Raw genomic sequence first — 1,153,433 nt, 5'->3', positions numbered from 1 at the left:
GCCATATCTCTGGCCCACAGTCAAGAAGAAAGTTTAGAGAATTTCACTTTGATGTCTGGCCTTGGAATATTTCCTGGTGGTCTGACAAACTCAAGGGCTTCCAACTAGAATTTCAAACCTGAGCAAACATCTGAGCTCCCAATCAACCACTTGGCTCCGTTAGATCCAGGTGAAGAGGCTATCATCTTGTTCCAACCATTCCCCAGGGATTTTCACGAGTTATGGGGTGGATCACGTGGCTTAAAAGGCAGCTCAGGAAAATTGCTGAAGAGACCCCAACACGGGTTCTGGAAAGTGGCTCATGTTACAACATGCTGGTGCCATTTGCTTGGCTAAGAAGCTGTAAGAGGAGACGGCAGATGAGCCTGGAGGCACAGACTTCTCCTCTCTCCTTGTACAGTGCCTCCTTAATTTGGTGAATGTCAACTAATTGGGAAGGCTTGAGGAAGAAACCTACTGTGTAGCCCAGGGAACTCAATTCAATAATTTGTTATAGCCTTTAATGAAAAGGAATCTGAGATAGATAGATAGATAGATAGATAGATAGATAGATATACACATACACACACACAACTGAATCACTGCTACACCAGAAATAAACATAACACTGTAAACTGACTATACTTCAATAAAACAAACTGAGAAGAAAAGAAAAGAAAAGAAACCACATCACTACTTCGAAGCCTGTTCCGAGGTGGGACTGGGTTTAACACACTCTCCCACGGCTGTGTGTTCCCGAGGCCAGCTTCGCAGCTCCCCTGTCATTTTTTTTTAATGCAAATCTCCCTCCCCTGGTGAGACCACTTCCCAGAGTCCTGGAGGTGGTTGTTTCCCAGGCATCAGTGTGGATTTACTAGAAGAACTTGGTTGGGATTCTACTCCAGAAGAATCCCATCTCAGTAATTTACAGGCTTTCTCCTTGCTAATGAAGATATTACTTTATCCCCAAATTACCAAGCAAAGAAAAGAGGAGGGAGAAGTTTTGGGATGGAAGGAGTTGGCTTATTGCTAGTGAACCGTGATGAGAATTGTCATTAAATCTTCAAGCTCAGGAAGACTCCACTCCCTAAAAAAGTGGAATAAAAGACGAAGAAGGCAGCATTTATTCAACAGCAATTGTACCACATAACCCATCAAAGTCAATGCACAAGCAGTCACGGGGAAAGAGCATTCAAAACCACATCCTGAAACCGGCGGCAGTGACCCCAGTGTCAGCCCACTGCCCTACAGTCAGAACGTGCATTTGCAGCAAACCACTGACTCTCGAATGGGAACGCTACGGAGTATTTTCATTTTTATCCTCAGATGAGTTCAACTTTTTCTAGGGCCTGACTCTTGGAGGAAAAAAAAATTTTTTTCTCTTCCTGCTGGTCTCTTGGCAATTTCTTAGGTGTGAGAAGGAGAATAAGAGCTAAAACAAATGCTACTTCTGGGGAAAAGCCACATTCCAGATGAATTTCTGTTGCTTAGTTTATTCCCATGTTTTTCCTTCTCCCTGGGGCATAGAGCGTTTTTTTACCCCACTCTATATGCTGTGTGGAGTCACAACTCAACATAGTGAGACACACACCAAGTCAAGTGTGTGAAACTATTTCTTGAGTTATGCAGTTTTAACCTTCACATTAATACTTGCAGGGGGAAATGGGAGGGTCCCCCTCCCCACAGAGTTAGCTACCTTAGCAGGTTGTTGGAAGGAAATTACATTGATGAAACAGTTAGACAGTGATTAATATGCACCATAACTCATTGCCATATCCCTGTTTCAGCATTCTCCTCGTCACAGTGGGATGTCCAATTACTCACTATCGATCAGCAATTGCATTGCGTGCAATAGAATGGCAGCATCAATTTATTTCATCCTATTGAGTTCCCGCCAATAACAATTGATATTTGGCACATGCTTCGCAGAGACATTTGTCTGCCATCAGGGAGTTGATTAACAGGTTGGCAGTTTGGATGTTTGTGAAAAAGGGAGGAAAAGTGCAAACTGCTTATGAATTCGTTCTCAGACCTGATGTGAAGGAAAAGGCCGTGTTCTCCCCTCCTTGTCTAAATTTAGTCTCTGCGATCAGCTGTTTGCCCCTGCCAACCAGTTCACATTCAACACTGTTCTGCCCTTATTTTTTATTGATAATCATGTGAATAATTAAAGTCCAAGTGCATGAAACCCACATAAATCATCTTCAGGGGGCACATAATGAACCTGGGCTCAGCCATTGCTCACAGCATAAATTAAGGCCAAAATATTCACGGTGTAAACCAAGCATGTCGTTGCCTCCTGCAGAATTCATAGTAACCTGCTTGTCACTCAAAACCTACCACCCTCAGGGGAGTCCGCTAGCAGAGGACCCTTCTCTCCCCAACCATCACAATGACCACTGACTATTTGCCTCTCCTTTGCCTCAACCATTGATGCTACGCAAGCAGACGACATGCTATTTGTTTTGAAAGTCCCACTTGCTTCACTTGGCCAGTCCTGCTGCGGCCCTAGCATTTGCTCTGCGCTTACTTTGAGAAAACCCAAGCAGCCTCATCCAGGGCTATTAACCTCTCTCGCTAATGTCATCAATCACGTGCTTGGCACCTGGGCTTCGCTAGACAAATCTAACAACATCTGCCACGCATTCTGCAACTTTCTTTGGATTCCTCACACTTTATTTTCGCTTTCATCTCCTCTTGCTGGTGAGATGTATGTCTGATCCTGGTCAGATGCCAGGGAGCTGGTAACGTGCCATTCTTCCACAGGGCGGCGTGCCTTGTGAGAAATTGGGCTGGCCACTCACTCGGGGCTGGCAGGTGTACCTGGTGCCAACATCTGATGGCCACTGAAGCTTTTCCCCGGAGAACTTCCTTGATTCAGAGGACACTGGAGTCTGAGAAACTGCTCATATGTGTACATGGGAACAGTTGGCACATTAAAAGCATCTTTGGAAAAAAATCGTTTTATTTAGGCAATAGGTCACAGATTTCCTGCCCAGACCTAGGGAACATCCAAGAGCCCTACTCTTTGGTCATCCACACCCTCTCCTTCATCGCCCCCAGAGGCAAGTCCCATTTTCTTTTTTGTGTCATCATCATTCTTCAGACCAGCATTTGCCTGGCATCACGGGGTCCTACCTGCCACCCTGACTGTGGCTTTCACACACCCAAGATGACACCAAGATGCTTACTCTGATTGAAATGTTCAGGATCCCAAAGATCAATAGCAGAGGCTCCTCTTGGAGGCGTTAATGACTCCCCACCCATTTCCTTACGGCAAACATGTCCTCCAGCCAATATTCCTAGGACTTCTGCATCCACGAGCTTAGAGGAAAAAGCCAAGGTCCTGAAATATCCATCAGGCCTATTATTTTATTAGTCACCTTGTGAAAACTTAAATTTGTCCTCGACCTTTTGTGATGGAAGATGAAGAGCGTGCAGGAGAGAGAGAGGGACTGTTAAATAAAAAATATCTGCTTCCATGAAACTGTCATTAGTAATGAAGAGTGCATTTCAAAGTTCTCCATGAGGCATCCAGGGCTATTTAAATGATCAAGGGAAAGCGCACTCATACCTCAAAGATCTTTTTTTATTATTCGGTAACTTCACTCTTGGCTTACTAAGCCTAATATTTATCTTTTTCAATGAGCCTCATACATTGTGAATCTTTTTTTTTTAAAGAAAAATTCATGTTTATATAGTTTACAAGCTCATTTATCTTCACTACATAAAATTTATTTTTTATGATAAGGCTGTAAAGTAAGGGATCATATTTTAAGGTCCTCCTCATCTTAAAGAATTCTTGAACTGCCAGTGTCTAGGGGAGAGAGAAAAATGAGAGTGCTGATTCAGTCAACGCTGATGCCAGTGTATCTTCATTCTAAAGAGCTCTCAAATATTTAATAAAAAATTTTTTTGTAATAGGCTTAAGTGAAGTAGGCAGCAAGACATGCATCATATGATGCCCATGATAAAGAGACTGTAATTGAGGTGATGGGAGGAGCAGGCACTGCCCTCAAATACACTGATATTACATTTTTTTCCACTTGGATGCCCTCCCCACGCACACTAATCCATGGACCTGAAGGGGAATAATCCACTGACATCCAATTTTCTGCGAGAATTTTTTTTTCCCTTCCTGAATGAGGCAATTTGTTCGTGAAGTAGCCTAAGTATTAACCCTTTCTCAACTAAATGGTCTTCACAAAAGAAAGATTAATTCTGGCATTGGAGATTAAGGTCACTGAATCAAAAAAACCTAGTCAGATGCCCTCAATTTCTAGCCATATCCCCTCTTGTCTAGAAAAATAACAAGGGAAACTGATTTTTTTCCAGTAAAGCAGAAACCAGGAAAGCTCAATATTGAACCTGCAAAAATCTTGCGAATGAAATGGGGCGGCAGCTCCACCAGATTCTGGTTCTAAATGTTTTCTACCTCTGAGACAGAGCTAGAAAAATACACACACACACACACACACACGTATATGCAAACAGTTGGTAATTTAACAAACATTTATATGATGCTCAGTTCAGAGTAAATAAAATATGAGCTCAGGTTGTTCAGAGTATAGTGGGAGAGATGCATGCAAGCAAATTACAGAAAGCGTGGAAATCATCAGGAACAAGAGTATTCAAAAGATCCGAGAAGACAGAGGGCAGGCGTGACTGCAGCAGGGAGCGTTTTTTCCAGGGAGGGCAGGGTTTAGAAGGAGGGATACGGGGAAGGCAAGCCAAGAGACAAGCCGGGATGGTGCTATGAGCAGCCTAAGAGAGCGAAGTCACAGGGTGGTTTGACCTGCTATTACAGGGCATACATAACAGTGACTTATTTTGCAAGCTCTTGCCCCATCTACCCGTGCACGACCTCAGGTCCCTCCACGTTCCCCGCCGCACCCCCACCTCAAGTTTCTCACGGAGTCTCCGGGAGGTACCTCACACGCGCCCACGGAAGAGGTCCAGTTATCATCCGCTCCGCGCGGGCCTCCCTCTGCCAGGCAGCCCTGGGTCCTCTGGTGCTGCTGAGTCCCTCGGCGCAACTGCCAGTTATGCTGAGCCCAACCTAGTAACAGAGCCGCTCCTGAAAGACAGTGTTGTTCCCACAAGATCTCACTTCCACTGCTGCTATGTCCCCTCCCCCCTTCAACTACTCCCCTGTTCTCTAACCTTGGAAGTGTCAGGATTGGTCCCTATAACTGTATCAAAGGCTACAGAGGACATTAAACATACTGTGGACTCTTACAGAATCTGTAGTGAGGCATTATTTCCATTTGCACACGCAGGTCCCTCTGTCTGAAGGCTCCAACATGGGGAACTAGGGACTACCCCATTGTATTCCCAGAATCATCCCCACCCACCCTGACCCAGGCCATGCTTGTACGCCTGGTTTCCACATCTCTCAGGTAGACTTCTCTCTTAAGATGCAATTCAGCCCTGTGCAAACACACACAGGGTAGTTGACTGCGTGCTGGGTTGTCTCAGTCCCTGCGATGGATGTGGTTCAAGCTGAGACACCCTCCCCCATACCCGGTGACCGGTGACATGATTTGGAGAGTTCCTTAAGAAGCCCCATTAAGTCACTACCACTGAGAAGAGAGGTCTTATGTACTAAAACTCTTAGTTACAAGAGGGGGGAAAACTGATCTCAAATGGTTTTTTTTAAACCCAGGAAAGTTCACATCATTGGACAATCAGATGGCTCCACTTCTACAAAACTTGATTCAGCCCTCAGACAATGGGATCAGAACTCAGTTTCTCACCTTCCATTTCTTGGCTCCACCTCCTTGGCTCTGCAATCGGGCTGGTTGGTACCAGGGCAGCTGCCAGCATGTCCCTACGCTATATCATTCTCTGTGTATTACAAGCAGGGAAAAGAGAAGGTAAAAAATTTCTCTGTCCCAGAAGCCCTGGCAAAATATCCCCTTACAGCACATGAACTTGAGCCGTCACGATGGCCAGAGTGACACAGTGGCTTAGGAAACTGCCCTTTGTCCCAGCCCTGGATCTGGGGATAGAGTCCACTCTGCTGGGAAGCACATGATGGAGTGTGGGTAAAGGAGCACTCTCCTAGAGGAAAAATCAGAAAACTGTCTTTTAAAGGGGGGGAGGAGGATAGAAGGTAAGTGACCAAAATTTTAAAATCGATATTACCCCACTATTTGTGTCCCTAAAATATTGTGGTTGCATTGGCACAAAGGTGATTTAACGAGCTGGAGTAGAGTTATTTGCACTGTCGGGAGAGCTTGATGGATGTTAGTCTGCGGGTCTGAGGCTCAGTGAAAGGTGTGGGCAGGAGGAGGGAGGTGGCTTGGGCACAGGCACTCACCTGGGGCTCTGGACACCTGGGAATGGGGAAGGTGGACCACTACCTGGATCAGTCAGACCAGAAACCAAAGAAGAACCAGCCGTGAGTCAACTGAAATGCACAAGATAAAAATAGTAGACTTCAACATAAACATAAAACAAAACATTGCAAAAATATCGGAGACTACATATCTAGTCTCTGGGCTGAGGAGAACTTCCTAACCAAGACTAGAAATTCAGAAGCTAGATAAGAAAGGATAGGCGTATCTGAACATATAAAAATCAAGAGGATTTGTATGCAAAAATCCAATAAATAAAATCGCAGGCAAATATCAGAACCGGAAAAAAAAATTTACCAGATTTAAAACAGTTGGTATCTATAACATATAAGATCTTTTTAACATTGTCAAGAATAAGCCAAACAATACGATAGAAGAGTCAGTAAAAGATACAAATAGACACATCACTGAAGAGCACATCTAAACGGCCAAAAGCATTTTTTTAATGTTCAGTTAACTAGTAGTTACGGGAAGGCAAATTAAAGTAACAATGCTACGCCATTTTATAACCATCAGATGGACAAATTAGTAAGAACCATCACACCAAGTGACGTTGGCTGGTAGGAATGTAATAATTGAGAGAGTGTTCTTACATATAGTGGCAGAAATGTGATGCGTTATAGTTGTTTAGAAGAGCAATTTAGCAATAATTATAAAAACTGGAATTACATTTACTATTCAACTCAGCAATTCCACTCTTGAAAATTTATTTTATAGGAATAAAAGCACCAATACATGAGGATATTTGTGTGTGTCTATGTGAGATCATTGTTCAAAGCAGAAAAAAAAAACTGGAAACAAAATGAATGCCCATCAATAAGAAAACAGCCAAAATTGTATGGAGTATTCACAACATAGAGTATTGTACAGCCATAAAGAGAATGAACCAGAACTATACCAGCTGACTTGGTTTACTTCATGGGCATGTCAGGATGAGGAGGCACTTATAATATATAATATAATGTATAACCTCATTATATATGACAATTATAAAACCTGAACTATATTAATGCAGAGAAAAATATGGAAGAGCACACTTTAGATTGTATTAATTGATTACCTAGAGAAGAAATACCAGGGTATGGAGAGGGGGAAGTAAACAGCTGCCCTGGTTTGCCTGGGACTGGAGGATTTTCCAGAATGTGAGGTTTTCACTGCTAAAATCGGGACAGTCTCAAGTACTCTGGAATGCTTGGTCACCTGAGAGGGGCCAAGGCACAGGATGGCGTGAGAAGGAAAAGGTGAACAAAAAAGGGGGGGAAATGTGATTAAAATCATGTAATCATATATACATTCATGTGAAATTATTTATTCAGGTTGATAGTTGTAAAAAATGAGCTCTAAAAATACTTATTTTCACAATTTTCTGTACAATTTAAGGAAAGATTAAGTCCCACTCACTGACTCCTAGGATCTAGAGGAAGCTGCTCTAAAGATGCAAAGGCTAAAGGCAGCTTAGATTAGGGAGGGTTCATTCAGTAAATGTTCATTAAATATCCAGTCTGCGGAGTAACTTACCTACTGTTGACACAACACATAGAAGGTGGTCAATAAATATGTTGAATGAATAAGCAAATTTCTGGCCATAATTAGAATACATATTTCAGTTGATCACTGAGCAACATGGGTTTAAACTGTACAGGTCCCCCTACAGTTCTACAGGATCCGTGGTTGGTTGAATCCAAGATGTGGAACCATGGATACTGAAGGACGTCTATGGGATTTGAACATCCGTGGCTTTTGGTATACACGGGGCTCCCAGCCTAAGGGTACTGAGGCATGACTGTATTATAACCAGAGCATATTATAACCTGCAGACAGCATGATCTATCTCAACAACAAATGCTCTAGTAGAGGTAAAAACAGAAGCATATGAGAACACAGAAGAGGAGGCACTGACTTAGCCTAGTGATATCATGGAAACTCGACAGAGGAGGACCACTGAGGGTTTGAAGAAACAAGTGAGAGTCTGCAGAATGGAGAAAGTAAAAAGGAAACTCTAGGAAGCACAAACACCGAGTGCAAGGCCAAGAATCATGCAGAAGCAGAGTACCTCTGGGAAAGACTAAGAAGCGTCCTGGGGCCCGTGTGTAGGGGCAGCAGGAGTTGGGGAGGGGAGGGGAGGTGTCAGAGGCCTGCGTACCCTGCCAAGGAGTTTGAATTCACTTTGACGGCACTAGGGAGACAGAAGGAGTCTCCCACCAGGGAAGGGACACAACTGGATTTCATTTTTAGGAAGATAATACGAGCACCAAGATGGCAAATTGACTTTACGTCAAATGCCAGTTCCCACTGGCTGGTTGTGGGGACTTGAAGGACAATGCTAAGAAAGACTGTGCGGTCACCCCTGTCTGGGCTTAGCACTGAAGTGCCATGACTGGTCAGCACTGTCTACTGGGACAAGGGAGAAGGGGAGGCTGACAGATCTGCTGTGTCCTCATGCTGCACCTGCCGGCCCCGGGGAGGAGGAGCCTCCCGGAAGTGAGTGCCGTCGGGAAGAGCAGATTTGACTCATCCTCTCAGGGGATGAGGGACATCACTGACATCACAGAGGTAGAGAGGAGCAATCAGAATCAGAAGGGATTTCAGAGGTGAAACCAGTAGGACCGGCCGAAGGAATGGAGGAATGGACGAGGGCCAGGCACTAAGGGACCCTCTGGCTGACAAGTTTCAGACGAGGATTGCTTTACGATATTGGAACCAAACCCACTTGGCTTCCACACACACACCTCATGAGAGGGCACTGAGGACTCAGCAGTTCCCAGAGCTGCCGGGGCACAGCCGACACGTTTTGCCACCAAGTCACTTTCCGGTGTCTGTGGCCCCGGCTGCTTACCGCAGCAGTCCTGGTGATTTATTCTGCAGGCAGCTCTTGGAAGTTGGAAGTTCCTCCTGGAGCCGAAAACAGGAAGCATCGCCCCTCACCTGGCCGAGGGGCCAGGAAGGAATCCGTGGACTCTGACACCGCTGCGGGGCGAGCTCCCATGATGTCAGCGGTGTTTACCGCCACCCGGCGCTTCCCGTGACACAGGGGCGCAGCTCAGTCTCTTCACCAGCAGAGAGGAAGTGACTAACCAGGAAATCACCCCTCTCCCTCCACCCCCCGCCCCCCAAGCAGAGACGCTTTGGACTTTCACTAAAAATATCAACACCATCTAAAAATAAAGTCCATCAGCTCTGCCCTTGCCCCGGGAAATCCTGACCAAAGCTCGTCTGACGTCACCACCAGCCCGGGTCACGTCGCGTCTCAGAGCCACACCCCAGCTGGCCTCTCAGCTTAAAGTGCATTTTGAAACCAGTCCCCACCTGCCTCCCCATCAAGGAGAGGGAGAAGAACGGCTGACCACGATTGTAGCAAACGAGCGTCTTCCCAGGGGACGAATGGTCTTCCAAAATTCTTCCACGAGCTCACACACCCAAGTGGGTTTGTTTCCTGTCTGGTTGACTTCCTCCGGGCTCATTATGGTTTCAGTGTCGTTTTCCAGAGCAGGAAAGAGAGCAGGAGCAGGGCCTTCGGCAGCCTCGAGTGGACATGCGGCGGCTGACCTGGAGGAGAGAGGGTCTCCGTGAAGCCATTTGTTAGGAAACCACTGACAGGCGCTTGAAGCATTTGGTAGTGGCGCTGTTCCTGCAGCTGGTTCCTGGGGCACTCAGTTTGCCGCAGAGTTTATATCCTGTCTTGTTCTAAGAAGCCGCAGCTGAAAGTTGGAATTTACCTTTAAGGAGGGGAGAGGAGGCTCCTGATAGGCTGGACTGATCTAGAAGCAGAGCTGGGATGCCTGAGCCCCAGTTCAAGAAGGAAGGATGGAGAAATCAGAACGAATTCTTGATTCAGCCCTTAACTCCTACATTCATGGAAGATTCCCGTTAATACGGAGCTGAGTTATTGGCTTTACTTCCCAAAACAAGGAAGCAGGAGGGTCTCAAATAGGACCCTGACTCCAAAGGAAGTAGCATAGCGTAGTGGACAAAGGCTTTGAAGTTAGACTCCTGGGTTTCCGATGCCGTTGTCACCATGTGCAGCTGTGTGGTGTTGAGCTAATTCCTCAGGCTCTGTAAGACTCCTGTTTCCCAGTTATAAAAATGGGAGTTGGCGTGAAGATGAACTGCAATATGAAATGCCCAGTGTCCCATGCATAGCCAGTGCTCCTTGGACATCCCTGCAGGACACACAGTGTGCATGAATGAATGGATCCCGAGTGGTTGGCCGATGGGAAGGGCATGCAAGCTCAGTGATGAAACAAACTGAGACCAGGCAGTGGAAGGCATTCTTTTATTGCCAGTTCTCAGTCTCTGCACCAGAGAGCCCTGGAGGAAGGGGATGGAAACTGTGACACACAAGAGATTTTGGGGAGGGGGGTGGTGCACACATGAGGAGGCCATGCTGGGCTGTTGGATGCCACCTCAGACCTCACTGTTGGCTGGAGCATTCTCTCTGGAAGGACCCCTGGGAAGGCTTCAGCGGTCACTGCAAGCCTGGCCCCCAGCAACTTGGCAGGCAAAGAACTCCAGCCACCTCCAGGGCACAGCAGTAGCAAAGAGGGCTATGGCCAGTGTGACTCCAAAGTGGTGATGGGGAGGGAATTATGGACTATCAGGAGGCACTTTAGGAGACCAGGAGGTGGGCACAGAATGAGGACCGTTGATAGATAGAGAAATAGAGAGATAGATAGACAGACAAATAGAAATGGAAAGACAGTTGACCCTTGAACAGTGTGAGTTAGTGCACCAACCATCCATGCAGTCGAAAAACTGCATATAACATACAGTTGCTCTCCCTATATGCTGTTCCTCCTATCTGGGGTTCTGCATCTGTGGATTCAACCAACCACCAATAGCATAGCATTGTAGTATTTACTACTGGAAAAATTTCCACGTATAACCCATGTCGTTCAAGGATCAACTGTATATACGATATACATATAAGAACAAAAACCTACAATGAACAAGAAGAAAACAAAAGGAAAGAAAGAAAAGGGAAGCACCATGTTAGGTCCCATGAAATATTTGGGGTTGCCTGTGAGCCGCCTCTGGAAAGTCCACGGTTCACTGCCCTTGTCTTCCAAGGCAAGTCAGCACCTCCTGGAACCGAGGAAAGCTCACTGAAGCGGAAGGAGGCACCCAGGAGATGAGAGGGGATGCTCCCAATATTAATTAGAATGTCAGCTCCATGAAAGCAGGGATCTTCATCTCCAGTTCGGTGAGTACGCTGCCTGGTGCATGGTAGCCTGTCAATAATTATATGATGAATGTGTTTGCTGACTCTGCCCTGTTGTTCTCTCAACGTCTTGTTCTGGGTACATCGTGTGGGGCATACATGCGTCACGTTCATATCAGTAAATACAGTGTAGTTGAGGTTTTATTTCAAATGTTAATTGTCATTCCAGATGCTGGTTGTAGCCAACGCCCTTCTTCCTAACAGCTGAGGGAAGCAACCCAGGTCATGGAGAGCAAATTCTGACTCAGAAATTCTAGTGAGGCCCCAAACTGGTGCATATTTTTATTACTTAACATACATCATGGCCCAGGAGTAATTTCAAAGCTGTGCAGACCGTCACAGTCAGGGATTCAGCACTTCCCCTCGGAGCCAACTACACCCCCCTCCCTACCCCCTTCTGCAGATTTGGGGTTTTTTTGGTTTGGGGGTCATGGCAGAGTAGATCCTCTAGGGGGCAGTGTGTGCATACGTTTCAGCCAAGCAAGCACGGCGTTTTATGGTTGCTCAGGTAATTGCCACAGCAACAGGAGATCTGGGGGGTCTGAGAAACAAAACGCACTGTACAAAGTTGTTCTTTAGGGAGAGCAGCATAAAAGCGGCCTGAAAGAAGTGCGCAGTAGAGGAAAATCTGTGACACAGCAGAAAACTGGGGGATGGTCATGTTCAAAGCTCCAACCACCGAACTGCTTAAGGTTCAACACAGGAACTATTTGGCATGCTCCTTAACATTTGCTAAAGCGTTTTTAATATTTTTACTTATTACCTTCTACATTTCATGTTTCTGAAATCCATGCAGAATTGTGTTTCATCCTCTTATCTATTCTGGGTGGCAGTTCAAATTCAATTAAAGTTAACCAGTTTTAATTGAGTAATAATAGTTCATACTGTGTTATTGAAAGCTTATAACGTCCTGAATGTTTTACTGACATGACACGGTTTAATTATTTATATGACATTGTATAAAGCTCCCACATCGCTATGAGATGAGGATTCCTCTCATTTTGGAGAGGGGAAACCGGCTCCCTAAGGTCCCTAGCCTAAAACTTGAGTCCAGAACTCATCCTTATTATAATAATAATAATAATAATAATAATAATAATAATAATAATAATAATAATAATAATAATAATATTTTCCCTTCTATAGCAGTGCCTCTCAAACTTAAATGTGTATACTTATTACCTGCAGATCTTGTTAAAGCACAGATTCTAACTCAGTAGGTCTGGGTGGGGCCCAAGGGGGTGCATTTCTAACAAGCAGCAGGTGATGCCAGTGCTGCTGGTCCTTGCACCACGTTTTCAGTAGCAGAACCTAGAAGAGTGTGTATGTGTATAGGGGGCGGTATAAAGATGTACACGTGGTACAGTCCCTGCCCTCAGGTAAGGGTTCAGGCAAGTACACAAGTAACAATACCGCAAGAGAACGCCTATGTGAAGGGCACAGAGGTACAGACGCAGAACAACTCAATAGATACTAAGTGACGGGCTCCTAGGGTAGGATAATGCAGCCCAAAGCTTTGGGAGGGATGGGCAGGAATGAACGAGACACAGCTTCTACCTGCAAGGCACGTGCAAGCTGGTGGAGGAAGGCCAATGGAGACACAAAACCCCACAGGTTTACAAAACAGGCTCCCAGGAGGGCTGTGGGAGCAGGAAGGAGGGACACAGCGGGGTCAGTGAGAATCTCAAACAATTAGAAAGCAATGTATTTAAGACGTTCAGGAAATGATGGCTCTCAGCTGGCTGCTGCCCTAGAGGAAGGCTTCGTGAAAGAGATGGTGTTGGAGAGATACCATGCAAGACAGATGGAGTTTTGACAGTGGATGGAGAAGGTTATTTCAGGGAGAAAAACCAATGTAAGCTAAAGTTCTGAAATATAATAGTACAAAAAGCTAATTTGGGGACAAGTGCAGAAACCTATTTTCCTATCTGGACGCTGTATAGAAAATTATGCTGGAAGCTATGTTTTCGAGCAGTGATTTTCAATTCATATTAAAAATCAAAGAGTTGAAAAAGATTTTGATGCTGGGGCTCCACTGCCAGAGATTCTGGTTTCATTAGTGGAGCTGGAATTGGTATGTTTTTGAATCTTCATATTTTTAGCCACATGATGTGTGTGAACAGGCAGGTTTGAGAGCCATGACCCTAGAGCAGTGCTTCTCAAAGTGTGACCCCTGGACCAGTAGCATCAGCGCCACTTGGGAACTTGTGAGAAATGTAAATTTCTGAGGTGGAGCCTGGAATCTCTGATTTTAACAACCCCTTCTGGGGATTCTAATGCAAGTCAAAGTTTGAGAACCGGTACTCTAGAGACTTGCCACTCCAAGTGTGGTCCATACCCTTGCTACACGGGCATCGCTGGGAAGCTTTGACAAATGCCAACTCTCAGGCCTCACCCCGTGGCTGATGAGTGAATCAAAAGCGCAGTTTTACAGGATCCGTAGGTGATGGGTATGTAAAGTTTGGGAAGCACTTTGAATTTCTGGGTGAGAAAATCTAAACTTTTTTTTTCATAGAAGTATAGTCAGTTTACGATACTGTGTCAATTTCTGGGGCACAGCATAATGTTTCAGTCATACGTATATATACCTATATTCCTTTTCATATATTCTTTTTCATTATAGGTTACTACAAGATACTGAATAGAGTTCCCTGTGCTGTACAGTAGAAATTTTTTACACTGTTGGTGGGAATGCAGTTTGGTGCAGCCATTATGGAAAATAGTATGGAGATTTCTCAAAAAACTAAAAATAGGCTTACCGTATGATCCTGCAATCCCACTCCCTGGCATATATATGGAGGGAACTCTAATTTGAAAAGATACATGCACCCCAATGTTCACAGCAGCATTATATACAATAGACAAGACATGGAAGCAACCTAAATGTTCATCAACAGATGACTGGACAAAGAAGGTGTGATATATATACACAATGGAATACTACTCAGCCATAAAAAATAGTAAAATAATGCCATGTGCAGCAACATGGATGGACCTGGAGATAATCATTCTAAGTGAAGTAAGCCAGAAAGAGAAAGAAAAATACCATGTGATATCACTTATATGTGGAAACTAAAAAAAAGAAAAAGAAGAAGAAGAAGAAGAAGAGAGGGACAACAAATTAACTTACTTACTTAACAGAAACAGACTCACAAACATAGAAAACAAACTTATGATTACCGGCGGGGAAAGGGGTGAGAAGGGATAAATTGGGAGTTCAAGATGTGCAGATAAATAGATAAATGAGAAATCTAAACTTTTAAAAATAGTAATTGGGAGCAATTGAAGGTTATAGAGTGGTGACATAATTCATTAGGGTTCTAGGAAGAACAATTTAATAATTGTGTGTAAGATGGATTAAATACAACAGATCCTGCACAATATACTTTATTTGATCCTGCCAGATAATCATAGAAAATTCGCTTGTCACTCACACCTCCCCAGACCTTCTTCCCCCTTTGTTCCTTCTTCTTCTTGGCTCCAGCAGAGACTAGTGCACTGGGGTCCTGGGTACAAGCCTGCCTCACTGCTCAGAGCTCCTTTCATGGTGGAATCCTGCCAGCCATTGATCCAACAGTGGGAGTTATCTCAGCAGTGTGACTGCACTCAGGCCCCAATTCCAACTTGTATAATATTTCTGATAATAAGAGAGCCTAAATGAAGCATCCTTTAAAAGGCCTTCACTGTTAATTTGGCACAGGGAAAAAAGCCAGCCCATTATACTACGTTTTCCAGTCATCCTGCTTGTGCTGTATAGACTCTCTGAATAGATGTCTGTAATGAGATTACGCAAAATGGAATTCATTACCTGACTGAAGATTTATTGCTTTTTAACTAGAAATACAAGGCGATACACACTCTGCTCCCAGAGTTGGCTGTATGACTGCTCTGCATCTCCGTTCCAGAGTGGGTACGGGAAGGGATCGCTAAGGAGCACGGGGTCACAAGCCGGAAGGATGGAGTGAACAAATGTGTCTTCATTAGGACAGAAGCGCGGGAGCCCCAGAGCTCTGCGGCTAAGTTCTGCTTCCCCGGTCTCACCATGAGGACTGTAGATGGGCCAGTCATCTCCCCACCAGCATAGCTGGAAAGACTCTAAGGGGCCCTGAAATGCCGAGGTGCTATAAACTAGCGGTGTTCAGTTCTGATGAACATTAAAGGGAGAGTGTAGTTAATCCCTCCACACGTACTGATGGCAGCGTCTTCCCACTGGGCACCTTCGGCTTGGGGCATTACAGGCCCACGTGTTCTGCCCAGCTTCTCCATCAAGGCAAGGGCCTCGAGGTGAGTTGATAGGCTTGGCTTCTCAGCGCTCATTGTAATCTGTATTTACCATCATCATGTGTATTTTAACACACCTCTGGTGCATGGCGCGCCATTGAACGCTGCACAAAATAGGTAAGAGAGACAGGACCGTGGCCTCATTGGCGAAGGGTAGCAGCTGTATCCAGGAGCACCCTGGGAGCGTTCCTCCTTGCACGCTGGTTGATGATGCTCCTTGGTCCCCACGTGGTACCATCTTTGCTTCTTCACACTGTCCTGTGCCACCTCCACTGAACTGGCCGGAACCAAGAGAGGTCATGTCCATGCAGTGGCCTCTTATGACCACTGTAACCACCGCCCATTCTAGTGCCTCTGTCCTCGCCCCCTTCTTCCTCAAGCCCTTCCCTCTGGCACGCAATGTAAAAATACTGCTGATGCTGGCTCTATGTGAGATAATCATCTTAAATAGATGATACTCACATGGATAATAGGATAAAGTAAAGCAGGATGGGCAAATTGATAATTGCAGATTAGAAGGAAACTTAATTAGCAAACCAAACAAAAGCCAAATTTCGGGGGTAATAAGCATGATGTGTTAGCATTGTTAAGAATGAGATACCTTCCCATGTCTTTATCCCTGAAGTTAAAAACCTAAGCAGCCTCCTCGTGTGTGGTAAAAGTGTATCTGAAATGGCATGTTCTATTTGTTTGTTTAAAGATTTCACATTTTAAAAGCAAAAGAAGCCATTATTCCAGATATTTATTTTCCCCGTAGCTTTAGGAACTAACAGGGGGGAAATGTCATCATAGGTTATAATAGTGCCCTGGACAACTGCAGGATGAGCCACCAGCCTGAATTCTTGTTATTATTTTAATTTGTATATAAACCTTGTCAGATAGCCAGGCATATTTTTTTAATGCAAACTAATAGCCATCCTCATCTGATGTTCCTGAGACAAATATGACAATGACAATGTGCTGTTAAAGGCCATGTTTGCACTATCAAAATAATGAGATGGTGGCCCCAGCTGCCTGGTAATTTCAGCTATCTTTTCATCAATTTGGATTGTCACTTGGGCAACACGATAGACAGATCTGGAATTAGCGGTTTCTAAAGCTAGAAAACATCACATTTTCCTCTTTTTGGTGAATGCAAAATGGTACAAGCTTCTTTGTGTCTCATGACCTTGCAATCTAATAGAATGCCTCTAATATCAGACCCTAAGTGCAGACTGGGATGCTGGGACTGGCCCACATGGTACCTTTGCCATGGCTGCAAGCAAAATCGTCAGGTCAATCTTTCCCAAAGAGCTAGAAGCCCATGGATGTGGATTCTGTGACTGTCCAGGGTCATGAATTCTACGGTGCGGTGTTCCTTCTGGGAAAGCTGGCCTGTCTTCTGCCTACTCTTGCAGTTTGAGGTCTCTCAAGATCAGATGGATGCTTTCAGGGCTTCAAGTGAATTTCCAATACTCTAACGCAAAGTCCCGAAACACCGGTCAGCGAGTCCCCACGTGCTCTTGCCTGGGCCAGGGGCTACCAGAGTCATCACTAGGATGTTTCCAAACAGCACATTTAGTTTGAGGAATTACTGACCAAAAGTCCTAACCTTGCTGACTTTGTTATTGTGTGTTGATGTTGCTACATTGTGACACGTCACAGAACAAAACAAAGACTCTTATCTGAAATAATTATTATTCATCCTTTGCTGGGAAAATACTTGCATTGCAGAACTTGACTAAAGGTTGGGAAGTAGGGGGAGTTGAAAGGATTTAACAAACTTTTAAAAGAGAAAACATCTCGTACACTAGCATATATTAAAAGTTTATGAAATCACAAACACACTTTTGCCAGAAGAGTATAGTTGCTAACATGTTCACTCCTTTTTTTTATTATGTAAGCAAATAATGAGTCCTTCCTCGCTACAAAGGAGTCAGAGGTTTACATAAATGTATAGAGCAAAATTTGAAAGGTGCCCTTTATTCCCCCTCCCTTCTTTCTAGATTCTCACATTCTTTCCAAGAAAGCAGATACTTCCTTCCTGCTTTTTTCCTATGATTTTATAATACACATGTACATGTGTACAAATCTTTAAAGGTTAAAAATAAGTGGGATCACACCATCCATACTGTTCTGCAACCTGATTGACCATTAAATATGTGTCAGTACACATAGCACTACCTCATTCTCTTTAACAGCAGCCTAATGTTTCAAATTAAGGGTGAATCATAGTATATTTACACATTATCCTATTAAATATTGTTTATGATTTTATTTTACTTTTCCAGTTTCAAGCTCTGAACATTCTGCACATGGAACCCATGTGCAAGTACACCTTTAGGTTGGGTTTCTAGAGTAGAGCTGCTTTTATAATTTTAATGACTATAGCTACTTCCCTTCCAAAAGAGTTCCTCCACCATAGTGGGATTGCAGAGTCATAAACAGAGTACTCTCCAAATATATTCTCTTAGAGACAGTAGGCTCAGTACCTTGGAAATAAACAGACCTGAGTTGACATCTCAGTCAGTTCTGATACTTAGCTCCCCGGCAAGCTCACTTGTGTATAAAATGAGGATACTATTACTGATCCTTGAGGGCTGTTGGGGGGATAAACGTGATAACATCTAAAAAGCACTTGGCGCATAGTAGGTACCCAATAAGCCATAGTAATTATTAATGAGACTGTGGCCTGAATTCCACAACTTGAGAGAAACACAGCAACTAGCAGTTTCCAGAAACAGAAATGACATCCTGAGAACGAAAAAATTCAGATAAATGTATACACAGAAGCTGCATCTTGTTGGTTTTGAACTTCATCAACATTTCTATCTCCTTCTTACTAAAACCGAGAGAAGCCGCTCATTGTATTAGTTTCTTTAACCTTTGATCTCGATCTGCAATTCAGTCTCCAGAAGTAAACAGAGCACAGACAGCATTCCCAGTTTACTTCTGGATATTTTATATGACAGGGAGGTTTATGCAAGGAGTTATGCTTCGTTAATTCCCTGTTCCCAGGTTAATATTAAGATTAACTGGCATTCCCCGAGCACTTGGTGATGTAGATGTCCAACCTAATTTATCACTCTGGCTTAACGAAGAAAGTTGTCTTTCCCTGTCCCACCTCCCACTGCCTCCTTGGCCAAGATCATCCATAGAGTTGTCTCTTCTTCCACTTCTCCACTTTATAATATGGTGTGATTGCTGGCATCACTTGCCCTTCATATTTTTTATTAATAGGGGGCTTTCTAAGAGAATCAATTTTGGGGGGTAGATAATTAGGTTTAATTATGTATATTTTTAATGGAGGTACTAGGGATTGAACCTAAGACTCATGCAAGGTAAGCATGCACTCTACTACTGAGCTATACCCTTCCCTCAGCCCCTGGAACACTTATTTTAAAATTAATTTACCTCATCTGATTCCTAGCTTTCAGCTGTTGTAGCAAACCTGTGTGTGCACCTGATCACTCAGATTTAGATGGAAATATCTACCCTATCAGCTTAAGGAATGGCTAAGACGGGACTGCTCATTTATTGCCAAGAAATCATTTGGGGCTTATAAATGAGGAATGGTTTCCAAATCTCCATGTCCAATAATATCTGCATTGCCCTAAGCCTTATCTCACCTATTTAATTCTTTCTCTTAGCTGCCAGCTGCCATCCACAAAAGAAGAGCAGAGGCAAATATAAAGGGATAATTATGGGAAGCCTCTTTATTCAAAAAATGGCTTTTCATGATTTTAAAAAGAAAGATATAAATCAAAACCAACCAAAGGCAGCCCCAGCAGCCCTTTGGCAGAGGTGTGTTTTGAAGCCTTGCTAGATGCCTGGAATGGCGTGGTGGAGGGAAGACAGCTTCTCAGTTACAACGGAGTCTCTGGTCCCACTCCACCTGGCCATTTACCAGGGGGGTGACCTGGGGCATGTTACATGGCCTCTGTGAAGTTCACTCATCTCACCAATAAAAATGAGGTTAATTTCAATACCTATCTTGTAAAGTCAAGGTGAAGATTAAATGAGTCTCAAAAATGTAAAGCATTTAGTGCCCCCTACAAAGCCACAAAGCAAGTGTTATAGAAATGTTGGCTATTGGTGTTTGTAGTTAAGAGTCCAGGACCTGAAATAGGCTTCCTGAGTTCATATCCTGGATTCGTCACTTATGACCTGGCTGACCTGGAGCTGCTAAGTCACCCTTTAGAATGTGCTTCTATATTTGTTAAGTGGGAATGATAACAGTATGTCAGGGGATTCTTTTGAGAAGCAATGGATAAGAGTCAGTGTTCGGCATTTAGAAAGTACTCATCAATGTATAATACAGTTCATATTGTTTTTGGTGAACTACATTGCAAGATAGTTATGCTATGTCCATAAAAAATTTGTTCTGGTATGAGTGACTGGGGATTCCTGCACTCTTTCTTCTTGTTTCTTACAAAGGCTGATTTTAAAATATACCTAGGTCTGCAGAAAACTATCTGGAGACATGGCATGCCATTCTTATTAATATGTTGGGATTTTATTGACGAGGCAACATGTAACCGGTGGACCTTGGACCTCAGCCAGAGCCGTCATTACTGCAGTAACAAATGGACCTAATTATAAGGTGGTTTTACCTAAAAGGTCAGCCAAAGCCACGTAACCAGAGGCTGGCATTATGGGAAACTCCTAGTGTATTATATTGCATGTCAGTATTAACACAATTTCTGCTACTGCTGTATGAATGTTACAGTATTTAGAGACCACAGCTTTCTATTCTGTGTGTACAGTCGTGCACACACACATACACACACACACTCATACACACATGCTTTTCCCTGGGGCAACAAGTCCCCCTAAGCCCCATGGTTCTGAAAGCTGGCTGTGTTGCTGGGGGACTCCTATTTTTCAGGCTAGTTGCACAGCTGAAATGAGTCCTTGCTGCTTGTAAGGCTTGTTCCATAATTCCGTTTGGCTGAGGCAGGAGACAAGTACCTCATTTTAATTAGAATTTCAAGCAAACTGCATTATGTTGTTGTGTGTTATTCCAAAAGGATGTACCACATCAAGGACAGCTGTTGATGGAGTAAAGCATCCTGTTATTCTGCTTAAGAAATAAAAATCCTCTCGTTCACTTCACATGCTCTCTCATGACACTGCTCCTTACACATCCCCTGGAACATAAAGATGAGCCCCGAGGCCCTCCAAGACCATCAACTTGCTAAACAAGATGCCAGGTAATAACCACGGTGCCCATGACAATGTGGCATTGTCACATCATTAGCGGGCAAATCACAGGTCTTATCCTGCTCTCTGTGTCTCTGAGGGATTGCTGCAAATCACAGAACCCTCTGAGGGATCCCCTGAGAGAGGTCCTAGCCTGTGTTGAGGAAAACCGGGAGCCCTGCTGCTTTAGACCCACAATTAAGTCCCTGCTGCTCTCCAAACCAATGAGTTCTTCCAAGTCATAATCTAATTTATTTTTCCCATTTTCTAAGTAATGCCAGGGTAAGTGCGTTCATCACTCCAGACTCACTGATTCTAATTCCTAATTCAGACTTGTTTGTTCAGTAGAAGGTAAACAACCCCAAGCTATCACCCACCCCCATTTATTTGGAAAGAGAGAGTTTCAGTGGGAAAAGATAAATAGCATGTCAAACGTGGTTTGGAGGGGCTGTGACTGAATAATTTCTAGTTTCCTTCACCTGTCTCCAGCTGTTGTGGCCCACTGTGACTCTGACGGCTTGTGCTGGCTTGGCTGAGCTGCTATTCAGTCAAATCAGATCAATACTTCTAAGTATTTGTCTGATAGAATAACCTTAGGCCAGTCCAGGAATTCACACATTGAACCACATGGATGAGGATGACTTGTTTCCAGTTATCTGCCCATGAACACAAGCTCAACTGGTTGATATCTGTAATCCTAAAATCCCTTAGAAAATTAAAGGCAGGCCACATTTAGGGGATTGATGGACCCAAAAAGCCCTGGGGATGCATCAATTCAATTCCGCAAACGTTTATTGGGTGCTAGTACATACAAGGAAACATGGGAGAGATAAAGATCAGCAAGATGTAGTCCCAATTCTCCAGTATAATTTAATACCAGGTTATAAACACATCAGTAGTTAATTAATTGTTATTTAGATTTGGCCTTGTTCCAAAGGAAGAACATTTGTAAAAAATACATACAATAAGTCAAAATGAAATAAAATAGTAATGCATGAGATGGGGTTGGGGAAAATTAAGGGTGGGGAAAATTCAAATGAAGATGGAAGTGAAGGAAGTTCAGAGAATATATACCATGAGAAATAATGCTCATCAGTGGTAGGCTGTAAATTTGTCTTGGAGCCTCCTGGAAGCTGACACAAAAGCAGAAACAAAATTGGTTTATTGTATGATTGACAATGTCTATATTGATCTTGCTCAAGAAAAGAAGGGCTCTACCAGGTATGGAGACTATAAGAGATCTTTCTCACACAAAGAGGATTTTGCTTTGTGCTAGTGAGTATCCATGACTTACTTATGGAGAATATAATCATGATTTTCATTGGCTGGGAGCAAGGGTTGTTTGTTGCTTATGACCCCAGCATTCCGTCACCTTCTTCCTTGCTGCAAACACCCAACTCATATAAGCCCCAACGGCTGGATATTGGCTTTCCCAGACTCCTTTGACATGTGACCCCATCATGGCAAATGGGACCCAAAGAGTAGCATGCTGGGAAGCTTCCTGTCTACTGAAAAACACCCAAGTCTGGATATATCTAGCATCGTTCTGGAAAGAGTAAAAATACTATTATAAACATTAATGGGACACATGAAAAAAATACAACAGTGTAAAAAATGGAAACATTTGACTCAAAGTACACACTCATTTCTGAAAGCAATCTACTACAAGATTCAGAAGATAACATTGGGAAATCATCAGGAATCTTTGAAAGAATGCAAGAAGACAGGCCACTATAAGTTAGATGCTTAATGAGACAAAAAGCTGAGATTAAAATTCAGATCAACAGAACTAACAAAGATCCCAAAAGATCTCAAAAGGTAATGGGAGTTCCAGGTAAAGATGGAACTTTAAACTAACATCTCATCCCTCCCTAACCCTTATTAAAGTCATACACATGTATCTTCATATGAGTAGAGAAAATAGAAGAAGAAAAAAAACGGCGAAGTTTTGAAGCTGGAAAACAGACATATAAAAGCTGACTTAACAGATCTGAGAAAGCCAAATTCTAAACTAAGAACCAACCTAGTTTATACCACAGACTCAGTAATCAGTAGCACCAGTACTTCTAGAAGATAGGATGAAGGAGGAAAGGACAAAATATTAGGAGGACTGAGAAAATTAAACAACTAGATCACCAGATTATCATCCCCAACGATGGACACACACACATGCTGCCATTGAATACAAGCTCTTGTCCCCAGCTGAAGCCTGAGGGTTATGTGATAGGGTAAAATGGAGGATCTCTAGGCATGGGGACACCAATGGAGACCCCTAAGGTTCTATACCACAACCAGGAAGGTTAAGTACATATTTACATACTGATCTCTAGTCCCTTTTTCCATTAGCTCCCAAAATGCAGGCCATCATTTTTCAGGAAGGAGATGGATGAGTCTTCTCTAAGGGATGTGGCCATCCCATGGTGCTAAAAGCCCCCAAATACTGACAGTGGAGACAGTAAAAGCTCTTCAGTGACTCACTGAGGTTAAGCTGCACCAAGGCACTTGGAGAACTGCCTATCAGCCCACTATCACTCCCCTCTTAAATATGAGCAAACAGTCAAAATTATCCAAAAGTCCAAAAAAGCAAAAGACAAAGGAGAAAACAAAAGAAAAAAAAGAAGAAATTGGAAGAAAAAGACAACATGCACGGAGAAGAGAACATTAAATAGTATACTATAATTAATATCACCCCAAAGATAAAACAGTTGCATACATAAAACAAGAACAGGATGCTCTGCAAATGGAACACAGAAACAGAAAATGTAAAAATCCTTTGGATAATATATTGTACAGCACAAAGAAGTATAGCCACTATATTAAAAATAATTTTAAATGGAATATAATCTATAAAATATTGAATCAATATATCATACACCTGATACTAATAGAATATTGTGAGTCAGCTATACTTCAGGAAAAGTAGATATTTGGAAAAATGCAATGGAAAATGGAATTCACACGAATAATAGTAAAAATCTGAATCATGTGGTGAAACTTGGAATCAGTCATATGGAAAGTAAACTTGGAAACTTTTCCTGGTTTGCAGGAGCAAAATCACAAGGATTAAAATGACAGGTATAAGATAGATACAGAAGGTATATAATGGAGAGAAAGCACAGGTCATTGGCGTTCTCAGAAAGGAGATCAGTTTAAGTAGAAGAGAAAAATAATAACCAAAGCTAAGAAGAAGAAAGCCTTCCTGAGAGGAAAAAGATCTGTACTTGCAGGTTCAAAGCACCCACTGCATCCAAGCCAAATGGACTTTAAAAGACCCTATCCAGGCACATTCTGGCCAACTTTGGGACTAAGAGAATGAAAGGAAGGTTTTGCAAGGCTCTAAGCCAAAAAGAAAAGAAATGACTGACTACAGAAGAATGAAAATGAGACTAGCCTCAAACATCTTTTCTATAGCTTGAAATACTAGAAGGCAAGGGATTAATTTCAATAGAATTTGAAAGAGAAACAACGCCATCCAAGAACGTTGTACCCAGACAAATTTTATGTGAAAGCAACAGAAGAAAGTACCCTCAAATATGCAATACATCATGAAGTTCTTGAAAAAAATTATCTGAAGATGTGTTTGTACTGCCTGAGAAGGAAAACTACATTTTTAAAGTTTCACAATGTGAAGTTAATTGTACAAAAGGACTGGTGGTAAATATGGAACCATTTAGAATTGAGAAAGATCCAAATTAATTTTTGTAAGTGTGGTTATAAAAGTGGACACCAACTTTCAGACTTATTTTTAAATTAGAAGATATATAATGGTTGGGAGGAAGAAAGAGAGAAAAGGGAAGAGGAGAGAGAGGGCAGAGACAGGGAGAGACAGAAAGCTTTAGTCGTTAATGACATTTAAACATTAATAATGACAGAAATGAGAAGAGAAGAAGGGTGGGAAGTAAAATTGTGCATAAACTTAGTAGTTGTCAGATTTTGCTGTGCATTGGAATCATCTTGGAATCTTTATGAAGCACTAATGCCTGACTTCCTCCCTTAGATATTTCCAGTTAATTGGTATGGGGTGCAACTACAAGCTACTTCCAATGTATGGCAACAATTGGGAACCAGTGGCTTAATTCATTAAATAGGAAAAAGCAAGGATGGCAAAAAGATTTCAGGTTAATTTCCAACTACTGACAATTGGCAATGACTGCCCTGGGGCTTTGTGGAGGTCATATCCAGGCTCAATGGGAAACTGCTCTGATCTGCTTATAACTATCCTCACCAGAAGAGGAGAGAATGACATAGCACATTTGGCATCCCTGGACTGAAGTAGATTTTGAAACTAAAGTAACTATTAGTGGCTTAAATAACAGCATAGATCTCTTCCAAAATATTAGAGATAATGAAAGCAAAGAAAATATTGCCATATAGTAAAAGTCAAGAAAGTTGGGGAGAAGACAGTGGAAAAAAAGACTAAGAAAGTGGGGGAGGAGGAGGAGGAAAGAAAGCACAGTAGGAGAAATCCCAAAATAAGATGGCAAAATATGATCAAATATGTTCACTGAGCCTATAAATGTAGTTGGGAAAATCTCCTTCCTTGACAAGTATATATTTAGATTGTATAAGAAGAGTAGAGACAAAAGACTAGGAATAGGTTTACTGTATGACCCAGGAATCCCACTCCTAGGCATATATCCGAAAGAGCCCTACTTCAAAATGACACCTGCACCCCAATGTTCATAGCAGCACTATTTACAATAGCCAAGACATGAAAACAGCCTAAATGTCCATCAACGGATGACTTGATAAAGAAGATGTGGTATATTTATACAATGGAATACTATTCAGCCATAAAAACTGACAACGTAACACCATTTGCAGCAACATGGATGCTCCTGGAGAATGTCATTCTAAGTGAAGTAAGCCAGAAAGAGAAAGAAAAATACCATATGAGATCACTCATATGTGGAATCTAAAAAAAAAGAAACAACAACAAACAAAGCATAAATACAAAACAGAAATAGACTCATAGACATAGAATACAAACTTTCATCGTCTCTAACAATAAGAATAGCAAATAATGAGATTTATGGAATGTGCCAAAGCAGTATTCAGAGAAAAATTATAGATTTAAATATTTTTGTATAAAGAAGGAAAATGGGAAATAAATGCCCTATAACTGATGTGACTATGAGAAGGCTGTCCCCATTGGAGGGAAGCTGAGGTTGATGTTGGGGGCCATGAAGATTTCACTGTATGAGTTATGCTCTGCCTCTGATGTTCCTTCTTCCAAAGAAAAGTTCTTCAATTCAAATTCCAACCCTAGAGCTGCACTGATATTCCTCTCCGTTTTTCCTGATGATCCTAGCATAGGTGAAAAGTTTAGGATTTATATATGGGCTTTTACTTTGTTTTAAATTAAGCTGAATTAATATATGAGAACTGTAAGAATTAACAAGTTATTGTAGTACCATTTCTAAATCCATAATAGAAACAGCTTCTTTCTGAGCTCATCAACCCTGATACTGGGCATTTCTTTTCTGCTTTACTCCATTTGGGGGAAGAAAAACAGACATAGAAAAATAGGCTCCATCAAATAAATTATCATTTCCCACAAGCCCAACTGCCTTAAAAAAAATCATATCAGGAGCAAGTTAAAATGTATCCTAAAACAAGAAGCTTATTTTAAAAATCTTTAATAAGAAGTAAAATCTAAACCTCCATAGCGTAAAATTCTCGAGATTCCTCTATGCCCACATTGCTTTGCTAAGTACCTGCCTTCTCCAGTGTCACCTTATGCACTGGCCAGAAAGAACTCACCCAGAGCCTGGGCCCAAAAGTGTCTGAACCTGAGCCAAATGGAGATGCCTCACTCTGCATCTGCTCCATGTTTTCAATGACCCTTGCATCACGCTTGCCGAGTCTCCATAAACTAAATCTAAAACCGAGAGAGGCTGCTGTCCTGAGATGCCTACAACTGCTCCCGTTCCACTCCCTCCAGTCAGACCCTTCAGACAGGGACAACAGCATGAATCAGACTCAATGGGTCATGATGACTGGCTAATTCCCCCCACCGCTAGCTCCCTCCTTCTTCCCTGCTGGGAGTTTCCAGCATGCTGTGTAGCCAGGGCCAGGCTACTTACGATAACGCTGATTAGCCAAATTAACCAAGTGCTTTGCTTGTGCACATTTACCTCCCACTGTTTACTCTTTGGCCATTTTAGTGCTTGTAAACACACATATATCAAAGGCAGCAACAGCAACCAGCACTGAGCCTTTGTTATGGTACCATACATTAAAGGACACATATATATATACTTGTATATGCATCAAAAAAAGGCCGACAAGAAACCACATGAAACTGTTGCTAACGGAAACTCTGTCAACAGTGGAAACATTTCCTCCTAGGAGGAAAATGGGGGAGGTGATAGAGGAGAGAAGCTTTGCTGTATTCTTATTATTTGCTTTTTATTTCATTTGTAAGGATTGTTGTGACACAACTCTACACTGTTGGAAATTTCTTTTACAATGAATATGTAGTACTTTTGTAATTAAAAATATTTTTAATGGGGGGTACATACTGGTAGCTGAAATTATTGATGCTCTTAAGAAAAATATTTCTATTATACAGTGTCTATAGAATTTGAGAATTTGACTGGGGTATCTTGTATCATCATGACCAGGGGCAAAGATCAGAGGAAAACAAATAAGCTCTCTCAGGGCTCAGAAGTATACCAAGGAAAGAAATGGGGCAAGATGAGGCTTTGACTAAAGGTAAGAAGATGATGGAGTGGCAAGAGAGAAAGGGGTCCTAAATTGCACCAGTAGCATCAAGAACTAGTTTCCTCTTCTATGTTCTTGTTGCTAGTGTCCAATGACATAACAATTCCACTCACTTTCCTTTTGCTCTTTCCTCTTTTGAATAGTAGGTATCATTGTTCTTTCTGGTTTGTCTTCCTTTCCTCCCTACCATTGTGCATCAACTGTGTTGACATAATTATTTGATTCACTCACTGGTTGAAGAAAAAAGGTGAAGGAATGACAACAGAAGCAGAGAAGCAATGCACATCTCCGGGAGATCATGGCTTTTGAAGGCAGTGGCCGGCCGACATATCCTGTATATATGACGCTCTTGGTATGAACCTGGGTTACTTCTGTTTGGAAAGTGTTTATGAACATCTGGAGAAGCATCTTTAGAACTATGTGTGGCAACAAAAATTTGCTTGCTCTGGGCAACCAATGGGTGAAATAGCAGAACATTTGAGTGTTTCTTTCAAGATAAGTATAAAATTCTAGAAAAGTCATATATCAAAAGTCAAAAGGAACTATATATCTATATCCTTTAAGGGAACTCCTCCCATCTGCAGGGGTGGGGCTCCTCAGCAGTCAGGATGCTACTCTTTCTTATTGTCTTACTGCATTGGCTGGGTCTTCCAGTACAATCTTAAATAGAAGTGGTGGTAGCAGACAAACTTTCGTTATTACCAATAAAAGGCATGTTTTGTTTTTCATCACTAAGAATGGTAATTTGCTCCTTTTTTTTTTCTTGGTAGATGCCTTTTGTCAGATTGAACAAGTTGCCCTTATTCCCAATTTGCTGATTTCATCATGAAGTGGTATTGAATTTTGTCAAGATATTTTTTTTCCGCTTCCATTGAAAGGTTCAAATGAGTTTACCCTCCCTCCCCTTTACTCTGTTAATGGTGACTTGCATTAATAGACTTTCAAATGTTAACCAACCTTGCCTGCTGGGATAATCCCCATTTGGTCATGATATATTTTGCTTTGTATATGTTACTTTTGCCCTATATCAAGAATAAGTCAAAGACACATATTGTAAACCTTAGAGCAACAACTGAAAAAAAGAAATAGAACAAAGAGGCTTAGAGAATAAGACAATAATGGAGATGTAGGTGATTTTTGGAGCAAATTCTCTTCATATCTTTCTCTTCTCTAGTACTCTGTCTTGTAAATCCCAGCTGCCTTAGCCTGTTCAAACTCCAAGCTCTGTCTTTTTAATCTAGCAAGACCACTGCACTCTGCTTGGGTTTCCCTTCTGCAGACCATGATCCAGAAAGTGCCTTCAGATAGAAAGCTAATGTGATTCTTGGGCTCACTTTGTTTGCCTTCTATCATGGATTACAGTCTTGTTTTGCCCATTATCCAATGTCTGAAAATAGTTGTTTACAGTGGGAGGGCAAGCCTGATACTAGTAACTACAATATTGCCAAAAATGAAAATCACAAGATAGGTACTTTTAAAAACATCATCATTCTGCAAGTGTTATTACACAAGTAGGTATTCTTAACACACAAACAGGTAATGTTAGTGTTTCAGGAAGGACTGTGTAACATCAATAATTCAGACTCTTGTAACAAAGGTAATAAAAAGAGCATAAAAATTAACTACCTTTGTCCAGATATTTGAGGCTTAGCTATAAAAGTAGTGTCGGTAAAAATGATGGCTTGATAAGGAAAATTCAACTCAAGATGGGGTAGGTATCCTTTAAAAATCAGTGAAAAGACAAATGTAACTGAGAGAGGGAACACGAGTAAGCCAATTAAACACATACATGCTAATTATGGAGAAACAGTGACAGAGTGGGTGGGTTTTTTTTTTTTTTAAGATAAAAGTAAAACAAAAATTGGCTACTTTGAAGCAAGTTACTGAAGAGAAAAAATGATGATCATTAGTCTTAGAACATTTAGATACAGGCAGAGGGTAGAGCCTCAGACCCTGTGGGAACTTTTCTGGTTTAAGGATTCTATGATTAAAAATAAAAACTTTAAAAGCCATTACATTAATAGGCCTCATTTCCAAACCATAAACTAAAGTATCACCTTATAGACATTCTGTTTATAGTTTTTAAGAAAAGGAAAAGGAACAGTTTTTCCCTCATTTTAAGGTGAATCTATATAATGAGACATGCACGAATCCAGGGATATCAATGCAGACTGGACCAAAGACACTTTTTACAAGATATTACACAAACCACATCATCATTATAAATGCTGCTTTACTTATTTGCATAGTTCCTCATATCATTAATTCTTGACTTTCCTGTATTTGATGAAAAACAAGAAAGTAACTTTCTCCAGAATTTTCTACGCCTTTCATTCATAGTTTTTCTTTTGAAAAGCAACCCCATCTATGAACAGAAGGCTAAGGGAGAGGTGCTCTATCCTTAAGAGAGCAAAGAGTTTAACTAAAGTTTGTTTTACATTTGTGCATTAATTTAATTCTTTCAACATTTTTTTCAGCTAGGTCAGGAAAGACAAATAGATTTTATATTTAATGCTATCTTCTAGTGACTGACAGGTGCTGTCTGGAGCTCTGTACTGAGACTGAAGATGCTTTTCTGGCTCAGCCAGGTTGATTTTCAGTTGCATCCCGCCCTGGGCAAAGACGGAGGAAGCAACCCAAAGGGGCATTGCCGTCTCTACACAAGTCCCCATACTTGGCTTGAGGAATACTGTGGTGTCCTCTCTCTAAGACTGATAAGGAGTCATTCCAGCAATAATGATAACTATGATAATAACGGTGTATCAATCAGGGCTCAGTTTGAAAAACAGAATCAACTCCAGATATTTCAAGTAGGAAGTGCCTGGAGATTTAACAGGGGATTGGGTAATTATCAAGCTGTTGCAAAGGCTGGAGGAAAGAGGACCAGGGAAAGCCATCACCTGATCTCAGCTCTGCAAGGAACTTTCAGAGAGTGAGAAAGTTGCAAGAGTTTTTGAAAAAGGCTGGTGCTGATCATAGCTGCCTACAGCATCAGAGCATGGGAAACTCAGCTCTGGGTAAGGAGTCAGGACTAGGACTCAGGTCTGACTCTCCCTTCACTAGTCTTTCTACAACACAGCCTTGTTCCTCCTCATTCAACTTTTGCCACCATTGTTCTGACATGCATACCCATAATTTTATTGGTTTTTTGCTAGTTGTTTCCTCTTATTTTTAAGTATCAGGTATGCTTTTTACAAAAGGAAAAAGGCTGCCAGTACTGTTAAAAACTTTATGGACCCTTGAAACTCTTACTTCTGGGGCTTCCACGCTACCCCCTAGTAGGGGTTCAAAACAAGCCAAGCCTCCCCAAAAGTGTTGCTTTTGCATAATTATTTTGAGCTAAAGGAAATCAAGACCCTGCAGTTTCCAGAGAAACAACTGGCCCTCCCTTAAAAACCCGGAAGAATTTAAATTAGGGATTTTTCCCCAAAAAAGATCTATTGTCAGAGATAAAATTTTGTCTCAGTGGCACCATCTATTTGGTGAGCAAATATCTAATTACCAAACATCTGCTCTTCTCCTTACTATCCTGTGAATGACCCTCCTGTCCTTGGAAGCCCCAGGTCCCTGTCCCATTCCTTAGCTCAGGATGATATATATACCTCATTTTACCTTTCTGTCTCTGCACCTTTCATGTATGTGGAGTTTCCCACACGTACAAAATTAAATTTGATTTTCTCCTGTTAATCTGTCTGTCCGTTTAAGTCTTAGACCAGCCAGAAAAACCTAGAAGGGTAGACAAAAGTTCTCTTCCTCCCCAACACCCTTTCAAATATATTAACATGCACCTACTTTTTGGGTTAAAAAAATTAATTTTGCTTATGAAATAATTTGGCTACAGACAACTAATTTAATTTGAGATTGGCTAGGATTTCTTGGCAATCACTTTGTGAGAATCTTGCAAAGTGTGAAAAATTTAACTTTCAAATTGTTTTAGGTGTAATGAAATATTTAGGAGTCGTAAACATGACAATAAAGTTGGCCCAATGTTACATTTTGTAGATGTTTAAACATTTATTAAATTCAATTTTGCAGTTTTCTTTTTGGAGCTAATACTTTTTTTTTTTTTTTTTTTCTGGCTCTCAAATGCTCTCTCTAGTACTGAATGGCCAATGGCCCAGGGCCCTGTGTATTCCGATCTGAGCTCTTGCTGCGTCTCTCTCGGTACCACCAGTTCAAGCATAGCTCTTGGAACAGGTGTGAGCCTTCATACACACTAATCCCAATGAATGGAATGACCTCCATTAGCCCCAAACCCTCCCAGCCTGGTACTCACTCTTCAAGGTTTACCTTCTCATCAGGTCTTTCCTAAAGCCTCTCACCACACCGTCTACCTGCCTGTAGAGCTGACCTGTCCCTCGGCTCTCATGGAAACTAAAGTTTGAATGAAAACATTTGTTACTATGTCAGCTTTGCTTCTCAAGAGGGATCATTTCAATTTTGTAAGAGCTTATTCCAGCACAGGTGCTCATGCATGTAGAATTCACTACTAAAATATTGTGCATTAATGTAGATTCATTATGTAGCTTTTAAGCATCTCCCATGTGCAAGACACCAGGAGGGGTATCAACAAAGGATTTAACACCACCCTTTTCTTCTAGTCATCTCTAATTTTTCTTTGGGAGTTTTGACCTATGAGATAAAAATTATGTCATTTTAATTTATTTTTTAATTCTTATTTTTTATTGAAGTGTAGTAGATTTACAATGTTGGCATCAATTGTTCAGCAAAGCAATTCAGTTATACCTATACAAACATACATTTTTTTCAGATTCTTTTCCATTACAGCTCATTACAAGAAACTGAATACAGTTCCCTATGATATACAGTAGGTCCTTGTTGTTTATCTATTTTATATATAGTAATGTAAATCTGTTAATCCCAATCTTTTCTCCCCCTTCCCCCCCATAAACCACAGTTATTTAAAATGATGTCATTTTTAAATTGATTTAGTCACTAGACTCAAAACTCAGTGCTGTAACTATAAACTTTGCCAGTTATTTTCATGTGATTTCTTCTTTTTTTAATTCAGTATCCCAAAACTGTGTTCACAAAAGAAGATGGTATAACAATAATGTATGTGGTAGGTTCCTGAATATCAAAACATGTTCATGTTCATAATTTTATTTGATCCATACAAACAATGTGACAAAAGCAGGGCTGGTAACATCATCCCCACTTTACAGATAAAGAAACGGAGGCTTCAGGAAGCTAATAAGAGGTAGGGTCAGATGTTAGGTCAATATCCAATCATAGTTTCACACTGCAGTAGTTTCATGTAGTTACTCACTAAACATTTTGGCCCGGGTTCCAGAATGTTACATTGAAGGCAGAATGGTTACAAATTAGCAAGGCGGATAATTCAGCAGTGAATGTAAATGAGAGTTATAAGATAAATGACATTTAGTGACATTAATTAAATGATTAAATTAAACCTGATATTTTAATCAGAATTTGTTTGTGTAAAGTGCTAGATAAAATGAAATGTAGTTTAACCTAGTTACTTTTAAGATTCCAGTTACCATAACAACTTCTTGTGATTTCAATTAAAGGTGGTCTTTTCTTTAGATTATTTTTAGAACTTCGGTTACCATAACAACCAGATGCTGTGTATTTGATCAGTTAAATTATTCCCAGAGTTAAAATATGGTGTTCTCTTGAAAACAATCAAAATCTGATAAGTGGTGTGTCAGGAATTAATGCCCAAACGGTGACGCAAACTCAATTTTTCAAGGAGCTCACATGTGAAATAAACGACCAATGAATCTTCCTTTGTGTGCTGGGCTTATGATGTTTCTCAGTTACAGAAATCAAAAAGAGATTCTTTATCAATTGGAGGAAAGTGGAGATGTCAGGTTCTGGGGTAATACGAATTGTCAGAGCTACAAAGAGAAATGATGTAAATGATAAATTCGTTTTCGCTGAGTTTGGGGGCCTTGCAGGAAGTAACGTTACCAGCACGTTGCCCGAGCTGGCCGTGGGGAGAGGAATTAAGCTTTCCACAAGAGATGACAGCTGAAAAGAGCTCTGCCTTTCTGTGTCCATTTCCTCCCCCACCCCTCTTCCATGTCTCAGAATTTTGAAGGGGTCTGCTCCTACCTTAAGGAACTGGTTTCCTGGTATCGAGGACAAGAGGCACCACATACTAACAGGCTGTGCAGTTAGAAGCAGGAGTGAGAGGGCTCAGAAACAGGAGGATGGCAAACCAAGAGGTCAAAAGAGAGCCGGGAAGCGCTAAGCTACAGGGGGAGGCCGACTCACTGAGGAAGGCAGAAGAGAAGGAGGGGCAGGCAGGCTACGAAAAACAGCCTCCTCCGTAGCCACAGGCCCTCGGAAGACATAAATAGGCGTAAGTTAAAAACCCTGATGGCCATCAGCCTCCAATCATGTGGAAATATTCCTGACGTAATGGGCCCAAATGCACAGCAACATAACGTCTGGAAAATTCCCTCGCTCTCGGAATCAAAGTCCTCACCTGTTGGGGGTAAACTGGCCCTTCCAGGCAGATGTCTTGCTTTATTTGATGGGCACCCCTCCACGGTGGAGGTGGTTAAGGACAAGCGGCACATCTGGTTGCCCTGGAGGAAGCAGCCCATTAAGGGACAGATAAAGATGGCCTCGCCCAGGTCCTCGCCCTCTGCCCGTGAAACGCGGGGGAGAGCGTGGCCTTGCGCCCGCAGCCGGCGCAGGAGCGGTAGACAGCGGGTAGGAGTGTCAGCCGTGGATTCCGGGCTTAATTATAGTCCTCCTGCTTAATGAGGTTCCATGAGGAGGAGGGGGGGGGTGTTGGTGTGTGCTCATGTGGCTGGGGGTTATTTAATTAAAAAACAATAAAGCTGCCAGCTGCCGCTGGTTAACAATCTGGAACCCTCCCCGCCTCCCCCGGGGAAGAGCGCGGAGCAGAGGGCTGAGGCCCCTCCAGGCTGCGGTGCGCCGAGGTTCCCCCCGCACGTCACCTCAAGCCACCCCGGCTTCCTTCCCCAGCCCCTTTTGGTTGCCAAAAATATAGCTATCAGGTAGATTTACTGAGCCAAAGTACAGCCAAAAATCCTATCCACCGTCTTTGCTGTGTGCTTGTGGGGAAACAGAAAAGTGCCTCTGGAAAGAGACGCAGGAGAACTGAGAGAAAGGGGTGTGTGTGTGTGTGTGTGTGTGTGTGTGTGTGTGTCCTGTGCTATATTTCAGTTACCGATAAAGATAAAGGACCAACGCCTGCATGTGAATGTCACCTTCAGTGACTCCCGCATCCCCTAACGCCTCTTAACTCTGCTAGCAAGAAAGCAGAACACACCTGCACCGTGAGTTTCCAGGGGGCCACAGCTGTGTACTGGTGAGGTGGGATGGGGTGTCTGACAACATCCTCATTTGCCCCAGAAACGGAAGGATTCCCGTGGCAAATTATTCACTCCCTGGCGTGGCACTTAAACCCAGAGGCCCCACTTGCTAATGAATCCGATTCTTAGCTGACTTCCATGTTTGACTCCCTAGTAAGTGGTAACCATTCTGATTTGCCTGGGACCGTCTGCATTTTAGCGCTGAAAGTCCCATTCTGGGCTACCCCTCAGTCCCGGGCAATCCAGGGCAAGGGTCACTCTGCCTCTAGCATTCTAGGAACCAGCTTACATGATTAGGGTCTCTCTTGGAATTATTTAGCCTTGCTTTTTTGCCAGCCCAGGTGGGCCATGAACCTCACAGGAGTGTAGTCCATCTCGGGATTCTCAGCCTGTGGGTGTGTGTTCTCTGGCCCCACCTAGCATCCTGTGCCAGGTGTTCTCTTCTTCATCTCCTATCATTTGGCTAAAAAGACAGTTTATTCTCTTTCCAGCTTCCAATCATCTAATCTTCCTGCTTAGGAGCCTCACATGTCTCAAAGTCCTATCTTCTCTACAGCGAGACTCTCCTGACTTGCACATGCCCTTTTAAGTCCACCAAGTAGGCTGGCCTGGGATTAAATCATCTTTGTAATTACATTTAATTTGCATTCCTAATATACAATTTGCATGAAAATTGCTTATGCCTCAGTCTGATCTGGCTCTGATCTAATCCATATTTATTTGGGAGTTGAGGCACCATCATAGGAGAAAACTGTGGGCTCCTGGTCAGAAAAGCTGGCTCCAAATCCTGGCCTTGATATTTACATGCTTAGCAGACTTACATCAATCAGTACTGCCGTGTGAAAAATGAAGGTGGTATGATCAGGACCGAATTGCCTTCCCCCAAATTCATATGTCGAAGACCTAACCCCTAACACCTCAGAATATAAACTTTGAAATAGGGTCATTGCAGATGTAATTAGTTAAGATGGGTTCATACTGAAGTAGGGTGGGCCCATAATCCAGTGTGATTGGTGTCATCATAAAAGGGAAATTTGGAGACACACACACACACGGAGAATGCCACTTGCCGATTCATGGAATCACAAGTTGAAAATACCCGAAGGTGGTACTAGAAAGTAATAAGTGAGAGGCCTGGAGCAGATCCTTCCCTTGGAGCCTTCAGAGGGAGCAGAGCCCTGCTGGCACCTTGACCTTGGACGGCTAGCCTCCAGAACAATGAGACGATAGATTTCTGTTGTTTAAGCCACTCAGTTTGTGGAACTTTATTATGGCAACCCTAGCAGACTGACACAGATGGTAACATCTATATCAGAGGATTTTTGTCGAGGATTAAATACATTTGATTATTTGTGTTGAAAGCACTTGGTACATAGGAGTCATTAATGAATAATAGGAAAAATAATACAGAGTGGTGGGTTACCTGAAACTTACACACCTTGCAGTGTCAGAGTTCAAATTCCGTTTCTGGCTCTGTTATAATTTATATGATGACTGCAAATCACTTCTGCCTCTCATCTCTCTGATCCTTATTTCCTCATCATCGAATGGATATAATAGCACAAACTTCATGGGGGAATTTTGATGATTAAATAAATGATTAAATAAAAGACAGTAGGAAAGCACGTTAACCAGCTTTATAACCAACGGCCCCAGGGCTTTTGCCTTTGCAATGCAGAAAGCACGAAATTTTAAGCCTTCCTCTCTCAGCAGTTGCCCCCACCTGTGCCCCCTGAGTCCTCAATCTGAGGCCAAGAGTTGTGGCAGCTGACAGATGAATGAGCCTGAGAGGCTGCCAACCCTTTGTGTGTTGCAGGAAGTTGGAGCTGTAAGGCCTACCCTTTCCTTTCTCCCTCTCTGCCCACCCTCCCACTTGAGGGCAAGTTTCTTGCTTTTTTTCCTGAGGATCAAAAGAGCTATGACTCTGATAGTGAATGGTTTAAACCCCCTTTCTTTTCTTTTCTTTTTTGGAAGAAACAATTTGATAGCTATAATTATTCCTGCAGACCCAACTATTTTCACAGAAATTAAATACGTCTGTGGTAGTACTTCAGTACATCAACGTGTTTGTTACACTATCAAAACCAGGTTTTTGGGGTTTTTTTCCTGCTATGTTGAAGAAATGAACAATTGAGTGCCAGATTGCAGAACTGAGGTTTTCTTTAATATTTACTGCTAGCAGGCACATTTGTTCTCCGGGAAAAAAGCACAGAGTGGGGCTGCTTGTATCCAGTAAAACCCATGGTTGCCATTCATGTACAACCCCTCCCCCAGGATTAAACATTTAATATTGCTAATGAAATGTTAGCTCAAAATGAACATCCAAGGCCTTCAAATATGAATGCCCTTTGACCCAGTCAGTCTTATAGAAATTTAGCCTAAGGAAAGCAATATTCAGGTGTTCAATAATGCAAAGATTTGTGTACCAAGGGTATCAGCATACCTCAGAGATACTGAGGGCTGGGCTCCAGATCTCTGTAACACAGTGAGTCACACAAATTTTTTGGCTTCCCAGTGCGTGTAAGTTACGTTTATACCGTACGGCAGTCTATCCATTGTGCAGTAGCATTACGTCTAAGAAAACATTTTTATGTACTTTATTTGATATACTTTCATTGATAAATTAAGGTATATACCTTAATTGATAAATACTTCATTGCTAAAAAAATGCTAACCCTCGTCTGAGCCTTCAGCATGTTGTTAATCTCTTTGTAATAGCAGCATCAGAGATCACTGATTACAGGTCACCATAACAAATATAATCATGGTGAAAAAGTTTGAAATATTGGAACAGTTATCAAAGTGTGACACAGAGACTGGAAGTAAGCAAATGCTGTTGGGAAAATAGCACCAATAGAGCTGCCTGACCCAGGGCTGCCACAAACTTTCAATGTATAAAAACACACAGTATCTGCGAAGTGCAGTAAAATGAAGAGTGCTTGTATTCAGCAGAGAGTATTTCTAATACATTTTTGAGAGAAATCTTAAATTTCAGTCACTAGGAATTGGTCCAATAAATATGGTTCTTATTAATTATATATCATCTGACCATTAATAATGAAACATAGATTTTTATCTATTGACATGGGAAAACTCTTACATGAGCAAGTTACAAAACAGTATGTAAAATATTATTCAAGTTTTGGGCTAAATGTTTGGATGTATAGGGAGATAGAGTGTATGTGACAGAAGAAAAAGGGCATAGACTAAAATATTAATCATAGTTACTTCTGGGTAGAAATACTATTACTGATTTTTATATTGCTCTTTATGCCTTTCTCTTTTTATTTTTAAAGTGAGTATGCTTTATCTTTATAATCAGAAAGGATTATTAAAGCTTTATTAGCCTAGAAACCTGAAGGGGAATTACTTTAAATCAAAGGAAGCAATAGGGTGTAACATTTCCCAAACCATGTTTCAAAATACATAGTAAGAATTCTTTAAAGCAAGGGTTCCCTAGTGAAATAAGTTTAGAAAACACCTTTCTTGTTCTCTTTCTTTCTCTCAGATTCACAATGCAAATTAGTAGCAGCAGCAGCAGCAAATAATTACCTAAACTCAATTTGATCATAAAACATCATTTTTTCTTGTTTCACCTCTTAATAATATCCCCTGACAGCTTAGTGCCCTGAGAAACACAGTTTGGGTGGGAAATAATGTCAAAACAAGAACCTTTCCTGCGTCTATCTACCAATTTGGAGGGATAGAGGAGTCGTTTGCTGTTTCCATCCCCAGCATACAGTCTCCATGTTCTCAGTTCCCCCAAACAGCCAGATTTGTCTTGTAAAATCGGTCCTTCCCACTGTCTAAGGGCTGTGTGAATTGGGGTCGGGAGTATAAGTCAGTCAAGATGACATCATCTCTCTAACCACGGTGGATTAAGCATGATCAGTAACCCCAGCCTAGTCCATCCAGAGCATGGCATTTCCCTAACCACAGTAAGTGGTACAGGTGAGTGCAGTTGGATCAGAAACTAGGTCATTTGTTGAATAACTGTGGGAAGTATTGTGCTCACAGTACTTGGACATGAAGAAGAACACATAGAGCAGTTGCTGAGGGCAGCCATCCTGTGACCACAAGGAGAGATGCCACGTTAGGGAAAAATGACCAGGAAGCAGAGCTGGAGTCTTGATAGAATTGTATCTGATGTCTATGTACCTGTGGCCAATAAATCTCTTTTCAATTTGGATCCATTTTTCTACTTCCAGCTACAAGTGTTCTGATTCAGGAGACTCAAGAAGAATTTCAAAGAGATAATTAAGAGGAATAAAAAGGAGGCTAATCCAATGCCTTAAAAAACACAGTTCATAGAGACACATTTAATCAGTGCCTCAGTCACCTGTCCAATTCCACAGGCATCCTTTAGATTATGCATCCATTATAGTTTATATTATGCATATATATTCATATTTCCTTAGCTTTAAAGTGTCCCAGAGTAGACATCCACAGTCACCTGGAGACTGGGAAGGTAAGGGATATCAAAGTTTTCTCACTAATCTCTTCCTTACACCCCCTATGTCTGGCCAGAACCCCACATCCTTAGGATGAAACAAGCAATAGTGGCAGTCCAACCAGGATTGGCGACCATCTATCTCTCTGGTATTTTCCCGATACAGTAATGAAAGTGCCAGTGAGTTACAGCATCAGAGCTGTAAGCAACTTGCCATCAATCAGTGTCTCTTCCCATTTTTTCATATTTCTTGCTGCTTTCTGAGCTTTTACTGAATCCATACCATGGGATTTCTGGGAAGTGCCAACAATCTAATAGAAAATGGAAGCTTTTGAACGGACACACTACCCTCCTTGACTTAGGTTTCTCTCCAACAGCTTCCATCTCATTGATTAAGTGACATCTGCCACAAACAGTGTCATTAAATTGTCAGGAAGAACTTCCCCGAGAATTTAATGGGAAAAATCAATGCTGGCATTCCAACCACTTTTTCAACATGATAAAAGTCCTCCTTAAAAAAGGCATCCCTGTTGCACCTGTAAACCATGTCCCAAGAGGCTTGAGAGCCCATCTGCTGATAGAGTGTACAATTTCTATCTACAAATGGACTTTGTGTACACTTAAGAGTGGTTGGATATAAAAGGCTGGTTGAGCCCCATACCCTAGCAAGATCTGTCAAGAAACAACAGACAACAACCTGGATACAAATCACTACTGGTGCAGGGAGAAGTCAGAGAAGTGTAAGGGATGACACATTCTTTATGGACTTCAAGTCAAATTGGGGGTGAAAACTTTGTTACCTTTTTTTTTTTTTTTTTCTCAAAGTTGAGGGCCTTCTTACCATAGCTGTGTGAGACAGGGGCCAGCTGTCCTGAGCAGGTGCTGTATTCTCAAATGCAGACATACACCACTGGCTCCCACCACCAGATAAACCTAAGCTCTGGTTCTCCCTGCTCTATGAACTTGAAATGGAGACAGAGATCTGAATATGATTTGTTAATCACTGGTGGTCACCCCAGATCAGGGTTTTTCAACCTGAGCAGTACTGATATTTCGGACAAGATAATTCTCTGTCGTGGAGGGCTGTCCTGTGCATGGTACTATAGTTAGCAGCATCCCTGATTTCTACCCACTAGAGGCAGCAGCTTCTTCCTTGTTGGGGCAACCAAAAAAACATCTTCAGACATTGCCTAATGTCCCCTGGAGGCAAAATAACCCCTGACTGAGATTCATTGTACTAGATTATTCTTATTGTGGTTGCTCCATCCTCTATCAATTTAGTTAAGCTGGGAGTGAATTCCTCCCCGACTCCCAGAATTCCTCTCCACGTATGTTTCCAGGTTAGCAGTGACTACAAGAGACATTTTGCACGAGATCTGAGAGGTAGTGTGAAGCCTTAGCTGTTTGGTAAAGCTCTGAATTTCAGTGCAGAGTGCCAAGCACTGTGGCACCCTGTGCACATTGTCGCTGATCTGCTGGCTCACCTTGTTGGCACAGGTGGCACCTAGACCCACGGCTCCTCCAGCGCCTGCCAGATCTCCTTTAGCTGAGTCCTGAGTCAAAGAGCACCAGCTTCCTTCGCAGTTGCTAGCCTATCGGAATTATCATGACTTTGGGCTCAACACTAGACATGGAGGCAGCATTCTGCACAAACCGCTTCACCAGCTCCCACCATTGAATACCATCTAATCCCCGTAATAAATTCTTGATTCTGTGCCACTCATAGCAGTTCTGCTTCTCTGACTGAACCCTGACTGATATCACTTACAAGTGGGGGTTTCAGGTTGTAGTGACATTTTAGAGAAGAACTGGGAGAATTCCCAATGTTCATTGTACCCCAGATAATTAGTCTAAGCCAAGCCAGGTGGTTCCATCCCTCTTGCCAGGGATTTGTTCGGGGATGCACAGAACTAAGTCAGTTTAAGCCAATGAGATGTAAGGAGAAGCTTGCTTGGGGTTACTGGGAATAAAAAGTCCATCTATCTTATCCAAGTAGAAATAAACACAAAAGTAGGCTGTATCAGTGGCTGCTGGCAGCTGTCATGTGACCATGTGGGGAACTAGCTTTAGGATAAAGCTGAGACCATTGACAGCAAAGAGAAAAACCAAAAAGAACTTAGGTCTGAAAAATTCTGAGCTGTCGAATCAATAAACCCAGAAGCCTTCCCTGCTTCTGAACGTCCTTTTGTATGAGATAATAAATTTCCCTAGTATTTAAGCCAGTCTGACTGAAATTGTCATATTTTTAATGGGTTCAATCCCCAGTACCTTGTGCATGCTAAGCATGCACTCTACCACTGAGCTATACCCTCCCTCTGAACTGGCATATTCTTAGAGTCGAGTCTGGATTAGACCTTGGATACAAATAAATCCTCATCTCTTACAGAAGATTTGACCTGGTCACCCCAGGGTGAATACCCCATCATTTTTTCACACGTACTCTTCTGTTCCTATTCATCTCAGACCTGGAAGTCTAGACAGCCTTCCTTTGCTGCTTCTACCAATTTCAGTTGCCTCCTCGCTGCCTACTTCTCTCAGCCTCAGATTTCACCTAACACTTTCGATTTAAAGGCAAAAGACAAACAGAACTCAGCAAAAACATTCTCCAGGAAATTTGGGCATGTGCATTCTTGATTCCATCAGGACCAGGATTTACCTGAAAGGTTTGGGTCTTCTCCAACTATGACCCACATCTAGCAGTCCCAGGCCACCTACATCCAGCAGGAAACAGGCACGTATAGAGGCAACAACTTAAAACCCTACCTGGAGTCTCAGCACATTCTGTTCTCTGGGGCTATTCTTGTCCACTGTAAGCTTTTGGACCACTGGTCCCCACCCTTTGGATGCTCAGTCCGTGGGGATAGCAGGATGAAATGAAGAGTCATAGAGGGGCTGCTGTCAGCAAAAGGTGCCTCTGTCTCCAGATGGTGGTGAGAGGGGCCCAGCTGGATTTCATCTCCACTCACCTCTGCTGCCTGGCATCTCTACACCAGGACACAAGTGGCACAGCCCTGAGTGCTGCCATGGTCAGGAACGTTGGAATTCGACCAACTGACGTTTAGAGCTTTGCTGCTTTTACTGGAAATCAGGCATGCCAAGCAACCTCTCAAAGTCTCATTGTCTCATAAATAAACGGAGAATAGGAAACTCTGTCATCACGCGTGGTGCATGGTGGAAACTCCATAAACACTGTTGTCTTTGTCTGCTCCTCCTCCACCTCTTCACTGCTTTAGCTGACCTCTCTGACCCCCAGCCCCTCCTCATGGGTATCCGCCCAGTCCTTCAGCTTAGCTGAATGACCGGTCCTACCTGCAGCTACCCACATTCTGGCAGCTGGAGGGACTCATATTAGGAAAAGCCTGCTGTCCAGGTTCAAGGCAAGCCATGAAAACTTTCTGGTCCTGTAAAAGGAGGGAGGCACACAGCCCCCAGGGCCAGAGTGTCACATTTCTCAGGGAAGACATGGAGTTGTCAGGAGAACTTGCTGAGCGCACCAGTGTTGCCTTCGGCCTTTCACTCATGTCATGCCTGACTCGGGCATCTGAGCCTCATGTTTCAACCCTGGTCACACCGATGATTGTCAAGTTGGCTTACAGACAGTGGCTTGAAAGAGGCATAATATGCACATGGCTGTGATCCAGCAACCTTGAGCTTAATCCCTCTCTACTGTTGATTAACTGTGTGACTTCAGAGAAACCATTTCAGCTCAGTTTCCTCCAGAACCTAATTGGGGGATTATCTCACACCATCTCAGATCCTGTATCATCTGAGGGTGGGGGAGGAATGAGTGCATTACGAAAAGTGCCCTCCTCTGGCTTGTTTTAAGGATTTAGTGTCTTTCCAACCAGATAATCCCTTGAAAGTCTTGGTTTCCTCAAGAGTCAGGTTTGAGCTCCAACCCCCATCACTGAGGTGGAGCCCAATATTTGGTTAACTGAATATCATTATATGCTTTGAACATGGCCCTGCATTTCAAAAAGCCTGTTCCTTATTAAGAAATATATATATACATATGTATAATCATTCAAAAATGCGCTCTAAGAAAAGCAGCTGCCTTAAGAATCTTTCTGTGGAGAAGCCAATTGTTTGGGAATTGGGAAGCATTCTGTCACTTGTGAAAAGCAGCAAAAAAGAGAGAGAAAAAAAAGAGGACACAAGAGAAAGAGAGAGATGAGAGGCACAAATATATTGACAGACGAGAAGAATAAATGTTTTCGTTGTGGGCGTCGCACAGAGGTGTCGCACATACCAAATTATGACATAACTGTTGGAGTAACAGCTGCAGCTGTTGGCTTTGTAAAGTGATCCCACAACACCCCACTCTACTCAGTGCAGCAACGTGCCCAGGTCACTTCACACAATGAGCACAGCCTCATCCCAGGCCACGTGAGCTCTGTGCCAAACGTGGCTGTATCACAGCAGCAGGATCAAGCCGGGAATAATCGCATCCTTAGGAATAAATCCCCTGTGTAACACGCTGAAATCCCTTTTAAACAAAGCAAGCATGTGAATCTGCTGGTGAGCAGGCAAATCCCTTGATGAATTGCCAAGGAAGAGCGCTGGGTAAAAATTCCATATGTTGCTCCCATTTCCATAGGATAAAAACTACTAGATGGAAAAAAGTTGACTTGGGTGAACTTAGGAAGATGCTTTTGGCTTTAGTCATTTATTTATTTGTTCAACGAATATTTCTTGAGCCTGTGTGTGTGCCAGGCACCAGGCTGTGAACCAGAAATACAGAGACGGAGGTAAGCACTGAGCCAATAGCGAAACAAATCATTAATTCACGGCAATTGTGACGACCTCTTTAAGGAAGAAGAACTGGATGCTAGGTGTGTGAATAACACACTGTGATTCCTCTTTGGGAGCAGGCAGAAATGTACAAGCTTGCAATCACTCTAAGCCTACTTTGAACAAGAGGCAGAGAGTTGGTACCCAGAGAACTAGAAGTTCCAGTGAGAATTTTTTAAAACTCATCTTTTAATGTTGTATTTGGTAGCATGGTCCTGTCATTGACTATCCAGAATTTGGCAGTGAAAGTGTCAGAAGTCTCATGGTCTCAAGTCAGGGAGTGGTAAGCACTAATGGTAATTGTACATAAGGGTAAAATCCCCTTGACAAGAAATACTTCCCTCTGTCTGCGTCGGTTCATGTGGCGTCCAAGATCACGGGCTCTGGGACCAGCCTGCCTGGGTTCAAGTCTGTCTCTACTGCTCACTAGCTGTAGATGTCAACTTACTTAAATTCTCTGGGCTACAATTGCCTCATCTGTAAGACAGGAATAACTCTATTACTTCTTTCATAGGGTTGTTGTGAGGATTGGGTAATTAAATACACAAATAGCACCTCGGTCATACTAAATGCTATGTTAGAGTTGCTGTTATTACTATTCCTCATACCTACATCTAAGACCCTCTACTGCAGCTAAATTATTATATCTTCTCCAAATACTTAATTTCTTATTATCCAAGGATATTCAGACTTGGGTTGTTCATTGATCTCAACCCAAAACCTCTGCTTTTTCCAGATGTGAAAATCTCCTGACCCCTATACCACCCTTAATTATTTTCATGCTATTAATCAAAATACGCAGCCAGTTATACAGTCTGCTTCCATCCATGACTAGATATGTTCTCATTTCTCAGGTTTTGTCAGGAAAGATTTTGCTAAAGATGCTGTCTTCTGTATGCGCCGGCAGTCACACAGCAGAGGGGTCAGGGTACCTCCGTAACATTTCCTTGTTTAAGAGTTAATATGAAGTGGAAGTCTCCAGCACCTAATTCCCTAAACCACACACCCTGTACCCCAGCCACATGGCCACCTTCAAGGAGTATAAACAACTAGGAAGAGCCCTGGAGAGGCCAAGTACCATCATACACATCCTTCATCCTTGAAATCACAGCCAGATACAGGAAGTCCAAAAATGAAAGAAAAAGTCTCACTAAGTCCGATTGATAATAAGTTATTTGGCCTTTGACTTCCATTGTTCATGGAGGGGTCAGGACATCTTTGACATCTTGGAAGAAGATTGGCTTTCTTGAGCAGATGATGGAGAAAATTGTGCTGAGTTTTGATCATTCGTGTATTCCCTAGTTCCTCCACACAAGCAGACTGTGAACGAAAACAACTCTAAAGACATGTAAGCACTATGGTTAATTGGGTATGCAGTAAATACAACTTACTCCTGAAGAAACAGTTTGCTGTTTATTCACTGGGGGAAAAAATCCTAGCTTAATACACTGACAGAACATGACTATTGTGGGGCAGGTTGGAGGAAAACCCTGTTCAAAATGTTTTTGAAAGGGCAAATAAAAGCCGTCGGATTCTTTTCTTCCTTTTGTACATCTTCACCTTATTTCCTCGTTTGTTCTTTCCTTTCCCTTTTCCGATTTCCTTTATAGCTTATCCTTCTATAAGTGTTGCAGGAGACTTTTCCCAGAGAGAGTTTTCTGAGGCATGTCAGCTAATTAATTATTTTTCAACATTTTTTCTATACCTGACCTCTGATCTCCTGGCAGCCCTACCAAAATCTTGTTGCCTTCTTTACTCACCCTAGAAAGATTCTGGGAGGAGGTGATTAATTGGCAAATGGGGAAAACGACACTGTCTTGAGACACACAGAGCATATCAAAATCAGTCAGATCCAAGTTCTTGAACCCAATGCTGTTTCCCTTCCATGTACGTACGCCCCGTGGGAACCCGGTACATCTTCTGGCTCAGCTGGAAGCCTCATTTAGGTAAAAGCCAGAGAGAAAAGACTGTTTCACCCCTATGTACTGCGTGTTAAAATCCACCTCTCTTTCATCACTTCTGTTCTTGAGTCCCCAAATCAGAGGCCTGGTACTGCCTGACAGGCATCACTGATCTTTGGCTGAGAAGCCTGGTGATGATTCTTGCCCATCGCTGACGCTGTAAATTAGCTACAACTGGTGTTCAGAAGGCAAGGTTGTGCACCTGCTGCCCTCACTTGGCAATCAGAGACTTGTCTTCCAAAACACGTTACCTTCCCTCTTCCCCTCCCTCCACACTAGATGCACACAAGCTTTGATTTCTGAGGGTCTCTCTGAGGCAGTCTGCTGTTGGATATTTTGCTATCCTGGTTTTCCATTTGATGAAATAATTCAAATGACATAGATGCTACTAAACATGGGGCAGGCTAGAAGATTCCCTTTGCAGGGGTGAAACATACACCTCCGACTCGTCACAAGTCATAGGGAGTAATGCTTTCTCAGGGAAGTGCAGTCCTGCCCATGGTGAGGAGTGATTGTCAGCAACCACCAGCAACTGGCAGAATAAGGATGGTGGGTAGGGCCAACCTTATGTGTGAGTTTCAAGGCTGCATGCGCTGACAATAACAGCTTTACTTTCTGTGATGGGCCTGATACCGTGACCAAAATGCACCACAGTGGATGAGAAACTGGGCTCTTGCTCGCTATGGGCTGAATTCCATCATGACCATGTTTCTTGTACATTCAGTGGTTATTGACTCTATACACCTGCCCAACTAGCCCAAATTACCTTGCTGTGTGTGTGTTTTTTTTTTTAACCTGAATTGCATACCACATTCAGTGTTTCAATAAACTAAGCATAGCCGTTTAAGCTACAAGGGGTCCACGCTTCCAAAATTTTGCTTTTCCTGTCCACCTAGAGCAGGATGTGTCTCATTACGGAGATGTGAAATGGGAATCTTTGCTTTCTTATGAATAATAAATAGAATCATGAAAACTGAAAAGAACATAGCAGGATCTTGCATTTGGAGCTGACATTTAGTTAGCAGAAGTAAAATTATGTTAAAAAAAATCAATATGCTTTGTGAAACTTTCCATATTTTTAATTCACTTGCAACAGATAATTAGCTCATATATTTAAATTAGCCTGCTGAATTTTATTCAGCAATTTTTAAGGAGATCGCATGCTATTTCATTCCAACATCAGTTCAGCCACTAATACAGAACAAAGAGACAGCTCCCCTGCCCCTGCTTAAAGGACTGTTTACGGGCTCCATTTCCAGCCATATGATCTGGATAGTTTTCTCTCAATGCCACACATTTGCCAGTGAGTCTTTAACCTATGTGAGGGAGGGGACTGGAAGATGAGAGGAGGAGGGGCAGAAAGACAAGGGACCAAGGGAGCATCTGAGATCAGGACTTTCACTTGGCTTCACCCTGATTGACTCTGGGTGACTCTGGGTGAGTGTTCATGGGTTTGGTTCTTCCTTCTCAAATGAGAGCACACACGATGGGAGAGCCTCCCCGGGCAGGGATTCTTTCAGGAACAGAGGCATCGGCAGAGAGGAGGCTCAAAGGACGTGGCATTTCCCCTTAAGAACCAAGTTTAAGCCCAAAGTCTCCTATGACTGAAAATATACGACCTCCTGGGGGGACATGGAGGGCAGGGTAAGTTCTCTTTATCATGTTCAATTTGTTTCCCAGAGCATCCCAGGTGGGGAATAGTTAGGTTCACTGGGGACTTGGCCTTGCCTTTCAGTCTTAAGTTTGGTTCTAAGGTTCAGTTACAAATATCATGCAACATCTTATTCATTATTTCAAGGAATCTTCTTTCCTTTTCATTTTTCCCTTTTTCCTTTATCTCTAGTGATTTTCAGATCCCTCTCTCTTCCCATCACTGTTCTTTCCTTCATTTCCAGGCTTCCCCCGTTCCCTAGCACAGACTTTGCTTTCTCACCTTTTGTGTCTGGCCAGTCCTTCAAGAACCATCCCCCATCTCGGAATAGAATGTTCTTGCCGTCACATTTTTAGCAGGCAGGGCACATTGTGACCGCGTCTATATTAAGGGAGAGGGGAGGACAAGACTGTTTACTTTCTCAGAAGGCTAAACATCTCGGCTGGGAGTCCTTGACTGTGTGTGTAAGGACACAGACAGAGAGGACAAAGGCCAGCAGAAAGTGCTTCTGCCACGGCGATTTGCATCTGAGCTCAATTCAGCTCTGCTTTAAACAGTCTCATTTGAATACGCAGTACATTAGCTCTGCTGCTCCTGCTCCGGATCCAATATGGGAAATGCATTCATAGCTCAGTAACCTCTCCCCCACCCACTCCAGACCACTGGGGAAGAGGGTGGGGAGGGGCTCCAGCAACTGCAGAGAAATTGTATGTCAGAAGAATGTCTTTTCATCAACTGCTCTGTATCCCTCAGCTGCACTCCAATAGGAGATTTGCATATTTTCTCTTACTAATGGAAATAAAGACACGATGAAGATTTTGTTTTGTCCATTTAAAAATACTGCTTGGCCCCTTGTGCTTCTAAATATGCAATGGGAGGAAACTGCTTTGTTAGGCTAACGGAAACTGGGAGAGTTTCAGACGACAAGTCTACCATTATCATCCGTGTGAAGGACCGCAGCTAGCAATCGCCTCCAGAATACTTCCTGGCAAAAAATTAATATGTAGATTTATAATATAAGGCTATGTGAATGTAGTCGTGTAAAGGACCACTGATCTGAAGGAAATCAGCCTGCAGAGAGCCCTAAATTATGCAGGAGGCTGAAATGGCATATTATCCAGTCCCTTTCTTTTCAGTGTTCACAGAGATTCAGATATACCTTGTGGTCTTTGTGTATGTCTTATTAACTCCTTGTCTTCTTTCGGCCTGAGAAAACCAAAGATAACTGAAGGATGAGAATGTTTACGCGTGTAAGGAAGGGTGGAGTTGACGAATGTTTGAACCCTCAGAACAGTTCTTTATCTGGCTATACTGTGAAATGTAATAATACTAAGGTAACGATATTGACTTTTTTTTAACAAACATGCCGTAACTTATATATAGCCCAGACTTTTATCAATGCCTTAAAAACAGTCACCATAGGAGGCTGAGTTTTTGTCATTTTATGGTTTTAGTTTTTAATGGTGGTTTTTGTTTTGTTTTAATATCACCCTGGGAATTGTTACTAAAGCCCACTGGCATTTTCTATTGAATATTGCCAATGGAACCAAGTTTTTGTCATTTGAGGCTGAGTTTGATTTTTGCAAATAGTCAGATATTATCTGGAGCCTGAGTAACCGGCGAATGAGCTGTTAAGTGTTAGTTTAAGTAAGATCTTCTTCCATAAGTGTGGCCGTGGCAACACAAAAGGTCTTCTGAGCTTAGTTAAGTGCTGCTGGAAAATGGGAGATATGTGGAAATTCACACTCACTGTGCCTGACAAACCCCCTGCCTTTAATCAAAGAATTGTAGCATTAGAAGAAAACTCAGAGGTTACAAATTTCAAGCCCTTAGTTGAAATAAAAAGGCCACAGTGGTGAAATTTTACTTAAAACAGTGGTTTTTTTTTCTTGACTATATAAGTTAAAGTAATTAAAATTGTGTTTAACTAGTTCTTAAAAACTACAAACATTTGGATGCTGTTTGTGTGTGTGTGTGTGGTCAGTGTGATTGTGTTTGTATTTGTACAACCTACTTCCCAGAGTATCCGATCAGCTCTCTACTAATTTCCTTACTTTGGGACTGTCCTCTTCCTCCACATCTAATTCTTGAAACCACAGAGGTGGGGCCCAGCCATCCATGTTGGGAGGGTGACAGCTGCCCTTGGAGATGGCTGATTGGACCAACAGTAACACCTGATTCAAGGCAGGCCAATCAGATCCTCTCCTCTGGGAATCTGGGATTGGCACTTAGGGGGTCGTTCAACATGGCTGGATCTAGAAGATACAAAGTTGGCAACTTAAGCTTTCCAGGGTGCAGAGAGCCAAGAAAGCTGGTCCAGAGAGAAGGAAAAAGTAATAGAGAAGACGTGAAGAGGAAGGTAAAAATGAGAATAAGGGAAGAACTGCCTGTGTGTCTGAAGCCTCTGGTTCCCAGTCAGAGCCTTCCTGAAGCCTGCTTGTGTTACTGCTGCTTAGGTTCCTTAAGCCAACACTGCATCCTTAAATGATGTGTTTTAAATGTTTATTTTTATTTAAGTTAGATTGCTTTGATTTGTTACTCGCAACCCACTGGATCAGCCGGAACAGATTATGCATCTATCAACTCCCCAGGGGGCACGGAATCCGCCAGCCTCCCTCAGGAACCAGAGTTCTTTTCACGAGGACCTGATGGGAGAAACGGGAATGGGACAACGGCAGGGCCCAGGCCAGGAGACTTGAGTCATCTGCTGACCACAGCTTTCCAAAGGATACCAGGGGTGAGCAGGGCTCCCTGCGAGGTGTGGGAGAGTTGAGGCATCTGGACCGTAGCACACTGACTGCTGACTGTGGGAAAGGAGCAATTTTTAGTGTGACCTGTCTGGTCCTGTGAAAGGTCCTTATCTGACACAGCACCAGGGAAACTGGGAAAAGCAACTAGAACATTGTCATTCTCCCACATTCAGTGCGTTCAGGAACAGCCTGTGCACCGACCCCTCCATTGCCTGGCCTAGAAGATAGAAACCCAAGCTTTTAGAGCAGATGCACAAGGAGTGGCACCCGATCTCCATCTTCACTCATCTTCCAGCTCATCCAGCTTCATGCTTTTTGATGCAGAAACATGAAACTACTGGTGTGCCCCTCCCCGACGGCATACCTCCTGCCCGGATGCGTGTAGTTTCCTCTGCTTGGAGTGCCCAGCACACTCTACCTCCCCCTGCTCCATCCTAGCCTCCACTGCCTCGGCCTAGAAAATTCCTATTCAACTTTTAAAACACTCTGTAACAGTCCATTCTGGATGGCCTTCATGGGCCTTTCTCCAGCCCAGGATAGAATGAATCCCTCCTTTCTACTTCAGTACCTTATGAATATTTCCACCACTGTCCTCTCTCACACTCTATCGTAATGATTTGTTTATGTGTTTTCATGACAGTAACCATGTCTCATTCACTTCTTTTGTTTTAATTGAAGTATAGTTGATTTACAATGTTGTGTCAATTTTTGGTGTATAGCAGAGTGATTCATTCATATGTATATTTTTCGTTATAGGCCATTATAAGATACTGAATATAGTTCCCTGTGCTATACAGTAGGACCTTGTTGTTTATCTATTTTATGTATAGTAGTTAGTATCTAGAAATCATAAACTCCCAATTTATCCCTCCCCATCCCCTGTCCCCCTGGTAACTATAAGTTTGTTTTCTATGTGAGTCTGTCTCTGTTTTGTACATAAGTTCACTTGTGTCTTTTTTTTTTAGATTCCACAAAAAAGTGATATCATGGTATTTTTCTTTCTCTTTCTGGCTTACTTCACTTAGTATGATGGTCTTCAGGTCTATCCATGTTGCTGCAAATGGCATTATTTCATTCTTTTTTATGGCTGAGTAATATTCCATTGTATAAATATACCACCACTTCTTTATCCAGTCATCTGTTGATGGACATTTATTGTTTCCATGTCTTGGCTATTGTAAGTAGTACTGCTATGAACAATGGGGTGCATGTATCTTTTCAAATTAGAGTTTCCTCTGGATATATGCCCAGGAGTGGGATTGCATGATAACTCTATTTTTAGTTTTTTAAGGAATCTCCATACTGTTTTCCATAGTGGCTGCACCAATTTACTTTCCCACCAACAGTGTAGAAGGGTTCCCTTTCCTTCACACCCTCTCCAGCATTTGTTATTTGTGGCATGTCTCATTCATTTTTGAATGTCCAGCAGCTAATAGTTAGTGGGTGCACACTGACTAACCTGTAGCAGCTGCTCTGGTAGTTAACACCGTTTTTGTGTTCAATATATGTGGAAAGCAATGAACTGAAATTGTGTAAAGTCATCTTCTGAGGAGGCTCTAAAGTATTTGTTCTAGAGAACAACCTTACCTTAGTGCAAGTGACTATTGGAACTTTTTGCATTTTTAACTCTGCCACCTGCTGCTTCCCAGGAGATTGAGTAGATGTTCCATACCTGAGAGCTATTAGGAGCTATGTTGCTCAACAGAGATATTTGTATATGAGAAGCTCCCACCAGTCTTGGGGACCATGGCAGTGAATGCAAATGTCAATTATTTCCCCCTGGTTCATATAACTGGAAGAGGTTCTGCACTGGCACCAAAGTCCAAAAACTCTGTGAAGTGGGAACGACTTCTGTTTTCTGCTCAACATTGTATATGTAGCATCTGAATCCAAACAAGGCAGCCAGTAAATATGTGTTAAAAAAAAAAAATAACGGGTGGGAAGAATGGAGGGAGAGGAGAAGGGAGGGAGAAGGAGTAGAAGAAAGGAGGGACTTTATAAGGAACATTTTTAACTACTGGTGAAAAATTAAATTCACCCTCTAAAATGAGCCACGTACAACAAAATCACAGTTAAGTGAAAACATACATAGTAAATGATAAATATTGTAGAGTGCAGTTCCACTGTTTCATATACACCATCCGTTATCAAAGTGTTGGTAAAATTCTTCATTTAAGCAGTAGGGTCAGGCTGTGGTCAAGATCACTGTGTGGTCCTATGTCTCCAAGCCAACTTTCTTCCTTGAAGATCCCACCCTGGCACTGGTGCTTTGGTGTTTATTTCAAAAACCTTTCAGTTAAACTCTGTTTGAATAACTGAACAGTCTGTCTATGAGCTTCAGGCATTCCTCCTCAAGATACAGTTCAGTAATTTGACTTGTGTTGCTGGTTTACTCAGAGTTGTTCTTCCCCCAACCATGTAACACTAGAACAGTGGGAGTCCAACAAAGCTCGAGTTGTAAAAGAGCTCTCTTCTCTGAAAATATCTCGTCTTTGCACAAAAGAAGTTGTCTAGACCTTCCTGGATTTGGAGGACACATGCCTACAAAGAGATATCTCTGAGGCTGAGTGCATCTCTTTTGTGGAAATTCTCTCTCCTCTATAATTATTTCCTATCTCATTTTCAAATCTTCCCTTGGCTTTAGAGCAGTGGTTTAAAGTGATAATGGTTCACTAAAATGTCACCATCAGTCTTTTCCAATTAAGTGTTTTGTGGTAGCTACTATTGCCTTAGATCATAAAATGGAATCATGGAAAGTTCGAACTAAAATTGTTGTGTGGAAGGTAATCTAATATAAAACCCTTGTTTTACAATTGACTTAATACAGTCTTTGCAAAGCCAAGGAACTTGCCTAAAATTATGAATGAAGTCAGTGGCAGAACAAAAAGAAGAATTTCAGTCACCTGTATTTCAGGCCGGTTGTCCTTTCTACCATACTAGGTAGGAACAAGTCAAGGAAGGTTACATGAGAGTGAATGAGGCCAAGGTCAAGTTCTTCTGATGCCTTAGACCGAGGAGACCTGAAGGCAAGGATTGACAGCATTGCAGAGTGGTGAAGAGAAAGATCTTTGAATTCCTATTCGGATTCTCCGTTCCAAGATTTAATAGTTATGTGACCTTGGGGAAAGTGGACCTTTCTGATCCTCAGTGTTCTTATCTATAAAAGGAGCATAATAAGGGTGCCTACACCAGACAGCTGTTGTGCAAACTAAATGATGATGTGAGTAAGCAATTAGCACAATATCTACACGTAGTAAGTACTCAAAATAGCAGAATTGTATCTTATATTGAACTTGGGCTAATTGGCTTCATCATATGTCCTCAATAATTGATAAAGAGAAAGAGAGAAAAGATGTATGTAAGAGTGAGACCTGGGGGGAGCATGAGAAGAGAACTGTGTGTTTGTGGGTCCCCTGGTCAGTCTCAGCTCCTAGATGCCTCTCGTACCATGAGCATCTCCTTGCCCCTCAGGAGATCTTTAAAGAATGTATTTGTTATATGCCATGTTCTTTGGATGTCAGCCAGCTTCATTTGGTATACATATGAAGAGACCCCAGTCTGCTCTGACGTTGGAAGGACAGCTAGATGGGTTAGGCTTGTTCAGAGTTGTAGTCTTCTGGTCTCCAGCATGACTCTCTACGAAATCAAGGAAAGTGTTGGTGAAATGTCATTTTTGCCTTAGGCTTTGACTTGCTGTTCTAATTCTTTCATTGGATACACTGGCACCTTAGATATCATTATCCTGGTATATATCATCATTATCACTGATGGCCTGTCACAAGTCCCTATTGTTGGTCTGGAAATCTCCTCTCTGGGCATTGTTCTCAGAGTTCCTCTCAAAAGATGACACTTACAGAGTCTCTCTGCTTCCCACACTATATGAGCAGAACCATCCCTGAACATCTCGGAGAAGATGCAGTGGGTCTTCCAGAAATCGGCACATACTTAGTGATTAATTCCAGGGTCCTGTGAACCCTTCCCGGGGCCAGGACTAGGGGAAGGCTAATGATGCACAGAATTTAAGGGGGCACAGAAAACCCAACAGAAAATATCTTGATGCAGCATTTTTTAATTATGTAAAAAGATCAATGGTGAACAAAATTTCAAAATGTTAAAGACAGGACTGGTGATTTTTCCTTCTACGTCAGACTCAAAATATCTTGCTCCTGCACTGACCTCACCTTCCTGGGTCCCTTGCACTCCTCAGCACACACACCAAAGATGTGTTGACCCTTAGAGCCTCTTGAGTGACTGTGGAATTACAAAATCAGCTCAATTTAGTCATGTATTCCACAAATTGTATTATTATATGCCAGACACTATTCTGGGTGCCTGATAGCACAGTGAATAACCAGGAAAAAAATCCTTTGCCTCCATGGGGTTTGCATCAAAGTGAGGGAAACAGACAATAAAGAAAGGAATGAAAAAATACATAGTATGTGTCAGGTTCCTTGGAGAAGGAGGATTGAGGATTCTATGGATGCAGCTAGGAATTGAAACCTTAAATAGGATGGTCAGGGAAGGACCCACTGAGAAACCGACAATGAGCGAAGGCCTGAAAGAGTGAGGAAGCAGGTGACGGGGCTGCCTGGGGAGAATCATCCCACGCAGGGGACCGGATAGTGCAAGAGCTCTGGAGATGGTTGTTCTGAGTGAAGCGTGGAGGTCAAAGACAGCAGCTTCCCCGCCAGAGAAACCCCGCCAGGTTTCTTGTAGGTAAACGGTAAAAATCCTTGTCCGGCAGCATTGGCAATAAAGATAGCAAACTCAGTAAGAAAAAGGAAAACTCTAGTTTGGGTGAATGGGTGGATACCTGAAAAAAAAAAAGAGAGAGAGAGTTCTAAAAGAATGAGGGGAAGTTTGGTGGGCAGTCAATACTGTCTGCATTAGGAACTTGTTTTTTTAATAAGAATGTGACATGAAGTAAATTAATAAAAGCAGAGGTATCCACATAGAGGCCAGAGTGCTGACAAAGAAGAAATTTTAAAAAAACTATCTGAATTTAAGGAAAACAGGAACCTCCTCTCACAATTTTGCTCTTCTTGGTACATAGAAAGTGATGCCAAGCCAACAGCCGGAGGCGGAGCAAATAGTACCTGATCTACAATCTTCAATCTCATAACTAAAAACCCACTAATTATTCTAATGGCAAACAGAGCTCTTCCTTGTCCATGTAACATTGGGCCTAAGATCATAGTAGGGAGCAAAGGGTATGGAGTCCAATCTGAATGTCTTGAGGCGTATATTAGCTAGATGGTTACCACTGGGCAAAGCTGTGGTTGCCATTCAAGATTTATTCAGCTGACAAATGCCAAATTCCTAATATGAGGGTGATATGAATTGCAGCAATGGATACTTACTCATTGTTCAGGCATCTTCGTAGGGCAAGGACTGCAACATCCTTCTGACGACTAGGCTTCCTATGACTAGACTTGCTTCTTGTTTTCAATCAAGAAATGCCAAAATGGTTGATAAAGAAACTAATAGCTGAAAATAGCACTGTTATGCACAGATGCTTGGTATTGGATTCTGCTTGGTATAGTTGCTTTATATCATTTAATAATCAAACGTCCAGAATTCCAGATAGGAGGGTCAGTCTACAGCATTATCAAAGATTTTGAAAATATTTAAAGTTTAAAGGACCCTACATTGTTCATTATTGCTCAAAACAATATTGAAATTCTTCTTGAGCAAATCTCTTTCTTGACCAAATCTCTTTCTTGACCTAGGAGATGAAAAAACACTGCTAAGCCTTTTTCTTTGGGTGAACTCGTGGGTCTGTGCTCAGAAGACAGACAGTTATACGTGTGATGACAAACCTTAGATTGCAGAGGCAGCAGAGATGTAATAGAGTGCCTGAACCAGTGCTTTCAGCAGCAACAGAGTGCAACCTTTTTCAAAATAGCTTTTCTTCAAAAACTGTTTGGAAATACATAGATCTTTGGATTTAATTTTCACTTTATATATAATGTCATCTCATGAAATCCTAAACCTTATTTCATCTTACACATAATTTCTACCATGAAATAAAAAGAAAAGAACTCTGCCTGCTTTCATCCCAAGTTTGCTAGACTTAAGAATTATCTCAAAATAACCCATATTACAAATATTCTCTGATGAATAGAAAAGACTATTAGTCAGGATAGACTAAGTTATGATACAGTTATAAATAAAATCTCCATGGCTTACTTCCATGTTTCTTTCTAGTTCATGCCCACTCCAATATGTGTGAGGCAGTCTTCCCTCATCTTGTCAATGCACCATCAGGAACATGATGACCAGAGGTGTCCACAGTCTCCTTGGCAGAAGAAGAGGGAGCTGGAAAATTAGACGGAGTGATTCTACTTACATCCAATGGCCAGAACGCAGTCACATGACCCCAACCTACTAGGGAAGATGGGGAACAAATATACAGGAGCTTATGCCTGGTATAGTGAGCGCCAACAGCCCTGCTTCAGTCTGATCTGATATACGCTCCTTCCTCCCACATGTAGAATCCAGTCACACCCCATCATCACCCCTAAGAGTCAACCTCAAATCTACTGCCTTTAGCTTACAGTCTGGGATCTCTGGGTGACACGTAATAGTCTCTGTCAAGTCTGGATGTGGCTTCTCCTGGTCCAGAGACCAGGGAACTTTAAAAAGACTATCTGTCCCACCTAATGATGGAATAAAGACAGAATCGTCACAATAAATGTTCCTATTTCAAAAAAAGAAAGAAAAAGAGACACAAAGTAACCACCCACCTGGAGTTCTGAAATCCTACCGGCCACATTTTGGAGACCACTACCTGGGTTGAGGGAGGTTCCTGGGTTAGCCCTGATCTGTGCTCCCGAGGGGCTTTTCTCGTTTAGCTTCTTCCCTGACCACACCTGAAAGGGGTGAGCAATATCCTCCTCCAGGCCATAGCCCTCAACGTTTGCTCCAGCTCATGGAAGGCTGAGGACCAAAAGTTGTACAGCTCAAACTGTCAAAGTCTTTTTATACTCCAGTCTCATGGGTTTTTGGGGGGAGAACACCACTCCCTCAAAAATTCAATAGACTTTTTATCCATTTGATTCTAATCAGCTCCGTGTGGTAATAAATACACCCAGAGGCATCTCTTAGTCATCATTTTCATGTTTCCTCTACTTCTTTGTTTTCTTACTTCTGTTCCTATCTGTTGAAACTAAATGGTGGCCATCTTTCAAATTTGGAGAGAAAAGTCACTCTCTTAACCTGATGTGTACTCAATTGCTTTCCATTTTATTGGGTGCTTGCAGCTCAAAACGTTTTTTAAGCTCCACCTCTTACCTTTTAGAATCTAGAAGCAGTAGGCTTTTCCAATCCTAAAATGCCTCAAATTTCTGGACTTGATTTCTCTTTGTAAACTGGTCAGTTCTCTTCTGAGCTCATCTTTCTTTACAGTTATTAACATACTGTTTTCCAACCTTCTCCCCTAGAGGTGCAGCTCAGTAAGCACATGGTCTGTGTCCCAAGTTACTGTAGATAGCAATTTTCCCAAGTGTTCTGCCTCTGCATAACGTGAATGAAGACTTTTCCAGCCTTCAGTATTAATTTCTTCACCATATAGTGACCATTCACTAATTCAATGGCACCTACAGATATGTTGAGTTTTAAGTATGAAAAAACAAAAACAACCCCCCCAACTTTTAGGGATTTAATAAAATAAATACTATTTCCAGCTCCTACAGTGTGTAATGCATGACAGGTAGCCCTCCTTCTTCTTACAGCTGCATCACCTTGACTACCTGGCCTCCAAGGTAACTGGATCTGAGGGATAAAATCACTGGCTGACCACACTAGAAAACTTTAAGGGATGGCCTAGAAATGGCAGACATTATTTAAACTCATCTTCCACTGGCCAGAACCCCATTATAAACTCCAACCCAACTGCAGGGTGAGTTAGGAAATATTGTGGAGCAAACAGATTTGGGGACAGAGCACTCCTTCTCTGTCACCTATATCCCCAAAATACTAAACCCAAAGATACCCACCAAAAAAATGTAAGGTTTGGGCAAGTTACTTTACCATTAATTCTTTGTTTTCATTATAAAATGACCTTAATTTTATTTAATCATAATAGAATTATTGTGAATATTTAATGCCATGACACATAAAGTCCTGGCGTAATACTTGATGGAGAACAGTCTCCCCTAAAAAGGTTTGTAAAAACCCAATAGAATATTTCTCATTTGTTCTAGGTTTTATGCAGAGGGATATCCTATTCTAATTCAGGCCTTAGTATTCTTTATAAAATAACTGCAGGAAGTAGTTTTGACCTTTGGCAGCCATGCAAGTTCCCTTTCAGAAGTCTGTTGATTGCATCTTTAAAATTGAGATTTTGTTCTTTCGTCGGGATTTTGGTATTCCCTCCAGTGTTGCTTTCAAGAGCCCCAGCTCAAGTGTAGATTGGATAAGTGTAGATCCTTCTGAAGGATCTGATGGGAGGTACGGACCAATGGGCTAGAGGAGATGATATTCTCTTCAGATTGGGTACTTGGGACAAGGACAGTCTATTTGGGAGGTGATCTCAGGAAGCAAGGTGAGGGAGAAGGGAACTGAGACAGAAAGGAAGTAAAGGCAATAAAGGGTGTGCTAATGACTGGATCACCACAGTGGATGATGGGGAGTCTTCTTGGGCTTTCCAGGACATCCTGCAGAATACACTTCATACAGGTCCTATGAAGGCTTGGAGAACCTGGATATGTATCCACCAACTCTTGTCTCTCAGTGTTTGGGGTTCATTCCTGGGACGTTGCTCTCCGTACTTCCAGCCTGCCCCCTGCACAAATGATCATGCTCCTCCAGCCAGAGCGCTCCCCAGGCAGCAAGAGGCAAGACCCCCTTGGAAGATCTGGGAACTCTCAGCAGCTGACTTCTGGAGTGAGCCTGGAATAGGAGTGTGACATCAACAGCATGGAGCTTATATTTAAAATAATTCCCCTTGGAATTTCTGAATCACGGGGCCATGTAGCCACCATTCCTTACCAGTATCTCCATTAAAAAAAATTATTGATAACTCTAAAGTGTATCTCAAAATTTTCAAATTACGATTTCCTCACAAGAAATTAAAAGGTTATACATTGGAAAATTTGCTTCTTTCCCAGTCTATTGCCGTCTCATCTCTCTCTGTACTGGATTCTGCCGCATCTTGTTCTACATTTGTTCATCATGGCCACATTCTCCTTCTATGGCAGGAGAGAGTCGAAGGGCTCTGGGCAGCCCAGCTGGTAGCATTCTTGAGGAGTGGAGGGAAATTTTCACTGAAGCCCAAGAGACGGCTACTATCACAGGTAGCAAGCGAAGCTGAAAGCAATGTCATTGTAAACATGAGCCCAATAAACAGAAAGGATGGAGACGGGTGGGTGAGTTACAAAAACCGGAGAAGGCAGAAGCAAGCAGCTACTTTTGAGGTGGAGTCCAGAACCCAGGCATCAGGCAGACCAGAGCGGAGCAAGGGTTGGTTGGGTGTAAGTGGGAAGAAGCAATCGCGTGGGAATGCTTGCTGCCTTCAGTTTCCTTCTAGGAGTCAGGTGGATCACTGCGCATGGGTGAGCCCCTGAGGCTGAAAGTCCAGGATGAGGCAGACGGTAGGAACCCCTCGACTTCTGTACATTTCCTGGACTTTGCCTCCCTCATCTCCTAATCTCAATCACTCCCATTTATCGTTTTTGTTACATTTTAACTCATTTTTGTTGTCTTACTTTTTCAGTGTAAAATGCATCCCTGGGTTAGAGCTCCCTTTTTATTCTGGATTAAAAAGTTATACTCTTCATAACTCCGACAACAACATTTTGGCAGGAAGTTAGCAGGAACATATGGGCCTCGGCATTTTGATGCCCAGACTGGCTTCTGCCAAAACATTTCTTTGCTGTCGTATAGATAGCAGCAATGTTTGGGACTGTTGGGGAATCATCCCACACAGCTCAGGCTGGGGAACGCTGCTGCCTAACAGTCTTTGTGCGTAGCCGAGGGACTTCGCATCCCTGGGTCTGGGAATTTTCAGAGGCAGGAGGGAGGCGGAGTCAGTCAGCATCCACTTCTCAAAGTTGTGTGAGCTCCAGGCTGTGTCCCCTGACTTCAGGCACCCGAAGATGGTGGTAGGATGCCTGGGGTAGGAATGTAGGCGGTATTGGTCAGAATCCAAATCAGAAAACAGAAACCATTTTAGTTTTAAAAGAGAGAATTTAATGCAGGTAACAGAAGAACTAAAATCAATCAAGAGACAGTAAACAACTCAGAGATTAGCTGGAATAGGAAGCCATCAGCACCTTCCAGTGGAGGGGCAACGGGGAAGGTGGCGTCAATGGAGCTCAATGGAATTTGGAACCATGATGAGCTTGTCCAATGGGATCTGGAGCCAGAGGATGGACTCAGTTACTGCCAGACATCTCCTGAGGCTGCCAAGGAGGGGGAAATACCCTGGCTCCCCTGGCCCCCACCCTCCATCTTCTTCTAGTCTTTGCACTAGATGAAACAGAAGGCACTAGACATGGGAGCCTGAGCCGCTGCCCCCTGCCATATAGAACCGAACAAAGGAGAGCTAGGGTGGACCTGAGAGCTAGTGGTACGCGTGGGGTGGCTGGTGAAGGCAGGACAGGTGGGGGGCTCTCCCTCAGGACCCCAGTGGTAATGGGAGCAAACTGGGCTCCCTGACTGTGGGAACCCCCAGCCTAGCACCAGGGAAGCTGCTCACCTTGTTACACCCCTCCTGGGGGCACTGAAAGGTCACTTTTCCTGGGAGATGGTCAGGAAGAGGGGACCTGAGGTCACAGGGCTCAGCGTCTGTCCTGACCTCGGCGGGCAGCTTGGGGCAGGCAAGGCCCAGGCAGGCACTAGACCTCAGCTCCCTGACTCCTCGGGGGCTGCAGGGGGGCCACGCGGGGCTGACTGGACCCTGGCATCCTGCATCAGTCATGTACCCTCCTGGGCCTGCTTAGTCACTGCCTCACTGAGCCTCACGGTCCGGGTCCTGGAGCAGTGCTGGGGATGACAGGAAGTGGACCCAGACAGGGAACAGGGAGCAGCCCTGGGCCAGACTGGGGTGGCCTTGTTTTTGTAAAACAAACATTTAAAATAAAAAAAAAAAGAGGACTGATCTGCAAAAGGGCGGAAGAAATTAGTAGCTGGGATGGAATAAGCCACCCACTCCTGCCCTCTAAGGTGGGAACGCCCAAATCCCCATCAGTTTGTCTTGGGCCAGCTCCATACTCAGGATATCGTCACGTGAAGGAAAATAACAGTCACGTCATTATACCTGAATTCACACCAGCTACCTGATGTGACCCGTCCTATAATCTGATATACTATTATATCCCCATTGAGTACGTGAGAAAACTCAGACGTAGAAAAGTTAAAGATCTGTCCTGGGAAGCAGTGGATCCAGGGTCCGGACACAGGCAGGCCAGCTGCAGAGCCCATTCTCCGCCTGCTCCCTCGCCTCCCCCGCCCCACCTCCTCGGCTCTGCTGCCTCCACCCACTAGCGATCTGGCCCCCATCACTTGTCATTCTCGGAGGGGCCCAAGGCTCACTACGTGGCTTAGAGGTCTGTGAGCCCCTTCTGAGAACCCCCAAAGCAGCTCCTGGGAGGACCCTAGGATGCGGAGACGCTTCTTAGCTTCTCTGTTTCTCCATTGCTTCTTGTTTTCTATGCTGCTTATTCATTCTGCACCCTGATCCTCCAGTGGCAGAGGTACGTGGCGGGGGGTTAGTTTTGTCATTTGCTAACCATAAATCCACCTTATTTTCCTTTTAATTCATGCCTGCAGTTTCTACTCGATATGTACCAGCTATCCCAAGCCCTTGGTATGATGATCTTGGTGCTGTTTTATTTCCAGGCAGCTGGGACCCAAGGGTTAATTGTTATTAAGCTGGCAATGGGAGGCCAGTATGTGACAGAAGACAGTTCTTTGGGCATAAGCTAACACTTTCAGCTTGCAGCTAAGGGACCTCCAAGGCGGGGGGGGGGGAGAGACAAAACAAAACAAAACCCTGAGCCCAGACATTATAGGAGTTGGAGTACTGCCTGCAAAGAGGCCCGATCGACCAGCCAATGCACGGTTCTTCAAAGGCAGGAGGTCTGATGCCAAGAAGTGAGACGATGGTAGAATATCATATGGGAACCATAACAAGATGGTTTATATCATGAAACCAGGCCACTGAGGACTGGAGAGCAGCTGAAATATTATGTTGAGGCATAAGAATCCCTAGACAAAAACCAGACTAGGCAGTCACAGTTGTCGGAGCGTGGAGCTCAGCTCTGGAGAGGGGACTTCAGTCACCCAGTAGTAGGTGCCAACCGAACTATATGAGGCTGGAGATGCTAAAGCCAACTGGGCTAGCCCCCAAGGTGTCTACAGTGTAAGAGGGAAGGACAGAAGTAAACACCTAATCACAGGAAAGCACAATAAATAACATAACAAAAGATGAGGAGGGCGTAAAGGAGAAGCATCCTGATTCCCAGGAAGAAGCAATAACATGCTAGAAATTTCTTAGGTAAGAGAGAGCATGGCTCGCTTAGGAAAATGCAAATGAGAGTCCCAAGAAGTGACATCAGAGAGATGAGTTTGGAGGCTACCTAACCAAATGGGTTTAGAAATCATGTTAAAAGATGTGTTTCCTTTTTCCCAAGGTCAGTGGGATGCTGTCAGAGGGCCTTATGAAGGGAAGGCACATGAGCAAATGTGGCTTTAGGAAGACCATCCTGACACTGTGACAGATGATGGACTGGAGAGGAATCAGGCTAGAGGCAGGAGAGAATTTAAGGGGTTGTTTCAGTAACAGGCAAGAAGTGAAAAAGTTCTGGAACAGTGACAGTGAGAAAAAGTTCTGGACCATTAGCAGTGAGAATGGATAGAAGGGGAATATAAGAGATTATTTAAGACTGTGGGAGTGATCATAACTAGTGACTATTTGAAAGCAGGAGTGCGAGAAAGTTAGGATTACGTCCAACTTTCAGGCTTGAGAACTTTTCAGGTAGTTCACTTTCTAAAGCAGACAACACAGAAGATGGGATCAATCTTGGACAGGTTGGGTTTCAGCTGCTGGGGGATAATTCGGGTAGAGATCCTGCTAAGAAATTAGGAAGAACCATCTAAACTAGTAGTTAAAATCTTGAGAGAACCGTTGGCACTGGTTTGGGCCACTGGAGTGGAGAAATGTCATCACCCAGGAAAGACGTTGGCGAGAAGAATGTTGTGGTTGGTTCTCCGCGGAATCACCAACAACTAAGGAGATGGGAGGAAAAAAACTGAAAAAAGGGCCAGAGTCAAAAGAGGAAAAGTTCAGTGTCACAGGTGTCAAAGGGGAAGATTTTCAAGAAAATTATAGTTAACACTGCCAAAATGCTGCCGACAAGATAAGGGCTGAAGTGTTTCTACAGGTTTTGGCAAATAGATCACTGGTGTTTTCGCATCTTCTCTGGACATTGCCTCATTTCCTCTGAGCTGTGTGGCCTTAAGCAAGTAGTTGAATAATAATCCTACTTCACGGAGTTTTTGTGAAAATTAAATGAAATCTCTGCCCACGCAGGAAGGGCTTGTCTCCCTCTAGAATTTACTTCCTTTAGACATATTTGCAGCCACGGTGCTCCAATATGTTTTAAAAATAGATGACCTTGAAGAAAAGATAGTCTTTGCAACAAATGATGCTGGAGCAACTGGTTAACCACATGTAAAAAAATTTTTTAAAAAGAATTCAGACACAGACCTTTCACACTTCACAAAAATTTTAACTCAAAATGGATCACAGACCTAAATGTAAAATGCAAAACTATAGAACGCCTAGAAGATAGCATAGGAGAAAATTGAGGCAACTTGGGGTATGGTGATGACTTTTTAGATAAAACACCAGGAAGGCACAGTCCATGAAAGAAATAATTGACAAGCTGGACTTCATTAAAATTTAAAACTTCTGCTCTGTAAAAGACACTGTCAAGAGAGTAAGAAGACAAGCCATGGACTGGGAAAAAGTATTTGCAAAAGACAGATGTAATAAAGGACTGTTATCCAAAATATACAAAGAACTCTTAAAACTGAACAATAAGAAAATAAACAACCAGATTTTTTTAATGTGCAAAAGCTTGAATAGACACCTCACCAAAGAAGATACATATGGCAAATAAGCATATCAAAGATGCTTCAACATCGTATGTCATATAAAAATGCAAATTTTAACAACAAGATACCACTACACACCTATTGGAATGGCCAAAATCCAAAACACTGATAATACCAAATGCTGACAAGGATGTGAAGCAACAGGAACTCTCATTAGCTGCTGGTGGGAATTCAAAATAGTACAGCCCTACATTGGAAGACAATTTGGTGGTTTCTTAGAAAACTAAGCTTACTCTTACTGTATGATTTAGCAGTTGTGTTCCTTGATATTTACCCAAGTGAAATAAAAACTTACATCCATAAAAAAGCTACACATGAATGTTTATAGTGTCTTTAATCATCATTGCCAAAACTTGGAAGCCACCAAGACGTTCTCAGTAAGTGAATGGATTAGTAAACTGTGGTACATCCAGACAATGGAATATTATTCAGTACTAAAAAGAAATGAGCAATCAAGCTATAAAACCACATGGAAGAATCTTAAATGTATATTACTAAGTAAAAGAAGCCAGCCTGATAGAACTACATCCTGTATAATTTCAACTGTATGACATTCTGGAAAAGGCAAAACTATGGAGTCAACTAAAAGATCAGCAGTTGCAAGGAGTTGGGGGGAGAGTGAGATGAATAAGCAGAGCACAGAATATTTTGAGGTCAGAGAAATTATTCTGTATGGTACCACAGTGGTGAATGCATGTCGTTATACATTTGTCAAAATCCATAGAATATACAGCAAGAGTGAATGTAAATTCTAGACCATGGCTGATAATGATGTTTAAATGTAGGTTCATCAGCTGTAACAAGTGTACCACTCTGGTGATGGCTGTTGACAGTAGGGAGGATGTGCGTGTGTGAGTAGGGAAGGGCCCGGGGGTATATGGGGATTCTCTGTACTTTCTGCTCAGTTTTCCTGTGACCCTAAAACTTCTCCAAAAAATTATCTATTAAATATACATATACCTTTTAAAATTTAAATTTAATATATTATATATATAAAGCTTTATTAAATTTAATTTTTCATTTCACCCTTAGAAACAATGATCTGTCAAAGTCTTCTATAGTGGAAGTGGAAGTGGAAACATGGCGTATATCACATTTGGGAATATTACTCCAACCTATTTACTGGATGACCCAGCACACCTTTCTCCTAAATTTGGAAAAATATCCAATATTTAACATTAAGTATTATGCTGATAAATCTGATAAAATTGAGACCAAGTCAATGTCTCTCACTATCTCTACTTTTATTTCACATTGGACTTGAGGTCCTTGCCAGTGTTATAAGTCAAAATATATATATATATATATATAAAAGATGTCTTTGCATGTGATATGTTATGTACATAGAGATCAAATGGAATCTACAAAGAAGCTATCAAGACAATTAGTAAAATGACCAAATATGGTCTATAGATTTAATATAATTCTGATCAAAATCCCAGCAACATATACTTATGTACGTTGACAAGCTGATTTTAAAATTTAAATGAAAACACAAAGGATTTAGAACAACCAAGACAATCTTGAAGATGAAGAAATTTGGAGTATTTACAGTGTCAGATTTTAAGACTTCTTATAAAGCAATGTAATTAAGACAGTGTGGTATTTGGATACAGATAAATAAACCTATGAAACAGAACACAAACATCCATCAACAAAAGAATAGATAGCATATTTTGGTGTATCCATATAATGTAATACTATACCACAAGAAAAAAGAGCCAATTACTGAAACATAAAACAACATAGATAAATTTCACGAAAAACATGTCGAGCAAAATAAGCCAATACAAAAGTACATGCACTGTGATTCCACTGAGATGGAGTGAAAAACAGGCCAAGTTAATCTATGAAGACAGAAGTCAGAATACTTGTTATCTTTGGGAGGATGGGATATTGACTGGAAAGGTTATGAGAAAATTCTGGGACAATAGGAATGTCCTTAATATGCACCAATCTGGATCATGATTATCATGATTATATCATGAGATATCTCTCTGTCTCTCTCTCTATCTCTCTCTCTCTGTCTCTCTGTCTCTCTCTCTCTCTCTCTCTCTCTCTCTCTCTATATATATATATATATAGGCATACACTTAAGATTTATACTTTTCACTATATGAAAAACAATGAATTCTAAAATGCTTATTTGTTTCTTCTCAGTAAGAAGTTCAAGTTGCAATAATTCATCTTTTATATTGGAGGGGGTGCCCTGGCACACTCAGACAACTACACCCCTAAAAACATCACCAATGTGGGAGGTCCCTAGATCCTCATAAGATTTTTCTCTCACCGTGTTGTGCACATTTGTTTTGGGGCATTCAGAGTATTTGCCATTTCCTGCTCAACAGGTCTGCTTACCATGACATCATTAATATGTTGGATCAACTTCATATCTTTTGGAATATCAAGACAATCAAGACTAGGAAAGTGTCATAACCCTGGCGCATAACTGTAAACAAATGTGTACTCCTCTCATTCCCAGGAGAATCTGGATTTCTTTTGATCCTCCTTCATGATGGGAATTGAAAAGAATGCATTCACCCGATCAATAGCTGTATTCCAAGTGCTAGAGGCTACTTTGATCTCTTCTAGTAAAGATACCACATTTGGCACAGCAGCTGCAGCTGGGGCTCCCACTCATGTAAGTTTACCACAGTTCACCATCTTCTGCTATGATCCATCTGATTTTTAGGGACCATACAGTGAATCAAAAGAGAATAGGATGAACCACCTCAGCAACCTGTGACTCCTTGAGAGCAGTACTCAGCCCTGCCATTCATCCAGGGTGTGTCATTGCTTTCATTTTAATTTCTTGCAGGGGTAGAGAGGAGCGGTGCAAATTTAAGAGCTTCCTACATTAGCTTTCTATTGCTGCTATAACAAATGATCATAAATTTAGTGCTTAAAATGAAAGAAACTTATTATCTTACGGTTCTGCAGGCCTAAAGTTCAAAATAGGTTTCATGGGGATAAAATCAAGGTATTGGGAGAACTATGTTCATTCAGGAGGGCCTAGGGGAGAATCTCTTTCCTTGGCTTTTTTAGCTTCAAGAGGCTTCCTGCATTCTTTGGCTTGTGACCTCTTCCTCTACCCTCAAAGCCAGCATCATAGCATCTTCAAATCTCAGAATCTGACTTCCTCTTCTGCCACCCTCTTCTATTTATAACTCTTGTGATTTTGTTGGGCCTCCCAGATAATCTAGAATAATTTCTCCAGTTCAAGCTCAGCTGATGAGCAACCTTAGTTCCATCTGCAACCTTAATTGCCCTTTGCCATGTAACTTAACATAGTCACAGGTTCCAGGAAGGAGGACATGGACATCGTTGAGGAGCCACTATTCTGCCTACCATACTTCCACTAATTTCTGCTGTCATAACACCCCACAATCAAGTAATGAATATGAGGGCTTGCTCACCTTCTGGGTAAATTCAACCTAATGATGCATTTAGAGCTGGGAAAATAATCATAGGGTGGTCCACAGATCCATTGTGTTCACTGTGAGGTGGACCTAGAACAGGACTCTGTTTATCACATGACTTCCATAGCTCCTATAGGCATTTCAATTCCCTTGCTCTGTCACTATCACCTATGATCTGGTACCCAGCAGCCCTCAGAAATCAGCTTTCTGTGAATGTACAGTTATCCAGTAGATGACCTTTAGTCCTTTGAAGGTAGTTTGGGAAAATAGCTACTGCTATATGACGTTATACTTCCTGTGACATCACGGCATCTTTTCTCCAAATAAAATAGCCTCCCTTTCAATTAGTGGACTCTGGGTCTGAGAACTGAGGGATTGTGATTTTCCAGGACAGCTTCTGACACCAGCTTTCTGCTGGCCCACTATTAATTTTTCTGGTTGTATAGGTCAAACAACACCATCATCAGCTGCTCAACTGTCTTGCCCCGAGGAATACCTTGATCTGTTAGGTGTCTTCCAACAGATTCCGTGACCCACAGGGCTCCTCATTGTCATTCTAGCCATATACCCATTATGGAAATTATATTTGTCTCGCCTTCTGATGGTTAAATGCTGACACCTGGTCTCTAGGATGCCAGAAGCGTATCCTCTGCAATGATACTAAGTACCCCAGTACTGTAATAACCTTCCATTCCACCCCTGGCTCACAAATGATAACCAACATTAATTTCTCTCATTCCCCACTGCCTAAGTGAAGCGAGTTCTCTGGGTCCCTCTGGAGAACACAGAGAGCTGTTTGTTTTTGTGTTTTGTTTTTTGGTTTTTGTTTTGTAATGAATCTATTCAAACAAGTCCACATCTCTGATTCTTTTGACCTGTTCCTTATTCCTCTGCCAGGACAGTCCTGGCATCTCCAGTTCATGTACTCTAGGCCTCCAGAAAATAGGAGGCTTGAGAATTAAGTTGCAGTAGATAAGGCTTGTCTCCAGAGGCCCTTGCCAGGATGTAAACCTTGCCAGTACTCATGTCAATACACTCTTCCTTACCAAACCTTCTTTTTATCCCCTCTGAGCAGCCTCAAGTTACATTCCAAGCATACTGCCTTGAAATTTGTTGGGATACATAACCTTTGGTGAGTAGTTCCCCTTTTCCTCATAGTGTGGAATTGCGTGAGGGATTGTGATTTTTCCAAGATGTGCTTGACATCAGCTTCCGACTCCCCTACTAATGGCTTTTTTGTTTGTTGTAAGTCAAGCAGCACCATCATCTGCTGCTCAGCTGTCTTGCCCCTGGGAATACCGAGGTCTACTATACACCGTCAAAGGTTCCTGTGAGTCATGGGTCCTCATTATCATTCCAGCTGTATACCTTACTGTGGAAATTACATTCACCTTGTATATGAACAGTGCTTCCAGTTTGCGCTACACTAAGACTTGATGCTGGTTTTTGTTATAGACCAGGGGTTGGCAGACTAGGGCTGGACACTTTAAATTGTAGTAAAATTGTGGAACACAGCCATACCCATTTATTTATGTATTGCCTATGGCTGTGTTCATGCTACAGTGGCATGGTTGGGTAGTAGAAACAGGGACCATGAGGCCTACAAAGCCTAAGGTACTTGCTATCTGACCCTTTAAAAACCAGTTTGCCAATTTTTGGTCTAGATCAGCTCTGCCCAGCAGACCTTTCTGTGATGATGAAAATGTAAGGTCTGCACAGTTCAACATAGTAACCACCAGCCGCATGTGGTCGCTGAGGACTTGTAATGTGACTGAGAAAAAAAATCTTGATTTTATTTCATTTTGATTGGTTTATCATTGCATGAGACTAGTGGCTATTGGATTGGACAACACAACTGCAGAAGCAGTGAGGAAGTCGGGAAAAGGTAGCGATCTTAAGGAGGACAAACACATCTTGAAGTCATCCACCACAGGGAAAGATCTTGCACAGTCTTCAGAAAATGCAAGGTTGCTTTCCTCTAACCGAGGGGAAAGGATCACCTTTGCTGGTCCAGGGAGCAGAGGAATCTGGGGGTTGACAGAACTCAAACACATCCACCCAGAAGTCCTCATCCTAGGTCTCAAGCTGTGAAGCCAGCCTCTTTGTGGTCCCACCACTCTTATGTTTACATTTTGAGCCTGATTATTAGCACAGCCTTCTGGATGCAAGAGATGAAGTCCTCTTTAAACAATGGCACTGAGGCATTCTGGTTTCTGGACCATACCTTGAATTGATAGATTGTTGACCTGAGTTTTTTATTTTCTTCCTTCTTGTGTGTGTTAACAACAGCAACTAATTTCCCAGCCCTCATATCTTTCAAGTATTGCAGTTATTACATAAACCAGTACATCTTCTTCCACACGCTCCCACTCTTATCCACCATAGTTGAAATCTAAGAAACTGTGTTACTTTGCCAGGCCAGAGATGACTGTTGTCCCACTTACGGGGGATTACCCCATCTTTCCCATCAGTTTCCCATTCTGAGTGTCTGCTTCCTATAACTACTCTTGATGTCAACATTCTTAGTCTGGGTTCTCCTAGAAGAAGCCCCTGAGACAAGGATTTGGGCACATGTGGTTCACGGGGACCAATGCTAGGGGGGACGGGTTGGGGAGTGTGAAAGCAAGACGGGAAAGGGTAGGAAACCAGTATATGGTATGTTAATAAACAGATCACTATGAAGGGCACCTGGGGCTCAGTCTTGCTGGGAGCCCTGGAAAACGGCGTGGAACACACCTCAGATTTGTCCTCCGACATTATTGACTGAGGGATTCTCCCTGTGTGTCAATTTTCTGGCACTTCCTGCCTGTCAAGGGCATAGGAAGAGAGAAAAATCTCAAATGGAGAGTTACAGGTGCTTGCCCTCTTCATTTTCAGGAATGGTGAGTGTCGAGGTGATGTGGGCAGGGTACCAACTACATCTGCTACAGCACTGAATACGTTTAAAAAAAAAAATCTGTGAATCCATGATGGTGCTCAAACAAAGAGGGGTGGCCAAAGCAATAAATGGGAAATCAAAGCACAACACACACACACACACACACACACACACACACACACAAAACCTCTTTGATCGCCATTGGAGGTAATCAGTATATAACACGTCATTCTGACAATTGGCAATTAAAGGGGAAAATTAAGCATGGAACCTAAGTTTCCTGTATGAATAGTATTTCAGGGTCATCAGTTAGCCCTGGTCAATGAGGAAAAAGTCTTTAAAGAAAAGTTACCATTTTCATCATTGTTTTGTAAGACTGAAGTAACATGAAGTCATTAATTTGCTTTAACATATTTCGGAATATAAAAGGAGGGTAGATGAAACAAATGAGGGAAATCTTGATAAGTATTGAATAAATGGAGGTTCACTCTACTATGCTTTTTTTAATCTAAGAGAGAGGGAGAGAAAGTCTTTTGCATTTCTTCTCCCTTCCAGCACTATCATTAGCCTCAAGTTGCATACACATTCTTCAAATCCTGATTACCCATTATTAAGATAAACAAAGCACTAGATAATGCACTCGAACTGCAATCGACAGTTTTTTTCCTAAGATGCAAGTTCCAAATCATGATTCCCATTCCTGCTTTGATCACATTATAACCTTAAAGTTTCCCTGATGAACGGAATCACTTACAGGTAGCGAACGCTTGCTATGAAATCATGCGTGTCTGCACATCTCATAGGTTTTGTTGCATGTATTTGAATATGAGGTTCCCATCAGAATGCCTGGCACGTAAGGAAGGTACTAAGTGTTGACACTGTTTCCCACCATCTCCTCCCCTTCCCAAACCCAAGAAGGAAAAGATCCTTTCAAGGTTCTTCCAAATGTAAATATATTACCTGAGAAGGGCACTAAGTTAACTCATTAGCACCTTTTAACACATAAGCAGAGTTTACTTTATCAGATTAACTGTAGAAAACAAGGTCCCCCGAGGCAATGGGACATCGGCTGCATAAATGTCGACAGGGACAAGGTAGTAGGGAAAGTAAATACATAAAATTCGATCTCACATTTGTTTGTGGAAATGCACTTTCTGGGTTGCTTTTGTTATCAATCTCATTTCATCTTCACCGACCTCTATTTAACAGCGAAGCCTCAAGAAGCTTAAAGCATGGAGCCGGATTCAAACAGCTACTAATAGACAGAGCTAGAATTCGAACTTGAATCTTCTGACTTCTGAAGGAAGTGTGGAAGTCCGGAGCCCAGAAGGAGAGCTGTGAGGAACAGGGAAGAGCAGAGTGAGGACATCTCAAAGAAGGAAGAAGAGGTGGGGTATTTGCCCTGTTCACAATGGGACCCCCTTGGGCCTCCCTACTGTAGCTGGGATTTCAGTTTCTGTATGTGCCTCTGTCTTACTTACACAGAATCACACCTGGGCCAGTCCTTTTGGTGCCTGGAATGGCCTAACGTTCAATTCTTGAACACCTTCCTCAGGAGAGTCATGATCGCATTGTTTTCACACCCAGGTCAAAGCCAAGTAAGATCTCCTTTCAAATTTTCTGAAAAACAGTCTTCAAATTATACCTACAGAATATGTTCTGATTCTGGAAAAATCTAATTTCATGTTTCCAATCTTGACTTCATATATGATATTTGATTTTTTTTTTTGAAAAACTATTGATAATTACCCCTATTTTAGTCATTTGAGATCCAGGGCATAGTGAGTTTTAAAAATGCTTACATCCTGCGGAAAACACTTTAAAAAAGGAAAGAGTCATATATTTTGCTGATTTTATAAGTCATATATATTTGTAGCTTTAAAAATTCAATTCTTAGAGAAGTGTACAAATGAGACAGTTTCCCCCATAATCTCATTCTTCAACATGAACCCCAGTTAATAGCTCTATGGCTCTTCTTTCAGACTTTTTATTTTGCAGAGTTTACAAGACACTTTCACATACTTCATCTCACTGAAACTTCACAACAGCAGTATTCAATTATAAATGTGAGATTGGGGAAATTGTTTTCCAGTGAACTTTAATAACCTTCTCACAAAAAGGAGCTACCATGACTGACTACCTTCTATTCACATTTTTGCAAACCCAGGCCAGGATTTATTTGCTGTGACCTTTTCATGTTCAGTTCGTATAGCAAAGAACAGACTGGGCTGTGGAGAACAGAATCAATCCAAAATCTGCTAAGCATTTTGGTTCTATCAGCTTCAGCCTTAGCTAAACAAAAAAACATTTGCATGGGTAACAGATAAAATGGAGCAGTCTTCCAACATACTATCAAGGATGCTTCTTCAAGATCACTGACAAATTAAAATGGGGGACTAGCCAGTCTAACCGTGGTATAAACCTGAGTTCAAATTAGAGTAAATGGTGGTATCTCTTCCCAAATAAGTGGGTAGAGATAGACTTAACACACCAATTACCACTGGAGATAAAGTAACAGCTCTCAAATTAATGGGCTAAAACAAGTTCCCCCAGGCTAACAGCATAGTCTTGGGGTTAGCGCCTTAATTAGTGGGCTCTTTGTTCTAATAGATCTTTTAGACAAGATCTTGAAATCAAGTCTGGGTTGGGGCGGTGGAGGGGTTGGGCGGAGGATATTGGAGAGAGCTTGAAGTCTTAGGAGAAACCGCTTGCTATATTTTTAAACTAGATTAATGGAAAGATAAGAACCTTGATTCTAAAAAGAGGCAAATCAATCTTATCTCTTGATTTAGTTTGTCTATAATGAACTGCTTATTTCGGCCTAGGAAGTGGCTTCAATGAACCCATTATGATGGCCAAGGACTAACCATGATTAAATTTCCCTCCAAGGATAAACAAAAGGAGAGTTAATAATTTTCAGTCTTGCTCCATTTCCAAATCATGAAGAGAAGTGTTTACTAGGTAAATTAGTCTTTTTTAATCATGTTTATAATTGTGGCTTCAACATTTGACGCTTGCACTCTTTAGTCTCAACCTGAAGCTGCAGGAAATGGTGACTGAAGTGGGTTTGATTTCCCCTGAAACAAAGAGGCAGCAACAGTCCCTGAGCTCCCTGGCCTCGGAGCAAAATGCAGAGTGATCTGGAGTACTGTGACCTAGCCTGAAACATTGTAATGGCCCCGGTACTGAGTCACGTCCTCACAAAACAAACATCTGTCTCTCTAACCCTTCCCAGCTTGGGCGGGGCCCCCACCCCAGAGCCGGAGCCGGAGCCGGAGCCGGAGCCGCCTTCCATCAGCGCTGAGGGCTTTGGTGACCAGACTCTGGCAGCCCATCTAAGAAAAAGACATTCGGGGAATTTTAAGTGGTTTGGATCAGCAGTTGTCATGTACAATTGATGTTCATTTATATTTTACTAGCCAAAATCTAATGCTGCCCCAAATTGGGAAAGAAATATTTCAAATACTAATCAGGCCCAATCCTGCTTTAATGTGAAAAATGAGCTGTCCTACCTTTTTTCAATCCTAGTCTCAGAAGAGAGATTTAATATTTCCTGACAGTGCTTTAAATACTTTGCTGTTCAGACTTCAATGAATCCACAATAATTATATCAGTTAAACCAGCTTGGTTTTTCCAAAGCTGTCTCCAGGTTAGGGGACTTTTGAACTCCTTATCATGGCGTTCATTCTTTGATACTAGGTTTAATAGAGGAAGAGCTGATGATACTCAGAGGATCACCATTTAACCCTTTGACCCATTTACCTATTAGCTATTTTTATTTTTTGGTTTTTGTTTTAACCTATCAATTCAGGGCTCTACAATTTCCCAGCCTCCTCCTTTCCAGGCACTTAATTGCACTGAATCTAGGAGCCATATGCTATTCCCAGTGGAGAGTTTCAAGGGAGGCCCAATGGTTTTTAATTCCCAGAAGATCAAGCAATAAAGACTTCAGTAGATTATCATTCAGAACTGACTTAACAGTGAGGATCTAACCAAGCCTTTTATAGGAGCTTTTATTTTGTCATTTTGATAAAGAAGGCTAAAAAATGACCTTTGTTTCACAGATGGGGAAAGCATGAGATGGTTCACCATTGCTTTTTGTGGGGGGGAAATAGTACCAGGTTCTTTAGCTGGAACTCAGTTCCACTCATTCCTCATCACTCCTCAAGAAATCCAACAATTTCATCATAGTTGCGTCTTCAGTCAGTATACTCATTCTTACCGAACCACACTCTCCAGTAAAATGAGAATTTCTCAATGCACTGTATTGGCAATCTCCAACCTTCATCTCCACGAGGGTTGAGCAAACAAAGGAGCACAGTTGAGAATGATTTTCCATCAGAGGAACAGCCAAGGAGCACTAAACACTTACGTACAGCCACAAGGCAAGCGTAGGAGTTGGAAGGCCTCCCCTCTGTGTGCGCAGGGCAGCGGGCCTCGCCTTCTGAAGGTGTCAGGGAATGGTAGGTGGAGACCCTCTTTATTTCCACAGATGACCCCTGAATCTCCCCAGAATCTGTCTTGACTTCTTGGGAAGTGTAATTAATACCGCTACAAACCAGTGATCACATTTGGGAACTCTTTCATTACTTTCCTACAATTTCCTATGTAAAAATAAATTAGAATCTGTAGAGTGGATGCTTATTAATAAAAAAAAGAAATAATCAAAGAGATGAACATAAATGGTTAAGAAATCAGAGCGGGCTTGCACAACACAGACATTGCAGGGTCGAAATTGAGGAGGGATGATAAGGTTTGCTTTGTGCTTCTCACTCCATATTTATGATGTTTCCCCTTAATTTTCTCATAATCAGTGATTTGCTGTTTTACATGTCACCACGTCTTATAAATTCAGACTTTCATTTGATGCTCTGTTTTTTAATCCTATCTTACCCATTGACAATGATGCTCCAGGAGAAATATCAGTAACTAAATCTGCTATTTTTACTCTAAGTGGGAAAATTTTTGATAATATTAACAGGCTAACTTAGAAAAGGTCACTTCTTAGGGCAATGAGTTTGGACTATTTGTAGGATTAATGCCAAATTGGGATGCTATGGTGGTAAGACTTTCAAATTTGGGAGTCAGAGGACACAAAGTCTAGTTCTGATTTGGCCCTTTATTAATTATAGGAGCTTCTTAGTGGAATGTGTGTAATTTAAACTTCCCCTTTTAGTTTATAGGAAGTATATAGCTATGCATATATTGGTTAGCTCAAGCTACACCTGAAGAGTGTCATTTGCTCTAATCAAAATTTCACACCATAGGTGTTGTCAGCTAGTCTTCTAGTAAGAAATCCCACCTTCCAGAGGGACTCCCTAACAAGGATTTAGCAATCTTAGTCTTCCAACACCACCACCAGAGTATTCTTAATTAGCATAATGCATGTTAAAAATCTGTTTTTATTGGTAAAAATTAATTGTCAATTAGCATGGGGGTTGTTAGAAATGGGTTTTAACCAGTGCAAACAGTGATTTTAAAGATTCGTGGATCGTATAAAATATTCTAGAGACTCCCTTCCCAATTGTATAAACAGAATAAGAATCTAGAAAACCCTGTGTCCTGTACCTTAGGGATATCGTTCCTAGATTGTCCTGGGTCCGGCCATTGACTCAGTTCTCAGTCTGCCAGTGGCCTGATGCCTACCATGAGGTTACAGGAACTCTGCGTCTAGAATACGATCATATCTGCCTCAAGTGAACAGTGCCTGCACGGGTGTGGTTAGACTACCTAAAAGCTCAAGAGCTGGAATTGATCAAGCTTACAGGTTACTTTGTATGAGTTGTTTTGTGCCTGCTCCCTAGTAAGTGTTTAACGTGCACCTTTATACACAGACAAATTTGGTCAGAGATTTCTTTCAGTCTAAACTGGTGAAGAGGTTGTGTGGGACATAGTTATGCCTAATTATCTCTAATTATTGGTGATTATTACCACTGTCCACTAAATAATCTTTGCAACATTACCCTTCACTCAGCATTGACGTCTTTTTAGCCCCATGCTAAATATTCTTAATGTCACCCAGGTGCCTGTGGGCAACTAGAGGGTAATAAACTCATAGATCTCCAGACTATCAGTGGGATTCAGTGCACAGGGCTCTCCTGGGCTAGCAGTCCCCTCAGGACCCTATGGTCTGTTCTGACTATTACATGGTCCTTGTCCCCAAATCCCAGAGGCAGTAAAGATTTCTCCACTTCCCCTCAGGGAACAGAAGCCCTGAGGAGTACTGATCAGTACTTCCTGCAGACTAATTTCCTGCGGACTACTTCCATGGGGCCACAATCAACCCCTTTGGTAACCGCCCGTAAGAACAGAGCACAGATACGGATATCCTGTGGCCATATCATAGACAGAGGTGATGACGATGACGACAATGACCATGGTTGTTAATACAGCTTCCACACAGCAAAAAACAATGTCTCCGTGGATTGTTTGGCTGCACTTAAGTAAAACTCAAGGAATTTTAGCTTAAACCACTGTTTTCCTTTTCATATAAGTCGGGCAATCCTAAGCTAGTGCAGGGCTGCCACGATGCTACCAGGGACCCAGAGCCTCCCTTCCTGCTGCAGCATCGTTCATTTGTGGCCTTGGTCCCCGTGCTTTCTGGGTGGCTGCAGCACCTGCAGGCATACAGTGGAGAAGCATAGAGAGCATAGGGCCTTCACAAAATAAGCTTTTGCCTTTTTATTCAGGAAGGAAATCTCTCTCCAGGGAATTCTGCTTACATGACATTGATTGGAACTTTGTCATCCCCTAGCTGCAAGGGAGTTGGGGAAGGGCATAATTTTAGTAGGGCATATCACCATTCTGAAAAAAATAAAATTCTGGTAGGAAGGGAAGGGGAACGGATAGTGACGGGGAACGGATAGTGACAGGCAACTCGTACTGTGTGCCGTTCCTACTCATCACCAGTCACTTTACCATGTACTTTACATACGTACCATCTCTAACATTACCCAGTAATCACGTCCACATAAGGAGACTGAGAATCAAAGGCTTTTGGTAACTTGTCCAAGAAAATGGCAGATCCATGATTTGAATCCAGGTCGACTCAATTCACAATAGTATTAGTTACCATTGGTCAAGTGCTTGCTGTGTGTCATGTTCCTCTAGGTGTTTCATGTGCATTGACTCATTTCCTCCCCCTAGAAGCCCTCCAAAGAAGGTATTTTTATTATCTCTATTTATCAGATGAGGAAACCAAAGCTCAGGGAAGTTAAGTAACTTGCTTAGAGTCACTTTAACCCAGATCTGTGTGAATCCTTAGCTGCTGACCATCCACTATACAGCATCTAAAAAATTCAATCCTTTAAACTGTGAACATTGCCACCATCTTACTAGGATAGTTAAGGCACCAAGCAAACAAGCCAAAGGTAAAATACCAATAAGGCAAGCTAATCAATAGTACAACTTAGAAGGAGTAAATAGAGGAGGAGCCGGAGAATGGAAACTGGGAATTCAAGAAATAGCAAGGAAATGAATAAGGTTCAAGATGGTGTTTAAGCGTGTGCCAGAATACACACTTATTATTTTCCCCTGATACAAAGGGCATCTTTCTCTACAGTGGTGTGTACTCTTGATGAAGTCACAAGGAAACATCTACCACAGAAGACCGATGCTCATTGCCTGCCCAGTAACCATTTTCTATTACGTACTAATGGAACTCCCATTTTACTAAGAGCAACATTAGGCTCGGTTAAAATGATTAACTTCTATAGACTTCCTTGCCTCTGTGGGTTAGCCAATGACGTATAAGTAAGCACCATTTTTGGTTAGGGCTTCCTGAAGAATTATTGTTTATCACTGAAAAGATACAAGTTTGTGCTTGCTTTAGCAGCCCATATACTAAAATTGGAACAATACAGAGAAGATTAGCATGGCCCTTGTGCAAGGATGCCATGCATATTTGTAAAGTGTTCTATATTTTGCACAGTTCCCAGACGTTCTGCTACATCGCTGGCTAATACCAAGGAAACAATGAATCAAAGCACAGCATATGGCATCAGATATTGAAATTGTGATTTTCCTCACCCAAATGAGACAGACAGATAGACACAGAGACAGAGACAGAGAGATGACCTCTATTGGTTCATTCATATACCCTTTATTCACTTCTCTTCTTCCAGTCTGGAATGCAGTTGTGATGTCTGGTGTGGCAGCAGCCATCTTATGAGCATGAAGATTATAGTCTCATGCTAAGGATGACACAGTAGGAAGATGAACAACTGCTTAACTGCCAAGTCCCTGATGGCATTGTAGCACCTCTATACCACCCTAAGCTTGCCTATCTCTGGATTTGTGATGATTTATGAAAAATAAACCTCTATTTAGTTAAACTGCAGTCATTTTATTATTGTTGTTGTTGTTACATGAAGCTGAAAAGAATACCAACTGATAGAGGTGGGCATGCTATTTCCTTTTTCAATCAGCTTTATTCTTTCTTTACTACCAAAGTTATCTCCAGCATAAGGCATATCATTGTCATTGACCAGCTTCAACTGTATAGGGGACCAGGTGTGATGCTGATTAGTCTGGAAGGAGTGATCTTTTGCACTAAAGAAGGCCTCAGGGTAGTAATGGGGCATTATACGAAGAATAGAAGCTTTGGCAAATCTAATCTTCATGACAATGTTTACTCCTCCACTCTGAGCCTCAGCTTCCTTATCTCTAAATTGAAGGCCATACTAATCTAACTTAAATATTTACTGGGAGTTGTGTGAAATGCCTAACTCAAGTGGTCTGTATGTGTTTTTCATTATTATGAAGTCCCCTCTCTCTCACCAATACAAATGGAAGAACTCACCTCACACCCTCCTACTCCTTCCTCAGTGCATCCCTCCGCCTTCTTGTGTTTTGGAAAAGGATCTGCCTGGTTTTCATTTTATCTAGACTTCTTAAGGTTAAAAAAAAAGTTATTGGGGAAAGGAGTAGGAAGAAGAAACAGGTCTATAGCATGTAACCCCAGGCATGGATGACTCTGCTCTCAGGCAGAAGAGAAGCCACGAGAAGAGAGAAGACAAACGTCTCCCCCTTCCTCAGAGCTTGCATTTTCCCCAAGTGAAACAGAGACCCGAGTTTGTGACCATATCTTAAGGGCCACAAAGTATAACTGCATTTTAGTTAGGGTTTTCCTTGAGAGCTGAGTCTTCTGAAATGTGCCCTTGGTATCAAGTCATGATCATCTATACTATATATTTGCACTATGCACATATATACATACCACATACATATTTATATATAACATTAATCTGTTACCATGACAACTATTACAGGACTAACAAATTAAACATTATGACTCCACTTTAATAAGAAAAAAGAAATTCAAATGAAACACCAAGCATTTGTTTAAGCACAAATAGCATTAGTAATTAAATACACAGAGACAATACAAAAAAAACCCACAAATTAATATTTAGAAGCCTTTTCCAGTATGGAAATTGGCTTTGATGTTGTTTCCACTTTTCCTTTGCTTTGCATTATACATCTTTATAAATTAAGTGTGGCATTGGGTTAATAAGAATGGATCTGCTGTGTTGGAGCCCTCACACACCTGAAAGCTCAGCTCCCATTCTAAGTAGTCACACCTTCCGTAGTCAGGGAGAAAGATTTTATGGCTCTTTATATTCATCAAAAAGAGGACTTTTTAAAAAGAAAGCTTAAATGTGAATTTGGTCTTACATCTCCTGTTTCATTCAGACAACATGTAGAACTACCCCTGGGGTTCTGAATATATTAACATCCTTTCACAATTAACCCTAATGGGACAAGTGTAGCATTTTTCCAAGTAGATATATTCAGAGCTGAAAAATACATAGTGTTTAAATAGATCTCATTATATCAGCTACACCAAATCTCTCCTCTTTCTATACAGAGCATTGCGCCTCTTTCCACTGTCATGCAACATTAAAATAGGAAGGCATACACAAGGATGACATGGATTTGACAAAATATTAATGATTTGTACATCACTTTAATGCTTCAAATCTGCAATTCATGTATGCTAATTAGTTCATAATGGGCTGTTGAAGAACAGAACTGTCATCCTGCTGCTTCACAGGTTTCTGGAAGCTCCGATTCAGCACAGACTTGCCCGGTTGGCTGCTGGATTCTGGGCTGTGTAACATGGCAGATCTATGGAAGCATCCCCCCCACCCACCCCAACACAACTGTTTCCTGAATGTGGTGCTTTAATCTATCTGAGTCACGACGGCGTATCTCAAATAAGTGATTCCTGGGTGCCGCAGTACATACCGGGAGCAATAGCATAGCATCACTTTATCTAAATGATTGATTTCTGGATTTAGGCTGTCAGGCTATACCTCAGAGGGCAGCTGTCAGCTTCCTAAATGTATGAAGTTGTATTAGGCAGCGTATTTTGAAAATGTATGTACAACTTTTTTTTTTTTTATATTTACAGATAAAAAGGGATGTAAAACTTGGAGAGAGGAAACAAAGGGGGCTTAAAAGATCAGATACCTCTTCTTACTGTGAAATCATGTCTATCTTCCCCAATGCAAGAAAAGCTGCTAACAGTCCCTTTTTCCTTTGGTCTTTGTGCTGCTGGGGCAGAGACAAAGACTGTCACGACAGCAGGAGAGGGTGAGACTGAACGGCTTCGCAGACCAAAGGGAAACACCAGGGCTTGCTGGGAGCTGCGAGAATTGAAAACAAGTTGCTCTGTTTTTACTGGAGAGAAAACTGATTTTCTCTGATCTCGTGATAGAGGCTGGACCCAGTGTGGTTCTCATATCTCATCTGCCGATCTGTGAACCCAGCTGCTGCGCATGTCCGGAAAGAAGTTTATACAAGGAAAAAAGCATCAAGTTTGTCTTCAGATTTGAAATATTAGTCAGGTTCCTGATTGCTAAGATTTTGTCTTGAAGACTCTAAAATGAAGATGTACTTAATTAAAAATAGTTTTTTCACTGGGAAAATATGAATCAGAGATCATAATGGAAGAACTGAACTAGGCCAAAAAATATTCAGAATGTAGTTGAGCTATGAAGAGATTTTAGATAATTAGGAATAGAACTTTTATAAATATGCAAAACAATGGTATACTGAAAGGGGCTTTTCAGTGTGATTAAATTAATAAGAATTATTCTGTTTAGAGCTTTTGTTAAGGACTGCACATAATCATGGTGGAGGAAAAATTTACTACTCAGAATAGGTGTTTAATAAATGTTGAATGAATGAAGGATGCTCTTCAAATAATGTTGTGGCTTAGGGAACATATAAAATGATATTCCAACCTAGAGGTGCATATGCTTTCCAGTCAGCAAAGGAAACTTCACATTGACAGAAATGACAGTGTTTTATCTACATTAGACATCTGAATAACACATTCTCGGGAAGGAAATTAAACCATGAACTTGAAGCTCCCTCCAGACCTTGGGTTATTCAAATTTGCAGATTTAAAGTTGTGTTTTGGAAAGTATTTAGGAGTGGGATGGCTGGGTCATTTAGTAGATGTATGCTAAGCTTCCTGAGAAACTAACAAACTGTTTTCCAAAGTGGCTGCACCGTCTTATATTCCCACCAACAGTTTATGAGGGGTCCTGTTCCTCCACATCCTCACCAATACTTTATGTGACCAATCTTTTTAACTTTAGACGTTCTAATAGATATGTAATTATCTCTTGCTGTGGTTTTCTTTGCATTTTCTTAGTGACTAATGATGTTCAGCATCTTTTCATGTACTTATTTCCCACCTACAAGTCTTCTTTGGCAAAATGACTGTTCAAATCTTTTGCTAGTATTTTTTTTATTTTATTTATATTTTTAAAATTTGTTTTTCTTTACATATTCTATTTTTTATTTATTTACTTTTTTTAGCTTTTTTTTTTTTTTTTTTTTTTTTTTGGTGTGTGGGGTGATTAGATTTATTTATTTGTTTATTTTTGGAGGCGGTACTGGAGATTGAACCCAGCGCCTTGGGCATGCTAAGCATGCACTCTTCCACTTGAGCTACACCCTCCCCCTTTACTAGTGTTTTACTTGAGGTTTTTGGTTTTGTTTTTATCAAGTTTTGAGAGTTCTTTGTATATTCTGGATATAAGCTTTTATCAGAAATATTAGTTGCAAATATTTTCTCCTAGTCTGAGTCTTCTCTTTTCATTCTCAATAATATTTTTTGAAAAGCAGACATTCTTCATTGGTGAAGTTTTATATATGTGTGTGTGTGTGTGTGTTTTGGTATCATCTTTCACTGATCTGTCTACTAGAAGTTTACTATTTTATTATCTTCTGAAAAAATGGATTTTATCTTTATTAATTTTTACTCATTTTTTTGGCTTTGATTTCATTGATCTCTGCTCTGATCTTCATTATTTTTCTTCATCTGCTCATTACATATTTCATTTGCTTTTCTTTTTCTGCATCTTAAGGTGGATGCTGAAGTCATTGATTTTAGACCAAAGAGAAATGTAAGCATATGTAGATGCAAATATTGTTGTACAAATATTCTATTTATTTCTGATTGTCAAAACCTGGAAACTACTCACGTGCTCATCAACGGGTAAATAAAGACATAAATTTTGCTATATTTATGCTATGGACTACTACTTAGCAATAAAAAGAGAAGAAATATTATTACACAAACTATGTAGATACATGTGGAAGTAATTATGCTGGAGAAAAAGGCCAGAAAAAAAGATGAAACTCCATGTGATTTTATGTATATAAAGTTATAAAAAATGCAAAGTAATCTGTGATACAGGTAGATTAATGGTTGCCCAGGGATGGGCATGGAAGAGCAGTAAAGTGATGCTCAAACCAGGCACTGGGAAGCTTTGACAGTGATGGAAATTGTCGTTAACATCACTGGAATCAGTGCTTCAGGGGTGTACACAAGTTTTAAAACTGATCAAATCGTATATTTTAAATATGTGCAGTTTACTGTATGTCTATTATACATTAACAAAGTTCTTTAAAAATACACCATTATAAAAATCATAATGGCTGCAGGAGTGGAGAAAATAATTACAATACTTATATTTGAGTCATATACAGAATATATTAAGAAAAAATTTTTATAACTCCATAATAAGAGGAGAAATTACCCAATAAACAGTAGGAAAAAGATTTCAACAAGTCTTTTATAAAGAAACACATATGAATGGCCAATAAGCCAAGAAAAGAGGCTCAACACTATTAGTCATCATGGAAATACAAACTAAAGCCACAAGGAGTTATCACAACACCCCATTCGGACAGCTAACATTAAAGAGAGTGATAACGTAAAAACACTGGCAAGGATGCAAAGGAGCTGGAATTTTAATCCATTGCTGGGTGAGTGTAAAATGAAAAAACCACTTTGGAAAATTGACAGTTTTTTTTTTAAGTTAAACTTATATGACCCTTAGTACCCAACAATTTCTCTCCTGGGTGCGTACCCAAGAATTTAAAGCGTATATCTACATAATATATGAATAGTCATAGCAACTTTATTTGAAATAGATCAGACTCCCTCCTCTGCTTTGAGGACTCCAATTACATGTATATTTGATGTTTAAAGTTGCCCCCCCCCCCCAAATAATGCTCTGCTCATTTTATTTTTCAATTAAAAAAAAATTCTGTCTGGGGTTCATTTCGGATAGCTTCTATTGTTATGTCTTCAAGTTCACTGATCTTTTTTGCTCCAGGGTTTAATCTGCTGTATTTTTCATCTCAGATATAATAGTTTTCATATTTAGAAGATAATTCAGGTCTTTTTTATGACTTCTATGTATCTACCATTCAGTGTAATGTTTCCTCTGGCCCCTTGAACTTACAGAATACTGTAATATAATAACTCTTTTAGTATTTTATCTACTAATTCTATTATCTGTATAATTCTTAGATCAGTTTCTGTTGATTGATTTTTGTCTTCATTATGAGTCATACTTGACTACTTCCAAATGTTAATTCAGAATGTTAATTCTGTTCATTTCTGAATGGGTATCAGACACTGAATTTTATCTTTTTGGATGCTGGATATGGTTGTATTTTTATAAATATCCTTGAGCTGTGTTCTGGAATGAAGTTGAGTTACTTAAAAACAGTTCTGTCCTTTCAGAACTTTGCTTTTGAGCTTTGTTATGTGGTATTACAGCAGCCTCTATTCTAGGGTACCTTTGTCTCAATACTGAAGCTAGACCTTCTACCCAATGCCCCATGAATTATAAAGTTTTCCACTCTGCCTCGTGGGAACAAGAACTATTTCTGGCTTTGGGGGACTTCCTGGCACTGTTCTTCTAATCTTTTCAGAGAATTATTTCCCCAGGTCTGGATAGGCTCACAGACCAGCACTGATCAGTACTCAGCTGAAGACTCAAGCAGCACCCTCTACAGATCTCTGCTCTCTCCTCTGACTTGCTCCCCTGAAAACTCTGGCCACACAAACGCCACCAATGTACTCCACCTGGGATCCCACTCTGTACCTCAGACAGAAACCTTCCAGGCAGCAAACCAGGGCAACCATAGGGCTCATTGCATTTATTTCCCACCTCTCAGGGCTCAATGACTTTCACTGTGTATTGTCCAAATCTGAAAAACTATTGTACAATATATTTTGTCCAGTATTTAACTGTTTCAGGAAAGAAGGTAAATCCCTGTCATTTAGACATTGCTGGAAACGGAAATCCCACCTAAGTCTAAGTTTGCCCTGCTACTCAATGATGACTTTCAATGAGTAGGAGTTTTTAATTTTCAGTAAGTACATTTTATCAACTTTTTTTTCATGTGCTAAGGACTATGAAGAATACAATAATAAGTGAGTAGAATACACTTGCTTTTCCAAGAGGCTCTCAATCTTGAAAAGAAGTAGGAAGTTACAAATAATACCTGGGGGAAAAGAAGGCTCAGGTGGTCAGCTGAGAAGAGTAGAGCAGGAAGAGTTAAGTATAGAAATGGCCAATAGCTTCTGGTTTGAGAGGAGAAGAGGGTGTTGTGTTAGGCAGAATAATAACCTCCAGAGATGTCCAAGTCCTCATCATTGAAGCCATGAATGTATTACCTTACATGGCAAAGGGGGTTTTGCAGATATGATTAAATTGAGGATCCTGAGATGGAGAGATGATCTGCGGTCATCTGGGTGTGCCCAGTATAGTCACAAGGGTCCTTATAGGAGAAAGAGGGAGACAAGAGAGTCAGAGAAGAAGATGTGACAATGAGCAGGTGTTGGAATGATGAGATTTCTGGAAGGGACCATGAACCAAGGATCAAGGGCAACTTCTAGAAGCTGAAAAGGGGAAGGAAACAGATTTCCCCCTAGAGTCTCCAGAAGGAAAATAACTCTGGTGAAACCCTGATTTTAATCCAGAGACCCATTTTGGACGTCTGAACTCCAGAACTATAAAGTATAAACTGATGTTATTTTAAGCCAGAATTTTGCACCGATTTATAATGGGAGGAAATTAATGTAGGTCTTGAATAGTAGGACTGCTTTTTGCTCCAGTGGGGGAATAAACTTCTCATATGGAGGGTTCCTCATACAGTGGTGACATGAAGGACCAAATTAAAAATACCTGTCAGCCTCTGTTGCTGGAATAAATATTTGGACTCAGCATGATGGGTAGTTCTTAGGCAGGTTCTTGGAGCAACCCTGGAGTCCTGTGAATCAGAAGGAGTTCCCCACCCTCTCCCCTCATTCCAAAAGGGAACCCACATAAGGACTGAGGGGAAGCAAGGACTTTACAAGATTTGGAATTAGGAATTTTATAGTATTTAGCATTCTAAATGGAACATTCTTCCTCCCTGTATAAAATTTAAGTCTATTCTTCAAATTTCCTACTTATGTTCAGAAACACAAGGCTGAATATCTGTAGCTAGAAGACTAGCTCTATATGACTCTCTTGGCCATATTTCTCTGCAGCTTGATTTTCCTTTTCTTGAAGTAATTTTCTAGTATTTATTCAAAGAAGTTCTTGTCATGATGCCTGAATACTTTGTGCCCATTTGAGGTTGAGACAAAATGCTTCTTTATTAATGAAAATTCCATAATAACCAGCACAAGATGTCCGTATAAAGACTACAAGCAGACACAAGTCTTTTGCCCAGATCATTGCGTTAGAGGGGCAGGAGCCAAGGAGATAGACTGCAGAGAGCAGAGCAGTCTCCTTCCTGTCTCGGGTGGGAACAGAGCCGAGGACACACGGTTGTCATTTTGGATTGTAAAAGTCCTCCCTGCGTGTGGGGATGTGCACAGACAAGCAATGAGCTGAACGTGCACAAGCATTGTATTGGATGAGAACCCTGCTCCTGGCCAAACAGCAAATAGCAGGGTGCATTGTTGAAGCTAATCCGGACTCCCTCGGCTTCCCAATGAGAAATGAATAATGCCCCACAGCCTCATATGTCCCGGCATTGTGCTCTAAGTCCAGGCAAGACTAGCAGGAGACAATGGGCTTAACGATTTTATTGCTCCACTTTTTGGGGGCCGGGGCCGGGGGAACACTTCATAAGGGCCTCCTGAAACAGGCCAAGACAAGATCTCAAAACAGAACAGGTGAGACAAGATGTTCATGAGAGGAATTAGGTTTACAGTGCCCTAAATCTGTTTGGTTATTTTATTTACCAGATGAATAATGCTTTCAAATCAGATTCTGCCTACATAGGATCAAAACAACTGTACAAAAAAAAAATTTAAGATAACCAACTTTTCCTTTCTTGATGACATGACATTAAGGAATTGGTTTGATTGACAATTTTCTCAATTTTTTTTTTGAGTTGATTAAAAGAATTCACTTATTTCACTTACCTGAGAAAGTTTCCATTTAGAAATGGGTTCAGTGTGCAGTTGTATTGTGTGCCTGCTTTAAACATACACACACACACACACACACACACACACACACACCCTTCTTTCATCTCTTCTTTCCCTCTCCTGACCTGGGAGATTCTTATTACAGCAGAGGCTAAAACAATACTAGTATAATTGAGTTGTAATTATTCCATGCTTTTGTGCTATCATGTGGCTCCCAGAATACTTATATCAGGTTCTCCCTTTTTGGAGTTGCCAGTGAAGTGGTACGTAGAGGTTGGGAAGCATGTTTGAAGAAATCTGGCTTGGAGGAATACTGCAGGGGCAAACATCTCCTGGCAGCCTATGGGGCTGAAGGATGCACGTCGAGTCATGTGAATCATGCTGTTTACGAGGCAGGTGAGAACAATTTCAATGTAGGAGGAGTTCAAGGGAGTTTGGTCCTAAGCGTTAGATGATTAGGCAAAGAGAATTCAACGTAGAAAAACTCTATGGACCAGAAGAGTAAACAGTAGAGTCATGGAACAGGTGATTTTTTTAGAACAATTGTGACGTGAGGCTAGAAGGCCCAGTAGAACGGGCCCTGTTTCCTTAATGGCTACAGAACTACAAAAAGACTTTCCCGTCTTAGACTTGGAAATAGAACTGAAAAAAGGAATTCTAAAATCTAAGCCAATTGCATGCAAGTGGCCTCAGTGCTATGACTTTATGCAGCAAATGCATTATTTAGCGCCTATCACGTGTAAGGCACCTGCTGGCGGCCAGAGTTCAGCAGTGGACAAGACAGGCCTGGTCCTCGTCTTCAATGGAGCTTAATATCTGGGGAGGAGATAAATACGGTAGGCCAAAGAATGGCCCCCAAATATATCCTCATCCTAATTGTTGGACCTGGTAAATATGTTCCCTTGCACAGTCAAAAGGACTTTGCGGAGGTGATTAAGTTAAGGTTCTTGAGGTGAAGAAATGAATCGGGATTATCCAGGTGGGCCCAAGGTAATCACAGCGATCCTTGTACAAGGGAGGCAGGGGGACCAGGGTCAAGAGAGATGTGATAACAAAGCACAGTTGGGAGAGAGAGAAGGGGCCACAAACCAAGGAGTGCAGGTGACCCTCAGCAGCTGGAAAAGGCAAGAAATCAGATTTTCCCCTAAAGCTTCCAAAGGAAATGCAGCCCAGCTGACACCTTTGCAGCCCAGGGAAACCCATTTCAGCTTTCTGACCTCCAAAAATGTAAGATAATAAACGTATTATTTCAAGCCACCGTTTGTGGTCATTTGTGACAGCAGCAATAGGAAAATAATACCAAAAAAAAAAAAAAGCAAATAATCACTCTGAACCCTGTTTCACCATCGCCGTGAGGGCGCCACGCAGGGAAAGCACAGGGTGCCCGGGAAAGGATGGCAGAGTTCAGCTCTCAAACGAGCTGGCATCCCTCCACGCCTCCCCCCTGGAGGAGACAGAGGAGGAAGTTGAGCAGGAGAAGAGGGGAGGTGATGTGTTGCAGGCAGAAGGACCTTGGCAAGACCCCAGTGCATGAAGGAGTGTGACGCACTGGAGACTAGGGGAGGGGGCCTGCAGCCTAGTGAGCAAGGGGACAGTGGCAACAGGAGCATCACAGAGGGAGCAATTCTCCAGTGATCTTACACTTTATCCAAAAGGAAGGGTCATAACAAGTAGGTACAAGATCAGAGTCATGTTTTGGAGGCTTACTCTGGCTGCTGTGAGGGGAATGGAAGTGAGGAAGGGAGAGCAAAAGGGGAGATGCCCGGTGAGGACTGTGGCATTGTCGGAGCCCAGGAGGATTACAGGAGTTTAGACCAGCATAGTGATAATGCGGGTGGGAGAGCAGATAGATTTGGGAGAATAGAATCCATCGGACTTAGTGATTGGTTGATTTAATCAACAATTCTTTTTAAAATTGCTAATTAGTGTTCCATCACATGATTGTATCATAATAGGTTTATCAGTTCTCCTGCGGATGACCGCTGGGGATTTGTCCAGTGTTGGGCTATTCTGAATAACATTGCTAGCAGTATTCCTGTACCACCTTTATGATGAACATATAATATGCTTTCTCTTGGGGAAATACCTAAGAGTCCAATTGCTGGGTCCGGGGGGAGGGGTATATTTAACTTTTTAAGAAACTGCCCACACTGTTTCCCAAAGTGATTGAACCATTTCACACTCCCTTTGATGATTGATTGGACTGAGAGGGTGGTGCAAAAAAAAAATCAAGCATGTTCTTTCAAACTGAACGATGTACCAAGCTCTTTAAACAGCTCCCTGTGTTTTGAGTGTGGAGAGAGACACAGAGGTGAAGGTCATTTTCCTGTGAGCACCTTCCCTGAAAGACAGAATCCCTTGGTTCCTTGGGTAGAGGAGGAGGGGAAAAAAAGTTGTTTAAATTGTCACCAAATCATTCTGGGAAGTATTTTAATTGCAGACTGGTGGAGGCCATATTTCACCAAATCAGAGATGGGATCAGAGGCTCAAATTTCAGAAGCTACTTGCTCTTAGTCTCAGACAGGGAAACTGAGGCCCCAAGCTGTTAGGAGATGCTCCTTCTGCCCTTAGTGGAATGGAAGTCTGGTTTTGATCTACACTGTGACACACTCTGTGTGCTCACACTGTCTTTCAGATCTCCCCCACTCCCCTTTTAGCCTCCAAATTTGCAATTTTAGGCAAAGGCCTCTCCCTCTTCATCACTCATCACTCACTGAACAGAATCCTTTCTGTCAATCGTCCCTCAAGTCCTCCCTCCAAAAAAGGAAAGTGTTCCAGAGAAGGGCAGCACCCAAACCTGGATTCTGAGAGCTAAAGACTGTACCAACCAGAAAGGACACTGAGACGAACAGGCTGAAAACAGGACAGGCAGAGCAGGATGTACAGCCACCAGTCTGGAAAGCTAAACTGATCTACATAGTCAAGTAACCAAGGAAGAGCTATGAAAGGATGACCTTCTAGAATGAGAGCTGAATCTATAGAACCCTGAAGCCCAGCAGACTCTGAGTCTCAAGGGAGATTTGAGGAGCCTTTTACAAGAGAGTGATGATCTTACACAGCTTTAGCTTGTAAGAAAACTGGAGAGGCAAGGAAGGATATATTAAAAAATACCTCGGTGGATTATAAATGGATTCTTTTTTTGATTGTTTAGTCTCTTACCTAGGGAGTAAGAATTCCTTGAATTTAGAAGAAGGGGTTCAATGATGGCTCCTCACCCAAAGATATGTCCACCCCAAGCCTCTAGTGTGACTTTATTCTGGAAAGGGGGTCTTTGCAAATGTCAGTAAGTCAAGGACCTCCAGATGAGATCATCCTGGATTATCTGAGGGGCCGTAAATCCTATGACAAGTGCCCTTAGAGGAGAAAGGCAGAAGAGGAGGAGAGGGCCGTGTGAAGACAGAGGCAGAGACTGGGGTCTGCGGCTACAAGTCAGGGAAGACCTGGGGCCACCTGAAGCTGGAAGAAGCAAAGAAGGACCCTCCCTTAGACCCATGAAAGGGAGTTCAGTCCTGCCAACACCTTGATTTCAGACTTCAGACATCCAGAACAGTGAGAGAATGAGTTTCTGTTGACTTTTAGCCACGTGATTTGGGGTTATTTGTTACACAGCCACGGGAAACTAATATAGGGTGGAAAGGAGATTCTTGTTCAGCAAGCCTAAGTTTGGGATGGAAGGAGGCAATGAATATATGAGTGCGGGAAGATGGAACCAAGGATGAGTGGGTGTGAAGTTCCAGCTAAGTCCAGGCAGAGTGAAATCTAAGAGCAGAGGCACTGGGGGAGCAGAAATTGTCTATGTGGCCGGCTTCTCTTATAGGACCACAGCCAGGGCGCCTCAGGACAATTCTCTCATGCTGCTCTTACGTTATCTACCCAGTTTGGAAACAAGATCCAGTTAGAGATTGGGAGGAAACCACTTCCCCCATCTCCTGCAGGTTCCGTAAACACATGCCACGACTTCACTTAGTTCGGGCTTATTACCAGTAAAGCAAGACATGCAATTCCCTTCTTTTAATCATTCTTCTCATTATTTTTCATTTTCTGTTTTAGTCGTCTCATATTTCTCCTCTTCTGTCAACCAGTCCCTTGGTTATGCATTTTTCTTGTCATCCACCTTGGAAAAACAAACTAAACAGCATAATTAGTGTGGCTGGTGTGAAAGATGTGACTTTTCAGGGGTGGAAAAGTCACTATTAATTGTTGATTCATATTGTAAACATCTTCGACTCCCATGAGTGGACTGGGTTTCTGGTCCCCACCAGGCCCTTCATGGGGTCCACAGACTCTGTCAAGAAATGATGACTCAGGTGTGACTCTAGCAGAGTGATCATGGTTAAGACTAGGGTGGCATCACACCAGAGTTTGTGTGTCGAGGAGAGAAGTTCATTCTCAGCTAAAACTCGACCAAACTGGGTGTCTATGTTCAAAATTTTAAACCCAGAATTTTAACTAGGAGGGCATTTCATCCTGCAAAAAATAACAATTCAATCTGAAATATAGTCTCTTTAATCCAGCAGTGCTTGATGTTTGCAGTTGATTTTCCTCTGCAGAGCCTGAGAAAAACCTCCTTCAACCTGGTTCTTAAACATCACCCCTGCCCCCCCAGCATCAGAGGATTAAATTGCTAAATTTTATTCAAGTTTAAAACTGGGTTTAAAATTGGGGAAGTTGTAGAACGGGGTCCTTACAACCCTGAGCTTCAGGTTGTGATGAATCTGCATTTTGAACTGCAAACATGGTCCATCTCACAGACCTGGTCTACATGATAAAACGGCTGTTGTGAGCATCAAAGAACTTCATGCAAGTGCCTGGCATACTGTAACTGCTCATCAAATATGTTCATTTTAACAATACTGGCATGGGTTTACCCCGCCATGCCCTGTGATACACTTCTCCTTTTGATATCATTCATAAATTCTATGGTTTAAGCAGTTCATAAAATCTCGGGGAGGGGTCCCAGCAGCCCTTCCTGGGCTTTCCACCACAGCCCTCATGTCCCTCTTCTTCTTCCTCAAATGGTCTACAACAGAGAAGACAGGACTTGATCAATGTTTAGTCTTGCATCGTTAGCATTCCCGTCTTCCATGGAGAGCCAGCGTCACACGGTGCTTCAAGCCTGGACTACTTTCAAGCCATACTTTCTGGTTTCAAATCCTAGCCTACCACTTACTGGGAGTCTGTTCTTGGAGCTCAGGATGCCAGATGAAATACAGGATGCCCAGTCAAATCTGAATGTCCAATAAACCACAGATGATCCTTTCGTGTAAGTGTGTCCCACACATCACATGAAATATTTGGTTTGTCAGCAAAAATTTGTCAGCATGCAATATATGGGATGTACTTCTACTAAAATATTATCATTTGTTATTCTGAAATTCAAATTTCACCGGGTGTCCGTATTTTTATTTGCTAAATCTGGAAACCCTATCTTGGACAAGTGGCTTGATTTCTCTGAGCCTCAGTTTCCTCATCTGAAAAATGGAGCTAAAAATAGTATTGCCCTCTAAGTATCTGTCTCACAGACTTGTTCTGAAAGATTCCATGAGTTGATATGCGTGAAGTTCTTAGAACAGAGCTTGGCAGATAAGCACTAACAAATAAATACTAATTAAAGAAATAATCCAACCAACCTTTTTTCAAGCTGTCTATACATGCCTCACATAAACAATTGTACCTTGTTCTACAAAAGCAATATTTACAGTCTCTGAGCAAGGCTTAGGGAACGAGGGGCCTGATGCTGTCTTGGGTGCAGTCATTTCAATGGTCTTCCCAGACTCCTTTTTCCTTCCCCACAGTAGTGCCCACGGCTGATTTGGACAATTAGTTACGTCCCCCCCATTCCCATTCCTCTCATTGCCCCAGTGTCACTCCACATGGGAGTCTGCTGGCGAGTGGTAGATAACAGGGCTGGAAGGAGGGAGGTGACCTCAGCTGCCTTCCCATCCCCCTCATCACCACTGCCACTCCTCTCACTGTCTCTCATCAATTTCAGGTCCCATGTCACCCCCTGCTCATCTCATCCTGTTCCCAAACAAACCATAGGAGCATAGGAGGCTCACACTGGATGGTATGCCCACAGGGTCGATGCCTCTGTCTTCTTGTTCAAGGTCTTAGGAAGGGGGCAGGGAGGAGGGGTGAGAGAGGAAGAACTGGGAAGGGGGAAGGGCGAAGGGTGCCTTCTCTGTTCTGAAGATCCTCCCGAGCCACATGTCTTCAAGCCCTATGGTTACTTTTAGTCTTCTTCTCATGACCAGCTCACCACCCTGTTGTGAACCCAGGCCAGGGATTTTCTGAAAAGCCTCCGAGGTCAGACTCAGGAGCCTCAGAAGAACGCCTCTTCGGGCAACTGGGGTCACATGGCCTCAGGGATCAGATCTGTTTTATTCTGTATGTTTTGTTTTTGCTCACGGTGGAGAACTAGAACCTGAGAAAAGACCTGTATCAAGGACAGGAAAGCCAACAGAAAGCCAAAAGACTGCAGAACGAAAAACAAAACCACCCGGCCGGAAAGAGAGGCTGAAACCACTGGAAAAGTGGGAAGGAAAGCCTGTGTGAGCGACAAAGTCCTCAGAGAGAAAAAGGGAAAGGACACCCAGACTCGGGTTCTGAGGAGTTCAAAGCAGCACACGGTTGCATCAGTCCCTCCTCCAACAAGGCGCCAGACCCTCGTGCCACGTTCAGCCTTCACGTCTCAGTCTCTGACCTGCAGGGAGACTCTGCTCGAAGCTGCAAGAGCCTCATTCAGTGGCCTATTGGTAGAGTCTCAGGGTCCCTGCCTTCCGGACCCAGAACCTAAGATCCCACCTGCAACAGTGAGAAGAGCGGCCATGGTGTCCCTGCGCCGCAGAGACAAGGCTGCCCTGGTATTGCAGTGACCCGTCCCTGCTGAATGAACCCCTTACGCCCAGAGGCTCAAAAACAATGTACTCTCCTGCAGTTCTGCAGCTTGTCTGGGCAACTCCCAGTCACGCCAGCTGGGGCACTGGAATGACTGCCGTCATCTGGAGACTCTCCTGGAACTCAGCCGCGGCCGTTGACAGACTTAGTCTCCATCCACTGAGGCCTCTCCACTTGGTGCTCGGGCTGCCTCACGGCATGGCGGTTGGGTGGTCCCCAAGGGACATTCCAACGGGGAAAGTTCCGAAAGGGAGGAGGTAGAAACTTCCAGACCAAGCAACAGCTGGTCCCAGAATTGGCACAGCATCTCTTCCATCATATTCAGCTGGTTAAAGTAGTTAGAGACTCAGCTCAGGGTCAGATGAGAGGCGAGTACACAAAGGTTTGGATACTGACAGGCATGGTCCTTGAGGTCATCAAAATAGCAGTCTGTCACATCTGTTTTGTAGATTCAGTAGCACTTCCAAAACAACACTCTGCCTCACTGAACACGTTTTGTTTTTTTGTTTTTTTGTTTTTTTTGCAGAGTGCTGCTTTCTACCTTTACTTAAGGGTCTCACAATTGAACAGACAGAACAAATACACAGGTACACAAATTCCAGTGGAAGGCATATCATGAAATCTTGCTATTTAAATAAATGAAAATGAAAAGGATTTAGCAGAGGGGAAATTATTCTGAGCGATAGGATTATGGGAAACTTCCATGAAAATTGCTGGGAATGTGCTTTAGAAATTGTAAACCATGATAAAAAATATATAAAATATTACCATTAGTGTTATAAAATCAGTGGCTCTTCAATAACGATACTTAGTAGCTTCTGCTTCCTCTAAGTCTAGTGCACCAACTTGTTCACTTCTCAAAAGCATACTGGTAAAGACTTTGGGCTCTGTTGTTAGCCCACCAAGGTTGAAATCGTAGCTGTGTGACCTTAGGCAAGTTAATTAACCTCTCTGTGCCTCAATGGCACGACATTAATGTGGAGAGAATAATATCTTTCTCATAAGGTTTTTATGATTTAATGTATTTGAGGTGCCTAGAATGGTGCTTGTCACATAAAAAAATGCTCATGTTAACTGTTGTTGGTGATTATAATGAGCTGAATAATGCTTCTCCCCCAAAGATGTCCCCCCTACAGGAATCTGTGACTATGTTAACTTACATGGCAAAAGGGACCTTGCAAAGGTGATTAAGGACCTTGAGATGAGAGAATAGTATCCTGGATTATCCAGGTGGGCTGATGTAAGTTCAAGGATCCTTGTAAGAGGAAGGCAGGAGGGTGAGAGTCTGAGCAGGTGATGTGATGGTAGAAGCAGAGGTCAGAGAGGTGCACAAAGAGTCGGCAACCAAGGAAAGCTGGCAGCCTGTAGAAACTGGAAAAGGCAAGAACAGATTCTCTCCTAGAGCCTCTAGATGGAACATATCCCTGCTGACCTATTTTTGGACTTCAAACCTCCAGAACAATAAAATAATAAATCTATGTTGTTGTCACCCACTAAGGTTTTGGGAATTTGTTACAGCAGCAATAGGAAATTAATGTGATGATGATGATAACGAAGATGATCATCTGAAAGCCAGTGCCTCCTACACACAATCAAGAAACAGAATCTAACCAGTCAGAGAAGTGCATGCTTTCCAGTCCTAGGGGACGGCATCAGGTAGCAGGCTTGATAAACACAGAGTGAGTCTGTGCATTTGATTCAATCAAGCTGTCACAGTTTTTTTTTTTCTTTTTAGATTTTGAAGCCTCTAGTTCAAACTTCAAAACAATGCTAACTACTTTGCATTTATATTTTATGACTTGTCTTTGAACATTTTCATCAATATTTTATCATGAAGTCATGAGTTTTACTTTAATTATATATTTTATAAAGGTTTTCATCTTGCTTAAGTGTGATTTTCTTACATATTGGGACCACTTAGGGTGTATATTCCCCTTTGGGTTACACATCCCTAAGCATATTACAGCAGGGAAAGAGAAGGGTGCAATATTCTGAAATACTAACAACTTACATCTGCATCGCACTTTACAGTTTACACGGTTCTTTCATCAACTTCATCTCACTTTGCCAGTACAACATTCCTGTGAGAGGAAAGCTAGACTTAGGGAGATTGAGAATGAATTACGGAAGTGGCATGGCTATTAGGTAGTAAAGTCAGGTTTTAACACAGGCCTCTTGACTCAAAGAACACATCCGTCTGACATCATCAAAGATTTTCAGGGAAAAAAATTCAGAGATTTATCTATTGAAAAATAAGGCTTCCCATCCCTCCCTACTAATCCCCCACTACTCATTTAGGTTCAGAGGGTCTAAAATGTTCCAGATTTGAAGATACATACATGACATGCAATACGGCTGTCCTGGTAAGTCCAAGTTTGAACACTAGTCCATTAAAGCCTGTGTATTCCCACCACCAAAAGAAAGACTTTGAGGATTATGTGCTGAAAATTTCTCAACACCATCAGTAGCAGACACATTTCTTAGGGACTTGGGGGTGTGAGTGAGGGTTGTGGAGTAAGAGAAGATAATACATTTTCTTGGCTGGCAACCATTCTTTCAGAATCAGTCTAACTTTCATTTCAGTCTAGTAAGCTGAAAGTCTAAAATGTTGAATGAAGAACTTGGCTGTGGACTTCCCATACAGTTCCTAGCCAGGAAATCTGAATTCAGGTCTTAGATCTTTGAATCTGGGGAAAAAAGAGATATTGATTACCGGCGAGAACACGGAGCAATGCTGGAGATGTTTCAAGATTTTGTGCTGCAATCGTTACTAAGCCCATCATTTTATAGCACCTTTGGAAACAATTGCGCAGCTAGAGATTGAACAATAAAGCAATGAAGAGGAGCCTGGAAGAAGCCTAAAAATAAACAAACACACAGACTTGGAGACACTCCCACCAGAAGAATTATCCTTAAATAATGGCAACAGTGAAATCTCATCCCTTCCATGAAGCTTTTCTTTTGACCTTGACCAGATATTACCTTCCAATTATGAAGTTCTATAACACCTAAGTTTGAGCACTTTTAGAGCTGAAATGGGAATCCAAGAAAACATCTAAGGGAAATAATCTAGCCAGCTGGCTGAATACAAGATCAAGATTAATTTTTTAAAAATAGCTTTACTATAAATTACCAAAAACCAACTTGAAAATACAAAATGCACAATAGGAACCAAAGATATAATAACTAGAAGTAAATCTAACAAGAATGTGCAAAACCTAAGTAAGTAAAACTAAAATTCTACTGAAGGAAATAAAGAAGAGTTACATAAATGGAGTTATGTTATGTTCCCGGATGCAAATACTGAACATTTTAAAGACTTCAATTCTTCCCAGATGAATCCTTAAATTCAATGTAATCTCAATCAAAATTCTACTGAATTTTCACAGAACTTGACAAGCTTGTTTTAAAATTCATATGGAAGTGAATATGGACAGAATTAACTAAGGCCTTTAGAAAAAAATAAACAGAGGCATATCTAACAGATTGCAAAACATGCCATAAATCTATAGCTGTTAAAAGAGTGTGATTTTAGCATAGAAATTTATTTTTTAAATCAGGGGAACAATTTAAAAGCATAGAAAAGAGTCATGTATCTATGGGAATTTAGTACATGATAAAGGTGGTATTTAAAATTAATGAGTATAAGTTACAAATGCATCCTGTAGCAAGTAACAGACACCAGAAAAATCGTAGCCTCATCAACAAGGATTTATTCTCCTCACATAAGAAGTAAAGGCTTGGAAGATCCACGTTCCCTTCAGCTTTCTATTCCAGGCTCCCAACCACACGTTCTTACCTTCATGTTTGTTGCTTCATGGGCAACCCTAGCTGCCCATCCTCCAATCTCACATCCCCATTTTAAGCAGGGGTGAAAAAATAAATAAATAAAAGAAACAAGGAATAATGAATGTTTATTGAAAACAGGACTTTTCCGGAAGTCCCAGTGGGCTTCTGCCTCTGTCTCATTGGCTAGAACTCTTGTTGTGCTATCACTTCAGCTTCCAGGATGCCTGGGACATATGGATGTTTAACTGAACACAGACACAGTGAACAAAAAAGTCTGTTTTTCTTTTCCATAAAGAAGAAAAGGAGGCTGGCTGGGTGTATCTACCCCAAAAGGGCCAGTCTCATGGGTCTGAGTCCTGCGCAGTCACACAGGGCTCTGTGCTTGGTTTAATGCTCTGTTATAACCATCTTAAAATTCTTAATAATTTTACCTGTGAACTTCTGTTTTGTAAGTGAAGTCCAACAGGACAATGGCATATGTGCATGAGCCCAGGAGGTAGGTGTGATATGCATGCTCACTGGTCCTGTCACCCTGTTCACGTATAGCATTCACGATGACCCATGAGCAAAGAACCCTAGTGGATCCACGATTCATGGAAGCTCAGTGAGTCTCAAAGCAAGTACAAAGTAAGCACCTTGTATCTGTAACTGAGTAAGGGAGGACAGTAACAGCTCTGAGAGGCATGTTTTCTGTTCAAACCAGAACTTGCTCCAAACAGAAAGAAAGCATCTTTTCTTAGAAGGCATTCTAAGAAACATGAATGATTTAGGAACCTTCTCATACCCTTTCTTATTCATGCTACTTCCCTGCATTAGCCAACTACTTAAGCTGAAAATGATGACATAGAGGAAAGGAAAACAGGGCAACATATAATTCCTTTTCCTTTCTGTTGTTCCTTACTAATTAGTAAGTGGAAGGCATAGAATGTGCATGTATCAAAAAGTGACATACAAAAAGGTGGAATTAGTTTGGTAGTGTTCTCACCACTCCAGTAAGAATAAAATACATATGCATATACAAGCCATGATAGACAAAATGTACAATTTCAGTGATTATGCATACATGTTATGCACAGGGCTGTGAGCATGTCAGGAGAGTTCATATGACTAGAAAAGACCTGAGAAGACCCTAAGTTCTCATCTTTGGATAATGAAATCTCTATTAAATTACTAGTGATCACCAAAGCTAACCAAGTAGAGACTTCAGTGGCCACACATGTCAAGGAATACAAAATTGTTCAGAAAATTTGCTAAACAAACAACAACTACTACAACAAAAAGCAACAATAACAAACTCCAGGAAGGGACAGAATCCAAATTCTAGAATTGGCACATTATAGAATTTAAAATGTCTGGTTTTCAACAGAAAATACGAGATAACAAGAAAGTATAAACCACACACAAAGGAGGAAAAAAACAATCAATAGAACCTGTCCTTGAGGAAACCCAGACATTGGGATTTTAAATCAGCTATTTAAAACATGTTCAAAAAACTAAAGGAAGCCACATTTAAAGAATTAAAGGGAGTCTGAGAATAATGCCTCATCAAATAGAGAACATTGTAAAGAAACAGAAATAATAAGAAAAGAACAGAATAATAAGAAAAGAAAGAATAAATAGAAATACTGGAGTTGAAAAGTAAAATAACTGAAAAAAAATTCACTAAAGGGATTTAACAACAGTTTAGAGCAGGCAGAAGAAGGAATCAGTGAACCTGATAATATAAATTTAGATTATCTAGTCTAAGGAATAGAAGGATAAAAGAATTTAAAAAGAAAAAGAACAGAGTCTGAGACATGTCAACCATACCACCATATGTACAATGAGAGTTTCCAAAAGAAAGGAGACAGAGAAAGGGGCAGAAAGAATATTTGAATAAATAATAGCTGAAAACTTCTCAAATTTGATGAAAAACATTAATCTACATATCCAAGAATTTCAGTGAATTCCAAGTAGTGTAAACTCATGAGTTTATACCTAGACACATCATACTTAAATTGTCTAATGACGAAGGCAAAGAGGGAATTTAAAAGCAATAAGAGAGTAGCAACTCATTACATACAAAAAAAAATCTATAATAAGATTAGCAACCAACTTTTCTTCAGAAGCTATGGAGGCCAGAAAGCAGTGGGCTGATATATTCAGAGTGCTGAAAGAAAAAGGTGTCAATCAAGAAATCTGTATACTGCAAAACTATCCTTTGAAGAAGAAATTAAGACATTGCCAAATAAACAAGAACTGAGACAGTATTAATGTATTTTTTATTTATAAGCACTTTTGTCTCCTATCTAATTTTACTACAGCTGCATAAAACAATAATTATAAATCTGAATTGAAGAGTACACAGTGCAAAAAGATGCAATTTTTATAATAATTACAGGACAAAAAAGTTTTATAGGAACAATATTTCTACATACTGTTAAAATTAAGTTGGTATTAATTTGAACTACACTATTTTAAATAAGATGTTGATTGTAATTCCCAAGGCAATCACCAAGAAAATAATTCAAAAATATATAATAAAATACATAACAAGAGAACTAAAAGATGTACTTAACAAAAAAAGAAGACAGTAGTGGAGTAATAACAGGAGCAAGAAGACATAAGTTATGTAGGAAACAAATAAGACAATGGCAGATGTAAATCCTACCTTTATTAGTCTGCTCAGGCTGCCATCAGAAAATACCACTGCTAGGTGGCTTACATAACAGATACTTATTTTCTCACAGTTCTGGAAACTGGATGTTCAAGATCAAGGTGCTAACAGGGTTGGTTCTGGTGAGGACTCTCCTCTGTTGCAGATGGTCACCTTCTCACTGTGTCCTCACAAGGGCTTTTCTCTGCGAACCTACACACAGCGAACAATCTCTAGTATCCCTTCCTCTTCTTAGAAGGTTATAAGACCTGTTGGGTTAGGGTCCTACTTTTATGACCTCAGTTAACCTTAACTAGCCCCTTTAAGGCCCTTTCTCCAAACAGAGTCACACTGGGGCTTTGGGCTTCTACATATGAACTTTTAAGGGGACAGAATTCAGTCAATAAAACTATCTTAGTAATTATTTTAAATATAAATGGATAAATACTCCAATCAAAAGAAATGAATGGAAGAATGAGTTAAAACATATGACTCAACTATATACTGTCTACAAAAGGCATACTTTAGATTCAAAGACACAGGGTAGGTTGAGAGTAAAACAATGGAAAAAGATATACCTCATAAACAATGATCAAAAGAGAACTGAAATGGCAGAAGATAAAAAGACTTGAAGATAAAACTTGTTACTAGAGACCAAGAAGGACATTTTATAATGATAAAATGGTCAATTCATCAAGAAAATAGAGCATATTTATGGAGCATATATAGGTATTATATATATATATACATTATACATCTATATTATATTATATAATATATATCATATATTATATAAATGTATAATATATAATATAGATAGGTATCATATATGATATCTATATATACACATGATAAATATGTGTGTGTATATATATGTATGTGTGTGTGTATGTGTGTGTGTGTGTATGTATATGTATATATATATAAAATAACAGAGCACCCAAAACACATGAAACAAAAACTGGCAGAATTGAAGAGAGAAATAAGCAATTCAAAAATAATAATGGGAGACTTCAATATACCACTTCCAGTGATGGATACAACAACTAGCCAAAAGATTAATCAGGAAATAGACTTGAGTAACTATAAAACAACTAGATTTAGCAGACACTTGTAGAAAACTCCACTCGATAACAGCAGAATACTCGTTCTTCTCAATTGTACATGGAACATTCTCCAGGACAAACCATATGTTGGGTCATAAAAAAGTCTCAATAAATTTAAAAGGACTGCAATAGTACAAAGCATGTGTTTCCCAATCACAATGGAATGAAATTAGACAACAACAAGGAAATCTGGGAAATTCGCAAAAATGCAGAAATTAAGCAACACATTCCCAATAACAAACAGGTCCAAGAGAAAAACCACAAGAGAAATCAGAAAATACTTGGACACAAATGAAAATGAAAACAAACTTACCAAAATTTATGGGATGCAGCTAACACAGTGGAGAAATTTTGCTCTCTCTGCATTGCTTGAAATTCTTAAGAAACAATTTCTTAGGAAATAATTCTAACTGTCAAGAGTTTGTCGATTTCTCATTTAACAGTTGGTGATCTGGTAGCCTAGGAAGGCTGAACAACTCTCCCACAGTCGCACTGCTAGTCCATGGAGACTCAGGAGAGCCCAGGGACCCCAGGTTCCTGCATTATTTGTGGACCCATCACACATCCCTTCTCCATCACACTTCTGATACCACACTGCTAATACTCAAATAATTCTCTTTGCTTCTACAGACTACAGTTCACTGTGCATTTACTTGAATACACTAGACTGTTAGTTCATTCAACATGAAGACCTCCTTGTGTTTCTCTGGGTGCATCTGCACGGCACTTTGAATAGTAATTACGAAAGCATCTGTTGGGTACCTATTACCTTGTAGGCACTGGGCTAGGCAGTAGAGATAAAAGGTGCACAAGGCACAGTCCTTTCCATTGATGAGGTCAGTCACAGTCTAGTAGGTGCTCAATAAATTATTTGCTGATAAAGTAAATGGATTATGAAGACTCCAACTGGGCAGTCCTGTCTACTTAATAGCACTTGCTAGATTTACTGGAATATATTAAAACATCATATTAAAAAGCTCAGGATGAAGAGCTAACCATATGCCAACTTCTCCGATAATATATTAAAACCACTAGTGACTATCCCAAACTCACATTTTTCAGACCAGAAAGGTCTAAAATAAGGTCTAAGTAAAGCTTTTCCTATCCAGACAGGTGATTTCCACAGACAAATGAGATCATATGCTTCCAAGCAGTAGGCACTTCCTGAACTTTGACAAATAAACTTAAAAGAGATTTTTTAAATATTGACAGCAAGAATAGAAAATGCATCCAAGTTTAGAAGGTAAACTCAATTATGGATGCAGTGTTAACATACTCACATAGAGAAAGAAACCTGTAAGAAATGCATTGCACTGTGGTCTGGACTGTTCAGGTCTAGGTCTTCCTAAAGAGCAGTAGGTCTGGGCCTAGCTCTGTTACCACCAGACTCAGCCACGTGCTGTAGGCGGGACTGTGCCAAGGCTGGGCAACAGTGGATTTCATTCTCTGTGGACTCCAAGTGTCAGGCTGATGCAAAATGTAGCTCTGGGAAGACCCTGCACATTGGCTTTCAGAGGTCACACGGTCTCTTGCTATTTGGTGAATCTTTTTCCCTACGCAAAAAAGGAAAATTCTGTTATCGATCAGCTCAGTTACAAAGGATAAAGGCTGCAAAGGCTGGAAAAGAGTTCATCAGAAAAGGGACCTAGAATCAGTCTTGGTGACCCAGAGGCTAAAGAAACATTTTCATTGCTTCTAAATTGATGGCCCAATGAATTCAGATTTTTTTCAAATCTTAACTTACTATTTAATAATGAATATTTAGTGAATGCTTTAGTCCGTGTTGGATAGTTATGCTGCAGTGAAAAAAAAAAATCTCCAAATGTCTTAGTGGGCTAAAATAACAAAATTTTATTTCTGGTTCTTGCAACATGTCTATCACAAGTTAGCAGAAGCCTCAGCCCATTCTAGTCACTGAGAATTCTAGGCTAATAGAGCTGCCACCCTCTCAAACACCATGCTGGTCACCGTGTCAGTGGAAAAGACTGGTCTGGCAGGTCTTGTTCTGGCAATGACATGATTTTGCCCAAAGTGACACATATTGCCTCCACTGACAACTCATTGGACAGAACTAGTCACGTGCCCCACCTCAACCTCCAGGGGGCAGGAAGGGCAGAGAGCCAGGAATATTTGGTGAATAGCAATGACTTTCACAGATTACAATAATGATACTCAAAGCAGAACAAGAATTCCAGCAGATTTAGTAAATCTCTGCCTAAGGACCATCAAACCCTCATTAATAAATGTTTAAGCTATTATGCGCCAGGCTCTGCATGACTATACTTCAGACATTTGCCCCACTGTTTTGTGATCTGCCCTGTCCTGTCCTGTTCAGCCCATCATTTACCTCCCAGCAGGCAATGTGGAATCATAACTTCTATGTCTCCACTGACTGCAGAACCCACCGTGTAGAGAAGCTGTGACGAAAAAATCAGTTCAACTGAAAATTGCAGGTGGAGTATTTTTTGAACAGGTTCTGCAACAATAGAACATGGGTTTTACTATGATTTGGAGTTGAACATCTGTAAAGACAAGGCTGCAGTCTCACCTGCCCGCAAGGGACAGACAGGTAACACAAAGGCATGGAGAGGCTCTGAGCGGGAGGGCGGAGAGGTGGGGGCTAACCTGAACCCGTGAGAACAAGGCCAATCCAAGGGCGCAGAGGTTCTCATCTGGACTCTTGTGGGGAATTTTGGTTTTGGATTTGCGTCCCCCAAAATCTTTTTTTTTTAAATTACACTCTGTGAACCAAATGAAGCATATCATAAGCAAAATTTCACCCTCAGGCTACCAATTGGCATCCTCTGCTGAACAGGTTCGGGTTCATAACATTCGTCTCACGAGCTGGTTTATCTGCTGTTAGGTTCCACTTCCTGTTAGGAGCATAGGCTCACAGTTTAGGTGCTGCCACTGGGTTAACGATGGAGGGGGCATCAGAAGTCACAGGCTGTGAGTGAGGACGCAGCTAGGTTTGAATTTTACTGCAGAGAGTGCATGAGCTGTACCTTGATGAACTAACAATCCTTCTAGAGAAATAGTACCCTAAGAATTTTAAAATGGACTTTTTAGTAATAGCTAAGATTTCCTTTTAAACACAGGGAGTAGTGAAATATATATTCAAATAAACAGCATCCAGTTATAGGTAACATGTAGCTATTACTAAATTTCATTATTACTAAATTGTGAAAATTTTTTATTTCATCCAATGAGCTTGCTCAAGTTTTAGCCTCCGCTCCAAGCTCCTCCTCAGATTACACGTGCAGGATTGCTTAATGGTTTCAAAACATGGAATATGGAGCCAAATTTGCCGTCATCAGCTGTGTGATCTTAGGTAAGTGGGCATAAGCTTCTTCTCTATGCCCCAATTTCTAATCAGAAAAATGGGGATAATAGTAGTAACTTCCTCTCTTAGTTTCTTAACACTTTCTTACTATTTATTTAACTATGAGAATCTGTGTTGTCACTCTTTACTAGAGTGAAAAGACCTTAATTTTCTTTTCCAGCAAACTCTGTCCTTGACAGCTATTCTTTGATTGTTATACAAAGTCACTCAAAATAAAGGAATGTCTGTACAGGTACAGTAAAATCTTAGCACAATGGTCTTTCTTTGGTTGGGCTTTCATTGCCATTTCACAACCTGGGTCTGGTCCACATTTCTCAGGAAGCCCAAACCCTGCCTCCTTTTCTTAGCTGGAGACTCCTATCCCACACCCACCCTTCTGCAGACACTTTAAAATGCACTTGAACACCATAGACCAATCATTTAGCAAAGTAAACAATAATTTCTTCACAGGGGACTCCTAAGGGATCTGTGGTGTTTTGATAATCTGCCGTCATGGAAACAGCAAATGAAGTGTTTGGGTCATTGGAATGCTTTTAACTCGCGCTTCCTGTGGCAGAGACTACTAATTGCTTCTCAGTAGCTTTTCTCCCCTTCTTTTTAAGAAATTTTTAGCTGAGCCCATTGCTGCCCCACTAAAACATTTCTCTTGCAGCTTAATGTTGCCACGTGAAAGTTTTGGCAGAAGAGATGTCAGCAGGACTGTTGTGAGCCTTCCAGGACTTCTTAAAGGGAGAGTACCAATCTTTTCTTCAAACTTTTCTCTGTCACAACACCTTGAATGTGGATATAATGGCTGGATTCTTACTCCAGCAGCTATTTTACAGTATAAGGCTTAAGACAGCAACTCTCAAAGTGTAGACTGAGGACACACAGAGTCCCCTAAACCCTTGTTTGGGAGGTCCAAATGTTTCAGTTCCCTTTTCCAATCACGTATCTATGTGACGCTTAGAATTTTCTTCATAGACTTCAAGCAAGGCAATAGATTGCAATGGCTTGCATGCAGTAACAAATATTTGATTCAAGTTGTCTTCTATTATGCCAGATATGGATTTAGAAATATGTAAAATAATGTCATTCTTCTCATTATTTTGTTTTGTTTTAGAAAATATCATTAATTTTCAGAAATCTGTGTTATTAATGTTTACATGTAATCAGTTTACTATTGTTATTTTAAATTAAATTACGTGTGTATAAAATTTCTCATTTTAATTTCTAATATGGTAATCCACGTAAAAACGTCTTTTGGGAGGGCCTCAATAATTTTTAAGTGTGTTGAAAGTGTGAAGAGTGCTCAAAGCTTGAAAACTAAAACTAGTCTAGTCCCACATTCCAGGAATGGCAGAGAAATGAGCTATAAAGAGCCTACGTTAATGTCACGTTCCTTTTTTGTGAACAAAAATTAAACTTCTATTATATGTGAGCCACTATCATTGGAAGTGTTTCTGTTATATACAGTCAAACTAATTTTTAACAGATACACTCATGCTTTCTGTTATTTCAATTGAGACTGTGGCTAAGAACACAACAAAGCAATTAAAAGCTCAAGATGTTTCATTAAACACCCTTAGTTTGAGGCGGGAAGCCCTATGAAAAAGACAGTAGGACTCCCAGGTAGGGCTACTACCCTCCTGCCGGCACCATTTGGTTCCCTGGCCCTCCGGCATTATCTCGCTTTTTAAACTCTGAAACGGCTTACTTCTAGGAAAGTGGAACATATCCCTAAGATTCTATTGGTTCCCTGAGCTAGCTCCTGATTGGTCCATTGCCCTCACTCCTGATTGGTCCATTTCTACAAAGCTGTTCCTAATTAGTCACCTTTGTTATATCTTATTTGCATATGATGTTACAAAATGTTGTGAAGTCTAGACTGGTAGCCTATAAAAACCTGTGTAAACCTACAGACAGGGTCCAGAGCTCGGAGTGTTAACTCCTCTGGGCCCACTGGAGTAATAAACCTGAGTTCTCCAACCCTCAGAGTGCTGCTTGGTCTCTCGCCCGGATCCAGGTTGCTGTCACAACTGAGATATAACACTGAGCTGTAACACACTTTGCTGCAACATTTCTGGAGGGCCCAGCGAGATTCCAACCATGCTGGACCCTTGAGCCATGGGGGCAGCAGAGCAACTGCCTGGAGGTCGGGAACTCCAAAAGCGAACAAGGAGGCACACCACCCGACGGTATTCCAGGTCCTCCTTCGTGGAGGTGATTCAGTCCTCTGAGCGGCTATGCCCCAACTGGACTCGGTGGTGGGAGGGACCAACTTACCAAGCAACACGGCCAAACAAGGTAGGAGCCCCAGGAAGCGTCCATATTTAGGTTAGGGTATTCAGGTTCTGTCCAAGTGGACAGAAGTGGAGGCTGATCACCTCCTCCAGGTTCCCCGTCTGATGGTATTCCAAACGGGGAGATCAGGTTAGATTAGGTTAGATTAAGGACACCCTGGGTGATAGGGAGGGGAATGTGCAAATAATCTGTGTGTGTGTGTGAGTGTGTGTGGCCTGAAAAGCATGTGATCAGGTTTGAGTTTGTAGCTCCATGGCATTCTGCTACGGAGTTCAAGTGAGTCCCAACCTGAGGTTCCGTGGTGACCTCATATGGTTCATTGTGGTATCGGCCCCTCGGGGTATCAATTGGAGTCAGTGGCTTATACTGACCCACCAAAGCTAAGAGGCACCATCATCCCCGCAAGGGGAGAGGCCAGGTGGATGCAACGAAAACCCTCCCTTTGTCTCATTTGCCACACCGTCACAGGGTGGCTACACAGGGAGGGAAAGGACATACAACAGCCTATAAGTAAACAACCCCTGTGCCCTTGGGGACTAAAATGAGACTACTTTAAAAAGTCTCAGACACGACCTTGTCACCAGTCCCCTGGAATATCCTGTGGCAATTAATAAACCAGCCTCAATACTACCCATTTGTCTAAAATTAAAACCGCAAGACCTGAGCCAGAATGAGCCACCCCAGGACTGGCCGGAACCCTCTTTTGAGGTCCCCTTTTTGGTCCATTTATTCTGCCACCAGCTGGCCACCCCAGCCTCACATTTTGTCAGTTCAGGCTATTAAAAAACTTTGTGCAGGGACTTCTAGAGCTCATCCAGGCCCAGAAGAGCATCAGCAACACCTGCCTGACATGGAACTCTCATTGGCAGCACTTGCAGCCAAGCAGATAAATGTCAGGCACAGTGAGGCAGCGAGCTTTTTGAGAACTCCACTGTTCTGAGGAGTGGAAAAACACAAGACACTAGGGTCACAGTCCGTGGTGCCAGAAGCAGATCCACACCTATAGGCCATAAAATCTGTCAACTAATAATAATGGGAGGCTCAAAATCAAAGCCGACAATTCTGGACTGCATGATTAAAAATTTCAAAAAGGGTTTGGAAACTATGGGATTAAATTGTCACCAAGGGAGAGCCAGGTGATAAATAAGGGGCACCACTCTTAAAGTTGATGCTCACTTCACATGTTGATGAGAGCATCAAAAGGGGGAAATGAGGTGGGAGGCCCCATGAAAAAGACAACAGGACCTCCAGGCAGGGCCACTACCTCCTGCCAGCACCATTCTGTTCTCTGGCCCTGTGGCATTATCTCGCTTTTTAAACTCTGAAATGGCTTACTTCTAGGAAAGCGGAACTTATTGCTAAGATTCTAATGGTTCCCTGAGCTAACTCCTGATTGGTCCATTTCCCTCACTCCTGATTGGCCCATTTCTACAAAGCTTGTTCCTAATCTGTCACCTTTGTTATACCTTATTTGCATACGATGTTACAAAATGTTGCAAAGTCTAGACTGGTAGCCTATAAAAGCCTGTGTAAACCTACAGACAGTGGCCAGAGCTCGGAATGTTAACTCCTCTGGGCCTGCTGGCATAATAAACCTGAGTTCTCCAACCCTCAGAGCACTGCTTGGTCTCTCACTCAGATCCAGGTTGCTGTCGCAACTGAGCTATAACACTGAGCTGTAGCACTGAGCTGTAAAACACTTTGCTGCAACAGTTGAGAGCACTAATTTAAACAAGACAGTGTGAAGCATGCAATCCTGGCCTTTTTTATACCTGGGATTTCACAAATGTCTAATTGCAGATTTTGCAGAAGTTCTGTATCCAGTTTGTCCTTCCTGTCACCAAACCTAGTTTTAAGGGAACAGAACTGGCTCCAATAGCCTGGCACACGTGTAGCCAGGGTGGAGGCAGGGAGATTCTTCTGTGTCTGAGGACCAGGTCGGTCACAGGGTTGCCCCAGTGCCCTTGGCAGAGGGCCGAGTTGGGTGGAGCAGAGGCCATGCCCCTGGGAAAGCTGCCCTCAGTCTCCAAGGCACCTCCTCTGTGTTTCCTGCCTTCACAAAAGACACGAAGGAAACCCAGCAGCTGGTCCCTGCCAGGAAGTAAAGGATACAGATTCTAGGGCCGTGGGAAAGGGGGACAGGAGGCCAGGGGAGGCGCTTCCATGCTGAACACCAGTCTAAGGAGCATTTCGGAAAAAGAAAAGCAAACGCTTCCTGTGATGTGTAACCCACTTTCTACACCAAAAGGAAGAGCCTCTGGTCTGCTGTATGAAATGCATACAATTCCCTTTTAGAACAGAAGACGCGGCAAGGAGGCTAGACTTCCTGTAATTCACAGGGCTGAAACTCATCATGTCTGAAATTCAATTTGCTGCTAGAATTTAAACCTGGTCTGTGCTGAACACTGAATAGAGGTGAAGCAGAATTTTTCCATATATTTGCAATGCATTTTAAATCATAACTCTCTTGAGAATAATACAGCAAATTTGCTTTGTTTTAAGGCTCACAAATCACTACATAATTCTCCAGTCTAGATTTTCTCGCCTTTTTTTACATTGCTGTGAATCCCTAACCATCCTGTCCACCACTATACCACCAACACCTGTAATAAAATTGTGCTGGGACAGGGCTGAAAATGCCTTCTTAAGGTCAGTTTGTTATCAGCAAAAGGAACTTACATGATCAGCATATGTTTAATGGCTAATTATTTAAACTGTACATTGATAGGAATTAAATATTCAAGTGTAATAGTTTAATTGATTAAGAGAATTTTTTCCTCAGATGATGTAGTAACTCAAAAAGCATATTGGTGAGAATGTGCTTTTACTATTTAAATGACTGATTTCCTGCATAGCTTCCCCGTTAAGAAGCTGCTTTGTTCCTACTGAAATGAAACCTTCACTCAAGGGCTGTGAAATCGCAGAGGTGGCTGTGAAGAGCTCAGCCAGAGAGACCAGCATGTGCAGAGCCCTAAATGGGGAGGGGGGAGGTCCTCATTCTTCTCCAGCTTCTGAGCTGACTCTCAGATGGTGCTGTCTGCTTTGTCAGGTAATATAGGTTGCTTACCTTGCAATCCCCCAGCAGGCCTCCTAGAGTGTCTAAGACTTAGATGGTGGATAGCAGTGACAAACTGTGTGCATGTGTGTGTATGCATGTGTATCCATGTTTTCCTGTGTTGCGCTGTGCTGTATAGTGGACTGGAGAAGCAGGACTCCTATGTTAAACAGTGGTGAGTCGTGCCCTTTGGAAAGAACTTTAAAAAAAAGTGCCAGAGGACTCTCTGAATTGTTAAAGGAGGGATTGGAAAGTTCATAGTAATGATGCTGGCAATCTGAATGAAAATGCACGTTATCTTATAAATGAGGAAACGGAGGCTTAGAGAGCTTCAATGACTTGCCCAAAGCCACACAACTAGTTAGTGGTAGCCAATCCAGCCCAGAGCCTAATTTTCGTGGTTCTTAGCTAGCACTCATTTCCCTCTGCCACACCACTGTAGGGAGCTGGTAAACAGTAAAGCAAAACTGTGAAGGCATTTTGAATATGCTTTCTGTGTCCTTATAGCATTTGTCACCATTTAGTAAAATTATTAGTTAACCTATATTCTCCACTAAATTGTGAGGTCCTTAAAAATCAATAAATACATAGTTATTTATTTGCTTCCCTTGTGCCTAGATCCAGTGCCTTGCACATAGCAGGCACTCAATAATTGAGGAAGAAAATTCCTATTTATTTTGAACTTGTCCTGATCATTCTTACATGAAGCTATGAAGTGGCCATACTGGGAAGATACATTAGTTAGGGTCCAGCCACGGAAACAGAAACTACTCCACATCTCTATAGGGGATAGCTACTATAGGAAATTAGGTACACGGTATGGAGGAGACAAACAGGGAGTGGTGAGATGATGATCAGAGATTATTTACAGAGGAAAACTGGGAGGACGCGGTATTAACAGAAGTGTTTAATGGGAACTAGTATTATGGAGGAAATAGTTGTCTTACAGGAGGTGGGGTCTTTGTGGAGTTGGACTCAAAGCTGGAGACCCCACAAGAAGCAGAGAGAGGGGAGAAATACCCATTTCCCCTCCTGCCACCACTCTCAGTAAAGGGGGCAGGAAAAAGCAGATGGTTCCTGGGAGCTTGGCCCTCTCCTCCAGTGTGTCTGCTGCATCACTGCCCCTGACGTGACAGAGGTCCTTCAAGACCATCCGCTTCGCTTCGTGCTAATGCAGCATTCACCAAGTAGCCCTCAAACCTTAAGCCGAATTCTTTTTGCCATGCTGTTATTTCAACCAAAGGATGGAGAACTTGTTTTTTAATAGCTGGTCCACTAATCCACAAGGAGAAGAAAAAAATCAATCCAAACAGCTAAAAGTTGTTAGTTTAGGAGCTTCTCTTGCTTTTTTGTAAATTAGGAATGAAGGACCTAAAACTTTTTGACTGATACAAAAATAAAGCCTGTATTTCAGCACAACATAGTGTCAAAGAGAGAAGGTGGGTCGGGGCGGGCTCCCAGCAAGGGTCCTGGAGCTGCTTGGATTCTTTTGTAAGTTCCACATGAGGGTCATCTTTTACATCTAGATGTTTCTCCCTCCTTTCTTTAACAACAAGAAATAAATTCTAGCCCAGAGAAAGAGATACCCTGGCCTAGGATTAGGAAAAAGATAAAGAAAGGAAAGGAGGATGATCTAAAGCTCCTTCTTGCAAAGAACCTGCCTCCTGCTGTCTCCAGCAGGCCTGGCCTCGTCCAGAGAAGCCCTCAAAGAACTCCCTTTACGCTCCACTCTCAGATACTTGCACAGTGAAATTTGTTGATGTCAACAGTTGCAACAGAAATTGACAGACACCGACATTTAGGAAAAAATCCTGCAGGCCAGATAAAATTGAGATTAAACCAGAGCAGCTCAGGGGACCAAAGAAGCCCCTACTCCCCGAGTCTGGATGGCAAACACACGACATCGATGTGTATCAGATGTTATCAAGGAATTATTGCTAGTGTTCTTAGGTATGATACAGGCAGTGTGGTTAGCAGGAGGTTCGGCAGTCTTAGGAGACACATGCGGAAGTACATAGGGGTGAAGCTTTAATGATGTTTGCATTTTATTTTCAAGTGATTCAGCAAAAAATGTTATAAGTGTGTGCATATATACACACATATAAACATAGATGGTTAAAAGACACAAGTATGGGAAAATGTTAATAATTATTAAATCTGGGTGATGAGTATAAGGATATTTTCAAAGCTTTTAAGTTTGAATTTTTTCACAATAAAGCTCAGGAAAAATAACTGTTGTCCATTCAGCAAGTATAGTTTCAGTCATCAACTAATAACATGGAAATTTTTTCTTATAAAAACCCCTATTTCTTGAGTTTGGCAAACTTGAACCAGCTAACTATAGTCTAAGTGAGTTAAAGAATTGGCTTTCTAAACCTGGTAAGCTTGAGTGACGAAGGCCTTGACTAGGGTTCACCCTGATGAAACCAGTATTACGAGCCTCCAAAATATCGTGACATTCCAACCACTGTAACATGAATGTCTGTTGTACTGACTTGGATTTAGGGCAGTATTCTCAGCTGTTCCTTTATTCAGCTGGCATTTATGCACTTGCCCTGGGGCCCTAGGACTGGAGAATAGGCACAGTCTACTCTCTAGGAGCTTCTAGACCACAGGGGAGATAAACACAGGAACAAATGTTGGCAGTGAACAGTGACCGGAGCAATGATTCAAGGGGTCACAAGGATAAGGGTGAGGACAAAGGAAGGAGTAGTTGCTTCAGCTGGGGGTCAGTGAAGGACTAGGAGGACAGGATTCAACAAGGAAGTATATCAGTCAGAGAGGATAATGAGGGGATGATTTACAATAGTGTGGTGGGATTATCACAAACCCACATGGATGGTGAAGCCACCAACTGTGGCCTAGAAGGAGCAAGAGGAAGGGGCCCTACCAGGACTCGGTGGAGAAAGCAGTTGTGGTTTGGGCTGAAGGATTCAGCCAACCTGCAGTGACCCAACAGGGAGGGAGACGGAGGAGGAAATCCCTGGATCCTGTCTGGCCCCATCAGCTCTCATCTCCCACCAAGGCCTCCCACTGGCTCAGGCCAGCCAGAAGCCAGGGGACCAGAAATCTTGGTTGTCCCAAAAGTTCAGCCTTCAGAGGTAGAGGGCAGGGTTGGGAAGCTCGGGGCCAAAACAACGTTATTCAGCAAAATGGATGATGCTGGAGAAGGCCTTGAAATAGGGGTAGGAGAAAGGGGGTATAGAGAGATGTCCACTATGGGAAAGCGAAGGCTGAGTTGTACAGCAGGAACAGCAAGGCAGAAGGTAGCCTCACAGGCTCAGGAAGTGCAGGCGTCTCAGAATGAGATTTAACTTGCTTGACCAATGGAAGAAGGGAATTGGTTATAGCCACCTCCTTGTCTCATGAGCTCTCCCTTAGGATCAATCTTGTACCATTTTGGCCTTTTTAAATATGCAAAATAGATGAGTTTAAATTCCTTGAGAACGGTGGCTGGCACCGTGCCCTTCAGAGTTCTTCGGGCCCAGTGGTGTTTGTTGGCTTGTCAGGTGTGTCTGCTTAGTACTTCCCCCTGAATTTTCAGCTTCTTGAAGGCAACCATGAGGTTGGACTTGCCTTGGCACCTTGTAGAGTGCTCTGCATGTTGTAAATAATGATAGATGTCTAGTAAGTGATTTATAGGCAAGGTAAGACCTGCATCCATGTCCTGAGACCAGAGAAACTTAGCTCTTATGAGAATTAACTGTGATTCACTATAGTACTAATAGATCACAGATTAAAAATAAAGGTGTCTTAGATCAGTGATTCCCAATTTGTGTAAGTACGAAGTTCTTCTCTGAGTATAGATTATTTTTACAGAGTCCACATGTACTAATGGATCTAGTGTACACTAAATAATGATAAAATTGCTCTGGGTTAATATATACTTAGAATTTATTAACCAAAGCATCCAAATTCATTCAAAAGTTGTTGTATTATTCAGTATTCATTTAATGCTTGGGATCCATGTGGACCTTGGAAATCTTCACAATAACTCTGTAGTTGAGTCTTCCAACTGTAAGTGACAGATACCTAGCTTTATAGTATAAGCAAAAAGAGAATTAGTAACTGAGACATTTGAGAAGTAGAATGAGTTTTAAAGAAGGCCCTATCTAGGCATTCAAATAATGTCACCATGCCTCCCTCTCCCTCTCCTCATCTATAAACTTTGCTTTCTCCTCTATTGGCTTCATTCTCCAGCTGATTTTCCCTAGTTGGTGGCAAAGATGGCCTCAGGAAGTTCCAGGGATATTTTGTCCTTACAGCCAGTGAGCCAGGAAAAAGAGAGCAGCCTCTTTTTCATGCAGCATCCCTGTCAGTCCCTCAGTGTGGATTTGCATCAACTCTGGTTGTGTTAAATGCCCACTTCATCCAAGGAGGAAGAAACTCAATTTGTCATCCAAGATCACGTGATCATCATGTGAGGGAAAATGGAGGAGGAGGGGTTGTAAATAGGGCTGGGCAATTCAGAGAAGGCCAGAATGCTGAACAGACTAAAAAGGCAGATAGGTGGTACTGCAACCCAGAGGCTGTGAATAATACCCTTTTCTGCTTCTTTTCTCCCTTTTCCTCGTTCATTCATGCAGCATTTTTGAAGATTCACTTTATGGCAGGTATTATAAGAAGAATAACGTTCCAGTAAACCATGAAGTCAGCAGTATCTTATAAGCCCTGTCTTGTTTTTGTTGTTGTTCTTTGAATCTCTTTGCAGAGATTCACATACCTCTCCAAAGATAATGGGAACTCTATTACAATTCTATAGTTTTTTAAAAACTTTTCCCGCCTGTACAATTCATTCAGTCAATAATTTATTGAGCAATTACAATGTGCTAGATAAAATAGTAAGTATGAATACAAAGCCTAAAACGTTTTTCAGGTTTTAGTTGCCAAGATCTAAATTAAGAATTCTTTAAACAGTGAATAACATTACAGCCATTCAAAATAAATGTCCATGTTTATAGCTATCTGTTGATATTAGCACTATTGTGGAGGAGATGATATGATTTTTTTTTTAACCAGAGGGAGAGAGAAAGCAATCTTTATGTCCATTTTTAGTGATTTTTTAAAAAACATTCTAAGTCTTCTATAAAGTATTTAGATTATTTTAAGTCTTGAATAAGCATGCTGTACCTTCATCACAGTAATGGGAAGATTTTAATCCAGGGTTATTTTCAAAAGTGTGAATTACATATTTCGCTTATGAGCTATAGTATTTGAATTTTAATGCCTTAATAAATTTCTTTGAATATATGGAAAAGATTCTACTCTGTTGACCTTTTTAATAGTCTACTTTCTCATTGGCTACCTATCCTAAACTTTTCTTCCATGTTAGTAGAAATTGTTGCAGGAAGAGGAGGAGTGGAAATGCCAGCCAGTCAGAAAGCAGAATATTAAAAAGGTCAGCCTTGCACAGTTTTCTGCCATCATTCATAAACACATTAAACATCCAGTATGTCATCTCAGGACCAAGATTGTAATAAGAGCAGAAAATGGCACAATATTAATTCATCTTCATGACAAATATTGTAATGTGAAAGGAAGTATACAAGCTACAAATATTTGGTTACCATTTTTTAAATATCTTAAATGCTGTATAATGTAATGAGACTAAGTTTACACTTCCTAAAGTCAAATCCTCGCTAAATATCTACTGCCTTTCAAAATTAATGGGGTTCCTTTGGGACTACACTGAAATTAGGCTTAATTCCCAAGAGAGCTACTAGTATTACTAGTAGCTAATAAAAGACATTCGCTATTTTAAAAAAATAAGTAGGAACTTTAGTTTGGCTTATATTTCACTTTCACTGTCATTAACGTATTTGAATATAACTAATCATAATTTTCTCACCGTTTTAAATCATTACTTTGTGACTACCTCTATGTTAACATAGTTCCCAAATAAAGTAGTATTCCTTCATGATTAATTCTGTCATGTGACAGAAGTTGCACTACATAACTAATAAGAACAGAAGTAGGGGCTTGTATATTCAGAGTCTGAGAAAACTCAGGCAGTCAATCAAATCACATCGGCTGGTAAGCGCCCTGTGCATTCAACATAGTTTTCAATCTCTGTCTTTCAGTTCGTGTGTATGTGAGGTAAGAGGGAGGAGAACCAGAATCCTAGCAGGACTCAGAATCCAGCTCCAATTATTTACTGAAAGAACTGATCCGAGTTGTGCACAGGAGTGTGGGAACTAGCGAGATGGAGGCAGCCAGAGACCGGCAACAGCAGAAGTTCATTATTGCCTCTAGCAAGAAGGGCAAGGAGAGAGTGCTGTAGCAGAGCTCTGTGAGAGCCAGAGCTTTGGATGAGGAGCTGGAACCAGGAGCTGGAGCACCAGGGGAGGAAGCCACCGCCAAGACAATGAAGCACAGGCAGGGAGGGGAGAGGGAAGGAATACCACGACCTCTCTCCTCCCACATCCCATTGGCCAAACCCAACCTCACACCAGCTGTCAGGGAAGCCTGGGGGAGAGAGGCGTCAGGGCCAGGCTGTCTGGCTCAGAGCAGAGAAAAGGATGGGCAGGGACACAAATGGACAATAAGCAGCAGAGACGTTAAGGAGGGGAATCTAAGGAAGCTTTGCTGAAGGCAGTATTTGAGGTCCATCATGAAAAGAAGCACAGTGGAGGATGAGAATAGGTGGACGAGAAAATGGAGATGAATGGAGAGAATGAAGGAAAAAGGAATCAAATATAGCTCTCTGGGTCAGACTGGAATGCTGCCGAAGCTATCTCTTTTAGAATATTATTTGAAAAGCTGCCTTAAATGATGTTAAAAATAAATAAATCTGCCAACAACTGTATAGAATATCTCCTGGCACATTCATTTTGAAATGGGAGATGATGCTGAGAGATTGTGAACATCCATCTTTGGTATTTTTTTCTTTCATGAGAGCTTTGGGCATTAAAAGAAAAATTCCCCTGTGAAATCTGCCAGTCTGAGTTCTTTGGTACTCGACCAGTTGTCGAAACAGTGAATGCAGCCAGAGTATTGAGTGACTTGTTAACAGCAGTACCATCACCGCCTGTCTTTTTACCATAGCTTATTTACTGCTAACAAATATCATCTTGCGCTGCTAACGCGTGCCTTTCGCCCACTGGATCCTGGAGTGCTTTATGAACTACAAATGCAGGAGCAGCTGAAATAGAGCTCTCTCTGGGGTAGAATAAGACAGCTGTTAGCCTTGCAGAAATGTTGCACAGCAGCCTGAGTGGAAACCAGGGAAGGGTTCTCAATCTAATTGAAACTGCAAGAAGAATTTAAGTTGATGGACTAATTGTGGAGGTTGGTGTTTATTTAAAAAAAAAAAAAAAAACACAAGGCTTGTTCTTCGCTGGTAGTGAGTGGCACAGTGACTTAGTTCTATTTACTAGATCTCGTGGCTTCCATTTAAGAGATGAGGAACCTGAAGCTGAGAACCACAAACTGTGCTCAAGAGAATTGGATTGTGATGTGTGCCCTTTGAGTTTCCAGTTGCTCGTTCTCTTTAGAGTCACAGAGCAAACAGGCACATCAGCTGGGAAGCAATGATTTAGTACCAACATAAGAGAGAGAGAGATTACACCCAGGGCGTGCACGATTTTGCAGAAACTGGGCTATTCTGGGAAGGTCACCATGTGATCCCAGCTCAATTTGACCCTACACAGTTTATGAACTCAAGCGAGTTCCCAGAGCCAGAGGTGGTATAAATGCAAAACACACTGTTGCCTTTAAGAAACAGCAGATTATGAGTCAATGAAGCTTGAGATGGATTCGTTTGCAGTGGGCTCCTCTTGTCTAACGCTTCCTTCATGCTGGAATGTCACATTAATTGGTTCTTAATTGAACAATGTGCTTCCAATTTTCAAAACCCAGCAGAGTATAAAACAGGAAGTCAGACTCTTGCTCCTTGGAATAGACAGTCATACGGGTAAAGACACAGTTCACAAGGATTAAACTCTCACAGAGGTTGGAAGCTGTCATGCAAACACTTCTCTACTCGTCGCTGTAAGGAATAGCCCTTCAGGTGGTTGATTGCCACATGGAGAGCATTTTAATCCTACTTGTTTGGAGGGACAGCATCCCCTTATCCTTGAGGTGTAAGATGATGACTAAAACCTTCTCAGCTACTTGATTTCTGGAAAACCAAGATCACGGAATGTAGCCATGTGTCGTATCTGGTTAATTACCAGTTCCTCTATAAAGAAACAATTTCCTCTTAATTTATGTATTTAAAATAAGTCATCATTGGCTCGTTTGTGTATTAAAATAAACCATCAGTGGTGGTAACTAGATAAGTCCTAGACATGAGAGTTTTATCTGCAATTAAATTTGGACCGAAAGGTCTCCTTTCCACCTGAAATTAAAAACCTGTTTGTTCATGTTCTCTCTTTGGAAGTGTTCCATGTACAGGCAAGTTTATCTTTCTATCCTGAAGAAATATTATTTTTAAACAGGAGCTGTGTTCTGAATTCATATGGTGTGAAAAATCAGACATAGAACTAAAGTTGGTTTCTTGCAACAAATAAACCTTTGGGAAAAAAACTTGTCAAGTTGCTGTGCTATTTTCCCCCCGATACTGCAGTGCCTGGGGAGAGCACAAGCAGAGTGCCTTAGCTCAGACTTAGGTGTGTGTTTGTTTCCAGGCACATCTGTATCATCCTTGCTCATCTTACAAGTCAGAGGAGGGCTTTTCTATTTGCATTCTCAGACATGGCTCACTCATCGAAGTTGGGCTATTTCTGCCTCTTGCATCAGAAGTAGAAATGACATTCTTTCTCCCACTTGCATCATAAAATATGGTCTTATGTAGCAATTAGTTAGCAACTGATAATGCAATTGATACAGACTTCACTGCTTCTTCCAGGGATGCCCTGGTCCCATGGTTATTATAAACATAGGTTTTAAAAAGGGAAGAAATAGCCCATGAGACAATGCCATTTTAACCACAATCACTCCGATTTTACTGTGGGCGTGGTGACGATATTTTGGATTAGGATGCAGTTAGATCGTGATTTAAAAAAAAAAAACCCAAAACAGTGTATATCACCAACAAATCAAATACAGCTATTGCTTCTCATCAGTGTAGAATCCTTGTGGACTTACATCCTTTAAAAACAGAGTTTGGAATAAAGGTCAATCAAAGGTGCATCTAAGAAACACACCGTGGTCTCAGTGAGTCAACTCTGAGCCTCTCCAGCTGTGAAAGGCCTCTGAGCCTTCATCCTCCATCTTCATGGCGTTTACTGTGCTGACACCCTGATCTCACATCTTCAAGCTGATCAGTCTCATTCACTCACCACCCATTCCTTCTGCTCTAACAAGACTTCCTTAAACTTCACGGGGACCAAGTCTGGCATCAGAGAAGTCAGCATGGCAGCAACACTGCCACAAGAGATAAATGTTTCCCTGGGTACAAACTCAACAATAAGTGCAACATTTGACAAAGAGGAATGCCTTTGGCAGCCCTGTTCATTCTCTTTAAGAAATTGACACCGTAGAGAACAGGAGCAAAGCCCAGATAATGACAGCTACAAAAAGCTTTGGTAAGCGAAGTAATCAGGCCCATGTCAGCCAAGCTCTTCTCTCATGATCTCTTTCCTGAACAGCTGGTAAACTCTGATCAATGAGATATTTTTCAACATCTATGGCAAATCATCAATCAGTGTAAGGTGATGCTCGACAGCAATGATCTAACGGCAATAGCAGACTTGAAAATGGCCCCTAGTTTGAGGAGAGTTGCCTATGGTAGGTTAGAGCTTTCAGGACTCTCTTGTCACCAATTGCTCACCCAGCAGAATTCAGTCTCTATTTTATGCAAGCAGCTATGCTCGACTGATTCCTGCACTACAAAGGTGCTTAAGACACCGGTATCTCTGCTGCTTCTGGGGATGGGGAGAGTCCAGAGACTCCTCTTTGCATGACTTCTCCTCCCTGCCCTCCTACAATGGCTCCACTGGTGAAAAAGAGGTAAATGGGTACAGGCAGAAATTATTGTTGTTTAGTCAAATGATCCTCTCAATCCATCCATTAATTTAGAGATCTTTCGCTTCCAATTCATACACTGACCATGCTCCCTGTTAGCTCTCGTGAGGGACTGTCATCATGAGGGTCCCTGATGAACACGAGGCGTTTGCTGCTAGAGGGAGGCCAAGTCACACACGTGTCCCTGCTTTAGAGGATGATAACTTCCATACAATTGGTATACAGTGTGAAGGTGTTGCAAGGAGGGATGAAGCACTTGCGGCAGAAATTAAAAAGAAGTAAGAGGAAGGGCTTCTTGGAGGCGGTGGCGTCTGAGTGAGGCCTCAAAGGATGTGGAGAATTTACATCTGTAGCAATGGAAAGTAAACAGTGCAAATGGAAAATACCACGGCAGAAAGACTCTTTACTAAGGTGTTTAAGATGTTTTAGCCCGAGGGAGAACGGTCCGGGCGTGCACTGGAAGGTTATTAACAACGGGTTTCTTGCTTTACCATTTATAAAGTTCTTATAAAGTAATCCCCTGTTATTCAGGGGGAATGTTTTCCAAGACCCCACAGTGGATGCCTGAAACCTCGGATAGTACCAAACGCTATACTATGTTTTTTCCTAACATACATACCTTTGGTAAAAATTAATTTATAAATTAGGCACTGTAAGAGAATAACAGCAGTAACTAATAATAAAAATAGAACAATTATAACAACACACTGTAATAAAAGTTATGTCAATGTCCTCTCTCTCTCAAAATATCTTATTGTACAAATTTAGTACTTTCTCCATCTTAACTAAGTCCTTCTCCTGCACTGTGGCTGTAATTTTTGCAGTTTGAGGTGTGACAGCAAAACTAGCGCAAATTTCTTTTTCCTTCTTCACAGTTTTGAGGATAGAAGATTCTTACTGTAGCTCTTAGCAACCTCAGCATACAATTGTTTTTTCTTTCCTTATTCGGTTGAGAATTTCTACCTTTTCAGTTAGAAGAAGCACTTCATGGCTTCTCTTTGGCCTAACCAATGTGCCAGCATCAATGCTCTTGTGCTTTGGGGCCATTATTAGGTAAAACAGGTTACTTAAACACAAGCGCTGCGATACTTAGCGAGGGTAACTGAATCAGCTGCTGAGTGACCAGTGGGCGGGATGCGCTGAGCAGAGGGATGATTCACGTGGACGGCGAGGGACTTCATCAGGCTACTCAGGGCAGCGTGAAATTGAAAACTTATGAATTGTTTATTTCTGGAATTTTTCATGTAATATTTCCAGAATTGCAGAAAGCAAAACCACAGATACAGATGGACCACTGTATACATTCAATCTTAGAGGGGCTGTGGGGTGCAGAGGGAGAGATGGAGAGTCACGAGCCGCAGTGCCTGGGCTCGTGGTCCCACGCTGCCACTTACCGGCCGTGTGACGTTGGACAGAATAGCTCCGTTCCCTCGGCTGTGAAATGGGGATTATTACGTGCCTACCCCAGAGGTCAATGCGGGGATGAAGTGATTTCATTCCCTGGAAACATCTAGAACACAGTCAATGTTCAATAAATATTAATTTTCTAGTCTATGTCTCAGACTACTCTATGAGAGTACATGCTTCGTGGCAGATGAGGAAACAGTGTTTTTCAGGAACCACCCAAGGACCTGGCAGAGTTAGCGGTCACATCACATCGTCTGGCTCTCAAACCCATGACCCCAAAGTGAGAGAACTCTTAAACATGCCTTACCACCACCCCATGCTTTGCACTCCAGGCAGTGGTCCTCAACCAGGAGTGGTTTTGTACACACGCTCCCCCAGGAGACATGTGGCAGTGTCTGGAGATACTTTTGGTTGTCATAATTAGGGGGTTGCTACTGGCCTCTAGTGGGTAGAGGTCAATTATGCTGCTAAACATCTTCCAGTGCACAGGATACCCCCACAACCAGAAACTTTCCAGCCCCAGATTTCAGTAGAGCCCAGGTTGAGGAACCCTGCTGTAGGCTATCTCTTGCAGAGGGAATCATATTTAAATATTTCAACAAGACCCCGTTTTGCATACAATACTATGCTGAAAACCATCAAAGCAAAGGGCAAGTTGTGGAGCCAATGAAAAATCTAGGTGTTGATAGAAATGTTAGGGGTTTTCCTCTCGAATAGAATGCCTATGTTCATAGCGGGGGGTGGGGGTGGGGGCGTCCCTAGCAGTATGGGGTGGGGGAGAATCATGTGAAACCACGATTTACTAAAACAAATCCTGAAAAGCAGTTCAGCTGCTGCAAGAGGCAAACAGCCCGTGCCTTCCGCCTGCTGTCTGCAGTGTTTAAAGCCTGCAGCTTCGCACATACACACCCACAAAAATAAGTTATTTATTTCTACCCAAAGCTCAAGGCTACCTCAACTGTCAAAGGTGCTAGAGAGAAAGTCCCCCTCTTCCTATAGTTAATCATCATTGAACTTGGAAATGTCACTCATTTCATTGACTGTGCTGTGATTATACTTTTTTCTCTTTAAAAGGCTATTAAATCAGGTAGAAAAGACCCATTAATTTTCTATTATAAATAGTCTCATAGGCATTAAATACTTCATTGCTTGAATTAGTTGCTGTAGTTTACGCAGAAGAAATTCTCTGCGATGCTGTGGTTTTATGCCTTCTGTCAGCCACTCTCATCTTCCCCCAGTCCTGGGAACAATAATTCAGCTTCCAAGCACATTAAATGTGCTGTAAATAGTACCTGCCTCCACAGCGCCACCTTGATGGACAGATCGACCTTGTTGCGGTGTCATAAATTTGAAGGCATCTAATAAAAACCACCACGTGCAGCCAGACAATTTTGTTCTGAGACTTACCAGGAAGTTCAGCAAAGCAGCTCACCTTGCCCGTTCTGCTGCCACCCTCACTCCCAACTTTGCTCCTGGAGTCACACCGTTATGGGATGTTAATAACAAGAAGAGCTAGAAAAACAGCATTTGTGTAACACTTTCCAACCTACAAAGCACATTTATGAACATTGTCTTATTTGATCTTTATGACAATACTTAGAGCTTGGAGTGGCAGCTCTTACAAAATGATTCAGTAGATAAGAGAACACGGTACTACCTACTCAAGTCATATAAAAACCTCTTCCAGGGCTTCAGGTGAGCTAAGACGAGGAAGACCTATAGGCAATGTTCTCATGGTAGTGCAGGGTCTTAGCTTGGCCTCCCCCAGCAGCAGAACTTGAGACATGGAACTGAGTTTAAGTGGTCTGGGAGATGATCCTAGGAAGTGCCAAGAAGGGAGTGGTGAGACAAGACAGGAAAAGGTGCTTTATGAGCACGTTACTCAGGCTCAGTCCTACAGGGGAACCTTATATATAGTGTGGAGTGGTCCCCCCATGACGTGGGGAAGCTGGGGCATTGATGCTCCACTTCCCATCCATTATTGCCTGAAGGCTGTTCTTAGGAGGGCAGATGGGATGAACTCTCCGACATTCTGTCCAGGCTGAGAGAAAACTCCCAGAGTTTTAGACCAGCCTGTGGAAGGCTAAGCACACCAGGGAGTGTTTCTGTCTTGAAAATCACCAGTGTCTACTGTGGTAGCACAGTGTCAAACCTACTCAGTGAGAACGTGGAGATGGACCTTAGCTCTCTTTTCTGTGCCATCGTGTCCCTGACTTCCTTGTGACTTGCATCTTTTAATTGTCACAGCCCCTCTCCTCCTTCTGAGGCTTAGTACCTTCAGATGCATTTCTCCCTCGCTGGTAGGACATCTCCCTTCTTCAAAGCTTCTCCTCAGATTGTGGACTTATTCCAAGGCATGTCTGATTGCTAACTTAAAACATCTCCCTTCTTAGGCAGCAAAGCAGATCAAAATCTTAATTAACATTAGGCCCCCAGAAGTAGCTCTAGGTCTGTACATTGTTTGGTTTGACCCACTCATGGCTTTCACATTCTTAGTTACCTGCCACATTTTTTAAAAAATTAAAAGATTTCACCTCAAAACTGGCATTCCCCTTTTCTCCTGAAGCATCAGATGATCTGGCAACATGACTCTTGTGAAGGCAAGACAAGGATCAGCGGGGTGGAGGCTGCGTGTCTAGAGAGGACACATCTTCTTCAGCCGGCCACATCCCTGCCACCCTACACTCAGCATGTTCTCATCCCAGCCACCTGCCTGCTTCTGCAGGCTTTGGAATTGATAACACCTGACCTATAGCACATTGGCAAAGAAGGAGAAGATTCTTAGAGGTTGCTGCTTTTGTTACCCTCTGTCAGCGTCCTTGAAATCACACTATCTAGTATGTAATTACTCTTTGCACTTACCAAGCCTTCTAGCTCTAGAAGAAAGTGAGGGTTTGTTGAGATCTTTGTATGAGGAATGACACACACCATTATATAAATGTACATCTAATTTTCATTAGACTTGTCCTAGGTAGTGCCTGAACTTTAAATCCTATCAAGGAGAAGCGGATCTGCGTTTGAAATAGAAATTGCTAGAAGAAAGAACCAGGAAGACATTTAGATAATTTCATCCGGACGTGAGGAGTCATAGCAAATTCCATCTTTGCATTATCTGTAAGTTGGGAGCCACCTGTTCTTCATGACTGTCTGACGGTCGGAATGAGAGGCTCTGAGTTTAATTAAGTTACACGTGTGGGAGGAACAAGCTTTGCAGCAGCAGTTAGATTATTAATGGACTTCTATATTGAAGTGCTCACATTTTTGAAAGGCTAATTACAATATAATTTTAGTTTTAAAATATTGCTTTGCCAAGGGTGGGAGTTGTATCATGTGTTATTAAGTGGTACCTATTTTTTTTTCCAATCTTGGAGGAAATACTGGTATGGTTATGGTCATCTTTAATATCCAGTTTTTTCCCTTGCTTTTGTACTTGATGCATCTAACTCCTGGAATAGAAATATATACTCCTTGACTGTCAAATATCAAAGAGTGACCCTGGAGTTCTTTGGACTTTTCTGAATTTTCCTAGGAAGAAAGTCAAACTGTAGATTGAGTAAACTACATCTCATGTTTTTCTTTGCTATCTGAGACCCGTGATCTTATCAGCCGTACAATTTCAGTATTTCTCGGGGGAAGACTGAAGTAGCTGTCTGATGAGCTAGTTCTGGAATGGATACTACCATCACCTGGTTACAGCTGCACAAGTAGGGCTCCGGTTGATTGTAATGGGAATCACATGATTTTTAGATGCAAAAGCCTGATTTAGAGCTCTTGTGTTGGAAGCGCTGTTTACCACATATTCCACGTGGAAATCAACATACATCCCTTCTACCAGCATATCCTCCCAGTGAAAATCATGGTCACTCAGTAAAATTCCAGTTTTACCAAATCAGAGAGAATTAACCTACAGAAAGGAACATGAATAGTGAGTAATCAGGACTTTTATATGCACTGGGAAGAGCCTCGGGGAGAAGAGGTGTTTTTCAAGCAGCACCTGTTCAGAGCAGCCTTCCCCTGGGCCAGGGCCAGTCGGCAGCTGTGATTAGCAGAGGTTGACACCAGCATCAAAGCGGCCCCCCAGCTCAGCATCTCCACGTGCCTATCCAGACAAACACTGCAGTAGCTGGCTGAGTACGCTGGAGTGATACAAGGCTCAATTACCTCCCATTAAATTTTGCTGTATTTTTTTTAAGTCATTCTGCCTGAAGGAAGTGCTGGAATTAAGGAGAAAAGCCTTGTGGGCCCTGGAAGATGACCAGCCCCTTAGGCCATTCCTATCACTCTCACTCTCTTGTCTAGAGTCATGTTTTCTCCAGCATGACCAGTCCCTAGCAATGAACCAGGATCCTGCCATTCAATCCTTTGTGCAGGCATTTATACCAAGTCCTATTATCCTGGGAACAGAAGGGTGTCCGTGGAAACCAAAACAACACACAGGATCCTTTTATCTGAGTATCCCAAGGCCAAGCGTGTTCCTGCAGCTTTTGGAGCCTGCAGCAGAAGCCCAGTCCTGCGCTGGCTCTTCCCTCCCCATCTCCAGTGTTTTCTGACTGGTGGAGAGCTGACTTCTTCCTAAACCATCAAGAGCTAGTAGTGGCAAATCTAGCCTCCTGTCTTACCCCAACCAAAGCCTGTCCTAATAATTGCTTACCTATCTTCAGTTCTAACCATGGCTGTGAGCCAGCACCTCGCCTCTGACTTCCTCTTACATGTTATAGTTAATCATGCTAGTGAATCCAGTTCTCTGATCCCTCCAGCTGCAGCTGTTTAACTGCCGAAAGAGGAAGGGAAGAAAACTCCCACCATGTCTACATATCCTGTGAGCAGTAGTAAAAGGGTCAGAAAGAATAAGAAGTGAAAGAAATGCCAAGACTATGTGCACACAAGAATGTCCCCAGACTGGTAAGGATATGGTAAAAGAAGGAAAGGCTCCCTGATCCTGCTCTACTTGGCCTTAAAGTGGTCTAGAGTTGGCCACAGTTAAAGATGAGTCCGTAATCTTGAAAGAGAAGAAAGCCAGATGATCCAGAAGGAGACTGAACTCAGCTATGAACTCTTGTGTACTAGAGGTCATGGCTGGCACTATAGCCGGACGCTCTGGGGGAAGGAGCAAAGATGCTTGATTTACTCAGGTTGAAGTTATAGTCAAGCCAACAAAGTCAGTGATAAAGCAAGTAACGGCCGGGTATTGTGATCTCTTTGGGATTTTATTCGAGTTGTGGAGTTTGGGGATGCAGAAAGAAGAGGGAGAGGTGGTATGTTTTTAAAAGCCTTCTGAGTTCTCATTCTGTCTCAGGCAGGAAGTATTAGCTGGAAGGGGAGCCCAGTTTGTGGGTAATCGAGCCCTCAAGCTCTCTACAACTTTACAGTGTCGGGGACTCTGATGCTTGAGGCTCCTCAGGTAACCTTCAGCGCCTTAGGCTCCTGGGCATCCCGTGATGAGAGCCTCAGGACCCTGAAGGCTCCCAGCCTGCAGTCCACCCTCCCAGGGACGAGTGGTGATGGCTTCTTCCTTGTGTCCTCTTTCTGGTTTGAAATGGGAAACGATTGTTAGACATAATTTCTTCTTCCCCTTCATCATTCCTAACCCACCTCCCTCCCACTTACAGTCTACACCACCTGGGACAACGCAACCTAAGGTAATCAGGTGCATTAATTACCGCAGAGCAAGGGCAGAGGCCTGGATACCTGTTGTGCAAAAGCCTAGGTGCCTGAGGGAGGGTTTCTGTACCTGTTTGCATATGGGAAGAAGGGTATGTTCAACTTTTGACAACAATTTGTCAGTATAATCCTTGCCTTATGTGGACAGCATGGAATCTCTTTTTTTCCCGGGGCTATATTCTGTCACTACGCAGAACACTGAACTGCAAGGTAATGTCCTTCAACCCGCAGAAACCAAGAGGGAGCAGTGGCTGGCCTCCACCTGGCACACCTCTGAATTCGTAGTGAGCCAGGGATCCGGGTAGAAAGATAAGAGCCTTAGCTCCAGGTGCAAAGGTGTGGGTGTTTGGCTGGCTGAGAAAGAACTGAGGTCCAAGAAGGAAAGAGATGAGTATCAGTTAGGTGTCACTGTGCCCTCTGGAAGCACGCCTTCCCAGCAGGTGCCCAGTCTCCTCAGACTCCTCTCAGCGCTCACTCCTGTGCCTGCACTGTCCCCTGAGGAGCGGGCAGGCCCTCCCCTCAGGGAGGGTCAGCCTCGCAGTAGCCCTTTCCTCCCTCCCTCCACCCCCACCATTGTGGCTTCCAAATCATTTCTCTTTCCTCCTTTAAAACCCCAGCTCAGATGAAACTCAAGGCTTGGACTACCCACTTGAGCGGCTCAGCACTCACCACCCTTCCCCCACCTTCGTGAAGGACTTCAGCGTATCCTCAGGCTCTCATCCTGAGGCCGCATTTAGCAGCCCAGTCCACCTGTGTTCAGGCCTCCCGGTCTCCAGCCCTTTGTTCATCTGCTTCAGACCCCTTTTCCCCTGGCTGCGTTCTGATCTATGTTGCCCCTCGTTTCAGATCTCATTCTTGGCCACCCTTGCCTGTCCTTCTAGAGCACTTTCTTTGGAGCCCTCCGTTGCAACAATTCATCAATGCAATGGAAGCCTCCCATCTCTTGAAACCACCTACTTTTAGCTGTCCACATGCCTCGGTCCTGGGCTTCACTCTCCAGTTTATCCAGGTAAATCCCAAGGTCCCTTTGTGAGTCACTCTCTTGCTAACATCCCAAACCTCTGCCCTGCTTGGTCTTGGTCTTACTAGAATGGTAACACTTCGACCACCCCCTGGTTGGACATACATCTGGCCAGCTCAGTGTGACTGGAAAATATTAAACAACTAGACTAACTACTTTCACTTTCGATTTGTAACCGCCCAGTTTTACTCATAAATTACATTCTGTTTCCCCAGGGATTATAGCTCATCTTGGAGACCATTAAACTTTCCCTCCTACTTCCATTTCTCTGCAGTCTTAGCTGATGTCCCTTCTTCAACCACAAACTAAACACCTTCTGATCAAAACATCCTTATCCTGCCATCATCAAACTTACAAACCTGCCGGTTCCCTTCTATCGCAGAGGAAATGGTGTCCTTGCTCAGATGGGGCTCCAATACCCACCTCCTCTCACTTCCACCAGACGTTACTCCTTAGTTATCATCTCTCTTTCCTGCACCATCAAATGGTTTCTCATTCTCTGCTTGATTGCTCAAACACACTTTAGCAGAGGCTATTTATTTAATTTTTGGAAAAGCAAAGCATTCTCATCATTCAAATGTTGAAAAGTACAAAAAGTTTTCCAAAGGAGAGCCTCCCTTTCCCAGTGAGCTCAAATGACCTCATTCTCCTCCCGTGGACAGTCAGCCTTTTCACGTTCTGGTGTATACTTCTTGAAATACTTCATGCGTATGTGTAGCTACATACAAATATGTATGTTCATTTTCTCCTTTTGAAAACAAAGGTGGCATACTACTTGAATTTTTCTGCAGTTATCTTTTTCACTTAACAGTACACGTTAGAGATCATATTCTGAGTTAGTTCACATAGCTTACTCATTCTGTTTTACAGCAGTATATTCCATTGTGTAGATGTATCATAACTTATTTAACCAGTTCTGCATTAAATATCTTTTTTAAAAATGAACAAAAACTGCAGCCTTCTGTGATCTCACATTTCCCCTCCAGTGACCTTCCATTTCTCCAAACTCCTCAGATGAGTTGCTACTCAGATCACACCTAGATCTTTATCTCACATTTATTCTTCACCTAACTTCTGTCTGGCTCCATTCTTTACCAAAATTGTTCTTTTCCAGATTACTAAGTTCAAGGACTATTTCTCTGACTTTGTCTTACTTGAATTCTCAGGAGCAATGTTAATCACTTTCCCCTCTTGTTTCCAACACACCATATACTCTTGGATTTCTTATCTTCCAGTTTCCACCTTTCCTGGACCTTTCTCTACCGACCTTTATTTTTTGAAGTACTTTCAGTCTTCTTGTCTATCTACCCACTGTCCCTGCATGAATTCATTCTGACTTTTGGCTTTAAATTCACGTACTGATGGTCTCCATATTGATAGGGCAAACCCAGACTCCTCTGAACTCCACATCCACCTGCCTGTTTACCAGCTTCCCTTGGAGGTGAAATAGGAATCTCAGCCTAGACTCAACTCAGATCCCCTGGATCCTCTTCCTCTTCCCCAAGCCTGTTCCTCCGTCAGACTTCTCACCACGGTGCACATCAGCGGTCTCCACCATTATTAAGGCCAAAAACCTAGGCTTCATCCTTGATTCGTCTCTTCCAGTTATTCAGTCCATATCCAAGTCCTGTGAGTTTTATCTGCAAATGCATCCAACTTGTCTACTTCTCTCCATCTTCCTATCCCCCTCCACATCAAGCTACCACCCTCTCACTTGGACCATCCCAATAACCTCCTGAGGCCTCTCTCTTCCAGCTCTTGTCCCCTCCAATGGATGCATTTTTCTCAAGGAGCCAAAGAATTCACTTCAAAATATAATGATTATCATGTAGATCAGATTATATCGCTGTACTACTCAAAACGCTTCAATGGCTTTCTTTTGCACTTAGAGCAAAATCCAAATTCCTAGTGATGGCCATTAAGATCCCAGATGAGCAGGCCAGGGTCTCCCTAACTGTTTCTATTCCCCTAATTTCAGCCCTAAGAGCAATGGCCTCCTTTCATTACCTCGACTCACTGTCCCCTCTGCCTGGAATAGTCTTCTGTTCATCTGGACATTACTGGCTCATTTGCACCCTTTAAATCACAGCCCCAATGTCACTGCCTCAGATAAGTCCTCCCTGACCATTTCTTTTCCCCACCCCCGAGCTTTCTCACAGCACCCTGTTTATTGCCTTCACATGAAGCATTACACCCTATCATTAGCTCATGTATTTGTTTACTGCTTTTTTCTGTCTCCCCCGCTAAGACATAAGCTCTAAAAGGCAGGACCCACTGGGCTTCTTTAGTGTCTAGCCCCTGGCACAGTGCCTGGAATTTCCTGGAATCTCAGTAATTCTTTGAAGACAAAATTTTTCCCTAAACTGTAATATTACTAAAAGAATTTTGTCAAGTGTTCTGATTTTTAGTAAAAATCCCATAAATATTATGTATTTTCACCCTACTCATAAAATTTTTTTGTCCTTTTGAAGGTACCAAAGGATTTACGTCTAGGACCAAAAAAACACATTTGGTAGTTGTTCAAAATCTATGGATTTTGCTTCACTTAAAGGCTGATGTTTTTGAAAATCCTAAATTTTACTTGTCCTACAATTTCATACAGAAATTTTAATTTTTAACTTTTCTCAAGTTTAATTATTTTTACTTGATTTGATGAAATAAAGCATTAAATAAAATTCTGTGATGTCATAGGCACATAATTTCTCTGAGAAAGCTCAGAACTTACCAAAACAAAAACAAAAACAAAAAACTTTGGGGGGATTGTCCAGCTGACAGTTTCAAAAGCAACACTGGTAGAAGTGATCCAAATGAGGCAGCATCTTGTCCTCAGATTCGTGTCTATTGTGGTCATGCATTAAGATCTTTAATCTTAGTTGAAGGAAACTATTGCCCCTCCGTGATTGTCATTGGCCAAATCACCACTCCCAACCACTTTTTTTTCCACCCCTTGTCTGTTCCCATAAAATGTGGTGCATTCTCCCCAGAGCTTTCTTAATGCAAAGTCATGCATACATGTTGGAGTTCAAATAAATAAATCTTCTCCTATTCACTGTTTACCATTTATATCACAAAGCTCCCGCTGACCAGCTGGTACCCATGGAGACTCTAAAGGTTCTGGGGCTTGATTTATTTTTCAGTCTCTTGATTCATCTGCATGATGCCACTGTTGTATATTACAGGGGCAGGGCCATCTCCTCTATAAATTATGAAATCAGCTGGGAAGTCTGATTGCCTGTTAGTGAATGTGCGCTCCGTGAACATTAATCTACACACTGGGCTGCAGTCAACAAAGTCCTGGCTTCAGGCCAAGCCACCAGTCCTGGAGCACTTTTGACTGCAAGTCAGGCTCACCAAGTTAGACAGGTGTGGAAGACGGATCGCAGAGCAGCAATCCCAGCTCTGGTTGGATACGGAGGAGGGTGGTGACTTTAGATTGAAGAAACTCCAGAAAGGCTCAGCAGAATAGCTTCAAGTAGACCATGACAACTGAGAAGCAGCAGTGAAGTCCAGCCTTTCTGGCACAGAGGATTCAGAGGTAGAGTGGCTCTGAGACATCACAGAAGAGGGGGGCCAGGATGCAAAACAGCTTGAGGCCCACAAAGATTCAGGATCTGGGAGACAAAATCTAGCTGATTAAGGGCATGTATGCTGTGCACATCAGACCAAGAGGAGTGTGTGTGTGTGTGTGTGTGTGTGTGTGTGTACAGATGCATCTACCAGAAATGAGGCAGCTTCCTTCCAAAGTTACACCATTTGTCAGTGGTGTCATCATTGCTAAAGTCCTCCATAAATCTTAGGACTACATCTTTTAAATTTTCTACAGAAATAATGCATGGCCTTTGCCAAAAAATAAATAAATAACACACACACACATATACAAAATTGTCCTGAAGTGTACAAAGAGTATAATGTCAAATGCAAAGTTGCATATAAAATAGATAAACACAAGGTCCTACTGTGTAGCACAGGGAACTATATTCAATACCTTGTAATAGCCTATAATGAAAAAGAATAAGAAAAAGAATATGTATGTATACGTATAACTGAATCACTATAGAGAACATTATGGAGAGTCCTTAAAAATCTAAATATAGAGTTACTATATGATCCTGCAGTCCCACTCCTGGGCAGATACGTGGAGGGAACTCTAATTTGAAAAGATACATGCTCCCCAATGTTTATAGCAGCACTATTTACAATAGCCAAGATATGGAAGCAACCTAAATGTCCACCAACAGATGACTGGATAAAGAAGATGTGAGATAGATAGATAGATAGATAGATAGATAGATAGATAGATAGATACACACACACAGTGGAACACTACTTAGCCATAAAAAACAATGAAATAATGCCATTTGCAGCAACATGGATGGACATAGAGACCACCATACTAAGTGAAGTAAGTCAGAGAGAGAAAGACAAATATCATATGATATCACTTATATGTGGAATCTAAAAAAAAAATGATACAAATGAACTTACATACAAACAGAAATAGAATCACAGACATAGAAAACAAACTTAGGTTACCAAAGAGGAAAGCAGGGAGGTTGGGGGGAGGGTGCAGAGGGATAAATTAGGAATTTGGGATTAACACATCCACACTGCTATATATAAAATAGATAAACAGCAAGGACCTACTGTATAGCACAGGGAACTATATTCAATATCTTGTAATAACCTATAATGGAAAAGAATCTGAAAAAGAATATATATATATATATATAACTGAATCACTTTGCTGTACACCTGAAACTAACAGAACATTGTAAATTAACTATACTTCAACTTAAAAAGTGTAAAAAATAAAAATTAAAAAAGCAAAAAAAAAATCCCTTAGAGGTACAGCAGGTAGTTAAACCCTATGGAAGTTTTGAGACCCCTTGATTTTAACCTTAAATGTTTAATTCATATGACATTTTAACAAGTCATGAAATGCTTTTTTTCTCATCTTAGTGTAAAAGAAAATTTTCAAGAAAAGGGTAAATCTACTGGTGGATGGCATATGGAGGTCAAGATCTTACATAGATTTTTAGTATTAAGGCAGAACAAATGGACTGCAAGATTACCAAGAAAACAAATTCAGAGCAGTAATTTTGCAAACTGCCAAATTGCTGGCAAGATGAAAGCAGGGTTGCATTTGAGAAATTATGCAGTGTTGTGCGTCTCGGAGAAATGTACAGCACGGAGAAGTATATGTGTTTTCATCTGAAACTCTATTTTTAATATTCATAATGACACCAACTGAAGCAAATCTGACTATATGTAGAACATCCAGTAAATGGTGGATGGTGGCGGTAGGGAGGGGGGAAGTTAAATGGAAACAGAGGCTCTGGTGAACCAAGTATATTTTTGAAATATCAGACACCTTCAGCCTGGATGCTGAAGATCACTAAGCAGGGTGAAAAAGAAATCGAACGTTTGCCCAGAAAAAGTCTGAAATCGCAGCAAAGAGAAAGCTGGATTCTCAGCAGTGTGAAGGAAGGGAATATAGGAAAGAAAATGTCTCTCTGCATATCATAAAAACAGCAAAATTTCCAGCATATGCTGCTATTTTCCTTTTTTATTTTGGCAGACCATTTTTGTGACTTAGTTACGGGTGGGGTTGTTCTCGGATGTATGTTTCAGCCAAGAATGATGAATGCTCAGACTATTTTTCTGACCTTACATGCATTTACTTCTTGGTTTTTGTGTTTTTTTTAATTCCCCATGTGCCTTCTCCTAGTGTTTTCTATCAGATGGGGTTCCCAGGCAGCTCCATGTGGGATCACATCAGAGATGTGTGGAGTAATTCCACTTAGATATAATATTGACCCACTTCTGAAATGTGTTCCCTTATTTCCTATGTTTGTTTTGACATAAACAAGAGAGTGAGCCAATGAGAATTTAAGTAACAGAAGACTGATAAAGAAGCCAACACACACTAGTAAATTTCAGCTCCTACATCCATCACTTTTTTTCTAGACTTTGAGTAAATTACACATAAAGGTTTTTTCATAGTTCAATCAGGATATTAGATATTTGGGTCTATATTATTTTCTGATTTTTTTTCCCACTCACACATTTCTCTATGTTGATAAAGCTCACATATTTATGTTTAATACCTGCTGGATTGTTCCATGTTCTTAACATGCTATTGCTCGTTGAGCTGTTGCCCTTTTGCAGTGCATCTGAGTGATTATTAAATTTTTACTATTATATACAACAATATATTTGTGTAAGATATCATGTATTTATTTCTCTATTAAGTCACTTTTTACATATTTTTCAAAAAATGGAATTCCTGCATGAAAAGGAAGCTAGTTATGATTAGGAAGCTCCTGTAACCTCCTACCAAGTTGTTCTCCAGAAAGCTTCAATTTGCTGTGCCAACAGCCATGGAAAGTATGTCTGTTTTCCCATATCGTTTGTGAAATTGACCTTTCTCACATTTACTAATTTGAGAAGCTCACCAAATGGATTCTCATTTGTGTTTCTCTAATTTCAGAAAACACTGTGACTTTTAATGAAATTATTTATAGAATTTATTTCTTTGTGTGCTAACTCTCTGTTCATCTCTTTTGAACATTTATGAATGTATATGTTTATATGAATTTTCACATATTTTTATAATAGAGACAGTAGAGAAAAGAGGTCGAAAGCATGACTCTGGTGCTAAATTTCTGGATTTGAATTGAGGCTCTGCCACTTACTAGTTAGTAAACTTCAGCATGTTGTTCCACCACTCTGCATCTCAATTTTCTCATCTGTAGAATGGTGATAATAATAGGACCTGTCTCACAGAGATGCTGTGAAGATTAAATGTGTTGTTATATGCAAATGCTTAACACAGTGACTGGCACATAGTAAGTTTATGTAAATGTTCCCTTTTATAAATAAGCTTTTGGTTTTAAGTTTGCAATTTATTTTTCCATTCTGTTACTTTCTTTTTGGTATTTATTCTATGACACTAAATTGAATATGTAAATATACCCAAATATGCCCTTTTATTGCTAGGAAATGTGTTGTTTTATTAAGAAAACTCTTTGATTATTTGGATTTTGTTGACTCTATGGTATTAGAGTATGACTTCAAGTGGAGGTAATAATTAAAATATTTAGCAGTTGACAACATTTAACAATGATTAATCACTGCTTCAGGAGCCAATCAAAAAATTTAACAATAGGAATCAATCAACCAAAACAAGGCATCCACCGATCAGAAAAGATCTTATCAAATCAAAAGTTGGCATAAACCGATAAAAATACACTCTGTGCATCAGTTAACTATTTTCTGCACTACTAGCTAATTGTTCTATTGACGTATATTTAATACCAAATTCTTTCCAAAGCAGGATATTACTTCGGATTTGCAGTACAGCCATTTCTCCTTCCAATAGGGATATTTAAGTGGTTTAATTGTGTTCAAAGCATGTGTTTTACCGTTTACTTCTAGTTACTTAAAACATCTACTATAGCTACTCTCATCAGGACCATACGAATTGCAAAGTAATACCAGAAATAAGCAAAGGTCAGCTTGTTTATGCAGATTTCGAATGAAATATTTAATGTATATCAGCCATTTAAGCCACGTAGTATAGATTTGGAGACGTGTTGTCACAACGTTAAAACCGGATAAAAAGTGAAATAAAATGGGAGCTGCATTTACCAATCTTATTAGCAAAGATTCCAGGACTACATGTTATGTGGACTATATCGTGACTTTGTTTATCACGGTTCCCCCATTCTGTCTCTTCCCTTTCGAACTGTAATTGGTGTGTTTCATCATGTGCACATACTGAGACTTTTGAATATCTCTGTAGGAAATACAGTGCGGGCCATCCTGTTAGAGGGGCATCCCCAGCACACTGAGGGGTGGGCTAATAAAGCCGGCACACGATGGGTGAGCTCAGATACAAGCAAAAGTCACCCGAGGAGATACTGCCTTGGCTAAAAAGGCAGCAAGATCAGGTCTTGACGATGGCTAATCATGGGGTTAACATGTTCTAAGAAAACAGGTGTCAACTTTGTGGAATCCACAATTTGGAAATCCAGAAAATGTGAGGGCCAACATTTCAGAGTTCACGGCCGTCATCGGAGGAGGGGGCATTGGACAGAGTGTGAAAGTGTATAAGAGGCACCCCCAGGAGCAGTGGGGAGTAGGGAGCAAAAACAGGGGGGAAGCCTATGTTTAAACCCCAGCTCTGCCACTTACCAGTGATTTCAGTCAAATTACTCAGCCTCTCTGGGCTGGCTTTCTCCTCTGTAAAATGGAGATGATGATGATAATGCTGACCCCGGGGACAGTGAAGTAAGCTGATAATACATGAAAGCATTTAGAAAACCACCCAGCATATAGGGACTACAGAAGTCGATAATGAGTAGAGACTTTAGAACACACCTAGGACATAGTTAGCACTCAATTATTGTTTGATGCTATTAGTCATAAAGATTATTGTGCTTGGATGACATAGTGACCAAAGCGACCCTCTGACTGTCAAACAACTTCCTATGTAAATTTCCCAAGTGGGACAGGACGTGCTGATCTAAGAAAATGACTGTCCGGTCCAATGAGGTGGTTGGAGCTCTCATGGAAGTTGATCTGGTGTACGTATCATCCTGTTATGCATTTGATTTGTATGACTTTGGCTGAGGAAACAACAAGATCTGCTTTTCAGACCTGCAACCCTGAAAGCTTGACTTTGGACAGAGGTGACTCCATTGAGATGTTATCCCTTTGCATGCTACTGCCTGGGTGACAGGACCATGGCCAGTCACAGTCACATCCTCCAGGAAACTACTCATGAAATGAGACCTGCGGAGCTGGCATGAGAAAGTTCTAGCGGAGCCACAGGAAGGTTAGTTGATTTGTGAGCACACACCCGCCTCAGGCCGACACTTGCAGACTGTCGACAGTCTCAGCAGCACAGTCGCTTTTGACCCTGAGCATCAGATAAACATGCAGAGTGCCATGCAGCCAAACTGCTTTCCCGTTAGTGTCTGTTACTCAAGGAATTGCTTATTCCAGCAAAGATGTGGCATTCACAAACATGCACAGTGCTTTTTGTCCTATTAATAGTATTCAAATAATTAATTGTGTTGTGTCATCCGTTATATTCACTGAGCGGCAATAATTTGACAAGCGTGGTGGTATAAATACCCACCAGGCACCCCATGGGTTGTAGGGAGTCCTGCAAAAGGTCACTGCGTCTGCTGGAGACTTGCTGAAATGGTGAGGAAGGCTTTACAGAAATTTTGCTGGAAACCCCCACTGGGAAGATCTGTTTTCTATGGCCTTATTCATTTAAAATTTAATAATTTTTCAGCATTTATTGCTTTGACAACAAGCTCCCATTAGAAAAGGAAAAAATACAAAGTAAAAATCTTCTCTCTTGCTTCAAACCGTGATAGTTTTATGGAATGGCATTGTTTGAAACCGAATGCCAGGACAGTGATGCTGGAGCTGGGTGAAAGTTACTGGCTGAACTCCAGGGAAAGGACTCAACAGCAATCTCACTCCAGTCCCAGAGACCAGGCTCGTGAATGAGTAATAGAAAGCAAGTTCAGGTGCTGAGGGTGCTATCATGATCCAGAGATGCAGTCCTCATCACGTGTATATAGCATCACATGTTCACCAAGACCTGGCATTCTTCCTGGCCTTCCAAGACAATTAATAAGTCCCTTACTGACTCTCTTTTTCTTTAGGTTAAATACCTATAATTCATTCATCATCCCTCTTAAGAGACGGTTTGTGTTCCATCACCATCTTGACAAGATTTGCCCAGAAGACCCTTTAAGAGGGCCATATCCTCTGTAGGATATATGGTATATATCCCAGAATATACGATATCCCAACTTTAGAAACCAAAGGGGTTACACTCGCCCATCAAAGTTGTCAGCTAACTACATTTCTATGCCAGTCCTGGAGGTCCTCCCAAAAGGAGCCATGTGCTATGACTCAGCTTTGACAAAACAGCCAAAATTCACCATGAACTTGTCATTCTTGGGACAGGGTAAAGTCTTGAGAGCAGTTTTTTGAAAGCTGTCAAAGCACAGATGTTAAACTTAGAGAATAATAAAAGAAAAAAAAGGAGTAATGAAACTGCCAACTCCTCTCTTCTCTCCAAGCTGTATTTAGGCAAAATTCTATTTGTTCTCTTAAGGAAAGAGAAGACTGTCAGATTTAAGGGCCCAAGCAAACAAGAAACAAGGCATGTTAATTGAAAGAATTATTGTAATCGAAGTTTGAGTGCAAAATTACATCCTTCATAATTTTACACTTAAATGAAGTGCATTTCTGCCCATGCTTGTAAAAGACAGAGAATTTTCCTCATGTCTGACACATCAGACACCAATAACCTTGCCATGCAGTAACCAGAGAAGAAGGCTGGATGAGTCTGAAAGCTTTTTTTATTGTAGTGAACACGAGGATGGGAAAAATGCATTGTCACTCCATTATGTGGCCATCTAGGTGTGGGGTAATTGATCAAAAGCCCTGAAAGTGTGTCTGCAGACAACAAAGCATGTAAAAAGAAAAGTTTTGGTTCTAGAAAAGTTATATGCATTTAGCTTTTTATATATTATAAACTTTCATATATTCTGTATTTCAGAATTAAAGCATCGTGATCTAAAAATGTTATAAAATAAACATCAGCTAAATGAATCCAGGCACCACTTGATAAATGTCACTATACTATATGCATTTGTGACACAATACAAAGTAGGGCTTAAAAAATATAAGGCACTGATGCTTAATCATTTTTAACAACTATTTTTGTAAAAGTCCCTGGTAGATGCAATTTACATGTAAAATCTTTCAAATATCAGAACGGATTAATACAATAATGAAGAGAACTCATAAATGAGCCAGGTGGGAGAGGACTGCCAGGAACCTTAAGTCAACTCTGCTCTGCTGATGGCTGCATTACTCATGATAAGCATCATATAGTTGATGTTCTAGTTGGTCCTGGATTATTTCTCTGTAACAATGAATAGCTTTTCTGAGCCACCTCTATGCTTTCCTTCAGTTTCTCCTATGACAAATGGCTTCTTGCAGTTAAAGAATCAAAGTGGTACAGTCATCCAAATGTAACAAAGACGTGCGGTGTCTCTGTGTCAAGCTAAACAGTCTTGAGGTCAGTGTTCCTTAAAGTGGGGTTCCAGACACCTATGCTGGAATCCCCTAAAGAGTGTCTTATTTACAAACAGGATTCCTAAGTCCTGTCCAAGACTTAATGACTCAGACTCTCCCAGTCTGTAGACTGGGACGAGGCCTTTTCAACAAGCTCTCCAGATGATGATCTATATCATAGAGCTATACACCAAAACCTACACACTAAGTCTTGAGAAACAACCCTGTAAGGAATTGCACCAGGTACTTGAACTTAATTAGTCTTGTAGAAATCAGTGGTCCACAGCCCTGAATGTGCAGTAGAACTACTGGGGGAGGCTTAAAGCCACACAACCATAACTGCACTGAATCCCCAAAATACCTAATCTGGCCTGAGGTGATGCCTCATGTGTTATTCTAATCTATAACTAGGACTGAATGTTCATAGCCGCATTATTCCCAACAGCCAAATGTAGGGAACTCAAGTGTCTATCAATAGATAAATGTATAAATAAAATGTGGTAAGTATATATATATATATAATATATATATACACACATAAAATATATATACAATGAAATACTATTCAGCCTTTAAAAGGAATGACATTCTGAAACGTTGCAACATGGATAAACCATTAAAACATTATGCTAAGTAAAATAAGCCAGACACAAAAGCACAATTACTGTCTTCTTCTTCTTACATGAGGTATCTAGAAAAAGCAAATTCAAAGAGATAGAAGGTAGAATAGGGGTGACCAGATGCTGAGAGAAGGGAGAGATGGGTTTAGTGCTTACTGGTTACAGGGTTTCTATTTAAGGTGATAGAAAATATTCAGAATGTGTAGGGGTAATGGTTACTAATAGTGTGAATGTCTTTAATGCCACTGAATTGTGTACTTAAAAATGGTGACAGTTACACTCACAATTGTAATTACAATGATAAACTTCATGTTAGGTCTATTTCACCACAAAAAAAAGTTTAAAAAGGTAAAACACATATATAACTGGCACTGAGAACTTCTGTACATAACAGACACAGGTGAAGCAAACCACTTGCCAAAGAAACTCTTGCACTGGTCACTCCGTCAGTTAAAGCAATTTACCAACTCTTCATTTCCCCTGAAAAAAGGTGAAGTCCTGAGCATGGACTGAAAGGCCTCCAGGACTTGGCCCTGGCTCCCCATCCCATCTTATCTCTCATCCCTACCCCCCATCCTTCGTTCCAGCCATAAATTCAAACTGAATGACATGTAATTGCCTGAATTAACTATTTGGATCCACACATCCGTGCTTTTCCCACTTGCTCTTCTTTTCTGCAAAGCAATCTCCTTGCCAAAGGCTCCTGGTCCAGCTCATTATTGAAGGCCATAGTGTCAACCCTGGCTACACATTAGAATCACCTGGGGAGGCTTTTAAAACTAACCGTGCCTGGGCCTCTCCCTGGACCAATGCAATCAGTCTGTTTCAGAAGTGGGAACATCTGAGTATCGGTAATTTTTTAAAAAATGCTCCCCAGGTGATTCTAATGTGTCCCCTGGTTGGGAACCACTTGTGTACTTGTTCCTCGATGTGTGGCTTGCTGACCAGCAGCCTTGACATCCTCTTGGAGCTTGTTAGAAATGCACAATCTCAGGACTTGTTCTAGACCTACTGTGTGAGCAGGCCAGTCAAGATGACTGTTGTCTTGCTGTCTGTACATCCGCTGCTCAACCAGTTCCTGCTTCATTCACATGACTATCTAATCCTCTTCATTGTAGAGTTTAATTAGTAACCGCCTATGTGCTTGCTCCCTGCCCCAGCTGCTGGTTTCCCTGGTAACTGATGAGCCAACGTGGCATCAATTCTCCCTATAAATGGTAGCCTCCTTCTCCCCCAAGGAGGGAGGTCTGCTGCCCTGTCCTGCCTGCTGCCCTGTCCTGCCTGCTGCCCACGGTGGGGCTGTCACTCCAGGATCTTTGGTTCTGGCAGGTAAGATTCCCCTGTCCTCCAGGCTCTTTCTTTGATCTCAAGGCTGGGCAACTACAAAGCTTGCAGGCCTGCAGGGTGCAGCCCAACACTTACTGATTCAATATTTACATTGTAACAATGTTCATTGGTCATTTATATGCACATTAAAATTTGAGAAGCGGTCTGAAGGCTCATCTCAGGGCTTGAAGAAGCCCACTCCCAGCCACTGTAGCTTTGTTGGCCACAACTGCCTAAAACATACCTCTGCAAGGGCACTTCTCTCACTGTATTAGGATTTTGAGATTTTGTGGTTAAGGATAATATTTTATATTTATATCTTTAGTACCTAGCTGAGCCTCTTTCATAGAAGCTTCTATAAACAATTACTTGAATTAAATTAAAATTTAAAAGCAACAGTTAATCTTCTTAGTTAGAAATCTCAAAGCCAATGATAACACTCTCAAAGTAAATAAGGCAGGACAGTAATAAAAAGAATCCACAAAAACAACCCACTTATTGAGCAAGTGTTATGTGCCAAGACCTTCAAATATGGTATGTTCAGTCCTTACGATAGCCACACAAAATAAGCATTTCCATCTGTTTAGTAGATGGGATAATTGAAGGTCAAAGAAGACAAGAAATTTGGTCTCAGAGCTGTACATGATGGGACTGGGATCTGAATCCAGCTTTGTCTTTCACGGCCCATTTTGCTGAGCTTCTAGCAATGTAAATAAAACAACCTTCATTTCAGGACCTCCTGAGGGTATCTTTATTCCCTGCTTGATTCCTTTCTGACCTGCCACTCCCATCCCTCCCTCTCTACCACTATGACCTCCCCATTGGGTTCCAAGCACTTTCTCCCGTCTCCGTTCTGTCCACCTCTGCCTGCTTTCCTCCCCCTCAATGGCCTTGTCCCCTCAACAGGAATTGAAGTACATTTTAGACTCTTGTTTTAATTTTCAAATGTATTTGCTTTTTCTAAAATTTAATATCAGGTCAATTACATTCCTCAGTAGGTATTTAAGATTTCTGATAAGTCCTCTTCCAATAGGACTTGAAATAGGTTATAGATTAAAATACAGTTCGAAGGTAATTTTAATTGGAAGTAAAGGATTGTATTGTTGCTTCTTTTTGGTTTGATTGTATGCAAATATATACATTATAAGCCTAAATTAAGTTATTTTTTGTTGGGAAGTCAGGCTCCAAGCACCACTCTTGTCCTTCCTTGCCCTTCAACAGGAAAAAAAAAAAAACCCAGTTCTGCTCCACACTTCTTTTGCTTCTACGTGTCAAATACCAGATTGGATGAAAACATTAATTTGAGGAAGTAAATGTTTTATTATTTATCTAAATATCATATATAAATATGTATCTTCACTGAGAACTGTAATAGTTGGACACGATCCAGTTCACAAATATTTTTTCTTTGAAAGAATGTGTTGTTGTTGTTGTTGTTGTTGTTTTTAATAGAACATTTCAAAAACTTCCTAATAAGAAGCAATGGTAACATTAACTTAAGCAAAATGTCAAGACCGAAAAACCCCAAATTTAATATAGAACAGTAATTCCTCTGCTGGAATAAAATTTGAACAGAAAAGAAATAGCAGAGTGATGTATAGCCTGGTATAGCCAAATAAAGATTACCACAATGTTTTATGATGGCATTGTAAAGCCAAATGGGATAAAATCGCTGTAGGGTTGAGCCCCCACAAAATAACAGACCAGCCCTGGCAATTCAACCCCAACAGTAATATATGTGTTGGCTAGTGTACCCTCTTTGGATGTCTTTCCCCTGTATTTCTTGGTGAGAACTATACCCACTGTGAAGAGTTAGCCATCACTGTAGGGTGACCAACTTACGCAGGTGTGTCCAGAACTTCCTCACTTTAAGCTCTTACCTTTGTCCTGAAAACCCCTCAGTCCCAGGCAAACGGTAATGTTTGGTCACCCCACCTGGCGGTCGTGTTGTGCCTGACCACAGTGCCCCTCCCTATTTGCATGTACAGGGGCGGTACTCTGACTCACACTGAGTCAGTCATGTGCTGTCTCCTGGCTAATCGTCCTTTTCTGCTGCAGGTTTGAACTGAGGAGATGTAAACCAGGTCTTGGGCAGCCAGGGCACTGCATGACAGAGCTGGCTATGCCCTCTCCCGAGGCATCCCATCTAAGGCACCATTCACATTCTAGATGTTAGAATTCTATGTGTTCACTTAACACTTTCAGTGGCAAAGAGTCGTGTTACTCCAAAATCAATATAGTATGACAATTTCCTGAGCGATGGAATTAAAGTGTATTCAGGAAGGAAGCCTATTTCTAATTGACACCTAAGTGTCATATGGGCTGGTGGCCACCCTGAAGGCCGTGTGCTTGGTGATATGGTTTAGGGGATCTGAGAAACCCACTCAGTGGAGAGAAGGGAGGACAAAGAAGCCATGAGCATAAGCAAAGACCAGAGCCCATGTGTGTGAAGGCAGGCATCAGTTCTTCTTTCCAATCTTCCACCCTGAGCTTGACTCCTTCTTTAGGAAAATATTCAGGGAACTTTCAACAAAATCCTCCTTTTTATTTAAATCAAATAAGTGGATGCTATAACTCAGAATTAACAAAGCTAAGCCTGTAATTTGCATCCAAAAATTGTAAGTTGCATCCACATGACCATAAAAGAAACATTATCTGACAAAAATTGTTACTTTTATTTATTTTCTGAAATGACCAGAAATTTCAATAAAAATAGTTAATCTTCTTAGCACATTACTCCATGCAGACATCGCCTCTGAAAAAAAAATTTATTAGGGAAATCATAACTGGGAAGAACATCTTGAGTGTACATTGCCAATTACATTTAGCAAATAATAATAAAGACATCTGGGAGTGTAGTATTAATAGTCAAGTACCCTTTGGATCTCTGTAAATAGATATTATTAAATCTTAGTAATCCAACAAATTCTGTATAAGAACTTAGCCTGATGGATAAGGATGTTGTTACTGGCAAAGAGATTAGAAATGAGCATCAAATTTGTTTATCTCTCCCTGTCAGTGATGGGCATATAATGCCATCCTTGAGAGAGCGAAATGAAAGAAGTCTTCAATTAAACCCTTGATAAGAAACTGCAGAATATCCATGCCACTTCATATTCTTTTTATAATTATAAGTCTTGATATTTTCCAAAGCATTTTGTGTGTGCTCAATCACATGTGATATCTAGAGGCTATCACATAAAATGTAATTCAGTGGTGGGATTGCAGGGTTTCTGTTCTATAGTATCACTAATAGTGGCAATACTGTGTATTTCTAGAGGGCTTTACTCTAAAAGCAGTTTAGAGAATTGTCTCGTTGCTCTGCACCTGTGAAAGCGGCAGCGTCAGTGCTTTGCCTAGGATGAAGAAATCTTTCTAATGTATTCTAAAGAAAGTCTCTTCAAATCTTTACTTACCAATATTACACACTCTGTGGCAAAACAAAATGAGCTCTGCATCTCTGGCATAATTGAAAAGCTTGTTTTTAAATGCCATATGTTGCTGGGATTCATGCTGTGTTTTTAATGATTATCACACATGCGAGCAAAATGCTATATTAGTTTTATATTCATATAATTCCTCATTATCACAAATCCAGACAATGAAAGACAGGAATGATATTAGGGTGCCAGAGATGCAAAGAATCTCCAAGTTCTCTAATCTAGCAACTCATCTTTCTAGACCACTGAATTTAAGTCATCGCAGATAAATGGTAGCATTTCCTTTTCGATTTAATAAGTGTTTTATGGAGGTCCACAATGCACCTATACAATGGAGAATAAGTTGAAAAATCCAATTCTGTCCCACTCTTAAGGACTATACAGTAGTTCCTTCAAAGAGGTATAAAATAAATAGAAAATAAATAGTAGTTTATCAATGTTGTACATAGCTTGGAATGACAAGTAGAGGTTCTCAAATTTCAGCATATCATCAGAATCCCCTGGTTGTTTAGTTAAAATACAGATTGCTAGGCCCCCACCTCCCATTTCTGATTTGGTAGATCTGGCATAGGAACCGAGACTTTGCATTTTCAACAAGTTCATAACGCTGACACCGTGGATTCCTGGATTGTACCCTGGGGAACCACTGCAGTAAAATACAGGGACTGAAAATATGGGCTCTGGAGTTCAAGTGCAGAGTTTGAATCCTGACTGCAAAATCTTGAATAAGTTACTTATGCTCATTGCCTCAGTTTATTGACCTGTAAAATGAAAAAAATAACAGCACTTAGCTCAAGTGTTGTTGTGGGAATTAAATGATGTAATGCTTATAAAGCAATAGCACGGTGCCTGGCACATGGTAAGCACACAATACATGTTCATTATTAAATGTTATTTTATGTTAGTAGTTCCATACACCAGTTCTCAGACCAGTACTGGTGTGTGGAAAACAAAAAACATGTGTGTGTGTGTATATATATATAGTATAAAGTTACAAAATGTCTTGGGAACAATTTTCTTTTACCCTAACCTAACATTCTTCCTAATTTTTCATGTTGACATATGTTTATGTCTATGAAAATAATGGTGATAGAAATAGTTTTATTTATTTGAATAATAAAAACTTGTCAATACCATAACTGTTACTCTCCCCCATTAAAATTTGGGGTTGCAACAGAAAGAAATAGAGGGGAGTTAGGATCGGGGGCTTCTCAAAAGGGCTACCATAACTGTGTCATCCCACAAATCTCAGAAGGGAGACGGGGAGCTCCTGTAGGAATGATACCCAGCTGTGACAAGAGTAGCAGTCGTGGGAAGGGCTCAGGAGGTCAGGGTGTGAGGGTGGAGTACACAGAGCACAGTGCTGTCTCTGTTCGACTCACTTGATGTAGCAGAACAGGGAGCTGAGATGTGCCGGGGTGGCCTCCCTGTGGCCTCCCCTAATGGTCAGCATATAGTGCAGGACACCCATCATGTTGTCATAGCAACTTTAAGGCAAACCTATGTCAAGGCCCAAAGCAAGAAGCCAGGGACTAGACCCATGTTCTGACCACTTGACTGATGATCTTTCTAATGGCCAATTCAATAAGGCCGGACTTAAAATGCATTCTCTTCTGCCAGTAAGAATGCAGGTTATCCCCTGGGCTTAGGGAGTGAGCCTGGTGGTGGCAGTCAGATGTTCCTCTCCCTGCCACCCTGATCCACGTTGTCATCAGGCAAAACACTTAAGCCATACAAAACTCTCAAAGATAAAATACAATATTTCCTGGCTATTTTAGTTTAACTGTTTTGGCCCTACCACATTTTTACCGACCTAACCACATTCTCAAGACTTTGGATAAGAAGGAAAAATTCTAAGCAAAGATTTTGAAGAAACATTTTAAGTTCCATTCAAACCTCTTTAGGTAGAGGTCAGGAATGGAAATGAGGGAGATCGTAGGATTCAGGTTAAGAATTAGTGGCATCTTTGGGGTCCACATAATAGATAATGGCTAAGTGTTTTGATGATTCATTGATCTCATTTTGAACATAAAAATGGCTCCCCAAATCAGCCATAGCAGAAGGACCTGCTTCAAGGTAGACAGAGTCTCAGTACCTAAAGGTCATCAAAAAGTATTGTCTTAGGGGAAGAGAGAGAATTTCTGCAAATCAGATATCTGATAAGAGGTTAACATTCAAAAATATATAAGGGACTCATACAACTCAATAGCAAAAAAATAAATAACCCAATTAAAGAAGGGACAAAGGACCTGAATAGACATTTCTCCAGCATATAAATGGCCACAGGTATATGAAAAGGTACCCAACATCACTAATCATCAGGGAAATGAAAGTAAGAACCACAACAGAGATCATCTCACACCTGCCAAGATGGCTACCACTAAAAAATAAAAGATAACAAGTATTAGCGAGGATGTGGAGAAAAGGGATCCTGTTACTCTGTTGGTGGAAATGTAAACTGGCACAGTGATTATTGAAAACAGTGTGAAGGTTCCTAAAAATATTAAAAATAGAACTATCATATGATCTAGCAACCCCACTTCTGGGTATTTATCCTAAGGTATTTAACTGATTTATTTTTGAAATCAGAATCTGAAAGAAATATCTGCACCCCATGTCCATTGCAGCACTACCCAAAATAGCCAGGATACAGAAACAACCTAAATGTCCGTCTACAGATGAACGGGTAAAGAAAATGTAGTGTGTATAGATATGTGTGTGTGTGTGTGTGTACATATACACACACACACATTATATATGTATATGTGGAAATTTATCACGAATGGTCATCAATATTGTCTCCTTTGGACCTTTACTGCCCAGATTCACTGGTGATGCCTGCAGCCTGGCTTATTCTCACACCTCATCTGGCACAGTTGTCATAACTTACAGTAGGTGAACAGTCCCTTATTTTAAATGAATAAACATGGATATACACCAAAAGGAAATAAAATCCAGATCTCAGGGAGGTATTTGCACTGCCATGTTTGTTGCAGCATTATTCATAACAGCCATGACATGAAAACTAAGTGTCTCATGACAAATGAATAGATAAAGAAATTCTGGTATATGTTCACAATGGAGTATTATTCAGCCCTTATAAAGAAGGGAATCCTGCCATTTGCAGCAACATGGGTGGACCTGGAGGACGTCACGCTATGTGAAATTAGCCAGTCACAGAAGGACAGATCCTGAATGATCTCACTTATGCATGGAAACTAAAATAATCAAACTCATAGAAGCAGAGGGTAGAATGGAGATTGCCAGGGGCTGGGGGAATGGGGAAATGGGTAGGTGATGACTGAAGGGTACAAAGTTTCAGTTATATAGGAATAAATAAGTCCTGGAATGCTGCTGCATAGCATGGTGCCTATAGGTAACAATACTATAGTATACTTAATATTTGCTGAGAAAGATCTTATGTTGTGTTCTTACCACAAAAAGAGAAAATAATATCAAAGTACAGGGGTAGGAGGAAAGTCTGAGAGGCAATGGGTATGGCTGTGGCCTTGAAGGTGGTGATGGTTTCGTGGGTGTAAACTTAACCCCAGGCTCAGCAGTTCTATAACTTAAATATGTACAGTGTTTTACCAGTAGATCATACTGCAAAAAAAGGTTTTAGAAGAGATTAAGTGAAAAGCATTGTCTTAGTTTGGGTTTCTCCAAAAGCCAATCCTGAGATGAAGATCCGGGTGTAAGTGTTTATGTGGGAGGTGAGCCCAAGGAAGCGTGGTGAGAGAATGAAGTGAGACCAGGAAGGAGAAGAGCCAGTGAAAGCAGGTGGTGGCCGTGGACAGCAGGGCTCGGTCCTGCCAGAACTGCGTGGACCACTCAGAACTGTCCCCTGAGTTGTTAGAAGTGGGATTGCTGGATCATATAGTAGTTCTATCTTTAACATTTTTAGAAGCCCGGACACTAGCTTGGTTTTTATCCATTGCAGCAGCCTGGAGAATGTGCCTGGCAAACCAGCTCCTCCGGGAGCTAACTGGCTGAGGGTCCAGTGGCCGTGCTTTGAAATCACTGGCCACTTTTGTGCTGAGGCCGCACTTCCCATGGGCTGCCCACCGATGACCATGTGTGATGGAGAAAAGGCAGGCATTTTCCTGAGAGACATGGAACTCCTTTCTTGGAGACTTTGGCTTGAGGACTTTCTGATAGCTTTGCTGAACCTTCCCTAGAATGCACTGCCAAGTAGGATGCATCCACCTAAATTTCTCATCACCAGCTTCCTTCAGGGTCAAACTTGCATCCTGGTCTTACAGCTCTCCCAGCCTTCCTTGGCCCCCTCTCTATTTCCTTTCACACAGCATTTCCCCTGCAGGTCTTTTAAATCCCCTCTTCACATCTGCTTCTCAGAAGACCCAACTGAACACATCCACCACTGCCCAGCCTTCCTTGGGTGAGGACTGCTCCTGGGGGCTCTAATTTCCAGCACTTCCAGTCTACCCCATGCACTGGCTCCACCTGCTCCCAGGACCAGCAGACCCCCTCAGGCAGGGAGATACAGGAAGCCTCCTCCAAGGGGACTGTCAGTTGGTGGCCCCTGGGTGAGCCTATGGGCAAAGCATCCACAGTGACAGTGTTTGCTAGGAGGATTATGGTTTGCTTATCTGCTCACATAGGCAAATAGATTGTTACACTGTATGAATATGACTAGGAGAAGAGGAGGCTTCTAGGCAGTAATATTCCCAGGTCTTTATTGGGAAAAATAATTTCCATAATTAGGGCTACTTTGTTTTTGCTTTCCCAATATATCTAGAGGTTTATTTCATTTTCTTCCCGCTACTTTTCTCATGACTTCCCAATTGGATTGGTTGTTATTGATTAAAATGGGAAATGCCTCACGTTCAGAACATTTGCATCTTCTGGTAACAAATAGATGTAAAAAGATTCCGAAGAGTCGTATATAGCAATGAGTCTTATAGTAGGTGTTTCATAGTGTTGGTTTTCTTCCTACTTAGCCGCCTGTGGATAAAGGACCATATGTACAATTCGGAAGGCGCTGTGGGTCATATTCCTTGTGTGGTCATAAACAGGACCAAAATGACATAATTATATGAAAGCACTGCTGCAAAGTGTAAAGGGCAAGGAGGACTTACTTTGAGGTCTTTGCAACTCATTACTACACTGGTTCCGATGGACCGTGGTCAAGGCAAGTCCTCAGAATCAGGACACCTGTAAAGAGGAGAAACTTCCCAGAACATGGTTAGCATATAATATGTCCTTCCAAATGTATGTTCCACTCTACCAGCTTACTTTAAACACAACTTACAGCTCTTTTAGGATATTCAGACCATAAAAGCCGTTTTTAGCTACGGAGAAAACATTCTGTTCCATATGTTAGACAATGTACCATTTGCTGTAATTCCAGCGTCCCTGAATGGTCTACATTTATTTGTAATTTAATAGAATCCATCTTCTGCCTTTGGGATATTATAGAGCATGTGTACCATTAAAAATATAGTTGATGTATTCTACAGCCTGACTTAGCTGCAAATGTAGAGAAATTATTGACGCTGCGTGATAAAAATGACGAAACGTGAAACCTTAAGAAAAATGAAGAATCTAATTTAAAAGAATGGAAAAGGCAGAGATAAAATCAGGACAGTGACTGATCCAGCACCATGCACCAATACATCTTTTATACTTTCTCTTCTTAAACTGAATAATAGAGGTAGGGCAGAATTTGCATTGGTGTGAATCACTCAGATCAAGAGATAGGAAGAAGGGTATACATATATTATCTGGTCAGTTTTACCAGACACTGTTCAATTGCTCAATGATCCATCTGTCTTTTCTGAGCCAGATTTGAACAAAGGTGACCCTCAGAACTCGTTACAAGATCTTGTTATTTGAAAAACATTTTATTTTGTATTTTCTTAAGACAGCCTCAAAGATTAATGTCTAAAATAAACTCAGCTGTTGAAAAATTTTAAAGATACAATCAGCAAAGTAATTCAACATGCCCCCGATGCTTTTAATGCCAGTGATGAAACTCTAATCTGTAACAAACTTGGAGAAAAGCAACAACAACACTCCTGGGTCTTCGTAACTCCTTATGTACATCTTTCAGCTAACAATTTTAGCTTCAATTTTATCCAAGGCAAATTAAATTAAACTTCACTAGAATTCTGTAGGCATCTTCCTTCTCCGCTAATCATCCCAAGGAGTAGAGTTGGCACAAATTAAAATACTAAAGATGTCTCAGATTTATCGGAACAATGCAAGGCTATTTAAGCAAAAACAAAAGGTGAGTGGGGCCAGGAGGGTTTAACTAAGAGTCAATTCTATTCCAGGCTCTACTATTCATTTGATATTGACCTTCCTTAGCTTCAACCGATTTATTTGTGAAGTGAGAGGGCTGGGAGAGGGGTATAGCCCAGTGGTAGAGTATGGGACTTGCATGCATAAGGCCCTAGGTTCAATCCCTGGTACCTCCACTTAAAAAAATAAATAAGTAAGCCTAATTCCCTCCCCTCTCCCCAAAAACCTACATTAAGGAGAGGTCTTCTCATTTTGTACCTTCTACTTAGCTCCGTCAAATTCTACATCACTAAATAATAGGATCACATTCCATGTCTTATCAGATGATATTTGGGAAGTTACAAAACAAGCAAAAAAGTTAGGATAATAAAGCAAAATGTCAGAGCACAAAGGAGCTAGAAGGAACCAAGGAAATGGCCCAGGAGATCCCCATCTTGTTAAGTAAGAGAAAATAAGGCACAAATGTATGTCCCATGTGACATGAAAAGCCCTACGGAAAAATCTATCTCTGGTCAAATCACGGGGATACTTGAGCTATTTCCTAAGCAACAGATTGATATTTAACTTGTGATCACTGAAGTTTACAGGCAATTGCATTTTCATTTTCATTTGGCTGTGAGAAAGCTCAGCACCAGATTTGTGGCCCATTTCCAGCAAGTTTATAGGGTAAACCCTACTCCTGCCTAATCCTGCTTTCTGACACATCCATGCAATTTTTTACTTATTGCTATCTTGATGTATTGAATGTGAGGCAGATGACCTTAAACAGTCCCTCACCCTGCTCACTCTCTAATTCCCTTTTACTCAAATCACGAAGACGTATATGGATTAGAAAAAGAAATTTTTTAAATGGTGATCAGAGAGAAATTATTTTAGAATAGTGCTACTCATCTTACATGACCCAGATGTTCCTTCATCAAGGGGTTAGATCTTACAAGGACTGTTATTATCTTGCAAGGAGTAAGATCAGAGTGATGCTAATTGTGAAACATTCATTCCTCTTGCAATTAAACAAGTGCGCACATACCCCCAGGTGGTACACAAGATGGCCTATTAGAGTACAGAAGGAAAATACAACGATTTTTATTTTTACATAATTTTTATTTAAGCTCTACTACTGATTTAATATAAAAATGACCATGGCAACACAATTCTGTCCATATGTCAAGACTGGTGTCACAGAAGGATTCATGAGGAATTAGGAGTGAAAAGTGGGATTTCCACAGTGCAGTCTTCATTCTTGTTGCTGTTTATACGAACCTGGCTTATTCACTCACTCTCACAAAAAGGACAACACTTACAATGTACAGAGACTCCTTACATTATTGACAAGGAAAAGACCCAATAGCAGATGAGCCAAAGATATAAACAGACAATTCACAGAACAGAAAAATCCAAATAGCAACAGACGTTAGAAAAGAAGGTCAAACAAAATGAAAGGAGTGTAAACTGAAGTAACGATGAAAAAGCATGCATAGGTTGGCCAAAAAAATAAGTACCGTTAACACCTGGGGCAAAAGAGTATTCTTGTGCGTTGTAAGTGGAAATGAGAACTTTTACAGGCAAGAGGCAGGAAATTATGTATGATTCCACATTCATAAACTAACACCAAAAAAACGCCCCTCTGCCTATGTGGATATATTTAGTACATGTGTGTTTAGATGTATATGAGCATGGAGAGACATATGGAAGGATATATATATTGGATTGGTAATATCAGTCACATTTTGGGGTGAGGAGGTTTAGTGTGGATGGAGTAGGAAGGAGAGGGGGAAGGAGAGTCCAAAAACATGAGGAAAAAAAGATTGCACTAAAAATAACATGTATGACATGAACACATTTTGAATTTTTTGCATAATTTTATATAGAAGAACTTAAAAATAAAGTGGAAAATAAAACTTCTTAAAGCTTTCAGCCAGCACAGTGTATGTCTACTCTAAGGAACTACAGTTGAGGTGTTAGAAACACGGCAACTTCTGCCTTGGTCAGTTCTCCCCAAGTCCCAGACATCTCCCGGGAGAGTGACCATCCCCCATAGGCAAGGGTAGGAGGCTAGACCCTCACCCGTGGTACATATGCATTTTACACAAAGCACTAAGTCCTTCTGAGATCACATTGAGGATATGAATGAACGAAGAAATGCATGAATAGTTCAGGCTACAAGGTTAATTTCTACCAGCTACCACCAACACCAAAACTGGGTTCTAATACACTGAATTACAGTTGTAAAGAGTTCTCGGGTTTTGTAGTCTAACCTCCCACGCAGGGGTAATAGACTGTTCTAGAGCTTTGCTGAATGTTAGCACAGTCTTCCTAGAACTGCCTCCCAGTGGTTCTAATTCTGTCCCACGGAACAAAACGGAACATCCTCTGGCACTTCTGTGCTATAACTCTTCACAGAGTTGAAGACAGCAAGACGATTTGCTTTGGTCTCCCTTTCTCTGGACCAAAGAGCCCCAGATTCTAAAATGATGCTTCCTGAGCTTCCAGATGTAGTTTGATTCTTTTAGAAAACAGCAGGGAAAGAGTGACTCTGTTTCCATGAAAGCAGCCCAAGACCACCCAAACACTGATTTTTTTTTTTAAATCACATTATTAGTTCAATTTGAAGTTGTGATCAATTCCATTTATTTTAAAATAAACTGCTCCCGTATGAGCAATTGAGCTTGTGCAATTGATTTTAAGTATCTAAAAGAGTAACCGTGTGAAGCGTTTCTTAGAATTTTGGCCTAGGATTTTAAATTATTGTGATCACTTCACACACCAATTCTGCTATCTGTTCTATTAGTAGGTACATTGCTCCGTAACAAAATACTCCAAATCTTAACAGCTTAAATCAACACTGAGCATTCTATGGGTCAGAAATTGAGAGCAGCTTCACTGGCTGGTTGGTTCTGACTCATGACCTTTCATGAGGTTGTAGTCATCATGTCGGCCAGAGCTGCAGTCATCTGAAGACCTCACTGAGCTGGAGGATCCAAGTGCAAGTTGGCTTACTTACATGACAAGTAAATTAGCACTAGCTGTTGGCAGGAGTCCTCTTGGGCCAGGTGGGCCTCTCCATGGGGTTGAGAGTCTTCCCACTGGGTGGCTGGCTTCCCCCAGGGTGAGTGAACCAAGAAAAGAAGCAGGAAGGAAGCTGCAGGGCCTTTGATGTGTCTTGGAAGCCACACAGTCACTTCTGCCAAGTCCTCTGGAGAGAATTAGCTCTACCTTTTGAAGGGAAGGGTGTCAAAGAATTGTGGATATATTTGAAACCACCATAGTGATTTATTTGCAAACTGAACAAAAGGAAAAGAGGAGTCAAAAGATTATTAAATGGGCTTGGGTTTAAATCCTGCTTCTGCCACTTACTAGCTCTGTTAAGTCCCTGGGAAAATTATTAACCACTCTGAACCTCTTTCCCCATCCACAAAAGAGAAAGAGATATGGTGCGTACATCATTGGATTATAGTGGCAGTTAAATAAGATGAAATATTTAAAATACTTAGGACAGCATCTGGAATACAGTAGGTGTTCACTAAACTGTTCTATTTCTTCATTCAGTTGATTGATTGAAATGCTGAAAGGACAGAACATTGTGGTTTGAACAAAAGACTATCTTGCCATGTGCCTCATAAGGTCGTTGGTGCAAGAATGTGGTCCCCTATCTCTCTATTGCTAGGGTCCCAGGATAAAGAAATAAGACAGAAACCTGGTAATCAAGAATGGGACACAAGATTAAAGGGGTCAGACAAAAAGATACACATTAAATTTACATCCTGAGTACATTTTGTGGGCACCAAATAATTTGTTTAAATCTTGTGTCCATTACATGTTTTGCTGAAGAACAATTACCTTTGAAAGAGTAGAAAAGTCATCTATGTTCTTTAAACACATTAAAAAGTAGCATAAACAAAGGGATTTTTTTTTTTAGAAATGGCAAATAGTCCATTATCTTTAGCACTCGTTAAGAAACATAAGAGCTATATAATCCCTAAGCTATATGAAACATTTAGTAGAATAAGTTTAGTGTTCTTTTTCTTTCTAGATGAAAAAAAAAATGTAAGCAAGGGTGTCAAATAAAAGAAACTGATATTTGAGCTTAACCGTATCAAAAAGAAAAATCAAAATGTAGGCATCCCCTAATCTGTTTTCCTTGCTTCCCTGCAGTGATTTGCATTTTCAAAGTTCCTTTTGAATGTAAATGAATCCTTACAATATTCCAAGACACAGAATTATTATCTCCACTTTACAGATGGAGAGACTGAGATACCAAGACCAATCTCACCTCAGTTCCTCAAGAAATTAGAGTGTGGAACCCAGTCAGAAATACAGCTTCTGTGCTGCCGTGTTGACGGGGAGGCTGTTACGATGTCAAGCGTTGTAGAATAATTTTGTGTATTCCCAGCCACTTTACAAATAGAAATGACAGTAATAACTCTTGCATGCTTTTCAATATCCAAACTTACAGGCCATTACCTAGCAGTTAAAAAAAAAAAAAAAGAAAAAAAAAAGACTCCGTCACCAGATTTATGAAGGCTTTCTTGAATCTCTGAAAATATAATTTGTATTCCAACCCAGAAGAAAGTGCTCTGATTTTTGTCTATGCAAGACCAATTTTAAGAGGGTCCAAGACTACTCTAGGGGTTTGACTGAGGCCGGCCCACCTTTCCGGTTTTCATATACTGTCTCTTAGTCATTTATGGCTCGGCATTGACTGTGGTAACAGATCATCAGGCACTCGTGACAATACGTGGCAGTTCACAGTTCATGGCAACGGTGTGCTCTGCATGATGGGGTTTCCAGCAGCTCCGTGGTTATGATTATACAACTGTGCATGGGCCAGAGAAAGAAAATAACCCGGCCGATTATATTTCAGTACACCCATTAGTGGATCAGCGTGAGACACCATCAGCAGTGCAGGGATTCTTCAACCTCACAGGCACCCAAGCAGTGTTAAAAGCTTTAACTTTACTAGAAATATAACAAGTAATAAAAACAGACAAGACCTGAACTGGTCTAATGGACCTAGCACAAATGTGGCAGAAGATTAACAGCACTAAATTCTCAGGCGTGGAAACTTCCCCCAGTATTCAGTAAGCAGTTTTTTGAAATTCAGGGCCTTCGGTACAAATCTTTGTGTCAGCATAAATGGGTTCCTAGATGGACAAACTTTCATAGTCACACCGAGTTCATATTCTTCAAAACTGTGTTCAAGTTCTTAACTTAATGCATTTTGCCTTAATGCACTGTTGTAAATCCTTTTCAATCTATTTGTGAACATTTTATCTACTGTTGATGAAAATATTTTCTTTCTCATAGATCATATTTAGATCTAGGCACATCTACCAGGGCCATCCAGAGCATTTGCGTTTTTATTTTATGACAATATACTTGAAATGTATAGAAAGCTATGAAAATAATATAAGAAATTCCATCTCACTCACCACCCAACTAAAGGGTTATATTGTCAATATATTTGAAGCCTTCTGTAAACTCTTCCCAAATGCATTCACCTTTTACTCACTCAGCAACAACGCCTCTGCTGAATTTGGAGTTTATCATTCCTGATGCCCAGCTAATGTATAGATAGTGAACAACTAGTGTATAGATAATATATGTGTGTGTATGTATATATGCAATATTTACTATTATTTTTAAGCTGTATAGAAATGGAATCTCTTAAGTGTACTATAGATGTCTTTTGTAACTTGCTATTTCATTAAACATTATTTTTGTAAGACTCATCTGTATTGATACCTGTGGACCCAGTTCATTCCCTTTCATCACTGTATAAGCGTTCTTTTGTGTAGGGATAACACCACTTGCTTATCCATCCCTCTGTTTTCTGTTAGGCAGCTTGTGATTATCATATAAACTTCAAGCACGTTTTTGTAATTTTCAGTGTGCCCTAAAGCTATTGAAGAAAACAAACACATGAATGTTAGCGGGTTGTGTTTTCTGGTGGCGGACCTTGAACTGCCTGTTTTTGAATGTTTGTGGCTATGCCATGTTTTTTGTCAAGCCTATGATACCTGCCATGATCAGATTTATTATTTTTTGTTATCATGATTATTATTTTGTTCTGAAATAGGTAGTCTATGTGTCTAAGGCAGTGGCATCACCTTATTCTTCTAGGCATTCTTAACATCTAATCTAGTGCCATATTATATCCATAAACATTCCTGAGTGGTCTCCATTTGAGAATAGCATTAATGCTTTATGGACGCATTTCTATTGACCAAGTATAGCTACGGAGAGGAAAGCTTCCTCTCCACAGTGTAAGCCTTCACAAGTACAACAGCCTGAACCGTAAGAGTAGACCAAAGACTAAGGGGAAAGGAATGTCGGTGAGTCACGTGTGTTGCCTGAATCTAGTTTTCTCATTCATCTAATATATCAAACGCTGGCGATTATACTATTTTTCAATACTTTTATATTACAAAAATGGATAATGCTATTGCAATCTGCCTACTCTTAGTTGTTTCAAACTTAAAGCATAGGCTTTTGCAAGTGGCAAGAGAATCATACACATAAAAAATGTACAGAGAATAGTCATGTTTCTAATTCACAATAAATAACTTAAACAAGAGCAATACAATTGATGCATAGCTACATAGCCATAAATGATTGCTGTCCAACAAGTTACTTATTTGAAATAAAATGCATTTTCAATCAATAGGTGAAGTGCACATTATCTTACAATGCCTCCGGGAGGACAAAGAAAAAAATTGAAAGCGAGAATCAGCAGTCCATGGCGTATATGATGATTGCTGCTACCTTACTTTTTTTCCCACATTTTTTAAAAAGGTGATTTATTCTATTTTGTGTCAATTTTCTATTACAAAAGTAATGCGTGATCATTCTGGACAATTTTAACTATTTAAAAAATTACTAACAAAAAAATAAATATTCATTACTAATTTTATTTTTCAAATCTAACCACTGTTAATGTTTTAGTACAATGCATTCTCTTATCTATGCATATATATACATTTTTAATAAAACATGAATATATTATAGAAAATATTCTATGGCCTTTTTCACTAAGCAGTATATCATGCATATTCTTTTGTTGGCATTATTCTCCTTTACCCTCATTTTTTAATAGCTCTATATTATTCCATAATGTGGACAAGCTATCACTTATTTACCAGGCCTCCATTTTTGAACGTTTATTTTCACCCTAAGTTTTTTACCCTCATCAGCAATGTTGTAGTGAGCATCGTTAATGATAAATTTTTGTGTACATCCATGATGCTTCATCTGGGATAAATTCTTAGAAATGTGATAGCTAAGCCAAAAGCTACCCACACATAGAATGTTTCCTTATGTGCCACCAAACTGCTGTCCAAAGAAGTTGTACCAATTTTCACTCTCACCGTCATAGTTTGAGATTGCCCATTTCTTCAAACAATAGTTTTAGTACATTGCCTTAGTGACCTCAAGGCTTCACTTCTCCTGAATCTATACCATTTGCTCTGTGACTTTCCAGTGGCCTCCTACTGTGGCTGGGGCATAATTCCCTGCTCCTAACCTTGATCATGTGCACTTTCTCTAGCCAATGTGATATTAGCAGTAATGATGAATAAGCGTCCTCTAAAGTGCCTGCACTCTTGTGCCTCTGCCATCACTATGAGAAGACATTACCTAGGCTAGTCCACTGGTCTCAGGAAGAGGGTGAGAAACAAGAACAGCAGAACTGCTCTCCAGCCAGCCACAAAGTGTGTGTCTGAGTCCAGCAGAAACCAGAAAATCCACTCAATTGAGCCCGGTCAAGATTAGCCAACACCCAGCTGACCTGAAAACTTGGGAAAAATAATAAATCATTGTTATATTTTGCTTCTGATTTGGGGGATAGTTTGTTATGCAGCAATAGCTAACTGATAGAGTTACCAATGCTACTCTCCCCACAACAGTTAAAATTTGGATAAAACTTTACAGATTACAAAGCCTTTTTATTATATTGCCTTATTCATTATTAACATATAGAAAACCAGCATTCAGAAAGATTCTAATTTGCCCAAATACTCCCAGTGATTCAGTGGCAGAGACAGGGTTCAAACAGAGATCTTATAACCATGCACTTTCCTCTAGTCCAGACGTTTTCTGTGAAGAACCAGGTAGTAATTATTTTAGGTTTTTCAGGTCATAGGGTCTCTTATTGTAACAGCTCAATTCTGCTGTTGTAGCACAGAAGCAGCCATAGACAATACATAAATGAATGAGTCTGGTTGTGTTCCAATAAAACTTTATTTACAAAAACCATCTTGGCCACTCCACAGGGAATGTCTGTGGCTGGCACTTCCACCCCTTGAGTCAATAACTAGCAACTTCCTCATCAGTACTAATGAAGGGGCTGAAAGTTTGGCACCTCATCTTCCAAAGTGCAGACCACCTATCTGAATTACATATATACAACCTAGATTTTATGTATATATATATTTATATATATATATAAAATCTAAATGATATATGTAATATATATAAAATCCAAATGACATATATATACTATGTATAAAATCTAAATTATATATAAATTATATGTATGACTAATGCTAGTATATATCTAAATACTTTATTTATATATATATACTAAATACTATGTAGACACATATGTTATACCAAGATTTCACAGCTTCAGACGTGACAAAGATTTATCTTGTTCAATTTCATTTCAATTTCATTTGAAAACTGAAGTTCCCAGGGAACCACAGTAAAAAAAAAAAAAACTGGTGGTAACATACCTCCGTGAAAGCAATCGCAGGTTGAAGGCCCACTGCTGCAAAGGAGATGACGTTTGGAAAAAAATGTGTAAACGGCTGCTGGTCAATCATGAAAATAGAAAATAACCGAGCAGAATCCATCAAAATAGGTGATGTGTGAAAATGAGAATTTCCCAACTTGGTTCACAAAGGAGCGATTTGAAATGAAAACCCATGAATGCATGAATGAATGAATGAGTGATTGAAGAGGTGCTTAGGGAGCTAATGTCAACCCAACTCGATCTCAGTAAAGGTTAATTGAGACAAGGCAGCTGTCTCATCTGCTGGGGGGTGTAGCCCACATCAAGAGGCTTGGCAGCAGCGATGGTTTGCACAGTTTTAAAGGGATCGGAAGCATTTTCAGTGATCGCTGGTTTTAGAAGAGCTCAGCTACGGGACACACAGTGTAGAAAGGAGCAAGAGGCCACACTGAAGTTCAGGACTGAATCCCAGCTCTACCGTTTACCAGCTGTGCGCCCGGGCAGGGGCGGGGTGGGGGGGTTGTTGAGGCCCCCTTGAGCCTCTATTAAAGAATATGTAAAATGAACATAGTAATAGATGTTGCCTCATAGGACTGTTCTGCAGATTAAATGAGGCAACATGCTTAATGTGCTTAGCACAGTCCCTGGCCATGTGGAAAAAATCCATAAATTATTGGCTTTTTGTTAAGGCCAGAGCTAGGTGCTGAGGATAAACCAAAATCTCTGCCCTGGAGAGACTCAAAGTCTAGCGGGAGACACAGATCCAAAACCAGGCAACTACAATGGTGAGTTGTGCCTTAACAAGAGTATTTATGAGGATTCTGGGGGGAAAACAGAAAGAAATGGCAGTTCTCTCCACTGAGAGTCAGAGGTACTGAGCGTGTGTGAGCGTGAGACAGAGATTATTATGAATGTTGCTGAGTTACAGTTGTAATAAACTACAATCACCCAACTGTAATATCCTTGAGGGTAGGGATTAAAGACTAGCCCTGTACCCAGCATAGCCCTTGGACCCCAATCATGCTTTGATGACTATTTGTTGATTTATAAATTATAATAAAGACAATTTTTACTTTAGCAAAGAAAAAATTCAGTTGTGTGAAGAAGAAAAGCAGTCTGGTTTTTGCTATCCATATGGTCAAGTCCTGTATTTTTGAGGCTCTTCGAGCTTATCTAGTGGTATTGGTAAGAGTTTGAGAATAAGTGAAATATAAGTTTGCATTTCCATTTCAGCCCTAATTTACTGACTGTTAGACCTGAGGTAAGTGATTTGCCCCCTCTGTGTGTAAAATAATGTTTGGTTTAGAAGTTAAGAGCATCATCTCTGCAGCTGGGCTGTCTGGGTCCAAATCCTGACTTTGCTACCTGTTAGCTGCATGATGGTGGACAACTTAGTTTGGGTTCCCCCTGCAAAACCAACCTTTAAATAAGGACTTGGGTGCATGTAGTTTATTTGGAAGGAAATCTCAAGAAGCACAAGTAAGTGAAGGGAAGGAAAGGGACAGGAAGGAAGAAAAAGCACCCCCCATTAAAGTGTGCAAATGGGCAGGTTACTGCTGGGGAACTGGGGCTTAGCTTCCATAAGGTGGCATGAAGAATTAGACTCAGAGTTCTTCCACCAGAGGTGGAGGAAACTGGGACATTCGTGCACCAACTTGTGAATGTCATTAAACATTTTTTTAATTGAAATATATTTGACATAAAACATTGCATAAGTTTAAGGTTACGGCATGTTGATTTGATACATTGATATAGGGTAGTATGATTGTCATTATAGCCACAGTTAGTGTCCTATCACATAATTGTGTCTTTTTGTGTGTGTGTGTGGTGGGAGTAAGATCTAGTCTCTTAGCAAGTCTGATGATTATTGTTGTCCATACTCACTATACTGTGCATTAGGTCTCCAGGGTATATTTGTCTACTTGCTGCAAGTTTGTGCCCTTAAACAGCATTCCTCCTATTCTCCCACCCCCCAGCCTCTGGTAACCACTGTTTTGCTCTGGTGTTTTGCGAGTTTAGCTTTTTCAGATCCCACGTGTGTATTATTATACAGTGTTTCTCTTTCTCTGCCTGATATCTCATTTAGCATAAGATCTTTAAAGTCCATCCACATTGTCACAAATGGCAGGATGTCCTTCTTTCTCATGGCTGAATGATATTCTATGGTATAAATATACCACGTCTTCTTTATTCATTCATTCATCAATGGACACTTAGGTTGCTTCCATATCTTGGCTATTGTGAGTAATGCTGCGACAAACCTAGGAGGGCATTTATCTCTTAGATACCCTGTTTTCATTTTCTCTGGGAATATACCCAAAAGTGGAATTGCTGGATCACATGTTGAACTTCATTGATTGAGAGTTGTCCCTAGGGGAAGGATGAAGTACTCAGCTCTTCCAGGATGCCCTCCTCACAGGCTGAGCCCGCAACCCTGGCTCTGGTGAAAACCCCAAGGCAGAGAGCCTGAGACCATGGGCACGCGAGGCAAGGAGCTGTCTTTACACAGAAAATGTCCATGGCCACTGCAGGTCACGTCGCCACTTCAGGTGAGCCATGGCGACGTAAGCAGGGCATCAACAGTGTGTGATGTACATTCTAAGTTTTTTTCTTTCTTTCTTTCTTTGTCTGTATATTAGAATCCATAAGGGAGATTTTACAAATGACAACCTAAATGCAATGCTTGATCTTTGATTAGATCCAAGATAAAAAATACAGCTAAAAGGACATTATCAGGATGATTGAGGAAATTTAAATATACATGGTCTGCCTATTAGGTAACATGACTACATCACTGTTGAACTTCCTGGATATGAGAATCACATTGCGGCTGCTTAGGAGGTGGTCCTTGTTCTTAGGAGATACGTGCTAAAGTATTTATGAGTGATGTGGAATGATGTTTGCAACTTTCTTTCACTTGTTCCCAGAAAGAAAAAAGAAAATAAGAAACATACGCATACATGCAGATGGAGAGAGGGGAAGAAATTCAAAATGGAAAAATTTGAGCTGGTGAATGTAGGTTAGGGTACACAAATGCTCACTGTACTATTATTTTATGACTTTTGTGTAGTCTTCACATTTTTCAAAATAGAACAGTAAAAATGTGAAGAGTGACTCTGTCCCCTAGAGCAGCGTGAGGATTCACTGAGATTTCCTGTGTAGGGATGTGTAGTGGGGCTAAAAGCAAAGACTTGGTCCAGGCTGCCTGAGCTCCAGCTCTGGCTCTCCCAGTGGGTGACCTTAGGCAAGGGACTTCCTTGGGTGCCTAAGCTTCCCCACCTGCCAACTGGAATTGATAAAAGTACCTTCTTCATGACACTGTTGTGAAGGTCCAACGATACAACATATACACAGGGCTGAGAATTGGTGCCCGGCGTCTGGTAAATATGTAACCAGTGTTAGGTATTAACAGCATCATCACCACGAGTGAGTATATGTCCTAGTTTCCTGTTGCTGCTTCAGAAGGGTCCCAATGTGGGCAATAAATGATATGATCACCCTGCCGTTAACCTGGAGGGCTACTAAATGAAACTACATAAGAACAGTGACACTTTCACAGCTGGTGCTATCAGTTTTCTTCATCTTCCCTCACACCCTCATCCTATCTGTGTCGGGAGCAGGACAGTGTGGCACTAGGTAGCAGGTGGGGAGCCAGTAAGGAGATGAGAGGACAGTGGGGTCCAGTACCAGGCAGGACGAGTAGGGATGGATGCCCAACAAAAGCCGAGAATAAGGGATTCAGCCTTGGAACCACTAGTCCTAGAGGGACTGAGGAGATGCTGGACCACTGGGCAAGCCCCAGGCCTGTGGTAGAGGGGAAAGTTGGGGCTTAGTCATTAGAAATGTGACCAGAAGGTGAGGTTTGATCAAAGGAGAGCAACGCAGATGGTGCAACTGGTGGAAAGCCAGAGCATGACAGGGGTCTGGTTATCGTCGTGTCTATGTTTCCTAGGCTTACATTAGCTCTGCCTGGGGAGGGACCTTGTTCCAGCAGCTGTTGTGGTGCAGTTCAGGGGCAGCATGGTGAAGGAAGGGCACTGACAACGGGAGACCTAGCTTTCAGTCCTAGCTCTGCGACTGACTTGATGAGAGACCTTCGCCAGATGACATTCACTCTCTAAGCCTTGATTTTCTTATCTATAAAAGTGAGGCATCAGGTCCCTGCCAGCCTTCTAACCCTGTAGAGATAGAGTAGTTAAGAGCACAGATTCTAGAATCAGACAGAGCTGATTTCACTCCACAACAACGTGGTAATGGGCGAATCACTCAACCCCTCTAAGCCTTGATTTCCCTTGATTACATAGGGAAAATAATCATACTTATATCTTAGGGATTTCATCAAAATTTAAAAAAGCATCAGCTACGTACCTATGACAGAGACCAGATATAATATTTAGGATTAGGCTCAGCTGCAAATAACTGAAATACCCCCAAATAGCAGTGGTTTTAAAAGGTGGATGTTCATTCTTCTCTGATGTCCAAGAAGTGCCCAGAAGTCAGGGCAGGGGTTGTATGGCATTCCACCATGTCGGCCACTCAGGGACTTTCCGCCTTGTTGGTCACACTGAGTGGCTTTCCTGAGGTTACTCACTGGTCTGAGATGGATGTTGGAGAATGTTATCTTTAATTTGGGCAACCATCAATTAAAAACCAGGAGATTTTATGGAAAAAAGAGAACTAGATCTTAAGAACAATCAGTAGTTTCTGTCACAACCTTCAATAAATGTTAACTGCTATTTGCAACACTACTGTACAATTGTTTGCATTGTATTGTAGTATTTTGTATACATTTCTTATCATTTTTCCAATGATTCTACATGTAAGAATGAAATGGCTCCAGCAGCTCAAATTAAAAGGATTGAAGATAACCACCCAAAAGATTGTTAGAAAAACTGATTTCCATTAGAGCTTTACTTTCACTTCAGTCACTTTTAGGAATTTCAGTATAGAGAAATAAGTGTCACTCTGGCATCTGATTTCATATTCATAACAATGTGCAAAAAATGGATTGTGTCCTAACATGATTGAGAAACTATGGTTTGGTTGATGAACTAAAGATGATATAGAAGAGAAATCAAGCAACCATAAGGCCCTTAAATGTCTGGGAATAGTACATTTATTTTAATAGAACAAAATGGAAATCAATTCCAATTTCAAGTGAAGAATATATATGTGCTGGAATTAAATGCTCTTGAAATGTTTACACTTCATTTTGGCTCTAAAAGGAAGAGAAATATCAAGAAGACTGTGGGATATAAGAACAGTTATATATTAAAAAATAAGGATCCATCCTTCACTGAGGATTTTTTTAATTGGCACGATGCAAGCCAATTAAGACACATGCGCCATAATAAATTAGACGTTAGAAAACTGAGAAATAAACAATAAGAAATACATCAATGTAAAGATAAATGTTTAAAAGATGGAAAATTATGGATGCATCTATTCAGATCCCATCTCTCAAGCTGTTTGACGTTATTTGAAACTTTACATTTGCTCACATGAACATGAAAACCCAAACACAAGATTGGAACTCTGATCGCAGAAGTCTTCAGAGTACAGTGGATCTCTAGACTTTTTACCTTTTAATTTCCTAATCTTTAATCATCACGATATAATTTTTTATTGGGTTCAAGAATTTGTCATCCATCTTCTCTTTTGCATGATCTGGCTAAATACATGCAAGGATGCTTGGGGGAAACCACTCCCTCCTGCACAGTCACCACCCCTCCTGCACATCCACCTGGCAGGGTATTAACACGCCATTCAGGGAGCACAAGGAACACAGGGAAACATCAGCATAATTAAATCATGCCATCAGCCTCTGAAGTGCACTCCCAGCTGTGCGGCTCCACGTGAAGGTGCTTTTAAATACAGATCACCTAGGGGTCTCGTGTGCAAATCGAACTTTTCTTCCCTGCGTTCTGTCAGAAGAGGCAGAACAGGATGTAGCAGTTGAGAGCCAGAGACCCCAGCTATTTCCTCGATTTCAATCATTTTAAGCTCATTTTGCAGAAATACCCAGCTACCATTTATGTCTACAGGATGTTAATATCTGTTTGGAAAGCGGAAAATTCATATAAATTAGTCAAGTAGTGAATCTAATCACCTATTAGGAATCAAACATCTGGTGTCTGCCTTGAGCGAATAGAAGGCATTTTCTTGCTTGACCCCATGCTCCTATAATGGCCCAAATCAACCAAATCTTCCCTCTCCTGGCTCCCTTTACTGGTCAGTTCAAGACAATCTGTACCTGTGCCTCTAGCAGACTTGGATCTTGAGTGCTTTTTGTAAAGATTTCAGATTTCCTTTGGTTTTTAATGGCTTGTATTTTAATGTCAATGGATGGCCTTGCTGCCTTCTCCTCTTTTTTCTTGTCCTTTTACTGATTTGTTTCCTCCCTCTTTTTCACCTCTTGGTTCAGTCCTCACATCTCTGTCTCTGCACACATCCTCTTCTTGTGCTTGGTGTCTTTGGTGATGACTCAAGGTAATTTTCTCTCTTGCATTGTTTTCCCTAATTTCAGGACAAGCTGTTGAAACGTGTGCCCTGTCGCTGGATCCTTCAGCTTTGAGACACGGGCAGCAGTCTCTGCCGTAGGAGCAGATGAGCCATAGGCCCATTTTACGGTAAGGGTAAAAAGTGGCCAGAATGTTTTCAGAGGAACAGGGGGGGCTCTGATGCTTGGGGAGGAAAAGCATCTTCTCAGATCATTTCATTTTCCTCATTCAACACTGGAATGTTGAGTTGTCTGTATTGGCCAAGATTCCAGCAGGAAACAGATAACAAAATTAGCAGGGGTCATTGAAAAGAGTTTGGAGAAGGCACTGTCTACAAAGGTATAGGCATGATTCAGGGGACTCAACAGGAAACAGTGAGGTATGCTGGAACTGGTGAGGAATGGGAAGCCATCACCATCCTAGGCCTAAAGAGGAAGGTGTAGGAGGAGTTACTCAAGTTGAAAAAACCTATATCTGCAGGAGAGGACCACCTGACAGGAGTTGTGCGCTTTGTTCAGAGTCCAAGTCAAACTAGGGTGACTCAAGAGAAAGACGATGAGAAAGTAACTGAAGAAATAAATACCCTGACCTCTTTCTCCACCTCCCTCCAATCCCCTACTGGTCCTCCCATTGGCCAAACCCAACAGGAAGCCATAGGTCAATGAAGCTGATGCAGTCCATAGAGGATAGAAGCATGGAGGACAGTTCTGGAGGGCGAACAGTATATACTGCAATAAGTTAGTTTTTAGAAATTTGACTTGTGTGTGTAGGTCCGTGCAATGACACTGATGATATGAAAATATTTATGAGGATGAGGACAAATACGATGATAGTAGTAGTGTTGGTGACAGTAGTAGTGATGATATCACCTCACTTTAAACTTCCAAAGTGTTTCTATGCACATATCTCAGTGGCCCCAGGAGTAAAGGGACAAACTCTGAAGTGCTTGGATTTGCTTTGTGAATGACCAGGTCTTGGTAAATTGTTGACCTAGTGGTAGGTATGTAACTAGAATACTTTATTCACTTATTTTAATGATAAGTATTGAAAGCCTACTATGTGCCAGGCTCTGTACTAGTTGTTAGAGAAAGAATCCATTTCTCCTTGGAGTATATACTCTATAATTAAGTTTGAATTTGAGAAAATTTCCCTGGTGAAAAGGAGACCTAGCTCAGTAATAGAACCACCCAGAGCTATTGTTCAAACTTGGGGATGAGTATGACATCTGCAAGCATGATAATAGGGGCTCAGTCCGCCTTCCACCTTTGGACTCTAATGGAACCCTACTGGGTTTCCACTTTCTCCTTGTCTTATCTTGTTTAATGTTGAATGCTGGGAAGCATGAAAACACCAAGTTAAAAGCAAATACGGGGGGAAGGGTATAGCTCAGTGACACAGCACATTAAAAAAAGATAAGTAAATAAAAATAATTACCTCCTCCCCCCACCAAAAAAAAAAAAAAAGCAAATACAGCTATTACAATCTAATTTTAATCCCTGGCAAAGGGCAATAGCAGGATTGTTTTGTTTTTCTGTGTTTTCAATTTGTTAAAGACCTACATATCTCTTTGCTGAGGAAGTTGGTGAATTAGAAGGAACATGGGATTTGCAGCCAGATCAGAATTTTGAGACCTGGATCTGCCAGAGACAAGCTCTTGGGCATCAGACAAGTCGTTTTTTTTTCTGAGCCTCTATTTCTTCATCTACAGAATTGGAATAGTAATGTTCAGAGAGCAAGGTTTTATATGGATTAGATGAGTATATGAAAATTTTTGTTGAAACTACAAAGGCATATGCAAATCTTAGTTCTTATTATAAGAATTGGCTGGTGAATTCACTGAAATATTCAAATGATTTGTTGTCAAAAATTTGGATATTGAGAAAGATCCAGGTAATTTTATTTTTTAATCTAGATGTTTGGCATCATGCAGGCATAACCACAAGTGCTTCTATAAAATTTCTGTGCAAATGCATTTCCTTGCAAATGAAGTGAATTCTTCAGATAAAGGATTATTTCTCAGTAAGTTTATTTGAATGTAATTGCTCTTCTTTTCGGACTCAGCTACAACTTCAGCCACAGGCTTCCCCTGTCTGCATCCTGCCCTTTTCATACTGTTAACCTAGAGGGTTTCGGCAGGTTCCTACCCTAAAACCTACTTCCCTGCAGAATCTTCCAGAGGCTGTGGTTTCAGACTAACGAGATGTGAATGTGCAAATTCTGGCTCCGCCACTTTCTAACTATGTGACCTTGAGAAAGTACTTAACCTCTTTGAGCCTCAATTTCCCCATCTGTATTATGGAGGATAGTGCTGGTTATTCTCTGCTTAGCCTTCCACCACAAAGAAATTCCGTATTCCTTTCTGCTCTGCCCTGGGAGTCCAACCCCCTACAGATAACATCAGTGAGACTCACTTGAGCCCAGCCAATGGGATATTAGCATGCAGAAGATAGAGAACTGGAATATTTCTCTTTTTTATTTTTGAATGATGTATATTTGTTTTAAAAGAATTCTTTTTTTTTAAATTGAAGTATATAATTGATTTACAATGTTGTGTTAGTTTCCCATGTACAGCACAGTGATTCAGTTACGTGTGTGTGTGTGTGTGTGTGTGTGTGTGTATGTATATATATATATATATATTCTTTTTCATGCTCTTTTTCATTACAGGTTTTTACAAGTTATTGAATATTGTTCTCTGTGCTATACAGTAAGAACTTGTTGTTTATCTATTTTCTATACAGTAGTTTTTACCTACTAATCCCAAACTCCTGATTTACCCCTCCCCTCTTGTAACTTTGTTTTCTGTGTCTGAGTCCATTTCTGTTTTGTAAATATGTTCATTTGGATCATTTTTCTAGATTCCACATATAAGTGATATCATATGATACTTGTCTTTTTCTGTCTGACTTACTTCACTTAATATGAAAATCTCTAGAACCATCCACATTGCTGCAAATGGCATTATTTCCTTATTTTTTATGGATGAGTAGTATTCCATTGTGTATATATGCAACGTTTTCTTTATCCAGTCATCTGTTGATGGATATTTAGGTTGCTTTCATGTCTTGGCTATTGTAAATAAGACTGCTGTGAACATTGGGGTGCATGGATCTTTTTGGATTAGAGTTCCCACCAGAAATATGCCCAAGAGTAGGATTACTGGATCATATAGTAACTCTATTTTTAGTTTTTTAAGGAATTTTAACACTGTTTGAGAGTTGGAATATTTCTTACTCCTCTCTTGCCTCTCAGTACTGCAGATCTGACAGTGGCCACAGGACTCCGAGACCAGCTTTGGCAATGGCGCTTCCGTCATAGTGCTAGCGATCGCTGGCTCCAATAACACTGTTCCCCCCCTTTCTCCTCTAGACCTACAGCTACTCACCCTTTTGCTAGTGTCTGGTATCCGGGCATCCCTATTGGTTCCCATAACCCTGCACATACCTGTAAACAGTCTCTTCACTAAGTTGTCTTTATGATCCTGCCTCCTCATGCTTTTTGTATCCTGCTGGGATACCTATTGATACAGGAGTTTAATAATAATGCTACATCCTAGGATTCTGGATTGAGGACTAAGCAAATAATATAGGTAAAGACTTAGAACAGGGGCTGAGACACAAGAGCTCAGTAAACATCAGCTGTTATCATCTTGCTCTCCACTTATCCCCGAAGCCTTAGTTTTCTGATCTGCTTTCCATCTCAGCCTAGAAATCAGCCTTCAGCTCCCCTTTATCCCATGCCTACCCCAGTTCGTAGCCCTCCCTGGCCCAGCTTCTGAGACCCCAGCTTTCTAGATTGTCCAGTAGGGAGACTGGACAAGAGCAAACATTCCTAAAAATAACTAATTCACGCTATTAAACAAAATCAATCTAAAAAATTACCCATGCAATTAGAAAATAAATTGAGTGACCATGTCATTAACTCTCATTCATGAATTATAGCTTTAGCATGTGTATGCAGCAGAATAATTTGTGGAGAAATACATGAAAAACTAAGTGTTAACCTCTTAACAGGAGATCCATCCTCAGTAAATCATAGAGGGAGGAACACATTGGGATAATAACACAGACTAGTAATGGTGATAGTAGTAAATTTCAGTTTGTCAGATAAATTGAAGAGGCTCATAAAATACCAATGAAGTCCAGTTTTAAAAATAATTATTAGGCATTTAAGGTTTTTCAGAAATAGATAAACAAATATAAAACTCATTTTGTCAGGGTGTAAAATCTTCCTTCAAACATTAGTAAGGCAGTCTGGGGCATTGTGGAGAAATAGAACCAAAATAACTTTTTAAAAAAGCAAAGAGTCAATGTTTCAGTCAAATTATTTCCAAACCCAAGTTGTATAATTATAGGGATGACTTCCACAGAGATATTCTGGTACTGCACCATCTAGGACTGGTTCAAGAAAACAGAGCCACCCCCAGCTGGGGCAAAGAGGGGCTGGAAGCCTGCAACTGGGGGACTCAAGAGATGGTCACAAACCACCTCCCTGAAGCACTAGCATGGGTGGCACAGTCAGGGCTCTCAGGAGAGTCTAGAAGTCATGAGCATCTAGCCACCAAAGCAGAACCATGACCTACAGTTTAGAATCTTTAAGAAGTCTACAAAGAGCCACATGGAGAGTGCAGCCATGTCTGATCCTCACTGACCCACTAGAATCCAGAACCTCCTGGGGAGGAGGGTCTGGGAAGGGCAGTTCCCAGACTTTGAAGGGAGTGATGGTGGCGTTGATGAGTCAACAGCACACAATCCATCAGAAGTGCTACCAGGCACCATCCTGGGTACTTTAGAACCCTGTCGCATTTAATCCTAACAAGAATCATATGTAGTAGGTAGATGTATTCCCATTTTACAAAACTAAACAGAGAGCCAGAGATACGCAGTAACTTGTTCATGATCATACAAAGAAACCAGATTTATACTCACACTTATCTAGTTTTCTATAACATCCTCCTTCCCTATATAAATAACAAAAGACCATGCTTTTCTTATCTTCAGAACCCAAACTACTATCAAATAGGACGAACATTTTCTATCATAGAAAATTGAATATATGAGAATGATAAGTTGGGTTAGGTTGAATGAGTTTTGCAAATGAATGTCAATAATTTACCAAGTTCTCTTTTTTTTTTTTTTTTTTTTTTTTTTTTCAGATTAGCGCCCACTGTGCTCTCATGCTCTGTAGTGCCTCAGAATGCAAAATAAATCACACTCCCTGGAGCTGACTTAGTACTGAGTCCCAGTAAAATAATACCTCACTTTTCAGCTGCTAGAAGGCTATTTGGTTCTCCCAGCAGAGAAGAGTCATGAATAAAAATTAGTCAAGCAGAAGTCAAGCTTCAGGAAGTCGAAGGCTGGGAATGAGTGAGGGTGTGCTCTTAATCAGAACCAGGACTTCATTTCCACCTGCTCACCCCAAGGCCCAAGCTGGGCCCACTCAAGAACAGGTTCAAACTGGGAATTGCTTCAGAATTTAACTAGTCTTCTAGGACCACGAGTTTCTCAAATAGTAGAAAGCTCCCCAAACAGCTGCAATCCAGACATTCATTCCCGATCTGTCCATTTTCTGTAGGAGGGAGACATGAGGAATAAAAAGGATGCCAATTTCCCCTTGTTCACATAAATATGAGACTGGAAATAAGCAAAAATTAAACACAGACTATAAGCTAGCCAAGAAAGTATATTAATTCAAAGAAAAAAAGAGAAGCTGAAAGACTGAGGGTCCAGGTGACAACAAAGAGAAAATTTTAATGGAAAAAATGAGTAGGAGGGGTGAAGGGTATGAATCATGGTTAGAAGAGCATCTCAGAATCTAAGAGCCTTGAGATGGAACAGTTGTAAATAAAGTGGAGGTCTAGGGTGCAGATGCGAGATTAGGTGTCTGAGGTCAAGTTAAGTTGAAGGCTACCAACAATTAGGAGATTCAGGAACAGTGTTGGCGGTCAATGGACTTTGATGGTGAATAACTGGATCCCATTGTTCCTCATGTTAACTTCACTCTTCCAAGATCCTCTGTTCTCTGGTCGTCCTCCCCACCCCCAATCCTCTCTCCCACTCACCTTGCTAATCCTCAGATTACTGTCAGAGACAACTGTATAACCAGGTTGATGGACTACATTGGAAATGCATAGTTTCTGAACCACACTGAGTCCCTACTCATTCATGCTTAGCAATCTTCAGGTGATCCTAGTTAATTCACATTTTTATTCACAATAGTAGCTCTTTCAAACTCAAAGCCACCTACCACCTACCCTTCCTGCTGCCATCCTGATTCTGAATAGACAACCTCACCTCTAACCTCACAGAAAAAGAGAAGCAGTCAGGCAGGCACTTCCCTAAAATCCTCCCCTTTAATATTCAGACTTATCCATCATTTTATCTGTCCTTACCTGACCATTGTTTGCTTAATCTACCTTCTACCCAACTGCTCTAAAGAATTTGCTTCCTGAATTAGCACTCCAAGCTTGTGTCAACAATACCTGCTTTGCTATTGGATTCTTCACCAAGACCCACAAATATGGTAAGTCGTCTTCACCTTAAAAGCAAACATGCCCTTGCCCATAATCACTTAAGCTGCCACCCTGTCTTTCTCATTAACATTTTATGAAGCCTCACTTTCTTCTTTCCTCACCAACCATTCATTCCTGCACTTCACTGAAACATGCAACAAATATGGATGACAGCTAAAAGCTGGTTTATGTATCTACTGCTTACCTGATACCTACTTTAAAAGACCACTACTTTTTCAGTTATACATAAACATACATATATTCACTGTCGCATTCTTTTTCACCATGCTCTACACTGAAATTGACACAACATTGTAAACTGACTATACCTCAATAAAATAAAATTAAAAAAAAAACAAAAAAGACCACTACTAACTTACTTGCCAAGTTCAGTCCTCACCTTTTTGGTCCCAGTTAGAATTTGTCACTACACCTCTCCTCATTGGAATCCTCTCCTACATTAGCCTTAGAGGTGCTTCCTTCTTCGTGAACTTTTTGTATTTCTCCATCCATTTGTTTACAGATTCCTTGGCGAATCCTCTCTTTCCTCCTTCTCTTTAAATGTTGATTCTCTTCAGGATCCATCTTCAGTCTTCCTTCTTTCTTATGTGTCTTCTCTTACCAGTTACATCAAATTCAGTGAATTCAACTATGCCATGATTCCAAAATCTATATCCAGTGCCCAGATATTATCTTCTTGGTTGCCTACTAAATGTGGCCATCATTTGGCCTGCAACTCAACACATTCAAAACAGTACTCATTAATTCCCCTGTATCAAATCCTTCTCCTTTGTTTATAAAATTTCTCCCCAGAAAAGAGGAGAGGAAGAGTTTGGGTAAAACGAACAACTTAAAAGAGTCTACAGCATGAGGGATGGGAAGGGAGGAGGGGAAAGGGTTAGTAAAACTTAGAGCAACATTTATTGTCTGTTTCTTATATTTCAGGCACTGTGTTAGGTAGTTTTCATAGATAACATATTTATTTATTATCTTTAGTGATTTCACAACAACCATATGACGTGGTGATAAAGGAAAAATAACGGCTCCCTAAAGATGCTCGTGTCTTAATCCCCAGAACCTGTGACTACATTACCTTCCGTGGCAAAATGAACTTTGCAGATGTGATTAAGTCAAGGATTTTGTGACAGGAAGATTATCCCGAATTATCTGAATGAGCTCAACATAATCAGGGTGTCCTTTAGGAGAGGTAGGCAGGAGGTTCAGTCAGTGAAGAGGATGTGAAGATGGAAGTAGAGGTGGAAGTGAGGCAGCCGTGAGCCAAGGAATGTGGACTGCCTCCAGAAGCTGCAAAGGACAAGGGAGGGGTTTTCACCTAGCATCTCCAGAAGGAATTGATTTTAAGAACCATTTCAGACTTCTGACCTTCAGGCTGTAAAATAAGAAATTTGTGTTGTTTTGAGCCAACTAAGTAACCCCATTTGCACATGAGGAAATTGAAGCCCAAGGAATTTAAATAGCTGGTCTAAGATCACATAACTAGTAAGTGGTAGAGCTGGGATTCAAGCTCAGGTATTTTGGCTAGCCACCCGGTGTGCTCAGTTGCAATGCAAGCCCAAAGAGGGCTGTCTAAACTGATCATCCAAACAGGGTGGAGATCCAGATGCAAACACCAAGAGCTAAAGAAGGAGAGATTGGAGAGCAAGGGAAATAAAAGCAGGGTGCAGGGATTCAAGAGTGGTCCTGGGCACCTAGGTGCAGTCAGCACTGCTGCCCAAGACTGACTTCTGCTCACTCAGTGCCTCAGTTCTAGGAGGGCCGGCACTGTTCACAGGATAAGCCAGGGTGGATTTTTGTTTTCCTCTCCATTTTCTCTCCATCCCCACCAACCAGTGTGCAAGCTAGAAACTTTGGATTCCTTTGTTCAAGAATCTTAATGAGCATTTCTTTGTGCTGGGTGATGTGCCCGGTCCTAGAGATACAAAATCATACGTCCCCTTGCCTCCTTGTTACTCTCTCTTTCATAATCGGCATATCTTCCTCTGGCCTCCTGCCGCATTATTGATAACTCTGCTATTGTATAGTTAATCCCCGTTCTTCTACCTGACTGCAGCAAGCAAAGTTAAATGTTAGACTGACTCTCTTTAGGAGCCCAGGGCTTGGGGCCATATCTATATGCTGCTGGCCGAGTGTGTTTGACAATATGCAGAAAGAGCCCTGAAATGCTGATGAAATGTAATAGTCAGCAATTCCACTCCTAAGACTCTCTTCTCTGAAAATAATCAGATTGAGATATGAGTGTAGTCATTTCAATGCTGTGCATGATAGTGTAAAAATTAGAAATCATCTAAATGTTAACATTAGTGGAAGGGGTACCCAAATCTTGGTGAATCCAGAAGATGGCAATCTATGCAGCCACTAAAAAATATAATGTTTTCACATAATGTTTGGTAATATAGGGGAATGTTCATGGTATCTTGTTAAATATAAAAAAGTAGAACCCATAACTATACTAATAGTAGCTTAATAGCGGTTAGCTTTGCGGAACAGAATTATGGGTTACTCTTATTTTCTTACATGTATTTTTACCTATATTTTTAAATTTTTCTATGAACATATATTGCTTTTATGGTCAAGGTAAATAGAACCAATAAATGTTATCTTAAAAAACAGTCGAGGAGTATGTTTATGCTGAATATTCTCTGCCTTTCTAGACTCTTCGTCATCCCTACTCTGTGCCCCAGGAGAAGCCAACCTCCGTGGACTGCATCACTAAGATATTCTTGCCCATGGTTTCAAGTTGAATTTGACCAATAAGAGGCTCTGGCCAAAGACTGGCAAATAGGAGAAGAGAGAGGTTGGGCTAGCCATTCTCCCTGCTCTCCGGCGCGTCGCACATCTTTAGAAGGAAGCACGTTGGGCAGCGGCTGTGCTGCTTCACCTGTGGCCACACACGCCGCCGTGCCGCTCCTTCCCACAGCCCTGGCTCGCTCTCTCGGCTCTGGTAGATGCCCTGTCCTCTTGCATCTTCAGGCCTTGTGCCTCTAGGCTTTGTGCTTGCTAATCTCTCAACACCATCCCTGGTGTTTCCCTTCACTCTGCCCACATCTGCATGTTGTCCCTGCATTAACTCTTTTCAGTTAAAGCTGTGAGGGCACCATCTGTCTCCTGCCAGGCCCCTGACTGGTTTGGTGTTTAAGGTGAGAATACCACAGCTGCAGGAATGCAGAGAGGGTGAAATAAGCAGATGGCTGGTGTGCAAAGAGCAGAGGTAGCTGCACAACGGCAAGATCATTGGGAAAAGCAGTGGAGATCCGGGTCTGGATACAGAGTGATTTGGTTGGAGACTCTTTCAAGAAAAGTGATGGTGTTATCCAAAATTCCAAGTTCAGCTGGGGTAAACAGAACGTTGTGGAAGAAGTTGAGCTTACAGTATCCCAAATATAAACTCTGCTGCTAGATTTGCAACTTTTCGCGGGAAATTTGGAGAGAGTGGGTTGATGGCGCCAGTTCAGATTTCATTTATAAAATTTATGGATGTGGAGGTACATCTGTGGATGCAGCATCCATCACCTTTCTAAAAGATGGACTCAAAGCGCAACACTGCAAAGAGCATCTCGTCACCTCTCTAGTGCTGGGTGACTTTGCTTTAGGAGTCACCCTTAGCCTGTGCTTCTTGTTCCCGCTCAAATTCAGTGACCCCTGCTGTTCTGACCAGATATCTAACCCTTCATCTTAGCCTGGGCCGCTGTTACTTTCTGAACCAGACTCTAACATTCTCCCCTAGTTTTTGGCTTCCCTGCACCCAACTCAGGATTGGCAGCCCTTACCGACTCCTTCCTGCCACTAGGCAGGTTAGACCAGATGACAGACACGCCCCTGCAAGTAGACTTCCTCAAAAGCTGGACTTTGGCCTTAGAGCCCGAGCCCCTGGCAGAGCGATTTGAGCAATAAAAACCTTACATGTGCACAGTATACTTTTTCCAAGGACTTTTGGCTCTATCTCATTTGAGTCTGGATTTTCCCCCAGGATGAAGGTCAGGGGAAAAGAAAGGTAAAGAGGCTGGGAAGCTGCCCCACAGCCAGATTTAACTCCCTTATTGCCCCTAAACTGGCAGTTACGGAGCAGTGTTTTCTTTTGGTCATAAAGTTGTAGGAATTTCCCTTGGGTATGAAACTCCCACCCCCACCTTGTACCCTTTCTCCCCGATTGCCCCTGCAACAGAAGGGCAATATTGCCGGAGGTGATTTCCAGGGATTCTTTCACAAAGTAGGCACTGAAACTGGTTCTTAGCCTGTGTGTCTAGATATAAAGCCTTTTTAATGACCCCAAATAATGAAGTCTTGGGCAACCGACTCACGCCAACTGAATTCACAAAAATTGAAGCACAAATCAAAAAGCAATGCTTTAAATTTTTTTTTTAATCTCATGTCAATTCTCACAACAATCCTAAAAGGTACATAGGTTCTATTATTTATTCCCTTTAAGACAAAGAAACTAAGACACATAAAGGTTGAGTAAGTTGTCCAAGATCCCACAGGTAAGAAATGGCAGAGCCCAAATTCGGCCCGGAAGGCAGCCTGCGTACCACACCCTTAACTGAAGCACCAGGCTTCAAGGGGCCACTTAGACTAGACTTTCACGAAGTCGTGTTTGGATCTCACATTTTCTCCCTGAGGCAAACAGATGGAAATGCAACCTACAGACAAGATTGCTTGGTGAATATTAAGTGCAAACAAATGGGAATTAGATTTTCTTAATGAAGGGTTCTTCAGCTGAGAGTGCTTGAAAGATATTCTTCCCCCACTGAGGAGAGCACCAGCCTACAAGATGCCTGGGATCTTCTGGTGAGGGCACCTCTTTCTTGGTCAGTGGTAGGGACCATCAGGCCAAATTCTCAGCCCCCTCCTCCTTCCCTCCCCCTGCCTCCGAGAGAGTCTTCAGTTAACGCTTTCTTCTCTTGGTATGTTAATGTCATTGTCTTTGCCACAGCTTTAAACATGCTAATTACCAGGCTTTGAGGGCTGCTATTCTCTAATCTCCTGATTGGAATTTAATCCGGAAGCTCATTAGCCAGCCCTTCCTGAGCACTGATTCTCGGTTTGCATTTACTGACTCTGGCCTCATCCTTTTGAGTTGATTTGCTTAGTTTAACTCTAAGTTCTGAGGTACTTTACTATCATTCTTATGTATCTTCAAAACTCCCTCCTTTCCAAAGTTGAATTTTTTTTACCTTCCTTTCTAATGTCGGCAGGAATGTTCCAAGTCAACAGTCATCACAAGTGGCTCCCATTTGGAAATGGACAAGGCATCTAGACCTTTGGTGCATGATTTTATTTTGACTGTTTTGCTCAAAGCTCCATGATATCAACTGTATAGAGTTGGAAGAAGTTTCCTTGGGGATGCTAGGGAGAGGGTGAGGTGATATTAAAACTCCGGGCATTTCTGTCCTGGACAAAACGTAGGAAAAGCACTGTGACTGGTCCTCCCAAGTAATCTTGATTAAGTGGCACATTTTAAAATGGATAACATGTTGATGGGACTGGTAAAACTAAGGCACCCATGACATTGGTGAGAGAATCAAAAACACGTATCAGCCACCACATGTCGGAAGTGACACAGCCTCACAGGAGAAAGATTTATTAAAATTTTTCACCGACAATGGTATGAAAATTTGCACTAATTCCCCTGTTGGCCACAGTCTACTGATCCAATCTTCTCTCCCTACAGTGTAACCTCTAGGAGAGCACAGGTGTGATATATCTTGTTCACCACTGTCTTAGTCTGCTCAGGCTGTTAGAATACCACTGACAATGGGATGGTATGATTACGACTTATAAACAACAGAAACTTATTTCTCCTGGTTCTGGAGGCTGGAAAGTACAAGATCAAGGTGCCAGTAGAGTCTGTATCTGGTAAGAGCCCACTTCCTGATTCATAGATGACCACATTCTTGCTGTGTTCTCACACAGCAGGAGGGGTGGGGAGATCTCTGGGGTTTATTTTATAAGGGCGCTAATCCCATTCATAAGGGCTCCACCCTCATGACCTAATCCCCTCCTAAAGGCTCCAAATACTATCCCATTGGGGATTAGGACTCAACATAGAAACTTGGAGAGGACATTAGGTCTACAGTGCTCTTTGTATCCTCAAACAGAACCTGACCTGTAGTAATCCCTTGAGAAATAGTTACTGAACAACTGAATGGGTGTTTACTCAGTGATTACTCTGGTCTAGCTCATAAAGTTGTAAAGAATCTATTTTTATACACATATTTTGATTATAGTCTTCATGAAATATTGTAAACCTAAGGCAGAGGTGAGAAACTGCCTGGATGAAGTTGAAAGACTAACTGAAGTAGCATCTTATCCTTTAGCCAGAGAGATGGGGAGGAAACTTTTTGTCCTGATGGAACAGAATCTAAAACATATTTTTTAATTAATACAATATGGTTGTACTATGGGGTCAAATGCAAAATTCAAATAATATTTTTAGGTAGAATAGAGACAATAGAGGTGTGTTTTTCTTGCAGTGGCTGCCTTCCTGAGACTCTGGAAGTTCAGACTGAGTCTTCTATGCCTTTAGGAGCCCTGCTCAAAGACCCTCAGGTAATAGAAGTTTTAGCTATTGTATCAAGTCCAATGTGAGCCACCTTGACTGAATTATTATCAACGAAATCTCTTTGGTTTAGGCTCCATTTTCTGCTTGTCTCTCCCCTACCCACACTTTTAAAAAAAATAACGAGACATTTACAGTATATTGTCTCACTTATTTATCCATGCATTTTTATCTTTAAGTTGGTTGGTCAGTCATTACCTGAGCCCTTATTTACGTGCAAATCATCGTATCTGTGAATTTTTAACAAAGTTCTTTTATTACATTATGTCTTGGGTTGGGTTATCTGGAGAACACCCTATGAGATGGAGATCCATATGTAGAAATATTTTGGGGAGTGTACTTACAGTCAATTCTTGTATGGAAGTGAAGGAAGTAGGATTGTGCAGAGAAAAGAATTGCATAGTGATGCTTTTTCTACAGAGGTCTACTATAATTGGGATGACCATTCAGAGTTGACCAGTTTTAAGGAGGGGATCTGGAACTTCTTTAGGCCCTGCCCTCCACCTCTCTCCCCCACCATACATCACTCAGTGAATGTGGGTGTGTGGGCTGCACCATGAATGAGACATGATTTGGGTCAGGGAGGCTCTATGCCATTATGAGAAATTCCTGGATAGCAACTCAGCTGAGAGCCTCAGCAGGAACAATCTCAGCACCAGGAGAATGAGGGCTGAAAGTCCTAAAGAGGGGATCTATGTGATGCATCACAGCCTACACTGTTACCACAGTAGGGTTCAGTGCTCTTCCAAGGAGTTCCTCCTAACATGTTCTTTAAGAATGCATTTGCATTGCCTCTGGGTGTGTTGGCCATATTTACAACCTTCAAATACACTTAATTTATTTGAGACTTCAGATGGACACACCCATCTCTCTATTCTGGAATGCAGAAAAGTCACAGGCCTTGACTCTGTTCTTAGGCTGGATTTTCCCATCCTGATATCCATAGCAACTCCTGAAAACTAGTGTTTGACTTTCCAACTTTCTTTCTTCCGGATTTATTGAAGTATCCATGGACTGCCAGGTTATTCCCATTTATAATGCAGTTCACTCCTAGTATGTCCTGGGTTCCTTCTGACAACAATATATTTTAAAACCCTTGGGTCCATGGCTTGGCCATCATTAACTTATTGTTTATGAACTTATTTCTTCTTTAATGTATTAGTATTTATGTTCTTTGCTACAGATAGTTGTTTGGTTTGGTTTAAAGATTGGCCTCACTCAGAATAATGTAATGACAAAATAATTTGGGTCGAGAGTGGTTGTTACCGTGATAATGCCTGGGGACTGGTACTAACAGGTCAATGAAGGCAGCTCCAGTAGTGCCTTCTCCTTTCTCATGGACCACGGGGGCCTCAAGAATTGAAATGGGCTTTCATTTCTTTCACTAACGAGCAGCCAAATCTCTCTAGTCTCCAGCCTACTTACTAGAAAGGAGCCAGTTTGATTGGCTTTGCTGATCACCAATTACTTTCCCAGGTATAGCTCTTAATATCAGGTTATGTCATGGGTCATCGGTTGGTTTATGGATGGATGTCCTTGAATTAGGGGCTACTCTGGGTCTAATCAGTAGCTGTCCTAGTCCTTTAAAGAGCCTATATTGGGAATACAGCAAAGGAATGTAGAGAAAAAGCTGATGAAGTTTGTTAGAGGTCATGACCAACATACACCGCTCATTGTTTACACCACCATTTGGAGGTATCATGTAACAAAAGTTTATTGTCCATTTGACAGATTGATAGCTCTTTTTATTTGCTGTGAAGTTATCCCTTTTGAGTCTTGTGAGATATGTTGATAACTCCATGTATAACTTATTTAAATTCTTTCTTATATTTATATTCTGGTTATATAAAGAGAAGTTTGAAGATCATTGCAAAAAGGTGTAACTAACATGTCCTAACAAGACTGCACATGCTTAAAGGAAAAATTCTAATTCAATCAAGTTTTCTTGATAGTATTGAAATAAAAATGACTTATTATTCATGTAGACATGTGCTAAAGTATTAATGGATTTCTCAAATCATTTTATGCTTATCACAAATTTAAAGTTGGATACTCTTCAAAGCTTCCATCGTGAATCCATGGATTAGTGTCTAAAATTATATCATATAAATTAAATGAAATATTATCAGATAGCATTGTAGTTAGACATCTTCAGCATTCAAAATTAACAGGATTTTTAGGTTTGCTGCTTATAGTCCTGTGTAATCAAAGCTAAACAAAGCTATTAATTTGGGTTTGATGACTGAGCAAGAGTAGGAATGTTTTTATTTCTTAAATGATGGAAATTAATAGTTACTCCAGCAATCAGGGAAAAGCTTTTACATTTTGCTGTTAAAATGTCGAAGCACTTTCTCTTGAGAAAAGTGTGAATTGAGCCTAGGCTAGGAAAAACGTATTTTCCTAAACATACCAAATTGAATTGAAAATATTATTAGCACCTTTCCTAAATCAAAAATATTTGTGAGGCTTAAAAGCTTTGTTTGTGAATTACTGTAGAAGCCTGCCAGGAAAGACCTTTTGGGCCAGTTGTTACTTTTGCTCCCAGTTATTTCCCTGCCCTTCTCCTTGTAAATGGCTTCCAGCTAGTTTAGCAAACGTGAGGCACTGGTGGGAGCGTGGAGTGCAGGAGAAAGGAATCCCAGGGTCTGGGCGTCTCTGTCTCTCTGTCTCTGTCTCTCCTCTGGCTGTGTTTTCTTGACACAACCCCTTACAGTTCCAGATCTCCTCTGAACAGCCCCTCTCTCTGTGCCCCCAGCTTCTGCCAGGCAGTCAGTCCCTGCTGTGGATTCAACTCCTGCAGAGCAGCCCAGCTTCTGGGTTCTGCTAACACTAACCTCTTCCCTGCATCCAGCCAGTCCTAGAGAAAGAAGCAGCTTCCTGCTGTGGCAAATCTCTAGTTTGCTTTGCATTTCCTGTTTGTGTTTCAGCTCCTCCCATTAGCAGAGTAATTAACTGCTTGTATTGGATTCCATTTGTTTGAGATAAGGGACGAGTCATGTGGCACCCCTCCCCCCTGCTGCCCCAGCACGGGATTAGTAGTAGGGCTGGACTGTAAGCAATTATATAGTTCACTACTTTGGATAAACACAAGTACAGTTTGGGATATTCTACAATTATGTACATATACGATGTTTCACTTAAATATTGTTTTATTCAATTTACTCCAGCAATCATATTTTGGATTCTCCCCCAGCTTTCAGTTACTTTCTACTGTAATTTTTTATACATGAAGATGTCAGAGTAATAACAATCAAATGCTGTTTTATGAATATTACTCCTTTGCTCAAGCACCTAGAGGCTATTTCTTTGATGAAACAGATCCAGATTCCTTAGTCTAGGCTTTGTAGCTCTCCCTCAATTATTTCCCTCAGTCACTTCCTTCTTCCCATATCTTTATAAAGGTTATAACCTTATATCCTATGCTGTGCTCCCATGAAGCCTATCTGTTCCAGTCAAACTATCTTGCCTTCCATTCTTAACATTCAATTTCCTGTCCTCTACCACTGAGTATTCTCTAGGGCAGCAGCATCCATTCTTATCACATCTTTGATATTGATAATATGTTATATATAGAATAAAAATAATAACTGACACACATGTGTCACTTCCCTGGGTCTCTCTCATCTTAAATATTGCCATTCTCCTGGATTCTAGTCTAAGCCCTGTTGTCTTTTCCTTCTAAACTCCTTTTTTTAGACGATCTCCTCCAATCTGATGAGTTCACCTCCAAATCTCTGGCCCCTAAATCTAAATATCTAGTCCCCAGACTCTCTCCTGAGCTTCAAACCTTATATTTCCAGATAATTAAACACTTGTACCTGGCTCCCTTGCAAGCACATCAAACTCAAAATATCCCAAACTGAACTCACTCTTCTTTTCGCACCATGCCCAGTCCTCCTGCAGCCTTTTTAGGATTCTCTCGCTTTAATTAATCATGTCACCTCTTAGCCAGAAACCTGAGCCTTTCCCGACTCCTCCTCCAAAGCTTGCCATCTTTGATCTGTCACACATCCTGACAGATCTCCCCCATCTACCCTTCCTCATCACCAATGTCACCTGAGTCACTGTTGGAGACAATGTCTTCCACCTCATTCCCTGCCTCCCTCTCCTCACTTATTAATGCTCCAACCAAACATTCTTCCCTTTAATTCCCCTAACACACCAATCAGTCTTGTCTCAGGACTATTTGCATTTGCTGTCCCTTTTTCTTGGGATTCTTTGCAAAGTCCTTTTTCCTCTTGTTTATCCAATCTAAACAGATTCTCTCTGACTCCACTGTTCCTTATCACACAGCCTGTTGTTTATACCCTTCCTTACACCTTATCAAAATCTGCAAATATTTCGTTCACTTGGTTAGTCATTTATCATCTGTCTTCCTCACTAGAGTCTAAGCTTTGTGACCACTTTGTGTTCAGCAGATTACAGGTGTTGAGCAAATATTGCTGAATAAAGAAATGAATGATGGAATGAATGAACTAAGTAGGGGCTTTTATCTGTCTCCTAAGTCCCCTGTATTCTTCCAGGCACAAGTCTGATCATGTCACTGTCCTGCTTAATAGCCTCTCATGGCTTTCTATTTTCTGTAATAGTCATCTCAACACCCAGCAACTCTTTCTGAGATTTATCATGGTGGCAAGAATAAGGGTTCAGAATCTAAAGTTTAAATTTGAAACTGCAGGAACAGATAAAACAATGAGCTCCTTATGATCACCTTCTGGCCCAAAGAAAGCCCAAAGCCTTGAGCTAACGTTGGTCATATCTGTTGTCTTACATTTCACTACCAGGCAGACAGGAAGAAAAAAAAAAGCACTGGACTGTGAACTAGAGGGTCTGGGTGCGGAATGTGGCTGGTCATCTGACCTTTCTAGTCCTTAGTTTCCTCATCTATAAAATGAGGAGATTGTACCAATAATCTCCAAGGCCCCTGTCAGCTCCGCATTTCTATGATTCTCATAGACTATTCTGTCCCAGGATTAGTTTTTGGAGGATCAAATTAAAAAAAGAACTTGTAAATTGTGTAATAGAACACAAATCATATTATTTTTCCTATGAGTGTGACACCCTCATTACAAAGCAAATAGTACTTGGACTTCAGGAATTGTTAATGACAATGATGGTGTGTAGCTTCCAAGTATTATTTATTACTTTTTAGAAGTAGTTTCAAGCCCTATGAAAATAAGTGATGTGCAGAAATGCCAATAAATAGAATACAAGTCAGAGGAGGGCAATACATTTTGCCTTCTATGTGCTGGGTGCTTTACGTATGTTAGACCTTAAAATAGGATTATCATCACATTTCATAAAGGAACACAGTGAAGCTTGGCTACGGTGGCATAGATGGTAAGTGATGGAGTACTTTGACACACGGCTCTATCTAGCTCCGCTCTGCTGGTTCTGCCTGCCATCTTTTTATACACTGAAGCATCTGGTGCCAAATTTCAGCTCTTTCTCTACCTCCTGCCAATTACCTACTTCCTGAGGAACACCAACTCACTTCTCAAAGTAAAGTAAAGGGATACAAATGAAGGGCAGACGGAGGCCTTAGGAAAAGTGTGTAGAATTGAAAAGAGAAGCCTTGATTACAACCTCACCTGCATTCAGGGTCTATCCTTGGGTAACTGATCTTGTTTGAGAGCACCCCTGACCATTGCCTATGGCCTCCTTCTTAACTCTGTCACAGAAACCTAGTGGTGGGAGGACCTGGTGCTACTCTGAGTAGGACCTAGTCCTAGTGATCAGCACTCATGGGCCCTAATACACTTCAGACCAGGAGATCACACAATAAAGAAAAACATCTAATGATCAACTTCTAATGAAACATCTTTGGAACAGTTTCCTTGATTTGTGTTGGTTTATTTTATTTTATTTTTTATTTGTTTATTTTTAAAATTTTTGTGGGGGAGGTAATTAGGTTCATTTATTTATTTATTTTTAGAGGAGGTACTGGATATTGAACCCATGCCCTTGTGCATGCTAAGCAGGCACTCTACCACTGAGCTATAACCACCCCCATTTACTTTGTTTTTTAAAGAGGCACTCATTTCATGATTCAGGTCATTTAAAAAAAAACACAAATCAAAGTAGGATATTAATATTGTTAGGGTATAATTTAGTAGGATGGGTGGTCCAGGTGAATCATTGTGGAGACTGATGAGTCTTACTTACAGAACAGGCATAAATAAGAACCTTTCAAAAAGCTGATAGCCCACAATACTCCCTTCAGGGTGTAAAGTATTTATGTTTTAAGGAAACCTATAGAAACACTCAACAAATGAATGCCATAAGGTATTTGGAGACAAACACCTCTTAAGAAAAACTCATTCTTGCCAAGTTAAAAAACAAAAAACAAACCCAAACCCTTTGCTTTTAAATATGGAAGGAAAGAATGAAAAAATCATACCCATTTTTCTCTTTTTTTCTCTTATGCTATCACTCTGGCACCTGCCTTCATAAGGAAGCTAAGAACATAATCTATTATATAATTGCTCTAAGAGTCTTAGAAAAAAGACTATCTTCAATTAATTTTCATGATAAATAGTGCTTATTATAAATAATTCCTTGAAAGATAAAAATATTTTTTTAAGAGTACAAAACAGCAGAATGGATGACAGGTCAACTATGTATTAAAAATTATTCTTTCTTCAATATATACCTAATGGTACCTGTCATTTTAGTTATACGTTCCATAACGCAGAGCAGTTTAATAATACTGGCCAATATTATTGTTCCCTGCATAACACATTTTCACTCGCTACCCCAAAGCGGGCTAAGCTGTTGGACAACAAATGAGAAAATATCACACCACAGACAATATTTACCCATCCAACCAGCAAAACAAGAAAATGGAGCCCAGGCCTAGAATCCTCTAGTGTTACTCAATCAAGGCAAATTACTTATTGTCTTCTGCCCAGGAGGTCCCACGGGGCATGAAATACTGATTTAGGAATTTGCGGGGCATGATTATGTGTTGTAACTATGTTCTTTTATGTCACTTCTTAATATATGATAAACGGTTTCTATACATGCTGTGATGAGGTTGAATAACAAATTAAATCTATTTAATAAACATGAGGGGTAAACGCTAAACTCTTTATAAGTGCTAACTTGGGACATTAAGGTTCACTCTCCGGTGTTCAGGATTGCCCAATGCTTTGTTCATATGCGCGCCTTGCTGTCTAGCTTGTCTGTTCCTTCATCTCACAACCTCACAGCCTCAGCTGCATCCGCAAGTCTTGATTCCGCTCTTTCTGGGAGTGGGATTTGGAGAGCCTGCGTGTTCTTCATGGTTCACTTGGGGCTTCTCAAAGCCAGGAGTTGGGTCAGGGCTCTAAGAATTGGAAAGGGGCTAAAGCTGGTCTAAGAGGATGCTTGTGATGTGAAGAAGAGCAGGAGCTATTCATTATCTGAGCAGAAGAGGAGGAGTCTGGAGCAAGTGTGGGGGGAAAAAAGCCATGAAACATAAGGAATAGTAACATGCAAGGTTATTTCACCAGCTAAAAATCTTTGCTCTGTACCATTCTCCATGTCTATATAATACTCAATACTAAAAGAAGGTCACCTATTAACGCAGTGTGTTAGTATTTACTTGTCTGTTTGCTTTTCTCGTTTGGTACTGCCCACGTACCCGTGTAAGATCAGCACAGCCGTTATTATGAGACTCTGCAGTCAGATTCCCTGGGTTCTAATCCAGCCTCTGCTAGTTCCAGGGAATGTGATCTTAACCTCCTTTGGCTTCAGTTCTCTTGTCTTCAAAAGGAAGATAACAAAAGTATCTCTCTTGTAATATTATTGCAAAGTAAAATAAGATGTAGATACATTATGCATACTTACGTATGTATGTATATATGTACATAAATAGTATCTATCTATCTATCTATCTATCTATCTATCCATCATCTTCACCTAGCACAGTGCCTGGTATTGATCTAAATTAATAATGTTCAGTAGAATGATCACATTCACTGTTGTTTTGTAGTTTCTATTTAACTTCTCTCATCTATAAGCCCTGCATCCCTTACCATCTATAAGACTTTGGAGGGTTAGGAAGCAATCTTACATTTTGTGATGGCTAATTGTTTCTTTGTTATCCCATCTGTTGGGGGTTCATCCTTCTCTTATTCTCAGTCCATATGATTTAGTGGCAGGTGAACCACATCTGGCCAATCAGGGTATGTGACATAAGCTTGGATATGCAAGTCCTCACCAGAAAAAGGCTCACTGATGTCTGAGATGGCTGACTTGAAGGCTGTGTAAACCTGAAACACTGGGGTGGCCATCTTTGCCTCCTTTGGGGAGAACCTGTCTGAGAATGGAGACACACCGACGAACCCAGAGCCAATAGATGGAGAGAGATGGCCCCTGAAGGCATTGTTTGAGTTTCTGATTCAGTCTTGCCTCAAAGCAGTGCTCTTTGGCTCTTCTGATTTTAATAGGAAATAGATCCTGTCTTTAGTTTATTTAAATTTGTTTGTATTGGACTTGCAACCAAATTAATACTAGTCTACATCCTCTTCAAATCAACTTGCATGAGCCTCTTTGATGCCACTGACCTTATATGAGGCCTTGTACATAGAAAACACAATATATTTGTGGCATATATGAATAAATTTAAAAAAATTTAAAACTCTCAAAATCCATGAGCTCATTAATTTAATATCCTGTGCTTTATCAAACTGTCCTAGGCAATTCAAATTCAATTTAAGTACATCTTGATGTAGGAACAAATTCCTTTTTTAAAGAAAGGAATGATGTAGCCTTGAGGAACTTGTTGGATGAACTGGATTGTGAAGAAAACTGTGTGGGGAGACCAGAGATTCAGCGTTGAAAGAATTGAATTCCTTTTAGCATAACTAACTCCGTGGTCAGCTCATTCCCTTAACATCCAGGAGCACCTTCCTTCATGATAAAATGAGAAGAACAATGCTTGCCTTACAGGGTTGTTTTTAGGCTCAAAGGAGCTCACTGATGTGTGAGCTAAGAATGGTAAAGATGTTAATGTTGAATTTTTTCCCCCAAATACGCCGATATCAATTGGTGACGGATACATACCTGCCACAACATGAGCCTAAATGTGTTGAAAAAAATTTTTTTCCTAGTCAAATGTACAACAGGAAGCAAGTTTCAGAAGTATTTATGTGAACATGCACAATCATATCTGGGTCTGGGATGTGACCTTTGGGAGAATAGTGAATGCTCTCGCCTGTAAAAGAAACGGTTCCACTGACGCGTTGTCTCCAAGAATCCCTTCAGTTTTGCCATCTCCGGGCTTCCGAAGGCAATTGCGATGCTGTGTTAAGTTCCCAACAGGTCCTCTGGCCATCCCTGCAGCTCAGTACCTGTGAGCCTTCACGCCTCAGGGTGTTTTTGATGGGCGTGGCGAGAAGCACCTGCTCCCGGGTTCTCCTCGAATCTTGCTCCAATCTCCTGGTTTTAAGGGTGTAGCTCTGCAGTCGCCCAGCTAGTCCCTCGAGTGTGCTGTATGAGATCCGGTTTCAGTCCCCCCGTGGGTAGCTCTGAGGTCCCGTTACAATTCCCTAGAGCCCGGTGTGTGTGCAGGAGGGACAGAGCCAGGGAGAGACCGAGTGAGGGGACGAGTCTCCGGGCTCCGGTTACCGCCCCGCACAGCCCCCGCCCCGCGCCGCCGAGTGTGCGGCGCGACCCGGAGCGCCGCGGCCCCTTTAAGAGCCGGGCCCAGGCCGGCCCGCGGGCCGCGGGAGCCCAGAGCGCGGCGCGCCGCGGAGGAGTTGGGATCCGGCGCAAAAGTTTCCTCCCAACTCCGGCCCCGCGCCCCGCCGCCGCCGCCCACTCCAGCCCGGGGCCTGGGGTCGGCCCCACAGCCGCGGCGGCCAGGGCCAGGGCTAGGGCCAAGGCCGGGCCTGGCCGGCAGTTTCGCTTTGGCGGGCGCGGAGCAGCCGCCTGGGCCGGGCCCGAGCGGGAGCAGGAGCAGGACCTGGAGGAGCAGCCCGGCCGCCGGACCGCCGCGTCCCCGGCCCCCGCCACCTGGGAGGTAGCCCTCCTCGCTGTCGCCCCCTCTCCGATTCCCGGCCGCCGGCGGCCGCCTGCCCGGGGAGAAGGGGCGCTGCTGCGAGTTCCCGGCCCGCAGGGGCGCCGCGGGGGAGAGGCGCCGCGGGTCTCCGTGCCCGCCCGCGCCGGGTGTCCCCCGGCAGTGGGGGCTGCGCCCGCCGGCCCAGACACCTGTTCGGCCGGGCCCGGCGTGGTCGCCGGGGGCCAGGATGAAAGTGACTGTGTGCTTCGGCAGGACCGGTATCGTGGTTCCCTGCAAGGAGGGCCAGCTGCGCGTCCGGGAGCTCACCCAGCAGGCGCTGCAGCGGTACCTGAAGACCCGGGAGAAGGTGGGCGCGGCGCGGGGGGCGCGCGGGCGGGGCGGGAGGAGAGGGCGCGGCTGCGGGAGGGCTGTCCGGGAGCGCTCCGCGGCCACAGCACCTGCCAGGTGCCCCAAGGGCAGGGTGGGACGCTCAGGGGACGCAGAGCACCCTGGCGACTTGATTTGCCACTACCTGTGGCCACAACTTTTGTGTGTTGCTAATATACGTGACCTGGGTGTGTTTGGGCGTTTGCGGGTCTTTCTTCAACAAGGGTGGTGGGAGGAACCACAGCATCGGAACCACAGCATCAGTATCACTTGGGGGCTCCTTAGAAATGCACCATTTGTGTCCCAGTCCGAGCCCAAGGCCTCAGAATCTGCCTTTCAACAAGCTCCCAGGTGATTGGTATGACCCCTGAAGTTTGAGAAGTCCTGCTTTAGGAGTTGTTTGAGGGAGCAGATCTTAAGGGAACGCCTGAAGGTGCTGCTCACCGCAGGTGTGATTTTTTGACCTGCTGAGGCCAGCCCCCAGCTTCTACTCCTCCGCTTAGAAAGTTGATTGGTACAAGTCACAGTCACAGAAGTTATAACTGATGGGGTCCTTGGAATTTCAGTCTTGTGAGCCATCCTCCCTCAGTGACAGGCAGGAGATCAGGTAGAAAGATGCTGTTTGCTTACACCAGTCGGTCTACACTTTGCTGTTTTTACTTTAATCCCACACATGCTGTGAACATTTACTACATGTGTGGGCTGGGTCAGGTCCAGGGCGACTACTGAAATGATGACAAAGATTGTCTCCAGCTCTGTCCCTGAAGTCAAGGACCAGTGAAAATTAAGTGGAGCTCTAAAAGAGTGTGTGTAAGTGAGCAAGACATGTTCAGAAGCCCTAGCTGGACTCTGGAACTCATGTAAGGTGTGTGGGTAACGTGCTGGGTCTTTGTGTCCTCTTCAGTGGAACCTTTAAATGAAGGTGTAGAAGAGCATCTTTATATTTTTCGCATCCTCAAATGGGACATCTTGTTCGCCCAGATCCTCCTCGTAAAGTCGTAAACTCTTGCTTTAGAGGCCAATGGTTCTCTTAGTATTTGTTCTCAAGCTGTGAGAACTGTGGAAGTAGTGTGTTGGCCAATTTAGTGATGGAAAGATGTAATTTCTTTTAATGTCTTACAGGTTATCCAAAAAGTAATTTTGCTTCTTCTAAATATATAATTGAGGCATTTAGGAAAACCTCTGCATCTTCTGTGCCTCCAACAAGAATTGTTATACTATACAGGAAAAATTCTACACTGGGTAAATACATGTGTATGTTGCTTTGAACACTCAAGAGTTGGAGGAGAGCATAGTGAACAGTCTGTTAATATATTAAATATAATCGCCAAAGCTGGACCCTTTACTAATGGAATTGAGGCAGAAAGGGAAAATAATCAAAGTGGCCTAGAAAACTATAGGAGTATCTACCCAACGTTTTTTGTTTTTTTTTCCCCCATTTTTACAACACTATGTACTGTTTATTTTGTGTAATTCAGTTAAAAACAAATTTACACAAGTAACCAGTTGTCCTTTAAGTCATGTTTCACTAACTTTCGAAAGTAAGCCAAGATTAAAAGTAACAACATTATTCAAATTATTAAAGTATATCTCATTGAAGGATTGTTTTACTGAGATAGTAAACTTATTCTTAAATTTTTAAAATAATTATTAAAAATAATTTATCTCTAAAAACTTGTATATTTAGCAGTTTAGTACCTGGAGCTGTCCAAGTAATTGAAGTAAGCTATACACTTAGAAATAACATTCAGGGAACTAACTATACGATAGTTAATGCATTGTAATTTGATCTTAAAAGGTGTTAAAAAGCTATTGATATTCTGGACTGAAAGCATAATTTATAATATCACAGATCCCATAATGTAATTGTATTGATCAGTTTACTATTATTACGAGACATTACATTTTTCTGTGTTTACATTTATATATTAGTGAGTATGACATTTAAAGGTCACCTGCAACTTATAAGTACCCCTTCCTTTCTTTGGCTTTTAAAATCTCAATTTAATAAGTGGCAAGTGATATTTTTCCTCTCCCAAAATATTTCTCTCTCATAATTTTATTTTAAATAGCACTGTAATCATAACAAGGCTTAACTAATATTAAATGATATGCCTAATGGAACTAAAATGTCAAGAAATATTCTGATAAATTCCATGCACTTATCCATTGAATTTCGAAAATAATGGGAAAAGACCAGAAATGTCAAAATTCAATTTGAAAAACAATTTGTTATAAATTTACTTTCTTTAAATCAGTGAAAGACTTAAAAGACGTGTTTCCCTGAACAGCAAGGTTTTAAGTCCTTATTTAGTAGTAATAACACGACCACCAACATGAATTGTGCTTACTCAGTGCAGGCACTGTTGTAGGAGCGTTACATATGTATTAAATGACTTACTCCATGAGGTGGGTACTAATATCTTCATTTTACAGATATGGGAAAAAGAAACACAAAAATGTGACTAGTACATGGTAGAATTGGGATTTGAACCCAGGAACTGTGTCTCCAGATCCTTACTCTCCATCATCAACTAGCAACCTAGTAGGTCCTTATGCATTAGAATTTATCCATCTTATTTTTTTACAGTTTGTGTTAAAAAGATAGCTCCATCTACAAACTGCTACAATAGCCTATCAACCTGAAGACAGCAGTCTGGTTAATCTTGCACAGGGATGGGAACATCCACAAATTCCTCTTGATTTTATCTTTCATGGTATAGGAAGAAGTCAAATTGCAGTGACAAATTTTGCAGGATTTGCAAATCAAGTACGAAATATCTTCTTCAGCCTACTTACAAACTGAAAAATTAGGCAAGATCTCTGAGCTATCCAGGTAGAGACATATAAACAAATTTAGTGGGAACATTAATGAAAATAAGCCTGTCTCTTTTGGGGCCCTGAATAATTTAGATGGGAGAAAGGCCAGTTTCAAGATTGAGGCTGGTGTTTCTACAGTTTGAAGGCTAAGTGAAGCCCAAGGAGGCCATTCTAGATTTTGGGGGCAGCAGCAGAGAAGGAGCCACCTCCAAGTGGGAAGAAACAGAGAAAACTGGTATTTGTGGAATGTGGGGAACCAGCTGAATCAGCATCAGATAAGGCCAGAAGTAGGTAAGATGCTGAAGAAACGGAAGGAGCTTTGGGGAAGGGAGCTTTTAATCATGTCCTGAAACCTGGGACTTGGAGGTTCCTGCGGCCTGCCCCCTCCCTGTCATTGGATGAACTCTACTAGGGAGGTTCATTGACCAAGGGGCAAGAATTATAGGGTTGCTTGTTTTTGGATCCTGGTAGTTTGTCATTGTCCGAGGCTCTAAATCCAATTTAGTTAAGTAGTTAGTGGAGAGAAGATTGTCTTAAGTAGTCAAGGTGGGGATCATTGAGTAATTAGTTAATTTATCATCAGAATTATGTGTCGCAGGTGAGTGGGTAATTGAGCTGTATCCTGCAGGGCTCTCAACCCTGGCTGATCATTAGTTACCTCAAATTTTAACACTTAGCATTTTAAATAATAGGAATGTCTGAGTCTCTTTCTCCAAGATTCTCATTCAGTGGGTTTGGAGCAGAACCTGGGCATAAGGATTTTAGAAAGTACTCTGGATGTTCCACGTGCCCTGCCAGGGTTGAGAACTGCTAAACTAGTCTACTACCACTGATCTTTTAGTATCACTGAACTCGTCTGATTTTTAAACTCTTTTGATGGCAGGTACCATGTCTTAGACATCTCCAGACCATCCTGCTATTAGCAACTATCTTCCTACTCCTACCCTGAATGAATTCTCACAGCAGGTGCTCAAGTAATTTATTAAATTGAAGACTCATTTTATATATAAGTAAATAAGGGAAAGATTTGTTTAGTAATGAAAGTATAAATGAGAGTATATTGTGTGTGTTCAGGATTTGAAATGAATCAGGTAAGACCATTGAGGTCATGGGAGTAGGTATGATGGAATTTTTAAGAAGACTTGCAGATCTCCATGTATGAGGATAGTTTTTTCTTTTTTTACGTCAAGAAACATCTAACTGACTTTCAAAATGAATCTCTTCTATATTCAGATATTTTGAATAATTTGCTTGATATGTTGAGACCAGCTTCCCAGATTAAAACAAAATCAGAGCAACAACTCCATTCCCTGATTGTGAGTTTAATCTAAGAACTCGTGCAGTAACAAGAATCTGGTGTGATATTCTATGGGACTGGCCTGGAGGGGGAGGCTGGAACTCTTGAATGCCTGAATTTTTCAGCTTTTAATGTCTCGTTCCCAGATTTTAAGGTTCCTGTATTCGTAAACTAGGACCACACTGGATTCCCAAAATGCTTTTCAGTTTACTGGGCACTGACTGACTCGCGTGCTTAATTTCCTATTCAGTCGTCTCCTCTCTGGATGCGCGGACTAGCTGCTCCTCCCGGCGTGCGGACAGGACCGACGCTCCGTCAGTGAGGAGCATGCTTCTGACTTGGCTTTGGTTCTGCTGCTTGACTTGCACGAGCAGCCTCTAAGTTTGCAAATGCAGAGCTTGTGTGGCCTGCTATGACCCACAGACGTGTTTTTTCAGTTCTGCTCAGTGTTATATTTTGACTTAGTTGCCATGTTTAAATATTTTGAGATTTCATGCAAAAATCCAGACTTCTGTCTTCTTTCAGGAAAAAAGACTCAGAAACCCTGATAATGCTGGACTTTACTTTCCCACCTAGCAACCATCAGTTGGAGCTGAGGACACCTCTTTCTCTCTGGAAGGAATCATTATGCTCTAGTCTCCATTATTACTTTCCCAATAGATGAATGTAAGTTATTATTCTCCAGTTAAAATGCTCTCAACAAGATTATCCAGACCTTACAGCTAAAAGCCATGGTTACTTTTCTGTCCTTATTTTTAATGTTATACCACCTTTTAAAACTCTCTCTACCCATGAGCTTTCCAGGACTTTTAAACATGTCTCTCTCTTCTGTGTCTTTGCAGGTGCTATTTCTTTGTTTGCTGGAGCCTCAGGGTTCTGGCCTTTCTCCTAATGGGGTCTCATCCATTCCATGGCTTCAGCTACCCTCAAACCTCTAGCCCTGAACTTGGTATAGACTCGAATATCCACTGGCCTCTGGATTTCACCACCTTGGTGTCCCACATAGAGTTGGAGCCCAGCCTGGTCTGTGCACATCTGCTTGTCTCCATGCTCCTGCAGCCTGTTTCTCCATTTCTGGTGCCATCATCCCCTTGGTTGTCTAATCCAGAAACCTGGAAATCCTCATTCCTTGATGACCTCTCCTCCTCCATGTTCCACCACCTGTCTACTTGGTCAGAAAGTTCCTTTAATGTATCCAAGTGATATTTCTTAGATCTGCTTCCTCCTTTTCACCCCAGATCACGTGTTTCTCATTTCTGCTGTGAGGAATTGCAGCAGACCCTTAACCCACCTTCCTGCCTTTACTAGCTCCCAACTCCTCCAACCTATTCTCCGTTGAACACCTTACAGCTGCAAATCTGATCATGTCTGGAGTACTGCTGGGAATAAATAGCTCTCCATTGCTTTTAGGTAAGAACCTAAATTTTATTTACCTGTCCAGTATCTTTATTCCTTTATACCCTTTCAGCTCATACATGCAACGTAGTGTGGGTTCACATTTTCCCCTACCCCAGATAAATCCTGCTCATCTTTTGGGATGAGTCTCCAGTTGCCTCTTCTCTAGGAATTCCCTCCCTTCCTCTCCTCCTCACTGTCACTTAGGGGCCTCATTCTTGGGTTCCTAGAGCTCCCTATGCTGTGCTTTCATTTTGAGAACTATGTCTTACATTGTGCTGTCTGTTATTCAGGGTCTCCTAACTTAAAAGACAGCCCCCGAATGACTGGCTTATGACAGCGGAGACTTCTCTTCTGGGTGGGAGGTTGGGGCTTTGACCCACACAACCCCCTGGCCACTGTTCCCTTTGGCTTTGGAGTTTTCTGCAGATCCTCTGCACTGTGCTAGCTGATGAACAATGCGTGTGTGGAGGATGCCACCGGAGACTTGGGGCCTGGACTGGACGTGGCAGATGTCACTTCTGCCAGCATTCCACTGGTGAGACTGGCCATGTGCAGTGTCTAGACGCAGTGGGCCCAGGAAAGTAGTCCACTTGGATATAGGAGAGCTCCTAGCCAGGCTCTAGCACGCAGTGCAGTCATTTTGTCTCCCCTACTATACTGTGAACTATTCAAGAGCAAAGACGAGTCTTAAGTTATTTTCCTATCCCTGTTTTTAGCACAGTACCTGACATACAGTATATATGCCATAAATGCTTGTTAAATTATATCCAATTTCACATCACTTTCATAAAAATGAGAATGACCTTGAATTCTACACAATGTTGTATAAGTTTGAATCTTTGTATGTGGTATAGTTTTAGAAAGTCTCAATGCAGCATCTCTCTCGATTGTCTTCAAATACCTCATCATATCTGCGTTTGCTCTGGGCAGTAGTTTACTGGTCCTTTATACCTGCCACACTGATTGTCTTAAATAACAGCGCCAAACTCTGATGGGTTGATTCACTTCTCAGATTTTGGAGACTGCTCTGTAGTTCCGGATTTTCAGTGAAAGAACATTGTAATGTTTTTGTTTCGTATTTGAACAATGTTTGATTTTTCAAATGTGTCCTGTTTCTGAATTCCATGTTGATTTTAAAAATGATTCCAGACTGTCTCAATTTGTGTGAATTCCTTATTTTTGAAAGGCACTGTATCTGCATTGCAGGACTGCCAAATTAGGCCTGCGTCCGTCTCTGGGCTCCACCACTCTTCTGATTGCTGGACTCTCTCTCTTTGGGTTGCAGTGAGATGGAATTGCAGGATACGAAGGACGGGACTGTTAAAAAGGTTTCACTCTCAATTTAGTCTCTATCAGATGCTGCCAAGTATCATCCAGATAAATATGCCCTGTACCGTTTCTGTCCTCCGCCTCAAGGTGAAGCTGTTAAACTCAGCAGGTGGTCCTGGGCCCTGGAGGAAGAGCTAGTGGTGTCCACTGGGGGATGGAGGCAGATAACGGAAGAGATGTCTGCAGTTCTTGGCTAAGCCACTGTCAGCAAGACTAGAGAGCCACACTGACAGGAGAAATGATCAGACCCATTTCATAGCTTCATTTGAGGCAGAAATTAAGAATTTATGGGAGTTCCAGTAATATACTATAGCAAGATTCAGAGTGAGTCTTGCCACTATTCTTTCTTTATAGAGACATGAACCCTCGAAAGAGTGATCTCTAAGCAAAGATGGGCATCTGACAAGGGATGTGTAGACATAAAATGCACTCCTTCCTGTTTATACGCAGGTGGCCTGTCCTGGGGAAGGGATGCAGAGAGAGAGTGGGATACCTGACTTAAGAATGATGGGAAATAACTGCCATGTCTTAACCCCATCTGCATCACATGAAAAAGTATGTTGTGCATTCAGTGAGGCCCTAGTCGCTTTGCTGGGTGGCTTATAACAATCTAACAACCCAAATGTCACTTCAATCACATGAGAGAGGATTTACAGAGTGACGCTGGGTCAAGCACTGTGTTTTGTGCTGGGGGTAGAGAATAAAACAAGGCATGGTCGCTGCCCTCATCAGGCTGTAGACTAGCAGGGCAGAGAAAGCAATGTCCATAAGCACAGTGTGGTAGCCGGGCCCCGGAGTGGTGGACAGAGGCAGTGGTTGAATTTGACTGTGGAGCAGGGAGAGATGGGGAAGCCGTGCAGGTGTCACTGGGAGTTATACCTGGACAGGGTTTAGAAGAAAGAATAGACATTTGCCAGGGCCATAAGGGTAGGGAGGGCTGCGGTGGGGGCGGGAGGGTGGGAGAGGAGCAGCCTGCCTCCCATTGAAGATAGACAAGTGTTTTCGGGGGGTGGGGAAGAGAAGAGCATTGTGGACAGTTTCCCAGGGGCTATGGTGGGAGGGAACAGTAGGAATGAGGCTGTAGGGAGGAGGCGGGATCCTAGCCAGGGGGCCTTTGCTGTGACTGTCTGAAGAGCTTGAGGGGTCTCCCGCGTGCTCTGGGCAGGGTGGGTGGCGATGTTGTTTGATGGGCTTTTTTCTGTCCATCGCCCTGGCGGATGGAGACAGAGGGAGCTGAAACTGGAGGAGGACTGGTCCCCGTGCTGGCTGTGGGAGTAGGGGGCCAGAAACATTGAAGCAGGAGAGGAAATGGTCTTAGAGACTTCAGGGGCAAAGAAACCAGTCTTGGGAGTTTACCCTTGATGGCAAGAGAAGCGTGGGTGGAAGTGAGGGAGACGGAGCAGCCTGAGATCCTGTTCAGTAGGCGTCTCAGTGACTTTACCTGTGCTCCAGGTGTTGAAGCCTGGGGGCCCAGAGACAAATGGGATGGAGCCCCAGAGGTCGGGGTGGGGAGAGGCGGCAGGAGAGGTGGGAGACTAAAGGCGGATGCAAGGGTTGTCGGGGAGTGTGTGAGGGCTTGGCCAAGATCATAAATCATGAGTTTGTAAAGGTGCCAGTCTTTTGCATCAGATTTTTGGCTTTGGGTTAGAGCCTTGATTCAAGACTGGGATTGAGGGCAGATGTGGAAAAAATGTGGCATACAGAAATAAAAGTGGTCAGACTAAGTTGATGAAGGTATGAACTATGTTGGTTCTTTCAGACTTTTGTGATGGAGTCGCAGTGGCCGGAGCCCTCTGTTTGCCTCTGCAGACCATCTCCTGACCTTTCTCCAGCCCCCTCTGTGACCTAGTAGGCTGAGCAGTGTGGGCTCTGTTGTTCTCTGGAGTCTCCCATGGAGAGAGGTCCTAACCATCGGAGAGATCCCAGCAGGAGAATGGAGATGGGGCATCCCCCTTCCTGCCAGGTCACTGTGGGTTGGGAGCCCTCCCTTATTCAAGGACTTCCCAGGCAGTCCTCCCTGCGTGCCTCTCTCCACTGGATCGGCATCCACTCCCTCCCAGGCCCTTTGGGTACCAGCTGGTGGCAAGGCCTCACCACTTAGGAGCGCTATCCCTTAATGTTTTACCATAACCTGGTGCAAATCTTTACACATAGTTTCTTTGTTAAACTCGTAAGTGCCTAATTTGAGTGAACCTTCTGTTTCTTGCCAGGACGTGGACTGATAAACACAGCAGTAGTAGGTTTTCCTTTATGACCCAGTCTCCACAGCATGTATATATAAATGAAAGAAGTTTCGGGAGGATACTCACCCTTAGTATAAATGATGCCCTCTTATTTTTTTATTCTGTTGTTTTATTCTTTAAAAAAAAAAAGTAGTTGGGACATAGTAAATTGATTTCACTGACCACTAATGGATTAGGGTCTATAGTTAGAAAGCCACTGGGGCGACCTGATATTTAGGGGACGTTGGATAGGTCATCAGGTCAGATGATACTGGAAATCTCCACAGCTTTAAGATCCCATTGGGTTTTGTTGTTGTTGTTGTTGTTTTGTTTCCTTTTGGATTGAGATAAACTGTGAGGTTAAAGGTAAATTCCTAAAATCAAGTATGCGTCACAAGGATTTAAATTACACTTTATAGATTATATGGCCAAGTACCTTCTATAGATAAGATTTAGATCTTGACACTAGTGAGTGGCCAGCATGTGAGCTCAGAGGCACCTTGGCCCAGAAGTTCAGGTGGCTTGATAAACTTCTGGAGAAACTGAAAGACTTTTACTTGCCATCCCATATTTCTTTCATCATGACATAGTCATAGTATTGGTAACTTCAAATATTAGGTTCTGGATTACTTCCTTTTGTAGCAGAGTTGAGGAAATGCAAGATGGATAAATGATCCTTGTCTGTATTTATAAACACATTTATAGAGATTCAGTGGGTTTGAATTTTGACAGCAGTGTCTGATCAGAGGCATTTTCCCAGAACCTGAAGAAAAACCCCAAACTGCAGTTCAAAAATCTCTAGTAAAAAAAAAAAAAAATTCTTTTTTGGTCGCTGCTACCAAATTTGTGTTTCAGATCTTTCTCCCTTTCCTTCCACTTTTGTCTGTGGATGAGGAGGGCTGCTTGGAAAAGTGACCGTGGGTAGCCCAGAGCCCCTCACCCCATTGCTGGGTTAGTCTCCTAGGATGGCAGGGACAAAGTGCCACAAACTGGGTGACTTTAAACTGCAGAAATATTTTCACAGCTCTGAAGGCTAGAGGTCCAAAATCAGAGTGTTGGCAGGTTCATGCATCCTGGGAGAGGAGCTTCCTTCCCCCTTCCAGCTTCTGATGGACCTAGATGTTCCTTAGTTTGTGGCGGTGTAACTCCCATCTCTGCTGCCATCTTTATGTGGCCGCCCTCTTCCCTCTGAGTCTCTCCTCTTATAAAAACACAAATCATATCAGATTAAGGCACACCCTAAAGACCTTACTTAATGTAATTACGTCTGTAAAGCCCTTGTTTCTAAATAAGGTCACATGCACAGGTACCAAGGGTTAGGACTTCCACATAACTTTTGGGGGCACAGTTCAACTCATAACAATTGCTATTCAGTTTAATGCATTTTTTTCTGCTTTTATAATAAGAGATATTGAGAAAATTCTATTGATTCCCCATTGTCCTATGCACAATTTTATAAATTTTTGCTCCAAAATGATCCAGATAACTTGCTTCTGGTTTTATTCAGAAGTAAAGGTCTTATGGTTTGATACCACTTACTACTACCATCTCCACTTGGACATTTTGATATCTGTGCCCTTATTTCTATCTGCCTCTTCAGCTGACCTTGTTGAGACTCACGTTGGTCCTAAGTTTCGCCTCATCCCATGTCCTTTGTGCTCTGGCTTCACCAGGCATGACTGAAGCCTTGTGGCTTGTATGAACTGAATTCCTGTTCAGCCTGTAATTACATTAGAGTGATTTTGAGCACCTGTCCTGTGCCCTACAGTGCCGTCCTTTCCTTGGGGCTTCATAGTCCAGTTGGAGAGACATGTATACACCCCTGTTTACTCTTAGGGTTTGAAGGACCTGAAAGAGCTTTTTTATGTGGATCAAACCTATCTATTATTTACCATATCAGAAATTAGATTAAAAGAAAAGTTAAAAAATATGTATAATTTAGGATAATGAACCCATAATGAGATCACTTATTGTCATGAAAATAACTGTACGTTTCAAGCAAAAGAAAACTTGAGTGAGAAGTGTGGCACATTTTTCCTTCTCTTTGATGTTTGCTTGTTAGGCAGCTGGATTGTCGAGTGTGCCTGCCTGCTTATTCAGACTGTTGCAGTATGTTATTTTGGTTGAAATATAGGAAGAAAACCCTACCTCGCATAGATATGTAGTTGGAAGGAGGAGCATTTTAAAAGCTTTTTCAGATACTTATAGGTGTGTTTTTGGTGCGCTATGTGCAAATCCAACAAGTGATGGTTTGTTTCTATCTTTCTTCTTTTCTCATACATTTATTACACTGTAGTTTCTGTGGGTCAGGATTCTGGCACCAGTTACCTAGAGTCGTCTTCTTACAACCTCACCAGTTACCGTGGAGATGTCAGCCAGGCTGTGTTCTCAGGAGGCTCGACTGAAAAGAATGTAATTCTGAGCTCGCTCAGATTGTGGGCAGAATTCATTCCTTGCAGCTGTAGGACTGATAGCCCGACCTTTTACAGGCTGTTAGCTGGAGGCCACTCCCAATTCCTAGAGGTCACTTTCCAGAGGTCACTAGCAGTTCCATACCACGTGGACTTTCCCAGACTGACTGATTGCTTATCAAGCCAGCAAGGAGGATCTCTAAAGCATGTTGGCTAGCAAGACAGATTCTTTATTACTTAACAGATCACGGGAATGACATATCAATAAGGATTGATTTCTTAATGATGAGTTGCAACGTGGACTCTGAAATTATACCAACATAATTTTCATACTGTTACATTGTAATTCACTCATTTATGTTGTACTTTGAATAGATCTTCTATCCATGTGCCATATTCTAGCATCATACATTGGTCATTTGGAAAGCATTGGCTCACCAAGTTATACAAATCTCCCAAATGTTGAAACATTTCATTATACAGTTTCAAAAGCCACATACGTTGATATTACCATCAATTTCATCAGAAAGGTGTAAGTCTTGGGAAACTATCAAGCAGACAGTGGTGGATACAGTTTTCTAAAATTTTAATTTTTGCTTTAACATTGGCAACAAATACTGTCATTTGTTTTTCATGAAGTGCCGAGGTTCACATCATTCATTTTTGACATGAAAAATGCCGAAAGCTCAAGTGTAAATAATCGCAGTTTGTCTGTCAGTCATTCTTTCAGATGAAAATAGTACTCCATGACAAAACCCGTTAGTTCAGTTCAACTCGATCACTCACTCATACGAGTGCTTGTCCCTGAGGTGACCATTGTGTATCAGTGTGCAGAAGTGCTTTATGTGTACTTTCTGTTTCTTTACAAGAGTCAAAAAGATGTGAAATCAAGGGTCAAAAATGAAATTTTTGTTGTTTCATCAAGGTCATTCTTAAGTTAGCTTGATCCTTTTTTTAAATGCAAATGAGTGACAGCAAAGAATACAGTGATTTCTAGCAGTTTACTGCCTTGATTCTAACTAAGCAATTTTACCCACCATTGCTTTTGCACCAGGAATGCCAAGTGTCAACATACTTGTTCCAAGTGTAAACCATGAGATTCCAAAAACGTGTTCAACATGTTGACTATTTCAGTGCCATTGTTTATTGCCGAGCATTCACATACAAAAAAATTCTCCAGTCAGTATCAGCACCGAGTAGCCATCTCATCCAGAAGAAACAGCAAGTTCAGTTACATCTGTAGATTAATCCATTTGTGAGGCAAAGGTGAAGTTCTGCAGATGGAATATTAACTCAGTCTCCACATTTGTAGCCCGATGTTTCATTTGAGGAATTCTTGTATCGTTGGAAAGTGGAACTGTCATACTCTTTTTTTTTTTTTTATTCAAACTGATTTATCATCCAGCAGGCATTCTGCAATCTCAGTTGTACAAGACTTTCTTAGTCTGTTAGCATGCACTTCTCCAGCTAATGCAATGCAGTGGCTTCCCCTGTAAGGTGCTCCAGTGGCTTTTTCATTTCTAGTTAGAAAAGCTGTAATGTTTGGCTTTAAAGTACTCATCATACCTGCATTTTAAAATACTCACTTCCTTTTCCTTTAAATTCTTAGTGATTCATTTCAAAATGATGCTACGACTTAACTATTTGAAAGTGTTCTGTTGCATTAGACACAATAATGTAAATTACTAATACCTATTAAAGTCAAAGAAAAGATGATTTTCATGTTTTTATCTATTTACAGTTTTACACCCTCCTCCTTTTTTGGTAGATTTTTCCCTTCCATGAATCAGAGACCTCTAGTTTGTCAGTTTCATCTTTTGAAAAGTATCCTTACATGTCGATAGTCCAGTTGTGGTGGGTGGAGGAAGCAGAGTTTCTAATTCTCCTCTTTTATATGTTGAATTTTTTTATTGTAGCAAAATATATAACAAACTTTACCATTTTCACCATTAAGTGTACAGTTCTGTGGCATTCAGTACTTTCACACTGTTGTGCATCCATCACTACCATCCATCTCCAGAACATTTTCATCTTCTCAACCTGAAACTTCATACCTATTAAATAGTAACTCTCCATTTTCCCCTCTCCTGAGTCCCTGATAATCACCATTCTACTTTCTGTCACCATGAATTTTACTATTCTAGGTACTACACATCAGTGAAATCATACATAGTCCTTTGAGACTGGCTTATTTCATTTAGCATAACGTCTTCAAGATTCATCCACGTTGTAGCATGTGTCAGAATTTCTTTCCTTTTTAGGTTTGAATAATAGTCCATTGTGTGTGTATACCACATTTTATCTGTTGTTTATCCATTCATCCATTGATGGACACTTGGGTTGCTTCCACCTTTGAGATATTATGAATAATGCTCTATGAACATAGGTGTACAAATATCTATTCGAGTACCTGCTTTCACTTCTTTTGAGTGCATATCCAGAAGTGGAATTGCTGGATTATATGGTAGTTTTATGTTTAATTTTTTGGAGGAAACTCCATGCTGTTTTCCGTAGTGGCAGCATCACTTGAGATTCCCACAAGCAATCCCAAGGGTCCCAATTTCTCCGCGTCCATGCCAGTGTTTGTTGTTTTCTCTGTGTGTGTGTGTGTGTGTGTGTGTTTAATATGTGACAGCCACCTTAATGAGCTCAACTGAAGTATCTGATCTCTCCTGTTAAATCAATGATCTATCTTTAAAATATAAAAACATTATACTTTTTAAAAATTTTAGAGTCAAATGTTACATTCTAAATTATAGTTTTATATATTTGAACATTTAGAAATACTTCTGAAAAGATTTGAAATACTACTTTGAATTTGTGAAAGGACAAATAAAATGTGTAATTAACCTTTTGGCTTTGGCCGTGTAAACTTCCTGGAAAGGCCTTGAGACCCCCAAGGATTCACAGACCTCACTCTGAGACCTGTTTGCTGGAGTCTAGCCCTGGGAGACATCTTCACAGTGAGTTTAGGCACTTTTTCCTTAGGTGAGTAACAGCTGTCTCCCTTGGTCTACAAATCTATTTACTGACCAAAAATTTTCTTCCTGTGGTCTATACCTAAGATTTTATTTTGTTTTGTTTTTTAAAAATAACTAAATAATAATAATAATAATAATAAAAATAAAAAAAAATAACAAATCTGTTGTTGAAATTAAGGTGGGGAAGGAAGAATGTATTGTCATTGACTGGGAGCCTGCTTAGGGTCTGGCACAGAAAGTAGGAATAAATTGTACTTTTCTGGTAACAGAAATATTTTAAGTCTGTCCTCAATCTTCTTTAATATTTTTTAAAGATAATTTAAGGAGAATATTCATATCAGCCTTGATGTTTAAAAATTTCTCTGGAGCAGCATTTACAAAACTTGTTTAAAGTATTTAAGATAAGTTGTTAGAACACCAGTTGGCATGTGTGGCATTTACTGCTAGTATGCTTAGAATAGGAAAACAGCACGTCTCCGTGGGTTAGATGATTACAAGAAATGATTGAAATTTGACTAAAAAGTTACAACAAAAGTTAGGTATATTGTTTTGTATTTTATAACCTAAGCGTATCACTATTTACAATGACATTCCAAAAATACCAACATTTACATGGGGATTTTTTGTTTTTTTTTCATGAGCCACCCACTGTACATTGGGAGTGGTTGTGCTGAATTGGACCTTCTCCCGAGGTCAGGGGCAGCTTCACCTTTTTTGCTTTCACTGCACAAATTACATATTTACACTCTTGTAAAAGGAGTTTCTCTAAATATGACAAATTGTCTCCATATATGTAGTTCAGATCTTTTTTTTTTTTTAAACCAAAGGTGGTGATTATTTATCTTTACTTTATAATAGGACATCTTTTGGCTATGATTCAGATGCTGTTTAAAAATCATAATGCCTTTTTTTAAACTGATTCATGGAGAGTAGATTTGTTATAACTGTTTAAATATATAAGCAATAAGTTTATACTGTACAGCACAGGGAACTATATTCAATATCTTGTAACTTATGGTGAAAAATAATATGAAACGAATATATGTATGACTGAAGCATTATGCTGTACACCAGAAATGGACACATTATAAACTGACTATACTTCCGTAAAAATATATACAATCAAAAAATATATTGTATAGAAATATTAGCATATAGGTTGAAATGACAAGAAGCGTAATAATAGAGCAGTGGTCATCAGATGATAGAATCCATGTGATTGCCAATGGAGAACGTGGCCTTGTGTACCTTTGCACAAACTGAACATTCTATGTTCCCGTAGCAAACAGTCTTGGGTGGGGTGCCTGGCATTCTCAGTTACGGCCATGTTGTTTAGGTGGAGAGTTGCATATTAAGACATTTAGAAACTAAAAATTGAGAGAAATTTTAGTTTTCTTTTGTGTTAAGATCATGAGGAATACAGTGTTGAATATTACTTTAAATTGTTCCATGCAGTGATGAAGAAAACTAATTGGGAGTGGGGGGGAGGACACTAGAAGGAAAGTACATTTGGGCAAAAAGTGATGAGATGATGCTTCATGTGGGAGTGCTTCTGTGCACCGTGGGCTACTTGCTGTGGCCTCAAAGGTCAGGACGCTAAGCATCATTATGATGGTGTGAAAAAACCTTCTCCCTGCATGTTTGTCATGATTTTCTGTCTTTGGGCCTGGAATATTGAATTGGAATTTTAAAGTGTGTGATAAAGTTTATCATGGGGTTACAAGGGACTCAGGGTAGCGGTTTGGATGATCCCAGGGCTGGAGGCTTGTCTGATAATCCGTGCTGATGAAATCAAAATCTTGGGCCTCCTTTGAAAAGGCAAAGTCTGGCAGGGGATGGTGTTTTATAGATGAAGACTGTAGTATGTGCAGTGAAGCAGTGCACTCACATCCCAGCGTGAGAGAGAACTTTCTGTACTCTGCGGGAGGCAAACCTTGCCTCCAGAGAGAGTCGGGTAGACTTGATGAATTCATTACTCCCAAGAGGTGGCGTGGTGGGGAAGCGTGAACAATTTGGCTGTGTTTATGACGTAGGGCCAGCCCATACCTTGCCATTAGGGTTGATGTGGGGAAGGTAAACACACTGCTGTGTGCTCCTTCTGTGGTTGGCCTGGCAGAGGACAGTGCGTCGAATGAAGCCTGACAACATCTTTGTCAGCCTGATCAGGATTGTCTCCATCCTGGTAGATTAGGGGCTTGATTTCTGCGGATAGGTGGTTGAGAGCAGTGTGGTTTTAGAACCTTAACATTGAGGATCTCAGTTGCCCGCATAGGAGCTTTATTCCAAAGGCAAATGGGGAAAACAGTGATAATGACACGATAAAGGCAGTCCTTTTAGGTGGACTGACCAAGGGCCCAGCGTACAGGGTGGATCAGAAGCGGGGAAACTGAAGATCAAATAATTAGCTGTTATAACCGAGACACTTTAAATCTGGTTAGTAATAGCTCTGATTTCTGTGTGCCTCATTTCTACTACTTTAGGCAATATTTAGAGTAGAAAATCTGCTAACTTAGACTGACAAAGAGAGTCAAATAGATCCATGTGGGCTTTTGAGAGAAGCACTGCTCTTGGTGTCTGGGGCCCGGGGCAGAGCCTAGCGTAGCTCTTCTGTGAACATGAACTGGCTCTGTCTGTGAGCAAGGCTCTTGACCTCTCAAGACCTCAGACACAGAGCAGCTTACTTCTAAGGCTCCTCCCTGGCAATCATTTTATTTTTTTTTTCAGTGTCAGATTTATTACCTTCAAGTATAGATTTCTAAGTACTCACTTCTCTGTGCTGCCAAAGAGCGGTCTTTTGGGGGGGGGCCTATCTTGATGACGGATGCTGAATAAATGACTCATGTACAATTAACAGTGTACACTCCCATGCAGACGACTTCTGAGCTCTAAGTCTCTCATAATAGTTTTCAGTCCCTTCAGTAGGGTTAAGCCCTTGAAATTTTGTTTGCATCTTTAATTTATTTGGGAAATGAATCTTTCTGAGATGTACATAACTCATCTCCCTAATTAGATTGTAACCTCCTTGAAAGCAAAATGCTTTGTTTTGTTCTTTTGCTTGTTTTCATCCATTATAATGGCTTAAATAGCACTATGCATACAGAAAGCACTTAATAAAGTATGTGAATGAATGAGCAGCTGGAGCATGCATTTTCATCTAAATCAAATTATTGTGCACTCTGACATTTTGAAACACGAATTAATATAGGTTTAGGCCTATGATATTTTATGACTTTCCTGAATGAAATAATGTGTTTGTAATTATTATTGCTGTGGTTGCATGTAAGGATGATGGAAAAGGTCAGTCAGAGGCCAGGAACGGCGCCCACAGGGCACTGCTCTGGGGCTGATCGGTGGGAGTCAGTTGATAGTCGTATCGCTTTTATTCCCTATGTGGAAAGGAAATACCGTCTTCAGGAGGTCAGTCTCTGAGTGCCCTCATGGATCCAGAGCGGTGCCCTACACTTGGGGAGGGGGAAACACAAAAGTCAAGAGTTGAGAAGTGACAGAGCACTTTGTCAGTTTTCTGGCCAGAAAGAGGAGGACACTTTTCTTGACTAGAGATGATTTTTGAGATGAAAGCTTTCCAAGACAGGGGATGCCTGGCTTCTACATTTAGTTTCAATGGGAGACAAAGGCAAGGGGACAAGAAGAGAAGCATGAAGAGGGATGAGAAGGAGGGGCGCACGGTGGCGATGCCAGGAGAGCAGCAGACGTTGCTGGGGGAGGGCAGTGGGAGGAAAGAACCCAGCTGGCAGGGCTGCTTGATCTGGGAGGAAGCTGACCTCTGTCCACAACAGGAGCCCTGGACCTTCCTTATGTTCTAACCCAGGACATTCACTGATGCCATCATGATAAGTCTGACCCAGGGTTCGTGGGAATGAGGCTTTTTGCCCTGTGTTTTAAGATATTGCATCAGACGTCAGTTAAAACAGATAATTAGATATTTAATTTCTTTGTAGGAAGCATTTCTATAAACCCAATAAGTATGTATGTTTTTTCCTCATACCAGCTTAGTTGTTTGATCCTCTGAGGATCTGAGCTAAATAGGGGGGTGTTCCAGGCAGCTGTTTAAATTTTGTAGATAAAAATCATAAAGCTAGTAATTCATTCATATAACCAGTATTCATTGGCTGGCAAACGTGTCAGAAACTTTGCCTGTCGGTGGAGATACTATAAAGATATTATCGAGTTCCTGCTGTCGTGTGGGAAATTAGGGTTCTGTCTGATGGTGCACATCACCTGTAAAGCATCGTGTCTCAGAGAGGACTGCTCTGCCTGGGGAGCTGGAATTTTAGAAGCCCTCCTAAAAGAGATGAAACCTGGGTCTTCACTGCTGCCTGAAATTATTGATTCAGAAATGATCTTTGAATGAAGCCACAGAGACCACGTGTTGACATTGACTGGGACAGCCTACCTGGGCTGGTTGCTGTGCCATTCCATCCTGTCTGCTCTTCCATCCCCAGTCCAGGGTCATTCCTTGCTTCACATATGATACTGAAATGAGATGTAAGAAACACCTTAACATTGACCCAGGTCTCCACACTCTGCCAGCTCCGTACTTTCTGTACCCACACTGGTTTTCACTCGCAGTGTCTTTCCCACCAGATTGTAGGCACCTTTGTGGTCATGATAACGGCGGTGACATTGCTGTCGGCAGTGGTGGTGATGACACCTGTCATCCTTTGAGCATTACTCAGCACCAGACGGTGTGTATGCATTATCTCATCTGACGCCTGCAGCCTCTGGGAGGGGGGCTGCTGTTCTAGCTGACCAAAGATGCCACTGAGACTTAGAGAGGCTTGAGGACTCTCCATCCTGGTTGTCATCACAGAGGAATAGGTGGTCACTTGTCTGTCTGGTGTCTTATTTCTTTCTTTCTTTTTGTGTGTGAATCTGTCCATACAGTTTATATCCTTCCTCCCTGCCACGTGCTCAGTTAGTGCGTGTTTTTGTTTGTGGTGAGTGTGTAATAAGTGACAGATTCTGCTCTGTGAGATTATGCCCCCTGTTTTCTCATTGTTCTGGCTGGCACGCTGTCTGAGTGGTCCCCAGGTGCCCTGGGTGCCAAGGCATTGAAATGCAGGTCACTGTTTGTCCTTCAGCCTTGCTCTTCTGCCTTTTGTGTTGCCATCACTGGCTCTCTTCTTCTCTTTTGTCGGAGAGTCTGTAGCTCAGCACTCTCACTTGGCTTCTGCTCTTGGGTGTCACCGCTTACACGCCTGTTCTGTCACTGTGGCTAATTTCCAGACACTTTCTGCCTCTGCCGACTCCTGCTAAGCCCAGGCTGACTAGTCTTTTTACTCCTCTCCTACTCTCCTCCTTCTCTTACGGAATCTCCAGTGTATTTCAGCATCCACGTGAGGAGGCTGATGAATGGGGCATTTGCTTTGCTTGTGAACCGACCAGACATTTCACGTCGAGAATCCTGCTCTTGGTCTTTCTCCCGAGCCTATCCCTGGGTGGCTGTGGGGGTCCAGGAATACCACTTGGTCCTCCCAAGGTCGTTGCTTGTCTGATGGTTGTGTACAGCTCCCAAGTTGGAGCCGTTCAAGAACGAGGGTACCAGAGAGGATGCGTTACTGTAGTCATAACTGTTGATTAGGAATAAAACAAGTTACCACTCTCCTAAAACTTTTTTCCATTTCTGTGCTGTCTTTTTTAAAAGAAATTATGACCAAGTTCTTTATGAAACCCAGCTAGCAGCTACCTCACACTTTCTTCATAATAAATTTTGCTTGAATATGTGGATTTTGTATTTTAACTCTCTGACAGTGACAGACTTAGTCTTCCCTCCAATGGGCATTTTGCCTGTACCTCTGTCATACCATGCTTAACACTCTTAAGAGGGTAACAATTCCTGGTTTTTACGTAGTGTTCTGAGGTTCAACCCTGGTGTGGCAACACCTCAGTTTGGAGAGGAAAAAGCATGACGTGGTTGTCACTTGTGTGGACTTTGAAGTGAGATTAGTTATTTTCAAATAGAAGCTCTGCTATGTATTATTTGTATGACCTTGGACAACTTATACTCACTGTGCCTCAGTTTCCTCATCTGTAAGATGGGGTTATAGATAGCTGTGAAGGACTACATGTGTTCACGTCTCTAAAGTGCTTAGAGAGTTCTGGACATACACTGACAGCCCACATATGTCTTCAGTACAATGTCCATGCCTCTCAAGTGGACCCTGAGCAGGTCCAGCACTGGGGTTTATTCCGAGTACCAAGCATAAGGCCAACATGCAGTTTCCTCTCAGAGGTTTGCTGACTGTACACCACAGTGTATAAGCACATCGCAAACCTTCTACTAAACCTCATTAGTCCTTTACATTATTTTTTATTGAACAAATTGTTCTTCTGAGCTTGTTTCTACTCTTCAGGTGACTCTGCTTTAGTTTTGGATTTTCATCGACTTGATGGTGACTCGTTTGCTGCTGTTCTTCCTGGCTGTCCTGGGAGCATTAGCCACTAGAAGATTCGCTTTGCAGTTTCACAAGAGCTGGCTGTCCACTAAGTATAACTTACCTAAGACAATAACCTATGTGGCTTCCTTGAAATCTATGTGTTGTTCAGCCTGCATGGTTTCTGAAATTATAAAAATGGGCATTCATTCCCGTGTGTCTCCTAATGCTTTATTTCTAATGCACGTGCTCTTGGGTAACAGGAACAGTGGTGGCAAGCCCTTAAACTAGTTATTGCATTTTGCTTTTTGAATTCTAGACGTGAAACCATTCCCAGGAAAACCTAAGTTATATCATAAAGGACTTAAAACTGTTTAAATAGTTCAGAAAATGTGGTGGGTAGGCTTCTTTTCAGTTCAAGGGAAAATGTAGATTATTGGCCCTCTGAAACCCACTGACGCTAAGTAAGCAGTTTAGATTGGAATCTCCCATTTGTCACCTGTTGGTCCAGATGAGCAGGCTTTCCTGTCTCCCTTTGGTACAGGAGGGACTTAAGTTGGACATGCTCTCGAGTGACGTGGTGCTGGAGTCTGATGGCATCTCCGTTGGAGATGTTCGCCCGTGCTCGCTCTCCTCCCAGCTCTCTGACCATGGTGCTCACCAGTGCTTTTAAGACCCAGGGCTGACTTCAGTGCAGTGTCTGAGACTGAGAATAGGCATGCTCATCTGATTTAAAACCCTCTTCACCCAGTTAGTTCAGCTCGTGGTCTTGGACAATACCTGCCATTTAGTAGAATCAGTCTTTGCTGGCCCCTTCGGTGTAAGGCCCTGTGGAGATGCAGGTCTGTTACTCCTACCCCGTGATTTCTCAGGCAGTCCTGGCCCTTGTCATGGGAGCCTCGATACCTGGGTCTCAGCTCCTCTGTTATTCCTGTATTGTATCTCTCATTTTATAAACCAGGTTATAACCCTTTCTTTCCCTTCTGGGCTCCTCCCTGACCCCCAGTTTCTCTTTTTTTAGGGTCCCTGAAGTTGCACCTAGAGTCTTGCTGTTAATAACTCTGTCCTGAGTTCTTGATTGATTTTGTATACTTGACTTGAATGTTTGACTCTTTAAGTCACACAGTAGCTCGAGGCAGCCTAAAGAGAATAATTGGTAGGGACTTGCCTCCCACCAGCAGCTGGGGTGCTGCTAGCTTTGAAGACAGGGCTACCTTAATCCATGCAGGCCCCCTGGGGCACAGCGTAGATTTGAATGTGCCTCAATGTGATCTAAGGCAAAAGAGGGGAGACGAGGGGACTGGGAATCAGTATCTTAACTTCCTTTTTTCATATAATGCGATGTTTGTTTTGTAAATCAAGGGATACTCTGCATTATTGCAGCACACTTCATTTTTTAATTAAAAATGAAGTGCTAATTCTGCATATCTGAAGTTGATGGTACAGCAGGCCAGTGGTTCTCAGCATGACAGCAACAGGTGTATGTGTGTGTGTGTATGTGTATATATGTATATGCATGCATGCATGTGGGTGGGGGGCTGCATTATATAATGGAATGGTGCTTTTCCACAAGAAGCATGTCTGGTTTCTCCCCGTGCTCATCCATTCAGTTTCCCAGGGGTAGTGGTGGATTTTTAGGAATCACCGGCAGGTTCTTATCCACTTTCCTTTATGGCGTATTTGGGCCACACTCACGGTGGGTCGTAGTCATTGGTCACGGAGCATAATAGCAACAGGAAATATAGCTAATATATATTGATCAATTATGCTGTGCCAGGAACTTTTTCTTAAAATGGGTATTTTTCTCTTGTGCTGAGTTAAGGCACGCTTGACAATTCTAGCATGATAATATTCGAATTTGAAGTATAACTTGACTGTATATGTCTGTATGTTCATATACATATTTATTCAGGCCTTGAATCATCTTTTTTTCTTGGGGTGGGATAAATGAGCTTTGTAAGTTGATCCGAGTGTATTGTTCTTCATTCTACAACAGAAATCAAAGTACTTCCTTTATGTATTCTTAAAACGCAGGCTAGAGCTAACATGTATTTATTAATCCTTACTGTGTGCCAAACTCCATGCAAATGCTTTCGTTGTATCGTTCCATTTAATTCTTGCAAAAGTGAAGATGGCCCTTGAACAACACAGGTTGAAACTGCGCAGGTCCGCTTAACATGCAGATTTCTTTTTCAGTAGTAAACGCTACAGTACTGCATGATCCACGGTTGGTTGACTCTGATATGGAGGAACCATGGGTTTGGAGGGCAGCCTGCGAGTTATATACAGAGTTACATTTATGCGGAGGGTCATCGCCTCTAACCCTTCTTTGTTCAAGGGTCCACTCTACCTCCAGTTTTACCTCTCTAATCGACAGATGTGGAAACTGAGGCATCGAGGATTTAAGGGGCGTGATGCTGGTAACAGCTAGCATTTCATGATTACTCCCTACCTGCCAGACACGTTCTAAACACTTTGCCTTGTTAACCTACTTAATCCTCACAGCACTTTCATGAAGCATTTACTGTTATCATCTCGACTTTATAGGTGAGGGACCTGAGGCCTGGGGGGTAGTTGCCTAGTCCATGGTCACCCAGGCCAGGTCCTGAGCCCAGACTGCTTGGCTCACATTGGACAGAGACCCTGGAAGGGACTGGGGCTCTGAACCTTGGTTTTCTGTCACAGAACATCTCTTCTCAGAGCTACATTGCCTCCAGTTTTTTAAAGGCAATTAAAAATGATGGTTAGCAAGGAGTGGCAATTTGTTTAGATCAGTGGCTCTCAGCTAGGGGTAGTTTTGCCCCTGGGGACATTGTGCAAAGCCTGGAGGCATTTTTGGTTGTCACCACTAGTGAGCGGCTCCTCTTGGCATCTACTCAGTAGAGGCCACAAATGTGGCCCTCACAGCACAGAGAACAGCTCCCCTGCAGCAAAGAATTATCAGCCCTAAATGTCAGTAGTGCTGAGGCTGAGAAACCCTGGTGTAGAATGTTCTGAGTAGTCCCTTTTCTCTCACAGATTCGATTCCTTTTGTTTAAAATTATGCAGAAGATAGTTTTGGGCTGGAGAGTAAATAGAAAAAGGGGTTGGGGCTGATACTAAACTTATAGCAGGGGCGGGGCTTGGCTTGGAGAATATTTAGCTATGAGTTGTGTTCATCTTTATTTTAAATGCTGTGCTTGAGTGGATTCATAGGATCACAAATTCCAGGTAAAGGACCCCTCACCTGCTGGGATGTGGGGGGATGGCATCTTTAAGTCCAGTCATATAACTGGATTTGAGATACTGTCTGGAGCGTATGTCTCTGGGCATCTGGGTGGTAAACACTTCTTTGTACATGTTGTGTGTGTGTGTGTGTGTGTGTGTGTGTGTATAAGAGTGACTTCATGAAAGATGGCTTATGCCAGAATAAGAACACAGCAGGTAAGAGCGTGAGTAATCTTTGTCTCATGAGAAAGATATAAACTAGTTTATTCTAATGATGTAATACTTGGGTGCTTGATTTATCACCCCCATTTCCAATGAGGCAAAACCTTTAAGGACCAAACAGGATATAAAAATTCAAAGTGTGTCTTTGTAGTCTGGCCTTTTCCCCTAAGCAATTAGAGTGTCACTTCTGTTCTCAGAGTTTTCTGTTTGTGGATGCTTCCACGGATCATGGTTAAGACCTCAACACATGAACCCATCAGGGGAAGTTCAGAAGCTTTTGAAGCTTGTTCCCTGAGAGAGGTCCTAATCTGGGAAGACGCGATTCAGTCGGACAGCACAGCGGAGAAGTGTGATAGTCGGGCTTTGCCTCAGGATTGTCATAGCCCTGAGGAGCCGAGTATTCACTTGTGTGCTGAGCAGTGGGGACCCAGGGTAGGAAAGGTTGTGAGGGAGAGGTGGCCTTTGAAACGGATCTTATTTTAAGAGAAACTTACAGGTGTAATCCAGGTAAAGTACCAGTCTCGGCAGATGTGGCGGCCTTTTAAGGGCAGGCTGGGGGAGGGAGAGGAAAGGAAATCATCATCATCACAGCAAGAATACTCACAGCTTCCGTTTATTAAGTCCCAGCTTTGTAAAAGCACTAGTCTAGAGGCTTTGTGCTAAACGCATTGAATCCTCACAGCGCTCTCATGAGGTTGGTTTTGTCCTTCACAGAGAGGAAAACCCTGACCTAGCAGGGCCCAGTGTCCTGGCCGCCGTCACAGGGCTCTCGTGGGCCACACGCAGCCCCTGGGCGGCAGTCCATCCGGTTCAGGCTTGGCGTTCCCTGTGTGCCGGGGGGTGGGGTGAGCAGAGCTGTGCTGCAGTCAGATGAACATGCCTCTGGAAGAAATGCCTGTGACATACCTTTCTGTGCCCTTAAAGAGGAGTAAGTTTGGACTTCATTTAAGGAAACTGGCTCTGTTATATTTGGTCTCATAGACATTCTTGGAAATATTGTGACCTGGAAAATTGGACAAGTGTGATTGGAGTTCATCTGGCCAGAGTGACTGATTTGGGCATCGGATGTGAAAGTGTCAGGACAGGCTAAACAAATGGTAATTGTTACCACAGAGCTCTCCTCCATCAGAGCCAGGATAAGCCAGCCTGGGATCAGTGGCTGTTTGGATTAGCTGTGAGGATGGAAGGATGGTATATTCTGCCCTCCACTGAGGCAGCCCCAGTGTGGGAGTGAGAATTGCCTTTCCTTGCTTGACCATCATAGCTAATATTACTGTGCGCTCATCTGTCTCCTAGATTTTATACCTTTTTATACCTCCCCCCACCCTCTCCACCCTCATGACAAGGAATTGAAGTCTAGGCTTTGGTTAGAAAAGTAACAAGTTAATAGTATATCATAATGTAATTGGTGTTTATTTGTGTTTCCTTGAGTGGCTCTTTTGTGAAGTTACTTTACTGTAAGAGAGGTATCTAATGTGACCTACAGGCTCAAAGAGAATTCAGTTCCATTCCTTCCTGGCTCATTCATTCATCAAACGTTTATAGAAAGCCAGTCCTTGACCTGAACAGGCTCACAGTCTAGACTCTGGAGGAAAACACAGACATGGGAACCAGTCAGTGTGCTGGCAGGTGTGAAAGAGAAGGAAAGGAAGGTGGCCAAAATGTCACAAGCCCCTAGAAGGAGGGGGTCCTGCTGGAGGGAGTAGGGAGGGGCTAGGGGGCAGCTCTTAGTTCTGGGGAGTGTTTTCTCTATTCTGTTTCATCCTCTGTCCTAGACTGATACCCTGCCCTTCTCATCATTGCCCCAGAGGGAGTCTCCCGGGTAACCCAGCAAGATGGCTGCCCCCCTTCATTCTCCCTGAGGGCTCCTCTCTCTCCTTCCCCAAGGCTGACACCCAGGGCTCACTGCCTTCTTCTGAGACTGGTGAGCTTCTGCAGCCTCCCATCTTTCCTTTTTTCTGTCATCTAACCCTAGCCAGTACTGTCACTTGTCACAGAGGTGGACAGAAGCATACAGGATGTTGAACATTCTGTAGTGGAAAATATATAGCAGACAAAGCCAGGTAACTCCGCTCGGGCGGGGGAGCGTTTCTCGTGCGGGGCATCGTCTCAGGTGTGGTGAGCAGGCTGCTGTATACTTTTTTGCTTCCTAGATGTTGTTTTGGACTTGTTTTCTTCAAAATGTGCTCTATGAGTATTGTCCACACCTGACCCTATTAATTTAGAGACTGTAATAAGGATTGTGGTCCTAGGGGACTGAGGGGGGGCTCCATAAGAAAGCTGTGATCTTGTCAAACCTGTAATAACAATTTGTGTGACACACAGAATGAATCCCTTCCGTGGAGAGGAGTTGGAGGAGTAGAAATCACAAATTTGGAAGCAAAGTATCTTTTGTTAAAGTATATTTTCAAATTGTAGTACTCTTGTGGAAGACAGATGACATTTTTATCAGAAGAGTTTCAAATTTAAGCAGACTAGTTAGTCTGCTTTGAAAAGTCCATTTTCTTTGCTAAGTATAAGGTTGCGTATTATAGCTGTGAGTTCCTAATTCTAATAAAATGCAAGCCAGTAGATGTATCCTAGTACATTTCGTCAAACCGTGAACCGTTAAGGGCTTTATACACGGGAAGGCTAACCTATTTTAAACCAATTAGTTTAATTAGGAGACAGATTTGGAGGGACTGAAAATTGCTTCTTGTTCTCTGAGCTCTGCGGTTGTAGGATGGTGTACAACGCATGTCTGTTTTTTCTGAGGTCATCTAATCTCCTAAAAGAGGTTTTAGATACTGAGTTGCATTTATAAGTAAATTATGTCTCATTTTCTACATTCTTTACTTTTTCTTCTGCAGTCATTAAAGCCTTGCTGTGTTCTTGTTATGTGTTGATAAATGCTTTGTAATTATTGTACAATTAAAATGTTGAACTTGAATGGCTATATGGATTTTTTTATTAAAAAAACCCCAACAAACCCTTCTCACTAAAGAAAGGCCAAGTGGTGGGGGAGAACTGGCAGAGAAATATAGGAAACAGGAACTAGGCTGACGGGAGGGGGTGGGGAGGTTCCAGGTCTAACAGCCTCGGCCTTGGGTGTTCACTGGCTTCCAGGTCCTGTGCGAGGGCTCTGTGTGGGCTCACCGTCTCAGTCTCCCTAAGAACTCTGAGATCAACATTATTTCTGTTCCCATTTTAAGGATGCAGAAACTGAAGCACAGAAAGGTTAGTTATCTTGCCCAACGTTACACAGCTACTGTGTTGGAGACTGAATTTGAAACGAGGCAATCTGCTTGCAGCCTACAAAGGTGTTGATGGGAGAACTAAGTTGGAATTGCATCTACCCAAGTTCCAGTCCTACTGGCTGCTTCCCAACTCTGTGATCAGGGGTGAAGATGTCTAACCCACCTGAGACCATTTCCCCATTTGTCAGTGGATGTAGTAATACTTACAGTATAGAGTTGTTGAGAGTTTCAAATAAGGCAATGCATGTAAACAGTTTGGCAGGTAGAAGGAGCTCGGTGAACACTGCCTTCTCTCCTTTCGGTTTCCTATCCTGGGGAAGTGGCGTGGGAGCTGGGTTTGCAGCCTTGACTTACCCTGAATGTCCTGGAGGTCTGAGGCACCGCTGAGATCTCTGAGAGCTCTGTGCAGGTGCTTAACCCCATCTGGAAACTTCCTGTGGTTTCCTTTACTCTTTGGTCATTCCAAAGAGAAGTTTTGTTTTTAGAAATTCATGAGCGCCTGGTTACACTTTGCCAGGCAGAAGACTGCCCTTGCAGTGGTCTGTCCGTGTCTACGTGAACACAGCTGGACAAACGTGCTTTCCCAGCAGAATGAATTCTCCTTGGTATCCATGACTCCTTTGTCTTAAGGGAAGATGCATGTTTACTTCTTTTATCTTTGACTTCTTTCTTTGGGTTACTTTTTCCTTAATTCTAAAGAATGAGGGGAAACAAGTATAAAGGAGAAAAAAAATTCTCTTCTGCCGTCTTAGGGTCTTTGGCTGGGCCTATGAATTAAACTGACGTAAGACAGATGAACAGGGGAAAAAGACACACTTCATTAAATTTTTATATGTACATGGGAGCCCTCACGAGACCTAAAGAAATGACCAGAGCAGGAAGTTTTTATACCTTTTAGACAAACAATAAATTTGTGAAGAATTGATAAGACAAAGGGGTTTGGGCCGGAGGCAGTAAATGTGAAGAAGTGCCCAGGAGGACGGAGTTAGTGCTGCAAGGTTGTTTGTCAGATTTCCCTTGGCCCCTGATTCCCCAACTCTGGTGATAGAATGTCTTCATTTCTCTTGGTACAGGGAGGGCACCTCTACATAGGAGTTTATCTCCTGCTTCCAGAAATAAAAGGAGGGTCAGAGTGCCCTTCTGGCACCTGCTGTTGTCAGGTACCTTTAACTCAAAATAGTGAGCGTGTCAAAGTGGCATGTTTTGGGGTGACATGCTCAGAAGTCCTTCACAAGTTTGAGTGAAAATAGGTTGTAATGTCTACCTTGACTTTTTTGCTTATTATTCTCATTTCCCCCGAGGGTCCTAAGAGTAAGAGGTGATACCCGACCTCAAGGTTTCTCTTCTATAGGATGGGCAGTGTATGCAGATTCATTTATGGATTTGAGACCCAGCCCACCCCCTCTCTGCTCTCCCAGTCCCTGGTCCAGCCACGTCCCTTCCTGTGCTTGGTTGTGGACGGAAGGTTTTTTATACATCTAGAAAGCAGCATTTAACAGGAGCCTCTGCATATCCATGTATATGCCATTTGCTCCCTTAAGGGCAGTTGGGTGTTTACTTGTGCCATGATTCCTGACGTGTGGTCCAAGGACCACCTGCACGAGAATCCCTTGGGGTATTCATTAAAGAAGGAGATTTCTGGCCCACCCCAGATCCCCTGCATCAGAATCACAGTGTCATTATTTGTGGTTTTAAAGTATGCTTTTCATGGGTTGATCACATTTCCCTTTGAGGAAGAGCAGCAATGCAAACTTGTCATTCAATTGTGTTCAGGTCTTGGCGCTCACATTTTAAGGGCTAATTTTCTGTCCTTGGGGCTTGTCACTACCAGTGAAGGCCTGTTTGCCAGAGTTCCAGGGAGCTCACTGGTGAGCAGAGCTGGGAGTGGTCGGAGAGGGCTCCAGGGGGACCAGAAGGTAGGGGAGGTGATGCCTGTGGAGCCAGAAAAGGTTGGAGCCAGGAGTACGTAGTTGATGGAATTAGATTCAAGGCAGAGGTGACTGGTACTCTCAGCAGCTCAGAGGAGTAGAATTTAGCTCTCTGAGAGCAGAGGAGGGAGATGAATTCAACCAGGTAGGAGACAGAAGCAACAGGAGGCTCCAGTGGGAAAAGTGCAGAGATGGGGATATGAGGCCGGACCTTGGCCAAGGGACCTTTTGGAACTAATTAATCTCAAGTCTTTTCCTCAAGGTGTTTACGATGACTTCCCAGTCTAGCTCCTAGGGATTCGTTTGATAATTGAATAATTAGACAGAGTATAGTGCATTGCATGGATTAAGTGTACACATTGCTTACAAGTGAATGGTAAAATGGAAGATAGCTAGTTAAGAGCGCAGTTAAAGTCCTAGGAACAACCCGAGTTAATTTTTGAAAATGTGCTGTTCTTAGTGTAATCCTATAGAATATTCTAGAAAACAACAAAGACAGGTGTACACATTCCATCTTTCTAGGGCAGTAGTTCCCAAGCTTTGCTGTACATTGGAACCACCTGGAGAATGTTTTAAAAAATACTATTCGCTGGTTCCCGCCCCCAGACCTTCTGATTGAATTGATATGGGGTGTGATCTGGACGCTGGGATTTTAGAAGCTTTCCAGTCTTTCATTTTTAAATGAGGGAATTCAAGCCTAGAAAGAGCGTGAATTTTTCCAAGGTCGCATGAGAGCAGAGACAGGATGAGATAAACAAAAGTCTCCTGACTCTTAGCTCAGGGTGCAGGAACCACTCCAGGCCTTACAGAGGGATTTTAAAACAGGGCATTGTCGACAGAGGTGATGCAAGAGTTGAGGAGGCAGACTGGCCATGGTGAGGCACCCCAGGGACCAGCAACAGCAGACAGCAGCTACATCACCCCTAGGATGGAGAGATGATGGAAGCAGGTGGTGTTTCCAGATCCCAGATGCCAGAGCAATCTTAGAAGGAGCTAGAACCACCGTGGTGGGGATGGGGGGCTGCCTGGCAGGAGCCGAGACTAATACAGGGAGCTGGAGATGTACCAGAAGCAGAGAGGGAGAAGGAGAAACATCCTCCCTTCTCTGCTCTCTGACCAACTCTGCTCTCTAGTCTTGCACCAGTATTGCCTGTTGGCCAAACCTGTTGGGAAGTGTTGTTCCCTCCAGAGCAGAAGCAGCAGCGAACCTGAGAACAAACCAGCAGGTGACTATACTGTGGTCTTTCTGAAGTGCAGAGATGCTGTGTTTGAGCAGATCTCTGTTTGGATGATGGTCCCATTAAGAAGGATCTTATGGGACTTTCTCAGTAAATTATAGGTAGAGATAAATTTTATTTTGGAGGAATAACCGTATTGAAGCAGGTGATTTCTTATATGCATTTTCATTAGTGGTGTGATCGAAAGGCTTAATACGGATGTGTACTTTTACATTACTGTCCCCTTTTTCAATTCAGGTCCGTATCTCTTTCCCATTCAGCACATTTACATTTTTACAGCCTTTATAGTTAAAATATATATCGGTTTAAAAAGACCCATTGACAATCTTATCTGCACTAAATCTTAAACATTTGTTCCTTTGAGAACTAGTTACTTTCTAGATGTATCACCAAAGCCAGATGATTCCATAAATATATATGAGATGACAGACTTTGCTTTACTATACCATTTAAAGGCATCTTTAAAGAAAAATGGAATTATAGCACACTGCATTTTATTTGTTCTGCCTGATGGGCCAAGTACTTTGCACCCAGCGGAGCTAAGCCCTGACATCCTGCTGTTCTAACAGTAGCTCCCCTGTAGTGTGCTGCATTCTTTAGACTTGGATAATGAGTCTGATGTCATATAGGGAGCTTTATTAAAATAAATACAATACCATAGTTCCTTTCTAATGGCACTAGGATTAATTCGTTGTAGATGTATACCTGACACTCTTTGAATCAACAGACGTAGCAAAGAGGCTTCAGCTGGTGACACCACAGGCAGCGAGTGGGTTTTCAAAAGTGTGTCCCGACCCTGACATCAGTGTCGGTGTTAGGCATTTCTGCAGGTCATGATCTGAAGACCTGTGTCTCTTTTAACCTACCTCACTGAGCTGCCGTGAGAGCAATTAAAACGGGCTTGCCCCTGTTAAGAGGGTGAAGCTACTTAAACACTGAGGATGCTTTGCCAAGGCTGCCAGCGAGGGAGCTGCAAGAGTCTGGCTTAGAATTGGTTCCTAATTTCTGGCCTTTTGCTTGGATTGTCAACTTACAGATTCCAGTAGTGTGTTCTGACTTTGTTTTTCCTCTGACTTACTCTGTGCTGAATGCAAGCTTTCACTATCAAAAAGAGCATAACGGCCTGGGATGTCCAACTTGCACATGTCTGCTTCCTCCCAACAAGTCCGCGAGGAAGTTTCACCATGGAGGCATTTCGTGGCTCGTCTATTATTTATTTGTTAATTGGACTGTTTTTAGTGATGGGGGATCTTATATTTTAACATAGCCCATGAAATATTAATAGTAATTATTAAATAGAATAAATCTCAAACTTTAAGTATTTTGTAGCATTGTCTAATTTAAAAAATCCATGTGACCAATGCTGATAAATGTGGCATGTTCTTGTGATTTTTTTTTTTCACTGCCATTGTCTATTTTGAACAGAAACTGGGGACAAGGGTATGTAACAGTTTCTTCTCAAGGTGTATAGGGGTGCTGGATAATGGCACAAAACCAGGTCTTCCAGACTGTATTATATAATACAGTGCAATCTAATAATGGAAGGGAAGCATTTAGTTTTAGGAAGCTACTGACTCTTCATGTCTGTAAAACTGTGTGTGTGGGGGGGTGTGTGTGTGTGTGTGTGTGTAAAAACTGGGAGGAATACCGATAGTGCTGTAGAGGATGTGCCAGTAAGACTGAGGACACACAACTTACATGGGAAAGCCAGAAAGCTCATTCTAAGAGAGATGTTTAGAGTGTAAATCTCATCTTTTATAGGATATATGGAAGAAAAAAAGCCATTTTGTGATGGTTAATTCTGCTTATATAATTGCATTATTTAAAACAGAGAGATTCTTTTAAAAAAATTGAATTTTCTATTCTCCACCTACCTTAATTACTTTTAGGGGGCTTTTATTCATTGTAGGCAGTGGATTGTCCACAGATAATGGAATTGTTGGTAGATATGTTCACTTTGGAGCTGTCCTGTAGTCGAAATGTGAAGATATTTGGGCTGCTTATGAGGGTATTTAAATACAAGAAGTAGCTTTTCATGGTTTGGATTGAAAGCAAAGAAAGCCACTTCATTGATTCTCAATTCATTTTGTAAAGCCCCGAATTACTAAAATTAAGTTCATTCAGCTCAAATATAATGAGTCATTTTCTGTTCAGCTTCAAGGGAGAAGAGCAGACCCTGGGTCATCTCATTTGGTTTTTTATTTGCTCACACACCTTTCATAATACTCTGAGGGAGGGGGTGCATTAGAATTATTGTGGTTTTGATTGAAGTAGGAAAAAAACACAGTGTAACAAGTCACGGTATCTGAATTTAGACCTTAAACCAACTGCTTCTCACATGGCTGTGTAGACTTCAGTGAGCTGGGCCTAGATTCTCTTGGTCAGATTTAGATCAGATTTAGAATTCTTTCATGCAGAACAAGCTAAACAGTATGTGGGAGTGACAGGAACCCATTTATCATGCACATAATGAGAGCAAGCTGGCCTGTAATAACACAATGTTTTTTTAATAGTGAGGATGCTAAAACATCTGGAGTAAGCAGGTAACCTGTGCATTTAATTCAAGGACTGAATCATAAGAAGGCACTTTAGGGAAGGCCCTTACCATTATGGAGTGCTGGATTTTTCTACTTTGGTTCTTGTAGAAACTTTCATCCCCCAGTATTTGAAATGCAAATATTTCCACTGGGCTTTTGGTATCTTTTATGGTTTTCAAAGGCACTGCATCATTATATTTGGTAATTTCATTTACTTTGCATAATTGTTCCTAATCTTTATTTTTGAGATTAAATCTTCTTCTAGAATACTTCAGTGAAAGGTTCTTTTCTTTTTATACTTGGAATACATCACTTAAATGGATTCCTGCGTTTACTTTGAAAACAAAGAAATTTAAATAAAAATTCTTTCTCCAAATGAAGAACAGTCCCTGGAGAAAGTTTTTTTTTTTAAACTAGAGTCATAACATCTAAAATTAGAAATTATTATCAGTCCTCCTTCGATGCAGAGGACACAGAGCTGGGGCAACTCTACTTCAGTCTAAAAACCCCCTGTTCCTTCGAAATCCCTCCTAAAATGTGGTTTCCAGATGGCTCGTGGCCTTGGTGTTCTCTCTTAAACTCTTTTGTATGCCACATTGAAAGAAAAAAGCTCAGCAGATATATTAAAATTTTAAAATGTTAAGACCAAGCCTCACTATGAGTGCCTAGGGGAGACCCATGCAAGTGGACCAGTGGAGGCTTCGACAGGACTCTGCCCTCAAGGGGCTGCATACAGTCTTGACGACAGCACGTGTTCATGTGCTACAACTGGGGCGGAATAGAAGAGATCCTGTCATTAGGTCATTTGGTGGCAAAACCCATGTTAAAATATAAACGCAACAAGCAGCGTGCTTGGGAAAGGAGGGGGCGGAGCTGGACCCTGACAGACAGGTGGGGCGCAGAGGCACCAGTGTGGGAGTAGATCCCGGAGCAGATTTGCAAGGAGGCTGATCTGACTGAACGGTATTCATGCTGGAGGGTAGTAGTAATAAGGGGGAAGAGAGGAAATAAGACCAAGAACCAAGAGGCCTCAGATGCCACTCTGGTGACATTGAACTTGACACTGAATTTACTCAGGAGCCAGTGTCGGCTTTCACGAGCTGGTGTGACTGAATGAAGGCAGAGCTTTTATCAGGATTCATCTGTCTGGGGGGTTTAGAATACCCTGCAATGGGAAGGAATGGAAGACCAGATACAGCCGTTGCTCAGGGTTCTAGGCCCTGAGCACATGTTTGATGCAAGTAGCGAGGTCCAGCTGAGGATGGATAGATCAGAAAGGAGAAAATTCAGAAGAATGTGAAGGGTTGTTGGAAGTAACCCGTGACAGAGAATTTGGGCCTTAAATGACCACGATTTCTGATGTAGGTGGTAAAGGAAATGTTGGGGCCATTGACAAAATGAGGGTATCAGGAAGGGAATTACTTTGTTTCATACTTCAGGGGCGAAGTAAAGAAACTGACTAGCTGCGTGCTCTTGGGTCGGTCAACTTGTCTGTATTAGATTCTTCATGGAGAAAATAGGCGTGTGACCCCTCTCATCTTAAGGTTATGGTGAAGACCAAGTGAGAGAGAGGAATGTGACAGTCAAAATAAAACAAACAGACAGAACTTCAAGTTTTTACAAGTGCAAGATCACAAAGTTTAAAGGAAGTGGAGTAATAGGAAAAAATAGGGAAATGGGTCTGATATGAAACATGAGGTGAAGATGTGATTATCTAACTGTTTGGGAATTTATTTGCAAGGACTGGCTAAGGGCCTCCAAAACCATCTTCTGCCCTTTGGCCAAAATCATCTTTCTAAAAACAAATCAGGTCCTTTTTCCTTCTTAAAATGTTTCCTTGTCCATAGCATGAAACTCTGTTCCCTGAGTAAGACCTAAAATCTCTTCACATTGTGGCCCCAAAATACTTAAAAAAAATTATACACTGAACATTATTTAAACACCCACTCACTATATGGCAGGCATTGAGCTGGGTTCTTAAGATACTGAGGTTGGGAGGCATGGCCTCTACCGTCAAGGAGCTCACTATCTAGGTGGGGGGTGCATATTAGTAAGTGGGTGATACAGACCAAGGGAATGGGGGGCTGTAGAAAGAGAAGCAGGGGAACACCTGATGCAGACATCCTCTCTGAGGATAGAAATGAGGCCGATATCAGGGAGGGCTTCCTAGAGGAGGTGCCAAAGCTGAGTTTTTGCATAGGGGTAGGAGTCAGCCAGGGGGAAGAAATGAGGGGTGTGGGTGGAGGAGGGTGTTTGAGGGTGTGCCTAATCTCCTTTGAATCTCATCACCCAGTTACTGTTTCACATAGAACTTTAGTCATGCTTAATTACTGTTAGCCATTTCTTAAATATGGGAAAGAAGTGGGTAATGGTGGGGGAGTGGTCCTGGACCATAGGACGGGGACCGGAGACCGAGACCAGGACTCCTCCAGACAGATATACACGGAGCAACCATATAACTTACTATTCAGACTGAGGTGCTTTGAGGAGTGAGAGAGAGTGCTGTTAGTCATTGTGGCTGGGATACAAGTATAAACTGGGGCTGTCCTGGGTATATCAGGATGCTCGGTTGCTCTAGGCAGAGAACCTTCTGCTGCTGTGGTCACACCATCATAGCAAGCCTGCTCCTGGCTCTGACCCTCTCCCTGTTGGACTGCTTTTTGGAATGAGCCCATGATCCAGTTCTGTAGGAAAGCCTCCTTTATTAGAAGAATGAGGACTGAAGACTGGGTATGGGCATAAGTCCCCTCCTGCTCAGGAGTGGCAGCAGCTGTCACTGGGCTGCGTGGGTGGGTGGTGTTATGGGAAGCCTAGTAGGCAGCAAACCCAACATGGTCCCCTGTTTCAACAGTCAAGATTGGACCCTATGGATGAATTGGGGGTGAGGGGCGGGGACTTGCTTCTTGAGAGTCAGAGCCCTGGTTTCCAGTCTGCTGTGGATTAGCTGCTATCCTGGGTGGTCTCTTCCCCTCCCTGTCTCGTTGGGACTGTGAAGAGGGCAGGAGGAGATGATGACGATGCTGGTCAGGTGGACACTTCACTTACAGATGCTTTGTTCATTCTTGTCGATAAGGGTGCTGATGCTGATGGTCAGTCATTAAGAGCCCTTCCTCGCCTTCTCCTCGGTTTATGGGTGTGAGGTTCAGACTTGCATGGCTGGGGCAGGGAGACGGGAGCTGGAAACATGCCTTGAGAGCATCTCTGTCTTGTGGCTGCTCTAGTATGAATGCAGAAGGCTTTGCTTGTGGCCAGAAGACAACACGGACTGTCTCCAGGAAAATGTAGCTTATAGTTACCAGAACTTCCTTTTAGAAGGACTGTGACTCAGCCTTTTTAATGAACTGTCCAAGTTTGATTGCCCCTGTGTTGAAATACCTCTCATTAAATGAGAATTGGTCAAAATATTTGTCCTTTCATTCATAGGAAGGACTGAATCGCCATTCTTTCCCCTCTGAAACTGAATGACAGTAACAAGGATTTAAATGTGTTTTCAAATAATATATACAGCATAAAATAGGGTTTTGTTTTAAAGATCGGCAGTCAGTATTGTGGTTGTCTTCAGCATTTTTTTATACATTTAATATCTCCATTTGGGGATTCAATAACTTAAATGGGAAAAAACTGCAATTTTAATAATAAGCCCAGGTTGATTGCCTACTTTGTCTTTTGTATTAAAATGAATGTTGCAATTACTATGTATTAATATCCAGTAAAACTACATTCTGTTTTCATTTGGTATGAAAAAGGATTGCTTCCGAGCAAGCGCACACAATTTATCCTGGTAAATAAAATAATTCGAAGTGTGTGTGTATATGTTTATTATGAAGCCATCTTTCAGAATTCACCAAATGGAAAGAGAGGGAAGCTGATTGTCTTTTATTGTGGAGCTGACAGAATGTTTATTAATGGCCATGGATTTGAAATGAGCATCTTACTAAATGGAAGTCTTGGGCCAACCTCTGACCCTTTTGTCTTAAAGGTTTGAGAACAGATAATATGAAAGAATACCAGCTCTTTTCCAGATGGCTGCATGCCTGATGTTCCTTTATGTTTAGCTGTCATTCAAATATGAATGCCCAGTGATTATAAGTGTCTCTTTCTCTTTTCTGGACTGAAATGAAACCTTTTATGCATTGTGTGTTAAAACAGATTAACTGTTTGGCTCATCAGTAGGGAAATGAGAACAATAGCTGCCAGCTCAATGGTAGAGTAAAAGAACGTCCTTTGGGGTTTAGGGGCTAAGGTTCACAAGCAAATGGTGTGTCCAAGTGTCAGGCTTGGGAAAGATGGGTGAGTTAGAAAAATAGTTCTCCTGAATTTTAATTTTATAACTGCATCTGGATGAGGGTGGTAGTATTTTTTTTAGAAGCATGCAGGGTTAAGATTCAATTTCCCATACTTTTACATACACTTTTCAGTTGGTCCATCATTAATTTCTTGGAGTTCTGCTGTGCAAGATGAATTAAAAATGATGTGTTCATATATAATGACATGTGTCTTATCATGCAGGCATAATGCAAAATTACTGTATAATGTTTTCCTACGTTCTAAAACATGCTATATTCTAAAAATGTGCTGAAGTTGTCTTTTTAAATGTACATATATATATACAGACACCACATATATATATTTTCAGATACCTATAGTGGAATAATTTGAATCTCATTTTTTTACACTATTACTAGCAATTTTGTGATCTGAAAACCAAGTAAAGGTGGACGATGATCATTTAGGTGTGGTTGCAGTGCAGACCCGCCTGGAGGGCACTGGTGAAACTGATGACCCCTCAGTGACCTCTGCACTAGAGGCGACGTAGGAGATGGCTGGAGGCCAAGGGTCCAAGGGGACCAACCGCATCCATTGTAGGAAGCTAGACTACTTTGAAAAACGCGTGGCTCCCTTATATTCTCAGCAGTCGAGTAGGAGGATGGCTCTCATTTTCCCTGAAAATCCACAGAATGAGTTAAGTACAATATTTTCATGACCTAGTGTTAGAAAAAGAGCAAGTCTGATCCATTTATTTAACTCTTATTTGAAATGATTATTTTCATGATAAAGGGTGTGCTTCTGTTGTAGTGGTTCTTCTTCATGGGAAAGCCCGCCATGAATATCTGTTGTTTTAAGTAACAGTTGTGTTTCCTTAAACACTCATGATGAAAATAAACTTAAATAAAATCGTTTGCTTTTTCACTTTTGTTAATTTGTCTTCCTGGAATACTTTTGATGTTTTAAAATTTTTATGTGTCCTTTTTTATGACTTATGCCCAGTTTTTTAATAACAGCTTTACTGAGATATAATTTACATAGTATATAATTCACTCATTTAAAATGTAAAATTTAATGACTTTTAGTATTTTCAGAGCTGTGTGTCTATTGTCACAATTCATTTTAGAATATTTTCATTACCCTCCCCCCAGAGAAACCCCATTCCTCTTACCTGTCATCCTCTAAGCCCTCAGCTCCTGGCAACCCCTTGTCCGCTTTCTGTCTCTGTACATGGCCTGTTCTGGGCATTTCATAGGAATGGAGTCATGCAGCCCACTTGTGGGTTTTTTGGTGATTAACTTTCTTTCTCTTGGTGTAATGTTCTCAAGGTTTATCCATGCTATCCTTTTTATGGCTGAATAATATCCTATTAGATAGATGTACTACATTTTGTTTATCCATTCATCTGTTGAGTGACATTTGGATTGCTGTATTTGTATTTCTGGTAATTTATGTGTTTTTCTTTTCTTTTCTTTTCTTTTTTTTTTTTTTTTTGGTCTTTGGATATTTATCTTGCACACGGTGTGGCCTCTATTAGGTTTTAACAGATGGCAAAGCTTTGGATGTTACATATAAGCTGTGGCAATGACTAAAAGAGCACTGTGGAGCCGAGAGCTGCTATCTCAGGTCTTGCACAGAATCCAACAAAATGCCCATGGACAGTGAGAACAGCGAGAATGTAGAGCCCTCGATGTAGCTGGAGGCTCCCCAGCATCCAGCGTACATAGCAGAGCAGTGTGTGCAGGGAGAGGGTGGTGGTGGCGCTGTGCAGATGGGCTACTGTGTCTTGTACTATCCTCCACGGCACCAGATCAGTTGGCATCAATACATGCTTGTGTGTGAACCCTTGTGTACAACACCGCCCCCCCCCCATTTACTGTCTTCAGAATGGCAAATACTCTAATAGTCTGCAGGCTCCAAATTCTCCCAAGGTATTAAAGTTGGAGGGAGGGCACTAATCTAAAACTGTTATATGTATAATGACAATAATCCCAGTGCACTCAGTAGTTTATATGTATTTTTATTTGAGTTCACTTAATTGTTCTAGGTAAGTACTCAGTAGAGCAAGGAGTGATCTCATTTGCCAGAAAATTCAGGAAACAGAACTGACTCAGACTCTCTTGGCCAGCCAGCAAGGAGAAACGGGACCCCCGGTCCTGCAAATGCGGAACTTGTGCTTGTTCTCAAATATCCATCTGCTCCCACACCTCTGCCTTCTGCCTTGATCTCCCTGTCTCCCTTTTGCTAATCATGACCAGCACAATCTACAACTTTAGTGGCGGCATCTGTGTTTTAGTGTGAAAATGTTCTTACTGAAAACTGTCATTAGGGAACTCAATAATAGTGTCTTGACTGCTCTGTCACAAGTGCCAAGATCAGCAGTGACTGGGGCACTCTGGATGTCACAGAGTGGTCCCATCAGTCCAGAACTGTATAGATGAAAGGGTCTAGATTGAGGAGTCAAAGTAAAGCAGATACTGGGTGAACAGGATTTCATGAGGTTATCCTCGTTAATCCATGGGAACGGGATCAAACGCTAAAGCCGGAAGATGCAGGACTCTGCACACCTTACTAACTGAATCATTGGCTTGCTCTTTCACTCACTACCAAGGCTTCCTGTACATTTTAGTAAATGTAGCATCGATTTATAATAGCATTTCTCTAATATGATGAGAAATAGACTGTGTAGAGTCCTTCTCTTTAGGGTTGACCAACACGCATTCTCACAGTAACAGCAGAGAATTACGATGATCATCACTAAGAAGGATGTGAGAGGAATTCAGAGAGGGTGACAGTAGTGGCCACGTGTGGAGAGTTTGCTGTGTTGGGGATAGCAATACACAGATTGAATCCTTACAGCCATCCTTTGAGTAGGTTCTCTTAGCTCCATCTTAACAGGTGAACAGGTGAGAAGTAAGTTAGTTTGCCCAACACCAAACATCTAACCAGTGGGGAGGCAGACCACCTGGGCCCCGGAGCCCCAGGCACAGGTGTAGGTCCCGGTGTTGACCTGCTGCCTGTAGCACTCAATCCCGCATCACCCTTTCCCCATCACCGCTGAGTTCTGTGAACGCGCCTTCATAGCGAAAGTAGTATTTTTCTTTCTTTCTGTTCGATAGATCTGTTGATGGTTATTTTATTCCTTGACCTATGAAAGTAATGCATACTAATTGGAGGAAAAATTCAGAAAGCACTATGGAGAGAAGACAAAAAAAAAAAACCAAAAAAACCACCCTTGAAATCCTGTCATGTAAATAGCACAGAATTAAAGGAAGGAGTCTTCAGCTATGATGCTGTCTGCGAGGTGGTTTGATCGGGTGCCTTTGTGAATCTTCTTTAACCATCACTGTCTATAAGGGCAAAAGTCCAAATGTTGCCTGCAGTGACCTGGCGGGAGAAATGCCTATTCCTTGGGGTCATGAAGCTGTCTTACAGAAAAGGCTCGCTCTAAGAATTTCCTGGAGTTGTTTGCAGGTTTGCTCTTTGTTTCACAGGGTGCTCAGATGCTGCTTCAGAGCAGGAAATCCTGTTTGATCCTTGGGGTACCTGAATTACACCTTAGTGACGTGGAAGTTTCTTTGTTTCTATAGGAAAAGGCACTCAGACTATCTGCCTAAGATGCCGAGAAGGCATCAGCTTCCCTCTGCTGTCTCCAAAGGAGAGCGAAGGCTGGTTTGCCCCACTTCATCCCATGCCCCTCCCCTACTGACAGTTGAAGTTCTTTTTTTGAAACTTTGATGTGGATCCCATGATGAGGCCAAGCACTGAACAGATGAAAAACTGAGATGGAATCTGAGAGTTCTGACAAGGATTTGCATCACTGGGGATAGTGTGTGTAAGCCAGTGGTTAAGGGTTTGGCTCCTGCCCTCACTTCCCCTGGTGCTGGTGAGATTTCTGCCTCTGTAGAATATTGGCGGTGGGGAATGAGGGGGAGTATGGAAGGAAGCAGTTGGGTGAGAATAAAGAAACAGTTTATAGAAGCATATCAAGTATTATGGATGCTTATTAAGAGGTGGGACATTTATATATTTTATCCAATTGAAATGGTCATTTTGTAAGGCCTTTTTATCACTGTGGGACTGAGGAAGCTGTTTCAAACAGTGAAGTGTCTTTGTGTAAAGCGACAGATAAAAATAAGGCATATGTCACAAGTTTCACGTCTTCTTACTTGGTCTTATGTTTTGTAATAATCAGACCCCTGGTTAAAATTGAGACTCAGAATTTTATTTTTAAGAGAAATGGGAGAATGCTGTGCCATTGGGCACAATGTGAATTCTTCAGTGAAACAAAGAAATAGGATTTTATTCATTCTCTCAGCAAACTTTTAAAATTGTGAGCAACTGATTATTCGCAGGTGCTGTGCTGGATGCTGTGAGCAAGACGTGCTCTGCTGTCGTCAGGTTCTCTGACTACTGGGTATAAAGACAATTAAATTAAAACAATACAGTGAGTCTTGTGATGGTGTTTTTTTTTTTTTTTGATAGAGAATGAATCTCATAAATAATTACATTTAGAATTATGAAATCATGGGATAAAGGAATATGATGTCCTCAGTTTTTATTATCGAATAACCAGTTTCCTCTTTTTTTAATTAAAAAAACTTTATTATGAAAAATTTCCAGCTTATACATAGAATAGAGTATGAGCCCCTCACCCCATGTGTCTGTCACCTGGCTCTTCTAAGCATCAGTCGCTGGTCAGTCCAGCCCCGTTTTTTATACTTTTTCTGTCTATTTTGTTCCTACTTATTTGTCCTTTCAAGAGATGCTGAGAATCTTGCAGCAGGGCTTCTTGTGTGATAAGGGAGCTTTATTGAACATTATCTTCCAAGTCACTTCTTGTATCTTTTTTATTTTGCCAATCTGGAAACAGAGAATGCACGACACATGGCTATTTTTTAAGTTCTTTCTTTCTTTCTTTCTTTCTCTCTTTCTTTCTTTCTTTCTTTCTTTCTTTCTTTCTTTCTTTCTTTCTTTCTTTCTTTCTTTCTTTCTTTCTTTCTTCCTTCCTTCCTTCCTTCCTTCCTTCCTTCCTTCCTTCTTTCCTTTTCCTTCCTTCCTTCCTTTCCTTCCTCCCCTTCCTTCCCTTCCTTCCCTTCCTTCCTTCACTTCCTTTTCTTTCCTTTCCTTTCTTTTCCTTCCTTCCTTTTTTTTTTTTTTTTTTTTTTTTTTTTTTAGCAAAAAGACAATAAAATGGTTATTTAACTCCCAGGTTTGAAGCTGAATCCTGCTGCTTGTCAAGGGGCACCTTTTGCTGGCTTTAGAGTTTCAGAGGTTTGTTTGCCTGGTGGAAAAGTATATGGAGTGTTGGTTGCAAAAAACCTGTAGCAGATGCAAAAACATAGAACACCCTTCAAATAATCTTTCAGCCAGGCCAAGCTTAGCAAGAAGAAGAATTGCAGAGCAGTTGTATTTGTGGTTTATATTTATATACGTGTGAAGGTAGCAATTTCAGAATTCTAAGGAATTAAGCTGGCTGGAGAATCGGGCATGGGAAATTGACCTGCCTAATTCATTGGCTCAGTTTTTGTGGTGCTTGTGATCTGTGATGGGGACACTATTCCGTAGCACTGTGTAATGCTTCCACAACTCATTACTGAGAATGGAATAATTTTTCTTACATGGCAGGGGCTAAGGCAGATTTTTTCTGGTAGAGATTTGAACCATTGATAAAGCCTCCCTGATAGTCCCATTGTGGAGGCTGTTTATTTGCTGCTGAGATTTCCTCTGAAAATGCTTTCCTTCTTTCTTTCTTTCTTTTTTCTTTTTTCTTAAAAAAAACCTCATCTCTCCAGGCAAGGTAATGGGAACTGTGAGAAGCCAGCACAAGTCACGTCAGCTTAGCCCTAGAATGTGGCGAGAACGCAGTTGTTTGCGCAGGATTACACGGCTGGCACGGGCGAACGTGCTCTGCAGACTCATTTCAGTTCTTAAACAGCTCAGTTAGCGACGCAGGGGAACGGGTGATGTTGACCCTTTTCTACTCTTGGGTAGACAGTCTTAGGTGGGCCAGGGAGCAGGGAGCTGGGACTGGAACGCGTCTTCTCTGCTGTCTGCATGACTCACTGTCCCAAGGAGAGCATGGCACGTTGTTGGCGCTTGGTATTTGTTTGAATAAATGAGAGGGATGAATAGAAATATTCAGCTTTTTTCCAGATATGCTTTATAAAGCCTTAGTATTAGGAGGAGATCTTTGGAAGAGAGTTCCGTGGACAAATAAGTTGGAAAATGTTAGCCTCTGGTAGACTCACTGAGGGTTTTTTTGTCTTGCGACGAAGAAAAATCATTTTACTTTTGTTTAATCCAGTGTATAAGACCATATGATTGTGGTACCTTCCATAGCATGTCTATTCATGTCACACAGAATTACTGTTATGGATAAGAGCCTGTGGAAATTCAGCTCCAAATGAACAGCTTTCTAGCGTATTTGGCATTTACCAGTTAAGACCACCAAATCAAAAAATTAAGCTCAGATCTTGGCCTCTGCTTTTGTCTTAGTGTCATTCCTTTAGTTCCCATGTTGAAACCTCAACTATCTTCTCTAACTTGAGGATTTAGACTTCACATTTTCTGTCCCTACTTATTTCCTGCGTTATTCTTTTATTTGGGCATTAAAACAAACTTTTTCTTATAAGAAAAATACAAGTTTAAGTTGGAAAATTAAAGAAATATAGATAGGTAAAACAATCTTACTTAAAGTCCCATTAATGGAGATAACTGTGCTTTATTTCTATGTTGTTGTCAATCTCCTTTAGAGCTCAGACTAGAGGTAGATTGCCTGGGTTCAAAAGCCAACTCTTCCACTCACTGGCTGTGTAGCTTTAGATAAGTTATTTAGCCTTCAGCCTTAAAGACCTCATCTCTAATATGGGGATAGTGACAAGGCCCCTATAACGGGGTTGATATGAGGATTAAATGAATTAATATATGTAAAATGCTTAGAACAGTACCTGGCAGAATTTGTATAAGAGCCAAATTAAAGAAATAATGTGTATGCATTATATATGTGCATACACGTGTGCATGTATAATATTACATAGTTTGCACACATCGCAAGTTATTTAAGTAGTACACCATGTTGGATGTTTAGGTCATGATGGATTTTTCACAATGATGAACAGCTCTGTTATGAATACCTGCCCCTCAGATTTTTTTGAGCATCCGTCATTATTTCCTTAGGTTAATTTCTTAAATTGGAACCACTGGATCAGTGGATGTGAATGTTTTTAAGACTTGGGTACAGTCTTCCTACGGAACTTGGTAAGACAGCCAGTCAGTGCTGCTCACAGCTGTGTTTGGGGCACCTATCTTTTTCATTTTTGTCAATTTGGAGGGTAAAACATTTTCTCATTAAAAAAAAAAACAACTCTACTAATGAAGTTAGTTTCTGCCATATGGATGGATTGGCCACTTGTGTTTCTTTTTGTTTGTGGCTATTTACAGTTTGAAAGAAAAAAAAATGGACAAAGGACTTTTTTTTTTCTTTTGTGAGAACCCTTTTTATATTAAGGATTTTCATACCTTATCATTTGTTGTGAATATCCCCTGCATCCTTTCCCCCTTTTCTTAGTCTTTGTACGTATTCTCCCATTTCTTCACTATATTGCCTGGATCCAGACATTTCTACCTTTTTTTTTTTCTAGTCTAGCGTCTAGCATAACTTAAGTGAACATTTATGTAGTACTAGCACTAACACTCTCTGCAGAATATCTTTAAAAAAAAAAAAGGAGTCTACAGAGATGAAATACCAGTTGTTGAAGGGCATAGGACAATTTTTGAATTTTTGTCTAGTGAAGAAATGCCTTTGAAATTCTTTTTTTGTCCTAGAACTGAAGCGATAAGGTTTCAATTTTTTAAAGTAACATCTCATTCATATTTCATGCTTTTGTGATGCTGACCAGTACTTTATTGGCCTCTCTCTACCATTTTATTTGCAAAATGAGTTATATGCAATGTGAGACTCATAATATTAAATGACTTTTATGTAGACTTACTGAGCTAGATGGTTGAATCTCTTTGTCCATTTGTTAAGTTTAAAGTACGTTTTTTTTCCCCTGAATACATCTGTTAATGATGAACTTGAAGCTTTTGTTTGTTACCCCACTGGATAAGAATGCAGTAGAGAGATTTCTTTTCAAGCATTGATCTTTAAGCACATTTCCTGGATATAGACCTTAAGACCTCTATTTTATAATAATGGAAGTAAAATATTTGATGCATTGAATCTTCTCATGCATATAACCTCGTTTTCTACTCCATTTATTTGATAATTGTTTCATCATTTCAAATTCAATTTGTAATAGCAACGAACACTCTTTAATATTTTTCTAATAAGGATTAGTTGGAGAGGTTAATATGGTCAGAAATTTAAAGAAGCCCAGAGTCATCTTAATGAGTGTCAGGTAATTAACCTACATGAATAGATTAAAGAAATCAAGCAGGCACACTGATGGGTTTTCCTTTCAAGTTCAAATTTAGAACATCATCTGTGCAGTGGTTAGGTCTTACACATTAGATGGTGATTGCTATATTGTTTTTTAATATATAAAAAACTTAATAGTGAAGCCTTATTAGAATTATTCATCAAATTTGATTAATTGAAGGATGATTATGATATGTGATAGGAATATTGAATTCTTATATGTAAATTATATATTTTTTAAAATAAATAGGCTCTCCCCAAAATGAATTTGTTCATGAATCAGGAACCAGTGCTTTAGTATGTCAATCTCCCGTTTCAAGAAAAAAATCATAATGAGAAACTGAAGCAGTTTATGGGCGCTTAATTTAGGTCTAAGAAACTTGATGAAGGTGATTGTTGCTGTTATCCTATGAAAGCTATTGTTCAAATTTAGATGAAAATTTATCTGTTCCAGTGGTGACCGTAGGATTAAAAGAAAAGTTCTGGAAGTAATCTTGAAAGCAAGACTTCACCTTCTAAAGTTATTCAAACATGAAATTTATCTTCTTAAAGAATTGAAGAAACTTATGGCAATTTCTCCTTTATTTAGTGAATTATAGTAAACTTCATATAAACGATGTGTTTTTCTGGCCCTACTAAAGGCAGTGTGCAATCTTCTTTTCTTTTCTTTTCTTTTTTCTTTTCTTGTTTCCTTTTCTTGTTTTCTTTTTTTAAGAACTGTGGCAATTTTAGAGCTTGAAGAGGCGAACACCAGAGATTATGAATATTTATCCCTTCATTGAGGGGAGTTATTTCTGGTTGAGGGTAAGTAGCACCTTCTTGGAGAAAGAGACAAAATCTGGGTTTGTATTCCAGCTCTGCACTTGCCTTCAGCCTCAGTATTCTGTTTCATACAGTGAGGACACAGCTTCATCACATGGGCAAGATAAATGAGATATTGCTTGTGAAACACTTTGTACATCTGCTAAATGATATAAATATCAGATGCTTCATTGTTTGCTTTTAGGTGAAACTTTTCTTGTCACTCACTCTTCAGTGTGTCTCCTCCTTGCTAAATGCACTCTTTCATTTAGCTTAATTTTCAGTCTTTTCATTCTCTTTTGCTACAAACTCTGCCCAAGAATTTTCTTAAATAGTAGCACAAAGAAACAGTGAAAATCAGACTTGTATCAAGTTCACGGGATGGTAAGAATGTTATAATTAGTTCTATACACACCATTTCTAATCTGTGACAAGTAACATGTCCATTTAGTTCAGAATGTTGGGTTTCAATCTGGATTGTGGCCAGTTTTTCATTGTCACAGACCGTATGGCCAACTTGCACCTAACAGCATCTCTCTGGTGGGAGTCCTGACTTAAAAAGGAGACTAGGTCAAATCAGGCCATTTGGGACTCATGTGTGAACAGCTCTGTGCTGATTGTTGGTGTGGGTGGGTGAGATGAAAAGATAAAAAACACAGGAAACCTGAAAAAACACATGAAACCCTTAAACTTCATAGCCTGATTAGAAGATGACATTACATAAAAGTCAGAAGTTGATACTAAGTGTCTCTCAACTACTCATTCGGTCATTTGGATTTTATAGATTATGCTCTATTTCCCCAGCTCTCCTGGGGATGCAGGGAGCATCTTTATACTACTTTGCATTGCCATATTGACCAACACAGATGTTTCCTCTTAGCAGATGCTCAATAAATATTTTGAATCAAGCTGTAGAACCAGGATAATTATAAATCCCTCTCTACTTGTAGAAAAACAGTTTGTACACAGGTATTACTGATGCTCAGTTAATAGCATCCTCTGAAATGCTGAGAGCAAATTTACTTCTCTGAATTATATAGCTGTGTGCTCACTTACTTATCTTTTAAAGTGGTCAATAAGTGAGGCTTCTTGCTTAGCACAGGAACAAGAAGTACGGGTGGAATAGTCTTGTAAGTCAGAAAAGTTGAAAATACTGATCTTTATCATATAACCTGAGGCATCTAAGTTAATTTTCTTCTATGCCTTGATAACTCCTATTTTATTAAACTTGCTGTCAGCCTCTTTGAGAATTTGCTTAATTTTTCTGGATCTGACTTTCTAATTGCATACTTTGTATCAGAAAGGCAGTATTTTACCTGTGGTTGAAATGATTTGCGGGTCTTGATTAATTCACCAGCATTACTTCAGGAATCCTCATAAAAAGTATTTCAGTGGTTCTTGTTAATTTCCCTGTTGGGGCAAATTAAGTGCTGAGAAGTAAAGTAATCCACAAAGTCTGAACTGTTTGGATCTCTGAGGACCATCAGGGACAGATAATGAAAACACTGAAAATGTACCCTCCCAACTTCAATATTATTTTTCTTTAGATCAGACCATAGAACATTTTTCACTGTGCTAACAATCATGTGTACCAAAAACGTAGACCCGTAATGCCTGTTAACTACGTCCTGATAGCAACTTTGCTTTATGGACTGCACTTGATACACTCCTGCCACAAGGGCATTTGGCTAATTCCAAAAGGGACTCTGCGCAGAAAGAATGTGAAGCATGCAGTGCACACCAACAGGAGTTTGGAAAAACACTTCCAAGTTCAAGTAGCGCTTCACATTGGTATGAAAGGTCCGTGTTCGTTTTCTGGCTGTTTCCACCGTAGGAGCCATGCCTCACGCCTTGCTAGGATAATTCCACCTGGGCTCAAACAAGTGATTCCATCTGGCTCATCCAGGCTCCTCTGTGGTCAGCCTTTGGGTGATTTCCTTTCATGTGACCCACTGCTACCTGGCTTGTAGTTAGTACCGTTTGCCGGGTGAGTAATACATATTTACTGAAGAGCTCTGGGTCATTTCCATCACACTTGAATGGCATTTGGTGATGAGTCTGAGAAGTCAGCTGCTGGGATGATTACATTTATCATTAATGACCTCATTTTCTAATCTCTGAATATTAACAGTGTTCAGAGAGAATATATTTTTATGGGAAATGGCCTACAGTCTTGTGCCTTTAACATCCTGAGTACTTTTTCTCACCACGGAGAGTTGGACAAGGGCAATTCTTTGCTACAAAAGGGGTGGAGGTTATTTTTGTATAAATTCTTTAAGTATTAATATTTTTAGATTCCATTCTGGAATTCTTTGTATTAGGAAAAAAAAGTTTTAATATTAACTCAGTAAGAGAATATAATCTATGATGTGGCCAGTGGCCTAGTGCAAAAGCTAAGCTTGTTTAAAATTAACGTTTCCCTTTCAAAGCTGTTTGACATCCAGTCTTTCCAAATGATTCTTTAAAAGCAGAAATAAAAATTTACTCCTGAAAGTCATGTGCTTTAAACTGCTTGCTGAAACATGTCCAGAGATGTAAGATTTACATATTTAAAATCATATTTGACCAAAATGAGACATATGCAAGTAATTTTAGATTTTTTGGAAGGGGAGCCATTGTAATGCTTTCTGATCTGTTTCACTCAAGTGTTGCCTGAAGATCATCCCTCCAGCTTTGAGGGAATCAAGCCAAACCTTTCTTTCTCTTCTGAGTGAGTCTCTTCCTAGGAAAGCTTTTTCTTACCCCTCTCCTGCTCACACAGCAGGAAAGTGTTACTGGTTAACTGGCAACCGGCGGCTGGCAATCCCAGCTGCACGTTGGAATCACCTGGGCTCCCCGCCCCGCGATTGGCTTGGGGCGGGGCGTGTTTCCCAGCTTCCTTAGGCGGTCCTTCCGGACGCCGAGTGGAGAGCGCGCGCGGGGCAAGCGGAAACGAGCATGAGCAACGAGGTAAGGTTTTCTCTCCCTCTCTTTGTGGCAAACCAGCCCTTTCGGTTCTGTTTTTACCGCTTTTTATCGCGTAGGTGGTTTTGATTCTCGCTTTCTCAAACTTCAACGTAAAAAGCCCTTGGGGCGGTGGAGCTTGCTAACAACGCCAGTCCTTGGGCCCAGATGCACCAGCTCTGAGCAGTTCGGGGTGAAGTGAGGGCCGGAGCGCGCCCAGCGACTTTGACAGTTGGTGGAACTTGAGGATTCATTTAATAAACGATGTGCTTCCGTTGTCTGTTCCAGCCCGGCAAGCCATTCCAAAAACGTACTGTGTTAGCATGTTTACTTTGTTACATCTCATGGGCTTGTCGGGCAAGAACGAGGCCCAGTTTGGCTGGGGGATGCTTCTGTTCCACACGGGGTCCACTGGGTGGGTTGCTTGGTGGTGAGGCTCAGCTGGTGGCTGTTCTGGAGGGTCCAAGGTGGCTGAATTCCCATTTCTGGCACCTAAGCACAGGTAGCTGGAAGGCTGCTGGGCCCAGCTGGGCCCTCTCCGTGCTCTCTTGGGGCTTTTTGACAAAGCTTCTTAGCAAGGTATTTGTACTTCCTACAAAGGTGATTTAGGGATCCTAATAATTTGCCCTGAGCTTTAGATGATTCTGGAGAGCGAGGCAGGAGCCACAGGGCTTCTAACGACCTGGTGTCAGGAGGCCCAGAGCATCGTTTCTGCCACAGTCTTTCTTGTCAAGCAAGTGCGTAAGAAAGCCGGGGGCAGAGCGGACTTCGTCCAGCTCCCTCTCAATGAGAAGGGCGGCAGAGAACTTGCAGCCAGCTCTTGGCTGCCCTTCTCTCAGAGGCAGAAGGTACGCTGCTGTGACTCCGCTGCGCGTTTCTGGATTACTGATTCACAGTCGCTAGTTACTATCCTAGTTCAGTGGCTCGTTATCTTTCACTTGCTTCGTTTCAGTGATTCCTTTTGGTATCTCTCTACGTACACACTGGTCCTCCTCCTTTGATTCACTTTATTCATGGCGCAGGTCATCTTGAAGCATGATGCTGACCGGGGACCCTCTTCCCTGAAAGTGTAGCTGGGTCTCCCTGCCTGTGTAGAAGGTGGTCTGGAGTCTGTGAGAGGAAGCCTAGTGTAGTGGTTAATGCCGCAGATCCTGGAGTGAGACTGTGGGTCCGAGTCCTGGCTCTCTGACTTCCTCCCTTGGTGACCTTGGGCGATGTTCTCCATTTGCCTGCTCTGTACTTTTCACCTGTGAAACGGGAATGCTTATAGTATCTACCTGAGCGGATGGTTAGGAGAATTGCTGCGTCATGCCCGCAAGTGCGTTGGGATGTGGTGGTGGTGTCTGTTGTTGCTGTTAATATTTTTATGATTCAAGGCCTGTCAGGCTGTGTTGCACCTTGGATTTCCACCCTTATTTCCTGTGACTCTTCGTGTAATCCTGTGACTCTTGTTGTAATCCCCGCTGCAGCCTCACTCAGCTGCCGCCTGTACTGTCTCCATGGTTTCCGTGTTTTCTGTCTTGACCTTGACTCGTGCTTCTGCCTGTCCGTGGAAAGCCGACTTCTCTTGCCCTCTCTTTTAGAAAGTGGTTTGACCGCAGCCTTTAGAGGGCTTTCCATAGATGGAAGCTGGAATCGTACTCATTTCATGACCAAAACGAGCTTATGTTTGGTCCTTCTGTTTTCTCATCTATACTTGAGGGCGATACTGTGCCTTTAATATTGGTTTTTAAAACTGGTCATGGTTCAGGAAAGGTTAGATTATGGTGCAATAACAAACAATTTGAAAACTTCAGTGGCTTCAGTTACATATTTCTGATGATGCTGTCAGCCTCTTGTGGGTCATAAGGAGATTTGCTCATTATATCATTTGGGGTCTTGGCTGCTGGAGGTGCCATCTTTTTAAAATTTATTTATTTGTTGGGCTAATTAGGCTTATTTTTAATGGAGGATGGAACTGAGGATGGAACCCAGGACCTCGTGCGTGCTAGGCATGCACTTTACCACTGAGTTACACCCTCCTCCCCCACCAGGCTCCATCTTAAAACAGGTTTCCGTGATTATAGAAAATCAGGGAAAAAGAGGTGGGAATCCATGTTCTGGCTCTGAAAGCTTCTGCACAGAGAGGCCTGTGTTAATTATGTTCACACTCCTTTGGCCAGTCACATGGCCAAACCCAAGCTCATGTGGGCGGTGAAGTGTGGTTGTATTGTGTTCTCAGAACAGGAGAATCAACAGTTTGTGAACAAGCTCCAATGGCGACCACAGATGATTCCCTGGTCTCATCACCTATTCCCTGAAGATGCTGCTGAGTTAATAGGACCAAACTGCTACCGGAGCCTCACCTGTGTGCATCTCATTAGGTTGTAGCATTCACTTCAGGTGAACTAGAGAGACTCCTTTAGATCTCATTTGGATGCTATCCTGCCTAAGGAACACAAAACAAAAAAAGACATGAAGTAGCAGTTACATTGTGTGTGTGGATTTTTTTAAAGAAATACTAAAACCTCAAATGTTCTCATGTTTTTTACATGTATTTCCCTTTAAAGAAAGCTATTTCTTCCCCTACCCTCCACTTTCATTCTTGCTTTAAAATAAAAGCTACTTAGTAAGACATGAGGATGTTCCAGCGTCCTAGAACAACCATGCGGGGACAGCAAAATAGAATCTTTGGCAGAGCCGCTAGGTTTCTGGGGTTTACCAAATTGGTTTAATAATTTAAAGGGATAATGATCTTGGCGAATTGGAGAGATAGTCCATAAATGTATGATAGCTTTTAGTAGCTCAAAGTTTAAGATAATGATCAAAAGGAAATTGGTGGAAGCAGACTATCACGTATATGAAAGATTGAAGTGATTAAACTCAGCAGTTGGAATGTTTGTTTGATAGTGTAAGCCTTAGGAAGGCTCACCACAGAACTTAGCTTTAAGGATTTCTAAAAATTAGACTCCAGATGGAAGCGCTGGAGCGTTAGGGAATAACCAGCTAGAGAGAAGACTGGCAGGTAAAGGGCCTGGGTCATCACTGACTGGCTGATTGTGTCAGCAGAGTAGGGCTTCTGTAAAACACGTTAAGTTGGCGACATTACATATTTAACTGGGCCTTGTAAGGCCCACAAAGCAGTGCTTGTGTGTATACGTGTCATTTTGTGAGTGATGTGGAAAAAGTATATCAAGGTTCAGAAAAGGAAGTCATAAAAAATCACCTAGTACAGTGGAAGCAGAGGATTTGGGAGCCGGGGGACTGACGGGTGTGGCTCTGACTGGGGAGGTGTTCAGCTGGCCCAAATCGCCAGAGAGCTTCAGTGAAGGGTGTGGCCTCACATTCCTACCAGAGACCTGGTTAAGGGATTTTCTTAGAGGGGGATTAACTCTGAATTGGTTGCTTAGAGTTCTGTTCCTTAGGAGTTTTAGGGTGGCTGCACTAGATGCCTGGAAGAATCTATTAATGTAAATTGTAATCCTATGAAAGCCATGGTGTTTTTAAAGAGCTGGACCCCCTTTGACAACTGGGACTTTGAGCAAGCATCTGCCCAGAAAGAGGCCCTGGTGCGTGCCACGTTGTGCTTCATGTCAAAGGTTTAATGGGACCCTCAGTTGAGAGTCCTAGCAGAAGAGACAAGGGGAAATTTGCAGAATACTTTGTGTCCCCAGCAGCCAGCTACTTGACAGATATCTGTGGTGATAGAGTGGATGTCTTGCTGGTTTTAGATGGGCAGTAAGGGGGAATTTGTTTGTTTTTAATTTTAGGCATTTTAAACAGCACATGCTTGTGGATTTTAAAAATATTTGCTTTAGCACAACACTAAATATTGGAAGGGGCAAGGAAAGTTTACAGCAAAGCACATTTGCTTGGGGAGGTTTCCATGGCTCTCCACTAGCTGTTACATGTTTATATCTCCAAAACTTTCACTCTGGCTTTTTTCCCAGGAAAGAAGTATCTGCCCTTTTCCATTCTTCTACCGTGTGTGTGTGTGTGTGTCTGTCTGTCTGTCTGTCTTCAAGAGGAGGGCACTGGGAGTAAAGCTGTACAGAAGGCTTCTTTGCTCCCAGAATCTCAAGCCGAATGGAATTGCTCTGAATTGGCTGGGTCTCTCTCAGGGTTATGCCTGGAAGGAGACTGAGGGAGGATTAGAGTGTAATGTGTCCTGGGAGCATAAACTCTTATTAGCACAAATAAATCAACTGATTGGCTCAGTAATGCTGGGAGTGCTGGTAACATTCATAGGTCATTGCATGGGGGTGTCAGTCAGCTGGGAAGTATTCAGATTATGATGTCCTGACTTTCACATGCTGCTTATCATGCCCCACCCCCAGCTACATACGTGTACAATGCATGTATGTTTGCATGATTGTGATGCTATTGGGGAGGGTAAAAGGACTTTAATCTTTAATTTACATTTCTCAGATTAATAGGAAATGGTTATCGTGTTAAATTGTGGGTCAGAAACTGGAAACTTATTTAAAATAAAGATTGAGACTGTGTACTTCAATAATCTTTGTCTCCGTGTGCTATGTAAATCCTGTTATGACGGAATTTCAGTTCAGCTAATTCCTTGCTGTATTGCTCTGGAGTTTACAAAACTTTTAAGATATCCTGGTTAAAAGTTACAGCTTTACTCATACTTTTGTTTCTAAAGTTAAATTTGAAGTGTTTGAGATATTTTCCCCAGTTGGCTTTTGGATCTATTTAGAAAGTTTTGACTTTTAAAATTAAGTTTTTGAGAGTATCAAGGTTAAAGCATGATGTATCTGACATCCTTTTTTTTTTTTTTTTAAAGTAAACCCCCAAATATTTTGCAAAATGTTCTGCAATTGGAGAATGGTATTTAGGAAGAATTAAAATTCCGTATTACTGCAGGATGATCAAACCTGGGTTTTTTGTTTGTTTTATTTTGTTTTTCAGTTTAATGTGGCAGATATTGACAAGAATTTCATTAGTTTATCAGCGTATTTCTGGCTGCTTGTTCCTGGGTTCTCTCTGGAATCACTCGGCTACATTGGCCTTCACAGAGGCTGCTCTCCAGAGGTGAACGTCTCTTCCCCTCTGAGCATTTGGAGAATAATACACGGCCAGTTGATCTTGTCTGCTTTACTGCTGCCCAGAAATCTTAAGTATTTATTATTCACATAGCTGTATTTTTATTACACAAAGTTCAATTAATACATGTTTGAAAACCTGTAGAATTTTAAGACCTCAGTGATATTTCATCATTTATGCTGAAAATGGTGGCTCCAACACTGCATTTTCTGCTTTTCTAAACCACTTCCCTGGTGCCACCCCTCCGATGGCAGTCAGAGGGTAGAGCTGCACCTTGCTGGCAGAGTATTTCTGCAACCAGAGCAGGGAGGCCTTCAGAGAGAGCTTTCTTGCCCCAAAGTTGTTTTGTAAACACAAAACAACAAGATTTTTATTCTGACTCCTGTCCTGCTAGGGGAGTGGTTAGCTCAGTGGGAGCCCAAATGCATTAAGAATTAAAGGAAATGGGTTGGGAGACTTTCTTTACTCTGGAACCAGGTAAGAAGTAGCTAGTGTCATTCTGAATGTGCTACAGATGAAGAAATCCTTGTAGCTCTCTTAGGGTACTCGTTTAGAAACATCCTATTAAAATTTGCTACATAGTTAAAGTTGACATTTTGAACCCTGTCTGAGAAAGCGCGAAACCCTTGTCATGAATAATGCTATGTAGAGCAGTAGATTAGGACATCTACCTTTTATCTTGCTTTCAATTCTGATGTGGCATTCCATTGTAGTTAAAGTGTTACTTGGAAAGGCAGAGGTCGTTTGGAGATTGTGTTGTGGCATGTAAATAAAACTAGTATAGTCTGTTTCAGAGTTACACTGCCTTTCCCCTTCTTCCTTCATCCCCATTCAAAGGTTGAGAACTGCAGTTTTTTTGCATGAAAAGCATTATACTATGTATCATAAAATCCAAAGTAAAATGAAGAAAACACTGAAGTGGTCTCCTTTTTAATCTTAATATATACAGAGTTACAGATTAAACTGGAAAAAAGTCTGACGTTATTTTAAAATATGCTGATCTGCTTATTTTAACTTCATCTGCATGTATCACACAAATAAAACTTTAAAATATATGAATGCAAGCTTGCAGGACACAGCAAAAATGAATGTTTCTTTCAAACCTATCAACTTTTAAACCAGAAGTTTCAGGCTTAAAACACTGCAGGTGTTGGACAAGGTTTTGGAGAAATTGCATTTTAGACCATGAGAATTTTCATTTTTACGAATATGTGATATGTCTGATAATCCTTGAAAGATGGGACCTTCTTGGTCTATCTTCTTTATTCTTACAGCGGCACGTGCAGGAAGTATGCACTGTTTGGTAGTGGAAAGTGTGATGCTCACTGTTGGGAGATACTGGGCTGCCCCTGCTCAGCTTTGGTTGGTTGTTGCCTCGGTGGAACACAGGCTGTCCATGGCCATATTTTTGCCTTTAGAAGGAAAGATAGCAATCTGGATCCTATTGCAGTGCAGTTGGTTTTTAAACATAAAACTACAACTCAAATAGCACACGTAGGTCTGCAGGTTGAATCAGTCTGGGGATCCCCAGCTTATGATCCTTGGTGAAATCATTAGACAGGTCGCTCTTCTTTCCATTTATATCTAGTTTAAAACAAGATGGGCAGAATTTATTCACACAAATTACAAATATTTACTTTTCTTAGATTTTTTTAATAGCCTGGTTTGCTTTGCCAACAAAAATTCAAACTCCGAATTTCTTTGCAAGTGTATTTTTTTGGTAAATGTGTCTATAAAGTTAAATGTATATTCCCTTTCTGTTACTTGATACTTGAAATCTTTTAAATTTTATTTCAAACTAATTGAAGCAAGACGTTTAAAACTACATGTAATAGCTTTTTCACAAATACCAGCAATTTCATGTTCCATACCTTCCTACTCCTTAGTGGCAGCCAATTTCAACCTTAAATGCTTCTTCTCATTTCTGAGCAATTTGCCTGAGTAAATATTTTTTGATTTTAAAATTTAGGATGTTTTTGGTTGATACAATGATTTGCATAGTTCTTTTTCATTCCTTCCTCCTAGTTTACATCCCCTAGCCCTCCCTCCCCACCTTCTGTGCTTTAACTTAAAAATTTCGGTGCAGTCAATATGCAGTTTTTACATTAGTATGACTAGGAAATATAGTTCAAAGCTGAGCCACATAACATACTATAATTTAATTTTTTTGCTTATACAAATATTTTGCAGGCTTTGGTAATGGTCTCATTTTTTGTTTAGTGATACTTCTTTAAATACTTGCAAACACCTCTAGTAGACTTCTGAGAGGATTCTTGGGAGCTTTTTTGGTGGGGATTTTTTTTTTTTTTTTTTTTGACATTCATGTCTGTAAATATCTTTATCCTTTACTGATACTTGATTATCAAGATGAGACATTCCAGGTTGAAGTAACTCTCTTAGAATTTAGAAGACTGTTTTATTTTCAGTTTTTAGTGTTAGTGCTGAGAAAGCCTCCTCTTACCTGCCTCGCACCTCCAACCTTCCCATTTTATTCTCAATTCTCTGCAAATTCATGATGTGAACTTGCAGAGAATTTATTGTGCTAGGCATTTTCATCATTTGTTAGAGATTTTAAGTCTATAGGTTTATTTTTCAGTTTGGGGAAACATTTCTTTAAGGCTCTCTTCCCCACCAGCACATACAATTTTTCAGTTATTTGTGGCTCTTTTATTTTGCTGTTTGGACTTTCTGTAGTGTACTACTAAATTATCTTTCACTTATTTTTGCCTTTTTTTTTTGTTGTTGTTGTTCTACTCTGAGTCTTTGAGGTTTATCTTTATGGAATCTTAAATTTCTGCCATTAAAATTTTAACTTCTAAGTTGCTTTGTGACTCTTTATATTAAAGTATGACTTGTTTCATGGATGCAGTATTTGCTCAGTGGCATGAGTTTGGCCAACTATTGTCTGGGATGCTTAGAGTGAGAAGTGAGATAGAGAAAACCTCACCTGTTCATTTTTAATGCAGACTTCCATCTGATTTCCTAGCCTTTACATGTGCTCAGCTGTGTTCAGTGTCTGCAAATTTCACATCCCACGTTCATAGTCTCCATGGCTTTAGTTCTCCATAGAGTAAACCTCTAATTTTCCTCTTAGCTGGGGGAAATGATTGCTGGTGTAGTGTCAGCCAGTTCTCTATTTCCAGTCCTTGCCTCCACCTTTGGGGCATCTGGTGCCTCCGGGTCCTAGATCTTTGGTTTGCTTTTTGTTGGCTTCTATACTGGCTCAGGTATTGGCTGTCTCTGCTTTGTTAAGCCAGGTGTTACCCATCTACCTGCTTTCAGCCTTCCAGATTGTGTTGCCGCCTCTCACTTGTGAGGATTACCACTTCTACTCTTTGTGTGACTTGATATATTTTAAAATTCACTCATTTTCTTTTGGGGGAGGGTGGGGCCATGGGGAGGTTACCAGGAGAAGTGCCTGTGTGTAGCTCACCAGGTTTCTCTCGAAATCACCTCCTTTTGGAGTTTATCTTAGTCTCTTCAGGCTTCTGTAACAATATCATAAACTGGGTTGATTATAAAACAACAAATGTTTGTTTTCACAGTTCGGTAGGCTGGGAAGTTCATGATCACGGTGCTGACACATTCAGTGTCTGGGGAGGACCTGCCTGCTCACTGATGGCCGTCTTCTCACAGTAACCTCACGTGGTGGAAGGAGCTCGGAAGCTCGGTGGGGCCTCTCACAAGAGCACCAGTCACATCCCTGAGGGCCCTACTCAGGACACAAGCACCCCCCAAAGACTCTACCTTCTCATCCCATCATTGGATTTTTAGATTTTAACATAGGAATTTGTGGGAGGGGGACACAGTCATTCAGCAGTGGAGTCCAACTGAAGAAATTTTTGACTCATTTTTGATTTCATGCTATTATAAACCCCTGCTCTTCTTTGAGTGTGTATATCCCTAATATAATCTATAGTCCCCTACTTCATTATTTGACACTTCCTCATTCTTAGATTTTTCTACAGCTTTACAGTGCCTTCATCACTCTTTAGTGTTTCTCACGTGCAAACATCTGAGTAGCACAGTAGGCACTTGTTTCTGATTCGTCATCCTTTTCCCTTGTTTGAGCTCACGCTTTCCCGTTCTTCTTCATTGTATGTAGCTGTCAAGTTGAATAAGCAAGACTCAAGGGAGATAATCAGCCAACAACTGTACTCCTGTTCCCCACTGTCCCTTTACATTTATTCCATGTGGTTGGTGCTTCCCTTGTCTTTGGATGAAATGTGCAGCACATCCCAGGCTCTCTGGTCAACTTGAAATAATCAAATGCTCTCCTGTCAGTAATTGATACAGTTTAATGTATCAAAACTTCGAACTTCTTTCAGAGTTAGTGGTTATGCACTTAGCCCAGCTGAAGTCTGCAGAGGATGTCAGCAGCAAGGGGCGAGGGGACACGGCCGGCCTCTCGTCTCTGACCTCGTGCTCGTGCTTCCGAGTTGCTGACCTCAGGCTCTCTCACTCGCTGCTGGGGGATGAGGGGTGGCTGGGAAGGAGGGCGATGTGGTGGTTCCCACTGCTGCTGCAGCAATCGAGCACAAGCGCCGTGCTTGACAGAGCCGGAGGTCAGGGGACCAGGGCTGCTTTCGTGTCTGGAAGTTGTCGGCTAGACTCGGTTTCCTTGTCTTCTCCAGCTTTTAGAGACTGCTTGTGTGCCCTGGCTCATGGCCCCATCCTCCATTTTCAGAAGCCTCCTCCTGTCACATCACAATCTCTTTGCCTCTCCCCTCCAGCTTTCTCTTCTACTTTTAAAAACTTTCGTGATGACATTGGGCCCACCCGGGTAATTCAGGATACTTTCTCATTTTAAAATCAGCTGACTAGCAGTTTTACTTCTGTCTGCAACCGTGACTCATCTTCAGGGATTAAGAGATCTTTGGGTCGGGGGTCATTATATTCTAGACTAGTATCACTAAATACTCTTGCATCTGTGCTCTCTCAGGTTGGCCAATGTTTAATCTGACTCTTGTGGCCTTCTGCAGGCCATCTCCCCTCAACTCTCTCTGAGAATCATCTGCTTTTCTCTCATTGGTCAGCTTTTTCTTGGCTGCTGAGAATCCAGCAGTTAACACCCCCTCCCTCAATGTATTAACATTGTTCTGCAAAGATCTCCAACTACTAGACCCCTTTTCCTCTGGGCGTGGAGTCATTAAGGGCCATAATCTAAGAGCCGCATGAGCTCACGTGGTAAGCCCCACATGGAGTGGTCTGCGCCTTACTTTGGGTTGTGTCGCCTAGACTTGGGGGGGGGGTCTCCAGTGAAACTGACAGGAATGTACCATTTCAGCATAAGGTTCACATTATATTACATTCAGCCAATACATTAGTGTGCAGTATGTGCTAAATTCTTAAACTTTATCACCTTCAGTCTATTTTTATTTTTACCTTTTTTCTAAACCTTTCACATTTCTCCCTTACAAAAAAATCATCTGTTATATTTCCCCATCTGCAGTCTTTCAGATTTCTAAAATGTTTTTTCTCCTTCCCAAGATTCCTCTTTTGCCAAGTTGCAGTGCTGTCTTAGCATTCCTTCTGGAAGGCTTGTACGGTTAGGGGTTACACTACGGCCAGGGTGAATTCGTACAGATAAATAGTGCCTCCTGCAGAAACCGGCTGTTTTGACCTCACGCTGATTCTTGCAAGCTGCCTTCTAGCCTGTAAGATAGACTCAAATCACAGATGCTAAGACGAGACTTGTTTCTGCCTGGCAACTCTTTTTTTTCCCTTCAAGGCACAGTTCAAATGCCACCTGTTTTCTGGTGCCTTTCCAGGCAGACATTGGTCATATTCTCCTGAAGGGCACAGGCTAGGTCTTCTGAGGGGAACTGGACAAGACCCAGTCTGCAAGCCAGTGTGAACCAAGAAGCAAGCAACCAGCATAAATATTCTTTTGGGATTCTTTAAACCTCATAACTTCACTTTTCCCAAATAGGTATCTTCCAGTGTCCCTGGACAGACAAGGGTATTTCCTCATCCATTGTCTCTTGTCAAACGCATTGTCTGAACTTAAAGCTCTTCTTACTGGGCTGTATTCATGCCCCTGAATTTTCACCTGGGATTACAAACTAGCCTGATGAGGAAGCAGTGTGTCTCGTAGAAGGCTGAGGCATAGAATGCCCATGGATTGTGGGGTCACAGGAGCCTAGATCTGAAACCCAGATCTGCCCCTTGCTTCTGGAAGGACTTCTGACAAATGATTTGGAGCCTCAGTTTCCACATCTATAAAATGATACTTTATTGAGCTGTGAAGACTCATGTAATTGAAGCAATGTGAGTAAAATGCTGTTTAGAGTGCTTGGAACACTGATCAGACTTCAATGGATTTGACCACAAACTGCAAGGATGATGATACTTGGGTCAGGGATCCTGTCTCCAGGAAAATTCCTTTCTCATCAACTTTTTATCATGCAGATGCCTCGGAGTAAGATAAGAAGTGACTAATTTTCTAGTGTGACTTTTTAGAATGTCTCTTGCATTGAAGGCAGTCCTAGGTTCTAGACTGCTGACATGAGACTGGACTCAGGAAATGAGTAACAACAGAAAGGAAAGGGGTGGTGAGACTTGAGCCCCTGTAGTTTTACGTAGGAGTGTCTTGTGTTGTAGTCTGTAGACTTGTATGTCTAACTCCTACCCATTGCTTACTGCCCTTGGGGAATATATTTTTCTTTCTTGTACTTTTGATTTTTTGTTTTTTAAACTTGTGTTCATCTGGTAGTTATGCAACAAATATTTTCCTGAATAAATGTTTCTGTCTTTTCTTCTAGTTGCCTCTACATTAGCTTGTTTTCCTTTCTCGCTGAGATGTTTCCTGCCCTGGATCACCTGGATTTGACGTCTGGCTGTGCCCTCTTTGTTTTTTTAGGGAAGTCTTATTCCTCACCTCCTCCTATTCCCTTTTAAAGGAGGGCCGACTCTTGGTTCTGTGGCTTTTCAGCAGGGTTGCAATGCCGTGACTGGAGAAGGTCAGCATTTGGACATCACTCTGCATTCAAAATGAGCACCTCCAGTGGCTTCATCGCATGACCACCGCTGAGCTCATGTCTTCCAGTTCTCAGTGTGAGCTGAGGGATGGTCGCAGCAGAATTAATTGGCAGGCATTTCATCATCGGCTCTTGGTGGCTGAAAACAGAGCTGTCCTTTTCTGGTCCCCTCATTTCCTCTTTTGAGAAGGACGTAATGTCTGGAGCATGTCTCCAGTATGGCCGTTGTCACCAGTATCACACCCTTATGATTACAGCGTTTCTCACCGTGGGCGAGTGACATGACAAAAACAAGAGCTAAAGGGCATCTCACATGGATGGGACCCAGCCTGTTGGAAGTTGACTCATTGGTAGGGAGAAATAAGCCGACATTCCTGGTTGTAGTAGGGTTGCTTTATTTCCACATTAAGTGCAAGCTACCGTCAGAATGACGTGTGGGCGTTCATTTCTAAAGCCATGTGAACCGATCTTAGTACTGTATCAGGCATGTCCTGCAAAAGCAATCTGGTTTCCTCCAAAAATGTATATACCTTTAGAGACCCTAAACTGCTTATAGATAACAATAAAAGCCACACACACCTGATACCCTACCTTATAAAAATGGTCTAATTTTGTCGTCTTAGGGTGAGTGACTCTACCTGCAGGTCACTGAGCCTGAGACTTAACTGCCGCCTAGCAGGGGAAAACACCACTAAAGACCAATTATTTAACTTTGCAAGTGTCTTTCACATTAGACACAGAAGTTGAACAGCCTTCTACAAATCTCCACCTGTGGCGTGCATGCTACTGCTGAATACCTCGTGAAATGCTGTCGTCAGTGACGCTGCTCAAGCAGCCCTGCCCCTTGGAGGTAACAGATCTGCTGTGGTCATTCAGTGAGGTGTGCTTCTAAGATTAATGTGCAAAGATAACATGCCTTGATTTTTCCATTAGATGAATTTAATGCAGGGATTTTTATGTGAGGATCAGCTTAGTGTACTGTTGTACTTGCCAATGGATTATTCCTGAGATACAGTAGGGTTGTTAAGGGTGATCTTAGATTTTAGGCCCACTTCTCTTTTTACTTAGAGAAGTGTCAGTGGAGAAAAGTGGGGATTAATAAACAAATCTCAGCTTTGCCTCACTGGAGCCACCACCAAAAAGTCACGCCAGCTTTTAGTCCTAGTGTGTCCTCTTTGATTTTAAGAGAGTTCACATGTGTTGACATGACATGGGGACAAATCTAAAACTGAAAATCATGGAGCAGAGAAAGGTAGCTGATTAGATCACAGTGTTTCTGAAATAAGGCCCTTAAACTGCTAGATTAATTAAGTATTCATGAAGCATCTGCTATTCTGCCCTCTTGGTTGCTGGGGGAGGGCACAAAATGGGATGTAATGAAGTCTTCAGGCCTGAAGATCCAGAGGCTGTTTTACCTCCAAACTTTACGTTTTAGTCATTTGTTATAGTTGAAGTATGAATGACTTGACAACATTTTATTTCCAAGAGATGGTATTTTGGAAAGTTTCTGCATATAATCATCTCCCAGATCCCTTCATTTGGCACGTAACAGAAAAATTTCCCAATTTCAGCTCTCATTCTTGGTAAAGATGGCTTATTTGCTTGCTTGTTTAACTCCAAACTTTAAGTAGAATCACCGCGTTTTTAATACTTAAGTGACCAAGAAATACCGTGTAAACCCTACCCTTACTTGTGAGTCTTCTCTGCCCTTTCATGACAGTATCTATCTGTCCTCACTTCCCCCCAATATTAGCTAAAAGACAAAGCATTTCTGGAAGCAGATACACTTGGCAGTTGCTTACAGATTGCCTCCCATGAGTGAAGAGAGTACCAGAAGGAAGCGGTGAGCTCTATTTCATTTGCGCCCACAGCCCGATTTACTTTAAGCCCCTGGACATTCCTGCAAAAGTATCTGCTTGGTTGATTGAACTGTATTTTCACCTTTAAAGGCCTGTAATGCTTACTGAGAATGCTTACTAGCATGCTGAAGGCTTCTAGAACCCTTTCAGTTTCCATAATCCCTCTGGGCCCTTAGCCAGGTGTACTTTCTTCATTTCTGCCTCTTCCCCACCTCCATGCCTCTAGTCCTCTGTCTCAGAATGAATAGCTTAGGAATAGGCAGCTCTGTCATTTTGGCTTCAACTCGTAAGAGAGAAAAAATTGTATTCGTTGACTCTGAGTCAAGTACTTGGAGTAGAGAGAGTCCTTTAATTGGTTAGTAATTCTGATAAAAGGCCAACTTTTTTTTTTTCATTTTTTTTCTTTCACAAAAGCTATGAAGGGCAGGAGGCAAAGAAGTCTGAAAGCCTGGACAGAAAAGAATTTTCCAGCCATAGGTAATAGTTCAGAAATAACTGTTGTCTCAGGATAGTCCAGGTACTGGACTCCAGATGACTTACTGCAGCCGAGTTTTATTTCTTGGTTACTCTGGGTTTTCAGTGTGAGTTGGGAGGGAGCTTGGTTACTCATCATGGTCACTCTGGGACCCAGGCTGACAGCTCCATCTTGACACAGCTTTCCAACCACTGAGCAGGAAAAATACTGTATTGACTCATGTACTAGCTAGCTCTTAAAGGCCACAGTCCAGAAGTGGCATATATCATCGCTTTTCATGATTCATTGGCCAAAGCAATGCACGTTGCTTTCAGAGAGGACAGGCAGTGTGAAGCCATCATGTGCTGGAAAGGAACAGAGCGGGAATATTAGTGAATGGTTCCTGCCTAGGTGGTATGCTGAAATAATGCAGGTGCTATGGAGGACATGAGAAGGTTTTAAAGCCAGATCTGAACTCAGGGGATACCTGCATATGTTGACACTAAAAAGAGGGTGTGAGAACACGAACTATATATTTAGCCCTCTATTGTATGGTAGCTATGCAGGGGTGTTCCAGCTGCGTGCTCCTGACAGTAATGGTGGCTCACTATGGGGAGGGATCTCCATGCTGGTGTGGCTAAAACAGTGGGGCGTGGGGAGAGGAAAATAGGACTTTCTCTAGACTACTCTGAATGTCCTCTCTCCATATTGATACTTACCTACATTTCTAGCAAATTACATAGAGAATGCAGTTCTAATTATTCAGAAATGTAAGCACCTGTGGATTACTGTAGCCTACAGAGAATACTTGGTGTCAGATCTGGACCTCCCCTGGTGCTGTGTTCCTACCTCAGCTATCACACTGGTATGTCTTGGTTATTGCAATACATGGCTTTCCTCCCGTATTGGACCATAGTCATCTTGAGAGTAGAGACTGAATCTGTTATTTTGGGAGGCTTGATGGAGCTAATGTGGTGTCCTATACATAATTGTGAAATTATTCCTTTTGAATGGATTCATTTGAGAAATACGTTGAAGAGAAAAACAGGCTATATTAGTAAGGATAATCTGGGTTACGCTGTGGTAACTAACAACCCGCATACTTGGTGTCTTAACAAAACAGGTTAACTTCTCGTTCACTTAGACTGCTGAGGGCCAAAGGGGCACTCTTGGGTAGCTGTCTTCTGAATGTTGGCCCAGCGTTTCATGGAGCTCAGCATCAACACAGGCTTTCATGGACTTTACAGCAAAGTAAGAAAAGCCTGCAGAAATTAGATGCTTTGGCCCCGAAGTGACATCCTTGAAATGCCTAACTTTATGGTTAGGTTATTTAGAGTAGGTTTTTAAAATTTATGATGGGTTATTTCCTGCAATTTCTGGAAGTAGAGGAATTAGGATACTGCAGAGTGTAAACAGTGTCTCCTATACTGGCATAAAAAGGTTACTGGGTAGCCCTTCCATTGTCTAGGACTTTTTTCATGCAGGGGAAGGCATGCCTCCCATACTGACTTCTTTCCTTTCACTAACTCAGATCCTCACCCCTTTTATTCTTTCTAGCAGTGCACCCATCTACCATCTTACTTCCTGGCTTCTCTTTCTACGACCCTACATTTGTGACACTTCCAAGGATGGCTGGACAGTGGCTCTGGGTTTCCCTTTGACAAACAGCTGGCTCTTATTTGAAACTTTGTAATTCCAAGAGAAACAATGCTATCAACTATGTGAGCTATCAAAGACATTTCCATCACCCGTTAAGTTCTCTCCTGTCCCTTCCCAACTAAGTCCCCCAATCCCATAAAGAACCACTGAACTGAGTATCAAAAACTGGGTCAATTTTACCTGTATTATAATTTTATGTAAGTAGAATCACACATGCATTTGGTCTTTGTCCCAGCATATTTTTGAGACTTCATCCTTGTTCTATGTTTTAGTAGGATGTTTCTTATTACTGAGTAAGTATTACATTGTATGATTACACCATAGTGTGTCCATATATTCTCCTGTCACGTATCTGGGCTGTTTCTAGTTTTCAGCTATGATGAATCAAGTTCCTGTAAACATTATCGTACATGGCTTTTTGCACATATGTTTTCACTTTTCTTTGCTAATACCTACAAGTTTGCTGACCTTATAAAGGTCATTGAGTTGAACTTTTAAAGAAATTACCAACAAGTTTTCTTAAGTGATAGTACCATTTTACACACCCATCAGCAGTGAGTGGGAATTCTTGATGCTTCACATCCTCTGTAATATTTCGTGCTGTCAGTTGTCTTTTAGAAATTTTAGTGGGTGTATTGTGAAATGTCATTAGGGCATGATAACTTTTAGAACCCTTCTGTTTTTATTCCAATTCTTGCTTGCAAGTAATTAATAAATCTTGAAAAGGAGTCTCTGCAATAGTTTTACCTAATAGGTTAAGGAAGAAGATCTTGGATTGCTGTCTTCCACAATAGACAAGGAAAAGATAGAAAGGATAGAAAGCAAGTTTGGGAGCCTCAGGTTTTGTAGTAGTGAGAAATCAAGTAGTTCAGCTCTAAGATGACCCAGGCTGGGACAGATCTGGATTCTTTAGTATTGTTAGTGAATTGCTTTGTGATGCTGATCCTGAAAAACTCTTCTCAGTAGCTGTAGTCCCATCTTCCTCCAATCCTGGTTTGGTTTGCAGAACTTTATGGAAAAATGTACTGACCCTGTCATGTACACTGGCACTGCTGGAGGAGGAAGTACTACTTTGTGAGGTTTAACAGTATACAAAAATCTGTTACTTTTCTACACACTAGTATCGAACTATCAGAAAGAATGCTTTTTTATGATCTTGTTTAAAATTGCATCAAAAAGAATAAAATATCTAGAAATAAACTTAACCTAGGAAGTGAAAGACCTATACTCTGAAAATGGTAAAATATTGAAGGAAATTGAAGATGATACAAAGTAGTGGAAAGATACCTTGTGCTCTTGAATTGGAAGAATTAATATTGTTAAAGTGACCATACTACCTGAAGCAATATAGATTTAATGCAATCTCTGCCAAAATACTCATATTTTTGGCAGAACTAGAACAAATAATCCTAAAATTCATATAGAAGCCCAAAGATCCCAAATTGCCAAAGTGATCTTGAGAAAAAAGAACAAAGCTGCACATATGACCCTTCCAGAATTCAGACTATACTGCAAAACTACAGTAATTAAAACAGCTTGATAATAGCACAAAAGCAGACGTAGAGGTCAGTGGCACAGAATAGAGAGCCCAGAAATAAACCCACACACCTATGGTCAATTAATCTACAACAAAGGAGGCAAGAATATACAAAGGAGAAAAGGCAATCTTTTTAAGTGGTGCTCGGAAAACTGGACAGCTTCATGTAAAAGAATGAGATTAGTATATTTCTTTACACCATATGCAAAAATAAACTCAAAATTTATTAAAGACTTATATGTAGGAAATTAATAGAAGAAAATACAGAGCACTCTTTCACATAAATTGTAACAATATTTTTTTGGCTCTCTCATCTAAGGCAAAGGAAACAAAAGCAAACATAAACAAATGGGAACCTAATTAAACTTCAAAGCTTTTGCACAGCAAAGGAAACCATTGACAAAAAATACTGTATCATTATGCTGTATACCTGAAACTAATGATGTATTCAACTATACTTAAATTTAAAAAGCCTGATAAAAAATGGGCAGAGCATCTGAAAAGATCTTTTTCCAAAGAAGACATACAGATGGCTAACAGGCACATGAAAAGATGCTCAATATCTCTAATCAGAGAAATGCAAATAAAGCCACAGTGAGATATCACCACACACCTATGAGAATGACAAAAACACAACAGATAATGTTGGCAAGGGTGTGCAGAAAAGGGAACCCTAGCATAATTTTGGTGAGAATGTAAATTGGTTATAGCCACTATGGGAAACAATATGGAGGTTCCTCAAAAAATTAAAGTTGGAACTACTATGTGATCTAGCACTACCACTTCTGAGTTTATATCCTAAGAAAACAAAAACACTCATTTAAAAAGATACATGCACCTCAGTGTTCATAGCTGCGTTTATTTATAGTAGCAAGATACGGAAGCAACGTAAGTGTCCATCAACAGATAGATGGATAAAGAAAATGCAATACATATATACAACAGAATATTAGTGATAAAGAAGAATGAAATTGCCATTTGCATAACTTAATGGACCTGGAGGGTATCATGCTTGATGAAATAAGTCAGAGGAAGACAAACATGTTTTCATTTAAATGTGGAATCTAAAAAATAAACGAGTTAATAAATGGAAACGAACTCACAAATACAGAGACTAGTGGTTGCCAGTGGAGAGAGGAGAAGGGGAAGGAGCAAGATAGGGAAAGGGGATTAAGGGGTACAAACTACTGGGTATAAAATAAGATGCAAACTGTAGTATACAGTATAGGGAGTAGAGCCAGTATTGTACAATAACTTAAACTGGAGTATAATCTATGAAAATGTAGAATCACTATGTTGAAGCTAACATACTGTAAATCAGATATACTGCCTTTAAAAAAAGATTTGGTTTAGGAGAACAACTTCTAAAAAATGAAGGACATCTGCTAGTAGGTATAGGTATGTGTCTATATGTGTGCAATTATTTTTTTTGCACTGAGCTGGACACTGAGTAACTTTTACTCCATTCCATATGTGTAGTGTTTGCTCCCACCTACCCTTTCAAACCTCTTGAGAAATATGCTTTAATAAATCCTAGAAACTGACTTCTTGAATGGTATTTCTGCCAAATAATGCAATCTAGTCTCAAATACCCAAATTAATAATCTCCCTGAATTTTGACTGTGCTCAACATATCTTGGGAATGGAGAAGTTGGATAAAAATAGTGTCTCTAACATGTTGACCTGTTTCTCTCCATTTTTAATCTATCATATTGACTTTATGAAATTTCCTGTAAACAAAGCTGTATATTTCACTTCCTAGTTTTATTCTGAAACACGGTAAAACATTCACAGAACTCTTACCTAGTTTTTCCTAAGTAGCTTTATGTGGTCTGTCCTATTATCTGAAATGAAGGCTTTGGGTCAGGGGCAAGAGGAGAGAAACTCAACAGTCAATGTAGGTAAGCCATTATTTAATTTTATTTTGTTAGATGCAGCCTGTATTTATAAAGCGATCAACGAGACCTTGTGTTGGAAAGGCGTCTTTCATTCATGTGGGTGGGTGTCAAATACTTTGGTGTCTGAATGTGTTGATTTGTATAATCATTGTTTTAATCTCATCTCTTGGTATCTTATCAGGGAGAACTGGTTATTTCTGCTCTGACACAGGCCCAGCAATGAAGGGTAAAATTACACCTATAGTTTCAAATATATAGTGACACTTAGTAAGGGAAATATTTAGTGATGGCCGAGGCTGGGACTCTGTGAAATCTGAGGAGGAATCCTCCAGCCTAGGTCCTAATTTGTAACTGGCAAGGCTGGACGTAAGCATGCCTCTCACTTTGCCGTCTTCTAGTACCCTGTGTGTGATGCTCTCTGACTTGAGAGACCTGACCCAGCATCTCTGTCAGTTGAAATCCTGTACGTCCTTCAAAAGCCGCTCAAGCACCACTTCTTCCACAAAGCCAGCATCACTCTGTTGTATCTGAAATGATCTCTCTCCTCCGAACTCCCGTAACACTTAAGTTGTCTCCATATGGCCTTCTTTACTGAGTACTTGTAGCCCCTTAATTTCACAAACGACTGCATAGGACTCTATCCCTTGATTAATCAGAAGTTTTTTGAGATAAAAAATAGCTCACATTTTTTAGTCTTTGTATGTTCTGTTGTTAGGTTAAGTGCTTCACAGGGATTAGTTTATTTAATCATTGTAGGGTTAGGTTAGGATACCATATTTTAATCATTTATATTCTATTATTTATATGGTATACCATGTTACTTACAACGCACGTCGTATTTGTCACATTGACTGTTTTGCCATCTGTAAAATGATACAGTAGAGAGGTCAAGCAATTTGTCCAGGCTGGCACAGCAGTGGCCCGGCCAGTTTCTGAATTCAGACCGTCCAACTCTTTAACCTCAAACATAATACTAGGCTTCATCCTTATGCTCTGCAAAGACTGTTGCATATAGTAGACTGTCAATAAGTGTTTGAATTAGTGGTAGAAATTCTTGATTGTACAACGAGCACTTAGTGGGTAGAAATCTGTAGTTTAAGATAGAAAGATACATAGATTCTCTTGACATTAGCAAATATAGACATCACGGTTTAATATTTCCTACTACATTTCGCTTGCTTTGGCAATCCTTTCTCAGAGATGGTAGACTATAAATTTCACCTTGAGTTCTGAATTACTAGAACTCATATTAGTTATGTATGCTAATAGATAGCTGTATTTTAAATGGTAATTTTATTTTTTAAACAAAAGTCTTTATTTAAAAATAATTCTAGATTTACAGCAAGTTTTGAAGAGAGCATGAGAGGACCTGTATACCATTCAGCTGGTTAATTTCATTGGTAGAATCTTAGTTATCTGTAGTCCAGTATCAAAATTAGGACATTGACATTGGTATAAAGTATGTGTTTAGGTCTATTGTTTTATCACTTGTGTAAATTCATGTTGTCCCTACTACAAGCAGGATATAGAACTGTTCCATTATCACAAAAGTCTCCTTCGTGCTTTCCCTTCCCAGGCACAACCATACCCTGTGCCACCCACCTCCCACTTACCTGTTCCTGTGCAACCAGTCATCTCTTCTCTCTTGCTATAATTTTGCCATTTTAAGAGTGTTGTATAAATGGATTCAGACAGCATGTGACCTTTTAAGATTGGCTGTTTTTTCACTCAACACTATGCCTTTGAAATCTCCCTAAGATGTTGCATGTATCGATTGTTCATTCCTTTCTAGTGCTGTGTAGTATTTCACGGTATGGTTATACCACAGTTCATTGAACCATTTGCCTACTGCGGAAATTTTGGTTGTTTCCAGTTTTTAGTTGTTACACATAAAGCTGATGTGCTCAAAATGGATCAAAGACTTAAACATAATACAAGATACAATAAACCTCCTAGAAGAAAATATAGGCAAAACACAGTCTGACATACATCTCAAAAATGCTCTCCTAGGGCAGTCTACCCAAGAAATATAAATAAAAGCAAGAATAAATAAATGGGACCTAATTAAACTTACAAGCTTCCGCACAGCAAAGGAAACCATAAGTAAAACAAAACGACAACCTACGGAATGTGAGAAAATTTTTGCAAATGAAACCAACAAAGGCTTGATCTCCAGAATATATAAGCTGCTCATACAACTTAATAAGAAAAAAACAAACAACCCAGTCCAAAAATGGGCAGAAGACCTAAACAAGCAATTCTCCAAGGAAGAAATACAAATGATCAATAGGCACATAAAAAAATGCTCAATATCACCAATTATCAGAGAAATGCAAATCAAAACTACAATGAGGTATCACCTCACACCAGTCAGAATGGCCATCATTCAAAAGTCCACAAATGACACATGCTGGAGAGGCTGTGGAGAAAAGGGAACTGGTGGGAATGCAGCCACTGTAGAAAACAGTATGGAGAGTCCTCAAAAGACTAGGAATAGACTTACCATATGACCCAGGAATCCCACTCCTGGGCATATATCCAGAAGGAACCCTACTTCAAAATACCTACACCTCATTGTTCATAGCAGCACTATTTACAATAGCCAAGACATGGAAACAGCCTAAATGTCCATCAACAGTTGACTGGATAAAGAAGATGTGGTATATTTGTACAATGGAATACTATTCACCCATAAAAACTGACAACATAACGCCATTTGCAGCGACATGGATGTTCCTGGAGAATGTCATTCTAAATGAAGAAAGCCAGAAAGAGAAAGAAAAATACCATATGAGATCGCTCATATGTGGAATCTAAAAAAACAAACAAAAAACCATAAATACTAAACAGAAACTGACTCATAGAACACAAACTTGTGGTTGCCAGTGGGACGGGGGGTGGGAAGGGACAGACTGGGATTTCAAAATGTAGAATAGATAAACAAGATTGTACTGTGTCGCACAGGGAAATATATACAGGATCTTGTGGTGGCTCACAGCGAAAGAAAATGTGACAATATATGTACATGTATAACTGAAAAATTGTACTCTACACTGGAATTTGACACAACATTGTAAAATGACTATAACTCAAAAAAATATTTAAAAATAAGATAAGCACCCCCCCCCCAAAAGCTGATGTGGACAATCACATACAGGTTTGTGTGGACAAATGACCCAGTTTTCATTTGGCTCTAATGTCCAGGATGGTCATTGCTCAGCTGTGTGTTAAGAGCGTGCTCAGTTTTTAAACCATCAAACTGTTTCCTAGAGTAGCTTTACAGTTTTCCTCTCCTCCCATCGTGTATGAGAGATCCAGCGTCTCCACATCCTCCCAGCATTTGCTGTTGTCACTAGTGCTTTTCTTAGCAGTTGCAGCAGGTGTGAGTGATACCTCCCTGTGGCCTTGCTTTGCATTTCCCTAGTGACTCCGGATGATACTACACATATTTCCATGTGCTGGTTTGCCTTCAGTGAAATGTCTCTTCATGTCTTTTGCCCACTCTCGAATTGGATTGTTTGTGTTTTACCACTGAGTTTTGAGAGTTCTTTATATGTTCTAGATATGAGATGAGCCCTTTATCAGATACACAATTTGCAGATACTTTCTTCTTGTCTGTAACTTGTCCTTTGGTCCTCATCTTTGCTCATTTTAAGGTAGAGCTGAATCCTTTGCCAGGGCCGTAGTTGTGGACTCGGAAAAAAAAAATGCATGGAATGATGTGGGTTTGTGTGCCCGCTGCTCCTGGACAGCTGTGTCGGAGGAAAGAGTGCCATCTACTGAAGCACAGGGACCAGTTCTCCAGCACAGGAACTCTCAGCAGGGAGGGGCGAGGAACAGGCTCCTTTCGGGTTCTGCTGGAGAGGGCCGGCTACCGTTTGTAGAGAATATGACGATTGCTGTTTAGTAGAAAACCACCACCATCCCCTGCCAGGTTAGGGGATTGTTGTCTGCTTAGTACACCAGGTCTCCTGACAAAGAATCAGCAACAGAGGTAATAAATAAGAGATGACATTGGTGCCAGCTGATTTCAGACATCTCTTGCCTGCATCAGCTTGGTTTGTTCTGAGTAATTAAATTCCTCTGTCTAATTAAAGCAATACATTGCTATTAGTTCTAGCTGTATTTATAACATATGCCTTGAAATGACATTTGTAATAAAGACTTACCTGACCTTTGTAACCTTTGTTTTAAACAGCTTATTTTATAAATTTTTAGCTTTTACTAAATTTGAATACATATTACATGTAAGTTTTTCATGCGTATCTCATAATATAATGAAAATTCTTTACTTTTTGTAGAATTACATGAGGATTTACTGATATTTATAGCTGTATTATCTTTCCATACTGTTTGTAGCAGAGACTATAAATAGGCTTAAAATTACAAAATTTATTGAAAATTGGTACAGTTAGATATTTAGAAAAAGCTATTTTTAATTATGGAGTGGAAAATTCCAGTTTTCTGTATGTCAGAGAAAAGGCAGCTTTAATATTTCTGGCACAAAGACTTGGTAGTCCATTTTCTGGAAAAAAAAAAGTTTGAAAAAAATTTGGCTTTAGTATTATAAAACTAACTTGGTAACTGAACAATTAAGAGCAGAATTCCCATGGAGGGACAGTTTGGGTGAGTTCAGATAAATGGGCAGCAGATTTTTGAGGTGTCTTCCTGTAGCTGGAGGGGAAATGGGCATGTATCGCATGTTTGGCACAGCAGCTGAGTATACTTAGTTATGAATTCCTTGCCATTCTCTTTACTATTGCTCTTTCCATGTGTCTACTGAGAAACAATGTCATTTTGCTTTCATGTTCAAGTTCTCTACCTGTGGCAGATGTTTCTAGGAGAAATGTTTGACATTGCTATTAGAAGCACTCATGAAGTGGGCATAATTATGTTATTTGGATACAGGTAGGAGATGAATATGATTTACAAATTCTTTTTTACATACTAGAAAAACAAACCCAGATGAAAAACAAATCTGTTAGAATTATGGAGCTCTAGAAGAAAACGTAAAAATTTAGAGTAAAGTTCCTGTTTTTCCTTCCCTGTGTTTCTTGGATTTTTAAAAATAATTCTGTTCTCTCAAACTTTTGATAAATCTAATTGAACTTTTCTATAATAGTGAAGTAAAATTTATGTCCCTATTTTGCTATCTAGCTTTCTCCCACTCCCATTTTAGGAAAATCAGATCCCACCCTATCCCACCAACATTTTCTGATGAAACTTTTCAAAAGTAGAGCGAAGTTAAAAGAATTTTACAAGAACGCCAGTAGACCTAACATCTAGAGTCCATCTCTTAATCTGTCATATATTGATGTATTTCAAAGTAAGTTGCACATACTTAGTATGCAAATCACTGAGTTCAATATTTGTATTTTATTTAAATTTACATGATAGAATTCACAAATCCTAAGTATATGTTAGCTGAGATTTGACAAATGTGTACACCTCTGTAACTCAGTTATCAAGATACAGAACATTACCATCACTCCAGAAGGGTCCCTCATGCTCCTTGACAGTCAGTACTCATCTCTCAGAGATTACTTTGCTAATTCTAAAACTTCATAAGAAAGGAATTACACAGTATATACTCTTGGTGTCTAGCTTTGTTCATGGGCATGTCTTTGAAATTCATCCATAATGTCACATGGATCAGTAGTTCTTTTCTATTGATAGGTATTATTTCCTTGTATGACCAAACTATAGTTTACACATCCTCCTTTTTATGGGTACCTGAGATTCTAGACTTTTAATCCTAGGAAATAACATTTTGAAGGCTGTGTAGTAGCATTTTATTTAAAACTATATTGTCTTGAGAAAGACAAGTGTCTTGTCATATCCCTTATATGCAGAATCTAAAAAATACAAACGAGCTTATTTACAAAGCAGAAACAGAATCAGACATAGAAAACAAATTTATGGTTACCAAAGGGGAAAGGTGGGGGAGGGATTAAATGAGTCAGGGAATTAGCAGATATGCACTACTATATATAAAGTAAACAACAAGGACCTACTGTATAGCACAGAGGAACTAGATTCAGTATCTTGTAATAAACTAAAGGAAAATAATCTGAAAAAGAATATATATAAAAAACTGAATCACTTTGCTGTACACCAGAAACTAAAACAACACTGTAAAACAATTTAAAAAACTATACTGTCTCCTATACTGTTTCTTCTACAATTATCTCTTCACTTCAATTTTGGAAACTCTTAAACATTTGCATGTAAATTTTATGATCTGGTCATTTGTGTCTATGCCTAACGTGACTCACTGGAGCAAAACCCTTGGACTTTAATTATTACCCCTTTCTCTGAAGGCTGAAGGATATGGCTTTGTGCTTCTCGCTTCTCCCTACCAACCACTACCTTAGGATCATCTTAGGTAATGCCTTGGCCAAGTCTCTGTAGTGTTGATAGACTTGGGCTTAAATTCCAGTCATTTTTTAAATATAAAAATGTAGTTTCTAGTCTGTGGAACAGTTTCTGTTGGGGCTGTTGGTGGTGATGTTGGTGAACAAGTAGAATTAGCAAATGCATTTGCAAAAATTTAATATACACCATAAGGATGATGCATAAATGCATGAACTCAGGGAGGCCAGGAGAATAGCTTTTGAAAAACTGATTTGGAAGTTTTTTTGCTGATTCTTCTGCAATATTATGAAGAGCCATTTAATCAGCATCCTTAAGTTAACTGTGTATAAGCATATACCAACCATATTCAAAACTGATCAGTGCCTTCATTTTTTGATCATCTGACTCTCAAGGTATGGGAAAGTCGAACTTTCTCATCATTGCATCATATTGTAAACTCATCTTTGTATAACTAAAACTTTCTTTCAAGTGTGCGTGTTTAGACTCCTAAGATCATCTAATAAGTCAGGAGATTGCTTGGCTCACTGTTCTTTAAAACTTCGAATGCGCATTGATAATGTTATCTGTGGATAGGAAATGCATGAAGCACAGTGTCTTAATGCCTTGATTGGACAAACTGGTGTAGAGAAAGAATAATTTTGTGACTGTTTCAAAACTGTTTTCTGTTTGTTTTAAAAGAGAGGGGAGAAAACAGGACATCCTGTGGTGTATACCAGTTGTAGAATATATATGATAAAGGTGTTTAGGTATTTGCCTGACAGTACATTTACTTAGAAGAGCTTGAGGCTGGTAATAATCGGTAAATATCCATAGAGGGTTCCAGCAGGGTGTACGTCCCATTGCCTAAAATTGCTTCAAAAAAGGTCTCATGAAGTTGGATACCCTCCAAAGCTTTTACAGAACAAAAGAGATGATCAAACTTGTAGCTGCTCATAGAGAAAAGAACAGAATAATGACTTTGAAATCCTATAGGAAACTTCAAGTGGAGCGATGATGTCCTTTGAAAAATCTGTGAATAAGAGCAACAACAAAATTAGCTTTCCAAGAATTAGAAGTTTGCCCCCTGCTTACCGTTTTACATTTTTTATAGCTCATGCTCCTGCCAAGTGATTGGCTTTTCTGTTTGCGTGAACTCTTCTTTCTGCCCTTTGTGTTGTTGCCTCTGATTGGAATCCCCCTCGCGCATTTAGTCATCATTCAAAACCTCGTTCAGGGATCACAGCTGCAGTCAAGTCACATGATTGCTCCTCGCCTTCCTTGAGAATTAACTACCAATCAGTTCATTTTTCTACCTCCTCTATATTTGTCACTCTTGAAATAACTCTGATTTTTAATGACTGATTTCCCCAGTAGTAGGATTGCAGTGAGAGTAATGGTGGCAGCGCTAGCCGTGGTAGCAGCTCTGGCAGCAGTAAGACACACCTACGTAGGGTCACTCTGGGCCAGACATTGTTCTGAGCTTTTCACATGAAGTATCTCATTAAAGCTCACCGTGTTTCTGTAATTTAAATTCTATTATGTCTAATTGTGTATTTCATTGTCTGAACGAGTAGTGATTTTAAAACTCTATTTTAGGTTAAGCTAATACCTTATTGATGTTTCTGTCTAAAAAGAACATATTGACTTATCCAGCATTTCTTATAAAATTTTATGCCAAACACTGCAGACGTTTTCTGATCAGGTCAAGAAATACTTCACAAGTAGACTGAAAAAATTCTTGATGTGTATATAGCATTATATATAGTAGGATAACTCCAAAGTTGAGAATGAAATTGTAAATCCAGTGTATGTATGCTCCTAGTCTCTATGCGCCTGAAATAAGGAATCCTGCCGCTCTGCTTACTTTCAGTGCTTTGAAACAACTTAAACTGTTGAGCTTGTGATGCGTGTAGATGATATAAACGAGGCCCCATCTATCTAGTACTCTCATGTTAATAGTGTTGTAGTCACTCTGACCCAAACTGGTTTTTGTTCACACCTTAGGCACCATTAGCAGCTGCGCTTGTAAGGACATGCAGTAACAGGGCAGGGGTAGTGGGGTTTGTGTGGGGGTAACTATGACGGAAGGATGTTGTAGGGGGTGTGAAGGTTGCTTTGAAAAGGTGTTGAAGTTTATGATTATGGAACTTGGAAATTTTGGAAACACGTGAAATGATTTGAGTGGTTAAGTTTCATAGAAAAGAAGGTAATAGACAGATGTTGGTGGAAGATTTGTGTTTCCCAACATCTTTTTTATTGAAGTATAGTCAATTTACAGTGTTTTGTTAATTTCTGGTGTACAGCATAGTGATTCACTTACACATACGTATATTCCTCTTTATATTCTTTTCCATTATGGGCTATTACAGGGTATTGATTATAGTTCCCTGTGCTCCACAGTAAGACCTTGTTTATCTGTTTTATGTAGTAGTTAACATCTGCAGATTCTAACATTTTCTTTATCTTGCCTCATTCTGCATAAAAATATCTTGGTTTTGGTAAAACAAATAGATTGCTTTATAATGTGTTCTCTGTTAATGTTAATACTTCAAAATATTAATATTTTTGTTCAGAAAAATATGAGGTTTTTCCTTTTGGAGATACGATTGATCACATCAGAAACGAAACCCCTCAGTACAAGAGGGTTTATTTCTACTAAGTTTAGAAGAAAGGATAAATAGGTATTTATTATAGCTGGAGGAAATTTTAATAAAATATTTTATGGTAAATCTCAAACCTGCAGAAAGGTCGACAGGAGGACAGCATAGTCACTGCAGTGTCTTCCTGGTACAGCCACAGTCACTCCCTGGCTTTGTGTGAATGTGAATCCTGTGCCCAGCATCCTTTGACTTATTTTCAAGCAAATCTCAGAAGTTCCATTTCATTCTAAATATTTGTCTGTATCTCTGAAAGATGAGGATTCTTTAAAAATATCACTGCATCATTATTACCAAACCTAAAATTTAACAGTTTAATATCATAGGTCAAGGTTTAAATTTCACTGGTTGTCTCTTCTGTAATTTTCTTGAATCACGATTCAGACAAGGCCCACACATTGCATTTGATTCATGTCTCAAGTCTCTGCCTCTTTAGAGTCCTCCTTTCCCCTCTTTGTTCTAGCAACTTATTTGTGGAAGGAACAGGATTACTTGTTCTTTTGTTCTCTGTAGTTTGTGTTTTGCTGATTTCATTCCATGGTGGTGTTCAACATGTTTTTTGGTCTCTCTATTTCTTTAAGTTGGTATTCAGATATAGAACTGTGGATTTTTGTGGGGGAGGGGAGGACTATTATCACAGTCATTTGGTGTCTTTCAGGAGTCCCATCATGTAGCTACTTCTCTTTGTTCATGGCTGGATAATTTGCTAGAGCTATTGTTTCTTTATGGGTTTGCAAAATGGTAATATTCCATTCTTTCTTCACTTGTTAGCTGGAATAGTACTAAAGAAATTGTCATCAACTATTTACACACCCTGAGGGGCAGGTGAAAGGTTGTAGAGGAAAGACAGATTTAATGCTCAATTCTTCTGCCTTCTTACTAGTTTTCAGAAAAAATGGTTCTGTAGAATCTTCAGAAGTGACTAGGCACCTTCTAAACATGTATATGTATATATACATACATACATATATGTATATATTAACATTATTATTGTGAACACATGGATATAAACCTGTTTGGTGGGTTTAAAAATGATCGTTCTCTTTGCTCAAGTTTCCTCATCTTTTAGCCGTTGGGAACGTCTTCAAGTTGACAGTCTTTGAAGGCTTGCTTGCTCTCTGCCATGACAAAATCTTCCAGCCTCAGCTTTTCCTCCCCCAGACTAGGATCAGCTGTTCTCCATGCAGCCCTGGTTTTTCAGTGGGAAGTTGTACTTTGGGAACCATGATTTGAGTGCTAGAAGTGATTATTGCTACTTGGTCATTGTGTCTAGGTTTTTCCCAGTGGGTAGAGTTAAAAAAAATAGACATATGTACCTCAAGTTTATACTGATGCTTCTAACAAATTTAGGAATATATGGTTTTAATCTTTATATAATTTAACAATATGGTTTAATAATACGTAATAATCCTAAATTATATGGTATTGCTTTTGTTTTGGCATCTCTTTTCTCTAACATAACTTGCTTCCTAAAGAATTAACATGACTTGTTTGCAAATGTTACCTGTTCTTTAAGAGAGGTGGAACACTGATTCATAAGTTTTGAAGCCACGTATGTTGGGAACAAGCTTCAAGTTCACTCTCAGTGTGGGGCAGACATCTGGGCAGTGTTCCATGTGTCACATCACCACAGGGAGGTGTTAAAGACAGGTTACCAGAGAGAATGATGCAAGAGATACAGGACTGAGGTCTGGATCTGCCAGTTTACCTGTCACTTGTCTCCTTGTCTTACAAAATGGGCTTACCTCCGAAGCCTTTTATGGAAGATAATATATGTGAAAATCTTGTGTAAATTATTCATGTATCATAATAGAAATTGTTTCTCAGCTTATTAAAAATGAGGTTTTGAACTACTGGACTTCTGGTGAGCTTTGTTGTCAAGATTTGTTTGTTCTTGCAGGGCATATTTTTCTTAAGTTGCTGGCATAGCCTTCCTAATTATCTTTAACTGATCCCCATCTCTGTAGTTAAATGTATGTTTGTAGGCTGCTTTTGACGTGAATATTTGATGGGTTAAATATTTGACTTAAATATTAAATATTTTTGTTTAAATTACAATGCCATGAAGTGAGTGTAGAAAAGAGGATGAAAATAGAGGGGAGTTTCACATCAAAGCGTGTTCCTTGTTTTCGGTAATTCCTCATTTCTCTTACCCAGTGTCATGGAGTACCATAGACCACAGAGGTGTACCCCTGTGTGTATAAATAACCTTTCCCTGAGGAGACCTTCAGAGTGTTGGCGTCACACTGTGGAAACAAATGGCAAGTACAGGTCAGGGGCGTCAGCTGGAGACAAGAGTTGCGTGTTTGATGCTAAGCTCATCATATGGCTCATGGGTCTTTCTTAGCTAAATAAGACTTTAAAGTCAGGTTTTTCTGTGTGTGGGTTTTTTTTTTTTTTTTTAAGATTATTGTTTCTGAATTCTCAAATAATAGAGTTCTTTCCTATCTTGGTGCCATGTTTAGCCACTTGAGACCTAGTAGGGAAGTGGCCAGCAGGCCACACCAACTATGCTGGTGCTTCCTGGGTCCTGCCTTCAGGTCCCACATGTCAGTGATAACGTTCAAAAACTCACTCTGTATTGTTGGACAACTGCATTCTGCTCATCTTAACAATTTTAGCCAAACTTTGCAGTTGGCAATGACCTTCTCTCTAGAGTCTGAGCTTGTAAAACCCATTTACAGTATCTCCATATAGACATTCATAACATTTATTTGCATTTTACCAACAATTATATTTCTATATGGAGTTAAAATTGTTGCTTAAATACTTAAATATTTCTAGTATGAAATAACCATATTACAAAACTTTGGAAAATAAAGGAAGTAGATAATTCTGTTAACTTTTTCATGCTGAGTGTTACTAATGTGTTTTTTCTCCTAATGGTCTCTTCTGTTAATTCTGTACACAGTTCTGGAGTACATTTTTGTGTTTTTTTAGACTCATGCTCCAGTAAACTTACGATGACAGAAAAATTTTGTATGTCCTTTCATAGGAATTACAATTAACACTGAAAGACAAGTTTTAATAATTTTTGAAGATAGATTTATTAAAGTTTTATAGAGTATCCAACTACAGTATTCCTGGCCTATTGTTAACCATTCATTATATTTTCTTCCAGATTTACTATACCTCTCGCTTTAATATAACTGTCAGTTTAGAGAATGCATAAGGTCTAAGATATATACATAACATGTTTAACTGTTCCCCTATTAGACATTTACTAACTTACAATATTTTTAGTGTTGTAAACACAGGGTGAACATTTTTGTGGACATACGTTTCTCATATTTTAGATTATTTCTTTAGAATCCCAGAAATAAAATAACTAGGTTACAGTAATATTTTTATAACTCTGGATTTACGTTCCTGGATAGCTTTCTATGAGGGTTGTAACAGTTGATATTTCTAGCAAATTGGTTAGTTTTCTCTTTTGTATGGTTTTTCTCCTCCCTCTTGCCCCTCATCATACACATCGGTCATTTCTTTTTTCAAGGTTTAATGTTTCCTTTAAGCTTCAAAACAGTTCCCGTCTCTGCTTTGGAAAACCCCAGGGTTCTTGGACAGGAGAAAGGCCATATTACTGCAGTGGGGCCAAGCAGATGGGTGTGGAAGAGATATGGGTCTTGGAAGATCCTAAAAGGGAGAGGTGGTGGTTGTGAGAGTGGCAGAGTAAAACTGAGTTTGATTTTCCAGTTTTTTTGTGACATTATTCATGATACAAAGCTGCCTCTAAGCTGTAAACGTTTCAAAGCCCTATGTTAAAGAATAAACCTGTGGCTAGGTTTTTTTTTTTTTTTAAGATGGTCAAGTTAGATCCTTAGCCATCAAGCTGTGCTTTTTCTTATAGACAGATTGGAAAAGCACCAAGCAGTGGTCTCTAAACCCATAAAAATGACTTGTAAACTTTACTGAAGATGTTGTAGTCAGGTTGCACGGTTAGGAACCTAATGGATGTCAGGGATGTCCAACTAGACAAGTCTGTCGTTCCCCAGAACATCACTAAAGAACGGGCATTGCTGAGCAACCCTGCAAGTTTATTAACATGTCATTGATAACATAACTCTATACAGCAGTCGTGAGGCACGCCAATGTCTGAACGAATGTGGTCCTGTGTAGGTAAAGGACTGGAGGGCTGGGATCTAGCCCCGCAGTGTCGTGAATTGATTTTCACACACTGAGTATTACTGCTCACTATATATTTAAACTGGCTGGAGTGAAGTGTAATTTTGTTATCAAGAACAAACTGGACTTTGAAAGTGATATTTTTGTCAGCCATTCAAAACTAGCGTAAGAACATGTTACAGAGAAGTAATGAAAATAGACCTGTTGGATGTAACGTTGAACTATTACACTTTCCGTTTGGCTGTGCCGTCAGGAGCTACGCTACAATGATTTTGGCCCTTAAATGTCTGTGCATTCATTATACCCCGTGCTTAGTGTGTGTGCTTTGTAGGTGCTTCGTCACACAGTACTCTGTAACCTGGTGGGAATGAACTGTATAGTGCATAGCGGGCTATTTTTGCAGAATTTTAGACTCTGCACCTGACAGTGTCATCCTTTCATTCTGGGCCCCAGTCTCTCTTTGTTTATTAGGCCTTTTGTTTCCTCCAGGATTGGTTGGGAGCTCAGCAGCCACATGTCCTTGGGCAAGTGTCTTTTAACTCTTCTGAGGGTGGTTTTATGATCAGTAAATTATAAATGCCGATAAATCCCAGCCTGCTGTCCCTGGCAAATTGGTGCCAACAGTCCCCCAGGAACTCTAGCTGGAATGGCTAGGGAGCCTTCAGGGGCTATGCCGTAGGGTCCAGATAATTGGAGAAGCTGAGCAGCAGAAACTTTTCTCTTTGCAGTGGAGGTTGGGGGACAGCATTTAAAATGGTTTTCATAGCACAGGGAACTATATTTAATACCCTGTAATAGTCTAGAATGAAAAAGAATATGACAAGAAATATTAATATATATATAAAACTGAATCACTATGCTGTACACCAGAAGTTAACACAATGTTGTAAATCGACTATAACTTAAAAAAATTGGACTTATTAAACTTAAAAAAATTAAAAATGCAATCTTCAAGTCTAATTCAGGTAAGCATTTATAATGAAAGGTCAGGTGGAACATAAAGGCCAGATAGTCCAGGTGTGCTTTGTTATCCGAAGGCCAGGATTTCCAGAACATTATTTCTAGAAAAATGATTCTCATAAGGATGAAAATAACTCTTACTGCTGTTATTAACAGCTTTTGTTCAGTACTTAGTTTGTACTAGACACTGTGGTAAAGACTTCCATGTATATAATCAAATTCTGTCAATGATGCTTTTTTAAGATAGATGCTATGAGCATGTTTATCAGATGAGGAAACCAGTACCAGGAAGGGTCAGTGGTGTAGCCCAGGGGTGTGTATGAGATAGGAATGCAAGCTGTGTCTTCTTTCTCTTTCCAAGTACACTCCTTCCTTACCCTGCTCACCACCCCTGGCTAGGAAGGGTGGTAACCCTTCCGGACTGCATGAACAGGTCCCTTGCGCTCTTGGCTTCCAGAATGGTTCGGCCAATGGTGGGTGTACTGATGGGAGAACATGGGGCAAAAGAAGAGGATGGCTAATCAATGTCCTGCTTCCCTCCCTGCCGGGCATACTGTATGTCTTTACCCAAGGCTACATCTCTTGCCAGGGAATCCTCTCCTGGATTTTGGTGGCTGTTTCCTCTCCTTGTCCTTTCAGAGAGTAGTCAGTTACTGTTATGAGACCTGGCATATTCCACTGTCCCTTCTGGTTTCCATAAATCCTGCGCATGCTTTTTGTAAATACTCTTCATTGAATTCTCCTGAATTACCCAGTTGGAGTGTGCCATCTCTTCTAGTCAGAGTCCAGATGGGTATACTGGCTCTCCCATTTTGAGCAAAGGAACCACGCTAAGATGAGTGTGTAAATCTTAGGCAGTTAGCAAATGTTAAGTATCTACAAAGCATGGGACACTGTGCTGGATATATAGTACAGTAACTAATGAAGCAGCAGCCATAGACTTTGCCTGCTTTTTTAAAAAGAAAAAGTGATCTAGGAAGACAGAGCATTTAAAATAATACAAGGCAGCATGAACTCAGTATGAGTTCAGAGACCAGAGGGTTCTATATGGCTGGTGGCAGAAGGTATGAGCAGGTGCTTGATTGGAGCTTTGGTACAATTAGGTCAAGATGGAAAGAGGAATTTGCAAAAAGTGTTTTGGGGCCAACGAGTGGATGGGTCTAGGTGGGGCTAAGGGCTCCAGTGAGGGGAGCAGTGGCGGACAGGGGAGATGCATACTCAGGTTGAAAAGTACTTGGCCTTTTTTTTTATTTATAATTTCGGTTTTTTGAAAAGCTATTTTGTATCCAAATTAACATTTGTTACATTTATAGATGTTCATGCTTATTATAAGTAAAAACTGGTTTGAAGTAATAATGCCTAACCTAGTTCTTTTTGGAGAGGAAGTCAGATTTCTCTGAGTATCTGTTGACTCCGTGTGTCAGGCCTGCACTTGTGTTTGGACACACCATGAAGGTAATTCCTGCTCTTGGTTTAACAACACTTTGATATAATTATCATTACTTCGTAATTACAGTGATAAAATGCATTCTTTGGGAACTGTCCCCTTTTGGAATACTGGAAATAAGTGTGCTTAGTTACCTGGTGTCACAGTGATTTTTCCAATGCTTGAATTTCTAAGGAATCAGCTCCTAATGTACTTCAAAATAAAGCTGATGTCTAATAAAATTCTCATTTTAGAGATGGCAGTTCTTTGTAGAACCTGAAAAGGAAAACTTTAAATCAAAAAGAATATTCACAAAAAGACTTAACGTTCTTCTATTTAGAACTACTGGGAGGGAAGAAGGGCTCATAAAACTATCTTAGGGGAAGAACAGCCTGGAGGCTTAAGGATCTACTTTACCTTGTCAAACATAAACTTAAGGGTGAGGCGGAGCTGCAGGAGAGAGCATGTGTGGAGGGATGGGGGACCTTGATCGCTCCCCCCTCGAGGAATTATAGTATTCCTCGAAACATGATACGGAATTACACCTCAGCTTTTCTCTAAGTATCTGTGGGTACCCTGGTCTCTGCTATACTGCGGCCCTGGCTTTAATGGCCCAGATTGAAGCCATTGGACCAGAGGAGGAGAGGAGCAGGGCATGAGCATGTGAGCCATGCAGGCAGCAGGTGGGGCTTGTACCAGGCCACTGCGTAAGCTGAACACCGGTTACAGTGTTGTTTTATATTAACCGTACATTAACTGAATTTAGTGACGTGTGCTTTTCCTAGTTGTTAAATGGTTATCGTCACAGGGAAGCTTGCCAGTTCAGCAGCAGCAATACATGGAAAACTCTTTATAGTTGGTCTGTCATGATGCTAGGGAAATTTCTGATAGCTGTCAGTGGTGATTGGGAGCAAAAGGACAGCTAGTAGTTAGTATTTAAGTAGATAAACAGCAAGGTCCTACTGTATAGCACAGGGAACTATATTCAATACCTTGTGATAGCCTACAATGAAAGAGAATATGAAAAGGAATATACATGTATGTATAACTGAATCAGTACACTGTGCACCAGAAATTAACAACATTGTAAGCCAACTATTTCAATGAAAAAAAAAGGCATTTATAGAAGGCTCTAGGTATTGAAACATGCATCTCTACCAGGAGACTGAGAAATACATCCTGCCTGGTGTGACAAAAAGACCACCTAGGTATGCTTCTGGTGGAGGGTACGATTTCATCTCATGTGGCCATCTACTTCCAGGATTCGCCTCTTCCCTCCCTGTAGTGAACGCTCTAGTCTGTCTCATCCTCAACTTTATCCCTATCTCTAAACACTTGCGGGATGTTATTGCTTGAATATCTCACTGCCACCTCAGATACAGCATGTCTAAAATAGAACTGATTATCTTCCTGCAAATTTGACCCCTTATATCACCTACATTGTAAAGGATACTACTGATCACTTACTTGTTCCGATTACAAACTGCAAATTCTTCTTGACATCTTCCCCAACAAAGTTCACATGTGCAATGCTTTTGTATGAAATCCAAGGTTGGTTTATTAGCCCTTCCTGGAGCCAACTCAAGGATACTGAATGACTGAGAGGAAGACATCAAAGGTCCACTGTCCAACATTTTGTGTCTGGGAGCTGGTAGACTGCTACCTTTGGTAGTCTTGTCTCAGCTGCTTCTCGTAAGAATTCTTTACTTAGGTGACACAAATTCACTTTTGTCCTCTGAGGGGGGCTGTCCCTTTCTCTACTCCTTTGGTTACACAGCCCACCACCCCATCTGGGACATCTCGATAGTTCTCTTTGCTCACCTTTCAAAACCCCGCCAAGTTAGACTTCTCTAAAGTTGAAGTTATGTCTCTAGGATACTTACTTTTCAAATGTTGCATTACAGTGTCTTCATGGGGACACATCTCCACTTAGGGACCAAAAGTTCCTTGAGGACAGGGACGGTCATTACTTTATTTTACTACCCAGAGCACCTGCTCCACATACAGCAGATAGTTTCTTTTTTGATGTCTCAACCCTGCTGATCACTTCATCTTCATATGTGGTCATCAATCTTTTTTGCATACCAAGGTAGATTTTCTTAGTATTTATGACTTCTGTGTTAACTGAAAGGGAAAAATAGTTCCACTGACTTTTTAAACAATAAACATAAACATTTTTTTCAAAGCTAGAAATTTCTCTTTAGGTGTTTTGAATAACTGTAAATTAAAAAAAATTTAATTGGACATTAATGTATGCCAATTTATTAGTAAAAGAAGTGGGGAATTTCCCATAGTAGGATTCTTGGGATAAATACATAGTATTTCCCTGGGAATATGCAGTTTGAAAATACTAGGATCCACTGAATCCCAGCTGACGTTTGTTTTGTGTGATATCATAATTCATGCCAATTGGATCTGCATGTATTTACCATATATTCTTACGATACTTCTTATTTAAATCAAAATGCTCCTCCCCAGAGAACTAGGGAATATAAAATGGCAAGCATGAACCCACTTTTTCAAGACTGGAAGCCATTGTAATCATGTTTCTGCTCTTTGCTGCCATTTCTTTAAGATACAGGTACTCAGTGAAGTTGGTTGGCTCACCACATCTTTAAATCTTGGGTGGTCTAGGCAGGAGTTAGACAGAGATGCTGGTGCCTTTACATTATTAACAGGATTCTGGAGAATTTTTATTTGATGTTAAAGCTGTGAGAATGTAAATGGAGAGAAGTCATATTGTGTGTATTTGATGACCACCTGTGCTCAGTGAGGCTGAGATAAAGCAAACTGTTACTTCATTGGCTCTACAATGGTATTTGCTTAACTGTATTAAGTAAACTTTGAGAAATCTCAGGCCCTCTGATATAAAATATGCTATTTTTCAAGCATACTAATTTATTAGAAAAGGAAAAAGTGTCCATTGACAGTTCTATATAGAATTTAGGTGATAACTTACATTTTTTTTAACTGACTCTTCAGAAAAGAGTATTCAGAAGAAATATTCATACTTTTCTATTTTTTCCCCTCAAGCACTTCACTAATTATATGAAGGGAAAAATAATTTTGGCTTCATGGATTTCTTAAGAAATAGCCTGTACTTTTGCTTAATATCATATATCATACAAAGGATTTTCCTGTGTCTTCCAGCTCCAGGTCCCTTAAACCTTTGCTTGTAAATAGTGTTCATCAGCCTGTGAGTTAGCAGTCAAATGCTGCTGCTACCTCAGACTTCATAGTCCACTCTTGTGAGAGTACCTTACTACTTAAGTACTTATTAAATGAGCTATTATTAAGATGCAAAAACATAGAATGATCATGTAACTTCTTTTGGCTAAGTAGAGCCACACACACCGCTCACTAAGCATCATAAGTGGGCAATTTCAAATTCCAAAAGCAAGTGAAGAAAATACTTCTACCACGCTTGTTTGCTTTCTTGATGTGACAACATAAAATGTTAGATGTTTTCTGGATAGTGAGTGTCTTGAGTTTCTTTTCAATGGCTTTTATCATTAAGTGTGACTGCAATATATTTCTTTTCCTTCAAGGATGCTTTCTGGTTCCAGCCAAAGCACTGATTTTTTTTTTAACAGTTAATTTATTCTGGTTTCATTGGTTTATTTGGCTTTTGTATGAGTTGCTTCATTAAACATTTTAAAATGTGAGATATACATCACTTATAAAGCATGTACAGTTAAAAGAAAAACTATAAATTATGAAGTATATACTTTTACACCTGTGTAACCACTTCCCTGTTCAAGAAATTGAATGTGTCCTGAACCCCAGAAATCCTGAAGTGCCCCTGCCAATATTAAGCCACTAACCTGAATTTGTGACTATTATCCCTTGTTTTTCTTTACCACCTAAATACTATAGAATTCTAAACACTTTAGTTTATATACTTACACATCTAGAATAGACTGCAAAGTAGACGAACACTTCTAATGACACTACCCTTGCAGTTTTGAAGCTCTTTGAAAGACAGTGTGACAAAGGATTACATCCAAAATACATTAAAAAGAAAAAAAACCCTGTCAAAACCCAATAAGAAGACAAACAGACCAATGAAACAATGGGCAAAGATTTGAACAGACACTGTAAGGAACACGTTTAGCATCACAAGTACTGGCAAGAATGTGGAACGTCCAGAACTCTCATCCATTACTGGTAGAAACGTGAAACTACAACCACTTTGGAAAGTGGTGTAGCATCATCCTGTGAAGCTAAGTATATGCCTGCCATATGGCAGAGAGTTCACAGGAGTAAGTACTTAAGAGAAATGAAACACATGTCTAAAAGTAAACTTGTACATGAAAGTTCATCACAGCTTTATTTGTAGTAGCAAGAACCTGGAACCTGAAATATGGTATATCCAACAATGGAATGCTACTGGTGGAAATGCAGTGGTGGATACATGGATATGGATGTATATATACATTGGTCAAAGCTCTGGAGGTACACTTAAAATAGGTGTACATTAGTATATGTGAATTATACCTAAATAAATTTAATATAAAAGTACATATGGTAGTTATAAGGAAATGAGATTAAATTCCTATCAGAAACTAATGCATTGAATACATACCATTTATATTGTTGCAAGTGTAATTCCAAAAATGCATTCAAAATTTGAGAAGCAGCAGCACTTTCTAAATACCTGGATAGCCTCAAAAAAGAAAATCACTCTCTAAAAAGTTTAAAGATGCTTACTTCTCTGTACATTTAATAAAGTTGGTCTTACTGTTGTGTAGTCACCATATCCAAATACACATTAAAAACAAAACCTTAAAAGTATAATTATGTGCACATAATAATAGTAATAATATTAATAATAAAGTAATGTGCAGAAAGACTCTAGGGTTGTCATAGAACTATGCCTTAGCATCCAAATTTTAGTGTCTCCCTTAATTACCAAATCTGCCTTTTATTGTTTATATTATTTGTACCTTTTAGGGTTTTTTTTTTTACAGCCATTAAATCATGTTCTAGCACTCTGTCCTTTCCAAAAAGCTATAGTTGAACACCATGTATAGACAGTATTTAATTATCCACTGTATTTTCTGTCTGCTGCTCTTAATTCTAAAAATTGCATCTCTTAAAAATGTTATTTTTCTAAATTGTGTCTTCAGATTACAGTTGGATATCGCATGTAGTGATGGTGTAGCATTCTGGGTTAGACACACTACAATATGGCAGCTTTTCTTCCAGTCCTATATCATATGATTTAAATCTAAATTTTTTCCAGTTAATTAGAAAAACAAGGATTAAAAATATAATCTCCAGATAGGACACAAAATGTATAAACTGCCTAGAAAAAAAGATAAATTTAAAATTCAGATCATACAATCTAAGCTAGTCAAAGTGGGAGAAAACATTGGAAACACAACAATATCCAATAAAGGACAGATACCTGGAATATATAATGTATGCCTAAAAATTGGCAACCCAACAGAAAAATTAAGTAAAAAAAAAAAAAAAAACTTCAAGAAAAAGAAATATGCCATCCCCCCAAACACAAGAAAAGTACTCAGATCTATTGATTATCAAGGAAATAGAAATTAAAATTACAGTGAGATACCACTATATACTCATCCAAATAGCAAAGGCAATAACTAATAGTATTAAGTGTCGACTAGGACACAGAGGAACCAGGACCCTGACGATGGAAGGGTGGATTGGCATGACTGATTTGCCAAACCATTTTCTTTATCTGGTGAAATTGAAAATGAGTCTAACCCTATGATCCAGTCATGTATTAAGGAGAGTCATACACTTGTACCCGGGGGTGCATGTGTAAGAATGCTTTATTACAACCTAGCTCACAACAGCCCCAAACTGGAAACAAGGCAAATGGTCATTAAGAGGATGGGTAACTAGATAAACAGGGTCCTACTGTACAGCACAGGGAACTAAATTCAGTTCCTTGTAATGGCCTACATTACATATATATATATATATATATATATAAATAAATGTAATAAAATGTATAACTGAACCACTGTGCCGTACATCAGAAATTAACACAACATGGTAAATCAACTATATGTCAATAAAGTAAATAGATACATAAAAAGTGAATAGGTAATTAGCTAGCATCTGTTACATTAATGAGGGAATTTCATAGTTACAAAAATCAGCAAGCTACAGCTTCATGCAGTAACGTGGGTGAATCGCACAAACATTTTTGAACAAAAGCATCCAGACAAAACTGGGTGAGTACATTCATATAAAGTTCAAAAAACTTGTAAAACCAAACTAAGATGTTGAGGATTCTGTACCGGCATACCTTGGAGAGTGCAGGCTTGGTTCCAGACCACTGCAATCCAGCAAATATTGCCATAAAGTGAGCCCCATGGATTTTTTGGTTTATCTTCTGAAGAAACTAATTTCTGAAATGGTGTATTTTTCACAGCTCCTAGTGGACTGAGCACACTGCACAGTACATTCAGAGCAGAATTTTTGGAGACCTCTCTGACACCAGAGGATCTGAAATACACTGCTCTCCACAGAGAGCAGCGCCAAGGGCGCAACACACCTGCCCTCCCTGAAATAGTTCTAGTGCCTTTACTTCTGGTTGTGCTCACTGCAGCTCTTCCCTGAGAGTAGAGGGATCCCTCGTGACTCTGGAGACTTACCATCATTTCATTTACTGGAAACATGGATGTCTTACTGTTGATGCTTTTAGTTCTGTAGCAAAATTCCTTGTGCAGGTGTCAGTAAATCATTCCTCGTAGAGAACGCTGTTTGTAAGCAGCACATTCCAGGCTGTAGATTGCCCAATTCAGTCAACCCTCTCCTCTTCCTAAAGCCATGTGGTCATACTGCCTGAATTTCTGTGGTGGAACTACTTCCCCTTTTCTAATTCAGAGCCCTGCCTCTCTCTCCTAGCCCTGCTTGTCTGTTGCACATGAGAAGTGCCTCCTTGCCTGCGTTCCCAGCATTCCCAGCTTTCCCATCTGTACTGTGTCTTTGCGTCCCAAGTGGAAAGGCCATTTCACCTTGCAGAGGTTTTAAGCACCCTTTTCTTATATATTCTGAAATTATACTTCACTTCTTCATTTTTATACAACACGTATTAAGCATCTCTATACAACCTGTTAGGAGTTGGAGGATACAAATCATGAAGTAGTCCACGAGACGATCATGACCCAGGGGATGTCTGTCCTTAACTGTGCTGTGGTGTGAGAAGCACCATGCTGACACGGGGAGACCTGAAGGTCAGTATATACACCTGTGTTGGTTAACAGTGCGTAACAAAGCACCATAAAACTCAGTAGCCTTAAACAACGAGCATTAACTGTTGCCTGTCTGTCTTTAGGCCAGCTGCCGTATTCTGGTTTTCAGTGTGTTTATTCATATCTGTGGTCACCTACAGCTTGGGGATGTGTTTCTGCTGGTATTCGCTGGGCCCTTTCAGATACTTGGGGGTCAACCAGCTGTAAGCTGGTCTCTAAAACAGATTTAACTGGGAAGACTTACCTCTGGTGGTTTCTCCTCCTCCAGCAGGCTCATTTGGGCTTTTTCTCATGGCAAAGCAAGCCGAAGTCTAGGTTCAGAATTGGCACATGATCAGTTGGCAAAAGCAACTCACAAAACCAGCCAATATTCAAAAGGAATTGCCTTGTGATGAGAAGTGCTGCAGAGTTGCACAGCGAAGGCTGTGGGTGCAGGGCATGGGAGGAGGAGTGTAACTTGGGTCATTTTTACAGTCAACCTACCAGTGTACTACAAAGAACTGATGATTGAGTTGGGCCTTTCATGGGCAACCAGGCTTCTCTGAGGTGGCAAAGTGGGTAGAAGGCATTGAACATGGACATGTTGAGGGTTCAGATGATAAATTGTTAGGTGTGAGCAGTTTTGTTTCACATTTGTTCCTGGTACAGTACTTTGTGTTGGTGTTATTTTTTGATCTCACATCACTGTTTTTAAGAGTCTTACTGTTCTAGGTCTGCAGAGATCTTAGGTCAGTCCTTCATAAATGAGGAAACATATAGAAACATTCAGCGACCCTTTCCAGTTCTCTGATCGCATACTTGACAGAAGTGGAAGAGTTAACTCGAATTTCTTCCTTCTGTGTTGCTCTCCATAAACACTGTCCATGTTTCCAGTGTAATGTTCCATGTGTGCTTTTTCAGTGTGACCTGCCTTCTAACACGAGCAACATCATCTCATAGAATCTCTCATTGTGGGCTGACCAGAGAGGCTTGTGTGAATAGTGAGGGCAGATACCTAGCTGTCCTGGAGAGAAGGAATAAGCGTTAAATGATTTAGGTGGTAGTGGCTCCCATGTGGTTTCACTCTGCCTTTGTGTTCTAGGCACAGTCCTGAAGTTCTGAGCTCACACACAGCCTGGTCTGTCCAGAGTAAGACAGTGATGTCACTGGATACTCAGGTTGACTACGTTAGTCTTAATAATTTTAGATCTGCTGCTTTTGGGGATCAGGGTCAAGTGATTGTCACGGACCGAGTTGTAGACGATGCTGTTTGACACATGTATTCCATTCCATGTCTCAGTCCCTTGGTTCTGTTGCTAGGAGTATGGAAATCTGGAGGAGAAAGAGGAAGCGACTCCAGGTGTGTTCCTTATTTCACACTTAACCTTTGTTTCCTACTTACAAGAACTATTAACTTGTAACTTAATTCCTTCTGGAGAAACCAAAGCACAATAAAAAAACTTGGAAATGGGTCGATAGCTTTATGAAGGCTACGTATTTAAATTTTTTAAAAGGCTGGTTTTTATAGGCCGTACACGGTCAAGTAATTACATGAAACAAATGAAAGCATGATCATTCGCTTACATAGGAGTATTTGAAGATTATACTTGAAACAAATGGCACAGTGAATTGAAATACTTCATTATACTTGATTTTAAGTAGTGTGTCTCACCATAATTTTTTTCTATAACTTTATTTTGATGATATACTTTGCCAAGCCATGGTTGCATGCTACTAACACTCAAGGAGCCTTACAAAATAATTTTTTAAAACTAAAAAAAATTTAAGAGCTTTTTGATAACATATACACATTTTAGTTTCATGTTTTCTATAATTTTTGAGTATTCAAATGTTTACTGACACCTCTGTGTGCAAAGCCCCTGGTAGAAGCTGTGAATGATACAGTGATGCTTAGGACCTGATCCAAACCTACTGGGCAAAGAAAGACAAACGTGCGACTATTACAAAGTGCTCTCCTATGGCAGATCATTTTTCTGATTGCTCGATGACATTAATTTTCCATTTCGCATTTGGGTTATGCTGAAATTTCATATTTTGACCTTTATTCAAAGACACTTGGAAGAGTAAAAGTTAAAGCCTTCCCTACTGAAATCATTCAAGTCAAACTATTGTGGAAGAGACCAGGCAAGCTGGAGCTGCTTTACAGAGCAAGTGCAGGATTGAGTATTAGGTGTGGAGTTAATTATCTGTACATCTTGTTTTACATTCCCATAGATATAAACTTCCTACTTTATTGGATTCTACAGCTTAAAGAACACAAAAAGGATTATTGATGATTACACCTAAGTTTTAAAAACATCTCTGCTCTTAGTAAATAAGCAGCCTGAACAAAAAATTCTAGGAAAGGGTGTCTGTTGTTTGCAGGCACTATGTAAACCAGAAACCTCTTTGAAAATTGGTGACCTTTTTTTTCCCCTGCCAATTATGTCAAAACTGAGGAATGGTAAAGGAAAGATGTTGCATAATCTCCAGAATATGCATCCAGTGGTTTCTCTTTCTCTTTCAAAGAGACTTAACACAGGTTACTTAATAGATGCTGTTTTCACCGTTAAGTAGGTTTCTAGAAATTATGGGCAGAGCTCACAAGAGTTTTACATCTTTATTCATTTACATTATGTCAGCTTCTGATACTAAAAAAAAAAAAATTGTCTCCAGGATCCAACAAAAGTCATCATATTTAAGGATCCCAACTTTTATTTCCAGGGCACAACCTGCTATTACCAATGTGTCTACGAGTATTTTATTTCTTCCTAATAACTTATGCAAAGAAATAGCCAGGACCCAATCAATCTTTATATTCTTTACAGACATTTAAAAGCTTACAGATTAAAATGCACAACCTAAGTTCCATTTCTTTGGGGGTATGTATAGCAAATATCTCAGTCCTTGAAAGTTTAAGTAGCCAGGCCAGCTGTCGTATTGTTCCAGGTGTTTGAGCATTCTCTGGCTGAAACACCAGTGGAGATATGATGATCCCAGAAAATGCTACTAACTCCTCAATTTGTATTCTTAGATGTGTGACTGCTTTTTTGAGTGTTATCAAGTGTTTCTGACCTAAAAAGTAATCAAAAATAGTGATTTTAGCTTTCTGTTACTTCATTGGAAGAAACCTACTAATTTTGACAAAACTGGGCAATTTTTTTACGTTACATTACTGTTTGGCTCACAAAGATAGCCCTAAAGAAGTCATTTTTTCCCTTGTGTTCTCAGCCTATGCTTGGGGTCCCTGGTACCGGTGAGAGGGATCCCCTGAGATATTCTGTATGAAACACCTGGCCAGGCCACAGGTTTTCAGCTTAGTCAACAGTGGAGGTGGACAGGGAAATCACAGGAGTGCAGGGGGCTGCAGGAAGGCAATAAGGAGTCGTGGAGACTGGCCAGGTGGAGAGAACTCCGTGTGTGTGTGTATGTGTATGTGTATGTGTGTGAAGTCATGGCTCAGATCCCGCTGATTACTTCACAGTAGAAGGCAGGCCCAGTTTTGACAGGTTGTATGCCAACAGAACCTGGAAAACCAGATTTCTATGCAAAATTTCCCACTGTTAAAATACTGCATGTGTCAAAGAAAATACTTCTGTAGGTCAGGCTGGATGTGCACCATGGTCTCGACTTCCCTATATGTGGATGGTGGCATTGAGACCATTTTATCATCATCTTAAGTGCTTTCATATATTATTTAACAGCATTAAAATAACAATCGGTCTTCATAAACAATAGGTACTACTTACAAAGAATATTACAACTACCTTGGCCCAAGCCAAAGTTCCTTTTCATGCTAAACATAAACTAGCACCCACTACTCCTTAATACAATCCTGGCATTAATGCCATTCCCTTTCTAAAATTGGAAGACTCTGAGCTAAATCTGTTTTCTGTCTGTGGGTGGGGCTCACAGCTTTATGGTTCTGCTTGAAAAGCCCCTGCGGAAGCTCACCTCCAGCTGGAAAGGTCCTGGCACGAGGAGGAGGTGTGACGTGCTCGTGTGACGTGCTCGTGTAACAGCTCTCAGTGAGGTCTCTGGGCAATGGACTTCCTTTTCATCTGTCCCCCTCAGGGAAGATGCAGTTGAGCAAATGTTTATTGAGTATTGGACCCTCTAAATTATAAATTTCCATCCCCTGTGTTGTCTCCCTTGGTCTGAAGGTTTTCCCCTTCAATCAATACTTTCCATTTCAACCACATTTATTACCGCAATTAACCATCTCCTAACTGGTCTTTGCTTTTTTTTTTTTTTTTTTTTTAAGAAAAGCAACAAGCAGATACTTCCAGGCCTCCTAAAGAGACGTGTCTTTCCCTCCCATCCACAGCCTTTAACCATTTTAAACAGATAGTTATTTTATGGAGTACTTACAGTTTGCCATCTAATATGCAGCATTGGAGGGGAGTATGAAAATAAGATACAGAAACAGATGCTCTTTAAAAAAATGCTAATTTACCGTTAAGTCAATACTGTCCCTGAAACGAGTTCAGAGGCTGTGTAAAAAATCATTAGCAGATCCAGCTGGCATCCAGGTAAGCACTGGTCTCCACTCCATAGGTCACAGAAATGTATTTCTGAAGTGACTACTCCTGTGCTAAATGTTGATCCCTTAAATAAGTTGCTTCTTGTGTTTGGTGATTTTGTCCCCCTTCTGTCTCTGTGAAATTTTTGTCCTTTATTTTCTTTTAGGAACATAACACATTAATTCCTGCTAATAATAGCAATTTTGTGATGTTTCAGAATTCCTTAAGAAAAGTGCTGCCAAAATCTAGCTTGTTCATAACTCTGTATAACTTCAATTTTAAAGCATAAATGAATGAATTATAGAATATGCAGTATTGCTTTGTGGGATATGTCATAAATGAAGCCACTAATTGTCAAAGCGTCATAGGACTTTGGCAAAGGTCCAGTACGAGTTTAAGCCCTGATTTCCCTCCCTCCCAGAGCCTTGGATGCTCCCTTGTGGCTGAGTGGTTGAATGTTTTGCCCAGGGAGCCCTGCCAGGTGGTTGCCCTGCTGTCCCTTCAGGTCAGGACTTGTCTAGGTCAGGCTGGTAGCTTGTGGTTACCCTTCTGGGGAAGAACAGTTAGTTCTAAGGACCTTCTTACAGCGCTCAGTTCCTCTGCAGTCAAGCCTTTGTGTTCAGTTGTGTCTTAGGACCCAGTAGTATCCTCCTCCTTTCCTTGTTTTCCACCAAAGGAACGTCCCAGGGGGGATGATGCAGAGATGAGATCCCCACTAGATGGGAGTACCTGGCGAGTCCCCTGGGCACTGCCCGGCGCTGATGATTGCTCAGTCTCCCTTGTTTCCCCCCTGTTGAACAAGAATACCGGGAGGAGTCAAGAAGATGCTTCTGAAGCCGTTGGAGTCTCCCTAGTCCACAGGAGTGAACCCTCACTTCAGTTTCCTTTCCTTAAAATGTCTCTAAACAACATTTAATATTCAAGCCAAGCACTTCAGTACCAGAGGCCGAATGAGCCAGGAGAACCAGGCACCCTTGCCTCCTGTCCCTTTGAAGTACAGTCCTGTGTTATAGAGGGTTCAGACATTTGGTCTCAGAACCTCTATACTCTTTTCAATCCTTGAGGATTGAGCTTAAGTTTGTGGTTTATATTTATCAATATTTTGATTAGACACTAGAACTCAGACATCTAACACATTTTAAAAATTCAAAAATGAGCCCACTACATGGTAAAGAAATTTTTTTCTGAGAAGTAACTTTTTTTAAACTAAAAACTTGAGTGAGGAAAGTACTGTTTTACATTTTCGTGAATCTTTAATGCTAACTTAATGGAAGACAGCTGGACTCTCATCTCTCTGTATTTGTTGTGATACATTCTTTTGGTTTATGACGAAAACCTCACACAGCTATGTAGTTGGAAATTGTGTATATTCTTTTTTGATATTATACCAAGACTTGACAAGTGGTAGCGTAAAGGTTTTTTGCAAGAATGAAACTGAAACCGTATCAATGAACTTTTAATACTCTGTTAAATTGAAATCTGTTGGTTTATCTTGCATTTTGAATGGATATTTTTTTCTCATGCATGACTTCATAACATCATACATTTGTTCCTTGGAAAATATTGGTAGCTGTTATGCAGATCTTCCAAATGTTAACATTGTATGATGTCAGAATTATGTTAATTAATATCACCACCAATCTCATCAGAAAGGTCTTTAAGTATTGGGAAGCTATCAAGTTTACTGTAGTTGATACAAGTTATCCAAAATTCTGATTTTCATCTGACGGCTGGAATTTTATTATTGACAACAAATTCTATCAGTTTTCCTTGAAGTGACAAGCTTGCTTTATTTTTAAGAAATTGTCTGCCAAATTCTAAAGTCTGAAAATCCAGCGTGTCTATCAGTCATTCTTTCAATTGATGGTATTGTTATGGTAACAGCTAGGTCAGCTTGCAACTGATTGCACAAGTTCTGTTCCCTTAGAGACTCATCACATACCAGGAGTGCTTTGTGCATATTTTCTATTTTGGCACACAAAATATTAAAGAGACGTGTATTCAAGAGCTGAGATTTAATAACAGTTACAATGCTTATTGCATCATCAAAGAGCTTGAGTGAAACTTTTTTTTTTCTTAAACTGGGAATCAGTGGTGTTAAAAATAAAATGACAATTCATAAGGCTTGGTGCCTACTTTACCCATCATTCCCAAGGGCAACACAGTGAATAAGGCAAATAAAATAGACTTATTATGGAAGTAGCTCTGGCCTCCTGGACCCCCTGGAAAGGTCTGGGGGACTCCCACAAGTTTGTTAGAACTGCTTCTCTAGTACATATGTTCTGAATTCCTAGGTTGCATTACCAGATTTACACTCATGCTACAGCACCATTATGTCCAGTGAAGAAGCAGAGCTGTGTTACTTTGTCTCCTTTATCCAAGCACCCAAAACTAAATAAATTGCTTCCTTAACATTTGCCACATTTTAATAATTGGTCATCTCAGTTTACCATTATGAGCAGGTGGCATGAGCTTAATCTGAGCAGTAACCTCAGACCGTTTTTCCCCAGCCTGGTCCTGGTCCTGCATGTTGGCTCACACATCACCTCTTACCCATCTTTGCCTGTCCTGCCTCCCTGCCATCCTGCTGTCTTACTGTGATTTCACTCATTTCCTGAGGTTCCTCACAGCTTATCCTGAGCTCTGCATTCTCCTACTGAGTTTCAGTACTGTTTTGGTGAAAATACCACCCCTGTCCTTGGTCGCAGTGTGGCTACTGAAAGGTATTTGCTGAATTGACACCCACAGTGATACAGAAGTGTCAAGGTCAAACTTCTGGGAGCTGAACTCATGTCCATTTTTCTAATAGGTCTACTTGTTTTACCAAATAAAGGAAATTATTCCATTAGATTGTTTTGATTTAAAAATAGAAACATGAGACTGAAGGCAGATGGGTGGGGTACAGAATACTTGAAATGTCGAGTTGGACCTGGGCTTATAAATTCTACGTGTGGGTCCTTCCCTCATAAGCTTGTGGACCTTCTGTGAGGGAAGCTACCTCTCCGTCTTACTTTCCTCGCCTGCATACGAGTGTTAGTAATGCCTACCTGTAAAGGTTGTAGTGAAGATTAATCTCATTATGTGTAAAGCAGCTGCTACAGTGTGTCACGCCCAGTAGATAGCAACTCCTTTTAAAATAATAATAATGTATTTGTTTGGTACTTAGACATTTACCAGTTCTAGTTTTAGCTCTCATGTAGTTACATTCTTCTAGAATGAGGTGGTGTCCTTAGAAAAGTGGGGGGTTTTTTTGGTGTGTGTGTGCATTAGCTAAAGTTGTGAAACATTTTTAAGTGTATGAGTCACAGACAGCAGATGAGAAACAAAATGCAAAAATCTTGTTCAGTATTCAAATATGACAGCAAACAAAAACTTGTGTTGTTCAAAGAATAGGGACCTTAATTAGATGGGACTTCTGGTTCATAATCTGAGGCTAATGTTGTTGCTTTGATATAATGTAACCTCATTACTGTCTAATAATTTACTCGTTGGTTAATCATACCAGTAGATTTTACTGTAAGACTCTCCATTCCTTTTTTTGAGATATAATTGATATATTAGTTTCAGATGTACAGCATGATGTTTTGATATTTGTATATATTGTGAAATCACAGTAAGTCCAGTTACAAATTTTTTTCTTGTGATGAGAACTGTTAATATCTAATCTCATAACAACTTTCAAATATGCAATACAGTATTACTACCTGTAGCCACCATGCTATACGTTACATCCCTGAGTTCTCTGTTCCTTATTCAAATCTCAAAAGTAGATGACACAGCAGAAAATGTCTGAGCTGATAAAACTGAATATGGAATAAAACATCAGTTGCTTGTTCTCAGATGCTAGACTTTTTTAAAGTAATGGATAAATACTAGCTTTGTTTTCATCTGGGAGTCTCTGTTGTGTCTGCATATATCAAAATGAGCTGTAGAAGTGGCTTGCTAACATATGAAGCATATACAGTTCTTGTCAGCTGGGGTGTAATGAAGTGCTCGCCACTCTCCAAGTTAATCATTAAAGGCAAACTTTTGATCATTTGTCTTAACATATTGAAGAATGCAGATTTTCCTGTTTGACATGATAGGAATTGGGAATGCATTGTATGAAAGCACTTACAATGAAAGGATATTTTTATTTCCATATTTAAAAATTGATTCTAAGGAACTTTCTTTTTAAGCACATATTGGCTCTGCTGAAATCCATTCTGAAGAACTTTAGGCAAATAGCTTCTGAGAATTTGGACTCATTAGCAGGTATTACTCCTTTGGCTGTATTTCCTGATAATAGTTTTCTGTAAGAAATGTGAATGTCAGGGAGCGGAAGCAGTAAGAATTTGTCTCCCCTGCTTATTGGGGAGTACATACCCGGTGAGGTAGGGCGAGGCAATCCGAGGACTAATCAGTGCCTTCCAGCTTTCTCCCTTTCTTTCACCTCAGTCCTCATCATGTTTGTTGGGCATTATATATACTGCTTAATAGGAACTTTGGCATATGTAAGTATTTGATGTACATATTAGCTGGACCCAGTTTTAGCAGACCCATTGCTCTCATGGAGAAGACTGCAGAGAAGATGTGTGCACTGATGTGGAAATGTTAGGAATTTGGGGGGAGTGGCTCCTCAGAGCCCTGCAGTATGTGAATCGTGTGTGTGGCTGTGATTTTCTTGATATTTTTTGGACTTTGATCTTTAATCCAGGCTTTTAAAATTCTTCAGAAAGTAGGAAATGTCCCCACTTTCGGGTTTTAAAAAAATGATGAAAAAATACACATACGTAAAATTCGGGAAAGGTTGGCAGAGGCTTGAAGAGTAGCCTGTGAAAGGTGGAGACCGGCCTGGAAAGCCCCACCCCACAGCTGTTTGGCTCCTGTTAAAATGTCTGTGAAGGCTGTGCCAGAGGAACCAGGAAATTCCTCCTGGCATGGCTCTTCTGTGCCATCTGGTTCAAGGCTGTGGCCCTGCACCCAGTGATGACTTCCTTGTTTTGGAAGAAGTGGGCCACCACATTCCTCAAGCAGTGAAAGAAACATTCCACCCATTCCAATTATCCATGCCTGTGACTCCTCCTGTTTTTACACGGATCACTGGCTGCCAGCTCACTAGACCAAGACCCAGGGACATTGTGCTGTGATCCTCCCACTCTGCCACGGGCCACTTCTGTGATCTGAGGGAGTATGTTCAGCTAATTAGGGCCTCAGTCTCCTCATCTGCGAAATGAAGTAATTTGATTATCTTGTCCTTCATGAAACAGTTTGTGACCTCTTACCAGTAATCTGTGAGTGCTGTGTACTCACAGTAAAGCTGTTTTGCAAGGAAGTAGAAATAACTGGGATAAACAAGGTTTAGCGTTGGTGTTGATGGGCGTGTTCCTTACCAAGCCTTAGCACCGAGGGCATTGTGGGAACCCCTTGGGGGCAGTATGTGAGAGGCTGTGAACTCCTAAAAGAATGCTGTGACAGTGATTTGGTCCTTGCGTAGAGCCTGAAGCTGTTCGGTAACTGTTCACTGAATGATGGTTGACTGTTTCCTGTTGTCTATTGTTTTCCTTTTTGGACTTACTCTGGCCCTAACCACTCTTCTGTGTCTACATATGATGTTATCCACATGTCAATAACCAGTGTTGACTTTGTGGCTTGGTGAGCTCATACTGGATTTATGATGCCGGGCTGGGTTCTTGGATGGGAAAGTAAAGGAAGTCTACTGAAATGATGAAAACATTGCCCATTCACTTGAAAATGAAGCACACAAACAACTGATAATAAAGGCAAAATGAAAGATATAAGCTAAATGTGAGCAAGGTAATGTGAGGGCATGGTAGAAGAAGAAATTCTGATTGGAGGATTGTGGAAGGATTCACAGGTGAGATGAAGTAGTATCTGAATTGGGCCTGGAGAGATGATAGCTAAGATTAAAATAGGGAGGAAAAAATAAAGGTTATTTCAGACTAGAAAGAAGGGCTTTTTAAGTTGAAGCAGTAGAGGGGGAGGGTATAGCTCAGTGGTAGAATGTGCGTTCAGCATGCGCAAGTTCTGGGGTTCAAGCCCCAGTACCTCCACTAAAAATAAATAAGTAAACCTACCCCCACCACCAAAATAGATAAACTGAAGCAGTAGAGAACTCCAAGCACATGAGTATGGGAAGGGCGTGGAGTATTTGAAGGAGAGTAGCTGTCGACAGACCGGTTAGGTGACTGTGGCTATAGTGTGGAGAAGAGACGATGGTTAACTGTAATGGGGAAGTAGTTGTGGAAGCGAAGATAAGGGGGTAGATTTGAAGTAGATTCAGCATATAGAATTGACAGATTTTGTAAAAGGATTTCATATAGGGGTGAGGGGGGTGGGTGAAGATGAATCCCAGAGTTCTGGCTCACAGAACTGAAAAAACACTGCCATTCACTGAGGAAGGCAGTAACTGGGGTGTGAAATGTCTGCACTCGGTTTTGGGCGTGTAGGTTTCAGGCATCTATAAGGCGTTTATATTCAGTAATAAGTCTTGGTAGAGATGTGTTTGGGAACTGTTATTTAAAAAAAAAATTAAGACTTTATGTTTGTAGAGCAGTTTAACATTCACAGCAAAATTGAGGGGAAGGTACAGAGAATTCCCATTCATGCCCCATCCCACACAGGCAGAGCCTCCATTATCAGCATCTCCCAGCAGGGGGGTTGGTTACCATCTATGAATCAACGTTAACATATCATAGCCACCCACATTTCGTAGTTAACATTATGGATCACTGTTGGTGTTGTACATCCTGTATGTTTGGACAAAAGTATGATAACATGTATTTATAGTTATGTTATACGTGTTACTTTCACTGCCCTAAAAATCCTCTGTGCTCTGTCTGTTCATCCCTCCCCTGACAACCACGAATCTTTTTACTGTCCCTGTAGTTTTGCCTTTCCAAAGTCTCATATAGTTGGAATTACATAGTATGTGGTCTTTTCCAGGCTGGCTTCTTTCACTTAGTAATCCAGTTGACCCTTGAACAAATCTGGGGTTGGGGTGCTGACCCTCCATGCAGTTGAAAACCCACGTGTAATTTATAGCCAGCCCTCTGTATACTCTGTTCCTTCGAACCTAGGGTTCCACATCTGTGGATTCAACCAACTGTGGATCATATTTACTATTGAAAAAATTCCACATGTAAGTGGAACTGTGCAGTTTAAACCTATGTTGTTCAGGGGTCCACTATATACATTTAAGTTTCCTACCTGGCTTGGTAGCTTTTAAGTGCTGAATAATATACTATTGTCTGATTTATTGTCCATTTACCTACTGAAGGACATCTTAGTGGGATCCAAGTTTTGGCAAGTATGAATAAAGCTGCCGTAAACATCCATGGTCAAGTTTTCATGTGGACATGAGTTTTCCATAAGGTTTTGGGTAAATACCAAGGAGCACAACTGCTGAATTATACAGTAAAAGTATGCTTAGTTTTGTAAGAAATGCCAAACCATCTTCCAAAGTGACTGTACCATTTTGCATTCCCACAAGCAACGAATGAGAATTCCTGTTGCTCCACTTCCTCATCAGGATTTGGTGTCAGTGTTTTGGGCTTCGGCCATTCTAATAGGTGTGTAATACGATCTCATTGTTTTAGTTTGCATTTTCCTGATATATGATGTAGAACATCCTTTCATATACTTTTTGACTATCTGTGTGTCTTTGATGAAGTTTCTGTTAAGGTCTTTGGCCCATTTGTAAATCAGGTTTTTTTGTTACCTTATTGTTGAGTTTGAGTTCTTTTTGTATTCTGTATAATTCATTTATCAGATACATCTTTTGGAAATATTTTCTCCCAGTTTGTAGCTTTTTCTCTGAAAAAGATAATATCAAGAGAAATAGAAATTTTCTCATTCTAATAAGGTCCAGTTTATTTCTTTCATAGATCTTGTCTTGGGTGTTGTATTTAAAAAGCCATCACCTTAGCCAAAGTCATTTAGGTTTTGTCCTCTGTTACCTTGTAGGAGTTTTGTAGTTTTGCATTTTATGTTTTGGTTTGTAGTCCATTGAATTACTATTTGTGGAGGGTAAAAGGTTTGTGTCTAGATTATTATTATCTTTTGCATGTGGATATCCATCTGTTCTAGCACCATTTGTTAAAGAGACTGTCTTTGCTCCATTGAATTGCCTTTGCTCCTTTGTCCAAGATCCGTTGATGGTATTTATGTGGGTCTCTTTCTGGGCTCTGTTTTGTTGCATTGACCTATCTGTCTGTTCTTTTGGTCATAGCATACTGTCTAAATTAGTATAGCTTTGTAGTAAGTTTTGAAGTTGGGTAGTGCCTGTCCTTCAACTTGGTTCTTCTCTTCAGTGTTGTGTTAGCTATTCTGGGTCTTTTGCTTCTCCATATAAACTTCAGAATCAATTTGTCAATATCCACAAAGTAACTTACTGGGATTTTGATTGGTATAGATCACATCGATCTATAGATCACACTGGCAGGAAGTGAAATCCTGACAATATTGAGTCTCCTTATTTGTGAGCAAGGAATATCTTTGCTTCTCTTCTCTAACAGAGATTGTGGAGAATCTGTGTAATTTCTTCCTTAAATGTTTGGTAGAAGTAATCAGTGAAACCATCTGAGCCTGATACTTTCTGTTTTGGAAGGTTATTAATTATTGATTTAACTTATATATTAGATATAGGCCTATTTAAGTTATCTCTTGTGTGTTTTGACAAATTGTGTCTTTTAGGGAATTGGTCCATTTCATCTAGGTTATTAAATTTGTGGGTATAGAATTGTCCATAGTATTTCTTTATTATATTTTCAATGTCCACAGGAGCTGTAGTGATGTCCCTTCTTTAATTTCTGATATTCATCATTTGACTCTTTTCTTCTTTCTTAGCATGGCTAGAGACTTCTTGATTTTGTCTTTTTAACCAACCAGCTTGGTTTCATTGATTTTACTCTATTGTTTTCTTGTTGTCAGTTTTATTAACTTATGTAATTTTGATTTATTTCTGCTCACTTTGAATTTAGTTTGCTCTTCTTTTTTCTAGTTTCCTAAAGTAGAAGCTTAGATGATTTTTAGATCTTTCTTCTTTTCTAATATATGCATTCAATGCTATGCATTTTCCTGTAAGCACTGGTTTTTATGCATCCCATAAATTTTGTCTCTAATTCTTCAAGTATTTCACATTTTCCTTGACTCCAAGTATTTCACATTTTCCTTGACTCCAAGTATCATTTCTGTACATTTGACTTACAAATATGTATGTCCTAGTTCTCCCCCTGACCTCTCCTCTGAGTTCCATTCCAATATGTTAATCTGCCTTTTAAATAGCTTAACCTGAAATCACTAGAGGTATCTCAAATTGAACACATGTAAAAACTAAATTCACTTTTTTTCACCTTCTTCTGCCTTCATCCATGTTTCCCTCTTTATTACAGATTTTATAATGGACTCACTTATAGTCTTGAATTTTAGTGGGATTTTTCCTGGTCAGCCCCTGGGGAGTCACAAATGGTGAAAAGGCATTGCTTTTGTAGTAGGATTTTTATATTCCCACTGTGCCTAATGCTGTGCCTTTTATGTTTTGGACTTTGCCTTTTAGCGTGTGAAAGACTTATAAAAAGTTCAGAGAAGAATAATGAAAAGTATGCTTAATGAGGTAGTTTTGCAGAGTCAAACCTTTGGTTATTCTTGTATAGGAAAAAATAAAGCACGGGGTGATTTGATGATAAACCTTCACATTTGTTGTGGAAGAGGTGTAAATAAAAGCGATTTTTCAGGTCTATGAAGTGTTACTATGGAAGCAACTTTTCCCTAATGCATAAGAACCCAATAAACAGAACAGAGGAGAAAAATTTGGTTAGAAACACTTTTCTATTGGTAAGTGTGCGTCTGAGGGTCAAATGGGCTGGCTGAAGTAGTCAGCTGGTGACATTTGATTGGCCTTACTTAGTTGGCGTCTGTTCTGATTAGTTAGCGCCTCTATGCTTTAGATTAATAAATTTTTTGATTACTTAGAATTATTATTGCCCAGTTATTTAAATTTTTATTCCAATCCTAAGTTTTCTATTTAAGTCTTTTTTTTTTTTTTTTTAATCTTTTGGACTGTTTACAAACAAATGCTCCTCTTGGATAAAATTCTCTGAAATGTCAGGCCTAAATTTGGATGTGACCCAGCATTTCATGAAGGCTGGTCTTCTAGATTGACACTGAATATATGTCTTTTATTTGCTTCATTATCCTAATTTCTAACCATTTTAATTCCAAACACATCTCTGATACAGGTATTCTAACACCGATTTTAATTTGTATTTAATTTGGAATACTTATTAGAGCTATTAAGACATCTTAAAAAAAAAAAGGACAATGTTATCATATTTGACCCCTGTGGTAGGTAAAATAATGGCCTCCCAAAGATGTCTACTTCCTAGTTCTCAGAGCCTGTGTATATATTATGTGGCAAATGAGATTTAAGGTGGCGTATGGAATGAAGGTTGCTCATCAGTTAACTTTAAGATAGGGAGACTCTCCTGCGTTGTCCTGGTGGGCGCAGTGTAATCACAAGAGTCTTTATGGATGTGCACATATATAAGGAACAAGGAAGCAGAAGAGGTGATCAGACTGGGCTGGCCATGCCTAGCCTTGAAGATGGAAGGAAGCCTTGAGCCAAAGAATGTGGGGAGCTACTGGAAGCAGGAAAGGGCCAAGGAAAGGGTTCTTTCCTAGAGCTTCCAGACAGGATTTTGACTCTGCTGACACTTTGATTTTAGCTCAGTGAGACCTGCATCACACCTTGGACCTGCAGAACTATAAGATAGATTTATATTGTTTTAAGACACTAAGTTTATGGTAAATTTGTTATAGGAGCAATAGGAACCTGATAGACCCTTCATTATTGCTGCTTAGTTACATGAAGGGCTTGCGTCTGACATTCTGGTTACCAGGCATTTATCATTTTCCTAGAAAAATTAGCCTGTTTTGCTTTGTCATCAGAGGCAATCATGCTCATTCTCATAAAGAGTGATAGTTCTTGTCTGTACCAAATTGGGCATGATTTGTTTTGTTATGGAATGTGATTATATCCGTTTGTGACTATATACATATCTAGTGTGTATATATATACATACGTGCTATATGTGTAACAAGTATATGTACTATATAGAGAAAATATAAGATGATATTTTGGGATAATTTAGTATGTATTGTTGTATTGAGGTCAACTTTCATAGCATATGTATCAAAGTAACCCAGTATAATTTTGGGCAAAGAGTAGACTGTAAGAAGGAGAATATATTTGAACATTCTTGTTTGAATGTCTTGGGGGTTATGACATTAGCACTGGAAAGAATGACAGTCACTTCCTATTTGGTTTGTCAGTGAACATGATTTCCTTGGTTGCCATAAATGTCAATACTGTCTTTTGGCTTTCAACTTTTGCGATCAAATTATAGACAAAGTATGGTTATCATTACAGAAGCGAATGTGTTTTCAACTTTGATAATATAAAAGCAAAGGTAACGCTGACAAAAATGGAAAGTGAAAGGGCAGAAGGGGAGAGAAGTAAGAGTAAGAATATGATGTCGTTTTTTTACTCTGAAGAGTGAAGGGATACTGTCTTGAGATAGAATTGAAAATAAAAAGTTGTTATTCATTAAAGATAAAAGTAACCATTCAAATAAGCGTTTTTAAATAACTACATTAGGAAAAAAGACTGGGTAAGTTTGAGGACTCTAGATACAGTCAGTTGCTATCAGTGATATCAGAAAGTCAAAAAGTTGAGACCACTGAAATGCATATTATTTAGAGAGAAGGAGATAACATTGAAGTACATTAAAACAGATACCTAAGGGAGTTGCCTCTGGAGAACACACTTGGGCTACCCTTCTGTATCACTCAATTTTTAAAATGGAAGTAATATTTACACAAGGCTTAAAGTAGGAGTTGGCAAACGTTTTTCTTTTTGTTAAGGGTCAGGCAGTAAACATTTTAGCCTTTGAAAGCAATGTGATCTCAGTTGGAGCTATGCAGCTGCTCTTAGAGCATACTCAAAACTCACACCAATAAGTGTGGCTGTGTTCCACTAAACTTCCACTTACGAAAATAGGTGATGGATAGGGTTTGGCCAGAGGACCACAGTTTGCTGATTTCTAGCTTTAAGAGTCAGATGCTGCTAAAAGGCCCCTACTGCTTCTAAGGAGCATCCACTTTAAGCCCTTTAGCTGCCCTTTTTGGTATTTATCACCATAATTCTAAATTTATGAATCCAAGGGATAACTGTGCTCTTATTTCTAAATAGGAATTTACTGCCAACTCTTGATTCATCAATTTCAGACATGATCTGTTTCCATCCTGTTAGGATACTTGAAAATTAAAACTTTCTTATAGCTTCATCACCTTTTCTCCCCTTTCATCTCCCAGAATTATTGTTGGAATTTTGGCTTAAATCTATATGCAGTGTTTTCCACTACTGTGACCACATAGATACTGTTCATTCTAGAGCCAATAACAGTAGTTGCTTCTTGTCTTATACAAATTTTTGGTTTTCTTGGAGTTAATGTATTTTATTTGCTTAGCTTACTTTGAATCTCATGCTTTCTTTGTTCTCCTTCTGATAGTTGTTTAAAATGACTGTCAGTTCCCACTAATAACCTCATCTACAAAACAGAAACAGACTCAGACATAGTAAACAATCTTGTGGTTACCCAGGGGGAAACGCGGTGCAAAGGGATAGATTGGGAGTTTGAGATTTGCAAATATTAACTACTATATACAAAAATAGATAGAAACCAGGTTTCTTCTGTACAGCACAGGGAACTATATTCACTATCTTATAGTAACCTATAATGAAAAAGAATATGAAAAGGTATGTATTATATGTATGACTGAAACATTATACTGTACACCAGAAATTGACACAGCATTGTAAACAGATATACTTCAATTAAACAAAAAAATTGCAAAAAAAAATATGATTCAGTTCCATTTTCCATGGAGTTAAAACTGTCATACAATCTGCCGATTCATAGTTTTTCCTTGATGACTTTGCCCCTGGAGCCCTTTGTGGTGCTGACCCAATCAGGATGGTCGCTCTCCAAGCTCCTGCATGGCTACCATATTAGTTGCTGTCACTTTGTTTTGGGGAATTCCTTCTCGTCTCTTCTGTACTGGGCCCTGTTTCCTGGGCCACTCATTTTGGTGGTGCACTTTCCTTTAATGGCCTGTGAGGAGTGGCTGGGGTGGAGGTTAGGCCTGGCTGCTGGCTCTGTGGGTAGGGTTGGATGGGGTAGTGAGGCTGGGATGCAGAACGTTCAGTACTCAGCCCCTGTTTGCAGTTTGCAGCCCTTTGTCTTCAGCCCTTCTCTGTGCCTGGTGCCTTGGTGTGTGGACCCCACTCTGGATCCATTTACACCAGAAGTTATATTTCTTGCCTCTTGATGAGGGAGGTAATGTGGGCATGCAGGAGTTTGACTATTCCTTTAAAAGGTTTTCAGACAATGTGTGTTCACCATTTTCAGCCCCAACCTTCTTCCAGTTTTCATGGAGCCTGGTGAGTCCAGACTGTGTTCCAGGCACATGGGCTTGTTTTCCATGGGAGCTGTCTCCATCCAAAGGCACTTGGGTTTGACCTTCATCCTCCCTGAGAAGTCATTACTCCTTTATCCATCTGTTTTCTGTCTTTTATACTGTACTTTGAACTGCAGATATGTACTGGTTTCGTTAAACAGAGTTTATTGTCCTGTTTTTGAAATTTTCTTGTCTGAGTTTGATTTCCAGGAAAGACGGGGTGGGATTAGATGTAACCACTGTAACTGTAGGTGTATGTTAGCTAGTACTTTTTTTCTTTTTCAATTAAAAAATTTCTTTCTCTGCAACTTTAAAAAGAAATAAGGATTGAATTTTTTTCCTTGGACTAAGTACAGACCCACAGTTATCTCAGCATTTATATTAATAGGTATGTCTAAGTGAATATATATTTAAATCTATGTGTAAGCATATAAAATTGATAAGTGATATAACTCTCAGAAAACTTTTCCTCAATATTTTATTTTTCTATAATTATTGTCATCTTTCTTTTTGAGGTAGACGCTGAGTCTGCCATGTTTCTTGTTGCTGTCATTTGCCTGCTGCACAGTTGGCATTTCTGCTTGAGGCTTCCCCCTACTGTATTTATAAACTGATACTGTAATTGTGTAACGATTCCATAATTTTAGATAAAACTACATAGTTTTTAGTATTGTCATTTACCCTCGTGAAGTGTAGGTAAGATGTTGAGACCAAGGGAAGTCCATCCCAACCTATTAGCAGATTGCCTTCTGAAAGTTTTATTGGCTGCTTGTTTTTGGACTTTGACTAGCATTTTCCTATGTAAATAATATTTAAGTGGACATTTTTCTTGTCTGTACAGGCCTACTTTTCCTACATCAATGTTTTAATTAATGTCAACTAACTATGTCAATTAATTATGGGTCCTGTCTAAGGCACTGGGTGTCAGGGACAGATAGCCAGTATTTCCAGGACTTCTCACACCATTTGTGGTGGAGGACTAGATTGTCTTGTTTGTTTGCCTATAGCAAATTGATACTTTTATAAAATACAAAATCATGTGCTTGGATATTGCAGCAATAAAAAATTGCTGTGAATCATTTTAAAATAATTACTCCCAATTCCTGTATTAACTTTGTTGCAGAAAAACAGTTCATGGACTGCATTGGTCTACAGACAACATTTTGATCAGAAGCATAGGGAAAACTTGGAAAGAATGTTTCTTCCTGGCCAAAGTTTTGGCGGATCGAAAACTTGCCTATAATTCTGATACTTGTATTTATGGAACTTGTGCTCGGTTCTAGCTTTGACTTCTTTTACAAATGGCACTCTTTATCAAGCCAAGGGATGTCTCTTTGCCCCCTAAACTCTCAGCTTTAAACAATCATACAGGGTAGTAATGAATAACAGGCACTGTTTATTGTATATCTATTGTAAGGGGAAAACTGCGCCAGATACAGGGATTACAGTAGTATATGCGTTAGAAATGGCTCTGCCTTTGCAGAATTTTAGCGTATGATGCCAAGAAGGAAAACACACGCAGGTGTGTATGCCTGTGTATGTGCATGTTTGTGAATATGTAATGAATTCGTCACGATCCAAGGGGGGGCTAGGGCATTGCCATTTTATATGAGTGGTGGAGTCTGGATTTCAGCAGTCTTTCTGGCTTTAAAGCTCACACTTTTCCCACAGAACAGTTTCATTTGAGGGCAGGGGGTAGCAGGATGGGCCATCTTTATGTGGCCCATGTACGGTCACACCTGCATCAGCCGTTCGGAGGGGACCATCCAAGGTGCAAATAGCATATAGGTTCCTTCTTCTACCTTCCTGGAAATATTTTCATTTAAAAGAAAAAACCAGTTTTACACATGTTTAATGAGGATATAAAATGAGTAGAATTTTGATGTTACAGAGTTAGAGCGAAACTTTACCTGGTGTGGGTAAGTTACTTTTGGAGAGGCTGGACTGGCGGTTACTACCACGTGGTATTTTCAGCTCTCAGCCATGCTTTTTTGACCTGACCAGTGAACTGGTTTTCCCACTCTAATAAAGTCCCCTTTTCTAGGCTCTGACATCTTTTACAAAGATCTGCAATAGACTTGCCCACGGGCACAGGCGTTTGTTAGGAGACCTGTCTGCTTTCTCCAAAATGCCCCGGCTTGCCTCCTCAAATCTTTGCTCAAGTGGTACCATTTCAGTAAGGCCTGACTTGACCACCTTTTTAAAAAATATAAGCTCTCCTCACTTTCCATCCTGCTCACTATAATTTAGTTTTCTTTCCCATGTTCTAAGGTGCTGTTAAATTTACTTATTATGTTTGTTAATTACCGTCTGTCTTCTCTCTTCAGTGACATGTAAGCTTTATTCTTCCAAGGATGGGGTTTTTTCCCCTTACAATTTGTTAATGGATGTTGCATCAATGATTGCCTTTGACATGCAATCCAGAGAGTGTGTCTGCTCTTCTGATGCTGCCCTTGGCTTGATCAAAAGGTGTAGGTCATATGATTAAAGCTTTTGTTTTAGTATAGATGAAATGGTTTTCTCTGTTACAACAGGAGGGCTTTTTATCCTCCTCTTTTGTTGCTCCTTTCTGTTTCTCCTCATCTTTATTCCTATGCCAAATACACAATGGATGCCAGAAGTAGTTCTAGGTACTGGGGGTATGGAAGTGAAGAGGATAAATGAGGTTTCTGTATCATGGAGCTCATGTTCTAGTTGGAGGAGACCGAGCAGTATAAATTAACAGGTAGTTGAATAAACTAATGATCATGCTTGGTACTGACAACGGGGGTGGAGAATCAACATTGGATTGACAGTCAGGAAGGACATCTGAGCAGGGGATACTTGAGCATAGCTTTTCCTACTTTCTGTGCTTTCTTTGTTCTTTTGAGCTGCATCTGTGATTCATCTATAGTGTTCTGGAGGAAGGACGACCCTGTTGTTGGAGAAACAAAGCTAACAGCAGTAGGGAGTAATGACCCAATACTTTTGAAAATCAGACGCAGAAACTCCTTCACTATTCCTATTGCTGCCATACTGAAAAGAAATTCTGTGAACGGTGGTTGGGAATAAAGCTGATAAGGTCTTTATGTTTATCTTCCTGTTAACTTACTTTTAGAAACATCTACCTCTTCTGATGTAAACTAAAATTCTGTTTTCTTTCTTAATTTATTCAGGGATGGAGCTTAAAACTTTGTGTTTGAGTGGAGAGCTAGAGGTTATGGTGGTTACCTGGAGAATGCTTTAAACCTTCTTCATTCATTTATATACGTAAAGATGCACACCCAATTGATTATTTGTCAAAGGTCTTCTTTGGAGTTAGTGTAAAAGATGCTAGCGTCATAGCAGCAAGAAAGTTTGAATTTAATTGGTAGTATTAAGTAAAGCTTGAATTGTATATGAATTTGCATTGTCAAATTCTTATTAAAATCCATTTTGTAGCAGAATTTTTTTTTAGGTCTTTATAATGAATACATTCTTCAAAATATAGCTTGTCTTTCTCTTTGGGACATGGCCTCTTCCATTCTTTGGCTGTAGATTTTGCATTCTTTTGGACCACACAAGTTTCTAAAACCTTGGCATCCAGGTCTTTGGACTATAAAATTTCATTGAAAACAATGGAAAATGGAATTTGAAAAAAATCAGGTGTTTTCTTTAAAATTATCTTGAAGCATTGTATTTCAGTGTTACTACATTAGTAATGGTTTAACATTTTAAAAGTCTTTCATACTGGGAATCTTTCAAAGTAGATATTTCAATTAAAGGTGTAATTTTTGTTCATTTCAGACTTTAACATTTTGTTTTCCTGATAGAACTTTGGTTTATGATTACAATGTATTTAATCCTGAAGATTTAGATAAGGCTTATACTTTTATGCATTTAACTCACTCTTAGATCCAGGAAAGGAAATTTCCATATTCTTATAAAGACAGTGTGCTGTGATGTTGCAGGCAGTAGATTTGAAAATAATTAAGATTTGTCCTTTATTAAACAAAATATATAAGTATCTGGAACTTTTTTCCTGAGATAAGTTTAGGTTAATTCCAGGATGAAAGATGAATCTTTAAGTTCTTTATGTAAAGAAAGCTGCTGAGGTCATGGTTACTTCACAACGCTGGATGGAAATGACATGGAGTAATTAGCATTCTTTTTATTATTTAGTTGATATATGAACTAGAAAATGAAGTGTATGCTTTGATGGTTAAATATTTTTCCTCCTGCTTGAAAAGAAGAATGAGAAGTATTATCAAAACTGGGATTAGGAGACAAAATTGGAAATTTCCCTTGGAATTGTGGTGCTCTTGTAGTGAAGTCTGCAGTGAATTTGGTGAGGATTGTATGTCACAAGCCAACAGCTACCTTCCCTGAGGCTTACCCTTTATGTATTCTGGTTTCCCTCATAAGATCGAAGGGCTGGTCTAGGTGGTTTGTGAACCAAAGGATTCCTACTAGTTTTTGAACATATAAATTTACTAGTCAAGGCTTGAAAACCCCTAATTTTTTGGTTGCGGGGGGAGTGGGATGATGGGGAAGAGTTGTTTTAGAGTGAGAAGATTAGTGTTGTAAGTACAGTCCTCTTTCAGTATCCATGGGGGATCAGTTCCAGGACCCCTGCAGATGCCAAAAGTCCCTGTTGATGCTCAGGTCCCTCTTATTAAATGGTATAGTACAGTCAGTGCCTTCATATCCATGAGTTCTGCACCAGAGAGTAATATGAAATTTTCAGTTTTTTTCCCTACCAGAGTAATTCTTTTACTTTGGAGATGGAAGATCTTTTTCTTAAATTTGTTTACAAATTAGTGAAATTTTAGGTTGCCCAGCAATCTGCTAGAATAACTGATACATGGGGACATTTAAGTTGTTTTGGTCATGGACTTTCTGCTTGGAGGTGCACAGTAATTGTGGAATTCTGCTGAACTGCTGAAAACATTCTTGAGATACGGCAGACCTTTCTTCTTTCAAGAAGTGTTTCTAGGTCTACGTTCAGAGTCCTAAGGAGCTTTGAAATTCTAGATGCTGTAGGTTTGAGAGATGGAAGGGGACTTTAGGATCACACAATTCACACTTCTTATCCTGTAGCATCCTTGAGATACGGCCATCTAGCCTTTGCTTGACTCCTAACGGGGCTCACTAAATTTCATCATACTCTACCATGAATTTTAATAGGCATTTGAGAAAGCAAATTCATACAACTTAAGCTTTACTTGATACAACCAATTAAATCCAAATTTTCTTTCTGCTATGATGCTAGCATCTTTTACAGTAACTCCAAAGAATATCTTTGACAGATGTTATCAATGATGTGTCCATCTTTATTTTTTATTTTTATTTAAAAAAATTCTTTGAATTTATTTTTTGTTAAGTACAGTCAGTATACCATGTTGTGTCAGTTTCTGGTGTACAGCATAATGTTTCATTCATACATACACATACATATATTCCTTTCATATTCTTTTTCATTGTAGGTTACTGCAAGATATTGAGTATACTTCCCTGTGCTATACAGTATAAACTTGTTTCTCTATTTTATATGTAGATGTTAGTACCTGCAAGTCCCAGACTCCTAATTTATTCTTTCCCCTGGTAACCATAAGTTTGTTTTTTATGTCTGTGAGTCAGTTTCTGTTTTGTACATAAGTTCTTTTGTATCTTTTTTTAAAAAACAAATTCCACGTATGAGTAATAGCATGTGGTATTTTTCTTTCTCTTTCTGGCTTCACTTAGAATGGCAATCTCCAGGTCCATCCATGTTGCTGCAAATGGCATTATTTTATTCTTTTCTATGGCTGAGCAGTACTCCCATTATATAAATATACCACAACTTCTTTATCCAGTCATCTGTCAATGGATATTTACGTTGTTTCCATGTCTTGGCTATCGTAAATAGTGCTGCTATAAACATTGGGGAGCATGTGTGTTTTCAAATTAGTTTCCTCCAGATGTATGCCCAGAAGTGGGTTTGCTGGATCATATGGTTAAGTTTATTTTTAGTTTTTTGAGGAATCTCTATACCGTTTTTCATAATGGCTGCACCAAACTACATTCCCACCAACAGTGCAGGAGGGTTCCCTTTTCTCTACCCGCTCTCCAGCATTTATTGTTTGTGGACTCTTTAATGATGGCCATTCTGACTGGTGTGAGGCGATAACCTCATTGTAGCTTTGATTTGCATTTCTGTAATAGTGATTTGAGAATTTTTTCATGTGCCTATTGGCCATTTGTATGTCTTCACTGGAGAATTAATTGTGTGTGCATCTTTGTGTATGTGAATGAAAAAGGTTTAAAGTATTCTAAGGTAATGACCACAACCTTTAGCTCTTTACTCTCACATTCTCACATTCGATAGCTCTTTTTAAAAGATCTTTCTATGCTGAGCATCAATATACCTCTGGTGTTTATGGGACTTTTCTGGAGTAATATAGAGTAAGCCAAATTTTTCTTGTACATGACAACCTTTTAATTTGATGAGAGTCTCGTATGATCATTTAAATTTTACCTGTAAAAGCTCAACCAAAGAAAAAGGAGGGGGGGTAAGAATTTGAGTACTGTAGTTCATTCAACTTGTATGAGCAGTGAGCATATATCCCAGAGGAAGCCCAGAATGAGAGACTCTGCTGCTACCTGTGTTGTTTCATTTCCCATGTGCTGATGGTATTGAATATATCTCTGGCCTGACTGGGGTTCTAAATGCTTATGAAAAGCATTTTTCACAGAACATATTCTCCAACATAATTGAGATACTTTAATTGGTGCTTATCTGAAAAAACAATAATATGCTCTACTCCTGGATGAAAAACAAGCAGTGTTGGACTTAGTGAAAGGAGTTACGTTTCATCTCCAATATGGTGTCTCCCTGGGAGATTTCCACAGATAATTTTAACCATAAGAGATTTTTGTCTTACTGAATATCTTTAAGAGCTCAGTGCCTCATAAGCTGTGATTTTACTGTATTGGAAATTGTGAAAAGTGTTTTCCTTCTGTTTAAACAAACCTAAATTATATGTTATGATGAGGGAGCTGACCTACTTCCATCCCCCAAGTGGGTGCGCTCCCATTTGTTAATAATTGTCTCAGTACATTTTGAAATATTACTCTAAATGTGGGGTGGCCACTTTAGCATAGGACAAGATCATTACCTGCTCTGTTCTGGACACAGAATCTCCATTAGCACAGCCCGAGATGGGGGGCACGTTTTTAGTAGACCTGTCACACTTCTGGCTCATTGAAGCCCATGGCTCACTAAGTTACCTCCGTGGGTCTTAGAGGTTTTGAGTAACTGGTGGTCATCAAGCTTCCTGTTCTGTTGGTGGGATAACCTGGCCGCCCCATCTTTTAGGACTCCTACATTTCTTTTATTTGCCTTAGGATTCGTTCTTGGATTTCTGAGGAAACTTGTTCTAACCAGCTTTTCAGTGGTATGCCTTTGTTATCTGTAGAGGTGTCATGCGTGAAGGAGCCATTAGGTATTGCACTTTGAAGAAAGAAGCCAATTTTGTGAAGCAAAAAATTCCTTCCATTTTTATGTAAAGTTTTAGAGTATAACACACGCACAGAAAGGTGTATGAATAACTGTAGCCAGCATACACATCAAGAAAGAGAACATTGCTTCAGAAGCCCTTTGTGTGCTTTTTAGTCCCTGCCCTTCCCCTCTCCAGGGGTAACCAGTCTCCTGACTCCTAACACTGTGAATTAATCCTGCCTGTTTTTGAACTTATTATACATGGAATCATAGGGTATGTACTTTTTTTTTTTTTATATTTAGCTCTTTTTGATCAGTGTTATACTATGAGATTCACCCATATTGCTACATAAAGTTATAGTTTGTTCATTCATGTTGCTGTTTAGTATTCCACTGCACGGGTGTGTCCATTCTACTGGTGATGAATATTTGAGTTATTTTCAGATTTTTAGGTATTAGGAAGAATCCTACTATGAGCATTCTAGTACTTATCTTTTGGTAATTCTGTATATTCATTTCTTCTGGACTCAAAGCTGAGAGTGGAGTTGCTAAGTAATATGTGGATGTTTACATTCAGCTGTATGCAGTGTTTATGTTCAGATACTGCCGATTTTTTCCAAAATAATTGTATAAATTTATGCTCACATCTTCAGGATCTGAGAATTCTGATTGCCCCAAATCCTCACAATCCTAACCCAAACCTTATGAAGTTGAGCAAGAACAACATCTTTATAATATCAAGTCTTTCCATCCATAAAACACTTCCTTAATTTTTCCAAATATTTTGTGAGTTTTAGCTTAGAAGCTTTACATGTTTTTGTTAGACTTAGTCCTAAATACTTGATTTTTTGATGTTGTTATAATTGTTACCATTTTAAAAAAATCTGTTTTTCTGCTGTTGGTTTGCCTTGTTTAGTGCGAGGTTTGCCTTGTTCGCTAAGACGCTTTATTGTGAATTGGGGTGAATGTTCTCACGTGCTTGTGTTGCCTCCATTGTGGTGATCATCAAATTTTTATCTTTATTCTCCTCTATTAATTTGGTGAATAACCTTGGTTGGTTTTTTAATTTTAAATCACTCTTGCATTACTGGAATATATCCCACTTGGGCATGGTGTTTTATCTTCTATATACATCATTGAATTTGATTTATAAATGTTTTACTTCAGCTTTTTGGATGTGTATCCATATGCAAATTCTTGTACTTTTTAATAATTTTCTTGTGGTGTCCTTGTAAGGTGTTTATACCAATGGTATGCTGTCTTCATAAAATGAGATGGGAAGTTTTCTTTTTCTAGTTTCCAGAAGCATTTTAATAAGATTGATACTATCTTCCTTAGACACGAGGAAGATTTTATCTGTAAAGTAATCTGAGCCTGGTATTTTCTTAATGGGAAAGTTTTAAATTAATAGCTTCAATTTTTTAATGGTTGGTTTTTTGATTTCTATTTTCTATTTTTTATTAAACTATAGTTGATTTATAATAATGTGTTAGTTTCAGGTGTATGATGAAGTGATTCAATAATACATATATATTCTTTTTCAGGTTCTTTTCCTTTATAGGTTATTAAGATACCGAAAATAATTCCCTGTGCTATACAGTAAATAGGGTGTATCTGTTACTGTCATACTCCTAATTTATCCCTCCCCCACCCCTTTCCCCTTGGGTAACCATGAATTCATTTTCTGTCTGTGAAACTGTTTCTGTTTTGTAAATAAGCTCATTTGTATTCTTTTAAGATTCCACATATAAGTGATATATAATATTTGTCTTTAATCTGTCTGGGTTACTTCACTTAGTATGGTAATCTCTAGGTCCATCCGTGTTGCTGCAAATGGCAATATTTCATTCTTTTATATGGCTGAGTAGTAGTCCATTGCATACATATAGCACATCTTCTTTATCCCTTCATCTGTTGACTGACAATTAAGTTGCTTCCATGTCTTGGCTATTGTAAATAGTGCTGCTATGACCACTGGGGTATATGTACCTTTTTGAATGAGTTTTTGTCTCCAGATATATGCCCAAGAGTGGGATTACTGGATAATATGGTAACTGTTTTTAGTTTAAGGAACCTCCATGCTGTTTTTGTGTATATTTTCTATTTTTTTAAATTGAACTACAGCCAGTTACAATGTGTCAGTTTCTGATGAACAGCACAGTGTTCCAGTCATGCACATAACACACACATTTGGCTTCATATGCTTTTTCATTAAAGGCCACTACAATATATTTCCTATTTTTATTGTCAGTTTTGGAAAGTTATATTTTTCAAGATATTTGTTCATTTTATGTAAATTGTTAATTTTAGAGGTCTAAAGTTTTCACAGTACCCTCTTAATAACTGTGAAATCTATGATGGTATTGCTCACCTTTTCCTTCTTAATACTGGAAATTCATGTTTTTTTTTTTTTTCCTACAGTCTTACTAAATATTTATCAATTTTATCAGGCCTTTCATAGAACCACCTTTGATTTGTATTTGTTTTATATTTGTTTATTAATTTATTGGTTATTTTGCTCTTTATTTCCTTCCTTCCGTCTTTGCTGTTATTTTCTAGCTTGTCTTTAGCTTTTCTTTTTTGCTAATATCTTCATTAAAGGCCACAACTGTTCCGTTAGGCATTGCATTAGCTGCCTCCCACGTGTGTTGTATGTTAATTATTTTTAAGTTATAAAATACTTTCTAATTCCCTTTATTTTTTATCTGTGGATTATTTGGGACTGTATTTAATTTCCAAATAACCAGGCACTTTCTGGATCTCTTTCTGTAATTGATTCCACCATGATCAGAGAGTGTATTCTAAATTATTTCAGACTTCTGATACTTGGTGTATATTTCATATTCTCTTTAAAGAATGTGTTTTCTAATATTTTGGGGTACAGTGTTTTGTATGTGACAAATAAGATCACTTTATTAATTGTGTTGTTCAGATAATTTATGTCTTAATGAATTTGTTTCCTATCAAAAGTCTCCCACTATGATTGTGAACTTGTGTGTGTGTGTTTGATAGCTGTCCATTTTGGCAATATATGTATTGAAGTTCTGTTATTGGGTACATTCAGGTTTAGAACTATTTTCTTTCAGTTGGATTGAACTTTATATATCATCATGAAATGTCCCCCTTTACCTTTAGTAATATTTCTTAAGAGTCTCCTTTATCTGATGTTAGTGTGGCTATATCAAGTTTCTCTTGGTAGAGTCATAGATTTTTAGAACTAAAAGTGAATTCACAGATCAGTTGATTGATCTTCGTTTTATATGTAAATGGAAGTTTATAACTCTGCTGTTGAATTCACTGGGTATTATTACTTTGGTCCCATTGTAGTTCTCCTGGGATCTTTGGAAACATGCTCGATTTAAGTGGCATCAGCTCAGACCCGTCTCCTAATCTTGTCTCAAGTTTGCACTTGATCTACTTCCGAAAGGTGGAAACCTGTCCTGAAGTCGGGGCCAGCTCATAGCAAACTCTGTAGTCATTACTGCCTTTGCCGGCTTAACTCTTTCCTTTCAAATGTCAGTGCTGCTTTGCCATGTTTTGATCAGGCATCGTTGTTGGGAACTACTCTTCTTACACTGTCTGTGGCTGGTTCTTCAGAGACTCCTGCTCTCTGCCTGTCCCACGTAGTCTCCAGACCTGCTATGATCTCTCTCTTTCCTGGATGCATTCTGGGGCATCTGATTTTCTTTTGGTCCTGGGTAGAAGGGAGAATCACCCAGAGCATTATGATGGAAGTAGTTAGCTAAAATGTGCATGCACAGAATACTTCTGGTACCTCAAGCTCCCTTTCTGCTCTATTTTCCCTTGCTTCCTAAACCTTTTCATTTCATGATTATGAGTAACTATGCTCTGAATCTTCTCTCACTTGTGAAACGCTGGACACACCAATGCAAAGGCCTTGGGGCCCTGCATCATTGCCCCTTTGTGTCCTCCGCACTGACCTCTAGGTGGTCCATTGTGCAGAAGGCAGTAGAGCTTCCAGGTTCACTAATGATGAAGCAGCAGAGGACCAGAGTAATGGCAACTTGAATGGATCCATATCCTGGTAGAAATGGGTCTGATCTCCTTCTTAGGTAATTGTGCTTTTTGTTAAGTTCTTTAATCTAAAAGTATTTTCTGTTTAAACAATTCACCTTGGCTCTTCTGTCTGTTAAGCATTTGACCTTCAGTAAGTCAATTCACCTTTTCATGCCTTGCTTTCCCCATCTGTAAGATGGATTGATAACTATTTCATAAGGCTGTTTGAGGATAAATGAGTTAATCATATAAAACACACAGTACCTATTGTACCTGGCCTATAACAGGCACTAAAATTATCTGCTCTGATGATGATGATGATGAAGATAATGATGAAAATGGTGAGATCTCATTTTATGGATACACTCCAAATTCAGGAAGTTCAATTCTACAAAGAAAATTCTAATTTTCTATTAACTTTCATTTTATAATTGCTCTTGTGTTCCTGTGGGTAAGATTTTTCTTGTGAGAACATGAAGCCACTAAGAACTCAGTTGCATTATTGAAAGAGGGCTGTGATTGCCACCACTGGTAGACACAGCCCTTCTCCATCCACTGACTTTTCCTTCACAGCATTCCCCTCCTCATTCATGGACTTTGCCACCTTGCAGGCTATTTTTTCTTTTCTTCTACTAGAGGCACTTCGCTTTGAAACCCTCTCTTGATCATTGACATATCTCTGGGCCTGGTAGTCATAACATAGTAGGCTCTGGCTTGCCCATCTGCTTCTCTGCATATTACAGATGCAAAATTACTGTTCTTCAAAACTTTGGCTACTCTAAATTTTCAAGAGTGTGGGGCCAAATTTTATGTCATCTGCCCACAGTGAAAGATAATGGTTGCTGTTAATATCAGTGCCTGTTTGGTACAATTTCTACATTGATCATTAAAAGTACCCTGTAACTGTATTCTTTCTGTAGAGCATATGTTTTTGTTTCATTTTCCAGTTCATCCTTGTAGACTATTGTTAGTTTTCAACTTCCAGTAGGGTTTAAGTTAACTGTACATTATTTAAGAAATGGATTAGATACTGATTAGAAGTGGAGGAAACATAATGTATATTATGTTATTTTTCAATACTTTAGTGACCCTAGGAGTGTAAGTAATGTGATTTATTGCATAGCACACATACTAGAGATATTTCCAAAATAATTTAAAAGTTACTCGTATTATAGATATTTGAGCAATATAAAGGTAGATTAAATGTCACGATCCTGAAAAACACAGTGAACTTTTCCAAGTGATTAATTGGGTGAACCAAGGCATATATGTGAACATCTTTTCATGTTTGATCAGTTTTATTCATGATGGCAATAAAACCAAGTAAATGAAATGCAAAATGTTGACTGCAATGTAATGGTTGAAATTTTTATATGCATAAAGGAGTCAGGGTAAATTTATGGTCTTTCAATGGCTTGTTGGCTGCTAATATTGTATGTACTTTCTTAAAGTGATCTATAGCACCACTGCCAAAATGCCATGGGGACACAATCACAGTTGGTACACACTGTGTGTGTTGATTTACCTCTCGGATATGTGAAATGTTAACTCTGAGACGGATGTCGTATAGCTCATCGGTTTTTGTTCAGCGTTGGATGTATGCTCATCATTTGCCTTCGGAGTGTATACAATGGCAGTGTCAATATAGCATAGAGAGTTAAAATTGCAAAGAGTCTTATATTCTGGCACCATGTAGTTCACTGAAAGTTTTTCAGATTGAATTTGAATATATGATTCCCAAATGTATCAAAGTGCTATTTTACTTAGGTTTGTAAAACTTCTGTACTCTTTTGAATCAAAATCAGAGATAAATGTCTTAGTTTCACTTCCTGTGCCTTGTTTTCCAGAAGGTCTTAGATCCCACAGGTGTGTGTGAGGGAGGACTGCTGTGTGACTTAACAACCCATCTTGCTGCCACTTGTCTGCTGTTCCCTTTGCCGCTGATCAGATCCTATCCCCTGCTGTTTCCTGAGTTCCCTAGTTTGCATCAGTCTTCAGTGTCCTTCTTTCTGTTCCTCCCTCTAGGCAGGAAGAAGGAAGTGTACTTTAACTTATACAGCAGTTGTTGGGATAATTGTTTATCTCAGTCTTAGGTGATAAAATCTGCTTTTCCAGAGTGTGGAGAAAAAAACAGACAACTTGATAGATGTCTGGTTTAAGTAATTGACTATACAAAAATACAAACTCTTTAGAATACATCACCTTTTATAAACATTGTCAAAATCAGCAGGTTTCATCTACAGAGCTGTAATATATCAAAAACCAACTCAATGGAAGTTAATGGAAATTAATTAGATGGAACTCCTGTTGCAAGAAGGCCATTTCTGTAAGGAAACATGTAATATTCTATAGATTTCAGCCAAAGCCCTGGGTAGATTTGGTGAAATTTGTTGCTTGTAAGTATGGCCATGCCAAAAAAGATACAATTCCCAAAGGGGCAGTTCTGGGCAGTTCTTTTTTGCTCTTTTCTGTATATTCCAGTGGCCATCACGTATAGTGTTTTGTCTACCCAGTGTCTTTCATGTTTAGGATCTAATCCGTTGTACTTAGCTCACCTTTTAGAGCACCATTACCTTGAGATGAGCTCGCAGATTAAAGAATCTGAGTGAGGGATGCTTTTCTTACCTGGTTATACAGTCCTTGCTGATATCTTTGCAATCTCTATCTGGGCAGAACAGAATCAGGTAGTTTCCTAACAAGTCATTAGTGTTTTCCACCTATAAGCCTAATATTAGAAGCAAAAGAAATTCCTTTCATTCTGTTTGGAATTGCTGTTTAGATACTCTATAGACAGCTTAATTTTGAAATGTCAGAAGACTAGCTAAGCAGAATTCCTTCGGACTCTTTAAGCTTATCACTTTATCAAGACGATTATTGAAAAGCTATGGGCTTGAGCCTCTTTTCAGTAGCTCCATATAGATGCTTTGAAAGAATTATTTAATAATATGCCCTTGCCTTTTATCAGGGGACAGCTAAAGAGAGGCCTGTATAGTAACCATTTCTGTTAGTTTCTGTAAAATTGCAGTTGAATTCTGTGGGTTATGTTAGGGCTTACTCTTTATAAAGATTCATGTGGTAAAGACTTAGAGCTTTATCCTAGAATAAACTCCTAAACCTTCTCACAAACTGGTATCTAGTCCTTTAGTGCATACTGGGTGCTTATAGCTCAAAAGTTTCCCATGTTGAGGGGCTTTCTAAGAATCACAGAACCAAATTGATCAAATGGGTATACTTTGATTTACCGATTTAAGTTAAAAGGCTAAAATTACCAAACATTTATCCAAATAAATGGGAACATTTGTTTGGGGTGTTTAAAATTTTTATCACTGGATCATATTTTTAAAGAATCAATTGTTTTTTTTAAAATTAAAATGTATTTTACCTTTATGAAAAATTTTAGTCATGGAACTTTCTGGTTTTTCTACCATAGGATCCTGGTTACTGGATGAAGATTCATCACTTAGAGTACACAGATGGAGGAATCCTGGACCCAGATGATGTCCTGGCAGATGTCGTTGAAGACAAAGATAAGGTAGATGACTCTAAAAAATGTTCCTCTTTGTCTTCCTCTGTAGAGCGGCATGTTTTTCCCAAGATTGAGATCCTTAACAAACTCATGTGTCAATTATTGTTAAAAGATACCATCTGTTCAGGTTTCCCCCTCGACAGCCCATAAATCAAAGTTCTTCATCAGATGCCTGGAAAATCTTTGTCAAGGTTTGGGAATCTGCTCATGGTGGCCTAATTAATAGACACTTAATTCCCAAGAGTTCCTGATACGCCTCGGGAAATTAGTGTCAGGCTTCGAGGCTGTTGGAATTCTCATTGTCACTGTTGGCTCTGGTATTTCTTCTTGGCCCTTGCTAAGTGTTTAGCTTCATGCCTGAGACTTGAATGTGTTTCAAAGGAGAGCATACAATGGGGAGAAAGGTCTTATGAAGAACGATGGTGAAGATTTTTCTTCAAGTAGCTGGCAAGCAACTGTCTTGAGTGATGGTCTTTGTGTTTCTATGGCTGAAGTGAAAAACACTGAGTTGAATATTTCAGAAAGTTTGAACATACTTTGCCATTTACTTGGGAATAATCCCATTGCAAATATCTTGCTTTAGTGGGATTATTCTTCTGATGTTAAACTGAAAAAGGTATAAAAGTAAACTATTCAGATGCAGTACCCCGGGTTATTGCTGTTGAGACAAATCATTTATCACTATATCTGCCTGGGGCTTCTCTGATCAACAGCTGATGTGTTTTCCAGAATTGAACTGCAGCTTTCCCTGAGACATCCTTGCTTCTAAGTCTTTTTTAACTGTGCATCCTTAGTGCTGTTGGTACTAGGCTGTTTGATGTCTGTAAACATGTTTCTATGAAATTTCAGGTAGGGGTGTATGTGTGTGTTTTAATCAGCCGGACTGAAATATAAATAAGTGATTTATTTAACTTAGGTAAAAATTTACATTTTTTTCCCATAAGATCTTTTTGGTCTGTTGAAATTTACATTAGTCTTTGTGGATATTCTGTCCATTTATTTTTCCTTGTTTTCTGTTGAAATTTAACCCTGGTTTGCTTTGCATTTTAACTAGCCATTTCATAAGGGACTTAGCTCCTTAAATTGTAAGCTCCTGGAGGACACGGACTGGGAGATTTTTATTTCTTCTGTATTCCTTGTGTTAATAATAAGTGGTACAGTGTTTTATGCAAACTTGATTCTCAAAGAACACTTCTGAATTTATTTATTTTTTATTGATTTATAATCATTTTACAATGTGTCAAATTCCAGTGTACAGCACAATTTTTCAGTTATACATGAATATATATATATTCATTGTCACATTTTTTTCTCTGTGAGCTTCTGAATTTAGAGTAAAAAAGAAAGCTTACAGTTGCCTCTTGCTGTATGTGATTTTGATGCACACTTCTTATTTTTTGGTCTCCTGGTAAATGATAATGTAGTATTTACCTTCATGACACAGGAGGGGGACTCTCCCTGCTGTTTTTCCCTTTATATTGTTTCTTCTCTACAGCCACCTTCTTCCTTTGAAATATTCTGGGTATTTGTATGGTTTATGAATGAAGAAGGCCTTCCCATCTCACATTTCACTGATATCCAGTGTATTAAAATAAAAAGCTGAAATGTGGCAAGTTTAAGAAAGGCCAGAAGAACAAGATTATACTGTATAGCACAGGTAAATATATACAAGATCTTGTGGTAGCTCACAGCGAAAAAAAAAAATGTGACAATGAATATATGTATGTTCATGTGTAACTGAAGAATTGTGCTCTACACTGGAATTTGACACAACATTGTAAAATGACTATAATCAATAAAAATAGTTAAAAAAAAAAAAAAAAAGGCCAGAAGAAAATGTCTTACCCCAGCCTCATCTAAGAGCTCATTACAGGAAGGATGACTCTATGAACAGTGCCCAGGAACATCACTTGTCCTGTGCAGCTCCTCCTGTTAGAGAGTTACTTTTAACTGTCTTGGCATTGCAGTTTTTAACCATAATACATTTATTAGGCACAGAAATAGCTTTCTTATATAGAATATGTTTTAAAAGGACTTCACCACTCTTACTAAATAAAGTGAAAAAAGTGAGATAATCAGTTAAAATCCTAGCAAAGAATTAGCACTGTTGGGGTTTACCCATTCTTGTAATGTACTTTTACCCATTATCTTAATGCACTGTAGTGCTGCCTCATGAAGCCTGAGTGGTATTGTTCTGCAGATGAGAATTTACACTTTTGGTATTGCCAGAAATAATTGTACTACCATTTTCCTTTTTTTTTGTTAAATAATGCAAGTGAAAAAAGCATCACTTTTTTTCCCCCTGACATTCTCTCTGCAGTCTTACAATTTCCTTACAGTCCATTTGTCTAGTGTGGGAAGAAGGTTCTTCCAGACGTTTTCCCTTTCCTTTTTGTCAGTGTAGAGTAAGAAGTAATTATAAATGATGCTCATGGATGTTTAGTGACATATCAGACACACCCAAGATCCTTGGAGACAGTATTGGACTTAGATGAAATTACAATTCACCTGCTTTTCAAACTGGTTACCTAATCACCTCTTATGTTTAGAATATAGAGAGAAGCAAGCCCAAAGAGGCACGGATAGATGTATGTAATCCTTGTGCTAAATCTGCTTACCTCAGCTCCCAGGAAAGACTCTAGCTTTAGTCGAGAAATGGCAGTTAGGGGGCCACCGATGGCCTACCTGGAAAGGATGAGGCAGGAGAAACAGAATCTTGGAATCAGAAAGCAGTGTAGGCTGAAGCTGTGTATTTAGTGTATGGAAAAGCTATCCAGTAAACTTCAGTGAAGACTGAAATGAGAGGTCAGCTGGTGTTCTACTTAAAATCATACAAGAGGCTAGTAGAGTTGGTTTTCTAAAGAAATGACTTTCAAAATTTCTGGTATCGGAAGTGTGGCGTCTTTGGCCTCACTTGTGTTATTCTTTCGGCCAGCACAGTGCAGAGTGCGTGTATGATGCACTTTGGGAGGCTTTGTTTTATTTTCACTTGCTCTCCCAGTAGAGCCCCTTCACAGGAGAACTAAGTTTTTGCCATATTACACTATTTCTGTCCTGTATTTCATCACAATATTGGAGCAGCTTTGGAATTTTGCATCTTACGATAGCCGCTATTTGTGTAAAATGTGCTAACAGGTAGTAATTACCTATTTGTGACCGTCATTCTCAAGATTCTTCAGTTTTATGTATCAGTCTGATTTGGGGTAACTAAGAATTTACGACTTTACATGCCTCTCTCTTTCTGGCCACTCAAGGCCACTGACTTAGTTCACCCAGTAACAACTTAACCCTTTGCTGAGCACTAGCAGGGGCCCAGTGTGGCTTTGGCACTTACATATTTTATTTTAATTTAGAGCACCCCTGCAGGCAAGAGTGTCATCTCCATTTCTGGTTTCCAAGAACAGTCACAGAAGTTGGGTCGCTTACTGAAGATCACTCAGGTGATAGGTGGCAGACGCAGACTCGGGAACCTCAAATTTAAATTTCCACCCTCCATTTTGTTCTACAACAGGCAGGGCAGTGTGTTAGGTGTTTGTATCTATGGTCTCTAATTATGAAAATTCATCAATCATAAGTGAGCATGAATTTGCTTTTACATAATTACCACCATTGTTAAGATATGCAAGGGAACTATGGAGTATAAAACAATTAATTCAGAATTAGTATGTCTTGCATATGTGGTTAACTCCAACTCTCTTTGCCTGCAGCCTGCATCTAATGGAGTGCAAAGGGCTGCCAGGTTTACCTCTGTTGCTTTCTCTTAAATCTCCTTTTCCCAGGACCCAGATGACTCAATCCAGGTAAAGTTTAATCCCACATGGGCCCTGTAGATGACATTTGGAGTCTAACCACTACGAGCAGTTTCACATACATGGTGTGTACTACATGCAGCATATCATATAGTGTGCTGTCTGCAGTGGGCAGAGTAACAGCCCCGAAAGATGTCTACATTCTAATCCCCAGAACCTGTGAGCATCTGTGTTACATGGCAAAGGGTCTTTGCAGGTATAACTGAAGACCTTAAAATAAAGAAATGATTCTGGATTATTTGGGTGGGCTATGTGTAATCACAAGGCTCGCTAGAAATGAGAGGAAGGCAGGAGAGTCAGGGTTAGAGAGATCCAATGTGAGAGTCAGCTGGTCATTGCTGGTTTTGAAAATGGAACCAGAGAATGGAGGCAGCTTCTCCAAGCTGGAAAAGGCAAGGGATCAGTTTCTCCCATGGTCTCCAAAGGAGCTCAGCTCTGCTGGCACTCTGCTTAGCTCAGTGAGACCCACTTTGGACTTCTCACCTACAGAACTATAAGATAAAATTGTCTTGTTTGAATTCACTAAATTTGAGGTAATTTGTTATAGCAGCTGTAGGGCATTCATACACCGTCTTAGGCTGTTTTAAACTTGTAAAGTGATGATGGTCTTCTCAAGTTTCATAGTAACTAGGCGTTGAAGATCCTGTGGTACAAGGAAAATATACTTCAGATCAGTTGATTGCTCTTTGCATTTCTTCCAAAATCCATCACAAATTGATTCTTAATTTATGGGGTGAGCCTTCATACTCTGGGACTTGGATGTTAAGCACCTTGGTAGTTATGCTATTGTCCTGTATGGAAGTCATTTCAGCACCACACCCAAGAGGTGTGTAAAACTCATCAATTTCTTGTTGCACATGTAAAGGCCTGAAGACTGATGCCCCTGCAAAACTTAATGTTCACTCACTGATATTCTTTGAGTGTGAGGACCTCTGAGTATTGAGTTTTGTTTTTTTTTTAATGATTGTTTTCCTTGTCAATTGTCTTTATTATTTCCTGACTGGGTTGTAAAACATAATTAGAATATGATACTGAAATATGGCAGTGTACGACTTCTAGTATGCAAACTGGATTACTGCCGTGGTTTTATTAATACACAGAAGTAATACAATGTGGTTAAGTACATAGGAGAGAAAAGCCTCTGTCTTTGACTGTCATACGGGTTCACTTTGGAGAGATGCCAATGGTTTTGGACTCCAGCGAGGGCAGGTTGGCCCCCTGGGTCACCTGTGAAGTCTGGTATTCAGATAGTATGGTTTCAATTCAGTTTTATCCCTTATTAGTTCAATGTACTTGGGCAAATTCTTCATCCCTTTCAGTCTTGATTTACTCATTTGTAAAATGGATATGATGTTAGTGTTACAGTGTAGGAAAACTGCATAAACTGTAAAAAGTTTTGAGTCCAGTATGGTATATAGTAAGGGCTCATGTGTTAACTATTGTATCAATAATATTATGGTAATCTTATTAGTGTAGCTTTTACCTGTGTTTTTATTTAACCATTAAATGTTTAAAATTTAAATATTAAAATATCAAACTATTTTACTATACATTTTAAATGTTTTTTAAAAACCTTAAATTTATTTGTTATTACATTATTTAATAGTTTAATAAGAAGATGTTTTATTACGGCAAAACATTTAGGTAAATGCTGGTACTATTTGAGAAATTCAAGTGCCAATATGAGTAATTTTAAAACAAGGATCCTTTTATCAGGATGTGGTGCTTGGTACTAGAAGCAGCATTCAGGGATCTAATGTGGTTTTGAAATAGAGACTGTTTGCACAAGGAATGAACTAGTGACCTAAAACCAGACATCAGTCCATAAGGACAGTCCATAAGCTTTCGGAGCACGCTCTGTTGCCCTCTAGTGGAGTCCCCAGCTACCTAGAAACTGGCTCCCAGGAGGTGCTTCCTGATTGTGATGATGCATGTAGTTCTACTACATTATAAAATAATTTTTAGTGTATTTTTTAGTATAACTCACAGACTCAGTCGTGGATAGTAAAATCAGAGTTTATATTTCACCTCGTGATTGTTGTTTCCTCATGGTCACCAACCACATTGTTATTTACCTATGCTTTTGTGAGACTTCTTTGAAGGGCTAAAGCAAAATCTTTGCATTTAAAACTCTTTGTTTAAACTTCTTACGTCTGTCCTGTTCACTGGCTGCAAGGCTATTGGCTGGTGGTGATGAAGTTTGTGACTTCCTCAGTGTGTAGCTGAACAATTTAGGAGATTATGTTCTTCTAGGGATAGGGGATGCTAAATTTAGACTCCTTTAAAAAAAAAAAAAAGGTCCTGAATTAATTACTTCATTTTTGAGTTCTCATTTTGTTAGTAAGATGGTTCTCCTTGAAATGGGATTCTATTTCAAGTCCTTGATTTTTTAGCAAATCAGAATATGGTGTTCTGGGTTTTTTTGGGTTTTTTTTGAAGTTTTTCTTTGGTTCACAGGTGTAGTGTTGAAAGCACATTTGAGGGGTAGTTTGGAGAATGTTTCAGAAATAAGTGCAGAAGCCCAAAAGGATTACCTTGACGAAGACATTCTATCTCAAACTTTTTTGGGTTTTTTTGGGGGGAGGGGTTAATTAGGTTTATTTATTTATTTTTTAATAGAGGCAGTGAAGATTGAACCCGGGACCTTGTGCATGCACTGTACCACTGAGCTGTACCCCTGCCCCCCAATCTCAAACTTTTAAAGACTACTCTCTGCTTATAGAATTACAGAGTTACAGAATTCTAGAACTAGAAGAGACCTCAGCAGTAGTGTGGTCTAGCCCTGTCATCTGGCAGAGGAGAAGCTACCTGAACTGAGAACAGTTTACAGGGCTTCATATTTCCAGCTGATTTCTTTCCTGTCTGTTTCTGCATTTCCTCCCTGGGATCCTGATAACATCTGGATCAGATCTGGTGCAGATCACAACTGCTCAGTTTCCTGCTCCAAGTTGGCTTCCTTCTTTCGACGTCCTAATTTTTGTCACTAGCAGCATCTTCTAGTCTTACAGGCTTCAACTTGCAGTCATCTAAAAATATTAATTAGTTAATGCAGTTTATTCTTAACTTCAACCTGCTTCATGTCTGTTCCCCTCTTTGCATTTCCACAGCTGTGAAATATAAAAATCTACAAAATCTCAGGCAGGGTCACTTGGTTGATAAGGAAGTAGGAGTCTTTCTCTCCCTCCGCACCCCTCACCTGTTCTTTGCCACAAGTGCAACAGAGTGGCTGGGAGTATGGATTTTAAACAAAGTCGGTTCATCTCTTGGCTCTGCTGTCTGTTGGCTTTTGGCAAATGCTTAACTTTGTCTTTAGTTTCCTCATGGGCACTTGTAGCTAAAAGAGTACTAATTTTATAAGTTAAAACACGTGAAGTATTTAGGAGAGTACCTGGCCTGTAAAAAGTCATCAGTAAGTGTTAGGTGGTATTATAATTAGCATACCACTACTGTCATTAATGTAGATTACATTGTTCCTAAAGTATTGCTTAGGTGATAACATTCCTTCCAGAGTGCAAGTGTGTAATCACGGCTAAACCTCATAGCTATACATTATATCCAGAGCCTTCAGAGTGTCCCCAAACTATCTTCCTCAAACTCAACCTTCTCAAACCTCACCAGGAACAAAACTGCCGTACCGATAATTCTCTTAGGTACCATATGCTTTCTTGCTCCCTGGCTTTCTTCATGTTCCACTTGTCTAGGGTATCCTTGTCCCTACTCCCTGCTTATCCAAGTTGCATTCTGTGTATCATGGAATGAAAACTCCCTGAGGAGAGGGTCTTTGTCTTGTTCACTGCTGTATTCTCAGTGCCTGGCACTGTGTAGCTGTTGAGGTGGTTGTAGGGTAGAATGGAGTGAGTGAGTGAGTGAATGAATGAATGAATGAATACGTCTATGTTGTCAGCTCTTGAGCAAGCCATTTAACTGCTCTAAAGCCTAGTTTTTCTTTTTCTTTTTTCTTGATAAAAAGAGTGATTAATGGTATCTTTTTCACAGTGTCATTGGAAGGATTGAGAGGCTGTATGTAAAAATACAGTATAAATTATAAAATACTATATACATTACAACAAAATGTATTTATTCTTGCTGTTCAATCCTTACCAACCTTTCAAGATCCAGGTCAAATTTGATTTTTTTCTGGTTTGTTTGCAGACCTGTCTAGTTCTAAGTGAATTCTCTGTTACTCTGTACTTTTATAGGAATTATTAAGTGATCTTTTTAAAAAATATATTATTGCCTAGTAACATTGATCAGTTTCCATCTTGAAATTCTTAAGAATATTATCACAGTTTAACTTCATAAGTCTTAGTTGTGTCTCTCCAAATGTTTTGTATACTCCTTTTGGATTGTGATAGTCTCTTCAAATATTTAACACCTGAACTTTTATTTGTGGCTTGGTGATTAATGAATGTTTGAGTGTAGTTAGTGACAGAGTTATAACTAGAATTGAAGGTTTAATTGTCCATCTTTTCCTTTCTTATCTCTTAAATATTTCATGAGGAGGCATTTTGTGGGCACGTTTCAACCCCAGAGGAACACTTTGGAATCAATGCCATGGGACCTCACTACGGCAAAGACAAATAGTGTTGGGAGATACTTAAACCAATGTAATCCGGATGATGGCCACATCAAATATGTTCTCCCTGGTGCCTTCTGCAGTTTACTTGGTTGGCAGTGATAGTGTGTGTGTGTGAAAGAGTCTGTGTGCAGGTGTATGTGTGTGGGGAGTGTATTCACTCGCCCTGAGCATGCTTGTTTGTTGTGCACATCTGTAATGCAGAGGTTTTACCAGGGCTTGGAAAGAAAAGAAATTATCAAGCTTGATAGCGCTGTTAATATAGATAGGCCCTTGAGTACAGTGAAGAGTAAAACGTAAGAACATTTTTGATATATGTGTAAAACTTCAGGTTTGGAGGGAAAAAGGCAATAAAACTAGAGATTATAATAAACCTTTACTTAGAGCTAAAGAAGTAATTGTGAAAAAAATCAATGAGCATTTCTACCTTTACAGCATGCCTTTAGCCATGTGTTACTGGACCTAGTTCTAGTAATGTTCTCTCTCACAATAGCTTCTTCTGAGGCTGTTTGTATAGGCATATCTATGCCCAAGAGTTATGTGACCATTATTATTTTTTTAAAAATACATTTATTTTTGACTTACATAACTTACAGATGACAATTTCATTAAAACACCTGAAATTACATCAAATATAAAGCTACTTAGATTATCAGACATCTTCTCTGAAAAATGTAAATGCCTCTGGGTGCTAATTGAGCACCCTGTTATCAATAGGTAAGCATGTATTGATTTAATCAGATTGCATCCCTCTGCCATCAGCTTTGCTAAAGGAATATTATTCTAGAGTGTTACGTGGGAGTGCACTGGGCTTTGGCAGTTTGAATCCAGGTTGTTCATAGTATTATTCTAATCTCTTTCAGCCCGTTTTTTTTGTTTTTTTTTGTTTTTTTCATTTTAAGAACTACCTAACCCTGTTCCACCAACCACCCAGGGTTAGTAGGAGGATCAAATGAATTTAAGTTCATGGTAACTCTTTGAACTATGATGCACCAAATAAGTAAAGCACTTCTGTCCTTACATCTCGCAGCAGCTGTCCTGAGCTATTTAAGCAAACATTTCCTTACTGTCCAGGAGGAACTTGGTGTGGTATAAGAACACTGAGCCAGAGGAAGGGAATGTGAGAGAAGTCGGCAAGGAAGGAGGCTGGTTATGTGAAAAGAACAGTCTTCTCTCCTTGTCATCCAATGAGGGAGAGGGGACCTCTTTAACCAGGAAAGGGGAAGAGGTGAGAATTACAGGGAGAGGCAGGTTACCGAAAGGAGAAGGGTTGAATTCACCATTAGAAATTTAAGGGATGGGAAGAAAGGCCATCAATGCTTCCACCTGCAGACACGCGAGGGAAGCATCAACTACTGGACAAGGACAGTTTCCCAGGCTTCCACGGTTCGGGAACCTTGATGACATTTGTGTGTTTGTGACTAATAGTACATTTCTTAAAATGGAAAGGGGCTGGGTACTTCTTTGAAGAAGGCAGGGTGTCTCTATCTTAGTTCTCAAGAAAAAGGGTAAAGTTAGGAGATAAAAACACCTGAATAACTGGAATCCTATGATTTAAGAAACAAAATGAAACAGACCAGTAAGGATGCACGCTCAGTACTGACAAGTGTCCTGGGAAGCTTAAGCACCTGTTTCAGTTCCTTGATGCTTTCCCTAAGAGAGATTACCCATTCAGTGATTTCTTGGGAGTAGCTCTGTAGCAGCCTCTCAGTTAATCTTTTTCTGTGCTGGTTCTTCTATCTCCAGGAGCTTAAACTCACTGGATATTATTAATTAACTACATTGTGAATGGACTTTTTGGGGCTGCTCTTGGAATCAAATTGATATTTATAACATTGCAACAATTGAGATACTTGTTCCAAATGCCATTTACGTTTACAGACACCTTTCACTTTATGGATACATTTTCAGTAAATAAGAATATTTAATGTCCTTAAACTCAAAATTGTAGCTTTTTAAAGTCCTAGAAGTATATAATTTTCTGTTAAAAGATAAAGTGTATAATCTAGAAGCTTCACTTAGCGACTTTTGTCAGGATTACTGAACTTCATATTTGCTGCTTTAACTTTTTAGGCTCTTTTTAGCTCCCCTTCTTTTGATGTTATGAATCAATTTTGAAGGATCAAGTGACATTTCCTTAGCCTCCTTGTGCAGACTTTAATCAGAGGAGCAAAATAGCGTAGAAGCCTGTTCATATTTAATATCTTTATTAATCTCAATTCAAAATGTTACAAGTGAAACACATATTTACATAGTACTTAACCATGAACAGACCAGAAGGACTGCAGAGCAATCTGACTTGAGATGCCTGGCATAGCCTGACAATCTGAAATGCGCATCTGTCACAAAAAGTTGGAGAATCTCATAGTTCATAATGGATAACAGGGTTAGACCCTGATTTTCTAGATTGCTAGCTTAGCATAGCCACCGTGTATCAGTTCGAAATGAACTCAACATGATATGTTTTTCTAAGTAGCCCATCCTTCAAGTATGATTTTTACAATGCTCTTGGGTGAGTTACTGGAAATACCTAATGTTGCTAATACGGAAGAACTGTCTTCCTGCTGTTCTATTCCCACTTGGTTAGGACATATTTGTTCTTCCCTCTTTTAGTCTTACTCATCTTGAATTTGAAGTTTCCTTAATTTAGTTCATAGTTCCGCCAAGTTATTTGGTTCCTTCCTATCAGAAGTTTTTGAATTATTGGTGAAGGAATTAATCCCCTAAGGTTAAAAAATATATTTCAATTATTTGGTTTGCTCTACTTTGATTTCTTAGGCAGGATTAATTGGGAATTTTTCCATTTGGTGAGAATTATACCTTCTTATTTTAAATTCTTTATTGTCCATGATTGTTGTGTGCTTTTTTCCTAGAAGGGAATAATTCATGATATTAAACTATTAGATTTATGTTTCTTACAAATTCTCACTTAATGTCAATATATACTTTTTGAAAGAATTAGTAAATATCTTAAAGATTGGGGAATCAGAAGGAGTTCTGCTTGTGACTTTCTTAGATACTTAAAACTTAAGTAGTTAAGTTGATGACTGTCTTACTGAGGAACAGAGAGGCTATCTTTCCCGGCGATCTTTTCTTAATCCTAATTTTTATTTTAACAGCATGGAATAAACATTTGGTGCTAATCTTGAAATACTGGGATTTCTCTCTTACTAGATACAGTCTGACCGAAATCAGGAACTAAAGCAAATAAATTGAAAAACAAAACAAAACTCAGGCAGTGTAAGAAATCTGTGAGAACTGGGAGTGAAGCATAGTAATCTAAATAACTCTCCAGTAGCATGAGACAGTCATGTGGCTAATACTCCAGCTTCTCTTAAGCAGTGAAGACGTTTTGTATTAATCATAGTTTTCTCAGATCAGCTGGAGAGAGAAGGAGCCCTTGAGGTGACATAAGGTTCTCCTCCTCCTGTCCCTTACCCAGGTTGTAAAGAGGTTTCTCGGCATAGCAAGGGCAGCCTGGAGACCAAGGTGCCCTGGGTCCCTAAGTGGGGCAGAATGGGGACTTTTTTCTGTCACTAAGGCAATGGGAGTGCTCAGAGTATGGATACTGGGAATCTTTTTGTGCGTGTCATATAGTGAATGCATTTTGTATCCCTGTAATAGACAGTCATCTTTTTATTGACATTTAAATCATGATCATTCTTTTCTGAAGTAGCTACGTGGCAGTTAAAATCAGAGTTCTTTGAACTAGCTGCAGAATTTGCCCCTTTCCCTAAATGACATGGAATATTTAGGTATATTTAGGAAGACTGAATATTAAATGAAGGAAAGACTCCAGATGGATTTGTAAGAATGTCATGTATGTACTAGGGGTGGGGGCATGAATGCAACTGATTAGAAAAAGAATTTGCAGTTTCAGTGTGCTGATGACTTGGAGGAAGTGCTGTGATAAACGTCAAAATAAAATAGGGAACAAAGAATAATATGAATAAGAAAGTGATAGAAAAATGATAAAATAATGTTGACATTTCCTTAGGGAGACCTAATGTCAAAGGCATAAACGCTCAAACTATTTAGATGTCTCTTCCCCAAATGGAAACTACTTATTTAAGGAAGTTAAGTATTTAACTGCAGTGGTTGAACATAATGGGTGAAATAGTTTGCACTCGACAGAGACTTCAATCTGAGATGAATCTTGTGCTCATATTTAATGCATTAAAGTATGGAATACAACTTTTGGTTGGCCAAATTTTAATTTTAAACTTTAGCATCTTTGGTGTACATACACACAAACAGAAAATTTATCAAGTTGGCAGGTTTCAAGAAAACTTAGATTGAGAACTTATATATTTCTTGCTACACTGATATTTGAAATGAACATTCAAATGGGAATAGAATGTTAAAACTCCCTGAAATACTGTTCTTTAAGTCTTTGTTGTTCATTGGAGGTAAGCTGAAAATGAACATCAGATTTATTGAAATGAATACTTAGAGAAGTCTGTTTCCTGGCAATTTAATTCAACATACTGCTTAGATTTTTCCCAAACTATTTTCCTTTTAAATGGGGAAAAAAAAGTTTCTTTTATTCAACAATAGAATCTGATAGCCTAATGTCACCAAAAGTAAACATGTTAATATGGGATTTAGAAATTTTTAAAGTTCTAGATAGAACTTTATTTGAAAATTTAACTTCTATTCGTGAAAATTACTGTCTCTGGAATATTCTGAGTACTGTTTTGACAGTCGTACACTTTATAAGAGATAAATAACATAGATTTAAAAAGTTTGATAGTGTCTCCATATAAGGAGAGGAATGCAGCCCTGAACTGAATTTTTGACGCACAATCTTTTATTATGACATCTAGTTGATTAATGCTTCAGCCAAATCATTGTTTTAAAATATCTCCTTTCACTGTCCATTAGATCTGGGGCTGCAAGCACTCATGAAACCTGGCATCCGCTTAGTGCGCCTCATTGTTTACTCTGGGACAAAGCCAGTGTCTTGGTTGTAGTGTTTAAAGTACAGTCCAAATGCTTTCTTTTAAGAATTTGTCTAAGGCCGGACAGTTTTTATATATGACTCTCTTGTTGCACTTGAGTGACATGTGGTATGAAGACAGACAGTATTTTAAGACTACAAGGTGGTGAGCCACAGGAGTTTTGAACCAGAGGCACCTTTGTAGGTTTTTTTTCCTTTAAAATTACTTAAAACTATTTCACTACTAAAGGTGTCTAGTACCTGTTCAATTAAAGTCAGAATACAGTAAAATATAAAGAATGCCAAAATCATCTGTAATCACATCAAGGAGAAGTAACCATAAGTAAAAATTGGGCATATACATTTATTGCATATATGTATTTCATACATGTATTAAGATATAAATACTACATATGTACTTTTCATACAAAACTGGTACACTGACCTGCTTTTCTTTGACTTAGTGCATTGTTTTCCTGTGTGTTTATTGTTTAAAAGGTGATTTGTAATGTCAGTGTAGTATTCTATGTGTGTTTGGGGATTTTTAACATCCTTCTTGTTCTGTTTGAATTTTTGGTATAATTCTAGTTAATAATTACTGTAGGTAAATATTAAAAACAAGATATATTTTTTAGTATAAAAATTTGAGGATATCTTAGGAAAATGACTTTGCCCCTTGTCATGGAGCCAGTCTGTGGCTGTGTCAGGAGTCAAACACAGATCTCTAAAGCCGGAGTTCTTGACTCTGTCTAAAGCACAGTGGTTACTTTTCCCGTGCTCATGGTATTTTTCTGGAACTCTACTGAGTTGTCTCTGCACTGGTTCATGTGTAAAGTGTTTGTGCCATGAATCCATACCCATTATGTAGTTTTTCTAAAACATTGTTAAAGAGATGGGGTGTGTGGGAGAGGGGTTGGGCTGGGGATTCGAAGGAAGTGACAACTAATTTATTTCCATTATTTTATGCTCTTGCAAAAATAAAAAAAAATAGGTTGTGAATTTCTTTACTTTTATGAAATGTTTTAATTTTTGTAGAGTTGCCATGCATTATTCAAGACTACAAAATGATTTGAATTTCAGGAGCAGACAGATTTTCTGATGAGGATTTCAAGCTGTGTAATTATGAAACCCATATAGGTTAAAAGTTCAGAACTCGTTAGCTTAATCATTAAAAAATAACCAGTTAATAAGCATGGCGTTTCATTTCAGAGGGGTACGGTTTCACTATCACTTACTGAGGTACTCTTGGATTCTGCCTCACCCCCCACTTCATACTCTGAGTGTTCATAACTGCATACCACATAGCTTAGCCTCTATTCCTGCATAATTTATAAAGAAAATTCATATTTTATGGTGGTAAATTCGATGCCGTAAAGTAAGGCACGTTTCTAGTAATTTCTTTAACAATTTTCTTGGCTCCTTAAAAATTCGAGGAAGTTAATGGGTAAGTGCCAAATATCAAAAAGGTCCATTGGAACCTGTTACTATGATGTCAGGGCATACATTTAGGAAATGAATTGTAAAAACCCTTCAGATAAAGCATAAATGTTCCTGAATAAAATGTAAGGGAATTCATGTTTAAGTTAAAGAGCTCATAAAGGAGAATTTTTTTATTGTGGTAAAACATCCGTAGGAAAATTTACCATTTTGACCATTTCTAAAGTATATACTTCACTGGCACTAAGTATATTCATATTGTTGTACCACCATCACTGCTGTCCATCCCCGAACTTTTCATCATATGAGTATTTTTAATTTTAAATAACATACTGCAGATATCATTGAGAATATGTTTGGATTTGTAGAAATGCTTAGAACCTTTAAAGCTTTTGACTTTTCAGTTTATGTAAAAATTAGCTTTGAAGTTGTAGCTTTTGTTATTTCAGTTAAAACACATGACATCCATGGATACAAATGAAATCTTTGCACAGCTTTTGAAAAATTATCGGGATCATGCTCATATTCTTTGGGAGGCAAAGATATTGAGGGGAAAACTGTATTCACATAAAAACAATCTTAAGAAGAACCATTTGAGATGATTAAAAATACCACGATCATCAAACAGTTAAAGATGGAGAATAAAACTTGGTATTTATGAGATTTTTGACTGGCATGAAGATTTTAATGCATATTATCTTGCTTTGCTAATCAAGGTGATTGAGATGCACTTGCCTGTTAAATAGAAGTTGCTCTCGGCTGCTTTTGGTTATCAGAGCTTTTACATTTATCTTCTCTTCATTTGAATGCTACACAAACCCTCCCTTAAAATCTGAGTGGGTCACTATTTTTTTCCTTAGATTACCACTGTTACATTCTGAGAATGTGTTTTTTCCCAATGCTTAGAGAATGATAACAAAAAGGAATTTTTTATTGGTTCATTTCATGCTTGGTAAGATTCCAACTGTCAAAACATTATAAAATTTTGAACCTAGAGGCACATTTCATCACCAGAGTACTAATTAATACAGAGAACTGGAGCGAGTCATTATGTAGTAGTGTTTATTAGAGCTGCCCAATTTTAATGTTTTTTGGACCAGAGACACTTAAATAAAAGGTTAAGCTGTTTCAGCACAAAAGTGGGAGGAAAAACTGAATGGTGCATGCAACACTGTCAAATACAATGCGAGAAGGGTGGAATTAATTGAAAATTATTCACCTACTTGCACTGAGATTCAGCATCTTCTTTCAGGGATGCTCTGAGCATGGCAGATGCTGTTCTTGGTTTATTTTTGTTGTGTTTAGTGTTGGGGACCTGTTACATGTGAGGCGCTGGTGATATGAGGGAAATGTGAAAGAAAGCGTCTCCCTTCATGGAGTCTATGTCCTTGAAGTAGAACAGAGACAAGAAGCAAAACTGTAGCAATCATGGAGCAGAAAGTGCATAGTATGTGCTATAAAGATCAAAGTGCCTGAGAAGGGATAAAGACTTGGAGCGGGGGTGGAGGGGTGTAGGACAAGTGCGTTTTTGGTGAAGTAGTGAAAGGAGGCTCTTCTGAGGACATGGCATTTGAGAACAGCAGTGAATGAAAGTCATTTGAAGTATTAGTCATGTAGAATTTTAATTGTAAGCACACAGGTACCTAACTTATACTGATTATGAATAAAGTAACTATAAACTGAGCTATTAAATAAGCAGATACCATAGTTTATTTAATAGGTATTTATTAAATATCTCTCATGTAAAAGGCACTGACTAGATAGCAGACTACGGAGGAGAAAAAAAAAAAATAAGGGATGTGTCTCTACGTTCGGGACAATTAAAGTTGCGTGTCAGACACTAGTCTGTGAAGAATAGGAGAAGCAAGCAGGCCAAAGCAGTGACGTGTAGGAACTAGCAGGTTCTTCTCTTTGGCCAGAGTGCATTATATGGTATTTGTATGTGGTTTTATCTCTTCATCTCCCCTCCCCTCCCCAGCCAGCACTGTGAGGTCCTACAGTGATGATCATAGCTGCATTCCAAGTGTTTAGTGCATAGTAGGTTCTTAGCAAAGGGACTTTGGGTAAATGGGTGAGTGAATGCAGACAGAAGGCAGACCTTAAGCATTTTTAAAATGTGGTTTTGATGAAAAGGAGAAAGAGGTTAGCTTTGCATGTACTTGTAAGAGTGATGCTTATTTTATTTAAGAGGAGGGACAAATCCAAGGTGTGAGAAGGAAACAAGGGACAATGGAGAGGAAGCAGACCAGATGCAGATGCGGAGAAGAGTGATAGATTGTGACTCCAGAAAAATAGATGAAGTGTGTTGGGCTCAGGTGGAGGTTGACCTTGGAAAGTTTGGAGGGACATTTTCCCTTCAAAGATGGGAGAAAATGTAAGTGGGATTGGAGAGATGAAGAAAGATTTTGAGATGTGGAGAAAGAAGTCTAAGCTGATGATCTCAGTCATAGTCTTAGTGAAGGAAAAAGGGGAACCATCTGAAATAAACAGAGTAGAAGCTCTTAAAGACAGATGGGTTTCAGAAATGGAAAAGTTTGAGATTTGAGGAAGATAATAGAGAATGTATCATCTAATAAGTACCCCCTCCCCCACCATAGATCTGGTACAGTGTCCCCTAATGATGCACATTACAGTGCTCTTGCAGAGAACAGTAATATTTACACGTAGTGGGATAAAAATGACAAATGCAGGCAGCATGGTTTGTACCAAATTTATAAAAAGCAAGAGAAAGAAAAAAACACAAATAGATTTTGAGACCACTTTAGATGGTAGAATATCTTGAGCTTGTGCAATTTTCATTGTTTGTATGTGTTTGTAGGTGCAGTTGAGAGGATCAAGGTATTTAAGTGTTGAAAGATAGCATTTAGGGTCGCTGCTGTGATGTCTAAGAGCAGTGAGAGAACTTCATCACCATGTAACTGTGCCTGTCTATGCAGTCTCCCCTGCATGCACGTACAGTGACTCCCAGCAGCCTGGACGGTGATCCAGAGCAGTCAGCAAGGACTGCAGGTTTGCTTTTTTCATTCCTGACCGGGATGTGCTCTTTTGGCATTGAGGAGCTTAAATTTTGAAACCAGCAAGTGGCTTAAAGTCTGATGGTTCAGGAATGGATGAAGGTAATGAAATTTTTAGGAGACTTTTTTTCCTCTCCCCCTTTAATGAGGGTACTAGGGATTGAACTTGGGACCTTGTGTGTGCTAACCACGTACTCTACCACTGAGCTGTACCCTCTACCCCTTTAGGAGACTTTAAGGAAACCTCTGTTACAGCTTTTTCATTTTATTATGATTAATTCTTTATATGGATTTTTCTTCCATATATTGATACATTCTTGAAGACTTTGTTGTTTTATTTATAGTTTTATTCCTAAAGCCAAGCAGTGTGCCTCAACATATGTAGTAGGTGGCTGATGACTAAACAAATTGTTACAGTTAGTACAAGTATGAAATATCATAATTCCTTATAAATGAGCTATGACTGAACAAATGAATTATCACCCCTCTGTGTTTTCCCATGTGTGCACACGTGTACAACTTTTGGACTGTATTCTCCAAACAGGATTATAATCCATTTTTCAGTACTGTTGCAGTTTAACAGAATTTCCGTATCAGTAGAGATTTGTGCTAGTTGATTTTATAATCTCAAGTAAGAACAATCTAAAGGCTACGTAAAGAACTCTTTGAAGAAAAAAATTAGTGTTTTTTTTTTTAATTTTGAGGGGAGGTAATGAGATTTTTATTTATTTACTTTTTTCCTTTTAATGGAGGTACTGGGGATTGAACCCAGGACCTCGTGCTTGCTAGGCATGCGCTCTACCCCTGAGCTATGCCCTCCCCCACATAAAGAACTCTTAATATTAACATTGGACAAAATGTTAATGAGAAAAATCAAACAGTTTTATGGGTGTGACTTTGGACTTTGCATTTCATTTTGCAAGTGTTTTATATTGAAGATTGTGAAGCTCTGTGCTGAGGGGGTCGTTGTAAAGACCGTGGAGTTTGAAGTCCCAGGGGCAGTGAGAGGACAGCCTGAGAGATCCCTGAGGGAACTTCATCCCGCGGTCAGCATCTCCCTGGTCAGATCTCTAGACTCACAGCAGCTCTGGGATGTAACTCAAGACTCGAAGTCCCTAAACTGGGAGGAGTAACTCCCCTGCTATAACTGAAGAGACCTGTTTGACTGTAAAAAGAATTCTAATTTTGAGGACAGACTTTCAGTGTGTAGTCTTGTGTTTATGATATACACAACTTGTAATTATGAAGGAATTAAATAGTAGCTAGCATATGTAACATGCTACTATATTTCTGACATTCATGCACTTAAACTTGGTCATTAGATTTCATAAATGATTTTCCAGCGTTAGAATACAGGCACCGATGAAGATTACTCAGCCTTGGGAATTGAATGATCACATCATTAATAGTGAAATAAGTATCACCTTCACTTGTTTAAAATACTCCTAAAAATTCTCAGTATTTCTCAGAACCTTACGTATTTGTCACATCAAATAATTTAGTTTTTATTTTTCTTTCTAGGGATTTACTTCTAAAGTGTAACATAAAGCCACAGAATCCTAGAAATCAAGTAATGGGATGTGACTTTTGTCCTCCCCCCAATTGTGCATTTCTTGGTCTTTTGTACAATTGCTAATTGATTGAGAGAGGAGTCACTTGACTTTCTTTTTACTAATAAAGCATGAAAGAAAAGTGTAATATAAAACTCTTCTCTTACAGAATTGTACCAGAGCAAGTTTGTATGTTAAAGTGTCTCTTCAAGGTCATGATACATCTTTTTTTATGCTTTCCTTATTGTGTTGGGTCAGAAACTACAAAGTCCTTTCATGGTGATATTTCTTTCAAGAAGCTGTAGTCAAATATCATCTGTGTTAATAGTCATTTCTGAAGAAATCTTTAAAAAAAATCTTCCTTAAGTGCTTTAATTTATCCACTTGGACTGTTGAATGATAAAAGAAGTCTTCTTCCAAGCCTTTTTTGGAGCTAAGAACAAACAAAATGAAAAAAATCTTCTTTTGGTGGATGGTGCTTTCTCATGTAGCATTTTACACCTGGAACACGGAAGATGGCTGAAACTCCACTGAAATAGAAATAATGTTTTGGGGCAAGATATTTACTTAGAAAATGTGCAAATAAGTTAGTTGCATTTCTTTTGCTATGTTCTATTCCTAAATTTCTTTACTCCTAAAAGGGGGAAAAAAAACCCAGTCTGCAGAGTTGTAAGGGTGTTCTGAAGCACTTGGGTGCTAGCCCCATTAATTTGCTACTATACTGATAGAATTCAAGGAGTTTTAGGTTTGGGCTGTATCATGTGAATAACCAGTAACATATTTTCCACAAGAGCAGAGCATACTGCAGTGTTTGACATGGAGAGAAAAGTGAACCAGAGGGAAGACGTAAACGAACTTCTGCCAGGCCATGAGGGATTTTGTGAGTTTGAGGTCCACTTTCATCATCCCAGAGTTGGATTTTCTCATGTCTTAAGACCTTTAGTCTTAGCATGTGTATATTACTGTTCTCATCTTTCTCCTCTATGATCTCCAGATTGCAGGATCACAGTACACGCTACCTTCGATTCTCTTTGAAGTTCGGCTACTGTTAAACATAGTGGACCATCCGTCTAGTGCCTGGTAAAGACAGCACCTTCTTTCTGCTAGTGTTCAGTTACTGGATACATATCTATCTGGATTAGGTCTCAGTTTTCTGGGGTTCAACACTGAGTCATCTTAAGATAATTGAAATCAGGCCAAATAAAAACATTTTCTGATTGGAATATTAGCCATAGGCTAAACTTTAAGGGTCATTTTCCCTTTGCATTCTTAGAATGTATTTGCCTCAGGAGTAAGCACTTGCTACCTAAAGGATTATTATCTTTAAGGAATTTTAAATTTGATTGAGGAATGATGGTAATTATATTTTTGAAGTTTCATCTTTTAATTTTGAACAGGCTGAATAAATTATAATTTAAGATTTTTTTAGTTCCCTGAGGAAAATAAGCCTTTTCAAAAAATAGGAAAAAATTTATTTTGGTTTTGTTGACTTGCAGAGTGATCTGTCTTTTTAAGGCTTGTATTTCTTACATTAAAATAAGGTTTCAGAAAAATGTGTCTTCTAGAAAGACATGTGATTCAGTTTCTTGCAGATATAAGAAACAATGTTTCCATGTATTCTAAAAAGAGAGAAAAAGGATTATGAAAAAGATCTTTTACATTGTGCCTTACTCTAGAACATGCAACTCGATACCTGTTAAAATGAAGCAAGTTCAAAATCTTTGCCCTGCCTAACTATACGTTGAGATATGTTTGATGAATTTTTAAAAAGCTGTACTTTAAATCATTTGAAGAAATGGGAGGCATGCTCGTGGGGTAGAGTTTTAGATGGGGGATCAAAGTCCAGTACTTTTTTGGGCTCTCACTGCCAACTGAGTGATTATGATCGAGTCCTTCAGTCTCCCTGGGCATCCCCCTAATTTCCCAGGTTGGGTGTCCAGTTCCCATTGCCCATATTTTTTCCTTATTTTTATTTGGTAAAATATACAGAAACCATTCTACTTTCTGTCCCTATGAATTTGATCCTTCTTAGGCACCTCATGTATGTGGAATTATACAGAATGTGTCTTCTTGAGACTGGCTTATCTCACTTAGCATAATGTCTTCAGGGTTCATCCATGTTGTAATTGTGCCATACTTCCTCTTTTAAGGCTGAATAATACTCCATTATATGTACTTACCACATTTGTTTATCCATTCATCCATCAGTGATGTTTGAGGATCATCTGGTATTTTTTCTGTCCAACTCTGGAATCCAGAATTTCTCCATGAAGTTGTGGTTCCTTTTTTGGAAGATGGTATTTTGAAAGATCCAGGTGTTAACTGTAAGGATGTATTGTTTCCATGTCCTCTCAGAGTTCAGGGCTAGGAAATACATGTGTATTAACTCATGTCCACACATTCATATTTATTTTTATAGTTACCCATCTGTTTAACTGTTAAAATCGCTTAGGTCATACTGCTATCTCTGCTTCCAGTCGAGTACTGTGGGCTTCATTCTAGCCTTCCCTCTCTCCTTATTTATAGCTCCTTTCTGTTAGAGTGAGAAAGCTGGCTGTCAGTACCCATAACATACATGTTTGTGCAATCTCATTATATACACAGTATAGTTTCACATTTGTTAACCCATACCCCTGTAAAAAGCACATTTACTGGCTAGAATATAATATTTGTGTACTTGAATATTCTTTTCAAGATAACTGCAGTACCCTCATTAGACTAGGAAAAAACAAACCCTTGAAAGATCATCCAAGTCCTGTAAGTGTCCGTATTTCCCTATTGGTCTTATTTTTTTTCCTAAGAATTTTTTAGTTTGTGTCAAAATCTAAATAAGGCCCCTGCCCTTTCTGAGATTGTTTTAAGAGCCAATACATTCACTTTCCCCACATTAGTTTGGACCTCTGTCACTTGTCACCAGACTGTCCTGACAAAAGCACAGTGATTGATCAGTCAGCTCTGTCATTACACAAAGAATAATAGGAGGAAACTCTTCTGCCTTAAGGAAATGATTTCAGGAGAAACCAGTTACAGGGAGAACACGCATGGAAGTACTCCAGATCGTTTGCGAACAGCCCATACATTACTCTCTAGTTATCTCTGTGGTATCAGATCATATGAAATGAAGGCTCTCATAACTTCTTTCTTCACCGTAATTTACAAAAAGAAAAAAAAAAAACCGACCAACAAAAACATTCATCACGAAGTCAGGACAAGTCATCAATGTCTAATACCTAATCACTTAATCACTTTGCTTGTGGATTCACCATTCACTTCCCAATTTGACAATATGTTATAGTGGCGTGCTATAATTTTCATTTTGAGCTATACAACAGAGGTGATATTGCATTTAATGGCTGAATGGCTTCCATGTTACAATTAGAGGTATCTTAAGCAATGAGAGGTGGCAAATTATCTTTTAAAAACAAAATTATAGGACACTCACAAAGTACCAGTTTCTAAAAGGCTTACCAACAAAGTATCCTTGAAATGAATGCAGAGTATGATTTGCTAATCTCTACTAAACTGATTGAATTGAGGTTATAGTTGCTTTTGAAAGAAAATTTTTTTTAAGAAATTCTAGTGTTAAGAGATCAAGAGTGAAGAACTATTGGAGATAATAAAATAATTAAAAGAGATTAGTAGTCTCACCCAATCATTTAAAATGTTTTAATTTAATATAAGGTCCTGTCTTTAATGAAGACTTGGTGTTTAATCCTAGTAAAGTTTAATTCCCTGTGACACTGACACATTCTAAGAACAAATTTTGAAATGTGCTTTTGAAAATCATTCATATTTCTAATGGGTGGATTCTTTCTCCCATAGATTTTGCTAGACAAGAATTTTAGTTGTCATTTAAAAATCTGCTTTTTAAACTCTTTCAGTTATTCAGCTTTTTAAAAAGCACATACTGTTTTTCTATTTCAGCTGCTGGTGACTATGAAACTGAGTATTTCTGCCACTTGATCAGTTAAAACGTAAATTGTAACCCAGTCTACTTTGTTTTGTAACTTCTGTGCATAACATACAGGGAGACCTTAGTCATATTCCTCAGTTTGAAATTTGCAGGACATTTTGGAGAAGATGGTTGTCCATGAAAGGGAGAGTCTTTGGAATGCTCAGTTTCTTGCAACCTAATTAAGGCATTTCCACAACTCCCTTTGTCCCTTTGAATTAGCTTCCAGAGACCTAAAGGATCAAGTCCAGAGTCATGGGTCTTTGGTAATATGGCCTCAGCTAGTCTTTCTAACTTATTTTCCATATACACCCCACTTCCCCACCCTCGCCCCCCCAACTCTGGATCTGGCTTTCACATTTCTCTGGACTCGAGAGCCTCGATTCTCACAGTTGACCTTTCACGTATGCTCCCCTCTCCCTTCTCTCGCTCACACACCCCTGTACATCCTCTGTGAATCTGCCTCTGGTTAGAGTCCCAGTCCTCCGAGCTCCCTTTCCGCACTGCATTGACTCAGACTCAACCTGTCATGGAGTTTTGTAAGTGTCTTCGTACTTCACTAAATTCCTTAATGTGGACCATCAGACTTGCCTGGCATTCACGGGACTTGAACCTGACATACTGAAGCTCCGTCTCAAACAGTGAGGCCATGGATATTTGAACGAGCACTCTAGAAAATGCTACGTACGCTGACATTGGCACGTTACTGCATCAAAGTGCCTACTTTAAGGTAGGGACCAGTTCTTAATTGTCTTTGTATCTCAGTGGTTGGCATTTGTTACATGTTGAATAACTGCTTGACAAATAAACATTAAATGGTATGTGAAACCCTATCCTATCCCTGTGAGGTAATCATTATCTTAACCTGACTGCTGTTGGCCCACTTACATTTGGTATTACGTTAAGGATATGGCACTTGCTACTTAGAGTGTGCTCTCCGGACCAGCAAGATCTGCATCATCCAGAAATGCGGGCTCTTGGGCCCCACTCTTGACTTACTAAGTCAACACCTGCATTGTAACAAAGCCCCGTAGTGATTTGCATGCACACGACCGTTTGGGAAGCATACTCTTAGTGAGTTACAGTGCACTCTTGGAGTATAGTGGGCAAGATTTTAGCCCATTGGACAAATAGTGACTGTTTAATGAGACCAGGGAACTTTAATCACTGAAAGATAGGCGTTGAAAGAGTGGGCGCCTGGAGGAGAAGGTAGTGGGAATGGAGTGTTACAGAAATTAGGACATGCTGTGGAAGAGCCAGCTGTGCATAAGGTTATCTGATGTCTTTATGTTGACGTGAGTTGGACTAGGACACTGGGGGGAAATTTCATTCTTTTCCTGTGGGACTTTCACCCATGGACTGTGCACCTCGTCCCCTTCACTGTTGCAGAGTGAGCCAGTTAATAGTGATTGCAGCCTTAATAAGGTGATGTGAGATTTAGAAGCCTAAAATACCTTTGTGGAAAACCCAAACATTATTTACCTCTGTAGGAAATAGTTTCAAGGGAAACCTGAGACTTGGATACCCAGATCTGAGGTATTTTGGCTTAATAGCAAACTATTTCTACATTTTTAATGTCCAATCAATATGCCTGCGTGACTAAGTAATTAAAACTTGTTAATGACTCCCATAGGGTTCTCTTCTTAGTAGAATCTACTTGTAAACGCTAAGTGAGGAAACATTAAGTCCTTCCATCTCCTCTCCTCTTTAAAGTGTGCCTCCCATTTTTCCCTGTCTCAGCACTGTAGTTACAAGCAAGTGGAAGCCTCCTTCCTCTTTCTTGATTTCAATTCAGCCAGTTAGAGGGTGTGGTGAGTTTAATGGTGGCATAGATGGAAGGGGAAAGGGCTTGGGGGCCTGCGGTTGAGTAATCCAACAGACATCCAAAGTAATGATCATTTAAACGTGTACACTGAAGTGTGAAGTGAGCAGAGAGACCTGCCGTGTTCCCCGTGTCAACTGAAGACAGGCAGGCAGGAAGCCAGAGAGCAAGCTGAGGGTAGCAGAAGGATCCGGAGAGATGGCTGGGCTGGTGACGTGGTGGAGACGACACGTGCGCCTCAGGTGGCTGGAGCGGCTGGAGCACAGGTGTGGCTGCTCACGTCTGTCAGCCGCGACACCCGGGAAGGCCTCAGCTTGGTAGACCGGGCTCAGTTTGTGTGCTCTGCGGCCACAGCGATTGACATTTGTGATGACAGTTCTGCTGAATCACCGCAGGCCCACTCTGCATATATTGCATGTCTTTTAATGTTACGTGAATGGTCTACTTACCGCACTTTTGGTTTCAAGGGGCAGGATCTCACTCACACTGATTTAAGGTGTGTGATTGTAATGATACACGGAAATTTCGGGGAACTGGAGAGTAGAAAAGCAGGTGTCACGAGACACAAGAGTAGGAATGGGAGCGTTTTCAGGACCAGAAGCAATTATTCTCTTCGGATTTACGCGGTTTTATTCATCTCTGTATGATTCCCAGGGGGCATCTGGTCTCTCGATGTCTTGTTCTGCTTCTCACCCTTTTTCCCCATGGTTAGTTTTCTCTGCTTACTGACCTCGCACATGGCCTCTACCCCCAACGCTGTCATGATTTATTAGGTTCAGTATCCACTGTTAACTGGCAATGGTCTCTTGTGTCTTGGGTCAAATCCAAAAGCGAGTGAGATTACCAGATTTCTTTAGTTTATGAGCCAAGCCAAACCAGTGCTTGGCTGCCTTTGAGAGACGTGCGTCCCTAGTCAGCTGTGTTGAGTTTGGAGTCGGCCATACGACGTGCAAACCCGCTTCCCTCAGGGGCTGCAGAAAGCTTCAGGCATTAAGATACATATGTGTCGTTGCATTTTAATCATGATTACTCATGACGTGCAGTTAACCGACAAGTGTACAGCTCTTTTCAAGACACATTTGGTGGAATTTACAACCATGAATAAAATACACCTTGGGAGAATTTATAGTCCAGTGGAGAGACAATAGCTGATTAACTGAAACAATTTTTTCTTCAACAGTTTTGAAAATAGAGTGTATTTATAGTTGTGTTTTATGATACTATTGAACTTCCTACTTGCTATCTGACCTCATTTTGTAAAGACATGAGTCTAATGAAACTTTTCAAAAGCACATCTTGTGGATTACTTTAGTTGAAAGTACTTTGTATAATAGTTATAATGGAGTAATTATTTCATGGCAAACAAAGCTAATGTGGAATATTTGTAGACTGAGGTATGTTTTCAAAGCCTAGTGGATTAGCAGAGAATTGAAGAATTAGGGCCAAGTGCCTTCAAATGTTTATCTCTTTATTTTTGAAGTTAAAGCTGATATTTTAATAGACAGGAAATATGAGTGATGAAAATCTTTGATCATTTTAATAGTAGATATCTTTAAAGTGTAAATTAACTGCTAATTTAATTCATTGTAATGCTATGTGAAGTAATGTGCTTTTACTTAAAAACTTGTAATTTTGATGAAATACGTATATTTTTAACCACATCACTTTCTGGTTATTTTATTTTGCCTTTTCACACAGTTCTTGCATAATAACAAACTTTTTTTCATTAAAACATTTTTGTTGATTTTCAGTTACATTAAAACTAAAGAAATCAGAAGTATTGTTACTTATATAGTTGTCTTTTTTGTAATTATGAATTTCAGGGTGATCTGTACAATCATTTTTTATGGAATTCTAAAGTTTCACTTGTTCATGGAAGGTAAGTTAAATTATACAAAATAACCATCTGAAACTTTGTTGTGAATATGTAAGAACAACAGGTAATCCAAACTGTTGAAGTACTATTCTGTAGTTGTGAATAAATCCCAGGGGAAATACGTTCATTCATAAACTACTTCTCTGCTTTTTTCTGTTGAAATACAATTTTTCAGTATTTTCCTCTTAAAGTTACTTCCTTTTCTGAGGTTTCTTTGTCAGGATTTGCTCGAGGCATGTAACAATGCTGCCTTTGTAGGATTTTTATAAAGGTCAAAAGAAAATACAGTTAACTGTTATTTAGCCGAAGATTAATTGATGTTGGATTAGTTATACTAAAGGGAAAATAGACATTTCATTCTTAGAATTTTAAATTGCTATGAGCCAACAAAAATATCCACATTAGATAGCATCTCTTACTTATAGTTATGTGGTAACAAACAGAAGCCACATTGGAATTCCTGCTGTCCTGGCCAGTCCACTGCGTACCTTTCATAGTCATGGCTGTAGGTGTTCTTGTTTTGTTTTTTTTTTTTTGATCTGTGGCCTGCCAAATTCGGAATGGTGGAATGGTGGGGGGCCTTCTAAAATGTAAATGTACTAAAATAACTGAAACTAAAATGTTGGAATCAAGGTAAAAAACTGCATATTGCTGAACATTCAAGCAACAGTTGAAATTATCCATCAGTTAAATAGAGAACACTGTTAAACAACTTGCATGATACCATGCGAAGGAATCAGAAGATTTGTGGTTGCAAAAAGAAAAATAATGAATTGATGTCTTTGGTATTTTCAGTGAGTTCTTGCAGCAGAAGGCAAAAACAAAAGGTAAAAACTAAACTTAAAGAAAATAGGTCCAAGGACCTTGATCAGACAGTGCGGGTTCTGTCAGCCAGCACTGGGCATGCGAAGTTCAGCTGCATCCCTGGGATTCAGGGCAGACAAGGTGGGAGATCACTGCTGCTTGCTGTGTTTGCTGGGCTGTAAGTTCTGCCTTGACAGCGGCCATATGACAGTGGCTTAAACAAGATACCGTTTGCTTGTATCTCATAGAGACATCTGAGCTGAAGGTGATTTTGAGGGTGGATGCGAAGCAGCTCTGCTCGTAGAGGTCTTTCTCATCTGTCTATCATGCTTTTCCAGTAGTTTTTATCCCTGTCTATACATTAGATCCATCTGGGGAGCTAAAAAAAGAAAAGAAAAGAAAAAAAAGACTCCTGGGCCCTACTGTAGTTCATAGTTTAATCTCTGAGAATTAATACCACCCCGGACTTCAGTTGTAATCGGTGGTCAGGGCTTAGTCCACAAACCTCATGTGTTTGCAAGAGAGGCTAGGAAAGATTATCTCTAGCTGCAGGAAGGGTGCAGCTAAAACCTGGCTGGTTTTATTACTGAAAAGAAGGTAGGTACTAGGGGATCATCATTTGTCATCTACCTGTGAGTAGTGAGTGTTGGACACACTCAACGAGAATAATGATTTCAGATCAGTTGGCAGAGAAGAAAAGATAGTGGTGGAGCGTGAAGTGAATTAACACAGGGGTAACGGGGGTGGTGCTGTACTGAATGCCTCCAGGAGACAGGCTGGAGCCTCGTAGGAGTCAAGCAGGTGAAAAGGCCAGGCCTTCCCTAGCACGGAAGGGCTGCTTTAAAGGGGCACCTCTGCCAGCTGCTGCCTGGTCCAGGAGTGGGCCAGGTTTCTCCAGATTCAAATAGAACGCTAGGTTTTTACTGAAATGTCAGCCCAATTTAACAAGTCTTTAGGTTGGATACGGATTAAGAGCCACTTACTTACAAATCCTGACCTCCCTTTTATGGAACAGTATTTGGAAGACAAAGGGTATTTTTCTCAGTGACTGATGTTCCCTTAAATTCGTCCTGATATTTAGAAATATAGAGACGAAATTTGCTAAAAATGATAATAGTAAAAGATATTTTAACAGACAGTCACCTTTTGGCCATTTTAGTAGCACTGTGTGTGATACTTTAGCATTCTTAAGCTGTTATACGTGAATTAATTTTACGTTTTTAGAACTCTAGTTGTGAAATGAGCTTACAGATTTTGGCTGCCTTTATCTTAGCAATCTTCTGATATTTGCCTCTAGTTCATTAAGAGCTACCTCTTTATGTAGAGGCACTTTGTGAACTGTAACGTCACTGTACTGATATTTTTAGTGTTTTGTTCTGTGTCTGGCACAAAGCACTCAATGAATGAATGCTGAATAAATGACATCTTTGTTAACCATTAGTGTTTCCATCCCCAAGACAAGACATCTACTGATTGTAATTAATATTAGTGAGAAACCACAAATAAGAAATATTTCTGACATACTATTCTTTTATCAATTTTTATAAACTTAGGTAGAGTGAAATAAACTTGTTATCTATTGATGAATATTGAATCTTAAAGATTGAATTAATTACTTGGTAGAAATTTGTTAAGATGTTATTCTATGAAATGCAATTTGTTACAACTTTATAAGGACATAAAGAATCTATTCCTGAAACTACCTAACTTGTATTTTGGGATGAATTTGCTTACCTGGTAATATGTGGTTGTCAAATGCTTTGGTGGTGACAACTTCCTGGAAGACAGTGCTATTGAATTTGATTGGCTCACTTTCTGTAATTTAAATTAAAAGCAGGATTCTGGGTGCTTCTCAGAATAATCATGTTTGGTTACTGTGCCCGTGGCTCAAATGTACTACTTTTGTTAAAGGCAGTACTGTGAGGATCTCATCTCTCAATTGCTTGACTGATGAGAAGAAAGATGAGGTTTGGGGGCTGATACCTGCTCTTAGAGGTTAGACAGGTATTGTAACTGTTTACTTCTGTTGATTTCCACATGGTAATGCTTTTGGTCCTTGTTAATCAGGATGGGGAAACACCAAGACTTCGGTGAGTGCTTACATTTTGCAAATTATCATGTTTACAGTGCAGTCACTTTGTGGAGCTGTGTAGAGACATCCTCTGAATATGAGCAGGATGCTGTCCTGCTGCCTCTTTAGTTGTTTTAAGAGGCACAGAGGCTGTGGTCTGCAGCCCATTCTCGCTCTCAGCCTCCTGCTGTTTTGTTTGGTCAGGAACAGTCGAGGATTAGCATGGGAAGGGCGAATCCTTCATCAAAATTTAATAGTCGAGGTACAATTTTTATGAATGTCACTACTTTGATACTTCACCCATCTCTGGAAATGATTACTTGATATTTAGATATAACAATCTGGCTACTTCTAAATATGAGAAGAATATTTCCTGGATCAGCTTTATTAATTTTTTGGAAGAATTAACTGAACTTGTTATAATTTGATCTTTTCACCCCATCACGAACTTTTAGATGCCACTGAGTATATTTTTCACAAAGTGGACTTCTTTTAATTGAGATACAATTGATTTACAAAGTTGTGTTAATTTCTGGTGTACAGGATAGTGACTCAGTTATACATACATGTATTCATTTTCATATTCCTTTTCATTGTGGGTTATTAGAAGCTATTGAATATAGTTCCCTGTGCTATAGAGTAGGACCTTGCTGTTTATTTCACATATAGTAGTTTGTATCTGCCAATCCCAAACCCCTAATTTATCCCTCCTTGTCCCTTACCCCTTTGGCAACTATAAGTTGGCTTTCTGTGTCTGTAAGTCTATTTCTATTATATAAATAAATTCATTTGTGGCAATTTTTTTTATAGATTCCACTTAAGTAATATCTTATAGTATTTTTCGTTCTCTTTCTGGCTTACTTCCTTAGTATGACAATCTCCAAGTCCATCCATGTTACTGCAAATGACTTTATTTTATTCTTTTTTATGACTGAATAGTATTCCTGTGTGTGTGTGTGTGTGTGTGTGTGTGTGTGTGTGTGTGTGTGTGTGTGTATGTGTGTATTTACCTCAACTTTATCCATTCACCTGTACATGGACATTTAGGTTGTTTCCATGTCTTGGCTATTATAAATAGTGCCTCTATGAACACTGAGGTGCATGTGTCTTTTTGAATTGCTTTCATCCAGATATATACCCAGAAGTGGGATTGCTGGATCATATGGTAACTCCATTTTTAGTTTTTTCAAGAAATATTCTTACTGTTTTCCATGATGGCTGCACCATACTACATTCTCACCAATAGTGTAGGAGGGTTCCCTTTTCTCCACACCCTCTCCAGCATTATTGTTTGTGGACTTTTTAATGATGGTCATTCTGACTGGTGTGAGGTGATAACCTCATTGTAGTTTTGATTTGCATTTCTCTGATAATTAGTGATACTGAACATTTTTTTCATGTGCCTATTGGCCATTTGTATGTCTTCATTGGAAAAATGTCTTTTTAGGTCTTCTGCCCATCTTTTGATTTCGTTATTTGTGCGTTGTTGTTGTTGTTGTCGAGTAGTTTGTATATTCTGGAGATTAAGCCCTTGTCAGTTGCATGATTTGTAAGTATTTTCTCGCACAAAGTAGACTGGTTTTAAGGTGACTTAACCATTGACAATGATTAGGTTTATTTTATTTATTAAGAAATGTATTAAAAATGAATGCTACATTTATGGAGAATTCATAAATTGCTCTGAATTACTTGACATTTCTTTTAGGCATAATACATACATTGTGTAATTTGTGGGGGAAAAAATGTAGTTTGGTTATGTTTCCCAGTAAACCAAAGATATTTCATCTCTATTCTTCCAGGGTTGTCAAGAAATAAAAAGGAAAATTTTGTCATTTGGTTTATTGGATTTTTCTTTATTCCCAACACCACCAGTCGGAAGACAATAAACAACTTTTTAACACTGTAATACATGTTCTGAAGGGAGATCCTCTGTTTCATGTTGATTTAAAAGTACTGTCTTCCTTCGAAGGAAATAAAAGTAGTCTTGTCATTCTTTTAATTGCAAATGGGCTGGAAATCAGCAATGCGCAGAGAGAGCAGCATGAGAAGTCACTTAGTAGAAGTGAGCTGAAAATCCAGGATGGAGGCCGGGTGGTAGAATGATACAGGTCACTGTGATTTATGGGAGAAAGTGGGGCATGATGGAAGTATACTGAAGGTTGACCAGGTAAGACTTTCGAGGGAGGCTAGCACATTGTGACTGACGTTGGTTTAACCTAATTTTGTGTATAATCTGAGAATAAATTCCAAATTGCTTCTGGCAAGACATCATGATTTTTTTTTTCCTGTGCAAGTATTAAGTTTGCTAGTTTGGAGTTCTCCTATGCCTTCCGGACACAAAACAAGAACATAAAAATTGTTATTCTTATTCTTACAGTTACTAACCTAATGGCCAGTGCCTTTGCTTAAAACTGGTCTCATTATATTTTCTTCTTGGTCAGAAACCCCTTACGTACTGCTTGTCCTGGAAGCCTTGATGTTACTTGTGACATTCCAAAGCACTTTTCGTTACACTTTATCTCCATCCACCTTAGAAGGGCAGTTAGCTCTAGCTAGTTTCATTAAGGAAAGTTCGATAGGAAATTAGTCATTTTCTCATGCATGGTTGCTAATCAGAGTCTTAGTTTTTAGCTGATCTTTTTTGCATTCCACCTTGCCTCTTCCTTAGGAGATACTGGCAAATAATTGATACACAGTTTAAAAAATACAATGTCCCTCAGTCTTATGGTTGATTCAGAATGAAATCTTTTATGGATTTCATGCCCCACGTGGAGCAATACTCAGTAATGTATTCACTGGGAGAGTGCACTTTAGAATTAATTATTTGTGTCATTCATTCAGGTATTCCCTCACTATTAAATTATTGCTTTTTTATTCAGTATAAATTTGCTTTTCACTGTTTTTGGTGTGACCTTTGTCATCAGTGGGTACTTTAAAATTCCCTTCCAGGAATTCCCTCTGATTATCTGTAACATTTTGGTTTGAATAATAGGCATACTGCACAACTTGGAGAGGTGGCCCTTTGATACTCAGTCTATTAATTATTGATGGAGTGACTTGGGGGAAGTGCAGTATAGGAGATACAAATTAGTAGAAAAATACTGTCCTTGCTTTCAAGGAGTTCATGGTCTTATTGTGGAGATAAGTTGTACCTGGGAGTCTGATTATGTGTCTGAGCAAGTAATGCAGGCCATGTATACTGTAGGATGGGTGTGGGTGAGCATGAGGGAAGGAGAGCTCAGAATGATCCAGTCCATTCATAATTACTAGGATTTGACTGAGCCATCAGGCAGGGCAAGAAGGAGTGAGAATTGGGAAGTGGTATGGTGTTAGGAAATAAGCACGGTGTGGTGTGATAGGCATTCTACACTGAGCTACAGTGGAGGATGTGCTTAAAAATAGAAGAGATTGAATAGAAGGAAATTGAATATGAAGAAAGACAAACACATCTAGATTTTCTTCCTGGAAGTTTCCCTCTTTCGTTTGAACTTGGACATTTAAATAACCCATCTCGAAATTTCGCTTAATCAGACAGGAGAGGAAACTCTTTGTAGGACATAAAGTAGTTTGGCAGACACAGTTAAGGATGTTACTTAAAGAATCGAGGACTGTCTTTGAAAAAGGTGTGGTCTTTTCTTTCCTGGAAAAAGCAAGAAAGTGCCCTAAGCTTAGAATGAAATACATGAAAATGTATTTTAATATTCCCAATTTAATAAACATAGAAAATATGGTTAATATAAAGTAAGAACTGCAGTGAACACAGTAATTTTACTTATGTCACATGCTATAATCTGTTTAATTTGCTGCATTTTATTTCCCTTCTAATCACTTGAATTCATGTTTTGGCAACACCTTAAAATTTAAAAAATACCTTGGAACTCTGATCAAGTATGAACACTGTCTTTGCCTTAGTGGTGCCATTTGGTTTAATAACACTGGCCATGTACAGGATGTTACTTTAGAGTCTGTGAAATCCACCTTACATATTTTGTTTATTCAAGCAAGCAGGTATCAAGCATGAGTGAGTTTGAGGCTCTGAAATGTATTCATCCAATATGTTGTGAACTGTTGCCCTTCCCTTATTGATGGGATCCCAGTGAGAATTTCAAGGAGGACACCAGAAAACCAAAGAAATGCCCCTGTGGTCAACTCTGTAACTTGTGGGAGGTGACAGTAAGTGTTTCAAGGACAGTTCTGAAATGATCCCCACCAGTGTCACATAGCCATTGACATCTGGGAAGTGACAGTAGCTGACAGACCATGTTGGCATGGCAGAATCAGAGATGGACTAGCTCAGTTGGAAGAAAGATGTCATGCTGACTAAGAGGCTGAGAAGCAGAACGCAGCAGTGGCGGCCCGTGCGAACAGGGGCTGTTAACGTTAACCAACAGACAGGTTGAGTCCAGCGAGGTCTGTGGGCCCCCATCCCTTGCTCTGCGAATTTGTACACAGGAGGTTCTTTACTGTCAGCAGTAGCTTCTCTCAGTAAAAGGGAGGAGCTGTTTCTGTTCATTCTCACGCTCATATTGGACAGTGACAGGTAAGGAATGTACCTTTTGTTATGAAGAAGAATGCAGTTTTAATGTGAGTTTGACCTTGAACGCGAAGAATTGCTGAGCCATCACTAAAAGTAGCTGCTGGTTTATCCTCTTACATTCCTGATCTCACACACCTTCAAGATGGTAACCCAGGAGGTGCATTGTGTTCAGGGGCAAGGGGATGAGAGACCTATGGACTGTGAAAAGAAAGTGATGGGGATACCTCTGCTTTGCTGCTTCAGCACCTGGGCTTCTGTGCGCTCCTGGAGAAAAACTGTCCAACTGGCTGTTGTGGCTTGGCTTGCTCCTTCTCTGTTCCTTCAGTGGCCGTTCTAAGACCCCACTTCCCTCCTTAAGCTCCAGCTACATCCCTGGCCTCTGAACTCTGGATTGATGATCTTCCTAAGCTGCCTTATGGAAGAATAAAAAAGGACCTTGAGGCTTGAATAAACTTTCTCAGTTTTTCACCTTGTTGTCTAACAAAATTTAATTTTTGCCCTCAAGACTCAGAGTTGCTTCTCCTACCCAAGGCTAGTTCTTCAGCTTGCCTTTTCAGTCTCATTCCCTTCCTTCTACCCCCAGACCTTTAACTTCATACTCTCCTCTCTCCTGTCTTGAACCTCTCTCCTCCACTGACTTGGCTCAGCTCTGCCTTATTAACACCAAGTAGGGAAAACAAACAAAAATCTCCTGTGTGTCTTCCTTGCATTCATTTCTCTGCAATTTCCTAGTCTTTTCCCTTTCCCCTTTCTAAGACTAGTTGCTTAGGGGAGTTGTTTAAGGAGAACATGATGATCTCAGTGCATCGCCTCTTTCTGCAATTCAGGTTTCTGACCTTGTAATTCAGTGAGGCTCCTTGCACCATATAAAAGGTCGCCGAGGACCATAGTAAGAGGCAGTACTGCAGGGCAAGTGAGAAGGTCGTCAGGCAGAATGGAAGCCTGGGGCCGAGCTGATGGGCCCTGGCTTGTGAGGTGGGTAAGGCGGCCCTTACTGTTAAGTGCTTTTTCTTGTCCTTTTTGCTTGTTTGTTTTTTATTTTTTTTGGTGTGTGTATGTTTATTCCATTTGAATGACCACACCTAAGCATTCACTGAGGGCCTAGAATTCTGTTTTTAATGAATTTTCAGTCTCTAAGGAATACTGTAAACTCAGTAAACTAAAAACATTTCCCAGGATTCCTCTGTGGAAATGGTTGGCTTCTAAACACAGGTTAGATATTTTCAGTCATGTATTCCTATAATTTTACCAAAACAAATAAACATGGGAACTATCTGAGGGTTATCTTTATCCATTTATGTATAGTTTGTTCTCCACCTAGTTGCAGAAAGTTCTCAGATCAGTGACTGTAGACTGTAGCACAACTTTACTACCACAGTGATGAAGGAGAAGGAAACTGGAAAGAGGTGAGGGGAGTCGAGGGCTTCAGGATGACCAAGTATGAGCAGTGATGTGAAATGCAAGAAGGAAACCCACCCTGTTCAAGTGGAGTACGCCCACGGGGCTGTGTTTCAGGGACTGAAAATCACAGGAGTTTGCTTTAGCAAAGAGTAAAAGGTGTTGAGGCTGAGGCAGGAAGTGCATCTGGTTTAATCAGAAAACTTAGCTGTGAACGATAAAGGAGAAGTTGGCTGTTTATTGGAACGAGTGTGGTCCCCTAAGGATTCATTACATAACACATAGCAGGGCCCTACAGCCTGCAAAGCCTGCTCACTTGGGTTTTTTCTTCTCCTCCTGAAGCTCTCATTAGGTCTGAGAGTAGAAGTGTTACTGTTATCCTCACTTCTTGAGATGAGAAAATCATTTCAAAGTGTGCATTGTGTCCACCACCCACGTCGAGAGCCGCTGAGCTGAGATTTGAACGGAGGTTACCGTAATCCAGTCCTGTAATCTTTCTGCTTTGTGAGTCATCTTCCCTTTTAATCTAAGAGTATTTGATAACAAAGGCAGAAGAAGAGGAACTTTTAAAGATAATGATAGAGAAGATGTTGGGAAGGGAAGGGCTGATTTTGAAGACAGAGTCTCTCAGTACTTGGAACAGGTTCTAGAATGTGGGAGGGAGTGGGAGCTGCCGTTACCCCTAAAGAGGAAGAAAGAAGTTCATTCTCTGTTATTTCAGGACATGTTGACAGGCTGAATATAGGGCCTGGGATTGAAAATGTGTTAAGGAGTCTTGGTGGGTATGAGGCGAGGGCCTCGTTCCACATAGTCCCCAGGTGAAGCCTGACACAAAGCCTTTGATGCGCATTCCCTGGTGATGATGCAAAATAATACATTTGGCTGCAAGTTTTAATTGGGTCTTACGTTGTCACGCAACTTCGTATTCGTGACTACTGTCTGCCAGTTTTCATGGATCAGACATGTAAGAACTGAGCGCTTGGCTCCTTAGGTTGCCAGGTTTTTATACATTGATCCCGATGTTTCTTTCAGAACCAGCTCTTGCAGGATAAAGAACTTAGAGATTTGTAAACTGTCCCCATGCTCCTTGGATCCTTGCCTATGTTCTGAATGGGAAGAGACAAACTAGGCTTTCTGGAGGCATTAACTGGCTCATCCCCCAGGCTCTTGTTTCCATAATGCTAGAACTCTTGTTCTGATAAACCTATAAATGATTATCCACCTCATAGATGCTGTGTTGTGACTTTTATGACATAATCTTGAAATGTGATACCTGGTAGACACCTCCTGTGTCTCAAAATGTTGTTGTATCAGTAACATGTATTACAACTTCCTTAACTTTTCTCCTTCAGATGCTGCTAACTTATGAGACCCCAAAGGATGAAAGGTGTATCATTGTATCATGTAGCAAAGCCCTATTTAGGCATTTGGTAAATGCACTGGTCTTATTTTTAAAAAATGATTATAATACCCTGTTATGTGACTTAATTCTGTAACTCAACAGTGACCCGCATTCTTCATTAAATACTTGCTTTGGATAGTTTAACCCCTTTGGTTAACCATTTGTGTGTGTGTGTGTGTGTGTGTGTGTGTGTGTGTGTGTTTGGTTATTTTCTTCTCCAAAAGAGTAAATAAATTGAAAAACTAAATTAGTATTTATATAGTTCTGACTACTGTGACCACTGATTCCTCCTCCTTTAATTTTTTTCTTTTTATATAAATCATTCTTTTCATTTTCCTCTCTACTTACAAACTGTTGAAGATATATACACACATATAGGTATATATAAATATTAAGATATTTGTATACACGTATCTGTACCTATATAAATGATGGTTATTCCTTGGGTTGTAAATGGTTAATTAATCTCTGTAGCATACTTATACTGCTTTGTAAGCAGGTTTTCTGTACCATCACATTTTGTCATAGATAGCAAAATTAGTATATAGTTTTTAAAGGCTCAAATGGATGTTAAAACTAAAGATGGAAGAGTACATAGCTTTCCTTCTTAAACTTATGCCCATCCTCTGAAAAGCAATCTTGCAGACAGATAGATGTAGGCAAAAAAAAAGTGGGAAGGCCGTTGTCTTTCAGCAGAAAAAAATTGCATGGTGATATTCTGAAAGGCTCTCATTGGAGAATAAAGGGTGTAATCTCTGTATTAAACACAGATGGAATATTTCAGTCTCAGCCGTCACTGAAAAATCTCCGCATTAGCTTGGATCGCGCACCTTTGGGGCATGTATAAATGACAGTGATAAAACTACCTCTTAGCTGAGCTGGAGTGCACAACATCCCTTTATCTGTGCCATCTGGTGCTACAGAGGACGGCAGGTTCTCTCTGCCACGATTTTTCTTTCTTTGGGATTTGTAGACTTCTTTAGCATAGAATGTGTTTGACCAAAATCAGTCTTTGCCCAGATTTCAGTGGCAGCAGATTGAAAATGGAAATGGAATTCTAGGGGATTAAAAGTGTAGGAGGAGGCAGAGAAGTTAGTTAGACACACTTAGATATTTTGGAGGCTGGTGGTTGATTGCAAATATGGTGCTTTGTAAGTCTTGACCATATCTCCCTCCCTAGTGATGGGAAGCTTTTCCTAGTTTTTGTTTTTGCCATTTTTTTGAACTGTTGTTTGTAGCATAATAATAATAAGCAATTGATGCTCTGATTCTCACCCATTGAAGCAATGAATGGTGGTTATTATGCATTAGGGCTCTTACTTTATTGTCAATTCTGCAAATTGGCTTACAGTGCTTTATCACCACTTAATTTATCTATTTTAAGACCAATCAAAAGATTTAACTGCCTGTCGAGTGTTGCAATAACCTGTGTTCCTTTATTGTCTACCATTGTCTGTGATTAAAATCAAAACAAAGTTAGATTACATTTTACTAACAAAAGAACATTCCTTGAGTGAATTATGACTTAGTGATAGAAGGTTTATAAATTATTAAGTTTTAATATTTTCCCCCTAAATTGGGCTTAGATTATGTAAGAGCAGTCTAGGCCCACTTAGCAGTTTATTGATTGTCACAAAATACCAATGCAAGCGCTGACTTTCGTCTGGATGCGTTCAGTAGAGAACTGAGCAGAGCTCCTTAGGGTTTATCAGTAGAATCACCTTTGAATCACCTGAGTCCAGGATACAGTCATGAGACACGAGAATGAAAAATTTACACAAATAAAATTCGGAGTTCTTTGAAGTTAAAACTGAATAAAATCACAGGACTTACATTTATGTTAAATATACAATTACAGGTGGTCTAGCTGAGAGTTAAATTCATTTTTGAGTACCGAGATGGCATAGTCCATGTTGGCGTAGAACCTGTTCTGACCAGATTGGGTTAGAGCAGAACTCAGGCGAGTTACCTGAACTCTGACAATATTTTCATTTCCTCAAAGCTATTTACTTTCCCCTTTCCATAAGGGAAGGATGGGTTGAATCAGCGAGTTCTCCTTTTCAGTCTTGCTTGCACTGAGGTGGTTTGTTTTCCATAAGCCTCCCAATGTACCCTTACTATCCTCCTTAGATGTAAAAAATAATTGTATATTTTGGGGGCTATGGTTTTGGAATAAAAGAGTGAAGTTGTCTTATCTAGCAATGTTAACTTGGTAAAAAGCCACGTGCATCTGCCTGTTGCCCCCCACAAGCGGCTGTGTGAAGGAGAGGGCTGGGTTTCAGAAGCTTGACCTCAGTTCTTAGACACAATGGATGGAGGAGGGGGAAACAGCACAGTTTTCCCCTGGCCGTGTTTTTCTCCGGACATCTCGGTGCCCCCATATTCTGGTGCTGGGTTGGAAACCATTGATAGGAGACCATTAACTTATTACCTTGCTCTTAGTTTAACATTGCAGTACATCTGTTCACAAAGGAAAAACCAAGGATTTCTTACTTGCTCCTTCCCCCTCTGGAGACTTTGAAATTCAAGCATTTAGTAGAAGCCTGAAAACACACTAATCAGCAGAACTCTCATTTTTGTCTAATTCTAGCGGCATGCATACCTTACCTGTGGGTATTTGGGCTAGGAGATAATCGTATTTGGATGCTCATCTTTACAATCTTGAGTAGGTTTATTGTGAGAAGAAACTATTGGAGAAAAATTCCTGATTTAATGCAGAAAATTTTCAATATAGGGCCATCTAATTTCTACCTTTCTCACTCAACTTTACCGTGAGGAGAACGGCGCCCTAATGATGGGCCGCACTCAAGCTTCCGTCCCATTCCTAGCAGGGTGCCTGCCGTTGTGGTGCATTTCACAGTAGTTTTTTTGGTGTTAAACATTCATTAAAGGTGTTAAAGGAATTCAGACAAGAAAGATAGAACGTGAACTTGGGAAATCTTGTGTTGGTAACCTAAAAGACACTCAGTCTAATAAAGTCACCACAAAAGGACTCAGAAGCCAGCTGGGCAGGGCTTGCATTGGAAATTTTGAGCATCAAAAATGAATAAAGTATATAACATATTGTAAAATTGAAAAGAAAATTTGAGATGGTAGCATTATTCATAGTGATATACAGTAATACCACTAACAGTGGCATTATAAAACATGAAATACTTAGGAATAAATGTGACAAAATAAGTCCAAGATCTGTGCATTGCAAGCTGCACAACATTGCTGAGAAAAATGAAAAAAGATTGACCTAAATGAAGAGAGAATATTTATGGATCAGACTATGCTATTGAAATGCTAACCTTCAAATTGCTTAAATATGTGTTTAGTGCAATCCCAACAAAACTCAGTAGGCTTATTTTATTTTATTTTATTGATAGGAACTGATAAGCTGATTCTAAAATTTAAACTGAAGTAGAAAGAACCTAGAACAGTGAAAAAATTTTGGAAAAAATGAAGAGAACTTTATAATACCTGATTTTAAGACTTTCTTAAACTACTTAAGTAAAAACAGTGTGATGCTGACATTAGGCTAGAAAAATAGATCACTGATTTGTGTAGAACTCAGAAATAAACCATATTTATGTCTGTTAAGTTTTCACAAAGATACCCCCCCACACCCGGTAATTAAATGGAGTAAAGGATAGTCTGGTCAGCAAATGGTAGTAGTAAAATTGGATATTTATATCCAAATACAAAAAAACAACCTTTGTATTTTTACAAAGATCATAGATTTATAAAATACCTAGAAGAAAGCATTGGGGAAGTGTTTTTCCATTTTATACTAGGCAAATGTTTCTTACATATAATGTATCTAAACCATAAAATGAAAAATTAGACTTAATCAAAACAGAATTTTTGTTCTTTAAGGCATTGTTAAAGTGAAAAGGCAAGCCACAGACTGAGAGAAAACATTTGCAAGACATAGTTGGTAAAGGACAAGTCTCTGACATATACAAATAACTCTTAAAATTTAATACAGGAATTCATCCTGATTAAAAAATGAGCAAAAGATTTGAACAGACTCATCACCAAAGAAGATCTACAGAGAGCCAGTAAGCGCATGAAAAGTTGTACCATGTCTCTAGTCATTAGAGAAATGCAAATTAAAACTATAATGATACTATACCTTGAAATACATTACTCTATATGGAAATAGCTAAAGAGTAAAGAGTGAAAACAGCAAGTATTCGCCAAGGGTGAGGTACAACTGGAACTCTCATATGCTGCTGGTCGTTATTCAGAATGGTACGATCACTACGGGAAACAGTCTGACATTTTCTTAAGTTTTACTTAAGTCTGCTTAGCCGTCTGATTCTTAGGTCTACCCGAAAGAAAGGAAACACAAGCTCACACAAATACTTGCAAGTGAATGTTCATAGCACCTCACTCATAACAGCCCCAGAGTGGAAACAACCCAGATGTCCATCAACTGGTGAATAGAGGAACAAATTGTGCTATATGTATACAATAAAATTCTACTTAATAAAATGGAACAACTCGTTTTACATGCAGAAGCGTGGATGCATCTAAAAAGCATTTTGCTAAGCGAAGGAAGCCAGACACCAAAGACCGCATACCATGATGTGATTCCATTAAATGAAAATCTAAAAGGGCAAGATTATAATCATGTAAATTAGATCAGTGGTTTCTGGGGGTAGGGTGAGAGAATTACCTGCAAAGGAGCAGGAGAGAACTGTTGGTGGAAATGTTGTATATGTTGACTGTGGTGATGGTTGCACAACTATGCACATTTGTTAAAACTCTAGTCTTAACCTTTAAAATCAGTGAATTTTGAGTCCCTGGTGGTCTAGTGGGTAGGATTTGGTGCTTTCACCACCGCGGCCCGGGTTCGATTCCCAGTCAGGGAAATCTCTTTGTGTTTCCATAAAATCAGTGTATTTTATTGTATGTAAGTTTTCCTCAGTAAAGCTGTTCAAAAGTAAGACCATAGTGGTGTTTGAAAAAAGAGGATTAAAAAAAATAACCCCCCCAAACAAACAAATGAACTCCCTAGTAGTCTGCCAACTTAAACTTGAGGAATTACTGCATTTGTAAGGTTACCATTTTGGAAATCCTAAAGTAGCCACTGATTCAATCAAGAACCATCAATGACTGCTGAAACCATTTGGGGAAGTTGTTGAACAAGACATTTTCAAAGATTACCCTACACACTGTTGACTGCTCTTATGGGCTAAAGTGTGCCTTTCCTATGGTACCCATGCTTGCCATCAAAATGGATACCACCAGCAGAGGATAACCAGACACCGTGAGCTCTGGGTGTGCACTTGGATGAAACGTTCTTGCTCGAACTACTTAACTGAAATCTAAACCGAGCTAAAATCTAAATCTGATTTTCAGTTTACAGGAAATGTGAGGGGTAGAGGAACACATTTAATGACGTAAATAAATTTGGCCTAATTCTAAATTTAAGACTTTCTATAAATGACAACTGGACTGGACTCTTCAACAAGTTTTGTCAGGAAAACTCAAGAGAGCTGGGGAAATTATTCTAGATTTAAAGAGTCAGAACAGACAACATAGTGCAATGTGTGGAACTTGATTGGATCCTGATTAGAAAAAAAATCATTGTAAAAGAAATTTTTGGGCAAATGGGAAAATTTGAAAATATGGCTAGGCCATTAGACAAAATGGAATTTTTTTGATTTTTTTTTTCATGTGATGTTATTATTGTGGTTGTGACCAGAGTGTTCTTATTGTTTGGAGAAGCATAATGTGGCATCATGTTGTCTGCTACTTAACTTGGTTCAGAAATAAAGGAATGATAAAACACCAACACAAAGATGAAGCAACTGTGACTTTAAAGGGTGAACTTTAAAATCACCTGGAGGCCTATTCACTCTCATGTCTGCATCTGGGCTGGAATGACTCAGAGGCTGGGCTCAGCTGGGACTGTCAACCAGGGCATCTAAACACAGCCTCTTCTTGTGACTTGAGCTTCCTCTTAACGTGATGACCTCAAAGGAGTCACATTTCATATATGACAGCTCCACATTCTCAGCACAAGTCAAGTGTTCACCTAAAAATGTTATTTTACCTTTTAAACAAGACTTGACCCAATGTTGTTTTCTATGTTTGATTGTTGGCATTTTGCATAGCTATTTTAAATCGTGTTCAGATGTTCTAAGAGACGGTTTTGTCTGCAGAGGGAAAGTAGCTAAGCCTTCTAAATTATAAAATTGAGACTCTCAGATGAATGAAAAAAAATACGTATTACATATATATCATAACTAAGTGGCATTTTTACTTCATTTCAAAATTCTTGGCATCAATTTGAATAATGCGTAGCTCTATACCTTTAAGAAGACTAAAGCATGAATACCGCAGGGTTTGCTCTGTTCCCTGTGTTACCACTAACAAACTGTTGGAATTTTGTAGAGACAGTAACTACCATCTTACGGAAGTAGGAAGGTAGAAATGTTATGAGATAGGGATATAAAACTTTATTTTTTTCTACTTTCTTTTATAAAATCAGATTATATTTCCCCTGTTTTGAGCTTCCTCACAGAAAAGGAATGGTGAACTTTTTCTTGTGTTACCTAGACTGAGATCTGAAAATGCTGAGTTCCATACTTACACCTATGACAGATCTCAGAAAATTAGGACTCCATTTAAATCTTCATGGGGCTTGAACTAATAAGTGTGTCAGAGTGGCCACCTGCGACCCTGGCTCTCCGCACAAAACCCCTGGTGACGCCCTCTTAGTTCACCATTCGGTACTTGCTGACATTTGTCTTGTTTGGTTGAAGCTTTGAGCCTCATGTTATTTTCCCTCTATGCTTTGGGTTATTAAGACCATGTTCAGTCTAACTAATTTTGGAGGAAACTTCTTGAATAATCTCCTGTGTTGACCTTCTGTTTTTGGCAACTTGTGAAAAATAATTACCTCTTGTTTTTTGGTTATTGTCCTGTTAGTGTTTAGCACCAAAGCTTTTACTACATGTTTCCTGACACTTAGCAGATGTAGTGTAAAGTCAATTTGGGGGGCTTTTCCAGTAGGGACACAAGCCATCTGGCTCCAGAGGAGTTCTTTTCCCCCCTCCCAATCATCGCCGTTCTACTCATTCCATCCTAGGCTTCTGTGAAAATCCTTTTTTTCCAAGGATTCAGTGGACCCCTGACCTAGAACATTAGGACTGAATGATATTTACCCTCAAAGTTCTGAGGTTCTCAGTCCATGGATCCAACAGCATCAGTGTTATTACCTGGGAATTTGTTACAAATGCCATGTTCCTAGGCCTCACCCTAGTCCTACTTGCCCAAAACCCTGGGCTTGCATCCTAGCAGTCTGTGTTTTAAGAAGCCATGCAGGGGATGTACATAAGTCTAACAACTCTGTCTAGGTTTGCTGTTACTAGCATTTAACATAAATTCTACCCCCTTATGCGTCTGCAGAAGTATTATCGTCTTTGGAGAAGTCTCTTTTATGTGCATCATTTTGTTATCATTACTACATATAAGTGTATGTGTATATATATAATGACAAACGTTTTTCTTTGTGAGTTAATTAAAAAAAATACAAAGCACTATCTCTGCCATCATCTCCTGCAGAATTTGAGGTAGATAAAAAGAAAAATCACGTAAAGTTGGAGAGAGAAGTAGATCAGAGTAGAACTCTACGGAGCTGGAGGTTGACAGACTAGTGTTGGGAAGACGAGGAGGAGAAAAAGGTGGAGTAAGGGCAGGAGCTGGGTGTGTAACTTGCGTTGAAAGCTCAGCTGAGGACATCATCAAGGCAGCTGAGCAGGAAGACGGCGGAAGCTGGTGCTCTGCCGTGTCAGGACGGGTCCCTTTCCAGCATAAGGCAATGGATGAATCCAAGTCCTTTCCTTGGTTGATTCACTCTCCTGACCTTTAAGAACTATTTTTGCTTTTAGCCCTCTGTACACTCCTGCTGTAAAATAAGATGGCTTTTTGATGATTGCCACTTTGTCCACAATTTCACTAATTTTGCTGTAGAACTATATGCTGTATATTACAGCCCTGAATTGTATGGTAGTGTCCTAATACGCAGACTGCAGTTATTACTGTTAGATTAAATACGGAAGTGGTGTCCATCTGAAAAGAGGCATCAGTTGCTTTCTTCAGAAACATGTTATCATTGTTTCATTGAGTAAGAGATTTCACTTACATTGTTTCCACTTACAAAGCTTTCTCTCAGATTTTGTCTTGTTGAGATTCCACACGTCCTGCTTTGCAGTAGTTGGGAAGCAACCTGGCTTTGAGTAAGTTCACCCTCCTCTAAATTTATTTCTTTATTAGTTTTTGAGGGAATGTTTATTCATTATATTTTTAAAGCTATATTGAAATTATCCTTAGTTTGGGTATAAGTACCCATTGTAGATGCCCACCAAATACTGGTTGAGAGGATGAATGGCTTTGCTAATTTAGTTTGAGATTTTTTGAGAGCTGCTTCTATGTTAGTAAGGTGTTTGGAAATACGCTTTTTTGCTATTGCTCTGGATTGACTTTTGTATTATATTTTTGTGGTTAAATATTGATCTCTTTTTTGAAATTCTTAATTGCTTATAGATTTTTTAAAGTTGATCTTTATTTTATGGTTCTTTGCTTTAAATGTTCCACTTAATTTCAGATGGGAAGGATTTAAAGCAAGCTCTAAACTAGGATCGACTTCGTGTACATGTCTTGAACAATGTGCCGGTATGCAGTTGTGCCCCATGGCGCTTACTGGTAAGGCCTCTCATTGTGTGCAAGTGGAAGGGAGAAGACCTGCTTTGTTGCTTTAATGGCTTTGTGCAAAACGGCAAGAACTTCAGCCTTTTTTTTTTTTTTTTTTTTAATAGAAAACTCATTTGGGTTTCTGACTCTCTATCATTTCTCCCCATAGCTTCCTGGCTGGCCTGTCACGTTGTTTTTCCCTTATATCTCATCATACTTTTCCTTCCCCTACATTCTCTCTCTCAGTTACTCTCACGGGTCTGTCACACTTAGATACCACCGCTAAGGTAATCTCAGACCGTTCCTGGCTCCTTCCTCTCCCCCTCATCTGACATTTCCGAAGGGAGCATGGGGATGCGGGCGAAGTCCTGGTTTCTTTCACTGAGAAGTGCTTTGACACTGGTAGCAGTCACCAGCTACTAGGACTATCTTAAGCACAGCCTTACTTCAGAATGTCTACAGGAGCCCAAGAGCAGGCACTTACAAACCTGGACCTTGCAAAGGAAAGTAGAATACTACCAAAAGCCGAGTGTGGTGCCTTTCTCTATCCGTGTCTGCTCCATTTTCTTCTCCACTTTGTGAGTGATTTTTGGAAATGATAGCCAAACTGGAGCAACTGAATTTTTCAATTACCTCCTTTCTCGAGACGAAGCCTGACTGAATTAAGATCTTTGTACCAATAGAGTTATTCAGATTGGCCCAACTTGGACTACATATTCCCCCACATCCAACACACTGTGGATAGGAATTAGGGTTTACTGGAAAACAGAGGGTGGTCCCCCAGTAGCCTCCTCATTCCAGTGTGAGGTCATATCTGCTCAGACTCAAACTGGGCCAGAACCAACAAAAGAAAACCCAAGGTTTTCAGTTTTAATTGATAGAAACCTTTTCAAATTTTACATCACATTTCCCTAACTATTGATAGCCAGTTTCAAACAGAGAGTTCTTGTCTTTCAGGATAGGAGAGACAAATGAATGCTTTTAATCACTGAGGAATGAGGAACTGGGAGGAAGCAGCTGAAAGAATGTGAAAGAGAAAGTTTCATTGCTGAAACAAGGTCCAAGAGCATTTAGGAGGTGGAGGTCCAGGGCCAGTCACATGTAGCTGCTGGCCTTGGGCAGAAGAGATACATTGTTCTCATGGATCAGGAGTATCAGTGTGACTGTGTTTGAGTTGGAGAGTTGGCAAGCTGAACTCCAGTAGGGGCAAGGGTGCCAGATAAAATGATAGTCAGGATTGGGTGGAGCCTGGAAGAAAATGGTGAAGTTTGTGATGAGTGGGGTGTGAAGTAGAACTGTGAGTGAGTTAAAGGATTCCTGAGGGTGACACTGAAGCTGAAAAGCCAATATCTGACCAGGAGGTACAGCTGTGCTCCACTCTCCCCAGAACTTGGCCTTTCCCTTCAGAAGCAGGGAAAACAGGTGATTCATTAATCCAGGTGGAAGTGTCAGATGCAAAAATGAAAGAAAAAAGATTGAGAAGGGATAATTGGCAAGTGAGAAAGTGGAAGTGCTTAGTTGTGGGATACAGTCTGAGCAGGAAAAGAAATGAAAACAGGGAGGGGCAGAAACTTTGAGGACTTGAAAAGCTTTGAAAAATCTTGAAGGTCTTAATGTTGCAAGCTCACATGAGCTGATAGAGAGAGATGGAGGTTGGAAGATGAAATTCCAGAATTGGTGCTGTTGGATCATTGTCAGGTCCAGGTTATGGCCAGTGATTTCCTCTTGATGGTCGCTCCTTTGGAGGAAGTCAAAGAGCATGGATGCCAGGGCTCTTTAATGAACTGTCCATGAAGATGTTCATAACGTGTCATGATGCCTATTCTGTGCTGAGTGCTGTTACCAATTTTGCAGATATTATTTATAATAATTATAATAACCTTACAATGTAGATACTGTCATTTATCCATGAAGAAAGTTGAACCAACGTAAGCAATGTGTCCAAAATCACAGAGTTAGTAAACCCTGGAGTCAGGGTCCCGCTGCAAAGCCAGTACTGTTTACTCATTGAGTCTCCCCAGTTGACCATCTACCCAACCCCTCATGCCTGCTTCCTCCTTCCTTCATTCTTTAATTTGTACTTTTCTTCACTCTAAAAAAAGAACTTATGACAAACAAAAACATGTAGTGAATCAGGATTTTAAAAGTAAGTGGGAAATAATGGTAAAATTTAAAAAAAAATAGAAAAAAGATGAAATCAAGGGTAGGTTAGTATACACTTAAGGTATTAATCTTGTCACATCTACTAGGTTTAGGCTGTAAAATGAGCTGTCACTTTAAGAGCAAACATGACCAAAAAAAAACACCCATGACTTGCCATGCTCAGGGTTGATAAGATAAAAATAAACTAGTCCCTCAGAAGAATACAACTCCCATTACTGAGGTGGTGGGGGGATGTCAGAGCCCGTGTAAAGCCATAAAGAACATTCTGAAGGACACTCTTAGAAAAACATAGCAATGTATTTCATTGAGTTTTTTATGATAGTATCTGTCAAGGTAGACAAAATAAAATTAGTTCTTTCAGGGTTAAAATCATGTGGTTGAAATCAGTTTTCTAACTAATGAAGGGTCAGAATTTAGAGAGACCTCGTCAGTTGCCAAACTTTTTAAACACTGGCAGAGAATAAGATTGCAGCTGGAGATGAGTAGAAAATGTCACAGCAGAGGAGCAAGAACTTCAACCTGGGATGGTGGTAAGATGACACCGAGTGGAATAATCTGAGCTTTGCAATCAATCATTGGTTGCAGTTTCTTGGACTGAGTGTTCAGCAATCCCCAACCTGGATTAGGGCTGAGGACGTCGTGTATGCACTTAGAGCACCCAGTACATCAGGAAGTAGCAAATGAACTCTAGGCGGATGAGAGTGGATTCTGGAACATTCTTTTTCTTTCTGTACTTGAGTACTTTTTAAATAAGGCATCATCTTACCATCTTCAGGGCAGTGGTTCTCAAAGTTAGCGTGCATTTGAATCACGTGGAAGGCTTGTGAAGGCCTATGTCCAGAGTGTATGATTCAGTAGGTCTGGAGTGGGGCCTCAGAATCGCGTTTCTGACAAGTTCTGTTCTTTTTTATTTTGAGGTGTAACTGACATCTAACACTCTATTAGTTTCAGGTGTATTTAATATTTGCGTACACTGCGAATCTTACAAGTTCTTAGGTGATGTTGATGCTCCTGATGAAAGCTCTCACTTTGAGAACCACTGCTCTGCAGACAGGAAGTAAAGTGGAATCGGGTAACGTTTAAATATTAATGCTAACAGTCTAAATTACGAGAAAGGCTTAGATGTTTTTTCAAAAATTTTTATTTTCATATACCCATGTCCTCTCTAGCAAGCTAATGATTAAGAGTCAGTCCAAAGGTAGATCTGATGGGACTTGATTTAATTTGTTAAGAAGGATCATTTGTTCCTAGCAGACTTGATCATTTGCATGCTTATAATTTTGTGTACACGAGCCAACCCCCTTTTCACTGATTTTTATCAAAGATAGGTTTTATATAACCTGTGTCAAATTCACAATTAATTGAAATTCTTAGATTTCACAGGGAATTTTTTGTTTTCCCCAAAACTGATCTGTTAATTATCTGAAGTGCAAAGGTACAAAGATTCTAGCCTGTATCTCTAGAATGGTAATACCATGGAGGACCATTTGAATATGAAAGGAATCATTTCTTGATGAGTTCAGTGTGTTAGAGACGTGGTTTCTAAGGTTATTGAAATAGAGAGCTCATTTTAATGACTTTTTCTCCCCAGTATCAATGGGCCTTCCATATCAGGTTTTGGGTCTGGGAGAATAATTTTGGTATATTTTAACAATACTCTTATTATCTAGCCTTGAGCTCTAAAAAAAATGCTTTATGGATTTTTTTAAAGGATATCTCATAATATTAGTAAATACTGGGATCGCACCAACTCAATTTTGATGTGCTGAGACAACAAAATAGGCTTTATCTCTTTTTTATTCCAAAAATAGAGCCACTCTGGAAAACGTATTATAAACAAAAAAAAAAGCAAAGAGATGTGAGGTATTTTTCTTTGGTTCTTGGTATGGTTTAGAAGATAACCAAGAACTCTTGTAAGAATTTCCTGTATTTCCTTGATGAAAGTATGTGAGTTAACTGTGCTTGAGGAGGTTCTATTATAATACTCTCACACAAACAGCTGAGGGTTGACAGAGGAACTCACAGAACGTAAATCTTAATTTGTGTCCATCTGATAATCTCATGCAGAGTGCTGATGGCTCTAATTTTTCCTTTTTAGACGTTGTTTTAATGCCTAACAAGATAAAGTTCTACATGTGGAAAATATTAATGTAATTAAAAACATTTGGCTTTTTTGCATATATTTTCTAAAATTAACTGTCTTGTTAACACTCGTCTCTCTTGTCTCTAATTGGGTTGAAATGTGTGAAAGAAAAAGCTTTGATATGGAACTGTTTTTCAAAGAATGGCTCTACTGTGCTACACATAGAGGAGCTAGTAGATGTGGCTTTGAAAAAATTTCTCATGTCAGCGTTTTTACTTAGGTGGCAAAAAGATTTAAATAAGAATTTGCTACATCTCAATGACTGAAGTTTTTTTGTGCATCATTTGGAAATCTAAGCATTATCTATCACTTCAGAGTTGAAAGGTGGTGCTCTAAGATCTGATTCTGAAGAAATAGTTTGTCTTACTTTAAAATATTAATAGTATCATCTATCTTATAAAGAAGGGAAGCTGTATTTACTAATTTCCTTTCCTACAGGCATGTAAATACTATTTTTCCTTATTTCAGGTGTTTAACAACTGGTTTTGACTGACTAAAATTCTTAAAAAGAACTAAAAACAAAATTTAAATAACATCTGAATGAGGTTAAAATACTGTAATTTGAGTAACTCTTATTAAGGTTTTACATAAAAGGAAAAAACCTGCAGACCATCCTTGTTACAGTTTCACTGTAAGCAAACACCCAGTATATTGAGACAATGCTTACCATTTTTTGAAGGTTGAATTTTACATAAAAACAAGGTTGTATTGTATGCCTGTGGAAAAGTTAATATTCATTTCTTTCCTATCATCCTGTGAGTTTTATTAAAACTGCTTCCACCTGTCAGCAAGAAGTAAAGAGAATCACAGTGAAAGGAACTGATACTGAATTAACTTTCTGAAGGAAAACAGAAGCATCTGCCCTTTTTGAATCGCGCCGTGGACTGCTGGGGTCTTGGCTAATCACTGTTGCAAAAGTTTGGGAGGATTCAGCGTCTTGAGGGAGGGAGGCAGGGGCATAACCAGGTTTGGTGGGGTCTGAAGCAAACCTAATTTGGGGGATTTTCTTTAAGGAAAACTCCACAAAATATATTTTCCTTAGGAATTTTATAAAAACCTGAGACTAAGTGAAATCATCAGATTCCCGCCCAGGCCCCTGAAAGAGTCTCTGGCAGGAGGGGTCCTTAAATTTAATGCCTTCAGGGTAAGAAGGAGGAATGTAGATTTTGCCTGTGGACAGGAGGTGGCCTCCGTAGTTCCTTCCAGAGCTGGCCGTTGTTTTCAAGGAGCAGTTTTACTTCTGCAACACAATTGTCATCTCGCCTTCTTCAATCCCGGCTTCCAGAGCATCTTCCTATAACCTGAAATCTTCAATGAAACTTACTGAGTAGATACTTTTTGGTTGGTCAGTTAGGAGTTGACCAAAATCTAGCACTTGGCTGATATTGCTGAAAATGGAGAGGAACCGTGTCATGGGTATGGTTGGCAATTTGTTGGATTTGTCCATGTTTTAATGTAGCTGCAAAGTACTGGAATCACATTCCTCCTAAGGAAAAGCGATCTTTGACTTCCAGTCTACTGTTGTGTTCTCGAGGCTCAAGAGGAGAGCCATTCTTGCATCGCATGTTACTACGTAATATATATTGTCCATCGGGTCTAACGTGTCGAGGGCTGTGTAACTGCCTGGGTGGTCTCGATGTCTGGGGTGCCTTACTAGATATCTGCTTAGTGACACAGAGAAGTGTTGTATTAAAAAATACAGGCTTTAGAACTTAAAATATTTGGTAAGCATAATCACCATACACCAGGGTTACCTCCTAATATTGACTGTAAAACATTTAGAAAATACGCTTATTTTATATGTTCAGGAAGAAAGATTATCTTTAAAAGGTGGATTTGGGAGCTAGCACAGTGGCTTTGAGCATATCACTTACTGTGTGCCACTGGGCAATCTTTGTCTTTGTCTTTGCGCTTCCATTGTCTCGTCTATAAATGTGGGTCTCCTAAGGTTCTTGTCACGATTAAACAGCATAATAGATGTGGGGTGCTTGGTGAAGTCTCGTAAACCCTTCCAAGTATTTACCTATTGCCACAGCTGCTGGGTGGCCATTGATTCGGCATTAGACAAGTACACATCTGAGAAATTCCTACTTTTAGTAAATGAATAAAAATCGGTGTCTTTATAAGCTTGAATGTTCTCCCTTATCAGAAAATGAGAACTGTGTGTAACACAACCTGTTTTCAGTTTCGCCTTAGATAACAGCATGCTCAGAGCCAAATGCATTATTCCGATGCTGTAATTTGTTCAAGCCTGAGAACAACTCCTTTGCTTTCTTTGGTTGATCTCTGTTCTCTTTGATCTTTTAATTTCTAATTTTATACCATCTTAATCCATAAATCACTGCCAAGCCTTTTGGAATGGGAGCGACTTACATAAAATGGTCTATCTCCCATTCCCCATTAACATCTTTATCATGTTCAGTTGCGTGCAGTTCTCATTTGTGTGGTTTTAGCTGTAGCATGGATTCTTCCCTGGCTTCATTGGGAAAGTGGTCTGTTCTGCACCCCGCCTAGGACCTTCTGTAGTGCACCATACAGGCTAATTTTTTGTACCACATTTTATGACACACGTTTGAAGAGCATAATGCAAGTTATCAGCTGCTTGCTAAAGGCATAGACTTAGAAAATGACAGGAGTCCTGTTCAGTATTCTAGAGCCAAAAGCGACATGGGAGGTGTAAAACACGGTTTCTTCAAAACACCCAGGCCTTTGGCTTGTTTACTTGTACTTTATATCCCATCAGGAGTAAATCAGCCACCATTAAATGAGATTTCAGGGCTTTCTAAAAGTGAGAAATTTCCATTGAGAATGCAGCTTGTCACGTTTTTATTACCTAAGATTTTGTAAGCTGGAAATACATTTTTTCTCTCTTCCGCTTTTCTTCTACATTATAGCTAGGTGTGCCCTCAAGTGTGTTGAAAAGTTTCTACCACTAAGTGGTATTATGAATGATTCATTATTAAATACATTTGTTTGCTATTTGACAAACAAGCCATTATAGGCAGAAATAAAAATTTGAAGAGTCACAGAGTTCTGTGGATGTATAGCTGAGAATACTGCATGTAGATACTAGGAAAATTTTCCAACTCTTGCCTGTTATTTAGAAAAAGTTGAGCATCTACAACCTACTTAGAATTGTGAATGGGTGGTATAGTTAAGCAAAAAGCCCCAAATCTGACATTGATACTTGAATGGGAGACCCATGACCTAATTCTAGCTGTGTCACTCAACAGTTAGATGATTTTGAGCCAAAAAGTTACTCTCTCTACGCCTTGATTGTCACATCTGTAACACGAGGAGGGTTGGGTTAAATAGATCTCTAATTCCCCATTCAGCTCTAATAGGCTTTGATCCTGTTTTCATAAAGCTAATACAATGAAAAGCTTTATTCAAAATCAGGTGGTGCAGTATTATTTAGGATTGCTCCCTGGAATATATCCAATGGTCAGGAATGAAGTTCACAGTTATGTGTGGTCTGAAGATACATTGAACATTCAAAGACAGTAACCAGTATCTGTATTCCTGTGGAACTTGTGTTCCACATTCCATGAGAGGTAATTGATGGTCCGGTCAGCTACTGTGGATATGCTAAAAGCAAGCCTCAGCCCACAGTTGGGGCCATGCTGATTCAGGCATCTGTAGAATTGCTGTGGCTTTCCACTTGCCTGCTAGGATTCCTGCAGTGCAGATAGCCTCTGGGAAACAATGCCACTGTGAGACAATTCCAGTTCCATTGTGGAGGAAAATGAATTGAGAACCTCAAAGTGGGGTCCATGGACTTGTGTGATCCACAGCTGCCCAGCAGACAGTTCATGTGTATGCTTGACAGCTGGGCAGGAAAAGAATAAGAGACAGCTTTTGTTCACGTACATTTCATAAACTTTAAATGCTGACAGATAGGACAGGCAGTATAGTATGTTTAATTATGAATAATTGTAAGATAATAGAGCCCGGGATAGTTAAGAGGGAACTCGGGAACTGGTCTTTCTGGGTTCAGATTCAAGCACTGACTCTCAATTGCTGTGTGATTTTGAGCAAGTTGCTTAACCTCTTTGTGCCTCAGTTTCCTCATATACTGAATAAGTCTAATAATAGTATCTACCGTATAAGGTTGTTGTGAGGATTATTGTATCATTAAATGTAAGGCATTTAGAATAGGATCTAGCACATAGTAGGTGTTGTCTGTTATTAGTATCATTACATTGTTTTCACAGAACATTTAGAATGTTTTCAGTGTCAGTGGAGAATAGATTTGGGCATAAATAGCTGGAAGTCTGAAGATAGAAATAGCTTAAGCTGGCAGCTTATTTCTGTCAGATATTAAAAAAAAAAAAAAAAAGTTGATAGGTACCCAGTGCATTGTGATGCTAGGGACCAGGCTCCTTTGTTTTGTTTTTTGTTTTGACCAGTCTCAGTGGGTTATTTTTAACCTCATGGTCCAAGATGGCTGCCCAAGCCATCTTGTTTGAATTCCTGCCAGGACAAAAGAAGAATAGAAGAGTGTGCTCCTTCATTTTAAGCACAAGTTTTCAAGGTCACGCATGACCACTTGGCTTACATTTTGTTGACCCCTTAATTACAAGGCTACACTAAGCTTCAGAGGAGACTGTAAAGTGCTCGTTGATGTGATGAGTCCACAGTGCGGTTTATTGAGAGTGAGAGTGTGTGGGGGAGCAACTAGCATCTCTCCACAAATGCTAATTTGGAAGACTGGATTCCTTAGTTTTCTCAGTTAAGGTGTAGGTCTGTTGCTAAAATATGTGTTTGCATCTGATTTACATGTTTAAATATTCAATTTTTGTTATTACTATTGTGTTATTTTAATTCTTGTGTACACAAAAATGGATTGATGTCTCAAATGTGATTAATTAAATGATAAAGATAGAATTAAAATATTAGCATCAGAACTCCAGTTCAAATGCTGAATTTAAACCTATATAAGTAGATAGGAGGGGCTCTGGTCGTGTCCTAACTTACCAGAGGCTTCTGAATAAGGAAACATGTGATGGGCAAGTATGACCGTGAGTATCTAGCATTCAGACTTTACTGGACTGGTGACCCACTGACCTCTGGTCACCTGTTAGGAAACTGTCAAAATGACCTTTGCAGTGTGAAATCAGTGATCTTTTTTACCACCCCCCCCCCGACAGACAGACTAAAAGCCTTGGAGACATCATTCAGAATTTCAATCTTGCGATGTAAGTCATACTACTTGACCAAGAAGCTTGTCAACTAACCCAAACACTCATGACAAATATGTGTAGAGGGGAAGCAGATGAATTATTGGCCAAACCTCTTTGTTAAATGATAGGTCCGTACCAGTGGCCATCAATGTGTAAAATAGCATTTGCTCTTCTGTATACTAACATTTTCCCTTCTGTATACTAACATTTTCCTCACTGAGGCAAAAGAGCTGAGGTGTAGACACTGAATCATGACTGGGAATATGTAAAATACCTCTATTTATTCATTCACTCCGCACATATTTTTTCAGGGTCTACTTTGTGTTGAGAATTGTACCAGGCAATGGAAAGATAGCAGTGAATAAGAGACGAAGCCTTTGCCTTCATAGAACTTACTTCTAACAAGATAATTATTTGATGACTTTTCGCATTATCACTTAAGACCCTGTGCTGCAGGAAAAGGGAGTGATTGTTCTGAGAGTTCTAATGTAGACTGAACAAGGTGGATTAGGATCTACGGAGATCTGCTGAGAGAGTAAACCAGGTTTTTTTTTTTTTGCAGGGGGTGGAGTGGCATTGCTTTGTAAATAAGAGTTTACCTAAATACTTTTTCAGCCTCTGCTTTATTCCCTAAAAGCAGTTGCTTATCAATAATATGCCTCCTACTTAGGATTCAGGGATGAAGGAACTTATGAAAATAGTGACTAGGATGGAATTGCAATCAGTAAGTACATATCTTAATGTGCTGGACAAACAAATGTAAGATTGGTTTCTTTCCCCACTGAAGAATGCTGGCTGGCTGTCCAGTGGTAAAGGGGCCCAAACAAGTTTTATCTGAAAGATGGAATAAAACATTTCTTCTTGGTAGAGGATTCAGTTCTTCATATTATTCTTAAGTGGCCTTCTTGGTTGGTGTTTCTCTGTGATATTCAGTTTCTTGAGTAGCCTGACCCCACCTTTTTGTGACTGTATTATCACAGTGTTAAACAGAGAGAGCAAGTTACTGGGGGGTTTTGAAGAAGACTGATTATAAATACTTTTTACCAAGAATTTTGTTTTTTTCTTACTAGTTGATGATTTTCTGCATTTAGATGAAGAACTTGACTGGCATGTGAAAATGTCTGTAGACATGCCTTAGCGGGATATGAAGCTTTATTTCTTTATGTGGAAAGGAGTCATTAGCCTCACTTCACATTTCAACTGACCCTCTGAGAGCAGATGTAAATGAGATACCTCTCCTAGTTCCCAGGTCTGCATGAACTGAATATCGGAACTCTCTGAGAGATCCACCAAACATACATCATTCCTAAGACTCTGATAGAGAAGGAAGGACTTTCTAATCTAGATGAAATAGGAAGAAAATTAGCTAAATATGTAAGGAGTCTAGCTTACAGTTCATACCAAACAGCGATAACTTAGTGGAAGATTTAAGCAGAAACTCATCTCTCATTGATGTAAAACTATTGTTAATTTTAAACATTTGAATTTTTACTTAAAAATTCTAATGACTTTGTTGTTGTTGTTTAACAAGATGGTGTCTGTGTGCGCTGAACATTTGCTAAGCAGCTCAGAGATCCTTTAAGTTGGAGAAATGCTACTCCAGCCAGAGGAATAGAAATCAGATGCACAGACAGCAAGATGATGAAACTTAAGAAAAATTAGAGTTGGGCATGGAATAGACAATGGCTTTTTCTTGTCTCACAGATCTGTGGATTGATTGGTTGCTTTGGGGGTCACTCCATCTGTGTGCTGCTGCACTTAGTTAGGGCTGCTTGATTTTCTTCTGTGTGGAGCCTCTCTCTTCAGCTGAACTAAAGCATGGTAGCTGGGCGTCATGTTGTGGTTTCCAAGAGAACCAGACCCAGAGTTTAAGTGCTTGCCTGTCTCTTGGCCAAAGCAAGTCAAGTGGCCAAACCCTGGGTCAGCATGAGAGAGGGCTACACAAAGAATGAATCCTTCAGGCATCCATGGGGTCCACCAGTGAAACAGTCTACCACAAGTGTGGAAAGAAAGAGGCTTCTGATTGGAAATACTTGTATTTCTGATGAAACCTAAAGACTTGGTTTCTTGAGAGATGGGGTAAGTTTAAACTAGAAAATTGAATTGCTCTATGAATATGAGAAGCAGGATGTTTTAGGGCTGTGGTCCTCAACTCTGGCTGCCCGTTAGAATCTCTTGGGGAACATTGGAAATTCCAGATGCTTAGTTTGCATCCTGGGCCAATTAAATGAAACTTCCTAGGAGCTGACTTAGCATGGATACATTTTAAGGCTCTTTGGCAGGATTCCAAAGTGCAGTCAAGGTTGAGAATCACTGTTTTAGGGTATGTTTCTGTTGAGATGGACTTGAAAGAGGACAGCCCTGTCTCTTTCTGGCATCACTGGGTGAGATAAAATGCTTGCCAAATGTGCACTGAATAAGGATCAAGCGTGGCATTCTTTATGATTTTTGTAGGGCTCTCAGGTTATAACTTCTTCCAGTTGTTCTAAGAACATCTTTTTCCTGAGGTATCATCTCGATCAAATTTCTCCTCTCCTAGAACCCTAAAATGGTTAAGTATTTTCTCTTAAGTGACGTTGAAATGTCAAATATGCTTATATCTGGTTTGAGGTCCTCAGTTTTCTGTCTCTGATATTCCTGTTCCCTACTTACATCTCCTGTAGACTCAGGGTTCAGGATATTTGGAGTTAATGTAAACCTGGAAATGATGGAGAGGTATCTCACTTATATCTGCTTTCAGAGCATCAGCTAAAACACCTGTCACACATAAAGTGATGCAGTGGGATTAAACATAATATATTCTAAACTTCAAAAAATGTAATTTATCTTGGAGATTTTACTGAATTTTGGCTTTCTGATGATTTCTTTATATTTTATTGTATGGCTATAGCCTAATTTATTTAAATTATCCCCTCTTGGTAACATTTATACTTCTTTTGGTTAATTGTTATTTCCAACATATATCTTCATGTACATGTACATATTAATAACAGGGGAATTTCTCCATCAAACAGTGCATGCACTTAAATTTGATACGAATTGCTAAAGTGCCTTCCAAAGAGATAAATTTATACTTCCACAAGTTTATAAGAATACCTGTTTTCCAACATCCTCATCTACACTGGATTTTAACCAAATTTCTATGTTTCCCTTTAGTTTGGGCCCTTGTTATCTCATCTGAATGATTGCAATCGTCTATTTTCTCTGCTTACCCTCTACAGAGACGTTAGCAGAGTGTGGTACATATGGAAGATTCTCTATAAATGTCAGAGTGGTAGACTTTACTGAATTGAAGAACAGATTCAAAAATTTCTACTTTTGTTAATCACAGTCACAAAAATCCAATGTAATATAAATACTCCATGGTGCTACTTTGAAACCATCCCCTGTCCTAAAATAAAAGAAACCAAATAGTCTGTACTAGGTTTGTATATTTTTTTAAAAGCTGAGCAAAGTACTGGAAATCTACCAACAGGTATGATGCTGGTATGGTGCTTTGCAGATAGTGGGTTGTAGCATTTTTGAAGAGTGTATGTACATGTAATGAATATTTCCTTTTGGAACTGTGATGAAAGTATCTCTGCTTGTTTAGATTTTGTGGGGATTTCCTGTTGTATACAAACCGTAGAGTAAGTAGCTAATGAAAGTCTGACACATGTAGTGGAATATTTAGGAAAATAAGAAAAAAACTACAGCTTGTATAATGAAGAACTGGCATTGAGCAATATTTTATTGTGATTAAAAAGTCATGACTTTATGAATTACTTTTCATATCTGGTCTCTAGTTTTTCTTTTAATATATTGAAACTGTTTTATTAATAAGGAAATTTAACATTTTTTGAACCTTTTACTTTGAGGCAAATATAATTTTCCTGGTTCATTATTAAGCTTATCTCTCTTAAATATCTTGCCATTTTTTGAGAGAGATAGAAAATGTGGAAAGCTGTATTCTTTAGGATTTTAAGAAATATTTATTGTACTTGTTATATTAATAGAAAATTACTGGCTTTATGGGTGAAAGAGCAGTGTGCAATATGATGTCTTTCCTTTTCAAAATGTGCATTCATCATTGACGGGAGTGAAGTTTTATGTTTAACATGGATTCATGAAACTGAAGGTATGCAGTGTTTTTTTATTGAGAAGTATGTAATTCTCTTCAGGGGCATTTCTTTCTACCTGTCATTGGAGAACCTCTAAATAGCTACTTAACTTATTGACTGTCTTCTGGATTCTAGTATTTGTACTAGGTATTTTACAGATTTTTTTAATTTAATCTTTACAAGAGCCCCTTGAAGTGTTACTACCTTTTATGGCTGGCAAGAATAAACCTCCATTAGATTAAGTAGCTTGGCCATTGATGATATAGTTTGTTAGGGGCAGAGCTAGGGTGCAAACCTGACTCTTAAGTCCACGATCATTGTATGCCCAGAATGATGTTCATGGGGTTGGATTTTGGCCAAGAAGTCAAGATACCCAAGGGTTCATTTTAGTCTTCCATCATCTTCTGTAACTGTTGTCACTTGAACATCATGATGTTCCAGAAGCTAAAAAGTGGGAATGGTCCCATTTTATGGTTCTCACTAGAATGTAGCCTTACTCAAGGGCAGACTCTGCTGAAGGAGTAGCCGCCAGGATAGAGCTACCTACCGGTTGAGAGCAGGAGTAGCTCTTTGTAATGTCAAACCACTGAATCCGTCCTTCCTGTTGTATGCCTTCTGAAAAATCAGGTTCCAGTGAGAGAATTCAGTTGTTTGATCAATTCTGGGCTGGTTATTATTTTCCTTTTATTAAATTCTCCCACTGATTTTCTTTGGTATGAGGAGCTTGTGTGTGAGAACTGCAACATTCAATTTTTATAGTTTCTTTACAGTGTAATTTCTTACCAGGATATCTTCGATTATTTTATCAGAGTTTTGATATTAAAGTATTTTTTAAAAGTCTGTTTATAATGCTTAAGACTGAGTGTTCATCCAGTTTTTGTATTTAAGACAAGAAATTTTTCCTTATTTCAGCTCTAATGAAGCACCACGTTAAATATGTATTTATCTGGCAAATAGTTACAGGCCTTGTTTTAAATTTTGTGATGTTTTGAAATGTAAATAGAGCATATGATATAGTTATACTATTGATTATGTATATTGTCCTAGTGTCATAGTATCTACATGACTCAGACTTTCAATTTCAAACATCTCCTCTCTTATGCTCCTGAGTGGGATATTGTCATTGCTTTATTATCTGAGGAAAACTCTCATCTTGCCACTGCACCTACAATCTTCTTTTTAATCAGACAGTGCTTATTTATTAAATAAAGATTTCCTAAAGCTGACTCAAATGTGTAGAAACTGAAGAGGCGGGATTTACATTTATTTATATTATGGTAGAAGTAAACTTAAAATTGAGCCTTTATGCATATGTCAATATTATTTGCTTTGAATTGAATTAAAAGTAATCTGTATATTGCTTTTTTTTTTTTTTAAAGGTGTCATTTGAAGCAATATGGGCATTGGAGTTTTAGTTTATTTCTTTTGATGTCTTGGATCAGACAGTGACTTTTTCCCATTTGTTACTGCTTTTAATGTTACGTATTTTCTTTAATATGCTGATTAGGGAACTTGGCTGTCAACTGCTCCCCTAGCTTTAGTTGACAGGTTTCCTGCACTGCCCTCTGCCTTTCATATTTGTTGCAAGCCTACAGTATGGCTCTAGGATTTCTTCCTAGACATGCATCTCTTGGCTCTACCTTCCAGGAGCATTGTGATCTGTAAACTGCATTTCACTGTTGACAACACCTCTGCTGTTCTATCCAGTTAAATCTGATCTAGCTAAGACAAAGCCAGATAGCCCCTATGTCAAGTAACCACATACAGATTGAGTGTACTTTGTGTTTGTGCTTTAGTTTTATGGATTAAAGGCTTAACTCTATCTGAATATTTTGTGCAAGTGCATTTTTTAGGGCTGACACAAAGGCAGCTATGCCTGGGTAAATTGGTTTCTTGTCTAGATTAGCAAAAGACTCAAAATTCTTCAAAATATAAAAGGTTTTTTTTTTTTTTTTTCCCACTAACAGATACTAGTTTCCAGTGAACTGAAGAAGATGGATCTTACAGAAAGTGAAATTGATTTTAAAGGATTATAGGACTTTATGAACTTATTTTTTAAAGGAGGTAAATAGTGCATTTTTACTGTTGATAGCAGAAATTCCTGATTGGTGCATACCATGAGGGTTTTTTTTTTTTTTTAAGCTATTTTATGAGCTCTGAAGAATATTTGGAGCACTGTTAAGGCTAATACCTCTGCTTAGATATTGAGTCTCATGGACTTGGTGAAAGTATGTAGTAACATATACCAGGCCATTCATGGTTGTTCACTATTTAGTACTTATAATGTGAAAAGATAATATGTATTGGTTGTTGATCAGACCCAGTTTTCTTCCATGGTCATAGAATAATGAATTTCTTAATCTACGTAATACTTAGGAAATGAATATTTGGCCTATACTTAAAGATATTTATTTTCCTAGAGACCAAGTTTTTTTTTTCTGTGGGAAGATTTCTTCACAATTTTGATAGGCTTTACTAATAATTTTTTTTTTTTAATCTTGAATAAACAGAGGAACAAACCTGGATGTTGATACTGAATTTTCCTAGTTTAAATCTAGGCAAGTTGTCTGCGTGACCTGCAGGCTGAATTTGGCATGCAAGGATGGATGTGTGTGTGTGTGGTGCATTTTTAACTTAAATTTAAAACATGTTTGGTTAAGACAGACATTCTGTGGCTGCAATAGTTAACTTTATTTTCATGTAACACTATCCTGCTTCACCCATTTATATTTCCTGCCTGGCTTCTAGACTCATTTGAGCGTTTGACAATTTTTAAAAAATCAATTTAGGAAGAACTGTTGCATTTTATGTAATTCTGGTTGGTATTCCAGTGGGATTTGGGTGGGGAGAGGAGGAATGAATTTAAAGGTCATCTCTGGACCATTTTCTGGGTTATGGAGAGAAAGTTAAATGGAGATTTACACCAACGAGCTAATTTTTTTTGTTATAACAAGCCAGGTTTTAACTGGGGAAATAACCTTTCCATAGGATTCAACTGGCTCAGCTCCAGGATAGAACAGAAGTCAGCCAGCTCCTCTGGGTCGATGGTGATGATGCCGTGGGTTCTCAGCGTGGTCACCAGAGCCGCATCAGCATCGCCTGATAACTTGTTTGGGGGAGAAATCCTCAGCCTCATCCAAAAGCTACTGAATGGGTGGAGGCCTGCAATTTGAGTTTTAACAAGCCTTGCAGGGCTTGTTTTGTTGCTCCCTAAAATTAGAGAATCGTTGGTCAGTTGAATCTCATTACTGCAGTAAGATGAGTGGAATGAGGTGGTGTTCCTTGGATTGGAGAAATTGGAGGTCTGGTCTTGACTTACCCTGTTGACACCTGTGTGACTGTGACCCCCTATATTTCTGTCCCTTGACTGTGAAATAAGGGAATTGAGTTCTATGACTTCCTTCAGATGGTCCAAGGTGTGAGTAACTTCAGAACTTTGAACTGTATTATTTCTTCTCTCCTACTGCTATGCAATTAAAAGTAAAAAGCCTGAAAGGAGTACCATTCAATCTTCCTCTGTTGAAGGGGCTGTGGGAAATAGAAGTAGATCATTTGTCAGGGGCCCTTAGGCTACAAACTAATAATGGAAGAAATGGCCCTGAATCTTCGTAACACCTGTAGGCCTTGCCTTAGAAGATGCTTGACAAGGACAGTTGAAATATTTAGTGGTACTTGATGTGCTGGAGTATGAAACAGAGTGTAATTTAAGCAATTTAGAGCCCATTGAACTTGTCGAGCTAGTGCAATTGGCATAGCCAACAAATGGTTATGAAGGAAGCAGTTAATATAAATGGTTTCCTGTGCTACTTGGCCTGCTTTAAAAACGAGTAAGTTACAAAATTCTACTCTCAGTGTTGGTTTGGTGTGGATTTCTTTTATCACAAACTTGATATTTGTGTTTAAATCATGCTTTGACTTTGCAAGTAATTCCTTATATTTTATTTTACATAATAGCCAGAAAAAAAGTATGGAATAATAGTTTATTAGAGTGATGAAACAGGTGAAAGCTGCTCTGCTTTATCTGATCAATACCTGACAATTCTTAGAAACTTGCTTCTGAATCTCATCGATTGTTTTCTGTTTTAAGTAGTACATACGATTTAAAAAACCTTAATATTCTGATCACAAAGCACTACTTATTATAGAAAATTCACATATCATAAAGGTATATAATAAAAAAAAAAGCCCCTTGGAATTCACTTCTACTTTTGCCCACTATTCACAGTAACTATTATTTGTTGTACTTTCCTTCATATTTTTGTCTAAAGTGCACTCCTGAAAATATTAGTGTTGTTAACACTTTGTTTCATGTTCTATGAGCGATTGAAGTTTCAATTCCTTTGGTAAGTTTAGGGCAGGATTCTAGTGTAATTGTGAAATCTTTAGCTTATATTCATCCTCGTAAAAGGGAAATACAGATATGAATGCCATTAAAAAGTAAAAGCATAGAGGAATTCAAATTAAAAAAATTGAGGAAATAACCAGCAAACTAATATGCTTCTCAAGCTTATGAAGTAGAAAGGTGCCCTTTTATAAAATAGTATATTATGAGATTATAATAAGGGGTTGATTGAAGTAAATGATTTTGCAGAGTTGGTTTCGAAATTAACTTAATGGTAATATTCCTGTAGGAAAGTCTGGGCTGGAGTATTCTCTGTTGTCGCTTGTATGTTCAAAATAATGTGTCATTGTCTTTGAGAATGTGCCGGGTTAAATCTCAGAAATGATCATCATTCACTCCATCAACAAATATTTTTACAGATCTGCTGTGCATCAGGCGTGATAGTTTTTGAGAGGTTCACACAGCATTTTCATTTTTCTGCCCCTTTGAAGGAACAGATCTACTCCCACTTACTCACAGCCCTTGGCACCACCCAGAACCAGCTTACACCCCACCTTCTGTTCATGCTTCTCCCACCTTCCACCCGTATTAACATCTGACAGACACCTTCTTCTGTCAGGAGTCTCTGGCTGTTTTGTCATTGACCATGATACATTGAGAAAAAAATTTACTCTCTTGTGTAATTTTGGCAAACAGCAGCCCGAGCTCTGCTTTTCCAAACAAATAAGTTACAGATTGTCATGTTTCTGTTGGGAGAAGGAAAAACGTCCAATCAGAAGAGAATTGAAATGATATCAATTAGGCTCATTGTTGGGCAAATCGCTGGTGTTAGGTAAGAATTGTGGATAAGAATAGCCTGGCCCCCTTAAGGATCAGAGCCGGCATGTGTGCGTGCATGAGGAAACCAGGCCTTTGTCAGGATCCTTTCTGGAACGGCTATTAAAGTAATTACAGTAATTTATAGATTTTTCTTTTCCCCCTTCCATTTCAAAATGGGGTCCGCTTTTTGTCTTTTGTCTTGAGCTCCTCAGTTGGAGTGTGTGTGTGTGTGTGTGTGTGTGTGTGTGTGTGTGTGTGTGTGTGTGTGTGTGTGTGTGTGTGTGTGTGTTTGTTGGGTCCCTCGCCTGGAGTCTCTTTGAACTCGTCTGCCCGCGGCCTGGTGAGGGGCACTGCTCAGGGACACCCAGCGATGGCTTTGCCATCAGGAAGCCCAGCTTTGGAGAATAACAAGAGAATTTTACCGTACAATACCATATCTTTGTGGTTAATTATAGTTTGTCATGGAATCTTGTAAAATCTCTGTGTTTGATTTAGAGACATTTTCTCTGAATGTCTTTAAAAATACCTCCACTCACAGGTATGGATTTTACATTTTTATGTCACTGTCGCTTGTGTATAACAGCAGTAGTCCTTTCTGCATCCGACTTCTAGAGGGTGACTTTTAAGAATCTCTTAACTACATAATGTAGTACGTGCTCATCGTGCAAGACTTCTAAATTTACTATGATAGAAGGACAAAAGGAGTTTTAGGTTGTTGTCTTTTTTGGAACTTGATTTTTTATAAACTTTTATACACTTGATTGTTTACCCATTTAATAGCTTCAAATCCCAAGAATTCCTTAGGACGATTCATGCTTATTTTATCTTCTCTTTGCCTGAATAAAACAAATTGATGAGTGACTTTCTTTTTAACAAGTCCGCATTGAACGTGGAGATGAGGCTATTTCTAACTAAGCCTTCGCATCATTGTTTACGATGGTAGTTTAATGTGTATATATAGTGTACATTTTTAATTTCCCGAAATCAGGTGTTTATCCATAGAATGATGTTTCACAAGGCAAGAAGACATAGCATGTTACTTACCTTCTTAGAGTCAGAACTGAAAGAGTTAAGGCTTTCCTGTTCTGTGGATCTAGCACCGTAACCACAGTAACCAAGTTACTGCTATTTGCTTACTCCTAGCAGAGACCAGAGTTGGTGGTGGCAAAAGTCTACTTCACAGACAAGCACAATTGCAAGTGATCCCAATGGGTTAGGATTCTGAGGTATAATTAACTATTTCTGTTTTTTAAGGCCTGTGGTTTTAATAGAAATAAATTATATTTCATTTTTTCAGGTATTTTGATCCCTCAGCCGCCGCTCAAGTTTAATATAAAGGAAGTTTATGTAGTTTATAGTTTGCATTTTCTTAAGGGAGCAATTGACAAGGACTTTTTTAAGGAGGCAGAGACAGAGTTTGGTGTAAGTAATAGAAAAATTAATTATGGAAAATATAGTTTCTCCGTAAAATTACAATAATGCTGAGTTTTGTAAAGGATGTGAATGTTAATTTTGAGTATTCCCATAGAAATGCAACAAGTGGAAAATGGTTGTATTTTGTCTGATTTACATAAAACAACATGTATTATAGCTATCTCTAAAAGTTGTGGGAAAAACATGGATGTGTGTGTGAAATAATATTCATATTTTATGGCAAGAAAAGATAAGTTGAAAGAAAAAAATTATTCTTGGCTCTTTTGCTCCCTCTCCCTGACTCACTTGGCACTGTGTGTCTGCATTATGTATTGACCAAACCTCCCCCATTGACAAAAATACCAGCTCAACCATGAAGAGCGATGTTCTCCTAGCACCAAGAAGACAAATTTGAAAAGATAATATTCCTTCCTGATCTTGTACGGGGTCACATGACCCACCAGGATGACGCTTAGATCAGGATTATGTAAATTGTCAATATGTCATTTAATGTACAGCCCTCTGTCTCAAAAAACTTATAGAACTGTGCTTTGATTTCTAACCAGTGGAGCAGTTCTCAGAGCTTTCTGAGATGTTCTTGCTGGGTTATAATCCTCAAATTTGGCTCAAATAAAATTTTCTATTCTTTCTTAGATAAACTGATTAATTTTTCGTTGACATATGCTAGCTTAGAGTAGTTTGGGCTGCTGGGAAGAAGTACACCTGCAAATTTAATATGTTCAAAGCCAGCTCCTCATTTTCAACTTTCAGCTTTCTGGATGCTTCATGAAAGACTTTTATTATTTTGACTTTACATATGTTTTACATCAGTGTTATTAAGATAATTTTTCTCTTCTCTGGGAGAATTAAATCTATCTATATCAATTATGTCTATTAGTGATAAATACTTAAATGATCCTGGAAGTCTTAACTTTAAGAAACTGGTAGAAGATGACTGTCTTTTTAACAAAGTCATATTGAGTATTTGGCTTTACCTCTGAAATACGAAATTAGCTTTACCTATGAAATATGTAAGAAGCCAAGTATTCTTGTAAGCTCCATCATTGCCTTGGATGGTAGTACAAGCCTCCATCATCTCTCTCTGACCACTCACTGCAAGAGCCTCCTGCCCTCTCTCCCTTGTGCCTTTCATCCTGACTTGCTCTTTCCATCCATACCCCCCATATCCCTGCTAGGGTGTTTTAAAATGATAAATCTGATGATGCCACATCCCGCTCAGAATGATTTAATGGTTTTTCGTCACACTTAGAATGAAATCCAAAGGGTTTGTCCTGGAGTGGATCCATCTCCTGCCACCCTGGCCTCATTTTTTCACCCTTTTCTTTCCCTCCCTACACTCTGGCCACACTAGCTTCGGTGCTGTATTTTGAATTTGTAGTTTCCCAAATGGGAGCTTCTGTACCTTCTGTTTCCTAGACCTGGATGGAAGGTTCTTCTTTCAGATATTTAATGACTGCCTGGTCTCATTCTGATTTCTGCTCAGATGCTTAGTTCATTTGGACTGCTATAACAAAAATATCATGGACTAAGTTGCTTATAAACAACAAAAATTTTATTTCTCAGTTTTAGAAAAAGGGGAATCTCAGATCAAGGTGCTGGCAGAGTTGGTGTCTGGTAAGACCCTCCCTGCTTTCTGGTTCTGTCTGTATGGTGGAAGGGACACCTGTGGGGTTCTCTTCTATAAGGGCACTAATCCCATTCATAAGGGCCCCACCCTCATGACCTGATCACCTCCCAAAGGCCTCACCTCCTAACACCATCACACTGAGTATTAGGTTTCAACATATGAATTCTGGAGGTAAACATTCAGTGTACAGGAGATGCTGTGGACTCAGATGTCTGTCTTTACTACCGTGTCTCAAACAGCAACTCTCTCCATCTTTATTTTCTTGCTTTATTTTCCTTTGCTGCACTTACTACTGCCTGTCACATTGTATTGTATATTTCCCTCCATTAGCATTCAAGCTGTATGAGGATAGGGAGTTTTTATTTTGTCCTCCTTCTGTGGACTTAGTTGTGGCACATTATTGTTGGTATAATTGTTTAAAAAATGACTATTCAAAGGAACTAAGCTTGAGTAGGTATAAAGATCCCATTTTCAAATGATCAAGAGGAGGTGTGGGATGGAAGCGGGGCTCCAGCTTGAAGGTCAGCAAATGCTGCTTATTTTAAAACCTATGTTAGATCCTTCAACAGCTCAGACACCTCCCTACTGCTTTCTCTCCTGCTTGTGCTTAAACCTTGTGTATCCTACTTTTTTATGACTTCTCTCTTGGAATCATTTTTTAGAAAATGCTTTTTGATGTATAACTGAAAAACAGTCATAATACCTTTGCATATGCACTGCTAGGAAAACTTTACCGTTTTATCACATTGTATGTTTCCAAAATCACACCCACAGTCAGAATCTGCCCAGTACATCTTTCATCGTCTCTGTCTACTTGATTATTACTCTTCAGTTATTTATACTTGGAACTAAGGAAAGAAATTGTGCCTAATGTTTCCCATAAGAAATCATGGCATTTCTGCACACTTGTAAAGACTAGTAATTCCTTCCCATTTACGGTAGTATTTTTGTAAGAAATACTTCATTTGAATGGTCTCTAGAGATCTAAAAATGCCAATGTATATCCTCCAAATGGGTAATTTCTTTTCTTATTGTCAGTGGAAATGCCTGTTGCCTGAATTTCTGGGTTGCAGAAACCTTGAGGGTTTCAAATTTGTTTAATTGTGTCTATTGAAGATGACTTTGTTGGATAATTTAAAAATACAGTGGTTAAAATAATTTAATTGGTAAAACACTGATAAGAAAAGCCTCATGTCTGAGCTGTGAGGAAGTGAGGTACACTGCATACAAGCATTTTTGGCTCTTAGAAGTTTAAGCACTAACCCTGGACAGCTTTACAAAATGGCCCTTCTTTTCAGTGAAGTCTGTTATATCAAATATTGATCATAGATATAGCCACTCATGATAGTAATAATAATTGAATGTTCACGTGACAGAAACTATCCTAAGACTTCACATAATGTCATCTCTCTTAATCCTCAAAACATATTATGAAGTCAGTCTTCTTACCCTTATTTTGAGTTGAGTAAATGAAGGTTTAAGGTTAATTAACTTGTTCTTGGTTATGCAGTTAGAGTTGATGGAGACAGGATTTAAATCCAGGGACTTCTCACTGTCAAACCCAGGATCTCAACCCATGACTTGGCTGAGGTTCGTGATGACTTTTTTTCTCCCTTGTAATAGAATGATGCCCACTGTGTGTGTAAACCTCTTGTTTGCCATCCCCACCTCCATTTAAAGCCCCAGGGAGTAATTTGGCTGATTTACCTGTCTCTTCTGGTTATTTCTTAGGGCTTCAGTTTCTGGCTGATGTCCTTAATGCATGGACTCTGTTAGCATCTGAGAAGAGAAACCGAACACCGTAATTAAATCAGGAAGACTATTCGGTGGCATTTTCCATCTTTTTGGCTTGTAGGTACCGCTGCTTCTCTTGGGGGAGATTGTGTGATACCTTATTTCCCACAATCCTTAATGCTTGCGTAAGAATGAGCGCTGCCATGGTGAACTTTCATCATGGAAGTTTGCTTTTCCTTTCATTTGTTTTGTCAGCAGAAACGCTGGGATTCTGGTTTACTAGCTAAAAAAAAAAACCTGCCAGTAACCAAACACATGGTCTGACAATGTTCAAAATAAACTTTTGTTGTTATTTAACCTTTTCTGTAAGGAAAATTATTGAATGACACAGTCTCTTGAGAAATTTTGCTGAAATGCTGCAATACTCTTCAGATAGTAATTACAGTTGTTGATATGTTTTCCAGCTCTGGGACCAACATGAGTGAGTAGAACAGGAGTTGAAAGCCTTCAGGGTTTGCAGGAGTGGTTTGATAGGATGACAAGCATTAATTGAATAAGCTCTTTAATATAAAGTTGATTTATTGAAGATGGATTCTGGATGAACTTGTAGCCTCAGAGGTGAGGTAATAGAATAGCTTCCTCTTGAGGTTACCTGTGTGAGCACAGAATAGATCATTAGTGATAGAACATCATTTCGTGGTAATCTAGCTGGCAGTTGTAATATTTTATTATGCTATTTAGGTCTTAAGTAGGCAAGTGGCCATTTCTCAAATGCAGAAATTGTATGCAGTATTTACGACTCCCTTTTCTAAGCACTTTTGGTTTTTTCCGTATAGACAGAACATAATTGTGAAACTTTGCCTTTAAATAATTAAACTTGGCTACCATTTTAGAGTTAGAAAACTTGTCTTGGGCCTGAGCAGCCAAACCACACAGCCACCATGGTAGGATTCTAAGTCGAACCAAAGGCACCAGAGAGAGGATTTGAGAGATCTGGGTGGATAGCTTTAGGGTGTTGGGTTCACTTTGCTGGGTGCCTCCAAAGTTGCTAGTGAGGTTGAACAAACAGTGACTCTACAAAACTTGAACTAGAAACGAGTGGCATTCTTTGGGGGTGATTCTTCTTTCTCTTTCGTGTAAGGAGGGAAATTTCAAGCCCAGCAGAGGAGGATTATATTAATATTTATTATGCCTAGCTGGTGGTCCAGAGATCTTAAGGAGAGGAATAACAAATGGGGGTGGATAAAGTAGGAGTTGTTGTGTGATACGGAAAAGGGGACGTGAGTACGTGACAATGTCCCAGCAGAAGTAGGAAAGCTGCCAAAGGTTTACGTCTGAGCACTGCACGATGTCCCCTTGGCGGCAGCGGAGATGATAAATAAACCCAGTGAAATGTTCATTCCTGTCGTGGAGAAGGCTGAGTTTCAAATTAGTGAAGACTAAGAAGAATCAAAGTCCAGAAAGATGACTGTAAACAAGCTGCACAGGACATTATCAGTTTACCCAGTAGTGATCAAATAACCCTGAGGATTAGAAAGCATTTGAAGTGAGCAGGAAACCCATTTTGCCGTCTTTGTAGCGAGTACTCGTCAGGACGTTTGGAAGCAGTGTACTTTTTGGTTAGCACGCGGGCCTCCTGGCTTCAGGCCAGTGCTCTTCTGGTACACGACTTTGCGTGTCAGTGGAGGTGGGGAGAGGGAGGCAGAGGTGACAGTAATGGAAAGAAACAGGAAGGTTTATCCATGAATTTACAGGAAGGTGGCCAAAACCATGTCTTATTCTATACCCTTGAGACTGTTACCCTTTTCTTATGTCCTGCTTTTTGTAGCTTTGTTAAACAGCGTTTTGCAAAATATCTCTTGCTGAGTAGGATGTTACTGTGTGGTAATTCTCTTAATACTTGAGAACCATTGAACATTTTGAAGCTGTGAAATGACAGTCACCTCTGTCATTAGAGAAAAAATCATACTGGTAAGGTGGAGATGGTGTTGGAATTGAGAGAGATTGTAGAGATGTAGAACACTTGGGGCAGTTGCTCACAAGAGCCTGCACCGAGGCGATGACGGTGAGAGTAGAGAGGAGTGGAAACCTGAGACATGATCGTGGGTAGGATGTGTCTACTTTGTCAGGTGGTTGAACTTAGATGACAGCAGTGAAGGGCAGTGTGGGGCGGGTCTAGATTTCTCGTGTGGTTGAGTCAATAGTGACTACAAAACTAGAACTAGTCACTTCAGTATCTTCTCTCATCACTGCCAGCAACTCGTTGCCAAGTCCTGTTGACTCTACCTCCAGAGTACGCAGTGAATTCTTCCTATGGACTTCACTTCCACCACGCTAGCCCAAGCTGCCCTCTACTGCCTGGACTGACTGCTACAGCATCTTCTTAACTGGTGCCATGGTATCTGCTCTTTCCCCCTTCCATCCATTTTCCTAATGTCAGTGACAGTGCTCCTTTCAGTGTGCCCTTCTGATCACTTTACTCTCTGATTTCACCTTCTCTGTGATTTCTTAATACTTTTAAGATAAAGACCAAAATCTTCCACGTGGCCCACAAAGTGTAGTACTGTGCACCCCGCCTGCTGTATCAGCCTCATCTCAAACCTTTTCACTCCATTTTCATGTGGCTTCAGCCATTCTGTCCATCTTTCAAGGTGTCAGACTCTCTTCAGACGTGCTTCTTCTGCACGCGCGTTTTCCACGCTTGAGATGCTGTAGCCTGCCCCTGTCCCTAGGCCAACTCCTCCTCCCTTTACCCTCTGAGTTTTTCTTTATAGAAACCTTCCTTGAGACCCTTGACTGGGCGTGTCCACTTCCTTCCGTACTCCCGTTCCTTACATAGTTCAGTGAATGAGGTTCCATGAGACCAGGAGTTCTTTCCAGTTTTTTAAAAATTACTAAATCCCCTATGCAGTACCTGGTAGATAGCAGCTGTTCAATAAACATATTCTAGGTAAACGAATAACGGCTTTAGTGGAACAGATGTGAATTGTTCACATGGGTCGTTAGGAATACTTAATAAACTGTCTAGTAACTAGTCATTTCTTACATCTCTCAGTTAAACCGAGGACATAATGTGGATCATGTTTTGGTTGACAGTTTTTTGAAGACCAGAACAATATAGTCAGACATGGAACATTTTGGTAATTTGATAGGAAAGTAGAGGAACTTGGAAACTTAAAGAACCGAAGACTTAACATGTCTCATGGTCTTTGCCTTCCCTTGTTTCCTGCCGACTGCTGTATTGATTAAGCAAGATCATGACAAAATAACCTTCTGAGCAATCCTAGGTCACGTGGCTAGTAAGCAATAGAGTAGGTGATGTTTGAGGCCAGACTGAGGTATAGTTCCCAATCCTGGGCTCAGGCACTCTTACCTATTGAATCAGGTGTAAGATGATGCAAAAATACTTTGTAAGCTGTAAGGCTCTAAACAGAGTAAGGTTTAGCCCACAGATGATACATCCAGCTTGCTCTCTGAAGTAGCTATAAACTGTATTTCATTAAATGGTGGAGAGGAGAATGGTGAATTCTGTATACGAGGTAGCATTGAATGAATCAAGTTGAGCTATTTTGCAAAGGCTTCATTGTGATTGTGTGGCTGTATTTGGCAAGCAGAGAATTCCTAATTTCTTCTGCTGTGAGACTCCCAAGGAGACATTTATATTAGCAATACTGAATTTGCAAACCTGCATTTTAAAATTTAGCTCTATTTGTATTCTTTGTCTCTCTAGGAGGTGTTCGCTGCATTATGAAATTCTGTGCTTTTACCTCCTGCTAAGGATTTGAGTTCTTAGCCTAATTAATCATTAAGTGTTGTCAGTCTATCATGATATGGTTAATTATCAGAGAGAGTGTATGTGTTTCAGTCATGACCCTTTCCTGGGTAACTATAGAAACCTTAGCAGGACTGGTTATTATCTAAAATTATAGAATTTGGTTTCTAAAGCATTTTAGCCTTTGATAGTTATGGGCAAATAATTGGTCATCATCTAGAAAGAAAGGAAAGCTTGCATGAAACGAAGATTTTAAAATAATGTATACATTCTAGAAGTGTGTTCTAAATAATTTATAAATAATAAAAATGTGTTTATAGAATATTTCAGATGATAGCTTAAAGGCTTTTGTTAAACAGTTTTGTATATTTGTTACAGAGCTTTTTTACAAACTGTATTTATCACCAATAATGTTTAGAACCATTTTAGTACAAGTCTAAGGTAATTCCTGACTTGCACTGGTCCAGTGATATTACAGTGAATAGCAGCTACATATCTGGGTTGGTAACAGCTAAATTTAGGGGCTATAAACCTCTGCATATACAGACAACATGAATATTGTACAGTGTCATTTGAAGAGAACAGAAGTAAAAACACTTGTTTTTCCTATTCTGAGAAATTCCATCTGGTTTAGAAAGAAAGCAAGATATATCATTGCATTTTTTTTAATGTGAAGCTCAACAAGCATTATAATCTGAGTGGGGTTGAACATTAATATGGACAGTGGAAATCTGGCAAATCTGTACCGTCCTTAGTCTGTCACATCGTTCAGAGAACAGGGAACATCCCATTTCTAGGAGGCAGTGTTTAAAGTGTGTTGCCCTCTGTCATTGGATGAGTGGAGTTTAGTGACATTTAATAATAGTGATTTGTTTTCATGGTCTAACACCTGAACGGCTTTTTTATGGTCCTCCTGTATTTCGGGGCATGTTTACTTTCAAGGAGAATGTAGTGACCAGAACTTTAATCTGCCTTGTAGCTTGGTGCTAGATTCTTGGAAATTTACTAGAGCAGATTAATGACTTTAATGCACGATTGCAGATAATATAAGCAAAGTATCAAAATATCAGTGAATGAAATCCTAAGGCCCAATTTAATTCTGTTATAAAATTATAATGAAAGTGTACATGTAAACATCTGTACCTGAGACTTGGATCACTTTGTCAGCTAAGACTACCCAAGCTGAATCCTTAAAGTTGATTTCCACGGTTGTTTGCATCACAGGCTAAAGTCACGTTTAAAACTGATCATTTACTTTTCAGTTCAAAACAGAGAGGTTTTGGCAATAAGGACTCAGCTGTCAGCTGACTTGGTCTGCAACAGTGGTAACAATTGCTTTTCATTATTGAGCTACTTAAAAATTAAGTAATTTATTTTCATCAGAAATGCAGGTCACTGCAGATGTTAATGATTTATTGGTTTGAAAAAGAGATGCTTTTTTAAAGATAGGTGATCCTGTAGTGAGTAAGTCCAGTAGGTACACCTAGCCCGAATCAAGCTTTTTTTCGTTGATGTATTTTTTAGTATAATTCTCCTCCGGTGACCCAAAGTGCTTAACAGGCCCTACCTAAACATCATAGTCTGAGGCAAACTGAATCAACAGGCAGTTGATTGTTGTTGTTGTGTCATTGTTCAAATCCCTCACTACATACTAATAGCTTTCTCAGCTTCGATTATCAGATTCTACTCTTAATATTTATGCATTTTCTAACTCTACAAGTCGGCAGGCTGTTTAGAATTTGCTTGATGAGTGACGATGAGAATTGAATCTCTTACTTGAAACTACTGAAGTCACAAATTTGGGGAGCTGAGAGTGTGTTGGAACTCTGGTGTGGAGAGCGTAGTGTCACTGGTTTTGTTATGCTGGAGTGTTGCTCAGCCTAATTATCTAAGAATCTTCCAGTTCTTTGGCGTGCTACAGCTGTGACTTTCCCTTTGTCTCAGAAATAACTATCTCCCATACTGCATATGTACAACAGAATGTTTTTTCATATTAATAAATCACTTATGAATTTTATTCCTTGTTTAAATGATACTGTTTACTAAATATATATTAAGACATTCCTGATTGTTTATCTGCTCCAGTAAAGCCACATCAGTGATCCATTTTTGAAATATTTTGAATCAGCCATATGAAAAGGAAATTTAGTGCAACTTAAGCTATTTCTGATAATTCTGCAAAGATTATATTTCTCCACCATATATATCTAGTTAGGCAACACATTTATCCTTTTTTTATTTTTATAATTTCCTTATCCTTCTGGATTAAGTATGGATATTTCTGATACAGTTTTAATTTATTTTTATACTACTGGTTACTAGTAATTATTGGACCCACATCAAATACTGGTGAGTTCAAATTCCAGCTGACAAAAGTGTCCTATACCAGATTTGTGATTTTTTGTTTGTTTCAAAAGACTACTTGTTCCCTAAAAATGTCTGTTCCATCTGCCTTTTGTGGCATTTTCCTTTTAATTTGGATTCAAGAGGAAGATGTCTATGCCACAAACTCTACTTCTCATGCTGAGCTGGTCTGGCAGTGAGAGAACTGTAAATGACTTGGCAACCTGATTTGTCTCACATGGCCTCACCTCTGGAGCTACTTACTGAGGGAGACAGTTAAGTCTGGAACATGCTTGTGATGTTGTAGAATGAGCAATACTGACCTAAGTGCAGAAAACCTAATATAATCACGGTCAGTGTGTTTAAGTCAGGGTTGGTGTTTGGTGAAGGCTCTCTTCCTGGCGTGTAGACAGTCATGTCCTCGGATGGCCTGTGCACACATGGGGAGAGAGGGATCTCTGGTGTCTCTTCGTCCTAGAAGGACACTAATCCTTGTAGATTAAGGCCTCACCTTTATATTCTCATTTAACCTAATTACTTCCCTAAAGGCCTTATCTACAAATACAGTCACATGGGGGTTAGGGTTTCAACATACGAATTTTGGGGGCATACATTTCAGCCCACAGCGTAGTGCTACTACATACGGAACTTTTACCATGTGCCAGACACGCATTTACAGACAACCATTTACACATGAGGAAACAGATCCTGAGATGAAGTACCTTGCTCAAAGTCACAGATAACAAGGGGCAGAGTTGGGATTCAAATCCATATAATCAGGCCTTACCTGTTGGTTATTCTGTCCTTAAAATAATAGTGACATATTTACAGCTTTTCCTTGCTAAATTTACTTCTGGCCTAATATTGGATGAGATTCCTTTTGGCTTTTTTATACATACAAAACTGGTTTTCTTTCTTTCTTTTCTTTTCTTTTTCCTTTCTTTTCTTTTTTCTTTTGTAATTCACTTTTTACCTGTTGTAACAGTTAAGAGGGCAGACTCCAGAGCCAGAGTTTATGGGTTCATAGGTGTCTTTTTCTGGAAAACAGGGAATAGATACCAACTACGTAGTTGGGATGTTGTGATAATTCAGTGAGAGAACACTTATTAAGGACTTAGAAAGTGAGCCTGGTGCCTGGTACACAGGAAATATGAATGAGTATTAAAGATAGGGCAGTAAATAAAGGATGAGCTCAGGCAAGAGTGATCTTCTCTCCCTGTCTTAGGAAGGCTTACCTGATGGAAAGTGTTTTGTTATAAATCTTACACACCTGCTAACTAATGGCAGCACAGGGTTCGTCACAGAATTTATATGCTCTGGCAAACTTGCCAGTTAGGCAAGACTTTATAAAGCAGATATTATTTGCAATTTTTTTCCTCTAAATGCTTTGAAGATATCATGGGAATATTATTTTCCTTTGACCTGTAGGTTATTAAATTCCTATTAAAGCCAGATCTTCATGTTACATATCTTCATGTTACATCTTTAAAGGACAACCTGTGCCTTTCCGGTGTACGAATAGGATCCCAAATCTCTAACATACACACAGCCTCAGCTTTGCGTTGCTCCTGGCGTGGTTAGCCGCTGAGGTGCTCTGCCTGTGCCCGGACGCTTCACATGCGTCCTTTTACCACCACACAGTCCACTGCCGCGGGAGCAGGAGCAGACCCCTCTCCTCCCCCTGCTCTTTCCCTTCCCCGCTCACTGCGGTTCTGGTGCGACTCTGCCCTGCTGCCCTTCGTTTCCTAAGGCAGGGCCTGAGGCAGAGGGATGGAGGGTAGGAAAAGCAGGAAATACCTCCTGGACGTTTCTGAGCTCCCCCAGGAGAAGTGTAATTCTGGAAGTCGTGACTAATTTCTGTGCCAGGATTTAGGCTGAGTCCTGCTGGGGGAAATGGCATGTAGACATTCATGCACAGCGTATTAAATGCCAGGGGAGAGGAACTAATTCTGCTCTGGGGTGTTGGAAACCATCAACAAGAAGAGGAAGTCATTTATGTTGGGTCCTGAGGGTTGATTGCCAAGGTTACTGGTTGCTAGATACAACTGAACTCCTTCTGAGTTGTCTTCGGTGGCAGGTAGCCATCTGTAGGCTAGTCAGGGAGCCGAACTACCAAGGACGGCATTCCTCCTGGGGGAAGTTGTTTGGGTTCTAAGCAACTTATTTACAAATGTACCACTGGCATACAACCCATTTGTAAGTTGGTATAATACAATTGTTTTTATAACTGCTCCTATGTAATCGTTCATTATTGATGAAGATGAAATTTCCCATCAAGTTCACACTGAGGTTTTTTTCAGCAGTGGTGATGGAGTTGTATGAGTGCCCCGTTATTCTCGCTCAATGTCTGCTTTGACCATTATCATGCATTTGCAGGACTTGGGTTAAACACAGTCTGTGGCTGTGAAAAAGATGTAAACTGTGGAACCCACATGCACATCAAACCTACGTTGTTGTAACAAGTTAAATAATTAGTTATGTATGTACACTAACCATAAAACTCAAAAAACTGACAGTAATGTATGAAGTGTATGAAAATAAATCACAAAACAAGTACAGTGCAAGAATAAGCACCCAAACTGTGAAAGTATAGTCAGACTTGACCTACTGTTCATGCTATGAGAAATGATATTTCTAAACGCTTAATGAGTTTTTACTAATTTCCATTAATCTGAGATGGGTTTCTTTATGTCTTGTAATACTTTTCTCATGATTTGAACTTCTTTCTAATCTACGATTTCCCCCAGGAATTGTGTAAATGCTTCTGTTCCTCCTGTGACCCGGCTCCTCAATCCCTGCAGCATCCCTTTTTTCCAGCCTCTCTGGTGAGTTGTACTGAATGAAACACCAGCAGTGCCTTAGACGAGCCAAGCTCTCATCTCTAGCCTTTGCTGTCTCCCCTTCCCCATCCCCATCCCCAGCTTGACAACTCCTCCCCTTTCGGGACTCAGCTTAGAAGTCGGATGTTCTTGGCCATCCCTCCTTGACAGGACATAGCAAGGCTACAAAGGTGTTCCTGCAGGCCCTACCAAGCCTACAGAAATATTTGGGATGTGTCCTTACCACAAAGAGTCGTGCCTACTAGTCCCCTTATCTGGACCACTAGGCTGCTTTTTATCCATTATTTAGTCCCAGGTGCTTTCCCCGTGACTGACATGTAGGAGGCACTCAATAAATATGTGTGTGTTGAATGAATTCGTAGGTTATATTTTTGCCTCTTCTCTCTCCAGAGTGTTTTAGTTCACCGGTAGCCAGAGTCTTTATTGGCTGTCTTTAATGCATCCAGATGTATAAATGTGTGGAAACAGCAAACTGATGCTTTTTTAATTTGGAGCCTCACATAATCGTATGGGGAGCAAGTTATTCAAGTGGCAACAGAAACTTGGTATACGGTGATAGGCACATCCTCATTCAGTGACATCTTACATTCATGAAAGTCACGGTGTATTTTTTTTACAGAGATGTAACTTACTATTCCTTGAAGTCTTATATTTTGGATTCTGTTTCGGACTCTTTAGAAACTGAAGAATGCCTTTCTTGTGCTAAGGTCCTCCATGTTTGCCTTCTGTTTGTTTGCTTTTAGTCCTTTCTCTGAATTACTGAAGCCCAGAGCTCCAGTGACCTACATGCACTTTCAGACTCTGTGTAGTGGCCTGAATTTACTGCCATCTCCTTGGATGGCAATAAGCTAAACATTTGAAAAATTACTGCATCTTAGGGTACCAAAGGAGGTCACTGGAGTTGAGTCCAGCTAATAAGTTTTTTCGTCCTATTTATTTTCCCTTGTCAGTGTTGCTCTGGGCTCCTTAGGAATTTATGAAGAATGTGGTGCTGTTTTTTTTTTTTTAACTTAACAAATCATCTACATTGATTTTTTTAAGGAGCAAATAACAAAACATCACATCTAAAAATAAGTTATTTCAGTGATGGTACATGGCAGTCCCACCAATGCAATGAAAATCTATATTCATCAAAATATAGATACTTGGAGTATCAAATCCTGTGAAAATTGTGAGCTTTTTGCTCCCATTCTCAGTTTAATAAAGACAAAAAATATCAATAAGACTAAAAACCATTTTCCAGCCAGGCAATCTGCAATGATTGTAAGTCAGAGAACTGCTTTGTTCTTTGGGCACGTAGGGTGCCAGTGTTGTTTCTGTAGAGCCCAGATCAACTAAACATACACACATTTCTTGTTGATCCTATAGCTTTTGCATCATTTTTATCGAAGTTGAAAGGGGAGAGTTTGTTTCCATGACAGCCACACATCACATCTCTTTGAACCCTACCATGTGCTGTTGAGAACACTGCTCATCTCCGAGTGCTGCTGGTCCTCATTCTTAGGATGAGGGATCCCTTCACCTGCTGCAGGTTTCATTTCTACCTTTGGATTTCCCTGGTCTTCATCTTTGAAAGTACCTGATAGTATATTTCAGTTTTTATCCCACCGTCTCCCTTCTTAGAGACTTCCCAACCTTTGTCAGTCTTTCCGATGTTAGAGAGCAAATCTGTTCCCTAAGTACAGACAGCTGTTGGGGCAGGAGTGTTAAAAGGAACAGTAGCTCCAGCCCTTTTGTGAAATACGTAGTCAGCATCGTGACTGCTGGAGGTGGCTATTCTGGAGGGCTACCCGTGGCTCAGTACTGAGTGTATTCAGTCTTGTTAAACTTGGTCCCCTCTCAGTAAGCAGGATTTCTGGAGAGCAGTGTGATGCTAGCAAGAGCAGGTCTTGTTTTCCCTTTGACCTTGTCAGTAAGAGAGTTTTGCTGTTTTCTCGTTTTAGTGCAGCCCTTTCAAGTTGAGGTATTAGGATTTGAAACCTCATTATATTCTTACTGGGTGGAAACTAATTTTCTTCTATTACTTTTCAAAGAGAAAACGTGTTTTTAATTGGTCTGCTGACTTTGAAGGAAAAAGAACTTTGGGGAGGGCTCTGAACACCAACTTTATGGACAGGGTTGAATATATTCTGTGATGCTGTGTCCCCCTTCTCCCTCCTGCTGACCGTGGGTGGGTGGGTGGGTAGGTGTCCCCTCCTCAAGTTGTCTGTCTTGGCAGAGCGTGGCGACTGAACTGGGTTTAACCGTTGATCCTGCGAGACCGAGTTCCTTGTGGCATCGTGACTGTCGTCTCGGTGCTTTGTACAGTACCTGGGTTGTCGTTGATGTTTAGTACGTGTTTTATGAGTAAATTTGCCTTTATAATGCCTCCTGAACAATTTGTATGTCATACCAGGTGGCAGGTTTCTTTCCTAATGGTTGTGTGTAGGAGAATCTCAAGTTTCCAACTGGATATCCACTTGCATTTTACTAGATGTGTTGGGGCAGTAGAATGCACATCGACTAATGGTACCTGTTACCTGGGAAAGGCGAACACCCTGATCAGAGAGGATTAGGCTGAGATATGCTGATACTGGCCAAGGAAATTTGCCCCCCTCCTCCAGCCTAACATTCTACTTGAACAGAATTTATGGGACATAGTCTTCTGTTACAGCTCTGCTTTATTGCCTCACAGGGACAGTTGAATTCCCTGCTATAGACAGAGAAGTGGTACCCAGAAGATATGAAAATAATGACAGCTAAGGAAAGTGTTACCATGAAGGTTTGATTTTAATTCTGAGCTGAAGCTACCAGGAGAGCCAACAAACAAAACTCAGTCATTTTTTATAAAATGAAAATTAAATGTTTAAACTTTGGATATAGTAGCTTCATAAAGCTAATCTACTTATTCTCAGAAGTTTTAAGTCTATCATGTTGTTGTTGTCAATAGTAGTTTTAGTGCTCCATTTCCAAGAACAGTGGTGTCCTCCACCAGTCCTTTACCTGAATTCTCCAGCTGGGTGAAGGTTAATTTTCAGCTTGCTAGTAACTGTTTGAAAAACAGTTCATGAAACAACTCAGATCTCTTGAGTTGCCTCTCTCCTTAGATCTCAGGTTAGTTGTTGTGTAGGTCATAAGTTGCGGGGTGCGTGCCACTCCAAAAACTTTCCCTATAGTCTTGAGGGTCCAGAGTTCTACCTGCCGTATTTCGTTATGAAGGTTTTAGTGCCCCTTCAGTTGAAGTTACTTAAGTCACAGTCCTTTTTTTTTTTTTTTCGGCAAACCAACCAAGTCCTTGAGTCATTAGATAAACTCAAGCATTGGGAATGACTTCATCTGCAGTCAAGGTTCAGAGAAAAGATAAGGACTTAGTATGTTGTAGGAAGGCCTCTGGTGTTTACATCCTGGTCCCAGTGCTGCCTGCACAAATTTTCTAACATGGAGCTGACATCACCTATTCCCAAAGCACCATCTAAGAATCTGCCAATTTAGATGAAGCAACTTTTGAGATAACCGGTCAATACAGGAGAGAATGAGGTTTTCCTAAGGCCATGGCCTCTACGTGGTTGTTTTTATTTCTTGCTTTTTATTTAGTGTTTGTCAGTGTTGTGAAGGGTCCAGAAAATGGAAAAGATTGTCCTTAACTTTTATGACTTCAGTTTATCGTATGAGAGAAAATGCTCACCCAAAAGAAAATAGAAAGTGAAACCTTCTTTATCTTAGAATTGGATGTAAGCTTAAAGGCTTTTCTTTAGTCATTTTATGGCCACCTTGGAAATGTGAACACGGGTCCTGCCACAGCCAGAGTTGTAATTTACCCCCTGATCAGAATGAAAATGATGGCAATTCACTCTTGATTTAAATGTAGTCCTTATTTTCTCTAGTATTATTGCACAATATTATTTTCTAAAGCGCTGTTTCTCATCGACAGTGTCTTCCCACTATTGTATCATTCTCCTATTATTTATACATGTAAGAACTCTGCTCCTCATAATCCTAAAATTCATTTATAATAATTTAAATAAATAACTTTATTTTATTTTATCTTATTCTGAAAGAAAACTGACTTTCTTGGAATGAATTTCTAAAATATGTCTCACTTCCCATTTTGCCTTCTGAAAGAAGAGTTTTGGAGGATCAGAGGATTCTAAGGGTAGCATGAATCTTGGAAGCCATTTTGAGTCATGAGGCTCACTTTACAATTAGAGAAAGCAAAACTGTTTCAGTGGCTCACCTGAGGATGTGAGTTCATGGAAGTAGTGACTGTAGGTCTCAGTCGTCTGATTACTTCTCATCGCGTTGCTCCTTTGGAGTATATCAGATTGCCTCCCTCTTTTAAACCAACGATGGTACCAGTAATCAGATTTTAAAGATCAGGGCCATGATGTCATTGACCTTGTCTATGTCCTTGTTGATCCTGTACCCAACTTTTTTCCAGTAAAGAAAGTAGAAGTGCTTAATCGTGATCCCACCTTGGTTTTTACTATGTCAGTGCCTATGCCTGCTTATTTATTAATCTGCATTACTCCTGCCTTTCAGATCTGAGAAGTAGAAACTTTGTACTTGGATGCTTTTTTAAAAGTTCTTCATTATTAACAATCCTTTGCCTAACAGTGTCTGAAACTTATTTTTATCACATTTGCTAAAATATGTCCAGGGATATGGTTTTAGAAAAAATGCTAGACTGTTATCTTTTACATTTAACAAAAAAGTTCTTTGGAGCTAATGCCCTTGGGATACTTGATAATGAAAGTCAGAAGGGTGTTAAAAATCTAATTTAGAAAGACTTCACCAATTTGGTAAATAGAAAAATTATAAATAGTGAGTCTGGTAGCAAATATAAATTTATTAGACTTTTGATTGGTTATGGATGTGTGCTGAACTTTATGGGTAAAAGCACAAATATCAGAACATATTATATTCTTCTATCATATTTTTTCTTAAAGTACTTAAAATATCCCTTTGAACCTACTTCACAGTTTTTGCTTGTTAAAGAATATAGCAATAATAGTTTTAAACTTGAAATCTTAAGAGAAATCATCGGGACCAGAGCTTTCATATTTTTTATCAAGTTTTATGTTGACCAAAGAACAATAATATGTACCTTTTATTTTCATAGTGCTGTATTGTAAAGAAAACCAGACAAAACCCTGAGTTTCCTTTTGAAATAAGGTTGATTTGTTTAATAGCTAGAGAAGTGGAAGGAAAAAGGCCAAAAATTTGGAATTTAGGATTTTCCTACCTATAATTACATATACTGTGTCTACCACTGTCCATCCTTCTACTCCCAACACCCCCCCCAGCTGAAACTTGACCCCAACAATACATATATTTCAAATACCAGCTAAAATACAAACTCAGTCCAATGATGAAGTCCTAAGTATGTCAGTTAGAATAGCCTATGGCTTCTAATTCAGAGAGCTTGCAACCTGGTGTGTTTCAGCTAATTTTAATTCTCCTAGATGTCTCAAACACAAATTACTTGATTACCTCCTACATCTCTCTTACTCTGGGTTACTGAACATAATAATACGATTTTGCTTTTTTTTTTTTTAATAGACCCATTCATCACCCTGATCATTTAGCACTTCACAAACAGCTGGTGGCAAGCAGTATCACTAACATTCTTTTAGAGTTCTTTTGGGTTTTTTTTTTTTTTTTTTTTAACCCTTGATTCTCTTGAGCAAGAATAAGACAGGAAAAAGAAAGACCAGTTTTTGTTTAATCTGTAGTGATCAAAAGAAGTCCCCAATATTAGTAGGGACTGATTTTGACAGTAACTTGTATCTGCAAAATGTATGAGGCTGGCTCTATTCCAACTTTTTCTTTATCTTTTTCATTTTTCTTTTCTCTTTGATGGTAACAAAGTTTTAGTTATAGCTACAATATTTTGTTCAGATTTTAGAAGACTATTCCTTAGTTCCTTTACCTTTGTCATCGTGGGGATAGTCTATCCCCTCGTTTGATTTGTGAAAAACTCCTCATTTTTCCTGAAAATGAGCAGACTCCTTAGTCATACATGTATTTTGGTTTTGTGTCAGTGCTAATAAAAAATATAGTCAGGATTATAAATCTGAAAGTTCTTTAAATGAGGGTATAGTTCAAGTATTCCCAATAAGTTCTTTCCCTTTATGCTTTCCCTTATCAGCTTTCTATTCTTATTCTTATTCTTATTCTTATTCTTATTCTTATTCTTATTCTTATTCTTATTCTTATTCTTATTCTTATTCTTATTCTTTTACTATGAAGCTCTCCTTTCTCTCCTTTTTTATCATTATACATGTCAAAATAACTTTGAGAGTGAGTTTTTTGCTTTCACTGAATATACTCATATCGGGCATGTTTGCATCTGTTAGGATCTATAACTTTTTTGTGGCACTTTACAACTCTAGAGACCACCTGGTTTTGTGTAATCCCACTATGGGTGTGTTCCTAGGCGATGCCATTTATTTGGAGCTCAGGGAGATAGAAAGAAGCTAAAACTGCTGTGTTATGGGCGGTTAGTAGACTTGGGTGAAAGCAATGAAGGTACCTCAGGGTTTTTTGAATGTTATTGGCAATGTTCAAAGCAGCACTGTTGTATTTTTCTGAAGGGCAGAACTTTCTTTTATAAGATTTTTAATCAGTTTCCCATATTAAAGTTCAAATCTCTGTAAATTCCACGTAACCAAGGAGATGTATTACTTCAAGAAAGAAAAAGAATTATAGTATTGCAAAATTATTTCCTTATTTGACATCAGTATTACTCTAATAAAGGTAACTTGTATTCTTCATATGGTGGTGCACTGACACTGGCGCTCAGTTCACTTTGGTGAAGTGTCTGCAGAGGTGTGTTGGTAAATGTTTATTTACCAGCACTCAGGGCCAGATGAAGGTCGAGTGGGACTGGTTTGTAGCATGTGCCACTTACCGTGATGAAATTACTCCTCCTGTGGACAATTCCAGCCTGTCAATGTGATGTCACTAGGCGGAAGGTGGGTAAAGGCTTGCAGTTGCTCACCATCAATAGTCTTCTTACCACACAGGTGACAGCAGATGGAAACAGCCTCAGAACCATGGGTCACAGTAAAATGTCACCAAATATTTAGGAAGTGATGTGTTTTGAGTTTTTATTATATTCGTTTTGAGCATAATTTATTTAATTGTAATTTTATAAAACGAGATATTTGATCATGGATATGGTTTAACAATTGACTCACAAAATGCCTGAAATTTAACAGTCTGCCCCAAGTCGGAGTAAGTCCTCTTTGGAAGATAACTGTCAATGCTTTGTGGCCAGTCCTGTTATATGTGTGATTTGTTTCTTTAATTATTGTCCTCACCTTTGAAAACGCTGCTGCTTACTCTCTCTCTAGATACATACCATTTTTATTATCATCATGAGTATAAATATATGAATAAGCTGCTGAGGTTTGATGATATGCTTGTTTCTACATAAAGTAAGTTAAAGATAGGTAGTCACTGTCCCTCAGAAACTTAAAATCCAAGATACGGTACTAGTCATGGAAAGCACAGAAACATTCAAAATGTAAGCAGTGAACAAAGACTGAGTTAAATCTTCAAATTTGGCCAAACTCAGGTAAAGAAAAGATGTTCCATTACATTTTCATAGTTCCGTGATGCCTTTGGTGATTAAAATATATTTTGTGGAGCCCTGCCCCTGTCTCTTTCAGTTTTTGTACAGACGGATAGTGATTTTGGAGACATGCCTTTGCATTCCAGCCAGGAAAACAGTGTCCGTCATTATACTGTTAGATATGCTAGAGAAGCTTCAGTGAGCACAGGACCCTCCCTCCCCTGGTCTGCCCAGGATGGACTTCTGAGACTACAGGGCATATGTGAACAATGTCTTGTGCTTGTTGGCGAAACAGAGCGGGGAGGGGTTTCCATTTACTGAAGGAAAAATGCTCAGCAGCCTGGTCTGAAATGACTGTGAGAAGCCAGTCTCGCCACTGGACACCACAGCGTGTGACTTTCTCTTCTGTTACCAACAGAATACTTGGTAGCAACCCAAGCTCTCCTTACACTATAGAAATGTCTAACCTTTTATATGGTTAGATCGTTAGAGAATATGCTAGCTGAGCTTGTCCAGAAATGCATTTCCTGAACTCTGCTTTCCCATTTCCTCTTACTGAGGACAGGTATGAGCATCAGTTAAATATGGAATACTTTTCCTGCTTTATATTTCATATTTCTTGTATTACAGCCAATATGATAAGTTATTTTTAGAATTTACTGACAGCAGGTCACTTCTTTCCCTTACAACATACTTTCTTTTTCTTAAGATGAAGATTCTATGCAACATATTAATCCTCCCATTTTTTTGTCTTGGTGACCAGGAATTGAAAGTTAAATTTAACAGGTCTGTGTTAATAAGTGTGACTGAGACTTGTTTCCTGATCACTCTACATGTTTAACTACTTTTCTCTCTTTTGTATCTATGTCACTATTTATAAGGAACACCAAATCAGAAGATAGGGCAGACATTATAAACACTTTAGTTCAAAGAGCTGTTAATGGAAGACATGATAGTAGTGTGTTTGATTAATATGCCATGCCAGTAAGTATTGGTGGTTGTCTGTAATCTTAGTTGCTGTTCCCAGTCACCATCCTCTTCTCCATCACTTCCTTGACCTATACAATCCTGGTTTGGGGAGAGCTGTGATTGACCTACTATGTTCAGAAATACGTGAAGTGATTGAGCAGTAATGTTGAGAGATACCACTACCTGGTGTTTCACAGGGAGTAATACAGCACTGCACAGACAGGTCAAGGGTCACAAATGGGAAGAGACATTACATGGCAACAGGGCGACTGACAGTGCCGCTCATCACCACAGTGGGAAGAATGGCACTGACCCGATGTGGAGAATGTCACCAGCATCCAGCACACAGGTCAGAGAAAGGAATTTCACCACCCCCAAGACTAAGAAGTTGTTTGAAAGGATAAACAAACTCGGCGGCAACTTCTTCCTCTGAACATTTCAACATAGACCACTCAGGTGATGCCGGGGCGCCTGGCACATGGTGAGCTGTTAGGATCCTTTATTCTCATTACCACAGTTCAGAAGAGCTGCGTGAGGATAGCCAGGAATAGCATCCTGACATAATTAAGACTCACTGACCTACTTGTCACACAAGACCACCTTGTGAAGCCTAGGAAGTGTGTCATCTTTTAGATGAATCCATTCCTGGGTGACATTTGTGGTTAGCATGGTAATATACTTCATAAAATAATGAACAGTTTCTGGTCTCATGTATTGAAGTCCACGTACTCTTTTGAGTAGCCATATGCCTCTGGCTAGGCTGTATTTATATATACTATTCTATTTGCATTGTTCTTTGACCATTTTAAAACTATTCATTAGATTAAAAAAAATCACCCTATAGAACGGTTGAAGCTTTCACAGGAAAGTAACCTGGTTTGTGTATCATTATTTAACAGCCTTGAGAGTTACAGCACATGAGAAAATTTTTCAATTAAAATATGGTGATTTTATGAGTCCAGGTATAACATTCTATTCTATTCTATGTTTAAGTAGACTACTGAAATACATTCTTACAATTCATTGATGAACAGGTTTATTACCTAAACGAAAATATAATCAGTTAAAAAAAAAGTTTGCAGCATGAGAAGCGAAATGTCTCATTTTGCATGGTTGTTTTGTTATTATGTTATTTTCATAAAGGAAAGTTATTAAAATAAATATTGTACCAGGAAAGTATACTGTAAATAATTCAGGCTTACTGGAAAATTACATTAAAAGTGGATACAAAGAAGGGAGCTTGGACAAATACATTAAAAAAAATGTTAACTTATAAACAGACACTGCTGTTTCACTGCTCTTGGTAGTTTATTTGACTTCCTTTTTTTATGAAATAAATATATTTTATATTAGCATATGAGGCGTCTTAAATTTCTGGACTTTTAAAAATGAAATTTATTGCCACATCAGGGTTTCTACAGCAGGAGAGTTTTTTTGGAAGAATGCCATTGGCCCAATGAGATAGGAGAAATGCTCTGTATAATTTGAAAACACATTTCTTTAGGTGAATTAAAAGGCTAAGGAGGCCATTATAAAAATTAATATAATTCTCTTGGGAGATACCGTCACATTCAAGGATACTGAGATTATCTCTGAAATATTCTGTAAGAAATTTATTAAGTTTTGATTCATAAAACCTCCTGCATGTTAGGTTGCATTTCTATTTGCATTTGTTAAGCAGTTTTATTTATCCTGGAGGAGGGTTTTGTTTTTATCTCCATTGTACTTGAGAGTAAAATCACCTGACTGTATGATTATTTTTGCAGATTGTTTATCCCTTGCATATTTGTGCTTTGCACTTGTGTTCATGGAGTTCTGTCTGGATGGGGAAAGGGGAATGGAATTTTTGTGTCTGTTGCTGTAACGAAATATTTTGAAGTACTTAGCACAAATTGTTCGTTTTATTCTTTGTTTACATATTGCATTATACTCTACTGGTTCTTTATACTGTACAACGTTTGACATTTTTATTCTGTCTCTCAATGCGCCTAACACAGTGTTTGGGGGCAGCTGACAGAAATAGAGGTTGCCTTGACTTGGAGATTTCTCAGTACAGTTTCGGACCATCAGTGCTGTGAATTTGATGCTGAGTGACATGGTCTTTTAGGGGATTTCTAGGTTCTTGATTGGCTGGGTTGAGGTGTTGAAAGTGACTACTAAACTGGGGATGTGGCATGGAGTGGGATCGGAGTCTGGTCTCTGGGTGATTGTCTGTGTATAATCTAGGTAACTAAAGAAGGTCTTTTTGTCCAGAGACTTCAAAGTATACTGTTGGTGCCCCCAGTGTTCTCTTTCTGTGACCATTTCCCCTTTTAAGCAGATGGTGCAATTAATTTCAATAATTCAAACTGCTGTCCTACATATCTTAATATATATTTGGTCCCTCCCTATGCTTTCTCCTACCTTAATTGATAGGGCTCTAAACATGTTTATTCCTTTTCTTTTTTTGTCTTTCCTTTTCATTTTGTTCTATATTGACATTAAATTGAAAGCCTCTAACCCTGCTTCATGCTATTGTCCTTTTTTGTTGTTTTCTTTTTTTTTTCCCCTGGTGCTTTCTTATTTCTTTGGTACTCAATTGTGTGTTTGTGTGTGTGTGAAATTAATGCTACTGAACTTTACATCAAAACTTGGTTAACATGGCACATTTTATGGTATGTATATTTTAGCATAATACAGAAAATATATAAGCTTTCTGATAAAACGTTAAAAAGTTCTGTAGAAGGATAGCTCCTAATAGAGCAGGTAGAAAACCCCCTGCAGATGAGAACAGAGTGGAGTACAACCCCCAGGCCTCGTGATGGCTGGCCTCTGGCATCTGAGCCCAGGGAGTCTGCAGGAGTGCTGTCTCTCCCTAGAGGTGCAGCAGGTTGGGGAATTTCCCTCCAGCCTCAAAATGACTTCACCTACATTAAAAACTAACAGTTGTGTAAGTTTTTCCCTTTTGTACCACTCTATTATAGTACCTGTTGGCTCTGTGGGGAACATTTTGCCTGATAATACTTGTTTTGTTGGAGTACATTTTCTTGATACATGTACACACCTGTAAAACTATCAAGGCGATGAAGAGACCCACTTCCCCAAGTGTTTCCACGAGCTGTTTTATAATCTCTCCCTCATGCACCCTTCTGTTCCCCCTTGAACTGCTTTCTCTCATACATACCACTTTGCGTATCCTAGGTTTTTATGTAAGTGGAAGCTGTGTCATGTTCTCTTCTGTGTCTAGCTTCTTTCACTCAACATAATTATTTTGAGGTTTATTGATGTTGCAGTCTGCAGAAACAGTTCATTTCTTTTTATTGCCAAACAGTATTCTTTATATGGATATACCACAATTGGTTTTTTCATCTGTTTATAGACATTTGGGTTGTTTCCAATTTTTGACCATAACAAATAAACCTGCTATAGATATTTCTAGCTAAATATTTTTATGAATAGATATTTTCATTTTCTTGGGTAAATATCTAAGAGTGGAAAGGCTAGATCACTATATGTGTATGTTTAAACTAACAAACTGCAGAAATGGTTGCATGATTTTACATTCCCACCAGTGATAAGAGTTCCAGTGGTTCTACGTCTTTGCCGACAATTTAGTATGGTTAAGCTTTCTAAAATTTAGGCGTTTTAATAGGTGTAGATTATATTCATGTTTCTCTTGTAACAAATGATGTTCAGCATCTCTTTATGTGCTTATTTGACATTTATACATCTTCTTTCGTCAAGAATTCATTCAAAACTTTTGCCCATCTCATTGGGTTGTTTTGTTACTTTAGTTTTAATGGTTCTGGGTACAGGTCTTCATCTGATAAATAGTTTGACAGTACTTCAGTCTGTGACTTATCTTTTCATTCTCTTAAAAATTTATTTGAGGGTAGAAGTTCTGATTTTCATGAAGTTCAACTTCCTTTACTTTTCTTTGGGTCATGCTTTTGGTGTCATAGCTAAACAGCCTTTGACTAATTCCAGGATGCAAAGGATTTCTTCTGTTTTCTTCCAGGAATTTTCTAGTTTTAGGCTTTACAATCAGGACTGTAACTCATTTTGAGTTAATTTTTGTGTAATGGGTAAGTCATGGGTTCAAGTTGATTTTTTGCACATGGATGTCTGGTTGTTTCAGTACCAGTTTCTAAAGAGACTCCTCTTTCTCCACTGTATGGCCTTTGCACATTCTTTTTCCATGTGTCTGTATCTTTGTTAACTTTGCACTCTTTTGAAAGATGGATGATGACCATATATCCATAGTCCTGTACTCATAGCTGTCTTGATTAATGTAGCTTTATAATAACATTAGTCTTGAGATAAGTGTTCTGTAACTTTGTTCCCCTTTTCAACATTATTTTGTCTATTCTGGATCCTTTGCATTTTCATAGAATCAGCATGCCAATTCACAGAAAAGGCTACTGGGAATTTCATTAGATTACGTTAACCATATAGTCCAATTTAGAGAGATTTGTGCATCTTGCCAATATTAAGTGTTCCAATCCATGAAGAAGGTATGTCTTTCCATTTATTTAATTCTTCAATTTTTTTCCCCCAGAAATCTAATTTTTAGTGTATTAGGCATTTCACATCACTTAATTCTGTTGTAATGTGATTGCTTTTTTAATTTCAGGTTTTATTTGCTGGTGTATAGAAATACAGTTGATTTGTGATATTGGTCTTGTATCCTGCAACCTTGCTAAATCCACTCGAGATTTATGTGTGTATGTGTGTGTATTTTTCAATTAGGCCATCTTTATAGATTGTCCTGTCCTCTGTAAATAAAGAATTTAATTCTTTTTTATTCTTGAGTCGCCTTTCTTTCTTTTGCTTGGCTTATTTCTCTGCTTAGAACCTCCAGTACAAACAATATTGAACACAAGTGGTGAGAATGATTATTTTTGTCTTATTTCTGATCTTAGAGGGAAAGAATTCAGTCCTTCACCTTTAAGTAAATTATTAGCTATAGGCTTTTTCGTAGCTGCTTTTGCTATGGTTCGGGAAGTTTTCTCCGTTTTCTAGTTTGCTAAGAAGTGGCTTTTTTTAGTTTTATTTTAAGGGCAGAAGTGGATGTTAGATGTGTCACATGCTTTTTCTGCTCCTATTAAAGAAGTTTGTATGGTTTTATTTTTTATTTTGTTAGTATGGGGAGTTACATCGAGTCATTTTCAAATGTAAAACATCCTTGAATACAAGTAGAATTGTAATAAGCTGCACTTGGTCATGCTGTATTACCATTTTTGTATATCATTGAATTCAAATTGCTGCGATTTTGCCCAGAATTTTTGTGTCTATTTCTATAGTTCTGTGTCCCTGTCCTGCCTCTGTGTGGTTGCCAAGGCCTCATGAAGTCAGTTGTGGGGTATTTGCTCCTTTAAATTTTTGTAAGAGTTAATATAAAATAAACATTATTTCTTCCTTAATTGTTTAGGTTTGGAGTTTTCTTTGTGGAAAGAGTTTAAGATAAAAATTGAATTTCTCTACTAGATAACAGGATTATTCAGATTGTCTATTTCTTCTTGAATGAGCTTTGGTAGTTTGTGTCTTTAAATAAATTTTTACACTACTTTTAGTTGTTGAATTTCTTGGCATTAAGTTTTCCATAATATTCTCTTACTATTCTTGTATTATCTATAGATTATGTCATGGTATTACTTTTGTCTTTCCTGTTATTGGTAATTTTTGTCTTCATTTGGGTCTTTATTCATGGTCAGTTTGCCTAGAGGTGTGTGTGTATAAATCCATATATATGATATTTGTATATATGAACCATCTTTTGGTTATTTGATTTTTCTTTTATTATTTCCACTTTCTAGTTAATTGATTTCCACTATTATCTTTATTATTTCCATTTTGCTGCTTAGTTTGCAATTTTCTCTTCCTTTTCTGATTTTTGGCGTTTGAAGCTGAGGTCACTGACTTTGAGGTCTTGGCTCTTCACTAGTATACGCGCTTGTTTAGTGTGCTTAGTTTTCCCCTAAGCACTGCTTTAGCAGCATCCTGCAAAACTGATGTGCTTTGTTTTAATTTTCACTCAGTTCAGAGTACTTTGTAATTTTTTTTGTTGTATTCTTTGACTCTGTTTAAACATGTTATTTATTTCCCAAGCATTTGTGAGTTTTCTGGAGATGTTTTATTATTGATTTCTAATTGAAGTCTGTTCTCGCCAGGGAACATATTTTGCATGATTTCATTGTTCTCAATTTGTTGTGACTTGTTTTATGACCAAGAACATAAGTCTGTCTTGATAAATGTATTGGGTCTAAAGTACTGACAGAAGAGTACTGAAATCTATGACTCTAACTGTGGGTTTGTCTGTCTGTTTCTCCTGGTTGCCAGTTTTTCCTTCATTGCTTGTGAAGATCAGTAGTTAGGTATGGAGTGTTCAGGTAATTTATGTCCACTTGATGATTTGACCCCTTTATCATTATGAATTTGTCTTTTTTTTATGCTTGACAATGTTTCTTTGCTCTGAAACCTACTGTATCTGGTTTTAATGTTGTCATTCTGTCTTTTGATTAGTATTGATGTCATTTTTTCCATCTTTTTACTTTTAACCCATTTGTATGTGTTTACATTTGATGTGAATTTCGTGTAGGCAGCATGTACATGAGTCTTAACTTCTTAAATCTAATCTGACATGTACCTTTTAACTAGGGCATTTAGACTATATGCAGTTAATGTGATGTTTAGATGTAGATCTATCATCTTGTTATTTTAGTTCCATATTCCTAATTTTCTGCTTGCTTTTTCATTAACTAAGCAATTTTGAGATTTCATTTTTTTTTTTTTACCCTGTTGATTGATTATCTGCAACTCTCTATTATGTTAGTGGTGGCTTTTAAGATTTATATTTTTCTTCCTCAGCTTTAGCATATCAGGGTCTACCTTTATGTGGTATTATACCACTTCGCATGCATGGAATGCCTGGCAATTCTTCATTGAATGTCAGACATTGTTAAGTTTTACCTTGCTGAATGCTAGGTATTACTTTCATGTTCTTGATCGTGGTTCTGGCACACAGTTACATTTCCTGGAAACAGTTTAATCCTGTTTGGTCTTAGCTTTAAAGTTTGTTGGCTGGGACCAGAGCTGTGCTCAGTCGAGCTCTAATCCTCACTCCTGCTCCATGAGCCTCCTCTGTGATCTGCCCGGTTTTGGGGTGTTTCAGTCTGCCTGCTGGGAAGAAGCACTCTCTTGGCCTTGTGTGTGGGTGACTCTGTTACTTCTGATCCTCTCAGGCTGTTTCCTAGTAGACATGGGCTGATCAATACTCAGCTGAATATTTGAGGGAGACCCTCTGCAGATCTCTGGAGATACTTCTCACTCAGCGCTCTCCTCTTTCCTATGAACTCTGCCTGCCTTGGACTCCTCAGACTCTCAGCTCCGTCTCCTGAACACAGGAAGTCTGCTGGATTTCACGTTGGATGCATCTTCTTTATCGATAGCCTGCAAACTCTATTAGGGCAGGGAACTGAAGCAGTTGTGGTGTTCAACATGTTTGTTTCTTGTCTCAGATGCTTTTTGTTCCCTAATGAGTGTCCTGCAAGCTGTTGTTTTATTTTCCCTGTTTTTTTTTTTTTTTAATTGTTTGAGGCAAGCAGATTAACTGTCCAGTCCCTGTTACTTGATCTTGGTTGGAACTAAGGTCTCCCAGGAGTTTTTTTTTTTTTTTTTTTTTTTAAGATGAAATATGCCTTTATAAAGGTATACTTTTGAAGACTTTCTCTTTGGATTGATTGGTGCAGGTCTATTCTAATGGCATAAGCTGCCTACTGCCGAGAGTAATTTCACTACACATACATGTATCTGCACTAGCATTCATCAGCCTCTTGGGTAGACTGTGGAAAGACTTCCTTAGCAAAGACTTCCAAATGGTTATAAATCCAAAAAGTATAGTAACAAGTATAAACTAGTAGTTCTTGCCTCAGTAAGAGAGTAAGAGAACTCGGAGAAAAAGGGATTGGATTTATGGCCTAACTTTTCATTTAAGAAATGCATGACCTTGGGAGAACTATTTATTTATTTTTTTTTACCTATAATCCTCAGTTCTTTCAGGAATAAGTGGAAATGTTGGTTTAATCAGCTCATAAGTACAAATTAAAGTTGATATTAATTATTCACACTGATTTTTCATTTTGAAGATATAAGATGTTAATGCAAACTGTTTCTTATCCAAACAAGTTTTATAGAAACATTGAGCTTTTTAGATACCTAGGATACAGGAAAGTATTATATTTATATTGATCTGAATGTGCTAGTGTAGTTTCAGTGATTCCCGTGGGATGAGCATACAGTAATTACAATTTTAAGTAGTTCGTATGTCTGAAAATGTTATCATTGCATATATTAATGCTATTCAAAATGCAGTTGTAAAAAGAAATATGAGGAAAATTATTAAAAAATTATCAGAATGAAGTTGAGCTAATAGGTGTGACATCCAATTATAACTTGCCCCAAGAGAAATATCAACTGAAAGTTGAACATTTCAGTCTCAGCTAAGATCCTTGCCTGTGCTGACTGAGACGAGGTAGGCTGCATAATGAGAAAGGAAGTCTTTGTTACTATCTCATGCTGTTAATACCTTGATATAATTTAGAACCTATGTATTATATATGTGGATTGAACTATCATTTGGAAGATCATTCTTTATTTAAAAATCTTGCTATTTTCCTGAGAGAATAGGCTGAAGTCCATTTTGGGATGTGTTAAATTTAAGTAACCCAGAGTGAGAGGTTATAGACAAGCAAGGGAGGAGGCTAGAATGATCCATGTGGTAATGGATTAGACTTGGACACTCTAATCAGTATTAAACTTATGTTTCACTTAATATAGATGCAGATGGGGATATATGTTTACATACATATATATTCATATATAGAGACATATATATTCACATTACATATGTATATGTTATTAGTATGTACATACATATGTCCTTGCTCTGGGATCTGAGAGTGCCTACAAGCGACATCAACAACCCAGTAACAACAAGCAGGCCTAACACCCAAATCTTCTAATACCATATTTGAATAAAACGAAGCAGCGCTTTTTAGAGAAATGACTGATGCTAAGCCCAGAGCATCTTGGAGAGCCAGACAGAAAGTGTGTTTTTAATGCTTAAAAAAAAGTCCCACAGTGATAAGAGTATGTCAACTGGACACAACGGCCAAATGAAAGACTCCCGATGGCCAAAGCTGGAACAATTTGAGCAGCAAAATAAACATATGCTTGGGGAATGTAACCCAGATTATAAATATCCATGAGTCTGTACTGACGTGAATGAATTAGTGAGGAAGTAAATGGGGAGGAATACAGCCTGTGTGAGAGAATTCCAAATCATAAAGGAACTCTGCCATCATGGAGGTGAAGCATAGGTCCTCATTCCTTAAGTGAGCTGAACATAGTGACCTCTGTCTAGAGTGCAAGAAACTGAAGACACTACTTTAGCCGGGTGGTCGAGAGTAACATGACAGTGACAAGTCGTGTTGGTAGAAGGTGCCCTCGCTGTGACTTGGTGAGGATAGCACTTTACTTCTGTGGCCTTCTTTCTCAAAGCCCATAAACCCAGCCTAATCATAAGCAGTCTAATCATAACAGGGGAAGTCTGAGAAAGTGTAATAGCCAAGAGGAGCCTTTGGAAACACGAAAACTAACTGTAATCCTGGATGAGATCCTGCAACAGAAATAAGATATGAAGTAAAAAGTAAGGATACATGAATAAAGCGTGGACTTTCATTAATGGTAATATGTCAATATCGGTTAATTGATTTTGACAAATGTACCATGCTAATGCAAGATAACTGGAAACTGGGTGTAAAGTATATGGGAACTGTGTCAGCTTCACAATGGTTTTATAAACCTAAATCTATTTGAAGTTTTTTTTTAAGTACTTAAATATGTTTAGTTTATTTCTAGTCTTATTTTTGGCAGTTTTCAGTTATGATGAAACAAAATATAAGCAGTCTACAAATGGACTTGAATGTTCAAATCAAATAATAAATTTGCTTCAACGCATTTTTGTATCTGTATAATAAGCATGTTTCTTAAATTGCACAACTTGTTCCCAGTTATTTTGAGTTGAGTGCAACATCCCTCACCTTTCTTTATTGGTAGTGCTGAGTAAATACTGAGAGAGAAGAAATGGGGAAAACAGATTTAGCTTATTAAGAGTTGTCTCATGCTGTGTAATGCAGAACATATTTCTTCTACTAACTTCCTTGATTGAAAACAAAATTTTTAAGCCCTTGAGTTGCCTTTTGGAGAATCATTGTGCCATGATGGTGCTGCCACTTGGAATACCCTTTGCAAATACTAACTTTCTTGATTTTTTTAAGGTAAAAATATTAACTAACTGCATATAAACGCTTCCCATCAGCTTCAACCACTCTCTGCATTGCTTTTGAAATCTTTATCCCCTTCTGAAGGAGTGGCAGTTCAAGTTTCAAAATTTTGGACCCATTTGTTTCTCTTCTACCATAGCCAGCTTTTTCTACAGTTTTATATTTATCTCTGTTCTGGTGAAACAGAATGGCGTGTCCTCCGCAGATTTGTTATAAGACAGTTGGTTATCTTGTGCTCTTATTTTAGCTGACTATCAACATAAAGATGCTGGAGTTTGTGAATGGAAAAACAAATAAAGGAAATGATGGTGTAATATTTAGGAAGTATTGTGGAGAATCACTGACTGTTTTATTTTTTAACTGTTTGCTTGTCATTTATGTAAAACATGTGCCATGGTAGATAACAGAGATGAGAAAGAACAATTCTGCCTTCATGGACCTTATGGTCTGGTAGCCACATACATAAATGTAACTAACACAGGATTAAAAAATAAAGTACAAGCCAGGAGATGCTGCTTATTGTGATGTCTGTGACGCTTATTAAGAAATTGTGTTCTTATTGTCATTGATACTTACTTCCTTATTAATGTCAGAAAAAAGCACAAAACTTCAGTGGCGTGTAGCAAGAAATAAGAAGAAATAGTGAAAATGAAAAAGATAAAGAGGAGGAAGGAAGTTAGGTATGGGGATTCTAGTGCTGAAAACGTATCTGTACAAATCTGAGCTCCAAAGGAAAGCACTGTGAGCCACAGCAGGATGCAGTTTCAAAGAACTGCAGTTTGTCCATCAGATGTTTTTCCTCTTCCCAGCCAGACCCACTTTCCACCCTTTTCCACTCTGCTGTTTGCGTAGGGCAACCAAGCTGCCGTGATCCCTTGTTGTCCAGTTTCCACTTGGGCTTGGCTAATGGGCAACCCCAGATGGAGATGAAAAGAGGAGGAGGGAAGGTAGGCTGTTTGATCCCTGTTCCCTCCCGCTGCCTTCTGCAGGGTGGCTGTGTCCCTCTGCCAAAGGCCACACTCCCATTAAGGTAGCGCTGGCCCCAACACTCTCCTTCCTAGCTCTGGAAACACTTTGCTCTTGCTGCTTCAAGCTCAGGCACCCTGGTGGCCATTCCACACCCTGGAGGACTGCCTTTACGTCTTGTGTTTTTCTTCACTGGTCCACGCCTTTTACATAGTCACTGTGTTAAACTCTTCTTGAATTGTCCTTATCGGAGTGCATCATAGGCTTCCTGACTGGCACCTTCAGAAAATCAGAACCACAAGGAGCTAATCTTCATTCAGCCTTCGCACTTCATTTTATAGATGACAAAAATGAGGTCAGCTTTTCCTAGGTGTCTAAGTGAATGGTCATGACTGGTCTAGAATCTAGACGTGCCAGACTCCTAGGCCAGCATCTACTCTTCCTAGTTCTCATTTTTCATTTGCTTTGAAATTATGTGAATACTATGTTTCCTTTTTTAGGCTTTTAAAGCTGAGGCAATGAACATTCCAGCGTTCAGCTTTTGAGCATGTGGAAATAAATGAAAAGTGCCCAAATGAGAACAAACAGAGGTGTTGATTCAGAGATTGTCGGAGCAAGTGAGTCAGCCACCATAACTTTGTTTGGCAGAGATGCCAAGGCAGGCAGGGGGAGTGGGAGAGCCTTTTAATGGCAAGAAGTTTGATGTATGCTCTTGCTGGGGGTCATGGGCCGGGTGAAGCTGGAGGCAGGCCCGCAGAAGTCCAGTTGTGTTTGTTGTTGAATCACTTTTTTTGCAGCATCAGGTCAAGAGACTGGCTGCACAGTCAAGTGATGGAGTCAGGTTCCTCCTTAGACACAATCCCATTGCACCAAAGTCCCCAGACTCCTTTGAGTTTTATTGCCATTTTGAAAGAAATTCTGGGCAGTAAAAGTCATATAGGAAGTTTAATTTTGGGAAGAAAGCAGAGCAGAGAGGAACCTCTGAAATTACATATTATAGTCTGACTGTAGCTCTGAAAGATATTATATAGGTTAGGAGCAATGGGAGCTGACCCTCATCTCTCCTGATACATATTGGGCCTCCTGGCGGAGATTGCTGGGAGCCACGTCTCCGTAACTAGTGTTACCTGCTCGCACAGTGGAGCAGAGTTATCGGTCTGCTTTGGGACTTAATATTCCACGTGTTGACTTAGCATGGGTCCACCTGCAGCAGCTGTTCTCCAGCAGCTGGCAAAGGCAGAGGTTCCAAGTTGTCAGATTAGAGTAAGACGGGTTATAATTCCATTCCATTCAGTGCATGAGTTCCATTCATTGGCCTGTGAGCTCCTAAGGGCAAGAATCGAGTCTTATTTTTATATAACTTGGAACTACCTAATTTACATAAAGGGTTGCCTGTTATACCTGTAGTATCTTTTTTAATTATTAAAATATTGACACATAGTATTTTTTTCCCTTGGAAATAAAAATTTTTCTTTATTCCTCAGCCTATTGCCACATATAATGTGAGTACATCTTTATAAAGTAGTAAATCATTTTGCCGTTGTTTCTTTGCAAGTTTTATTCCCATGCTTTTCACTTGTGGTCCTATAATGTGAGGCTTGTTGAGTTTTCTAGTGATTGATTTCATGTAAATCAAAAACTGAAGAAATAGCAGTCACTATTTGTAAAATCTGATCTCAGCAATGATCCATATTCACAGTTGTTGAAATATCGTGTGTGGAGCTAATGTTAGCAATCCAGCATTGGCAACATCATGCCTTGTTTATTTACAGGTTTTTGCAAATCCGTACAGTGATAGAAATGCATGAAATTATAATACTTAGGGAACTTTGTCACAGAGGTAAGGATCTGTTCATGTATTTCACGGAAATATTAATGTAATTGGTTTCCTTTAAAACTTTTGTAAAAATGGCAGTGATAGTTATAGAAGTAGGTTCATGCTTAGTTAAAGAGATCTGGCCTTCTCTTTTGTTAATGAATGACTTCAAAGCTAAAATTTGCATTAAGAACATTAATGTGATAATTTTAAAAGTACCCATTAGTCTGACATTTTTAGGATAAGAAAACTAAATTCTAGTGAAGTTGAAACATGTGGAAGAACAGTGGTAGATATTAGGCAAAAAATAATCTGATCACAATAAAAATATGCTTTTGCTTGAGAATCTGTCAGAAGGAATTCCAAGTATTTCAAAAAATGCATGTTAAATGTGCTTTACTACAGTTTTGAAATAGATTAAAATTCTATGCAAATTAATGCAAATAATGTGGCTTGAAGATTAAGTTTTGAAGTGCTATCTTCATTCCCTGGAGTAAATGGCTGTTGAAGAATGGATGTATAAATATCTGACTGGCTGGCTGGTGGGCCGAGTGAGTGAATGAATGATTGAATCTTTTCTTTGCTTTGAAAGCTGTTACATTTTCTTCTCTGCCAGAGGGCCAGTTTTTGATTATATTCAAAGTAGATTCTAGGAAGTGGGGCATTGCAACCCCAAGTTTAGCTTAATCACTCCCGTTCAACCCCCTGAAGACTATTCGCCCCACAATGATGAGGTTCCAGTGCAGAATTTCTAAGCTGTAATGCACCTGAACACCAAAGCAGGAGGCTGTTTTCTCAGCACTCATTTATTCATTCAGTACCTATCTTTTGAGCACCTCCTAGGAGCCAGGCGTTGTTGTAGATGCATCAGTGTTGACCGCTTAAACGGGGATCGTTACTGTTTTTGCCACCTGTTCCTTCTGGAAGTTTCCTCTTCCCTAGGAGTCTGCCATATTTTATTTTCCTGGCTTTCCTTCTACTTCTGTAAAATTTGCTTCTTTTTCTATCACCTTTTCTGACCTCGCCTTGGGAGCTCCCTGAGGCTCAGTTTTTGCCCTCTGTTCTTTCTCTGCTCTGGTGATTCTCACCCCTGGCTATGATCACAACCTCTGGGGTGAGGCCCCAAGGATGGACACATTTTAAAAGCTCCCTAAGTGATTCTGATGCATCGCTGGAGTTGAGAGCATTTTTTATACTGTAATCCAGGGAATTGCCTGTGTCTCAAAACATCACTTTTGTCTCTCCTGATTAGTGTCATGCCAGGATATCCTTTCACTTAAGTGCCTATTCGTGCCTCTGGCTAGCCAAGAAGATAGTTCCATTTAGAAATATCACTTCTGTGCTGTATCTCCAAAATAGCCTTACCTCCCAATTTCTTTGAAGTATTCTTTAATTCCAGTCCATAAGTGGTAATCTTTGACTTTTCTTCCTTCCTTCCTTCCTTCCTTCCTTCTATTCAGTGTTTTTAGCATATTATGATCCGGGTAACTCTCATGAGGTTAGTGCTAGCCACTCATTTGCCCGTGTGCGCTTGCTTTGCTGCCTGCTGGGTCACACTGAAAGGTCTTATTGTAGAATACAAAGCTCCAACACCGAGACCCACGGGTTAGCTTCCATTCAGAGCATCTGTTTCAGCTGTCGGTTAGGAGGGCCTGTGCCTTTCCCCCTTCTGCAAAAGCCTTCCCTGACTTCTCCAAGACATGACCGCCTTTCCTTTTCAGGGCTGTGGATAGTACAGTGCACTGAATCACGTAACTCTCATACTGAGGTTAGGCTGTTACCTAGAAGACAAAGTCCTCACTAATCTTGTCCCCAAACTAACTGTGACTGCCCACTTCCTTTTATCAGAGACACTTTTCAGGAAAGGTGATGAGACATAGCTCAAATATTACATTAGCAACGTAAGGAATGGGAATGTTAAAAACAGAAAACGCCTATTATAAAATACAGCTGACCTGTGAACAATGTCAGGGTTAATCCTCCGTAACGCACCGTCAACCCTTTGCCTGTATCTGCGGCTCCTCAGCAGGTATGGATTCCGCCAACCACGGACTGGGTAGTGCTGTAATATTTACTGTTGAAAAACAGCCACATGTAAGTGGACCTGTGCAGTTCAGATCCATGTTGTTCAAGGGTCATCTATGTTTTCTACAAGTATATAGTCAACCAACATTAACTGGATGGCTATTATGGGCTAGGAACTTTGTATTCCTATTATCTTATTTCATCATTTCTGGGATTTCAAAATGTAGAATAGATAGACAAGATTGTACTGTGTAGCACAGGGAAATACATACAGGATCTTGTGGTGGATCACAGCGAAAGAGAATGTGACAATGAATGTATGTATGTTCATGTATAACTGAAAAATTGTGCTCTACTCTGGAATTTGACACAACACTGTAAAATGACTATAACTCAATAAAAAATGTTTATATAAAAATAAAATAATAAAGCAGTGTTATCTCAATTTTAAGAGGAGGAGACTGAGGCCCAGTAACATCCATCGGCTTTCTGCGTATCATGGGCATAACTGGGACTCCACTTTAGGTCTTACAAGTTGAAATCTGGTGCTTGGTCTCTAGTGAGTTTTTTTTTTTGTTGTTCTTTTGGTTTTTGGAGGCGGGATGGCATGAGGGGTTAGGAGGTTGCGCTTCTGTTCCATTAGTAGTTTCCTTTCCTGAAACTCGGGGAACATGACAGGTGCTCATTAAGGTGTTAGCAAATAAGTGAAAGGTGAGAAGGATCATAGGGTAATCTGGATTTTCCAGATCTCCCTCCTCCAGAAGCCCTTCTAGACTCAGTCCAAATCAGAAGGGCTACCAGGAAGAGTGGTAGTTTCTAGCCTTGAACTTAACAGCATTGTTTAAATAATGCCTTGTTATGGGGGCTGATTCTGAAAATGTTCACAAATTATCTAGCATATGAATTTTCCAATAAACTATTTTAATGAACTAGGGTTTGAACTCTGCCATTGTTGTCTGAGTATTTAGACTAAGGAAGATTTCAAGACCATGTAGACCAAGTTTATTTCCTTCAAAAGAAGGAATTAATTTTCCCACCACTGTGTCTTTGAAATGGGAAATGAGGCTAATGTTCCCATGATGGCTGTTGTCCAGTTGAGAATGACTTCCTGTGTCAATTTCCAGGGCACAGGAGACCCAGGATGACTTCCATTCTCTGCAGCTAGAGAGAAGGGAGGAGAAAGCACTTCCTTGGGGCAGCTGCTGTTCCATTCAGTCTCTGTTCTATGTGTGAAATATAGTTCCTAATCTGGACTTGTGGGCAAGTTGAGTTTAGAGAATTCTAGCTATTTTTGCTGGAATTTATCTATTATACTTTAAAAGGGTTAGCTGTTTTTATTTAAATGATTTACTATTTGATTCATTAATTGAATAAGTAATAGGTTTTAGCCATCAAGGTAACCAAATTCTGTTGTCTGCACTTTCATTTCCTAAGTTTAGCCCAATAGCTTTGTTTTCTTAGATGCTATGTAGTTTACAATTTTTACTTGAACTTTGCTATGAATAGAAAAACTAGGAGTAAGAAGCTGCACTTCAAAGGGAAATGCAGTTTTACTCTTTGAGCTACGTTGCTGAGATCAAAAGCACGTGAGGGGTGACCTGGGTGTCCGGCGCAGGTAATTGGAAAATAAGTACAATTTCTTAGTACTGCATCTAAAAATGAGGACAGTATTCTTTAAATACCACGTTTATATAAAAACTTGAACAAACTCAATCCACATGTCTTAATTAGCTACTATAAAGACATTTCATTGTTTTCATAATGTGTTCAGAAGTGAAACTGCTCTTATTTAAGTATTACGTGGCAGAGATGTTAAAATCCAGTCTAGAAGAGAGAGAAAGGAGAAAATGATGCTGTGCCAAAGATATATAAGAAGAGAGTTTGATTACAATCAAAGGCAAACAGGATTTTCTTTGGTCCCAAAGCAGATCTACTGATTTTACTTGGCTTATTTTTGTACATTTTTGGCAGCTAAAGAATGGATTGCCTTTCAGACAAAAGCCTTCTCACTGTAGTGGCTCATTTTGTAGTCCCTACTTGGTACTAATAGGACCTTCTTACTTGAGAGGGAACTATTCCAATCAACAGGGATGTCAGGATTTTGTGAAAGAAGCTTTCAGAGCTTTTTTTCCTACAATACAAATCAGTCGTATTGAATAGGGTTTGTCACACTGGTTCCATGGACTCCTGAGTGTTGTAGGTGCTAACTGGGAGAACCCCAAGCGCAGTGTCCCGTTATCATTTTAATGATCTTAAAAATTAGTAATTATATTCTGGACTTTCTGGATGACTCTTTTTCAGTTTGCTTACAGATTTCCTTGTCCATGCTTGCTTTCATGTTTAGAATTGATGCGAAGGTAGTTGACTTTTCTGTATGGGCAAGAATTAAACCACCATTCAGATACAGAAAGGGAGGGGATGTTGAATCATCTCGTGGTACACACCTTGTCAGTGTGGACTGGATTCATGTTGAAAGGAGTTGAATTTCATAGGGAAGAATGGACAGGCCATTCTAGAAGAACAGCCAGAGCGAAAGCTTTCATGCCATCCTTGGGAACAGCTGTGTGTGGGGAGGTGCAGTAGACGCAAAAGCAGACTGGTGAGGGAGATGGCATGAGAATAATCTGTGAGCATAAGTGGATTCTAGGCTGTGGAGAGTGCCCTGGGCTTGAGCAGTGACGAACCACTCAAGGTCCAGGACCACACTGTGACACAGGCAGAACTGTATTCTAGAGGAGGTTTTTTTTTTTTTTTCTGTTAATGTATTGCATTTCCTTTTTAATAACATCTCCAATGAACAGTTATTACTTGTCTTTAAATAAACAAAGTACTTATATCAAAGTATGCTGGGCACTCTCAAGAGAAAATGGAAAATGAACACCTGGTCGCTATCATTAAAGAACTAATATGCTTTGAAATGGAAGGAGCTCTACAGGTGTAAGTTTGCATTATTGCTATAGTAGAAGAAAAAGCATTGTTCTAAGCAGGCAATTGAACTTACAGAAGATTAATAGCACTAAAAATACCTTCAGACTCTAGCTTGTTACCTAACAATGCTTTCATTTATCTTGAAAAATGGTGAATGCAAATTGCATTCCCTGTTATGGTTTGATCATTAGGAATTTTATAGTTATATAAATGGACACCATGTTATAGATAAATCTTGAAGAGTCCAAGTATTCAGTGTTAAAATCACTTGAGGCAAGGACAACAAAAGCAAAAATAAATGGGACCACATCAAACTGAAAAGCTTCTGCACAGTGAAGGAAACCATCAACAAAATGAAAAGGTAGCCTTTTCATTTGTTGAATAGGGTGGGAGAAGATATTTGCAAATCATATATCAGTTAAAAGTTAATATCCAAAATATATAAAGAACTTGTACAACTCAATAACAGGAAAATAAACAATCTAATGGAAAAATGAGCAGAGGATCTGAATAGATATTTTTCCAAAAAAGACATATATATCACCAACCGGTTCAAGAAAAAAGATGGTCAACATCACTAATCAACAGAGTAGTACAAATCAAACCTACAGTGAGAAACTAGTACTATATGTCAGTTTTTAAAAAAGCACTTGATATTCACTGTGTAGCATCTTTGAATGTTACAGCTTGGGAAGATGAGAGTTATCCTTCCCTTTTTTCTCCCACAGTTGGAGGGAAAGGCCACAAGCCATTACAGAGTAGCCCCATGTTACTTGGCTTCTTTAGTAAAGACCCTGTTTCCCAGACTAGTATTGGCATTGGGTTAATTTAACCAAAACCATACAGTGCTCATTTCTTCTCTGTGCTTAAACCCTTCCAATGTTCTTACAATAGAATTCAGGGTCTTTAACATGGCTCACCGCTCTAAATGCCCTGGCCCTGCTACCTCTCCAGATTCATCACCACTGCTCTTTCCCTGCTCCTCTGCACCCACCACAGAAGCTTCCTTTCCCTTCTTCCATTCCAAACTTCATCCTGATCTCCACTCTTCACCTGGCGATGACATCCTTCCCATACTCATGAAATATCTCCTTGGGAAAGATGTTCGCCTTTCTTGATCTTTCAGGCTAAGTAAAGTATATCTGTACTCAAAACTTAACCAGTTTTTTTCCTTCGTGGTAGCTCTTACTTTGATGTATTTATTTGTATTTGCCTTACCTGGTCCCTCAACTGGTCTACTGTCTTCATGAGCAAATGCACCGATTTTCTGCCATACACCTAGTGCCCAGCACAGAATAGAGGGTCAATAAATACATTTTTTTAAAACTGGTGTTTGGACAGAGAGAAGGGAGTATTAAGTGTAAGATTAAAATATAATTGGAAATAGAAATAATTCCTCAACTTTAAATTACCAAGCAAATATCTGCTGAGACAAATTTGAATCCTGTAAAGGAGCTATGTTTCAGTGGTCCCGGACAAAATATATTTAAGTGAAGCAAATGGTACATATATCTGGCCATTACTGAAGCGTGAGAAGAAGTATAAAAAAACTTCAAATCTTTTGAGTAGCATATATATGTTTATTAAGTATTACTCTTATTAGAGATCAAGGTAGTTAATTAAGAGGAATGCGTTTCCACAATGGAGAGGGATTTTGAAAATTAATAGACTGGAGCTGGAAAAAGGAAAATAAGAGTGAAAGCTTAAAACACAAGGAGAGAGGAAATTTCTCCTACCCCAACCCTCCTCCCACGGATCAGCAGCAAGAGTGTTTATTAAACCAAAAGTGATCAAATCACTTTTACTGTTTGAGTGTGGGCTGAAAAAGACACCTGCATTTCATGAATTGATGAGTAATTGTTTTTAGTTCTGATTGTGAGTGCCCTGTTGATTGCAGTAGTGTGATATGGTTGAAAAAGCACTAGGTTTAGAGCTAGCACACCTGGATTTAAGCCCTGGCATCACTTACCTTATATGTTCGACCTGGGACAAGGCACTTAACCTCACCAAGGGTAATTGGATTTATGAAATGGTGTCCTGGAGGATCCTTGTATGTGTCAAACGAGATCATCACAGGAGAGCTCTTGGAGAATGGTATGCGGTACTAACATAAGCTCTTTGGAGTTGGGTATGTGGTTGTCCTTCAGTATCGCACTTGGCACAGATGAGGGAGCTGCATCCTGTCTGGTCCTCTGTTCTGAGCAGACTTGGTGGGTGATACGCATACCAAGAAATGTACTTTGATGCAGAACGTGGCATCATGCATGTGTGAAACAGTGTATTTTGCCTCTTCATAGTTCTTCCTTTTGACGTACACGTGTGGGGGGGAGCAGCATCATGGTTGGAAAAGGAAGATCTAAGGCATGAACAAGTTCAGTTTTGAAATAAAGTACCCATTTACCCACCCACTTTAAAATCTATTGTAAAAATTATCAAAACATATCTGAGAATGAGGTAATATAAATACATATTTCCTGATGTATTTTGGTAGTAGCTTTTAACATGAATGAAGCTTTTAGCTTCACTTACAGTTTTATGATTTTCTTCCGTTGACCAATTAAAAGGCTTATGTGGGATAATTAAGTACATAGATGCTATTGGATTTATCAAGGGACACAGAGTAGGTGGTTTATTTTTTAAAGCAGATTATTTTGCATCTCAAAAATTAGAATTTTATATCTCTGAAATCATGAAGCACATTAATCAAAAATATTCTAAAATTCTCTTTTACACATAACTTAAGAACTTATATGTAATAGATACAATGATGATAATATGCATTTTTAAAATACCTTTAAATTATACCAGAGAGCAAAAATAGGGTGTGTGTTAGGGCATATGTGTGAAGAGAGAGGAGTATGTGTGTGTATGCAGATGTACGTGAAGAAAATACACTGCTAACACCAGTTATTTCTGGGATATGTGATTATGGATGATAGTTTTTAATGATTTTTATTTAGTGGATTTTCTACAATGATCATATACTTTGTTGATCACAAGAAGGTTATGAAAGTAAACTTTTACATGCTGTATAAAACCAACATACTTAAAGAAGAAAAATTTCCCTTTGAAATTAAAGATCTCCTCACGAACAGCATCTCTCCCTGCTTTTAAAGCACGCTTCTGGTGCCCCGGTAGATGTTTCATCCTCTGTAACATAAGGCATTTAATTAACATCCAATGGTGTATGATTGGGCCCCCTGATGTAGCATACTTCCACATGAATTATTATAGTGTAACAATACTAACAAGGAAGTGTAGCTGGCGAATTTGCATAATTAGTAAAACTATATGAGAATATAAGCTTCTCCTTTTATGTATTTGTAAGCTAGTAAACAGTTTAAAATGTGATTTTGTAAGATACCTCATCTTTTTAAAATCTAGAAACATGTTTGGAGTAACAACTTTTTAGTAACTAAATTTGGTGTCAGTGACTTCGAGGGCCTAAGAATCTTAAATGTTTGGATTTTCTTTTGATAAATAAATACACACACATTTATTATATCCAAAAGGGAGCTTTTCCTGTGCGTGTAACACTCAGCTTTGTAAGCTGGTGAATTGGGTTCTCAACAAGTTTGTGAAGAGGCCCTGCTGACCCCCCTCCAATGACGAGCTCACTACACTGTGGAAGGACCATCCTCTAGTTGGGCGGCTCTACTTGTTGAGAAATTTTCCCATGATATTTGCTTCTTTTTAATTTTTGCTCTCAAGAGTACTAGTGAATAAGACTGTGTCGTCTTCTATGAGATAACCCATCACATATTAGAAGACCACCATCCGTCCGATCTTAACTTTCCCAACACCCACTCCCAGTTTGGTTTATTCAACAAAACTATCTTGAGTACTGAACTTGATGATTGGGGGCTACCAAGATGACCATGATAATGTCCTCAAGGAGCTTACAGTGTGATAAGTGGGTAATAAAGTAAGTGCAAGTGAAGAGTGATAAACGAGGGCTATGAAAATACTGAGATCTTGCAAACTAACTTAGTACTAAGTAAGAGGAAGCTTCTCACAGATGGCTGTGGTTGTGTCAGACTTTGAGTCAAATAGGAATTTATTTCCAAAGAAGCAAAGCGAAGGGCACATGGTGTAGACAGAACATCAGTGGCAAAAACTAAGTTTCAAGACCCTACCCAGCCTACTGAGAAGAATCTGCGTGAGTTGGTCCTAGAGTATCCTTCTCTGCTAGTTGTTTGTAGAACATCATTCAAGGAAAGAATGTTTTAACCATAAAGTTAAAGTTATATGGTACTTCGCATTAGATGCTCCACAGAAAACAAAATGTTGGCTTTGGAGTTAATTTTTGCTCAATTTGGAATTACTTTTTTTTTTTTTCCCCTGCTGGGCTCCACTTCGTCTTTAATTGTCAGGAAGGAGCTGTTTGTTACAACTTTTGAAGTCCAGCCCTGTTTGAGTTACTACAGTTTGGTGAAGTTGGTGCTTCCGGGTATTACAATGTTGATGACGTATATTTATCTCGCTTTACAGAGCACCAACTGTATGCCTTTCTAGCAGCGTAAATTTCCACGGCAAGGTCAATGTTCGTAATAAGGCACATAACTTGGTATCATGTCAATTATGCTTTTTCTATGACAGCAGATACTTGACTGACATAGTTAAAAGTATTCTCTTATTTCCAGTAAGCTAGTTTTAAGAAAACCCCTAGCTATTAAATGTGTAACTCAATAAAGTCAAACTTCCCGATGATTAACTCTCATATTTTCCATTTTGCTTTTAGAAACATTTAAGAGGGCGACTTCTTGATGCTCTCTCTGCTGGAAGCTGATGTGAATGTGCCACCCAAATCCTTAGTTCCCTTTGTGTTCTTTGAGAAAGAGATGATTTGTCTTCCTCTTTCTCTCCACCCCTGGTACTTTGCTCTTTTACTCTCTCGGTTCCTCCGGGGCCTCTTTACTTTTACTTACTTACTTATTTATATTTCTATGGCAGTTCAGCATTCTCTCACTCAAGGTTAAGGAGAAAGGGAGAAAAATAAACTGGAGTGTAATGAAAAGGAAGACAGATCATCTTAAAAGCTGGCAACCAAATCATCCACAAGGAACATCTTGTTTTGTTCAGGACAAGTTGAAAACTTGAATAGAAAGCTCTCATTGTCTAATGCTGGGTTTCTGGTGATTTCCAGGTATCCCAAGACCTGTCTCATTTAGCAATAAATATTTTAGTGCCACTTAGAAAATGTATGAATGTATTTTTCTTAAAAGAGGCATCCCTTTCCACTTTGTGTAGGTTTCTCCCCTAGCCCCATATACATGCATTCAGAGAGTGACAGGATGAGAGATGTCCTTCATTTTCTCCATCAGGACATTGGAATTTATACAATTATGTAGTTAATATAATTTAGTATTATTAACATTATTGAAATAGCTTATATTAAGTTACTCAGTAGTAGCAGTACATAAATCATGGGTAAAATAGTTGAAAAAAATGTAAGGCACATTTAAGGGCTGAGAAAGTTTTAAAGATGTAGAAGCATTTTCAAATGCTGATTTTCTGTGGTAGCTCTAGAGAAACAACTTGAGGACCTTCACAATTCTACAGGGAAAATTCCACTCGAAAGCCATTTTTCCTTTACAAAATACAGCATAGAGGACGCATAATGTATCTGTACTCAACTTTCAGTCTTTTCCTTTAAAATTAATACTTAGCGTCAGGCTTCCCCTAATTGCCATTGGAACATTCTTTGTGGCACCAACACAAACCAATCCCCTTCATGGGATGTTTTAAAAGTTGTACGGAATTTTTTTTTTCCTCTTGTTTAATGTTTTTTCTGAAGTGTGAGTACTTTTAGTAGTTTCCACTTTGATACTGATTTTGATTATAGTTTTCTTCGTATGAAAGTTAACATGCATGATGAATTAATGTCCAAATGTTCTAAGGTTCAATCTGGGACAAAGCTGATCTTGAAGGTAGTATAATTTCACTAGAGATGAATGAATCAATTGAATTAGAGTGGGGTTGAGTTTATTAGTGTTAAATGCATCAAATTATTTAATTTCAGAGGTTTAATTCCTTTATTTTTATACCATGTACAATAGCCAAAATCCACACCTTAAAAAACTCTTCATACATAAATTCATTTTCATATTCTTTTTCACCATGAGTTACTACAAGAAGCATTATACTGTACATGAGAAATTGACACACTGTAAACTGACTATATGTCAATAAAATACATATATATACGGAAAAAACAAAAGCAAAAAACTCTTTACGAAAGTATAGGTTTTTCAGCATCTAATTTTTTTTAAATGGAGTCCACATAAAGATGGAGATAAACAATTCACATCCTTTGTAAAGCACACTGTTTCCTAGACTGCCGTGAAAACTTAATTGTGTACTGTGTAAACATGAGATCATGCCTGGTAAAATTAATTTTATAAAATTGTAAAACTTTGAATGTCACTCTTTGTCAGTGTTATGCTTTGAAAAACAACACTTTCCACCTGGCCACTGTGTGACCTAGAGGTAGCTTTCATTTTCTTTTTAGCTAATGTGAATTCTAGAAATGCAGAGATACTGAAAACATCATTTCTTTACTTTCAGAAAAAAACATTTATTGCTAGAACCTTTGTAAGTATATGATCTCCCACAGGTTGTCGACCTGTATCTTACAATTGCTAGTCTACCTGGAGTGACTAAACCACTTAGTGCTCAGCTGAGGTTGAGCGAGCTCTAGTGGAAACAATCCAGAGTCTTACCCGTTGCCCTCCCTAATTACCCATTTAAATATACTAAAATTGGTTTTAAAAAAGCAAAGAAAAATAGTTGAATTTGTTTTTCTCTTTTTTTGTTATAGATTTTAGAAGACAGTTTCTAACCCGAACTAGAGCTTGAATAATGCAGTGTTGAGTACACTATGGGAGCATAATTGTATATTTCATGAGGAAAACGAATATGTTTGTCCCATCTAACCACAATGACAACTACTAGAACTTAATCCTATAGTTTTTTTTCTTTTTCCCCCCAAATAGAGGACATTTCTGAGTTGGTCACACTTTCCCCATGAGCAGAACATCGATGAGGACAACTAAGGGTAGCTCACTCTGCTGCTCTGTTTTCTAAGATTAAAGCCACAGTTTTCTACTACTTTTCATTTCTGCCATGTAGGGCTCCTACCACCTTATGTGATAGGATGACTCTGGTGGGAGGATTTCAGTGCCTGAAAGCTCCCAAACAGAGCAGAATGGAAAACTCCAGGCCCAGAGCTATCTTTGAGGAGGGGTCCCAGAAGAAGATGTCAGCCCACGCTGAGAGGAATGACGCTAGTACAAAATTACTGTGAATTAGAAACCAGAGAGTGTGCAGGTGACAGCAGCCATTGTAAAAGGGTAACTGGCTTTTCAGCTTTACTTATTTGTAAAGCTGAAAAATGCCACTACTGTGTCTTGTTGAGCTACACAAGTAGCATTCCAGAAAAAAAAAAAAAAGGAACCTTGTTAAGTGTCTGTGCAGGTGATACTGTGCCTGGAGCTTGTTGCTGCTTAAATGGTTTTATTTCTGAAGGTGCAGATCTTTAAACAGAGTCTATGGATTTTTTGTATGGGAACTAGAATATTGACTTTGCTTGATAATGAAGGCAAATCTCCTATGGTTTATCTTTCCCTGTTTCAAGTGAAAATCATGTTCTCTCTCCCTCTGTATTTTCATGGGGACTATGAAAGTTTCCTCAGTTATACTAAAGACATTTGTGCCCTTGAAATAGATCATTGTGTAAAATACAAATTGTCAACATTGTATCACAGTAATAATCACTTGCAAAAGAGTTTTTTGGTGCTAGTACAATTTAAGAAATTTGTAATTAAATTGTCATTTTAAGTGAAGTAAGGCAGAAAGAGAAAGAAAAATACCATGTATCACTTATATGGAGAATCTGAAAAAAAAAAAAAAAAAGACAAGCGAACTTATTTACAAAACAGAAAACAGACTCGCAGACATAGAAAAATTTGTGTTTACCAGGGGGCAAAGGGGGTGGGAAGGCATAAATTAGGAGTTAGAGATTTGCAGATACTCTTATATATAAAATAGATAAACAGCAAGTTTATACTGTATAGCACAGGGAACTATATTCAATATCTTGTAGTAATTTGTGAGGAAAAATAGTATGAAAACAAATACATGTATATGTTCGTGTATGACTGAAGCATTATGCTGTACACCAGAAACTGACACAACATTGTAAACTAAATGTACTTCAATAAAAATATACATATAAAAGTAAAGTAAAGAAAGAGAACCTTTAACAGTATAGGAAGTTAGAAAGTATATTTTAGAATTGAGTCTAAATGAGTAACGCAATTCAGGTTGGTAATACTCCAGAAGATTCAGCTGCCTCATGGAAAATTCAATATCTGAGTAATTCCTAGTCAGACTAAAGATTTGAAAAATTAAAACTGTTTTCTATTTAGTTAGGTTTCTTTTCTCAGGATTGATTTTATAGCAGAATAATGAGTTTGCGTGTGTATGCACTTAATAGTAGTTATTTTTTGAAGCAGTAGTCTTTCAAGTCCTTCTCTAATCTCTTTAGCATCTAAAATGAGCTAATATACAATTCCCAGGTGGCTACTAAATATTAGATATGTTGACACCAGCAGGGGTGTATGGATGATGGTGGGAGGGAGAAAATGATTCTACATAATTCATATGCTGCAGAATTAAGGTGGCCTTGGATGCTTTCATTCCCTTTAAAGAATAATGTTTTCTCAAACGAGGATTAAATAAGAGCCTCAAAAAAGAAAGAAGTGATATATTGACATTTGATGTGAAGAGTTATTATAAACGATGAGGGATCAGTGTCAGAAAAGAATAAAACGTGTTCCTAAAGAATGGAGGGGGAGAATCTAATAATTACATTTTTAAAAATACACCTGAAAAATTAGAGGGATTTTCCCATTTAAATTTGTCGTTGAAAAACTCACTTGGGTGGGGAGAATGTTTTTGATAGCTGGTGGGGATTTCTGAGCAAATGTGCTGGAAAAAATGACTTTGAAACAGCGGCTTTTTTTTTTTTTCCCCCTTTGAAACATTTTAAGTCTTTGTTCAAAGCTGATGAAGACACTTGCTCTGTACGACAGGCCTGCCCTGTGTGTGGCTTTCCTGGTTTATCCAGAGCTGATTCACTACCAGCTTCTCCCTTCAGGCCTCAAAATTGTTAAATTTCTTGAAGGGACACCGAGTCATTAGGAAAAGTCCTACGAGAATAAGGGAAAGTAAGTCATTTTCCTAGATTCGGCTGCATTTTCATGGGCTTCAGATCCATGGTAACGTGGCTCTCAACCTGAAAGAGGCATTGGAATCCCCTGGGAGCCTTACTTAGTAACTCTGGTTTCTGGGATCCGTCTGCAGAGTTTCTGATTCAGAGGGTTTGAGCTGGGGCCTGAGAATTTACATTCTAGCAGCTTCCCTAGTCATGCTGTTGCTTCTAGTCTTCGGCAGACACTTTGAGAATCTCTACACTAGTGGAAGCATGGAGAAAAAACAAAAACCTTGGTCAAAAGTTTGGTAGTCAGCTTCCCATTGGATGAGTACGGGAACTACCCTTTATTAATTACTAGATCCTCTGCTAGTTCTGTTTTTTTTTTTTTTTAATTTATTGTATTGTAGTAAGTCAGTTTGCAATGTTGCCAGTTTCTGGTGTACTGTGTGATGTTTCAGTCATCCATATACATGCATGTATTTGTTTTCATATTCTTTTTCATTACAGGTAACTACAAGGTATTGAATATAGTTCCCTGTGCTATACAGTAGAAATGTTTATCTATTTTATATATAGTTAGTATCTGCAAATCTCAAATTCCCAACTTATCCCTTCTCAGCCCCTTTCCTCCCTGGGAACCATAAGTTTGTTTTCTATGTTTGTTTTGTAAATAAGTTCACTTCATTTGTCTTTTTAAGATTCCACATACGCATGATATCATACGGTATTTTGGTGGGGAGGATCTAGCTTAGTGGTGGAGTGCCTTGCTTAGCATGCATGAGGTCCTGGATCCAATTCCTAGTACCTTTGCTAAAAAAAAATTAGTAAGTAAACCCTAACTATCTACCCCACTAAAAAATAAAAAAGTCTATAAAGAAAAGAAAAAAGAAAGCCTTGCTAGGTCTTGACATTCCATCGCCCATCCAACCTTGTGAGGGATTTTCCCATTAAAATTTTTCTTCTAAAGACTCCCTGGAGTTTAAAAAATCAGGAGAATGATTTCTGTTAGAATAACTGTTTAGGATTTCTGAGCAAATATGCTGAAAAGAATGATTTTGAAACATTGTATCTATTTTTAAACTTTAAAACATTTAAAATCTTTGTTTAAGCCTGACTCCTAATAGAGAAGATTGCTCTGTGTTTATCTGTATTACCAAATCACCTGTACCGAACTCGGTTTCCTTAATTAACCTAGCCAAAGTTTGAAGCCAGGGACACAATTGCATCTGAATGTCAGCCTTTGGGTCTGAAGTCTCACCTCTTTGCATCAAAACATATTTTGGTGCTTGTTGCCAAACAATCTCTATTTCCTTTTTTTGTTTGTTTTGTTCACATGTTCAAAAGCTTTCAACATTGTGTTTATTTTTATACCAATGATTTCTAAGTTATATTCTGACCTGATAGCTCTCACTGGCAGGCAACACTAATTATTTAATAGCAATTTGTGTATGAGTAATGGAAAGGTACAAATGTGAGAAAGGAGCTGAAACTCTCAAATGGTTTTAGCAAGTTAGTGGAGAGGATATAGAATTGTCTCTTCAGTGAGAGATGACTCATTGACCATGAACTGTGCTAAGAACAATACAGACATTATCTCACCTAATCTCAAATGAGCCTGTCCCCCCAAAAATTGTTACCTTTGAAATGTTGACACTCATTGCATTTGTTTTTTATTGAAACTGATGTCAGGGAGCTGTATGATATTTCTGTGCAAATGTCACTTAAATCATTCTCAAGTTACTCATCTATCCATATTTAAGACAGTGAATAATTTCAGTACCACCACAAGTTAAAAAGTCATAGGTAGGAAAACAACAATATGAGACCCATTCTGAGCTGTGCTGATAGCACTGAAAGTTGTTTAATTGGAAATACTAGTTTAAAATGATAATTTGTTTAATTTAATATTTTAATTTGTATAAAGAGTTTACATGGAAATTCAGCTTTCTGAAATATGTTCTCACTGAGATGTCACATATGTTATTAAAAATATTAAAATCAAGTCAAACTTCTGGCAGTACCTTGTGAGCATCTTGGTGGTGGTGGATACATGTTATGTATTTTTAATATCAGACGTATAGCCCTGCGTGGTCTCATGTGTGTGCTTGGGGTCGGTACTGAAAATGATGAAATATTGCTTCTGCTGAGTTATAAATTTCTTTTTAGTGCAGATCAACCTGTTAATTTTTTGTGTGAGAAAAACAATTTTATAATAGCTTCAAATAAGAACTTGAACAAATATGTTGACATGCCATTTTATTTTAAACTATTATAACCTACATTATTGATTTACTCCTTATAGGTATATTTTTAAGTATGACAAGGCTATGTTTTTATATGTGATTTTATTATTTGACCTCTGCACCCCACCATCTCTTACCCAGCCTTCTCCCCACAATGGGCTACATTTCTAGGCCAAATGATTAAGGTGAGAAAAGATGTAAGATTTTCGAGATATCATTTCTCTCAGAGAACACATCTTAAAATAGGAAAATGCATCGTGAATGTTAAGGATTACCTATAGCTAAATGAGAGTTGAAAATAGAAGCATGTGTTGAATTGAAAGTCAATTTGGGAGAATGTAGTAGAGCATAGCCTGACAGATGTTAATGTAACCCTCAAAGGGAATAAACCAGAAGCCGTGAAAGTCTGCGTAACTACCACTCGTTATGTTCTGTGATGTTCCTACCAAGGTAAAAGGAAGCATGAAGATGAAAATAACTAGTTTATGTAAAGCTGTATATTCTAATTCAAGATTTAACTTTCTGTCTTGAATGATTTTTTTCATGTAAAAAGTCTTAACTTTAAATGGCTATAACTTGTTACTTGCACAATACAAAATTTTTCATAATAAGCTTTATTGTAGAAATCATAAAATACAGATAGGAACTTTATTTTAATATTGTCCAGATTTTGCTCACAGATGCAAAATTACATTTGTAGGTATGTAAGGGATAGCAATAAAATGTATTTTAAACTCTTGATGGTCCTTGTTTCTGTTTTATAAGAGGGAAAATGGGTTCTAAAGGTTGCACACATGCATCAAATCTGATTTACTCTTGTTGAATAAAAGAGTGTGGCTGATTTCTTTCAATTCTGAGAACCTGGCATAGACACCCTTGCCTTTATATAGATTAGGAGTGAATAGATTCTGATTTCAGCTGATTTAATTTCACATAAAACTGTAACCTTCACAAGTACACATCAACCTGAAACTCATTAGAGAGCTTTTATGATTTTAAAACTTTTTTCTTCATTTGTATAGATAGTAATTGATCTGAAAAGTATCTTTCAGATTTTATCATTCTTCTCACCTGTGGAAAGGTTTGCCGTATAAGCCTGTATGAAAGTGGGAAACAGATATGTGATGAACCACCACACATAATTAAAAGACAAGACACAGATAGTAAAGAGTATCTGCTATTTAACAATGGATTAATGTCTAGAATATGAAAGAAGTCTATGAATCAAAATAGAAAAGAATGAAAAAATAGTAAAGAAATATGAAAGTTTTGAACAATAAGTTTATAATAGAAAAGAAAGACAGATGGAAAAATGCTCATTTTCACTGTTCCGGAATTGAAAATTAATGCAAAGTACTTTCTGAAGATTGGCAAAATTGATAAGGATTGATGATATAGGAAATATGTTTTAATTACGAATCAGTATGTACACACAGCGAGACTTGAAACGAAAGTTTCACAAACGGTACATACATTTACTATAAGTCAAGTACACTTGTGTCTTTTTTAGTCCATTCTACTTTCTCTTAAAAAAATTGTAACCCAGTAAATTGATTTTATCTCAGCTGCTTCATAGTATTTAATTGTAGGAATATATCCAAATATTCCTTCATCTGTTTTACTGTTTACAGACATTTGGGTGGTTTTCTGCAGTCATTCTCCTGAGTGGTGTGACCGTGAAGACTGTTCACATCTCCAGGTTCTCACTTGCTAGGTTCCTTCTGGTAATGGAATTGCGTGGTCTTTGGGTGTGCGCTTGTTTGGCTTTCATGGATACCCTCACACTCTTCTCCAGAGTGTTTGGTTCCAGTGTGCGCTCCCACCAGTGTAAAAAGCCTGCCATCGCTCTATTTCCTTGTAATAACATTGATCTGACTTTTTAATTGTTGCCAATCTGGTGGGTATGAAATCATATCTTGTAATAGCTTCATTTTTATATTCTTCTAATTTTCAGTGACATTAGGTATTTTCATGCATTGAGTCATTTCTGTTTCCTCTGTGAGATGTATTTATGACTTGTGTACATTTTTCCTTTGTATGGAAGGATTTTCTTAATTTATAAACATTTTTTTCTTATGTCCTGAGGATTAATTCTTTGTCAGTGTTGTAATTGAAGGCTTTTCGAGGCTTCTCACTTCACATTTCTCTTTTGATAAAGAAAATTTCTTGATTTTAATATAGTTGAATTTGTCATTTTTTCTTCATGAATTTTTTTTAATTTTGTTTAAGAAATCCTTTCTTATCTCAATATCTTATAGATAGTAAATAAAATCTTTACCTATAATTGATTGAATATTATGTAGAGGTCTAATTTAATCTTTTTTCCATTTGGATAACTAGTTAACCTATGACCATTTAATGAAAATCCACCCTTTCCCCAGTAATCAAACAAGCCATAAATGGTATGGATCTGTTTCTGGGCTCTCTGTTTGGGTCAGTGGCCAACTTGTCTGTAGCTTTTAAAATTCCCGTTTTAGCTATTCGTTCAACACGTAATTATTGAGTGCCTACAGGCAGTTTACTAGATATTTGAAAGAACTATTTCCTAGACATATGAAATAACTCAGTGAACAAAATAAAAATTCTTGCCTAGGGGAGCATAGATTCTAACACAGAGAGACAGACACATAAATACTAAGTATTAAATAAATAAGCTATATAGTATGTTAAAAGTTGATAAATCCTATTCTTGCCTCTGAGAAAGAAAGGAAAACTAAAGCAAAGGATTGAGATGGACAAGGTTGGGGGAAGAGTTGCAGTGTTTTACAGGGGAGACTGCTGGTTCAGCAGGCCCTCTCATCTTGGTTTTCTTCCTGGGTGTGTTTATTGTCCACTATATGGTTCCCCATAAAGAATTTAGAGTTTACTTGCCTAGAATCATGAAAGAACTAGATAATTTGACTGCATAATTAATAAAATTATAAATAGTAAATACACTTTATTTTGGTTCTTTTATTTCACTTTTAGAAAATAGTTCTTGTAGATATAGGGCTATAAATTGACAATTTCAGCACTTTGAAAAACACCATTCCAGTATTTGTTTTATTTTTGTCGTTGATGCCAAGATATCACTGTTAGTGTCCTTACAGTGTCTTTGTAGTTGATCAGTTTGGCTCTCATGATTTTTAAATTCTCTTTTCTTTATTAAGTTTCACTGTTATGCATATAAAAGTGAGTTTTGTTTTTAAAATTATCCTGTTTGGGATTTTTTTTTGGATAAAAGTTTGGTAGCTCTACTCTTAGTAATTTAAATCAATTATTTCTTCGCAACTATCTTTCTGAAACTTGTGTTAGATACACGTTAGACCATCTACCTCCTCTTCATGATGCTTTAATCACCTACTTTTATATTTTGCATCTTTTAGTGTCTGTGGGCTGCATCTGGATTGTTTAATCTTTAATTCTTATTTATATCTTATTTCCATTTCATGAATTTCTCTTCTTCAGTAATATCTAATATGCTATTTTACATATTCATCCTATTTTTATTTCAGTTATTATATTTTTCCTTTGTCCTACCACCTTTATCATTTTTGATTTCTTATTCTTTCTTTCTAAAGCTTTCTTTTTATTTCTTTAACACATGAAACACAGATATTTTACATTCTCAGTTTTAACATTCTAATATGCAGTATCTTTGAAGACTTGATTTTATTGTTTCTTGCAGTCTGAATCTCATTCACAGTGCCTTGTGAGTTTTTTTTTTTTTTTCCCTCTTTTTCTAAGCTATAATTCTTTAGAATTCTGTGGAACTTACTTGAGAATGTTTGTGTGTCTTTTTTTCCCTGCTAGCCATTTGGGAACATTACGACCCAGAATCGCTTTAAATTAAATTCTTAGCTTCTAGTGACTGGAGTTCAGGATGGGTGTATCCGTGTGTGATCCCCCACTCCCTCTCACCTGCTGCCAGTGTCAAAATAGTCATGTTTGCTTCCTGATCTCCTCCACGTGGTGAATTTATTTTTCAACAGTGTTGCAATGACTGTATAGAGTTTTTACGTCTTACCTTTTTGTGAATATCTGCAATGAATGTCTACTATTGTCTCTTTCCCTTCAATGTTTCCTGGGCATTGCTTCCTTCTCCTATACCCTTTGCAAATGAGTAGGGTCCATGTTACTAAGTTTTGTCACATACTCTCAAAATAAAATTAGGCTTCAGTGTTTACTAATTTTTTGGATCCCTCTTTCGTTTGATTATAGCCTATGTGGATTCCTTATTGTCCTTCATTTATAACTTTCATTTTTTAATTGAAAAATGTTATCTGCCTTTGTTTTATCTCTCATTTAGAGTTTCTTTCATCTTACTAGAGGTTGAAGTTTCAAGCTCATTATTAACAATTTTTAAAATCCACTTTTAAGATTCTTTTTAAAGCACTTGTTAAGATTCTTTAAGGTTGTTTTCTCATTTATCTCAAGATTGTATCACCGTAGTTCTTTGATGTAGAGGTTGCTTGGGTATTTAAATTGACTCCATGAAAATTTTTGCAACCATAATTTCAGGAAGGGAAAAATGTCACAAATGAAAAGAAGTGGCTATTGGAAAAAGATGTCCACTGAGGTTTAAGAGTCAAATTCGTGGTCTATTAACCTTGACAGAATAATTAGAATGCTGTCATTTTTCAAGCAGATATAAAAATTAATGCTCTGTAGGACTTACAGGACATTCAGAATCTCCTGAGAGTTATGACTATTTCTAGTTCATAAATTACTATATGTATATTCTTTAAAAATAGAAACTCTTTTGGTGAATATATTTGTATAAGTCTTCTAAACTCAGCTTGTCTGCTGTGTGTTTCAGCACATGACTCAGCTGAATACTGACCTTCTCTCGACCTTTTGAATGAGTGTAGTTTGAGGTGCTGAATTCTAACTAATACGAGGAGCAAGTTGGCATTTAGGGAAGGGTGAAGCACTGACATCTCTGTAATCTAACTTGTGAACCTTTTTATGAAATTTAAATGTTAGTACAATGGTATCACAGAACCTTCATTTAAAGAATCTTTAAAAGACTACATTTCTCCACATTAGGGCTGATGAGTGACACCTTACTTAGCATTTATGAGAATGGAGAAAACTTCAAAAGATAAAGTCTTTCAAAATACTCTTTTTCCTATCCCTGATGAAATATATTTAGTTATGAGTAGGACCTATATTTAAATTAGCTTTAATTTTTTTGATCAGCAGTATGTGATCCTCAAAAATTGGAGTTAAAGTATATTGTTTTATAGAAAGATAAATTTTCATTTCATGTTTCTGAGAGTAGTGGTGGTTTCTGCTAATGGGGAGATTGAGAATTAGGGCATAGAGAAGAAAATAAATTTGTATTTTTCTAATAACTGAATAGTTAACATATAATATTATGTATGCACATACGTCTATTCATATGCCCACACATTCGTACTCTTTTTGAGCTGGTACACATTGGTCCAGGTCTCAAATGGTAGTCAGTCATATTGAACAGGATGGTTTGCTTTGTCAAAAGTCCATTACTTGGTGAGTACAGATTTGCTGCTTGAAGTTCAGTTTATATCTTGTTGCTTTGTTTCATTTTATTGAAAACATTATTTGATGTGAGATTTGGTAATGTGGTGTTCTTGTTTTTATACTTTTTCTCTTCTGAAGGAAGACTATCTCATTATTCTTTCTTCCAGTAGAAAAGAAGTAATTGAAGCTTCTGTGTCTCTTTGATATTTTGCAGAAAGTTAACCTTTCTGGGACAGCTGAGATTTATTGTTTACTGTGACTGGACTCGTAAGCTTTTGAGACGTGAACCTGGCTAAACTACCTTAATCAGCCCAAGTATGCACACGCGTATATGAGTAATGGGGTGAATGTGATGAAAACATGTTAAAAGCTGAGGCAGTTGCTGCGTTGGGTGATTCTGGCTTAGCAGGAAGTTGCTGATATGTGTGTCATGAGCTCATTCATTGTATTATCTGAATTTCAGTAGGCAATGCTGGGAGGTTTTCCCAGTCCCTGACTCCTGTTTTGATGCATTATGCTTTATCTTCATCATGGAAGCAACCGCTGACCAAATGCTGAAATATATGACTCCACCTGTGAGTTTGCATACCTTGAGCGAGGACGGGGGCTGGGCTTAATGTATCTGTTTTGGTTTTGCATAAAGTCTCACAGTGCTCCACAAATGGTCTCTGCCGCCTTTGTATGGACAGCTTGATGATTATGACTGTCTGGCAAACTGCACTGAGTGCTTGCTGTTGAAAGAATCGTATTGTTACCATCTGGTGAAGTAAGACAGAGGACTGCCGAAGTACGGTTGGTCCCCTCACTTCTGCACTAAACAGTTGAATTAGGCTTGTGTTTGGTTACCAAATTGTGCCTGTGATTCTGCTAATTCCCCTTAGAGCTGGGAAACTGCTTCTAAAGGTCAGAGGAACTTGAGTAACATGAAGTTCCCAAATGCATGTCACTTGTCTAAATCAGAAAATGAAGTATAGTGACTTACCCTTGTTCAAACCAGTGGATTCCCTATTTCCCATTTATTCATCTTGGTGAGGCACATACTTTCCTGCTTTACCTCCTCAGTCACCAATAAAGATTAGCTGAACAAGACCAGGAAACATTTCAAGTCTGCCCGCCCATGCGGTTTTGCTGTTTGTAAGTTCTGGAAGAGTGTGGTAAGAAGTGACTCTTGTCCTCCATCCCCTCCATACCAATCCAAGTGACTTTCCTCAAGACTTGGGAAATAATAGAATATGGGGAGACTATCAGAACAATATGAGACTGTAAGTAGAATAGAATTTAACTTCTTGACAGCATGAGTGGTAAGTAAGCATGGTAGTAAGCTGTAAAACATGTTTTACAGATTTTGGTTCTAAAATTACCTTTAAAACGAGATTCCTTGATAGTTATTTTCTCTACCAAACTGTATTTGACTTTAGCATTATGTATTTTATGCCGATTAAATACATAATCCTAGCTCTATATACTTATTATTAGATGGACACACTGCAAAAAAAAAAATGCCCATTATCAACTGGCCAGCATAATGATCTCAACAAAATGACATGGACCAAGTGTTTGAATTAACTTTTTTTAATAGGGAGTTTTGATTGATGAAACAGTTTGAGTATGAAATTATTACAACTCGCACAGTGTGATATAAGGAGAGGTACTAGTGTTTTACAAGTGGCTACCCTTTAATATGTTCAGAAGATTTTGGGGGGGGGCTTCTTGCATCAAGTTTTGCTTGTCAAAAACTTCTTCAAGAGTTTGTTAGGTGATTGCCCTGCTTTTAAATTCCAGTGGAGTGCAGTGCTTTTTAATTTCCGTAATTATAATTATGCAAAATATTACATATATGTATGTGTATAGGTATGGTTCTAGTTAAGACTTGTTATAACTTCTTATAATACATAAATATAAATATAATAAAGCATATAGTTCCATGTGGCTTTTTGTCCAATCTTTAAATATACATATTGAAAAAAGAATAGACATACTTTTTCCAAGAAACAAATTGGAATTAAGTGATGGACATGAAGCAAACATCTTATCAGAGTTGAAATTTAAATACTGAAAAAAATTCCACATACAATTAGCTTCTCTAAGCAGTGGATTTCCAGGGATTAGTTAACTTCCCAAGAGGTTAATGCTCTGCATCTCTGGTTGCAGTTGTAATGTGCCTGAGACATGCAATAATTCTGCAGAAATGCAGTGCTCTAAATGTCTTGTTTCTTAATTATAAAAGTTGTTGCAATTATTCCATTTTATGTGCAATTTATTTAAGTTCTAGAAGCTTAGTTAACTCAGCTAAAATTTCTTTAAGATAGAATGAAGACTCTTGAATATGGATCTGTCACTAATAATAATAAAGAGGAACCCTCTACAATATGACTTGATGTCTTAGTATTAGAAGTTAACATGTTGAAGTTCTTTCAGTTCCTAAGTCATTAAATTGTATTTATTGATTGTTCATCTTCATTCTTACCAAATATTAGTGTCATAGAGTTCTTTGGATTATTTGATCATCAAAATACACAAGAATTTGCCAGAGTTTCCTACTCTCTGCTCTTGGGCGTTATTTTTGGTGCCCTATTTTCTTGATAACCACTTACTTTTTTTTTTTTTTTTTTTTTTTTTTTACTGTTATCCACATGGGCATCTATCACTCATCAAATGTCATTAAGTATTCCTATGTACCAGATCTGATTCGAACAGCATATGATGCGTAACAGCATATGGTGCAAGTCTACTAGAGGGATGGTTGGTTAAATTGTTGATTGTGGTACTATGTGAAAAGCTCCATAATAGCTCAATAGAAAAGGGATTTTGGCATCACATAAAAGGACATCTCAATCAGCTTGAGGAGTGAGAGAGGTCTGGGTAAATGTCACATGTGGGCTGAGTTGAGACTAAGAGTTTAGTGCTTACTAGGTGAAACCTGGACGTATGAAAGAGCTAGGGCAGAATGGTAGGCAGGGTCAGGGCATTTCGGGTCAGGGGTTCAGCAAACTACAGTCTTCATTTGGTCTTCATTCACTACGTGCTTGAGTTACACAGAATAAATCAGGATTAAGGAACTTGGAAATGAGAGTCAGTGTTGGAACTTCTCATACACACAAGCTCGGCAAGCCAAAGGGACATGGTGACAACCGTACCAAATAATGAAATGACTGATGAATGAACTTTGGAGCGAAAAAGAAAAATAGCTGGAGAAGATGTTCAATTACTTTTTTCAAATGTTTTCACAAATATTAACTGAGCACTTTTTATGTACTAAACATGGGGCCTAAAACTGAGGAAACAGTAATGAACACAGTAAATACAATCTTTGCTCACATGGGCCTTAGTCTAGCAGGAGGAATATATTTTAGTAAATCATTGCATAAATAAATATGTAATTACAAGTTATGAATCTGCTAGTTAGAGTAAAGGATTTAAGAAAGAGAATGGAGGAGTCATTTAAATGTAGCAAAGGTCAAACAAGCATTTTTTTTACTCCGTAATATATGTTTGTTTATTTTTCTTTCCTTTTCTCATTTTTTGAAGTGTAGTCGATTTACAATGTTTCAGGTGTACAGCAAAGTGATTCAGTTTTACATATACATACGTATCTGTATATATATTTCCAGTTTCTTTCCCATTACGGCTCATTATAAGAAATTGAATATAGCTCCCTGTGCTCTACTGTAGGTCCTTGTTGTTTATCTGTCATATACATAGTAATGTGTATCTGTTTTGAGGAAGGGATATCACGCTGTGCCCTAGGAAAAGGTGGGAGATACCAACGGATGAGCAAGGGTAGAGCATTCTAGGTAGAGAGTGAGGAGCGTGTGTCAAGATCTAGGTGGAACAGAGCTTCGAAGGAACCGAAAGAAACTCTGAGAATGAAGTAAAGCAGACAAGGGAACCAGGGATGTAAGATGAGGCTGGTGGGGTGGGGTGGGGAGGAAGGTAGAAAAGAACCCAAAGGGATCAAAGTGAAGACGAAGAGTAAATTAGAAGCGAGACTGGGGGAGCCAACTCTTTCAGGTCTGCAAGGAAGTGATGCTGTTCAGTCAGAGCTCAGGGGGATTGTTCTTCCTTTATTACAGTTTTACAGAGGAGTTTCTTTAATGCACTAAGGAAGATGGATAGGTGAAGTGATGAGAGTAATCTGTGCTAAGATTGCAGGTTAGAAGAAGGATTTATCCAGGATTTTTCTGAGAAAATGGAAGGAACCCAGTTTGGAATAAAGAGGTGGTAAGGTTAGCAAGGAAGTCTGAAAAACCTGCTGAAGAAGCAGGAAATAAGGGTTTTCAGGAGAAGTGTCTGGGGGACTCTAATGATGGTATCATTGTTTTCTACCAAGAATACATGGAGAGTACACTTGAGTGAATATTCCATAGTGAAAACATAATGCTGGGCACATAGCAAACATGCAGTGGTTTTCAGAATGGTTGATGTCCTTGGGACACAGCGCTAAATGTCTGCTGAACAGAGGGTATTCTATCATTCTGTTTAAAAAGGGGAATATTAGAAAAAGGAATATTATATCTTTATCATAAAGGTAAGTAGACTATATATATATTTATTGAAGTATAGTCAGTTTACAATGTTGTGTCAATTTCTGGTGTGCAGCATAATGCTTCAGTCATACGTGAACATAACACATATTCGTTTTTTTTTTAACATTATTGATTTATAATCATTTTACAATGTTGTGTCAAATTCCAGTGTTCAGCACAATTTTTCAGCTATTCATGGACATATACACACTCATTGTCACATTTTTTTCTCTGTGAGTTATCATGACCTTTTGTGTATATTTCCCTGTGCTATTCGTTTTCATGTTCTTTTTCACCATAAGTTACTACAAGATGTCAAATATAGTTCCTTGTGCTATATAGCATGAACTTGTTTTTTATTCTAAATATATTGGTTAGTATCTGCAAATCTCTAACTCCCAGTTTATCCCCTCTCACCCACTTACCCTCCAAGACAAGTAGGCTGCTAAGGTTTTAGGTCAGACAAATGCATATACAAGTGCATGAAGTCTGTGATGATGTAATTAGATGATATTCTTTGAACAGTTTCTCCTTCTCCATCCTCCTTTAAAATTTTTAAAGAATTCCCCATTCATCAGTTTTTGCTGAAGAGTCAGTGAAACTCAAATTATTACCTGTCTTTGTATCACCATCCCAATGCTGCCTGTTAATCCCCTGGGAACTTCTGACATCTTTTCTCAGTTTTCTTCAGTTAATATCATTGATAAGCTTTATGAAGTTACAGCTGTCTTTATTAGCTCATGATTTTGCATCATGCATTTTAGGAGAGGGTTTCTTCATGAGAAAATAACTTTTACTCCTGAGAAAGAAGACTGTTATTAGTCTCTCACACACATGGTGCCTTTGTGGGTGGTTCTGTTAGGAAGAGAGGTCACCCCAAGAGAGAAACAGTGAGACAAACTTGTCTCCCAAACAGATTCTTAGACACCTGGAGACATGAGGGCCAGATTTGAACATGCTATTTTGAATATGTCTTTCAACTTAACCCCTAGTGGAATTCATCTATGTTCAGAGCTGCTATCTTTATGTTAACTTCTAAATAGATCTAATAGTATATTAATAACTTTAAACTTCTGGACACTATTTAATCAATTTATCAAATAATTTGTTAAGACCATCATATTAACCTCTCAGTTTTCATCATGTGGTAAAAATTCCTTTCAATTTCAAGTACCAGAGAGGATCACCTTGATTGAAGATACATTTATTTTGATCACAGTTAGAATTTTTTAAACAATTTTATGTTTCAGAACACTTGTGGCTTTTAACCTTCACAAAACCAAGTTATCATCCTCCTGTTTCTAATATTCTACATGGTTTTGCCTAAATTGCTGAGGAATATTAAAAGTGTTTAAGGACTTTTTCCATTCCCAAGTTTCAATGAAATTGGAATGTAAAATATTAAATGTGCAAGTGAATTCTGTTACAGGATTTTTGTTAAAAATTAAGTACTTTAAGGCAAAAGGTATTTGTGAAATTTAAGAGCAAAATATAACAGCTAATTGCTTACTTTTTCCCTTTTTCTTGAAGTGGTCAAAATATGACTAATGATAGCTATTGTGAAAATGTGCTTAGCAATATTCATAAGTAAACTATGAATAATAGACACTATTCCGCTGTCAATAGAAATTTTGGAAATCAAAACTAGAAACTTCTTATTACACACATTTAGTATAGAAAATATGGAATACTTTAAGAAATTGATTAGAAAGCCATATGCCCTAATTTAATGGTTTGTGGTTTACAATGCTAAAAGATTTTCTTTTTTTTTTACTGTGAAGGTTAATACAATAAGAGCACCCTACACCATTTATAAACATCAGATATGCGTACAGAGAACATTAGCATCTGTTTGTAAAAATTGGAAAAACTCAGATGTTGTGGCTTTAAATATGTATAGTTTCTGACATTTGGGTAGAATGATATCTTTTCTTATAAGTGAACTGGATTCCTGACATTCACTTAAATGCTAATTTAATTTTGGCCCTTGGAATAAGAAAGGCTTCCAAATTTCATGACAGTTGAGTTATCCTGGGATTCTGATGAGTGATTAGGAACAAAAGGGGCCTCCCTCTGAAGCCTGGACAGTGATGGAGACATTAGATAAATTCCGGCAGTAACAAGTCTAGAAAGAAATGTCTTGAGCGTAATCCACAGCAAAGCCTGAAACCCTCTTGCTTTAAGGAATTTCCTGGTGGCCTTAGGGAGGATATTAATGGAACTCTTTAGGCTTAACCTCTTTAAGAGACTGTTATGCAGCCCTTGTTGTTTCTAAAGTCAGGAATTTTAAGTAGATTAGAATGAAGAACAGTGCCGTGCCGCATAAAGTTAACATTATACTGTTAATAACATTCAACTGAATTCCCTCTACCAGAAGTTGTTTTTAAAATAATCAGGATAAACTGTCAGAATAAGGATTGTTTTCCCCTCTTTGCTTCTTTATCCGAAGAATAATTCTTTATAGTTAAGAATACCTTATAAAAGCAAAAAGGGAACAGAACAATAAAAATTTGTTACATTAATGACTGATTCTATGTTGTATTATAGCTGTCTAATTCTTAATTCCAACAGGGAAGCAAAAAATAATTGAAGAAAATTGTTTCGATTCAAATCATTGAGATTTCTGTCCCCATGAGAACCAGTGGGTCAGAGGACAGTGTTGGGATGTCTACCAAGAGTGGTTAAAAGGGAAGGGTGCTAGTTTGCTCCCTCTTTCTCTTCTGGAGAAAGAGCCATTTGAAAAACATACGTACAGGCAACATGGCCTGGACTGGGAAGCAGAGACGCTGGCAGATGGTACTGCAGGATGGAGAAACTGCTGGCAGATGGCTTGGACTATTTGAGCAACAAAGACACTTTTGGCTATCAACGTGAAGAGCTGGAAAGAAAGAAGAAGACAACTTCTCCAGTGTTGCCAGCTTGTGTACAGAAAACGTTTTGGCAGAATGGAGACTGATAAAAGATACTCAATTGTTAACTGCAAGGAAAGCAAAGAGTTGTTATTAAGTTTCATGAAATGCGTTTCGTCTGGTGTGATTTGAACATATTTTCATATGGGAGAGCCCTTTAGAGATCAGCTAAACCAACTATGCTGACTTGAGTATTGGGACACACTCGTTCTGTTTTATTACTGAAAAGATACCTTTTCAAAGTTTTATTTACAAAAGGTGTAATCCGTGTGTCCCTTTATAAGTTTTCTTAAAAAAATCTTTATTGACGATTCCATTTCCCTGGCTCCATATCGTGTGGTCAAATTGTAGTTGTACGTTGTAGGGCTTAGGAGCGGTTCTCGTTTGCCAACCGAAAGTGCCCTTCAGCCGTGGTTAGCGTGCTAGAATCCTGTGTTCTGAGGTCAGGTTTGGCTAACGTGACACATAGACTTAGAGTTTTATCAGCAAAGGGTGTACATAGTTGTCACTGAATTACTTTGGGGGTTATAGTCATCCCCACACGTGCCACATTGGTTTTCTGGAGTCTCTGAAGCCCCGTATAACAAATCGGCATTTACTTCTTATGATTTCATTGGGGCTGCTACAATTTTTCATTTGTATCTTTGTCACCTAGTGCTACCTAATATCTCTCCCTCACAGGCTTTTTGTTAGGTGTTTTGTTTCCAGAATTAATTAATTTAGATGACTTTAACCTAATAACTTTTATCCACAAGCAGCAATTTAAACTGAAATATATAACTTGGTTGTTCTGAAATAATACTATTTTCATATATCAAGACAGTATTAAGAAAAAAAAATGTAGTAGTGTTTTTCAATCGAATTTTAAATTGAAACACTAGGAATAGAAAAACCGAGTTCATATATATATGTATGTATAATTTCTAATAATTATTTCTCCCTAGCTCACTGAAGTTTAAACTTTTAGTATCTCAATTATTCAGAAAACTGCTGAGATTCTGGACATAACTGAAGGTGCTGCTGAACTGAGATCAAGAGATAAGAAAGGTAATTTCAAGTGATGTCACCCAAGATGCCTCTAAGCCACCAAAATTACTGTCTTCATGATTATTTAACTTTTGATAAGCCCCTTCTTAGAGCTCCTGGATTCTTACTTTACACGGTATTCTGTCAGTCTTCATGATCTGATTTCTGATTGGAATTAGAGGCTTACATAACAAGTGTGGGGATGTCAAGGCACAGCCCTAACATAGGGGAGAAACCATAAAAACAACTCAGTTTACTAAGGGATGAAATGATGGCTTCAAGAACTCACGAGAACAAAACTTATTTCAGTAGGTTGTCATTAAGACACTTAAATTTCTCCAAAATGTGGTCAAGTTTTTTGGTCACTTAAGGGGCAGACATTAATTTTCTGGACAGTTTGCTAATTTAGAGACTTTCATACTTAAAGAGAGTTTAAATTATGTATGATTTTAAACCTATAGTTTCCATAAATTGGAAATTATATTTAAAATCTTTGCTTAGAGGAGTATGCCTTCATAGTCCACATCTTGTATCTACTTCCCAGAGAGAATTGTTTCTTCCTTGTCATCTTCATTTTTTATAATGATGGTGGCAGTCGTGGTACAATGAGAATTGCTAGGTCATACAAGCCAGGCAGCTGTCATTCTGCCTTAGTCTTGGGCAGACCACATTACTTTGTCTCCCTAGTCCTCTGTTTTCTCACCTATCAAATAAGAGTTGGCTTTTAATGTCCTTTCTCCTTTTCTTAATCACTGAAGCCTTTCCTGCCACTCCAGGGTACAACTTATAAAAAGGAGGAAGAATTGGTATTGACTGTTTTGCGACCACGAAAAGGAAAGCGAGATCCAGAAGGTATGCACTGATAGATGTTTGATTATCAAGCATCTCAGATCTTACTCCAATTTACAGCTAGACTCCTTTGCACTTCAATGCTGGTTTCCTCCTCTGTGAAATGAGAGATTTGATTCAGCAGGATAAAATCTGCAAGGTTTTAACTGTAACAAAGACTGTATGATTTTTAAATTCCATTTACGTCTAGAAAAGGGACCTCTCATTAGGACACTCATCCAAGAACCTCTTATTAGGACTCACTCAGCTGTTCTGGGCCCAGAGCTGCACCCCTGCATCATTCCTGAATTTTTCCCCTTGGCCACTGGCTTCCTCTACCATTGTGATACATTTTAAGTCTTTATATGTTAGGGACAAGAGAAATGGAGCCGTCCCTATTCATCACTACACCTCCAATTTCTAGCCAGATACTTGTTGAATAAATTACTGTGAACATTTCTAGCTGTTACTTGACTCTCAGTCCCTTGTTTGCCACCAGAGTCCCTGTCCTGCCATCACTTCCTCAGGCTGACAAAGCTCTTAAGCCTCCTCCCCCTGCTTACTCTACAGCCAGGCAGGCTTGTTCGCCTCCTCATTGTCAGTCATGATGCATTAGGGACTGGAATTTTCAGTCTGTTTTCCCCTAGAAGTAATGTTTAAAAATGTTGTTAGCTTTGGTATATTGTCCTATAGATGTTGTGTAAGTTAGACACATTTTAGTTTCCTGGCTGAAAAATTTAACCGTTATTTACAGTGCAATATTGTTTCTCAGGGAATATATATTCTGGGTTCCAAATGATTTGCAAATGAACTGTTGTAAAGTTACCCATTCGTAAGCCGAGATGGTCCTTTGGCAGTAGGTGTAGAAAGGTACATCGAGATAAGAATGGTGTTGACATACGTGAAGTTTGTCTTGCCTCAGAGAGCTGTGTGGCTTGTGACAAAGGAAGAGACTATTCCCCAGTCAGTAATTGACTTTTCTCACATATATGCATTTTCACGTGAAGCAAAACCTTTCCAGAACACATCTACCGCAAGAGCAAAGTAAAGTGAAATCTTGTAAAAATTGAATTTGAATAAGGGCTTCATTATTACAAACTTTGCCAATCCCCATTGTTTATGGTTCAAAAGAAAATATAAGTGGATTATTTTCATTTAAGCTGTCATCTGTGATTTGATTTTTCCATGGGGTGCTCCTTTCATTTTGATAATGCTTCACTGGGGAAATCGTACAGTAGCAAATAGACTGCTTCCTGTTCTATTTTGATACGTCTGCTTTTCAGTGTCTTAGAGTCATTATGTTTTCTTGGACTGCTTTTGTATACTCCAGAGTCACCCTTATACTTCTATCCTTGCGCATCCTTAAGGTCTATCTCCCATTTCTGAATATAAACCCTCAGACAGGGGGCATTATCTGATTTGCTTACCACCATTCCCTAGTCCTTAGAACAGTCTATTATGTCTGGCACATAATAGACACTCACATATGTAAGTGAATTGAGTGCTTTGGCTATTGATTGTATAGGTCAAGATTTCTCAATCTGGGCACTGTTGATGTTTTAAGCCAAATAAAACATCTTGGTGAGGGAGCGATCTTCCACGTTGTATGATGTTTGGCAGATTCTTGGCCCACTAAATGCCAGTAGAACCCTTCGAATGCAACAATAAAAAAATGTTACCAGACACTGCCACTGAATGAGAATCCCTGATGGGGGTAGAAGAGCGAATCCCAAGATTTGTATGTTACAGTGGTGAAAGTCAGAGGTACAGGGAATCCATTTCCTCCATCAGGAGCTGTATGACCCCACACTCTGGTTCCTGAATCTTTGAACCTTGGTTATCATGAGAGTTAAAGGGCTTCAGATATCATCACCAGCATGAAGCCCTTGCTTTCCAGACAGATCCTGCTTGTGGCCAGAAATAGCCTCCCAATCCATCAGGTCTCCCCAGTCATTCTGATCATGTATCTTTACTGAGGGCTTGTACCAGATCATCATGATGTCATATGTAGCACATAGACTCTTTCTATTATTCTGCTGTATTATTTTATTTTGCTCTTAATTGATCGACAAGTACTAGTAGCCATTGGAGGAAGAGTGAATCACAACATGTATCATGTGGAGTGCTGAGTCAAAAAAATGACACACGTGAACTTACTTGCAAAGCAGAAACAAGACTTAAAGACACAGAAAACAAGCCTGTGGTCACCAGAGGGGGAAGGGGAGTGTGGAGGGATAAACTGGGAGTTTGGGATTAGCAGATGCACACTACTATATATAAAAGAGATGGACAAGGTCCTATAGCACAGGGAGCTGTGTTCAGTATCTTGTAATAGCCTGTAAGGGAAAAGAATATGAAAAGGAATTTATATGTGTATAACTGAATCATTATGCTGTACAGCAGAAGTTAATACAACATTGTAAACTGACTGTACTTCAATATAAAAAAATTTTAAAAAGATGAAAAGACTACATGTATAATAAGAAAAAAGTCTTTGTTACCATGAGTATGTTTTGCCGGGGGTGGGGGTAGGAATTATAGACTGCATTTTATTCACCTAAGAAAAATCCAGAGAGTTCAGAGATTATTTGTACCATTGATTAGCTGTGGCTCTGATGGCTGTATGTTCTCACTGCTTATTCTCTGAGCTTTGGTCGTGAGTTACTGTGAAGGTTAGGTGAAACCATGTGAGTCACTGCGAGCTGGGCATAGAGTTGGTGCTTAAAAAGTGTAAGCTCTCTTCCCTCCCCTTAAATTTCCCATTTGTGTGTGTGTATACATACTCATCTATTCATACCTCCATCTGTTCATAAATGTCTACATGGATAATTATTCAATAATTAATATATTTAAAAAAATCTATTGATTGCCTATTTATCAGGTTCTGGCACTGTTATAGATGCCGGAAATGGAGCAATGAAAAAATGGTAATATCATGCAGCCACTATGGAAAACAGTGTGGAGATTCCTCAAAAGACTAGGAATAGACTTACCATATGACCCAGGAATCCCACTCCTGGGCTTGTATCCAGAAGGAAATCTACTTCAGGATGACACCTGCACCCCAATGTTCATAGCAGCACTATTTACAATAGCCAAAACATGGAAACAGCCTAAATGTCCATCAACAGGTGACTGGATAAAGAAGAGGTGGTATATTTATACAATGGAATACTACTCAGCCATAAAAACCGACAACATAATGCCATTTGCAGCAACATGGATGCTCCTGGAGAATGTCATTCTAAGTGAAGTAAGCCAGAAAGAGAAAGAAAAATACCATATGAGATCGCTCATATGTGGAATCTAAAAAACAAAAACAAACAAACAAAAACAAAGCGTAAATACAGGACAGAAATAGACTCACAGACAGAGAATACAGACTTGTGGTTACCGGGGGGTGGAGGGTGGGAAGGGATAGACTGGGATTTCAAAATTGTAGAATAGATAAACAAGATTACACTGTATAGCACAGGGAAATATACACAAAATGTTATGATAACTCACAGAGAAAAAAATGTGACAATGAGTGTGATATGTCGATGAATGACTGAAAAATTGTGCTGAACACTGGAATTTGACACAACATTGTAAAATGATTATAAATCAATAAAAAATGTTAAAAAAATGGTAATATCAACAGCAATCATTAATAGTATTGAGGATTTTAGATTATGTTCTCCACTGAGTTGTGTATAGGGTAAAACTAGCAAAATTGAGAATCACTCTGGAACAGTTGATTCAAGAGTATGATCATTTGAACTATTGTTATTTATTACACACAAAATGTTTGTCCTTGTCAAAACAGTGTTGTGGTAAAGGAACATGACTATTTTTTAGAAACAACTAATGCAAAATATTGAAAGCCTGAACCTTTGACCTAATTAGTTTTGAGCTTTTGACCCTGACAAATTGGAGTGGTTTAAACATTAAAAAAAAAAACAAAAAACTTTTCAGTTTGATCCTCCCTTCTGGTTTATTGTACTTCTGCACACTCTCAACACTCAAATTAGTGCTTGAGATTGCATTGGGGGTGAAGTGCATTTCTGTATTATCTGGAAATATTTGTGTATCTTCCTGTCTGAGAATATCTGGATTGCACTGAATTTCCTCTCTGGGAGATGGGCGAAAATAACTTTTTGCAAAACATGACTGCATCATCCCTAAGCACCATTACAACATGTTTAATGGGCTGTAATAGTATTTTTATTATCTTATAACTTTGGCTCCCTTAACGTGTTTGAAGGTCTTTAAAATGCACCTTTGAGCATTGTTCCATGTGCTTTGTGTCCCCTGAATAAATATTATACCCCGATTGACTTTTTAATTTTGAAGTTTGATAACAGTAATGAAAGAGAAATCCCTGACCATTTTATACGTTTTGCCACTTCATTTCACATAGCTTCTTTCAGTTTCCAGGGATGTATTTAGTAGACATTTGTCTGTTTTGAATGGGTGTTACTCAGTTGTTTAGAAAGAAAGTGGGGAAGGAGGAAAAAGAAAAGAAAATCCCACCTCTGCTCTGCTGGTCTTTAGCTGGTGCTGTGAGGCAAACAGAGGTGTTTGAAATGTTGAAACCGATGAACCAACTCTCCCATCCTGAGCACGTGAGACGAAGGAGCGTCTTGGGCTGGCGAGGCATCCGTGTGGAATAGGTCTTAGAGAGGTGGGGTTGGCCTTGGAGGGATGAGTACTCCCAGAGAGAGACATCCACGGTGTCCTCCTGGTTAAAGCACGAATATTGTGGAAAGCATCATATGTCACTCACTTCTGGGATGGTGATGGGATTATGTGAATGACTTCAGCTGGGTCTCTACCCAGGTGGAGTTACCACTCTCGATGGCCTTGGCTCCCCTGGGCTCCATGTACATAAGGGGACTGTGCTTAACTGCCAGTGAATCGGACGTGTTTTGTTGAGAAAAATTTAAATCAGATTATGTATAATAATATTATTGAGTATTTATAATGAGCCAAAGATGGTGCCCAGTGCTTCAAGTTTTATTTCATTTAACCTTCAAAGTAATTCCACTATTAGCATCATTATTATCTTCGTTTTATAAACGGGAGGACTATTTATAAGGATTGTGTAATTTACATACAGACGTGGTGCCTGTAAAGGGTGGTGCTGTGGTAGGAAGATGCAGATTGTAATATATAAGGTTTAGAAATCATCCATGGTCATGCTTCAGTCATAGAATTTTAAATCTAGAAAACCCTTAGAAACCAGAAACTATCCAATATCCATACCCCACCACTACCATTACCTCCAATGTTTCAGAAGAGGAGCACCCTGAATTACTGAGGATTTGAGTTTTCCTTCAAAATACCCTGACAAAGCTGTAACTTTTAACAATTTCTTGGGAGGGCTTTTGCTTTTATTGAATTTTATATTAATACTACTTCATTAGTAGTGCTTCGGATTTAGATAGGAAGTGGATGGGGTGTGCTAAATTGATGGTTTAGAGTTTTTTAATCTGTTGAGTTGGGGTGTGTCGCATGGGGCAGGTGTTGAGCTGGGGAGGTTGAGGTGCTGCATCTATGATGGAGATCCCATGCAGTGGTGCTTAGATGGAAGGAGGACCCGACTACCGGTTGCCAGTTGGTGTTTAACATCCAACAACGAAGAAACTGTATCTATCCATACACGAATTAGGAAAACCACCATTAAGAAGGCAAAATAAGATATGATGCATACTTTTAGGCTGCTAATGTGATGTATATTTTCCTCTTAAAGGCTGTTATTGCTACCAATTACCTGCTTTTTACGTTGATCAAATACGATTTGTGGAAACGATTTGAGGCATATTGTATGATACCGTTTGTTCCCAACTCTATACCACCATTAGGATTGTTCTTTCAGTCTCTTTGCTTCATTTCAGTGTTCTTCCTTTTTTTTATTCTTATTTTTCATTGAAGTGTAGGCTGTGTACAGTTAGTTTCATGTGTACAGCGAAATGATTTAGTTATACATAAACATTTTTTTTTTCCAGATTCTTTTCCACTACAGCCCATTACAAGAAATTGTATATACTTATGGGCGGAAACCCACTTGGGGGACATGTTAAAAGATTTTCATGTAAGAATCCTGGACTGGGGCCCAGGAATGTTCATTTTCTCCCCCTCATCTCACCCTAAGAGATTTTGATGTGAGTGGTTCATAATCAAACTTAGAGAAATGTTGTGGTAGGATTGTTCTTCTGATCTTTCCAAGATAAAGTTTCCTCTGAATATCCCTCATGTAAAAAAGGAAATACTTAGCTTGTTAGGCTAGGGGCAATTTCTATTTTTAGCCATATATAAAATTGGAGCCTTGAGCTGAGTTTGTCTTTATCGAAACTATATTTACGTACCTAGAAACCTAAGAAAACAGAATATTCTGGTGACTTCTTTGATGCAGTGTGAGGTGCTTTCTAAGGTAGGCAGTTTTTGTTGGCTAGGGTTCTTTTGATCCAGTCATATCACACTGGACTGGGACATGGAGGTGACTAACATTTTGCTTTTCCGGGATCAAAGAATACTGAAAATGGTACGAGAAAACAAAACTGAGTTTTCCATCTTTTTCTGCCTTTAACTTCTTTGTGTCCCCTTCCCTTGCTCTTCCGGTATTTTGGAGTTCGATTTTTAAAAGGGATGTGTGGTATTTTTAACGTTGGGTTCATACCTAAATATCAAAATGCTCCTTTCTCCACAATGGCTATAGAGGAGGAATATCCAGCTGGTTCCCTGTTTTCTGTTTTTCAGCCTTTGGTTAGCATAGCGTTTCTGTTGCGGCTGCAACTAATATGAGAGTGGGTTGCAGAAGCCACTTCTCCTGGCAGTTTCCACACCTACCTGGGCACACCGGGAAAATGAGGCTTTTGCTTTACACGAATAGCCCCTTTTTCTCCTTTTCTCTCCCTTTCTCTCCTTTTCCGTCTCCCTCTCTCTTCTAAGGGCCTCAGAAGGAGCACGTTCACTGGGGTGGCAAAGAAAGTCCCCTTAGTTTGCGAAGCAAGTAAACTAAGTAAGCTGTCAGGCTCCAAGCCAAATGAAATGCTATGCATGACAATTCATTGGATAACTACCAAAATACCTCTTACTGTAACTGTAATTCAGAGCATCCCTCGCTGAAGTTAAAAAATGATATTACTTAATTAATTGGAATGTTTCTAGGGGTACTCACCAAATGTCTGCACTGTTTGCATGCTAGGTTTGGACACTGCCGGCAAGGGGAGGGACTGATAAATTAGTAAAGCTCTAGTTTGTGCTGGGGATTTAGTCCTTCCAACAAGAAGTTGGGTAACTGTGTCTACACATCATTGATGAGGAAAATGAGGGTCCCACAGCGTTTGTTGATGTCTAAAACTTAGGGATTTCTCATTACTTAACATTACCTCTGAGTGAGTCAGGGTGCTGATATATCACTAATAATAGAGCTATAATTTCTGTCTTGAAGGGTTTGTATTCCAGCGAGAGAGGAGGAGCCATACACACAAATTACAGGGTTTGTAAATTTTTATTAAGGGGCAAGTGGGTAATATAAAGAAATGCTGTGGAGGTTTTGAGGAATGAGATAGGATGCTGGGCTGGGGCCATCATGAGAACATGTCATTGTGGAAATAAGAATTGAAATGAATTTAAAGGACAAGGAGGGTCTTGATGGATCGGCAGAGACAGAGATGCCATTCCAGGTGTGGAATATACTTCAGCCACAGCAGAGACAGAGCCCATGACGGTGGCCGAAGGACAGGACCAGTGATGGGGAGACCGTAGGAGACCCCGGGAGAAACGTGAATGTCAGGCTTACAAGGTGGGATGTTATACGGTGGTAATGGGACACTTTTCTGTTGAACAAACATCAGCCATGAGGAAGATCAGAGTTAACCATGAGAATGTGTGCGCGTTGGAACTGAGAGTGAGAATAGCATACTAGAGGTTTGCTGAAGCCAGTTTGGAGATGATTGAAATAATCTAGCCTTGAGATAATGAAAGTGTGACCCTAGGTGGTCGTGTAGAAAATACACTAAAAGAAGCGGATTTGAGAAGCGAATGACAGAGTTGAGTGGCTGACCAGAACCAGAAAAGCTAGTCAAGTATGACATAGATGCTACCACTCAGAAGAGAAGGTAAATACATACCGACATCCCCACCCCCCAAAATTAGTTTTTGCCAAATGCTTATCTTGCTTATCTGCCAAGTGTAAGAAACACATCAATGGAATTAAAGCTTAGGGGAGAGTGGAAGAGATTTACCTGGAAGTCACAATTATCCCCACTGTGTTGTTCGTGTAGATGCTTACGTGGTTCTGCTGGTAGCTCCGGTGGGAACCTACCTGGAAGCACTGGCTCACTCAGTATGGGCACTAGAGTCCAGATCTCTGCTGTCCTAGCTGATTGGGGTCATCTGGTCACGTTGCTAAAAATTGGAAGACATACGCTCATGCTGAGCTTGTAAGAATAACAATTATGTACTCTCATACTCTTTTATAAAGCTGCACTAAAATTAATTTGGAAATTTTGTGGGACTTCAATAGAAGCAAAATAATAAACAAAAAATGAGTTAGTTTTTAAAGTGAAGAAGTATACAGAATTATATAGAATGTTTCCTTTGTGCCTCTTCAATATCTTATTTGGATTCTAGTCGAATTGAGTTAAATACCAATTTGTTTTGGTTTCAGAGATTTTTGTTTTGAGCTCCTCAGTAATAAATGATATTTAGAGAAATGTGAAATTGTCTATCCATTATTAAATATGTTTAAAAATGTTTGAAAACATTTTATAAAAAATCATAATTAAGGGATTATACTACTGTTTAAATTTGTAATATCAAATGCAAACTCCAACTCCGTATGTTTTGATGTACTGATTTTATTCAAATTTGCCTTAACAAATTCTGTTTCAAGTACATTTTTATTCCTGGTGTTTTTAAAATTTTAAGGTCTAGAGTTATTTTCCTAGCTGGATTTTCATTGTTTTTTTATTTTACTGCTTATTTTTTATGTTTTCATATGAAAGGGACATTTGTAGATTGTTCACCAATTGTAATTATGTTCTTACATAAACCCCTTTTGGAGGCTTTGTGTAAATTTCCTTTTGATTTATTGTAGACTATAAACAACTCAAAACAGATTCTATTGTTTAGATTTTTTTAAAAAACACTAATCATGTCATTTTCTGCATCATATCCTGATTTATCCTTCAATTTTAACTTTGGAAGTGGCTTCCTCTTTGTTTTCCTGGTCTCAAGGCAGAATTCAGAACATGCAGAACAATGGGTGAGACAGGAGAACATTTTCAATGGGACAGAAAAGTTTAGTTCTAATCCTTTCTCACTTCTCTGTTCTATTTTTAAAAACTGAAGTGCTGAAAACATAAATAATAATGATATGATTTCTTTATTTAGAAAATCAGCTGTCAATTACCTAATGAATATTCTTTTTAATCAGTGTTAATTGACAAACTTCCTGCACTTGTAAACTCAGTGCTTGCATAATGGGTTCATTTTGACTGTTTCTGATTTCCCTTTTATGTTTCAGTAGTCCTGTGGGCGATAATTCTGTGTTACTCCCTGAGTTCCCGAGTCTGGAGCTAGATGGAGCTATGAGATCTTCTGTAAATGTACTCCAGGGCAGTGGTCCTTCTTCAGGTCTACTTGTGACAATCAGTGTCTGTTGCCCCTTTAAGCCTCTTACCCCTTTACTCTTTTTTTTTTTTTTTAATTGAAGTACAGCCAGTTACAATGTGTTGATTTCTGGTGTACAGCACAATGTCCCAGTCATGCATGTACATACATATATTCTTTATTCTTAAAGAGAATGTGGAGGAGAAATCCGGACTTTTTAAAACACTGTCATCAAAATGGATAGATAATCCCACAGTTCTCTAATTACCCAGTATTACTGAGCAGCTAAAAAGACAGCCTCCCAAAAACAAGACAAAAGGAGAAACACACACACAAGCTAGATAAACCTACCCTTAACTGAAAGCCAGATTAAATGCTTTGTCATAAAAATATATTCATTTGTTTTCTTTTCCAAAAGAGCATCATTCTCTGAGAAATCCACCAAACACAGAATATGATAGAAAAAGGAACATAAGGCAGTTGTTTCAGGATCATCTGCCACATTTCATATGCGTATGTGTTTGCTAGAGAGATGTAATTATATACGTAATATGCGTAATGTAGGTTCATATAATTGTATCAGAATGTGGAAAATATTTCACCAAGAAAGATGAAAAGTTTTGCCTGAAAGGTTTTGGTTAGACTTGAGAGACCAGTGACTTGCAGAGTCCCCTGTGTGTAGGCTGGTTTAGAGGGTCTCATCAGTGAATCTTGTCCATGCCTACAGAATGCTTTGGAGGGAAAAAAAAAAAAGCTATTATTTTGTGTATGTTGCTTTGTTTTTCTCTCAGCTCTCTGGGGCCAGCTGTGCGATTCTCTTCACTTGTTATTCAGTGTGTTTAAGTCCTGAGAAATATGTGCAGACTCGCCGTCTCACTGCTTAATGTCTGTTAGGGCAGAAGTTGTTAAAGGTCATCTGTTTGCTTTGAGAAAGTAATTATAATAAATAGTTCTGTGTGATTCTCTGGTTGCATTAGCTTTAGCTCTGTGCTATTCAGATATTTGTGTGATTCTGTGGATGATTTTCATTTACTTAATTTGGCAAATACTTATTTGAATTCTACACTTTCTTTGTCTTGTTTTTTTTTGTTTTTTTTTTTTTCTTTTTTTTGAGTCACACGTAGTCTAACCTGAGTCTCTTATTGGGAATTACATCTCCTTAAGCTTCATTCCCCCTCTACATGCTGCAGGCTTTACCTGCTTTTCAGACCTGGGGTAGTGGACAGTGCTTCAGATCGTCCCTAAAGGCTCTCAGGGCTTGAGAGGTGGTTCTTGATTTGGCTTTCGTAAGTACAAAGAATATTTTGTCAATCTAGGTAGCTAGTTATTAGATAAATAACAAAAAACAATAGATATATTAAAATAATTGTAAGATAAATGAAAAAGATTAATTAACAGTTAAATAGACAGAAGTCTTACATCTGAGAGACCTGAGCACCTAAAATACGCATTAAAAGGGTTGCACTAGAGCTAATATCCTTTACAGGCCAAATCTTCTTCAAGCCCTTCTTGTTCGTTGTTTAAATACAATTTGACTTATCAGTCTCTTTCCCTACAGAAGGCTTGAAGGCCATTCAGCCCTCACAGCAGTGGTGTATGGTACACGAGGCATGGTCCCATTTTAACAAGCGAGGGAACTGTAATACATACAGCTCAGGGGGCCTGAGCCCTTGGTCTGCAATCATACAGCTTACTAAAGTTGGGCTATCTAGACTTAGTTACCCGACTTTCCAGTCAGTGCTGTCCCCAGCTAGTCATCCTGCGTTTGTCCAGCCAGACACCCCACCCCCATCCGTAGCACTTCCTTAAATACACATTTTGTGCCAGACACCCTTTAAGCTGCTGAGCATTTAATGCAAGATGACCCCCATGAGGTCTGCTTGTGAAGGGAGACAGACGGTAAACAAGTCGGAAAAACAAAACTGAAACAAAAACAGTATAAAACTATAATGTGGTAACAAAGGACAGGATGATGTGTGAGAGAGTGACTAGAAACAGCACCGGGTAGGTTGATCATGGAATGTCTCTCTGCAGAAAACATACCTGAGTCCACGTTACAATTCTAGAAGCAAATAGAAAGAAAAGACAGTAGGCAGCTGGCAGCGATAGAAGAGGCAGCCAGACAGCAAGCAAGCAGAGCAGGTAGGAATAACAACAAAATACGAGTATAGGAGCTCTCATTATAGAGACAGTAAAGGGCCCCTTGTAACACAGATGCCTCTCAGGATATCCCTGCATCCCAGCAGGGTGCTCTACTGAGTGCTCATGATGATTGAAAGAAGTCACACAGAAAAAAGATGAACTGTGTACTTCCTGTTTCAGAGAGTAAGCACTTTTAAAGAATTTTAGAAAAATCATACATTTAGAATAAATAAACTTTGACGTTTAAAACGAATAAGGAACCATTAGTGCAAACTTGACCTAGAGAGAATACCATAGTACTGAAGATGACAGAGAAGGGAGACCTAATCGCAACATTTGTATTTCCCAGATTGTAAGTGTCCAGAATAAATGGATGTATGAAGCAGGGCAAGATTTTTTTTTGTTATTGTTATTAAAGTGAAGCATAATTAGCATACAATAGAAGACACATTTAAAGTAAAAGGTTCAGTGAGTTTTACCAAATGTAATCACTTTTGTAACCACTACTTCAATAAAGAAGGTAGCACTTTTCCGTCACTTGAATAAATTGCCATGTCAGTTTCCCCTCATCCCCAGAGGCGACTGCTGCTCTGATTTCTATCCTGCTAGCTTCCTTCTAGAACTTCCTATCAAAGAAATCATCCTGTGGGATTTGGCTTCTGTCATTCTACGTAATGAAACTCATCCATATAGTTGTGTGTATCAATGGTTTATTTTTTATTGCAGAATAATATTCCATTATATGGATATACTAAAGTTTATCATTTTCCTTAGCTATTCTAAGTTTTTGTGAAGTGATATTTTGTGGTGTTTTTAACTTACATTTATCTTATGATTAATGCTCTTTGATCCTTTCATGGTTTTAAAAGTTTATTTAATCTATATGTTTTTTAACAGTTTTACTGAGATACCCCATAAATTTCACCTGTTTTAAAGTGTGTAATTCCTTAGTTTTTCGTGTAACTACACAGTTGTGCAACCATCACCAAAAGCTATTTTTAGAACATTTCATCATCTCAGAAAGAAACCTTGTACCCATGAGCAGTCACTCCCCATTCCCAATTTGTGTATTTTCAGCTGCTGTTTTAGAATTTTGTATATTCTTTATCAGAGTCCTAGTAAATAGCTCTATTGGCTTGTCCAGGCTAAGCATGAAGATGACACATTTCCTTGAAGTTTCATCTGTTCAAGTTGCTGTGCAGAGCATCTTGTGAAAATCTGTAGGTGGAGAGCTCTCAAGGTTGAATGTGGATTCCTGTCACCTAAGGATCTTGTTCTAGTGCAGATTCTGACTAGGCAGGTCTGCAGAGGGCTGAGACTGCATTTCTGACATGTTCTCCCATGATGCCCGTGCTGTGGGTCCCTGGGGCCACATTGAGCTGCATGGTAAGAGATTTTGGTCAGATGTCTTGAAAGAGGGACAGTGTGAGAGAAGCTGCATTAGTGCTGCGACATTTTTTTTTATCTGATGGTTTATAAGCAGAGGACATTTTTATTCTCAGAGCAGTTCTTCATCCATTTGGGGTTTTTAAAAGTTCACCACATCTCTTTGTACGTATATAAAAAGGGAATGGGTTCTAAGAATTTTAAAAGGAGAATTAAGAAGAAGGTCTTAAAAATCTTACAGCATGCCATTAGTTTGCTGATAGCTTACCAAGGACCCTGCTGAGGAAGGAATGAGAAACAACTGTCCAGGGAGAATCCTTTAGGGTTTCAGGACTTGCCCTCAGTTTCTGGAACCACTTCTTCACCTGTCTTTCCTGGAGCTTTCAGAAGGCCTAGGGTGAAGAGGGAATTTTACTGAGACTTGATGGCAGTTGAGAGATGCTGGCCTGGGCCTGTGGAAACAGAGCAGCCTCCTTCCCTGCCTCAGCCAGTGGATTGTTAGTTGAATGGTGAACAAAAGGACAATGCTATGCTCAATAATTACTCAAAGTATTAAGTTTGGCTTAAATATTATGTCTTATAAGGTGCCATAATCCAGGGGTTTATTTACAGAGCTCTCTTTGCAAATGTAATAGCCTCGACTCAGCCAGTGCTTGGTAAGAGCTCTGTATTGGTGCATCTAATTTAAATGCAAATATTTTCTTAAAAGTTGGCCATAAAGTACCCTTCTACTGAGCAAACCGGTTTTTTCCTACTGTTCTCCTTCATGTAACTGGAGATATATTTGGACAAAACGATTGTGGGGTAGAGTTAAGGATTTTGATTTTCTATTAAAAATTCAGAAGTGGAAGTTACTTGGTGCGACCCTTGGCAGACATGTAGACCTAGCAGATACAATGCAAGGAAAGCTACACATCTTGATTTTTTAAATCTGAGTTCTTTTGACAAGAGGGAGCTCTGCCTCTGCTCCAGGAGCTGTTCTGTTGCTTTCACACAGATCCCTCTCTCCGAGCCTGCAGACATCCGGACACTTGGAATCTGGCTTCCTCGGAGTAGTTTTTCATCATGTCCAATTCTTAGAAAATTTTAAATTGTGTTAAGGTATTGGATTTTACCAGCAGGGGCCACTGCCTTACGTTATCTGAAGTCTTGATTGAAAAGCCCTTAATTTGAAGATAGAAGTTATGTAAATGAAAGCGCTCTAGTCTAGAAATTTTGAGTAGCATGTTGGTTTAAAGTGAAGTATGTGATTCTGTCAGTCTACCAGAGGATCACCAACAGTGCCAGTATATTACGAGGGCTCAGAGCATGACTTTCTTAAGCACACCAATAGTGCTTTCAAGTAATGAGGGTCAGCAATTAAGATTTATTTAGTAATAATTCCAGTATATTTGCAAACTCTGTTTCTACTCAAGTTTAGCCAAATACCGTGTAACAGTTTGAAAACATCCAGTTAGGTGCCCTACGTCATTGTTTCGTTCATTTCAGAGAGAATAATTCTGGCTACAGCAGTTTTAACTATGACTGTGTGTTCTCAGAATTGAGTAACTTCCTCAGACTGAACATATTAAATTAGTTTCAATTTCCTGCCAAAATTTATGGACAGGTTGTAAATGAAAAAGCTGCCTCTGCTCTTCATTATCACTATGTATTATAGTTTTTAAAATAAAAATGTTATTTACTTGCACCTACTGTCAGATATTAAACTACAGAGGCATCCATCAACAGTTCTGTTGAGGCTGTAAAGAAAAAAGTCATGTAACAGCACACCTGGCCTCAGTGTTAAAGCAAAGAGTTAGTGTTACAAGGTGACTTTGATATGTCAGAAAAGCTAATTATGTCCCATCAAAGGACTGAAGAAATTGCCTTTTTTAATGAAAAGTATTTTATAAGTGGTGACAATGATCTGAGGCAAAGCAGTAAAACTAGGTATGTAATTATATAAATTCTTTAAATTCTTATTAGACTTAGCTAATTGACATGTTACTGTCCCATATTGTAGGAGAAAAAAAAAAAGTTAAACATGAAAAGCAGAACAATGGTTTTGGACTGTAGAGATACAGTCTAATCTAAAATTGAATCTCTCTCCATTTTTTCCAAGTACAGTCTCAGTTTTTTCCTGACACTTACTGATAGTCATGCATGTTTTTATTTTATGTTGAAATAGGAGAACAGCAGACTTTTAAAAGAATAAACTGTTAGTCAACAAAATGAAAAAGCAACCCACAGAATCGGAAAAAAAAATATTTGCAAACCATCTCTGATAAGGGCTTGATATCCAAAATATATAAAGAACTCATACAACTCAATAGCAAAACAGAACAAATAACTCAATTAAAAATTGGCAAAGGACCTGAATAGACATTGTTCCAAAGGAGACATACAGATGGCCAACAGGTACATGAAAAGATGCTCAGCATCACTAATCATCAGGGAGATGTAAATCAAAACCACAAAAAGATATCACCACACATCTGTTAGAATGGCTGTAATCAAAAAGACGAGATAACAAGTGTTGACAAAGGTGTGGAGAAAGCGGAACCCTCGTGCACTGTTGGTGGGAGTGAAATTTGGTGCAGCCACTGTGGAAAACAGAACAGAGGTCCCTCAAAGAATTAAAAATAGAGCTACCGTATGATCCAGTGATTGCACTTCTGGATGTTTATCCAAGGGAAATGAAATCAGTATCCCGTGTTTTCTGCAGCGGTGTTCACAGTAGCCGAGTTAGGGAAACAACCTAAGTGTCCATTGACAGATGATAGATAAAGAAACATGATGTGTGTGTGTACTTTAGATACAGGGGAATATCATTCATCTATAAACAAAGTTGGAAATCCTGCCATTTGTGACAAAGTGGATGAACCTGGAGACATGCTAAGTGAAATAAGCCAGACACAATGAAAAATACCGTGTAATCTCATATGTGGAATCCAAAAGAGTCAATTTCGCAGAAGCAGGTTGCTGGGGAGTTAGGAAATGGGGAGATACTGGTTCGAGGGTACAAAGTTTGAGTTATAAAATGAATAAGTTCTGGGTACCCAGTGTAAGCATGGTATTTACAGTTAATAATAGTGTATTGTACACTGGAAATTTGCTAAGAGAGTAGGGCTTATATTCTCACCACCACTGCCTTCCCAAAAGGTAACTATGTGAAGTAAGATGATGAATGGGTTAACTAGCTCAATTGTGGTAATCATTTCACAATGTATAGGTTTATCAAATCATCACATTGTACACCTTAGATATATGCAATTTTTGTCAATTAAATCTAGATAAAGCTAGAATAAAAAGAATAAACTATACAGTCCTTAAAATAAAAACACCATTTTTGTAACTTAGGGTAATAAATTACCCAAATATTTTTTTACTTTTGATACGTATATATGTCTGTGTGTTTTCCATTCACCTGTACACGTACACACACAATATGTATGAACTTAATTTTTATTTCTTTTGAAGAGCGGGTGATTACAAAATGAGTCCTGCTGTTTTGTATTTCAGGGTTAAGAGCGGAACTTTTTATTGTCAGCTTTGACAGAATGTATGTGATTATTAGTGATGTCTTTTTTTAGAAAATTGTGAATTATAGGAATGCTGTGCAGGAAGAAAGAAGTGAAGCATGTAGTAGTTACTTAGGTTTCCAAAATTGACAATTTTTTTTTTTCTCCTTACGGAGGGTTCTGTACTTAAAGCAGAAAGCTGTGGTTGGTTGCTGTTTGGGATGTGGAAAGGTCTATGCTATGGGTGTTTTACTCCTGTAACTGTCATCACTTCAGAATGGTCCGATTATAGCTGTTTGGTAGGAAAGGTGGGTGAAGAAGTGATCTCTGGCAGCATTCTAAAGTGGTGACCCTTTGGTTTTTTTAAATTACAAATGTGAGAGAAATTAACTCATTTTGGTTCCTGGATGCTGGCATGGTTCCCGAAGCTCCCTGTTTCTACATCCCAGACAGAAATCCAACAGGGACTGTGACAGGGCAGCCAACAAAGAGGTTGTTTCAAGTGTTTGGGGTGGGAGAATGTCTCGGGGCATGCTTCAGATATGGATTTTGTGATTCTGAAGTCATAAAGTCAGACTTGAAGGTATGGAGCTCATGAATGTGAGTACAGGTCATCGAGGTATGGCGTGTGCCCTCATCCCAGCTCATGTTCTGTGACAAAAACCAAATTACCTACCTCTGTGCGTGCCTTAAAATGCCATGGTCAGCTCTGAGACTGCTTAGATTCTATGGCAACGTGACACTCATAGAGGAAACCAACATAAAAATAATTTATAGGAATCTAGGCCAGAGCATTATTTTGAGAATGGAATGCCTTAATAGGTGGTGGCTAGTGCAAGACTCTAAAATCTCATTTCTCCTATTGCATGTTGTCCTTTGTAAAGCTATTAGAAATTGTCTCTTACCAGCATTTAGAAGTCTGAGGAACTGACTGGTTGGTGGTAGCGATGCAGGAAAACGGATGTGAGGCATGAGAAGGGCCGAGCCCCAGGTTTCGGTTGAGCCTCTGGGATGTGCCCCGCCAAGCGTGGGTCCTTGGCTTCGCTCAGGAAAGAATTCAAGAGCGAGCCACAGTTGAGTAAAGGTAGATTTATTTAGAGAGATACATTGAAAGGCAAGAGAAAGGCCACAAGGTGTGGGGGTTGGGTGCACAGATTAAAAGTAGGTACACACCTCATAGACAGAATGCGGGCTGTCTCCGAAGAGGGACAGAGAGGCGGCCTTAAGGTGCTGGTTTTTAGGGGCTTGGTGGCTTCGTATGCTAATAAGTGGAAGGACCAGTCCAAGTAGCCAGGGGAAGGGGCTGGGAATTCTCTGGAAGTTGGCCATTTCCCACCCTTTGACCTTTTGTGGCTAGCCTTGGGACTGCCATGATGCCTGTGGGCGTGTTATTCACCATGTTAATATATTACAATGGGTGTATAATGAAGCTCAAGATCTGCTAGAAGTTAAATCTCTCATCATCCTGAGCCTCAAGGCCTACTGGGGGTTGAATCTTCCACCATTGTGATGTTAACTGCTGTGGCATTCCGCGAATGGCTGCGCCCTGCCCCCTCCCTGTCTCAGTAGTTGGCTTCTGTGCTTGTGCCTGGGCAGTTTTTGTACTTACAGCTCATAGCTTGATGCTGAAATTAGGTCTGCAAGAGCTGAATACCACTGACATACTCTTCACCAGTGCTGGATCGACTGGCCAGCAAAAGCCAGGTGCCAGACGGCTGTCAGATTTAAATGGACTCTCACTGATTAGCAGAATTTCAGTGGGAAAGAAAGGCGAGGTTCTTTTCCCTTTGATTGTTTTATTAAGTGTGAAATAGCTAAGCATCCTTTCATATTGATCAGACATGATGTGGCTGTTCTGAAGGATTCATTTCTTTGATGTACCTGGATTGTGCTTCTCGAAAGGAATAGACTGGACCCTGATTTTCTTTTCTAGACTGCCAAGTTTTGATATGTGGAGATTGCTCTCTGAAATGACCCCCTTTCTGAAAGATCGTTCTCACTGTTTTCAAAGGGGCTGTCAGAGCCCAAGGAAAGAAAAGGTGTGCTGTCGATGTTCTTTGAGAAAGGCTGGAGGAGTTGTTTGGGCTTGAACATCACTTAGCTCCTTGGAGTTATCAGCCGTTCTCCATCTCTAGCTTTGGCTGGTTGCCTGCAAGTTTCATATATGTAGTGGTTTGGAATACAGCAGAGTATGCAAGAGCCTTGTTATCTTCCAGAAAAGTACAGCTTATGTGGGGCTGCACACAAATGACTTTCCCATGGACAGGATATCTGGTCTAACTACTTTAAAAAATTGCATAATCCTATAGGGAGCCCTAGCTAACTAATGCAGTAATTATCTAGGAGAGGAGCCAACATCCAGCAATTATATTAGAACAAACGTGCTGCAGTGTTTCTGTTTGTGTATGTCTCTTGGCATCTCGAATTAATATTTTATCATATTTCATTAAGAAAAAAATTAGCCAGAGAAGCCTTGGAAGCAAAATCATTGGAATTATCTGTTGTGTAAGGTTAGGACATTTCTATGAAATTTCTTCGATCTTGACAAAATAATTTCACACCACTGAAAACAATTAATGTTTCCCTCATAGCTAAGCAGAGGCAAGGATTTTCTTGAGGTCTGTGCTTGAGAAAAACTTGACCCTATCAGATGTTATCTTTAGCTATTTATTTTTTCTTTGTTTTTTAAGTCTGTCTATGTAAAATATCATTTTTGAATGCTTAGGGTTTTTTTTGGCTGAATGAAGAGTAGATAAACATTGCTCAACATCTATAAGTTGGTAAACCTTAATTGTCAGTTATTTTTTCAGGATGCTGCTTATTTTATGTATAACTTTGCTTACACACTGATAATATAGACTAACGTTTGGAATTTTGCTTAATAAAATTCAAAAACAACTAGGAAGATTTAAGGTCTTTTTTTCTCTTTTCTTTCTGTCATGAGTGACTCAACACTGTCATTTTCAGAGGCTGGGAAAATGAATTGTTTTAACTGGTATATCCCAGTCTGAAAAATAACAACTCTTGGATTTGGTAAATGGTCCCCAACAGTGACATGCTGATGCTAATTGGATTTTTTTCAAAGGCAAATTTCTACTGGATATTAGGCCAGGCTAATGGACGATCTGAGCTCTTTTGCATATATGACACAAGAGCCTAGTCTGGGGTCATGGCAGAGGGGAGGATTGTTCAGAGAGAATGAGTTTGTAATCAGGCATCAAGAATACTGATCTTATGGGCAGTCATGAGTTACCAGCTCGGCATCAGTCTTCCTCTCCCAGGGTGATATGAAGGGGTGCTTTTGCACTGCCCAGAATCTCGAGTGTGCTAGGAAGGGCAAAGTTTGACCCGGGTACCAAGAATTGGTGTTTGGCTGTGGTTATCATTCTTTAGAGGGCCTGGGAGATAGTTGACAGCCTGATCTGAAGCATGTCCAAGACACTTTCTTCTATCAGGCAGCAAAAACACCTTCTTAGACACACCTAGATATGCATGCGTGCTTCCTTTCCATTTGAGCAAGGGCTCAGCTGCACTGAAGAATGAAGCTGTGAACTAACTTGCACAGCATTTGGAATACAATGGCTGGGGTTGATTTTAATTTGAAAACTTTGCATATTCAAGAAAAGCAATTGTCTCAATTCCCCATGTTTAAAAATCTGTACCATTCCTCTGTTTTCCAGAAGTGAGAATCCACTGAGAAATCTTTGTTACCAGCCACTACTTTCATCCCATTGTACAAAAAGTTGTTACCATTAAATTTAGTGCCAGAGTGCTCTAAATATTCTTCTAGATTGCATCTTCCTTGAGAACAACGGACTGATAATCCTTTTATAATTCTTCTAAAATTTAACATAATGTTGGGTAATCTAGAAATGTCAGGAGTCACTTTACCACTGGATTGATTTTTTTTTTTTTTTGGCAAATGGCTGATTTTTGCAAAAAATTTATCTGTAGATTGTCTCTTATTTACCTCTCTTCATTTCTCACAAAGGATTGTTTAATGTGCTGGTAGTCAGACTCCCTGACAAAACATCTACACTTAAGGCTATGGGTTGATTCTAAGGACTTAAAGTTTAGAATTTACTAAACCTGTGGGTGGTGGACAGCATCTGAATGCTTATTAGAAATACAGAATTGTGCCCTTCCTCTCAGGCACTGACTTAGAATACTTTTGAGGAAGGTAAAGTGATGTAAGTCTCCAGAGATTCAAAACTACAATGGGACCTCAGAGAGTTACCCTTCAGTACCATAAAATTCCTTGTGGAATTTGGGGGATTATTCCAACCCCACTCTTTGCATGCCTTTACAGGGAATAACAGACTAGACTTTTCTATGAATAGAAATGAGCTAACTTTGCTTTTGTAAAGACATCTTGTAGTCCACATCTAGAAGGAATATCGGGTAAATAAGAACTGATATTTTTTCTGTCTCTCTGGAAAAACTAGTAAAAATAAGTTTCTCAGTGGTTGTTTAATCACCAGTGTCATCCTCATGAACTGTTTATTATGTTGGCATTGTGAAGTAGCAAGGAGACTATGGACTTTGGAACCATTTGGAAACTGAGTTTAAATCCTGGAGTTGCCGATTACTAGAACTATGTAGCCTAGAACAAGTTACTTAATATGTCTAAACCTCGATATCCTCAACTGTAAAATGGGACTGAGAGATCAACTTTTTACAGTCTCTTTGCTGCACTTTGGTTAAATACCAAGGAAGCATTTGAGAAGATCCTTGTAGCTCACACGTGTTATGTTGCTAAGGCATGGTAGAGAGGACCACCACCATCGCTATCTCCTCCTCATCCTCACCAACATGTAAGGGTTTCCAATGGAACCTGTGTTAATGTTTTATTTTCCAAAGTACTGTCGAAACCTGAATTATTGTTCATTGTTCCTTTTTCCATCGTTGGTGTGTCTTCTGGATTCAGATGCATGCATACATTTTCTTTGTGGGGATAAATACAAGGTGGTAGCTAATCTTCCACCTCTTTAGGGCTAAAAGTGAGACTTCTCAACCTTGAACAGAAGCAGGTAGAAGACATCTTAATCCTAGGAGATCACTGCAAATGAGGTTGCTGCTTAGTAGACAAAGACTGATGGGGTGAAAAGTACAAATAGATAATGTCTGCATATTTGAAGTGCAACATTTGAAACAGATGCAACAGTCCCACCTTAGTAAGGATAAATGAAAGGTAAGTTACATAATTTGAGTACTTTGTGAATAGAATTGTGGCTTCATAACCAGTAGAGTGACTTTTTTTTTTTTAAACCTTCTGTATTTTTTTCCCCAAAGAAATAATGGAATTGTAAGCAGAATAGAAAATTTCCATCTGGTAATAGCAAAATTTTCTTTATAGACATAAAGCAGTTGTCTGTGTGCATAAATTTTTCTTCAGAGAGAACTAATAATCTTTGAATGCCATTTATCTTAGCCATCATTCATGTGTTGTGTTTTGTTTCATCCTTATGAAAGTCTTGTGAGATAAGCTGTGTTATTCATATTTTAAAGATAAGAAAATAGTTTTAGAGATGAGTAAACTGGAACTTGATTCAAGATCTTTGCTTGTCCCACTTAGAGGTTGACTGTTAGAAAGGATATAGAGATTGGAGACCAAGTTTGTTGAACCTGATTATTGTGGAGAATATATTATAACATGTTTCAGGCATCTAGTTAGTTGCATATATGTGTCTGATTTCAAAGTCTGATTGTGAAAGCCTTGAAGATTCAGGGGCTCTAGTTTTGTACCTCAGGTAGAGGCTGGCATACCTTACAATTGCTCACGAAATATTTGTGGACCGAATGCTGAATGGGCTACACGCTACTCCTTTGAACGATTTGCTGTGTGTGAAAACAGCTTCCTGACACAATGGTCATCACCAGAACAGATTCATTTCTTCCACATTTCACTTTCTAAGTGATGTTACGGTGCACTTGGACACCTGTAAAGAAGAGCTGAATTGTAAAGTAAGTTTTCCAGTTTTCTTTCCACAATTTTGTGACTTAAAACAACTCTTCAAACTATTTGAAAGCTTTTGGTTTTATTTATGAAAACTGCAAAGCAAGCTGAGCCAACTGTCAACCATGAGAGTCTTCTAATGAGTCTTGCCTGGGTAGGTTCACACAGGGATATGGGGAAAGAAGACTAACCTTCGTGCTTTCCATAAACCAGGGTCAAAAATTAAGTTGTATGTCTTCAACCTGTTTTTATGAGTTCCCATCGTAAATCATGCCATTGGAACGTAAGCATTTGACCCTCATGATGAGGCATCAAGAGAGCTGTCACCATTGCTCTAGCACCAGTGTCTCCAGTAAAAACTAGAAATGCTCTGTGAGCTCCCATGGTGAGTTTCTGGCTGTTGCTTGTCCATGTTTGGGGTCTTGATGTTTTATGAATTATTCTTTAGTCTGTGTATTTCTATCACACTTGACAGTTCTGATTAATAGTCCTTAGGCTGAATACTAGTTTTAAACAAAGGAAAATACTTGACATTATTAAGCAGAGCCTTCTTGGATGTGCTTTGGGAAGCAGGAGACAGAAATTAAAAATATTTGAGATTGGTGTCTAGGCAACATAGGAAATCAGACAAACAAATATAATCGATAGTATATCTTCAGTACCAGACGCACCATAAAAACTGTTCGGTTTGTCTTGGGCTGGTGTGAACTGCTGAAAAAGAAAAATGTTTTCTATGGACAGAGAATGATCTCCAGATGAGGACACTTGGGGATTCTTGTCCTTTGAGGGTTTGTCAGACAGTTGGTCTGTTTAACATCAGGGCATCATACAAAGGCGATTTTATTTTTTTATTTTTTATTTTTTTGAGATGAGGCTTGTTTAACATCAGGGCGTCATACAAAGGCGATTTTTTTTTTTTTTTTTTTTTTTTGAGATGAGGCTTTAGCCTAATGACTGTGACTGCCCAGAAGTCACTCCTGGGGTCTGACAGGCAGTCCCTGCATCTTCAAAGGCCTGCAGGGTAGGTATCATTACACTAAGCATTTTATGCAGCAAGCCCATCGAGGCTTGATTTTTTTTAAATCAGTTTTCAATCCCATCTGTTCAAAACTAGGTAAACTGGATCTCTTTGGTTCCTTTGTTTTTTGTTTAGGGAAAGTTATCTATTCAATAGAGACGGATAGTAATTGGATTATATTACTGTAATTCATTTATTAAGAGAGCATTAGAATCCACAGTAGTGTGTTTCCATCTTAGAATCCACAAATTACCAATTAAACACAATCTTCTGTTCTAAAACAATGTGATTATTTTTATTTAAGCCTATTTTGGAAGCTGAGTCACCCGCCGCCTACATACATCTTTGTTTAAAAAGCATTAGTGGAATATTCCTACATCTGTAGCCATCGCTTACTCATTTGTCATTTGCAGGGGTAATTGGCGATAGCTGTTCATCCAGACAAAGCCTGACCACGCTTGGGGTCCCTCTTCTGCCTGTTGGCTAGTTATGGCAAGTTTTAAAGGCAAAGCTCTCAAGAAATTATACCACTTTAAAAATAAAAGTTATTTGAGAATGGTGGCACACTACTGTGTAAATAAAAAGAAGGCCAGGCTGCTATAAATGAGCAAGCTATTTTTCTTAGAGTTAATAATATTGATTGAGCACTATTCTCTACCTGGCTCCATTTCATTCCCTTTGGGAATTTTCGCAAATTTACAATCACATCCCTTCCCTCAAGCATAATACAGAGTAATTGTAGACATAACAAGAACCCACGTGAAAACCTAAATAGCAGTACTGGCCAACTCCACAAGAGGTGTAAGACAGGACAGCGCACATTTCAGAAAGTTACACTTTGGTGTGTCCTGAGTTTATGTCAGAGCTCACCGTGGAGTTGAACAGCCAGAAAAGTATTCAGAGAAATGGTGAAATTGGAGCCGAGCCTGAGGAAAATGTAGGAACTTAAGGCCCCAATGTTCCCGCTGGGAGGGAGGATATGAGAAGAGCAGGGAGGTACGTGGCATGGGCCCCAGAGAGAGCTGAGAAGCAGGAGAGTAATGGGAGGCTGGGATCAAAAGGGCAGAAGCAGGAATGTTAGACAGGAGTGAGCACTGATTTTTCAGGGAGAACAGAAAGTTGGAAGGATTGCAAAGATCTATGCTTTTCTAGGAAGTCTGTATGGAAGTGGCGACCAAATGTTGGTGGATGTGCATTGGTGTGTCATCAGCAGTGAGGCTGAGGTGGAGGACGCTAGGCTTGAATCTTCGTCTTCTCCGTGGAGGGTATCGGGCAGCTGGGACAGGGGGTGGTGATGCAGAGTTAGAAGTGCAATGGACCAGGATGTCCTTGGAGAAGAGAGAGTGGCACTCAGAGGGTAGACAAAGCCCAGGGAAGAGTGCTCCGTGCCTCGCAGCCAAAGAAAGGACATGGCTTTGAAGTCAGTGCCACAGGGGACGTGGATGTGTTAGAAGGTGTGGAAGGACCAAGATGTTGAGGTCTGAGAAGAGTCCTTCGGTCATGATGACAGAAACCTTTTGAGAATGCAATAAAATAGTAAGAAACATGCAAACCATTGAGTAGGCGTAGGAGAGCATGGCTAGGTATGTTAGGAAATATTAAGTCTGGTAGAATTACAGTCCATACTGTTAATAGGTTATTTATCTCCCAGATAAGCGTATTATATGCAAATGCAAGGGTGAGATAAGTAGATTGAAAGGACTGAACTCCCAGAGCTCAATGCTGCATGAATCTGTTGACATTGCACCATTTTAAGAAACCCTAAGTGCGTCATGCTTCTTTCATTTTGCCTCTCGGCTGCTTGAGATTTGGTTTCTGGACCCTTTACCTCTTTAGGGCCATTTCAAGCCAGAGACGAGCCCTCCAACTGGGTTGCTTCACATCCCTTACACCCATAATACTTGGCTCCATCTAAAGATCTTCTCTGCTTCTTTATCACTTCAATTCATCTTACAACATTAAGAATTAAAGGCAAAAACAGGTTTTAATAGTGAATGCCATGAGGCGAATGGTCTTCCTACCCTATAGTAAATGGATGTTGACACTTGACAACTTCCTCAATGGGTGATACCAACTATATAATCTGCTAGCTCAGTGCAAAATGAAAATGCTGAGTGGATTGTTCAAAATTTAGTAACAGGACAGCAACAAGCCAAGCATTAAACCAAGAAGGCAGGTGGCTCTTTGACTGCAGAGGTTTGCATAGGCGTGAAGCTGGCCCTGTCTGTGGAGACTGTTCAAGGCTAGTAAGAGGACAGTAACCATTCTGTCCTCCTAAGAAAAAATATGATGCAGAGTAGTATGAAGCACATCAGAGCAAAACAGTGAATGTTGTTGACTGAAGTCCATCCATGCTGGCGGATTTGGCTGGACATACCTCTGACAGTCATTCAAGGTGTCAGCATAATTACTCTTGTGTTTTCCATCTCATCCACTGTTGATCCCACAAATTAGGGAAGGTGAAGAGAAAATCGAAGGTGTTAGGTCTCTGTTCGAGTACCCCAACTGCAAGTCTCTTCCCACTAAAGTAACGAATGAATTTTCTAATAGCCTTGCTCTGAAATGGGAAGTGCTATGGTCAGTTACCCAGAATTGCTGATTCTAAAACCATCTGAATGATGTGATGACTTTTTTTCTTCCTATGGGAAGATGTGAAGGGTTGTGTTTTGTTCTTTGGAAGTTTAAATTTACCTTCTCTGGGGCTTTCTGTTTCACTGCAGCTGAAAGCATGGTTTACTGTGTTTGCGTTGCCTTTTCCATGGGCGGGTGGGTAGCAGTCACCGCCGCTCTGATCCGTGTGGCTCTCAGCTGGCAGTGTGGGTGCCACATTAATGGTTCAGTGGCCCGAGTGTGTGTGGGAAGGTGTGCTTTGGTTCTGGATTACATATGTAAGCAGTCATTTCTTAAATATTTATTGAATAAGTAAATGGAGAAACTTTATTTGATATGTGTGTATGTGTCTTTTTTCCCCATCAACATCTCAGCAGAAGATGACAGAGCATGGAACAGCATGGTGGTATTGGAAATGCTTCTGCTTTGCGAATAGTAGGAGAAATTAATTTTCATTCACTAGTCAAGAAGTTTCATTTGCCTTCACATCCAACAGTGGGATATCTCATTTGATGAAATACAAGCTTTTGGCCAAAATGTGTGTACATTAGACATAGATTAAATTCACTGGGTAATTATTTAAAGGATGACTATGTTAATGGGTTTTCCATGTTTGGGGTACTGTCATTGATTTTCTTTTTCCCCTTCTCATCGTCTTTGTCTGAGAATTTAGTTATAAATGAAATTAGCTGAAGACAAGCCAGGAGGACATTCTCCACTAAGAGTGTCGCAGAGTGACAGCTGAGATAGATACATACACGGCTTGAGGCCTGACAGCTGCAGGGAGGCAAGGGGTGTCCCCGCCTCTCCTCCTCCCCATCCACTCATCCCGAGTTCATTTTTATTAAGTGATAGCACGTTTTACTGCAGCTACTACAGCATCTTTCCTGTCTGGAGGATTAGAATGTTTGATGCAGATGATGGTCTGGATCTAAAACAACCGTGACATTGATCCTTTTCAGCGGGTCAGAGATATCATCTCTTGCCATCAGCCACTGACTCCACTAGGATATGCTAGGAATCTGTATCTAATTACCTGTGCAGCTAATTACCTCTGCCATGTTAAGCAGCAGCAGTAATCTCATTTCCCTTTCAAGTCCATTTTACGGCATCAAACTGTATTATATTCCCCTTTTAATGGCTGCTGACAAAATTACTGCAGCACCACCCAGAACTCGAGGAGGAGCCAGCCTGCGCATGACTCTGCTGCACCTTGTATGTTTTCTGTTGATTCCTTTTGTTTGTTTGTTTGTTTTACAGTGAGCTATTAAATACCTCTGTGTCTGAGTTACCTCCCCCAGCTCCATTTGTTGGATTAGCATTACCTTCCTGTGACAAGACACTATATCAGAAGTAATCGATCTGATTAGCATGGAGATGATATGAACACAGATTGTATTGATGTTTAATAGTGCAGGCATCCAGGTGCTGTAAACATTATAGATGTTTCTGTATGCTGTGTGCGAGGTCTCTGTAATGAAGACAGCAACCACAGCAGATTTTTAGAGCGCGATGATTTATTTTCTGCCAAGTGCCACGGTGGGTCTTGCATAGTATATGGCGCTCCTGTGCGGGATCCGCACAAAATGTTTTAATCAGCATTCAAAATAACGCAGATATTTTCACCGGACAGTTTCTAATCTTGCTTTTATTAAGAGATGCTTGCCACACTGCAGTGGAAAGCCTACTGCAGTCTCATTGAAAACCAGCCACATTCTTCTCTGAGCCATATCCTCAGGTTACCTTATTATTATAACGCATCCCGTGTTTTATAGAAAGACCTGCCAGAGTTTTGTGCACCACAGCCTCTTCTCATTCACACCACATAATCAAGCTTAACATTTAGCTTTCATACCTATTTTTACTTTGATTAATTTTTTTTGCTAAAGATCACTTCTTGATCTGGATTCTGCGGGTGAAGGAAGAATCTAGCTGGCCACCATTTGGGGGCTGGCTCTTGGCAGTCTGTGTGAACAGAAGGGAGTCTCTGCCAAGGAAAGTTTTGTGTAAGTGGATGAACCTTTTGCTGGGGATACAGTGGAGAGAGGACATTCCTAGAAAAAGATCTTGCTTTGACATTAAGCATTAATCTTGGTATCTACATACTTCTATAAACTTGTTCTGGAAACTAAGAGAGGTGGAGGGCAGGAGATTGCTTTTCTTTCTTTTGAGAAAAGAAAATATTTGGAGTTGAGACATTTTCTCATTTCATATTTATATAATCTTGTGGGCTTCTAAATTTTCTGTTAGATCATACTGCCTATAATAGAAAAATAGGAAGTATGAGTAGATGATCTTAAACATGTTCCTGAGAATTGTCATCTGTGTGTATGTACATGTGCATATGCACGTATATTATTTATACATATGTACACATACACATGCAGTTCATACTCCCACACAGATATATCTGCATGTGTGTGTGTTTCTGTGTACCATATTTACTTGTGTCTAGCCTGCCATGCGTGGTTTTTTTTGTCTCTTCCTTTCCTTTCCAATTTCCTTTACTCCGCTGCTCTTTTCTACATAGACACCTAGTACCAGAGCCAAACACAATTACTTATTTCTAAAATTCACTATTCTTTTCCATCCTCTTGGCCCCCCAATACGTTGTTTTATTTTTCCTTGAAATGTTTCCCCCACTCTTGTCACCACCATACCTGAGAGCTAACATTTGCCTGCCAATATCAGCTCCAAACCTCTCCCTTTGGACAGTTTTTCTGAATTTGCCCATCCACCAGTCTTCAGTAGTGAGCAGTGCCTTCCTCTGAGCACCCCGAGAACTTTGTATGTGGCTTCTATTACCATATTTCTGATCCTGTGTTTTATATGGCCATGCCTTTCTGCCTTGGAATGAGGACTCTTTGAAGGCAGTAATTAATAATTAACTATGTTTGTGTACATGGCAACTAGTGGGATGCTTAGCAGCTCCTTTTTATTAACGTATGTATTGAGTGTCTCTTGAAGCTTACATTCTGATGAGAGAGAAATAATTAAAACATAATTATGTAACCGATGGTGATAGATGGGAGACATGGGGAGGGCAGGGTAAGCAGGAAAATACTATATGGGGTGAAGAGGAAGGCTTTCTTCAGAAGGCGCAGTCAAGGTGGAGAGGGCAGTGAGACTGGCGCGTGCCTGGACTCGTGCAGCAGGAGCAAGAGGGGGTATCTGTGGCTGAGTTGACTGTGCAGAGGGAGGGTGGGGGAGCTGAGGTCAGTAGAATGCACTAGGAGGAGGAGGGTCTTTTAGAGCATTGTGAGCCACAGTAAGGGCTTTGGCTTTTACTTGGAGTCAATTGAGGACTCATTAGATTAGAGAGTTTTGAGCAGAGACATGAAATCATCTGGTATATCATGGCAGATGTAGGATAATTCTGGCTGCTGTACTGGAAACCAGTGATGGAGAAAGACTAGTAATGAGGCAAGAATAAAGGTGGTGATGTCAGTGGCTTGGACCAGGTTGATAATGAGAGGAGATGAAGAGATGTGGGCAGATTCTGGGCACAATTTGAAAACATCCTCAGTAGGATTTAATGATGGATTAGATATGGGGAAATGAGAAAGAGAAGAAACAAAATCAATTCTAAGAGTGCCTGCAACTATAAGAAAGGAGTCTCCATTTATTGAGATGAGAAAGCCTGCTTGAAGGGGTCTGGGCTGGGGGGAGGGAAACTCGATCAGTCCTGACTGTACGAGTCTAGTTAGAGACACTTATCACACATGTAGGCAAAAAGAACAGATAGTTACCCAGAACTAGAATTTGTAGAAAAAGTCCATATAGAAAAATGCATTTGGGTATTTCAGCATAGAAATATTTTTTAAATCATGAGACTGGATGATTAGGAAGTGAATGTAGGTCTGTGACTTCGCCCAGGGACATTCCAGTATCTAAATAGCAGAGAAGTGTTGGGGAAATGGAGGAACTGGCATAGAGGAAGATTGGAAGAGAGCCTGGTGTCCTGGAAAAAGCATTTCAAGGAGGAGGAAAGGATCACCTGTGTGTGATGAGGAAGGGAGAGCTGAGAAATGGCAACTGGAATTGGAACTTGGAGGTAATAGCTCCCCTCCAGGAGAGCTACTTCAGTAAAACAGTGAGAGCAAAGCTCTGTCTCAAGGGGCCCTGCTCTACGGTTGAGTTAGAGGAATGGGAATGTCCTGGGAGGGCAATACAGGGTCAAAGGAGGGATTCTTGTAAGACAACACTAAGAAACTAAATAAATGGTGTTTGTATGGTAGATGAATAAATGATCACATGAACATAGTTAAAAATTCCAAAGCTGTGCTGTCCCCCCCCCCCCAAAAAAGCATATGAACCATGTGTATAGTTTTTAATTTTCTAGTAACCACACAGAAGTGTAAAAAGACCAAATTGATTTCTGTAAAAACTTCTCTTTAACTCAACTTATACAAATAATATTTCAAGATATAACCAACGTAAAATGTCTTGAGATAATACATGCTCTGTTTTCATACTAAGTGTTTAAAATCCATGTGCATTTTATGTATATAGCACTTCTCAGTTTAGGGCAGCTGCATCACAGGTACTCAGAAGCCACGTGTGGCTGGTGGCTACCATGTTGGCTAGCACAGTCCTTGATGCTGTACCTCACAAATAAGAAAGAGCTATGTTGTAAGTCAAGCGAAATATTTTTATTAAATCATATCATTTATTCAGAGTGTATAATTTGTACCAACTGATGCAAAATGAGTAAGAAATTGATACAGAAATTAGTTTTTTTTTTTTTTTTTTAGTTAGGTAATATAAATACAGGAAACTATTTTTAAAAGAACATTTGACTTGTGTCCCTTTCTCAAAGACACTAAGATTTTCTCTCAACTTTTTTTTCCCTACTAAAATAGAAAGTTTAATTGCCGTTTCAAATGTGTGGTTATAGTAAAAGTTGAAATGGGTTTAATGTTACTTATAACATTTATAAAGTTTGGGATGATTTAAAGGGCATTAAATTTTTTTTTTGGATGAATTATACATGTTGCTACTCAGAGATTAATGGTGTCCTTTGCAAAGAATGTGTGTATTCTACTTGAATTTGTTGAAATTATAGTAATGGAATTTCATTTTTGCAAGGTTGTATGTTAATACAGACATTTTCTTTAAATAAATAGTTTGAGGTGAGGAAAAACAGAAAGGAGTGCAAAGCGGGGTTCAAATAAGTTGAAACTCGGTTTTTAGGAATACTAGAAAAATACGGTTAGAGCCATGCTATGGTCACAGGCATTATTATTTTTATTTTTTCACTTAACTTTCTGTCCATTAAATAAGTCAGACATTCCTGCCTCAGTTCCTCTTTACAAAGAGGAAATGGACTAAGTGCCCCTTAGAATACAGCAATTCTGTGAGTCTCTGAAATGCAAGTTGTTACACTGAATTGCAAGTTTACAGTAAATCATAATGTACAAATTTTGCAATTGTACAAATGGTTTGCATCCAATAATGAAAGCATAAAATGAAATAAATAAACATGGTAAACACTCCATGGAAGCCACTCCTGGATTGAGTTATTGGTGTTTCAGAGATGGACATTTAAAGTGAATTTCATGAAAATAAATTCCTCAGATTTTTTTCTTCAGATTTTTAAAATATTAAATATACTGATAGACCATGTAGATAGGTGTTGGGCATAGTGCCTTTTAAACAACAATAAAAGAACACCTTTAGTTCATAAAAAGAGCGATAATTCAAAAAGAATAAACTTTATTAGAAGAAACAAATGTATTTTAAAAAGGAAAATGGGCTTTATCCCCTTAAGGTAGAGATTGGCTTAAAAATGTTTGTACTAAATTAATGTTTTTTTTTTGACAAGTAGAGAATTAAGGAGAATTTTTTTAAAACAATGTATAACTCAAGTGTGCATAGGGCAGTTGAAGAGGAGGATGAACCGATAATGCATTTCTCTTGGGAAAAATCAAGGAGTGCATTTAAAAACAGAATAATTTGGAGAAATAAAAATCTAGAAGATTAGGAGATGCTGGGTTATGTTATAAAATTTGTTTATCTCCTTCCCTTAACCATGTATGTTTTTAGAATCATCTTTAAAAGGCTAGTTTGGAATGTCTTTTGCAATTTTAAACCAAGAGCTTTTTATGAAACTTTTAAAAAGTAATGCTTATCATATTTTTATAACCATACATATCTTCAGAGTTTTGCATTATGTAGCCCTTTAACACTCAGAATATAGTTTAGATAATTCACAAAAATAATGTTACAGTCTAGCCAAAGAGTCTTTTTCACTCTATCATGCATTTAAAAGTTATATATGAATACAATTACTTGAATTTACATTTGTTTATTCTGTAAACATTCATACTATAATGTGCTATTTTTGCAATAAAAGCTAAGAAACTCTATTATTCTTGCATTACATTCTTCACTAAAAATTTACTGTTTTATTCAAATAAACAAATTCAAACTTAATGAATTCCAAAAGAAAAGAACTAATATTAACTTGGCTTCATTGTGCTTTATCTCCAGAATATTTTCTTCTCCTTAATCAGATTCTTCATAGATACAACCTCTTACCTCTGTTTAAACTCACTTCTTTCGACAGCACTTTGACTGTAAGAACTGAAAGAATATGTGCAGGAGAGCGAGCAGTAGAAAAGGAATAAGAAATACTTAAGCTGAAGGGGATGGTTCTTACAGCACATAGGGCGTCCCCCTGAAAAGAGTGCTATCTGTTCTTTTTGGTAAGCAGTGGGACACAAGGAACAGTATTACTGATTTTGCTCTATAGTAAATAGTCCTCATATATAATCCGAGCAATAAATAATTTATTTCCTTAGGACTTTTCAACTATGAGCATTTCGATTTTGGAATATCCAGGCTTTCTACTGAGACTGTGCTTGAACCAAACTTTTCTATCACGTGACCTTTGACACTGTTCTATGTGCCTGTTTGTTCAGTAAAGTAGGATTCTGCAAATGCAAGCTGCTGTTACTATGTGTGATTCTACTTTGGGATAAGTAGTAAATGAGGACACTAGAGGTTAGGTTTTGAAAAGAGGGGGTGAATTCAGTGTCAGCAAAGTTTGGGATTTTTGCAGTAATGCAGTAGTGAAGGTAAATGAAGGAAAGGCCAAGTGGCTCTTGGCTTCTGCTTTGTGCCTGGTTCTGTCTGGATCTTACCTAAGGGTGGTGTGCTACGTGTTGATGAGATTCAGCTCAAGGGCTCTGGAGTTAGGCCACCTGGGCTAGAAGAATCTCTCTCTCAGTGGTGACAACTTGCACACTTGACCAGTCCATCTAAATTTTAGTTATCATATATATGAAATGGAGATAAATTTTAGGACATATACCATACAGATCTGAAAGGACTAATGAACATCATATATGTAAATCATTTAATATAGTTCCTGGCACAGTGTAAGAGCTTAATAAATGTTAGCAATTAAAGTCATCATTAATACTGTTTTTATTATTATTACCTGTGTTATTTATAAGGGAGACTAATGACAATGGAATTTGAGAGATAGTTATGCAAGCATGAATAAAATTCAACAGTCCTATTAATTAGGAAGGGAGCTGAGAAATATCTATTCAGCCAGGTCTAGTGCATTAAATAAAGGTTAGCTAAAGCTTTAACCATTACTAACATCCTTGTTACTTGATTCTCTGAGACCAAGGCCGAGCCTAATTGTTTGAAGGTCATAAAATTAGAAAGGCTTTGAGCTTTTGTCTAAAATTGAAAATTGTTGCCTCGTACGCATATGGTCTCCAACACATCAAAATGAGTGTATTAGTAGTTAATTGCATCTTCAGGGAAGGAGGAAGTTGAAAAGATTTTAAGAAGTGAAGAACGATAAAAGGAAATTAATGTGCATTACTCAGTATTAGCATTTGCTCAGTGTTGTGGTGTCATGGATATCCTTTTTTAGTGTTTTTCTTTATTTTTCAAAAATATCTTTAACAAGTAAATTTATGAGGTTTTTACAAGTTTATTAATGCTTTAGTTCTCCAAGCCTTATTTTTGCTGTAACGTAGGGCTTAGACATCCTAGAATTTGTAGATTTAGGAGGGACTGTTATACATATGTCTTTCTTGATTAAGTTTCTTGTTTAGATTTCAATAAAATTGCCTTGAATCAATTTTGGAGGACAGAGTTGGTTCATGCATTTCAGTCTGTAGGCTATGATAAATACAGAACTACTAGACTTTAGGTCCCATTGGAGAAGTGGACAGATACCTGAAAGTCAAGTGAAAGTTGAGAGAAAGGGTTAATAGTCTGTATCCTAAAACTCTGATTCCTGTGTTTTTAATTAAACATTATCTGAGATAATTATAGGTTCATATATGCTTATAAGAAATAATAAAGAGGTTTTGTACCCTTTACTCAGTTTCCTCAGTGGTGACATCTTGCAAAAACTATGGTACCATATCACAACCAGGATGTTGACATTGATAAAGTCAAGATACAGAACAAGATACAGAACAGTCTCATCCAGGATTCCTTGTTAAAACTTTGATTTTTGATGGCTAAGTCACTTCAAAGGGATCAACTTAATACTGAGCTTAGTTCAAAGAAGCAAGCCAGACATTTATCAAGAGAACATCGATCATTAGTTTCCACCTCTTAAATGGAATGTTTCGGCCATCAATCCGGCAGCAGCCACCAGAAGAGAACAGAAGACTATCTCTGATATCGCTTTAAAGTAGTGAAAAAACAAACAAACAAACAAACACTAATGTATCTGATAGACCTTGATTGAATGAACAAGGAATGAAAAGGTTTCTGTAGATAATGGAAGGACTGAAGGTAAAAACTTAACTAAGAACCACGCACCAGTATGGAATGATCATTTCTGGAAATAGTAATGACGTTTGCACAACAGTGACAGTTACACATTGTGAATGTACTTGATGCCATAGAACTTCACACTTAAAAATAGTTAAAAGGGTAAATCTTACGGATATTTTACTACAATAAAAACCACTAAGGAAGCAAGCAAACAACCACAACAGATGACATTGACTACTTCTTGTCTTTTAGCTACAGTTCAGCAGCTTTTTTTCAGATAACTTTCTTTTTAAAAACATTAGTTTTTCAAATATATTTTAAGTAGAAAGGATTATTTTCTTTAAAGAGCTGTTGGAAATTTAAGGCATGCTTCAAGTGGTTCTATAAATTAGTTGATCTGTATTCTTCACCCATCATCTTAGGGTTTAAATTCTAGGTTTGGGATTTAAGGATTCAGAGGTACTTCCTGAGGAGCTACATATTTCAAGCTGTATGAATAATGGTTTGCTATTTGTTCCTACAGCATTTCTCTATATCTTCTAGGTATTTCTTTACATGAAATGCCCTGCTTTTTTTGAAACTTAAATTAAGTTTAATTCATCTCTTTCTACTGTATTTGGACAAAATGAAGTTATTCACCCAGCAGCAACTGCTGAATTGAATGTGTACTTTCCCGGTGCTTCTAGTTCCATGGTGGGCCACTGGTCACTGGAGTTGTGGTCACTATGTGAAACTCCTAGAAATGGTGATTGGTGATGACACAAAGAACAATCCGAGACAACCTCCAAACTGGAGTAAAGGTTTGAGGCAGGAAACTCTTGAGAACAGAGCTGGCTGAAACATGGTTGAATAATTGAGGTCTTTGAATGAGAGGATAATACATATACACCTTTATCATTGTCTTAGTCTGTTCCTACTGCTATAGCAAAAACACCAGAGCCTGGTGGTTTATAAGCCAAGGAGATTTATTTGTTCTGGAGGCCTGGAAGTCCAGTATCACAGTGCTGGCAGATCTGGCGTCTAGTGACAGCCCACTTCCTCATACACAGACATCAGTCTTCTCACTGTAACTTCACATGCAAGAAGAAGTAAAGGAACTCTTTGGGTCTCTTTTAATAAGGGCACTAGTCCTTTCATGAGGATCTCACCCTCATGATGTAAACACTTCTCAGATAGTCTACCTTTAAATACCATCACTTTGGGCATTGTGATTTAACATGAATTTTGGAGGGCCACGAGCATTCAGTCTGTAGCAATCGTATACAACAAGGAAAGCCATTTTTCCTTTAGACCTTTATGGTACTTATGGTTTTAAGTGAGTAGCTATGTTAAAAAATAAGAAAAGTTGTGGTTCTCTTAAGCTTATCTTGCAGAACGGAAAAAGTACTTGGGTACTGAGAAATGAAACAGAAGTTTGAGTTTGAAACTAATTGGCAACAACTTGTATAAAATATTCCTTTCTTATTGCCCAAGTGTGATATAAGTATAAATATCACGTTCCTATTTATAATAAGACCTGTGGCCAACATTCAGTATTTGAGCAACAAGCTTCTAGACACATTGTGTTATGTATATGAATTTCCACACCCTTGTGGGAATTTCTACACCCTTGTGGGAACTTGTATTTTGTTTTACCTTACCACATTGGCCAAAACCATTGTATTGTGCTAAACTTACCATCTCTTTGAAACCTAGCACTGTTGTTTATATCTGTAACCTCTTTTTGGGGGGGCAGGGGAGGTAATTAGGTTCATTTTATTTTGTTTATTTATTTTTAGAGGAGGGACAGGGGATTGAACTCAGGACCTTGTGCATGCTAAGCCTGAGCTATACCCTCCCCTCTTAACATCTGTAACTTCTTGCTGCTCTGAATCCCACAAACCGTGGATACTGTAACTTTTGCAGAAGCCTTCCTAATTGGTTCACAAGTTCTCTGTTCTTTAATTTCCTGAAAAAGTTCCTCATTCTCTTGTTATTGATCTGAAAGAAAATGAAGAATAAATATAATTCTGACAGTCTTCATCTCTTTCTCTCCACCTTTTCATTAGAAAAGGCAATCATTGCAGTGTCCTTTTATATGTAAATCTTATTTTGCCTCTAGCCATTATAAAGCTTTATAGAAGCTAAAATTTTAAAAACCTGTGGCAAATAGAAAAGGCTTAGCTATATTTTCAGTCTCTATAGAATCCTCTTTGAAATTAGATGACCACCTTTTCTCAATGCTGAGATTATTCATCATGCTGTCAATGTATAATATCAGTCCACTATTTGTAATTTCTCCTGGCTAAAGCATCCCATTTGCTATTGAATGCTACTTGAAAGAACATCATTGATCTAGGCCACACGCAAGAGTTTTAAAATCTTCCCATCAGAGGATATTACACCCGTATAAATAAAAGAGGCTCTCATATTGTTTTTGTGAACAACTGCTTTATAGTTCTTTAAGTTCAATAAAGCACTACCCTTTGTTAAACTTAAGGTCTTTATTGTTTTCTTTTGTTAAACTGTTTCTGTATTCATAGTCCTGGATGGTTTTATTAATTAATTTAACTTTACCACTACTCAACTAATTGCTATTAAAATACCTTATAATCATTGTTAAACATGTTAATTCAGATATTGACCGTTACCATTATTAACTGCTATCGTGATAGAGGCCTGGAAATGGATCTTAATTTGGCTTTTTTTTTCCCCCCAAACTTAACAGTTAATAATACACCTCAGGTATCCCCTGCTAACCTAGAGGTGATTTTTATTTATATCCTCTTCTGAGCAACTTTACCAAGGACATTTGGAGATTTTGTAAAGTTCATATTCTGTGGGTAACCCTGACTTCTGTTTTATTTACATTAATTTTAATTACCTCTTGGTTGAGAGGCAAATTTTCTGTCATTCGGTTATACTTACCTATAAATTGGTTATAGCAGCTTCTTTAATTTCTATTCATTTTTCAGAAACTCTGTAGTATCCCCAAAAGGTTTCCTTAAAAAATAAATTGAGATGTTAATTGGGATGTTATCTCTTTTATCTTTTTATTTGTTAACCTATTTTTGTTTCTATTTTTCACCTTAAAAAGTACATCGATCGATTTGACGGCCTTTTATGTGCTTCACTGCTTTTTTGTCCTTCAACTTTATCTTACTCAGAATTGATTTTAGGTTTACACACTTGAAGCTGTTAATCTTCTTTTAAGATTTCCTAAATTTATTATGTAGGTTGTGGATATGTTACGGAATCACTGTTGTGCTGAGTAAGTGGGGCTGTTGATTTTTATTAAAATTAAAGACTTGGGGAGGCAGCGTGGTGTGGTGAAAAGAACATAGGCTTTGGAATAAGATGAACTTGGGATTGAATCCTGGCTTCTTATGTTCCTGGAGAGGAAAACATCACTTAAACTCTAAATTGCTAGGTGGTTGTGAGAATGAACAGCGATAGCATAGAGAAATTCCCAGTACATGGCAGTGCTTCAGTGTCCCCCTTCTGCCCCTGAGTTAATGGAGTGGAAGAGAAGGTAGATATTAAGCAAAAAGCAACTGGAGGGGTGGTGATGTTCTCAGCAGCAGGAACCAAAGGGGGTTGGACGAAGGATATATTTGGTGGCCTTGGGCCTGGCAAGGTGGCGAGGAGAGGAAAGGGAAGAGGTAGTCACAGAGCAGGGTTTCTGAGCCTTCTCCCTGCTCTCCACTGGTACAGCTGTCTATCATTTTCCTTTAAAACTGTTTAATAAATTGTGGCTCAGTCTGAGATTTCTGCTGAAAGAAAAGCAGCATCACCATTTAAAAGTAAGATATTTGAGGACCCAAATATAAATACACTCAGGATCGCTAAATGGAACTGTTTTTAAAACTTTGTACAGGATGTGTTAATACTGGGGGGGGGGGGGAAGAGGGAAGTTTTCCCTCTGGAATGACTTTCAAAGGAGTGCACCTCAGCCTCTAAGACGCATGAGTCTCAAATCTCTGCTATCGTTGAAGGGCTGAGCATGCAGTGGGCACAGTGGGAACAGGCTGGTAGGCATAGTGGCTAGAAGTTGACGGGGGAAGGGGTTACAGTTAGATTTTATTGGGCAGCTGCTCCCCATTTCCTAAAGTGTTTGAGATGAATGAACTCAGCACACAACTTAAATGGGTTAATAGGGGGGAAAAAGAGACTATTGAGGACCAGTGGCAGCCATCCAGCAGCATTTAACACCTTAAAACATTCCCAGAAATGAAAAGCTGCTAAGTCAGGGGGAACAGAAATAAACGAGGATAGCAGGTGAAAGACTAAGATGTTTTTATGGGTTAATCTAAGAAAATGAACATTGAGATGCCTTTCCAAATAAGGTGGAAAGTAACGTGGACAGGACTGTAGGGGCATTTGTGGCCGTTACTCTACTTTGGGTTAAAATGACTTTGTGGACTGCTGGAATAGAGAAGGACTTTCTGATCGCAGTTAATGCTTCGTGTAGCAGCACCTTTTTATTCCTTGCCTGGACTGGCTAACTGCTTAAACACGTTTTCTGTGACTAAGCTTACAGGGCACAGTGTGTCATTTGGACCGTAACCATTTGGTCAGAGAGGTAAAATGAGCCATTCCCGTCTTCTCTGTGTGGAGTTCTAGAGTGGGTAGCCCTGTGAGAATGCAGCTAGTTGAGACTCAGACTTTCCACGCTTTGATGCCCATAATAACTCTCATCTCACAGAAAAGTGAAAATTGCAGTTAGAATGCCAAAGCCCTTTTTCATCCTTTGTTTTCTCGTTTCCTTGGCAAGCATGCATGGGTGTGTGTGTGTGTGTGTGTGTGTGTGTGTGTGATGAATATCAGGGCCAGAGAATTCTCCCATGCCAGTTGTGTATGTGGCCAGCAGACCTTATTATTAACCAGAGAACACGTGATATTTGGACTGTTATTGATAATTATTTCTTGTGCTCAGTGTGGCATTCCAGGCTATAATTTCAGTGCCTTCTCTTACGTTGGGAATTTAGCAACTATTGTTCTGCCTAATAACCATAGCTTGAAATATACATTAGCAGCCCAACTAATATTCGTGAAAGGAGTGAGTTCAAAATTTGTTGTCAGATTCATCCTGACCTCCAGCTGTGGAGGAGGCAGGCTTTCTTTGTAGCATGGCCACAAAGTTGTGTTTCTCCCAGACTTACTTTCATAGTAAACATCTCACATGGGATTACTTAATCTGCATAGATCCCTAAGCCATTTGAATTGGAGTGCGTAGGGGGATATCCTGGAGAATGGATGTCACTTATAGATAATGAACATTCTTTGGAAATTCCAGCTTTTCTCCTGAGAACAAGGTACGTTGCGAAAAATTGAAGCAACATGACATTTTCTTTTGAAAAGTGAAAAGCATTTAAGCTTTTTTAGCAACTGGAAGAGCGTCTGTGGAAGACGACGACTGCGTCTGTGATAGATGATCTGAATCCACGGGGCTGTGCTTCTAGGTCTTGTCTGTAAAAGCGTACATTTTAGTATACCTTCTACTTTTCATTTGAAGGTAAATTATACTCTAATAAAATCCCTCGGGAGGAAAATTCCCAAAGCAGCTAATATCCCTAGAGCATCCTGCTGATAATACAGAAACATTTATCCTTTGCAGATGGTTTTCCTCTGTAGGTCTTGATATTAATGAAAGGGACATTTTGGGCTCAGCCAAAGCCTTATTTTCATGGGATTCAGAGTTCAATCAGTGCATTGTCATAAAATTGTGTCTTTTTATTGATATTGAAAGACTGTCTTGACTTACATTATTTCTCAGACTTGTTTCTATGAAGTTTTCAAAGTCCTCTTCTCTCTGTTTTTGACACACATTGGATTCACTGCAAATTATATTGTTACTAGCCTGTCTATCATAATAGTTTAAAGCATTTTCTAAGCCCCTTGGTGCTATCCGATACCAAATGACTTAAACAGATACAATTTCTTCCTTCTTTGAGCTTTTAATGAAACAGAATAATGATAGCAAAGGAACTAGTAAGAGCATTCAGAAATAGGAACACATGTTAAGACTACTTAACCAATGTATCCTAAAACTTTTGAGCCAAAAGGAAATTTAAATATACTTAAGTATAATTATCACATATTGAAGATGAAATTGAATCCTCTATAAATGAGTCACTCAAGTTCATTCAAAAAAGCAAGTGTAAGATATTGAACTGAAACACCAGATCTCTTCCTTGACGGTTGTTCTTGTGAATCATACTTCCATGGGAGTAAAATATGAGCGATATCTTCAAACTAGTCTATCAAGTGGGGGTATCTTTTTTTTTTTTTTTTAATGATCCTCAGAGATGCACATTGGGAGAAATCGATACTATCCTTTTTTTATACAAAATAAATTACTTTATCATTTGCATAATACTCTACAAAGCATAGAAGTCTAGGGGATACAGAAGAGTACAAGAGACTGGCTTAAGTACCAGAGAGTCAAGAGGGGAAAATGTAATAGAGCCTAGGCTCTGCTGGGCACGCTGCCATCCTTTTATAATTCGTGAATTCTCTATGACCCAGATGAATTAGCAGCACCTAAAAGAATAATTGATGCTACTAAAGATCTGGAAGGACTGCCTAGCTGGAGTAGCTCTTTCTGTTTCTGTAGGTATCTGAGATTATTTGACTGGGGAGTTTTCATGTAGTATATTTGACTTAGGTAAAATTTAAAAACAAACAAACAAACAAAACCCCTCCTGAACCTTAGGGCTTAGATAAGATTAAGGGCATGAATCTGGGTGACAAAATAGTTCCCTGGATCAGTGCTATCAGTTGTGTTCTTTCGCAGAACCGGTTTGTGTTGCTTCTAACAGATTTAAGCCAAAAGGGAGTTTATTGCTAGATGTTTACATAAGCTCGACAGTCTGCAGGAGGGTTCAGAGGTTATGTAGTTAGGAACCACACACATAATCATACCTTAAAACAAGAAAGGATACTGCCATATACTTTGGTCAAGAGTGTAGAATGCTACAGTCATTTGGGAAAGTAATTTGTCTACATCTGTTAAAATTGAAAATGCACCTGCTCTTTCACATAGAAATTACATGGCTAGGAATTCATTCTGTAGAAATAAAACATGTATAAAGTTAGGCATACAAGGATATTTATTGCTGTTCATTCCCCATCCCCAGGCCCCCAAGCAAGATAATGTTCACTGCTCTTGGAAACCTGTCTATTGTAAATATAGAGGGAAATGCTGACAGACACAGACTATGAAGCCAGGATTTGATAAGTTTTCTACATCTTGGCTCTGTGAAGCTAAGGGTATGTTACTCAACTTGTGTGTATCTAAGCGTCCTCAGCTGTTTTGTTAGTCAGATCTTGAGAGACAGAACCAACAGGGTGTGTATGTGTCGGTGCGTGGGTGCGTGTGGATGTGCATGTAAAGAAATTTATTGTAAGGAATTAGTGTAGGCAGCTGTGGAGTCTGGCAAACCCCAGGATGTGCAGGGTGAGTCAGCGAGCTGGAACCCAGGAGAGCTGATGGTTTCCTTCCAGTTTCAGTCAAAAAGCATGAGAACCAGGAGAAACCAGGGTTTCAGTTTGAATCCAAAAGCAGGCAAAAAGCTGATGTCCCAGTTCCCAAGCAGTCAGGCAGAAGGATCCTCTCTTACTCAGGAGAAGGTCAACATTTTTTTTTTAACATTCAGTTCTTCAACTAATTGGATGAGACCCAACCACATTTGGGAGAACAATCTGCTTTACTTAGTCAGTTGATGTAAATGTTGCTATCATCCAGAATCACCATTACAGAAACACTCAGCATTTTTAACCAAATGTCTGAGCACTCTGTGGCTCTATAAGGTGACACTTCAAATTCCCATCATACCTAAAATGAAGAAAATGCATGTACCAACACGAAAGTTGACATAATTGTTAATAGTGGTTACCCTGAAAGTTGGCATGTTGTTGGAGTTCAGAGTTTTGGATGGGACTTTCATTCAGTTTGTACGATTTTTTAAAATGTTGAGAACATGGGTGGTTTCACTTTTGGAAAGAAAATCAAATTTGTTGCACAGTATTCCAGTGCATAAATCTGCCATAATTAATACAGATTTTCCTTTGTTGCTAGACATTTAGATTTTAAGCAATTTTTCCCATACAAGAGAAGGGAAGGCATTCCAAATAGAAAAACCTAAGTATATAGGCAGGAACAATCATGATCTAGCTCATTGCTGGAAAGGATGTAGAAGGGGATTGAGTATTACGGGCTGATTAGGTGACGAATGGGGAGAAGTATAGGTGAACCTGTGTTTAGAAGAAAACATGGAGAATTTAAAGATACAATTAGATGAAGAAAGGGTATAATAGTGACCTGAAATGAAGTGAAAGCAGCTCTGGACTAGGTAAGAGGCTGTAAAGAGAAGCAAGCTTCCCCAGGACTTGAAGGTTTCATAAAATAGGTTGAGAACTTTGATTCGTCTCCATAGTGTAATGGATAGCTGGGCCAAGGTCTTAAAGAAAAACTGGACCTAGGTGAACTTTTTCTTTTTAAAGAAGAGAACTTTTTTTTTTTTTTTTTTTTTTTTTGGTTAAGGAAGAGAATTATTTAAGAAAGGGTAGCCAGGGAAACAGAAAACTGAGAGGAACGAAACTTGGAGTAACCATGGCAAAATAATATTGACTGTACTTTCTAGCTAAGGGAAGTGCAGATTCAGAAGAAGAGAAAGCCATAGAATAACAGTGAGATTGAACAAAAATTTGAAAAATACAAAAGAAATTTTGATGAGTCAGAAATGACCGTAACATGTGTGGCTTCTGAGGGAGAAATTAATGTCTTGCCTACGTTTATGAATCAGAGCAGTGTAACAATAGGATCTTTATTGAGCTGGGCCAAGTGGTCTGTAAAAAGGGTGCAGAACTAATAATTTGAGATTAAGTGAAGGTGACAGATTTAATAACATTACTACATTACTCATAAGTTACTTCATTTTATGGCATTGTGTTAACATTCTTGTCGTCTTTATGAGCATTTCAAGCACCAAGCACATGGACATGCTCAACAATGCCTGAGAAAAGTCAAAGAACAAATAGATGAGAGTGCAGACAGACAAGGCAGTGTGTGGCAGATAACTGTTTCCCGTTGTGCTGGAGCAGGACAATGGAGTATACTCTGATGATTCTAGGTTAGGAAGGAAGCTTAAATAATTCAGGATGCTCCCGTACGTGAAGTGCCCAGCACCATGCCAGGTACACTGCTTGGGAGCTGCTGTGACCATCATCAGCATTCTTGGCCTCCCCGTCATCAGAGGTGTTCACCTAATTGTCAGGAAGTCTAGAGAGCACCAATGGCCAAAAGCCATGATACTGTTAAATATTCTAATTTCTTTAGTATTTGGGGAGCCAAGAGCTCATCAGCACAACTTCAGGAATTCAGAAATGTTCTTTTTCAAATTTTCAAAGATTTCTCCATTTCATAAAGGCAGAATGTTATCAGGAATTTGCTTCTGGGCTCAGAAACTTTCATTTCAGTCTGCAACAGTGCTTTTCCATGATGCAGTACTATGATTTTCAACCTTTGATATTTGTACCTTAGGATATATGTGGTTGTTTGAAAATATCAACAGAAAGTCACAACTAAGCCCAGAACATATACTCATAGCAACAATTTACTTGAAAGTTTAGGGAAACAAAACATATATTTAAATAAACTAATATATTATTGGATACATCTGAGTTTGGTTAAAATACTTAACGTTTAAAGGTAGCTTGGGATCACAAAGGGTCATTTTAGAAATGTTCCCAGTTTTCTAGACTAGTATTAATTTGGATTATTTGTTTAGCTTTCTCTCCAGAAGAGGCAATGGGGATATTTTGGTTTAAATATTTTAGAAACATTGTACGATAATTTCAAAGGAAATTCAATAGAGTAACATGCAGCATAAAAATGCATGACAATTTGGAAGTGATGCTAATTCTTGGTTTATGTAATTCAGTGTAAAAACGATTGTAGCCTTTTAATCACCCACTTTTATAACTTTTTATCTCCCTTATATTGCTTCAAAGGAATAACCCAAGTCAATAAAGTAGCAGTTGACCTGAAATTTGCATTTATTATGTTGTATTAAATATTTTATGAATCATTTGTATTTGTCTTGATTTTCATAGTGATTTTGTGTATTTAAAGAAGATATCTTTTTTAGTGTAAATACATACGTTAGTAACAGTTTTGTCAAACTTTAAAAGTATTAAGTATACAGATTTTAGATGCATTTCCAGCAGGAGGTTTGTTTTAAAGAGAGAAAATTGTTAAGAAGAGTTAAGTATTGATCTTGTAGCATGCCCAAAGTGTGTTTGCCTTTTGATATTGAATATAGACAAGTCTGTCAAATTATTAAGCAGCAAGAGAGAAAAAAGTCTTGAAAGTTTAATTGGGGAATAGCTATATAAAACTATCTGAAAAACTAAGATGGTAAGTGAGGAATGTTTGAGTTCTTTGTCTTGAGCATTGTTACGGGTCCTATTTTATTTTAGCTCATGTTTGTTTTCTTCTCTTCACATTTATCAGAATTCTTCCATGTTCACCTGGCTAATCTGAAAACTAACCATGACAAATAGATGTTTGGAAGCATTAAAATGATGACTGTCAAAGGGGCTATTACCATTTATCATGGAAATGAATTCAACCCACTGATGGTAATTTAGCTTATGGGTAAAATGAGCCTCATATGTTTATCAAATGAAGTTTTCAAATGTTTAACTTTCTCACAACAATGTTTTCTAAGGATGCAATATTGCATCTAATACTGTGTTCACAAGAGATACTTCATCTCATAAATTCTCAAACTCTATTCTTAACTATCATAGAAACATGGAGATTGAGAGATTGGTTCCTAACAAAATTTGATGGGCAAATTTCCATAAACTTTTATGGGAATATTCTGTTGTGTTCCTCAGTTCAGTATCTTCTCTGAGTAGATGGGTGACACTCTTGGGCTCCAGAATCAGACTCCCTGGAATTGAATACAGTGCCATCTTTGAAGAGCTGTGTAGTATCATTTTAAGTTCCTTTTCTGATGATAGTGCTGACTTTATATGACCATGAGAGGATTATGAGATGATGCAAAAGTGCTTAGACAGAGTCCTCATGGTACCCAAACCATGAGCTGAGGTACCCAAGGGGTGCTACAGAAAACTCACAGGGCCATTGCATAATATTTTAAATTTCTGTGAAATATCACCTGAGCTACTAGTCCAAGGTAGTTCAGTTTCAATGTTAGATCGTATTCTGTTCCTTTTGATGATGTCATATCTTTTCAAAGCTGAGTTTTTGTCAGTTGTTAGGATTAAAAAGTACTAGGTGATCATGCTGTTGGAACAGGAAATGAGGGAGCTGGTGTCTGGTTTAAGAAGTTGTGCAGTGCCCAGTGGGCACATGCATGGCCGTTAGTTGGTGATTGTGTTTATTTAAGAATTAAACAAACATATTTTGTTCAGTTTATATGTATTTCCTCAGATGGCTGCTGCAGACTTTGTAGGCTATCAATAATTTAATTCTTTGGTCTTTGCTGCTTAATGAGTAGAATTGTTAGGTGTTTCACTTAGCCTGAAGTCGCCATGAAAAAAATGACTGAGAAAGGCTCTGTGCACCAAGAAAGTTTGAAAATCTGTGGCTTAGCATTATCTGGTGCATGCAGTAAACCCTCAGGGAGGGTTTGGTTGTTTTTGGTGGTGATGTCAGTTGAAAAGTCAGAAGCCATTTCCTTAAATGTAACTGAAGTTCCTCCAGTTATCCTTTGAACTCTTCTTCTGTAATGACAGCTAGAGGGGAGAGGGAGGAAGAGAACCAGAACAGAAGGAGGGAAGGAAGTGAAATGAATAAATCCAACTAGGAGTGTGGGAATGAAAGCCACCTCCCATGATATGGAGTAGATGGAAACTGCTTCCTGCAGAAGAAGAGGGAGGGGCTTATCATGTAGGAATAGCTCGAGAAGTCAGGAGAAGACATCCTGTGGACAACCCCTATCTAGCCTTGAAAGGAGGGGATAAGACATGGTGGCGCCAACGTTGGAGCAGCTGTGCAAGAAGAACAAAAACCAGCGGAGATTTAAGGCCAATGGTGGGGCAGGGAAAGAGCCTCCAGAAGGAGGGGTGTGGCTCCCATGTGTGTGCCTGGGGAGAGGCTCCAGTACCCCTGACCCAAGGCTGCCAGCTGCTCTGGACTCCTGCCCACAGCCTAGGCAGCCTGGGAGTGGGGGGTGGTTGGGCTGGGTGGTTAATTCTCAGAAGCTGTGCCAGGCACTCAGCCAGGGAGAGATACCAAAGCCAGGAAAACAGGAGGGGAAGGCAGCGGTGAGACCCCCCTTTCTCCCTCACTTCCCTCACCTGTTTGGGACTCCTGGATGGATCAAGGGAGGGGGTGCTGAGATACAAAGAAAATTGTTCATCTCTTTATCTGCACCATTACTGTACCTCTCAGTGGATGGCCTGGGGAAACACTTGTCACATCTGGAAAACACTTCCTTGATGAAAATAGAGAATATTGTTAGCTAACTCCTTTTAAGTATCCCTACATGATCATATAGATTTTTACTTCCTTTCAACCACTTTTTTTCTCCAAGTGAAATTGCATTACTTTTTTTTTTCATTTCATCAAAGGGCCCATTCTACACTTAAAATTGAATTTTATTAATTAGATAGTTTATTAATTTTAGAAAGTTCCCCTCTTTAGAGAAGTCTTCTTCCACAACGAAGCTGTATTTCATTTTAAGTTTGAGTAATTTCTATTGTTCCTTTGGTAATCACTGTATTGCTCAAACTTGTTAAGCATCATTTAAAGAAAATTTTGAATTGTGGCTATTTTAATAGTCATTATTTTGCCATATAATTTTAGTTACAAATATGTAAAATATATACTAAAATAGATAACTTTTTCAGGGTTATATGTGGGCCACTGAAGTTTAGCTAAATAAACTAAAGCTCAGCTTTCATCTTGGAAAAACCTAAAAGTAAACATAAGATATTTAGAGAGCTTAATGTTCTCAGAATTTACATGGCCTCATAGTCTGAAATAGTGGTAACAATTTTGGGGGCTCCCACAACCCTCATCTTCTGAGATTTTTGGCAAGTCTTCAGTTAATACTCAAGATACCCTATTCACTGGGTTTTTCTGTGGTTTTATTGTCACTGATACTTATTAATGACATGGGACAAATAAAGTGCCCTTTCGTAATTGTTGTCTCAAAACATTGTAAAAATCAAATGTGGAATAATTAAAAATGCATTTGTGGTTTGTGGCTGTGAATTTGACTACTTAGAAGGTTGAGTGGTGGGCTTAAATGTGTTCTTGATAGGTTTGCGTGGTTGATTCCAAGTTCTGGAAACTGCCCTGGCGTAATTTGTAGTTGGCTTCAGTGAAGGGAGAGTAGGATGCTTTAAAGTACAGTTGACAGCTGTGCACACAGGCGCAGATAGCTGTTGCAGATAACTGTTAAACCCTTTACCTTCAACAGTTACTTTATTTTCAAGGTAAAAAATTAGGGTCAAGTAGTGTATACCTACTCACTTTTCACTATTCTTGCAAAAATACTTTCATTCAGATCTAAGAATATTTCATGGATTTGTGAAAAAGACTGTTTCACTCACTATGCCACTTTCATTAAACATGTAATATACATATGGTTATTTTGAACTTCATAGGTCATTTTTAGATTCAGTTCGGTATTAATTCCTAATCACAGGCAGCTTTTTCTGTTGCATTCACAAAACTGTTAGATTCTCTGAAGAAATGTAATATTTTAAAATTTCTTGGTTAACCCAAAGAATGGGTAAAGTAATGTAACAGTGGTCCAATTTATATGGGTAGCATATTGAATTTTAAATGCTATGAGGATTTATTAAAATGCACATTTTTTTCCATCAGTGCAATTGCATTTCAGTGATAAATAATCCAGAAGAGTTCATTTGTAAGAAAAGCTAAATTAGAAAATATTTTCTGTGTATAAAGTTGTAGATATTTTTTATAATAAGTGAGGAAACTGTAATTAGAACTGATTTATCCATTTGTCCATAGAGTTCTCTTAATGAGCAAGTGTATCACATATTCTTCCTTGTGATTTTTGGACCATTTACATGAACAGTCCTTTGCAAATATGGGCAGGATTCATGATCCCCTTCTTTTCTGAACTTCTAAAATAGGAAACACATTTCAGTTCATTCTTTATTTGACAAACACAATTTATTGTGCGCCAAGAGGGCTTCAGGTATTTTTCTAGGTGTAGGGGACATAATGCAATGAACAAAATGGATGAAAATCCCTGTCCTCTCGGTTTCAACATTTTAGTGAGGAGAGCACCTCCTAAATTCAAAGTAATAAGTAAATATATCACATGTCATAGGGTGATAAGTGTTCTGTAGAAACAGAGGAGGGAGGGAGGATAGAGAGAGCCAGAGGAGGACGACTTAACTGGGAGTCACCAGGGAAATTCTCACTAAGGAGGTAGGATTTGAAGCCTGGGAAGTGATCAGTGCTTGATAGGTGGGTAGATCAAATAGAGCCTTGACAATTATTATAACAACTTCACTTTTATTCTGTAGTCTGAGAAGCCAGCAAGGCCTTTTCAGCTGAGAAATGACATGATCAGACTGCATCTTGGGAATTGAAGGTTGTGTAGAGCAGAAGGTAGGAGCCAGTCGGTGTTCCTTAGCAGTAATTTAGGGAAGACCCGACCGTGGCTTTGATTCTGGGTATTCAGGAATGATAGACCTATTGGATGTGGAAAGTGAGAGAAACAAAAACAAAGGATGACACTAAGATTTTTGCCCCAGGCAGTTGGAAGGATGAGTTGATTTACTGAGCATGGAAGGCTGTGAATTACAGATGTGATGAATGCTATCAGAAGTCTGAAATTTGGAGTAAAGACAAAGACTGAGATATAAATATGAGGATTCTATTTTTTTTTAAATGATCTAAGGATAAAATACTAACATTTTATACCTTTTTGTTTTAAATTTGGATCAAAAAGGTATTAACTATGTAGACAATTAAGTTTATATATTTTTATTCAGAGCATTTTATTTGTTGTTCAAATAGAAGTTTATTTTACATTCTGAAAGGCTATTGTGGATGCTTATTATGATTTGTGGATACCAACTAACATAAGGTACTATTTTTTTCTTTAATAGTGAACTCTGGCAATAGTAAACTAAAAGTGATTGTATTTTCATTATTTTAGTCCAGTTAAGTATTTGAATTTGTACATAATGAAAGCTTTTTTTTTTAAGATTAGTTTACAAGAGCTTGCTTTATTGGTTAAAGCGATGAAAGTTGACAAAATTAAGAAAAGCTTGTAGCACCACATGTGTAGCCTGATGCATTTCACTAAGATTTGATGGACATTCTGACATCAGGAGAGAGATTTTGTGGAATCAAGCTACACCAAGAAGGAGATACATTGTTACTTAAATGAGTAGAAGGAAATGTAATATATGTACCTTTGAATTTCTCCTTTGAGAACATTCTTAACGTAGAAGGAAAGCTGTTGGATTTTAAACATTACAGACAGACTGTTTGTTTTTGAAACACCCTAGTGCTTAGTAGTGTCCTCTCCTGAGGGAGAAATTTCTTTGCTAGACTTGCTTTGAAACTTGCTTTGAAAATACTCTTTCAGTTACTTTTTTTGCTGAGGTGTAAAATTTGCAGAAGTTATGGAAAAGTACTGTCATTTTTAAAGGTCTGACATGCTATTTGTTCTTTCTGAAGGAGTTTGTGATTTTTGTGTTTTGCCTGGCTTAATCATTTGTCCCACTCTGATGGATGTCCAGCCATTGCCTGCATCTCCTAGGGACCACTTACTTCCCAGAAGCACCATGCCTCTGTGATGTGTTCTTCTTCCCCTGTGATCCTCGAGCCCCCCTATCTTTGCACATACCCCTGTCTTCATTTAAAGCTAGTACTCATTACTCCCCAATCCTTCACACACCTTTTTGCCAACATTTTAGTATGAACATTTTCAAATATAGGAAAAACTGGAAAAAATTACACAGTGAAGACCCATATACTCAACACTTAGATTTTACAATCAGCATTTTACAACATTTGGTTTGCCTGTCATTTCTGAACACATCTGTCTGAGCCTCTCTTCAGTCCACCTTATTTTTGATGCATTTTTTAAGTAACTACAGACATGAGTGCACATCATCCCTAACACTTTAGCATTCATATCATTGACTAGAATTCAATTTTGTTTACGGATCTTTTTAAAGTAAAATTCACATATGATGCAAGGCACAAATCCTAAGCGTATCATTTGATGAGTTTTGACAAATACATACACCTGTGTAATGGAAACCCCTGTGGAGATTTGAAAGATTACCATTACCACAGAAAGTCGCCTTTTCCCAGTCAGTCTCTGTCCCCCACCCCCAACAGCAGCCACTGCTTTGATAGTTTTCTGCCACAGATTAGCTCTGCCTGGTGTAGGACATCATGTAAACTGAAGTATACAGTATGTCCTCCTATATGTGTGGCTTTTTTTTTTTTTCAACTCAGCATCATGCCTTAGAGATTTGCCCCTTGTTGGGTACGTAGCAGTTAGCTCCTTTCTAATGACGAGTAGCATCCCACTGTATGCATGTGCTGCAAGCTGTTTGGTCTCTTGTTATGGGCATTGGAGGTATTTCCATTTTTGAAGTATTACTAATAAAATCAATGTGACCTTCCTCTCTTTCAAATACAACTCATCCTTCATCTAATAAATAGCCCCTCCCAGTCTTGTTTAATGTAATCTAAGCAGTATAGTTTATTTGAGTTTCTAAAAACACTTTGCGTATGAGAGGAGGCTGTTTTTTGAGACTCGAAATGAAGGATTTCAGTGATGTTTTTGTGCCCTGAAACCTCTTCAGCTGCCTCTTCCAGGCAGTCATGTATTTTCTGAAGTCCTCCCATTTAGACAAGCACATTGGATTTCTCCTGCAGATTCTCTTCCTTAGCTCTTACTTACTCCCCGTTTAATTAACTTGAGGGCAGTAGAGGAGCCTTACCTCCTTTCATGTATGGCGGCCATAAAGCGCTTTGTGGAAGTGGGTTTGAAGAACTTTTAGAAAGTCCCTGGCAATTGTGTGTCTAATCCCCCCTCCAGTTTAGAGCATGGCAGGACAAAAAAGGCTGCAGGTTTGTGCCTCCATCCTGAGATTGTGGGCCACCAGGGGAGGCTGATCTCTGTTAGGCTGACGAATAAAGGGGATTTTGGATGTGACCTTGATGATGCCTCTGGCGATCTCTTTTCCTAGAATGAGGCTATCGTACTGTATAACTATAGGACGGCTAAAACTACTGGCTATCAAAAGACTCTACTTTAATTTTTGCACTTCCTCGTCTCTGAGTTGCCAAGAGCAAGCCATGGAGCAGGCCGTTTGGTGTGTCCTTTTGTCTAAATACCCTTTCTGACTAACCACAGCGCTCAGCATGACATGGTGGGTTTATGCCCTGGGGTTCTAGGGCTCTAAGTTTGAGCCAGGAAAGAGGAAGGTGATAGAAAACCTCCAATGAAAAATTCAAAGACCTTTGTGGCTCATAGCAAAGAATTACTATACTTGATTAAAAGCAAGGCCAAGAATCTAATTTTTGCATTTTCCCTCTCTTGCTTGTGTTTTCAACTAATGTTGTAGGGCCTTTTATTTACTCAACCAGATTGACAAGATTATAAATGAGAGCTGTGTGTGGAAGCCTCTAATTTTTCATAAGTAAATGAATTAATTTATCATCGCTGCTGTGTTTTATTGCTGTCTCCATGCCAGACTGCCCTGCTCCTTTATTCCCCCTTTTGCCTTCTAAACATTGGATCCATGTCATCGTGTTTGACAGGTTTCTGATTCCCCTGTCAGATGCAATTTGGTGCTAATCACATTTCCTTTGCTCAATGTCAATGATACAAGCCATGCATAATATTCCTGTATGTCCACTCACTCACTTGCAGTGCAGCTGGAGTATCTTGGGCATTAATCTGATAGAATGCCACATTGAAATGCAAAAATGATGCTTAAGCACTAAGATAATGTGGTCAGACAGATGTGCAATAGATAAGTGAGGCTAAACTGGTGATCTTTGCTGAGGTTTGATGAATTTTATTTCATTTCTGAATATCTCTTTACAAACCTGAGACTGTAATCAGTGCTGGTTCATTAGACCTTCAGCATTTTTAATAGAATTCATTCGTTGTCCATGTATGAAAGAACGAGAGTTATTTTTCCCATTAAAAAGCAAGTTATAGGTAGTTATTTTTATTGTTGAAGAGTATTCCTGTCTCAGATCACATACTTGATCAAATGTATGAAAGTAGCTAATAATCTAGAAAAACCTATTTACAGAATCATGTGCTAGTTTGTAGCCTAGAGGAAATTCCAAACAATAGACCTTCCATGAGATTAACCTTAGGCAGAGTATGATGGGAGGGTTTTGTTTGATTTGGGCAGAGGGTGATGGCCGTTTATTTTTTGAAGCTGAGTGAGATGCTTTGACAGTCAGAAAGGGAGAGAGCACACACTCAAGGAAGAAGAAACAACATGAAAATCATAGACAAGGGAGGGCATTATTTATTCAGTGAGATGGCTTGCCTATTGTGATGGTCAGTGACACTACAAAAGCCATTCAGGAGCATAAGGGAAGATCTTGATTTTGTAGAAAAGAGGAACTAATCTTTTTTTCAAATGAGTCTGTGTTATGTTTAAATTTGAGTGCCCCCACCAAATTTGATGGTGATATGGAAGAAGGATTAGAGGAGAAACCAAAAGGAACATCAAATAGGGACCCTTGCAGTAGGCCAGGTGAGAGATAAGGGCCCAAACCAGGACAGTGAGAGCAGAAATAGGAAACATAAACACATGTAAAAAGCATTACTAACTAAAAGTTGTAGTTACGCAGTTGGGTTGGATGTGGTGAACGAGGGTGGCTTGGTGAAGGAGGGATGAAGGAACAAAGATATTCCCCTGGTTTCTAGGTGAAATAGGGTGCTGTGGACTGTGATGCCTCTTAAGTGAGAAAACCGTAAGTGTAGGTAGGGTGAGATCATGAATTCAGTTTGGATTATGCTGAATTTGAGGTTCCTATGGGACATCCAAATAGCAGTGAGCAGGAGGTGGAGATATTTGGTGGCCATTTTCATACATATGGTAAATAATTGAAATCATAGAAATGGTTGCAGTTGCTTTGCAAAGAGAGCATATAAGCAAAAGGAGAAGCAGCTAATGATGAAATCTTGGAATTAAAGCTATATTTAAGGGGAAAAGTGTACCAAAGTGAACTGAGAAAAGACTGAAATAAGCAATTATCCAGAGAAGGGAAATACTGTGAAAGCTGGTGTTGGGTAGGGGACAGTCAGCTCTATCAAATGCACCAGAGTACTTAAGCAGGAGGAGCACTGAGGAGGGATGGTTGAATTAATACCTAAGTATGGAGTGTTCAGCAAGAGCCGAGGCAGTTTCCATGGAGTGGTAGAACTAGAAATCCTGTTGTAGTTGGTTGAGGAGTGAATGAACGATGTGAAACTGAAGATCCCTCATGTTGACAGCTCTTTTAAAAAATTGGTGGTAAGGGAGAAGACGGAAGAGCACTGGGCTTATAGCTTGAAGAGCACATAAATACATAAAATGATTTTTAAAAACGGGGCATACATTCTCAATGAGGGTAATGCTGCCCTCAAAGGAGTGAAAATTGGTTCTTGGAGAGCAAAAACTATCTTAAATATTGCAATGGACTGTATCCGAGAGAAGTTCGACTGATCTGATAAAATCTTATTCCTTAGTGTTTAATTTCTCTTTTTGAGTATTCTTGGGTATCATAAGAGCAGCATCAACTGAGTTCATGGAAAGCACACATTGTGTACAAGATCAGGGCTGTAGCGTTATGGCAGTTACATAGCTGTGACGGGAAGACTTTTGATCCACTGCTGGATCTCAAAGTTGTAACCTGAGAGGTGGTCTGTGTCTTCCTGTTAGCTGGCTTGTGACTGCTGTGTATTTTGTTCCTCAGTCTTTTTGTGTGTGACTTGGGCTTTGAGAATTAAACTGAAATAGTTTACATTTTGTTATTTAATTTTATAAAAATTATTCAACCCATCATCAAATGTATCCAATGCCAAAAAGAAAAAAAAAAGTTGGTACTATCTGAATGATTAGCTAGCAGCCAGTTCAGTTAAAAATCATTTTCTTAATCAAGCAACACTTAAACAGTTAACTGAACTAACAGTTAACAACAGTTAACTGAACTAACAGTTAACAACAGTTAACTGAACTAAGAATATATTTTAACGATTAAAATTTTAATCATTTTACTTTTGCTGGAAATAAAACAATTTTGAATGATTTTTTATAAATTTGATTACATTTCTATTATGTTTATGTAAATTAGTTTCATATTAAATTTAATAATTGTAATATATCTAAGTAAATACATGCCATTAAAAGTTGCTCAGTAAATGTAGCTATAGAGCTAAGTTAAATGTTAATAGCTTTTTAATTTCTAATTAAACTTTAACTTAAGAATTTATTCAGTCATTCTTAACTGCATTGAATAAAATTTGTAAGCCTTATATTTACTCTTCTTATGTATAAAGCATAGATATACATACAGAACTTAAACAGATAAACAGGATATTAAAATTTCATGTGAGGTGGCATTAGGAAAACAATGTATTAAAAGGCTCTTTACAGAGACAATTGTGAATGAAAGGTTGAGAAATACTGGGAAAGAGGAATCTTACTATTTGCTTAGTTTTTGTTCCTTCTTCAATTGAATGATACCTTTTCTGTGAGATTTACTCAGCGCTGTGATACCACTAACATTGACTTTACCAAAAACGCCTACTTCATTTGAGACCCAGTGCTTACAGAGGATATATGCTTAATGAGAAACTTTATACACACAGGTAATTTTGATTCATAAAAAATAATAGCCATGATTTCAGAGGCTGAAATACCTAAAATGGTAGGTCAAAATTTTAATAACCTAAATTGAATTTCAGTATAACCCAGACCTTCTGGGGCACTAATGATATGTTATCAGTGTGGCATTTGTCTTGGTGATAGAGGACTTGATGAATGATATTTCAGGAAAAAGCTTACTAAACTCAGAGGGACTCTGAAAGCTATAACACAGTGAACTAAAGCCACTGTCAGTGAAGGAGAACCTTGAGCAGTCAGATCCCCTGAGTTTTGTCTTGAAACAGTTAAAAGTTGGAAAATGTGTGGTTTGACTGTGCAACCAAAACAGCAATCTATTGAACATTAGTCTGTAGGGAGTTCTCAAAGGGTAAAAAGACTACCCAGAGACAACCTGAAACAAAACCATCCCAGTTTTCCATGGGGGAAGATGCTTTCATTTTCAAGCTGTTGGAAGTGTTAAGAGAGTAAAATCTTCCCGTGCAATTAGTAATGGATCATTGATAAACAATGCTGGTAGCTGCTGGTAGCCTGTTTTGGTCTGAGACATTGTAAAATTTCAAACTGGCATTCTCAAATAAGTGGGCATTACCTTCATGTATATTTTACCCTTTTTTAAATTTCAACATTCAAGGGGAAAAGTTAAAAGCATATTCATTCACAGCAATTTCATGTATTAAAAACCTATCACGATATCATTTAGGTGCTGTTAAAATCATATGTGAATAGTCTTTTGCAAGATTCCACTCCCTCTTAAATATCTTCTGAATATCTTTGTGAAAACAGTTATTCAACAGGATCAGTCCTTCACTGTATGTAGAATTCTGTAATAGAAACATTGAGGATTAAACACACACACACACACACACACACACACACACACACACACACACATACACACACATCTTGTCCCAGCTTTTAAGGAGCTTGAAATTTAATGGAAGCGCTAAAACACACATATCTAAAACTATTCACAAACTAAAATAAGGTTAAAAAAAAAAACAATGCAAATGATATATGTAAGTGTCGAACTGGATTTACAGTAATGGAATGATCAATCAATGAGGTTAATAAAAGACAACTTCCCAGAAACTGAATACTGAACAGGGTCTTCAATGAAGAGACAGTGTAAATTAAAATTAGAATTGAAGAAGGAAGAAATTCTGTCGCGTGTTAAAAAAAAAAAAAAAGGAAGAAAAATATTTTAGGTAAAGGTATATGAAAAAGCCAACAACTGATGTAGATACGGGAATGGTGATCAGTCTTCCCTGAGTAGTAGATAGGTAGGAAACCTTGGGAAGGAATAAGAATGGCAGAGTGGTTTTTTCACTACATCTAAGCCTTGGCAGCTAGAAATACGGAGAATGAAGGGGGAATTTTATCCCTTCATACGGTGAGTATGAAAAAGAGAAGTAAGAAATCCGCTGTGATTATTTTATTGAGCACACTGCTTAGCTTTGTAGTCGGGACTGAAGCAAAGCCCCGCCCTCAGTTGCCTCCCCCTGCTTGGGTAAGTAGTATCCATTTCTTTTGACATAATAGTTGTAACAGAACTCCTTGATCCCCAACGACAAAAACCGGTGCTGGCTACCTCAAGAGGAAATATATTTGAAAAACATGAGTGTTTGTAAAATCAAAGGGGGCTAAGAATTGAGAATTTATGAATGGGCAGGGAATCATGGCAAAATGAGGAAGCAGGAGTTGAAATTGCTTTTTACTAGGAATCAACTGGCCAGTATGCAATTCTGTAGTAAGGAAACACTGAGCATTTTTTTCATCCTGTGTCCCTTCAGTGAGATTTAAAGTTCCAGGAGAATAGTATTCTCTGAGCTTTGGTCTCATTTCCACCTCTACATTGTACCACGGCAAAGAGAGGGGCAATATCTAGAACCTTTGTCTTCAGTAGTGAGTTCCAGGCACCTGGATGTACCAGTCACACAAGACCACACACAAGGTAAATCCCCTCGAGACAATCAGGGACCTCTTAGGGATGGGGAATGGATGTTGACTGGCCAAATACTGAGAAATGTCCACTCTGTTATCTTTGGAACTTGAGTGGAGAAATAGAAGTTTATCCTAGAGTCTTTGACATATGAAAGCAACTCTTGATCAGTTTATTCAAACTCTTTTTGTATTTATCAAGCAACTTCTTTTTCTCTAGTGAAGTTCCTAGGTGAAATAGTTCTCCAAGGAAAACAGCACACCCTTCACCACTAAGAATAGAACCTGAGAATTCCTAATTAAGGCCAATTCAGATTACGTTAATGAAACAGCTAGGGGACTTAACAGCTAGAAGTCCCAATGCAGTGTTGCACCGTGCCATACTCCTACAGAATCCTTTCACAGCATGTGGGCATGATCTGTGAAAGCATTTTGTCATTTCTCTCTGAGGCAAACCAAGCCTCCATAGCAGTTTTTAAGTTTCTTCAGTTAATAATCTCTTTGAGGCCATTGGACTCCTAACTTCCAATGCAGCATTCTAGAACCTGAGGATAGTTCTTAACAGTTTCTAAATGGTCAATAGTATAGCATAATTTCCAGGCTAGTTTTCCCATTATGTGCATGTGGATACATTTACCATTCTTTTGATATTAAACATTAGTGTTATATATTTTAAAGTTTCTAAACTCTAAATTCTAAACATAAGAGACAAAAGATCTGTATCTGTTACCTGAAAGCCAAGCTAACAATGAAAGGGGAGTAATTAATTCTCGTAGTATGTTTGGGATTCTTTCTTTCAAAGACAATAGCATAATGCAGCCAGAATTATTATTAATGATCCAAAGAAAGGCTGAAAATTAGACTAAACAAAGTTTGAATTTTCACCATTATTTTATTCTCTTTGAAACTGAAGAATAGCATGTTTTTGGCAATACTGAGAAAATGAATAATCACAGATAATGCATTGACTAATAACATAATTGTATGTTAATAATACAATTGTATGTATATTTGGAGAATTACTACTCTAGCTATTTTGGGTTATAATTATAACCTTAAGACCCATATATTAATGGTTTGGATTGGTACATGAATCCATTCTGTTACGAATTATAAGCACATCAAGCTATTCTAATATGAAGGCTTGGTCACAGGTTTTTTCTGTAGCCCGTTACTTTTGCTCCTTAACAAGTCCTAATAATCCTTTGGAAACTATGTAGCTAAGGTATTAAAAGAGACATACAGACATATATACATGTATATACATATACACATACATGCATGCATGTATATATGCATATTATACATGTTATGCTTGTCTGTGTTTTTTTAAAAACACATATCTAGGAGTAAAATACTGTATCAGTTACCTGTTGCTACAGTAATGCTGTGTAATACATAACCACAAAACTCAATGACTTAAAACAACAAGCAGCTTTTCATTGCCAATGAATCCATATACTAGCTAGGCAGATTGGGTTCTGTCTGGGTTTAGTCTTGTATCTTTGGTAATTGTGGGTCAAGTAGGCAGATCCCCTGATCTAGGCTGTGTTTGTTCCCATATTTGGTGTTTAAACTGTCTATTGAATGGTCTAGGGTGATCCTGACTAGGACAACTGGGTTCTTCTTCATGGGATCTTTTACCCTCTTTCAGGCTAGCCTTTGTTTTCTTAGTCGTGCAAAGTTCCAAAGGAACAAGCAGAAACGTGCAAGTCTTCTAACAGCCTAGCCTGGAAACAGCACGATGTCAATTCTGCTGAATTCTAGTGAATGAAGTAAGTCACAAGGCCAGCTGGGAGTCAGGGAGTAGGGAAATAGACTCCACCTTTGATGAAGGAGCTTCAGAGTCACATTGCAAAGGGAAATAATCCAGGGAGAGGAGTAACTGGGCTATATTTAAAAAAAAAAAATCAACTTACCACAAAGCTCATATACCTAAAACTCTCAAAGAGTTTCACAATATGATTTGGTGTTTAAGAAAGTGGTGTTATAAGTCCTTTGCAGAGCAACAAAGAAAATAACTGCTTTCGGACGGGAGATTCATCAAAGGCATCTTGGTCAGTCTCGTCATCTAAGTGCAGTCGTGGGGTGGGGATCCCAACCCAAACAGGGAGAAGAGAACTTGGCCTAACCTGGCTGTCAGTGAGCTGTGAACCCATCAATTTACCATTCCCTCTGCTTCTTTTTTGCCTCTTTGTGGGAACCTGCCTTTAACTTTTGAATTTTCTCCTGATTCAAGAGTAACAGTGGTGAGAGTGGAGTGGCTGAGATCATAACTAACCAAGTCACCCACTGGAGCTGGTGAGGGCTGTGCAGCTTCCACCCTACTCAGGGTTTCTTAGATGAAAATGTGCTGCTTTGAAACTGGGGCTTGACCTGCGTGGTATCTGTCCTGGCTGCCCGTTTACAGAGGAGACGTTTGCTTATTGTTCCAGTATCTGTAACTGACCCCAGGTCCCTGAGCCTCCATCCTCCTGGTCAGTGGCTACACAGCTGGTTTGCTTAATCAGAATACTTAACTATTTAGTTATCCTCAACTAAATACATTTTCCAGGGAATGACATGGAATTCTCTTCAGTATGTTTCTGAAAAGAGTTTGATGTTAGTAAAGTATGACTGTGTATTGTATGTGGAGGTTATGGTTTTGGAGGTATCTAGACTGTTTTTGGAACAGCAGCAAAAAAGGTCATCTTGTTGGATCAAATAATCTGCTAATGGACAATCTAACACTTAATTGACATTGAAAGCTAATGATCCCCAGTAATCTAAGCTTCAAACTTGCCAATGTTAATGACTTGAAGAACGGATCAAGATACCTTATTTGTTGTTCCTTCCTATTAAGAAAATATCTGAATATTGCTGTCTTATCCTAAGTAAAACTTAGAAATTGATAATAAAATGAGTCAGAAAGGACTGATAAGAAACTGCATTTAAGTACTAAAATGAAACAAATATTCTTCCAGACTTAAAGTTTTATACTGAATTTTGCTCACCAGCAAGGGTTGAGGCTAGGCGGCAATCTTCAAAGATTAAATAAACATGAATTGAATACAAAATTTCCTTTTGGTTCTTATAGATTTTTCAGAATATCAACTAAATGAGAAACTTATATAAAGAACTGTTGGTTCTTCCCTGGGACATGAGCATTTGGGACAAGTTCCTTTCCCTAGAATGCTGGTGAAACAGAAAATGAAAACAAATGTTTTGTCTCAACTCATAGGACATAATTATTTTTCTTATTTGCTATTCTGACTACCCAGACAATTTAATTCTTCCCAAATCCAGCTTTATCCCTACTCCCATTATACTTAACAGGATGACATTAACTTTTAATTTGTTGAGAGTATTAAGGCTCCCCAAGTTTAGCTCCCTTAATTCCCCCCTCCCATGACATGAAAATCTTGGTATGTTTTCACTTGCCTCTATTTACTGTGTCTGAGTCAGAAATGGTCTTCCTCTTTGCCAAACCCAACCCTCTAATTTATGGTTTTAATCATAATCCAACATCTTCTTGAATCCCTGGGACGTTTGCTCAAACGATTACATTTTTCCTCAAGTTTCTCAAAGAAATGTAAACAATGATATTTTCCTAAAGAGAGCTTGAAAACTTACATTTTTAATTCCTCTCTGTGTATGATCTGCTTTCCCTGTTACTTACCAACATGCTCAGTCTCTCTTTATTCTTAAAAAAAATAACCAAAACACTGCAGTCTTTTAAACTCCATGTTGTTTTGATCCTTTTCATTTCCTGTCTGAAGTTCTGGAGTATTTTGTACTCACCAAGTCAGCTTTATTACCTCCCATTCTCTCCTTAATCCAATAATCCAACCTTCAGTTTCCATGGCTGCTTCCTCAGCACTTTAGGAAAACTACATCTTTGAAATAGTCTTCATGTAGTGGTCGAATCCTGTGCTCTGTTGTTAGGCCCTTATAACCCTCAACCTATTTACCACGTTCTTTTGAAGCTCCAGCCTCCATTGCTTCTGAGTTTAAGAACTATCCAGTGCTCCCAATTGCTTGTTCAGGCAGTTCTCTCTTTATTGGCTGCCTCCAGTCCCCCTCCCCCCCTTTTTTTTTCCCAGTCTCTTAGATCAGTAGTTTGTCTTGCTCCCTCTGCTTTCCGTATTACTATAAAACTTGTCTGAAAATCAAGTTTAACCCTTGCATATATATTTTATCTTTTCACCTAAGTTGTAAAGGCCCTTAAGGACACAGGTGAAATCTGCTGTGCTTTTGTTTTCTCGTTCTGCCAAGCAGGGAAGTAAGCAACGTTCTCTAGGCTGATGGCATGGTCTCCGGCGCAGTTCCATTTACTGGCTGAGCACTGAGGGAGGGAATGGCTTAGCTTTAACATAGAACCAAAGCAGAAATGGCGGATCTTCAAGGACATTTATGTTCTCAGAGTAAGAGTTTTGTAAAGAGTTAGCACTCTGGAGTCAAACTGCCTTGCTTCGAATCCCACCTCCAGCACATTAGCTGTGAGATATCAGTCAAATTTCTTCACTATTTTAAGATTCGGTTACCTTGTTTGTAAAATAAGGATAATCGTGGCATTTACTACTGGGGTTAATGAGATTATTCGTGAATATCTTTTAACATAGTGCCCTATAGAGAGTACTCAGTACTGTTCAGCAGGTCAATTTTCTTACCAGTTTAGGAGTATTCATTTGGGGGTTAGGAAAAAGCCCGTTTGATTGTAGTTGGTTTTGAAATAATGTCATCATGAGGTTTTTCTATAGGTTGAGCTTGAAACTTTAGGTTATGAAATAGCCACTATTTTTCTTATAACAGAGGATGTAAATTACTTTGAATTATACCCTTACATAAAAGCTTAGGAAGTTTTTTTTTTTTTTTTTTTTTTTCCTCTTAAGGAAAAACAATATTGGAAAGTTTTCCAGATTGGGGTATGTGGCAAGTTTCCCAGCTTTTGCTATCTTTTGGAGACCATTCAGATATTACAAATCTGATCTAGCTCACAGACATGCAACTCACTAGACCAATGACTTTGGTTAATTCACTTAAATCCTCTTTGGACTGTAAGTTCTTGTGAAATAAAAACAAACTAAGGACGGAAAAGAAGAGCAGTCCGGTTGCTAAACTGTCAAAACAGAAGAGTAAATTTGCACCTCAGTTTGGCTGGCGTCTCTGAACATAGGAATCCGTCTCAGATACTCAGAATCAACATTTTGTTTCTGAAAAATGTTTGATTATGAGCAGTATTTAATGACACAACTGCAAAAATCTTACACGATTTGATTTTGGAGAGAGACACCCTCATAGATCTATTTACCATTCTTTTATCTGGATTTGTATCCTTTTAGGCCAGGAGGCTACATACATAGTATTATTTTAGTGATCTTTCAATCATTCACCTATTTAATGGACTGCAATCTATTGTGGCATACTGTTTCAGTAGGGAGGATGATATGGAAGTTGTTTAAGCAGTTTTTATGCCACTTTAAAAAATAGCTCAAAATATATTTCAAGCTTGGGTGGGAGACTTTCTTGTCATAGTCTAGATTTTAATTTTAGGAAGTGTCATCCCCTACACTTGGTTATGTTTTGTCTCTTTAATGAACCTAATGTCCTGATTTTGTTTTCCTTTTTTTTCCTTTAGTAAAAGAAGCAGTTGCACTTAAGTTCTCCTCCAAAGCAATAAAATCAATATCTGCCTTTAATGATCTCTGTTCAGTTTTCATTCCAAAATTTTATTTTGCTTATGAGCAACTGCCATTCCTCTCTAGAGTAGGAGAGAGAGAATTTTTTACTTGAAAGTATTGTATCCTTTCTGCATATGACAGATACTCAGTGTTTGTTGAAGTGTATTTGTTGACTGTAAGAAAAAAAAAAAACCAAAAATGTGATGGAGGAGAATAGAAATCTGAAATAATGTTATCAGGAAAGAATGCATTTCTGATTAAGTTAATATTCTTTAACTGGAAGTTACATAGTATATAGTATAACAGCTGAACAGGAGTATTGCATAGTAATTTATGATTAAAAAAAGATCAAGAGAAAGACAAGTCACAGACTGAGAGAAAATGTTTGCAAAAGACACAGCTGATAAAAAAACTATTGACCAAAATATATAAAGAACTCTTAAAAATCCATAGTAAGAAAACAGTCTGACTAAAAAGTGGGTCAAAGACCTTAACAGACACCTCACTAAGGAAGATACACAGACAGCAAATAAACATGAAAAGATGCTATACATCATATGTCATGAGGGAAATGCAAATTAAAGTGACCGTGAGATGCCACTAAATACCTATCGGAATAACCAAAATCCGGAACATTGAGAGCAGCAAATGCTGACAAGAATGTGGAGCAGTAAGAACTCTGAGTCATTACTGGTGGGGATGCAAAATGCTACAGCCACCTCGGAAGATAGTTTGGTAGTTTTTTTTTTTTTTTTTTTTTTTTTTTTACAAACTAAGCATCCTTTTACCAAAGATTTAGCAATTGTACTCTTTGCTATTTATCTAAAGAAGATGAAAACTTATATCCACACAAAAACCTGCACACAGATGTTTAGAACAGCTGTACTCATAATTGACAATGTTGGAAGCCACTGAGATGTCTTTCAGTAGATGAATGAATGGATAAATAATAACCTGTGGTATATCTAGACAGTGGAAAATTATTCAGCACTAAAAAAAGTTATTGAGCCATGAGAAAACAGAGGGACCTCACATGCATATTACTGTACAGTTCCAACTATATAACATTCTGGGGAAGGCAAAACTATGGAGATAGTAAAATATTTGTTCAGGAGTTGGCAGGGGGATGGGGGTGGACGGACGAATAGGTAGAGCACAAAGGATGTTGAAGGCAGTGAAAATGCTTTGTATGATACCATGAGGATGGATACATGTCATTATACATTAGTCCCAATTCATAGAATGTAGAACACTGAGTAAACCATAAAACTACAGACTTCGGGTAATTATAATGTGTCAATGTAAGTTCATCTGTTGTAAGAGGGTACCACTCTGGTGGGGGATTTTGATAAGGGGAAAGCTGTGTATGTCGGGGGTAGGAAGTATAGGGGAAGTTCTTGAATTTTGCTGTAAATTTTAAACTGCCCTAAAAAAACTTAATTTAAAAAAAAAGCATGTTTATTAAAGGGTGGGTAGATGAAATAAACACAAATAAAAACCATCTGGTCTTGTCCTTAAAGATCTGTCGTTAAATCTGGGCTTCTCATTTTTACATTTAGTCCGTGGTATCTCATTAAGGCGCTTACGTATCTTGTTTGTCAGGCTTTTGGTACTGGTGGTGGTAACTTCAAGGTGAAGCAGCTATTCCTGTGCCTAGTTTCTTTGACTCATGAAGAATAATTGTACAGGGTTATGCATGATTAAATAACCCACAGCCTTAAATCCTATTTGGCAAAATTCAAGGCTCCCTAGGCTGTGAGAGCCTCTAAGTGACCTCCGTCTCAAACTTCACAGTGTAATTTTAGTGTTAAGAACGGGCTGCTCTAAGGTGTCTGTAGGGGACATTACTTAAAGTTGTTTAAAGGAATAACTTTACATCATTAGAATAAATAGCATGTGTAGGGCTCTGTGCACGTCCTACATATCTGCCTGGAGTGAAATTACTTCCCAAGCTATAGATAAATGAAACTAACCCAGACACTCTCAAGGAAGAGTAGAATATTGGCTGATGAAAATTGTGTATGGGTTTAGGGCTCTCAAGCCACAATTAATTTACATTTGATTTTAATTGATGACACCCTGATATATCAGAGGTTCTTTAATTAAGAAGTAAAAATGTAGGCAGATTGGAATATTGGTAATTGGAAATAGAGGAGGTTTAACTAATGAAGTGTGGCTTTATTAAATGTTTTGTTCATTTCATAGAAAACATTATGTAGAACTTATTAACAATTATCTTTTGTTTAAAAGAAACAGTGCTATTTGGAGGATTTAGATTCTTTATTTAAAAATATGTGCTGTGTTAGAAATAATGGTTGTGACCGTAAAGCCCCAAATTGCTTTTAATGTTGTGCGTGGACTACTAAACCACCCTGCTTTATTATAAGCTATCAGAGTTCATCTTTTAGTGACTTTTGGTCTAAACCTACATTTAATAAATGGCTCTGCATTGTAAGATTTCCAGCTTAGCCTGTCAGATCTCTTGGATCTGCTCAGCATCTCACTTAGAGTTTCTCCTCTCTTTTGTCAAGTCTCTAATAGCATTGCCTAGAGTGACAAGTGTCTGAAAAATGACACAGATTGTAATTTGCAGTATTACCTTTACTGTTGCAGATTATTCTCCCTTATAATTACAGCTTACACAAAAGTCTGCTTGATACTTCCTTGTAATCAGAGTAATAATACCTTGCATTTATGCAGTCTTTTCTCTTGTGAGCTCAAAGCACTGTTACAGGCACTCTTGTTAATTGTCACGACATTCCTATGAGCAAAGCAGATGGTTGCAGAAAGGGAGGCTGAAGTGTAACCAGGTCAAACGACTTGCCTAGGGTAAAGCCATAATCAGTGACACTGACGGGAAGGAAGCCAGGTCTCCTGATTCTAGACCAGTTTTCTGTCTTCTGCATCACTTTGCCTCCAATTTTTTTCACTTGTGACATCTGTTTCCATCATTGTCATGCTGTTAATTACTTAATATCATTTTACTGCAAGATTAGCTAAAGGGAGCAGATACACTCTGACTGTTTAAAAATATGTTTAATGCAGCATGACAGAAACAGTGACACTTCATGGGAGGACAGGTAGGGTGTTAGGATTTTGGTTTCTTGATGAGTATCACTAGTTTGGGGGGCCCCGGGGGTCCATTTTCCCCTAAAGGGTGTTTTTTGAATGATGCAGCTGCCTAGAAGCTATTGGTCTTGTTTTCTTATCTGAATCAACTGAAGCAAAACATGATCAATTAGTTGATTACTGAATGATACTCAGTGAAGTGTCCACTAAATTAGCAGATGTATCTTTTTATGCTCAATTATCCAGCTGTGTAGTCAGGGTTTTGAGGCTTGGTAAAAATAGAAAACCTGTGTATATAAAATGTAGGTAAAATTGCAACCTATTAACCGTGCCTATTTTTAATTAAAAATTTTTATTCTTTCTACATTGAGGTGTGAAACTGTAACTCTTATCTGGTCATTCCACATCCCATTCCTCTGAATGAAGGATCCGGTCTGAAAGCAAAGTGGGACCTGGAGTGGGTATTCATTAGCTTGTTTATTCAGGGGTACTTAGTGGTAGGGTGGAAAACTTGAAAGGTATATCCATCAAAGTTTTCCCATGATGTTTGAGTCTAATATATATGACTCATTGATTTAATAATAGAAAGAACTGATTTAATTGTTCTGACCGCAGATTTATTGACAATAAAGTATAATTTGGTGACCAGTAGGTCTTATTTTTACCCTCTTGCCCTGGTTTAGAAAGCCTTGTTTGTTACAAGATGCTTGATTATGACCCAATAATCAGACTTCTATTTTAATCCCACAGTTTCACTTCTTTTTTCTTGTCTACATTGACTATTTTTCGTTCTTACTTTCCTTATGTATATGTATTTTTAACTTTGTCCTGTTTGTACAAGGTCACCATGTGTCTTGTGTTAGTTTTCTGAGAATATGTTAAGAATATATATATGTATATATCAGACTCAGTTTTCTCTTTCTGATTTTTTAAGAAGTAGATTTTTTGGGGGTTTTGTTGAGTATATTATGTGTGACTGATGTATATTCTTTAGAAATAAGCTGCTTCTCCAGGCACAGGCCATATCGTTGAAACGGTAGAGTCTGTAATACCTTGAGGGCATAGTTTGAACAGAGCTTCTAGTTTCCCTAGTTTAAAACAGCACTGTTTTAAATAACAGCATTGCTATAGTTTTCATAATTCCATGATTACAGGTTGTAAAATAATAGCTGATTGCATGCTATTATGAGGCCTGCAGAATTCACAGAAAGAGCAATTAAAAACAAATGTCAAAGTACTTAATATTGAGTATACACTGTGTACTAGATTCCAGAATGTCCCTGAGTGTAGCTTTTATCTTCTAAATAGAAAGTAGGATTTTGCTCGCATTATTCTTTGGGGATGATTGTAAATATTCCGTTTCACTGGTCTGTTTGCCGAGTGCTCTGGGAGAAACGGACCGCATGCTTTTTGGCCGTTAAGCCTCAAATCCCAGAACAGAGCTTTGCTCCAGGGCCTGTAAGAGCCATGTGCTCCCTTCTCCATCCTTTGAGCTTCCTCACCTAATGCTCTTCCTGGGCCACGTGCCATATGGTCCGGGAGTCATCAGTGGGAACAGCTGGTGACTTCTCTGCTTATTAGTAGCCATCGTGTCTGAGTCAGATGGATTCTTCAGTTTTCTCTTCAGCGGTGGTTTGAAAACAATGCATGGCTTATAAATAAATTGATAAAGGTAAAACTTTGTAGATTATCTGTTAAAATATTAGATCATCTTTCTCCCTTCTCATGTGCTTTGGACTATCTGCCCTGGCAGTTTTTTCTACTTTCTCTTGCTTTTTAAAATATAACACTGGTTACTAAGAATTCACAAGATGGCAAACACTGCCTATGTTATTTATTCCTAGTAACAATTTCATTGAAAAAATTATTTGATTGTCTTGATTTTACAGATGAGGAGGCAGAGGTTTAGACATCTTAGAAATGTACCAAATGGTAAAAGCTAGTGCGATACAGAGCCAGGATGTGAACAGAATTCCCTGGCTTCACACCCCAAACTCCTGACTCTGACACAAACTGCTTACTCTTTGCTTTGCTTTGGGTTTAGGGGATACACGTGTTTTGTTTAAATAGTGACATGAGGCCTTATCCGGGAGGTAAATAAATTACAATGGTGACTCTTTAAAACTGTCATACTGGGTATACATACAGTTTGGTAGGTCAAAGAAAGAGAATCAAAGTACAGAAACTGATGGAAAAGCACCCAGGAATTTAGTATCTGAGAAAGGTAGACTATGTGTAAGTAAAAATGATAGCTAATATGTACTATGCACTTATAAGATAATAGGTATTATAATAATACGAGGTTCAGTCACAAGTAGTCACAGGCATCAGGTAATATTATCCCCGATTTACAGACACGGAAGTGAGTACAGGCAGTGCTGCTTAAGCAGCTTGCACAGGTGGCACAAAGGAAGGCTCTGCCGGATCCCCAGTAATTTTTTGGTGTGTAAAGGGAACCACTGGCGTAGATCGTGACAGGACCAGGGCGAAGAGAGCCTGACTTGCTTGCCAAACTCTTTACTGAATGTATTTAATTTTTATAATTGGCTGTTTTCCCCCTTTTGATTGCTTCCCCAGGCTGACTCCTTCCCACCACTTTTATTTTATAAACATACATTTTTAGCACTGTTGTCCCTCCGCGTCCATTCAGCTGGTCTCCGGATCCCTGATAGGTATTCGACTGCAGTTCCTTGGATCTCTCTTCTAGAAAGACTGCAGATGTGCGTTTGCATTTTCTTCTCTGTTAAGGATTGTTTAGCTCTTGGTCGTGGTTGCGCAGGTGTGGCATTCTGCCATGTGACGGGCTGCCGCAGGGGACACTAGCTTCGTAGGCTGTAGGAGCTTTTCAGTGCCGTTACCTAAGGTGCTGTTACCAAAAGTTAGGTGTGAGTGTTTCTAGACCTTGATTCCTGGAACATGCCATCATCCTCACGGCCTAGATGGGCCCCGCTGATGTGGGTCTGTCCGTACGGCTGAAGGGCTGCGGTGGGGCCGACGGTCTCCCGTAGCTGGCTGTGCGCGCCTCCTCTCCAGCTGTTCCCAGGGGTCATCGTCTCCTCAGCCTCTGTCTGTTCATGGTCCTTTTTTCCCCTTGTTTCCATGATACTGAGAGTATATAGGCAATTTCAAAAATTTAGAATCCTGGATCCTCAAATATTTAAATGCTAGTTCTCCTTTGTAATGACAACATAGAACAGCTTCAGTCTTAAGAGACCTCTCTTTGGGGGAATCTGCCCCATTGCAAAGGTAGCTGTGGTTAAAAACCTCAATGTTGTGGTCACAAGTAGAAAGAGTGGAGAAATTCTTGTGATAGAGACACGTGAGACCGACTGTGTGTGTGTGTGTGTGTGTGTGTGTGTGTGTGTGTGTGCGCGCGCGCGCGCGTTTTTGCCTCCTGGGCCTGACCTTGGGCTTTGTGTCAGCTGCTGTCACTGCTGTCTGCCAGGGGAAGACAAAAATGATGCCTGATGCCTTGAATGTGGGGTCTGGTGTATTCTGTCTGTCTGGATATCTAGATTTTTTTCTTAATAAACTGTGAAGTTAGAAATATTAAATAAATCATTGTCCTCTCCCTTAATCTGAATGTCACTTCTTGACCAAACAATAACGCATCTTTTTTTTTTTTTTAAGGAAGCCATTTTGTCTTTCTTTAATCGTTCGTTTTGCACCAGTTTACCTTTGAGCCTCACTTTGCAGAGAGGCAAACCCCTGATAACGTTTGGGAGCTTCGGACTCCAGGGTTGGAGAGTATAGCTTTCCTGTGCGCTCACAGAGAAGTCCGCCGTCTTCCCCCCAGTCCCCGGCGGGCCGGGGAGGCCTGGCCTCTCCAGCCTCTTTCTGCACCCCTTTTCTCTGGCTCGCTGCATTCCGGCCGCGCTGACTTTGTCACTGCTTTGCCTACGTTGCAAGGCCTCTCTTGTCCTAAAGGCTACACACATGTGATTTCTTCTGGCTGGAATTCTCCCCCTAGTTCGCTCTTGCTTTTCCGACCGCCCCCACCCGCCGTCACCTTTTAGCTCTCAGTTTAAATATCACTGTTTCAGAGAGGACTTTCTTTACTAAGTCCCTCAACTGCTCAGTCTTGTTAATGTATCTCGTAACTTCTTTCTTTTTCCCTTTACAGCACTTGCAAATTTTATAATTATATTTTTGTCACGCCTCTTTCATTCACTAGACTAGTACTTCTCAACCATGGTTGTGCAGTAAGGTCACCAGGAAAATTTTAAAACCTGCCATTGCTCGGATGTCATCCTAGACAAATTGAAGCAGAGGTTAGAGCCTGATCATCAGTATTTGTCAAACATTCTTTGGATGATTCTGATGTGCAGCCAGGGTTGAGAACCATTGGGCCAGATCATAAGCAACAGAAACACAAAAGATGGCGTCTGTTGACCAGCCCGTGTATGCACTGCCTAGCTCAGCTCCTTGTTTACGAAGAGCCCATGCGGGATCCACAGTGTATGGATAAGGCACAGCCAAATCAGTTATGACCACCACTGTCCTGTAAATCAAAAATTTTTGAAAGGTTGTCTTTTTAAATACCTCATGTAAGGATAATGCTGGGATCTTTCTCCATTAACCCAAAATAAAATGAAAAAATAAGATATATTGTTTCCTAATAGGGGTGGCATTGTCCTTCAGGGGAGCTGTTGACTGTAGGTAGAATAGATCACTAGAAGGCAGGTGGTGAAATTTAGGACAGTATGTTACAGAAGTCTTTTATTCAGTACATCTATATACAACTATGCTTAAATAAACCAACAAAATAACAGTGATTGAGAGATTATGCTGTAAGAATAAATGTCATGTTCTATTCTGATATTTTAAAGTTAACCTTTGTAATATGTACATCATTTCATAAATGAAAATAATGTATTTTAGCAAGATTTCATCATTTTTTGTCACTCAAAAAGCCACTGAAATCTGAGGCAGAGAATATTGCATTCTAGTAGTATTTTATCACTTAAAGGCCATATGTGTACACTGTGTAATGAGGCGTTTACAGTATCCTTCAGAAATAAAAAAAGATATTATAATGCTGTTATTCTTGGTGTCTACAGTTTAAGTGGGTTTTACAAACAGGACCTTATAGCTTATTATAAACCATTGATAAAGTATTTATTTCTTCAGGGGAACTCTACCACTTATCAGAAATTTATAATAAAAGCTGTTTCTTATCATACCATGCTTTCTCAATGAGCATGTTTTTTTCAGGCCACAGACTGTCCCCAAATGTACATAAGTTCATCATTATCCCAGTGGTTTTCTGGTATCCCCTGATAATAGCATACCTGCTATTTTACCTTAGAAACAAATTTGTAAGTTGAAGTATTATAATTTTTTTCCTGAAATAGGAAAGATAAGTACTGCTTTTACAGTGATCCTTTTAGCAAAAATATTCATTGCATACCAGGCACTGGGGTGTTCATAATTCCTATCACAATACCTCAGAGGGTAACGCAGCAAGATCTGTGCTTTGGGAGAAGAGTGCAGAAGCGTTCAGTGACTTGTCCAGGTGAACCATCAGGGTATTAGTAGGACAAGGAACCCTGGCTCTTCTGTTCATCTAAGATAACAGTCCCTCATTCCTCCTTAAGAAATGTGGTACTATCCTAGTGGTGCGATTGTGATCCAAGAGGTAAAGGGTCAAATCAGAAAGTTGGGGACAGTTCTCTGGGACATCCTGGGCTCTCCAGCTTGCAGAGTGATAGTTAGATGACTGCAGAAGTGTAAGTGATTTAATTTTTTTCAGTGACGTACTTGAGTTTTGGGTGTTTTTTTCACTCGTCTGTTTTATCTCTAAGTTTTGTGCCTAGAATTGATTCCATCAATCATATACATGAGTGTCACACAGATACAATTGTGTTGAGTGTTGGGAGGTACTACTGAGGAGCTTGAGGGACAACTCACTGGCTGTAGACATAAATGGATGGGACGGTTCTAAGGGTGGGTCTGTTGTCACAGTGGTTTTGGACACAGCTTGCAGACTGGACATCAGGCCTGAGTTGCTGAGAATGCCAATTGATGTTCCAGTTAGAACAACACATACACTGGGAGTACCTGCTACAATCAAAGTGTGAGACTCAGTTTTGCAGGGCCACTAGTACCTCAGGTTGCTTATAATTTATTAGGAGCGAAGAAAAAAAATAACTGTAGTGTAAGAACGAGTGGAAGAGCTGTAAAAGATGTGCTGAAAGATTAATCATCTCAGAGTTAGTTGATTGAGTAGCAGATGTTCAGTGTCATGTTCTGTTCAGTCAGCATGGGAGGGTTGAAACTGTCATCTTTGTCACTTATAAACCTTGGGGTTTGTTGGGTATTTATTTCCATATGGTTAGCCTTAGCCATAACATTTTTGTTTTATAGCATAACCTTGAGAGCCATATAACGTCCTATTTTATAGGAGTTAATAATAAAATTCATCAAGATGTATGCATTAAAAAGACTTCAATATCATACATATATTGAACACAGAATATTTTTAAACCTTTGTTTCATTGCTAAATGGATGAATTTGCTCTGTTTTGGAAAATTATAATGTTATAGCCTATTAGGATGGTAATTCATGCCCTGAAAACATAATTTAACAACACAGCTATCAGTGCCATGAAAGAGTTAATGCACAGTAGTAGCTGGGGACATTTTGTTTTGTTTCCCTCTCTTAGACTGCCTAGCAAGATAAGATTTATTACTGCTGCACCTTTCCTATGGAAATCAGGCTTTCTAAATGGGTAAATTAAAGCTCATTGTAAATTGCTGAAGGTAATATCAGTGTCCATTGTGCTGCAGGGTTTCCAATGTGGGTCTTTTAACCTTTGGTTCCATTCAAAGGAAATTTTCTTGAAAGATTTATTCTCTCTCTGATGGCATTTTTGGACACTGTACATGGTGAGTGGAGTGTTGGAGAAACAATTTGGATTTTTTTTTTTTTTAAAGCTGAATTTCACTTAATTTTTTAGAGCTCTCATTATTGCAACATTCTGAGTGTATTTTGCAAACACATCCCTGTATATGTTCTAAGTGTCAAGTGGAGCTACTGGAATATTTGGTCTGAAAGGAGGTGCGATACAGAACTTGAACATGGCCATTCCTAAATGTGCAACTATGTTGGTTCTATATAATTTTATATGTAATTGACATATAATTTTGATTCAACGATTGCTCAGTTGTTTAGATTTTTTTGATGTTCATTTCAGGTAACATTCAAATATGTGGGAAAAAATCTGAGTTGTAGTTATTCAGTACTTACTATTTTGTGCAGCTGGACTAAGTTGGATTTTTCAATATGTAGATTAGTCTTCTGCAGACTATAATAAGCAAAACAGGAGACGTGTTACAAACCAATTGCTTAAATGAATAATGAAGACTAAAGGATTTTTTGTTGTTGGTTGCAATTGAAATTGGCTATCTCTGGAAATGTAACTTCTCCTTTCCCTGTTTTTATAGTAACGCTGCATTAAGATGTCAGGTCAAAATATTTTTTTTTCTTTCTCTCTCTGTTTTGATATTTCATTCGAGAACCAGTATTTCAAAAAATGTAGTGATTTAGTACAAATTCCTTAGTTCCAGTCAGATAAATAAACCTTAGCAGATTCTGTGAACTGATTTATTGATAGAACTCTGAGGGATCACAGCCTTTTTGAGAACATTTGAAACATTTCTGAATTCTGAATTTTATTGAAGTCGTTCTCAAGAGAGAAGCATAGTGCGAGAAAAGCCCTCTTCTCTTTCCAGAGACTCGGACATCTTAACAAAGCTTGAACTTTCTTCTTTAAAGATCATATTAAAAGCAAACAAACATATTAAACATATTAACTAAACATATTAAAAGAAACTCCTAGGACAAGTGATAATCCAAACATTGTGCTGGTCACCAGTGATTGCTAATAGGAACAACCTTCAGTGTGGTCAATTTCCTATGACCCATGGTAATGAAATTTAAGACTGGCACAAATATTTGGAATACAAGGAGATCTCCAGACTCGTTTTTACACAATGAATCTGACTTCTTTGCAATCTGAGTTTATTATCTTTTTGTTGAGGAAAAGATTAAGAAGTATCTTGTGTAAATGTACCTCTTTTTAAAATGATCTTTGCCTTTTTTTTTTTTTTAATAAACACATTTGTTTGGAGATCTTCACAGAATGAAACAGTTTCTGTCTGCTTTTCTTAAACCCAAACATCTCTCCCAAAAGGAAGGTGACATGAGAGGCCCCATGTGCCAGGTGGATGTTCCTGTGACCTGTGATGAGACAACTCCAGGTTCGGGGCAAGCGGGCGGCTACACAAGAGAATCCAAGGTGCTACTGTGAGCTCTTGATTGTGCCTTCTCCCGGGGGACTGCCAGTGGTACCAAAGTTAACAGAGGGGCGTGATTTAGTGGCCTTTGCCCATGCGAATCCTCTGGTCTAATACTGCCCTTTGCCCAGTGATGGTCTGTGCCAGGTTTTTAGGTCCTGCAGCTGCTCATAATGGATGTAAATGATTTGTGCCGTGAGAAAACAAGCAGTAAGACTGCTTGAGTTACCCAATTGGGAGTGTATTTTATTTTATTAGACTCCATATTAAAGATGTGTTTGCAGGATCACATAAAGGAAGTGAAAGAGACTGTTTGGGGCAAGTAGGGAGGAAATCCATCTTGTTGGAGCGAATGTTCTCTGCTGTCATCCTGACACTGTCCTTGCTGTCTGTAATAGGGAAACCAGGAATACTGGACAGAGAAAACATTAAAAAATGAAAGCTGAAAAGTAAACTAGTAAAGGGAACTTTAAAAAGAATACTAGCAAGTAAGCTAGTAAAAGTAGAAAAGGAGGTTGGGCATTCAATCTTATGCCACTTAAAGGGAGCTACGCTGAGAGTAATGCAAGTTCTTTCTAAACCAGGATTTTAAAAGAAGAAAAAGTGAGACAGTAGAAGACAATCTAAGCACAACAGAAAGAATGAAACAACTGACACACATTTAAAATGAAGTACACCAAAACAAGCAGCAGCCAGATTGAAGCCAAGTGACTTTTTACAAAGTTAGCCCTGTAAAGAAATGTAAATGGGAAAAAGGAGAAGTAAGATGCCCGACGTAAAAAGCGTCCTCAGAAATGAGGCAGCTCCAGTGCCCGGGGCTCCATGGAGACCTCCAAGGGCGGAGGCAGAGCTGCGCTGCTGAGGGCTCTTGGGGTCTCCTGCCACTGGCTCCGGTCCCCCAGCTCCCTCTAGGACACCTGAGAGGGCCAGGAGAGCTGCCCTGTAACCAGCTATCCAGCGAGCTGCCGGCCGCCAGCTTCCCCTTGCTGGCTTTGCACAGGCACCAGAGCCGCCACGCCATCTCCATCCTCGTGGGAAGCCCACTCCCGGAGGGAAGGACCCGCGATCAGACCAGTATTCTTCAGACTAGCAGTGGAGGCGAGATGCCGGGTTCACCACCCCATTGTAATCAGCTGCTTTATTAGTGAGCTATCTAAACATAGAAAACCTGTGTTTTGAAAAGGTCTGCTTTTTCAGTGGCTGGCAGGATGATTTTCTTGTAATTGTACCTTGACATGACCTAATTAAGACTCCCCCCCACCCCCGTCTTCCTCCGCCTTCCTCCACTCTCTCTCTCACACACTCACACACATCCTTACACACCCTCTCACTCAACACCTGCAGTCCATGTGGAGTCGCTCTTCAATTGCGTATGTCTGGTTACTCAGAATTCAAGTTCCCAGGCCGTGTATTTATCACGACTCCAGGCTGTGTGCGAGGGACACAGGATGCCACGTTTACAGAGTGCTGTCTGTTGATACCTAATCATATTCCCCAAAAGAGTGAAGGTGGCCTTCTTCATGGAGCCGTTGCTGGCACTGAAGGTCTAACAAGCGCATATTATAAAGTCATATAACCTAGTACAAATTTTAGGAAACCTATCCGTGGGCAAGACAAGGTCTTTTATTTCCTGTCTCTAACCTTTCAGTCCAGCCTTCATTCTTCTATTTCTTTTCCTCTCAACCTCCAGGGACCTGCGCTCCAAACACATCAAACTAGTTGGTTGGCATTTCACAAACAGTGAATTTGCAATTTCCTCCTCAGGTGCTTTGTGTATGTTGTTCCCTCTGCCTTCAAGGGCTTCCCAATCCTGCCGCCCTGTGAAATCATGCTAATTAAGGCCCAGCTTAAATGTCATCTGCCCTCTATACCTTCCTGAACAGCTTCCCAGCAAACATCCGTAGAATGACTTGTCCCCCTGCCTGGCATTTTCCTCATTCAGCGATTTCATCACATGTCAGTGTTTATATTGACTTTCATGTCTGTCTGCCCTTCCTGCTACTAAACTGATAGGTTCTTGAGATGGGGGGCAGGGGCTGTGTCGTCAGTTTTTAGCACAGTGCTTAGCATGCTGTAGGTATTCAAGAAATGTTCCCTGACTGCAGAATCTGAAGCCCTCTACCTAGGTTTTTGTTCTGGGCTGCTGAAACGAACTTAACGTTTCCTTACTCACTGAGGTTCAGTTTAGTCCAGGATGAACACCTCACTTCTACATTGGCTTTTGAGCGTTGATCTGTTTTCTTGTAGCTCAGCTTGCCCTGTTTTGAATCCAGGAGGTCTTCCATGTCTTTCAGTTTTTTTCCTAAAAATCAACCTTAGCCTGGAGATTTTATAATTGATCACTTTAAAAGTTGTGCTTAACCGTAAAGAGCCTGAGAAAACTATGTTGCTTCTGGGTCTGAGACTTCGTCCTGAAATACTAGTTTTTGCCAGTTGCTTGACCTCTGGGTAGGGAAGCTGTATGAGTCAGGATTCTCACGAGGAACAGAACCAGTAGGGTGAGTAGGGTGTCTGTGTGCATATATACACAGATATATGAAGCTTATTCATAGGAGTTGGTTGACATGATAACAGAGGCTAAGAAGCAAGCTGCAGACCTAGGAGAGCCAATGTGTAGTTCCAGTCCAAGTTCGAAGGCCTGAGAATCAGGAGAGCTGAGGGTGTAAATTCTAGCCTGAAATCTGGCAGGCTCAAGACCCAAAGAGAGCAGTGTTTCAGCCCAAGTCTGAAGGGCAGGAAAGACCAACGTCCCAGCTCAAACAGGCAGGAGAGAGAGATTTCTTTCTTAATCTTTTTCATTCTATTCAGGACTTCTGCAGATCGTAGGGGAGGGCAATCTACTTTACTCAGTGTACTTACTGATTCCAGAGTTAATCTCATCCAGAAACATTTTCACAGACACATCCAGAAATAATGTTTAACTAAGTATCTGGACATCCCATGGCCCAGTCTAGTTAACGTGTAATGTTAGCCATTCAGAGGCAGTTATATGTGTTTTGCCAATGATACCAATCAGCTTAAGGAAGGAGTTCTGTGTATAAAGAGTATCACTTATTTTGTGAACTGATAATGCAATTACGGTCTTTGCAAGAAATCTGAAGTATAGACTCATCTGATAATTGCATTTTAATCATGGAAGAAGTATAGAATGGGGGAAAACCCATATATTTTCTAGTCAGACATATGGCAAGAGTCTCAAATTTAATGATTTTAGGAGCTCTGCAAATTAGTAATCAGTGGACAGCGTTGAGTAGATGCCAAGCCAGAATGGTGGGAACAGCGGTGCACAGGAAAACGCGATACCTAGTTTAAAGGCATGCATGTTTTTTAAAGTTGTAACTTCAAGTTAGCCTTTGACTAAGTGCTTTCCTTGTTTATCTATTAACTAGCCACAGGACATCAGAAATTTATTCAATTTTTCCAGAACTCAGTTATTTTATTAGAATAACCTCAAGATAATTTTCATGTGCTTCACCAGCCAGTTCAGTTTGGAAGCTTGTGAAGTAACACTTTTGCTGAGTTACAGAGGTCTGAGTGGAATTGTAAAGAAAAGCGGCACACCATCCTCTGAAACACATGATCCGCTTTCCAGTGACGTGATAGTGAATGGTTCCATTGTTCTGTGGACTATCAAGGGCAGAAATAGCCTAGTCATATTTTTGTATCAAAAAGTGACTATGTATACTCATGTGCTTCCAGATGTAATGTGACCACATCTCTTGATAATTAGGTAGCAAATCCCTACAGGTGATGCCAAGTCTGTCTTCCCATGTGTCTGCATGCTTTCTAAAGCTTGTGGCATGCATGCTTCCTGTTGTAAAAGAGGACCACTTTCAATGCATATGTGTCGGTGTGTGTTGATTTTTCTCGTTCAAAGTCTTTTCGTATAGTCCTGAAGCCTTCAAACTATAATTTAAAGCAAGACAGCCTCTGTGGATTTATGGAGTCATTTTCCCTTTGGCTAAAGCCCTCCGTGGTCACAGACCGCTAGATTTAAAAAGGCAGCCAAACCCGTCCAAAGACCGACATAAATTTTCAAAGGTAGAAAAAAACAGTGCCTGCTTATTAAATTAGTGAGAATAGAGTATGTGGCAGCTACAAATAAATGATGTTTTTCCCCCTTAAGTTGGAAGCAAAGGCTGTTAGAGATGTGTGATATTTGACTCACATTTGTCAAGTTAAGCTACATTAGTTGAGAATAATTTGCATGTTGCCTCATGCGCTTACTTTAGACTTCCGTTTGGGTTGGACTAGATAAATGGGTTCACCTTTGCCAAAAAGCTCCCAGCGATAAACACATTTAAAACGTTTTCCCCAGCATACAGAGTCTGCACATGAACATTAAAAAAGAAAAAGTTGGGGGGGGGGATGCTGTTGTCTCACCAGACTCTTCCCCGGTCCTCTGGTCTTTATGTCATGGGGTTTTCTAAATGCAGTGTCAGGCATCCTCCATGGGTTCCTTACATCCACTTTCCCTGCATTGTATCCTGTTGGTTCATAGAAATTACTCATTTTAGCCCAGTAAAAATCGGGCTTTTTCTTTTGGTGATTCATTATGGGAAACCATTTTCACTGACTTTCAGGGCTTCGGGGAAGAAAACATGTTTATCCTTGACAGATCTTGGTATTTTTCCATGTCTCACAGGAACCTTTCCAAGTCTTTCCTTCTATAAAAACAAAATAAATTATAAGAATGGAGACTTTCTAAACTAAAGTTGATTAACCGTGCAGGCTTTCTAGAGCGCTTTTTGAAAAACGCTGCACAGCGTTTCCAGTCGTGAAACGTGTGTGACAGGATTCTGTTGGGAAGCAGCATCTTCATCCCCTTTAATCCAAAGGTGCTGTTAGGAAATACAATTTTTGCAATCAGTTAATGTTTGGAGTTCTGTTTTATTAGCAAACTAGGTTATATTTCTATGGAAATGGGAAATATTTCTCCTAATCCTAATGTGAATACCCCCTGAGTGGAAACTAGGTACGAAACGTGAGATAGATATTCTATAGTTAGTAATTCCCCAGTCCTCATCGGCCTCTGCCTTTCTTTTAGTTTCTCACTCGGTGCTTATCACTAGACATGGTGAGGTACCTACTAATAACATTGTATATCTTTTTGTTTAATAAATATGTATATATTTTATTGAAAAAAGTCTACATTTTTCTGATGTTAGCCTACTTAAACATTATAAATCAAGCCTATCTTATTAGTCAATATTCACTCCAATATTGCTCTGGGCTGGGAATTACTTAGTCTCTTTAAATTGACTTTGTGCATTTCTAATTAGACAATAGTAGGGTATATTCTTACACTCGATACACACTTAATCTCTAGATACCAGATATTATCCAGGATACAAATTGAGTTGAGTCTTAAAGGACGAATAGGGCTTTTGGTCAATAATAAAAATAATGATAATGATGATAATTATAATAATAGCTAGGGACTGGCATTACAGGAACACTTTTTTTGTGGGTAGCCATTCTGCTAAGTTATAGCTCACATAATACAATTCGAAGGGAACCTTAGGATGATGAGGAGGTGCTGAAGTTTGACTGGCTTCTGACTCGGGCTTTCTCACTTACTGGCTGTGTAATCCATCTGACCTCTCAGTGCCCTCAATTTTGGAGACTAATGGTAGCTGCCTCCAGGGCTGGTATGAAAAACATGTGAGATAATACAGTCTGATACTATGAATTTAAAAAAGGTAAATGCTCAATAATTGTTTAGCTACTGTCCTCCTCCATATTGTATAAAGAAAATGGTTGAGGCTCAGAGAAGGTACATAACTTCCCTACATTTAGAAAGGTTTGAATTCAGACAGTCTGGCTCCAGAGTCTCCAAGTTCTCAATTACTAACGATTCTAGGAAAGGAATGTATAGTGCATGGTACTTTGATACATTAAGATATTGTAATATGATTGCCACTGTAGTGGTATTTATCACATTACAAAATTACAGTGTTCTTTTACATTTAAATGAAAAAACATCCAAGCATTTCTCTTTGATTTAAGCTGTATTCTAAGCCGGTCTTGTATTTCCAGTGAATAAATATGAGCCTGAAGTTCTGATGGGAGACTCTTTGGAGGATAGGGAGTTTACATATGAGGTCTCACCGGAAACCATGTACCTGAGCCTCCCCACCCCCCGCCCCGCCACCTCCCGCCCAACACAAGGTCCACGCGCTGTAGTTGCGTAAACTATATACCTCCTCACTGCTCTGGATTGATTTGACTCAAGGATTCTGACTCCAACTAGTAAAGATCACCAGGACTATAAACAGATATATAATACCTGCCAAGGGGACTGGATAATTGCTTATCCAGTAGCCAGCATATACTCTCCCTGATGAGAGACTGATGTGGGATATCAAACCACGGTCAGATGACTTGAGGTCAGTGAAACCAGGGTAAGTTTAGGAAGGCATATGGTTTGAGCAGGGCCGTCTTCACGGGTATGTGACCTGTGCAGTTGCTCAGGGTCCCGTGCTCGGTTCAGACTCTGCTGTTGCCATCTTGGAATGCTTTAAAATTCCTGAACCAGGGCCCCACACTTTCATTTTGCACTTGGCCTCAGAAATTTTGTGCTTGATCCTAGACTCATGAGTTTAATGATACCACACTGTCATCCCCATGTCTCACCCATTTCACAGTAAGGCTGTCCCTCCTAATGAGACTGCAGATTTGTTCTTAATCCAGTGGATCCTTCATCTGGGTAACACTGACACTGACATGGCCAGTGTATCACCTCTGACACCATCTCCCTGACTACTGTTACTTATCTTATCTTACTGACATACCACTTCTGTAGCTTATTTATACAGTGAATTAAATTTGTCCTGGGTGCATATTTTTAAGATGATTTGGTGTACTTATAAACAGACCTTAACATATTTATTTAATACATTAACTCTCTGAGAGAATTTTTGTTTCTTGATTCTTTAAAAAGTGCCCCAGATATTACTTCTGTGTTATAGATGAAATAAATGTCATTAGGTTGAAATTTATTGAAAGGGGGATTAAGTGGCAGAGCTGAATGGATGCTAGCATATAACCGAAAGCGTGCTGGTACAACAGGGCAATGTGTCTAGCAACCCAGTATCATTAGGGCAATGTCAGCAGACCCAGGACAATTACGCTTTTAAATAAACAATGAAAAGAAGATTTGAGTGAGAGTTAAAGACCTAATTTTTTTTTTTATTATTATTAATGCATTACTGTCAATAGTCAGGTCCTTCTAGAGCTTTTAATCCTTAGCGTATTGAGGGGCAGGGAGACAGTTTACAGAAAAGCAACAAACATCTTTGATGACTGGGCAGTAGGGGATATAGAAGAAAGAAAAAATATGAACACTAAAAATTTCTGTTGTCTGAGGGACAACAAATAAGGGAATCTTAAAGTCTTTAAGGAAGTGAAAAAAATTAAACAATTTTGTTCATACATTTCTTTTTTTCTACATTTTAATAAAGGATTGAATGGGATTTCAACAAAGTTTGTAGACAGCAGTGACAGACATTTGGATTATAAAATCATTGAAATATTTAAATTTTATTTGTGAATTTTTAAATTGGAATAGCTTTTATCCATCTGTATTTGTTTAGAATATGAATTATGATTTAAAAACCAAAGGGCCACCAATCCAAACATTTCCCACCTGCTCTCTCTTAAGGGACTATCAAAGTAGTAAATTAAATGAAACCGACACTGTTTTTCTACTTGCCCATCACAAAGTATTACTGGTTCCAGGTGACTACCTATTTACAAGGGACCTTTGAAGATTTAATAGAGGGTTTTAAGTGAATGGAATACCGTGCAATGGAAAAATTTACATCATAAACAAAATTGAAAGGTAAATTAGCAAAAAGAAATTTGCGAAGATAAAAAAGACAAACTTAATATACTTAAATAGCTTCTCCATGTTAAGAAACATTAAAATCAAAATGAAAGGGCAAAGGGTATGAATAAACAATCCATTGAAGAAATAAAAATGGCTTATAAAATTATTTTCAATATTACTAATAGTCCAAAAATTGACCTTAAATGGGAGGATATAATTTTGTCTGCAAAATCATCAAATACTGAAAAATGATACTACTGTGCAAAGATAACCTCGACTTGCACCCAGAATGGCTGAATAAGCTAAATTATTTATGATATGGCTAATTATGTTATGACATATTATTCAATCATGAATTTTCTCCATTTTTTTTGCAGATTACAATTAGAGAAAATTGCTCACAAGAAAATCTGGGTAAAAATATCAGAAAACTAAATTGTGTGTTACATAGTCTGGGTCATGTAATGGTAACGTGTATATATAAATGTGTAAAAAAGAAGAGTGGAGGAGAAGCACCAATATTCTATCAGTGTTTTTGGAATTTGAGATGATCTTGCGTGTCTTCTTTTCTACTGTGTATTTTCAGAAGTCTGGTAATGACATCCTTTGAAGTTTTGTTCATTTTCCCTCCCTCTCGCCCCCAAGACACAAACACAGCTCATACGCAGTTGGCTGGAGGGAACTGAGGGGCTTCATGATCCCCACATTTTCTTGTCCACACATTTTTCTCTTGGCCTGGAAAACATAACAGCCTAGAGCTGCAAAGTGCAAAAGTGGCCCTTGGGTTTGGGGGGTGTTGGCGTGAAGACTGCTTTTGAAACCCAGTCATGGAGGATGGTCACAGCAACCTGGATTTTTTGAGTCCATTCCTAATTTCAAAACTTGCATTCCATTTTTTGCCATAAGGAGACCTGGTATGTTTTAATTTTTGATTTAGATATCATAGTTTTTATGCCTACAGAAGATGTTTTCAATTTTTTAGGAAAGCCCTTTGCACTAAAGCTAAAAATTGACAACTGACACACAAAGACCATCTTTCTACAATTAGAGACAAGACCTAGGGTGCAGCTCGTCCTTGAAGAGGTGATGCACCTCCTGTGACTGGGCAAGGAGCAAGGACCCCAGGCTGCCTGTCTTCAGGCCCCAGTTAGCGAGGAGGCATCATTCTATGTGAGTTTAGTACACCCACAATCATAATTACAAATCTTGACATTTAGAGGCTCCCCAAGTCAACACCCGTCCCAGCAGGCTTAGCCACATTATCACTAGTTAGGGAGACGTAGAGCAATTAGAAGCTAAAGGAAAAGGTTAGCTCTAATGCTCAGACGGGAGGCGTTCAGGAGCTAAACCCACCTGTGATGACAATGTTAATTTTTTTTAAATATCGGCGTTGAAACCTTGTCACCCGTGACACGGAGGATCTGAGTCTAAATGGGATGTTGGAGGGAAGTGCTTCCGCATCCCTCAGTCAGGCTATGCACTGACCTTTCGGTCGTCTCCACAAGTTGCTCAGCTGTCTTGAAATGTCAGAGAAGGTAGAACATCATTGGACCTGTCATGAGGTCAATCAGCTGGTGCTCCAGCCAATTTGCCAAATGTGTCCATGCCAAAGAGTCTGTTCTCCCACCAGCCTGATGAAATGCAGTATCCATTAATCACCAGCTAATTTTTAGGGAGTTGTGACCTTCCTCATATTTGTAGTCCACTCACAGCTTTACCTGGCCTGGCGAGGGGAGGGGATTCTCAGACTGGGAGTATGAGGCCACCTCAGGGACATGTGAACCTGCTGAAACTTATGTTTGAGGCTACTAGGGTGACTGGCTAGGGGATGCCTGCCTCAGGCCAGCACTGACCTATTTTATTTAGAACATTCAGAACGTTCTGTGTAGTTTGCTACTCCTAAAGGTATTGCTTATAGCTCAACTGCGTGCAAAAGACATTCTCTATTTGAAAAATTTAATGATAGAGTGAGGTCTCATTGTTTTTTTCTTTCAACCTATCAATTCTTTATCTGTCTTTAGAAGGGGGTGGCTTTGTCATCATTCTCCACAAAGGTTTATTATCTGAGAGCTGTTGAGTTGTCTTAAAAGGCAGAAAGGTTTCTTTTTTTTTTCTTTTATGAAATAGACTGTTCTATTTGTAGCCAAGTCTCATAAATTAAGATACTTGTCAAAATAAATGAATAGTATGTTTGTTATATTCATGACTTAAAATCACATCTGATTGCTTACTCATTAATCCACAAAATTAAGCAATACACCCTGGATTGCAGTCATCAGTACAAACAAGCAGGGTTCTTCTAACAGTCAGATGTGATGGAGAACACTGTGCCGTTGTATTTGTTTCAAAACTAGGTATGTTGACGTGCAAGTTTGCTTTACAATTTTAAAAGGTTTCCTCTGAAAGAAAATCAAGTACATGAATATAGTCCACCAGGAAACAAGATTGGGATTATAATGTACTAAGTGGAGTTTAGATGGAGAAATTGTAAGATGCACTTTTGGAGTGAACCTCAAGGATGAGCAGAAGCTATTTTGCCCTGAATAGGAGCACACACAGTAATGGAGGTTACCTTATTCCCAGGTGGATGGAAAGTTAAAACACAAGGAGATAGTGTCAACATAGAAGTATTGACATCCATGTAAAAGAGACGTTGCTCCTCCTCTTGGATATAGCAGAGACCTTAAAACATTCATTTACCTGACTCTTTGTCAAGTACCATACTGAGAACTTGGAATATAAAAGTCAATTTTACTTTAGTTTTCACAACTGTAAAATGGGGATAATGGCACCTTTCTCATAGGGTTACTTAAGAATATGAAATCAAATGGTATATGTAGGCACGTTGAACAGTGCCTAGCGCGTAGTGAGCACTATGTAAGTATTCATTAAATATATATTTTTAGATGATGTGACCCCCAGTTTAGAGTAGCTTACAGTTTACTTTTAGACCGAGGCAGGTAAATCAAGGTTCTCCATGCCGTGTGACCAGTGTTGCTACAGAGAGGGACGTGCTATTGTGGAAACACGGAGCCTGGTGGAAGGCTTCATAATGGAGACTTGAACTTCGTTTTGAAAGCCATGAGAATATATAATGAAGAATTTTAAGCTGCAGCAAGATCATGTCAAGTCTGTGATGGAAGATCGCTCTGGCAGTGAGGGTTGTGGGTAAATGTCAGGCGGCTCAGACTGGAACCCAGAAGTGGGCGGGGCCCTGGCAGTGGATATGTGAAGACCTGGCCAGAGGCAGTGTGGCGTTTATTGTATGGGATAATCCATGCAGAGAGAGATCACCCTCACATTCCTGCAAGTTATTGCCTTCAAGGATCTGTTGACAGACCTCTGGTTGGCTGTGGTAGCCCTGGGCCTTGGCTAGGAGATGACCAAACTACATTTCTGAGACAGTTACAGCTTTGGTTTGGTTAGAGAATAGGAACTGTAGGGAAGTAGGGAAAATGAAACAAAGCCAGTGAGATAATACTCAATGTGGGTGTTACACCATCATAAATGCATGTATGCCTTGTAATTCACAAAGTATTTTCTCACATGCTGTTTTATGTTTTCTGGTATCATATATACTTGTTTCAAATAGGATAGTCTTTCAAAAATGCAGGTTAGACGTATGTGATTTAGATAAGAATAACTTGAAGAAAAAGCGTTTGTGTATGTTTGTGTCCATGCATTTTAAAACAACCCAAGTTGTATCTTCATTTGTAATAGTGTACATGCTCCCAAGACTTTCAGAGCCCCTGAGATTGGATAAAATCAAGGAACCATCTAGTGATATACTGGGTAAATGGCTGGCAAAGCTACTCAGTGGACTGAGATCAGCTCTGAAATTTCCCATCCAATTTAACCCACGTATCTTCAGTTTCTTGTGTGTCTGTTATTTTTAATATGTGTAATTCTGGACTGTGGAAATATTATTACTGACAAGACATGTATATTATTGAATGTTTTTTGCATTTCTGACGTTTGTGTTACTCTGATAATGCTTGAGACACTCTCCTGGCTTCTGTACCTGTTTGCTTTTCCTACAGCTGCCCCCTGGGTTCCCTAAGATTAGAGCTTGGTGGCTGCCTGACCACCTGACCTCCGTTAGGCCACCGGGACCCTTTGCCTGACCATCGCTATGGATGGTGAAAGGCACAGAGAAGAGGTGCTCAGGCTTCCCCTGTGAATATTAGATCTGAGTTGTGAATGTCATTTCATAAATGGTAAGCTGTTGTTAGTAAGGAAAGTAAAGGATGCAGCAGAACAAACTCAATATTCTCTAAAACTTGTCAAGTGGTAACACCTCCTCTTTAAAATTTTAATTCAGTATAGTCAGGAGAAAAATATAATCCAACATAAAATGTGGCTAATGTCTACCTGGCTTCTTAGTAACTTAACTACATAAGTAAAGGAGGCAGATGTATTTTTGCTAAAATATGGGTGGTTTTTAAATAGGCATATTTTTCTTATTATGGTTCAATTTAGGCAGCTGCCTCTTTAAAAAGTGATAAGGAAAAATAGGGTTCTTAGTATAGCTGAATAAATCATGTTGTTTTCTTTAGGATGGCGCTTAGAGCTGTAAAGTTTGTAAAGGCCCCTGTTGTAGATTTTCTGTTGGGAGAGGAAATGAAAATCGGTTTTACCTCACTTGCTGAGTGTTGGTTGAACTTTTTGAGAATCAGAGTTGTTGCATACAGTGCTCTGAGATGCTGGATCTGATGGTAGCATTTGACAAGGAGGCTAATATGATCCGTCTAATTTTTAAAATCCAGATTAAATGCTTTTAGCTGGCTGTCAAAATCCCATGAAGGAGAAGAATCGATTTTCAAACCTTTGTTTAAAGTGGCATAAAATTAGCTCGGTGGCCAATTGTTCTTCAGTTACAAGCAGATGCATACATTTAAATGAAATTCTGCAGTGTTTCACTCTCTTCCCAAAGGTGATAATGTGTTTTCCTCTACTTGTGAAATTGTTGTAATTTCACAGTCTTACTTAGATTTAATTGTGTTTATTAAGATTTGAGGCAAATGATTCCAATTTTATTTTGTAGGATACTGGGGTTTTGTTTTTTGTCTTAATTCTACTTGATAGTTGTTGGTAACATGGAATATGTATGAAACAGTAAAAAATAGTAGTATGTTGTTAAATTCAACAGCTTAACCCAAAGAACTCAATATGGCAAATAAGCCTTTCTTAGTAGTATGTTCGTTTATTTGACATGTAATTAAAATAGAGCCACACATTTCTCAGTGTAATTACTAATCCAAAAAAGACTACTTTTATAAATACAGTTTATTATGGTCTATGAGCATTTGGATCATTCTTTTGTCCTCTGTGTAGGCTAAAGATAATAGCATCAGATGATAAAAACTCAGGCTATAAAAGTGACAGAATGCTACAGGCTGACGACAGAGCAAACCACATCATGAATATTGAGAGACTCTGCAATAAATGCACTTGGTGGCATTTATTATTAAAATATTTACTTGTCAGTGTAGAAACTCAAGGCGTTGGTATATTGCTTCGAGTTATGGTAGAAGTGGAGCAGACAGCACAAACCATGTATTTGCTCGGCGGAGGAGCAGCGCTGCATGTCTGGAGGTTGTGTGTTCTCGTGTGATGAAGAGCGAGGAAAAAAGAAAAACAAAAATTACCTATTTGATGTGTTTGATCTTGGTACTGTCTCTGTTCCCCTGTCAGTCCTGTGATAAAGAGATTAAAGGGAGGCAACAAAGTAAAAGCAGAATAGGAATAAACAAGTCAAGTGGGACTGAGTCTGAGAGCCAGGGAATGCCAGCTCAGGGAGGAAAAGGAATTAACATTTAACCTGCCATTGTGTACCGGGCTCTCTGCGAAGCATTCAGGCCTGTTAGGGGTATTACCAAGGACTTCAGTAGTCTACCCCCGCCCTGCCCGCCCCGCAGCACACACCCATGCAGGCACTTAGACACCTTTACCTTGTTTGAGTATAAAAATAGGTCTGAGTCCTTAAAGAGATATTGATGGTGTGAAATGGTGCAGAACACATGGCTCTTCTGATCAAGTCTGTTATTCAGGGTCATGGATATTGTAGATTATCCACAGCTCTTTTCTTTCTTTTTGGTCTTTGAGGTTGTTATTGTTGTTGACTTTTCCACTATTTTGACCTTTACACGGTAAATATGAGGAAAAAAGATTGAACTATTCTATAAAATAAGGCGTATGCATGATACTTTTTTCTAGGCAAATCCTAGTTTGAGATGTTCCTTCCAGAGACCCCGGGGAGGGAATGGTCAGGGGATACTTGCAGTCAGGAAGCCAATGCCTGGTCTTGGAACTGGGCACACCCCTGGCTTCGGCAGTTGCGATCCAGTTATTGAAAATAATTTGTACCTGCCACATTCATGTATCTGTTTTCATGCGTTTTCCTAAGTTCATTTTAGGAGGTAGGGATGTTTCTGAGGAACACACTTCACCTGGACCTCTAAATAGAGGTACAGAACGCATGAGGACAGTTGCCTTAATTTTACCGACAATTAAGGGGAAAATCTTTTCATGTTAAATCAAGCATAGAAAGCTGGTAAAATGTAAAATTGATGTGAGTGTGTAATATAAAAAAGCCCAGCACTTCAGTTTTGAGCTCATGGTGTGACAATTGAGGCTCTGCTTCTGCTACCCTGGAGGTGTCTCCACGTTTGTTTTAAGCCACTTCGGGGGAGAGACGTAGAAGCTTCACACCGGATCCGTCGATGTGGCCTGTGGAAGAAAGCCAGTGAGGAAGCAAGTGTCTGAGGCCAAACTGCTAACCCTTCCCGTCTCTCCATCCACTGAGCACCCCTAGTTCAACACTTCCGCTCCCATTCAGAGACCAAATCAGCAGATCCTCCCTTTCAGAAATGAGCCTGAAGAGGAACGAGAAGACGCATAATCTCCACTTCAAGAGCAGAAGCAATTTCCCCAGGGTGGAGTAGAAAATGAGGAATTTCTCCCCCGTGACAACAAAGTCAAAACAACAACAGTGATGATACAGGTTTATATTGGTTGTTTATACTCATTCATTCAAAAAAATTAATTTTAATATTCTAACAACATAGGAAAAATCTAGTGTCCTTTCATTGTTACTGTAGGTTTTAGTATATAGTTTTCCCTCATTTCACTTGTTATGTTCCAGCACATACATGTTGGGTGCTTCCTCTGTCTAATTCACTGTTCTAGGTCATAGGATACAGCAAACAACAAAATAGACAAAAATCATTTTCTTCTTGGAGCTCACCATCTAGTACAGTTTATTAGGGAGTTGTACAGGGAGACAGGCCATAAAATAAGACAAATGACAAAAGACTTGGCATTGAGGGGTGACAAATGCTATAAAGGAAAATAAAGGAAGTATGGGAATTAGGGGGGACGTTGCAACTTCAGTAGTGTGGCCACTGAAAGCCTGGCGTTTGAGTAAAGATCTGAAGGATAGAGGAACAAGCCACGTGGGTATCTAGTGGGAGACTGTGTCTGGCAGAGAGAGCAGCAAATATAAAGACACAGAGAGGGACAGAGGGGATAGCAGAGCTGGATAGAATCTTGAGAACAAGGGAGAGTCATCAGGACATGCAGTCAGAACCCTAACTGGGAGCCCCTCACCGTGCAGGCCATCGCTAGGACTTGGGCTTTATTCTAAATGAGGTACAAAGGTGTTACAGGGCTCTAGTCAGAGGATAGACACGATCCACCTTAGTCTGAGTGCCATCATGCTGGCTGCCACGTTGAAAATGGATTGAAAGGGAGCCTGGGTGGAAACAAGGAGCCCCGGCAGGAAACAGTTGCACTAATCCACGGGGGAGGCTGTGGTAGCTGTGTCCAAAGAGTGACAGTGCAGTGATAAGAAGTGGGCAAACTCTGGTTATAGCTTGACATTTCTTGACAGATTGGATGTGTGTGTGTGGGGAGGGTGTGAGAGACAGGGAGAAAGAGAAGGAAAGAGGGGTCAAGGATGACTAATACGTATTTTGGCCAGAGCAACTAGAAGGATGGATTGTCATTCATTTGGGATGTAAAAAGATTATGGAGAAAACTTTGGGAGATCAGTTTTTGGCCTGTTGGGTTAAGCAGTTGACCATATGAACCTGGAATTGAGGAAGAAGCTCTGGGTTGGTAATGTTAGTGTGGAGTTTATCAGCATATGCTTTCTTATATCTTTGCCAGGAGACAAATGTGATCACCAAATTTAGACACATTGTCTTTAACATTTTGAGGATGAGGGTGAATAAGTGAGAGGGAGCTTAATGGGGGGGGGGGGGATGAGGATGAAATGGAGAATGTGTGGTGCCGTGGAAGGCAGATGAAGCAAGTCATTTAACGAGGAGCCAGTAATCCGCCGAGTCCTAGAATCAAGCTAGAGAAGTGACATTGAATTCAGCAATCTGAAGATTGTTTCTGACCTTTATAAGATCGGTTTCAGTGGATTAGAGGGGTGAGAACCTGACTAACGTGGCCTCAGGGAAGAGGGGGAGGAGAGAGGTTGGGACCTGCTGTCTGGACAGACAGCTTTCAGAATTTACTTCACATGGAGACTGAGAAATGGGGTGGTGTCTGTAGGGGTGAGTCCTGAAAAGGTTGTTGTGGTTTTGGTTTTATTTTTTGATGGGAAAGTGAATAGCATATTTGTAGTCTGACCTTCCTGTGTGTATCCAGGGATTAGATGCCTAAATACTGATAGAGATCTGTGGGGACAGGAGTTCTGATCGGAAGTCAAGTCTGTTTGAAAAGCTCATTTTGGATCATGGGGTCTTAGGGAAATGTCAGTGCTGTACTGGGTGACATGAGAATACTGGCATCAGAGAAGCAGAACAGAAGGGGCACCAGAAGATGGATAGGGCAGCAGAAAAGGAAGGCATCCAAAGCAAATACTGCCTGCTTGCATTTTGCATAAAGTTTAGGTTACTGCAGTCCCTAAGGTATGAGTGTAGAATCTTCCACATGCCACAGAAATTTGATCTAAATGGAACCTTAGCAAAAACAAAACAAAACAAAACAAAAACCTTTTTAAATAGAATTTTTTTTAATGTCCAACTCATCTCTGTGGGAAAGGTAATTCTGAATAGTTTTAAAGGTGGAGGCAGGCCATTTTCATGCACTGGACACTTTGGAAACCAGTATGCCTTCTCTGCCGAGGGACTGGAACAGTGGTTGATGTTAATTAACATATCTCTCTAACACTGTCTGCCAGGAGCTCTGTTAGCCGGTAATGTAGGTGTTCTGATGAACCACATAATTTAGCCAACAAAGACCTACAACATGTGGTTTAAATTAATTATCAGTGTAGAAGGAAGCGTGAGTCTGTGTCTACTGTCCATGTTGAGATGAAGAATCTCTTACCAGCGAGCACCTGTGGGGCCAGGGGCTTTGTCTGGGCCTCGGATTCAGGAACTGATGCTCTGCTTTCCAGGACTAGACGCTTTATTCCATCCATTATCCAGACATCCAGAGAGGCTCTGCGGAGCTAATGCCTGTCAATCATGGGATTGGGAGAGGGACTAAGCCAGTAATTAATCAAAGAGATTATGAGATTTGGGGAGCCCCCAGGTCTCACTCTCATCATCTTGGAGAAAGTCATGTATTGCCTGTATCTCCAGAGTAGAGACGCGTTCTTTAGGGCCTGACATCCTCCTGGACAGACTGCCAGTATTCCGCCAGGTGGCCTCTCTATTTACAGTTTTCTTTTTGGAAAATGGTTACAGTGTGATCTGAATCCCTGGATTGGTCTAGATTCTAGTACAAACTACTGTTTAGTCTGTCACTTTGGGGAACGAAATCTCTGAACTACCCTGTTGTCTCATTAGATAAATAGGGACAATAACATTGTTACTACATAAGCTGTAAACTCATGTGGATGTAAAATTAGCGTGGAACACAGTGAAGCATCTTAAGGAGGGAAGGTTACATAGGAGCCATAGATAATGATTGATTTATGGGTTATCAATTTTAAACTTTTCTATTATACTTCTGATGGGTATCTTTTTCTCTTTTCCCCAGTATTTTAGGCACATAAGATACACTAAGAGTTAAGGATGTAGCAAGAAGGAAGACTTACCAAAGCTGTTCGTGATACCAATATAATAAGCCATTTGCTGAGTTGATTAGTATACTAAAATAAATGTCACAGATATGTGTTAGAATTCACCAATATGCAAAATTGAAGTTATAATTATGTTACAGAAATGGTAATGAAAATAACACGTCTACCACATTTAAAAAAATTGATTTTATTTTCCTTTTCAGGACTTAATGTGTTAAACTCTTCATTTTGGCCAGAAGATTAGGAAGATAGAGTTCTCCTGATTATTTTTATACTAGAATAATCTTTCATTATTAATCCATTTAAGTCTTATCTCAAATCAGTTCACCAGTGCTACCAATTAAAAATAGAAAATGTATGTGCTCAGTTTCAAGAATTAAAAATAATGCCTTGGGAGTAGCATTTCTTTCCTGTGGTGAGAGGATTGTTGGGTTTTCCAATTAAAGACGACTCCATACTGGAAATGAGTAGTCAATTATGAAAATTATTTTTGAATAGCCAATTTGCATATCCCTAATTGTATTCATTTCTTTTTAAAGACTGAACTTGAAATTGATGATGTTTTGATTGGTTACCCCTGCACTGGTGGTATTAATATTATCACCAACAAAGTTCCCCTGTGAATGGGGCTTTGAGTGCCTTTCCCGAATAAATGTTTGAATGATAAGTAGATTTGTTTTATTTAATGAATGAAAATATCTAAAGACTTACTAGCAGTTTTCCAGACTTGCACACACTGCCCTTACTGAGTTGACAGTAGCATCCTTGAGCTGCCTGCTGCACTCACATTTGGACTTTTCCACATCAGCTCATGAGGCACATTTGAAGTTCCTACTATGATGGTGTCTGCTGGCCAAAAATGTGTTTTCAGCAGGGCAGCCTTCACCACTGATACAGCAGTGTTTACACAATTACGTGATATTTTATGTTGCCCCTATTTTTAAGAAAAATGACGTGGAGATGGACAATTAAAAGTTTTTATATCAATGATGGGAAATTCTCATATGAAATAAAATTGAGATGAAGATTGAAATTATTAAAAGTTCTGATGTTTAGTTTCATTGGACTTAACCAGTCCACATGGAGCTAGTCATGAAGGAAAAGAACAAAATTACAAGCATGTAGTAAAAACTGGGATATCTGTGTGTACAAGATAAAGACAAATGGTGTGTAGCTATGTCTCTACTTATTATGGTTGTGTGATTTTATAACATCTTTGCTGATGTCCTCTTCTACCATGTAATCTGTTCCATCTCTACATAGTCAACTTTCATTTTTGGCAACACTCTTAAAAAAAGAGATACTGGCATCCTTTCAACCATGCTTCAATTAAAAACAAACAAACAAAAATAAGGTGGTGAGGGGAGAGGAGGCAGCCTCTCATTCCTTCAAGAGAATTAGCCAAAATTGGATCTCTGTTTAAGGAGTATACAAACCAAAACTTTGGTTTTTTAAAAACGAAACAAAGATCACAATCAGCTAGATAACAGTGTCCCTGTGATATGAGTGTCCCACAAAGTAATTAGTGTTGTTGGGTTTGTTTGTAGCTGATTGCTGTGTTTGACGAACAAGAACCACTCCACAAGATTGAGAGCCCTGGTGGAAACCCGGCAGGCCGGCAGAGCCCAGATGCTTTTGAGATGGAAGTGGCTGCCCAGCTGGCTGCGTTTAAACCAGTTGGTGGAGAAATTGAAGTAACCCCTTCTGCGCTGAAATTAGGTAGGTGTATTTTTGAGTGGTATGCTTTTCATCTGGTTGAAATACATCATTTTGTTGGCTATGAGTTGCTTCTACTTTATGGCTTAACCTGTCAGTATTTGTCTTTCAAAAAACCTGGTTTGTCTTTCTCTAAATTATGATGATAGTGATAATGATAATGATGATGATGATGATGATGACGTAGAACTTTGTGGTGACTGACGCTCAGGCAGTGGATGCAGCTTTTCGTGAACCATAGGTGAATCTGAATTACCTGCCCTTGAAGTAACATGGGGGAGGAGTTGGACTGTAAATGATGAAGTTTGTCTGTAGCCTACGGGGACCACTTAACTTTTTTTTTAAAGTTATTTGGGAAAAGCTAAGGGTTATCAAGGAATCCAGGCTAGAAAGAAAAGGTCATTTTCTGTGTCAGCCACCTTTTTATTCTCCACAAACTGTTTATCTCAGAGTTTGGGGGAAACATTTAGTTTCTTAATTCTGTCCTATGATTTACTCTAGCAAGAACTGCTCCTCCAGTGATTTTGCTCAGAGAGTCCTTTTTTGTTGTATCTGGTTTGAAAGTGTTGGTAGAGAGAGAAAATAAACATTCTTCTAAAGTTTTTGTGAATATATGACACCAAGGTAAATAATGTGTCAGTTATCGGTGATACCTCTTAAAGTTAGTTTTAGGTCAGTTTAACAGCCTGAAGTTTTGAAAATCCACTAATGTTTTGGTACTTAAAACTGTTTTTTTTATTCCTGTTGAATGGATGCCTACATTTTGAAACAGCTCTAAGCACCAGGTGTAGGTTAATTCTCAAGCTAGAGCAGAGGTTTTTTTCTACTTTGCAAAGGAAATTTTTTTTTAAAGCAAAGCACATGCTTAAGATTGTAAAAATTGTACCTATGATAGTTTTTGCCATATGAAACAAAATATATACTGTAAAGTTTACTTTACATACCACAAAACTATATATCCAAATTTTGTACTAATTTTCTGGAAAGCATCTATAGTGCCCCTTTTAAAATAAGCCAAGTGGAAATTAATGACCTGCGGTCTTCATAATTTCTGTCTGTCTTTCTGGGAACCAAGCTAGTGAAGTCTGCTGGAGCTCAGACCTTGGAGGCCTTTGTGGCAGTTTCTCTTCATCTGGAGAGAGGTTTGTGGCTCCAGCAACCTCACATCCCTATCATTCATTTGCATAATGGATGCCTTTTTATCCATTATGCAAATGGTACGGGAGGAAAATTAGGCAATAAGGGAAGACGAAAAGAGAAAATTGCTCTTGCTTTTGCTAATATTCTATTTATAAGCAAGCACTGTGGTCTTCAAAGGGCTGAACCTCAGAGTAACCCCTGTGCCTGGAAATCTGCTTTTTCACCTTTCTCCTGTGAGCTTTCTCGGGGGGAAAAGTTTGTTTTTCTTTAGCCTTTCCACAGTTTCTTTTGTTGAACCATCTGAGCAATATAATGTTGAATGCTGAGGTTCCCCTTCTTTGAAAGTGGACTTTCTGCTTCTTCAATACTGATAGAAAATAATATTTATTAAGTGGTGACCATATGCCGGACACTGAGCTCAAGGTAGTGCACTGAGTATTCTAAATCCTTTACTCATAACAGCTCCTTTAAGCCTCATAACGCTTAGTTGAGTTCTGATTTCTGACAAGAGGAGACGGGCGCAGAGCAGTTACGCAGCTCCTCGGAAGTCACGCAGCTATTCGGTGGCGAGGTCAGAGTTTGACGGATTCCTGGACTCCAGTGTCGGGGACAGTTCTGCAGTGCGGCCTTTCATATGCTGTTTGTAAAAGAATACATTGGTACGGTTTTCCTGAGGTTGGCTTCATGAGTATATCCCAAACCCTGGAAATGCTTAATTCCCTGGCTTCCAACCCCATGCCGCCTGGCACCCTAGACTACATGGTAAGATTAGCCAGCCTTCACTGTTAGGTGGTCAGCGTTGCCTTCCCACCGTCTGCTCTGAAACCATGGCATTATCCCCAGCTCCTTCTCGTTCTTCCCACCTTCCACGCTTTCTTCAGCCTTTTCGTCCATGACCACTGCAGCAGGCCAGAGGTTTCTCATCGGTCAGACTACTGCAGGGCCTCAAACTGACCTCTTCCTTTATGGTGAGTGCCTGCTTTCTCCAACCCCTGCTTCTACCAGAGCCACCTTCCCAAGTCACGAATCTGATTGGATAACTCCCCTGCTTCCCAGCGTCCAGTGGCTTCCTATTGTGAGGAGAACCAGGTCCAAACTCATTAGCAAGCTGATGCAGGTGGTTCCTCCAAATTAGCTGGAGGAATTTGGGTAGGGATGAGTGATGAAGAGATCATCCCTTACCTACCCTCTTGCTTCCATCAAAATGAGTTCTTTGCATTTCTGGAACTTGAAAAAGCAAAGAAAAAGTATTTATCGAGTTTCTCAAATTCAAGAAGAATGCAAAACAACCAGCTTTGGTATCTGCCTATTGTGTTTTCCTTTTGTTGACTTCAGGGTGGGGTGTGATCATGGGTTGGGCAGAGGGGATGGAAAGATATACTTGGCAGCAGATGCCATGTCCATGGCTCTTCTGGGGTGTGTCCTAGTTGTGCTGTCCCACCCACCCTGAGACCCTGTTTAGAAAAGGAGTGGGAGGGGGTGGTCAGAGAGGGAGTAAGACAAGTGTTCTAGCAATCCATCATCACCGGCTGCAGATAAAATGCCGAACCCCAAGCCCTGGCCCTTCCTCTGCTCTTCACTAAGCTCTCAGAGGCCACTGGAGCTGGATTTTCTTCTCTCGGGGCTCATCCGCCCAGGCTGGTACAGCAGACGCAGGGCTGATCCTCGCTGCTTCTCTCATTCTTAAGATCCATCCAGGAAGATGGAGAATGTAACCATTGTCTATTCACATATATTTCTTACTTAAGGAGACACAATTGAATAGATGTTAGGAATCAAGACGTTCTTACAATTATGTTTTACTGATATCTGAAATAAAAATACACTCAACGTTCAGTGTAATTTTTATATCTTTTTCCAACACAAGATAATCATCAACAATAGCCAATTAAAAATTGACCACCTGCCCCACATACATGGAGACACAGGTTGCCCATGGCTTTTTTTTTTCCTTTATCTTCCAAGATGAAATACTCATGCACAGAATATGCCGAAAGTTCATATTCAGGATATTTTCCTGATCTGGCCACTTCTCTGCCCACTTCTAATACTGGCTGCTGTTCCACAGTCACCTTAACTCACAGCCACCATGAGCCATGTGTCTTTCTCTACATTTGCTACTTTCTTTGAAACCTCTGTGTCTTTGTAGTTACCATTCCCTTCACCTGACTCACCCCTTTGCCTCTTTTCTACCTGGGGAAATTGTATGTACCTTTTAAGTTCAAGCTCAAATATGACTTTGTGAAGCCTTGTCCAAACCTTCAAGATAGTACAGTAAGTGTACCATAAGTATGTTTCTTAATTCTTCAATAAGGAAGGGATGCAAACATGAGTAAATTTTCTACCGACCGAAAGGGTTCATATTCATGCGTCCTATAAGCTAATGGGGTATATATTTTTAATTTGTAAGACGAGTTTTAAATCATATGGGCAAACACATAATTCTAACTTCATTCGTCTGAGTTATTTCCCACCATTTATTTTCTAATGGATTTTCTAATGTAATGCTAAATAACTAAGTTCTGACTCAGCCCTTACTAGCAAATTATTCTAACACTTTAAGATTTTATGTTTCTGAAATTGGCCAGTGCATTTTACCACATAGAGATTGCTAACCTAAGAGTCTATTTAAAACAAGAGACGTGGTGGAACAAACACCAAGCAGTACAGCAAACACATTTGCAGAGTCCATTTAGACTTGAAAATCACCTAGTTCACCAATTTTCCAAGTCTTCTTTGTGGAACCCTGTGGTACTTCTTAAAATGTTTCAGGATTTCTGCAAATACTTGATTCTAGTCAATTAATAATGTTTGCTGAGCATTTAAGTTCTAGATGCTGTTCTAATTCATTCATGTTCATTCACTGTACAAATAGAATTGGTTATGGTAGCAGGGAAGAAAAGGATGCAGACGGTTGTCCAGGAGGCAACAGAGAATCCATAATACCGTTTTGAAGTCCTATAGGAAAGAGACCCACATTCACTCCAAAGAATTCTTGGCACTTCTTAGAACAGCTTATGTGAAGTACTGGTCTGTTAATAGAGAGTTCCATAAAATTTCATATTAGCAATTTTCTAGGCAATTAACATTATTTTACAAATGACCAAATGAAAGCTTAAACTCAGTATGTGCTCTGATGTCAAATAACTAGTTGGTTAAAGGCATGGAATTGGACCTGGCATCTCTGGGCTTTCAACTACATGACTTTTTTTAGATTAACTGTAGGTTTCAATTATATATATTTTTAATATTATATAGGATAAAATAGCACCTTATTTATCCTTTCAGAATTGCAGGAGAGTATAAATTAGTAAATAGATACTATGAATAGTTGTAAATGAAACACCAATAAGGAAATAAAGGCCAGAAAATTAAGATGGAGGAAGTTTCTTTAAAATCCTTCTGTAAGTTTCAGAAATGAATTTGCTCTTATTTCTTCATCCTGTGTGTGTGCACACATGTGTCTGCATTTACATGTGTATATTTCAGGAAAAAAATTGCACCAAAACAAATATGCTGATATTTGGGATACCTGGGTAACTTTTTGGTTTGTTTTGTGGATACAGTTGTACTTCTTGACATTTCAAGTATCTGCATGTAGCGCCTTCTGTTTGGTAGCGGCCCCGTCTTTGTCCCTTGAGAACCAATGATATGGAGTTGGTCCAGACCCTACAGTATTGAGTCTGTATGTCCAGTCGGGTCATTTAACAGGTATCTATTACATTTTTCAAAACGAAAAATAAATCAGGACACACTTGGCACTTTAGAAATGAATATTCTGAACTGAGACCATCCAGGTTACTTCTTTGTGCCACTAACATATCTCCCTGGGCCACAGTTATCTAATCTGTAAAATAAGCCTTTCTTGTTCTAATGGGCTATGATTGTCCCAGGAGAATTTCATTTAACACCAAGCAGAATTTGAATCTTCTCCATGCCCCTGTCAATTTCCATCCCATGGCCCCAATTAATTAGTAGTTTTATCTCAGACCTTTTGATAATTTTTCTTGTTATTTTTTGGCTGAAATTTGCTACTTTGGGTTGTACTTCTATGAAAAAACATCTCTTTAGTTATAATTATTTTCACAATGCAATTTAAACAGTGTATCAGGATAAAGACTACTTTAAACTTCGCTGTTGCCACTCTTGTGATCTATATTACCCAGATGTAAAGCAATCTGATTAAAGTTTGGAGTTGAAACGATATTAGCTTTATTTTGCTCTTGTGTGTTAAACTTTGAAGATGAGATACTTTCTATTTGAAAGTGATTCTTGTTTTTGAGACTTAAAAGCTGAAAGGTGCCTCAGATACTTTATTGTTTCCATGTGTGTTTGTGCTGCTTCAAAACTGAAATGAAAATTATGATTGTATGTTTGTTATGATATAATTATTTTCAAAACACTGAGTTCTTCTCTCTTTATTTTCGGTAGTTCCCAGATAATACTGTGTAGCCATAGATTAGTGTTGGAAATGGTGACCGTTTTCTATCTGATTCTGACTAATTTACCGCATAAGGGAAACATATGGGATCGTTTGTCTGAATTTTTAAAGAAACCAAATCCCTTTATGGCACGGATCTTCAGGAAAAAATAAAGAAGGGGGAAGTTTATTCCTTTAATTAGGCTGCAGCATGTAGGTAGCTGCTGTGCCCATAATGTGAGTTTAAGTATTGGCATCTGATCCTAGACAAACACACCCACACCACACACATCGCGGAACGAAAGCTTGGGGCTGGGCCGTGCTTCTGCCGGAGCCTTTGAATTCTGACTACAAAGCACCCAAGCCTGTGAGGGTCCCTTGTTACTGGAAGCTCTCTCCAGTGGGCGGTGAAACCCCAAGCTGAAATGACCAGGGAGCTGAGGTCACTTGCTTGGATGAATTCATAAGTCATAATTTGGTCATTGAGTTTCATCCTATTTGTTTCCTGTTGGGGCTGATTCTTCAAAAGTTAACAGCTAGAGAATGGCTTTCCTTTTCTTCTTCCCTGGGAGCCTGGTTTTTTTCCCATGCAGGCTTGGATGAATGATGCTGTAATTAGCTATGGTAACCTTGCCAGGCGATCATCAATCAGTCCTAGCCACGTAGTCAACAAAGTTTCTGCCTGCTTTTCTGCCATGTCGGTAACTAAATCAGAACTGGGGAGGTCACAGCGTCCTAACCCATTTCTAGCACCATTCTTTTTCTTGCTATTGTTGTTTTGGGTTTTATTTCAGTTTGTTTTTAGAGTAGGTGAAAAGTTGCTTGATTTGGGGGGGAGGTGGCACAGGGAAAGTCATGTCCCACATTGAATATTCAAAATGTAATACTCCGGAAAAGGGCCTGAGGTACTGAGTTAAACGAAAAAATAAAATCAATATCTAAAGACAAGCAACTCTAACAAATAATAAAAAGTAATTACTACGCGGAAGTGACTTCTGGTTGTGTTAGTGAGGTACAGATGTGAATGATAATTCAAATATGAAGTTTTCAGTACGTGTGCATTGACTCTTGAGTAATAGCTGGTGAATGGTCAGTGTAAACATCCTAGACAATCAGTTCATCTAACATTTTGTAAAAATAACATGGTGCATTTGGCTTGAAAATATTCCATATTCTTATACATGTTTTTTAAAATAAGACATTGTTTATTAAATGATAGAATGTTAAGCAAGGGGAAATAAAAATTGATAATATCCTGACAGCCATTTTCCTTTTTCTATTTTCTATCCAGTTTATCTTTGTATTTTAATCTTAATTCAGTTCTTTTTTTTTTTTTAAACACCTGCTTAGTCCTCCTTTTGTTTCTTTTCTTTAAGTTTGTTGTTTAGCCAATGGCTAAATTTAGTACCTAAATTGGTACTAAGTTGATTGTACTATAATAAAAGAAATTATTAAAGGGAAATTGCATTTAGCCATTTACCCCCCAAATGTAAGACAGTATATAAAAATCAAGCTTTCATTCTTGTTCTTTTCCAGCTATGTTTTCTAAGTTGATTATATGACCTCAAAATAAAAACAAAACAAAAAAAAAAACACTGAGTGTACCGTATCTCTCCTCTCTGGCCTCTTGCTGATGCTAGACCCACACTGAGACAGAGTCTGCAGATCCCCTCATAAACAAACGGAATGAAAGGTCACCTTCCTACTGCTCACTTGGTATTAGACCCCTGGGTTTTCAAGCCTCTTTTGCAGATTGCTTTTAAATAGTAAGCCCAGTGAAGCCCTGTTTGCAGAACGCTAGTCTCTGACTGGTGAAAATATTTTCAGCCACACTGTCATACTCACCTCCTTGTAGTTCCCTGGACCACTGATAAAATGACTTTGGGTTTGTCCTTTTAATAAAAGAAACCATCCTCCTCCCCCTGACCCAACACACACACCGATAGTCTTTGCTTCCTCCCTCTCCCCACCCATTACAACTCCCGGCTTCCTTTTTTGTAACCAGTTCCTAGTTCTCTGGTCAGCTACTCTGAGTCAGTCAAATAGGACCAAGCAGAATGGCCCTCGTTCTCTAAATATAACAGCTGCTTTTTAGAGCCTCGTTGGTTTTCACGTGTCTGTTACAGAATACTTTCAAATTACCTATCCATATTAAAAATTTCTTAACAGTATGACTCAAATTTTTATATACATAAATCTTTGTGGCCATAAAATAGATACATTTCTTATAAATTTCTAATCACACTTAAACAAATTATTTATGATAACCATGCTGGTTTTCTTTTGCAATTTGAAATTCAAGAACCTTGCTAGCAACTCAAAATATGGTAAAGCCTCTTTTGCACTAACAACTTAAATGTAAGATTTAGCCTTTGGGACTTTTTCTGTGTGTGTGTGTGTGTACACGTGTTCACATGATTTTTTTTTCTCTTTCTGCCCAGATGGGCAGGGGAAAAAAAATCCACTAATTTAATTATTTACAGAAGATCCATCTTAAGGACAAGTCACTCAGAGTTGGACACGCTTTTATGACTGGCTCAGGATTTTCTCATTTGCTTTATCTGATAAACCCGTATGATGAATTACGCCCCAACCTATGCACATTTGGTTATTTTCTTGATCTATACCCATTTGGAAATTTTACTAAGATCTTGATTTGGCCCAATGAAAGTAAGAAATACTGAAACAGCTTGATCTGTTCATTCTCACATCCCAAGGTGATAAGGAAAGGTGACAGGCTTTGCTTAGCAATTGCCTTAAGAAAAGCTCGCTCTCTCTCTTGTGTTTACCCTTTTTTTAATGTTTACCAGATAAAATAGGACAACCTCTAGATCTCACCACCACACCCTGTCAATTTATCATTGAAACAATGCATCCATCATATGCTACACAGAAAATGGTATTCATTCTGTTCGTTCTTAGGCTTAATGAGAAGATCTTGATAGCTATCAGAAAATACAGGTAACCTTATAAAAATACCAGAAAAATTCCAATGACTGCCCTGTATAAGACTCTTTCTGAAAGTCTTCAAACTCCTTTACAGATGGAAGAAATTTGGGCTTTATTATTCCTTTTTCTGTGTGTAAAATTAAAGTGAAGGAAATTATACAGTGCATCTTGCTTATTTTCTTTCTGTTTATACAGAAGACTGGACTGTGATTACTTAATGCATGTGTATGAAATATGACATGATCAAGGAAAATAAACGAGAGGAGGGTTTTTGCCTTACCACAGCCTCTTTAAAACCGTAACACTTGTATTTGGTGTTTTAAGATAACATTGACTAAAGAAGCCATTACTTCAACGTCGTATTTCTTAGAACTGTTGATAAGAATGGTGTTTCCATATCCTTTTGCACTATTTGTTCTGGAAAATGGCATGGATAACAGCAGGCTGAATGGCTTTATGTCATCTGGTTCTGCATAATTGCGATGATCAATTAAAAACTCTGCTTGTGTTTTTAAAGCAAATAGACTTTTCTGCCCCAGAGATCTGAAAGCATGAGGCAAACTTCTTATTTTGGTCACAGTTCAGGAATAATGTCCTTTGACCTCATGACTTCAGTTTGGTGTTACAGCTCACTGCCCTCCGGGCGGGGAGCTCAGCATTTGCACAACTGACATCTGCTCCTTTCAGATGGCTGTGCTGGAGACTACAGCTCTGGTACCTGATGGCAGTGCTGCAGAAGGTGGTGTCGGGCCTGTGGCTGACTTCAGTTAATTGATAGTTATTTATTGCTGGCCCAGTAGATGAAAAGTGTCATTGCTAGGCAACCAGAGGAATAGACAGCAACACAAGTTGTGAGCTCATCTCAGGCAGCTTACAATCCAGTTGAATGAAGACAAATTACTGAGTGTGTCTCTTAACTTGGTTAGGCTTCCATTTTTATACTTTACAACTGCTGTTGTAATAACACAGAGCCCACAATCACAAAACCGTGAAGTGGAAAGGGATCTTACCTCATAAGTATGTTTAGATGCTGCACAGAAGCTGCGTGTGCCAGTAGTTATCTGCGACGTGTCCTTATAGCTTGGTTAATTGTCTCTTGTTTGGGTCTCTGGTTGATAGGTTCATGGAAATAATGAAACTTCAAGTTTGGAACCTGTTTTGCTGTAGTTTTCGTTGACTCTCTGTTTTGGGCAGGGTTAGCTGTAGCTCCTAGTAGGTGACAAAGAATAACTAGGGATCCCTAGTCTTTCCACTACCACCCACAGTGTCCTGTGCTCCCCGAGTGAGATCTCCAAGGACTTAATGACTTGACAGACGAGCATTTATGTCTTCATGCATCTATTCTCCGCGAAGACACTCGTGTCAAATGTACTCTTTTAATTCTAGGTAGTGAAGTTGGAGACCAGACTTCTGCCCTGGTGAATTGAAGGAATACACTGTTCAGAAGGGTTAGCTGTGCCCTCAACAGGAGGTGGAGTTCAGTGGCCCACTCCTTTTCCACTAAGTGTCACATAAACTACTGATTGGACCTCAGTGAGGGTCTTTTCTTCTCCAAATCTATATGCTATACTTCAGCCTAATTGATGTACGTGATACGTTTAAGAAAGTTTTAGTTTCACTGCCTCTGTTCTTCTGACTGACAGTAGCATTCTCCAGGTGAGGGTCCAGACTGGCTAAACTTGACTGCCCTGTCTCAGTCCTTCTACGTTGGGGCCCTACTGAAGAGGAGCATTTTGACCATGTTAGAAGATTCCCATAGAGAAGTAAAGAGAATGAGTTTTGTGTTTTTTCTCCTTTTCAGACTTTTCCAAAACCTTAGTCAAAAATTAACTTTCTTTAAAAGACCTTCCTCAACTGCCTTCTTAATGCTTTATTTTTAAAAATCGTGTTTTAGCATTTGTTTTGTTGCTGTCATCAATTTGATAGAGTACTTTCCTGTCTTTGCAAGGTGAAGTTATGTGAAGTTAAGCAAAGTTCTTGTCTGTAATTCTTATCTTCTTAAAAATTAGTTCTATTCTCCATATCCAGGATATAACCTGAATGTATTTGACTTCATATCTTAATGAAGAAAGAAGGCAATGCATTATTTCCAGGAAAAAAAAAAAAACAAGAGATAGAGAAGGATATAGATGGCATATTACCTGTTTACTTTACAACAGTGTAGTGTAGAAATTAAGAGTAGAAGCCATGGAGCAGGTCTATGTAAGTCAAATATCACTCTGTTCTTTGAAAGCTGGGTGATCATTGGTAAGTTATTTAACATCACTGTGCCTCAGTTTTCTCATCTGTAAAATGGGCAGTATTGGTAATGACCAAATGGAGTTGTTATGAGCATCAAAAGCACTCATGTGTCTGTAAATAGAAAACACTTAGAATAGTGCCTCCCATAGAATAAGTGGTAAATAACTACTAGTCACTTCTGCTGTTTTCATCTTTATATTTGTTATTGGTCATTTGGAAGAAAATTGGAAAATCTTGTGTTTATGTGATTGCTATTTTGGTCTGGCTCTTTGTTCTCCCTATTTTCTCACTTTCAACTTTCATCCCATGGCACTGTGTTCTCTTTCAGAAGTGTAGATTCTGGTTACCTCAGGCCCTCTTCTAAGCCATAAATTTTTTTTTTTTTTCTCTCTTCAGACTTAACAAGATAAATGGGAAAATGGTTTATTGAAGCCAGAACAATACCTAGGGACATTAATCAGTGTAAATATAATTGCTGCAAAGTTTTCAAGTAATGCCTTTGTGCTGGTTTTTAGAGATTTGTAGAAGGGTAATTGCTTTGATTCCTCTTATCTTTACTTAACTCGAGTACTTACTTTCATGTCCTCTCCCTGATTCAGCATATTGTTCACAAGAATTTTCCTGTGGAATTGAGAAGTGCATGCTGTTCATGTTTGACAGTACCTTCACACAAGGGAGTGGGGATATATTTTTGATGTTGTTACTCTTATCCAACTGGCCTAGAATACCATATGAGTCAGGTTGCCAGCAGGAAACAGATGGCGTGCTCAAAGGTATAATAGAAGAGAATTTAATAATGAGATTATTTAGGAAAGTGAGGCACTCAAATTCTGAAACAATTTGAGACTCCTTCCCAGCCCAGGCCCGGAAAGGGACAAAGGGAGACAGGTCTTAGCAATCTGGTGAGAACTACAGATGTGGGCGGGAGGGCCTTCAAGGAGTAGAACCTGTGTGTGACCTAAGGTTGTGCAGCCACCACTTTGAAAGGGGAAGCTGGCAGAGATGGGGATAAGCATGCTCGTATCTCTGTCTCCCTACCCTCTGATCTCCTGCTGATCCTCCCTCAGGTAGCCAGGGGGAAACTGGTCTGTGTGGTGCACCGAGTTACTGAGTGGAAGTCAGTCTCCTGGGGTCAGAACAAGGCTTAGGAGATGGGGGAGTGGCTCCAGGCCGCAACATGGAGACCACCTAGCACAAGTACCTAGTCTGCCTGGCTCTGAGGTGACTTTTTATAAGGCCCTGGTGGAGATCAATAATGTGTTAAAATGAACAAGCAGTGGATTATATGTTAGGCATGAAACTTATCTACTGGAATATAGAACTCACTAAAGCAGACTTCTTTCCTTCAAGTTGTTCACAATTTAAAAAAAATAGTTTTCATCCTTTTTTTTTAAAAAAATTGAGACATAGCATGGGTAATATTTCTCTGTACAACACACTGAAATGTATTGCCCACCTTTATGAAATAATTCTGTTGTGCTGACTATAATTCCACTACCCGTGTAACTCAGTCAGCGAAGCATACTGGCGTTCAGTTCACAAACACGTGGACTCAATACACTGTTTTGTGTCTCCTCCTTCCCGAAGTTTTATAGAAACGACAGTTGAAGTAAGAATAAAGAGGGATGGTATAGATTGAAATAAAAACAATGGAAATGGGAAGGGGGAAAGTGGAAAGTGAGTAAAATCGGAGTTATTTATATAGTATGCTAGAAAGATTTGAACTTTGGCAGAACACGGAAGCGGAGTAAGGAGAATCGAGGGTGTCTGGTGGTGAGGGTGAGCCTCCAGCCCTGAACAGAGCTGCGTGGAAGTGAACGCTTGAAGGAGGTGAGGGAGTAAGAGCAGTTCAGATTGGTTAGAGGAGAGAGGAAGGGAACTGAGAATGTGGGAAAGTCCTCCTCTTTCATAGCAAAGGATGCTACTTAAAGCAGCTTGAGTGCTACTTAAAGTTTGAAAAATCAAAAAGTTTTGTACACACACACACGTGCACATATGGTTAGCCACCAAAAGATAGAAGAGTTATAAAAGAGCATAAAACAATAACTTCTAGGACATTGAGCCTGACAGTGCACAGGAAGGAGAATCTTACTTCTTTCTGCATAGTTTGAATTATTGTGATGGTATGAACTGTTTTTACAACATCAACAAAACAAACAACTCGGTGAAGGACAGAGGATCTAAATAGACGTTTTTTGAATTAACTCATACAGGTGGCCAACAGGCACATGGAAAGATGTTCAGCATCACTTGATCATCAGGGAAATGCAAATCAGAAACAATGAGATATCACCTCATAACTGTTAGGATGGCTATTATCAAAAAGACGAGGAATGACAAAATGTTGGAGAGGATGTGGACATTGCTGGTGGGACTGTAAATTGGTACAGGCACTGTGGAAAACAGTATGGAGAGTCCTCACAAAATTAAGAAGAGAAACCAGATGAAGAATATGACCCAGCTATTCCACTTCTGGGTGTTTAACTGAAGCACATGAAAACATGAGTTTGAAAAAATACGTGAACCCCTAAGTTTATTGCAGCGTTACTGGTAATAGCCACGATAGGGAAACAAGCTTAAGTACCTATCAACAGATGAATGGAGGGGTGTGTGTGTGTGTGTGTCTGTGTGTGTGTGTGCATAACACACACACAATGGAATGCTACTCAGCCATGAAAAAAAATGAAATCCTGTCATTTGTGACAATGTGGATGGACTCTGAGGGTATTATGCTCAGTGGGATAGGTTAGATGGAGAAAGGCAAATACCCAAATACCACATGATTTCAGTCATGTATGGAATCTAACAAAAAATAAGAAATAAAAGACAAACTTACAGCTACAGAGAACAGATTAGTGGTTACCAGGGTGTTGGGGGGGTTGAGCAAAAATGAGTGAAAGGGGTCAACAGCTAGACTTGTGGTGCTGATCACTATATAGTGTGTTGAGCTACAGTGTTGCACACCTGCAACTTGTACACACACACACACACACACACACACACACACATAAAACATTTTAAATTGGGAGGGGGGCACATTAGAACACAAGTAGTAGGCAAGGAATGTCAGGGACGTTATTAGAGAATGTTGAAACCACTCTTGATGGGAAAAGATAAATCATCTGCAAAATTAAGGACTTATTATTGGTAAGGCCTTGTTTGTAACATACCTGTCAGTTGCTCTCTTTTATCCAACTCACAGACCAAGCTGGGAGGCTCAGAAAAGACTATGACCATGGCTAGCTCTGAGAACAGTTGCAAAATCCCCCCAGATCCACCGCGAGTTAAGCACACCAGTGCAGGGGTGGCATGTCTCAGCTGCCACCTGAACTGCTTTCTGTGTCGTGAGAGTGCTGGTTCACATTTCACACCATTACCAAGTCACTTCATTTGTATATAAAGTCACACTCACAGTATATAAAATCAAGCTTGAAAATTTGAGTTATATATATGGCAGAAGGAAGAAAAAAAGGTTTTCTAATTAAACCTTTTGAAATGGAAAAAGAACTATATCGTTGCTTGTAGAAGATGTATAATAATTCAGTATTAAATAGCGTGTATTTACTTAGGGCTTAAATCACTGTAGACCTAAAAATAAGTTACTCATTGTATCTAATGAACATTAATCTGCGTTATAATTTGTAATATACGCTGTAGGGCTTGTCTTTTTGTTTGTTTGAGTGTTTGATTTTACTTAAGGGGAGTCTATCAAATTGTGAATGTTTGTAATGATATTGGATGTAATTACCTCAGTCTAGAACAACTGAAAATACTTCATCTGTGGTGTAAAATAATTGGGATACTTTTTGTTTTGTTTGGATTATCTGGATAATTGCCTCTATTTTCCACCTGACTTAGTGTAAGTAGACACATGCGTGAGTATTTTCCAGGAGGCTGCTACTTAGGGTTTCTTAGCAGAGTGACTCGAAGCTGAAAGGTCTGATAGTGAGAAAAGCTGATGAGCTAATGCAATTTTGGTTGTTCAGCTGGTTATTGGGTCTGATGATTTTTAGACATCATGTAAGAATTTCCTTATTCGGTAGTTTCATTCTGAGATAATATGGGTGCCATTAAATTTTGAGCAAATACATTTGCTAAGTCTGTCCTGTGACCCTAATCAACTGAGAGTGCGTTGTGAATCGAAGCTCATGAAGTTTCAGACTGAGGTTTTGGTAAAGACTATATCCAAAAATGTGAGAGTGCACGTGTTTTGTATGGATAGAAGGGAAAAGGAAGGTGAGGGAGGAAGACAGTTCTCTTCAAGGAAAGTAAAAATATAATAAAGTCAAAGTCTGATACTAAATTTGACTACTGAGTGTAGCTGATAATTTGGAGGAGATGATGCAGCTTGTATGGAGGAAATATTCAACTGTAATAAAATAATAATTTTTATTAATACAAATTGAAAATTATTAAAATTTTTTTCTAGATCTGAGAAATTTTCATTGTATTTACAGTGTAATGGCCAAATTAGCAAAAGAACTAATAAAATACATTTCTTGTGGAAGGATCTTGACTTAACAGTATTTGACAAGTATTAATAGATCTTTGTTAAAATGTATTAATAACAGTCAGGATTTTTCAATCTTCTCCGTAGTCAGTTGAGAATAATTAAAATAATTTTTATGTATTTTTGATGTTATAAATGCTGCTACTTTATCACGAAAACTGTTGGAGCTTCATGTTCAGGAGGGAATGGAGTTAAAACTGGGTAATGCTCAAGGGAAGATTTGGCAAAATGATTTCACAAAGCTTCAAATTTAGATCAGTCATAGCCAGGGCTCCTAGGAGAGGTAGAGTTCCTTGTCTGTATTTAATATGAATAACATTAATATTAAAGATAAATTTGTGTAATAGGTGAGCCAAAAAGGGATGTTACTGAATATGTGAGTTGGCAGTTTTTCCAGGAATGTTTAATTCAGTAAAAGGAAATGGAATGGGCCTGGAATTTAAAGGACAGGCTTTCTTTTGAGGATTCAGACGGTGGTGGTGAGAAAGAGAAGTGTCATTTCTGCATTGCATCCCTTCCATCCAGTTATGTACGTGGATGAGGGTTTAATGGTGTGGATCCCAAAAATGAGAGCCCTGTGGAGCTACTGAGCTTCCATCTGGTGGAAGTGATGTCAAGCAGGCGTGGACCAAGTCACTGGGGGAAGGAATATGTCCACCTTTGCTCCATCCTCACCACAGAGTACTTCACGTGTCTTACTTTACCAAGTGTTGAAGCAAACAGTCCTACACAGCTCTGTCACCAACAAAACATTCTCCACAACATTTGGAACATCTGGCGTGGCATCGCCCCCAAAGCCAATTGGTAACGTTGTAGGCTAACAGATTAAGAACTCTCTGCTTTAGTCTCCCTCCCTCTCTAATTTCCCTTTCTCCTTCTCTCTTTATTTTAGGCCTTCCTTCCAATTTTTTTTCTCTCTCTTCTTTCTTTCCATCCTCTTTCTGCTCCCCTCTCCTTTCTTCTTTCCTTTCTTTGACAATTATGCATGAAAGCCCAGACAGCAAAATTAGTCAATTCCTAATGCACATCTTTCTGAGGAATGATGCTCTTTATGAACTTGGGAACCAAGACTAAGTGCTTAAGTGGTTGAGTAGACACAATTGGAATCAAAAGGTAGAATTTCTTATATTGGAAGGAAAGGTTTCACATTAATTGAAATGAAATGTGTGAAGTCATTGAACTCAAGGGAGCATGTATAGTTCGCCAAGATCTTTTTAAAATAGGGGAGGAAATTTCACAGTGTTTGCATTCTTGTCATGTACCATGGACATGAACATGCCTGGAGTTGGACCAGATAGACAGAGTCTTGCTGAAACTGATCTGAGCCTCTACCACCCTGTCTTACATCAGTAGCAGAAGACCTTTCTCATGCCACAGTAATTAAATTAATAAAAACAAACAAACAAACAAAACACTTGAACAAAGTGGAAGCAAATGGAGCCCCAGATACCAAACTGGTTTCATTTGGGAGGAAAATGTTGGAAGAGTTTGGGAGGCATGCATGCAGTAGACAAAGGATGCTACAGGAGAAGTAGCTGGATTGTATTGAAAAGGACGTAACTGGGGCCGTGTGCTGGAGACCTTCATGGATGTGCCCGATACGTTGCATCCTTCGCTCACTTTGATAGTGGCCTGTGGTGGCAAAGCAAATGGTCCTGATTCCTTTCCTTCACTAAGCCCTGTTAGGTGCCATTGCTGACTGAAAAGAAGCCTCAGAGGTTGCAGGTACATAAGTCAGCAAAGTACACAAGGAATAATGGCTTCAAAATAAGCTTCTGAATCATTCTTTAGAACCTGTGTAAGGAACTATGAAGTGTTATGGATAGCCCACAGCAGCCCTAAACCATGATTTATTTGAGCATTGGCAATTATTAATTTGTAATAATCACGACTTTGTCTAGCATAAATCATATTAATATTGAGCACCTTTCTTTGAGCTCTTAAATCTAGTTTTGTAATACATCAAACTAAATGTAAAGACTAGTATGACAACCCCTTGAATGGTGACGGTCCTATTTTGCAGGTCTTGGAGCTGTTTCTGAGTAAAGGGAGATCATGCAGTTGTTAGTTTCCGTCGTTATCAAGTTTATATTTCTAAGATGTGCAGTTAATATTACTGTGTATTCTTACTATCATTTTGAAGTGATTTTCTTAGATTTCATAGGGAAGATTGTTCAGTTTCTCAGGTGTTCTACAGAGTATAAAAATTACTTTGACAAAAACTAATACGATACCAGCTAGAAGAATAATTGTCATTCGAATGACCTTTTTTGGTGGGTAATTTGAAAGACAGCCTTCTGCCATCTCTCTGCCAGCCTTATAGTTCCTGCCAGAAAATGCAGGAGCAGAATTTTAACTCCAGTGATAAGATTCTCTTCAGTCATTTGTTGCCTATCTCCCTCAGAGCAGTTCCTCAAAATTTGAAAGCTCTTTCTCTCTCTTTAAGGGATTTTTCTCATTACCTGGAGAAAATGCGTCCTATGGGAAGGGATTCTAAAACAATAGTACAGGTGCTGAATCAAATTTCCCAGGTGTGTTGGGGATTCTGTTGTAAGGATGGTAAATAGTACTGGTTTGGTGTTAAATGGCACTCTTGTGTCCTATTGGAAGAGTTAATACAACTGCCGAAGGTGCCTTTCCTTACAACAAGGGAATAGCTTTGACTTTGGAAGAATATGGACTATGAAAGTACCCAGTTGAAATACCCAAAAAGAAAAAAAATAAAAGCACTTACTAGTAAAATGAAGACAATTAATTTGCAAATAAGTGTGTTTTTAAAATGTGGCCCTGGGGTGACATGTAAATCCAAAAGACCAATATTTTCTCTGAGAATAGAATGACTGGAAGATTTTTTTCCTTTAATTCTGAGAGTATCCCCAGAATGGAATGCTCATTGATTGATCAAATATGTATTCTCATCAAGAATATTTCATCAAGAGTATCAAAGAAAAGTTTTTTCTGCTGTTCTGGACCACAGATTATAAAGGTGACATGCTTGTTCATGTGTTTGTCTTCCCCGCTTTCTGTGCAGCGTGTTGCATGGATGTTGGGCCACGGTGCATTTTGTTCACTGCTGTATCTTCAACCCCTGGAACAATGTCTGGTGGGTAGTGGTCAGTCAAAAAATATCCACTGAATGAATGCATGAAAAAGTTGAATAAATAATTAACCTATGATACGTTACCTCTGTATTTCCTCTAAGTACATTTTCATCTTTTTTTCTTTTAGTATTTTTTTTTTCAGCGTCCCAAGACTGAGGCTTTTTCCTTCAGTCTTTTCAAGTTGGAATCTTAATCCTATTTCACTGCTTTTCATTCAACAAGAATGTTAAGCATGTGCCAGGAATAGTTAGAAACATTATCTATGATTCCGGTACAGGAAGGTGGTTTCATTCCATTAGCTTATTTCTAGGGAGTTTACGGATTTGCCTCTGTGTTAATCCAGCTGACAAGCAGAATCCAAAAAGTCCCTTTTGAAAGGATAGAAAAAAGAGGGATTGTTGCAGTGGAAAGGAAAAACAGTTCAGTTAAAGAGGTGGTGAGGAGAAATTCTGGGGGTGGAAGGGAAAGGGAAAGAGAGACAAGAAAAGAAAGAGAAAGCTGTGGTCAAGCAAGAGAAGACATGAGACTAGCCCTTCCTGTGTGGAAAATCAGGCCAAGTTACTAGCTGAAGCTTGGCATTTGGGGTGTATTGAAATCCCACCCGAATACATAGTGCTTTCATGCTCTCAAGAAAAAAAAAATATCTGGACTAAATAATTAGATATGACAGAAAAAGGGAAGAACCTTGTTCAAGGATTTCTGATTTGGTGATTGTTCCTCATATCACACCCCTGAATCTACTGAACTCCCACTCCCTCTAAAATGAGTAAAGACAAAAGAGAAATCAGAGAAATTTACAGGAAATGGTGCATACATTTTATAAGATGGTAAGTAAAGGGTATGTTGTCTAGTCCCTGACACATGTGCACCAAAAGATGATCTAATTTTGAAACCAAATTAGTTGATAATTGTGTTTAATACATGTATGATCTTTTGAGAATACTATGAAATAAAGAACATGAAATATGCTATGCCATTTTACTACATATAGAGAAATTGTGGCTGGAAGAGGTGATGAAAGTAAATGCCCCTGTACCAGAAGCTAGGTCCCTTAACTCATCACCTGGGGCCGGTTCTCCTACCACCTTGAATCACCTGCTATGTACCTGGCTCTGTGAATGCAGTTTAAGCACAAGGGAGACCAGTGAGGGAAGTTGCATGGAGACAGAGGCACATGCAATATAAGAAATAATTTTTTTAAACTATTAGATCTGTCCAGTAGTGGAAAGAATGGGCTTCTTCCAAAAGGAATTAATTCATTTCTTCGTTCATTTATTCACCAAGGAATGTTTACCAGGTGCTGCCCGTGGAAGCACTGGGTTACGTGGTTGACTTACAACAGTGGGCAAGATTTCAGTGGTCTTTGCTGTGACCGCACATGTAGCCTATTACAGGAAGGCAGATGGAAATAATAGCCAGAAAGGATGTGAGTGGAGTGATAAGATGAATTTGGGCTACCATGAGAACTCCACCCAGGTTCCCTTAACCTGAGAAAAGAGCTGGAGAGGAGAGATTCTGGGAAGGTTTCTCAGAGGAAGTAGAGCATTGACTAGGCTAGTGAAATTGGAAAGAAGATTCCACACTAAATGAGTAGAATTTTATGTTAAAGGAAGTAAATAATGTCAAGAGTGACAGCCGTAAGGAATATAAAATGGGGAGAGAAGTGTGGAGAGAGTTGGCTGGAAACGGGGAGGAGGCCGGTTCTGGAAGGGCCTCGGTAGCCAACGTAAGGAGCTCCGTCATGTTCTCAGAAGCCACTAAACGGTAGTTTGTTTATCATGTCTTGAAAAGGTTAAAAAAAAAAAAAAACTTACAAAAAACTGCATTCAGTGGGAAGAGTAGAAATGCAGTGAGCACCCATGTACCTGACAGCTGGTTTGAAAAATGGACATTGCCATTACCTTTAAAGTCCCCGGTGAACACCTCGCCAAGCCTGCCTATTTCACTTTTATCTCGGCCATTCTTTTGCTTTTCTTTGTAATTTGACCACATATTTTTATATCCCTAAGGAATATATTATTTAGTTTCATAAGATTTTTAACTTTATAGATGGAATTTACTATAAAAATTTATCTGCACATTTTTCTTAGTATTTCTTTGCTGAAAAGCATCCATTTTGTTAAATGTACCTGCTACCCATTCATTTTCACTGTTGTATAGTTTTCCAGTTTTCTTTTAATGGACATTTGTGTTTTGGCCAGGTTTTTACATGCAGCATGGCTATAAACCTTCTCCTCCATGTATTCTGATCAGCATGTGTAAGAGTTTCATCTAGGAAATATGCCTAGGAATAAAATCGTTTATTCATAGGTTATGCCACTTTTCAAGTGTGTTAGATGATGACAGATTATTTCACACAGTGATTTTTATCAGTTTTTTCTCTACTATGAAGTAGAAGAATTCAAGTTGTTCCACATAGTCAACAAAACATAATATTGCATATTAATATTACATACCCGGAATACTAATCACTTTATAGCACAAACATCTTCTCCCACTTGATGAGTAGTCTTTTTACACCTGTATGTCTTTTGACGAGCAGGTATTTATGATTTTAATAGAGTCGAATCTATCAACCCTTTATTTTAGATAATTTGTATTTTATTTAAGAAATCTTCCCCTACTCAAAGGTCAGAGAGATTCTTCTACTTTGTTTTGTAAAAAGCTTTTAATGTTGTTTGTTTAAAATTTTACTTTACCTGGCATGAAGGTTTTTGCATGTGGCGTGAGATAGGCATACATTTTTTTTCCTCATATAGTCAGTTGCCAGACACAATTATAAAATTCAGATTTTTTTTTATATTTCTCTTTGGATCTATAAACTATTTCGTTTGTCCTCCTGTCTTCTCCTGTGCTAATACTATGCATGCTTTAATATGCCTTTATCATATTCCATGATACCTGGCAAGACAGGGCTCCCACGTTGTTCATCTTCTTCAGGAATGGCTGGACTGTTCTTGGCTCTTTGTTCTTCTGCTTAAATTGTAGGGTTGGCCTGTTGAGTTTCAAAAACAAAAACTTACTGCGTTTTGTTTCAGATTGAACTAAATCCATAGATCACTTTAGGGGGAAATGACATCCTAACAATGTTGAGTCTTCAAATCAGTGACCATGCTGCTTCTCCATTTATTTACATCTTCTTTATTGCTCTTCAGTGAAAGTTGATGATCTCTTCATGAAGTTCTTGTGCCTGTTTGGATTTACTCCTAAATACCTGAACTTCTGATGCCATTGCAAAGAATATTTCTGAAGTATTTTGTTTGTTGCTGGAGTACAGAATTCAACTGAATTTTTTTAAGACAGAAAATTTCCTAGGACTTTTATGATTCATAATTTAACTACAGTTTGTTGTAGGAGTTGGAGTTATCTGCAGGTAAGTACTGTTTCATTTCTTCCTTTCTAATTCTTCTTTTTTTTCTTTATTAATCCTTTCTTGCCTTGCTATGCTAAGACCTCCATTGTTGAACAGAAGTAGTGATTGCAGGTGATTTTATTCGTGATTAATAAGAATTTGCTCAACTTTTTACTCTTGATTGTGATTTTACTGTACAATTTTATATATATGTATATAAAATTTGACACTGATATATTTAGGTATTTATATAATTTATGTCATATGGTTATGTATATAAACATCTATCATAACATTTATAATAATACAAATATATATTTATACTATTTAATATTTTAATTTTTGTTTATATATGTGCTTATATACATATACATATATACATGTGTATATACATACATGCACAGATATATTATAATCATGGGTGAAAAGTATTAGTGAATTCTTATTTTTTATTAAGATTATTAAGATCACCCCCTGTTGCTGCTTCTGTTCAAAACTGTAATGGAAGTCTTAACATAGTAAGCTAAGAAAGACAATTGTAAGGATTAGAGAATAAATGAAATAATTTTTTTCAGGTTAAGGAAATCACTTTCAATTTCTAGTTTACTAGAAGTTTTCGGTGTGAATGAATGTTAAATTTTACTAAACATTTTTCTATATCCATTGAGGTGATTAAATATTTTTCTCCTCTAATCTGCTAAAACAATGGATTGTATTAATTGATTTTGAAAATTTAAATCAAACTTGCATTCCTGTGGTAATTCTAAATTGGGAATAAAGAGTTACTGCTTTTTTATGTTGCTGAGTTTAGCTTGTGAATATTTTCTTTAGGACTTTTTAAATCTATGTTACTGAGTGAGATTATCCTCTAATTTCCATTCTTGCACTGTAACTAGTTTGGTTGGAAATTTTTGCTCAGGAGAGGAGATTTTCTTGATTTGAGATTTAACTGTAATACGGAGCACAATTGAAAGTATAAAAGAGTGTGGTCATTTTTCATAGACAGACAAGTATTTCATTTATAGATTGGATGTGATATAGAGAATTTGTGGCTGACAGATGCTCTACAAAATTCTTCCCAACCCTGAAATGTGTTGGTTCTGTAGTTCACTATCTTTGCCATCATCATTTACCTCTTCTCTAGAGAAGTGCTAGGAAGGGTAGCAGATGGAAGGAAAGTCTGGTGTTGCCCTGTTAAGTGGAAATACATTTCAAACTATGACACCGTCATAAGAATAATTTTTAAAAACATTTACTTAGAATTCCCATGGTTTCATGCTCTCTTATATTAACTCATGAAGTATTTTATACTAGTCTCAGCAACTTGCTCTAGAATATGCATAGAAATAATTTAAAATTGAGTTTTGAACTTCGAACGTGTTCTTTTTCAATCTCACCTGATAATAATGCCAAGTGCACCAAATCTTTTCTATCCCCTGGAGATGAGAACATTTTCCCTGTGATGTTTAAACTTAATTCCAGAGTCCCATCCCACAGATAACCATTTTCCTTTCCCCTGTACATTAAAGTCGTCTCCTTAATTGCTGCAATAGTCACAAGAAGGCAATTGGAGCTGGAGTGCTCTCGGTGGGAGAAGAGTGCTGCCGCTGATCACAGAGAGAGTGGTATAGAGAACCACCCAATTTACTTCGGAGGATTCAGCCGTTGTCAGCAGGCAAGCGGTACATAATATATTTTACCTGAGCTCTTAGAGTGATAAGGAAAATGTTTGGTGTGCATTCAGGCCCAAAGAAACTTTTAAGATTTATCTCAACAAAATAGTGTTCAGACGAAAAATAGTCTATATACTTCTAGGATACAAGGGCAGTATGCATTTCAAGTGTTTCCACTCTGGGAGTTTGCGGAATTGTTACCAGTGAGGAATCTAAGCATGGCTGAAGTCAGAGTATACTTTCCTCTTGCTCCCTTTGCCTTTGTAGAGAGGCTGTGCGTCTCTGAGGGTACTGTGGGGAAGGCAGCTCTGTTCTGCTACTGAAACGTGATCGTATCAGTCACAGAGTGGCTGAGCAGATGCCACACGCGGGGGAAGTTCTGGACAGAACAGCATTAGCAATAAGCCCTTGCCTCCCCTGGTGGGACCAGCGCTGCGCAGCTCAACTTGCGATGTTAGGCTTGTTAAATTATGTTTACGGTGCGGCCGTGGCCTGCGTTCTGTGCCGAGTGAGCCTGCTCTGGTGTCACATATAAAACCTGTTGCTGATGCTTATTGAGTGCCTGGAGTGGTTGGGGGACTAGATAAGGTTTCTGCTGGTTCCTCATGTTGTACGAGTAGCTTTTCCCTCTTTGTTCTGGTTTTCATTAGGTTTCCCTAAAAGTTCCACATTTGTTATATTATCTACCATATATCCCTGAATATATGGCCCAGTCAAATAGAAGGTGACCTCCGTTTTCCCAGTGAGGATATGAAAACTTTCAAGGAAATAGGAAGAATAGCCAAATGTCTGCTTAAGTTGAATTTATGAACTTAACTAAGCATACTTTTTTATAATGACATACGTAAAATTTATTAGTGACATTAACACCTTGCTATCATAGGAACTATTTTGTTGTTGTTGTTGTTTACTCTGGTTTCCTGAACACAGCATTGTTACTTTGTCATCCTTACTTTCTGGTTTGAGGCTCTGAACTTCTTGAATCTCTCTGCATGACACTGTCACTCGGAATTTTGTCCTGAATCATCCTATTGCACAACATCACGCATGTTAGGGTTGTTTTTGTTTTGCTTTGTTTTTTGGTCCTGTAGGTATAACTGTGTGATAATCCACTTTGTGGCTTTTTACAGTGATACTTAAATGCCAATTTACAAGAGTTATCCAATACTTAAAACTGTGAGGTCAGACCCCAGGAATACTGATTCTGTGTTAAACTTTTCCCTTTTGTTACTGATTTATAGTCTTTAGTCTGAATAGGCTACCCCACCCCACCCTATCCCCGTATCTTGGTGGCTGAATACAACAGAATCATTTCCTTTCCATACCAAGTCCACTGCAGATCTGGGTGGCTCTCAGGAGCAACAGTGATCCCGGGTGACAGGCACTGTCATCTGTAGCTGTGCTGTCTGGACCACCTGGCTTCCTGACTGGCACATCATGGGTGATAACTTTGGATGGTCTCAGAAAGACATTTAAAACTGTGACTCAGAAGTGGCACACACTGCTTCTGCTATACACCCATTGATCAGAACTCATCAATGAAAATGTCAGTTGGGGTAGGAACAGTTCCCGGCCCTCCGCCTCCAACCGCCCCAGGTGCTAGGAAGGAGAGGAGTGACTGGGGCAAGCTCTGCAAAGCTGTATGTATACCACCACCCAAGACTAACATTGCCTGAAGCTTGCCTTAGGCTAGTGAGGAGCTTGTTGAAGTCAGTGGCCCCAGGACGTGAGAACTTTTTAGTGTTGATTGAATTGGGCAAGACGGTTCACCTTACATATCTCAGATACAGTATTGAATGAAGAATGGAGGGAGTGGAAGACCATTAAAATTTAATCGGGTACCTTTATGGGTGACATTCCACGAGAAATATCAAGAAATTCACCCTAAACACAAACATACTCACTCCATTCCTTAGTAAGTGGCTACTAGCAACATTCATATTACTCACTTGAGTAGTTGAAAGACTCAGTGACCCATCAGTTCCCTTGAAGCTTGTCAGTAGTCATGATTGACAGCATTCATAAGGCGAAAGTGTGTGTTCCTAGCCTACCAGCCAAACAAGCCACAATTAAGTCCTGGCCTTCTCTCAGGCAGTCCTGCCCTTCTCTCAGGCAGTCCTGCCCCTACCTCCTTGCAGACTGTGAACTAGATTTAAAGAATAAAGTCCAAACTCGTAACAATTCATGGTCTGGCGCTGACACTTCAGACAGACCACATCACTGAATGGTCCCCAGGCTGAGCTTTCCAGCTCTGTGTCTTCACTGTTCTTTCTTCGATAGGAGGTGTTTCCTGTGATCACCCCCACTGAGCTTCCTCCCCCAGTGACATTTTTTACCCAGAGGAAAGCATCTGGTCTTTCCAGGTCCAAGTCAAATGCTTCCTTTTTCAGGGAGTTGTCTTTGAGTCTTCTCTGCGATTCCACAGCCATGTCTTTTCCTCATTCTAATGTTATAACCCTGCCTGATCTCCAACCACCTCCGCCTCCATAACTCTTGTCGAAGCCTTCATCCTCTCTCCCTCTGAAGCCCCTCTACCTGCTCTCCTGCCTCCACCTTTGCCGCTTCATAGTCTATTCTTGCAACAAGTGTGGATTTTTTAAACAGAAATCAGATCAAGTATTTCCTCTGTTCCAAATCATCCAGTGGCTCTGTATTTCATTCAGAGTAAAAATCAAATTCCTTACAGTGGGTAGAGTAGCTTTCTATTGATGCTGTAAGAAATGGGTAGCTTAAAACAGTACAAATTTATTGTCTTATAGTTCTTTTTACTAGGCTAAAATCAATGGGGTTGGCAGGACGGAGTTCCTTTCTGGAGAGATTCTAGGAGAGAATCTGTTTTCTTGTCTTTTCCTGCATAGAGAGACCTCCTGCGTTATTTGACTCCTGGTCTCTGTCCGTCTTTAAAGCCAGCAGTGGCCCGTGGAGTCTCTCATGTGCTGTCACTCTGACATGGCTCTTCTTCCTCCCTCTTTCACACGTGAAGGACCCTTGTGATTACATTGAACCCACCCAGATAGTCCAGGACAGTCTTCCTCTGGTAAGAGTCTCAGCAGATTGTCAATGTTAAGTCCACCTGTGGCCTTAATTTCCCCTTGTCATTTCATATAACAGATTCACAGGTTCCAGGAATTAGGACAGGGACATCTTGGTGGGCAGGGGTCATTGTCTGCCTACCATAGTGGATTACCAGGCCTCCGTGGTCCAGCCCCTCTTACTTCTCTGATCTCAGGCCCCATTACTTTGCTGCAGGCCCCTGTGTGCCCATCTCCCTGGTCTCCTGTTATTGCAGATTCCTGAGATGCTCTCACTCTGAGGCTTTGCGCTCATAGGTCTCAGGCTCACTCTGAGGTCACCGCTGAAAGATCCACATTGCTAACTGTCTCCCCTCCTTTAAGCCTTTGCTCAAAAAGCACCTTCCCATCTTAAACACACACACACACACACACACACACACACACACACACACACACACACAGTGAATGTATTTACAAAAGAGAAACAGACCCACAGACATGAAAAACAAACTTACAGTTACCAGCTGGAAGGAGGTGGAGGGATAAATTGGGAGTTTGAGATTTGCAGGTACTAACTACTCTATATAAAATAATTAAACAACAAGGTCCTACTGTATAGCACAGGGAACTATAATCAATAGCTTGTAGTAACCTATAATGAAAAATAATATGAAAAGGAATATATGTGTGTACATGTATGACTGAAACATGCTTTACAGCAGAAATTGACACAACATTGTAAACTGACTATACTTAAAAAAGAAAAAGAAAAAAAAAAAAAGGCGCCTTCTCATTGAGGTCCATCCTGACCTCCCCATTTAAAACCACAGCCCACTGCCAGCTCACACTGCACTTTGTTTTTTCCTAATGTTGTATCCACATCTGACATTGTAAATGACTTTTTTCTGCTTGTTGTTTACAATGTAAGCTCTCAAAGAACTCAGAACTCTCTTTTTCTCCTCTGTTACATGCTTAGCCCCTAGATTAGTGCCTGGCACATAGTTGACAAGCAATAAATATTTGTGCCATGGATGAAATATTTCTTGTCATTGTTTTAATTTTTTTTCACCTTTATTGAAACATGCTTAATATGCAAAAAACTACACATATTTAATGTGTATATATCAATGAGTTTGGACATGTGTAGACAGATACTCATGATACTATCACTACAATCAAGGCACTAAATATATTTATAGCCTCCAAGACTTAGTGTGTCCCCTTGCTTTATATTTTCATCTATTTTTTATGGTAAGAACATTTAACATGAGCTCTACCTTGTTACAGTTTTAAATGCACCCTGCGGTACTGGTACCTGTGGGCACTGTGCTGTCCAGCGGGTCTCTAGAATTTATTCACCTTTGTGGCTGGAACTTTATACCCAGTTCTACAGCAACTGCTGATTTCCCCCTCCCCGTCCCCGGCAACTACCATTCTGTTCTCTGCTTCAGTGAGTTTGAATACTGTTTTGTTGTTGTTGTTGTTTAATACATGTAATTATTTGCCTGCATCAGAACTTTCCCATAGCCTCTGTGAAGGGGCCATGATAGAGCTTGCTTTGGGGCCTTGCATGGTGTCTAGCATGGGAACTGGCTTGTGGTAGGCACTTGGTATGTGTCAAAGTGAATTATCAAAACAAGGTCTTGGGGGGAGGCATGAAACCCATTTCATTTTATGAGTCTAGACTGGATTTCAGGAACAGAGTTAAGGAGAGTTTCAGGCAATTTCAGAGTCATTGTAATTGAGGAGATGGGCTAGGTTAGCCAGGTAGTGGAAGAGTGGCTGAATTCTTATTAAAACTTGGGGTATCACTATATTGCTTCTTAAAATTACCCCCTCTAGGTCTTCAGCCCCGAGGGCTCTTTTGTTCCCGTCTCAGGGAGGGAGCCACGGAGGAGAATATTTAATCATTCGGTGCATTGTCAGGGTGGATGATGAGAAATATCCTGTATATTCTAGCCTGTGCTCCTGCTTCTGAAAGAGTTCCTCTCCCTCTGAGTAAATGAATTGAGGAATGAGGATTCGAAAGACCAGGTGTTACTTTTTTTTTAAAAGAAGGTTTTGTTATAAAAATAAATGAAATCTGTATTTTATCATTTCAATTCAGGCTCTAAGCATGCACTGTAGTTACCTTTCATGCAATGTTCTTGCAATAATGCTGTTTCACTGGGCTTTGTAATGAAGCTTTGATTTGCATCGCTGTCCTGAGAACTTTCTGACAATGCTTAGGTAATGTTATGAAGGCAGAAGGAAATGAAATGAAATGGTGGTAATGCATGTCCATTGTGAAGAAATGTTAAGTTGCCAAGGCAATGTCATAGCGATAATATTTTCATAAATTAAATTAAGATACATACGGCAAATAAATATTGCATTTCTCTTTATTATCACTTCAAATACATGAGGATAACTATTAGGATTAAAGCCAGAAATTTCTAAAGCATCTCAGCCAAAACGAGATGCGCTATTCATCAGTTCGACCAGACGTGCTCTCAGGATTCCTGTCACGTTTATTTCAGGCTTCCAGCCTCTCCCCCTCCGTGTCCTCTAGCAGCCTCTCTGCTGTGCTCCTCTGCTTCCTGAAGCCGGATTTCTGTTGAGAATTAGTGGGAGAGTCAGTGTCATTCTGTTAAGCCTCTCTTTCATCCTGCAAAATCAACCCTCTGGTTTAAGTTCTGTGCCTTTAACAATCAAGCTGATTTTACTTCCCTCCCTTCCTCCCTTCTTTCCTCCCTTTCTTCCCTTTCAAGGAGGTAATTCATTTTCAGACTGTTAATGGTGGTATTGGTGAAAATCGCCTGCTTAGGACAGTGTTACTCTGTTGGCTCACTCAAGTTCGGTTTTCAAAGGTGAGAGGGACTGCCTGAGTTTGCTCAGTTTCCCTGTGAAATGGGAACAGATGGTTCCTACCTTATAGGTTATCATGAAGAGCAAGTGTGATTCTGCCTGGGAAGAACCCAAAGCAGTGCCTGGACCCAGCTGTGAACAGTAGTAGGATCTGGGTTCAAATTCTATACTTTTATTTTATTTTATGATTTATTTATTGAAGTATAGTCAGTTTACATTGTTGTTAATTTCTGGTGTACAGCATAATGTTTCAGTCATCCATATACATATATGTTCCTTTTCATATTCTTTTTTATTGTAGATTCCAAGATATCAAATATAGTTCCCTGTGCTATAAGTAGAAACTTGTTTTTTATATCTATTTTATATGTAGTAGTTAGTATCTGCAAATCTCGAGCTCCCAATTTATCCCTCCACCTTGTTTCCCCCTGGTAACCATAAGTTTGTTTTCTATGTCTGTGAGTCTTTTTCTGTTTTGTAAATAAGTTCATTTGTGTCTCTTTTTTTTAGGGTCCCCATGTAAGTGATATCTTATGATATTTTATATCTTTCTGGCTTACTTTGCTTAGTATGCCTTTAAATCACTTGTTTAAAAATTAGTGGGTAATGTTGAAGTAATACATGCCCATTGTAGGAGAATTTTTAAATGTTGGTAACTGAAGGGCAGATATAGATGTTACTATAATCCCACCACCCACAACTAAGCATAAACACACCAATTTCATATTTCGGTGTATATATTTCTAAACTCTACTTTTTAATAGAAATGGGATCATAATACACTTTATTGGTAACATAACTCCCTCATCCCCAGTAAATATACTCTAAGACTTTTTCAGTATCAATTTATTCTTCTACAAAACTTTTGGGAGTAGGATGGCACAGAACATTCCAGTGTAGAGTCATATCACAGTGTTAAATATTTAGATGGTACTAATTTTATGTAACTTTAATTACAATGCCTATCCCAAATGACTCTATTTTATTTTTAAAAGTTACATCAGAGTAGAACTAACCCCCTAATACAAAAATAAAGTGTCATATAAGCCTGTTTAATTTGCTTTGTATACATTCGCTTGGTAAGTATTTGTACCCTTACTGTGTGTCAAGAACTGTCTTTTACTTCACTTAATTTTTTTCCTTCTGAGTCTCAATTTCATCCTGATGAGTCATAATGTATCTGAGGTGGTAATATTTATTTCTGAAACTTCTCTGGTGTATGTGATTCTTGACTGTAACAGTAGCTCTGCAACCTACCTAGAAGTTACATCATCTTGGAAAAATCACTTAATCTCTCTGATACAAAGGATTGTCAGCTCTAAAACAGGGCATCTGTTTACAGGCATCACAGACTGTGTATGTGGTATGTTACTGCAACAAGAAATTCTAACTTCTTAACTTCTGACTTATTTCTACCATGTCTTAAATTGATTTGCTTGAGAAAGACTTTTTGCCCTGTTTTATGCTTAAAGGGTTGTTAGCTTTAGAACTGCTTACAGTAGCCAACACATTGAAGGAACTTAAATGTCCATCGACAGATGAATGAATAAAGAAGTTTTGATTTGACACAACATTGTAAAATGACTATAACTCTATAAAAAAAGTTCAAAAAAAAAAGTTTTGGTATATATATGCAATGAAATACTACTCAGCCATAAAAAGGAGTGAAATAATGTCATTTGCAACAACATGGAAAACCTAGAGATTACCATACTAAGTGAAGTAAAGCAGAGAAAGATACATATCATATGATATTACTTATATGTGGAATGTAAAATATGACACAAGCAAACTTATTTACAAAATTGAAACACATAGAAAAAAGGGGAAATAGTGGGGGGTAAATGAGGAGTTTGGGATTAGCAGATACAAACTATTATATGTAAACTAGATAAACAACAAGGTCCTACTGTACAGCACAGGGAACGATATTCAGTATCTTATAATAATCTATAATGGAAAAGAATATGAAAAAGAATATATATATTTATAACTGAATCACTTTGCTGTACAACAGAAACTAACACAATGTTGTGAATCAACTTTACTTCATGTTTTAAAAAAGGGTTGTTAGCTTTTATATTTCTCTTTTATCTCTCAGTTTATTTAGTCTAAGGATGTATAAAGCTGATTTCCATTTATTGTTCAGCACTGGAAAATACAATAGTAGAGCAACCAAGTGGAAGGCAAAGGGGAGGAAATGGGCTCTTCAAAAATACTTTTCTGAAAATATTAATAGCAACATCAAACGTCAATGAAGTTGATGGCAGAGAAAGGCACATTTCTTTAAAGAAAAAGGGCAAGTTTATTCTGAAGGCAAGGAGGGGGAATTCACCACTTTCATCAAATACTCATATTAAAGGAAGCCCAGAAATACTCTTATTGGAAGAGCTGGTTTTCACGTGAATGGTCTTCTCCCTTCTGTGAAACGAGAAAAGACTTGTGCCTGTAAAACAATAGTGGCATTCCTTTACTAAGATTGTGCAATATTCAGTGCCCAACTCATCAAATAGGCAACAAGTTGAAAACGGAAGATTTGACTTAATGCTATGATGTGCCATAAAGTTTGAAGCCAAATCTTATTCCTTAAAAAATCTCGGATCATCTATAGCCTGAGAATTCACTACGGTGTCTTCTCTATGGCGTCTTCTACTCTTCTTTTTATTTGCTTATTTGTTGAAACTCCTCTCATGTGCTTTAAAAAAAAAAAAGAGAGTGCTATATTTTGGTACATGTAAATTTAAGATCAATATGTCTGTTTTTTGGGGGGAGTTGTGGGAGGAAGGAAGGGGAGTAGACTTTCTCTTATGACCTCATATCCTACTTCTTCATATTTAGTACTTTTAACCTTATATTCACCTTTACTCATTTGAATATCATCATTTCTGCTTTCTTTGTTTGCTTTGTATCTCTTAACCCATTCCTTTTTATCTTATTTTTTTAAACTTTATTAATAAAAATGTGCAAAGCTTAAAAAGTCTAGAATTGTATCAAGGACATAGTCCCTGGCCCTAATTCCTGCTCTCTAGACAACTATTCACATTTCTTCTGCTTGTTTTTTCTAGTGCTGATCTTTTTCTAAGTAGAAGGCTTGTGCTCTTTTTGGTACTTATTTTTCAGTTTGTCTTTGTCTTCCTAGTTATGGAAGCTGAAGATTTAAACTCTCTTATACTAATCACCCTTCGCTTTCTTTCCCTCATTTTTCAAAAATAGTTATAATTGAGTTCAAATCTGTACTTTGTTCTTATATTATTGTTTTCTGTGTGTATATATATGTATATACATATATAAATGTATGTATACGCAGTGTGTGTGTGTGTGTGTGTGTGTGTATGTGTATGTATATATATACACTACAGAGCATGAAGGGCATTTAGACCACATTCCCTTCATTACACCATTTTTCTAAAGTGAAGTGATTAATACATATCAATCAAAATATTTAATTAAAAACTTCCAGTAGAAATGTAAAAATGCTCACAGTATCATCAGTCATGTCAATCTGCCAGTTTGTTTTTGCTTGAAGTTATTCCTACTGGCATCCTCCTTGGATCCCTTCCTTCAGGCTTCCCCTCTAAAGGCCTCTGCCCGGCCAGTACCGACAATTCCCTTTACCTCTCCCCTGGGTTGAATCCCCTCTTTTTTGGGATTTCATGTTTTCCCATTGAGGTTTATTCCCTCATTTTCATGAGACACACCTTTTGGTAACTTTCTAAGAAAGATTGCATGGGAGCAGACAATTTTTGAGACCTCATATTTCTGAAAAGTGCCTTCATTGATTGATTGATTGACTTGATTTATAGTTTGGCTGCATATATAACTCTAAGCTAGAGATCTTTTTACTTCTGAATTATGAAGCCATTGCTTTTTTATCTTCCAGCCCTCAATGTTGCTTTAGAGAAGTATGGTGCTATTCTTATTCCAGATTTTGTGTACCGATTTTTTTTTTTTTTTTGATATTTGGGAAGTTTTAGGATTCTCTTTATCTCTAGTGTTCTGAAAATTCAGTAGTATTTATTATCAGGTTTGTGTATTTTCAGTGAGCTGGGCCCTCAGTTGGATATTTTAATCTAAAAAGTCAGAGATCTCAATTCTGGAAACCTGTTGCATATTATTCATTAGATAATTAATACTCCTTTCTATTTTTTCTGTCTTTTTCTTTCTGGAATTCTGCATTAGTTGGTGGCTAAAAGTCCTGGATTGATTCTCTAACTTTTTCTATTTTCTCTTTTATTTTCCATCTGTCTATCTCTGTGCTACTTTTGGGGAGCTTTCCTCAAACCTGTCTTCTATCACCTCTGTATTTATTTATTTATTTTATATTTCCACCACTGTGCTCCCAATTTCTAAGAGTTCTTCCTTACTCTCTGAATGTTCCATACGTAGTGTCTTACTTTTGCCTTCGCTTCTCACATTGTGTTATTTCTGAATCCCTTCTGATTGTTTTGGTCATTCATTTTAGAGATCTTTCTCTATTATCTCTTATCCTCAGTTGTCTGTTCATGTTTAAGAAGGATCTGATTGCAGGCTCTCTGTGTACGAGGTCTGGTGGTGATGGGGCGCCTCCCCTGGCTGGTAGCGCTCTTGAGCTGACTGGACAGAAATCCTGCCTTTTTACTGGGGCTCCTGAATGTCTTTACACAGATCTTGTGTTAGTTATCTACAAATCACTCAAAACTTAGAAGCTTAGAAAAGACAAACGTTTACTATCTCACAGATTCTTAATGTCAGGAATAAAGGAACAGTTTAGTGACTCCGGTTTAGGGCCTTCCAAGAGGTTGTAGCCAAGCTGTGGGCTCGAGCAGCAGTCATCCTACGGCTTGACCAGGTCAGTGAATTCACTCTTAAGTTCACTTACACGATTGTAGTGACGTGATTGTTGGCCGTCCTTCATCGCTTCCCTGTGTCGATGAGGCTGAACAAGTCATTCAAGAGAGAGAGCAAGGAAGCAGGTCTCCAAGACAGACGTGTGATTCTGTAACCTCATCTCAGAAATGACATACCAGCACTTACGCCATGTTTTATTGACCGCGTGGGCTAATTCCGGTACATGGTGGGAGGGGACTACAAGAGGGTGTGAATCCAGGAAGTAGGGATCGCTGGGGGCCATCACAGAGGCTGGCTACTATGGATTCCCCAGAGAAAATTCCTCCAGACTCTTTGCCTGGAGTATGAAGCCTAGCCGTCAGTGTTTGGGGAACCCGGGAAGAGAGAAGTGGGGCTCACCTTTCAGTATTCAGCTTTTGCTTTGTTCTTTGGTTCCCAGTACAGTTCTTCACACCCTCCTTCTGCAGTTACTCCTGGCATCTCACCGTGTTGCTCCTCTTTGGTCAGTCTCTCCAAAAAGTGCAACCCTTGATGTATTTAGGGATGAGAGAATAAGGGGCTGGATGGTCTAGAGCATCCAGACTGATGGAATGAAATGGGACAAGACCTGCTGGGCATTTGGTAGGTTTTCTATCAGTCCTCCTGCTGTCAGCCCACACTACCTTCAGAGGAACCTAGTTCCCCAGTTTTTGAACTTTGCTAGTTTGCTGAAGCTTCTGTTGGCTTCCCCACCCCTGAGAAATCTTAGGTGTCAGCTTTCTCCCATCTGGCAAAGTCATTACTTATGTCTCCACTTCTCATCTTCCAATGTTTCATTGGTGTCACTCACCAGCTCTCATTTTTTTCAGTATTCTTTGTCTTTGTGGCCTTAATCTTTTTTTTTTTTTATTTCATTGCTTTTGTGATAAAGTGTTAGGATAGACGAATTTCTGTATTTAGCCTACCATTTAGTATGTATTTCCATTTTTTTCTACTCATATAATTTCAATATATACCTTGATGCTTAGTGTCTCCTACAGAGTTTACTTTTAGAGAAAGAATTCAAAATGTTAACAGACTAATCAGCTTATCCTGCCCCAAGCTTTCAAGATGATAATAAGATGGATTTTGTTTTCTGTGGCTCCCTTGATTTCTGGCTGCTTTAGAATGTAGGTTTGTGAGGAAACAAGAGTAGATTGAAATGGTCAGTAGCATGACATCTGGAGAATCAGCTTAGAATTCCAAGGATTTGGGATTTATTTTGGACTGTTCTTTAAAGTACCCATTACGACAAACACTTGATAGCTTAACACACGCAACTACGTAAAAGATAATGTTTTAACTGCACATATAACTGAAGCATATCTGTATTTGTCTCCAGTTTTAAGTGTTTAAACCTGCCTGTTCTATACAGTGTTAGGATCAAAGAAAGAAAGCTATAAACAAGTTGGAAATATTTATTATGATACCGCAAGGTGAAACTAGTGAAGTCATTCCGTGGGTAATTTATGACACTGCTAGATATCAGACACATAAGAAGCTGTCCTAAACTCCCAAATGAAAGTAATTCCGAAATGTAGCATTTCTAAAATTAGTAACTTGTACTTGTGTAGCATAAGCAGAAGATTAAGATGTACTGAAGGTTTTAATCTTCTTGCTGATGGATCTAAACTCTAGGTAGTATTTCCTGCGACTCTGATTCTTGGTCACACACTGTCCCTGCCCAGGCGAGCTCAGCCCCTGCCTCTCCCATCTTGAGTCCACCTATGACTTTAGACCCAAATGTGCTTTCCCTCAGTCGGGTGACAGCTTCCCGCCAGAGACCTCCCCAGGCAGACACAAAGCCGACATCTCGGGGTTGTGTGTATTGTCTGTACCTCAAATGCCAATTCTTACTTATTTTCTATAGTCTTTTGTTCATCTGTCTTCTAGTATTCATAATTTATAACTGTAGTTTAATTATTCAAAATAGTTATTTTTAGATGTTTGAGGGTTTTTTTCCCTCGGACTGTCTTGTGTATAAATGTCATCATCTCCAGTGAGACTGTTTAATCTGGGGGGGGAGAGAATCTTCTCGTGCTGCTGTGTGTTTGCTGTGCTGCGGTGCAGGGTTTCTCGTCCTCAGCACTCAGGACTGACACTTGGGACCTGGTGAGTCTTTGAGGACGGGCTGCCCCGTGCATTGTGGGTGGTTGAGCAGCATCCTTGGTCTTTGCCCACTAGACACCAGTGGTACTCAATGCCTACCGCCATGTTAGTGACAACCAACTTCTCTCCAGTCACCGTCAGATGTCCTCTGTAGGGGTGGGAGGGGGCAGTCGTACTGGTAGAGTGGAACTCATTCTGGGGGAAGACCCGAGATGAGTTGCCAAATACTGGAGGTGGGGACTGGCTAGGTTGAGAAGATTCTGACATCTAGTCTTGCTGTGAGACTCAGGCGTGTGTAGGAACTGAAGGAGCAAAAAGAGTTCCCGGCTGCTCCAGAAGAGGTGATTGACAGTGCTGTGAGTTGGCATCTGCAGAACCACAGTCAGCTTCAGAGGTTGAAAACCTCTTTAGGTGAACAACTGCTGAGGTACCACCGGCACCAAGGGGCAGCGTGACCTGTACTGTGACAGTCGCGCTTCCACAGGTGATGGAAGGAAGCAGTGCGGCAATTGAGACAGTTTGGGGCCCGAGGTGTCACTCTACTGTGAAATCTGTAGACAGAGAGGGCATTACATCTATCTTTTTATCTTTCCATCCTTGCCTCTGTCTATAAATTCACCTTGTCAGCAGCCCGGCTGCAGACTTAGCTATCTGAATTGTCCCGCTAACCAACATCACTCCGGGAATTTGGAGAATTCTTAGGAAGGGTGTCCTATATTCATATTGGCATGCTTCTACTCTAAATTAAATGAAAATAAGAGTTGAACCATACACTAAATAAAAATAAAAGTAGCTTCATTTGCATGCTGTACCTAGTATCATCCTGGCTCCTTATGTCCTTTTCAAATAACGTCTTGGAAAACCAGAAATTTCCTGACAGCTGGACTTCCACCATGGCTGTTTTAACCTCTCTGCAGGTGCAAGTATATTTCTGTCATTCTGCATTTGTGGTTCTGATGTCTGACTGTCACGTGTAGTGTTACTGAAGTCTGCAGGGTAGAACTGCCTTCTTATCTATAGTTCTCAGGTACAGAGCATGAGGGGATGGTTGTGACGAAGGAAGTGATATCTATTTCACACCTGCGCTGCCCTGGTTTGCAGACTTGGGGGGAAGATGCCTGAGTAATGTTCTTCATCAACGTTTTCTTCTAGGTTTTGGCAAATAATTTTTTTCTGTAAGGGTATTTAGTGTGTTCTAATCAAATGTGCCTGCAGTGATCCTTGGGTTTTAAGAATCACTTGCTTTTATTATTGTATTATTATGACAGGTTTTTATTACTGTATTATAACAGATGTTCCGTGGGCAGCTCCTCTGTGCCATGCAGGGTGCTAGCAGCAGAGAAGGCAGTAGAAGGCGGGGACACACAGCCTCTGTCCTCATGCAGCTCGTAGTCTAGCAGAGGGGCAGTCACCTAACAAGCATGTAACCTGAACTCTGAGAAAGGGTACAAAGATGACAGTGTTCAGAGAGCCCAGTTCAATGAGAGACTCAGAGACCTCTGTAAAGAAGCACATTTTAGGCAGAAGGAATGTTTCTGTCTTAGGCCTTTCTGGACGGAGGCCAGTGCTACAGGCTGAAGAGGTCACATTCTCTATGTCCTGTGAGCTGTTGGTTTTGTTATGTATTTTTATGTTAGCATCTCACGTGAACCGACACGTTTACATGTCCTTCACCTCGGCAAGGTGCAGACAGTTCCTGAAAGATACAGATTGTGTCTTATTTATCTTGGTATACTTCAGTCCAGAGTTTCACAACTCAATAGTACTCAACATTGAATTGAATAATAGTAAGGAAGTGAATGAGTGAGTGAATGTATGAATTAATGAATGAACAGATTGGAGGATGCAGTAAAGGAAGTTGGTGTCTGCTTTGTCCTCTGCATTGATGCTTTCTCACTCCAGCTGTTGGAAACCCCGTCTTCTTACGAAGTGAGATTTCTTACCTCGTTTGGAACAGTGGCCCTATGTGACTTTGGATGTCCAGTATTGAGCACAGTGCCTGGCACTGAGCCATTCAGTAAGTGAGAAGTGAATGAATGAAAGAATGGGTTTGCTGTCCCCATTGTGAGCCTTACCTAAGCCTGCTTGCTGACCTCTGAAACCCAGAGTCTTGCCTGTTGGCCCAAAGCGTTCCTGTACTCTGTCTGCATCCCCCACTCCCAAAAGTTACGCTTAAGTTAATTTGTCTAGAAATGAAAAATTGGTTTTATCTTTAAAATACATCTCAAAACTGTCTCTTTCTCTGCTTGGGCCAAATCACCATCGTCTTTCTCTAGTGCAACTACCATGATCTCCTCTTTTATCTCTCTACAGTCTATTCTCTACAAAGCAGCTTAATGTATCTTTTAAAATATGAAATATAAACGTCGAATTTAAAGCATTCTGTAGATCAGATCATGGCTCTGAGAACCACAGTGGCCCTCTGGCACATGGAAAGAAATTCACGCCTCAGCCCCTCGTGCCAGCCCCTGCCTTCCTTGGCAGGCTCATCTCATGCCCTTTTCCCTCTTGTTCTTCACGCCACAGACACACCGGCCTCCACGCGTGCTGTCCACATACCTAACTCTCATTCCCCAGATGAGGATCCTGCCCAGACAGGCACTCAGGAACTATTGGAGACAGGAATGGTTATTTAGTCTACTGATCCTCAGTTGCTGTATGACCTGTGGGACCATTTCTTTTCCAAGGAAATGGAAATCGTATGCAGGGCTCTAACATATCAAGGAAATGAAAGTGGTGTTACTCTGACTCCCCTGGGAACACGGAGAGCGGGAACCTCCTCTGGGTGCCAGCGCTGCTCCTGGAAACGTAGGGCCCCATCAATCACGGTTTGCAAGACAGTGATCTAATCCCATGGTACCTGCCTGTTTTTTGTATTTACTGTCTCAGGCTTCTCTGAACTTGGACCACTGTCCTTTTGGGCATGCAGAATGTGCTTCCTGTCTAGGTGAACTCCTGACTGTCTGCCTTCTAAGCCTGCCTTCTTACATGGCCAAACATTCTACTCTTGAAAAGTTAACACAATCTAGGAAAATAAGATGGACGTATGGAAGTTAAATAAGACATTTATATGAGTAACTTCCAGATAGTTCCCCAAAGCATCATAAGAGCCCAAAGAAGTAAGAATTTACTGGAGAGGGTGAGAGAAATGCAGGAATAATTCATGGAGTTGTTGGGACATGAGATGAGGATCAGAAAGCAGTCAGGAATAGAAAGAAATCATCCCGGGAGTCTCCTGTGCATTATAATCTGAGCAGAAGTTTAAAGGGGGTGAGAAAGCTGTATAATTGAGAGGGAGCTGTATTGTCCTCGCTCGCACTATGAGAGAGACTTAAAAGTATTTGACATCACACTGTAAAAGGCACTGATGTCACACTGGAGGCAGATTGAAAGCTGTAAACGAATGGGGCCCTGGAAGTGTGCAAGGTAGCTGACAGAGCAGTAACCTGAGAGCTACATGTACAGAATAAACCTTGTGTTTTAGGCACGACTTCAAGCACTTTGTGTGAATGTCCCCTCTTAACAATTCTTACAGAAAAATGTCATCATTATTTCCACGTATGTGTGAGGAAACAGAGTTTTAGATATGTTATGCTACTTGCTCAAAGCCAGAAAAATTTCATAAGTGTGACAGGCAGGATTTGATTCTCTGTTAACATTCATGCTGGAAGAAACAAGGGTGGGAAAACCAACTGGGCATTTTTTTCATTAATCAAAGTCAAGAAATGAGAAGGGTCTAAACCAAGACTTACGACTTTGGACCAGTCACAAAATACTCCCTTTCTGGAATTCTCTGCTTTAAATATAATTGAACTTAGAGTGGTGTTAATGGAAATGGAAGAGGGTTGTATTCAAGAGACATTCACCTCACTGTGGCATAGAATTAGTTTGAAAGTCCTTTGATTGCTACAAATTTCTATATAAATGAGCCCCTCTGCTTTGAGGGTCCACACATACAGTTTTATTAATTTTCCCAAAGGTGGACTGTCCGGACACCAACAGCCAAAACTCACAAAAGATGGCTTTGTGAACCTTACAATAATTGATCACTTTACTGTGGGGAAAGAATCTGTCTTTAGAACTGGGGTTGGTAACCTGCATGAGGAAGTCTCCTCAGGAGACTAAATCATAGGGCACAGGTTACTCATTGCAAAAAGAATTAAAAGAGGAAACTGATTATTCTTAAGGGATATTTCCATTAAGCTTGGGCAGCATGGTAAATTACTCTTCTCTTCCGAAGGATCCTTCTAACTCCATGATTTTATGTTTAGAAACAGAGGATCCTGTCTCCTAAGAGCTGTGCAAAAGATCTGTGAATCCTTTCTCTCCAGCCCCTGCTATCTCCCCCCACCCCCACCCACTTTCCTATTTAGAGCGAATTCGTGTTTGGAAGTTGTCATGATGTAGAGGAAGGAACAGAGGCTGGGAGTTAGACCTGGGTTCTGACTCAGGCTCTGCCTCATACGGCCTTTAGGACCTTTGCTAGATTACGTATCTTCTCTGTGTCTTGGGTTCTTTCTCTATAAAACAGGTAATCACATCTACCTTTGCAGAGTTTGTCAAAGGAATGCACAGTGTGTGGAATACCTCGCTTACAGCTATGTACTGTGAGGTTGCAGACACTTAAGTGAGCTGGGCCAGTTGCGTAGCACAGACAGAGCATCACACCCTCACTAACAAATGCAAATAAAGTAGTTACTGTTGTGATAAATATCATGTCCAGCCTGGAAGAAAATATTATTGAATGAACTAAGTTTTTCTTTGTTTTTAATTTGTCACTTTTCAGTTCTTGCTTCTGAAGATACACCTTGTTTGTTCCATTCTTGGTCAGGGACATTTTGGCAGATAGCTAAGCTCATCTATTATGTTCGTTAAAAATAATAATAAAAAGAAACAACTGTAAACAGTAAATGTTTATGGACCTCAAATTCCAGCATCATCTTACCAGTGCTCATAGGCATTTATTGTTTTCTAATTCTGGGCACATCTGCCCATCCTGGATCACTGTCTTGAACAAGATCTCACCATTTTACCTGGCTTTGCCTACTGGTCTCACCAGGGGACTCTCATGCTCACCTAAGCCCTCCTCCCAGTCATCACCCTCATCAATGTTTTGCTTAATGACTTAACTTCTTCTTAACCTCGATTGACTAAATGAAGTGGCCCTAGACTCTACTGAATTGTCCTGTGTATGCACTCTAAATCCTGGCCTTGTCACTGGGTGATTAGCAGAAAGTTGGTACCATTGACAGAAGCAGTGAGGTCAAAAGGGGAGCTGACAGGAGGGAAAAGATAAGTATAATTTACAACACAATTAGTCTAAGCAGAGGTGATATTTAGGTGGTTAGAGATAAGGGACCAGAACTCTAGTTTGGAAATGTGTGTTTTTTAACAATACTGAAAGATGAAGTTCATGCCTCAGGTATTCATTCCTTAAATGTTTAGTAAGCATATGCTGTTGCCAGGCACCCTGTGAAGCCCTGGAAGTAAAAATGGGAGTTATTTGGAATTCTGAAAGGCAGTCACTCTCTAGAGTAATAAATAGGTGTGATATATCTGTGTACATGTATCTACTTATTTATCCAAAGAATAATTGCTTTGATTTAATATCCAGAATTTGAAATGTGATTATTAAATCTGGAAAGAAGGACAGAAGTTGGGAGACCAATGTTCTGAAACTTAGTAGCCAGATGGCTAAGGCACCTATTCTGAGCCTCAGTTTTCTCAGTTACAAACTAAGGGTATTGGACAAAATTAAATGTACTCAGCTGATCTCTTGTCAAATCAAGTGGTTCTGCAAAGACTGCAGAAATATTTGACTTGGCTTTTGGAAAGTGTAACAAAAATAATTTGCATGCTTAAATAAATGTATTCTAGACCTAGAATTTGCCTCACTGGGAGAACCTCATTGTTCTTGACCCAAGCTTATAATTAAAAATTAAAGGTTACAAATATGAGTTAGCTGTACAAGTAAAAAATGCACATGCAAGTTAATAAAATAACACTTTTTTTCCTGTTTTACTTATCGTGTTTTATACAATATTTTGTTTGTCCAATGAGTTCAGCTGTTAGAAGTTTCCATCACTAGTTCACACTGCGATACCCACCTCAGCTCTAAGAAGCGAGGCCTTTTATGACTCACATAATAAAAGTGATTTTTACCTGAAGTCATCAGAATGGATGGTTCTTTTTGATTTAACAGCTTATGAGATGTAATTTATAATGTACAATTCATCCATTTAAAGTGTATAGTTCAGTGGTTTTTTAGTGTATTCACCTAATTATTCAACTTTTATCAATCAATTTTAGAACATTATCACCATGCCGAAAAGAAGCCCTGCACCCCTTAATAACACCCCGTCACCCCCTACTCCCCAGCCTGTCCTCAGCCACAGGCAACCACTTACCTACTTTCTGTCTGTATAGATTTGCCTGTTCTGGATATTTCATGTAGATTGAATCACACAATAAGTGATCTTTTGTGACTGGCTTCTTTCACTTAGCATAGTGTTTTCAAGGTTCATCTAGATTGTAGCAAGTATCAATACTTCATTTATGTTTATTGCCAAGTAATATTCCATATTATTTATAATACCACATTTTATGTACCCATTCATCAGTTTATGGACATTTGGATTTGTTTCTACTCTTTGGCTATTATGAATAGTGCTATCATGAACACTGATGTACAAGTTTTTGTGTGGACCTAAGTTTTTATTATAATTTTTTGTATATATGCCTAGGAGTGGAATTGCTGGGTTATGTGGTAACTCCAGTTTAACCATCTAAGGAGCTGCCAGGCTACTGTCCCATAGTTTCCACACCACGTTGCATTCCTACCAGCAGTGCATAAGAGATCCAGTTTTCCCACATCCTCACAAATGCTTGTTGTTTTCTGCCTTTTTGATGATAGTTATCCTAGTGGATATGAAGTGGTATGGTTTTATTTGCATTTTTCTGAAGGTAGAATGGATAGTTCTTGGGAAAAAAGTGTCAGAAACTGGGAAAAAGTAGAGAGAGAGAAAAGAATATGAGGGCTGGAGATGCAGAGCGGGAGCTGCTTACAGAACTGGCCGGGAGGCAGGGCGTTGGGGACAGGCCATGGGAGACAGGGCCGTGCTCCCTAGAGCCCGCCGTTCTGGACTAAGGCCCCAGCACGCGCCTCAGTGGTGGTGCAGTTGTGGTCCTTTAGGGAAAGGCAGGGGTCTGTGTGTGTGTGTGTGTGGCTCATTCTCACACGCCCCGTACTCCCCGCATGAACTCGCTTCTTCAGTGTAGTCAGAATAGTTTGGATGTGTTTACTCCTCCCCAACCCCCTTCCCAACTCAGAATGGCCATCCCTGCCACTCTGTCATTGATGACGTGTTTCCCTTCTCCTAGAAGGACTTCCCCTGCTTTCCCTGTCCACCCCAATCCCACTCTTAATACTGGGATTAACATCCGGCCCACTGCCCATTGCAAACTCCTGACATTTTGGACATCGTCACTGTGTTACTTTTTCACCCTTGCACTGTGCTTGGGAGGTTTGCCCCATTCAGCTTCCCACTTAATGATAAAATTGTCTTGCGTTGATCACATTATTTTATGTAAGGTTTCAAGTATCCCAGTGTGTTCCTTAAAGGGAAGGAAGGGGTTTATGCTGCTTAATGTTGCCTGTAAACCAGAAACATGGGCACTTGGTAATAATAGAGGTGCTTAGTGCACCTAACGTGGAATTAAAACAAAGTGTTATCCTTCCATTTCCATCTAAACTCTTCTGAGAATTTCACAAATACAGACAGATTCTCACTGACCTTAGGGGGGAAATGCCCTTAAATTCAGTCATAAACACAAGGGGAAGAGTTTCTTTTATATTTTCAGATAAAATCTATTTCTAGGTCAGATTACAGTTGAAATTATAACATTTCTTTAGGGAATTGCTAGTTTATAAAGGATCTGAGGAATGCCATCAATGCTTCTTATGTTTGGGGGGCTTGTTCTGTGTATGGAATTATTTGTGAAACGTCTGTCTGTGTGTTGTTGAAGTCAGGTGGGTAATAGTGCCTCAGCAAGATGTTTCCTTCCAGATGTTAAAACCCTCGGGCCCTGGCAGTGGGACACTTCAGTTTAGAGACTCTATTGTTGAGTTGTCCCCAAGGTTAGTCTCCTGCAACATTGTAGTCCACTTCTGTCCTTGAGCTCTCATTCTGAAATTAGAGATAGGCAAAGTCAAGCAAACGAGGCAAAGGTTAATACTGGCAGGCTAATAGGAAACAGATGGGAGCATCAGCCTTGAAGTGAGGTCCCGCTAGGAGCCTTCCCTCAGAGACCCAAGATGACTTGAACTGGAAATTTGACCAGGAAGGAGCTCCCCAAGCGACCTTGCTTCAGAGCACCTCAGCTGAAAGGGTGACAGAGTTCAGAGCGAGGTGATGGGTGACAGAAGGGCTGAGAGAGCACAATTACCTGTGGGTTGCTTCAGAACTACAAATTTGCGATCTAGCAAATAAAGCAAATGTGAATGGTTTCATGAACCTAAATAGATAGGTATACAACTGGAAAGGTGTCCTGAGAAGGACTATTTCAATCGTTCAATACAAATACATCCACACGGGCTCAACCCCAATTTTAGAACTTTCCCTGAGGAGTAGGGAACAGATTCTGAGTAGCTGGAAGGGAGGGTAAAATTATTATTGAGGCTTTGTTATGACACAATAAAATTTATTATAAATGGAAGGTAAATTACGTACTATAGATTTTCCTGATGCTGGGCAAGTATTGCCATAAGTTGCTGTCGCTCACATTTTAGGATTCATTTTTCAGCGGCTGGTTAGACTGCCGCTGGAAGTGGGAACTTTGGAAGGACTGACTACAGAGTGGAACCAGAGTATGTGGGGTTGCCGTGTGGCAAACAGGAGGGGACAACATTCACTGGGCACCTATGATATTGTAGGCCTTGTGCTGGACACTGCTCACTCTTTTCAGTGACCTTGTGCCTTTCCTTTTAATCCTTATTTTAAATATGAGGAAACTGAGACCCAAGGAAGTTAAGGAACTTTACCTTCAGGTAGATGGTGGAAACCACAGGAATGGATCCTTTTGATTCCACAGCACATGGTGGGTTTGTTTTGTGTTTTTTTGGTATATATTAGTTAAGGTGCATTGTCAGAGTGCCAGAGTCTTTGTACCTGATCAAACTCCTTTTGCTTCTACTTTGAGAAAATTTTAAAAAAAAACTTCAAAATGTCAGAAGTTATCTTTTCAAATAAATTAAAACCTTTATTTATATTACTCTTATTTCCATAATTTGCTGTCTTTAGTAATCACCTGCTTATTTTATTGTTTAGATTTAACAATATAAAAAGATAATAAAAATAAGTCTAATGACTATATTAAGTCAAATTACACTAGTTGAATGTTAAATGGTATATTACGATGTGACAAAAAGTGGTGATGTATTATACATCCTGTCTAATATTACCTACACATATTATCTTCCATATGTAATTCTTTTACTTTGTGAAGTAAGCATACCAGTATCTTCTCAAACCAGTTCACTTTTAAACACAATATCTATGCCTGAATTCTAACAGAAGTCAGATTTTGCCAGCCAACATTGGATTGGAAATGCCTCCATTCAAAATTTCCTACAAACGATCGTTAGAAATGTATTTTAAATTTCATTCTAGTGAAACCAACTTAGAGTGAATCTTAATGGGCTAGAACAAAATAGATCTTGGATTGATTTTTCCCATAAAATATGCAAAGCCCTATTTTTTAAATAGATTTTTTTTAACCTCTGCGATATTGCTCCTTTTCTCTATTTAACAATGAATTTGTCTAAAACATTTCTTATCCAGACTTTACGTAGATTACAACAGAGTTAACATCTTAAAATTGCCAGGGTGGATGGAAAGCACAGAGAAAGACCAGAATTTAGGTCATGTTAACTTCAAGCCAGTATTTTGCCTGTAATTCTCAAGAATGATGTGCAAAACTGCATTTAAAACAGTTTTCGGTCTCAGCTCTTCAAAATATTATCATTTGTTAAGCAATATAACCATGCACAATTGTAACAAACCAGACCACGGTTGTGTTTTCCCCTCCCTGACTCCACAGGTCTACCAGGCAGACTGTGTGTATCACACAACATCCATGCAAGGCGTCCCTCTACATCTTTCTCTTTTTCTTGCTTCTTGTTACTTACAAAGATACATACTGTGCCAGGCACTAAGCTGGTTTCAACAGCTATTTATTTAGATTGTGTGAACTGGAGCTGAACTTGAACCCAATTAATAGCAACTGAACTTGAACAAACTGATAGGAAATCATTACAGGCTCAGTTCCCTGGTCCATTATCCCTGAAGAGATCATCCGACAGCACTCCAGGTGCCTTTTCTATGCCAAATCTTGGTGCAGTGCCCAATCAGAGAGTGTCGGGGGGATTAGAAGTTCGGTTGCATCGGAGTTAGCTCATTACCACATTTGTGATCGCTTTCACAGAGAGGAGAGGTGGTGATCCCACTGGGCGGGATTGCAGAGAAGGCTTTGTTTTCAGTACCATCTGGCACATGGTTGGCACTCATTAACAAAGCACAATGTCGATTAAAATAATCATTGTCCACGGACGCAATGCTGCTTGGATAGGTCCCCACCTTTGGCCTCCTAGCAGAGGAAATGGAAGAAAGGGAAGGCTGAGCAGAGTTGCCTTGGGTAACTGGTCACTGAGTTTGCATCTTTCTTGGTGCCTACACCTTCCCCGATTCATCTACCTTATTTTCATTTTCATATATTTATTTATTTTTAGTACCAGTGACCTTTACCTTTATGGAGCAGGATTACAATGAACCTGACCCTGTTCTCAGTTCCCAAGGACCCTAGTTATGGCACTGCAGCTTCGTAACTAGACACTATGCTGTAGCGCAGCCAGGAAAAATTTGCTGAAGGTCATTCAGCAGAGTGCTATTTCTTCTGCATCTTGAATTAAATATAATTGAGGGTTTAAGGCTTTCCGCTTTTAAAGGGTGCATTACTGGACTCAGCGATTCAGGTGATTAGTAAGACTGCCTTGTCCTCCCTTAAGAAAGCAAGCGTGGATTTACATTAGCATCTCTAGGACTTTAGTCTGGCAGAATCTGCTTTGATTTGTTCACAGGAGTCTCCCTGGAAGGCTGCCCTGTGCGTAGGGATAGGAATGCAGGCTTTCAAAGACACTTGCTTAGCTTAGGTTAGAATCCTAATTTTACCGTATACTACATGTGTGGCCAGGACCACCCTTCTCTTGGTCTCTGTTTCCTTAGCTACACAGTGGGGTAAAACACATCCTCAAGCTTTGAATCGCTTGAATCAGTGTGAAGATGAACAAAGCACTTAGAATTGTGCCTGATGAGCTCCTGATGAGGTCTAGCTGTGATCATGGGTCCATCCCCATCATTTTCTGCAAGGATTCATTCTTCCTCATATCTGTGTAACTTTCCTCCCAAACGATGGGACTTAACTAGCTGTCATAATGGAGGTGGTGGTGAAGTGGGCGTCTGTTCAGATACGTTGACCAGCTCTTCCTGATAAGACATCTTGTTTTAACTCCTTGTCATGCTAGTCCAAGGTGAGAAGAAACCAGCTGATGTGGGCATTTTCCCTTTAGATGTATAGTACGTTCATATCATGACAATTAATCACTTGTTTCCAGAGCAGATTTTACATATCTTATACTACAGAAATTAGTTGTATGTTTCAGGGCTACAGGTAGGCACTCTCACTAATGATCATGTGGTTCTCTTTCGTTGTGGAACCATGAACAGCACGTCCCTCAGCAACCTAATGATTTGTGTCTTGTGATGCTGGGGGTAGCCAAGACTTTTTAAATTCTGTTTGCCATTTGGGATGTGGAAAAGCCTCCAAGAAACTGGCTTTCTGCAGGAGTGTTTAAATATCACTCATTCCACGAAGAGAGGATGACAGACATTTTAGATACAGGAGAAAGATTAAATGCATTTGGCTTAACTAGCAGCACTAAAAAGGGCTGCATCTTTGTCTTGTTGCTGTTTATCTTCTTCCCAGCAGTGGAACATTGAGCTTCCGCAGGCTGGGATTCAGGTATTAATGCCGAGTTTAGGTCAGGCAAGAGTGTGTTCAGTCTGTGACACTTAGATAGCAAAGGCAAACTGCGCACGGCTATTTGTCAGGAGTTCCTGTGTGCCAGTGATTGCATGCTTGTGGCTCATAATCAGGGCGATTCACAGCAGCCGTTAGATGGGCTTACTGGGGCTGTGTTTTCCTTTTGCACTGCTGTCATTGCCAAAAATGTCAGCATTTCTCCTGCAGACCTGCCCTTAGGACGCACGCACGGTGCCCTTTACTTGGGTTCAGTAGCTCGCTGCAAACATCACGGGTAGCTTTTATCATCTTGAACGTGTTGTCTCCCACCAGTCCCTTGAAGAATAAATTGGAATAAATGCTTTGTTGTTTTTTTCTTAAGGGATACTCTGGGACTGTTGACAGAATTTGTGCCACAATGTTCTCTCGGGAAGCCTTGGTTTCCAGATTCTCTGCCTTGGTTTAGCTGTGTACACACTTGAGAATCAGCAGCGAGATGTCATGTTGTTGGTTTTTCTGTATCCATGGAACTGGATCAGTGGTCTGGGTTCCTGTTGAGCAGATGTATAAAAAGCTAAACATCTCTCTGGGTTTAATAGCAGCCTGGCTCTGAGGTCCAAGGGTGTCTCCCATCCCCACCCCACTTCCCCATCCCTCAACAAACCTATGCTTTGTATCTGACCTTAGAAGTTGAATCGGGGGGGAGGGTTTAGCTCTGTGGTAGCGTGCATGCTTAGCCTACACGAGGTCCTGTGTTCAATCCCCAGTGCCTCCATTAAAATATATAAACCTAATTGCCTCACTGCACACACACACAAAAAAGGTTGAATCAGCAACCTGTTTTGCTGACTTGTCATTTAATTCTGTGTATCCTGGTTCAGGCTCACCTACATCCCTGCATGATTTCTCAACCTACACCTGTCCCAGCTCTCTGGATTATTTCCTTAATTTAACAAACATTCATATAGGGCCCACAGTATGTCAGAGTCTGGGTGCATCACACTAAAAGCTGAACAAGTCTCTGCTCTCAGGAAGCTTCTATTCTGGCTGAGTCAGTAATTACACATGTCAACAAATTCACAGAGTATTTCTGATAGTATCATTGCAACAAAGGCAAACAGATGAAAGGAGCTCTGAGAGGAGAAGGAAGAGCATTCAGAACAGAGGGATCAGCTAGTGCAAAGGCTCTGGGGCAGTCTGCAGGCATCAGGGAAGATCCAGAGCCGTGAAGGAGGCCAGAGGGCTGGAGCTTAGTGAGCAACGGAAGGAGAGTTGTTGGGAGAGAGAAAAGCCCAGATCATCTAGAGTGTTGTAGGTCTTGGTAAAGAGGTGATTTTATTCTAATGAAAATGGTCAGAAATGAGGACTTGAACGACTGCTCCTGCAGCCCCTTGAACAGTGGGAAATGGATGAGTGGAGGGATGGATGGGTGAATACCCACTAAGGAATTACCCACTAAGATGTCGATCTCCTGGGAAGCCCTCTCCAACATCTATAATAATAGTTCTCTCTCTTCCTCCTACAGCACTTTGCAGTGACTGCTTGGATATCTTTAGTGACATTGCCTAATGCATTATTGTGTTCAGGTCAGTGTCCTCAGAGCCCTTTGGAGGTCAAGGACTATGTCATACTCCTCTTTGTTTCCCCAGGATTTAGCACACTTCCTAGAATTTAGCAAGTTTCCAGTAAATGCCAACACAAAATCAATGTTAAATAGGACACGAAGCTCCAACAGCAGATGGGCTCTTGGAAGCAGATTATCAAACTCACTGCTGGGCTACTCCATGTGTTCCCTTAAGGTGTTGGTCATCCCCTAGAGACCTCCCAAGTCAGTCTGATTTAGAGGGCTTTTTTTTCTTTTTTCTTTTTCAAGTACTTTTGACCATGACTCAAAGCAAGAAAATGCATTTCACATTGCAAGTCAGCACAAACCTGTGGTATAACTGTTCTAAAAATAGTAATAATAAAGCATAGCTTTACCGTGTGTAAAGTCTATTATTTTCTATGCCATCCATGATGTAAAATGCTGATTATAGCCCTTTATATTGATTTCAAGATTTCCGAGCGGGTTGCATCTCACAGAATGAAAAAATCTTGCTTTGAGGATGAACAGATTTTCCTGAGATGAGAGTCAGAGAAGGCAGCATGAACTCTACCTGGCACTCAGGCTGCCTGAGTGTACTCTGGTGATTTGTTGAATGTTTGCCCAAAACTAGCAGTGACCATGCAACCAAATAAAAAATGCTGTCATTGACAGACACTTGGGTTGTGTATGAGGAGGAACCATCGTAATCTAGAATTCAACTGTTTTGAGCACTGGAAGGTTGTTGGAAGTAGGACTCCTGGGCATCTGGTCCACCGTATCTGGACATGACATTGTGAATGTTTTAGGTAAATGTGTTGCTTCTGAAATGAAACCATGGGCCCACTGAGATATAGAGAACTTACCATTTCCTCTGCCAATATGTTTATATAAATATTGCTGCCGTTAAGCGTGCTCAGATAGCAGAACTATTTCAGTCTTTTTATCTCTTTAAAACTAATTTAAATCTGAGCTTTAAAAGACTGTTTGATACCATATGTTTGTTTTAGATAGGAAACAATCTATTCTAAACATGTGAGTTTATGAAATCTGTATTCTAAACATAAGGGCTTATATAGGCTGTGGTAGGCTGTTCCATGGCCGCAAAGTCCTCCCATCTTAGTATGTGTGACCCTGTGCCATGTGACTTGGCTGCTCCTCCCATCAAGACAGCAAGTGTATTTCCTCACCCCTGCTAAAATGTGTTCTCATATGCTTTGCTAAGATTCCAGCATTCGCTGGGGAATAAGTCTTTCTATTGTGGCTTGTAAGTCTAGTCTGAAATTGATGGATTTTCTCTTCAAAGACCATTTAAAAGCTTCTTTTTGAAAATGACCAAAGGCTACAGACAGGGAGTGTCCCAGACCTTTTGTGAAAACGTTGGATAGACTTCAAGAATACAACCAGAGACCGCTGCCAACTGGGAAGATACCCAACACACATGCTGTGTAGCTGTGAAGAGACAACATGGGAGAAACAAATTAAATGATTTAGCAGGGTCACCAGTGTAGCTGAGCATTCCACCTATTTCATTTTGAGGCCCAAACACCACGTCTGTGGAAGCAGCTCTGTGTTGTGCACATGTGTGTATGTTTTCTAATCTAGATAGATAACATAGTATTGGGTGACCTAGACAAACGTAGTACAAAGACAGTTCCGATAGCATCCAGTCTCTCACGTACAGCTTATAAGGGCAAGTCCTCCTTTTCTATGCCCGCTTCTTTTGGAAAACAACACTGTGTTGGTTTACTTGCCCTGAGAAGACCTGAAGATGAGATTATGGTCCTTCAACTCAAATTAAAGGAAGCTTGTCTCAAGAGCAATTTGACAAGTTCGATTACTGGCTGATTTAGATACTGGCCTCTTCTGTGCACCTGCAACTTACTGCTTTTCATAGGTGGGAGGTCCATGTTGTTAAATTTCATTCTTAGATCCCCCCTGATCTTGGCAGAGTTTGCTTTAATTTGCTGTTCTGTAACTTCTTGTTAATATTGTCTATTTCATGCTATTCAGTTATAATAAATACCTAACCAATATAATGCAGTGCTTATGGATATAGTGGGCTTTTGATGTAAGCTAGGTAAAACAGGTATTACCTTTGAGTTAATAAATATTTCATTTTCTGGCATAATTTGGTTTATTCCTAGGACTTGTGCAAAAAAGATACAGTGATATAAACTTACTTGTTCTGTCCCTTAGAGTAGTCATGGATTTTCAATCTTTGGCTTTTTTTTTCTTTTTAATTGAGTAAAACCCAGTCACTCTTACGACTCTCAAAAATCCACTTGTAGAAAATATGTTAAATTTAAACCAAACTCTGTATTCCCCATACTTTGCATTAGCAGGCCTTCTGTGTTCAAATGCCTTTTCCTTGGAAGTTAGCACCTTAGTGCTGTTAGCAAGAGCGTTTTGCTCCTTTTCATGAAGAATCCTAGAAACACAACCTAGATTTGTATCTGTGGCCTTTGGGTTTTGATGCATGTTGAATCTGATGCCAGGACTTACACAGAAAAGTCAATAATGATCCGTAGATCATTGCTTCGCTGTGCCGCTGGGTGAATTAGTCTGCCGGTGTAATGTGCTCCAGCTTGTGTAATGGGCCTATTTAGTAGCGAGACAGCAGCCATATGAAATACCTGGGTGGTCTTCAGGGTGCTTTCAAGTGGATTAGATTCCAGTTATCTAATGTGAGGTCACAAAGGTTTGGACAGCTGGGGCCATTTCCACATCATGAATAGAATATGACCCCTGCCTACCGGATGCATAAGGTAAAAGGTGCCCGAGGTCAGTGCCGACCCCTGGGCTCCGGGAGTAGCTGTGGGTCACACAAGTGAGGTCTCAAACCACAGTCGCAAATGTTGGAAAAGTCTCCATGCAGGATGGGACAGGATAGAGTCACATTTTCCTGTGGTGCTTTTATGAGACATGTTCCTTGCCAAGGAAGCCCCATTTCTGTGTTGTCTGGATTGAGCTAAAGTTGATTGACTCTTGTTTAGAATTTTAAGTGCTGTTAAATAGAAACTATGCCTTCCATACCAGAAGTAAGGCCCTGAGAGGCATTAGGTCCCTTTGCTACAACACAGAAGGCAACATTTGGGGCACACAGGCATTGGCGTAAGACCATCTTTTCAGTGTTCCTAAAAGATCACGGAGGCTCCATAATATACTGCTTCTTCTAGACCTTCCAGGGACTTTGAATGATCCAATAAAATGGGATGATCAAAGGTTTCAAATGCAGCTGATAAATCACATAGATTTGTGCCCAGAATGCCTTAAATTGACTTGTGGATGTTTCTCATCTATCATGAAGGACTTGATGATTTGAATGGAGTACTTTGATGTTGCCAGTAATTGTTTGCAACTGCCGCTCAATGGCCTGAAGGCATTGCTTGATTTCTCCCTTTCTCATCTTGTAAAGAACTAGTGAAGTATTCTTTCTGAGGCTGTGTTCAACTCAGTGGAAGCTGTGAGCTACAACCTAGGACAAAAGAAAGGTTCCATAAACACTTGGTACAGACCAACATCACTGCCCTAGTGAACCATCCGATATGTGCTCCACGCTGCGTCAAACAGTCCTCCCAAATCCAGACCCCCTCCACTGGACACATATGGAAACTGACTTTTATGGTTTTCATAGGGGAATTACTACGTAAACCGCTTGGAAGAGATAGCTCCACTTATTCTTTTAGTCAGCATTTTTCATATGAAAGCTACAAATGTGTTTCAAAATTGTATTTCAGTCAGTTCTTCTATACTTGAAAAAAATGCTATGGATTATCTCCCTTTGGAAGCTTCGCTGTTACTCGAGTCAGATTAAATTGAAACTCTCCATTTTAAGACCTTCTAGTACTATTCTTCTGACCAGATCACTCCATTTCTCCTCTGCTCACTTGGTTCCTGCCTGTTTTCTGGCTGAGCAAATCTTATCAGTCTCTGTGCAAGCGTGTCCGTCTCTAACCTCCAAAGTCATACGCCTCTCTGTCTACGATTAAATACCTTAGCCGTCATGTTATACCAGTTTATCAGCCTGTGTCTGTTATGCATTTCAAAATTCTGTCTGAAAGTCAACTCTTCCAGAGACTCTTTTCAGGTAAACTCAACTATGTCCCTTCTAGTTATTCCATGGGTTGCCACAAACCTTATGAATATAGATGAACCTCATAAATACCAAGGATGTAAGAGAGTAGATGATAGAAAACGGGAAGATCAACTGACCAGGCAATGATGCCTTCCTAATCCACGGTAATTGATAGGATGGCTGTCAATATTTCAGAGCCTCTGCTGGAGTTATTTAACAGTGCTGTTGATGTCACTTTTATGCTCATTTATCAAGTTGCAAGGGTGATAACATATGCCGCATCAGTGTGAATAGTGTTTGTTTTACAATAAATGTTGATGCTGAAGAAAAATAGTGTTAGGTGAAGGGAAACAAACCTGACAGTAGCACTTTATTTACTTAATGGGGGCATAGACCCCTCTCTCAAACCAAAAGAAAATTCCCTTGTTTGCGATATTTCTGATTCCAAAGATTTCTGAGGTTGATCTTTGTTCCTCTTGCTCTGTTTAGTTCAGTTCAACAGGCATCTGTTAAGTACCCGCTCTGCTAGGGAACCTAAGTGATTGACTAAAATGAATTGCTTGCTATCAAAGAGCGTACAGTGTAGTGTTGCCCCACCTCACTCTTGTCCCCATCACTCTCTCATATTCCTGTTTCAGAACTTGCTTTATCCCTGTATTGAACACCCACACTCATTTGTGTATGTGTTTATTATCTGTCTTCCTCCAGCTGTTTACAAGCTCTGCAAGATGAGGACCTTTGTGTGTTGTGTACTGATGTATCCAGAATGCCTTGAAGGCTGCCTAGTATATTTTAGGCATTCAGTAAGTATTTGTTAAATGAATAAATTAAAGGGAGACAAAAAAAAAATACATCTTTTTATAAGACAAAGCAGGATGTGATATACCCTAAAAAGTCACAGAAGCAGATTTACATTTTGTAGGGCTCTCAATGTATGAAATCCATGGAGGTTGCTGTTTAAGAAAAGGAACATAAATTTTTCATATAAAAATATATGTATATATAAATGAGTATTTTTGAAATGAAAAAAAATCACAATTTAAAATTATAATAAAATTCATATACTAGAGATGTCAGAAAATATGAAAAACAATATTTTGTTGATGATATATTGACTACATAATAATTAAGTAATACCTGAAAATAACTTATACTTTTTTCTACAATTTTGACTGCATATTCTTTAATAATCTATTCATATGTAATATCATTTTATATACACTGAATAAACAGACAATTCAATCTTTGTTCTAGCTTGGTTAATCAAAATGTTCTTTGTTTAAGTAATATTTGAGATGTATAAACATGGGCTTCACACATACATACTTGTAATCTGTGAAATGGCTGCAGGTCTGTTTCTTACTAACAGGAATTCTAATTCTATGTCCCATTTTCAAGTATATTCCATATAGAAGAGGATTTCCCATGTTGAGGTATCAATGAAAATTGAATTGTGTGATTACTGAATTATATATGTATTTTTTAAAAATGTTTTTGAAGCATGTTTCAGGCATACAAGCAAGTAATTTAGTCACACACATATGTGTAAGAACATGTATTTTTTCAGATTCTTTTCCATTATAGGTTATTACAAAATATTAAATATAGTTCCCTGTGTTATACAGTAGATCCTTGTTATTTACCTATTTTATATATAGTCATGTGCATCTATTAATCCCAAATTCCAAATTCATCCCTCCCCCGCTTTCCCCTTTGGAAACCATAAATTTGTTTTTTATGTTTGAGTCTATTTCTGTTTTGTAAATAAGTTCACATGTGTAATTTTTTTTAGATTCCACATATATGTGATATCTTATTTATTTTTCTCTGGTCTGGCTTACTTAGTATAATAATTTCTAGGTCCATCCATGTTGCTACAAATGGCATTATTTCATTCTTTTTTTTTTGGCTGAGTAATACTACATTGTGTGTGTGTGTGTGTGTGTGTATGTGTGTGTGTGTGATATTTTCTCTATCCAGTCATCTGTCAAACATTTAAGTTGCTTCCATGTCTTGGCTATTATAAGTAGTGTTGCTATGAACATTGGGGTGCATGTGTCTTGTTGAGTTAGAGTTTTCTCTGGATATATGCCCAGGAGTGGGATGGCTGGATCATATGGCAACTGTAAATTTTAGTTGTTTAAGGAACTTCCACACTGTTCTGCATAGTGGCTGCACTAATTTGCATTCCTACCAACAGTATAGGAGGGTTCTTTTTTCTCCAGACCTTCTCCAGCACTTATTATTTGTAGACTTTCTGATGAAGGTCATTCTGATTGGTGTGAGTTATCACCTCACTGTGGTTTTGATTTGCATTTCTCTAATAATTAGTAATGTTGAACAACTTCCCATGTGCCCTGTTGACTGTCTTCTGTGGAGAAATCTCTACTTAAGTCTTCCACCCTTTTTTGATTGGGTTGTTCATTTTCTTGATATTGAGCTGTATGATTGCTGAATTACATATAAATTTATACATAGAGTGAGTGAAAGAATTTTCCATAGACTAGCTCCTGGCTTTGTACACTTCCAATCTTACTTACCCTCCAGTACCCACACTCTTCCAAAGCTAAGGGCAGAAAGAGCACAGTCATTTCATTGTTCTACCTGGCCCTGTACCTTTGTATCGTGAAGCTGGACAAAACAGTAGGCAATGGGGACATAGCTATATTCCTCACCAGAATGACTGGCAGTAACTTAACTATACATGGAAGTATCTGTAACCACATAAACAGTCCTCTACTCTATTCAAATGAAATCTGTCTCCAACTCTGTTTCCCCTTAACTGAATCCCAGAAATGTTCTTGGCCATTCCAGTTTCACCCAACAGGAAGGACGGTGTGGTGGAGGGGACATCGGAGTTGAAAGAGATAAGAGTTAACCTATAGCAATTAAACTATTTACTTCTGTAAAGTTTGCAAAAATCATACAGTCATGTGATCATGTTCCTAAGCTTCCTCCTGGGAGCGTGTGAGAGGCCCTGAAGTGAGGCTTCATTAGCTCCACAGCAAATCTGTATGTAGATGTTACAAGGAAGTAGAAATTCTTTATACCTTCAAGGATGGACAGGATGATAACTGATTGCAGTAGTAGAGATTGATCATTTAGGGGGTAGAAGCAGCATGCATACTGAGGTCAGAGTCTGCAAGGCGTTTTTAGGCAATGGCAGGCAGTACCATTTGGCATGGACCATGTGCAAAGGATGCAGAACAAGACATCATCAGAGAGGTGACTGGGGGAAACCAATGAGGTCCTTGAACGCCAGAACAAGAAATTGGAGGTTAACATGCACATGTCAGATCCCTCCCTTCGCCTCTGTGATTCAGGAGCCTTTATTTGGATTTATGAATTCAGGTATCTTTATTTGTGTTTGTTAATGTTGTGTTCTTTTTTAGAGTGTTTACCTTTCAAAGGCCAGGACTTTTGCTTCTTTTGAAACTTCACTGTAACCTGTTGTTCTTTTTAAAAAGTCTTTGGAATTTACTCTTAACCTAAAATGACCATTTTTTTTTTAATTCCTTCCATCAGCATCCCTGAGACACATAGAGCATGTTTTGTCCTTTGCTTGTCATTGTTCTCAGTATAATGGTTGAAACCTAGTACATGTCTGAGACATGGCATTAACTGATCTAAAATAGCAGGAGAAAGTTGATATTGTGCTGTAGTTTAAACAGTATGAAAAATTGTAGATTTGTATATATCAACTGGATAAAATGGGAACACTGCAATAGGAGAAAAGGCTTGTGCCCTCAGGAATGCAGCGACAGTATACTTTGAGTTGTGGACGCATGACTGTCTTCAGAGGAAAGTATAATTCCCAATAAAAGTCAGTTAAAACCCCCCTCCCATTGTTTTTACAGCAGTGGTGCTCTCATGCACGCATCTTTCCAAACACCAAAAGACACCTTACCACGTGTGTGCTCATTCATAACTATTGTGTCGCTAGACTGTGCTGTGAATTGCTTGCATATGTCCTGTTGTATGTTGAGGAGGCTTTTTGGGGGGAAGGTTTTGCAATCCAAAATGAAAGAAAAATGATTCCATTAGTCAACTTGAACTTCTTGTCTGCTTTTACGGCAATACTGGGAGCCGCTCTCCTCATGGAGTGATATTTAAGACTAAAGTATTTGGACAGGTAAAATTCTGCTAAAATGCAACTTGGTTTCTCTCATGTGGTTTTTCCATCACGGTATCAGCTGCGGCATTCATCACACGCCCGACACCAAACCTGGTCAGGCACTCCTGTCGTGAAAGTGATCTCTTCCCAGTCCGTGGTCATAAATTACACCGCTATTGATATCATTACCAATTTTTTTTATGGGTCTCCAGGTTTCAGTGCAGGGGAGTTTGTTAGACATCAGTTGAAAAGCCCTATCTTGTGCCCATAAAATACACACGTGCGCGCACACACACACACACATATACCACACACACACACAAATTCAGTTGTCTCCCCAAAACGAATGATGTATTACTTTCACTAATATTTTTTTAACTGAGGTATTTGCAGGCTTAGTAGGAAAAGAAGACTAGCCAAGCATATAAATCGTTTGCAAGAAGACCATGCAAGAGGTGCCAGTGAGCCCTGACTAGCAGGCCGAGCACCATGCCGGATGGGTTAATGTTTGCCTTTAGTTTCTCACTCCTCAACACCCCTTCTTTTTAATCTGTATCTTTCTATCCACATCTTTCTGTTTGCCGACCTTTTTAGATGAAAAGCATTGCTATTGCACTGAAGAGATAGCACTCCCATTACTTCCACACACTTACCCACGTGGAGATGTGACCTCGCAGTGGATAAGTGCTGAGTGAATAAAACTGGAGTAGAAGTCAAGTCCAAAGACTTAAGAACTTAATTTATCTGGACTTCGATTTACTTATTGTCTGTATAAATCACAGAAATCTCTCTTTTCCGATCAGGACTGAGACTTTGGTGTATGTAGCTTATCCGACGTGCTCACTTGGTTGAGGAGGCGGAGTCGCAGCCCAGCCACTTCCTGGAGGGCGTATAGCACCAGAGGCACCTCTGGAAGGCAGGGTTCCTGGCGCTCACTCTCTCTGCACCATCAATCAGGGGGACATATCCATGCTGTAATGTCAAATTTATTCACCAAATGTTGACGTACAAGATAATTAAAAGGCATTCTTCCAGGTGCTGACTGGTTACAAAGTCAATCAAGGAAATGTACTATATGAAACCAAGGTGCAGCTTAGGCATTCTATTACTATTATTAATATGCAATTAATATTGCTTACTTGGCAGAAAGTTTCTTTTCCTATTTATCTCTTTTTAAGTCTGTAAAAATGTTAACTGTTTGCGATTCGTTTTCATCATCAAAGTGAAATATTTACCAATTTAGGTGTATCTCAGCAGCAGTTTTCCCCTTTTATGTTTATCTCATTATCATGAGCGTCAGTAGCATTGGAAGGAGAGCATGTTTTCGTTCTTCAAACCATGTGTTTTGGCGATGTGATAATTAAGTAGCAGAGAAATCATCCCTTAGAGCAAAGGAAAACTGAAAAGCCCAGCCTTTACCCTTCTGTGTACAGAAGCAGCTGATCATGTTAAACTCTGGTTTCTTTCTCCTTTCTCCCACCCCACCTTTCCTCCAGGCTCACCTCTGTGGCTTTGCTAATAACCACACGTCGTTCTAGATACACTCTGAAGATTCCATGAGCAGATAAAATCCTGGTTTTCTCATTATGCCATCAATAGGCCTCTACTGATTCTTCCTCTTTTCCTTTGTTTACCACAGGTTTGTCTCCGTCACTTATTCTGGAAGCCAGTGTGATTTCTAGTACGAACTTCGCACTCACCTTTATGCATGCACAACACATCTAGTCTTGGATGGCTCATGCATATCAAGACATCTAAGACATCTTAGATGAAAAGCATATCATTAAAAAAAAAAGCTGAAAAAAAGCCAATCATTCTAACCCTCAGTAGGCTGAAGCCAAGATTCATGATGTTGTTTTTCTGAAACAAATCATAGCAGTTGCTAGAACTTTCCCTCTGCTTGTTCTTCCTCAAGAAGAAACAGAAGCTTGGTTTTAGACTTCTTTTGTATGCTCCTCCTCACTTGCTTTGTACGGGGAGTCACTGCTGAATTCTGTGCCCTTGTCTAGTTTCTCACTCCTTTTCTGCCTGTGACTGCTGAGTGCCTCTTTACTTTCTTCACATGGCCCTTCCAGCCTCTCCGTGCTTGGGGCCTCCCAGTTCTTACAGGATGCCTTGCCAGCACCTTAACTGGGAGCCCCGAGAGCTCTCCAGGTGTCAGTCACCCCAGGATGAATTAGCACCAGTGTGGATGATGAGCTGGCCTTCCGGTTTAGCTCAGGAGAATCACTGACCATCCTTAAATAAATCTCTTCTACTCTCCATGCAATTTAGGACGTGTACCCTTATGACATCTGACATGGGGCTCGTGCTAAAGCCATCGTTTCTTTTCTCTCCCCACTGCATCATCATATGGGTGATTCTTTTGGATCTTTGTTTCAGCCTCTATGTCTTTCTCAGGCATCTTTCAAGACCCCCCAAATAGAATTTTATGTATAATACATCATCTGACATTTAAGCTGATTTCATCCCAAACACTTATCTAAATGGGGACAGAAAATCCCTCCAGGTGTGTGTGTGTGTGCGCGCGCACGAACATGGTTTATACTAAAGAGCAACTTGTGTTTACATAGATACCACCTTAAATCTGCATTCGCCTTTATATCTTGCACTGACTCATTGATGTACCAATTTGAGCCTTGTAAATAGTTGATGCCTCTTTCAGAATTCTTTTCCCCAAACTGGATTAGGTGACCCTCCTGTGGGCTCCCTTAGTTACATTTACAAGGGGCATTGGACAAGTAACGGTACCCCTTTGAATTCTAATTTTACCGTCATTAAAATGGTGATTGCTTGAGAACTGGAAGATGCGCCAGTGTTCGTAGACACCTGGGAGATCACTCCAGTGCCACTTTACTCAAAGCCTGGGAGAACCTGATGAACTTAGTCATCTTAAAAAGAACAACAGTGAGTGTCTGTGTAAATTCTTCCTGCGTGTAACATAAGCCCTGAATCTACATGGCAAAATGCTCCAACAAGAACTGAGCGTTCCTGATATGGTAAAACCCGATCTTTTGAGGACAGAGCCATTAGTAGCTGCACACCTGATCAGGAGCTCTTCTGTTGGAGGGGTACTGCTTCTCTTTGGCTGACTCATGGGCTTCCATTAAGTTTCTGTGCATCTGGCCAATTAAAATGGGACTTGATCCAATCTACAGTGTGTGTGTCCATTGGTAGGGTTTTCTCGTAATCCAAACATCACTCCCCTGGAACACTGCACTGGGACCTACTGTTCTGTACACTGAAATGTTTCTTATCCCCACATCTCCTTCTTTAAAACATATGCTTAGAATAAGCACTGTGATTATTCATCTTAACATTGTCCACTCCTTGTATAGGTTGACCTCAAATATTTAACTGAGTGGAGAACATAATGCATTATATCAGACTTTATGCTTTAAAGTACTTAACATTCCTTATTTTATTTAGTCTCTGCATCCAGTGGCTTTTATACTTTGATATCAAGGAATAAAGCTGTTCCTTGAGCTGACCTGAGGGCTTTTGCCTCTAAAATCTGATGAGTCATTTCTCAATTACCTGAAAGATACCAATGAATAGTTTTTTTGGTTGGTTTTTTTGTTTTTGTTTTTTTTTTTTCATTTTGGAACTTTCTCCCCACCTCACTTTTTTCTTAAAAGCTTAGATTTCTATAGTCAGGCTACACCTGATTTAGCACGGAATTGTGTTCTTACTTACATTTACATAGTATTCCAAGAAAACTGACTTGAATTTCAGTTCAGCTGTTTGATCAGGTAAGATAACACTGCTCACAACAATAGCAAGTGTTTTTGCCTCCTTTTCCTGTGTGTGTATATATTTTGGGGGGTGAGGGAGGGAGGTTTCTGTGTGAAGACTGTCTGTCGGACAGTGGGAGAGTGCTGTGTCTCATGAATGCCTTATTCTGTCTTCACGTCACATCACAGAACTGATGGAAAGCTATCACTGGGTTTTAAAAGATGAGATTGTGTCACTGAGCAGTCTAATGTCACAGAGCCCGAGGAGGTAAGCTCAGTGTATTTGAGTCCAAAGTCCTGGTCCTCTTCACTGTCCCACCACTGTAGTTCTTAGTGTTAGTGTCTAATCTTCTCTGCTAGGTTATAAATTCCTTCAGTGGAGAGGTTATGTTTTATTTACACCACCTCCTGCATCACCCCGAAGAGGTTCCATAAAAACAAATGTAGTTGTCTCCCTCTCTTTTCAGCCTGGCTTACAAGGTGTGCCTTCTCTGTTATACATTTCCAGGGATTTGCCCAAATCATCTTCAGTCCTTTTAATTACTTGCTTTCTGTTACACACTAGGATGTATCTTTCCTTGTCTTTAAATTGTAACTCAGTCTCTTCCAGACAGTCACTTTCAAATGGGGCTTGGGAATTAAAAAAATAAATTTTAAATTGCCAAGTGAAAGGTTGTTGAAAACTCTGTGAGATAGTAGTTCATATTTAAAGATGCTCCTTAAGACATCCAAGGAGAAATTAGATGACTCAACAGGAAACATTCAAGTACAAAATACAGAAAAGTACAGAAGAATAAAACTTATTCCTGATGAATTGACTGTATGTTCAAGAAAGATCTACCTGTCTTGCAGTTTGTTAATGCTCCAAATAGTTGGTACACTGATACAAAACTGTCACCTTCTGGGAGACACACGCTCTAATACAATTGCCATACTGACTGATTATAGAAGTCCAAATACATGTTATTATAAAATTATGTTTTAAATAATATATTTTGTTATTAAAGCATCAGATATTGACAGTAAGTGAGGAGTCACTCATGTCTTTAAAGTTGAATGAAAACTATGTACTATGGCTTATTTAAGAAAAATATACTTATTACCCAAGAAAAATGTCTTTCTCTTTTCCCCTCTCTCTCTCCCCCTCTGTATAGACACACACACACGCACACATGCACACACACACAATATTCTGTATATATGTGTGTGTGTGTGTGTATGTGTATGACTTAGCTGAAAAAAGAATGTAACTGAAGTTGTCAGTCACTAAATTATCCATTTCTGTGCCTCTAAATCAACTTATTTTGTGGCTTTGGTGCCCCATGCTGGTTTTACGTGTTTTGTATTTGTCTCTTCCCAATTTGAGATGATTGGCGTGCAGTGCACTGGTCTGGGTTAAATGCTTGGAAACAAACCAGAGTTTCAGGGAGGTGGCCCCTTTCTCTTCTCAACTTTAACGGTAATGGGCTGCTCCTGAGGATAACGCATTTAGACTGACTTGTTCACTTCGTGTTCATGGTAACTGAGGGGCTCAACCTGAGAGGCTCTTGGTTGTCAAATCACCTGAAGGAGGGAAAAACATATTGATGTGGAACCAGGACTTGATTGTCTAAGATTTTACAGTACTTTCTCTTGCTTTTATTCTTCTTGATTTTTTAAAAATGTTTCTTTCAGAGAATAAGTGCCAACCATAGAACTGTTGGTATGTGACTTACTTAAGAAATGTTTTAAACTAATACAAATGAATGTATATGCAAAACAGAAGCAGACTCACAGACATAGAAGACAAACCTGTGGTTACCACGGGGCAGAGGGAGGGGGAAGGGGCAAATTAGGGCTGTGAGGTTAACAGGTGCAGAGTACTGTGTATAAAATAGATAACAAGGATATACTGTATAGCACAAGGAATTATACCCATTATCTTCTAATAACCTATAATAGAATGTAATCTGCAAAAACCCTGGATCACTACGCTGTACACCTGAAACTAACAAAATACTGTAAGTCAACTATACTTAAGAAAAGGTTTCAGAGTAGAGGTGGCAAATTATGTAGTGAAATGTCTGCCAATAAAAAAGAAACAATGGAATGTGAACTTAGATTTTATAATACCTTTTGGCATAGTGTTTCATCCTCAGTAGCACATTAGTTTCTTATTATAAAATAAGTTATTTTTTAAAAGTGACTTCTAACTGAATAGGAATGAAAAAGTATTAGCAGTTCTATGTTTTGTACACAGAATAAGAATGTTGCAGCACGTAGAAAAATCAGATTTTTTAAATAACTTCAAAATGGATTCAATCTTTATAACTATACCAAATAAAATGAGGTCTGAAAAATGTTATTTTTAACCTACAGTAGCTTGAGAGAGTTGGGGAATTATTTTCAGCATATTGATAAACAGAGAATTGCATTTCTACAGTGTCTTTTTTCCCCAGAGGCATAGAAATAAAAAGTTAATTTATATAAGAGAGCACTTCTTCAGTCACAAACAGATTTTTTGAGTGTCTCCTCTATTGTGGCCAGTTGTTTATGAAGCGGATTATTTCTGGCCTAATTGTAGGCAGAGTAGTAAGACCACTAGCTCTGCTAAGGTTGAATTTCATTTGAACTTTGTAATAGTATGATCTGTTTTCAGAATTTAATAACTGACTCAAATATTTAATAGTGGAAGCTTTCATTAAATTAAAAAGAAATCAGGATATATTTTTAGAGGAACTAACTTATTTTCCTTATCAGTTTTATCTACTTTAGGAGAAAAGGAAGAGAATGAAACCAATCTCTTTGTGTACCTAAATAGACATTAATGCTATTACCCCAGAAAATAATTTATTTCAGTAAATATCATCATTCAAAAGATTTGGGAAGCGCCAAATGGCAGTAATAACTATACTTCTAGCTCTACTGAATAGCAAATTGCTCTGACTGTGTGAACCTCTTCACTTGTCTGCTGGATAATCATTCATTTTAATACTCAAATGTATTTTCTAGATCAATTTTCAGCTGCACACCACCAACTTTTGCATTGCCTAACCGTTTTCTGTTAAGTACAGTGGCTTGCTTTAAAATGCAAATGGGAAAAGAGGAGAGTTGCAAGATTTTGTTTCAATGTGTCATTCTATAAATAGATGACCAAGGATCATTAAGTGAATTAATTTACAGGCATTCTTAGAAACAGAATGTTTTTACACGAAAGCATGTTGTAAACCTTTTTAATTAAATGGCATTGTACCCTGCACTCCCCTCCCCGCAGGGTTCTCTTGACCTCTCACCTCTGATTTTGCCCTACAGGCACTCCGCTGCTGGTGAGGAGAAGCAGTGACCCAGCGCCAAGCCCCCCTGCTGAGGCCCAGCCAAGCGCTTCACACCCCAGTGGCCAGAGTCTGAAACCTGTTATGCCAGTAGGTATCCTGCAGTTCGCATTTCTAATGAAAGATCAAAGTGACTTACCCATAAAAACTGACTGAGACCTCGCACTCTTTAAGTAAGTGGATCATCAGAGATCTTTTGCTAGGACATGCAGTATTCGTCATAAAGATAACCAGCAGGAGCTATCGCCGGTATACAGTGATAGTCATAGCTGTTATTTATAAAGCTCGAATTACATGCCTAGTGCCATTTAAAGGACTTTACATTAAGTCATCTACACTTCCACGTCAGAGTACGAACGTGTTTCATTGATAGCGAAATTGGGGCAGAAGGAAGTTTAGTGATCTAAGGTCACAGCTAGTAAGCGGCCGAGCCAAGAATTTAACCCAGATGGTTTGGCTCCAGAACCTATGCTCTTAACCAGGGCACTGAACTGTTGGGTTTCCCTCATCCTCCCGCTTCATAATGCTCCAAGGTATAGTTTATCTATTTTCACTGTGTTAACACAATGCTTTTGTGAAATCATATCATGATGAATGGCGATAAAGTTTCAAGCTACCAGTGTCATAGACATGTGGTACCAGCACTGTGTTTCTAGATCTCAACTTTCAAATAAAGAAAAAGTAAAATTATATAGCAATAAACGTGCTTACAGCTAGATACACCTATAGCTGTCCTACTTGTAACTGAGAAGTTAAGAGGATAATAGTTTCCTGAAGAGACGATGCCCGTCTTCCATTTGGGGCTGTGAGGTCCTTCTGCTAAATCCTGAGTCGCTCTGAAGAGTTGTAACTGTGGTTCATCCTTTAAAACAGCCTGAGAGTTACATTTTGGATAATGGCTGGGTATCATTGCGATAGGTGATCTTCGATAACGTAACCGTATTTAAAGGTTTCCTAAAAGCAAGTCTCTTCTCGATTTTAAGTCTTACTCCCTATAGTTCCTTCAGGGAAAATAAAACTGTAGGTAAATAAAGATACTGAATGAGCTAAATGGATTCTCCCAGTTTAGTATAAAATATTCTCATCAAGAACCAATGCCAGTGTGTATGAAGTAGGCATCACCATATGAAATCATGGGGTAGTTACTAACAGGTTTGCAGCACTATTTTGGCATATTTATTTTTGTAAACAAGGAAGTACCTGTCCTGAGTGTATTTTAGATGGAATGTGTTCTCACTTTCCATCCTTCTGAGGAAACATATTTAATGGAACGTTACTTTAGTAAAAATCAGGTGTGTGTGTTCCACTCTAATGATGAGTACAAACAGAACCGGTATGTGGTGTGGTGCATGTCTGTGTGTTTAATGCACACTGATTGAGACCATGTTAAGCCTAACTATATTGGATTGGAGGAAGAGAAGAACTACAAAAATGAGAGAATTACATACAAGAGGAAAACTCTAATCTACTGCTTATTTTTACGATGTTAATATACCCTAAGACAAAAGTCTTATCTTAACGTGTTACCGTGATTTACATGCAGAAACTCCACCATTATTTAGTTCTGTGCTTCTGCACTTAGGCTCTGTGTTGAGACCAACTGAATGAAGTTCAACTGTGCGTTCAAGTTTATGGATAGCAAAGATGCAAATTCAAATTCAAGAAGAAATGCTGACACTCAAAATCCTTTTACCTAACCCTGTGCAAGTTCTCAAATATGGGTTGGGTCCTTTTGTATCAATAGTAAAAAGGAAAGCAGATTTCCTTCTTCCCTCACAGTGTTCCCTGTGGGTGATGAAGTTCAGACCTGAGACCCAGAGAAGAGAGTCTGGTCCTTGCCTTGTCACTGAATAATGGCACATCCTAGGCTTCTCTTGCCTCAGTTGTAACATTCTCTTCATACAAATTTTAAACACACATTGTGCCTTAGTTACCTTTCTCTCTCTGATCTCAAGTACATAGACGGTGCTCAGTGTATGCATGTTGGACTTAGGAACGCAAGGCTCATATTAGTCTTGAAAAAGCCCTAGAAGTTCTTGGCAATTACCTAACTTTCCTAACTCAGGTATGATCCCTGTCTGCTCTAAAGAATCTGCTGGGTAAGTGGTCATCTGCTTTAAGGTCTGGTCCAGGCCAGGCAAGAGACAGTTTAACTGCACTACTGTGCAAAGGGTAGGCAAAGTTAGTAAATGAAGACATTTAGTTGTGTCTGTTTTTATCTAGAAGAAAAATACATTTGTGTGTGTGTGTGTGTGTGTGTGTGTGTATTATAACTGTCTTCCATTATCCCTGCGTATCCTATATTTGATGAGTACACCAGATTACAAAGATTGAAATATGAAAAAAAAGTGATATAAAGATCTGGTTAATAATTTTGTATTAACTAGGTGTTGAAATGATACTACGGTGAATTGGGTTGAACAAAATATATTTTAGTTATTTTCACCTGTTTCTCTTTACTTTAAAAAAAATGGCTACTAAAATTTTAAAAATATATCACATTCCATTCCTATTGGATGGAGCAGCTCTAGACGGATGTGAAATTGGATATAACACTAATGAAATGGTTTGAGAGAAAGTTCTGTGCGTTGCACGTCGTCTCTGGAGTAACAGTGTGATTAGGTCTGCCTGGGGCAGTTTCTAGTTCATACCTGTTGTTCTGGCATGTTTATTAACAGTGTCCCAGCTAACCCTCAGAGGTGTCCCTGTATGGATGATAAATTATAGTCAGTTTACTGTTGGCTCAGCCATAAGAGGAGCGGCCTTTCAAGGAAGCCATGGGAACATAACAACTGCAGCTGTGCCTGGGAGCTCACCACTGAGGGTGTTCTGTGTGGCCAGAGCCTGAGCCCTGGGGAGTACAGAACTGGACACTATGGATTCTTCTCCGCCTCTCAGACTCCGTAATTCTGCTTCTGCTTCCTCCCCTCACTTGAGCTGCACTGTCCGTACTTGATTCTTATGATATGATAAGTGATGATGAATAGGGAAAGCGTGTGATAATGTATCCATGAAGCAACTGATATGAAAAATAATTGCTTAAAAAGCTCCGTTCAATTGCATTCATTTCAATATACAAGGGAAAAAAAAGCGACAACAAAATTTCCATCTCTTAAGCAGAGTGTTCAGATGTAAGTAATTCACAGATGGCATATCCCCAAGTGGGTTATATTCAGTCATTCCCAAGAAATGAAACTGACTTACAACCCACAACATAAGAAGCTGTAAGGATGAACATTTGACACATTTGATTACGTTGAAATACTGCCTGTAAAACCACAGTTGATGATTGTTATTTTTAGTTGTACTTCATTAGGCTTGCTGTATAGAGGGGAGAGTTTTCTTTGATGTCCAGAGATGTGTTTTTGAGCTGTTGGAGAAGTTGCACTTGTTTTCTGGCTGGTTAAGTTATTACCAATTGGTTATTTAAGATGTACACCCTTAGACAAGTTGGAGTTTTTTCTTTTTTTTTTTAAAAAAAAAAGGAGGTTTTAAATTAGAAAAATCAGATTCTCTGCAAGCTTCTAATTCTGTGTATATTGCAAAACCGCCAAATCACGTATATGTCAGAGTACCACCAGCTAAACAGCATGGGAATCTGTTTCCTTTCTTCCTCTTTTCATAAATCCACTTAATCAGAATAATATAATTATTAATGTGCAAATAATAATGACTATTTATCTTTCTGGGAGTAGAAAATTCAATTGTACAGACTGCTTTTGAATCAAAGAGAATCCTGGGGGCAAGATATTACAGTGAGAGCTTGATTAAGGGCGGTCTTACCTTCCTTCCCTTGATTGTAACCTGGTGTTCTTGGCTTAAGGGCATGCCATAAAACCAGGTTCTTGAAATTGATGTTCCTGAATTTCCGGATGGAAGAGAACTCTAAAACAGATGTGATTTTTTTCCCCTTAATATCCGGTTAACTACCATGGTTGTTCTGTGTTTTAATGACAGTTTATAGTTTCACATTTAACCCCTAAGGCAAAATGATCCTACAGGGTGAGTAAATTAAAAAGTGGATTCCTGAAAATTGTAATGTTGCAGTGGTTCTCTTTGTTCTAAAACCATTACTTGTCTTGGGTCACCAAAATAAATTAAGAAAATACTGTTCTTTTTTTTTTTCAAGTCTATATCTATAATATATACATTTTATTTCAAAAATAAGATGCCAGTCTTTGAAGTTGTTAAATTGGAAGTTCCATGGATGGGTTTCAGAGAGTCTGTTAACTATCTGAAGTTTTATGCCATGGTGGGGTGCGAGTGCGCGTGCGTGTGTGTCTGTGTGTGTCCTGAAGGCATTCTATCACTCTTATCAAATTTCCTTGCATCAGAAGGAATACAAAAGATTAAGAACCACTTGTTTTGGGATTTAGGATGAGATAACGTGGGAGAGCCACCAATTATGAATGATAGAGATAAAAAAGTAAAGTGGAAATTGCCACTGTCCTCCAAATGTGTATTAAATACTTAAGGTTATTTCATCGTAGTATCACCATTCTTATCCAGCACATATAATGTGAATTCAAGATGTGCAAATGAATAGAAATTTTTAAATTGCTGCATTGAGAGATCAAAAATAATCCTTTAGTCACTAGCAACACTGTTCTTAGCAACAGTAAGATTAGGGGAAAGGGACTCTGACTCTTTTGGGAAGACACCCTGGGCAGAAGTGTTTCCAATAGTCCTTTGTGTTCAGTGGGAACGAGAAGTGAAAATACAATATCGATGTTTTAGAGTTTTTGGAATTTCATCAGTGAAGATAGTGGCAGGTAGCTTCCAGTGAAAGAAGATATTTCCGGTGAGCAGAATCATTCTCTTTGTGTCTTGCATATATATATTGATTTGAGAATTTTCCCTCGGATGTCACGAATATTGAAGTTATTATAGTCAACATTCCTCCTGGGTTAAATGTTTTCAAATTCATGAAAGAAACCATTGGAATATTACAAAGAAAGTGAAATAGCTTGGCTTTTAGGATTAAAATCATCAAACTGCTACTGACGTATCAGAAGACTTTTGGTTGTGGGTTGTTGACTTGTCAGAATCCAACATAGGAACTTAACAAAAATTTTGAATGACTGAATCAGATTTTTCTATCTGTCAGATACACAATTAAGTAGCTGTAGAAACAGTGGAACAAAATAGTTGTTGTAGACTGATGTATGTTGGAGGGAAGGCTCTATCCATTGCTTTCCAAGGAGGAGAGGGTGGATACTGAAGAGCAAAAGGGAGGAGGAAATAGCATGTAATATACAATCGCATTATTCAGCGATCCAGAAGCCTACAAAAGGTTTTTCTCTTTTTTTTCCGTACTCCTGCCACAGTGATTTAATAGTAGTCCTGGTGTTTGTAACTCCAGCTGTTCACGCTGTGTGCTGATAAGACCAGGGGTTGGAGACACATTGCAACGATGGTTTTCATATGGCTTTGTTTTTAAGAGATAAAGCTGCCATCCAATATTTCATGGGGTCAGATGTTTACTTAGTTTGACAAGTTTAGGCAGCTTAATTTCTGAAGCAGTTATGTTTGTAAGACTCGAGTACAGGTGGGAAAAATCCAGAAGCCAAGTTTATTCTGCAAACATTTTTCACCGAACCTTGCAGAAGTTGGTGAAACAAACTTGTCTGAATGTCTGTGCCACGACTAATCAAGGAACCTGAGGATTGTGGCCCCTGTTTAGGTGGGAGCTGGTGCGTCATTCTTTTTGGATCTGGTCCAGAAATGAAAGTCTAAAAGAAGGATCAATATTCGGAGGTCAGTTTCAAAATTAAAAGGGCAACCATGACACGTTGTCTTAGGCTGTTTAGATTAATCTGCACCTAATGAAAATTGAATGGGTTTTGCTTTTATATCAGCTGAAATTGATCGATCTCTTAGATGTCCACGACCCCTGCCACGTGCCATGCAGAAAACATGAGGCCTGGTCCCTGTCCTCAGGAAACTTACACCCTAGTTATGAAGACCAGACCTAATGCCATTAAACAACCCTAGCCATCTACGAGTGTATATGGTCAAATGATAGATTTTTTAAACGTTAAAATTAGTGTCCTTTGCCTTTAGTCTACACTCTGCTCAGCCTCCCAGGCCTCTCAAGGGAATCACCATGTGCACTCTCTCTATTAGCTCTTATCTCAAGTATAACTGCTTGTTTACATGTCTGTTACAAGATGGCTCCTCGGAGGCACGAGCTGGTGTGTTCATTTTTGCATCCAAGCCCTTAGTCACGGTGCCTGACACTTAAATACATGATTTAGGTGATTAAAACTTTTACGTCTGAGATGGGCAAAATGAATTCAGTCCAACAGCTTTTAACTATTTTGTAAACATGTGTGCATGTATGTGTATACATATGCGTGGTATGTATATATAGAGACACACATGTATCTATGATTAGAATGTAAAAATGGTGAAACTACACTGTTTTGCTCCATAAAAAGCTTTGATTTAGGATTTTCTGCTTTAGGAATATGTGTTACCTGTGTTTTGGTTTTTTTTTTTCAGTGTTGTCAAGGGGAGAGAGAGGTTTAAATACAGGTTCTCCACTTGGAATTTAAAATGTGGATTGGTGGCTGAGGTCAGCAGTTTCAAGTGAGACCTGATTTACCTGCTTACAATTCTAACAATGACTTCATCACAGAAATTGATGCTGAGAAAGAGTAGAATTATAAGGAAAGAACAAACCTTGATGATGCTGGAGAAGAACAGTATGAAGCCTAATCTTGTCAGTGCCCACGATATGTGAACAGAGAACAGAGATTAATGTGTGTTTCATGGCGTCAGTTATCTGCGTTCGACCTTTCTGTCAACAAAATCATGAGTTCTCTAATCAAACAGTTAGTAATCTTGGTAGTTGTAGCTTTATAATTTTCTAATAACTATGTTCAAGGAATTTAGAAAATCCTTGATTGGACTAGAAATTTCTGGAGAGGATATCTCATATACCCATCACATCTAAAGATTTCTCCTCCTAAGGTTTCCTCATAGCTCATCTTCTTTAAGAAGTACTTCTGGTTTCAAGTGATTGGGAAAAAAATAAAAATAAAAATCCCAATACGTGAATTAATTCAAAACCGGTATGGGAACATTCACAAGGTGTTTCTTAGAAAAACACTAATAAACGTCTCACGTTAGCAGTATGGGCTGTTGTTCTTAGGGACTCAGACCAGACTAGCAACTTCAGGGTTCCAGATGTAAATAATTAACTTGACTGGTATGAATTCATCTTTAAATTTCCTTTTAATGTCTCAATATTTATAAGTGCTCATGGAATGAGGCTGTATTTCTATGCAAAACATCAAAATTTATTGCTCAATGTAATGATATGAAGAAATACGTATTTTTTAAAAAGCTAAATGCACACACAAAGGTAGCAGCATAAAAACATGCATCCGTACACTTAACTTCTTTGGAGAAGAGCACTGCTTAAATCTGCAGACTAAAGTAGATCACGTTACTTTAAAGTGAAAGCTCAAGGGTGTGGACCATGTCTTCTGTAGGTTCTGATCTGCCATGTATGTCTTCCATGTTGTAGGCATTTACCGAAGATTGATGGCACAGAAGGGAAGGGTTAATGAGTGTTCACCTTGAGAAGAAACAAAACAGTCAGTATTGAGAGGAAAGGATTTTTTTTTCCCTTGAACATGGTGTAATTCGTAGAAATCTCTTCTGATGGGAGTTTTTTTTTTCCTCCTTGCAACATAAACTCTTCTGAAGTGCAGGTTTCATTTTTTTTTCTTTTTTTCAAAATCTAGTCATCAAATGACACTGTACAGACATTTAAAAGACTTTTTCCCTTTCTCAAGAGGGTGGCCCCTTTCCTAATAGCTCTGTGCTTTAAAACAGAATTCTGCCTTAGATGAATCACATTTTAAAAGTAGCTACTGTATGTGTTTTACACTGGTGGAAACATACAGCATCCTCGTAAGCAGCGTGTGAGCTTGTCACCGTACAGCTTTTGATGTCTGATTAGATGATCATAGGGACATCTGGAGCGAGTTAGTTCTGAAGTCACTGGTGTGAGGCACTGGAGAATCCAAAGCCTTCTGACAGACTTGAACCAGTAAAAACATCACTACTTTTAGCAAATCTTTTTTAACTTACAACTGGCTGACAATTTTCTGACTGACGTAGCCGTGATGTTTTCCAACTGCCTTTCCAGCCTCCTTTCTCCACAAAGCTCCCTACCCTTTCAAGCAAAGAATGGGTAAATGGCATTTGTTGTAAAAATCATAAAGGTTTCTCCTCCTTTAAAAGGAAAAAGATAGATTTTTAAGTATCAGAAGCCAGCATTGGTGGACTTGCTTAAAGAATTTGTATTGTCTCCTTTTTCTCTGTCTTTAATTTCAATCATTATGTTACACATGCTTTCTTAATTTTAAATAAAATATATTTGGTACTCAACTATGTTTTCTGAAGATCCAAAGATAAATAGGCAACCAAAGTGAATGACATTGCTATAGTGTAAGACCATAATTTTAGAACACCTATCAGAAGTTCATATATTAATCTAGTCAAAATGTTATTACATATAAGGATTGTTTAGTTAAAGGTTGTATAATTTGTCCAATAAGGTTATATTGATGTGAGATGATTCCTTATTGTTTCATGAATAAAATTATCATATACCTGTAAATATCTGACTATATTTGTAAAATTTGACCATGTCTCTCTCCTGCCCTGAAACAACTGATTGATTTCCATGCCTCCAGAATATATTTTATTTTCTTGATATGGCTTTTTTATTGTGGTAGAGTGCACATGGTATATACCATCTTAACCATTTTTAAATAGACCGTTAAGTTTCACTGAGTATATCCAGATTATTGTTCAACCATCACACCATGCATCTCCAGAATTCTTTTCATCTTGCAAAACTGAAACTCTACTTGCTAAACCGTAAGTCCCCATCCCCCCTCTCCCCAGCTCCTAGCGGTCGCCATTCTCCTTTCTGTATCTGTGATTTTAACTACTCTAGAGAACTCATATCAGTGAAATCATAAAATGTTTGCTTTTTGTGACTGGCTTGTTTCATTTAGAATAATTTCCTCAAGGTTTATTCATGTGGTAGCCTGTGCCAGAATTTCTTCCCTTTTTAGGGTAACATGTATGTGAAACATTTTGCATATCTGTTCATTCTTGGTAGACACTGGGGTAGCCTCCATCTTTTAGCTATTGTTAATAGCGCTGCTGTGGACATGAGTGTACAGATACCTTTTTCAGACCCTGCTTTCAATTATCTGGGGTATATACCCACAAGTGGAATTGCTGGATCATGTGGTTATTATATTTTTAATTTTTTTGAGAAGCCACCATACTGGTTTCCATAGTTGTACTGTTTTATATTCTCACCAGCAGTGCACAAGGGTTCCAATCTCTCTACATCCTCACCAACACTTGTTATTTTCTGCTTTTTAAAAATAGCCATTCTTATCGGTATGAGGTGTCATCTTGAAGTCTTGAATTGCATTTCCCTAGTGGTTAGTAATGTTGAACATCTTTTCATGTGCCTGTTAGTCATTCATACATATTCCTTGAGAAATATCTATTCAAGTCTTTTGTCCATTTTTCAATTGGGTTGTTTTTGTTGTTGAGTTTTAGGAGTTCTCTATATAGTAGATGATTTGCAAATATTTTCTGCCATTCTGTAGGTTGCCTTTTCACTCTGTTGATAATGTCCTTTGATACCCAAAAAATCATTTTCACGAAGTCTAGTTTGTCTCCATTATTGCTGCCTATGTCTTTGTTGTCATATCCAAGAAATTATTGCCAACTTCAGCGTTGTAGAACTTTTGCCCTATGTTTTCTTCTAAGAGTTTTATAGGTTTAGCTCTTATGTTTAGGTCTTTGATCTACTTTGAGTTAATTTTTGTATATGGTATTAGGTAAAGGTCCAACTTCATTCTTTTGCATGTGAATATCCAGTTTTCCCAGCACCATTTGTTGAAGATACTGTTCTTTTCCCTTTATTCTTGTCAAAAATCATTGACCATGAGCGAGAGTTTATTTTAGGGTTCTGGACATTACTTTTTACAACCTAAGTGCAGCCCCAGTGTTTAGCTTCAACTCTAGCCACACCACACTGGGCACCCCATGCACGCTGCTCAGTTTCTCACACGTGCACAGAATGTGTCTGTGTCTTTGCCCAGCTGTTCCTTCTGCCAGGCAAATGACAAATGTCATTCACCCCACTTCCCCCTAGCAAATGTACAGTTTTCTTTGAAAACCCAGTGCAGTGATCTCTTTCTTTCACTAATCCTGCCCTCACCTCTCCCTTTTATAGGCAGAATGAACTACTTCCTGCCCATGGCACATAGGCATATCTTTATTATAATTCTTTCTACTGTGTGCTATAATTTTCCACATTTCATGTCTCCCTTACTAGACTCTGAACTTCTCATGAGTAGATCAAATTTTCTTTCGCATACCCAGAATAAAACATCGGTTTTCAAGAACAGGAGGCACATATAAAAGCTTTATATGAAGAACAGTACAGAGTACATTTTCCTATCACATAGTAGCCTATTTAAACCACAAAGCGATTTAATTGCAGTTTTAACAGCATTAATCTGCATGCTAGGTCTGCCAACAGATGGCCACGTAATTCTACCCAGGATATCATGGAGGGAGGGGCTTTCTTTGCTCAGTTCCAAGTACATGTCAGATGTGGACATTTTATTATATATATTTAAATAAGTTATTTCATCCCTGCTAGAAAATCTGCTAGATCAGTTATATTTAATTTTATTTCATAGATGAAGAAGCTAAGGCTCAAACAAGTTAACACATTTGCCCGAGATCATATAGCTGAGAAGTAGCAGTGCTAGAATTTTACTTCAAATATGTCTTAATCCACAGTATAATCTCTTTTCATTCTCCACTCAAATCAAATGTTAATCTTGGAAGTAGCACCCTAGGGTCTGTACCTTTGTCCCACTGATACTGTCATTGCTCAAATGCTTTGGACAATCTTCATCTGAAACTACCTTCAAAGCCAGTTTATAAGCTGCTTCCTAAAATAAATAAAAGAATTTTCTCATTTTATACTCGCATGTTATTTTTCTACCAAAAATGGTATTGTTCTTTGATGCCAAAATTTATATTGTAAAGTTGGTTTCAAATGACTTGATTGTTTATACAGTTTAGATATCCCTGTGCAGCAGAAAGATTTGCCACCACAAAAAATCTGATGGAGGCATTAAAAACATTTATGGAAGAATAGATTCAGATGTGCTTAAAGCAGCAGAGTTTTATAGCCATTCTTTGTTTACCCAATTGTCTAGTGGTTAAGACAACTAGGTTTTATCCCTGACTCATCCCTTGGCTCTTTGTCAAGTTAGGCAAGGATAATTTTATTCTCTGTCTAGAAGAAGATTGCCTTCTCTCTTGCCCACAGTGGAATTGCGAGGTTAATGCCTTTTATCTTGAGAGTATAGCATTTAGCAGACTGTGGGTGCTTAATATATGTTAATAATAGTGATAATAATGAATGTTGATAATTAAAGTTCTTTTATAATTACCAAATTTCTAATGTGTGTTAAATATAATTAAAGGGAAATGATTTAAGTTAATATGCCTGCATACAAAAACTGGAGCTAGCCACAGCTTTTATTTTTAGCTTCTTAAATAACATCATGAGTGTGAATCCAGTATTAAGAAATCCAATTATGATGATAGTGTCGCTCTGGTCATGTATGGAGAACCCATGCAGGGTCTGGAAATGAGAAGGGCATCTGTTTGAGTTGAAAAACATGGCTATGAATGGGAAATCACAAGGGACTTCCGTGATGGGAGTTTGACCACATGAAATTGTACATCAGACATTATTATTGTAATCTACCCCCATGACACTCTCCAATTTCCATGAGAGAAAGGTATTTTTTCTAGAAGCTGGACACCATCGCAGCAGTGGATAACAAACAGATCTGCCCGGAAGGTCTCTAGAAGATGCAGGTAGAGTAGAGGAAACCATAATTACAGATAATTTCCCATGAAATTTCACCTTGGTGACTCATCCTTCGAACTCAGATTATGTCCTAAGGTGCTAGAGTGGTAGGTAGGTGGGCGCTGAGAACAGTGAGAGGCAGCAGGCTGACCTGGTGAAGAATACGGACTCGTTAAGCTTGACTACCTGGTTCAAATCCAGTTCTACCCCTGAGTACATGGTTGACTGTTGTCAAGTATGTCCCTTTTTTTGGTCTCGCTTTTCTGTCTATAAAATGGTGATAACAGCAGTACTTATCTTACAGGGTCATCTTGAGAAATAAATGAGTGATTGTAAAAATTCTTACAATACACAGTAAGTACTGGACACGTTTGTTGAATAAATATATGTGCTGGATTTGCACCAGACATGAAGGAGGAAAGGGTGGTGGGATAAGGTAGGCTCTGGAAGCAGTTCTGAGAATCATCTTTTATAAAAGCTGAATTTGTTCAGGTTTAGCTTTCATTTCAGGAAGGCACTTAGTACACAGCTAGGAAAAAAAAAAGATTCCGAAGTTGAACATTAAATGTAGGTTGAGCATCTGTTGTTTATAGAGGCGATTGCACCTTCTTTTCATTTATGGGGGAAGAAGGAAAAAAAAAATAATGAACCTTCCGAATACCAATTCTTAACGCAGTATTGGAGCTGCGTCAGTGAATTCAGCCCCATTTTCCATTCTTGATGTGAAATGGTTCTCTTCCTTGTAAACATTTTGTTTAAATTGAAAACCTAGAAAGAAACAGGAAAGGAAGATATATTAAGAAACAGGCCAATTTCAAATGGTCAAACCTGTCCTTCATCTCAGGTAGTTTTCTGAAAGCCCCACCCTTCATTGTTTCCCTGGCTTGCTCTCCCTCCCCCTCTGCCTAGAGTCACCTCTCTCGCTTGTCTGCATGGCGGGTCCCTTCTCATTTGTTAAGCCCAGGCTAGAACATAACCTCCTTTTTAAATCTCTTCTCAAGAACCCTTCTCCCTAGCAGAGGTTTGGTGCTGTTTCAGCGATATTTTTTTTTAAAGTAATGTAGGCCATAGCAGATTGCTGAGATCATGATGAAAATATTTTTGGAGGAAGCAGTATTTAATACAGGACCGAAATATCAGGGGCCACCGCAGTACCTGTGCCTCTAGGTATCTGGTGTTCGCGTCCGCTCAGTGAGAACAGATCACACTTCTGTCATGAGCAGTGTCATGAACACTTATCATTCTTCTTCATGTGTGTGTCTCCTTCCTTCCTCTGGGGTGGAAGTGTGATGAGGGCAGAGGATGTGCTTTTTATGTTGGCAGCTTAGCACTTGGCAGACAGCAGATACTGAATACCTAACTGACTGACTGAAGAAACCAATGAATGATAAAAACAATGAACACGCCAATGGAAAGAAAGAAAAAGGAACAACTTCTCAGATTCTAACAGGTTAATGTTTTTATAGGAGAAAAAGAGGCAGTATTTAAAAGAATACAGCGTGTTACAAAGTATGTTTTTATGCTTTCTGCATTCACTGTTAAATATTAGCAAATGGACTTCATTCAGCATGAAAATCATTTTTCTGTCTCTGGCACAAAACAAAGCAGAGCAGACGTAGACCTCTGAGACCGTTATGCCATTTCTGTGATTTCCATATCGTTCTTACTCAATTCCTCTAAGTCACTTTCTGGCTTCTTTCATTTTAAACGTGATGGCAGTCGTAGGGGAGGGAATTTGTGTGGAAATGATTATAGTCATTTAAGCTCAGCCTCTGATCAGTGCTTTCTTAACAATTGGAAAATATGTAATTTAATTTAATTATCTGTGTGTATTCAGGAGAGTAATTATAGAACTTACCAAAATGACCACTTAATGTCAAAATTCGAGTTTTTTTCTGGGTTTCTAAATCTCTTTTGATGAAAAGATAAAATAGAAAATAGAGACTTTGTGCAAGTATGTTCTATTAAACTTGTGAATATTAGGACATTTTTCATCTGGGCTCAGATATGCATTCACTGAATATCCATAAACGACCTTCCATAAAATAACAATTAGAATATTTATTCTTCCTAGTACTTCTGCTTCTATTTCTTCTTTAGTTATCTGTAGGTTGGTTTTTTTTTTTTTGACAAAAATATTGAATAGTTTATTTTCTGCTTTAGCATAAGCCAGGTGATTGTTTTCACTTTTTTGAAGTGTAGTTAATTTACAGTGTTGTGTTACTTTCCGGTATGCAGCAAGGTGATTCAGTTATACGTACATAAGTGTATTATTTTTCAGGTTTTTTTTCCATTATAGGATATTACAAGATATTGAGTATAGTCCCCTGTGCTATATAGTAGGTTCTTGTTGGTTATCTATTTTATATATAGTAGTTTATATCTGCTAATCCCAAACTCCTAATTTATCCCTCCCTGCCTCTTCGCCTTTGGTAACTGTAAGTTTGTCTTCTATGTCTCTGAGTCTATTTCTATTTTGTAAGTAAGTTCATTTGTCTCATTTTTTCAGATTCCACATATGAGTAATATCATATGGTATTTGTCTGTCTTTGACTTACTTCACTTAATGTGATAATCTCTAGGTCCATCCATGTTGCTACAAATGGCGTTATTTCATTCTTTTTTATGGCTGAGTAATAATCTATTGTGTATATATGTACCACATCTTCTCTGCCTATTCATTTGTCAATGGACATTTAGGTTGCTTCTGTGTCCTGGCTATTGTAAATAGTTACCTTTAGTACTTACACAGATAAGTTATGAAACCAGCCTCTAGCCATTTCTTGTGTGACTCCACCCCATGTGATAGAAATCCTCTGGGTAAAATATTTTGTTTTGCTTTGCTTCTACCACGTATAGTTAAACTGATTTTTTTATTGCATTGTGTAACTTAAAACAATTTATCTAGGAACTGCCAAACTGATTTTTGGTTTTAAAGTGTTTGCTAATTTTCAAATTAGTGGACCAAAGACAACATGTAAAACTAAGTATTTTAAAGCAACAAATCGAGGCATCAATATCAGGATAAAATTCTTGTGGTCTAATTTGGAGAAAACTTTTGTGGAGTTTTAGCTCATTGCATGATTTCTGACTGATACTATACCTGGAGACCACTATGGAAAATTAAATCTTTGTCGAGCTCTCATAGTATATTCCCACATTTGACTGTGAACTTTCTGGGCTCTTTTGTTCACAGGCTTGGACTGACTCTGCAGAATGGTTCGTAATGTCTTTGTTCACTTAACAAACATTGTGCCAAGTACCATAGTTTGTGCTATGGATCAAAAGATGAATAAAGCATTGGCCTCCCCCCAGAGCGCTCCCATTTACGTGTCTCTCGCCCTCATCCATTGAGAAGCACAGATGTGTACATGGAAGTTATGATACAAAATGGCAGGTGCCATGATTTTCCTATGTTCAAGGAAAATCTGTAGAAAATTACAGGGGGATTTGAACATCATTCCTGAGGGGTCCAAGTAATGCTAAGTCCTAAAGGACAAGTAGGAGGCAACCAGGCCAAATCATAGAAAAATGCATTTTAGCCAGAGTTTACAAAAATAAAGCCAGATGTGAGAAACAGTTTTCCCAAGGTTGTCCGTAGGAATTGCAAATACTTTGGTCCTGTTGAGAGAGTTTGGAGAGCTCTAAGGGGCTAAATCATAAAAGACTATATATGTCATATACAAGAGCTTGGCTTTAATGTGTTATGTAGATCTGCTGAAGAGTTTGAAGTAGAGAGGTTACAGGTTCAACTCTGCAAAGACCAGAGCAGAGATAAGAGAATACTTAGGAGTTTATCATATTATTAAGGGCAGAGGTGGCGACAACCTGAATTACATCATGATCGCCTTATGTACATTATGGACTCAGTGATTGATTGATTCAGTAATAATTACAGAACATTCACAACCACACTTGCTTTGTGCCAGTTATTGTTCTAAGTGCTTCAAATGTTTTATTCTCTCTAATCCTCATAACAATGGTAGGTACCATTTATATCCCCATTTTATTGATAAGGAGTTGAGGCACTTAGAGACAAAGGTCAGATTGCTCAGTCATACAGTTAACAAGTGGCAGAAATACTTAGAAAATAAAGTCCACGGATCATGGATAAGAGAGTAGAGCATACAAGAGATGCCCGGAAGAATTCCCAGGTCTCACTTTTGTGTCATGAGGCAAGTGACTGTTATACCAACCAACGAAAGGAACTTAGAAATCAGTTTGTAGGGTGAGATACAAGCATTGGTGCTTGGACATCAAAGAAATAGGAGCTCAAACCTTGAAGTCATTGATAATCTTGTTAAGAGCAGTTCCAATAGAGGAAAGTGGGGTGGAAATGGCTGTACTATTGGTTGAGAAGGAGATTGGAGGCAAAGAAGTGGAAACAGCTCTTACAGAACTCAGGACATCAAGGAGAACACACACAGGTAAATTTTATATCCCAGTAACCATTTAAGAGCTCTTAATTTCCGGTGACAAAAGTACAGTGTAAAATGACTCAGTCATAAAATGAAGTATTGGGTTTTTTATTTTAATTTCTAAGAATGCTACATGTAATCTATGAGCATGTTGAATATCTGGATCTTGGGAAGTAGGGGATGCAGCTGGGCTTCAGGAAAAACTGAAATCAGAGATTCAATTGTCCCTGCTCCATTATCACAGATTTCATCATGTTTATCTACAGATGCGCTCCCTCAACAGAGGAGAAACAAGACTGCTAACAATTCTAGTTTTCCCATCTCCAGAGAGGCACTGAATCTTTTTCTGGGGTCCAGGAAAGAAGTCTGGTGACTTGAAGCCACGGCTACTTTAAATCAGCCATAGCAAGGGCGGGTGGCGGGAGCAGTCTCTAGCCACGTGACATTTGGTGCATGGGTCACTGGGGGAAGGGCAGTTTCCAGGATGGGGAGGACTGGGCAGATGTTCTTGTAGATCTATACCTAGAGCCAGGTCCAGGTATAAACAATCACTGATGACAGAGTGTACTGCAAGTTCCAGGAGAGCTCTGCACTAGGGTGGCCAAGGAAGCTTCAAGGAGAAAGATGGCTTGATGTGGGTCTTAAAGGAAGGATGAGTATTAGGCATGGAGAATTCAATGAGCAAATTCATATTAACAAGGATACGTCAGCCGTGTTTGGACAGAAGCAGACCTTACTGGGCAGAGCAGAAGAATTCTGAAGGTACTGTTTCTAAAAGAGTAATCCAAAGAGAACGTACCTCAGAAATACCTGCAGAGTTTGCAAGAATGCCTATTCCTGAGCTCTGTCCCAGTCTGTTGAATTACAGGCTTTGAGAGTAGAGTCCAGGGAATTTGCCTCGTAAATATTGTTTATGGTATCCAATCTCCAATGCAATGGGAGAATGCTGTGAGGTTAGGTTATAAAGAGAGACTGGACGACGTGGCCTGTGGAGGACAAGCTACTTGAACACCAGGAGGTGTGATCAGAGGTGGAAGAAACCCTTGGAAGCCTAATTTTCATAAATTATTCAAAGATGTGGTAGGTAGAGTGAAAATATCATAATATATTTGACAAATTAATAAACACACTGGAGTTGTGAAAAACAAATTAACTGTAACCTTTTGCATGAAATTGTAAGTTGTAAACATCAAAAAAAAAAAAGTGGGACAGACTTTCTGTTGGAGAGGAAAGGAGGGGGTGAAACCAAAGGACTTTTAAAAAATAGGATAATTTGATGGGACCATAAGGACACCCTGACGTGATACATTGTCTAAGACACAAGCATATATTTTATTCATTCCTCATTTAATAAATCATATTTACTATCATCAGCCTCATCAAACAGCAGACAAGGAGGGAAAAGAAACACCTGAACTTTCTCTCTGAAGAAAGGATTTTTGTCTCAGGCCACAGAAGCAATGATTTAGGACACAGACCCCTTTGGGTCTGGAAAAGTTAATGTATCTCAAGTAACTAACTGACATTCACTGGAGGTAAGAACAGATAAAGTTTCCCCTAAAGATCCTGTGTGTGTTATTCTGCTCTCTGTTTGGTGGAGGCTCTAATCTTAATCTGATGGCGTTGAACAGGACAACCTGCCCCTTTAGCATTTCTCTGTCTGACAGGACTTCTGATATTTGGTTGCATGGTTAATGTCAAGCATAAAGAGAAACTGGTTTCTGGTAAAGCAGTTAGGAGAGGGTTTCTGACTCATGGAAGACTATGCTGATGGAGGAACCAGTGAAGCAGAAAACCCCAAACCACAGATAATGTTGTTTTTCTACCTGGATTAAGAACACAATGTGTTCAAGTTACACAATACAGCAAATGCGTTGTGGGGCCGGAATTGGGAGCCCCACCTTCTGGTCTCAGCTGAGAGACTGAATTGCGTGGCCTTGGAGGAGTTACTTTACCTTCTGGGAACGGTTTATTCATCTATAAAATGAGAAAGATTTCATATAAAAGAAGAAATGGTTAAAATGGAGTTCTCATTATAATACTGGTAGGAACATTAATTGCTATAACACAGGTGGAAATTATCAGTGATCTTAATTCTCAGTTTAAGAATTTGTAATGAGGAAATATTTTTCTACCCACTTTTTTTTTTCAACTTTAAAGCTTTTATTTAGTTCTTAAATTATCTGATTTCAAGGAGTGTGTCTAACTTTTATTTTCACTTTTTCATTATGTCTCTCAAGTGGCCAAGAATACATTGAAAGAGTCAAAACTGGCTTGGGGTTGGCTTCCTCTAAATCCCATGCAGTGCCTAAAGGGAGGGGAAGTTGTGCACCTGAGCAAAACTAGAGGTTCTAACTGGAAGGGAAATATGATGAAATTATCTTAATAGAAAAGCAACACTACTCTCTCTGGTCACCAATATTCTTTGCATCCATTTTTTTTTTTCTATTCTGTTTTCTTATTCTGAACACTGAGCTTTTTTTTGATTTTAAGGATTGGAAATATCATTCCTAGTCTGTGACTTGTCTTTTAACCTTGATTTTTTAAATTATAGACACTTTTTAAATTTTAACACATTTATGCTTTTAGTTCTAGTGTTTTGCCGTGTGTATGTTTAAAGAAATAATTTTTTTTTACCCTGAATCACAATGATATTTTCCAGTATTTGTTTTATTTTTCACATTTAAACCTTTAATTCACCTATAATTTCCTTAAGTGGTGTGAGTAGGGATCTATTTTTATTTAATTTTTTGTTGTAGTGTAATTTAAAGTAATTAATGAATATTGATTATTGAATGTTATTTCTGTTTATTCAGATGATAATTTTTCACCTTTAATCCCTGAAAGTAATGTCAGTAGACTTTCTTATGTCCAGTCTTTGTTGCATTCTCACAGGACAGCCTCCTTGGCCATGATGTGTTGTTTTTTCTATATTGCCAAATTCTACTAGCTAATTTTTATTTAGGATATTGTCATCGATATAACTGAGATAGTTCTTTATTTTTTGCATTGTCTTTGGTTTTGGCCTTATGACATCTATAACTCATGTGAGCTTCACAAAATGAGTAGGGAAACTTTCAGTGTATTTTTCCCCCATTCTCTGAAGCAATTTGTGTTTGATAAAGGAATTCTGATTCTGTAAACTTGTCTGTTCAGTCTGGAACTGTGTATGTGGGTGCTGTTTATTTTTATAAGGGATCATAGAAGGAGGTGGCTAATATTGTTAATTTTTATGTTTTCTATTTTTTTCCTTTATCAGTCTTAGTGATTTGCCTATATTATTATTTTTTAAATCGTTCTTAGAAAACTTTTGATTTTGTCCATCTAGTCTTTTTTTTTTCTGTTTTAATAGCTTCTGTTCTTATTTCTTTTATTCTGCTTTAGTTTTAAGGAAAGTAGGAGTAGAAAACAGTAAGTTTAAGTACTTTCCTAGCTTATTACATGGTTATTTATTTCCCTTTCTTCCTTTAAATGCACTTAAAATATAAATTTGCTTCTCATGAAAATACGACAACTATAGTAGCTGCATCTCTTAATTTTTGATACACAGTACATGCATTTATTACTCATTTCAGTATGCTTTGATTTCCATTGTGATTCCCTCTTTACCCTGTGAGATAGTTAATAGTACTTTTTAAAGTTGATGAATGTATTACTCTAGACCCATTGCTAATTCTTTTTATTGAAGTATAGTTGATTTACAATATTGTGTTAGTCTTAGTGATTCAGTTATATATATATATTTTACAGTATTTTCTATTATAGATGATTACAACATACTGAATACAGTTCCCTGTGCTGTACAGTACATCCTTGTTGCTTACCTATTTTATGTATTAGTAGTTTGTATCTGTTTATCTCATACAATTAATTTATCCCTCCCCCCCTTTCCCTTTGGTAACCATAAATTTGTTTTGTCTGTAAATCTGTTTTTGTTTTGTATATAGATTCTTTTGTATCATTTTTAGATTTCACAAAAAAGTGATATATAATATTTGTCTTTCCCTGTGGGACCTCACTAAGCATAGTAGTCTCTAGATGCACCAGGTTACTGCACATGGTGACATTTCTTTCTTTTTTCTGATTGAGTAATATTCCACTGTGTGTGTGTGTGTGTGTGTGTGTGTGTGTGTGTGTGTGTGTGTGTCCGCATCTCACATCAGCAAGTCATCTGCTGATGGGCACTTGAGTTGTTTCCATATCTTGGCTATTGTAAATAGTGCTACTATGAGCATTGAGGTGCATGTGTCTTTTCTAATTAGTTATCATTGTTTCTGGATATATGCCCAGGAATGGGATTGCAGAATCATATGGTAGCTCTATTTTTATTTTTTTAAGCAATGTCCATACTGTTTTCCGCAGTGACTGCACCAATTTACATGCCCTCCAACAGTCTAGGGGGGCTTCCTTTTCGCTACACCCTGTGCAGCATTTACTGTTAATAGGCATTTTGATGCTAGCCAGTCTGAACAGTGTGAGGTGATATCTCATTGGGATTTTGATTTGCGTTTCTCTAATAATGTGATGTTGAGCATCTTTTCGTGTGCCTGTTGGCCATCTGTATGTCTTCTTTGGAGAAAAATCTATTTAGCTCTTCTGCCCAATTTGGATTGTGTTGTTAGTTTTTTTGATATTGAGTTGTATTAGCTGTTTATATATTTTGGAAATTAAGCCTGTGTCGGTCATATTGTTTGCAAATATCTTCTCCTATTCTGTAGGTTGTCTTTTCATTTTGTTGATGGTTTCCTGTGCTGTGCAGAAGCAGAAGCTTTTAACTCTGATTAGGTCCCATTTGTTTATTTTTGCTTTTATTTCTTTGCCTTGGGAAACTGATTTAAGAAAATGTTGATACAGTTTATGGCGAGAATGTTTTCCTATGTTCTCTTCTAGGAGTTTTATGGTGTCATGTCTTATATTTAGGTCTTTAAACTATTTTGAGTTTATTTTTGTCTATAGTGTCAGAGAATGTTCTAATTTCATTGATTTGCATGTAGCTGTCCAGCTTTCCCAACACCTCTTGTGGAAGAGATTATCTTTTCTCCATTGTATATTCTTTTCTCCTTTGTCATGGACTAATTGACTATAGGGGTGTGGGTTTATTTCTGGGCTTTCTATTCTGTTCCATTGAACTATATGTCTGTTTTTGTGCCGGTGCATTGTTGTTTGGATTACTGTAGCTTTGCAGTATAGTCTTAAGTCTGGAAGGGTTATGCCTCCAGCTTTGTTCTTTTCCCTCAAGATTGCTTTGGCAATGTTGGGTCTTTTGTGGCTCCATATAAATTTTAGGGTTATTTGTTTCGGTTCTCTGAAAAATGTCATAGACCCATTGCTAATTTAATCACAGTGTTCAAAAAGAGATTTATATGATACTGATTTCTTAAATTTTATGATGATACTTTATAACCCTAATGTATGGTTAATTTTTATAAAAATTTAATGTGTAATTAAAATCAATGCTTGTCTGCTTGTTTCTCTATTACCTCAAGATTATTCATTTTGTTGTTCAAATACTCTATATAGATTTTTAAAACATTTTACCTATCTGCTAACCTCTGACAGAAGTGTACTGAAATTCCCCAGTATGGTTATAGTTTGTGAAATTCTGCTTCTAACTTAGTGAGATTTTGTCTTATGTATGCAGAGGCTGTGTTATTAGCTGCTTATAATTCATAGTTGTTACATATTCTTGATAAGTTCTTTTGTTTGAAGTTTTTCTCTTTATCCTAAATATTAGTAATTTTTCATTAAATCCTATTTTATCTGATATATTTGTAACCGTCATTTTATTTTTTGTAACTGTCTTCTTGGTATATTTTCCATCCCTTTATTTTCAACCTCTCAGTGTGGTTTTGTCTTAGACATGTAGATAGGGGCATAAGGGACATGTAGATAATGTCTTTTAAAATCCAATCTGACTATATATTTAAATAGGTTAGTCCAATCTGTTTACAATTATTGTGATTAGCGTCTTATTTCAGATTATCATTGGACAAATGTCCCCACCCCCTTTTTTCTTTGTTTCAAATCTCTATACTTTATCTGTATTCTTATTTATTAGTCATAAATTTTAATGTGTGTTAAATTTTATTATCTCATGCTAAAGAATTTTGAAGTAGATTTGAACACTGATACAACAAGCAGAATTAGCTGAAATGGCATTGGGGATTCACCCTTGGATGCTTGAAAAATAACCTGACTAGAACCTCACCCTGAGAGGACCGGGCTGCACTTGAACTCATCTTCAGTGGGGCCAGTGGCTCCCTGGCACCAGCAGCAGGCACAGTAAATTCCCACAGGCCTCAAAATCTCCCGGTTGAAGGTGGCCAGCCTCTGCAGAGCACTTCAATAAACAGCTAGTATCCACACTCTGCACTTTCTGGTGCTGAGCTTCTTGCTTATTCCTGCCACTGACAAGGCTCTCATATCGTCCTATGGTCCAATGAAAGTAAGACTAACAGGGTATGTTCTGTGATGCCTACCCATGGCATGTCCAACAGACCACCCTGGTCTCTGCTCAGCGTTCCTTAGGATTAGTGGAATGATCAAGGAACCTGTGCAGTCTCTCTTCTTGCCACTCCACCGGTACTCACCCCCTCCAACCTCCTCCCACCCCCACTTCAATTTCCTCAACCCTCTTCCTAACCTGTTGTGTGTGAGGTTGTAAAATCATGCTGAGCCCTGTTGCTCGGTATGTGGTGACTGCTAAAGTATCTGCTTGCAAAACAGAATCCGTGTCATACAGTCTCCAAAAACTTACACATGTGTCTCAAAAAGAGAAATATTTCCTCCATTATAAATATAACATGATCATGCCTTATAAAAGTAATCATTTTTTTTTATCATATAGTACCTAATCTGTTTTAAAATTTCTTTAAATGTTCTCCAAATATTGTTTCCAATTAGGATTTAACCCAAGACCACACATCTGATTGCTGGCTTTCACATCTCTGTAATCTAGAGCAGGCTCTTTATTACACTGACTTGCAGAAAAACCAACCTGTTGTCCTTTAGTAGGTCATTTTTTGTGGATTTGATTGCTTCCTTGTGAAGTAATTTGACTTCTTCTAGTCCCCTGAGTTTCTGTTAACTGGAAGTTATATTGAAATGCTTGATTGAATTTAAGTTAAATGTTTTTAGCAAGATTACATCATAGGTGACATGTACTTCTTATGTATCAGGTCCAAAGACACAAAATATCTCTTTTGTTTTGTTTTTCACCATTAGTGACCTAAATTTGATTATTAGATTAAGATGATAACCTCACTGCAAACATGAATTTGCTTCACTTGCAATCAGAAATAGTCATTTATGGACTAACTTTGGTACTATGTCCAGTTACTAACAATAGTTTTTATAACAGATGATTATTTTATCCTGAAACAGTAACTTCTTTAGGTATTATAATATGATGCTTTTTAAATGCTTTCATTTTTTTTCCCTACACTTCCTGGCATTCCTTTATAATACAGTGATTTCCCCAGTTTTCAACTGGAGCTGTTTGATTACTCTGAAATATAGTTTATACCATTAATGTAGGAAAAATGCTTTTTTTTTTTTTTTTTTTTTTTTTTACTTTAAACAACTAATTTTCAAAGTAAATAATTTCATCCATTGAAGTGCCAAATGGTGACAAAGGAGTTTTCTCTGGCTTTTTCTTTCTTGAGTATCATTACGGACTCAGAATTTCATACATGTAGTGTATTTCAATCAATTACAGTCAATTCTTTGTGATACCTCAGCTTTGGTGAGTGGGAAGCTCCTTCAGACTAACTTCTGATTTTTGACATCAAACTTCCTTGCTTTCTGGAATAGCCAGATTTCCCGAGGTCAACTTATACATTTCTGGCCCCAGGCTTGGCATCAGTCTTCTCTCCAAAGATCCATAGAGAATGGTGTGGACGTGAACCAAAATCGAGATCCTAGGTATATATCTTTTTCCTGAGAGTTCATTACTTCTACACCATTTTCTGTCCACAATTGGAAAATTTATGAATATTGGTATTTAAAATCTTGAGCTCAAATCAATATCTCTAATTTAGTTTTAGCATTGAGTTTAATTTCTTTGATTTTATAATTGCTTCTCTTTCACCCTGAAAGTCTTAGTTGCTCTTAACTTTAACATAATTACTCACTTGATTTATCCTACAACTTAAATTCAAATAACAGCACTGATATTAATGTAAACAGCACAAGATGTACTATCAGAGCATATTGATCATAATCATTTGAATAAATCATTTTACTTTGTAGTTTATCATGTTTATGTGTATGTAGAGAGATACATACATACATATACATAGTAATTTTTAAAATAAATTTTTGTTATTCAGAATTTGTCTTTCTAAACATGACTGTCACTTTTACTCACTCCATGTACTGATAGTACTTTCATAATTGTTAATGTTGTTTGTAGATTTAAGTTTTATCTTTTCTTTAAGTTCATAGCACTGGTCATTAACATTTTAAAGTCAGTAATTAATATAGCAACTTGTTTGAGCAGTTGTACTTGTCTGATTCATGCCTTCTCATGAATTTTCTTTTTTTGTTTTTAATACTAAAGTACTTTATGACTATTTCTGTGAGAGGGTATATGAAACATAAACTTGAATTTCCATGATGTCTTTAGTTTTACCCTAACCCTTGGATGATAGCTTAGTTGGGTATAAAATTCTAGGTTGCCAGTTACTTTTCTTTAAAGCTTTGAAGATCTTATTAATTGTCTGCTGGCAACTATTTTTGGCTAATAAAAGTCTAATTGTCATTCTTTGGTGGATGGTATACATTTTCTCCTTCCTTTTGGCATTCTTTTCATTGTCAAGGTGTTTTCTTTAGCACTTGAAGTACAGTGTCAACCTGAGGGCTAATGTTTTCCTTCTGTTCTGAAAATGTATCATCTCTTACCTCTAACTGTAGTGAGTCTTCACAATTGCCTTCATTTTCTTCTTCTGGCATTCTTTTTAGACATTCATTGGGATCTTTCGACATTTTCTTCTAGAGTCCAGCAAGTCCATGGCTTTGGTCTCACTCACCACTTTGTTTTTATTCAGTTTCAGGGATACTATGGTGTTTATTTTGTTGAGTGAAACTTACCTTTTAGAATTTATTCTTTTTATATTTAACCTTTTATTTATGTGTGTTTTAAAAAGAGGTGGTATCAAATCCTTACTATTTTGCTACTTTTTTTTTTGCTGGAAGGCACTAATATTTTTAAATGAAAAATGAAAAAAAATTTCAGTTTCTCTTTTCTTACGGGATGAGTACTGTGCATTATTAATGCCATATTTAATCATAAAGCCATATAAAATCATATACTTTTTCAATGTATAGAGCATCCATACTCTTGATCTTTATTAAAATTTTAGATAAAAATTGAGTTATTTTTATACTCTTTTTATGAACATGTGTCCTCATACATAATAAACTTTGCACTTTAATTTACCTTTTTTATAAATAAATAAGATACAGTTTAAAAACTGTATTTCTGTCATTAGTAAATCATGCATATTGAATGATATATTCACACAGTCTACATTAAAAAATGCCTACATTTTTATAAATTTATTTGAATTTAGTAAGTAAAATAATTCAGGTTACTAATTAAAGGGTAAGGAGAGATATCCAAATTCTGTTTCCTATCACTGGTTCACAAATGTAATATAGTTTACCATCTAGATATTTTACATTTTAAATAACATTTTCTCATTTTTCTAGAAAATATTTTAAATAGGAGAATTGAACATAGGAAGAAAATAACATTCGTCTCTGTAACTATTTATTTACTATTAAAAAAATAACATTACTGGCTATGGCCACATTAGTTAAATTGTGTTGATAATATTTAGCAACAGTGATGATACAGGCTTTTGAAAAACAGTATCAAGTCAGATATATTAAAATTTTATGAAATTAAACTTAGTTCATTGAGGATAGAAATGTTATTCTGTTCTTTGATTTGCTTAATATATGGTATATAGTAACTGCTTATTAAATATTGAATTGCAGATAGTAAATTTCAGAGGAGTTGCATGATTTTACCAAGTCCTGACTACTTTTATAAATTTGAAGATATATCTTCTGAATATTTTAGATTTGTCCTTGAAACTTAGCACAAATATTATTAGCTAAAAGCTAATTAGTTGAAAATTTTAAAAATTCAGATTTAGTTTTCCTGCATCCTATTCCAACTACCTTTCCGTGCCCCAGAGTTGAATAAATGGTTATTTTTATACATGAAAATTGGCTGCTTTTAAAAACAATTTTAAAGTGTGAAATAAAGCTACTGTTTCACCCCCCCCCCCCGTGTACATAGTGTTTTTCAAGTAAATCAGGATGTGTTCTCTTAAAAATCATCTTTTTTTTATTTAAAGATGTGTTGTTCTGTAGTAAAAGGATTGGTCCTGGCATTGTCCTGCTGTGGTAGATTTTAAAAAGATGTCAAAAAAACTTGTCTTACTTGCTTTGAAGTAAGAAACCAAGATAAAAATAAAATAAAATTAAAAAGAGCTTTGACGACATTTCATCTCATGCTATTTTTGAGGGGGAAAAGAAGAGCCCAAATGTATATAGTAACCTTGTGTCTTGGTAGTAATTCTGTAGACATTATCAGATCAATCTAAATTGAGTTAGTGTATATGTGGTAGGCAGAAACTGGTAGAAATTAGTTTATCTTCCCCAGACTCTTTCTGTTTTCTTTGTACAAAATAGGATAAACTCGTTTTTTTAGACCTGATTAGGTTTCTGTGCGGCTTTTTTCCCTTTTCCCTAAAAGGGCAAGGATAGGCCATACTTTGTTTAGATTCACACCAACTATTAAAACAGGAAACCATTTAAAAGCCTTAGGCACATGTTTGACATCTGTGGCTACTATTGGAAAGATATGTTTGAATACAAAACCTGAAACATTTCCAAGTAAGGAATATGAACGATTATCCCTAACGCTTTTTAGTTTCGTTGGTTGTAACAACATATTGAAGCCATAGAATATGATTCTCATGGTGGCTGTACCTGAAAGCAACCTAACCTGCGGAGAGTCCTCTTTATTTTATGAGCAGGGTCTGTACAGAATGCGTTTCATCTCATCAGACAAACTGAAAAGCTGTTGCATGGCTAATGTTCGTGGACATTTTAGAAGCTTGTTTGTTTTAAATACCCATTGTTTCTTTTATTTCAATGTGGACTTCTGTTTCTTCAATGGATACATTTATCTGTGGGGCTTCTCATGTAAAGCTTGGATTGTATTCAGAATATTCGTATCAAAAATGCTTGACTTATATAATGCCTTCTGAAATAATTTTACTAATCTGCAAATTGTCTATTTAAATAAAAACAGATTTATTAATTGCAAGGGAATATTTTTGAAAGGACTTTCATTTAATCCACTTTAATGCCAAGCGTTAAATACATTGTGCAATATATTTGCGTATATCAAGGGTTTACTTCTCACTGGAGCTCTGAAAGTTGTTAATATGTGAGGGAATTTCTAACTCTCTCTTGAGGAATTTGAAAGCAGAGATTAATCTCGGTTTATGTAACTATTTAAGAAAAAATATCATGTGTTACCTCTTCCATCCAGGATGATCAGCAACTTCTCTTCACAGAAAATGGTGCTGATTTAGTTGCTGTGCCCTTTATATCATTTCTGTGAAAATACTGTGATTAGCTGAGCTCTTAGTAATTATGTCTGTCTGATGTGTCAAAGAGGTTTATTAAAACTCAGCAACAGCTGTTACCTAGTAGTGTCCTCTTACTCACTGTGCATCAGAAAACCTGTAAATGTTCAGAGCTTGGCTTCTTTTTAAGATGTAAATGGTGACACTCAAAGACTCAGGCTGCCCTTTTGTTTTGTACATATTCAAAAAAAAAAAAAAAGCCAGCTTTCCAATTTATTCCTTAATAATAACAATCTTCCAAGACTCCATATTTTTCTAGGTCATTTAGACAAATGTTGCTGTACATCAAAATATAATTAAATGATACATTATCAGTTTAAATTGCATTTTTGGTGTATTGTTTCGGAATAATTGTGATTTATGGTGCTGCTGACTGCTTTTATAATTGTTAAGTGTTCTGTGGCTCACTGAATGTTTTTAACTTTGTTGTAGTGCCCAAAGGCAAAAATTGCAATGGGTACAATTTTATAAATCAAACGCATTAATAAATAATTTTTCCATTATGACTCTGGAGTAAAGAGACCTATATAGGAGGATCTTTTAAAAACATTATTACTTATAATTTGATGTGGCTTTAAATGAGTCATTGTACATAATATATTGTAATGAGACAATCTTTTCTAGCCCTACAGGTATTTTACAGCAAATTTCACTGTGAAAGAATGTTCAAGAACTTCAGGGAAGTCAGAGAATGAATTTTATGTTTTGTTGGGTTCTTTTGGTTAAAGTTAGAAATTCTGTACTAGTAAGCTTTGGTTCTCATATTTGTAAAGTTTTTTTTTCTCACTGATTATGATGGAGAGATGAATTATTGAATAAAATGACTGAACCCTCCTGGAGGAAAAAAAAATGTTTAAAATTTATATATAGAAAGTGCAAGTCAGTCAGTAACATTTTAATGTATCCTAAAGAAAAGGAAATGGAAATCCCAAAACATTGAGGATTATTCATGTGCCTATGGGAGTTTAAAGTTCAGCCTATCTCCAAGAAAATGAGAAACTTTACCTCTTTTGTAGGTTGCAAAATTATTTCTATATTTGCTATTTCTTTATAAGAAATAAATTAATAGATGTTTGCCTTAGCTGCCTTACCTATATGAGAGTTCTGGATAGACAGTTTTTCTGATATAATGGTGAAATACACAAGGCACTATCCAAAAGTGACATTTTACTTGACCTCTACAGTTCAACTTTTTTTTTTTTTTAATAAATGCACACACTTTTGCTTTGACTGTTGTCAAACTATGGATCAAATTTTAACCATGATTGGAATTCTCATACTTATACTTAAAAAAATAAAAACTCATATTCATCTATAATAAATAAGATACCCCATGCCAGCAATGAACAAGTGCTTATAATTTTTTAAAGCTATGAAATTATGTCAGAGTATTTTGTTATATAAAATTTTTCAATTGTTTATGTAATTGACAGTGAACATCACAGTAACTAATTTTTAAAGCATCTTGTGCTTTATCAGAGATTTTCAAAAAACCTTTGATTTTACCTAAATTTCTGACATTAAATGGTTCTGTTTGTAATTGTCCTATAAAGTTTTAAAAAGGGAAATGAGGAAGCTAAACTAAAAATATGACCTTCAGATTAGATTTTGAGCAGCCTGTTAAACAGTGTAGGTGTAAAGCTATCTGTTTAATGACAATCTTAGATGGCTAATTCTTGTAGTATGTAACTAGATTCCTGCAACGAACAAAATAAAGGCAGTCAGTCAAAAGCACTGGTCTCCAGTGCATTAACAACTCCAGTTAAATAGCTGTTGGCTTCAGGAACATCTAAAGCTGTTGGCTAATAAATTGTATCTTGTGTTACATATTTTTACGTACTATTTACGTATTTAGGATCGTATGCTAGGGGAACTATAGATTGGAATCCCTGTTGTTTTCAGTCAATAATAATTGTTAACGTACTTCAGATTTAATGTTCGTAGTTTAGAATTTCCCACAGTGTGTTCCACAGATGATCCCAGGTCAGATAACACTGGAAAATGATACATGCCATATTCCCTCCATGAGGGCTCAACATACAGCAAATTTAAAATTCTGAGAAGTATTATGTAAAGAATTTTGTTTAATTTAAACTAGTGTTTGCTAAATTTATTTTACCATAAGACCCTTTTTGCAAGGACTGTCTGCTGACAAATAACCTGCAGAAGACACTGGGAGGAATATAGAAATACCGATCTTATTACAGCTCATTAATAGCAACAAAAGTAAACCCTAAATCTAGCCCACCATTTGCACAGGATTTTATCAATTGCCGAGTTTTTGTTTGTTTGTAAATATCTAGATTTAGTTGACAGGTGAGTAGGAAGAAGGGGAAGAAGAGATACTGTTACTTCTAAGTAATCTCTAAAATCATTGTGTTTGAAGGGCCTAGGAGCTCGGGGTTTGACTTCATTTGGGGCCTGGAACAAACTGTAGTACTTTTTATGGTCTTGTTTCGCTTGTTTTTCAGTTTACAATGTCAGGCAACCTCCTTTTGAGTTTTGAAATTCCATGTCTCAAGACTGAATTTTTGGTTCCTTTTTTTCCCCCTTTTTTAAGAATCAGATTCTAAAGATAAAAGATAAATAACAACTAAGTCCGCACCGTCTTAACGTAATACTCTCAATATTTTGCTAGCTGTTTGGTTTGATGTATGCAGTCTTGACACTAGAAGCAGCCAGTGAAGTTCATTGTCTCGTTGTGTGAGTGATCTCTCTTATTTGAAGAAGCCAAGAATGAGGAGACATCCCCTCTAACCCCTAAATCTTTGTCTTAATCAAATGCAAAATGATTTCCAAGTAAACTGAAACCAGCTCTAAGATCTCTTAGAAGATGATTGTGAGAAATGACTGAGAAATAATAGCAATAGAGAAGCTTGAGATTAATATACCCTTGAGGAGTCTTTGTTTACAGAAAACAGGAGCATTAAGTAATCACACTTAAAAGAGATTGTTCTGTTGAATACTCAGCATAGTTACTAACCACCCTCACTGCTCCGTGTTCTTATTTAAACAGCAAAAGACAGTTGGCCATAGGAATTTCAGTGTTGGGAGTGGGAAGTATGGAGCTAATAGGACTAATACAACTTGCACCAGTGTTTCTTTAAATGGAGAGTAGTTATTTGCATTTGCCACAAATTAAACTTACCTGGCTATTAAAATTCTACCCTCTGATCCTTGACTTAACAATTAAGAATGGCTTCCTTGTGGTTTTTCATCTAAGAGAACCGGTTAACATATTTATAACATATAAGGCTTTCCAAAAAAGGCATTTTATGTAATTAAGAGTAAAGTATAGTTTGTTGAGGTAAATGTGTCTTTTCTGGTGTTAAAAGTTTAACTTAAACTTGTTAGGAGCCATGAGGATTTTAGTAAATAAGTAAAAGCACTGAAAACTCTGATTGGGTGTTCATAATTTAGCTTTGCTCTTTTATTCAATGTGACAGAGCAATTTAGTATTTTTAAGTTCACTCAGTCGCTACTGCCACATCATTCTCCGTAATTTTTATAGATTGCACAGTTTTCCTTTTGTGTTTTCAGATGAGAGTATTTCTTTTCTAAAGACATGCCAAGGATTCCCCTTTTTTCCCTTAGTAATTTCCCCAACTCCTTCACCCAGTGAATCTTATTTAATATATGTTTCACAAAAGTGTTTTGCTAAAGTACAAATTCAGAGTAAATATGACTTCATTAGTTTAAATTCACATTTTTCAGTCCATGGAGTAAATGTAATGATTATAAAACATGTCTGTAAAGTCTTTGACACCCCCTCCATCAATAACAGGTGTCTCTGTGCCCTCTACATGAATCTAGATTGACATTAGTGACACCTTGTCACTAATAGCATCAGCAGACATTATATGGCTTCTGAGACCAGTTCATAGAGGCCACACAGCTTCCACCTGATTCCCTAGGGAAAAGCCCTCTAGAGGAAGCCAGCTACCCTGCGAGAAGTCCATCACTCCAAGTCCACTTGGCTGGAAGGGCCATGTGTACACACCCTGGATGACAGTCATAGCAGAGCTTGACTATGCCCAGCTCACATCAACTGTCGGCCAAGTGTGCCATCTTGAATGTCCAGACCTGTGCAGCCTTGACTGCCCCCCACCCCGCCCCGCCAGCCCACATCTGACTGCAACCTTATAGGAGACCCCATATGAGAGCTGCACAGCTTAGCCCTTCAGAATGTCTGACCCACAGATATGTAAATATAAATAGCATATGTATCATTTTTATAGCATTCAATTTTAGACTAATTCGTTATGTGATAATAACCAGAACAAGTAGGTTCACTAAATTACTCAACTCTATTCTTACATCCTAGAATATATTCCAAACGATAGTCATGATTTTTAAAAATGACTTTGCCTCGAAGAGTTTAACCCATTAAATTATTACCTCATGAGTCAATCTTTATAAGTTAGAAACATATTCTTCTAATTACACATAGGTTAGCATGTGTTGAAAATGTAAACCATAAATTCATATTTCAAAACAAAAACACTTCGTAGAATTAGGCTAAAGTGAAAATTAATGTGCTAGAAAGTTTAATTCTCGTCCAATTATAAAATCATAGGCAATTGCCTTAGTTTATATTCTTGGATTCTAAGAGGTTTTGTATGCTCATACGTTGCTGCCACCATTTGCCAATAAGTTCAGCTTGCTGAGCGGTGATGGAGAACTAGAACTCTTCAAGCCTTTGCCCGGAGCCTTTTACTTATTTTATGTATGTTTCCTAGTATTTATATCATAGAAGTAACATATACATATGCTTAAAACTTGATACCAAAAAAAAAAAAAGAGTAAAATGCAATATTGGCCTCCCTGCCTCCTATTCAGTCCCAATCCCCAAGGCAAACATTTAAATTAAATATTACCTATATTCCCCTCTCTTGATTTGTCAATGTTCTATAATGTCTTCTCTTGACTACCTGCTATCACAGATGAAGGATTTGACACTTAACATTACCTACCACTTCCCATTCACCTCCTCTATTTCCTGGCTTTTGCATATAATTTTCAGGTTAATGGTTATCTTTCGACTAATAGTTGCCTTTATAGTTCTAAATTCTACACTTAAACATCTACTTCTTGATTTGCCTACCTTAGGCAATATTTTCATTATGATAAATGAAGGAATTAGAAGCCTTTTTTAATTTAAATTTTCCTTGATGCATCATTCTGTTTGTGTGAGGCCATTAATATTTTTATCTAAAAATTCTTTATCCATTCTACTATTGATGGATATTTAGATTATTTTCACTTTGAGTCTGTTGTTAATAAAGCTGCGATGAGCATTCTGGTACTTGTCTTTTGGTGCACACATGTACATGTTTTGTTTAGTCTCTGCACCTTGGACTTAAAGGCTGGGTGCATATGACCAGTTTCTCAAATGACTGTTCAAAATTACACTGACAGCCGCAGTGCAAGAGAGTAGGAGTTCCACGACCTTACCAATAGTTGGGATTGTTTACCTTTTTCATTTTAGCCCTTTTCATGGGTATGTTGTAGTATCAAATTAGGGTTTAATTTGTGATTCCTTGATTAATGAGGTTGAACACCTTCTCGTATGTTTATTGGCCATGGTTTTACCTTTTTCTGTGACGTGCTTATCTAGGTCTCTTGCCCACATTTCCGTTGGATTTCCTCTATCTCTCTCCTCTCGTTGATTTGTAGGCATCCTTTATATGTCCTCTTTAAGAACCCTTTTATCAAAAACATGTGTTGCAGATTATCTGTTTGTAGCTTGCTTTTTCCACTCTCTGTGTAGTGTCTTTTGATGAAATTATTTTAATGTAGCCCAATTTATCAGTATTTTCCTTTATGGATAGTGCTTTTGTGGTCTGTTTAATGTATTTATCCTTATCCCAAAAGCATGAACATATTCTTCATTGTTATTTTTGAGAAGCTTTATTATTTTTGTCACTCCCTTTTAAATCTAAAATCTACCTGAAATTTATTTTTCTAGAGTATAAACTAGAGGACATTTTTATTTTTTCATGTATTTATACAGATTTGACCCAGCATTATTAATTTTATAAAGAATAATTTACTTAGTACTTTCCAATTTCTATGCTTTTATTCCCTTTTCTTGCCTGACTACAATGTTAAATAGAAGTGTTGAGAATAGATATTCCGCCCATTTTCCCAGTCTTAACTAGAAAACTTTCAGTCTTGTGCCATTAAGTACCATGTTATGTCTAAATTTTTCATAGATATCCTTTGTTAGGTTGAAGAAGCTTCCTTCTTTTCCTAATGTTTGAAGACTTTTTAATCATAAAATTCTTTTTTTTTTATAGCTCTTCTGTTCTGTTAACATGATGAATTATATCAATGGATTTGTGAATGTTAAATCAAGCTTGCATTCCCAGTATAACCTCATTTGATCAAGATACATTATCCTTTGTATATATTGCCAGATTTAATTTGCTAATATTTTACTAAAGATTTTTACATCTCTGTTCATGAGGGATATTGGTCTGTGGTTTCTTTTTGGGGAAATGTCTTTATATGATCTCGGTTTCAGAAAAATGCTAGTCTCATAAAATGAGTTAGGAAGCGTTCTCTGCTACTCTCTTTCTAAAAGACTATAGGATTGATCTTTCTTTCTTAAATGTTTGATATATATATTCAGCTAGGCCTGTAGCTGTCTTTGTGGGAAGGTTTGTAATTACAGATCAGATTTCTTTATATGATATAGAGCCTTTTGATTTCCATCTTTCTTAGTGAGTCATTAATTTGTGTCATTCAAGGAATTTGTCAATTTTCATCGAATTAGACAGATATATTGTCCTAAGTAATATTGGCACTTTATTTTTCTCTTACCGTCCACAGGATCTATAGTGGGGTTCCCTCTTTCATTACTGACATTGGTAGTTTGTGTCTTCTCACTTACTTCTAGGTCTTTCTAGCTAGAGATTTGTTAACTTTATTCATCTTTTCAAAGGATCGGCTTTTTATTGATTTTTCTCTATCATATGTCCCTTTTCTGATTCATCAGTTTCTACTCTTAATGTTCTTCTCTTTCTTATACTTTACTCTTCTTTAGCTTTTGAAATGGGAGCATAGATATTTTATTTTAGAAAAGATTGTTGTAAATAACTTCAGACCAATAACTTGAAACCTTTGCTTTAGTGGACAGTACATTACTAAAGCTTTTTCAAGAGAAATTAAAATCCCAAATTAAATATGTAATTATAAGGGAAATTATAGATTAAAAGATAAAATATACCATTTTTTAAAAAGGAGGGGGGTAACATCACAGACTGTCCTATATATATAAACTCAGTGGTGTAAAAATGATTCCAAAAAATAGAAAAAAGAAGAGGACATACTCCCTAACTCATTCTGACTTTAGTATATTCTTAATATCAAAACTATGTAAGAATGATATGAAATGGGCAAATTATAGGCTGATTTCACTGTGATAGGGAAAGGGTAAACTGTGGTTTCAAAAACCTCAACAAGTTTGTTCCCAGGCCACCTCTTTTGTTCTTAATACTGTTGATTTGTGCCTCCTCTCTTTCATTTCTTTCTCTTGTTCAGTCTTATCATTGGCTTTTCTATTTTCTTTTTCTTTTGTTTTTGAAGAATCAATTTTTGGCTCTGATGCTTTGAATGGTGGCATTATTGTTTATTTCTTAAAATTTATTTTAATATTGTGTCTCTTTTTCCTTTCATTAGGCTTATTTAGTTTTCAGCCTTTTTTCACTATTTAAAAGTATTTTAACCTCTTTATTAAAATTTTCAGGCATACACAAAAATAAGATAGTATAATGAACCCCCATGTAACCTGTCAAGTGGTTTCCATAATCAGCAATATATTTTCATGTTTAATCTGTTCTCCCTCTTTTTAATTTTACTTTAATACAGCAAAGCAACTTCGAGACATCATGCTGTTTTATATGGAAATATTCCAGTGTGCATCTCTAACAGGAACTCTTTAAGCATGATCACCATTCTATCATCACACCTGGCAAAATTAATAAATAATTCTTTAAATATCATCTAATACCTTGTCCATGTTGAAACGGATTCAGATATCTAAAACATTCTTTTAGTCGCTTTGTCTGCAGTAGGACCTAAACTGTGCCCACACATTGCATTTGTTTATCATGAATCTTAAGATTCTTATTTTATAACTGTCATTCATCTCATTTCCTTTTTTAAGTTCTTTGAATTTGGGGAGAAACTAGGTCATTTTTTTTTTTTTTACTGTACAGATTCCTGCATTCTGGAATTAGCAGATGGCTGCCTTGTATCATTTAGGTTGTTTTCTCATGCCCTGAGTTTTCTGCAGTTAAATATAGTGACTTGGTTGGATTCAGGATCAGTTCTTTTGGCAACGGTGTTCCACAGGTGGTGCTGTGAACTTACTACCTATTTGAATCACACTGTGGGGAACATGGTGTTTAGGCTGTGCAGGGTCCTGATCTCTCTGTAAAATCCTGTTACCTTTTCATGTGATATTTTTTGTCATCTATTAAAGGCTTTCTTTTTTAATATAAACATTCAAGTTTTTAAAAATTATATAATTTTAAAAATCATAGCTGCACATGTTACATGTTATTAATTTCCATTGTGAGTTGTTCTTTGACTTGTAGTTACTAAGATACATGCTTTTTAGTTTTTTTCCACTAATGTGTGGGCATGGGGTTATTTGTTTTTAGGGTTTTTTTCTTCATTATTATTTTAACTTATTAATTACACTGTGGTCAGAGAACAAAGTGTGTATAATCTCTATAGGGTTTCTTCAGGTTATTTTATGTTACAGTACATGGTCAGATTTTCTTTTCCCTTTATATGTTGCTTTTCTTGTATGTTTTTAATATGCAGTTGTTTTCTTAAAAAGTTTTCAGATACCAGTTCATGTTCCTTTGAACATTATACCTAACTTTACAGTTGTGATATTTAAATACCATATATCCATTAGTCTGTATTAGCTATCAGTTATTGAGAAAAATGAACTAAAATCTACCATTATGATGGTGGATTTATCAATCTCTCTTTGTAATTATATCCATCTTTTATTAAGAGGCTGTGTTGGGTACGTAGGTTGATAATTATTATATCTTTCTCTGGATTGTTCTTTTTGTCATGTAATTAATGGCCTTTTAATTACGTAATTTTTTTTCAGCTTCGTCTATTTTGTATGTAAGATAGTTGTACAAGTTGCTTTTTTATTCATTATTTACTAATCTTTCTCTTTTAATTTTAAAACTTTCCATGTTGTCATGTTTTAGATATATCTCTTATGAAAGGTTATAGTTGGATTTTATTTTTTAAATCTAGAATCTCTGCTTTTATTTATACTATGACTTTAAAAAAACAGAAAATCTTTAGAAACTTTTTTCTAAAAATAAAGGATATACCCTTATTCAAAATATTTTAACCACAAATTAAGTAAGGTTATTTTTATATAAGAAACTGATTGCCATTACAAAAAAAATTATTCTATATATATTATCTATGACATGATTTTTTTCACTTAAACAATTGTCTGCACTTAACATTCATTTCTTCTCTTTGACATTTACATATTTTAAATAATAGTCATTGATATTTTCGCTGTCTTTAAACTTTTTGCTTAAACTTCAAGTCTCATGTATATTTATATGAGGTGCTTTCTATTAAATTATTGGCCCTAAAACCTTTATTGATAATTTGATATTGAGTCTGTTTTTCCATTTTCCACTTGAATTACCTTTGGTCAGAATTGTTTATTGCAAGAAGAACATGGAATCCTGAAAAACAATGGAAGGTCAAGTCTAATACCTGTACAACTTGTTATGCTGCTGTTAATACAGAACATACTGCTTTATTAGCATAGAGCTTTATTAATAAGTACAGATGACTGTCCCTCCATTTAGATTTTGAACCTTCACATGAAGAAGAGCTAGTCTAATTAATTATGACACTTCTAATTTCAATTAATTTACTATTTTAATGAAGACTTCAACAGGACCTAATGCTTTTTTTCTCCCAGGTGACAGTAAATATTACAGAAATAATGCACTTTACCAGGAGGTACTGAAGCACAGCTCTTTGGAAAGCCATAGAGTGCAGGCACGTTTACATGACAGGAGCATTCTAAGTGGGCTTTCTTGTGGCCTCTTAATTTTCCACAAAAATGCACATGGAGTATGAGAGACAGAGGGAAACACATGGTTTACGTGGGAGCGCTCACAGAGGCTTCTCTTTGTGTTTCCCCAGAGACCAAGACATCCGGTTGCACCTAGGTCTGCCTGGTTTGAGTTGTGTCAGCATCAGTTTTGTTCCAATTTTGAAAACTTCGGTTACTATGACTGTATTTTGGTTATTGAATATGTTTCTCAGGTTTTAAAAGTAATTAATCTCTAGCTCCTTTATATATTTCACCATGTTGAGGGAATCTGTGAAGGCATTCCTCAAGGATGGTGACAGAAACTAGTCCTGACTCAAAACAGGATCTGCTGCAATTAATTGTAAAAGAGAAGGGAAGGGTTGGCACCAGAGCCTTGCTCCACCGCCAGTGTGAGAGGCCCTGGACGAGTAAACCCACAAGTGTTGTGACTTTTCCGCCTATCCCGCCCTTGCAAAGACTAGGAGGCGTATTAAGTTGTGTGATTCAGGGAACATAGCAATTCAAAACCAGATGCTCAGACCACTAAGCCATCCCTTCTGGCACATTGTAAAGCATGCAGTTGTAAATATAGCAGATAATTGAAATTTAGATTTTAGATAAGGGTATTGTTAGCAGCCCTCCTCAAGCTTTCATTGCTTAGAGTCTCAGAAGTTTATTTAACAGTTCATTTTAATGCAGTTACTGTCAAAATTAATTAAGCCTATTTATTTTTTCTTTGTCTTGTATTTTTTTAACTCTTTGATGAGGAGAGTATTAACAATAAAAATGAAAGTGTCCGAAATTAAAAGTGCATCCACACTGAAGATGGAAAGTATTCTCTATATGGGGACATAAAATTTTGAGCTCTCCTTTTAGTTTCTTTTAAATTTCGGCTTAAGAAATACATAGTTATTTCTTCATTGATTAAAACTGCCACCATCCTTCTTTGTCCATCATATAGTGTACCTGCCATAAATTAGCTGCTTCATTTCTTCTTTTCATGCTAATTAAGTAACAGTCATCCTTGCTTTAAAGTAGGGCATAAATGTGGCTTGTTAAAATCCTGGCAGCCCCGAAGCTAGTTTTCTTTGTTTGTTGTGGGTTTTTTTTTTTTTTTTAATGTTTCTTTAAGTCATAAACTATGCCATTTGGTCAGTAATTTTCTCCTCTTTCTTCCTGTTTTTAGTATAATGGACAAAAATGGTCACATTTTAGCAGGTTCTTGTCACTGCACAAATATCATCTGTAATGAGATTATTTGAGGAATGAAAGAGATAATCTATTGAAACCATTCCTTACCCAAAGGTAAACAGAGGAAAAAGTAGAAGTCTGTGAAGAGTAGTATTTTGAAAAGACATCATCTTGGAATGAATGTCACCATTTCACCAGTGTTAGTATTAGATGTTTCAGACGGCTAAGTAGTATCACCAAGGACAACATCATTAAAGAACAAACAACAGCAAAAAAGCTTTACTAGGTTCAAAGTGATACTAATCAAAACAGCTATTCAGGATAGGAATGAGCAGAACTGGTATTGTATCGCTCCACAGCGGTATTGTGTGTTGACTAGAAGCCAGACCTCACAATTGAAGCATGGCTTCAAATGGGACAGTGGAATGATAGGAGACAGTAGGGTTAGGCCAACTGTTCGACTCCAGAGCAATTGTATATTGAATGCTATGTTTATGCAGAAATGTCCAGATGAATGTGATTCTAAGAGACCCATCAAGTAAATGGATTGGGCTTTAAAGAGTTTGCAACTGCAAACCAAATGCCTACCAATGAGGCTCTAACTCTTGGGCATTCACCCGTCTTTCCAGTGACAGACCCACACACTGAGAAGTCATCATTAGTGTCCTAATGGAACCTGAAGGTAATGATAGAAACATATTCAGTGATGCATGAGACAATTGTACAGAGTCAGTTCCTTTAAGGGGAAGGATTAAAATTTGACAGAGTTTGGGCTTAAGTGAAGAAATCAATTAAGATAAGAAGTCTAGATGTATGAGCACAACAAGCATTGAATTATTCAGATGGACAGGAATAAAATAAGTAGGTTGGTACATTGCTTTGTGAAAATAATAGGGTGGAATGTGATAAGCTGGAATTGGGGAATGGCTGAATTGCTTCAAAGGACAGTGGGGAAAAAAGCCAACCAGCTGTGTCAGTTTCAAACCATTTGGACTTAACCACAAAAATGCATAAGAAAACTATGTTAATTAAAAATTGACCCTCAAGTTTTATTCTTCTTTAGGCTAAAAGTCTGGCAGTAGAATGGGACAGACTCACATCACATTAACAAAAATGGTTACTGACTCTCACTCTTCCCTTTCTAAGCCTTTTTATGTCTTTCTGCCTCTCTTCTGCCTCCTGGTCTCAACTTTTTTGTGTTATAAAGGAAGAAAAATCTTTCCCTCTCTAATCTTCTACAGTTGACGGCTGGAGCCCAAGAAGCAACTTGATGAAAGACATATTAACAAGAGAAAAAAACAGGTTTAAATATGTACACATACACATGCACACAGAGAATTAACAAAGAAAGCCGGCTTGGGGTGGTGGCCAGATGGCTGAGGCTTCTGTACCATCCTAGGCTAAACAGGAGAAAAGCTTTGGGTATCCTGGGCTTGAGAAGCAATGTATGGGAAAGTAAGGAGAGAAAATATGTCTTCTTATGCAGCTAAGAGTCTTTCGGGTGTTAAGTGTTCACTCCTGGAGTAGCTCTCTTCATGGTAGGAGGACATCTTTACAAATGGAAATTTTCTTTACAAAAGGGGAGATTTATACTTTATTTTTAGGCAGTTAGGGTCAGGTAAAGAGCTTTTCCTGTGTGGTTCTTAATTGACTTTACCTCAAAATAATCCTTTCACCAAAGTGGCATATTGTGGAGTGGCATCTTCTGGTAGCCTTCAGTGTCAGTTATGCAGATTTATCTGTGTAACTGCTGACTCCATGGTCCAAAACTTAGGACCACTGTCCTCTACCAGAATCTTTGTGCCCAGCCATAAAACTACGAGCCATCCTGACGAGTACAGCTAGCCACCTGACTGGGGAGAGCAAGGTGAGCCCTGATTCCACGTCCGGCTCCTTTCTCTGGGCACATCAGCCCACTGCTGAATACCCACCACCGAATCACCATACATTTCTGTGTTTGGTGAGATGATGAACCTGAGCCTAAAATCTGGATTCTCCATTTACTGGAACAAAGGATAAGATTAAGTCCATCATTTTGTACAGACTCTTTGTTATCTAGTACACATCCTTCTGCATGCACGTGTTTCAGTCTTCAAGAATGAGTTAAAACCAAGCTCTTTATTTATTGTCATATATGTAATTTGATCATGTCTTAGAAGAAGGTCACCCACAGAAAATTAGCCAATATATTTGATAAAATAGACCTTTTATTTTTGTTTCCTGTTGTCGTTTCCTTCTGAAGAGCTGTTAAATGCTGTAATTTTAATCTGCTGTAATTGCCTCACAAGTGGATAGGTCATTTGCTGTATTTTGTAGAGGCACATCACCTGAGTGCCCTCAGCTACAGGAGAAGTATTTCCCTTGTAATAAGAAAAGAGAGAGGTTTACATCACCATTCAGTTTAAAAACCCTTATCTGTCAGGAAGCATGCACTTTTCTATGCAACCTTGATTGTTCATTAGAAGTATGAGGTTTCGTCACTGATTAGACATGGCTAAAGGCTGGGGTGATGGTATTGTGACAGACATCTTAACAGAAATTGGATAAAAGGAAAATCTCTGCTTTGTTCAGGCCAAGAGAAGCTTTGATTAGAAAGATTCTTTCTTTCTTTTCCTTCCTTCCTTCCTTCCTTCCTTCCTTCCTTCCTTCCTTCCTTCCTTTCTTTCTTTTCTTGACTCTGTCTTATTATGTTGTTGAATAAGTGATCCATAATACATTTGAAAACTAGCTGCTTGGTTTTTTTTAAAACTGGTCCTGTAGTACACATCACTTAGAAAAATATAGCTCAAGGGCCATTCAAATGTTTACAAGTATCAATACATTTGTTGCTGGAGAAAAGGTTCTTGTCTCACATGGGAAAAAATTCCAGAGTGAGCCATAGTAAGTGAAAGTGGATTTATTCAGGCAGATACGCACTCCATAGTCAGAGTGTCGGCTGTCTCAGAAGGCAAGAGAGGTGGCCCTGAGGTGTGGGGGGGCTTAGTTTTTATGGCCTGGGTAATTTCATATGCTAACTAATAAGTGGAAGGATTATTTTATTTAGGGGAAGAGGCGGGGATTTCCAGGAATTGCCCCCCCCCCCCGCCCGCCACCTACCTTTTGGCTGTTTATGATCAGCCTGAGAACTGTCATGGTGCCTGTGGGTGTAACATTTAGCATGTTACAATGAGCCTATAATAAGGCCTAAGGTCTACTGGAAGTCAAATCTTTCACCATCTTGGGCTAAGTGAGTTCTAACCAGTTTATATTCTGTCCTCAATTGCTGTATCATTCTTTTAGTGGTTGTTCCCTGCCTCCTTCCCTTCTGTCTCAAATTGACATTTTGCTGAGTGACTAGAAAGATACAATTTCTCCTTTGTTTGTTATTTCTGCATGCAGTTATGAAAAAGTTCACTGTCCTGTGTTTCTATGGAAGGGAGTATGGGGATACAGTCTGATTCACAATCAGATAACAGGGTAAGTGCATTGATTTGTTCACTGATTCATTCATTCACTAACTCCACTCACTATAAGCTAAGCTGAAATAATTTAAGCGAGGAACCTAAGGTGAACTGACATGGCTTGCATTCTTCCAACTTTGTAAGGTGGAAGCCATGTCAATTTCCTGAGGATTTCAGCTGACCTCTATCAGACAGTGTTTCCCAAGTGTAAGTACTGTGTTCTTGAAGCCTAGTGAATGTGGATGTGGGAGAGGTGGCAGTGATGCACATTCTGTGCAGAAAGATTTGCCCAGTGATTTTGGGAAAGTCTTTATGAAGTTGGTTTGTAGCTCTTTCTTAAGAGGAACTAGAACATAATGACCTGCCAGTTCATCCTTTAGCAGTTTTCATTGCTTCAATTTCTTACCCCACAGAATTGTTCCACTAACTATGTCCATTTGGTGGCTCTGAATGGAATTCAAAGATTAATCTGGGGATGATATTTGGATTAAATCATCACTGTCTAATAGGAACAGTTTTAAAAATGTGAATTAAGAAATCTAATCATAATGCACCTTTGCCACATACTTCTAGTAATTATTTGGACCAGGGGTTGGAGGAAGAAATTTAAGCATTAGAGGCTGAAATTTGCCCATCCCAAAATAGCCAACAAGTGGACAAGTAGTCAAGGATAACAGACCTTTAGCACTTACAGATTCAATATTTGAAATTTCATATATACTGCATGTAAGTCAAAGGTCCAGAGCATGTAATAATTTGTAATTTTGCCACAGCACAATGTGAATCACTCACACTGGGAAGTTCATGAGCAAAAATGACTTAGCTTGTCAGGAAGGCTTCAGAAAAGACCACAGCATTTACTGACAGATTTTGAAGGGATGTTTGCACTGCACCTCTCCCCTCCCTGGAGGTTCTCAGAAAGTAGATGAGCAGTGTGGTCAGTGAGATCCCCTCCCACATCCACTCAGGCTTTTTATCTGTAGCAGCCACTGCCTGCCCTATTCATACATTCTCCCTTGTAGCAGTCACTGTTTAAGGATGTGTCTGTAACAACATTTATTATCATTTCTGTACTACAAATCTCATGATTCTGTCAGAGATATGGGCTTGGATTAACAGCTGAGTATCAGTTCTTAAGCTTGAGATCATAGTCAAGACTGGGAGATTGGAAAACCCTGAAGTTTTATGCAGAATTCTGAGTGTGTGTGCATATGTATATTGGTATCAGGAGGGAAACCGTTACTGTCATTAGTTTACAGGTGAGACTATCAAAAAAAAAAAAAAAAAGTTAAGAACACTACTTTAGATGGAGACTGGCTAATTTTTGTTAGTCCATTTACTTACGCATGCTGTGACACATGAGAAAGGACTGAGACTGGAGAAAGGCTAGCAGTGTGCTTGGCATCTGGCTGGTGCTCAGCTGAGTTCAATTGTGGAGCATACAAAAAGTGGACCAGTGGAAAGCTCAGTCGCTACGATCTCCTCTCCAGCCTCTTTGCTTTTCCCTCCCAGAATAAATTCACTAAGATGAAGAATATATGTGTTTTTACCCCCAGTGCTTGGCACAGTGCCTGGCAGAGGGGACTCTCCATAAGTATTTGTTACCTGAATAACCCTGTTTTATTCCTGGGTTTCCTGGCCCTAAGTACCTTATCATTTGGTATGTTTTGGTTCTCAGGAGCATCTCTTTGGTAAGTAACCAGGATTCAGCTTAGAACCCCTCCCCTGGCTTCCTGTGTTTGATTTTGCTTTTGGTTACAGTTTCTGAAATAGAAGCAAGAAGGTGCTGAGTGAGGTCAAGGTGCAAGAGGAAGTCATCTGGGATGAGAGAGAGAGATAAGGCACAGAGAGGAGATGAATTGAGCTGACGGGACAGGAGGGAAGGCTGGAGGGCCAGCTTGGAGATTGGTAGATGAAGGCAGAGAGCAGGAAGCGGTGAAACAGGATGCGGCAGGGTCCAAGGGAGGAAGCGAGGGAGTCTCAGTCAAGAAGCAGCTCCAGGATGGGGGTTGGCAGCACAAAGAACATGAGCATGTGGTGTTTCATAGGGTGGCCGGGGAAGTGGTTTCACCAGGGAAAGTCGGATTTCCTTTAAATCAACGTGGCAGAGAGAATACTAGAAGCAATTCTTGAGCCTGTGAAAGAGTTCCCAGGCATTCTTGAAAAGACTGGGGGCAGAGGGTTTGGAGGCATTTGGAAAGTGATAAACCAGAGAGATAAAGAGATGTCCAAAGAGGGAGAAACACTGGAAGAAGACAGCTGACCCAGGAGATTTTACTTTATCACCTTGACCTGAGTTTCGATGTAAAGAGGTGAGATAAGGGGGAGGGTATAGCTCAAGTGGTAGACAGCATGCTTAGCATGCACAAGGTGGGTTCAATCCTCAGTGCCTCCTCTAAATATAAATAAATAAATCTTAATACCTCCTCCTTAAAAAAAAAAAAAAAAAAAGAAGAAGAAGAAAGAAAAAAAAAATGAGACAGTTGGAAGAAAAGAGGAATATTGAGCAAAAAGTTTCAAAATGGCTGTGCTGCAGTGGTGGGGCCTGGCTCACAGCCCTGCCTCCTCAGGTGAAAGGTCCTGCCGGGACCAGTAGCTTCCAGCCTGCAGGTTCAGGATGTGGAGGTTTCCGTGCGGCAGGGTTCCTTTCCCAGCTGGCAAGAGCCTGATGAACTTGAGCTTAGATAGTTTTAAATATTCATTTAAATACATTTTATAGATAATGAAAGACATTTTAAATTACATAATAATAAAATATAAAAGCATATATAAAGAAACATAACCAGCCGGGTACAAATTGGCACATTCTCTTGTACTTCAATGATTTCAATCTGTAAATAAAGATCAGCTTTCAGGTCTACTTTAAATTCTCTTGCCGGTGATGGTTCCTGCTTGCAGCTTTGAATGCAAAAATAGTGCCGGATTCATCTCTGAATCCTACCTCCCGACCCTTGCCATAGTCTTACATGGTGACCCAGCGCGTCAGAGAGGATTCGTTCACATTGGGATATATTTTGTCCTGTCAGATGTTACCTACGTGCCTTGAAGAGAAAGGATTTCTAGGGAAATGATTTCTTTATCCAGTGAACACTTCTCTGAAGTGGGAGACTTGCCACATTTTAGTCCTGTGCAAGGTGATAGGTATTCAAAGATGGAAAAGGCACGTTCCTCGCCTCCAGGATATCAGAACTAAGCCAGGGAGACAGACCCTTGCAGAGCTTCCGTGTGGCACACAGGTGGCCTGAGGAAGGAGACTGAGTACTCCACGACAGAGCCCCCGTTCTGTGAAAGGAGGGGTGGCTGTTTGTCAGGCAAGCAGGAGTGTTCTAGAAAGCTCGCGTGTCTAGATGTTTGCTAAGCATCGGCTCTGTGCCAAGCATTGTTCTGGGCTTTGATGACATCTGAGTGAACAAGACCCCTGCCCTCGTGGTGCTTGTGTTTTAGCTATTGGTGGCCCAACCAGTGAGCTACTCCTAGAGCAGAGCTTCCCCCACCCCTCAAACACTGTAAAGGGTTTTAAGTAGAATACATTTGTATTTGAATAGAAATGTATGGTGGTTTCCTCACATGATTAGAAGTTCTGGTTTGGCTGTAGCTACTCTTCCAACTTTCTGTTGTGTCTCTATACTGAAAAGGAACAAAACCAAAAACAAACCTTCTGCAGACTGCTGCCTGTGACTACAGCTGTTCTCTGCGGGTCAGACCTCTGCACCTTATTTAAAGCTGTTTCCACGTGCCGTTAAAACCCAAGACAGTGCCTCTGGCTCTGGATCACCCCCCGGCTTTCCTCCCACCAGGACTTTCGCCTCCCCTGCTGCTCTTCATTCTTCACATACGTCTTCACACATTGCTTCAAGTGCATCTTAGGTTGTCTGAGACAATCCTTCCCCAAACCGTTTATTTTCAGTAGGTCTTATAAGCGAGTGGGATAGTTTTTGAAACCAGAGGCTTCCAGTAAAGGCGTCACTAAGTGAAATGCAAGAATGACAAAGTGAATGGCAGAATGATTGTGTAGAAAGATATAAGGAGGCCATAGTAGAAAGACCGGTGCACAGGGCAGAGTGAGGGGGCTTTGGGGCTGGATGAGAAGGGAGTGAAATGCCAACAGATGTAGGAAATAAGACAGACTTGAAAAAGTCCTTGTGCACGGCTTATTCATGGACGAAGATGGGTTGTAAACTTGATTCTCCATCTGATATTTCAAAGGAGTTTTTCACCGCAGACTTTTGGCTTCCTACATTTTGAGAAGTTTTGGAAAGGTCCTACTAAACTATGCATACACATAAATCTCTGCTTTTTTTTTTTTTTCTCTGAAACAAGTCCCTACGGATTTAGTTATGGATTCAACATTTTCTTCCACCTACTTTCATAGGGAAAATTTTCGTAGTGCAGACCAGCAGAGAAGTGTGCCAGTGCCAGTGTGAGTGACATGCATGTGCAAATGGAAAGTAGGCCTTTAATGATGTGTTCTTTTATCTTTACATTCTCCTAACCCAGCCTGGAATTTGTACGCTTTGCTTAAATGCATGAGGTACGTTTACTAGAGTTAAACTTGATTGAAATATATTTCAGCCGGCAAGAAAAACAGTTAAGCTAGAAAATTTTTGTAACGGCTGAATTACCTCAGCTTCCTCAAGTCTTTTTATAGTTGCCAGCTTTAGGTGATGGTTTGTAGTTAGACGGGAGGCCCTAGCGCCATCAAACTGTCCGTTTGGACAGACTTGTATTCTGAATATTTGAGAAGATGATACAGTTTAAATAGGGAGATTAAATGGAAGAGAAGCAGGTGTTTACAGTACCTTTGATCACTTGGTTTATGATGGGAGCCTGATCTGAGGCAGACCCTTATGGAAGAGTGTGATGTATTGTTCAATGTTTTTACCTTTCCCTAGTATACAGCACTGTCGTGTGTACCTAAGCACTGGGTGCCAGTGGTTTTGAAGGACTCAATAATACAGAAAACTAGGGCAAATTAGGGTAACTGGGTGGGGGAAGTAATCCATCTGTAAATTGAAGTGGCCATTATCAACATATTTGTGTCAGTCTTGTATTTGAAAAAAAAAATGTTTTCCACTTTTCCTTTTCACATTTTTTGCAATGTGTCATATGAGTATGAGTAAGAAACTGTAGACATTGAAAGAATGGCTGCATTGCCTTCTTGAACTTCTGAACTTCCACAGTTCTGAGGACGCAGAAGCAGCCGTTTCATTGAACATAATTTGCTTGGGAAGTAGCGCACCCATCGGTGTTGGTGTCACGCTGAAAGAGCAACTGAGCAGGTGCAGTGCTGATCTTGACGTCAGGGCTGGGTTTGCTTTTTGGTGCCTGGGTAGGACTGATCGGTGTGTCTGGTCAACCCGCAATTCCCTCCTTCCTCCAACCTTTCTTTTTTAAACCTGCAGCTGTGTTTCGACTGCCTGATACAAGGTTGAGTCAAGGTCACTTTATAATTCTCTTTAAAAAAAAAAAAAAAAAGAAAAAAGAAGAAACAAACAAAAAAATCCCAGCAGGTAGAATGTGTACAGGGTATGCATTTAAAAATTTTATTTAAAAAAAAAAGTCTTCTCACATCTAAATCAGAATACTGGGAAATCTTAAAGAACTTTTACCTGTGCTAATTAGAACAATAAAAAGGAAAGGAAATACCCAAGGAAAGATCATAGAGAAAGAAACAGAAAAAGAATGAGGAATGGAAGGAGGGTTTTAGTTTTATTTCAAGTATGCTTTATCTCATGTCATACATTTGTTCCCCCAAAGTTATTTAGAATCAGTATGTGAACAAGGTATATAATTATGTCTCTGTGTGAGTTGATTTCTCAAGGGAAGCTTCCAAAAAAATTTTTTTTCTTTCAAAGGAATAACCACCCCTTTTATCTGTTGAAGGATTTTTATTTTTCATTAGCTGGGATTTACCTGCCTTACTATTTGGTGTCCCTTCACTAAGTTCTGGGACCTTCTATACCTGGAATGGACCTTAGAAATCTTGTCCTCAGTTTACAGCAAATGAAAGAGGGGGCTGGGAGACGTGGTGACATCATTAGGCAAAGCAGTGAGAGAACTTCTGTTAGAACCTGCATCGCCTCTGTCCTAGACCAGAGCTTAATTTTACTATTATACCTCGGTCTGTCTTACTTTTCTTAAACCTATTAAAACTGTGCAGTGTCTCTGAAACACAAACCAGCTGAAGAGAAGGCCTGGCCACCTCTGAATGTGCTCAGAGTCAGCGGGACCTGGCCTGAGCAGCACGGCACCCACAACTGCACAACCCCTGTGAGACCGTCAGCTGAAAGATCGTTGACTTCCAGTGTGTTTTACAAAGTCCAGAGGTGTTTAAACTCAGCCCGGTTTCACCCCATAAACATGAAGGTGGCTCACCCTGTCGCTTGGCGGTGTGGGTGCGTAAATGTGTGCACACGCGCCCCACGAGCCGAAGTTTTGAGCTTAGTTAGTAGATTACTTGTGACCTAATTAGATCTATTCTCAAAAAAACCTTTATTTAAAAGAATGCAATTATTAGCACTCAGTCTCTAGAATAAGGAGACACTTGATAGTTTTTTATATAAATTCTTTTTTGTAATGTTTGATCATGTGATATTGTTTCCTCACACCACTTGTCTAAAATCAGTGGCTAAGAATAGCCATCACAGGATAACTATATCTAACATGCTTGTGTACAAACCTGCATCTTAGGAGACATGGGTCCTAAGTGATCTTGGTTCTTTTTTTTTTGACCCTTAGTTTCACTTTGAACAAGATATTAAGCTTTTTTTTTCCTTTGAACATGTTCATGTATAAAATTGGGATAGCGTTAAAAAAGTAAAAATTAAATCCAGCAATCCCACTGGCATGTATCCAGAGGGAACTCTAATTCAAAACGATACATGCACCCCCAATGTTCATAGCAGCACTATTACAGTAGCCAAGACATGGAAGTAACAACAGATGACTGGATGAAGTTGTGTGTGTGTGTGTGTGTGTGTGTGTGTGTGTGTGTGTATAAAATGAACTACTACTCAGCCACTACTCAGAATAAAATAATGCCATTTGCAGCAATATAGATGGACCTGGAGATTGTCATTCTAAGTAAAATAAGCCAGAAAGAGAAAGAAAAATACCGTATGATATTAGTTATATACGGAATCTTAAAAAAAAAAAAGAGAGAGAGACACACAAATGAACTTCTTTACAAAACAAACAGACTCACATCATAGGAAACAAACTTATGGTAACTAGGGAGGAAAAGGGGGGAGGGATAAATTGGGAGTTTGGGATTTGAGGATACTAACTACTATCTATAAAATAGGTAAACAGCAAGGGCCTACTGTACAGCACAGGGAACTATATCCATTACCTTGTAATAGCTTATAATGAAAAAGAATATGAAGAGGAATACATACATGTGTGTGTATAACTGACTCACTGTGCTGTACACCTGAAGTCAATACAATATTGTAAACCGACTACACTTCAAAAAAAAAAAAAGAATTCTGGACTCTGGCTTTGTCACTATCCCAGTAAGTAAAAAGGGGTTGTCACCTCACCCTTCTAGGGCTCGGTTTCCTTAGCTATTAAATGAGTGGACTAGACCAGCTTGTCAGCATCATTTTTTCCAGGGCGTACTTAACATTGCTCAGGATTTCTGAGGATCTGCACTAGTTACTATAAGGCGGTGCCAATTTCTAGATATATGGATACATAGTCTAATATGTATATAACTATTTACATTTGTTTTTATATACATATGTATGTATATATAAAATCAATTATAGGCATGTTAAATTGCCAGGACTGAAATATTCTGGGGTAGCATCAGTGAAGCCAGTTGAGGGATTTCCCATGGCAAGGCATTGCCCGGGGCCGGAAGAACCTATATTGGGTCAAGCTTGAATAACAGTGTTTGACTACCAAAACGCGTGTTTGTCTCATATGTGTGCTTATCAGATACAGCTTGTTTTTACTTGAGCGCAGATATTCTTGTTCTAAAAAGTCAAAACAAATATTCTGAAATTAGGCCCAGAATTTTAATTTTAAAATTTACATGATGTTTATGTATGAGCACCAGGCACCTAACCTGGCATTCACATCTTCTCCGTATAATTTTTCTATCATTCTCACTCTGAAATTCATATGCAATTTCAAAAGAAACATTTGCAGTTGGCTTTTCAGAATGCAAATCTTGTTATAAAATGCACCTGAGCTTTTGAAACTTAACTCAGTTGCTGTTAAAATTTGTGGGCAAGTGGTTTCAAATGTGGCTAAAATGCATTGACGAAGGGGAAAGAAATCAAGGCCATATATTTTCACTTGTAAGTCAAAGGGAGCCCTCTATTAATAAAGAGACATCTATTTCAGTTCTCATCTGAGAGATGAAGGGCTGAGCTGTAAGGCTGCTTTTAATATTGTTTTATAGCTGTGGTTGACTAGGGAAAAGCAATTTGAACTTCGGTAACATTTTCTTCCAAAAAGTTTCGGGAGTGTTAAGTTTATTTGGAGATACATAACTTAATGAGGCTACATCATGAATATACTTCCCTGTATGAAATCATTGACTGGTACCCACCGTGAACTGAAATGATAGCCTGATGTCAACACCAGGATCACCCTGGGGAGAATTCTGCCCCGCCTGGTGCTTGGCCCCTTCCAAGCAGCTTGTGAGCACTTGCCATGTGAGCACTGGTGCTAACGAAATGTAAACACCTTTGCTTTCCAGCTGCTGCTAATTGGTTTGGGAATATTTATGTAAGTGTTGATTTTAAAGCTAAAAATAGTGCAGTGATGTTTAAATCCAACTCATTCTGGCTGTCAGAAATGCTCCTGTGATCCTGAAAGTGTTGCTAAAAATGTTCCCTTTTTAAAAATTGTAGTAATTAAGCTTGTCTGTTGGGAGAGCCACATATGATATGTTCCCTGCTCTGATAATCAGAGAGGTAAAGGACAAGCTTCTTAAAGGTCTCTGCCTGGCTGGCAAGATGCGGCCTCCTGCTGAACTTTATTAGGGAGCCAAGTATTGTCATGTGAGCAAAAGGAAGAGACAAAGTAAATTTCAACACAGCTTTATCCTTTTATGTTCTATGCAACTGACCACATCTCTATTTTAAATTAACATTAAAAATAGAAATTAGAGTAATTTTGTCAATAAAATTAAGTATAGAGCTTCTCAAATCATTGTATTTTCTGGAGGCAAGTTTGAGGATTTGAAATCACATAATTAACATTATCTAAATGTAAAGGTGAAGGAAGAAATATAGTGATTATTCAGCACCCATTGTCTATACTTCTAGCTCCTTATAATCAGATTAACTTTTCCCCTTTATTTTCAGATGTAAAATTCATGATTTTACAGATTTTTCTCAAAATTATTTATATAGGCTATGAGGAAAAAAGTATCATTTTCATTTTTAGATATGTGTGATTTCGTGACTTCATTTCAACATGTAATTTAGTGAAGGAAAAGCCTAAGTGCTCTTAAATTATTGCTTGTCATTTATTTGGTAATTTTTGAAAAAGTGATTATATGGACCCTGTCAAGAAATAAGCTGCCTTTGTCTCTACGTCTTGAAGCACTGCACTGCTACAGTATTGTTGAAGTCAGTTTGGAATTGGCTTTGTGTCCTTGTGGGATGCCCTAAGCGTTTGTCTGCCTGCCCCATCTCTAGACAATATCAAAGAACTCTTTTACTGCAATATATAGAAATGATTTTGACAAGTGACAAACACTGCGCATCAGTTGAGATGATAAACTGTAGTTACTACCCTTTTTGATAGCTGTAGCCAGACAGAGCTTTTGATGCTCCATTTGAAATAGTAGAATCCTTGTCTTAGACGTAGAAGTCTGTGAATGTGTGTCCTTTTAAGTTTGTAGGTATTGACATGATTGCTATAAACCTAAAGTCAGTTCAGAATTACCCTTGAGCAAATTATCACATTGCAATTGGCCCAATATTGCTTTCAAATTCTAATTGACATTTTCATTTACTTGAAGCATTAAGTATGTTGTTGACATAAATAAAATCTACACTTACTGTCTAACTAGAACTAGAAAAAAAATCCTTTTAACCTTGCAGAATGTTGATTTGAACCAGAAAATATGATATTTTCTTACTTTGGCATGGGATCAACAAGAAAATTCCAGCTGGAGTAGGGACCAAATAGTCAAACATAGATAGTTAAAACCTTGTAATAAACATCCCATTTTTTTCTTTGACATTGTGAAGATACATGTCCCTACACAGTTATGAAACCAAAGAGAATGTTTATTTTAATAACTGCCACTGTTAGCTGCTCATAGATTAGAAGACTTTATATTGTTAAGATGATAATACTCTCTAAATTGGTCTACAGATTTAATGTGATCCTTATCAAAAGCCAGTTGGTGTTTTTGCAAAAAGTTGTTTCTTGGATTCTAAAATTCATATGAAAATGCAAGGGACCCAGAAGAGCCAAAACAAACTTTAAAAAAAAAAAATTGGAGAACTCTCAATTCCTGATTCCAAAACTTTAGTAGAAAGCTAGAATAATTAAGACTGTACAGTACTGGCATAAGTTTGCAAGTATAGATCAACGGAATAAAACTGAGAGTCCAGAAATAAACCCTTGCACTTTTGGTCAGTTGAGTTTTGATAAGGAGTTTCCCCTAAGTGGGGAAAGAAGAGGTTTTTCAAAAAATGGTGCAGGCACAACTTAATATCCACACGCAAAGAATGAAGTTGGATCCCCTACCTCACACCACGTACAGAAATTAAGTCAAAATGGTAATAGGCCTAGTATAATAATTAACGTTATAAAACTCTTAGAAAAAAATTCAGGAGTAAGTCTTTGTGCCCTTGTGTTAGGCAGTGTTTCTTAGCTATAACACCAAAACACAAGTTACAAAAGAAAAAATAGATGAATTCTTAGCTACAAAACCAAAACACAAGTAACAAAAGAAAAAATAGATAAATTGAAATTCATTCAAGTTAAAAACTTTAGTGCTTTAAAGGATCCATCAAGAAAGTGAAAACACAGCCCATAGAATGGGAGAACCAAGTGTTCATAGCAACATTACTCATAATCAGCAAAAGTGGAAACAACCCAAATGCCCATCAAGTGGTCAATGGTAAAGAGAAAGTGGTATGTCCATACAGTGAAATATTTGGCCATCAAATGGATTGAAATACTGTTACATGCCAAGCGTGGAAGGGCCTTGGGGATGTCATGCTGAATGATGAAGACACATACCTTATGGTTCTGTTTATGTAAAATGTTCAGAATAGGTAAATCCTTAGAGACAGAAGGTAGGTTAATGATGGCCAGGGGCTGTGGAAAGGAGGAGAAATGGGGAGCACTGGCTAATGAGTAGGGGTTTTCTTTGGGGGGTTTTGAAGTTGTTCTAAAATTAGATAGTGGTGACAGTTGCAAAACTCTAATTTAAAAAGGACTGAGTTGTACTTTTGGAAAGGGTGAATTTAATGTAATATAAATTGTATCTTAATAAAGCTTTTATAAGAGAAAAATAGTGGATCTTAGAGCTCCAGTCAAGCCTTGAGATGATTGCAGCTATTGCCCTGCTGATATCTTGACTGCAGCCCCATGAGACGGTCTACCCCAGGACTGCACCGCTAAGCCACTTCCAAATCTCCGACAGAAACTTTGAGAAATAGTGTTTACTTTCTTACCCATTTAATTTTGAGGTAATTTATCACACAGCATTAGGAGACTAATACAGTACCATTCAGCTTACTTATTCATTAACATTCACTAAATGAGCTCTGTGCATCATGTACTTAATACAGAGAGGACTAGACACAGCCTCACCCTTCAGAGAGCCCCCTCTTGTGTGGGAGAGAAAGATGAGAAAGTTAACGATTTTGACATACATGCAGTCATCAAATGTTCTGACATGTGTGACAAGTTCACATATTTTGTTAAAGTTTCAAGTTCACATATTTTGTTAAATTGTCTCCGTAAGTATTTTTGTAACTTGCCTGACCCTGTGTCTTTTCTTGGTAAGCATGCATCAAGCCCTTCATAACAATGTGAATATTTGAAAGCTTTCAAAGATGCTATTCTTTGAAGATTTGATGCCTTAAACTAAAAAGTGTTCTTTAACCTTCTGATTTTTCTTCCCTTTCTTTATCCTCATGGAGAGGAGAAAACGAATAAGTTTCTAAAAATCTAATGTAGATCAAGTCCTTCACAAAACTACCAACTTAGCTAGGTTAAATGTTGCTCATTCAATCTAAAAATTAAATATATTTTTAAAATCATTTACAAGGACAAACTGCTTGAGCTGTGGCTCCATGTCTTGTTTTCTTAAAAATATTAATCCAATTCCTTTATGTCCAACCTTTTAACTCATGTGTTGTAATGTTTTGTTGAAATGCATTTAGAGCCATGAAAGCATCATGTGACATGTTGTTTCAGTGAATCCTGCATCCTTAACTAGCACTGCCTGTGACTCTGCTTCTGAAGAGTGGTGTATCTGCAGAATGACTGTTAAAGTCCAGTTACAAAGCCTAACAGAGATGGGTGGGCAGTATAGCTCAGTGGTAGAGTGCATGTTCAGTCGTGCGCAAGGTCCTGGGTTCAATCCCCAATGCCTCCATCAAGGGAAAGAAAAAAAAAAAAAAAAAACGAAAAAAGCCTAACAGAGAATTAGTGTCTTAGGTAAATGAGAATTGCTTCTTTTTCAAATCCATTCTTCCTTCTGCATCATATCCAACTCAACTTTGTCCTGGAGTGCAGAACCTCTCTGTAAGCAGAAGAATATTTACCATTAAAAAAAAAGAAGAAGAAAGACCTACAAAAGATTGCTTTGGCAGTTCAGGGACTTTTATAGTTCCATATAAATTTTGGAATTGTTTGTTCTAATCTAGTTCTGTGAAAAATGTGAGTATTTTGACAGGGGCTGCATTGGATCTGTAGATTGCTTTGAGTAGCATGGCCCTTTTGATAATGGTGATTCTTCCAATCCAAGAGCACAAGATATCTTTCCATTTCTTTGTATCATCTTCAGTTTCCTTCATCAGTGTTTTACAGTTTTCAGAGTGTAGATAACCTCCTTGGTTATTTCTAGGTGTTTTGTTGTTTTTGTTGCAATAGAAATATTTATACCAGTTACAAAATTCTGGTTTTTGAAGTGGGGGAAAAAAGTGAATGAAGGGCTGCAAATGGCAAAATATCCTTTTTTAATGGGTGAGTTGTATTCCATTGCATATTTATGCTGCATCTTCTTTGTCCATTCATCTACTGATGTGCACTTAGGAAGCTTCCATATCATGGCAATTATAAATAATGTTGCTGTTAGGAGTGGTGTGTATGTATCATTTTGAATTAATTCTTATTTTGTTGTTGGCTTTGTTCCTTTGACAACTATGTAAGTTTAAAAAGCTAAAGCTAAGCATTCTTAGAAACAATGAACAGTACATATATATAAATTTTTTAAACGTGCAGTATATTGTATGTATGTATTTATATGCAATATATTGTATATATGCAGTCAAACTGTAACAATTCTACCTAATAAAACTGAAAAGAAAAAAAGTGTTTATCATTTTAGAAATTAAATGGTTAATTTTAGTTTCTCTTTGTTGAAGATCATCCTCAAATGAAAGTCTTAAGACAAAGCAAAAACTCCAGATTTCTTTTCCTGCACTATTCCTGTTATACTTTTGACAGACGTGACCTTGCTAGGCAACTTTTTTTTTCATGGATTTTGCTTTCTTTTTATTTTTAGTGTCACCGGGAGGGTGCAAGCAAGTACAGTACATTAAAGCTAATACATCACCACCTGTCAATGGCACCTTCCCTTTGGACCCCCTTTTTCGTGCTGATTTCAAACACTCAGTCCCAAAAGCTTATGGTTGAGTAGCAGGAAGCTAAATGATGTATTCCAAAGCTCTTAACATATTGCCTTGTGTAAATGGCCCATTTGAGTATTTCAGAAACCAAATGGGAGAGAAAAGAATATTGAAAGCACTGAAAAGATTAACACCTGTTTCCAGTCTTCAAAGAAATTGGAGCACACTATATATCCGGAGTAAAACCATTTACTCTTTCCTGTTGAGATATTTTATTCAAAAATTTCAATTCCATACACATAGGATCCACATGTTTATGGGTTTGTTTCACTGCAGAATTCCACACAGGACTTAGAAGATGGAGAAGTTATGAATGGTGCGCAGACGGAACTATTGACATCGCCGAAAACTATGGATGCCTTGAGGTACCCTCTTTACGTGAATAAGAATATTTTAATTCAATTTAATGTTTGTATTTTAATGGCTTATGGTTGTTTTTATTTAGGAGGAAAGATCAAGATAAATAGAATACTAGAGTGATACCTAATTCTAAAATTAATTGCTTAATTACTCTTTTCTCTTGTTTTCTTTGTATGATATGAGAACTTCTTGACAAACATATATACAAATGAGCTTCAATCCTTCCAACTCTTCTGCAACCTGGATTTCTTAATTGCTTTTTTCTTCCCTTTGAACAACATTTCTGAGTTCATTGTGGTTGAGTATTTTACTTTGACGTTAGCTCTTTGAATATTGCTTTGCATTGTGTTTTTAACAATCTTGCAATATTTCACCCTATGTATTTAAAGTAAATCTAGCCTATCAAACAGGATTTTCCGTGTTTTTAATGTAAGTAACTCATTATAGGAAGTCAGCTGTTCTCATGTTTACCGGTACTTCCTTTGCTCAGTGTTAACTTCCAGCTCATCCTTGGCTACTGCCTGGGTCCAAATCCCAACTCTGCTTACTAGTCTAGGAGCTTAGGCAGGTTGCCCATCGGTCTTTGCCTTAGTTTCTGGTCTGTAAAATGGAAATAATGTTAAAACCTTCTTCAGAGGGCTGGAATGAAGACGAAATTATTTAACATATATAAAGCACTTTGAACAGTGCCTGAGTCAGAGTAAGCCCTGTGAGTACTTGCTGCTGCCGCTCATACTGTTACCATCATCATCTCTCTTGTTATTAGCATCATCGTCAATATCATCATTTTTAAAGCTGCTTCAAATTTTGTGTTAAGTCATTTCCTATTTACTAGGTTGTTGTCTTCAGCACTAGAAGGTGATGATTCTCAGGCTGACAGTCATCCATTCATTCACTGAGTCAGTGTACCCCTTTCACTCAGTCCAGTTAGTAACAGGCGCCTAGCATGTTACGTGGAATGAGCTTTAAAAAAAATGTGATCATCTTTTATCACGCTGCTATACTGCGTGGATTGTCCTTAAGTTTATAATTTATGGCCCTATGGCATAGTTACTCATTCTTTAGATTGTTTCTTTGATTAATGAGCTGCATAATATTAAAAATTTGGTGCAGAAAATCTCCAGGGCACTCTCTTTTTAGAAGTTTGATAAGGTTGTTTTGGGAGGTAAGCGTAATGAATGTAATACTCTTAATTCTGTTTGCCTTTCATTTCACTTTATTTTAATGTCAGCTTTTTGAAAACTTTGCTGACATCTTGGCTAAGTATTATGTGGGTAGTTGTTAGAGAGTGAACAGTTGTTTGCTTTATGGCTGCATGGACAAATTAGCTAAGCTTTCTCTGGATATAAGGAGTTCAGAGAAATGGAGTATAAGAATTTTTTAAAATATTGTTATTTAGTTAAAATACATCTGTGTTTATGTGTAATTTTATTATCAAAACAGACTTTTTGCATGAGTTTTATTAGCACCTTGAGCAGGCTAAGAAGGTGTGACTCAGAGTGACTTCTAGAGACCCAAACTATATTCACCACCCTTGTCTCCAGGTCCTCTGACTCTGGCATTACCTGTTGTGCGCACCTTCCCTGATTCCTTGGTGGTTTATTTCATGCAGCATTACCAGGGCTAGGAAACCTCACTGGTGCTCGCCACGTTTGAGGCCAAGTTTAGAAAGTAGAGCGAGTGCAAATTCCGTTACTTGCAGATGCTGGGTGGGAGGAGGATGCGAAGCATTTTAACAGCGTGGAATGCAGAGCTGGGGGTGGGGTGCAGGAAGCTCGGAGACTGCAGTTCCAGGAGAGGACATTGATTCTAACTGATATGGGATGAGGAAGACACACCCAAGGGAAAATAGGAAGCCACTTACTGCTGAGGTGTGCGGTCACTTTTTCTCCTGGGGCAAGGAGGGTCTGATACCACCCCTAGAGCTTGCTCCAAGAATAGAACTCTGGGCTTACTTCCATGTAGGTGGCATGGAAGCTAAGGAACGTGTTACAGAATCCATCTCGAAATGTCTTGAACCTGTCCTGCTGTTTGAATTCCCATAGTTATTGCTCAAGCCTTTGTTACTTTTCTGTCAGACTACTGTAATAACCTAACTTCTCCTGAGCATCAATCTCTCCTTGTCTAATTGATCCCACATATCACTACTAGATAATTTTTAAACCACAGCATTTATCAAGGCATTCCTTAGTTCTAAAACTTAAGTCCTGAGTTTGAGCACTTCCTGTGTAACCTTGGACTAATTATTTAACCTCTTTAAAGTTTTTTTTTTTTTCCCCTGTGGAAAACGGGCAGTTGCACTAGCATAATACTAAATGAAAGACTGGATAAACATTCATTCCTATTTTAATTGTCATTATCACATGTACAACAGTTTATTACAACTATTTGTCATTTTCCCAAACAAGAGTGTGATTCCCCCGACGCATTCCCGAAACCTAATACAGATCTTGGAACATAATAGTGGCATATTTGTTGAATGAATAACTGACTGGATAAAACACAATAATTCATAAATCATAACTATTGACTGCTCACCCATAATTAACAGAAACATTTATATTTAAGGAAAAATAACATTTAGAGGGAGTTCTCCAAATAGCCGTACAAGACGCATCTCCTGTGAAGTACTTCTCGGTTTACTTTGATCTTAAGAAGACAGTGAAGCAAGAGGTTGCTCTTGGGTGTTTCTTTTTTAAAATAAAATTACACCTTAAGGTTCTCTTTAAATAGCAAGTAATATGTACAAAAGACCTTCGCCTCATGCCTAGTTTCTCTCTCATTCCTGACCTCACCTTATTCCAGACTTGCCTTTTTTCCCAGGCTTAAAACTGTTACCATTTTTTATCCCATCTTCTCATTTGCCTCTGGTATCTGTTCATTTGGCAAATTATTGACAGAGTCCATCTCAAAGTACCTTGAATCTTCCCCATGTTTTCATGCTTTATATGTAGCTATAATCATTACTCAAGCCTATTACCTGTTGGATAACATTATTGCAATGATTTACTAATTCCTTGTTCAAGTATCAGTTTCTATCTTTCCTATTTCTAGTTGATCCCACACATCCCTGCCAGGTAAAATATTTCTAAACCACAGCATTTATCACAGTGCTCCTCAGTTCCAAGACCTCTAATGATTCCATTTTCTGCAAAATTAACCATGATTTTTTTTTTCCAGTTTGGAGTTTGACATATCACACTGAGGTTTGATCTCAAGATGATGGTTCAACCTTATCTCCTCAATATCTTCCCCTCTCTTCTCCTCCCTTCCTCCCCCTTCCTTCTCTCTTTAATATTACAGCCAATCAGCGTGTCCACAAACCATCCTGGTTCAGTCACTCAGAGCAGTTTTCTCTCCTATGCATGCCTCTCCAGCTTCTTCCGAGCTTTTCTGATTGAAGATCCATTTGCCCTTCTCAGTTCCCTCTGAAATCCCACTCCTTTGAGAAGATTTTTCTGATTCCAGCTCCCCTTCCCAATCCTGTGTCCTCTTCCTCTGAACCTCATCAGAAAGTACCTCTGCTCTGAAATTCAAGTGTCAAAGTGATTGAAAACTATGTCTCTAAAAAGCAATAAATTCCAGTTTGAATCCTGACTTTACCTTACATGAATGGTGTGATGCTTGACAAACTATTTAACTTGTTAAGCATCGGTTTACTAATTTGTAAACTGGAAGTGATATATTTACTTTGTACATTGGTTGTGAGTACTGTTATAATGCCCAGAAGATGGTTAACATACTGCCTCTGCAAAATAGCTTCCATTCATTGAGAATATACTAAAATTCCTGCTACTGTTCTCTTACTTTGTATTATTTTACATTACCTGGTCTAATCTACCCCCCTAGATTATGAACTCTTCAAGCATTAGACTTTGTTTTTACCTTGAAGAACTTCTTCATTGGGATGACTCAATTAAATATGTGTTGAATTCAGGTGCATTAAGTGAATCCCACCACCACCAACAAATTCTTTGTTAGATGTTTTACTCATTATAGTTACATCAACAAGACTTTTCACCATCCAGTAGACCTCAGTGTCAACCACAAGCTCTTTTGGAGGTTTCTCTCTGTAGTCCATCTCTCATATGGCTGTATATGACAGTCCTGGCCATCAGTCCCCAAAGAACACCAGCTCTTACCTTCTCTCCATCTGTTACAGCCCAGTGTTTTCTCTATCAGCAGTTTAATTATGAAGGAAATATGTTCCTCTATCCTACCATATTTAAGGGTTAAAAAAATGCTTACTGAAGAAATCGATTGGAAAAAGCTGGAAAGCTGGAAATACATGATTCCCTTTTAATAAATAAGCTTGTTTGTTCCCTCAGAACATTCTAATAGTCATGCTAATAGCTGGTATTACTGAGCCCTTTGTACATCCCAGATACTGTGTGTATGACGTATGTGTATAATGTTCTCTAGTTTTTTCTTTAAAACCAATCCCTCTGTTCGGCATTTTTCTTAATTCCTTCATTGTCCCAGTGAGGAAACTGATACTTTTGGTCTTCGTTTAAGTGATTTGACTCAGACACCCTACTAACAGCCACTACTAGGGTATGCTGTCTCTCTAATTTCCCAAGTTAACCATGATTTCCTTCTGAAACAAAGCGTCTTCCCCTCCAACACCCCCGCCCCCCGTCCTCAGTCCCATCTTTTCCTTACCCTATCCCTGGCCTATCCCTGGGTGGACTCATCTTAAAGACGCTGTGTGTTCATCATGTGTGGAGGAATTGGAACTACGGCCATCCTTCTGCTGCTCCAAGTGTGTTCTCTCCCTCAAGCTCCATGTCTGTCTTCTGGAAGGAACCCAGTGAAGCACTTTCCATCTAGTTCTTGACCTAGCTGTTCACAGCAGGCTCATTTTAAACCACTGATTCTGCACTTTTGCCCATAGTTTTGTCCTAAACTCTGAGATAGGTAGCAGCTGGTTCCAGTGATTCTTTGAATCAGTTTTGTCAGTTGGACCTTAAACATTTAGGTTGCTTAAGACTATTGGACTGAATGTCTTGTGACTATCTGCTTTTGTTTTAGTATGTCTTAGAAAGTTGTATAAAGTTAGTTATTTTGAGCTTAGTGAAATCCTCTGACTCTTTCTGTGTCACTGAAGTATTTTTCCTTCACCCCATAGTTCATTTTTAGTCTGTTTTTCACAAGTAGCTGCCAGCCCCTTTTTCTTTCCACTGCTGGAATATCCTTCTCACTTCATTCTTTACATTTTCCATCCTCAGTCCACCTCCAAAGCATAAATAAACGTGTACGTATCCTGCTCACTGGTCCTTGAACTCTGCTTTGCAGTTTGCCTAAACGAGTAGCATCAATGCATATTTTCACATCTTAGTTAAGTATCATTTTATGAGATACGTATTCAAATAATTGTGTCTAGTCCTCCTTGCTGTGTTCCACAAGGGTGTATATACAGAGATTTCTACAGAACCCCATTAGTATATATAACACCGAGTGGTTTTGTCCCCTTTTAAAATAAATAAAAATATATGGACTGGTCTATGAGGCTTCCTTTTTCAAATGCCTTTCTTTCCATCTTGAAACAAATAATGGATAACAATTTATAAAGAGCATGGTAAAGCATAGTCTGTGTAAAATGTGTAATGCTATATTAAATAAATCTAATTCTCTAAGTGTCTGCGTATTACAATCAACAAAATTGAAAGTCTTTTATGCTTTTTGCCTAGGATAATAATATTTTTGTCATAGTAGTTTAACATTTGTCAAATATCATTCTAGCCAAAAAATTGTAATTGTCACATACAAAGACTGCATAAAAGTTTATTCTGAAATACTTGAAGAAAAGGAATCTGACAGAGTTGAAATAAACCTTAATACTGCAACCCCCCAAAAAAGTTTCAGTATTTTGAAATAAAATTGATTAACAAATTAGAAGATTTATTTTATTCAGTGAATGTAAAAATACAAGATTGATGATTACTGAAGAGTAGGTATCAGTATGACACATAGAATTTATTATGTTTTACAGGAGTTTTGAGTGAGATAAAGAAATATTTGCAAACTAGAAAAAAAAGAGAATCTATAAAGCCATTCTAAAAATTTTTAAGCTGAAATCTTGTAGTCTATACTGAATACTTATATTCCAAAGCCTCTAAATAATACACATGAATGTTCTATCAGCATGTGGATATTTAATACATTTATTAGGAGAAATTTATGTCATCCTCTAAGTACAAAACTGTAAAAATACATTATAGAGGTAGAGATAATAAAGTTTCAATGGTTAAACAAGATTTTAGTCTCTTGTCTTTAGAAGTCTTTAAAATAATATCGTAACCTTAGAATGTGAATGCTTTGGGTTTAGTCTTCCTTAAATACCTATGAATGAACTACAAATCTGTTATTATATAAACATGATTGCTTTGTGGTCCATTGAAAGCTATACAACTTTCTCTTCCCACCAAACATCTTATCTTCAGGACTTATAATGCATATCTATATAGTCTACTTCATATGCATATATTCAAATGGTGTCTTTATGCTCACACAGAAAGTATAGAGAAGAATCTATTTTATCCCATGATGCCAACACTCTTAAGATTTATTTTGTTTGTAACTTTTATTCCAGGCCTCTGATATAACCTGCTTGAGTGAACAAGTTTTAAATATATCAGCAATATCTGAGCAAAACTCATTTGAAATTTATTATCAGTTTGAAATTCCATCATGTTCCACAAATGTTGGAAACTGACATGCTCTTTTTTGCAGTTCTTAATGATAATAGGTTTGCAATGAAAACACATTAAAAATAAGCCTAGTCCACTGATGAGAATATATTTAATGTATTTATTTTAAATTGCTGATAATTTAGGGAATACTTCATGTGGAGTGAATTCATCAGGCATCTTGTTTTCTTAATGCTGTTCTCAACTTTACAGCAAGGAGCCACAATTTCCCCATTTTCAATTTGGAGCAGAGAGGCATTGGTAGCAGCTGTAGCTCTTAATTTGACATCTAGTTTCAGGTCATTTTCATGTAAATAGAAAACAAGAGAGACCTGCCTACAATTTCCGTAATAGGGATGTTTGCTTCAACTTTATCATTTTTCCTCTGGCAATTTTATTTTCTCTCTCCAGGATTAAAGGAGCCAATAATTGTTCATGGTTATTATTTTTCATCTTTATAAAAACTTGTTAGTTTTACTTTCTATTACTCCAGAGCTCCCAATGCCTTATATATTTCAGTCATACACACTATCCATTAATGTTTCTAGCTCATCCTTTCCTTAATCTGGAGTAGGTTAGGCAGGTCAGGCTTTCTATTTCTTTCTGTAATATATTTTCTCCAAGCTTTGCAACTTCTTTTTTACCTCTGAAAAAAAAAATAGGTGAAAATTCGGAATTGTTCCACTGAATACAACTGATGCCTCATTGAAAGGAAAGTTTGAGTTTTGATTTATAATGCTTTGAGCATGCCCATATGTACCACCAACTGTGGCTTCACAGTTGTTTAAAATGTAATTCTGTGCTTTTTCTAATAAATACGTATTTTATTTCATTTTTTTCCCTCTGTTCTGGGGTATAAATGCTACTTTATGCTTAAGCATAGATATGCTTAACTCCATGTATTTTGCCATCTATACAGTAATTTTCAAGTGTATCTCAATGGGGAGAAATTTCATTTTGTGTACATCGTTTTTAAATATGTTGATTTATGCAGATTAAGTTAAGTAGGAAGTTATTTTTGTAGGTAGTCATTTCCATTTGTTCCTCTTCTAGGAGAAAAAATAAGAAATCAGATAGTCTTTTAAACATTTTATTTCCTGGATCTTCTGTGACATACCAGCAAATCACATACCCCTTTGATTTCATCTCTGCTGTTGAATTTGCAGTAGTTGTTATAATCCTAAACTTTTTTGTTTGGTGTTTTTACTGTGCCACATCTGGCTTTTTGTTTTGTTTCTGTTTCAGCAGAGACTCATCTGTACTCTTATTTTTTTTTTCTGCCCCAGTGATATGACAAGAACAGTGGAGCTATCTGGGGAAGGAGGCCCCTTGGGAATACACGTAGTGCCCTTCTTTTCATCTCTGAGTGGAAGGTAAGATGTTTTCCTTACATCAGAAGCTCATACTAATGAAAAACTTGACTTGAGCTCATTTTCCCAAACATTTTCAGAAGATTCAGTATACATCTTTATTATTTAGATGAATACCTCAAGATATACTTCTATTGGCCACTTACGTATTAGAAACAAAACTAAAATCACTTACTTCTAGGATATGATGGAAAAGAAAAAAAATCATGGTTTCTGCATTTATAATTAACTAAGAAGTACTTTCTTAAAGTATTCTTATCAGTGACATGTAGTAAACAGAAACCCGGGGAAAGACTTGAACATATATTGTTAGATATATATGGCAACTGAATTTTTTAATGTTCAGACATGTACTTAAACAAGTGAAATATAGTAATCCCAAACTGGTATTTCTTGATAATGTTCAGGTGTATATAACTTAGAATAATAAATATTCTAACATTATAAGTAGTTACAGGAGAAGCTAAATATGTTTTGATGATTTTAGCTATAGTAGCAAAATGCCATTATGGTAATTATTTTGTTCCAAAATGTAATCAATTAAGCATAATTTACCACACCTTTTGAAATTTTAGGGACATTATGTTTCTAAATCTACTCGGGTAAACGGTAATGTAGATTGTGTCACCATTTCTTGAAATTCCTGTCTACCTAACTGGACGTAAAACTTACTTTACTGATGGGAATTAAAGTGTGTGCCTGAGAGTTAATATTAGTATTAGTGTAACAACCTTACAGAACTAGTACTAGACATTAGGTTACTTTTCAATAGGATGACTGCCTTTAGCTCTAGACTGATACTGAAAAAGGCGATCAGAAACTTAAAGAAAATTAGTTTCTCACCCATATGACATGACTGTAATTAATTTGCTAAATTTATTTTCTTGAATGTATCACTGGAAGGACAAAACACTGATTTTAGCTTAGGGAATCAAAGGCCAGAAAAGTCTGTTGATTTTCTCAAGGTCACACAAAAGCCACATGCCCTCACTGCATTGCTCTTTCTAGAACAAAAATTCTCCCAAAGGTTATATAGTATTAATTTACTTATTCTGAGTATTTATTCAATTCAGTCTGCCATACAACAGAAAGAGCAGATTTAGTCATGATATTTTGGTTGGCATCATTTTCAGCAGGTAGCCATCTGCTACCTGTAATTGCAAAGTCATCACCTTTTTTAGCAAATAACATCTGATGCCAAGCTCTTGCTGGAATGCATGTCCCCTAAAAAGAAATGAACTGCAAAGCTAGTGGCTCTTATTGTCTCATTTCCTGTATGTGTTAATAAGTGTGTTTATAAATGTTACGGGTTATGGCACAGGACAAGCTGAGGTTGTTTTTGATAGACAGGGAGACTATTTACCCAGTTGTCATGAGAAATTCTAATGGCTTTTGGCAGAAGTGGGCTGACAGAGCTTTGTGAAATACCAGAGTGGTTAAATTACCAGGCCCTTTAGCTTAATGAAGCCGGAATAGAACACAAGATCATCCCAATTTTCAAAACATGAAGAAATATACAATGTGACAGTCACCACACTTCATTTTCAGTAGTTGGGAGAACAAGTTGACCTTGTGGACCAGCAATCACCTTCTCCCACTTTAAATGAGGAAAACACACTAGAATGTATTGATTTTCTCCCTGCTCCTTCCTGTTCTGATTTCTAGCATAAGCCTTGCAGGAGAGGAGAAAGAGTATTGGACTTGGATTTGGAGCAGTTGGATTTGAATCTGTGTTCCCTTTTGTATAAGCTTGAGCAAGTCCCCTAAACTTGCCTCTTGTGAAAACCTACTTCACATCAAGGTTATGGAGATTAAATGACATTAAAAATATGAAAGCCCCTTGTAAAACACACAGCAGATGAATGTGTGAAGTATTAGAATTATTCCTACTTTGGCTAAAACAGAAAAGCCTGGTTCAGAAGTGCACTTTTATAAGTTCATGGTCAGCTGTTCAGTAACTTGATGAAATAGTTGCATAATTTTTTTTTTTTTTTTTGCTATCCACCAGTATTATAGAAAGGAAATTTAATTAAAAAAATAGTATGGAAGTTGAGACATGAGCCAATAAAAGTTAAGAAGTAATGAGTACAGGCTGAAACAGCACACTTAACTCAACCCATGTGTCTAGAAGCAACTGCATATAGAGCGTGTCAGACAAGTGTCTGACTTCCTCAGGCCATGTGGTCTCACCGTGTGAGCGCAGGGGGTGCGGGTGGGGGAGTTAGGGTCATAGTAGTATACTTAGTTCTTAATTTCCTTCCATTTATTGGCTTATGTCATTATTTAAAATTAGAATTTACATTTAATTATTTACTAAGACTACTGTAATGGGCTTTGCCTTCAATTTCTTTTTGATTTTTTTTTTCTTCTTTAAGAAAAATAGAGCCACACCTGTTTGTAGAATGAGCTCTCTAATCAAAGTTAGAACACCCTGAGTACCACACGGTGGCTGCTGTACTGGATAAGACCTCAATGGATTTATTAGGGTGCAGAATGCTACTTGTATGGAGGAACGTTGGCTTGCACAAGAAAAGCAAAAATGCAAAAAAGAAAAAAAAAATCAGAGTCCCTGAAAGTTAAAAGTGACTTAATTTCATTTTTTTTCAAAAAAGTCAACGTAGCTTTGTTTTAGAATTAAAAGTGTGAAATCTAATTTTTTTTTTTTTAGCAAATAAAGATAGCATAATATACCTGTTTCATAGTAAAGACAGCTGAATATGAGGCAGAAGGCAGGACTGAGTGAAGAGTGACAGGTGATGTGAGGAGAGGAGATGTTTAGGTAGTGATGCTAAGCAAGCAAGTGGCTAAGGTGGGAAGTGATACAGTGTTAACACTCCGGTGATAACAGTGGGAAGAGAGGAGATAGCAAGCAGAGGGTAGGTTTGTGACTAAATGAGTATTAGAAGAGCAAGAAGCAATCGTTACCCCTCTTAATCACAGGGCTGTGGACTTCAGCCTCCATTATCACTGCTTATTAATGCAAATGAACTGGTTCGTCTCAGCCTACAACTCCTCGATGGCATTAATTCTTAAATCCTGAGGGTCTTGGTCCCAAACAAGACAGCTCCCATAGCCCTCTCAGTTGAGACAAAGAAGGTAAAGAGGAACTCTTTTCTGAGACTTTCCATGCTGGGGGATGAAATCAAATTGGAGGGAATCCATCCCTTCCTTAGACTAAAGAAGGCAGGAGGGATTTGTTGCCAGGGACCGAACTAATAAAATCAGTCAGTTTTACATTTTACCAAAATTACCTCTGACACATGGGTTTTATAGTTGGGCTTATTCTGTCAATAAATTTTTCATGGAAAGTTAGGTTATTTAGATCAGTGAGGTTCACATAGCATACTCCAGCTGTAATATGCCAGCTAAATTGCAACCCAGTGGCCTGAAAGAATTAATTCATCTCCCAAAATGTGAAATTAAATCCTAGGGAGTAACATTACATGACTGATGATGTACTGAATTAAATTAAAGGAAGACTTGAATGCTTGTTAAAAAAATATCGCTTACATAAACTAGTTTATAACCACATGTGAGCTTCCTAATGGATCATGTTGTTGTGAATCCACCATAACAAAAATCCAAAAATGTGAACTATTAGAGAGTTGTTTAATTTAGGAGAGAAACGCTGTGTTGTTGTATTCGTTTTTCCTCTTTTTGACACGTCAGGTAGCTCAATTTTTAATATTATGTTACGAGATTAAGCTGGGATTAATTGCTTAAAAATACCAATATAAATCTCAGATCCTTTATCTGAAAATAGTAGCTTTCTCTTCCACACAAAATATGATTAACTTACTAACCTACTAGAACTAGGAAACGAAGCATCACCGCACGCTCGCCCTCCGACCCGGAGCCTTCCCTACAGTAGGTGGCGTGACCGTTCACTCCTCTCTCCTTCATCAGCGGACGGTGTCCATTTCACTTTTCTGAAGTGGAGATCTAAGTGGCCCTGCGTGTGACTCTCCTCCAGCCATCTTGAGGTGACCTGGGCTCTTTAGATTCACTGAGGCCCTGGAGGCAGAAGCCCCACTCTGTGGCACCTCCAAACAGGAAGACAGTTTTCTCCTCCACCTTCATCAGAGACTGCCCTTCTTCCATGGCTGATCCTAGTATTCACGCATCAAATGTGCTCATGTTTTATTTGGATTTGGGACTTAGTGCAAGGGGACTGTGTCATAGCTCCTAAGGCCCCTGTGGGAAAGAGGATGACAAAGTAGGGAAACGAGGGCGAGGGAAGGGGCGCAGGCAGCTTCTCCACATCCAGCAGACTCCTCTTGGAGGATGTATCTGTCTGTCTGTCTTCTGAGACAGTGGGACCCTGACATGCCACAAAGAACAGGGAAATCCCGCAAGTGAGAAATGGCTAAAATATACACGAGTTTGATTTCTTCTAGGTTTTAGTTCAGATACTACCAGTATGTAACAGGCACACGAAACTATACACACACACACACACACACTTTAATTCTTTATTTGTATTGCTGTAGTTTTCTTTCACCTTTTCTTTTTCTCCAGCCCCCTCCCCTCTTGACTCTAAGCCACAGCCATGAAGCACCAAGAACCTGCAGGTATCTTCTCAGAACCCAGACACTTTCTGGTTAAAATTTCAGACGACTCTTCCCAAAGCCCTGTCTTCACACTGTCACTGCCTCGCTCAGAAGCAGCGAGTGGCACGGATACCACTCCAGCCTCATCAGTCAAGTCCATCAGCTGGTATTCCAGGCCCCTGCTTGTGGCACTGGCCTCCCCAGCCAGTGTGAGCTCCAGCCCTGCTCCTTACATGAACCCGCCGGGTTTTCGCGCCTCCCTGTGTATTTTCTCTCCTTCTGTCCAAATCCAGCTCATTCTTCTGTTCTAGTTTACATCCCACCTTCCTCCCAAAACCTCCAATGAACACTCTAGGCTTATTGATATCTCCAGGGTTTTTTGTTTGTTTGTTTGTGTGTTTATTTTATTTTATTATTATTATTATTATTATTATTTTTTTTTACAATTTTTACTATACTCGAAGCCTATGCTGACCGTTGTCCTGGTCCCACAGGCTTGCCTCATACTCCTCCATCTGGGGCACATTGAAAAAACCCTCTATACACACTTGATTCAGTGGCACTAACAAATGGGACTGAATTTCCTTCTAAACTGAGTGATACGATCTGTGCTAGATGTTTACTTCTTAAAACGCAGACTATTGATCTGGGCAGGAAGACTGCAAAACATTATCATGTATACCTAACCCTCTCCCATTATCAAACATCGTGTTGCTCCCTTGGCACCTCAGACTTAACTATTACACAGTCGGCCCTTGTGTGATGCCCTCTCCAAACCACGAGTCCCCCGTGTCCTGAGCGCCAGTGAACTCCACTAGCTTTTTCTAAGCTTTCTACAAGCATGGGAAATAGAACTGTAGCTCAGTGTGCTCTGGGATGGTGTTTGGGTCTATTTGTCTTGAAGAGCTTCTTCTTTTTAGTGACTCATATGTGTATGTGTGATTTTTTGATTTGTTTTTTGTTTTTTGTTTCTTTTTAACTAAGGATTTAAATAACAAACAGTAGCCAGAATATAAAACATAATTTCTTTCAGAAGTAGAAATCAACACTTATTTCTGAACAGTTGCAAGTGGAGAATCAAGTCACGTATTATGATTCACTAATTCTGTTTTGACCTGAATTTTGCATGTAGGATTCTTGGGCTCTTCATCCGCTGGCATCGAAGAAAACAGCAGGTCCAAGCGGGAGGGGCTGTTTCACGAAAATGAATGTATTGTAAAAATCAACAACGTGGACCTCGTAGACAAAACCTTTGCTCAGTAAGCATTTTTCCTTATTTTATTTACTTTGTGATTCCTGGAATGCTTATAATCATTACTGAGCTCATGATGATAAAAATGTAGGGTAGAACTTGTGGTCAATTCCCTTTGACCCCAAAACATCCATTTTCACATGCATCCTATGATTGAGCATCCTCAAAGGTGGCCTGCACATGTCCCTGACAGCCCGAGAATGGCAGACCGCAGACAGAGCAAGCCTTCTGCCTGGTTGTCTTTCTGGGGCACCAAGAGATGGGCTTGTTTTTCTTGGGATACGGGTCAGTTAGACTGGTATTTAATGACTCTTTTCACAGACTGTTAGTTCAGCTTATTAATTAACTTCCTTGGTGTCAGCCGTCTTCCTTAAGCTAAATATCTGTGAGAGATGTCTGTGAAGACTCACTGAATAGTAGAAACAAAGGGAAAAAATTAAAATACTCTCCTTCAAGAAATCATTTCTCTGCATGTGAAAATGTTACAGGAATAGGTTCTTATACCTAAGAATTAGAGTCTGCAGCAGTTGGCATATATATGCTTTTTTTAAATGTAGATTGGCATTGCAGCGGAACAAGGGGATAAAGATGAATACTCTTTAGTAATGACCGCCAGCCTCTCTTGTGTCTGCTTGAAACAACTCTTAATATATCGTCTCTGTGGCCATTAGTCTCCAATATTGTGTGTTGTGTTGGGGGGGCGGGGGGTGAGTGATTGAGTGCCTGTGGGTGGAGGGGCATTGGGCACTAGCTGCATACATGTGGAAGAAAATGAAACCTTAAGAGTCTGTTAGTGAAAATAATAATTGGCAAAATTATCATTGTTATCAGTTATGATATTATCTTTATATAACACTGTGCTTTTTTACAAGGACTTAATAGGAGTGCAGGGCAGACATGGTTACCCTGATATTTTACAGGTAGAAGTTGAGGCTCATAAAAATTCAGTATGGAGTAGAAATTGACTCCTGGTCAAGGAACTGAGCAGAGGAGTTGGGCTGTCTGTGTGACGTCTTCTCCCTCCTCCCCTAACAATGTAAACTCTTCAGTAAGGTGACGGGGAGCTCAGAGAGCTGTTGGAATTGAGATTGAATATTATTTGGTGTGGCTGCTCTGCCTGAAATAAAGGTAGCTTCAACAACATTTATTCTTTCTAAGGACAAGTAAGTGTGGAGATGGCAGTCCAGAGTTGGTATGGCAGGTCCACCATCAGCAGCGAGTCAGGCCTCTTCTGTTTTTCTGCTTCGCTGTATTAATTATGTGGCTGCTATCTTTAAGTTGTGTCATGGTCACAAGATGGCTGCTGGGTTGCCCTCCATCACTTCTGAATTTCAAGAAATAGGAAGGAGGAACAGTAGAACAAAAATTACTGCTTCCCAGACGAGCCAGCTTCCCTCTAACCCCCTCACTTACATCCCATTGGCGAGATAGGCTGCCCTATCTTGCCTAGTTTTCTCTAGTCCTAAGGCTTAAGGAGGCGTAAGGAAGAAGGAGAGAAAAAGTAGCAAGGAATTTGAAGGAAAACATAAAGTGCTAGGACGAAACAGTAAAAAAGTATAAGTACTCTTTAGTAGAATATGGGGTGGGGTGGTGCATATTGGATTGACAATCCACTATGATGCTTGACACAATCAACACACCTCCCACATGTCTCCATGAGGAGCATTGTGTCAATATTAAACTTCTAGAACACAGCCCATGTTAGAAAAGACCTGTGCTTTAGAATAAAGTCCTAAAAGGAAACTAATTGATAATCTGATCAAGAGTATGAAATGATTTTTTTTTTCCATCTTAAAGTTAAAGCTTGCTTTTATATTTACTTTGGTAAACACATCTGGGTTGATTTTCAGATTTAGAAATGCTTGAAAGCTGTGGGTTGTTGGGTAACTTACTCAAGCTCTTTGAGTCTCAATTTTTTCATTTTCCAAAATGAGAATGAATTATACTTACCTAACATGGTTGTTAAATAAGATTAAATGAGAGAATCATGCACGTTGCTAATGCACTTGTAGCCCAGTGTGGTGGCACCTAATGGGCGGGTGGTAAGCGGTACCTAGTACTTAATTAGAGAAGTCTTGCTGCTAGTAATAGTGGTGAGCATCCTCTCTGCTTATGCTGCTGTGCTGCTTCCCCAGCCACGATGCTGGGGTGCTTTAGACGGCATGCTTGAAGGCGGCATCATTATCCATTCACTGTCTTTCAAGGGCTCAAGATGTCTTCCGTCAGGCGATGAAATCCCCAAGGGTGCTCCTGCATGTGCTTCCACCTCAAAACCGTGAGCAGTATGAAAAATCTGTCATTGGACCTCTTAACATTTTTGGTAACAACGATGTCGTTTTGAGAACAAAGGTGCCGCCTCCTGTCCATGGAAAATCGGGAATAAAGACAGTAAATCTCGCAGGAACAAGCGGTCCTGAGGAAGATACATCGGCTTCCCTGCAACAAAGCAAGAGCCCCCCACTACCAAGACTAAGTAGAAAGCCCCCCTCTCCCTCACTCTCCCCTCTCATGGGGTTCGGCAGCAAGAAAAATGCAAAGAAAATTAAGATTGACCTAAAGAAAGGTAATTATTAAATTATGCCTAATCGCATTCTATTATTGTAACATGTCACACTGGTTAAGAGAAATGCATTAAGGCTAATTTTGTTAATTCTCCCTTCATTTAATTGAATCAAAGAATAGATTTAAGTGTATACTTTGGTACCAAATTTCTGGAAATTGTAGTACTTTCTTACTCTTTTTTTTTTTTTTTCTGGAGAGTGGGTTATTTGAAACAAGAAAATTAGGAAGACATACTGGGAAGTAGAAAGAACTATTTCAAACTTGATAGAAACAGCCATATTGTGTCACAACTTAATACTAAATAGGCACTAAAATTCAGTTGTCCCTGTTTCAAGCAAGATGAGTGATGTTTGAAGAATTCTTTAGTCCAAGTCCAAAAAGCCAATTTATTATTTCTGGTTCTCTAAGATACTTCTGTATTAGCAAAAAGTTATTCCTCAGCAAATATGTGGTAATTATTAATTTCACTAGTTTAACATTGCAAACAATTTTTCAAATATACATAATTTCAAATGCATGTATAACCTTTTCTTTCTTCACTGTTTTCAACTTTTCATTTCAAGCCCAGATCGATAAGACTAGATCATGCATGTTCATACATATTTATGCAGTACTGCACATACACACATAAGCATTCACGTACTTCCGTGCTTTTGTTTATTTTGTAATGTCTCTTGATGATCGCTTCTCCCAGTGCAACCTTCTGCAATCCGGTGTGATTTTTCAAGACTCTAATTTAAAGAATCCAAGGTTTCATGGATTCTTGTCTAAATTAATAGAAAATTTAGTGATCACAAGGTAGTTTTAGAATACGTAGTAACATACATCTAAAGCAAATAGCATGTACCTTTAACTAAGAGAGATTATTCTGAAAAGTCCTCTGGTCAAAATTGTGTCCCCCCATAAGAATTCTGTACTGGGAAGAAAATGTACTGACTAGGAGGCAAAAGTACTCCTGTGTGCTTAGCAATTAGATTTTTTTTATAGAAATGTATCCATTGTGCTTTTCATACAAATTATGCAGCTATGTATAAGGCGTGAGGTTAAGTGGTTTGAGGATAGATAAACCAGACAAAAAATGTGACCTTAAAAATTCATCAGAAAGCCTTGAATGCAAGAATAAAGACTATTACATAACAGCTATGTTTTGGGAAGATAAATCTGACAGCACAAAGATACACTAAAGAAGAAGGTGAACAACAAGGGATCAGTGAAGGGTGCCCTGAATCTGTCTGAATGTAATATGTATGCCTAAATAGCTGACTGGATGTGGGAGGGAAGAGAGAGGAATTAAAGCTACTGCTGAGGTTTTCAGCCAGGGTGGCCTGTACAATGGAGATGCCATTACTAGAAAAATTAGGATTTTAAGTAGAAAAAGCCTGGATCTGAGTTGGAGATGGAGGTTCAGAGTGAAGTATAAAATGCTGGTGAAAGTATATGCTTGGTGATATCCAGGAAGTTGACACCAAAGAAATTAGTGCCAATTCAAGAGACTTAGGTGTCATCCACAGGGAGATGGTAGTTACAGCCAGGAGCTGGCCAAAGCCTAGAGACAGATTGTTCGAGGATTGGTCCTTGGGGATCATTTGTGTTTACATAGGAGAATAGTAGGTAAGAGAAACAGCAACAAATATGATGTAAACAGAGAGGCAGGAAAATAATCAGAAACTGAAGATATGAAAAACAAGAGGGGTGGTTAATTTCAAGAAAATGGTTGGTGAGAAGTGTCAAAGCTAGAGGGGGAAGATTAGAATAGGAAAAATTATTGGATGTGGTTATGGGGAGGTCATTGGTGATGGGAGATGGAAGGGGCAGTCGGATTACGGGGGGGTCATTGGTGATGGGAGATTGAAGGAGCAGTAGGGTTGAAGTAAGGATGCGCTAAGGTGGAGAAATCTAACCATACTTTTAGATAGAGGTTAAAAAAAAAATACACTTGAAGAGAGATGGAGATGTAGAATGAGACAGGAGCAGCCAGAGTGAGTGATGGGACAGTGGAATGCACCGAATAAGGAAGGGTGACACGGGTACACAAGGAGCGCCGGGTTGGCAGCTGATGGAAAGCCTGCCACGTCAGACGGCATTTGCTTCTCTGGAGGGTGTGAAGTCAGGTGTTGGTTTACTGAGAAATCGATCTCCTGGGTAAACGGATAACATGTGGCGTTTCTTCCAAGACCTTCATAAATGAAAGTAGTAACACATCTAGATTGGCCCTAAATTCACTGCGATACCATCATGGCCTATGAGGAACTGAATCTGTATTTGAAACAGGAAAAACTGAAGCATATTTAAAATAATTTCTGGAATGCCAATATTTCACTTCTCGTGCATTAGTCTAAATTAGGTAGATTTTGCTGTAAGATGGAATATAATATTAACTGCTGCTTACGGTGATTGTGTATTTTCCTGGCCTTATACACTAGGCCCTGAAGGACTTGGTTTCACTGTGGTTACCAGAGATTCTTCCATACATGGTCCTGGTCCCATTTTTGTAAAAAACATCTTACCAAAGGGCGCAGCAATAAAAGATGGCCGCCTGCAATCCGGGGACAGAATCTTAGAGGTAAGAATCAGAATGAATATCTTCAGTAAAATACGTCTTGGTGTTTAAGTACATAAACATATAGTCAATTTTGAACACAATATATTGAAAACTGTACTTGCAGACAAGATAAGGACTTTAATCAGAAAGCTAGTTAATGGATAGCCTGTTTGTAAGTCTCCAATAAGAACAGTGATACAGGCCCAAATAGCATTGCAAAGTTTTCCATATCTCCTTTCTTACATCTGCCTCTTAGGGTCCCTGGGGAATTTGGGTCAACTCCAAGAGTTCATCATATATTCATTTAAGGCCAAGAATTTGAAAGTCACACCCAAACCCTGGTCACAGTTTCTTTAAACTCTTCCAAGGGTGGACCAACCTGTCTCGGGTTGATCTGTGCCTGTAGAGAAGTATTTGGGATACCTAAAGCAAGAGTTTTGTTTTGTTTTATTTTGTTTTGTTTTGTTTCCATTTATTTTTGTTTGATAGTATCATCTTCTTGGCTAAATAAATATTGTCAAATTTATCATTCAGGAAATCATTTTCATTGAATCTGGTTGGTTCCATTTAACTTTCTCATGGAGTGGAAGCAACACTATATAGCTTTTTATGTAGTTCTAGATCAGAAAGAAAATGCACCAAATGACTAATGTAGCCCCAAATTAGAATCTCCAATAATCTGTAGTGACTTGTGGACTATAATTTTCTAACATGGAGAACACTGTTGAATTATAATGAATACTCTTATTTCTGCAGGAATTTGCCATGTGGTAACAGTCCATTTCTGCTTTTTGTATTAGGCAGACAATGATACCAGTTAAGCATCTGAAATCTGTTTCCCTCCTACTTAAGGAAACATTCTCTGGTATCTGTCAGTCCGAGTTCCCCTTCATAGCAATATGATGTCTTAGGAAAAACTGCTGATGCTCGTTACTGAATGTCTGAGGTTGCCCAGCACCATAGTAGCGATGGTTAGTATATTGCTGGTGTTATAAACAAGGTTGGTTTGGGCTCATGTATTCAGTTTTCATCTTGCCAGAGCTTCACTGATCATGGGAGCCCATTTGCTGCTTGCTTTCACAAGCCATCCAGGGTGGAAGGAGGTGGCAAGTGTTGTTAACTGTGGCCACTCATATGATTGCATGCATTAGGTGAATGGCAGAGATGTCACTGGACGGACTCAGGAAGAGCTCGTGGCCATGCTGAGGAGCACCAAGCAGGGAGAGACCGCCTCGCTGGTCATCGCCCGCCAAGAAGGAACTTTTCTGCCCCGAGAGCTGGTATGTTCCGATCACAGTCTTACTGACGTTCCGGTACGAAACTTCATAACTCAGTGACTTCAGAATAGCTGAGAAATGAGTTCTAAGTCATAGGCTCCATTTCTAGCAAAAACTGAATCACACTGAGAGTGTTCTGCCCCATTTGGGGCATCCCTGTTTTAGAATGTTGATGCAGTGAGATGGTTATTTGCAAACAGTGCTTCAGGTGTACAAATTCAAGCACCTTTGAAGGAAGCAATTTAACAATATTCAGCTAAATAAAATACACACTGAGTATGTGCTGTGGGTTAAGCCCTATGCAAAACACAACCAGCAGAAGTGTTCATAGTTCTACCTTAGTGAAGTTTGCAGTCTAAAGGGAAATTAAAATGTAACCAACTATTTAAAACGGTGATAGAGTGCTATAGTAATACATAGCAAGGGAATTTAACCTAGTCTTGAAGGCTGGGAAAGGCATCTCAAGAAAGAGAATCTCTAAAGTCTTATTAAAAATGTATACCATTTGACCTAGTAGCTACATTTTGCATAATTTGTCCTAAACTGATTATCAAAGATGTGGAAAAATTTCTTGTCCCATTGATTTTTTTTTCTAAAGTCCTATTTATTGTAGTGATATATTGGGCACTGTACAACCAGAAGGTATTGGTTAAATAAATAACTGGATAACTTTCCAATGAAATATAGTAACTACTTAAAATGGCCTCTGTGAGGAATTAATAATGAGAGAAGGTTCATAGTATATTGTTAGTAAAAAGTTGGGTATAAAATGATATATACAGTATTATCAAATTACATTAAAATCTAAAAAATTGCTGGAAGGAGATGCACTCAAGTTGTTGGAATTATGACAGGTTTTCATTTTTTCATTTTTTAACAGTGAACATATCATTTTATTATTGAAATATTTCTTAAAAAGGCTTTGGGGAGATCCAGAGGATTTTAATGGTCAATCATGGAGGAACAGATGTGATAAGAGGACTTTTAATTACCGTTTGTTTTTTATTTCCTTTGAATCTTTGTAAGAAATGACAAAGGCACATACGGGTAATATGATACGTTCCCAGAGTTAGAGCATCAGAACAGTGACAAGTTAGTTGATAACATTTAGTGTAGTTGACTTGAAAAAGAGAAAGTTTAGGACACGTGATAATTGCTATCAAATACATAAAGAGTTATTGTATGGATTAAAAAGTACATTTTAATCTGTTTCTTCAAATAATTTATATCCATTAATTTGTTTATGTATTAATTCAAGGAACAAGTTACTGAACATGTGTTGTGCACTAAGTCGGAGGTTCTGGGGATACAAAAATAATTAAGACTAATTTCCTGCCCTATGTGAGCCTGTACCAAAACAAATACTTGGAAGTGATGATGTTACAAGAACTTTCTAACTGTCGGAGCTGTCCAAGAAGGAAATAGGCTAGTTAGCATACTGAAACAGAATCTGCCTCGCCACCTGCCAGAGAAGCTCTGGAAACAGTTCTCCCATTGATAAAGTGATAAGACTAGATAACCTCTAAGATTCCGCCTTTGTTACATGTGTTTATATTCATGTTTGAATATAGAGCTTTCCTGAATCACCTCTCTTATATATATATATATATAGAGAGAGAGAGAGAGAGAGAGAGAGGGAGAGAGAGAGGGGCAGGCCTCTCTCTTACATATGGAATACACAACTCTGCCGTGGCATTGTATATTTTATATGTAAGAGAGGTCTATATATTCTTCATGTTTTATATGTAAGAGGTCTATATATTCTATATATTTGTATTATATATGGAATATTCTATATTGTACACATAGAATATATATAACAACCTCTCCCATATAGAGAATATACAGGCTCCTTCCCTCCGTGTTTCTGTAGCATAGAGTTTCCTTTTGATTCCTCCTCCTCGTTCCCATCATCGTAGCCATTTTCCTCTTGCCCTGTTGTATGCTTTGAGAAGACCTGTGGTAAAATAGGGAAAGGAAGATACACTCTCTTCCTCCTTTCCTCTACTTAATTCTTCCATCCCCAGCCACTTTGGAAAGCAGAATCTTGAATTTCTGCCTCATCTCCTCACTGAAGCTCCTTACTCTTCCTAAAGAGAATGCTGTCAAAACTTGAAGTCTAGATTTTTTTCCTCTAAATTCAGATAGATTCTTTCCTTCAATCTTATTTATCCGAAGACCGTGGTCTTTCTCTGCAAGGGTCAAAGCGATAAGAAACAATACAAAAGGGAACACCATGGATGGATAGCAGGAAGCCCTTACACTTCATGTTTAATTATTTGCCGGTGATAAAAACTCTTAGAAGACCTCGGGAGGACTGTGTACTTGTCCCAGGGACAGGAGAACTAGGAAAGAAGTTTTGGTGTATTCTGTTGATCTGTGGTTCTGGGAGGAATAAAACCCTGCATAGAAAGAGAAATACTCCAGGCAGCCCCCAGGCATGCAAAAGAACCCAAGGACAGAGCTGCAGCTAGGAACTCAAACCCTCAGGAGTCCCTCATTCCCCATCTAATAGTTACTTATACCCGTTTTCCATATGTCCTCTAGAATTTCCAACTGCGCAGCTAATTACTTCTTCCTACAAGCTCTCCACTCCCACCCACCCCCATCCCACCCCTGGTAAGAGGGAGGGGAATGCTGGTCTTACTCCAGTTTGAAACTCTGAATGCATTTTCAATCAAAAACAATTACATCTAGAAGTTAGTGAATGGAATAAGAGAATTTGGGGACTAAAGGGACCTGAAAGAATCAGTGAGTCCAACTCCACTTTTGCAGTTGAGAAAACAGAGGCTCAGGGCTGTTGAGTAACCTGCCTGTGGATGCACAGTGAGCAGGAACTAGATGCCCAGCTTTCCTAACACTTAGTATCATCTCTGGAGCTCAGCTTCTGTCCTCACCACCTACTGTGTGATCCAGAGCAGGTCACACAATCATTCTGGGGCTCAGTCTCCTCATCTGTATCATTAGATTGCGGTGAGGATTAAAAGACGATAATCTCTAATGAGGATGTCATTAGATTGCAAAGCTCTTAGTGTTGCTTCTGATCAGTTGTAAGTCTTCAATACACGTTAGCTGTAGTTATTTCTTCTAGAACATTACCACTTCTGTAGTATTAGAAACACAGTACTATATTTTATTGATATTATGGGATAAATAGATTTCTGCAGGCTTACCTGGGACTAAACACTATTTTGAACATTAATTGTCTTCTTTTCCATTATTTTAAAATGTGTTCTGGTATGCAAAGTACTGAATTACAAATAAATTTTCAAGCCAGGCAGCCTGTATGTATTATTTCACTCTCATTAAATATAATTTAGTAAAATTGGATTTCTATCCCAGAAAGTGACATCATAGGCCAAGCCCACCAAGGAGCACATTAAATAAATTATGCAACTGTGAGATTATGAGTGACAATAAATTGTTTGTTCTCATCATTTTTCATTTTACACAAAATCTGGAGGGCCTGTAGTTAGTATCCATTCTCTAAGAATTTTCTGCCAAATAGTGTCTTTAAAAAATATTTTATTTCTAACTATCCAAATAAGTGGAATATTCTTTGTAACCACGCAAAGTAGGAACCTTTGAGGCTTACAAGCACTAAAGTAATGTAGACCTAGAGTCTTAGTTTTGGAGGAATACGAAATACATTATTTTTCCAGCCCAAATACCTGTCTTGAATCCTAAATAGCAAGAACCATGCAGGAAGTTTAAGGAGAGGTCATGTTTGGTGTGCACGGACTCTTTCCATGGGAACTATTCAGAGTGTGGCACTGGACTGTTTTAAAGCATGGGATGGGGAAGAGTGTGCAATGTGATTCATCTTTGTGTTTTACTTTCGAAAAATTGAAGGTGGTATCATTTGGGTCTCTTCTCCCGTATCGTGATGGATGCTCACACTTGACTTTCCATTGAAAATCTGGCAGGATGAAGGAAGGACAGCACTTCCTGCTTTTGTCCTGTTCTATCTCCTTTGAAGAAAACAAACTGTGTTTATTGGTTTCCTGTTCTGAGATGCTGTCCTCTCCCTTTTGTTACACTGTGCTATTTCACGAGCTCTGCACCCTCTTCACAGCGCCGCTCTGCCTGTTTTCTGACAGTTAAATCTTCCTCACTTCCTTGTTATCATTAGCTCCTTACGGCTCACAGCCAAGGGAGCATGTGGTCAGCAGTTCCCCAGGAAGTCCCAATATAGGATGGTCCCTCGGATGTGACCCTCTGTCATTCCAAAGGCCTCAGCATCCATTTCCTGGTCATTTCTCCTGACTTGCCACAGAAGAGAACTGTGCTGAATTCTTACATTTGCTGCTCCGTGTCTTCCTTCCTGAGCGACTAGTTAGTATCACCATTGTAATGGCACATTTAGCCAGCCGTCCTTCCATCTGTGGCCAGCTGGGTTGAAAATCAAATGAGAGGAATTGATGTAAGAACATTGTAACTATTTAGCTCTTTCTAATATCTTCACCAAAAGAACTGTGCTTCAAAGGTAATCTTTCCAGAATCCCAGTCTGGAAGATCCTTTGACGTTCTCATCACCTTACTGAGTGAGAGTTTATTAAAGAGGTGTTCACATAAGGAACATTTTTGCAAAAGGGGCTTTGAGATTACTGTCAGTAATAGAATCAGAAGGTGAAACTGCTGTGTCTGCACCTGCACTTGAAACGAAAACCATGCTACTTATTTGGTGGTTTGTTTGGTCTGTTCTGTAAAAGACACGGTCTGCAAATTCTTTTCCATCCCTGGTACCTGAAATTCTTTTTTTCCTGTGCAAAGTGTCATATGAGTTATCTTTCCATTTAGAAAAGATTCTGAAAAACTGAGAGTTTTCTATTTCCTCCGTGCCTTTACTTTAAGAGCTTCAGAGAACGATGCACTGAGCCTCGTGTGTGCCATGTGTGTGCGTGTCCATGTACATGTATGTGGATGTCTTCTTCCATTTACTGGGGGAAAAGAAACCTTCTGCCATTTCACTGTTAACCTCTTTAATGTTTCATGTTCTGACCTGCTGCCTTATCTTTAAATTATCCAGAAAATCACAGCCACCCCTGGTGGGTAAAACAAGCTGAGAAAATTTCAAATGTATTTATAATTTCTACCTGCCAAGTTTGCCCGCTATTAAGCGCCAGCCTCTGCAAGGGGGATTAACTATATTTCAAGCGAGCAAGTCGCCCCTGCCTGGTGTGATTGAGGTCCCAAAGTTAGCCATGTTTGTCATGCTAATCTTCTCTCAGGAACATGGCTTTTGCTGAGAGAAAAAGGAAAAAAAAGAAAATGATGCACACCCATGTGGAGGCTCCCTTAAGAGTTGCTGAGCATGCGATATTCCAACGCTGCCATGTTTACCAGTCCCTGTGACTGCCTTTGCTAAGGCAAATGACACGTGGCCCCAACCCCTTCCCGGTTTATTCTCTTCTTCCTAAGTGAAGAATTCACACCTTCAAATGTCAAATTATTTAACATCATGAATCATGCAAAAATATTAGTTTGAAATCTTCCGTGAACCTCGTTTAGCTGATATATTATTTTATTCCCTTTGGCTATTTGATTCAAATGATTCTATGCTTAATTAAGCAAGGTACTTAGGGAAGAATGAATATTATAGTGGTTATTTGTGGATAAGTAGCAGAAATTGAAGGATGATTTCAGGATGATTTTTCTACCTAAACCAAAGTACAAGAGTTATGTTTTCCAATTTAAATAATTATGCAGGAACTAAAATGCATTGCTATATTTTATAGATTCTCCAAGTGTGGTCTCAGACCAACAGTGTAGCATCACCTGGGAACTTGTTAAACATGCAAATTCTCAGGCTCCCTCCAGACCTAAAAAATCAGAAACTCTAGAGGTGGGGCTCAAAGAAGTGTTTTAACAAGCCCTCCAGATAGTTCTGATGCTTCCTCAAATTTCAGAACCATTAAAGTCGTGGTTTAGTTACAAAGAGTATAAGGCCTATGGGATAAGTTAGTGAATGTAACTGACTAGCTTCAATAACCCAATTTTCAACTTCACCTTTCTCTTCTGCAAACAATTTCTTGTTGTGTGAAATGTATCCTGTGAAAATTTCAAGCCCAGTTGAGCTGTGGCTCTTTGGCCATGTGCCCCTCCTTTTGGCCAAGGGCCAGTGCGGAGTGCAATCCAGTTACTCAACTCAATTACACCTGATTCATTTAGGCAAACTCAATTGTACTTGACTTTTTCAGGCCCAACTCGATTGTGCTTTAAAATTTTCACACTCAATTTGATTGTGCTCCAAATTTGTTGCGTGCCACCTTGTAACTTAGAGATTTAAACGCATACCAAAGGGAGGCGCTCTTAGGGATGCTTAGAAGATCGGATTACTAGTATTTGTTCGAGGTTATACCTAACTTCTCCTTCCCTTCCCCTTTGGAATGCTGCAGGTAAGGTATGCTCCAGTGGTCCATGCAGGGACCACACTCTACCATCCCCATTCTGCTGTGTTGGATTCAGAGTTTGCAGAGCTCCTAAGAAAGTGAGCCTCAGAGACGCTCACAAAGCAAGTATGCTAAGCTGTTCCCATTCGTCTCATTTTAAAGATGGGGAAAGTGAGGCACGGAGATGTTGTCCCTTACCAACATTGACATCGTTTGTCAAAATCAGAAATGTTTTTAAAGGAAGACTTCCCTCTCCCCAATAAGCATCCGACTTCTCACTTGTGCTGTGTACTAAGAGACTAGCTCCTTCATCTCTGCCAGTTTTTAAAATGCGTTCGATAACCCTCAAGGCACAGGGATTAATAGTCATTTGCTACTCTCTAGGAAGTGCTCATACCTAAAAGAATTTTACTGAACCCTTGTCAGCAAAATCTAGTCTTGATAAAATAGATGATGATAAATGCTCTGGTTCAGCGTTATGCAAACAGATGGAGGAAGTGCTGGCCATTTTGCCTGGCTGTATGGCTTCCAGGTGTCAGAGTGAAAATACTTAATGGCTTTTATCACAAGGCTGGTTTTGTTGGAGACTGGAAGGTGGTGGCAAGAGGAGTGGTCTATGCTGAAAAGAAGCTCTCATGACATTGCAGAGGCCTGGAGCCTCATTATATAGTAGTGCAAAGTGAAGTATGAGGAGCTATGAGACCTGGCCAGACTCTCATGGCACAAGACATATGTCTTATGAGTGGCTACTGCGGCCACGATCAGGCTTCTGGAGGCTAGAAACGAGAGGCGCCTTCTGAAAATACATGTTTAAACAGCTCAGAGAAAGGAAGACTGTGACCCACCACAGACGATATTCTTATTATCCAGTTAGCCAAATGTTACCAGTAATTCATGCCAGCTGTTGGTAGGGAGCAGCTGGATAAGAAGGTGGTTACCAAGCTCAGGGGGTGACCTTGATTTGCCTAATTACCACACTGCCTGTGATCAGTACACTTGTTAAGGTACATTTGGTGTAAGATAAGGAAATGCGTTCGTTTTGTAAAGGGTATTTAAAGATTAAGGGGAGAAAATGTACTGCCTTAATTGATTGCGGTTTACTTTTCCAGCTGTTATCAAAGTAAATACCACACATGTGAAACTGCCGCAAGAGTCCGTTTCATTTTGAACATACACTGAGAGGTCTGAACGTGTTTCATCTGCCTGTTTTTCAAGAAAATGTGTGATCTTTATCATTAAAGGGTATCAGCTTAAGATTGTTACTTTTTTTTTTTTCTCCTAAGAGCTGATAAAACAGAGATAGACACTTAAATAACAATCTGTTGCCACTTACCTCTTCCCAGGCCCCGTCCCCAAAGATTCTCTGGGCAATTACTTTTAAATATGTTCTCATTATTTTTAATGAGTGTGCATAACGTATGACGCATAATACAACAGTAGATAGGTGCCCTTTTACTGAACTTGTCAGATATAATAAAACATTGAAGGAGTTAAGATGCACTTTTCTTTAAGATACTATAATTATTTAAATTAAGATGCCCAAGCACAAATTGCCCACTATTCAATTCCCATTGCTAAAGAAAGCCCCACCATGGTCTGAGTTCTCTCTCTAAAAAACAAATGTTTTATCACAAATGTGAAAAAGACAAAGGAACATTCAATATTGTTATGTCTCTCTAAGTTTACCCTTCTTTAAATCTACCCCGATGGCAGGATATTCAATTATAAACGAGTTCAATTATGCTTCCTGGCCACTTACGGAGTTATATGAAAGACTTTTATCACCAGGTCTTTCCGCAATTAATTCTTTGCATTTCTTAGAGGCTTAGGACCAAAGGAAGGATTGTTTCACAACTTAAAATGCTGTTTTAGTTTTCTTACATTTCCTCTTTCTCTTCTCTTCCTTACTCCTTCCTTTTCTTTCTGCTCTGACCTATCATCCGGCCTTTCTGGAAGCAAATAACACTCAGTATGGTATCTTGCAATAGTTTTAGAATATTTTTATTTCTCCATTACGTTAAAATGCCAAGTAGAGATGAAGAGGAAGGTAATAGTACATTACATTAAATTGCATTAAAATGCCAGGTGGTAGATAAAGATGGTGGTAGAATAGAGAAGTTTATCATCCTGCAGAACAGCAAAGCCTCCCTTTGCTAGTCTTTATTATGTAAACATTGGTGCCTCTGGCCTTAGTACCCTGCAGGTGAACTACAGACTTGCAACCTGACTCACAAGGGCTCCTCTCGCCTCCTAATATTCCATCTATTTAATACAGGAGTAGATAAGTCATCTCCCTTTCCCTGCTTTGTTGCTTAGCAACATTTTAACAGCGACACTCTTGCTAAGCATAAATTCCTGTCCCAATTTAAATTAGTTATTTGGGATTAGCCGATATAAACTTTATATATAAAATAGATAAATAACAAGGTCCTACTATATAGCACAGGGAACTATATTCAGTAGCTTGTAATAACCTGTAATGAAAAAGAATATAAAAAGGAATATATATATATATATATGTGTGTGTGTGTATATATACACACACACACACATATATATATATATATATAAATGAATCAGTATGCTGTACACCAGGAAACTAACACAGCATTGTAAATCAACTATACTTCAATTTAAAGAAAAAGATAATTAAGCCAAAATATTAAAAAAAAATCCTGCCCCTATTCTGGATACATCCCTCCCCAGATGAGGGATGTGCTTTTCCTTTCTTTCTCTCACCCCATGTAGAGGTTTACTCTTCTACAGTAGACACACACCCACGACCTAGACTGGGGAGTGAGAGTTGGGTTGTGTAGAGCGTGAGGAACTAGTAAGTACTAAAATTAAATTATCAAAAGAAGAGGTCATTTGACAGCAAATAAGGAGAAGACTTTGATTATCTATAAAATGAGGAGACTGAACTAAATGGTCACTTAGATCTCTTCCTACTGGAAAATTCTCCGAATTGCGGTGCATCAAGTTCTGGCATGATGCTCTGTACAGCTAGCGCCTGATTATGAATGATCTGTGTATATAAATGGGCAGCAGGAGTCTGCCTCTGTTTGCTTGTTCCACAGTTCAGAATGCCTTGGGAACATTTGACCTAAAGGATGCCTTCTCCTAAGTAAACGTAGAGCTAACAAATTGCCAACAGATATCTTTCTCCTGGCCACCTTTTCGACTCCCTGCCGTTGCGGTGCTTGTTGACACAGCAGTTAGCAGACACAGACGGAGGCCTTCTTCCAGGGCTCTCCCACAGCTGTGGGTGCCATAGGAGACTCACTCCCCCAGCCAGCTCAGAAGGAAATGTGTTCTTTCTCTCCTAAATTGGAAATTCAGCTGTATTTTCCCATAGAACATTCTGAAGTATTGCCTATGCACTAGAATGGAAATTACTGTATACTGTTACGTTTTGGAGATACTGAGAAATGAACAAAGTAGGTTGGCTAGTTGAAACCAACCTCGGCAGAATTTACCAGTATTTCTTTCGAGGGAAAAAAAAAAATTCAAGCTGTGGGAACCAAGTTTACAAACAAACTTAGAGCATACAACCTATTTTCTAACTAGAAATTGCCTTATCTGGATCCGCAGTCACAGTTTATTTAAAGCTTACTTCGATTACACATAAAGAGAAGAAAATGAATCACAAACATTATTCATTAATGTTTTGGCCATCCTTAATGCAATAAAAAAAATCTCTGTGTTCTGTATTCTTCTGTTGGAAAAATATGACTGTGTCAACACTCGCAACTTGTTGAAAACTTGGCAGATATTTTCAATGTAATTATTAATGCAAGCCACCTCAATCCTCTTGGGTACTAGACAGGTGGTAAATACATTATAGAAATAAATATTAATGTAATTATTAACTTGATGATTTTATGTGCTATGTAGGCATGCAAGAAAATTAAACAAAGATGAAGGCTGTTGAACTTGTTCACGTCCCAGGACATACATAACAGTGACTTATTCCCCGTATTGTAAAGAGTTAGAAATGCACTAGATCGAGCCTTGTCTTCAGCTGCAAAACTGAGTACGATTGTAAAAAATTATATATATGTGTAATTTTTCATGGTGGCTAAGTTAATAACATGCCACTATAATTTGTGTACGACTGAAATAGGAAGCAAATCACGTGCATCCTAGTCGGAAAGAAAGTATGAAACAAAATACCCACAAACAAGTCAGAAGCTTATTTTTTAAAAGCCCAGTCTTTGCAGTCAGATAGAAGTTCAGAGGTTCCTCTTTAACCTGTAGGGTTTCTTGCAGAAAAGAATACCGATGACATATAAATGCCTTACTTCCTTCACAAACCTTTGAACATGTAACCCGAAGATTGCGTTGCCTCTCACCCTCAGCTCTCAGTAGCTCTCAAGGGACTTGGCACATCTTATCAGACAGGAGCAGCCAGCCAAGGGCAGCCGGCACATTGCGAGGCCAAGGCAGGGTGGTGGTCAAGGCCATTGGGCAGGTAGCGAAAGGCCTCTTGCTGTGTGAAACAAATGCAGTTTCCTTCCTGCCTTCTGCAGGAGCTAATTTTGTTTTTCACTTCTCTTCTGGTATGAGAACAATAAGGACTTGGAAGGCCATTCTGCCTGGAGGAGATGTGCACCAGATTATCATCCGTCCACAGACGAAAAGTGCCGAGGTCAATGAGAACAGGCACTCCGGGATGAAGTAAAAGGTTTAATTGAAAGTACTGTCCCGGGGGAGATAGATGATTGAGCGTGCTATTGAGTGGACATCAATTACCATAGACCAGAGTGAAGAAAGTGAAAGGCGGACCATTCCATTTTTTTCCAAGTTCCCAAATCTGTTTCTCTTTAAGAGAAAGTGGGAGGTCATCCTAATAGAATGCAAAGAGGGGAAAAGTCAGTTTTTGTTCATGCACAGTGTTCTTAGAACATTATTAAAGTTTCTTAGGAAGGTGCAGCTGAATTTTCTACAAGAAGAGATACTTTTGTTAGAAGTTAGAGATCTGGGCAGAGTACAGAGTCTGATGCCAAACAATGGTTAACATTGATATATATCTATTGAGTTGAGTTGTTAGTAAATGTTTTGCACTTACTCGTAATTATAAAATTTTTTTTGATTCTTTGATCATGTCTCTCAGCTGTTTTAGTAGGTTAGGTTTTCATTCTACAACGTAACAGAAAAAATAAGTTGAGGCATCTGAACATACAGTCCCCATTAAAAACTAGACATATCGCTGAAATATGGCCATCTTTATAAATCACACGTATTTGTTTAGCCAATGCCCTGCTTTTGACGTGGCTAAAACAATGAGATGAACTCTGCATTCACAGAGACAAAGTCTGGGATCAAGAACTGCTTAACAGGAAAATAATCGGTCGGGTGTCTGTTTTGCTAGTCATTAACATATTTGAATGATGACTTTGAGTCTTCTTTCAGGTCAGATACAGTATAAAAAATATTCTGGATTATCCATGCCCAATAGACAATGGATTTGAAAGGACAAAGGCAGGGAGATAGCAAATATATCGAGTGTTGTATTAAGTGTTACACATAATGCTGAATTTAGTTTTAAAAAAATTCTCAAAGCAACTTTTAGTTTATTTGCTTTTCAGTTTTATTTAGAACAAATGAATTCGCTCAGTAAGTGAATTTTAGTTTTAAAAGTGAAAAATTGCTTTTTTAGGGTTAATTTGAACAGGGTAGTTGCCAAATAGTACCAGCTGTCATAATAAAGTAGAAGTGAGTGACAGGTTTACTCCACCCCATATCAAAACTCAAGAGCGGATATGGTGATCAGATGAGCCAAAATAAATGTGAGTTCTTAGAAACATTTGCAAGCTATTTTCTTGCAGAGCTCAGCCCTTCATAGGCATCAAAGTACATACAGGTCATGAGTAAGCTTAGCACTGTTACCGAAATGAGAAAGAGGAATTGCTCTGTCGGTGGAGGTATCCCAGATACACTACCTGATATCCCAAACTCCCATTTGATGATGGTGACGGTGGTGATGACAGTCTATATTGCAACGTTTGGGAACTTAATTAGCAGTTTTTAAACTAATTTTTAATATTAATGAAAATGTGGCCCATTTGAGCTACAATGGGAGAACTAACTGCTACAGCACTTGTCAGCAGTGCTCTTTAAATATTTACTATACAGTTACTCTCGGGTGTGCATTGGGATAGTGCTAGCGGCATAAATACAAGTGGAGTGGTCCTCGTTGCCCTTGAAGTCCTTAAAGATTTGTATAACAAATAGCCATTATATAATGTGATTAGTGTTATAATTTAATTATGAATATAGACCCAGGTGAGGGCCCAGCCACAGAGACAAGGGGACAGTCGAGATGGGCTTTGATGGGTATGTAAGAGTTTGCCAGTGGGGGTCAATGTGGGAAGAAGGGAGAGAATGATTTTTAGGTAGAGAGAATCACATCCATAAAAGAGAAGCTCCTTGTAACATTTAATTAATTAACTTCAATTTCATCTAACAAATGTGTTAGAAAGTTTAGAAGTGCTAAAACTATGCTTTTATAGATAACATGCAAGACATAACTGTCACTTTTTTTTGGCCTTTTAATGGCATTATTTCAAGAAAGGCATTATGGTAGGGGAGTGTCAACAGGATAATTTATGGAATCATCCTGTAACAAATATTTTTATACATATGCATTATATTGGGTGCTAAACTAGATTCAAAATTGAATTAAACATAATTCCTGTCTTTGATGAGATCACAATGTTAGAGTTAAGACAGACACACCAGCAAATAATTATAAAAACAGAAAGTGATGAGGATCTTAAGAATGGGAAAAAGACAGAAAATGGGAACTGAGAGCAGAGCAAATTGCTTTCCCACTGACAAAATCAGAGAAGGAAGAGGTGGCTTACATGCTTAGACACAAAGTCTGAGTGTTTGGAAACTAAAGAGTCTTTGACTTCATTTTACCACCGTAAAAGTTCTTTTGAGGTTAAAATAATTTTTGCACTTGAGATATATCTCAAGTGTATATACATATACACACACACACATGTATATATACAAACATACATATAATACACGAAGTATTTTTCCTTATTATGATTTCATCAAGTATAATAAGTGTAGGTCTGTACCGTCAGAAAAATGCTTGACTGAAAAGATTCATTCACTCATTATGCTTAGATGAGCCTTTCTTTTTCGAGTATCAGCAAGTAAAAATGGACCTGTGATGGGTTAACATAAAAAATAATAATTTATTAGGCATGAGCTAAACGGAGATAGTCTTTGTTTAGTCTTTGAAGCACACCTGACTTTGTTGGAAAATGAAAAGCCTTTAGTTCAGGGAAGAAAGAAGTCCTGCTAAACCTGCATCTATTGATTAGAAGTGTGCTGAACTTTGAAACTTGTTGTAATTACACACTGATTTTACAGGAATTGAGGCTATAGTAATTGCTCCCTTACCCTTGTCCTGCTTTCTTATATACATAACAGCAAAGGAGAGGAACATTTGAAAGATGAATACTGAAGAAAAATAAAGTGAAAGGCAATATATTCATTAGCCCAGCCAAGTTATTTAGGGCTCTGGGACCGTCTGAACAGTCCCTCTTAAGAGCCTGGAAGAAACAGTGCAGGGATGTAAGGGAAGGAATCTTCCCCTATCTAGGCTGCCTACTTCCTGTGCTTTGGGGAGACCTCACAGACCCGGAAGCCACTCTGAAGTTCAGACTGTAAGACGACTATAGGATGGTGTCTTAGTCTGTCATGGCTGTTACGACAATACCACACACTGGCTTATAAATAGCAGGAACTTATTTCTCACAGTTCTGGAACCTGGGTCCAAGATCAGGGTGCTGGCATGTCAAGTGAGGGCCCTCTTCTGGGTCGCAGACTTCTTATTGTATCTTATATGGCGGAGGGGCTAGGGAGCTCTGTGGGGTCTGTTTTATAAAGGCACCAATCCCGCTCATGAGGATGCCATCCTCATGATCTAATCACCTCCCAAAGCCCCACCTCTTAAAACTATCACTTTGGGGATTAGGATTTCAACATACGAATATTGGGGGACACAGTATTCAGATGACAGCAGATGATGTATACATGTGTCAAATGGAAAATGTGATACCAAAAGAAGAGAAAGACATGATTAAGAGAAATATAAACCCTATGATATATCATTAACCCTTGATATTTCCCATATCTTTCTCTCTCTTCATATATATATATGTATATATATCTTCCAACCTTAGCCTGTAGACTTGGCCATGTGAATTCATTTGGCCAGTGAGATGTTAGTAGATGTTTTGTGGGCAAAGGTTTTAAATGTACTTTCATTTGTGCATTTCTGCCTTTAATCATATGAGGAATGTGTTTCAGATACCTGGTGGTCTAAAGAGGTTGAAAGTTGCTTGGAGCAGATACACACCTAATCCACAGCTTGGAGGCCAGCCTGCCTGAACCCAGCCTAGATTAGCTGGACCCCAATCAACTTGAGATGTGTGAGCCAGGCATAAATGCCTTATTGTTCATATCACAGTTTTGGGGTGATTTGTTATGCAGTATTTGGGGGCAACAGCTGACCGACACATTCAGTCACTTTTCCCCATTAATTAACTCTGGGTCGATTTCCCCCCCCTTTCTCTTCAATTTGTTTATAGTAGTGACGATAGGAAGATATATCCACGTTTCAAATCTAATGGGTTTCATATGCTACAGAGCTTAAATGACTTCTTATTTTATAGTCATTTTTGTCTGAAAATTAATTTTAACACAGTAATTGATTTAATTATTAAGATAAAAGCAAATGATATGTCTGTCTACCAATGGCATGTTAGATGTATGGTAAGAACCTTCTCATTACAGTAGTAAACATGTACTGTGAATTTTAAGTGGTCATTACCCACTGAGATTTCTCAATCTCTACTTGGAATTTAGTGTTATTTATCATCAATAGTAAACTCAAAGGGATTGGTTTCCAGCTGGAGTCTCATCAGATGCCACTCAGGCATCAGAGAAAAGGGAAGAGTTAAGATGATTATATTTTTATAATGTAATTTTCTTATAAGCCTTAACCAGCAAACAAACTCTGCCTCCCCCAGATGGTGTTACTTCCTGGAGGCTGTGGTAGTACTGTTACTATAATATGTAATATTATATATTATATTTAATAAACATGAGTCTCTGTGCCTTAAAGTGAAAGAACATTGACTGGGTCCCTTAGGGAGAATGCAGATACCCGAGATGTAATCCCTGCCTTTAGAATTCTTGAGTTGGGAAGAGAGCTATAATGTCTTTACTAAAAGAGTTTGTACCCTAAACAATAGCACATATACTTAGAATGGAGGGTATTATATAGAACATTCTTAAATTTTTACTCTAATTATTTCAGAATTTAGTCTGTGACCGCACGTTTCCTAAGGGCCCAGTGAAAACAACCTGTAATTCATTGTCTTTAAACTATCTTCAGAAATCTCCCAATCCAAAACAAATTTAATTTTTTTTTTAAAGTTTCTCACAAGCAAACTAAATGTCATTGATTCTCCTGTGAGGAGTAAGGACTCCCTCCTTCTAAAAGCTTCAGAATAGACTTGCTATTCTGCATCTTTTGAAGCCTGGCGTGAGACTTTCCTTCCATTGTTCTTGGTTGTTGATGGTAACTGTGTCGTATGACATGTGCACAGAAGGGTGATGCAGAAATAATGAAACTGGAAAGTTTAACTGTGAGGTTGTGTGGCATCTTTAGGGCCTCGTTCCTAACCTGCAAGATTTCTCTCTGGAGCCTTCTCTGATCTCTGCTCCATTCCTTTCATAACCTTCTTTGTGTTCTCTAACGCAATGTTTCCTTAAGTGTATGCTAGGGAACACTTTCCTATCATATGCTTCATGCAAAGATGTGTTCTACGGTCAAGTAAAGTAGGGAATATATATACTAACTTTTAAGGACACTGAGCAGTCCTAATATAAACCTTCTCCCTAGAATTTTTCATCATGGAAACCCTCATTTTCCCCTCACATGCATTGCCTGTGCCCTGTGTATTAGACCTTAGGATGATCCAAGTCTTAGAAGGGCTCAGTTTCTTGGCTCCTGAAGCCAGCCCTAATTGGGCATGGCCTCGGGCCAGACTTCCTCAGGAAGCCCTCACAGCCTGCGGACTGACTGTCGTGGGGTCAGGGGCACCTCCAGTTCAGCCAGTGCCACCCCCTTCCTGAGTGGTGGCCCACTGGGCTGTGGGTGGAACAAGTACCACAACACCATGGCCTGGTGCTCACTTCTGGAAGTGCTGTGTGTTTTTATTTATGTTTTGTTTTTGTTCTTTATGATCTTGTTGTCTTTTAAAGGCATTCAGTGCAAGTGGCCTGACATACAAAATATCTGTGACGGCAAAGGCATTAGAAGTGTTTGACCTAAGAACCAGCTTCTCAAATGGGTCTGCTCCTCCTCCAGTCAGGCCCACTGTGCTTCCTTTTCAGATTGTTGGATTATTGCAGTCATATTGTTCTTGAATCTTATATAAGAGAGTATATTCTTATATTTACCTACTGAATTACTGCCTATAAAATACTCAAAGACATTTTTACTCAGATTTCCTGAATCTACTTTTAACAGGATGGAGTAAACACAAAACAAAAAGACCTGTTGTTCCTTGATATTAACAAAGGAGGTTCTAGTTTTATATGAACACATACTGTCTGAATTATAAAATAATAATTTACATTACTTTCCATGACACAAAACACTATATTCACTTCTTTAATCTTTATCTGAAAAGGAAAAAAAAATTCCCAATGTCCTTCAACTGTTGAATTTGCTGATCTTTCAAGTGTATTTACTGTAAGTAAGAGGGGGAAAAGGTTGCTATAGGAATCTTAACTCTGACTTACTTTACTTTTGTTAGTTTTAATCTCTGATTTAGTATTACATTAAGGTACTTTTATATTGAACAGGCAGTAAAAGAATGGTCATTTTTTGACATTTGTTTTCTGGTATTAGATTAATCCTTTACTTAAAGAAAATTGTATTTTGATAAGTTCAGTCAGAGATCAGCTTTTGCTCTCAGTAGTTTCCCCCTTCTGTCCCTTTTCTGGGGAATGGATTTCAAAAAACATGAAAAAGTGTCTCAATTACAAACATTTTATAGAATTTTCTTCTTTCAGGTCTTTGGTTAATAATTACTTTTAAATGAATGAATGTGTACCTCAACAGGTCCCATAAGGACATATGTTTAAAATACTGATTATTGAGCTAACCATAACAACATCATTTAAAATTTTTCCTTCATTAGAAGTAAATGGCAGTGTTGCTTACATACAGTTCTATGAAGCTTTCCCCCGACTGACTACAACATTAACTTATATTCTCCTTTTCTATATCATTGATACATAATAGTGAGTTTGGGGTTAACTGTCAACAGTGTATAATTCAGAATTTTTAAAAACCTATCTGCACAGTGATCTCTGATTCTTTTTGATGACTTGTCTGTATTGTCCAGAGGGCAAAAGACGTTAAAAGATAAGCTGTCTACTCGTAAATCACCAAGAGTCCTTCTGATTCAGCGGCACTGAAGGGCAAGTCCTTTAATGCTCATTATGATGACCATCTTTAGGTCACCACTTACCTTGGCATGTGCCAGCTCCTCGTCATCTTTTCTTGACTCTCTGAAAAGTGCAGTCTAAAATAAAATGCCTCCCAGCTGGTGGAGTGAGTCTCTGATCCCCACTCAAGGATGATATTCACATTTTGAACTTTATATAATCCAATTGGCCAAAAATCTTTCATGCTTATAATAGCTTCTCATGCTTTTTCAGAAGATTAAAAAATTTCAGAAAATTAAGTGTTTTACAGGTGTCTTGTCTTTTCATTGTTGTGAAAATTTATTTAGCTGTAACAAAAGTTTCATCACCTTAAATTTCTTAGAATTTTTAAAGCAACAGCTTACAGTGCTTAAGCTTATTATAAAATATCCTAGCAGAATTGCCAGGTATTGCTTTTGCTTTCTATATTAAAAAAAAAAGTATTAAAAATATTCTTTTTTTTTCCTTAAAGCCCTTTTGTTGGAGTTTTGGTAATTGACAAAATAATTGCATGTGAAACATAACTCTTGCATAAAGTAAGCTGCTCACAACACAGACTAATTACACATTTGGGAGGCGAGGCAAAGACATCCAGAGCCTGCTTGTGCTGAGCCAAGAGCACTGCATTTAATGAAATGAGGGCCATAAAAGGTTCAGCATGGATGCTTTCAGGTCTGACCTGGGCTTCTGGGAAATTGAACATTGGCCCTGCAGACTGGTGATTCCCCCGGGCCTTGAAAAGCTGGGTTATTACCACTTGCATGCGTGAATCAAGCACTGCTTTGCAATACAAGAACATTTGTGATCTCAGAGATGGCCCCATTTGGAACACTCTTAATCTAATAATATAGACGCCCCCCCTAGCCATCCATCCTCCTGCCTCTCTTTCCTTCTCTCCTGCCAAGTAATTACTTTCAATATTTGTTTGATAAAAATGGTTATGTTTCTGGCAAGGTCCGACTATGTAGATTCCTCTGTTTCCTCTTACCTGTTCTTAAACTCTGTTCCTTCCTGTCGGGTTATACTGTGAATGCAGCAGAAAGGCCCTCCCATGTTGTTCAATAAACTTTTTTGACAATTATGTTCCATGTAGATTGGCCATTTTACGTGACAAGTAGTAGATACTTGATTAAAAAAATTGTTGAATCACTCTGGTTTGTTTGCAAAAATTTGATGATAGGCTCTTTTGTTTTTTTTAAATGGAAGTGCTGGGGGTTGAACCCAGGACCTTGTGCGTGCTAAGCATGTGCTCTATCACTGAGCTGTCTGTACCACCCCACCCCAGCCCCAAAGATTGACTCTCGTCACTCAGGCCACAATGGGTCAGTCTCATCTGAATTCCAACTGTGAGAGGGTATTCATTATGCTTAGAAACAGAAATAGTATTACAGGGGAAAAAAATAAGAGAATGGAGAATTAGAAAAGGAAATAACTGAATGGGAAGGAGAAAGGGAAATATATATAATCAGGATAATAACAGAAAAAACATCTGTAAGAACTTGAAGAAAGTTTGCATAAATGAGAACAAAAGGTTAAGGTTATGGATGGATGGGATAAAGCATTAAAATGGCTTATAGAAATGAGGAAGGAAAAGGCAGTTAACATTTTACTCATCATTTGGTTTTGCACTTCATTTCTTTTTTTATTTAATAAAAATAGTATGTATGTGTATATGTGTGTATATATATGTGTGTGTGTATATTTATATACATGTTTTATATATACACATATATATGTTTTATATATACATATATATATGTTTTATATATATTTTATATATATATATAAAATCATTGCAGTGTTTTCCAAATTAAAAACAGTGATTCATTTTTGGATTATGAAATCAATGTTGTGGGTTGTGGCAAATTTAAAAAAATGAAATAGCACAGAAAATATTAGAATGTGTTGCCCTCTGGATAGGTATCTTAGGAGACTTTCAGTTATATATGTGTATGTGCACACGTATATGTACATGCATGGATGGATAGAAAGGAAGACGTGCTAGGTAGATAAATAATGCAGCTTCGGGTACTTGACCACAGTGCTTCCCAAACTTGATGAAATATACCATGAAGATTGCTGTCTGCAGTGTTCACTTACGATTTGAAGTACATGATGTAATTTTAAGTCATGAACAGTCTAGTGTCCATCACAGATTGGTAGCTATGACACGTCTTGGTGCCTTCATTGAGAATCTGTGGTTTGAAGCTGAGCTGGGTTGTCATCTCTCCTGGGAGGAGGAAACATGATATGAAAAGGGAGGTTAGACCAGGTTACTTTTAAGGTTTCTTATAACTGTGATGCTTTATGCTTTTTATAATTATTTTTAATGTGAAAAATAATTTGTATAAGCATTTAAATTAATGAAATCTAGAACAGTAGGAACCAAATGTGGTGCCAACAATTTATTCATTTGCATATATATATGTATATACAGTCACACAAATACACATTCACAGATACACGTGTATACAGATAGATGGCATTTCCTATTGGACACTTACTCATATGTATTAATTTATTTATTCAACAAATATTTATCCAGTGCCTATTTTTGAGTTTGGCACTGTTTTAAGTAACAGTGATACATTGATGGAAAAAAAAGAAGAACAATATAAAAGTTTTTGCATTCAAAAGGCTATTTTTAAAAAGTAAGCAAGCAACTAGACAGTATAAGACAAATGCAGTGGAGAAAAGGCAGGTCAGGGCAACGGACATGGGTAGGGCGGGACTGGGCAGGGCTTACAACAACTTTAAACTGGCCAGGGACATCCTCACTGAAAAGCTGACATTTGAACAGAGAACTGGGGGTAGTGAGGGAATGAAAAGCTGACATTTGAACAGAGAACTGGGGGTAGTGAGGGAAGGAGGCCTGCAGGGGTGTGAGGGGGGAGCACACCCAGCAGAGGGAAGAGGTGATGCCGAGGACTGGGGGCAGACGTTAGATGCGGTAACTTAGAAAGTGAGGATGGGAGAGAAGGGAAAAGGCCAGATAGTTGATTCTTAGGACACTGGTGTCCTGGGATTGGTGAGATGAGAAGAATGGGCAAAGGGTCTTGGAAAGGAGTAGAGAGCGAAGTAGTTGAACACCGAAAAGAAGTGTCCCAGCATGGCGGGAAGAAGGTGTTTCAGGAGCAGAGCTTGATAAAGTGGGTCTAATGCTACTGGAGATCAAGTAAGATGAAAGCTGAGGATGAACTGACCACCGGATTTGCGAACATGAAGGTCACTGGTGACTGTAAGAGGAGCTAGTGTGTACACTCACATGCACCCGTATTTACAAAACATGTACGTATTATATATACTGTGTGTAGTTCTAAAGAATAAATATTACTGTAGGGTATATAAATACTGTATCTAATATACATGGTATTAGAATACATGTTTGTGCTTGTGTGTACCTACTGTGTGTGTAAACGTGCATGTGTGTTATAGAGATGTGTTTACTGTCACTGCACTTGGCAGTACAGTAACACAGCACATGGTTCTTAAATCTTCATAAATTCCTTTTAAAAACATTTTTTCATAATGATTGAGAAATATTTGGGGAAAAAATTATAAAGAAGAAAATGATGGTTCATATTGCAGTGGAGGTAGGTCACCGAGTGTTTTCTATGCAGGTGGATGGAACGGTTGGAGGGCGGGCAGGCAGATGAGTAGGTGTCTGAATATGTGTATAGAGTATATGTTACATATTGAAATGCACTGTATATAAGCTTTATTTAATATTGTGCTATATTTTCATGATTAAAAGTCTTTGTGTCAGTACTATCTTATATAATTCTATGACTCTTAATAAAAAGTACAAAAACAGTATATAGTTAAGCATAACGAACCTAACGAACACAGCTTGGTGGGCTGCATTTTTCTGCTGGGTTCTTTATGAGTAAAAGGCAGCATTTTGTATGTAGAGCAATGATTTAATATTCATCACTTTTATACTCTGTTCTTCCCACAAAGTTCATGTTTCTGCCCTGGAAAATTAGCCGCCATATAGCCAGGGAGATAACTAAGTGCAGACTTCCTTGGTTCATTTTGACCATCTCAGGGGTCAGTCATGAACCTGTGAGCCTGAGACCCAGTCAGCTGCAGGGGCTTTTACTGCTACTTGGGAACTTACCACCAGATAGCACTGAGGTCCCAAATGCCTCTCTGAACCCTGGCTGTCTTGAACTTAGCTGCATTTGCAATTGTTGATTCAGGGCAGTGGTGTTCACTCAAAGGTGATTTTGACCCCAGCGGGTATTTGGCATCGTCTAAGGGCATTTTTGGTTGTCACAACTGGGGAGGGAAGTACTAGTGGATAGTAGCCAAGGATTCTGCTAGATCATAATGTCCTACAATGCACAGGACAGCTGCCATAGCAAGGAATTATCAGGCCACAGATGTCAGCCATGCTGAGGTCAAGAAAGCCCAAGTTGAAGATCCTGTGTGGGTGGCCCTGGGCAGGTGCTAGGGCATTAGACCTGGGCACATGTAGTCGAGGCATCTGGACATCCATTCTGGACCTGGCTCTTGGAACCTTAAGGACTTGGTATTTACAGACATGGCCTCTAGTGGCAAAGAATAAGAAATAATGAAGAGACAGAAAATAAATTAATGAAATTCACATGATTTCCCTTACCATGTCAGCCTTTTTGGATCCAACCCCCCACCCCAATTACCTGTGGGTGGAAAAAGCCAGGGAGACTCCTGACGAAGTGAGGGAAGGGGTCTTGTCTAAAAGACAGGAAGCCCGGGAGGGCCCAAGGTCTGGATGTGCCGCTGCCTTTGGGCTCATGCTCTCACTAAGGTCCTGCATTTGGGGCATTTTCCCTGCTTCACAATGCAGTATGGCAAGGTTTGAGTTTAGTTTTCAGAGTTGCTAGTTCAAACCAAAGTTATCAGGAGGAAGCATTCAGCCTATTGATTTTTTTTTTTTTTTTTTTTTTTTTTTTTGCACGTTAGGTAAAGGGACATTTATTTCTAACAGAGGAAATGGCTGTGTTAACTACAGTAATGGCTTCCTTCGCCATTGGGAAGTTTGCTATTCTTAGATACCACTAATTATAACTTCATAAGAAAGATGTAAAACATCAGTATAGTTGGGTGGAGAATGTGAAATTGAATGATGTCTTACTGTCAGACTCCAAGACAGGAATCTGTCTTGGAATTTCTAGTGGCTAGGTCGAGTCACAGCGACCCTCAGAAGTTGAAGAGTAGTATAGCAGTTAAGTGTCTGTCACAGGAGCCACACTGTCTGGGCTTCACAAAGCTCCAACATCGATAAACCTTATGGACTGTAAGCATGGTACTTGCCTGTTGCATACCTCAGTTTCCCCATCTGTAAAGTGGGCATCATAATAAACCTCACAGGATTGCTGTGAACCGTGCAAACATTGTTAGCCACTGGTTTACTTTTGTTATATTTTCAGCTCTCAGATATCAGGGACTTAAAAAGGGTAAATTAAGTTTCCAAAGAAGAGAGAACCATAGTATCACCTAGTGTCAATTTTGTTTTTACCACTTACGTAATAAATGAAAGGGGTTTGTGCAAATAGTTGTTCTCAGTCTTACTGGGAATTAAACTCAATTGACAAAAGAAAACTGACTATGGAATAAAGTGGTTTGAAGGTATTACTCCAGCAAAACTTGTCTTTGTGTTGCTTTGTCTCTGGTAGATAAAAAGCCAGAGAAGCTTTCTAGTTCTTCTCTAAAATAGTGTTCACAAACTTCTAGTGAAAATAGCCTTTTTTTTTTTAAATTTACACTTTAATTCAGTGGAACCTGATTAGTCTGAAATTAACCCAATCTCAGAGAGGCCTGGAAACATAAATGATTTTGAAATGTTATAGATTCTAAACTGGACATTTTGGAAGGCAAAAATGAAGGCTAATAATTTATATTTAGTATTTAACTCTGGCATTCCAATGGGGAAAAAAAAAAGACAGCTAGTTTGTATCAAACAATGGGATTTGTTTCTTAGATAATAATATGATAAGTTAAAGAGCCAACCTGTAATAGGTTTATTAAATTAAGCAATAAAGTTTCATTTCTTTGAAACTACCCATTGTCAAAACCTTTACAGCTAACTTCATTTACAATGAAATTAAATGAAGGAACTATTTCTCTACAGCTAGACATGGACTTCCTCTGTTTTGGGAGGAGTTGAAAATGCCATGTCAGTGGATCTGGCTATGATCAGACCTCTTCATCCTGTTTTAATTGTGGGTTATTTGCTACTTCTGATTTTATAGCTGTTATTTTGTGACTGACATTCAGACATTCATGGTAATTTTTAAAATACATAATTTTACATAAGCATCCCTCAAAGTGACCTTAAGATGAGAGTCTCTAGACATAATTACAGAGAGGAAGGAACTACCGACCTCGAGTGAGTTGATGGTTTCCAGGGCTATCTCATTTTCAGATTTTTCAGTTAAACACTGGGGCAGAGTTTCACAATTCTGCAAGCTTGGGAAGGATGCAGAAGAGGCACCTGCACAGTTTGTCATGTGGGCAGCACCTCTCTCCCCGCTGCTGTGTATTTGAAAACACGAAGGACCAGATATGATTAATCGCATGCTTCTCCTTGAAGACCTGAACCCTAATTATGCCTTTTGCCACCATACTCTATATTTTTTTAAGAACAGCTATACTTGTGGCTAGGTGTCATTTGTCAAAGAGGATGTGAATGTTTGTTATGCATCATCAGTTTTGTTTAGGTGCAATAACTAATTGCCAGCGAGTTATACTATCCAAAAAGCAAGCTTAAGGTGCGAGTTTTGACAAAATGAAATTTAATTCCGTGATGTGTATTAAAAATCGTATCTCTAACTTTAAAATTAACATTTTGTTTTTAGTGCTCTATATCTTACTGACAGTGTTTATCAGTAGCATTGCTTCAGTGGTAAATGATATGTTTTAAATGATATAAGCCAAATATTCCCCCAAATTTTAGCATGTTTCTGCACTGATCTCTGCTTCTGCATCTGTAAAATGGAGGTGTTGAGATCACGTTATCAGTTAAGATCTTTTCTGGTACCTAAGAGTCCCTAAGTAATGTCTAATTATTGAGAATATTCTGCTGAATTTCCAAATATGGAATGTTTCAAATGGTATGACTGCCTTGCCAAAGAATCCTCTCTGTTGACCATCACCAAATATTATTCCCAAGAACTGCCCCCTTCCACTCCGTTGATGTGGTGGTGGCCCTCTGCAGAGAGAGAAGACCAACCTTTGCCCACTCAGAGCAGGATTACAGCTTTTAGAGGTCCAGTCATCCCATCTTGCCATCTGCATCCGTGGTTGGCCTTCTGAGCATGTAAATATTAATATTCCCTTCACTCTTTCCACATGTGCTTCCCCAACAGAAAGGAGAACCTGACTGCTGTGCACTCTCCCTGGAGACAACTGAGCAGCTCACCTTTGAGATCCCCCTGAATGATTCTGGTTCTGCTGGTCTTGGGGTGAGCTTGAAGGGGAACAAATCTCGAGAAACTGGAACAGACTTGGGAATTTTCATCAAGTCCATCATCCATGGAGGTGCTGCTTTTAAGGTGAGTAGGAAAGATGTTTGCACATTGGTGTGAAGATACTTAGAGATGTAGCTGTTGTGCTTGGGGACCAGATGGAGAAAGTGTCTGAAGGCTGGAGACCACTGAGGCTTTTCTGCCAGATGTTGGAAATGGACATATGAACAGATCTGAGCAGCAGTTTGTTTTCATACTTTCAGTGGTTAATTTCATGCCCTGGAGATAGTTCTAACAACCCATTATGATTAATATTCTTTCTTGAATTCTTTCTATCATGGTTAGGATTCCTCCGAATTTGTAACCTAACAAAGTTAAACCTAAAAATACATAATCAGAAAAAGCAAACTTAAAAACAAGTCGACATCAAGACAACAAATAGGAATCTGATACTTCTTGTGCTTGTGAGAATGAGAGGTCAGTGGAGTCTGAGAGTGACTGTAGCGTAAATTGAAGGTCATTCATCGCATTTTATCCAATGGAAGATGACCGTGGTGCCAGGAATGCGTATTTGCCTTTGAACTTGGAGAAGCTTACATGTTTCCAGATAAAAAGGAAAGAACGTGATTCTGCCCTTTCACACTGGGGTGGGCAACGTGATCGTAGCTGTCCACTTAATATAATGGTTAACTAGATTTGCCTGGGTTCGAATGCAACTCCACCTCCATGTGCTCTAACTAGCACAGTATTAATAGTAATACCTAATGTATAGGGTTGGAAGGATTAGATAAAATACTATACACAATGTGATTAGAGCGGTGATGTGGTTATAGAGAGGGGGAAAACATGTTTGTGCGTATCATCAGCTATCCTCACCACCACCATCATCTCACGATGTACAGTGAGATTTCCAGGGTTTGAATCCTCCCTTAACATCTCACCCTCGGTGAATGTAGGCAAGTTATCTGTCCTCTTTATGCCTCAGTTTCCTCATGTGTAAAATGAGTAAAATTCATAATGCCTACCTGCTAGTGCTCTTGTGAGGACAAAAAGAAAAGAAAAAGTGCCTAGCGCCATGCCCATGATAAACTTTGATTAGCCATTAGCCATTCTTAAACAATCTGGATATGAATAACGCATGTCCTCTCCCACTCACAAGCCAAGAGGGCCTAGTTAGAATTTGCAGGAGCCCCCAGTTCTAGGATCCTGGTTTTGTTGAAGCCTTGGTCTCCTCCCACTTACCATTCCACTTGTGCTTCAGACCTAGGCACTGAGCTAATGTCTGTTATAAGCAACGTGTTGTGGCTAGACAACTCTCTAATGCACTCCTTGGATCAGTTAGCTTCTGCTGCATATTAAGTAATGACAAAATTTCAGAAATATACCTCTGTAAACCTTCATTTTCCTCCTGGCTCTTCAGGGCAGCTAGAGAGGCTCTGATTCAGGCTGGCATGTCTCTTTCACAGCACAGATCTACAGATCTGAGTGTGCACCACGTGTTTCAGCAGGACTTGAACTGCCAGGCTAGTTGGTGTCAGAGGGCCAGCAGCAGTGGCTGAAGCTCTTAAGTTCTGGGCTCCAAACTGGCACACTGTCACTCCTCAACGCACACCAGTGGCCAAAGCAAGTCATATGACTGAATCCAAGATCAGCCCGAGGGGTAGGGAAACAGTCCACCCATGGTGAGGTGATGGCAAAGGTCTGGATGCAGAGAAGGCTGAAGAACTGGGGCCAATCATCCAGTCTATCAGCCTCTCCAATCTGGCTCAGAAATGCTGAACGAGGAGCAGAAGGGAAATGATAGTAATAACAACAACATCAATTAACATTGATACTGTTTTGTGCTTAATGTATGTGGACCCTATGTCAAGATTTTAGACAGATTCTCTAATTTTATTCTTCACATTTCCACGGGATTATTACCATGCCATGTTATCAAAGCAGAATTGCAGATTGCAGTGGCTACTGCCTGGCTTATGGTCTCAAAGCCAGGAATTGCTTAAGCTAAGATCAGAATTCGGGGAGTCTGACTTCCGAGCCTGTGCTGCGCTGTCCTGCGATGAAGGCTCTTTGATCTCATCTATTCATATTTCCAGAGATCAGAGGCTGTTGCCCTGGAGTTGTCTTATGTCATGCTTGTCATCCTTAGCCAAGCCATCTAAACATGTGCTGTGTTTGAGGATGAATCTTGGTCATATTTGTGGATACCAGCTTGACATCTTCTCATTCCTAATGACAGCTCTATTTGCAGAATGTATTCCACGTAAAATTGAAACTGAAATGAAGTTTTGGAAATTAAAAGCAAACATCTTAGTTTTTTTAATGGGCAATAACTTAAGCTCAAGCAGATATTGGAGAGCAGGTTTAATATGTATATCCACGTTTGCATAAGTGAGCATCTCCTTACCTAAGCAGTTTCTAACAGTCCTGTTTCTTGAAGAAAGATTTCACTTTCCATTTGTGTAAATTTCTTTCCTGACACTGGTCTGCTGAGTCAGACCATCACACCATTAAAAACTACCGGACAGCATATTTATAGCTGATCTTAAATCGTAAGCGGCATCAATCATGAATTTAGCCTTTTTGTGAATGTTTAGTTCCATTTGTCTTGTTTACTTTTTGCCGTGTAGAGGGTAGAGGCCTAAACTTTGCTCAAAAGGAATCTGATTAACTGGGAGGGAAAAAAGTATTTGCTGTTTCAATAATCCACTGTTACTCCTCAGAAAACTGCCACCTGTTCTGTGATTCAGGATTAGGTCTTAGAAACATTGTTTTGAGACTTTGTTCCTTTCCCTGTTCAGAAGATACACATGTAACAGACTGCACTGTCCCTGGGGCAGAGGGGAGATAAGCAGGGGTAGCATCCACTTTAGCATCTGGCCCAAGATTTTTTTACCTGAAATCAACAAAATCATCTTTCTGCCAGAGCACACTCTTTTTCTCCGGCCCTTCATACCACTAATTGGTTATCAAGGTGTTTTCCCTTTAGGGAAGGTGGATTTTTGAAAACTAAACTACTTTGAAAAGTATGACCAAATTCTTCCTGTGGATTCTGTGCGCTGTGTTCTCCTGGGGACTTCCACTGGTGTAAACAAAGATAGGCTACTTCTTGCCAGGTGTAGAACTGCTGGATGACTGTGACTATAATTGAGGGCATCTTTTTTTTTTCCCCTCCTCTTTCCTCACTGGTTGTTGCTATCATTCCATCTCTTATTTGAGTCACTTCTAATAGAGATGTAAGTCTCTCTTTGAAAATAAAAGCATCCAGCTACCCTATAATTCCCTCTTGAAAGTGAAACCCTCACCTACTCCAACAGCAATCTAACAGTATTTTCACTCTATTCAGGATTATTCACGTGCTTAATCTCACCTTAATATTTAAATTCCAGCCTGCAAGTCAAGAAGCAAAGCCCAGACACTCTTCCCTGCTGTTGTCAGGCAGCAGCAGTTGCCATTTAAGGTGGCTGTAGGCTGCGGAATCCTTTGTAGACCCTCTGAAGCATCTCTCTGAGCTGTACTTTTCAGTGTACAGCCAGTGACCACTGACCATAGCAGCCAAATGCAACTTAGAGTATTGATGCTGATTTGCTTAAATAATAACATGCATTAAAAGTCCCTGGTTTCATTTTAGTTTTGGTCATTTTTCCTGGGCATTTGCCCCTGAAGTGTAATGTAATTGCTTCCAGAACCAAATTATGCTAGACACAAGTATGTATGATCACTTCTCATGAACCGAGAACTATGAGTGGAATGAAATTAGGATTTCATGAGGATGCTTTTCTAAAATTTCCTTTTTGTGATTGGAATTTAAAGTGAATGTGTTGTTGTTACTGGTAAATGAAATGACATATTGTCTTTGTTGCAGTCAGGAAAAAAAACTTGAGAAAAATATTCTTTCCCAAAATCTACATAAAATGAGCTTTTCCTTTTTCCAAGGAAGCACACATAAAAGTCTCGATGATCAGTTTGAAGACCTCAGATAATTTCATCCTCATTTGTTAAACATTTTGAATTCTGAGATCAGTGGCTTTCTTTTGCTTTGCTTGTGATGTACTAGTTAACTGAATATTTTTTAGAGACAATGCCTTTTTACATCTATTGACTACACTAACTTAAACTGCTTCTTTTTCTTCTTTTTCTATCTTCAAAATGAATCATTTTTAGAAAATATATAACTAGAATAGTGATATTTTTAAAAACTAAGGTAGAATATTAACACACTATGTAGTAAGAATAAAAATCCCATGGAGTCTGTTGTGCTAATTTTGAATGACGTTTTTTATTTGAATATACTCACTGTGGAAGTGGAATGTGTTCTATTGAAACCGTGAAACAATAATGTGAAAAATTAAAATTTAAAGGCAGTTTTTGCTAAGGGAAAAATGCCATATATCAGGCAGATTATTTAAAGGCTCTTAAATAGAGAGAATGAATTTAAGAATACCTGTTATTCTTTAGAAAATTAATTAGCCAGGTTTGTCCTTAAGAAATACTACTTGATGATGATGAAATTAAATGAAAGAAAAATGCCTGACATAGCTAATTGCAAAAGCATGCACTCAGAATATGAAATAGACATAATTTAAGTAATTTGATTCTTGTGTGCTAAGGAAATTTGGAATACTCGTTCTGAGAGATGCAGAATTGCACAATCTACCATTTAGTAATGGGTAAAAAAGAAATTTTAAGTAATACAGGCAATCCCTCTATTTTAAAATGACTAAAGTATGAACTTTTGGAAAGTATACACAGTTCTAGAATTTCCAGCAACACAGTGCTTAATCCTCAATCTCCAAGTCTCTTCGTGATACGGAGCAGTTAACAGCATTCAAGCCACTTAATAGAAGTGTGGTAGGAGTTCTTAGCTTGAGTAATTCCCACCTCCATTTCTGTTGGTTTCTATAAATCATGTGGTGGATCTATAATTAATGAATTCAAAGGAAGATTAAAGGGACAGCTTTTTAAGGAACACAAGTGTTGAATGATTTCCCAACTACCCATTTTTCTGAAAATTGATAGTGTTTTCTATGGGTGGGGATCTGTAAATATCATTACCAGTAGTCATGTCGTCCAGGTTCTTACCTCTGACAAAAGGACCATACTGCCTGGGTATGTAAATAGCTTTATTGCAAATTCTCAGCTGTTAGAAGCCAAACTCTAACATTTCATCCAACCGCAAAAATGTGATAGTCTATGAACAATTAAAAGAAGAACTTCGCCTAGAAAAATTCACCATCACTGTATACCAATAAAAATTTTTCCTTAAAAAAAATTACTAACTTCAATGTGAAAAAAAAAAATCAACTGTTATGCCAACTATTTTAAACCGATTTCCTTTTTACTAAAAAAGACAAAAATATTAGTATGTATTAAAATAATCCAGCTTATTATTTATCAGTCTTCTGCAATAGTAACTATTTTGTAAAGATATAATGTAACATTACTCTTAAAAATCCCACAAAAGCAAGTCATTGCTTTTCTTGCCCATTTTTAATCACTTTTACATTTTTATGAAAATAAATTTATATCATGCTGGATAAAATTTTAGAACTCTGTATCATTTCGACATATACTTGAACTCCACGATTGTCTCAATAGGCTTGACAAAATGTAAGAGTTGGTAGACCTCATCAAAAATGAAATTATAATCTATGAAAGTTGATATAACATGATCATGATACTTTGAAAACAGTACCTTTCACCTGAAAAGCTATATTCACCTTCATTATGAGTATTTACAGGAGACACTGAGTTCATAATGCAATCGGAGTTTTGTTCTAGGCATTCTGCTGTGGGTCCAATTTTTTAGTGACCAGACTTTTAGCAATCTTAGCACAAACGATAGTGCACATTTTTAAGTGAATGCATGAGATCCTTTCATTACATTGAAAAGGCCTCTGAATTTCCAATCTGTTTAGGCATTCATGTAGAAGCTTCTTGATTCGTTTATAACACATACACCTTAATAAGTTTTTATTATCCAGTGTTCTAGACTTTCAAAGTAAACTAAAAATAGAAAATCAAGAAGGAGAGAGGAAGAGATGGAGAGGAAACTGAAAGGCCAGGAAACAAAAAAAGAAGTGTGAAACAAGCACAGAGCGCTGTTGCTGCAAAGTAGACCAGGGAGTGTTTGTGATGACTCTAAGTCAGTGCTTCTGAAACGTCTTGCTGAGACAATTAGAAGGTGCACTAATGACTATAGTAAAGGCTGTAAGTTGCAGTATATTTATTTATATACCATATGTTTACAGAAGGTGTTTTAAACATATAAAATGTTTATATCCATTTTGAAAACGTTGTGTCAGAATGGTTTGAATTATGTATATTCTGATGCTTTTAAAAAATACTCTTCAGTCATCTTTTAAAAAAAAAAAAGTCTCATATGCCAGTAAATGGTATGCTGAGTAAATGGTATGTTGCTGGAACTTCACTGGTTTGATGTGTAGAAATGGGGTGAGACTCTTAAGATAATAACTGAATTAGATAAATTCAAAATTTTACAATAGCTGAATAAGTGGATGTTGAGCCAGGATACAGATAGTACTTGACAGCTTCACTTTTAGAATTACAGCATTTCTCAGAGCGTATGCCAGCATACCCAAGCCAGCCTGGGCTCACAGATCTCTCAGTCACAGTTTGTAAATTACAGACTTTGTCCATTGTAGGTGGAACTGACACCAGGTCCAAAGAACCCGAATGAAAGATGTTTCAAGGGACTCAATGTAGCAAGCACCTCTTGAACAGGTACAGCAAGTCATACAATATAGAGCAGACTGCAGACTGAAATTTAAAAAGGAGTAATACAGGAAGCAGAATAAATACATACATAACTCTAAAAGATAAGGTCTCTGGTAGACAAATATAAAAGCATCGTGAATGTTGAGATGGAGCAATTCGTTGTACCTGTGAAGAAAACTGCAAATGGAAGGCATTTGCTGAGCTTTGTTTTAAAGAATAGATATTCACAGGTGAGCAGGAATGCAAAGGGCATTTTGGAGACAAGAGTGTGGGCCAAGTCACCATGGTGTATACACCGCAGTGCAGTTTGTTGTTTCTGGAAAATTGAGCTCTCATTGGGGAAGAATGGTGCTGTTCATATTGGTAGAAATTGTGTTAGGACAGATGATATAAAACATTGACCAGTGTAGGTGGGTACCCTTCAAGACAAGAACGTACATGCTGCTTTCTAGTCTTACCAGCTTTCTTTATTATCTTTGTTTTAAAAACTAGACGTTAAAATCTTGATTTATTCTTTTCCTTTCATTGCTGTTGTTTGAAAATGAAGTTAAATGATTGCAATCTGGAATGCAAGGCTCTTTCTAGGTTGAATCCCCCCCCCCCAAAAAAATACGGTAAGCAGATGTTGTCATAGAGTGATTTGAGCACCTTGAGAAAGATTTGTTCAGAGCAGTCCTCTCCCTCAGTCAGGTGCTGTCTTGCCTGGAGCCCCACCCTACTCCAAGGAAATGCTGCTCTGTGGTCTGAAGTCAAGCTTTGGGGTTTGGGCCCTGAGCGTTGACGATAACCCAGAAGGCTTCACCAAGGGCCGCATTAGAAACAGGCAGAGGCAGGAGCCAACATCTGGTTGTGATTAATCCTCTCAGCACCCTGGCCTAATGCAGACTGGCCTTGGGCCTCAGCCAATTACTCCTGGGTTAGGCAGCCCACTCCCTCACGCCTGCTCATGTTTTGCTGAGGCTAGTTCTTTGCCGTGGCTTCCTTCTCTTCCCTCGATGTTCATCAAAACTTCAGAGGCAAAAGGGCCTTACCAAACACTGCCCTGAAGAGGTAGATTAAGCCTTGCCCCGTCACCAGTAATCAGGGCAGAGGCACAGCAAGGACTGAACACCCAGTTCACTGAGAAATCACAGATAAGCTTCAGTTGGCACATAAAACATTCTACAAAGCACATGACTGCTCCCCCAATACGAAGACTTATGTGGTCCACATGTGCAGTTGTGGAGAAACCATCGTGTAAATATTTATTTTTAAGAGGTGAGAATCTGTAGCTTTTATTAAATTCTCAGAGGAATCTAAGAGCCCATAAAGATCCAGAATCACTAGCAAAGTGGTTGAAAACATGGACTTCAGCATGGCCCAGACCTAGTGCAAATTTGCTTTTAAATGTGTGACTTGTACAATGCACTTAACTTGCCTGGTCCTTGGTTTCTTCTTTTACAAAAGGGGAGCCGTAGTCCCCCGTGTGTAGGGTTGTCCTAAGGATAAAGTTGTCGAGTGCATATAAAAGGTTGAGCCCAATGACTCCACAAAGGAGAAACCCTTTAAATAACAATATCCATCGATCACTGTAGTACCTTTTGTCATCTCTAGAACTCTATTTTGGAAGCAGCAAAGCACAGTGGGTACATACCTGCGTCAGACAGGTAGACCTGGCCATGGCAGTATTCTTTGACAGATCACTTCATTTCTCTGAACCTCCATTTTCCCATCTCTTGAACAGTGGAGAGCAGTGCTTGTATCACAGGGTTGTTATAAGAAATGAACGAAAACATATGCAAAATATTTGCACAAGGACTGGCCTGTGTCAGGTGTTCCGTGAAAGGGGGTGTGATACTCAGACATCTTGTCTCCTAGTCTGCTCTTCCACCAGCACAAGAACCAGGTTAGGGCTGATGAGATTTGAAGCCGTCCCAGGGCATGGCAGAGACCTAAATCTCATACCAGTTTCTATTTGTCCTATTGTGCCTTGAGGAAGCTATTTTTTTCTTTACTCTGTTCTCCTTCCTCTTTTTCTTATTTTTCTTCCTCTTTGGGAACTTCCTTTACTCCCTCCTAGCTCGAGGATGGATAGAGTTGGTTGTGGGGGTTGCCGAAGGTAAGGAGTATAGTTGTGGTCTTTTTGGTTAGGGGTCTGATGGCCATAAAGTGGGAAGGAAAGTGTCCTCGTTCAGGCTGCTATGACAGAGTGCCGTAGACTGGGTAGCTTTTAAACAACAGAAATGTATTCCTCACAGTCCTGGAGTCTGAAGTCCAAGATCAAGGCGCTGCAGATTCAGTGTCTGTTGAGAGGCTCCTTGCTGGTTAATAGACACCTGTTTTCTTGCTATAACCCCATATGGCTGAGAGGACAGGAGATCTCTCCTTCTGATCTCTTTTATAAGGGCACTAAATAAATACCTTCTGAATGGTATTGGGGGTTAAGATCTCAACTTATGAATTTGGGGAAAAGACAAACATTCAGACCATAGCAGAAAGGGCATTTTTTTTCCTTTAACAAATGCAAGAATGATCCTAGATCATTAACAATCATCGTAGAATTAGGGTGATGAAATAAATTTCCTAGAGAAAATAAATATCCTAGCATTACTGAGAAATACCCCTGGATAGTTGAATTGACTTATGTAAAATCAGTTGATGAGAGTTACCATTTTCCTGCCTAAGAATTTACTTAAATAGAATATTAATAGAAAAAATAAGACCATGAAAAACTATTTTTCTGGGTCAAAATTATACCAGAGTAGAATAGACATACACAATTTTGAGGGATCTTTGATGAGTTGGACTTCATGGAATCAATTTCATTTTAGATCAAGATTAGACTTAGGGGTGTGTGTGTGTGTGTGTGTGTGTGTGTGTGTTTGTGTAGCCAGATGGGTAAGCAGTCCCCATCCCCACTCCACCCCTTACAGCTTTATTTCTTGCCCTGCCATCCCTCAGTGTAGTCTCCCACCTCCATGTCTTCTATCATCTGGTTTGGCTTTCATACAAGATTCTCTTCCAGAAAATATCTGGTGGCATATTGTCTTCTCTGGATTTGAAAGTCTTTTTTCTTGAAGCATTGTCCCTTTAGAGACCAGTCATTGTCATCTATGGAGAACACAGAATGGTTAGTGAATAGGGACCACTGAGAAGTCAGGACTCGGGCTGTTCAGATCCAGCTCTGACCTTAACTAGCTGAGCAAGTTCTAATCCAAGTGGGAGTGCCTTCTCTCTCTCTTTCTCTCTTTTTAAATTATAGCTGATATACAATGTTGTGTTAGTTTCAGGTATACAGCAAAGTGATTCAGTTATATATATGTATATATTCTTTTTCAGATTCTTTGCCATTATAGGTTATCATAAGGTATTGAATATAGTTCCCTGTGCTATACGGTAGGCCCTGGTTGGTTATCTGTTGTCTGTGTGATAGTGTATATATGTTAATCCCAAACTCCTAATTTATCTTCCCCCCACCCTTTCCTCTTTGGCAACCATAATTTTGTTTTCTATGTCTGCGAGTCTGTTTCTGAGGAGTGCAATAAATTGTTTCTCATCCTCTTTGGGCATCACATTATTTATTTATAAACAAAAGAGGCTAGACCACATGATCTCTCAAGGACCCTTCCAGCTCTAAATTCGGTGATTATATTCTAAATGTTAGGACAATGCAGTGCTTACTGGCACCACCATGAATGGAATTACCCATCATTTATCTTCTAAAGGAAAAGTAAAAATAGCAACAGAGCAGCCAAGCTTAAAAATGAGAGTATGTGGATTTCTATCACACCTGCAGTTCTCCAGTGATGCTTGTGAATGTGAATGTCTTCTAAAAAAAAAAAAAATCCTGCCTGTCCTGGGATGAGCTGACCTGCTTTTTTGTTTTGGACTTGGATGCAGCAAACGTGTCCTACTTCAACGTAGTTCCACATGCTTGAGACTGGGAAGTAGCTGAAAATAAAAGTTTGTGCTTAAGATTCATTGGTGAGAGATTATTTTAGGTTTTAAAAAAGTGTTTTCCTACATCTCCCTGTCTCTTATTTACCTCTTCACTTGTCCCGTACTTCACAGAGAAGGTTCCCAGTGGGATCTCGCTCAGAGTTCGTTCCCTCGGTTCTAGACGTACCCGTTAAGTTTTCATCTCTCTTCTTCCTCTGCTAGAGGATGAGGTGTCCTGCCAAACTGAGCTTCTCCAGGTCCAGCACTAGACCTCGTTTCCTGTTAACAGAGCTGGGATCCTGATCCAACTCTCCTGCTCCCTCCTCCTCTTTAAAAACCACACGCTGGTTTCCAGTCCTCCTAAAAAGATGCGCAGTGACCCTCCCAACTTTCTCAAGATGCAGCCCAGTCGTCCTCCTTCCATTAAACACCATGAAAGAACAGAATAATTGCTGGAGTAAAGTGTCTCACTTCACTTGACGCAGCCATTATGGTTGTCTCACCGTGAGATAAGGGAAGTGAAGTGTTTCCTCTCTTGTTTGGCCTTTTCTGTAAAGCTCATTTCCAATTTCACTCTGAATCGGGGTAAAGGTTAAGTGGAGTGGGAAAACACGAGGAAGGGAGAGGACGTTAGGCTCTGTCGAGGCAGTGCATGCAGACGCTTTACAGCTGGATGCTACCCCCTTCTCATCCCCTCAGGCCCATCCCCACGCCCTGCCATCTCAGCTTTGTTCATTGAACAGCGTACACTCCTTTGGGTGGCCTCCAGCACCTGCGTGGCCAACACCCTGTCCAGTGGGAATCATGTGCAGTGCGTCCCCACGAAGGCAGCAGCTCTGCCGAGCAGCTTTCCCCACTCCCCCTCTCCCCGCTGTCGGCAGAGGGACTTCCTCAGACCATCTGCTGCTGCATTAGTCAAAGTTTATCAACTTGTCCACAGGGCTGCTCTCCCCAGAGCTGTCTGGCTGGTCCTATTGTTCATTGTACGTCTGTTTTTCTCATTTCTTCGGGAAGTCTCTCTTTTTTTTTTCCCTTTTATATTTCATTCTGTTAATTTGACCATGGATCCCAGATACTTCTAACTGCAAAAACTCTTGAGTATTTCCCTTTGCCTGTTTTAGTGTTGCACAACTGTAGTCTACAGACAGATAACAAACGGAGAACGAGCAGAAAAACTGAAGAGCCACGGTTCGTGAGACTTGAACTTAAGTCTGTTTAGCTCTGACTTCCTTTGTGATCTGAGCCAAGTTACATCACTTGCCTGCCTCGGTGTCTTTATTTGTAAAGAAAAAGGCAAGAGTAAAAGCATTGATCTGCTTAACTTCTTGAGTTTTGTGGGAACAAGAGATAATCTATGGAAAAACTGTTCTGCACGCCCACTGGTATTTCTGTTAAGTTTATTAGCAGCAGTGCTGGCATCGTAATGTTCCTAAAACTGCATCTGTGCCGCACAGCGAGAAATCTCCACCCTCGTGTAAAACAGGTATGACGCGTGTGCCTAACCTGACTGTCAGTGTTTGCAGCATTTTTTCCTTCCAGGCTGCATGCTGGGAGTCACGCTGTGCTCCCCTCCAGTTCTTCTGTAGGAAGGGCTGGCATCTCAGTTTGCTTAGTTACTGCTTCAGATGCCAGCTTGGGAGAGACTTCTAGCTGAAGATGACTAGTGTCTCGCAGTGATTTAGACTAGAATCCAGGCCGCCCATCTGCAAGCCCAGGTTCCGTGTGCTCTTTGCTGTATGGTGTTCCTTCCTGCACGTGCTGGTGAAAGTACTCATCGGTCAGAGCCTCTGCACAAAACAGTCCCCTCTGCCAAGCGTTCCTGCCAGACGGCATCATAGCAGGTTAGTCCTGCATCACACACCTCTGTGTTCTTTTGCCAACTAGCAACTTTTTGCTTGTGTTAGAGAACATTACGTGAGATTTTTTTTTTTTTTCTCAGCACTGTTCAGTAGAGCTAGCAACAATATCTGGGAGACACATTTCTCCTGTCAAGCACGCAACCTTTAAGCGTGATCTCTCTCTGTGCCTGAAAATGCAAGCCCATGTTTCCAGTGATAGGACCACTTCCTTTTGCCTCCAAATCCCCTCTCCTTGAGTCAGCAGTGTGGTCACTGCCAGAGCAAATGGCAGAATCAGGCTAGGCTGGCTTATTTAGCAGAGATTTAGGTAAGGCACCTTATACAAATGTTTAAATTACTGCAGTTCAAGACTCTAAGATTTCTAAAATACGCTTCCACACAGTTCATTATTGTTAGTATTTGTGACAATTTGATGAAGTCCAGGGCCTTTTGCTGCCATAGAAAATAAATCCTTGCTAATAGCTGAATTTGGTTTTTCTTTTTTTCGTTATAAACTTGACCTTTTCCCTGAAACAGCCACATGTCATCACCATGCTTTTCTCCATTTAACACTCTTTTTCTTTCCTCTGCCCTAGGATGGCCGTCTGCGGATGAATGACCAGCTGATTGCAGTTAATGGGGAATCTCTTTTGGGAAAGTCTAACCACGAAGCTATGGAAACACTCCGGCGATCAATGTCCATGGAAGGGAACATACGAGGGATGATCCAGTTGGTGATTCTGAGGAGACCAGAGAGACCAGTGGAGGTAATGCAAATCGTCATTTCCCCCAGCAGAGTGCCCAGACAGCCACCAGAGCATGGCAGCTTCCATCACTAGTGCAGTAGCTAGACTCGTCCGGATTCTGAAATCGGAAAAATATGCCCAAGGGGTGCTCAGATGAATATCTGTGGCAAGCAGGTGGTTGTGTATTTTAGGTATAACTAGAAGGTGTAAAAAATGTGCATATAAATGCAGTAATTTATCCAGTGCAACAAGTCCATATATTCTAGTTCTTCCCCCCAGGAATTTCTAGAGCTCTGGACTTCATGAATAGGTCTTACTTACATAGCAAAGCATTAAAACATAGAACATGTTATATATTTTTTGAGTGATGTGCTAACAGTGTCCATACTTTAGAAAGTTTTTAACCAGATGTGTACAGTTCTTAATGTGCAGGTTATTATAATGTAATTAGTGTTCTCTGTTTGCCCCCAAGATGTATACCTGGGTAATATAGATCTAGGACTTAACTGATTTAAAATTTGATCTGTTAAGCAAACTTTACCTTTCATTTTATTAAATAAATGTTTTTAAATAGTTTTGCAATCTCTTATCATGTTACTTTATGGATTTTTAAATGTAAGGAATATTTTTACTTACCCGTGAAATGTAAGCTTAAAATAGTCTTGAATGCTGATATCCCTAAACATTTCGTTACAAACAATTATTATATTTATATTACATACTTATATCCTTATATAAATACATTATTTTATTTGTCATAAATATGAAGTTTTCCTAAAACACTATTTTCTCCTATTAAATGCGCCTTAAAATTATTTTAAGAAAAGGTAAGAAGAAAAATTGATAATAGGAGTTAAGGAAAACATTAGTGAATCACACATTTATTTTCTAAGGACAGATGATGTTTGTGTAATACAGTAATATGCAGACTTAAAACAGAATGCTATTAAAAATAAACTAATATAAAATATTTGTTTTAATAATACATTCAACTTAAAATTTTTAAAAATGTAAGGATTTTCAAATTAAGAATAGAAAGTAGTTGGAGCTCAGAGTGGTTAAAAGGTGGGGCTCTAGAGTTTGGGATTACTTGAGTTAAAATCCCAGGTTGTCCATTTCCTGGCTCTGTAGACATACAGAGTTGAGTGCTCAGTACTTGGTGATAGCAGTTCTATTGTCTGTTTTATCCATTGATACATCCTTACTTCCCAGCACCTAGTAGACACTTACTAAATATTGTTGTGTGAAGGAATAAAAGTTTCATCTGAGACCTACTGCATCTGAGAGTATCTAAGCTGAAGTAGTAAACATATGAACTATATCTTACTTTGTTACATTATCAGCTGTTGGAAGGGAATAATGGTACCTTTTTACTGTTCTGAACATAACCTTGTAAATGTTAAATAAATGTAAATTGGCCAATTACTGGAGACTATATATAATGAGCCAACTCGTTTCCCACATTTGTGTCTGCTTAAGTGACAGAGAGGCTGCCATGAATATTTAATGGATTTACTTGTGTACATAGTCATAAAACTCTCATCTCTTGCTTGCTACCATGAGAGAACTGGCTTCTTTCTGGATGAATCTGGTTGTTACTCTGGAGCCCTACATGTCCATGGAACCCCGTTGTTGGAGGCGGGTGTGAAGGATGGCCTGCGGGCCCAAGTCACCCCTTCCCATGCATCTGTGTTTTAGATCTCCCTTAAGACTTCTTGGAGCAAAGATACTTCGTCTAATAGAAAAGTCTGGATTACTCTGCTCTAGAGTTTCATATCTGTGCAAATAGCAAAAAGAAAAAGAATGAAAAAGAAAAATGAATGTGGTTGCTTAAAGAGTCGCCTCCCCACCCTCACCTTCCCTCGTTTTACATCTCTTTAAAATCTATGAATGCTTTGTGGATAGGTGTTTTTTGTTTTGACTCATCAAGTTGAGACACTTTATTATTTGCATTCTACTTTACTTCAGATGTTTTCATTTTAATTATCACATTCTGGTCTGGGTTGACAATAACTCCATCAGAAGAAAGTACTAAAATTTTAGTTCCTTACCGCTCCTCAGGGGTGTCTGATTAATGTAGTTCATTGGGGAATCTATTGGGAATAAGAAATGGGACAAAAAGCAGTTTTTATGAGGACATTTCAACAAGATCTGTTTTTAGTTTCCCTAATATTTACATGCTTTCCACGGGGGATGAGCAGGCCCTTGGCTCTCAGAGCCAGCGAGAATCTCTATGGCACCCGTGAAGATTAAAGAGTGTTTTTTCATGTAAAGACAGAAGCCTAATATACAGCTAATCTTTATTAAATTGGAAAAAAAAAATCTGTAGCTATTTGATCTCCCAAATCTGTTTTACTGTGTCAAAGCATATGCTGTGTGCTCGTGTTTCTGGAGAATTCTCTTGTGGAACAGCGATCACCCTCAGGTACAATAAAAAGGATCCGTAACCTAGAAAAAGGCCTCAGCACGGCTCATACATTCAGGGAAATCAATTAGTTAGATTTGGGAAGAATACCAAAATGGTTACTTGAACATTATATTGATATCAAAAAAAAAAAAACAAACCATGAAGGCGCTACTTAAGTAAAGTCAAAATATATCGTTGTTGGGGTATTTTCCCACATTACCCAGATGTACAAGATACGTAAACAGTTTTGATGAGGACCTCGTGAAGAATGCATAATGAGCCCTTGATTGAATCAGAATCATTTTAAACAGAAACATGTTTTTCAAAGGATGAGCTTGAAGTTCAATTGTAATTCTATTTGAGCCTAGAGACTTGGTATTAAAAAATGGGTTATGACCTGCTTTTTTTTTTCCTTTCCCCAAAACATTTCCCTCCCCGCTGTAAGCTCAGCTTGGTGGCAGCAGAATATGTTTAAAAATCCATTATGTTTTTTATTGGCCAGGACACTAATGGGGAGCCCCGTGACAGCTCTATTTTACGGGCTGAATACTTTAATTAGGCTGGTTACTGATCACTTGTTGGGATATCGATTGTGTCATTTATCAAAGAGCTGGGGAAAATTTTTTTGTTGTTCCTGTTGTTGTTGTTAAACCAGAGCACTTGACTATGCAAGGTAAGTCCTACCTCCCAGCCTGCCAGGGCTCTAGCTGCGATTCGGGGCTAGTCTGCACCCGAATGGTTGACTAACGGGACAGGGGCAAAGGGTAACACTGGGGGAGGAGAAGGTGTGATAAGCCTTGACAAAAAGTTCAAGAACTTTCAGCAGCTGAAAACATTTTAATTATGAAGACTGCTTGCATTGAATGTTTTAAATATTTTGTTTAACTAGCAGGAGACTGAATTTTTGTAACTAAAGAGGAAAGTATAAATCAAATGCATTGTTTGGGCCAAATGCTCTTTTTCGGAAGGAAAGCGCTTTGAGGAGCAGATCTATGTTTTTTAACTACTTCTTTAAAATCTGTTAGGAAGGTGCTTAATACGGGCGAGCGCACGGCCCAGTTCTCTGTGCCTCAGTCCTCGAGAGCAGGAACCAGACCTCTCTGCAGTCGGCCCTCTCCTCTTGGCTCTTCAGCACCTGTGGACTGTGGCTTGTGCGGGTGTCACTGTGGATATAGCAGTTTTAAGGAAACTGTGAATTTTTTACAGACTGTCAAAAATCAAAATAGAAGGGGGAAATATGGGGTAGGGGGAGAGGAAAAAGAAATCACAGGAGAACCACTGTCGGGCGTGGTCACAGCAGCTTGTTTTAGCTCCTGGCCAAAAGGTCCGGTGTCTGCAGTGGGACACACTCATGGCATTTCAGTGGCAAACCTGCCTTGGTTCTGACTTGTCCTCGAGCATATGCACTCAATTGCCAAGGGGGAGAGAGAGAGGAACCAGCTGGTTGGCAGAGAAACACCCTTGGCATGAAGTGTAATCTTATGTTGACACTGCCACAAGCTGTACTCCCAGATGGAAGAAGATTTGAAAGAAGCCAGTTGTAAGTGGCGGGAAAGAATAATAAAGTTAATCCTCTTTTGTGTTGGCTATCGGCACTCCTAATCCTTCACACCACAGTGTCAGTATTTTTTATCTTGTATTCAAAGATGTTTTAACTGATAGGGCCATTTTGATTTTCCACAGTTGAGGACTTAGGTGCAATAGATTCTTGAAAGATTATTCATGAATTCATCATTCTTTCACTTTGCTTCCACTGACCAAGTTGGGACATATTTAAAAAGCCAATGTAATACTTATTTTCATCCTTTAGGAGCAGGCAGAGTGCGGGGCACTTTCTAAGCCATGCTTTGAGAACTGTCAAAACGCTACAACCACCTCCAGGAGAAATGATAACAGTGCACTGCATCCATTGGGCACTTACAGTCCACAAGACAGACCCAAAGGTAAGATTCCATCCATTTTCGTCTACTGCAAGTGGTGTCAGAAAACACGAGAGTGTTTGTTGGTTGGTTTGTTTGTTTCTAAAGGAACAAAGGGGAATTAATTAGACTAAGTGCAGACTTTGTTACTGTGAGTCATGAACACAGAAATGGGTGGGAGAGCTGACTCACAAGTTGTGAAGCAGATTCCTGGCATTGCCTCCAGTCTAAGTGACAGTTTCTTTGCTTGCTGCCCCAAACACTGAGGGTTATGTTTAAAACAAACCACGCCTGGAGAAAGAAAACGGCAAACTGTTATTTTTTCAAACAATCTGTTAATATTCGAAGTTACCAAGTGTAAATAACTGCTAACCTTACAAAATAGATGGTGTAGTATTAAACCATAAAATGGTCATAACACAGTTCACAGATTTATGCTTGCTTCCAAGTGCAGTAAACACCATGAACTGAGACCAAGATGTGATGGTTGGAATGTTCCCATACTGTCTCCCTACTCGGTCTTTCCTCGTTACCTTGTATGGATCACATTTTTGAGTAGAGTTCTACGTGTAAAAAAACGAATTTTCTTCAAAAATTATACTTTAGGTCGCCAACAAAGTCTTTATTTCCCCGCATCTCCTTTCTTTGGTTACCTTCATTTTTTTGGACTGCAAAAGCAATTGATAACCATTACGGAAAATTAAGAGAAAAGCTATAAAGAGAAAATTTAATGTTACTCGTATTTATGTCTCTTAAAAATACTGATCAGTAACATTATGTATATAATTCAACTTTTTCCTTCATGTAGATATGTGCACATAAAATGAAATGAAAATGAAATATACTGTATATAATGTTTAAGAACTTTTTAAAAATTAATAGCACATTATGAACATCTTTCTGTGCCATTGAATGTTCTGCAGGCTCTCATTCAGCCGTCTGTTGAGAGGAGATGCTGTTTACGTGCTCAATTCCTTGTTTACACTTATGAGGCCACCAAAATTTAGCTACGTGGAACAGTTTCTGAACTCTGAGACTTGTTAATCTGAGGTTCCTCTAGAATTAAATTGTTTCATCAGAATTTTTTCCTCTGAATTCCTCCATTTCAGTGAGAGGAGCAACAGCTGTGACCATTTATTAAATGTGGACTGTCTGTGAGATACTGTGTTAAGCAGTTTATACGCACACTCAGAGTGGGGAATATTATTCTCCTCATTTTACAGATGCAGAAATAGTCAGAGAGGAGGGTAAGTTACTAACCCAAGACCGTATGCTAATCACTGCAGAACCTGCAGACAGCCCCTGTCTCTCTGACTCAAGTTCATTCCCTAAACCACGGCGTGGGCCCTGTCTTACACTGGCCTCTTAAAACTGTTGAAGTCCTTTCATCTGATGCTAAGAATGTCCATTAGAAGCTGACTTGACTTTATGTCAGATAAAGACACAGTCAGTATCAGGGAAAAAAAAAAAAAGAAAGAAAGAAATAGTGTATCTTTTCTCATCTTAATAAAATTAAAAATGTTCTTGACAGAAGCAAGATCTCCTGAGCCCTTCAGTCACAATAGCAGGAGAACCTGGAGAAGGAACAAAAAGTTTTTTTTCCACACTAGAAGAGCCTTCTCTGGAACTTCAAGAGAACTAGTTAAAGGGTACACTTAGGAAAAAAAAGTTTAAATAATAAAGTCCACTCAAGACACACGATAAAAATAAAATGCAGTGATACTTTGGAGCTTCAGTAGAATGTTGAGAGTGTGTATTTCCACTGAAGAATTTGAGTCATTTAGGCACAGAACCACTGGGAAGTTCTGTCTCTCCCCTTTCTCCTAAGTCATACATCTGTGATCCACAAGGTCCCTGTTACACTTCTTCCTCCCACCTTGATTTTCTAAGGTAACAACAAAAATCCAGTTCTTCTGATTTATATCTTAAAAAGCACTTTTTCATTTCTTTGTGGATCTGTGATACAATCCTCAGTTGTAAGAATTAGGCCTATCCAAAATGTGAAACAACCCAAGTGTCCAATAACAGATGAATGGATAAACAAAATGTGGTATATCTGTACAATGGAATATTATTTAGCCAGGAAAAGAAGTTCTGATATATGCCACAACATGGATGAACTCTGAAAACATTATGTTTAGTCAAATTAGCCAGACACAGAAAGATAACCACTGTGTGACTCCCCTTATATGAAATATCTAAAAGAGGCAATTTCATAGAAACAGTAGATTAGAGGTTACCAGGGACTGGGGGTGAGGAGAATGGGAAGCGACTGCTTAATGGTTATAGAGGTTCTGTCTGGGGTGATGAAAAGTTTTAGAAATAAATAATAGTCATATTTGCACATTGTGAAAATAATTAATGCTCCTGAATTGTATAAGTTGACAATGGTTAAACTGACAAATTTTATGTGGTATTTAGTTTACGACAAAAAAAAATAATTTCAAAAAGAAAAAAAGAATTAGTCCCATCAAAGCATAGATTTATTGCATTTTAATTGTAAGAGGCCAATAGATGAAATGCTCTTATTTTTTAATATAAGCCTGTTGACTGAGAAACCCAAGATATATATAACTGAATTTATAAACATGATTCTGTAGAAGAATATCATGATCATCACCTCTTTGTGATGTTAATATCATCTTCAGTTTTTAGAACCACTGAGTGCTCCTGAGTTTCAGATGCACGTGAGGTGGCGATAGGTCACTGAGTGAGTGTGGTCTCCCCACCACCAAGTCTTTTTAAGGAGCCCCCTTAGAAAAACAAGATTAGCTTGACGAAATAGAATGTCTCGTGAAGAGAGGAACTGTTACAGTCAAAACATTAAGTTTTTTTTCTTCCCTTCTTCCTTTCCTTTGTATATTTAAAAATCCAATGTTGAGACACTGTGTTCCACCTATTTTTGTAATAATAGTACATACCACCCACGGTTCCACTGTTATTTTTTATATATATACATATTCCTGTCAAACTGTTAGAGAGAAAAGGCATTTTTAGAACTAACATTTGTAGAAATTGTTAACACCAGAAAATTCACATTCATGTGGGAGAATTGCTTGCAATGCCCTCAGTGGAGTGAGTGTGGTGCTCCAAGACAGTAACAAGGATGGAGGCTGTGTCCCAGCGGTTTACTATAAAATCCTATCAAGCATTTGAATGGTAATGAAGTGCACAAACACTGCATTTTCTGAAGAATCTTGCTGGCAGATCTCACCCTGGGCCACGTAATAGCCTAAACACAGTTTGCCTCTGGTTTGTTATTCCTTCTCTCTTCCTTGTTCTCATCTCCATTTGTACTCTTCCCCTGCCTCCTCCCCCTTTTCAGTTCAGATGAACTCCAGCCCCTGCCTCAGTCACCCGTTGCCCCACATCTGCCCAGAACCACCCACTAAGATCTCCTCCAGGCCTTTCATCCTTATCCCAAATCAAATGTTTTGGTTCTATGTCCTGTCCCACCAGATCATGTTCCCCAGGGTCCTCTGAAGAGACACATAATAGTGTAATTACTTGTAATGTGTCTCCTCCCAGGAACCTGCATGTATCCACCCATCTGTAGCATACAAGGCATTACCTCTGCAGTGGTGGTCAGAAATTGAATTATACTTTTCAGTTGACTGAAGTTTATTGGATACTTCTATTGTGCAGAATGCACTAGGCTGCAAAGATGAATACGAAGCTGATATGATTTTCAAGAATCACATCCAAAAAACTAAAATACTTAGGAGTAAATCTGACCAAGGAAGTGAAACTTACTATACTTAAAGAACTGCAGTGCACCGACTGAGGAAATTAAAGATGACTTAACAAAATGGAAAGATATCCCATGATCTTGGATTGGAAGAATTAATATTGTTAAAATGGCCACACTACCCAAAGCAATCTACAGATTTAATGCGATCCCTATCAAATTACCCAGGACGTTTTTCACAGAACTAGAACAAATAATCCTATAATTTATGTGGAATCACAAAAGACCCAGAATTGCCAAAGTAATACTGAAGGAAAAGAGTGAAGCTGAAGGATTAACCCTCCCAGACTTCACATAATACTACAGAGCTACAGTAATCAAAACAGCATGATGTTGGTACAAAAACAGACATATGGATCAATGGAACAGAAATAAACCCACAGACTTCTGGCCAGTGTTTGACAAAGGAGGCAATAATATACAGTGGAGTAAAGACAGTCCCTTCAGCAAATGGTGTTGGGCAGCTGCATGTAAATCAACAAAGTTAGAATACTCCCTCACATCATACACAAAAATAAACTCAAAAGGACTTAAAGACTTAAACATAAGACAAAACACTATAAACCGCTTAGAAGAAAACATAGGCAAAACATTATCTGACATAAATCTCAGCAATGTTTTCCTAGGGCAGTCTACCCAGGCAATAGAAATAAAAGCAAAAATAAACAAATGGGACCTAATTAAACTTAGGAGCTTTTGCACAGCAAAGGAAACCACAAGCAAAACAAAAAGACAATTTACAGAATGGGAGAAACTATTTGCAAAAGAGGAGACTGAAAGTGATTAATTTCCAGAATATATAAATAACTCATACAACTTAATAATTAAAAAGAAACATGCCCAGAAGACCTACAAGCAATTCTCCAATGAAGACATACAAATGGCTATAGGCACATGAAAAAATGCTCAATATTGCTAATTATCAAAGAAATTCAAATCAAAACTACAATGAGGTATCACCTCACACCAGTCAAAATGGCCGTCATTAAAACATTCACTAACAATAAATGGTGGAGGGGGTGTGGAGAAAAGGGAACCCTCCTATGCTGTTGATGGGAATGTAGTCTGGTGCAGATGTTATGGAAAACAGTATGGAGATTCCCAAAAAGCTAAAAATAGACTTAGCATATGATCCAACAATCCCACTCCTGGGCATATATCTAGAGGGAACTTTAATTTGAAAAGGTACATGCACCCCAATATTCATAGCAGCATTATTTACAGCAGCCAAGACACGGAAACAATCTAAATGTCCATCAACAGATAACTGGATGAAGAAGTTGTGGTATATTTATACAGTGGAATACTACTCAGCCATAAAAAGGAATAAAATAATGCCATTTGCAGCAACAGGGATAGACCTGGCGATTGTCATTTGAAGTGAAATAAGCCAGAAAGAGAAAGAAAAAAACCATATGATATCACTTACATGTGGAATCTAAAAAATAAAAAAGACAGATGAACTTATTTATAAAACAGAAACAGACTCATAGACATAGAGAACAAACTTACGGTTACCAGGGGAGGAAGTGGGTAGGAAGGGATAAATTGGGAGTTTGAGATTTGCAGATACTAACTACTATGTATAAAATAGATAAAAAATGTGTACTTATATACACAGGAAACTTTATTCAATATCTTGTAGTAACCTGTAATGAAAAGATTCCATCCATCCAGGGCCAGATCAGAAAAGGGTAGAAGGGCAATAGAGTTTGCGACTATAGACTAAGGCTTATCAAGCTATGGCCCTGGCCCCAGACCGGCCTGCCAGCTGGCCTTGTGCATCAAGTTTCATTGAACACAGTCGCACCCATTCATGTATGTACTGTCTGTGGTCATCTCTGCACTGCTGTGACAGACTTGAAGAGTTGCATCAGAGATCCTGTAACCCACAAAGGATGAGATATTTACAATCTGGCCCTTTGCAGACAAAGTTGGCTGACTCCTGCTTTTAGACTGTTCTTTTAAATTTTTTTTTAATTGAACTATAGTCAGTTTACAATGCTGTGTCAGTTTTTCATGTACAGCATAATGCTTCAGTCATACATGAACATACATATATTCATTTTCATTACAGGTTACTACAAGACTACAAAGTTGACTAATTTGCCCACGTTCATCCAGCATTAGGAACCGTGATTAGAAACATGCAGCCTTGCTCCACAAACCATACTCTTAACCAGGATGCTCTATAGTTTTTTCATACGTTAGTTAATATTTTCATTAATGATGAGCATTAAATGCCATAATGTATATAATGCTTAGCTCAATGTGTGGTACACAATAAGATCTCAACAGACTCTACTTGTTAACTAGTTATTGTAGTATTCAGTATGCATGTTTATTTTTTTCCATGTAGAATAGACTGAAAAAGAAAACATTTTTAGTAGGGAGGAAAGCCAGGATTCTGACCCCAGTCTTTTGCTTCCAAGGCCCCAAACCCAGGGTTTTCCACTACAACACAGATGCAATGGAGTTTTTTTTTGTTTTTTTTTTTTTTTACCACTACGGTGTCTAATGGTGAGTGGATATACTGTCTTATCTCATGATTTTTTTAAGCATTTTTTGTCACTGAGGCAAATGCTTAAATCACCACCTAATCCAGAGCATTTATTATAGGGTCCTGTTTACAAAAATGCTAAGTCATAAAAGAAATGGCTTGTTAATCTTCCACAGATCACAGATAATGAATGTCCGCCTTCCCTAGATGGGAAAAGGTAGTTAAGATACTGGGCTTTACTTGCCTGGGGTTGCCAGCAGGTCACCAGCACAAAAACATATTAGCCGGCTTGGTCTCCTCATTCAGGCTGTATTAGCTGTCGTTGAATCCTTCAGTTCTGTATGAGGACTTAATTCATTTCAGGGTTGGTTTCTGTGTTGGTGAAATTGCGTCTGAGAGATGGACTGAAACAGAACCAGGCACTGAACAGGTCTGCCTGCCGCTGACTACAGCTTCATTTGTTCTTTGTTTATAGAGCTCTTGCTTCCCAATGACAGATGGGCCGAGAGCAAAGCACCACCCTCTCCCCCACCAAATCCCGTTCTGGAATTGGGCCTTGAAGATTACAGCCACAGGTATCGATAAAATGATATATTGTAAATGTTCCCTGTTATGGTTTTTCTGGGAAAACGCAGCAACCTTATTTTAACTCTATTTCTTTCCAGAATGGAAATCTCATAGTATCTATAATTCCTTTCCAGTGAAAGCTTCTCATAGCTAATATTAATAGCTGAGATTGTTCGTATTTTTCTTCCTGGAATTTAAAATTCATCGTATGTTATTAAAGTACTTAGGAAAATTGTTGAATTTGCTTTTACCATGTTAAAAACTGGAAAGGTGGAACTCAAAGAAAAGTTATTTGTTAAGGTATAAAACAAAATTGAGAAGACATAAGCTTCATTTTTTTTTCTCATTTGTAGTTGGCAAACCCTAAAAGTATTTTTAAAATAGATATTCCAAGGAAGTTAATGGAATCTAAAAATTAAAGCACCACCATATATAATCTAAACTATTGAAACAAGTGCCCGATATTATATCCACTCTGTAATAGAAACCAAAAAATCAATAATTTTTAGAATCACACAAGCATGAGAGAGAGATTTACTAAGCATACACACCTTTTGACTAGTAGAATTCATAGATTTTGTTCTTCTGATGAGTTTTAAAAATCATTAACTTGTCCCTTTGCTATTTTCTATATTTATTATGCCTGTTAAAAACTGTGTATTTTATTCTGTTCTGTGTCTCATGATAATCCTGTGAAAATTTTTCATTTTTCTTGCCGCAATGCTTGTGTCATTCCTATTATGCTTTTTATTACAATCGTCTAAAAATAAAGCAATATAACAAGAGTATAGCTAGCTTATCAGCTGGAAGCTTACCTGTGTTTAGCTATCTCTGATTCTTACATTTTTGAAGTCAGCCATCTTACTTAAAGTACAGTTTCTTGAATTAGATTGATAATCACAATAATTTTCTAGATCAGTATCTCTAGAGGTTTCTTGAGTGAAAATCTGGACGCATTTAATTTTGTTCATTCATTTCCATTGTCTGCCTCAATCCTGAATCAAACGTGACAGTTTGGTAGCATTAAAAAGCTCATTTTAAAAATAATTTCTTTCATTCTACTTAACCGTTTATCCAAGGTATGTAAGTGAAACTGTTGGAAGACTGCAGAGATAAGTCAGATATAAACCTGTGATACTGTATTTGTAATAAATATGTATTTAGTCTTAGTTCCATTTTTGGCACCAAGCCTCTAAAATCCTTGGAATTTCCTAAGTATCAAGGCTGATAAAGGTGCCTTATGTTAATGAGGTGGCTTCTGGAGGCACCTGAGGAAGGGGACTGGTTGCCAGTAGAGCCAACCTTGTGTTTAGTAGGTTGGAACTTTCAGGCTCACTCAGAGAGGTGAACATTGAATCAGTTGACAATAGCCAGTGATTTAATCAGTCATGCTATGTAATGAAGCCTTCGTAAAAACCCAGAAGGACAAGGTTCAACCCAGGTTGGTGTATATGTGGAGATGTGGGAGAGGGGCGTGCTCAGAGAGAGCCTGGAGGCTCAGATCCCCTTCCCACATACTCTGCCCTATGCAGTTCTATATATGGCTGTTCCTGAGTTATATCCTTTATAATAAACCAGTGATCTAGTAAGTAACATATCTCTTTGAGTTCTGTGAGCTACTTTGGAAAATTAATCAGACCCCAGGAGTGGGTCTTGGGGACCTCTGATTTATAGCCAGTTGGTCAGTACTACGGGTGACAACCTGGACTTGAGATTGGCATCTGAAGTTCAAGGAGGGGTCGTTGGAACCTCCAGTCTATAGCTGGTCAGTCTGAAGTACAGGTGACAACCTGAGCTTGCAGATGGCATCTGAAGTGGAGCGTGGGGGGCTGTCTTGTAGGGCTGAGCTCTCAACCTGTGGGACCTGGTGCTTTCTCCAGGTAGAGTGGAGGTGTGGGGGAACCCCCACAACACACATTAAAACTGGGTCCAGGAACCCAAAAGGAAACCCGACCCTCAAAAAGACGGTGGGCTACTAGGTAAAAGCGACAACTAGAACATAAGGTACAAAGTGACCTTAGCCAGGAGGTGTAGATAAACTGCTCTGGACACCTGAGGCAGAGAGAGGAATGCTCCTAAGCAGAGGAAGCAGGGAACATGTTAAGGAAAAAGTAACACTTGAGCTGAACCTTAAAATACGAGTAGAAGGGTGGACCTAGAAGACCCAAGGAGGAAGAGAGTTTCAGAGAGAGGGAAGGGCAGAAGGCACAGATGGAGATGGGAAAGTAAGTTGATTTGGGCAACTTGTATCCTGGCTGACTGGCCAGCTGATCAAGTCCAGAGTGCAGGGACAGAGAAGACAGACTGCATCTGGCAGATAGTAAAATCTTACAGTAGGGGATTCAGCAGATAAGATCCGGGTTTTAGTTGTGTACAACATGGATTAGATAAATGGAGGAGAGTTAGTTCTGCTAGAAGCCAGAGACTGTGTGGATCCCTTTGGGGGCAGTTGCAGTAGAAGATACTGAGGGCCTGTGCTGGGGAGGATGGGGAGAAACTTCCTGGTGAGAAATCTTCAGGGGACAAAGACAGTTCAGGGATATTTCAGAGAGAACATTACTGAGAATTAGCAACTGCCTTTTTGGCTGCTTCAGGATCTCCACAGATTTTTTCCCTTTTCTTTGCAGTAAAACATGTTTCTCCATGATCTTGGGGAAAAGGAAAAAAAAAAAAAAAAAGCCTATACTGGCTCTCACTGCTGTAAATATCACATAGTGTGAACCAGTAACTTCCAGCTCCTTCTCACCCTCCTCCTCCCTAAACTACTGTGTTTAGACTCCATTCTTGCCCTTGACTAGAACTGCTCTTTTCAATCAAAAGTGTAACTTTTCTCAGGCTTGAGTCTCCTTTAGTCTTTTTTTGATTATTGCCATTCATTTGCTCACTTACCCATTCAGAAGTATTCATGGAACTCTTAGCTAGGCACTGTTGAAGGTACTTGAATGGATTGTAAAGGGTCCCTGCCCGCAGGGAACACAGTGTCCTCTTGAACAGACAGACACACACGGATCCTTAGGAAGCAGCCTGCTGAGCAGTAGATGCAAAATGCTGCTGGAGCCCAGAAGAATGAGCCACTAACTCTGCCTGCAGGTGTCGAGGAAGGTTTTAGAGGACAGAGAATGTTTGAAAGGTTTCTTGAAGGATGGAAAGGAATTTACTAGGCAGAGAGTTGGTGGGACGGGCAATATAGGGTAGGGAAACCAAATGATGGGAGAGGGGAAATGCATAGTGTGTTCAGGGTGGCTGATCACTGAACACTGGGGGAGGAATCAACAGGAAAGCATTGTCTGCCGTGCCTTGTGAGCGCCACCTTCTCCAGAAAGCAGTGGAGAAGCGTTGAAGGGTTTCAAGCCTTGGCGGTGACAGTATCAGGTTACGTGAATTCAGCTGTGGAGGATACATGGCTGGGGGAGGCCCTAGACAAAGGTGCCAGTCTGGGAGTACTGGCAAGGGAGGAGAAGGGCTTGAATGGAGAGAGGAGCAGCATGGCTGGAGAGGAAGGGACAAAGCCAAAGACATTTCCGTGATGGAAGGAACAAATCTGAAGCTTTGAAACTCTCTCTCTCTCCTGGGATCCCATGACCTGCACCATCCTGCAGGCTGCTGTGTTGCCTAGGTGACCAGCAGCGGTGGGGGTTTGGATGTGTGAAACTTAGGGTCAGGGAAGTGTTGGAAGGGAGCCAGGAGGCTTGAGCCAAGGAGGGTTGTCTTGTCTTTAAAAAAGAAAAAAAATTTTTTTTAAACCTTCTAAAGAGGAAGAGAGGGCTTTAAGGGGTGGAACCAGTCTTGTGAAACAAAAAACTGCTGTTTGATGAGGAGTGAAAACCAAATTTGATCAAGCTTATGCCTGTACTTTGAACCAAAATGAAATCTGGAATTTACTAAATTTATTTGTACTGTTATGGGGCAGTTATAGCTCAGTTGTAGAGCATGCACTTAGGATGCACAGGGTCCTAGGTTCAATCCCCAGTCCCTCCATTAAATATATATATATAAATAAATAAACCTGATTACCTCCCATATCCCCCCAAAAACAATAAAAAAATTATTAGATGAAAATTTAGGATATGTGTTTCTAAATAAAATACATATACATATGTGTATGTGTATATTATACATTTTCTACATGATACCTCAGGGAGAGTTTAAGGCAAATCAACAGCAAACAGAATATATTGAATTTTATTAACAGTTGAGGCAACATTTAGTTATCCCCTACGTGCTCATGTTTTCCCTCCCTCCTGGTTCTCTCTCAGTTCTCTGTCTGTCTCTCTTTCACACGTGACCTGCGTCAACTCTCGCTCCCAGCAGCCAATTGTTGAAGCTGATTCACGGCCACCGGAGACCTCAGACATCATCTTTGTGGCTGCCCCATGAAACCTTCCCCTGCCTTTTTATTTCAGACTGTTCTCCTTGAACATTCATGCCGGGGTCTTATGTGTCTTTCTCATTCCTGACTTGTCACCCTATTCAGGACACTGGCATATGTTTCATGCTGCCCTTATTTATTCATTATGCAGCATAATTTGACATTGAGTATTGTTTCTCTTTGATAGATCCCCTGGTTGTTCATGCTGAAAACACAGTCTTTATCTAAGATATGTCTTTGGCCTGTTGTCAACTTCCAGCTACCACCATAGCCCACTCGGCCATGAGCACATGCTAACTGCCTACAGAATTAAAATATGTCATATTTCATAGTTAATCATTGTGTCACCCTCTCACACCAAAAACTTTCAGTATGTAGCATAAAATTACAAACTGTTTTACTAATCTAATGTGGGTGTTTTCACATTAACCAGTTTTTTCACATTAGCCAATGTTGTGAACCAGTATTTTCGCGTTAACCAATTCAATACTACACTCATCATTCAAGTGCATTATATGTTCACATTGGCTCTAGTCCCCTCTCGGCTCATATTACACTTACTTCCCTCCTTAAATATCTGCCAATCTGATATCAGCATAATTTCTATTTTGTACAATGGCACTAGGGGTCCTTTGATAGAAGGTTTTCAAAGTGTACCCTTGGCCACGTTGAAAACAATGGTAACAGAAGTACCTATCACCATGATCAATTTAATGGACGTATCCAAGTATACACACACACCCACACCCACACATGCGCGCGCGGATATTTGTTGCATTCATACATATAAAGCAGCTTTTTATTTCTTTGATCATCCTTGATGGGATCTCCACATCTCTACAAAAAATTCACTTTGTTTAGACTGATCCTTACTTGATGTGACTGCAGTGCCATCTTGGTTTTTGAATGGGGATGGGGTTAATTGTTTCCCAAGTGTCTGGGAAAATTTGAGTTCTTACTCTTAAATTGGTCAAGTAATGCTGAGTTTGGTCAACTAAGACAGTAAAGTCGGTTAACCAAAACATATTCAGCTGGGTAGATTCCCTTTGTCTGCCTTGAACAGAGCACTTGAAAAGCAGTGTGATCTGTTTTAATGAAGAATATTCATGTTGGTCCTAAACTGCCTCCCGAAAAGCTTTCATTATAACATGTGGCATCTGCTTTGATTAACCCTTTGGTTTTCTTTTATCTCATGACATGCACCACTCTGTTGACACAAAAAGCAAACCTAGATGCAAGCCACCTACGAGGGTGTGTGTGGCTTTGCACTAAGAGGGAAAGTTTGGTTTCTGTGGATTCAGGGTCAGGACAACCTATGTCCTAGGCTGGGCACCATTTTAACCAAAGCTTTTGTGGCTCTGGGAAACCTTCAAGAAAGCATGGTTCTGGTCCTGACTTTGCCACTGGCCAGCTGTGTGACCTTGAAACATCAGTGGACACTTTGGGCCTCAGTGTCTTATCTACAAGAGGAAGAGTTAGATGGGGTGAACTTTAATGCCTTCCAGCTCTTAAATTCATTGATTCTGTGAAGACCATGAGTCTTTCTGACACTAAAACCACATATCACCAGAGATCAAAGGATGGGAAACTGAGCACAAATAAAGGTCAAATAACACTTTTAAAGGCAAGTGCTTCAGAAACATTAGCGCTCAAGGAGAAGCTCAGGTTGACCATAGCACCTCAGAATTCTTCTTTAAAATGGGCTGAAACAATTCAAACGTTGCTGTTATGCCAGGCCAGTGTCAGCAGCACTAGTGGGTCAGGATTTTTGTACACAGCTGGCGCATGTTGCCACCATCACTGGGTCCACCTCTCATGTGCTTTATGTCAGTAGCTTTCTCTATTGAGAATGCAGCCAGACACCAATACTAAGAACCCAAAAAGAAAAAGCTTCATCATCCTGAAGGATAGATTTAAACTTCTGTCCTGTTACATGCAAATTGTATTTGCATATAACATCCTCCCATATACTTTAAATCACCTAATAACAATGTAAGTGCTATGTAAATAGTTGCCAGGGCATGGAAAATTCAATTCTTGCTTTTGGGAGCTTTTTGGAAATTTTTTTTCCTGAATATTTTTGATCCCAGATTGGATGACCCTAGAATGCAGTCTGGAGGAAATGGAGGGTGCACTGTATAGTTCTTTGCCGGACAGTATGTCAGGCACTCCTTCAAAGACCGCTTTGACCTCCAGAAGTAAAGAAAAGGGTTAAGCGCTTGCTTTTACTGTGCTCTTATTGTGTGCTAGGCACTCCTGTCGGTATTTAACGTATCTTAGTTTACTTTATCATTACCGCAACTTTATTGAGTAAATTCTATTACTGTCCATTTTATGCACTAGTGAACTGAGGTCGCGCACCCTGGCATCTAGCGCCCAAGCCCAGGGCCCTAAACATCATACCACTTCCCTTCTAAATAGGAGGGGAGAAGGGCTCTTAGTCGCAGGCCCACAGAGAGTCTGACAAAAAAGAAGGCAAAGAAACTGTAAAAAAAAAAAAAAAAAAAAAAAAAAGGATAACTTGAAAAACAAGACATTTAAAGTCTTTTGGGAAAAAAAAAAGTTTATTCATCTACTTATTTGTTTCCTAAATGCTTCTGTAGCACATACTCTGCGCCAGACACTGTTCTCCTTACTTTACAAATCTTTATAGCTCATTCTATCTCTTAACCCTACGAGGTAGGGAGCTTAATTATACCCATTTTGGAAACAGAGAGGCTCATGGGCTCGCCCAGGTACCACGGGTAGGAACGAGCAGAGCCAGGGTTTAGAACTGGGCGGACCTGCTCCGGTGTCTGTGCTTTTGCGGGCTGTGCTGTATTACACTATATCCCAATAATGGAGGCTCGTTCATTCAGCAATATTATTATTGCTGCAAGGCAATATTAAATATGCATGACTAATAAGTTTCAAGAAAAGATTAAACTTATTTTGGTATATTAGGCTAAGAAAGCGAGATCCCCTGTATGTTTTAGAAGGATTCTCATTCAAATTAGTTGAATTTTCTGGTGGTTGTTTTCTTGTTTATAGTGTCAAATCCCAACTGTTTGAAAAAAACGCAACCTCATTACTCTCAGATTTACAAAGAAACTTGATTGGAGTTTTCACTGTATTTAAGATGAGAATAAAATTGTGTTGAAATGAGCTACCATATTTACTTTCTAAATACATGAGAGTACCAAGGGAGAAAGAGACTGTAATTTAATTTATGAAAAGTATATAAATATAATTTCTTTCTAGATCAAGAAATAAGGTATTGTCTGTAAATTGTCTTACATAATCTCCTCCATCTTCAAGCAGAATAAATAAAATATTCAGCAGAAATAGAATTCTTTGAGATTGAATACAAGTACTGTAATGGGCATTTGATGTATCTTGTGTCTAAATTGTCAACTGTGCTTTTCCTGTTATTTCCTGTTGGTATTATTGATGAGCAGTCTATTTGCTTAGCATTAACATTAGTTTTAGAAAATAGGCCTAAATAAAGTAGAAAACCAAACTACTGCAGCCATTAGTCATTCAACAGGACGGTTTTCTCTAAAGGATACAGCCCTTTCACTTGTTTTTAAAGGAAGGGCGCGCTGGGCGCACAGATCTCTCTGAACCTGCTTTCAGGCTGTGCTGATGTCAAGCGACATCCTTTGACGCTCCAGTGCTTTCCAGGTTCGCCTTCCCCACTTAAAGTTATATATTGTACAGCAGGATCCCAATTAGCAGAAATCAGTGAAGAGGAAAACATGATATTAGCCGGAGAATATTATTTAAATTGCAGATTGTGATAAAACACATGAAAACAGAGTTGCTCCATCTCATAAAAGAAACCTGAGGTTCAAGAAGTGGTAGAAATGTAGGGTTGGGAGCTGTAGGGGGAGCGATGAGGGGCTGTGCTTGAAATGAGAACTGCTGCCTTCTGGGGAGGGGGAGGAAGATCATATTCTGAACCTAAATACGGCATATGGCTTCTTTCTGCAGCTCTGGGGTGGACTCAGCAGTGTATTTTCCAGATCAGCACATCAACTTTAGATCTGTGACACCAGCCAGGCAGCCTGAATCAATGAATCTGAAAGCCTCAAAGAGCATGGACCTTGGTAAGTGAGGGTGAGGTGACATCCAGGTCAGCTCTCCAGCCTCCGCCCATCTGTCTTCCTGAGTGTCCTGTCTTTGCTTCTTCAACTCCAGCCTTAGGGGGCCAGGTCCGCTAAAGCCTGGAGGAGGGGAGATGCTCATCTTCTCTTCCCATCTCCTCTCACACGTTGAATTGTAATTACCCCTTTTTAAAAGAGAGATAAATGACGTTTTTGTAAAGTGGTCTGCATAGGTCAGGAAAATGTGAGTATTCCTTCCGGAGAATCTGAATGCCGTAAGCATCTTTTTCTTGTCTGCTGGTTCCTTTCCACTTCTCGTTGTCCGTACCTATTGCAGGGCCTGGGAAAGTGATGTGATTGAATCCTCTTCCATGGGATGCCCCGTCTCTATGTGCAGTGAATAGGGAGGGCAGCAGTGGAGATTTATCACTTTAAATGCCCGTCTCCAAATCCTGTAACACCATATAGGGGGCCTCGGTTTACCAGATTAAGGGTAACAAGGTACCCAGGGTTCATGCCTAGACAACCTCATCGAAGTTCTGAGTCCCTCAGGGAATTCCTGGGTAACCGTTGGCTGCCAGGGCCTCTCCAAACTGTGGGCCCCAGGCCCTGAAATGTGAGACCCTGGAAGACATCTCAGATACCCAAGAACATCGCTGTCCTCCCAAGGACTCAGAGAGAGCGAGCTATTAGAGTACGGTGCTGGTGCAAACTAAATTCTCAGCAAAATATTCATTGCTTCCGGAATGTTCAGTGGCCAAAATTTGCATTTTTTTTTCCTTGAGGCACATTACATATTTCATTAGTAGCAACAAGAAAATAGAATAATCAAAACTGCATGTTCCACAAAACAATCTGATAAATAGTGCTTATCTGTTACTCATTTACAGGAGTTCAAAAAAGTGTTCTATCCTGATGAAACCAGAGAAATTAATTCTGTTTTCTATAAATTAACTAGATCACTGGGGTACATTTGCTCTAATCACCTACAGTGAGAGACTGATAGAAAGCCTTAACAAGGAAGCTGTCTGGAGCACTGGTCAGAACAGGGTATTTTCTCAAGCATGAGCTTCTGACAGACCACAGGAATAATGTGTGACAGTGATATAGGTGATTACTAATAATTTAAGGAGCAATTTATTTTTATAGAGTGCTTGATAAATATTTCCTGTTCTGTCTTCCCAGTTTCTCTATAAAGAAGATGAATGGATAAAAACTGCTCTTCATTTGGGGCAAGAAATATATTACTGTTTTCCTCATTTAGTTTAAAAAAAAAAAAGAACAGTGGCCAAGGTTTTAAAAATCTCTGCAAAAGAAAATAAAATAGCATCCATTTTAAGAGAGAAAAAATGATCACATCCATAAAAATAAAACCTAAGGCATGTCCAGAAACAGAATTTGTTTATATTTTTTGATTACTGAAAACTTTGTTTTTGAGTTTTCTTTTTTAGATTGAAATAGCCCTTGCAAAATATATATAGTTGGCAGTCGCCCGTTGCACTTTATTGTACTTATACCATAAATGACAATAGTAACATTTGTTCAGTTTAATTAACTGGGCAAAGGTCATGAGCTATTTTCTTCAGGACACAGGTATCTAACTAAAAAAATATTGGCTTAAATGCACCATACAGCACAAGTGGTAAAATATGCTACAAAAACATTTTTAAAGTAACTGTCAAAGTTTGGTCCCTTCCAAGAAGTGCCAAATTAAAGCTAACACTCTTGTAGAGGGCTCTTGGGGTCAACCTTCTAGAAACATTCTGAACCCCTATTCCCAGAACAATGAGTGAGCTCAATAAACACGTTGATTTTCTCAGTGAGTAAACTCAGATGATGCCAGAATGGTAAACATTTGGAAGTGTCTTTCCTGTTTGATTAGATGAAAAGAATATTGGAAGTGGTTTAGCTTCCCACATACATAGCACTGGGCCAGTGTAAAGAATTAATGTATTTTCTAAAAAGGTTGGTGACTGTGCTCATAGGAATAATCCTCTCAGCAGGGTCAAGATGCATTCTTCAAAACGTAAAGAAAAAAAAATAAAATCCCAAGGTATTTAGGCTGAATAGCAAATTAGTGCTATTTGACTATTTTTGACCTAGAGAAACAGCAATTTGATACGGTTCACAATAAAAAAGGCTAAAGCCTCCTATTTATTATATAATTCATGTTGGGTGTTCCTCCTTTGAAAGCCGTTAACAATCTTCAAAGGCGAATAGGCCTCATTGGCACCTTCTTTGTTTTTGTTTGTTTTATTTTGTGCTGTTGAGTCTGCACTACTATTTTCACTGGCAGATGATGTTCGAATCATTTTAAAAGTGAGTGGGTTCCGTTTATTTCTTTTTACTTGTGTTTCCGAAGACAGTAAATTCTTGTGAAAAGTAAAGCCTTCTCACCCCATCTCCTCCTCCTATTTCCCAGATACAGGCAAGATTTAAAAATAGCTTGCTACGCATGTCCTTAGAGAAAGCGCTCTATGTATTTGCTTTTCCGCCTATGGACGTACGTCAAAGTCACACGTTTTGTTTCTTTATCCTAATTGTATGGTGTTATGTTACATGAATGAATCTTGATTTGCAATTTACTTTACCCCTTTGGATCAAATTTGGACTTAAGGATTTGGATTTTTTGGGTTTGGGTAGCGGGGGTTGGTCCATTTGTGCTGCTTATTCTGTGATCTGTTTATTCATATACTTTGCCAAAAGTGTTTCCATTTTTTAAATTCTTTTTCTCTTTCATCTTTAGAATATTGTTGTGTGTGCTGTAAATAATTTTCTGCAATTTATTTGTCGTCTTAGTTTGGTATGTAGACGTGCTATTCTACTGATAAGTTGGTCTGTCCCACGCCCATGTCACCTTCTTTCAATTGTCATCCTATTACATTGTATTTTGATAACTTACAGAACAGTCTTCCTCTGTTTTTTTCTTCTTTTGTAAAATTACTTTGGCTCTTCACATGCATTTATTCTCCCACATGACCTTTAGATCAGCTCGTCAAAATGAATTTAAAAATTAAATAGGAATACTTCCACTGCATGTGCCCATTAATTATGATGTTTGCTGTTGGTTCCTGATACAAATGTTTTTATCAATTTATGTAAATTTCTTTGTACGCCTGGCTTCTTGCAAATTTTTTTATTTGCTCATTTGGTTTCATCAGGAATGAATGTTGAATTTTATTATGTGATTTTAAGGATCTATACAGGATGATCATGTGTATTTTGTTCTTTATTCTACTAATATAGTGAGTTAATAGATTCTCCAATTTTATCTTTGATTCTTTCTGAATGACTCTAAGTTTTTCTTTGCATTTGAAAAAGGTAGAAATGAGTAACACAATATCGAAGTTCTCTGAAATGTAGGTGTAAGACACCTGATTATAATTTTGCTCAGTGTCATTGATTCCTATATATCTAAAAATTAACAATTTTTTGAGGCTGTTCTGCCTCATTATTTGTGGATACTTTTGCTGGCATGCATGTGGCCACATTTAAGTCAGATCAGAAATGATTAAAATGATGAATAAAGGGAATTTATTTTTAAATAATTAGATGTAACTATGCTCATTCAAAGGGGTTAGGGTGTCATTTTCTGGGTTTTCCAGAAAATCAATCTTTTTCTGCTAATTGTAGACTTTCCTCTATTTATTTAAATTACCAGAATTACTATGTTCAGTCTGGATCCCTTTAATTTGCTTATAATTGAGCCTGTGTGGGTGTTGAGTTGGAAGCTCTCAGGAGCTGAATAACACAGCTGCCTCTTTGGCCTTTGGCATAGGGTTTTCCCCCAAAGAGCTGCCCCTGTTGGCAGTATGCCAGGGAGCTACATTCAAAGACTTTTTGATGAGACATAAACATCTTTAATATCCAGGCCTGGTGTTTTATGACCCCGTAATACTATCTAAGAATTAATCTGAATTATTCAAAAGACAGCACTTCAGTATTTTGGCCCATTCCTTGACCTAATCTATAGCCCCATTCAAAGTGAAGTTTAAAATGCTATTTCCCATAAGATTTTTTTCTGAGAGTTTTCTCTTCTGTTTCAAATTGGCCTCCTACTCCCATTTCAGAAGGGTGTTCAGTAACACAGTTAGGGGAAGACAGAGGGCAGTGCAGATGGAAGATGCTGACCAGCTGTCCTGCCTCTGTTCAATGAGAGGAAATGAGCTTAAAGTGATGCATGAGGCATTCAGAGGAAATCTTAGGAAGTTTCCTGACAATGAAGATTGCTAACATTCCACATCTCACAGTCTCTTAAAAAAGTGCATGTGTCTTGAATGACTGTCCCTAAAATCAAGACGATAGATAAGTTGGCTAATTCTCTTTCAAGATTGGTGATTCAGCCATTTACTTTTCTGTTAGTTGCTTGCCATAAATTTGTTTTAAGACAGAAATATGTGTAGACACAGTTGAAGTAAATTATAATCAGCTGATTTCTCTTATCAACAAAAGGTAACTATTTCAGCCCAATTTTGAAATTAACCCTTTCATACACATCAGGTTTTCCTCTCAGAGAGCAGTCAGGTATCTCTAGCATCCAATGGAAGACGGGCACCAAAATAGTATAGTGAGGGACTTTCATATGCATTCTCAGTAATAAGAGAAAAATTCTGAACACTGAATACTTAGAATTTTTATAAAACTGTGTATTCTGATAACTGTGGTGCTGATTTATCAATTAACATATCATGTAATGCCATATAATATATTAACATTTTTCATATAAATTGTTATTTATATCCATGGATCTTCTTAATTGCCCATCAATTAAGTAATACTTCTGCATATGGTGAAAGCTGGAATGAGTACCACTGTTTAAGATATAACTTTGACTTAATAAAAAAAACAAAGACCTGGTTGATAAAGAAGAATGAATGGTAATACTAAAAGAAAGTGTCCACCACTCAAACAGATGAGGAGGAGTGTGAGGACATAATCAGGCGCATACCCTAAGCTTCAGGAAGTCAAAATGAAGGCATTACTGAGAATACTTACTTGTTCATTGAACAGATATTTATTGAGTACCTACTATGTGCCAGGGAGTGCATTAAATCCTGAGGATTCGGGAATAAATGAGAGAAATGATACTTACTTCAGGTACCTAGATTAAATCCCTTGTGAGAAAGGAAAACTCAAGAATTAAGATTCCCAAAAGGAAGTGTTGACATGATGATGATAACGCGCAAGGAGAGGGAGAGGCATCTGAAGCACTGGTGTGGCTACTTGAGGAACTGATTGATCACCTTGGCCATGTAGAGAAGAGGAAGAGAAGCAAATGGTGTCAACAACGAGTAACAATAATCTAAAAGAGTAAGTGTAGGAAGCGCTAAACAGCTGCAGTGATGAGGCTTTCAAAACCTGTAAGAGTTACACAGTCGGGCTATTCTTAGAGCGCAAAAAAGAAAGTGTGGTGGCCCATTGTTTAGAGCACCTAGCAGCTGTCAGGTGGAAAGCAGAGCCCCCCCCACCCCAGTTCCCGAGTTAATTTTATCTGCATGCACACGAGAGAATGCTGATCAAACTGGCAAAGCATGGCTGCCAGCAAATGGGAGTCTGGACAGTTTATATCCCTGCACACTACAAGGAGTGTGATTCTAAAGCCACTATCCCTGATCATTAGAAATTAAGAAGAGTCTGCCTCACACCGGAGGACAGGAAGCCAATTGCCAGTGTTCACAGAGATGATGAGTTCCAGAGACAGCCAGTAAAACTAGTGATCTCAGTGCTGATCCTCAGAGGATTTCCGTGTTTGTAAAAAGAAAAGAAAAGAAAAGAAAAAAAAAAAATTAGCAACCTCCATGGAGGTCTCTGAAACAACTGATGTCTCCTTTCATTTCTGATAGAATTTCTAGACTGATAAAACAGGGAAATATTACAAATATAGTTTACATTGATCTTAATAAAGGTGTTTAAATTTGTTCTTGGATTGAGACTTTTACCAGAGTAATAGCATTACTCTGTGGGTAATAGCCTTAGAATGCCCTTTCCCCAAGTATGCTAATTAAGGCTCATTGTCACTCTGAACGGAATTAAATAACATATACTGAAGACTCTGTACCTGCTCCCTCTCATTGTATTCTAATAAAACAATGGAATTTGATGAAGAATAGGTACATTTAAGTTGAATGAAGGCATGAAAGGCATTCTTACCAAATTTTCAGTAGATTTTGTCGCAGAGAATTGGGTAATGTGTTAGATTGACCAAATTAGCATTCAAATGATTTATCCAGAAGTGAAAAAGATAGAATTTATTAAATAATAACAGGCATTTATTGGGTACTTTCTGTATGCCAGGCACTATCCTACGTGAAAAAGATAAAGGCTTCATTCTTAGGGTGTTGTCATCTTTGTTGGGTAAATAGATGATAAAGTTGCACATAAGAAAATAAATAATAAATTTTCAAATAGAGATGATTTCTCTGAAGCCAAATTCAGGTAGAGATGAAGCATGGGGAGAGGCAAGCCTATTTTAGATAGGGTGGTAAATGGTAAAGGTATTATCCTGAAGTCAGGTTAGCAGAAATCAGTTGTACAAGTAGAGGCTTTAGGAGACCTGGTGTAAGAACAGTCACTGATGTCCCTGGTTTTTAGCTCTTGCCTGACGTGGCCACCCCCAAAGCTAGTCCCATGTCACCTGATCAAGGAAGACAACAGTTCCACTGTACCCGGAACCGGTCAGAACACATCTATAGTGCTGTGTTTAACTCTGGGTACAGTATTTTAATAGAGACAAAAACAGTATAAAAGGCATCCAGATATTGATGGCAGGCTAGTAACCACGTCTGATGAAACACCGTTGAAAGTTGCTAAATAAAGATACTTTGCCTGAAGGAGAGGTGACTTAGGAGGCGTCTGAGAGCTCTCTATAGATATTTTTGTGGCTAATATTGAAAAGCTCAAATCTGTTTAAAATTGAACCTGCACCCCAGATATATCAAGTGATGACAGCCATGTCAGATAATGCATCAAGTTTACCAGATTTGATGTCTAGGAAGTTAATAATGACGGAAAACTGAATTCTGGTTTGTGGTATGTTTGGTATGCAAGGAAAAAAAAAAAAATATATATATATATAAACAACTCATGAAGACTGGGAAGAGAAGCAAAATTCACCAGAAATTTGGAAAAGGAACCATTGTGTATTTTTCATTATGAGATGAAGGATGCAGATTTAAGAAAAAAATTAGTGTACCTTCCTGTTTATATAGTTAATGTAACCATGCAGGTTATAACTGAAGTAGGGTGAGTAGATGGAAACAAGTTAAATGAGCATAGAGAAATATACGTCTCAGGACTCAGGCTGAATTCTTCTCTGGTGAGCAAAGAGAAGCCAGGAAAACTTAGAATAACTGACTTCACACATCCAAAGCCAGGCCTCTTTCAAAACATTAAGAAAAACCAATATTTGCCTTAACTAAAACATGTAATTAAATTTCATACAGTTGCACATTTAAAAATGAAAATGAATTATGGACTAGTATTATTAACTAAATTACAATGATATAGATCACTTCTCTATACCTGTAATTTCACAAGATCATTGTATTAGAGCAGAATAATGCAGATTCTGTTTAAAATTGAATAGAAGAACTATTTGGGTTGGAAGCAAAGGTACACAAATGCTTCTGTCTGTAAAAGACCTGTTTTCCTCCGTGTAATTCTGTATGTATCTTTTTTTCTTGGTTTTTTTTTTTTTTAACATTCCCTAAGAAATGCATTTTCAAGAATAATTTGACTGTGTGTCCATGTACTATTAATTGGAAAACGATGCCTTTTATGTAGAAATGGTACATGGATGCTACTTTATATGTTGTATCCTCATCTGAAGGTTGTGACACCTTCCGTCCCAACACTGCCATACTCCAATGAATAAATGCTGATTAATGCCTTTAAAACAATTGCTCTCATCTACCATTTGTTGAATGACTGAGAGGCCCAACTCTCTTATATGCCCCTATCAGGAAGAAAATCATCTTTCAAGCAAGGATTACTCCTCTTACATAAAAACACTTAACCTGGTACCCAGAACATAAGAAGTTCAGTGATGTTATTAGAAAAGCAGCAGTCACCCAGAGGGCAGTAGTAGTAGTTGTGTTAGACGTGAGCCTCTTCATCTCCTACACACTTTTTTTGGTAATTGGTGGTTGACTTGAATCATCAGTATAAGTAAATTCTCCTAAGTATTGTGAAATACTAGGGGAAAGGTTATTATGGATTTTGTAGGTAGATTCCTTTTTTTTTAATTAAAAAAATTTTTTTTAATTCTAATTTATTTTTTAGAATGCTTTTTTTAATTGACATATAGTCCATTTACAATGTTGTCTCAATTTCTGATGTACAGCATAATGTTTCAGTCATACACACATGCTTATATTCGTTTTCATATTCTTCATTATGGATTATGACAAGATATAGTTCCCTGTGCTATACAGTATAAACTTGTTGTTTATTTATCTCATATTTAGTACTTAGTATCTACAAATCCTGAACTTCCAATTTATCCTATCCCATCCCTTCCCCCCCCCACAAATATAAGTTTGTTTTCTACGTCTGTGAGTTTGTCTGTTTTGTAAATAAGTTCCTTTGTGTCTCTTTTTTTTTAGATTCTACATATGGAGTGATAGCATTCTTTTTCTTTTTCTGCCTTCACTTAGAATGACAATCTTCAGATCCATCCATGTTGCTGTAAATGGCATTGGTTTTTATTTTTTATGGCTTAGTAGTATTCCACTGTGTAAATATACCACAACTTCTTTATCCAGTCATCTGTCGATGGATGTTTAGATTGCTTCCATGTCTTGGCTATTGTATATAGTGCTGCTATGAACATTGGGGTGCATGTAGCTTTTTTAAATAAAGTTCCCTCAGGATATATGCCCAGAAGTGGGATTGTTGGGTCATATGTTAAGTCTATTTGTAGTTTATTGAGGAATCTCCATACTATTTTCCATAACGGCTGCACCAAACTGCATTCCCACCAACAGTGTGTGAGGGTTCCCTGTTATTCACACTCTCTCCAACATTTATTGTTTGTGGACTTTTTAACAATGACCATTCTGTCTGATGTGAGGTAATACCTCATTGTAGTTTTGATTTGAATTTCTCTGATAATTAGTGCTACTGAGCATTTTTTTAATGTGCCTATTGGCCATTTGTATGTCTTCATTGGAGAATTGCTTATTTAGGTCTTCTGCCCATTTTAGATTGGATTGCCTTTTGTTATTAAGTTTATATATTCTGGAAATTAAACCCTTCTCAGTCTCATAATTTGCAAATATTTTCTCCCATTCTGTAGGCTGTCTTTTTGTTTTGCTTATGGTTTCTTTTGCTCTGCAAAAGCTTTCAAGCTTAATTAGATCCGATTTGTTTATTTTTGCTTTTATTCCTATTGCCTTTGTAGACTGCCCTAGGAGAACATGGCTATCTATGATTTATGTCAGATAATGTTTGCCTATGATTTCTTCTAAGAGGTTTATAGTGTCTTATGTTTAAGTCTTTAAGCCATTTTGAGTTTATTTTTGTGTATGGTGTGAGGCAATGTTGTAACTTCATTGATTTACCTGCAGCTGTCCAGTTTTCCCAGTATCACTTGCTGAAGATTCTTAATTCAATAATGGCTCGCAAATGGTCTCAAATATTGCCATAGTTTTTCACTAAGATTATATTTCTTAAGCTGGGGTATTGTTTAGTGGAATATATAGATAAGAAATTAAAATCTAGTGTCTAGAAGAAAAGCCCACCACTGTTTTCCCACAAGAAATGTAAAGAAAACTATAAAATTTGGAAATGTTTATGGTTGAGCCTTAACTAATGATACTATGCCAATAACAAATGTACGCCAGATCTTTCCTGAACTGGCCTCTCTGTATTCAGAGCATTACTTGTGCTCTGTTGGGAAATCTTGATCCATGGAAAAACTGCTTTATCCTTTAGAACTGAAATATTCCAGACCCCTCTTAAAACTTGGATTAGTACATGAAGTGCTTTCTTCTTTATATTTTGCACCTCCATGGAGACTCCACATCTCGAATACTGAGCATTTTAAATAAAGCCAAATATGAACCTTTTTTTCCTTCCCACTTGCCTTCGCTTTCTAAACCATTGTTCATATTTAAATGAAATTCTGTGTTCCTTTTTAAGGAACTTTTGTACTAATGTAAAAACATCTTTATAAAATATGAAGCTAAGGGAGCTATGCAAAGCTAAACAAAATATTTAAATTCTTCTTGCAAATATGAAACATTTCAGTTGTTTTGAAGTGAGGGTTCCATTGGCTGAAGATATTATATATAAATAAATAATTAAATACAGTATAATAAAGTATCATGTATAATATAATGAATCCATGTTAACGAAGTTTGGGAGTTTTACAGTTGTCCCTTCCAGATGGTATTCAGAATAATAAATATTTGTTATTGGTAATACTTTATGCAGAGATTTAAGCTACTGTAGGAAGGCACAACTATCTCATTTTTAGGTGCAGTAGTTGCAGTTTGTTCTTTAAAAAGCAAAACATCTTTAATCTTGCTTATTTTTATTCTCATGTATACATATTCATATTTTTATATTCCAATTTTTCCCCAGTTATTGTACTAAATATATGCTTTTCAAGTTGAGTCCTTTAAGAATAATCTAGCTTAAATATTAGACTCTGTGTCTTTGCTTCTATAATAATATCTTTTAATTGTAAAGCTTGCTCTTGAGTGAATGTAACCTGTTTTGCCTAGTATTATATTATTTGGTTTGTAATTTGTTTCCAATTTTTTTGCTCCTCCGAATAGCAATGCATTGACCCTACTAGTGTATAAACCTTTGTAAATAATCATGATTATTTCATCATAGTAAATTTCGATATGTATAACTCTTTGGCCAAATGTTGTATAAAGATTAAGGCTTTTGACATCTGTGACCAGTTGCCCTCTCAGAAGGAAATTTAGCTCATCTCAGTAGTATATGAAAGAATCTGGGTGTCGTCTTTTGTTTTTTTTTTTTCTTTTTTGCCAGTTTTGACTCAAAAGAGCTATTTGTATTTTACTTTTAAAATTACTTCTGTGGGTAAACATTTTTCATATATTTATTTGTTGTATATTTTCTCTTGTGAATTATCTGAGCATTTTTGCTGTAAGGCTGAAAATTTCTAAATTAAATATCGCTTTTTAGAAGTAAAATGTTATTCTACATTAAAGGTCAAATCTCAACTATTGCTCTTGGGGAAAAATAGATATTTGCTTTTACTTTCCTAAAGCTAAGTGTGTTTCTTGCTCCAAAGTACATATTAATTACTACATCTGTATCTTTCATTAACTGGTTAGAAAATGTCTAGCTGAACATGAATCAGAGGCAGAGTCAGAACTTGGACTTATTTATGAGAAAAATTTCTTAATCTAGGGGAAGTCCATTCATCTTACTAAAACAATGTCTTTGTAGTTCTTCATGGGAACACTAAACCTACTGTACTTTATATACAGTGGTTTTGGCTGCTTTAGAGCACATTAGTACAAGGGCTGGTGTCACCAGAAACACTTACTCTGTTTTCATAAGACTGAAAAAGTTGTCCAGCACTTGAAGATATAATTTCAGTCCCATGTAAAATTCATCCATCTGTCTCTTCCTTTAACAAATATTCATTGAGTGCTGCTTCTGCGCTATGTACTGTTCTAAATAATTGAGGCTTATCAGTGACAAGACAACAGCATCTTACTTCTGTGAGTTTCCTTTAGTGGAAGTAGTCTCAGGAACAAAGTTTGAGAGATTAAGAATATAAACAGTCATGATAAAATAAGAGAATACAGGCACCAGACAGATATCTAGTACAACAAACTAACTTGCACAAATTGTGGAGAGAGGGAACATGACTGGAAATGCTAATGATTCAATCCCCACTTGGTTTCTAATGTTCATAAGAAAAGGTTAGGAGGAACTCTAGCCAATGAAGGTATTAAAATTAAATAAAATTAAAACAGAGATCAAATTGGAAATTGACTAATCATGAGTGATGGTTTGAAGTGAGCTGGGACTAGCCGATCTACGCTCTGCTGATCCAGGAGCTAACTGGCGTAATCCCCAAGCACAACACGATTGTCCTGACGGAATTGTGAGACCTGTAAAGTTTCAGCTGAAATTTCTTAAAAGTAAAACAAGAGTGTACCAAGGGATTGGAAAACATTTAGCCCATTTTCTAAATTTGGAAAAAAATAATGTAGCACCCAAACTGAGTGAAAAATGAGTTATCAGAGATGCCTGTTTCCACCCTTAATAAATCAGTAGATTCCAGGTAAATAATCTTAGTTCTCTGTTTTTTGTTTTTCTCTAGAGGTAAGTCACAAAGCAAAGTCCTCCATCTATAGCCTAGTAGTGAAGGCTTATCAAAGATTGAAGATAATATAAAAATAGGTGAACATAAAATTTAATTAAAACTAAATAGAGTGAATGTCTTCATAATGACTTGAATGATATAGTAAAGAATGGTTTAGCGAATTTGGAAAATTCTGAGTTAAACAGCCATTTAAATACAAGATGGTTCACTGCCTTTAATGTGTTTTATGCACGTTGTGGGCTTGTCCCCACAAGTTTTCAAGATACGGTAAAATGCAGCATTTCCCAAACTTACTTGATCACAGGAGCCTTGGTTACAGACCATCTCATAGGAGTAGAGCTCTGAGGAATGCCCTTGGCAGAGAAGATGTGTTTGTGAGGTTGAAAGATGATGTACAAGAATCAGAGCAGGGTGAACAAAGGATTTCCGACAAGCTGGGACATGTGGAGCAGTGCTGTGAAGGGGGATGCAACCTGAGAGAGCATCTCCAGGGTGGAGAAATGTCTACGGTCGCTAACTAAGTAGGAATTAACTGCAGAGCAGCGTGAAAGAGCAGGGCTATAACCAAGCGTGAATTGATCACGGATGATGATGACAGAATGTGGCTGGCTGCATGCAATATGTCTCAGGAAGAACCTCTCATATGTTACTGGATGGTCAGTGGCTAGAAACTGCAGACTTTCCTTTACTCCTGGTAAACAGATCAGATTTCCTCAGCCCAGTATTCAAGGCAGTGATGATACCTATTAATCTACACTATGAAGAGAAAAAAGAGGGAACATAGTATTATCTATAATGGTAGTGGTAGTACCTAGTGTTTTTTGTGCATTTGCTATTTACCAGGTGTAGTTATTTGCCATTTTACAGATAAATGTAATGGTTCATAAAGAGACTGACTTCTGTAAGGTGTCATAGCTAGGAAGCGGGGTAGCCAGGATTTGAACTCGGGTACATTTAACTTCCATGCCTGGGCTCTAAACCCTTAAGCCTTTCCGTTGCAAGTGAGAATTATTAATTTCCCAGTCTTAACTCTAAAAATGGAAGACCCATCATCCTCTCTTCCTTCCTATTTAAATTTTAACTTTCATTCAGGGCCCACTCAAGTCTTGCCTGCTCCAGGGAGCTGTCATTTTTTCCAGCTCTTTCTCTGACTTCCTAAAGCAATTACCTTTGGTTTTACCAATTTTAGCACAGAATTGCGTACTCTTTTGAGTACCTACTGAGGGAGAATTAATTATACCCACTCCAGTCAGATTGCAAGCCCCTGCAGGGTCATTCCTTACACTTCTTTGGCATCTTCCTTACTACTTAGAATGTGTAGGTGTGGAGTAAATCCAAGATGGAAGATATGAATGGATAGCATGAGAGCAACCTGGCTGTGATCTCAGAAACCCATTGATCTTCATGATTGATTTCACTGATCTTACTCAGTGGGCAGGTTCACCTTTCCTACATCAAAAGATTGAATGAATAGATGAATAAAAATGCAAATAAATGTTCGATTTGGGTAGCAAAGTCGAATAGGGCTAAAAAATATCTTAGGAGGGTGTAGAATATAGCATTCTACGTTCACTTTTACTTACCCAGACTAGTTTTGTTCATTTGAAAGTGTTTAGAAAAGGTTCATAATAATGAACAGATTTAAGGGAAGAGTCAAACACAGGAAATATAATAGGCTAAGGGCTTTAATTCCATTACATAGAAAAGAGTGAAAGCAGTTGTTTAAATCTTGAAGAAAAGGGCTGTGTGCTTTATTTCCTAATTGGAGGAATCTATGAATAAATTAGGCAATCACTTGACATAATTGATTTAGATCATGTGAATTCCCTCTCACTGCCAGAGAGGGTTAATTAGATCAGATTGTTTTGTGGCCCTTCCTAGACTTCTATCCTTGACATTTTTCCCCCTTTGTATTCTTCTATCTTTTCCTTTGGTTATTTTCTTTTTAAGCTCAAGAAGTATATCCTTTTATTTATATTTTAACGTATAAGACTTTTTCCTTTTGTTTGTTGAATTAAAAGAATTTGAAGATAATATTTCTCTAACAACAACAGAAAAACCTGCATGCTTCTTACTTATGAATCCCCTTTTCATTTTCTATAAATCTGTTTGCAGAAGGATACTGTAAGCTGTGCATAAACCCTGTGCCATGGGAATTATATTCAAAACATTCTTGAACTGCTTGCTTTTACCTGCAGCAACAAGAAATTGAATTACATTAGTGTAGAGCAATTCGATTGCATGTGAGCTGTCACGAATGTTGTGTAAAGCTGAATATTCAGAGATTTTTTTTTGCTCACCTTGGGTCACAGAGTATTAGTCGTCATGACAAATATCCCAAAGTGATACCAAAAAGAGTCTGAGTCAAAGAACATGAGTGGCTCAGAATAAATTGAAAATATTCTACACAGCTTACACTTGGTGCAGGCTCCCCCACTACGGCTTCATAACGTCTATGCCTGTTTTTATCCACAAAGCAAATTTTTATTTAGATTCAATCAAAGAATTTATTGATACAAGTTCATTCTTCTTCCTATAGCCTCATGTGCTAAGACAGCTGAGGATCTTTAACAGGCCTCTTATTAACGTAACCTGATTTAAGCAGTGTCCGGCATCGCTACTTGATATTGTTAGGTATATAAGTTAACTCTTAAATTGGCTAAATTAACTAAACCCTTAGATGTCTAAATCTGTATCCATATTTTAAAAAAAAAAAAAGCTCTCACTTTAAGGGCTTATCCATAAACAAACCATAATTTAGAGATGTTATTATACTGAAAATATGGTCACAGAATCATTAAGGACAAGAATTTCTAAAGATAATTCAGTCTGTCTACCCTACTGGAGAAGCTCATGATACACTCCATCATTAATGAATTGGGAATATTATATTTGTAAGAAGAAGGCAGTAGTCTTAAACAGGTGTTCAGTATATCATTACTGTGTACTTTTCTAAGCATGTTTTAGAAGGTTCATTTTGAAAATAAAATGCTAGTATACAAGAGAAATATGTAGACAAGTTTATTTGAGTGAAAAGAGAAAATCTTTTTTCTTAAGTTAGAGAAGAGAGTGACTATGGATAATATACGTGACACTAAGGAAAGAGCAGATGAGTTCACTTTGGATTACGTTGTTCTTTTTAATCCAGCAACATCCTGAAAAGTTAATTAATTTGGAAACCCCAACATTCTTAAAATAGGATTAAGAGACCCTGTTTAAGAGACACTTAATCATCGCTCCCTATTAGCCACACGTTCTGTGTTGTTCAAGAGAATAAAGGAATAATTATAAAATACATGACAAAGGATTAACATCTTGAATATAGGAAGAGCTCTTGTTAGTAATTGGAAAACACTTCAATACAAAATTTGAAAAATATATGATCAGACAATACACAAAAGAAAAAATGTAATCAGCCGATATATGTTAAATATATTCAGCCTCTCAAATAATTAAGGAAATTAAGATACTATATAGGCAGACATTGGCAAATGTTGCAAAAGACATGCGCCAGTCTTGCAACACATGCTTGCTGGATATTTAAGTTGTTGCTGCTTTACTGTAAAGCAATGTGGTAATTCTATAAGGCACCTTAGCACTCAATATTTTTATCTTTTATCCAGTAATTCCATTTCAAGGAATTATCCTACAAAAAAGATTTAAAGATTTGACCATGATTTAAATTTAAGGATTTTTCACTGTAGTGAACTTAATTTTCCAGCAATAAGAGAGTTATTGAGATTGTAAGCTATTAATCTAATAGATATGATAGACTATTATGCAACCAATAAAAATCTTCAGACTATTTAATGACATGAGATGTTAATGATAAAACACTTGAAGAACACAGTGTACAATTAATGTCTGTACATGTGCATAGATGGGCGTGTCTATACATATATCAATAACGGAATACATATATCAATGGCGGAAGTTGCAAGGATCATTTTTATCTTATTTATACATTTCCATATATTTCAAATCTTCAAATATGTATTACATTCACAATTAGAATAAAATCAATTGGCAATATTAAAATAATTTTAAAATAGAATTTAAAAAGCAGGTAATCCTGTCCATGACAGAAAGAAATGGGGATATTTAACTACAAAAAGGACAAGGAAGGTGCAAGGTGCATTGGCTGACCTTGCATCATTGAGGACTATCACCGAGAAGAGAGGCTAAGAGTATTTCTGGGCAGAATGATGAGACGTTTGTTGACAGCTTTCAGGTCGACACAGAAAGTTACTCCCGACCAGAGTAGGCGCACACTCCACTGCAGCGCTCTGAGAGCTCTACCAGCGGTGGTGTGATAAATGGGAGTTTATTTGTCACACACAACCTGAAGTCTGAATAGGGCAATTCAGGGTCCCAGTGAGGCCATCAGAGACCGAGGCTTCTTCTCCTTTTCCCTTCTGTCATCCTTGATCTGTGAGCCTTTGTTTTCATATTTGTTATTTCAGTGTCCAGATGGCTATTGTAGCTTCAGAAATCATATCCCTGTTCAAAGGAAAAAAAGAAGCTGGTGGGCAGGGAGGAGACAAAAGGGCCTGCCACCATTCCTCCCTCTCTATCAAGATACCCAGTATGGTCTAAGTGCCGCCCAGCGTGCTTCCACTTTCATCCCACTGGCCAGGCTATGACGTATCACGTACCTTCTAGCCAGAAAGTAGGTAGGGAGAGCAGACTTGTCGGTGACATTGCAGTGTCTGCCCTAGCTGCCCTGCAAGGTCATAAGCTTCTGGTCCCTGCTTGTGTGTAGAGGTTTAAAGAGAGCCTCATGTCCGCTGGCTGAATTTCTGAGTTCTCTTAGATCCATGTCTTTAGAGACCATTATTTCAATCCTGTTTTGACAGAATTGTAGAATCAGTTAGAAAAGTGGTAAAAGAGCAGTGACCTGATTCCCTGTCTGTGGTCCAAGTCAAGCTTGACCACTTACATTTGGGCTGGAGCAGAGGACGAGGAGTCAGAGTTAAGACAACACTGGCACCATTTTCAAACCAGAGAATCTAATGAAGACACAAAATACAGAAAGGAAACACCCAAATGGAACAGCAGTAAATCATTAGTTTCCTTCTTAATGATTCTAAACCTATGGTTTTTAACTTTATAGTTCCAGGTCCCGAATTGTTGAAACAATCCCTCGGATTGAAGCAGGCAGTGGTTTTGTATTTTCCTCCCAGTCATTATAGGTGCAAGGCTTAGAGCCAGCGTGCTTTACAAGGTCCTACCAAAGTATCCAAGACATGAAAGAATTATTGGCTCTAATCTATGAGAATAAAGCAGGAAATTAGAAATTGATAAATATTTGACTATCCCTAAAATGTAACTTTATGTCAGTTTTATTAACTGTTACATTTAGAAATAATTTTAAAATATCAATACGTTACATTTGTATTTTGGGTTTTTTTCCACAGGTCACAAGAATTTCTAGGTATGCACCGAGATTGCTAAAAAAAAAAAAATCCGTCAATACCTATTAAATGAAGCACTCACACCCAAATAATTTTAAATCAATTTTTCTAAATCTCTTTCAAATTTTTGCAACAAGATACTTTATTTAATGTAAGAATCGGGGCAGCAGGAAGGAGGGTGTGACGCGCCATATATGCAGCCCACTGCTTTTCCTTTTTGCTTTCCTTTGTCAGTAGCCTCTGAGGCTTCCAAAGAAATCCCTGGTCTAAGAACAAAAAAGGTTCAAAAAATTCACTGCTTGTGAAGTCACTTTGGACTCTGGGTCTGGCAACTTTCTACTTTGCCTATTAATGGTTTTTATTAGCGCAACCTTTTTCAGGATTCTTAATATACCTTAAGATCTTCCATAAAGATAGTGGATACTTAATATGTATGTGTAATCACCTGTTCTGCAAAAAGGAGCCGGATTTAAACGAGCTCGTCTAATAGATCAGTATAAAATACCAGATCGTTTCACTAGAGTGTATGCAGACCTTTGAGCATCCTATCTAAGTGAATGGTTGTGTGCTCTGAATTGGAGAGACAGCACATAAGCCTCCAAATTAATATCCTCTAATAAACAATGAGTCTGGATGACAACTTCTCAGAATCTATTACATACTAGTAGCCTTGGTTTTGCACAGTTTGCATGTTAAACAGTTGATGGTAGATTCTGGGCAGAAATAGAGACAGTATTACATACTTCAGTTCATGCCAGAACAGAAATCTTTTGATAGCACTTATCGTAGCCAAGAACAGAAGCAACTATACAATCCCCAGCCAGAAGCCACATGCCAAAATTAATTCATACAAGAATAAACTTGCTGTCTTATGTGAAGTTCCTAAGCTTTAAGGGAAATTCACATGAAAATCCTGGATAGCTCGGGTTACTAAATGTGGAGGGTTATAGTTCAGTTCTGGCCTGGCCAATTAATTTTACAAGAAGAGACACTGCCTAGTGATGGGGGAGTATGTTTCTACCCAGCCTGCCATCCTACAGGTACCTTAAGAGAGCAGGGATGGTGTTCAGTGGCGTACGCTTTGCATGTGGCTTGGGCGTAGCAGGCTTGCTTGTCAGATGTGTAAATGACATACACAGTTTGCTGGGTTAGCTAATGCACTGGATGACAGAATCAGGATTCAGAAAGGTCTCAACAGGGAGAACTGATGAGCTGCAATTCAGAAGATTAAATTTAATAGGGATAAATGTAAATTCCCGTACTTGTGTTCAAAAAAAGAGGCCATTGCCTCCTGTCTTACTTCCATCCAATTCATTTTCCACGCCACAGCCTGGGTGATCTTTTTAAAACACAAATCTGATCATGTCACTTCCTTGCTGAAAATCCCTCAGCAGTGTCCCATTGCCTTGAAGATAAAGACAAAACTCATTAATGTGGCTTTTGAGATACTCCATGCCTGACCCCTCTCTCCATCCTCCACTTACACTCTCACCTGCCACCCTCTCATGCTGAGCACTTCAGATCTACGGAAGATTTTTAGGTTCTATGTGTGGGACCTGTTTGGGGGCTTTCATGCTTCTTCTGCCTAAAAACCATCTCCACGCTTCCCTGTACATCTGCGGGTCTCAACTGAAAGCTGCCAGGAAGGCCTAATCCATAAACTAGGCTCAGTCTCTGTGTTACCTATTTTCTCAGTTCCCCAATCATCCTTTCATTCACAAATATTGAGTGCCTTTCTGTACCAGGCACTGTTCTAGGTCCTGGAGACAAAATGGTGAACAAAGCCCGTGTCCACAGGGAGCTTATGTTCCAATAGGGAAGATTTCAGGCAGTGGTGAGTGCTTTGTAGAAAAATGAAGCAGGATGAGGAGATAGTGACAGAGAGTTGGGATGGAAGGTCCTACCTTAGGTCAGGTGACCAGGCAGGACCTTTGTGAAGATCTGATGTCTGTGAGGAAGTGAATGTGGGGGGCAGTGAGCTATGTCAGGGAAGATCATGTCCCAAAACTCTAAAGAGGGTCATACTTGGAATGTTTAGGGAACTTTAATGAGGCCAGGATGGGTGACATACACTGAGCAGGGGGAGAGCCATGCAGAACAAGGTGGAAGGGCCACAGAAACCAGGGCTCAGAGGCTAAAGTAAGTTTTTAGATTTTCTTCTGAATGTGATTGGAAGCTATTGGGAAGTTTTGAGCCCAGAGACTGTTATGATAAGTTTTTTTTTTTAAAGGATTACTCCAGCTTCTGTATGGAAAATAGACTAGAGGGAGTGAGTGCAGAATCTCAAAGATAAGTCAGGGGGTTATTCCAGCTGAAGGAAGCTTTGATCAGGAAGGTTTGCTAACACCCTTTTCGCTGTGTACAATTAGTTGTGTGCTGGAAACGCTGCTGGTACACGGCTCGAGTCTGTCTTTCACTCCACAGTCCCTGGTCCAGCATACTAGTGGCTCTCCGAAGGTATTTGTTGGACAAGGACCTGGCTTAACAGCAGTTAATGTAAAAGAGACTTCAGGATTTTTGTTGGCCATACACTTGATGAGCCAACAATAAGCCAATTTGGCTGCCAAAATCTAATGCTGTCTTACATTGCATTAAAAAGTTGATGGGAAGTGAAAAAGAGATGTGAGTCCAGGGCAGTTGGTGCCACTTCTACGCTATCAAGATTGTTGATCTGATCCTACACCATTTTTTTCCTCTATCTTGTAATAATGGCAGCTGTCAGTCCCAAGACTGCACACTGGATTCATTTGTGGTCCTCTCTGTTGCTTCCTTCCTATGTTCTAGCAGTAAGTCCTCTGTGATGTCACTTAGATTTGTCTGTTTTTTTTTAAGATTGTTCAGCTGCTCTAACACCATCTGAACAATAGTCTATGCCTCTCCTTGGTAACAATTTCCAGGTGTACGAGTCTTAAAACAACTTATGACAACTCTGTTTCTTCCTTCTGGGAGCGTCAGCAACCATTTTTAAGAGACAGCATGTGCTCTTTCACATGGCTTGTTATGAAATTCTACTTTAGGAGGTAGTGGTGACTAGTGAAATATATGGTTCTTGATGGTGAAGCCATTAGCAAAGTCTTCCCTCTCTGACTCACATTGTAGAAGGAATGTGTGCTTTGAAGTCAGGAACCCTCCAGATCCCAGCTGTCTCACTTGCTAACTTTATGACATGATACCACTGAGCCTCAGTTCCCTCCTCTGTGAAGTGAAAGTAACCACTCTCAGAGTTTTTATGACGATTGAATGAGACAACATATATTAAAATGCGTAGTGTGATTTCTGACACATGTAAGTTGGTAGTAAGTTTTCGTTTCCTTCCTCTTTATTCCTGTGAAAGATAGAATCTCTATATGGAAATATACATTATGATTAATGGAATTAGAGGTGTGTTGTTTCACTAGTTAATAGTGAATAATAGTCTTTCTTGTGTAACATGTAGGGTAGCCTGTGCCCTTTTTTTCCCTGTAATTTAATCAGTATCAATTTCTTGCTGAAAATAGAAATATTTATCAAGGGTCTAGGAAACATGAAAGTTTTCATAGTCTGAGTAGTAGAAATAGTCCAACCCTTGGGTAGATCCCAAGAATTCACAGAAAAAGAAGTTTCCTGGGAGGGATCTCACACAATCCTTTCCCTGTCATAGATTTCAAAGAGAGAGACAGTGAGTCAGAGACTCCATACAACTAACTTTTGAGGACCTCTGTGCTCTATAACTGTTTATCACATAAAGATGAATAAAATATTATATTTGCCTTCATTGAAGTTGCTCACAAATCAACATAATACAGGGTGAAAAGTTGTACATTGACTTGAAGGCAAACCTGAAGTGTTCTGGGGGAGTCGGAAATAGAATACCCTACAAAGAGGAGGTTACAGTGGGCAGCTGGGCCCAGGAGAAACACAGGGTTTATCTGTGAGAGGTTTGAGGCATTTCCAATTAAAGATAAAGACAAATGGGAAGAAACCAAGAATTGCTCAAAACAACTTCAATAAAAGGTGAATAGAGTAAAATATAAGAAAAAAGCTAAAGAGAGTTCAAACCTTGAATAAAAGAGTAAGGAGACTTCTCAGCAGTTGAATTTAGTGAGGGTTTGGGGTAGGTTAGAAAAATGATGAAGGTGACCTTTAGCATAGATTAATCTGGGCATGGTAAATAAGATTTAAAGTGGAAGAGATGGAGGCAGGCCAAGAACAAGTTGGAGGCAATTGCCAGAGTTCAGCCATAGGATGGAAAAAGCCTTGGGTCCAGTTTTGAGGACTCTTGGAAGGAAGATGAATGAGCACTGCTCATGAGGATGGCATTTGTGCTGTCAAGGCAGGAGACTAGCCCTGGGCCTAGACATGGTTTGCTTTCAGTCCACCAGCTTGGGTGTGTTCTCTTTGTGGTCCAAGAAAATTCCAAAAAAAATTTGTTTGTTCTTAGCATTGATTTCATGATATCCTTCTGTTGGAGAGAAGCAGGTAATGAGACTTTCCAAGAATATTCTCAGTCACTAATCCCATTCTTAACTCAGTGTTTTCTCCATTGCACCTTGGGTTACAGTTACACAAGTAGGCTTAGCGCCATTGGTTCTAGGACTTAGAAAGCTGTGGTTGTAAGAACATAGATGTTTTGATTTATTTAATATTGTAATCATTTTGCAACTTATTTCAGAGAAATTAAATAGGACTATATCAGAAAACTTGCTATAAGATTCATATTACATTCTTTGATATCTGAGTTAGGGAGAGAGGGCTGAGAGTCCAGGGAAAGCAAGATGGTTAGAGTTTGAAGAGTACAAGAGAAGACATATCTGCATAGAGAGAGAACTCCAGAAATATCTAGACAATCTTTTGTGGGTATTACACCATCTACTAATAAGAGCACACATGTGAAGAAACTACCAAGGCTGAGAAAATAACTCCCCAGAGTAGCTAGTGCTTACGCAAGACCACCAACAAGGAACCTATTCCCACCAACAAGGAAAAACCTTAAAATCCACAGGGCATTGGGTAAGGTATGCATGGAGGTACTGCCTCTGTATTAAGGCATTTCGGCCTAGGGTAAATGTTGCTGTAGTCCTGCCTAACAGATCTTAAAAGCAAAGCCTCGAAAGATGAACTCTTCCCAAGTAACTCAACTATATCCCAAAGATGTGAAAATACTTACAGGATTATAAAAATACTGAGCACTCAACAAGGTAAAATTCACAGTATCTAGTATCCAATAAAAGATTATCATGCACACAAAGAAGTATGGAAATATGACACACAATGAGTGGAGTTGATCCTGGGAATGCAAGGTTGGTTTAACAATTGAAATCAATTGATGTGAGTCACATATCGACAGACTAAGGAAACAAAAATTGTATGATCACATCAGATTACACAGAAAAGTATGTGACAGAGTCCAATATTATTTAATGAATGATACAATTTAAAGAAAGTTTTTTGGGAACAAATTTGCAGTAAAATTATAAAGAAAAGCAAGAAAATTGTGGAGAAAAAGGAATGAGATTGGAGTGGAACACCTACAGGGCTTCAAAGTAAAATAATATTCTTTTCTCAGATCTGTTGGTTGGTACACAGTGTTTGCTTTATTGTTGGCTTTTGCATCTTACATATGTTATAAATATTTTAATGTTGCAGTACTTTAGAAAAGCAATTTTTGTAGTTCGTGGGTTTTGTTTTTGTTTTTGTCTGAAGTTGTGTTGTAACAAAAAGACATCTATTTACAGCTTTATTTGGGGGGGGTGGTTATTAGACTTATTTATTTTTAGAGGATGTACTGGGGATTGAACCCAGGACCTCATGAATACTAACCATATGCTCTACCACTTGAGCTATACCCTCCCCTCTTCTGTTTACAGCTTTGGAAACTTGCAACATTTGTGTACGGAAAGGAGTACCCTGTGTACTAGTACTCGGCATTTTTGTTAATGCAGTGTGATATTTTCTGCAGACAGAATGAATTGCTCTTTTAGATATCATTACCATGTGAAGAACAACAGTGAGATTAGTGCCAGCAAGCCCAAAAATAAATACATAAGAACTGATAACCTAGTTATTAGAGAAACACTGCAAGGCATATTTTTTCCTACAGTTCACTGCTCAAAATGTAAATGAGTTTAAAATAAATGAGTGTAAGTAGCTCTATCGAATCATAATCTTTATTTAGACCTATCCCAGAATCAGACTCCAGTCACCTTCCCCTACTCCTTCCTTGCCAAGAGTGTGTCTGCAAATGGCATCACAAGAATTTTACTTGATTTATACACATTTTTGTCACAACATTCATATAACCATATGTATACCACAATGAACATATGTCACATTTATTGGTCTAGCCCCTTTAGCTGAAGGGACATATCTAAATTGCTGCTTCCTTTCTTTAATCTTACAAATACTGCACTCATTCACTCAGTAAACATTAATGAGTACCCACGAGGGTGCTAGTCATGATTCCAGACTAACAAGGAAAAACAAGGCATATCTCTTCCTTAAGGTGCTCATAGTTTAATGTGAAGCAGACCCATACACAGATAACTGAGATATTTGCAAATTACTTTGATCCCTGCGCTCAGCCTGGAGACATAAGAGGATGACCTGGAGATGACATTTGAATGGGGTCTTAAAACACGTTTGCTAAGCAGGAGAATGGATGAAGTTTCATTGTGATTCAGACAAAATTGCACGCGTTGTCTTTATATTGTACAGATGCATGAAGTTGCATGGCCTGTTCAAAAGCATACTTCTGGTGTGCTGGAGTGCAGAGCACCTAGCAGAAGTGACGGGGTGTGAAAGACAGGCATAATCCTCTTTGAGCACTTGCTTCTGCTGGATTCCATGATAAGTTTTATGTCCTGTAAGTTGTCTCATACTTTGTGGTAGGCAGCATTGTCTACATTTTACAAATAAGTTCAATGCACTTGAAAAAGACTAAGTAGTTAGTCTTTGGTCACACATGTAATTAGTGTCAGAATCCAGGTCCCTTTAACATCAAAGCTTGAGTTCTTCCACTCTTGTCATGCCTACTTCCTTACCATGAATAAAAAGATGTCCCAGGTGTATTGGTTCAAATAATCAGTCACTTAAAACCTTTATTATTTTTGTGAATCCTCATGTCTGTGTGACTGTCTGCTCTATTCCTAAAGTGTATCCTTTTTCCTTTATTGTTCTGTTTATTACACTATGTTGTGTCCATGCAACATACTTATTTGTATTTCATCGTTAAACCCTAGGGTTGAGTGTCTGATTCTTTTCAGAAAGACAGTGTTTATGGAATGGATTCAAAACAAATGAATTAATGAATTTATTTATGAATGAATTAATGAACAAATGAATTAATGAATTTATGAAGGAATGATTTGGTTTTTCTAATGCTCTTTAATGAGATAAAGACTAGTGTAAGAACATGAAAAGTGTTGGATTTTCCTAACTTTAGGAAACTTCGGGCTTTCCTAAGATTCATGGAGAAAGAAAGGGAATTCTAAAGAGATCACTGAGAAGTTGTGAATGAATGCCCAGTTGGATAATGATGAAAGAGGGGCCCCTCATTTTTGTCCTGTGGCAGCCTGGCTGGGAGATGCCCTATAATGTTAGAAGAAAACTTCAGCTGTTGTGTTCCAATTAGCTTATTGTCAGAGCAGTGGCACATCAGGGATGAACTTGGTTCTTTGGGGGAAGCTTGCTAAGATAGATGGTGAGATAACCATTTGCATCATTATCTTGTACTAATTCCCCAGCCCCTTTTTTCAGCAAAAGCCTTATTTTCTTTTTTGTGTGTTTTTTTTTTTTCCCCAAGAGAAGGAAGAATTTTTCAACACATAAGAATTTATAGTGCTGAAAACTCAAAAAGTCCCCCTAAGGAGAAACAGTATGCCAAATAGTCATTGACATAAGAAAACACTATAAATTAATGCAGTAATAGTTCATGGTTGCTAAGGAGGGAACTAATTTACAACTTGAAACAGGTTTGGTTCCTTAGAAATTCTGGAAATCAATCAGTGGCACAGAAATTGATCTGCTGAAAGAGAAGCAAATTGATTCTTAATATTGGCAACTACATCCCTTTTTTTTTTTTTAATTCTGAAGGAACAGCTTTTAGAAACAAGTTTATTAACCATTAAGGAATTACTTGATATTTAGTTTCCTAGCAAACTATCCGAAGAGAAGTATTTATGGCCTCATTAGAAGATAGATTTTTATTGTGCCAAATATCATCTTCAAAATTGCAGTCTCTACTATGTCAAAGATATGGAAATCAAAAACTAAATGAAATAGAGCTGTCTCTGTGAAAGACAAACATTGCATCATGTTTTAGAATGCTGCTTTGCATCAAACTATCTCAATATGAAGTAGTGGAAATCTGAACACATTTGCATATTCCCCATTCATGACATAGTGTTGGCATTCTCAAAAAGAATAACTGTAGCTGATGGCAATTTTCATCTGAAGAGATTTGTGCATGTTAGCAATATACCATCTTCTGTCAGCATAGGAAGAGCATATGGGGCCCATTAACTCACCAAATCTGCCACCGTTCTGCAAATTTTTATTAAGCAAGTGCAGTCCCTAATAGTCACTTATATTACAGAATGCGTATCAAATGCTATCAGTAAGCAAGGGGATTGTTTTCACCCAGTGAGAATGCATTTGAAGTGTATAAGAAAGCTTGACAAAAGAATAAAACTTTTTTAAATCACTTTAAGTGATCACTATATTAATATAAATATATCCAACTGGGACGCCAACATATGAAAGTATTATATGCACTTTAATGTTTGCCACTAGTAAGTTCTCAGAATGCCATCTTTTTCACAGATTTTCCTCCCTTATTTTCTTTCTATATGGTTTCTCTCAATTCTAACAGTGAACCTGGTTGAAATTAAGCCAAAGGACGCTGTGCATTCAGCCACATTTTTTAAAAAGGTGCCATCGGTGCTGAGTAGTTGTAATTAGCGTCAAAGGTCTACAGTCAAAACAACTGGAAACATAGACCATCAGGGTGCTGTGTTTCCTGAGCAGGTCTTTCTGAACCAGAGGAGGCATCAGGAAATTAACAAACATCCAAACCAGAGTGCCCTCCTTCTGAAATACCTTATAGTAAAATCAAGTGGTGTCCATTGATCTTGAGTTGAATGCTAGGAAGCAGGAGCTTAATATAGAAATCCCATTATCTGAATAGCTCTAGAGAAATCTCTAGAGAGGCGAGTCCACAGTGCCCTCTAAGTTCTTAATAACAGTTACAATAATAACGTCTATGAATTTCTTCTTCAGGAGTCAATGTTTCACTGATACCTCTTCAATTACTGTAATAACCCTGTAAGGTAATCAGGAGCAAGCAGTACCAGCCCTTGGGTAAAACTGAAGATAAGAAAGGGAATAGAATGTGCTCTGGAAACTTGAAGGAAAGAAGGAAGGGAGGAAGTAAGAAAGGAGGGAGATGGGAGAGACGGGGAGGAGAGGCAGGAAGGAGGGAAAACAGTCTGTCATTAGAACCAGGACAAGAAAGTTTGGCTCTTGTTCCATCAACACTCTTACTCGATACTTCTGGTACCCTACCACTTTGCAACGGAAGACCTTCCCCTCACCAGGCTCACTCATTTTCAACCCCTTGTCATTAAGATCTTTGTTGGAAATGACATACCTGCCATATTAATACTGCTGCTGTTCCCACTGCAGCGCTGCCTGCATAACATGCAATGAAATGAGTAGACAAAGCTCCAGCCCTGAGAGAGAGCTCTATAGAAGCTCTAAGGTAATGTGAGTTATAAAGGAAGTTGAGTATTAATTATAACACTTGTCATTTAAAGAAAAAAACTTGGTAGTGTATGTAATTTTACCTCATTTTCTCATTTGCTACTGTTATTTAAATCGCTTCCCTGCACTAAGCATGTGCATAAAAGATGATTGTTCCCAATTTAACCTTTTAAATAAAATGTATTCTATTAATTAAGTCATTACAGCTCCCTCTATTTTCTATTATGTTTATTCATTTATTTTCTGTCCTGAAGATAGACATCTGTGTCAGTGACTATTTTGGAGAAAGACCCCTAATTTTTATGCCTGTCACCCATTTGGATTTTCTACACTGTTTTTTGAAATAGTTTGTGTTAGTGTTCTTAAGACTTTCAAATTAAAATAATAAGTATTCCTACTAAAAATAGCACACAGTATTCAGCCAAAATGTTGTTAACCGTGTTCAACCTAACATGGCTGGAGAATTTTCAGTACTTAAGTTGGCTTTGATTTAATGGGATAACTTCTGTGTTAAAGAATAAAAAACAGACGAAAACAAAAGAGTAAAACCCTATCCTGGCATGAATTCCTTTTTCAGAATAACTGCACATGATAAGACCGTATACGTAGTGTGAATACCGTACTTCCTTTGCCTTTCTTCCACTGCAAGATGAACTAGGAGCCAGGTAAACTGGAAGGCAAACCCTGCTGCGGGTGTTGGGTTATCCATGAGATAGCAGTTGAAAGTACCTGTGCTGCAGACAGTTGAACCATAAACACCGTCACAATCTCAAATTCATAACCTTTACCACTCTCACAATTTCCATTAATCAAAAGTTTTCATTTATTGAGAAATATGTACCTGGAACTGTGCTAAGTGCTTTTGTACTGCTTTTTCATTTAGTCCTCACAACTCCCTGTGTAGCATTTTAATCTCATTTTTCACATGGGGAAACTGAGGTTTAAAAGAGCTTAATAACTTGCCTGATTAAAGCTGGAATTCAACCCACATCTGTCTCATTATTAATCACGTTATTCTGTAACATGTAATGTAAATTATTTCTGTTTAGTTTCTCTGTAATGATCTAATAGCTAAAATTCATTAAACATTTACTATATGATCTTCTAAGTATTTTTCATAAACTTTTACATATAATCTTCATTACAATCCTATGAGGAAGACGATATTATCCCCACTTTATATATATGATGAGATTGAGGCACAGAAAGTTAAAAGAAATCACATGCAACTAGTAAGTATCCAAGTCAAGATTTTAACTCAGACAAATGATGTCTCATCTGTGAAATGGGATGAATTATTTTAGCTTGAACCCATTAAAACTGTAGATTTCCAAACACGTTAAACAGAGTTATAGCTAGCACTCGTTAATGTTGGTCACCGAAAAAGGTTTCTGTTAATAATGTATATTCAAATAAAGAGGGTAATTGTTTTCTAACACAGTGGTGTTTATAAGTGTTTTCTTATACTGAATTGATACTATCAGAATTTGAAAAGTATAACAACTCTTCTATGATTTATCACAAGTATAGTAGCGTGGTTAAGAGCGCCATGTTTAAGTTCTGGCTCCTCCATGTATGAAGTGTGCCTCAGTTTCTTCATCTGCAAAGATAATAATATCTGTCTTTACAGATTATTGTGAGCATTAAATGAATTATTATATATAAATTATATAGGGTAGAACCTGCATATTATAAGTTCTCAATGAGTATTAGCTATAAGTATTATTATTTTTTAAATTATCATTATTTTCCAATATTTTTCCATTTATACTGTAGATTCCACTATAAATTTTATGTTTGTGTGTGTGTGTGTGTGTGTGTGTTTATTCTTTTTCAGGTTCTTTTCCATTATAGGTTATTTAAAGATGTTGAACATAATTATCTGTGCTATATAGTAAATCCTTGCTTTTTATCAGTTTTATATATATGTATATGTATATGTATATGTATATGTATATGTATATGTATATGTATTAATCCTATACTCCTAATTTATCCCTTCCCACCTTTCCCCTTTTGGTAACCGTAATTCTGTTTTCCACTGTAAGTTTTCTTAGAGCTAGGAAAGACAGAATCTGGCCCACGGTTGGCCAGTTGGTAAGTGTGGATTGACATCAACTGGAAATAGGAAGAAAAGTCTAACAAGATCCTTAAGCAGTTAATGCCAGGGAAAAAAAAATCACAAATATGTAATGATTTTATCTACAAAATAAAGAATTAGCTTAGGAAAGGAGGGCTTGGTGGGTGTGGGAAGATTTAGGTATAGTAACTAGTCAATGAACTATGACAATGTTGCAGGTAAAGGAAGGGGAGGCATATTACTCTGAGGCTGCTTGAATGTTCAGGAGATTAGAGGATCACCTCCTTGTTAGCAGAGTTCCCCTCATCTTGCTTCAACCCTTGAGTCACCAGAGTTTTATAGGCTAATGTGGTCAGTGACACATGGTGAATATTGAACAGCTGTTATTGAATATTGAAGTGATAATCCATGCAGAGTTGCTGAAAGATTAAGAACTTTGCCTCTATGTTCATGAGAGATACTGGTTAATAGCTTTCATATAATGTCTTTGCCTGATATGGGTACCATGGTAATACCAGCCTCACAGAATGAGTTGGGAAATATTCCCTCTTCTGAATTTTCTGAAAGAATTTCTGTAGAATTGGTACTACTCCTTCCTTAAATGTTTGGTAGAATTCACCAGGGAAGCCATCTGGGTTGAGAGCTTTCTTTCTGAGAAAGTTTTAACTACAAATCCATTAAAAAACAAATAAAACTATAGAGCTGTTCCATTATCTATTTCTTCCTGTATAAGCTTTGGTGATTTGTGTCTTTCAAAAATTCATTTCATCAGAGCTATGTTAACCTAAATTTTTTCCTGCTCCTGAAGCAAGATCCTTCTTCCTACTCTAACAAATGCCCCGGAATTATGAAGGTCTTCACTCTGGGTATTGGGAATAGAAACTTTACTCCCAGCTTTGTGTGAACTTTGGACACTGTGCTTTTTCCCCTGTGGGTACTTCTGTCCTAGGCTGTGGGTGGTTTCCTGCACACGCATGTGAGCTCAGCCTTTAACTGAATAGGTGAGGGGGTCCTCTGCAGATCTCAGAAAGGATTCTGTAGCGCTCTCTCCTCTCCAGTTCTCTGACCTACAGACTCCATCTGCCTTGGTTTTCCTGGACCTCCAGCTTCATGTCGTTAGGCTGGGATATCAGTGCGCTCTGCCTGTGCTCCCCTTCCTGCACCACGACCTGGAAGCATTCTCCGAGTAGGAAGCTGGAGCAATCGTAGGACTTACCCGACTTGTTTTTCCATCCTTCAAGAGTCGTTGCCCTCTGTTGCCTGATGTCCAGTCTCTTGAATGCTGCTGTTCCATGTTTTATCTGTTTTAAAACTGTTTTCAGGAGAAATTGTAAATCTGTTCCCCTTTTGCTCCATTTTGACCAGCTACAGAAGCCTATCCTTGAGGACCGAATGTATATATTGCTGCCATGCTCAGAGGGTTTTATTTTACATGATAGAGCTTTGGATCCTTGAGTTTAATTTCTGTTTTTGCAGATATAGAAACAGAAATCCAGTTAAAAGAACTGAAAATATTGAAAATTTGTAAGAGAATTAAATGATACTCACAGAAGATTTCATAAACATGTATTTCTTCATAGCTGTCTTTAAAATACCTACCAATAGAAATGAGGGGGGAATGATGGAGGAAATTTTTTTCTCAAATCTTTGCCAGTAAAAGATTTAACTTATTACAAATCTGTATTAATTTGTTGTTCAAAAAATGGCTGATTTACAGGCAGGTCTGATCCTTGTCTCTTTTATTTCCTCACAGTGCCAGATGAAAGCAAAGTCCATTCATTGGCTGGACACAAATCTGGTAAGAAATTCCTTGTAACTGACTTTATATTCTCCTTCCTGGAAATCACTGGCTGTGTTTGAGTAGCATTTAGAACCTGTTTCCATCCACTCGTCACTGAAAGGCTTGCTAATTAATACATGAGATGTCTCTGACTTCCACAAGGATGAATTATTGCTTGGCTGTGTGTATAGTGGCATAATGTATGCTGACTCAAATGTTTGAGAAGAAAGAAGAAAGGTTTCCAAAAAAGTAATTGTAAAGCCAAAAATCTTTAACCTGTATGCCAGCAGAACACATAGAATAACAAGAAATTACAAAGAAAACCCAAGAAATTTTGAAATGCTTTTCCATGATGATTCTCACATAAAAGTGGCAGGACAAAGATTTCCAGAATAAGAAAAATATGGCCATTTCTTCCTCCTCAAAAAGGAATCATCTTTTTTCGTGTCAGTAAGAGGACTGGGCCTGAGGTGCCTGGATTACCTTTCTTTAGTCTTATGAATGAGCTCGCTGGAGGTGCTCTGGGAAGTCCACAAGGACCTCTGAGGGTCTCTTGGCTCTCTGTTGTGTGTGAGGTACCCTCAGGTCTAAAATCCAAGCTTTTCCTTCATTTCCAAGTGGCCTGCCTTCTGTTCCTTTGCCCTTTCTTCAGCATCATTTATCCACATTTGTTGAAAACACTGAAAGCTACTAAGCTGGTACATACAGCACTAATCCGTTTCCTGCGAGGGTGCATTATTTGGGGGAGGGGGGTTGCAGAACATCCATTTTACTCTTAGAAATGCCACTCCCAACAACAGGCGGGCTGTGATTTGTTGGTATCCCTTCTTTCTGAAACAAAGAGGGCTTTCCCGTCACCAAGCATCCCCTGTGTTTATGTGCCAGTTATGTTTTCAGCAGTGAGTGGGCTTGATGCCTCATTACTTCCATCATCTTCCGAGGCAAGATTATGATTTTTTTGTTTTTCTTTTTCTTCTTTCTCCGGATTCACTAGTGATAAAAGCAGGGAAGGGCTGGTTCACAAGTCTTAGATGTTTTCTTTCTGGCTTCTCCTAATAAAGAGCCTAAGAGGTTAGATCACTGTGAAAGAAAAGATTTCAGTGGGAGAGGCGCACTGCCGCATGGTGCTTGCTGCCATCATACTTGTCCACTAAGTTCTCTACTACTGGAAATGTTTTTAGGAGTCTGAGAAGGAAGGTCTCATGACCATGGAACTCCAAGGATAACCTATATTATTTTCATCTTAAATGCATGGTACTGCTCGTACTCAGTTCTCTTACACATACTAATACTGGAAAATAAAAATTTTTTATGTACTGGTATAGGCTTCAAGGTATAAAGTGGAAGCATTTTTTTTTTAAATGTTTATCAATTTGGTTTTTGAAAGCAAGCAAACAATAAACCTTCAGGTTTTTTCCAGGAAATCAAATCTTATTCTAATTTTATTTCATTTCCAAACAAATTACTATTAGCCAGTTTCTAAAAATGATTGTCACTCTTTTTCACAGAGAACATTATCTTAGTAATGGCTGTAATATTTTAGACAGATTCAAATGACATGTTTTTATACAGTGTGATATATTCTAAATAAATTAATGAAGTACGCTGAATACAAAAATGGAAATAATCTTCCAAATTAAAAATGTCAAAAATGACATAATTTTAAAGCTGTCAGTCAGGTTCATTGTAAGCTTCATGTGGTGGCTTTGCTTTAGCTGGTAATAGAGATATATTACTGATGGTCTTCATATCACGTGAATCAAACTGTTGAAATGCATCAGGTGTTTAGAAGAAGAGCTTGGTCCCTAATGAACTGCTGTTACAATATTCACCATTCTTACATTTTAAGTACTTTTATATCCTATTCACAGCATCATCAGTTTTTTCATTGACTATCTGTGGAACCAGTGCAAATACTGGAAAAGAGAAAAAGAAAACTTGATAACTTTGGAGCCAAAGTGGCGTATGATAAAACACAATTAAGAGGGCTAACCAATCTCCTAAAATTGTTTGCTCTAGAGTTAAATTACATGAGAGCACTCTGTAAAACATTAGAGACAGTACTGAGAAAATGAAAAGCGGCATTAAAGAAAAATATGCGACTAAGGTCTTGAATTATAATGATCCTCAGGAACTCATCCCTCACACACAGCGCAGCTCCCAGTGTGGGCTGCACTTAGGTAGAGCAATTTCCCATTAGGCTTTGGCGGTGGTGGCAGTGACGATAGTGAAAGAGAATTAAGGGTCCTTTGGATTCTGGCAGCCTCTTCCAGTTACAAAACCATTTTTAAAATTCTCCTAATATAGGACCATAGTCTCTTGTCTGCTACCGTCTGCAACCACTAAGCATGGGCCAGTGTGGATTGTGATGTGTGATGTTCAGTGATCATTCATTCTTATCATGCCAGTGTCAGCTTCTTTTTATTTCACCTTTCCCTTCCCCAAATCCTTTCTCCAGAGTATTTGGGTGAAAAGACTGATCTCTCTTTTGCTAAAGAAGAGATCTCCCCCTGTTGCTTTTTAATTATAGAAATGTGGGCAGCTTTCACACTGTCCAAGACCATCAGGAAGTTAAATTAAATTGTATGTGCTGACCTAAATCTATCATCCATCTTCTTATTCGGGATGATATTCAACATTTTAATATATTCATCTGAGTTAAAATTTCTTCTGAGTCAGCTACTTAGTGTGTAGAGAACCATTTCATGCCAAGTTCCATCTGTTGGTCTGGCTTGGGTACCTCCCAAATTTGTGACAATATTTTTGGCACCTTTCCTTGGCTTAATCTTTAAGTGGTCAATTCCTCAGAGCTCAGATCAAATCAGAGTCTCAGGTAAGATAAATCTTTTGAATGTTTTTGGCCCAAAATGTAGTATTTTCCTCACTCCTTTTGGAATCAGTCCAGTATTCTTGAAATTTCTCTAACCATCCACCTCAGGGGCTTCCTTCCACTGGCAGTGCACTGCATCTCAGACCTTGGCAAGGAAGCGGGCAGGTGGGTTCTCCTGTTGATAATCATATGGGGTCCTCCTCCACATATTAGAGGTATTAATGTTTATGGAATGATGCGATCTACTCAGAGAAGTTAGGAGCAAATTGCTTTTTGTTTGGTTCCTTGAAGAAAAATCACGTGTTTCAGAGAGCCTTGAAAAACCAAAAAGCTGTCTGTCACCTTTTCCCCTGTGTCACTAATTGAATTCTTACAAAACTCAAATCCTAGCAATGCATAGGGGGAAATAATTTCAGCAAAATGTATATTTTAAACAATAAAACAATTGTTTTAAATGACAAACATTCTTAGGGGGCATTGGAATCCAGAGGAAGCGACATCAAATTTGTCATACTTTTTTTTTTTAATTAGGTTTTAATTTTGGCTATACACAGACTCGTAAAGTGTATCTGAGAAGGAATCATTTTCTTTTTTTTTTTTCTTATATACTGAACTGACACCTAAACCAATAGTTTAATGCTCCTCAGCAATCAGACAGAAAGGACTTACAAATTTTACTTTTTTTTTCCCACTGTGTCTTCGTATTTTTTTTGTTTTGATTTACTGCTTAGAACTGTTTTAATATGTATTGACTGTCTGCAGAGATCTCTGCTGACCCAGCTCTTTAAGATGATGCAGTACTGAGGAAAGCCGATGAGTCCTGCTTTATGAGCTCTGACATATTAATTAGCAAAATGGACTAAAAAGCCTTCCTATTTCTATTTTAATTTCTTATAGTCTCAAACACCTGTCTATATAGCTGTAAAACAGGCAAGTCTGTAAAAGTAATGGTTGGCAGTAAGTCCAGACCTTTTCTGAGGCAAGTTTATCAATTAATGAGCAAGGACTCATTAACCATCTAGGGATCCAGGGGATATCTCCAGATAAGGTGCGTTGCAGCCGGTAAGTACGGTTGGTAGCTTAATACATTTTGCTGATGAAGAAGCTAAAATCAAGCTCAAGGCATTTAAGTACTTGTTCTGTCGGTTGGTGATGAGTGGGGTTAGGCTATAAACCCCGATACAGATCCCATGCTTTTGGCCATTTTACTTTCCACCAGCGTGTGCCTAACACCTCACAGTCTCAGGAACTGAGAATACAGGAGTAAGACACAGTCTAGTTGGAAGACATGACACACACATCAAAATATCTTAAGAATCCTTCCTGACCTTTTGTAACTAACCCCAGCTAGCCGAATCAGGAGCACAATAGGTGTAATTCCCTACTGCAATTCAGTGAGTGTGAGAAGGACATCTAATCTGATCATCCGTGCCTTTGTTTCTCCACGTGCAGGTATGCATGTGTACGTGTATATGAATGTGTGAAGTTAAGAGATGTATGAGAGAGGAAATATGCATGTGATGTACATGTATTATGCATAAATTATAGCAAATATGCATGTGATATGTGTCTTATAGCAAAGACTAAGAGTTTAATATGCAATTTGCTAACTTGACAGACATTACATTCTGCTTTCTGCTTTAAATGCATTGTGTGTAAACTTCAAATCCAGAATGTTTAAATGTAGTTGAAGAAATCGCTGGATCTTTGCAAAAGAAAAGGTAAAACAAAGTTAGTCAGAGAAAGGCAAATATTATATGATATCCCTTGTATGTGGAATCCAAAAAATAGTACAACTGAATTTATTTACAAAACAAACAGACTCACAGACATAGAAAACAAACTTGTGGTTACCAAAAGGGAAAGGGACAAGGGATAAATCAGGAGCAGGGGATTGACAGATACACACCACCACATTTAAAACAGATTAACAACAAGGCTTTACTGTATAGCATAGAGAACTATATTCAGTATCTTGTAGTAATGGAAAAGAATTGAAAAAGAATATATATTCATAAATATGTATATAAAGCACTTTGCTGTAATACTTGGAACTAACACAATATTGTAAATTGACTATACTTCAGTTTTTATAAAAAGATGGTTTAGCATAGTTATATCAAGCTAAGAAACATGCTTAACAGTGGGAACCATGTTAATTAAATAAAGCTTAGCAGAATTAAATCTGTTCTACCATTAAAAAAAAAGAAAGAGAAAACATAAGGTGATTGGATAGAATAATGAGTTATTAAATGACATTTCATAAACTTTGTTGAGTCAGTATTCCTTAGTTTTATAGAATATCTAGATTAAAATATGCATTTGAATTTTGGAAGACTAGCCATGGTCATTTTTCATATTTATGTCTTCTAATTGAATTACTGTTTTTTATGACCTTTTATTGTTATTGTTGATGAGGAACTAAAATCTTGGAGTAAGTAAGTGAATAGTGGACTTGAACTCTTTCTTTCCTCATCAGTGGGTTAAGGTAATATTGCATGGTTATCTATTTGGACAAACATTTTTATTGGGTATTTTCTCAGCCTTTGTCATGTTATTCTGGATAAATACAGTTTTAGACACAAGAAAGGTATACATTACCCACATGCTCCTGCTTTGGTTTACATTTCCATGGGGTACAGGATGTTATCATTTAAAAAATTAGTGATATATCTAGGATTCTTAACATAGAAACTTGATTATGAATCAACTCTAGCATCTCCTGCGTTGCAAAAGGTTAGTGATTAGTCTCTAAAATTCAGTGAATCGAATTGAATTAGAAACAAATACAGCATGAGAAGATTATTGACTATTCAGACGTGGTGTGTGCATGTCTAAATTTCATCAGTAAATAGAGACTACATTTTTTTTTACAAATCAAATATCAAAATTTTTTCGGTTCCACTCGTGCTTGTTAAATGCCCACTCTGTAGCAGGTACTGTGTTCAGTGCTGGAGATACAAAGTGACATGTGTCAGACAGGAAGTGCTTCCATAGCAGGATCTGAAAGAGAAATAGAAGTTTGAGAAACAGAAGAGGTCACCGAGCTAACACATTCCAGGCACACGGAAAGTTATGAAAACAGGAAACATGATGTGTTCAGAGAACTGTAAGCAATTTGGCACGGCAGAAATGCAAAGGGGAGAGTGACAAGCACGAAGGCAGAGATTAGATCATGGGGAACTCCTACCAAATGAAAGAATGAGAATTCCATCCTACAGGCTCAGAGAATCTAAACAGATTAAAGGAGGAGAGTGGTCGGCTTTCTAGTCTAGTAACATCATGCCTGTGGTTGTGGGGACTTGAAAGGACCAAGAAACAAACAAACAAGAGGCAGGAGTCACCAAGAGACCATCACGATAGTCCAGATAAGAGACAATGTGGGCATAAATTTAAGTGATTAGCAATGGGAATGGAAAGGAAAGTAAGAAATATTTAAGACAATGAAGCTTTGAATTTTGTGTATGTGTGTGTTTAACCAAACTTAGTGGGTAAGTGGTGAAGAAGATCCAATTTGATTCCAGTGTATCAGTCAGCTATGGCTACAACCATGCTGCATAATAAAACCAACAATAGGAGGATATAGCTCAGTGGTAGGGTGCATACCTATCATGCACAAGGTTCTGGGTTCAATCCCCAGTACCTCCATTAAAAAATAGATAAATAAACCTAAATACCTCCCCCCAATAACTTTTAAAAAAATAAAATGAAATGAAAAATAAATTTAAAATAAACAAATAAAATTTTAAAAAATAAAAAATAAAACCAGCAGTAAATATTTGTTTCTCGATCACATATCTTCAGGCAGGCTGGGAGTTTCTGATCTCAGAAGTGTTTGGCTGGGCTTGGCTCCAACCTGAAGTTCAGGCCCAGGTTTTCTGCATGTGTCTTTTATCCTCCTTGGACCAGTGGTTTCTTGAGACAAATACTTTTGATAACAACAGTGATAAGGTGGAAATAGAATAGAAAGGGAACCCATAAGCTCTGTGCCAGTTTTCATGTATTAATGGTGTGACAGTGAGAGTAATAGAGGGGGTGGTAAGAGGAGTAGAGGAAATTTGACAGAATAGCATGCGCTGTGAAGGAATCAGGGTTTTACATAACAGTAAAGGAACGATGTACTTGAAAATGGAAATAAGAAATCAGAAGTTGAGCTTCCTCCCAACAGTGACTTGCATGATATGGATGAGAAGGAACAGCTTCAAATGAGAGACCTGCAGGAGAAGCAGAGTTCTTAGTGGAGAGGTAGACTTCAGTTACAGCTAAAAGGCAGGGGAATTTTCAAAGAAGAGGGTGGAAGTGGACAGCATTTTGCCAACCATGGAAGGATAGTGGAGACTCAGGAAGGCAAGATTGAGGAGTCCGGGATGGAGGGGAAAGTGGGATGGCGAGTCACGTGGGAAGATGTGCAGAGTGGTGTAAGGCGAAAGCACAGGAAAGAATAGATGACCAAAGATACATCGTCTTGGGAAATGACTGAGGATGGCAGGAGTGATGCCCCTGGTTTGTTTAGATGGCTCTGCAAGTTGCCAAGAGAATCAATTCTCACACTTTGCTAAACAGAAAAGAAAAAGGCTTGGGCCAGTTTAGACTCAGTTGTGGCCTGAATAAATTATTTCTTGTAAAGAGATCTGTCTGTGAAGGATGAGGAGATGGAAGATATTCCAGGAGGAGATGGAAGATTTTCCAGGAGGAAATGGTCCCAAGGTTACAAGGTTTGAGAAGACGCTTAAATTTTACTAGGTGTGGAAATTGAGAGATGGTCATTGGAAATCACTTCAGCTGAACAGACAGGAGAGCCAGATCAAAATGAAGTGGCCTGAGAAGGAATGGGAGGCGAAAACAAGGATAAATGAGCTTTCAGAAGCTTATTATTAAGAAAAAGAAGAGAGATCTGTCTAAAGTTGTTTTTATTGTTCTATTTCATGTTATTAATGAGAACCAAGTTCGTAGACTGAGAAGAAAGAGACGTTTGTAAGAGAATGAAGAAAGAGGAAATTGTTAAAGGGACAGGATGAAGAGTGTAGTTTTATAGCTGTTGGCTTTAAAGAGAATGAGCTAAGATAGGAGGGAAAGTAGCAGAGATACATGTGGTATAGATAAATTTATAGGCAGAGGGAGGTGAGAAATTAAGGATGTTAATGGTCTTTATTTTCTCGATGATGTCAAAGTCTACACTGACGTTACAGGCTTGGCCAATAGGCTGGCCAAGAAAATAAGAAACACTATAGGTAACAAGTAACTCATGTTGGGATGTGTTTAAGTCATTGAAGGAAAATTTGTTGAGAAACTATGAAACAATATATATACACCTACACGTGTACATGCTCACTGCATTCACAGGTTGAGTTGCAAATGAGCTACAATTTTTCTCCAAACTAAAATGTTATCTCTTGCAGTTATATTTTTAGTTCTCTATTTATAGTGGAATTATACAATATTAGGACTAAGTGGGCCATTATATATCTCTAGTACAACCAACATATTTTGAGGAGTAGATTGATTCCTAGAGGGGGAAAATCACCCCCCTTCCCCACCAAAGGCCCAGCTGGTAGGGTCTGTTGACTTCTCCTTCAGCTGTCTCTTGCTTTGTGAATTCAAACATCATTGCTACCAGTTTTGCCTGAGCTACTAACCTAAAACTGTCATTAAAGTCCTCAAAATTTCCCCACACCCAGCATAGATAGCAGAAAGATGGAGTAATTTGGCATGGCACTGATCTTTTTCTTTTCAATTTCTCCCATTGAAACACACCAGAACTGAATAAGCTGCTGTATATGAAAAAGTCTGTATTTCGTTCAAAATTTATTACAGACTTTGTCACAAAGCCTTTATCTGTTTATAGTTGCTATTCATTATACTTTATATTTTTATTATGGTGTTCTATTTATTTTTCCCCTAAATATAAATGTATAGGACAAATTGTTTTGTTCCAAACTCCAATGGATGTTTGTCGATACGGTGTATTTAGGTACATATTTTCCCCCCATGTCCTTATGTATTGATATTTACGTTACAGAGTTCTCAGCAACAAAGCTCTTGATTGTCCTGTCTCTCTCACAATTCAGAACTTGACAGTTTATCCTTGGATATATAATTTATTGTGTTCAAGTGTGCACTGCTTCAACAAATCTAAGGTTTCTACATTTTTTAATTGTTTGAACAAAGTGAAAATGATGTTATAAAGAGAGGAACATATTTCTATATATGTTAAATTCTTTGAATGTGGCTGAACTCTCAAACTTCACCATCTGTGGGGAGTATGTGTCTTGTACATTTAGAAAATAGTGGTTTGGAACTGACAATTCTTAATAGTGTTTCTAAATGCCAGCGGTGAAAACAATGTTATTAAATGATTACATGATGGTTGACAAATACAAAGTGGATGTTTGTCATCACAACTTTACTATAGGCTGAGCTGTCTGTACCCAACTTTGAGCTAGCTCTGCAGCTGGAGAGGAACAACAGTAGGAGCCACAGAAAACGACAGCTGACCTAAAAATTACACAGGAATGCCATCATCAGTCACAGTACTACTGTATGGACTTGGGTGTATCGTGGGTAAACACAAATCACATTCTTGAAAACACAGTAACTATAAATTATAAATTATGAGCACCAATTCTGTCCTCTTTCCTTTATATTTAGCTTTAGGATGTCTTCAGTCAACTTATCACAATGAAACTATTTCAGTAAAACTGTTGGGCTCTATACTTACTAGCTTTAAATGATGGCTGTCCTTTATCAATAGTGGGCTTAGCAAGAGCTAGGAAACTTTCCATTCCTTTAAAATTATTTTAGAAAGGTTTACAGTGAGACCTAGAATTTAAAATCACTCTTCTAAGGAAGGTATAACTTAGGTTTAAATTTGTTGTGGAGGAAAAAAAAAAATAGAGACTCTCTGGTTCCAATGACCCAGAGAGGGTATAGCTACCTGCTTGTAAGAGCTTTTATTTTAAAGTTTTATGGATAATCTGGTTGCCAGTGTTAACTGAATGGCTGCTTAGCCATTCCAGCAATGGTTTTAATTCTAAGCTTTCTCAACAAAAAATTAGCCAGCATCTAACATTGGAAGATCAAGTTTAAAATCCAACCTGGGACATCTGAAGAACAGCTCTTACATAATAGATGCCCGATCAGTGTTGAATAATATAAAATGTGTCAAAGCCTAAATTTTGTTTTTAATATCTGATAGAGGTATAACATTGCCAACTAATGGTGAGAAATATTTTAGAATATATTGGCCTTGATAATGCCAGTCTTGCTTTATATTAGATCAGTTGTGTGTGTATTCTGTCTTCTGAAACACAGAAGAGTTTCACAAATGAGTACTGTTTTGTGGAGGGGGGGAGGGGAAGTATTAAAAGACTTGTATGTTTCAAGAAGGGTTTTGCTAACTTAAAAAACACTCAGTTATTCCTGTATTTAGACTCTGTCGACAGGGATCACTGTCAATATCTTTACCAAGTCTAACCACAGCCTCTATCACCTTGTCTTGATCTGCCCTTGCAGACTGTCTCCTGCCACCATCACCCCCCAGCCCACCCCATCGGCCACATGTTCCCAGCTCAGAGCCACTCACCACTGCTGTCTGACCACATCTCTTCTTTCACACCTCAGAGCCCCAGCTAAACTCTTGGAAGGCCCACCTCCCTGAGAAAACCCTCCCCAGCTTCCTCAGACAGGGGTCTCCTCTGGTATCTCACCTTGTTTAACTTCAGGTGTCTCCAGACCCTGTTTTTATCCTTTTCAACTTCTCTCACCCTTCTTGCCCTGGCTCACACTTCTGCTCCAGAGACGATTAGCCCCCAAGGGCTCCCTCTGGCTGTTTTTCAGTCTCCTTTGAATAGTCATAACTTCCTTAGACTATTAATAATCCCAAGGCCTAGCTTTTCCTCACATAGACAGGAGAACTCTGCTATCTGCTGAATGAAAAGGCAGGAATCAGTGACAACTCTTCTATTAAGCCAATATTTATTGAGCACTTACTGTATACCAACCACTGTGCAGGTACTACGAGTGCAAGGTTGTATGGACTGTGGATTCCGCCTCTAAGGTACTCACAGTTTGCTAGCAATAGTAGGAATGAAAACAGTGAAAACACCACGTGCTTATACATAAATGTGAATACGTAGAAAAAGGAACAGTGGGTACCTGTACTGAGAGGAAGAAGATAGAGGTTGGGAGTCAAGGGGGATTTCTGCTTTATCTATATAGTATTTGAATTTTTACATCGAGACTATGTTTATGTACTGGTTGGGTAATGAAAAATTGATGGGTGTAGAAAAATGAAAACTTTTCAAACATTCTAAAATTTCTCATGCCAAATCTAATACTCAAAATGTTGTACAAATGAGAAGATTCAGTGTGGGGACTGGCACAGAATATGCACAGAAGAACCCCAGGAAAAGGGATAGTTTCTGGGAAGGAAATGAGAGACTGAATCCCAGAGTCACACTGGGAACCAGTTGGGGGCCCAGAAGTGTTTCGGGAGGAAGGGAATAGCGAGAGGCTTAACCGTGAGATACTTCCATCTATGGATTATTGGGAAATGTGCCAATGAATAATAAATTTGGGGAATTTTAAACACTCCTGTCAATTTTTGGTATCCTAGAGGGCAGGAACTTAGTCTTTGAAATGTATTTAGTAAGGCACCCACTTCATGTTCTTGTGCAAAAATTTCTTTTTTAGAGGTTCCTGATGTCCAACTGTGTCCAATAAAAGCAGAATTATAATAAGAGGGCTCATAATGAATATGTAAAAATTAAAGAGAAAACTTAAAGCAACCTAGATTACTTCCCCTTGCTAAAATAAGCAAATGCAAATTTATTCCCACTCTATTGATAATTAGAAACCACACACCCACACAAAACAACTTACAGATTCCACCCATCAAAATAGAACAAAGCTGTTCAAAGTTACCTTTTGAATAAAAACTCTTTTATGAGCCAGTCTTTTTTTTTTTTTTAAATGTGCATGCCTTTTAAACCAGAAAAACTACCACTGCAAAGAAAAAAAAAAAAACTCAAGATAATTTTGTAAAATACCATGATAGGCCATCAGGTGGTTGTTAGAGGTATTTAGAAATGTTGGTGTCAACCTGGTGATGGAGGCGTTTTACTTGTTATGCTAACAGGCTTCAGAGAAAATTCTCCTATTGGTTGGTTCAGTGATCTAAGTTCATGAAGTATTTTAAGTGGTTTATATGGACACTTTTTATTTTTGAAAAGTAGGCGTCTATACTAATGTGTATCAGTAAAATACTGGTTTTCTATTTATAATAGTGCTACCTTTTTAAAATAAAAAATTGAAAGTATGAGATGTTAAAAGAATATTAAAAAGGAAATAATATAAAATATGTGAACATAGCAAAATATTACAAAATCGTGTGACACAGATGGCTGGAGTTTGGGAAACACTGATGAATTTTATAAGTTTCCATCAGCATTTTTATAGTTCTCATCATCGTGCTTTTTTTGCAAAGCTCAGAGAATTTTGGTTTGAGAAAAGTACCTCCGCTCTAAGGCCTTTGGGCTGTGTAATACTCACACTCTGGGTACCGTTTCCTGTCCATAGACAAATGCCTTCATTTCTGGTTAATCACTGGCTCCTTCAGCAGAGGAATGTCCACATCTTCAACTATTTCTTGCTATGAATTTCTCTCCATTGAGTTTAACTCGAATTATACTTTCAAGTGCATTCCTCGAACAGGCCATCTTTATCTGAGAAACAGAACGGATACAACAATGCCCTTCTGAGTAAGCCCAGAAAATCTTACAGATGCAGTTAACCTTAGCTTTTCACTTTTCTTTACCTAGCCCGTGAATCCAGCAGGGAATCAAGTTGGCTCCATGGAAATAAAACCCAAACTTTACTTCCCAGCCTTGCCCAAGCCACCATCACCTCGTGCCTTCAATAGCCCCCTAACTTCTACTTTCTCTATGATTCCATTCTCCTTACAAGAACCAGAGGGATCTTTGGAACACATGAATCAAACCCCATGTCCTCAAATGCTTAAACTCCTCCCATGGCTTCCCATCACTCCCAGAAAATAACCCACATTTCTAACCAGGGTCCCTTGGACCAGCCTCATCTTCCTGGCTACCTCATCCCCACTGCTTCTTCCGCCTCCAAATGCCTGGCCTGTGTTGCCTGCTTTCAATCTCTTCGACAGGCCAACTTATTCTCTTTTCAGGCACTTTGCACGTGCCTTCCCTCTGCTCAGAATGATCTCCCTCCACTTCCCATGACTGATTTCTTCTGAAGTCAGTTCTCAGGTCAAGTGTTTTTTTGTTTTGTTTTGTTTTGTTTTGTTTTTTGTTTTTCAAAGATACCTTCTCTGATCACCCCATCTAAAATAGACAAAGTAAGTCAGTTTCTGTCGCTCTGTTCACTTCCTGATAGCACTTATCACAACCTGTAGGGTGTGTGCGCGCACGCTTTTAGTCTACTGTCCGTCTCCTCCACCTACAGAACACGAGCTCCACAAAGACACAGGCCTTGGGCCCCAGTCCAAGAACAGTGTCTGGCAAAGAACATAGATTTGCTCAGTATTTGCTAAGTCTTTCTTGTATGTCTTTTTGCATAGTTTTACTTTGAAAGTTTTCACATCTTTTTTTTTTTAATTTTTTAAACATTTTTTTAGTTGAGTTATAGTCAGTTTACAATGTGTCAATTTCCAGTGCAGAGCAGAATTTTTCAGTTATACATGAACATACATATATTCATTGTCACATTCTTTTTTGCTGTGAGCTACCACAAGATCTTGTATGTATTTCCCTGTGCTGTACAGTATCATCTTGTTTATCTGTTCTGCATATGCCTGTCAGTATCTACACGTCTTTCTGTTTTTAAGTGTATATCTTGTTTAAATTTTTGGTTGTGTTCTGACAATCTAAATTACAACTGGGAATTGAGTGCATTTACATTACATGATCTCAAGGCGGACAGCGCATTGAGATCACTAGCATATTTACCTTTACCTTTATCATCTTATTTTATGTGTGAGCCACTTCTTACTTCTTACTGTCTCTCTTCTTTCTTGGCCTTTTAGAATAAACTCCTGTTTCATTTTGTTTTTAATCCTACTCTTTTCTTATATTAATTTGAAAATTATACATTCAGTTTTTATCACAGATACTTAATAAAAATCTAAAATTACTTTAGACATAATCCTTTTCATAAACAATACAAGGAACTTAGAATATTTTAGCCCTTCTTACCCCCTCCCAATTTCTATACTATTTTCCTTTTTTTTCTTATTTTTTGATCCCACAGATTATATACTAATTTTAATGTTTTCTGCATTTATTATTTGTTCAAACTTACCAGTATATTTATCAATTTCTTTTCTTACTATTCTTTCTTACATCTCAGACTTTCCTCCTGCAGTCTTTTTCCTTCTTTCTAAAGTATGCCCTTCAGACATTCCTTTAATGATGGTCTATTGATTATACTCTGTGTTCCTTATCAGGAAACATCTTGTTCTTGACAGCTAGTTCTGTTGAGCATACCGTGTTAGGCGGACAGCGCATTGAAGATGTTGTTCTACTGCTTTCTGGCTTCTGCTTTGAAAAGTCAGCCTTCACTCTAAATGGCCTCTTTACCAGCAATCAGTCTTTTCTCTGGATACTTTCAAAGTCTCTTTGCCTTTGATGTTTAGTTTCACTGCAGTTTAGGTCTTGCTCTAGATTTTTTTTGCATTATCTTTCTTGGTTTATAGTATCTCCTATGGCTGTGTATTAATGTTTTCCATTACTTCTGGGAAATTATAAATGTTAATCAGCCTCTTCTCCAGTGGAAATCTTCCTAGATGTATGTTAGACCTCACTCCTCAGCCACATCACTCACACCCTTTCATACTTCTCTATCTCCTTGATTCTGTGCTCCACTCTGAGTAATTTCTCCAGATCTATCTTCTAATTACAATTTAGTATCTAAATGTCTTTTGTGTTTCTGCTGATTCTCATCCATGGCGACTTTTTCTTCATGAATTTGGTCATTTCTGTTTGGATGTCATATTGGGTTGGATATAACGTGTGAGGATTTGGGGGAGCCTGATTTGCATGTGCTTTTCTCTGGAGAAGACTGAGATTTGCTTCTTCTGGGGGTGCTAGCGGAGTGCTACTAACCTGGAACCACTGGCATATAATTCGTTGGCTGACAGCTTAATTAACTGGGAGAAAATTAATTTGATTTAATACCTCCAAATGGATAGTCCTGTGGTTGAAATTTCTCAAAAGAGAGAAAGTGATTGTTATTTTTTTTTAAATTGTCATTTTCCTTTTCTAGAGCCAGAGTAAAGACAGATTTTCTTGGACTCCCTTTGCTGAGAACGTGTATTCAGGGGTTGAGGTTTTTCAGCCCACGCTCTGCTAAGGTTGTAGGTCCTTTTAAGGGTTTCTTTGCTTCAGAATTTCCATTACTTTCCTATGAACCAAGCAGTGCATTTAAATGTGATTTGTTTTAAATTATCCAAGATCTGTTTGTATTTTATTATCAAGATTTTGAGAATTAATATGTAACTGGAAGTGAAAGTTTTGAGCCTAATAATTGCTGAATGAATGAATGGATAAATGAATGAATGATTATCCTTTTTAAATGGCTGAGTTCGAATAAACCATTGGACCCAATGCAGATTAGAGCACGTGTTCAGCCAGATATAGTTTTATCTCACTGGGTCTGGATTACTTCTGACAAAACAAACCAATCCAAAATGATCCTTAAAAGTATATGGAAAGCCACATGACACAGAACCAAAGTTAGGAATGATGTTCATAATATGCTGAGAAAGTTTGAAATGGAAAATTCCCTTCATAAGAAACTATAAAAAGTTCTGGTTATATTTGTAGTTACAAGCTGTGGTTTATTACACTGTCTAGAAATTCTTATAATGATTCATTGTTATAGGAAGAAATAAAATAGGGTTTACAGAGGAGCTTCTATCAGATTATGACGTGCGATGCTGTAAAGTGGGGAAGAAGAGGCTTATCTGGCTGGTTGTTGTCACTGCCTATGTGGGCCGTGGATCAGATGCTGATTAAAAATTTTTTCTGAACTTCTGGAACGCCCTTCAGAGTGAATTCCATGTCAAAACCACACCCAAAGAGTAGTATATGAGAAGGCTGTTTGATAGATCCTGTAGGTACTAAAACTAATCAAAACCAGTCCTGTTCGCTCCAACAAAGCTGGCCTCCCATATGTTCTCCTTTTTTTGTACCCAGTGCTGTTTGTTTTTTCTCTTTTGAAGTCCAGAAATTCTGATACTTTTACAGAGTTTTTTATGCAATTTATCAGTTATGCAAGACTCAGGTTACCATAGAATAGGTGATGAGATTGGGCAAAGGAATGACATGAGAATTTGGAAAACGACAGCTCATGGTCCTATTACTGAAGAGCTATCTTTGCTGTTGGAGTCTACAAGGATTAAGGAAACCCCATTATTTCTCTGGAGTAAAAACACTGACTTGGTCAGCTTTAGTACAACAGATGATGTGTCAGTTTCCTATTGTAGAAGAATAAATCAATAGGCTCTTTTTCTTTCTCTGTGCCTTTTCATCCTTTGTTCCTATGAATTAGAATTTCTGGGTATGGCATCCAGGGTTGACATTGCACACACGATACCCTTGGCTCCAAGGAGGTCGTGAAATTGGATCATTTCCCAGATTATACATCTGCCCCTCTAACTTGCATTTCACAGCATATGGCTGTGGCAGAGGGGGCAAATTAAAAATTGTCTCTGCACTGCCTCTGAAGTGTAAGAAAGAGGAAGCACCTTTTCATCTGGTCATGAAGTTGTAACTGGAGTGTTAAAAGGGTATGGGTAAAACTGTTTTCTTGTGAATTCCCTTCAGTAAGTTAAAAATGCATTCAATTTGTTGCAGTCATAGAAGTCATACAAAGTACTATATAATAAGAACACAGAACAAATGAAATCCCAACTTCTGTTAAGGAACTCGTGTGTCATTTGAAATGTGCACAGCAGTACCATCGAGGAAGAACAACTTGGAATGATCTAATTATTGCCTTACATTGTATTCATTTCTCAAGTGCTAACAAATAATTTTTCTTAAAAATGTTTATGTCTATATGCAAATATCTATTGGAGTAGTAAATTTATTTCAGAGGATATCAATCATTAGGGCTTCTTTTGAAATTGTGAAAATTTAAGATTCTGCCAACTAGGTATAGAATGCTACCAAAAAGCAATTTAGGGCTAATTTGAGACCCAAGGTTACTGGTGAGTTGTTGTGAGGATAATGCTCTATGGGTCTAAAGAAATAGCCAGAGTAAGAAGGTAAAGAGATGGATGCTAAAGGAGATGTATCATTTCCTCTCCTAAGCTAGTCTGTCACTTGTGCTCTGAATGCATCCCAACTATTTCTTCCAAGATCTTCTTCAATCAGTTAATGACTTTCTCTTTCATCTTCACATTCTCCCTCATCTTTGGCCCCTTCCTTTCATCCAAGGAGGAATAATCTAGGTGAAAAAGAAATAGTGGGTGGAAACAGTAGGAGTATATGGAAGCAGAGAAGAACAGAAGGAAGGGGAGTCTAAGCAAAAGCAGTGGATAGTAGTAAGTGCAGACAGGGACTATGTCCTAGAAGTTTTGTTTTCCTTGCTCAGGAGTCTCACATTATCATTTGAATTGCAGACAGAGTTACCATCTTAAAACAAAAACTGGGCCATCCCATTTTACTTCTTTGAAGCCTTCAATATGGAACAACTAGATAACCACATGTAAAAAGAAATGAAAATTAAAAAGGACCTCTACCCGTACCTTACATGATATGAGAAATTAATTCAGAATAGTTCATAGATCTAAACATAAAAGCTGAGACTATAAAACTTCTAGGAAAAAAAAAAAAGAAAAAATTTTAGTGATGGTGGATTAAGCAGTATATCTTTTAGGACCAACTAGACTATGAAGTTATTTGAAGTAAGCAGTAAAGAGAGGTTGAAGAAGATTGTTAGAGAAACTAGGAGAATCGATAAATATATTATAAAAGATGTTGCAGATATAGGGTGTAGAGGGCTTGACAATTCCTTGTATTTGCGGACAAGAGATGAGAAAACTCAAAGCTTATCTGAGACTTTTAGGCTGGAAGTTCAGCAGGAAGGTGATATCTTTAATCAAAATAAAAAAAGGAATCATGAAGAACAGTCAAGTTATGAGGAAGAGGCATTTGAAAATATGAGTCTGGAACTCAAGAGAGGTCAAGGTTAACAATACAGATTTAGAAGTCATCTGCATAGAGGAGATATTGAATCTTAGATTTGTCCACAAGATTGCACAAATTAAATTAAGTAATAATTCTTTAAAAGAGTTAGCAACCATTAATTCATTTGGTTAACTAAAAGCTTAAGATGAAGGCGAAGGCAGTTACTAGAGTTAATGATCAATCTCATTTTTGCTATTATCATGTTTAGTGGCTCGAAACAACTAGGATTTTTGTTCTGAAAATTAGCTGTATAGAAATGCAAAATTTCTAGCAGTTACAAATTTGATATCAAGTATGTATTTATATTCTTAAGGGATCTTAAACACAAATGGGATTTTTTGTTCAAGTTTTTAATATCAGTTGGATATAAGTGCACAGAAGTCATTATTGCAATGAAATTGGCACCAATTTTGCCCCTATAGTCTTGTGTTTTCTTTTAAAATGCTTGTTTTTATGCTTGTTTATCATATTAGTTGTCTGTTTTTATCAATGGATAAAAGTCAGCTTATACACAAATTTCCACTTAGTAAAAATAAATGTTGAATGAATGATATGTTCTTCCAAAGATAGTTAGTGGTATAAATATACTGGTTTTTTTTCCAGCTTTCGTCTTCAGAGATTATTAGACAAATTTTCTTACTACTTAAAAATACTTTTTCACACGCATACATAGAATGTTCAAGCCTGCAAAGAATGACTTATATCTGTAACAAATGGCTAATTGATTTTACACACATATAAGCCATCTATTTTAGTCTGCATACTCTTTATGCTTGTGTCTCCTGGTATTAGGGCTGAAATTCTCACAGAAACTTCTCTAAGCTTTGCTGTCCTCAGAGCAAGTAGGGAATGCCAACAATGAAACTGGATGGAAATAGCACCAGTGACTTACTCCAGAATAAATTAATATATTTTTTGAGGCTTGGACCAAAAAAAAAGGACTTCCAAGGATAAAAATAAAATGCCCATTTACATGTGGCCTTTGGGAAATGTTGAAGTGGCACATAGAGTAGATGCACTTCCAAGAGTGCAAATCTGAAAATCAGTCTCTAAATTTTAGTGACAACCTGGAATATTCATTTTTAAAATTACATGAAGAGGTCTGCAGCTTCTTTTTCTTCGTTGAGTTTTGATGTGCTGGTGTAATTATGATGGTGTTTTTCTACCCACAAGTGGGATAATTTCTTATACGTACGGATTAGGATGGAATCCCAGGTGCTCTTTGATATGCCACTTTCAATATTGCTACGGACATACTGAGACTTCACAGAAGAGACATTCAATGCCATGTAGTTACGTAGATGTCACTTTTCATTGTTTTATTCTCAAAAATGAGGAAAAACTCTCTCCTAGAAAAACATTGGTAACAAGGAAGATATTTTTGTTTTTAAACTAATGCCCAGTCCTCTTTTTAATACTTGATATTCATTAATTACAGTAGGTCCAAGTCACATGCTAGTATAGAAAATTGAGATACTCAAATCTTTTGATTTTTTTCAGAAGTGAATTTTATCAGATACGTATTTATTAAATTAAACAGGCTATCAGCTAGAGCCTAGAAATTCTCTGTTCATACAGATTTCTATCATCTTGGAACTTTGCCGGTGACATAAAACATAAATCTTGAGAGAAGGGCTTTTGATTTTTATTAAAAGTAACTTGCACATCATGTAAGGCATCAATCAGAAGACTCATTAAGAACATTATACAAAAAAATTAAAATATTGCTTCCACTAAGATCATACCACTATATCCTTGAAAATACATAGCTTCTTATCTGAATATGCTTTGCCTTTTAGACTTGATTTTGAGTAAGAAAAAGCAATTTTTGATTAAATATCTATTAATTTACTGTCTCCCAAACCCACCAAATAGAGTTTATCTAAGACTAAAATGCAGTTACCTCTAGAATAAATTTTGGCAGCTGAAATGGAACTTGGAAACTTTTAACTAGACACAGAGAATTTACTGAATTTAAAGCAAAAGTAAGGTGAACACCATTTTATCTCATTCAAGATGCAGCGGTATTTTAAGGAGGGATAATAAGGTGTTGGCAACCCAATATAACAAATATATAAAAATAAATTTAGTTTTTTAGTTCACTGTGTAACATTGTAAATCAAAAGTGCAATTACTGAGGGGGACGGTATAGCTTAAGTGGTAGAGCACATGCTTAGCATGCACGAGGTCCTGGGTTCAATCCTCAGTACCTCCATTAAATAAATAAATAAACAAACAAACAAACCTAATTAACTCACCCCCCAAAAAACACTTTAAAAAATACAATTATTAGAGACTTTATTGGAGTCATAAGCAACTGTTGCTTAGTAATTTCCCTGAAGGCACATGTGCTAAAGTCTAACACTGTGAGAGTTAGATCAGGGGAAGTACTTAGCATAGCACCTAAACCAGAGTAACTATTCAATAAATGTTAGCGATGACTATGATTTTTGTTGCTGTTTTCTATCCCATCCTTCTTCTCTCTTCACTTTTCTCCTTTACATCACTCTTAATTTCGAGAAGCATGATTTGGGCTATCTAAATTTGAAGGTCCTCTTCTTTTGACAATAAAAGGATTCTTTTTAGTCTCTCACCCTGTTTCAGCCATCATTGAGGAAAGAGGAAGAGATGGGCAATGCTGAAGGTCTCTTTGTGGACGTACCTTGCACGTGTGGTTTTCAGAGCTGGGTTAAAGGGATATAGGTGATTTTCAGCGGGATGTGCCACTTTTCAGATGTGTTATTGAATTACCCTTTCAGTCCAGGCTGTTCAGAACATATTCAATGAAGAGAATCCCATCCTCAGTCTTATTGGTACTAAAGGAAATAACAGGGAAAAAAAGACATTTCTCCCACAGGATTTAGAATGTCTGCAGTTAATTTTCCCAGAGGATTTTTGTTTGTTTGTTTTCTAAAATCAATGCTAATGTAATTGATTTTAAATGTTTGCTAATGTATACCTTGGTTTTTTAAAGATGGGAGTTCATCCTAAGTCCCCTTTTCTTATTTTTCTTTCATAGGCCCACTAATATTTCTCTGTCTCAGCCGACACTGATAACAGAACTCCCTTAACATTTACAGATTCATACAGATATGACATAAAGTAGTAATTCTTGACTTCTCGCTGTGTCCTGATACTGCACAAGATACTCTGAGAATCCCAAAGAAGTAAAAGGCATAGGGAGCAGACAAATGTTCCCAGAAGGTAGAACTTACACGTATGAAACAATAAAGAGTAAGTGATTTATAAATACTGAACTCTGAAATAGAGAGCGCCAGATTGTGTGACACAGACAATAGGACAACAGGGCTTAGAGATGGGCGAGATCAACGTGGACTGTATTCATCAAAGAAGGATTTGGCCTGAGCTTTGAAGGATTGGTTGGATTTGGATCAGGACAGAGGAGAGGGGAAAGCATTCCAGGCAGCGCAGAAAGCAAAAGCAAACTCAGAAGCAGAAATGTCATGCAAATGTCATACTATGCCCTAATTTTAATGATTCTGCAGTCCTAGGAGGTGACTTTGATCTCATTGTAATTTATATCAGCAGCAGACTATTCCAGCTTTGTAGCTGGCTTCATTTAGAGAGAAGGAAGATTGAAGAGTGAATGCCGAATAAATCTATTTAACAAATCATAATAGTAAATAAAAATAAGAAAAAGCTTAGATTTTAGTTTCTAGCAATTCCCAGCATGTTCTTTAGTCCATGGTTTGACTTTAAGAAGACAGAATTCTTAGGGCACCATAAAGAACCTCAAACATTCAAGATAACTAATCTAACCTCTAAACTAGAGGAAGGACGTTTTTCTTAATACTGTGATGGAAAAGGCTGCTGCCATACTTTATGCAGCACCAACTCTGTTGGTTATTAATCAGACTCTTTTAAGGTTAAACTGCAGGCCTGCTCTCATCCCAGGGCCTTTAGTGAGTGAGCCCTAGTGAACATAACCATCATTCAACTTCTTGCCTTCTCCAGTGAGAAAGAATGCTGACATCGAAATGTTTTAGAGTCAACTGCAAGAACTCATTAATACTGTGCCAAAGTAGGAACTGCTGATCATCAGGGATTTGATCACAAAGTAAATTAGAGGTTGTGCATCACCATGTCTTGTGACAAACATGCATTAGTAAAAGTAAATAACCATGAAGACAGACCAATTAAGGTCTGCTTATATAATTGGCTCTTGAAAACACTTTACTCCAATAGATTAGAAGAAAAATGAGCATCAACTTGGAAATCAAATTGACTCTTATAATAACGAACAAAAGAACTGTTACAGGTTTATGGTAAAAGATCCTGACAGAGGCCAGTATTGATTCAGATTACTGGTTAGCACTCTTAAGATGCTGTACTTTTCTGGGTGTCAAGAATCCCCTAGAAAAATAAGAGAAAGAAAATTGAGTTTCAAGTACATAGAAACCTTTGATTTGAAATGAGGTGAAAAGGAACTAGTGCTCTAATGTCACTAGTGTTATGAGGCAGTGATTTGTGGATACAGAGTCAGAAGGCAGGTCCATAAGTAGTGTTAAATTTTTAATTCTGAAATATATGGCCAGTCCAAAATAAGCTTAAAAAAAAAAAGGTATAGTTTTGAAAAACATACCAGAGGTTTGACCAAAGAGAAGACCTCTTAACTCTTTGGAAAAAAAATTTGAAAGGAGTGAAGATTTAAATATGATCATGACTGGAATAGAAGTGGAAAAAGAATAAGAAATGACATCATTTTAACAACCTCATTAATGATGTGATAACAGGAGACTGTCTTAGAAGTTATTTCATTTGTGGGCTGGAATTGCCCAAAAGGAAGAAAATGTAATGTTCTTGTGGGAAAAAAAAAAAAAAAGTCATGCTCAAGTGTGAATTTCCAAGCAAGTGGTTCATCCTTATAATAAAGTAAGTATAAATCATCCAGTTTCAGAAAGCCTGTGAGGTTGGAAGAGCAAATATTATTCCATTTTATAGATGAGGAAACCGAGATGTTGATGCAAATGGTAAGGCGTAGAGTCTAGATTCAAACGCAAATCACTTTTACTCTAAACATTTTTAACAAATAGATCACTCAACACTGTTAGAATTTTTGCATTTGCCTTTGAATAAATAGCATAGATAAATTCCTACCTAGATAGCAACTCATTTTATTACAATTTTCTAATTCCTCAAAGTCAAGTTCTCAGTGATTAAAGGTCTCCAATGTTTTTTAAACCATCATTTAGATTTTTATGCTAAAAACTTTTTGGTTCTTAATCCTATGGAAATGATACACTCTTATAACTAAATAGACTACTTTTAAACTGTTTTCCAGTTTTATTTTTCTGTCGTTAGTAGTATATTTCAGACATAAAGGAAGTCAAGAGGCTTCTTCAGGTCATGCTTCCTGAGTAGGAGAGAGAAAGCAATGTTAATACCTTGTTAGAATTTCCAAGAACTTTTATGTTCAGGAATTTACATTCAGGAATTTCATTGATTTTTTTTTTTTTTTTTTTTTTTAGTTCCCCCAGGGGGCAGTTGAGCTCCTAGGCTGCTGATTCTCAATAACTAAACTCATACCTGACAAACAAAAATGCATTACTCTGTGACAAGGTGTAATTAGTAATTTCCCTCTAAACTGGAATAGTCATTTTAGCTGTCAGAAGTATTTTTTTTCCTAGTAAAAAAAAAAAAATAATTCACTTGCAAAAAACAAATTAAGATCTGAACAAGCAAGGGGGACTGAATCACCTGAAAGGATATGCTTCTCCACTTTTGGGATGTACCATAGACTAAGTGTTTTCTAGGATTCCTCCTGATACTTTCACCAGTTTCCTGATTGACAGATAGCAGTTTGTGAATTTTGAAAATATGTAAATTTCCCCCTGAAGTAGAGCAAATAATGGAAGGTTTTAAGAGATATCTTCAGATCCTTCTAAGTACAGGGCTAAATTAGGTCATAATACTATTTGTGTCAGTTAGGAATGCTCTAGGCTACAAAGCACAGAAAGCTCTACTACTGGTAACCTAAAGAAGTAGTGTTTATGCTTCTGACATAATAAGTCATCTAGATACAGGCACCTGCTAGCAGGGAAGAGAAGGAGGGAGAGTTCAGTGGACGTTAGGTTGGTTGTGTCTCTGACTGTCTTGGCTTCTCCTTCTTTACCATCTCAGGGCAACTCTGAACATAAGGTCCATGGTGAAGACAGGATAGGGCTAGTCTTATCTGTCCTGCTAGTAAAAGCTAAGGTCTTCCCAAGAAGGCTCCAACTCACTTCCACACATATCTCCTTATCCAGAGCTGGCTCAGTCCCAAACCTGGCAGCAAAGTGTAGGATGTGAGTATTTGATTTTCTAGCCTGTATTCCAGAAATAGGGAAGAAAGAAGGTGGTTGGGAATGGGGGTGGAATAACCAACCAACAGTCATTGCTATGCCACAAAATATAATAAATTCTGCCACTAAAATATTTTTTTCATAAATTGCATTATCCCATCGTAGTTGGAGCATTCACCATGAGCTTACCTGGATCTAGAAATTAATGACTTAAGGAGAATTCCTGTATGTCCAGAGACAAGCAAAGAAAAATCATACTCCCTGAGAATGCAGAAGCTAGACTTTGTGCCAGGTGCACTTTCTGCAAAGTGATTCAGAGTCATGCCTCAGCAAAATATCGGATTGCTCCCAGACGAGCGTCTTCAGAGTCACTTGAGAATGTAAGAAACTCCAGTCTCAAGCATTTGCTGCAGAGAGTGATAGCAGGAAACCCTCATAGTCCCCATGTTTGAAGAATTTCCTTCATGAAAAAATGGCATTGCTAAGTAATAGTGATTGGCTGGTTGATTGTTTAATCTCTAATTACTGACATATAAATAAATATGCCAGTAACTATAAATGTGTATGTGTGTGTGTGTGTGTGTGTGTGTGTGTGTGTGTGTGTGTGTATAATTTTAGCCCAAAGCAGAAACATTTGCTCTTTTAGGACATTTGTGAGCTTTCTAAAATGTACAGTGCTAATCATGGTTATTTTGACATTTAGAAATAACTTACAGATCCTCATTTTTGCCTATTATTTTCTAAAGGGGGCTCAAATTATAGATCAGGAACCCCAGGTTGGAAAGCACTCAACTTTCCACTGATGGTCCCACATTGCTTTTAGGAAGAAAACATTATGTAGTATTAACTAGACTTATTATTTCTTGATATATACAAATATCAGGTCATCATGTTTTGCATCTGAAACTAATATGATGTTACATGTCAACTCTATCACAAAGAAAAAAATTGTATCAGATATAAAATTTATTTTACCTTAAATAAGCTACATTTTAATAGTGTATTAGCTTCCTCTGGTAAAATTAGTAAAAGATGTTCTTATTTTGTCTGATTCCCTGAATGAAAGGTAAAGAGTTTGTTTCTGGTAAAATTTTGTTTTATTTGATTTCTCAGAATTTAATAGTGCAATATATATTTTACCACCTTGTCATACATTTTCTTAGATAGTTATATTTCAGGTAATCTGTCCCCTCATTCCCATGATTATTTTCCTCATAATTATATTTGTATTTGGTAGATAAACAGCACCAATGGCAGGAAATGTGCAGGCTTTAGTATATTGTATATAAGGATCATTACATTTTATAATTACCTGTTTTATCAACTAGGATGTGTTTAGCTGCAAGTAACAGAGAGTCAGTGACAATGATTCCCCACAAAGAGAGTTTATTTTCCTTAGGCATCAAAAAGGGCAAAAGCAGGGGAGGGTGTAGCTCAAGTGGTGTAACACATGCTTAGCATGCATGAGGTCCCGTGTTCAATCCCCAGTACCTCCTCATTCATAAACAAAGAAACAAACAAACCTAATTACCTCCCTCCCCCACTTTAAAAAAAATTTGAAAAAAAAAAGGGCAAAAGCAGTCTAGCCAGGGTTGATATGGTTGCTCAAACAAGTCATCAAAGCACCAGCCTTCATCTGATCTCTTGTTCCTCCATGCCTTACCATGTGGCTTTCAACCTCATGTTTTCAAAAAGGCTGCTGTCCCTCCCTTTGCAAAAAGGAAGGAGGATAGATGGAGGGCAAAAGATATAAAGCATACCATTTTCGTTTTCCTTCGTTCAGCTCCTTTTGTCCAGAAAACAGAAATGTTGCTGAAATTTGACCTCCGAAGTTTTGTTCACATCTTATTATTCAAAACCATCACATAGTGACCCAGAAGTGCAGGGATATACAGGGAGGTGGACATTTTGAACTAGTCAGATTGCTTCTCCAAGCAAAGTCAGGATATGATTAGAAGGAAGAAGGTGAAAAAGGATTTTGGTACAAGTAATTGTACTTAAGACAGATGAGTTAACCAAATAAAAATTGTCCCCTTTATTATATTAGTTTTCCCCCCTAAATTTAACTTAAAATGTCTAACACAATTGAAAACTAAAGCAGTTTTGCAATGTAGACACTGAAATTTATGTATAAACGAGTTCAGTGTTCTCTGAACAACAACTGATACGTACGTTGCAGGAACTTAATGAATAGTAAATTAAATTGTGTTGATTGCTTCAGTGATTTTCCTTAACCTAAATTTTCACTTTAACAGTTGCAACTAACTATTCATATATACAATCAACTCTAAATTACCAAAAGGCGCAACTCTGGATTCCCATTATTATTGGAAAATCCAGCTATCCATTTCTTCTTTGCATTGTCACCTAGTGGAAAGCTTTCACTCCTTTCTTGATCATAGGGTAAACTATTCTGCAACCAAATTCAGTATTTGTAAATGCAGTTAGAAAAAAATGTTTACTTTCATAAGCTACCTATGTTGTTTCATTTTTGTTACTATGGAGTCTAGCAGGTTGTACAGTTCCATGGTGGGGTGGGGAGGGGCTATTCATGTAGACCACCTATGAGTCATGCCAGTGGTACCCCAGGGACTGCACAGCACACAGCCAGTTGAGTGTATGTGAGTACTCTGGTTACTTCACTGCACATTTGAGGATCAGGTCCTGTTTTGCATTTTCCATATTATTAGCTTGATCATCTAGATTAGGACAAATACAGGAATTTTTCTAAATTAGTCAATTTTCCCTTATGTATGTACCTAAATTTTAGATAAATTACTAGTATTGCATTTAATTTCCATAAACACTAATTTAATAGAATTTAGTATCTATAGGTTCTTTATTTTCTTTACTCTTTTATGAATAGACAGCATGTCCACATGCTTTTGCTGTAGTGTATTGGGGCTAGGATGTATTTGCAAGAGTATTTGCCAACTAATTTTATTCTCTGATATATAGAGGAAAATATTGTTCAAGACCTTTTAGAAACTTATATTGCGTTTACTTTTAGTTTTTCTGAGAAAAAAAAGGAGCCATCTTGTTCACTCCAGGGAGAAATGTTTCTTATTAAACAATATTTATTATTAAACAGATTTATGGTACATCACCTTTGTTTTTGTTAACACCTCCTTTTTCTATATCCCTTATTTTACATAGTTTACTTTTACATTTGTGACTTTTAAAAAAATTAATTCTGCTTAATTTCTGCCTGGAATTATTCAGGAATCTATGTCAATATATCTCTGACTTTTTCCAGATGATCCATAGTATTTTCTCTTCTTGGTTTTTCAATAAGTTGTCTCTAATATGGATGTCTTGATATTACCTTTATAATTTAAAATATTTTTAAAAAGCTGTGGTAAGATGAGGAAATATCATTTAACTAAATATTCTTTAATATTTTAAAAGCAATTCTCATTGTTACCTTTGCCTTAATTTTTATTACCCTTTATTGTAGAGTTGCACATTGTTTCGAAGGGCTTTTAGTTTTTATTCTCCACTTGCTTCTAGATTTCTAACTACTTGTGTATCTTTCAAATACACATGTAAACATAGAAGAAAAAATGTAAGTAATACTGCTAACTGTGGAGGATGGCAGACTGTTTGAGAAGGAAGTGAATAAAGAGGTAACATATAATCACGGATGAACCCCAAGACCCAGTGCTAGGCCACTTCCAGTACCCTATTGGAAAGGAAAAAAATCTCTTGAGTTTCACAGATAAGCCAAAACTTCCTTGTATTTACCATGCGCTGAAAATACAATTAGCAGTGTGTATGGGGAGAAGAAACATAATGGAAAGAGAAATTAGTCTCTGAAAAGCACATTCTAATGAGGCCATGGAATACAAGTTCATGTGTCTTCTCTCCAAATATTTATTGAAGAGATCTAGCAATAAAAACCAGGAGCTGCCTGCCTCTTTGGATTACCCAAAAGAGGTGATTGTGATTGCATAATAGCATTTTTAAAAAAAATCCAGGATTGCCTTTGTTGTTTTTCATCTTGAATTTCTTGAATTCTCTCTCTTTTGTCGATGGAAAACAGAGAGCTTGTACAAAGTGATTCAGTTATAATACTTTTTCCTTTTCTTTTCCATTATAGGATATTAAATATAGTTCCCTATGCTATACAGATAGGATAATTTGTTCTTTTTTTTATTATTGAAATATATAGTCAGTTTACAATGTTGTGTCAATTTCTGGTGTACAGCATAATGTTTCAGTCATACATGTACATGCATGTATTCCTTTTCGTATTCTTTCTCCTTATAGATTACTACAAGATATTGAATATCAAATATAGTTTCCTGTGCTATACAGTAAAGCTGGTTATTTATCTATTTTACATATAGCAGTGTGTATCTGCTAATCCCAAACTCCCAGTTTATCCCTCTCTGACCCCCTTTTCCCTTTAGTAACTATACATTTGTTTTCTGTCTGCGAGCCTGTTTCTGTTTTGTAAATAAGTTCACTTGTGTTTTTTTTTAATTCCGCATATAAGTGATATCCTATGGTATTTGTCTTTCTCTTTCTGACTTACTTCATTTAGTATGATAGTATCTAAGTCTATCCATGTTGCTGCAAATGGTATTATTTTATTCTTCTTTTTAATGGCTGAGTAATATTCCATTGTGTGTGAAATTTGTTTTTATCCAGTCATCTGTTGATGGACATTTAGGTTGCTTCCATGTCTTGGCTAATGTAAATAGTGCTGCTATGAACACTGGGGTGCATGTATCTTTTCAAATTATAGTTTTCTCCCAATATATGCCCAGAAGTGGGATTTCTGGATCATATGGAAACTCTATTTTTAGTTTTTTAAGGACTGTCTATACTGCTTTTCACGGTGATTGCGTCAGTAGACATTCCCACCAACAGGGTAGGAGGGTTCTCTTTTATCCGCACCCTCTCCAGCATTTATTACTTGTAGACTTTTTAATGGTGGCCATTTTGACTGATGTGAAGTGATACCTCATTGTAGTTTTGATTTGCAATTCTCTGATAATTAGCAATGTTGAGCATTTTTTCATGTGCCTATTGGCCATCTATATGTCTTCTTTGGAGAAATGTCTATTTAGATCTTCTACCCATTTTTTTGACTGGGTTGTTTGGTTTTTTGTTATTGGATTGTATGAGCTATTTGTGTATTTTGGAAATTAAGCCCTTGTTGGTTGCATCATTTATAAATATTTTCTCCCATTCTATAGGTTTGTCTTTTCATTTTGTTTATGGTTTCCTTTGTTGTGCAAAAGCTTATAAATTTGATTAAGTCCTATTTGTTTATTTTTGCTTTTGTTTCTATTGCCTTGATAGACTGCCTTAGGGGAACACTGGTAATATTTATGTCAGATAATGTTTTGCCTATGTTTTCTTCTGGATTTTATGGTGTTATGTCTTATATTTAAGTCTTTAAGCCATTTTGAGTTTATTTCTGTGTATGATGTGAGGGAGTGTTCTAACTTCATTGATTTACATGCAGCTGTCTAGCTTTCCCAACACCAGTTGCTGAAGAAGCTGTCTTTTCTCCATTGTATGTTTTTGCCTCCTTTGTCAAAGATTAATTGACCATAGGTGTATGGGTTTATTTCTGGGCTCTCTATTCCATTCCGTTGATCCAAATGTCTGTTTTCGTGCCAATACCATGCTGTTTTGATTATGATAGCTTTGTAGTATTGTCTGAGATCTGGAAGGGTTATGCCTCTGGTTTTGTTCTTTTTCCTTGGGATTTCTTTGGCAATCTTTTATGGTTCCCTATAAATTTTAGGATTATTTGTTCTAGTTCTGTGAAAAAATATTTGGGTAATTTGATAGGGATTGCTTTAAATCTGTACATGGCTTTGGGTAGTCTGGCCATTTTAACAATATTAATTTTTCCAGTCCAAGGGCATTGGATATCTTTCCTTTTATTTGAATCATCTTCAGTTTCTTTTATCAGTGTTTTATAGTTCTCAGCATATAAGTCTTTCATCTCCTTGGTCAGGTTTTTTCCTAAGTATTTCTTTTTTTGATCTGATGCAGAGCTCTAAATGCGTGTGAGTGTGATGTTTAATGGAAACAGGATGTGGTCTGATTAATGGAAAACAGGAACTATCGTCTCAGGTGTGTTGGTGGATTTTGTCATCATTTAGTCCAAGAACTCTACACAGAGAGTCTTGATACAAGTCACTGAAGCTATTGCTCTCACGGAGGTGTTCTCTCCCTGAAAATTTGTAATGTGCATAATAAACTGAGTATAGTCTATATTAATTGCTGACACCGGGAAGTCATCTTGGAAAGGAACACAGGGGCAAAGGAAATTTGGATGGAAGAGTGTTCGGCAGCCCCCTCCCGCTCAGCACATTTTCCTTTTGTGCTGAGCCAGCAGGATGTCTGGTGCTGGGAGAGCTTTGGCAAACAACCGAGAGAGAAAATCTACCTTCTGAAAAGGTAGTGAAATCACACAGACCTTCAGCTCCTTAGTATTTATACAGTATTTGTGGAATTTTCCCTTTTGTTTTCTTATTCATTCTTAGTAGAAGAAAGGACAAAAAGACCTGATGAAAAGCTTCCCCAAGAAAAGGCTTTTTGAGGGAATTTAAAAGGAGACAAAGGAGTCAGAACACAGGTTACTTGTGCAAGAACTGAGGGAGGAGAGAGTTGCCAGGCAGGAGCAGAGGCGTGACCATAGGTGGGGGGAGGCAGGGCACCCGCCAGCACACAGACGGCCCCTCTTGGAAGTGTGGGTGTTTCTCCTGGGGAAGTAAGAGGAATTCCTAACAGTGGCTTATGGCAGTCATAAGCCAGCATCTACACAGAAACTGCTGCCTCTGAGCTTCATAGGAAGCCTCTGAGCGGAGAATCCCAAAGGACTTCGGTAGAAATTTGCATTTCTGGCTGGGAGACCTACCTGTAGCCATCGCTTCTGGGTTTGATTCTCAGCTTCATAGCTGGTTCAGTATATGACCCTGAGTCACTCTTAGCCTTGGCTTCTTTTGGTTTAAAATGTGGAAAATAATAACATCCAACCTCATAGGTGAAGATAGATTCAACCATGTATGTAAAAAAGCTAGCAGTTTTTGGCACTCAGGACAAGCTTTGCACATGTTAGTTGTTATAATTGAATGATCCCCTCCTTTGCAAAAACAGGGATGCGGTTAAATAAGAATTCATGCTGTGAAAAGTCAAGGAGGGGCAATCTTTGACACTACAATAAGGAAAGTTCAGTTAGTCAAATGACAATTATTGAGTATCCACTCTGCAGGGCACTGATACAATGGTGACTGTGACTTTATCCCTGCTTTCAAAGAGCTTAGACTTTAGTAAGGAAGATAGATACATACACAGACAACATGCAGAATGATGCATAATCTACAAGAGCTGTTGTATCACATTGTTTAAGCACTGAACCTGGAAATGGAGTGCTTGAGTTCAGATCTCAGCTCTGTTGCTCACTAGCTGTGTGACCTTGGACAAGATACCTAACCTCTCTGTGTTCAAGTTTCTGTTTATATAAGTGACAATAATACTACCACTTGGATCCAAGAGTTGAGGTGAGAATGAATCTTGTGGATACTGTACAGTGCTTAGAGTAATACTTGGCACTCAATAAATACTAGTTTTTATTATGTTGTATTAGAAATGAGGAACCTGCCTGCTTTCCTGTGCCTTCTTTCTCTTGACGTAGAGGTGGTTAGGAAAGGCTTCCTGGTGGAAGTGGTGTGTAAGAAAATCAGGTTGAGGAAGGGCTGTCCTAAGAGGAGAGAAGAGAATCCTAGAGAGAGCAATGGCATGTACCAAACCCACAGGACAAAGCTAGCATCTTCTAAGTGCAGCAGTTAGTTCAAAACGGCTGGGATTTGGAAAATGTGGGCGAGAGCAAAGGAAAAAGGAGAGAAGTGAGGTAAGATGAGTGGAAGAGGCCAGACCATGAAGGGCTTTATAAACCAGCCTAAGGAGTTTGGACTTTCTCCCAAAAGCAGTGGGGAGCCTGGAGGAGTAATTTGATCAAATGATCAAAAATCCTGAAAACAGATGCCCAGAGGGTGAACGTGAATAAAGACAGCATTGAGCTTGAGGGTTAAATGTTGGAGAAGGCCCACAGTCGGGGAAAGGGGAAAGGAGGGGCACAAGGAAAGGAGTCTGGGGAGGAAAGGGCACCTTATGAGAATAAGCAGGTAGCCCTGGGCCTGGATGCTGGAGAGGTTTAGGATTTCAAGCAGAAAGGGTTAAGCAAAGTCTCGAGTGCGGTGGAGAGATCAAACAAAATAAGGACTGAGAGAAGTTTATTGGTTCTGGCAATTAGGAGGTAATTGGTGACCTTGGAGCATCGGGGAAGCACTGGAGCTGGAAGCCATATGGTAAAGGATGCAGAGACCAGGAGAAAGTCGGCTCCTGGAGGAGGGCTCTGGGTGCGCCCAACCTGGCACTGAAAGAAGGGAAAAGAGAGCGGTGAGAGGACCCAGGAGCTTTTGAATAGGAAGGACCCAAGAGATGATTTCAGTGAAGAGAAAGAATGTCTAGCCTCTGAGGGGTGGAGAGAACCAGGATACCTGATTGGTTCAGAAGGGAGAGGGTCTCTCTGAATTGGACACGAGGCTCAGAAGGCACAGTGGATGCAGGAACAGACACCATTTCTGAGGGTGGGAGAGGAGAGGCTCAGAGGACTTTTTAAGTTTTGAAAATGAGGGGAAATATGTAGAAACAGGTGACTTGCTGTCATGGCAGGTTTTGAGTCAGCTGCTGTGGGAGAGACTTGAGAGAATTAACGAGAAATGAGTAAAACAATTGCTGGGCACCCGTGAGGCGAAGTGGGACTCCTTCACAATAAATTAGTGAATTTAATTTTCCTGGAAGCCTCCTGCAGTTGTGAGAAAGAAAAAAAAAATGCGTCCACTTAATTTCTTAAGACACTTGAATTTAATTCTAATTTAAAACTTTAAGAAGCTACTGAACTTTATAAAACGGTGTTCGTTTTCCAATTCCCTGAGTTCTACTAACCTTTTCCAGAATTTACCATTGCCTTTCAAAAGAACTGCCAGAGTAAGTGTGGCCCTGTGGGTGCCTCCTCTCCTTCCACTCGCAGTATTGGCTACATTCCAGAATTCTTTACTTGTTAAAATGTTCCAATCAGATTTCCCTAAACGTTGGCCCCTCTAACTTCTACAACTTGTCCAAGATGTAACTCTACCTGACTCATGTTTCTGCCACTGTCACTGCCTCCAATGTTGGCGGATTTGGTCCATTCATGTATTTCATCTCTTACCAGCTTTCCTCATTATATTCTCCCAGATTTCCGATTTTTTTGCTCTGTTAACGATGTGCATTTGCCGTAATCTCACCGTGGCATTATTAAAATGTCCAGTTGTCCAAAGGGCAAGCTAAATGGATGTCTTACCGTGTGGGACGGAATTTCTCCTTAAATCTCTGCTTTTATGTTTTTGAAGTTTAGACTTAAGAAATACCTCGGTCGCATTTTAGAGCTGTTCCCCAAAACTCTGAAACGTTTCTGAGTCACTTCCTGATATGCAGGACCCCTCAGAGTACGAAGGCACTTTCAATGCCTCTGCAAAAGGACATCCCTTCCCTAAAACGGACCCCCACTTAGAGGACATTTCTCATTTGCTGATAGAATCGAACCAGACCCAAGAGAAGCACATTCTGGGAAGTAAGTTCGCCAGTGTTTCTGACCATGAAAGTAGGTTTCTGAAATCCAAGATTATTCCCAGCAGGGAGCCTAAATACAGCCTGGAGCTACAGAAAAGAAAAATCCCTATTTTACCTGTTATGTCTATAAATTGTGATCACTTATTTTCATTCCAGAGCCTTACTTTGTGCTGAACCATGAAAAGCAAAAATACATTTAAAATATTAAACTGTAAGCTGTTAGGGGTAAAAGGCTCCCTTTGTGTCAGGATTTTTTCTCTCTGATGGGATGAATAGTAGTCGCCTTTCTCTGACATAAATAGCTTTCATATAATACCTTCCAGTGAGGGGGAAAAAAAATGGCTTTAGGACAAAATACAGTCACCACTCCTTTTCCCCATGCATGAACTTTTGAACAGAAAAATAACATTAACAGATTATTAAACTATTTGTCACCAAAGAAAAGTATATGGTATTTTTGTGCCTTTAATATTTTGTAGCAGGAAGAAAGAAATCATCAAAGGGTTAGTCTTTCTTGCCCAGCTTTCAAAATCCACAAATTTTTCCCTTTCCACTATGATTCACAATTGTCCTAGGTTTTCAGACTTGTGATTTTGTTCATTATTGCAAATGGTTTAATTTTCATTCTGAAATCTAGATTCAGTTTCAGAGTTCAGCATGAGAGAAAGGAACCATTGAAAAACACTTTTTTCCTTTCCTTTTTTTTTTTTTTTTTTTTCTTTTTTTTTCTTGAGGGAAGGCTTTGATTCTCAGAGGATGTCAAATTCCAATGTCAGTTTTGTAAATAAGTATCGAAAAGTCTGTTGTCTTCCCAGGCCAGGCTGGCTGTCTTGTTTGTGTGTTTGTAGTAAACTCATCTACAAATGCTTCCCTGATAAAGTTAACACTTAGTTAATTACCCAGAGCCTTGACATGTCCTATAATTGCCATTTGGCTAACAAACATTTGATATTTGTCTTGGGTAGAATTTGTCGAGACCCAGAGAGGCAAGCTCTTGATGGATGGGGAACAAACCAAATAAATACAGTATTTTATGTTCTTTTAATTCAGGGCCAAGTGGATTTGGATGAAGTGTTTATTTAGTTTGCTGGCTGTTTCAAGATGCTGTGGTGTATTGATTCCTTTTATTACCAGCAGCCGTTTAACCTGACCTCTTCCAGATCCAGTATTTTAAAAGCCATAAATTTTAACTTTACTTATGAGCAAAGGCTGAAATGCTGTGAAAGCCTTTTTATTAGTTGAGCTCCACCATTCTCGATGCTCTCGTGTCACCCATGGCAACAATATTTAGGGCTTCTTAAATTAGAGTGGCTGCTCGGCTGCTGGGGAGGGGCACAGGCAGCTATAAAATGAAGTCATAAACATTCCAAGCGGGGAGGATTCCATGATGCGAGAGCAGACAGGTGCAAGAAAGAAGGGGCAGCCTCAATGAGGAAAAGATTTGGGTTGATCATGTTAAATAAACATTTGCTTTAGCATCTCGGATACTGCACACTATTTGGACATGAGGAACAGAATACCAGGTAACCAAGGAGCAGGGAGGAGCCAGGGACCAACTTGGGACACCAGCCTTAGACAACTGCCCTGGTCTTCATGTCCCAAGTTCCAGGCACAGCCTTCATCTCTGGAATCGAAACAAACCAAGAAATTGACTTTTTTTCCTTTTCCCCTAAGCTGTGAAAATATATGCTTCCCATCATAGACTGATTTGAACAAGATCTAGGAGAGACTCTAGGATGTCAGTTCTTATCTCTTTCAAGATATCATAAACTGTCCTCCGAGGACAGGAAACTGTTTTATGTCAACCAGCAAATCAAAACCATTTCATCTTGAAATAGCCCAGAAATAATGAACCTCCTGGCCAGGTGTATACACTTTAAAGGGCCTAATTTTCCATAAAGAAGAAGAGACAGACACACTATATATATGAATTTATTCCTGAAATGCATCAGTAGGTGAGACTGCCCTTATATTTGGAGTGGAGGACAGGAAGAGAATTCTCCTTTGTGTGACTTCCTGGGTTTAGCTTGTGCACATAGTAGCTTTGGTCTGCTTTGGAGAAAATTGCCCATCAGTTTCCTAATTATCAAAGATGTTTGTTTAAATAAATTTTCTTTCCTCAACCCCTGGACCTCTTTTTATTTGATCATGCAGCAAAACTCTAATACAGCATTAGTGGGGTTATATAAGCAAAGAATTATCATTTCACCATAGGAAAAAGACCCAAGCTACAAAGAGAAAATCTCATATTGAAATAATTTAAATAAAAACACCTACGACAACAGAGAAATGTTGAATGAGGAGATTCCCTCCCCCCATGTTCATTTTATATTTCTTTGCAGAGGAATTTAATCCAAAATGATATGTGTTTGGATTTGGTTTGTTATTTCACCTTCTGATTCTATTCTGTTTTTCCTTGATGATGGTCTGCTTAAGAATCCTTACACTACCTATGGCCAGAGACTTCTGTCCTAGCATTTTAAGAAGCTAAGTATTTTTAATAACTTGAGTGATACTTGCAAGATAATCCTTAATATTTGCCTCCTCTTTGGATAGTTTAGTGACTTAAATGAGAAAAGTAAAATATATTTAAATGTCTTGCTATTAAAATTATGTTGCTTCCCCAAATCATGTTTCTTAAATCACTAAAATAAGAAAAACGTTCTTAGTAATTTGGAAAAAAAAAAATCAGGGTTAAAACAACATCAGAATTTTACCATCTTTCAGTTTAAAAAATTGCCTAAACTCAATAGATACAGATCTCACACTGTCCAAATCATTGTTTGGTCTTCACATAGAAACCAAAGGCCTGAGAGTGTGGGAATCTTTACACGACTCTGGCCAAAGCCTTCTGTCCTAGCACATTAATAAGGAGTTAGGCATTCTCATTGATTCAGTCCGTTAAATTTAACTTAATTCAGTTCACTAAACAGCAGCAAAAATGTTTAATGTTTTCTTTTTCTATAACCTTTTTTGAATCAAGGTGGACCTAAACACATTCTTTATCCAGTCTATCATGTGGCCCATACCCCTTTTGATAACCATGCATCTGATCTTTTTTTTAGAATTTTAATTGTAGTTAAATACGCATAACATAAATTTACCATCTTAACCGTCTTCAAGTGTGCAGCTCTGTGGTGTTAAGCACATTCACGCTGACGAGCATCCCACTTCTAAGATACCAGATACTCTAGTACAGCCCCCTCTTCCCTGCAGTAAGCAGGCTGCCTCTGCCGGCAGAGCTGCCGTGCTGCATTTGATGGTCTTGGGCCGAATGTTTTCTTCTGCACCCACAAGAGGGAACGCAGTTGTTACCTTGGGAAAGTTACTCAGATTTCTAGAAAAACTTTCTGTCGGGTTGGCTGTCATGGTGTGAATTAAAAGGTTATGTCAGAGGTTAAACTATGCAATTAAATCAAGAAAGCAGATTGTTCTTGTAGCTGACATTAGCTTTTGCAAAGAGACTGGATTAGCTGTACTGAGTCACATATAAGCTGCACAAAGGGAACGTTGGGAGAAAAATGATTTCACCAGGTACTTCCCTTGAAAGAAAATCGTTCCGTCTCGCACCTCTGATTTCTCGTCTTAATTCTGTCACTGCAGGAGGCTTATTATCCTGCTCCAGATTTGCACACAGTGGCTGATGCCTTGTGACGGGCTGTTTTTGTTTTTCCGCTTTAGAAAGCACTCCTCCCTAAATAATTGTCTGCAAGTTAACCTTTTCTCTTACTGGAATATTTAGTGGGATAGCATATAGAAAATAGCAATGTGTAAGGGAGACTCTTTGGACAGGAGATAAATTCTTTGAGGCCACGAGGGTATCATTTATTAAATGACTGCTCCAGTCCACTAAATGGGCCCCTTTTGACCTGAAAGAGTTAATGCTGTATTGAAAGTGTCTGGCTTGTCCCCAGCTTCTCTCCCTTGGAAGGCTCTGACCCACTAATGGCGGTAATAATAATAATAGAAAACAACCCCGCGCTGCCTCCATCACTCGGAAACTGTTAATGGTATCCTAATGTTTTTTATTCTTTAAGTGTAACAGAAAACTGACAATCTGCTCAGCTAAGATTTCAAATGTAGTATTTTTTTCATTGCCGTTTTTACATGCCATGCAGGATGCTGAGTAAGGAATAAGGCAAAGCCTTATAATTGGCCTTTTAAATCATCATAAACATTTATTTTTCCCCCCATGGCTATTATCTAGTGCCAATAACTCAGTCCTAAGATGATGGGAAAAACTATTTAATGATGCATCACACACTCCCTCCTAAATTCTTATCCAGAATTAAGCAGGGAATAGAAAAATATGACACTTTTCTCAAAAGTCGATTTAAACATAAGAGCAAAGGCAGCTCTTTTTCATGTGTGTGGGAATATTAGCGGTGAACCAAGGAGTGCTTTCTTTTTTGACATAAACACTTTTTAGAGAAGCCAAAATTTTTTTATTATTATTATAATTAATTATTAAAAGTAGAAGAGGGCTCTGTAATGTTTGACACAGAACTGGGGCTTCTGGCTGGATGGTTGACGTCTATAAAAGGCGAAGCATGATAATACCTCCTTGTTGGGTCTGTTTAGGAGATTATAAGCATTTGGCACAGCGCCCATCACATAGTAAGTTCTAAATAAAGATAGCTATTGTTACTGCTTTTGAACCAAAACAAAACATCCATCCCAATTTTAGGTCCTTCAGTCATACACACACAGGGAAAACGTTCAACCTAGTACATGGTGCCCTTAGAAGCCCCCTGCCTTGTTTATTACCCACAGCAATAGTGAAGGAGTGTATTTGAGCTACTGTGTTTGGACACAGAGCCTCAGACTTCAGAGACCTCGTACTGCCATTGGGGTCAACCGTGCCTCTGGTCATCTGAGCGCTTCACTCTCTTTGCTTTCTCTCTGCCCTTCCTCATCTCCATGCATATGACTGCTCTGCAGTAGACAGATTGGTGGCCTTGCTGCCCTCGGCCGGCCTCTGCTCTCACCTCTCCCCTGCCTTGGCTCCTGGACCAGTGCTCAGTCTGTCTGGTGCTGCTCAGTTTTCAGAGGTCCAGGTCAGGCCAGAGTCTTCTTTTTCTCTGCTGACTCCCACCATTGACTCCATGTCTTGCTTGATCCCTCCTTGTTTTGGGGTCCTTTTGAATTCTGCATTTGACTCTTCATATAGACAGACTGCTTTGCCCTGTGAGCAGGTGTTCACAAAAAGATACCCCTCTTTGTCTTCATTTGATCATTTCAGTCCAGCATCTATGACAGATGTAGAGGAAAGCATCCCTTTTCTTCTTAACTAATACTGAGTTTGACCTGTATGCATGGTGCGTTGCAGCTTTGCTACCTTCTTGTACACGTGTAATTTCATCTGATCACAACAAAAGCCCATGAGATGGCATCGCTGTTAACGTAGACAAGGTACTTCACCTACCTGTGCTTCCATTTCCTCAACTATAAAAATGGAGATAACAGTAGTATATACCACGTAAGTTAAACTAATGAATGTAGCTGTAAAAGTACTCAGAACATGCCTGGTATAGATGGCTGCTGGTGTTTTTTTACCATCATCATTATTATCATCCTCAAAATAATCATTTTCATTTTCCACTTTTGCTAATGAAGAAACTGAAACCCAGAGAGATTAAACAGCTTGCCTGGATTTCAAGTCTTCCAGTTCCAAGTCCACACCAAAGATGCCTCAAGCATCAAAATCTTTATCGTTAACCACCCTCAACTGCTTGCTTTTGGCCCAGCATTTCCGTAGTCAGTTTACAGAGAAGTTCATAATTCACAGTTTGTTTAGAAACTCTATGAAGGAGAAGCTTAAAATGAACACACCTGCACAACACTAACCTTTCTGCAGAAACAGACACCTCCTCCCTGTGAGGCAGCTCCATCTCTTCCCAAATGTGAGGTCTCTTGAGTAGCCATGGGAATGCGGTGGGAAGAATAGGCAGCTAAAAGTGATACCAGGTTTACTCTTACGTCTTTAAAACTCAGAACAATATGTGTAATTAGCACAGTTGTAGATAGGCTGTTTGAACCCTTGGTCAGCCATAGCAAGGACTGATTGTATTCATCTTTTGAAAGCCCTTCTATTAAAGTGTGTAACAATTAGTAGTATGTCTGTGGTTATTAGTAATCATCTAGGGAATGGTCCTCTCTTTCATGATGGAGTCAGCGGCCAAGCTAAGCAAGTCAATTTAATACAACTCTTCTCATTGTTGGGAAATTTGTCTCTCATAAAACCCACCCTGTAATAGATGAGAATATGCCCACCTTTGGTACAGCGTCAGACACACATCTCACTGCTGTTATCAGCTCTGTGCTTATGATCCATCCTTTCACCAGCATTGTAGCCAAGGAACAGGCCTTCTTGTTCTTCAAGCATCTGTCTGACCTGAGTAGGAACAACCTGGTCGCTTGTTATGTGAAGGAGATATAGGAGGGTAGGGTACTAAGTCAACACTCTTTAGGTTACACTCGAAAGAAACGAATTTCAAGCTGGCTCTTACGAAGAAGATAATTTGTTGACTCAAGCCACTGAAAAGTTCAGAGGAGCATCTACATCAAGGTGTGATTGGATCCAGGGTCCATGTCAACAATACTCTCTCCCAGCCTTAGTTCCTCTCTTTGAACTTTGTAGAAAAGCAAGGCGGCTGCCAGCAGCTCCAGGTTTATCCACCCAGTAACCACACGGCAAACATGATGACTTTGTCCTGGTCACTCTACCAGGATTACTTCTAATTAGCCAGCAGCCTCCTCCTGAACCAACCAGGGGGATGAAATACACTGAGCAGTCATGCCCGGGTTAGAGGCATACTCCTGGGTGAGAGTAAGGGAGGCACAGTAACTCATGAAAAGTCAGGACACCCCTGCCAGGGGGAAGAGTGGTTACTGGGTAGGGAGGAGAAGTGGCTGGCAGTAGCAGGGGGAGGTAGAAAGGACAGATCAGGATAGCTGGAGAGTGGAGATGCTCTTTCTGTTTCTCCATGAGCTTCCCTGAGACAGAGTAAAGCAGTGTTTCCAGGTACCCCTAACTTTTCACTACAATCCGGCAAGAATTTCAGTACAAAAAAGACTGATCACAGACTTCCCTGAGGGGGTGTTATTAATGGAAATACCACCTCCTTGTAACCTTCTTTCCCGCCGCCGAGGGCTCCGCGGGCTGAGTTATAGGGAAGCTGCAGCGTGTTGTCAGATTTCACAACAACATTAAGTGGGACTTCCTTTTCATATTTGCCACCTCATTTATTTTGTGTGTCCCCATGTTATTAGTTTTACTGCCCATTAATCATTATATATTATAAAATACAGTAAAGTGTGCTTACGAAGAGATAGCACTGGGTCTGGCCATGACACTCACAGCTTAGCCTTGCCGGGAGGAAGCTGAGGGCTGACAGGCAGCGCCCGCATCCTCGCCAGTCCCCGAGGCACCGCTCTGAGCGTTCCTTCCCCACCAAGCAGACTAGAACACGTGTCTTCAGACTTTCCCATCCAGTGAAAGAAAAATCTGAGGAAAGTTCTTGTTCACTGTGAGGACAGATGACAAACAATACAAAAAAATGTTTTTGAAGAAATTGCTTCACAAAAGTCTGACATTACAATTGTGAAAAGGAAGAAAGTAAAGAATAAGGTATTTTATTAGCAGGGAGTTTCATTGCTATAAAATATTTTAGTCTTCCTTCTAATTTGGCCTATAAATTTCTTCCAAATTATTTTTCCTCCATTAACAATATTATCAAGTCATTTCTCTGGTGAAAAATTTTAAAAGGCTTCCAGTTGCCCCCTGCTCTGAGTCACACCTTCTTAGCCAGATGTCGAGACCTTTCCTATCTTTCTTCCTCCTCTATCCCTACACATTTCCCACTAATCTCCAATTTTCCCTTACCGTTCATCCATCCTATGTCCCCACCATCAAGTAGACATGTCAGGATTTTTCGTCATGCTTTTCCTTCCCTTATAGTGGAGTGATGGTTACCTTCACTTTTCCAGTGTATTTGATCCATGTTCTAGGACAAGTCCCACTTCATTCATGAAGCCTAATCCTGTGACCCCAGATCCCAGTGTGCTTTCTTTTCTCTGGACTTCCCCAAGTCTAAACTACTCCAGCCCTGAAGTCTGCTGTATGTCAGTGTTCTCAGCTCCATCATTCACCAAGATGCCTGTTGACTAATGATCCCAAAAGTCTGTGACCTTGTCTGGTGTGACACTTGGTTGATCGTGTTATGGGTCGGTCTCAGGGAGAAGAGTCACCTGGCTGGTGAAAGACAGCCTTTTACTTGCTGTCCCCAGTGTCGTATTGTCATCGAGTGATTTGAACACTTGGTTTCTTTATGGAAAATGCCTCTGTAAGAAATAAGCTTACTGGGGCTATTGACGGAAGTAAAATGTACAGAAGATGATTTAAAAAGTGATAAAGAATGTTAAACAGTACAAAACCAAAAAAAAAAAAGTAGAAGTTTTGAATGAAGAGTGAAAATTCAAAGCTAATGATGACTCAGGCCCACAATGTAGGGACATAGAAACAGAAATCCTCCTGGCATTCTGGTGGTTGTAGATAATCCTCCTAATGAGTGTAAACATTGCTCGTGAAAGAAGACATATGGTACAAACTAACGTTTACTGAACATTCACCGTGTGCCAGGCCCCACGTTCAAGCTCTGGATCAGATAATCCTCTAACTACCCTGCGAGGGAGGCGCTACATTCTCTCTCCTTTACAGATAAGGAAAGTGAAGCACTGAGAGGCAAAAGCCTCACCCAGGTTAACACAGTACAGAGGTCAGACTGAGACACAAACCCTAGCAGTCTGATGTCTGAACCCGGGCTTGTATCACGTGTTGCTTTAAAGGTTAAATTTTTAGTGGATGCTAAAGAGGCCGTTAATTAGTGGAGTGAAGAGATAACATGTTCCCCACTGGAAGCATAATTTCAGAGAAAGCTAGGAATCAAACATCTTATTTCCTAAAACTTGTGGCTCCGTATCACCTTTAGATGGATACGTCACAAACATTAGGGAACGACTCTATGTTCCATGGGGTTATCACTTCGTGTGTGTTCCTCTGTGCTCACCACGTGGATTGTAACAGCTTGGAGGAAAGAAGGTACTTTGTCTTTCATTTCTGGGCATCAGAGAAGGTGAGAGGAGCTTTAGCGTGTTCAGACATAGCGTATGTGTAGCTCTGCCAAGTCAATGGGCCAGCCTTTCCTTGTCTGCCAACTCGGGGTGTTTAAAAGAAGAATGGGAAGAATGTTGAGTTGAGTGGTTCTTCTAAAATTTACATAAGAGAGAGCACTGAAGTACTGCCTCTCAGGAATCGTTCTCAAGTCATCAGGGTTAGGGGAACCACCAAATACTACTGGAAATCCTCTAAATTCACCTTCAAGTAGAGAGTACAAAATTATTCCCAACAGATAGCCATTTCTTCAGTCCAGCAGCAGATTAAGTGCCTGGTTTGTGTTTAAGGGTGGAGACACAGGAAAGATAAAAATCTTGAGACCCATGAATCACATTCCCTGTGATAAGGTGCTCCTGGCATGGACAGCAGGCAGAGACCATCGCCTCACGCCTGTTAGAATGGCTGTTCTCACAGAGACGAGCGGTAGCAAGTACTGGCACGGAGGTGGAGGGAAGGGAATCCTGCGCGCTGCTGGTGGGAATGTAAGGTGGTGCAGCCGCTATGGGGGACGGTATGGAGGTTCCTCAAAAAATGAAAACTAGAACTACCGGGTGATCCGCAATTCCACTCATGAGTGTATCTGAAGGAAACAAAATCACTATTTTGAAGAGAGATTTTTACTCCATTTATTGCAGCCTTATTCACAATAGCCAAGACATGGAGACAGACAACCCATGTGTGGATGAATGGATAAAGAACATGTGGTATAGATACACAATGGAATATTATTCCACAATAAAGAAGATAGAAGTCCTGCCATTGTGACAACATGGATGGACCTTGAGAGCATTATGTTAAGTGAAATAAGTCAGAAAGATAAAGACGTACTGTAGAAGCTCACTTATATGTGGAATCTAAAAAAGGCAAACTCATAGAAACAGAGACTAGAATGGTGGTTACCAGGAGCTGAGGGATGGGGAAAATGAGATGTTGGTCAAAGGCTACAAATTTACAGTGATGAGTTCTGGAGGCCTAATGTGCAGCATGGTAACTATGGTTACAACACTGAATTACATACTTGAAAGTTGCTAAAAGAGTAGGTCCTAAATGTTCTCACCGTAACATGAAAAAATGGTAATTATGTGAAGTGATGAAGGTAATAACTAATCTTACTGGGGCAATCATTCTGCAATATATACATGTATCAAATCAAAATCAAAAATAGAAATATACATGTATCAAGTACATAGCACACCTTAAATTTATGCAATGTTATGTGTCAGTTGTATCTCAATGAAAAAAATAAAATAATGTTTACCCAGGGTGAAAAAAAAAAAAATCAGAGACTTGCAGGAAACAGTTCCTTTCTCCTAACTCCAGCTCTCTCCCAGACACACACTCACTCTGGGGCACACTCTCACTGAGAGCAATAGTGAGTAAAATTGCTCTCATTACCTAATTTATTTACCCTGCCCTTCCTCCCTCTTCTTCTTCGTAGCTCTCCCTGGACATGAACAAACAGTTGAATTTGGGTAAGATCAGTTGTGTAAGATGTGGCCTCATTTTGTACAGAAAAGAACTCTGTAAATAATAAGCAACAGGGAAATGTTAGTTACCATTGCTCTTGTCTTCTGTTCCTCTTAGGCTGTAGCACAGCTCTGAGCGACAAACAGTACTCGGTAAAGACTCATTGATGGCTGACTTGATTTTGGCTTGACATTTTAACATAGATTGAAACCTTAGTTAAAGTGTATCTTGTAAGAGATTGTTACTCATCTTAACACAAAACTGAAAATCCTTACTTTCTATCAGTTCTGGAAATAATAACTGAGTAATTGAAAATTTGAAGTTTTGTTTGGCTTTGTTTTTCTTTTTAGGATAGTCAGTTAGCTATAAAATGGGAGAAAATAATAAAGTAAAAAGTATGAAAATAATTTTTGGCCCTAAAAACATACAGGTACCCTGTTTACACAACATCATGCAAAGATATCTTCATATGGACACCATCCAAGAGATCCATCAGTTTGACCTTTTAGTTACACTAATGGTTCTTTAAAAAACTTATTAGAATTCTTTATAGCATACTTTATTTTGAGAGTATGACAGTATCCAACCCACATAAGACATAAACCACTCAACAATCAAAAGCATAAGGTCAAGATGTCCTCTTGAAGCCAGACATACAAAGAATAAGTGGTAAAAAAGGAAAGGGTCGGGGTAGGGGGTGGAAATCACTGAAACAATTTGTGTTCTGAATGAAAAGCCTGTTACCAAGATATACAGGGAGGAACTGCAAGACAAACAGGGTGTTCTTGGCAGTGGGTAAAAATGAAACTATTCAACATGCTTGTAAGGAGGTAGACAAGGCAGAAATGGCAGGTAGAAATGGCAGACAAGGTTGATATTACAAGGAGAAAAGTTAAGCAAAAGGAATGACTGGTATAAAAATAAAGACAAAACATAGAGAAGATGAATGAATAATTATAGGTAGGGCAGAAATGATTAGATCCTTGAAGGTGACACCGAAGAACTGAAGGGTCCATTTAAGAAGGATCCGAGGCTGTGTGCGCACTTTGAGGACATGAAGCAATTGTGGGGTGTATTGTGGGGTTGACTCCCTGTAGCCTCTAGACTCTGAAGACAAGGGCCATCCATGTGTTGTAGCCACCCTTTACCTGCACCTTCATTTATTCTTATAACAAATATTTATTTAGTCCTTCTCTGCACTGAGGATACAAAGATCAACAAGACTAAGAAAATGGTAGGTGGCGCTGATCGATCCTATTAATTCTGCTCTACAGAGAGGAAAGCTTGCCACTTCCTTCAGTTTATTTCACTCTGAAATGAGTCTTTTTTTCCCAGTTAAATAATAAAAGTGTTTTCCCTTTAAGTAGCCACATTTCCCTTCCAGAAACCAGTGCTATTTATATAATTTTTAAATCCATTGTTACCTTGAATGCCAATTTGGGAAGCATCCTTGTTGTTGTTTTTAATCCAGCGGAGTAACCCTGATAAGCCAAAGACAAGGACAACAAAAGATTGTAACAAACCAGTCTATTGAAAATGAGTTCAACTGAATTTTTCAGTGGCTTTAAGAGAATCTACCCAGAGGTATGGTCATATATATTTTTAAAAAATAGTTTACCTACTAAATTGAACCACAGGGTCCATTTTCTTACCCACAAAGTGGATAAGAAATAATAATAATAGAAAAAGCAAAGTGTCATGAGAATATTTCAGTGTAATAAATTCACTATTCATTACATTTGTTGGATATAATTTGAGTCCAGCAAAAAAAAAATATATATATATATATATATATGGCATTAGATTTGGACTTTCATTTCATAAAAGAAGGAATTTTTAGTGAAGAAAATTAAAATAAAGAGTTAACACTTAGCAGAGATTTGAAGTCACTTGGACGGCCATGCCCACAATTGTAATTAAAGCATTGGCCATATTTGTTCACCTAATCTTCCCATAATTTTCTCTAGATATTTCCATTTTAAAACAGACATAAAATAGACAATGTTTGGAAACAGAGTAGGGAAGATTATGCAAATATATGAATCTTAATGAGAAGTTCATTATTGAACATTTTGACACGAATTTCAGGAAATGATAAAAGACCCTGGGATTTACGAGACTTAAAAGGAAAAAAACTCTGCTCCTAGAGAACTTGGAAATTGCCAGTAAAAGAGCTGAGATCCAAATGACAGCAGATAATGTATAAATCAGATTACATTGTGCCCTCTGGTAATGAATAGGAAACGGGGGCCCTGTGATAAGCTTGGAATGATGATCAATATTTGGAATACTGAGATAGGCAAGAAGGTAATTAGGCCCATTATGGACACAGCACAGATAACATAATTTGGGAAATTACACATTGGGATATTATGGGGAATTTTTTTCTAGGCTAATGGATTTACAACGATATCTATTAAAGCCCATAAGACATTTTGCCTCTAGGGAAAACTACTAAAAAAAAATCAAACATACAAAATTTTCAGTAAGTGTAATCTAAAATAAAAAGACAAAGTGGGATGTGTTGCAGAATAAAGTAGTGGTGTGACTTCCTACTTGGAATTTATAATAATTTTTCATTCAAAGAGTTTTAAGGCTATTAATTTCACATCACAACTCCCCATGAAGCAAGCAAAGCACTTCTTTTGTATTTGCCCAAGTTCATTGCTCGTAATACAGCAAGGCCAAATTGTTAGTGAAAGCAAGCTATCTTGACGAATTCATGGCCTCTCAAGTTTCATGCTGTGTCCCCTGGATAACACTGCAATCATTTTGATCCCCAGTTTACTACTGGGCATAATTCCTTTATTTTAGAGGGAGGGGCTCTAGCTTAATTAATTTTCGCTAAGTGCCTTGTGGGCCATTGATGTTATTGAAATGCACAAATTAATGCATTATTTATTGTTAATTTATCATAAGTATTTGCTAATTGTAAAGCTCTAGCTGGGAGAAAAACTTTCCGTGTATCTGCGAGTGAGTACCTTCCCCCAAATAATTCTTTATGTTTTAATAAGAATGGATTGGAAGCAATTTCATCAATAATGGAGGATCCAATTACTGGTCTCCTGGATTAAGGCATTCTTTTATTGCAAGATTTTAATGCTAGAATGGGAAGTTCAAACATTGCCAATGAAATCGCAGACTAATTAAATGATTATAGCCTAAGGGGAAGGGTATCCAGGACTCCACTTCTCCACTATTAATCTTCCCAAGAAGAGCATCTCTATGCAATGAGCAGATGGATATATATGCCTTATTTCAAGAGAAAAAAGCTGTAAGGAATTATTTGGGGAAAATCAGTTCAACTTTTGAATAAAAAAAGAAAGGATGGTATTTCTTTATGAAGCTCTTTTCACCTTCTTGTAGAAGGAATGGCTGTGTTTAGAAATGCAGTGGTGGATTGAACCAAGGGAATCACGCTAGACCTTCACTTACTCAAATGTTTGGAGTTGCTGCAAAAGCAGCAGTGACAGTACTCACCACCACTGCTTTACAAGCGCCTGTTATGTGTCCAACATTCTTCTGTCCTTGTCTTCTCCGAATTTTACAGGTTAGGAAACTGAGGCACAGGAGGGTTACGAACGAACAAGAAGTGGCCGAGTTGGGGGGTGCTGGGATCTTCCGCAGCCTCTCCTCTTCATCACTGTTAGTTGCCTTGCAGGGAACCACCAGCAGTTCTCAGCCATAGGACAGAAGTGGGAATCCAAGACTGAATCAGAAGAACTGAGGTCCACATCCAAACAATCCTCCAGGAAGGACTTTCTGTTTTATACTACGTTGAAGTGGGACTTGCTACCTACAAGGCTGAGGCCATGGCTCCACATTGTTTTAAGACTGTTCTGTAGAGGGCCCTCCCCACTTTGCCAGTGGCTCTCTGCTGCCCTTCTCAGCACCTCTCTCATGCCCATGGAGAAGTGGTGGCAGATTTCCTTTGACTCTTTAGACTTGGTGTGTGTGTTCATTCTTTTCGTAACACTGTTTTTCTGGATGATGGAGAGCAGTGGCTGTGTCTGAGGATTGGTGGAGCCAGAAAACACGGCCCTAAAGTTTTCCTCTGTATGGGGAAGGCTTCCAGGACCACGTCAAGCCAGTCCTTCACTTGGGAACAGGTAAATCTTCAGAAATGCTATAGCATCTTTAAAAAAAATATTCCAGTGATGTTTCTTTATGATGCCTTTATTTTAAGGAAAAGTTTGGCACTTGGAACTTTTAAGAGTAGTTTTATTAGACCACTTTGAGAATAACTTCTATCATGTAAGTTCCCTCTTTTAGTACCTTTGGTGACCATTGTATCATTGTTTCGAGAAATTTGTGAATGTCAGGTACATGTTTCTGATGGAAAGATGAGTTTATCTGGATCTTAGGGAACATGGTCACTGAATGTAGAAGTCGCCAGTTAAAAATGTAAAGCCTTACTACTAAAGTTTGGGAAAAAGATTTATTTCTTGGCATTTGCAAGTAACTTAAACTGGCCTGGAAATCACTGAAAAGTCATATTCAGATGACTTCTGTAGATACTCAAAATGGGACAAGTAAATGCTCAAATTTGAACACAGTCCACCTTGTGACTGATAACACGTGATATTCAGAGATCACTCTCTAACGATTGCTTAAAGTCAGCCACAGCCAATGTCACATCAGCTGCAGATGAAAATATGAGGGATTATCATATTTTGGGATGACTTCAGTGGGATAGAGTGATGGAGGTTTTGATTTTGATTAATTACTCAATTTATCTTACCCTTTCAAAGAGACCTCTACTTTTAGTGGGAGCCTAGAAAAAAGTATGATTTGTGTAAATGGTTAGGCTAAAAATAGACAGTGAATCTTCCCATTCTGAAAGCTACAGGATTTCCAATGCAGTGTCAACCCAAGCTGGGATTGGTGAGGGCGGGAAGAAGGAAGAGGGATTGAATGTGACAATTTATGGTACCCGATGCAGTCTTTACAGGGTAGAAGACTTGACTTCAAGTGTGTTGCTGAAATTTAGTGCTGATGCCATCATTTGACATATTAATCCCTTGTAACCAGTAACCTTGACCTTCTCTCAGAAGCTGTGGACATACAAGGGAAATGTGAACCCTAGTCAAGGTCCCTTTCAGTTGGAGATTCAATTCAGTCAGTTTAGTGCACCTGTAAGTCCTCGTAAGGACTTTCCTGATTTCAGATTCTCCTCTATACCATCAGTCTTTTTTCCACTACTATATCCTGTTTACTCCCTAGAAATAAATAAAAACATTGTTTTCAAGCCTGAAAATCCTTGAGTCCACATTTATAGCCAAGACTCATTCGCCGTTTTTGCTTTTAATTTTACTGTGCACTATATCCACTAGAGCTAGGTAATAATTTTGGCCAACATTAGTTGACATGTCTAATTTGTGACTTCTATTTATGTAAAGTGAATTAATTGCTGTCTCTATTAATCCTGCAAAACCCATGAATCCTTAATGTTCACTTTGCTCAGAATGAGTAACAGTGTATTTGTTCCTTCTCACAAGTGACTTCTTGCCGAGCTTTCGATGCTCTCCTCTTAGATAGCACGCCTTGTATCTTGGGTGATTCATTCACTTTCATGTTCCCTGGAATTTACTGCTGAAGGTTGACATGAATACCTACAGTTTGGGCTCTAATATAATCTCCCGAATAGCAATTAATAAATAAAAGATGGGCACTGTTGTTGACAGAGGAGCTGGGCTTTCTCAGATAGTTTTCATCCTCCTGTTTTCACCAAACTTCATGTCGGATCCCTAGGGGTTGATGGAGTAGAATATTTTCTGCAAACTCCAAAGCTTTTACTGGTGCTTTAATACCCCCAAGCCTCTGTGTTGCTTTTTGTTTTCTTGTCAGAAATGATCTTATTCAGTTTCTGTTTCTCCCACTCACCTTTCTTCCTGGGACTGTAAGAAATATGCCTCTTTCTGGATTTAGTAGCAGCATACTCTTCGTATGTATGATTTGCAAGTAGCACCTGAAATTCATCCCTGAAATTTCTTATAACCTTTTTTTTTTTTTTTTGCTTAGTCCCTTCTTTGTTGCATTTATTGATGATAGACTCTTGCTTATGAAATGCAGTATTTATCGTCATCATGGATATGGTTCAAAGTGCAGAGTTGCCTCGTGTGAATTAATGATGAAACTATAAAACAACAATAAGTTTCTGCATTTTGTCTGCTTGACTAGGCTCAGAGCTAATCAAGGCTAATGCTCTTATTTTAGAGCTGGGGGCCACTAGAGGCCATTTTAAGTTGCTTCACCATAATCAAGTAGAGGGCAGAGGCCAAGTACAATTTTAGGCCATACAAAGCAGAAGGGGCCGAGTTAGGCTGCCCAAGGGCAGTTCTCAGTTCTGATGCTCAATAGGTGTGTATCTTTAGACCAGGTATTTCACTGCTCTGTGCCTCAGTTTCATCACCTGTAAAATGGGAACAGTATTGTCAGGAACACAACTATAAGAATTACAGTAGGTTAATATAGACAAAGCCCTTAGAACAGGGCTAAATAAACACTCTGCATTGTTAGTTATTTGCATTATTGTCATTATTTTGACTATTTTAACACAGTCACAACATACAGGAGGATGCGTATTGTGCTTTAACTTTATACGTGTCTATGTAGGCATTACACCTTTGCTGTACTTCTTTTTATTCCTTGTATTACCTAGTATTTTGTTAAGGAACTAGTGATGATGGCCATGGTGGCAGCATTAGTAGATGCAGAAATAGGGATCATAGTAAGAAAAGGTGGTGCTCTACTGAGCCCTACTAGTGCTGAGCATCCAAGTAGGTGCTTTACGCACATAATCCTCATTGTACTCAATCTGTGTCTATTGAGAAACTGCAAAGTGGTTGATTTCCAGAAATGCAAGTGTAGCACCTTCATAACAGAAGCCTCCTTTGTAACTGGAGAGCATCGTGAGCTTGGCGCTGGTGGAAAAGAGCCCTGCTGAAATTCCTTCAGTCTTTACAGTGAGCCTTGTGCTGCTGGTGTTTATAGAGCCTAATCCCGTTATGGACAACTGGGAGCCTGGCTGTGGGCGGGTAGGGAGGGCAAGGCGTGGGTGAAAAAGGACAGATACAGGCTGAGACGAACAGTGCCAATGGGAAATACTACATGTCAGAGCACAAATCATTAAAATTCACTTAGGGTTTTTTTTTTTTCTTTTTTAGAATTTTGTATCATACAAAGAAAGTGGCCCCTTTTCTAGACACCCAAATTGAAATACCTTTGGAACAATACTCATTGACACAGAAAAGCTGTTTTCTTTCTTGCTTTGCTTTATTTATCCATTGACTAAGTAAGTTGCATTCATCATACGGTGACAGCACGAGAGCAATGTAGTGTTTAACCACACGGATTACAGTCACCTCAGTGCTCTTTGATTTCTGTGCATAGTATGTTACTTAATAATTCTAAAAACAATGGTGAAAATAGTAAAAGTGACAATGTATGGGAGTGCTGGGGATGGGGACTGTGAGAGAACCACTGACTATGTTAGGTGTTCTGTGTGTGTGTGTGTGTACGCGTGCATGTACACACTCATACATCTGATCTCTGTAGACTGCTCTAACCTCTCAAATCCATGTATATGTGTGTGCGTACATATGCATATGCACGCATATTTATTTCTATATACGACGTATATTATCACTTTAAATCTTCCCACAACTTTATAGAAAAGGAAACCAAGGCTCAGAGAAGTCAAAGTACTTGCTCAAAGTCACAAAAAGTAGCAAAGCTGGGATTTAATGCCAGGTCCCACCCACACAACCCCCGACTTTTTGAGATAAAACAACAAGTCTTCCCACTGCACCCAAGTGCCTTCTTAGGGGAAGAGTGACCTTTTGCCTCTTCCCCCCTCTTTTTTTTTCCCAGAATCTCCAAGCAAAGATTTTGGTCCAACCCTGGGTTTGAAAAAGTCCAGCTCCTTGGAGAGCCTGCAGACTGCAGTGGCTGAGGTCAGGAAGAACGAACTTCCCTTCCACAGGCCCCGACCGCACATGGTCCGTGGCCGGGGCTGCAACGAGAGCTTCCGAGCAGCGATTGACAAGTCTTACGATGGACCCGAAGAATTAGAGGCTGGTAAGGCAGCGCGCTTCCTCAAATGGGTTCTTCCCCTCCTTATTATCTGCAAATCATAGGCAAGAATGGGTGCTTAACTACAGAGAAAAATGATTTAAGGATCACAATTATATTTTTGATATTAAAAGTCATTCATTTTCCTGATGTGTTTTGCCCTTTGGCTTAACGAACATGGAATTGGATAACGCAATAATGCAATTTATTTTACAGTGCAACACTAAAGAAATGTTCTCCTTCAATTTCCTACAAGGACCAACTATCATTCACCCTTAGGGCAGGAGCACTAAGTATGCATTTCTTGACATTCTTATTCAAGTCATTAGAAGCAGCCTCCACCCCAGGACTGGCTGCATTAATTGGGGAGAAGCAGTTGGGTGAGACTTGTACTCGAAAGCCTCTCCTGGAAAAGAACTCACCCGGATTGTTTCCCAGCACGTTGGCTTTCTGAGCCAATCAAGGTTAACAAGCTGCTTTCAGAGAAATTCGTGTTTTACCACCTATCAAAACTTATATTACTGGCTAAGCAACCAGTGTCCCCCACTCCCAACATCAAACCTTGCTTGAAGTAACCAGATTTAGGCAGTTGTCTCTTCAAAGGTTATCCATAGCCCCGCGGCAGCGTAGAACTCCAGAGGACTTCTACTCATTCTTCTGTACTTGACATTGTAACTTTTCTTACTTTTTTTTTAAATTGAAGTATAGTTGATTCACAATGTTGTGTTAGTGTCTGGTGTACAGCACACTGACTCAGTTATACATGTGCATTTATATCCTTTTTCATATTCTTTGTCATTTTAGGTTATTATAAAATACTGAGTATAGTTCCCTGTACTAAACAGTAGGACCTTATTGTTTCATTTCAGCTTTTCTTGAGATACTAACAGTAAGGGCCCCTGACCGTGTGTATTGATTTTTTTCTTCTCTGTACAGATGGACTGTCTGATAAGAGCTCTCACTCCGGCCAAGGAGCTCTGAATTGTGAATCTGCCCCTCAGGGGAACGCTGAGCTGGAGAATGTGGAAAATAAAGCCAGGAAAGGCAAAAAACCGAAAGAGAAGGAGAAGAAGAAGGAAAAGGGCAAATTGAAAGGCAAGGAGAAGAAGCAGAAAGAGGGAAACGAAGACCCAGAAAGGAAAATAAAGAGGAAGGGACTCGGTGCCATGCTGAGGTAGGAACCTGCTTGGAAGGCAGAGTTGGTGGTTTGGTTTTGTTTTGTTTTGTTTTTGTGTCTCCTGGTGAAATCACTCATCTGTGTGCACTCAAAAAAAAAAATGCAAGCTTTCTCTCCTCTTCAGCTAGATGCGTTGAAGTCTAAACTGTGAATGTACTTGTTCCTTTTCTGCAGAGGTGGAAGGAGCCTTGTTGGTTGGTTCCTGGAGCTCCTGGTGAGGACAGGAAGCTGTCATAAATCTTGTCAAAGGCCAGCCCTTGGGAGAGGCGTGGCCAATGCCCTCAGCCCTGGGTACCAAAGCTCTCTGTGGCTGAAGGGAGTGCTGCTTCCGTCAGCATAAGGGAAGCAAGAGGCAAGGGAGTCCTCAGCTGGTGACCCCCTAGGGCACCCTCTTTGAAGTAGAGAAGACGGGAGACATGAGCCTCAACTCTGCTCCCGTGCCCCCTCCACGTGTGATTCTAGGCCTGTGCTTGGCCGGTCTGTGGGCGCATCGGCTGTCACCCTCACAGGCACTGTGGTGCAGCGGAGATGCCACTGCGTCTGGAGTCACAGCGCCTTGGTCTGAACCGATGAGCCTCCACACATGAGCTGCTGGGCTTCCCTGAGTCTCGCTTCCCTCTCTTTGAGAGCAGGGCTATCACACCTGCTGTCCTGACTCAGCGGGCTTGTGAGACGGATGCCTGTGGCCGTCAGTCCGTTACCAGGCAGGGCTCAGCAGGGTGCCGTCAGGAAACAGCGTTCTTTCTTTCCCTACAGCTGCCTTCAGATATGCCCTGATGATACCATCAAGATGTCCACAATTTGATGACATCTCAGTTTTCTGAGTGATGACTTCCTGATCACTTTAGGGTATTAAAACAACCACCTTGTCGGGGGGTAAAATGTACCATCTAATGCTAATCACCACTTTTTTCTTCCCTGCCCCTCAGGCCTCAATGCCAAGGAGGGCCCTGCAGTCTGGTGGGAGGCAGGACCCACCTTCTCCTGTTTCTCAGTCTCTGGAACCAAGGGAAGGGAAGGGCCTTACTAAAACAAGGACAGAGTCTGATCTGACTGCTGTATCTGGTTTACTCTGGCATTTGGGGACCCTTTGTGGACCACTTTGGTGGACTTTTCAGGGGGCTCCTTACTGCATCAATCACTGGTATAGGAGATTTATTTCTCTCCCTAAGACACTCTGACTCTTAACCTCTGACCTCCGATAGCACAATTCTGGAGTCTCCTTACCCCAGACTTATTGGATGATGTCAGTTGGAGATGGCTTTAGCCTTTCTTCCAGAGCATCTTCTTATAACGATAGAACCTGCTATGATTATGAAAATTATAGTTGCTTAATTACAGGTAATGCTTAAGACAGTGCCTGATAAATAACAGACATTCAGTAAGTGTTAATTGTTGCGATGAGCAGAATAGTGGCCTCCCTAAGCATGTCCACATCCCAGTCTTCAGTACCTGTGAGTAGGTGAGGTGTGTGACAAAAGGGAATTAAGGCTGCAGGTAGAATTTAGGTTGCTGATTAGCTGCCCTTAAGGCAAGGTGATTATCCTGAATTTTCTTCAGTGGGCCCAAGGTAATAACAAAGGGCCTTAAAAGTAGAAAAGGATGATGTGACCATGGAAGAAAGATACAGAGAAATGCAGTGTGTGGCTGGAAGGGACCAGGAGCTAAGGATTGTGAACAGTCTTAAGACAGTGGAAAGAGGAAAGACATGGATTCTCTCTGGAAAACTTCCAGAAAGGGACACAGCCTGCCAGTCCCTTAACTTCAGCCCATTTCTGCTGTTTAAGCCACTAAGTTTGTGGTTAATTTTTACAGCATCAATAGAAAGCCATATAGCTATTTTCATCATTATTATGTCTTCTAAAATATAGTCATTTATAAGGAAAAAAAATCCTCTTTAAGGTATTAAAGAAAAAAACTATAAAGATTTAACTAAAGTAAATAGAAAAACTGTCACATACCCATTTTCTTGAATATTAATAGATTAAGTCTTAACTTTGTATTTGATTTCGGGAGATTTGATTTGGGAGAGTCATAGTCCATTGCCTGTAGTCCAGAGCTGCCTCTTCCTGTTGTCCAATATCTGCTGTATTTTCCTCGGGTAGAAATCGCAGGTTCTAAATCCTTGAGACATGTAGCAACTCGGATTTTGTTTCCTTTCACTGTTTTAGCAAAATTAAGATCTGAAGGGTGGTGTTTGATTTTTTTCTCTCTGGTGTAAAAATAGCAACTGTTTTCCATAGCCTTTTGCATCTGAGTTTGTGAGCATATTGGAGTTGCTGCTACAGGCGCATTTTCAACAACAAAGAACACAAAAGCTGTTGCCATTAGCCAACAGATTTTGCTTGAATTCTCATCTGTTGCTCAGATGCTATTGACTTAGTTTCTTATTTAAAAAAGATGGATTGCTCTAAGGATCTCTAGGAGTTAGATGGGTGGTTTAAATGTGTATCATTTTTTCCATTATCTGCATCTCACAGACGCTCTCCTGAGTGCAGGGCTTTGATGGAGGTAGTGCAGCTTTACCACGTACTGTGGCACTTGGCCAAGGGCACGAGCCGCCACCGAGTTTCTGCCTCCCTCTCCTCACCAAGCCACTCGTCGTGGAAGTGCGAAGGTGTTAGCAGGGGCCTTGTCTTGCCTGTGGAAAGCTGAACGTTGTGTGCTTTCCTGACACTCGCTGGACCCCCTGTGTTGATGACATGGAGCAGCACCTATTCCCCATCCTTTTGAAAAGATTGTGGGGGGTGGGGGGGTCGCATTAATTCACGTCTTCATATGTGTTGTCTGGTTCCAGGATGCTTACGCTTTGCTGGTTTCAGGATTACCTCCTTGCACATTCGACTGTGGCTCTTACATAGGCTGTGAATCATTGTGGGAAAATACGCAGCTCAAGGACCTGCCAACTTCAGTGATTTCCCTGTATCCTCTGTTGACCTGCTGTTGAAAGAGAATTTTTGAGGATCAGTGGGTTTCATTGTACCTGCAGGAAAGACCACCGGTGGTCCCTTGCAGCCCTAGGGGAAGTTCAGGCCCCTCCGTAGACAAGCCCGTGGCTGTCAGGCCCACAGCGCCCTCCTGGGCTCAGGCAGATGTTTTCTAAGGACTGAAGATCGGTATCCTTTGGCTGAGAAAATCTTGCCCTGTTTCAAGTGGAAAACTCAAAAGTCCATTCTTGGTTTCTTAATTATTTAATAACCTTGTCAATCCTTACATTCTTTAAACTGAACCCTGTCGCAGATGTGTATCTAAAATCCATCCCTTTATATCGTAGCTGCTGTGTTCTCCTCTTGATATGGTAGACCGCTCACTTCAAAGACCTCTGGACTATCCATTTGTTCTGGATGTGAAATGGGAAGGCCTGATGGCAACTGAGAACCTTATTCTCTGCCCTTGGAGTGACTTGGTTCTCAAGGGAACTGTGCCTGGGAAACTCCTTTTCTGATGGATCAACAAACAAAGTGTAAAGCCTTCCAATAGGAATTTCGTTTCTGTTTTCAATATATTTTGCCCATATTCATTTGATTAGTAATATATATTGAATGCCTCCTTTTGGCCAAGCACATTCATGGTTACTCTTCAGTTACTTAACACCAGTTATTAAAGGCCTACTTTACGTCAGGTGCTGTTCTAGGCACTGAGCATACAGCAATAAAGTCCCTGCTTTGATGGTCCTTTTTTTTTAAATCTTACCAAAGGAAGGAAAAGTCTAAGACTTTTGAATTTTCTTGGTGAGTTTAAAACAAAAACAAGCAAAATATCACGAAACATCTAAACCACCTGTAACGGTGAATTTCCCAGGGAGTGATCGGGTGTTTGCCTAGGATATGTCTGGGCCAAAGCAGTATCTTGTCAACTTGAGGGAACCAACAATCAATTTATATGGCACCGAACAAGACCTCCAGGCCATGGCTCTTGTGGAATTTATATTCCAGTGAGGGAGAGAGAATAAACAACTCACTCAAAATAATTGAGATTATTTCAGGCTGTCGTAGATGCTGTGAGGAAGGTGAAGTCAGAAGGGATGGTGTCCTCTCCCCTTCAGTGACTGTCTGCCAGCCTCGTACAGAGTGCATCTGCCCAGGATACACTGAATTTCCAACTGATACCTTATCAGAACTTAGCACACTGTGGTACTAATACCAAATCACTTTACGCCTGCTTTTTTTTTTTTTTCTTTTTTGCAGGATATGAATATGGAAGGTTATTTTTAAATCAACTTCACATAAACCTATAACAAAAAAGCAAGCCCAAATCACTGTGTTTTAGTATACAAAGCCCTATCATACCTGAAGTAAACATTCTGAAGACACCTCATCTGTAATCGAAACGGTGAACTTGATTTGTAGCTGTTTGAATTAACTCCATTCCTCCCAGCCCATCAGTTAGATATTCTTTATTATTTCTTCTTAACTCAGCTAATTAGGAATACCTCAGGAATACACTGCTTCAGTTTCTACACTGAAAAACCTAAACCATGAACCCGAATGACAAGGGTATTTTTCAAAATCCAGAGGCTTCACCTTTTTATTTCTAAGCTTTGCAAATGCTAAAGCATCTGTTTATTTCGTTTTATACTAACACATACTACAGACATACCTCATCTTATTAAGCTTCACTTTATTTTGTGTTGCACATACTGTATTTTTCACAAATTGAAGGTTTGTGGCAACCCTGCATCGAGCAAGTCTGTTGGTGCCATTTTTCCAATAGCATTTGTTCACTTCACTTCTTTGTATCACATTTCAGTAATTCCTGCAATAGTTCAAACTTTTGCATCATTATTATATTTGTTACAGTGATCTGTGATCAGTGACCTTTGATGTTACTAATGCAAAAAGATTACAGCTTGCTGAAGGTTTAGATGATGATTAGCATATTTTGGCCATAAAGTATTTTTTAATTAAGGCATGTGCATTGTTTTTTAGACATAATGCTATTGCACACTTAATAGGCCAAAGTATAATGTAAACAGAACTTCTAATGTAAACCAAAAAATTTGTGTGACTTGTTTTATTGCAATATTGACTTTATTGCATTAGTCTGGAGCTGAACCTGAAGTATCTCTGAGGTATGTATGCCTGTGTATGTCTTATTGAAACTAGAAAACTCTGTATCATGGCATCCTGCTGTGAAGTGTTTTACAAAGAACACTCCCACACACACACACACTCTCTCTCTCTCTCTCTCTCTCTCTCTCTCTCTCTCTCTCTCTCTCTCTCTATCTCTCTCTCCCATCCACCACCACCACCAAATTAAATCTTAACTAAGTTGAAAGTCTGTCCCTTACAAGCTCTGAGGCCTTCATGAATCCCTTTGAATCTCGGTCCACTCATCAGTAAGTTGCAGCTAATAACACATACTCTCCAAGTTGTTGTGAAGTTTAAGTTAAGCAATTTCTGTGAGCAAAGCTATCAGTATGGTGCCTGGCGTGGTAAGCACCCTTTCTTATCGTCCCTCAAGGCCTCACCCCAGACAGCCAATCACCATCTACTGCCTTTGACGTGGAGCCCACTAAATTTCTGCTTCGATGTCTTATTTTCCCTCCAATTGCTATTATGTATTTCAGGTGGACATACTGTCTTTTTTCTCAGCCTGCACAATTTTGCATAATAAACTGTAAGAAGGAATGACAAAGCAAAAATCATTCAGTCATTTATATTATCAGCTTTGGGTCACCCCTTTGTAAATGGAGCCCTGAACTCTTTTCAAAGGTTATCTAATTTCTTGGTGGAAGGCAAACTTTCTATTGCTGAATACAAATAGAAAATGGACTTAAACGGAGAATCAGTTTTTTGTTTTGTGCTCTTTTTTTTTTTATTTTACTATCTGTATTTCAGGCCAGAATGGATGGATGGGTTTTGGACTTGGTATTTCTTAATGCATGGCTCAGAGTTATTTCATTGGACCGCCTCATAATACATTACGCCCAAAGATACATTTTGACTTGATTTTTAAATTAGGTTAGGTAGACTGAGTAGTTAGATCTCAGGGAGCATGGCGTGTCTGTTGTACATTTCTCCTCCTTACCTTGATCCCGTGAGGGCTGTTGCAGGTCTCGTGTACAATGAGAGTAATGCAGCTTAGCCTGTCATTACCTCTTTCTAGGCAACGGTTGTAGAATGTCTGGTTATCCCTTCAACTTGATGGGTCTAGAGGTGACCTAGCCAGTGTAGCCAGGCCAGCAAACTTGTAACAGTCATTTCCCCAAAGGCAAAAAGGCCAGCGTTAAGGTGCTTGGTTTCATGAAGTAGAGGCCAGTTTGAAACGTGAAATTTCATATGAAAAACGAAAGCCAAAGTAGATCCGAGTTCGTAATTCAGCTTCAAGCTGGATACAGAAATACATGGAAGACACAGAGCCTTGCAGATCAGGGTAAAATGGCCGCATAGATTGAGTCTGAAAGAAATATAGGACTATGGCAAAAAAAATAAATTTGCATGTCAAAGGCCACTGCCGGCATGGCCATCCATCCTCCTGCATGGCTGGCTGTGATTGCAGAGGAAAGAAACAGAAGCCGGAAACACACTACAATTTAGTTAGGCTCATTTTTTGCCTCTTTGGTAACTCTTGAGTTTTCTCACCTCACGGTCCATCTGAAATTATTTACTTTCTCTTTCACAGTATGAGCCATGAATATTTTGTTTCTTCGTTTTGTTAATTTGCCAATTTTCCTTTGAGCTAAGTGCCCTAGTAATTTTAATTTTTCATTTGAGTTTGGAAGAGCAATGACCCTTTTTTTTTTTTCCTTTTCATTATTACTATCACAGGCCTGGGCTCAGAATGCTACTTTTTTATGGCCAGCAGTGTTGAGCCCATAATGGAATTGCAAAGTAGAGAGTGTAATATACCGATATTGACTTCCATTAAACCCAGTGGTGTGATAGCTGATAATATTTATATATTTATGTATTATACATCCTAGCTTTTGTTCGTTTGCAACTAAGCACCAGAGGGGAAAATTAGCATCATAATACGAATAGATTGTGGATGAGAGAATGCAAAGAAGTGGAGAGGGAGCCTCTGTGAATAGGGCAAGTGATATAAAATGATGGAGAGAGATGTAAGTATAGTGTCTAAAAAGTAGAGATTAAATTTGGATCAAACAAGTTTAGGATTGCTTGGTCAGCATTTATTTGAGAAGACGGAGAGACAGATGGGGTACTCCTCTGATAGGCCGAGTGCAGAGACCTATGAGCTGCTGCAGTGCCCAGCATGCGGAGTTTGTTTGCTGCCTGACTTTAATAAATTTTTTTTCTGCAAACAAACATGTCTGCAAATGTTTGTTCATCGTTCCTTTTTGGGAGGGGTGGGGTATGTGTTTACAGAGGGGTGAGGAGCACGGATGGAGTTAATTAGTATAAAAATGTTCAGGTAGCTTGTTTTCAAAATCATTTTAAAAGCTGATTTGCTGTTCATCGTCTTCCCCTCCCACCCTGTGTAAGCTTGACTACTCAGTAGCTCTGTTTATAGCTGTCCAAAGCCAGATGATTTTCTCATGCTTACCACAATAAAAAATGATCCCGTAGAATGTCAACCAAAAGGCTATTTGTTTAACGAGGATTCCCTTCTCTTCTTAATATGCGCACGCAGCTCTCATTAACGTTAATGTGAATTACGAAAGAGCACTAAAGAATAGACCCCTTTACCTCATTCCTTTTCTTGGATAATGAGGTTTAGATTTGTTAACAGATCAGGACAAAAGTCCAGTGGAAAAAAAAATCAGCTTAACTTTTAAAGAAATTGATATGCTGTAAAGAACTTTCACAGGGGCTAAAATGGAAGCTACACATGAATAAATAAACTTCATTAGCATCTAAGGTGAAATAGAATCATTTAAGATGCTGGGTTAATAAAATGCAAAGGATTTCCTAATGGACCTATTTGCATACTCTTATTAAATGACTAATAAAACATATTAACAACAGTTTTATTCATATATATAAACACTCATAAGTTCCTAGTTGAGATTGTATTTGCCTAATATGCTTTGTACCATGTCCAGTGCAATGTCATGTCCTTGTAGGATGTTTACTTAATACTATTAGATAATGACATGTATAGATTTAATAATTTGCTTGAAGGAAAAATGGAATTCGTTCTTTATTTAGCACCTTTTATCCGAGAACTTCAATGTAATTTACCAACATCCATCTTCAAGATGCATGGGAGATGAAGTGGCGAATAGTAGCTTTACTTTGCAGATAATGAAGAATGAGACATGGAGATGTGAAGCAGCCAGACTAGAGACCAATTTTGACCTGATAATGATAACAGGACTCCTCTTGATCATTGCTACTATTGCATTAGCATCTAAAAGTGCATTGGCACCAGCCATAGTTCTGTGTATACTTTCATACACCCATGCTTCTCTATTTTTGCCATTCATTAGGTTTTTCTGTCTTAAGTCAACATATAAAACAGCAACTTAATTATATAAGATGGTTAATAATTTAAGGAAAAGACTCAAACCTTTGGCATAATAACTGTACCTGTTTTCCTCATAGAATAAGAAAGAGGCTTCCCAGAACAATTAAAAACAGGTATGGGAGATCCACAGTTTGAAAAATAGATAAGAGATACACAAATGTTATTGGATTGCACATCTAGAACTATTATCTCAACCACGCTAAATAACACCCACCAGGGTTTTGGAGACAATCCAATTTTGTTTCTCCAGCTAGCTGCTGATCATTTCTGCACGGTGGCTTTGCCTCACCCTTAGCTTCAGCATGTCTGAAATCTAATTCATCATCCACCCATCTAAGTCACTAGCTCATCCCGACTTCCCTGATTCTGTTTGAGGCACTGCCAGGAATCCCATGACATCTGGGATGCCTCCCTCTTCCCATTCCCATTCTTCCATCAGCCAGCAATCCTGTTGATCCTTACAAAATGTTGTCTCTTACATCTGGACCTTTTTTTCCCCCCATTTCCACTGCCATAACTCTAATCATGGTCTTTGTTATTTATCACTAAATTGTTTCAATAGACTCCTAACCAATTTGCCTGCTGTTTTCCTTTCTTCATTCCAGTTCATCCTAGGCATAGTTAACCAATCATCCATTCAGTCAGTTATCAGACATTTAATAAACACCTTATGCCCTAAAATGCAATGTAGCTCTCAGTGGCAAAGAGCAGATCATCTAGAGTCATTCTATGTAGGTTCAAATCCCAGCTCTGTTGCTCTCAGCAACTACTTGACCACCTCGCACTTCAACTTACTCTTTTGTGAAACTGGAGTAATAGTAGCATTTACCTAATAGAGTTGTTTTAAGAGTAAATTAGGTGATATATGAAAATGCCTAGTGCATAACACATTCTAAAATATAGTCTACTAGTAATATTCTGCTCTAGGAGCTGAGATTCTCAATTAGCTAGTAGTTCTCAAAAATCCAACCGTATGCTGGAGTCATCTACAGAGCTTGTTAAAGTTCTAGATCCCTGGACCTTATCATCAGAGATTTTGATTTATTAGGTGCAGGGTAGGGCCTGGCAATCTCTGCTGATTCTGTTGCAGCCAGTCCCAGGAACCTCCATTTGGGAACTACTAACTCATAAAAATAAAATTATTTAGTTTGGCATTCAAACCCTCTATATTCTTATTCCAATTTATTTTTCTTTCTTTTCTTTTTTTTTTTTTTTTTAACTATTACTTTCTGTAAATTCATCAGTCTAGCCAGATTACTCACTGTTACCCAAAACGAGCTTTGTGAAGCCCAGAGGGCCCCTTCTCTTAGGATAACCTGCCTTCCTTCTCTCCCAGTCCTGCCAGGCTTCTGAACCCTCCTTATGCCCCATCTCCTTTATGAATCTTTCTTTGACCAGCATGTCTCTCTTTCTCATCAAAAGTCTTAGAGTTTGTGTCTTATCCTGTAGTACCATAGGCTGACTTGGTTTTCACAGGTCTGTCTCATGTCCACAGAGGGACTGTAAATTCCTTCAAGCAGAGGGACTTTCTCACAATGTATTTCACAGTGTTGGCCTTTAATAAGCTTCTGCTGATTGACTGGCTTATATGGAGTGCTAATTGGAGTAGGCTTATTTGGATATTAATGTGTTGTGCCCTTTAGTCATTCTTGGTAATAATACTGAAAATAATGAAAACAGTGGAACTGGTTCAAGAATAAGAAAGAGGGTGAACTGCTTTGGGAGTTTTTTTTTTTTTTTAATTTCTGTTTGAAAGAAAGGTTGAAGGATGAGTTACCTAGTGATGGTAAGCAGCTGTTCACCATCCCCACTGAGGACAGGGCTAGAGAAAATGGGCCAAAAGCACTATCAGAAAAAAATGAGGTTAGATATAAAAAAGAAGATGGTTTTTAAGCACTGGAATGAGGTTTCTGAATAGGTTGTGGAATTGACCTCCCAGAAGTACTTTAATGGTAGGAAGGATGAATATCCATCTAAAATGATACGAAAAAATTTGCCCATCAGTTCATTACTTTAGTATCTATTAAATGCTACTCTGGGGAAAGCCAGGAAAAGATATACAACATGAACCCTTTACTTAAACTCAATATTTAATTAAGATGACCCATAAATTAAATTATTAGCAACGAAAGTGGGATTTAAAATTAAGAGCCAGACTGTGAGGTTAGAACCGTAATTGTGGTTGGAATTCAGACATATACCCTCCAACCCCTCTCTACCTCTACTCCCCCAAAAAACCAACCCCAGGCCTTTTTTAACTAAATAAGTTTTCAATTTGTCTTTCCAAACTGTTTTTCTAAGTTGAGTGGAGCAGTCTCCAATCTTTTTTGAAATAATGTATTCAGTACTGTTGAGCAGGCAGCTAAGTATACAACAAAATGTACAACCAATCTTCTTTTCTTCCTGACATTTTTTTCATTCATGCAATACATGTCGATTAATTGTCTACTAAGTGGCGTCTTCCGTTTGGAGATAACCACAGTAAACAAGTCAGATGTGTTCTCAAGGTTACCTACAACCTTTCCTTAAAGTGTGGTGGGGCTTCATTAAAGTGGCATAAAATTGACTAAGCTCCTTTTAAATAAACAGAGCATCCCTGAATCCCATGAAACTATGGTTAAACTATTCACAGTGTATTTAGTAAAAATACTAACAGTGAGATGTCTCAATATCTCAACTTAGATGTGTAACTGCCTTCTTGGATGGAGGTTTTTCTCTGCCTTGAAGATACATACTTTGTATACGCTTGCAGTATGTGTATAAATCATCACTGTGGTCATGGACTCCCCGGCTACTGGCTGAAAATAATTATAGTACAGATGTGTCTGTGGACTGAAATAGGTAAGGGTTGAAATCTGAGAAGTCATTTTCACCAAGTGAACTGGCACTGAATTGAGGGAAATAGCCCAAGACTACTAACCTTTAACTTGCCAAAATAGAAAACCTAATTAGAGGCCAAATAAAAAATTTGGCCTTTAAATATATTGGTACTCAGTGTGTCTTTTGTTCTGCATTGGAGTGAGTAGCTCATCCCAGTTTGAGGACTGAAAAGCCCACACCCAGGGGAGCTGCTCAGTTTTAAGCAGACTCGGGCAGTGGACCACTCTGGTCTGCATTCCCAGTTTGATCTGAACTTCCCAGCTCTTCCTGCCCCATTTTTTGTTTATATGCCACTATATAGTCACAAAAATTCTTTGAAAAATAAATCAACACTAAAAAGTAATTTTGTTTTTAATACCAAAAATTTAAGATACTTATGCTACAAATAAAAAAACATAAAAGAGTGGAAACTATAAAAGAAAACTTGAATGAACTCCTCTGTTATCTTAGTTTTTTAGGCTGGTTATCCCTGGGCTGGTATCTCTTCTCCTAAGGCTTTCTTAGTGTCTGAAAAAGCCACTTAGCTCCAGAAATCAAAGAAGAAATGTCTTGGTAGAGAATGACTAAAAGTGGCGTCCCACTTCCCAACAAAAGAATTCTTAAAATATTATATAAGTCAAAACTCAAGAGAAAGCTGGAGGGTACATCAACCAGAAATAATGGTTTCTAGCTCTGCTGACAGACTCACTAGCGAACAGTAAAAACCCTAATTCTGGGGCTTTTGGTGTTCGTTCCTCCCATTGATAGGTTTTTTTCTCCCCCAGGGGCTGTAATTTTCCACTTTAAATTTGAACTCTAGTCAATGTATAGTAGAAAATCAATATCACAGATTTGTTCTGCTTTCTTTTTGCCTCCTGGAATTTTCAAAGTATGTGAAGGAACAGCTTTTATGATGAAGATGGACTGTGAAATGAAAGGGTTGGCTTTGAACAGTTTCTTAGAACTTTGATGCAGACACTCAACACCAGGCCACCAGTGCCGTTTCCTCCGTGTCTCTGCCGTGGCTTCGTTAGCCCCACTCTACCAGGGTATTTACCATCCGGAGTGATTTGATTACGACACACTTTTGTAAAGACTCTTTGGCAAGTGAATTGGAACTTTCTCTTAGAATATTTTTCCTATTTATTCCACCTTCTCCCCTTAATTTTTGTTACTATTTTCAGTTGCAACTTCTTTCCCAATATTGTGACTTGAGAGGAGGGAAGTCGAGGAAGAAATTCACCAAAAACCAAGAGTAATCCAAAAACGTAGGTGTTTCACATGTACACAGGTGACAGTTCTCGCATTGTTAAAAATAAGCAAAGGTGCCAAGCAGCTGTTGCCAGAAATGCAGACACAGGGGCGGGGCAGGTCATTCTCACTCCCTGGGGTAGGTTAAGCTCCCTCCGTTGGCAGTTTTAATCCTTTGGTCAGCCTTCTAACTCCAGCTCACCCAGCATCTTCTCAGTCTCAGCAGGCTCAGGCCACACTTTGTGGAAGATCTGATTGCTCTAGACTTGAGTTTGAACTAGTCTGCATCATCTTGGTATTTTCCACTAATTTTGTACCACCTGGAGTGTGAGGACCATATCTAATGAATTTCTGTTTCTTTCCCAGTACCACTACCTTTGCTTCCTTTGCCATCCCTCTGTCTTCCTGTCAAGTTTTCTCATAAATATCACCCAATTTTCGGGTTCCTCCTGGTCCTAGTCTCCTGAACCAAACACAGAAATAGATTGACTATCAGTAGTCTTGCCCTTGACCCTGCTCAGCTGTGTGCACTTTGCATCTGGCATCTGGTAGCCTCACCACAGAACTCAGCAAACTATGGAACTCTGAGTAACCAGGACTCTTAAATGAAGTACTGCCTCCCTACCTTGATGGCTTTTTCTCTGGGGTCTGCCCAGCAGCACTACCTAGTATCCTCACCAAAAGTCCCCACTTTGAACCCCATCATCTTAGACTAGAGCCCTGGTATAGTGGAACTTGCTTATTTCTGACAGGTTACACCCATAACACTGTCTCCTGGCTCCATCTCCAGCCCCATAAGTCCAGAATATTTTTCCTTGAACCTCCTGTATCTTATCTGATTTTCAAGTATTCACCTGTCATTTGCTTTCCTCACTGCCATGGCGTGTGCTGCTGATGGAATATGCCTGAATGGACCATTTCTGGGCTAGTTGGCTGACCTTCCAAAGGCAGCCTCTGTGCCTTCAAGTGATTCCTCCAGCCATTATTCACCCTGGGTAGGCGGACTCTATCTAATTCCCTTCCCCAGTGATCCAATGTTGTTCAATGTATCTGATACCAAATTTGCTGTTGCTCACTGCCTTGCCTATAGAATGCATTCAGCAATGGATTGCTGACTTAATTCTTGCTTCCAAGAAATCCATTCTAGAAACAGTAACTAACGATTGCTGTCTACTTGCAAATCCTTCCATAGACTGACTTGATTTTTAGATGACAATTGATATTTTTTCTCTTGCAGTTGTTTTTTTAATCCAAATGATTCATTTTTGAAAAACTCAAGTATTAATTCTGAAAGAGAAAAACAAATCCTTTGAATACTGGAATCCCTAACAGAAGGGACTCTCCATTTTGGAGATACAGGTTAAACTTCCTGATTAGCCCTGTTCTTAAGTTTTGCATTTTCAGTGTTAAACTTTAAACTTACCATGTTTTATTTCAAAAGAGATGTATCAGCGTTAACAGAAATAGTGGTAGGTTATAGGATGTAACAGAAATGCTGACAGACTGTTTAACAATAATATGGCTGGCCGATACCATTTTAATCAGTATTGTCATTAACGACTATCAGTAGAGAGGATGAGATGTTCTTGTCTTTGTGAATTATGATTTATGGCTGGCACAGCAGTCACACTGAAGTATATTTATTTTACAATATAGAGACATTGATTAAATGCACATGGCATCTCAAATACAGTTGACATTTTAAGTCAAAATTATTACAGACACACAGCCATTCATTTAAGCTGTTGCTTTAAAAATGTGTCTCAACTGATTGTTAATGGAAGAAAGTCTAGCTGGGCCAATATTTCAATAAGTTGATCCTTTATTTTCCTGGTGTGATTAGCCCGGGGGAGATTTGCCTCCTTTGGGCAGTCATAGTATTTTGCTTTTTCTAGTGGACAGAACACCAGATGAAAATAGTTCCTTATGTATATACACATGGGTTCTAGGTTGCTCAGAAAGTATTCTCTTACTAGGATTCAATCACTTTGGGTTTCCTTTCCATAATTGTCCCTTTCTTTTCTGAAAAATCTTGCCTTCTAGTCTACCAACCTGCGTAGGAAGTGAGTCTTAAATAATTGATGACAGCTGTAGCTGAAACATTAATATCATTTAGGGATGATGGTTTTTGTAATGTATATTGTTGCCTGCTGCCAATAGACCAGTGACTTTAAACAACATAAGTGTTTGAGTATTGATTGTTGATTTACAAGATTGAGCCAATAGTAATTGTGTCTGAGAGCATACTTATATACCAAGGCCATAAATTCTCTGATCTGTTTTCCTATTTATGTCTTTTTAACCTCAGAGCTTACTTAGATTTTTCAAAACATTTTATTATGAAATAATTTTGGACTTATAGAAAAGTTACAAAATACAGTATAAAGAATTCTTATGTACCTTTCAGCCGGAAACCTCAGATGTTAACATTTTACCACATTAGTGCAAGCATTTTTCTCTCTCTCCTTTTCTTTGTCTTCGTATGGAGAGACCCAGGCACGCATTCCTTTTTTTCCTGAATTATTTGTATTTGCAAACCTGATGCCCTTTGACCCCTAAACTTCCTTTGAAGCAAGCACTGCATCATTGTATCATTTTTATCCTGTACTTGAGTAAAGAACTGGCCTCAGTTCAACCTCAAATCAGCGAAATTAGAAGTTATAAAATGAGAAAGGTGGTGATTTCACACATGATATAAGTAAAAGGAAGAAAAAGTATGTGTCATTCTTTTACTTTTGTGGCCTGTGTTATCACCGTCTAATCTGAAAACCTAAATTAAGTCAGTGTTGACTTCTGGTAAATGAATACACATTTCCAAGAGTGAGATGTATTCCTTTGACAGTTAATGAAACTTCAAAAGTAAGACATCTGCAAAAAGGTGCAAATATCTCATCCTTGTGATGAAGTCTCATTAATCATTGAATTTAGCACAATGTGCGTGCATGAGATGGTAAATAGGAAAGTGCCCTGCTGATTATTATGAAAATCATGCTGCAGAAGGCTTCTTAGAAATCCAGTGCTATCTTTTTCTCAGCCTTCTTATCCTTTCCACTTTGCTGCAAAGGATTTATTGATACGGCTGGAGGGGTAGCTGGGGGGCAACACCAGTCTTTGATCACCTTAGGGCTTCCCTTATAAATATCTGTGCGTTTGATAGCATTTTGAAAACAAAATTGTACAAAGAGAAATGTAATATGATATCGTGAAGTTGAGTTCATCCACGGAATTTATAATTTGCCTCATCAGAAATTGGAGAAATATGGTATATTCTACCAGTCTCTTTAATTGCATATGTTAGGTATCTGGGATGTTTTAATTGGAGAGGCCACTCCAAGGGTTTCTGACTTTAGTGAAGCTCCTGTGTCTTGAGAGAAAAGGAGGCATAGTAATATTGCTGTGGTATAAAAGATGCATAATATGTAATATTATAGTAGGGTATAATATAGAAAACAGGTGTGGCTGGTGAAGAGTGCAGGGATACATGTCTGTTGAGAATCAGTACTTGAATAAGAAAAACTACAATTCCCTGAGCATTCAGTCCAGCTTTTGCAGAAAACTAAACCAGTAATACCTAAGTGTGTTCCTCATCACCGGTCTGTCCCTAAATTACGTGAATGTCATGGTAACAACCCTCTTATGCACATGACCACATGTTGGCTGAATTTGTCCATATTGCTAACTGGAGATAGCTCTATTCTGAGTAAGACAGAAAAAGTACAAAATAGTGTAAGCAGTCTGCAGAATCCTTTTCTTCTTTCTGTCAGGATTCAATTAGAGCAACTGAAATCTACTCTGTTCTTCTTGTAAGTTGACTGTGTCTTTCAATGTCTGTGTCCCAAATATCTTCCACAGACAAGGTAATGCAACTATATGAAGCACTTTCAAATTTTTTAGCCAAAAAGTAGTTTGTGTAAGTGTTGTTATATCACTGACATCTTTTTTTAACTTTTTAAAAAATAAAATTGGTAGGTAGCATTGTAAGTAGTTTGTGAAAGTTAATATGTCATATTTTATTCTATAAATTAGCTGTGTTCTATCAAGGTGAGTGGTAAAGAGTTTCCAAAAGACAAACCTTATTTGTCCATTTACATAGAGTATCCACATGCCATGACATGGGGTTTATGAAGCATGTGTAGAGATAAACTTCTAAGGCACAGTTCTGGGACTGTCTAAGAATTACGTGCACAATTTTTACTGTAAGTGAGTATGTATATTTTTGTGGAGCAAAAGTCCATAATATCCTTCGAATTCTCAGGGGGGTCTGTCACTCCGTTTCAGAATGGAATCCAGCCTCTGCAGGGCCGTCTGTGTCCTCTGCCTGACAGGTGGCTGATGTTCTTATTTCTACTCATTGCCTCCTTCCATTAATGTATTCATCATTTAGTTGGCTGCAGGTGTCATCAGAGTAGGAATGTAACCCTCTGTGGGAAGAACAATGAAGTATAGAATGTTCATCTCAACACTTTATATCCCAGAGGCCTCCTCACGATGGACCCAGGTTTGGAGATAACCACCTAAGTGCAGTATCAAGGGAAGCACCACTGTTCACTATGGAAGGGCGTTTAGTAACGATTATCTTCTTTCTGGTACTACAGTTGTTCCTCAGTATCGCTACTGGGGATTGGTTCCAGGGCACCCCAGAAATACCAGAATCTGCAAATGCTCAAGTCCCTTATATGAAGTGGTGTTGCATTTGCATATAACCTATGCACATTCTCCCGTATACATTGTCATCTCTAGATTACTTAAAATACTTAATACAATGAATACAATGTAAATGCTTTCTAAGTAGTTGTGAATGCAAAGTAAATTCTGTATATATAAATAGTTACCCTCACAGCAAATCCAAGTTTTGCATTTTGGAACTTCCTGGAAATTTTTTTCCCCGAGTATCTTCCATCCGTGGTTGGTCCCGTCTTCAGAGGTGGAATCCTGCAGAGGGCCAACTGTACTCTCTAGCTAGCTTCCATCAAGTGCAAACCAAATACAGCTCTCCTCAACCTAACGAAGAAATGAATCTTTTTAGTTGAGACTCTCTGTTTATGTTTACCTGTGTTTTTCAGGGGATCCTCAATGCTGAGGTTTCTCCTTTGCTGTCAAAATTCAGACCAAGAAATTTCATCTATGTTTAGGTAGCCCATTATGATTCACACCACTAGGACTGCAGTGCACATCTTCTTTTGGTAGGTTCTTTACAGTGTCTAATAGAACTAGGCTGTCAATTCATACTTGGCCATTAGGTGTTGCTACATTGCACAATATAGTCCAAACTCTAAAGCAACCATCTTTGGAACTCGCAAATCTATAAAATAAATTTTTCTGTTATTAATTCTGTACATTTAAAATCTCTAACATGAATGTGGTTGAAATAAGAGATGCCTATAATAAATAGAATGTCTAGGTAAAGTTTACCCATAATAATTTTAATGTTACAAATAGTCTATGCCTAGCCTTGTAGAGCAATGCTCATTTTTATTAAAATTTTAAAAATTGATACTTCCTTGAAAAACAAGGACACAAATAACCATTCAAGAAAGTAACAGTCATTTCCTTTCTTGAAAGGGCAGGCAATTAGAGATGTAAGTCGAATTGCAGTTTAATGAATCAACCTCCCTTTTAAAATTAATAATGTTTAAAAATGAGTTGTTTCAGTTCCTCCTAGATCACATTCTCCTTCTCAAGACTACTTCTCCCATACTCTGGGCTCCTGCTCTCAAGGTATTCCTTTTAGCTTTCTGGCTGCTACTTCTAGCTCCTCATCTTGGCCTCTTAGGAGAAGCTGGCATTCCCTGGACCTCTATACCCTGCCCTCTCTTCTCACCCTTTTTCTTCTCTCTCTCTGTCTCTCTCTCCTCTCCTTCCTCCCTCCCTCTCTCCCCACCTCTCCCAGCAATCTCAACTATAAGCCAGCCTTTGCACCTAGGGTCTGGATCCACATACACAAAACATCCTAAATGATTTTCCCACATGCCTCCGTGGGTACACCAAACTCATCCTGTACATTGTGGAGTTAACTGCTTGTCTGCCCTTACTAAGACTATCCAGGTCAACAAAGTGATGCATCCTTTCCCCTCACCCCTCCAATTCAGTCCATTACGGGGTCCCTAAGTATGTAAATTCTTTCTGTTCACCTTCATTGCACTTTCTTAGTTCAAATTGTCCTTATTTCTCCCCAGATTACAACAGTGGCCATCTAAGCAGTCTTGACTTTCTCTTCCAAACCCCCTCTGCCCTGCATCTACAGTATTGCCTGTGTGATCTTCCCCAAAATAAATCTGTTCTCCTGCCAAAATTTTTGCAGTGGCTTTACAGTGTGTTGAAGTGCTTACATTTCCAAGATGTCATCTGATGCCCCACCTTTATTCCCTCCTGCAGCCATAGATAAGTACCTACAGTTGTCAGAATGTACTATGAAAGCATTAAGCCATCAATGCTTTGGGCCGTCCCTGTTCCCTGTGAGTAAAATGCCACTTCCCCATTCTTGAACCCACACTGTGCCCCTGACCAACTCTTAGACATGCTTAAATGCTGAGTTCAAGGGTCACTTCCCTAGGAATCCTTGCTGGCAACCACTCTCTCCTCACGCAAGGCTGGCTAGAAAGGTTACTCATATCATCCCATTATTTTGAGTAGTCAGACATCCTGTATTGAAACAGTGAATTTTTCTGGTCCTACTTTGGAGGTACCTGGCTACAGAGAAGGTTGTTGAATTTCATAGTCCATTATTATAATTTACCTGTAATTATAAAGGCAGATAAACACAAAAACATACTATCATCTTAGACTTCATTGCTTGTGGATCTTAATGTGAAAATCATGTGATATTTTATGAAGCTTTAAATCTGAGGAACTAGGATCTGTGAAAACTGCCTAATTTGTTGATTTGCATGTGAAGTGTGTGGTTCCCAGTGGGTGGTGGAACATGATTTGTCATGTAGCTTACTAGCTCTGAGCAGGTAACTGGTGTCAGTTCCCACTGCTGTTACAAAATAGATTTGGCCCTTATTATAGCTTCTATTTGAAAGTTACTATTAAAAACCGTATGCTAGAGATAGGAGAGTGCTTTGCAATGATGGATGCATTTTATGTAGCAAAGCAGGAAACAGTGACACCATGTCTTAATGACACTTTATATTCTGCCAATGTACTTAGCCACGACTTCCTCAACTGCATAATCTAAAGTAAACAAAAATCATATTCCATTAGTGACACAATTCGACAATTGAATTTTTGGGATGAACTTTTGGCATCCATTGAAAGAATTGGCTCCAACCCCAGAGAGGGGGTTAATCTTTTTAGGGCATCATTGCCTGGAAAGTGGAAGAAAGAGATGACCAAGTCAAGGAATAAGAATAAAAGCATTATCTCTAAGAGCTAGAATGAGGGAACAATTCAATGGTTATCATTCTATGACCACGTTTTATTCAGTCATTAAAAAAGAGAGAGGATATTTTACTGAGGAAAATTGAAAAAAAAAATACACATAATCCCAGTAGGCTGAGGCTTGGTGTAATTAAATAATGTAACATTTTACCTTTTTATCTTAATAATTCCCTAAGGTCTCAGGCTAAATCTATGCAGAACAAAGTTGGATATCCCAGTGCTGAGAATATTTACCGTAGCATCCACCCGGTTTGGGGAAATGGATTCTTCATTAGAGAAACTGGTACATTCTTGTACAGTGATAAATACCTAGTCAGATGGCTATCATGTAATAAGATAGAATAAAAATCAATATTAATCAGAGCAGACAACTGTTTCTAGTAACAGCTCAAAACCCTCAAGCCTTAGATATTCTCTTCAGTGCCCTTTCTTTTTTTGTTACAACATTCTCTCCTTCTGACATCAAATATTCCTCTAATTTAAGATCTTTAGCTTTTAATCCCGTACTCTGATCGTCAGGGCTCCTGGCTCTGGCTCTTCTTAGAGGGAGTATGAAGCTTCTCTTCAGAGATCTTCAGAATGCACGTGGCTGCGATTTTCTTATGTAGGTATCCCAAGATTAAGCTGGAGTTCAATACTGCTTTGATCTCATCCATCTCTTTCCAAAAACTTGAATATTCAGCCCATAATTTGTACCTATCCACTTGATTTCCCCACTTTTATGAGGCTATGGCTATTAATTGCATCTTCCTACTTTTATAGCAAGTGGGGAGACCCCTACTCCCAATGCTGACTGCTGTCGTACGGACTCTGGCATGTTGCAGAGGCGGTAATGACAGCTGTCATAGTGACTGTTACAGTGCCGATAAGGACTGATGCTGCTCTGAATTCTTGACATTCATTAGCTCAGTTACTCTCACAGTGGTCCTATGAAGTAGGCAGTGTTACTGTATGCATTTTACAGATTTAGAAACTGAGACATAGACAGTATGACTTGCCCATGGACACGCTGATTCTAAGTGGGCAGAACTGCTGGGATTTGACCCCAGCAATCTTCTTCTATATTCCTTTCTCTTTATACTGCTTGACTCCTTGCTGCCTTGGCTACTCTGGGTATCTTAAAGATACTTGATCAGTCACTTTTCTTGTCCAAAGGTTAAAAGAAAAAGACACAGGTAAGGTCTACCTCAAGGGATTATGGTTAGAATTAAATGATACAACGTATCTGAAGTGCTTAACTCAGTGACTGATACAAAGTAAGTACATATTCATGTTGGCAATTATTATTATTATTATTACTATGTATTATCAACAAATGTCAGATGAAGGAATTAATTAATATAGAGGCATAACTTAGCATCACTAAGTTGATTACTCCCAGTTGGTTATTCCCAGTTGCGTGATTTCTGTTGAGAAGCTCATTTAGTAGACTCAGTAGTCTCCGTGTGGTACTTGGGCTCTTTCCTAAAAGCATTGTACATAGGAATCAGACACCCTCATGCCGCCTTCTTCAAGTTAAAGAAAGAGCTATTATGACAGTAAATGACTACGTTTTTAGTATAGCAATTATACCACTAAATTAGAAATTTTGAAAATATATAGGATAACCCATGGAATGCTATAAATTGTTAAAACCCCCCGAAGTATATGCTGTAGGAAGAGAGACCTATTTTACTGTGTTTCAATGTTCTTGCCCTGCTTTTCTCTTTATTGCTTTATGAGATTGACATTATATCATTATCTCTCATTGTCACCTTAGCCTTGTGAGCTTTGGATGCTGCTAATGTTATGGTAATAACTGCCACAATTTGCAATTTTCACTTGTATTAGACCTTGATTCATTTTTTTTTACCTACCTTGTATAACCATCACTGATTTTTCTTGCAGATAATAAGCAACTTAATGGTTTTTATAAATGAATACTGGTGTGAAATTATCAGAGCAGGAAAATCAATATTAGAAAATTTCCTATATGAACAGCAACAAAAATAGAGTAATATGAAAGGAACTGTAAATATTCAGAAATCAAATGAATTCATGATTTTGAAACTAGTGTTAGAAATTTTATAATTTAAAACCTGCCGGTTCACTATGCTTTTTCAATTTCACTGTACTTTTTAAAAATTATAACCTTCCTCCCTCTTGTTTAAATTAAAAATAACACATCTGGGATGACTGCAGAGCTAGTTTTTTCAGAATGCTTTCCTATTTTTCACAAAAACCATGTCTTGCACTATAATTGGAAATTATATAAAATCAGGTTCTTGAAGGGAATCCATCAAATGTCTCCTGAAAAGTCAGTATATTATATTTTTGTTTGTTTGTTTAGGTTAAATGAACTCTAGAGATTCATCAGCCACTAGAAATATAAAGTGTTGAAATGGTGTGTGTATATCTTTTCCCAAACATTTTCTTCCTTGTGTTTCCACTGCCAGTCACAGTCCTGCAGTCCCACCTCCTCCAGGATATTCCATCTTCCCTGAAGAAAGGGCCTAATGGCAAAGCTCCCCTGCATCTCGTTCCCTTTGCCCCTTCTCTGGCACGCCATCCGTTCACTTGATGAATATTTGTTGAGCAACAAGCGTGCATAGGCACCGCGTACAGTGATGAATGAGCTGCAGCCCTACTCTCAGAGAACTCAGAATACAGTAACTTGTCACTGACCACCTTATATCATTAGTTGTTTTTCATGCATCTGTGTCTCTGTCTTAAAAAGGGCAAAGGCTACAATTTTAAACTATTTTGCTTCCTATATACCTTTCACCTAGCAAGTGCTCAAGACGTTTTACATTGAATGAGTGAAGTGACGCACCATCCAGAGGAGAGCAACATCTGGGTTGGGGTACCCCACTCCTAAGCCAGAATGAGCATGGACGGGGCGTGGCTAAGACCATGATTGTATGCCGTGCGGCTCATGTCTTAGCGCACCCAGTAGATGACTTTGAAGTAACGTAAAATATTTCATCGCACACCATGAAGAGTTAGGTGTTCATTTCTAGACTATGCTTAGGTTCCTTAGTCTTTTTTCCTCAAAACAGACATAGTTTTATCCAGGGCTATTAATGGCCAAACCTTGACTAAAGCCATTGACTTCTCTCAAATGGTATTTGATTATTTCTTCCTCTCTTCTCCTCTACTGAGAAGAAAAAGGAGAGTGAGAGATGGGAAGGGATAAACATGCAGTCTCTCCCCAGGTTAGAAATGTGTAATAATGAACTCAGGAATATGGCTTAAATTTGCAAAACAAAAGAAAAATGTTTCTTTAGTAAAGAACTTTTGTAAAAGCACACACTGCCCCAGTAAAGAGAAAAAAGAAGAAGGACTGAGTCCACTGGGAAGGTAAGAGGAAAGCAGAAGTGTTCTACACCTATTCTGTCCAGTATGGTAGCCGCTAACCACATGTGGCTTTTGAGCTCTTGAAATGTAACAGGTCTGAACTGAGGTGTGTTGGAAGTGTAAAATACACACCTGATTCCCAAAACTTAGTGTGAAAAAGAAAGTAAACCATCTCAAAAATTTTTATATGTTGAAATAATACTTTAGATACATTGGGTTGAATAAAATATTAATCTCACCTGTTTCTTTCACCTTTTTAGTGTGGCTAATAGAAAATTAAAAATCACGTATGTAAGTCATGTATTATAGTTCTGTTGGACAGCACTGTTCTGGACCCTAGGTTTTCAAACTGGGCTCCTAAGGACCCTGCCCTCCTTCCTAGTATGGCAGCCAGAGACCAGGGAGAAAGGGCGCAGTCCATCCCATCAGAGAAACTCCTTATTTGTTTATCAAATCAAGTTTCTAACATTGAACTTCTTTGAAGGAAAAAATCTGCAGCCAAAATGTTGGCCAACCCTAGTCTTGGAATATTTTCCATCCACTCTACAGATGTAGAATGAGAAGAATAAGGAGGAGGGAATAGCTCAGTGGTGGAGTGCGTGCTTAGCATGCATGAGGTCATGGATTCAATCCCCAGTACCTCCATGAAAAAATAAAGAAAGAAAAATACATAAACCTATTTACTCCCCCCCTCCCAAAAAAAGAATGAGAAGAACAAACTCAGATACCTTCCTCCGTCCCCTGTCACTACACTCCATGCATTAACAAGAGGGGGGCTGCTAGATCCTTCTGTAGTTCTTTGTTATTTGGGGAGTTCATCAAAAGTGTATTTGTTAGTGAAGTTTTACTCCTTTTCTCTAAGTTGAGAAATTTATTTGCAGTGGAATGTCTTTTAAGTATTCCTAATTGATAGCATGGAGGGCCAAGTTACAGATGGTCTTTATTAGGATTTTTTTTTCTTCTGGAAAATGTAGACCTCTTCCCCCCTGCCCCCTTAGCAACAGCGATCGGAGGATGATTGAGTGGTCTCTTGTGGAAATATGTATTTACCTATGTAAAGATCAGTTTCAACTCAGCACATTCGTCTTTAACCAGTGAACTAACCTGTAACCTCTAAGGGGTGTTGACGTCTCTTCAGCTCATGATTCTGTGTGTGTGTGTGTGTGTGTGTGTGTGTGTGTGTGTGTGTGTAGGCATGCATGCGCATACACACACATATTGTATTAACTATGAATACAGCTGTGAACTTAGAGAAGAGCTTTTAAAGCAACTTTGTAAATTTTATTTTCTTAAGGATTAATAATCCTGACCATTTTAATCACCCCCATACACAAATAAAGTTAACACAAGGTCACACACCTGATTGTACACCGTGACCCCAACTAGAGAATGACAGAAGCAAACAGGAAAGAAAAGAATGAGTGGCATATTGTAAAAAAGCCATTGATTTCTTTGACACTAATTGCAAACAAAAATAGCCATGGAACCTCAAGGGGTATTTGTATGTGTTTGTTGTCAGAGAGTAGATACAGGGACCCATAATAAAGAACAGTTTCCTGGTTGGAATATTGTCTCTTCTTTTGGGAGGTTATAGATTTTCTTCCTCTGTGACCTTTCCACTTGGTCCTCAGAAAGGCACGTTGATTTGGCTTTGATGAGTTTTACACATTTTATGGAAAGGAGGCATTCTGATGTGCGAAAGTTTGCTTGTCATTAGCTGAATTCATTTTTGTGCAAAATGTTAATCCATAGTTCACATCATAGTGAAGGACGAAGCGTAAGTGAGAACATACTAAATCAAGTAATGTTTTCCTCATGTATCTCCTCTACCTCAGGCAGATGTGCATACTCAGTGATATAACATAATTGACTCGTTCCTCCTTGAATGTGGGGTTTATACATTTTTCCATGATCGGAAAGGACAGAATTCTGTCTTGAAGTTACAGGTGAAGCATTTGTTTTGCCATCCTTTAAAAAACAAGAATATCTGAAATTTCAGGTCAGGAATAAGCCCAAAGTTTATGCTCTGCCCTCCTTCCTGTGTCCTTCCCTCCCTCCCTCCTTCCATGCCCACTTCCGTCCCTTTTTCCTTCCCTTTGTCTCTCCTTCCCTCTCTCGCTCATTCCAAAGCACCAACAGGGGAACTACAGATAGCAGACCCTCTCATGGAACTTACCTTCTTTGTAATTTTGTATTTTTGATCCATTCTGAATATAAGCATTAGTAGCCATGTCATGAAATAAGGCAATTCCAAATAGTTTTGCCTGCCCCATCTCTGAGACATGGTGGGAGGTTGTAGAAACAGACAGCAGATGTCTACCATGTCTACTGGCTCTTATCTTCAAAGAGTACCGTGGTGCTCTCTCAAAGCCTTTGTTCTCAGGCACTGATTATGCTAGTTGTGGAGTTGTCGTGCATGTTAATATTCTCTTCAGTGTGGGTGTGCGTCTAATATATAACATGACTCTGAGTCCTCCATGCCACGTAAACCATGCATTTCTGTGTGTTCCCCTGAGGTGCAGCGAGCTATAGTGGGAAGAGTATTGGCCCCAAGAGGCAGGAGATGTGGATTGTAAGCTTGTCTATTCTGTCAACTCATGGGATCGTCTTGTCAAAGTCACTGTAACTTTCCAGGTTTAGAGGTGTCAGATTTGTAACTAGCTTAAACTTGGTTATCATAATTCTTCTTCCAAACTCTAAATATCTAGGGTTCTATGAAAAGATGGTGAACAGAGGTTTCACTACAGAATATATAGCAAGATGGTGACCCCTAAACTCAGTCTTACCTCTAAGACTGAGCTCAGAGCCCTTCTCTTTGGTTAAGAATATTTCTTTGAGAATGAGCATAAGTAATTAATAGGCAGTTTCACATGAGTAAGAATATATATGAAATCTGAAATGTGACCATTACATCATTTGACCATGAGTTCACTTTAAATTAGTGTAAGTCTGAGTTCTTCAAAGAAACACCCAGTAGGATACACACACACACACACACACACACACACACACACACACGAGATTTATTATAGGAATTGGCTCACACAATTACGGAAGCTGAGAAGTTCCACAATCTGCTGTCTGCAAGCTGGAGAGTCAGGAAAGCCAGTGATGTAATTCATCCTGAGTTTAAAGGCCTGAGAATCAGGGAAGCAGATGCCTAAGTCCCAGTCCTAAACCAGAGACCTGAAAACCAGGAGAAGATGGGTATCCCAGCTCAAGCAAGACAAGCAAATTCACCCTTCCTCTGCCTTTTTGTTCTATCTAAACCCTCTGTGGAGTAGACGATGCCCACCACATTGGTGAGGGCCAATCTCTCCTGAGTCCGCCAACTCAAATGCTAATAGTCTCTTCTGGGAGCACCCTCACAGACAGACCTAGAAATAATGTTGTGTCATACATATGGGCATCCTGTAGCCTAAGGTGATGCATAAAATTAACCATCACAGTCTGCAAGTCAATGGACAGTTATTTCTTGGACCTATATCCTTAAAATCTATAGAAAGCTTGTGCTCAAAATGAATGTCTCCATTTTTGATTCTTACGTTGGACCTAGACGCTCTCCTCTTGTTCCCCAAGGGCAACGTTTATACCACTTGGCTTGAACTCCTCTCTCCCTCTCTACATTTCTTCTCGATACCTGCCTTTAACTTTCACTTAAACTAATAACTTGTTGCACAATTACCATTCTTTAGCTCTCATTCAGGAGACAGTCAGGTCTAGTTGCCGACTTTCACAGACTGATGAATTGGGAAAACATTCCTTCATTCACCAATTCGCTAAGTGCCTGTTATTTCCTGGGAAATGTTAATAATCCATTCTTTGCTCTTAAGGAACTTGTCTTCCAGTTGAACAGGTAAATAATAAGTAATTACCTGACCATGCAGAGTAACCATTAAGAAGAATGTGTGTGTGAGAGCCCCACATCCCTTGGTTGGGAGAAGAACAGTGACCACTTACAAAAACCATGATGTAAATTTAGGCACAGAGGTGGAATCAGGGCCCAGTTCATCTTGCTCTAGACATTTTGTCAGTATCGTAAGGAATAATTTTAGGGTTGGCTCTTTCTTTAGTGGAACATTTTTGTTAAGTGGTCTGCTGTCAAAAAAATGTTTCGAATTGCAACCTAACCTTTTATAATTTAACCTAACCCTTGTCATTAAAAAAAAAAAGTCAGTAGCTTCTTTGTGACTTTTTCAGTCTCTGCTGAGGCGATGTTCTCCTAATTGGATAACTTGTACTTCTGAGTTTAAAAGAAATCCAACCAGATACATGATTCACAGTGCAAACACTGGTGACACTTTTTAGCAACCTGACTTGGTGAAGACATCTCTGTGTGAAACTGTCTGACATGAGGCTCATTTAAGCTAATAAGCAATAATAATTTGCTGACTCGGGATATGATTCACAATTTTGGTATGCTTGCATCTTTTGTCTACTTCTATGTATTTGAAGTTCCTGAGTGAGTGTTCTTAGATGCATTGGGAACATGTTTTCTAGATATTATCTCAATTCCCATATGATCTTTACATCTGTTAGAAAGCATGTGCATTTGGAAAAATGTTTTGGCATCAGTTAATGTTTTTATTGACTGCAAAGCATCTCTTAGGTAAAGTTTTGTTGATGGATAAAGTTGAAATGCCAAAGTTGATCTACCCTATCCTCTTTAACTTTTTAGTTGTGGAGATAAGAGGTTTACTCAACGAGGGTGTTAATACGACTTAAAGGGTTTTTTTGTTTGTTTATGTAATAAATAGTAAATAAAAATAAAATTTTTTGTTTACATAATTTATTTGTGTACAAATAAATACATAATAAAATCAGTTTTATAGAGTGGGCACATGAAAATTCCCTACTATTACTTTCAAGTTAAAGGTAGTGGTTTTCTGTGTTGGTGTTTGTGATATGTATTATTAATAACTTTCTTTTAGTGAATGAAGTTAATGAGTGTCTATGTCAAGAGTAGCTGGCTTACGACATTCTAGTTCATTGGTAATTATATAATTATCAAATTAGTGTTCTACCTTTTTTTTCAAATAACGAAAGGCTTTGTGAAGGAGCTTTGAGCATATTCTACATGGGGGAGAGAGAGTGCAGATTTCCCTTTTACACGTGACAGCAGCTACCCAGAGATACAAAGGCTCTGTTGTAGTTATCCCGGTCTTACATCAAAATTTTCGTCCCAATATGTGATTATAGATGTTTTGACTCATTTGTTTCTGTTGTCTCCACTTTCTCATCTGCTCCCATTCTTTAGTATTATTTTCATTCCCAGTTAAATTGTTAAACTCCAGTTACATGGAGAATATCACCATGGGAAAACGTAAGTTTATTTATATCACATCTAGTTCTGGCAACAGCAGTGATATATAGCGTAGCTTCTCGGTGCTTCTAGCGTCGTAATGTAACCAGCTTTGACTTTTCCTTAGATGAAACAGCCTACTCTAGATAATCCATTTCATTGTTTTATGTCTCAGTGTTACCATGTAGCATATCAGTTAATGATGATTACTCCTGTTTAATTCACAAGAATTCTGAAAGGATGTGTAATAATACAGTGTTTGGCTATGAAGTATGTCTCTAATAAGGAAGCGGCCATGAGCAAGCCTTTTCAGGTGGGGATAGAATTCTACAGACCTAATGTTTAGGTAACTGATCTTTGTTGAATTGTAGTGCGTTTCCAGATAGCTTTATATCCCAGGGTACACGGAGGGAAGCTTCACAGCTGAGCCAGTGTTAGACATTCTCACTTCTTTATTTTCTGTGTTACACAAGGAGGGAGAATGCAACAAACTGAACAGGCGTTCCTGGGAAAATAAGTGTGGAAGGAACCCAGAGATTTGAGTGGGGGAGGGATAAGATTCAACTAATGGTCCAGCGGAATGAAGACTATCCTTAACAGTTATGCATCTCTGGTAGCTTCTACCAATTGGTAAAATTTATAAAACCAGTTTGAAATTTATTGAACACAGTTTTATTCCAAGTTGATGCCCTGAAATAATCAGACAACACATTTCTTCACACATTGGTTTATGTTTGTGTAGGACATTCTTCACTTTGAATGTCAGTTCATCATCTAAGAAGTACCTTAAGGCAAGTATTAATCCATTTTACCATTAGAGGAAGATAAATTTTTTGTGGTAGTGAAGTCACCAACCACAGAACTGGGAAGGATAGACTATATGCAGAATTACTGAAGCAAGTTTCAAAAATATGAAACTATTAAATTCTAAAAAAGAGAATTTTACTGGAATCAAATAAGTTCACAAAATATGTGCAACTCAGATACAAGCTTCAGTGGTTTGCCCTCAGGTGGTTTAGTTTTTTGCTACTCAAAGCATGGTCTGTGGACCATCAGCTGAGAGCGTCACTGAAAAGCATGTTAGAAATGATCTCAGAATGCATCTCAGGCTTACCGAATTCGAGTTTGAGTTGTAACCAGTTCTCCAAGTAATTACATGCAGTTTAGAGTTTGAAAGGTGTGGGTTTGGTAAACTGTAAGGTTAATTTTCATAAATAATGTGGTTTGTCTGCCAAGAAAAATTGTGAGCACAGACCACCTTGGGAAGCTCACAGTGTCCGGAAGGAGAGGAAAATCAGACTTCCTGTCCCGATCACTTTGTGTAGTGATGGGCACTGTCCTTTAAACTATTCTTTAAGGATATATTTCAAGGACACTGACCAGGGTGGTGAAGCAGCTCAAACCAGTTTCATAAAAGGAATAATGGAAGAAACTAGAAACATTTGAGCTGGAGAAGAGAAAGCAAAGGAGTTAGAAGAGCTGTGTTCAAGTCTTCAAGGAGCTGTCCTGAGAAGAGGGCAGGAGTAAAGCAATTGATAGAGACAATGCATGGGAAAATATAGGAAGACATACCCTTGCTAAATATAAAGATGAACTTTAAAACACTTACCTGTGTCTTAAAGTGGATCTTCCTTTTCCTGTAAGTAGAGAGTCATGTTGTCAGAGGTTTTCCAGCAGAAACTAGAAAACCATGGACTAGAGGAAATACCCCTGCTAAATGCTCTCCAAGCACCTTGTACTTCACCCTGGTGACACTGGTCACATGACTTCTGTAATTTTAAAATAATGTTCAGAAACATTCTCTGTGTGTCCCATCCGGGCAAGGGACTGACTGTCTCTGTCACTGACTGTTCTATCCCTAGCCTCTAGTTCAGTGTCTGACAGAAAATGTTCTTATATGATCCAAGGAAGGGAGGAATACATGGGAGGGGAGAACTGAAAAATGTATTTGTTAGCAAAGTCAAGTAATGTCTTTGATACGCCAGGCACTCAGGTAGGCCTAAGTAAACAAAACAGATTAATATTCCAGCTCTAAAAGTTCATTTCCCCATGAGATTTTAAGTAGCTCCAAGAATGTATATGTGGTCCATACAGAAAGAATGAAGAGTATGAATCAGATGTCTTTACTAGAGTAGCACATCTTGGAAGAAGTTAACACCTTCAGAATGTCTCAGAGACCAACCAGACCAACAGGAAGGGTTTAGAAGTTGAGACGGAGACCCCACTTTGTTATTTCAAAATTACCTTGAGTGTGGAGTTAGAATGGGTTCTATAAGGCTGGTGAAAAGCTTGGACAAATTAATAGAACTTCGGAGAATGTGATTTTCCAAACGGTAACATGTGGGTCAGGACAACATGGACATATGGACGTCTGTACTACCAGAGTACTTTCGGGAATATGCTCTCATCTCAGTGTCTGCTTTTGTGATTTATCTTGATTACAGCATGGTATTAAGGTAATACGTTAATATTTAATATTAGAACCATTTTTGACCTAAACATTTTACCTGAAATACATCCTTTTATGGGAATTACTATATACTTGTTGAGCCTCATTCCATCCAGGTGCCCACATTTTTTCCTCATCACCACGCATCTTTGATTTTATAATGTAAGCCAGGAGGAAAACAGGATTCATTTAACAGAAAATTGCTTTTCACAATCTTCTCTGGAATCTCTTTTGTCTGTTACCCAGGCGATATCTATATTATTACTTTGTCCTCAAAAGCTTTTACCAATTTGGCAACACAGAAGGACTAAATCGCTCTTCTTTTATCTGGCTTTTCATTAGGAGAGAAACTTTCCAAATTCATTTCTGTCTGCCTTTTCCTCCGTGCTAAATCTTGTGTGTCTTGAGTCTCTCTATAATAAATACCCTCGTTATGACTGAGGTCATTTCAGTTCTTCCTAGTATTTCAGTTTCTAATGAAAGCGATGCCAAATGACCAAATGGATAAAGCTCCCCTTCTGTCCACCTCCTACCGCCCCCCCAGGAAAGCAATCCTGTCAGATATCTGCTAATTGCCGTCCATGAATCAGCCTCATGAGCAGCCTTATCTCTGGTTCCTTCTCCAGCTTTCTGCAGATAGCCAATAACACGCACTCCGAGCGTGAAGGGGATAAAGATGGTGTGACTCTCAGAAAGCCAGCCTTAGAGTGGAGTTAGAGCACTGTTTAGATTCTTTACTTTAATGGTTCTGACATGATTTATTTCAGCCAGTTTGCCTGCAGACATGGATGGCTCTAGTTGCTTCAGACATTTTAACTTGGGATCCTACAGGCACACTTGTACTCCAATTGTTCCTCCTGCCTTACACGTAGGTCCTGTGTCAGGACATCTTGTATAAATCAGCCTTTGGTGGTAACTTTAGGCAAGTAACGTAAGCACTTTCTCCGACCATCTGTAAAATTAAGAAGTAACTACAAAGCATCTGACACATTCCTTAGAAAAGCACCGTCCAGCCACCCTGGCCTGGCTCACAGCTGTGATGAACAGCACGCTGTGTCTCCACCTCCTGACGTGTGTCTTCTTTCCTGTCCCTCTGCCCCCTGCCTTCCTGACTGACCCTGTATCTTCTCTTTCTCCCCTTAAGCACTTCCCCTCCACCCTCACCCCCAGGCCTGACCCTACTCACACCTGCTCCGGCCCCATCTAACACAGGATGTTTTAATATACTATATACCTGGAAGAAAAGGAAATTGAAGTTGCCACCATGAACTTTCTTCTCTTTCCTTCTCTTTTGAATGGGGAAGTGTAGCACCAACAGCACGGCGGCTGTTTCCTTGGCGGCGGTGGGAAAGTGGTAGGGGGTTAAGGAAAGGATGTTTAAGAAGTTACAGCTTCCAGCAGACAGACGGTGTTTGATCTTTTAATAGTGTTGCCATTGGGCCTAATATATTTTTTAACATGGGAGATGGTGAGAAATCAGAGCTTTGGAGGTGGGAAATGAGTTAGTTGGTTTTTGTTTTTTGTAACCCAGAGGAGACCAGAGACCAAAAGCTATGGAACTGTCAGGTGAAGTAGAAATAGCGGCGTGTTGATACAGAATAAGTGAGATGCACAGAAACATATCAAGTGAGGACCTACCCATGATGCCCTGAAGAGAGGAAAGAGGCAAACAGGTGTGACGCTGGAGGGAGAATGACAGTGGGTCAGTGGAATGATTTCTCCGCTGCCCTCCAGTTCCGCACAGGCTGTGGGCAGCTCCCAGCCCATCATCTCGGGACGTCTCTTACTTGGCGTGGCTCTCTCCAGAGAACTCACCTGTTCCCGATGGTCCTTTGATTTTGCATGTCTGACTTCAAACTTCTCTATGGATGTTCCTAAGAAATGCTGAATACAGTCTTCAGTACCTCCCCTGACAACTGAGCATTTCTGGTCCTCACCGGGTATCTGACCTGGGAGCCACCAGCTCTGTTTCTGCACCGTTGCCATTATGGTCTTTCCCAGTAGCGTCTGAGTATTTATTTGAAAAATGTAGGTCATTTTGCACCATTTAAGCTACTTGGACTCTATGTAAAATTGTGTGGTTGTGGTGGGAGGAGAATGCCAAAGAACAAAAGTAAATATTCTAAACTCTGGAATGTATCGCCAAAGTTCTCATCCCCAAGTTGGGTAACTGGGAATTTTATCTTATAAGTCTTCCTCCCCTTTCGTAGTACTTAATGATTATTTGACTTTCACATTCAAAAGGAAAAAAAATTTAGGGCATTTTTCAAAACCTCAGCACTTAAAGGTATTACTACCAATGAAGCCCAGCAGAGTTTCAAGAGTTGAAAACAAATGGTTTGGTTAAATGTTTCTGTGTGAAGTTAGACACCCACCCAATTGCAAGTGTCTCTATGTCCTCGGGAGCCTGGAGAATTTGAACTCAGAAATGTCCTGGTTCAGAGAAACTGAGTACAACAGAAAGCAGAGTGGGACTGAAACAAAGAAGTCATGAAAATCTGAGATCTGTGGGCCCAGTATATTCTCTCCAGAGCGATCTTCTGGAGAAAACGAGCAGTCACAGAGAAAAGAGCTATGGATACTGATGGTGTGAGATGATCTAACAACAAACCTAACTTACCACCCAGCTCTGCTACAGTGAAGCTCACTGACCACTCCGATCCACCCAGGTCCACAGAAAGCCTGCTTGGCCTTTAGTGATACATAAACATTAAACAACAACTGGGATCACCAGACATTTGAGGAAGACCCTCACAGGGAAGAAACTAAAATTAAAAAAAAAAAAAAATAGATGCATGAGTTAAGAGGAAAAGGAGACAAAGCATAAGGTCAAAGATGGCATCAAATAATTATAATGTTATCAGAAATAAAAGCAATTTTATCTTCGAGGCAAAACTAGATACAGTAATAAAAGAACAATCATAAATTATTATGAAAATATTATAGGACTAGAAAATTCTGGAGGAGTTCTGCTAGAAAGTAGAACAAAAGGGCAAAACATGAATAGTAGTAAAATGGAGCCTATTAGATCATGCTCAAATGTCCAGCCTTTGATGGATGAGAAATTTCTAAAAGAGAAAACAGGAAAAGGGGAGTAAAAGGGAATGTATAGCGTAATTAATGCGTAGCCTCACACAGTTTCACAACATGAAGAATAAAGAAGATTCTTAAAATTTCTAGAGAGGGGGAAAAAAACCCAAATCTCCTAGGAAGGGTCAGGAATGAAAACAGTGTTAGACTTTCACAACAACAATACTGGAAACTAGAAGCCATGAGTGAGATGCCTTCAAAGTTCTGTGGAAGTGATTTTCAGGATAGAATGCTTTATTTGGCCAAATATCAATCAACATAAGGTAGGCTAAAGACTGTTATCAGACACGAGGAATCAGGCAGTTTCTCTCTCGTGCATTCGTTCCCGGGATTTATTGGAGGATATGCTTCACCAGATAAAGGAGGATAAATCAAGAAAGCGGAAGACAGCAGATCCGGGAAGCAAGAAGCCAACCCAGGAGAGAACAAAGGGAAACCTTAGAACTTCAGGGAAGGGAAACCCATCTGACAGCCGAGAAGCCAGGCGCAGCAGCATCTCTCCCGGGGAGACAGCAAGATGAGGGAGACAGTGCAATGGGGGCTCTGGGCGGGAAAGCTTCAGGGAAAGCAGTGGAACTGACAAATGTGGAATGCAATGGCAGGGTTGGAGTGACCAGAATTAGCAACCACATGTAAAAACAATGCAGATTTTTTAAAGCAGCGACCATTAATTCCCAGGGAAGAAACGAACAAGAAAGAAAAAAAAAAAATTCCTTAGTATACTGCTTGGCTTAGCGTTGAGCAGTGTTCACAGGGTTATAATCATATAAGCATTAAATGGAGTATTTATGTAAGCCAAATTGTGGCATAACTGTATTAGGAGTTTGGGAGCACATGGGAGGATGAGGACCCCAGATAGCTAAAACCTTTATCTCCCACCATAGAAGGACACCAAATAATGACTAAAATTTCTTAAGAAGTAACAGGATGAGCTCATCTTCTACAAGTGTGCACATCAGCCCAATTATTTCAACACGGTTGCCTCGGGAGCAGGTCTCAGAGTCAGCAGGGAAGATGCCTGCTTTTAGTACATTTTAACTTTTAAAATTATGAAGTATGTACATGTATTATTTTGATGAAATAATTTTTTTCAAAATAAAAAAAGTATCTTATATTAAAAACTTAACATAAACACAGATTTCTGGCTTCCCCTGGAAAACTAAACCACCTGGCCCCCTGGGAGCCCTGATCCATCTGACAAGGTGGCTTGCTCCCTTTAGCTGACGCGCATGCTCTCCACCCTGCCACAGTCTCCCCCTTGCCCTCTTGTCTCCCTGCAGCTGAGGCTCAGGGTCGGGTGTTATTGTGCATTGTGATTATGCATTTTACTGGCTGCAGAGTTTAGAAAATCAAGGGACATAATTCTGAGCTCCTGTCTCCTTGAGAAGAGGGACAGTGAAAGAAAGTCCAAGCAAGAAGACTTTGGGTTTCCTGGCTTCCTGTACTAGGTTATCTGCCTGGCTTCCGAGGCATTCACGTTGTCTGCCTAGAATCCGCAATAATATAGCACAAGCTTTTGTTAGCTCTGAGCACAGAGACCATCCTTCATATGGTCACCTGTTTATAAGACGTTTTATAAACTTTGTCACCCTGCAGCTATTTCTTTTCCAGATTACTGTCTCCAAAGAGCTGATTTTTCCATTTCTCTGATCATCCCCAAACACTCTCAATCTCCATTGTTTCTCTCTCTGCACAGTGAGGGCCTGATCAGTGAGAAATGACTTGACTACTTCACAGCTCTCACCCACTTTACTGCAGTTCCTGCCTCCCGGTGTCCTGTCTCCTTTTTAAATAGCGCCATTATCCTGACGGCTCGTGCCCAGTGGGTGGCCTTCTGTGACTCCTGTGTATTTTTCTACTGTGGTCGACACACAGTGAATACATTTCCATCGTGTATGTGTGCACTTGGGTTTTCCTCCTTAAGTGCAGTGCCCTCCATTTATTTCCATTAAATTTTACGTTCCTTATTCAAAAACGCTTTTCTAAATTGGTCAACGTGGGTTTTAATTTTTCTGCTGCTGTCAAAGGTGCTGGTTACCTCTCTTTGAATTGTTGTAATTATCATGCTTTGTAATGATGCTATTTTGTTATTCAAATCATTGGTTGAAACATGAAATTAGGTAGACTCTAGGCCAGTCTCTACTGAATACTGGGAAATGCCACGTCAGGATCACCCTTGACCACTGAAAATCGTGTGTGTTTTTAACTTTGAGCAAGTTAACTAGTTACTTAAAGTAGTTAAGTAGCCTGAGTTAAATATAATCTCTACTTTATTGTTTAAAGTAAACATGGTTAAAGTCAACCTGTGTAGGAACACCCAGGATATAGAATTTTACACTCTTTGTTAGTCTTGGGTATACAAATTCCAAATAATTTGAAATTAAAAGCCGTAATAGAAGAAGGAAAGTGGATCAGGAAAAATCCCAAAGGTCTTTTATTTAGAACTCCTTGAATAAACAGCATTGGAGTAGTAAGATCAATGATAGATACTCTTGTCTGATTCAGAATAATCTGAGAAACAAGCTGCACATTTTCCATTTCAGTTGATGTCCTGACAAACATACTAATATTTGAGTAATTTGTGTCTTTCTTCTTACAGAAAATAAGTAATTGTTACCAAGCCTATTGCCCAGTGATTTAGGAAGGATTTGGGAGCTGGGTCTAAGCAGAGGAAGCTTTCCAGAGCAGGTAGTGGTAATCAGAGTTTGCCAGTTGGGTCCTCCAGGAAGCAGTAGCTAAGATGAAGTCAGAGTGCAAGAGGTTAGTAGAGGGGACAAGTTTTAAAAGGGAGGAAGCAGAGTTGGGCAGGGAGAGCCTTGACCAATGCACAAATTTCACAAAGTCTTGGCCAAACCAACAGGAGCTCCAGATTGAAGACTGCCCATTAGAAGAGCTCCACGCTGGGCGAAAACAGGTGGCCCGAGAACCTTATACTGACTGGTGGCTACCTTGGAAGAGCGTGGCCTTAAGTCCAAAGCTGAGGAGGAGCCTAAAAACAAGAATAGCTAGAAGCTGTCCCCTACATTTACAATCTGCGCAGCTGAGCGACAAGTTCGTTCTTGAAGGCAGATAAAAGCAGTGCATCTTTATTGCTCTACGTAGAACATTCTCTTTATGGCTGAAGAGCTACTAGAGATGGTTTTGCCATTCTGGTCCTCTTATTTTCAACATTTCATCAACACATGGAAATTTCACTCTTCTGTACCAAAGTAGTATCATCATAGGAGAACGAAGCTCCCAATACCTGAAGAAGCTCCCAAATGTTAGGTAAAGGGGTACCTGGCTGGGATGGGCAAGAAGTAGCACAGTTGGATAGGAAGGAGACTTACCCAAGCATTGACCCTACCTGAGGATGACAGAGAGGTAACCAAGGAATCAGACATGGTCCATGGTTACCTAAAATATCAGTTTCCCACTCATTACGCAAAATGATTGCATTTGCTTCTTTGAAAATGATTAGCTCCCAGCACTGAAAATCATGGAGAGAGAGTTGATTGGGAATTTTAATCATCCAGAATCAACCCTAGTTTTGAGAGACATGTATGCCCTTTAGTTCTCTTAACACCAAATTGTGCCTTTGAATACTATAATTTAACTGATAGAGAAAAACAGCAGTTAAATAAGGGAGATTTTCATTTTACAGTAGAATGGCTACAGAACAGCACAAGTAAGGGATAATAATACTAATAAAAATTTGTTAGGTAGTGTTACAAAGTGACTTGTTGAATTCTGGGAAATACAAACAAAATGAAAGGGGAAATTCAGGTAAAATAAGAAAAAACGCGTGCAAAGATACAGAATAATCTTAGCATTGATATTGTATATATACTGGCTCATTACCTGCGGCCTCAAATATCCTAATGTGTTTATTATGCCATTTACCAAATGATAGCTATTTCCTGAACAACTGGCCTCCCTTGTCCTTTGTTAATAATGATGCCTGCACTCTGGGACAGAAAGATAGAAAAAGCCACCTGGAAAGAATCAGCAGGAAGTAAGAGAGGAATGGGTCATCTCTTTAGCTTGATCTTGTACACTGTTCCATTGGCTTTTGGGGGGCATCTGAAATATGTCTTAGGTGCTACAACTAAGTCTTCAAGGTAGAAGCCAGGAAGGGGAAGGAGAAAATACCAAACACAGTCATCTCATATGGAATTTCCCTCGGTCTTTACCTGGCCTGCCTCTCCGAGTTCTATTGGTGTGAGAGAGATCTGCCAAGGTCAGCTAGTAAATAGCAACCAACGTGTTACTTCCTGTTGCAACCATTTTCTTTTTCCAAAGCAGATAAATAGTGAAGAAACATCTACTTCCCTGCATCACGCAACCAGCATTACAACACAGGATTTCTTAATTTAAACCATTTTAAAATAGGAATATGCAGGTATTAATTATTCATTTGTATTTAAGAATTTCTTCCATTAGCATTTTACACAGATAAGAATTGAAGATATAATTAAACTTAGAAATGAAAACCGAGGTTTAATTAGTGAGAAGGTAGCACTCAGATACCTGACATCTTCCCAATCATATAATAAAATGTTATGAAAGAAACAGTTTCTTTTTCTTCAGGTTAGGAAAGGGAGAAAGAGGGAAATGTGATCACTGTATTCCATGCTATTTTATGTATGTCGTTTGATGGAGCACAGACCTGCTAGAGTTCTTTTACCCAGAGTGTACATACACAGTGAACGTGCGCCAAGATGTGCCCAGGCCAGCACCGAGCAGCCATCAGCTGTGGTGGTGTAGCTGGCTCCCCTTCAAGTCTGTCCCAGCCCCTGACTGTTTCTTGAGTTAGGTCAGTAGTCTTTAAATGCTGCTGTTTTTCAGAAAGCCTTGGGTTTCTGGATTGGCTTACCAAAGATTGGGGTTTAGGTTAAAAGCACATCATAGGGAAACATGTGTTGAACATTATTCTCCGTGTGTAGACTTTGAAGAGCCTCCCAGGTATATGTAGGATTTCGTATGATGAGGAGATGAATTCAGTTCAAGGTACTCAATCTTACTGCCAATCTTTTTCAATAAGAAACCGTCTCGAGCCTCTTTAGTTTGCACATCTGTGTTTGATAACATAGGAGAATGTCTTTGATTAGACTTTCAGAGTAATCATTCAAACACGACTTTCTCCTCTGCTTTGCTGCATCTTATAAAGTTAGATTTTGCCCATTAGTGATGCACTTGATTGCACAGAAATAAGATTGGCTTTATGAGAGAGTATAATCTTGTTCAAAACATGACTTCCCTCACCCCCTCCCCACCAAAGTGCTGCTATTTTGGTGTTAGAGTCCCCTCTACCGCCACTTTTATGAGCACATCCCAAAATACAGTTTTCTTTTTCTTTCTTTTCTTTTATTGTATTTTATAACTTTTAATCAGATTTTTAATGGTACCTCTGTAGCCTAAGGCAATGTTACAAGTGGCATGTTCTCTTCTCTAAATCATTTTTTACTTTTCTGTAACCCTAATGGAATTGAAAGAAAAAGAGTCTCTGGATTGTCACCCAAACACTTATTTATAATTTCCTACAATATGCTTAACACTTCTATGACTTAAAATCTTTTAAAGCATCTGTATTCTTCATTTTTGCTTAATTTCTATGTTGATTTGTCTCTAGCAATTACAAAAGTATATTCTTGGCCTTTCCCTTTTTTATTATTTATACAGTTAATGACTTTTCTGTTTTATTTAAAAAAAACTATTAAACTATTTGTTAAAAAACTATTTATACCTTGTTGACAATTAGTAATCTTATTAAATTTTATTAATTGCACATTGAATCAATGCTAAGGGCAGGTTTTTCTATATTCTTCATTCATCTTCCTGGTTTTCTCTTCAAACTAAGTGAAATTCTTTCATTTGCTTTTTTTCAAAAGGTGACTGTTTTGTGGGATAAAATACCACAAGTTGAATTGGAAATAGAGATAGTTGGTGCTTTGACAATTGTTATTGAGCCATTATTCTCTGTTTTCTCACTTTGTCTGCCAGCACCCCCATTTATGATATAAAGTTAAATATTTCTTTGAAACCAGTGTTTTTTGATGAGCTCTTTCCTTGGAGGAATTGTATCAGTGATTAATCTCTTAATCCTAGTTGGCCACAGTCTTTCTGTTCACTCACCTATTAATTTTGGTAGATTGAGCCCAGATCATAGCACAGAGCGGTGGGTTTTCAGCCTGTGAAAGGATGCCCTCAGGCTAGGCATTGGGAGGAGGTGATTCTGCCAACCGTGCCCAGTGCTGACTTAGTGGTAGAGTATATGGCTTGGACTGGAGTGAGAAAGGAAGGCAGAGCTACGGCAGAAATTTAGTAGGTTTTAAGAAATGAGAATGCGGCCGACCAAAAACAGTGGTTCCATAGGCAGAGATCTCTGCAGTTGCGTTGCCTGTCAGGAGCTTCAAGAGAGGAGTAATTGCCTTGGAAACTGGAGGCGAGTATTCCATTTCCAGTGACATCTTCTGATTCTTTATACGGCTTTAATTCTAGAATTGCTAAATGTAGCTCTAGGAGCGCATTTCATTGTTAGTCTGTCTTAAGTTTATTAAAACAGGTGAAGTAAGGCAGAAACAGGATAAAACATAGATTTCCATAGACCAGAGACTTCCCTTAAAGAGATGCATGATGGCTTCTGCTGGATCTGTCTGCAGACACAGCATCCCAGCTTCTTTCTGTCAAACTACCTGACTTCCAGGATGTATGTGCAGTCCTAAGGAAACACAGCTAAAGCCAACTGTTTAAAAGAAAACCATTCTTTATGGAGTACAAAGCTCTTTTATAAGACTAAATTGGATGGTGGGGAATGTTTGGATAAATAGTCTTACAGCGGCTCAGTTCTACCCGGTTTGCTCACAGATATCCATAAGAGCCTTGGATCTTGTGTGTATATATAGGGGCGGTGTTTGTAATTGAGCTTAGTATGTACTCTTTGTAGGGTCGGCACATGATGGGTTTCCCTCGTAACGATAACAGAATCTTACATCAAGTGAACGTGTAGGAGTGAATATTTAAACCATGTGTGAGGAAGAGAAAAAGAAACATAGTGGAGCTTTTCTTTGTGCTGTACGGTTATGGATTATCTTTGCTGGCTGGATATTTATTTCAGATTTTTGTGGTCTCTCATGTCCTGGATTATAGGGAGTCTCGTAAATGGGTTTCATATGGTAGCTGGTGACTCTAAAGGGCTCTATTTTAAGATAATTAACTTCACAGTTTTAAATTAGATCTCTGGCGCTCACGGAATGAAGTAATTTTGATTTAGTGATGTATGATTTTATTAGGTTAGTTAATACCTATAGGAAAACTGAATATTTGCTTTAATTTACCTCTGTCTCACTTTCCCTTAAATATTTCACAAGGAAAACAAGGACACAGGCGACCATTCTTGTTCAGATGCACAGGTAGCATTTGGTGTCTGTAGTAGCACCCAGTGATACTTTTGACTTCTCTGATATGAGACATTAGAGATATATAACCAGTACCAGACTTCCATAGCCTTGGGTTTCACTGACTCCCTCGTTCCTCATCACCTAAGTCTGCTCGTAATTTTGCACCCTCCAGCATCCCTTTGTCATGCCCCTGACTTGTTACTTGCAACCGCTGATTCATCTAGCTTCATTGCTCTCATGAAAACCAGTCCCCACTTTATCACATAATTCAGAAGTGCCCTACTATGGTAGAAAATAGTAAACCCCCCCCACCCTCCAACCAGTGGTTACATCATACAGAGAAAAAATCAATTTTTCATCTTTCTATCCGTTAAAAATCTCCCCAAAATGTATTGAGGCAGGACTCAGAACAGACTCTACTTACCTTCAAAGCAGTGCATTTTCCACACGCAATCTAATAAGGATTTGTCTAGATCTTCTGATCCTACAGATTTCTTAAATGTCTATGTCTAGACTGTCCCATGCCCTGGGAGTCATGTGCTCCACAATTAACTGTAAGTGAGAGAAATTAAGAGGACCAGAAGGAACCTGTGCAAAAGGAGGAGTGCAAATGTGCCCCTAACAAGAGCAGCACATGTTACAGTTGATCCAGGAAGCCTTCCTTTCACACCTCCCAACCCCAGCCCTGCACTGGCCAAGGTGCCCTTCTGCTCTCCTGGCATATGCGTAAGCCTCTATTTTTTTTTTTTAAGGAATCTTCATAACGGCTGCACCAAACTACATTCCCACCAGCAGTGTAGGAGGGTTCCCTGTTCACAAATACACACACACACACACACACACACACACACACACACACACACACACAATGGAATACTACTCAGCAATAAAAAAGAATAAAATAATGCCATTTGCAACAACATGGATGGACATGAAGGTTATCATTCTACATGAAGTAAGCCAGAAAGAAAAGAAAAATACCATATGATATCACTCATATATGGAATCTAAAACAAGACACAAATGAACTTATTTACAAAACAGAAACAGACTCACAGTTATAGAAAACAAACTTATGATTACGAGGGGAGAAAGGGGGTGGAAGGGATAAATTGATCATTTGAGATTTGCAGATACTAATATACATAGAATAAACAGCAAGTTTATTCTGTATAGCACAGGGAACTATATTCAATATCTTATAGTAACCTATAATGAAAAAGAATATGAAAAGGAATATATGGATGTATATGGATGACTGAAACATTACGCTACACATCAGAAATGGACACAACATTGTAAACTGACTATATACTTCAGTTAAAAAAAAAACAAATTATCACAGAACATTGTGATTTTTCTCTTTACGTGGCTCTCCCACTCTGGAACCCCTTGAGCGTATACAGCAGATCTTACCTTTGTTCCACCAACATGAAACAATTTCTAGAATAGATTGGACATCTAGTAAACTCCTTAAAGAAATGGTCTCTCCGTAGCCCAAGGACTCTAGTTTATTACTTGATACATAGAAGAAATCCAATAAGTGTTTTGTCAAAAAAGTCAATTGAATAAAATAAAACCACTTCAGAGTCGTTAACTTCCTTGGTGGTATGATTGAAGCCTTGTGTTTCATGGGTGAGAAGACGAGTCTGGAGAGATGGAGCCCGTTTGCCCATCACTCTGCAGCACATCACTAGCAGCTGGAATTAAAGCCAATGCACTGATTTACAGCTCAGTGTCCTTTACACTCCAAATTGTTGGCTGCCTATAGTGTCCTGGCATTACAGAAACAAACACATAGTGAAAATCTCCAAAATATTATCTTATGTGTGCAAAGCACTTTAGAGCCTTACAAAGTGCTTTAATAAACACTCTCACTTGCTTCTTGCATTATCTCAATGAGATCAGTAAGGAAGATCATATTTCTGTTTAATAAATAAGGAAGCTGAGATGCACAGAAGCTAGTGACTTGCCCAGAGTTTAGGACTCAAATCCTCATTTTCTGATGACAGCTCTATCTTTCATGCAGCTGTCTTCTGGTGCTGCGAGAAGGAACTAATATTTCCAAGGATAGTTTATCCCAGAGATTACAGAGATTTTTACCATCCAAAAAGTATTAAAACTGGGTGGGGACCTTTCCAGAACATTCTAGATACGAAGCTTATGCAGGATTGGATAGGCTGTGAATTTGGAATGGGAAGGAAAGTAAGCTACAGGCTGTCATAGAATATTGATCTCCTGGGATAAAGTGAGGGTAAGTAAGGTGAGAACTTTCAAAATGGGAAAATATATATGTATATATATACACACACACACACGCGCGCGCGCACGCACACACACACACACACACAGAATAAGCACGTGGCTTAGAAGTGATAGATTTGTGTGAACAGGTTCCAAAAGAGAGAAGACATGTTTGATATAAAATAAAATAAGGCTTTTTTTTTTTTTTTTTCTTAGAAACATACTTCTCAGCTTGGTGTGCCTCCTCCTTCCCATTGGCCAAGAGCATCACATCCATTGTACCTTAACAGGGCTGACAGCACGGATACGCAACCTGCGCAGCTGCCCAGGGCCCGCATGTACAAAGGTTCTGTGCTTTGACCAATGCCCTGCTGTTGCCTTCTGGACAACAGATTCCACATTTTCATTGTACATGGAGCCCCACAAATGATGTGGCCAGTTCTGGTCAAGAGACTAGGGCCTTGCCAATATTTTCCAATTATGTGGGATTTTTTTTTCCTCCTTTGCAGGTGATTAATTCTTCAGGATACAGAAATCTTTGAACCATGATGCATACTTTCTATTAAAAGAAAAATAGAGAAGATTGCAAAGGTAGTAGCAGACATGCAAAGTAAGCAGAAAGGCTGAACCTAAAGTGATTCTGTTACATCTTTTCTTTACGATCAGTTCCTGAATGATCAACAAGTGATCAAGTGTCAAGAATTAGGATTTTTTAAATGATCGATTTAATCTTTTATCTTGCATTTTTTGCACATTGCCTCGATTATATAGAGTAAGTGATCACTCTTTATATGGAGAAAATGGTTGTGACTGAACAATCATGAGAGCTTGATGTAGGGGAAGATGTCATTTTTCTTCTAAATAACTTGCATCCATACCCAGAAATTTCAAAGAGCCAGTATAAAATCAGTAAGAACCCATGAGCTTACACAGCCGCCCCCTTACCAGATGCCTGAAAGTTCCTCCTCCTCCCCTTCCTCCTGCTGTCCCTTGACAATGTGTTTTTTTTTTTGATAGTGGATTTTTTTTATCAAACTTTATATTACTTCTCAAGCCTGTTTTGGGATGGTTTGACACAAAACTTGAAGAAGAAAATTGAAAAACTGTTTTGTACATCCGTGTGTTTTATCGGCCCTGCGGTATATGTATTAGCACGATAGTAGGGAAAGTGTGGGGATTAAATCTAATACTGATTTAGGTATTATCCTTCATTGGGAAGCTTTGCTGAGTGCACACATAAAAGAATATCACTCCATTAGCAATAAGCACAAGAAAATTCTGGGAGAAAAGTTTCTCTTTCTCTAGACTCAAATGATACATATCACACTCCTTATTTCAGTAATGATCACGTGGCTGCTTCCCACCTCTGCTCCACTGTGATCTTTTCTCTTCCAGCCACCTGTAACAGTGAATTCAGACCAACATATTTCTATCCATGTACTCATTCATTAATAAAACAAAAGTACTGCATACCTGCTAAATGTTAGGCCCGGTGTGGAGTGGCGGGGAGAACATACTAATTCATCATGATGAACTTTGATAGCTCCCTAGGAGCTTCAGGTGTGTATCCGCGTTCTGGAGCTGTTGAAGCAATTGAAGACAAAAATATGTCTTACACACTTTGGATTGGATGTTGAGAACAGAATATGCTCCGTGAAAAACTTCCTGGGTTGAATTCAGTTTGGAAGAGAAACAGAATTACTTTCTGGCTTATAGACAGTAAGAACTCAAGGGATACGTGTCAGGGAAGAAAAAGGGCCGACACGGGTACTGGTGTGTGTTTAATAAGAGGTAAAATAACTTGCTTAAGTGAGTGAAACCAGAGGATGATTTTAGGAGGGCCCATCGTGCCAGAGAACAAGGAGGAAATATCTCTGTAGAGAGTAGAAAATGTTATGTGAAATGAGAGATTTTTGAGGTTCTAAAGGAAAGTTTTAGCTGGGGAAAGGCAAGGACATTTCTGAGGTTTGTGAAGAAAGAAATTGTCGGTTGTTAATTATGCAGGCTGCTCTAAAGTCAGACAGGGACAGGAGAGGATTACATCTCGGTCACTGTGAGGGTAAAGCTAAGGGAAAAGACGGTAGGGCTGCAGGGGCCTCTTGTCAAAGATGTTAGGAAGTCCTAAGAAATGTTAAAGCGGGAGAAATGGAGATAGAACAAGAAGCCATCGATGCAGCGATGTCACTGGGAAAAACTCACACTGTAATTGGGTCTTTGGCTCTGGAGGGATCTTAAGGACTGGTTAGCAGTGTTCCCACACCAGGATGAACCACAGAACCATCTGGTGAACTTTTGAAAGAGAGATCCAGCCTCCCTCAGTTCACGTGGTGAACCTTTCACGGATGGGAACCAGGTGAGGTGGGCTAAGCTGTTCCTGGAGAGCCCTGTTGGTCCCTACCAGTTACTCCAGTCTCATTATCTTTCTCTTGCGTTTCTATCAAGCATCTCTTTAATTCTTTATCCAATAGCTTGAAAATCACTATTCTGCTGTCTCCGAAATGTGTATCCTCCCCACCTCATCCCCCTTTTACAAGCCAGGCAGTTTACCTCGGCCTACTCTCCTGCACCCCCACATTTTCCAGGCCTGCTCCAAGATCCCCACAGAAGTTCCACAGCCCTGTCTGCCAGTTCCTTCCGTGAGCTTGGACGAGATTCATCTGGGCCTACAGATATGAACACATTGAAGGCAACCTGATGCTCTTTTTTCAGTTTTATTACCTCTCTCAGGCTTCAGTTCCTTCTTAATCTGTTGGTTTGGGGCTTAGTTTGAGGATCATTTTCATTGGTAGGGAAAGTGGGAGCAAAACAGAAAGCCAACAGTTTCTTGTTCTGTCTTACTGTCATCTGCTAATACTATAATACCTGCCCCCAGGGGGATGGGAACCATTCCTCGCATTCACTCTAAACATACGTTAACAATTCCTTTTATTGTCCTCTGCGTTTTTTCTCCAGCTTGAGCTCATTCTCAGATTTAACCCCTCCTGACGGGATTCTTACCTGATCCTCTTTCTGCTGGTTTTTGATTGTGCTTTTTTCCTTCTCTTTTGTATCATTCCTGTCTCACCAGCTATACGCCATTCTTCACATGCCTAACTCCTCCGTTGCATTTTAACTCATCTATCTAATTTTCAGTTTCTGTTGTCTACATTTTATTGTTGAAGGTCTCGCTTCTCCCCTAAGCCGTCTTTGTTCCTTAGACACTGGTTCTTGGACTATGTCATTCTTTCCTCTGAAGTTTCAGAAAGGTGTGTCCCCCAAATCTTGAGAAGCGTGGTCTGTGGCCCAGTTTGCTTTAAAATTGCAAGATTTTCTGGATCCTCCCTAAGCCTGTGGAATCAGAATCTCTGGGGTTGGCTCCTGGAATCTGGTGATTAGAAAGTTTGTTTGTGGGGGTAGGGTATAGCTCAGTGGTTAGAGTACATGCTTAGCATGCATGAGGTCCTGGGTTCAATCCCCAGTACAGCCATTAAAATAAATAAGCCTAATTGCCTCCCCCTCCCTAAAAAACCAAAACCAAAACCAAAACCAAAAAAAAAAAAAGCCCCACAAACAAAATAAATAAAGTGTTTTAAAAAGACATATCTAGAACATTGAAAAAATAAAAATTAAAAATAAAAAAAGAGAAAGTCTGAGTGTTTGGAAAATGGCTACCCAGCGTGTCTTTCCCTGACTCTTAGGAAAACCAAGTAGCACTTTCTTTCAAGTTTCCCATCACTTAACTTTGCTTTACTGGTCCAGAGTAATGGCTTCTGTCATTAACCCCTCCAATTTCCAAAAGATTAAACTGTCAGCAAATTAATAATTTATCTGTTGTTCTGCTTTTAGGAGAGGACCACTTCTGAAGATAACTTGTATTTCTCTAAACACTACTATATGTTGCGTCCAGGATAAGACATGACATACAGAAGTGAAATATTATGCATGTCCTTTGGCTGGCAAGGTTGTCTGTAATGTATTTCCTTTAGAATCATAACACATAAATTTAGTTTTGGTTTCTTTCTGGACTGAGTGCAAAGAGTTGAGTAAACAGTAATCCTTAGTTCATAGCTGTAATCATCATTGGTCTGCACACAACCCCTTCCCTGGTTGAGTTTCTCTCCCATTCTTTTACTCCGAATCCACGATCCTCTCCCCTTTCCCTCCATGTGTACTCAATGTAAGGTGTATGGTATATAGTCATAAATAATTAAAGTTGTATGTATTATAAATAAAGTTGCTTTGTGTAGGTATTTTAATTCACAGAAATAACATTTTGCTCTAAGTATCATTCTTTCCTTTTTTCCACTCAGCATTGTTTTTTAATAGCTATTCCACATAATTCTATATCAGTCTGTTCCTTTAATTATATTTTATGGTATGTGTATACTGTATTTTACATCTGTATCCTCTTGTGCTTCCAACTCCCTCGTACCACACAAAGACGTTAAGAAACGTCCTCATACGTACCCCCTAATGGATCTGGGGAAATTTCTCTTGGCTTAGAAGCAGAAGAGTCTTAGAATACACGCATCCTTTCTTCACTAAATGCTGCCAGACTGCATCCCCAAATCACAGTATCGATACATATTTCCATCTCCCAAGGTCTCCACTTTTTCTAATTTTTGTCATTCTAATGCATAGCAAGTTGTACTTTGCTGTGTTTCAGTATAGCTTTTCTCCCATCGCTTGTGAGCTTGGGCGTTGTTGGGCATTGTCTTACACGCTTGTTAACTCCTACGGCTGCTCATTCTGCAATTTCTTTGTTTATATCCTTTGCCCATTTTTTGTTGGAATTGTTTATTCTTTTGAGTTTTCCTTTTTCTTATCAACTCATTTTTTTTATTGAACTTGTCAGTATTCCTCATAAAACAGAAATTCTTAATGTTTTTGAGTTATATATTTATTTTTAAGATTTTTTATTGATTTATAATCATTTTACAATGTTGTGTCAAATTCCAGGGTTCAGCACAATTTTTCAGTCATTCATGGACGTGTACACACTCATTGTCACATTTTTTTCTCTGTGAGTTATCATAACATTTTGTGTTTATTTCCCTGTGCTATACAGTGTAATCTTGTTTATCTAGAAATTCTTAATTTTATAGTGATAAATCAATCCATAATTTCTCCACTCCGAGGTCACAGAGACTCCTATGTTTTCTTCCCGTTGGTTGGTGGGGTTATCTTTTAAGTGTATGTCTTTAATCCAGTTGTGTTCCTCTTTGGTTTATAGTATTATAGGATTATAGTATTGGGAGGTAGAAATTCAGCTTTATTTTTTCTTAACATAGTAAGAAAAACTTCCAGCACCAGCCACTAAACAACATATTCATTTCCCGGAGAAGTGTGGTGTCCTGGGAGGACACTGCCGTCCACTGGTCAGGAGCATGGCTCTGGGACCCAGCTGCCCAGGTCTGAATCCTAGCTCTGTCACACACTGGCTTTATGACATACGCAACCACTGAGCAGTGCTCCAAGTTTCAGTGAGGAGGAAATGAGATGTCCCAGGCACATTGAAGGCACTCAGCTTTTGTCGTTGTTTACCAGGTTCTCCTGCATACCTGGGTCTGTTACAGTCTCATTATTCTACACTCAGTTTCATTGGTGTCTTTTTTTCCTCGTACCAATGTATGTGATGCATGTGCCTTTCCAGCTCACCTTATATACCTTCCTCAACTCTTTCTTCTCCTTTCTCTTTGCTTCTTTCTTCACCACCCCGACCTATCATCACTTCCCCAGTTTTGTGGATTGAGAAAGTTGATTCTGTCCATGTTTCCTTAACTAGACAAAACTTAGACAACTAGTATAGACAGGGGGAAAAAAATCTTGGAAGAAACGAATGCGTAAAGCAACTTGCTAATGTAATTGATTAATTAACCATGAGATACATAACTGTCAAGCAGACCCAGATACTTGGGTATTTTTGAATACCTGCTCATTCTTCTCTGCCGGAGAGTATATTCGACAAGCATTTCAGAGTCAGGAGCTCATGGAACCAGAGTAGGTGATAGGTGGAAGATCTAATGTTATCACACCATGTAGCCAGAGACATATGCATATTATAGAATATAATATCCCATAGTAGAAATACACACACCTGTCAAGCAGAGCAAAAAGCTCTAGAGTTACCCAGACCGCTCCCTCCTCTGGACAGTGCTGAGGACAGATTCTTCCTTGCCCAGTACCCTCTCTGCCCGCAACCCACACATACGTGTCGGCAGACACCTCATTTCTCACATATTCATTCTTCAGGTTTATCAACACCATTGATTAAGCCTCAGCCATCTTCCTCCATTCAGGCTATACACACCATGATTAGATTTCTGCACCCTGGGTTTCATCGTGCCCCTTAAGATAACATCTTCACAAAAGCACAGGGCTTTCCCCACGTTCAGGGGATAACACATTGCCCATTTTGCTTCTTTCCATGCCATGCATCGTGTCCGCACAGAGTAGGGTTTTGTTTTTTCTGACTACTTTTCACTCTCCCCTTTAAGGCACTCTCTGTCCAACAGTCCTCCCAAATGCATTCTTTCTAGTGCCTTTCCGTTGCTTCTACCCTAATCCATCTTCCCCACCCCTGTCTTACCTCTGCTCCCTCCCCAGGACTCAAGCCAGTCTTCCTCTGCCTTTAATTCATACTCATCTGCTGGCACTTCAGTGCCTTGGAGTTGGAGGGACAAAGCATTGTGATCTTTAGAGTAATTTTTTTTTTTTTTTTTTAAGATTCAAACAGCTAAACCTTCCTTTGAATCCACTTAAACCCATTTGTTCCTGGCAGCTGTTGACTAACCTCTGGCCCTGAGTGTGTTTTGCAGCATCAGAATTTACTTCCAAAGATTCTTGCTAGAAGAAGCCAGTGACAGTGAAAAGCAGTCACTGCTGATTCAGATATTTTATATCAATTATTTTTCTGACTTGACACACAAAATTGAGTCACAGCATTAAATATAGGTATTATTATACAATTAATGTCAGAACAAAATAACAGCCTGCTTTATTTTGATTTTCGCATTGTACTTATAGCTATTTATTTCTCTTGTTCAATCATAACTTACTTTGACTTCGTGTTCAATAGGTTCTGCAACAAATTTATAGTTAAATAACATTATACGTCTCATCTCAATCAGTCATACTGCTGTAATTCAGGTAAACAGACAATAATGAAGTAGGCAGGGCACAGAGGGTGTGTTCTGTTCCTCAGAGAGCATCTCAAGAAGCCTGGGTCATAAGTGAGGATCCCCCAGCCCCCTTTTGTTATTTTTCTATACCATCTGAATCTGGAGATGTATAATCTCTTAGGTAGCCTGTTTAGACATAACCAGGGTCTGCCACTTTAATCATATCAGCAGCTTACACTTAGATACATTAAACTTGTCAAACTGGCCACCTTCATTAGCTCACACTAGCTAGTTTATGTGACATAAATTCAGGAATGAATTATTGCTGTATTTTGACATTGGGAAAATGGCAGACAGAGGGGGATGAATGGCCTGCCTGAGGTTACACAGCTCTGAAGTTAGAAGCCAGTTCTGACTCCTGCCCTCCTGCTGCGCCTCTGCATTCCTAATGATGGAGCTCTTCTCTTGGGAAATACTAGGTTCCCAGGCACTGCAGGGCCACACACGTAACAGCGCTAGAAAGGTCTAGAACGAGCTTTCTTGTAGATACATGTGGTGAAGTAGGTAGGCTTCCACCAAGTGCTGGCACTGGGGGAGTCAGGGCGTCTCTCCAGCCCTTGCCAAAGCTGTGGGACCTCGGATTCCCTAAGGGCCTTCTCCCCAGCAGCAGGGTGCTGAAAACTGCTGTGTGTTCACTGCCCGTTGAATACAAAGAGCCATCAGCAACAGCTAAACAACAAGCGTAGCTCTCCTCACACTGCGAGGTTACCTCAAGCCCACTGGGACCTCAGGAACTAGGAACTAGGAAAGATTTAACAAAAGTCAGAGCATCAGAGAACTTCCAGAACAGAGAACTGCCCCAGAAGGGCCAGCACTGTGGGATGCCTTGATGAGAAACCCTGGCAGTAGAAGAGGAGAGGGGCCTTACCAGCTAATTTCATGGTTTTTTCCCCAAGACTGGTCCCTCTTAGTACCAGGATCTGTCAAAGTAAAACGAGCAAGATAAGGGTCAGTTGAATGAGGTAAGACATATAGAGCATTTAGTATAGTGTCTAACACACAGTGAATTCTCAGTGTCTCTTTGCAAGTAAGAAAGCAAAGCAAAGAATGTGACACTGAATATATGTATGTTCATGCATAACTGAAAAATTGTGCTCTACACTGGAAATTGACACAACATTGTAAACTGACTATAACTCAATAAAATAAAATTTAAAATAAAATAAAAAAAAGAAAGCTAAGTAGACAGGAATAAGTGCACAGAAATTAGAATTCAGCCTTGGAAAAAACAGAAAGGCTGAGAAGCAAAATGGTTCTCTTTTCTGGAGCCCCTTTTCCTCCTTTCTCCCAGCGCATCTTATGAACACAGTGTAGACGCCCTTTCTGGGGGTCGAATACATTCGTCAGTTGTAAAATGGAGTAGAAATATGGAATTCTTAGAGATCTTCAAGTCATTCAACCATGCCAGAATAACAGAACAAGGAAGACGTTTCTTGTTTTTCCACTGACTTTATTTTGAAGTTAAGACACTCAGAGGCATTCAAAGCCAAATAAACCAAACTTCAGACCGAGAGTCCAGATTCTGAAGCCCCCACAGGTTAGCGATTTCCTGCAGGAACTTCCTCGAGAACCATTCATCTTCAGGATCTCCTCCTCTTACATCTCTTTTTTGTCAGTCATGACGTACGTAAGAGACCTGGCATTCCCCAGCGTACTGTTTCCTTTGTCCCCTGTTATTCAAGCCTAGAAATTACATCTGAGTCCTCCTTGTTGCAGGTGACAAGCAGCGTTTGTTTTGCATTTTGATGCAGTCAAATGCTCAGGTTCCAGCCAGAAAAGCCAGCTTGGCCCGGGCTGGTCATCTCCCAGACCGTAATCCTCTCCACCTTTTATTCGTGTGGAGGCAGCTCAAGGTATTAGCCCTCTCAAAATTGCAAAGCCTCGTTTTGTTTGCAACTCTTGAATATCGTATTACCAGGCCGAGTGTGGTTTTATTGTCAGCTGGAGTATGCTTAAATGAAGTGTGTGGATGCCTCAAGAGGGGCCACGAATTCCCTCAGCACTTACCGTGGGCTCTGGTAACAAAGACACTTCTGGGCTAGGGAAGAATGGCAAGTGGCTGTGACTCCACTGCCAGAGTCCTACAGTTAGTTTAATTATAATACCTCCTCACAGGTGCTCACTTCTCAAGAAGCATGGAAGGTTGCTCACTCTCTTGGAAGTTTTTAAGTCTTTTTCACCCCAAGACCTCTTTTAGGAAGCCTGCTGTGGCCTGGCGGGTGGAGACATTCTTTTCGGCCACATGGCATCAAGCCAGTTAGTGGATGAGGTCCCCTTCTCACTGTTCTCCAAGTATCACATCAGGGCCATGTCGGCCCAAAGAACTTTTTTTTTTTAACCTACAGAAGAAGGAAAAAAAATTATTATCATTTAGAAAAAAGAAAAACTTAATGATAGTTTGCTTCCATTAAATGTATCTTTTTTGGGGACTTAATCTTTGTGCCCAGATGTCTTAAAGACAACAAGGGGCATGTATCTCCATAGAAGGAAAGGCTTTGCCAACACAGTGTGTTGTTACTCCTGTCATTTGTTACTTTCCTCTTATTAGTCACACTGATGTACTTAAGAGTGTCTTTGGATGAATTAATTGGTAACTGTTGAAGAAAAGTGACACTTGGCTATATTACTATATGTGTGAATCACAGGGTGCTAAATCAGTAATATTTGAAAATAGGATTATTCTAGTAGTTTTGGAAAAAGGTTGAGGGAAAATGAGCACACAAGAGTGATCGGGTCTTGTGAGCTGTACTCTGGGGAAGGAAGTCAGTGACAAAATCAGCCGAGTAAGCAAAGCAAGAGATTACCCTGCATCTGTCTCTACCTATCCATCCATCCATCCATCTATCCATCCATCCATCCATCCTTCTATCCATCCATCTATCCACCTATCTATATTTATTTGGCTGCAAGTCTGTGGAATTCATTTAAACTCTTGTTTTTCTTTCCTCATTATATAAACATTAAAATTAGTTTTAAATTCCACAAGCAGCCCTATACTGATGGAAAGGAGAAATAGCCCACAATTTTGTGGTTGGAGGGAATAGAACTTTAAATTTTTCCTGAATAATCCCCCTAGACTAATAATCAAGTGTTGACTCAACTCTTAACATTGCTGTGCAGTCCTTAAATGGGCTGAGGTGAGGAACTCCCTTCTTATATATGATGACAGCCTAATGTTTTGTTCTATCAGTGGTTATTACAACAGCTTATATTTATGAAGTGTCTTTTTCTGAAGAGTTTCTAGGATTCTGTAATTCTCTGCATTTTACACGTGGGGACCCAGAGGAATAGAAATGTCACATCATGACAGAGGGACAGAGCTAATGCTAGAACACGGCTCTCTTATCTTCCAGGTTATTGCTTTATCTTATCATGCTGCCTGTCAGCATACAGATGACACTCAAATCTGTTTCCTTTCAGTGCTAAATTCACAGATTTTTTTTTTTAACTGACTGATCCTCAGTGGACAGAGGCAACCAGGATATCTAGCACTTAGTCACCAGCCATCTGGATTCCACATCCTTTGAAGTTTTGTCTTAGTGCCTGGGGGCATGTGAGGTGGCTCTAGGGCCATGTGATGTCACTAATAGCTGGTTGATGCTGAACCGCCAAAGGTGTCAGTAGCAATAACTGGGTCTAGCTTTTAGTTCCTGTCACAGATCCCTAAGGGTGCAGAAGCTGAACCATCACACTTGGTCTGAGAAACTGTAAAAACAGAACCTGGGGTTCCACATAGCCACCCTCTTCTTTATCGTGTGTCCCCCAGTATCTTTGTCTACTAAGAGGTCTGAGCTCTCCTAAAATATCTTCTTAGTGAAAGCAGTGGTTTCTAGAAAGATGATCTCTGCCTCTAAAGACTTCACTGAGACCTACATTTAGTGCCGTGTATCTTCACAAATGATTTGAACTGTGTAAAACTTGTAAAATTTGGAGACATTTACTAAGAGTGCAGTGAGCATGATTCTGAGGTTTGTAAATCAGTTAGGACCAATAATCTTCAAAGTTGAAGGCACCAAGTTTGCGTAGTTGAGAGAAGTGAAAGCTAAGAAAAAATAAAATCCTTTGCTGGTGGTGTTTATGTGATGAGTTACTCTGTAAACAGTGGTGATCAGATGGTTTCCATTCCCCTCTAAATGAGGAGGGGAGAATGGAAGGAAACAGTTAAAGTAAAGCAGAGGGGATTTAAGTTAGATAAAAGGAAGGACTTCCTGACAATAAGATTCTTAAAGCCTGGAATGGTTATCAGGACAGGTTATGGACTCGTCTTATCTAGAGACCTTTAAAAACAATGTAGATGCCATCTGTCTAAGGTGCTTTAGAACAGACAGCCCTAAAAGCCTCTCAATGGATTAGATTATCTTTTAAGGTTCTTTCTAGTCCTATGATAAACAAGAGAACTTGGAGTATTAGTAATTGGCCAATTGGTAAACATCGCAGTGGCAAAAACCATCTTGACCCACTACTCACCTCCCCCACCCGCCCGCTGCCAGATAGCCAACTTCACAATTACCATTTTAAGTGGACTTGTTCAGAGACCTGTCTCTAAGTTTCATAAGAAACTGAGCGTTTCTCCGAGTTTGTTGCTATTTTTACAGAGTGTTTTTTATGTGCGGAGTCTTTGAATTTATGTAGTTAGGTCAAATGATCCTTTTTTTATTCCTTTTATTGCTTTAATGTTAAAATGTTCACAATTAAATTATTTTAGTTTTATAAAATGATTTATAAATAAATAAGGATTGTCAAGGTGGTATTTATTTATATTACTAAAAAACTGGAAACAACCTAAATACTCAACACGAGGGGATTTGTCATCATAATTTTGTCCTTTCCAGATAATGGAATAGAGTGGAGCTTTTAAATTTCTTTTTTTTTTTTAATTCAGGAACATTTAATTACCTGGAGGAATGCTTTATATGGGAAAAAATAGCATATAAAACTGTATCCGTGGCATGATTTCAAATGCCTTTATACAAGAAAACAAAAACCTGGGAATGAAATATACACCAATATTGGTGAGATGTTGGTGATAGAACAAGGGCTTTTGTATTTTCACTTGAAATATTCTTTTGAGTCGTTCAGATTTTTCTGTAGCATGTATGGATCTTTCTTACTATCAGGTCAAAAAAGTTGTAAAATAAAATAAATTCAACTCTAAAAAGTGAACAATCACATACTTCAGACACAAAACTAACTTATCATTGTGGTCTTCCCTTTCATTCTCTCTCTAGTGTTTCTAAAATATTTGTAGAAGATTTGACTGTTAGGCTTGGCATTGCCCTCACAGAGGCACTGTGTCTGTTTGTAATGCAAATTGTGTCTAGTCTCAATTCAGGAAGCTTGGGGAAAAACAAAACAAAACAACAACAGTAAACACCCTCCATACTGAAGCGCTCTCATAACTTCCCGTTATCACTTGCCTTCCTCTGGACTCAGGAAATGAGTCAGAAGTTATTGTGCTTCATAGCCCACGCTTCAGTTCTCTCTCCTGGCAAACACTCTGAAACATGAGTTCTTGTGTTAAGTTTGATGGGACTCTGTTGCATACTTCAAGTGTAGTTATAGCTTTACCTACTCAAATGCTTGCCCTCTCTTCTGTGGCTGCAAGAGAAATTATGATTTAGAAAGTGTACCACTATCAGCTGACAAGAGTGTGTGAGATATGTTGGTGTTAATATGCATTGCCTATGATGAAATTTAGCATGGACGAATTGGGAGTTTGGATTTTACTCAGTATCCAGTTCTTAGTGTTACATATGAGAGGTATCCAGCCACCTCTACCAACCACCATTACTCTCCTAATTCAGGCATTTATTATCTGTCACCTAGACTAGGTTTTCCAACATGTAGGCTTCTAACTGGTCTACCAACACCCAGCATCTTTCTGCTGTGCTCCATCTTCCAGCCGGTGCAAGAATGATCTTTCTCAATTCCAGTAGTCATGTCACCATTTTTCAGTAGCGCGCCCTCACCTGTAGGATGAAGTGTAAATTCTTCAGACAGGCTGTGAGCCTCTTCCTGTTCTGATCCTGTCTTCTTGTCTCATCACATCTTCAGTTTATTCTCCAGTTGTAAATTCTGTTTCTTCAGTGTGAAACTGTCTCTTGAAAACAGAGTTGAAATAAAAATCATTCTCCTTTTTTAAGACCCACATCAAGTTTTTTTACCCCATGCTATAAAGGCTTCTTCTGCTTACTCAGTGAGACTTAAGTGCTCCTACCTCCCCATTACAGACAATCACAATGTAATTATTTGTTTGCTTGACTTTCTCCTTGTGGGGCACTGCGCCATTTAAGGGTTTAACTTTTACATCCTGAGCACCTTGGACAGAGCCTGGAACATACTAGTTGAGAAGTAAAACTTTTTGTCTCATTAATATATTAACTAATAAAATGGCCTGGAATAAAATACAGGCATGCCACATTTTATTGTGCTTTCCTTTAGTGCGATTCACAGATACTGTGTTTTTTTACAATTGAAGATTTATGGCAACCCTGAATTGTCAGAGGATGGTTAGCATTTTTTAGGAATAAATCATTTTTTAAATTAAGGTACGTACATTGTTTTTTAGACAGTATCCTCTTGCGTACTTAATAGACTGCATTGTAGTGCAAACAACTTTCATATGCAAACCAAAAAATTGGCGTGACTCACGTTATTGCAATATTTGCTTTATTCCAGTGGTCTGGAACTGAATCTACAGTATTTCCAAGGTACGCCTGTAGAAATTAGATGCTTTTAAAATAAACAGGCAATAAATAAGCTCAGGTCATTAGCAGCAAGTCATACCATAGACTTAACTTCTCTTGGCTCAAGGGAACTCTTCAAGGCTTTGTCCCCTGAGCCCTCCCTGCTGGACTGCTCCCAACAACATCTTTTCCTCAATACCCCGAGGATGTGCCTTCAGAGTGACATGGAGACCCTTGCAAACAAGGAAGAGGTCCACAGGGAGAAAGAGGCGGAAGACAGCTTTGTCATTTTTCACCTTGCTCTCTAGCTGTCTTAATGATGTGGTGAAATTAAAGTTATAAGTTGTTTTCTAGACGCGTAGATACCAGACTTTTCATGGGCTAATCAATTCTGTAAAAATGGGAGGTCACCATAAAGCAACCAAGTTTTTATTTCATCAAGTTAAAACATAAACGAAGCTCATCTGCTATAATCAGTGTTTCATTAAGAAAAGCACATCTTACATATTAACAAAATAGGAAGGATGTAATCACAGAATGTGGGAGAATTCTTCAAGTTAAACAAATGGAGTGAGACTTCCCTGAAGTGGAGTTGTACTTACTTTTCTCATTGTGTTGCTGCTTGGTGAGAACTTACCCGGACCAGCATGAGATAACAGGCAATAAGGACTAGTTTTTTTAAAAGAGGGAGGGATGGCCTGCAAATAGCAGGACAGTCAAAGGGCAGGAGGAGGAACAAGGAGCTTCTCCTGCTGCTCACAACTGACCTTACAAAACCACTGGTTGCCAGGAGGCAGACACGATTTATCCTGCCCGTCTTCTGATGTTTCCAACTGCTAAGGATTGCTCTTGGGTTGAGTAGGGGGAACCTATGTCTTGAAAACTGATTTCAAGCTGTTACTTAGGAATTTCTGAAAGTATCAACAGATGACAGTAGTACTTTTTAATGGTAATGAAAAGAGCCCTTGAAGTGCATTCTGTCATCTTTGTTACTTACCAAAGTCTGTTGATGGTGAAGTGGGTGGTCAGGTTATGTTTGCATTGGCATGGCAGCCACTGACTTAAAAATAGTGATGTCCATGTATGGGTTGTCGTGTGTTGCTTTTAGCTGGTGGATGGTCTGTAGTCCGTAGTTCGTATACATGTCATTTCAGCCACAAGTACCCCTAGAGGAGCAGCTGTAGGCACCTTGATGTTGCTGAAGGCCCCTCACCCAGCTTTGATGGTGGTGCCTAACTTTTTTGTTGGCACCTTAGCCTATCAAGATCAAGTGCTGGTTGACATCCCTCATCATAGATCAGTGTTCTGATGACTTTTATTCTCATAAGTGAACATCATCTCAGAAAGGTGGGGCTCCGTTCCATCACTCTATTTAGCTAAGCATTGTTGTTTTGAGAGAGAAATGCATGTTTAGTTTTAGTATCTCTAACATGGAACAAAGTTATGAACAGTTCAGTCTTCAACCTGGCATTGTAAATTTAACGTGTCAACATAATAAAGCATAAATAGCCACACATAAAGAAACTTGCTCTATTTAGGGCCAACTTTCTCTTTCTTGTGGTTGAATTTATTAAATGTGGTAGGTGGACAGATTCTTCCAAGTTTTGAGCTATGAGCTGGAGAATCCAAAAGCAGCTTATGATTGTGATACAGTTCTTAGTGGTTTTGTTTTTTTGATTGACCACTGTGTGGACATAAAATTGGAAAATCAGATTCAGGGCCTGGAGAGTTTTCTGACTTGTGTGTATATATTCACATATTCTAGGATTATTTTCTGGAGGAAATAACCCATATTCAAAGTATTAGCATTTGGAGCTTTTTCCTTTGAATAACTTTGACATCTTCTAAAAAGCTTACACTTCCCTGTAACCCAGTCATTTAATTTTGGGAGGAACAGTTTTATTAAGGTGTAATTCACAGGGCATTCAGTTCACCCATGTAAAGTGTACAACTCAGTGGTTTTTAGTATATTCACAGAATTGTGCAAACACTACCATAATCAATTTTAGAATATTGTATCACTCTCCAATGAAACCGTGTACCTGTTACCTGTTAGCAGTCACTCCCCATCCCCCTGTCTCTCCCCAACACTAGACAACCACTAATCTGTTTCCTGTCTCTGTACCTCTGACTGTTCTGAATATTTCATATAAATGGAATTATTCACTGCATGGTCTTTGGGGACTGGCTGGTTTCACCTAGCATGCTGCTTTCAGGGTTCATCCATGTTGTAGCATGTGTCAGTGCTTCATTCCTTTGCACTGCTGAGTAATACATCGTTGCGTGAATGAGTACCACATTTTACTTACCCGTTCATCAGTTGGTTGGCATTTGGGTGGTTTCCACTTTTGGCTATTATGAATAATGCTGCTGTGAGTATTCACGTGCGAATTTTTGTACAAATGTATTTTCATTTTTTTGGATCTATACCTAGAAGTGGAATTCCTAGGTCATACGGTAGCTGTACGTTTAACTTTGTGAAGAGCTATAAAACTGTTGTTCAGAGTGACTGCGCCTATTTACGTTCCTATGAGCGGTGTATCAAAGTCCTAAGTTCTCCACGTCCTCGCAAACATTTGTTGTTACCTATCTTTTTTTGTCATAGCCATTTTAGTAGGTTTGCTGTGCTGTCTCCTTATGGTTTGATTTGCGTTTCCCTAATGACTAATTTTCTTGAATTTTTTTCTTGTGCTTATTGGAAATTTATATATATTATTTGGAGAAAAGTCCAGTCACATCCCCAGTCACTTCATTTTAAGACCTGTTTTCAAATATGAATGAATCAAAAAGGTAAGGAATAAGGCTATTCCTCAATGAGGATGAAATGAGGGTAAAAAAGGAAAGAATTGGGTTCCTGTAGTTTCCTCTCTTTTCTTATGGTCCTGTCTATTAAATGACTCACAATTTATTTCTTACTCACACTGGATGAAATTTAAACTCCCTTTAAAAAATACATAAATGTTTAAGCTTCAAAAATTAAGCTTTTTAGGGGGAGGTGGGGTAATTAGGTTTGTTTATTTATTTGTTATGTATTATTTAACAGAGATACTGGGGATTGAACCCAGGACCTCATGCATGCTAAGCACACACTCTACCACTGAGCTATACCCTCCCCCACAAAAATTAAGCTTTTACTATTAAAAATTTAGAGGCTTGTCTTTTATCTGTTTTTCTTTCTGAGTGAAATCCCTTGTTAGACATAAGCAGGGAAAGATGGTCAGCTATGGATACTGGGATGTAATCCAAGATGCTGGATGTTTCCCTGATTCTCCAGGGGGAATCTGAAGATGAACCAGAATCTCGGGCTCACACCATTTCAGAAGCTAAAAGATCTAATCAGAATACCAGCTTTCTCCATTGCTCTGACCCTGGATATTCTCAGTAGACACCTGTTAGTGGTTGAACAAGATGACTCCTTAAATTGTGAAATATTTTATGGAGAAGATACATCTGTTAGAACTTTTCTCCACAGCAATGGGTTATGATGTACTTTTTTTTGCTGTGTTTCTACTAGTGCCTTGCTTCCACCAGAAGCAAGAGAGAAACTGTTAGAATTCAAACAGATTCGGAACAGTCTTTCAACCCATTTCAAATGAAAGGGAAAAAATCAAAACGAATGAAACAATCAAAGCTCCTATTAAAGTTTTATTACAAAAAAAGTAAAGGAATATCAAAAAGGAATAAAACAGCAAGTCTTAACTCCATGGCAATATTTCCCATCCTCAGTTACACTTGATACTTTTATGCTACAAGAAGAATTAATATGTAGACCTTGAGTGCATTGATGATTGTTCTGGACTGGTAATTGTGATCTTATTTAAACCCAGTGACTATCCAGCAAAGGTTGCCCTCTATCAGTGTGATACCTGGGGCGCCTTCCCCTTTGCTCCATCCGTACCGAATCATGCAATGAGATTATTATTTCTTCATGCTAAAAAGAGGTAATGTTTAATCACTTCAAATTTTTCTAGTACTAAATTCTATATTCCGGTCTATTTTGGTGTCTATTTTCTAGGCCCTGTTTTCTTATTGTCTTCTGTAAACTTTTCTCTTAATTAATTAATATTCACTAAGCATGTCCAGATAGTAGGGCAGAATAACCATTAATAGTGACCTTTATGAGTCTTTTATTTTAATTATGTTATATTTAAGCAAATATATCCAAACTATTATCATTTTGATATATGTTATGAACTCAATTGTAGCCACTCAAAATCTGTTCATTGAAGTCCTGTCTCCCAGAACCTCAGAATGTCAGTGTATTTGCAGATTGGCTCTTGGAAGAGGTCGTTAAGTTAAAATGAAGCCATTTGAGGGGGATCTTAATTCAGTATGACTGGTGTGTTTATAGGGAGAGGAAATTTGAACACAGGCACACACAGCAGGAAAGCCACGGGGTGACACAGGAAGAAGACAGTCATCTAGAGGCGGTTAAGAGAGGCCTCAGAAGAACCCAGCCCTCCTGACACCATAATCTCAGACCCTTAGCTTCCAGAATTGTGAGAAAAGGAATCTCTGTTGTTTAAACCTCCTAGTCTACGGTACTTTGTTATGACGGACTCTGGCAAACGAATACAAGGTATAATTAATATAAAAAGTATCAGTAAGATAGTTTATATTCTTATTTATTTATTTACTTTGGGGGAATCTAGTCTCTGAAATCTACTGTGTAGTTTCCACTCACCAGCACATCTCACTTTGGACTAGCCACATTTCAAGTACTCTGTAACCATATGTGACTAGTGACTACTTCACTGATGAGTGTAGGGGCAAAAAAATATATACTATGAGAGTCTTAATGATGGGCAAAATGTGAAATGAGGAGTCCAGGAGGCTAAGAAGTTTACTGGAAACAGAGAAAGAGTTCAGTATCTGTTTTTTTGTTTGTTTTTTTTTTCATTTAGAATTAATGTAACTACATTATAGAAAATTCAGAGAAGATAAAAAAGAGAAAGGATACCCTCTTCCCCATAACCCCATTCCTAGAAAAAAACCACCTAAATTGTAATATTTGTCTTTAGCCTTTATCCTACATACTTCCTTTATTTTGCATATCTTATTTCCCACTTTTATTTAATATGATATCATAGCCAATTTTCCACATTGCTACAGTCCTCACATCTGTCATTTTTAATGACTGTGTAATACTCCATCAAGTGGTGGCAACAGAATTTAATTAGTGTCCTTTAGTATGACAGTGTTTAGTGTATGCAAAGAAAGTAGATTAAAAGTGTAACACTGAAAGAACCAGACCAAGGAAATGGGAAGTTTTAGAGCAGAATTACTTCTGATTCTTCAAAGGTTGGGCAGATTACCAGGCATGAGCACAGAACACAAAGACTGAGCATAGATGATAAATAGGTTATTTTCTAATCAAATAAAATTTAAATTAATGTGATACATTTAATTATATGAAAAAACTTAATGACCCTTTATGGTAATTAGGCATAAATAGTACATGTTGACACAGGTAGTCCTGTAATGTAATTAGGGCTACTTTACGTGGCCAAACAGAATTTTCAGTTTTCCTCCTCTCAGTTTTCTCGTCCTTATAATCAGTTTCAATGTCAAGTATCACTCTGATACTTGTTTTATCCAGCTGTAGTGGATCATATTTTTCCCCAAATTATATCTTGTATGTATTCATTAGAAATGATTACTTAACATTCACAGTGGGTGAGGTACCGTGAAAGACAATATAAAGGACACAGGTAATTTTGATATAGTTCGTGATTTCAACTGACCTTCAAGGTGAGTAGCTCTTCCATTCACTTACTCATTTATTCATTAATTTATTGAAAGAGTAGTACAAAATAAGGCTAAAGAAGTGAGTTGGGGAAGGGTTGGAACGAGCCTTGCAGGCCAGGCTAAAGAGTTTGAACTTGATTTCAGAGGCAATAGGGAGCCAGCAGAGATCTTGGAATGAGGCTTAAATACTCATGCACACTTATATACATTTTTGGAGTGAACTCGCTGAGGACTGTGGAGAATGGACTGGAGCAGGAGAGATTTGTGGCAAGATGTCAGATTAGTAGGAGACTGATGGAAAAGACTGGAGGGAAAAAGATAAGGGCCTGACCAAAGGCGCTGGCAGAGGGAGGGGAAAGAGAAAGAATCCCTAAGTTTGTAGTGTAGGAGATGGGTGATACGCTGGGGTGGGCTGCAAAGGGGGAGGAGGAGGGAGAGGGCCCGAGAGAAAGATAATAAATTCTTGACTGTGAGGAGCATCTGGACACACTGGCAAGGAGGTCTTGTTTTTAGGTAGTAGATTGAAAGGGAGACAGGGAGAAAGAAGACCTTCTAGACATTAAGGAGGAAAAGGCAGAAACGTAGGCATGCCAACAGAGCTTGCCCTGTAGGCAGTGAGAGTTTGGCAAAGTATAGGATGCTGGACTGCAGCTGATTTCAAAATGAGGTATAAAAATGTACCACAGAAATCCTCTGTAACCATAGCTAGCGGAGTTTAAGAAAGTTCTCTGAGATAAAATCCAGGCATTTATAACAAATGCTCATTGAGTGTTTTCTGTGTTCTGGACAGCGTTCCAAGCAATTAAGCATCTATTATCTCATTTAGCTATTTCTAATCCTATGGTATATTTTCTAGAGTTATTTCAACTTTACAGAAGAGAAAACAGGTTTGGAAGGCTGAGGAACGTGGAAGGCCACTAGATAGCTAGAGATGACTTGGAATCAAAGCAGGCAGAGTCCACAGCCCGTGCGTCCTCACGCTGGGCAATGACTTAGAGAATTCCTGGGAGGCGAGGAAGCCTAAAGAGCAAGATGTGGTGGGGATGGGTGACAGAGGCTGGGGGAGCCATCAGTCACCTACAGCCCTAGGCAACACGGAAGACACAATGTTGATGTCTGAGGCCTGGGGAAGCCCGAGCAAGCAGCAGTAGAGAGAAGTGATGACGTGAAGTGCTGGGAGAGGGTGGGAGGGATGAGGGTGAGCCTGGGTGGTCTGCCAGTTCAGGCAGGTAGAGCTAAGGGTGACCGTGAGGACTTTAAAGGAAATCATGGCTGCTGCTTTCAAGTCCCACATGCAGCTGAGAAGGAAGTGGTGTGCATGCAGGTTTATGGCAGCATATATTCTGCAATCATCGCCACAGGGCATGTAAGTGGGAGCTGAGGCAGAGAGTAAAATCAGTACTAAGCAGTTCTAAGGCAGGAGGAAATGAATTGGAGGTGGGATGAGGCCTGTGTCATTGTGGGTGTGGTGGAGAGCCTGGGGGAAGAGGCAGGAATTCCTGGGAGGCCTGGAAGCAAGTAGATGTCTGCAGTGAGAATGGAGAAGAGGTCTGTTTTCTCATTTGTTTTACTCTTTAATAAGCCTGGAAGTAGCTCTCTCAGTAGTAGAGGCAGGAAAATGCTGAACAACTTACAGGCTTAGAGATGAAAACAATAGCTTTTAATATTAATTGAGCACTTTTAGGATGTATTGGACCTTTTTTGCACACTTTACAACAAGCCTATGAAAGAAGAACACGGTAAGGGTGAGCTGGGAGAATTCACAGCTCCCATTTGTGAGAGCCCCAAGCAAAGCCAAGTTTCAATTAAGATAAAAAAAAAATTGTAGGAAAAGTTTTAGTGAAGGGACAAGAAAATACAGTTTTAGAGTTAGAAGAAATACTGTAACAGATAGTCCATAGGTCAGCGTTTCCCGTACTTGCCGGAACTAGGCATCACCTGGGGTTCCTGGTAAAATACAGTTTCTCATTCTGGAAATTCTGCTTCAAAGTTTGGATAGGTCCTAGAACCAAGTTTTAATAAGTGCTTTATGATTATATAAGTTTGAGAAACACTACCAAGGAGTGTGATTGCCAGGGTTAAGAGTGAGGTCAGCACTCAGAAGAGGATGCCTGAGGTGTGAGGATGGGATGGGAAGGAGAGGAGAGAAAGAACCAGTACCTGGGTAAGCCTAAAAGGAAACAGGGGACCCTCAGTCCTGTGTTTAGAGGGAAGGGGCTCCAAGTCTCCAATTTGGCAGAAGCCTGCAGTGATCTAAGGACTGGTCCCCACCCCAGCCAACTCCAGTAGCTGGGAGGGGTCTCCTGGCTCACGTCTTGCACAGATGACATGAGAGCCCACAGAACTTTGGGTCCCTCTTATCAGTTTGACCTCAAAGCCGGGCATCACAACAGTTGATTCGATTTTAGAACCTAAATATGTCCTCATCTGAATCACTACCTCACCATCCCCACTCCCCGTACAGAACAACTTATACCTGCTTGCAGACACCTCAGATCCCTTGCTGAGGGATCAAGGGTATACCATCCTTTTACAGTTTTAACAGATTTTAAATGCAAACACCAGGAAGACAGGAGGCAGTGAAATTCACTCACAGCACAGTGTAACCCATCAGTCAACCAGTGTAAAGGTCTTAGTGGCCCAAGCAGGCATTTGAACAAAGATTGGAGCCTACTGGGGGCCCTGGAGAGAGCCACCTCCCTTAGGGGAGAGAGGAGGGAAGGCAAAAGGAGGAAGGTTTCAAACCTAAGTTTCATTTTTCTCTGTTTTACTAAGAAGGCCCAAGGCTGACCTGTTTGTATTCAGAATAGAAAAGCTAAATGGGATTTCCTCACGGGGGTGTCTGTGTTGCCAGAGATCATCCTGATGGGGCGTCTCAGGGGCACCGTGCGAGTGCTCGAGGGCTGGATGTTAGCAGAAAAGAGACTGGACTTTTTTAAACGGTAAGAGAAGAGAATGATCTCAGGGTACTTCTAAGGCAGCTGCTGGTCAGCTCTAGTTAGGAGTTATCAGTGGGTCCCTTCAAAGTCTTGAAGGAGGAAGCCATGAAACAAACATCCCAGAAAAAATACGGAGGGGAGTTTGAGAGGCTAAGTACCGATCCTCGTCAACTGTGATTGAAAAATTGTAGTAATCTGAAGCACAGGAGCAACGGTTGTTCTCAAAGGCTCCATAATTCAGCGAGTTCACTACAAATTCATTGAACCACCTCTGGTTTTGCTTCAAATCCCTGCCACCACCAAAACTGTTAGACGCAATCAAATCCACAGTTGTAATTTACAGCTACTGTATTGACAGCCAGGCAGATCCTTCCTCCCAGAGCTTCATGGTATTGGCCTCTGGTGAACCTGGGCGCTGGAAAACGTTATTGAGTGAAATCTGTGTGTGCACACTGAATCTATGGGGATGATTTTAGAATGTACCCAAACTTCAGTGTTATGGTGGGGTCTAAAGTTATCTTTGGATTTTGGATTGTTTAAAGCAAATACAGAGTCTCATTTTAACAGGATACTGGCGATGAGAATATACCAACTCTTATAGTACTATCTTAAAATATAGTTTCACAAATGACTTCTGCATTATTCCATACCCTGTGCCCTTTGTGTGTCAAATCTTAGTAACTGGCAAAGAAAAAAAAAGTGGGAGCTTCTTACATAATTTCGTTGAGCAGGTGTTAGACTGAGGCTTCATATTTGAATCCATTTACTTTTTAAAAAATGATCTGTGGACATTTATTTGCCTGTGGCATATTGTACACATAAAATTCAAAAGTTTTCAAAATGACAGTTGCTGTTAACATTTGCCTTTGTTCAGTCCTTAACAGTCAAGATTAAGTTATCTATCACAGAGCTGCTAATTACAGATGGCCTAAGTAGTGACTTCCTCCAAGCATGGAGTTCAAAGTAGATAATGCCAAAGCTTTGGAAGGTTGAAAGGTGCTGTATATTTATCCCTTCCTTGCATGTACTCAATCATGTGTCTCCTTCCATTTTAGCCGTTTCTGCTTCTCTTCTTCACCTCATCTTTGTACTGCTTGAGGCTAATACATCCATCCAGCATTAATGCCAGGCTCCCCACCTCCATTGCTTGGGCTATAGCTTCACTTCCTTTTCCTTTTGAATCTAGTAAATTCCCAACAAAGGAAGTGGGATGTATTAGGAGGACCTGTTTCTGGAAGCCTCAGAAACACGTAGACAATATACCTATTCCTGTTTGGGGGGGAGGTCTGCCCTTAATGGTAGGAACAAGATCAGTAAGAGGTCCAGTGAGAAGTCATAGGGATGAACAAAGGAGAATAAAATTAACTACATGTGTCCTTCTTCCCTCTTTCCTTGTCATCCTTCACCTTCTGCTTTTCCTTCTTTATGTTTTAAAACTTTTTATTTTGAAATAATTTTAGAGAAAAGTAAACCTTACTTGAATTTCGACAGTTTTTCCATTCATGTCTTTTTTTCTGTTTCAAGATCCAGCTATTCCACACTGTATTATTAGGTGTCCTTGGTCCCCTGTGCTCTGGACAGGTCCTTAGTCTTTCCTTGTCTTTCATGACCTTGATGCCTGAAAGAGTATTGGTCGGTTATTTTGTAGAACATCATCAGTTTGGGTTAGTCTGATGATTTGTCATGATTAAACTCAGGTTATGTATTTTTGGCCAGGATACTACGGAAGTAATGTGCCTGTCTCAGGGGGTGCGTGATGTCAATATGTCTCAGAATTGATGATGTTAGTTGTTTTTTTTTTTTTTTTTGACGTATAAGTTGATTTAAAAAGTTTTGTTAGTTTTTGGTGTACAGCAAAGTGATTCAGATACATACATATGTATATATATTCTTTTTCAGGTTCTTTTTCTATCATAGGTTATTACAAGATACTGAATATAGTTTCTTGTACTCAACAGTAGGACCTTGTTATTTATCTATTTTGTATATGGTAGTATGTATTCTGTTAATCCCAAACTCCTAACTTAACCACCCCCCCTTTTCCCTTTAGTAACCAGAAGTTTGTTTTCTATGTCCGTGAGTTTCTGTTTTGTAAACAAGTTCATGTGTGCCATTCTTTTAGATTCCACATGTAAGTGATATCACATGATATTTGTCTTTCTCTGTCTGACTTACTTCACTTGTGACAATCGCTAAGTCCATCCATGTTGCTGCAAGTGGTATTATTTCATTCTTTTATGGCTGAGTAGTGTTCAGTTGTATATATGCACCACATGATGGTGCCAATCTTGATTGTATTGTTAAAATGGTGTCTGCTAGGTTTCTTCGCTGCAAAGTTACTGTTTTTTCCCTTTATAATTAACCCATAACTTGGGAACATATTTTGAGACTATGCAAATGTTCTGCTTCTCCTCACACTCACCCAGTAATTTTAGCATCCATCCGTGGTTCCCATCGGCAGCCACTATTACTGTGTTATTCTTTTTTTCCTCTCTCTTTTTTTTTTAATTGAAGTACAGTCAGTTATAATGTGTCAATTTCTGGTGTACAGCACAATGTCCCAGTCATGCATATACATACATATATTCATTTTCATATTCTTTTTCATGAAAGGTTATTATAAGGTATTGAACATAGTTCCCTGTGCTATACAGAAGAAGCTTTTTAAAAATCTGTTTTTATATATAGTGGCTAACATTTGTAAATCTCAAAATTCCAAATTTATCCCTTCCCACCCCTTTCCTCAGTAACCATAAGATTGTTTGCCATGTCCGCGAGTCTGTTTCTGTTTTGTAGATGAGTTCATAGTGTCCTTTTATTACTTTTTTTTTTAGATTCCAGATATGAGTGATATCATACGGTATTTTTCTTTCTCTTTCTCGCTTACTTCACTTAAAATGATGATCTCTAGGTCCACCTACTGTGGTATTCCTATAGTCATTTTGACTTTATTCTTCCCTCTACGTTCACGAATTAGAATTCTTTTCTAATGAAAAGCTATCCTTTCTCCCTCCACCATTACTTTATTTATCCAGTTATTTACATTATTATAGACTCATGGATATTTACTTTTTTCCAGTCCTGTCATTATTCTGTTGCTCAAATAATTGCAGCTTTGGTTTTTGGGAGCATTTCCAGGCTAGCTCCTGTCCCCTTTTGACTTGCCCAGGATTTTTTGAGAACTTACTTTCTTTTTGGCACTGTGAGATGCTCTGGAATTATCTCATATTTTCCTTGCCACATGCCAAGAATCAACCACTATCCCTCAGAGGAGTGATTCCTTTTATTACAGAATCCTATTCAGAAGCCAAGATCTAGGCTCTAGGAGTGCTCATTGCTTGAGTGTCATGGCTTCTAGACCCTCTCAGTAGATGGAACTTGGAAATATGTGTACTAACCTATCATATGCTCACAGCTGTATTCATTTTAGAATCTGTGTATACACTTAAAAATCATGAATTTATGCTCTTACCTCCAATTCCAGTCCAACACCACTGTGTTCACTGTAGTCTTCCCTGTCCTTATTTGTAATTACTTTTTCATACTGTGAAAAGGCTGGCTGTCTGTAATGTATTTAATTATTTGTTCAACCCTAATATATACCTAAAGTTGTTTCAGAATTGCTAACCCTTACCCTTGTACTAACCAGAGTGTAATGTTTGTGTTCAATTCTTTTTATCTTTATCCATATTGTATCCCGTCAGAATACTGGTTTCCAGTGTTATTTGGGTTAGTTCTTTTTTTTCCCCCAAGCTGTTCAATGTGGTTATGTTAATTATTTGCAATATAATTAGGTTCATTTGTTATTAGTTGTATTCCTATCTGAGGTTCCCCCACATCTTGATTGATTGTTTTTAACGCGCATACACTAAAATTCACTCTGTTGTGTACAGTTCTAGGGGTTTTGGCAGGTGCAGAGAGTCATATATCCACAATCAGGATATGCAACAGTTCCAAAACCCCAAACTCTCCCCTCCACTCCTGACAAGCACTGATCAGTTCTTTGTCTCTATAGTTTTGCCTTTCCCAGTATGCCATAAATAAAATCAGTCAGTACTCAGCCTTTTGGATTTGGCTTCTTTCATTTAGCAAAATGCATGTGAGATGCATCTGTGTTGCTGTGTGAGTCATGTTCTATCACGTGGACACTGTACTCCCTTCTTGTGACGTAATTTGTGATCTTTGTCCATGCATCTAATGTTTGCATTCATAAAATTGCCCAGTGAACTGATGCTGAAACTGTGACTTTAAAGGTGTGTTTTTCATCTTTCCCCGAGTACTGAGTTTACTTCACTTCGTCTTATTTACTGAGGTTATTTTCTACAACCATCAATCATTTTAACATTCCAAGGAGGGTTAGAGCCAACCCTTAATTCTTTTTGGTAAGATTGACAGGGAGTATGGATAATTGAAATCCTCTCATAATCTACAGGCCTTGTAATAGCTACTTCTTCCTCCAACTACTTAAAGGTAGCAAAATTGACTCCTTTTAAGTTTTATATCCTTTCCCTTCCTTTACTCATCCTCTGGTAGAAGCACTAATGAGTCCTCAGGTGGCCATAAAAATGGAAAGACAGAAAAAAAGGGGAAGCACAGGCTGTGGGTAATCTACATAGTAGATAAAAAGCCTCTGTGTCATTGAGAATTGATTGCACTCTAGTAAAATTGATCTGAGTACGGATTATGTATCTTTGACTTATTTTAAATTTCCTTTTAATGCTTGGCACTTGTTGCCTCAGTGATAGACTTATGGTCAGTCCTAAAAGTCTACCTAAAAGAATATATTCCTACTCAGAAAATATCAACCTCCCAGCTCTATTGTCTCTGGCAAGTACCTGTGTGCTCTTCACCACAAAGCATGGCATTAATTTGTGGCACTGAGAAAATCTTAATTGCACTGGAACGGATATTTGTAACTTATATCCTTGGATCGGCACATTTGGATAGTCTTTTGGGAATCTGTGAACTTCTAGAAATTACATATATTAGTGTACGCACATTTTATGGGAGGGAGAACCCTGTTTTGAATCAGATTTTCAAAACTGCAAAACAAACAAAATTAAGACCATTAACCAGAAAGATTATCTGCGTGACTCCCCTAATGTTGACTTAATAACCCTGAAAGCCCTCATATCCTGTCTTTTTTAGTCTAAGAGATCTTCATTTGGCTTCAAGAAGCATTCACTAGACTATAAATTCCTTAAGAGAAAGTGTTAAATCTTTTTTTTCCCCTGTGTCTCCAGCACCTAGGACAGAGTCTTATATATAATACGTGTTTGAGAAATACTTCCTGAATGAATGAAATATTTTTAGGCTACTGATAGGACTTTTTAGTCTGTTGATGATATAAGAAATCCGACTAGCCCATGCTGTCTGTGAGACATTTTAATTTAATTAGTTTGCAGGAATCCATCAAGCTTTGTCATATATCAGTTAATCCACTAGTAAATCACTAACACTGAATGTCTGCAGTATTTTTTTTTTTAGTATTTTTTATATTTACATCATGCGCCTTCATTCCCTAAATCCCTGTGGCCTTCACTGGTGATAAATGGAAATATATTTCCCCTTCTCTCTTTTGCTACCCAAGAAAGTAGAGGGTTGGATGGATTTTGAAAAGATCACTTTACAGTGTGAAATCCTGAGGGAAAAAAAGTTTCTAGTGTTTGTTTGTTTGTTTTTTAACTTTGCATGTAAGCTCTAAACCGCAAAACTGTGTTATTATACAGAATTTACCGTTCTAGCTGAGTTTTGGAAGCCTGGGTGATCTGACCTCAACTACAAATTGGTCACCAACAATTCCAGTCCATGATCATCTCTTCAGTCAAATAATGGTGCCATTAAAAAGTAGCATGGTCTTGTTTGGGGGTATATCAGCTCTGGCTCTCCTGGTTCAGTATTAGCTGAGAGCTGAGCAGTGGGCCTCAATCAGTAAAAAGCTCAGGAATTACATTTATTTAAGGTTGCTATAGTCATTAAAATACACTATACATAGATATCTTATGTTTGGGCCACAGGCTATTATTAAAAACAAAAGTCAATATTTAAAAATCAAGATATTTTACAAACATAGACCAAAGTTGCTAACTTTTTTTCTTTGAAGCTGGTAGAAATCACTGGCTCATATTTAAAACACTCCCTGTAAATCTCAAATGCTTGCTTAAATTTAAGTTTCACCATAGTCTTTCCTCTTTTCTGAAAGTCTCTTGTGGTATGCTAGGTTTGCAATTCTGTGGTATTGCAAAATCTGGAACCATATTCTGTCTTTCACCTGTGAAAATGTTATAGTTAACCCACATATGTTCAGCCAAATGCACTGAGCTGTTTTTCTGGGAGAAGTGATGGATTTATGCTGCTCTGTCTACACATTCTTGGCCAGTGCCCTTTTGACCACTGGCACAAATTTGAAAGACCGTCTGCGTTGGGGGTAGAGCTTGTGGTTATGGACTAGGTCCAAGTTAACTGGCCCACACAGGGGAGCCAACCCATGACCTTGACCCCATTACCACAGTGTTCTAACCAATTGAGCTAAATAATTGAGTAATTGTTTCTTAGCAATCTGATCAAATCAGCTGGCATATATTAAGAGTCTGTCTGTGGACAAGGGTGAGGATGTCAGTGAACAAGGGAGCTTAAGATAATGAGAAAGTTATCAAGTCCGCACATTGGTTGGCATGTTATATTTGGCCAAGTAGTCACTAAATTGGGCTTTGTCATTATAGCTAATTGCATTTCTGGGCAATTGAAACTCACAAAAAATCTAAGCTTTTATTGAGTTGGATTCCTTTTCAGAATTCAGAATTTTGGGTGAATAATTCATAACATATGCACAAACAATTGGGGAACGTAGCAAGATGGAAAGAACTTTGTACTGAATTGAGGGGTCAAGTCCCTGTTTGAGTCTAACTATCAGTGTGGCCTTAGGCATGTTGCTTGACTTTCTGAGCTTTGAGCAGGATTAGCTAAATATGATATCAAAGATTCTTCCACCCCAAGAGACTTCCCATAACTCTACAATTTTGAACCAATAAAAAGCCCTTTGCCTATAAATCTCTTTATAACTAAAAATGCAAATGAAATATTTTTCACAGATAGGCAAATAGTATTTCAGAAGTGCTTATTGAACAAACATTTTTGAAATGTATTTGAGTTTGCATAAAATCAAAATATAATACACATGTTTCACAAGAAAATTTAATGTAAATTCAATAAATAAATAAATACATAGGCCATGGTTTCATATATTACATGATAGGTTCTTAATGGCATTTTATATTTCAAAAAATATATATGAGTCACCTTGAAAATTTTGCCTTCTTACCAAATGACTGTTGTTTTAGATGCAAGGTATTGATCAATTACTTTGGGATTATTATTCATTAATCTCCTGAATTGGAGTCCATTAATGTGGCCCTTTTAGATCTACCTTTCCTCCCCCTTACTTGCTAAATTTAGATTAAATACGTTTAGCTCAACCTTTCCTTACCAAACTGTGCATTTTTCTAGTTCTTTTCATTCTTACTAAATCACTCAAATACTACATTTATAGAACTTAAATAGTGGTTAGATTTATCGTTCTTCTATCCACAGTGAGTCTTCCATCACTAGATTGACTGGATTAGTGAGTCTACAGAGCTCAGTGGGATGGGTCCTAGAGAGTGTTAGGGCTGGTATAAAATGAATGACAACAGCTTAGTCACACTTGAAATAATATATTGGTTTGGGTTTCCAAATAACCTTCTGAAATAAAAAAACACTAATACTGTGGGTTTCTGCAGGATCAAATATAACTGTAGTGTTTGTAAAAAAGATTAGTTATTGGAAGTCGCTTCAATATTAGGTGGTGAAGTTTAGAAATACTAAACCTGGGGAGACCAGAAGCATTAAATCCAAAGCCAAATACAGGTTGCAGGTGTGCTGGGTGATGATTAGCAACCCAACCATCTTCTGAGTGATGCTGTTGGTGTGCCCTGCGCCGTCCATCCGAAGCCACAGAAACACAGGCTGCCAGCGCATTGTCACAGATTATGAGACACTCTGTCATCTGCATGAGTGCATAGCTGGGCAAAAGTAAAGTTTCTAATATCGTTCCTTTTATGTGATATGATCCAAAATTGATCTGATATTTTAAAAGAGCCCCAAAGATAAGAAAACACCCTCAGGTCAGTTCACTTGATTGAAATGCCTACCTTTCTTAAAGAAATGTTCACCAAAAATCACACCTGGATTGTCCTACTCACAGGCTCAGACCTTTGATTTATTTAATTATGTGCTTCGTAGGACAGTGCTGTTAATGACATGCATACAAAATTTCTAGTATTGATTTCTTTTATTATTCTGTGAGAACACTGGTGGCCATTTTGAACTGTAGAATAGTATTAGGAATTTATGGGGATTACTCATCTGTGGTATTGAAGAAAGGAAAAATTAGCCATCGGTACAGGGAAAAGAGGAACAGGAAAATATACTTACATAGCAGAATAGTAGTTTCACAGTCTAGTGGACAAGCAAATAAGAACCTGATGCTTTGGACAGACTATAAATCAATTTCTGATTTCTTTGGTCAAATTGTAAATCATCACTGTGGTAAGCTACTGTGCATTTCCAGGCGAAAGCCTACTTTGTGATTGTGTGTTACTGGTAATAGCTCTTTGTGAATTACAGGTGATTAGAAAACTTTTCAGAAATCAGGTTGTTGTTTAATCCTGGCTATATTTTCTTTAGTGATGTTATATTGCTGGAGAATAAGATTATTTCCATTCTTAGAAAACTGTATTAAAATTCCACGAGAAATCTGTGAATGAAAAATGTTGCCTGCCGTATCAACAAACAAAGGGCGCTGTGGGCATTAAGCCATCAGCCAGTACCACTGCCCCTGCCCCCTGCCGTGAACCTGCGGGAACTCAGGACAGAGACTAGCAGGCTTGGCCTGGTGCCAAGCCCTCGGCCACTGCAGCCACCCCAGCAGTGCACCCGGAGGGGACTCAGAATGGGGAAGAACAGGATACTGGCCCTCGATAGGTAAGGTGTATATCAAAGGAATGATTCCTGTGAGCCCAGACATAGGCATCTTCCCATACACAGAAAAGTGCTAAATTCATTAACTTGAGATGTCTGGTTTTCTTTAGCAGTAATCCCTTTTGGGGGGGCTAAATGTTTCCCTTTTTTTGAGGGGGATTATAATTTTATTTATTTATTTATTTATTTATTTATTTATTTATTTATTTATTTATTTATTTATTTAATAGAGATACTGGGGGTTGAACCCAGGACCTCATGCTTGGTAAGCAAACACTCTACTACAGAGCTATACCCTACCCCCTAACTTTTAATATTCCAACTACCTGGTCTTTGTTGCAAAACTCCTGTATACCCTAAGGCTATTCCCTTACCTCTTTGGAGCAGTACTTCAAAGCTATCTGAGAGGCTGCCTCCAAGACTCGAAGTCCTCAGAAAGTCCACCAAGTAAAACATAATTCTCAACTTTTAGGTTGTGCTTTTTTTTTTTTTCAGTCAACAAACCTATTCCTATGAAAAAGATGATTGTCTTTTGTCCAACCCCTTCTGGACAAAGGGAAACATTGTTGACTGCTTGATCGCTCTGGAGTGACTATCACTTTGTCCAATGTCTTTTGGTGTGAAGTGTTCTCCGCCTGGAGAACACCTATAATATTCGCTGTGCACTTCAATGAACAAACAGCAACTCTATTTGAAATAATTAATTGCTCCTCATTTTGTACTTGGCAACCCTATCTTATTCATGGGTTCCAAGTTTTTAAAATACAGAAAAGTTAAGGGAAGGGAGTTTTTAGACTTTTTAAAAATAATGCAGACCCTTAAAGGGAACACAGGTTTGAAAAATTTCATGAAACTTGTGACTTTTTGGCCCTAGAAGAGTCAAAGTACTATGTAGAATTTCACTTGAGACATTCAGGATAGATGTATATGTATATTTTTTCCCTCTCAGCCTATTCATAGTTGAGAACCAATTCCATTTTATGGGCTACTCTTAAGGGACTTAGTGAATAAAAAGGGATATTAGTTATTTTAAACCTAACATAAAAATACTGAAATCTGATCCCTTACCTTACAAACTAAATTAGGGCTCAAATTTTTAAAATTACCCCTTTTTCCAAAAGAACTCTTCTGTGAAAGAGTACAGATGGGGGTATTATTATTTGAAATTCTGTTAGAGTGAACTAATGACTAATGATTTGAAACCTAAGATTAAAGAGGTCATAATTTGTGAAACGCTGAAATTAAAAGCCTGAGTACGTGATAGACATCATGTGTTTTTATAGATGACACCTTGCAGATTAATCATCTTTAATGACAGCTTTGGGTTTAAATTTTATTCTAGAATTTAGCCTGGTATTTTTAAACAAAGTGTTTGTACAACAGGAAAGAACTGGTCATCATGAGATAGAAATCCAAGGTGACTCATTGCCCCCATAACACTCAATAGCCAAGTGTTCATTACCTTTATCAGGTGAGTAACTGTCTGTCCTCTCTTTGGTCTTACTGTGGCTGTAGACATCCAGGTCTGTGACTAGCTTGTAGCTGCCACACTGAAATTAAACTGGTTGGGGGAGCCTTATGGGAAGATAACATGCTGAGTTATAAGGCACCATTGGGTCCTTCTTCTAGGATAGAGGCTATGAAGAATGGAGACAATTGATGATTCCTGAAATCCTAACCTTTCATTCAGCTCAACAGTTGTTGAACTTTTACTATGCATCAGGCACTAAGAATGAGACCACATTTGATGAACAGACTTGTATCCTTAGCCAGCTACTCAAGGATCTGGCCCAAAGCTGGTGCTGAGCAAACACCAGCTGAATGACTGCATGATTGCGTGGATGCATAAACGGGAGAAACATTAAAACCCAGCCCTAGTCCTTGAGGAGTTCTAACTTAACCAATGGTCAAAATAGTGCCCTGCCCCAAATACAGCTGGACATCAACACAAGCTCTCCTCCTCTTGGGACTCCCTCCCTGAATCCACTCTCTGTCCCATCTTGGGTAAAGATAAACATGCCCACCCAAGTTAGTTTTGTTCAGTAAAAATGTTATGCACATGAGAAAAATAAAAACTCTTTCAATATTCGTTCTAGTGAATTGAGACATCCTAGAAATTAACCCCCAACGACTTTCCCTTATTCAAAATTGCTTTCTCTTCTGCAGAAAAAGAAAAAAAAAGCTCAAAGTTAAGAGAGCGTCTACCTTTTAAGAATAGTTTCAAACTTAGTATCACTTATTAAGAATCAATATAATAACCCTTTTCTATTGTTTAAGGTGCTCTTACCAGCTCAGTCGTGCATTAATTATTTTGCTTCTTTTGTATTTGTACAATAAATGCTTGACAAAAAAAGCCACATAATTTAAGATTTTTATACCACAATGAAAAATTTTCCCACCCCCAGGGAAAAAAAAATTCTGTGATGTTCTATTGTCTTTTCAGGGAAATTTTTATATATTAAAAAGAAGAAGAAGAATGTGAAAAGAAAAAAAAAAAGCCCTAGTTATACTTTATGTGACATGTAGAAGGTTTAGAATATAGAGAGCATAAAAGAACATTACACGAGCTATAGAGGGATGAAGCTGTGTTCTTAATTTTAAATTTCAGATAAATATGATTTCAGCTTTGATCCTACATGGACTAATTCTTTTGTCACTCAACTAATTAATTCAGTATGCTAGAGAAAAGATGCTAATTTGGGCATCAAAGAAGTGATAATTTTTTTTTGTTTCATCAGAGTTATAAAGATAAGTTTTACTCCCACTAGACTAGGTCTGGAGCTCAATTGTTTTATTCTTGTTTGGTGCAGATAATTCCAAGAAATTGTGCCCTGTTTCTCTTAACTTCTGATGATGGAGCAGTAACATCCTGGATTCCCTTTTTTTCTTTTTTTTCATTGATGGTTAGTTAGTTATGATGTGTCAGTCTCTGGTGGACAACATAATGTCCCAGTCATACGTACACATACATATATTCATTTTCATATTCTTTTTCATTATAGGTTATTACAAGATATTACATGTAGTTCCCTGTGCCATACAGAAGAAATTTGTTTTTTATCTGTTTTTATATGTAGTAGTTAATATTTACAAATCTTGAACTCCCAAATTTATTCCTTCCCATCTTCTTTCCCCCAGGTATAGCATTTACTATGTCTGCAAGTTTGTTTCTGTTTTATAGATGAGTTCATTAGTGTCTTCTTTTTTCTTTTCTTAGATTCCACATATGAGTGATCTCATACAGTATTTTTCTTTCTCTTTCTGGTTTACTTCATTTAGAGTGATGATTTCCAGGTCCATCCATGTTGCTGCAAATGGCATTATTTTATTCTTTTTTATGGCAGAGTAGTATTCCATTTTATAAATATACCACAACTTCTTTATCTAGTCTTCTGTTGAAAATGGTCTTTTGCATAGTCACTGTACCAAAAAAAAAAAATCTCAAAACCAAGCCAACCAACCAAATGAGCAAAAAAAAAAAACCTACAGTCATTTCTTAATACTGTTGTCCTTTTGTTCTTTCCACATGATGAGTTAGACACCATCATCTGTTCTTTCTGATAACAGAGTTTACACAAAGTACACGTATGTTAATATTTGTGCTATTGGAATAAGTTGCATTCGACATTTTATTTAGAAGCTTTGAATGAGACCTCCAGTTTCCACAGAGCTTTTAGTTCATCCTCCCTGGATTTCTTTTCATTGACTTGAGTCAGTTTTTCCCTTTGCAGGCAGCTTGCTGAAATGACCCCACCTGCCAGTGAACAGACCTCAGAGATATTTCCTGTGGGGAGATATTTCCTTCTGCAGGATGAGTCTGTGGTCAGTGTGGCATGAGCCCTGGCAGGTTGAGCTTGGGAAGCCATGGGGGCTGGGAAACCTCCCACAGTTGGTAGAAAAAAAGTTTAGACGTGAGATGTGGCTTGGTCTCAGAACACTCTTTCCTTTCCTAGTTTTTGGATTTCTGGAGCAAAGGAGATAGAGAAAAGGAAGGAAAAAGGAAAAAGGGGATGCTGTGGCTGCTCAGATGGAAAGGAAGTATCTGGCTCTTGGGCCAAGTCTGAATTCCGGCCACGTGTTCTCTTTGGATCAGCACTAGCGTTTTATGCATAGGTCATCAGTTGCACTCAAGCAGCCTTCAGAGACACTTAAAGATTCACTTAAAAGTAATAAAAATAAAAAGGAAGAAGCCACATATTCTGCTGCTTTGAAATAAGTAAACATTTAATAAAAAGAAAAGCCTTTCTAACTATTAAGAAAACATAAAAATGCAAAATGACCTATTTCTTTAATGCTCCTGTTAAATATATTTCCCAGAAATCAGAAGCATTTAGTCTGAATCACTAAGGCTCTTGCCTACAATGTCTTAAAGCCAGTGAGAGCGTATGAAAGCAATTAATCAAAGTTCACTGTGGTCCTGAAGAGTATTTTGTCTTCTGGAAAGCAGAGGGATAGAATAACTTAAAACCCAGTGTGGTAGTGACAGTTAATAAGCTTTTTATAGTCCCTGTGTGGATCTGAAAATCATACCTTATTAGTATCTTTATCTTTCCTGCTCACTCATTCACGCTTATTTTCATTTAATTTTAATTTCTGGCCTCTTTTTCATATATTTTCCTCTTTTTTTTTTTTTTAACACAGTGATGCTTTAATAATCTGAGTGGAGTTTTCATTTGCTACAAAAATGCTCAGCAAAAGTAACTGCCCAGTGGCTCACAAATCCCTTAAATGATTCCTACAAGTCAGTCTCCCATAGGCCTTTTTTGCTTATTTGTTTGTGTATTTTTAGGAAGGTGGGTGATTGGCGATATGCATTTTGCTTTACTTTACTTTACTTTCCGGATCCTCCAGAATTATTTTTAATGTGTTTGGTGTTTGCAAATCCATTGCGTTTCCTAGCGCCTCAGTCTGGGAAAGCAAAGTAGTTCAAGGATTCCCAGCAGCTCAACTGAGCCAGAGAGCTGCTTAAGCCTCTACCCGGCAGATGTTTTATCCACTTATGCAGAAATCCTAGCACGTTACAGGACCTCCCTGCTTTTCCATCCTAAAAACAAACATCAACACATCTGAGATCCGAAGATTCCCTGCTTCGGAATGAAGGGTCGTCATGACCACCAGTTTAGGGTTCGCATCTTGGGAATGAGCAACAGCACAGAGGAAAGTAGCCCTTTAAGGGTGGGTGAGAAGTCTGGTCTCAGAGGAAGTAGGAGATAAAGGTGTCGGTGGGATTAAACAGTGTTGGTTGTTTTCATACAGCTTGTCTTCATCTTGGAAACATATAAACACACCCAAAATAAATGTCTAAACAATATACCAGAAAGTAACATTTTAGTCGAACATCTAATTTTTAGGACTTCAACTCCTTGACCCAGTTTGAGTTAACAAGAAAGATTTTTTTTCATAATTTTTTTTGATTGAAGTATAGTCGGTTTACAATGTTGTGTCATTTTCTGGTGTACAGCATAATAGTTCAGTCATACATATACATCCATACATTCATTTTCATTTTTTTCATTATAGGTTTCTACCAGATAATAAATATAATTCCCTGTGCTACACAGTATAAACTTGTTGTTTATCTATTTTATATTTATTAGTTAGTATCTGCAAGTCTTGAAGTCCCAGTTTATCCCTTCCCTCCCACTTTCTCCCCTAGTAACCATAAGTTTGTTTTCTATATCTGTGGGTCTCTTTCTGTTTTGTAAATAATTTCATTTGTCTTTTTTTTTTTTTTTTTAGATTCCACATATAAGTGGTATCGTATGGTGTTTTTCTTTCTCTTTCTGGCTTACTTCACTTAGAATGACAGTCTCCGTGTCCATCCATGTTGCTGCAAATGACGTTATTTTATTCTCTTTTATAGCTGAGTAGTATTCCATTGTATAAATATACCACAGCTTCTTTCTCCAGGCTTCTGTTGATGGACATTTGGGTTGTTTCCATGTCTTGGCTATTGTAAATAGTGCTGCTATGACCATTGGGGTGCATGTATCTTTTAGAATTAAAGTTCCTTCTGGTTATATGCCCAGGAGTGAGATTACTGGATCATATGGTAAGTCTATTTGTAGTTTTTTGAGGAATCTCCATACTGTTTTCCATAATGTCTGCATCAGCAGTGTAGGAGGGTTCCCTTTTCTCCACACCCTCTCCAGCATTTATCGTTTGTGGACTTTTTAATGATGGTCATTCTGACCTGTGTGAGGCAGAATTGTAGTTTTGATTTGCATTTGGTTTCGCTTATGGTTTTGCTTATGGTTTCCTTTAATATTGAATTTTGTTTTGCTTATGGTTTCCTTTAATATTGAATTTTTCTTCAGTTCCTGAAGCATCAGTCCACTCAATTTCTGCTCTCGAACACCTCCTATAAAGGAAATCCATACCTCTTTTTGCAAGCCATGGAGCGGACTTACAGAGCTTAAAATATGACCCTCTGGTATGGAAAGCTATACTGAGTTTTAGAGCATTCCACCTCCCTCGTGAAAAGTCACAGGCATTAGCCACAGCACTCTTACACACTATGGGAGACTGGGAATGAGAATAGTTTTCTTTCTTCATCAAGATTGATTACAACAAACACAAATCTGTATGTCTTTCTATCAATACTAACATAAAAGTAAGCAGTGCTCTTAGGTACCAAAAAAGGGGAGGAACTCTCTAATTGGTCAATTTTTACTAAATTTTTATCAGATTCATTAATTCTTAGGTATGATGGGAACCATCTGAGGTAAACAAGACGTTTGTGACTTTGGAGAGAAGCAACAGCTGAAGTGCACTAAACCATGTGAGATTGCAACACATAATTATGTGTATAAATGTATTTTTTTGTTGTTGTTGTTTTAACCACAAGTATTTATTGATGGGTCGAAGAATACAATTTTAATGGAACAATAAGGCACAACTGTGGATTAAAACAGTTTGCTATACAGCCAAAAGGAGGAGAAAGCCATAATCTTAGGAACTTTAAATATGCAGGTCAAGGAGCCTCTGAAGTACCTCTCTAACAGACCAGTGTCAGACAGTTCTTCCCTTTTGTACAATTCCTATAATACATTGCTTGATCATGAAGTCAGACTGAAACTTCACCAAGAATTCCTCAGTCGTTTATACTTGATTCATCCAACCTGGTCACTCTTTCTTCCCCACTCTTCCTAATCCCTTTACAGTTTTTTTTTTTTTTAAAGCAATTCCCTTCCTAAAGTATTGTGTATGCATCTTGGGTAGCCTTCCAAAGCAAGGAAACAAGCAAGCAAGCAATGAGTCAAGAAAATCAGCCAAGGACAGATACACAAATGAAGAGACTCACAAAGACAGATGTTAGGATGCCAACAGCCTGATTCAATGTCTGCGCTAAGCTGACTTAGGCAGAGAAGTTGCTCTGGTTCATGCAAAGGCCTATAAAGCCACCTCAGGTTGTGCCACTGGTGCCAGACCCCTTGTTTCTAAGGGATCAGCAGTGGTCTAAGAGAGGAGCTAGGAAGTCAGTGTAACCCGGCAGCTAATGATGTAATACATTCAATGCTTTGGACCTGTATTAGGAGCTGACTGTGGCTTCCAGCATGAGCATTTGCCAGGTGTAAAATTCAGAGAATTCTGTGCAAAACTTCAAGACACTGAGGACAATCTTTAAAACTCGTGGACTGGGATGAGTTACTGGCATATACATATACATATGCTAATTCAGAACCTAATTTGGACTACGTCAAACAACAGAAACCTTTTATGGGTGAATGTCAGAATAAACCATGGAAACATTGTCAAAGATCTATGAACTTCTCTGCCCCCATGTTTTGCTTGAGTTTTTCAAACTGTATAATTTATAAAATGAAAAGACAATATCATGTGTAGTATGTAAGTGAACTAGTTATAGGGAGAATGAACCATTATCCAAGTCCAGAAAACATGACTGAGCTTTGTGCCTTTTCACATCTGATTTCATTCCCTGGATTTCTGAGTTTTGTATTAATCATGACTGGATCTTGTAGCCTTTTCCAAACGCATCAGTGACACCCAAAGACATTTCCTGATTGTAGGAGGAGAAATACATCCTGTTTTAAACTTCCAGCTATCCTTGGATTCATAGCTCACCACTGATTTTGTGTAAGAGTGAGCTTTTTTCCTCGTCTGACTTTTGAGTGCTCACTAGCCAGTGTTCAGGGTCACTTTTATACAGTGGTTTCACCAAGTGGAAGGAGATTGGACACGAATAGCTGCATAGACTGCCCAGTGGCTTCAAGGAGAAGAACTGTAGACAGATACTAGATAGCAGAATTAAGAAGTGAATTAAATGAGAGACTGGACCTGGAAAAAGCCAGAGATAGAGCTATACGGATTGCAAATTTGGATTATTTGTCAGAGTTCATGGGAATCTGGGAAGGATTTGAAAATCATCACTATTTAGAAAGCTCAAGGAAAGAAATAGAAACAGAAGAAAATATTTGCCAAGAAATTAAGGGATAAGTACTGAGCGTCTACTATAACCTTCATTGTATAGAAAACAATAGGGATGTCGGGGCCTTGTTTACTTAGCTGGATTGAGGAGTTAGCAGTCTGCCTAACAGTTGACATTGTTAGAGATTAAATTCCATGTGCGTAATCCTTGTGGTAGGTAGTGGCTGCTCAGTAAATGGCTGGCTGGCTGAATGAATGAGCCCCTGTTAAATTCTACTTCCCCAGATGGCTGTCTAGGGCCTCCCTGTGTAGGCAAAATAGCAGTGCAAGTGAGGTTTGTTTCTGTTGCTTTTCTGTGTACATTTTCTGCGGTTCTTTTCCACCTAGAGTGTTCTGTGCCCTTTGATTTATTCATTTATACCAGGAAGCCTCATTTTGTGGATGGAGTCATTTCTCTTATACATGTTGCATCATATTAACTGATAAATTAATTACCTGGGAACTCCTTCACTCCCCCTTTATCAACTCTGTAAACAAACTAGTTCTCCCCTGGCTGCTGCTTTTTCCGAGGTTCCTCCGCTCTATTTAAGGCCAGTCTCCAGAGATTCTGTATACCTCTTTCCTCTTCTTTATCAAGAGCTTTGTTCTTCTAGGCCAACATCCATAGCAGCAGTACTCACAGTAACAACAAGGTGGGCACAACCCAAATGTCCATTGACAGATGAATGGATAAACAAATATAAATGTGTGTATAATGGTATATTATTTGGCCTTTTAACAAAGAGGGAAATTCTGCTACATGCTACAACAGAGATTAAACTTGAAGACATTACACTGAGTAAAATAAGCCAGAAACCACAGGACAAATACTGTATGATTCTACTTATATAAAGTACCAAGAACAGTCAAGTTCACAGAGGCAGAACGTAGAATAGTGGTTACTAGGGACTGCGGGAAAGAGACATGGGAGTTACTGTTTAGTGGGTACAAAATTTCAGTTTGGGATGATGAAAATGTTCTGGAGATGGATGGTGGTTTATGGCTGCACAACAGTGAGAATGTATTCAATGCTACTGACCTAGGTATTTTAAAATGATTAAAATGGTAAATTTTATGCAATATATATTTTGTCACACTAAAAAAGAAAGTAACTTTATTCCCCTCTCTCTTCCATCTCTAAACTCTCACACTCTCTGGCATTTCTTCTTACCAGCAAACAAAAGCCTTCTGAGACCAGCCAAATTGCAAACCTCCATTTCACCCCGCTTCCAGCAGCCACCCTACCAGCCACACCTCCAGAAATGGTTGTACCCACACAGGCACACACTGTAATACTTACCTGCCATTCACTCATGAGATCACACCCACCTGGCTTCTGCTCACATCACTCCACTGAACGTTGCCAAGGTGATGAATGGCTTCAAATTACCGAGTCTAATGAACTCTTGCCAGTCCCCGCCTCCCTGGACTTCTCCACAGTGTTCACATCTGCTGACCATGTCTTCCCCCTCCCAGCACTATGCTCTCAGACTCTTCTACCACATCCTCCTAGTTTTCTTCCTGCCTCTCTCACTGTTCTTGTTCCGTCTCCTTTGTACACTGCCCCCTACCAATGTTTAAATGTTGTAATTCCTCAGGACTTTATTCTTGGCTCATCCATCTGGATTTCCCAAAGGCATACTAAAATAATTCTGCTTAAGTGCACTTTTGATGCCTCTCCATTGACCCGCCACGTCTAAGTCACTGTCTTCTCAATGGCCACCGGTCATCCAAGCCACCCTCATCTTTCTCCCACACTCCTGCAGTCAGTCGTCCCCAGTCAGCTTTCCTGCTGTTACCTGCTACTTTAGCAGGCAAGATGGTATTTTAGAACATGCATCACGTTGTATCGCCTCTGCTTAAAAAGACTTGGTTACTACTCTGATTCTCCTCTACCAACTCTTTAAATCTATGAGTTTCCTTACTAGCTTCCCTATCCCTTGAATCGCTCAGAAATGACCTGCTGTCACTCTTAAACTAAACTCTCAGCTTCTCTCAGACCCACATTCCGTCAACCTTGTCTTCTTTTCTATCTGAATCCTGTGCAAAGATCCCCTGTGCTCTCCTTACTTCAGGGACTCTGGCCTTCGTTCACTGCTTGGAGTGCACCAAGCACCACGCACCACGCACCATGCATGTCCTCTGCATGTTCCTTATGTTCACCCACAAGGCTTACATCCCATCCTAGCTTCTCTGGAACTTCTCGCCCTTAGCGTCTCAATTTAAATGTCGTTTCTTCATTGAAGACTTCTCTAATCAATCAATTGCCTGTTATTTTCTCTTCTAACACCCTTCATAGCACTTTTCACGACTTATAGTTACATATTTATACTTGTTTGGTGACTGTCTCCTCTGTTAGAATGTAGATTTCATGAGGGTAGGTTCTGGTTTTGTATCCCAATACAATATCCACCTACACCCAGTGCTCATGACAGTGTCTGACCCAGAGTAGGTGCCCGATAAATATTTTTGAAACAAATGCACAAATGAAAGAAGAAAGCAAGCAAGCTAGTGTTCCATGAAGCTGTTTCATATAACCTCTCTGCAGAAATGAACAGGAACAGGTGTTTTAAGCAAACGTATAATTCATGATTATCTAAATTTACATAAAGGGTATGTTGAAAGGTGATTTTTCCACTTTACAAAAAGATCCATCATGAGAGTCTCTAAACAGGCTTCCCAGGTATATGGAAACTACAGTTTTATTGATTAAAACCATATGTTTGCATAGAATTCTTCAGGAAAATATCTTTTCTATAAAGCAAGGTCGACCCATAAGCAATTTCCTTAAGGCACGTAGCCCAGAATGGCCAGCTCTCAAATTTCCTGGGTAACAGATAATGGGAGGCCTGGAATGCAGTGGATATTTGAAACCCTAGAATGCAAAGCAGTCATTTCAGCCATTTAAGGTCTCAATGACTTTTCTCACAAAAATGGCTAATGGGGAGATGAATCAATGTATTTGAATCTCCCCAACTCCTCTCTCTGTATACCAGTGAAAGTATGAATGGTTGTGAAATGCTCCCCAAAGTGGCTACTATGAAAGGAAAACAAGGGCTTGTAAAATTCACTGAATTGATGCCTTTCTCCCAACTCCCCCTACCACCACGACCACCACTGATAATTAAGTTGTCTGATTGCAAAACTGGCAAAAAATTCAGTGTGTTAATAAGTAGAAGGCAGTTAACTTCACTGAGTCTGAATTTCCTCATCTTAACAACATGGGAGCCCTTTTGAAGATTATTGTCTTATAATTCTGTTCTTGAACCTACCCAAACTTTATAAAATAAAAGTAATTGGTGACATTTCTCTCTGTCTAATGAAATAAATTCCGTAGCTATTTCTGTCTTCCTTACTGGAAACTTGAATAAATGATCATGAACTTTAAATCAAAACATAATATTTGTGGAATTGGTTGATTTGACTATTATGGATGGTTCTTTCTTAGAAAAAAGTGCTTTGCAGAATTTACTTACAACTAACCTTTTCCCTATCACACATATCATACTCGGTCGCAAGCACAGGAAGCTCCTCTTGGATTGCAGCGCAAGTGAAATATTTTAGCTGCAGGAAGGAAAAACATACTGGTCATGGTAATAAAGATCAAGGTTGACTAGGGTACAGGTTAGTTTTACCCTTCAAAACTAAGAGTACTTTCATCTCAGAAAATCTAATACCTCCAAAATTTATAAGAAAATATTTGGGACACAGGAAAAACAAGCCTCGAGTCTGAAGAGATCTTGGCAACACTTTTGCCTTCATCAACTTCCTGAGGTATTATTTTACCCTCACTTTCTACAATTTTATTATTTTTTTTTTTTTGCTTCAGTACTGCTATATTTGGTGACATTTTGAGGGAGAATTATTTTTCTAAGTGATGTACTAAAGTATTAACTTCTCACATAAAGGAATTTAGAGTAATAATGTTCATCCCTAAGACTCTTCTGCATGGGTCTGAAAAGACAAAGAATGTATTTATTGAAATACATTATTTAGATATCTTCTGCTTTGTAAGTTAAAGAGAAATCTTGAATATATTAACACATCTGAATTATTTCAAAGTTAATGTTCTTGTATTTTATCTGTATTTTTTTCTCTTCCTAATTGACTTCTCTAAATGATATTATGTCATTTCTTCAGTGAGAAAGAGGAATAGATTCAGAAAGGGAGGCAGAAAAGAAAAAGAGACCTCTCCCCAAAGGTCTCCCCCCCACCAAAAAAAAAAAAAAAAAAGCTGGGGTTGGTGGAGTTGGTCCCATCATTGAGATGATGATGACTGATCAACCAAGATCCTCAGCCTAGACTGGATACAGAGAAAGAATTGCAGTAGGAGCGAGGACAGATGGAGAGTTGGCAAGGAGGAGAGAGGAAGTTCATGAGAGAGAATTTGCTGATTAAAATGTTAATTGAAAAATATTAGAGAAGTCAAGGCTGGGAGAGGCTTCTGAGGAAAGCAGGATACAGCCTGTACTTGGAGAGCACCAAGACTATAGATGTCATAGTCATATCTTCCATGTGTATATCCTCAGAGCTTCCATTTAACCAACAGCCTCTGCTTTGGATTGAAACACAATCCAGAAGGAGACAAATATTTGCCCACTTTTATGAAATTCTGAAGAAGATAGGAGTTCCTTACAGGTTTATAATTCAGGTCCTCATGTGAGGAGATTCTGACTCCCTGTGTATGTGTTGAGAGGCTGGGGGACAGGTGGAAGTGAGGGAAGGAGGGCAGTCAACCAAGCATGTGTAATTTGAAAAATGTCCTCAGGTTGGATGGATGGGTGCATAGATACATACATAGATACACAGATAGGTTGAGTAAGCTAAAGATAGAGATGCACACATATACAGAGTTAAAATTTGTAGCTATTTAATAAGAAACAAGAGACACATAGGATTTCCTTAGATTTAAGAAGAGTCTTTGACTAAAGAACATGCATAACTGAATGACTTTTTTCCTGGTTATCAGCAGAGCATCAAGTCATTTTCTTTTTAATTTGTGTTCATACCAAGACTATGGGAGACTGCTTCCAAAAAAATATCTATTGGGAAAAATGCCTATCATTTAAGAATATGTCCTAGTAATAATTAATCACAGCTTTTTTTTTTCCATTTCAAATGTGCAATTTAATTTTCCCAAAAGTGCTAAGGAAACACAATATTCTTTTAAAGTATCATAATTGGAGGAAACCCTAGTGTACTGTTGTTTGGAATGCAAATTGGTACAGCCACTATAGAAAACAGTATGAAGTTTCCTCAGAAATTTTAAACTAGAACTACCCGGTAATCCAACAATCCCATTTCTAGATATATAGCCAAAGGAGTTGAAATCAGTATCTCACAGAGATATCTGTACTGCTAAGTTCACTGCAGCACTATTCATAATAGCCAAGATATGGAAACAACTTAAGTGTCCATCAATAGATGAAGGGATAAAGAAGATGTGGTGTATATATATACAATGGAACATTATTCAACCATAAGAAAAAAAGGAAATCCTAACCATTTGTGACAACTTGGATGAATCTTGAGGGCATTATGCTAAGTGAAATAAGACAGAGAAAGGCAAATAATTGTATGATGTCACTTATATGTGGAATCTAAAAAAGACAAACTCAGAGAAACAAGTAGAGTGGTGGTTACAAGGGGTTGGGAGATGGAGAAATGGGGAAATGTTGGTCAAAGGGAACAAACTTCCAGGTAAAAGATGGACAGATTTGGGAATCTAATGTACAGCATGGTGATGGTGATTCTAGCAAATAATACTCTATCATATAGTTGAATGTTACTAAAAGAGTAGATCTTAAATGTTCTCATCATGAAAAAGAAATGGTAACTATGTGACAGGATGGAGGTGGTAGCTAGTGATGATGGTGATTCCTTTTTAACCTATAAATGTACAAATTCAACACATTGTATACCTTAAACTTACACAGTGTTATATGTCAATTACAGCTCAATAAAGTATCATAATTGCTACTGTGCCCAGTTAACTGCAAATATCCTGAGCACCAAGGAGTGCTCAGAGCACACTGACCCTGGACTGATTTAAGAAGCCTGAGGCTACATGAGAGAGTGAATGTGGCCTGAAAAAAAAGTGCAGTGTAGGAGGTGACCCAAGTTCTAATCCCAGTCCTGCCCTGAACTTGTTGGGTGGTCTTGGTCAAGGCTCAAATCCTCTCAGAGCTTTTGGCTCTTCTTTTGTAAGATGAGAATATTGAAAGTCCCTTGAAGCACCATCACTGTATGATCCCTTGAGTTTAATCTTCAATGTCAGTGCCACCTGGAGCTCTGGAGGGCCTGATGAGGAGGTCGGTCCATTTTTAGCTGTATATTAATGACAGCCTTGCAGTTCTTTAATCCCTACCGAATGATGGTTTGAAATTTTTAATCTTTAATCATGATTTTGTATAGACTGCACAGTCAACAGCCAAAGAGAATGAAGGAAAGAGGGCAGAGAGGAAAAGGAGGGGACTTGAGTAACTATTATTTTTCTGCATTCAGTATCTTATTTTACTTCTATACTATGCAAAATAATCTTACCTTGCTTAGAATAAAGCATTATGATTTAATGAGGTCATCTCGTAAGTACCTTCCCTTAACTGTGAAAACACCATGATTATCGTTCACAATCATCTTCTCCATGTTTCCCTAGATTTGGAAAGAAGAAAGATGACAAGGGTGGAAAGGCTGAGCAGAAAAGTCCTCTGAAGCATGGTGGCCTGAGAGAAGAGGAACTGGAAAAAATGAAAGAAGAACGCGAGAGGTAAGTAGAAATGCTGAGCCTTTTCTTTGATTTTCATGCATGGTCTGTGTTTAATTTTCTTATAGTATCAGTCACCTGGAGAAATCTTATTTTAAGAAGCATAAAGATAGACTGATACAAAAGGAGAGACACCTGATATAAATGGAATCTGCCTTTCTGGGGAATTTTTACTTTATTTTGAGAAGAAATTAACTTCATGTTTTTATTTTACTGATACTTACGATTCCATAATATGCTACCCCCAGTTTTGATTGTATGGATGCTTATGCTCCCTATGGTTTAAATGAGGAGTTCTTTTTTTTTTTTTTTAATAAAAAGGTCATTTGGATATTGATGTTTAGAATGATCAAATTTCCATAGTCTGTTCCTAATTTTTGTCAAGCTGTTGTATGCCTTCTTAATTTTATTCTGCTAAGCCCATTTGAGTACTGTAATCTGAGAAGTGCATGCCCTTCATTTTTAAAAAGCCAGTGTCTTTTATTAGGCCATCAGCAAGTTGCGAAGTATGTTGCCCATCTGTTAAAGAGCCGGTTTCATTTACTGAAATGACAGTTTGCAAGGGCTGAAGTCTCCTGTTTGAGGAGCTTAATGTTCCATTTGGACAAGAGGTCCTTCACATATCTTTGATGTTAACTCTGGCACTTATCCCAAGTAGGTGCGTAAATGTCTGATTTTGAAACATGTAATTGCGTATTCATATTTGTCCTGAAAACTCTGCCTTCACGACTAAATGAAGCCTGGAGAAAGACTAAGATTATTATACAATTTTAAGTATGTGATGCTGGCTTGATCATGTATGAGGTCAGATTTGCCCAACTTTTCCCTTACTCATTAGTAATAATAGTTCTTGGAGTTTTTAAAAAGTAAGTTCTTGTTCTTATTTTAATACTCTAGCATGTGTACTCAGAAAATCATACTTTTTCATTGTTTTTTCGGGCGTAAAGCAGGCTGAGTGTCTACTGTTAACCTTTGACCCTATCTTGTAGTCTATTCCCCTGAGAAGGCTGGCTTTAGCAAGAAAAAAAAAAAACTATTTAGTCCTTTCTCATTTTTGAGAGCTTGACAAGCTCAGTTCCAGGGTCAGTAGAGCAGTTAAGAGGAAACCGAGTGCTTTCCATTGTTGTTGACTATTCACCTGTCAGAACTGCCTTGAAGAGAAGAAAGATGAATTCTCCATCATAGCCCAAGATTCAGTAATCTTGTAACGTAAAATGTAGTTCAGGCTAAGATTTTAATGCATATATTGGCAAAGACATCCATGTGGTGAGTCCGCATCGTAGATCTTTGCTGCTCCCCTGACTTCACTTCCTGAGGCACCATGTCTTGCCTCATCTTCAGGAAACTGAGCTGTTTGCTAGAATGCGGACTTCACATTTTTTGCACCTCAATACTTGCTTGGGGTTGGGGGGTTTCCCCTCAGTAGCTCGGGACCTCTATGCCAGCTAGAAAATTGATAACTCATAAAATAAGGTGGGTTGTCTTTAAGCGAGAGTTCATTTCCTTTCTGGCTTTGCCTTTAGGAAGCAGGTGCCTGAGGGAGTTCTATTCTTAAAAGCAGAACTATAAATTCACCTCAGCTGGTTATATAGCCTTCCAGTCCAATTTTCTTCAAATATGTCTGGTCAAAATATTGAAAGGACTATACTATTAGCCTCCACTTAGGACACTCCACATGTGGACACATAAAACACATCTGATATGGGTTTTCTAGAGACAACATCATCTCAGTCATGTACTAGGGGAAGATGTAGACAAGTTGATTTTATGGTTGGGTGCTATAGAATTAATGACCAAGGGCATTTCAGCAGCTCAGAGACTGAAGACCATAGAGGGTGGAGGTCAAGGCTGAACATTTGGCATTGCTCCCAATCCTGGAGTCCCATTTCTTGGCTCTCCACCACCCATAAGAAACCAATTCACAACTCTTAAAGAACTCAGCAGATGTATCACTCTTCATGGCCTGGCCACGGGAATAAAAAAATAGAATAAAATAGGAAATAGCGTATACAAATTCACAAGGTTGTCTTTTTTTGGACATTTGGAATTTGCTATCTTAAGAGGGTTCAAGCCATCGAGTTGCTTATTTGTTTCATCCTAGCTGTCATAGATATTGGGGGTGGGGTATAGGTCAGTGGTAGAGTGTGTGCTTAGCATGTAGTTCAGTCCCCAGTACCTCCATTTAAATAAATAAACAAACAAACAAACCTAGCTCTCATCTATATAATGTTTTTTACATTAACATCCCTTTTTCAAAGAGTTTAAAGCACTTAAATAACATATACTGTATATTGCTGAAGCCAGCCTTTCCCAACTTGTGAAGGACAATTATTAAGCTTTCAAGAATTTTGTGAGCTGGCTGTTAAACCACTAGTAGCTTGAAATTGGTCGTGGTGGGAGTATTGATACACAGAAATTGGCAAATGATGGTAAACTGGGTTTATTCAAAGAGCCAGTTCACCAACACACTGGTGCTGCTTAGTTACAACCAGGAAGAAATGATCAAAAGTAGAGGGAAAAAAAAAAGAACTCAACCAAATCAAACCACATGACTTCTTATAGATGGCTGTGTTTCTCAAAGTGTGGCACATGGACCACCTGCATCAGAATGAGTCACTTGGGGAACTTGTTAAAAAATGAAAATTTGTGAGTCCCACACCAGACTAGCTCTATCTTGGGAGCTCAGGAGTCTGTGTTTAATAGGTTTGCCCAGTGTGATTCTTCAGCATTCTGAAGTCTGAGAACCCCTGAGTTTGAGAGATAGGATTTAGCTGGAACATTAGATTAACTATTCTCATTCTATGAAAACTGTTACAGTTTGTTTCCCAAGAGGATTGAATAACCCAGTCTAAAAATACTGCCATCCTTCTCAGTTGCCCTCTCTGAAGCATCCTGGCACATGTTCTGCAAATTGAGAGGGCTCCTTACCAGTGCTCACTCACCCTAAGGGAACACGGAACACTTTCCCCATACCCCCCTCCCATGCACACAAGACTTACAAAGATAGTATGTTTATTAAGAAAATTTTGGAAACATAAAAAGTATAAAGATTATTAAAATCATGTATAATTCTCCCATAATTCCATCACCACTATTAAAATTTCTATGAACTTTTTATTATATATATTTTTATTTGAAGACTTAATATTCATGCTGCATTTATCTTACTTTTTACCCAGCATTATATTGTGAATATTTCCCCATGTCATTAATGTTTTGAAAGTATGTCATGTTGATGACTGCCTAATATTCTGTGAGATCAATATATCATAATTTATTTACTTTCTGTTATCTTCAAACAAATAGTCTATTTCCATTTTTCACTGTTCCAAGTAATACCTTGATGAGCATCCAGGTACAAAAGTCCTTATAGATTACCTCTTAAATCATATAATTTGAAGGTTCAATTTCCTTGTAACTGTTTTGCCCAAGGGTTGATCTACACTCAACTCTACATTTTAAGGTTATATCATTCCTCTCCATTCCTCTCATTATTTTTCTTACGACTCTCATATCTCATTTTAATTTGCCTCCGTATCTAATTCCCACTATGGAGCTGTTTTGATGATTTATATGAATTTCTTACTCATAACTATAGCTATGAGAGGGTCAAAAAAGCCACAACAGGTGGATTGAGTTACTAGGTTAGATTGAACGAATGCAGAGTCTAGAACAGTGGTTCTCAGTTCGAAAGGTGATGGGGGAGGAATTTTGCTTCCCAAGGAACATTTGGCTGTTTCTGAAGACATCTTTTATTGTCCAAACCTTGGAGAGGGTGTGGAGAGTGAGTTGCTATTACCATGTGCTGGGTGGAGGCCAGGGATATGGCTAAACATCATACATTGCTTGGACTTGTACATTACAAGACAGTTCCCATCCCCCAACTTATCCGAGTTATCCAGTTCAAACTGTCAGTGATGTGGAGGTTGAAAACCCCTGTTCTACTCTCTGGACTTCACAAAGAATAGGGGTGCTCTCCTGGGTATTAGAATTGCATTTTCTCATGACACCCCATGGCTAGTGCAGAATGATATACACCAGGTCACGTAACCCCAGAAGGATTATTAGCTATTTGAGAAACTGTTCCCAAAAAATTGCTAGTGAATATTCCATCACTATAAGCTTGCAACAAAAAGTTTGTCTCAAAAATGTATTTTTAGCACTGCCCTGCTGAGCACTGGCATCAGTGGTGATGCCTGTTGATCAGGTTTCAAATTCCAAGAAGCTGCAGGGGTTGACAGTGTGTCCAGTGACAGAATCATCTGGAACAATAGACTGAATCAAACATAAATAAACTTAATAGGAATAAATGTAAAGTCTTGCTTTTGGGCCCCCAAATGAACTGCACAAACACAGGATGTGGAAGGTTTGATTTAATACCAAATATATGAAAAATTTGCCTGATGGTTTCAGTTGAGGGTGAGCTTAGCATGAGTCAACATGAGGATATGCCTGCCAGAAACATAAGCCAGTCCTAGGCTACATTACTGGAAGTTCATGTATAAAAATGAAGGAAGAAACAATCATTTCTGTTGTACGCTGCTCAGATCACACCTGGAATGTCCTTTGCCTCTTTCACACAGAAAATGGCAGCACTAAATCCATGTCTTTTGACAAACATGGGAGGACGTGGGAACACGCAGCCTGCAGGGTTAAGACTTAGTCGATTTCCCACAATTAAAAAAAGATTAACATAGAAAAGGAATTAGATATATTTTGTAGCATCCGTTCTCCATTGTCGCTCTGTCTCCGCTTATTCATCCGTTCATTCATTTCCTTGATGATACTAACAAGGGATTCTTTTAGGAGAGGTAGCCTTCAGCTTATTAGAGGGGAAACATCCTGACAAATTAGAGCGCCTCATGCAGTGGCGAGTTTCTTGACATGGGGAGTGTCTAATGAGAAGCTGGTGATTACACTGAGAACGGATTAGTGCACCAGGACAGGACTGGACTAGAATCAGAGTTTCATAAGACTCAGTCATCAATATAGTATCTTCACTGCCTTATTCACATCTATATATATCCAATAAAATAAGAATTTACATAAGTGCAATCCCATGCAAGTTAATATAATTAAATACATCAAAAATTATCTTGTGTGTCATTAATGCTGCATTTGTCCTTAGATGATCTCTATGACCTTTCCCAGATCTTAGCATATGAGAAATATACATCTCTCTGAATATAGAAGCATTTACTTTGGATTCCCTAGAGTGGCCTTCTTTGAGCTGGCTATGGCATTGGTTCAGTGACGTGTATGCACTATTCTTATCTGAATGTAGAAGCCCAAGTTTTTTGCTTATAATTGCATGTTAGGATTTTCTTAGTCTCATATTTGATTTCCTGAGCTGATCGTGTGTCCCCTCCCAACATAAATCAAACAGTCCATGGCAGGGAAGCCCTGTTTTAAATAAACTCATCATTTTGCTCATGCTTCAGTGAGATTGGCCGTAATAAAACATTAGTTCCAAATGCTTATATCCATTGCTAAAAGGGTGAATCCAATTTTATATTCAAAGATTACTTCGCCTAGAATTTTTTATCAGACTAAATTAAATTAGGGTTTTCCAAACATTCAGATTATGTAAATTAGTGTGGTGAGCTGAAAGCAAGAAATTGTCTTAACGAGTCAGTAAACCGTGTATTTTTTGTTTGATTCTAAGACTTTATCTTAAATTTGTAACTTTCTTCAAAGTGTGAAATTATCCAGATTCTTGGACCTATAAAGAACCTAACAGCATGCATTTCGTACTTCTACTGTTAATACCTTCTCAAAAGTCAGGTGGAGATTGGTTAAAGAAAAGTATGTTCAGCCGATTTATTTGATTATTGCACTTGGGGAAAAGTCTCCGTTAACGAAAGGCTGTCTTCCATTAAAATCCCATATTACTGATCCTGAAATAAAATTTCCCTAAATGGAATTTCTTACTAAAATTAGGGGCTCAGGTGGAGTTTAATAACGTATGAGTTTACACTCAATCTTCTCTCTTACCATGTCAGAGTTTATTTTGCACGGGAGCTCATTTACTGTGTTAACGAAATGTTGTTTTGGTAGCTCTTATTAGAATCTTAGTAGGGTAAGTGAGGAGATGGGGGGTGGGCGGCAACCTCTCAAGCTTCAGCACTGAGAAGTATGAAAACATATGGCTCTTGTTTTCAACAACTGGCCTGAATGGAACGCCTAAGTGAGAGCGAAGCTAAGATTTAGGAAAGTTCATTGGTTTCGGTGTCTGAATTCAAGGTTCTTAGTTTTCTTTCCTTGAGGAAGCCCTCCGAGAACTGCAGAGGCTTCTCCCTTGCCTTCAGCTGAGCTCCTTGTGGCCAGTTCCCTTAGTTTAAATCAATACATGTGTTTTTGATATTTGGCAAACCAAGATTTAATTACACAGCTGCAAGTTCCCCACATAAACGAAATGCATCTTCGAGAAATAAAAACATTCAGAAACCATTTAGAGTTTGAGAATACAAGTGGGTGAAAATCTATTCCCAACCTCTCAGCATTTTATTTAATTATGGGAGATTTTTCTGTTACTGGAAATTGAAATGAAAACCAGAATGAGGCTAGAGTTTATCCAACATTTGTGCATACTGAAAAATGAAGATGCTTATTATATTCTAAGGAAGAAAAGGAAATTATATTCTGAATTAATATTTTAGTTGTAACCTACGTAAATGTTACACTTCTAAGTACATAGAGCAACAAATGAATTGACAAGATTTTTGTCATTATTGTATCCTAAAAAGAGTGCATATTTTACTGAAGGAACCAGAAGGTTGACTTTTTAATTTGCCAAGAGAGTCTCTATAGTTAATTATTTACTGAACTTAAACTTTGGCACTTTTTAAATTGTTGAAAACACCCATGTTTTGGCATGATTACATACAAATGATTAATTCAGCATGGTTTTACTCCTCACTGAATATCCCTGTCTTTTGCAGTAGAATTTGCTAGGTCCTGTGGTGTGGGCAAAATAAAATGTTGGAACAATTCCCAGTTTTAATAGTTCCAATTTATTATTACCACTGAACCCTGATCAGATCATGGACTGGATTAGATCCCAGTTTTTCAAAATGCCCCAATTTATGGCTCCCTTAGAATCCTGATAAAAATGTGTATTTGAATAAGGCTTTGGTTGGCTAAAAGAGATCCAGTTAATTACTTTTAGATTCTTATTAGATCATCATTGCATGGAAGTTATGAAAAATATTACTCGATGGTGTTTCTCGGGACAAGGTCATGTTCTCATTTTATGCTGACAGAAAGAAGCTATCAGATTTCTGTTTTTCATAGTACTAACCATCACAGTAAATGAAAAGAGATTTGCTGTATCCCAGTAATTACTATTGATGCTTGTGTTAGGGTAAGGATAGCCTTTTTCCTAGAATAAGAATTAAAAACAGAGAGAGAGCAAGAGCGAGAGAGAGGAGAGGATGTCACAAACACAAGGCGTAGTGGCCACACCCCTACCAGCCCCCAGTCAGGGGCCATTTTTCAAAATTTACATCTTATTTAGAGAAATGAGGGAGTGAGACATGGGGTGGGGTGCAGGTGGCTTTCTTCTCTGTACATTTATTTGATCTTCACGACACCTATCTTCTCAGCAGTGCTTGTGGTCCCCAGCAAAATTGGGCACATGACTGTATTCCTAGAGACAGGAGATGGGAACGCCTACATCTTAATGTCATGCCAGCATTTTTTATGAGCCAAAAGCCTTCTATGGAACTTGAATCAATGTTAGAAGTGCTATATTGGCAACTACTTGTCAGCCGAGCTGGATTAATACATAAAAGGAATCACTTGACTGGCATGCTTTCCAATGGCCATTTAGACAAACTTCTCAGATTGAAGTCCACCAGCTCTTTTAAAAAGTGTTTTAAAAGGATACTCTTATATTCAAATACCCTGGAGTGACACATTATATTACTGTATTCAATTATAGTGCTCTTGAAATACATTCTGAAAAGGAATTATGCTAAATTACCTGCAGTAATCCCACAGAAATGTTTAGAATATTTGATCTGATAAAAACGTGGAAAGAAGACCTAAATTCTGTTGATCTAGATACTTGGTTTTGAATACACACACAAAAGATAGAGTCAATATAATCAACAGACTTCAGTAATTCACTGGATTTTATACCAGTCAGAGGTACGGATGTATTTGGTTCAGTGAAGGTTACATACAGCAGAGGCAGAATTTGAGAACAATTTCCTGTGAAAGCTTTGGGCAGCAGTAACTAGACAGAAGGCTTTTGGTGACGAAAACTTAGGAATGAGAGTTCAGTACTTATTTTGTCAATTATTTTCATGTCTTTGGATAAACAACTTTTGAGAATGTATTCTTGAATTCCCTCTTTTTATTAGCATGAACTGAAATGATAGTAATAATTCTTTAGGGCCTGAGTTTTAGACATTTTGTTTGGATAAAATGCTTTTTAACTGCTAAGTTCTTTCAAAGAAGAAAATTTGAATAAATTAAAGTTAAGTATTTTCTAGGTTTTCTAAAGTAGCTCATCTTCATGTCTTATTTGAACATGTGCTATGTGGTATCCTGCTTTGGAAAGCTTCCGTGACAGCACACCCACTCTGGGGGCCAAGGTGGCTGTTCCTGTAGGTCTGCAGAGCTGCAGGCTGAAAGTATGCTCCACCTGTCATCTTCCCGATCTGCTCCTCTTCCCCTCGTCTTCTCCATATAGGCATCTTAACCTAGGCCTGTGATTTACAAACACCACATTTTGAATATGCTCTTTCCAAATCTCCTGGGCAGTTCTTTATATCAGTGGTTTTCAAGTAGGACTGGTTTTACCCCCAGGGGCCATTTGACAATGTCTGAAGACACTTTCAGTTGTCACACTAGGAGGAGGTGCTACCTGAGTCTAGTAGGTGGAGAGCAAGGGTGTCTCCCACCATCCCACCGTGCAGAGGACAACCCCGACAATAAAGAATCACTCAGTCCAACATGTCAGTTGTGCCAAGGTTGCCCAACCCCATTTGGGATAAATAGATAATCAGGTAATCTAGACAGAGAGGTCCAGGTGTAGAATGACATATGCTATGGATATGTCTGTGGTTGGGCCTGAGGATGTGTATTTTAAAACTATTTCCCAGGTGTTGCTTATAGCTATGTTGGGGCCAACTGGCCTGGGTGGTGGCCCAGGGGAGGCATGTGGCCAAGTAGAAAGATTACAAGACCCAGGAGTGGGTCAGACCTGGGTTAAAGACCTGACTCTGCATGAACACTGTCAAGCTGCTTAACCGCTTCAAGCCTCTGTGTTCTCATCCGTCAAATGAGAAGTCTGTTTTTCAGACGTGAAAAGTTTTACTTCTAAAGCAAGCTCCTGGTTCACTCTAAGGTGCTCAGTGTTAATTTCTGACCAGCTCTGGGGATTAAAGACCCCAGGTAATCCGTTTAGTTATCCTTTGGGAGCCCAGAACTGTCTGAGACACACCATCTGTGAAAGTTGCTGAGTTGGATACTGTCCTGATGAAGAAGGCCAACTTGAACGCAGACTTTGCCCGGCTGAGAGTCATGCCAGATACTCCCGTTCAAGAAGCTTCTCCTCGTTCCTTATTGATCACCAGTTGGAAGTTGTTCCTCGGGCACAGTGAGCTTGGCACAGGATGGCAGCGCAGTAGCTGGGGAGCGCTGGCTGCAACCAGTCTTGGCAGCCACGGAAACAAATTCAGGGAGGAGGGGTACAAATGGCATGGGTGACTGCCAGCCTCTCAAGTTCACAGGGTATGTGACTGCAGAAAACACTTGTAACCACAGTCATGAAATTCACAACATCCTCACATTTGCATTTCTGTTAAACATATTACATTAAAGGGAGGATCACTCTGGTCTGCCAGTATTTCGAATTCAGTCTTTGGTGGAAATGGAATAAAAGTGTCCTTTTCTTTCTCGTCCACTGTCCCCCACCCCCCTGTCCTTCCTCTGTAGTTTAATCACTTAATGACTTTGCAGTGCATCTGAATTGACTTCAGATTGGTGTCCAGAGAAACCTGACCCCTTTCCCAGGCTCAAACTCCAGCCTCCTTCTGCCCTGCGCCCTTTGTTTGATTTTGATATTGAAAGTTAGAGATTGAAGTGGTTTCAGCTGTGGCACAAAAGTCTCCTTTTCTAAGGGGTCACATAAAGGGCTTTTTTTTAAAACAACAATAACAACTGGCTGTTTAGATGGAAACTGTCAGTATTCATGTTCTTGGAGGAACTTAACAAATAAATAATAATTTGTGAAATCATGATTTCTTGAAGCAGAGATTGTTAAATATGGTGGGTTGGGGAAGAGTGGATCCGTAATAATAGCTTAGATCAAAGTCATTCCTCTCTCCAAACTCACAACGGCTCTCTCTTTCCTATTGTGTACAGTCTAAACTTCTTAGCCTGTTGTATCTGACTATAGCCCGGCTTTCCAATCATAATTTCCATCCTGGCCAGTGAGACCCGTGTACTCAGCCAGTCTGGAATGTTCACTCTTTTGGAGATTACTTTAGCACTCTCCAACCTGGTGCCATTCCTAATACCATTCCCCTTGCCTGGAATGCTCTCCTTCTGCCTCAATTCATCCAGATCAATGCAAGTTCAATGAAATCCCACTTCTTCCATTTATACCTTCCCAAGTTACCTAGGTTGGAAGAAAATTCTTTCACTAAAGTAACCTGGCTCAAGTTACTTAATTTGGCTAATCTTACTTTTTTTTTTAACTGCAAAATGGGTCTATAACTATCATAACATTGCTGTGTGGACTAACTGAGATGGTGAAGTGAAGTGTTCAGAATAGTGCCAGGTATAGAGATGTTCAGTGTGTGGTGAACTTACATTTTTCTTAAAGACAGTGTTTATTTGAAAGAGAATGAGCATTAATATAAAATATTGTTAGATTCGAAGCCTGACTCTTCTGTGCATTGGCTTTATGTTTTGTTGAAACTTTCTGAGCCTCAGCTCACTCATTTGGAATTTTTTTTAAAAAGGAGAAATAATATCTAGCCTTCAGAGTTCCTGTGAAATTTTTACATAAGATGAAATGCATAAAGCCTCTTAGAGCAGAGCTTGGCCCAGAGTCGATACACATTGTTATTATTATTGTTATTTTGCTGCACTGAATTGTGGATGTTTGTGATTACAAACATGCTTTCTCTTCATTACTAGCTTGTAATGTCCTTAAGGTGAGAACCACGTTATAATTATATTTCTACTTCTCTCAGCATTACATTTCACAGAATAGGCACTCAAAACACAGTTGCTGAATAATGGGTGAATGAAGGAAGGAACAAATATAAAACTGCACTGATTTTAATTTTATTTTTCAAGTGAATAGTTGCTGGAATGGAACCAAGAGGCAGAATAGGCTAAATCAGTGGTCGACAGAGCTGTAGAGTTTAGAAAAATGAGACCTTCCCCTGGGCTATGAAATGGTGTCAAGAAGCATGAGATCATTTGTAACTGGCAGTGGAACAGTGGAAATGGGCCACTGAAGCGTAGTGGCCAGCCCATCCGGGCTGTCGGCACCTGTTTCCCTACCACTGAACCAGATCTTGAGAGACAAGACCTTAAAGTGAGTGAAATTCATCCATTTCACAAACAAATGGAAATGTTACGGGCCTAGAGAGTTATTTGTTTGGTTGTTGGTTTTGGCTTTGTTTTGGGTTTGGTTTTTATGGGCTTTTGCCCCCATTCTCTTCCATTGGTTTAAATTTAACCAGTGGAAATTATTTTTAAGTACCATTCATTTTGACCTTTTAAAATGAAAGATTTGCCTTTATGGGGAAGACTGAATTTGATTGTATAGATGAGAGACACTGTCCTTGGCTTATTCTCCATCAAAGGAGGATCCCTTTTGTGCTGCATGTTGAGCTGATTTGATCAGAATTCATCGTGCAGATTCTATTTCAGGGGACAAGCATAAAAAACTGTAATGGAGGTGGAGGATCAGGAAAAATAGCACCAGCCGTTTGTAGTATACCAGATGCCATATAGCTGCTCTTGCAAGGAGGCAGTATCACTAAAACCCTAGTCCATAATTAGGAGTCCACACTACCATTAAATTAGGGTCTCTGCCCATAAGGCAATTCCTTATTATACACTCTCCTGCAACTTCGTGTCTTTCCTTCTTGTCTAGATCCTAGTTCTCTTGAGACATAGATTGCAACTTCTACCTGTTTCATTTCCTTACATCTCAGTAGAGAGAAGATATTTAGTGAAGTGCTGGTTAACTTAAAGTTATAAAATACTATAAGATTTAAAACAAGTTACTGATGTAATTTTTTAAAAATGAATAAGCTTCCAATAATCCATTGGAAAATAATAACTGTGTATTAAAATATGTTGCCTAAAATTCTTGCTTATTTTTGAAACTATAGTGCTTTGTTTAAAAATTATTTTGATTATAATAGTAAGCACCAGTTTTAAAAAAATAAAAAAACAAATGAGTAGAAAAGGAGTTGCTTAGATAAATCATTTTTAAAAAATAATAGTGAACTCTATTATTGACAGTAGCAACAGCTAATTAAAAATTCTATTAGTGAAGATGTAAAAGATGGCACATTTCCAATTCAGATTGACACTGGGGATGCAGACATAATTGATATTTGTTCAATAATCCTAAAGCGTTTCATGGTCTTTAATAGAAGTTGTGATAGCCAGAGAAAGTTTCAACTGCAAAAAATATATATTCCAGGTACTTAATGATATTTTCAAATCAAATATGAGTCTTTGCGAAAATACAACGTTTTAGCTGAATGATCATCAAAGGATATGTTAATGGGTTGACTTCGTTAAAGAGAAAAATCACTGAGTCAAGAAAATACATAGTGTAATTCATATATTTTTGATCTGGTTATAGTGGATGTAATAAGAAAGCCAAAAGAGGATAATTTACTAATTGGACTTCTAAATTTCAGAGCTACATTTTGTAATGGTCACATAAATAAATGCATATTAAAAAAATCTTCAATAACCAACCATTAAATATTCCACTTTGGGAAAACAAGATCATAGCTTTAACAAATGGTTCAGTATTACAGTTGGCTGCTTTTGATCTTATTAAACTCAGATTGAGTATGTCCCTATATTTTTTTACACCACAGATTAAAATCTAGAGGTAGTAGTTTTTAAAGTTTTTAGCAATCAATTCTGTTCCCAATAATTATGTATTTACCTTGCCAATTTCAAAGGATAGATAAGTAAGGCCTGAAAAAGAAAGATTTTAAATGAAACCAGAACATTTTACAAAGTGTTAAGAAATGGGCAGTCAGTTTTTTAGGAAACATAATTCTTTTCACCAGCAAACAAAAATTCAATGCCAAGAAAACTGACATTATGCTAAAATATTCCCTGCCTCAGATATGTGTGTGACTTAACATAAAAATGGATGCTTAATATCAATGACCAATTCACATCATCAAATGATAACTGTTCAGAGGAAATAAATGTACTCTACTGGAGCTAGTCATGCAGCCCTCATTGACCAATCTGAAATAACCTCCTGCAGATGTCAATTACCATGGTTCACACTGCTGTAATTTACATAAACTTGGCTCTGCCTAAGTTCAAAAAAAATTTTTTTTCAAAGTTACATAATAAACCAATATGGTGTGTGAACCAAGATGGAAATTTAAGTTACCAAAGATATACTTAGAGGTTTTGCTTCTAAGCAAGAGAGAGGAACACATTTTACTAAAAGCATGCCAATTAAAGGGGTAAAATTGAGGAAGATCTCCAAAATATCACAAATTAAAAATAAAATGTGTGGTGTGTTTTTACAACTTTTCTGGAGCATTTGAAAACATACAAAACTATGTAGACATGTTTATGATTCTATTTACACGTTCATTTTTACATTGCCTTATAATCAGATAATGTTAAGGAAGGAATTTTTTCACCTAAAGGAATATGAGAACGTGTCGGGCACAGACTAGCTAAGGAGTGCTTACATTTTGTTTAAGTCCTTTGTGGCATCTGAGGTCATCTTTCTGGTATTAAGAGAGCTTAGCTGGCTGAAAGTTTTCCTATTTGTGCGAACATCTCCAATTGTGTGTGTGTGTGTGTGTTTGTGAGACTGATAGTTACATAGGTAGGTAACGTGCATGTTGGTTTTATAGTGCTGGGTAGTACACTTCTCAGCCCCCTCTTGAGCATTTAATAATCATTCCTTGACTGATTGGAAAAGTAGTATGCTTCAGGTTTAAATGAATTATTGCACAGCATCAGTTTACATGCCGTATAAAAGGATACCCGTGAAGAGAATTGGCTACTTGGAGGAGGAGGGAGGTGCTGAAAAGAAATCGAGAAAAATGTCACTGGGAGGAACAGAACACCCTGTGGGAAAGGTAACGCTTCCACCCCCACACTTCATCCCGGAAGTGCTGCTGAAGCCCTGGACCTGCAGGTGAGCTCACCACGCAGGTGGCTTTGTTAATTTTGTTAAATGAAGACCGCTGGTTGGCTCAAATGGTTACGGCAACATGCTGATAAGGTTTATATGGTAAAAACTATACCCCTTTCTGAACTATTGATGCATTAAATAATCAGTACCCGTTGTGGTCCAGAGTACTGTAATAGCGTGTAACTGACTCAGAGATTCATTTTTTAAAAGGATCAAGAAGGGATCTTTACCATCAAGCCGTCCGTGACTCTTAAAAGTAGCCCGAAACAGTACCTCTAACTCCAGTTGAACATCTGAAAAATGTATTCTCTTGGACAAAAGGCCTTCAAGTTATGGGGACAAGTGAACTCTTATTTTTCAGGAAAAATGCCTGAGAGGACCCTGGAGCATGTCATCATTTTATACAAAAGGTGGCACGTTCCATCCCATACTGAGTTCATCCAGTGCATCTCTTTGCACCTCTTCTTCATAGCCCTCCAGCCTGATCCCCACATGCTGGTACCTTCCTGAAAAGATTAAGCCAGCCTCCTTTACCTTTTACTGAAGTGCAGAAGTATTTCTGAATCTGTTCTGTGTTTAACAATACTAGGTACCATTCAGGCAGGATGTGGACTACAGACTGGCCTTCTCGAGAGCCCTCCATTGAGGTCACGTCCTGCCTACTTCCTGTGCATTTTTAAGATCGAACAAGCAGGTTTCTTTTTAACTGGCCATACTCATTTGGATAAATTATGGCTAATCCTTACTGTCTTCTATTCACTTTTTTTTTCTTTTTCACATTTCTCATATGAAAGGTCACCTTTCGTTGGTCATTTCAGTTGAATAGTTCCCAATGTGAGTTCTAAAATCATGGAAGAAAGATTTGTATATTGGTGAATTTTAGTATTTTTGGTCGTCTGGAGAAGTAACATAATCCATTTTACGTCCCTAGATCTTTTTTCCTCAAGATAGACCACCATGCCTTTGAACCTGAAGTTAAACTGAGGTCATAGGAAAATTTTCCACTTAGAGGATTTGGGTAGATACCTCCTGCTACAATTCACTTTTGACTTGTTAAGTTATGTTTGGACTGAATTCTTACATAATTCAGCAAACATTAATTGAGCAGCTAGGCACTTGGGGAAATAGCAGGATAAGGAAACACAACCTAGATGGTACCCTCAACAGATTCATAATTAAGAGAGAGGAGAGAGACCAACACACAGATAGTTACAGTAAAGTTACACTGTGATAAATATTGCAATAAGACAAAAAAATGCTGTATAATCACAGAGAAGGCAGCCAGGAAAAAACTATGTTATAGCTGAAACAATAGAACAGACCTTCTTTATCATCTGATATTTCTAGACACTTTCAATGAAGTCATTAAAATCAATTGTAAAGTACAACTGAACTGTGCAGCAAATTGAGAAAGACTTTTAAAAATCTGAATTCTTAATCCCATCAATAATATATGATATTTTTGCTGCTAACTAGAGAGGAGTTTAAGACTCAGGAAAAAATTTTTATTTGAAATCTAAAGGAATTTCTAAGCAATCAGTGTACTTTCTATTATAGTTTCTTTTTCTAAAGCTGAGAAAGGAGACATTTGAAAAGTTTAGGGCAAAATTTTCTGGGAAAATGGCAGTTAGTTGAGGCAGCCACATAACTATAGGTTTATAAGTTTATATTACGGAAGACCTAGTCTGCAGAAAAATACAGAATTTCTTTAAATATTTTAGCTATGAAGAATAATAATTTTAGTAGTCAGGAAGGCATTTGACAAAATATTTCTGTTGATAGGCTGAGTTTCATGCATTCTATTTGTACATGGGTCTGTGTGCTACATATATGTGTATATATATGATATGTGATAACAGCACCATAATCCAAAAAAGTAGAGCAAATTGAACTTTTGTAACAGTTTTGAAAAAACCAATTCGGGTAACAAAAGGCCACATTTTTCCCCTTTGTCCCACGTATTGCTGTGGGTCTCTTGGACTCAGGCTGCCTGAGAAAAGTAAGTTCCATATTCTATACAATTCACTTACCCTTTAAACTTTTTCAAGTTAGTAATTACACCAAAATTGCATTCATATGAACTCAACTAACCAGATTCTTTCATAATTCTTTTAAACACCCACAGGAGAGGAAAAAAAAAAAAAAAAACAGGGGGAGGGGAGAATCAGGAGAAAATAAGACACTCCCCAGTGCCAGGCACGTGGTAGGCAGGCAGGATGAGTAGATCGAATGGATAGGGTCAGCTTACAGCTAATATTTAGTTACTACATTGTGACTTTTTAGTATCTCGGGAGCTACAGGATAAATCTTGACTTCTGAGAAGGATGGCCTTCAAGTGATTTCTGTTCCTCAGTCTTCTAAAGAAAATTATTTTTTAATTTAAATTTCTTAAATTGAAGTATAGTTGATTTACCATTTGTGTTAGTTTCTGGTGTACAACATAGTGATTCAGTTGCACATGTATATATATTCTTTCTCATATTCTTTTTTCTTATAGGTTATCATAAGCTATTGAATGTAGTTCCCTGTGCTATACAGTAGGACCTTGTTGTTTATCTATTTTATATGTAGTAGTTTGTATCTATTAATCTCAAACTCCTAATGTAGCCCCTCTCTCCCTTTCAGTTAGAGTAAGTTGAAGGATTTGTATACCTTAGAAAGATTTGCAACTAACAGAGTCAAGCCAAAAGCGTTTGCTGTTTGCTCTCGATCAAGCTGAAAATTCAGTTAACCAGAACACTCCTTGTCCCCTGAGCATTCTGGCCAATCCGGGTAATGTAGCATCTATTTAAAGTGTCTGCCCTGTCCAGGGTTCCACGTGGACCTGTGCAGGAGCTGGAAGAACCACGCGTGTGCTTTTTAAACGCTCCTCGTGGTGTGTGCATGTGCAGGGTGCTTCCAGATCTGTCCTCTCTGCTCCTTCCCCTCGATGGCTGTTATTATCATTGCTACCAATTGTTTTTTTATGTGCCAGCCACACTCTTCTAGTACCTTCAGTGGCAGTAAGTCATTTGGCCGTCTCTCTTTGGGATGGGTACTATTATATTTCTCATTTTACAGGTGACAGAGAGGTTAAATAATTTGCCCATGGTCACAAAATTAGCAAGTGGCAGAGCTTGGTTTCAAGCCCAGGCTGTCTGGCTCCTTCTCCAGACATCCTGCTTCTCCATTTCTGAAACAGCAGTGTTAGTCTATCCATCAACCACTGCTGGTCTACCCAGAACAAGGCCTTGCTCCCGAGGAGCTGCGCAGTGGAGGATGCTGCCTCCCGTGAAGCTCTTACGGCAGAAATATAAATGTAAATTTCACTCATTAAAACCATAATTAATTTATTGAGAGTGAATTGTTATTATTTCAGGGACGAATGCATATTGCAATATGCTGATTATTTTAATGAACCAAGGAGCCTCTTCTGGGATACTTCTACAGTGTTACTTGCAAGCAGGTCACTGTAGATTTTCTAGAAGGGGGAATAAAAAGATTGCTGCTCATTTTCAAGTTTTGCTTTATTAAAAATGCAAAAGAAAGGGTGTGCTGTATAATGTATTCGGGGGGAGATGATAAGAAGATATCTTTGTTTAGGAAAGGCCTGACATCATCTGTTTTAAATTCACGATTCTCCTTCTGGGGAGTCGTTTCTTGTGTTACTGATGTCAGCTGCCAGAACTAGTTTGTGTAGGTGTTGTGCCCACAGTAATGTCTCCAATATAATTGTGATGTTTGACATTTAGAGCCATTTATGTGGGTTCCTTCTCCCACGTTCCACAGCAAACATATTTTCAGTCTCTTCATAACACATAGTATGAAAGCTTCCAGAATTTGGCTTACTTCTTCTCTTTATATGCCTTAGGGTATGGGGTTGGTTCCATTGCTCATATTCCAACATTGCAGAAAAGATTAACATTGACACATGATCCTAGGCTCTGAAAGAAAATAGGCCATGCCTAAACACTTCCACTTAGGACCCGTCCATTCCATTTATGTGTAACCTGTATTAGTTTCCTGTTGCTGCTGTGACAAATTATCACCAACTTTGTGGTTCAAACAGCACAGATCTCTCCTCTTACAGTTCTGGAGGCCCCAGTTCTGTAATCAGTTTCATAGGAGTGAAGGCGGCAAAGTGTAGACTGGGCTGATTCCCTCTGCAGGCCCTCGGGGAGAATCCATTCCCTTGCCTTTTACTTTGGCTGCCTGTATCCCTGGCCGATGGCTCCTTCCTCCGTCTTCCAATCCTTGTTTCCATTGACACATGGCCCTTCTCCCTCAGAGTCGGCTTCCCTCTGCTTCTGTTGTCACATTATTGAGTGCCTACCATGTGCCAAGCACTGTGCTAGATACATCAATGGCAAATAAGTTCCCTGCTCTCATGAAGCTTACATTCTTGTAAACAGATCAGTGAAAAAATAAAATCAAGTAGTGATAGAACTACGTACAAAATAGAATAGAATAATATGACAGGGAGACTGGACTGGAGGGGTGTCTGAGATGCTGAGACTCGAATCACAGTGATCTGCAGCAGCCACAGGAAGACCTGGGGGCAGGGGGTTTCAGGCAGAAAGAACAGCAAGTGCTAATCAAGCCTGAGACAAATGAAGCCGCAAGACTGGAGTTTGATGAGGAGGGTAGAGAGTGGCAGGGCCAAAGTCGTGGAGGTAGCCTCATAGGTTAGAGCAAGGAGACTGGGTTTTATCTATGTGTAAAAGGAAGTCATGGAGGTATTTTATACAGAGAAGCAGTTACACATTTATTTTTTAAGAGGTCATCTAGGCTGCTATTTAAAGAATGAATTCTCCCCGCAGGGAGATATCTAGCCACACCCTTCCTACCATTTAAAATTTATACCTCTTTACTATTAGATGGAGCCTGAATAAGATCTAAATCTCAGGTAGTAATTGAAGAAATTGAAGGATGTTTCCCCACATCTTAAAATGCAGACCACTGCGGCACCCTGCTAACCACAATAAAATATGCCAATCCGACCCCCTGCTTCTTCCCAACACTTCACAGGCTTTACTTTTTCCTTTACTTTTGCAATTCCTGGTTCCAATAAGAAGTAAACCAAGCCTCTTTTCAATGTTAAGAAGCTTCCTATGTTAATGATAAAACCTGGAGCAAAGGGTCCTAGCTGGACCACGGAATAGGGAGCCAGTCAAGTAATGGAATGCCGTGCTCAGAACTGAGAGAGAACACTCAGAAGAAAATGGTGGCATAATATCTATTGGTCTTTGTGGAGGAACAGATGAGGATACGTCAGGCATTAGACTCCCATGTACAAATGCCCGTTGCCTATCATATCAAATTCAATCATTCTTGCCGCAGTTCTCAAGATCACGTACATGCAGCATATGACCCTTTAAAAAGCTGCCTTCAAAGCACCACACTGCCACTTTGGAACCACTGGTTGTGATTCAGTATTTCTCCTCAGTACCCACTGGAGAAGGAATGGGGTCATTTCTAGTAGTTGTCTTGTTACCTAATTGCATGATAGCTCTCTGGCAGAGTCACCATAAGCAGCAGGTACCATGTGGATTAGCTTGTTGGACCTTCTCTGATGACTACATGGTGGTGATCATCTAAAGTGGTGGTTGGCTTTTTCTGTGTTCCGCCCTTAACATGTACATAGAGGAAGGCCAGTTGACAAGGATGCTTCTGGTGCTGGTTCATCTGAGGCCGGGACCCCTATTAAGCAGATCCCGTTCCTTTTGGAATTAGGAGGAGATTTTAATTTGCAGACCTGATGGACAAGCCTGTGGTTCTTCTAGTACTATGGACTAAAAACTAGTCTAGCCATAGATCTTAGTACACAGGAAACCCTCAATCAAGGTAGGAACCAAAGAAACCAAACTGACTGATAGGCTCCCTTTTTTGGTATGTGTCTGGACTTCTGACAATATTTTATATAGTTTCTCTAGGACAAAGTCACATAGTTAGAAGCCAAACATGACAGCCCTAATAAGCACTGCAGAAAATACAGTGGTTGGATAACAGTGGTTGCATGAATACAATAGGAGGGAAAAGACTGTGCTTTCTGCTTCTTTTAAAACTCTCCATCTTGCAGGGAGCATGACTTTTCATAAGGGCCCTTCACATGTTGGCTGGATGGAGATGGAAGGATAAAGCATGCTTGTCCTTGTCTTGGATACAGTCATGGTTACATACCTAAAATGATTTTTCCAGGCCCTACGGAGGTCAACAGAATTTCTAGAGTTCTTCATGAGCCCAGAGTTCTTTTAAGAAGATTTTATGTGACCTGGGAGTAGACATTCATGGCCTGGAGAAATCTGGCACTTATTAATTTAATATATTAATTTCCTTGTTAAGGAAACAAAGGAAATGGAGCAGCATGTGCTGTGTGGATGTCCATGCTCCCAGTGCTTCAGCACATGTTTATGTGAGTGAGTGTTTAGAGAGAAAGATCAAAGGCGCGTCCAGGAGAGCCCTGGCCACGTGTGAGATTCCAGGTGACAAAATGGAAGGAAAAGACGAGTTAGAAGGGAAAAGAAAGGAAATGTAGCTAGTTTCCTTTGATTCTCTGTATTTTTCCTGTTTCCTCCCCCAGGAAGTTTATGTAGACTTAACAGTAACCCCCAAACAGTCAACCCTGGGGACTCAGCCAACAGTCAGCATTAGGGACTTACCCTCACTCTTTTCCATATGATGACAACCGTGACACCATGTCAAAGGCCAGTCATTTATTTTTGCAGATATCACCCCTGGCAGTCCCTAGGATTAAAAAGTGCTATATTCCTGATCATTTTAATATGGAAAACTTACTTTCCTCTCAGCTTCCCACACTGCTGCATATAACGGATACATACTAACTGAGGGGATATTAAAAAATAAGTAAAGCCTGCAGCCTGGGGCAGATAGGATCCTTCCATCCTGGTCCCTCAGAGAACTTGCTCCACAAAGACAAACAAGGAGCTGGGTTTTGGCTCGGAGCAGGGACAGGGCTGTCCCTCGGTCTTCCCCGAGCCCACCTACGGAGCGCCGACCAGGGCGGAGCGCACAGCTGCACAGAGAGTGGAACTACCGGCGGCGCAGGTAGAGCGAGAGCGGTCCCCCCGCCTTTCGGGCAGGAACACAGCCCCTGACCGAGGTGCTGGGAGGGGGCACGACCCGCCCTCCTACCCGGCCAGTCTGCAACATCTGACTGCGGCATCCGGAGGGGCAGCGACCCGCCCGCCCACAGCAGAGAGCTGCACCTGACCCAGTGTTAGGAGGAGGCGCAATCTGCTTGCCGACAGGTGCTGGGAGCAGCACAGAAGAGGGCGCCAACGGAGGGCCTCTGAAAACAGCAAGCTGAGCTTCCAAAACAGGACGAAGACAGAAAGACTTTACATTAAAAGCACACAGACCCCAGGAGAACACCGACAAACCCCCCCCTTTTTTTTTAAATCTGTTTTTACCTGTTCTATTTTCTATTACTCTCTTAATCTTTACTTCTTAATTCATTTCTATTTCTCTTGGGTTTTGGTGTCCTGCTAATGATTAGACACAGGTTTCAAATACATCTATTCATCTCCCCCCCCCCTTTTTTTGTAAAGGTTTTAAAAGGACGTCTCAACCCGATTAATACTCTGCTTCAACTCACTCTTCTATTATTCATTATACACTGTTTTCAGACCCTCTTTCTCCCTTCTTTTAAAATTCTTTCTCTCTCTCTCTTATTTTTTTTTTCTTTTTTTCCTAAGTTCTATTCCTAAATAGGCATCAGATAGATAAAATCCTTAAGGACCAAAATAAACACTGATACTCCATAAACCACAGTGCCAAAGAGGTATGAGCAAGATGAAGAAGCAGAAAAACCTTTCCCAATTAAAAGAACAAGAGAAATCCCCTGAAAGAAAGATCAACGAAATAGACATCGATAGCCTACTAGATCAAGATTTCAAAAAAGGAGTGATCGAATTGCTGAAGGAATTAAAAGAGATAGTGTTTAGAGATATAAAATATGTCAAGAATGAAATTGAAGCTATAAAGAAGAGCCAAGTAGAATGGGTAAACTCATTGACAGAGATGAGGAATGATCTAATAGCTGTGCAAAGCCGACTAGATAATGCAGAGGAACGAATTAGTGATCTAGAAGACAGGGCAATAGAAAGCACCCATTCAGAAGAACTACAAGAGAAGCAAATAAAAAATAATGAAAATAGCATAAGGGACCTATGGGATAATATAAAGCGTCCCAATCTTCACATAATAGGGGTCCCAGAAGGAGAAGAAAGATCAAAGGGGATTGAAAAGGTTTTTGAAGAAATCATGACTGAAAACTTCCCAAACTTAAAGAAGGAATCAGATATCCAAGTACAGGAAGCTCAGAGGGTCCCAAACAGGAAGAACCCAAATAGGCCCACACCAAGACATATCATAATCAAGATGGCCAGAGTCAAGGATAAAGAAATGATTCTAAAGGCAGCAAGAGAAAAGCAAAGAGTAAGTTACAAGGGAACCCCCATAAGGCTCTCAGCTGATTTCTCTACACAAACACTACAGGCCAGAAGGGAGTGGCAAGATATATTCAAAGCCCTGAATGAAAAAAAGATGCAGCCTAGGATCCTTTATCCAGCAAGGCTATCCTTGAGGATAGAAGGAGAAATAAAGAGTTTCACAGACAAAAAAAAGCTGCAGGAGTTTAGCAACACTAAACCCATGCTAAAAGAAATATTGAAAGGGCTATTCTAAATAGAAAAGCAGCAGGATGCTATAGAAATGAGAAACACACAACTGGAAAGGTGATAACTCATGAATTACAAATAAAGTAAACATGAAATTATAAAAGAAGACATACAAATCACTGAGAGTGGGACAGGGAGGCAGGGAAATACAGAATTTTTTTCTTTTTTAAATTTTTTTAACAGTAGGATGGGTTTGAGATCATGTTACTATCAGTTTAATAAAAACAGTTATAGTAATGGGTTGACAGATTTACAAAAAAGGGTAACCACAAGCCAAAAATTTACAAAGGAGTCACAAAAATTAAATAAAATCCATGATAATACAAAGGAAAATTACCAAACCACAAAAGGAAGAAGAAAGGAACAAAGAGGATATACCAATTCAACTGCAAAGATAAGTTCAAAATGGCAATAAACACACATCTATCATTAATTACTGTAAATGTTAATGGACTAAATGCTCCAGTCAAAAGACACAGAGTGGCAGACTGGGTAATAAAGCAAGAACCTTCAATATGCTGCATACAAGAGACCCACTTTAGGGAGAAGGACACATATAGATTGAGAGTGAAAGGATGGAAAAGGATATTCCATGCAAATGGAAAAGCCAAAAAAGCAGGTGTTGCAGACAAAATAGACTTTAAAACAAAGGCCATAAAGAAAGATAAAGAAGGACATTTTATAATGATTAAAGGAGTGATACAAGATGAGGATATTACACTCGTTAATATATATGCACCCAATATAGGAGCACCTAAGTACATACAAGAATTACTAACAGAGATAAAGGGGGATATTGATGGGAATACAATCATAGTTGGAGATTTTAACACTGCATTAACATCACTAGACAGATCTTCCAGACAGAAAATAAACAAGGCAACAGAGAAATTAAATACTACAATAGAAAAACTAGATTTGGTGGATATTTTCAGAGCATTACACCCCCAAAAAATAGGATATACATTCTTTTCAAGTGCACATGGAACATTTTCCAGGATCAATCATGTACTTGGGCACAAAAGAAACCTCAACAATTTTAAGAAGATAGAAATTATCTCAAGCATCTTTACTGACCACAATGCCATGAAACTGGAAATCAACAACAGAGAAACAAAGGAGAAAAAAAGGAAAGCATGGAGATTAAACAATATGTTATTGAAAAAACAATGGATCAATGAGGAAATCAAAGCTGAAATTAAAAAATACCTTGAGACAAATGATAATGAAAGCACAACCACTCAAAACCTATGGGACACAGCAAAGGCAGTGCTAAGAGGGAAGTTTATAGCGATACAGGCCTTCCTCAAAAAAGAAGAACAATCTCAAATAAACAATTTAACCCACCACCTGAATGAATTAGAAAAAGAAGAACAAAAAGCCCCAAAGAGCAGCAGAAGGAAGGAAATGATAAAGATCAGAGAGGAATTAAATACAATAGAGATTAACAAGACCATAGAAAAAAATCAACCAAACTAAAAGCTGGTTTTTTGAAAAAGTAAATAAAATCGACAAACCTCTGGCCAAACTCACAAAGAAGAAAAAAGAGAGAGCACAAATTAGCAAAATAAGAAAGGAAAATGGAGAAATTACAACAAACAAAATAGAAATACAGAATATCATACGAGAATATTATGAAAAACTATATGGAACCAAACTGGATAACCTAGAGGAGATGGACAAGTTTCTGGAAACATACTGTCCACCAAAACTGAATCAAGAAGAATCTGAACACTTGAACAATCCGATCACTAGAAAGGAAATAGAAATAGCAATTAAAAACCTCCCTACAAATAAAAGTCCAGGACCGGACGGCTTCACCGGGGAATTCTACCAAACATACAAAGAAGAACTCATACCAGTCCTTCTCAAACTCTTCCAGACGATTGAAAAGGAGGGAATACTCCCAAACTCATTCTATGAAGCCACCATCACCTTGATACCAAAACCAGGCAAAGACACTACAAAAAAAGAGAATTATAGGCCAATATCACTGATGAACATAGACGCCAAAATCCTCATCAAAATTTTAGCAAATAGAATCCAACAACACATAAAAAAGATTATACATCATGACCAAGTGGGGTTCATCCCAGGGACACAAGACTGGTTCAACATACACAAATCAATCAGTGTAATACATCACATCAACAAGAGAAAGGACAAAAACCACATGATCATCTCAAACGATGCAGAAAAAGCATTTGATAAAATTCAACACCCATTTATGATAAAAACTCTCGCCAAAGTGGGTATAGAGGGAACATATGTCAACATAATAAAAGCTATATATGACAAACCTACAGCCAGCATAGTACTCAACGGTGAAAAACTCAAAAGCTTCCCACTAAAATCTGGGACAAGACAAGGATGCCCACTATCACCACTCCTATTCAACATAGTCCTGGAAGTCCTAACCACAGCAGTCAGGCAAGAGAAAGAAATAAAAGGGATCCAAATTGGAAAAGAAGAGGTAAAAGTGTCATTATATGCTGATGACATGTTACTATATATAGAAAACCCTAAAAGGTCCACACAAAAGCTACTAGAGCTGATTGAAGAATTCAGCAAGGTAGCAGGTTACAAAATTAACATTCAAAAATCAGTTGCATTTCTTTACACTAACGATAAATCAACAGAAGAAGAAAGTAAAGAAACAATCCCCTTTAAAATAGCACCCAAAGTAATAAAATATCTGGGAATAAATCTAACCAAGGAGGTGAAAGAATTATACACAGAAAACTATAAACCATTGATGAAGGAAATTAAAGAAGACTTTAAAAAATGGAAAGATATTCCATGCTCTTGGATTGGAAGAATCAATATTGTTAAAATGGTCACACTGCCCAAGGCAATCTACAGATTTAATGCAATCCCTATCCAATTACCCAGGACATATTTCACAGAACTAGAAGAAATCATAATAAAATTCATATGGAACCATCAAAGACCTAGAATTGCCAAAGCATTACTGAAGAGAAAGAAAGAGGCTGGAGGAATAACTCTCCCAGACTTCAGACAATACTATAGAGCTACAGTCATCAAGACAGCATGGTATTGGTACCAAAACAGACATATAGACCAATGGAACAGAATAGAGAGCCCAGAAATGAACCCACAAACTTTTGGTCAACTCATCTTTGACAAAGGAGGCAAGAATACACATTGGAATAAAGACAGTCTCTTCAGCAAATGGTGTTGGGAAAACTGGACAGCAGCATGTAAAACAATGAAGCTAGAACACTCCCTTACACCATATACAAAAATCAACTCAAAATGGATTAAAGACTTAAACATAAGACAAGATACAATAAACCTCCTAGAGGAAAACATAGGCAAAACATTATCTGGCATACATCTCAAAAATTTTCTCCTAGAAGAAATAAAAGCAAGAATAAACAAATGGGACCTAATGAAACTTACAAGCTTCTGCACAGCAAAGGAAACCAGAAGTAAAACAAGAAGAAAACCTACGGAATGGGAGAAAATTTTTGCAAGTGAAACCGACAAAGGCTTGATCTCATATAAGCAGCTCATACGACTCAATAAGAAAAAAATAAACAACCCTGTCCAAAAATGGGCAGAAGACCTAAACAAGCAATTCTCCAAGGAAGACATACAAATGATCAAAAAGCACATGAAAAAATGCTCAATATCACTAATTATCAGAGAAATGCAAATCAAAACTACAATGAGGTATCACCTCACACCAGTCAGAATGGCCGTCATTCAAAAATCCACAAATGACAAATGCTGGGGAGGCTGTGGAGAAAGGGGAACCCTCCTACACTGCTGGTGGGAATGCAGTTTGGTGCAGCCACTATGGAAAACAGTGTGGAGATTCCTCAAAAGACTAGGAATAGACTTACCATATGACCCAGGAATCCCACTCCTGGGCTTGTATCCAGAAGGAAATCTACTTCAGGATGACACCTGCACCCCAATGTTCATAGCAGCACTATTTACAATAGCCAAAACATGAAACAGCCTAAATGTCCATCAACAGATGACTTGATAAAGAAGAGGTGGTATATTTATACAATGGAATACTACTCAGCCATAAAAACCGACAACATAATGCCATTTGCAGCAACATGGATGCTCCTGGAGAATGTCATTCTAAGTGAAGTAAGCCAGAAAGAGAAAGAAAAATACCATATGAGATCGCTCATATGTGGAATCTAAAAAACAAAAACAAAAACAAACAAACAAACAAAAACAAAGCGTAAATAAAGGACAGAAATAGACTCACAGACAGAGAATACAGACTTGTGGTTACCAGAGGGGTGGAGGGTGGGAAGGGATAGACTGGGATTTCAAAATTGTAGAATAGACTACACTGCATAGCACAGGAAATATACACAAAATGTTATGATAACTCACAGAGAAAAAAATGTGACAGTGTGTATATGTCCATGAATAACTGAAAAATTGTGCTGAACACTGGAATTTGACACAACATTGTAAAATGATTATGAATCAATAAAAGTAAAAAAATTAAAAAAAATAAGTAAAGCTATTTTGGGCTATGTACAAATGTTACTAACAGTTAGACTAAAGAGTAAGAATAAAGCACATCAACAAGTTAGGAGCTTTATCCCTCCAGCAGAGCCCCATCCAGGGCAGATTCTTATACCACTTTTTCCAGTGTTAGTTTGGCCAGAAACCCGGCGCATCTTTTAACGACTTCAGTGCCTAATGACACCGTTTGTAGGGGCAAGGTATGGGATTGCTGTGAGGAAGCCATGCATTATCAGAGAAGATAGTATGCACTCTGTCATCGGTCCCTTCTTCCCCCAACCCTTCTTTGGGGCTAATTTCCCAATGAAAGCTAAGGATGTTTACTAAGCATTTCTGAGAAATTTGTCTACATTATGAGAATGCAAATTACAGGAACTCAGTACATTAGCAATGGAGAAAGTTTAATGGGTCTGGGAAAGGTATAAATTTAGGGAAAATGTAAATTGCAATAATAGGAGAACCTTCCCTGAATGGCAATTCTCTTGAAGTGATAGGATTTAGTAGCAGTGGGAAGGTACTAACGATTCTCACCAACTGACGTTGTAAAAATGCAACTAATAAGTAGGAATTGAAAATTACTGCCATGATTTTAGAATAACAGGATGAAATACATTTATTGTCAAATAGATAAAAACCATTTGATTTGGGAAATTTAGTTGGTCCCGGGCTGTGTAGGATATGGTCGTGTAAGATTTGGGGTCGTCCCCAGCTAGGCAAAGAACCAACTAACCTCTCAGGGATATCCAGAATTAGAATGTCCTGAGACCACACGTGACTCTCAAAGGCTTCCCAAACTTTGATGCCTTGACCTGCTTTATTGAGCATCAGCATGCTCTTTGCCACATGACATTCAGCAAAACACAGGCACAAATTCATGTACAGTACCCAGTCGCAGTATCCACGAGGCAGCATAGCATCGTTTTATTCTGCAGACCAGGGAGGACTCCATATGCTGCATGTATGTGCCAAGAGGGAAACACGAAGGAAAAAATCCCCTTAAAAGATTCAATTAACAGCATTAAAAGAATTTGCATGTCAGTATTGTAGAATATGAAACTTGCTACGCCAAAATATATCTATTTATTTATTACAAGAGAGGTGATAAATTGTCCCATCAATCTAGTTCCCTTCCCACATCAGGTCTGGCTTAGGCTGACAAGAAAAATGGACAGGACAACAGGAGATCGTTTAGAAAATGTTATAGACACCCAGGCAGGAATGAGGAAATGTGAAAAATATTAATGCAGTTAAAATAGCTTTGTTGAAAAGATGAAACATTGATCACAAAGATTACATGTAATTCTGTATTGGCTGTTCAAAATGATGATGATGATGATAATAATAAAAATAATAAAGAACTATAATTGTTCATGGTCAGGTATCCTTGCAGCTTTGAAATAGCATTCAGAAGGAAAAGCTGAAGAAACTGGGCTTGTTCACTGGAACAAAGGATAATTGTAGTGACCTAATTGCAGCTTCTACTATAAAAGCAGGAGTGATAGCAGGACAAATTATGTCCACTGTCAAAATAGAAAGCTATGCAGCAGGTAGTTTATAATCTCTTTTAATGATACTACTTCTTTTACCCTATAGCTCTTCCCTGAAAAACCTTTTCTGACCTCAGCTACTGTCACCACTACAGGTAGCAGACCTCCTCTTCTGCTGTCTATTCATGTCTGGCTCTGTTGTTTGGGTTCACACGGTAGCAACAAAGAGAATTCCAGCGCCTACGTCTTCCCAGCACTGGTCAAGTCAGTTAGAATTTTACTGTTGACACATTTCACATGAAACAAATCAATCAAGAAATAGTGTGCAAAAGTAACAACATCTTATAAAGCTTTTAAGCATAAAGGATGAAGTATGAAATGCTAGTCACTAATTTTCAAGTAGAATTAGAAAAGACCAATGACGAACTCAGAAAAATATATGCCACTTACATCACTAAGAGCTAATATCGCTACTGCACAAAGCTCTTTGCAAAAAGAGGGGGAAGATGACAATCTGATAGAAAAATCAGCAAAAGATATGGACAGCTCGCAGAAGAGGAAATGAAAATGGCCCTTAAACATACGAAAAGATACTCAGCATCACCTAATAAGAGACAAGCTAATTAAAATTTCACTGAAACATCACTTCTCACCTAGGTTTATCAAATATCCCAAGGTTTGACATGTACTCTGTTGGTGAGACTGTAGAGAAATGGGCACCCTCCCACATTTCCAGGGGTAATGCAAAATAGAACAATCACGGAAGGAAATTTGTCATAATCTAGGGAAATTATGTCTGAGTTTCTCTATAATCCAGCAATCTTACTCCTATGAGTTCATCTAAAGCCACAATGAAAAAAATACGGACTGACTGCTGCAAAGATTTGTCATTGTGGCATTATTTGTAATAGCAAAACATTGCAAATACCCAAATGTCCAAAAATATGTGATTCATTAGAGAAACAAAAGCATGTCCACACAGTAGACTACTATGAAACCTTTTTAAAAATGAGAAAGATCTCTGTTTACTAATACGGTGTTTTCTTCTAGATATTGGCATGTAAAAAAGCAAAGTGTGGAAAAAATGCTAAGTAATCTACCTTTTGTGTGAGAGAGAAGAAATATAAATATATAATCATGTTTGCTTTCATTAGAAAAATAAATATTTATTGCTTAAGGTAGAGAGGACTGATGAAAGCTGTATACCTGTATGTTGTATACAGTTCAGTTCAGAAATACAAATGTTTTACATACTTAACAAATGAAATTTAATCCAAAGAAAACAAAAGGAAATCCCCCGAAATGGAAAAGAAACCAAAATGAGTAACCTAACGAACTGGTTGCCTGACTCAGGAAAAAGAAATACTTGCAGTGATATGGAACACAGCGTTTTGACTGTACGTATTTAGTGGGATACATTCTAACAAAAAATGAGATATGAACATTTCAAACTTCATTCAATAGTTTGCTAGTGATGTTGGTATTATTTTAAAACTATATGTATTTAAAATCATATATATGAAAACACAAATAGTTACGTGTCATTGGTATTAAGAATTAAGGTTTTTTGTTTTTAAAAAGAGAAACAAATACAACAATTTTTAAAGTGAAGTAACCCTCTATAATGTTAAATCTGAATCAGAAATAACAGTATGAACTCATGATATATTTCAAAAACATGTATTTCCTAGCTGTATCATAGAAAAGTCACAAAAACAATGATAACCCAATGCCTGTGAGCTCTCCATGGTGTTCTCAGGGTATCATTTCCCATTAAAAAAAAGAGGGTTCGTGGAGAAATGGCTGCGTTCAGGATAGGGATACAAGATACTCAGCATGAACCGAGCTCAGCTTGTTTGTCAGAAAACAAGGACCATTCCATTCCATTTCTCGGCTTATAGATGCATGACTGTAATCTCTGTCCCCATCTTCACGACCCTTGTCTTCTGATTCTTCTCTTTCCTCTTTATAGGGTCACTTGCCATTGGACTTAGGGCTCATTCAGATAATCCAGGATGAGCTCATCTCGAGGTCAACCTTTTATCCAGAGAAGTTCACATGGACATATTTTTTGGGAGACCAACATTCAACCCACTACCGTACTCTTCCCCCCAAAAAATTGAACCTAAGTCTAAGACTCTAGCTGTATGTTCTAACATGGTAGCCACTTGTCACATGTAGCTATTTAAATTTAAATTTAAAAGTGTCCCTTAGTCACACTAGCCAGATTTCAAGTGCTCAGTAGCCAAATGTGGGCACTGTATGACACAGCCCATACACAGAACATTTCTGTCATCACAGGAAGATCTATTGGGCAGCGTTGCTCTTGAGCTACCGTTCATATACAGGAAACGTGGGGGTGGAGGAACAAGTTAAATCACACTGGGAAGAAGCAGCCAAATCCAGCAGGTGGGACTGCCTGTAGGACAATCTGCCTGGTTCTGCAGCAGTACAGTTGCATGGAAAAATTGAAAAGCGAAAAGGAGAAACAATATATTTTTATACAAGAAATGAGACTTAAGAGATATAAACCAATTCAAGATAAATCCAATGGGAAAGACACATTTTGTAGGCACTTGAGGAAATTTGTTTATGAACTAGGTAATAGATGACACCAAGGAATACTGTTAATTTTTAAATGGGATAGCTAATAGCATTGTTGTTATATAATAAAATGTTCGTAATTTATTTGATATGCCTTCTGAAGCACATAGGGATAAATGCCTAAGACTTGCTTACAAAATCCTTAGCAAAGAAATTTGAAAGGAAAAAATACATGAAAAATGTGACTAAATCTTAATTATTATTGAATATGGAACAAGGTATAGGCATGTGGGGGTTTATCTCTACATTTGAGTATCTGAAAGTTTTCACTATAAAAATTTTAATATGATTATGTTTAGATTATTTGTAGTTAATATAAATGAAAGAAACATTAATATTGAAGTCAAACAGCTGCGTAGAATTCAAGAATCCAGTTCCTGCCGCTTAAGAAATGTGAGCTCTCAGGCAGAATACTTAACCTCCCTGAACCTCCGTTTCCTCATCTATAAAGTTGGGGCTTTTGTAGCTTGTGAGAATTAAGTTATACAATCATGGGGGGAAACCATAAATATTATTAATGTCTGTTCTTCCTATTGGGTAGATGAAATGCTGGATAGAATGGGCTCTTGTGTGTAGTACAACTGCCCTAATTTAAAGTGTTTGGAGGGTACTCTTAATTACAGAATATTTTAAAGTTCTAGTTTTATTCTTAGTTCATGGGTCCTGTCACCTCTTACCATCTCCACTGCTACACCTTCATCCAAGTCACAAACATCTCTCACCTGGATTATTGTAATAGTCCCCTAACTTATCTCCCATGGCTCTTTTCTCACCCGACACTCCTACCACCTTCTCAGTATAACAGTCAAAGAATCTCTTTAACATGTTAAGTCAAATCATATCGCTTCATTGCTTGAAATCTCCCACTGGCTTCCTGCCTCACTGAGAGTAAAAGCCAAAATCTTTACCATGGACCTCAAGGCCTGATTGACCTATGCCCCAACTTTCTTCATGGCCTCTGACACCTCAGTCCCTCACACTGGCCTCCTCCCTGGTTTTGGTACTTTGCTGCCTCAGGGCCTTTGCACTTGCTGTCCTCTCTGCCTGAAATAGCCTTCTCCAGTTATGTGTACAGTTTCACTCTCCTCTTCTTCAAGACTTTAATTTAAAATATTCTCAGTGGTGCCTTTCCTTCCACGTATTTAGAAGTGTAATTCTCCCACAAAACTCCTACTACCTTTCCCTGTTTTATTTTCCTCATAGTACTTACTACTGTCCAATATTATTTTTTATTTTACTTATCTTGTTGTCTGTTTCTGCCTCCCTGGACTAGAATATAAATTCTACAAGGGCAAGGATTTATATGCACTACTCAATCCCCAGCATCTCAGCATCAAGAACAAAACCTAAAACACGTTCAATAAGTATTTGTTGAATGATGAATGCAGAAACTTGTGATAGACATAAAACAAGTTGTCTAGCCTTTGGGAGATGTGTTTTTGGATTAATAACAATGAGATGTATGTATCAAAATCAGCAGCTGGCTTATAAACTGGTACTTTGGAATGGTTTAAATTGCTTGAGAAGGGGTGTGTTTCCTTAAGCAATTTAAATATTTTCTGAGCAATCACACTCATTCTGTTAAATTGTTATGATAATAATTACTTTTAGTTAATGGGGGAAGAATTATATATAAGTAAATTTAGGATTCATGACTCCAAATGTGTTAGATCTTATCACGTGGATTTTAAAAGGAATAAATAATTGGCTTTTTTTTTTTTTTTTGCCTTTAAGTTCTTTTAAGTTTTAAGTTTTTTAAGTGAAAAATAATTTATATACAGTGAAATATTCAGGTCCTAAGTAAACAGAAGAATATTATCGACTTTATTTTGAGGACTGTATATCGAGATGCAGACTATTGCTGTCACCCAAGGTTGTTCTCTCATTCCCTTTCCCATTCGGCACTCGCCCCCAACTCCGTGAAAGAACTGATCTGATATCTATCGCTGTAGGGCTATTTTGCCTGATCTAAAATTTCTTATAAGTGAAGTTATATACTAAGTTCTTTTTTGTTTCTAATTGCTTTCACTAAGCATGCTAATTTTGAGATTCATCCCTGTTCTTGAGTATAGTTTATGTTTTGTTATTACTGATTTATATTCTATTGTATGAATATACCATTGTTTAGCTATTCATTCTCCTACTGATGGACATTGAGTTATTTTCATTTTTTTGCTAAAATTAATAAAGCTGCTACTGAACCTTCTTCAAGGACCTTTGTGGACATATGTTGCTGTTTCTCTTGTATAGGTGCCTGAGAGGTGAATTGCTGGGTCATAGCTTTAGTGAATGTCTAGTTTTATGACAAACTCCCAGACCTTTTCCAAAAGGGATTACTTGAGGTTATACTTCTACCAGCCATGTGTGAAAGTTCTAGATGCTCCACATCCTTTCCAACATTTGGTGCTGTCATTCTTTTTCACTTGAGTAATGGCACCTCATTGTGGTTGTAATTTGCATTTCTCTGATGACTTACAATGCTGAGCACTTTCTTATTAACTTACTGGGCATTTCTAGATCCTGTGTTGTAACCATTTAAGCTTTTTGCCCAATTCTAATTGGGTCATTTTTCTTTTTATTATTGAGTTGCAGTTATTTTCTTTCAACATATTAGATATAAATCCTTTGTTAGATATATGTGCTGCAAATATTCTCTTTCTCTCATTTGCCTATCACTTCCTTGATGCATTTTGATGAGAAAGCTTTAATTTTGATGAAGTCTAATTTACCAGTTTTCTCTTTTGTGGCTCATGCTTTCTGTATCCTCTCTAAGAAATATTGGCCTACCCTGAGGCCGTGGAGACTTTTTTTTTTTTTTCATTCTAGTAGCTTTATTGTTAGAGCCTTCATGTTAAGGAGTATCTTCCATCTTGAATTGATTTTTGTTATGGTATAAGGTAGAAAACAATGTTCTTATTTCCTTTATGGATACTCAGTTTTTCCAGCACCGCTTGTCAAAGAAATTGTCCTTTCTTAGTTGAATTTTTCGACATCTTTGTTGTAAATCACTGCACCGAATATGTAAGGGTCTATTACTGGACTCTATCTTCTGTTCCATTCACATACCTTCAGTTTCACCACTTGGCTGCTGGATGTTGGTTCTGCTCTTTGGATTTCTTTACAGAACAACACCCACCCCCAACCCCATTCCCACCCCTTTTTATCCTGGTGTAAAACAGTGGTAATTTGATATATGGTATTTATATTGGCATTTCTCAACCCAGTGCCATTAGATGTCGCATACATTTGTGGTGCTTTGATGTTTGCAAGTCTAACCTCTGAGCATAAATTTGATCAAATACTAAATTGGAACAAAGCAGGAGGAAAGATTATGTCTAATCTTTGGCTTGATTACAGAAGCTTTATCTAAGTCTTGAAGTCAGTAGTATAAGTCTTCCAATTGTATTCTTATTTTGCAAAATTGTTTTGGCTATTCTCGACTCTTTGACTTCCCAAATAAATTTCAAAATTACCTAAGTATGGAAAATAAACCAGCTAAAAATTATGTAAGTATGGAAAATAAACCAGCTAAGATTCTGGTTGGGATGATGGTGAACCTCTAGAACAATCTGGATAAATTGTCATCTTAGTAATTGAGTTTTCTGATTCACAAAGTATAGCTCTCCATTGATTTAGATCCTCTAGTGTATCTCATCAGCATTTTATTATTTTCAGTGTCTTTTGTTAAATTTATCCTTAAGTTCATAACATTCTTTAATCGTATTTTAAATGGTGGTGTTTTCTTGATTTTATTGTCTGATTATTGTCTATGGTCTATTAGTATGTAAAAATACAATTGATTTTTTATATTCACTTTGTACACAACATTAACAATAAAAGCTATAATTCAGGAAACTTCCCTGATACAAATTTTAAAACGAGCTTAAAAGTACATATTGAAAGATTGTCAAACCACAGTGACTTTTCTAGTAATATTATTAGAGTTGAAAGAAAAGCAAATAAAATAAGTTGACCAGATAAGCAAAAAGAGCAAGTTACTTGTAAGTAATTTATAAGACAAAATTAGATTGTCAACTTTTCATCAGCAATATTTTGTCATAGAAAATGGAGAACAGTCATATTTCAAATACTCAAGGAAAAATGGTAAACCAGTAATTTTATATCCAGCAAAACTGGCTTCCAAATATAAAGGTCATACTGTTGTCAGCTTAAAAAGCCCTATCCCATGAGTTCTTCCTGAAGACTCTTGTAAATGACTGCATATTCATTGACATTAAATATGTGGTTACTTATAGAGCTAAGACGAAAAGAGAGTTGAATAGAAGTATTTTATGTAGCAGCTATGTGCTTCAGCAACGTAGGTATAGTACACCTACAAAATGGAGGGATGGGGGAAGAGCACATGAAAAGAGAAGTTTAACTCTTTTCAATAATCATATCGCTAGTGGTACAGTTGGCATTGTCATTTGGAAACTACTATATATGTAATATAGAGTAAATCAAGTTGTGACTATGCGATACGTAGTTCCAGCACTTTCTGTGCCTCAAGAAGCAGGATTCTTAATGTGGAAGGAAGGAGATACATATGTAATAAAGATGTGATTGAGGTGAAGAGGGAACCCCTGGAGACCTTCTAGGGTGTCCCACAAAGGTCTATTTCTTGACTTCATTAATCATTACAAACATGTTTTGCTTTATATCTGTTCTTTAATCCATAGATTTGTTTTGTATGAATTTCAGTATCTTTGTTTCATTTTATAATAAAATGTTAAACAAATTAAAAAGTTGTAGTAGGAACTCCCTCATCCAAAATTTTAATATTAGGCAAACTTGTGTTACATAAACCTCATGGAAATTTGCCAATAACTTTTATTAAAGGTGTTTATTTTGTAGGGGAGCTTTAGGTGGATAACTCAAACCAGTCTGTCCCACCACATCTGACTTACACCCCAGCATTAAGCAAATCACCGTTCTTGTGCCATTTGCTCATGTCCCTCTTTGTGACTGAGTGCCTCATACCACTTCCACATTTCTCTTCCCTCCTCCCGGAACAGGGTTGGCAAGTCCCTCCAAAGACCAGATCATGTGGCACTGCTTCCGTGATTCTTCTTCAAAACCCCTAAGCTGAACTGATTCTTACCTTTTGTACATGCAGTATCTTTGTTTTCCCAGTGAATTATTATTGTTTGTTTACATTTATGTTATTACTTGATAATGAGCCAGGGACTGATCATTGTTCCTTTTTTCTTTCTGGTATACAGCATAATATCAGTGACTATGAGTGAATAAATCAATCAGTCAGCCAAAATTAACAGAAAAATATGACACTTAAGGATCTTGTAGTCTAGTTGTGGAAGCAGAATAGCCAGAAATCAATCAATAAAAGGTTTTTATTTTGTTTTGGTTTTTAAAAAGTAATATATAACAATTACAGACTAATAGAGAATTTACTGGGTCAATAAAAAATAAATATAAAGAGTTTACTGGATATGCAGGTTGAAGAGGAGAAAGAGGAGAATTATTGAGGTCTATGAAGAGCTGTAAATGAGTAAGTTTTGCCTTTATTCTAGAGAAAACTAGAATCAAATAGTTGACTAATGGAGAATGGGTGCTCTAGGCAAAAGCAGTTGATTTGGAAAGGACCAAACAAATGTTCAATGAACAGTAATTCGAAGAAAATTATTATCATAACTGAGTTGATAATGGGGTTATGAAACATCAGATTTAGAAGACAAAGGATGCCTGCTGGCACCTTTTAATGTTTTGTTCTGTTTTGTTGTTTTAGTTTTGAGTCACTCCAACAGTCAGTATGTAGTTGTAGGGGACTTTTTGCATTTTTAAAAAATTTTAAATTATTCTAAAAATGTATGACATAAAAATTCAAACAATATACCTTGATTTCCACTCCAAAGGCAACCGTCATGATGAATTTTTTGTGTCTTTACATTTACTGTGCATATACAAAGATATGTACATATATCATACAGATATTTACGAATATCCAGACCCATATGTATGTCCTATTTCTTTTTAAGATAGAAATAGCATGACCCTGTGTTTTAAGCTGCACAGTATTTCTTTTGCAATCCCCTATTAATGCACATGGATGCTCATCTTGTTTTTCACCAGTATGATAGCACACAGCGTGTTTTTCTTTTTGATCATCTGCGATCCTTTAGTTATAATAAAGGAATTTATTCTGTTTTCATTTATTGTCATAACAGATAAATCTTATCATTATATTTTATGTTACTTTCTTTTTTTACTACTTTCTCTGTTCTCCGTTTTCTACTCTGTGGTTGGGGTTTTGTTTTGTTTTATTTCTCTTCTGTCCATAATTTGTTGTTTGACTCAGTTTTTTGTAATTGTATTTCAAATACTATAACCACTGTTTCCTGATTTATCAACTTTAAGTGGCAACTACTGATGCCTGCTTTAAAAGGTGAGGAAATAAATGCATTGAATATTAATGCTTTCCCCTAACTCATCTCCTTATTTTTTTTTATGGTGATATTATCTTTATATTGTCAGAGTTTGTGATATTTACATTTTGTGTAATTATTCTTCCTACAGATGTTTAGCCTTTATTTTATATTTAAATGAAGGCATTGCTCACCTTCATACCTGTCATTCCACAGCTTTGCTGGGCTGAATTCTTCATTTGGATTCAGTTCTTGGCTGACTGCTTTTCATTATTAAGTAGTTTTTCAAGATGGGTCAACAAGTGTTATATTCCCTTGAGTTGCTGAATGTTTGAAAACGTTTTTCTTTTGTCTTTATTCATGTTTGAGGCCTACCTGAATTTGCCTGAATTTTTAGATGACTTGGTTTTTCTCTTGAAAAAATTCTTATGCTTACTACAGGCAATAACCCTGAGTATTTTCTCTTTTACTATATTTAATTTTTTAAGTGCTTGTTATGACCCATTAAGTTAATTTCATCTTCTACAGTGTCTAATTCTTTTTCAGAAACCCATACTAAAATATAATGTTAGATGGCGTGGGCATAGTTATCTCAGGTCACCAGCAGCTTCAAGTCCATATGTTCCCTCAAAATATCTTCTTGCCTGATCTGCTGGGCGCACTGCCCTGAGGGCTTGTTTTCTATGGTCTTCCGTTTTGGGGAGAGCAGGTCATCCTAACAAGAGATCAGCCTGCTTAGTGAAGTCTCTTAGATTATTTAAGGTTTTATTTTGCTGAGTTTGTGGGTTTGCATCTCTGCTCTGCTCATGCTGCCCTATTAACTACAAAGGTTGATGTTTCTTTTCTCTTCTCTGCATTTACCTTGATGAAGTTTCTTCAGGGTTAGAGGAAATACATCTCTCAGTGGAAATCTCTCTCTTCTATCCCTGCCTCTCCTTCATTCAGAGTTTGGAACCACACAAAGATTTACCCTAGAATTCCAGACTCCTACCCCTGTCTTCAGACTCTCTTTTTCTAAGTAAAGTTTGTTGTCTGTAGTCCTCTCAACCGTCTCTAACTTTCAGGAAAATGTATACCCTGCTGGAGACGAAGGCATATATTGACTCAAGATACTACCCCCTTTGGATTGAGTTCAAATGTCATTGCATGCTTTAAGATTATGGCTATATTCTAATTCTGCTTTAGATGGAATTTTCTTCCCATTTTCTCAATTGTCTGTTCACTTAGGGTTTCAGGGAAGGAAATAGAGTAACCATGCCCTTACTCCATTTTTTTATTGCAATGTTCTGTTAGAGATCCTTGATCTGACAAAGATACGATGGAAATGCTCTTTGAGGGAGATTATTTTAGTAGCCTTTTAAGGTGTAGATTAAAGTAGAATGTGGTGACATACCAAAAAATCTCAGAATAATCTAGCCAGCACAACCTAATAGAACATTCTGCAATGATGGGATTAGTCTGTATCTGCACTAGCTCAGGCGGCCGTTGAATACTTGAAATGCAGTTTGTGAAACTGAGAAACTGAATTTTAAAAATTATTTAATTATAATTAATTCCAACTTAAATTTATGTAGCACCATGTGGTTAATGGCCACTATGTTGGACAGCACAGATCTAGGCAATATAAAGCCTGAACACCAGACTGTGGCTAAAGAATTGCAAATAAAAGAAGCTATCCAAGAGGTATAATGGAAGGAGAAGATTTAAACAACTTAAAAGCAATGTGCTGGGGAGAATGGGGAAGCTGGTGGTGCCATTCAATAAAAATGGTGTATTATCCAGGGCTTTTGAAGAATAGATTTTTTAGCAGGTTGAGTTCCCAGTGATAAGGAGACATCCAAGTGGAAATGACTATAAATAATCAGGATTCTCACACAGAATTGAGGCAAAGAGAAATAAGAGTGACCAAAAAAAAAAAAAAATCTATTTCCTTGACATTTCTCTCTTAAGTCTCTTCTGCCTCCATACACTCTTTTCCAGAGATTGCCTTGTCCTCCCCCACACAGAGAGATCCTGGTGTATGGCATAATAATGATGGTTCAGAGAAATTACTGTTTCACCTACTGAGTGATTAATATGAAATTAGTTACTGAAATGCTCAGTGACACAGGGAGGATCAAGGAGAAATTTGGTTTTGTTGTAGAAAGGAAAAATACAAGATAAAAATACTGCTTTGCATATATGGAGTACTTTTCATCTGAGAATCTTTACCTATTCAGCAAGCTTAATTAATGAGAAAACATCTAAGAAAGAGAAATGATGAAATAAGGAACACAGATTCTAGTGTTCTATTTCTGTGATTTTTAAAAATCAAGCTTGATATTTTCCTCTTTCATTAATGCACAAGTGTAGCCCCGTGTGGCAGCCGGGAGATGCTCATCTTTCTGCTGAATGATTTCTCTAGAAGGCATCCCACTTAGGAGGAATAGGAACCACACAGAATCCCACCCCCTAACTTTATTGATGTCCTGTGCTCCATTTGCAATGGAAATCCATCCCTATCATCCTAGTGCAGCAAGCATCCTCTGATAATCCAGTCTGCACTGTCCCTGGAAAGATGGTTTTGTTGCAGAAGGGAGCAGGTTATCTTCTTTGTCAAAAATTATTCAAAACAAACATCCATGAATCTAGGACTGCCATGAATTGAAAGAGGACAGGCAGGGCCTCTTAACGGGTACCCTACTGTGTAATCTTCCTTTCATCTTCATTCAAAATCCCTTGGAGATTGAAGCTCCCCTTTGCACAAAATATAAATTCTTCTAATTACTTTTGTGTAGGGTACATGATCTGACCTAGTCAAAAGAGATATGCAATAATGCAGCCTGGCATTTATTTTCATCTGTTGTGACTGGAAGATAGATAGATACTGGGGGGGGGGGGGGGTTGTCCTATACCTTCTTCGTCTTTTTATTTTTCCTTCTTCCTCTCTACTCAAAAAGAGAAAAAGCCATTCTGCCAAAAGGGAAAATACCTTGAAAGATCATGGCTTTTAAAGATTTTTACAGAGTTTGATGTTCTGTAAAATAAAGCTAGCTGCCATGTGCGAAAACAGCTGTTTTTATTTGAAGAGGAAAAGATACTGAGAGAATTCAGTTTTTGTTCTTTCATCCAGGTCTTCAATATATATTTCTAGGCATGTATGGATCTTTCATTTCTAGCCCACAATCCTCTCAGATTCTCTGAGCCCAGGACTAAAGATTTATCCCTATCCTTTCTTGAAAGTCTTTCTTTCACCACCTGAGCCAGCATCGTCTTACTTCCTCCTCCCATACACAGTGCACCTTGTTTGCCCAGTGATGTGAGGTTACAGTCTCTCCTCGTTATTGCAGAACACCTCCTGACACCAGCAGGTCACCATCGTCCAATAAGATGCCACAGTGACCTTTCTATTTTAACACGTAACTGGGAATTTAGGAGAGAGTTGGTCTAACACTTCCCAGATTAAATGTCAAATTCTCAAAATTCAGATGGATTTGGTATCCACAGTAGTATATTTTTCTACTCCCATTCCCGGTAGTCTACGCAGTACACTGATTAGCAGAAGCATTTTGTAATATCACTAAAGGCTTTAGCGTGGAGTTCTGCCAGTAATGGTGTTTAATTCACTTATATGTGCCAATTCGTCTCTGTCAGGAGCCTATTAATTTCTTCACTCTTTTACTCTGTCCCTAGCCCCTGTATAATGAAACACAATGATCCCCATTTGTGTAGCCAAAAAACTTAGAGTCTCTTATAAATTATCTCTGATCCTACTGCTTTTAGTGACCAGAAAGCCTCTGTATTTCTTTTTCATATTTAAATCAATTTTTGCAAGCTCTGTTCTTTAGAAGAATACACTGGAACTCTGAGGCATCAAACAGTGAAATCATGGACTAAGTATAAGATTCTGATGTGCTCTTTAACATGCATCCCTGTCCCAAGGCAGACTTCTATAATATCACGCCAAAGATGGACTGTTCCCATGGGCACATCCCATTTATAGGGAAGAAATCTTAATGAAAATCAGCCTCTGACTGTACAATCAGTCCAGTTATCAGATGCTAAAATACCTATAGCATTGCTATAAAAGTAAAGACCCTGTAACAAATAAAGGTCAGAAATGTAGAACTAGTTTTGTGGAATATGCTTTTGGCATTTCTGCATGGTGTGATCTTGAGTATCCAGGAAAGTGACAGCTAAGTGGCTGACCAGGAAGAATTAACATAGATTCAGGAGAGTGTATCATTGTTATTAGCATATAAGCTCACATACCTCTTGTTCCACATTTTTCAGGATTGGAGCAAAACATCAGGAGCTAAGGGAAAAGCAGGCAAGAGGCCTTATTGATTACACTGCTGGTGCAATGGGGTCACTGCATGATATGGACGATGATGAAATGGACCCCAACTATGCCAGAGTGAACCACTTCCGGGAACCATGTGCATCAGCAAACGCCTATAGGTCTCCATCTCCCCCTCGGCCTGGAACACTGGGCTACCCTCGAGATGGCCGTCCACTGTCTCCAGAGAGAGACCACTTAGAGGGTCTTTACGCCAAGGTCAAGAAGCCATACCATCCACCAGTGCCAGCTGACAGGTAATATAACTTATGGAAAGATGAATGGAGTTTTAATTCAGTAAGTTTCAAATCATCTCTACCGCTGAAGTAGATGAAAATACATCCTTCAATCTGTTAAGCTGAAATGACATAGTACCCTTGACAAGTGCTATGCTTTGACCTACCCATAAGGTATCAGCTATCAAAAATAAAACAATTGCTAGTTATAAGGTGGCATGAATGAGTAGTAGTAGCTGAGTTCATGATGCAACAGGGAGCAATTTTTGAAGGAATATTGAAACAGAGAACTAGTGATAAAAAGAAATATTGTCCTTTCTCCTAAGAGCCGTACTGTAAAAAGACTTATTCAAGAGGATGGCATGATACTTGGAGGTGAGGAATCAGAAAAGAGAGTGGTGACTTCCAAGTGGGTGTAATTGAGGTGGAATTATAGGTAGCCTCAGAATTGCAGAAGACTTTGAAAAGATTGGGATTTTCTACTGAAAGAATACGCGATTCTGTACAGATATTCATGGATGATCAGAGGCAGAAAAGGAGGTAATCTAGGCAGTAGGAGTTTGATGAAGTAGAGACAAATAAGAGGTGACAAAGCCAAGGATCTTTACGCTCAGCAGCTAAGGAAAGAGATAATAGGACCTATCTGTCAGTACAATTGAAGTAGGTAGGGAAGAAGATGATTCCAGCCCAACCTCCTGCCAAAAGCAAAATGCCTCATCTCTTCAAAGGCTGATATAAGAGAGTGTTAGTCAATATACATTGTTAGGTGGCCCTTGGAATTACACACACGAGAAATGAGTTGACTGACCTTGGTTTAATCTGGCTGTAACTTGAAGTCTGGAGGGTGGAAAGGTGGGGGGAAAGGGTGGCAGGCACCAAGAGCTCTCATTCTAGATGGAAAAAAGACTTGTTTTCCAGATTCCCTTTGGTCCTGACAACCACCCAGTCCCTATTAGTCACCAGCTTTTGTGTGATAGTGTGATAGATCGTAGATGTTTACCGTTCACATTTCCCCAGCTGGGTGATATTATGCACTTTCAATTAGGTTGGGGAGAGGAAGGAAAATCATGGCGTTTTTATGCAGACTGTAAAGTGCAGCTTCACAAGACTGATTACCTTTCAGGGCCTTTCCAATAACCAAGTGGGAAGGAAGGAGCAATTTTTAATCCTTACTGTCAAGCTTCCAGGTTGATAGTATTAAAGAAAGATGGTAAAGTTTTTCTTTGGGATAAAATGAAAATATAAATTCCTGTGACTCTGTAAGACAGCCATAACAAAACTGTTAATTCAAAGGACTGATTAAGAGCTGGCCTTTCTTCTCCCAAGCCTTTATAAAGGGTTGAATGTTTATTGCGTAAATAATACTACCAGGCGCGAGTCTCTTCTGAGACTCAGACGGTCTTGCTTCTCTAAATCCTTGTAAAAGCCCTTTGGCGAGTGCCCACTGCTAGAATCCCAGTGCAGAACTATTTCTAGGAACCTCCAGAGCCAATATTTCAGTTCTCATTCCACAAAAATAAATACGAAGCATTCTGTTTAAAAAAAAAAATGTACACTAGTCAAATGGAGAATTCTGGGTTAAGCTACGCTGAATAGGTTTTCCGACTTCTGTCCTCTTCTCCCCAGTAGCTAATATGCATTGTAAGTCTCTAAGGGAGCATACAATAGTCAGCACTAGCCCAAATGTTGTCACCTAAGGTTATTTTTTTCCCAGCTCTTATGGCTATTCTTGAGAATACCAGGAGACTCTATTCTGAAGCTAATTTTCACCCAAGTAGATTTGACATGGACGGAAATCTCTTAAAATAATCATAACTCTAGCCATCACAGAGTGATATCAGAAAAAAAAATATTATTTACTGCCCACCCTAGGTGTATATAAGCAATAATCTTTCCTTTCGCTCTGACCTCTTTGTGTTAATAAATGATTGAAAGTTCTTTCAGTGGAGTTTTAGACCATTGCCATGTTTTTTTGGATAGCAGATTAAAAAGTAATTCTTTATGCTCAGAATTATCTTTATTCTGCTCTTATCTTTAATCATAGTTTAAAATTGCTCCGCTCCTTGTTCTTTAAGTCTTAAGCATTTGCTAATGTTAGCTATTATGATAATGACAGTTGTTATCATTACTGGTTTTTATCAATAAAATTCTGCGCTTTCCGACAAGCCTGGGCCCAGGTGAGTCTAAAAAGAGAGTTGCCGTGGCAGAGCCCCTAACAGTGTCCAGAGGCAGGAGCTCTGAGCTCTAGACCTACCTTACGTACAGTTGGAGGCCTGCCATTCATTTAGTCATCTGTTCAGTCTTTCACTTGTTCAATAAATATCTGTTTGGCTCCTACTGTGTTCCAGCTACTGCTGAAAGCTCTCACAATGATACAAAGATGACTAAGATATGGTCCATTCCAGAGGAAGTCGTGTTGTAGGTAGGAGGGATCAACACATGTAGAAATAGATCATTGCAATTTAATGTGAACAGAAGAAGAAGAAGCTTTTCTTTTCTTACTCTGCTGGTCAGGAAAGGTCTCCAAAAGGAAATGCTATTTGAACCATCTCTGGAAGGATTCGTAAGAATTCACCAGATACAGTGGAAAAAATTGTTTTTCTTGCAGACTAATTAGTATGCACAAGGTGAAGTGGCCTGAAAGAGTGTGGACTGTTAGGGAAGCTCTGAAGCACCCAGAACACAGAGCGTGGGTGGGAAAGAAAGTAGTAGAAAATGAGGCTGGAAAGCAGATTGGAGCCAGATTGTGAATGACTAGTTTCCATCCCATACTCACGCTTACTTTTTTTTAATTTTTAATTTTTTTATTGAAGTACAGTCAGCTACAATGTGTCAGTTTCTGGCATACAGCACAATGTCCCAGTCATGCATATACATACATATACTCATTTCATATTGTTTTTCATTGAAGGTTATTACAAGATGTTGAATATAGTTCCATGTGCTATACAGAAGGAACTTGGTTTTTTAATCTATTTTTATATGTAGTGGCTAACAGTTGAAAATCTCAAACTCCCAAATTTATCCCTTCCAACCCCCTTTCCCTGGTAACCATAAGATTGTTTGCTATGTCTACAAGTCTGTTTCTGTTTTGTAGATGAGTTCATAGTGTCCTTTTTTTCTTTTTTTTTTTAAATTCCACATATGAGTGATATCAAATGGTATTTTTCTTTCTCTTTCTGGCTTACTTCACTTAGGATGACAATCTCTAGGTCCATCTATGTTGCTGCAAATGACATTATTCTTTTTTATGGCTGAGTAGTATTCCATTGTATAAATATACCACAGCTTCTTTATGTTGTCATCTGTTGATGGACATTATTTGGGTTGCTTCCATGTCTTGGCTATTGTAAATAGTGCTGTTATGAACACTGGGATGCATGTATCTTCTTGAATTAGAGTTTCCTCAGGATATATATCCATAAGTGGGATTGCTGGATCATAGAGTGTCTATTTTTAGTTTTTTGAGGAATCTCCATATTGTTTTCCATAATGGCTACACCAAGCTGCATTCCCACCGGCAGTACTCACACTTATTGATTGGTAGTAACTGTCTGCAAAGCTGTGTTAAGAAAGGTTCTGAAGTTATGCTTGAATAGTGGTGTCTGCCCTGGGCTCTAGAAGGGTAACAGTAGCATGTGTGCAGTGGGGAATCCTGTGCAGATTGGGAGCCATCAAAATGTCATAATTGGGGAATGAGCTGATAGCTCTGTATTTGGAGAAAATAGCTCTGCTAGTTTGATGGCAGACAAAGAGGAAGATATTTAGATGGTGAAACAAATTAAGACATGATTATAGTAGTAAAAGATGGCAGGGGCCTGGAATAAGAGAGTGGCATTGGAGACAGAAGAAAATAAGAAGCAGCCAAAAACCTTAGCTTAAAGCTAGGAGAAAGATGTTTAGCAGAGACCACAGAGGTGAGACTTTCAAATGCTTCAGAGAGGTCACTGGAATGAGGACTGAAAAGAGGATTTGGGATATGGCCACTGAGAGGTCATCAATTAACCTAAAACAACGTCAATAGCTAGATAGGAGGAGGGGAAAATTATAATAAGAGAACTGATTAGGAAGTGAGAACTTAGTAAGCCTGGTGGTAAAGAGAGAGTTTGTAGGATGGTAAAGGATGCATGTTGTGAAATTCCTTACATGACACTATTTCAAACTAAAAAGAGAATTCAGAGACCATCTTACATGATCATTGCAGAAATTGAGGCCCAGAGAAGTTGAGTGACTTGCTCAAGATAACACAGCATGAAGTCAGGACTTTATGTATACAGTGTCTGCTAAGTGCCAGGACCTGAATTCAGTACTGGGTTCATCAAGGAACAGGGAGGAAGATGGGTACCTTCTCCTCCATATGGAGCTTACCATCCGGTGGCTGCTACAAAGGTGTAAACATGCCATGAGAACACAGTGCAAAAAGTGTTCCTGCAAGGGAAGCATGAGGTGATGGCAGGGGCTGGGGCTTTGGGGTTGGAGGCACAGGGAACAGTGTGGGTGAGAGCCTGCCTGGAGGTGAGAGAAGTGTGGTGTGTTGGAGGAACTAGGAGAAGCTCAACAAAGTAGAAAATAGAAACCTGAGTAAGAGAAGTGATGACAGGAGATAAGGCGGGAGAGTCAGAGAGCTGGGCAGAAGGCAGATGAAGAGCCTGGTGGGCCTCCATGAGGAGTCTGCACTCTAACCTGTGATGGAGGGCAGGGCTCCCATGAGACTTAGTACTGGAATTCAACCCAGCTATTACTCCTCACCTCCTCATCTGCACAAGGAAACCTGTATTGACAGCCTCACATATTGCAATGGCTAAATATGATTTTACCTTTTGCATTGTTTTGGGGTCTATATAAAACATACTTCTATTTGTCCCTATATTTCTGCGTCAAAGGAACATATCATATGCGTATGGCCCACAGTGGCTTCCTAAGAAGGGCAATTTCTGCCTCTTACCGCCCTGACTCTCAGGGGTTGGCTCTGAACTTTCAGCTCATCTGAGAAAAACTTGGCTTAGAAAGGATTCATCTGTAAATGATGATGGTTTAAAAAATCCCTACCACCATAACAGATTCAAAAGACTGGATCCACACAGTGCTCTTTCTCCCAGGATTTGAACGTAGCATGAGTTGAGTCCTGTCCCCAAAGCCTGACATCTACTTTGGGTTTACACTGCTAGGTTCGCTCTGCAGCGCCAGGATTTAGAGGCTCCTGGAGTAAATGATCATTGAGGCTTTATATCTGATTGAGGAGAGGCAATGAAAGCGCACGTGGCACATGATGTAGTCGAGGTTCTGCATTACTCCCCAGGGTGGCTTGCCGCTCTTTACTAGAGCTTGCTAGATATGTTGAACCACACAGCCCATCAATAAAAATGCTCTTAGGTGTTAACTCCCCAAAATACCTGTATTTGTTTCTAAGTGATATTCACTTACTTCCTTAGTAATATATGCATTATAGAACACATGCCAAATATAGAATTTAATAAAAGAATGAGATTTTTTTAAAAAGTAATAGTTGTAATGCGATCTTTATCCCCTCAAATGGGGTGCACACAGCTCATTTTGGAGATAATGGGCTCCAGTCCAGACTCCATGGGGGCAAGGACCTTACCTGCTTTGGCTCACCATTCTCTCTCCCAGAACAGTCTGCGCTCAATAATTGGTTTGCTCCAAGTAACATTTCCCATAGCTCCTGGATCAGCCTAACTGAGTACAGAATTTAAACCTCATTAAGAGCCCTTCAGATATGTGAAGTGGCTGCTATGACCACCTTCACTAACAAACATTTATTGAACTCCAAACATGAGGCAGGCTCTGTGCTCAGAGCTGGCCTTACAAGGATAAAGAAAGCAACCACATGATGCTGAGAAGTAGAATCATTTCTTTAGTATTAACTTTTCTAGATATATCAGTCACTTCTTATAGTCCACACCTTTAGCCTCCTTGGTAGCCGTATTCTGAATACACTCAAGCCTACTGAGTTTATGACCGCCCTCTGTGGAACGTGGCATGCAGGACTAGACACCGTATTTCACATACGGTCAGAAAAGCGCAGAAATCAATGGGACTCTTACATCCTTTGGTGTTAATTCTTTGCACGTATTAATATGGCCGAAACTTTCCTATCAGCTGTCATTACTGGCTTATATTGCACTTCTAAATTAAAGCCTCTCTTTTGTTTTCATTTGAGTTGCTCTTGAGCCAGATTCCCCAATATATTGTGCAAAATCCTATATTCATACAATGATTTTTTAAATGTAGAATATGCTCCTTATCCGAGTTAAGTATTTGCTTGTTAGGTTTGGCCAACTGTTGTAGGCAATGAAGATATTTTTAAATACTGACTTTTGTCCTCCAATATATTAGCTATCCTTCCTAGGCTTATATCATCCTCATATTTAATCATTGTGGACCCATCCATGTCATTGATAAGATCATTGATCAATGTCGAGTACAACCCCTGTGACTCATCCCTGGAGGCCTCCATTAATCAATGCTCTTTCAGATGTTCAGTTAGCTAGTAATCCAGTCTGCTGTTTATCTGGTGTGCATTCTCGGTTCATCCATGAACACTGCGGATAACTTTGTCAGATAGCTTACTGATACTAAGGTATACCGTGTTTGTGAGAACCCCTTGATTTACCAATCTGGTAACCCTGACAAGAAAGGGAGCTACCTGCTCTTACTAAATCCTAGGGTTAACTTTCTTCTCCTCCAAGTAATTACAAATAATGTGTTCATTTAGACTTTGTTAGGCAAAATAAGAATTCCTGTGGTCCATGTGATACTAGGCACTTAATATCCGCTTACTAAATACTTACTTACTGACATACCACAGCTGTGAAGTTAAATTGGCAAACGACACACAACTCCTCAATATTCCAGTTAAGTGGCTTTTATTCCTCAGCAGATATTCACCAATATTTGTAGAAAACTTTTATTGAGCATCTGCTGTATTCCATAGGTCATACGAAGAAGTTTAGAGACCATCCTTACCCTCAAGGAACTCATTCTAAAAGCTGAAACCATCCCCTAAGCAAATAATTACATTATAATGTATTCCATTAGAATGGAAATATAGAGAGAATATATTATAAAAATCATGAAATTGCACATGCATTCGATTTGGGAAAGACCTGAGGCTATGGATTGGTCTTTCTAGGGTCTTGCTTCAAATGTGTTAATTTTTCAAAACCTCACTCTCCTCCCTGTAAAGTGGGGACAAGGGTATACACTACTTCCTATGAATTGTTTGTGAACTAAACGAAATTATCCCAGGGCCTGATTCAATAAATGTTGAATATTACTATTTAGGAATGTTATTAGACTATATTTTATTGAACTGTATTTTGTATTATTGGGCTCTATATCAATGAGTATATCAAACTAAATATAACTATGTAGGAAGTTTATTGGTTATATCTAGCTGTTGCCTCTGAAAGCCATAGGTTTGGAAGCCTGTTAAATTCCATCTGTTCCATGGTCACATGGTTAATGGTTAATTCTAATTCCAGCCCAGACTTCTGCTGGTGTGTTTCAAAAAGTAGACACAAACAAACAAACAAAAAGAGTGTGAGGAGAAAAACCAAGAAAACTGGAAAACAGCTCAGATTCTTTTAGATCAGTCATAGCATCCCATAAGTGAAGAGGACACATAGCTACTTTTTTTTTTTTTTACTACACATTTAGCTACTTTGTCAATTGTTTGTTAAAAGCCGTAACTCATTAGATGCCCAAAAGCTTGTCATCAGAACTAAGCTATCTTACTACCACATCCCTTGCAGTGCTCATTTGGTTAAGAGTTGCGGTCAACAGTTGTCTATCAAATACACTAGCTAAATTTCTCTGGGCCCCAGAAGAGCTGTCGATCCTATTTGACTGTAAACAGTAGAAAACCCAACTGATACGTTTGTCTCAACCTTTAAGGAACATAGGTGGCCCTGGCCTCATGAAGTGGCCTCTTCTCATTCCTCTCCTTTGCTTTCCCCAGTGGCTAGGCCTCTTTCTCATGTTGCTTCATGATGCTCAGATGACTGCTGCAGATCCAGACTTCATGTCTGCTCTCCATGATGAAAGTAGGAAAAAGGCAATGGCTAATGAAATGTGCCAGTCAAGGTCATTCCTTTGAAAAGATTTCCCAGAAGACCCCAACAACTTCTCATCGGCAAAAGCTACATTTATAAGTCCCTTGTAGTTGCGAGAGGAAACAGAGAAATAGTGTTTTATCTTTCCAGTAAACAAAGACAAAAGAGAGGAGTTCAAGTGGCTTTTAGGGGAATCACTCTATGGAATCCACCAAGATTACCTTTAGATGATTTCTCTTCTTTTTTCCCCCACTTCCCTTTAATAATGCAAAAGTTATGGATTGATACTACATAGCACTCTATGCAAATAATAATAATAACTCCATGTGGGAGGCTATTCTTATTATGTAGACCTTCTTTTCTAGATGAGACAGAACTATTTCAGTCTGAATAACTTCTAATATGACTGAAGTAAAGCAAGTGGGGGACACACATTTTTAGTTTTCTGAAAAAACTGAAAACATACTGAAAAAGTATATTTGGGGAAATTCAAAGATGAGGGTGATGAAGGATAGAAAAAGCGTTAACAGGAAGCTTCGTAGCCAGGTATGAACATCTCTTGTACTCCTGGAGTAATGCAGGGCAATTGACGTCTCTTCACCAGTTTCTTGATTTCAGAGCTTTGATATTTCATTGAGTCGCAGCTCCGTCGTGCACAGTTCATGCCTCTGTTGGTATTTGTGCCAGTCTCTTTCTCTAGTGATTTTTTCTGTTAATTTTACTTTAGTTTAACAGCTTTTGCTCTCATTTCTGAGTCACAGCTTTGTGAGGCTGTGTGTCGGGATTTGAGCAGTGACTACAGTAGATTATTCAGAAATGTGTTCTTTAGTTTTTACAAACAAAGCCAAAGTGCTCTTATTTTAGTTTGGGAATCCCAGTGATAAATGCCTTATCCATTGAGAGTTAAATTCGTCATTTGAACAAGGCAATCAGATTTTTTTTAGAACATACTACCATCAATTTTTAAGTGACTTTTAAAGAATAATGAGAAATCTCTTAATGAAAGGATCTCCATGACCAGATAAGTGCTAATAGTAACTGATATACCATTAACTCTACTTTCCTCCATCCTCTCTCTTTAAAACTTGATGTTCTCATTAATTTCCTTTTTTCTGTCTTCTGAAAGCCTTACTCGTGGGACTATGCTAGACTTATGTCTGCCTAAGTTGTCAGCTTCCAGGGGTGACAAATGTGGACAACCTTCTCCTTTATTATACATGAGCTAGGCAAAGAGGTTGGGTACTCAGTGACCATCCATTTCTAAGACCTCCATCCCTGTACCAGCCTCAATCACTGGTAGTAAGTGAGCCCATGTAAGGAATGCTTGCTGAACGGTTACTCTGTTTTCTTAAAGCTGTCGTTTAAGCACTGGCTTGACTATTTTCTAAACAGATGTCCTGATCCTTAGGATGTATTCATCTTACTTATCCTGTTTACTAAGAAATGTAGGAAGGACTATACGGAATTACTTTAGACGTGTAAATAAGACAAAGAGAATAGAACAGAATACAGTCTTCTGCCCTCTAGAGGGATGCAGTTGATGTATGGGACTAGTAATGGTGATTATGCTGAGAGAAGGGTAAGACAAAGATGCTGTAGGAGCACAAGAAAAGGGCATGGAATGTGGGCCTAGATGGTCAAGAAAGGCTCCTTGAGAGAATCCAAATTATGACCTAAAGAACAAGTAGAAATTAGTCAAGCAGGCAGAGCAGCATGAATAGGGGCTCAAAAAGAAAACATGGTGCATTTAGGGAACTGCATATATCAGAAGAACTGGGATGTGGTATATAAATTAGGGCCAGCTGGAGGAAAAAGATGGAGGTCAATACAGGCCATATTGTTAAAGGCTGTATAATCTGAGATAAAGCATTTAGACTCAAGAGCAACAGGGAGCCCTTGAAATGGAGAGAGTGGGGGTGGCTTCTTCAGATTTACGCTTTGGAAATTCTGTAGAGTAGTTACCTATTTCACAAGTGTGAAGCTGGCAGCTCAGAGAAATTAAGAAACTTACCTATGGTGACACAGGTAATGAGTTGGCAGAGCCAGGACCCCAGCCCAGGTCTGACTCCAGAATCCATGCATGAGCTTCCAGCTACGCTAGGGATTTTCCAACTGCAAGCTGTAACCTGTAAGTGTACCTTGAAATCAATTTAGTGGGATCAACCAATTTTCTTTCTTTCTTTTTTTTTTTCCAAGAAAATAGGATAGAAAAGAATAGAAAAATCACTGCATAGATTGTAATAAGCTTAAGGATTAGTTCATAATTTCTTTAAGTTTTATATGTATGTAAAATGTATATGTATGTGTGTATATGTACACAGAGTGTGTGCATGGGTGAGTACTGGGGCATGATGGAAAATGCATCTCCCACTGTAGATTGCTGTTACAAGTGTTGGACTCTACTGAACATGTGCAAAGAGCATGCATGTTGTTCCTCACCTGCCAGGCACCCCTCACTCCCTCCCTTGCTCCCACATTCATTCATTCATTCTGTTAACAAACATTAGATGTCTGTTAGGTACAGGGCACCTTTCTCAAGTCTACAGAGGTACAAAGACACATCAGAAACCTTAGCCGACTTCTCTGTAGTAGTGCTAGATTTGTGTTGATCTACCACACTTACTCCAGGCCTTCTGTGACTTGTGGTTTGCATTAATCTATTAGGCTAAGCCACATACCTTTTCATTACACAATCTTTGCTGATACTAAAGACAGATTCCAAAGTGCCCTCTTCATAATTTCTTTTATTTAATGTAATGTATAATCAAGAACAGGCCATTGTTAGGTCAATTGCTTTCCTGTATTTATCCTTTCAAACAATAAATAATCAGTGGGAAGAGAAAGGGCAGTAAAAGATAGTTTTAATGTTAGTACTCTTTAAGTGTCCGACATCTTAAAGAGATGCTTTAATATTTATACGCTGTGAAATACTCCCCGCTCTGGAGAGCTGACTGGGGACTGATATTGAACCTGTACAGAAATAGAATTCTAGAGCCATTGTTTCGCACAGCCTCTCAATAAATCCTGAGCAAGCACTCCGGATTCCCTTGAACTTGGCCATTACTCAGCCTCTGGCTTTCCAAACTGCCGAGACTCTAAGCACAAAGCTAGGAGGGATATTCTCTTCAATGCAGATGCAGTGGAATTTCTGCATCAAGGTCAGTAGGTGGCCTGGGCCTGAGCCATGCCCATCCTTAGAGCAAAGCCTGGCTGCATGTCCTTGCACCACTCCTTACTGTCTCTCTGTCTTCCAGTTTAATAATCTTGCCTTTTATACTATTCAATCTAGTAATCCCATCTATGGAACTCTTAATTTTAGTCATTATAAGTTTGAGGTTTAACATGTCTATTTGTTTTACCCTGAGATTCAACTTTTCTGATGAAGTTCTCCATCTTATCACCTTTTTCCTTTTATTTTATTATTTTCAGTACCATGTCCAATAATGTACATATCTGGGTTAGCTTTGGGTCAATTTGTATTGTTTTATTTTTTACTTGCTTTTCAGTTATTTGGTCCTACCTCCTGGTATGCATTGTTCGAATACTAGACATAGTGCTGGAAAAGTTGTAGAAATAGTCTCAGGATGATGTTATGTTTTTCCAGAGAGGATTTATTTTTTGCTTTCTGGCAGGCAGTGAGAGTAGGGGCATATTGCATTAACCCAGTCTTGGATTGAGGTGGTTGGATGCTGGGTTTTTGTTGCTGTGAGGGTGGCCTATTTGTAGTTTACCCTTACTTCTGGGGTGTAGCCTTTCTGTGATCCTAACTGGAAATCTAGTTTGTTTACCAGGCCCTTCTTTCTTTGCAGACCATAAACTCTAATGTCTATGTCCTCAACTGTGTGAGAGTATCAGAATTTCTGCACGATCTCCAAGTCTCCTAGCCACTAAACTGTGCTCATTTTTTTAAGCATTTGATTCTGTGCTACTTAGGAATTAGTAAATAACTTGCAGAGAAAAATGACATAGAAAATTGGGCTCAATTTAACATGTTTACCTGCTTTTCAGAACCAGTCTTGGCTCCTCCAATTCTGGCTGCTTTGGGAGTTCTCCAGTACCTCCAGCAGTTTTTTTCCTTTTTTTTTTCCTAATTTGTCCAGCAGCTCTGGTTACTTTTATTAAAGTTAGACTACAACAAGCTATGCCACTGTTGCCAAAAATGGAACCTTTTTTTTAATGTTAGGGTTGATAATGCCAATTTATGTTTAGTAGAGTTTGCTGTTAGGATTAGAAGAACGAATATATTGAAAGCCACACGTATAGGGCCTGGTCAGAGGAAGCACTCATAAATGATGTGATATTTGAATCTAAATATACACTGATTTTTGAAAAGTTGTAGAAGAGATTGGTTATTAGTATTCAATTTTTTTCCCATGATGCTCTTTCTTGTTAAGGGCCCACAGAACAGCATCACTGTCATTCTCTTGAGTGTTGGTCTCATGAACATTACATCAACAACATTTCTAAAGGCTACCTCTCCTTACATGCTTGTGAGAGACCCCATAAGCCATCCTCACCACTTCAGTGACCATACTTAGTGAGTGGGAGGGTGGGTTTATTTCTTTTTCTTGCAGCTCAGGTCTCAGTGTTCTTCCATAGAGAATAGTATGACGGTGCTCAGCATCAGCCCTTTCTCCCTTCAGCTGTTTTCCTGTGTTCTGCCACAGCTTTCCACTCACTGCAGCTTGGTTCCAGCCTTTTTCTTCTGGCAGCGAGGCCAGTGTTGGTGAAAGCTGGAAAATACCTTACGAATTGGTTTCTCTGGGCACTTATGTGAGTGAAAACTAAGAAATGCCAAGAAAAAGAAGCAGAACTAGATCTCAGTGTTTTAGGAGTTCAGGACATGACAGTACCAGAAGGCTCATATGTGCTTAATTCCAGCTTAAAGTTTAGAAAACAGCTTTTATGAGTGTATGTGATTTCCAAGTCTCAAAACTAATTCACTGGAAAACAAAACATGTAAAGCAGTAGACTTAAATTTTCAGATCATTAGAGTCAATATACAGTTTTGAAGAGGTTCAGTCCATAAATTTCCTTTGGGGTCATTTTTTTTTTTCTGAGAAGGAATTTCTCCAAACTTAGCTGTATCAGATAAAATATGTCTAGAATCTGCTCAGATGTGGGTTTGGGGATCTAGAGGCATAATATATATGAGGATTTTTAAAATTTAGGATATTTATAGGAGATGATGGTGATGATGATAGCTAATAACAGTGTTCATGGAGCACTTATGATGTGTTCAGTATGGAGACATTTTACATGCATTGTGTTGCCTCTTGAGCAGTATTCAACTATCTATTCATTACTTCTCTTGAGGTTATCATGTTTCTTCTAACAGTCAATGGCGTGGAATTCAAAGTTGGGCATAAATCCTAGGTATGAATCCTAACTCTACCACTCTATCTTGGCCATAGTAGTAACATCCTTGAGCCTATTTTTCTTCACCTTCAGAGTGGAGATGATACCATGTCCCATGGGATTCTTGGATACCTAAGGAGTTAATACATGCTAAACCTGTAGCTCGGTGGCTGACTCATAATGAGTGCTCAGCAAAGTTTGGCCACTATTTTTTCTTCTCACTTTTTTTAAACCACTCTTGGTTAAGATGCTCGTCCCATCATTAGATCAGTCACATGGAGAATATACCTAATAGAAATATCTAAAAATATGAGAAAAAGGGATTAGAGGAACCACTGACACTGTATCCAGAACCAGCTTACCTTTCAGACCACGTTAGGAAACGTGGTTGTTTTATACTTGTTTGAGTTCCATAAAATTGACTATTTAATGAATCCACATTTATTCAACCAATATTTATTAAGATTTGGCCATAGTTCTTACTATCATGGAACTTAACAAGAAGACAAATACTGAATAATTATAACTACTTCTTGAGTCCTCCCAAGGAAAACTGCAGGGTGCGGTGAACATATTTGATGTTGTGACAAATCAGGGAAGAATTAACTGAGAAAGTAACATTTAAGTTGAGACTTAAAGAATGAGTAGTTAGTCAGAAGTTTGGTGGGGAAAAGGAATGAAAGGCATTTCAGATATAAGAGCAGCACCGGGGAAAGCCCTGATGTGGAAAGGAGCTTGGTATGTGTGAAGCAGAGGAAGAAGGTCCTATTACCAACACCAGGCAGAGAACAAAGAACTGAGGCTTAGTACCTGGATGAGGTAATCAGTCTGCACGGTACCTTCCTTTCCTTCATTCGACCAAGAAATACGCCCTATCACAGATCACAATATAGAAAAGGTGCCTCATTTTCTTTATTGCATCATATCATCATTCTCAGCCTATTCAAGGACATATACCTATTGGCTCCCAGAGATTTAACCCATTTCTTACCCCATCACTCACTCACAGGGCTAAGAGATGACTTATTAATCTGATAAATGTAAGCTCCTGCAGTTAAAGATCAACTTTTTTTTAACTGAAGTGTAATCAATTTACAATGTTGTGTTAATTTCAGATGTACAACATAGTGATTCAGTTTTATAAATATATATATTTATATATATATATACACATACACACACAGACACATATATATCTGTATATGTGTGTGTGTATATATATATATATATATCCTTTTCATATTCTTTTTTATTATAGGTTATTACAAGATATTGAATATAGTTCCCTGTGCAATACAGTAGGACCCTGTTGTTTATCTGTTTTGGTCCCAGGTAATGGTCTCAAACTTGAGCTTGCAAAAGAATCTCCCAGAAGGCTTGTTAAATCACGAATCTGGGCTCCATCCAGAGTTTCAGATTTAGTAGGTCTAGGGTGGCACCCTGAAATTGACATTTCTCAGAAGTTACCTGGTGATACTGATGCTGCTGGCCTGGGTTCTGTACTTGATGAATTACTAGTTTAAGGTGTCTTTCTTCTTTCAGCAGTTTAACATTCACCGTTAGTTCCTTAACTCAAAGAAAATGTACGGGAGTGCCCAAGAGGGAAGACTAAAATCAAAACTACACGTTACGGGTAACTTCCACATTTGCCTAATGGAACCATACCTTTTTGTAGGCAAGGCTTACCTTAAATACCTGTACTCCCAGTGCTTAGGACATCATAGGTATCCGTTACATGTTGGTTAAATGAACTGATCAGTGAAGGACTCACTGAATGGATCTAGTTCAGTGGACTTTATACATTATTCTTTGGAAAGCTCTCATGACTCCTTTCAGTCTGAACGGCCTTCTTGGAGAATAAAGTATTGTCATTCTCTTGGAATACAGCCTCAAAAACTGCAGAGTCAAGATATACTTGTATTTTAAGTACTTATTTGGATTAAAAACTGAATTGCTAACAGGATTACAAAATGCCAAGTTTGCTGAGACTATGTGCATGTTTGGTTCTAAGTTCTTTTGTCAGTCAGTAGATTTCTGTTTCTAATTACAGTCTTAATGTTTTGGGGTTGGTTTTTTTTTTTTGACACCTGCACACAAATTTTCAGTTAAAACCAGCTTCAACCACCATAACCACCAGTGTGTCACCTAGATTACATGGCTAATGAATACAGAGGTGCTATACCTCAGTTCACATTGTGATTCAGAAAACAGTCTGCTATTTTTTTCCATTTTCACTCCCACAGTGTTGTAAAACATTTTTAATGAACACTGTAGCAATTTTTCTCATTCCAAGAGCATGGAGTTTTAGTAGATGATGCAATATAACTTTAATATATGATTCTTTATGTTTGTCTTTGGAATCTCTATTTTTGGATGAAAGAAGAAGAAAAATGCCCAAGATTACCATAATTCTCCAAAATATAATGTTTATAATCTGGAAGTATATCCCTGCCACCAATCAAATCATAGCCTAGTCCCTGAAGTCTGGAGCTGGTTTTGATGTGGGCCATCCATCGGATCTCAGGTGTGACCCAGGCACTGGCTCATGGGTCAAAGCCTTCCATGTACTGCAGTGGACCAACTTGAACAATTCTGTGCCCAGTTTTTAGCTTGGACCTTGACTCTAGCTAACACTTGTAAAATTGCAAGTAACTTATCCGCAGGCTCTGATAATCAGAGTTCAACTTAGAGGAGAAGTTATTTCTGCATCAGCTGACCTTTTTCTTTTTGCCCTGTCCCCTTATTTGGTTTGAACTGATTCACCTAGTTGGGGTCAACTTGGAGGCAATATTTCCTATTCTTTTTTACACATAAAAGTTGAAGTATTTGAACAATGGATCCAAAATAATCATTGCACGAATGCACTCACTTAGGGGAGCTCAGCTGAGATAAGGGGCATTCCCAGACAAGTATCAGCTTTGGGCATCCAGGGTAGCCTCGGCCTGGCCAGGCACTGCCTTCGGGCTCTTCAAAAGGCAGCTGAGTGATGTCAGTGTTAACATTTCACTGCGCATTAATTCTTTAAAAAAAAAAAAAAAACTGCCATTTAGTTTTAAATGCTAATATGCATATGGTTAATTAAGAAGCCAAAATTGGCTATAAGCTTGGTGAGCTCTAAGAACAGGGAGAGAGAGATCATTACGCTTCTGCTCCTAGTTAGCTATTTGTGAACCAGCCGATAATGTGCAAAATTAAGATTTCGTAAGTGGCATTTGAAATGAATGGTTAATGGCTGAAGATTAATTAAACAGTCAGAGTTGCTGAAGAAAAGCTGTTTAAAATTACGTTTATAGGCCAGTCACTTGCACACTGAAACCGAAATCCTGATAGATTGTGGCCTTTTTACCAAGAGAGCATTTTAACAACGTGGGTCTTCCTGAGTAGGAAGACCCACCCTTCTCACTCTCCATGCAGCCTGGCAGCAACCTCGGGGACGTTCCTCTGGAGTAAAAGCTGCCCAGTAGGAAAATGGACAAGAAAAGTATTTTCTTGAAGGGATTTTCGCTAAAGCCTTCATCCCAGGTAACCAGGCATATTTTATTTCCTTCCTGCCTGCTGCATAGTTCGAGTTGGAGTAGGCAGAACCCGTCGGGTTTTGAAGAAGCTATTCTAATTCTGTAACAGAGACAAGGAATTGCAGTATATTGTTTTTAACCTGTAGTGGATACCTCCTTATGTCTGAAGCTGCTAGCGGTCTTGGTAGTGGAAACATGGATTTTGTGCGTCTGGTTCTACCATAGATTCCTTGGGGGAAAGGTTTGTCTTGTGCATAGGAGTTGCTGTAAAAATACTTTTTGAATGCATTTGTCATAGCTCAACTCAATACATGTTGAATCAATCAATAAATGACAGAGCTACTGAAAAGTTTGGTAGTAGCCTGTCAAAGGCTCTTTTAAGTGCCTTCCATCCTACTCTTCTCCTGCACCAGCTATTAACGTGTGGTGGAGATGCAGACATGTCAACAAATAAATAAATCACAGCCATGCTGGGTACAGAGTAACCAAGGAAGGGGAGTTAGGGATCTCAGGGTGAGGGTGGGATCAGTCAAGAGTGTATTTTCCTATAAATTGCAAGTAAAATAATTCTACTGATTAAAAAAATATTAACATTAAAATGTACTTTTTTTTTTTTTTTTGAGTTCAGCCAGTTCAGTCCCCTGCCTCCAGGCAGAAGACCCAAATCATACAGACCAGAAAGTTCTGACTCCGGTTGCAGAGTTCCCCAGAGATGGAAACCCCGCAGCCTCCCTTGGTACCCTGTTCTAGTGTTAAATCGCCGCTCTGATCAAGAAGGTAGTGCTCTTTCCTCTTCTCCAGCCCTCGTTGGGTTGGTGGACCCTGTGAAACACCCATGAGACCCCTTGGAAGCCTTGAGAAGTTGATTGGTCAACTCCAGGCTGCTCTGGGTTCAGCAAGGTGCCTTGTAACGGTGAGACACCACACTTGTACTGTAGCGATGGTGGGACCTTGTTGTATCTCTAATAAGCCAAAATACTTTTCCTCCTGGTTTAAAGAGAAGGAGAGCAATTTGACAGTTTAGCATGTTTTAAAGAAGTTGTTTTTTTTAATTATTTTTTCATTTGCATATGTAGTTAAAAACAACTGAAGTTTAATCAAATGTTGTATAACTCAGAAGCCAAATTGCAATGTTTGATAAGAAATAAAATTAGGAATTATTAACAATGGTAGCCAGCACAAGACATTATTGAGAATTTGCTGTTGCTAGGCACTGTGTTCACTGCTTTGCCTGTATCATTTAACCTCCTGATCACCTGACCAGGTGGCATTATTACTATTCCCAAAGTACAGATGAGGAGCCTGAGTTGCAGACAGGGTAAGGAACCGGCCTGATGTCGTCAGGGGTGGGCCAGGGTTTGTACCTCGTTAGCCTGAATCCGGTGCCTAGACACTTAACCACTGTGCTTTGTTGACTTTTGTTTTCTCTTTAAAAAGTTATTCTTCTTTCTTTAACATTCTATTTCATTATCTCAACTCTTTTTCCCCCCATATGTATACAGTTCAAATCTATAAACTTTCCTTTTGGAGATACCAGCACTCTACGGAGAGGAGCACCCCCCCGCCACGCTAGTCAACCGCGGCTCCGGCTGCACTTGCGGGCGGCTGAGCGGCGGCAAGCCATTCTACTTTGGGAAAGGCAGTATCGGTTCCCTGTAGAAAAACTGATAATTCAGAGCTTTTTCCATTCTGGGGAAAATCGAACGATTCCATAGGAAGGAAGACAGGTCCTTCGGGGAGAAAACCTGCCTCATTGAAGGAATGGGGTAAAAACTTGCCTGCTGACGTCAGAAGCATCTGGGGAGCAGTGATGTGCAATAATCGCAGCTAAAAGCTGCATTAATTGACCAGTGATGGGTTGAAAGCTGCCTCCAACCAGGGTCCCTAACTCGCTGGTGCTCTTTTCATAAGCAGAGTGAGAGGCAGGAGGCCACTTTCCATGGGGTTCTCCAGACAGGAAGTGAGCAGCTGTGCCAGAGCAGTCTAGTTCTACCAAAAAAAAAAAAAAAAAGCTTGGCTTTTTACATTCAAACCATCGGGGGATCTTGTGAAAATGTAGGTTTTGATTCCAGAGAGCCAAAGTGAGGCCTGAGGTCCTGCATTTCTAACAAACTCCTGGGGTGACAAAGGGACCATACTGTGATGAACAAGGGCGTAGATTCGAATAAGGCAGTGCTCAATTGCTATTAATTTTCAAAATCATCTAAAATAAATATGTGGCAGATCTTTTTAAAACCTTCCAAAGTTTCAGCTGTCATTTCCTCGTTCTGGTGAGATGTGTGGGAGAAAGCTCATCCCTGCACAGGCTGGAATATTCTTGGCTCTCCTCGGGGCTCTGTTTCCTGGAAGGGAGGGAACGACTCTTCTCTCTGTCTTATTTGTGCTGTAAAAGCTGCCGTCTGCATCCGCGTCCGGGCTCTGACCTCTTGCTGCACTCGGGGAAGTCTCTTTCACCTTTGCCTTGCGCTCTGTCTCCGCGGTTGAATCAGCATAAATTTTCATTTCTTTTCTCAAGCTCTGTTACTGACCTGCCAAGAGAGGTTCGTTTTATCAGTCCAAATAAGTAATCCATTTTTTCCACCGCACCCCATTCAATTAAGAGTCTCGATAGCTCCATTTATTCCATCGTTTGATTTAAAGCCAGTTACATAAAAATTATGTCCTTTATTCTGATATTTGTGTCTTGGTATTATTTTAACTAAATACTGTCTTAGCTTCTTTGATAAAGAGTATCACCCTCATTGACCTACACCCTGAACAAGCACAAACATTTCTAGGCAATGCCCTTTTCCGTATTTTTGCTTGAATGCCAGTATTTTAGATTAAATTATTTATTCCTTTTTTGAACAACAGAAAGAAGCTGATACCACTAGAACCATTTGTAACTTAATGAGAAGAGAGAGAAAAAAAGATTTTTTTGTGGGGGCCGGGTCACATATTGATATATTTATGAATTATATGAAATGCCACTGAATTATAATAAATGGGAAGATATTCTCAATTAATGAGACCTCTCCTCTATGTGGGAAACAGTTAAAATCGAGAACAGAACCACTAGGCCCAACTTGGTGTCAGGACATGGGGGTAGTTTGACTTTAGGTTAGAGCAGCTCCGTCCAATAGAAATACAATGTGAACCACATGTGTAGTTTTAAATTTTTTTAGTAGCCTCATTTAAAATAAAATTAATCTCATAATGTCTTTGATTTAACTTAGTATATGTAAAATATAATTTCAACAAGTATTCAAAACAGTTTTTATAGAGCTATTTTATAATTCCTTTTTTCATACTAAGTCTTCAAAATCTGGTGTGTATGTGACACTTCACAGCACGTCTCCATTCGGACTAGCTGCATTTCAAGTTCCAGTAGCCATGTGTGGTTGTTGGCTGCCAAGTGGGACAGCCTGGAATCCCTTCAATATATTCCCATTGTCGGCCGATACTCCCATTTGAAGCTTTTCAGATACTAGAGTCCAGAGTAATGGGAGGACCCTCTCATTTTAGAGCAGCTCCAATGGCAGAAAACTTCTCCTTATGTTAAACCCCAAACTTCTGCTAGGGAAGGATGACTGTTCCTTCTCTCACAGGGTTTACGGGCCGTGTAAACAGTCCATCCCAGCGAACAGACATATCTGTCAGCGCTACCTTCTCCATCTCTAGAGAGATGCACCCCACCTTAGGTGCCAGCAGCTGCACAGTGAGGAGACCTCAGAATGGGCTGAGCTAGGAGGCAAGGTGCTGGTCTGATCAGATCCCAGATCTGTCCTTGCTTTGCCTGGAAGGAAGATAGAACCAACGATCTAGCTCAGCTTAGAAGGCTTCTACCTTAAACCGGAGAATGGAGCCTGGCCTTCAGATACAGAGTATGTGTGGTTCCCCCATATAAAAGTTTGTGATCAACTAACTCAGGCATGTGTGTGACCAATTACAACAGTATAACACACATGATTATCACGTAACTACAATGCTTCCTTCCTTCCCAATAGTTATTTATTCTAGTCAGGAATAGTAAAAGGTAGTCCCACAGAGCAAGACCTTCTCTTTCCTTGGGTTACACTCTTAATCTCAGTTAACTAATCTACCCCCAAGATGTCGTGTCTCTAAAAGTTTATGTAATGACGGCCTTAGTCCTCCCTTTGTTAATACCCACTTTTAATTGCAAGTCTTTCTTGCCCACCGTAGCTGCCATTTTGTGCCTGTGGCATCTCAGCATAGAACACCATTATCCACCCAGCTGCTCAAGCCAGAAATCTGGGGTCCTTCCTGAGACTCTCACCTCCCTTAGCCACACACCCAGACTCTTTCCCCGGAAGACCCATGGGAACGGGTAGCTTTGGTTCTCATGTCGATGCACTGCATGTGCCCTTGAGGAAATGTTGGGTTCAGCACTCCTCAAACCCTTCTCGTGATCCGCCATGCTTTCCCTTTAGCGGTGCACTAATCCAGATGAGGCTCAGTTTGACCGGCTACAGCGACTGAACTAGGGAGCATTGTCCTGTCTTACTATATGTGTTGCCTTTTACAGATGCCTCTTAAAATACAGCTCTCTTGTTGGCTCTCTTCTTGCTAAAGCTCTCCTTATGCTCCCAGTATTCTAAAGTCCCCAACCTTAGTTGCACAACCCAGGATCTAACTGACCACAGTGCCTTTTCTCCCTGTGCCCTGATTTTTTTTCTGGGTTAAACCCTGTATGTTATTCAGGACTTATTAGTTCAGACATCCCACCCCTCAGTGATCTGCCCAAAGCTTCCCCTGGAGACCTGTACCACAAAAGGATCGTGTATTAAAATGAACTGCTTCTTGTTTGTTCCCTCAGTGAAACCCTGAAGCAGGAATACTTTGTTCCAATCCCAGCACAGTTCCTGAGGCATCAGGTACCCAGTAAATATGTATTGAATGAATCAAGGAAGCCTGGTGGCTTCGCTCTTAGCTGCATGACTTCAAGATCACATGGCTCTCTGGTCACTCTTGGGCTGGCCAGCCTCCCAGGCTAATACGACGCGTCTGGATTCCTGGTCAGCACCACTTCCCTCTGGTTGCTTCCTCCCTCTGATCGGCTCTGATTCTTGGGTTTCAGTGGTCCTACCGGTTTCTACCAGTCCTTGGCTCTCACCGCTGGGGCAGCGTACCCTATTCCTGTTCTGTCAGGAGACGCCTCCTAGCCAAGTACCCCTGGATGAAAGACTTCCCGGAAGACAGCAGTCCTATTTCTTCCGTGTAGGCTCTGCTTCAGACACTTCCTAAGGGCATGGGTGGTGCTTCCTGTTCAGACGGTACAGTCAGCACAGTCTGGCTGCTGCCCCAAGAGAAAAGGCTCTTCTTGGCAATTACATTTTTTGTAAATCTCTTTCCTACACCCAATATTTGCTGCTGACTCCTGTTGATCTTCAGTCATCTCGCCTGCTGTATTCTAGGAAATTTTGCTGGAAATGAACACTGAACTTATTGTCCTCTAGTTTTTCTAGAATTTGCTTTGGCCACTTAAAAAAATTGACTGTGATTTGCTTTCTTCGAGAATCTGGGCACATCTCCCGTTGTCTGTAATTTCTCAAGGATGCCACCTATGTTTCCAGGGGCACTTCTTCCAATTCTTTCAAAACCCTGGATGTAATTACAGAGTACCAGCAACTCTGAAATGTCTTTAAAGCATCCTGGATCATGTATTTTTTTCTCTTCCTCCCATCGTCCTTTTCTGCCTCTCCTCTGCCTACCCTTGGTGGACACATCAGATGAGTCACTTAACGTCTCTGTGCATCTTTCCCCATCCACAAAGGCAGCATTTCTTCCCAGCTCCAAAATTACATGGTTCTGTGATTCTTTAATGGGAGCAGAATAGGAGTTCAGGTTGCTCTGCCTTTCCTCCGGTGCTGCTATCATGTCAAAGCATTTTCTCCTAGCAGTGACCAGCCCTTTCTTAATCCTCTTCAAAGTGGCCTTAGCAATTAGATAAAAAATAAGTCTTTAATATCATAAGTGGCCTTAGCAATTAAATAAAAAATAAGTCTTTACTATCAAGGCCCCTTAGCTCCCTTTGCATTTCACTGCTCTGACTCATACCTCTTTGCTCCCTTCTTTGTTAACCACAGTGTTCATGGATCTACACTCAAAACTCCTTCTGCTCACCTCTGCACTGATACTTCACCCTAACTCCAGATTTCAGGAATTACAGCATTACGCTGAATCTCCCTGAACTCTCATCTTGGAAATCTCTTTTTGTCTGTCATCCAGGTGGTCCTATCCTTAGATAATGAGAACTTGAGGTAGGAGATTTATAGAAAGCTTTTGGCAATAGAATTATATACACACATACATACATACTTAGATGGTTTGGCTGTGATTTTTTCCTTTCCTCCATCTTAATATCAAAATCTGTAATTATGCTATTGTAAACTTTATTTGCTTTGTAAAAATGTTCCTTAAAAAAGATAAAGAATCTCTTTTATTCAGTAATAATATCAAAACCTTTAAAGAAGGGGCAAGGAGTATGGAATAAAGGAATACAAGCAAGTCACTGTCAGTATTCCAGGATGATCACTCCTCCCACTCCAGTCCTCTGGCCTGGAATCTACTGCAGACCTACCTATAAAACCAATGCAGTTTCACATAGATGTGAATCATGCAGATACAGGAGTTTAATAAGAGATCATGCATGGAATACGGCAGAGAAAGTAATGTTTGGCTCTGTGTTAAACAGTGTGAAAAACTGTGTGGAACTGATGATGGAATCATGGGACTCTCTAAAATGGCACCCTGGCTTATGACAGACAGGTGGGCATAAAAGTATTCTTTAAAACAAAGCCTGTTGTGATTTTTCAAGCCTTGAAATGATACGTATCAGACATCAGAAGGGAGAATTGATCCTTGCAGTCTGACATTTGATAAATTGCAAGTTTTGTCCCTGCCCATACCCTTTAATTCAGAGACTGCAGTGTTGTTCACAGTTTTGTCTTTGTGGGTGGGTCCATGTTGATGTTTGTTGTTGAGGTTCCAAATTTTAGGAGTGGCCTGAAAAGTCTCAGGATAGAGTTGCCCAGATACAGCTGTGGCTCCATAGATAGAAACATGGCCCCTTCATTTTACGTTCAATTTCGTGTAACCAGAGCTAGGTTTTCAAATTGATGAAGCCATATATCTTTTTCTGCATACATGTTTATCTTCATTTACAGGCAGTGACTTTAAAAAAAAAAGTCATTATCAGTGAAAAACCTACTTTTTTTTCTGAGTACAAAAATAGTAACCTATGAGAAACTCACTAGAAAATACTTTAACCATTAATTTCACAAAATGACAACATTCAAGGTAACCTGTTGCAGCGTCCATTTACGTTCCAGGTGAAATGAAACTGTTTTGATCGGGACTGTCGCAGATCATTTCTGCACATAAAATACATGTGGGGACAGCTTTCAAATGGAGTGGTTGCTTTTTGTTTAGCAGGCAGGAGACTCTCCATTGTTGTCAGACCCTCTTTACAGAAGCATCACTATCCTCAGTGATACACAGTCACAGAGAAGAGGGAATCGTCCCTCAGCCTTACTTGGAACAAAAAAGAGCGAGGTTGGGTTCTGCCAGCGCTCAGCGTGTCTGAGGGCTCTTTTGTTCAGCTGGGCTGTCCTCTAGCCAGCAATGCTTTTATGGTCTTGGAATTAGACTTCTTTCTCCTGTGCTGGTTTTTTAAAGGTGTAAATAAATATATTCTTAAGAATATATATATATTCTTACTCTCTGAAGGTAACATGGGTTATGTAAACTGTGTAATTTGAGGGTTCTACTCAATTCATGAAGTCATGGAAAGTTAGGAAGAAAAACTAAACCCTCTCTAAATTTATCCATCCATACATTCACACACAGTTTCTCTTTAGTGCCTTTCAAAGTTTCCCTGGTTTCTAAAGATTAAATCCAAGTTGTTCACTTTTTGAAGAACCAGTGAAAACAATATAGCTTAAATTTCATCATTTATTGAAACAGTGAAGTTTTGTTTTCAGGGTGCATAGGGACCATCATATCATATTTCATAATAATAAATATTTTGTATCGTAGGTAATATGTGATGATATATGAAATAATAATAATTTATGTCATAAAAGGGGGCTGAAAAATATTACATTGATTTCTGTGTGTTTGTCTCTCTCAAGACTTTACCTATTATATTCCCAAGGACTAATAATTCTCTGTTCTTAAAACTTACTTGATGCTTAATTCCCAGAAGCAGAAGCCAAGTAGGGCAAAACAAGATGCCGGAAAATGGTCCTCACAGCTCTCAGTTTCTGTAGAACCATCGAAACCTTGGATAGTCATCAACCTTGGGTGTTTATAGTCAGCCAAATAAATAGAGGGAAGGATGAGCTCTGGACATCCCTTCTGGTCCTAGGATTGTATGGTTCTCAGGAGGGAGAAGGGAGACAAATGAGAGTATGGGAAGTTTGAATACAGGAAAAAGAGAAATTAATAGAGAAATAGATATTCACTTGGATTAGATGGAATGGCAACTGATGACCAAGAAAATGAAAAAAGAGAATGCCCCAAAATTAAAGCTGAAATGGCCCATTAGAGTCAGAAGCTGGGCATTTGCAAACGCCAGCAACTCCTTGAGAAGCTCATAAAAGAGAGCTCTGGATTAGGAAGTCGCCCTTGCTAGTTCTCCCACTCCATAGTCCCCACTTAGTCTCCCACTATAATCATCTCCCATGATCATTTTCAACTGCCAGACCTCTCAAAACTCTTTTTCCCCATTAATAAAAGGAAGAGTGCTTTTATAAATTTAGCATATTACCCATTGCAATATTCTGCCTTTCAAATCACAGATTAATTTTTCATGGATCAGTTATGAAAAATACAAACAAACTTAAAATTCTATTTATGATTCAGACGACCAACCAAGTAATGAGATTCTGTGTTATGGGAGCTGTCACATCTTGTCTCAGCCCTGTTGTGTCTAAATGTTAGCTCTCTTATTAAGCTCCATTAGAGGGTTTTACAATACCAAATTGTTTATACGCTGCTGATTTTCTGCTGCCTGACAGTAGGGCACGTTTCACCCATTAATGTTGGTGATAACTTACATTGTTAGTAGAAGCTGGAATAAAATTCAGCAGAAGGTGTCATGCACTAACTGAAATGCTCCTTTCTGTACACTTCCCAGTGTAACATTTTGGCCATGTATTTTTAAACTTGCGGATTCAGTCTGCCATCTTCTGAATGGGGAAATATTCTTTTCTTTGTTAAATCTGAATGACCCTTCTGCTACCAAATTGTATTTTTGTAGCCTTAACTTTCATCCCCTTATGTCCCCCATGAAACGCTGTTTTGCTCTTTCTATGTGAGATTTAAAGTAACTCATCGTTGTAGCTTTCCTTGTGGATTACAAAGCACTTCAGACACACGTTCCCATTTCCATCTTCACTACAGCCTCTCTTCCTTACAAGGAAGCTAAATCTGATTGAAGAGCAATCCCTCCCAAACTACCTACTTAATAAATACCAAATTTCTACCCCAGTCTAGTTAGCTCCAATGCTCTACACTCTTTTTATATTTGTATTATTTTAAGCTATACTGTTATTTTGTAAATTTTCTACATTTTATATTAAATTTAACAACCAAAAAGTTAAAGTAGAAAATAAAAATCGAATCATCAATTATCCCACCATCCAGAGTTGACCACCCTTCAAGATTTTAGACTATTTCTTCCAGTCTTTTTTCTGTGTATATCATTGTATATAAAACATCTAATTTGTGTGTGTGTGGTACTCACACATTTATATACATATGTAGTATTTACATGCGTGTATAAATTTTGTTATTTTGCCTTTCGGCCATTATATTGTGATCTTTTCCCGTGCCAGTTAATCTCTTCAAAACTATCACTTTCAGATGGTTACCTAAAAACATCATTATATAACTGTACCTTAATTTGTGTAACTTTTTTCTTAGTGCTACTCGTTAAGGGTGTTTCAGAGATTTCAGTGTTATAAATTACTTCCTGACAAGCACCATTATACATACATCTCGGACTGTTTCTGTAAGATTCCTAGAAGGGAAAGATGCATCAAGCTTGAAACATGTTGCCAACAATGTTCCAGAAAAAAATGAAGCATATAATGCTTCTATCCAGCCATGTAAGAGAGAGCTCATTTCACTCCCACATGATAACATTGAATATTATCTCTTTTTTCCCCCTAAATCTTGGCTAATTTGATTTGTGAAAAATAGTGCCTTATCATTTGAACTTTGAACTTCTTAGCTTCCTGGTGTGGTTAAGCATTTTTATGGAAGTCGGTGCCTGTTCCAAATTACCATTAGAAGTTTTCATTCTGTCTCAGCCCTGTTCCACTATCAGGAGGAGTAGTTACTGGAATCAACCTCTGCTTCCTCCCTTAAAGAATCTATTTGGATTTATCAAGACATATTTGGATGCAGGTTTTTATCCCCCTCTTGACAAAAATGAATGATTACACACCTGAGTCTTTTATACGCGGAACTAAGCCACACCTGTTTGGATCTTGTTTTAATCAACCCAGCCTTACCCCTAATAGAATAGCATCCCTTTGAATGGGCAATATTAGAAAAACAAAACCCTCACAGTAGATAGTAAAAGAAATGTCACATCAGGGTCTGGACATTGCTATGACAACCCAGGCTCCGTCTTTCACCACTCCCATCAGCATGTGTAGCAAAGGAAACCCCTTTGTGATGTTTAATCTGAGAAGTTTAATATTAAATATACATTTGACATTGAACGCTCACACCTTATTTGCTATTGTCAGGCTTACTTGATAGACAGCTAAGTCAGTCTCTTTTTATAGTCCATTTCTGAGATGAACTATAAATTTTGAAGCTGGGCTTCATCATTGCAGAGAGAAAAGCTTTTCTAGCCTATTGTTGAAATATAACATTTTCTAGGATTTACGAGGTCCAGATTCAGGAAGACCATTTGCCAAGCACTTAAGGCTGGTTTTGCTGCCCTTTGCTTTTCTTCTCCCCTGCAAACATATCTAGGGGGAAAAAATCCATTAGAAAAGAAAAATTATGAAGAACTTACTTGATTCAATATAAACGTCAGCCTAAGAAAGAAAAAGTCCTGAGCATCCCTGTGAGGAGCCTCAACCACACAGGCTGCTCCTTGGTGATAGGCATCCTGTTTGCTTCTGCAGATGAAGTGGCATCATATTTGTTTTGATAGGAAATGAGTGCCTCTGATTCAGAGCAGCGTTTTGAATTTATACATATAGTACGCATCCTCTCCAATCTGCTTCCTGGATTCTTTTTGAAATTCCATGATATGACGAGCTCTGTGATTTGGTCATATTCCATTTAGCTTGTTTTATTGCTGTTAATTTTACACAGGAAAATAGATTCTCTGAAACTTGTGATCACAGTAGCTGTCAAGTGGGCAGAAATGAAGAAAACCACCAGACAGTGTCAGATTTATTAAGCGCTCTAGAAGTGCAAAATTAATGCAGTTCTTTGTTTTTGAAAGGTTCAGTGTCCACAAGCTGGATTTATCCTAATGGACAAGCAGCGGAAGGAACAATCGTCAATTAGCTATCTCTTTAGCCAGACCACGCGTTGTTGGAACGCGTGTCGGGTGAGCCACCAGTGCACCTAGGCAGACCTCCAATTTGTTCATTTTGATTGCAAATGACTTAATTTAACATTTTTCTAACAAATGCATTAGGTAGAATGGTGAAGTTTCCTTTTTTAGTTTTTTTTCTTAAAAGAATCAACAGTGAAAAACCATGTTAAGTAGGCTTCTCACTCCATTTGTTTTCAATCACTGCCCTTAACACATGAAATTCTAAGTAGCCTATGACTCTTCCAAGCACTAAACAACAGCCGTGAATGTGGAAGGGAGAGTTCTCATGCCCCAATTATTGGCCTCTGCTTGGTCTGAAAATGTTTTATATTCACAGCATTATTCCTGTGCTAGATTATCTGCCTATAGTCCTTTTTTTTTTTTTCATTAGCATGAATGAATTTTGTGTTAGCCTTTCACTAGTTTCAGTGTGCAAAAGACTTTGAAAGTAAAGTTTTGATTTGGGGGTCCCGCATGAACCATTTTTATCTCCGTAGAAGACTTAGGAATCATTTATTAAACTTATTACCTGAAAAGTTCATCTCCTAATCATGCCATTTGCTTCATGTAATTTCGTGGTTGCAGCATTAACATCTTTTTCCTCTCAAAAATATTAACCTTTTGCCTTGTGTATAATGAAAACATCTGTTGCTTGTCTGTGGCAGTGGTGTTTTCACATTTCTTTTTATTTGTGGGTGGATTCCAAGCTGGTTCTGTGAAGATGCACTTCAAACAAAATTCAGTAACTATATGTCTGGCCTTTTGTTTGTCAAATTGCAGGGTTTGAAGCCTTAACTGTAAAGCCCTGATGTACGACTTAGTCCTGAACTGTGCAAACATTTTCTTTCCCCCGTTAACTGCATCCTCCCCTCTTTTTACAACCAGGAATATGCTTCAGGTTATTACATAATTAACTATCTAAAATATTTTATGAGCAGATAAGCACAATGACACTGAGTCTGGCTTGTATATTTTTACAGCAACTCTGTAACTATTCTCTTTGGTACAGAGTAGAGGATGTGTATGGAAATGTTACTCCTGAATTTTTTATGGGTTCACTCTCTTCATTCTAGCTGCTGTCTCCCACAAAATTTGAGTCATACCTCAACTGTGTGAATCCTCTTTTAATGCTCAGTTGCCCTGAAGTGTGCAGTTGTGGAATATGTCTCAATGTCTTGAGTGAAGAAATTGGAGGCATTGGTTTTAACAAAAGCAATAAAATGACAACAGCTGAAACAATTTCTGGAGGTAAACAGACGTCTGTCCCTGTTGTCAGACTCCTACTCAGTGAAAACACTTAAAAAGCACATGACTTTAGCCTTTCTTTCTTCCTCTTGTGTCTAAGGAGGGCAGAGGCCTCTTGTGTCTTCAGTTTTTATGGTCCCTAAGATTTCAGTATAGAGCACACAGTATGGGAAACAATGCCCGCCTTATCACACTGAGTTACCTCTGCTGAACAATGAGTGTGTTTGCAAAGAGGTGAGTGTTCATGAAACAGATAGAAAAGAAGATCATAAGCCTGGGAAAGGCTTTTTGGTTTTGAGGGATGTTTCATAATTTTCTTCTTGAACCCTCACACAAGGACCAGCACTCTGTATGCAGCACGCTCAGTAAATTTCTTTTGGCCATCAGTGACTGGTCTCCGGTACCATGAATGTACCATCGCAGGACTAGGCTTGGTGGAGCAAGGAGAGGTTTACCTTGGGAAGCCCCACTCCACCACACCCAACCCTCTACCGGGTTTTCATAGCTTTCCCCCCGAATCAAAATTCCTGGTATCAAAGCATTAACTCACATAAAGATGAATGATGTCTTACAGAGATAGACATTCAGCACCATCTATATTTTTTTGGTTTGGGGGGTGGGGAATTAGGTTTATTTACTTATTTATTTATTTTTTAATGGAGATATTGGGAATTGAACTCAGAACCTTGTGCATGCTAAGCACACACTCTACCACTGAGCTGTGCCCTCCCCCACCATCCCTATTTGACTGGAGATTGAAGCCTTAGACTAAATTAAGGTTGAATTTCTGTCATCAGCCTGGAGGCACTGAGGAGGTGCCAAGGGCTTCCCAGTTACTCTGAATAAACTTACCTACTTGTCTCTCTCCTCTAGTCCAGAAGCCCCTTTACTGGGTCCATCCAGTTTCTCCTGAAAAGGTTAATTGCAAGCACTTCAAAATGTGTTGGATTCTAAATTATCCTGGAGCATCAGATTGAGCAGGTTTTTGTGGTTCTCTAAATCTTCTGCTGGACTGACTTCATCGGCAGTGACCCTACCCCATTTCTAACATCCTAGTCCTTTCTCTTTTGCCCAGAGCTGGACTTGGCTTAACAGCAAGGAGGATGCTTTTGATTGCACTGGATGTAGAATGTAATATTTCCACTTGGCACTTCTCCCTTTTGCCCTGCTTAAGATTTCGCTACCTCGGCAGAGTGCTAGAAAGTGATATGCTTATTAGAAAACTTTATTAATCAGAGTAGAGTGCTATTTGGCAGTTAGATTCTAATGAGGATGAGGAGCTAAATTTAATTCAAAGCTAAAGGTCAGCAAAACGTGCCAGCCTACCTTCTCTAAAGTGCGCTAGCTTGGATGCTCCCAGTTTCTGGACAGTTTCACCTGCAATGTGCCTGCTGTATTTAGTATGAAATAGCACAGAAAAGGTTTCCAGCAACACTGTTTCAGCACACATTTATTCCATGAGCATTAACAAGCCAAGTGCATTGCTGCTTGGCTAGACAGTCCCTCCGGGAGTGGATGGCACCAGATGTTATAGCAGCTGCTAAAAACAGGAGGCCATGAAAACATGATGCATTGGAGAAAAGTTCAAAAACTATAGAAATGTCCTTAAATGGCGAGCTATCTGGGCAATGCCTAGAAATGGCAAAGTAGCTTGTACCACACCATTGGAGATGCACTCACAGTGTTCAGCTTCTGAGCCTGGGAAGGAGAAATACAAAAAGGAAGTCATTTTCCAGGCGGCACCTAAAGGTGTTACTGAGTGAGTGCGGCCCCATGCCCCCCCACGCCCTCCCCACCCCCACACACAGCCCCTCCTCACCCTTAAATGGACCATTGTTTCCGCCCTTTTCCTTCCCACGTCTCACTGCACATTTTCTTAAATCACTTTCTTATTTTCAACTCCCACAAAAATCTGTTTATTGATTACATCCTAGTTGAGGGCAAGGCACCAAGTTCTGCAGAGGACATGAGAACGATTCGGCTCCCCACGTTACTGAGCCGCTAGTGGCTGGGGGTTAAACAAAAGACTTAAACTCTGTAAAACACGAATGATCATAATGCCACAGAGACCTCCATTTCTCACTTACGCTTCCGCAACAACCTCTATTCTGTCCTCCACAGAAAAGCTGAAATTGCCTTCTAAATATTTCAATTAGATCACATTTCTTTCTGCTTTAAAATCTTCTAACATGGTCTCATTTCACCGGGTAAACTCCAAAGATCTTAACAGGTCCCTCAAAGCATGTGGGATCTGTCTTACCCGCGTGTTTGACCTTGTCACTTACCCTTGGGCATTAAGCTCCAGCCACACTTTTCTTTCTGTTCCTTTAATGCATCGCAGTCATTCCTCCTTTGGGCTCTAGAGTGCTCTTCATAAGGATGCTTCTGGATGGTTCCTGCTTATAATTCAGATCTAGCCGTAAAAGAGAGAGGCCTTTCTTGACTACTCAGTCTGAAGTACCACCCAGTCGCACTCGTATCACCATATTGTACTGTGAGATCTGGACGGCTTCCCACTGCGTGATTCCCTTTTCTATTGGTTTGTGTATTGTCTCACTCACCGCCTAAAACATAAGGCCTCACAGTGTCTGTCTTGCACTCCCCTTGTGTTCCCAGGGCCTAGAACAGTTGCTTGTGAATAACAGGTGCTCAGTAAATATTTGCTGAATGAATGGAAGCATCTTGAAGGATTACACAGGCAGAGAACCATTCCTTGAGTTCGGGGGCCAGGCACTGATGCTGGAAGACAGTTGTGGAGAGGACATGGAAGGTCCCTGCTCTCACACGTCTTGTATTCTTGTGGAAGTCGGCAGATAGAGAAAAGTGAACAAATAAATAGTGAAGATGTGTTCACAGAGCAATCAGTGCTGCAAAGGAGACAGGGAGGTGACTGGGGGGGAGTGAGGTGAAAGGTCTAAAGACAAGGTGGGTTAGAGAGGGCCCCCTGATGCGGGAGAACGTGCCTTGAAACACTTGAGGTAGACCGTTTCAGGCAGAAGGAATAGCAGTTATAGACTCCTGGGGCTGAGACAAGCTTGGGCTGTGCAAGGAACAGGGGAGAGTAAGAGAGGAGCTGCCGGACATAGCAGAGAGTGATCAGAGATGAGGTTGAGAGGGAAGCAGGGGCCAATTCTGTGACCAGAGACCATGTAGTCTGAGGGGCGTGGTCTGGGAATTCGTCTGCACATAATGACAAGGCAGTGGGTGTTTTAAAAGTAAAGATGGATATCACTGTAATTATATTGTTTGAAAATTAAGGGACAAATTTACAGGTCGTACAGACAAAGGCATGAAAGAGGGGGTATGAGTGAGGGTAGGTTTAGGGAAAAATTTTTAAGTTGCACTGGAGGCTGGACAGCCAGTGAGGAAGGAGAAGGCTGGGTTGGAGGTGTTGGCAATGGGAAGACAACAAAGAGGCTTTCTGAGCAGGAGAACCACGTGAGCAGGGCCATACCTTAGGATCATCTGGCAACAGAATGGAGTTGGGATGGAGACACTTGTTACCAAGCTGTTTTCATGGTCTGAGCAATGGGTGTGTGAACTAGGCTTGTGGAGGAAGGACTGCATGGGAGGGCTCAGTGCTAGAGGCAGCTGACTACAACCAGTTGGATGTAGAATGCATGGGAGAAAGATAAGATACTATGGACAACAACAGTAGCAGCTCATTTGTTGAATTCTTGTTATGTGCCCGGCACTATTCTGACTATTTTAAATGTAATAACTCCTTTGATCCTCCAAACAATCCTCTGAGGTCTTACCATTGTCGGCCCCATCTCACAGACGGAGAGGTGGCATAATTTCCCCGAGGTGGGGAGCAGAAGGTGGCAGAACCAGGATTTGAACCCAGGCAGTCTGGCTCCAGGGCCTGTGCTCTGGAGGCTCTTCGTTGTTTTAAGCCTTGATGAACATGGAGAAGGAATCACAAAACCAGGAGAATCAAAGGGAAAGTAGACTTCAGGGGAGAGGTGGAAGATTGTTTCTGAACAAGTTGGGTGTAAGGTGTTGGTATATTCCAGGTGCAAATGAGGAGCGAGGACTGAACATAGGCAGGTATCCCAGGCAGATGTGTGTCTTGGTCCGGGCAGGCTGTGTGGAGGACTTGCCTTGTGTGAGGCACTCCAGGGACCATCTGTGGAATGGATGGATGAATCAGTAGGTGACCACGGGTGACCATGAGAAGGAATGTGATAAAGCCCTAGGAGTGAACTGTATCCCCAAGAGTGACAATATGGACAAGAAGCCGTTAGAGAATCTTAGAGAAGGACCCGTGTTTAGAGACCAGTGGGAGGGGCACTGAAGGAAATGGACATGAGATTGACGAAGTAGGAAGGAAACAAAAAAAAAAGAGACTTTCAGGGATGTTGCTGCCTATGTCTAGTCCTGCAGAGGTTCCGGTTAGGCTGAGCCTCCAGAGAGCAGTTTTAACAGCAGTGATGGTGCAAACCAGATTGTCATCAGCCCTAAGAAAGGACAGCAGGTGACAAAAGGAGACAACAGATGATTCTTTTCAAAAGTTTGGTGAAAAGGGGGAAAGAGAGGCCGGAGGCAACAGCTTGAGGGCGGAGCCAGGGCTGCTGGACAGTAACAATTCATGAAGGTCCTTTCATTGCTCCCGAGAGAAGAGAATGAGGAACAGAGTCTTCTGGGCCTCCCCAGGGAGTTGTGTGTGTGTCCATCCCTGAACGCGACACGGGCAGCGGGGGCCCCAATCTGCACGACAGCAGGGTGATGACGTCAAGCCTGAGACACCACTTGGTTGAGAGCCATGCCCTCCCGGGATGTGTGCGTGGGATAACAGCTAGTTGGATTAATTCGGTGACACCTTATTCAGAGGAGGGTGGAAAGAACTGACGTCATCAAGCTGCTGATTTTATACAGAAGCAAGACATTTCCCCACTGACAAGAATTTGTGGCATTCGGCAGCTGTTAAAAAAAAAAAAAAAGACCCCCCCCACCTTCTTCAGACTTCTCTGGACTTACATCTGTCTTCCCAGCTGTGAGCTGCTGAATTCCAGGGTGCAAAACCGAGGGAGACAAGTGGGAGGGGCATAAAATAATGATTACATGCTGCTTAAATATAAATCTCAGTTTATTGTGTGTTCATGGGCACATGTCTTCCAATTCAAGTGTGTGCCTCACCCCCTCTCTTCCAATATCTGTAAACCTCGACAGTGTTAAGCATATGTTTTAATAAATAGTTTGTTTGCTGTACTCCTATTAATATTCATAGGGGATGGAGCACTTTGGGTTTTGTGATTTCTAATAAACATTGATGGTGTTACTAGTTTGTACTGAGCATTCAGTATGCTCCATCAAAATGGCAGCTCTAATTAGGTTCCTTGAATTAGCTAATGGATTTTGAGAAAGATAGCTTAGAAAGCTCTTACAGCTGTCCAAGATACTCCTGCCATGGCAGAAAGACAAAAGGCCCCTGGAAGCTACAGACTTCAGAGCTTTAGAAATGCAGCTGACAGTTAAAAAGATAAATTACATTCATATTTTTCCAGTGAACGTCCTAATACTGAATTAATGTTATTCCTGTAGTGAGCATCCATTAAGGAGCTCATTTTATTATAAGGATGCATTTTGGCCATTAGCTCTTTTCTCTGGCTCCTCCTCTCTCCCCACTTGCCTTTTCCTCCCTCCAATTCCCCAGATATGTCAGATGCAGTATTAAAAAGCTTATTTGAGGGAAAGGAATATTTTCCTGTTTTTGTAGATTGTAAGTTTAGAAGCTCTCTTAGATGTACAGTAAGCATTCAGTTTAAAAAATGTCAAGGTAATACACACACAAATAATACAGTGATTCAATTTAAGCCCCGTGGCTTATATTTTACATAGAAACTCAGGGTGGGGGGAAGCTTCTAGCTAGTGGGCTTGTTTACACTTGGAGAAAAATGATTTTGTTGTCTAATAGGAATATCTCGAAGACAGCGTGATACTTCCTTCTTTCATCTTAATGTGAAATGCACAAAATAATGCAGTGCCACTCAGCGCATTCTTCACTCCTCCTTTTTAAGAACGAAGTGTCTTTAACAAATGATGAACTGATGACATATAAATGACTAGACTTAATATGTCTGCAAATAGGGAGGAAAAATAGTTCTTGGTAGAACAGAGAGTAATAAAGCTTGTAACAAATAGAATTCCAGAAACAAATACAGTCACCCCACAGGCTCCTTTGAGCTGGGTATGTGAGTACTCATTAATTCTCTGTGTTCCACAGAACATGTCGCTCTCAGCTTGCCCACTTAGAAAACTAATACCTGTTACTGTTTAATCTGAAGAGTTACATCTCTCTAGGCACACAGTAAATCCATTAGGGGAATGTTTCCTGGGTCGTTAACTCTCAACCATCCAATTTCTGTGTTCCCCATTTGAGTCTTTGCAGTGCCTTTGTTTCTCTAAGTTCTGCCTGCCTTTTGGCCTTTTATCTTCTCATTAGAACCTTAACTAAACAAGGGGCTGGGCAAGGAAAAGATTGTGAATCAAGTCAATTAATTGGGGGATTGTTTACAGCTCAGGGAAAAAAACTAAAGTTGTCCGTTTCAATGAGAGTTTTAAAAATCATCCCTAGTGTCTTATTTTTCATGCTCTTCCAAACCTCATATTTCCACGGTTAATTGAGAGCTGACTGAAAAAGCTGTTGCTAATAAAGCTGTTGAAACTAGGGAGGAAATAGAAAAGACTGTTGATGCAACGTACAGATTACAGATCAGACAGCTGTTTGGCCTCGGTTTGATATAAATAAGATGGAAAAGCCTTGTTATGTGAAGTGCCAGGAAAAAAAAAAAAAGGATACTCAATTCTTCCCCACACATGACTTCGCCATGATGAATAAAAGGCATAATTGACATCATGTTTATTGAAAAAAAAAGCAGCAACTGTCACACTGTTGAGAGGCTACTGAAAGCTGGAGGAAGGCATGTTTTTTATTCATTTTCACTGTAGGTTATTTATAGAGTTCAGTTGTCAGCAGCAGCATAGTGCCTCATTTTCCCTCGTCTTTGATAGTCCGCGACTCATTCACTTTTCAGATCGAGGAGACAGCTACAGATTGCTCCAGGGCAGGTACTCGGGCACCACCATTACCTCGCCTGAACAGAGCAATGGCTACTTATTAATTGAGATTCTGTGACTACTTTCTCTTAAAGTGCCAGTGAAAATAAAAGTCATTATCAACCCATAATGAGTTGGTTTCATTTGCTTTGTTTTGTTTTTTTAACTTTTTGCCCTCTGATTTGGCAGCCAGTGCCCTGTTCCTAATGGGAAATGTATCACTATATTGATGATGCGTCATGCTTCATCACCAGCTAGTGTTACTGGTTAACAAGAGCTCTAGTTATAGAAAATGTTCTGTTTTCAAACAGGAAGAAAGTCTCAGTGTCCCATTGCCTTAAACTAAAGTGGCCCTCAAGGTACAGTATTCAACAGGTAGGGAAATGGAAATAGAAGGTGACTTTTGCCAGTAACTTGGTCAACCATTTAGCTTGAACTGTATACACACCCAAGAAATCATTGAATATAAGTGCAAGAAAGTCTCGCAGAGGTCAACTGGTTCATTTCATAGGTTATAATATATGGAAAGAGAACAGAAGGGTCTTCTGCAGTCATCCTGATGTAAAGAATTACTCTGAAGATGCTGCTACCCTACATGAAATTGTTCAGGATTCCATATCATCTTCCCTCTTGGAAAGATTGGCATATGGAGCTGTTCAAGTCCTGCTGATTTTATTTCCTGGGATTCTTCCAGCCACTACCACATTTCCACCATGCCTAAGCATGTGCCCTTTTATGTTGCCACCACGTGACATGTGATGTTCCTTCTGCTGCACACCCAGTCACCCCTCCTGATCCTTGCTCTCCTTTTCTCCTTGAGGCCTTTCCCAGCCTCCCCAAGCAGAGCTGATCACCCTCTCCTCTGAGCTACTGCAGGATTTTATTAGCCTTCGTGATACTTCCTCATAATAATTGCCACATTGCACTGTAATTATTTATTTATATTCCCATCTCCCTCTATAAGACTGAGATCCCTGAGGGATGGGTTCTGGGTCTTAATCACCTTTACATCACCGCAGCCAGGGACATGGCAGTGTTTTAAAATAAATAAATAAAACCTTAAGCAAATGTACACATCTGAAAACGTTCAGAGGTTGTTGGAAGACTTTTACAAAAGCAGCTGATGATCTAAAGTTGAAACCAGCTTCTTACTATCTAGTCTGTTCTAAAAAACAAAGTCACTGTTCTCCTGAAAAAGATTTGTAGGAATCTGAACATCTTTTACAAACAACTGAAACAGTCCATAGGAGATGATAGTATAAGCTGTCTCTATCCCGTAAATCCCTGATGTCAAAAGGCCAGCATGAGGTTACGGGGTTACCAGAGCTCACTTTACACCCAGGCAAATGAGAGCTGTGGGATATTCTTGGATTTGACACCCTTTGGGACCTAGTATATATATGTTAACTTTTTACATGGCTCTTTGGAGTTGAGAATCTGTTTGGATTGAGGAAATATTATAACCCTATTTAAAACTGCAGAAGAGCTCAGCATTAGTGCATTTCGGTGCAGAAGGAATGAAAGAATTAAGGTAGTATGAAAACACATTCTTAGTAAATCCTTGGACTGAATTGTTATTTTGCTAATCGCATCAGAATACTGCATACAGAAATCTATGTTTATGAGATAATAGAATTTAGCACCATGTATGTGATAATTAAGATCTCCCTGTAGTCACATACATATGTGACACATGCATACCTTCTGGGTGTTTGGACAACGGATCATACATCTCTTTAATGAGTAAGAACTGCTTTACGTTATCATGTGTATTTAGAAGGCGCTGACTCCTGACTTTGACTGTTGAGCTCCTGATCAGAATCTTTAGCTTCTTTCAGTTGAAAAACTTTTTTTTTTTTTTTGAATATTTTTTCTCTCTTGTCACGTTCATTGTTTTCCCAACCTCCTCCAAAGGAAGGGAAAGAATCAGTCTTGTTAAGTGAGTAAGAAATCACCATTTGAATGTACTGATATTTGACCTGCACAGGATACAACAGCCTATTCTGCCTGACGGAATCCTCTAAATTAAAAAAAAAAAAAAAATCCATACATTAAATCATTTAGAATCTCCTTATTTTTCCTTCACATTTTGTGGTCAATTAGTCCTTATTTCCTTATTGTGTAAAAGGAAAGGCCTAGGTGTCCAGCTGCTGGGAATCAGTGGCCTTTGATGGCATTCCATGATCCCTTGGGAGAAGACAGAGCTCATGTGTTTCCTCTGAGGAAGAGGGAATTTCACGGAGGCCTAGGAAATTCCCAAAGTTTTATGGCCTGCAGCCCACACAGGCTTATTTTTCCCAGAATTGACCCTGAAAGTTTAATCCACATCTAAATGTCAGTTATGTATTCCTAAAACTCAAGCTGTGTTTGATTTAGGCCTAGAAGATAATAATTTTATCTTGCGAGTCCTACAGGTATTGGTGAGAATTTCTTTGAGAAAGTTGAGGGAGAGGGTGTATGCGTTTATGTGTGATATCATTAATTTGCGTGCGATATCATTAAAATGGTGTAAATTCCATAGATTTCTGCCATTTACTTTATCAATATTTTGCTAATTTTATTTTGGACCATAAAACTCTTCAAGAAAACTTGTAACGGTCCATATGAAATCATGCCTTAAGTTTAAGTTTCTAAAACCATTACATTAGACTAAAGTTGTGTACCACCAGAATTAACCTTGAAAGTACTTGAGGAGAATGCCATATTGGACCCGACCTATAAGCTCTTTCTAACCCACCCAGCACTCCTTTAGCACTGCATCAGCTGGCTCTTCCTTTGATTGAGCACCAGCCAAAGTAGCTGGCTTGCATTTAGGTGGCCATGTTGTACAAGCAATGCATATCTTGAAACGCTGGGATCATATTCAGTACAATGTAAAGCTCACATTATGAGAAGTAATTAGGAACTGACAGCAACCGAGGGAAACCAGTGCAGCCCATGTCCAGGGGCCTATGTTCGTTACATGGACTGGCCAATGGGAATACTACCACTACTTAAACTGCCATTTTCCCCCAAGCCCCCATTTTTGTCTAAGTTCAAATACTGAAGCATCACTTAAATGCCATTGTGGTGCATTGTCACTATACTTCAGCCATGTAAGAACAACTGTAACTATATGAATTATAACGGTTTGCTTATCCTCTTTAACAGAAGACACAGTGGATGCACGGTTCCAAATAGGTCCAAATCTATTTTTCTTTGCATCTTTGTATGCTTGTTTAGTAAAGATGTAGAGTTGAAATGAAGGGCTAATTTTGCAGCCATCCAGTGTGAAATTTTCAACTATATTTCAAAATCTTTCTGAAGAAACAAAAATTACCATAAGAACACTTGAAAAATTCCTTCAGTGACCCCCACATATTTTGTATTGCTCATAAAATTGGCAAAATGTGCAGAGACAATATGTATCATATGTTTATACATAACTTCGACTGTGCCCAGTATTTGTGTAAATTACTGAATGGTCAAAAACACTGCTCTGTGTTGGAGGAAATATGTTAGAATACTATGCAAAATATAAATAACTCAAATGGATACTTTATGACTAATGGCAAAACTGGCTTCTGAAATTCGAACATAGCCAGGAGGGCACTGTACAGTATCAGAATAATGCAGTTATGTGTTACAGACTTATAATGGCAAGTTGAAGCTGTAAATAATAACTTGTGTGTTGTTGAATTGTGAATAGCACTGTCAGTGTCACTCCTAAGAAATTTGCATCTTTGCTAGAAATAGAGGAGCAGAGTGTTCTGATTAGAGAGCGGCCTCACGTTGTCTCAAGTGATAAAGAGCAAAGGTAGAGCAAAGCCTTTTATCAGAAGAGGAGATGACATTGATCTGGTGAGATTCTCCGTCACAATAATCAATCACATGGGAGAAAGTTGCCCTTCATGCATCAAGGAGATTACTTTCAACAGTAAATGGTGGTCGTGGTTCGTGGTATTAGTGGAAAGAAATTGTTTGCCATTATTCAATCAAAAGCGCCCAGGGAAGGGAGCCTACTTTTCCACTAGGGCTTGATTCATTGGGGTCAAAGTCCAGTCCAGGGTTAAGACTACCAGAACAAATCCTCAAGCTATAGGAGTCAGCGGGTCAGCTGACTGAGCTTGGGATGGAAATACCAAGATAAGGATCCCAAAGGGAACAGATGCTGAAAGCAGGAAACGTGTTGAGAAAGACAAAAGGTCGGATTCAGGTTGCCATGCAAAGTCAGGAACCCAGGCAAGCCAAGTCACATAGTCAGACTGTTGCATCTAGGTCCAAATGCCACTGCCAGAATCCGATGGCTGGGGTGGATGCCCACGTTCAGGATCATAGGCTGAGCTAACACATCATTGTACTTTGTGGGGTCTCTTCTTTGTGACCCTGATTTGCGTGTCAACCTCTCTGGACCAGTTTTTTACTTTTCTAGTTTTATTTTTTTAAAGAAATTACATTTTATTTTTTAACTTGTTGCTTTTAAAAGACTCCCAATTTTATTTTTTAATGGAGGTACTGAGTATTGAACCCAGGACCCATGCATGCTAAGCACATGCTCTACCACTTAGCTGTACCCTCCCCCTGGACCAGTTTTTCAGCTTCCCCAAAGGATCCTGACATAAGGAGTAATTTTATTGAACCCTTAGAAATTTATACAAATGCATACTTTTCAAAGTTATTTATTAGCATAGAACATAGTTATTTCCCTCAGAATCTGCCACCAAATTTTCATGTGACATTAAATTGTCTCTTAAAATGTCTAAGCATTGGTGCTTCACTTACTAAGAAGAAGTATAATGTCAGGGATAATTGACAAAAATTGCCCTAGAAATAAAGGGAGACTCTAGATGTGAAAAACTCATTTTGTCTTTTACAGCATAATTCACCCTTTCCCCAAACTCGTACTCTTAATATGAGAATTCAGAGGCGGTCAGAATAAGCAAAGGGTCCTTAATTTAGAGCAATTGTTTTAATCAACAAAATAACTTAAATCTGATAGAAATTAAGTGTCTATATGAAGAAAGGCATATTCATGTTATTTGGGGAAACTTTTACTCAAAGATAATTGAAAAAGGGGTCACCATCATAGTGACGATGAATTGGGGAAGAAATTAGAAGAATTCCCAAGTGTGGTTCATGGGTAGCCAGCTATGTGTTCCAAAATTTCCCTCGACTAAACCATAAAAATCTTACTTATCAATGTACCTTTGAAAAAAATAGATATTCTTTATAAGAAATTAGGAACAGAGAGAAGATAGAGAATTTACATAATCATAATTTTTACTGAATATTGACACTGGATAATTTTCAGAGCTGTTCAGTACTAGAATATCATTTGAAGAAGTTTATAGAATTAAGCCCATGCAAAGCCATTATTTATTATTAAATCTCATTTAGCATATATGGGCACACTGTATAAATGTATTTTTATTATAGAATGTTAAATCCATAGAATATTACTGTAGGTGCCATTGGGCTGTAGTTTCTGTAAATCTTTGAAACACTTTTGAATAATGATCCTAAGTACATACGTAAGAATCTCTCAAATTTTTTATTTGACAAAGTCTTTATCAGCAATGGAAAATAAGTAACAGCTGTGTCCATGACTGTCTTCAGCTGCGTATTCTTTTCCAGAACCTAATTTTTGATTTTAAGTGAAATTAGTAAAAGAATATTGCATACAGACAGTTAGATTTTATTATGTTTGTGTTATCAAGAGTGTGGATGCCACAGAGTCTCAGGTTTTTTGAGGGCTCTGTTCCCACTTTGGAAAAAAAAAATGCCTTGTTTTCTAAGGCAAAACTATAGTACTGCTAAATTTGAAATTTAAAACTATGATGATTTGTTTAGGTCCTTGAATGCAAAAAGACAAAAACAAACAACCATTCCTGTCAGCCAGGAAGAAAACCAGGGAAACAATAGCATAATGGCATTCTTGAAGGGTGAGTTTTTTTCTTCACTCCATATCTTTCAAAAGGAAGAAAACTTTTTGAGAAAACCTTTAAAATCCCACCCTTTTGTAAGTATAGAAAGATGAACACCATATTCATATAATTAAAACATCCCATGGTGAGCATCACAGTAACATTTTTACGGTAATGTTATAAAAAATTAAATAATCTATCAAACCCCAAACTGGGAAACAGTCCCTATTCTCCTGATTATTGTTGACATGCACACGTCTAATTTAAATAGTTTTATTCAGTGAGTTTGTAAGGATTATCACACCCAGGCAGGAGTATTCCTGTTAAAGTTTCGTTCTATGACGACTGTCTTTTTAACTGCATCACCAAATCTGAACCCCAGGCTCGTACTCACTCATCAGAAGGAAACACCCCTCCTTCGGAATGAAGAGCTACGTGTCTTGAAGGTATCTGGAAGTGACACAGCTCTTTGGAATTAACTGTATGCAATTCAATCATAGTCAGGGTGCACGTATTTACACACATGCCCACAAGGCACACACGCAAAGTCATTGCAGATGAATTCACAAGTCGAATCAATGGTTCTCTGCCAGTGACCGGCTCCCTCTCATTCAGTCCTTGGTGAACGTTACCAGGAGCAGCCCTGGCTGTCTGTCAGTCCTGGTCCTGATCCAGAGTTTCTTTTTTCATGTGGGATGGTTGTCATATGTTGAGTCTCTTTTGCACCCCATTCAGTTTTATACCAGTTTCCCACATGAGCCGGTTAGAGATGTAATAATAATTACCCAGAAATCTCAGTCTTCAGTTGCTCCGGCATCATTCCTTAATGAGTACAGACTTCATTGCATGTATTTCTGTTACTTTAGCTGCTTCGATTTCTATTTTTATTACAAAGATCTGTGCAAATAAAAGAATATCAAAAGGTATGGCTATAAATGTGCTGTGCTAAACTCCCTCTGCCTTGAAATGCCTGTGAACTCCTGCTGCAGAGTGCCTGCTGCATTTTAATGCCTTTCTCGCGAGGCAACATGATATAGTTGAAATAGCACTGGCTTTGGAGTCACGCATCTCCTGGTCCACCAGTCAACACTTGAGCTACCTAACGTATCTGAGCCTCAGCGTACTCATCTGTGAAATGTCAATAACGATGTCATCCTCACAGGTTCGACTGGGAATTAAATAAGATGAAGTACATAAAGCATAAATATTATACTCAGGGCATCAGAGGGGCTTAGTAAATACTAGTTTCTTTTCTTCAGTGTGGAGCAGTAATGGAAGGAGACCATGACATGCACAAATGAACATTCATTTTAAAGTGTACTTCAGTGGAGGTAATTATGAACTTGGAAGAATAGAGTTAGGTTCCAAAGGAGCAGCTAATGCCTTACTGTGATGTGTATTGCATTTGGGAATACATTCCTATAGGTGATAATGAAGAAAATGACATGGTTCCTGAGTTCCATTACAACTTGAAACTCTGTCCAGCTTTAAGCTGTTATAAGAAAAGCCTGTTTGACTGTACGTCTGCCTTTAAGAGCATAGGCGGTAAAAATTTACAAGAAATCACTACAATATAAATCTGTTTTGTTATACGGCTTGAATTTATTTAAAGTGCAGTTTCAGCACATTGAAGTGCAGGAGAGGCATTGATCGCCTACATAGGGATACAGCTTTGACAGGCACTTTTTTTGTAAGGATGGCTAACCTGTACTTTATCCAATGAACAAAAAATGCAGAGTCTAATTTTCTAACCAGCAACTTGAAGATGTGATTATTGACACTTTGCCAGATTTTATATGGTTGCAAGAGTATTTGAGTTACATCATAAGCTGATGTCACTTCTGAGGCTATCAGGCAAAATTCTTAGCATCTCTACTGCTAAGTTCCATCAAGTTAGGAAAATAGAACAGTTAGCATGTAAGTAGAGGAAGGAAAACAAGAGTCTTCAGAAAATTAGTCCTCAAGGCTAGCCTTCACTTTCATTCTGGTTCAATATGTTGTTCGAGGACCCATTCTTTAAGATATAAATGAGATGAAGGAGGAGACGCAGGCTGGAGGGTAGTAAGAAGTGGTGGAAAGAGCCTTCTTTGAAGTCAGACCTTGTACATCTATTAGCCACAAGCCTCAGATGCCTCACATCTATGGAGCAAAACCATGAAAGCTATATTTAAATATTCTTGTGTGACTTTGCAGTATTAACGATACCTGTCATATAGGAATTATGAGTAAACTCAAGTACCAGGTCCTGGGACTTGGTAGTGACTTCTTGAAGGTCTGGGTTAAGAAGGATTCTAAGCCCACCTCTAGGATCATGGAGAAGGAAGGCTGTAATTGATTAGTGATGTCTGCTCTGGGCAGAAAGTGGAGCAAATTAAAGTTTGTATTGATGTATTTGGTATATAAAATATTCCACAAATTGTAACTATTTAGTTATTGCTGCCTATGACAAAGGCATTTTTACATTCCTCTTCAAATTCCTACATCTTCAATACAAAATGGAATGTTAACTGCCTCAGTTACAATAGCTGTGTATATCATTTTTATCGATTTGATGGTAAATGCATGTGTGTTTTGTGCCAAGAAGAGCTGAGAAATGAAATCAGAATTTGCTATTCCTAATTTTATTATGTAAAACAACTACTTGGGGAAAAATCTGATACAGTTACTGAAAGTAGAGTGAGGGTTGGAAAGAGGAAAAAAAAGAAGAGATAATGTTGAGATGTAGTCCTGGATTATCATGAAAAGTTTGTACAGTGTCCCATAAGTTCTTTAAAATATTCACACAAGGGAGAAGATGCAGCATGTTTTGCACTTAGATGGTCTATGAATTTCTAGACTTTTTTCCTGTTTTTCTCTGAGGCCAGATTTCTTTCCTGGGTAAATAGTCATGTTCCTGTCAACCATAGGGGATTTTCTGAATCCTAAACAGCTGATTTTGTATTCCTGCCCCATTCCTTCTATTTGAGAACTGAAATCTTATCAAGCCCATATATTAAAATTTATTTATTTATAGGCATATGGAAGAATGGCTTACCGTCTGAGTCTGATTATTTTTTCCCACAAATGTAGGAAAATTGTGGGGATTTTTAAAACAGTGCCTTATCAGTTTCTTTTTTTTTTTTTTTCTTTTATTACTGATGACTCATCCTGCTTGAATTCAGTGCTTCAATTTCTTTGGGTAGACTAATAGATTATGTATGCTGTGTTTGCACCATGATGATTGAACTCATCTGGTGAGTCTGAGCAGGGCTCCTGCACTCACGTAACGGGCAGAAGCCTGCATGGTGGATTCAGGCACCGTTGTCAGCTCAGAGAACTCGAGAGAGGGAACTTATTCAAAATTGAGCTGCGCTGTCTTTCCCACCTTCCGTTCTTCAGAAAACCGTATCAGACCTTCCTTTTTTTCTTATGCTCTTTTCAAATTTTTGAGGAAAACTTACAAGTACAGTAGGAAGCAGAACTATTTTGAGAATTTTAAAATACATGTTGGAGGAAAATCAAGGTATACGATCCCCAAGGATCTGTCTTTTCTTAATCAAAGGTGTCGGTTATTTAGTGTCGTAGAGCAGGTAGGAAACCGAGAACTGTGTGCTGACTGTGTGGAGAGGGCCTGAGACACGTGGTCCTGCTTCCAGTTGACTTACAGTCTGGCTCAGGAAAGAGTGTTTTCCTTCCAAAAGACGGTTACTCACCATTTTCTTTTGAGAGTTTACAAGTATAGTTTTTAAATGTTTTAATGATATAGTAGATGACCTCTTTCTATGGTTTCAGATATCTCATTTTATCAGATATCTCACTTAAACTTAAAACTCAACTGTAATAGTTGGGGATCTTTTTAGCACATAGGGGTCTTCACAGAGGGGCCACTACCTGCCTTTCTCAGTCCCACCTGTCTCTTCTCCCTGCTTCTCCCATATACCCTGTATCTAGAGCAGTGATTCTCACATACCCGTGAAACATGAGTATCATTATAATTAATTGTTACAAACTGAGTTAAAGTACCAACATTTGCAAGTGATAGATTTTGTCATTTATTAGAGTATAATCAAAATATCCCGTAAGTACCAGCACTCACTTTTATTATCATTTGCTTCCTAACTGAGAGAGGGAAGGGAGCACATATCACCTGATACGTGTGTGAGGCAGGACAAAAAACGTTGAGGACCCCTGCCTGCCCAAACTGACTTCCTTGCACTCCCCAAAGCAAGATGCTTCCTCATTTCTGTCCTTTGTGTTGTCCTTCCCTCTACCTGAAATTTCCTCACCTCACCTGTCCAGCTGTTGAGCTCCTATGCATCCTTCAAGACTCAGCAAAAGTGTCACCTCCTCTAGGGAGCCTTCTGTGATCTTCCATGGCTCTGCTCTCACGTTGTCAAGGTTTAGGCAGCCTGTGTTTCAGCAAACCCTGTGCAGACCTCTAGCACCTACAGTGGATTATGGCCTTCTGTGTCCCTTTGAGTCCCCCACCTCCCAGACTGTGCCCTTTTTAGACAAGATCTGGGAACTGTTCGTTTTTATATCCCCAGGTCTTCATGTAAGGTCTGGCATGATAGGGCATTCAGTTATGCCTCAGATGAGCCAAAGTAGTTGAACAGCTGTGGGGACTTGCCTAGCATCCTCCTCTTGCTTCTAGCCGTGATTGTATCACATGATGTTGGTTCCGTTGAAATGATGGTGATAGATTCAAACCAAAAGGGAGCCACTGGCTGACCAGTGTGGGGTTGAATGGCTAAGTCTCTGGAGAAGCTGTAATTCCTGAGAGGAACAAGCAGCTTAGTAGAGAGGAGAACCTTGGACAAGTAACCGAGATAGCATGTTCTACTATGACGAGCCTTTTGCTTTTCTTTTTACTTCTTGGCATGACTTCCACCTTCTTCCACCTTCTCTTCTCTCCCTATGTCCTACCTACACCCGTATATTGGCACGTACCCCAGCCCCACTCCAGAAACTCACAAATGTCATTACAATTAACAGTGGCACATGTCAACTCTGCATCACACTGAACCTTCAGGTCAAATAACTGGTATCAAATAGGCAACACTTATTTGAGAAAATGAGACACTGCATTCAAATTTAACCAAACTCTGTACATATGATTATAAGAAAAAGGTGATGGCTTTCTTAATTGCCCTAAAGGTCTAGACCTTCTTACCTTCTCATTCAGAAGGCATTCATTAATCCAAAGTTAGATGTTTTGACCTTTGGAGCTAAACTTATGCACATAATGACTGCTTTTTGTTCATTTTTTCCAGTTTTCCTAGAATATTTGAATGATATTACTGAATCTTCCAAATTTGGATATCTGCTGCTTTAATAAAAAAATCAAAAAGTGGGTTCCCAGGATAATGTACATTAGTGACTGTTTGTTTGATTATGTCCTACAGTGGGCGTCCCATGAGCGGAAGCGCTGACCGCATCCAAAAGTTGCGGAAGGAGTACTATCAGGCTCGGAGGGAAGGTTTCACTTTATATGAAGACGATGACGGAAGAGCAAGAGCTGATTATGACCTTCACTGGGTGAGTCTACGCCTGATTCCAAGCACTGAATTCATCTTTACTGAGACAGTTTAGCATGGAAGAACATGGCCCAGAATGTTCTGTGCATATCGAGGTATATACAGGTTATTTGGGTTTTACAGCTATGAATATTACCTGATCCACAGCCATCTTCTCCCATGGAAGTTGTTTACCTAAAGCAAACCACACGAGTGCACCATGGTTCACTTTAATTGCTCTCATATTTACTTCCTGTTGGACTTGAATACGAACTTGTTGGGATGGAACAGATGTTAGCTATTTTAAAAAAGAAAAGGAATCTTGGTCATCATCTCCTGAGCCTTAATCCTTGCCCTCCATCTCTTGGGTCTCAGACATCTGGGCAAGCATTAGCAGACCATGCAACATAAGCTGTCTCTCCTTTGGAAAATGGTTATTAGAACTACATTTCAGAAAGGTTATCTTCAAAGATATCAATTGTTTGTATATTGCATCTGAACAGTTTGCATTCTGATGATCTTACCTGTGCATTAAGATCATCTTATTTTGAGATAAGGGCAGTTTTTTTTTTTTTCATTAGAGATTCTCTTTGCCAAATCCTTCAATATTCAGCAACAGAAATGAATACTGTGACCTCCAAAGAGAGATTCTCTGGGTTTTTTCAAAATAGCATGATTCATTCTCTTGTCTTTTTCAAGAAGGTCAGGTTGTACCTACAAAATACACTTAACTCTCAAGCACTCACAAAAAGTGCTTAGAGTTGGATTAAAAGTACACGTCACATACTTAGAATAGTGCCTGACACTGAGTTGGTGCTTAATAAATGTCAGCTCCTGCTACTGACGTGATTGGCACAGAGCTACACGTGGTAATGGTAATGACCTTGCTGTGAGCCATCGCTCACTCATCCTCTTGATGGTTACTGCCTTCTCCTACAGTTTTTAGTGCTGTTTTGAGAACCACATAAGGAACTGTCTTACCGTTGGTGGCCACACCAGCTCTTCTGAAGGACAGGTCTGTTAAAGGAAAGTTTCCGTTCTTGATTTTCACACTCATATTTATGTTCATGAGGTCAGGGTAGGGAGAGTAGAGTCCAGCCACTGAGCTGATTCCCTCTAGTTTTCATTTGGATACTGTGGCTTCTTAAACATGAAAATCACTTTACATTGAGGTCCAAAAGCCAGTTTCAGCATCCACCACTGCAGTGCAGAGCACCTGAAACTTCGTAGCCCAGTAGATTCTTCCTTGCGTGGTGGAGTTTAAAAACACTAAGCAGAAATGCACAATAAGAATTAGCGGTCTCCAACCAAATGGCTTCGGCCTCTTCCAGAGAGAAGCATCCTTTGACTACAGATCAGAACAAAGCACTCTTTATTGGTTTTACTACAGATGTTAGGATTAAGCAGAATGGAACTTACAGTGATGGGGCAACTGGTTACTTAGACTCTCAGTGACAGAAGAGAAAGATTTTCAGAGAATAACAATTTGATAACAATTCATTTCATTTCAAGCTTAATCAAGATTAACTTACCGACTTTGATGAAAGACTCTATACGTAAGGCTCTGCCCCAACAATCAAACAATAAAATTAAGTTGTTGAAAGTCTGGTTATGGTGGACGTTGTTTCCACCATAACCAAAGCAGAACACCACACCCAACGCATTGAAAAGTCTTCCTTCCCAAAACCAGTATGAATGTCTATGAGCGAAATGAGATCGTAATTTTACATAAAGCCGTCCTGGCTGTTTGACCTTATTTTATGTGATCTCCTTACATCAAGCTGAAAGGATGAACATGCTTAACATTCATGAGACTTAAAGTTTCCTCTGACCGTCACCAGATGTGAGCCAGATAACTACACACTTGGGTCCTCCCTATCTTTCTTTTTTTTTTGGTTGCTGTGGAGGTTTTCTTTTAATCAAGCATTTCAGTGTAGAGTACACAGGTCCTCCCTGTCTTGATGGTTCTGTTTTTGTGCCAAGCAAATGTGTAACCAGACAAATAATCTGGTGAGTAAAGGAGTATCTCTATGTTAATTTGTGTTTCCCTTGCTCAGGTGTATTGAGCTTTGCCAAATGTGACTGATTTTACACTTCCAGGGCAACTGGGGGACTATACCTTCCCAAAGGGATGCTTGGGAAATGCACTGTCATGAAAGAGGTGGTACTCCAAACCAGGGATTAGAATCTCAGCATCCTTTCCCATCCTCTCCACAAGCCAAGGAAAAACACTAGTATCTTTTGTCCAGCATAGACCTGAGAAATTACACCATTGTCTTGCTACTTTTGGAGAGACCTAGAAACTTAACATTCATTCCTGCCAGTCAGCCAGACCCAACAAAGCAGCTTTTATGAGACTGTGCTTCCTAGATCAGCTGGCCTTCAGCATCACGGAGGCTGCCTGTTAAAAACAGATAAATGTGGGGAGGGTATAGCTCAAATGGTAGAGTGCATGCTTCACATGCACAAGGTCCTGGGTTCAATCCCCAGGGCCGCCTCTAAAATAAATAAATAAGTAAACTTTACCCCCCCCCCCAATAAAATATATAAAACAAAAATGAAACAAATAAAAAACAACCAGCCAGAAAACAAACAAAAAAAACTGATAGACAGTCCATGAAGGGGAGGGATGAGGCCCAAGGGAGGGCTTCCAGGTGCTTCTCCAGGTGGTCATCATGTTTCTGACTTCCAAGTCTAAACATAGAGATAGAGTATTGATTCCAGTTGCTTCGGTAAACACCAAAGTAGTTCACCTTCTCTGACAAATCATGACATCATCAAAAAATACTTCCATGGACTCAGAATTCCCCAAGCTCCCAGTACCTCAGGTTGAGAGGCCTGACCAATATTCCCCAGAGTCCCATGACGCTGGGGAACTTCTGATCAATCGACGAGGAAATTAGGAGACTCCGTTATCTAATAACTATTTTTAAAATAAGCCAAAAAAGAATGAAAGTAGGCTCGCAATAGTCAAAGACAAACTGATTAAAACAATCACTGGAAAGGTTATTAGGTTCTGTTTATAATTTTTTAGTGTATTTTTGTCAGTGGGACTGCCCTTCTTTCTTTGGCCCACCCCAGACTTGCTGCATCTTCTCAGGCCATCTTGTGGGTAGTTTTCTACCAGGGTTACACCTGCCCGGTGGCCCGGAGTGAAGCCTCCTCTTACATCTCTCTTGGGTTTTCACTTGCTCTCACCTTTCTCTTTCCCTTCTCTGTTTCTATTTCTCCAATTCAGTTTTAACCAGTATTTGCTCAGCCTTAGTGTAGGCCCGGTACTGGTAACAATAATGTATTTTCTCTACCTTGGAGGATCTCACGGCCTAGCCAAGGATACAGATATCTAAGCCAAAACAAAACAAACAAAAAGAGGACATTAATATATGTGCGAAATGCTGTAGTGTAGGAATGCTATTATGTTCTAAATGAGCTCCGAGAAAGCAATTAATTCTGCTGGAAGCAGGGTGTGCATTAGGGGTGCTGGGAAGCGATAGAGAACATTTGGGAGTTGCCTCAGCCACATAATTTGTTCTTTTTCTCTCAAATTGGGTGTGTTTTTCTTTTTCCCAAAGGAGCTCCTGATTTATTCACTTCATTTGTGTTAAATTAAATGAATACACACAGATTGCAAGGTTTGTAAATATGGACATGAGACCTTAAAACTCTTTTCAGCAAGTCTGCTTTGTAGCTGTTTTCCCATCTAGGCTTTGGAAAGCTGTAAAGAACGAGTGGAGGGAATTGCAGCAGCAGCAAGTGAGATGCCTGGTGAGTTTTGAGAGACCCAATTAAGCAAGCAGGACAGGCTAGCTGTGAAGTGTCCGCATTTGCCAAAAGAAAGCATAATACCTGTTATCTGCTGGTATTTTATTTTCTGGAAAACTTGTTAAGACTGTCACAGTTCTCTGGCAACAGGCTGTGGTTTGTTGCTGTTGTTGTTTAGATTATTAGCAGATAAAGATCGTCTGCTTATTTAACAATATCATGAATATCCCGTAAGTAGCTTCGGAAATGGGACGACTCTAGGGTTTTCTAAAATGATTAGAACCTTCATTGCTGTCATTTTTTAAGAGATGCATGGCATGTATTATACCTCCTCCTTCCTCTTTATAATTCTTTGGCTAAACTAGAGGGATAGTTATCTGTAAAAGGGATGTGTAGACACATGGGTGGGAAGAAATTACACTGGTTTCCATTGCTGTAAAAGACATAGCACTATATCTTTATGGCGCTATGGTTCAGGTAGATCATGGTTGGAACAAAGAGATGATTGGATGAATAAATAAAAACATTTTGAAAGATTTATTCATTCTATTATGAAGATGGTTTAGGAACCAACTCGAGGGAACATACTTGGCAGCTCTCTGGACAATGAAAGACACATCTGGTGAATTCTGCAGTGAGAGGAAAGGAGGATCAGGATGCTGAGATCATGCTCACCATGCTAAGAAAGGATTTAGGGTGGAGTGTATAATAGCTGCACAAGTACAAAATCCATCAGATGGTTATTTTCTAAACATGAGGGATAAGACAGGTGAGCTTCTGCCGTCCAATGGTCCAATCCCAGAACTGAGACTTGTCTGTATCTTCCTTCTCTTGCTCCTTAAAGGCATCTGTTAAAAACTAGGGACACTAAAAAACAACTCTGGATTAGTCAGTGGCTCTTAAGTTGCAACAGAAGACTAACTCAATCTGGCCTAAGCCAAAAAGGAAATTTTGTGGCTTATATGACTTTAAAGTCCATAGGCATATCTGACCTCAGGCAAAGCTGGGTCCTGCTCCTCCAGGAAGGCCATTAGGAGTCTGTCCTTCTCCCTCTCTCACCTTTGTTATTCTCTCTGCAGGCACCATTCTCAGGGGGCTCCCCCATATGGTGGCAAGACAGCCATCAGCAGCTCCAACACAACAATTCTGCAGAAAGAAAAATTGTCTCACCTCCCAGTATATCCAGGAAGTCCTAGAATTGATGGTCAGTGCCATCTTCCATGGCTTACTGGCTCAACCGGAGCCACATGTCCACTCCTAAGCTCCCATGGCCAGAAAGATGCAGTGCTCTTACTGGCCAGAACTACATCACAAGGCTGCCCTTGGAACCAGACAGTAGAATCAGAACCTGCATAAATTCCATGAATGAGTGTAGGGGAAGAGGTGGTCCCCTAAAGAAAATCGAGATGGATTGTTTTGTTTTCACAAAACAATGGAAGGGAAAATGGATGTCTGGCACAGTTAGGCGTTGTCTACTGTAACTTCTAGTTCTCCTAATGATATAAACTTCCTTCATCTCCTTAGATGTCCAAGCAAAGAGAGAGAAATGACTTCTCCCTTCATGTATTTTCATAATTAGAAAGAACAAATCTATTATCATTCTTAAACTTGACTGTTTTCAGAATGTTTGTATTTATTCACTCAACCATCTTTTTGTTCCAGCCATGACCTACGTGAACTAATGCTGCCATTGTTGGCTAGGTAAAAGGATCATTTTGCTCCTGGTCCAGTATCTTTGAGCTATCCCAAGAATTCAGCTGGCTTAAGTGAGTTATTCTTGAGAAATAACCAGACCACTGGCTATTTGTTCAGATAGACGAGCAACATTTTGATTCACCCAAGACCTAGGAATTTGCCTGAAGGGGAGGCAGTGGTATTCGTTGGAAGGACAAAAAGTAATTCTCTTTCTTTGGGTAAGAATTGCTCTGTCTGTATCCTCGTGGATCATTGTTTTGTGACATGCTCACATGCTATTCTTAAAAGCTTCAAACGATGGAATGAAGTAAATAATTAGAACCATCAAAAGTATGTATTCATAACTGTTGTAGTTCAGCTCCAACCAGCAGTAACCAGTCCCTTCTCAGTTGATGAGACCCTCTTGAGCTCCATAAACATGTCCTTCCCAGTGTGTCCATCCATCAACAGATGAGTGTTTCCCCTGATTTCCTGAAACAGCTGAACTGAGGAGTGGAAGAGGTACCAAGGCAGAGGACGGTCTGTGATTCTTGGTGGATTTTGGAAAGGCCTGAAATTTGATTGAACTTGATGTTGGTGAAACGTCAAATGCCACTTGAAGGGTTGAGTCTCCTTCACCTAGATTTCAAGAAGTAGTGAAAACTTTAGGAAAGAAGAAGACAAAATAAATTGAAGGCTTTTTTTTTCTTTTGTTGGTAGTTTTAGTCCTTTTATATTGCAATGCGGCTTTCACAGGAACATGATGACGTATTAGCCATATGGAAGATCATGTGAATGCATCTCTAGCTCTTAAGCATAGTATAAATCATTTTGAAAGGCGACTATGTTTATAGACAATCCTCAACATAAAAATAAATCATGCTTCAGAAACCCATTAAGAAATTGGCAGTTTGGACCTGGGAGTGGTTTTCCCCATAGGGAAAAAAATTGTTGGTTGTAGGATCCCAGACCAGTCTACAAAAAGCCCACTAAAATCCAATAACCTTGTGCTAATTATAAAACAGTAGCTCAGAAGTAGGAGCAGGGAGTCATCTGAGCTGGAGGAGGAGTAGGAAATTCCCTTTTCCCTGTTTCTTGGACACATTTTTCTTTGGAGATTTTCTTTGGCCCCTTCCTGTCAGTCTTTTTTTTTTTTTTTAATTTACAACTTGTTTCTTTTACTTATTCTTTTAATTAGTATTTTTATTGAAGTATAGTCGATTTATAATGTTAGTTTCATGTGTACAGCAAAGTGATTCATTTATACATATTCATATATATTTTTTTTTCAGATTCTTTTCTATCATAGCTCATTACAAGAAATTGAATATAGTTCCCTGTGCTATACAGTAGGTCTTTGTTGTTTATCTATTTTATACATAGTAGTGTGTATCTATTAATCCCAAACTCCTCATCTATCCCTCCCTCTCCTTTTCCCACTGATAACCACAGTTTGTTTTCTGTGTCTGTGAGTCTTTTTCACTATTTACAATAACCAAAACATGGAAGCATCCTAAGTGTCCATCAGCAGATGACTGGATAAAGAAGATGTGGGTGGATGGGTGTGTGTGTGTGTGTGTGTATAATATTATTCAGCCATAAAAAAGAATTAAATAATGCCATTTGCAGCAATAAGGATGGACCTAGAGATTATCGTATTGAGTGAAGTAAATCAGACAGAGTAAGACAAATGTCATACAATGTCACATATGTGGAATCTAAAAAGACTTTTTTTAAGATACAGATTTTATTTACAAACCAGAAATAGATTCATGGACATAGAAAACAAACTATCAGTCTTTAAGAGTGTTTCCCTAGGTTTCCTGACCCTTAATCGCCCCTACCTCCCTATCATGACACCTCACTTAAGCCCATGTTTTCCCCCAAAGTACTCAGGAATCCAGAGTTACCTGTCTTCACCGTCCTCCATCAGAGTTACTGTTCTCTTAGTTTGTCTCAGCTACATTCTGAGGTGCAGATAATCTGACCCATAAAGATTCTTCATACTCCCTGAGAGACTTCTCTTTTTAAAGAAGACATTTGATTAACCCTAACTAAGTAGAAAATTAGGGGCCATAGGGGACGTCTAGGAGGAGGGAGCAGGAGAGGGGTCAGTGGAATCTATCCTTGAGAACTGTCCCCTGATAAAACAGGGATAGTGACCCAAGGTATTAGGGCATTTCCCCACAGCCTGGACTTTCTTTCATGTGTTTCCCCACATCTCCCAGCCTGACCAGCTTCCTGTGGGAGATGAGCCAATTCTAGGAGTGGCACTGATTTCTCCAGCAAACTGGCCCTCACTTCCCTCAAACGAAGCATCCGTTTCTAAGTCTGCCCTCTGTGGCCCGTGGCCAGTTGCCACAACTCACGTTGACTATGACTCAGTGAGCGCTGTCTGAAAATCTACCCTGAAGACAGCTCCACCCTAAACTGTCATTTTCCCATCCAGTATTTCTAAACCCACAGCTAGATCCTGAATTCCCATATAGCAGGTATGGGAAGCATTTTGGAGCATGGACTCTGATGCTAGACTGCCTCTGTTCACATCCAGGCTACCCCATTGCTAACTGGGCAAATTTGGGCCATTTATTTAACCTCTCAGTCTCCTTTAAAATTGGGATAATAGTACTACCTCATGTAAGTGTTGTGACAAATGATTATTACACTTAAAGCACTTAGAATGGTGTCTGGCATGCAGTCAGGTGTTCAAGAAAGGTGAGGAGATTTTAAGTGTTGCGCATACTGAAGGTGTTTAGAAATAATATATTCCATTAGCCAGATAGCTGTTCTATCTTCATCATTATTGGTGCTTAACCTCTGGTTATTCCAGAGTCCTGGGACATTGTACACACAGAAAGCATTTGGGAGGCCTTCCGATCGTGCTCACTCTGGTTACCCCTGAGGTGCCCACAGTCCCTTCAGGTGGTAACTGTCAGGCTTGGTTGTAAGGCACTTTGGGCAAAGTCCATTGGTCAAAAGGTCAATACCTATTTCCCTCTCTCACACATAAACTTCAAAAGTGCACTGCTTTCATCCCTGACCCCAGGGGCACACCTAATCTCTTTAATGAGCTTATGCTAAAATCAAAGACCAAAGACCAGAAGAAAGTTCTGTTTTCAGCTCTGCAAAAACCCTGAAGCAAAGAAATTCTTGGGTCTAGTTAAGGACTTAGAATAGGAGGGAGAAGGTAATACAAAGAGAAAGTATGCAAATGATTTATTTAATAAATTTTACTATAGCCAACTCAGTCACAACAGTGACATCATTTACTCAGTGCTGATTCTATAAGTGAATACTTTATATAAATTATTCTAGACACCTCTATATGGTAGGTGTCTTTAATTCTATTTTACAGACGAGGAAACTAAGGTTCTAAGACTTTGCACCATAGTCACACAGTTAGTAGCAAAGATGATATTCCAGTCTGTGCTCACTCCCTGTGGAATCGGAAGGAGGACCTGCTGTGGCCACTGTTGAGATACTTTTTCTACATGAGTGAGATGTTTGAAACAAAGAGAATCTCTGCTGAACTACTGTTTAATTATCACTCTTAATTTGCTTTTAACCCAATAGAAATTGAACCAAAACCAAATATTGGTATTGTTTCATTACTTCTTTGTGAAAGTCAAAATAAAATCATTCTTTTTAGGCTATAATCAAATAAGTTGGCCGATCTCTGGCTCAAACCCAAACCTAAATACCAAAAAGCAGGAAAAAAAGTTCAGTACCACATTATTTTTCCATAATATGTCAAAAAAAAAACAAAACCCTATGCTCTACTTACATTAGAGTGAAAAAAGAACTCTTTCTGCTTCTAATGAGCAATTAATTCCAGCTCAGGATGTCAAGTTTAGAATAGGTTAAGTTCCCCAAACCACAGCCGTTTGTGTTGGATCATGGTTAAAACCCAGAATTCCAACTTCTACAATAATCACATTCTTTTCTTCTACTGCAATGGGAGAAATGACCATTTTATGTAACATAGGAAAAACCATAGCAGAAACTCCTATGAAATCCAGATTTCCTAAACTGTTCTCAAAGCTGTTCAGAATCAGTTGGATACGTTTTGTTTTAGCAGAGCTCAAAAATTCTGAAATAGACTTTGGGAACTGAATTTTTTAAATGGAGCTGTTTGGAGGAGAAGATATGAAAATTCACTTAATTGGCGTTTATAATACACGTATCGCTCAACCCTGATGACAGTTGAAACTCCACGCGAGCCTTATTCAGAGCCCAGAACAGCCTCTTGCTCGACTCCCCTAACTGTAATTAACCAATGGCCATCTTGTTCTTTCAGTTTAAGAAAATTTTTGACTCGAGTGATTCTAAAATTTAACATCATTTGGTTCTTATTAAGTAGTAACTAGCCTGGTGTTATGATGGGAAAAAGAAAACTCAGAGAAAGCTCTCCTCTGAAGTTGACAGAAAGAACACTTGAATCAGAGAAGATCCTAAAATGATAATCATCACTACAGCAGTCCTGGAACCCCCATCCTCCACAAGAAGAAAGGCTGCTTTCGAACACATTGTAATGACACACACTAGAGTCTGAGACTTTACAGTCCTCCTGTGACGCTCATTAATTTCCCTGTCTCACTCCGAGCCTTGAAATCACAGTGCTAATTCTCAGAGTGTTTATGAGAAAGTGCAAAAGTTGATACCACTGACTTCAGCTGGGCTGACGGGAAAACTTCTCATTTGTTCAAGCAGATGATCTAAGAAGAAAGAGTGTAATGTTATTACTATAAACTAATGAGAAATAGTTTCTTTTCTGTTTTCAAGATAAGACTTCTATAAAGCAGTGCAGTTCTTGGGTTTTATCTCCATGAAACTTTCTTCAGATGACTTAGCTCATTTCATGTCGTCTCTCACTCAGTCTCTTCCCTCGACAGCAAAGCCAAAGCAGCACATGAAGGAATAGGTTTTCCTCAATGATTCATTCCTTTGTTGATTTCTTTATTCACTGGATGTTTACCTATTTATATGTAAGTGTACATCAAGCCCAGCACTTCCATCAACAATTACCAAGAAAGGAGGAACACCTGCTGATGTTTGTGTGTTGGTGTGTAGATATTAAAGTTTCTCCTTTAAAGAAACAGTAGGAAATGTTGTATGAGAAAGACATCTGTCATAATCTGATGTCTTTTCACCTAATGAACCTGCTGGCTCACTCTGTGATAATGGATACCCCCAAACCATGTGGAGATGCTTCCATTTTTTAGTTTAGTTTTCCCATCGTCACTAATTATCAGAGTCCTAGGTCGTTTCTGAATAGCAACCCTATGTTAACTGTAATTTATATAGATTAGCTACTTTTCCTTTCTTCATCTGCTTCGTGTGGACCAGGTTTCCTGTTTTCTGTACAATTCCCTTTACGGTAATTTCCCAGGTTTAAATTGTCAGGCAGCACTTCAGCAGCAACGTGCTCTGTGTGCATGTGGTTAGAAGGGAATCAGGAACTCACATTCCAGAGGAGGAAATCATGGTCCCACAATTAATGTGAATGACGGCAGGAAGAAATCTTTTAGCATAGTGCTTAAATTGGTGCTTGAAAAAAACATGCTATGGGATTTAGGAGTTTGTGGTTTACCTGTGGTGCTAGAACTGTTTTTAAATTTCCCAACTTCAGAAAGTGGATAACTTTCTCCTTTCTACATATAGTTGCATATACGTAAGGTTTTCAAAAGTCTTAAATATGTGATGATGAGGGAATTAAAACAACGACAGGCAAATAGGAATGGACTGACATTTTGTTTCCAGCATTCCATATTCTACTTAACTGATTTATAAATTTATCATAAATTTTGAATACCTTTGCAATTAGAAGCTCTTAAGGCTTTCCTTTCTTGAAGATTTTATCTACAAAATAAGAAAACCTGTTAGTGACTCTCATCAATTAAGGAAAAGAATAAACCCACTGTCACTTATTCTGTGTCGCTTTGGCTCCAGGATTGGATAACAAAGTTTCAAAGTGTATGGTTGTTTAGTCATACATTCATTTATTAATTAATTCCTTAGACCTTTATTTGGTGGTAACTTTGTGCCAGAAATTGACTTGACTCTGAGGAATTAAAGTGAATAAGCAGTTTGTGTCAGATGGGAAAGGCAGTCAGAAAACATGATTTCAAATATAATGAGATGTTTAGGAATAACTGTACAGGAAAAAAATATGTAAAAGAGAGACTAACCAAAAAATGAACTAGACAGATTCACTTTTATCCCATAAAACCTCCCAGTGTGTGTTCTGCCTTTCCTTTTGTCTGCATTTAGGGCACTTTGCCTCCAAGTAAGCTACTCCAATTGTCCTTTATAATTTCTAAGCAAATATAAAGTGGCTTTTGTCATCGGTTTTGCAATGATACTTTTCTTTGGGCCCAACCTCTAATTTTGAGGATCTGACCATTTGTGCATCACGTCTGTCCCAATTATTGATTGAGCTCTACCCTAGAGGGTAGTTTTTCTAACTGTGTGTCACAACTTATTAGATAATCATAAATTCAATTAGTCAATCACAGTCGACATTTTTAAAGATTTTTTTTTCTTTGAGTTGAGGGTGTTTTTATTTTTATTTTTCATTTTTTTCTTTTTCAGTTTTTAGTTAGAATTATTACAGTTTGACTACACATGTACATTATATTGCATGTAAATACATACATACAATATACTGTACTTTTTTTCAGTTTACATGTGTGTACTGGTCATTGTTTCTAAGAACAGATTAGAGCTTTAGCTTTTTAAACTTATATAGTTATCAAAGGAATAAAACCAACCACAAAATAAGACATTTTAAAAGATTTTGAATAGAATAGAATAGAACATATGAGAGGGCATGACAGGTAGTAATTATGAGTATTGGGGGAAATTTTGTTTCAGAGCCAGTGTGTACACATATACACGTATGTGCTGGGTTATGATCTAAACTGTATTTCTTCCTAGGGGTCATGATTTTAAAGGTTGAAAAACTCTATTCTAGGCTTTAAGTTCCATATCTGGTTGGTATTTGTTTCAGACCTGTGGCTCAAGACATTTTCTGAATACTGTTGAGTACTATCTGAAACATAATGAATGGCACAGCTTGCTTTTCTTGATTATATCTGTATCGCAATATGATATATAGATAAAGAAGGGAATAGACACAATTGGCACATATTTTAATTTTAATCTAGCAGACAATGGTTTATGTAGCTCTTTTATTTTTTTAATAGAGGTACTGAGGATTGAACCCAGGGCTTCATGCATGCTAAGCACACGCTCTACCATAGAGCTATGCCCCACCCCCCCAGTTTCTATAGCTCTTAAATGGGCATGTTAAGATGCTACAGTTACATAGCCGAATCAGGTGGATATAGTTAGCATACTCTAGTCTTTTTTGTTTTCCTGAAATTACTTTTTTTCCCTTTACATCAAAACAAAAAAATCGTTTATAAATGTAATACATGCTCACTCGAAAGAAATTTACATAATTGGTAAAAGTGTTAAAACGGCCATTTAAATCATCTATTATCTGACCACACTATAAATGAACACTGTGTTTTGGAGTATTTTCTTTTGTATAAGCACACACATACACACACATACATCTCATATGTAGTAGTTACGTTGGAAACCAACTGGATATGCTGTTACTTAAGCTACTTTTTCACTTTCTGTTATATTGTCAGCATTTCTCATGCCACTAAGTAATCTTCAAAAATACAAATTTAATGTTTAATGCACAATATTTTCTAGAAAGGAGATTCAATAACTGATTAATCACCTTATCATTTCTTACATATGTACTAATTAGGTTTATAAGTAAATCTTTGTATCCTTATGTTATTTCTTTATCATACATCAATATAAAATATTCATTATTTAATATAAGGCTATGAAAAAATTTAATCAATACGAATAACCAAACTTGCCCCTAGAAAAGTTGTTAAGTTTATATTCTCCTACCAACATATTTATTAATATATCCAATGAATATTAATGGTCTGTTTTATAAAGGTTTCATAGCAGCCCTATTAAAATGGAATATTTTCATTTTTCTTATTTTTTTTTACTAATTTGATAGCAAATATCACTTTGTTTTCATTAAATTACAACTGAAATCAGGTATTTCATGTGTTTATTGTCCATATAAATTTCTTCTTTTCTATGAATTTTTAATTTTTCCTACTACAGTATTTTCCATTCTTGCTCCTGAGTTGTCAGTGTTCTTGATGTTGAAGGAATATTAAGCCCCTACTATCAAACATCATTCAGAATTTTTTCCAACTTTATCTTAGTCTTTTAACTTAATGCTACTTCAGAGAGAAAAAAGGCTTTTCCTTTTATGTAAACAAATCAGAGACTTTTATTAGTTTTCTTCAAATGGCATTTAAACATCTAACCAAGATGATCATATGATTTTTCTTCTTTTTCCAGTAATGTGATGATTAATATTAATAGGGTTTCTAATGTTGACTAGCCCTTGCTTCTAATATTGAATAGTCCTTGGAGTTCTGAAAAAATAAATCTACATTCATATGCTATTTTATTCTTTTAGGGTAGAGCATGAATTGCTAGCATCTTATTTATGATTTTATATCTATATTTGTAAGTGAAATTAGTATCTTAGCTTTTTGTTGTTTTATTTTCCCCTAAATTTAGCCGTTTTACATAGAAAGGTTATATTGTAACCTTTGTATATTTGTAAAAAAAAAAATTGTATATTTGTAAAAAAAATTGTATATTTGTAAAAAAAAAAAATTTGAGTGGCTTTTTATATGTTTCTGTGCTTTGCAACAATTTCTGTAGTCTAGGAATTACCTCCTTGTCAAGAATTTAAAATATCTTGTCCGTAAAACCATCTAGCATGATGCTTCTCTGAGAGTAAGTCTTTGACCCCCTTTTGAATTGTTTCCATAGATGGAAATCTTTGGAAAAGGAGATGTTTCTTTCTTTACTGAATTTTGGAAATTTGCTATCTTTTTTTCTATAAAATTATTTCATTGAAATTTTCAAAATTTTAGTATATTTTATGTATTTATCACTTAATATATTTTATAATTTTATTTTTCTGCTTTAATACATTTATTTTTACTACATTAGCTTATTATTTCTCTTTCCTTAAGAAGGGATAAAACTTTCTAAGTTATGCAGCTTATTTATTTCAGTTACTTTTTAGTTATATTCAATAATAATACAACTTAAGGCAATGAGTTTGCTTTTAAATTTAATTTGGTGAACTTCCAGAAGTGTTAGTATCTTAATGTTCTTCTTACTTTTTTTCTAGGTATTCTGAAATTAAAAATTTATTTCTCCCTTGACCAAGAGGGATCTTTATTATATAATTATATAATCTTTATTTTAATTTTTAAGGGTTTAGGGTTTTTCCATTTAAATTTTTATTAATGTGTGATTTTAATGCTTTGTAGTCAAGGACAGTAACTTCTGAAATGTCTGGCATTTATTAAAAGCTGGCATAATATATGTAACTTTTGTCATTTAAAGATTTTAATTGATTAAATTAAAACTAATTGCTTTTATATAAATGTTTATTGTTCAGTAAGTATTTATTCAGTGCCTATTAAATTCCAAGAACTATTAAGGTGCTAGGGATATGGCAGAAAGCAAAACGGACAAACATCCCTGCCTTGGGGTACTTGTATTCTAGTACATGACATATATGTATCACTATATTTTCTTAAATATAAGTCACACAATAAATTTAATGACAGCTTTTCAGGAAAAGAACAAAAAAAGGAGAATACCACCACATTAAATGTAAGTTTCTATGTTAAGAGCCATCTTCCTTTTGCAAATGTTTAATTGTAAGAAATGTGTGTCCTACAACTGGTGAAGTAATTATGAATTACGTTGTTTCTGACACTGTTTATTTCTTTAGCATCTTCTTGGTCTGTCAAAGATAGATAAGCCCCCATTTGATATTCTGTTGCTGACGCTTTCAGCTTCATTTTTTTTTTAGGTCTGTCTCTTGTAAAAGGTTGAATTGTGGTGTTTGATTCATTCTGAGGCTTTCTCTTCTGAAGAAATGTTCAGCTCATTTATATCTGTTATCATAACCAGTGTTCTTATTCTTTCTGTCATTTTGTTTTAGGCTTTGTGTTCTCAACACCTTTTTCTGTTTTCCATGTTTTAGCCCATGTGCTGTATTTTCTTTGATTATTTTATTTGGTAATTTCAATCATCCTGACTTTACAAAAACATTTTTATCCTATTTTCTTTATCAACATCAAAAATGAAATCATCTCTATTGAGTTCCTTCCCTGTCAAAGTAAAATGACTGTATGTTATTACAAGTTTTCCTCACTTTTAACCTGTGGTATTTTACATCCATCCATGTTTTTAAAAGAAAAATATGTATTTTCTTCTTAATATTTTGTTTGTGGCATGTTCCCTCTTATCCTGGGATTGCATTCCAAGTCTACTGCCAATCCTTCGCTTCAACGATTCCATAGTTGAGTTCTTTATCTTGACTCATCTTTTGGTTAACTTGCTTACTTTTTTGAGTAATTTTATACTTTAGGAAAAATATATAATTAGTATATTTTTTAAATCTTTAAAATCTGATAATATCTTTTATATATAAATCTCAGTACTTATTAATAATGCCTGGTGCTTTAAGGGGTGTAATAACTATGTGTTGAATGAATGAATGACATACCTAGTTTCCAAGGATTTTCTTCCTAAAACTATGTTGTTTTTTGGTTTTTAATATTGGTGAAAAAGAAATCTGAGGCTGATCTGATTTTTCTTCTTTGTAAGTAACCTCCTTCTCCTGTCTGGGTCTTCTGGGATTCTTTTTTTATTCATGATATTCAAATTTTTTGCCTGAATTTGTCTAGATATAGGTCTCTCATTGTTCATTTGGCTGGGTTCTTATTGAGTTCTTTCTATTCACAGCTTCATGTTGATTTCTTTCTGTTTTCTCAGTAGAAAGCATGGATGCTGTTCCTTAAAGATGATTAAATTTCCATTGCATCCTCTCCTACCTTATTGGAGGGGAAGAGCTGCCTGATGTAAATTCACATCTCCTGTCTAGAGGTTAGGCAGCTCAAGAGGACAGGAAGTGAACCCAAATCCTGAGCAATTCTTGAAGGAGAACTTTGCTTCTGCTTGGTTTCTCAGATTGTTTTGCTGAAATCCATGGGCAAGGGGTAGGCTTTGTGTGCCCTTGATTCTGTTCTGCCCTCTCATCCTATATTACCAGTGGCCCCCATCCTCATACCATTGTACCATTGCACATCATGTCAGGAGATAGTACTTTTTCTCTCTTGAATTGTTTTTCCCCCTGCTCTTTCCACTTCAAGAGCCCTGGGCTGTCCCGATGTACTGTTTAGGAAGGCTGCCACTCCAGAGACAAGAGAAAATGTTCATCTCCCCATCAGCTCTGAAACCTCTCCTCTAGCCTCATGCCCCCAATGGAACAGTTTCAGCCTCCTCCTCTGGCAGCTCCCAAGAAAGCTGACTGTGAGCTGTCATCGTGCCCTCCTGTTAGCTTGGCCTGGGTGCCGTTTCTGGCAGATACACCTCAGTGCCTAGCCCTGGTGCGAGTTCCACCTATTTTACACGCTCTTGGTTATTTCAGCTGGAATCTGGGAGATCAGTAGTAAATTACCCATTTCACTGCCACTGAGTTCAGAATTTGATACCCAGTATAATGCCTGAACTTCTCCAGGAGCAAGGATGTTTTAGTGATAAATCATAGCAAGACATAGGACAGTTTTACTATATCACAAAGGCCATTTTTCTAGCCACATCTTATTCTTATTCACACACAGAAAAACAAAGCCCATCTAGTGGTATGACTGGAAAATATTACAGCTTTTTTCCCTCCTACACTGTTAACTCCTTGTTTTTCTTTAAATGGTTCTGCAACATGAGACAGGGTGTAAGACTTCCAAATTGGTTTCCTTACCATTCCAAGGAAAGGACCTCTGCAAAATGTAGTAACAAAGATGGTTTTCTGATTGCACGTCCATAAAACTCCAGTGGGACTAAGTTGAAAAGGCCAGAGAAGTTCAGGGGGTAGAGTTGTTGGTGGTTTTTTATTTACATTGGTGGTGTGAAAAATAATTAGGCTGTAATGCTGAGTGTTGTGTATATGCAGTTACCTGGGAATATATAAGTGTTTTATTTTTTTCTGTCAAGCTGCATTGTTTAAAGTGAAAAATAAAGTAGAGATCCTGGTTGCATGACTTCAGTAGTTCCTAGACTGAGGTCCGTGTTGTGGGTGCTAACCTAATAAGAGAACCATGTTTATAATACAGAAGAGCCTCACTATGGGTTTAAAACAGTGAGACCCAGCATTATTGAAGGCTTATCCCATCTCACATTGAACTAACATTCACCCTTGATTTTGGTGACAATTCCATCCCATGAGAGTTTCCCAAAAAAGGCCTGGCTAACTCCTAGCCCCTTCACCCCTGCTGATGGGATGACTGGAGTTTCTGTAAGTCCATGGTCTGTGCCCACTCTCAGGAAAGTGCAGGGAAACCTGTGGGAATTTTTTTTTTTTTTCAAAAGTTCTCTTAGAATCAGGTGAGTCCTACCTACTCTGACTTTTATGACCTCCTTTCTCTCAGGGTCGGGGGCTCCGCCTTCCCGTGAGTATCAGGTTTCCACTGAGGCTGAGAGCGCTGGGACCCCCAGGACCTTAGAGCTGTAGCTCCTACAGGAAATCCCTGACCTGGGTCAATCACCCATTTGAACTTGACCCAAAATACTTGCCGTCCTGTCGTGGACCATCTTGAACTTAGATTCTGTCTCACAGCTTGGTCTAATCTCTCTTTTCCACTCAGAACCTTTTTCTTATGTCTCTCCCGCATGTACTCATGGCTTCACCTGAGAGTTGGCTGTAAGGTTGTGTGGGCATGTGCATCTGCCCATCCTCATGCAGCTCTCACTGGTCTGGCCCATTCATCTGCTGCCCACGGATCAGGTGGTATCAGAATCTTGGCTTTTCTTTGGGATTTGAAGATACTAACTAGTATATGTAAAATGGATAAACAACAAGGTCCTGCTGTATGGCACAGGGAACTTTATTCAGTACCTGCAATGGCCTATAATGAAAAAGAATATGAAAAGGAATATGTATGTGTGTATAACCAAATCACTATGCCGTACACCAGAAACTAGCACGATACTGTAAACCGACTCTACTTCAGTAAAAAAAAAAGGATCTTAACTTCAAACTAGAAGGGTTAGTGGATTACAAAGCTCATTCCAATATTGCAAGGTAGAGTTTCACAAAAAGCGATTGACCTTTATGGTCTCTTTTCCTAAAATACTGGTAAGTGTCTGCACCCAGAACCCGCCAGTCAGAAAGCCGACAGGAGCTCTCGGGCTTCAGTTCCATACGTGTGGTTCTCCAGCTTGAGAGCAAGCTCAACTTTGATGTCAAACTACTCATCATCTGTTTATGGCACTTACTGCCTGTCCGTATTTCCATTTTTAACTTGGAAACAAATTTGACAGATGCCACATTCCATATTACTACCTTTTTTTTCAGTTCTTGTGAGGGAAATAATGTAAGATGCTCAATGAACTGACGTGGAAAAATTTAACCTTAAAAGAGTCCCACTGAGCTTCAGCTCAGTGCTTTATCTTTAATAATTATTGCATTTTTCTCTAGTTTAAAATTCTGTGCAACACCAAAGCGCAACTTTACTGCCTAAATTTCCTGCTGTTTAGAATTGTCATCTGGGAGTGGTGTGGAGTAGGGGAGACCAACCTTCATCAATAATGAGTAGTGATTTTAAAATAATTTTAATGATTCTTCTATTCATATGTCCACACCCCCTTTCCAGGTAAATTGTGTTCAGGGACACCAATGGTCACTGAGACTCCACTTAGCTTTCAGGATAGTGAAGAAGTCAAATGAGAGGTTTGTAGCTCTGAATAAACTAGCACAAGTGTAGTTGATGACCAGACACACAAGTGTGACTATAATGAAAGTTACCTTGAACGGATCAGTTCTTCAGATGGCATCCATTTCTTTTGACACATGTGCTTGATACAATGAAGTACGGCTTCCAGAAAGTTAATGGAGCAGATAATTAATCTATTTGGAAGCATAAACATACACGCACACACACAGGCGTGCGCGCACTGCAGGGGGACAAGGAGCACTGGTTAGCACGCATCTCATCAAAACAATCTAAACGTACTTCTGGAGAAGAGTATGTGGCCTTCTGACCAGGGGAAAATAGAAAAGTCATTTTTGACTGCAGTAAGGCTTTTGATTCTGTGGTACGTAACCAACATCAGTAAAGGAGAAAAGATCCTGGCTGTCCCTTCTTTTTATCTAGGTGGGCGATGGTTTGGGGATGCTGGTAAAACAAGTCACTGATGTTTCAGCCTCAGTTGGCTACAGCACACCAGGTGGTCTTCTCAGTGGGGATAACTGACCAGAACAGTTAACATTTTCATTTGCAACAGAAGTTAATTTGTTTGGTGTCTTTTATAATGTACCAAGCAGCTACCTGACATGCAAGCAAGTACACCTATAGGGTGAACACCTCATTCAAGTCTTTTTTATAGATTAAATCAGTGTATGTTCATGGATTTTGAAATAATAGGTATGGATGTGGTGGCATGACCTCCTTTGAGTATTAAAAAAAAATTATCTTCCAACATATTTTAATACAAATTTTACCTTTGTAAGTGGATGACCTGAAAAGAAAGTGTTTCCATGGTTTAAGGGGACACATAACTTGTTTATGATAACTTCTCCTCCAAGAGAGCCAGGCATGGATTGGGGACAGACTTTGATGTCTGCTGGGAAAAGAAATCGCTGACAGCATTGTGTGAGTGAGTGGCTAGAAGATTTCACTTTATTTGTAGTTAATTCTGAAAATAAACTTTCATAATGAACTGCCGAAATACACACTTGAAGCGACCAGATGATCCATCAGGATATTTTTTTTTAATGTAATTCGTCGTATGTGACAACCGAGGCATCAGTTTAAGAGGAACAGATTAGGCCTGAAGTCTTAGCAACAGGTCTTCCCACTTTGCTCATTTCTTTTTATCCAGACTCTGTGTTCTTCCCTAAGAATCACTGAGGCCTTTCAAAGCTCTTAGAGTTCTCTTCCCCCCCCGCCTCATTTTTTTTTTGCCTTAGAAAATGTTATGTAAAAGCTGCCTTTCTGGAAATGAGATTCTATACTGTGAGGGTATCACCGAAAAGGAACATATTGATTATATTTCACTTTGTCTCCTGACATGGCTGTTTTGAGTTGGTGGCTTTCTGGAGGTACCATTAGCTAGAAATGAGTTTGACAACCACAAGACACTATATGGCTATGTTCCCTTCTTTTTACAGATGTAAATCTAGTTAAAGAAAAGCTTGTCTCTAAGAGTTTTTCTTTTTTCTTTCTTTCTTTTTTTTTTTTTTTTTTTTTTTTTTTTGGAGGGTAATTAGGGAACAGATGCATACAGTTCTGAGAAGTATTTCTTTGAAGCACCATTTTCCAGTCAACTCCCTGACAGGTCCGTGCCCATGGGCTCTGGTGTGGACTTAGGGCAGAGGCCCTGGGTACAATTACCCATCTGGTATCCATCTGGTAGCACAAATGAAAGATAATACCAAGTCACAGAGAAACTGTACCAACTGCCAACTTGGTACAAGCAGGCAAGGAGAGGTGCCACCCAACAGCGCTGTGAAGACTAAGAAATGCTGTCCATAGGGTATGCACATTTCCTACCCCGAGAACAGCACGCAAGAACATATGGAAAGGAAATAATACTGTGCACGTCTAACCTGACAGCTGCAACTTATTAAATATTAAACCAAGTTCTCTCTGCCAATATTAAGTTGCTAGTGGAGTTTGGGAGTAAATGTATTATCCTAATATGCTTGGGGCCTGTCTTTTGCTACCCCATGTCCATCCGCAACAGGGTTAACAAGACTTGAAGACTTCTAGGTGAGAAGTGAGTACCAGCCTCAAAAGGGCATTGGCTTTAGTTTACATATCTTGCCACTTTGCAGTAGTCAAGGATGTGCTTGCTGTGAAATGATCTAGACAGTTATCAATTCATTGCTTTCTCCTTATTTTTATTTCCCCCTTTACTGCTTTTTCTGCTTCCCTCCGGAATGCAGTATGCTCTGGTTATTACGGTGGCTAATAGTTGAGAATCTATTAATATAACTACCAGAGATTGGCCGTCCTCAGACAGCACCCTCCCATCCAAGCTCCAAATGGAAACGCTGGTTCTAGACGGAGGGGGCGTGCTTGCCTATGAGGCCACCCTTCCATGGAAATCTTTCCCATTTATTTCCTCCACTTATTCTGTAGTATTGGTCCCTGCCTTGCTTTTTCTCTCCATGAATGCCAGGTATGACCAAATAGAGTGAGAATCCAGTGACCTTACAATCACCTAACAACAAAACACACTCTCACGTAGTCTTTTCTATGCATTAAAAGGATTGTCTTCATAATAACATACATGTCTATATGGTAGTTTATATACTGCCATATATTTTGAACGATGCAATCACACTCATACCTCTAAGCAATTTACTGAAAACAGGAACCTATTTTTACCGAAGAGAAAACTGAGGCTCAGAGAAGTTACGTGGATGGCTGACAGTCATATCATGAGCTTTGAACCCAGATCATCTGACCCCAAGTTTGAAACTCTTCCACCAGATTTAGTTTTTTTGTTTGTTTAATGTCTCTGAATTTCTCTTCCCTCCTTACAAAAGAGAATATTAACTCCTTAAGGATCATTGCAGTAAGAATGAGACAGCCAGAGTCAGAGGTAGAGATTCTGAGTGGAGCAAAAACACCTCCCGCTCCACGGGTGGTTAGGGGAATGAGAACTAAGCTAAATTCCTTTCTTTCATAAACTTCAGTATTTCATGTATTTCCACTGAGAGCTAAAACAAAGAAAAATATCTTCCCGGATTGGTCACACACAGACCCATGCTGAACTATCCAAGAAGATAAAGTGGGGGGAGAAAGAAAGGTGGTGATTTAGAGGCACGACTCACCCGGCTAAGAATTGGAAAGTAATTAAATCGTTCAGGAGCACTACGAAGGTGCCCGGATGGAGGTGAATGAACGAGGAGGTGTCAAAGGAGAGGGGTTATGATTCCAAAGGTGAGGTTTCAATATCGATGCAGACTGACCTGTGTGAAAAGCCAAAGTGAACTTAAACCTGAATCCACGTGGAAGAACTAAATTGCATGCTCTGTGCAAGAAGACAGAATATTGTAAATTCCCTGGCTTTTCTTCTTCCAACTTATGAGACTCAAGTCCTTTTACTGTAATTTATACTAATTAGTCTTTCCACTTAAATCAAGAGGGAAACTGCAAATGTAGCCATCCCTTGTCTGCTCCTCATTAGAGACAATTAAGAGTTAGAAGAACAAAAACACATCATAGGATTAATGATAAGCAAAGCCACCCAGAGAGAGAAACACGAAGCTGGAAATGATCTTACAGAGCTGGACAAAAGAAAATGATAGCCTTCAAGATCATCTACCCTTCTGGCTAAGGTCTAAACAGGGTCGAAGGTAGAATCTCCAGGTCATACTAGCCTCCCTTGCTGTATTCTTACCTGTGTTTTTCCTTTCCCCTGTCATAATGCATTTATTAAGAAATGCTCTCTCTCTCTCTCTACATCCAACTCATTAGTCTCCCTCCATGGATAAGAGGTATGGCATTACTGATGAGAGAAAAATAAGTACAAGGCTAATCAGCCTTGCTAAATTCCAGCCTTGGACAGTATTGTCATGGCAGCTGTATTCCAGCATCCAGCCAGGGCAGAGAGACACAGCCGAGGGAGTGGATATGAGATGTCCTAGCGCCACTCTTGGAGTCCCCCTGCTTATACCATTGTATACTTCCCCAAAGGGGGAAGGAGGAGATTAGGGAGCATTTAATTGCCTTATAAACTGATTGACAAATTGGTGACCTGATGCATATGGATGATCTTTTCAGTGAAATGGCTCAGAAGCCGCGAGCAGAGATCATCAGAGGCCATGATTTGCACACCCTCTGCAGGGTTATTACAGAGAAGCAGAAGGATGGGTTGATTATTCCTTCTTTCTGTGGGTTTTTTTTTTTTCCTTGAATGTTTTCTTCACCTCCAGGGAAATACATTCTAGCAGCGTGAGTACCACTATTAATCAACACTTGTAGCAATAATCAGTGAGTGAAAAATGGTGACCAGAATCCGCGAATGCACTGGCATAACTGTCTTCTGAGTTTTCCTTTGTGATCATGCCTTGGCATTCTAACATGGATAATTTATACAAAATTAATGTTGGCACCTTCGGAGGTGCAAAGATTTATAGAGGCAGTGCTTACTTCTTCACCCATTAAAAAAGAAAGAAATAGTTTCTGGTCATGATGAGTCATATTTTAGAGCCTTTAAAAATACACTTGCTATCTTCATGTTACTTTGCGTTATGTTTAGCCAGCTAGTCCCTTCACTTTTGAATATGGGTGTCATGAAAGGCAAAACCTATAAGTTCTTCCAGTTTTTTCAGAACTTTCACCAGGATGCAGGTGTGAAAAATAGTCAAGAATTCAGAAGTAACTAGGATCCCAAGTTCCTTCTGAGAGCTGTCTGGTATTACTGCCAGAGTGAAAATAAAAACCATGGCTGCATTATCAGAGTGCCAAAATGCTGTTGCTAGCCACACCTGAGAAAGTAGTTTTCAAAATAGAGCAACTTGGTGATGACTGGTGATGATTTTAGACACAAGGGAAGCCATTTTAAAATTTGGTTACCACTTCCATTCCACCAAGCCACTTTTAAATTCATACCATCCCGTGATCAGTAGGACCAGTTCTGAGGTGCCAGTGCTTTGAGCATTCTCTGAAACTTTACTAAGTTGAGATGGGCTTTTCTGGAGCCTAAAGAAAGTCACTAAGGTGCAGGACCACATCTTACAGAGCGAACGAAAGATCAGGACTCATGGGAGCATATGACACTAGCCCCTTGTCTGTGGATCGCTCCTGTCATTAAAATCAATGCAACTTAATTAAAGCAAATTACAGATAGATACATCTATAAATAAAATATTAAAGTGTGCTGCTGAATATGATAATTGCTGCATATTTAGCAATCAGTGTGTGTGTTCTGCCTTTGCCAGGAGGAATGCCTTTCAGTGGAATCAATGGAGCTTTATTAAAAACCATCCAAATTAGAGGGAGAAATGCTGAGTGTTATAATAACACAAAATCACCATGTCAACTTTCATTGCAAAGAAAGGAAAGCAAAATATGTCCATCCCTCTTTTCTCACTCGAGGAAAATATTAGACATATTCTCTTTAAGATGTGGATGTTTCAAATTTATAAATTTTAATTTTTGTATTCTCTTCTCCCAGAAGAAGGCGGAGGGAAAGTAATGATCATAAATCAAACAATTCAGCAGTGGAGCTGAAGTGTGAGGAACACACCAGAGCCTGCATATGCTGTTTTATACCTTGATGACAAAAGACAAACAAACGAAATCCATACTCTAAACAGAGCTTCAAGTGGCTTGTTTTACTCTCCAAGCCACTAGACTTTCTGTGTGTGAAAGGTTTCATAGGTTAATCTAAAATAATGAATCTTAGAAATAAAAACTCATTTTCATCACCTTCCTTCTCTCCCTATCTTACCTCTGTCACCTCTTATCATAAATAAGAATTAAGCTTTTGGCCAAGAGACATCTTTTTCTTGTCAGGTTAATTTTAACGTATACCTTTAAAAAAATCTTTCGTCACCCAATTTACAGATCAATAGTGGAAAACATAAGGGTTAATTAAATCACTCCCAGGTGACCAGAATCATTCGCAAATTTAAGAAAATAAATACAAAAATTTTAAAAAGGCAAAGATTTCTATGTAGAATGTTCTAAGAGATGAAAAATGGATCCAGCTACTTCTAGAGAGTCAAATAGAAGCGTTTAAGAGTTCTTCCATTGAATCACTGTGTCTATTGTTTGTCTCTGGAAAGGGAAGGAGGAAAAGAGAGAAAGAGAAAAAAACATAAAAGAAAGCAAAAGGAAGGTAACATGAGGAGAAATGTGTTTGGAAAGTGATTTATAACTACTTTACTTCTTAAATGTTGACACGTTGAGTGACTTCTAGGCATTAGTCTCGGTGATGGGGAGACAACCAAGCTCTAGTTCTTGGAGCTTCTGTCTGTGAGGAAAGAGAGACAGCAAACAAGTGAAGAGCAAATTTTGGTCCAGGATTATTTCCATGAAGGATAAAAGCTGGGCTGTCTGGAGCATGATACAGGGCGAGGCATGCTGTTTTATGTAAGGTGGTCAGGAAGGCTTCTCTGCAGAAGAGACCTTTGCACAGTGACATGAGCAAAGTGAGGGACAGAAGCACACGGCTGTCTGGACAGTAGGCATTCTAGCCAAGAGGGAAATGTGCGCACAGAAGCCCTGAGATAGCAACTTGCTTGGCAAGCCGGAGGGGCAGTGAGGAGAGCAGCATGGCCAGAGCCGTGCGAGCAGGTGGGACACAGGAGGGAGTGAAACAGACAGATGAATGGGTGAGGCTTTTGGAGCAAAACTATTGAGTCCACTCTGCTTAACCAGTCTCACCGGTGGTTGTTACTTCTAATTCTCTGAGATTCATGTACAATGAGTAATACTCATGCTGAGAAAACAGTACAGGGCTGGCACTGGGTGCTGTTTTATACCTTGCTATGTCTTTCAAAGCCCCAACTCTAGCAAAGGATTTTCAGGTGAGGTGACCTATGATTCTACTCTAGACTGCCTATGCCAGAGGCTGTCATACTCACAGACTGTTCATAGTTGTGACACGTGAGTTTTCCACTCCACAGAAGGGTGTGTACGGATGAGCGTGGAGTTCTGCCACATGTATCTTAGCCCCATGTCTATGCAGATAATCAATTGTGTTCTGCTTCCTTCTGATGTTATTCTGCGGTAGTGCCGTGGATTACACCCACCTGTGAGTTCTGCAGGTGATGGGAAGGGGAAGTAGCCACAGCCACTGCCCATACATATCACAGACACCCGAGCCCTTCTTTGCCTGTAACGCACACCATCCTGTGTGTCCCTCAGAGTTGTTCCCCATGAAAAGGTAGAGGAAGGGGCAGAGTCATGGTCCTAAGGCTGTTTACAGGGGTACTTCTTCTGTGTCATAGGACATTTCAAAACTAAACCGTCTGTTGAGACATGTACTAGCAGTAATTTGCAACTTAGATACACACAACAGCATGACCACTGTGGTTCATTATAATCTGTGTATATTCTAGTCAGACGAAATACTGCCATTCAGGTCATACAGTAACACTGCCATTACTGGGGTGTTTGTTTGGAGCATGAAAAGAAATGTATTTGCTTTGGAAATCTCTGGAAATACTGATACAGGACCTGGTTTAATGGGACTCTTTAATTCATGGTATTTCCAAGAACAAGTTATGCGAAGCCAGTATTCCAAAAAAAGCTTTCCCACTACTCCTATGAAGTAGATGGAGTTCACTCCACCACCACTGTCATTTCCTCCCTTGTACAAGGTGGGTCTGGCGTCCCTGCTGCTTTGCTGCAATTCCTCAAGCAATAGCCGAGCGCCCTCATTTTAAGGATCCCCTCTTTCCATGACTCAAAGAAATTAGCAGTTAGAAGCACGTTGCAGTATTGGATCATTTTTCTTTGAGACCCTTACTAGTAGAGAATTATACTCCAAATCACATTTCCTGGTGCGCTGTCCTTTCCGATTGTAAACATGCCCAGCGGTGCTGTACTGTGTTAACCCACGAGGGTGGGTAGAGAAGCGATGGGGGTGAGTCTAATAAAAACTTGGCAGCAGGCCTAGTGAAAGTTGGAATGGCCCTAAAACCTTTAATAAGCGCTTTCTCTTTGTGTAAGTTCTTGCCGTTTGGTTTCCATGAATATCTGGGCAATAGGGGACTTTCAAAGGCATTTCCTCTGGGCAGGTATTTGAATTCTGATTGAGTGAGAAGGACAAGATAGAGCAAGTGCCTGATGGCTGTTAACTGAGTTGTGTGTCCTTGAAAATGCGGGCTGAATTGAATTCTGATTTTTCTAAAAATGAGGGGATGAGCTTTAGGACCACACGGTCCTGTGTTCCCAGGAATGGCGTGAGAGGGGCTCTGTGCCCGTTCTTTCCAAAGCATTGCAACCTCCTGCTCCCACTTGCTCGAGTTTTGCTGCTCTTTGAATTACGGTGTTTGATCTCAGTTCTGAAGGACAGAAGATTCTATTAGTTTTTTCTTCGGATGGCCCTCAAATTGAGAATGATGTTTCCCCTGTGAACTCCTTATGTTTAAATTCAACGTTCTTCATATGGTCAGTGATTTACCATACGTGGTTTGCTAGCGTGACTTACGTAGTCTTGCTGTCTGCAAAGTGAAAGTTTCTCCTGGCCCTTGGGGAAGATGCTCAGAGAGACCTACCCCCTGGGCTGCATTGGACCAAAGGACAGAATCAGGAGATGAAGATACTCTACTTCCTCTAAGTGACTAGGATTAATACTGGTGTTATTTTGAACAGATTATAATGAACCGCAGTGGTCATGCTGTTGTGTGTATCTAAGTTGCAAAGCCCAATTACATGATGGAGGATTTTTAGTAACCGGGCCCTTTGGATTTTAAATCCTCTCAGGTCAGTGCCCATGAGGAAAGCCTTCAGTAGGAAGGACCCTGGGGCTTCACAAAGAAAGTAAATCTGATTTATGGATGGACATGGTATTGCGTCTGTCACAAATACAGTATGAATGGGCGCTATACATTTTCTAACATACAAATCAACTCCCCCTGGGAAATTATCCCTCCTCCTAATGGATTACAGCACTGGAAGTCCTTTGTAATGTTCATCCTAAATTTTCACTTTTCTTAATTTCATTACATTGACGAGTAGAGATCCCTGTAAATCCTTTTGCCTACATCTTAGGGCTGTTAGATTTAGGCTAAAATTTGTAAATCAACTTACAGTTCTCCAACTGGGCCCACTAAAACAGTAAAATCATTTGTATATAATAAATGGATGCTGATTTCTGCTCAACATTTATACTGCACTGAGGCACAAGGAGTACACCGTTAAATAGATAAACATTTTTCTTCTTAAACATGGGAAATCATCAAACTAGCACTCAACTAGCATTTCAATTGCTTAGCTGCCAAAGTTAGAATTTTGTTTCTTTACTTAGAGAGAATGATGTCTAGAATTCATTTCTTTTTTCTTTTTCTTTTTCTTTTTCTTTTTCCTGTCTGCCAACCTCTTGCTACGTGATGCTTCCCCACAGACTCTGAATCTCTGCTTCTCTGGAGAAACTGTGCCTTGCCTGGCCTCTCTCTGAACACAGAAGCCAGGGATACTTTCAGACTTGAAAACACAACGATGAGGCCGTCACCACAATGCAGCACTGAATCTGGGCTTGCACTCATTTAGGAAAAACTCAACAATAGACTGTGGTAGGACCTCTAACAGAGTGGCTGAGGTCAACAGGTGGGGGTGGCTCCCTCCCTACCCTACCTGTGCATGGAGCTTCTTCTGCGCTGGGAGAGAACCCAGCTATTATCCTTGCCCCATCCAGTCTGTAGGAGTGCATGCATAAGGTCCTAGTATTTATGTGTGATCCCAAACAGTTCAATAACGTTGTAATAAAATGCAGACTTCACATTTGTACTGTGAAATGCCTAAATCACAATGAATACTCTTTCTTGACTTCACTCCGTGAAGTGGAATTAATGTTCCCTCATGAATTGGAGCATTGTACTCACTTGTTAATAGCCTCTTGAGGTAGGCCAGCTAGGTTAATCCAAGTCTGTTTTCTGTGGGTAGTTTAGGATTATGTGTTTCTCTGCTTGCCTGTGTTACATCTCACCTTCAAGATTACTTTTTTCATTTAAGTGGTTCAGTCTTTTAATCAGCTGGCATTTATTGAGCATGAAATATGTGCTGGACAATAACTGTTAACAAAGATCATTGTACATGATCATTATAAGGTAATAGTCTAGTTAATTATTTTAAAAGATATACTCTAGACTCTTGGAAAATGGGAAGTGAATAGCTCTGCTGAAGAGCTTCCCAGAGGACTTGATGGTGGAAGAAAAGGGCAAAGGGAGCAGAAGGGTAAGGAAGTGTGAGGGTGCATGGGGGTCAGGGAAGGACCAGTGGTTGAGAAAGGCGTGTGTAGGGTACCTAAGGATGAAGTGATAAAGTATGGAAGGATGACGTGAAGGATGAAGGAAGGAAATGGGGCTGCAAAGATGATGATGATGATGATAGACTATGAAGGGCTTAGATGTCATGTTTAAGAATTTAAACTTCATCCTAGTCCTTGAGTAGTTTCTCTGTAGAGTAGTAAGAATGTATATACATATACACACATGTATACACACACACACACGCATATACATACCTCATCCTCTTAAATATCACATTATTCCAGCCACTCATCCTATGTATATAAAATGCAGAAAAGAGTCTTTTTTATAAGAGAAAGTAAGAGTGCTCCCTAAGCATACTCGCTTGCTCGCTCGCTCTCTCCTCCTCCCTCCCTCCATCTCCTTTCTCTCTCTATTACTCTCTTACTCTCTTTCCCAGGACTTTTTTGGAACGGTAGTACTGAAGAAGATTCTATTAGTTTAGCCAGGGCAGATCGAGGGTCATGGAAATGACGCCTATGGAGCAGGAAAGAGATCTCCAGATATTTTTCTTACCAAAACGAAAGATCAGGTTCAATGTAACTGCAGCAACAATAAGAACAACCATGATTTCTTGACCATATAAGTATACTCTATACATATGAAATGTCCTTTGTGGTTTACATGCACCATACCACTTAATCCTTACAACCACCATCTGAGGTAGGTACGATTATTAACCCCACTTTATAGGTGAGAAAACTGAGATTCAGAAGGAGCTTGCTCAAGGTTACACAGTCAGCAGATGTTGGAATTCAAGCCCAGCCAGTCTCTTCTGGACTAAGTGCTCCTAACCACCACACCACACATTGTGCAGACCAGGGGACACGACCTCTCAGTGTCCAATTAGAAACTCTTCATGTAAGTCAGTTTCCAGTTAGGATGGGGGGCCGTGGTATACTGTAGGGATGCTGGTGCTCTTTAGGACTGTCTCACTGTTGTGCCTCCCTCTTTGAGCAAAATGGTCTTACGAGGAATGTACAGCACCTGCCTGTCTCTCGGTCAAGGTGGTGGCATGGATGAGTCACATTATATATGAGAACATACTTTGATCATTGCAAAATCCTTTTTTAATATAGTATCTGATAATATTCATTTGAAATATATGTAGGACTAGACAGAGAGTTCATTTACAAACGGGACAGATATATTTTGAAAATTGGTACTGACCCCTAAGGGGTCAGCCTCTAGAAGAGCCCGTGGGCAGGGGCGCACCAGCATCCAAGCCCAGAAGCCAGCCCTTGCTGATGGCCCTCCCAGATTTTTCCCCAAGTGGAAGCACAGCTGTCACAATGGATGGCCAGCTGTTTTTCATTTTAACAATGGCTGTTAAAACCCACACATGAGTATTGTTTCTGTACTGGTCCCTCAGCAGCTTAGGTACCTGGTTCTCAAGCTTTAATCAGGTCACTGAACACAGTCTCCGAACCTGAACCCTCACCCCTTCCCTCAGGTCACTGCACAAAGCTAGTGCTTCCCACTCAAGTGGCATCGTCAGATCTCTGCTGGGTGGACTTCACAGAGAAGCCAGAGGAAGTTAGATGTGGCTCAGGTGGAGTGTTTTCAAAGCCATCTTAGGCAAAGAAGATGAAGCTTTGATGTAGACTTCCACTATTTCCAAAGCAACTCAGGAACAGAGGGGAAAACAATCTGAGCACTGGTCTCCTTGCATCCAAACTTCCCTCATTTGAATATCAATGGGCAGCTTACAGCAGAGGTCCAGCAGAGGGTTCCTGGAACCCCAGTTAATCACAGACTTGGCCCCTCCTCCCTGGTACTGGACGACTGTGGTGCTGTCATGCTATATCCATTTCTTGGCTCCTATAAGAAACTCGAGCTGATTTTCATTGTTGTTTGTCACTCTGTATATTTGCATAATTTTATATTCTAAGCTGAGTTCTTGATTTTGCAGCAGCATAACAAAAAAAAAAAAGTGTGAATTGGCAGGTTTGGGGTATGATTTGCAGCTGGTCTGTCGCTTCCTCTTCCTGGAAACTTCAGCTTACAGTATGGTACAATTATCATATTTTACAGGACCTGAGCTTATATTTACATCTGCTCATCTTTTGTTACTGTTTTGTTAAAAAAAAAAATACTCTCTTTTCACATTCATTTTTGGGTAGATGAACAGTCCACTACAACTCATTTTATACACTTTTCTCTTCTTGGTATAAATTCATACGGTCCAGTACTATTGAAATCAGAGCACCGAGGTCTAAGCCCTTTGGACAGTTTTTGGAGATGGAAAATGATGACAAGCAAATGTAGCCCAGGGTTACCGTAATACGTCTACCCACCCGCCTTTCACTCATTGTCATTATTTTGATTAAAATGTATATGGAAGCCACAGTGGTTTCTCAGGATGCAAAAATTATTGCAGAAACTTCCTCTATTAATGGAAATTATTAGAAGATGGAAATGGTACTCGAACAGCAAGAATGACATTAATTATGGGAAAAGCAATTGTATCTGGCAGTTGGCAAGCGTGCATATTCTTCAACACTCTTCCATGGGTTTGTGTCCAGCCAGCATTAGAAATCTAAAAGCTTTTTATTTTGGCAAAGTCTGCATAGCACTTGGACTTCCAGCGTCTACATAAAAGATAATTTGGAAAGAAATTATGTTGATGAAATTGAAGAATTCAGTAATAAGTTCTGTGTAGATGAATCAATGCCCAATTAAATGATTATATCAAATCCAGCTTTAAACGTTGACTTAAAATAATCACATTTTAAAGAGTTTGAAAGTGAGATGCTATATATACACCTAATCAGAAGGGCAGAGTTGTATTACCCAGCCTGGTAGGGGAATGGAGTGTTCTGATTGATCCACGAGTTTGATTAATGGAAACTTAGGACGGGAATTACCTGTATGCTGAGAATGAGAATAGTTTGCAGTAACCTAGCTTATTTCATTCCATAGTTCCCTTTCCTTTTTGCAACTTTTCTCTGCTTCTCAGGGTTTTTCTTTCCCTCTTTCCCTGTCTACACCCCCTTTCCAAGGCTCTCTTCTCTGTCTATTGCTGTTTTAATGTTCTCACCACCTTCTACAGAATCTGTTTCTTACCCACTACTACTTTCACCTGTTCTTGTCCCTTCGCAACATGAATACAACCCATCAGAGCAACATTTGTTGCCTTATTCATCCATTTGATTAGCATTTACTGAGCCCTTGCCTTGTTGAAGGCACTAGCTTGACCACAGGAAGAACTACCAAAACTACAGAAATAGACATCCTGCCATAGGCACAAAAGTGCATTCTCAGGGAACATCAAATGCCTAGTGCAATCAGATCATTGAGTGCATATGAGAGGGACAAGATAAAGCTGGGACATTAGGTGGCTGTCAGCTACTGAGAGCCTTTATTCACCAGTTAATAAAAAACCATTGAATGGGGATGTGAGTTTGGTTTTGCTGTTCATTCTAGGTCTTGACACATCAATTTTCAGGAAGTCATCTGTTTATTTCTTCCTTTTTCCTCCTCTTATCTTCATTCATCTTCCTAGAACTTGAATTCTGCTGGTATAGCAGTCAGTTGCAAAATAATTTGGTTAATATAAGTTTAGGGCTGTTGTGTGTCTGATTCCAGCATTAATGGTAGCAAGGGTCTGGTAACTTTGTGACACAAGTCACCGCTACACACTGGGGTGCATGTTCAGATCAACAGTAGTCATGCCTGGTGTGTCCAGTAATGGATTCTACCAGATAAGCCTCTCCTACTAGTGTACCAGTATTATTTTGAACTTACAGAATCTTTTCTAAGTAATTACATAGCTAAGATTCCTAATGGTTTTGATTTATACTCCAGATCCAAGTTTAAATCTAAACCATAAGCATGTTTCTAGTTTTTTTTTTTAAGGAAATGAAAAAAATCAAGACCATATAAACAGAAGAGCTTGAAAGTGGCGGTCTTCATAGGACTTAACCAAAGGACAGATATCATAAAACTTCCTTAAGAACACTTTGATAACATGTGCGCTACTGTTCAACAGGTCTGGTTTTTAAAAACTAGCTAGTCATTACGGAACTGATTAATTTTTGTGTGTTAGCTGCCAGTGAGTAGACGTTTGAGACTTGTTCTTCATTGTCTCGATAAATGTTAATGAACAAGGTGCTATGCCAGGCCTTGAGAAGGCAGTGGCTCAAAAAAGAGGCATTGTTTCAACTCTGACGAAGCTTACAATCTGATGTCTGTGTAAACCCAATTAGTAGACTGACATGCACGCATACTGAAAACAACTGTTGTACATAATACAGGATATTTTTTGTAAAAGATATCCCTTTACTAAAAATTATTTTTGCTCTGCCAAAAATTAACATATATGCATATACTAATGCCTCCATCTATGTTAAGTAAATATTGCTAGGCAGTTGGAGTTCAGTGGTGTGGCTATGATGACCAGAAACACATTCAGAATGCTTGTGGACAGTCATAATTTTACATATTCCATCCCATTGCCGTTATAGTTCATTTGAGCTTTCAGGTCTGATGTCTCAGTTCTTTCTTCAAGAAATAGAGCAACAGAAACTATAATGGTCACTGCAAACGTATGAGGCAGCATTAAGCATGAGAGAAGCGCCACTTTGGAGTCGGGCGGATCTCTGTCCAGATCTCGGCTTTGCCACCATAGGATCCTTTGGCAAGTTGCTTTAACATTCTCTGAACTTTAGCTTCCTCCTGTGTAAAATGAGGCAGAGATGGAAATGGTATCGTTGATTGTAACTCATGATACTGATTGTAGGGTGTTCCAGAGAATCTTTTATTTCTAGTGACTATAAATGGGAGTGACTGGAACTTGCCTACGGACTAAAGGAGAAAAAAAATTCTGAAAAGCTTAAAATTTTGCAAACATGTGCACTACTTAGGCATTATAAATGCAAGTATGTTTTAAGTATACTAGAGAGCTTCAGGCAACGAATATCCTTTATAAGGCTTTGATGGTTAAAAGAGATAGTAACTCTTAGTAAAGGTAAGTAACTGTAAGAGACATGAGACTCCTTAAAAGAGACAGAACTCATAAGAAATAATATGAACAAACTATTATCATTTTAAGATTTGGACATATTTTGAAGGTCAGCTTCATTTCTTCTAGGATGACTAAAAAAGGTTGTCACAAAGTCCAATAAAATAGAACAGCAGAGGAATAAATAACTCACATATTACATCCAAGAAATGATTAGAAACCAAATCCAGTAAGTACTGTATCCTGGAACCTAGTAATTAACAAATGTAACTAACCAAAACTCCACCAAAGTCCTTTTATTCTGTTCCTGGAAAATACAGGACAGGTGAACAGACAGATTTCTTAGGGAATGCTTTTTCTAATACCCTTTTTTCATCTTTTCATCAGATCTTTGTCTTCTCCCAAGTGCAAGTTTATATGTCAGCCAGTGTTACATTATCTCTATTTGTAGGTAGACAGATGGGGAAAGGAAATGAGGAATGGTGTCTGGCTCTTTAATTAAAGATGCAGAGCCAGAGTTTGCTCTTCAGGCTTATTGGCAAGACACATATGCACACGTGCACACACTCACACATGCGCACACACACAGACTCACACACAAAGTGCATCTGATAGATGAAGCCAAATTTGTAAATTGTATCCACAATCATAGTTTCTATGGTAACTGTATCTTAGGGCCAGACACAAACAGAGCTGGGCAGAAGATGTCTGACTTTATTTTCTCCAAAGACAATCAGAAGAGAGATTGTTCAGGTTATCAAGATGCTATGGCCAATGTACATATGGCTAGTACATGGATGGTGCTAGCATGAGATTTAATGATTAAATCTCAATAAATGCTTTATAGAGTTGCAGAGTGCTTTGTGAGCTTTGTCATTCATCTTTAAAATAATTATGTACCTACACAAAAGTACTATATTAATGAGGTATAATTGGTTAACCTAAGGTGAAAAGTATATACAAGTTAACTTTTTAAAATCTGTTTAGATGAGAAGGGACTTGAAGGATTTATGTTTTAACTCCAACATTTTACAAGGGAGGATAATATAGGCACAAAATGGTTAAAAGGCTTACCCAAGAGTTATTTTTAAAAACATTTTTATTTGCTGTATTTTCTAAACTAGCAGATGTTCTAAGCAAGCCTATAAGCTGAATACCCAGTTATTTAACAAAATTACTGAAATTAAATTAGAGAAAATAAACACTTCAGAAATAATGGTTGAACGAGTGTGTGTACTTTCGCTTCTCTAGATAGCACATTTATAAATACATATCTCAGGAATAATACACTTCACATTGCAAAAGAGAAGTAATTAAACAGCCTATTTTGATTAGTTTCTTTTTAAGTGGAGTATTGTTAGTTTCTCTTCAAACACGTAGCATTTTAGCAGAATGTCTTAATGTCAGAAGATTCTCAAAGCCAAGTTCTTAACTTTTTAGATGTTTTTATTGAGTTTATTCTTTTAAAAATCTTCCAGCTCAACCTATAGGTAGGTAGGAGAAATATAATTAAAACAAAGCTTCTGGAAACTGCTCAAAAATATCTGTCATGATACCAACTTGAAGTGAAAAGCATATTTCCTTAAATGGCATCTAAATTTTTATCCTTTGCATTTTAATCTTATGATGTGTCTGGCAGCATGAAACTCATTTTTTGGTAATGGATCTGAGTAAGACATATTTGTAAATGAGAATGTTATGTGTAAGTGAATAAGCTGTATTGCAACTTTGCACAGTCTTTCCATCACAGCAGCTTTTAAATTTCCTCAGGAAAATTGACTTATGGAACATAAATTACAACATTGGCAAAAATATATCCTAACCTGTAGGAACTGGAAAACATGTTAATTTTGAATTGTTTCCGCTTTTTATCATCAGACATTTGCAGAAAATTTTGTGTGATTTATTCTTTTATTTTTAATGAATTGTTAAAAAATGTTTGAAAGGGCATTAAATCTTCCCCTCTGCCATTAATCTGCAAATGGGGGAAATAGAGGGGTTAAATGGCCTCTTTAGTATAATTGCTTTACAAAACCGCTGATTCTAGCAAAGCCCGGCTAGAAATACATACTAATTTAAGGAACACGGAATATAAGCAGCAAGCTCCTTGCTTTTGTAGAGGAAAGACTGATAGCTTTATTTTAACAAGGCTCTTAACACCCCAGCCTGCAGGCAGCAGGCATTGAGTGAATGAAATTGGGAGAACTCCCGTGGACTAAAAGCATCTTAATTCAACATCCCCCCAACTCCCAACACCAAGCGCTCCTGATAGGCTGTCATAGGCTGTCATAATCCAGACAAAGAAGATTGCCACGTGCAAGGCACACCAAGGGATGAGCTTTTCAAGTTGTTTTGAATAAGCTCTCTGAAGTTTCACTTCCTGAGCAGTAGAGAGATAAATATGCCCAAAACCTAAGCGTAAGTTCTAACATTACATTGTTGTGGAAAAGACTAGGTTTCTGTTAGGGCTTAAGTCAAGATTATTTCTATCAGATGTATATTTAGGTCATTACATTAAAAAAGAAGAAACTGCATGATGCCAAGCAAGATAAAGGGCTTCTTTAAAAAAATTAATTGGATCAAAGCGGCTGACCTTATTTTTTGTGTGTGATGAGAGAAATTACCTAAAAAGGAGTTCTTGAAGCAGGAACATTTCTGAGGCTTGTGCACAGAGCACAGTGAGAAATGAGCTTATAAATGCCTGTGCCTGTTCTGTCCCCCCTCGCTCCCTCCTAAAGTGGCCTGACGTCCTAAGGACCTGACTGCAACTTATAATTAGATTCTCTCTGGCAGCCCTCTATCTGTAATTTCCTACTTTCAGTTCACAGCTATTTGCAAGAATCTTTGTCCCCAACACCATCATCTGTATTGCCACCATTTCTGTTGTGGATCTTAAAAGTGATCAAATTATGGGAGAAGTTTAGATAAATGATGACTTATCCATAAATTGAATATTATATAGCCATTAAAATTCATGTTTATGGAAATATATCTAATAGCACAGGAAAAGGTCAGTAATAAATAGCTGGGCGAAAACTTTATATACCATTAAAATACATGTATGTATTTGTAGATGTTAACTGAGGTCATCTTTGGGTGACTTAGAGAGAAAAAAACAGTTAAATCTGTTTTTTAGATAATGGAACACAAATTTATTTCTGTCATCCCCCTTGACTAACAGTGTGTCCCTGAGAGAGGCCACTTTTTCCCATCTCTGTGTCTTGGAGTACTTAGCATGCAGCTCTACTTAGGAGACACTAACAAATGTCTATTAACTTGAAAGTATTAATCTCATTTTCTGAGCATGATACCACAAGACAGTACAACCGGTGGTTGTTTATTTATTAGAAATCTATAAAGATTTTCAACGCCATAGAGTCCGGCTTTCTCTCCCCATCAATCCTTTGCAATCACTCTCAGTAAAGCACCAATTGCCATCTCATTGCCAATTCCCATGTACCCTTTTGCAAACCTTATATTAGTCAGTTGCAGAGAACGATATACACTCTAGTTAGTTTAAGCAGGAATAAATTTATGACACTGTATTAACATGCTTACAGAATCGTAAGGAAGGCTAGGAAACAAATTCTTAGAGATTTCAGGAATGACTTCCCAAGCCACACAGCACATCCAGGCTACCCAGGGAGCCTCTGCCACTTCTCTGAGGAAGCTTTTGGCTCCACAGCCACACAATGCCTATGTCACGTGCCACCATAGTTAGGAAGGTGCCACATCAGGAAGTTACCTTTAGTGCCACCAGCTCCAAAGCTGGCTATGAAAGCTATGAAAGCTACGCTCCAGCCCCAGTAACTAACAACAGCGTATCTGCAGACACTGCCATGGGAAAGCCAAGCACACCTTTGGACATTCTTGACAGAATCAACAATTCAAGTGTTATTACTGCCAAGGTTTCGTTTCTCAGATGGTATAGCCCAATTAAGTCACGCCCAGTACATTGACTACAAGGGAATTCTGGGAAAGGTAGTTTTCCGCCCTCCATGCTCTGTAGTTCAGACTGACACTCTGCAAGGCGGGAGTACTGGGTAAAGCACTTCAGCACCCAGTACACACCACAGACCTTGTCTTACTGAAGCTCTTGGCTGCTTTTGACACTGTTGACCACTCCCTCCTGTGTGGAATTCTTTTCTTGATTTCTATGATAATACTCTCTTGTTCTCTTCTCAACCAACTACTTTTACTCAGACTTCCTCCTGGGTTCAACTCCTTTTGCCTGCCCCTTCAATTATAGTATTTCTAAGAGTATTATTAGTATTCTGTCTTCTCATTGCATGTCTTGTCTTCTCTTCTGTCGCTGTAAGTTCTTCCCAGGCATTCTAATTCTTTTCCAAGGCTTCAGGTACCATCTACAAGCTGGCTGATTTCTCAGTTCTGCATGTCTCATCCAGATTCCTCTCCTAAGTTGCAAACTTCTATTCAGTTTTCTATCAGATGTTTCCATCAGATGTCTGACTCAAGCTTAATATATCTAAGTATTCCCTCCTCCTACCCCTGCCCCTACCACCTAAGTCTGTTTTTTTTTTATTTATTGATTTATAATCATTTTACAATGTGTCAAATTCCAGTGTTCAGCACAATTTTTCAGTCATTCATGGACATATACACACTGTTTTTTAATTTAAAATTGTACTGTCTTGAGAACAGTTACCAAACCTACCTGGTTGCTAAGCCCAGAAACTTGGGCATGATTCTAGACACATCCTTCCCATTAATTCTCAGTCAGTTGTATTAAACTTACCTTCTTAACATCCTTATGTAACTCCCTTGTCTCCATCCCTTTGAATATCCCCTTGTTTAAGCCTTTATCATCTCTGACTTAAGACTGTCACTGGAACCTCCATACTATGGCAAGAATAACCTCTCTAACCTGTAAATACTATTACTTATCAAATATTACTTCTCAGTGGCTTTACCATCAAGTAATAGTAAAATCAAGTTCCTTAGCAAGAGCTCTTCTAAGATCCAGTCCATGTGAATTTCTCCAGACCTTAAACTCTGGGGTCAGACAGACCTGAACCTTGTCTGAGATCTCCCATGTACTAGCTGTATATTAGACAACTGCTCAGTTTTCTCATCTGCAAAATAGGGCAACCATTGGAGATATTTGAAAGGAATAAATGGGCTAATGCAGATAAAACATTTAGCCTTGTGCTTGACACTCAATCAGTGCCAAGTAAATGTTAAATTGTAGTAGTAACCTAAGAAGAATTTAAAAATAGAGAGATAGCCCGTGTTCTCGGATAGACTTAACATTGTCAAGGTGTCAGTTCTTCCCAACTTGACGTAGAGATTCAGTGCACTCCCTGTCAAAAATCCCAGCAAAGTACAAACTGATTCTAAAGTTTATGTGGAGAGGCAGAAGACCTGGAATAGGCAACACAACATGGAAGGAGAAAAACAAAGTTGGAGGACTGACGCTACCCAACTTCAAGACTTGCTATAAAGACTTACTTAATAATCAAGACAATCTGTTCTTAATTTGAAGTCATGACAAATAGATCAGTGAGACAGAGAGCCTAGAGACAGACTCACGTAAATAGAGGCAACTGATCTTTGACAACGGTGCAAGGGCACTATAATGGAGCAAAAATAGTCTTTTCAACATATGGTGCTGGAACAGCTGGACATCCATTAGCCAACAATATAAAAAATAAAAAGAATCTAGACATAAACTTTATATTCTTCACAAAAATTATGACAGACCTAAATGTAAAGTGCAAAACTATAAAACTCCTAGGAGATAACACTGGAGAAGATCTAGATGACCTTAGGTTTGGCGATGACTTTTTAGATACGACACCAAAAGCATGATCTGTGATGTATATGAGAACTTTCTGTACCTTCCTCTCAATTTTGCGGCGATCCTAAAACTGCTCTAAAAATCTAAAGTCTATTTTAAAAAGTGCAGTAGTGGGAATAATACTGTTGTAACCATAATAGTAGCACCAGTGGTACTGCTGCTCCTGTTACTAATATCCCTTTCCTTACAGCCTCTGGTCCTTCTTTTCCCCAAATCTTGACATTCCCGAAAACACAGTGCTCTATTTATTTCACTTGTGTTCTCTTTACTTAGAAGGCCCCCTCCTGCCACTCGTACCCCTTTCTCCCCTCAACAAACGCCTCCTCATTCATATTCAAGCTTCAACACCTGTATGAGGCTGTCTTCAGCTCTCCCAGGTGGACTCTGGTCCTTCAGACGCCCACCGCCTCCTTCTTCAGACTGACACTCCAGCAGTGATCTCACTGTACCTTAATCGTTTGCAGGCCTGTCTCCTTTATATTCAGAGCAATGAAGAATTCCAGCCCCAGTTCATTGTTTTGAATATGGTGCCTAGCATGGCCTTAAGATACAGTATGAGCTCAGTAATTACTAACTGAATGATAGCATTCAAGGTACTATGGCATTCATAGAGAAGCTCACAAACATACACAACTGGTGAACAGCAGAGTTTTGTTTTATTGAAGTACAGTTGATTTACACTATTTAGTTTCTAGTGTAAAGTGATTCATTTATGCATATATACGTATATATCTATTTTTAAAGTTCTTTTCCATTATAGTTTATTACAAGATGGTGAATATGGTTCCCTGTGGTATGCAGTCAACCCTTGTTGTTTATCTGTGTTGTATGTGGTAGTGGGCATCTGTAAAGCCCATACTCCCCATTTACCCCTCCCCCCCACTTTCCTCTTTGGTAACCATAACTTTGTTTTCTACGTCCATGAGTTTGTTTCTGTTTTGTAAATAAGTTCATTTGTACTGTTTCTTAGATTCCACATATAAATGGTATCATATAATATTTATCTTTCTTTGTCTGATTTACTTCATTTAATATGACGATCTCCAGGCCCATCTATATTGCTGCAAATAGTACTATTTCATTCTTTTTTAAGACTGAGTAATATTCCTACATCTTCTTTATCCAGTCATCTGTTGATGGACACTTAGGTTGCACCCATGTCTTGACTATTGTAAATAGTGCTGCTGTGAACATTGGGGTGCATGTATGTTTTCGAATTAGAGCTTTCATCTTCTCCGGATATTTGCCCCAGAATGGGATTGCTGGATCATATGATAACTCCATTTTTAGTCTTTTGAGAAACCTCCATATTGTTCTCAAGAACAGAATAATTTTTGATGTATAAGCATTACCACCCGTCTTTTCAAGTCTGGTAGCTTCCATGAAGTTTCTCCTAACACCTTCATCTGTGCTATGCTGGGAACATCCTGAATGGCATTGGTTCACACACTGTCCTACATCATTCTTCAGTTATTTCATTTCTGATGCTGGTTTTCCCAACAAAACTAAAAGTTTCTTTGTTGTTGTTTTTCATTTTGAGGGGAGGTAATTAGGTTTATTTATTTTTTAATGGAGGTACTGGGGTTTGAACTCAGGACCTTGAGCATGCTAAGCATGCACTCTTACCACTGAGCTATGCCTTCACCCGGCTAAAAGCTTCTTAAGGGTGAGGATTATACTACTTTTCACAGAGTCTAGTATGCCGGTAGTTCACAGAAGAACGGCAGCATAGGGCTCCGCGTCCCGCAACACCAGAACGTTAACTGCCATCGTCAGGCCAGGCTGGTTCAGATGACAGCCCTGAGTGTATTAACTTGGAGTTTTGTGGCCACATGAAAGATTAGTTGTAAATGTCCAGAGCCATAGTAAGGATACTATAGTAATGTTTTTCTAACAACCACAGCTAATAATCTTCAACGTAGTTCTGGTTTTTACATTAATTCTTCCTCCATAAAAAATAGGTCAAAAACAAACGAGAAAAACCTTAGATAGGAGTGACTGAGGACAACACTTCTATCCTTTGCTTCTTTTTCTGTGCCGTTTATTTGTCCCATGTCTGTCTGACACCATCCTTGCCACTAGTCTTTGTTAGAAAGGTCAGCAGTTTAAATCAGGGCTTTCCACCCAATGCAGAGAATTCTCAGTCTCTCTGTGGTTGCAGTCTTCATCCCACCTAGGGAGCTCACTGGGCTGTCACCCTCTCAAATAACTCTAGCTGCTCCTGTTCCTGTATTGGTGAAATATAAAGCGGTTTTACAGGACACACTTTGAAGGGCCTCCTGTAATAATTCAACACGAGGAGTAGTCTTTCTTACTCTGATTTTTTTTTACAAAATGCCCAAAGGCTCTTCTTTGGGGGGGGGGGGCGGGGGGTAGCGGTAATTAGGTTTGCTTATTTGTTTGTTTGTTTGTTTATTAACGGAAGTACTGGGGATTGAACCCAGAACCTCATGCAAGCTAAGCACATGCTCTGCCACTGAGCTCTGCCCACCTTTATTGCTCTAAATGTGCACATACACTTGTTTTGCAGTACCTCTCCCAGCAAACCCTCCCTACACACCACCCAAGCTGAGATGGTGGTTTCATAGAGAGCTGGGACATTTAGTAGGAAGAAAATAAATTCCGGATTGAGTTACTACCTAGAAAATTTCCTCTGTGACCTTGACACCATTAACTTCCTGTGTTTACTAGCAAACTTCCTTTTCCCCACCATTGTAACAGTCCAGGTTTTCTATTTATTGCTTCCACGCCTATTATGTGAGAGCTCCCCAAGCACAAGAGCGAGTGCACAAGTGGCCACAAAACCACATGTGTTGAGGTGAACAGACAAGGAATCAGTCAGTCAACAGATACTTTCAGATACCTGTGTGTGTTCATCCTGTATGAGAGGTGGTATGAGAGGTCCAGAAAGCTGATATATAAAGTCTTTAGATTCATGGAACTAACACATTTTATTGAGAGCCTACTGGGGCCAGTCACTCACTGCCCATCAGAATCTCAGAGGCTGGTGGAAGAGACCTGAAGGGTGGTGAACAAAGGAAGTGCATAGGAAGGGACAAAAACCAGGAACGACCCACACTAGATAGAAAAGAGTTGTTCACTTCTCTCTGGTCATTTATAAGGGAGGGAACTAAGCGAGGTTCAGGTGATCAGAGAGGGCTTCCTAGAAGCTGTAGGGTAGACAGCTGGTTGTCAGCAATCCCAGTTACAAAAGTTTCATGGAAGAGGTACTTTTAAATATACATCCTTGTCACAGCCAAGAGGAGCCTAAGGAGAAGTGATGACTAAATGTAATACGTTATCCTGAACAGGATACTGAACAGAACAAAAGATTAAGTAAAATCTGAATAAACTGTGGACTTTAGTTAACAATATTGTATTAATATTGATTTATTCATTGTAAGAAATGGACCATACAAATATGAGATGTTAGTTACAGGGAAACTGGGCTCAGGGTATATGGGAATTCTCCGTACTATGTTCACAATTTTAAGACTCAAGCTGTTCTGAAAACTAAAGCTTATTTTAAAATGAAAAAAAAAAAAAAAGATCTTAACAACCTCCAGAATATCCCTGGCATGGTGACAGGAAGGAGTCAGTTTGACAACGACCCTTTTTTTGAAAGAAGTGACTTTGTTGTTAAATGCCATGTTAGTGGCTTGATCATCAGCTCCTATAGCGATACTGAGTTCTTGCTTGCTTTTCCGTGGTTGATTTTTGGCAGGCGGCAGCAGCATTTGTGCGCTGATTATAATTCTGAGATGCATTGTCAGTAACCAGGGTGCATAATGGATCTTCATCTCTAATTACTTTTCTCTCCACAGGTGTCTGGAAAGGGTCCAGATGGGAACGCACATAACCTCCGCTTTGAGGGGATGGAGAGACAGTATGCCTCCTTACCCAGGTAGGTCACGGAGGGGTCTCCCATCACCATCTCACCCGCATATAAAGTCTTTAGAAGAATCTACATGAAATTGAAATCTGGCTTTGAAATAAGGGAATATGTTATAATGTTGCCTGACCGCCGTCTGCTGCAACCCCAGTGCCATCTTCACAGCTGTGCTAATAATTGAAACACTTGTGGGTTATTTTTTAAGGGAAGAAAATAGTATATCATTGCAATTGAACATGTCAGCAAGAATATTGGATTCTGAATGGAAATCCTAAGCCATTGCTATAAAAATCATATTGAGCAGCCTGCACCCAGCTTGGAGACAATATAAAATAGGAAATCCTCTGTCCTAGGAGCTACCCACGAGGAAGGGCATGCCAACCTTAACCTTGGCGCTTCAGGTGGGTGTTAAAAAGCAGGAGAGAAATGTGAACCCGGGAAGGTGTTCTTTACTTGATTTAGAATCTGACCGTGTTCGCTGGGCAATAAGCTAGCTGCGAGGCTCCCACCCAGTGGGGAGAAGAGAGGGCTGCGTGGGAAAGCTCAGTTGGCGATTCTGCCCTCACATGATCCACTTCGGCTGTAACTAGATACCCCTGAAAATGAGATACAGTTCTCAAACGTTTGTGCCCCTACCCGTTATGAGACGAAGCGTAATTTTAGTCTGCGATCAGTGGCACGTGACAAAGAGGAAACCTTTCGGAGATGACATCCAATGCAGCTATTATGGAAGTAAAATGAGTTGAGAGTGAGAATTTGTGAGTTTGAAAACAAAAACAAAGAAAGGTTAATGCCAGCCAGCAAACCAAAGTGTTAGGGAGTATCTCCTTTAAAAAGGGCGGGGGGTGGGGAGGACCCTAAGTAGAGATTCCTTATCATCAAACTGAATGGTTAGCTTGCTAACCCAGAGCTGGAGTTACCGTTTCGAGTTGCACGTTGGCTCTACTTCTGCGTGTGAAATGACAAAAATAACATCCTGAGTGTCACAACAGGCAGAGCCTAAGTGACCATCTGCTCTCATAAATAGTGTGTTGATTTTCAAAAGTAATAAAACCCAAGATCTAGCAGAGAACCAATTTTTAGCCCTGATTGGACAGGATACCCCAAAATACACTATTTGTAAAGCTTCTGTACAACTGTATTTTATTTATCCCCTTGTTTTCTCTTTTGCTGTGTTGTCTCAGTCTTCTTCTCATCCTTGACTTCTTATCTCTCCTTATTTTTCCCTGGCCTACTATTTTGTGTTCATTTCTAAAAAGGGAAGGAGTCTCCAAAATTCATTTTAAATATAAAATTTCTGGCTTTCAATATTGAAGTGTATGGAAATTGTGGTTAAGGCAGATGGAAAGTACTGTGTTCTTATAAGAGGGAAAAAAAAGAAGAACTGGAAACAGTTCAGTGTCTTCCTGGCCAACTTGTACTCAGACTGCGGAAATGGATTTTTGGGGGGATACAAATCAAAAGCACAGAAATAACATTTATGAATAACATTTATAGGCATAGAAATTCTTAAAGTTTCACTCATTCATTTATTCATTCCCTGAGTATCTATTGATCATTTACTCTGTATCAGGCCCTGAGAATCTGGGGACTGGGGACACGGTGCCAACTCATCGTCACGATCCTACTGTCTAGGACAGGAGGCAACAAATCAGCTTTTGATGAGAGTTCAGCAAATGCTGAGATTAGTAATTATTAACAGAAAGTCCTCTGAATTTCCAACTCCTACTTATTTTTACTAATCCCTGAGATACTCCATCATGGCCGACTCTCAACATGTCTGTTTTAGGATTAAATACTGCAGAGGGAGTTTTTTGACAAAGGCAATACATTTATGTTGTTTGTGGCTCTGGAGCTATCATCACAATATACGAATTGACAAAATCCTGCCAGCCCCAAGAATATAACTGTAGCCAAAAGGGAAGCATCTCAGACTGAAAACAATTTTGATAAACGGTCCACTCACACACATAACACAGTGGTAGGAGTGAGGAGCTTTGCGTGCAAACACACCTTTGCAGCTGCCTGGCAACCAGGAGTAGCCATGATGGAGAATAAATAAGGCTCAGACAAATGCATGAGAGGTCCCTGGCGCTGGTTTCTTAAATGCAGGGGCTGCAACTTGACTTTCCATCTCAATATCTAAAGGGGAAATGCAAGACATCCTCACCAGTGTGCTCTGATCCATTCAAGGAGTGCATATTTACCCAAGAGGACACAGAATGCAGAGGCAGTGGACGTGCTGCTGGCTTCTGTGTCCCAGTGACACTTACCCTGGTTTTTTAGTCTTCCCCATCCCTGGAGGGGGAAATCACACCAGGTCCACTGCTCTCGCCTTTTGCCAGGAGAGGGAGGAGAGCACGTCTCTGTAGGTACCAGATCCCCTCTTAGTCATAGAGGTGGGGAGCTTTAAAATATTTATAGAGTTAAATTATTAATTAAAAATAGGAATAATTCCCTTAAAAACTGAAAATAGATTTACCCTGTGATCCAGCAATCCCACTTCTGGGCACATATATGGAGGAAACTTTAATTTGAAAAGATACGTGCACCCCAGTGTTCACAGTAGCACTATTTACAATAGCCAATATGTGGAAACAACCTCAATGTCCATCAACAGATGACTGGATAAAGAAGCTGTGGTGTATACATACAATAGAATACTATTTGACCATAAAAAATGAAATAATGCCATTTGCAGCAATATGGATAGACCTGAAGATCATCAGACTAAGTGAAGTAAGTCAGGAAGAGAAAGACAAATATATGATATCACTTATATGTGGGATCTAAAATTTAAAAAAGGACACAAATGAATTTATTTACAAAACAGAAACAGACTCACAGACATAGAAAACAAACTTATGGTTACCAGCGGAAAAAGGGGGCAGGGAGGGATAAACAGAGTTTGGGATTTGCAGACACTAACTACTATATCTAAAATAGATAAACAACAAGGTCCTACTGTATAGCACAGGGAACTATATTCAATATCTTGTAATAGCCTATAATGGAAAAGAATATGGAAAGGAATATATATGGGGAGATATATATATATATCACTATGCTGAATGTCAGAAATTAACACAACATTGTAAATCAACTATACTTCAATTTAAAAAAAAATGGGAATAATTCTATCTATAGGAAGTCGGTGGCCTACCTTATAGAGGACTCAAAATGCTACTTACTGATTCGGTTCCTTTGCTGTTTGTGGAGCGCATCACAGGGGTTTTAAGATAAACTCAACAATGCTGATTTGTATGCCAGGTTTGGAGCCATCAGCACACAGTGTAAATACCCCCCAGTGCATGGAGCTGGCGAGGAACCCCGGCCAAGGGGTGCCCTGCTGTGCTTTCGGAGAACTCTGTCATTTTAAAGTAGGCCCATGCAGCCTGCTGCCGGGCTAAATGACACTTGACACAATAAAGGCAGAGCCCTAGCCAGCTCGGGAAAGAGACAATTCCCGGCACTCGGCAGTTATGAGGTGGCCTGAGGCTAAGGGCTAAGCGATGTTAAGTGTTATTGTTAAGCAATGTTAAATCTTCTACCTCGGAAGAAAAATGACTTTATTTCCTTTCTCCTGAGGGTGCTGTTTCGGAAAGCAGAGCGTGGTTGTAATACAACCTCTTTGGCAAGCACCAGGCTTTTCCCAGGAGCTCACGTTTTACCATCCTGTCCAGCCCCCAATTTTCCTTGGTGGTAAACAGAACGAAATCAGCATCCCCTGATTCCTGCCTGACACAAATTACTACTCACCCCGGGTGAGCGGGGAAGTGGCTGTTTCCTAGGCTGCTATAATGTGTGAACATCAACGTATGTATTTTTGCAAACAGCTTCTTTTTCACTTCAGCCTCCCAGCCCCTTTCAATTTTCCCAGGCCCCATTCTGGTTTCAGAGGCCTCCCTTCAGCAGTGAACTCTCTCCTCTCCCATCTCCAGCCTCCATCATTCCCACCTGGCCCATCCCCGGCCCCGTGGGATCCCATTATCCCTTCTCTGCAGATGGTTCAGTGCATCAGCACATGATGTTGCTCTTCCGGGCTTGTAATCAAGTGTTGAGTCCTAAGGAGGGAGCAGAGAGGCTCTACATCTCTCCTGTGGTCCTACAGGCATGGGTGATGAAAGGTTGCTGGAGAAACTCATAAAAGCATTCATTGGTTCCACTACAAAATTCACATTACCCCGCCCCAGCTGGGCCCCTGCTGCTGTCCAGAATGCCTTTCAGTCGTGCTGTCGACTCCCTTGACTATCCCGCAGTGGCCGTTCCAACCCTTTTTCTGCTCCTGTTAAGTTCTGCAAAGATGACTAAGGTCCCCAAGCCCAGTCTCTAGAGATGACCTCACTTCCTTTCCTTTACAACCTTGAGACATCCAACATTAGTTCCTCAACTTCTGCGCCCTACAATTCAGACTTGCTCTGTCTTCTCTAACACACACTTCCCAAGGGGAGAGGATGAAGGCATGGACTTGGAGTCAGGCCATAATTGTAATCCCATCCATTACCTATTATTACCTGTGTGACCTTGGACAAGGATCTAACAGCTCCAGGCTCAGTTTTTTAATCTGCAAATTGGGGATGATATTAGGGACTCTGTACAGTGTTTGTGTGAGTATTAAATATAATGATACAAGCAGACCTATTAGAGAAGACCCTGCGTGACGTATTTTAAGGATTTTTTAAAATGTTATTTCTTTTTAATTTTATCTCTGGGGAAGACTCATTCTTTTCTTTTCTTTAATGAGTCAAACCTTTACAACAGAGCTCATTCCCACTGGCTTCTTGGGGAAGTGCATCATCAACTCCCCCTCTCTCGGCTGCATCTTTAAGCCTTTGCCAGTTGCTTCCCTCCACCTGCCTGCTACTGTAAATGCACAGGCTTGGCTGCACGGCTCGCCGGGAATTCCAACAGCTGCGTGGAGATGTGCTGGGGACATCACTGAGGCTGAAGGGTTAGCCAACTCTAGGGAAGGACTAGTGATCCCGATTGGTCAAGGAAGAGGGCACAGCTAACTAGGATGATCTGAATGCTAAGTGGGCTGTGCACATGCTGGGAGACAACAGTTCTAATAGACAGGGAGTTCATATCAGGGATCTAGGATGCTGACTGGAGTCTAGGCAAGAGGTCACACTACTCTGCAGCAAGACTTCATTTCAGGCCTGGCATCTCCCATGGGACCATATCCATGTGAATTTACCAGACAGGCTGAGCGTGATGCTCTTGCTCCCAGGAGGGACATGGTGAGGGAGCAGCACTCTAATTCCTGGTGGGAGGAAGTCTTGAGATGCTACGAAGGTACTTCTGTTGGCCCAGGACTGGACCTTGCTGACCATGCAACTGTAATGACTCATAGCCGAGCAGGACTCAGGTGGCAGGACTACCCCATGAACTTGACTCTAGTCCATCAGAGACAACAAAGACCTTCCCTCAACCCTCCTTCCTCCTCCAGTTCCTGCTTGCCCTCCTTTAGGAAGAAGTGGCCAATTCCACACCACCCACTGAGCTTTAGCCTCCTGCCCCAGGCTTCTGACCACGCCACTGGTACCTCCAGCAGACTCTGCCTCCAGCCCTTTTCTTTATGGAGATTCTCTCTGAGCTGCCACCTCCATTCTTAGAGGTTCACTTCTCATCACTATGATAATGAGTCCAGAATGAACCTGGATCACCTTCACAGCTCACTCTTATTGCCACCCCAGTTAGAAACGTCTGCTTGACTTACCCATCCTTCTACCTCTGAGTTGCCTCAGAGCCCCCAAGCCAAGATCCAAACCCTCTGTTACCTTTCTTTAGCTCGTCTTCCTTTTCCCTTCCATACCACTTGTTTAGCACTTTACCTGTGCCACTGAGAACACCTTGGATTAGGTTTTGATTCTTTGCTGCCCCTTTCTGCCAATATTGGATTATAAATCCCTTGAAACAAAGGATATTGTTTTATAGCCATCATTTTTTTATATCCATCACTAGGACCTAACATAGGACCATGTATACTGTAAATTTTTAATGCGTTGGTACCCAGATGAGAATTGATTTATTTTTATGTAAGTTATGGGAAAGAATTCCTCTTAAGATTTTTTGACCATTTATTTCAAGGCACTGTTTTCCAATAAAAGTACTGATTTTTCCATGAGACTTTTCCCTGGGGTCAGTGGAAGTCCAGTCTTCTAAATAGTTAACTCTTACTGAGCACTCGCTATGTGTCAGGCACTATTCTAAATGCTTTGTATCTACTGACTGACTTAATGTTCACAGCAATCCTGTGACTCGGTAGCAACCCTATTATGATTCTCATTCATAGGCAAGGACACAGGCAGAGAGAGAGAAAGTGAAATCACCCAAGGTCAACAGCTAGAAGTGGGAGAGCTGGGAGTTGAACCCAGGCGGTCTGGCTGCAGGTTTATACATTTAGCTTCTGGGGCTCAGGTCATCCCGTTCAGAGTCAGATCCAAACTCTGCCACTATCACATCATGCCCGTGTATTATTCACTCACTTGCTTATCTTTCTCACTAAAGTGTAATTGCCTTTGAGGACAGGGACCGTGTCTTACTCATCTTTGTATGTGACACCAAACATTGCTAACAGACAGGTTAGGTAACGCCTTTCACCTGTCTCTGCAATGCTGTCATAAAATCAATTATCTTCCATTCCCTTGGCTCCTTCCCTTGAAATATGAACAGTTTAATGCGTAATTGCTAGATGAACATTAAGCAATATTCTTTGCCTACCAAGAAGGAAATCCTATTTTGTTAGAACACTCCTGAGAGTTGAAAAAGCAGTATCTGCAAATTGGTACTTTGGTTCTTTAAGATTAAGAAGAGTACCAACCCAGAAGAAAAAAGATGATGATAAATTTTCTGGTGGAAAGGGGCACCAGCACTCCCAGCGAGAGAGACTCCTTTTCTCGAGACTCATGCGGGACAAAGGCCTGCTCAGGCTGGATTTGGCTTCCAGTCCTGATGGTGCTCTAACCTGTGTAATTACAGAAGTTACTTGATGGGGAAAAAACGTCTCTCTGAACACCTCAGGGCAGCTTGAACTTGGTTGTGTAATGAGAAGCGACTTACTAGAACTGATTTTGGGTAGAAAGACAACTTCAGAAGGAGCAAACAGTTTATGTTTGCTTCCTAGGAACCCAAAATAAACTCGCCGTCTAAGTGTGTTCCCCGTGTTCTGGTGTCGGGTCCAATTGTATGCACATCAGAAGAACGCGCTGTAAGAGCGCTCTTCCGGGTCAGCGTTTCAGTTGGGTCACTTTGTCAGCTTCAGCTTTCCTGTCTGTATATGCCTTGGCCCACCCCTGGGATGCAGGGCTAACTTTGAAGCTCGCAATGTGCACAGCTTCTGCTACATTACGTTCTCCCCAGAGCCATTACGTCACTGCTTAAAGACATCCTCCATCTCTGACTTCTCTTGTTCTTTCCTCCAGTTAGCTTTCTGCTCTGCTCACAGCTATAGAATCTTCCTTTGCCAACCTATCCTTGTTTTATGGCACTTGCTAAGCATATGGCAGTGACGTTCGAGTTCTGCAGAGATTTCCACCAAGGCCACGGTCCTGGTCTTTGCTGAAGCTAATCGAGATCATGATTGAATGAGGTCAGTGACAACTGGAGCAGTCACACATTGGGTGTATGTACATGTGAGCATGTCCGGTGCAGGTGGAGGTCCAGCCAGCTGGATCTGTAGAAGATGACAAAGTCTCCACGCTGCCTTGTTGAGTACTTCTCTCTGCCACAAGGCCAGTTCATCAAATAAGCTGTTTCATGAGAACATACATACTGCTCCCTGCAGCCCTGGCAGCCGGACGAAAGCTCGTCCAGCCTTTGAGGCCATTTTAGCTACAAGTACTTCTTCTCCGCAAGTCTCTAGACAGGGGCCTGTCCCTCTTCATCCAGATACGATGAATCATGGCCAGTCTCCCTGACACCTTCCTGGTGGCATAGCGTTATCTGAACAGCCCTTTCTGGCAGTGAAAAGCTACCTTTCAGCGCCCCCGGCTGTGGCTGCTGCTCTGACTCTGCAGGAATGCCAAGACGGGCTAAAGAACTTGTCCGGAGCCTGTCTTCCAGGTCCATGTGTGACAGAGTTTGCTGCTTTTGAAAATCAGTGAAGCTCTTTTACCCCTCCAGATTCCCTCCAGATTTAGCTTTCTCACCCTTCCCACTCGGTCCCTATGTTGAAAATCTCCCTGCCCTGTAAAGTCAGCTGCCTACTTGACTGGCCCCTCTGACACCACCTCACTCAATGCAGAGGACAAAATGATGAATTAGCAGCAATTTACTTCTTTGGGAGATTAAGACATCTCCACTGTCAACTCAAACTTCTTGCAGAAGGCAAAAAGCCCTCGCATGCAGTACCGCCTTAACATGCCACACAGCTGAGATCAGGGGGTTAGTGCTCCTGCTGTATCATTTTTATGTCACTTAGTTCCTCGGATAAAAGTCCATTTTAATCACACTTTTCATCATTTCCTCATAGCCAATATATCCTTGATGCCAGTTGGAATATTTGATTTTCATTATTCAGTCAGAGGCCTCCATTATGAGTATAGTTAGAATATTAGAGATTTAAAACACGTTAGGACCCATTACAGTACTGAGGTCCCCAAAATCGTTTTAGATGAATCTTGACGGACCACATATATTAAATTCCATAGATTTTTTTTTACTTTTCCCTCATTTTCCATAGAAACTTCTAAACTGTTACATATTTACTTAAGTACGCTTTTTAGAGAAATATGTGCCTGCTGTTTCAAGTAGAGTGCTAAATCTGGTGTTACTTTGAACTTGAAACATACTAGGCTGGGTAAGCTGATGCCCATGTTTTCCCTCCTGCATATATTTAAAGCATTTATTTCTCAATTCTCCAGCCAAAAGGAAAGAAAAGAAGGTCAATTTGCATTTAGGAAGCTACTTGGTGTGTTGGTTTATGTCTCATTTCTCATATTCTTTGGTCATTCTGGATGTTTTCCTATTGTACTGTCCTTCCACCATCTGCCCCCAAAAGCTCATTGTTCTGGAATGACCGTGATGAGTTTCTTTTTTCTTTTCTTTTCTTTTTTTTTTTTAATTTTTTATTGAAGTGTAGTTGATTTACAATGTTAGTTTCAGGTGTACAGCAAAGTGATTCAGTTATACATATACATATATTTTCTTTTCAGATTCTTTTCCATTATATGTTACTACAAAAGATCGAATGTAGTTCCCTGTGCGTGGTGAGTTTCTTGACCACACTGAGCTGTTAGGCATGATGCACGGCTCCCCCTCTACACCCACCTCCCTATCTTCCACATCTCTCCAGCCATTTGCCACTGTCACTTAGCCAAGTTCCCAGGTCTGTTGTATACAGGTCCTGTCCTGGTGTCAACCTACTGCCAGCAGGGACACTCTGGATAAACCAAGTATATTCACTCGTTGTAATATCTGGTTTGTATCTGTTTGTGAGGCCTGTGCTTTCTGATTATTTAAAATGACATGAAATCACTAAAACACGCAGGCATCTTGGATAAAAAGTGAGTGCCTCCCAAATGTGTGAACACATGCTATTATTCAACAGGAATAATTAAGAGTAAAATCACGAGATTTAGTTTCCATTTTTATGTACCAAAATCTGCACCCAAACTGTTTCAAAGATGTCACGTTCATTCTTAAACTAGCCAATTGTATTTAAAAGAAAATCAAACTAAGAGCAATTAAAGCAAAGGAAGTAAGGGTGGGGGTGTCACAAAATGCATCCAGTGCCTGTTGTGTGCTTTGCCTGTTACATGCGTCGTCTCAGTTTATCCGCGTCATCCTGCTGAGTAGTTGTCGTCATGATGCTCATTTTGTAAAATTTAAAAATCCGCCCCTGAAGTGGCAGAATCAGGGTCAGAATTCCAACTCCGTTCTTTCTGGTTTCCAAGGTCTTCTTTACTTGTCTTCACCATCCCGCTGACACTGACAAGTTAGGGAGAGGTTGGGGTACCTCTGCTTTTTTCAGGAGTAATATGAGTTCATGGGAAGGAAGATACCTTAGGCCATATTAAAAATGCATCCACATGTATTGTCTTTCAGGGCTCCAAAATAAATGAGAAACATTGAAACCTTCAGCAGTAAAACATACATACATACATACATACGTACATACATACATACATACATACATACATAAGACAGAGAGTAGGGAATTTCTCAGAAAAAAAAAAAAAAGACTTGTGAAGCATCATTTTCATTCTTACATCACTCTGAGGTTTCCCTAAGTGAAAACAAGATGGCCACATTTTCCTTAGCACAATTAATCCCTTCATACGGGGAGCATAAATAAGGATGGGACTAGCCCAGCATTTACATCCCAGGGTTCTGTATGTAGAACTTCTACAAACCTCAGCTGCGTGGACCAGGCTCCCGTGTCCACATTGCACTTGGCACTGCCCTTCCACAGAAACACTGATCATGGGCCCCGGGGAGGAACCAACATTTGTGAAGTATTGATTATGCTCCAAGAATCCAGTGGGCACTTCAGTGTTTAACTCCATTTATTTCTTATAACAATCCTGAAATAAACAGTATTATCCCTATTTTATGGGTGAAGAAACTGAGGCTCAGAAATGCAAAGTGCCATGGCCAGGGTTGCACATAGAGTAAGTAACTGATTTTCGAGTCAATCCAGCTCTTTCTACCTCCAAAACCTATAGGATCTCTACAAATCAAGTTGTCTTGTGCGAGGCCAGCTACAAACAGGCAGGAGAGAAGCATTCAGTGACCATCCTTTACTAAGGCAGCACCCTCTGTGCTGACCCCACCCTAAATGACAGCAGTCTGTAACTCGGGGACATTACAATGAGCAAACCCCTAGCAGGCTTCAAAATTACTAAGAACAGCAACCATGAACCACAGAGCTCCCCTTAGCGTATATAAACAACTACCTCCTTCCAGCTGAAATATCTTTTAAAAAGTGCTCTCTTTGTAAAGACTGCCTCTTTGTCATGCTACTGTTTGAAAAAGAGACACTAGTTGGTTCCACTTCAGCAATTTTCATCACCAGGAAAATATTGTTGCTTCTTTCCTAGTATAGTCCTGGCACATCCTCAGGGGACATGGTGAGATATCATTAGAGATAACTATGGAGGGTTGGCTTCTCTTGACTCTGCTGCTTCAAGTCCAGAGAAGAGAGCTTTGGCAGTCGATTACCGTGGAGGTGCCACACGAGCCCATCTGTGCCCTGGATTTTATGTGACACGGGCCCCATGACCTCAGTCACTCTGCCAGGAAACACCTTGGTCCAGCTCCATTATTTCTAGCAAAGGCAAACATTTGTGGTACAAATGTGGGAAGGGTTGGTACAAAAAGAACAGCATCCAGAATATGTTCTTGCTCATATTCCAAGTCTTTAATTAAGCCTAGACAGAAGTGGTTGGGGCTTGTCCCAGTAGAAGTTTGGACCACTTGACAGTCAGCAGAACTGACCCTTCTGCTTGAACATGGAATGACATGTTAAATAGGTAGGAACCTGGCGGTCCTCATTGGCTCCTCTCCACCAACAATATGCACTGGGGCATCATTAGCAGACTTTAACCTTGACCATGGCTTGAAAGTGAAGACAGGGTGGTGACTGCTCAGATAAGGTTTCCGCCCACTAATTGCTTGCATGTATCTGAGGCAAATGCAGACTCCTTTCCAGAAATGATAGTGTCTGACAGCCTGGTTTTTGCAAGGTCCTGGAAAGAGCTGTAATTGTTGTAGCAGAGGTTTAAGATGGAAAATAAGCATGTTGAGCTATTTTGAGAAGTTTGCCACAGTGAAGTTTTTCTCCGGGAAACAGTCCTATAAAATCAGGATTGGAGTTTACGCTTGGTCGCTTTCCACTGATTCTTCGGTGCCTTTGACAATGGATGCTATGTGGTCTGGACTGTGCACCGCCTTTTATAGTTTTTTTCCAGCATCAAAATCAAGTCCACGTATAAGACAAAGTTTCCAGCCAATGTTTGAGATGAGTGATTTCCGGATGTGCTGTGTGCGTCGTGGCCAAGATACTGTGATGACTGCTTTCTGTGGGCTGGTCATAAACAAGTCACACATGTGTCCACCTTGTTGACAATTTGAGTTCCTCAGTTTGTCCTTTTTCTGGTGACTCTTTTTGTATCTGATTTTTTTAAAAACAGATCCGTTCTGAATTAATTCACAGCTAACTGTGCAACTTTATTAGCCTAAACAGATGAGCTAGAAAAGTCGTCTACCCTTCCTTATTCCTTCATTCAAAAATGATTTACTGGCTACCTACCAATATACTCCATAGGTCTTGAGGATAAAAGTGTAGGTCCCAGAGGACACAGTCCCTGTACTATGGGGTTTATAATCCAGTGGAGGAGACAGTAATTGTACAGTCACAAAGAAACCATAAAATTGCCCATCATGAAAAATGAACAGATACAGGATTCATGAAAATATAATGGGAATTTGGGCCAAATCAAAGGAGAGAGTGAGCCTTGGGCTATGATCTGAAGAAGATTAGAGAGAAGAAATAAGAAACAGTCCAGGCAGAAAGAACAAACACTTGCAGAGGCCTCGTGGTAGGAGAGAACATGGTGGGCCAGGAGACTGAAAGGCGGCTGAGTGGCTGGAACAGAGGCTGCAGGAGAGGAGCAGAACTAGAGAGAAGTCAGAGCATGGCTGGTGACGTTAAGGATGTTTAGATTCACCCAAACACTCATTAGAAACCATTTGTGGGTTTTAGCAGGAGCATGACATGGTCAGATTTGTGTTTCAGATCTGCAGAGGGAGGTGGAATGGCTGCAAACCAGGTCAAAGCTTATGGCTGCAGTTTGAGGAGAGATGGTGGTAGTGCGTCCCAGGGTGGTGATGATGCTGGCAGAGATGGGGAAAGATGGAGGGAAGACCTGACAGCACCTGATGGTGGATTGTATGTGGAGGTGGATGTGGAGGAAGGGGGCAGGCGAGGGGGTTTGGTAAAGCCAAGTGTCACGAATTAATCCAGACACAGCAGTGTGGGTGGTGGTACACTTTCCCCAGAGAGGAAATGCTGGGAGAGGACTAGGCTTGGGGAGAAGATCATGAATATGCATTGTGATGTGCTGGATTTGAGGTGTCCTTCAAACTTGTACAAGGAGACCCTGTAATGTACTGTAGAGATGGCTCAGTGTGGGTGCGCACTACAGTGGCTCAATCCGGATGTTAGACAAATGTCTGTTCATGAGCACTGAGCAGACGACCTCAGGGCACATCGGGGTGATGATGTCATAAACCACAGAGGCTTCTACTCAGAAAGTACAAAGCGAGGCAGGTGGACAGTGCAAATTGCAGAGGCCTGGGCTCCGGCCCGTGGTTATGACATGTCTTCACTGCTTCTAAGGACAGCAGAGACTTATCTGTCACTGTCTGTGTAATTTCATCCTGGAAATGATGTTCTTCTCAAGTAGGAAGAATTGGTGACTTAATGCCATCTGGCATTCTGTGACTAAGCATAGCTCTGACCCCATAAGGCATAAGCATGAAGGGAAGAAGCAGCAGTGGAAATCGTTCTGGTAAGCGTGCTGTGCTTAGAAAACAGAACATTCTTGTTCTGAAATACGAGTGAAACATGTGGAGGTAAAAAGGCACAAGTCTCCAATTTCCTCTCAAATGGTTCAGGAAATACTAATCTGTACATGTGTATAATAACATGTATATGCATGTGTGTGAGTATATGTGGAGAAGAGAGGGGACGGAGGGGAAGGGAATAGAATGGAAGAAGAGAATAGATGACGAAGTATATGGGGCAAAATTGTGAAGAATTGGTGAATCTGAATAAAGGCTCTAGGGAGTTCCTTATACTGTTGTTTTTGTTTATTTATTTTGATGGAGGGACTGGGGATTGAACCCAGGACCTCACGCATGCTAAGCATGCACTCTGCCACGGAGCTATACCCCACCCACCTTGGACTACAGCGGCAGCAACAACAACAGCAGTAACAAGGAACAGTGGAATTGCTCATAGTTTTCTAGTACAAACTTAAAAGTAAGCGATGTGCTCATTCTGGAGTCTTAGACTGGGTTTGCCTCCAAAAGGGGACCCAGAGACAATTTTAGAGCAAGTGATTTTATTTGGGAAGCAACCCTGGGAAGCACTGGATGGAGAGTGGGGAAGGGAAGAAAGCTGGAACAACGAGATTTATAAGTAAGTTCCTGCTGTGGGCATCAGGCAGGGTCTCCTTCTGCTGGGGCCCTCTAGGAACCATACGGATGCACTCACGCCTTGTCCCATGTGACAGGCAAGGATGATGCAGTATTTACCTTTCAAGCTCTGTTCATCATTGGCTGAGGGCTGCCACCTAAAGGAGCCAACTCCACAGCAGGTCCAGGGCACTGGAAAGAGCATACCCCAAGCCTCAAAGCACACTGACTCAGAGTAAGTCCTGTAATGGACCTGAAGTGCTGAGGAGCCGTGGGTGGGGCCCAGCGACACTGCTACAACTCGAGTGAAGTCCCAGAGTCACAGTGGGTCAGTCCTGGTTGCCTTCCATGAGAGGAAAAATATGTAATTGTTAAGTAGCCCCAGATGGTCTTGATGCCTTCATTTTATTTTTGGAGGAACTGTTCTATGATTTGACCACATCGTATATGGAACACAGTGAATCACAATAACATTGACAGGGCAGCCCAAGAGCATAACCCCAGAAGAATGTATTTCTGATTTCTCTCCACTCAAATAATGCAGTTCATCAAAATGATGTAAAGCCTTTGACAAGTTCATTTTCTGCCGAGCTCATGCTCAGAACATCACTAAAATACAGCACCTCTGGGAGTACCCCTAGGATTATGGAAAGCCTCAGGAAAATGGAAATTTGGTAGTGAGGTGCCTAACTCAGGCATGCCCATTAATGAATGATGGAAGTTTGAGTGTCTGCAGTGATTCTGCTTGTGATCATGGCTGTAAACACATACCAGGTCAAGGTTTGCATAGATTTGAATAGGCCACTTTTGCTCCAGTTGAGAATAGCAGGGACTTGGCCACACGCAGGGACTAGTCACACAGCCCCAGTCATGTTACACCTGTGGGCTCTGCAATCTCACCTTAGCATTAGGCTTTATGCTGAGAAACTAGTGTTGTATCCGTGAAGCCTATAAAACTGATCAATCACACCCTGTTCAGTTACGACACTTAAGCTCATCTTCCTGAGAACAAAAAGTGTCTGTCATAAGTCAAGCAGGCTTCAGGATAAATTCCTAACATGCACTGACTAAGTCAAAGAGTGAATATTTTTAAAGTTCTTGCTATATACTGCCAGACTGACCTCTGAAAAGATTGTACCAACTTATACCCTCACCAGTACTGCATACAAAGTATTTTTTAAACTGTCAGTTTAGTAGATAAAAAAGTGATAATTATGATCACTCTTTTAATTTGTGATTCCTTTACTCTGAGTGAGGTTGAATTTTACTCATACATTTGTTGAAATTTGTATGTGTTTTTTAGTCTGTGGTAGCTCATCAGTTTGCTATCATTTCTGTCTAGGTGCTTATCTTTTTCTTCTTGATTTGCTAGAACTCTTCATATATTAAGGATCTTAACACTGTCATACAGTAACATTATTTTAGTTTAACTTTATATTTATAGTAAATAGGAATTTATGATTTTAAAGTTAAATCGTCAGTGTTTTGGTTGATGAATTATTCTTTGCTTTTGTATATAAAAAGTTGTCTCTTACCAACAGATCAGATAAATATTTGCCCATATTTTCTTCTAGTTCTTTATTATTTATTTTCCCATTTCTTTATTCTACTGCAGGAATGTTTGGAACACACATGTCATCCTAATGTATTTTCATAACATAGTTTCAAGCAGTATCAACTGTGATCATAAAAAAAATGTGTGGTGGTCTAGACACCCATGTTAAATGGCTTTGTACAAACACCGTGGAAGATATATGTGTGCATTTCATCGACACATATTAACAGTCAGTTTATACCTTGCTCTCACTGCAGTTAGGCCCTGCATCAGGACACATGTGTCCTGAGACATTCTGACCAGGACCCTTGGAACGTGATGCAACACCAGGTCTTCAGTGTCCTGGGCATAGTTAGGATCACCCAAACAGGCTTCCTTCTTAAGGTGGCACTTCCTCTTGTAAAATATGCGCTCCTCTCCTTGGCCCTCTGGCATCTGATGTGACTGTCCGCAGTGTGAACAAGGTGTAGAATGCACAGGCCTGCCCTGCCTCTCCTGGAACACGCATTCCTGTGCTTCTCACATCTGCTTGATAAGAACTCTATGCGTGCTTCTCCAAGGCAGTGTTGATATTATTGGAAGTTGCTCTTTTACTTTCTATGAGAAAGAGACGCAGTGTTACCAGAAGGAGGCTTGCCCTGAGATAGTAGATGCGTCCATTTGGCTACACCCAAAGTAACTGTGAGAGGAAGGGATTCTTAATCAAGGGTCCTCATCTGACATGTCAAAACTATCCACTGATTGGTTTCAGGGGATTGCAAACTCCCTAAGATGATTACATGCCAAGCTTTTAATGAATAATAGTTTGTATATATTTTTGAGGGAAGGGGTGAGTGGCAAAGTTCTGTGACTCAGTAAGTTTAAGACTTAGTAAATTAGAGAGATTTACTGTCAACTCTTTTTAAACGGTTCATTAAAAAATCTTCACATGATGGTTCCTATGTGGCTGGCATTATTCTTTCAATGAAATGATAATGCCTTCATAAGATTATTTCGCTTGGAAAATTTATGAGAAAAAAATATCCAAACCATAGCTTACTGTATTGCAGGGTATCTGCAATATCAGAGTGAATATAATAGTCATAGCAAAAAAAAAAAAAAAAAAAAAAAACACACCTTATTTTGGTCTACCTTTCAGTCCCACATAGTATAATGTGTGTATGTATTTCTATTTTGGCCTCTGCGTTTTTGTCTGCTTTTAGAAAGAACAAAACCTTCCCAGCATATAAATCCCAGAAAGTGGGTTAAACAGCATGAAACTCTTGACTTTGTACCCCCTCCCCCATCACACCCACCAGCAACGCGAAATACAGGGCCTGCTTAAGTTTCCAAGGCCACAGTTGTGTGTTCACCATGCTACCTAAAAAGGATTTATACATTCCACTATCTTCCCAGCTTTTGAAAAATCACATTCTGTTCTCATCTCCAGACAGCAGAGAGGGAGAGGCAGCCACTCATGGGACTGGGCAGAGAGCAATCTTCTTTGGAACAAAACGTACTATGTCGATCCCACCATAAATTATAGCAGCATAAAACTGCAGGAAACCCAAAGAAAGTAAAATACTAACATTAAACCAGAGCAACCCCTGCCGTACATAATTTAGATAAATAATCCATTTAATGTAGGTATTGTGATATAGTTGTTCATGTGCCACTGGCAACAGTTTATATTTGAGAAGAATAGAGGCATTAGCTTCTGGTAGATGGCAAATGTGTTTTATTCATTCTTATACTTAAAAGCCGAATGTCCTCAAATAAAATACTGATCAACGGCTAAAAATTTAAGGGCTGCTGTGTCTTTGTCTCATAATATGGATTTGTGGCCTAATCTAGCCTTGTCTTGCCCTTTTTGCCTAATGGTAGGATATTAATAAGAGGAAGATGGTTACATAAAACATCCTCTGAAAGTGAAATTTTTTTTTTTAGCATATGAGTAACTTCAGGTGGCTAAAGACTGGGTGAGCTAACCTGAAAGTAACAAGCTGCTCACTGTCTCAGCCAAATTAGGCTTAATGCTGAAAGGCATTCCTTAAGAAGTCAAGAAGGCCAGGGGGGTCAAGCCATCAGGCCAAGGAGTGCAGCTGTCACACCACCTTTTGTGGTCTCCAAGGGAGTAAGCAAAGAAAACCCGACGTACAAAATCTCTCAAAGAATCAACAGGGAGAGCAAAGCAAAAATAACCAGATGTCCCAGAAGACTCTGTTGGTGTTATGCAGAAAGCTAGAGCAGGACGAACAGGGTTTGGATCTTATCAACCTCACTAATAAAAGTCACTTGGCTCTCCATCGAGAAGAGCAGTTGGTACAATATGGAAAGGTTTTAAAGACCATTAATTTCTTGAAATGAAACAGCTGGCCTTATTGGCTATTAAATAATGAGCCAGATTCTCCCCAGTGCCTAAGTCACTCTCTAGTAGTAAATTAGTCATTTAGGGAGGCACATTAACTCTTTAAGAAGATTAGAATTCGATTTAGTACACTTTATGCATAGGAGGAAAGTTGTAGGGAATCTGGCTAGAGCTGAGCAAAGAAAAGATGGAGACAAGATGGAATCGATGGATGAAAGTCAACCTCTGATTTGTGTTAACGTGACAGCTGAGATGAGTGTAGGAAATTCAAGATATTGAGTTGCTGAGGGACGTTTACAGTTGGAAGAGATCGTGATGCTACAAAGAGTTGGACACTTCGTTGATTGACTCATTCATTCATTCATGCATTCAATTTTTAGTTGGACAGCTTTGTGTGGCCGGCACTGAGCTAGGCACTGAGGAAATACTCTTCAATGAAATATGGCCCTTATCTCCAGGGCTTTACAGTCTAGTCTCTGGTGGCTTGGGTAGGGAGTGGAAGAGAGACGAATAGAGACTGCAATAGAGCAGGTTAAGTGGTAGAATTAATATTTGCATGTGTTGAATTTGAAATAAGGAAGTGGCAAGACATGTAGTTATGAAGCACCTTGTATAACAGGTGAAGAAGTTTGGTTTTATCCAAAAGCCCTCCATTGAAGGCTTTTAAACAAGGGAATGGTTGAATTAGATGTGCATTGTAGAAAAGCCTCCTTGATAATTTCATGGAGAATAAATTGGAGGGACAAGACTAGAATAAGGAAAGACAAAGCGAAGCTGTTGATATAATCCTTATAAGAAATGCAGAGGGCCTGAAGTGAGGCTGTAACGGGGGGATGCCAGGAAGAGAGGAAGGGCTCGTTCTCTGAAGGAAGTGAATTGACACTACTTGATGTCTGAGTAGATGTGGTCATTGATGGAAAGGGTAGGTACAGAAGTAACTCTGGAGCCCAGGCCTCGGACAACTGGCTGGAAGGAGGTGCCATTCTCCTTGGTAGATGCTGAAGGATGGGGTGCAAGATTTGATGGAAGGACAGTGTTGTGACAGTTCCAGTCCCTAGAAGGATGAACAGGTGTCACATAGAGAACTAGAAGTCATCCATGTGAATCACGTCATGAGATTTGAAAAGTACATACTAAAAGGAAAACTGAGATGCATAAATCTGCGGAAGTCTTCAAGTCTAAATCCCTGAGCAAATTGTGTTTTGCTTTGTTTGGTTTTTCTGCCAGAAGGGATTTAATTTCAAAGTTCCCGATGTTTCCAAACTGAGGCTATGTCACTGCTCACCACTAGCAGCATTCAAGTGATGGGAGAGTAACATATAGGAAATAATCATCTTTGAAAAGCCACCTTTCTTTAACCCAGCACATCAATAGTTAATAAAGCATCACTACGAATATCAGGAAATTTACATTCTATGTTAAGAAGTCAAAAACTACACAGGTTGCAGACTAGGCAAGTTAACAGTTCTTTCGCTGTCAGCACTTAAAATCTATACCGTGCTTTCTCTGTATGGTATGGGGTGAAACGTGCCAACAAATTGGCTTAGATGATATATATGAAAATATGGAAGAGATTATATATTAGGGGGAAAAGGAGAAATTCTTACATGTTAAAAGGTGTTGACAACTTCACCACAGAATAGCAAAAATGTCCTTAAAGATAAAACACTTATTATTTCAGGATTTCAGAAACCACAGTTACAGTGTTGTGCTATGTGCAGCAAAAGTCGTTTTTTCGAAAGAAAATTGACATCAAAGTTAACTAAACCAATAACTCTTGTGGCAACTTCATGATGAGAACCTCATTCTTTAGGAATGTGAAAAGCATAAAATTAAAGGGGTGGAGGGTTCATGGATTGCCTAAAGAGAACTACTTAGCAAAGGAGGACAAACAGGACTAAACATGTCACTCAGTGTTGGGTTTTTGTTTTTTTTTTTTTTTTTGTAAGTCAGGGTGTCATTCTGGTGCCATTGTATCATGGTTTGCAGGGAGAGGTCTCCAGGTAGATGGCCAAAAACTAGCCCAGTCAACGTTCCACGGGAGACTTGTTTATCTTTGTTATCCATGCGCTCCAGCTGTAGTAGACAATTGCTCCTCTAGAATAATTCCAAAAACATCTATACCAACAGTGCTCATTCACGTTCTCTGTCCTTCTCGGAGAGACCCTCTGTCATTCCTGGTAGTAAACACCCCCATTTTCTAGCACATGCCGGAATCAATAAAGACTCAGTGCTCTAACTGGGGGAAGCATCACATCATTTTAACATGTTTCCTAAAATTTGAACAGGAGACAAAGCCTTTCTCCTCAGTTACAGTAATGAGTTTAAAAATGGGCATTCCTGGGCTAAAATGTATATGATAGTATCTTCTTATTTTCTGTGTTGATCAGGAGAGGGAGCAGGAGAGTAGAGGGGGACTGGGACCCCTAGGAGCTCTAAGGGGACAGAAGCCACTGGGGAGTTAAACAAAGAGCTGCCACAACAAAGGCAGCATTTACAGACGTAAAAATAGAGCCTGTGGCTTCATCTTTCTCTGTCAGGGGCCCATCTCTAAGGCAACCTTACGAGAGAGGGGGACAAGCCACTGGCTGCCTCTTCAACTGTTCTTTGGCTCTAGCAAGAGCAAGGCATGTTCCACACCCAGATACATTTTTGAGTATCCTGTTTGCTGTTTCAAAAACCAACCAGAGAAAAATGTCAGTCAGAGCCAAAGAAGCAAATGTTTAAAGAAAATGTTTTTTTTTCCCTCTGATTTTTAGGCTTGAAATGTGGCAGGGAAATGAGGGAAGATTGTAAATAGGTGCTAAATCAGAGGATCTGACACACAGAGGGTGATGGGTGAACTTTTTAAGGAGAAAGCAAATGTACATGGATTTTGTATTTAAATCCCATCTGGGCCAAATTACAAAAAGCAAACAAAAGAAAAAGGATAAAGGAGAACAAAGAATAAAAGTAAAGTAGGTAACATGTATTTAAATATTTCACAAGGATAGCTTAACGATAATGTTAGCAAAGCTTTTTTTCTTCCTCTGAAATCAAAAACCCTATGGAAATAAATATTTCTTTTAATAGGATCCTTAATATGTTCACAGCATCTCAAGTCTCCCTCCTCCTAACAGATGGTTTAATACAGTTGGATTTTGAAGGTACCTGGGCAACTTGCGGGGTGTTTGGCCTGCCTTGTGGATTGGTTCAGAACCATCCATTGCTTTCTAAAAAAAGATACTCTCTATTTTGTGGGCTCCTCTGACATTTATTTCTGAATATTGATTAGAATGATGTTCATAGGAAGCAGCTCGGGCTGTGGATGTTACTGACCTGGGTTCTTGGGCTCTTTAATCAATAGAAATTAGTACGAAGGCCAGACAAGGAATTCAGGCTTGTGCTACAGCACGAGGGAGCAGAAACAAGTAAGACGTTCTCTTGCTCGCTCCCCCAGTGGGGACAGGCAGGTCCCTTAAATGGGGGTGACACAGGGTGGGATCAGTGTGCGGGGCTGGAGGGGTGGCTCAGGCGGTCTGCCCACGCCCTCAGGTGCAGGGATCATGTGTGGTGCCCTGCTTTTGCCCTTGGCACTTTAGAAGTGGTTGGGTTTGGGCCTTTTTTCTAATTTTGTTTATAATTTGCTCCAACTGTACATGGGTGGTTATTTTTAGTCCCTTGTAGTTTCTTTATATTCTGTTGCCCAATGAGATGTTTGTCCAGGTGCAAGCACTGCAGTAAAGGGCCCCAGGTTCCAGGCGCCAGAGTCTAGCCTATGCTACAGGCAGATAAACCTTCCAGCTTCGGTGGTACAAATGCAAGGGCACCTAACTGCTTTGTTCTCTGCATCAATGACCATCCACTCTTTAGCATCTTCTAGCCGGTTTCTCACCAGGGACACTCACAAGAGCCCTGCGCCATTAACCATGGAGAAGCTGCTCTTCCACGATGAGCCCTAGCAGCCTCCCCAGGAACTGGTTTCCTGAAGACTGTCTTCCTCTCCCTTTCCTCACCTTACCTCAACAGGCGTTCCCAGTGCAATAGATCAAGTAAACTTCGTACGTCAACTAACTGTAGTAAACACCAAATAATAATGTGTTACGTAGAATTTCATTAGTCCCCAAAATCAGATTTTTGAAGCTGTAAGAAAATATAGTTCTCTTCCTAGCATTCCAACATTCCAGTTGTTTACTTTTTAAGAGTCCTCAATTCTCTTTTCTAAACAGAAACAAGAGTTGCTATTCTTGTATCTAGTTGTTCAGAACCTACATTTTGGGGGAAAAATGTGGCTGGCATTGGGAGGGTTAGGGAAATGTGGAGGCAGCGAAAAATGTCAAAGTTAAGAATTAGAAAAATCTGAGTAACCCATATAAGGGAGAAAAAAGGCCCTGTGGCTTAGTCAGTTTTTCCTGGCCTCTCTTGTCTTCCTCCTTGGATATGCGGTCTCCCTTGTGACCCAGAGGTACCTTTCCATTGTGGGTTTGAAACTCATCCCCAAAGGGTGTCTCTGTGCCGATAGGGAAGGCAGCTGCGGTTATGAACCAGCACACACCAGAGGCTGCCAAGCTGTTGGGGACCTTGTGTGAATGGATGACAGTTTTAATTTCTCTCCCCAGCAGAGGTGGTATCCAGCCAGTGCTACTTCAAACCAATTTTGCAAATCACATTTCGTGGCTGAAAATTGGTTTACTGCGCCCGTCCCATTTTGGAAGCCAAACGTCCCTGGTTTAAGGTGGTGCCTTCACTGAGCTGGGACAGCTAAAGGGTGATTCTTTTTCCTGTAATTGAAATGACAGCATATTCTTCCACAGATTAATTTTAAATTACCCATGTTTATATCCTGTAATCAAAATGATAAAAACAGCACAGATAATTTTCTGCACTGTTCTTTTAAATGTTTTCTGAGACTAATAATAGCTGATTGGCTCTTGATATTTTTGCCTCAGAGAGAAGTTTTACTCCAAGCACACTAGCTCGAACTGTTTGTCATTGTATTCTTAATTATCGTTAACCTTGATTTTGCCTCGTATTAAAATAAGGAGGAATAAGGTTTAAATCTTAGATTCTACTGCGATTCCTTTTGTGGACTTAAAGATGATGCTTTCCTAAAGAGATCTGTTCCCCGGATTATATCTCACACTGAAATAAGGGCCTTCTTACTGGAAGAAATATTTCTGAAAAATGAGTACTTGCAAGAAATGTTCATCTGTGAACTTCTAGCAATTAGAAGTGGCTCCACACTTAAGACTCTTTAATAATGTCTGTTAAGCAGCATTTTAGCTCATTTTTATAACACATGCAGGTTTGGTGATTTATATTAAACATTAAACGTAATAAATTTAGATCTTTTTTTGCGTATGAGGCACGGCATCTCTGAATCACCCATTTAAGCAGAGTGCCCCCTGGAAGGTCCAATCTCTTGCTATCATTCATGGCCATAATAAAACAGGCTTCTCCTGCCTCTTTCTTGACATCTGTAATAATGCGAATGACATGTGTGTGGTGACACTGTAACAAGAGGGCGTGTTGATACTGCTTCATGGCGGGGACTAAAGGTCCATGACCAGGCGGTGAGCTGAGAACGTGTGTCAATGACTTCCGTCTCAGATGTGGTACCAAAAGCTATGCTAATGCCTATTTTAAAATTTTATTCAAAGATGATGTTTCAGTGTCTTAAAAAAAATGAACTTTAAATGCCTCACTCTACATGGCTGGAGTTAGTAAAAGAATTGATCACAAAGAAAGGAACTTTGAACACAAATGGATCTACTAATGATAGTCACATAAGAAAGATTTAAAACCTTCCTGTTTTTCAGCCATTCCACAGATGGTCGTTCCATTCTTCATTTGTTGAATCATGGAAAGGCATAAGACAGTGGGGAAAAGCTACTCTTTCTGATGCAACAAGAATTATAGTAGCCTCTTCAGAATTATCAGGACAAGTTTATCTCTAAGTGATTCTATTTCATACTGAAAATTACCTATACGTTTTGATTGCAATTTGTGTGTAAAATACCTAGATATACTTTTGGAAATCTGTACCTTAAAATGAGAAATGCTCACATTTCAAGCATTTGACTAGGGCTGAGAATTCACTAATACTTTCCATTAAAGACACCTGAGCAGTCTAAAAATTTTTGATTTTTTTTTTAAAGAAAAAGATAGTGGAAGAAGATATAACTCCAGTTTTCAGGCATGTTAAGTCAGTCAGAGGCAGCTTTGTGGATGGGGTTTAGAGCTGGTCCACACAGCCTGGCTGTGTGCTGGCCCCCAGGTGTGGATTCTCATCCTGCTGTCTTCATTTCTGCTTTCTACCTGCAAATAGTTAGGTGAGAAGATGCAGATGAGCCAGCCCAAATCCATCCCTCATGCAGTCAGTCCTCAATCTCAAACGAATTACGTTTCTACAGGCTGGGAACAAACCAAGTGTCCTGGAACTTGGAGTGCATTTTTCATAGAGAGGACGTTCTGTCCAGTGAGCAGGTTGCCAGGCAAGCAGCCGCACAAACCTATTTGGCCTGTTACATAACTGAAGTGCTGTCCACATGAAAATCGCTTTTAAAATATTGCTGCTGTGGGACGTTGACACACCTACTCCAGAGTGGGTGTTCTCAACGGTTAACAGACTCAGAATAACTCACACCCTCTTGCCTTCTGGGGTAACACACTGGAGTCTGAACACAAAATGACAAGTAATGAAAGCAAACAGAATGAAAAAACATTGCTTTGAAGAATACCAGTACAATGCTGGTAATTAAAGCAGAAAAATATAAAATTGAATAAGAAGGCATGTTTCATCTATTTTAATCATTGTACTTGAGGAAAAGCAGGTTCAATCAGGGAAGGAGGAGGAAGTAGCTGGAAGATGCTGTTCTGGGGGCGGCATCTGGCCACTCTCCAGGTTGATGACTTTGCTACCTTTGGGATTTTTTTTCCTAGAACATTTTGTAGACTAGTCTAGATTATTGCCTTTTCCTCAAATGCTTTTGGCAATGGAAGGAACTAATAGAAACAAGAAAAGTTCTTGAGGTATCTGGGGAAGAGTGGGAGGGGAGGTGGAGGATTCAGCTCTGTTCAAGAATTTGGTATTGCCTCTCATGGAGTGAACTGGCGTGTTTATTAGTAAGACCCAGAGGAAAACTGGGCATTGCTCAATTCTCTTGCTGACTGATGCAGGGGAGTTAAAAAAAGAAGAGATGAGGAAGAAATATTCTAGCCAGCAGTGACACTGGTAAAGAAGGCACAGAATCCAGGGCTGCTGGGTAGCTGAACGGGCTAGTCTCAGGGTAGTCAGGAAAGGAATCAGGAATGGGGAATTGGTTACTGGAGGGTGGCGTGGGGGGGTGGGTGGAGGAAGGTGGATTGTCGGTGTAGGTGTGTAAACGTATAACCTAATTATGTAAAATTTTTTCAACATTTTTTATTGATTTATAATCATTTTACAATATTGTATCAAATTCCAGTGTAGAGCAAAATTTTTCAGTTATACATGAACATATATATATTCATTGTCACATTTTTTTCTCTGTGAGCTACCATAAGATCTTGTATATATTTCCCCATGCTATACAGTATAATCTTGTTTATCTATTCTACAATTTTGAAATCCCAGTCTAGCCCTTCCCACCCTTCGCCCCCCTTGGCAACCACAAGTTTGTATTCTATGTCTATGAGTCTATTTCTGTTTTGTATTTATGCTTTGTTTGTGTTGGGTTTTTTTTTTTTTTTTTTAGATTCCACATATGAGTGGTCTCATACGGTATTTTTCTTTCTCTTTCTGGCTCACTTCACTTAGAATGACATTCTCCAGGAGCATCCATGTTGCTGCAAATGGCGTTATGTTGTCGGTTTTTGTGGCTGAGTAGTATTCCATTGTATAAATATACCACATCTTCTTTCTAATTATGTAAAATTTACTTAATTACTACGTAAGTGTGTGAAAGAGGTTGTTCTTGATTTGGGGAGTATTTATACAGGAAAGAAAAAGTATTCTGTGTACTCCCCATGGACTCTTTTTGTGAAGTGTAAGTTAGAGCATTACAAGTGGCTTTGAGCTTCCATTTGACGAATTCCCAGGCAATGTCTGTGTTACGCGCTCGAAGTCCACTAAGACTGATGAGAGCATCAGAGATGTTCATGTTCGATTTCTGCACTCCGAGGACATATCTGAGTGCATGGCAATGATGACTAAAGGGATTGGGAGACATTGGAAACCATATACAAAGGAGAAGTAAGCCATCTCCCTTCTCCAAAGCTCTATACATCTATGTGCATTTGTGTATATGTACATACATATAAATAAATGCGTGTTGTGTGTGTATAATAGAGGCATACTATTCTGGAATGGCCTGAGAATAAATATCATGATAAAAATCATGATGATATTGGGGGTGAGGAGGATGAGGATAGCAACTGATATTCATGGACTGCATATTATGCATAGGCACTGTTGGAGTGTTTTGCATGTATTAACTCATTTAATTCACACCACAACTCAGTCAGGTAGGTACCATATTTCTCCATTTCAGAGTAAAAGAAAGATAACTTCTTGAGTTTCTTACTGAATTTTAGTTCAGTAATCCCCAAATGCAACCCAGGTGAATCATACTTTCTGTTAAAATTAATGCCATACTTGTCTGGCTAATTTGGAACCACCATTTAGATATATACCACGGGATAATGCAGACCTGCCACAATCTTGGGTCCACTGTCTTTTCCTGTTCTGAGTGCCCCATTCCCACCTCCCTTCCAATTCTAGCTACCCATCTTCTGGTTTGGTCTACACGGCTTGTGCTTGTCACTTCCAAACCTAGCCCCAGCATGTTCCTCTTAAACCAAAACACAAAGCGGCAAGGGCAGATTTTCAACCTTCATTCGTTTACTGGCAATACCTATTATAAGGGCCATGTTAACCATTGACAACTCTTAGACACTAAACAGCATTTTCAGATGTTCTTCTTTGAAATCTGATTGTGTAAATATTTAAGAAAGTGCTTAAAGGTTAAAAAAAAAAAACCAAACATATAATCACAGTTGAAAACAATTATCTGTAGACAAACATTTTCCAATATGGTAGCCACTACCACATGTGATCATCAGTATTTAAAATGTAACCAGCCTGAACTGTAATGTGTTTTAAATGTAAAATACACACCAGGCTCCAAAAATTTAGGAAAACCCTCTCTAAAAAATGTAAGATAGCTCATTATTTTTTATTGAAGCATAGTTGATTTACAGTGTTGTTAGTTTCCAGTGTACAGCATCATGATTCATTTCTATATGTGTGTGTGTGTGTATACTTTTTCATTATAGGCTATTACAAGATATTAAATACAGTGGACCTTGTCATTTATCTATTTTATATATAATAGTTTGTACCTGCTAATCCCAAACTCCTAATTTATTCCTCCTCCCCTTTCCCCTTTGGTAACCATAAGTTTGTTTTCTATATCTGTGGATCTCTTTCTGTTTTGTAAATAAGTTCATTTGTATCATTTTTTAAGATTCCACATATAAGTGATATCATATATTTGTCTGTCTGGCTTACTTCACTTGGTATGATAATCTTGAGGTCCATCCATGTTTCTATAAATGGCATTATTTCATTTTTTTTTTTTTAACTGAAGTAAACAATTACATTGTGTCAACTTCTGGTGCACAGCATGTTTCAATCATATATATACATACATATATTGGTTTTCATATTCTTTTTTGTTATAGGTTACAAGATACTGAATATAGTACCCTGTGCTATACTGAAGAAATTTGTTTTTTATATATTCTATATATAGTAGTTAGTATTTGCAAATTTCAAACTCCCAATTTGTCCCTTCCCATCCCCTTTTCCCCCAGTAACCATAAGTATGTTTACTCTGTCTGTGAGTCTGTTTCTGTTTTGTAGACAAGTTCATTAGTGTCTACTTTTTTCTTTTTTTTTAAGATTCCACATACGAGTAATATCATATGGTATTTTTCTTTCTCTTTCTGGCTTACTTCATTTAGTATGACAATCTCCAGGTCCATCCATGTTGCTGCAAATGGCATTATTTTATTCTTTTTTTAAGTGTCTGAGTAGTATTCCATTTTACATACACACACTCACATTTTCTTTATCCAGTCATCTATTGATGGACATTTAGGTTATTGTAAATAGTGCTGCTATGAACATTGGAGTGCATGTATCTTTTTGAATTAGAGTTTCTTCCAGATATATGCCCAGGGGTAGGATTGCTAGATCATGGGGTAAGTCTATTTTTAGTTTTCTAAGGAATCTCCATACTGTTTTCCATAATGGCTGCACCAAACTACATTCCCACCAACAGTGTAGAAGGGTTCCCTTTTCTCTACACCCTCCCCAGCATTTATCATTTGTAGACTTTTTAATGATCGCCATTCTGACCAATGTGAGGTGATACCTCATTGTAGTTTTGATTTGCATTTCTCTGATAATTAGTAATAGTGAGCATTTTTTCTTGTGCCTACTGGCCATTTGTATGTCTTCATTGAGAAATAGTTATTTCTTCTTCTGCCCGTTTTTTTAATTGGGTTGTTTGTTTTTTTATTATTGAGTTGTATGCACTGTTTGTATATTGTGGAAATTAAGCCCTTGTCAGTCACATGACTTACAAATTTTTTCTCCCAGTCCATAGGTTGTCTTTTTATGGTTTCCTTTGCTGTGAAAAAGCTTACAAGTTTGATTAGGTCCTATTTGTTTATTTTGGCTTTTATTTGTATTGCCTCAGGAGACTGACCTAGGAAAACATTGCTATGATTTAAGTCAGAGAATGATTTGCCTATGTTCTCTTCTAGGAGATTTATGGTGTCCTGTCTTAATGTTTAAGTCTTTAAGCCATTTTGAGTTTATTTTTGTTTAGAGTGTTCCAACTTTACTGATTTACATTCGGCTGTCCAGCTTTCCCAACACCAGATACCAAAGAGGCTATCTTTTCTTCATTGTATATTCTTGCCTCCTTTGTCAAAGATTAATTGACCATAGGTGTGTGGATTTATATCCGGGCCCTCTACTCTGTTCAGTGGATCCATATGACTGTTTTTATGCCATTACCACACTGTTTTGATTACTGTGGCTTTGTAGTATTGTCTGAATTCTGGATGGGTTATGCCTCCAGCTTCATTCTTTTTCTTCAGTATTGCTTTGGTAATTCTGGGTCTTTTGTGATTCTGTGTAAATTTTAGGATTATTTGTTCTAGCTTTGTGAAAAATGTCCTGGGTAATTTGAAGGGATCACATTAAATCTGTAGATTGCTTTGGGTAGAATGGCCATTTTAACAATATTAATTCTTCCAATCCAAGAGTGTGGGCTATCTTCCCATTTTTTAAATTATCTTTAATATTCTATATCCATGTTTTAAAGTTCTTAGCATATAAGTCTTTCACCTTCTTGGTCAGATTTATTCCTAAGTATTTTTTATGTGGTTTTAAAGAGACTGTCTTTTTACTTTCCTTTTCTGATATTTTATTGTTAGTGTAAATAAATGCAACTGACTTCTGGATGTTAATCTTTTATCCTGCTACCTTACTAAATTTCTTTATCAGTCCTGAAAGTTTTTGTGTGAAGTCATTAGGGTTTTCTATACATAGTATCATGTCATCTGTATATACTGACAGTTTTACCCCTTCTCTTCCCAATTTGGATCCCTTTCATTTCTTTTTCTTGTCTGATTGTTGTGGCTAGGACTTCCAAGACATGTTGAATAGAAATGGTAAGAGTGGGCATCCTTGTCTTGTTCTACATTTTAGCTGGAAAGCTTTCAACTTTTCACTGTTGAGTATTATGTTCACTGTAGTTTGTCATAAACAGCTCATATTGAGATATGTTCCTTCTGTGCCCACTATGCCCATGAATGCATGTTGAATTTTATCAAATGCTTTTTCTGCATCTATTGAGATGATCATATGGTTTTGTCCTTTCTTTTGCTGATGTAGTATATTACATGGATTGATTTGCATATGTTGAACCATCCTTTTGTCCCTGGGATGAATCCAAATATCATAGTATATGATCTTTTTTATGTGTTGTAAATTTGGTTTGCTAATGTTTTGTTGAGAATTTTTGCATCTATATTGATCAAAGTTATTGGCCTGTAATTTTCTTCTTTGGGAGTGTCTTTGGTTTTGGTATCAGGGTGATGGTAGCTTCATAGAATGAGTTTGGGAATGCTCCCTCCTCTTCACTCTTTTGGAAGAGTTTGAGAAAGATCAGTATAAATTCTTTGTATGTTTGGTAGAATTCCCCAAAGAAGCCATTCAGTCCTGGCCTTTTGTTTTCAGGGAGGTTTGTTTGTTTGTTTGTTTGTCTGTTTTTTAATTACAGATTCTATTTTCACTTCTAGTGATCAGTCTCTTCAAATTATCTATTTCTTCTTGTTTCAGTTTTGGTAGACTGTATGTTTCTAGAAACTTGTCCATTTCTTCTAGGTTGTCCAATTTGTTAGCATAAATGTTCATATTATTCTCATGGATTTTTGTATTTCTGTGGTATGGTTTGTCATTTCTCCTCTCTCATTTCTTATTTTGTATATTTGAGTCCTCTCTCTTTTCTTCTTGTGAGCCTGGCCAGAAGTTTGTCGATTCTGTTACTCTTTCAAAAAAACAGTTCTCAGTGTTGTTGATTTTTTATATTTTTTCATCTCTATTTTATTTATTTTCTCTCTGATCTTTGTTCTTTCTTTCCTTCTGCTGACTTCAGGTTTTGTTTATTCTTTTTCTAATTCTTTTAGATGGCAGATTAGGTTGTTTATTTGAGATTGTTCTTGTTGTTTGAGGAAGGCCTGTATCTCATGAACTTCCCTCTTAGAGCTGCTTTTGCTGCATCCCATAGATGTGTAGTGTTTTCATTTGTCTCAAGGTATTCTTAAAATGTTCTGTTTGATTTCATTATTTCCTCTTTAATTTTCTATTTGACCCATTGGCTTTTTAGTAGCATGGTGTTTAGTCTCCATGAACTCAATTTTTTCTCTTTCTGTGAGAAATATTCCATCCATTTCTCCCTTTATGTCTGTTACTATTTGTTTTATGTTTTTAAGTGCTCTTGTATTGGGTGCATATATGTTAACAAGTATAATACCTTATTCTTGTATTGGTCCTTTTATCATTATATAGTGTCTTTATCTTTTTATGGCCTTTAAGTCTATTTTGTCAATATGAGTATTGCTACCCTTGCTTTCTTGTCATTTCCATATGCATGAAATACCTTTTTCTATCCCCTCATTTTCAGTCTTTGTGTCCCCTTCACCTTAAAGTGGGTCTCTTGTAGGCAGCATATTGTAGACTCTTGCTTTATTATCCAATCTGCCACTCTGTGTCTTTTGATTTGAACATTTAGCCCATTAACATTTAAGGTAATTATTGACAGATATGTATTTACTGCCATTTTAAACCTTGTTTTCCAATTGATTTTGTATTTCTTCTTTGTTACTTTCTATTTTTGTTTTTCCCTTTGTGGTTTGATTTTCTTTTGTATTATGCTTAAGTTCTCTTCTTTTTGATTTTTGTGACTCTATTGTATGTTTTTGATTTGTGGTTACCCTGTTTTTCAACTATGTTAACCCATTACCATATCTACTTGCTTTAGATTGGTAATCATATAGGCTCAAACACATTCTAAAAAAAAAAAAAAAAAAAAAAAAAAAAAAAAAAAAGTCTATATTTTCTTACTCCCCTCACTCACATCTTATGATTCTGACTGTTTTACATCTTCATGTTTATTCTTTTGCTTCTCATTGTAGTTATCATTGCATTTCCAATGGTAGTTTTCTATTTTCTATAGTCTTGCTTCTTTCCCATTTACAGAAGACCTTTCAATGTTTCTTTTAGGATAGGTTTAGTACTTCTGTATTATTTTAGTTCTTGCTTGTCTGAGAAATTCTTTAATCTCTCCTATTTTAAATGATAATCTTGCTGAGTAGAGTATCCTAGGTTGCAGGTTTTCCCCTTTAAGACTTTGAATATTATCTTGCCACTCCCTTCTGGCCTGCAATGTTTCTGTAGAGGAATCAGCTGATAGCCTTATGGGGATTCCCTTGTAACTAACTCTTTGTTTTTCTCTTGCTGCCTTTAGAATCTTCTTTTTAACTTCAGCCATTTCAATTATAATATATTTTGGTTATAGGTCTGTTTGGGTTCATCTTGTTTGGGACCCTCTGTGCTTCCTATACCTGGATATCTGTTTCCTCCTTTAGATTTGGGGGGTTTTAGCCATAATTTCTTCAAATATGTTTTCAATCCCCTTTTCTCTTTCTTCACCTTCTGGGACCTCTATTATGCATAGATTAGCATGCTTTATATTATCCCATGGGTCTCTTACGTTGCTGTTTTTTTTTTAATTTGTCTTTCCGTCTGCTGTTCTGATTGAGTGATTTCCATTATTCTGTCTTCCAGATCACTTATTTGTTCTTCTGCATTACTTAGTTTGCTATTCATTGCTTTAACTCAGCTTTCATCTTGGAAAATGAGGTTTCTATTTTTACTTGGTTCCTCTTTATAGTTTCTAGTCCCTTGTTACAGTGATCTGCACTTCTATCAATAGCCTTTCTTAATTCCTTCAGTATTTTTATCTCCTTTTTGAACTCTAGATCTGGTAGACTTGAAAGATCTGTTTGTTTGTTTGTTCTTTCAGGAGATTTATCATATTCTTCTAATTGGGAGTGGTTCCTCTGCTTCATTTTATTTGTATTTCTCTAACTATGAATTTAGGAGTAACAGTTATCTACTGTGGTCTTGAATGAGGGCTAATTTTTTTTTAATTTTTTAAATTGAGGTATAGTCAGTTTACAATGTTGTGTCAATTTGAAGGGCTGTTTTTATGTGGGAGTATCCCTGTGTAGCCTGTGTGCATCTTAATATTTTTGTTGTTAGGGCTGTTATCCCCTTGATAGGGGGTGTGATGGGTGTTGTGGTGACTGGAGCCTGCACTAGATGTTGAGTGGGGCTTCCTCTTTGCTCTGTGGTTGTCAGAGACCTACTGGGGGCAGGGTCTGCTCCCCAGTTGTTGGACTAGAAGCCCTCAGGTCACATTCTGAGCTGCTTTGTAAGGTAGGCAGGACTGGAGTGCTTCTGCTGGGAGAGGAGCTGCTGAGTATCCCTAGACAGGAGATGTCCACTGGGAAGTGCCCTTTGTGGTGTCACCTGTCTCTTGTTTTGTGGGCTCACAAAGTACACTGTTTTTGGCACTGCCCTCAGCCCCACCTCAGCCATGGGAATGCAGGTTGTCTGCCCCGGAGTCCTTCATGCACTGTGCTCCTAAAGCCACTGGGGCAGATCTGCTTAAGTCAGGCTCCAGGACCTGCCATAGTCCTACACCTGGATCTTCCATGGGAGGTATGGAGTCAGCTGAGACACCACCACCCCCCAGTCCCATCTCTGTGTGCAGCCACTCACTGCTAATGCTGGACCTGCCCCAGCCACACAAAAGTAGTCTGCTCAGATGACCCAAATGTGCTGACCTTACAAAGGCACTGGCTGTGTAAATCCACTAAAGCCACCTGGGACACACGGCTCAGATATCAGCCCAACTTCCTCTTGGGGGCAACCCACCAGCACTCATGTGGTCCCAGAGTTCTTAGAGACAGAGCCACATTGGCTGTGAGCATGCTGAGAAGGGGGCTGCTATGGTGGAGTCTCCCCCCATCCTTCGCACATTAACAATGGGGCTTTTTATGGTGGGCCCAGGCTCCGTTGCACTCACTTCTAGCTGTGGCTCCTATCACGCTCCAGCCCCTTCAGGCTGTCTCTGTGCAGTCAGCCCCAGTCTTCTCCTTATGTCTGTCCTTTGAAGCCCAAGTTTCAGCACCGAGCCCCTGCTCACACCAGCAGGTGCACGTCTCAGGCTGGGGAGTGCTGCAAGGCGGCACGGATCCTCTGTGCCAGACACTCCCTGTACTGCCTGCAGCCCAAACAGACTGCTGCACTCTCCTCCAAGCCTCTGAAGCTCCCTTTCTGTCCCAGCTGATCACTCCACTGATGAAGTTCCCAGGGTAAGGGAACTTCTCTTCTTTCAGAGCTCCCTAATCTTGGTTTTTTGTTTGTTTTGTTTTGTTTTTTTGCCTACCCAGTTACATGACCTTTCTTGCAGTTTTGATTATATAAGATCTTCTGCCAGAGTTCAGTAGGTTATTTTGTGAGAGTTGTTCCACATAGACGTATTTGTGGGAGAAGGTGAGTTCCATGTCCTTTTATTCCACCATCTTGATCCCAAGCTTTCTCATTATTTTTACATTGATTACATGTTAAAATAATATTTCAGATATACTGGGTTAAATAAAATTACTAAAGTTAGTTTGACCTATTCCATTTTACTTTTTAAAGTGGCTATTAGGAAACTATAAAGTATGTAGATGGCTTGCATTGTTTTCTGTTGGGCAGCACTGCTGTGGACCCTAAAACGCAGGCTCCATAAGCAGAGTGGTGGTAGCTCTGCTGAACCTCCCAGTTAAAGTCTGAAAGGTACATGTTCAACCTGAGTCTTCTTTTTGGAAAACACTTTTTTTCCCCTTAAATTGTACATAATACCAGGCACACCTGGATTTCTAGATAATTACACCCACAAGTGGCTACATGCAGACACAATTAGGTGCTTGCAACTTGTCTGAAGGCACAGGTGTCTAATTGCACCCACAAATGGCCATTTGGCAGGCACCACTTATTGTGCACACAGCTGATTATAGGCAGAAAATGGCAACAACCAAAAAGGAGGCCTGGGTAATGGAGGCATGAAAATAGGTTCTGTGTCACCCACAGCCTTGGTGTGATCACTCCTTCCTGGCTTAGACTTTTGATCACTCCTTCCTGGCTTAGACTTTCTGGGGAATGCCCACTTAGGTGTTTATGGAAAGCAGCATATTCAGAATGCACAGGCTGGGAGATGAAAATGCATATGCCCCATCTCACAAAGTAAATGCTGTCTTGAGCTTTTAAGTAAATTGGGACTAACGAAACCCACATTGTCAACCTGAGTAACCTTAAAGTGGATTCCGCTCTGCTGGGACCCGCTGTTTATAATGGCTAAAAATGATGGAGTGTGTGAGAATCCCTAGGGACACTTTGGTAAATAGTAGTGTTTAAAGGGTTAATTCAACCTAATGAATCACTTAGTGGGGATGGGAAGGCCGGAGTGGTAGCCTCGGAAGACACGGCAGGCAGGCAGGCATTTATTGAAATGCGGGGCAGTCGGAGGGGGAGGCCAGCCTTGAAGCCTCGAGCAGTTGTGCAGGTCAGCCTCCCCAGGCAGGGAGTAATTGATATCCCTAGCTCTCATAACAGCTGAAACAACAAAGCTGGACATGGAAACACGTTCACTTACGCCGATTTCAATGTCCAAAGGAAATGTGGGGAGACGCGGAGGCCCTGCCTCTTCAACTTTTAGGGCAAGTACGGGAACAGAGAGTCTTCTGGCTCTCTCCCCTCATATTTCAGGAAGGGCTTTGTACTAGATTGCAGTAGCTTTGTGGTCTCTTGCAGAAAGCAAGCCTACTCAGCACTACTGATGATAAGCATCAACCCTCAGACCACAGCAGATTTGGTGTTGGAGGAAATCCACACTATTTCTTCATCACCATAAAACGGAGAGACCAGGCATTGGTTTCTGAATTCTTAGAAGACCAAGGATGCCTTCAACAAAGTTAGGAAATCCAAACCATGGCAGCTTGATGCCGTGTTTCCAGGGCAGGCAGAAAAAGATTTTCTCCTAATGAAATTGCTTTCATAGTGGGTATTTATTTGCCATATAAGTAAGTCCATGATTTACCCACCTTGACAAATACTGTGTCTTGGATCATCACATCCTTTTGTGCCTGCTCTTTATTTATGATGATTGCCGCCTACTCTTGAATGGCAATGCTATTGTAATAAATCTCCATAAAAAGCCAGTTCTCAGTTCAAGTTACTGCAGGCTGAATATGAGGAAGATAGTCTAAAAACACACACTGATTTTCCTCTTTTAGAAATTCTGTGACAGGCTTGCTCAGAACTTCTTTCATTTCAACTGGACTGCAGCTCAGCCTAACGTCAACCTACCATAATTCTTTCATGTGGAAGGCTATTATTCTATTACAATTTTCTCTCTTGTTGCCTAATATCCAAAGAGGGTTGGTGAGAGATTATTGCAGAATTTTCTTCATCTTAGATATTTCATCCCATATGATTATTCTTTAAAGGCACAGTGGAAAATCTTCTGTTTCTGATTATTAACCTTCTTTTACATAGCCTTGAGATACACATGGAAATTTTTCATTTCTCTAGGAGTTTGTTGTAAAGATAATTTTATAAATTTTAAGTCAAATTTTTTTCTCTATTTGACTCATTGCCCCTTGTTTGCTGCTCAGTTATTGGAGACAATTTAGTGCCAGAAGGAGGGAGCTGTCATGGGGTGATAGTTTTCTGCTGTAAAATGGAATTTGCAAGTTTCCAGTCTGGGCCAGATGTCCTTGTACTTTCTTATTTTAAAAAAATTCTTATTATGAAAAAAAGTTTTCACCAGTTGTTAACTTTGCTACCCAATACCTGATGGAGACTTCTGGTTTCTAGTTCTGAAGGTAAGGAGCTTGGAAGTCACCACAGTGTCCTAGCAAGTAGAGAGGTAAACAGACTGAAAAATCAGCAACTTTTCTTGGATCCATAAGAGAGGTGAGGACACAGGGAAACTGCTGCCCAAAGGTTGGAGAGACAGGCAGGCAAATACAGGGAGTCACAGCTCCCAGCAGAGACTCAGGAGTGGAGTGGCTGCAGGAACCAGCACCAGGGTAGGAAAACCTGACCTGTAGTTGGGGAATTGTCGGAGGCTCGGTGGGGACCCGGTCATGGGCGGGGGCATCACATTTGGCCTCACCAAATCTCGTAAGTGACATTTACCTCCAGGAGCTCCACTGGATTCCCAGAGTCAGTATCAAAGAAAAATGCTCTCGTTTCCAGCAGGGGGAGGAGAAAAGGAACCATTTTGAAACACTCTGTTCTTAATAAGCCCTGCCCTCAGGAGAAGCTAGTTAACCAAACCTAACTGACCTGGCGGAAGGGAAATACCCAACTCCAGCTGGCTCCAGCCTTTCCTGTGGGAGGAGGGAAGTACCCAAGTCCAGGCCACTCCGGCCAGCTTGTCCCACCTACGGGGAAAGAAAGAAACTGAGAAAGAAGTGTGCGGCTCACAGCCCAGAGGCATCGACTCACTAAAAATCTGTGACCTAATCACAGGACTGTGGGCTGCTTTCCTTCCCCCATACACCTCACCACCACATCACTAAAGGCCTATTTGGAGCAGTTCCTTTTACCCACTATATCACTTCAGCTATCAAGAAGAAGCTGCAAGGCATACTAAAAGGCAAGATAGAAACAAAAACACAATTTGAAGAAAGCAAACATCAGAACCAGACCAGGCAGGGATGTTGGATTATCATACCAGGAACTTAAAATAATTATGATTCATATGCTAAGGGCTCTGAGGATAAAGTAGATGGCACACAAAAACAGATGGGAAATGTAACCAGGGAGATGGCCCTCCTACGAAAGAACCAAGTACATGGTGGCAGTTGTAAGGCTCTGCCTTAGTCTATTTCAAATTTCTGGTAACAACCTGCAGTGTAATTTCTTGAGCCTCTCTTTCAAGAAGCTAAGAGCAGTAAGCTTCTATGCCAACACATCCACCTCTATCCTTTGGTCTCAAGAAGAAAACCTCCCGTTGGTGTATCTCAGAAGCTACATCCACAACCACAGTGGACCAGAAGACCTGCATTACTATCAGGTGCCCTGTGGGGTCTACGATGCTACCGTGAAAATCATAAGTCACTGGTCAAAAAGTAAATGTCTATTCTTATGAATTGTCTTCATCTCCTTATAAACCACAATTGTATTTGTGGTATAGATTTGGTTTTATGTTCAGTGTTTTCATGAAGAAAGCTACTTAATTGAAAAAGATTCACAGTCAGCACTGGAATGTATCAGATTGAGGTTTGGTGGTTGATGGTCACATTATCTGTATTTAATAACCCACTGCTCCAATGCTCTGAATAATAATACCACAGCCATCAGAAGCAAGTTATTCTCTTCTCCAAATTTTGACATATAAGAAATTCAGTAATTGCATTGGAAGCTTCTGGTATCTCATTGTGTTGGCACTGACTTTACATCAGGAAAACAAAAGCCACAGGGAGAAAGCAGATAAAGCCACTGAGGGCGAATTCTATTTTAGGTGAACACTCAGGTCCTGGGTTATTTGCATTGGTTTTCTGCTTTTCATGGATTTGGATTTTTAGACTTTCTCTACCATGAACCCCAGCCATGACCAATAGTGGGGAAATAAGCAGAACTGCTGGTCTTCATCAAATGAAAAATAGTTATAGGCTGCTTTTCTTTCCCCTTTTCCTGCTCCCATCTCTTTTCCCAGTTTCCCATTTATAGCCATGCTTTGCAAAGATCAGCAGACCTACTAGAAGTGCGATGAGCACGGGAGTGGACGCAGGAGACAGACAGCAACAGCCATCGGCTCATTAAGGACAGGGCCCTGTCTATCACCTGTGTCCTCCGCCCTACAGAGAACCGCACATAGGAGGCATTCGACGAAGTTTTTAGGCAGAAAAAGATGGAAGGAATTTGCATCTGAAGGGAAAATATTCCAGACATTTCACTGTGAAAGTGTCAGGAAGGACAGTTCTCTATTTTCAATCATTTTGAGTTTAAGTGGACATTCTGTTTGTGTTAAGTTTTGCGGGCTTTCAAATTGAGCTCTGAGAGGTCTTTCATTGAAAACAAATTATTTTTCAGTAAGTTGTATTTTTGTCACTAAAAAATATCTTCTGCTAACAGAAATGCATAAAGCAAAAGAATAATTGTGGAGATGACATAGCATGTTTTTCCAAGTTTCTGTTCTGAATAGTTTGTATATCTATCTTTCCAAAAAATTCTTCCCAAAAACTCAAACTTCTCATTTTTGTTACCCACCCAGACCTTGATTTTTTAAAATACATTCAGCAGTTTCTATAAAACATGAATGACTGGAGCTTTTCCAGACAAGTAAGGAATTTTTCAAGTGTAGGATTTTCTTTATGTCTTCTGTGGAGCACAGTTTAAGAGGTGGTTTCAAAAAAAAAGCAATTGAACGAAGTAAAATAGTCACCCATACCCTTGATTCTGATGGTGGTTCAGATGTATACACTTGTAAAACCTCATGGACACATTTCTCGTAGTTCTCGTAGGTAAATTAAGCCTCTGTAAGTTTGAGGAAGGAAAAGAGAGGTCCATTTTTACCTGGACTCCCAAGTCATGTAATGGTGGCTCAAGCTCTCCTGACTGCTGGTCCCTGGCAAACCCCAACTCTGAGACCCACCCCATGACGTCCTGGCTCATACTTACCACTCTGTCAAAAGCACAGGAGAAAACCCAGCCGCCTTGTGCTGCTCCTGAGAAACAAGTTTCCATTTTCTTTGCCAGTGGAATCATCTGCCTGCCATTCAAATCAACATCATGTAAAATCAGTATTCCATAGGACGAAAGATAATAATCTCACAGCAGTCAGGCTCTCCAGACCTCTTTTCCCAGTGCAGCTCCAGAGCCAGTCCCACCTCCAGTGGTTTATATGAACAGAGACAGAGATGAGCAACTGATAAATGCTGTCAGGCATGGGGACAATGGGATAGTCATCTTATCTTGCTTTTTCTTTACACTCTTGGGTCTCAACAGGCAGGAGTTTTCCTGGCGTGGTTTAGATTTATACAGCTAGTTGCTAAGTACCTGCATACGCTTATTGTCACCTATTAGACAACTGGTAGAGGACAGGAGTTGGGACTATTCACTTCCTCAGAAATAGAGGTAACACAGCCGCCATGCGTAGTTACGGAAATCAGTTCTAGGCACAGGCATCTAAGCCGAAAGGAAGTCTGTCAAGGGCCAGAACCCAACAGGCCCTCTCCCATACTCCACGCCTCTTCTCCTCCCCAGCCAGCACCCTTTTTTAATCACAGTTCAATGAGAGAAGTACTCTAGGCCTCTGCTTTTCACCTTCTCCACGCTGGAGATGTTGGGAACTGTGCCAGGCAGAGGCAACACGATCTACAATAAGCTTTTCTCTCCCTTGTTTGTTTGTTAGTTACTGAAGTGAATGGCCACCTGCCCTTTCCAAGTACGTTATCCTGTAGTAGTACTTGTGGTCATCCCGTTAGGTGCCCTCCTCCACACACAGCAGGTAAGCATTAGCAGTCTCCCTCTATATTATTCAGGCATTTTTCTATATCCAATACAGAACAAAAATCTACTGGCAAAAGTAACTGGAAAAAAGTCCAAGGGTAGGCTTCTCTTCAGGTGCAGCTGCCCAGGAACTCAGAGAATGCCATCAGGAGTTGGCTTCCTTCTCCCCATCTCTTAACCTCTGTGTCCCTCTGTGTTGGCTCTGTTCTTAGGCACACTCTTCCACCCTGGGGTAGAGACAGTTGCCCACAGCACCAGCTTATTTCCTGTATTCTTAGTCACTCCAGCAAAAGAGGGATTCTCATTCCATCATATCTAACAAAAAGTCCTAGAACTGTCTCGGGCTGCTGGGGTTGAGTTATGTACTTACCCATAAACAATCACTGTGTCCAGGGGGTGTAGTGTTCTAATGGCCCAGTCTGGGTCACATGCCACCTCTGGAGTCCTGGGTAGACTCACCCCACCTGAACCATGGGGACTGAGTGGGGACATGGAGTGATTCCCCAAAACTCAAAATACCATAACCAAGGAAAGACGGGATAGATGCTAGGCAGGAAAAATGGCAGCCTTCCATGGTCCCAACTCTGAAGAAAAGGGGAGAAGGAAAGAGAATCAAGGATGAAAGAGAAAAGTTGAAGTGCTTTTGCACACTCACAAATAGAAGAAGGAATGCTAAACTCCTAAAAAATTACCAGACCCGAACACCAAACTGTCTTCTACTTCTAGGTCTGATTGTCAACTGCTGCACAGACTTCAAGAATACGTCCCCAAATAAATCCAGTGTGTCATCCATGCAGATAATCCGATATAAAAGAAGAGACAAGGGAGATAGGGACATTATGAGTCTTTGATGGTCTTTTGACTGCTTCCCAAATTCCTTTGAGTTTGGATGCGTGCACATGTAACCTACAGCTGCCCACGCAACTGTTTTTGTCTCTAAGAACATAAGCGATCCCACATCCAAGTCTTCCAGCAAGTCTCCAAGAGGTGGCCTCAATGTGGATACACTAAGTGGCAACTTGACATCAAGAATATAACCAGGACTGCACAAAAAAGAACAACTGTTTCGAGAGAGTGTACATCTTAGTGCATTTTGTATAAATTTTTTATGAACATAGTCCATAAATTTTAGGAAAGTGGTGATAACTTGCCTCATTTCCATCTGGAGGAAGCAGATTTTTAGAGAAGAAAAAGGCCTCTGGACATATCTGAATATTTGGAAGACTGAGAAAAGCATGTAAGACATTACGGAATCAGGAATAAACAATAAAAAAGTTGGAGCAAAGAGAAAAACAGTAACAATTTAAAAATCCAACGTTTGTCAATCACTTACCACACCCAGGCACTGTGCTAAGTGCTCTACATTCTAACTTAACCCTCCTAACTATTCAGTGAGGCAGGTAACCATTACTATTCCAATGTTACAGATGAGAAAATTGAGGCTTAATATAGGATAAAGGATAAGAATGTTCCCAATGTCATATTCCATTAGTGGAAACCTGGCACCACTTTTGCTAACTCCCCAGCTGCTTCATCCCGTGATGCTCATAGCAGGGTCTGTACTGATGGTCAGGATGGCTTAGCTCAGAGTTGGCTGAGACCTGAACACAGACATCCCCAGAGGTAGAAGAAGGGATCGGGAGAGGCTCCAGCAGGAGGAGGTAAGACCATCAGAGGCAAACAAGTCCATCCTGTTTGGACAAAAATCCAAGATCCCAGCATGCAGAGAGGAGCACAGCCTGAGAGGGAGTCTTGTAAACAAAAGACCAAAGGCAAAGGCTCCGTTAGCATCAGGAATGTCTAGCCACAAATGAAGGTACACAGCCTTGGATGTTAAGGTTTCAGAGGTAGGACCTCATTCCTCGTAGGATTTTAACAGAGAGGGCAGAACCTCGGATAGTATTAATACTATCAGTATCTCGTAACTAAGTAGGGCTTTGTCAGTTACACAGGATTTTCCATACATCTCTAATTTGATCTCGCAACAACCCTACGAGCTCGGCATTATAATCCCCACTTTTAAGTGAAGAAAATGAACATGGAAATTTCTCACTCAAAGCCAGTGGCAGAGCTGGAACTAGAACCCAGGAGTTTCGGCTCCAAGCTCAAGTGGTTGTTTAGCTCAAGTGGTTGTTTACCATCGAGCAGCTGAGCCCACCATCACAACAGAAACTCACTTACCAGAGCCAGTGTCTGAGCTGGGAGCTTGGTCACTAGGCAACAAGCAAGATGCCAGTTGCTGGGGAAGAAAGGTATGAGGCTGAAACTCAAATAAGCATTTTTTTCCCTCAGTCGGCAAGTATAGGTCCCACTCAACTGAAAGAAAAGAGGACCCTTTTTCCCACACCAGGAATCTCCAAATAACATTCATTTAAGAAATACTGAATTGAGTTTCAACCATATGCCAGGCATTGGGAAGTCAAGGGTGAACTCAGCAATACCCCTTATCATTACAGAGTTCACACTTTATTGGGGGACAAATAAGAAAACAGGTAATTACACAGAGTGGTTAGTAACTCCATAGAGCCAGAACTTTTTCTATGCAAGCATCAAGTCTGCATTCAACATTTTCCGTGATCTTACGTAAATTTAAACTAATCATGACTTAATTTTCTATCATTACTGATACTGCTCAATAAGTTCCCAAGAAGGGCATCTGATTCAGAAATAGGGGGTCAGGAAGAAATGGTCTCTGGAACAGCTAAGTTTTGACACTTTAAAACAAGAACACTTTCTTGGCCTCTGAGCTTCTCTACCCAGTAGCCTGCAGTTTGTCACTGCCTTATTTAAAGGGTCACCATCTCTCACTGCCCCCTTCTCCCTGCTTGCCCACATCCAACTCTTCCTTCAAGATCCCCTTAACGACCCCCTCATCAGAACCCTCAGCTAGAGCAGTGTCCCATGGTCCTTACTCAGCCTTGAACGTGTGTGTCCTGTCTTGTCTTTCATCTCGTTCTTTCTCTCCCTGGATAGCTGGTGAGATCCTCGGGGACAGACTCTGGGGCTCGTACCTTTTCACAGGTGCTGGAGATCTGGGGGCTCGTTTAGCACTGTCACCAACCAAGGAGTACGATGGCCCCTGGGCTAGATGAACATCAGGAGTTTTGTCCGTCCAGACTGAGAACTACAGGGGAAAGATAAAAGGATTATTTTTCAAGGAGACATTTGGCTTCTAACAGCAATTCTGATTGCCTATCCCTGACAAATGAAACATCCCCCTGAAGCCACTTCTTTCTACCAGAAATAGCACCCAGAGAAGAACAAGTAGATTTAAATTTAAATATTTTGTCCTGTCTCGATTTTCCATGCTGTTATTTTTTCAAATGGTCATGATGAGGGTAATTAACAACTTAATTCATTTGTTCTTGTTGTTGATACTTCTTTTAACCTCAATTGAGTGTGTTCCATACTTACAAATGCCTATAAAACTGCTAAAACTCCAATGGGCATTTTTCAGCTTCTGGTTTTACCAAACCGTGTTTCAGTAAACCTCACTTAAATTAATCGACTAAGTAGAGAATTCCCCAATGGGATGTTAGGGACGGGTAAGTATGTTGTAAATAAAACAACTAAAGGGCTAGTTCACACCTCATCAAATGGCTTAACCACCTGATAACAGTTAACTACATACATTGCTCATAAAATGCACGAGGCAAGGAGGTAAATCAGAGTCCCGTTTTTCTGAAGTGGGACACACCTACCCTTTTGCCAAGGCCTGGGATGAAACCTGCACAGTATCACCTCATTGGCCAGGAAAATATCCACACAGTGCCTCTCAATGAGGAGTGCAAATTCTAGTCCAGAAATCCCATTAGGCGAAGCAAGTTTCCCTTCATAATCGCAACCTTTGAGATAGAAGAGTAATATCAGATCTTGGATTCTTTTTACCCCAACTTCCCTCCAATAACGCTTTCACCCATATCACTGCATTTACTCTTGTGAGAAGAAAAGCACATATTACTTTACAGATGGAGAAACCAAGGCACAGATAAGTGAAGGCGGCCAGCCAGGGTCACCCTTGCAGAGGTCAGGCTGAAATGCAGCAGCGTGACCTGAGGTCAGTTTGGACTACAGCCTGTGTGGTTTCCTGGAAGGGCCATGAAACTGGAATCCCCGATGACTCATTGGGGGCCACCTATTCATTTTACAGAATTAAAGATAAGGTCTGGGAAAGTAACACGACTTGTCTGAACCCCTGGCGAGTGACCCAGTCTTTGTAGTTCCTGACTGGGTCCCTCCTCCATACCACAGTTCTCTCAGGCACAGAGGTACTGATGGAGAATTTGTTTTAAAGAGTGAAAGGTAGACCAGGTACGGTGGTAGAAATCTTGGTCTACTTCCCAGGGCACTGTCACTCTTCCAAGTGGGGAATTTGGATCACACACACCTGTCAGTGGAGGATGCAGATTGAAGGCCATGATGCAGAAATCCTGAGGGTGAGAGCTGTTCCCATGGGGCAGGGGCCTAAATAACTCTAGGGGCAGGGGGGCTGTCAAGGAGAGAGGCAGGAAGGAGCACAGCCTAAGGAGAGCGAAGCCCCTGCCTCCAGGGTACGGCGCTGCCCACTGACTGCAGCCTTGAAGGAAGGCAAGATCCCACTTTAAAGAAAAACAGGAAAGCTGAGTTTTTATGTGAAAGCCCTTAATGTACAAATGCCAGCAACTAGTTGAAAAAATTCTGTAAATACCACAAGTCTGTATACATATATGAAGATAATTATTCATTCGTTCGTTCGTTCATTCATCCCGTGGACCTACAAGCTGCTACCTCTGTCGGAGGACTTCCCACAGTGACACATACTAATGTGGAGTGGTTCCCATAGGCCCCCAGCACTCAGTCTCGAAGTTTGCATTTGTTTGCGGGTTTGTTTACTTACTCCTTCAAGGTCTTTGGTCAATTACCTTAAACTCCATATAGAAGATCCAGCTTTATTTCTTTTAAAGATGATTGTAACTTCAAATTCAACACGTATTGAGGACCTCAGTGTGACTGGTCTTTTTGTTCTTTTTTTTTTTTCTAATTGCAGTATACTCAGTTTACAATGTTGTATTGATTTCTGGTGTTCTTTCTTGTTTAGTTTCCATCACAGCCCTGCAAGGGGAGGAAAGGCAGTCACAATATCCCCGTTTCACACATGAGGTCATACGCTTTACATATGAGGTCACTGAGGCTCAGAGGAAGTTCAGTCACTTGGATCGTATCCCTGCAAGGTGCCTTGTTTAGATCAAGCCCCTGAGCCTCCACTCTCCCCACTGCGTAGATGCATCCTGCAATCCCTCAGCACCGAAAACCCTGAGAGCAGCCCGCCCCCTAACAGACAAACGAGAACTAGTTCCAGAACAGGGTGGCAGGTTTGGAAGCTCGAAGTCCACAGAAGCACAGAGAGGGCCTAGAATCCCATCTCTCCTGACATTTAAAAACGAGCTGGCATGGAGCAAATGGTAAATAACATTTTATTTGGTAATGGTTCTTTAGTTTTAAATCACCTCAGCCTTTACTTTTAATTAATTTCCTTAAATTAGATGACTCATACTTGTAAATATTTGCTTTTCTACGATCAGTTTTGTTTAAATTATTAAAGCTTCAGCTTCGTGACTGATTTTAAGAATGGAGGTTGCCACTGTGCTGGTAACAGCACGCATGTGGTAAAATGGGGTGGTTTCATACTGACACATGTGCCAGCCCCAAATACGGCCAAGAGCAAGGCAGCAGAGAAGGTGAATTTATGGTTTTCTTCAGATTGTTCGAGGAATAAATCAGTAACTCAGGGAGTTAGAGAACAAATGTAAGATGAAATAATATGTGAAGGAGCTCACTCACAACAAAAGCTTGTCTTGCTCTCTTTTTTTAAAAGCACCCATCAATGGCTCTGAATCCACATATTATTTTGCTAAAGGGAGTAGAGGTGGAGGTCTGAGAGGGGGGTTGTGAAAAGGCTGAGGACAGTAACTGTACAAGAACATTGGAGACCCAAAAAAAAGTGTTGATGATAGTGGAGTAATTTCACAGCCCCAGTCAGTATGGGCTATTACAAGCCTTGATTTGCTGGCTGCTCCATGTCCCCAGCATCAAAGGCAAGGATGGAACCCGAAAAAACTGGGCTGACAGTCAGGCTGTGTTACAGCAGAAAGAGAAATGACAAAGGATGCTCTAATTTCAGTGAAAGGGGGATGTGAAAGTAAAAGGTCTGTAATGACATTAATAACCAGTCTTTACCAGCCGCGAAACGATCAGCCAGAGGATGAACAGACCAGGGCAGGACGGGGTGGGGGGCTCAGAGCTAGTCATCGGCACCTAACACTCTCTTAATAACTTTTGTTATTTTTCAAAAACCATTTTGACAATACAGTTCAGTAACCTTTGTGCTGTAAATCCATTTCATCTGCAAAGATGAAAGCTGAGTAGAACAGGGTATTACACAGATTCTGTCACGCTGCTGCTGTCTCCCAAGTGCTCTGCCAAATAAGGAGCTGGATTCTGGGTGAGAGGACTGAGTGGAGCCAACAGCTGAGCCTCGCATGCACCCAGCAGGCCCAGCCTGGGCTTCGGAACCTGCTTAGCACAGACAGGAGGTGAAGGCCCAGGACTGCCCTCCACGCTTCGGTGGAAAGAATCACGAGGTGCCTCAATCTCACATCAGGATGGATCCAGAGAGGCCAAAAGTGCTTCCATCTATTCTCTGGTGGGAACTGGAGAAGGAACCGGCTCACTGCCTTGGGGCTGGCTGGGCAGCAGGGAGACTGTGAGAATATAAATCTCCAAAATACACCTGAGCAGGACTGTAGCTGCATCAGTTAACAAACACCAAACTCACCGCAAGTGGAGCTCTGGGGCCAGGCTGTACCTCCTTCGACGTGTCTGCTCCAGTGGAGGCTGGGACCGAGAAGCTCATGTCACCAATGAGACAAGGATGAGCAAAGTCCTTTTCACAGGAAACCAGCCTGGAGATGAAATCAAGTCAGTATTTGGAGGTGCTGAGGTCAAATCCTTCCTACCCAAAAGTGAACCCGCATGCCTCAGTTACACTTCAGGCCCTGGTCCACTTGTCCTTTAACTGCCTTACAGATTAGACATTAGAACTAACATGCTCATTTCTTAAGGCAGAAATTTATGTTTCTGCCAGAGGTTTATGAAATATGATCTATAAACCTCATTTAGTCTTATAAATTGGGGAGAAAAGATCACCTGATTTTTTTTTCAAAAAAGATTTTTGGCAGATCTCATATTCAGGCACAAGCAAAAAAAAAAAAAAAAAAAAAAACTCTACCAGTTAAATGGTCAGGATTTAAATTTAAGATGATCACATCCCCAAAGATGTAAATGCTGACACAGTCCCCAAAAGAACAGTGAACTCGCCCGTCTTTACAAACTGTGCCATGTTTTCATTCAAGGGGAAGTGCAACGTGCTCGAATTGTTTCAAAGTTTGGTGGCAACTGGCTTGAAGGTGACAAAATTCAATGTCCTTCAGATGCACATGCCCCTGTTTCTATGCTGTTGACTGCCCACAGCTTTACCTGCCTGCTGCTAGCCCTAAAATACTGTTTTTAGTCCAGTTGAAAAGGAACTTGAGCCTAGAGTAAGGCCAGAGAATGAGGACAGACAGCCAAGAATACTGAAGACAGTGTTTTCTAGAACCCTGGGGTGACTGGAGTGGGGACGCCAGAGAGGAGTCTGGATTTCTGGCATAGCCAACTGTACAGGTTATGTCATTCTCCCAAAGGACCACTGGAGGAGCAGCAGACTTGGGGAGAGGACATTACTTAATTTTGTACCTGTAGGTTTGAGGTGCCTGTGCAACCATCCCACAGCTAATTCACCTCAGTCCCCTGCCCCAGATCCCCCAGAACAAGTCACTCTCCTTAATCTGTCCCAGACTGAACTGCTCCTCACTCATCCACTGTTCAGGAGCCAGCGTCAGAAGAATGCCTCTGATTCCTTTCCCCCGCAGCCACTAGGCACCTTGTGAGCAGGTGAGAAGCAAGAGGGGTCAGAGGGTGTACGGTCTAGCTCAGTGGTCAAGCATGTGGCCTCTGGGTCAGTCCGCCTGGGCTTGAATCTACTGCTACTTCCTGTGTGACCTTGGTCAAATTACTTAATCTCTCTGTTCTTCAGTTTCTTACCTGCAAATGAAGGATAACACTAGTACCTACCTTGTGGTGCTGTAATGAGAAATAAACATGTTGAAATGGAGAAAATGCTTTGGGTGGCACCTGGCCTGCTGTGAGCTCTCAGGAAGGAGCCATCGTGCTTGGCAGGCTTTGAACCTCTGCCATTCTAAATCGAGCTTTCAAAGTTTGTTCCAGACTTCATCAAGGAGAGTAGTAGAACTCTTCCCAGCACTTCTATTTCTGCTTCTGAGTCTGAGAGTCAGAGAACTGCAGTGGCAGGAGTCTCTCAGTGAAATCGTGGCATGGAGGCTCCTCCCGATATACACACATGAAGGTGGAAGTATTTAAGACTCCTTCATGGAGGTCCTTGCCCCTAGTGAAGAGGAAGTCTGATGATCTAAGACTGTAGGTAGTTTACATCAAAATCTTCCTATTGCCCAGGCTTCAGAGATTAACAGCAGAGGCACTGTGGCGGGTAAAGACGTGGCAGCAATATGAATAACTGAGTATCTTTGGCTATTTCAAAAACTGTATGTATTACTGTGAATATAACATAAATTGATCAGGGAAAAGCAGCTCTCATGAAGAGCATGTTTTCCCTAGAATGTCCTGTATCCAAGCAGTAACCTTGGACAAGAAACTGCATAGCGTTTCTCCTAAGGGGCAAGTGAAGTTGTTTAGAATTCAGGACCCTACCCTCTCGAACCTGTAGGCCCTCCAAGTCTGACCTTGAAACTGAACTGCTGTCTCTTGCATGACAACTGGACGAAGTCCTCAGTGTTTAGACGTTGAAACTGCAGGACCACTGTTACAACAGATAGAGAGGGAGAGGTGGTTTTAGTGGTCTAACAAATTATGATGATTTGTTTCTTTTGGTTGCCATTCTCTTTAAATAAACCTCTTCCATGGTTAAGAGGACCCTGGGGTAATTATATGCAGGTATCGCTCAAATGGATTTCATGACTTTTCTGCAGCCACTCACAACAGTTGTGGCTTTCCACAAGATTCCTTCTCCACGTATGCCCTCGTGCTGCCCTTTCTAATTGTGCTCAGCACCCATTTTAGAAACCTCATCCCCCCTCACAAAGGAAATTATTTTCGCAGGACCATTTTTAGAGACGATCTCCCGGCATCTGATAGGATGAAACGTTCTTAAGGGCCGTTTTCCAGATAACATCTGCTAAAGGGTTATATAGGATCCCATCCTCAGTGCGCATGCAGTTTGTAAATAACTAAATTCTTGGGTTTGTGGTCACTGTTGGAAAACATGTAAGAAGGAATTAAATGTGGGTGATCAAAATGATGCCTGTCTTAAACTGTTTTAGAAATGCCTTCCGAGCACTCTGTCATTATCATTCCTCTTTCATTTTCTTTGCAAACATCTCCTTGGTGTTAACTAGGGCCAAAAGCATCCGCTGAAAAATCTGCTCCCACTCCAGTTCTTCGCGGAGAGCAAGAGCCCTCTCCTCATAACGCAATGGGAAATGTGAGTGATGCAAGCAGAATTTTTGCCCGAAATTGTTTCTATCACATAGGCCATCAGATGATCATTGTATTTTATGATTCTGTAAAATCTGCAGATATCAAAGCTATGTCATATACACTGCAGAGGGCTCTGCTAATCCTGGCCAACCACATTCATGCTTGGACGAAGGGTGAAGGCCTGGTGATTGGAAACCTGACGCTGAAGGAATTCCAAACACAGGCTAAAAGCATCTCTGTCCACATAACATGGGCAGCTCACGCGCCTGTGAGCATATTCGTTTGTGCTGATCTTTTTGCCTTATTTGTAGAAGAAGCAGGGAAGCAAGCTCCAACATCGGCTCCGCCGGTAAATAATCTCCGCGTGGCGTGCGTGAGAGGAGCACGGCTGTGCCAGATGTCGACTTTCTGCCAAGGGGTACAAAATACCTCTCTCAGCACCAGCAGTTTTACATCATTTACTTCCTCCCATCTGAACCCAAATCTGGTCACAGTCAACTGTTACCAAAAAAGGGAACCCATAAAGGCTACCTTGGAAGTTAAAAAATTGTGTTTTGGCTGCTAATAGCACGTGTAGTATTTTATAGTAATTAAGAGGGGTAAGATGCTGCCCTTTGGAGGCTTTTCCTTAAGTTAAGAAATCCATTGCTCATGCCTAAGGTGATGTGCTCATCTTTGCTCGTCAATTCTTCACGGCTCTCACGCTTGTTACTACAGAGCGCGTTTTATGACTGCTGAGCTCGCCCCCTCTCAGAACCAGTGCTCTTCTGGTCACTGGTATGTCTCAGCCGTAGCTGTTTCCCCTGTTATTCTTCAGCTCCACCTGTCCTCCCTCCTCCTAAAGGAGCTGAGCTCACTGGGTGAGAGACAGAGGTGCTTCTGAAACTCACCTTGAGATACATTGGTGAGTCACGATCACTGCTCTCTTGTAAGGGTTTGTCACTGATATCTGAAGAACTGAAGGTTGCAAATACTTTTCTCTTAATAAATTATAGCAGATTCAAAATTTCTCCCTTAATAATGTGGCCCCCACTCCCATCAGTCCCCTTGTTCTCTCTTGGATAGGAGGGAAGGGCACTGAGTTATAGCGGACGGTAGAGAAGTTGGCAGAATCCTAGCTTCTGCCTCTCCTGGGCATGCGTGGCTTGTGTGAAAGCCACCCATCATGTATGTTCCGGTGGAGAGAAGGCTGGCAGGGGCTGTGACAGAGGGGGACTGAACTGCACCTTTACCTCTGGCTCATGTTCATCAGTCCTCAAGCCCAGGTACTAGAAACTGGTGATCACACCAGGTTTTCACCTTTGACATTGTCTCCCTAAGGCTCCGAGACCTGGTGTACTGTATTTTTAAATGCATACATTAAGATATTCCTAGATTATTGTGTTTCTGACAGAAACAAAATTCTTTGCTGGACCATAATAAAACCAGTCCTTAACTGATTCTTGAATAAACACACTTAACCTGCACCAGTTAATCAGTCACGTAAGTCAAGGCAATTAAATTTGAGTCCAAGATTCATTAAGCACCTACTATGATTCAAGTACTATGCAAGACAGCAGAGATAAGACAATCTACTTTTGTTCTTGGCAAAGAAGACAAGTACAATAACCCAGTCCCTGAGAAAGTTTACAACCATTCTATGTTGGACCCATTCCAACCTTTCATTTCAGCCCAACGTCCTTCCCTCCCTCCTTCTTTAAAAATTAGCATCCAGTCATATGTCAACCAATGTCAATCTCTGCCTCTCAATGAGAGTCCACTTTCTCTTTTTATTCCTCTACACACCTAACTATTTCCAGCCCCTACACATACCTGACCTGCTATGGTAACCATGTGTATTTGTGGGGTTTCTCTTTAAACTTTCTTGAACAAAATCAGCATACATTTATGGAGCACCTATGATGTGCAAAGCCTTGTGCTAAGCTCTGAGGGAGATTACCAGATACATGAAACTCAGTTCCTTCCTTCGAGATGCTCTTGTGCAAGTATATAACCAGCCCAAGGCAAGGAGACAGATGAGGTGAGAATGACCTACTGTGGTGAGTGCAGAAGAAAGAGATTTTCTTTGCAGTTGTTGGGAGGGAGGAGATGCGGGGTAGATGAGAGGATTCAAAAGTGCCCCTGCCTCTTCATATACTCCAGGGGCTCATGCCCCTTTGTCTATTCCAGTAAGTAAAGCCACCTCACGCGTAGTTAAAAGGCTCTGCCAGTTACTCAGTCCTTCCAATACAGAGCCCTTTCCCCAAAAGGATTGATTATCTTAGCAAATGTAAAAGCATCCCTTCCCTACTTCCATAAAATAGCCTGTTGGTACCCAGGAGCTGGCTCTCTGACCCATTTAGCCTCTGGTTTTCAGCTCTTTTTGTCTGATTAAAAATAGTGATATACTGAGATGGCAAAAAGAGGAAAACTTCATGTAAAGAAAGGAATCCTTATTGCTTCCTCACATGTCAATACCACAGAACTTTGTCCTGTTTACCCTGAATGGTTAACCATCATTATTACACTCATCTATGTGATTGGAGACTGTATGCCTGAGATAGTTCCTACAAATTTTCCAATCAAAATCTGAATCCCTTGGGTCTCCAAAATTGAGCCTAATCAAAAAAATAAAATAGAAAAAGAATAAGCAGTAAAAACAAACAAAAAAAATTGGGAAAGAAAAACAAAGCAATCTACAGATTTAATGCAATCCCTCTCAAATTACCCAGGACATTTTTCACAGAACTAGAACAAATAATCCTAAAATTTACATGGAATCACAAAGGACCCCAAATTGCCAAAGGAATACTGAAGAGAAAGAACAGAGCTGGAAGAATAACCCTTGCAGACTGCAGACACCACCACAGAGCCACAGTCATCCAAGCAGCACGGTAATGACACAGAAACAGACATGTGGGTCGGTGGAACAGAAAAGAGAGCCCAGAAATAAATGCACAGACTTACGGGCAATCAATCTCCAACAAAGGAGGCAAGAATATACAATGGAGAAAAGCCAGCCTTTTTGGCATTTGGTATTGGGAAAGCTGGACAGCCGCATGTAAGTCAGTGAAGTTGGAACACTCCCTCACACCATACACAAAATAAACTCAAAATGGCTTAAGAACTTAAACATAAGACAGGACACTATAGACCTCCTAGAAGAAAACATAGGCAAAATATTCTCTGATAGAAATCTTAGCAATGTTTTTCTAGGTCAGTCTCCCAAGGCAATATAAATAAAAGCAAAAATAAAGAAATGGGAGCTAATTAAACATAAGCTTTTGCACAGAAAACTACAAAACAAAATGAAAAGACAAGCTACAGAAGGGGAGAAAATATGTGCAAACTATGTGACGGACAAGGGCTTCATTTCTAGAATACACAAACAGCTTATACAACTCAATAACAAACAACCCAATGCAAAACTGGGCAGAAGACCTAAACAAACATTTCTCCAATGAAGACAGATGGCCAAGAGGCACGTGAAAATGTTCATTATCACTAATTATTAGAGAAATGCAAATCAAAACTACTAGGAGGTTATCACCTCACATTGGTCAGAAAGGCCATCATTAAAAAGTCCACAAATGATAAATGAGGGTGTGGAGAAAGGGGAACCCTCCTACACTGCTGGTGGGAATGTTATTTGGTGCAGTGATTATGGAAAACAGTATGGAGATTCCTTAAAAAACTAAAAATAGACTTACCCTATGATCCAGCAATCCCAGTTCTGGGCATATATCTAGAGGAAACTCTGTTTGGAAAAGATACATGCACCCCAATGCTCACGGCAGCCATATTTACAATAGCCAAGACATGGAAGCAACCTAAATGTCCATCAACAGATGACTGGATAAAGAAGATATGGTATATACAGACAATGGAACACTACTCACCCATAAAAAAACGAATGCAATAATGCCATTTGCAGCAACATGGATGGACCTGGAAATTGTCATACCAAATGAAGCCAGAAAGAGAAAGAAAAATGCCATATTATATCACATATATGTAGAATCTAAAAAAATTATACAAATGAACTTATTTACAAAACAGAAACAGACTCATAGACAAAGAAAACAATCTTACGGTTACCAAAGGGGACAGGTGTTGGTGGGGGGGATGAGTCGGGAGTTCAGGATTTGCAGATCCTAACTACTACATACAGAATAGATTAACAAGGTCCTACTGTATAGCACAGGGAACTATATTCAAATCTTGTAATAGCCTGTAATGAAAAAGAAAATGAAAAGGAATATATATGTATAATTGAATCAGTATGCTGTACACCAGAAAGTAACACAACATTGTAAACTGACTATACTTCAGTAAAAACAAAGTGGGGGAAAAATGAAATTTTAAAAATACCAATATTTTCATGATGGTTTCCTCAAAAAGTTATAATATAAATATAGGCTTGTTCTTCTTCCCTTAAGTAAATATAGTTCCTGAGTGAGTTTTGTTTTTTTGGTTTTTTTTTAAGAAAAATACTAACACATACAAATAAAACTCATGGGGCCCCATGAAAAATGAGGAGACTTGAAGTGAGGTAACTTTGCTATCTGGATCTCTGTTTTCATCAGGATCTTCAAAGAAAGCTGCCCCTGGATTTCCCAGGGTTTCAAAGCACGCAGCATCGGTCACTGTGATAAGCATTTCTTAGCCCCCAGAACGGGTTGGGTTTTATGCTGTCCTGCAAGTACTGAATTTCACCCAAATAAAGACACTATGAAAAGGGATATTCAAAATTAACAAAGCTAAAATATTCACCCCCTCTTCTTCCTGATCCTATCAAATTCTGTCATTCGTGAACTGGGCTTTTTTTTTTTTTTTCCCTGTTTAAAAATTGTTGTTTCAGTTTTATTTTTATTTATTTATTTTTAACGGAGGTCCTGGGGATTGAACCCAGGACCTCAGGCATGCTAAGCACTTGCTCTACCACTGAGCTCTATACCCCACCCCAAAAATTGTTCTTTTAAGTGTGTGTGTCTGCACACGCACACACACAATACTCGTAAGCACTTAGTTCTGGTAAGTCAGTGCTCAATTTCAAGCCAACAGTTATTATAAACAGCAGCAGCCTCCTCCCCCACCACAAGGAAAGGAAAATTCTCCCAGCTCTCTTTGAACCTCAAAGAGTGTTTGTATAGGCCAGCTCATTGTTTCTCTTCTCTCTGAAAAATTAGAAAGGATAACTGTTTTGATGAGTTCTACAGAAAAAGACAATTTCCATGATTTCATTTCTTGACAAAGAACAGCTACCTCACTTGCTTTCTGCCGCATGTAAGCAAACTCCCAGACGTAAAATCTCCCCTCAGAGGAAGCAGTGTGGCCCACAGAACGATCCTGAGTTCTGCCCCATCTGTGACGAGTGGCGGAGGGTCGGAGGGAACGCGACTGTCTCATGTGCACGCAGCCTGCACGGTGGCTCTGGCTCTTAGGGTGGCTTCTGCCCCGTCACCACTTGATCTGGGTCGTCTCTCCACAAAAAAAAAAAAAAAAAAAAAAAAAAAAAAACACCAAGTCCTGCCTGTCTTTTATAATGTTCTGTTTTAAAAGAGAGGACTCTCCAGGGAGAGAACAGGACCCTGAAAGTCCAAGGCCTGGAATTCTTCCTTTCTCTCTTGCCATTTTAAACAGGAAACATTCATGCTAAGAGGGTCCGGAGGGAGCGCTGGTCGTATGTTCATTTTAAGGCAGATAATGTTTGTGTGTTGCAACGTCAGTGATTTATCCCAAGGGCTTAAAATGAGTGCAGAAAAACCACATGTTTCACTTCATGCAGAGAAATATCTTCTGTAGACTTTGAGAGAAAACATAGGTTAAGGATTTTAAGTGTTTCGGAAATCTCCAACATGAACCAAAAGGAAATAGGAATGAACACAGTGGGGGAGGTGGGGGCTTAAAATATTTTACGATAAAAGATATAATGAATGCTGGAAGTTTTCTAAATAAAAAATAACGTTCTAAAGGAAAGGGAAGATGAAATCCCCATCCTTTATTTCCCAGGGCTGGAGTGACAGAGTACACATTTGTGCTTTATTTGTCATGGGCAATTTAAAATAGAGCAAAGCAAACTGCACTGAATAATAGCAGTTGATGCTATAATAACTTGTATGCAAACAATGTAATTTTTTTATCTGAAAACTCTAACTAAATTAACCCAGGCTCAAGGATCTATCTTTCATTATTATGCATAGCCAAATGAAGACGTTAAAAAGCAGAGTGAGAATTCTGTTGTTCATCCTTATGAATGTGTTCACATGCTGCTTTCCACATGGACCCGAGCTTGGGGCTTGTCAAACCTTCAGTGATTTGGGGAACTTACAGACCTGTTTTCACATCAAACCCTGCAGATTACAGGGTGATTCTGACCCTCACTGACAGTGCTTGATTAACCAGACACTGCTTTCTTATAGCCCTGTCATTTCTTTCAAGTGTTCTACCAGTTTGTACTCTGACATTGGAGAGATTTTCATCATTTATTCTCGTTGCTGTTTTCCTTTAAAAAGAAATAATAAAACGAGGAGTGGTAGAAAGTGGGGAAGATCTGGGGACGGTAGTATGGATACGTGCACAGAAGGTTTATGAGGTTTTAAGAGCTGCAAACAGAACTCATCTGTTTAACCCCAGGCTAGATAAGACGCAGGCATCTGCGCACTGTTTAGAGACGTATTGCTTCTGTTATGGCAAATGAATCAGAAGATGCTTGTTGTCTTAGTAGAGAGATCCAGACAGGGTCGCTTTCTGTTAGTGTTTTTTCTTGCCCTGGACCTTTCTGTGTGCCTACTCATTACACAGTGCAACTCACAGCTGGTTTGGCTTTTCCCAATCTGCTACTGGCCACGTGGTACTTATTGACTTTGCTGTGGAATTGCTTTATATCAAAGTTTGGGGGTAGGTAATTCTAAGCTCTGGGTTGGGAATTTTTCTAGGAACTATAGAGAGCGGAGGGCACACTAATCCACGCAGGGGTGTGACAGAGCTAACCAGACTCAGACCAAGACTGTGGCCCATGTAAAGAGCACCCCATAGACCAAGGAGAGAAGTATGCAATCCCTGGGAAATTTATAACTCCAAATCATGTGCATTTCCACCACCACATCTATGTCAGGCTTCAGGGCAGTGGAGAAGGCGAGGGGGCAAATGGTCACAGCTTTAACAGAGCCAGACTCTGCCTTGTTTAGGAAACTAGCTTGGTTACTGTAATAAAGGCCAACATATAAACAAGACAGAAGTGTATTTCTTCCTCAGGCACTAGTTGGTCCTGACTGACATGCTAGCTTCATAAGGCTGAGGACCCAGGCTCTTACCTTCTTGTTGCTCTGCCTTCCTCAGCATATGGCTTTCCCCCTGGGGTCTCCAGTGGCCAACAGAAAGGAGCGAAGAGAAGAGGGCCCCTCTCTTCCTTTTAAGGGCCCACATCATGTCTGGTCACATCCCAACGGCAAGATCCAGTCTGTGGCCACGCCACCTGCAGGGCAGGCTGAGGAATGAGGTCTTCAGCGGGGCAAGCGTCTTGGTAGCTTTTGATGTGTCTGTTCTTCTCTTTCCAGGGGAGGACCAGCGGATCCCATAGACTATCTGACAGCAGCACCTCGAGGCCTCTACAAGGAAAGGGAACTTCCATATTACCCAGGGGCTCACCCTGTGCATCCCCTCAAAGGGAGCTATCCCCGCCCCCCGGACCTGAGGGTCACAGATGTCCGGTATCCCCAGTACTACCCACCCCCGCCAGCCCCCCAGCACAAAGGACCCTTCCGACAAGATGTTCCGCCTTCCCCTCCTCAGCACCACAGAGTACCAGCCTACCAGGACATGGGCAGACCAGGGCCCCGAGGGGGCAGCCCAGACCAGTACCCCTACCGAGCCCAGGATCCCCGGCAGAAGAACCCCATGACCGCAGCCGTGTAGCTAAATGCCACCAAGCTCTGCCCAGCCCAGAAAGGAAGACATCTAACATCACCTTAAGGCCTTCTTCCTATTAAGAATTCTCCATGGTACAGATTAGGTTTTTCTCACTGAAGTTGCAACACTCAGCTGCTAATCAGAGAGAAAGAAAGGGACAGGAGTTTGGGGAGGGAAATCAGAAGGAAGAGGAGGGATGGGGCCATAAAAACCATACTGCCTGATATTTGAAATAGTTTTAGAATGGCTCATCTTACTAAGAGTGGCAATTGAACAGGCAAATATCTATGGAGATCTAGAACAGGGCACCTCCCCGGAGCACACACACACACGCCCCGTAGGATTGGCAGCCCAGGGCCATCTCTGGCCGGGATCATCGTCCATTTGGGGGCTAAGCTTCAGCCACCTTATTGGAGTTGTTCAGTCTAGGAAGAGTGGCTGCAAATATGGGCACCCTAAAGGAGTAGTTTTTTTCATTGGGAAAGCAACAACAGCAAACATGACGAGTGATCTTGAAATGTTTTATACCCAGAGGAAGACTGCATTTCTTTACTTGTAGACTTTCTCAGTTTCTTGGTACCACTCATTTGGTATAAGCATTTCACGTTTTCTCACTTTTTATATGAAAGCAAGATGTGAATGCAGTCTTAGTGTCCTGGGAGAACGTGCAAAGCTAGTCAGAGCTTCCAGAAGAAATAAATGTTTTCCATGGACCAATGCAGCAGTCAGGTTAAGAGAACTGAAATTCCCATGGTCCTCACCTTCCTTCCTCCCTCGTCCCAGTCATGATAGCGTGGAGAGATCTGGTTTCAGAGTCATCCCCCAATCTCCTGCCTGTAATTATTGTAAGCAGGGCCTCTACTTTAAGGCTCCCACTTGAGAGCTAAAATGTACTCGGGAAAAAGAGGGTCCAGTGGTTAGGGCGCACAGGAAGCAGGGTTCTGGAGATGCCAATTCCAGACTCGGTACCAAACAGGGCCATCTGCACCTGGAGACGGGGAGGGGCTGACTGTGCTCTTTGGGAATGATAACCAGCAGGTAGTAGATGGTAGTGACTGACTGTGTGTATATATGGGCATGCGTGTGCCTTCACAGGCGTGTGATTGCCAGGATAGAGAATGGAAAATAAAGATGCTTTCTGGAAAGTCTGATGAGGAAGGAAATAAAAAGGAAAAAAAAAAAACAAAAAAACCACCCGGAAAACAGAAGGGAAGGGAGAAGGAGCGTAAAACTACGTCATTCTATATCTGCTGTATTTCATTAACAAAAGTTAGGGCGGGACAAAGGCCAAGGTCTCCAGTTGGGAAAAGAAGGTCTTACGGCTTTGAGAAGCCGAAACTCCACCCTCCAAAACCCGTTACAATTTCTTTAGAACTTTGCAACTATTTTCTACTTATTTCAACAGAACACCTAAAACCTACAACCTGACCCAAAGGAAAACACAAGAGAAGACTGAGAAACAGCAAAGCTTGGGAACAGCAACTTGAATTGTTCAGTGGCTCTTGAAATACTTTAACCCTTTTTAATTCCTTCTTCCTTCCTTCCCTCTCTCCGACTCCGCCCAAAAAAAGTCTTGCGTTCAATTTAAACATATTTTGGCCAAGACTAATATACCTGTGACTGTTAGAATTTTTTAAATTATAGTATTATTGAATATATAGAGTATCTATCTAACCCAGTTTAGGTTTTTGTTTTTGGTTTTTTTTCCTAATTTAAAATAGAGTTCTGTTACCAAGAATGATGCAACTGCTGGTTTTAGACTTGGTGTTATTCACTGAACTTGGAGGGGTATCATTTTCTCAACTACTATTTACTTATGGCCCTCTTGAAAATAGACTGTCAACTTGTTTTTTGCCCTCTATCATCTCCTTAAGCCAAGCACCTTTAGATTCTTTGCAATTTGTGCAAAGAGGTTGAGGATTGGGCCCTGCTCACCTAGGGGTGGGGTGAAGGTGAGCTGTAGGGTTTCCCTGCCAACGTGTTGCAAGCTGCCTTCCCCTCAAGCTAAATAAACCATTAAAAGATAATGATGAGGGAAGTATGATGTGGTCTGAAGCATCAAAAATCAGCTCTTCAGAATGCTCCATAGTTTAACCAAATTTCTGTAGACTATTCGGACGTAACCAAGCTAGAAGCTTCCTTCTGGATTAAGGTCAAGATCCCATGAAGGCCAGTGATGTAAGGTGAGATTTTCTGTGTGTTGGAGTGGCCCTTGTAGGAAGGATACATTTTCACCATGTTGCTACCTTGTAAGCATAATATCGCCTGTACTCAGGCTCAGGGTGAGCTGCTCCGAGCAGGGTTTTGTGTTGTATACCTACACAATAAAACCGTTGCTAATCCTGAGGGGCAGCCAAAGAGGTGAAGATACTAGTAAAGTAGACCCCCCCCCAAAAAAAGATTATAGCAGTTTTCTTTTTTTGATGTGTAACACATGCCCCATTTGACCCTGCCCGAAAGAAGCTAACATTGTGTGTGACAGTCTTCACCAAGCCAAGTGACAATTAAGAACAGCCTGAATGTAAGCTTCATACATGACTGTGTCCCACTCCTCCAGCTGTCACCACCAGAGGTATGGAACTCCTTCCCAGAATTTAGAACAGGTTGTTTAGAGTATTTAGAAGACCCAGCTATAATCAGTAGGTGCCCAGTAGCAGGAAATAGTTCCCTGTTTATTTAAGGCCTTGGAAAAACTCAATCAGGTGTCTCCTTGTAGCTCAGAATGCTAATAGCCCCCCAGAAAAGGTGGCACCCACAGTAAGCTATAGACCCAACAATGTACATCCACTCAGCTCCTGATCTAGCCACTGGGGTATCCGGGCCCTGAAATGATGTGTTCGCCTCAAGCCACTAGATGCTTTAAGGAGCTCTGTTTTTGTCCCTTTTTGCAGCAGTGGAAAGATGAAAGGGAGCATCAGACCACTGAAAAGTTTTAGATGCAGGTGAATTCAGTCCTCTGCAAGGGGTGAAACACAGCATCTCACTGACCATCTCTCTTCGGCTGTGGCAGTATCACTCTTGGTATAATATTGCTTCCCCACAACATCACATCACTGGATGAAAGGCAAGCTCAGAGTCAGGATTCTCTTAAATCGTGGTTGAGTAACAACAAAAATTGGGGTGGGGGGCAGAAATGACTGTGAAGCTCCTTATTCTTAAGATTTTTAGACCTATATGCATTGACCCCACAGTACAGCACAGAGCAAAAATCTTATAATCAAGAGCACAAAGGCAGCCACATACCCACTGTCACCCCACGGAGGAAACTCTGTGCACACTGACTGAGACAGGTTTGAAACTTCACTTTAGCTTTATTTTTGCCACCACTAACAAAATTAAAACATGATTCTTTATTCCTTCCAAAGAATTTCTTGAGTTAAATCTATCTTCGGAAGGAAATCCACCAGACAGTCTTCTGAGTTGCCATGCACAGGGCTGGTACGCACACAGGTCAAGCCTTTAAGAGTGTTTATTCCCTGACCTGTAACCACAGCAATCTTTTTCTTGGGAGGAACATCTTAGCATTTCAGAGGGACAGAGGGATCTGGAGAGTTTGGTGTGGATAGGGATGTGTGTCTGTCAAATGCCCATAGGCATTAAACTCTGAACTCCACATGAACGGCCTTCAGATCGTTGCTAAATTGGGTAGACACCCTACTGCTTTCTGAGTCCATAAGCAACAGAAAGTCTAGATTTAGTGCAATCAGACGGGAGAGAGATGGATTCAGAAGCAGCCCACGATAGTATTTCTCTGTACTCCCAGCTCACACCGACTTAAGTGGAAATGATGCCCCAGTGAGACCAGAAAGAGGAGTCTCCATAAGATATCCCTACAAAGTCACCTTTCTGATAAAAAGGAGAATGAATAAGCCTAGAATCTCATATGCAGCTCTGACTTCTAAGGGAAACTCTTTCTCCCTCATGTCCTTAAATAGCAACAGAATCACACACAGCCTGACTTTTAAGGTGGGATTAAGGACAAGCCCAGCGTGGAGAGTGAACCAACCCCCAAGACTGCCCTGACTCAGCTCTTTCAGACAGTGTTATGTTCCATCTCTGCCGCCTGCAGTGCTGTTTACTACTGGAACATAAAAACAAAACCTGCTGTGGATACAGTCACTTTGTCTAGTGTTTTCCTGTGCTTGTATGATACCAAGTCTGTTCATAAGTTCTGAAGATAAATTATGTGAAATCCTATTTTGGCATATGGGGAGGGGTAGAGAATGAATTCTTTACAGACTTTTTCAGATGATCCCATTTGTACCACAGAAAACATTTTGGATGTTGTTATATATGAATATATAAATTTTTTCTTGTTTATTTTGCATTAAAGTAAAGCTTTATTCAGTCAGTAAGAGTCAGAGTCTTGGTTTTCACCACCACCAGTTTGTTTTGGGATTTGATGAATGAGTAGGTTGGTCTGGTCCTGCTCACCCTGGAATGGCAACGTCACAGGGCAGAAGACACAGGGAAAGGGGATCTATCACATGCTGGGTTCCCTGGAAGCAGATGCTAAGACGGGGAGGAGTGAGCAGGATGTTTATTTGGGGTGCATGCAGGTTCAACACCCACAAAAGGCAGGGGAAGGAGACAGGACAGGGCAGGGGGAGAGGCGGGACTGCCACACCCTCCAGCTGGGCCTCAGCCAGCTCCACAGGGAATGTCTGAACTGTGGTGGTCCCGTGGAGTTGTCCCACGTTGGGACAAGGGAGTCGGGCCTTTATCCCCCAGTCTTGGTCTTGGGATGTGGGCTACCCCGGAGGTGGGAAGGAGGTGAGGCCCAGGCCCAGGCAGTTTTGTTCAGGTGGGGCAGTCCCCAAGAGGGCTGCCAGCTGGGGTTCATCTAGGGAGGTGTTCATAGCAGCTGGGAAAGTAGCCCTTCACTCCCGAAGTGGGATGTGGGCGGAGCATCATGGCATCCCTGACAGTGCAACACTGTCAACCCCTCTCTCATGCTGGAGACGTTCTTACCTTGTCTACAGAAACATGATTCTGAGTTGGTTTTCCTTGAGGCCATCCCTGTTTCCCAAGCAACTTGACTGGCTTATTCTCAGCCCTCTCCCCCCTCTCTCCTGCAAGTTCATTCACAGCAAAAGGTTCCAGTGACCATCTCTGGACTGATTTGCTCACGATCTCCAACTCTGATCTGTCTCCGAGCACATGCATTTCCACTTTCCTACTGGACATCCCCACTTGGATTTTCCACAGGCTCTCTGCACGCATGTCCAATCTGAAAACAAGCCTGCTCTAAAGAAACCTGCTTCGCGTGACTCTGCTGGCCAGCGGCACCACCACGTTCACAGCTACAGACCAGAAACCTGGAAACAACCCCGGACTTCCCATTTATGACTCTGCCCTTTCCACACACCCACCCCCATCTGATGAGACGGAAAGCCAGCAATTCCCTCCAGCAGTCCTACCAAATAAGCCCATGCTTCCGGACACCTTGCCAGGCCTTAGTGCCGCCCCCTCCCTTCTCACCCGCCGTCCTCAGTAACCTTCTGTGTGATCTCCCACCTCTTACTGCGCCTGCCTCTGACCCACCTCTATACTATGCAGACCCACCACCTTCCTCGGTAAATCAAATCTTACTGGAACACATACACATGGATTCCTTTATATGGTGTCTGGTACTCTTTTCACGCGACAATATCAAACTCTCCTCTGCACTGCCAGAGGAATTTTTCTGAAATGAAGATCTGACCACATTACTCTCTGGGAAGCAGCACAGTCTTGTTAAAAGAACACCTTTGAAACCATGGCGACCTGGATCTAAAATTAGGTTCAACACTAATTAGCTACATAAACTTGGGTAAACTACTTCTCTCTCTAGGCCTCAGTTTTAGCATTTATGAAATGAAACTACTACACGTTTTATGGGGTTTTTAAAGAATTAACCCACACGACAAATACAGGACCTCTGGAGCCAGTATGAACCACCTCCCAGGAGTCAACTGTCCACGTCTCTTCCCAACTCCATGCTCAGTGACGTCACACTGGTAGTTTGAAATAGATCAGGTTAGAAGCATTCACAACACAGAAATTAGCAGACCCTCTGGAGAGCCAGTTGTTAAACATAACCAGCACACCACTGTATAGAACACACAGTGATATGTTTACAGCACACTGCTGTACAGAACATATGTAGTTGCCCAGCAGTCAAGGAAAACTAGTCCTTGCCTGCATTCACATACACACACACAGACACACACACACACACATGCACACGTACATCCTCACTCCGGGAAGCCTTTCTATGGCCCCTTAGTACTTACAGCTTAAAGTCTAAAATCCAAAGCCCTCCAAAATCTGTCCACTATGCCTTCCCCTCCTTGTGTCTTCTTACTCCTGCTTTTACATCTTGTGCCCCTGTTGCCTCAAATTACTTGAGTTTATTTGAACCAGGCAAATAATCTCACAGAGCTACCCTGGCAATATATACTCAGCATAGCTGCCCCTGCTCAAAATGCCCTTTGGCCTGTGGATCCTCGCTCCTCCTTCAGTCCCCAGGCTAACCAGCTCTCTCCCCACGAAGACTAAGCAGCAGACGCTGGAGGGAGGCTCCCTCACACCCCTCCCACCCTCTGCAAGCAGGACTCACGGCAGGTCGGAGGCACTAAACTGGAAGGCCACATTTTCCAGGTTTCCTCACAGTGTGGCTGCCATGCGAGGCCCAGCTTCTACCCGTCAGACCAAACACGGCGGAAGACAGAACCGAGGCCCAGCCACACTTCTGCAGGCCAACACAGTGGAGAGGCATTTGGTTTTACTGTAGAAGTGTCTGGTCTCTAGCTTCCTGGGGGTCAAGAGGCTGTGTGTGGGTCCCCGTGTTAGCAAGGATTACAGCTGGGGCTATGTGATTCTGTTGCGAAGAGTTGGAGGATTGGCTTCTCGGGGCCCGACTTTCTGATCTTCGAAACCGGCTCAGTGAGCTGGTTCTGTAGTGTCATTCTGAGATTTATTCTTGGAAGCCGTGCCTAGAGCCCGCTCCTCCAGCCCTTCCAAACGTGTTTGCAAACACCTACCTCCCTACACTAAATCCCCTTCTGAAGGGACTCAGTTCCCTGCAACTGAACCAACCGAGATAACTTCCACGGCCTCCTCCCAAGGCCGAGTTGGTAATCCCATCCTGTATGTTACGGAGACACTTTCTGCAGATCCTCAGTAAAACTTTTATTACCTCCATTACAATGATTAGTTTCCACGTCTGTGTGGCCTTCTGAGGAGTCTCGAATTTATAACACATTGCCTGGCTCTGACTATATGCTCAAGAAATATTTGTTGAATTCATTTGAATGAAGAAATGAGGTGTGAGGATTCTTTCCCTGAATTGCTGCACGGCTGACGGTCCACCTCACAGCTGAAACCATAAATCTCAACGTCCTGTTGTTAAAGATCACCTGGTTCTACTCTTGAGGTGAAAGGTGTTAGCTCACGTGGGCAGGCCAGATTCCAATTTAAAGCATGGAGCAGGCTAGGTGATTGTAAGTGCAATGGGTAATGCATTATTTAGAGAGTAAAGAGAGGCTTAAGTAAAGAGAAAATGTATTACTTACAATCTACTAAGATGGAAATACTTCAGTGACAGACGATTACTATTATTATTGTATAATTCCTTGGATTTCAGGCAAGTGCTCTGCAATCACTTGCATTACTTGTTCCTTTCAACAACTGCAGGTAGTGAGCTGGACGGCTCCCTGACTTTCCATAAGGAAACTGAGTCCTGCAGACAAGGGCACTAAAACAGAGGCTGGATGAATGCTACTCAGGCCTATCCAAAGAAACTAGAGATGACTCCCATTAAGTGTCTCCATGATGGAGATTTCTTTTTGGCAGCTATGCTTATTCTCAGTAATTACTGTTTACACTACATGCTGAATGTTTCATGATCACAGTCATTTTTGCTTCTCACACAGTCAAAGAACATCAGGTTCATTCTTATTTTGCAGTTGAAGAAACTGAGGCATGAAAGTCAACAGAATAACCCCAGAGCCACACAGTGGGAGAGAAAGCTAAACTCCCTTTACTCATTAAGTATTTTTTGAGAGCCTACTCTGTTCCCGGCACACAGTCCTAGCTCCTCTGGACTGTCTGCCACGTGGGTAGGTACCTTGCAAGTGTGCATCAGAAGTTCCTTCCTCAGCCTGTTAGCCAGTGTGCCTCATCCTAGTACTAATCACTGGGCTCTCAGAAGTCACCAGTCATGGTTAAAGATGGCCCGTGTTCTCTGGAAGAGGAGAGATACTTCAGCTGCCAACATTTAAAGTTCAACAACCATCCTTCTGACTTGAACCTTTGTTTGGCTGGCTGTTACTGACCCAACTCTCCCCACACAATCCCAAATACCTAAGTTTGCTGCATAGTTATGAATGTGTGACACCATTAAAAATAGATGAATTGGACCCTAACAACTTTGACCTTGTAGCTCTTCTGCCTAGTCAATCTAATAAGGAGGTCAAAAATAAAGAGATTCAGTTGTGGCCCAACAGATACTTCATGTCAGACACTGTAAAACGCTGCAGAGAACCTCAGACAGGGAAGAGCCTTGGATTCTGCCCTTAAGGGCCTGACAGTTGAGGAGGAGAGAAAAACATGTAGACAAAGAACCAAAACTCAGAGCTCAATGTAGTCAGTGCTTAAGGGAGGTGAACACTGCCAGGGAAGCCTGGCTTTTGACTTTGGGTGTAGACAGGATCAGGGTAGGTCTTCTGGAAGATGTGACATCTGAAATAGTCTTACAGGATGGGAAGAATGTAACAGGCCAAGCAAAGAAGGATGTTGGCTCTCCAGATAAAGAACAGAACATAAGTGTCTGCACAGAGACGGGAAACTTCCAAATACGTATGATTCCGGGGGAAGGAGAAGGAAATACTGTGATGGGGGCTGGGGGGTTGTAGGTTAATAATTATAATAGCTAATATTATTCAGTGCTTAGCAAGTGCTAGATACTGGCCTAAATGTTTTTCAAAGTTTATCCCATTTAATCCTCAAACTCTATGAGAAAACAGAGCCTTAAATGAATTAAGTAACTTGCCCTTGGAATTTCAGACCCAACAAGAATCATTACTTAGAGGCTCTAGGGATTTGGGTACTTGAGAGAATCACTCACATAAATGGGCATTTAAATAAAACTGGCCCAGATGAAAGCATGAGGTGAGTTGAACTAGAGAAATTCATCAAATCATCAGCCCTTACTGGGAAGGGGAGGGCTAATATTTATGGTGTGTGGAGGAGCCATGCTGGTTGCATTCCTTACATTTCTCTCCACATCAATTAAGATCCCCATTTTACAGGTGAGAAAACTGAGACTCTAAGAGCCTAAAGCATCAGCTATTGCTAGTAAAGTGGCAGCTCTGATTTTAAATCCAGCCTTGAGTCTACAACGTTCCTTGTTATATCAATGAATAGTGAGGATTAAAAGTAAATCCCAGCGCAATTTCTTTTAATTCTTCATCGCTTACATTGTGATTACTATTTAAAGCGTGCACAATGTTGAAGAAAACTCAGAACGTGTAAATGCAGATTTTGACATTTCAGACTCAAGAAACAGGCGGCCCTGTGTTAGTTCCACCATATATTAAATTATAATCTATGTAGACAGCAGTTTTGAAAGGTATCCAGGCAAGTAAGTTGTACTTTTGGCTGAAGTCAGACAGGTAGACGAAACTTTGATGACTTAATTCCCCCAACTATTAAAGGTATAAGCAGACCAGGACCCTGAGTTGGGGGGAGGCTGCCACGCCAGAAAATTTATTAAGAGCAGTAAAGTGCAGGGCCATAATTTCAACAGGTTATCTTGCTTCTCTGGCTAATTGTTTTCCAAGGTTTCTCGGCTCAGAACCATTCAGCATTCTTATCACCTGGGAAACGTGTGTGCTCCTGAGGACATTTTCCAGCACGCAGCCACCTCTGTCCTCCAGTCATGGCTATATTTTTGCTCAAAGAGCCGTTGACTAGATTTAAGAGCCGTCCCAGCCCCACAATGCGCAGTCTCGCTGATCTTCAGAGAGACGGTGGTGTCACCCTTTGATTTATGGAGAGTGTGGCTCAAACCCAGCCCTGTGCTTTATTAAAGCAGCTTTTAGCCATATTACACCTTCCCAGTTTCAAGCTCCAAATGCCTCCACCACCTAGCAGTCAAAATCCCTTTGATAAACAGTATTTGGGGTAATTGGGAGGGGGGCCTCCGCCCGGTACCCTCCCAGCATCTGCCTCCCGACCCCCCAGGTGTGAGATGGTGGGCGGGGAGGGGGCGCTGGAGACCCAGGCAGATCCCTGCTCTCCAGGTGGCCTTTCAATATCCGCTTCTCTCCTGACCCTCTCTTGACCTTCGCAGTGTGACAGTGTTTGGCCTGGGGCTGTGCCTCTTCATGGTGATTTTTTCTATCCAGGCTTTAAAGGGGAAGCCTCGTAGAGGTGCAGCCACACTGCTTGGGGACCCACTTTCAAAGGCTCCTGTTCTCTGAACTGTGTTCTGCAAAGTCCAGCAACAGGATGCAGGCCCCCAGCAGAGAACACAGAAGAGAAAGGGGCATAGAAGTACCTGCAGGTGAATCGCCCGGCCTGTGAAGCCTGGCTTTGTCCCAGAACACGGAACTTTGTCTCTACTGATCCATCAGCCCCTTCCCCAAACACAACCAGGAAAGGCTGGGGGCGGGGAAACCCGATTATTCTCAGCTACAAGTGCCAGCCGTGCTCTACTGAGAAGCACGAGGCCCTTCCCAAGAACCTGGCATCAGGGTATCTCCATCCTTCCCCACAGTGTCCCCAGCTCCCTCTGGGATCGTCACTAAGCCCTTACTGCTGTCTGCCACTCGGATCCTACACCATTCCCCTGCCTCAGCCAGCTCACTGGAGCGGGCTTGATGAACAGTCATGTTGGGTCAAGGTCGGGGTGTAACACCTGCCCTCCCGGACTTCTCAGTGCGGGATAAGCCGTCCTAGCGCCGGGCACGGTGGTGGATGGGTTGCGAGTGGCTCTTTTATTGACAAGCTGGGGGACCCAGCTGGTTACTGACCATCTCTTGGCTTCAGCTCCCTGCCTCTGAAACGATGGTCATGCTGACCTCACAGGATGGTGTGGAGAGTACATGAAACAACGTGTATGAAGCATTTCTTACATCAGCCCACAAAAGCTCAGTGTTATCTACCATTATTGGCCCTGATTTTTGCAAAGAATCTGACTCTAGGTAGCACTTGAACAGCACACCATCACCACAAGAAAGCATTTTCTTTCCAATTCCCCGCTTCCTGTAAGAAGACTGGGTCAGATGCCTGTATGTCTTCAACACCCCTTTGCAACTTGCTACAAGGAGCTGGCCTCAGACTTCTGCAGGCAAGAGCTTGAATTTTATAACTTTGTTTTGTTTTTATTGTATTTATTATATAACTATCTCCTATTTATTAAAAAAAAATGATCCTGGCTTTTTCCCACTTAAGCTTTCATTAAAAGCAAAATGATTTAGGTAAATATTACATACATAATGGTACAAATGAATATAGCAACAATCAAGGCATGTTTTTTAAAAAAAAATTATGTCTAGAAACACTGTGCTAAGCCCGCAGAGAGGAGCCCCTAAGGCCTCTGAGACTTCCAGGAGACAGGGCAACTTCTGAAGGATGCAGGCTGTTTGGCTGAATCCTAGAACTCCAGGGTAAGTCATAGAGGAATGGAATGAGGCCAGAATGTTCTGAGACAGAGACTGTGCTGCCCAGGCTGACTTCCCCCGAGGGGATCTTCCCTGGCCTTCAGCCCCTCCCTGCTCCTGGCTGGAGTTCCACCACCTCCCCATGGGTCCTTTTCTTGTTCTCACTCCCCAGCAGTGGTGGCTGCAGGGGCATTTGGATGATTCTTCTGCTAGAGCCAGAGACAAATCAGACTGTACCCAAGAAAAGAAAAGCACTAGGTTTTTTTGCCCCAAACTTTGGAATTACATCAGCATTGGAGCAGGCCTCAATCTCTGCCTACCTGTCATTACAAAGCATCCCACCCTAATCCAACATGACCTCATTTTAAATTAATTATATCTGCAAAGACCCAACTGCCAAGGAAGGTCCCATTCACAGGTACCGCAGATCAGGACGTTGAGTCTATCTTTTGAGGAGGCACAATTCAACGCACAACACTATACCCTGTCCGGAGGCTCTCCTCTCTCCACACCTCCCACTGGCGTCCCATCAAAATTTCTGCTCAAGGTGCTAAGACTCGTGCACACTAAAGTACCAACAGCAGACTGCCCAGACCCTGCCAGTGCCTTCCTATGGTCCTTTTTTTCCCCTTCTTTACTGAAAAGGTCACCATTTTCTTGGGACTGGGGAAAAGTCAGCAAGAAATGGGGACATGTGTCCATCCATATTCCTTACTATATAAACAAAAACAAAAACAAAACAAAACTTGCTTTCCTACACTCACCTTCAACATAGGGGAGGTCACAGGTCACTGTTCTGGCCAATGAGAATTAAGCAGAAGAATCTGGGGATTTCTGAGAAGTGTTTGATTTCCAGATACAAACAGCACACCTGCCTCCTTCTCCCTTACATGTCCCTTCTCTTTCCTGCCTGGGACCTGGATGTGAGAGCTAGAATCCCAACAGCTATCTTGCAACCATAAGGTGATAAGCACAAAGATATGAGGTCAAAACCCAACATGCTAAGGACGGTGATGCAGAAATAGTATTTAAAAAGAGCCAACAGTTATTGAGCGTTTAATATGCACTAGGCATGGCTCTGGGCACATTAAGTGTATTAGTATATATTAACTCACTCACTCCATCAACCCCCATTGGCTGAGTATATTCTTATCCATATCTGCAGAGGATGAAACTTACACAAACCCACCCGCCACGGGCTCCATGCTATTAACTACTGTTGTGTTGTCACTCTCAGCAAAGGTAGAAAGAGTCGAGGGGTCCTGATGGTGTCACTGAGCTGCTACATAGACCTTTTCATTTTAAAACAATAAACCAGCATTGGTTGGGGTTTATGTTACTTGCAGCCGATTGCATTCTTGGCTGACCCTGATATTACCTCCTAGGGTCATCAAAAGGATTAAATGAGAACATATATGTCTGTGGATGGAGAACAACAGTCAGTTGATACCGTCTAAAACACAATTCTCAATAAAGGCTCTCAAATAATTGGTTTCAACGTTTAACCATTCAAAGAGGCAAAACAATTAAGTCAATAATGTGGTAGGCAGAAGAGTGGCCCCCCAAAGACACCCTCATGCTAATCCCAGGAACCTGTGAACGTGGTGTATTACTTGGCCGAAGGGACTCTCCAGGTGTGATTAAGATTAAGGATCCTGAGATGGGGAGATGATTGGGGGATTATCCCTTGGGTTCAATCCAATCGATCACATGAATCCTAAAAGCAGGAACCTTCCTGACCGGGGTGAGGGAGGTTCAGATGCTGCCACTCTGAGATGTGGACGTCACATGCCAAAACCAGAGAGAGGCCTCTATGGGCGACGGCCAGCGAGGAAACCTCAGTCCCACAACACGTAGAACTGAACTCCACCAACACCTGACTGATCCAATGAAAGGACTCCCCCACCTAGAGCTGACGGAAAGGAGCACAGCCCTGCCAGCACCTTCATTCTGACCAAGTCAGACTCATACTGGACTTCTGAGCTATGAGACTATAAGATAATCAATCTGCATTAAATCATTACACTTGTGATAGTTCTCTATTGCATCATCACAAAAAATAATGGAATCTCAAGCAACATCCAGAGGGTTAGCTTAGGAGCTTTAGAGAAGGAACTGAGCTCCCGCTCACGAGGTCAGTGAGAATCCCACCACAGCATGGAATTCATCACGATCTTCATACGAAGCCTTCTTGCCTGGTGGTGTAACTGACCTTGTTTTAATGCAGCATGCTGGCGACCCCGACATACAACTCGAGGGGCACCACTCACATAGCCCCAGGGGTGGCATTCACACAGAACAGTGTGAACAGTGCCTCCTACAGTTGTGCAGGGCCACAGCCCTGCTGGTGAGAGGGCCATGGGGGATCACAGTGGGACTAGGGGCTGGAGCTTGGTGGGGATTACTGGGGCAACGTCTGTACGAGGGAACGCACGGGGGCCTCTCTGAAAAACACCTGCCAGCTGCCCAGTGGCTTTGGTATTAGAGAATGAGCATAAAATGCCACCTTGTAATGTCAAAAACTCCATTTTAAAAGAGAACAAAAAGGAACGTCTTGGGGTTTTCTCCTCTCAGCTGAGCCTCTGCAGTCAGGGGAGCTGGTCACTATGGGCCTTTGGGGGGCCCAGTCACTCCCTCTGTCTCAGCTAATGAGGGGATCCCCTTGAGAGGAAGCCAGTAAGGTTTAAATCTGAAGGTTTAGTTGAGGACAAAGTTGACTCTCTGATGACAAGTGTCTATTTTGAATAACAATTTGGTGAAAGAAATATTCAAGACCTTGAGAAGCACTTGTCCATCTAACCTTTTTCCTGGGGAAGACACTTCCCTCTACTCAGAGATGTGGAAACTGAGCCCCACTCCCTGCAGGGATTCAGATTCTGGGGCTGCTCTGTCAAACACAGTTACATCTGCTGACAAGAAACCAGTTATGTAAAGATGTGAGAAATGGAAATGCTGCACCAATTTTCCAGAACAGAATCTGCCTCTAAAAAGGTGTAACTTCATGCAAAAGATGCCTCATCATTTGAATAACAAAATAAGATATGCCAAAAAAAAAAAAAAAGATTTCTCAAAGAGCTGCTGCATTCAGGTTACAGGGAGTACAAGCAGTATGAGGAATATTTCTTGTGCTATATTTAAAATGTTGTGTGAGAAAATAATGTGTTTTAGAAAAGGAGCCGAGATAATGTCACAGACTTTGCTTTAGTGACTGTCAAGTAAGTTTCCAGGCTGGTTTTTCTGTTTCTTACAGATTCCTGGAGGTAATGGTGAAAGCTGCCATTAAAATTCATTAGATGAAAAGTAAACATATTACAATTGATGGCATTCTCCTCTAAATTGTTAGCCCTATTAGTGAGAAACCTCTTGCCTGCCAAAGTCTATCTAGGGTGCCTGCTTCTCTCTAAGTACTTCTCCTGCATTTTAATCTCAGGAATACTCTTTCAGTGTTAGATTTCTTCCACGCACCACATATCACACAGGGCATTCCATGAACCGTCCTGAGATGCTTCTCAACTTGCAGAAACCGGGTGCTGAGGTGACAAGCAAATTCTTCCATTCCAGGCATCAAAGTTGGAAACATTACTTAAGGATGACAGGAAGAGATTTTTTTTTCCTATGTGCTCAGTTACTAAGGCCTGAAACAGCAGTCCACCCAGCTGAAAAGAAAGTCCTGAGAGCTTCCCTTAGAGCCCATTGAAGAGCCGTCTGCAAGTCCTCTCCTTGGGTTCAAAGCAATTCAAGGGCAGCAGAAGCAGAGGGAAGGCTCTGTGCCTGCCTGCTTGATCTTTGGACCTGTTCCTGTGCGGGCGGGCCCCTCCCTGGCCTGCCTCCCAGGGGTTAGATCAGGAGGAGAACAGAAAGCAGCAGACCTCACCCCACTGATGCAGTGACCCCTGTTACAGACTGAATGTTTGTGTTTTCCCCACCCCCAACAAAAAAATTCACAGCCCTAACACCCGACGTGATGGTATCTGGGAGTGAGACCTTTGGGAGGTAATTAGTAAACCCTCGCAACGCGATTAGTGTCCTTAGAAGAAGACAGACAAGATCTCGATCTCCATCTCTCTCTGCCAATCTCCAAGCTAGGACGAGGGGCCTTGCCAAGAATCTAATCTATCAGCACCCTGACCTTGGACTTCCCAGCCTCCAGAACTGTGAGAAATAAACGTCTTTCGTTTAAGCCACCCAGTCGTCTACGGTATTTTGTCACAACAGCCCGAACTACCTAAGACACCCCTCACCCACAGAATGTGGCATGATCATTTCTTCTTTGTGAAGTATCTTATCTCTGATCATTCCTTTTAGACACTCCTGCTATGACAATCTGCAGAGTGATTATCAAATCTGCAGAGTGCAGTTTGGCAAGAAAACTTTCCATGGGTCAGAATGTTTCTCCCAAACACCGAGTTGGCCCACAAAATGCATCATTCAGCTTGGCAAGCCCTATACTAACTGGCTCTCCTCATGGAAAAGCCAATTTCAAGCTATCCTGGGAGGCAGGTGACACCAAGCTGTTCCCCAAACCTGGCTTCAACAAGAACTGTGGGCACAGAAACGGAGCAGACTCTTTCCTCTCCTCCCATCTGCCTCCTGGCTTTGTCATGGTGGCCGGAGGTGATGGACTTAGCAGCACCCATGGGTAAGAAAAGGCTGCACTTCTCCATCAAGACAGTCCTGGGCTGGAATCCCTGCTCCACCACCAACTATGACCTTGAGTAGATTATCAAAACTCTCTGCGACAGTCTTCATTTACGAGGCAGTGGTAATAATTCCTGCCTCACAGGACATTTAAGAAGGTGAGTAAGATACCTGTGTACACATACCTAGCACAGCACCCAGACAGCTTCCTTCCCACTGTGCCTTCCTCCTGGCCTCTCTCAAAATGGTTCAGGAACTCCCATGGTTGGTGTGGCATCTCCTCCTGTGTTACCTACCCTCACTCTTTCCCAGGCTGTATCTGAATGGGTCAGGGTTTGAGGTTGACGTTGCAAAAGGTCACAGTGGCAGAACTAAAAAGTCTTAGCAGACAGCCTCCCCCAAAGAAGAGCTTAATGTTCATGGTGGGGCGTTCACACAAGATGGGCTCATCTCCGCTGACCTGAGGTTTAGTTCTGGAGAAAGTGGTGTGAACCTATCCTACACTAAAGGGGACAAGAGTTGGCCACTGACAACAACAAGAAAAGAAAACTCAAGCTCAGTTTTTTCCTAGCTTCAGAAAACAGAAAGTTGAATATAGGTGAATCGTTCCTGCAAATTAGAGCTTAAAGACCGTACTTTGCTTTCTCCCCACTGAGACTGCGGAGGAGAAGTTTGGGCCTTTGGTATCAGCTTCATACTGGAAATAAACCTAACATAATCTATTCATAACCCAGCTCTGAAGCTCTTCCCCTCAGAACTTTCAGCAATAAAATAATAATAATAATAAAACCAGGGAGGGAAGGATGAAGCAATTCAACTTATTTCATTATCTTGGATTTTACACATCTTGTTTGCTAGCTTGATAAGGGATGCTATAATCTTTTATGATATCAACATCCTTTTTTTATTGCACTAGATGGTAGGGGAATTGCCCCCAAATTAATAAAAACCATATGCTGGATTTTGATTAGAGATCACTCTGGAACGATGATTGATCTGGCTGGGGAATGAGAATAAGCGACCCCCGCTCCTCTTCTTTTTTAATCATATGCCTTTCACAGTCCCCTTGCCTCCTTCCCACCCCTGCCTTTGCCTTTATCTGCAAAACCAGGGTAATGAAAAGGCCTTATAAATCTCCGGTGTATACATTTGTTACCAAAAATTGCTTTGTAATCTGAGTTATCGGTCCACCCAATGCTATCTCTACTGCACTGGGGCTAGTAATAACAGCATTTCATGGTTGCGTCTGGATGTGTTGGGACAACATACAGTGTGATGAGACTGGTCCTCTGAGCACATGAGATGTGCCACTGGCAGGGTCCCATTCCTTGACTCTCTAGAGAAAGTGGGAAATTCTCTTATGTTAAAGACAGACTAACCTAGTTAGCATAATCTATTCTCTGAGCAACAGAAAGTCTCCCAACTTGCTTGCTCCAACCCATCTCAGAGCCTGTTCCCATGCCTGACAATGTTTCTTCTCAACAACATGAGTAGCTGAGACCTACCAACAGCCAAGACAGTCCACCTTTGAAAATCCTTTCCTTTAGTCCCTACTTTAGAGTTGCTCCAACTATGGAATACATAAAAATACCTAGGAAATTTCTTAAAGCTGATGATCAAGGCATGTCTGTAAAAATGTAGTTTCACTAGGTTTGGGGTTGGGCCCATGGGTCTGCATTTTTAACATGGACAGAAGGTAATTCTGGGTGTGTGTGAGTGTATCAGAATTTTATATATATATATATATATTTATATATATAAAATATATAATTTTATATATATATTTATTTATATATAGTGTTTCTTCATGAGTGGTCTGTAGAACTATATATAAATAATAATTATATAATTAATAATTATATATAAATTAATTAAATAATTATAAATAAATAATAATTATATATAAATAATTCTACAGACCACTAATGAAGAAACACTATCCTTACAGGGATCTTCAAAATATCTTAGTTGTGTTTAAGAGCTTTATCTTCGGGATAAAATGCACTAGGTGCAAATCCCAGCTTTGCCATTTACTAACTATATCATCTTGGGCAATTTAGGTAACCACTCTAAGACTCAGTTCTCCTTGCTAGAGAATAAGGATAGTAATATCTTTATCACAGGGTTGTTGTGAGGATTAAGTGAAATACTACATCAACAATGCTAAGCACTGGGCCTAGTAATTATAATCATTCTGTACAGAGAGAGATTCCTAAAGAAAAATGTTTCAAGGGGAGCTATCAAAGAGTTAGCTGCTGCAGTATTTTTAAATACACCACAAAAACTATGGAAACAAACCAAGCAGAATATTGGCCTTGGAAAGATTAGTGGTAGGGATTTGAGGAAAATGAAGGTTAACAAGTTATGAAAAAATAAGAGTAAGAGAATGTGAAAGGGGGTAGAGTGAGTGGAGGTGTACAAATTTCACAACTGTTTTCAGTTGTAGGCTGGACAGCTGTATCATGCTGGGTGGAAGTGTGACTCCACTGTTGTCTTTATTTGGCGATTAATCGTCATTTAAGAAGTGTGCGGGTGCCGAGCTGACAAGCAGTAGACTGGGATAGCTTTTTGATGTGTCAGCTTGGCTAGGCTACAGCCCACACTTATTAAATCGAACACTAATCTAGATGCTGCTGTGAAGGGATTTGGTAAATGTAATTAAAGTCACTAATCAATTGACCTTAAATTAGAGATAGTACCCTGGTGGGCCTGGATTAATCAGTTGGGAGGCCTTAAAAGCATGCTGAGGCTTTTTTTTTTTAAGAGAGAGAAGAAATTCTTGCCTACAGACAATAGCTTCAAGCCTGTGGGAGTTCTAGCTTACCTGTGAGCTTCCCTTCCTGACAGCCTGCCCTATAGATTTTGGACTTGTTCAGTCATATCCATTGTGTAAGCCAATACCCTGTACTAAATCTATGTCTATGTCTATATATCTATATCTATTTATACATAACATATACATATATAGTCCATACATCTAAATCAATCCATATGTATAAAACCTGTCCTTTTACCTACCTACCTACCTGTCATCTCTTGCTGGCTGTCTCCGTGGTTGGACCTTACTGATACAGCTCTATCTGGTCCATGTTACGGAAAGTAGATTTAAAGCAGGATAAAATTATATGACTTGTAAATAGGCACCACCCCGCTCCTGCCCCTTTGCAGCCAGTGTTATGTCAATGTCTAACAGGAGAGATGAGAAATATCTCTTTTCCCTTTAAAATGGTCTTTCTTTTTTTTTTAGATGGTTTTATAGAACAACAGCTGGGAATTCTGTGATAAGTACTAAGGAAATAACAAGTGCCGTGGATTTTTTTTTTATCACTCTCAGTAATCCAAAGAGATTTGCAGATCTTATCCTAATACAACTCTGGAAATATCTCCGTGAGTGTGTTAACGGGAGGCATTATTAGTCTCATCTTAGAGATAAAGAAACTAGGGTGCAGAGAAGGGACAAGACTTTCCATAGGTGATTCAGCAAGTCTGCAGGTGAGACCCAACAAAACCTGGGAAATTAATTCCCAAACTCTCAATCCTTGCCGGACACCTGATTTGTGAAGGTAAATTTTGAAAAGAGAAGAGGGGAGGGTCGGGGGAGAGGGAAGAAAAAAGGTACTTCATTTTGTTTGAGGAAGCAATGTTAAAAAGAAGTCACTCACAGACAATGGATTTTAAAGAGAGAAATCCAACAGGGTATCATTAAAATGTATATGGAAGAAATGTAGTAGCTTGAAGAGACTTTTTCAGTGCATTGTGGTTTTTTTTTTAAAGTGTTAACATCTTACTACAATTATGCTCCCATTTTTGCTTATAAAACGCACAGGGGAAAACGTCTGAAAAAGCATGCACCAAAATGTGAAGAGTACGTTACAGGTGAATTTCATCTTGTTTTTGCTTCTCAGCCCTCCCTCACCTTTTCTACTAAATATATGTGTTAATTGTATTTTTAAAAAAGATTTGTTAAAGAAGTATTCTATTTTCGTGTGATGCTTATTACTCTGTGGGCATTCGAAGACAGTCAATTTGATGTAGGGACCTAATACTTCAGCTGCTTCAGAGTGCCCAGGACTCAGTTGGGGAGCTTAAAGATGCCAGTTCCTGGGTTCCCCCACTCCTACCCCTCCAGAGGTTCTGATTGAGGATGCCTGGGAAAAGCCTCAGAATCTAGAGTTCTAAAAAGCTCTCAAGATGATTCCATTATAGCCAATAGCCGGGACAACACTTTGAGAAAAACTCTGATACGTGTTACTCCTTACTGAGATGTCTCTTCTAAGGTTACAAAATGCTCAATGTATTGAATATGGGTAAGTGTGGGAAGACCAAGAGCCACCCTGGTTTGCCTCCAAATAACTGAGAGTGTTTTTAACAGTTCTGAGTAAAACGTGCCCTCACTGCCGTGGCCTCGGGCCCCAACTCCTCCTGTCTGCACCTTTATACTTACTGCCGAGCACATTTTGCCCTTCAAAAGTGATCCACAACCAGCAACATCTTACCTGGGGGCTTGTTAGAAATGTAGAATCTCAAATCCCATCCCAGACCTACTGAATCAGAACCCACATTTTAACAGGATTCAGGAACACTGAACTGGAAGACTGCAGCCACCAGAAATGAGGGCCACAGTCCCCAGTTACAGACTCCGCAGGGAGCCCCCATGTCAGGACCCCCATGACAGATTCTCACTGAGCACAGCTAATGCTTCTGGTCCAGCAAAGGGCACGCCTGCCGGAGCGTGACCTTGGTCTGAGATTTGGAGGCCAGGTCAAGGACGTCCTTCCTGTGTTGGGTGTGCTTGTCATCTTTGTCTCAGGCCAGTCGACTTCCTCCCCGGCCTCCCTCGCCCAACCAGCCGGGGGCTGAGGACACCCTTCAAAGCAAGGCCATGTGACTAAGCAAGCGGTAGGCTCAGTTCATTCATTTCCTCAGCCCCCCTTTCCGCCTTCTAGAAAAACTCAATGTAAGTCATCATGTTAATAAATGTGGCAGTGTGCAGGCAGAAACACAGGAAAAGCCCAAGATGAAAAGAAAAAACAAAAATCAGCAACAAACACACACACACACACACTCTAGTCTCTGCAAAGCCGGATATTTCTTTTTCTTGCTTAGCAGGATATGGCATCTCGGGCATATTTTTTTTCCCTCTTTTTTGTGCTCTTTTCCCTTTTTAAACAGACACATTTCAAATGTCAGTGGGTGATAGTGGAGCCAAGTCAAATCGGATTCAGGAGACCAAATAGCTAAAGGGTTTGATCTTTGCAGCTGTCTCTTCGAGGGAGGCTCCAGGAGACTGACCAGTGGGGGAGGCTTGCCGATAAGCTCAAGTGGGCATTTATTGTGCTAACTCGGGCCCCCTCTCAGTTTAACCTTTATTTACAGACAGGAACCGAAATGGTTCAGCTTGAAAAGAAAAGTCCTCTTTCCCCCTCCCCCCTCCTCTCCCTTGCCCCATCCCCTGAGGGGATGGAAAAGAAACGAGGCAGAGGTTAAGTGAGGGAGACAATAAAAAAGGACAGAGTCCTTATCTAAAATCTGAGTGACTGACAGAGAGTGGCAGCTCTGTGGCTAGTTTTCGGTTTTTTACACCTGCCTCCAAAAATCCCAAAGGAGAGACTTAGGCATATTGGTCCCCACCTTTCCAAGTCAGCCAAATGGAAATCAGACTCCGAACGAACGTGTCCCCACCCCCAGAGGGGCCAAGGCTAATCAGATATCCTCTCTGAGGGGCTGAGTGTCCAGGGACATCTCATATTTTAGCCGAGTAATTCAGTCTTACTTGCCTAATGCCTTACTGAATCTTGTCATCACAGCAGCCAAGTAGAAATTATATCTGCATGCCGCGTGGAGCAGTAAATCCTCGGGCTGTATTCTCAGTCATTCCATATTTCAAGGCGGGGAAGCTTATTTCTACTAGGCCGTTAATAACCGAAGTGACTGGGTAAGGAAGGGAAAAGTTTGTGTCCACCACTGGCGCCCTCACAGATTCGTCCTGGGGACAGGAGGGAGGGAGGGTCTGAGGTACCATGTTTTCACGGGACTCACGGCTGGAGTAGTGTCATGATCCAGGAGAGGGTCCATGGAAGTCGGCTCCTGCCTCCTTGTCTGATTAAAATAGGAGGTGCTTCTTTGTGCTGGAGGAGAAGCTGAACGGCCTTTCAGTTTTAAAATAACCCTGGGAATCACGGAGGCTTGCTGGAGGGCAGAGGGAAGCTGGAGGAAGGGAAGAGGACTAGCCACCAGAGATTTTAAGAGGCGAGGATGGAGCTGAAGATGCTAGGATCTGAAGAAGCAAGGTTGAGACTACTTGGGTAGATCAGTGAGTAAGGCCAGGTGAGCCAGGCCAGAATCCTGCTGATGTGACTGAGACTCCAGCCAGCCTTCCCCACCCAGGTCCCACGTGGAAACCAAGACTGGCTCTCCCAAGACCAGTCCCACATCCGCCCAGGGGAAACACTGCTGAAGCCTCTGAGTGGGCTGATGGTGAAGAGAGGACAAGAAAGAACAGAAGACAAAGAAAGGAAGGGTTGGGGAGGAGGAAGAGAGAGAAGCAGCAGAGGAAAATAAAGAGAAAAAAATCTATTTAACCTTGCCCAACCTGGGGCTTTCCAGATTTACTGGAGTATGACATCATTCTTCCCCTCATAAGATCTGTTACCACTGCACTGATTTATGTGGGGTTCACATAAGTGTCCCTCAGGAACACACTTGAAGAAATTCTGCATCACATCAACCTTTTTGCCTACATTTATTCTAAAAAGTATAGTAAATATATCGATTTCATTTTCAGGAGTGTGTGCATGCTTACAAGTGCACCTTTAGGTCCCTCAGTTCAAATTCTCACAACAGTGTGTTAAATTTTCCCATAACAACTGCTCAGTTAAATATCAAGCACTGACCAGTTTAAAGTGTGAAACACATAATTGACTATGGTGTAAACCATATTAATTAATGTTTCTGCATGCCCCATTTATTCTGTGTGTAGGCTATTTTCAAGGTTAAATATTTAATTAAAGCCTTCCGTGCTGACCAGAGGTGTCCCCCCCAAAACGTTTGTTTAGTGGGAGATAGCAGACCTCGGGAGCCCAGGCCTCTCCCACTCTCAAGCTGTGTGACCTTTGACGAGTCCGTTAGCCTCTCTGGGCCTTGGTTCTTTCAGTGGCAGGATATGAGTGTTGAACCAGATAATCTCTGAGGCCGACTTAGCATCAACATTTATATTTCGAAACCCTTGCCAGAGCAAACCTCCCTAACCATTACTGCCTCGCCATGATCTAAATATTAGACTTGTAAAATGTGAACAGATTTAATTTACTAAAAGCCTCTAATCAAGACCAAAACCTTTTACTTAAACAATTAGAAAACAATTAGCTGGGGAAATAAAAACAATTTTAATTTGCTAAATGGGCTTCCTCCCTCCTAATAGATATGGATAAGACCCTAACTAATGCTTCTGACCACACGGAAACCACACGGGCATCGCTGAGTCTGTGGGCAGAGGCGCGGGCCGGCTCGATTTTCTATTAGGAAAGTGAAAGGTGCTCGCATTAACCTCAGCCTTTTTGCAATGATTCATGTTTAAACATACGCCTAATGTTCGCAGGGCTGAGCGCTCCCCAGTCGTTGATCTATCCTGATGCCTAAAGGCAGATGGATCTCCCACAAGCCGAAGGCTATGCGATCATGCCTTTCAAACCGCCACGAAGTTCTGTGACTCTTCTAGACTGAACCCCTCAAACATGCTTCTGAGCACACTGAGTTACCCAACAGGAGTCTTTTTTTTTAATTCATTTTTTAAGGGAGGTACTGGGGATTGAACCCAGGACCTCTTGCATGTTAAGCATGCACTCTACCACTGAGCTATACGCTCCCCTCCACCAAGCCTATTAAATTAGTGAAATGTGAGAGCATCTGGCCCCAAGTTCCAGTAGATTCCAGCTAGAAAACTGTTTGATTTTACATGGTGCTCAAAGGAATGGAGAGGCAAATCTCCTCTTTCCACCATTACTCAAAAGCAGTAATAGAGAGCACACTTCATAAACTGCTCTTACTTAATAGAAAGCAATTTTTCTTTCAATTTAGAACACAAAATGGAGTAGTCCCCATTTTGGATGTTCTTTCAGGCTAGTTCCTCTCATCTTTTTGGTTTCTTTTGCCTTCCTCCTCTTTGAAATACACATGTTTTCATCTTGGGCAAGTTACTCCATCCCTGTGAGCCTCCTTTTCCTATTTATAAAGTGAAACCAAGATTAGCGCCGCCCCCATTTCACAAGCTCTTTCAGTTTTTATTTTGCCTTCTCTTATCCTCTCAAAATACACATGTTTTCATCTTGGGCAAGTTTCTCACTGCTCTGCGCCTCAGCTTTCTCTCTGGTGAAGCAAGGAGATGGATTCTCTGCGGTGCCTTCAAGCTCTACAGAAAAGTGTGGTGCAGTGATTTCTCATGCAAACGCTGGGAGCTGGGGCACCTGCTGATTTTACTTTTTCTCCCTTGTTATGTTACTTTTCTGCCCACCTTCATCTTAAAATTTTCTCTCCTTTCTTCCTCCCCCCTGGGCTATATCACAGATGCAGTCTGAGGAGCGCTAAGAGGGTTGACTCTGAATCCAGACCACTCAAATGTGAAGAGCAGCTCCAGAACTCACCAGGCATGTGACCTGGGGCACATCTGAGGCTCTTGGAGTCAGTTTCCAAGTCCATAAAGTGTACTGATAATAGGGGCACCTGTTTCAAAGAACTGTGAGGAGGATTCAGTGGCTGAGCTCATGAGAAGTGGTTAGAAGAGTGTCTGCCTCCACAAATGTTGGCTTTTGTCATTCAGTCTGGACAAGGTCATTGGATTCGCCATTGAGGAGTCAACTTGCACGAGTAGGAGTTCACGAGAATTTCTGGCAGAGAGACGAGGTCTGAGGGAGCCTAGGATGAGGAGGAGGACAACCAAGTGTCCATGTTACCCGCAGTCACCCTCACAGACGCCCGTGGAGAGAGAGGGTGCAGCCAGCAATGGAACGTGAGGACGCACAGAGCTACTTCAGGGCTAGACCAAAGCATGACCAAGGGTGAGAAAGAAGGAAGTCTCCCTGACACTTCTGCACAGGACACAAAATTGTTCTTGTGCAGCAAGGCTGGAGGAGAACCCAACAGACTTTGGATGCCACAGAATGGGAACCAAGGGGCACCTGGAGAGAATTCCACCAGGACAGATGTCAGCTGTCCCAATGAGGACTCCAGCCCCATGGGTGGCGCTGAGGGACTACATAAGCAGGGACATCATCTGGGGGCAAAAGCTGCGCATCCACAGGTCAAGGGTAAGAACAAGACAGCTGCTCTGTGAAGACTCTCTGACTCAGGGAGTGGGATTCCGCACAGAGCTGATGTCCTAACAGGTAAAAGTGGATGATTAAACCCTGTGGCCCACAGGTTTGCGTGCCCCCAAGAGGAAGGGGGGATCTTGGGTAGCACTTTGGGGTAAGAAGTTTGCTGTTCCTGAGCTAGACGCACACTAGCTGCACACCGGCTGCAGCCCTCCTCCCCGGAACCACAGCTCTCACCGTTTCTGAACCAAATGTCAGGATACCTGATGGGAATGCCGGCTTGATCCCCGATAAAGCCAACTGGAAAAGGTGGCTTCAGACTACAGCCAGGTCAGCTTTCTAACCTTTCACCCCTGAACTAGGCCAACATGACCTCCTGGGTGCAGGCAGGGGTGGACAACCTCAGTGGCCTCCTACAGGGAGAGCCCTCACCTCTGGGTGAGAGCAGAGCCGTCAGGGACCCTCCTGGAGGCAGGCAGGTCTGAAGATGGGGTGCTGGCTAGGCATGCACGAGTCCTTCTTCCAAACTTATCAAGTCAGGGGAAGGAGAGAAGCCAGGAGGTGACTCCAAACTTCCTCCACATAGAAACATGAAAGTGGGGAGATGAGAGGCTCCCCTCACCAGCCCTCTCCAAGGTCACAAATGCAAATGTTTATGGGGTGTTGGTGTGGCTGTGTGAACATACGAGAGTGTCAGAAGGTCATGAGCAGCAGCGGACAGATGTAGGGTCTGGGAGAAGATGCAGCGGGGGCAGAGGTCGCACTTAGGGAACAGGAGCACCCAAGCCCCTTCCAAAGGTGGCCCCCCACCCAGCTCTGGCCAAGTGTAGGACCAGGTGCAGGCTGAGCTCCTGAATGAGGATTCTTTTTCAACAGTGAAACTTCCTGATTGTTAAATGGTGACACAGAACTCAACCTCACATGGCCCATCAGAGCGCTGCCAGGTGTGGCCTATTGTATGGTAACCAGGTAATGGCCCGGAAGGGATGGACTGCAGGGATAATGGAAAACTAAGCCTGAAGGTGTTTGCTCTCTTGTGTAAGGGCAGAAAAAAGAGGGAGATTTCCTCAACAATGAACGAGGAGGGGCCCAGAGCACTGGGGCCCAAAGACAGGGTCTCCTAGGGGCCCTCAAGACTGGGACAGCTGAGAGATTGCTTTGTCACCCCAAATGGGGGGATTGTAGCCCTTGATCCATAAATATAGGAGGATGAAAGGGCTCCCATCTGGGAAAGAGGGAGATCTTGTCGGAATCTGCCTTGTTCTCCAAGCCCACACCCTCCACTGTCCTCAGTCCATTCAAAAGCCCAAAGAGAGGCGAACCCAGCAGCCAAGTGAGTCACCCAGTCTGGGAGGACTTTTCTTCCATCCTTGCTTCCCTTTTGCTCCCTTCCCCTCTCTAATTGTTTCCAGGGCCAGCACTGGGGGCAGACACCGTCCAAAGGGCTGCTCTGTTCCTCCCTCCCCCTCTGGAACAGGCCTCACAGGCTGCCCTGTGTTGCTAGTGCCCATTCATCTGGAACTAGCTGCTCACAGCCACAGCTAAAAAGGCCTTTCATCCACTCATTATCCCTCCACCAAAACCTCAAACGGGAGGAGACTTCAAAGTATCAGGGCCGAGTCTGATTTCCAGTCTGCGGCTGCTCCCCCACAAGCAAAGGCAGGAGGGAGGTCTCCCACTGCCCTCAGGTTCTGCCTCGGCCGGCGGAGTTGTCATCTGTCTCTAGTAACACCCAGTCTGCTGCGTCCCTTTCCTCCTGGATCCTTCCATTATTGTGTCTATTAGAGAAACAAAGGCTTCGAAGAAGGCTCCCCACAGCTCTGCACCGCCCCCTTGCTCTGTTGAGAATCCCCTTCCAGCAGGACAAGCTGCAACACTCTGTCTTGGAGCAGCCAGTGGGTTGGGTCTTGAAACCAAGAGCCCCTGGCAAAGCTCCTGGATTTCTCCATCCTATCCTCCTCCTCCTTCGATTTCATTTCTGATTAGAACCATATTTTTAAGAGTAGATCTAAGACAGGGCTCTGAACAGCAAGTGGAATGGCCATGTCTCCATCCTGATTTTAAGGGTCGTGCCATAACCACCTGGTCTTCTTAGTTCTGGTTTTTTAATTGAGGTTGAGATGCACTCTCATACTTTGTAGATCTCTAAACATGTGTCATATGGTCCTCAAGTCCCAACAGAACCAAATATAAACCAGGATCTCTTCCTTCCTTCTCATCACCAGTCTCATTTTTTTGAGAGATGCCCAAGTTGGTTGGGCAATACTCCTAGACAGAAACACATTTTTAGTCTGCCAACTGCCTAGACCAAGCATTAATGAAAAGTCTTATGAAGCTTTGAGCAGGTACAAACAAGCTGTTCACTGGATGACTTTAGTCCTGCTGGAATCTTAAGCAACCAATTTCTGACCTGTTTGGTAAACTGAGACTTGAACATAGCCTATCACTAAGAGGTATTTACTATCTGCCTCACGAGCCAACCAGAGATTGGAACATAGACTTTTGACTTAGATGGTATATTTGTGCCCACCCCCCTACTCCCACCACCCCCCTACTCCCACTACCCGCCTCCATCCTAAATCTAGCCCTTACAATTTCTGCTTGGGAATACCCACTGAACTGGAACTGAATTATGTGGCCCTCCCTTGCCATAAAACAGCTGCTATTTACTTCTAGCACTGAGGACATTCAGCCCTGACTCTCTGCCCATGGCTTTAACCATTGATGTTTCTCCATTAAAAGCAGCAGCTGTGTCTCAGGAGCCCAGCCAGACCCAAGGTGAAGGAAAGAGCTCCATGTCCCCATCTACTGCTATTGCCTCGTGTCTCATGACAGCTGGGATGAGTTGACATGAGGCAACTCTAGAAGCAAGAGTAAGAACTCAGCCATTAGCTCCAAGACTTAGATTGATAACAGTGCCTCGTGCATTTCATGAGCCAGCAGTCGGTCTCCTTTGGCTTCTAAGCGAGTGTGTCCAAGCCAGGTGTAAACCATCAGCTGATAAGTTTAGAGCTTAGACCTCTAAGTAGGTGGAGCTAGAGTCTATGTTCTCAAATAGATGTGGAATTGGGTGTTCAGCTCAGAGGTGGGCCTGGGGGGACACTCAAAATCACCAGATATACATTGCACAATGTTCTGATAATTTTATTTAAAGACCTATTTTTGGAAAAACAGTTCATCAGTAGAGACATTGCAGGTTTAGAATATAAAATATTTCATGAAATTTTAAGCAAGAATTTGAGTCTTGAAAGATGTTTTCTTGCTTGAGGCAGAAGATCCAAGCAAAACACTGGGACCCCCCACCCCCCAAGGCCAGCTCAGCTCCTCTGCTTTGCCCCAGGGTTAGAAACTTGGGAAACCTTGATAATCAGGATAATCATTAAGATTTGTCCCAGCTCTTGGATTCTAAAAGTACCTCCTCCTTTCTTTTCTTGGGTCCTTATTCTTTCCAGAGGTGAGACAAAGATATTCCATCAGGTGAAAACTACTTCTTGCCATGTTTGTGCTGTACCATCTACACAAAAAGCCACCCTGATGGGACACTGTGAGAACTGTGGATTCAAGGACATACAAAGCCCTGGGTGGTGAGTGCCCAAGGTCACTAGAACCAGGGGTTCTGCTGTTTACAATCATCTGATACCACTTCACAAGGAGGCCCCCGCTTCTAGCTGTGTGAGCTTGGGCCCATCCCTTAACCTTGGCTGTGTGTCAGTTTCCTCTTCCGTAGAACGGGGTGGTTCTAATAGAATGTACCTCAAGGTGTTGTTAGAGGATGACATGACTACGTATGAAGTACTTACAGCAGTGCCTGGCAGACATCAAGTTCTAGAAAAGTGTTTTGATGAGTAAATAAAATTTATTATGGACCTGCTCCTTTCTCAAGATATTTTTAAATTTTTAGTTCCAATAAAAAGACTGCCCTTACTGCTGCCACCAGAATTCCCACAGCAGTTATTATACGGATGAGTCGTAGGAGAGGGTTCTTACTCCCCCCTCACCATCAGCACTTTTTCCTCTCCTTACACATGGTGGGGTGGAGAATTTGTCTAGTAGCTCGTGCTAGTTATTCTAAGTAAGGCCACCCATATTAGTAAGAGAAAGATGTGTTTGGTTCATAGATGCTTGTGATAGGCTTGAATAGTGGCCTCCGAAAGACATCCACATCCTAATCCCCAGAACCTGTGAAGATGTTACCTTACATGGCAGACGTGATCAAGTTAAGGAACTTGAGACGGGGAGATTACCCCGGATTATCCTGGTGGGCCCAGGGTAATCACCACGATCTTTATAAGAGGAAGGCAGGAGGTCAGAGAGGAGAGAAGATGCTACATCGCTGGCTTTGAAGATGAAGGGAGGGACCACGAGTCAAAGAATGGAGGCAGACTTTAGAAGCTGGTAGACGCAAGGAAACGGATTCTCCCCTGAAGCCTCCAGAAGGAACACAGCCCTGATTTTAGATTTCTGACCTCTGGAACTATAAAATAATAAATGTGTGTGGCTTTAAGCCACTAATTTTGCACTAATCTGTTACAGTAGCTACAGGAAAATAACACAGTGCTCTATACCAAAAACTTTTTCCAGATGGAACCTGGAAAGTTCAGCTGCCTTGACCCTGAAGCAAGATGCCCAGACTGAGCCACAGCACAAGTGGAGAAAGAATGCAAGACGATGGCACTTTTTTTAAAAGAAAGATTTGGCATCATCTGCTGGACTCTGTTTCATGATCAACTAATAACGAGATCATTTGCCATCTGGTCACGAATTGCACCTGCAGGTGTTTCCAAGCATAGCAGGAATTTTTTCTCTTAGAATAAACTTTAAAAGTTCTCATTTTTCTTTTGTGCCACTTCTCCTATTGTTTTTATTGACTTTTACTTACATTTTTGCGTATTTATATAATAATACTGACAACTATCACATAGCACAAGCCTTCTGTGTATCAGGCACTGGCCAAAGTATTTACCTGCATGCATTCACTTAATTGCCACAAGAACCTGTGGGAGTATATACTACAACTATGCCCATTTCACAGATGAGGAAACTGAGGCACTGAGAATAAATAACTTACCCAAAGTGACACATCCAGGAAGAGTATGAGGCACCCTTCAAAACCAGGTCATGTGGCTCCAGAGTCCATGAGGCTAACTGCTGTGCTATCTTGTCCCTTATAACAATGAACTTCCTCAGAGCTAAGACCCACTTTTATTCTTACATTTACCTCCCCACTCCCACGCTGCCATGCCAAGTACATTTATTGAGCTCCTGTTATTGCTAACGCTGTGGTAGACACTTTCACATAATCTCTGCTATAACCTCAAGTGCCTTATCCTACAAATACTAAAGTGGGAGAACCCCAGCTCTATTGTCTTTCCAAACCACCCTGCTGAATTCCAGACTGAGAGCACTGGAGTTGGAGTCAAGAGCCCTGACTGGAGTCTTAGCTCTTCTGCTTATTACCAGCTGTGCTACTAATGCCAATCTCCTCACTACTTGGGTCTCTGTTACTTCACCTCGGAAATGGGGGTGATGAAACGTAGCCTGTAGGCATTTCAAGCTTCTCCCGGATGGGGCTGGTGATACATCACAGCTGGGACACAGAGCTAGTTCCCAAGGCAACAGCCGTTGTCTGAGGCTGGCTGATAAAGCAGAGCTCTGGAGGGCACTCTACTCTTTCCAGAGTGAAACCCAGCTCTGGTCCCCCCTTCCTGGCCTTCTCCAAGAGGAACCACCATCCAGTTGGAGATCTTAGAGATGACTTCCTCCCTGGGAGCAGCAATGCATCACCTGCCCCAACTCCCGTACCATTCATTTGGTGCACATGCTGTTTCTCCCTCCCTCCATCCCCCAACCAGGGTCACACTGCCACAGGCATCAGCAGCAGCTTAGAGAACCTCACTGTCACATGGGGATGGGGGCAGGAGGCTAATGCCTAGCTGACCCTTTCCTTCATTGTGGTTCCAGACACCTACCCAGGCACTGAAGGAAATGTGAAGATGAAAGGCTACTGGGACCTTCTTGTCTGAAATAAAGGAGAGGGTCCCAGTGCCTGGGAACTAGACATACCACCGATTTCTACTACTTCTCCAACCCAAGGATAAGGGAGAAAAGCAGCAGCCCAGGGCAACCTCCAACCTCAGCTCCAGGAACCAGGAAAGATTCTCAGTCACCTACCAAATTATTTAAAACATAATTCGAGAGGCCAAGATGGCAGAAGAGAAACACTTGAGCTCACTTCCTCTCATGAGCACACCAAAAATCACAACTATCTGCAGAACAACCATCACTGAAAAAGACCAAAACCTACCAGAAAAGATCTTCCACAGCTGAAGACAAAGAAGAAACCACAATGAGGCAGGCAGGAGGAGCGAACTCACAATGTAATCAAGTCCCATGCCCCTCAGGTGTGCAACCCACAAACCAGGGAATAATTATAGAGCAAAGGTTCTCCGGCAGGAGTGAGAGTTCTGAGCCCCACGTCCGGCTCCCCAGCCCGGGGACCCTGAATCAAGAAGAAAAATCCTCAGAGCATTTGGCTTTGAAGGCCAGTGGGGCTTAACTGCAGGAGCCCCAAAGGACTGGGGGAAATAGACACTTTACCTCTAGAGGGCACACACAAAATCTCACGCACACCAGGACCCATGGCAAAGGCAGTCATTTGATAGGAACCTGGGCCAAACCTACCTGCTGGTCTTGGAGAGTCTCCTGGGGAGGCAGGGGTCGCTGAGGCTGACCCTGGGAGGGTAGACGCTGGCAGCAGCCAGTATTTGGGAGCTGGTTCTCCCATGTGGACGCTGGCGAACACCAGGTAGGTTCCTCTCTCGCTGGCTCCTCGACACCGAATTAACGCCAAGACCTGGCCCCGCCCATTAGCCTTTAGGCGCAGGCGCTGGGACCCCTATGGTCAAACAACTGATTGGCTGGAGACACAGCCCCGCCCATCAGCAGACCGGCTGCCTGGCCACCTCTAGAACCCGCCCTGCCCACTAACAGGCCATCACGAGCTTCAGGACACCCCCGACCCCGTAACTAACTGTGCACCACCCCCAACAGTTACCTAACGCCAGCTCTGGGATCTCCTGGCCCTGCAGCTAGTCTCCAGGACCCGGCTCTGCCTGCCAGTTGTCCAGCAAGGCTCTCGTTCAAATTCGATGGAGATCAAAAGCTTTGCACACATAATTCAGGATTTTAAATTGTTTAACTCTCTGGACATTATAATATGAAATTCTATGGCTTGCTTTTTGGACACTTTACTTTCAAGCACACTTTTGTTCCTCATTATATGTGAATTAAAATAGAAGATTGCCTCTATTATATCAGGTAAGAGATTCATAGCTACTTATGGACTTTACAAGGGCAGGCTATAATCCCTTGGTTACAACTGCTATAGCAGAACAATTCCGTCTGGCTCAGTGTTTCTCAGTGCTGGCTGCACACAGCATCATTTGGTTGAGACTAAAGGAAGTATCAGTGTCCATATCCCATCCTAACTAGGAAAATCAGAATCTCTGGGCCAGGCTTGGTTTTTTGTTTGTTTGTTTTTTGTTTGTTTGTTTGTTTTTAACTCCTCCGTTGGTATTACCAGGCAGCCAGGACTGGAATTTCTGGTTAAGAGCTCAGTCTTTGGAATCAGAAAGACCCACGTTACTACTCACTAGCTATATAGCGACAGCAGGTCCCCTGAGCATCCCTTGCCTTAGTTTATTTTTATTCATTTGCAGGCCAATAAGAACAGTAGCACTTCAAAATTTGTTCATGTCATGAAATACAGAGAACATTAAAATATTCGTAAGAGCATCCCAGGAACTCCAGGAACCGGTAAACAAATGAGGAGAGGTGACCTTCTCAGGTGCTTCAGCTCTCCCGAGGGCTGAGGGGATCAGTACCTATCCACACTGCGTGGCCTTCAAGGCGTGCTGGTGGGGAGGCTTTGCAGAGAAGGGGACGAAGGGGGATTTTTACCAAGTCATCCCGTCACAGACTATTAGAGTTAAAGGGGGACCTAAGAAAATGATCTCTTCTAACTCCTTTATTTCAAAGAGGAGGAAACTGAGGCTGGAGAGGTGGGGTGACTCACACAGAGTGCCAGATCCACATTGGAGGTTGCCTTCGGTCAAAATCAAACCCCTGGCCATGAGGTGCTTACCCTCCCTTTGATCAGAGGGCAGTCACAAAACAATGCTTCCACGTCTTGTCAGCAGATCTGACTTAACATCACTCTGGCGATTCACCACGTGGATTCATCAGCCCCAATCTCTTCTTGCAGCCCAGGAGACTGACTGAGAGACAACTGTCTTAAAGCTCAGGTACCTGTGCAGAATGACAGCCAGCAAGTTTCTTTGCTCTTTTTCTTTTCCTTTTCAATCTGTAAAGCTGCAGTGAGTGAATGTGTACAGAATTAAAGCCAGGAGCGCGGGAACAAAGGTATCGTCGGAGAGCCGCTCAAGACTGACAAGTTCACCGCTCAGCATGTTGAAATCATTTGTCTAGCTGAAGGATTGTTTTCCCTCCTTCAGGTTTATTTCAGTTGTGGAATGGTTGGGTTTGGGAAGGGGGGCTGTTTGGGTCCTGACACTTGAGCTGCTTCTGCACTGCTGATTCGTAACAGACCCTTGATTCTGGAAAGGCTGGTTGCCTGGTTTACTTACAACTCAACTCCTTCCCCCACCCACCCCCTTAGTTCCACTTCCCCACGCTGCATGGAGAGGAAAACCCAGAATGCAAAATAGAAAATGTGCTGGTGACAAAGAAAGGCCAAGATGCCACTGGTTACATGGGTTTGGAAGTGGAAGCCAGGTGCATTCTCTCCAGTATGGCTGCAGACTGTCTTTGAAACAGATGTCACCCACTCCTCCGCCATTCTCTTTGCCTAAGGGAGGCGCCGAGCTCCAGAATGGGAGACAATAGGCATTAATATCCATTGGAATGACAGCTGTTTATGACTCGCTTTGCTCAGGACACGTGTCCCCCAAGCAGAATGATTAGCGCTCCGGCAGAATACGGTATTTGTGGGTAATCAAAAGTGAATGACAAATCGTTTGGACTAAGGGGAGGCAGGGTCTTCATCAGCCTTTCTGGAAGTTCCCACCAAGAATAAAAAATGAAGTGAGCACAGAGCAGGAGCCTCCTTCCTACTCATAGCATGGTGGATTTGTTCAGTGTATCCTGGGAAAACTTACCTACCTCACCAGGGTGTTATGAGGATTAATTAATGTTTGTAAAGTGCTTGGAATTCTGCTGAAGAAATGTACCTTGTCGGTGCAAATTATTATCATTCTATAGTGCCTTTCATCTCAGAATCTCAAAGTGCTTCCCCAACAATTAATTAAACCTGACTACACCCCTGTGAGGGAGGAGAGCATCATTCTGCCCTCACTAATACAGCAGAGTTTCTGCCTGAGTCATAGAGTCTAATGTTCAAGTTGCCCTCCAGGAAGGAGAGAGACCCCATTAGCGAGCATCCCTAAGTGCTTCATAATACATGAGTCACTAACAATGCAAGGCAAAGTACTGTACCTGATTCCGATAGCTGTAAGGACTTGTTTAATTTTGTTTTGTCCCTAATTGTCTGGGCTGCTTGTTTTATTTTTCTCCCTCCCCAGTAAAGCAATAAGGTGCTTGTCAGATGAGAGCCCAATTAGCAGCTGTAACAAGTTACGGTGTCCTGATTACACCATCTAATCCCATTCCTAAACACCTGTAATCCCAGTAACAGGTTGCACCCTTCTCCCACTGCAGACACCCCAGAAGAAGTTGACTTACCTTCTACAAAAAAAAATTTAATAGGATTGTTAACAGGATGGGCAGTGAGATGCCATGTTAGCAATCTCGAAGCTGCAGGCTCGTCTAACATGTGAGCATCTCAAGCATGTATTATAATTCTTTTTTCATTACAAGTGCAGTAATTCATAAGCACAGATCTTTTGTATTGGCTCCTTTTAAATCAAGTGAGCATGTGTAGCATTCTAGTGTGTGCTGGAGACAAATCAGCCAGCAGAGTTCTCACCAAATGTGTTTTAAAACAGAACTTTTGGCATCAGTTCTGGACAGGTTTTAAGACAGGAATTTTCTCAGGAGGCCAACATTCTAGTCCTGAAAACCTGGGAGGAAAATCATGATTTCCAACTCTAATCCTTTCTAAGGGGTTGAGTTGCTGCATGACCTCAGAAGCATTCCCTAAGCTCACATAAAACTCCCAATTTCTTTGATGTTCATCTCGGAGCTGGAAGACCTGGGTTCTCAGCTGAGTTGACCACTTACCAGTTATGTTACCCTGGACAAGCCACTCACGTCCCTGAGGCCCCATTTCCTCATCTATAAAATGGGAATAATTATGGCTGTTCTGTATACTTTTTCATGTTGTTATGTGGCTGAGATCATTTTTATGTAGGAGTGCTTGTAAACCATGAAAGCTGTACAAGTGTAAGTGGCTCTTAGAGCAGAAGGCAAGTCACCATAAGAATCCCACAGTTATAGGATGACAAACCTGTTCGTAGTCATAATCACACTGAGGTAGCCACCTCCAGATGTGGCATACTTAACTGTTATCCATGCTAAGCAGCACTGATAAGGGAAATTGAAGAGCTCTAAGACGTGAAATTCTTGGGCCTTGTCAGATGGGTTGTAGAAGTTAAGGTTCTGTTGCTCTGGCTTCTTTTCCACTCCCCCACGCCCCCGCCCCATCTCCTAGTCTGCCAGTTCCACTGAGGATTCCTTCCCAGCACTGTGTAGTCATGATGGGGCTTCACGTACCAAGCCTCATCCACACCTCTCTACAAGAATGAACACATGAGAGAAGTTAGCAAATCAGAATACTCCATCCTCTGGCCAAAGAGATGGGCATCCACTCAGGCATGGCTAATTGGAGTGTCTTTGCAATGAGTGCCATTCAGATGTTGGGAAAGAGAAGTCCTCCTTCTATTGAAATTGCAAAGCTGGAAGGATGTGGGTTGCCTGCCACTTGAACAAAGCCCATTTGGGAATGTCACCAAGCAGAAGGGAGCTGAGGCGAGAGAGATGATTACACGTAGTAGCTGCAGTACAGGTGTGTACTGAGGGGCAGTGACTCCTGTGGTACAGGTGTGTACTACGGGACAATGACTTTACTCCTTGACAATGTTACTTGGGTCCTGGATCTAGCTGTGCCTAGGTGCCTAGGTAGACCCCTGATTTCCTGATTATAAGAGCCACTGAATTCCCATTTTACTTGAGCTAGCTTCCTGGTCCTTGTAATAGTATAAGACTTGATTAATTCAGGCATGAACTTACCAATGAAGTATGGGTGAGACTGATCAGTTAGTTCCCCCTTGGAGGAGGCTGAGCCATGTGACCCCAACCTCCATGACTGGATGAAACAGTTGCTTTGTGAATCTTTTCACAGAACCTACAGAGTTGATAAAAAGGTGATTTGAAATGACCGTGTTTTTTTTTAAGTGATTGTAGTTAGCCTCCTCACAAGTGAGTTGGTCATCACTGGAAATTTGGAGTCCATTCTCTCTGCCTCCTTCTCATAAATTAACCCATATTATCAGCCAGTAACTCTTCTCCTGACATTAGTTCCTCTGTTTGGGCTCCCCCTCACTTCCACCCCTGCCCCATCAGAAGTCTTCATTCTCCTCTCCTGGCTCCGCCATTTGCATCAGCTTATTCTCTGTCAGGTTAGGTGCTGTCCCATGACTAGACTGAAAGCTCTTTGGGGACAAGGTTGGAGCCCCTAAAAGTATAGCACACTGCCTGATATGTAGTGGGATTCTGCATTTACTAAATCGATACTGGCTGTGACCTACAGCTCACTAGATTTAAGGGAAAGCTGAGGCACAAAAGAATGACTTGTTTATTCTGTTTATTCTTAGATCAAGCTGATTGGTTAGGCCAGTCAAAATATTTAAGTGTAACTGGTGTGTATGTGTGTGTGTGTGTGTGTGTGTGTGTTTTAACTCATTCACAGGCTTTTTGCTGACTGGGCTAGGGTATATATATATATATATATATACTGCCAGGGTACATCATTTTGAGCCCCATCTCTGGTTCCAGATAGCCTGAGTTTGAATCCAGACACACTGTATGATATGGGGTTAATTATTGCCTTTCTGCATCCTACTTTCCTTATCCATAAAAATAGGCCAAAAAAATAAAGTCACATCATTATTGTAAAAATTAAATTGATTTGCGCCAGTATGAGTTAGAACAGTGCCCAGATCCTAGCAAACATTTAATAAATGTAAGATAGTATTAAGAGTGCAATCTAGAGGGGGAGGGTATAGCTCAAGTGGGAGAGCCCATGCTTAGCATGCACAAGGTCCTGGGTTCAATCCCCAGTACCTCCACTAAAAAACCAAATAAATAAATAAACCTAAGTATAATTACCTTCCCCCTGTAGTCCTCATTCAACTGTCAGGCCGGGGTTGTGGGTACAGAGTCCACCAGCACCTCTCTGCTACACGAGGGGCGCTTGAGAGTTCTTGTGACTGTTCTGTCTGAAATCAGGGGCTTGTTTCTCCACACTGTCCTAGGGGGCTGGGCAGCAGGTGGAAGGCTCATGAAAGTCTACAATGGTGTGTCAACATGGTGAGTCACAGATGGCATCTGAGATGTGGTTCTGGAAGCCAAAAAGAGGAGACCGAGAGTGCCCACCAGGCTTCGTTGGGAATCACAGAGCTCTTCTTCTTGTGCTTGTCAGTGTTCTTCTGGCGTGTCGCCCTTGTGCACACTTATTTTTCTTTATCAAATCCCGATGGTAAGTTCTCACACTCTCGTTTTGGACATACACTTTTACTTTTTCACCAGTGTTTCTCCCCACCTAGCCCTGACCTGATCTTCATTTGCATCCCGTTGCGTGCATAAGTTGTGCAGGAGTGTCAAACAGATGAAATGATTCACAGGGAGAGTTTATATGTCCTCAGAGGCCTCCCACAAGGTAACTTCTGACCCCCGTGCACTCCATTCATAGAGCTTTAAAATTTATTCAGCTTGCTAACGAGTGGGAGAGTATTTACAGAGGAGGGATGAGTCAAACGGGGACCATGAACAGATGGAGAAAAGCCAGTCGTTATGCTTCAAGTACATTTCCCACATTGGAACGCACCCATCAAAGCCTGGCTGTGTCGACTGTGCAAGTCACCCACATAGTATGAAACTGGGTTAATTTACTACCAAGCGCTTTGTTTCTCCATTGCATAATCACTAATGTGCCTCCAAAGAGGCAGTGTTGGAATGTAAGCCAGGGCAAGGAGCCAGCCAGACACGAGTTCCAGTCCGCAGCTTTCCTGCCCATCCTCCAGGGCCATTCTGATCTATGACAGGGACATACATGATGCCGCTCTTGTCTGTTAACTTATCTTCCATGTACCTCACTGGTGAGGTGTGTGTTTTACCGGCCAGGTTCCAGAGCATGCTGGAGACACATAACGGGTAATTGACCTGGGGCCTTGGGGTGTGGAAGCGACTCCCAGCTCCGCCACCCTGTATCCTGCCTGCTCCCTTGTGGAAATCGCTGCTCTGAAAACAGAACTCAGTGCAGCCTGAGAAGGGCCAGGAGAGGACGACCCTCACCGCCTTTCCCTCCAAGGCCTTGCTGTGCAATCTCCCGCGAGCTCCAGGAGCAAGTGTCAGCCACCCACTTAGCCAGCCCTAAACACCTCAGCTGCCTCTACGGGATGCGGGAAATTGCTTTCAGGGATAGATGCATCTCAAGAAATTTGGCTACAAAATGGATTTCTATAAAGAGAATTCCATTTTCTCCTGGTTTTCATTACAAAATTGGAAAATTTGTCACACTGGGGGAGAAAATCCTCTCTGGAGACTAAAATGAACATTTGGGATGAAGAAAACAAAATGTAAAGCCACAGCAAGGGCACGTCTCTCGTTGGAAGGCACTGGTGCCTGCTGAGAACCACCTCATGCTTCACTTCTCCTTTTAATCATTTCCAGCATGTTGCAGAAGTGTTGGAACTCATGAATCTCACACTCATTCTCAATCCCTATCCCGTCTCCCGCAAATCTCTTAGAATTGTCCCCGTGACTGAAAGTCCCATTTCCATGTTCTTGTACCTCTCAAAATTGGACTGTTCACTCCTATTAGTCTGCGTATGACACCAGGCTGCAACATAAGATTTTATTCATTCATTCATTTATTTATACCCTGCTTCATTCCTATAAATAATTTGATGTGGCTCACAGGGATAAAGATGATAAAATGGTATGTTTGCATTTCAGATTTCATTCTACTTGTTTGCCCTAATTAAGTCAATTTTGACATTTTAATGTCACAAGTTATAGCATTAAATAATAAATATTCATCTATTTGAGTTGAAAGAGTTTGAGAGGTTATCTAGTCCTACCTCTCACCTAGTGTAGCTTCTACCATTCTTGTCCGGAATGAAATGGGGAGATGTTTCTGCCCCGACTGTGTGACAGATTAATGAGAAACTGCCTAATACTTTTCTCATGAGATGGTCCATGAGAAGTCCTCATTTAGGACGTGAAGCTTGGGGAGTTTCCTAGTGAGTGAAGAAAAGTTTGATTCTGTCTGGGAAGATTGTCACAAATAACCCAGGTCACTTCCCACTGCCCCATCAGACAGTGTTTTTTTCTCTCAATAGCTATACCTGAGGCATTTCTAGCTTATTTTCAGTTTTTCCTCCTTTTAATGAAGGTTCCTGGAAAAGCAAGTCACACACACACACACACACCCCACACACATGCTGCCAGACAAAAACTGCTTACCTCAGTGTCACCCACTCTCTGATTCAGTGGAATTTCCTGGACTCTGTCCACAGAATCCCCCTGCCCCAAACTTCCCCTTTTCTGGGTCACTTCCTTCAGTTATTTCTTCTTTAAAAACTTTGTAACTATGAATAAGGCACCGGGTCCTTCCCTTTACAAGGGGTGACCACAGCTCCCCTTTGGGGCAGGGAAAACGTGGGCAGGGACATTGAACTGACAGCTTAGCTGGTCAGCTGGTTGCCAGAGACATCTCCTGATCTCCCTACCCACTTTCTGGGGGCCAAGGACACCTCCTTCTGGCAAGGACACATCCTCCCCCAGGACTGTAGTAAGTCCCATCCCACCCACCACATTGTTCAGGATCACAGGGAGCATCCTCACAATGTCTAGTGCATTTATATAATCTGCGTTCACTGGAGGATGCTGTTGTAAACCCAAGGTCTCCATGACTTACAGCACAAAGGTTTGCGTTCCGCTCCCAGCATGCTTCAGTCAGGCTCACCTGCAGCTTGGCTCTGCTCCTTGTATCCTCCCCGTGTTGGGATCCAGGCTGATGGCGACTCCTGGCTGATGCATGCCATGCTCACTTAGGATAGAGGCAAAGAGCAGTGGTCCAACCTCACGCTGGCTCTCCAAGGGTCAGCCTGCAGGTGACCTATGTCACTTCCATTCACGTTCCAGCAGCCAAAGCACATTCATGGCTGAGACTGATGTCAAAGAGGTGAAGATGGACACCACAACTCAGAGAAGGCACTGCCCACCGCAGAGCAAAGAGGGTTGTATAGTCCTTCTGCAGCAAATGTGGTGAATAATTGAGACCAATAATACAATCTGTCCCAATTGGTGACACTGAAGTTTGGGGAAGGCTCCCACACCTTTGTTTATCCTTTTTTCCAACTATAAAGTATCATGGAATTTCACTGTCTAGCTTTCAGGGGCATCAGCTCACTGCTATTTCTTCAGGCAGCATTGAGTGTCCTCCACAGAATTTCTTGCCCTTCTTTATACCACACTCTTCACTGTCTCCCTCCCTCCTCACCACACACACACACACACACACACACACACACACACACACCCCTGAGTCGTCTTTATTCTCCCAAATCCTCTTCCTCCCCTTCACTCCCATGCTGTAGTCCTTCCCAAAGCCTCCTCCTTCTGTGCCTTGGAAACCTTTAGGGGAACGAGGCACAGATGCTCTTGCCCTGTTGAGTGAGGTGTGAAGAAAGCCCCAGGTCCTTCTGGTGAAAGAAAGAAGGAAAGACACCATTTGGGCTGGATGGACTTCAAGGGACACCTTGAAGTTCACGCCCTCTCTCTGAGCGTCTTTAGTTATGGTCAACCTTCGAAATGAGTCAGATATCTCACACTGCAAGAGTTTATCTTCTGCCAGTGGGTTGCCCTGAGTTTAGAAATGAGTCTAATATTCTCCCTGCTGGCAAAGCTTTCATACCTTCTCAGGCTAAAAGGATATCTGTCTCCTTCACAACCTTTGGTTACATATAAATTACTTTTCTGTTAACTTATCCTTGAGAGACATGCCCAGTGGTTGCACTTTTAAGATTTCTCAGTGCGTGTGCGTGTGCGTGTGTGTGTGTGTGTGTGCACGCATGTTCCCTTTTTTTGTTTGTTTGTTTTTGTTTTTGTTTTTTTGTTCATTTGTTTTCAGCAGTAAGTGAAGCACGTCCTGCCACTGGGTCAAGTGCAGGGTACCATCCACGTCTGTTGAACTGTCTCACCCCTCCACCTCCATGCTCTCTGCCAAAAGTGCCACTATTTCTATCTACTCAGGAGCTTCCTCCTGCCCAGAGGTGCCAGGTACAGATGAGCGTTTTCAAAGTCCTGTGTCCATGGGTGCTTCTCCCAGCATCACACTGGTCCATGATCTCACATCACAGGTTAAGTCCCCAGCTATTTCAGGCAAAAAGCCCAGGGTTGTTACTGCCCACTGACACTTCTAAATTTATCTCCAAAACAATGCATATGTGCACCAGGAGTTTCACTTTTAAGTTTGCCAAACTGTCTTTCTCCAGCCTGATCACTGTTTACATCACCGAGGCTCCCCAATGAAAAGACTCCTATATCAGAATGGAAAAGAACTTTGAGACTGGCCCAGATCAAGACCCTAGCGCCACTCAGGTATGCAGTTGTCTTGGTTTCCATCCAGAAAGGTCACAACCTTTGACCTTCATGATGTTTGCATTTCTTCCCCTGTGCCTAATCCTGCTGCTTTGGGACAAAGGGTGCTAACCTGTAAATTGTCCCGCTTTTTCTTTTAAAGGGTGGGCGACCATTGAAAATCATGTAAAGCCAACCAGCTCATGAAAGAACACACATGGAGACAGGGTTATTGACACAAATGGCCAGCGAGCTCCAGCTCCATAGACTTGTGGAGGAGAAGGAAGACGGATCTTCTAGGGAGACCAGTCTACCCCAAAGCCCTCATTTTATAGAGAAAGACACAGAAGCCCAAAGCGTCAAGTGAAACTTGCTTGCAAGGCTGGGGAATGAAAGAAAGTAGGCTTCTCATCCCTTGAAGCCACACTTTCTGTTTTACCATGTCCCGTCCTGGGGTTAATTTTTTTCAGTAATTTTTTTTTCAGCAACAACACAGCACCAAGAAGATCTTTGAGATATTTCTATTTTTGAGAATGTTACATGATAAATAATGGATACTTACCCCATTTAGACAGAAGTTGGTTTATTTAACTTAGTTCCCATCAGAACTAGTAGAAATGACATTCAGTGGTTCTCCACAGCCCAGCACACCCTATCTGCTTGTTCCTGGAGCGCTCTACCACACCGACAATGTGCAAGTCATCCTTCGGGCGTGTGTCTTACTATCCTTGAGTGTCAAGCCTGGGTCCTTCCCTCTCATGTTCACAGCCTACCTGTGATCCGTGCTCACAGATATACTGAAAGACAGGCACAGCCCCAACCACCCCCCAGGAGCAATTAGGTGCTTAGTAAATGCTGTTGCATGGTGACATGTTTTTACTACAGTGGTGATGACTGTTTTTTTTTTAAAAATCAGCATCTTGGAGACAGACCCCAGTCTGGCCAGCTGATGCTGATTTGCAAGATTTCCTTTGGGAGCTGTTCCCAAGTCCTTCTGCCGGCGTGTGAGTAAACAGACCATGTGGAGAGAGGTGGGGAGAGCTGGAGTTTGGACTCTGAATGTTGCTCTGTGGTGAAAGTACAGAGCTTGGTGTCAGAAGTTTAGAGTTTAATTTCCTGCTCAGCCAACAACTCTTTGTGTGATAGATAGACTGGCATCCTGTACCCGTAGGCAGAA

General features: G+C 39.6%; 1 protein-coding gene, 3 long non-coding RNA genes and 2 other non-coding genes across 6 annotated transcripts; 3 read left to right on the top strand and 3 right to left on the bottom strand.

Annotated features, from left to right (window-relative positions):
• Positions 1-78,917: 78,917 nt before the first annotated feature.
• LOC116663931 lies at positions 78,918-79,024 on the top strand. Its single transcript, XR_004320287.1, has one exon. It is a non-coding gene; the product is annotated as a U6 spliceosomal RNA (small nuclear RNA).
• Positions 79,025-190,313: 111,289 nt separating this feature from the next.
• PARD3B (par-3 family cell polarity regulator beta) lies at positions 190,314-1,114,174 on the top strand. Its single transcript, XM_032480017.1, is given in 24 exon segments — positions 190,314-190,433; positions 315,196-315,297; positions 540,700-540,871; positions 605,944-606,053; positions 662,842-662,930; positions 670,901-670,987; positions 676,667-676,688; positions 676,690-676,793; positions 678,991-679,349; positions 681,772-681,911; positions 683,042-683,170; positions 708,438-708,623; positions 721,627-721,797; positions 725,994-726,126; positions 732,826-732,925; positions 741,259-741,374; positions 772,673-772,717; positions 825,206-825,412; positions 826,343-826,580; positions 916,940-917,050; positions 959,382-959,684; positions 1,007,772-1,007,904; positions 1,052,060-1,052,139; positions 1,109,472-1,114,174. Coding segments are annotated over 24 exon segments (3,615 nt in total). The 3' UTR covers positions 1,109,830-1,114,174.
• TRNAE-UUC lies at positions 357,269-357,340 on the top strand. The gene has a single exon. It is a non-coding gene; the product is annotated as a tRNA-Glu (tRNA).
• Positions 461,285-486,829, bottom strand: LOC116663737. The gene is made up of 3 exons (XR_004320035.1): positions 486,818-486,829; positions 480,016-480,019; positions 461,285-461,386 (listed from the first exon to the last, which is right to left on the bottom strand). It is a non-coding gene; the product is annotated as an uncharacterized LOC116663737 (long non-coding RNA).
• LOC116663736 lies at positions 899,533-923,637 on the bottom strand. Its single transcript, XR_004320034.1, has 3 exons — positions 923,627-923,637; positions 922,190-922,200; positions 899,533-899,838 (listed from the first exon to the last, which is right to left on the bottom strand). It is a non-coding gene; the product is annotated as an uncharacterized LOC116663736 (long non-coding RNA).
• Positions 1,092,983-1,105,375, bottom strand: LOC116663735. The gene is made up of 5 exons (XR_004320033.1): positions 1,105,218-1,105,375; positions 1,103,502-1,103,504; positions 1,099,273-1,099,283; positions 1,093,263-1,093,266; positions 1,092,983-1,092,992 (listed from the first exon to the last, which is right to left on the bottom strand). It is a non-coding gene; the product is annotated as an uncharacterized LOC116663735 (long non-coding RNA).
• Positions 1,114,175-1,153,433: the final 39,259 nt, after the last annotated feature.

This window comes from Camelus ferus, chromosome 5 (assembly GCF_009834535.1).
Source record: "Camelus ferus isolate YT-003-E chromosome 5, BCGSAC_Cfer_1.0, whole genome shotgun sequence".
Lineage (NCBI taxonomy): Eukaryota > Metazoa > Chordata > Mammalia > Artiodactyla > Camelidae > Camelus > Camelus ferus.
Note: the sequence above shows the minus strand (reverse complement) of the source record. Positions and strands in the feature narration are given on the sequence as shown.